The sequence below is a fragment of the Peromyscus californicus genome, unplaced genomic scaffold (genome assembly GCF_007827085.1).
Source record: "Peromyscus californicus insignis strain IS unplaced genomic scaffold, ASM782708v3 Scaffold_21__1_contigs__length_65335640, whole genome shotgun sequence".
In the NCBI taxonomy this organism is placed as follows: Eukaryota; Metazoa; Chordata; class Mammalia; order Rodentia; family Cricetidae; genus Peromyscus; species Peromyscus californicus.
This window is the reverse complement of record NW_026294514.1, coordinates 46135174-47288606: the sequence shown is the minus strand read 5'-3', so window position 1 is coordinate 47288606 and position 1153433 is coordinate 46135174. Positions and strand designations below refer to the sequence as shown.

The following is a 1153433-nucleotide window of genomic DNA, read 5'->3' as shown; positions in this document are numbered from 1 at the left end:
GCTCATTGCATGAGTTGGCTGTTTGAAACCTGGGGCCTATGCAGGATTGTTTGGCTCGGCCTGGGAGGAGGGGACTAGACCTACCTGGACTGAGTCTACCAGGTTGACCTCAGTCTGTGGGGAAGGCTTTGCCCTGGAGGAGATGGGAATGGGGGGGGGGGGGTTGTGGGGAAGGTGAGGGGGACGGGAGTGGGGAGAACAAGGGAATTCGTGGCTGATATGTAGAACTGAATTGTATTGCAAAATAAATTAAAATAAATTTTTAAAAAAATCTGGTGTTTGTAAGCAAGCAGGCAAAATTCTTACCCTATGCAAATACCATGTTAGCAGAATAAGATAGAGTCAGGTTGAAGCTTAGAATTAGAATGTAAGGCAATCTGGGAGGAAGCTGGCTGTTTTCCCTACTATATAAGTATCTTAAAATTGTAACTTCCTTTCTCAGGTAGGGTTCAGATAGCCCAGGCTGGCCTCCAACTCACTGCATAGCAGAGGGGAGCCTTGAACTTCTGATGCTTCTGCTTTTGCCTTCCAAGTGTTGAGATTACAAGTATGCAAGTGTGCACTACCACTCCAGGTTTATGCCTTAAACCCAGTGCTTAGTGAATGCTGGCAAGCCCTCTACCAACCAAGCTACAAACTAGCTTAGTGGGTAGACATTTTCTCTCAATTTTAATGGCCTTTTATAGACACTATAGAAAGAAATACAGAGACATGATAATGTGGTTGGTAAATTATACAAGAAGACAAAAAAAGTTGATTAGTACAAGGTCAAAAATTTCAAAACATATTTTTACTATTTGGCACTAACAAAAACAAATGCAGAAGGTTGAAAAAAGTCATAATACAACCATGGACAGAGAAAGGGAAAACAAGACACACAATGTGACCATAACAGAGACTTACAGGGATGGAGAGATGGCTCAGTGGTTAAGAGCATTGGCTGCTCTTACAGAGGACCCATGCTCAATTCCCAGGTGTTGTAATTTCCTTAGAGAATCAGTGGTTCTTTTTTTTTTTTAATAATTTTATTTATTTTTTTTAAAGATTTATTAATTATGTATACAGTGTTCTGCCTGCATGTATACCTTCACACCAGAAGAGGGCACCAGATGTCATTATAGTTGGTTGTGAGCTGCCATGTGGTTGCTGGGAATTGAACTCAGGACCTCTGGAAGAACAGTTACTGCTCTTAACCTCTGATCCATCTCTCCAGTCCAGAATCAGTGGTTCTTACAAGTATTTAAGGTAGAAGCCAATTTTTCAGAGCTGGAGATGGGGCTCAGTTGGTAGAATACTTGCCTAGCATGAATGAAATTCCCAGTGCCACATCCACCAGATATGGTGGTGTACATCTCTAATACTAGCATTCAGTAGGTGAAGGCAGTAGTATCAGAAGTTCAAAGTCATCCTCCACTGCTAAGAAAGCTCAAAACTAGCCTGGGCTACATGAGATCCTGCACCCCTACCCCTACCAAAAGAAAGAAAAAAGTAACTTTCAAATAATCTTGAAATAGTTTTTAAATATCAAGCAAATGTATAATCCAATCGTGTTTTATATAAAAATTGGCCCATGGGAAACAATCAGCATCAAGTTTCTGTGCTCCTCTTGATCTCCAAGCACATATTTGACCTTCTTGAAACTGGGTTGTCATGGATAAAGAAGGCTATATCTGTGACCTGGTAATGTTGATCTCAATAAGGTTGTTCCTGGAAGGACCTGATAATGCACACTTATAATCCCAGCACTCGGCAAGGAAGAGAGGCAGCCTCCTGAAAGTTCAAAGGCATTCTGGTCTGCATTGCACAGTTCAGGGAAACAGAGGACACAGAGCAAGACCCTGTCTTATAAACAAACCAAAATAACAAAATGAGCCAGTTCCCAGACCATGAGCAGAGTGGTGGGTGGCAACCAGAACTTCAGCCCAAGCGTGCTCTGCTCCGTTCACAGCAGCTTCAACTCAGCAGATGCATGTGGTGTTGAGTCCATGAGCATGCATTCAGCTCTGCACACTAACAGAGAGCCTAGCACATAACTTGTGATACAATAACTAATTTTGATACATTCTAAGTTTTGTGAATTTATTTATTTTAAATTTGTGATGAAGAACACAGGTATATTAGCTATTGGTAAGAACCAAACATTTTAAAGAAAAATAATTATTGCTTGGCTTTCAAGTTTCTAGGTCAATTTATTTGAAGAAAATCCTGAGGTTCCAAGATGAGATGCTAAAATCATACCATTTGCACCTACTTACTGGTGTGAATTGGGATTGTTTTCAGTATCATGTAAGTGATGCAAAATGCAAAAATAAAATTGAACTTTGAGTCTCCATCTGTAATCTACATAGCACAGAGTATACATGAGTTATATAGGGTACGTCTCAGGAATTTGTTTTCATAGTAAGTAAATACTACAAATATAAACCTTTAAAATAGTGTTTCAAAGGTAACACTGCCCTTATCTCTTTTACACATGAACAGTTTTACATGATATTGACTTAGAAAATGCTTTTTTAAGAAAGCTACTGTACAATCCTAGGGAAGGCTTATTTTCAAGAAGCAGAAAGTTACTGTAAATATTCACGAGTTTAGACTGTCATTACCGGCTATAAGCAATTCCATAATGTCTGCTCCAACTGTCCTTAGCATGGCTTTGACGGCCTAACATCATTTCCATACTGTACACATCTCTGATCTGAAGTCCAGGTTTCCAGTGCACTAGCCACAATGACCACCTAGGTGCCTCTTGCCTACCTTGTCACTGTCCAACATTTTTCTGATATCTCTACTTGCGTCAGTAGACTTCTGTTACTCCAATTGTGTCAGTAGACTACTTCCTATGTTCAGTGCCTCCTTAAAGATAGAAACCCTCTTCTTCTCTCTTTCTCTCTCTGTCTCTCCCTCTCTGTCTCTCTCTCTCTGTCTGTCTGTCTGTCTCTGTCTCTCTGTCTCTCTATCTCTGTCTCTCTCTGTCTCTATCTCTCTATATATATTTATTTCTTCCTCCCCTCCTTCCTCTTTTCCTTCCTTCCTTTTATTGTTTTCTTTTGCTTTGGAGACATCGTCTTATTATATAATCCAAGCTCCAGAATCTTCCACCTCCCAAATGACGATTCCAGATGTGCACCACCATACTTGTCTCTTGTTTTTCTTTCAGCCATTTTTTTCTCTCCCACATCATAACCTTGATGGCAGCTCCTAGTACTAATACAGAATCATTGAAGGTTTAATTCTGAATGAATAAATAAGCAAGTGACTGCATGAAGAGATGAATGAATGAGCAGGATGCTCAGTCAAGTGTGAGGAGTGGCCAGGCAGTGGCAGCACATGCTTTTAATCCCAGCACTCGGGAAGTACAGGCAGGCAGATCTCTGTGAGTTCGAGGCCAGCCTGGTCTACAGAGCAAGAGCCAAGACAGCCAGGGCTGTTACAGAGAAAACCTGTGTCGAGAAACCAAAAGAAAAAAAGCATTAGGAGTAAAAGTGGGAACTGAGGAACTATCAATAGCTTTGATAGCCTCCTGTTCTCCCCTCCCCAGGCTTTTGTCTCCTCAACGTACACCTCCTGTTCCTTTCTCCAGGTGTGTGTCTTGTGTTTGCTGGTCCATGTTCACACCACTGAACACCCGCCGCAGGCTCAGCACGGACTGATGGCCCACTGGTCTTCTTCTATCCTCTGCCTCCAGGTTCAGATTCTCCAGGGAGAGGAAGGACAGGCTCAGCTCAGCCTCTAGGCTGACTTTGTCACTTCGTCAAAGGAAGAGACATGGGATTGACATCACACGGACTCAGCCGGCTTTTGAAGACCACCACTTCACCAGGCACAGCTCAAGATACTGATGGCAACTTAGTGGGACTTCTGCTAGCCACCAACAGTGTACAGCAAAACTAAAAAACGCTAAGGAAGGCCATTTCAGATAGGCCCCTTCTAACATTAACAAACACTTGGATGACATGAAGTTGACTATATTGTGCATCTTTTTCCACTTCTTATTACATTTTGTAATTCAGATTCATTCAATTGTAATTTACCAAAACCTCAAATTTGCTTTAAAAAAAAATAACAACAACAACAACTTGAAACATACTAGCTCACAGAACTGAACAGGACAGATGTGTTCTGGATCCAAACAAGGATTGATCCTGAGCTTGATATTTTTTTTTTTTTTTGGGTCTTTGCTTTGTCTTTATCATTCTCAACAAGATCTCCTCAGTGTTCTCACCATTTCAAATGGCCGCCAGAAGCTCTGGTGTCTCTATTCCCAGGCTTTCAAGCCATCCTACAAAAGTGCCACTGAATAAACTCAGCTTATGTTGAGTCAATTATACCTGATAAAGAAATGCAGTGTGATGGTTGGCTGCAGCCTCAGCCACAAGTTCTGCCCCTAGAGTGAGGAATACAGTGAACTACCCCAGGTTCCTATGAGCTGAGACTACATGAGAAGAGTGTCTATTAGCATGAGATGCCGCTGCTAAGCAGGAAATAAAAAGGGTTCCATTATACCTGGCATCTTACTCAACTAGTGATGACTGGAAATGATTCCTTATACATCCATAAAACAACCTGATCTCTGGATTTTGCTTTGCTGACTTTAATAAAAATAGATAATGACTACCAAAACAAAACACTTTTTCGCTGGCCTGTAGATAAAGTATCATAAAGTTAATGTTCATGCTATACCCTTTACTTTCAGCTGAATTAACTTGCCTACCAATCAATTCTTAGTGAAGCTTCACAAAATCCTACTCACTAGACATGTACATTAAGAGACGTGAACATCTAATCAATTAATATTTGCCAATTAATGCTTTGGCATTTGCAAAGGCTGGGACGCATCTGCATGAAACTCTACAATAAAATGAAGAAGGGAATCAAGAAGACTTGGTGACAATGAAATCAGCTGGATCCGAGGTGCCTTCGTCAACCATGCTAAGGCGTCCCATCCCATTCGCTGTCTGCGGTCTGTGAAAACTCACAAAGAGATCACTCTATCTGCCATCCCCCACACAGCTCCAGTTCACAGGGTATAGATCATGTGACTGGCAAAATAAGTCAGTGTAAGACAGACTGTCGAGGCATCTCGTGCTACTGTGCTTAAGCACACAGAAGCTTCAAACTCCGGTTTGCATGGTGTTGTGTCTATTTCTACAATACAATCTCTGTTTTCAAAGAACAGCTAGCAATTATTAGAGAGAGAAAAAGATATGTCATCATGCTAGGCTGCTTAGAATCAAATCCCAAAATTGTACTTATTCCTTATATGTCCATTGTAACACCAGAAAAAAAAGTAAAGATACTAATGGTAGCTCTCTGCCAGGGCCATTATGAAGGCTAAATGAGTTAATTCACATGAAACTCTTAAAAACTTGGGAAAGAAAAAAAGAATCAAAAAATTGTTGACTATTATTGCTCTTCTCTGTGTCTCTCTCTCTACTTCTCCTTCTCCCTCCCTCCTCTCCTTCCCTCTCTCTCCCCCTCTCTACCACCCTATCTCTCTCTCTCTCTCTCTCTCTCTCTCTCTCTCTCTCTCTCTCTCTCTCTCTTTCCTTTATTTTCACGTTAAGAAATGCTATTAAATTGCTTTATGGCACCTCATTTCTCTGTAATGCACACTGCAAATTGGCCCAGCCATGACTGAGATACAATCACCAAAGAGATGCCTTTGACAGAGATGGAGTAGCTGACAAACTACTAAACACAATGTTAAATTGTTTGTTATTGTTGAGGAGTGGGAAGCTTCTCTTTTAAAAGACTCCCAAGTTTAAAGCCAACATGATTAATATTCAGAGCAGACAGACTGGTGTATATAGCCAGAAACACTGAGGTCAGCCTGGATAATGGGAGGCCATGCTCATCCCGAGCCTGTGGTGACACATACTTACATCCCTGCCGAGTCTGGGCACCTCAGGCTTGTCAAAGAGAGGTGTGTCCACATGGCTGTAAAGATGTGAACCTTACAAATGAGCATCATGTAGTCATAAGCATCCGGATGAGTCACAGCCTGCTTTATGGGTGTAGCTCATCTTCAAAGAAAGATTGAACTGACCATAAACATCAGATCATGGAACATAAGCTTTTCCAAAGGCTCCTCATAAAATACACAATAAAAATAAATAGAGCTATCTCCGAAAATTCAAAGTCTCACACGGATTTATCGAGAATCATATGCATCATTTCTCATCTTTTGGACAGTGTACCACAGAACTAAATTTATTTTTAAAATGTTGATAAGCCATTTTTGTTGTTATACATGACCGATTATAGATGACAGCCCCCATAGAGCATGGAAAATGAAAAGATGTTAAAATATCTACATTTTTACTGTTTTCTGATTTTCCTTTGACTACCCAAAATTTTGTGGATCCACATCAGTTCATAGACCATCTGTATATAATCGGACATGACTTTTAAGTAAGACAAATACTTGGAGTGGCCAAAATGTCAAATGAGTTCAAGATGGAAACAAAATACGAAGTTCAAAATACATATTTTTACATGTCTGGCATATTCTAACTTGTTTTGTTGGTGTTATAATCATAACTTGGGATTGAACCTAATGTCTGCTGCATGATAAGCCAGCACTCGACCATCGAACTACACCCTTTTACTTCCTATTTTGAGACACGGTCTCACCAGGCTGTTCTTGAACTCATGCTGTAGCCCAGGCAGGCTTTGAATTTATGGTCCTCTTGCTTCAACCTCTCTACCCTAGATACATTTTTTTTAACTAGACATGAAAAATTACCTTTTCTTTCCCTTCCATTCTCCTCTCTTATCTTCTTTCTTTTCCTCTTTTCTCCTTTCCTTTTTCTCTTTCTTTCACTCTCTTTCTTCTTTGTTTAGATCAGTAAGGGTCTCACTTTGCTGTCCTAGCTGGGGTCACCCTCATGAGATTCCTGAGGCAGCTTTCTGAGTTCTGGGATCACAGGGATGTGCCAACGCCCAGCATGAAAATCATTTCCACCAAATATACACATTAGGCCTTTGCTCTGATTTTATTGTATCTGTTAATTCCCAGCATCATCCAGGTTTCCTTGGGAATTTAGAACAAACACAGGAGGCAGTCTCTGTGCCCTGGGAGTTTACGTTCCACAGGGAAGTTATCGAATGAGCACATAACAACAAACATCATAAGGCAGACAATAATTTACTTGGCTTTTTAATAGAAACCACTATTATTCAGGATCAGAGATGAGGAGCAAGGGCAAATCTGGCAAAATTTAGCAACTATCTATAGTTAAAAAAATGTTGAACTGAATGAACATTAATGGGCTTATAGACACAGAAGGAAAGGACATCATGAATGAAGTCTCTAGGTGTGGGGTGCCAATGACTCAGATTGACCTAAACAATAGTAAAATCATGAGATTAGCACAGAAACAAGAAATTAACTCTTAGAAAAATAGCCAGGTTGCTTTGATAAAAAATAAAAACACAAATCAAGGGTAATTCTTGGATTTTAAACTTGAGCAACCTAGAAAAATTCCTTATCAAAGATGCAGAAAAATAAAAGTTCACACACAAGGGAATTTTGCTAAACTGGACATGATGGCAAATGCCTGTAATCCCAGCATTCAGGAGTCTGTAAAGTGATTTTGAATTCCAAGCGAGCCTGGACCACATAGAGAATATGAAGCTAGCTGAGGTAACATGGTGAAACCCTGACTCAAAAGAAAAAAAAGAAAGGAAGACAGGAAGGAAGGAAGAGAAAGGAAGGAAGGAAGGAAAGAAGGAAGGAAGGAAGGAAGGAAGGAAGGAAGGAAATGAGGAAGGAGAGGGAGGGAGAGAAGGGGGAAGGAGAGAGAAAGAAGAAAGAAAGAGAGAGAGAGAGAGAGAGAGAGAGAGAGAGAGGAAGGAAGGAAGGAAGGAAGGAAGGAAGGAAGGAAGGAAGGAAGGAAGGAAGGAAGGAAGGAAGGGAGAAAGAAAGAAAGAAAAAAAGGTTTTGTTGGGAGGTCCCACAGTTGAAATGTGTGTGGTGTGTGTGTGTGTGTGTGTGTGTGTGTGTGTGTGTGTGTGTGTGTGTGTGTGTGTGTGTTGAGAGAGTGTGTGTGTGTTGAGAGAGAGAGAGAGAGAGAGAGAGAGAGAGAGAGAGAGAGAGAGAGAGAGAGAGAGAGGTGTCTTTATTGATGTCAGGTACACAGATGAGGGAATATTGAGGAGTAGATACTGGGGGAATTGTATAGAAATTGTAGCATGGCAATTATCCTTGAGCATCTTGCTCAATGGTGTCCAAGTCTTCTTTCTATCTCCCACCACCAACACTAAACACAAGAACCCGTTCTATGAGCTGTGTCCTAAACCTCTGAATTTTCACCCAGGTTCCTCAATCAACATTGTTCACTGCTAACAATGTCATGATAAATCCAGCCATATTCTCCAAATGTCCTCCCCTTCCAGTACTTACACAGTCCAATCATGCACTAGATATGCTAGACTCTAGGTTTTCCCAAGTGCAACATTACATATTACATATGGTATTATTCCATGTATGTGCATGGGAACATCAGAAAAGTCCATTGTTTTTAGACTTCCTTTAGGCTCATTATCTGATGAGCTTTAATAGTTATGTTGAAGCCACTTCAAATACCTCTGTTATCAAAATCTAAAATTACATGCCAATGATAATGAACATAGTAGTCTTAAGATTATTTTGTAGTTTTCAATCGTGGCCAAATTATTTGAACCTTTATTAGCTGTCCATAAGAACTAAAGGTGAAAGCCCCAGAGAAGTAGGAGTGGGAGATTTAATAAATAAGTAACAAGGCATGAGAGGAAGTGTCACATACATGAACCACAGGGGAAGCATCTTAGCAAGTGCCATTTCCCTCTGTTTTTATAGACTCTTAGACCCGTAAGGATACCTTAAAGCTTCCTTCCTTCCTTCTTTCCTTCCTTCCTTCCTCCCTCCCTTCCTTCCTTCCTTCCTTCCTTTCTTCCTTCCTTCTTTCCTCTTTTTGACATGAGTTCATGTATCTCAGGCTGGCTGGTCTCAAATTTCCTATGGGACTGAGGAAGACACTGAATTTCTGCTCTTCCTTGCCTCCACCCTGGTACTAGGATTTCAGGCATGAGCCACACCACACCTGGAGTCTATAACACCAGAGAACAAAATGAAGGATTTGTACATGTTACACAAACACCCTATCAACAGAGCTCCGTTCCAACCCTAAGCGATTTCTTAGGAAGACTTACGTTTGGGGCAGACACGAGGGGAGGGGGGGTGTCTTGGTGGAAAGTCTTTCTTCCTGTATTCTGCTCCCAATTGAGACAGGAATTCAGGCTTTGCATTTGAGTATTTTTTAAAAGATAACCTTCAGACCTTAACAGACTCCGGAGACTGAGACTGACCGCTCTTTTCCCTGAAGAAAATCCAAAAGGTCATTAAAAAGAAAAGGCCATAAAAATGGCAACGGAATCTTAAGATCATTTTTACCATGTAGGGCTGATTCTCTCATTACAAATGGATAAATTCAGCCAACCTCATCTGTTCTACCCACTTGCTTAACCTCACTAGGCCTTTTCCCCTCCTGTTGCCTTCTGTGCTCTTAAACTCTTGTCTGGTCCCATCGCTCTACAATTCCACACATATTCTCCGAACATCTCGTGTCACACAGGTTCATGATGTCTGACATATAATTCAAGTTCTAGCCAAGATGACAATTTAGGAATCTTACGGGACTATATGGCTTGATGGTAGCTCCTTAAACTTGGGGAAGTTATCTTTCAAAGTGTTCATTGAACATTTGATCAATTCACGCACATAAAACAATTGATAAAATAAAGCAAACACTAATTCTTCAGAACTGAACAACAAACTTAATAAACTAAAAGGGGCAGTTTTGGCCAACGATACAATCCTGTGTAGACCTGGGTGAAATTTATTTCTATGTATGTCTGTCTTATCTTAGGTCAATATCTGTGTTCAGGTCAGGTTTCCATGATGTCTGTTTGCATAAAGGAAAGAAATACACAGGGAAATATGTACTGTTCAACTTCTGAAAGGTTTTTAAAAGCTAAAAAAAATTTGTAAACATAAAGTAAATTCCTTTTCCTCCCTTCTATATAGTTGGGGGCAAAATACAGGAATAAAGGGTGGTAATGATTTCCAGAGGGGTGGGTTGCTTGGTTGGTTGGTTGGTTGGCCTTAATCCCTGGGAAACCGGATTGCAGATTAAATCATTGAAATGTGTTCTCACCCGTGCCGTACCAAATAAACACTGCAAATGGACTGTATTTCCCTGTGACTCACAGTCCCTGCTATCGAGGGCCTGGTGTTCAGCTCTGATCATCTACTGTCCATGGAACCTGCTGGGTGGCAGTTCAGAGTGGAGATGGCAATGAGTCAGGAGAGGAGGGAAGCTTGTAACAGCAAAGCAAGAAAGGGCAGCCACTTAAGTCCTGCCCATGCCAACCGGACAAACCGCACTGGGAAGGTGCTTGGCCACGCCCGGAGAGCTGTCCTGCTTGCACCTGACGTGGTCAGTTTCGCCGGCTGCTCTCCCAAGTGTCAGGGCACATTGCGCTGGTTGCACTTGCCTGCTTGCTACCTTTCTCTTGGCTGTTGGCAGTACTTCTTCACCAGGACAGACAGAAAGCCCAGGAGCACCAATTACAGAGGGTCTCTCTCCCCGGCTCCACACACGTCACTTTGCACCTATCTTACAACTGATTTCTATTCACTCAAAAGAGTCTTTCAAATTCCACGATGTCCTCGTCTATCCACATCTAAGTTGGGTAGCGTGGCTTTGAATGATGAGCAGTCCTCCACCGGCATTACCATTTCATACCGAGTTAGTGCCCATAAAGGTGGAAGCACATTTAGGCTCGAGACCATGTCTGAGGTGGACAGGCTTGCCTTCAGCCCAACCTGGATGATGATAAACTCTGGCTTCACTATTTCAGACTCTTGAATCTGGAAAACAACTCAGCTGAAATTTCTATACAGAGAGTAAGGCGAGGCTTGACTAAAAGCAGCGCTGCCCTTGAGAGGAAAAAAAAATAAAAAATAAAAGATACAGGGTTTTAAACAAGGCTAATTTAAAAACCTGAATCAAAGATAAATCAAGTCTCTGAACTTAGAGAAACAACATCCAAACCCAAGGTCCGTGCAGCCCACCAGTGGAGGAGGATCCACTTCCCTGCCTACCAGGAACAGAAGCCTGGGGCAGCCCTGAGGACTCTTCCATGAACCTGCTCTGGCTGGGGTAATGCAGACACAGCTCTTGAGAAGAACATTAAACAAAACTGGTCCCTGTACCTGAGAAAAAGTAACTATCTATGGGATCTGGTATTTTGTGTGTGTGTGTGTGTATGTGCTTCAAACTGGAGAAAGCTTTTATGATGTCTCTTGATGAAATATAACCACCCTCTCATTCTAAGCAGCCCCTAAATCCTCAAATGTGTGTAAATGGAAAACATGCTGTGGGTCTTTATTCCACTGAGCAGCAAGGAATAAATCAGAACTCCCCCTTCCCTGCTAACCCCCCTCTCTGTCTCTCCCCTGATACCTCACAGATGTGGAGCTTTAGAGAGAAGAGCAGAGATGCTTTATGAAATTAATATGTGGAAACTGCTTATTTACCATAAATGCCTAGCCCAGGGCTTTCTCTACAGTGGCCTGTCAAGATATTAAAGCTGATTTCTTGCCTTCTGCCTACCAAAAAGTCTTCCTCTATTTCTGTGGGATAAGAGGGTCCCCATCGCCCTGCCCCCATATGAGAGAGGCAGTTGTTGGTGGCTTGGTATTTACATCAGAAGTAAAGGGGGCTACAACTTAGTGGCAAACAAAACATTTCATCGATGATATATGAAATGTGTAAATCACTTTAGGATCCTGCTGGGTTCAAAAATCCTAAATAAACACCCTTCATTAGTGTAATTGATGGTGAACTGGATGCTGAAGACCCAATAGATGAATACAAATGCTAGAACTTGCCTTGGAGTTCATTCATATCTAAAAATATGTAGAAGATATACCACAGCGCTCATGAAAGGCTCTTAACTGATTTTAATAGCAGTCATTACATGAGAAAATGAGACTTCCCCTTGTAACAGAGATGAACTGGGAAGAAACAAAGGAAGAGAGGTAACTAGTGCAGCACCCCAGTGCCCTGCCAGAATTACTGCTCATCATTCTTGCTTTCAGCAGTTAGCTGGCTCCTTTTGTCAAAGGCTACCACCGTCTAATGAAACAATTAGGGCTTGACAGTTTAAATATGCTATTTTGTTCTTTTCAAGCCGAAGTGCCAGCCACTAAGACAAACTATACCACCACCTTCCTATCAGCACAGCCATTGTTATCCCAGATAGAATGCCCTAAAAATAAAATCCATTTTGTATGTGAAGCTTCATCAAGTCAGGTCATGTCTGTTCCTTAGGGCAGACTGCAGTGTACTAATTTCATTATGCTATTTTTAAACGTGGCCTCCTTGGATCTTTAAGTGTGTCCTACATAGCTCAACAGGGCCTCAAGTTAATGTTTAGGGCTTTCTTGCTACTCACCTCTGCCCACCCTGCCCTCGGTCACCTCTGCAGGCCTATATAGTTATACAAAATCGGCACAGTAATGATGGGTACGGTCATACTCCGATGAGCGTCACCTACTGAGTCCCGTGCAACCCATGAGCTAGTGGGTTATCTAACGGGAGTCGGTTTCTCGAATTCATTATTAAAATTACTCCAGCTTTCTAAAAAAAAGGGGGTAGCACAAAAAAAAGATAATAGCTTTCTGGATGTTTTAGTCAGAGTTCTCTAGAGAAGCAGTACCTAGTGAATGAATGTTCATTACAAAAGGCCATTTATTGGATTGGCTTATGTGTTCTGTGCTGGGTAACCCAACAATAACTGTCTGCACACTGCTCAGTCCATGGAGCTGGATGCCTCAGGCATCCCAGTCAAGTGATGAAAGCCTGGGGGCTTTCTGGAGAGCCCATGTCGGGATGGAGAAACTGAGTTCTCATGTCAGTGAAGGATGGTAGGAGTAGTACCAGAAGAGGGGTGAATGTGCTCTCAAGCAAGAGAAAACAGGCAAAAAAAGCAACAGTCTTTCCCTCATATCTCCATCTATCTGGGCTACTGTTGGGAGATGTCATCCATTCCTGGGGGAGAGTCTTACCCTCAGTTAATGCTTACAGAAAACATCCTTTCAGAACTGCCTAGAGATGGGGATCTTAGTCGACTCCATATCAAGTTGATGACCAAGACTAGCCAGTACACTAAGATACCATTTTCAATCTCTCTAACCACTTCTGTTCTGCCTCTTGTATAACATACTTCTTTTAGTTGTAAAGTGAACACAGACCCTTAGATGCATGAAGTTTGAAGAAAAGCATATCACTAAAAGCTACTCTTCTATTCATGACCAACAAGCCAACTCAAATGTGGTATGTGATGCAGATACACAGTAACTCTCTCCTTATCTGGTTTCATTTTCCACAGTCTCATAAAAATGTTACGTAACAAATTCCAGAAGTAAACAATTCATAGAATTTAATTCCCTCTGTGTATTGAGAAGCATGATAAAATCTGTTTCCAAACTCCTCTGTAACACCCACAGATGTGAGTCATCACTTTGTCCATCCATTCCATGTTGTACATACTGCCCGCTCATTAGTAACCTGGTAACCACTTGGGCAGTCAGAACTTGTGGCCAAGTAGCCCTTATTTAACTTAAAACACAGTGGCCCCAAAGCACAAGAGTACAGATGACAAAGAATATACCAGGCATAAAACATGATGACAGGTTCACAGGAAAGAGAATATCATATGTATAGGCATCATATATACAGTCTCTAATAGCGACCATCCATTGTAGGTCTTGGAAAGTGTTCCCTATGTGTAAGAGGAGACTACTGAATCATGGACTCTCAAATAACAGTGTGACAAAAAGGTTTCCCCGCTAGCTCCTCGGTGCTCTTCTTTCCTGTGCAAGCCACTGTTGCTAGAGTTTTTCTGCCTGGCCCACAGTCAGGACAAATCTCTGTCACCCCGCCAGTCCCACAGCCACTCAGACCCTACCAAGTAAACACAGAGACTTATACTGGTTACAAACTGTATGGCCGTGGCAGGCTTCTTGCTAACTGTTCTTACAGCTTAAATTAATCCATTTCCATTAATCTGTACCTTGCCACATGGCTCGTGGCTTACCGGCATCTTCACATGCTGTTTGTCATCATGGCGGCTGGCAGTGTCTCTCTGACTCAGCCTTCCACTTCCCAGCTTTATTCTCCTCCTTGTCCCGCCTACACTTCCTGCCTAGCCAATGGCCAATCAGTGTTTTATTTATTGACTATTCAGCAACACATTTGCCATACAGAACATCCCACAGCACTTCCCCCCCCCCTTTTTTTTTTTTTCAAAAAGGAAGGTTTTAACCTTAACAAAGTAAAATTACATATAATTTGGGAATTTGGGCGTAGCTTCTCTTACTACTTCCTGCTGGAGGGGGACGCTGTATCTTATGGGGAAACAAAGAAAATTTTAGGATTATGGAATAGTCCATGAGGCTGTATCGTCTGAGCCAGATGCCTTCAAACCATTCTGGATGTTGGATCATCTGGGCCATGGTGTCATCGGAGACCTTTTAGGGGGTCTTGGCTGGTCAAACCTGATGTATCTTAATCTTGAACAAATCCATAGCCTCTGGCTTTCTGTGGAAACAAAAAAGACTCTTTTCCAAAGCAACATATCCTTATATCCAAATTTTGAAGTCAAGGTATCTTTAAAATATACATTTTGGCATAACTCAACAGCTTTTACAATCAAATGTTTTTCTGCAGTTAAAAATCCCAAAGACAACACAATCCAGATTCTCTGTGTAATACTCATCTTTATGTGGCTTATTTTTTATACTACCTTTACTGTCTCTTTAAAGACTTTATTTTTTAAAACTATGTATTTGTTTCTATAACTCTATATATCACCTTTTTTTGTCTCTTTCAAGCCTACGTATATTTTACATATATTTTAAACTATTACATCTGAATCTGTTTTATTGTGAATCTATTGACTTAAACTGCAGCAGCTGTGGCTGCTGGCTCCGCCCACCTCAGCTTCCCAACATGGCGGTGGTTTACCACCAGCTCTAGGAGCTATTGTGGGTCTATGCTTTTATCCAAGCAGCGTGTAGCCCAGAAACCTCTTTTTTTAGCAAAGGCTAAATCCACCACATAGCTTAATGTGCCACTTGCAGAGGCCTCATTCCCGCCATACCGCAGGTCGAGCACGCACGCTAGGAACCCACAAGTAGCTCAAACTGGCAGCTGCTGCTCATTTGAGAGAGACAATTAGGAACTGTTTTTAGCTCCATTTTAGAATCTTTTTTCTCAGCTTTTAGGTGGAAACTCTTGCCACCACGTTGGACGCCATTTGTTGCTAGAGTTTTCCTGCCTGGCCCACAGTCAGGACAAATCTCTGTCACCCACCAGTCCCACAGCCACTCAGACCCTACCAAGTAAACACAGAGACTTATACTGGTTACAAACTGTATGGCCGTGGCAGGCTTCTTGCTAACTGTTCTTACAGCTTAAATTAATCCATTTCCATTAATCTGTACCTTGCCACATGGCTCGTGGCTTACCGGCATCTTCACATGCTGTTTGTCATCATGGCGGCTGGCAGTGTCTCTCTGACTCAGCCTTCCACTTCCCAGCTTTATTCTCCTCCTTGTCCCGCCTACACTTCCTGCCTAGCCAATGGCCAATCAGTGTTTTATTTATTGACTAATTAGCAACACATTTGCCATACAGAACATCCCACAGCAAGCCACCATGTCAGAAAGGCTGTCTCTTCCTAGGGGTCCCTCAACAGTCTTAAGGTAACAATTATATTTGCCAAGTTGTTCTAACAAAGACATCTCCTTCATCTGAATTATTACAGCTAGAATCCCCAGTTGAGTCTTTATAATGGTTTAAGTAGGTGCCCATCCCTGAACTTACAGTATGGCCAGAGGAATGGAAATGTCTGGCTTCTTTCACTTAATTTTGTTATAGGTTTAATAATGTAGCAAGAAATTTAGATCTGTCCTAGATAAACCCCATGGGTAGAAGAACGAAAACATGGTCCATCAGAGATCACTGACATTGAGGAAAACATACAGAGTATGAAAAAAAATAGATATTCACCACAAAGACCTGTGTCACCACACACAAAAATTAATATTCTTTAAATTTTTCTTATTTATTTAGATAAGAATCAGAGATACAGACTTCACACTGGAAGAAATGGAAGGAGTAAAAGGTTTTTCTTTTTCACACATTTGGTTGTTTGTACTAATTAGAAGAGTTTAATATTTCCTCATCTAAGATTTAGATATCGTGAAGAGATGCCAGTAACAGGAAAAAAGTAAGGAAATAATACCCGATGAAGAGAGAGCAAATACTCAGAATGTTGTCACTGGGACAGAGCACCCTCCCATCAGGTTAAGTCCTCACATTTGAATCTGATGGGCACCTGCCTTCCTTTCTCATCTTTATCTGATAAAAACTTGCCTGTTTTTCTGGACTGGCACTGCTTTCAAGATTTTCATTTTCTTTTCTTCTCCATTTATTTATTTTTGTACTTTGACATTTTGGTTGTGATGTGTGTAGGTATTGATTTCCTCACACTTCTCCTAGCTGGAACTGGTTGGATTGTTTGGATGTGGATGTTAATATTTACAATCCACTTTGGAAAATTTTAGCCCTACCCTTTCATTTCTCATTTTCTCCTCTATGTTGAAAACTACTATCCGTTTATTTTAAAGAGTCAGTGGTACCCAGAGTTCTCTGATACTGGTTTAGCTTCTACCCTTTTTCTGTCTCTCAGTGGTTTACACTCTTTAACTGACATAACTTTGTCTGCTGGTTCTTTCTTTCCCCCTTGAATTTTGAGCCTTTCTTGCAAATTTTTCATTATGATTGTATTATTTCTATTTTTTTAAATTTGTATGTGTGTGTGTGTGTGTGTGTGTGTGTGTGTGTGTGTGTGTGTGTGTGTATGTGACTTGAGGGCAATGCCCAAGGTGGCCAGAAGAAGGTGTCAGATCCCCCAGATCTGGAGTTAACCGATAGAACTCAAGTCCTCTGTGACAGCAGTACAGTCCCTTAACCACTGGGCCATCTTAACAGTCTCCTGTCTTGATAGCCTGAAGTTTTTAACTTCAGAACTTCCATTCGATTTTTTTAATGTTTGTTCTCTGTTGATTCTCTCTTTAACAAAATACTGCCATTGTGTCTTCTTAAATTCATTAGACATGGCTTCCCTTCATTCTCTGAACATATTTTTAATAGAGTCTATGAAGACCATGTTTGCTAAGCCTAACATTGTACTTCCTCCAAAATCAGTTTCTATCACCTATTATTTTTCTAACACATGTGTAGCATTTTGGGGGGGAGGGGTTCTTTGAATATTCTTTTTTTTTTAATTTGAAACTCACATTAGATAATATAGTTAAGCAATTGTGGATACTCATGTCCCTCAGGGAGTCACTGCTGGGTTGTTTTGTTTGTTTACTTGTTTTTTTAGCCATTTGTTTATTTGGTTAGTGACTAATTCTTTGAGGCCTCTTTCACTTGTACTACACAGCCTTAATGTTTCTGCCCAAGTCACTTAGACTCGTTTTTATTTTTAGTCTACTTTCTCAGGGTCTGCCTCTTCTTCAACAGAGGCTGCTTGGAAGTATTATGAGACAAAGTTTATGTTCAGCTCCTATAGTCTGTTAGATTTGTACCTTTTACCACTGGGTAAAGAAGGGGGGCTTAAGAAGTACTGTTATGTTCCAGGACATCCATGACCAGGCAGGGATGAGTAATTGTAAAGCTCTCTGATTACTTTGGAGAAAGCATCACCTGGGACATGCATAGTTTCCCTAACCGCCAGGAGACAGGTAGCGCCAGTGCTGTTTCATGGGTGTGGCCCTTGGACCAGAGCATCTTAGTACTCAGCCAGTATCCAGTGCTAGTGCCAAGCAGCTTTCTGTGGGTTGATTGACCTGTGTGCAGTATGAGTGATTTGAAGTCTCCCGCAAATCCTGTTCTGACTGCTTCTGCATAGCTGCCCAGCTCAGGGCAGTCTTTCTGAACAAGACTTGGCTGTGATTCCAAGAGAGGTATGCTTGGCCATCTCCGACTACAGTTCTCTCTGTTAAATATCTGGCTGTTGTGCTGCATTTTACTTGTTGCTACTCGTACCGTGGAGCTACTAACACCCTCTTAATTATCCTCCACTGAATCCCCATTGTCTTCAAAACTCTCAGAACTGGAATTCTCCAAGCTCTGTTCTACAGAGTCTACAAACTCCAGGAGAACTGTTTTCCGCCCTGAAGCACAGCAGCTTGGAGAAAGGACAGTGAGCTGCCTCTCTTGAAGAGACACCCTGGCTCCATGAGTGGGTGACGGATGGACCGTAATAAAAGGTGTTAGTCCCTCGGTCTGCGCTCACCCGCCATGTGTGCAACCTCCACGCAATTGAGACCCGCACAACAGGGACTCCAGCCTTCTCAGCCTGCCGTGTCTGGGGTGGGCCTTCTGTCCTCGGAGTAGGGGCTGGTGAACGACGGGATCCTTAGTCCTTTCAGCCACACCTTCCTCAACAGAACTTTTGCTTTCGGGGACTGGAGGGGTGAAAAACACGTATAACCTGCCGGCCTCATGGTCAAAACATGACGCTGTACTGGGACTCTTCGTCGCTACCTCTCTTCTCTTGGCCACATACGCCCAGAGTAAGAAACCCCAGGAAAGAGTTTCCAAACACAGAACTTGGAGAGAGGAACGACTCAAATGCCACAGAAGCTGGCTATAATCATACTGAATCATTTTCCTAGGATTTCGTGTGTGTGTAACCTTGTGACAATTTCCATAGATTTGAAACAGGATTTTAGAAATATTTTTTTATGAGCTAAATGGCTGCCATACTGTTTTACTCCCCCCACCCTCCACCCCCACCCCCACCCCCGCCAATTCTGGTAACCCCGCTACACTCACATTTAACCTCCATTGCTGTTAGTTACAAATCCTAGAGTCACAGGCCATTCAGGAGTGTAAAGAGTTATCTAGTCTATTCCTTCTGCCTTTGGGCAGGATAATACCTTAGTCAGCCCAGATAGATGAAAATCTATACTGGTTTTGAAAACCTCCAGAGAAAAAACATTTCACAGCCTTCCTTAATAACCTAAATCAGTACTTAACAACTCTCGGTGCCAGGAATTTCTTCCTTGCACGTAACCCAAAGCCCATGTGCTACAGTTTAAAGGCCCTTTTCTCATCATCTGTCCTGGAGGAGATAGAGAACAGCTGGCCAGCATACAGCACACTTCCTCTTTAGGAGACACCAGCAGGAGCCTCTTAAAAAACTATATTTTCAATCCTCCTTTGCTTCTGCCCTAGGAATAAATAATCTTAATAGTTCCTCATTCTTTTTTTTTTTTTTTTTTTTTTTTTTCAGTCCTCGAATAACCTCTCTGCTCTCATCTGAAATCTTTTCTCTCTGGTATTTGCCCTCTAGAGATTCACAGTATTTCTCAAGGTCGGAGCCCAGTGGCGCATACCTGAGTGTCTCAGAGCACTGATTAAATATGCACATTCTTTGCATCCTAGACTGAGAGACTCATAATCATGGTTATGGATCTGGGCATCAGGACGCTTAGCAAATTGCCACAGGTGGTTCTGCTGTCTGTCCTGCTGAGGGTGCTCTGCGGTAGCTGAGCCCAGGTAGATGACAACCTGGGATGAGACACAGCAACTCCTTACTTGCATGGTAAAATCACAGGGCCGCTTTAAGAATTCTAAAGCTCAGGTTGCACCCCAGTCCAGCCAAAGCACAGTCTCCGGGGTGGCAGGAGGGCCAGAAGTCTTTTCAGATGTCTCCTGTTGGATTCCAAGGGAAGTCAAGAGAGTCTGTCAGTTCTTCAAAGCAAGGTTAATATTAGCATTTTATCCCAGCACTTACTCGCATGAGGACTAGCACAGAGAGTATTAAAGTAATGCTCTCTGGTGACTCAAATTTAAGCCTTCGTCCTACATCTATGTTTATCAGATGTCCCATGTTCTTTTATCTATACCATGGAACTTTATAGAGACAGGTGGGCATGTGTGCCCTGGTGCTCCTGTGAAAGTGGGGACAACTTTGTGCAACTGGGTCTCTCCTTCAGTCTTCAGCTTGGTCCTAGGGATTCAACTCAGGCTGTTGTTTCAGTTTGTTCTGCAACAGTGGGGATCTAACCCAAGGCCTTACACATGCTAGGAAGGCACTCCACTACTGAGCTATAGCCCCAGCATAGCCTTTTTCCCCCTTACAATTTTAAGATGGTTCTGTATATTAGTAAGTAACAGATTCTAAAAATAATTTGAAATAATTATGTGGGAACAAGATAGCCATAATCAAAATTGTGATCAACTCAGATGAGCATTTTTATTCTTGTTTATATGTGCATATTATATATGTTTAATATAAATATATCTTTTTAGAAAGAGAGGAGATATGTGCGCTGAAAAACACACCAGGTCACACAAGTTCACACAAGTTCGTTGTCTTCTTTTGTTTAGCTGGGATCTTAGTGAACAGTCTTCCCGCAGAGCAGGCACTTAAAAGAACGGGCCAGAATCTCCTCCGTCATAGCAGCTAGCACAGTGCTTGCTCTAGTTCGTACTTACTACACATCTTCTGGACAAATACACGATACTGAGTAATTACACTATCATTCTCGTTAGCTCTTTGGATATTTTCACAACTAGGACATCTATTAAGTGGCTAAGGATAGAAATGGTATTGAGCAGAATTGAGCAGAGGGCAGCCAGTGATGGTAGAGAACTCTGTTTATTATTGTCAAAAGCTTGGAGCCCTTGTGCTCACTACCCTTAGTGATGAATCTAGATAGCAGATAGACCTGACATTGAACAACTCCAACTCTTTATGACAAATAATCTTCTAAGAAATTGTATTTATGTTATTTTTACATTTTTTCAACTTTATTTATATTTTATGTATGAAGGGCTCTGCATGTGCACCTGCTTGCCAGAAGAGGGCATCAGATTCTATTATAGATGGTCGTGAGCCACCATGTGGGTGCTGGGATTTGAACTCAGGACCTTTGGAAGAGCAGCCAGTCCTCTTAACTGCTGAGCCATCTCTCAGCCCCTTTCTACGTTATTTTTAACAAACTTTTAAACAAAAATTAATGGATGTTGCAGATAGTATACGTGTCTGTAATGTGTGTGTGTGTGTGTGTGTGTGTGTGTGTGTGTGTGTGTGTGTGTATATATATATATATACATATATATATATATATATATATATATAATGTATGTATAATTCCAGAACTGAACCTTTAGAATCATTATCTAGCTGTCTGATGACCATAGGAGATCTCATTTTGTGACTAAATTGACTAGTCATCAGCCTTTCCTGTTTTGTGTGCTCCCTTCCAGTTTTAATGTAACAGGGGTGGAAGAAAACACCCTAGGGTGCTTGTTTCCTTTTGTTGTTGTTTTTTTTTCCCCCAGGGGGCGTGGGTTTGGCATGAGCTACAAGGGTGTTTTATTTCCTCACGTCAGTCCTAGAGTATCTTTCGGTTGTTTTCACAGGACGTGACTGCTACCAGGAAAAGCTTCTCAGCCATGTCCATCCAAGATAACTGAGACCAGTTTCAGCTGGCATCTTAGCCTTAGCTGGGAGGACTCGCGCTCTAGTCTTTCTCACAATGTTATATTCTTAAAATATACACCAAAGTCCACATTATCTTTATTCTATCTGTACAGTATGTTTTAGCTGTAGTTTGACAGTTTATGTATGGAGACCCAGAGAGACTAATGCAGAATACCTTTCAAGGGAAAGTTTTGCATCCTGCAAAGCTGATGGCAGAAACCATGTCATTGACACAAGATTAATTCAAATACATTCTTTCAGGCCTCAACTGAAAGATTTATGTATAAGATACACATAAAACCAGTCTGTCTACTAAGCCATATATACATTTTTATTACCACATCCACTTTTTTCCCTATATGGTTTGAAATCTATATTAATCATTTTTCTTTTGTCATTTGTTTTCTGTCTATTAATGTGTCAGCTACCTTTAAATAAACCAGAATATACAGGCTATAAAGCTTTTTATGTAGCAACACGGATTCTTGAAAATGTAGAACTCTGTAAACTAAACAGTTGTCCAATTAGCAAATTTTCTAGAAAGTTCTATGAATGAAGCACTTTGGTCAGTTGTACTAACTTAACACAGAGATGGTAATATTGAAGGAAAGGCTGGTTATTTGGGAAATCAAAATGTACAGTTAAAGTACCTACCTAAGAGTTTTGATAAAATAACAGAAAACCCCTTGTCACTTAGAAAGAGTCAGGAGTGGGTAGGAATTGGCTTTTTGCCTAATTCTTGTGATCAGTTGTTCACATTGATGAAGTTCATTGGATACCTGTTGATACCTCTTGTCAGGAGCAGATGGATTCACATCTCAACAAAATGTGAGAAGATACAGATGTACCTTGAGGAGTGTTGACAGCTGCTGTGACTCATTTCCATAATCCTCCTCATTACAATTATTGCAGGATTACTATTTTGAATTAATTTATTCCAGATTATGCCCAAGAAGGCCTTATTTGGTTTTATGAACTTAAGCTAAAAAGAGCGTCTTAAGAAACAGTTTTTTTAATCAGGCCAAGCTGCATTTCTACCAAGCTGGAACATCCAAGAACTTTAGTGAACTCAGACACTGCCCCTGTGTAATCTGGAAAAGCTGCTTCTCTTCTGGGATCACCCAGCTCCAGCCTAGCAAGTGAGATGCCCCTCACTTAGCCAGTAGCCCACATGGATGGAACACTCATGAACAGAATCAGGATTGTTGTTGGTTTATTTGTTTTGTTTTATTTTATGTTTTTACTCTTTGGGGGCCCACCACCTAGCTCCCAGATAAATACAGAGAGACTTATTCTTACTTATGAATGCCTGGCCTTAGCTTGGCTTGTTTCTAGCCAGCTTTTCTATCATAAATTATCCCATTTCTCTTTAACTATGTTTTGCCTCTGGGCTTTTTACCTTTCTTTATTTTTATATCTTTCTTTCCTTCTTACTCCATGTCTGGCTGGGTGGCTGGGTGGCTGGGTGGATGGCCCCTGGTATCTTCCTCTCCTTCTCCTTTTCTCATTCCTCCCTCTTGAGTCTAGATTTTTCCTCCTATTTATTTTCTCTGCATGCCAGCCCCACCTATCCCTCTCTTTTGTCTAACTATTGGCCATTCAGTTCTTTATTAGGCCAATCAGATGTTTTAGACAGGCAAAATAACACAGCTTCACAGAGTTAAACAAATGCAACATAAAAGAATGCAACACATCTTTGTATCATTAAACAAATACTCCACTGTATAAACGAATGTAACACATCTTAAACTAGTATTTCACAACAAAGGATGTCTGAAGCATCACTAAGAATGAACCTTCTTCAATTTTTGAATGTCCAATAAGCAATATTGCCAGGAGTCTTTTCAATAGTAACTGGCTGCTTTGACAAATTAGGATGCTTAGGTGCAGGTACTAATCATCTTTATTGTTTTTTAGGAAAATTACTGCCTGTTTTATTTGTGAAAAAGAAATGGACTCTTCTAATGGTGATCATAGAAATTTTCTTCAAGAAAAGCATTGATTTGGACTTGCAATGATTTTATCATTGACCCAGTAACCCCGGGAGTACAAGGCCTCGGGTAAAAGCAGAGCTTATATGACAGTTTAGTTTTCATCGGGTGAAATTATACTATAAATTCAAAAGATGATAAAGGTTATATCTATTGAATTAATATCTGAGATGATAAATACCATAAAACCACCTTTTAATATAATTTGCTCTTCTATCCTAGGATTTAAAAAATGATTGGTTTTAAACTTGATATATGATTTTAAAAATGTTTTTAGGGTTAAGTTCTATAGTTTCCTGAGGGGTGGAAAAATCTTCGAGGAAATGCTCACAAGATATTTTAGGCTGTTTCAGGTATCTTTGGGTCTACAATGGGGAGATTCTCTTTGCTCTAGATCACCAGAAATCTCAGATTTTTTTTCTTACCTCACAGGGAGGAAATCCAGAATCAGTAAAGAAAGGGACCAACTTTTGATTTAAGAAGCCTAGAATGACCATACCGTGTGGAATATTACACCTGTAAAATGCAATGTCCTTCCCCTGATAAATGTCATCATCTACAAATTTGACATTATTTGTATCAAATACATTAAGGCAGAAAATGTAAGCTGAATTGTTATTAAATTCCTGCAAATGAAGTCACTAAATTATAATAGTAAAGCATTACTATGCAAATTGGAGCTAATTTTATAATATCCCTATCTAATTATTTACAGTGTATGGAATTATGGCACTGTTAAGCAGGACAGGATGTTGTATGAAACAGTGTGTTTTTAATTTGAGCCATTTTCACTTCCTGTGATTTTTTTTTTTTTTTTTTTTTTTAGTTATAGTAAGCATGGAAAAGGATTTAGCATGGAGAAAACAAGGGCAGATGTCTCCTTCATTGTGTACTCAAGGACTTAGCTAATTAATATTTTCCATGTGCTTCAAGCGCAGAGATGGAGGTACACAGAGCTTCCTTTTTTCCAGTCTTTATGAGATGTCGAGTAGAACAGTCTACAAAGATTTACTCCAAGGAATATTTTTAAGAGATTTGTTTTGAGATGAAGGGTTCCTTGAGTGTGAGGCAGCCTGAGTGGGCCTAAGCCAACAGCTGTGTTTCTCTCCAAAAAAGAGTTCGAGAAGGCAGCTTGCAGCGTGGCCTCGCAGAATTACCTTTGAGACGGTACTTAAGGAAAAGCTTGGAGAAGACAAGACCACTTTCCATCCAGAGGAGAAATCACATTGAATAAACAGTTTTAGTGAAAGGTCGCTGAATGCTGCTGTAGAGGGACCTCCCTCTTCCTAGACAAGCAAAAACCAGTGTTTAGATTCATTTACGGAGGGCCGTTTGCTTCCTGTTGCCCACACAATCTTAGTTTTATCCTTCCTATTACTCAGCGATTTCATATAAGCTAAACTGTCAGCATATGAGAAACCTCTCTGCCAATGAGATTTTTTTTTTTCTTCAGAAAACCTCTCCAAGTTTATGAGCCAAGAAATAGCTGAATTATAATGCCTGGAACTTCAAAGAGAAAGAGGAGTGAATGGCACTAAATATTTTTGTAAAATATCTTTGAATTAAAATCAGCAAGGACTGATGGATACGAGAAGAACATAGTAAAAGTTTAGGGTGTGACAGGGTAGTGTGTGTGAGTATCTGGCAACGAGAATAGCCCACAGGTGGAGTCTTCTTGCCTAGTTATTTTCCATTCTTAGCTTGTGAAAGTGACTATTAATTCATGGGGGAAACATGTCAGATGAACAGGTCCTCACTGTTTTCTCTTGAATTAATACATTTTGCTCCTTCTGGGAGCCACATGTTTTGGAGGGGGTAGCAGAGCTCTTCTGAACCATCCCTATAAAAAGTCTCTTGATCATCAATTATGTGAGAATAAGACAAAGTTTCCCTTATTTCCAATTCTTTGAATACCTTTATTTTCACTCTGAAACTACACCGACTCTTACAAAGCTTGCAGGAAATGCTCTCAGTAACATTTTACCACTCCCAGAGGACTGTGCATTGCAGCAGACTGACAAGACACACTGCTTCCTAAATGCAGACAACAGCTTTATTCCAGGTATCATTAGGAGTTGAATTCGATAGTAACGGAAACAAGGTAGAACAACAGATTGAAGTGGTTGGTTTCTCCCACATGGAAGAAGTCTGGTGATAGGAGGCCTTGGATTTGGGGTGCTCCGTGGTCCCCTTCATTCTGCTGTTTCGCCCTAATCATAGTTCTCATCCTCCACTTGACCTGCTAATCAAAGATGGCTGTGGCCATACTGGTCACATCCAGGCAGGGATGATTGGTGACAGAAAGAGATACAATTTGACATTCTCCCTTTTATATTGTTTCTTCATAAGTTCTTCAGACAACTCTTGCTTACATAATACTTACTATAAGTTGCTGTTCAGGAATATCCTTGCCCTAAGTAAATTTGGAGAATTTGGCATTCAGAAGAAAAAGTAGAGGGCTAGGGGTGTAGCTTTGTAATAAAACATTTGTCTAAATGTTTGAGATGGAGGAGTCAATCTCCAGTGCCACTAAAAAACACTCAGGGGGATAGTTAATGGATAAGTCAAGTCAAGTTGTTGCTGCACCTCTTAAAATGCAAATTTCCCACAGTTCCCTTACATAGTTCATGCGCTTACAAGCATGGTCATTCTTGTTAGCCCATTCTCACTATTTATCATGATAAACACATTATCAATTCAAGGACCTCAATTATGATTAACATATGGAAATAAAATTCAATCCCATAAGCAAACTACCAATCGTTCTTTGTTCTTAGCTATATTGAGAATGGCCAATTTATCCTATATACCTTTGCTCATTATTTATGGTTAAGCAACTCTTAGTTTTCCATACTAGTGAGACATTAGATTGTCATAGATAACAAGATACAGAGAAAGCTGTTGAAAATCTCAAATTCGACACCAATATTTGGAGATTTTTTTTATTCCTACTTAAATTATCGGTTGAATTTCACATATGCGAAAATAAATGAAGAAACCAAATCCTGTGCTTGTAGACAAACCCACACACAGAAGAAAATTATAGTTCATATAAGTGAAAATGGCAGAGGATTCTTTTTATTGTCTAAGAGAACTTGTCAAGAAAAGTGTCTTAACATCTCAGTGTGTTGGTGTGAATAATGTGGCATTTAAAGATGAACAAGCATGTGAATAACTTTTCTATTTCTCTCTTTCATGCTTCCTGGGGACCCTAATAAACTGGACTTATAAAGAGCTAAACACTGAAGTCTAAGGAAAGTCTTAGAGGTTTCCAGAAAGCATGTGGGTTGTGCCGCCGGAAGAAAAGGATGAAATGTCTGACTTTACAATAATCATGAATGGGATCCTGGGCCCAATTTTCAGCGCTACAGAAAAACACAGCACAACAAAAGAAAAACCATGAAACTCATGAGATGGCTATGGAATATCATGGCCCTTCCCTTCCATTCAGTAAGACCTCTTAAGAGTTCAGTCATAGCCTTTGCTCAACCCAGTTTAAGTCATCAGGACCTCCTCTTCCTCCCCTCCTTCCCTCCTTCCTTCCTTGATTCCTTTCTCTTTCTTCCTTCCTTCCTTTCTTTCCTTTTTTCTTTCTCCTTCAAGTTTATTTATTTATTGACATTTTTATTTTATTCTTGAGATTATAATTATTTTTCCACTTCCCTTTCTTTCCTCCAGACTCTCCCATGTATCCCTCCTTGCTCTCTTTCAAATTCATGGCTTTCTTTTCTTTTTTCATTACCTGTCTCGTTACATGTATGTATGCGTATGTATATACATGTATATTCCAAAATATATCCTGCTCAGTCTTTATAATGTCATCTGTATGTATTTTTTTTCAAGGCTAACCATCTGGTATTGGATAACCAGTTGGTGTGCTCTTCCCTGGGAAAGACCATTTCTCCCGTGTCAGCATCTCTCCGCTGCCTGTGGTTCTTTGTGGAGGGTTTGAGGGCTCATGGGCTTTCCCGCTTCCACTTTGGAACATCTTTTGTTGTCCTTGTTCCTCTGTGTTGCTGAGACTTTATGGGTGGAGCTTCTGACATTACGAAGAGACACAATCTCACAGTAAACACCCGAATCCCCTGTCTCTTTCTGCTGCCCTCTTCAGCAGTGTCCACAGAGCCTTAGGTGTGGGAGTTACTTAGTAGATGCATCCGTTGGGACTGAGCTTTATAACTCTGCATTTTGACTGATTGGGTTTTTCTGTCGTGGCCTCTGCTATTGCAAAGATGTTTCCTTAATGTGGGGTGAGAATTACACTTATTTGTGTGTATAAGGACAAATATTTTAGGACGTAATTGGGGATTATGCTGGTTTAGTAGGTAGGTTGTAGATTCTCCTCCACGATCTATGACTTTATTAGTCCTGGATAGTTGGCTAAGTTTTCAGTACCAGGCATGATTTCCCACTTGTTGAGTGAGTCTTAAGTCAAGACCAAGTAGAGAGCTATTGGTTACCACCAAGGTATGTGTACCACTACTGCATCCTTCAGGTTATTGTGCCATGCTTGTCCTTGTTGTAATTCATAGGCATCATAGCTGTGTAAAACTGTTGGTTGCTTCCCTCCTTTGGAAGCTTACATGTTGCCTTCAGCTACAATGAAATCTAGTCTTCAGGGAAGAAGCATTCAGGTCAGTTCCAGCTCAGGGTCCTCTTGGTCCTGTGCCTTAAGTCTATAATTTCTTCAGCACCAGGAATTTACCTTCCATCTATGGGTGATAACCAAGGACAAAAAGCAATAGCCTGCATGTCTTAGGAGTACCTTGGACAATCTTGACCAACACTCGAGAAGAAGGATTCTCATGCCACCAGGACCTCTTTGGCAATGAACAATAAACTTCATTTCACTTATGACTGCCTCCGCATCTCTGTCTTCCTGCCTCAGGAATGAGAAGCTTTGGGGAAAGGAACTAAACTTTCTAATGCTCATTCTCTCATCTCTAAAATGTTGCAAAGATGTAGGAGGTGACATGAAGGATAGACCTGACATAGAGATGGCTTGAAAATGAGTTAGGCATCAAGACAAGAAGCAGAGGGGCTGGAGAGAGAGAACTGAGGGAGTAAGAGCCCTTGGTCTTGTGTAAGACTCAGGTTCTCTGAACCCACATGGTGGTTCACCACCATCCATAACTCAAGTTCCAGGGGATCTGCCATCTTCTTCTGACTTCTGAGGGTACCAGGTGTGCACATCTTGTACTTACATACAATCAGGCAAACACTCATACACACAAAATAAATATTTTTTTAAAAGGAAAGAAGCATAGAAACCATCAAGCAATGTTCTTAGTCTTTTATGGTTGTCTAGGAGAGAGGTGTGAGTCACTCATACATGTGCAGTGACAAAAATTTTCTAGTATACCATGCATGAATCATCATATTAAAGTGTCAGTTTTGAAAGAAAAACTTAAATATGTTTAACACCACAATAATAATGAACAACACTTCAATCTCTTTTGGTAGTTCATAAACTACTTTGCTATCTTGTATAGGCTGGCAATCATCAAGATTATAGGAGATGTTCATTGTATAGCCAAAAGGTAGTGGTTATCAAGGTATTTTGGTGAGTAAGAAACCCAGAAGAGAGATTACCTGTATTCAATCTAAACGTGGCTTGCAAGTGTTATCAACTAGTGTTTCGATCAAAATGTTTCCACTAAGCCATAAGTACTTTCAGATCACCCTTGAACTGTGCATCTCAAGTTGATGAAATTAAGAAGTCTGATATACTCCATAGCAAACATTTCTATGTTCTAGATTTGTCACATATTTTTTTCTTACTTCATGTATTATATATATGACAAATGTCACCATGCCTGGGGTTGCCAGAAGCAACTATGTGCATCTATGTGACATGCTTATTATAAACATCTGATATAATTGTCCTTCAAAGAAACAACTTTGCGGGGCAGCGGTGATGCACACCTTTGGTCCCCACACTCAGGAGGCAGAGGCAGGCAAATCTCTGTGAGTTCAAGGCCAGCCTGATCTACAAAGCTAGTTTCAGGACAGCCAGGGTGGTAACACAGAGAAACCCTGTCTCAAAATAAAAACCAAAAAAAAAAAAAAACCTTTAAATTTTCAATTGATTCCAGAATTTGAAACTTACGTAAAATATCATAGGACTTTACCTTCAAAATGCCCAAAGGCCATGAAAGAAAACCATACTGATATTTGACAAATTACATTTCACTGAAAAACAGCACCACCCAGATAGCTCACTCACGATACCAATTTTGGTTTCAAGAAATTTCCCTCTCTCAAATGAAGTGCACCTTCATACATAAAAATGTGTCTTCTCAGAGGATGTTGGAAAGGTTCTGAAGGCAATTACAAAAAGGGAACATTTTAAAAAAGGTTTTTAAATAAATGTACTATTGCAGCATGACTCTGGACTCCTGGAGGACTGTTCTGAAGTGAGAGACTCACAGGAGGATGAATCCTGATGGGTTTCTTTTTATAAAGCAGTCATCTCAGGTGTGCCATCTGTTGAGCCTGCCTGATTCTGTCAGACAGGAATATTTTCATCATTTCTTCCTCAGGGAGAATGCAAGGCACACAGACCAAGGGAGAAGCTTAGAGAGTATGGGAAAGCCACTGACATGTATCTCAGAATGAGGAAGCAAGAAAATCAGAAGAGAGAAACAGAATGTAAGTGCTGAAAGACAAAAAATAAGACGGGGCAGTTACTATGTTTCGGTATGTGTTAGGTGTTACTTCGAATGCTCTTGTTGGTGATAACTGTCAGTGAGCGTTTTCCACAGACCAATCATCATGCTTGTTACTTGGCAAGGGATAGTTCATATAAGCAGTAAGTGCATAAGCAAGATGCCATTACTAGTGTCTTCCAGAGGAGCTGGAGGAGAAACCTGTAAGTGAATGGCCTAGACATCGTTCAGATTCCTGTTTCTATGACTTGGAAGTTGTGATATGTCCATATCATGAGACAAACAAAAACCAGCACCTCAAGAGATTTTTTTTTCAGAGAATCAGCAAGTGCAGACACATCTAAGACACTTTCTCAGAGAATGTGGACCATCTGTCGCTCTGAGCCTGTATCATATGATTCCTGGTGATTCCATCCCACATTTTATTATGGCCTTGGACTTCCTCTTGAGAGCTCCAAGCACACGCTTGGGAAAAAAGGGAAGCACCAACTCAGTGCCCAGTCAATGAGAGTGACACCAGATAACCACAGTGGTCCTAGAGTGCTGTTTTATTTGATTAGCTTCCCTTCTAATACTGAAAAAAAAAAAACTTTCTGCTTAAGTTTCTGGATCATGACTATTTCCCCCAGAATCTTAATGCTGCCTATGTCATGATAGCTCACCACTGGGAATTAACTGCATATTGAGAAACTTCTCTACAGATTACAGTTTTTAGATTGATTTTTTTTAAGTTAGCATACAAAAAATGGGCTTCATTATGGCATTTTCATATACACGTCTGTCTTAGTTAAGGTTTCTAATTATAGCACCCCATCCATATCTATCTATTCTGTTTCCCCTTCCTAGAGAGCTCTGTTCTTCCTCCAGCCCTTTATTGTATACTTAACCTCAGTGGTTCTATGAGTTGTAGCTTTCTTATCTTTGACTTAACCGCTAACATCTGCATATAAGGGAATTCATACCATATTTGTCTTTCTGGGTCTGGGTCACCTTGCCCAGGATGATTTTTTTCAGTTCCACCCATTTACTGGTGAATTTCATGATTTCATTTTTTAATGGTAGAATCCTATTTAATTATGTAAATGTACCACATTTTCTTTATCCATTCATCTGTTGAGGGACATCTAGTTTTTTTTTTTTCCAGTTTTCTGGCTATTGTGAATAGAGAAGCAATGGCCATAGCTGAGCAAGTGTCTCTGTAGTAGGATTAAGCATCCTTTGGGTATATGTCCAAGAACAGTACAGCTGGATCTTGAGGTGGATCAATGTCCATCTTCCTAAGGAACCACCACATTCATTTCCATATTGCTACATGAGTTTGCAGTCTGAACAGCAATAGATGGGTGATGGATGACTGTTTGAATTCTCTTTCACCAATCATAGAAACTAAGCCCTCAATAAATGAATTCATGTCTAACCATTACACACACATCTTAACACCACATGAGGGATTCCAACTGAACATGTGCAGCTGTGAGCTACTACTATACAGAGGCAGAATGCACACTTCCATTCTTGCTCTTTATCAAAGTATTGTGCTGCTCATTCTGTCAATTGATACTGGATATAACACACACACACACTATTGGGGCTCCTACAAAAGAGGTATTAGAGTGTTTCTCCTCCTCCATCTCCTTCTCCTCTTCTGCTTCCATTCCTTTTAAATCTCCATCCTTCAGCTCTGTTTCTAGTTCCTTAGGGAGGCAATCCAGGGAGGGTATATCCCATAGGAATCCAGTTTCCAATTAGTCTTTTTGCTCCATGAAAACCCTATCACTGGTTCCTCAGATTTTAATACCCAGACAGATGTATGTGCTCTATTAAGGGAGAAGTGCTGTGGAACGTGGTGTGCTGCGTGCCAAGATAATCTCCTATTCCATAGACGCCGTTACTCAGTTAGTCTTGGTTGACTAGGCAATTCCCATGTAGCTTTTGCTTAATGTCTGAGTAATTGGAGGGAGAGGGACTTGGGTCTATCTTTCTCCTTTTGTGACTTCCTCCTTTTGCACTTTATTTGAGATTATGAGTGAGTGTGATTTCAGATGAGAAACATTTAACAGTGAGTCAGGGAGATGAAATTTCACTGAGACGCAGAACACAGGAAGAGAAAATGTGTGAAAACTCACGTTGACTGGGTTGTCTTGGTAGCTCGTAAAGCAGAGAAAGGAAATTCCCTCACAGTGGGTTTTAATAAAATTGGCAAGCTGGGATGTGGGGCTGTGTGAGAACGCTGGTGAGGAATACAGAGATGGAAGTCAAGTGTGGGACTCACAAGGAAGGTCTTTCTTATCTTGGACATGTTCCCCCTGCATCTAATTTATTCTGCAGATGAGTTCCCAGATGAGAACTGTTTTCCTATGAATCTGCAATAATAAATTTAAGAGGGTAGGAATATATCTTCCAATACAAGAAATAAATCAAATACCAGGCGGTATTATGCCTTGGCATTAGAGATTTCTATGAAGAATATGCACTTATCTATGTATAAACTAAAGAGTATATGGGAATTCAGATTCCCTGAGGAGATAAAGTGAGGCAGGGTCATTACTTAATGAAGAAACTCATTATGCAATTACATAAAAGTCACACTTTAAGAGATTTATAAATATTATTTGATTTTCATACAACTTCTCCAGACTTTTTAAGTCTGCCATGTAGAGCATGACCACCACATGATGGCCACAGAACTCCTATTTCCTTATTCCTCATTTTATCAGTGAGCTATCACTTTCTTATTTGTTTTGTTATTTATGTTCTGTTTCCACCTACCACTGTCTTGTTATTAACAATGTAGCTCAATGGTAGAATGTCTTCCTAATATCCAAAGCCTTGAGTTTAATCTCCAGTGTGTGTGTGTGTGAGTGTGTGTGTGTGTGTGTGTGTGTCCTCATACACACATGCACACACCCACTCACATACACATGTGTATCATGAACACTTAGAACCATTTGTGGTACCCATTAGGTACTCTGTAATTTGTTTACTGAATAACAAATGACCTTGAGAGGCTGGGAGAGTTTAAGTTACATGAATAAACCACGGGAATCACAGCTGGCAGCCAGTCTGGAGATCCTTCATCTATCACTGCTACAATAGCTCTTGTTTGCTTAGCTATCATGGTTAGTGTGCAAGAGGTGACGTGCCCCCAGAGGAGACTGCTGAAGACTAGCAACCAGGACATTGAACGCCTCTATGTGCCAGCATTCACACTGGGAATTCCAGGGAATGTTAAGGGGACATAGCTGCTGTAACCCTTACCTTTGAGAAATATATGATAAAGTCCCTTCCCAAATTAAGGCCCATGGCCTTCAAGAGAGTCAGCAGATTCCAGAGTGAGGGTCCAGCAACTTCAGCCTCTATGGAGTGCCTTGGATTTCTGTAGCTGGATCAGAAAAAGGTACACCAGAGAACCCTGCTAGAGATCCAGGCTGGCTGACCGCTAGGAGGGAAAGGGCGCTGTCCAACAGTGCTGTCCATCACCGCTTTCTTGTCTTCCAGGGGAGATTACGGGCTTACGCACAAAGTGTGGACAAAATGCCTATTTTGTCTCAAAATATCTATTAAGAGAGGGGAGAAAATAACCTAAATCCTGTGCCCCGGCTTGCACTTGGTTGTGGTGGGGTGGGAGGGGGCAGGCAGCCCCTGCTGTTCTCAGAGGGGTCCCTCCTAGAGCGCTGCTCGTATTAACCACTTCACTGTTTTGTCCCGATCTCGTTATCTGTTCTTGTTAAAATCTTTATTATTCATGGATGCAAGAAAAAAAAAATCCCATCATTAACCCATCATAAATATTCATAACACTTTGCAATTGTATGCATTTCATTTAGCCACTTGGCAAAACTTCTCTGAAGTACTCAGGTTTTAAGGAAATCTGGCTAATGAGACTAGAGCCCAGGAAATGCAGGGTGGCCTTTCTACTCTGTGTTATTTTATTTTAACCTGAAAACAAATGCAAAATATAAATAATAATTAAAAGAGATAAGCAGGGGAGGCGCTCACTGGCAAAGAAGAGCCGCATATCCCCTGGCTTTGTCTTGATTGTGTTCTTGTGTCTAGCGGAAGATAAGCTCAAACTCTGTACTACAAGAGAGGGATTCTGAGTTTGTGCTACTAACGGGTTTATCCAGAGGCCTACAGAGGCAAGATAAATCCTCTGCTTTGGTAAACAGGGACCTTTCTGCTCATGGTCGGTACAATTACTGACGTCAGGTTGAGGCAGAGATAAGAGTGGTCCTTTTCGGGGACTTATTTTACCAGGCAGCCATCCCAGTTTTAGTGTCTGAGAAAGTATTATATCCATCTCATTCTTCTTCTTCTTCTAATCCACTTTATCTGAACTATGCGCTCTCCCATCAATATGGAGAGCTTTGTGTGGAAGTGAAAGAAAACCCAGGAAATTTCTACTGCAACCAGATGGAATTGGAGTAATGTACTTCCCCACCGCCATCCCCTCCCAGTGGGGGAGAGCTTTTGTCCCATAAATTCTTGCCTTGAAATTTCTTTCCTGCCTTTCAGCTGAAAGAGTCTTAACCACTGAAAAGGAGCGTTTAAATGGTATGAGCCTGTAGAAGAAAATATGTATACCAGTAGACGTGGCCCCTTGCCTGCGCTTGTTTAGGATTCTTCCACGCCACTACTGACGACGTTTAGGCTCCATAATGAGTTGCTTTTCCAGCATAACGGCTAACAGGTGCCGGGGAACGGTGGGAGCATTTGAAACCGCTCAGCAAGTTCCCCTTCCCCTGAGGGTTTTCGGCAGGGTAGAGACAAGTTACCACCCATGCAAGTACTAGACTGGCTGGTGGCGTACATCACTTCGTTAGGAAATGTCACATGTTAATAGGGAGCACACCAGATTCCCAAGCAGAGGACCAATTAAGGAAAGTCCTCTGTGGTCCGGTCCTGGGGAATTAGACCGAGTTCTTCCAGCTATTGATCCTGGAGCTCATTTGCCGTTCGGCGGCCGTCTCATGGTTTTGTTGGACCATCTCGAAGACTCTAATTAGAGTCTTTGGTAAGTTGTCCCTCTGCTAACGGGTTATCATCCGGGAGAAGGGACTCTTCCCGCTATTTATTTTATATTCGACCCCATAGAAAAGATCTGTAACTTCAAGAAATTTAAGTGTGCTGTTTTATAGGATTCATTGTGTCAAATTATATGTGACCTTTGAAATAGTGCACATTTCTTCAGTGTGTTATATATTAAAATTCAAAACCAGGTCTTAAATTCTAGTAATATTAATTACTCCCACTGTGCCTCCCTCCACCGAGCTATCTTCAAAACCTTCTTAGCCCATCATATTTGCTTAGTAAAGTGTTTTGTTTGCAAGGAACGATGATTCACTCAGTGTCACTCAGGTAATGAGGTCTCATTTTAAGGGTGCCTATGTTGTTAATGGAGCCAGAATCTCACGAAATCCTCCAAGTAGAAGGTGGACAGTGGCCTGGCGGTGAATCCACTGCTGCCATGAGATAGTGACTCTGAGTTTAAGGACGTGGTTCTAAGGAACTGAAGAGCTGGCTCTAGGCTTTGCCAGAGAGATGTACCTGGGATCATGATGCAGACCTGCTCTGTTTTCACTCGTTCTGATGTCTCCTGACTCACTCTACTCATAGTACCTCTTAAGAGGGGCACAGCATGGTCCCAAATAGTTCCTCATAAGAGGAGAGACATTTGTCTCCTTGTTAGAACACAATAGAGGCTGCTGACCTCTGTTATTGCTTGCCTTTCTGTCAGGTGCCCATTCTCTGTCCAGTCAACTAGCCCATGGATGAAATGACCAGCTATTACATAGCTTCCAACAGCTTCATTATACTTCCCCAAGTAGACCAGATGGCAAACTTTCTAGCTCATGTGAACAAGCTCAACTTGGAGCTTTTCCTAGGTGGGGCCAGCCTTTTACTAAAATGTCCACTGTGCTTAGCATCAGTGGTGGGGTGTTGTAAGTGCTGCTTCAATTATGCGATATTTATGTTCCTTTTTGCTGTGGGTAGTTTTGGGTGAAGTGACATTGATTGACATTTACATATGGTTTGATATCATTTACTTGTCAATGGGGGAATTCTTGAGGATTCTGAGTTCTAAGACATACATAGTAGGTTTCATTTCCCCTTTCCCCTTTCTAGATTTTTCTTTTCATTAAAACAAAACAAAACAAACAAACAAACAAACAAAAAACAGCCATCTGGGCATGATGGCACATGCCCTTAATCCCAGCACTCCGGAGGCAGAGGCAGGTGGATCTCTATGAGTTAGAGGCCAGCCTGCTGTACAGAGTGAGTTCCAGGACAGTGAATTCCAGGACAGCAAGTTCCAGGACAGCCAAGGCTACACAAAGAAATCTTGTCTTGAAAAACAAAAAACAAAACAAACAAACAAAAAACCAAAATAACAACTAAAAAGTTATAGCAAAGTCAGCAATCCAGTATGATATGATATAAAAGCTAAACCTCATTTTAAGATGAGGAACTGCTGTGACCTCCCTCTCCAAGTCTTTCTAATGTACTGGAGTTGCTTTCCTTGGGAGGAAGGAATAAAACCCATGGACAAGCTGTTGGTGAGATGAATCTGCTTTCTAGTTTTCAGAGAAATTCACACTTTTTTCAATATGGGAAGCTAGACACCTCCCTTCAAACTCCTCCTCCTACACTGTGTACTTCCCAAGGTCTGGAACAGGTAACACCGATACCGGGGAGGAGAGAGGTGGAAACAGGCATGGTTGGCATCCCCTGCTCCCCTCAGAGCAATCCCAGGCCCACTGCATGACTATGCTTCAGTCTCCCTGGTGTATTTTTCCAGCAGAACTGACTGTCTACAAATTACCAGGGCACCAACATTCTGGAACCACAGACACGACTCTAGAAGCACAAACATGTAACACCAAGTACAAGTTTGTGCTGGACAGAGACCTGTGTCAGCATGAACTGTCACCCATCACTTAAGCCCCACTTTTATCGGTTCCTGCTTGTCTGCCCATGTGTATGAAAACAGAGGAGCTTAGACAGAAGCCCAGAAAACACTACAGTGATTGAAAACTCAACTTTTGCTTTTGTGAATCTCCCATAAAAAAATGTGTGGCCAGGCGGTGGTGGCGCACGCCTTTAATCTCAGCACTCGGGGAGGCAGAGGCAGGCAGATCTCTGTGAGTTCGAGGCCAGCCTGGTCTACAAAGCGAGTTCCAGGAAAGGCGCAAAGCTGCACAGAGAAACCCTGTCTCGAAAAACTGAAAAAAAAAAGAAAGAAAGAAAAAGAGAAAAAGAAAAAAAGGTGTGTTAGTCAAGTGTGGTGGCGCACGCCTTTAATCCCAGCACTCAGGAGGCAGAGGCAGGTGGATGTCTGTGAGTTAGAGTCCAGCCTGGTCTACAGAATAAGTTCCAGGACGGCCAGGGCTATTACACAGAAAAATCCTATCTCAAAAAACCAAAACCAAAAAAAAAAGAAAGAAAGAAAAAAAGGAAGGAAGAAAGAAAAGAATAACATATCAATTCTTCCCTGGCAAGTCTTTTCCTTATTTTTTTATTCGGTTTGGTGTGGTGGTATTGTGTTCTCCAAAATATTGTGAACCCTAATAAACTTATCTGGGGTCAGAGAACAGAACAATCACTAGATATAGAGGCCAGAAAATGGTGGCACACACGCCTTTAATCCTATCACTTGGGAGGCAGAGATCCATCCAGATCTCTGTGAGTTTAAAGCCACACTGGAAACAGCCAGGCATGGTGACTCACACCTTTAATCCCAAGAAGTGAGCCTTTAATCCCAGGTAGTGATGGCAGAAAGCAGAAACGTATATAAGTCGTGAAAACCAGGAACTAGGGCCGGTTAAGCTTTTAGGCTTTTGAGCAGCGGTTCAGCTGAGATTCATTCTGGATGAGGACTCAGAGGCTTCCAGTCTGAGGAAACAGGATCAGCTGAGGAACTGGCAAGGTGAGGTGGCTGTGGCTTGTTCTGCTTCTCTGATCTTCCAGCATTCACCCCAATAACTGGCCTCAGGTTTGATTTTATTAACAAGACCTTCTAACATTTGTGCTACAGTTTGGGACACTGCCTCGAGATTATGTTTATATAACTAGTTGTCATTATGTCAGTTACCTTTGCTTACTTTGTGTCTGTCTTCTGCTTCTTCATCTCATTCTATAGGGTGTTTGTCAATAGCTGAAGAGCCTATTTTTCTCTTTCCATGGTGCTGTCAGAATTGGGCCAGAGAAGTATGGTATGTGTGTCTGCTTTGAATAGCTTAGTAAAGGAGGTTGATGTTCCCAGTAGACCGAGTACATAGTAAGTCTTGTGGGCAGGATCGATGATAAAAGGAAGAGAGAGAGAGACGAGAGAGAGAGAGAGAGAGAGAGAGAGAGAGAGAGAGAGAGAGAGAGGGGGCAGCAAGGGGGTTGGGGGGTAGGGTAGACTAAGATGAGGACAGCCAAACAGATTCCAGCTAAAACTGGTTCAATTTGCTAATGAATGCACTTGCTAGTACTGAATTCCTGATCCCCTCTTCACCTTTCAAGTCAAGTTAAAAAAAAAATTGATTCCATGCCAGTTACAAGGGGCAAAGCTGTCACTTATGAGGGAGATTATCTTGCTTTGCTGAATACTGACAGGGTCTAAGGAAGGGCAGACACCACTCAGAATGGAGGCCCCACTCTGACTCATGGTAACCTCAAAATCAGAACCAGAAGTGAACCAAGGGTGTGCAATTTATGCCAGCTCCAAGTCCAGACTAATGGAACCCTGAAGAATGAGACTATAAGGAATTCCTAAACTAAGAAGAATTTTGGTCATCTCTGAAGAATCTTTATGTGCAAACTGGTTAGACTTTTGAAGGTATGGGCTCTAGTCCTTCAGCCTCAGGGTCACACACTTCCATGCCGAGCCAGCTACACCAGTCAAAAGAGGTTAATTCTAATAATGGCCTTGGAACATTGGGTCACTCTCTGGGTAGGGAATAAGCATAATTGAAGGAAAGACACCAAGGGTCCCTAATGCCAAGTGATGCTTCTGCCAGAGCAGATGGTTTCCCTGTGCAGCTGAGCTCTGGGAAGTCTCTACAGTGTGGTCAGATACGTGAATATTGTCGTGCTTGGCTGGCCGTCCCCCAGCATGATTTCTTTTAACTGCCACAGTTTTGCCCTATGGCTCTAGATGTTATCAGACTGATTTCAAATATGTCTAACATGATTCCCAGTGTCCTTTCAAATGCCACATTGCTCAGAACAGACAATGCCTCGGAAAAAAAAAAAAAAGCTGCTATGAATACATAAAACTAGAGAATGTAAAAAAGTCTGAGTGTGTTTATGTGGCGTGATGGGGCGGTGGGGGCGTAGGGGCGAACACCTGAAGTAAGTGACCGTACAGAGTAGAGTTGGTTTTCCCTTCTCCTCAGGTTTGGCACCTATGAATTCAACCAACCACTGTTTGGAAATGCATCTGTACTAACAATGCAGACTTTTTGCTTGTCATTATTCCCACACAGCACAAGAACTATTTACAGAGCACTTACATTGTGTTAGCTATTGTAAGGAGTATAGATATGATTTACAATATGCAGGAGGATGCCTGAGGTTTCATAAAAACACTACAGTGTTTTATATACAGCTCTTGCGCATCCAGATATTGATTTCTACATGAGTCCTGAATTCTGTCTAGATACCTAGGATTAATTAAACGTTTCCCAACTTTTAGAGATAAATTTGAATACATCCTAAGGGCATGTGATGAGTTGAGAAATTAGAGAAGAAAGTTACATTGAAGAGTAAACTTCTGTGGTAAAACCACTGACTCACAAATAAAATGTATTTGGAAAGCTGCCCAGTCCCTTTCTCCCGATTGCAGGGCTTTGGAAATTTCCTTTAAAAAGGGATAAACATGTCATTTGCTTTTCTTTCAGCCCTGGCTTTTAAGTTCTTAGGAATGGGGAGGAACAGACTGGGACCCCTGTCCAAATCCTAGGCGAACTTTCCCGTCCTTCTTTCCCAGGGCTACCTGGGTAAAGCAGTTTGCAGGGCTCTGTTCCTCTAGGGAGAGGAGATGACAAGCCACCCTTTCCAGTTAATTCTTCCAAGGTTGCTGGAAAGAGCCATTGGTTTATATTTTATTCTTCATGCCTTTGAGATCTTGGGACGAAATACTCTCTATAAACCACAAAGCCTATTACTATTTTAAGTACCTGCATCTTCCAGAAGGAACACGCCGGCTCCCCGCAGGAGAAATAAATGGAGTCGGCTTTCGGGCTGGCACACTGTCTTTTGTAAAAAAGAAAGAAAGACACAGATTGTCCTGTTCTCTCTGCTGTAGAAAATGTGTCTCGATCTAGTAAAGCAGAACACATATTTCAGAGGAGGTACTTGTCACACTCTGCTACACAAATCACAGGGCCTTTCCCAGCACAGGGGTATGGAAGGGGTCAAAAGAAAAAAAAAGCAAGTTTTGAACACACACACACAAAGAGTGATGATAAAATTCACTTTCAGGGATGTGTGTGGAAATAAACTTGTTCTTTCTCTTGTTTTAGGGTGTTGTTTCATGGGTGTAAGACAAAGAAAATGGCAGTGGGTACATTTCAAACACACACACACACACGCAGTTTGAGGAAGCACCTGGTACTTGTGAGCAAAACAGCAGGCAAAAATATTTTGTTCTATTTTCCCATTGTCATATCTCTTTGAGATGTTTTTCCCCTGTCCCTCTCTTTGTGTTCTTGACAGGATTGACAAGCATCCGTGTGTTACCAAGTAACATGAAGTTCTTGCTTGAATAATCACGATGGAAATCCAGGGTATTTCAAAGTGTATTATTGACTCAGAGAACCACCCACTAGATTGAATTCTTCTGATTAACATTGATTGACAGCATCCTTGAGGTGGTGTTTTTACACCAAATGGTCGGTCAGGTCTGCTGAGGCCCCTGCTTTAGCTCTGACACCAGTGTCTTTGTCTCAGAGCTGTTATATTGTGGGCTGTGGTTAGGAAGGGTTCTCTCATGGATGATACAAAAAACCCTCCTGTTCAACTAAAGATAAACCAAAACAAACCAAACCAAACCAAACCATAACAACAAAAAACCAAAAACCCTCAGCAAATGACAAGAAGAGAAACTAGCAGGGATTGCTTTTCTCTTTTCTTTTCTTTCTTTTCCTCTCTACTATTCTCCGGCCTTCAGCTTTGGTACCAATAGTGCTGTCATTGGCCGAAATATGGCAGAGCTCATGGCATGCTCAGAATGAACAGGGGGATATTTTCTATAAGCAATGAAATCATGCTTCCCTCTCAGTGTGTGCAGAGGCCATTGAAAAGAGTGCAGCAACCTGTGATGAAGATAACAAACGATTCCTTATGTTGGGGCAGGTTGAACATGAGGCCACTATTACTATTTCTTCTCCTTGGTCCTAAGGATTGAGTCCAGTAATGCCACATGAAAGGAGGAAAAAAAAAAAAACCAAAAAACCTGCATTCTGCTTGGAAGCAGGAAGGAGAGTGAAGGCTTACCTGGAAATACTATTTGCACAGTGAACCCAGGATTTGTAACTAGGTACTTAGTTTTTCATGAGTCTGGCTTGACAAAGCATTTCTTCTGCACACTAAACATTTGGTAAAGCCTTTGATGGTTTCCTGTACAATGCAATTCCCTGTCTTTTTCTTCATCTTCTTTTTAAATCTGAGGCATTCCCTTATTGTCTGTATTTTAAGCAAGGGACAGAAGTAATACAGCTTCACCACTCAGAAGTCAAGCAGTAATAGCTCCATCTTAAAAATAGGCATATGCATGTATTAGCCACAGAACAACTTAATAAAATGGAATGTATCACATTAAAAACTGACAAGACAATACTGGTCTGATTAGTTATTTATGATTTTTGGAATATCTCTTTTCCAAAGGGAAAACATAATGCTTTCCACAGCAGTTTTACCGTTCTTTCTTAAAGGATTGTGATATTATTAGCTGAACATGAAACTAAGCTTTGCAAAAAAATCTCTAAGAAGCTGTTTTGCAAACAGTTCCCATGAAACTGTTGTGATCAATGAACAACTTCTCAGAAATACTTGAATTTTTATAGCACCTATATTTACTATTTATTCCTATGAGATCTGAGATTCTAATACGTATGTGTTTTATTCACAAAACACATGGCAACCTAGATACTAAATGTCCCCTGTGATACTTTATTTTCAGCACCTGGGATGACCACAAATTCCAAATGTGTTGTTGCCAAAACTAAGTGAGGTTCCTGTGACACTGTGCAATGGCCCATCATATCTGCTCCAGCTTGCTTTAACATTAGTGTGGCTAGCACTCTCCGCTGAGAATGGTCTCCTCATCTGAAGCTCACAGCTATGATCAAATTGCCCATATCAGTCTGCAGATTTTATCCTGTGCTTAGCTCCCTTAACCATGTGTGTGTATGCTTGTGCGCCATGTTTGTGTGTATGCCATGTGAGCGTAGCCTCTACCTTCACTGAGAATCTGGACTGTTTAATGCAGATATAGCCTTGGATTCAGGAGGAGCTATATGATTTATATAGAGTGGAATCTGAAATTGTCATCTCTTTCACTCGGGGGAAGAAATGATAATTTCTGTAGACCAACGTATTCAAAATGCATTTAGCAACACTCATATTGTCTTGGGTTCTCTCATGTTCAGCTTTATGGCAACCATGAAAAGCCACTTCATAATCTCATCTCTCTTAAAGCCTACAGTGGCTTTTCACTTACCAAGTTTTCAATTTGGTAACACACTCCTAATCTCATTTTGACTATTGTTTAGATGATTTCCTTTGTTTTCTAATCTTAAAATTCCCAACTTTCCTCACCCACTCAACACACAAAACAAAATAAAAACAAAAAAAAAAATCTATGTATTTGTGCATGGTATAAAGACCCGAATTTTACACTTTTACCTATACACTAATACTGCTAAGTTTCCACGTAAAGTCGGCCTCACGTTGTAAAATTTGAAAGTCCAGACTGTGAAGATCGTTCCGCACAGCACAGACTGAAAACAATGTCATGATTGCTTCAATGCTTTGGAGGATGATGGTGAAAATGGCAATGATAATGTGATGCTGTTCTGGTTAGAAATGTCACATACGTAGTCCAGTTCATCTTGTTATAAACAATGTGTGTTGTCTTTCATTGTATAATACTGTCACTCTGTTAGAAAAAAAAAGTTATACTAAATTATTACTGTTTTGTGCCCTGCCAAATAATTACAGTAGGAAGGTCTCTGTGGGCATAATGTGAATATCAGATCATTAAAGCCAAGTTATGAAGCGCATGAGGTATCTATTATGTCATGTATTTGCTGGTTTTCACTCTACAGATGGAATTTTGTAACTGTCTTTTTATCAATGTATTCCTCAAAGACAAAAATACTTCTCACTCAGCTTCAAAATGGGCTGTACACTGCCCAAATGGGCAAAAAAGTCAAAGGACAGCGACAAGTCATGTCTAAAATGTCTTCATATTCAGATAAGTAAACAGTCCTAGAGATACCATGCCATTTGGCATGGTCACACCATGTAAGTTAATTCTTCCTTGATGATGAGAATCGAGGTTTGGGCTGTACAGAAAGGATTACTTCTACTGCTTCTTCTAAAGTGGAAGGTGGCTGCTAGAAAATGCTTATTTGGCCTTTCTCTTGGCAGGATAGAAAAATATGAGTAATAAAAAATAGAATATGTATACTCCTGATGTACCTATGTCACGTAGGGTGCAAGCCTTGCCATAGTGCCTGTTTTAAGGCTCAAATACAGACAAGGCCGAAATTGCATCATTTTCTCACCAGAATAAATGTGCCTCATTTTACCCTGCCTTCTTGGATCTTCCCATACCTTCTCTTACATTTGTCGTATTATCTTTTCTGTCCATAAAGATATTTTTAAAAATCAGTAGAGTACGTACAATTAGTCCCTAAAAATAAAGGCGTCATTCAAGGAAGAAAGGAGAAGGAGGGATCCAATTAAAAGGATGAAAATCTTTAATTTTTATTTAGGTATACTTGTAAGGACACGTGTATATACAAATACAGATCGTATGGATTTGCGTGTGTGTGTTTTAATTTTTTTTTTTTTTTACATTTTCTTTTACGTTTATATAATGTCAGCATTTCAAAACAGCACTCGATGAAAGTGCAAAGGACTGCGAAGCAGGGAGTACAAGCACAGGGTCACATGGAGCTGGACTTCACACCCAGACGCACAGACAATGAGTGGCTTCAATGGGGTGTCAAGAGGAAGCATGGAAAACGGACTTTGACTCATGGGTAACCTCCAACATGCCAGCATCTATTACACTGTACAAACAATGGGAGCGAGTCCATTGTAGGGAGATTTGTCTCACATCCGAGCAGCTCTGGGGCAAATGCATGGGAACAACTCTCAGTGATGCCAAACCAGAGACAGACCTGCCCATTCACGGCTCTGGTGGGGGAACAGAATGCGGGAGGAAGGCAAGGGGGAAAAAAAGAGAGAAAGGGGGCAGGCAAACGGGGGTGTTGGTGGAGGCGGTCTTCCAAAGAAAAGCTGGTGACCACAGCTCTGAGAGCAATGAATGGAAAAGGAGGAGTTTAAAACTGTTTTCCTAAGTTCGTGAAACTAATAAAAATGGCTGCAGCCGTTGCTAAGGCACAGGAGAAAAACAGAGTCCCTGAAAGCCCACAGGTACTGTGACTCTTCCTTGCACAAGGACACAGAGAGGGAACCAGCCCCACTGAGCCTTCCTAAAGGGACTGGCCTGCAACCATCCTGAGTCTGAGCCGCACTTGATGCTGACAAGACTTCCTGGGGGGAAAAATGACAAACAGAAAACCAAACCAAAGGACAGAACCAGAGTTCTCTAAACCTCTTCAAACCACATGCTTGGGGTGGGGGAAAGGACCACAGAGCTCCGACATCAGACCTGGGAAACACTGAGGACAAAGTATCCATCAAAGCAGTCCTGTTGTTTCGGTCCCAAGGCGATGGAGCTGTAAGATTTGAGTGGGCAATGATGACACGAGTCCAGTATGGAGCAGTGTTCCAGTCACGTGACTTCTCAGCCATGTATACATTGGATGTTTCAAAGCCTCAATGCATGTTTTGTATCCTGAAAGTCTATTGTTCTCACTTACAAAAGACATAAGAATCAAATTAATACTTTATTATCAAACACTATATACAACAGAGGTTGCTAATAATACAGAATTAAAGAACGCAGTTGTTTTTTTTTTGTTGTTTTTTTTTCAACATTTTAACTTTTCTTTCCTCTGCCACCCAAGAAAGTACAGTACAAAACAATAGTCTAAAACTACCACGGACTGTTACCTGGTCTATTAAAGGATACACAGTATCCACTAAACAGACAGATCTTTATTCCCTGCTTCACTTTGCAAAGGCCTTGGCAACCAAGGGCAAAGGTCGCTGGGGTTTGACCAACTGGGGCTGAGGGGGCTCCAAGGCTTCCCTTCATGCTCTTGACTGTTTTTAAAATTAAACCCACTACCAAGGTGCACAGACATCCGAAGCCCACAGAGGATTATAACACCACCACAACAGGCCACCAGCGCTTTTTGGACAAGATAAAAACTGCCTGGCACCAACCGTCTTGAAAACGCCACACAAGTGCGTTAGCTATGATTATGCCCCTTACAGGTAGAAAAGCATATTGTCTACTGGTGTGGATAGTTCTGCTTTTTTTTTTCTTTTTTTAACTTAATCTGTGGCGGCACGACAGTGACGTAAAAGGGTCTAATTGCACGGTGAAAGATGAAAGACAGTGGCAGAGAGGGCCATGAGTAATTATTTCATCATTTGCTAGAGACAAATGCTAGAAGAATCACAGAATTCACCATTTCTAAAATGACATTAGAACTGCTAATGTCCTTAGGGCTAACTGGAATTATTACAGGATCACGTGGTTTCCTTGGTTGTAGTACATGCATTATTATTTTGGTTCTATCGATCCATCTTAGAAGGGGATTTTTGTCCCCTTACCGAAACCCCACTAACCCACAAACCTGTAACTATCAATAAACAGAAGATATCTGGATATTACTGAGAGTGTCCAGTATATAAATAAAGGTAAAGGAATCCAATGCTTTGAAGCTTTGTTTCAGTGAAACGGTGGGTGCCTTCTGTGATGAGACTCGGCCACTCCAGAGGAGTCTTCGATGGTGGAGAAAGAAACTGATAATATCTTTGAGGCTGGCAACCCCACTCAGATGGTTCAAGCAAGAGCAGACTCCAGCTGTCTCCACTCCAAAGGGACCAGGTAAGTCCAGCTCACATTCCAATGTGTGTACAACTCTCTAGGGTGCAGTACGTTCACAGCTGCCTTCCATTCACATATTTTTCTAATTTGAAACTACTCACAATTCTAAGCAATTTCCGATTCATGAAGTCCATCTATAATGTGAACTCCTTTTTTTTTCATATACATCTTAAAAACGAATATATAAAAAATCCTTTTTTTTTCTGGAATGCTTTCAATTTTCCACATTACATGATCATTGCATTTACTGACTTGCTTGTTTACAAAGGCATGGTTTCTATTGATGTCGTGCAATAGCAAAACAAGGCTAGATCACCTTTCTATTGGGCTGACACTTTTCCCTGTCTAGGTTTTGGGATTTAGAGTTCATGACACCCCACCAGGAGAAACCCCACAGCTTATGTTTCCTGGTCATCAGCTGGGACCACCTCCTTGGCCATGCTAAGGTTCTTTAAACAGGGTCATCCTGTGTCCATTCTCCTTCTGCCCCAACCCTACTATGAAACAAGATAACCCCCCATGTTTCTAAATGTATCAAGGGATACCACTTTTTCTCACAAGTTTAAATAGGACAAGCATATATACTCACTCTCAGCATAAAGTATATCTAAATAATGTATTTTCTATTCTAGTGGATTTTTAAAAAAATATTTTGTCAAAGTCTTTGGGACTCCATCTTGTTTATCTCCCATAGATAAACACATGTTTCCCCCTACGCTTTAGGCTGTGTCAGAAAGGGAAAGAATATAAAAAATCAATGCTTGAATTTTTATTCCAAACTTTGGAATTTTTATTCCAAATTTCCCTTTAGCCCTCCCAAGTAGTGCTGACTGACTCTCCTGGTGACAGGGTTTGTGTCTGAGTCCCCTGTGATCATGGAGCATGGAGCAGAACGTGGGCATCGGGGTGGGAGTTGGGGCAAGGCCACAGCACATGGGAGCTCCAGCAAAGCCAAATCGCATCTCCTCTGGCCACAGGACTTCCTTTCTTTCTACACATTGTCCCCAGGGGAGCAGCCAAAGCTATTCCACTCTCTACTCATCAACCCTGGCTTGTCAGCCTCGGGGAAGGTCACTTTATTCATAAAAATGCCTCTTTGAGCTCCTAAAAAGAAAAAGAAAAGTTGTAGCACCATGGTGATCTGTATTCAAAGGAAAAAAAAATCAGGTGTGCACTGCCCAGTCACTAAAAAGTTAGAGGCACTCACACCCCCAGCAACAGATAGTTTTCTCAATAGACACTTCTTCTGCATTAGCATCCCTGCATCCAACCCTCCTTCTGGGAGAAAAAAAGCTTCTTCGACACAGCACACGTTTTGCTGGCAAGAACGCTTTAAGACAGTCGTATCTGATAAAACAAAAACTAGTATCTGAACCTTTGAGAAGCCTGCTCATTCCTACAGTCCTAGATGATATGGTGCAATAATATGTCTCGGCTTACTTCTGCCCCTCTGGACCTGACATGCCAACATAATGCTCCACACAATCACCTTCCTGTCCTTAATGAGAAGGCATAAGTACTGTAGGAGAGGGACACCCTCTCGGCCAGGCCATGGCTGGCAGCATCTGCCACAATTCTTCCTTATCTGCATACCGTCGTCGACACCCTGAGCTTACAGAGGTGAGTTCTGGAGAAGAACGCACAGGGGGTGAAGCCCCACTACGACAATTTGGCATTTTCATCTGGAGTCCATTTAATTTGGAAGGGGCGAGAGAAGTCAAGGACCAGGGCTGGGGATGGGGCGGGGCGAAGGAGGGCAGTGACTAGTTTAGCCCCCAACAACCCCAGGTTGTTGCTTAGAAATCGGGCTGGAGGAAAGAAAACAAACAAACAAAAAAAAATCTGACATCTGCCAAAAACCTATAACAAGTCCCTTCTTGGGATGAGCAGTTAGGTGGATCTCTGGTGTTCCAAGACCCTGATGTTTTCTGTGACAGGTGACGAGAGGAGACTGTGCTATAATGTCAAAAGCATCGCCAGGAGCAAGAGCAGGATTGCCAAAAGGCGGCTGGGTATCCTTGGTGTTTGTGCCGCGTTCTCGCCGCGGGATGGCTCGGCTGACTCATGTACGGTGTCATCTGTTCAAATAGAAAGCACACATTCCAATGAGATTTCACATCCTTAATAACTCTTTGCAGCAGCCTGCTGTTAACAGACCTCGCCACCCTCTGCAAAGTAGGGTAATGAACCCTGTGGCACCATTGACTTTCATGTCTGCATAATCACTCATTATTTACAGCAAACAAAGGAAGAGGCAGGGAAAATTGGACTTCCTTCACAATATTTATACTCTCTCTTAAAATTGAAGGGGGGAAACTGTGCATCCAGTATAGTATTTGCTGCATAAGCTCCTTCTGACTTGCTACCAGTCAGACGCACTTTGCACAAAACTTGAGGTAGGAAAGGTCCCTCTCAGTCTGCAGGGCTGTGGGGAGGAAAGCCGTGTAATGGAGGGGAAGGAGAAAGATTTATGTGGGCATATTAGTGGTTAAGGAGACGGGGCTGCTCATTTCTTTCGTTTTAGGCATTTCACAGGATTAGTGTTGAATGTTTGGTTGTTCGGTGCCTACACGCATTTTCAAATGTGAAAAATTAAATGCCAAAACAACAGTATTTTAAATAAACTATATATAATACCCAGTAAACTTCAGAAATCCTGTACCCACTGGGCTGCCTACAATTAGGAATCAATTATGGTGCTATTTCCATTACGGGCCCTGCATCTCCCAGATTAAATTACTTGAACTTGACTATTCTTATTTTTATCAGGCTGAAGCTTGGCACATAAATTATCAGTGTGGATGCAAATTTTCCTCTAAATAAAATGGATTAAGTGAGTTAAGCTTCTTTTATTTAGCTATAAAGTGTTCTACGAGGCTGCCTCTGACTTTGGATAGCCTCCCTGATCTGCATGATTAACAGGCTTAACTTCGAAATGGGAACTTTGCAGTAATTAGTGCCCAAAGATAGATTGGAGGCTTGCCCATGAGCCATGCTATTCTCTAATGTGGCCCATCTCCTTCCTCCCATCTGGCCTAGCTTATGCTTTTAGCCCAGATGACCTCTGAACATGTTTCTGGAGCTGACAGTTGGCCTCTGAGCAGATTTCATTTCAGCATCAGGGGGACTTCCCATGGGAACACAAGAATTGCTACTCGGGATTCGATGACTGGTTAATCAGAGAGAACAGTAACAAGTGAGACGCCAGTAATTGTCCTCAATTAGGTAGACCCCTCAAGACAATCCCTAACATCCTTCACTGACCCACTGGGTGTCTCCTAATAGATTAATTGTCCATTATTTTAACCTCATGTAAGTCATCTTCCACACATGTCACATTAAGGGTCCTTTTTCTTACAGGGGTGAGTCACTCATTCTATTATTTGTCCTAAAGGGAACTCTTTTTTTGGCTCACACTTTTTGGAAGTTTCTGTTCATCTCATTCACGTCCCATGTGAACTAAGAAACATGCCTTCTCAGAATTAAGTCTTCTGCCCCAGAGGGCTCCTATTTCAGCAGGTCTTCATCTAGGAGCCTACAGCCCTTTGTTTAATTTCTTCTCCCTCCCTGGACTTGAGCAAACCTGGATAGATTGCTTTTAGCTTAGGAGACTAGAAAGGGTTAGGAAGCAAGAATGGGGAGGCAAATCCCGCACAGTGTAGCCCAGTACGTGCGGGCCTTCATCTTTTCTTTACTCTTTTCAGGGTTGCTAATGCATTAATTAAATCTGTAGTTAACAGGAGGCAGAAGTAAAGGCCCTTAATAGCCCTGAAATTAAAATCCAAATCACATTCTTAAGAGCACCAATATGGTGTCAATCAAAACAATGGAGCACTTCAGGCTTAATTATAAAAGAACCATAAACCCCGAGGATTCCACAGCTCATTTGGAAACATCACTTATATTTATACACCCGAAATTACATCACCTACTGGGGTTCTTCTCCACCCTTTTCTCAATAACCCAGTACTCAATCTTTCACCTTGTGAAGCTTGGAAATATATTGTTTAAGGATACCCAAGCTGCCTTTCTCTACTCGGGGCAAGTATGCCGAGCTGTGGTCCCCTGCTTCACACCAATTCCAGAGGCTCAGCAAAGGGTAGCCACTATTCCAGGTTCACTCGGCACAAGGCACAGGGAAAGAACCTTGCAGAATAACTGATGTCCACAAGAAGGAAGATATTGGTTTTCTTCTAAGTGAAGTGTAAGTCTAAACACACCTTTCAGATCTTGCCTCTGGCATTAGCACTTCTGTGAGCTGTGTGGTCCATTCTTTTAACCTCATGTATAATGCACCTACTGTGCTTATCATAATAAGGGTACTTTTTCTTACTGGGGAGAGTTTCACTCTCCTGTGTTTCCCTCAAATGGGAAAATACACTGCATGCTTTTGTTTCTACAACATGATGCTGATGAGTCAGGATTCTACAAGTTATGCTTTGATTAAAACAGTCTTTGATGGGGGAATTCTATACATCACCACCCCCACCCATACCCCTTATCCATGGCAGTTAATGAGAAAACTGGTTATCATCTAGATAACTTGGGGGAAATTTCAGAATGCTAAGTTGAAACTCCCAAGTAAAATCTACCCGAATGGAAATTAAACCTACATAGGAGAGATTATTAGTACTTGTAATAATGAGTGTGGCTTGGTAGAAGAAAAAGTTCCTCTTTAGAAGCCAAATCGAGTCTTGCCTCTTTGTTACAGGATTCCACCACACAGGGGTTTGCTGTGGGATGTTCTGTATGGCAAATGTGTTGCTGATTAGTCAATAAATAAAATACTGATTGGCCATTGGCTAGGCAGGAAGCGTAGGCGGGACAAGGAGGAAAATAAAGCTGGGAAGTGGAAGGCTGAGTCAGAGAGACACTGCCAGCCGCCACGATGAGAAACAGCATGTGAAGATGCCGGTAAGCCACGAGCCACGTGGCAAGGTATAGATTTATAGAAATGGATTAACTTAAGCTGTAAGAACAGTTAGCAAGAAGCCTGCCACGGCCATACAGTTTGTAACCAATATAGGTCTCTGTGTTTACTTGGTTGGGTCTGAGTGGCTGTGGGACTGGCAGGTGAGAGAGATTTGTCCTGACTGTGGGCCAGGCAGGAAAACTCTAGCAACGGGGGTTTCAGTGGTTAACTGAGAACACTACTGGTATTTTGGAGCATGTAACGTGGCATATGTCTGCCCTGAGATCATCCTGAATCCCTGAAGATAGGAAACTGGCAGGCAGAGTGTGCAAGCAAACAAAAAAGACAAACGCATTCCATAGACAGGTGAATTAGTACACATGGCCGAGAACATGCAGTAGAATCCTTTCAGACTCACTGGATCTCTAGAGCCCGTATGTACATCTAGGGTTGGCCAAAGGAGATCATTTCTTAAATTCAACAGTCAACACAGCGGTAAACAACTTCGAGTGTGACTGACTAAATTCTCTAGGAAATAAAGAGAAACACTCAAATCTCTTAACATATTCATATTACCAGGCACTGCGGCTCAACCCCCTCTTACCATGTTAGAGAGGACACTTGCCAGCAATCTCTTCACACACACACACTAAACTACACTCTGCTAAAATTTTCAAACTTCTATCAGGTATATGTTCACTGATTTGGGGCCACTGCGAATTCCAAGTTCTGTGCGAGAAAGACCTTGTGTCTTAGAAGACACTGACATCTGCTTCTGTAGGATAGCCTCTTAACATTTCCATTTTGTCATTACTTGAATTCAAAGTTGACTTTCTTAGTAACAGAATAGTCTTCAGTGTTCTTCTTCATTACCAGGAAAAAAAAGAAAAGAAAAGAAAAACCAAAACATAAAATCCCTTGTGACTCTAGAGAGGCTCCTCCTCACTAGAGAGGCGATTGACTTTACCTAGGAAATATGATCATGGGAAAATATATATCAAAACTATAGTCCTGAGCAAGTTTACAACAGACTTAACCTGTTGCTCATTCTAGTCATGACTTCCTAGTGAAACTAGGAGTTAAGTGTTTTCTCTGAACATCTATACCTCTAGTAGAGGGAAGAGCCTCTTCCTATCATCCTAATAATGGGAGCTAAGGATATTAAGTCTGACAAGCTGAGTGGCTTGGGCAGGATTCCTTGGCCATGGGAAGAAGAATGTAAATTCTGCGGTTTTGAAAGAGCTCCTGTTTAACTTGTGGTCCCTATGGTAATCATATCCTCAAGCTTGAAGTCTGGTGCCTTGAAAAGTCACAGTAATGCTTCCAGTTTTTCAGGACACAATTAAAACTTTCTAAAGCGCTCGGGGGGGGGGGGGGGAGGAGACTGATTCCTGGGGAGCCACTAAGGCTACTTGTACACACCTCTCATTTGTGCTCTGGGTGAGAGATGCCGGCCCTAAAAAAAGACTAGAGTGCTTGGGAAACCCCTAACTCTTCCTGGCAGCCAGCTACAGGGCTAAAGCGGTTGTACCTCCAGAGACAGGGCACTTACTCAGGGTATGTTTCCCTAAGGCTCATTCACTGTCATCCCTAGGACATCACTCCGAGGATGAAGTGGACTATAAAGCCCTTTAGTTCCTAGAACCGTAAGAAAGAAAAGTCCTACAAGAAAGAAAAAAACAAAAACAAAAAAAACAGAACAAACAGAAACCTTATCATTTACGTAAGGAGGCTCAAATCTCTTTGTGAAGGGAAATGATTTTATTTCTCTTTAGCTCTAAGACGGTCATGAGGGAGATGGATGAAGAAAACTGTTAAGATCTACATAGGTTGGTGGACTAAAGGAAGACAGGGTCCTCCACAGAGTGGCTAGAGGCCTGCTACCCACCACAGTGGGTCTGGTTGCATTCAAAGGCTGGATGAAATTTATAAGCAAATAAATGGCTTGCCCCAGTCTACACTATCTACAGTAGGCTACATTGCAAGTGGTTAAATGAATGAATATTCTGCGGCCTTTACTTTTTTTCACACTGACGGGGAAGTTTGAGTAGGAACATCAGTAGTAGAAAAAAAAATTATCTTTAAAACTTATTTTGTCTTAGTACTCAAAGCTTGCTCCTGGCTCAAGGAGCTGCTGTGTATATTTGTGGTGGCGGTGGGCATGCGAGTTGGTGGTGGCAGCACAATTATATGTCTCCAGGCCAACTGCTCTCAAAAACCGGATAAGTAATACTGAAATGAAATACAATTTTTTCAGATCGGTTTCATTGATGCACATACATTTCTAGAGAGAACTAAAGATGTTGAGTCAGTGTTTGGGGCAGAGGTTTTACTACTTTTAGCCACGGATTCAGATAGGATTTAAAAAAAAAAAAAGGAAGTTTCATAAGCATGTACAAGAGAAATATTTTCTGTCGTGTTTGAAAACTGGCCTTTATATTCAGTGGTCCACCGACACGCTCTGAGGATGTGGTAAAAGGCAGTGAGATTTTAGTATTTTGGTAGGGTTTCCATATTAGAATACTGCGTCCATTGAGACCCACGTCTGAGAAAGAAAAGTCGTATTCCATCTAGCATGCACTACACAAAGATACTGGAAGAATGAGGTAGGAGGTAAGTCGTATTAGCAATGGGCAAGAGCAGAAACGGCTGGAGCATGCACACATGCAGAGAGGAAGAAAGGAAAAAACAGTACGGAAGCGTCCAGAGGCAGATGCGTTGGTTAAGGAGAGATTCTCTAAGCATACTAACCTGCTGGTTCTAATGAATTTTCTACTTTGTCGTTAACATCGAAAACACGGTCATGAACACCTATAGTTTTCATACAGCTATCTATAACAAAAATAGAGATAACAGCCAAATATGTTAGTGAAGACACCTTCAAACTCCCATTTCTTTTTTTTTTCTTTCTCTCTATCGTTTCCTTTTATTGATGTAGAGATTGTTTTACAATCAACGGCACGTATCCACATGCCGCCATTGTTCCCATCTGCTGTGCACGTACAACAGTCTAAGAAACAACAAGTTAGCAAATGCTGTGTACTTTCATAAACAAAACGAAAAGCATCATGGAGAACAATGAGAAAAAAATACGATGAAAACTGAAACATGGATGTGGATCTTACAAAACGGGTACCACACAAGATTTAACAGTAAAAATAAAAAAAAGAAAAAATTTTACCGCTGTGAACCAGACCACAGGATAAAGCATGCGCCGTGAAGGGACCCTCGGAAGCTCGTTCTAATGAACTTACTTGTTGGTCTCACGAAGACTTTGAGTTTTAGGCAGGACCTTCTTCCATTGTCTGGGATTGCAGAGGCTGTCGGTAAGACAAGGCAGCAGGGCAAGAGAAGAAGGAGAGAATAACAACTCATTATTCTTTGTTTTTCACATGCAAGTAAACGGTCTATGTATACTCTTCCAGGACATACTCTGATTCCTGTCCCGAAGTTAAAACCAATAATACTTTTCAGACTAAGACAAATGCTATAGAAAGGTGACTTCCACACTCCCATCTTCTTTTTCCAGTACAATAAAGGAAGAGTCATGCAGGAATGTGGTAATCTATAGAGAAATGCTCAGGACTTCTATTTCAAAGGCACTTCCCTTCAACTTGATCTGCTATCAGTTCTCTCTAAATCAGGAGGACAATGCTTGAACTCTCTTGCTTCAGGAACAGCTCCTCCTGAACTGCAGGAAAAAGGGCCCAACAGAGCCCCACAGTTGAGAGTGTTGTCAAAACCAGTGACAGACAGTTACGAGGAGGCGGACTTCAACATGACCTACTTCTGCTAGGGAAAGCAGAGCTTTGTCTGTCCTGAAAGCTGGTCTGTCAGTGCTCGGCAGGTAATTCAATTAGAGGTTTTACTCAGAATTTGGCTCGGCTTTCTATATGACTAACCCAGCCCCAAGACTCCACCACGCCATTGTAAGCACAATATGCTATTGAGAAAGGACGGGGCTGCAATAGCACATTTATCTTCTTTTAATTTTCCACAGAGAAGGATGGAATTAATAAAGTGGGTTTACTAAAACACGACAACATGTTTCAAGTTATAAATCATCTGAGGAAGAGACTTTCTTCCCTTCTTCACGATAAGATCTTAAACTTTCCCTACTTTTTAAGATTATCTCCACTTAGTACTCACGGGGTAGTGTCAAAAGGATTTTGAAGGGTGGTCAGATCCTCAGCGACCACATGTGTTTAACTAATGCTCTCTAGAAATGACAAAAATCGCAGAAATGAGAGCCACATACTTTCTTCCCCGTGGACTTGCTTCAAGTGGTTTCTTTGTTCAAAAAGGCAGCTGACATCCATCAAAATGCACATGGCTTAAAATTGGTTTGGTAATACTGAAAGTGACAAGGAGGAAGCCGCCTTACTTAGGCCTTCTCTCTCTTCTATCTTCATACTATTCTTCATGGGGAGCTTAAAAAAAAATGCTCATTTTGAGGTGAGAGGGGTCAAGCTCCAAAGTTCTTCTGCATGAACGTCCTTATTTATGGGGCTACAGATCCATGCAAATCTCCTGCAGAACTCACATGTTCAACTGCCGAAGGACGGCAGATACGAAAGGACCTGCACAGGCACTATCAAACACCTGTTGAAACTCTTCATTTTAAGAAGAAATACAGAGAAAAGATGTTTTTGGCCCTCTGCATCTCTCCTGGTCTCCCTGACAAGCAGTTAAGAAGTGGTAACAGCTGGCTTTGCTGTAGGCGCTCACTAAATCAAAGTTGGGAAGACTCCCCCTACTGACATTAACAGTAATGAGTGTGCTACTCAGGGCACAGTATTTCACACTCTGTGGTTTGATCCAGGAAACGGTGTCCTTCCTGTGGACCTCAACTGCAAATGTACATACTCAATACAGCACACACAGGTGACTCTGGTTCATTACAAAGCCCATGGGGTCTTAGTCATGAGGTGGTGGGAGAAGGGCCACATGCACACTGCACTCTTCTGAGCTGAGATGAACTTACTTCAAACTCTGTGAGCTTGGCATGTCACATGCAAATGACTGACTTTTATCATGACACTTCAAGATAAGCAGGCTTAAAGCATTATCAAATGTAATTTTTGTTGTTGTTGTTGTTGTTTTTAAGAGACAGGGTTTCTCCGTGTAGTTTTGGTGCCTATCCTGGATCTTGCTCTGTAGACCAGGTAGGCCTCGAACTCACAGAGATCCGCCTGGCTCTGCCTTCCGAGTGCTGGGATTAAAGGCATAAGCCACCACTGTCCCTCCTGGCCAAATGTAATTGTTTTTACTGTCCCTCCTGGCCAAATGTAATTGTTTTTGTGAGGAGTTTTTTTTTTTAATTTAATGGAGATTTTTTGGATTTTTTTATTAAGGAAAAATAAATCCCGACATTAAGTTATTGTACAGTGTATCAGAGAAATTGAACAAAAGCAAATGGATGGTGACATCTAAGAAAAACTAGAGCGTTGTCTTAGCTCACAAACAGAGACATGAGCCTTAGCCATTGGACAAACATCATTCTTCTGTGAATCAAATGTTCTTCTGTAACACGTAAAATAAAAGGCTTATTTCTCATTGGTCTTCCTCATGACTCCGTCACCTATGGCCAGGAAAGCTGCAATACTGACAGGGTTGACCCCTTATGACGCTGTCTATTTTACTCCAATCCTTCAAAACATCTGTGGACAAATAACATTCATGCACGGTATAGTTTGTAAATTCATGTGTAAACTACAGTAGCCCAGTCCTATGATCTCTAGGCCCACCCAGCCCATGGCGTATAACCATAACTCTATGGAGTGGACCAACCTAAGAAGTGACCTTTGCTAGGCCCTAATCACCTGACTTCCTTATTTTCCACACGGAAACATAAAAACAAACCAAAAAAATTATTTCAAAATATATCCCACCCATTATCAAAATTACTTATTGAATTTTTGTTAAAAGTGCAATTGCAGTTTACTCCATGTTAAATCTGTGGCTTCTGCAGCCTGTACTCCTTGGCTTCCAGAGGGTGGATACATTTATTCTGCTTTAAATATAGACGGTTAGCCATTAGTAGTCTTGGAAGATACTAGGTAATTTGTAAAAAGTGTTTTACTTGTCATAAGGAAACAGATGGCAGAGGGCAGAGCACTAAAACCACAAAATGCCATATTAATTAAAATATGTAATATTCCCACAAGTCAATGCAGAAATCAAATCCTCTCGGGATCACTAATAAGCAAAAGATAGAGCTATTGGTAGAAGTGAGAGATTGAAAACCTCAAAACACCAAGACTCTGTTGGGAAGGGAGGTAATGCCAAAGCCTCAACCTTCAGAAAAACATAATTTTGTAAAAACTACCATTAACCTGACTTTAGTTAACAGAAAGTCTATGTATAACTTTATAGATAGAAATTATAATTACATGTGCATTTATCATGCCTTGTGCTGTTTTCTTTTTTTTAAAAAAAGTATAGCTGACTCTGAAAATTGGACATGAAGAAACATCAAAGTGCATTATATATTCCTACAGGTGTTACCGACTGTTTCAAATACTTTTAAAACCCCCAATCCATGCATCTTTATTAGATGCTGTGGATGGTAAGAAGTATAAAACACACATTCCTGCCTTTGTGTTGTGTCGTGTGTACTCCCGCTGTGGTATACACACTAACTATAGTTTAGGGTACCAGAGTGGTCATGTGGTAACCAAGGTTCATATGAAGAGCCAGGCCAGCTTTGTCAGTTTGTCTGCAACACTTGAGAGCAAACTCAGTTTGTCTGCAAGCGTGCTGGTGTCTTCTTATCAGAGGCTTTACGGCTCCTCCAGGAGCCAATCATGAACGAACAAGAAGAGCAAAAGAATTAAAAAGTTCATCCCTAAATTCCCAAATCAGAGACATGGCAACCTGAGCAGGTGACTAAAACCTGGATTCTTTTTACAAAGACAACTTGAAGCTAAAATAGAAAAGAGTGTTAAACAGTTTCCATCTAAAATAAACTCACATTTCTTTACTGATTTTGCTAGTAAATAGGCACATCTGGAGTCAGGAAGTTGGGAGTAGGGATAGAGGGACCACTAAAACAAACAAAACCTTTCATTCTACGTCTTAGTGACTATTTTATGAGCCTGTCTATAGGCCCTATTCCTGGAAAGTACCAGTCAAAACATGGAGGCACATAATGGAATACAAGCTGAGATTCACTGGTCCTCTAACTTAAGAATACAACACTAATATGGCCGTGAGGGTCCGGACTTCATTCATGATCTCCGAGGCCCAAAGTTTAAGCATTCCTGAAGCCTCATTCCCTTGGTCTCTTGGTACTCAAACAAGCTTGGCTCAGCATTTAGTCAATGTGGCACCTATGAGGTTCCTGGTCCCCAAGTTAGTACTTACAAATGCTATATTTAGCATTGCAAACATGTGATATTCACACCTCAGGCCACTAATAATAGTCTATCGATCTAGACAGAGCAAGAGCGCACTGGCATCGTGCTTGATGTAGGTAGCTTCTGCCATGGTTCTCAATGCTCCCACCAGACTTCTATTAATCCTCTAGTCTCCCATCCCCTCGAGTGTGGGCTGAGTTTAGTTTCTTGCTCCTAATGAACAGAACACGGCACAAGTTAGGACTTGGCATCTCTGTGATTATGTTCCAAAAGCCTTGGACTTCCTTCTTTCAAAGATTGTGAAACAATGTGCCACCATTGTGAGATTCAAAGTGGCAAGATCCATGCAACACAGATATGTCCCATCAGGAGAAACTGATGGTCCTTAGAAAACACACCAGGGACTCAGTGCTGCTAACAGTCGTGTGAATGAAAGAGAAAGAGGGATCTTCTTAGCTGAGCCTAGAACTCACTGTAGCTTTGTGAGCTGAATCTGGATTCCCAACTCTCAACTAATTTGTTGGTTTTAGACACAGTTAGACAGGTTGAGCCAATCCTATCATTCAAGCATTTACTGATGTATTTTACAAACAAGCCCCTGTGATCCCAGGTTTCTCATGGCTGAGTTTTTGATTGACAGACGAAGGCATGGCAGCATCCTCCACTCATGGACAACCATGCCCTTGCTCCAAAGAGGTGTTCACTCCTCAGTCTGTTGCTGTGCCTGGAGAACTAGATCGCTTACTACTTAGACAAATCTGGAAGAGAGGCAATTCTAAAGGGGCTGTTAAAGAAGTATTTGTAAATGTCTTTTCATTTGCCTTCTCATGTCTCAGTTCAACTCCAAATGACTGGGTGAAGGTGAAGGAGTCTCAAAATAAAATGTGAACTTGAATTATAAGAGAAAGAATGTTTCTCATCAGATCTAGGAAACAGAATAGAAAGGTGAGTTGTAAAAAAAACCTTCAGTAAAAGGACTTAAAAAAATAACTTAAAAGTCCTCTGATTATCCAAAAAACGCCTATTAGTGATCTTCCAATATGAGTCGTCACATTAAATATAAACATTATGCAAGCTCAGGCTGCCCAGAAGTTCCTTGCTAATTGAAGCAAATGTTCTCTGAGGCCCAGAAGTTTGACAGGAGAAGGGTGGGACTTGAGGATTTAGTTTCTTTCAAATTTTCAGGTCCAGTGTTGTGTAATCATTTACCACCTCTGGCTGACCTCATTCGGCTTCCAATCTTAATTCCAAAGGCCACAGTTCCCCTTTCTGAATCCATGTCAATCGGGATACTTTGGGAAATTTTACATCTAAAGACAGCTAGCCACTTTCTTCTCTTTAAAGGAGTGAGTGTGTGTGTGTGTGTGTGTGTGTGTGTGTGTGTGTGTGTGTGTAAGCACTAAAAATGTAGTTTTCCATTACGTTTGCCACAGGCAGTAGTTCTCAATTTGAGCAACTCAAAAGAAAATACAGGTCATTAGCTGTTAGCAGGACACAATTTTTTCCCCTGTAGGTTTTTCTTGTAGTTCAACGCATAACACAAATATATGCAAATTAGACAGGTAAAGCCAGAATTAAGCACTAGTCTGTCCACAAAAAAAAAAAGAAAGAAAAAAGAAAAGAAAAAAATCCCATTTAAATCCAGAGTGTAACTGGAAATGTCTTCCAGAATTTAACGAATCAATAAAATCCATTTTGTATATGTGGGGAAAGGGTGGGGACCAGAAGTGGTGGGAATATGAGAGAGATTAACCAGAGCCATATGGACGTCTCAGAAAATGGTTACCAGACACACACACACAAAAAAAAAAATGAAAAAACAAGTTAGGCCTCTCCTTAAGGAAGAATAACAAAGCAATAATTTGCAACTTAACTACCTGCCTTTAAGAAAAAAAAAAGTATATTCAATTATCATATTAAAACAACAAAACACAACAAAAACTACCAGTTAGTACGGAATACATGTATCTTGCCGCTTATAGACCAGACATAAGAGAGAAAGAGAGACCTTTGTGTGACCTGGGCTTGAACCCAGGGCCACATGCATGTTAGGCCAGTGTTCTACCAGTGAGCTATACCTCCACCCCAAAGGCCACCTCCTTTCAGTCCCTGCCCTTGGTTTATGGAGCTCACACCTTAAGAGCGACCACAGGAGCAGCCTCATTTGCCCACACATTTCACCTCCTGAAGCCACAGTGTCTCAGACTTAACTACCTGACAAGTCAAGGTCAAGGCCCAGATGTAAAACCTGGAGAGGAGGTTACTGAGTCTAGAGACCTTCGAGAAATTGAAAATACCATGCACATATTAGATTCTTTAATACAGCTCTGGGGATATTTCTTTTTTATACAAACTAGAAGGTGGGAAGGGATGTGTTTCCCACAATATAGCAAGAAAGATTGAAAAAACACACTCTCTAAGTGAAAACTTGGTTTCAACACCAGGGGACTGCAAGGGAAAGAATAATTAGAGTAAAGTTCAGGGCAGAGGAGGGAAAATAAATTCCAGCTGGAGAGCCTCAGAAGAAAGCGGGAGTGGAAGGCAGCACTCACCTCCCTGTCCTTCTCTGACCTGGCTTCCTAACCCCTTAGGCCAACTTCTCACCACACATCAGCTTAAGGAGTATGCAAATTCCAGCAGCTATAAGTCTCAGTAGATCAATTACTGTTCTTAGAAAACGTACATGACCAAGACAAGATCTGTTCCACTGATTTGGGGAAAACAAACAAGTCAAAATGATGCTCATGTAGACATCTATATGACGTGTAAGCAAACTTCTACAGGACTTTCAAAGTTCAGTGACAACCTGTTTCACTACAGAGGGGCTCGACTGTGCCTTAGTCTTTACTGAACTATAAGTGAAAAATAAGCTGGAGCTTGGAGTCTTTTTTTAAATGTCCCTAAAAGAAGCATTTCTGTTTAAGGAAAATTTGTTTTACAACAGTTTAACTAACTCCCAGCCTGTGACGCTAGACTTCAGCCTCCCTCGGTGAATGGGAAAAGTCTACTCCACGTAGCCACAGAAGGAAAAGATAGCGTTTAGATAACTACCTTTTAAAATCCAGACATGATAGAACTGTCAGCTTTATTGTTGGTTGTTGTTCATTTGTTTGTCTGAAGCCACTGAACATCTTGGAACAGTTAGAACAAAGCTGGTTTCCCAGCACGTCTCAGAAAGAACCCTGCCTGAGGCCTCGGTGTTTAAGGGGTTGTCCACCCTCCTAGAATCAGATATTGCTCGGTGACCCTGCTCTAGTAGATAGGCATTATCTGGCAAAAAATAAGCAAGCAAAACCATGATCAGCAGAGCCATTAGAAAAATTTTCTTCATAATAAAGGCAATGACAACAATTTTAAAAAAGCCCAGATAAAAAGCAGAGTTCCTGCAATCCTACAAGAGAGATGATTTATACTTCTCCTTCTCTGTAGGTCCCTTACATACCTATCATCCATCCATCCATCCATCCATCCATCCATCCATCCATCCATCTATCATTTATCTGAGTGACTGTTACTATAGTTATAGGAAAAATGCTATCCTCAAGAAGTACTAATATAGTATGAAAATAAATTACTAATTAAGTCATTAAGTTAATACAAGTCAAAGAAGTTTTCAGAACAGTGTTACTATTTCTTTGAGCTTCTTATAATGCCTCTGACACCAGACACCTGTGTTAAGGGTCCTAGGGAGAAACATGTTTTAAGGATTTCAATGCAGGCATAATAATGCTCAGCTTTCTCTAAAATTCATGCATTCTGGCCTTTCTTTGTGGCTTTGAGCCAGTTGCTAATCTGTCTATGCCTCAGTTTCCTGGTGACCCTCCCCTTCCCAAGAGATTTAATTGTCACCAACTTTAAAGGGCAGGTAGAGTTTTCTAATTCACTTGGAAGTTCAGGTGGCCTATCCCTATAGATCTAGAATATTATTTCGCCAAAGACTGATAGCTACCAATTTGTTTTATTCCTTCTTCAGTAAGACAATTCCCAAAGTCAGGACCCAACTGGGGCCATCTGAGGTGTCTGTAGTGGTGGTGGTTGTCATTCTTCTTCAATATTAATTTATTTACTCTCTCTCTCTCTCTCTCTCTCTCTCTCTCTCTCTCTCTCTCTCTCTCTCTCTCTCTCTCTCTCTGTGTGTGTGTGTGTGTGTGTGTGTGTGTGTGTGTGTGTGTGTAGTGCAGGTTAATGCATGAGTAGAGCGCCCACAGAGACCAGATCCCTGGAAACTGAAGCTAGTTTCCTGATGTGAGTGCTGAGAACCAAAGCCATGTCTTCTGGAAAAGCAGCAGACAGCCTTAACCATGGAGACATCTCTTCAGAACCAGATCTCTAGTTCCGAATACAAATATGGGGGGAAGAGGTGGATGGGGAGGTAACAGGGCGGTGCAGTGTGGCTCTTCACAGCCTGTATTATTTGCTGCATGCTTGCTTGCATGTTTGAGGCAGGTTCTCACTACTATTCAACACCTGAGGTTAAGTGATCCTCCTGCTTCAGCGTCATGAACTTTGGAAACTACATGTATCAGTCTCTACAGCCTAAATTTTAACAAACTGGATTCTATCACAGTTATATTTAATATTCCTTTATGTGTGTGGTAGGAGTGTGATACTGATGAATGTGTGTGTGTGTGTGTGTGTGTGTGTGTGTGTGTGTGTGTGTGTCGCTGTGCACTAAGGGTAGGGGGATACTTAGAGAATGAGAAATAGTATTAAAGAGCCTTTTGCTTTTGAAAAACTTATGAACACTGAGTTTGTTTTCCAATCAATTTTAAGGTTGTGAGCATGCTATTAAATTTGAGGCCTGGGAGACAAAAAATGGAAATATGAATTCTTCAGAGAAGCAGCTGGGCTGGCACTCAGACTGCCTTTGTACTTGAAAGGCTGAGGCCAGAAACAACACCAAAGAAATTAGCCAGAAGTGGATGCAGACACCTCAGCATGTCCTCATCTGCCCAGATGTGGTGCTGCTTCACCATGGCTGTTCAATCACCAATCTTAAGCATTCTTTTATAAAATCTAGGTAACTATCTATGTGCACCAATCAGTGAGTTCTTTGCTTATTTTTCTTAACCAGTGGGCCATGTTCTCCATATCCATTGCTTCTACTGGGACTAACAGTAATATGGGCAGGAATACCCACTGGTTCAGGCAGTAGGCTACTGTTGTGGAATATTATTTTAACTATGTAAAGATGTGTTACATTTATTTATGCTGTGGAATATTACTTTAACTATGGAAAAATGTGTGACATTTGTTTATGCTGCAGAATATTACTTTAACTGTGTAAAGGTGTGTTGCATTTGTTTATGCTGCATTTGTTTAATGATGTAAGGATGTGTGTTTAATTACGTAAAGATGTGTGCATCTGTTTTACCTTGCCTGCCTAAGGCACTTGATTGGTCTAGTAAAGAACTGAACAGCCAATAGCTAGGCAGAAGAGGGATAGGCAAAGCTGGCAGGCAGACAGAATAAATAGGAGGAGGAAGAATTTAGGCTCAGGAGAAGAAAACACGAGAAAGACTGGGACATGCCCTCTGAGAGCAAGAAGCCAGGCAGCCACCAGCCAGACACAAGAAGCAGTCAAAGTCTGATAAACAGAAAGAGGTGAAAAGTGGATAAAGAGAAACAAACTAATTTCAGTTAAAAGTGCCAGCCAGATATGTGCCTAAGCTAGGCCAAGCATTCAAAACTAACAAGAAGTTTTGTATCATGATTTGGGAGCTGGTTGGTGGCCCCAAAGAGAAAGCCTGGTACCGGTTACTAATGCAACTCAAGACAACAGTTCTCTGACAGGCTAAATTTTACCAAGTCAGGGAGTTGTTTAGGTACCAAGATTGCACAGTTTATTTCATACAAAAAAAAAAAAAAAAAGAAAACGCTTTACTGGATGATTTTTTTAAAGTTGACATAGTAACAAAAATCAAAGCTTGGGTCTAAGCTCTAGTTGACTGATTGTCTGTTCACGGAGACATTTCCAGTAAGGATGGCTGCATTCCCATCCAGCAGCCCGAGGCACAGCAGTCATGGTCTTTCATAATCTGGTCCCAACCTTGGTTTTCTTCTTGATCTCTCCCACTCTTTCTTCTCCTTCAATACACACTAAGGCTAGTCACCTCCACGAAATTTTACTTTTCTAACTCACAGGACCTTTCCTTGGCTTCTCAAAGATATGTCCCATCTCCAGTGCTCTTCCTGGTGCTTACGACATCTGTTTCTGTCTCCTTCACAACATATACCCCATTCTGCCTTACCTCAGAACAGGATATTGCATCTTTTCTCTGTTATTACAGTGGAGATAGATGCAGTTCCATAAGCACAGGGGCAGCGCCAGGTGCTTAGAAGTGGGGTGTCTACTACGTTGTTCATAGTGAGTTTCCAATAAAGACTCGAGGACAAGGTTAAAGGCTAACAAAAACACAAAACAAAAAAACCAACAATCTGCATCAAAGTAATGTGCTAGTCAATTGTGAAACAAAATAGCAAATAGAGCAAAAAAGGGGGGAATCATAGTAAATGTTCCCCAAATAAATTACGGAAAAACAACTTCTGTCCTCTGGAGAGCTCCTCTCCCTTTGCTACACGCTCTTTCTTATGGAATGACCTTGGCAACTATGATCTATAGTTGGTGAACTACAGAGATACATATAATTCAAATAGAAATAAGTGAAGGGACCATGGGTATCTTTAAAGACAATGATTTATCGAATCTAAAGGACAGACTTGGTAGAAAGAGGTTGCAGGCCCTTCTAATGAGCAGAGGAATAGAAAGGAAGGTAAAACTAGAATCCAGGTCGCTATGTGTTCTTTGATGAAGCGTTCAAAGCAAAGGTGATGCTGGATGATGCAGATCACATCTGCAGTGTGTGTGAAAAGCCAGCCTGGCTCCACTCATTCAGCATCATCATCAAGACCTCAGATATCACATCAGGCTGTAAACCCAGAAACTCCACTGAAGGTTCTAACAACCCTTTAACCAAAATTAAACTATGGGCGTTTTTAAACAAATCTTTAAGAAATCACAGAATCAATATTTCATATGAATACAAAACTTTAAATGTTAAAAATGTGACAGCTTTAGCCAATTTGAATCATAGTTTAGAGATATAATTCTAAGTTAAAATATATGATGGAAGGGCTAGGCATGGTGGTCCACACCTATCCTCTCAGGACTTGAGAGGCAAAAGCCAGAAGATCTGGAATTCAAGGTCATTTCTGGCTACACAGGGAGTCTGAGGTTGTGAGATCCTGTCTCAAAAATAAAACTAAAATAAAAAACATATACAATGGGGAAAATTATTTAGATTTGTGAGATTGAAATCCTAGGCTTAAATGGTTTAAAATGGTGAAGGCAGACAATTGAAACACTTTAAGAGGATGAAGAATGTATTTTCGCTGGGCGGTGGTGGCGCACGCCTTTAATCCCAGCACTCGGGAGGCAGAGCCAGGCGGATCTCTGTGAGTTCGAGGCCAGCCTGGACTACCAAGTGAGTTCCAGGAAAGGCGCAAAGCTACACAGAGAAACCCTGTCTCGAAAAACCAAAAAAAAAAAAAAAAAAAAAAAAAAGAATGTATTTTCAAAGGTGACAGAGCATATAAAATATTTTCCAATGTAAAAGCATTAAAAGACATATATTAGTTTTGCCTCTGGAATAAGATTAGGAAGAATTATTTTTCAAAATTTATTAACTTTGAAAAACAAACTTTAAATCCAAAGTAATACCGTAAATGGGCAAAAGCTACCTTTCTGGCTCGGCAGGGGGCACATGCCTCTCATCCCAGCCCTTGGCAGCTGAGGCAGGATGACTGCTTCAAGTTCAAGGTGTTCTGTCAACCCACGCTACTTGGTCTCAGTCTCAAATGAAACGAAACAACAGAGAAGAGGAATAAGAGATGGCTTCATGGGCAAGGGCTCTTGCATCAATGACCTCAGTCCAGTTCCTGACACCCACGTGACAGAAGAGAAGTAACTCCCATAAGCTGTCTTCTGACCTCCACAGATATGCCACAGCATATCCCCAGCTCCTTTTCTCAAGATGTGCGAGTATTCTGTGTAGTTATATGTTTATTAATTTATATGTATATGTAACAACAATGGTTAAAGACCAGGAGGCATTGAATTTGGGAGGGAGGGGGACTGGATACGGGAGGGGTAGGACAGAATATATGTAATTTAAATTTTTTTAAAAATCATTTTAATCTTTAAAAGCTACCTTTCCATGTACCAAGAGTTCATACTGATCCTGCCTCTGAGGACGCTATACTGTCCCCTCCAGAGAAGCCTTCTATGAGCAGCCAATTGAAAGCTGTCTTCATTTTTCTCTTTTACCACATCCAGCTCGCGATAGGTCCCAGTGTGATGGGCTTGTTTTCTGGTTTTTATCTCATTCCCAAACAAGTTGGGAGCTCCAAAAGGTGAGACTAATTTGGTAGTGCTGTTTACTGGTCCTAGGGTCCATTTTGTAACAGACCAGGAAGTTCCTGAAACCTAACACAGTACTTGGCATCAGGCAAGGCAGCTCAAAATATTTCTGAAGGAATGAGTAAATAAATGAGGTAAAAGTTGAATGAATCAGAAAAATAGTTTCCCGTGTGTTCGAAGTCTGGAATGCTTCAGATGAATCTGCTGTGTTCTACCCTCGGCTAATATTACTTTTATATCCTCACAAACTCACGGAGCAATCTCATCAACAGCCAGATGAAACCTTCTCCTACTTTATAGTTGCGGCCAACTTTCTGAGAGATTTATTCACTGCTTGTTTTCCAGGAAGCCCTAGTTTAGCAAGGAGATAATGCACAGATGGTAGCAAGATGGATAATAATGGGTTGATAAGTAGGAATTATAACTTTAACATCTAGTATATTAAGTAAGTCAACGGTGTACTTTTTAAGGAGTTCAGTATGTGGAGCTTGCAGAATGGAAAAAAAGATTAGGATCCTTCACATTATGTTTCTTTTCCTTGTTTCTTTCCTTTTTAAAAAGTTATTTGTGAGGTTAACCTAAAACAAGTATTCTGTGTATTAGTTTATATGTATGTGTAACAACAATGGTTAAAGACCAGGAGGCATTGAATTTGGGAGTGAGGGGAGCTGGATATGGGAGGGGTAGGACAGAATATATGTAATTATATTTTAAAATTTTTAAAAATCATTTAAAAAGCAAGCATTCTATCCACTGATCGTGGTATGTTATTAAGTTTTAAGCCAATTGTTTAATACCAAAGTGCTGTTTATGTCTTGAGGAATCATTTCTGTTTCAATGTTGGCCCCACGTGTTGCATAAGGGGTATTTATGGCACTCTGTGCCATTTGGGGGGAGATTTTTTACTTTTCCTATGTTTAGTGGAAGAAAACTCCTGGGTCAACTTATCTTTTTAATCTAAGAGGTCTCTGTTGAAATTGGCTTTGAAGTTTGTTAATTACAAAACTCAACAGGGGTTTTTCCTTGTGCGGTATAAGTCATATTTCTTTTCATTAACCCCAGTTTTAGAAGAGATTAAAAAGTCTGAATAGAAACAACTTAAAAACTGAAGAAAGGCTTCTCCCCCGTGACACCTTCAGACACTTCGAGTGCAGGCTTTCCCCACACTAGCTAATTGCAATCTGTGGCTTTGGAAAGGAAGGTCAAATGTGTGCGTTCTGAACTTCCCAGCTCCATGACGTTGCGGAGAGATGAGAAATCGGTACTTTTTTTTCCCCCACTTTCTGAACTGGGAAATTTTATGTCAACCTGGGTTACAAGGAAATCAGGATTCTGAAGGGATCCTGCCAGCTGCTTTTTTGTGGGGCCAAGCCACCGAGTTCACATTCTGTCTTTCTGGTGAAAAAGATCATTACCAGGCGGCTCCGGGGGAAGTTGGCCCTCCTGTAAGTGCGCTCCTTTGTTATGAATATGGAACAGATGGAGCCAAATCTATCTGCTCTGTAGGAACAAAAACACTTACAACCCAGCGCTCTCTATTAAAGACTCTACTTAGCTCCTTTATACCATCGGCTTTCTGTGCACTGCTGCGAGGTTCTGACTTTATAGAAAAAGGCACTTCATAAAAGCAACAGTTCTTACTCTAAACCAAAGTGGCCTAAGAACTAAAGAAGATGAATGCACGGTTTCACCCACAGGGCTCCTTGGAGATATGCAGATATTCAATTAGGAGTGTGTGTGTGTGTGTGTGTGTGTGTGATATGTGGTGTGTGCATGGGATATGTGTGTAGGAGGCAGAGTGTATCCAATTCTGGTAAATGTCTGCATTAAAACATGAAAACAGAGAGGAGAGTGATGAAGATGTCATGTTTCCCATTACAAGGATGGCATCTAATTGCTCTAGCATAATCAAATGCCAGGATTTAATTTTCTATCTATGTGTGTAAGGCTAGTCAGGGCTGTCTTGCACACACACACACACACACACACACACACACACACACACACACACAATATGACTATGCACAACAAAATCATGTGGGTAAGCATAATTAGTCATTAGGACTACACCACAAGACAGAGGCTGAGTGATGAGTCCTCACCATGAAAAATAGTAATAATTGCATTCAGTATCATACCAGTTTGCCTTTATACAATGAACGACGTGAGTATTGCAGGTGAAACCAGCACACCCACTTATTTATCATGCCAACGAGCCAAAAGACACCCAAAGGCCACCCTTATCGTGTGCTGTTGTTGGTTATCTGGGTCATAGGCTCCTGGGTGTAGACACAGAACTGTGTGGGCTCCTCCTATTGGAGGTAACTGGGAAACGGAGGGCCTGCCTCATTTCATTACATTTATTATACTGATCCATTGAAAGTCTGGCTGCCTCTTCGGAGATAATTGAAAAAAGAAATTCTGTGGCAGGATGCTTTGATTCTGACTAAATCAAGTCTTCGGGCAAATTCCCTCCCGCCAGTGGAAGCACAGCTTGCCTCAAGTCGTAACCTTTGTGGGAGGAAAGGAACTGGCCTTGAAGCAGATCCTAAAGCAGATGTTCTATGCCAAATCAGAGTCTAGGGAGACGTAGGCTACTGCTAATAAAACTCTTCTTCTGTCTGCTCAATCATTTCAATTCCCTGCAGTGTGAAATATGAACTTGCCAACAAATGGCCAGCGTGCTGTGCCTCCCAGCGGGGGGGGGGGGGGGGGGGGGGAAGTGCCACAGCTGTGCCAGAGACTGGAACTCCAGGCGCGCATGACATGTTCATTAGTCCCCTGGATGGCCAGGGCCTGATCCAGGCAGGTCTCCGGAGCCATCCACGGGGAAACAGAAGCAGTGGTTACTACACCCCAAAGAATTAAAGACACCACTTCCACAGTCGGGAGAAGCAAACTCTGATCTCTCTGATGACCTCAGGAGGTTAATCTTAAAAACAAGGGACCAAGGGCAGATCTTCATTGATGCAAATAGAAGGGAAAAAAAAGGGCTGCCAATGATTGCATTTCCCCTCTTGACTCTATTAGCCATCTACTCCCTGAACACTAAAATATACAATAATAAAATATATTTTGAGCCTCAAAACAGCTATGAGAGATGGAAATAACTTAGATGCACCTCCTGTGGACCAGAAGGATGGATTTGTAGGAACTGACTGGTTCACCGGTTGCATGTAAGTCTAGTTCATTCTAGGACACTCGCTTTCTAGCTCATCCTACTCACACAGTTTCACAATGATAAAACAGTAAATTTATCTAAATTAAAGTAAAATCATACCAATAGGCTTCGATGTGAGGTCTTCTGTAACATACAGAATGCACCCATTCACAACACTCTCATGATTCAACTCTAGAATATGGATATATGCATACATGCATACATATATATGTCATAATCAATTATGAGAATTTTTCCAAAGGTTATTCATATGCTTTCTAGTGCCATATTCTTTCACATTTTAATCATGAGCTCCCTAAATAGAAATCATTTACATCTGTAAACATTTCCTTGCAGTAGTATTTAGCAATATATTCTCTGTGAGCAGAGCTATTTAAAAGAAAAAAAACTGTGTGGGTGGGGGAACACAACCATTAGGAATAACAATCAAGCCGCAATGAAAAAAGGTAAATTAGAGGCTAGAGAAACCTTGCGACCCCTTTATGTAATTCCTGTTTGAGAAATGTTTGAAGTGTCTCAATTTTAAAATAGCTCAGAATCATAGAATTTATTTTAGATGATGGATTTTAGGGCTGCTACTCATATAATCTAACTTGTGACCTAAATCATAAGGATTTTCAAGAGATGAAATGAATTTGAAATAATTTATTCCTCTGAAAGGAGGCCAAATAAGTCCACATGGTTCAAGCTTGTAATGATATGCTATTATCACAGCCAATGGTGGCTTCTCATTAGTCTGTCCTTTCTAAATGATCGTTGTAGTCAATAAATCTGTCACAGAACAGCAACAAATGATTGTTTTAAGGAATTAATAACAAGACTTATATTTTTATTTTAAGATTCTTTTGGCACCAATTACCCTCGAATATTATTTTTTTCATAATGTTTCTTTTTCTCCATTTAAACTGGACCACATACAAATTAGAAACATGAAATTATTTCTTAATTGACTTGGAGCTTGGTGGGAGGGAACCACATTGCAGGACACAGAATACCAATAATATTTTTACAATAGTTATCATTTATCTACTGTTTCCATGCACTAGGCACCATGCCAGGTTTATTAAATTTAATCCTCAGCACATCTGTTTGAAGCAGGTATTATTCTTATTGTAGGAACAAGAAAACCGAGGCTTAGGATAAGTCACTAGCCAATGTCACACATAGCTAAGTATATGGAAGAATGGATATTCAATTCCAAGTCCTTTTGATGCCCAAACTATACAACCTCAGTTTGCAGTATAAATCATACTTTTCTTCATGACTGCCCTTCTTCACATATTTGTTTCATAACTTCCCAGAAGCTCCTCAAAGTCTTTCTTAAAAAGGCAAGGGGAAAGTTAAACATGGCAGAACCTGACTGTGTAATCTTAACTGTTTGTAATAGGTTCCACTGGGAAAACCAAGCAGAGTCTTGCCTGCAGAGACCTGCTCTGTACATATTTCCTAATCAAGTGCTTGTCATGAAAGAGCCTTTAAATATTATAAGACCGTAACTGATAAACTCCCAAGTATACACATACATCATGGTAGGGGGAATTAGGAACCAAATACTCAATAAGTCAATGTTACAGAAGAGTCAGGAAAGAGGTGACAGGACTCGGTATGTGGTAACAGTGCTTTCTGCTGCCAAACCCGATGCCCTAAATTCAACCCCCAGTACCCACATGGTAGAAGGAGCCTCCGCCAAGTTGTCCTCTGACCTCTATCTGTGCACTTTGGATACACACACAACACACACACACACATACACACACAACACAACACACTAGTTTAGTGAAAATAAAATAAAAATATTAAAAAGAAAACAGGAGAAAATGACAGTAGTGTTATTATATATTTATTCCCCCATGGGAAATATCCTGGGCTAGCCCTGCTGACTTTGATGTCAGGATGCATTCCTTGAGACTGGGTAGCTCTTGCCTGCTGCCCATCCAGAGCCTTATCCCTAGACGGGAAGAAAAGCAAACTGACATTGCTGTGGCCTAAGATGTAAAATAGCATGCACAGCAAACCCTACCTTGTGGAGATCCGTGTGGGGAAGGGTCTGCTGGGCTCATGCACACCTACTTATGTACATACAGAGTTGGGGGCCTTTTCTGATGCCTTAGAAGATACACACGTAGATGAACCACAAAGTTACTTCAGATCCAATAAGGCTGTGATTGCTCATAAGCTGCAGCACAAATGACTTTGTACTTTTCTGTTTGGCTTTCCTGTAGTGATGGTATTTGATCAATGACTGTCGCATTTAGTGGCCGTTACATTTTTCTGCACCATCTACCATTCTTTCCTTTAACTGTTTAAGTATATGGCTCCCATGTAATAAAAAAAAAATTAAATAAAAAAAAAAAAAGGATCTGCCTTGGTAGGAACAAGTGGACAAAAGTTCAGAAAGACCCGACCAGAAGAAAGTTGGTTAGGGTACTGACCTATTCAAACACCCCCCCCCCCCCCCCCCGGCTCCTATCAGAGGAGAATGAAGTCCCAGATACTTGCCGTGGTCTACCACGACTCGTTCTCCTTCACACACATCAGTCTGTATTTTACACATTCACAGCGCCCACTCCCCTGTTCACACTGCTCCATCCAGCCTCAAGTGCCTCCTCGTGGACAAGTCAGGCACACAGCCCCTAAGACCTCTGGTGTGTTCCACATCCTAGAAAATTCTCTTGCCAGATAGAAACGGGAATTCTTTTAGGTTTTACCTTTCAATGTTAACTTCCAGAGAGGCCCTTATTGATCACATAGTGTAATATATTTCACACATGTCAATCTCTCTTCCTATTCTACATTCTCCTTATTCTGTTTCCTTCATAGCGCGCGCGCGCGCGCGCGCGCGTGCGCGCGCACACACACACACACACACACACACACACACACACACACACACACACAATTTCAAATTTATTTGTTGGCTGTTTACAGCCCTTTCCCTACTTCCTATGTTCAGAAGTTCTATTAAAGCAGAGCTTTTGTCCATTAGTATTTTTTTCTGTAGTATTTACAGAATTTGAAATATAATCTGGCCAAATGTCTGTTAAATGAAGTAGGGAAGAAAGAAAAAGAATAAGTGAATGAAAGAAAAGGTCATTCAGAGAAAAATGCTTACTTGTTCACTGATCTATTACAAACACTTAAATCACATTCGGAGTAGAAGGAACAATATATATATATATATATATATATATATATATATATATATATATATATATATATATATCTCAAACTCTATATGTGTGTGTGATATATATGTATATATGTGTGTATATATATATACACACATATATACATATCTATAACTCACTGTGTGGGCATATGAAGTTCATGCAATATAATTAGGTTCTTAAGTCTGCTATAAATAAAAAAGTAGCTTATTTGTCAAGAGTGGGGATTTTTCTTCACATTCAATTAAGAAGCACTAAAAATGCATTTATATTAAGTACCTTTGCAAAACCACTACTAATCTGGTAGTTGTTTAAGGTGCTACTATGAAAGACGCAGAGGATTGAGAAGGGTTTAATTTTTTTCCTTAGTGGCCTTTCTGTGGAGTAATGCTGAGCAATAGCAGCCAGCCTGAAAATACACCACAGAATGACATGTCTTGACCCAGAGGACAAGTTCTTCTTCATCATCGATATCCAAACAATGAGCACTTTGAATCCTTAGACCAACCAAAGCTTAAATCACTGCATCATATCAGTCAAGTATGGAAACCCACCTAGCTCAGCCACTTGGGAGGGTAGGGCAGAGGAGGTCAGAGGAGGGATAACTAACAATATGGATACTTGAAAGTGCCATATGGCAACCTATTTTATAAGCTACACACACACACACACACACACCACAAAAGATTTTAATTGGAGTTACCCTATGTGCATGATAATGTTCCTATAAGAAGCCGCAGGTTGTCAAATAAAAGCCCAGGGCCAGCTATGGGATTCCTCGCCTGAAGTTGTTGGTGTGGGGTGTCCCAGAGACGCCACACACAATACATGCTATCATCATTATTCTTGATCTCTCACCAGAACTTAATGGTAAGACCCCATTGCCTTAGACACCATACACTTTGGCTACAAGACATGGGGTAACCAAGTTGATACTGAGCAAGAAGATTCCTCCCTGCTGGATAGCTGTAAAAATACTAGAAGGCACTATAGGCTACCGGGAGGAGGGTCATCATCAATCTTGCCCAGCTGTGAACCCTGGGAAATACAACAATGAGCAGCATGGTTAAGAAATGTTGCTGAGTAGTGCTATGGGGGTGACATACCACTTTCTGATTGGATTTAGGGCCCATGCCACAGGAGGACACACATGCTTGGTGCTGTAAATCTGCCCCGGAACCCACGGTTGGGAGCTCATGGGCTCCAGAGGTTCACCTCCCACTATTCTTCTGCTAAATGGACACGATAGCAATGTGCCCTCTAAACTAGTATCTCTCTACCCATTGATTGGTGTGGCTCTCAGAGCCAATCAGGGAGGTTTCTGTGTACAGCAGGCAGAGGTGTTGAACGAACAATTGATCACAATGCAGAAAACTTATTTTTTTCATATAAATTTCTATAAAAGTTCTGTGTTGAACAAACTTTATTCACAACAAAATGTTGAACACACCAGTAATTCAGAAAAAATCTGTTCTTTTCCTGCCACGGTCTTCAAGTGCCATCATTCTAACATACGTTAATACACCCACCTTCATTTTATGAGATGCATTTAAAAAATACTATATATGTATGATATTTATATATGGTGTTTATGATATATATGTATATAGTATTATATATATAAATATATGAGTGTTTTGCTTGAATAACTGTGCACTACATGCATGTCTGGTACCAGAGGAATTCAGAAGAATGCATTGGGACTCAAACCTGGGTCATTTGGCGGAGCAGACAGAGCTCTGAACCACTGAGGAGCCATCTGTCTAGTCCCAAAAGTTCAAAGTTTTTGGACGCTAACATATTGCCATAAACTGGAAGTTGTTCATTTATTTGATTTTTGTTTCACTTGATATAGTATCTCACTGTGTAGCACTTGCTGGCTTGGAACTTACAAAGATCACCTCATAATGCAGAAAATTTATATATAATATATTTAGAGAATATATTTTATATATATTATGTTCCTGTAAGAAGCTACAGGAAATTGCCAAATAAAAGCCCAGTGCCAGCTATGGGATACCGCCTCCTCTCAAGTTGTTGGTCAAGGGTGTCCCAGAGATGCCCCACACATTGCAGGCTATTATCATTGTTCTTGATCTCTTACCAAGACTTAATGATAAGAACCTATTGCCTTAGACACCATACACTTTGGTTACAGGACATGAGGAAACAAAATTGATACTGGAATGCTCCAGTTATTGGGTTATTGGAATGCTCCATCACAAATGAGACATCTACATCATAACCCCTCAAGCCTAAGAGACAATCATGGGAGAGGAACAGAAAAATTATAAGAGCCAAAGGTCAGTGGATACAGGAGCAAAACAGTGTCTTGGGGACATGATAGGACCACTGTAGTCTTGAACTCACAGCAGGTATGGTTGCCTACACAAGATCAAGCCAGTCAACATGCTAGCATGGAGGAGGGTGGGACTTATAAATCCCCTACCACTACCTGGGGAGCTATTGATGTTGCTGACTTCATAGGGGACAGAGAGTTTTCTCTAAGGGTGTGGCCCCTGATAAGTTGACCTCATTCTGGTGTCCAGCCCACACCTATGAGTATACGCACAGCACAAATTCGCCTCCTTGGGCTACAAAGAAAAAAATTAAAAAGAGGAACGGAGTTCTGGGTGGGCAGTAGGGATGGATCAGAGAAGAGTAGGAGCTAGAAGTGGGAGGTGTGTATGATCAAAATACATTTCACAAAGTTCTCAATTGTGGAAATACTGTATTAAAAAAAATAAGAAATTGAAAGTGGGCCCATGAGATGGGTGACTGAATGAATGTGTTTACTACCAAGGCTAACAACCTGAGTTCTACTCAGGACACCCACACGGTGCAAAGAGAAAAATCGATTCCCACAAGCTTCCCTCCGACATCCGTACAAATAGAAAAACAAATGCAACACACACACACACACACACACACACACACACACACACACACACACACACGGGCATGCAAACGTGCACACACACATGCACACACGTGCATACTCTTGCGCAAAGGGCATAAACAGCAACAAGTAAATAACTAACTAGAGCCTCACCTCAGCGTTTCTACCTGAAATGTAGCATGCTTTGGAGAAAGATTATCAAACAGCAGCTCTGACTAGGACACACTTAGAAAAGAAAAGGTACAAGTCCCCCTAACTCCCTGAAACTGGAGCAAAGTGACCATCCCCAAGTACTCTTCAGTAACAACTTATGAGGCATTAAGTGCTCAACGAAATTGTTACAGACAACTCTGCTGAAACAGTTTGGTTGAACTCTTTAGCTGCTGAATGGATTCCTCAGCGCATATAAAATCAATATGTATAATACGTTCATGTCCCTCTCACAGAAAGGGATGTAATTTTACTATTTTAAATAACTGCAGAAAGTTATGGAAGTTATGACTGCTGCATCTTTTACTCTGATGTGGGGTAGGTCATGGTGATGATTTATTTTCCTCTCAAATATATGGTCAGAGACACAAGGCTCAATTAAGATAGTAGTCTCGAAAGACAACGGGAGGCACATTACAGCATTCTGCTTTATGACTCTCTAGAAAGCGTAGGCATGAGAAGTGGGAGCTGTCTATGTGACACTGATTTGAAAAACCAATGAAGTCACAGAACTGTTATTTCTAATAGGTGGCTGCCAACTCCTACTGTCTACACAATAGAAACTGTATCTACGCATGCACCACTTCAGCCAAGGCTGGACTGGCCAACAGAAAACAACACACACACATTTCTGCCACCACCATGCTTCCGTAAGCACACTACACCACAAAACAAGATAGGCATCACCATCAACCACCACAAAACACAGACATTTCACCACCCACTGCAATAATGCATGATTCACATTGCTACCAAGAGAAAACAACACACATACATCAGCATACCACACCACAGAACAACACATACCTGCCACCATATCAATCATGAAACAACACACACATCACCATAATACCACACAAGGCAACATGTACATACTGCTACCACAGCAAATGCACATTGATACATCGCCACCATACCACGTGATCGCAAACAACACATACATGCCACTATCACAAAACAATACATAAAATTACCACTATTACATGGCCATAGATGACACACAATATCACTACCACAAAACATAGATACATCATCACCACCACACCACAAAATAATACACATTTGCCACCAAAAAAAACAACATATACACATTGCCACCATATCACCACAAAACACATGCCCATTGCTACTATATCACCACAAAACACTATACTAACATCACTATACTCTTGTAAAACATCATACGTCCTACCACATCCTACTACAGAAATTATCCATGTACACAAGGTCACCATACCACTGCATATAAATATAGCACGTCACTCACCACCATACTACATGGCCACAAAAACAAAACACAAATCATTACCATCACCATCTTATTAAAGAAGAAGTTTATAATATTTTTAAACTCAATTCTTGGGTATCAAGAATTTTATCTTACTTTCAAAGACATGTTCCCCTGGTCACCTACAGTTATTTAAAACAACTCCTTTGGCTTCTAATAAATACTGTGATTCTGAAAAACACATGTAAAGTAGGTTTTAAGAAATAAAACTAGTTTTCAAAAGGTTCTAGGGCTATTAATAATCCTTTTTTTTTGTAAATGGAACAACCACGCTGGCATTTGTCTTTTGTAAAGTCAGAATTGTCCTGTGTCATATTTGTTTAAAAATGATACAGACCTCTAGACATTCCCTCAAAGGGAGAAAACCAGTGTTAAGTTCTTTATGCTCAGATGCAGTTAGACAGTTTCTCTGGAATGGAGAACAGAATTTAAAAGCGTTTAGCAACCTCAGAGCCTTGTTGGAAAGGGAAGCAGTTAGACAGGAGAGCAATCCTAACTGAAAGACGCATGCCAGTATCACTAATTTGTTGACCTCAATTAAGCCTGCAAAAGTATTAGGCAAATACAAAAGGACCACGTAAAGAACATCACTGTAAGCAGGGTGGTGGTGGCACAGGACTTTAATCCCAGCACTCGGGAGGCAGGGACAAGCGGATTTCTGCGAGATTAAGGCCAGCCTGGTCTACAGAGTGAGTTTCAGGACAGCCAGGACTACACACAGAGAAACCCTGCCTCAAAAAAATTTTTACCATATGACAAATGAAAACTCTAGATAGTGAGTTGATGCTCTGCTTCAGAGGCGTTCAAATCATTTATGTAAGTTTTCTCCGTGGTTCTGTACCACGCCGTGTGTTTTACAGTACTGTTCATCAGTGAAGAACACACTTGCTTGCTTTGGTCAGTATTTGCTTCAGTCCACTCAGCATCACTACCTATTTTATTTAGGCTAAAGTATAAACCATCAAAAAAATGTTAAAAAAAAAAAAACTTCTACCTTCTTCCATGAATTCTTAGGGCTGTCAATCATGGTGCTCTTTATTCTTGCCAAAGGACATGCATAGATGCCAATTAAATCCATTCTCCCATGAACTTGAATCCTGAGTGGAGTCACTCAGGAATGGGGAAATACTGCAGTTAAGAAGAGCACATGACTATGTCTTGATGAGACATGCTATGCTCTAGATCCCCAGGGTTTCATCCTCTCCATCCTGGGAGACCCAGTTAACAGAACCAGGCTCTTTATAGAGTAAGGGAAGGTTGTGTGAGTTGCTGGAACTGATAAAACTTTTACACACAGAGGACCTTAATTATTGAATGTAGCACTGGTCTACAGTGCCATTGGCAAATTGATAGAACATCAGGAAATGTTCGCAATTATTATGAGGGTCAAATATTTGGCAATTACTTCTGACAGCAGCCACAAAATAAAAAGTAGTATCAAATTTAGGTAGGATCAGTAAATATAAGCAAGGGAAATGGATGAGAAATTGAGTAGGGTATGTTATATGCACATATGAGTATGTCATAATAAAGCTTATTATTTTCTTTCTTTTTTTTTTTTTTTGGTTTTTCGAGACAGGGTTTCTCTGTGTAGCTTTGCGCCTTTCCTGGAACTCACTTGGTAGCCCAGGCTGGCCTCGAACTCACAGAGATCCGCCTGGCTCTGCCTCCCAAGTGCTGGGATTAAAGGCGTGCGCCACCACCGCCCGGCCTATTTTATATTATTAATAGACACTAGTAAAAAACACAATGGCAAGCTAATGAGAGACCACGAAAGGATATGTGCACGTTTATGTGTCTCCTAAACGCAGGCACTATTTTCTGCAGACAAATCTTGCTGAAGTTTAAACAGTTTGGGTTGGGTGACACCAACCTTGGGAGACTTCCTGACTAGCCTGTTTCTGATAATGGTAGAAGGAAATATCACACCATATGTCTCCACTGCATACTTTTATCAATGAGGTGACAAACCGTGCTTTTTAGCGATGCCTTGAACTGAAGTGGAGTGTACAGTAAAATATGGATTTCCTCAAACGAATTGCCAAAACCATTAATCTTTATCTAAGGACCCATAATAACAGTTTGTTCTCAGTAGCAGGTGGGGGATGGAGAGAAAACGTCTTCCAGAAAGCACTTTGGCAGTCAATCTGGTTGATAATAAAGCTTGATGAAACATCTGTGATTAATATTAATTCTAATTCTCTCTTTAATGGATAATTGTGAAAAAGATAATTTATCCCATTTCATTTAGATTACAGCTGAGTTTCTCAATTTAGGAAAAAGAATATTTCTCCATGGTTTTCAGGTACAAAACTCTATGGGAGAAAAAAAATAAGTGCACAAATCCTGCCAACGGTAAAGCAATTTTCTAGTTAGTCCTTGAAAATATTTTGTACGCATTCATCTGACCACTACAGACTTGGATGTGAGCCACACAATGGCTCTCTGAGCGAGCAGAATGATATTTCTACATCTTTACCACTGTAGGAAAAATGAACCCAGTGAACTGAACTAATGCCTTTTGAACTGAATTAATACATTTTGGTCACATTTGATACTATAAAAATTGTGAGAAAAATGTACTTGTGAGTAAATGACAGTGAGCTATTTCTGACTACTACTGTATTTCACACTAGCTGATGAGAGGGACTATTTCTGACATATGCAAATGTATAATTTAAAGTACCCATAAAGATTTGTCATGGAAGTGACCATTAATTTTGATAGAACTAAGAAAGTAACTAATTGCCTTTCAGATATCAATATTAAGAATGTCATTTATTAAACTAGCACTTCATCTCACGTATATACGGGTACCTTCAGGCCTAGGTGGAGATCTACGGCCCAGCTAAACGTACCTAGTGCACTCGAGACCCATATCTCTCCATTGTGAAATTCTTTTTCTAAATGTGAAGTCTTTTTTAAAAGGAATCTATCAGATAATAGACTTATTTTCTAAGAATCAGACCATATGATACGGGTTTTAAGATGACGGCTGTCTAACCCAGTTTCCGAGTGGTAAATGGTGATTAAATACACATCCCCCATTGACCTTTAATCATAACCAAATCATTGCTCCACTTAGATACACTCCTTTCTCATCAGGCTCTAACTGACATCAGGCAGAGGAAAACAAGCTGTCCAGCATAAAAGGTCACAAACAATGGGCGCTGACTTCTCGCCTGCACTTCCAACAACCTTGGGTTGTATGATGAATGCCAGCCTGAGTCACCATCCTTTTCCCTTTCTCCACAGGAACAGCTTTTCCTTCCACACTGTCAGCCTGAAATGAATACCTCTCACTCACCATCTTCCTGCCTTTTTGTCTCCCTGTTTCTGGCTTTTATCCTTGTGTATGAAGCTTATCACCGTTGAAAAGGAATTCATTTTATAATAACACATTTTAAAAACTGTACCAAAATATAGTCAAAAGACAAAAAAAAAAAAAAAAAACCCACAGGGCTACCTGGGTCTCCTTTGCATCAGCTAAGTCAAAGTGGATCTCTCTCTGGATGGAACAAATGAAGAACGCCTGTGGTAAGGCCGAGAGGAAGGTGATGTAGGGCCAGTGTGAAGGAGACCAGTCTCAGTCCACCTCAGTCTGCCTTGGTTTCCTGTAACTATGCTAACGTTCACAAGAGAAAGCACATCTTTTCTCAAGGTGGAAGCCACCGTGGACAGGACCTTCCACTTATTTGAATCCTCTAGTGCCCGTTTCAGACACATCCACTTTCATTTTCCCTCAGCTTAGGAAAAACAGCTGGGCAGCATGTTCACATGGATCCTCCATCCAATAAAACAGAGTGAATCGGAAGGTCTGGAAGGGAGTTCGAGGATCCTGTAATTTTACACCTTTATGCCCACAGGTAGATCAGTAGATCTAGGATAGAGCAGCCAGCTCTCAGCACTGAATCCCACCTTGCCCCTCAAGTCAGCTTCTTCTGTCTCTTTTAGGAACAGCGCTGATCTTACAACACATTTTATTTTCAGTGCTTTAACTACTTTTATGAATATGTATTTCTCATACTGTAACTGTGACAAGGGCTGTCCACTGACACTTAGTGTATGCCACACAGGCCTGCAGAGAAAACACAGACCACCAAGCACCGACGATCTGCTTCACTAAGAGGAGAGTGATGTTCTATAGTCCAGTAGATTTTTTTTTAAACTATGATGCACAGTAAAAGACAGCTTTAAGCTGAGTTTAATAAATGCATTTACAGCATTTTGAATATAAATGTATCAGGAAATAGCTTCAATAAATCTTCTTAAAGGGACTTCAATAATAAACATATCATACCTAAAGGTCAGAAATTCTGCTTTTTAATTAAACTAATAATCCAGCAAACGTTATTGATTTAGCAATTCCACTTAACATAAACATCATAAAAGTCGACACCAAAAAAATCGAAACTGTATAGCTATGGTAACAGAGCTGAAGGAAACACAGAAGCAAGAGTGAAGTTGGAAAAGTCAAGTGAAGGGTATTAATATCTCTGAGATGAGAATAACTTCTCAGTAACTACCAGGGCTCTTTATGGAATTAGTTTTTAAACAGGCCTTTCCACTCACAGATAAGAGCCAAAGGTATGGACTTTGGAGTCAGCCTGCATCTGTTCCAATTTGGATTCCTCCACACACGAACACTGTGAGTGAGGCCAATTGCTTCACCTGTGTGTGCTTCAGTTTCCTCATCAGAAAAATGGGAACAATAGTTGCCACACGACATAGATGAGACGGTATAGCATACTACATAAGTAATACAAGGGTAAGTGTTCCTATGGTAGCTAGTATCATATAACAAATGATTTCAATGTATTTATGTGCTACTCCCCCACCCCCCAAAAAAAACCCTGGCTGCTTCTCCAGCGACATGTTTCTCTTAGATGCCTGCTTTTCTTTTCTTTTGAAACAGGGTCTCACTATGCAGTCCTTGCTGACCTGGAACTCACTGTGCAGACCAGACCGGCCTCATCATCCTAGAGATCCTCCTGCTTCTGCCTCCCAAGTGCTGGGATTAAAGGTGTGCACCACCATGCCCAATATTTCATTCTGGGTTCTTGCTTTTCTAACTTGCTTATCAGAAGTTGGGTGAAGCTTGATCTGTTTGGGCTAGAATGTCTTTTCAACCCTAGGTGACCATCTTTGTAAATCAGTGCCTGGACCATTTCTATGTATTAACTCACAAACTTGGTGCTAAAAAATTTCAAGTATAACAAATCTCCAATAGAGTCTGTGTTATAAAAACTATATCTTATAACATATATATATATATAATGTTTATAAAATTTATAAAATAAAGAATCCTTAATACTTCTAAGCTTATGGAGAAGCATAGGATTAAAAAGAAATGTGTGTGTGTGTGTGTGTGTGTGTGTGTGTGTGTGTGTGTGTGTGTTGCATGCACATGAGTGTGTAGGCATCCTCGCCCATGTTTGTGCATGTAGAGGTGAAAGGAAGATGTTGGATGTCATCTTCTAATGCTCTCCATCTCATTTCTTTGAGGCAGGGTCTCTTATTGAACAGGAATATTACCATTTTGGTGGGGCCGCTTTCCCACTGAGCACTGGGGATTGGCCTGTCTCTGTTCCTCAAGGCTAGAATTACAGGCACTTGCATCCATGCCCATGTTTTTCATGGATGCTGGGGATTTGAACACAGGTCCTCATCCTTCTACAGCAAGTGCTCTTAACCACTTAGCCATCTCCACAGCCCCCATAAACTATGGATCTTAAACAGTAAGAGCAATAGTCATTACAAATTACAGTATAATAATAAGTGCAACAAAGTGTAGGTAAGCAATTTCTGGCAGATCATATTAATAGCTGCAATGTTGAGAAAACTGGTCACAAAGCTTTACAATATATCTACCAATGTCCACACTACAATATCGATTCTGTTAATGAAATTTAACCTCTGAAAAATGACTGAGAGCATAGAAGAGACACACTTTCAATAGTCTTGAATGTCATTAAATGTCTCTGTCATAGCAAATGACACACCATAATATGCCATCATACTCTGACCCCACAAATCATTCCACAAAGATATAATGTATAGCACTTGTCACACAGGCCTTTTGTGACTCTCAGTAATAAGGCAAGAGTAAATATTCCTAAACTATTTTACTTTAGCTGTTTTCAGAACAGGCACTGTCCTCAGTTCTGGAGTAGGCAGGAGCTGTCAATGTTTGAACTCTATCTTACTTTGACTTCTTTAAAAATACTTATTATGAGGCTGTGGGGACAGCTCAGGGATCCCACGCATGCTTCGCAACTGTAAGGCCCTGGGTTCAGTCACTAGCAGCAAACAATCTATTTTTGATACATTATGACATGCACAAATAAAACTTCGACCTGGAGGCAAGCTGCAAGCTTAACACTTAACTCTCTCTGAGCCTCAGCTTCCCTGTGTAACACTAGAGACCATGACACCACCACCTGCCTCAAAGATGAGGATTTGATGGCTGGGAATGCACTCGTACTTGGAACCAATGGACACAGTGGATGCAATAAACGCTACATCACTATAATGACACCTAGGGGCGTAATCATTCCTCAGGGCAGAGCAAGCCTTTAGCAAAAGGATGAACTATGCTTCATCTCATTTAGTGAGGGGGCCACCACAGGCTCTCAGACTGGGCTGAACTGACTGTCCCCCAGCAAGACCTTTAAGCCCCCTGTCCTATGCCACATGTTTGGGGTCTCCAATTAAAGCTCTTTCAGATCTATTTCTTAAAATTCCACCTAAAACAGAGCAAGGATTTCTAAACCAAAGGGTTGGGACCCAATGAAACCGTCAAAGCAAAAACATCATAGCATAGAGTGAAACCCATCAATTCTGAAAGCACTGTTAACAATGTACCTCAGTGGAAAATTAACTTTTCAAAATTTCCAAGAGAACCAGGGGAGGCAAATCTGGATTAAAACCCCGCTTCTTAAGGTAATAGGAGCTGGGTGAGTTAAAGCAATGCACCTTCCTTGTTTTAAATTATCCAGAGCATGTTATTTGTTTTTAGAGGATTTGCATGCTAAGGGGATACTAACTGCAGACTAAAACTCCGCTTATGGTGATGTAGATAAAGCTGGTCAGAAATATTGTACATCTGTGGAAATAATAAAATAAAATGAAAAGATATTATCGTTGCAATTTCTAACAATAATAGACAGGCTGGCTGTTCTCCAATTCATGATATTTTACTTTTGGGGCTCAGAAGGAATTAATATTTTGTAAAGATTTTAAAATTTTAAACTAAGCCTGGATATTGCATTTATATTAAGATTTTGCTCCTAATGTGGATTTTATACAATCTACATAAAAATATTTAATGGAAAAATAGCCTGTTGCCAAAGTCCACATATTTCCCCTATTAAATAGAGGTGAGCCACATCCCCAGGAACCGTATTTCAAGCCCACAGGATACTCATGAACTAAAATAATGACTGATAATGCCTCGTTCTCTGCATTAATATTAAAGAAAAGAGAAAATAGAAAACTTTATAGCCACTATCAGCTCTCTGGACCATAAATCTCAAGTTTTGAGAATTGCTTCCCAAAAGGGTCGGGAGCAGGATGAGTGGTGAGGAAGCTTCAGAGCCTAGAGATATTTTTTAGGCAGCCAGGAAAGCACTGACACAGATTTCTACATATATCTGGCTGTGAAAAGTCTCATTGGTGGTGATTTATATTTCCTCATAAAGAACTCTGTAGATAATATAAGCCTGCTGTGAGGCTGTATGACAACTTTCAAACCAAGAGTTACAAGACCATTCTGTTAAAATAGAGCAAGAAAAGATGAGCAGGGAAACCCTGCAGAAATAGTGTTTCTTCTGATGAAAGACCACAACCCCGTTATTCCCACAGGAGCCCTATTCAGTCAACTTTCACTCTGTGTCTGTGTGTGTCCCATGCAAAAGATTGGGGTTTTTCTATACTACAAAGTATTCATTTTTCTCCCTGAAGATCGACTATGTATCTGATGTGTGCATGCTTGTGCAATTTATAACAAATGACACTTAGACATCATCACACTGAAGTTTGGTTGCCTGAGTAAGTTACTAAAGGAAACACAGAGACTAGTATGCTGACAGTCCAAAGTCAATGAAATATAAACACTGTTATTCCAAGTGTCACTGGTATGTTATTTCCATTTCTCCTGGCATCTGTGCTATGTAACGCCACATGTACATGAAATACAGGAGTCCAAACTGTTTTTTGTTAACTCCGAACCCAATTTAATATATCCCATGTTTATAAAGTTGAGTATTGCTGCTTCTCTGTGAGATTATGCAATTAATCACGGGAGTTGTTTCTGGAGATGTGGTCACTTTTGACATTTGGGGGAAAAGGGAGCAATCCTTTAATTTGTTTCTTTCAGTGTTTATTCAGAGCATGTAAAAGGGAGCAAAAGGTGACATAATTCCTTTTCATCCCTCAGGAGGTCAGACTGCTACGTGCTTTCTCCATCTCAAACAGCATTTTGATTTCTCCAGAGGAGGACAAATAAAAAAGATTTTATTGTCGAACTTCTTATCTGAATGTCATAGCCTTTGAAAAACTCAGACAATGGGAAGGCTGCTTGGGAGTCTTCAGTTCCTTGTGGTTGATACCACGAGTTCCCATCAAGTCCCAGTTATTCAATAGTTGTCACAGCTCCCTTTGCGAACTTCCAGAATGCTCTCCATGTCAACATCTATGACGCAGTGATGCTCGCCCCAGCTTCCATTTGCACAGGCCTGGCATTAATTTCTCTGACTCTTTTAACATCAGTTCAGCTATGTTTCTCCTTCCATCCCCTCGCTTAACAACATGTGCGTCTCTCTTTTTAAAAATCTAAACGCTTGACAGAGTAATACTGTGAATAGGTTAAAAAATAATGGAGTCCTGAAAAACATCCTGTGATCCTACCACTTACTCTGCCCCACCTGAAGTGTGGAATGAAGCCACCACAAAGCCTGGGCCCCACACTCATGGCCCAGCGGCACTGAGACCACACCACACACTCTCGTTCAGAAGGCTGGCATCACACCTGGCAGTAAACAATTGTTTCCATAAGAGAAGATTACAATTAACACAGGGGAAAAAATTCTGAGGTCCCCAAACATCTTCCAGGTTGTTTATTTAACTTTGACTTAAGGACTCTTGAATCAATCCATTCACACTTTCCTAAAAGACGGCCAGGGACATCTTGAACCAGAAACAATTCTCTAAACTCATTCTTTAAATGAAAAGGCACAGTCTTGTAGGCTCACAAGAGACCTGTAAAGTACACAGAAAGAATAAAAATGGCTATTATCGGAAAGGGAACTAATACCATCCCTGAAAGATGTCCAGTGTCCAAGTGGAGAAAAATGGTTGCATTCTATTTTAAAAATAAAACAAAACTTTAAAAAGCTAGGGTTTTTTTAATTTCTTCTTTTAGAAAATATTAAAATCTGTCACTTTCCTAACAATCCCTTCAACTTTTTCTGTGTTAACATAAATAGGCCTCAAAATACCACTCTCTGGGACACCACCTTAAAAATAAAACTGATAGGGTAACGTAGTACTTTGTAAGAGTTCTACTGGAAGTTTCTGTTATGACCTCCTGGAATCTCAGAACAGTTGCTGCTAGAACAAATAATGCCAAAAGAAAGGCTCACTAATAATAATAATAATAATAATAATAATAATAATAATAATAATAAAAAGCCAATAACAGACAAAATGTGTGTTTACACATGCATGTACACACAAACACCAGAACAAGTATTGAGGTGTTAATTTATAAAAAAAAAAAAAAACACCACTCTATTTACAAGTTACCTCCCCTGCAAGAGTAAAATAGCGTGTATAGTTAAAACATTTTCCCTTCTGCTTTGATAATTGTACTATTTTCACACTCTTCTATTTCAATAAGAAAACTCATGAAAGTAGAGGATTGGTGTGAACTTCCAAAAGCCAAATAATAATCCTTAGTGTAGCCCAATGGCAGCCACTGCAAATCCAGACTCTACAGGGAATAGCAGGCATCTGTGGGTGAATGTAATTCTAGCATAATTCTTTTCAGGGATACTGGAACTAGTTTTAAAATGGAATCTTTATTTGTCTATCCTTTTTCTTGAATTAAAGTATCAATTTGGGCTATCCAAGGTAACTTAAAGTTTGGAAGGATGCAAGTCATTTTGGATAAGGATTGTTAAAGACACCGGTTTAGCAGGCAGCTGGTTCTTTAAAAGACAATTCATTCCCTGGCTCTTGGGAATAAGAAACTGTGGGTGGAAAAACTCTTATTGTTAAAACCATTTTACAGATGAAGCTTGGTAAAGCTAGACAACTTCCCATCAACACACTAATATCTAGGAGAATAAGGGGAACTGGAGCGATGGTTCAGTGGTTAAGAACACTGGCTGCTTTTCCAAAGGACCTGGGTTCAATTCCCAATACCACACAACAGCTCACAGCTGTCTATAACTCCAGGTCCAGAGAATCTGACGCCCTCTTCTGGCCTCTGAGGTCACTGCAGACCGACACATGTACAGACAAAGCATCCACGCACATGAAACAAATATAAATAAATCTTTAGGAGACTAGAAAGACTCAAGCCCAACGCTGCAGTGACCAGAGTCCATACAATTTTTTTTAAAGAAACATTTAAACCACATTCTACTCTCTTTTGATGACACGTTATTTCCACGGATTTAAAAGCATTGCCAAGCCATTGAACTACTGCAGAACGTGCCATACAAACTTCTTTACAATGAATCTCTTCCCAGTATGTGGTACACTATTATGACACGTATTCACTCAGGTACTGTTTATTGAGCAGATCTTCTAGATGTGCTGGTTTATACTATTTCTCCTTGAAAATACAGTTTTCATCCGTACTGTGGCTCAGTGGATTCTCTGTGTTCTGGAGTCCTCACCTGATTTTATGAACACCTCTATAAGGAAATGATACTCAGAGCCCCAAACAACTCACTTACAGAAAACCTTCTGGAGCCAGATGCCAAGTGAAGGAGTGTCTCCTTCATAGTAATGTTCTGTTTTTCTGAATATTCTCATACCTATCAAAGGTTATTCAATAACCACACTGCCCAATCAGTTTCTCGAGTGGATCTGGATCACTATAAGAAGTCAAATTGTCTCTTAGTAAAATTTAGGTTATTTTGTTGATAAAAAAAAAAACACAAAAACCTGAGTATGGCATATTAGAACCATCTCACAGCCTAAAATAAAGCTATCAACTACTAAAATACATGGAGGGTTGACAGTTAATATGCATTCAAGGAGCAAAATACTATGAATTTATGAAAAAGGTGCCCATGCATAGAATGTTCCCAGCACATGAATTAGATGTAGCAAAGTCTACCATCCTTTGCCCTTATATTGTCATTTTCTGAAAATGATACTTATCTCTAGTAAGCCATTCATTAGGATTCACTAATTTGCCTGGCAGTGGTGGCACATGCCTGTAATCCCAGCACTCGGGAGGCAGAAGCAGGCAGATCTCTGGGTTCAAGGCCAACCTGGTCTACAGAGGGAGTTCCAGGACAACCAGAGCTGTTACACAGAGAAACTCTGTCTCAAAACAAACAAAACAACAACAAAACAAAAAAGATTCACTAATTCAGGGGCACAGAAATAATCACAATCCAATTTGGATACTTCACTGTGCACGTAGCAAATTTAGGGTTTTTGTTTAGAATTTAGGCAACTTTTCTGGCTTTGGAAGTTGCCTAGAGTGACAGAGCTAAGGATGTCTTCTGGAGAGGGAAAGGCATCCTTCGGAGAGCTGAAGATGACTGAACGTCTCTGCTCTCTACATGCTCAGATGACAAGCAAGCCACCACACCTGCCCAGTGGATGCTGAAGATCCAAACACAAGTCCTTACACTTGTCTGTCAAGTACTTCACGGAGTCATCTCCAGAGCCCACTTCAAACCTTTTAACAATAAAAACGTATGCTCTTCCTTCTGAAGTACATGAGAACTTCGCTTTTCATCTTTTCATTTCTTCTCGTAGCTTATGCCCCAGAACCTTTTTTCAAGTTACTCAATCTTTGCCTCAGTTTCTCCATTCACAAAAGAGAGAGAGAGAGAGAGAGAGAGAGAGAGAGAGAGAGAGAGAGAGAGACAAAAAAGAACACTATCTCACATCTCCTAGTACTATTTGAATGACCAAGCGCTCAGAACAGTACTTAGAACCACGTATGTGCTCTGGAAACACTGTTTATTCCTAGTTATTGAACATGTTTTCCATGACAAAAAGTATAATCCATGCCACAGGGCAGAAACAGCTACGAACAATACATCATAAATATTTAATGTCAGGAGTGGTAAGTGCCTGAGGAAAAATAATGGCACAAGACAGTAAGAGTGTAAGAGAACGATTAAAAAAAAAGTGTTGTTTTTATATTTCTATCCAGCCTTTGTGATAAAGACATTTATCAACACACCTCTAAAAAAGCGTGAGAGTGAGGGGCATGAATGAGGTGGGGAGACATTAAAATGCCAAAGCCCCAACACTGGGGTGTGCTAGCTACAGGAATAGGATGGAGGACGGCGGGGGGCTGTAACAGGGAGGAAGGGGGGATCAGAGAGGAAGATGGTTGGGAGAGGGAGAATGCAGCCATGGGACACCTTGCCGGCCTCATTCAGACAAGAAGAGATGGGGCTGGCGCAGCAGCGCCGGGAGCTGGGGAGTCACAGAGGAGCCTGTCGCCCTAGCAGAGAACACAGACGGTGGGGACAAGATTTAACACGACTCTCCACTCTGTGTGTTCTCCCAGATTTCCCCTGGTCTCGACGGACTGATCCCCACGCGGCACCTGGTTGGGCCCACCGCACAGATGTTTATCGAAGCTGCAGACCTCAGATAAAAACTAATAACAGGAGGATTATTAAAGCTTCAAGTAATTTCTGAAATCATTTATTTCAGCCACATTAATTTACAGATGTAGACTTTGAACTCCAGACACATTAGGTGATTTGCCCAAGTTCAAGTAGCTCATTACAGCAACTGGTGGGCCAGGCAATCACGGTGTTTATTTCCTCCCCTCAACAAAAGGCTGCCTTCAAATCAGTATTTCTATGGACCTATAAAAATAACGTCATGTCCTTATTTTAGTGATTTCTCTGATCGCTTCTGGTGTAGATATGAGAGCAGAAAAAGTCCTTCTAAACACGTTCTCTATAGGTTAAGATTTGTGAGAAACATTTTCAAAGTATTTTTTAAAATATTTTTAATAGCAATTTCAAAAATTGCTATTCCTTATTAAAAAGTACTGACATGGGGACACCAAACTGTGATCTACTAATGTGTAGGGCCACATTCACAGCCATCGCTGTCACAGGTTGTATTTGGGCTATGGGCAACAGGTTGAACATGCCTGATATAAAGTCTATATAAATGACTATTACCTTAATCAACTGACCGGAAGTTCTGAGAACCTGTTACTACTGATAGAAACACCACTGATCTTTTTGTAGCCACTTTAGGATACCAATCTCTTATCAAGGGATTAAAAACTGCTGGTCTGACTCAGGAGTGGCCCCAGTGAGTCACAACTCTGACCTGCAGCCTGCTCCCGAGGGAAGGGAATGACATGCCCTCATTTGGGATGAATAAAGCATCTGGAACATTGAAGGACACTTCATATTGAAGGACACTTCATCTTGAAGGTAAATCAGACACTCTGCAGGAGATACAGTCAATCATTATATTTTCTTAATTTATGTAATGCAAAGGAACTAATAAGGAGATAACCCCTCAGATGACGAGGGGGATATTGCTAAGAATCCTCTGGTTTGGGTCTTGTCTGAGTCTAGGTACCCCTGCTATGGAACACCTGCCTTGCCTTTCCGCCAAATCGGTTTCTATCTTTCTGGTACCCTACCTCACAGCTGAGCTTAAGCCTACAGTGAACAGACGGTAGGCTATGGGCTTCTTCCTCCTCCTGGTTTTGGAGAAGTGTGAAGAGATGTTAAGAGACTTGGGTCCCTTTGTCCTCACCAAGACCATTCTCTGACTTCTACTGTTGGGCAGTTAAGCTTGTTTCGGAGATGGGTGTAACAAGTGTGAAAAAAAAAGCCATTTCCCAATCTCTTTGTTCATTCCACACATCTTAGGAGAGAGGAAATTCAACCAAGGGCCAATCCTCCCCTAAGAGTCCTGTGCTTTAATTATGAGCAGAGCACATTAAACGTGCTAAGCCGTCCACATTAGCTCTGCCACGACTCTCTGCAGAGAAAGACAGGGGAGCCTTTCACTGTGGAGCAGACAGGGAGGGACGCTCTTGTGGGTTGAAAACATGGTCGAAAATTCCATTTAATTGAACACCAGGCCACTGTGCCTCTTGTAAATGAACATCACTTTGCTGCTTAATTTTGTGCTATTTTACCTTTCATTAAAAAAAGTAATTTAAGTTAAACTCAGCTGAACAGCAAAAAAGCTCTTGATATTTTGAAGCATTTTGGAACAATTACTTTGACGGGAGCCCTTGACAGTTAAATGACTCCGTTAAATGAATGTTATAGAAGACACATAATGATTTTTAGTGAAATATTGAATTTAACCACAAATGAGGAAAAACCTAGTCATAAGCACTACAGTGTATGTGAATAACATGTTGCTTATGAACCTCAATGGATTCTATAATTTCTAATAATCATGCAATCAACTAGTTAGCCGGTGAGTGTGCTTCCCATCTTGATGTTATCTCTTTATTTCTGGTTTATGCTTTTGTTGGTTTTCAAATCTGAGAAGTCAATAAGAAGATATCAGTTCTGATAATAATTTCCCCTTTCGAATACAGCAACTTACAGTTGGGGAATTAATGAAATTAATGCCACCCCACCACGGAATACCTCCTCCTTTCTGTCCCCTCCTTTGCTGAATAGGATTCTTTCAGGGAGAGAAGAACTCAGCAAAGCTGTGAGTGCACTGCCTGAGAACGTGAGGGGTCACTGGATGCCAGTGCTTCCCGACTCTGTGAGACTCAATCTTCCGTTTTTAATCCTATGTACTGGATATGAGATAGAATCAAGGTCTTTTACACGTTTTTCTCATGACTAACAACAGAACTATGCGCTGAAATAATAAAACTGGTACTGTTCAATTTCCTTTTTTAAAATTCAATTCCAATATAAGCGAGAGAGCCATGGCAAGGGTGAAATCTGGCTGACTATAAAATTCTGTTTTTTGGAGATGGAGAGGAGCTGGGAACCTCCGTGAATCTAAACCATGTGGGTGGAGACATTTGGATGGAAGAACTGAGTCAGAAAAAAAAGGAATGTTCTCTGTCTTGTTTGTCTGGCAAGTGGATGTGGGGAAAGGATGCCAAGCATTCAGTGGTGTCAGGTGGATTTCTCCACAGCAGGTGCAACCAAGCTTCTTCATTCCTGACAAAGGTAAGCCTCAACTCCTTCTGAGTCCCAACTGGCACTTGCACATATCTTTACTCCACAGCTGTCCTTACCTAAATTGCCTCTTGACAAGCTAAAAGTAAGGAATAGCTTCATCTTGCACCTCCCAACATTTCAGAGCCACCATGAGCTCCTCAATAAATGTACCAGGAACTAACAAACAAGCTTTCATAACCTTCAGCCAACAGTGAATGTGAGAAAAGCTAGAGTCTAGAGACTAGACTCTAAATACTCGCTACTAAAAAAATGTCCAGCTATGCACCAAGAGACCTACAGTTGGTATCACCTAGAACTCTGTTATTCAACGTGTGGCCCACAGGCCAGCAACATGAACATTTCCTGGGGACTTCATGCATGCAGGACCTCAGGTTCCACCTCAGATTTTAAGTATGACAACCAGGCCCCCAGGTGTACCATGCACAGCGAAGTCTGAGATGCATTTAGGGTAATCGATTAACGGTATGACACCGGAAAAGGTACTGCTGCCTGTGATGGAGAGTAGAGCAGACTGTGGCACTCTGATTAACGCTGGTCGACTGAGAACATTCAGAGTCCTCTGTAGGATAGTCATGCGATGTTCACAGGTGAGAAGCCAGTTCCCTTGGAACACTTCCTAGATACGTCTTCACGCTTGCCTGTCTAAAGACACAGCTGCTCCTAATAATTGTCTCTTCTCCTCAGTGCAAAGCAAGTATTTCATCGTCAGCATACTGACATTTGCAGGAGTTGTGGCTTTCTCCACTAAAAATGTGGATGATTCAAAGGCTATTGCTGACACCTGAATAAGAAATGCAATGACTCCAAGTTATGTAAATTTAATTATTTCCTTTAATTTTTTTTTCAGGAATCTTTTTTTTTTCTTCTTTCTCCAAGCTTTAAAAAAAAAAAAAAAGTCCTGGCAATTTTCATTTAAAAGAAATACAAGTCAGCAGTGGTTCATTGAACAGGCTGACACGCAATTTCATAGGGGAAGAAGCGGTGTGTCTTTAATCTAATTTGGGCTCTCAATTCCCAGCTAATGTATCTAGGGATCGTGATATATGCGTTTACAAGGAGACATCTGTAATGCAGAGTCCAGCTCTGCATTTCTCCAAAACATAGGTTAAAAAAAAAATGAGCCTGAGTTTCACAGCTGCCCCACAACATAATAAATCTCTATGTACTCACAGATGTAGAAATACTCTCGGCCTGGCCTGAATTCAAATCCTAGAGAAAAGGGAGTGAAGAGCTGGAATTTTTCAGAGAACTTCAGTGGTCCATTCGGAGAGTGAGGCCGGTTACATTCCCATCTCTTGAACCCTTTGGAAGTATGGTCGCAGGCACTGTAGCCATCAAAGTTCACCATGTAGAGGACATAGCGTTCAGTCTTATCTTCCGGGACAGAGTCCTCATAGTGAGGGCAGAAAACATCCAGGTAGTCATTGATACAGACGTCAATGTGGTAGTCACCCCTCTGGAATCTGTTGGGAACAAAAAAAAAAAAAGGAAGTGATCATTCAGACAGGGAAAGTGTCTCTGCTTGGAATCAACAGCAGAGTCCTTCAATAATCCTGGGGCTAAAACATTTAGTATGAAAAGTTCTTGTTAAACACTGTTATGATTTATAGCCTAATGTGAAATGTTACAAAGCCAACTGCGCGTATACACACACACACACACACACACACACACACACACACACACACACACACACACACCAGATCTGCAAGTACCACATGTCTGCTTCAGTTCAGTTCTATAAAACTATGGCTTCTCTGTTTTAATTAATATCTTTCCCAATCAGCTGAAAAGTATTTCACAGGACAGAGTGATGGGGAAGCAAGAATCATATGGGTAAATCTTTCTCAGTCTAAAATCATGGCAGGAAAGCTTATAAAAACGCCTTTGTTTTTAGCTAGTGAGGAAATTCTTCCCTAAGCCCTCAGAAAGGTTCACCATAAAACTGCGTTACTGCTGAAATACAACACTCATAAAGTCCCGTAATCTTCAACCCGGACAGTCAGCCTCAGTCTCACATGAACACTTCCCAGGGATGATGAGCTGGTCAATTCCATTTTTGGACATCTCTAAATGTTAGAAACTTTCTTCCTATATTGAGCATAAATCTGCTTCTGTGTAATTTCTACCCACTGATCCTACTTCTGCTGCCTGGAGTTACAAAGGGCGGATCTAATCCCTCTTCCACAAGGTAGTCCATAAAACACTTAGAGATGTCAGTTGCGTCTGTATCCTCCTTCCTCCGTACACGCAAATCCTCATTCCTTTGGTTTTCTCTGGGACAGTTCCCAGGCTCCTTCTTATTCTAAGATCCTCCTCATGCCCTCCAGTTTCCCAACGAGTTCTTAAAATGTAAGACCCAAGCGTAAATGAGACCTTCAGCACCGTGAGTCTCATGTTTAGCCTGGGAGAAATAGACTGCTCTTATTCTCTATGCTAAATATGCTCTGACAAAGATTCCTTTCTGAGACCCAACCCTGTTCAAAAAGAAAGTGAGAGAACTACTCACTGAGTGAGTAGTAGACTGGGCTTAAAGACTGTATCTGATGAGTGGAAGTCATCCATCACCCAGAGCCTCAGTTTCCTTTCACACTGCATAGGATAACAATGAGAATCCACCCTGGTTGTCTCCCATGGCTCCTCAAGTCTCAGAGAAGGAAACTTAAAAAGAGCATCTTGAGGTTTATAAGCGATAATTCAAAAACGAGGGGAAGTTATCAGAACATTTACATTCCAGTTAGGATCCTCCAATAGGAAGGCATTTCTTAGCAACAGAACCACACCATCAAGTATTTATTTCTTTGTGTTGATAATGATCATGAGTTTACCTTTTCTTCATTACTGGCAGACAATGATTTGTCAAGATGTAAGGAAAGACTGTTGCTTTAAAGAGATTTCCGAACATCAAGGTAACATCACCGCCGAAGTACAAAGAAAAGACATTGCGATGTTCAGATAAAAGGTGCTGGGCTATGAATCATTGGGACTCAAGAGCAGCCTGACAGTTCTGGACGGGAGCCAGACAAGAACTGCAGCAGAAGGCGATGCCCAGATGCACTTTATACTATTATATTATTATTATAGATTTTAAAGACATTCAAGGGGGGAGTTTTTCTCTTTCCCTAAGTGTCGCTCATGCTAGCTTGACTAGCATTTGAAAGTGCTCAAATTGAAAAGGAAAATTAAAAACTGTCGCTCCCTGGACTCATTCTGTTATTCTTTTATTCTATAATTCTGTTATTCTACAATTAAAAGCCACATTGTCACGTTCCTTTGGCACCTCGGGTTTAGTTTATCTTTTCCATTTTTCTCTGTTAGCGTCACTAAAATTTTAATAAAGCACACTATGGAGCTGAAAGCCCATTCTCCACTGGGTTGATCAGCAATCCCCTCAGGTGATGCTGGACTTTCAGGTGAGGTAAGTGAATTACTCAGGTGCCTATTTTAAACATGTGATTGTTCTAGCAGCTAATATTCTTCTATCAGTTGCTGAAGATGATAATCTATCATAGTCAATTTACACTTCTGTTTCAGATCCTTGTTTGCTTCTCTGTGTTTTGAGACGTGGTGTTACGTAGCAGAGGCCGTACTTGAACTTGTTATGTTGTCAAGAGTGGCCTTGGACCCCAGAACCTCCTGTATCTACCTCCTAGGATTATAGGCCAGCTTTGTTTCAGCTCTTTAATTTGCACATTTGTTTACTAACGCTTATGTCAAAAAATAGGCAATCTATAAATAAAACAATGACTAACTGAAATCCATGAAAGGCATTACATAATGTGCTTAGGTATGAAAGAAAAATAGGATTAGATATTCCAATTTTATACCAAGGTCCCCTTTTTGGGTACAAAGTGGTCATGGCCTTCTTACTGTGAAGGAACGCACAAGCATGACTAATATTGAGTACTACTAGGTTGCATTCATTATTTCAGTTTACTATCCATCACAACACCACAGAATATTCATTTTCGTTGTATCTGTTCAAAGAAACTGAGATTAAGGAATCAAGTGATGTGCCCAGTGTTCACAGCTAGTAAAAAGTAGAGGGAAATTGAAACCAAAGCAGTCTGACCTCAGAGCTAATGCTCTTCATATTACATTTCCTAAGAGATTAAATTGCTAACATCAAGTCCATAGGCCTGCTTCGTATTCCCTAGAGGGACAATTCTCATTCTCAATGGGGTTTCAGTTCTCTTCCCCAGTCACTGATATAATAAGCATTCGTTGTACTGGGGGATCTATCTGTGTATGTTCTACATATATGAAATACGTACACTATGAAATACTCAAAACAACTATATCGAGTCATTGTATTGTGTTTGCATTACCAATCAGGAAGAACATTCAGAGAGGATATTATCCTCTTATCTCAGTTTTTCACAATAAATAGGTAGTGGGGTTAAAATCAGAACCCAAATCTTCCTTGGTTCTGAAGCTTGTTCTGTCTTTGAAACCACAATGGCCCCACAGTGGGACACAGGGCAAAAGTTCCACCATTGAAACAACTTCTCGTCTTAAAATGGCACCCTCTTAAAACGGCGGGTACCAGTTTACTTTAGGGCGACACCAACATAGGACAAGCCCCGCTTCTCTTGCCTGCCCTACCCACTTGCTTCCAAAAATCCTAAACCAAAAGTGAAGGGGAACATCAGCATTTCAAGTAAGCCTCAGATGGCAGTGTTAGCTCTTGACTCGTGTCCGTCACTCTTCTAGTCTCTCACAGAATAAAGTGTTGATAGGCTCAGCAGCCACTCCCATAAAGGGATCTTTTTTTTTTTTTCCATCAGGAAACAGTTTTCATGAGCTGGGGCTCACATTAAAAAGGAAACACACACCACCTAGAAAGGATGATTTTGCATGCCAATGTTTACAGATGCTATGGGTGGCACCAGCCCCAGCCGTAGCAGGTTAGCAAATGTCTTAGGACCTTTCCTGCAAGCGCCTTCTCTTTCTTACTTCCTCTAATTTTACCCGTTGTGTCTGTAGCTGTGACCTCTTTGACATCGCTGAATCTTTTTAAAAACTGTACTATCTGGCAGCTCACCAATCAGGCAGCCGTCATTCATCCAGGCTCTACTGAATTATCACTGTGGTTCACTCTGTAAAAGCATGAACACTCACTATATTTGGTAAGCAGGTTTCATCTGCATAAAGCAGTTACCACCAATGTGACTGTTTGCATCAGTGTAAATATCTTAGGAGCCAAAAGCATCTCACAGGCATGGAAAGATAACCCCTGTTTCTCACTGGGATACATAGCTCATCAGATCAATCCTCCACACGATACATAATAAAATATATTCTCTTACAGCAAAAATACATTTTACACATCTATCAAAATGTGGCCATAGATTGGTTGAGGGTCAATGCCACGTATATTACAGAAGGTCCATTTTACTTGGTTAATAAGAAAATTCAGCACAAAAATTAAGTCGCTGTAATCATCCCTAATACCCAGAGGGAGGCATAAACTTGGTGGGAAGTTGGAGAGGATGGAGGCAAACTGACACGTTAGAGGAAAGGCACATTCCTGAAGAGGACTGGTGGATGTGACCACAGCAGTAGGGATGGGAGCTGGGAAGCATGCCTCTAAACGCAGGTAAGTGGATGCGGCTCAGAGTATTTGACAGGTGACTTTCCATCCTATTGCCAAATGTGGTCTTGATTATCAATTTACAACCACTATCAATATATCTCTTCCCTTACTTAACCTGTGCAGTGGACGTGAATCATGACTCGAATCTCAAACCTCAAATCAAATAGAGACAAGAGATAACGACTGTCTTTTCATTTAGTTCTCACTACTGTGCCCTCAAATTCTAGAGATTAAACTTAAACATCATTTGACAGCACCAGTTAGCTTGAACCATAACATCTCTGTCCTCCTAACTACTTTATTTCCCACTCTGGGCCACTGAAAAAAAATGGACCCTCTAGTCCTTGAGGACTTGGGTTCGTTATCAGTGGAGTTCTTAACTTAATCCTGTCCTTTGGTGACTCTTTGTTTATTTTTTTATTTTTTATTTTTTATTTTTTATTTTTTTTTGGTTTTTCGAGACAGGGTTTCTCTGTGTAGCTTTGCGCCTTTCCTGGAACTCACTTGGTAGCCCAGGCTGGCCTCGAACTCACAGAGATCCGCCTGCCTCTGCCTCCCAAGTGCTGGGATTAAAGGCGTGCGCCACCACCGCCCGGCTAGGTGACTCTTTGTTAAAGCAAACAGACACCGCCCAGGTGTCTTTGTCCCTGGATGGTTTTTCAGGTTATTGACCTTCCTTCCTCCTCTATCATATGCCCCTGTGTTGTGGGTATTGACAGCTAGAGAGGGCAAACAACAAAAAGACGTGAGCTGTGGCCTGGGTTTCAGTATACCGTGCAGCAGAGGCATAAGCAACCTCTGGCCATTTTCTCCCATCGCATCCCTCCTCTCTCCATCCTCCTTTGCTAAAGCCAAAACGCATTTCATTTTAGTAGCTGGAAAAGGAAGGGGATGGTGCATATTTAAAACATTCTAAATTGGCCTTTAGCATATGTTGCTGGCACAGCAGAGAGCCTGCTTCCAGGGAAATACATAGTGAGGTATTTTATCAAGCAGCTCCTGAGTGAAGTGGCTTCACTCCATAAATACAGAAACAGCATCACTGGAAGGAGACAGTGCAATTAGAAGTGAGGACGCTTCGGGGCACTTTGACTCCCCTCAGGGTAATATCTTAAAGGACTCCACAATGAAAATGTTATTTCTCCGCAATCGGATAGTTGATTACTACATTTTAAATATGTTTTAATATGTCAAGAGGTGATTGTTTTAACATTCCTATTTGAACAGGACTCCGCTGTCACTTCTTTAATTACAGGGCAACCTAATATATTACATTCTGGAACTGAAATGCAAAAGAAGAATGTGATTTATGATCAAAGATTAAGCAAATTTATCAGCTCAGGGTTCTTCTCAAATTTTAAACTAAATCTAGAGTGAATATGTCTCGGCAGCACTGTCTTTCAATTCCACTAGTTTTGATTTAGAGTCTAATTACAGAATAAGATGTCTGTTAGCTGGAAGAACTCCTCATTTGTCCAAAAAGGACCCAGTGGGCCCTGTAAGAGATGTGGGCTTTGGTTTATAAATGTGCTTCTGTGCAATGGGCAGGACAGCCCTGTTACATAACATGCTTCTCCCTGGCTCCTTCTGCTCTCTCTCTCTCAGCGCAGAATGCACGCCTTATGGTCCCTATCCTAAATCTGAAGATGTTCTTTTTGTTGTTGCTGTGTTCTTGCAGAGGTTCAAGCATGAAATACAAACAGCGAGTGAAACTTGGCATGGATAAATGGTAGCACTACCACCAAGGGCTGAACAAATATTTGTTTTGCTAATTTCAAACGTTTCCTCTCTCTCCTGGGCTAAAACAGGAGGGTCTTTGGGATGCATTTGTAATGGAGAGAGCTCTTAGAGTGTGTGGCATGGGTAGTTTCAGTGCCACCAGGGCAGCTGAAGCTGGAAATGTCCAGTCTATCTCCTCCAGGTTCTGCCGCACAACAGTATCAACTGCTACTCCTAGAGAAGTGGAGACTCGCAAACTGGAGGGCGGAACCTGCTTCCGTATGTATTTCAGGGATGTGTCCTCTTTCCTCTTGCTGATGAAATGCAGTCTAGTATATGCTACATATATGCAGTGTGCGCACCAATAGCTTTGGCTACATTATGTACGTTTTCATCTGATGAAGTGTGAGATACTGGTGACATATTTACTACACAGATTTAAATGCTGTGCTGATCCATTCACAAAAATGCCAAAGAGAATTCATTGACGTGCAGGTCTGCGGCATGGCAGCTTTTCATTAACTGTTGGGAACAGGAATAAGACATAAAATTCCTGACTGGATACTCAGAATTCATCACTAGAATAGTATGCTAACTTATGGCTTTGGTCTTTCTCTCTCTGTACCATGTGTGTGTGCTTCAAAGTCCCATATCCAATATTAATTATCCATACTAAATGATAAGAATCTTAAACAGCTCTTGCTTGTTGCTATTCTAGTATTAGGCACACCAGTCTTAATGGCTTTTTAAAAACTGTACTTCCTCTGAGCATCACCTGCTTCAGTCAAACATAAGGCACACAAAATGTTCTCTCTCCCCATGTTTTAACTCATTTGGAGCTTGTTTTATTAGCTTGACAGAGGAGCTCCAAAGGAAACAAAGCATTAAATTGGCAGAGCCTAAACAAGACTTTCCACCAGGAAGGGACTGGGTATTTTGGGTGACAGTCTAATTGCTTTTAAGCCCCCGATGAAGCCTAGGGCATGGAGCGAGAGGGAGTCAATGTCAGCAGGCCAAGTCAGCCTGTTTACCAGGCAGAGCCCTAACAAGACCGACACATCACAGATCATGTCAAATAGTTTTCGAAAGGGGATTTTGAAACAAAAATAAAGAATTAGCGTCTGGCAATCAGTGTGGTCCTAACATGGGTCACTTACACAACGCAGAACAGGCTGTTTCTCATTATGTCTGCTGGCCAGGAGCTTTCCACAAAGCTAGGCAGCAGGCTCTAAGCCATCTGGACTTTTAGGGCCTCATAAGGATGTGGGGCAGAGAACCTGCCACATACAGACTTGAGCAGAAAAGGTGCAGAAAAAGAATCATCAAGTAGGTTACACAGCCAGCGTCTCAGAAAAAAAAAATTGAACAAACTGATTCTGACCAGGGGATGTGAGCGTCCACCAAACCAACGAACCACCTGCCAAGCTGCTTGCTCACTTCTAAGTATGTGGGATAGTAGCATCCAGCAGAATTCCAGGCCATTCTTAGTTTCAAAAGTGGTAACAGCAAAGAGTAATTATAAATCCTGACTTTCTTCACCAAGTCAAGAAGAGGTTTTGGGAAAATAATGATTTGATATTTCTTAAATACATGATATATAAACACTGAAATATTTGTATGAGCTGAGGGTAACTTTTTGAAAGTTACCTTCCAAGTCCCAGAATTATCTCTGACTTTTCGATAACTGGATTTTCCAGGACTCATGTGGAATTAGTATTAGTCTATATTAACTTATTGGTAAACAAGCAAAACACAGTAAGCCAGGAGAAAGGAAATATGCATGTTTTATGTGACCCTTGCCAACCAAAAGGGAGCATGCACGCCACGGAATAACCATAGTAATATCATCTAATAGAAGTTTCAGTCTGTAAGGCAGAAATCAATGTTGTTGCTATGCAAGATGGCATGCAAGTGGTAGCTAGGTTCACAGGCCGCTTAGGACCTTCTGAGGAGGTGGATCAAAATCTGACTAGGAACGAAGTTGAGAAGTGAAAGGAGATGAAATCTGGAGTATCAAGAAACTAGATGTTCACTACAGTCATAAAAAGTAAAGAATATAGGTGGATTCAGGGGGAAACTGGGACACATCCATAGGTATCTTATCCGTCCGTCTCCTTGAAGTCACTGCAACATCTATTGTCTCTACCTGAGTACCTGCGCTTTGGTGGGTACCCAAAGAAGGGAAATTTTAGCTCAATAACAACATATCCAAGAAATGGAAAACATGTAATAATCTTATGGATTCTGGGTCGCTATATCAAATTTTCAGGAGAGTTTCATGGTATGATAAACAAAGGTCAAGATCATGAAACAGAGTAATGGCGAACTACAAGGTGGGAATAGACAACCAGGACTGTTGTTCGAGCAATGCGAGAGAATTATGCCTAGCCGAGTAGACAACTTAAGCACCTAAGGCAGAATTAAAGTTTCTCTCTTGTCATTAAGTCCTCTATTCAATTACCATCTATCGGGGTAATTAAACACTGGAAAGTGATGCCAAGCTAATTGTTAGATTATGATAATTACATGTCTTTGCTACGCTACAGCTGATCAAAATAAGATGTGGTCCCGTGCTCTTAGCCGAAGCCGCTCTGTAATCGCAGACTTTCGTACAGCACCAGGCCGTTTATTACTAATTCATTACAAATCAGGCGAAGAAGCTTATTATTTGTAATGTTGCGCCGCCCCCCCCCCCCCCCCACCAAGTCTCCTGGAACAAGACTCCCAAAAGGTTAAGCACAAACTGCTGCCTCTCATTGGCCCATTTCCATCCCAATTACACAGCTGAGCAGCACTGAGTGCCTCCATTTGAGAGGGTTCAGCAGACTGCTTCACAAAACCCTGCAGCCGCCTCTCACACTGGCAGGAACACCCAAGACTCCTTTCAGCCTCTGCCAGCCACTGTTCTGTTCTGAGCTGTGTCCCCGGCAACCAGAAGCTGGCAATCCAGAGGCTCCTTGGGTCTGGAGGCTCCCGTCTGCTCAGGTCAGGACCAAAGCAGGCAGGGTTTTTTTGCTGCAGTGAGAAGATGTGGAGAATACAAACTGCCTGACACCCAGTCTCGCTGTTGCTTAACCCCGAGTGAGGAGAGGAAATCAAATTTCTCAGCAATCAACCAGTCACCACCAAAGGGTGACTCAGATCTTTGTGAATAAAGGCTAGTGTTAATTCATCATTCTGAGTCTCCACCAGACCAGAATGCCTGAGGATTAGAAACATCTCCCACCTCTCCCCTAGCCAAGCCAGGCCACTGCTGGAAGCCTGGCAAGGTAGACAGGCATTTTTCCCTGTTTTTATCTTGGGACTTCTGAAGCTTTCCCCTAAAGCTATCATCACCAGAGAATGTGTATGGAAAGGAAGCACAAAGTAAGCGCCAGGCTAAAGCTTAGTAACCTGCTACAAAGTGTACATCATGGTCTGCCGTCTATGTGAGACATGCCCTCTTCTTCCATATTTGCAGCCTTACACACATAATGTATCTCTATCCTCAGACAACTTATGCTGAAAGCCGAACTTCTGTAGGAACGTATTTGGAGACAGGGTCTTTACGAGGGTAATCAAGGTTAACAGGGGCATGAAGGTAGAGCCCTTATCCAATAGGATTAGTGCACTCTCAACAGGAGACAGCAAAATGCTCCCTATGTCGGCCATGGGAAGACAGGGTGAGAACGGAACCTTAACCAACCCCTGTTGGATCTTGCTATCTTGGAGACCCTGGCCTCCAGAAAGTAAATCTGATACTTAAGTCACCAAGACTATTGTAGTTTGTACCAGTAGACTGCGTGACTAATACCAGGTTGTTTTTAACATTAAATTAAGAGTATAGAAGAAAGTGGAGTGATTTCAAGTTATAACACCATCAATGACTGTGTCATAATAAGAAAGAATGAATAATAAATGGATGAGGTGCAATCAAGAATAACTAAAAATGCCCAGGGAAGAAGGGAATGAGAGGGGAGGGAGGAGGGCAGTGTTAAACCGCCTGTTGGTACCTCCATAGCATCCTACATGTGGAGATGCTCAGTATCTGTGTGCTGTTCTGAGCAGAGAGGACACACCATTTTCCTAAGCAGGGATACTTTTCACTTCTGAAATTAACTTGTGGCCCTACAGAAGTGACTGTATCATCACGAGGCAACTGGGCTGTCTCAAGGTTTACAGCAAGGCTTTCCACTCAGAAGAAATGAGGGTGTTATGGAAAAGTCACTGCTCCGTTTTTTCTCCTCCTTGACCCTGGACATTAAAACAGAATATGCTAGCACCCTTCAAACATCATAGTGAATGTGTCTTAGGAACACAACAAACCACAAGGTACTTCTTAATATCAAGACATAGGAAATTGTCATTTAATGCACATGTTGGCAGGTAGCCTGGGAAGGTGGCTTAAGCCTGGGAAGCTGAGAACTGCGGGTCATCCCATAAACGTGGGTTTGCACTGCTTACTATTATTATGATTTCTTCCCTAAAGTTATTAAAAGGATATTCATTCATACAGCTGGCTCCTATATTTACTTTTATAGCCTGAACCACAGAAAGATATATGTAAGAATAACCCAACGTTCAAAATAAGAAATGGATTGCTCTATCCCAAGGAAACATAAGAGGAGCTAAGAGATAAACAGTTCATGATTTATTTCTTAGAAACAAATCCAGGCACTTTGGGGATCCTCATGTACAATAACAGCTCTACCTACTTGAATCCTGTTTATCTCAGTGACAGACTATAGTTGATGTTTTTTCTCCATCTGCTTCGTTTTAATAAACTCTACTTTTGAAGGTATACTTTCCAAACTAGAGTTCAAAGCAAGAGTACATGACCTTCCTCTTGAACTTTCAGAAGTTTTGGTACAGCTTGCTACAAGGTTTCAATGAGCCACTTGTGGAGGCCCTGAGTTTCAAAGGGCACAGGAGACAAGGATGATGAAACAAGGTGATAAGGGACACTCCATGCTGGGTGACAAGTCAGCACTGTGAGCTTTGAGAAGAAAGGGTCACAGCTGGCTTTCCTCAACACCCGGGAGCGTGAGCACAGATCCCGGAGTTTTACCATGTGCACATGAACGTTTTACTGCTATTCAAAGTGTCCTGTCTTCTCAAAGGGACAAAAGAAAAAAACAGAACATGAGGTATGGCTGGTCACAAACTCAGCACTGATGAGCTAGGTCAAAGAACAATAAATGGGTTTACGAATCGTGTGGGAGCTGCTAAATCAGCCGGGAACTTAGACACAGAATCTGTGTCCAATGTAGAATAAATGTGACTATAGCTCATCATCCAATTTATTTACAGAAAAGGCCAATTTCATTTGTTGAAGTTTTAATTCAACATCTGGTTCCCACTTTGTACATGCCAAATATTTAATTAAAATCATAACCCATTTTATGTGCTAAAAGGAACTTGTATTTTCCCCCCATCCTTCAAATTAAATACCAAATACACCTTTCAGCTCTATCTCAGAGAAGCAGGGTGTAGGTACACAGGAGATGCACTTTGGTGAACTCAGAGTTTCTGACTCAGAATAAAATACCCTGAAGCTGAGATACAAGATTCACAAGAGGAAAGACCTAAGATAAACCCAAAGACAGAGTCAGCCAACAGCAGACAGGCAGAGGTCAGAAGTCCCTAAAGGCACTGGTCACTGTGCAATAATAACCATGACTCCCAAAGTGGATCGTGTGACATGCTTTGCCCAGGTAAGTACCAAAGAAACACAGTCTACAAGATGGATTAAGAACAGCGTCCATCGTTGGTATTGCCAAGCCCAAGCAGTAGCCTACCGTGACATCCCAAGGCTGGAGGAAAGGGCCTGGCATGGTTTACTGCCATGTGAAAGCTTCATGATCAGAAGCACATGATCTGCCTCAGCTTAGGATTTGAATTCTAAGCAGTTACAAACTGTCCTTGCTTTATATAACTTATTTATTTTTATTTTATGTGCATTGGTACTTTGCCTGCATGTATGTCTGTGTGAGGGAATCAGATCTTGGAGTTACAGACAGTTGTGAGCTGCCATGTGGGTGTTTGGAACTGAGCAGGGTCCTCTGGAAGAGCAGTCCGTGCTCTTAACCGCTGAGCCAACTCTCCAGCCCCTACAAACTATCTTAACCTCCTAGAAGAAATGAACTGAAAAGGCCCATGGGTCAGAAAGTGTTTTTGTTTTATTTTTGGTGTAAATAAAGATTTCTGGTATTAAAGCTAAAGAAATAAACCTCTGTATGCAAACTTCTGATAGAACATTAAACTTAGCTTCATTTATTTTTCAAATCAGGGTTGTGGCTTCAATATATAATTAATATCTCTAAAGGTGATGGATGTTTGGAAGTAGATGAAAACATAAACACTATCATTCTCTGACGGTTAGGATATTTAAAAAGTTATACTACCTGGGAGGAGACTGGGTCGGCTCTCAGGATGAGAAAAGTTATAAGACAACTCAAAATCGGACACATCATTCCTGGCTTTCTTACTGGTCACGGCAATGCAGCATGTTCAAGCACAAGTTGAACTGGAATTCTCAGCACCAAATTTGTAGTTGCATGTTACACACTGTGAGCACCTCTCAAACAAACTTCAACGTTCACTTTTGATTCAACAGTCACAACTAAGCTCTTCCAGCAAAAGCACTAAAATTCTACCTACACACGTCTCTAAAATGCCATTTTATTTTATTTTCATTAATTTTTTTTTTAAATTAAAACATAATCACATCACCCCCTCCCTCCACCTAACCAGTCTCTCAAGTTGGTCTCCTTTGTGTCCTGGACTCGCTCATGCTGACAACTCTTAACCTACAGGAATTACAAGTGTGTGCATCATGCACGGTGTAAGCCTGTCAAAGGTGAGCCTGCTTATGCTCCCTTGATACTTCATAGTCAGCAACAATTACATTAGGACCTGACTTCTCCATCAAGACTACAATGAGATATGCAAGTGGATGGGTTTGGAGGGATCATGTCAAACAGATGTTTGCTTTCAGGACTGGAAATTATCTATTATCTTTTTTTTTTAAACTCTCCAGAGAGAACTTCAGTCTTAAATAGTACTCCCCCCCACCCAAAAATTTAAGTAGCAGTCCAAATTTGATTCATAAAGGACTTTGCTTTCCAGGGGCATCCCATGGTGTGCGCCTCCAGGTATTCCCACAGCCCTGCCCTCTGAGAAGATCTGTGAGGAGAGCAGAGGAAATTGAGCTCATGTTTTCCCAGGAAAGTCAAGCTGATTGTATTATCGACTGTCTACTGCATTAGCAATTTCCAACTGAATTACAAACTGTTTCCCTGCATTATATTGCTATTGTTCAATACCATTTTCGTTGCCCTAATGAAACAAAGCTATATAATAAGACCATAAAGTACTGATTACAGTTAAGCATAATGGAAGGGAGTTGAGGAAAGATCAATTTTTAAAATATGCAAAGAAAAAAAAAGAAATTCTGATCATTGGCAGACATGATTCTCTTTATTCTTTTTGGATTTATTGGAGCCAAAACAATACTGACAAATTAATTATTTTTCTTACAATAATACAGATAGTATTTTCTCTACGATACAATTCTAGAAGACTTCCCCAAGAGTAAAAGTTTCCTAAGTAAAGACAAAAACAGCCAGTCAGTGGCTGAATTTTAGACACATCTTTAAAAATAGGTCCTCAAGCCAGAGTATTCTAATATCATGAAAGAGGACATCCAAATCCTCCCCAGGTAGCAGGGTTCTCTCTGCCGGCGTGTGAGGTTTCTGGAGAAATGCCAACATAAAACCATTAGCACGTTGCTTATCGCCCTACACTGAATCAACCCCCAACACAATGACCAGGTTGCTATCCTGAGTTGGATGCTGCCCAAGTAAGATGACAAATCCATGGCTGACTTTCCTACCTTTTAGCAAAGGCAACTAAGATTATTCGGCAGCCTTTTGCACGCTCAGCTCCTTCTGGGTAGCTAGATGGACAAAACAAGGTACTGGAAGTGGATAGACCGAGGTGACAGAAGATGCTCTTAGTTCACGAGGTACATTATGACTAGGAGCTGTACTGCCTGGCACTTGTGACATCCACGCCAAAGCCACTGTACCCCGAAAGGTACACAGTAGAATTGGAATGCTGGGGAACAGAGCACACTGTTAGGACACCCTAAGCATATCTTGAGTTGAGCTGGTGATGCTTGATGAAACTACTGGGTAGTACAACAGTAGCAAGTGATCAGTGATTGCCCCTGGTTCTAGAAACTCAGGCACTCAACCTCAGAAAAACCCTTCCCTGTGGTTTCCTCAGTGGGTGGAGTAGGCATGGAGAGCTTCTGCAAGCAGCCGGATGCCAAGATCAGAGCCTCATTTCTCCAAGACACATTCTGGTCATGGAGCAAGCCCTCTGGAGATCTTTGTTGAGTATTCATATTTCTATAGGGAACGCTGACAATAGAATCTTCCATGTGGACAGAGCATGCTGAGTTCTACACACTGTATTTGATACATCGATCTAATGCTGGCCGCTCAGAGCACACTCCTCAGTGCTCAATTCACTCTCATTTTCCCATTTCTGCACCCTTGAACAAAGCTGAAAATAAATCAGGTGCTTTCCTCTTAGGCCTTTTTCAAGCGTGTGTATGACTTGAAAGATGAACGAGAATACACATTTATCTTTCCCTATTAGAGTGCTAATTTATGCAAGCTCGTCTGCCTTTTGTGTCTATTGATTTGATTCTTGTTGTCTCCTCCTCTGTGCTCCATGAGGATCCTCGCTGACTTAACAATAATGCAAAGCCAGACAAAATTTGCACAGATTTTTTTACATGCTCTCGCAACTACAGCCTATTTAGAAGTTTGCACAAGCAAGGCGGTGCAAGGAGAAATTGCGGGTGGCTTCAAGTGTTTCACTTCATCACATCAGGAAGAGAAATTTCAGAGAAGATGAGAATACTTATTGCCAGAACTTCTCTTTTCAATTTTAAATAGTTATGTCAGAACGTTTGAAAAGAATCCCGTGCTTCGGGCACTCTGATGTTAAAATAGAAGCACAATTTGAGATTACGGATTACGAAACCAGTAAGTGCAGCTGCTGTATGCAGGTCAGAAACATCCTTTTCCAAATCTACTCGGCAACATGGTCAAACTTAGAAGTAAAATTTCCTTTACTGTGACAACTACAGGAAAAAAAAATGCTCAATCCCGGAGGAATGATGTTTTTTCAGATAAGGTTTGCTATTTATTTGCTACTCATCTCATATAATTCTTGATTTATTGCTTCACTGGGAGATATAAATATATACCCCTACATATTTTCAATGTTAATTAGCCTACATGCTTCCGGTTTACAGGTTCAAGCAAACAAATCTAATCTTAGTCTTGAAAATAATGACAAAGCTATAAGACGGTTTAAGTTGTTGATTACAGGATAAAAGTACACAGGAGTTGCCATCCTAAAATGTGATTTAAAAAAAAAACCCAAATTACTTTTAATCTACTTTGCAGAGTGTGCATGTTAACTTCATGGTTTGACTCTGACAGTTTATCCAGACCCTGAAAGGAAGAAGGGGATGTGGAAGTCCAGCGTCTGCTCTCACTCTGCTCCAGGTTGTCCTGAAAGCAGGAATCCCACAGTGGAGAAGTCACAGATGCTCGTGAGCCCGCGAAAGGGAGGCTTCTCAGCTTATTGAGCATTCTAGAAGTGCTCAGCCAGGGATGTCTGACATGGGCAGAGGGACACCTGGCAGGCAGAGAGGTCAGCCACCCAGAGTTCTCTAAGGAGGGTTGCCGTAGCTCAAGATGTCCAGGAACACTAATATGCATCCTTGGAACCACCTGGGAGGTGTCAATAATAAAAAGTAGAAATCAGTGTGGAAAGAGAATTTTGTCTTTAATCCTTCCCCCAGCACCTGGCTTTTTGAGCGCATATGGTACGTTAAGTTTCCCAGTGTCTGGAGGTTATCAGGGAAGCCAGAGTTGATTAAAGATATTTCAACTTTTAGACATAGCAGATAACTTGAAAGAAACAACTATTTGTTGGTTCTGGCAGGCAGGGTAGCAGAAAAGGTCAAGAGAAAGGGATTCACAGCCACCTGCCTACCTTCAACGCCGGGGCGGGCTCTGCTACTGCTGTGTAACCTTGGCATGTCCTGTTACCTCTCTGCTGACGGTTTCCTCTTCTGTCACATTGGGACAACGATGATGTCTCACTCCTACAACACTCATTAGGGTGAAGCACTTATCTGTGCGGATGAAAACTAAAAATACTTGGTACAGGGCTTGGTATATAGTAGGTGCCCAATAAATATTAATGGCGAAGGAGACCCGTCTATACTACTGAGATCATTTAAAAGGTACTCTTGACAGCCACGAACAAGGAAATATTAATTCTTTAAAAAAAAAATCTTGCTCTGGGCATTATGTCACACGTCTGTAACCCCAATCCTCTGGCGGCAGAGGCAAGAGGAGCTTGACTTCAAGGACAGCTTGGGATGCATGGCAAGATCCTCTCAGGAAGGAAGGACAGAAGAAAGGATGGAAGGAAGGCTGAACCAGAGGGAGGGAGGAAGAGGAAGCAGCATGTGAGCAGGCATCCTGACATTCTTACGGGCGTTTACAAGTGAAAATATCAACAGTAACTGCCATGGAGTTTGAGAAGATTGGAGTATAATTATAAAAACATTTTAATGAAATCAGTAAAAGTAACTGTTTATTTAGAAAAGGTCTTTTTAAGTATCCCAGGCAGACCTCAAACTTGCTATACAGTCCAGGCTGGCCTGTAGCTTGCAGATCTTTCTACATCAGCCTCCTAAGTGCTGGGATCCGAAGTGTCTAGCTGAAAAGGAGACTCTGAGAGAAGTTTCTGTTTGTGTCTAAAGGAAAAGGAAAACGCTGATTCACTGGAAGAGCTCCTTGTGCATTTGCAAAGGTACCACAGTCAAGCTATCATATACATAAAAACCCAGAGGAAGAGCGGAGCATCACCTAAATGGTAGGATTTCCAGGACACAGAGGCCATCACCCTCCCAACAGGAACATCTGTCCTCACGCATGTATGGAGTGTGTCTGCCTGGGAGGAAAATCACACTAGCTCGTCAGTACATGACTACATTGTCACACACTAATATTTATCACACACAGTACTAAAACCCAAGAGACCACTGACTATGTGGGGGAATGTCGGTGAGGAAGAGGCTTCAGGAAAGAGGCCCTGAGTAGAATGACAGATACGCAGGATGAGACAGCAGAAGAACACTGTGACTTCTAAATTCTACTAAGGTAGGCTCCGGAAAGTGTGTTCCTATTGCACTATGCTGTATAGTTTTCTACAACAACAACAACAACAACAACAACAAAAAGCTGGTTTGAACTTAAACTTTAAAACTGCACTTCGCTAGGACAATATATTTGATTGTAAAAACATGTATGTGTCTTATCTCTGTTAATTCTTTACAGACAAGTATATTGACAGCCTTCTGTGGTTCAAACATTATACCTGACGGCAGAGAAACAAAAATGATTTGAGACACAGGAGAGGACAACCAGTGGGGTGGAGGAGAGACTGCCACACAAATCAGCCACCACGACAATTAAGTAACAAATGCCATAAGAGACGTTGCTACCAAATGCTCTGCCTCCTTTTAGACAATAAGGACGGACGTCGACAGAGTTCTTGAAGACTTCGGACAAGCTGAATTTTGGAACAGGGACAGATGTATTTTAAGGGGGAGGGGTGGGCTTCCCCAGGCCCAGTGACCTGCAAACCCAGAGAGGCCCGAGGCAATGAGTTTGTGGAGAGCAAGAGAGGCTGCCAAGGACAGCGAAAACTCACCGTAAACAAAAACGTCCGATGGGCACTGAAGAAACAGGAAAGATGTTTAAGAAGGTGCAGACATGATGGGGTTTGTATGCTAACGAGATCGTTCTTTGAGCCCTGGAGAAGGCAGCCTAGACAGACAGAAAGCAAGCCTGGAGCAGGGAGATGATTAGGATTCCATTGCAATAGACAGGGCGTGCATGCGCAAGCACGCGCGCGCGCACACACACACACACACACACACACACACACACACACACACACCCCTCCCAGGCTTCAGCTGGGGAATTTTGCTCCTTGGCATCTGTCAATAAACGACTCACTTATGCATCTATCCGGTGGCTATTTTTAGAGGCCCTGTGCTATGCAGGATATGTGGTATTGTTGAAAGCTACAAGTTAGGTTAAATACAAACTCTCTGAGTGCTTGTGATTGCCTAGATATGAAGAGGGCTTAGACAGGGCATCTGGAGGATTAAAGGAAAAGAGATGAACAAGAGCAAGGTTACAGAGAGGCCGAAACTTCAGAGGAGGGTTAAAGATAATCCTCAATGTTTGCTCATTATTTTGGAGCTCTTATGTATCACATGCTGAAAGAAGACTGAGTGTGAAACGAAAAGCCTGGGTTTAGTATTGTTTGCCTTTTATAATCTGTAAATTTGAGCAAACTAGTTAATCTCTTAATTTATCACTTTTCAAATAAATAAGTGAAAAAGTCGGTATCACAGTTTCAGTTTAAATGGAGAACACATGGGCTGGAGATGTAGCTCAATTGTAAAGTGCTTGTCTAGCATATTCTTGGCCCTGGCTTCTACCTCCAGCCCTGCAAGCATAAAAATCAAAACATAAATGAAGAAGCTACAAGAGAACGTGTCCTTCCAGGTTGTCACACCCCGTGCCACTCCACCTGTTCTCAGCCATCCTGAGAGAGTGGGGAAGCCACACCAGAGAATATGGCAAACACAGCAAAGAGAAGAGTCAATGACATCATCATCTAGCAACTTCCGCCAAGTACCTTCTCACCTGTTCCCGGCTCTCACACCACCTAACATCCTGGAGGAGCTGTCTAGGTTTCAAAAATCCCCACCCAAGGCGTATGACTATGAAACGCGCACTTAATGAAAATTATTTTACACCTGCTGCTCAGCACTACTGAAAACGATAGAAGAAAAACCGTCTGCATCACCCTCTCTGGACGAATAAAATTCCTCCTCCGAAATCTTTCAGAAGATAATTAAATGACTGAACTGAGTGGGTAATTTAAGATTCTGTCCCTCTCCAGAACCGTTGGTAATACGCAAAACAGATGGAGGCCGTTACATCTACCCCTCCACCGCTGCTTCTGGACACGCTGACACCACCTCTCTGTTGTTTTGTGTGGCAGACAGCCCCGCAGGTCCCGGAGGTGACGCAAATCTTGTCCTTTTAAGCTCGCTGTTATTTGTGCTGATAAACAGGGATAATGGTGGCAAAAAGAGTTGGAATACTTTATGCACCTCAGCTTCCACATGAAGAAGAAAGAGACTCACAACAGAATAGCGTTTGCCCGGCAACATTTTTTGGGACACTGGTGGCTGAAACAAAATGGGTTTTCAGCGCTGTGGGATGTCTAAATGTTTGCTTAGAACTCCAGGTGAAATTTTTCATTTCTCTAGATAACAGTAAAAATTTTACTTCTTAGGCAAGTACTGAATTAGCCTAAGAGGCAAGTCACCGGCCTGGTGACTTTATTACAAAATGCCTTCTAGAACCGACCCTTGCCTGTCTCCTTCCTAATGTATCTGACTAGATGATGTTATAATTCACACAAAAGTTGTTGGAGTCAAAATTGTTCAAAGTGTTGCTCAATCAAATAGTCTTTTTCTACATTTGCTGCTAAGAAATCTTTTTTTGTGATTGACCAAAAACATGAGATACTGAGGAGAGAGAGACGAAGGGGGAAAGTCGGGACACAGGCTATACATGGTTTGTCTAAATGTTCCAACAAAGCATTCATTATTTCCTATCAACTGGACTCTGTTTTGTGAGAGAGACATGGGGGAGAGTGTTTAGAGTTCTAAAATTATAAATATATAATATCATTGAAACCAGAAGCCACTCAAACCAATGAGAACATGGGATTTATGTTTATATGTCCTGTTTCAGAAGTTATATTTTAAAAAGCACAATGGTTTATCATTTGTCCCATTCATTAAGAGAAACAGAGTATGGATTCTAGAGGATTTCTGTTCTCTCTATGCAACTGTGAGAAACAAGAGTTATTTGGCCTTGGCATGAATCTCTGAATATCAATCCCTTGGGTGGTCAGAGGTCTCTCCTCACAATGTAGATCCCAAAAGTATTTCCTAGCATAGAAACTGTATCTGAGCAAGACAGAAAAGGTTAAATATAGTTTTTTTTAGACTATTAAGAGTTTTTGACATCACCTTGTTATTCATTGATACTCATCAATAAACGGCCATTGATCACTAGATGAATCTTAATGTAACCTCTTGTACAGTAACACCTATGTGCTCAAGCTTCAAAGATCCATTTACTTCACAGGCGCAATTTGGCCACTTCTCCCTGCTGAGATTACACTCCCGTCTAATTGCCCATAGAGCAATTGGATGACTCAGCTATGTTGGTTTGTATTAACGATCTATATACATGTGTAGAGAAAAAAAAAATCAAGATTATCCAGCTTATAAACTACAAAGATTAGAACATAGTATTTTCTCAACAAATCACAAATTAGCAGATATTTCTGAAATTTGAAAAATGGAAATAAAAAAATCTGAACACTCTAGGAAATCTCAATTATCTTGCTGTTTTAGAGGTGGAAAGTAAATATTTTGAATCTATACTTATGAATATTTATATATAAAGAATGAATGGTAATGAATGGATAAGAAAATTATGAAGAAAATATAAATTACTCAAACTTGGACACATTTAAGAGATATCAGACTTACAAACCTGATATTCACTGGTAGGAACTTGTTTATTTTTATTTGATGTTCAAATTTATAATGAAAGTGAAATCGCTGTACAAAACTAATCAGAATCTTTCATATATTAAATTTAAGGAATCTTTTTCTAATTCGAATTTTCATTAGCTCTTAGTCAAATATAAGAATCACATCGCATACACCAAAAAAATTCATAAACACAAATACACACACGCACACAAGGTCTTAAACTTTAAAAAAAATGAATATCTCAGTAAAAGATCTTAATACTTCAAATAAGTAGAAATAATTCCTTGCCTGTTTTCATTTCCTTTTAAAATTTTGTACGAATGTTGTATTATCATATAAAAGTCATAATCTGTATAGTATTTTTAAAATTCTTTTCATATTAATGGTATTTTTATTTTGTGTATGAGTGTTCTGCCTGCATGTATGGCTGTGTACCACGTGCAGGCAGTGTCCGTGGAGGCCAGAAGGGGGCGCTGGATCCCCATGGGACTGGACCTACAGACAGTTGTTAGCTGCATGTAAGTGCTAAGAATTGAATCTGGTTCCTCTGGAAGGGTAGTCAGCGCTCTTAACCACTAAGCCATCTCTCCAGCCCCAATCTGTACAGCATCTTTAAACAAATCTTAATTTGATACAGTTTTCTTCTAGAGACACTATATTCTTTCTTCTTCCTTTATTAGAGTATTATATATGTATACTTCGTTGTATATATTTTGGTGTATAGCTGAGGATGACTTTGAACTTCTGGCTTCCTCTCTACCTCTCAAGTGCTGAAATTGTAGGTGTGCATCACACCTGGTTTATGAAGTGCTAGGGATATGGGTTGGGCAGGCAATCTACCAGCTGAGCTATAGTGTCAGCCCAAGGTTTTTTGTTTTTCTTTTTTTCTGAGACAGGCTTTCTCTGTATAGCCCGGGCTGTCATGGAACTCATTCTATAGACCAGACTGGCACCAAACTCAGTGATCCCCCTGCCTCTGCCTCCTAAGTGTTGGGATTAAATGCATGCACCACTATGGCCTGAAAAGTATTTAACTTTTTAATTGAGAATATATTATTAGATTGGATATTGTGATGTATAACACATATTTAATAGTCCCCCTGGGGCATAGCCATATTCTCAGTTGACTTCTGGATGTGACAGAATATTCAGAAAGAAATATGTTGGATCTGGAGAAATAGCTCAGTGATTAAGAACACCCACTGATCTCTAGCAGAGGCTCTGGATGCAGTTCCCAGCACCCACATGGTGACTCACAACTATCTGTAACTCTAGTTCCAGGGTACTGGATACCCTCTTTTGACCTCTGGGCACCTGGTGCACATATGGTACACAGATTAAACACACAGGGAAGACCCTCATAGAAATAAAGCAAGTCTTAATAAAAAACTGCGAGGGCAATAAAAGTCATTGCATTCTTCATTTAAAAATATGCTGATATTTGGTAAATTAGACAATGTCTTGACTAATAAAAATTAGATTCAGAACAAATTTTATATCACTTGAACATGTATTATCTTACTTTATTCTAAGTACAGCTTAAGACATCTGAGCCTGTACCACATGCATGTCATTTCACGTGGAAATAGATTTCTAGGACGTGAATTCCAGAAGAGCACACGTACAGAAACAAATGAAAAGCTATTTATAGGTAATTGATTTCATGAGTTTCCAAGTTATTGACTAGGTGATTTTAAAACAGCACTCACAACGTAGTTTGCCAAGTTTCTACTTTTGGAAACATCAATACCTTGTGGTCTTAATTTAAAACAAGCCAGAATGCACAAACTCAAGTGGTTCCAGAGGAGAAAGGCAGACCCTACTGGCTTCAGCAGGATGGAGCAGGGCAGGTATATTATTGGCATACTTGTTGATATGATTTAAGAGCGCTCAAGGCCATCTGAGGCTAAGGGCCACATGTGAGATCAGCAGAGGCCTAACCTGGCTAATTGTCTCCCCCTGATTGTGATGGGTTTGATTAGAATAAACAGCTCTCAGCAGCCCTCAGGCAAAAACACTGATGGAGGAGGGGGAAAAGCATACAAGATACAAGGTCATCTTTAACCCACTCTTAAAACATTCATGTTACCAACAGGAACAATAGCAAATGATCATCATATTAGCATGGGCATTTTCCTTCTGTTACTTTTCAGTTGCATTTTTGCAAAGTAAAGCAAATATAAATATTCAGGTTCCCTAAAAGTAAAAATATATCTATATGTTGTCACTGGAAAAAAAACTGTAATTCATTTCTGAGCAGTTACTTGAAGGTACTTTACACTAAGAACAATAAATTGTTTAGTAAATTGTAGATAAACCTTTTCTACTTTTCTTTTCATCGAAATGTTAGAGAAAGTATGTCAAAATCATATCTTTATTTTTGGAATATAGAATAAACATCGAATTATCCAAGGTGCTACATTAAAACCAGCAAAGTTCAACTCCAAGGCCCGGCTTTAGGATTTTCAACTCCCTTCAGGTTAAAATTACTTTTGTGTCTCAGGAGTTTGGGCTAAGGATCTTTTACTTTACCACTGACGTGTGAAAATGTTTAAACCTCCAGATTGATGTTCCAGAATTCTTAATCTCTTAAAGGTGAAAATTTGGGGAAAAAATTCAATATGTAACATTTACTCCCCCAAATACTATTAAAGACATTCCTCTTTGTTTACCTATTTGTCATGTTTAGTACATTACACAGTACTGTCGGGCTAGAATAAGAAATAATACACTGGAGTGAGTAATTTCGCAAGTGTCTCCTAAGTTTGATTTTTGCTTCTTAAACTTTCTTCCTAATGTGGATATAAAAATTAGAGAGAACAGGGCAAGTGACTGGAGTGCTCAGTCTGAGGAGCTCAAACTGAGGTCCAGGAACAGAGATACTTTTATCCACAGAGAAGTGTTTAAAGCATTTGATAACATTAAACACAGATTTCCATCTACCTGCCAGACTGGACAAAATCTCCAGCCTTCGCGGTTGCCTCCAAATGTAACTGTCAGTCAGTTCGTGTCAAAACCTAATGTCTTTTCCATGGCCTTACACATCTGGTCCCTGTCAGTGTCAACAGGGCTTGTTGGATGTGGTGTCAAGGCCAGCAAGATGATTTATATGCACAGACCCAAAGATCTCAAGGCTCATTCAGGGGATGTGTTTCATCTGGTATACTTGACATCAACAAATGATTGACTGAAATTAAACAAAACTTTACATCCTGAAATCTGAGCGGTTACTTCTCCTCTGCGCACTCAGACAGGAATATGGCTAGTTAGCTCTGGAATTCACAGAAGACCCATGTCAACAGCCTATTAATAAGATGGGGGTAGGGGTGAAGGCACATGAAACACCTCCCTGTTTTGACCTCTGACCTCTTTAAGCTGGCACATTTTTTAAATTCTTTATGGGATCAAGAATTACTAACCAGCCACACTGGGAATAGAAGTATGGATATTTGGTATTCAAATGTGCCCAGAGTTTTCTTTGAAAATCTTTCACTGAAGAAGACTCTATATAATGTATGAGTTTTGAAAAGAGTGCTACTTTTTTTTTTTAGCAAAAAAAATTATCTAAGTATTTGATTGGAAGAGGAAATACTTCCCTCTGTCTTTAATTCGTCTTCTATCACTCTAGGAAATCACACAGACACATAATGAAGCACCCCAATGTTTCTTTCTTGGGTCTTAGGGCTCATTGTTGCAAGCTGGTAATGGACAATTCTCTTCACTTTACTCAGTGTGAATTACCCTTTTTTTCACAAGGCACGTGATGACCTGGAAAACTAACATTGGTCCAGTCAGCATGAGCATATGTTCAGATGACTTAAATGTTCAGATTTCCGGTCTGGGTGCAGCTACAGCAGGTCTCGAATGACTCCCACAAAGAAAGCGCCAACCTCTATTTGGAAAGGTTTCATGTTTATCTGCTGTCTGATTAACATAGTTTTAGCTTTGACTGACATAATACAATGTCAGAGATATTAACTCCTCCTGTGACTTGGAGGCCTTAATTGAAAACGATTTGACAGGGAGGGCGAAGGAAGGGCCGAGCAGATACCTCACACATCAAGCTAAAGTTAATTTAACCTAAATGAATAAGGGTGCCGGGCGTATTTTTTTTTTCCCAGTGTGCTCTGAACCATTTCTGCATCCCTGCCTGTGAGCATGCAGAAACTTGCTTAAGCACTGAAGAAACAAAAAGATGTAAGTAATCACTCTTTAGTAATGCCACGGCAGTGTACATGGGTTCCTGAAGAAGCCAGCTGTTCCGCGCACCGCCATCCATCCAGGAGGACTTGTTCTAACATGCAAAGCCCCGAGTTACGGTGCTTTCCATCTAGGGAAAGGTGCAAAAAGTGCCATGTGTGGCCACCAGCACACAAGAGCAAAATCCTTTTCAGATCGTGCTGAGCCTCTGGAGAACTGAAAAGCATCCCATTCTAAGAAAAGACGTTTTGAAATCAAGGGCTGCTGCAACTCTGCTAATAGTTGCTGGGGGGGGGGGGGGTGGTAGTGGAGGAAACCACGCTTGTCCCAGCAGATCCACCTAGTCTCTTTGCTGCTTGGTGTGTGTGTGTGGGGGGGGGGGGGGTGTCTTTGTAATCTCCTGCTTCCCCACCTGTCCAAGTGAGTTTTCTGGTGGGATACGCCCCTTGTCCAAAATGGCCAGGCAAGAAGTCGGGGGAAGAAATATAATTCCATTTTTTTGTAAGGATATATTCAGAAGACATCACAAGTATCTGCATGCCCCCCAAGCTCCTGCACAGTGCATGTTTCATGCCCCCTGGGTGCAGCTACAGCAGGTTTCGAATGACTCCCACAAAGAAAGCGCCAACCTCTATTTGGAAGGGTTTCATGTGTATCTGCTGTGTGATTAACATAGCTTTATTAGCTTTGACTGACATTTGACAAACGTCATACACTTCTCTTCTTTCTGTCTGCAGCCAGGCCCCCATGCTCAGCCCCACACCCAGTAGCCTCAGCGGCCAGTCAACTGCTGAACCCCTCGCTGGCAACTTTAATAGGCTTAGAATGTGAGAATTCGATGTGCCAAATGTTGCAGAAAGAAACACAACTCTTATGATCTTCTTTTGGCCTTAAATGTTCATCAGTGATTGATCTGTTATCCTCTCCAAAAGAACCATCATTTGCCAGTTCATAAGGCGCCCCAAGGAGGTAGCAAACAGCCAAACAGTCTTCAGCCAACCAACACCAAGAACAAAAACCAAAACCCCAGCACCCGTCAGCTGCTTTCTGACCCTATTAGCTAGACCTTTATAATGTAATTTGGAAAAGTAGTTAACTTTCTAAAAAGCAGGTAACTTTAGAGAGTGTTTCGAGCAGGAACGGAATCAACAAACAGAACTCCCTGTAACTTTAGAGCGGCTTTGAGAAGGAAGGCAAATTAAATTGAAGGGGTGGGGGTGGGGGGGAGGATGGGTCAGTGGGTAAGGGTGCCTGCCACCGAGGCTGAAGACCTGGGTTAGGTTCCCAAGACCGTAGAGTGAAACAAAGAAACTGACCTCCCCATGCTCATCTTAGTGTCCCCCTCCCCCCGAACCCCCACCCCACCCCACCCCCGACACACACGGAAGTGCTTAAATGGAAAATCAAAGCATAGGGACTTATCGCGTATCTGACGTACTCATTAGAGCATGTTCCCTTCACACGTCTTAGTGTACTTACTCCTCACCCCTCAGAGCAATGACATGGAACTAAGGCTGTTCATTCTCAATTGGCAGATGAAGTAACTGAGAAGAAAAGAGATTCTGCAACTTGTTCTGGTCAACGTTTTTTTTTAACCTTCTAGTCACTGTGTGAATGGCCCTGCTTGGGGTATATTGTATTTCTCATTATAGTTAGCCGCAGGAAGCTAAGACCCAAACTTAACGGTCAGTGAGGGTAAGATATTCTTAGTATGCTTGTTTCTCTCATCTTTTACATTTAAAAAAAAATAGTTTGTATTTCGGCCGCCTCATGTGCTATTCTTAGTGAGTAATTTAACTGATTATTCAAAAGCTTTCGCTGAGCATTGTGGGCCAGCTAGAAAGTAACGGCAAACAAGGTCTAAATTGTGGTGCTCCCAGAATTCAGCCCCATCCTAGGGACAGAACCATGAACTTCTAATTACAAATATTCTGAGGTGTGTAAGTGGGACCCTGACTACAGCCTTGGAGGTAAGAAAAGGCCTGCCAGAGTCAAAGCTTGCACAGGAGTATTCTTTCTCTAGTTTTAGACATAAAGTTAGCAGAGACATTCTAGGTGTGTGGACAGCGAGAAACAGAGGCAGCAGCGACGAGAAGCCATGTGCCTACGGAGTGGACTGCTAAAGCCGTTTTACAGGCACTGGCAACCGCAGCTCTGAGGGAATATTTTATATGATGATTTTGTTGTACAGAAATGAGTACTAGAAAAACCTTAATATGGATCAGTATCATGAATTATTTGCTCAGATTTTCAGAGAAACTAAGCCTAGAATTCCCTTCTACTTCACAAGCCAATTTAAAACATTTTTTTTTTTAAGTGATCGAGTCCCTCTATGGAAGAGCAAGCATTTTAGGAGGGATCTTCTTTCTATTGCCTTGTCTTTTATGCATTAGAAATTTTAATCACCCATCCTATTATCGGGGGAAAACAGAATAATTTAGTCTTTCTTTGTAAACTTCAGAGTTTTGCCGATATTTTAATGAATCCATTCAAGAGCTTTCTCTTTTTACATTTGATTCTCTACAAAGGACTCTAAGTACAAGTCTTGATTTTTTTTTAATGTTGACGAGATACGCTTTTTCATAAATGCACACTGGCAGTTCTTTGTTGTTTGACCTAAGAAGCATTTCTCCTTTAACAATTACTTTGAAATTAAGAAGGTTTTATTTTAAGATATCATTGGAACATTTTTTTTTAATATTGCTCTGGATACAGAAAAAAAAAAAGCAGAAATGTTCTAGGGATCAATACAAAACCAAGACTACAAACAGAGGTTGAAGAAGAGAGGGCCTTGACGATCGTTTATCATACACCAATGTCGGACAGCTGAAAAGCTGTCACCTTACAGAGGTGGACTCGGTTGTCAAAGATCCCCAGATTTTCAAATGACAGCACGAGACAAGACTATATCCCTGAATCCCTGGACAGAGGTGAGAATGTTCCCTCCGGGATCACTGTGAAGGGGACAACTGAAGACCTGGGAGCTGGGACTCTCCCTATAAAATCACCCGTGCAGAGAGCAGACAGAGGGTCATCAGAATGGAGGTGTCCTACAGGGGCACCAGTAGAGGAAATCTCAGCTCCATGGTCAGAGGGTCTGTTAAAAGTGATCCCTCAGTGAGCCGCACTGCCTGGAATTCCACTGAGGAGACATCACTTGAGAACAGCCCCTCACTAGAGCTTGCTAGTTTAGTGGCCATAACTGTCTGCTGTCTCTCAAACCTCACCATGGTCAGCCACACGGAACTACCGTCATTTCTTATTCTTTCTTCTACAGGCCTAGGAGCTGGCTAGCCATTCCAAAGGGAACTCATTTGGGTGCAGTTGTAACTTTTCTAGCTGCTAAGTTTTCTTGGCTGAGAAAGGTCTACTATCTTACAGAAGGCCTAATATTGTCAATAACAAATTACATGTGGGAATGACCCATCCTAACAATCAGTAAGTATAGATTGGCTAATAATCCACAGAAGGATAAAAGCTAAATAATACCTAATGCTTTGAAAAGTGTCTGCTTTGTGATTTTGTTGACACTACCCTCGTGATGATGAGATCAGAATTATTTTTTTTTAAAAAAAAGATACTAAAAATGAATTTAAGAATTGGATCTTTCACCATGAAGCAAAGGATTATGGGCCCCATCCATTTCTGCTTCGTGTCTTCCATTATTGCCTGCTGACTATTTCTGCTCATAAGGGACCGTGAACTATCCATGAGTGCAAAATGGATACAGCACAAATTGATTCGGCAACATCACACAGACATGTATGAATAATGAGGTTTGGTTGCAGTCTGTCACACAGCACGCACATCAGTGTAACTGATTTATTGAAAACTTGAGTGAGTAGAGTCTCGTTCTTAGAGAAGGTATCAGCTCTTCATTTTTTTCCTCCTCCCTTTTTTTTTTTTGTAAAGCAACAAATGTGAACAAACTAATACCCTTTGTCATTTAAAATGTGCCAGCTGAAACTGGCACACAGCTGACCTACTTCCAATATCTCAAATAAAAAAAGGAAAGGGAGGATAAATGATGCCACCATTATCATAAAACGTAAAGGCTCATCAGAGATGCTAATCAATTCCAAACACCCCAAGGAAAGCTGTGGCTCCTATGGGTGTCTATGACAGTTCGAGGAATATACTTGTTGAAATGAGGGGAAATGAGCCTGTTAACTCCCTCCCCTTTTGAGCAATATAGGAGGATATGCTGCATGAGAAACAAAAGAGCCCTTCACACTCATTCCATATCTGTCATGCAAATACGGCAGGCAGGTGCAGCTGTCAAAACCAAGGGAACAGCAACAACCTCAGGCACAATGGTCCAGCCTTCCTGAACTGGCCCCCTGTCCCTCTGGGTTCTCAGAGCAGGAGGAATTCCAGAGTCTGGCCACCTGCGCATTTAAATGAAAAGAGGTAGGAATTAGAATAGGTGGTAACCACTAGATCTTTCTGAATTCCCAGGTTCCAGGAGACCTTACATTTAAAAACAAGAGATTTTTTTATTAAAAAACAAAACAAACAAAACAAAGGATAGTTATCACAGGAGAGGAGAGATTAAAGGTCTTAGTTAAAATGTCCATAATTGCAACATACAGTTGTAAGCAATTTTCATAGGAATCGAGGACTAAGCAGACACCTGTAGAGATGAAACTTGACTAAAAATACAAAGAGTGCTATTCTGTTGAGTTCTTTCAGGATTTCAAGGTACCATTTAGGATGTCATCGAGGGCAAGCTCCAAATAGCATCTTTGGGGATGCAGTCAATACATCCCTGAAGAGAGGTCTCACATGTCAGATATTAAATACAGAGAAAAGGACTCCACAGGTTGTAATCTAGGCAAGAAAGAACAGGGATAGCCATTCCTCAGCTGAAGAAACAGGAACAGTTTACTGCTGCAGTATCGCTTCTGTGGGTCAAAAAGTGTTTCCTTTATACAGAAGAGCAAAAGATCCTATCATCACCCATTTAAACAAAGTAGTATCTTAAATATGAGTGGAGAAAATTAAGCCAATGTAGCAATAACTCGATTAGCCTATGCAGTCAAGAATCAATTATTTAATATAAGCATTAAATAATATTTTTTAAACGCATCTGTAATTTATTCACCAGCCCTAGGGATATCTTTGGAATCAAAGACAGCTTAGCAGAGTTCTGAAGTTCTCACCAAATACTTGTGCATATTTTCTGAGCCTTGAAAGCAAACCAGCACTTTCTGCTTCAGGCTACACATGAACAGAATTCCAATGTGTCCTGCACGGGGCAACCTCTTGACCAATTCTTTCCTGCAAGTCTTCAAAACACTTCTTTTGTGGAGAATGTAGTTAGTCCCTGAGGTCACTAAAATGTCGGGATATGCACACAAAGAGACAAAGAGACAGACAGACAGACAGACAGACAGACAGACACACACACACACACACACACACACACACACACACACACACACACACACACTATAAAAACTATCACCTGAAACTGGCATGCTAAAGCTATTGTCTTCACAGCAGAGAATAAAGAACAGACAGCATTTGGAAGAGGTATGGAAGGGTGACTCTATGTAGGCGGAAGACTGCAGAAGAAAAAAATCAGAAGGGACAAAAGAAATCTGAGCACAGTGGCGCACACCTTTAATCCCAGCACTTGGGAAGCAGAGATGGGCAGATCACTGTGAGTTCGAGGCCAGCTAGGGCTACATGCATAGACATTGTCTCAAAAACAAGCAAACAAACAAAACAAACAAAGGAATGAAAAAGGAGACTAGACAAGATGGGGAGAAAAGAGAAACAGTCAGTACCCTCTTGGTTCTGCAGTATTAGGACAGAAGGCTGGGTGTCATGGCGCACACCTTTAATCCCTATGTTCAGGGAGGCAGAGACAGATGGATCTTTCTGAGTGTAAGGCCAGCCTGGTCTACATAGGGAGTCCCATGCCAGCCTGGGACTTTTACTGGCATAATGTAAGTGTTTCAAGTTTGCTGGATGACAGACAAACAGTTAGACCCCTTACTACTCAATCCCCCCCCCCCCCCAGGGTCAGGAAAATGTTTGTGGTAGCGTTGGACCCGGAGAAGGAGTGAATTGATCTGTTAGCTTTTTGTATTGGACCAGAAATAATTATTACTATACCTGCTTGCCATGGATTATGTTTAAAAACCATAGACACTAACTCCGTTTTTAGACTATAGGGAACTAATTGGAACCAGGGATCACTGTCACTGACTTGCACTTATTTTAAAGGCTAGGCTTAGCAGGGAAGAAAAAGTCAAAGAAATAATGGAGGATGAGGAGGAGGAAGAGGAGGAGGGGGAGGAGGAGGGGGAGGAGGAGGGGGAGGAGGAGCAACAGCAGCAGCAGCAGCAAAGATAAAAATACCCAGCAAGATCCAAATGTGAACCTGTTACATGAGACAGCGTTACCTAGAATTCCTGCTTTGCAGCCAGAAGCAGGACACTTCTCCAATAAGCAACTCAGTGGCCCCAGTTAAACCAAGTTCTATTCTCTGCTTCCCAGAGACCCCCAAACCCATTCTTCAGGTTTATAGCGGCTTATACTTCTGTTATTACCGTGCCGAGATTCCAAACATTTATGAGCCTGAAGCTCATTCAAGGGAGTAAAGAGAACTACTGCATGAAGATTTGTCCTGGAGAGAGGACATGGCTGGCAGGAGACCTGGGTTCCATCCCTGTGCCGTCATCAACTGTCACCAACTTACAGTGCAACCCAGAGCTCCGTATTCTCACTTATGAAGTGTGCTGAAATTAGACCAAGAGACAGAGGCAGCTTGGGTTTTACAGTCTTCAATTTTAGAGCAGCAAAAAAGAAAGAAAGTTTTGCTCTAAAATATATCTAAAAGCATCCTTTAAAATATTTTTCAAGTATTTATTTAATGTGCATGAATGTTATGAGTGTTTTGTCTGCATGCACATCTGTGCACCAGATGCATGACTGGTACCCACGGAGGCCAGAAGAGGGTGTGGGTCCACTGGAACTGGAATTACAGATGGCTGTTAGACATCACATAGGCACTGGGATTCAAAACTAGATTCTCCGGAAGAGTAGTCATGGTACTCTTTACCACTAAGCCACCTCTCTGGTCCCAAAGACTTTTGAGACATGACCTCATTTTGGTCATTTCTCTAGCAAAATAATTGTCATAAAAATGTCACATATTACTAAACTAAAAAAGTTGTAAAGTAATAGATAAAAGAACTCATGTACATTTCAAACCATACACACCCTCTTTCTTTACACACACACACCATAAAATGCCATTTACAAATAAAGTTTTTTATCATTGTACTTTAAAATTCTAATTTTCTTCAACGATAATTATTTCTCATATTATCAGAAAATGAGAATTTTAAAATTAAATTATTTTCAGGGATATCTTCCAATGTTATACATATCCAATATTATATTATATTCCAATATTATACATATATATGTCCCTGCCGAACTGTGACAGTCTATGTGAGCACACATATAATTTACAAAATGCCCTCAAACAATTGACATAAATACTTTTGAGATAAGAAGAATTCTGGTAATGACAATGATAAACATGGGGCTAAAAGAAAAACTACTGCTTGAACTAAGTCAAGGGAACTATAGCTAAGAACCGTCTTCTAATCCAATTTGAAACTCATTAAAAAGTACATTTTCAGACATGCTTTCATATTTCCCCTCTTTCCATCCAGTGCTCTGAACTTTAGTTGCTTGTAAAGATGATTTAAAGTTGCCAACATTGACATAAAGTCATAAAATTACATCCAGCAAGCCGTATCTGGGAATCTGACTATACGCCCCACGAGGTATTGAGTGCCTCACGTGAGATCAAGGCTTACTTAACAACATCATGGGGAGTAGGGGTAGAAGCATTAAGAAAACAATTTCAAAGCTCAGAAGAGCTTTTAGGAAATTTTAATATCAACCTTTAAACAAGAAGCGATGACGACAGAGAAGGATCATGGGCACATTACAGGGATTATAAAAAATGGCAAGAAAACAAGTCAGGTCTCCTCATACCACAACCTCCTCAGAAGCCCTGACTGGTCTGCCTTCACCCCAGCAATCTGAGAGTTATGAAGAAAGTCTGAAGACCCGCTTCGAGAGGACGCATCCCAGCACCTCTCACAACTGGGGGGCCTCTGCCACATCTTCTGATGGGATGACACAGACCATGTTGCCCCCCAGCCCAGAACAAACTAGAAGGAGCAGGAATGTACTTTTGGCCAGCCTTGGCGGCGGTACAGCCTCCAAACCACTGTCTGTTTTTTCCTCAGGGGACAAATCTGACTCTCAGCCTCTCAGGGAAGGAAAGTATCACAGAGGATTCTGGGCACAGCTTCCCAGCTACACCTCTCATTTGGGGGCGGTGAACAGTTCGTTTTCTGCCACAGCTTCCCACGTGGACTCCAATCACTCAGCCCTGCGCTGCCCTGTGCCAGTGTAGTTAGTTAAACCCACAGAGCAAAGTGGTACAAGAGAGCTGCCCATAGGCTCAAATTAACTCTCAGTCTCCGAGCAGCTAACCCTTACTCCATCGTAGAGAAAGGACTCTGAAGGAAAGCCAAATCCATCATGGCAGGAGGAGAATAAGCACTCTGACTCCATGGCTGTGGCCGCTGCCCTCCCCACGGACACCAGATGTTCCCAGGGGCTGCATCCACAGCCATCCTAACTCCACTTTTAAAGTGAACTCCTTTCCCTTTCTCTTTCTTCCTTTGTCCTTGAGACCAGCACTGAGCTCACTGGGGAAACAGAGCCTAAGGGTTTACACCTGCGACCCAAACTTTCCATTCTGTGCGAGGTTTTATTATTATTATTTATTTTTTTTCTAAAGCAAAACAATTCAGAGGAAGTTTCCGAACCACTGCTTTTCCTTAGGCCAATGGTCACCAACAGTGAGAGCGAAGCTTTCAGTTTCAAACGTGACCCAAATTATGACTTCCACTACCCAGATTTCACCTTTACTTCCCACAGAGTCCCTTCCCAGGCCATCTTTTCTTCTTCATGCTGGAGAGAGTGAACACCGCCAACATTTAAGCCTCTGAAGAAAATGGTTGAAGGCTACCTAAGAGGACCAGCCAATGTCATTTCCTCCTGTCCCCTGTTCTGTCACTTACATGGTACACCGGAAGAATTCATATGGACCACGTAGTCTCGGGCAGCTCCTGCAGGGCAGAACACCAGGATGCCCTGCCGCTGCTTTTCTCCCAAGACTCCACACAAATATTTGGCTTTACTCACAGAGTATGAGCCAACAGGACAGGGGAGCCAGGATGGTGATCATGACATTCTGACAATTCCCGAGAATATAATCCAACATCATCAAAATCAAGTAAATAGGGAGCTAAATAATGACCAAAGTTTCGATTCCAAGCAAACCTATCACAGCAGGAGGAGTGATGGTGATGCCCTTCACTCCAGTTCTGGGCATTTCAGTTTGCTTGAAACTCATCTTTCATTTTGAACATATTACTCTGGCGTATAAGGAATAAAAGGGGCAAGTATGGCGGTATCTGCCTGTAATCCCAAGAATGTGAGTCCAAGGCCAACCTTGGCTACACAAAAAGACTCTGTATCAATACAAAACAAATGGACTGGGGAGAAGCATCTATGGATTCAAGTATCTGCAGTTGAAGTGTAAGGACCAGAACCCACACAGAGGCCAGGGGACATGGTATCCTGCCTGTAATCCCAGAACTGGAGAGGCAGAGGCTGGTGATGTCCAGGGCAAACTGACTAGCTGGACTGGCACAGTGGGTGAGCTCTCGGTCCAGCGAGAGACCCTTCCTCAGGAAATGTACGTAGAGAGCAGTGGAGGAAGACACCCAATGTTAACCTTTAGCCTTCACCAGTAAACACACACGTGCATGTGCACTCACATGTGCCAACACATATACACAAGTGCACACCACACATACACAAGAGTAAAAAGGGATGGATGTACAAAACAAGAAAAGGCAGCAAAGAATATACACAATCTGTGCAAGGCAGAGCAGAGCATCTTAAATGAAAAGGAAAGATAACCCCAATGGATACATCTATAACACAAGTCCTGCACCTAAGGTCTGGGAACATTGAAAAAGAGGGTACGGAAAGATTCAAAGAGTCAGAAGACCAGGAAATCTGCTATGATATTTGTGTCTCCTGGAATACCAAGAAGCTTCAATACCCAAAATATTTCACCTATATGGCTTCCAAAACAAGACATGACCAATGATGACATCAATAGGTATGTTACCATAGAAGGGGAAAATCTCACAGGATCCACCCCTAAAAAAAGAGCTACTGTCAACTACGGAATTCTGGGAGCAGTATAAATAGACTTCCCCAGGGATGAGATCCCCTAATTGGTTACCAAATACAAGTGGCCAGCCGTGAATCATATACATATAAGTCACGCTAAATGGACTCAGACTCAATAGGTTGTGTTTATATAGTTACACACACACACACACACACACACACACACACACACACACACACACACACGCACGTTCTGTATAAATAAAACACTGATTGGCCAGTGGCCAGGCAGGAAGTTTAGGTGGGACAAGGAGAGAGGAGAATTCTGGGAAGTGGAAGGCTGAGTGTCAGAGACACTGCCAGCTGCCACCATGACAAGCAGCATGTGAAGATGCTGGTAAGCCACGAGCCATGTGGCAAGGTATAGATTTATGGAAATGGATTAATTTAAGCTATAAGAACAGTTAGCAAGAAGCCTGCCACGGCCATACAGTTTGTAAGCAATATAAGTCTCTGTGTTTACTTGGTTGGGCCTGAGCTGCTGCAGTACTGGCAGGTTAGAGAGATTTGTTCTGACTGTGGGCCAGGCAGGAAAACTCTAGCTACACACTTGCCTAACTATAACTATATATTTAACTATATAAATATATATACATATGTATATATAACAAAGAAAAAAGGCCTTGAACTTGAGAAGGAGCAATGGAGAGGGGGGTCATGGGAAGGGTTAGAGGGAGGAAGAGGAAGCAGAAACAATGTAATTGTATTTTTTTTTAAATTGAAAAAAAAAAAAAGCCGGGCGGTGGGGTGGCACATGCCTTTAATCCCAGCACTCGGGAGGCAGAGGCAGGTGGATCTCTGAGTTCAAGGCCAGCCTGGTCTACAGAGCAAGATCCAGGACAGCTAGGGCTAGAGAGAGAAACCCTGTCTCACTAAACAAAAACAAAACAAAATGACAAAGGGAAGGCATTAAGGCTTCACGATGTCAGGCCGACAATGCCCCGTGTGTTCTAAGTCACTTGAACTTAACCCAGAACTCCAAACAACCCTGCTGTGAAGTAGGGATCATTACCTCCTCCTCATCTCTAACACGGACAAGAAAATGTGGTGCACTAGGAGGCAAGGAGCCTGCCTCAAGTCACCTAGCACCCAGGTCCAGAAACTAAGGTCCTGCTCCACAGCACTTCTCATTACAGCAGAGCACCCCTTTGCTAAAATCGTCTGCCGTGGTGCTACCAAAGCCTCACTGTGGATTTGGAAACAATGGACGGTCATAAACTGTGTTAAGCCGTAATCTGTGTCAAAGGTGCAGGTACCAAATGCTGAGTCAGTGCTATGCTTTGCAGAAATAATGCTTTATCCTCCCTGCCTGCATAGTCTCAGCAGCCAGGAGAAAGACAGCTCCAGGAGAGTTGGAAACCAGGGCTGGAAAGGATACCCATGACTTCTCTTTTAATTTTTCTGTGTCCACACCTCAACGAGCTTCCTGTCTGACTGTTTTAATGATTCATATGTACGGGAACGAGACAGGTGTCACCGGGCCAAATCTGGGGCGATGGAATGCTACCTCTCCCAGCTGGGTTGCGTAAGGAATGTTCTTGTGCAATCAGTTTACAGAAACTTACACTGTGGCCCTTGATTACCTGTGTTCTGCCATCGTCTATGGAGTTTGGTTTCCTTGGTGTCAAGAAGAAGAGAGAAGTTCATTTCAAAAGGGCCAAGAGTGAGGTAGTGTGGTGACATTAAGCAATGGAGCCTTGGCCACTTGGGGTGGGCTCAAAGGGTTGAGATTGGATGTGAGTGCTGCAGACTATGTGGTGGTGGAGAAAGGGATGGAAGAGGGGCTACTCTAGGCTGAAATAAACCCTGAAGAAGACACTAGTCCCATAAGCTCACTGAAGGGCGCGTGGAACGTTTCCTTTAAGTATTTCTTTGAATCTTTCCACACCGCCGGATGTCTAGTCTCTGTTCTTTGGTGGAAAGTTAGTCCCAATAAGAAGGAAAAGCAATCTTTAGGAGACTACTAAAAGGTTACAGAGCAATTTACATTTAAATAGGTAATTACTGAACAAAATCGAAATATAAATCTAAAGGAATGATTACAGTGGTAGCATCTGAGAGCCTGTAACAAGTGGAGGGGCTTTGTCAGCACCCACCAAATCTCACCCCTCAAGGCAGGATTTGCAACGAGAATGGCCTATCCGGGCACCAACTACAGGCACTACATCGATCCAACACTGGTGGCCAAGGAGTCACACCAGGAGATTCTTTTTTTTTTTTTTTTTTTTTTTTTTTTTTTTTTTTTTTTTTAAAGATTTTATTTATTTAGTATACAATGTTCTGTCTGCATGTATGTCTGTCTGCAGGCCAGAAGAGGGCACCAGATATCATTACAGATGGTTGTGAGCCATCATGTGGTTGCTGGGAATTGAACTCAGGACCTCTGGAAGAGCAGTCAGTGCTCTTAACCTCTGAGCCATCTCTCCAGCCCAGGAGATTCTTTTCTGAGGCTCCTCTTTCATGTAGCCTCAGCATGATGCTCACGGGTCGCCAACATCTCTCCAACACTGTCCAGTCTCTATAGACAGAGGGCACCAAATCCAGAGCCATTCGCGGTTATTTTGGCAAGGTTTCATCTTGGCAATATAACAGTCGGAGAAAGTTAAAAACCTTTGATGAGTAGGGCCAGAGAGGTGGCTCAGTGGTTAAAGGCATTGGCTGTGCTTCCAGAGGACCCAGGTTCAATTCCCAGTATCGACATCCCATGGCAACTTACAAGGGGATAACTCCAGTTCCAGTGGATCCAATGCCCTCTTCTGGCCTCTGCAGGCATTAGGCACACATGTGGCGCACACACACATACATGCAGGCAAAACACACATACACATATAATAAAATAAACACATTTTCCAAAAAAAAAGTTTCTGTGAAAAATGATAGGATGGCTCAGTGAGCAAGGGTGTTTACCACCAAGCCTGATGATCTGGACTTGATTCTCAGGACTCACATGGTGGAAAGAAAAATCACCAGCTCCCCCAAGCTTCCAACCGACCTCCACACACATAGCATGGCATGTTCAAACTCACATGCACCTCCTACATAAATAAATGTAATAATAAAAGTATTTAAGTTTCTATGAAAGAAATATTAGATAAAAATTAAGAGTATCTATTTGAAATAAGTAAATTAGGTGAATTCTGACACAAGTGTTGTATGCAAGTAAGGAGAACTCGGAAAACCACACACAGACCTCTCAGGCAGCTTATTGACCCATTTGCTTCAGTGACGCAGAAGCCAAGTAAGATTCATTCAGATGCAGCAGGGAAAGCCAAAGTTGAGCACTGCGGCAGCATGTCCAGATGCAAGGCAAGATACAGTCTTTCCCAGGCAGAAGCAAAAGAGGCCAGGGACCCACTATCCAAGTCCCTTTCCCTTGGGAAAGGGTATAAGAAAGAACCATTAAAGGTAGTAACACAGATAGGAAATCAGTCCTATGATTTTTTTCTTCAGTGAATTCATAATTCCATGACAGCGATAGGAATACGGCACTTGAGCCCAAACTTTCCAAGGATGTACATATTCTGCTCTTTCCATGATCTGGTCATGCTTCATTTAACACTCTATACCACCCATGTCTCTGCAGAACTGATATCACACAACGCCTCAGAACTTTCTTTACGAAAACAGCCTCAAGTAAAAGACAGCCTCAAGTGTTCAAGTGTGTAAAGAAATGCAGAATCACAATTTCTAAAAAGGAAGAGAAATCACGACGGTCCCTTGTTTTGTCACAAAGTTTATCGCCCAATAAAAAAGAAGTTATAAAATTATACTTGTAGCTTTAAATAGGCAAGACTCACATTGCCAATGTTGCACAGATTTTCTTGAAAATGGTCACCCTTAGAAAAGACAAAATCGCTTTTAACAACAGAACTTTTTTCTGTTTTTTGTTTTGTTTTGTTGTTGTTGTTGTTGTTGTTTTGAGACAGGGTTTCTCTGTGTAGTTTTGGTGTCTGTCCTGGATCTCCCTCTGCAGACCAGGCTGGCCTCGAACTCACAGAGATCCGCCTGGCTCTGCCTCCCGAGTGCTGGGATTAAAGGCGTGCGCCACCACCGCCTGGCTAACAACAGAACTTTTTAGACTGAACTGGGAAGAGTATTTACAAGAAACGAAGGGAATTAGTCACAAAGCAACATGGAGTGAATGGTACAGTCAGTCTCTCACGGGTCAGTACATAACCAAGCCCAACTACAGAATCATTTAAGGGCCCGTTCAGGATGGCAATGGCGCCAGGTAACCTCCTTCATAGAGGCTAAGGCTATTCTGGAAGTATGTCTGAAATCTCCCAGGGCAGTCTAAGAATGCATCCCAACCCTCACAAGTGTCTAAACCTTAGCATCTGGAGGAATCCACCAGCTCCGACAGCTCCTTTGTTTAGAACTATACATTAAAACATACACAACTAAACTCATTAATCAATCCTCTCATAGTCTCAAGAAGGACCTATGGTTTATATCTGATGTAGAAAACACCAGTTGAATAGTTTTGTTTTGTATTTTTTTTTTAAATTAGGTCAAATGGGTTATTTGGCACACAGCTGCTTAAGTAAATGACCTTTTCCAAAAGGAGCAATCCTGGAATGTTGACAGGCCAGTCTGTAGGTTGATAAGAGTGCAGAATTGAATTGTACACTGGGTGGCTGAGAAGCAGGCTGCTAGCACATGCGCTGAAATCTAAACGTTCTGCTACTACCACCAGGAAGGCTTAGCAAGACGTAAGTGCTTCGCTTGGAAGATACAGGATCCAACACAAAATAAAAAGGGGTGGGGGTGGGGGCTTGCTAAACATTATTAAGAATTTCAATACGGGGCGGGGGCAGTAAGACGGCTCACTGCCACACAAGCCTGATGACGTAAAATTCAGGTAAAGGTAGGAAGAGAAGCAACCCCACCAGGTTGTCCTCTATACTCTACAGTGACATAACTAAGCCCCACCTCTACAACACACATACCTACACAAACTTTTAAAAAAAATAAAATCAGCATTTTTTTTTATTTTATATTCTGACCACAGTTCCCCTCTCTCCTCTCCTCCCAGTCCCTCCTCCCTCCCTCCTTTCTACCCATCCCCGGCCCCCATCATCCACTCCTCTTTTTCTATCCAGAAAAGCCCAGGCTCCCATGGATATTGATAAAACACAGCGTATCAAATTGTAGTAAGACTGAGCACCCCGCCTTGTATTAGGCTACAAGGGAAACTCCTCGGAATCCACAAAGACCGCCGCCGCCGCAGCTAAAACTCCTAGCAATTTCCGATATGTGGCTTGAACTAGTCATCTCCTGTGACAAGGCAAGACTTCCAGCAGAGAGACTGGGACACCCAAGCCACGTAACCTTCGCCCTGCGGTCTATATACAAACTTTTTAAAACAAGACATTCAAGTGTGTAGAGACACCGATTTAAACGGGCATTTAAAGACTCACCTCACCCTGGGACAGCCTGTGGGAAGGCACAGGCTAAGCATGCTAGCAGCAGGCTCTTAGATTCCCGACTCCCACTTACTCTTTCATCACTCCAAGAAGTTCCTATTAAACGAATATCCTAGGTGTCCATCCTAAATACAAAAGTAAATAGAGCCTCAGATGCCCCCAAACCGCGTTCCCCTTAACAGATTTAAGCATGGAGGTAACTCTGGCATTTTTTTTCCTTTCTCTCAACCATTATTATTTATCACCATCATCATTATCATCTTAAACAAGGTCTTCCCAAAATGTTTTAGTTTCCTGCTGCAAAGTCAGACCAAGTAATCATTTGGCTGTTAATAACAGGCAATTCCGTGTATCATAAAGGAAGAAATTAACAGTTACCTGAAAGTCAAAGCTTACAGGAGCCTACCACAGCCTGGCTGGCCTCACCACAGTGGTGTCTTTCTTTTCCTGTTAATGTGTCTTTCAGCACTCAAACAGGATGCTAGCTAAGAGGAAAAGTTACTACCCTTTTCCTACCGCAAGCACCAGAGCCCTTTCCACACCACACGGATCCCTGTGACTCCCAAGAAGGGCCTGGTGTGGTGGCTTAACCTCAAGACGAAATAGCTGCACAATTCTGATATTTTCCTTTGATGTCCTTCTGACCGTCAGAGCCTGTCCTGCTATCAGTGTGAGCTGCCCTCCTCTCCCCAAACAGGCCTCCCACTTCTCTTTATCCCCTCCAAAATCTTCAGGGGAGGAAATAATAAATCTTTCCTCCCCTGAAGATTTGGGAGGAAATTAGCAAAAACCAAACCAAGTGCCTCTCTATTTTGTAAGGCCAATCCTGACTTCTGCCTGTCCCTCGTGTAGTCAAGATTTTGATTACACACACACACACACACACACACACACACACCAGAAAGAGAAGTTATTGTACAAGTTCTACCTCTGAGTTCTAGAATCATTTCCTCTTCCCCGATCTGGAAACCTTATTCTCTTTGAGCGTAACAACACTTTCTGGCAATGAAATATGAAGAGGTGATGATTTCTTCCAAATTAGGAGGACATTAACAATTAAGTGTTAATGCGGACGCCGTTAACAGTAATGCAATTATAACTGTATTCCACAAAGGGCAATAGGAAATAATTACTCTGATCCTCAAGTGAGAGTCGAAAGAGAATGAGATTCTCAATCTACAATTCATTAGGAAGGGCTTGGAAACCCGGATGTACACCTACTGCTGGAAGAGCTGCTCCTGGTGTGACAACAGCCCCGTCGGTGGCAAGGCAGGTGTGCACATTCAGTCTGTTTGGACTCCTTCCTCAAAATGGTTGCAGTGAGGGTCCTGGGAATACTGACTCACTGTTCGCGGGATGGCCAGACGGCACTTCCAATAGGGCTTATCTGAATAGCCAGAGATGCCATTCTAAGCCTCCAAAGCTAGACCAAATGCTGCAACGGACGCCCAATCGCTTTGCAGCTACCGAGGATGATGAAGTGAATCCAGGCAAATGACTAATCTCCAATTACCATATGTGTGTCAGCACGGAGACTTGACCAGAAATACCGGGTAATTGCAAACGAACCATTAATGCTTATCTCAGTTTTATTTGATTAAAATTGCAGGACTAAACAGAGAAGCTGATAGAATCTGTCAATTGCAAGTGTTTACTCCTAATGGTGCACAAATGGAAATCTGGCCTCTAAATTCTACATCAATCCTCGGCTCCAGCAGGCCTTCAATAATCCATATACTCCTCTCTCCTTCTGTGTGTTAAGGATTAACACTGCTAATCAAGGATAAAAACAAACTTTTTCATAATTTCCCTTCCTTAAAGTCTCTGATGGACTTGCCTACATGAAAAATGGCGAAATGAGCTCCTGGAGAAAGAGGTCCTGTTTGTCTGTCTGTCTGTCTCTGTCTCTCTCTTTCCAACAAAGCCTGAGTGTTTAGAGATTCTGGTATTTTTCTTTGATGTCATTCTGCCTATCTGAGGCCATGCTGCTGTCATCAGTGTGAGCTGGCTTCCTCTCTCCAAAGCTGGCCTCCCACTTCTCTGTATTTCCTCCCAACTCCTCAGGCTTTCCTTGAAAAAAAAGAACGAACTAAGCGCCTTCCTCTTCTGCAAGGCCAATCCTGACTCATGCCTGACTCTTCCTGTACTCATGGTCTTGGTACCACAACCCTAAACTCTGCCCTGTCTTTTTACTAGCTCTTTATACCCCGACTTGCAGATCTCTGCTCATTTTCCCTCTGCTTTTGACCCCTAAATCTGCCCCCTTCAGTACTTAAGTTTCCCTGAAAAGCTTTTATCACCTTCACATCCACCCACAACTGCTTACTGAATCACGAAGAGCTGAGGATATTAAAGTTCCATGACCTCAATGTGTGCAATTAGAGAAGTGATCTTTTTAAAAATACAGTAGGGTCCTAATTGTATTATCCAGTCACTGGACTTGACAAGCACCGCATGTACCTCTTCATATTTCATTTTGGAGCATATGGTCTATAAATTCATGCTAGTCAGTTGAGGACAGAAATATCACCCCTCCGACTGGAAAGCACAGCCTGGACAATGTCTACTACCGGATTAGGACCCTTGTTAGTTATGGATAGGGTAGGTAAGGGCATAGAGCTCAGAGTTGCTCATAAAGACTGTGATGAGTCATGACAGCACGTCCTCTATGGGAAAGTACTTTCAGGATATAATTAGTAGTCAGTGCTCATGTACCTAGTAACCCATAAAAACCTCCTACCTAGACTCTAACAGACATGTGACCATATCAAAGAAAGAGAATATCATAATTTGTTAAAAATGGATCTCCGTTGAAGGCAAGAGACAAAAAAAAAGAGGAACATCTTTCTCCCGTTTTCATTTTATCATTGTTCTTGTGAACAGGCATGTCTACTAGATAGTATAGAAATCCATTTTAAAAATTAAAGAATGCAGTGTTCTCTGCCATTCGACATTATACTTGGAGAGAATAATGAAGTCACTGATATCACAACACAGTAGTTCTTACATGTAATTGGAAATTTCTTTTATTGTTTCTTTCAGCATTTTATAAATGACATCTGTGTCCACATATTTTAGGATAACCATGATATGATTTTTTAAGAGAATCAAAATAGCCTTAAATCTGGGCTGACATATACAAGTTTTGGAAACTGTACAAAATGCTGCAGACAGTCACAGGAAATATATAGACCTATGCACAAAACCAAGGACATAAGATATAAAGTGTAATTAGATAGTTTTTAATCCAGAAGACTTTGAGAGTACATGCGGATTTGCGTTTTAGTTTTTATATACTGTGACAGGGTCTTGTGTAGCCCAGGCTGCCTTCCACCCACCCCAACTCATGAGTGCTAGGGTTACAAGTGTGAACTACCAGGCCCAGCTTAAATGTGGGTAAGGAAGAAATAAAAGGCCAGTTTTCATAGTGTTTGGAGAGCAGCATCATTGATGGCAACCAGACACTGTGCAGATCTGACACCTAGGCAAACCTGCACTATTTTGCAATATGATCATTTTTTTAAAGTGTCTGTGTTTGCAATTAGCTAAATCTATACAAATGCTGACATTAATATTACGTTTCGATTTTAAAAAATGATTAATACTTCAGACAATGAAAACCACCAATTCCCCGTGAAGTTCTCTTGGAATTTCTCAGAATTTACAGAAGAACCTGAAATAACTCCTACCTTCCTGACTGCCTATTAGCAACCGTCACTCCACAGCTTTAATATTAAAAGCATGGGCACTTGAAGACTTTAGTCTTTAATAAACTGTGCCCAGAGGACATTAGTAAGCAGCGTGCATCAGGTGACAGGACAGTGCTTCTTGAGACAGGGAGGCTTGTCAGACATTGCAACAGGATCCCATGGACCTGTCTCAATCAACTTAATTAGGGACATCTGCAGCACAAGGCTCTAGCCCTGGCAGCTATTTGCACCAGAAAGGTACAACTCACACGGGACGTAAGAGAGCTGGAATGACAAGCAGATAGTAATCAGCAACGTGAGCCGGCTCAGTCATCTGAGAATGCTCAAGGTTGAAATAAAGCTGTAGTGCCCAGGGACACAAATGTCCAAATGTGGAGCTGATGAAAAGGCTGAAGGATATTTGAACAAACCTTTGATACGCTTAGCCCCTGCAGGAATCTCAACACGGTAATGGAGCCCCCTCCCCTCCCCCAGGCACCTGCTGGAACTCTTCAGTCATCTGCACCAAACCTCCCAGGTTTGCTCTCACTTACTCCAAGGACCCCTTCCGTGTTTTTCTCCAAACAACTCTGCTGCCTGATGGAGACCTAGTCTTGGAAGCGGCAGCCTTTGCGCCGCTGACATGGTTTGAAACCTTGCCTCTGGAACCTACACTCCACCCCATGTAAATCGTGGCTCTGGAAGGTCAGGCCACTCTCACGCTTTGCATTTTAGGCCTGGGTTTTAGTACTCTGCCTCCACTGAGGTTAGTTTTTTTGGTTTTTTTTGTTTTTTTTCATTTATTTTCCTTGTTGACCACAGTCTGAAGTTCACTGAAGATGAAAGTGGCCAGCTCCTTACTGATCTGACTTTGTATGCATCCACATGGCAAGAAAAGTTAGGTGTCTTCACCGACCACAACCAGACTGTTTTCTCTAGATTGTTATTAGGGAACCTGTCTTGTCTTAATGTTAACTATAGCTACATAGGAAGGCTCATAGTATTAAACCCAAGGAACTGTGACCATGATAACTCAATTCTCCAAACACAATGAATCTGAAAACTCTCTAGGAGTTCTAGCTATTTTTATGTCAACTTGACATAAGCTAGAGTCACCTGAGAGAAGGGGACCTCATTTGAGAAAACGCCTTCATAAGATTAGGCTGTAGGCAAGCCTCGAAAGCATTTTCTTAATTAATGATTGATGAGGATGGCCTAGTCCATTGTGGCCAGTGCCATGCCTGGACTGGTGGTCCTGGGTTCTATAAGAACACAGGCTGAGCAAGCCATGGTGGCGGGGTGGTGGGGGGATTGCAAGCCTGTAAGCCTCACTCCTCCATGGCTTCTACATCAGCTCCTGCCTCTGGGTTCTAGGCCAGTTTGGTGACCTTGGCTTCTCTCAATGGACCCTTTCCTCCCCAAGTAGCTTTTGATTATGATACTTCATCACAGCAATGGTAACCCTAACTAAGACAGAACTCCTAATAGTTTACAATTATGGAAGGAAAGAAATGGGTCTCCAACCAAGACACAATCTTCCAAGCCCCATAATGTGTTCTAATCCAAAATTATAATTTATAAACAAATGGGAGTTTTTATTTGACTTTAACATCTACACAGTTAATAAATCACCACGGTTTAGATCTAGATTAAATGTTGTAAACTGGTAGGTAGCCTATGAGCCAATTTTAGGTCCATATATGTAAATTTAACCCAAACAATGTCACCTTAACCAATATATTTCTTGTTTGTTTGAGACAAAATTTCACTCTGTAACCCTGGATGCCTTGGAATTCAGAGACCCACCTGCCTCTGTCAGTGCTGGAATTAAATGCTAGAGCCACTATGCTTGGCTGCCAGTGTGCGTGCATGTGTGCGTGTGCGTGTGCGTGTGTGTGTGTGTGTGTGTGTGTGTGTGTGTGTTTCTCCCCAGACATAATTCGCTTTATTTTTCTAACATAATAACCCTATGTGGTCACCACAGTTGGAGAGAGCCTAAGTCTTCTGGAAAGAGACTTTAGTGTGGGTTTCCACAAGGTGATCAGTGACTTCCTAATAGAAAGACCCTGTTACCACAGTCTCTTCCAGGGGTCATGGGTCAGGTATCTGTAAGTCTTGTCTAGGATGGCAGGGCACCCTCCTGGCCGGTGTGCAGCAGTCATTAATACCAGCCATCAGCAGCTACTTCAGCAGAGGAGCAGAAGGGATGCCAGTGCCTCTGGGGACAGGGATGAGGCAGAGCAGCACAGACTCACAGCAGGTTGCCACCTCAGATGGAAATGTGTGGGTGGGGCTTGCCAATCCTGTTCTCCTAGTGGCATCTCCACACAGGGACAACAGACAGCTTGGCAAGATGTTTTAAGGAACTTCCTCTACGTCCCTGTAAGAGATTTCCTATGAAGTAGAACTTTCTGCCTTGTCTGGGGACAACAGAAGTTGGGGCAGTACAGGCTCTGTGTTTCCCTATGTGGAAATTAGCTGGGTGGAAGAACAATTTCCTCTCTCACCGGCAGTTGGTAGGACCACACTTGATTTTCTTACTCAGCGATTACTGCATACATTGTATTAGTCACAGGAGGCTGCATGCCCCGACAAAGAAGCCTAGTGTCTGTCACTTCTCAGAGTTTTCCACGAAATCAACAGTATTTCACAGATTGTCTTTCACTTTAAGAAATAGTCCTCAATACAGAACAGCAACAAAAAAACAAAAAGAAAGAGTTTTCAATGCTTTCAGACAAGAATGAATTTCGGGGTTTTTTTTTGTATGTACAAAAAATTCCCAGGGGACCAGAAACCTTTGTTGAGCTTTCGGCCAAGCACGACTGATACAACCCAGGCAGGCGCTGCCATGCGATCATGCGCCTCTGCATGGGCAGCGAGGGGCAGCTCAACTGCAAGCCACCCGTCTACAGCATCCTGGCTGGCTTTAGCTGGTGGGTGAGGAGAACAGATCTCTCCGCCACCCACTGTGAAGATGTCAGTCCAGTTGGTATCAAGTCCTGGCAAATACAAGGAACACTGCCTCAAATGAAGTCTACATTGGAATATTAATTCCTGGCATTAGTCCACTGGGCTCCAGAATGATGCCCCCCCCTAACTTGCCAGGGGTCAAGTACAAGGAGAAGCATGGCTATTCAATGCCATTCCAAGTGGAAGGACAAATGATGACGCTTCTTATCTATGTAGGTGCCTATCATTCAAGTGCCAGCATATTAGCATATTCACATAAAATCACCATCTAATAGAACAGCTTCTGTCTGTGGGAGGCCAGCTCCCCCTTTTACCCAGGGTACTCTTGAGGAGAGAGGGACGAGAAACTTATAGATAGAAAGACAGTGGAGATTGGGACAGACAGAAACACAGGGTAGCTTCGGGAGGACCTGGGTCAACATCCACCGGCCCCTTCTGTCTCTTCAAAAGGGCTTTTTATAACAATGCCAAGGAGCAGGGCAAAAGACCTCCCCTTGCTAGATCAAAGCATACCGCACAGCCAAGTGTAGACCCTCCCAAACACCAGGTAACCACGCACACGGTCAAGTCATCCCCTTATGTAGCCGTGCTGGGTAAAGCAAGCTCAGATCTCACTAGAAAACCTCTGTGGGCCTCCACATCTGTCTCAACAGACAGCGGCTGTGCAACCTGACGTTGCTTTTTCCTTCTACACATGGTAGGTAGGACTGAGCCTTGTTTAATAAATTTTGGGGTTAAGATATTCACTAGACCAGGAAATGATTACTAATAAGTGGCTAAAGGACCCATCCTCACACTATGACCTGTGGCAGTTGTAAGGCCCTTTCCGTTGAACAAATGTGTCATGGCGGACAGAGAATAAACTCTCCCGTTGTAAGTTACACAGTCTTCGGTGTTAATAATTAATTTGTCTTTGTGGATTAGCACTCATCCGTCTTTACAAATTGGTAGGGGTGCAACCTCACTCCACTCCTGTGAGGTAGCTAATTGTTTCACATGCTTCACACCTCCCAGCTATCTGTATCACTGACCTCTAAGAGATAAGTGTGATGCGGCAGATGGCTTATAGTACTCAGTTAATGTCCTATGACAATTTAGAACAGGAAACCACATTAGAATGTTCATGGGGAACGGAGGACTATATGAACTTTCCAGGAAATCCAAGAGGAACAAAATGCCACTGCTGTCCACCAACAATTCGGTCGGGATCCTGGGGAAAAAAAAAAAACATGTAAAGAGATTCTAAGGCTGTCAGTGGCACAGTATTTCCAAGGTGGTTTTAAAAGCTATTTTTAATCTGCTGCGTTGCTGAAAGGAAACTGGAACCTGAAAAACCAGTATAATTTTAAGGGTTGATCAAGGACCACATCAGCAATTCTATAACCTTGCATAAGAGTTGTGCATCACACCACAGAGTTGTCTAGGGTACCCACAATCTGATTAAATATTTCTCAGGAGAGCTGACCCACTTATATCACCCCAAAAAGAGACAACCCCTTAGAATCACTCTTCTTGAGACTATACACCTTTAGAGTTGTAAAATGCATAGGCCGAGTGCTTTCCAGAGCAATGGGATGCTTAGAATTAATATCAATACTTTCCAGATCCTTAAAAAACTGTCGAGTGTCCAAATCTTTTACAAAAGTGAATCTCAAACTGTGTTCATGTTTTTCACAGCCTGGTACCTTTTGAGATGGTACAGTTGGAAAAATCAATAAAACATGAGATGGAAGATGCCAGGGTGGCTTGAGAGCTTTGAAAAAGCACAGCGGAGAGCAGAGCAGAGTACATAATACTTAGAATGGAAGTATGTAAACCTTTAGAAGTCTGCATTTTCATAGCTCCCTCATGAAGCACACATCCAACGCTGTTTGACTGATAAACAAAGCTATCAACTGGCTTCTTTGGGGTTTCAAGACAAGACAGACCATTCTATTCCCACTGTTTCCCCCTTCTGGCTTAATTAGCTATAAAGTAAATGAAAATGACCAGTTCAACAAGAACATCGGAGTAGAATTTGAGGGAAAACACTTCATTACCTTTCAATTCCCAGAGATTTCAGGTTCAGGAGTCTGTGCTTCCGACTCCCCGTAGAAATGCTTTATATTTAGTCTACTTATCTACCTGTAAGATGTTGATTTTCAAACACACATCCAGACACAGGCTCTGTGTTATACTAGGTAACAGAAATATATTATTTTCTTGTTTGTTATTATCCTGACTCCAAGAAATGATTTCATTTACAAATAAGAACAAGAAACAAGGTGATTCGAATTTACGGTCTAAAAACAAGTAAGCATGCCAAAGGGGCGTCAGACAGAGTCCAGGCAGTTAACTTCTTGCCTTGTAAGCTTGAGGACTGGAGTCTGATCCCCAGAACCCACTTAAAAATGTGAAGCTAGATGTCATGCATGTGCAATCGAAGTCCTGGGAGGTGGAGACAGGGGGATCCCTGGGACTCACTCTAGCCTAATTGGAGAACTCCAGATCAATGAGTGTTCTTGTCTCAAAGGAAGTGAATAGTATTTCTAAGGGTGACACCCAAGGCTCTCTGTTCTTTGGCCTCTCTGAACACATAGACAGACAAGCAGGCAGGTAGGCAGGCACACACACACACACACACACACTGCATACACACCTTTTAAGGCCTTCCCCTCCCTTTTCTAAAACAGATTAAGAACTTAAAATTCATTGGGGAAACTCTTTCTAGTTTATAGCTGCATGTGTGACTATGAAAGGGCAAGAAAAAAAAAAACCCATGTAAAGGGCTCTCTATCAGGCATTACTTCGAACTGCTCTAGGACACACTCTGTGTTGAATGTAACCATGAAAGTCTCTGGTAATTACACAGATTATATTTCAACTATCTTTGGTTCATCAACTGCCTTTTGAGGTTAGACTTTACAAATATTTTCTTTCCCTAAGTAATAATCCTACTTTCCTTGGGGTGGACCTAACAGTCATACCAAGCTACTGGTACGTGGTGTGTCCAGGCAGAGCCATAGCACTCCTTTGGTTGCCTTTCTACCTGCACCATGGCCTTTTCACCGGATGGCTTGCATAGGACTAATCCAGGCCACCTTATCTGAACGACAATTTTTAAAAAAGTTTAAAAAAAAGTATAGAGCTTTAAGTATACTGTAGCTTATTTGTTAAATTATGCAAACTAGTATACTTCTAAATCAAACACATACCTGTTCTAAGGAGAGTCCCTCTGGTGCTAAAGCCCACTTTAACAAGCCATCAATCAGAGGCTGATATTTAGAGGTAGCATAACTGATTAGTAGCAGTGGGATTTCAGGCCATTTTTAGTGATAACCACTAAAATACAGGAGCAGCTTTTCAAAGCCCCTGGAAGGAAAAAAGTCTGAAAAAAAAAAAAAAACCCTCTGACAGATACATAATGCTGATAGAAATACCACGCATTATGTCACACCTAATAATCCACATGTGCCTCATTACACAGCTGTTTGTGTTACACCCTGTTGCCACAAAAGCTCGCAGCTTCTGCTCCTGCTCCAGCAATTAATATGCACATCAAGCACAGTGGCCATCATCTACGGAGCAGAGGAGGGAGGCATGCAAGAGAGGTGCAGGACCGAGAGACCTCAGCAGAAACCCCGCTCAGCATTATTCAGGAATGTTTAGTTGCTTGCTCAAATTCATCACCAACAAAGGGCCTATTTCCCAAAGGTCTGAGCTGTGTAATTAGCAGCAACAAACACTGCCCCAAATCAGGTCAACCTGTGGGATTAGTTACAAAGGTTTTGTAAATTTCAGAAGATATCTACACAGATGTCAGGAAAACACACACACATACACACACACACACACACACACACACACACACACACACACACACACACACACACACACACACAAAACACAAACACCCAGTACGCATAATGGATGCAGCCACAGCCATTAAGTAGTTTTGGATTTGTGAGACTCAGACAACCAATACATTTTATGGGGGAAGTCATAAAAGTCAGATAGGAAAAAATATATAGCAGGAATGTTGCAAACTTCTAGACAGCATGTAAAAAATGCAGGCAAGTGGCAGGGGCAGAGGAAGAAACACACGGGCTGGAGCTCATCACTCTTGATAAATAAGACAGGGTCACCTGAGTTTACTTCTGGAACCAACAGAAGTCCCTTAGTGTCTAATTATTTTGTAGAAGGATTGAATTTCTTCATGTTCGCATTTACGGTTGTCATTAGACTGTTCATACTTCATTAGTCAGCTTGCAAAAACGAAACTTTCATTTTATTTATGGAAGTTTTTATACTTCTCTAAGGCGGCTTCGAAAACATAAAACTAAGCAGCCCTAACCTTTCCGTCAGGAAAGTCGACAGAACCAGAGAGACGCAAATACATGTCAGCGTTGCCCATTGATTAAAAAGGTTCAAATTCAAGAAAGGAATTTTAATTTGGATGAAAAGAATAATTTGCAAGTGATTGGGTCCAGAATGACATTACAGATGAACGTTAAAAGCTAGTGGCCTCATCTTGACAAGTTACTCTGGTTTGCTCTAGATTTGTTCATATTTGGTAAACAACACTGTTTCATTCTCATGGTGACTATTAGTTTTTTGTTTTTTTTTTAAAGCAAGTTGGCAATTTTCAATTCAGAAGTCAAAATATTGTCTTGGTTGCCAATAAAAAAATTAATAAAACACCTCTAGCCCAAGGGGACATAGGCAAGCAACTGAATGGTAATGGATTAGAAAAGTGCACCTTCCTTCTACATCTGGTGCTAATTAAAACCTGATCAGAGTAAGAACTGAGCGGTGCCCAGGCTATCCTTAATTCTGTGTGTCAGGTTTCAATTGTCTGACACAAAAGCACTGACCTCAATAAATGAAAACACATTAAAAAAAAACCTAAATTATAGCTACCCTTATCCAGGCCAACAAGTGATTTACGGTAGCTCTGCGTTTTGGGGGTTACATGAGACACCAAAGTTTCCTCGTGAGTTCTGACAGCCACTTCTGGAACAGGGAAATCCCTTGGACTCTCATTCAGTGGCATTCCTCCATCAAATCTAAATGCGAAACTAAATATTACTTCCCGGTCCCAATCCTAACTGAAATGAGACAGTAAGACATTTCCGAACCGAGTTGTGCATCTATACGAGTCAGGTTTGTGAAGTCCTTGCAGGACTCTGTAGCCGAAGGATAATTGGCTTCCCCTCACACATAAAGACACTGATTTGCAGGCTGTGACTCCACAGCCCACAGTCTTATTTTATCACACTTTATTTACTTATTCATTCATCTATTTTTATTTATTTATTTTTTTTGGTTTTTCAAGACAGGGTTTCTCCATGTAGTTTTAGTGCCTGTCCTGGATCTCGCTCTGTAGACCAGGCTGGCCTCGAACTCACAGAGATCAGCCCACCTCTGCCTCCCGAGTGCTGGGATTAAAGGGGTACAACACCACTGCCCGGCTTATCACACTTTATTAAAGTAAGGGGGAAAGAATACATATTTACATACTTTGTAAACAAGGAAAAGGTTATAGAATTTCCAGCATAAAATACTCGTACACGGGCTGGAGAGATGGCTCAGTGATTAGGAGCACTGACTTCTCTTCTAGAGGACCTGAGTTCAATTCCCAACAACCACATGGTGGCTCACAACAACGGGATCTGATTCCCTCTTCTCTGATATACATGAAGACAGAGTACTCGTATACATAAAATAAATAAATAAATCTTAAAAAAAATACTTGTACTCTCTGAAATACCTTTTACAAAGAAAAGCAAAATCTCAAAGCACATTACAAACAGTACTGACTTATTGTTTTGGATGTGACATCTAAATAACAGGAAAATTCCTGATCCTATCAGTTTTAAAAGCCACTGGAATACACACAATCATACATATCTATGTCCAAAGTGTTCTGTGTTTAACATATATAAAGTTCTAGTTAAAAGTGGAAAGCGAACATTCCTAGTTTGATATAACCATTTAAAGAAATACATACTAGTGCTCAAACTGGAGGAGTTTTTTTTCCCCATAAACCAATGTGTTCCTAGAACCATTCAGACTTTATCTACTCAACGTTTACTGTTCCTTTTAAAAATCAAATTCAGTGGCATTTTTTTGTAAAATACTACATCTTTCTTCATGAATGGATTTATGACAGAGACAAGAAATACTATCAGCTCTACCATATGATAAGAAAATAATAAAAAGTTCCATTTTGTACAAATGCAGCATACAGAACTCTTGTAAAAAAAAAAAATCCTCTCAGGCACTATAGAAACCCAGGCTAATGGCACACGGTTGGGTTGGTCCTACCCAGGAGCCTGGTGGGGAGGGCTAGATGCTCCATAGACCAATTATGTCGATGCCTGAGTCCCTTTGGTAAGTGAACCAAAGGCAAATGAAACTTTAAAGGGAGCATCACAGACCCCCCGAAAAGAGGCCACGACGTAAGCAGAACCACGACAGTGGGAAGACAGACTGGGAGGGTAAGCTGAGGCATCCAACAGGGCCCAAACTGAAGGGGGCACTGGATGCTGCACCTTGGGAACCACCTTGACTTGCTACGGCAGGGATGTACCTGTTCTCTTTTTCACAGCCCCACCCCGCCCCCCACTTCCATAATGATTTGCTTTAGAGCACAAGGCCAAGGAACTATGGACTGAACTTTCTGAAACTGTGTAGCCTAAATAAATAATTCCTCCCTTAAAGTGCATTTCTTAGGTACTCGGTCACAGCTACTAAAAAAGTAACTAATGTAAATGGTCTCATTACCACAGAGTTCTAAGCACAAGAAAATTCATTCCTCTCATAATAATAGATACATAAGTTGCAGACAGAACATACCCTTACATTTATTATTATTGTTGTTGTTGTTTAATTCAAATAAACATACTTACAAAATGAAAATTTATTCTTGACTAGTCCTCTGCCCAGAAAATATTCATTTTAGGAGAAAGGAAGGGGGATGTGTCTCTTGTAGAACTAGGGAATGAGAAGTCAATGGTGGCCTGTGCCCATGTTTGCACCCTCCTCATTTTGGGTTTTCATAGCCTACTTTCAGGAAAGCCCTAGAGCTTGGCAAACCGATAAAGGCTACATCTCTTTATGTGACCTTGCTGCCTTGGTAGCTTTTGGAAGCTCTGAACAGCAGTGGGATTTCCTGTGGGCCTTGTCATGACATCATTTGGGCACTGTAGCCTGTAGTGGGAGAAAATGAAGCTGATATTTATAGAAGGTATTAAAGACAGGCCATCTCATGCCAGGCTGAAGATGACAAAATGTCAGCCACAGTCATATGACAGTCTGTGGTGTCCTTCTGTAACCCCTTTTTCTCTATACAATAGAGACATGTATTTATGTACATATATATGTGTGTGTACACACACACACCCATAAACACACACACACACACACACACACACACACACACACACACGACACTAACAGAAAAATAAATTGAAAAGAGCACCGAGGCAGAGTGTATTTCACACACTAGTGCCCATGTTTCATATCTCATGAACCTCGGGAAAACAATTCGTAGAACTAATTAGTTTACAGTGTTTAAGCAGCTTGTTCTTCGTTTTTAATCTTCTTTATGTAATACTGTGAACAAAGCCATATTATCTTCTGATTTTTTTATACAGTTTAACAAATATAATCTCCCCTTTCTTTCCAGAGATTACTTCATTTAGACATCAAACTATCTTGTTGTTGTCCCCCAACCCCCTGGGGAGAAAGGATAGAAATAAATTGACATCTATTCGCATAGGTCTCAATGGTCTACCAGATCCACCCAGGCCCTAATCCTCTTTGTTGTCATGGAATCCACCTGGCTTAATTATATTTACAGTGTTTTCCGTTATAGCGCACGGCACTCGGGGTTTGCCTGAACTGTTCACATCTTCCTGAATCCTAGCTATAAGTCACACCCTGGCTGCTGTCTCCTTTGCAGATTCTGGATAATAATAGGGTACTCTTGCCTGCCACACAGCATTAGGGTCTTGGAGAATAGAGCGCTGACAAATCTCTACGCAGGTTTAAGAACACAATTTAAGAAAACCCAAGACAAACTCCGACTTAATGGAAATGGATACAGGGATGCACAAATTTAGAGGGCAAGGCAGGGAAGAAAAGAGAACACACTCAAGAAGTTTTATATTAAAACAGGACTCTCAGACATGACTCTTAAAACCCGACGATCCCTTATTTCACTTCTATATTCTGGATGGGCACTTAACTGCTGAACCGTCATAGTGCTAAGACACATGATTTTCACACTGCTGAAATGTCAAGGTTTCTGTTTATTTATTTAATTATGTACATGCACATGGAGATGGACACATCTGGTACCAGTCCCCATAGAGGCCAGAGGAGTCAGGTCTGCCTGGAGCTGGAGCTACAGGTCTCTGTGAGTCACTTGATGTGTGCTGGGAACTGACTCAGGTCCTCTGTAAGAGCAGGATGTAATCTAAACCACCTAGTCATCTCGTGAGCCCCAGATAGTAAAAATTTAGGCAAACTGAAATCCAAGACTCCTTAAGGCTAGTATTGGGATAATTATATTCTCCTAGTAGGTGTTATCCACACACACAGAACTACTCACACTACCAAGAATTTAAGGCCACTATCCCCTAGAGAAACCTCTTTCAGCTGGCAGAAAGCCTGCCTCAGACTGTGACTTCTGTTTGAATCCACACTATTAAAGAAATTTTATAGTCTTGGTAAAACACAGTACTCAATACAAATTTTCATTTGCTTGCTTGAAAACTGTTGGCAGTCCCATGGTAGCGATCTACCTTAAAGTTCACTCTGTCCTTAATTGTCAAACAGATTCATAGTAACTCCTAATTAGTGCAGAACAGGTAATACAGCTTGCGACTCCGAACACCTTTAGCATCTCTATCAAGCTGTGGAGCCCTCTCTGCTCTCCCAAGGTTAATGGTTGCTAGTCTTCAGAGAATTATGGAGTGGTTTCCCACAGTGAGGGAGGACTCCTGGCTCTCCAAACCTTTGCTCCTCAGCTAATGGAACCAGCAGAAGACGCCAAGTGTCAGGTTCCAGCAATAAGGCAAAAGAAAGTCTCTGCACAGTTTCCAAGTCACACCGTGGATCTGATTCTGAGCTCAGGTGAGAGATTTAAATGGATCCATGGCAACAACATTTAGTGTGCAGTTACTGAAATGAGGGGACAGCCAGTGTGGCATCATACAGGTGCTTGAGAGTTCTGAGTTTAATTTAAGCCAACAATAGCAATGATATTTGCCCCTCAGATCCTACTCTAAGAACATCAGAATGAGATCACTGGGCATCCCAGGGAGGCCACTCCTCAGTTCAGGCTAATTAATTAAACAAGTTGATGGTGAAGAATGAAATGAGATGGACCTACTATCTGGCTGTCTCAGTTAGGGTTTCTATTGCTGTGAAGAGACACCATGATCATGGCAACTCTTACAAAGGAAACATTTCATCAGGGTGGCCTACACTTTCAGAGGTTTAGTCCATTATCACCATGGTGCTGGAGAACTAGCCATGTGTCCTACATTTTGGCTTACAGTCAACAGGAAGTGGTCTGTCTTGGTGGGCGTGGCTTGAGCATAAATGAGACCTCAAAGCCTGCCCCCACAGTGACACACTTCCTCCAAACAAAGCCATATCTATTGAGACAAAGCCACACCCCCCATTAGTGCCACACCCTTTGAGAGGTCTTTTTTTTCCAAACTACCATATCTCAGGGGACATAAAAGTAAGGTACCACACCAGCAAGAGGCTGAGCTGTTGTGACAATCTCATGGCTTTTCTTTTGCGTCCTCCTTCTGAGAGATCAGGAGTGTTTCCAAGCAGGTGTACGGACAGCTTAAGGGAAGTGCGTACACAAAAGGAAATACATCCATAACATAAAAACGTCGTAGAAACACAGTGAGTGAGAAAGACCAAAGAAAATTAAGGAAAACTCCAGGAGAAACCGAATAAGGTGGAATTAAAAAAACAAAACAAAAAAGAAATAAATCAAAATCAAAAGGAAAATACAGAACAGTCTAAGAGAGAGGTTTACATTTCTAATCCTGTTTTCTTCCTCCCTTTGATTCAAATTCTTTTTCTACGTTGCAGTTCTCTCCGCACTGTATGACCCAATTTCAGATGAGCTTCCACTTACAGCAGTCCCCGGGTAGAAATAATGGGGGGCAGGGGGGAATAAAGAAAAGAAAAAGTTCCTTCTTAGCTATGAAGAATGCAAAATACGTTAAAATGCAAATTCAGTGTAAAAAAGAAAGCAAGACAGACTGCACAGACTCCACGGCAGTGAATGCTCAGGCAGAAGTGGAAGCCAGCTAGTAACCCCCTGAGGAGCACTAGCATAATGTAAGTGTTTCAAGTTTGCTGGATGACAGACAAACAGCTAGACCCCTTACTACTCAATGAATCTTTTCCTTTTCCTTCTTTTTCAGGGCCAGGAAAATGTTTGTGGTAGGATTGGACCCGGAGAAGGAGTGAATTGATCTGTTAGCTTTTTGTATTGGACCAGAAATAATTATTGCCATACCTGCTTCCCATGGATTATGTTTAAAAACCATAGACACTCACTTACTCTGTTTTTAGATTATAGGAACTGGTTGGAACCAGGGCTCACGTTCACTGACTTGCACTAATTTTAAAAGCCAGGCTTAGTAGGGAAGAAAAAGTCAAAGAAATAATGGATGATGATGATGAGGAGGAGGAGGAGGAGGAGGAGGAGAAATAATGATGTTCCCTTGCGTGCAAGTAAACCCTGTTTCAGATGAAATTCTCTAAGGGTCTCAACCTCACCTTCCACTGCCTATAAGCCCATTCTTCAGGGTTTCCCTTTTAAGCTGCATTTTTATGTGCTTACTTGTTAACATGGAATAGCAAATGATTTGTTTTCTACTGAATCCCACAAACCGGGCACTGAAATGAGAAAGGCATATTTAGATGCCCTTAAACTTTTAGGTTCATCTTTAAAATGTACCATAGTAATGTCACATTCAGAGTAAATGTGCATTTTTACTTAGACAAGAAATGAGGGTCTCACAAGCAAAGCAGCATTAAAGGCTTTACAATAAATTACTGTATGATTCCTATTGGTCCATCTCAGCTCAGAGCAAATTGCAGTCATCTGATAGATGTGCAATCACAAACAAGGGAAAAATAAATCATATGATTCCTGAGTATTTTATGTATGAAAAGAACACCAAGGCCAGACAGACTCCCACCATATACACACACATGCCAGTCTTGCCAAATTTAACCCAATACGTTTTCAAATGCACTTTATTCAGGACGCCACCTTTTCCCTGAGGATTAGGATGGGTGAGGGACCTTCTGAATCTGTCAGAAATAAGGCTCATGCATAAGAAAGAACTAGATGATAATTCTAGGAAAATGCACAGCTGAACAGTGAAAGGTTGCTTGAGTAATTCAGACATATTCTACAGCTATGAAAGAAAAATGATGACAGACTGTAAGATGTAGGGGACTTCCAGAACTGAGTCATATCCACCTTCCTCCCCTTGGTGTAGAAGGTTGTTATATCTCCTTACTTGTGTGGGAGTTGTAAGTGCACTACTCCCTGGGCCAAAGTGATTCCTCAGTATTTTGTTATAGAGAGGATTGTGTGAAGGTGAAAATATTGAAAAATATATTGAAATAGCGTTTAGCACCAAGTGATATGCAGACTATCGCCCACCACAATATTACCCACTATAATATTGCTAAGTCCTGGAAATCTCAGGCCTGCGGGTTACTGTAGTATAACCTATCCTCTCCTAACTAATATATGTAAATCAGAGTGAGGAGGGTCTCAAAGAAATAGATCTGAACATGGTCTCAGATCAAGGATCTCCTCGACGTATTTAAACTGACTCTGCTTCCCCCTTTGCTGAGAATATTCCAACTTTCCAACTCCTGAAACTACCATGTCTTTCCCACATCATTGTTAGCATTCTAAGACTCCGGTCAGTCACATCTCTATAGCAAAGAGCAGGCCACACCCTGTAGCATAAAGGTAAAGAGCACACTCCTTAGCATCGGACTAAGCTCCAGTGTGACCTTTGACCTCTAGCTCCCATTCTTACTACCGTACCCAGATTGAGCCAGATTCTACCCAATGCTTTATCTGCAGTGCTCACCCCCTCCCTCCCTCTTCTCCCTGGTGAACTCCTAAATCAACTTCTGGCAAGATTCACTTCCTCTGCAAGTCCTTCATCCCCTCTCTCCTCCCCTGGCACTCTGCACATTCTATTACAATACACTGTTCCTTAAAAACGGATTCCTGTCTGTCTTCTCCCACCGGATGGTGAGCTGCTCCAGGCAGGGACTGATTTCCTTATGTTTCCTCCAGAGTGTCTGACAGGCAGTTAGAAGTTGCAGAAATAATGAATGAGTGAAGGAAGGGAGGGATGCATGGATGGATGTGTGCGTGCGTGTGTGTGTGTGTGTGTGTGTGTGTGTGTGTGTGTGTGTGTGTGTGTGTGTGTGATGGTATTAGGCAGAGGACAAGGAGGAGAGCAGAGGTTTGCTGAATGGTGTAGAACAAAAACTTAAATGACTAGGGTGGTGTCCAATTATAAAGCCTGAGAATTCTTCATTTGATCCAAAGGGTGACAGTGAAGTCATTATACTGTATTGAGCAGGGGGAAATGATAGCAATTTTGTTCAGCCTAGTAGCCCCTTCTGCCCTGAATGACAGCTGCTTCCATGCCAATCTGACTCCCTCTCCGACTGTGAAGTTCCTTGAAAACAGGAATGATATTTGCATCCCCTTTAGCAGCAGGCACAGAGTTTGTACAACAGGTGCTGACAAATGCTTGATGAATTTAATTTTATAAAAAAAAAAACGATTCCCTCGGCTCTGAGGCTGGAGAGAAGGCTAAGCAGACCATTGCCTTGGCATGCAACGTCAGATGGGGAATGGAGCTAAGGGAGGTGGGGCTTTTTAAAGCAGACACAGGAATTCTAGAGTCAGCCCCATCACAAGCTTCCTCAGTCTTACTCTACGCTACAGTTTTGAGGCCAGGGTCCTGGAGGAAAGTGGGAGTGTATTTCCAACCCAAATTCCTGGGTGAAGATTTGTCTTCTCCCATGGAGTAAGTGAGTTTATGGGGAGGTACAGAGCAGTGAGGAGCCAGCCAGGACATACAGGCAGATACGAGCAGCCAGAAATAGTAGTTGAGTCCCTACAAATTTTATCCCATTTTTTTTTAGGTTGTTCATTAATCATTTATTTACTCCGTCTTTTTACATTTATAAATCAGCTCCATTAGGTGAGACACAATTGTTTCTGAAGTTTATCCAATAGTCTATTTTCATTCATTATCTGTTCTTGCATTCACCCTTCTCACTTCATCCTCCAATCACAGATGGTCAAGGAGGTGAAGGAATGACGCATCTGTCCGCTCTGGTGTTTCTGGTTCCCCAGACATCTTTCGAGTTACTCTAGATCAGACAGAACATTTTAGAGCCCCGGATGTCAATGGGGAATGCTATAGGCATCTAACTGTTTTATGAATCCCAAGGCAAAAGCAGAACTCCATTCAGAAGTTAGACCTAATGAAACTATGTGCAGAAAAAAAAAGCATAAAGGGTGAAAACTGAAAGTCTTTTGAAGAATTCCCAAATCCTGAACATGAGGAATTCTACCTTTAATCTCCCATGGTAAAATATGTATTTGAAATAAAATTTTAAAAAAATATATATATATAATATATAACCACTACCATTACATATGCCATCTAATCTATAGCCAACTCATCTATTAGATCAGATAAAATTTATAGAAAACGGCACATATTTAAAACTCTTCTACTGTAAAGACACTACAGTAGAAGAAGGGGCACTATTCGAGTGTCAAGAAGCAGTGTAGCTATGGTGCTGGACTAACTCTCCTGAGCATCTGACACCACCTCCCCACCTGCACATTACCACTTTTTCACATCATTTATTTGTAATAAAAAGAGAAAGAAAAAAAAAAACCATGCCCACTACAAGAGTTATGTAGTACAGTTCTCCAGACAGTCCTGGAGGATCCAGCTCTCTGCCGAGCCTGTCCTCTCCCCTGACTTTTTTTGCCTATCGTTCTCAACAATAACTGTAGAATTTGCGGGAAATGCCTAATTGGGTCATACGTGGTGAACAACGACCTGCCATTATAAACATTGTCAAGCCCTTCAAATCCTGGGGCTGCCTGTTACCTAGCATAGCTTTCCTGTCCTAACAGATGTGTATAAAGTAAGGGAGGGCCTAGAAGCCTTATCTCTGAACACAGTCTTCTACTGAAGACCTCTTTGATGTATTCAAATGAGTCTCGGTCCGGTTTTGCTGAGAATATTCCAACCTTCCTCTTGCAGTAGCACTGACCAGAACATCCTAGACACAATTGCTATCTCCCATTCAGGACGGCTGTTAGCCCAGTAACCTAGTGTGTCCTCTGGACCTAAGGTATACAAGCCAAAGTGATCCGATTTTCAGGGTCCCTTAGCTGTAGCTGATAGACAAGATTCCATCCTCCAAGGAGAGCTTCTCTGAGCTTTGAGGACAAATCAACAACAAATGCCAGAGTCTACTATCCCTTGACATCCATTTGTAGATAATAAACATGCTTTATGTAACTTTATGTGCATGATGTCCTTTCTGGACAGATTCAGAGGAGTTGGCAACCAGTGCCCACCAAACACATTATGTCTCCTAGCCACATTGTTTTTGAGTTAAACAACACTCTATCTCGATGAACTGTAGTACACTTATCATTTCCAAAAGAGACAAACATTTCTTGATCCTCCACCCTGCACCCTCCACACTCAGATACGCTCCTGCCAGAGAACAGCCGCAGTGTTCACCTCCTCTTCCAGGAAAGAAGTGTCGTAACTGTCTCTGTTCCAAAGTCCATTAGACATGGGAGTTCCCCTTAGAGGCTGAGGCAGGGGACTGACCACTGATCTGTACCTCTCACTACACAGCAGAAGAAAGCTGATGGGGTTTTAGTGTGTGTGTGTGTGTGTGTGTGTGTGTGTGTGTGTGTGTGTGTGTGTGTCTTGTGCGTGTATGTGCAGTTACCACGAAAGCATTTCAGCAGAGTATCACATCCTCTTTTTTTACTAAGAACCATTCAGTGGGGGAAGAGATACAGTACTAAGTCTAGTTGCACAAACCCTAACCCCAAGTTATCTTGGCCATCCTAACATATGTGCAGAGATGCTACTCATCCCACCTCTGAAAAAAGAGATGAGATTTCATTAACTCTTTGACTTGAGGATTTGGAAACTGAGTTTCCAGCTCTACGGCCATATACATCTTAGCAGCATATTTTACATTTATTTATTTAAGCCACATCCAGATAAGAAGCGATTTATGAATTAGAAAGCATGCATGTTATCAGGTTTCAACTATAACATGTTCAGGGACTTTTGGCTTTGTCAACCCTGGTGACAGGAGACACATTGGCTTTACTGTGGTCTACCCAAATGGCCTATAGGGTAATGGTCAGAAAATAAGTCTGCACCTCTGGGAATGGAAAACCATGGTGTATGCCCCAAGTAGCAGGGCTCTTCTCAGTTCTAATGTTTTCTAAGGAAAACCCCTTCAGTTTCGACTATGTTCTTTCTTCATGACTATTTAAGGGAAGGTTGGCGTTTTTATGGTTTTCTATGTATGATCACAGTCTGTAAGTGAAAGTCACCTTCTTTGGAGTGGAACGGGATAATTGGATAGAAGGCTTCCCATTGTCGAGTCTTTCATAGACTGAGTTTTGGAAGAATGTTTACATCTACTTATTTATGTGTATATGTACACACACACACACACACACACACACACACACACACACACACACACACACGCCACTGTTCCCTCTGCACGGCAGCAGCCTGCTTCAGCTGCCGAAGCAGTTACATCATCACCTGTCGCCATGTGCACCCCTTAAAAATGTCCGCCAAGCACAGATCGCTGCTCTTACTTCTTTTGCCTGTCTCTTTCTTCTTGTTGGCTTTTCCCTGCTCTCTCTCTCTCTCTCTCATCTGTCTGCCAGCCTCTCTTTCACTCTCCCCCCTTCCCCAGTAACCCCCTTGCACTAACTCTGTTGGGCATGGCATGTTTACTTAGTGGCATACCTCGGCAGGGCCTACCATAAGGTACCCACTTCACCTTTTAATTTTAATCCCTTCAGCCAGCACACGTGTGGAGGGCAGAGGACGACTTTCAGAAGTCAGTTCTCCCTGTCCACTATGTGGGTCTCAAAAATCAAACTCAGGGCATCAGGTTTGGCAGCAAGTGCCTTTGCCTACTGTGCATCTCACTGGCCCATAACTTGAGTTTTGTACCCATGTACATGCAATACACACATACTGTAATGATTATGTCCTTAATCACGTCACCAGCCTGCGACAGTGTCCCAGCCTAAAAAGTGGGTGTGCCCTCTGTGCGTTCTCTTCCTTTCCACACTCTCTCCTTCCGTTCTCTTCCCTTCATGCGGTCTGTTTCTCTCTCTCTCTCTCTCCCTCCCTCCCTCCCTCCCTCCCTCCCTCCCTCCCTCCCTCTCTCTTTCCCTCTCTCCCAATAAAGCTCTAGAAAGGTAACCAGGGCTGTGATTCTTCTGATCAGCACTCTCCTCTGCCGGCATGGCCGCTGTGGCCAGCCACAAGCGCCACAGCATAACCAACACACACACACACACACACACACACACACACACACACACACACACACTATACATGTCTTAAAGAATCCATGAAAGAAAAAAAAAAACCCAATATTTATGGCTGATTCTCTACAAACACTTCAAAGACTGTATCTAAAATACTTCACAGAAAAGAATCACATGTCACCCTTCTGTTGTGATTACTATTCAGCCAGAAAGATCCTTACCCCGTCAACGTTATAAAAGTTAGAGACTTTTAAAAACTAATGTGTTTTCAAAGGAAAAGCATATTATTTCTCCGGAGTTATACCTGAGGAATGTTCAGCACTTCAAGTAAATACATATTATCTCATTTATCTATTGTGATCAACTGTCTTCAATGGGACTCAAGAAGCTTCTGGAATGCGTTTTATTGCATCATTCCAAGAGAGACAGCAGTTTATGATCCTCTCAGAACAAAACAAGACTGAGGTATGTAGGCCCTCCATTTCACTCTCAAAGAAAATTACCTAAAGGTGTATTCTTGTGATATGCTCATATCACAAGATACATTTTTTTTAAAAGGAGCGGGGGGGGGGGGGGGGGGGGGGGGGGGTTGAAAAAAAAATAAAGTGCCAGATGTGAAGCCACCAACTGGGGAGAGAAGTAAATATGTCCTATTGTTACTTCATGCCCCACTGCAATAATTACTTTTATTTGTTCATTTTCTAGAGCCCACACAATAGTTTTGTCTTTATCTTTTACAACCAAATACTTTCCAGTAAACAAGAGATAAAAGAGCAATAAAACCTTTGTTCTCCCTCCCTTCAGCCAAGCAACCCTAAGGCCCATTTTATCTCCAGAGCTGTTATCTGAAGTGAATTACTGATAAGAAAAATTAAAGCCCCAGACTGGATCGGGGAGGGAATTGCAGAGTGCTGCGCATGCCCTGTCTCTGTTTGTGGGCCGGATCAAGAGTCACCACGTTCTTACCAAGCAGCCTGTTTAGGCTAAGAAAACTGTCTAACAGGCTCAGAAGCCTAAATTACTTTTCCAAGGAGAAAAACCAAGTAAGTAACAACACCTGGAAAACCAAAGGCATAGGTACGCTATACATATTTGAATGTGCAAACTAAATGGCAGGAGATTATTAATTTCCACGTTCAAGAAGACTCCTGCCGAGACAGACGAGCTCCAATGACCACCTTCACAGACTTTAGGAAGGCCTCCAGTCCTCTGGTCGCTCCTCACCCTGGCCACAACTTCAGCTATCACCGGGAATGCACGTTCTCTGAGTACTTTACATGCTTCAAATCGATTAATATTCAAACAGCCCTCTGTGCATCATGATTTTGCACATTCCGAAAACAAAGATAGATACAAAGCACACAATGGGTACACAGCCCTGCATTGCCTGTTTGGGCACTGCCAGGTAATGTGACTCAAGAATCTACTTTCTACAATAGTTTTCCAGGAGCATACATCTCCGAATATAGCTTTGTTCACCTCAATAACAGGCTTTCCCTATGCTACTGATGTAGGCAGCAATCAGCCACACGTTCTTATTCTATTAATTAGTCATTTTTAATAAAGCATGTATCACCACCACCACCACCACCCCCCCAAAAAAAACTTGTGTCCGGTACTTGAAACTGCTTAGCTTCTGCTTTCCCCAAAAGGGATTAAAAACACATTTCCAGCCACCTCTGAAGTCAGTCTCTTTTAGTATTTGTAGCTCTTGCAATCAAATGGCTTTAGAAGGCCTGGTGTTGGCTGCATGGCTGTGCCAACTTCACCCAGAAAGAATACCGGGAGCTTCTGGCAGGGAGCAGGGAGCTTGTGTCAAAGAGAAGAGGAGAGACTTGGCCAGTGCCAGTACAAAAGCACTGACCAGGTATGTGTTCCCAACCTCCCCCTCTAAACTCAACTCAGCTCCCCCTACCTCCCGCCCTGCCCCCGACCACCATCAAGAAACAGCTCGACACAGATGATTTTTGTCACAGATAGGAGCAGAGGGTTTGGGTCCCTCTGAGAGGTCATGTTCTAGTGACTCTGTTTAAGGATCTTTGTGTGTCAGTCAATACAGGGTGGTGTCTGGCCTCCTGGAGGGATACAAAGCACCTTCTTACATCCTGTCTGAACACCAGGGAACCTCTACTTCTCTCTTCCCTACTACTCCACAAAACCAGATCTGCAAAGCGTCTCTTCTGCGAAAAGGATGCTGACTCTTGTTCAAGATAACAGTTGATGCTGTCGCCTGGGGCTTGCGAGGCATCTGCGTGGACCCTGAAGACTCACTGTAGCATCCACAAGTGCTTGACAGCAACCAGGGAGGAACGTGCTGAAGGAGGGATCTAGCCAGCAGACCCACCACCAATTGCCAACAGGGTAGAGCTGCTAGTTCTCCTCAAGCAAGGCCATAATCCCTCTTGCTGAGATAAAGTAGTGTTTGGCCAGGGCAAAGTAGACACTGCATGTGATCGGCTTCCTGGAGCAGGTCATTTCCCAGCGAGCTGGAGAAACAGTTCTTTGAGCTTCTTAGGCAATGCTCACCAATCCCTTACTGACCGGCACTCCCAATGACCCAAAGTATAGACCCATGGTTTCAAAAACCAGCTCCCAAAGCTGCTTCTGTTTATTGACACAGTTTGGGCACAGAAGCAGGTCAGTGTTACATGGGGGACAGTGGCCTACAGTCTCGTATGATGTCACAAGCAAAGTACCAGTGCGAGCCATGCATCTACCTGTAGTAGTAACATCCTTTTATGGCATAGATGTTGGCACTCTCGAGGGCAAATAAAACCACCCACATCTCCTAACTCATCTGCAGGACAAGTTCACACTAAGTTGAGAGCAGAAAGTCAGGAGAGGGTCAGGGACAGAGCCTCCAACAGGGCAGGCATTTCATGTTGGGATACCTGTGTAAAATTCCTCCTTTTGCTAACCATGTCTAGAATGTAATAAGAGCCTCACGTATTATTAGAGAAAATAACAGTCTGAAAATGATACTTTGCCCAGACATAAAGGATTTAAAAGGTTCCTTGAACCGTAGAGGCTTTGAAATGCAATGGGATCTGAATAAATGGGGGCTTATACAGGGAGTAAAGGCACACACAAAAAAGTACATGCAATTGGTGTCTCATGGGTCACCCAAGGAAGCACCAGGAGACGGTGGGAACCTCTGCCACTCACGCCAGCTGAATGGGCCTTGGCAGGACCTATTATGTAAGGTTGGAGACACAGCATAATATGAAAATGCCTTTAATGACACTAAATTATTGGGCTTTCTCCCTCTTTCCTGGTGTCTCTCTCCTCGATTTGCCATGATGCTTTTTATGTGCTTTTTAGTATTGCTGCAAAGAAACTAACGTATTTCATTATTACATGAATTTTACCATTCATCTTTACATGGTTCAAGAACAATTAAATGCAAAGCTGAGGGCATTTGACCTGTACATGAAATCATCAAAATGACACTTCCTGGTTTGTGTGTGGACATTTATTTCATGGTTACTGGGACAGAGAAAACACTGAATAAAATTAACCCAACTGAAATTAATTCAAGTTTTAGGTCCTGATCCACACATATCCTACCAATAGTCAACAGAAACAGGTAGCTTCCATCACATGCCAAATTCATGCTTGCTGGGAGCCTGAATTCTTCTTTCTTTTTTTTTTTAATTTTTTATTTTATTTTTTGGTTTTTCAAGACAGGGTTTCTCTGTGTAGCTTTGTGCCTTTCCTGGATCTCGCTCTGTAGCCCAAGCTGGCCTCCAACTCACAGAGATCTGCCTGGTTCTGCCTCCCGAGTCCTGGTATTAAAGGCACGCACCACCACCGCCCAGCTGAGCCTGGATTCTTCTATGTCAGGGTCCTCAGTCATCTTGCATTGATGGGGAAGCTCAAAGATGATATGCAAATGCTGTCCCAATGGGTGACCTGGTACTATATACATCACCACAGCTCCTGTGATGCTTCACCTACGAACTCCCAGACAGTGACTGAAGAGTCTCCTACCCCACACATACAAAACTGTCTCAGCTCCTGGGATACCACACAAGGACCACAGCCATAAAGGTAGCGCTCTACTGCTGCAAAGGGCCTCCTTCTGAGTAGCAATAGAAGGTCTTTCGATGATGCAGGTCTGAAGGCAGGAAAATGGGTTGCGGTAAATGAGCAGTAGTAGGCAGACTACATGTAATTACCCTGCAAATTACCTGTTCATAGAGTTTCCAGGGTTATGTGGTCCATAATTATATGATGTCCTCATATAATACGAGTGTGGCCTAGCCGGTGACCCAGGATACAATCCAGATACACATACACAGCAACTAAAGGAAACGTTAAGTGCCTCCTTTCTGTAGGAAATATAGACAGACCCCTCCTTTGCTTTCTGCTTTGTGTTTTTTTAATATGTCAAAACTAAATACCAAGCACAAGAATTTGTCATTCTAATTAAAAAACATCTACACACACTCGTGCACGTACGCACGCACAAATACTTAAATTCCCTTCAGAAGAAAACAATAAAGTTACCTCTCCTAACTGGCAGGAATAAATTTTTATCCCTTTTGTTCTTGAATAACAGTGGGTCACATTCAACTAGTTTGAATTAAGGAGCCTACTTCACCAGCCAGCAGCTGGAATCCAGCAACTGTTGTTAATCTACCTTAATTGGTTATTAGTCTATCAGTTCTTGTTTGTGCTTCTGTTACTCAAAGTAATTTCCTCCACATACACACTACCAAGAATGGTTCTGCAAGCTGGGGCTGAAGAATTCTTGAGTTTCCACCCTAGGGCTGTTACTGTTTTGTTACAAAACAAAAACACACGAACACTGGATTGGAAAAAGAGAGACAATGTAAGCGAGGATGCCCACGAAAAGAATTCAGGTGCCCAGTGATGCAGGCATTAGCCACTGTGTAAGTCAGAGCGGGGCTTCCTCTGATGTTTTAATTAGAGCCTCAGTTCTTACGGTGCCATTCTCCCTAAACAATTCTTCCCCTCTTCGCTTTAGGGAGGGACTTTCACTCCACCACTTTATTGCACTAGTGAATAAATGAGATCTCAGGGTTCCGGGGAGAAAAAAAAATTACCAATATAAATGCATCAGGTGCAAATTACAAAGGTAAATAGGCCCACGGAGACAGTAAGCTGGCAACACCAACCTGAATATCTGAGCCAGGCCACTGAGGGAAAGCTCCCAGGTCACGGCCATAGTTTAGACTAGATAATTTACCCTGCAGCCCCCGGAAGGAATCCACAGTGCCAGCCAGTTGTTAGTGAGAAGTCTAAGGCTTCACGATAGCTTCTCCCCTCCCCCTCTTTAATTATCTCAGATGTCACACTTGGGCATTGTCTCTCAAAGCCAATCCTTCATCCTCGGGGAGACCCACTCCAGTATAATCTCCATCTATAGGTGGTTGATCACTGGTAATTATTTGTTTTCTGGGACTGTGTTTCTAATCTGAAATAAAGCAAAATTCACACAAATATATCAACAAGGACTGTGATCAGTAGGGCATGAAGGTTGATTTTTTTTTTTTAATCTTCCCTACAGTTTAAGCTTTATCCTCTGAAGAATGTTTGCAGTTTTGTGTCCTTCACCATACATAGCTCTTTGTGGTAAAGTCCTTCTTGCCTTCTAATAATTTTGCTCATGTAAGGTCAAATCCCCTTGCGTGGTTCTTACATATAGAGACCTCCTGTCTATCTCTCCCACACTGCTTCACACTATTTAGTGACTGTTTGGGGATGAGAAGACAGGAGTCTTCCTGTTGACACTAGTCTGTTCCCATCTGCCACTTCGCTCATATGTGAGCCGTCCAACCTCTTTCCTTTTTATAACTCTACTTGAATGTATACGTGTTAGCCTTACTTATTTCCTTATCTGTGTTACTGAAGTGCATGTCTCTTAAAAATTAGACTGTTCCACCCTGACTCAAGCAGGAGACACTTCAGGCAAGGGCACATGTGCACAAGTATGACAAAGGGGTATTGCCTTTGCCCTAAATCACCCTTACTCTGTTTCTTCAAATAGCAAGGCGCTATTCCTTCAAAAAAAAAAAAAAAAAAAAAAAAAAAGGATTTCCTGTGAATGTCTCAGCAAGGACCATTTATCCTGGAGTCTATGGGAGGGGGCTTGTGAACCAGGGAATTCAGTCAAAGCAGCTCCAGTTCCCAGCTCTTGCTGTTTCTCCGTCCATGACCTCATCCTAAGGCTTCTGTTTCAGAGAACACAGCAGACCAGGGAAGGAGGTACTTAATGCACACCATAAACTAACATGAAGACAACTTCTGTAACTGGTCCGTCTGGTGCCATTTTCTACAGGATAAAACACTTCTCAAAACTCTTTATATAGGCTTTGTATAGGCTAACTTTAACTGTAATGTAACTCAACTATAGGACTTCTGAAATGCCTTCTGTAAAGTAGTCTATTTTCCTTTCAGGATACTTCTAACCATCTGTACAATATTAAGCACGGAATCAATAAAATACAGCTTTTATTTGTACATTAAGCTTCTTATTCTATTTGTGTTATAATTACTATGTGGTTTGGTGGTGATCTGCAGTTTTAAATAAATGATGTGAAATCCCAGATGACATGGAAGTACAAACAGTAAGGAAATCTGCTTCTCATTCATCAGTGCCGATGACTCAAACGCTCCCCCCTCAGCAAGGACATTCCCAGCGACCAGTCTTCTCATTCAAGATTCGTGATGTTAATCCCTTAGAAAGTATTTCTGTTGGCTGTGGTGGCTCATACCTGTCATCTGAGCATTCGGGAGGTTGAGAATGGAGGATTGCAAGTGTGAGGATGTGCTGGGCCACATGTCTGGTTTGAGGTTCATCTGGGCTGCATAGTAAGACCCACATCAAAGTCAGAGGCTGGGGAAGTAGCTCATGTATAGAGTAATTGGCTCTGAGCGCCCTGTCCTCCTGTCCTTCCTTCCCAAGTACCGTGATGATAGGCATTCATCACACTGGGTTCGATACCCCCACACCTCCTCATTTCTGGTGTTTTTCTTGTTGTTGAGACAAGTTGTCAATCAGGCCAGACTGGTCTCTGACTTGCTATGTATCCTGGGCTGGTCTGAACTCCTACCCTCCTGCCTTTAGAGTACTGTCTCATAGGTGCACGTCCCTGGATTTGATTGCTAACTTTGATTAAAAAAAAAAAAAAAAGTGATTGACTTTGTGTCACCATTCACTTTTTATCTAAAAATTAAAACTACCGTAACACAATTATTAAGAAAAACATAGCTGGGCATGGTGACACACGCCATAATGGGGAAGCAGAGGAAGATGGATCTCTAGGTTTGAGTCCAGCCTGGTCTAGAGAGTGAGTCCCAGGACAGCCAGGGCTACACAGAAAAAGCCTTTCTTGAAAAACAGAAACAAACCAGGAAAACATAGCTACAGAGTATAGACTACACTTTTGTTAAAGGTCTTTCAAACTACTCTCACCTTACTGACTCTTCAAACGAATCCCAAAGCTTGAATTAAAGAAGGTTGGTTTTGTATATGCAGGGAAGAAAAAGATAAATGTCCCAGTTAATTCATGCTATTACATAAAAAGGCCATATAGGTATGCTGGTATACCTCTATAACCCGAATCCTCAGAAACTGAGGCAGGAGGACCTCAAGTTTGAAGCCAGCCTGGACAGTATAGTAAGTTCAAATCCAGTCTGAGCGACACAGTGAGACCCCGTGTGTGTGTGTGTGTGTGTGTGTGTGTGTGTGTGTGTGTTTCTTGTTTTGTTTTGTTGTTTTTAAAGGTGGCAAAGAGTTGAGACTATACAGCTCAGTGGTATAGTACTTGCTTTGCCTGTATAAAACCTTGGGCTCCATCCCCGGTGCTGGGAACAAACAGGCCATAAAGCCAAAATAATAATATATGGCACTATATGGATAAAGCAAAGACGGAGGTTGTAAGCAAATTTAATCTTTCTTGGTAAACTGTAGCTATCACATAATCCCTAAGTACTCCCTACTCTCCATCACAAATAAAATGACCTCAAGAGGAAATCCATGGGAATGTCCTGTCTGATGGGGTCGTAAGATGGAGCCTGGGCATTTCCTCCGGAAGTCAGCTAACCAACCACATCAACCTTGGTGTTCCTCCGCCCAACCCGGGACTCACCCAACTGAGGGCTCCTCTCAGTTCACTGTCTACTTGTAGTAGTCAAGCCTCCTGGCAACCCATTGCCTCCTCTTCTCCCCTCTCCAAATTCTTAAAAAAAAAAAAAAAAAAAGTATGAAGCTAATTTATGCTTTGTTTCTCCATTTCCCCTCCTGCTTCGCTGCCACAGGAAGCTGCAGTCTATGCTGTGTTTGGATGGCCTCATCTTAGCCATGAGCTAACAATATCATCATTGGGGGAGGGGGTAAGAAAAAATAAAGACCCTCAGCATGTCACAGTCAGCACGGAAACTGTTCCTCAACACTCTGGATTTATGTAGCACATCTTCCCCATCTGATGCAACGAACTAGCAATCATTTTAGCAGAGGAAACAGTGCTTTCTGGAATTGTGAGCCTGACACTGTGGAGGTTTACACATTGCATTAGGAAGCACAGCTGTGTCCTGTTGTTTCATCTGGGAGGCCTCTGACAGCACATGACTATAGCTGCTGAAAAGCGTGCACAGAGTTGATATATATACACACAGACAGAGATACGCGGGACGTGCAACAGAGGATATGGCTGTGCTCTGAGTGTATCAAACTACGACTTCTAAATTCCTTTCCATCAAATGCCAGGAGAAGCACTTGATAAATGGCCCCTAGGAGAGCTCTTCTCGTTGCCCGAGGATGGAATGACTCGCAGGCATACGACACTCCATCAATACAGAGAGCCGGCAGATTGAAAGGCGGGAAGGCCTATCCCCGATGTGGTGCATCTGCTTACTAATGGCAACAGCGCTTCAGCCTCTTCCCATTCATCGCCTACAGAAACCACTCCTCGGAGAGGCACGCCAGTCAACAGATGGTCTCTGGCTAAGGTGTAATCAGGAGCAGCTTGCTAAATTTACCCAAAACAAATAGAATTACAGGCTTTTGCCCGAGTCTGAAATTGAATTGAGAACTTGGGTGGTGGATAATGGAAGCTAAAAAAAAAATCGGAGGCGCTCAGAAGGCATCACTGCTGTGTTGGAAAAGCACAGAGATGGGGAGAAGTCCGCCATGAACCTCACTGGACTGGGTGAGCTTTTCCCACTCAGAACTTAGACAGACCTAGCTATCTAAGTTTCCAGGATTCTTAAAATCATTACCAGCTAGCAAAATCATCTGCCTTCGACAAATGCACAGCGAACAAGACGCCACTCAGTATAGTGGGTATGTTTTGCCAGGGGACAGTATGTTCACTTTACTGTTGCTAGAATCCATCCTGCTCTAACAGGTAAGATCTGAAGTTCACTGAGAACCTGTCACTCAGAAAGCCCTCTTAGAGTCAGTGTTCTCATGCACAGCCCCAGAATTCCTTGCTGGTCGGAATTGTGCATTTGTTTACAGTCATGGCAACATAAAGCCTTGGAAACTGCCTGGAAAAAAAAAAAAGTCAGCGTAACATTAAAAGTAAATCACTTAACCTATGCTGTGGTTTCACTACCTACAGAGGAAAAACTACACCATCCATGCAAATCACGGCATAAGGAAGTCGTAAAAAATAAACCAGAGCAAATATGTAGAGCATTTGAATTCTAAAGAGAAAAGGTCTTCCATACTGATTTCTGCAGTACGGGACCTGCTCCCACCCTCACTGCTGTGCATAAGGGTTCCCTCTCCTCCACACCCTTCCCAGCTATACCATTTCTGGGTATATAGCCACGTACACTAAGTAAACAGAGAACAACGGAGATACCTTTGTGCCATATTTACTGGGCTCTTCACAATAGCCAATATGGAATGAAACCACGTGTCTGTAAACAGATGAGCCAATAAAGAAAAGGTGATGGAAACACACAGGAGTTTTACTCAGCCATAAAGAAGAATGAAATTGTGCTGTCTGATGGGGAAAGGATGCAAAGAGAGACTGTCCTATAAAGCAAAACAAACCAAATACAGAAAGACAAATGTCACTTTTCCTATTTGTGGTTTCTTTATAATTCTTTATAGAACACACACACACACACACACACACACACACACACACACACACACACACACACAGCGTGAAAGCAGAAGGGAGATTGGGGAAGAGGGAGACTAGCAGTAAGGGAAAGAGGGAGGCAGGACGCAGCAGGGGAAGGAATGGGGGCGAATGCTGTGGAAGGGACACAATGTGCCGACACAATTTTTACAAGGACCATTACTAGTTATCACTGCAGAAAACTGCTTACCCATGAGAAAACCCTTTGAAAGAAGTTTCCTAATACTATTTTGTTTTGAAATCTTCAGAAACAAAAACGATATACTGTGTGCATGTTTTATAGCATGTGGGGTTTGCTATGTCCAACTTCTGAACCAGGACGGCAGGCACCGAATTGGTATCGTTAGCCACAGACCATCATCCTTCCTGATTTGTCCTCAAGCGCGCCTGCCCACCAGGTGCACAAGAAGCATCCAAGGAGCTTTCTCCCTCCTTCTAGTGTTTCTGTCTGACAGAACTCCCTGCCCTGCAGGACAGGAAGGCGAAACATCTTTCTTGAGGTAAGCTGGAATAACTAAGGGAGGGACATTTCTTAAGTTTTCTGTGTTTGTCTGAGGGTGTGGGATGGGGGAGAGCTTCCTTCTTAAGGTTTAGATCACAACTCAACAAAGGCCAAAACAGACTAAAACACAATTTTTTTTTTAAAGTGCCAAATTGAAAATGAAACTGACATGTTTGTTAAACGACAGCACTGGCACACGGGTAACAACAGAACACGCCCCTCCTCTCAGGGGAGAGCCGTGGTGGTGCAACGTTACAAAAATAGCCGCTCGACGACCTTACTCAAGTATGTGGCCTCTCCGCTGGGCACTTTATCTGCTCTGTTCTCTTATCCACTGACATAGAAATAGAACTCAAGTCAGGGGCCAGTGGGATGGGGCAGCAAGTAAAGGCCTCGCGAAGCAGTCGGGTGGCCTGAGTTCAATGCTGAGAACCCACATAAAAGGGGAAGGAGAGAACCAATTCCATAAAGCTGACCTCTGACCTCCACACACATGTTGTAGCACATGGGTCCTCTCCCTACATACATCATGAATCCACACGTAAACACCCACAATAGCAATAATAGAGCTAATAGTAACAGCAGATGAATGTATCTACACCACCACACTGGGAAAATCCTTTAACTGCACTATGACTCAGTTGACCCACCTGTAAAGTCATTGAATCAGCCTTCTTGCCCCTCCCCAGATACATGGTCAGAGTCCATGAAAAGTGGCAACAGCAACCCTGTGTAAACCCCAAGCCTTGGAGGGTAGCAGGTATTTGTGGAGATGCATTTGTCGTGATTTTTTTTTATCACTATTCTGGTAGATTCTGTATTTTAATCCTTTGGAACAACCCTAGCTATTTTAAAGCACTTCAAAAAATAAAGCTATAACAGAAAAACCTACCACAGAACTAACAGTAAAATTATGGCACTATAATATGGCTGTATTTATTATTCAATTATTGCTTCAATAAGCTGGAGTATGTATAAAACAGTAGCCTTTGTTTTCCTGTACCTTTAGTGCAGTCTATTCTGAAAAACTACCATGACATCAATAACAAAGGACAAGCTCTCCACAGAGAAAGTGCCTAACAAGGTCTTGGCAATAATCTCAGTTCAAGACAAAAATGCTATGAATTTTAAGATGAGGGACTTGCTATATGTGAAGTAAATATTCATACCTTATAATCTGTGAAGGGGCGGGCATTTCATAAACGTAAGGAAAAAATACTGTTCTTCTATGAAAGGCAATTTAAAATAATACCCAATGACTTAAGGGAAAGGCTGGAGGAGAGTTCTGTGGCATCCCCGCATTACTAATTTTAGACAGATTTCATTCGCCATGTGAAGCTACCAGGTACACCGTGCACCGATTCTCCATGCAAAAACTGCAAACACTGCCTAGGGCATGCTCAACGGGAACCCCGGACAGCTGGAAAAGACAGCAGACAGAGAGTTTCAGGTCATTGATCTCAGAATTGGAAAATTTCCCCTGGAGACCCCAAATAAATCCAGCACACATTATTCACACACATGTGCATTCACATGAATGTCTAAACACACACATGCCCTTCATACCTCCTAAACCCACAGAAGAGTAGCATGGCTTTGACAAATACTAGAAAATGTGTTTCTGTGCTAGAAGAACGTACATGTAAATACATAGACAGCTAGGTGACTGATGCAATGAAAAGACACAGAACAGTGCCTGACAGTCATGAGGCAACTGCCCTAAAATCCTTAGTTGTTAAAATTCCCCATTTTTGCCTCTATCCCCCTAACACCAATAACAAGCATCGCCAGCATATGACTCGTTTCCACATTAGAAAACCAAAAACATAAACCAATTTTCCCAGGCAAACTGGGATGTGAACCCAGGTCATCTGTGTGTTCAAGCAATGTGCTCTACTGCCTGGAGCAGAAGGAACACGGGACACAAGTGACATGGCAGGCCCCATGTTCAGACGGTCTCTAGAGCAGGTCCTAATGCCTGAAGCAATTCTCAGCATAGGTCCCTGAGTCCCTGGAAACACTCCAGGGCAAGCCGCCTACTTTCCCCTCTGGCCTACTGAAATACCTTGTACATATTCCAATTTTTGTAGTCATCTGACCTGTGTTGCAATTATTTGACTACACATTTGCCCTTTTGACATTGGAGTCACCCTGGAACCCAGCACACAGGAAGCATCCCACAGGGTTGCTCAACATAAGACTAGCTGTCCTTGGCACATCCTGAGAAAGAGAAAGCGATCAAACAACTCTGTTCGTTAGTTTAGATGCTTGCATTTGAGGAGCCTACACAAGAACCAGGGTCAAGTAAGTGCAGGGTGATAAATTATGGGCGGGTAAAGAAGAGCTGAGAAGTGACTCACCTCTAAGAGGGAAGAATGCTCCTGATTGGCGAAGAAATGCAGTTCCCTGGCATTAGAGTCCCACAGGGGACTGGGGTGTGGCAGGCTGGGATGGAAATACCTTTCATTGCAAGCAAAGGAGCCTAAAATCTATCATCTCAGGCTGGAGACTGCTGAGCACGGGATAAGATCACAGTCAGAAGAATGACATGGAAGAAATATTTGGGGTTGCAAGAAGGACAAAGTGAATAAAGAAAAATGGCATAATAATTTGTGTGTGTGTGTGTGTGTTAAATCTACCCCCAATCAGTAAAAACAAAGATGGCGAAAACATTCACTACCACTCAAATGCTTTACTTTCTCCAATAAGCAGATTAGAGCCAATGGTTTCTAGTGTAAGCAAAAAGTCATTTAACATGTATTCCTACCTCATTTCCCCATGAGCTGAATACAAAAACAGTACCTGAAGAGAAGAAAATCCGTTCTTGAAAAATGAAAAACAAAACAGAGAAGAAACTCAGAAAAAAAAAGTATACAAGTTTTTTTTTTAATGAAAGGCAGAAAAACAGCTATTATTTTTTTTCCACAATATGATCTGTCAAAATAAGAATACTAAGAGAGCAAGTGATGTGATGAAAGTGTAAGTACATGAACATATGGAAATGTCATGAGGAGATCTTTACTTTGTGTAATTAAAATGCATTAATAAAGTATAATGCCTTTAAGAAAAAGGCAAATTGTAAGATCAGTGAATGATAAGACATTAACCTAATTATACAGCATTTTACAGTTGGTAAAACTGAGAGGCCCAGAGCATTGGACCCACCCCAAATATACCAACTATAGGCTGAACAGAAAGTTGTCCCTGGGACACAGTGTACTCCTCACTCTGGCTACTGAGTTGCCCTGCCCTGCCCTCCCCACCCACCCACCCCGAGACAGGGTTTCTCCATGTAGTTTTGGTGCCTGTCTGTAGACCAGGCTGGCCTTGAAAACAAAGATTCTCAGAGATCCGCCTGGCTCTGCCTCCCAAGTGCTGGGATTAAAGGCGTGAGCCGCGTTCTTCAGGACAAAAATGTGGCTATGCTGGACAAAGAACTTCTACCCTATCTTTTCCAAAGTTCAGGTCTTTAGTAGCATCTATATGAAGTTTAAATGATTAAAACAATACTGGCCATGACCACAGAGCATTCATTTGGCAGCCTGTAGCAATTTAAGAACCTATCCAGGCAATGTGGGAGTGGAGGTTTTAGATACAAATAACACAAGATACCATTTTTAGATGCTCAGTCTATAACACTGTAACAAATGTAAATTACACATGGGATTTTGAAAATTGCGTGTAAAACACCTCAATGTTTTCATATTGATTACATAGTGAAATGACAATGTTTTAGATATGATGAGATATATAAAATCCAATTTCACCAATATATAGCTTTTAGTTTTAAAAAAATGGGTATTGTAAAACTAAAAAAAATATGGTATATAGACTATTTCTCCTGGTTCTGCTGCTCTTGGAACAGCAAGGAGATAAAGAGGCAACAGGCTGTGTGTGCTCTACCACATGTCAAAGAAGCCCAGGAAGACAAGATGGAATCCAGCCATTACAGAGATAAGGATCTGAAGAGGAAAGAGATGAGTCTCCAGGGCATTATGCTATCTCAAAGGGAAAACATGTGGGCAGTTCTGCCCCAGAAAGGAATCCCACCATCCTTGGATACCTCAGGGCAAATCAGGTCTTCCCTCTTCTCCTGCTGAACGAAACTGGCAGTTTATCACTTTGTTCTCTGTAGAACTGTGAGCTGACTGTGGTGCAGATGGATGGCTCTTTAGAATAGAACTGAACACATGCCAGTGAGTTCTCATGTGAGAATAGCATCCACCCTCCAGGACCACAGTTATCATGTGAGCATCCCAGGTTCTTACAGTGAGGTCACCGTATTACAGAGCCAGCTCTGTCTCGAACAACTCTGTACTTGGCACACACACACACACACACACACACACACACACACACACACACACGCTTGCGCACGCGCCTGTACACATGGACACACAATGTCATCGCTGATTCCTTCGCTGTAAAGCATTATTTCTACAGGTCTTCCTTAATAGCCACACAGTTAAGTGCAGACCTCATCTGTGTTACATCAACCTCAGCAGTACAAATCGTAGACAAAACTCCAGAAATATAGAGGTCAGTGTTACCATTTTCTATCGTTTTTGGCCATTGAGATAGAGTAATAGTATGGTTAAACAGATTCTTCTCCAAATGACAACAAGTAAGTCAAGCTAAAAACTAACACTATTCTCAGGTACAAAGTACTGTACTAAAAATAGGCAGCAAAAAACACAAATACACACACTAAGTAAATCTTGTTTTTACGATAATGAGAAAAATCATTGTAGAAGTCAATGCCACTTAAGTTTTTCCACATTTAATTGTAATAGTTTAAAGTGTTTTCATAGATATATAGATCTATAGATAGATATAGATATAAATGTAGATATGTGTGTGTATGTGTGCATATACATATATCATCATTCAGGATTTAGGCTTATCCGTTCCTTCAAACATTTCATTCAATCATTTATTCACTTGTTTATTTCTTGGTTATATGCAATAATGATCCCAATATTTAGGCTTCCTCAATTACATGGCTATTTTAGGTATTCTGGTTTTAACATGTAAGAATGAACTTCAGGTTTGTAAATGACATTTGGACAAAGTATTATTCTCATAAATTGATTTATAGGATGACTTTTCTTCTTGGTTAGTTACAAATAAACAGGTTCTAAACCTTGGCGTGTTAGTTTTCAATGAAATTTTGTCTGAATTTTTTATAACCCTTTAAACCCTAAATTTTTTATAACCCTGAGTGACTTCAGACACTCAGATTCTGAAACAATTATTTGTTCCTTTAATCTCAAGGAATCCACACTAAAGAACAAAGATGCCAAGTGTATATCCATTAAGGACACACTCATATGCATAACATTGTTATTAATGATTTTTAATGTAAATGAGAAACAAAGGAATAAGGTCTTCACAGGGGCAGAAACTTTTGCCCATGATGTGCTGACTACTATATCCTGAGAACACAGAACAGTCTCCCCACACAGTGGATACTCAATGAATATTCTGAATGAGCTGAATGGTGCATAATAGACAATCAGAAAATAAATGATGAATGACTGGCTAATTCATGGAAATGGTGGGGCCACCAGTTCTTAACAATATGCTACAGGACCCCCATTCCTGTGCTGTCTGGATGCCTCAAATGCCGTACGCTCTGATGGGAGGAGGTATTTAATAAGTTTCCCTGGACACGTGGATGAAGAAGCAAACTGCGTGAGTGTTTTGGAAAAGGAGTCATGAACTGCTGAAAGATCAGAACTGAACAATCTTTTCTCATACAGCTCTGGGATACAAGCTTGAACGTTGTCTGAAAAAGCTGTAATCAGTGTCTCCAAAACTACAGAGACCGAGGATGACAGAGGATCTGATAGAGACCAGACATCTTTCCTTGATTTACAGGTTGTCAGGTACTAACTAACTCAACCACGTGGGCTGGATGGTCAGAGCCATGAATATGCAACTGTTTTCACAGAGTCGGACAGAACTCCTTTCATTTAGATGTTAACCTGTAGACTGAGTTACTAGCAACCTCAAACACGCCTGCCTACAAAAGGAAAATCAAGCCAATTACTGTATATCGATGACACACATTGCTTTTCTTTTAAAAAGTTAAAATGTCTATGAATATATAATATATATATATGCACAATAACAATTAATGAAGATAGGGTCCATAAATTTGTAGGAGAGCAGAGAGGAGTCTATAGGAGAGTTGGGAGGCAGGAGAGGAAACAGAAAATTGTAATTAAATTGCTATCTCAGAAAATAAATAAAAACAAACCAGAGAAAAGAGTCTAACAGGACTAACACCGAGACACCATAACCATGTTGTGCACAGGCTCAGCCTGTTCAAAGGGCAAAGAACCCTTTACAGACACAGGCCCACTCACAAAGCATTCCAAAAATTTCACAAGCTTGCATCATAGCAAAACTTCACAAAAGTTCCATTTGAAAAGATCTACTTCCCTAAGACCTTGCTCACAAAACACCCCAAAGGTACATTTCAAGACGAAGGAAATGCCAAGATGCTATCTATGACCGGCGCAATGCTTGTTTTACTTCCTTTTGTAAGAAGCAGCCAGTCAAAGCAGATTTCAAATGGTGGGCAGATGTAAATGGCATTTGGCTGAAAAGACATAAAGCAGCATTCAACAGGGGAAGTCCCACCCCACTGAGCCTGTATGAGGCTCACTCTACCCCTGTTGTCCTGGAAGACAGGGCTGTCAATCACTCCTCACTCAGTAGTTAAAAGAACCCCAAGTCAGCTCCTCAGTAGGGTGTAAATTACTCTAATCCTCTAGGTAGAAGCAACTTATTTTCAAGCTAAGAGGGAGGGGGTTGGAATAACTAGTTTCTTCTTCACATGCCCTTAAGTACATGTCCATCCTGTCTTCTGCCCCTCTAGTTTACAGTACTTGAAGGAATCCATATCCCAGGGGCTCACAGAAGGCTCACAACTGAACCTTCTCACTCAGGCCAAACCCTACGGAGACTTCCAGAGAACCCCAACAAAGAGGCAGAGTTTAGAGCAACAGCAAAAGGTGTTGCCAGAACAATGCCGAGCAGTGATGTTTTTACTGGACTGAATACAAGACCTTCACCCTGGGATGACAGCATCATCACGCAATAATTACCAAGCATGCCATTCAGAATTAAAACGTAATCTTATCAACTGCAACTTCTCACTAGAGATTGCTTCATCTCTTTTATGCCCCATATTGTTCATATTGCACTACCTTGATGTGGGTTGCTTATTTTTTTTTTTAAGTGTCAAGAATTGTCAAGTTCTTAACAATTATGAAATTGCGATAGAGAAAATCGAGGTGAAGTCGTCTCCAGGTGAGCTAGCTTTGGCTCTTCTAATGCTTTGGGAAGTTCCACTGTTACAAAGAGGCTCTTTGCCTTCTTATGAACGTTGTTACCAGGACTCAAAGGGAGCGGTAGACTAGGCCTTGGTCTTCATCCACATGGAGTTAAGGATCATTTATGCCCCCCATCTTGGCACCATGTCCCTGTAGCAATAGCTGTGAGAAGACCATGGCCCAACCCCAGCTACTGAGCCCAAGTACTGCTGCAGCCAGAGGTACTAAGCTGAGATAGAAGAAAGAAGGTGTTTTATAGTGTAGTAAGTTAGAAAGAGTTAAACTGAACCGCATGAAAGGCCTTTCGAGACTTACTAGGAAACACTCACTTGGGATCTCAATTAAGAGTAAAGTATGATGAGCACTGTTGACTCTACGTGTTTTTGTTTCCAATACGCTGTCACAAATTTGCAACCCCATGATCCTCAGAACATGCCAGAAACAGGTACCAGTCCCACTGCAAAGATGAAGAAATTCGTCAAAACAGCTCCCTTGTAGAACAAGTGGAAGCCAGATGTCAGAAGCCGTATGCCGGGCAGATGTTTGAGATTTAAAATGAGAACTACCTGAATGGCCCTGGATAAAAACACGGTGTTCTAAAAATAGAACACTGATACCCCACTGAAATCAACTGATCCTTTCTGTATTCTACACAGTGACTGCAGCAGGCACCAACTTCTTGCAAAGCTGCAACATCACACTCATGGATTCCTAAGGTCCTTCTACGCAGAAAGCAGTGTGTCCATTGAACACAGGCTCAGCACTAGGACACTGGTCTCCTTGTTGGTTTTTATTTTAATCTCCGAGAACTCAGGGAGGGCCAGGACAATACTCAGTAGCTAGCTAGGGATGGACAGGGCATCAGCCGGGTCGGGGAGTAAGTGTCACTTGTAAACTGATCTGCAGGACACAGCCAGAGTGGAGGATGCTGCAAGGTAAGCCTGGGTCAGCAGCACACAGGTGCTGGCGTTGGAATTTTTTCCCTGAACATCTGTGCCTGACATAAAAACAGCCAGGGCTGTGGGGGCAGAAATAGCAGGTCTCATATTGCCTTAACAAAAACAACCAAATAAAACGCATCCTTGTTTTCTGCAGTATCTGTCACATGAAATGACATCCCTGTCCCCAGGTTTAGCTATGTATTTTGCCACCTCATAAAACCCCAATCAATCTTCCCTTCTCTCCTGGCACCAACTTATGAAGCATCTCCAATCTCCTGATCTCCCAGACCTAAAGAAAACAGCCAGGAGATGAGGACTTCCATCAGGTGAGGGGTTCCTTTCCAGTCAGAATTTGAGACTAAATACAGACCCAAGTCCTCTCCTGGGACTCCCAAAAAGCTCCATCTTAAGAAACATTCCAAACACAACCAGCCATGCCTTTCTGCCCCCAGGAGAACGTAAAGAGAAGGAGAAGGTTTCTGTTTCATGGGAAGTGATCCCCCCCCCTACTTCTCAGTGGGGGCAGAGAACACATCATCCCACCTGGAATGTGAGTCATTTGTGAACTGCTTGTTTTCAATTCTGACTTTTCCACAACCTGAGGAGTGTTCAGGAGACCCCATGAGTCTGACACACAAGTACAGATTTATTTTTCCATGAGAAGAAAACCATCAAGGCAATGGTATCCTGATGTTTTTATTGTCAAGCAAATAAATAAAATCCCATTATTTTTCACAAGGAGAGAAGAATGCACAGGACCCTCCAATAGTTTCAAAGCAGAAGCCCAGACGCCTGAGACCTGCCTCTTCGGGCCCAGCATTCCTTAACGTTTAGCCTGCTTCTCACATTGCTTTGCTCCATTCTGAGGACACATCCCAGTCTTGATGCATTAAAACTGAACATTCTTTGTGCCTGAAACGGCCTTCCCCTCAGTGTTGGTCTCCCCTTGTACATCATTTCACCAGAGAACATTTCACGGCCATTGGATTCAGCAAGCTGCCCCACCACATCCCGTCTCTTTCCCCTGGCCATCTGCAGCAGTTACACTAACTCCTGATACATCCCAGAACTTGATGGCTCCTGATGCGTTCAGTAAGTAATGATTTTAATAGAAATTTATCATCTGTTGAAAAGAAAGCTTCTGAAATTATTTGCAGGTAACTTTTCCACATGAAAGCAGGATGTGGTTCTCCAGAAGGCACTCAGGTCTGGACTCCACCAACCAAATAAGTGGACTTCAAACAAGAACTCTGTATACTTCCTAATCTCATTGCCTCTTCCTACTCATCCTCACACTCCCCCAGATATCTGCCTGTCTATCTACCATCTATCTATCTATCTATCTATCTATCTATCTATCTATCTACCTACCTATCAATCTACCTATCTATGATGGACTATATCTGTCTACCTATCTATCTATCTATGAATAATGGACAACACCTATCTATCCATCTATCTATCTTTCTGTCTATCTATCTATCTATCTATCTATCTATCTATCTATCTATCAGTCTGTCTGTCTGTCTATCTATCTATCTATCTCTATTTATCTACCTATCTACCTACCTACCTATCAGTCTACCTATCTATGATGGACTATATCTATCTGTCTACCTATCTATCTATGAATAATGGACAACACCTATCTATCTATCTATCTGTCTGTCTGTCTGTCTGTCTATCTATCTATCTTTCTGTCTATCTATCTATCTATCTATCTATCTATCTATCTATCTATCTACCTATCTATCTCTATTTATCTACCTATCTGAAATGAACTACATACAGGAAAGTCCAGGCTAGGACAACTGTAAATTATTCCAAAGTGGTTTTGAAATGAACAGAGGTGATTTCATTATTTAGCTTATTATATCTTCCACTAGTTGAATTAATCTTTATGATATTTATTCTAACAATTCGAATGACCTACAGGCCTTAGATACTGTAGGGTTTTATTTTCTGAAGCAGCTATAATACATAGGAATTAAGATGGCTTAACTCTACAGAGCCAAAAGGAAAGGCCTGTATGAAAGGAAGTTATTCAGCCCCTACACTGTGGTCCAAATAACCTGTTGTTCTGCTTGCCTGCTCATCAAACAAGTATTTTAACTATATTATGAGAAATGACCATGCTATGTTTTCCCCAGAGATTTGAGTCTTTGCTCCTCCCACACCGTGTATGACACACTACACACAGAGCTATGACAGAATAAATAGGAGGACACCCATATGTGAGCACTTTACTGTGTATCTGGGAAGTTCGTGGTGATGGTGATGATGGTTATGCCTCACAATAAGCTCTTGAAGACTCCAGTAGGGCTACATAAACCTGGTGTGACAGCTGGAAGCCAAAGCCTTCGGTGAGCAAAGTCAGGGCTCCACTCTCCTAGAGGCAGGCCTAAAAAGACTTCTGAAAGTCTTTTTTAAAATAACCAAACCCTACATCTAAGCCCAATGGAGAACTCTAAAAACATTATGTTCATCAAAAAAAAGTCAGATTCAAAATAATAACACGGTTTGATTCCATTAATATGGAATGTTCAAAAAAGTCAAGTATGTAGAGGCTGAGGCTGGACTTCAGGTTGTTCAGGGCTGGGGTTGGGAAACTAATGACTGAGAAAGAGCACAAAGTCCTTCCTATGGTGGAAGCATTACAAAATTAGATTGCGGAAAAGATTATAGATCTGTACATATACCAAAATTCTTTGAACTATGTATTTTAACTCATGAATTTTATGGTATACAAATCACAATTTCATAAAGCTGTTAAAAAAAACTGAACAAGAAATACACCTAGTGTCTTCTGGATCTTCCAGCTCATCAGGGGCAGGGAGAGAAACTAGAAGAAAATGATATTCTAGAGAACTCATCGTGTGAATTGTGGTTGCTGTTTTCTGCCTGTTCCCGAACAGTCATGAGGAGCTGGGAAAGCATTGCAGGTATGTTAGGCATGGTACTTCGGAGAACATACAGAACTGCAGGCCAGCCCACAGGAGCCAAATTTACAAGTCCCCTCCTGGCTCTGTAACATCAGGTAAGTCACTTTAAGGCAACCTCTGTGCTCCACATCCCTCCCCTTTAATAAAACAATGCCAGCACTTACCTCACAGAATTGTTGAGAGTGTTACCTTCAAGACTTGAACAATGTTAAAAGATGCTTGTTTTTATTATAATCCCTCTAGGATCATCTGGTGAAGCCTATAAATACTTCAGCCTTGTGTGTAGGGCAAAGTAAGAGAAAGAAGTTGTTGAAGCACTTCCTCCAATAAGGATCGAACTACATTATGTATAAACCGTGTTCTATGTATGACAAGTTGTGTTCTAAGTGGTACTATTCTATGACTTAATGAGAATAACATGTGCAAGGAGTGAGTGGACTACAGAAAATGATCGTTTCATAAATAGGAAGGTTGAAGGTCACCTAAAAACACATTCCCGAGGGTTCTTTGAACTTGTCCTTTCGTCATAATCTAGTACACAGGGACACTACAGAAGTACTTTGTCTGCTCAACTGTCAGGGTCAAAGTAGAATCGGGTTGGGTTGATTGGTGTGTCTTTTAAAAAGGTACTGTATTTTTCTCACGCAATGAAGTGGACCCAGCAGGGATCCCAAACTATATATGCAGCAACACAACACGATTAAAAGCTTTTTAATGAAGGCACTGTAAACAGTGTTTTCCTTCTGCTTTAGAATATTTCAAATACAAAATTAGCAAGCCCCAGAGACTGGAATTTCTGCTACAGGAGAGATGAAAGGTTAACTGTCTAAAAGGGAAGACTATGTTTGACATATTCTATTTAGAAAATAAAAGGGTTTCCTAGTAAAAGCAGACCCCCACTTGATGAGCCTAATGCTCCGTCAGTGTTTGCATACACAACCAAGTAATTAGAAAGCTCACTCAAAATAAAAAAAAGAATACAAAGCCATTGCAGACATCAGCCCCTTGTTTACCAGGCTTGCTAGAGGCCCCTGGAGGTCACTGTGATTGACAGGATTTTGGTGTTGGTAGGAGGGTTGATAATGCACACACATCTCTTGAGAGGAGAGCTCCGGGTCCTGACCATGCTTAATAGAAGAGCAGCCACTATGCAGAACAATGTAACAGGGGAGGCCTGGGGGAGTGGTGGGCGGAAGGATGCTCAAGGATTGCAAATGGCATTCCCAGTCAATTAGGACTCATTGGGAAGCTGATGTATACCATGCCAAGAAAAAGAAAAAGAAAGAAAGAAAACCAAAAATTCCCAGGGCAAGATTCTGTGTTTGCCAAAGACAAGGCACCCCTGTAGCCAATTCCATTAGTGACATGTCAAGAACCCCAGCTCCCCAAATGCATCTTTATACACTGCTGAAGTTCAAGACACTTTGGGGAAACAACCCTGGTCTCTGTAACGCATGATGATGCTACTTTCATTAGGCATGTCTGACAGGCAAAAATAACAGAACAAAAAAATTCCACTAGACAGCACACAACCACAGCAAATAAAACTATTGCTCGGAGTCACAAAGTCACCTTAATTTTAATGCCTTTGCTGAACTTGAAATTCCTAGACACTCACTGAACAGTACTTTCTGTATTTCTCATGAGAGAAAGGGGCCATGGTTAATTATCCCCAATGTTCCTGCTCTTCAAGATTCCCCATGACTCACACTGAGAGAAGCATCCAGCCAGTTTCATTTGATACACTGATATGTGGGATATATGGTTCCAGGGATAATAAACATATTTCAATCGTATGTCATTGAAATGGGTTAAGGGATAGGACTGTGGCTGGAGAAGATGCAGTCTTTGACAAAGCACAATGGTTACTGCAATGGGAATCTTCACGCCATCACTGTGCGGGAGTTCTGCTTATTAATGAGATCGGCTGCTGCCTGAGAAAAGTGTTCACCACGAATAAAACGCTCTTTTTAAAACCCCGGTGAGCAGAGTCACGGTGCAGTTGCTGATTGTGCTTCTCCAAGCATCAATTAAAGCCACAGGCTGAGGCATGGGTTTTCCTAAAATGGGATGTTTACCCTTACATGACTCCTTTATCTGAAAACACAAGATCATTTCTTAGGGCAAAAGAGAAAAAAAAAATAATCTTGTCTTGACAAGGTCAAACTCAGTTTTCCTAGCTTAATCCTTTTGGAAAACTTGTTGTCCCTTAATCCATTTCATCCTGTGGAAAGCCTTGTCCTGAATTTCTATATGATACTGAAACAATAAACACACATGCAGGGTGTCAAAGTTCTAAGGGGAAAATACACAGAGGTCCTTGAAACAGTGTTCCTTCTTCCAAAATAAAACACGCAGGGAATCAGTGCTGTCTCTTTGGGGCCCCCAGCGAAGCAATCACCCCCTGAGAAAAAGCACATGCTGCGAAGAATATGAAATTAGACATCCATCCACACAGCAAATCAGCCAGGAAGCAGGTATTCCAAAGACAAGTCAAGTCTGAAATAAACATAACCTTGCTTAAATGTATTTTCGTGTTCTGACTTAAAAAAAAAAAAAAAAAAAAGAAAGTAAGTTTCAGAAGAGGCAGAATTGCTAATTTACTTTCATTCTTGGATCAACAGGCCTGTACTGGAATGGAGACGCAGTGGACCGACCCTCCCCTCCCAAAGGGATAAGCACTGCTGCCCCTGAGGTAAGATAAAGTGTGTGCCACAGAGACAAAGCTCGGTGACTCACTTTCCCACTCTGTCCTGATTTCTCATTCATAGCTTTGTCTCCCTTCTTTAAAAGGGTGAAACGACCCTCCGTTCCTTGCCACAAGGCCCACGGAACCATTTCAGGGCTTCCAGGGACAGTGTGTCACCAGGCAACTGAATTAAACACAGGAAAGACAGATGTGAAGGCCGGAATTCTTCAAAGGCAAGGGGGTTTGACACTTCATAAATCACCGTGTCACTCTGCTCGAACAAAAACTGGCCTCGTGGACTGTACCCGAGGCTCGAGTTGGCTGGACGGGGAGAGAGTGTTTGCACACCACATCTGGCCTATCACGAGGAGCTTTCTAAATGCAATGAATCAGCAGGAGCGTGACGGGGTGGGGCCTTCCTCTCCATACAATAAAGCCTTTTGATGGAGGAATTCAAGGAACCAGTTACTAGAGAGTACCAAAAACGCTAAAAATGACTCAGGTATGAAATGAAAAGACTTTAACACACACACACAGGGTGGGTTTTATGACTGTCACCTAGCTACTTCCACTAGGCTCTTTTAGTCTCAAGACGAGAAGTAGAAAATATGGACTATCTATTGGCATTTGTATCTCCATTATTCCAGCTTCTACGTAGTAGGCAGCGGGAAAGTCCTACGTCATCCATCATAGGCGTTTCTCCTAATGTTCAAGAACGAGATTTTTAAGGAAAAAATGGAGAAGTTTTTAAGAACAGGGCCTTTCTGTCCTCTTGGTACCCTATTCAGGCCCGCTGGAAAGTAGAAGGAATTGACAAGAACAAGTGTGGATCAATGTGTTCGCTGTCCCTTTCACTGAAAAATCTTCATTGTGATAGCTCAGGGTGGTCAGCAGTCAGTCATTCCCAGCTACAGCATCCTGCACAACAGTGAAACACCACATTTCTTTATTTCCCAGGATTTTCAGTCTTTTAAATTTAGCTCATAGGGACGATATCCGATACATGTAATATTATTTAACACTTAAGTGAAAAGGATTTTGCGTCATTTTATGATTTGATTTGCATAAAACTTCATGCCTTGCCTGGCCAGAACGTGCATGCCTTCCTCCTCCTTCAGAAATGACCATGACTGTCCAACCCAGCGAATCCCTCCTCTCCATGGTGGTAATGTGCAGCAATGTGCTTTTTGGTGTTACCCTCACATGAACACTAAAAAGTTCAAAGACTAACACTTCATATGAGACTGCATTTTACAAATGCCATGCTTGCTTAGAGCTCAGATGGCTGTTTGCAGGAGCTTGGAAGGCAAGAAGAAGGCAGTACAGACAGTGGAGTTCTGTCTTTGGATCTTCAGGGGTGGGGGGAATCTCAGAGTCCCTCAGAGATGCTCTTGGGATTGTTCCTAGGATGTTTTGAATTCAGGATCTGGGTTCTCGTTGGGTGGAGCTGAAAAAATTGGCTGTGCCAAATAAGAGACCAGGACCACCTCAGTGAAACCTTTGCTTTGCTGTGACAATTGATGCTGGTTTATCTGGATCTGAGAAATGAGCACTGATTAAGAAGAGACCAGCATCATTGTGGCAAAGTCTTCAGAAATGTTTCCTCAGAGTAAGCATCCAAAAACTATGTTCCAGAGGTGGTAAATGAACTTGGTAATCAGTTCCCCAGGTAGTACCGATTTTGATGACAGTTAGGGGTCCTGGAAAGCATCCGAGGCATGGTACTGGGTAGCAGGGCTGAAGTGCCTAAAAGGAGCTCAGAGGGAGCTACTGGTCAAAGTGCAGCCCAATTGCACAGAACCCAACATTTTGGAGATGCCAGTATCAAGGGATGATGATCAAGGACAGTGGCAGCCTGGGAATGGAACCTGCCCGAGCCTAGAAGACAAGCTGCATGTGCTATGGTGAACCCTTTGGAGCCAATATACACTACGTTTTACACTGCTGAACTTGGGTTTATGCTTTGACCTCACTGTGACTGACCCTTGGTTCTTCTCTCTTGGAACACAAAAGTATTTTATTTATTTGTTTGTTTGTTTGTTTATTTGTTTATTCATTTATTTATTTTGATTTTACAGGAGCCCACAGTTGAGAGACTCTGGAGTTTCAGAGAAATTTTAGAGAGACTAGATATTATAGAAAGGCTTGAACTTTAAAACAGGCTTTGGATGCTTTAAAGGGATTAAACTTTTAAATTGTTTGCATTTTTAAAGACTGTGGGCCTTTTAAAAGTTAGAATGTTTTATGCTGTAATACTGATATAAATATGACATCTTAGGGCTAAGCGAGAAAGGAAAGGTTATGGTTTAGTGTTTGTCTGTCAAGTTGACAAGGAGTCCGTTGTGCTGGGTAGTTATACATCCATTTGACACAACTGAAATCATTTGGGAAGACTGAGCAACTGCCCCCACTGACCTGTGGGCAAGCCTGTAGTTCATTTTCCTGATTGCTGGTTACTGTGGGATGGCCTAATTCACAGTGGGCAGTGCCACGCTTGGGTCGGTGGTCTTGACTGTTGTAAGGAAGCAGGCTGAGCAAACCAGCAAGAAGCACTCCTCCATGGTCTCTACATTAGCTCCTGCCTTGAGTTCCTGCCCTGACTTCTCTCAGTGATGGCCTATCCTGTGGAACTATAAGATGAAAGGAATGCTTTTCTTCCTTGGTTGCTTTGGTTGTGATGCTTCATCGCAGCAATGGGAATCCTAACTAAGACAGCGCTCTAGCACACCTCTGCTTTATGAGTGTTATGTTTTATCTACAATCTTCAGAATCCCTTTATTTTGCTTGCTTATTTATTTGAAGGCTGTCTGCAACCCCCGTCCAAAAGGAAGTTCAAAGGAAAGACAATTTGCTCTGTTAACATATGCAAGATTAGTATCATCACCTAACCTGGGATCTCACCATTCCCCGTGACCAAGTGTAGGACCGTGAATCTGAAAAGTCCAAAATTTGAAATGCTCTAAATCTGAACAGAATACAAATTATGTATCAGATACTTTGGATGAGCAATGCTCACATGTAAAGTCGATATAAATATCACCCCCTCCCCCACAAAAAAAAATCATTCAAAATCTGAAATGCTTCTGTTCTTAAGCTTTCTGGACAGTGAAATTCAAACTACACAGATCCTTTAACACACTGAGGTAATACTATTAAAATTATTAAACCCCATTATTACTGCTGAAAAAAAGAAACCAACAATAGCTGATTTGAGTTATTGTTCATATCCTCAATTCTGAAAGGTGTTACATAAGACAGATACTTCTGGGAGCCAGCTTTCCTAACATTATGCAAAACCAGAGAACCGCCACCGTCACAAAGAGCTGTGAAAATGGGTATGTGTGCGTCTCTTCAAAAGTAGCCTCAGATACAATCTGTTTGTCTTCCACTTGTTTAAGCTGAAAGCAGTCTGAGGTCTGTGTGAGGCGCCTGTTGTCACACTGCTTTGCAGCAGGCACACCACTCACAACTGTGCAGAACCTTTTGTGCAAATACCCAACAGGCTGCGTCAAATTCAAAAGCTCTTGTTCACAAGGGGCCAGCAGGTGGAGAACTAAAGGATCATCCACGAGTCTTCTGCCTGCTAGGAAGCAACACAGCTGCATAAAGAGAGGATTACGGTTCCAGGCACAACTTCAGTCTGTCCAAGAGGCTGTATCATTAAGAGAGAATACAAAGATTATAGTCGGTACCAAATTCTACAAGCTCGCTGCAAGGCTCCAAAGGTTTAAGTGCACTTATCTGCCATCCCTTCACTTTCCTTATTGAAATAAATCCCTTTGTCATAACAAATGAGGGTTTTCTTCTTTTCCTTATGCAGATGAGCAATGCATGGGTGCTCTTCATTTGGCTGGCGGGAAGGAACAAACGACACCGGGCGGCAGAGGCAGACTGTGGGTTACCATTTGCAATTAATAAGAACAATCTATCTCTCCTCTTAACATCCAGTTTCTTTCACCCCTGTAATAGCAAATAATTACATTTCACTTCGATTTAAAGGGAGAGCTTAGGTTCTGAATATCTTTAAGGTGCTGCAAAACAGCAATGGAAAGGTTTTCCTGTTTGTTGCTGTTGTTGTTGGGTTTTTGTTGGTTGGTTTGTGTTCTTTTTAGTGTCTGTCAATGGTTTGGATCCAGAAATCAATCTGTTGAGTTCTCCTGCTTTGTAATTCCTGTAGCTAATCAACCAAAATAATGCCATTTAACCCCTCTCCAGTCCTGACAATCTTTACTGTACAGGAACATCACTGGACCATGCACATTTGAACTCGTAATTTCCGTGAGTGACGCTTTAACTGGAAGTTACTCACCTAAGTTCCTGGCAGAACAGATTTGTGAACCAAAAATTCACTTTAGGTAATGGGAAGCTATTCCTGGCACCAGCTGTGCCAGGAGGAACAATTACTCAACAGGTAGGAAAGAGTAGTCACAATGAAGAAAGACTGTTGCTTGCTTGCCTCGTGACAGAAAAAGGCCCCAAGCACAAGTTGGGTGAGTCACAGACAGATGACAGGCAAGTGCCTAAATACAGCAGAAGCCGAGTAGCAGCTAGATGTGGTGGTGCGTACTGTCGTCCTAGCCCTGGGGAAGCTGAGGCAGGAAGAACGAGAGGTGGAGGCTACCCTGGGCTACACAGTGGGACCTTATTTCAAAAATTAAAAGTAAGTGAGCGCAAGCTTCAGTACCTGATCCTATCGGCATGCTCCATGTACTGTTGACACATCATCTACTACCCACTTCACGTCTATTATTTTACTACAGGCAAACAAAACACTCAAGTAAATACAGGTCAAATGATGGTAGATATCAGGGATTTGTCAAAGCATTTATTTGTTTAACTGAAAGCCAAACTTGGGTTTTGACATCTTTAGTAATAGTGAGACCTCATGTTCAATCCAAGGACAAGTTAAATTTCTTTGGGATCATGATCTGTGACGGTCCCAAAGGGGCAGAAGGGTCTCTGTCTTGCTGTATCCATCACACTTTCACCAAGATGATGTCACTTCGCATCTTCAAAAACCCTTTATAAATAGTGGCTTCAAAGTCTATATAAGAACCACCCAGATCACTGTGAGTTTGAGGCCAGCCTGGTCTACAGACCGAGTTCCAGGATAGGCTTCAAAAGCTACACAGAGAAACCCTGTCTCAAAAAACCAAAAAAACTACCCAGAAATTTCTATTTCTATTATAGTGAACAATTGAATTTGCAAAAACTAGTAGCAAACTAGGAAATAGTTTTAACATTTTTATAATGTAAAAAGAAAACCAGCAATGCCATAACTTGCAAGGGTTATGGACATTGCAGGACTAATGCGTTAACGTATAGAGGCAGAGACACACAGCTGTGTGCACAGTCAATATATAGCTAGCACATGCACACGCACGCACACACATACACACATACACACACACACACACACACACACACACACACACACACACACACACACACACACACACAGAGGACATATGCCATAGACTCACTAGATGTCGCTTTCCTATCCTTCCCTTAATTCATGCTAATGTGAACATCCCAATTTTAGCTTTAAGCAACGGACACCATTTTTACTTTTTTCGTTGTTATTGTCCCCCACTCCCCATAACACGCTTTCTCTGTGTAGCTCTGGCTGTCCTGAAACTCACGATGTAGACCAGGCTGGCCTACAGAGATCCATCCGCCTCTGCCTCTAGAGTGCTGGGATTAAAGTTGTGCACCACCACTGACCAGCTTTTTTTTGAACACCATTTTTAAATTTAAGGCAACATGAGAGTGATCTGCTGTTCTTAAAATCTATACCTACATTTTCTTTCAAAGCTCTTACTAAGTTAGGAATGAATTTTATGCTTTTGTAAAAGATATCTCTGAGGGGGGGCTGAAGAGATGGCTCAGCCGTTAAGAGCACGGACTGCTCTTCCAGAGAACCCGGGTTCAATTCCCAGCGCCCACAACTGTCTATAACTCCAGTTCCAAGGGAATCTGGCATCCTCACACAGATATGCGTGCAGGCAAAACACCAATGCACATTAAAAAGAGAGAGAGAGAGAGATCTGTGACAGACAAGCAAGAGGACCGGAAACTGTGCCCACAAAATCAAATCAAAAGAGACAGGACACTTGGATTCTGATCATTCACACGGAACTGAAGAGAAAAACAAAACAACAAACCAAAATCCGAAAAACCAGAACTCTAGCTGCCGTCTTCTACTGGCTGGCCACCAGACTGGTATTGCTCTGGACTTTAAAAACGAGGAGGACATTGCTTCTTGAAGTTGCAGTAGACTCCATCTGGAAGCTCCAAGACTCCAAGAGGAGGAGGAGCCTGGTCCTAGAATCAACTCTGCTGTTTCCAGCCAGGGTTGTATTTACCCAGTCTCATGTGTCCTTCCTGGAACCGGGCGGCTCCTTACATAGGAAGTCTGCACACACAAGAGATGTAACAGCCTGGACATGCCTAGGTGTGAACACACACCAGCCTGGACCGCTGTGGTATATGAGGAAAGCGAACACTACAGTTCTCCCTGTCTGGGCGCGTTTTTATATTCAGGCTTGACTGATTACGGATTCTCTGATGAGTTCCCCGAGCGGAAGGAGCTCAGGAAAGAACAGAACAGGATTACTTTCTGAAAGTGAAAGTAGACTATTTTACTCTAACAACTAAATGAATGGGGTAGCAAGTTAGCCTGAGGAGAACAGAAAGAGCGCAGATTCCTGAATAATAAGGCACTACGGTTAAAAAAAAAAAAATGGGAGTCTCAAGAAAGAGTCTTCTTTCTTAAATCATAATGATAACTTAGAAGGTCAAGAAAATGGTGAAAAAACATTAGAAAAGTCTACAAGTTATGGCAAGCAAGGACCTGTACTCAACGCCTTATTTGAATGAACTCACCACTGGTACATAGGTAGTTACATTTTTTAAATTCAGAATGAGCAACTATATTAACCACAAGATTTTCACTTGGAGAGGGGATTAATTGGGCTTTTTTTTTTTTTTTTGGCTTCATGATTATGATACAGTTCCTTGGTTGATCTTTACCTGCCATCAAAGTCAACAGCAGGTAAAATACTCAGAACACCTCTCAAGTGCTTATAGTGCTGTACTGTTTCTGTAAGGGTAAAATTCAGAATTTAATAGAAATGGGAGAAGAAAATGTGTTTGGTCACTCAGGTAAAGTATGTCTGTCTCATGTGCCCTCAGGCTGACATGCATGATCTCAAAGAACTTCTGGCTAACTTTCACACACTTACCTTCTTACTTGTTTTAAGATCCATTGGCTTTCTGGGTTTTTGTTTTGTTTTGTTTCCTGTAGCTAAAATTGTTTTGCTAACCACACTTACATAAAAACATTAAAATTAAATGTTAAATTCCTCTCAGTGATGTCATCATAGCAAAGTATTACAAATGAGAATTAAATATTTTAATCATATCATTTGTATATAGACAAAGAGGGGTTATATTAAACACTATATTGTGATAGGCAGATTGACAGTATTCTAGGCTTTTCAAACAGCAGATCCTGAATTTATTGGACAACAGCTTTTAAAATATAACATGGAATTGAATAGGTATTTGTATAACATTTATAAGGAAAATATTCTCTTGTAAACTTCTCTTTAATTATGTGTATGTTGTATATATGTTCAATTGGCTACTTACAAAACTGATTTCTTACAATGGGCCATTGGTTTTTTTTTTTTAAAGGCATGTTTTAAGAAATAGCAAGGATACAATTTTCATTTTCTTTTATGACAGTTCGTACAGTGGGTGGGACACTCAAGTATATGATGCAGAGGAATTGCTTGAACTCAGGAATTTCAGACTATTGTGGACAACATACTAAGAACCTGACTTTTACCAAAAAAAAATTTTTTTTTTAAGAAATAAATTGAGCCGGGCGGTGGTGGCGCACGCCTTTAATCCCAGCACTCGGGAGGCAGAGTCAGGCGGATCTCTGTGAGTTCGAGGCCAGCCTGGGCTACCAAGTGAGTTCCAGGAAAAGGCGCAAAGCTACACAGAGAAACCCTGTCTCGAAAAACCAAAAAAATAATAAATAAATAAATAAATTGAAGTTATTTCTGTTTTCTCAACAATACAATTAGATCAGGTATTTTTCCAATATTGCCACGTAAACAGTTGGCGCAATTAAAAACTAGTCTAATGCTATAACACCCTCTGCTCACCGACCATAGAAATCCTGGGTAATGAAGGGTCCCAGACTTAAGGTCTGTAAAGGTCTGCACTGGATACTATTTGTATACTAGGCCATGCTCCTCTGGCTACACTTCCAACTACCCTGCACCCAAGGGGCCCTTCAGGCAAGGAGAGCCTACAGCACCTAGAGTGTCTAGACCGGGACATTCTAGGACTCTGGTTTCCCAGAAGATGTTTGGGGGTGTCCAGGCTACATACCCTGGAGCTGAACAGGATTTTGATCAGTGGGAGTCAGAAAAACTCAAGAAGACAGGAGGTTAACTGCTTACTCTCCTCTGTGAAACAAACAGGCCAAGCACATCTGGTTACCACCGGGCAACGCCAAGGGACCACTTTTGCTGTGCACACCACCTTGGACTGCTTCTCTAGTTTATCCAACTCAATCCATTTTTTCTCCTCACTCTTGCTTCCCTGTGACTGGACAGGCAACTACCGTTTCTGCCTAACAACAACGTGGTAACATGTACGGTACTGATTCAGAATCTGCTGTTGGCGAAGCTTATCTTGAGAGTATGTCCTAAACACAGAAGCAGACTCCACTGCATGCTACCGACAAAAGACAGCAGGAGGTGAGGAGTCTCTGGCACTGTCTACATGTGACATGGCCTTCCTTATTTTAAGTTCAAGAGAATGTTGAGTCATTGCAAATTTTCTCATTTTTAAAGATTTTATTTTTTCAGTTACGTGGATGTGGTTGTAGGGTGTGCACCAAGAGCACAGACAGGTACCTGCGGAGGTCAGAAGAGGATGTTGGACCCTCTGGACCAAGTGTTACAGACAGCTGTGAGCTGCTCCAGGTGGGTGCCGGGAACTAAATTCAGGTTCTCTGCAAGAGCAGTATATACTCTTAACCATGTGCTGAGCCAGCCCCAGTAATTGCTATTTTCTATCTTAAGGGGGGGGGGGGGTTTAGATTTCAAGACGGACAACTCAGTCACATTTCACCTTTGGCAAGCTAATAGTGACAGCCAAGACAGGGGATGAGATTAGGAAGCGGTAACAATCAACTTCCAACTTTTTGGTGACTTAAAAGCAATAAAGAGTTGTGCTGAAGTCAGGTGGGGGGACTGTCACTGTAGTCACAGGGTGACTAGGTGGATAAGCGGCCTCTGTCATGAATGTTGCTAATGGCCATACCAGAGGGAACAGAGTATCTGGCCAGCCCATGCTGCATCATAAAGTGCCTGTTAAAAGGAACATGGGTCAGTCCCTCCCACAGTTGTCGGCTGCAGACAGCTGTATAACCACACCAAGTTTCAGTCTAACAATATGCCTGGAAGGTAAGAGAAACAGAACCTTTGTTAAAAGTTCAAGTGGCTTCTACAAAATAGCATGTGAAGTAAACTGTCTCTACCATAGAGTATTTTGCTCTTGGGCCCTAATCGACTGACTTAGGGTGACTTGAAAAAACAAAACAAACACACACAAAAAAACTCATGTTAGAAATATTGGAAATAAATGGAACTTACCCAAAAAGCCAAATCAGTGTGTAAACTTTAACACGGATGTCAAGACAGAATGAAAAAAGTGAGTAGACTTGGACTCAAGCCTTGGTCATGCTACTTGTGAATGTCACAGCCTCAGATAAATCAACTCATGTTGCCAAGCCTGGTTTCCATACCAGGTCCAGAGGGGATGGTGGTGGGGTCAATTATCCTCACCCTCTGGGTTTTCTGTAAAGACGAGAACCACAGCGATAGGCGATCCTGTGTGACACCAGGAACACATACAGCCGTCCTGGTTAGGGGAGCTGGGACCTGCGTGACCCCTGTGCTGCGAGGAGGCACCACAATACTTCATCTCTTTTTGCCATATTTGTATGCTTTTCCAGCATAAGCGCAATACTTTATAAGGAGGCTCTTTTAAATCCAATTTGCCAGTGACTCAAGTTGCAAAATGATAGATTTAGAATTCAACAAAATGTTCCTTATAAAGCTATGTTTTTTTCTAAACGTTTTTCACTGAGGATCAAAAAAGTCACCACAAAAAAAAGGCAAAAAAAAGGGGGTTGACTCTCTGACTTAAGTAACGTCTACATGACTTAGTCTGAACCCTTATGGTTAACTGCAAGCTCACAATGAACCAGGGAGACTGGACAAGATCCTCTCCCTCCAGGTAACCCTGCATACTTGACTACAAATCTGGAGTCCAGAAGAAAGGACTTGTTGTTTTATTTGACATGGCCAGACCACACACTGCTGCAGTGCTTGGAATACCTTTGTCTAAACCCGACTGACAAATGAGGGAACAAACAGGGTGGTGGGCTGCTGCAGAAAATCAAAAAAATGAAACAGATGAATGGAGATGTGGATATGTTGAAGTGGGAGAGGGACTATTGCAGAAAACACCATACCTACTACTCTCCAGTACCTGAAAGGCTGTCGTGCAGAATGAATCCTTCTCCACGCTGCACTGGAGAGCAGGAGGAGGATGCACCCATGGGACCGACCCTTAACTGCAGGTGAGATCACAGCCCAGGGCAGCTTAGCTGCTGACACCTGCTCAGGAAGGGGTAGGGATTCCACATGGGCAGAAGCTGGGGCTGTGTTTTCTAATCCTACCCATCTATCAGCCTTTGGATGGTGCTGTACTTGTTCTAAATAGGCATCCTTTCTTTTCCATTTTAATAAAGACATTATAAAAAATAATAATGTAATGTGCAGAATTCATTTACACTGCTTATGCTACAGAAATCTTGATTTACTAGATATCCCTTCAGGTTACAATTTCTGCTGCCGGCTGCAATATAATAAAGATGCTGACAGTTGTGAATTACTTTACTGAGTTCTACAAGTTATCAACTGCAATGGTAAATAGGCGAGAAATGAAAGGTAAAGTAGGTGGCCAGGTCAACAGGGGTGATGACTGCCTCTCTACATAATTTAAGACCCTCTGAGAATGATGGCAAGTAGACGTCCCTTGCTGAGGAAGACTAGAACGTATATATGGCTCTAAGTTTCAGGACATAGAGGTTAATGGAAAATGGGAAGGGCTCTGTTTTATGGGCCCTACTGAAGATGGATGGCGGAGGAGATGGGCAGGAGGAATTATCTCTTATCTAGAAGAGGTTGAGGGGAAGAGATGAGGCAATGGCGTGTGAATGCTGCATGGGACAATTATTAGTGGAGAGTTCTGCGTAAAGGTGAATGGCCTGCTGGGAGATGGGAGACAACTGATAGGTAAAGTCGGTCTGGCCCTGGGGCCATGACCTCATTAATAGTTAAACAACAGCACTGAAAATTAATGGCCCACACCTGACTGCCCAGTGAAACGGCACTCCTCGTCACAACTGTCCGGAAACCCGCACAAGCACGTTCCAGCAGGAAGTCTGGCTGTCAGTGGTTATGGCAATCTCTGGGGAAATCAGCCAGGTTAAATGGGGAGGGGTTCCACTGATAACAAGGACTGCGTCCGTCCGACCTGCACAATACAACAAGGGTCAGAGGCAGTTGGAAGTTTCGCAGAAACAGAGTTTGGCCATGTTGAAAGTATTTAGTGGGAAGACCATGAACATCCCCTGTGAGACATAGATGTGTGGCATGAAGGGCACTGATCTAAGGAGGGTGGGGGCCCTAAGTGACCTCCACCCCAGCTGCCATACAGCTGCCGGACAAAAGCCGTTCATCAACCCTCCTGGCTACCAAATTCACTGGCTCAAGATCACCAGATGAAAGGGAGAACGTTTTTCAAAGAGCAATTAAAACCACGTCATAATTCTAAATCTCAAGACTTTCCTCTTCAAACCATAAAGGATTACCTAATGTGTCCACATCATCATAAAGACCTAAAAAACAAAGACACCCCCCCCCCGCCCCGGCCCGACTGTTGCCTTTTCCCCAGTCTCCGGGTTGTCTTTCTGCTTTGTGCACAGAATTTTGAAAATAGAGCACCATAAATTCCATGCATGACAGCTTACTGCAGCTAAAGACGGGGCTCCTGAGATGCACCTTTTTATTTATTGGGGTTGGGGAGGGAGGTGGTAATGTTTCCTGTATCGGATACCTATACTTTGCAGACCTTTGGGGACTCATCTCCACTGAATTCTTTAACAGCTGAGATGACAGGGATGTCCATTACCCAAATGGACAGCACTCTGTATTGATCAGGGTTTCACTTAGCGGATCTCATTTGTCATCCTATTGTCTCTCATCTTTACTGCTCTCCATGGGAGGGGAGGGGGCATCTTTTTGGGGGTGTTGGATGGGTAATCTACATTCCAGGCACAACTGAGCAATTAAAGCACGCAGTGAGCAGACCACTCTAGTGCTCACCTCCACAGAAGGCTGAATTGGGCTTCTCTCTATCTCTCCCACACAGGCCATGGGAAGTTAAGAGCTAATCTACTCCTGAAAAAGCCCAGAAGAATAACTGTAACACTCTTCAAACCCCAGCCAGATCAAGCGCTTGCTCTGCCTCCATTTCTGCTTTCAGAAACTCATTTTAGAAGATAAAAAGGAATGTTATAGGAAGAAAGCTCAAATCCCAACAAAACAAAGGAAGGTCTACCTAATCTTGCCAGTTAATCATTTTGGGGAAAGTCTTGCTTTGCATCTAATTAGATCCATGCTGTTAAACATCCATCAAGAATTCTCCTATAAAGGGTATGTTTTATGTAGTTCTCATATAGGGATTAAATTGGGCATGTGGAAAGCAATGTTGATTCATTTAATGGACTTCCCCAAAACATACATCAGCATCCACGTCACGGAGCTAGACGGCTTCTTCATCCTTTCACCAAAATGCAATAACAGAAATAATTAAACATCTCTCAGACCCAAACTGCATAGTCATTAGGCAACGGTCAATGACTGGAACCACCAGGAGAGCCTGAACCGCACTTTACCTCGGCTTTTCTCGCTGTTTCTATTCAGAAAGCTTTCCATATCTGGATTTCCCCTGAGAACTATTTTACGATGCTATAAAGACTGTCGGCCAGAGGCAGGAGCTCCCCAGCACCTGAGCTCCACACAGAACTATCAAATAACATTTAATTGCTGGATGACACTGTGTGTCTGGGCTTGAATTCCAATCTCCAAATATTATCCATGCAACTGTCTGCAGAGATAAGGCTGTTATGATAAATAACAGCAGATAAAACCAATTAAACCTGGGAGCAGCAAACACTTCAAGATCTTGACTTCCACAGTAAACAGAGTTTGAAGATGTATAAACTATAAGAGGTCTGATACTATCTCCCTTATGGAAGGAACACTACTGGAGGCCTCTTTCCTTCTGTGTATGTGGGTAAGTGTTTCCATGTAAACACATGAGCTAAGAGAGAGCAACACATGCAAACTGCAAAAGCTATTAATTACTCTTTTATCTGGTGCTGGAGAGCAAACAATGATAAGAAATGTAAATCTGGTTGGATTTTAAATACTAGTTGTGGCTTTCTTGATGGACTCGAACATGCCATCATGAAGACTCAGCTCATTTTTCTCCTTTTCCCATTCAGGAGCGCTCTCTCTCTCTCTCTCTCTCTCTCTCTCTCTCTCTCTCTCTCTCTCTCTCCTGACAAGATTCTACTAGTGTCACTAGCTGTTTGTATACATATTATGTCTGCGTTGTGATACATTTGCAGAGCCAAAGCCAAAACACCAGGCAGAAGCCCCAAACCTTAACCCCAAGTTCCTTCTGGAAGACCACAGATAAGGAAACAGCCCTAGATTGGGGTGAAACGAAGAGTGAGTGGAAGCTCCCCGGAAAGCTTATCAAAACCTGACAACTACCCGGGACACCGGGAAACTTATCAACCAAACCATGATGAGAGAACGGACAGGCAGGGAAACAACGGCGTAGCTTCAAAGGGAGCCTGATTCTAAAAAGCATGGATTTCTTTCATGAAAAATAAATAAATAAAACGTAATGGAAGTTTGCCACCAAGGAAAATATTCCATTTTCTTTTTTAAAAAGTGACTTTCTATGCGTGTCTGTGAAGAAAAGTAGATGGTATCCCTGCCTGCATGTATTTCTCTCTGAGGAATGGGGGGGGGGGGCAGTATTAGGAGCTATTTCATTTAGCTGTCTCTCACACCTGGGGTATAAATAGAGGATAATAGCCCCTATTGTCCCAAAGAGGTGGGTAATGGCAGTGGCATTCAGCAGCGGTGGGTAGTAGGTAGGCGGATAAAAGACTGCAGACTTAGAAAAGAAAAATAAACGTCACAGATACCAGGTGGACAATGATTAGCTGTGGATCCAGGAGAAAGGAAACCGGATGCCTAATGACCCCCAGCGAACAAACAACACAGTGTGCGGTATAAAAAGGAAGTAATTTACCTGTAATATCAGATGATAAATCATATTGCGGAACTTCAAAGGATTCTCCCTACAATGGAGGGAGGTGGTGGTGGCCCCTCACTAAAACTAGGAGGCTCCCAAAGGAAAGCACTGGAGGCAAGAATGAAACAAAACATTTCAAAGACTGGAAAATAAAACTGACAGGATTAATAAAAACATGGAAAATTTTGAGGAGAAAAATATAGATCACTTACATGAAAACTCAACACTTTATAGAAAACAAAAACTAGGTATTGTTAAATTTAGGACAGACTACAAAGTCCTCTCATAGTAGCAGGAATGATTCGATTAGCTGTAAGCAAAAATAGAGATTTGGAAAAGTGATATGGAAGAGACTTGATACTTCATTTAGTTAGCGACAGCTGTCTCCTGTGGTCCTTAGGGCCCGAATTACTAGCAATTAACTTTGGTTATAAAGATCATTGCCATCATTTCTCTCAATTAATGTAGACGGAAGAGTCAATGTGCATGAGGTTAAGACGGAAGAGTCAGTGTGCATGAGGTTAAGGGGAAGTTGTATCCTGGTGCTATAAATATGGAGTATTTCTCACCCAAAACGTGTTCTTTACTTGTCTACCTGGGAAGTGGCTATTTCATCCTCATCCTCTTCTACGGCGGGGTCTTTTCTTTTCTGATCCCACAATGGTCTCTACAATAGCTAAACTTTACCAGGAGAAGTTTTTGTTGGAGTGAGTTTGCACCTGACCTACATGGGGTACTCTAAAACTTCAATAAAACTCCAGCTTTATCACTTTCAGCTAGCTGGTCAATGCTTCCATGTTATACCTTCTTAGTAGACTCACTGCCAGAAAAGTATCTAAGTGTAATAAGACATTAAATAGTAACACATGGAAATCTTCAAATAATCTTCTCCTCTCACTGACGGCAATAAAGAAGAAATCCTAATGTAATTGTGCTCAAATCTAGGCATCTGAATTCTTTTTTTAGACAACCTATTTGATTCTACTAGACAAAGAGGGTAGAATAATATTGACATAAAGAATCATAACTTCTTTCAAATCCGTTCCTTCATTTCCCACCACAAGCCACTCAACTGCATCTTTATGCTGTTTGTGGTCATGTAAACTGTTCTAAAAATTATTCAATACACTTTATTGTGTGGATTCCATGCTTAGCATGCCTAACACACTGGTCAGGTATTATTTCTAGTGGATCCTTAAGTCTCCATCATTAAAAACAAAACAGACATAATATGTACAGATTCTTAAGTCAGAAAGTATTTATTATTGAGTGTGGGAGCTCCATGCCTTTACCCTCCACACCATGGAGACTACAATAGGTCCACTGTCATGAGTTTGAGGACCTACAATGTGAGACCATGTCACAAAACAAAACATAAACCCAACAAACCAAAATGGCTGGGTGTGGTATAGCATGACTTTAATCCTAACACTGGGGAAGCAGAGGCAGATGATCTCCACGTCAGCCTGGTCTAAATTGTGAGACTTGTATGTGTGTGCATGCATGTGCACACATGCACACATGCATGCAAAAATATGTGCAACAGAAGCTCAGAGATTTTCCATTCACTCTATCAATATGCCAGTCAAAAAAAAAATACCTTTCATGGCTAGAAGCATTGGTTCAATGGTAAAGCACTTACTTAGCATTCATAAAGTGCTGGGTTTTATCACTAGTTCTGTTCAGAATAACAGATATATGTACACACATATTACAATAATTCTGTTTTTAGCATCAACTGTATGTAAAAGGCACAATTCTCCATTTGTAAACATAGATAATATAGATCTCCCAAAAGGGAAGTTGTTACTCAATAGGAGTGGAAAGAAAAGAGAGATCTGGGGCCTTCAGTGGCTAGGGACGGAACTCAGGGTTTCACACATTAGACAGGGCTTTGTCCTTGAGTTATAACCCTGTCTTAGGAACATACTGTTTGCTTTGAGATAGTATCTCACATAACCCATATTAACCTCAAACTTGCTGTGGTGTCAAGGTCTGAACTTCCTGTCACTACCTATTAAGAACTATGATTGCAGGCATGTGCCCAGCTAGAAACACACACACACACACACACACACACACACACACACACACACACACACACACTTCAAAAGCTCATCATCAAATAACGAACAACAATTTATTCTATTAGTATTTTAAGTTGTAGTTTATCCACAATTTAGTTAATCTTCACAGTTCCATGAAAAATCTTGATTATCGTCATTGGGGTTTTTTTTGTTTGTTTATTTTGTCAACTTGACACAAGCTGGAGTTACCTGGAAATAGGAACTCCAGTCAAGACAATGCCTCTACCAGATTCCCAATGGTCAAGTATGTAGGGCATGCTCTTGATTCATGACTGATGCAGGAGAGTCAAGGCCACTGTGAGCCATGCCAGTCTCGGGCCCATGGTGTAAGAAAGCAGGCTAAGCAAGCCATGAGGACAAAGTTAGTAAGCAGCATTCTTCCTTGGCTTCTGCTTTGGTTCCTGCTTCTAGGTTCCTGCTTTGAGTTCCTGCCTTGGCTCCCTTCAGTAGACTTTGACCGGGATGTGTAAGCCTCCCCACGTTGGTTTTGGACACGGTGTTTCATCACAGCAATAGAAACCCCAACTAAGACAATGAGCATTTTACCTATGACAAATCTAAGGTTAAGAGTGATGCGGTGGTGGCGCACGCCTTTAATCCCAGCACTCGGGAGGCAGAGCCAGGCGGATCTCTGTGAGTTCGAGGCCAGCCTGGGCTACCAAGTGAGTCCCAGGAAAGGCGCAAAGCTACACAGAGAAACCCTGTCTCGAAAAACCAAAAAAAAAAAAAAAAAAAAAAAAAAAAAGAGTGATAGTGATTTGTTCAACTCACAGGAATTATTAGGTAACAGCCATAATAACCAAGTTTCCAAATGCTTACCCCTAAATCCAAGAACAAACATCACACTAATTACTTGCAGTATGCAAAAGGATTAAACTACGGTTCTGAGACCTCAAAGGAGGTTGAGAGATAGTTATGGAAGGAGGCCAGATATACACAAACAATTAGCATAGAATACACTCCAGTATCTGCAAATACTGTGTGATGGGCAGATAAGAGTTCCTAGCTTCAGGATTGCAGATGAGGGTCAGACGGAGGTTAGAGAAGCAGGAAAAGGCTTAGAACACGGTAGACCTTTGGCTGTGCCTTGAAAGATGGGTAAAGCTAGATAAGTAAGAAGATAGGCTGTAGAAATTCTACAGATAAGGGGTCTCCTTACAGGCAATTCATAGTTTGCATTAAAAATAACCCACAAAGGATGCATCTCTAATTTTCATTTAGTGCACAATTTGAAGCCAAGAAAAGTTTACTACTTCACTATGCCAACCTTATTCAGCACGGGGAATCACCTAGATCCTTTTCTCAGCTATATCCATTCAACTCTGTTCTCTTAGAGAAAAGTTAATCATTCAAGCATTTCTGAGACTCTCCTCTAAGCAAGGCAGTATGGTCCCTGCTCTGGCAAGTGAAAAGGACTATGTATGGTCTCTCAGACTACAATCTCAGTGGGCACAGATACAAAAATGTGACGCTCAAATTAAATATTATGTAACTAAGGAACATAAGGATGGTCTGAGCAGTTTGTGTAATGAATATCCAAAGAGAAGTAGGATGTAGATGTGCAGGAAGTTGGGAGGGTAGTCTTTGCCAGTTCACAGCATAAGCAGAGCTGATATGGACAAAACGAGTAAAATGTATGCGGCAAACTGAGCTGACAGTTTATGTAGTGTCTACATCAGAAAGTGTGTAAGACACTGGAGATACAAATTTCACAGAAGGAGAAAGGGGTTCAAGAAGTGATAGTTACTCTATGGTCATAGTTTTATGTTCCATCAGTAAAATCCAGAGGCTTTTGTAATGACATCATAGGAACAGCTGGATCTTAGGTCCAGGGGACAGGGAGGAATGTGCACCTTTCTATGGAATGAATGGTTCCCTCGAGGTGCCCGGCTTTTCTCTTTTGTGGAGGCCATATTGCTTTGATATGGCTTCTGTATTTCTAGCGTGTGCAATTGACAACTGCACGCATTAAGAACAAAAACCACTGCCACAACATTCACAGTCTGCAAAGCATGACACGAAGAACGGACACTATTACAGTCATGGAAGAGTAGATTTTAAATATCGTTTATGCCCCAAGAAGGTTCAGACCACAGGCCATGGAGATAGCTCCCCAGAGAAAAACACTTGCTGTGTAAATAGGACAATTTAAGTTTGAGCCCTGGATTGTATAGAAAGAGAGAACTGACACTCTACTGCTCTCCATATGTGTACCTGAATGCGCGAGCGCACACACACACACACACACACACACACACACACACACACACACGATAATTAAGGAAAAAGTTCACACCACATCGCCATGTCCTTGAGACCACCTGGGAGACACTGGTTTCTCTGTGTGTAGTCTTGACCACAGTCTCAGAAAGAAAAATCACACCTTATATGCCTAGACTGTTTAAGGCCACATACTAATCGGGTTTATGACACTAAGAAGGAAGACGGATACAATCTGTGAAGTGAATGGAACATGAAAGGCTTCTCTTAACTCACTACACTCAAGGGATTCCCATCTCCTTTGAACACAGGGAAAGAGGGAGCAGTGGGAAGTGCTAGCCTGTAGCATGGCTGCTGATAGTGTTTTTAAGCTATGACCAAAGACTACCAGCATGAAGGCCATGTACAACATGGAAGTGAACTTTAAGGGGAGAGGAAGGATCATTTGGCTCTGAACTCCGGCCAGTCATCATGCCACGGGAGGAAAAGTCGCTGGTGAGAAGGAAGAGGGAGGGAGACGAATCCCTGGAGGATGAATTGATGCCATACCTAGATGTCAGAAGGGACTATTGAATCTGTACCTCACCCAGTAGCTTTGTAGACCAGGCCCTACACAGGAATCAAGGTGAGAAGCCATCAGCTTTTCCTTGGCTACGGACTCTTTGCTCTGGATGATTCTGAGAAAGTGAGGGCATGCCGACTCCTCACAGAAATGACCTGATAAATGGTCCCAAGGGAGAACAAGGATCTACCCTGGATGAGAGGAGGGAGGAGTTAAGAGTTAGGAGGCACACAGAGAAAACTGAAAGTGTATATAACTCTCAAGTTTCAGGAACTTACATAAGGATGCCATAAGTAACTGCATGGTCCAAAGAGAAGCAGCACAAAATAGCAATTCAAAAGTGTCGTCTAAAACAAGACTAGGGATGCACGACAAAACTTGTTTATGTAAGTTTGCAAAGACTGCAAAAGAATATCACATAAAAAGAATGCTATTTATTCTTTCACATACTCAGAAAAGGGGGAAATCTCATGGAAAGGAAGATAATATCACTGAAATGACTGATTATTCATTGAAGGTCTACAATAATTCCATGAAAACGGTATTACAAAGAATATGAACAAACTGAAGAAATACACAATGTACTACACACATGAAAATATCCACTAATCAATGAGGTATAGAAGGCCCGTCACTGGTTACTGCAAATTATTAAAGCTAGTAAAAAAAAAATAATACTCAGAGTTTTTAAAATGTTCAGCAATAAAATATCTGTAAGAACTTTATCAAAGCAATTATTCAATATACATTAAAAATAAGCCGGGCGGTGGTGGCGCACGCCTTTAATCCCAGTACTCGGGAGGCAGAGCCAGGCGGATCTCTGTGAGTTCGAGGCCAGCCTGGACTACCAAGTGAGTTCCAGGAAAGGCGCAAAGCTACACAGAGAAACCCTGTCTCGAAAAACCAAAAAAAAAAAAAAAAATATTCAACAGGGTCTCATGTAGCCCAGGCTGGCTTCAAAGTCACAATGTAGCCGAGATAACCTTGAACCTCTCATGTTTCTGCCTCTACCTCCCCAGTGCTGGGATAATGGGCATGAACAATCAATGCACATGGTATATATTTTTAAAGTATTAACTTTTTCAATGATGTATACAAATAACTATAATAAGTGAGAAAAATACTGTAGATGTTGTAGGATTAGAGCTTGTAGAAAGGCTAAGCAACAAATTAAAGCTCTCATATATACATTAAAAATAATACTGAAAGTTAAGGCTAATAGCAATCATCTGAGGCCTTATTTTCCTTTAACACATTACAATGCTACAAATAGGTTAGAAGTGATAAATTTCAAGATCAGAAAATGTAATAGACATCTATAACTCTAAAAGCAGGAATTAAATCGTAACACCTCTACCATATTTATGAGTGATACAAAATAAGCGAGATTACAGTGGCTGTCAGTTCCTAGTATGGCACTGATATGAAACTTTATCTCGTAGCCAGAGAGCAGGAGGCTTTTTTGTCTGTCAGGCAAGTTTGGGGCTTTGGGCTTGTGCAAACACAAATCCCAGGATAAGACAGGCAGGCTTCCACCTCAGGTTCACTTGACTGCAAGAAGGTAGAATTTCCTTAGTGATGCTAAGGACACTGCACTTGACAAGGTGCTGGAGAAAGAAAAGAGCTGTTCTTTACGAACTTCACTGGCCAGATGGTGGCGCACACCTTTAATCCCTGCACTCGGGAGGCAGAGGCAAGCGGATCTCCAGGTTCGAGGCCAGCCTGGTCTACAGAGTGAGTTCCAGGACAGACAAGAGAAACCCTGTCTTGAAAAACAAAACAAAACAAAACAAAAACAAAAACAAAAAGAACTTCACTGAACTAATTACATGTGGGAATTTTCATGGACAAGCTTTGGAAACAGGCTAGCCACCACCCTAATTAGTTTCTTTGTTATACAAATACAGTTAGTTAAGACTCCTAAACTATTGTATACATAATTTAAGTGTTTGGTAGAGAAAGTATAGTTTCTTGAATGCTACAAGTTATTGAGCAAACTGTATAGAAAACGTTAACATGGAAATTATTCAAGAAATGTTAATTTCAAAGGAAAATACTGACATCTTGTGAAGTTCTAATGATTCATAACCCTGCTATTTTGGATGGGCCCAGAGTTAACATGGGCCCCAGTTTAAGGTGGAAAATATACACGTGACAGCATGTTTTCCTATGTCTTGTCTAGTTTTTGAAATGCTTAGTATTATAATGCTGTTTACAAACCAAGTTAAAGTTTCAGAACATAAGAAACGAGAGGCCTCGGTTCCCCGATGCTGTACTGAAGGAAACTGCCCAAGAGAGCATGAAGCCCACTCTGATGAGAGCTCTATTTGCTCTGCTCCTGTGGGCACAGTGAGGATTTCCTGTGGAAAGAGGAAGTACAGCCGTTGTCCAATTAGTGAAAGACCGAGAGGAAGGGATAGACTCAAGGTCTGTCCTTTGCAAATCGTGCTCAGACTTCTGGGCACAGCAAGAAAGAACTGTGGCTTCTGTAGAGGCTGCTCATGGAGTGCGCACTGGGCTCCTCCTATCTGCAGTGTGGTGTCGTATATATACGGACAGGGTGGGTGTGGAGTGTGGGAGGGTCATGCCTTCTCCACAGGCCGATGTGACTCATGTGTATCCTGGGAGGTGGAAACACCATTCATTCACCTGGTTATCAGCCATCCTGACGCAGGTCTCCTGGCACCTTAGAACACCAAGTACCAAGAAACCCTGGCTACTTTCACAATGCCTGGCTAGGAAAGTGCAGCATGTAATCTGGGTTGTAGTATCAGTGCAACTGTGGGAAGTATTTTTAATGACCACAGAGGAAGTGAACAGGCTTGCCTGTTCCTGGCTAAAATACCTGGAGGAATGAATGACAGTCACAAGCCGAAATAAAAATGTCAGCCTCGTGCCCCACTTATGACACACACACACACCCCAGCAGCACAATTCAGTGTTCCCAGAAAGAAGAAAGGGTCCAGTGTGGAAACACCCACATGCTTCAGACCCCACCTGGGCGGGGCTTTGGGCAGAAGTGTACACCGGTGTGGGATGTACACTCCCCAAGAGCCTCCATGCTCCGGCGGGAGCTAAACTCTGCCAGCCATCAAAGAAGAAAGCAGAAAGGAAGAGAAGTTAAGGACTCTAAGTTTTAAAAGAAAAAAAAAAGGATTTTCAAAGCAACTCCTTCAAAGGCCTTTTTTATATTTATTTTAAGGAGACATTTGAATTTAAGTGACACTGTCAATCATTTCTTTTTTCAAATATGACAATGCTATTCTACCCCTACCTTTTTCTCGTGGCTTGATGGAAATGAGGGGGAAGTTATTTTCTTCACTTGGGGGAAAAAAAAAATCACCGAGAGAACACCTTGCAAGGGCAAGCAATTTAAATGCTTTATTTTCTCTGTTCTTTTTAATTTAGCTGTTTTCTGTTTACTTACTATTGCTGTGATGTGCTCTGATTAAATAAACTTTAAGTAGAGAATATACAATTTCCTAAAATTGTCAAGAGGAAAAGGAAATCCAAGAGTTGCAGAAAGAGTAACAAAGCTGGGAATATTCCAAACTATAACCCCCCCACCACCACCACCACCTTTTTTTTTCCAGACTCCATTAAGCCAAAATGTAAATTACAATTCTACCTGTGATATCCTAAATATCAATCTTGGTGACACTATCCTGTATCTATTTTAATATTTAATGTTTTAAAATGGGTCTAAGAATACCTAAATAGGAGCATCCCACACATCTTACAGCTTCTGAGATTTTAAAATGTCAAATCAAAGGATACAGAGCTACTGCCCCGGTGCTCTGCTCACTTCTGGGGCAGTCAGCTGGAGTCTCATCCAAGTGGTTGGGCTTCTGGGCAGTAAAGGTATATGAGAGAGAGAGGCATGTCAGGTGCCCCTTGAGGAGAAGACCATTATATCTGTGGGGGTCCTGATAGTGGGGTAATCTAAACCTCCATGCCTGTGTGAATCACCCATGGTGGGAGGGAAGTTTAGAATAGATGCCCTTACTCAAGCAATTAAGATCATTTAGGAAACAGAGAAAATGGGCAATAAGGCGCTCCCTCCTAGAGAGCACTTGCTGGCGCTCAATCAGTTCTTAGACAGACAGCTCCCGAGATGGGAGGTGTAGCACGTGCTACTTAATGCTGGGGCTCTGCCCCCACAACAGAGCTTTTCAAGTCTCTTGTAGAGCCCTGCTCAAAGCTCACCTGGAGCTGTCACCCAGCATACGTGGTGTCCCTGAGCACCTGAGAATCAGGTAGAACAAGGAGTTGCGACCGCTGGGGTACCAAACACAGTGTCACTCATGGATGAGAAGTAATACTAACCAAGAGCTGCTCTGTCCAGGAATAAAAATAGGACCCTGAATGTCACATTACTCAATGGCAGTACTCAGAAAAGGCCACCATGGAAGCTTTGTGAGCCCTAAAAATTATCGTCAGTGCCTCCTTGACTTGAACAATACGAAGAGACATAAGCAGGACAGGCTGGTCTAGAATAGCCGCTTGTCCAAAGTGATCTTGAACTGGTCCACCATGTCACATGTAATCGTTCATTTGCATGCCGCCCCGAGGTCTTGAGAGCAGCGGCTGTAACATCTTAAATTTTTCTCTTTCTCCACCTCACACTCAGATTGAGCCTAGAGCCCAGCACACGCCACTTGTACAAGTCCTCTTCTTACTGAGATACATCCTTTCTCTTTTTCAACAGGCTCTCACTCAGTTTCCCCAAGCTTGCCTTGAACTCACTATGTAGTCCTAGCAGGCCTTGAACTTGGGATCTTCCTGCTTCAGCCTCTGGAGGGCGAGGATTACAGGCCTGTGCTACAAGGGCCAGCATGGTCTTACTTAAACGTCACCCTAAATGTGTGGCATGAAAGCTGAGACACTTGGATGGCCAGAAAGCTCGGTCTAAACCCAAACGGAAGAACAGTCTCAGATCAGTGAAAAGGCACCAAAGATGACCATTGTCTCTAACTGTTCATTTCATAAAACCTCCACCCTATAAGTGCAGTCACCACTGACCACATCTCCATAATGGGATGCGGTCTTTGGAGCCATGTGACTCCTTTTCAAAAAGCCACTGATGAGACACAGAACGGACAAATGTCTAAAAGGCAACTGACAGTCACATGTCTGTTCCAAAACCCTGCTTAGTCCCCGGCTACCTGAGGAAATTAAAAGTCACACACGGAACCTTCACTTGCTGTATGACAATAATCAGGGCTGGGCACACAGGGTTGGTTCAGTCCTACCAGCTGCAAGCCAGCTGTGACCGGAGCTAGAGGCCACGTTTTCAAAAACATAAGCAGGACTTCGGACGATTTATATGTTAGGTACACTGAGTATGAAATTGTCTTTCTACCGATTTGATTAAAAAGAAATCACCTGGAGGAAAATATTCGTGGAGGATGGCAGAAGCACGGAGGGCTGAGCCGACAGCCCCAGACCTGCTTTGAGGCAAGCTGGTCTGCTTCCGCACTGGCATCCATTCATCACCTAAGGGTGGCAATCTGTTTCTTTCTCCCGGTGCCCTTAGAGAGCGATGTGGCTCCTAGATGGTTAATTACTTCAGGCCAGGGTCAAAAACCCGTGGTGGGAAAGCTATGCGGAAGGCCCTCGGTAGCTGGAGTTTAGCTTCTCAATCTCCCGGGCATCAGACAGTAATTTTCAACAGGACACAAGTGCAAAGGAGTTTTGTTGGAAAGAAGGGCTTTGATAGCTCTGCAATCAACTTGGCTTCCACAGGCCTTTCGCACGGACTGAAAGCAAGTCAAACTCAGAAAGCCATTAGTTTCCCCCCAGTGGAAACACTGTCTCTTGCCTTCTAATGCCCTAGTGGGGATTATTTCTATGAACCAGGAGAAAATTTTGTCTGTAGCAGTCTGACAACAGAGAAAATGGCACTCCTGCGACCCTGCCATTAGTGTTTTGTTTCTAATTGAAATCCAACATCAAATAAACTTGCAATCAGAAGAGAGAGCGTGTGGACCTTTGGAGAGAGAGAAAAAAAATGTGGTTTTAGTAAATTTCACTACCCAGAGAGATTGGGCTGTTTTCCATTTCCATTTAGCTGTACCAAAAGTGGTCACTTTTTTTTTTTCTAATACAGAAGTGGAAAGTAGAAAAGGCAGCTTTCCCTTCTCCTGCAGTATAGAAAAAAAGCTAGTAGACAGCAACAGCCTCCAAAGATAATACAATTTGTAGGGGCCGCGCTCTTAGCGCTGCTCGGCTGCTCGGCAGACCCTCGCGGATCAATCCAGCCGTCGCCGGCACATCTGCTCGGGCACTGACAAATGATGTATCCCATCTCGGAATCCACAAGCAGAAAGAAGCCGACTGGTAAACAGCTATGAGTGGAAATGTATGCACCTTTCATAAGCAAGACAAATCACTCATTCTCACCAACTGCTCCCAAACAAGGAACGCTAATTTTGTATTTATTTGCCCAGCATATGTACTGTGTCCGAAGCTGTGCATTAAAAAAAGATCTCAAGCAGCCAATCGCTCTGATTACATTTAGTCACCGCTGTATTACCAGGGCTCAGGGGCAAGCAGCGTTAACAGGAAGCTGTGGAAGGCACACCTCATCAAATGGTTTCTCAGGTTGAAGGTTTTTCTGAAGCCTGTCTTTCTCCTCCTGCTCTGAAGTGGGATTAAAAAAAAAAAGAAAGAAAGAAAGACTGTGACTGTGGCCATGCATCTTAAATCTACCATATGCCTTTCCTGTCAACCAGCAGTTATTTTTATTAATAACTCCAAGAACATATTGTGGGATTCTTTTTGTTTGGAGATCCGGTCATGTGACTCCTTCCATAGCAGGGAACACTGGGTAAATTGTAATGTTCTAACATGCCAATGAATGGTCCCTTGTAGGGCCAAGTTAGTGATGAATTGGTATTTGCTAAGGCCTAAGCAAGCACAGGGCACTACATATATTCCATCTTCTGTGTGCTCCACAATGATGGATAGAAGTGAGGAGCAGCAAAGGACACCCAGAGAAAGGGACAAGCTGACACGCTAGCGGCTGGCAAGTAGATGGTTTTAATCAAGCCAGAGAAGCAGTAGTTTTTGTGTGTGTGTGTTACTTACTATAGCTTCATCCTCCTGCTGTGGACACAGCCAGCTCATGGACATACTGTATCACGGGGCTGGCTGAACACTAGAATACGGTAGCAAAAGCAGGCGCTGTAACTTCCTCCAGGCCCCAGAGAAAGGTCTTAGTTTTAAGCAAGGCATTCTCTCACACATGGCAGAACTGGAAACACCAACTTCACACCCCAAGAGGCCCAGCCTCCTAACAGCAGGCTCAGTAGGTTTGTGGCTCTCCTTCAACACCCTCCCCTACAACAGAGACCTCCCTCCAGGGCCACAACCTGAGTGTTGTGACGTCACACAGGGCCCTCCAAGCCTTGGAGCATCGATGCTCTTCTGGATAGTGGTTTTAAGTGTAAGTCTGAAATGGTACGGCAACACACCCACATCGTTCAAAGACATGCATGCCTAACTCACCAGACTGGTGTAGGCTGCGCAACTGAAAATCTGATTAGCACCAACCCTCAGCAAGACAGTTTGGGTTGCGTCAGCTGCGGAGCATTAAGAAAGACATTAAGTAGATTATGCATCTCTATTAAGTCTCCTGTGACAGACATTAAAAAAAGAACAATTTTGCTTCTGTGACGGTATATATTAACTGTGGATGTCTACAAGGGCAGATTTTTTGAGACTGTGTAATTACGCTTCTTTTCCCCCCCAGAAATTATATGATACTAAAACTTTTGACCTATGTATGGTAGTACATCCCAGTTTTCTGGAAGAGCAGGGAGGACGATGGTAAGTTCAAGGACAGCCTGATCTACCTAGAGAATTCCAGGCTAGCAGGGCTTCACTACCTGGACAGACACCACCTCAAATATATATATTTGGCCCAAAATATCAAAAACTAAAGAAACAAACAACTTTGGTTAAAAACAAAACTCAATCAATCAAGCAAACAAATTTGATAGAATCACAACAAAAACTCAGGGCTGTGGGCCTAAATGTAATCTAAAGTTTTTGAACAACAAACACTATTCTCTAAAACAGCACTCAATTTCAGAAATGGTAGCTTTCTCTATATATAGTAGGCTTTCAGTCCCTAAGAAGTTCTGTATAAAATTCTGTGGTGGTTATCTTTGCTAAAGATGATCAGGAAGAGTAAACTTCATTTATAAAAGACTTTGACGAAAACCACAAAAAAAAATCAAAGAAACCTTCATTTCCTAACATGGAAAATGAGTTCCAAAGAAATAGCCTGCCCCCAGGAGCATGGGGCCAGCAGGGCTGACAATACACCCAAACTGAAAACTCAGAATTAAGGTAATCATTTAATTGAGATGGACTAAGAGAAAACAAGCCAGTTTTAAAAACATGGATGTTGAGAACAAATGTAAATTTTATGAAATGAATGAATACTGTGCTCTTCCCATACCCCATCTTTATGGAAAAATTGGATAGCATCTGTATTAATACTATGATTTTTTATTAAAACATTTTAAATTGTACATTTTTTAAATTTTGTGTTATGTATGGACATCATGGTGCATGTTCTTGTCTCTCCTTCCACCAAGTGGGTCCCCGAGGATTGAACTCAGGCTTGGTGGCAAGTGCTTTCAACCCAATGAGCCCCGGAACCATCTCATCAGCCTCTGGTCCCGCGTGCGCGTACACCCCCCCCAAACACACACACACACACACACACACACACACACACACACACACACGCGCGCGCGCGCGCGCGCGCGCGTGCACACGCACAGGTTTTTCAAGAACGGGTTTCTCTGTGTAGGTCTGGCTGTCCTGGAATTCACTCTGTGGACCAGGCTGGCCTACAACTCAGAGATCCTTCTGCCTCTGCCTCCCAAGTGCTGGGATTAAAGGCATATGCCACCCCTGCCTGGCTTCTTGGTCCTATTATTAATGAAAATATTTTCCACTGGAATTTTGTCTCACAGTTGAAATGATTTTTAGAAGGGCAACAACTGAAAATAAAGGAATGTTGTACGTATGTCTTCAGATCACTTTTCCTAAGAGGATCAACAGTAAAATCGAGACCTGGGAAATTCCTGCTGTATGATAGTCTAAAGACACATGAATAAGACAGAGCTGAACTGCACAGCTGATGTGAGCTGTGAGCAGACGTGTCTAGTCGAGGTAAAGAGACTGGCTGGGGCTGAGTAACTATTGAATCAGTTCTTTGTTTTAGGCCCAGATGTTCAGAGCATGAACCCAGCCAGCTTCCTCATCTATAGGAAGCCGTCAGTCAAGCTGGTGCTGACGTTTGTGGACGATGTGATAGGACCAGCGTGCCACCAAGTTCTGCCGTGATCGTGGAATCCAGCGTAAGACTAGTCAAGTGAAGGTCTCCTGGAGAATTTACTCCAGAGGCGAAGATGGTCCCCGAGCCCTTCTGTGGTACAACTACATAGTTCATACATAAGGGAGCAGGACATTGACAGTGCCATACACTTTCCTGTTGTTGCTGAACATACATTTTTACAAGATGACATCTCTTTTTTATACAATTAAGCTTGAGGGAAGCGAACAGTTCCCCCCCCATTTGCCAATCACCTCATTCCCTTATTATATCCTTGACATATCTTGGGTACTGTTACTAAAACTCAGTGATAACCCCAAATATACTTGACTGCCATAACAAGAATTCTTTGCTTTCCTTTCTGATTAACAATTAAAACTGACCAAAAATGCTATGACTTTTAAAGATAAAGGGGCCCCCATCAATCTTAATCTTCTTGGCAATTAATCAAGAAAAAAAAAATTGCATGCCATATCCCTTAACTTACATAAAACAAGCGAGATGCCCATGTTTTAAGACGGGAAAGGCTGTTAAATTTTACGAAGTTGAAAACCCTACTACTCACCACTAATGGCCCACACTTTCAGCTAAAAGTGGACTTTTATGACAATCATTCTCTCAATTCATTTTTTATAGAGACTTGAATCTTTCAAAATGTTGTCATATATATGTATAAATGATTTTTTTTTCCTTAAAGCTCTGGCTTCAGCAGAGTTATGCAATCCTGGCTGCTCACTACAGCCCACCACAGGGCATAACGGGACAACGGTCCTGGTCTCTCTGCAGAAAGCAGGGAAAGGAGGCTCGCTTTACGGTAAAGGAGAATAGCAAAGGTGACTCCGAGACACAAATTATGACTCCGAGACGAGGAATACCACCCGCTAACATTAACTGGGAGCTGACTTGACGCTCAGCATTGTTCTCAGCATGGTGGATCCACTCATCTGATGCTTGAGCATTCCTGAGAGAAGCGCTATTCCATCATTCCATTTAACAGGCAAGGAAACAAGCACAGGAGAGGAGGAGGCTGGGAGAAACTGACTCACTTTGACTACAGGCTCCCACATCTCTGTTACTCTTTCTCAATGACCCATCAACAAGCAATAGCTGATATCTACCTAGAGCAAAGGACCATTACAAATGTAATCGAGGCTGATACATGAAGTGACTGTAATTTACCCAATAGCAGACAGAGTCAGCTTATGGGAACAGGATATACCTTATAAGAGTTTGAAGGCTTTATTTATTTATGTTTTTAAATCTACACAAGAATGTTTTGATGCTTTCTCACGCCCCAGACACTTGTCTACAGCCATGTATGGCACAGTGAAGTGGAAAAGACCAGCTAAGGCCTGCAAGGGAATCCGTGGGTCCAGTTCCCGGGTCTGCCACTGTGAATGACTTCTACAACCTATACAACATGGACACGATATGAGTAACTTGTGAGAGTTAGTCTGGGGGAATCAATGAGACCATGTGTAAAACTGCAGTTCGTAAACCACAAAAGAACAAATGAAATGCAAGTTGTGATTTGACTGTTGTTGACTTCTCTAAGGAATTGGATTGAGATATAAATTTTCTTCCAGAGGTTAAATTTTAACGCAAGGCAACATAAATACACTGGGAAAGAGTAATGGGAAGAGGAAAGGAATGCCACTGATCCGATTCAACTGAACACCCCAGAACTTCAGGTATTTACTTGGGTTTCCCCCAGGGACCTTATTAAACCACACAGACAGGCTGCAGCCACACTAACAACCGGACAAGTTCTAAATGCCTGCTCTGCAGTAGCTAGAGTTCTTGCATGGGCCAGGCTATGGCAGTGTTGGGAAGAAGGGATATGACACAGGGAAATGTTGGAAGACAGAAAAGATCTTATCGTATCTGCTACTGTCTCACTGTTTCTGCTTTCCAAGCTTGGTGAGAATGTTCTGTTCTAGAAGGTCGAGCCACCGTACCCTATGGAAGATAAGCCTACCCACTAGATTCTTATCTCTAAAAGGCAGACATCATCTCCATTTCATGTTTCTGTAAGCATCGTTCTTTTAACACCAGAAGGCTTTGATCTTGTACAGACCAACTTGGTCTAACATGGCGTGGCCTCTCAGAAAAGACACTACATTTTTTTTATGGCCATTGCTACTGGCCATCAGTGTATTCAAAGGAAGTTCTATAGAGGTCACTGGACAGATAACAGAAATGATGATTCTGTAAGCTGACACTTGTGGTTTCCTTTGACACAACATTGCATGCCATACCTGTGATCAGATCAGAGAGGATACTTTTGAGGAAATGAGTTCTCAGTAGATTCGTTTACGCGGGGCCTGGGGCTGCCTTCCATTTCCACTGGAATTTGTCAAAAGGGGTCACTTTTTCAAATGAAGAAGTAAAGAAGAGAAAAGGGTCATTTCCTTTATGATTTCCTTTCATAACTGAAGCATATTGAATATTGAAATTTTGTCTAAATGAGTGATAATCAACTTCAGGAGGTCATTTGTCATAAGTCAGTGGAAAGGGATTCCACGCCAACCATTCTTCCACACTTCACCCTCCTATCTGTCTGTGCAGGGCTTTCAAAAAAATTACCTTTTAACCTGGATTGTGAGTATGTCTACTGTTATTCTTTATGAAGGGAAATTATCAGAGTTCTGAATGATTCCTTTCAAAAGTCAAATGCTTTTGTGCTTAATACTGTATATAGATAGAATTTTTTAAGTTTCTTTCGTGAACAGACAAATTGCAATTGAAGTCCAGAAAGCTAGCTGATCACCCTATTATGTGTCATCATTCTAATTCGCAAGGTAGTGATAATAGCGGTCCATTTAATGGGACATTGTTTCCCATAAAATATTTCAAGGCTAGCAAATTAAAAGGAGTGGGAAATTAATTGCTCCAGAGTATAAACAGATGTATATTAAAAGCACATGACTTCATCGAAGAAAGAAAACTGATTTAGGCTTTAAGGATCTTTTTAAAAAGTCCTCCCATTCCAATGTTCCAATATTATCTTGTGCCCAAAACAAAGGAGGTGTTACTGTTGGTCATTTTTCTGTGCCACTGAAATAGGGACAATTAATATTTGCATAATACATGCAAGACTTCTAATAAAACAAAAACATGCTAACAAATAATTGTCTACTTATGCTCATAGAAACATTAAGTCAAAGAGAGGGGAAACGATAAGATTCCAGGGAAAGAAGAATGTGAAAAAAGTAACTGACAGGGAAAGAGAAATATTAATAAGATGCAGAGGGTCTCTATTTAATCCTTTGGTTATGCCTACACATTACTAATGTGCCAAATGCTATGTGGTCGACCTTAACCACATCGACTATTCTGTGAGTTAGGAAAACTGAGTCTCAGTTTTTGGTCAAGGTTCAAGTGCTAAGAAATGCCAGAGCCAAGCTTCAAATGCCCACTCTGCATGCACGCTTTTGGAGGAACATACTCTCTTAGACCCGTGACAGCATCTTCTTTGGACCAGGTCTAGAGGTCACCATGCTGCTGGCCTGGCAGCTGTGTGCATCGCCAGCTGCTCTCTGAACAACTGAGAAATGTTTAGCTCAATCAGGAACTGTGCCTTAGCGAGGCTCTCTAACCTGAGTGCTTGTGGGGGTCCTTCACCTCTTGCTCCATGAGGGGGCACTTTGTTTAACATATCCCACAGAGACAGATGTGGAGAGCAGAACCTTAAAAATAGCCAGTCTTGGCAAACGCCGGGATTATTAGCCCACACACCAGTTCACAGATGACTGGAATTCTCAAATCAGATTACCTGACAGGCAATTTCATTATCTTGCTCTGGTACACCTTCAAAACCCTGAGATAGCCAGATAGACATCACCTATTAATCTGTTTGGTCGTCAGTGTGCAGCTTTGTAATCCTATTTGTGCAGCTGCCAGTGTTCGGTATTTTCTTAATATTTTCAGGTCCATTTTTATATGCTGTTTTATGTATTACTGAAGCATAATGGTCATTTTACTATGTATACATATATTACATAAATAATTCTATTATATTTATTACTGGACAACAAGTAAGGCTTTACAAAGTCATTCACTTAAAGGGATTTCTACCTCTTTCTTTCTCATAGGTCATCTAAAACTGAATATGACACACTCTGCCATGTAAAGCAAGGGCTGACCACAACCTGAGTTTAATTACCCTGTGACCGAAGAAAGGAACGCAAAGAATGGGTAACGCCTTCAAGTTAAATGTACGACCCACACATTCTTCTAAACAGCTAATCTGATTTTGCTGTAACTGTTCATTTAGTCTCAGGCTAAACTGAATGAAAAACAACTTTGTAAGACAAAAACTTAGTGCAAGGCTCCATTTAAATAACGTAGTAAAAAGGGCATTCATTCCACTTCTTTCTCATCCTCCATTTGGAAGCCCGACCAGGAATAAGAAAGCTTCCCTTGGAGTACAACGGAAAACCTCCTGGTGCCTTCTATCAGGCTTACAGGCAGTCCTCCCGGTAATCAAGCTAGAGCTAAGGCAAGAAGATCAGGCATTGGAGGCAAGCTGCACTTACTCTTGGCTACTTCCTTCCCCTTCTAGCATATTTACCTCTTCATCCCTTACACCAACCGCTGCCTTCTGGGTCACAGAGTCAAAACCTTTGCCTCTCTCTGCTCCACATGTGTCCCGGACTGCATTTGTGGGGAATCGCATAGCTCCGTCAAGGCTGGCTAGCCCTATCATGCATGGCACCTTCTCCACTTAGGGCTCTTCTCAGCCCTCTACCTACTGAGCCATCTCCCCAGATCCACATTTTCCTTTCTAGAGATATAGTTTAATATAGCCCGGGCTGGCCCTGAACTTGCTACCTGGCTGAGGATGACCAGGAATTCCTGCCCCAGACTCCCAAGCGTTGGGACAACCAATGTGTACCACTATGATTGGCTACTTCTAGCACATTTCATTGGCCCTAAATTATCTATTATGTGAGAACTAGTCTCAATAAAGTTAAACCATGGGAAGAAATTAAATAACATTATTTGAACCAAACTCTCCAAGTTCTTGTCCCAGATCTCTCAATATGTCCCTTATATATATCCTGTATTGATCTTAGCATACCTATATTTTGAGTCCTTTTGCGCTCCCATTTCCTTATAGCCCATGTCCCTACTGAGCTGTGAGCTCTGTCAAAGCAGCAGCCATGTCTGTTAGGAGTCACATCTTCATCCCAGTCTCCAGCACAATGAATGCCACATGGTAGGTGCTCAGTTAACACCCAGCACAATGAAGGTCACATGGCAGGAGCTCAGTTATTATCAGTGAAGTGGGAAAGGATGAAGGAAGAAAGGCACAGGACGGGCAGGAGCCATCCTGGCATGCGATACCATAATGTGCACCCTCAAGACTAGGCTGTCCCATAGCCTGTGCCCCACGTTCAAGTTGTCAGAAAATCATAGGCTGTGGTGCCTCGGGCAAAACAATGAAAGCTATTTTCCCATTATTTTTATTAGTGATTATTAATTAGAAATAATGGGTTTCATGGTGATATTTTCATGAAGGTATATAACACACTTTAATTGTATCTATCCACCCCACGTTTACCTCTCTTCTCCCACCTCTTATTCCCCTTTCTCAAATAATTCCCCTCTCCTTTCGCCTCAAGCCTGTTTCCCTTCTGGATTTTGCATATAAAGGGACATGTGTTACCTTCGTGTTTAGAAGCTACTCTTGCTTTGTAATGTCTAAACAATGAAGGCTGTCAACCGCCTTCAGGAGAAGGGCATTTAGTCTAGGTTAATGGGGCATTCTCCTACATTCTGCTGGACTTTCCCCTGAGTGTGGAGCTGTCTGTACAATGGGATTTTTAAAAGAGCTTCTTCCTTTTGAGTAAACCAAGAGATTTTGTTCAATGACCACAGTGATAAATGACCTTTTCCAGAGTTTCTTTAAAAACAAATTGTTCAAATGTACAGAGTTTTGTCGCTTCTCTATTTAGAATTGCTTTCACGACTGAATAATCTAATTATTTAACCTCTCACAACAACCGAGTCAAACATGGTGGTCAGCAGCATGGATTCTGGGTTCAAACAATAAGTTTAAATTATCTTTCTAACAAGTCAAGCGAAGTTAAGCAAAAACCACCCTTCAGTCATATGGTAGTACTTATCCTATGGTGTGGTAGGAGGATTAGCTGGTTAAATATAAAGGACTTAGGACAGTGGCTGGCACGCAGCCAACACAAATATTTGTTATTATTGTTATTTTGAAATAAAAAAGAAAAATCTGAACCGCAAAGATCTTCAATGACTCACGAAGGCTTCCACCAAGCCCGGAATCCGTCTGGAGCTACGTTCCCAGTTTCAGTATGCCACACAGATTACACTGTTAAAAATGCAGCTGGCATTTTCCCTCTTTTCTTTTTCATATTACACTGAACAATAATTTCCTGGCTTTCAAGAAATAGTAATTTTTAAATGCTTACTACCTGATTATATTCATTAAAGATTTCCAAAATAGTCCCTCGTCTAGCAAAGTAGAAATCACACTATGATTATGTTATTACAGAACTGGGGGCGGGGGGGGAGAGGATATTATATTTCTCTTCCCAAACTTCTTGAGAGTCAATATAATTTCCATTATACTTTCCTTGCTATTTTATTATCCCTTTCTTTATTAGAGCTTTAGATTTGAAGCAGCTCTGAGAAAAAGGATAGGAACAGAAAGAGACTTAAATTGCTCTTTGTCCATATTAAGGCCAAAGCTTTGGCAGATAAAGGCAAAAGGGAAGGTCAAATGCTGTGACCTAATTATGTCTTGACTTACTTTCTTATCCTTTTATTAATGAGACCCATCCAATTTGGGCTGGCTTAGTAATTATGCAACAATAAAAGCCATATATGTTTAAACATATCGTTTTCCTGCCCTGTACTCACTTTCCAAAAGGGGAATATTTATTGTAGCAAAAAGAACCCATCTGAATTTGAAAGGGACAAGGGAGCCTTAGCTCGTCTGAGGCTGCCTTTGTGTTTTTTCCTTTCTTAAATGTGGCCTGCTACTTTCACGTTTCAGGGAAAGCCTGGAGCCAGAAATTTCCCAGCTAAGATGGGCAGTTAGACCGCAGAATCGGAAGTGCTCTAGGAGATACACCGATGTCGGTAGGAATCCACACAGAACGGGGTCTAGAAATTAGGAGGATTTCACTGACCTTGGCACGCATGACCGCTGTGTCCCTTCCCCTTAGCCCCAGTGACACGGTGTTTCTGCACTGGCCCCCTCCCAGTCCACCGTGGTCCCATTTCCTCCACAGCCGTTCTTCACCATACTCTGGCTGTCTGAGACTGTATTTTCTGATCACTCTTTGTGACTCTTCTTCTACCTACCATTTAACTCTTTCACAAATGTCTGCCTCACCAACAAACAAAAACAAACCAAAACGTCCCCCAAATATGTATTTCTTGATTATTTCTTATTTATTTGCAACCCTATTGGGATATAGGACAGTCGTGGGCCCACGTGAGCAATAAGTGCTTACTGACAAGAAGTGGGAATAAATGAATTCCTCGATAGTAATGATGTTTATATAGATAACTTCCCAAGAGTTCCCTCGTAATTTTCCTCTCCTACAGTATAATTCATAGCAGAATGCCAACTTTACATTTTTATCAAAAATGTGATTACACCTACTTAAGTTCACTTCATTTCATATATGAAACTTTAAGAAGTGCAATCCAAAGAATATTTATACTCTCTAACTGAAGGAAAATATGATCTTAGAGCTATTTGAAAGTTGCTTATTACACCTGTAAAGGGAGATTTTCCATACCCAACCTGGAGTTAGGTGTGCAGTTACTCTAGGAAACAGAAATGCCCCCCTCTGCAAAGACAGACAGTGGAATGTAGATGCTCCCAGAAGACCAGTTATCCTCTGAGGAGTTGATTTGAAACAAACAAACAAACAAATGAAAACCACAAAAAAAAAAGAAAAAAGAAAAAAAAGACTTCCTGCTGAATGCTTTTCTATTCCAAATGTGAGAACATAAATATACTTTGAAAAAAGGACTGGATATATATACATATTGCTTTGCATAATGTGTGCTCTGAAATTGACTGAAGGAACAGCTAGCTGAGAGGATAATATCTTCATATTGGATCCTATCTCCAACTTGTTACTGTAAAACACTTTGGTATTCTAAGAGTATTAGAATAGTTATGTTAAAACTAGATTTATTCTGTTTTCTCAAAGGCTGGAACACTGACAATTCATGCCTCTGATGCTGAGAATTTATTTTTTAAGATTGCTTTCACAATGAAAAAGTGAAGAATGAATTGCTTTCAGCTTCAATTTTATATATTTATGTAAATATCTACAGCATACAAAGATTTTCAATTTTTATAAAAAAAAATATTGGCTATATTATCAAACAGAATGGCCCAGTTAAACCTGTTCAGATACTATAAAATGGTGAGGGGGCCAGCGGAGTCTGTTACCTGGTAACTTGCTGGCAGGTGAGACAGCCCTTCCTGCTCAAGCATCGTGTTAGCTACTTTTCTCACTGCTGGTAGAATACTTGACAGAAGCCAATGGAAGGGAAGAAGAGCTCATCTGAGCTCACAATTAGTGTCCAGACCCTCAGGGTGGGGAAACTAAGGCAGTGGGGATGGCTCCAGCTGGAGCAGGGAGAAGGTGAGGCGGCTGGTCCTGAGCATCCAGAGTCAGGAGGCAGAGGGAGATACCTGCTGGTACTCAGCCGTCTTCCTCCATTCCCTGTGTGATTCAGTCTGTGATGCTAGCCCATGAGGTGGTATCATCCACACTCCGGATGGGTCTTCTCTCCTCAGTTACACCTCTTTGGAATGACCCTCAGAGACATGCTCAGAGACACGTGTCTAGGTAATTCTAAAATCCAGTCACATCGATGATGGAGGTTAACCATTACAGGTGTTGGGAGCATAGCCTCAACAGACAAATCTGGCTGTGTGTAAAAACACTGGTGAAGATATTCTGTTCTCCTCTTTGGTTAGTGGAATGGACTCTTGAAGTGTCATCTGTCTGTCCTACTTTCTTTCAACTACTGGAGTCATTCCCCACCGAAGTTGGAGTGACCTCCCCTTTTGTCTGGATATAGCAGAAGTCATCCTTTTCCTCTTCTGTTTTCTGTTGTCACACACAGTATTGCTAAGTTGGGAGACATGGACAAGGGACTTGATGTCCCTGGATAGCAGATTCTTCATCTGTCCAGAGGATGATATACAGCAGGACTCTTCTTCCTTTTCTCCCAGCCCCTCAGTCTAACACTGCATGCCCACGTCCCATCCACCACAACGGGCTGTTACATGCTTAGACGATGCCTATCCAAAGTCTCCCTGGGATCGACACTCACTGTGGAGGAGATCTTGGGTGTGATTCTGCAGTGCAGACGCTAACTTTCCATTCATGTTCTACAGGAAGACCATATGATCTTTCTTTCAACTAACAGAGGACAACTGCTTTGAAAAAAAATCTATGGGGTCTTCCTTGTCAACAAAATCCCCCTTCGTGAGTAGGCGAAGTGCCACAGGGAAGCTACATTCAGTAGCAGAGCTACGATTCCCGCTCATGCTTCAGGATCCCTAAACTCTGTTACTGTTCAAGGCAGATAATCAAATTAAGCACACCTGGATATCCATACCACAACCCACAGCTCCTGCTAAAATGCCGCCTTTGAGTTTTGGTTCAATTGGGGTGAATTTGGTCTTTAGAGGGTTATTAACAAGCCAATAAAACATAACCTACAATCTCAAATAAAGACTGACGACACCCTGAGTGGCACCACGTACATTATGAGCCATGTGACAAATATCTCATGCCACCTTTCTCCCCCACCCCCACCCCCGGGTGGCTTCTTTCATGAAAAAAAAAAGAAAGAAAGAAAACTATCTGACCTCAGTCTGTGGGGAACGCTTTGCCCTGGAGGAGATGGGAATGGGGGGGGGGCGTTGGGGGGAAGGTGAGGGGGACGGGAGGGGGGAGAACAAGGGAATCCGTGGCTGATATGTAGAACTGAATTGTATTGCAAAATAAATTAAAATAAATTAAAAAAAAAAAAGAAAACTATCTGAATGATCAGGTTTCTCTTTCCACAGCCACCAGGAAACTAAAAGCTAAAGTCAGTGCTTGAACAGAAGTTCTGAGGCCATCTCCCAAGCGCTGCCTTAAATATTTCCATCTAAAGGGTTTTTTTTAAAGCCTTTTTTTTTTATCGCTATTTCAAGTGACGTTTCAAAACATCTCCTGCCTGACCTTTCAATGTACTTCTAAGTAGGTGAATATATGAGTTATATATGAGCACCTTATTGGTTCAATCTCCAGGATGAAAACAAAGGCCACGCGGGCCAGGAAGATGTCAGAAGGAAACCCACGGAACTCAACGCAGGGCATCTACATAGCCCACTCCTCATCAGGCAAACGCATCCTCACTGTCCCTGCTGGCTGTGGCCAAGTCACTCACAAGGAAAGGTTTCCCACATCAAGGAAATTCCATGTGACAGAATTACATTAACCCCATCAGCAACTCAGGCCCAACCATATTCATTCAGAATTTTTCTTTCAGCTCAGTAATGTTTCTTGATCCCTTGACAAAATTAATGATGTAGCAATTCATTAGTGACAGAGCAAAAAAGATTGCCACAATGTGCACAAGCTCTAATAAATTATGGATAATTTACCAAATGAAATAAAGCCCCCCCCTTTTATATTTTCATTTATCATTCGACCTAGCTCTTCCTCTGCTCTCCCACAGACACCCTTCCCATAGACACACTGTTTTGAAGTTACATTTTTTAAATCCACTCTGTGTGTGTGTGTGTGTGTGTGTGTGTGCGCGCGCGCGCACACGCATACTATTTGGAAGTTGCTACTTGCTCACACGGATAATATTTCACTAGCACGATTATTTCTGGTTTTTGTTTTTCCAGACAGGGTTTCTCTGGGTAGTCCTGGCTGTCCTAGAACTTACTCTGCATCGAACTCAGAGATCCTCTTGCCTCTGCCTCAGGAGTGCTGAGACTAAAGGCGTGGGCCACTATGCCTGACCCTCTAGGAAATTTTAAAGTGAGATAACATGCAAATCTAGGCGAAGGTGTGCTGCTGTGGGGCCCTAAGGATCCTGCTACACTGGAGCTGGACTGGAAGCGCTGAGGAACCAGACAGGTGAGGCACATCTATGTTATTTGTCAACGTCAACATTTCCAAAATCTGTGACAAGGCTAGCGGACCACAGTGACCTCAGCTAACCACCAGAAGTAACATTTTTGGAACACCCACTGGGCCATCTGACTCTGCCACCACAACACTCTTAATCTAGGGCAAGGGATAACGCTGGAAGGAAAGCTGTGTTTTCTCTTTTTTTCACATTTGGGCTTAAAAAGAATATATGGGTGGACGACCTTATAAAGCTGAATTATTCTTAGCATCCAGATAATTTCATGTGGTAATAATGGGAAATTATACTCATAATATAATATTTATATTGGAAGAACCAGCATTAAATTACGGAGCTGAGGGCTTGTGCTGTAAAATGTGAGGGGAAGGGCCTAGTTTTTCAGTGGGTTCACAAACCAACATGAAAGCAAGTGGGGTTAAATCCATGATCAGCTGCTGGTTTTGCAGACCTCCAGATGACGGCACAAGGCAGATGCAAATGTTTTCTTAAAGCCATACCCGACTCTGAGAAAACAGACTTAAACTCCTTCCGAAAGAGCGAAGTTCAATTAGCAGTTCATTCTCTTTATTGATCAGACCTTTAACAAAGGACCACCCTTGTCCTTGCCAATTCTGAATAATTCTATACTAACAGGCCACACCCCCTCCCTACCCAAAGTCAAGCTTGACTCTTCTAAGCATCAGGCTTACTCTGTCCCTTTCCTGAGAACCTGAGTGTCACCCCCTGATGCTTCTGTGTCCTTTCTCGTGGTCAGATGTTTTCACTCCCAAACACTCAATATGATTTTCCCTTCTTCTCTGGAAGCCTCCATGTTTGATACTTGTAGCCCTCTTACCTGTGGCCTTAGTGAGGGTTAACATTACTGTGATGAAAACTCATGGTCAAAGGTAACTTGGAGAGGAAAATTTATTGGGCTTACATATCCCAACTCCCAGTCTACTGAGGGAAACCAAGACACAGACCCAAACTGGGGCTCAACTCAGAGGCAGGGTCTGATGCAGAGGCCACAGAGAAGTTCTGCTCACTGGCTTGCTCAGTCTGCTTTCTTATAGAACCCAGGACCACCAGCCTAGGGGGTAGTCCCACCCACAATGGACTAGGCCCTCCCACATCAATCACTAATTAAGAAAAATGTTCTACAAACTAGATTACATCCTAGTGCTATGCAGGCAATTTCTCAGATGAGGTTCCCTCCTCTCAGGCAACTATAGCTTGCATCAAGCTGACATAAAAGTAGCCAGCACACTTGGGTTTCCAGCCATGACGGAACAGGGCTTTCTCTCTCCATTCTCCCCCCTTGTAAGGCTCCCCCTCTCAAGCATAGTTCTCACTTCAGAATCATCCTGCTCCAGAGTCAACTTTGGCCCCTCTCTACCTTCCTGGTACATGGACCTTCTTAGCTTCTGATTTAAAAACTTCCCAGGAGGGGCCCCTGTTTACATCCAAAAGGCTCCATCCAGAGGGTCTCACAGAATGTGATCTGGAAGACTAACCTGTGGAGAAATATCTATTCCTTCATACAAGGAACAGGGCCAGGACTGGGTGTGTGTCGTGGTGGAGGGGGTGCTGAGCTGGGTGGAAGAGGGATACTGCTTCCCAGTCTGAGCAGCTGGGTCTGCTTACTCAAGTGTCCAGCATAAATCATTTTCTTGGAAGACGCTGCAGGCAAAATGACCTGACAAATTACTGTCAGAAGTTGAACTCTGCTGTCTCTATCTTGGCCTCCTGACCTTCCTTCCATTCCACATTTTCAAAAGTCTAACATTTCACACCCGTCTAGCTTAAGAGATCCTTCTAGACCCCTCCATCATGTGTGACTTCCTCGGCCCTTAAATCCCAACAACATCTGATAACTGTTTGGTGCTAATGCTTGTGTAGGTCTTGCTGTCGCTAATATCAGTCACTAGCGTACTTGCCCTGTCTCCAACATCAGGATCGAAATGGCACAGAACTCCCCAAACCACCCAAGTCCACCACAGGCACCAGTGAAGGTGTGCCAAATATTACGATATTGGAGAAAGTAGAAACCACAGTTCGGATATTTTAATCCTAGTCTGCATTAGTCTTTTTGACATGGTGACCTTCGTTAGAATATGCATTTCCTAACAGCATCACCAGGAATATCCTGCACAGTCTCTGTGAGCCCCTTCCCACCGATGCTTGTCTGCCGTTTTACTCTGTGTGTTTTTCACATTTAGAATTATTAACTTGCTAAGAGTGCACAGTAATACACATCCAGTTCCTCCAGTTCCTCATTATCTGATCTCAGAAGTATGTAAACAGTTGGAAGTGTTACATAAATCCAGACTCCAAGCACTGAGCATGAAGAGTCCAAACTTCCCACCCCACAGCCTTCCTCCCAAGAACCCACACACCTCTCAGCGTGGGTACTTGGCCAAGAGGCAAAAGCTTTACGTCACTATTGCGGGGATTTGGTGATAGAGAATAGAAAGTTCGAAGTACTCTGGCAAATGTAAAGGCCAATAATATGATATCACTCCAAATGAAAGCCACAAGGAAGTCAACCCCAGAACTAATGGGCACCAATCAAAACCTGATAGAATCCTCACCCTGCCATTGTAAACGAAATGGAAGAAAACTAAACACATTTGGAAATTTAAGCCATGCCAGGAACAAAAAAATATGAACGGAAAGACCACAGAACAGTATTTTTACGGGTAACTTTCAATTTTATCAAGATAGAGTCAGGAAAATATGCATAGCTGTGCTGTCTATTCATATGCCAAGTTTTCATTTTGTTTTATGTTTACATTGGGGCTTCTCTTATTTCATCTGTTTATGTTTAATAAATTGTATTATATCAAACCCAGATACAGAGTATCTCAATAAAAATACTTGAGTGATTCCTGTTAATATTTTCATAGGACTTAAACTCTAGATTTTTTTTTTCTTGTTTCTCTGGGAAATAACACCTAAGCGTATAAATTTAATTCAACTACATGAGTACGTTGCTGAACTATGCGTCTGTCATTTGCACAGGAAAACTGGCTGTATCTGTTGTATGCTTTATGCCTACTCAGAAGTGCGTATGTTTCTAGTTCAAAGAGGGCTGGGTATATTAATCAGCCAGTAACTTTTTCCTTTAGGATACATAACATTTCTTTTTAACAAAGAGCTAAATGATTAAAAGGCTCTCTCTATAAATGAATAAACTGGCAGAGGAAATTAAATAAATAAGTAAATAAATAAATAAATAAATAAATAGTCAAGTCCATCAAGTTTCAACTCTGGGAAAGAAGGGGGCGGAGAAAAGTCAAGTTTACATGACGCTGCATAATTTCAACTTAACTGCTCTTTCACTGGGCTGTGTCTGAGAACACTGCTTCGGAATACCCGTCTTTGTCATGTGGACAGAATGGCTTTACTATTGTCCTCCAGGGAAGGCTGGCAGCGGGCTCTGCACTTTGACCTCTAACCCTGCCTCAGCAAGGGGGCTCATTGATAGTCCCAGAAGTTTCTCTCAATGGAAGACAGCCGTTGAAAAGAGACCCCTCCTTTTGGGCTGGTGGTCCCCATTCCCACCCTGTGCTCTTGCCCCCCCAGTAAGTGGTGGCATGCAGGTCTGTTCAACCCCAACAACTCCAGGGCCTTCACAAGCCACGATTTTTCATGTCTATTTGATAGGCTTTTCCCTTGCTATTCAAAGCAGCTTTCACTGTCATGTTTGTGTGTGAGGGCTTTCTATTATGGCCTCATATTTGATTAATTTGCAGCATTCATGTGTCTAATTCTCTACACACAAAGGGGATGAACTAGCTTGGACTCTATCGACAGGGCATTTCTGCCAGGAAAGTTCAAATGGAAATCAAATGGCTGTTGGTGGAGATGGTTCCCCGCTTGCTAAAAGCAGCTTAGGAAAATAGTTAGCGTCTAGCTTAAAATAAAACAAAATGCTGCCATCGCTGCCAATGGTTTTGTTAGTGATACTTTAAAGCATGTAGGAAAACATCAGAAAGCTTCGCCCCTCGTCAACACATACATACATCGTCACGAGAAGGAGTGCCTGAAATTACTGCAGCTGTAGACATCACACACACATACAGAAAAAGGCTCCTGGCTTCCTTTCAAATCCCATCACTCAACTTTTATCAACCATAGGGGAAGCAGAAGGCGATAAACACTGTCTACAGTATCGTTCGGGTTTTAAGCTTTGGGTCTATTCCAGGCAGGTTTGCAAAAGTGTGAATGTATCAGGCAACAGAATATTGTTCTCTTTTCTTACTACTTAATAAATATTTTCAAATTTGCCTCTAAAACAATTCATTACCATCCATCCCTTCAACTGATCCCGGTTAATCCTCCAAGAATGACAGCAAGAACAGAGAGGGTCGAATAACCTCCTTACTGTCCCCCACGTCACTGTTTGAATTTTAAAAGTTAATATTTACTTTTTAAACTCCAGAAAAACGTCCATTTCATGGCCCTTCAACTTTTACAAAACATCTCACAGAGCTTAAAACTGTAGACAAATCATTTGCAAGAAACAGGATAAGAAAGACTCGTCCTATGTGTCACACTGGGTTCCACGTGTCCTTTAATAAAAAGCAGGATTCTGGTAATCCCATGATGTCACTGGTACTCTGTATTTTAAAAAGCCCCCAAAGACCAAGTTCTACTTCCTTTTTGTGGAGCCAGAGACGAAATAAATCTTTATAATGTAGAGGAGGAAAGAAAATGTGTATGAGTTCTTCCAGAATATATGGGGAGCCTGCAAGGAACAGGTAAAGAATCAACAACTTGGTTTCCAGTTTTTCTGATTTACTTCAGTGACCTTGGGTTTATCCTCCTAGTAGAACCAGGAGGAAGGGGAAGGATGAACCAATGTGTACATTTCCAGGGGCTTTGGCACTTGACCAAAAAAGTCATCTCTGTATTCTGGAAAAGTGAGAAATTACGGCACCAGGTAAATGGGAGTTTGGAACAAAGTACACACACAGATTCAGATCGTAGGCTGTGACGTCTGAAACCAAGCTGCCTGCAGCTCCCAGGAAATAGCAGACACTATCCACAGGGTTCTTGTGACATTCTGCTTTCTAAGAACAAAGCGGCTACTAACCTGAAAATATCAATACCCAGGTACAGAAAGGAACCCAAAGTAGAGATCAGTGTGTCATTTTTAGGGTACACTAAGAAACTGGGGTGTCGGGGGGTTGGCATGTGATCTGAAATAAGAGTGCATCTCCAGCATACAGCGTGTGTGGTGTGTGTGTGTGTGTGTGTGTGTGTGTGTGTGTGTGTGTGTGAGTGTGTGTGTGTGTGTTAATAGGGAAAGCAACAGGGTGTGGTAAAGATTGTGATGAAGAAGTAACTCACAAAAAAGCCAGGAGAGAGCAATTGGAAGAGCACTATATTAGCACTTAAGTGACAAAATGGTAAAAGAGCAAAACCATAAGGACATAAGGCAGCCACGGAGCCCACTAGCTGTCATCAATGTGTGCCTGTGAAATGCAGCAACTTCTCTCAGGGATGCTCCATGAAGTCAGGCCAGCAGAAGCATAGGCACCTCTCAGCATGGCTAGACATGGGCCCTGATAAACGTGTGGAGAATCGTGAGATGTAAAAGAATCACATACCAACATGAATAAAACTTCTGAATTTATTAGAGATCTAAGCCGATGTGATGATGAAATCAGCTACCTCAGAGGTACTTAAAATTTGATCATATAGGCTGGGAGCCTAGCTACGAGACAGAGTATCGGCACAGCAAGCTTAAGACCTTGGGTATCGGCACAGCAAGCTTAAGACCCTGGGTTTAATCTGCAGCACTACAAATAATAAGTAAATAAATAACATGTCTTAGATGTAAAAATTACACTTCAGTTTTATAAAATCAGTATAAGCTCTTTGTATTTTTACAAATCCACCTGTTTCTAGATTTAGTGGTAATATATCTACAGTGGGAACTGGTGCTAAAATTCTTAAAAGTGGCATATCAGGACAAAGAGTGTATCATAAAAACTGCCAGTTCTACCACAATTCCGTGCAGCCTACTGACCTACCTAAATCCCTTCTCTAAGCCTAAGCACACAAAGCACACACACACACACACACACAGAAACACACACACACACACACACACTCACACACAGAAACACACTCACACACAGAAACATACCTACACATAGACACATATACATATAGACACACACAGACACACTCACACATATTTACACATACATATACACACACACAGATATACACAGACACCCACACACTCACAAACACTCACACAGAAACAACCCACACATAGACACATACACATATAGACACAAAGACACATACATACGCACACTCACATAAACACACACACTCACACATATACACATTTACACATACACATAAGTAAACATACACACACACACCCACAAAGACACACTCACACATAGAAACACACACACACCCTCACACATTCTCGCATAAACACACATACACACACACTCACATATACACACTCATACTCACATGTTCACACACATACATACACACACACACACTCACAAAGCATGCAACTGTGATTCATGACAGCATGAGGATGGTACATATGTACATTCAGTCTCCACTCACCGACTTAATGCCAAGATGGGCACAAACACACATGTTAAGTGTGTGCACATGGAAGTCAGAGCTCCGACTGCTCACAGCAGAAGCCCACTCTACTGAACTTAAACAGAAATGACATGTCCTTTAAGAAAAGCCCATCTTCTCATAAAAATCTCCTGGCAAATCAGAAAGCAAACTGTCCTGAACACAAGATGACATCCACAGGAGACAGTGGCCCTGTCCGTGATGGGCAGAAATGGGGTCCTTGCCAAGGTATTTACGTTTCTTCCCTAAGCAGAGACGTTATAGCATGGCAAGCTGAGAACACAGACCTGCACCCTGGCTACAAGAGCCTGCAGGCCACCAGACGGTGGCCTTGGGGCTTTCTGCACGGGAGGTGAGTCTCCTCCCTTCCTCTCTCCTCCCCTCCCCTCGGGAGTCTTACAGGTGGCTTTTTAGAGGCCTCCTCTAAAAACACAAGGGTCACCACAGAAATGCAGCTGTACTCCGAAACATACACTGTGAAGCAGTTGTAGGCTACTGTCTTTCAAGCAAAAGGTGTGATAGTAAACTTACTTACAGAAAAGATTCTAGATTTTTCTTTTTCAAGAACACAGTATTCCAAGAAACAGTCTTCGAGGAATGGGCAGTGAACTATTAAATTCTGCCCTAACCATGTATATGACAACTTTTATTTAAAATTCAAATACTAGAAGATTCCAAGTGAGGAAAAGGTAAGCCAGAACTATCCGGATTCTTTCTGTAACTCCTCAATGACAACACGGTGCATCTAAGGCATATAGAAAAGCTTGTTGTATCTGTTTAACACAAGTTCAGAGCAGAGGGCAGGCCCCGAATGGGGAGAGAAACTGTTTCCATATTTTGAGAAGACCCTAAAATGAAGGACCTCTAATTTCTAGTAATTACCCTGGTACCTTAAAGTCCATAATTACAGAAAGAACCATGCCCCAAGCTGGCCTTCAGTTTGTTCTAAACTCAGTGCTTATAATTAGCCTTGATTAATATCCCACATTTCACATCAACAGAAACAGGGAATCCAAATGATCCCGTGTTCTTGTGCCTCAGGAAGCCTTGCTGCGCTCCGACTTCCGCGTGCCATTCAGGGGGACGTGCTGAGCAAATGGAATCAAATGGAGCCTTGGCACCCACCTTGGCCTGACTGCTCAGAGGGAAGCAGCAACGTCTCTCCTGTAGCCATCTTAATCCCTTGTATCAACTAATTAATACACAGAGAAAGCTTTTACTTGCACATGAGCAATTATACCAAGTTCCTGGTCGGTGTCCAAATGGATTCACAATACAATTCATGAACAATGAGGCTTAGGGAAACATGTCGTCTAAAGATGACTTCTAAAATGAAAATGAGTTGGAGGGGCAGGAATGAAATGACTCTGTTAACACCAGGATTGAAGAAGAGAAAATAAATGTCATTGTTTTAAAAATTAATTTGGGGGTGTTAATTTGCACATTGACTAGCTTCACCAGGCCCATGTATGTGAGCAAAACAGAGCCAACAGATACCAAAGAGTTGTGACTGTGTCTGTAGATGTCTGAAAGGGCAGAGTGGCTTGTAAGTCATTCAAAAACAAGGAAACCTCACGTCCCTGAATGGCCGGCAACTACCAAACCATCCGAGGAAACTCACTGCACAAGGACTTCTGAAAGCCATCCGGGATTCTAACTCGATGATTTCCCATCGCAACCTAAGCAGGACCTGCTTGCTGTACAGCTCTTTTTCTTTCTTATTTGTAACAGTAAGCAACTATTCAGTGCCCACGGCTGCCTAACGATGAACCAAGAAGAGAGGGCCAGCAGCAGAGGGCAGGGGGTGCGGAGGAGGGCTCGGGCGGCCTGAAGCAGTGCCCAGCAGCACCTGCCCCAGCCAGAGCGGGGCTCACTCCGGCGTCAGGGCAGCTTGTCATCCAGCAGGGCAGAGGGCACAGGAACCTAGTAAGTGGCTCAGGCATTCAAGAAAAGGCTTGCCTACTAAAGCATTACATGATGGTAACAAGGCCGGGTGCGCGCTGATGGCTGGCTGGGAGAGTTTTACCCAACGAAGTCCAGGCAACAAGTTCACAGAATCCATGCTTTAAGAAACAAAATGCTTCATCTAGTCAGTCACACACACACACACACACACACACACACACACACACACACACACACACATCCCACCAGACAATCAGACCCCACTCATGTGAGAACACACACACACACACACACACACACACACACACACACACACACACACACACACACACGAAGAGAGAGAAAGAAGAGAGACAGAGTCCAATATACTAATCACATGGGTTTGGACTGTTTGAATTACTGTACTGAACCACCCTGGGAACCAGACACTGTCCTCTCCTGGCTAGAAGGCTAAAGAATGAACACTCGCCCACCCGGAGGAATTTTCAGGATCGTTTCCCACCTTCCCAGTGTATACCCACTGGCAGGAACCAAAGGGCTGTCACCCTGACGGGGAGAAAACAAAGCTAGGGGTTGCTTTCCGAAACAGGTTTTTCCTTCCCTGTAGAGACATTCCTTTATGGTGAGGTCATGTAAAACAGCAAAATGCTCAGTGAACACACTCGGTTCTGTTCCCTGCAGGTGACTGTGCCCTTCAGCTTGACCCGTGATACAGAAAGAGAGAAAGAAAACCCCTCTCTAGTTTCTAAGTAAAAGGTGACCAGAAGGCAGCTAAGGCAAAGCAGAGACCACCGTTAACAACAAAAAAAAGAAACTGAATGTGATGTCGGACAGAACGATTAGACAGGTGGGGCCCGGGACCTGGGAGCACAAAATAAAATGTTTCTGGGGTCGAATCTTGAGCCAAATTAATTTTAAAAGGCCAGGATGGCAGAGTATATGTGACTTGTGCCGTGCTGGCACGGGGGAAAAACCTGTTCTTATCTGGCAAGGGCACCCCCTGCTGGCCGCCACTCTGAACTCCGCCTCTTGGTCTCTCTCCAGAGCACGCAGAACTGCTTGTACAGCGCTGAGAACCCGGCAGAGCGAGGTGGGCGAGTCCCTTTGCAAAGCACACAAAAAGAGCAAAAGGTGCGGGCGCCGCCCCAACCACAATCTGCGTCCTGTCACGGTTCTCTGCAGTCAGATAAATTACAAGCTGGCTGAAAAGAATGAATAACTCTGATTGCTGCTTTGCAGGTGAGAAGTTGAAAGCCTGGGAGGAAAGAGGCCATTTTATGGGGCCCAGCCACAGAAAGGATTCCTAAATTACTCACATATTTATAGTGCTTGACTGCTGGAGTAAATCTTGACTATCCTTCTAATGGCTCCAGTTTATCGTGACATTCTTAATAGTAATTACTTAAGGTCCCTAGCACAGGGCGCTGCAGCCTAGGATTAAAACACATTCAAACATCAGGGCAGAACATGCTGCCAACAAAACTCAGTCCTAGAATCAGCCTCGCATTCCCATGGCTCCCCCCACCCCCCATCTGTGTGAGCTACTTAGACACACAGACATTTCTCATGCGCTCTCTTTCCCGCGTCTCCACCTTCCTACCATCCATCTACTTTCCTTGCTGTTGACCTCTTACAGAATCATTCTGATGTTGCACAATATCATCACACTGTCTCTCCCACGATGGATCCCCTCAAAATTCCAGCAAAATGTCATCGGTGGAAAAATGCTTTGTCATCTGGGGCTCGGGTGTAAGTTCCCTGTCTTCCACTGGAGCCAGTTACTTAAGGAAAACTGGCACGGCATTCAGCTGGTGCCACGCACGGAGCCTACCTAAAAGAAATCTGTTTGTAAAGGCACCGTGGGTCTCTGCACTGCTGACAGAAATGTCATACTCGAGTGTCTTTAGCTCAAGTCATATGCCCTTTGTCCCAGGGAGTTCACCAGCTCGGGCTGAACTTGGCTTCTCCCTGGGACCTCAATCTCTTGTCTGTTCCCAGCTCTCAACTACAAACACCGGGGGACAGAGAAGCAAGGCATCTAGATGTGAGCAGAGAAATATAATGGACAGAACAAACACGCTTCATCCCCCTTTGGGTCATTGGGTCTGGTTTTCATTTTCTACTTTACATATGAAACCAAGGGGTAAGGGGAAAAAAGAAAAAAAAAAAACAGAAAAACACCCATGGAATATAGGACCCAAGGAAAAATTCTCTCATTTCAGAATTTTATAGTAATTTCCATACATGGGAACTTAGTGCTTGCTCTTTTATTTAATTCAGGTTGCTGAAATTTTTAGGTTTTGTCTCTTTGTGTTTCTCCTGCAACTGAAAGACGATCCGGATAAAACAGTTTACAGTCATTCTTTTATTTATTTTTTATTTATTTTGTTCAAAGAACACCCGCTGAATGTCAGACGTGTTTTTGCCCACACGTCCTAGGTGGACAACATTTAACTCAAGAGTGTGTTCTTTTCACAGCTTCCTTTAGCTTGTACCATAGGCGAGCGTCTCTGGGACTATCATAATTAGGTTTCCACGCTGTGGCTTAAGAGAGGGCAACCTTTACCTACCCAAGGCTGTGAGAATGAAAATGTGGGTCTTTTTATTTATTAGAGGGGAGAGCTCAGCAACTTTAGAATGAACAGAATCAATCTGCACCAGTTTGGGGAATAATTCTACTCTGGATAGAGCTATCAAGACTTGCACAGTGTACCTGGCCCTGTGTCATCTACCGGAGGCCAAAGGTTTTCCTAAGAATGCTTTAAGTGCAAAGGATTTTTATGGGTTAGCACTTAGGGGGCTCAGGAGACTTGGGGTGACTGCAGGTGTTCTACATGTCCAAAGGCTCCAAACCACACACCTATGTTGACACTCATATGCATGTGTATTCATTCTCTAGAAAGCCAGAATGGGGATCACTCTGTTTCAAATGTGGGATCAGTACAGTGGCTATCGACCGCCATTCTTACCGATTGGAAGAAGCAGTCCAACTGTCTTTAATAAAATCAGACACAAGAGCTTGTTTAGAAGAACCTTGGGGAAGTTTACTCCTGGCTTCAAACATCACTGAACAGTAAGCAACGTGGGAGCACAAGGGAGCATCTTTCCCAAACCAAACCTCTTTTTCAGTTAGCTACACTGTATCCTTCTCTCATGCTGGAACAATGCTAAGAGACCTCGCCTGCAGAGAGAAAGGCAGAGAGAGAGAGAGAATCAATAAATAAGCTCTGCCTGATACCCCCTGATTAGACTCAATATGCCATTAATATGAAAAGAATTTGACAGTTTACATAAGGGATGTGACCTGGTGCCAACAACCTCTGGCTTCTTCATTCTCCAGATGGTAGCAGATTAGTAGGCAGCCTTTATTCTCCTAAGAAGATTCCCCCCCCCCCCCATGGAAAAACTATAAAGACCAATTCTGTTCCAAACTTCAAGTCTCCTTCACAAATGTCTACCCAATTCTCGGCCTCAACTAATGCCTATTAAAAGAAGCCCTTGGGCTTGGAGTTCTGCCGTGTGGGGGAACAGAGGAAGGCAAACTTAACTCTAATGCCTGCCTTTAAAAGCTCTATTGACAGAGGCGGTCGGGAGAGTTTGAACTAATGTTAACTTAAAGAAAAGGGCTGGTTGAGATTCAATTGTGGATGTGAATGCTTGCTGGGGTTTGATCTTGACGGGGGCTTAAGATAAGGGAGATAAAAACCTAAGCCTACTTACACATTAAAAAATGCAGTGGCACTAAATTTACGACACACCACGGTTAGCAATTTGTTTCATGCCGGTCATCACTGAAGCTGTCCAAGGGCGCCCTGCATCACGGGGTACAAAGCCACAGCAGAGGGCAATCACTCCGCTCTGCTGACGCTGACACCGAGAACCGTTTCCTGACATCACACAATGCCCCCTTACCCTAAATCTTCAAGCCTAATGCAGAATATTATCATTGAACTTTTCTTCAGTTTTCTTCTGAAGGTATAACCATAACAGGTGGCTAATCAAAGAGATTTGAGAGATGAGCACTACTTCTTAACATGAAAAAAAAAAAATCCTTCCCATATCAGATAGGAAGGGATCTTTGAATAATTAGGGAAAGCAGGATATTTTATAAACAGACTGACCCTGGTAAAACTTTTAAGAGCTTGCAGCTCCACTTGAAACCTAGGCAGGTAAGTGGATTGTTCTGTAGCCAGCAGAACACAGGCCATCCACCTGAAGGGGGAAGTTAACATTCTCTGAAGACTCTTTTCTAGGAACCATCTGAACACATAAAAACTACTAATTAATACCGATTCTTGTATGATTAACGTAAAAGACATGTTAGATACTCTTGTTACTTTTTAATATTTCTATCAAACTCCTCACAAATGAAAATGAAAAAAATGGGGAAGTTTTGCCTGGCATTGCTTTTTATTTTTCTTTGCTGACAAGTTGGTCTACAAAATAATCTGCTGCAGACACACCATGCACAGTAAAAACAAATAGTATAATGTAAGATTCCTCTTTCCAAGAAATTTGCACCCTCCCGGTAAACATCGCACCAGAGAAATGAAACCGTCTAGAAATGATTCAAGATATTGGGAAGGAAGAGATTACAAAGCACTTCTTATTTATTTAGCAGGCCCACCTCCTATCAGCTTCTGAAATCATTTAGTTAGAAGAACATTAGCATTTGCCAACAGCAAATACACTTTGAGGTCCCCAGAAATAAAAGTTTTCGTGGAAACCATAAAGGCCATAAAAAAGAAGAAAAAAAGAATTTATTTAATTTCTTTTCTGCACACTACCTCATTTCCTAAAGGAGGAAATGCCAGACAAACAGTAACTTAATGGTTATATAAAACACTCACCCAAGGATGCCATTAATGGTAACAGCCCAGAACTCATCTAGGCAAAGCATGTGGGTCTCTAAACACATTGGCATAGTTCAAAACTGAGTTATTCCAAAGGATATTTTCTTGTCTTGTGGTCTCACTACTGTGTTTTCACAGAAATGTCTCTTCCATTACCATTATCATAGTCATTTTAAGCAAGAAAAAAAAAAGTTACATCTAGTTATGGAACACTTCGCCAACCCAATAGCTGGGACCATCGCGGCAATCAGATAACGAGTTTCCGAAACAGCTTAAGGAAATGAGCTAATAACATGACTGCCCACAAGCAGATTATCCCTGATTGCTACAAAGAATGCTGTTGGGGGCACCATGTTTTCAAGTGGTCATTTTTCCAGCCTGTTACAGAAAGGTTAATCTGCAACCTTGTTCATAAAATCAATTTTGAAACATGCTAAATACAAAACAATTACATTTAAAAATCCATCTCCGGGAGCCATGTTGACATTGCTTCCAATTGTCTTAGAAAAGACCGATTCAAGTACTTTCCTGGCCATAAATTGACCAATGAAAATAAAGGCTGCAGAGCATGACTTGGCCAATTTATACTGTCTCTCTAGCATACCTGGAACAGGCTCCTGAGAGGAAAATATAGTTGCTGTTTATAAAGACTAATAAACTCTAACTCCCAAATTCCTTCCTTCAGCGGGAAGAGAGAACATATCCAGATAACTCCCCAAATACTGAGCCTCCTTCCTTTCAAATCCCAGGAAAACAGCTGCTGTGGTAAAGGAGTACTGAGGTGGGATAAAAATCCTGTCCAACCTACATTCTGACAAACTGCTGTGTGCCCCTCCCCCACCACGCCCCACATTCCAGGGTTATCTCCAGTCCAAAACACAGACACCTGTTCCAACCTGCCTTCCTATTTTAGCCTGGGTCAGAGATGTTCGTCTAACGAGTTATTAGCTGCATTTCACTCTTCATTTGAAAAGATCTAGTGGCCAATCACACCAGATTTCCACCCTTGGCTGGTAGCAAGATCAGATTGTGAAATGTAAATCAGAATACCTTTCACCTGCAAAATGACTAACATAAATGCCAATGCGAATTTCCTCCAGGCCTGAGGGAGCTTTCAGAGGCACCCCACCACCTGGGTGCTCTGAAATAAGTCCATTGTGAACACAAAACCCAAACCTTGCTTGAGAAAGCAGTCTGGGAAAGTGGGAAATTTACCGTTCCCAAATAAAGTCAGTTTCTCAGCTGGGCTGCTGTGCTGATAAACATTTCATAGTTTCTAAGAAATCTAAATATCAGGTATTCCTCCTGCAGGCCCCAAGCAGAGGAATGATGTGCCCCTTTCTGATACAGAAAGCTCATGAAAACCGAGAAACTTAAGGGTGCCCCATTCTGGCTGGATTACATCCAAGACCCACTTATCTGAGATAGAATTAGACCAAATGTCAAGAGGAAAGAATGGACAGGCTTACCCCTTCGTGTTTCAGGAAGAGCTAGCCTTAGTATTTTGATGACATTTTAAGTATAAAAGAGTTTTATTGTAAACTCTGGACCCCTAGAAGGCCTGCTTCTAGAGAACTCTGAAAGGAGAGATTAGTTGGAAGAGCTTCAGCATTGGATTCCACCCTTCAATCACGTTAGACACAGGGCTTTAGCCACTTTTTCTTGCTCAAGAGTCATGCATGTGGTCAAAAGTTTAATTATATCACCGGCCGCATCAGCAAGCATATTGTCTCTCAGCCACAGGAGGGAAGAAACTTTCATCGGGGTGCTGGGGTTCGGGCATCCCAGTGGAGGATTTCCACCAATTCGCAGTTTATGCCTGACAGTTGCTATTTTTTTTTTCCTTAACTGATCAAAGAACACAGCCTGGATCCTGATGAGATTCTAAAAGGTTTCTCTCAAAGTCTAAACTTTGGGCGAGAGTCCTGCTCTCTTTCCCAAACAGCTGAGTTGTTAATGGCTTGAGTCTAAACACAATCATATTGGCGCTTTTTACATAACTCCCTGGGTTCCGGCCAGAAGTCATTCCATCATTCAGCTGACAGGAATTTACTAAATGCTTAGGTGTTGAGAAGAGAGCAGTTCCCAGAGAAGCACGCAATCTCAGCCAGGTAGAACAGCAACTAATTAGACTAGTTATGAGCCAATTAAACGAGTTATGCGTGTAGACCAGGCCAAAATCCACGAAGTCTGAGGTAACCGTGAGTTTCATTCTCAAAGTTGAGAAATATTTATGATAATCAGTATGAGGTGGTGGCTTTCGGAGACCCATGAGCTGACAAAAACTTGTCTGTCCTAAGCAGAAGGAGGCAAACAAGGAAGAATGTGTCTTCAAGATGAATATGAGAGGTCTGAAGTGGCAATATGTGTCACAGAATGCCATGAAAAACGACAAAACAAGCTAAGTCAGAGTAACGAGGAAGTCGCCATTCTCACCGATACATCCAGCCAGCCAACACCAATCAAGGGTGACAGGATTTTTGCTCATCCCCGGCGCACACATTCACACCCACGGACGTTTGATGAGCACATTCTTACATCCCCAAAGAGGGCCTTCATACCAACTTGATTCACAAAAGGAAGCTGAAAATGAGCCTTCAATGATTTGAGCTGACTTCTATGTGGGGCACCGAAACCTCACTACCCAGGCCCTATACAATGTTTTCCATTTCTTCTAAAACCCAAAAGGGAGGGAAAAATCAGTAAAATCCAGGCTGGAGTATGCCTGTCTGTCTTCCACCACAGACATGAATGTGTGTGTGTGTGTGTGTGTGTGTGTGTGTGTGTGTGTGTGTGTGTGTGTGTGTTTTAAGCAAGGGGGCCACAAACAAAAGCACAAGCCAATCATATCTACCAATTTCTGTGTGGCTACTGAGCACATGCAGTTCCGAACCTGCTCTATTCCTTCCAACAACTCTAGATGTTAAGAACTAACTCTGTCCTCACTTTATATACGTGGATGAGGTGGCAGAAGAACTTATAGAACCATAATGCAGAGGACAGAGTACATATTTCAGATATAACCATGCCTGGATTGGAATTTTGGCTTCTCTATTAACCAACTATGTAATACTGAGCAAAGTATGACATTTAAGGTTTTTTTACTTAATTTTTAATACTTGATATTAAAGTATGAGAATTAAGTAAAATGTATACAAAGAGCTAGCACATAATAGGAGGAAATAGTGGCTATTAATATAGTTATTAGTTATATTATATAGTTATTGTCAAGGTTGAACAGCTGTGGAGGGTGAGCCAGTATTCCAACTCAGGTTTGCTACCTCTGGCCACAGCGTTTCTTCTCTTTAGACCTGCATGATGTCCAAGAGGCTGCAAGAGTCTCACAGTTATTCAAGCCTGTCCTTCCAAAGAAAAGAATGTGTGTGGGGGAGTGCTATCCTTGATAAAACTGCACTGTGCCCGGTAGAAAAAAAATTTAAAGTCACAGTGAGTGGCGCCTTCGCTTGTCCCCCAATCCCCCCCTCCCCCAAAATCAGCAGCCAGCGTGACTCAGTAATTTAACACAAGCATGGTGAGCTCACCCTTTGGTGAAAATGCCCCGTTGTCCCCCCCTCCCAGGCTGTACCCTTGGCTCACTTCCAGCAGGACCTCCCTACGCCCTACCTCGGCACTTCCGGCTGTAGCTGCACCCCTGACCTTCCATTTGGGAATTTCACTTCCCAACCAACTCTCCCCAGATGTTTACAATATTTCAACTATGTCAGGAAGCTGCAGAATGCTAATTGACTACAACTCAGAATATTTATCACGAAAGTTGTTGTTTTTTTTATCTATAAGTCTTTTAACAGCTCACCCTAGCCTGTAGCACTTCCTGGACTTTCAAGGCTGATGGTGTATGCTCAAACACATATAGGAAGGTGCCAAAAATGATCTGGTTTTAAAGGCACTTGGCAAGTATCTACAGTGGCAGATATATTTCAATTTAAAAGAGCTCCTTGTACATATCAATCTCTATCACAAATTCGGAAACTTAATACTAAACATTAAATCTCCGGCAAGACTCTGAGCATTATGAAGAATGCTCCATTTGGAGACAGTTCTGATCATATATTGAACTCCAAGCCTGAATTTAAAAATTAAGAATCCTCGCACGAGAGCAGAGTTTCTATTTGATCAAACTTTTCTGTGGTTCCTTCTGTATACATCGTCCTGTTGAAGAATTCTCTGAACGGTGAACCACCAAAGCCATAAAAGGAGACAATACCCAGACCCTGCCATTAAAAAAAGAAGAAAAGCAAAAAGAAAGGAAGAAAGGAGGAGCAGAGAGAGAAAGACAGAGAGAGAGGCAGGAGGTGGGGAGGAGAGAGACAGGGAGAAAGAAAAATAGCTACAAATAAGTGTAGACAAACACAGCCTTCGGAACCACTCTATCAGCTGAATCCGTACAACAGTTTGGCTGTGTTGGTCAACAGGTTGTTCTCCAACCTGTTGGAACCTCTGAACTCAATTAAGTTAGTGTGATCTTAGGTGGGGGGGGAAAAAGCTTCCGGAGTTCCTACTATACATTTGTAATTCTGATAAAACTAGAAAAGGAAAATTTTGTGATGTACGAGTGTTATCGAAAATATACAGCTGTAGCAAGACATCACTGCAATTGAGCAATCGCGGCTGTAAACAGCACGGCCAGCCAACTCGTCCAATTGAGATCTCGTTCCCTCCTCCCCAGCTCGCTCCGTTGCCAAAATGCGTTAATAACCTCCAGAGACATCACATGTTTCACCTCAGCACACACGCACACAGGTTCAACTGTTTCGTACGTGCGGCACTGCAAGGGGCAACAGAAATCACGGAGGCTGCCTCTTTTCCGTAAGTGCTCAAGTTTCATTCCTCCTGGGATCTGATCCTAAGAGATCTTTCATTATCATGGTCCTTCACCCCTGAGACATATGAAAAAACAACAAAGAGCAGCAGAGACACACTGTGCCTTTGGGGATGTTAGCAGCCCCAACTGGTGAAAAATTCCACTGGTCTAGGGCACCTTGAATGTCTGAGTAAACCACGGGCTGGAGTCAGACATCAGCTCCAATGAGAAGCATCTGATCAGTTCTGAAGCCATCTACACTGGTGACCAAGGGCTCCTGGAGGCTCCATCGCCAGACTATGACAGGGATTGGATTTCCCCAGACAGTTCACTACTGCACACAGTAACAGTTGCCACATTCAAGTTTCATGTGCTGTAACACCCTGTGATTCAGACTCAAGTTGCACTTGTCCAGCAGCCTGCCTGAGTGTGGCAATGAGAACAGAGAGGAGGCTAGGGCAACAGATCCTTGTACACCTTAACAAATTCACCGTTCTGGGCCCCTTGAGGTCCCACAGTCCTGTGTCACTGTAGTAGCCAAAACATCTGCGCTTGATATTTAAAATAGGAATCTGGCATGTTATAGGGTTACCCCAAGCCATAGACTTTTAAGGGAATCAGCGAAGAAGACACCTCAAATCCTATCACTACCAAGAAAAGCAGAGGCAAAAGACTTGATGTCAGTGTTTCCTGGACAGCAAATCTCCCTACTATGGCTTAAAGGCACAATCTAAGCTCATGTGTACAAATCGATCATGTACACATGAAGATAAGTGAATTAAAATTGACTGACACCTCTGATAAAATGATACATTACTTTGTAAGTTCATGTTCACTTTTAATCAGTGCAGTCATATTAACTATTTTTGATATGTCAGGGTATCTACCAAGTGCGCAGCCTGATTTATAGTGGGTACTCAATAGATATTGACGGAACTCACAGATGTTCTTATGTGTATGTGTGGCATGCGTATTTACTATACACGGGTATGCATGCTCATGTGTGTGAATGTTCATGTGTGTGTGATTTTACAAGCACACATGACAGGGTGCCCATGTGGAGGCAACCTTGTGTCCTTGCCTTCCACCTGTTTGAGGCACAGTCACTTGCTGACAATCACTGTATATGCAAAACTAGCTGGGTCCTGGGACTTATAGGAATTCTCCTGCCTCCACGTCCCACCTCAAGGTAGGTGCACTGGAATTATAAGTGTGCAGTTTCGTATTCAGCTTTACAGGGGTGCTGGGGGGTCAGAACTGTGCTCCTCAGTACCTGTGTGGCAACAAGCACTTTGTCCACTGGCCCATCGTCCTCAGGCCCTAACAGGTCCCTTAAGCTCCATGCTGAGTATCCCCTGTCAGAAATGCTTGCAACTAGAAGTGTTTCAGACTGAGGATTTTTTTCCCCCTGTCTTTTAAAAATATTTGCATATGTATATTTCTAGCTCTCAGCAGGAAATTCACTTATGTTTTGGACACACATCCCCTAAAGATAATTTTACACAAGAATTTTTCATAATGTTGTTGCATGAACCAAAGTTGTATAGATGGTCTTTTAGAAAGCAAAGTGGTCGCTCTTGCCGCCAGCAGTGAGGTTGTCGGCGATTGCCACCACTCCTGATTCTGAATATATATGTTACTAATAAGGAACTGTTTTCTTCCGCTGTGAATTAATATAACGAAAATATAGTATGTTGAGGGCAACTGAGCAGCAGGAATGCATTGTGTGTGGTATCAAGTTGATGCGCAAAATGTTTCCATTTGGGAGTATAACACGTTTTGGGTATTTTGGAGGAGAGAGGCTCAGTTTATATTTGTATTCATGAATCTTCTCACATATCTGCTTAGGAACTTAAGTTCGTTTGGGGGTGCCACTATGCTTCATTCATTTGAACAAGTATAAAGCAGAATACAACAAAGGGTAAATGACTCAGCCACAGAAGACTGGTCTTCTGAGGACATTAAAGGCCTATAAATGCCATGTCTCCCTGAGTCCTGACACAGGTCCCAGAGGGTAAGATGCTGGAGCGGTAACACAACAATCCATCATTGTTCAGATGATATTTCTGAGCTCATTTTCAAATGTTATTTTACTTTCAACCAGCCAGACCCCCCTCCCCAAAAGTAAATGGCTCAGAATGAATCTAAGCACAACTTCTAAGGAATACATGAAAACACTGTTTAAAAATTAAAGATTAAAAATAAATGCGAACAGCTCCTTTCTCCTCATTCTTTGCCTCTCTCACTTCTCCTCGCTGGCCAGGCTGACAGCAATAATTGCACATTCCCTCCCAAACACAAGATGAACAGAAGATTAGCTTTTCGGGGAAACTGCTGTAAAGAACTATAATCTAGTTAGTAGGGTTCCTTTGCAGCTCGAGAGGTTATAACAACAGGAGTTCTAAAATTTCCCTGATCAAAAACTTTAATTCCCTCCTACAGGGAAACATCAGGGTGTCCTCTAAAGATCAAAATAGGTCATGTGCCTAACATTACATAGATGAGTGAGGATAAAGAACCAGAATGAAGAATTTTGATCCAATACAAGTTAGGTACACAAAGATCCAAGAGACTCACAATATTTTCAGTGTGAGGAAAAGCATTTTAATCAATTAATCGCCCATGTCATAAGGGTGACCCTCTCTAAGAAATATAACCTTCACAGAAAATGCCTACGTAGACTTGGCCTTCAAAGCAACTCAAAATATAATGGAAATAAATTATTCAGGCAAAAATTCTGATTCGGATGGAAGTATTTTTAGAAGGAAAATAAGAGATCATAACAGAACAGTGATAATCTGAATATGAAAATGCTAGCCATTCATGGTAAGCCTGGCACTAAAGCAATGGGAAGATAGTGGGTATAATTCCCACTCTTTCAAAGACCTTCCTGATGAGTGATGGTTTGGGTGGAAATGTCGGCTGCTTGGGAAGAACAGAGCAGGTACGCTGAAGGACTGTGCTTAACCTAGAGAAGCACGGCTTGGGTCCTACCACACCTGAGAAACAAAGGTAAAGGAGACACAGACAGAAAGAGAGCTAAAAAGGGAACCCTAGCAATGCTAAGGTCAGTCTGTGTTCTAGAAGGCAGCCATGGAAACTGTCTAATAATTTCTAATAAGAAATTTTCCAGAAGATAGCTCTCATCCAACCAGAATAGAACCATGTCCGCTATTTGATCACGTGACAGTATTTTCATTCTCTCTGCCACTAACCCTGAAGACACTCACAGCAAATTAGATATAGGTAAGTTATATGATGCCCATTGACCTGTACACTTCATTTACACTTCAGAGTGAAGATGAAGGACCTCACAGTTTCACAGAAGATCCACTGTGGACCTAGGTAGCATCAATGTCCAGGAGAGTTTATACAGCCCTGAGGAAAACCCACATGCTAACATTCCCAAAGGTTCAATTAGCTCCAGGGAGATACTAACAAGGTCCAGGATGCTCTGGAGTATAAAAACAGTCCCCCAAACGTCCAATCAGAATCCCTTTAGGAAATCTACAAAGGGAGAGCTCTGCCCTTAAGAGACAAAGCAATCAGGCAGTAAGCCAAAAGTACAGAGTGAATTATTCTCTGAAGCAACTTGAAACTTTCATTGGGACTAGAATCCATCAAAGACCATATTTGCTTAAATTGGTTGCTTCTAAATGTGAGGGAACCAAGCTCTCTAATGATAAATCACACTCCACACTTCGGTGTTCTTATAATGAAAGTGGGAATCCAATATTTAGTCCTTTCAGGAAAATGCAGTCAAGGCATCATCCATGTGGCCAGCTGTTGCATTCTCTAAGATTTGATTTCCTAAATGTATTTATTGTTTAGGCACGAATAACAATTAAATGCAATACCTGAACATTTCTGTTTAAAATATTGCCTAGGTTTCTCATCACCTTCTAAATACAACCAGCCTTTCTTCACTTATACACAACTCAACCATTAAAATTTTTAATGGACATCATTAATTTCTCTGGTTTATTTTTCTTCCCAAGTGGCAACATTTACTCACAATTATTTTTGATGAGATACTTGCTATCGTGTTTCCCTGTTGCTAGCTCTGGGGCCCTTGCTAGTAGTTAGTAGAGACTCAGTAAATGTGTATGAAAAACAAATGAACGGATAGACAAAATGAGTTGCTATAGACTAATGCAGACCTCACAGAAAGAATGTAAGAATGCATTTGACCTACCCATTCCATAGTTCTGAAGCAAAAGTAGAAAGTGCATAGATGGGCAGAAAAATCACAGCTGTCCCAAGAGCAGCGAGACTTTTCATACTGGTGAGAAATGCATATTTTATAGGGCCTATTCCTTGGTCATGAGAAGAAGACATTTCCTGACATGATGGCACTAGTGAGTATCATGAATGCACAGGGGCAATCCCTCTGGGCTGTAAATGGTGTGAAAACCTACACTGGGAATCAACTCCATCCCTCTAAGAAGTGTGGCTAAAAGCCAGATGGGATCTGAAAAAAAAAAAAAAGTTTTATGCAATAGCCACTGTAATTGGGAGCGTGTACAATCTCCTGCTTCTTGCTTATCATCAGAGATAGCAAATGGAAATCCTTAAGTTGTCTTCTATATAACAGGAGTGCCAACGAATCTTCTCACAGGAGCCCCAGGAGATGACTTACTCCTGTTGTAGCTCAAGAGGAAAAGCGCTGTTCCCCAGACCCTCAATTCTTTCCCATTTCTCTTTGCAACAGCAGCCAGTTTGAGACAAGCCAGGAAACAGTTTGGCAATCTAGACAGATAAATTCTTCCAAACAGAGAATGATAGCTGAGCTGGGGTGGCGATAAACAGAAAATCATCATCCACAGGAATAGAAACCTTAGGAATCGCTCTACTTCTGACCTGAAAGTACAAATGAATGAGCAGTTTTCATAATAAACCTGGGATGAATCAAGCAGTGAGGCCTATACTATTCCCATTATCTATGGCAGGTGAAAGCAGCTATATAAAAACAAGGGTAAAAGGAGAGAAGATTATTAAATTCATGAATCCTTTAAAATCAAGTCGATGACTAAATATGGAAAAGATAATTTTCTTTCCGCGAGAGAAACTGACATGTTGCCATAGCAGAAATTAGCCCTGAATGTCTCAGAACTGTGGTTAGAAGTTACATAAGAACAGCTGGGTGATGATAAATCGGTGGAAGATATTATAGAGTATAAAAGAAATTACATGTGGGGGACAGTTTAGTTCACTGGTGTGCTTCATGCTTTGGATAGCACAGTGAGCAAAGCTACTGACTACTGACGTGAAGACTGCCACACAGAGCAAATCACTCAGGGAGAAAAATCAGACTGACACCAAAATCCCCATCACCCTAACCCTGGAGGAGCAGCGTTCCTTCCAATATGACTTCCCATACCACTGGTCTGAAAAACAAACAAACAAACAAATACTGTGTTTACAATGGTCTCCTTTTGTTTCTGAAGTCTTTGGTTGACTCAAGCGGATGGCTTACATGTAGGTATTTGTGTTTGGTTCAATCATGCTCAATTAAGACTACAGCTCGCCTAAACAGAACTCACTGCATAAAGATCTGCAATTATGAGAATAATTGCTCAGAGTAACTTTTGTTCACAGTAATGGTTTTTAAAGGCGCATCATACCTAGGAACCAGAAGTAAGCAGGGTTTCCCTACAGAGAACTCGACAAAAGATGATAAAAACACATTTCCAGCTCAAATTAGGACTATTGAGTAAAACAACAAAATGGCCCCATAGAAACCTGCTAAAAGAATGAACGAGGTTGAGGCGGACACACAACCATGAACAGGCGGACACACAACCATGAACGGGGGGCAAAGCTGCAGGACACACTGCTCTTTCCACACACCCAAGAGAATGAACTCTGCTGCTGTCCTCCAGACATCCTCACAGGGTCCTTTCTATAAGTGTCTTCTGAACCTCTCTACCAAATAATACTTTCTATCAATGTAGACACCTAAAATCAAAGAGTGTTTAAACATGTTTCTTCCAACTGTATGATACTAGCCAATGGGAAAATAGCTCCAATCATATTACACTTATCAAAAGGCACCAAGATTTTTTGTTATTTTAGATTGTTCCATTTTATATGTATGAGTGTTTTGCCTGCACGTACGTCTGTGTACCACATGTGTGGCTGATGTCTGAGGCAGTCAGGACAGGGCATCAGATTCCAAAGAACTGGAATTACAGATGGTTGTGAGCTGCCATGTAGGTGCTGGGAATTGAACCCAGGTCCTCTGTATGAATAGCCTGTGCTCAAAACTGCTGAGCCGTCTCACCAGCCCCCAAATGCACCAGATCTTAAAATGAAATATTTAGAAAGAAACAAAAAAAAGAATGTAGATTAAAAATTAGAGATAATTTATCCTCAATCACTACTATCTTTTAAGCATATTGATGTCTTCCTGAAGAGCACAATATTAGACAAATAAACTGAAATATTGAAAGCTGTCTATCAGATATGACTAGGGGCAGACTTACACAAACACAGAGGATCAACTCAGTTATTCCTCATGAGAACTTCCCAACCTGTCAATGAAGATTAAAAGAATATACCACATTAGAGATCACATTTGTTTTCACCTACATCTCAGAAAAATGAACAAAGCAAGATAACAAGGTTAAGTATCTTAAGAAAATGATAATATTCTCAGCACCTCACTTAGACAACATTCACAAATCAGCAAGCCCGGTAACACACGCCTGCCTTCCCGCCTCCTCTTTTGATGGAAAATTGGGAAAGTAGTAAATGTGGAAGCTTCTTGGCCTCCAAAGAAACCTGGAAGTTATTTCAGGACTCTCAGAAGACTTCTTAACCTACTTACAAGCAGGGGGGAAAGAAGAGGAGAAGGGGCAGAAATTAGATTTAGGGTTTTTAAGGTTGTGAAAACCAAACCTGAAACTGTATGCGTCACAATAATCGCCTTCTGAGATGACATCAGAGGCCCCCTTCTTGTCTTCTCTGTCATCCAGAATTTTAAGCTAGGATGACTGTCCCCTCTCTCCTGGAGTTACCACTCCACAGCACCATGAAAACAACCCCACAGCAGGAGACACTGAGGGAAGACAAGTGGACATCACGCGAACGTCTGGAGGCCCCAAGATGCCAGGAACTGGGCTGCAAAGCAACACGCGGACAGGTGGAGAGATCTCCATCATTTCATATGTGCAAGGATGGAGCTGAAAATTCACAACGACTCCCTGGTGCTAGCGAACTCACTAAAAATACAGATTGGCAAGAAATTAGCCACACACACCAAACCCCTTCCTAGGAAGAGTGTTCAAATTCTACACGTAGCTTAAATGGTCTGACTGTTTTTTCAGAGTTAAATTTCTAGGGTCTTTTGAGGGGGGTGGAGAATAAACAACAGGCAGCTACCAGGTCTTTTGGCATATTGTCCTGTACTCAGGATCTATAACGGGGGGAGGGGGGCTCCCTCTAGTCACCCCATTGTACTCTCAGGTCCTAGGAGAATCTTGTCGTGATTCTTCTTTTCTTCAAGTGATGTTCACCACCTATTTATCCTGGTCTCTGCACTGACACTAATCTGCCTTGAAATTGGCTGACTCTGCTCGAGCCATGTTTACAGGGAAGTGAGTTCCATCAGGCCATCCTGCTCACAGACCAGTTTATGCTCCAGAGCAGAAAGATTATTAAAAACTATATATTACGTGCATCTACTTTCAAATGACTCTACTTGGGAAAGATAACCGTATCATATCTGCATTTCTCTGCCTTGGTTGTGTAAAGGGGCCAGGTAACATTACCATCTTGAATGAAAATTGTTTCCTAAATATATTATCCTCCATAAGAAGCACTTAGCAACTGTTAGTGCCCAGGAGACAAGGCTAAGGGGGGAAAATGTGTGTAATAGAATGTAGAGAGAGATGGGGAGAGGAAAAGGTCTCATTTAAATTATCAAGCTGAGCATTAACCACAAGGAGAGAAAAACAAATGTTCTATGTTTTGTACAAACATCAATTATGTCTAGTAATTTAGCTGATGCTTCTCACTGAACAGGTGTTCTGGCTGCAGTGTGACGTGAAAGCGTGCACACTACTCTGCCTCCTATAAAAAGGTACCAGGGGCCCTTGGCCTGCTGTAAAAAAGACTCCAGCGCATCCTGGCACTGCCATTATGGACACGTAGGTGTCCCCTACCAACCACACAGCAGCGTGAGAGTGAACCCAGTTGAGAGACTCGCAAATGTGCAGCCAAGAGAAGAAACTCAGACATTACACAAATGGACATGGATTTTGTTATGTAAATCCAAGTGAATTATGCTAGACAAGGAAAACCAGGCTAGCTGGATTAAGGTAACTACAAACTCTAATTTAACAACAGATTTACCTTGCTCACAGACCTACCTCAAAATGGCTTAGAGAACCAGAGCTGGTCAAGGTTAATTGTTATACCTCTTCACGGTTGGATCATTAAAAACAAAGTGACTAAGAGACCCAAAACAAGTGTAGAAAAAAGACAGCGTCAATAGCCTTGCTGAGATGCAAACAAAGTAAAGAACCCCCCAAACCCTAAAAGCACAGTGTGCATATGAACACAGGCCAACAAAGAGAATGAACACTCTTCGACATAGTAACCATGTGAAATGTGCGGAGGGAGGTAGAAATGCATGGTAGACACTTTTTCACAGAGGGACATCAGCTCAGGAAGCGTCAACCAACCGTCTTCCCCACAGATCAACAATGAGACCTGAAGGGACAGGACAGTGAGGTCACTGCCTATCTCTTTGCTTTCTCATCACCATTTAAAGAAAAATTCCAGGAAAGAAGTTCCTTAAATATTCTTTGTTTACCTTCCACCTTAATTACTGATGGGGTCCCCAGGAAGGAGAGGGGCTCTTCCGAAAAGCAATCACTTCCACAGCATCTGTGTGTTGGAGACTTACTCCTTGCTAAGCAAACGTAAATGACCTGAGTTTTGCTTCTTTTGTTTATAGTTCTTAATCCCAAAGTATCCCCTTCTTGAAATCCTGCCAGACCAAGAATCCCTCAGTGTGCCTGCCGACTCTTCACAATGGCCAGTTATGGTTCCTGGTCTTATGTAAATACACATCCCACAAAATACTTCTATAAAACCAGAGAATGCAGACACTCATTCTCCATAGATCTAACTGAAGACTGACTTGGATAGACAAGTCATGTCTCTACCTTGGTTTCTGACTTGTACAAGAGGGGCAACAGGCTTATGCCTCTTATCAAAGCAGTGAAGGGGCTAACTACAGGTAGAGAAAGGCAGATTTCCAGGGCTTTGTAAAATGCTGAAGAATAAAGAGTAACTCATTTCCGGCCATCACTTCTTTCCTGCAGTCTAAATGCTGCCCTCCAAACAGAAACCTTAGGAAGAATGACATTCTTGAAACGCTTCCAAATGAATTCCACCTAGGGAGAGACGAGTTTGTAGTTCTCTGTCAAATGTCAGTAAGTCGGGGCCTCAAGTCATGAACATGATTTTATCTCAAAGGCAACTGACTATACACATAAGGCAAGAGTCTTGTATGCGTTTCACAGCCATGAGGCTGGATCAGACTCACTGAAACCACAACTGCATTTACACATTATTCTGAGGAATAATGTGGCCATAACTTGTTTAGTCATTTGGACAGTTTATGCGCCTCTATTTATGAGGATTTTCCACACCAATAATCAGAGACGCTTGTAACCGGTTTGGATCTTAATGCAAAAAAAAATTTAACAGTTGTGTGGGTGGGTCAAGAGGGGAGTGTGTATGTGAAATGAAGCCATCACTGTACATATTTTACTACCATCTGTTCTTCCAATAATTTTTAATCACTTAACATGAAATTCTCAGTGCTGGGCTGTATTTTGAAGGAAGGCTCTAAAGCAAGCGACCCTGACTAAACGGTATCCATGCGTTGGGGGTGGAGTGGTAGTAGGACGGAAAGAGGGGAAGAGAGATACACAGGTCAATGTCAGTCTTCAGTCTACATACGTTTTTCTTGGCTGGTGCAGATTTAATTTTGTTTTTTAACTGAGCTGGCATCTAAAAGCCAGTGTGCAGATGACCTCAATATTTAGATTGCTTGCTTCTCCTAAAAAACATGGCCACACCTGACAACCCTGTTATTAATATTCCTGTCCAGGCATCCAGCTGACCCACAGAAACCCTTGAAGTAGGATCTCTACTCTCTGTTTGACAATGCTCCCCTTCTCTCTTTATTCTTTCGAGAGCACCCTAACTCTTTACTTGCGTATGTAATTTGCTTGGAAGGCATTAACCTTTGTGAGACCCTGATGTATTTACATATAGATCAAGGAGATTGACACATGGTACATACTTTAAAAAGATCAACTGAGTGAATGAATCAATGAAGAATCAAATAATTTTAAAAATCATCTTAGACAAGCCCAAAATCTCTTCCCATCTATTTCCCCAAAGGGGTTACTTCTTGTATTGTCAACTCCATAGACGTGCAAAATATATTTCCAAATAGATTCTTCTTAGTTGAATGTGTGAGGGGGTTCGTGAGCCACAGTGAGGGTGTGAGGTCAAAGGACAGACCACTGTGTGGAGTGGGATCTCTCCTTCCACCTTTACGTGGGTTCCAGGGGTCAACCTCACATCCAAGTGCCCAAGGCAAGGCATCATTCCGCTGAGCCATCTTCCTGGCCCTTCCAATGGATTTCTATCACTCAAAACACAGTTGATGTAAGAAGGTTTGTTTACACCCATGTTCAACTTCCACAAAGCAACAGTACCCATGTGATACACAAAGGTGACCACGGATACAAAGGAACACACAAACAGCTCTCATCCTCAATGCAAATCTGAGCTGAACGCCACATGATTATTCATAGCATGGATATGCTTTAAATACCCCGTGAATACTCTCCCCCTGCCTCTCCCCCCTTTGCGTCTTAAAAATTAACTTGACTTCTCTCAGCTGCTTTAAAAATTATTTTTTAAAAAAACCCCACTCTTCGTGTAAGGGAAACGAGACAGACCAACAATGTGATTTCCTTCAGTAAGTTTTCATTTACTCTATACAAGTTAGAGAGGCACCAGAGACTTGCCAGAAGCCACACTCTGGACTAGAGTAGAGACAGACCTCCCAGGGAAGAGCACGGAGCTGGCTGGGGTGGGACCTCAGCGGCACCGGCAGCAGATCGGTGCAGAGCTTACGGTAAAACTGGACGTGACGGGGAGGTGAAGTGAATCTGTGATGAGAACAAGCCATCACCCTCCCTAACGCCTCCCACCCAAATGACAAACCAGGGAGCCCATTGCCATGTCCCTGCCTGCACAGTCCAGCCCATAAGCTGTAACAGAGACAGGAGAAACAAGCAAAAGCCCACACCATCCACTGACTAATTTTCCTGAGTAGTCTTGTAGAAGGACCGATGGGACAAAAAATCTGTCAGATTTAATGTTTCCCAAGAGCAGGAGTGAAACACATAAAGAGATGTGAATAGCTGACCTTGAGAAGGGGTTGGGGCCTGTGATCCTCACCCACACCCCTACTTACACAGTGTCTGTTGAGTCCTTGCTGTCCGTGGATGTACATTAGCACCTGTTCTAAACTAGCGTTGAGAGAGCAGCTGAGAGAGCCCATGGTTGGGAGAAAATACTCCTAAGACACAGATACTTGGCCATTATGTGCACTCCTCGCTGTCAATCATCCATCCAGACCGTCAAAACAAGGCCAGATGGTTTCTAGGAGACAGCGCCTTCACAGCACAGGACTTCACAGCAAGGCACTCACGACGGTGGGCCAGGAGGACAAATGCACTCTTGCTGGAAAGGAAGGAGACTTCCGGCCAAACTCCGATTACTCTACTGTGCCGACTAAAGCCTAGGCTACAGTGGGGAATGTTGCTTGTAAGTCCCACTGACCAGGAGGATCCTAAAGCAACTCCAGTTCTTTAAGAAACTTGTAAACCGCTGGAGCAGGGGCGCTCACCTCGCCCGGCACATTAGACCTCCCAGGGGAGCAATTTTAAAATTGCTCCGGCCTCCCCTGACTCATATTCAGGCTAACTCTAGGGAAAGCAACCTGGCATCATACTTGCCCAAGGTGATTCTAAAGTGTAAGTTGATGAAGCGTGGGTCTAGAAAGATCTGAGGAAGTATGAACTGGAAAGTGAAGGGGAAGACCGTTCATATCAAAGGATTCCCATCACTACCACATCACTGCAAACTTACCCTAGACTTCCTAGGACAGGGCAGATTTAATTTCTCCCCCAAGCTAGCTATCACCTCTTTCCACCTGAAAATTCTTCTTGGCTATAATGTTTAAGCTAGAATTACATTCCACCTTCTGGAGAGAGATGCTTCTCATCATATGGTTATTCGGTTAGAAAAAGAGGAAAGACAAGCTTGTCTTCCCATTCTCCTTTACCATTAGCTTGTCAAGGAACTAAACTTAAAAGAGCCAAGTGCATCTTGTTTGAAAGATCACCGTAGGCCCGAGTGTAATTCCCTCACCAATGTGAACTACTTCGTCAGTACAGAAAATGCCACGGGCGCCCGTGACAGTAGTGAAAAGGACATCCTGGAAAGAAAGATGGACAGGAAAGATGACATATCCGGGTCTTCATACATAATCACTTTCAAAGTAGGGTTGCAAATGGATGAGGTAGGAAAGCTTGTAAGGAAGACCAGGAAGCTGCACTGTCTGGTCCTGGGACAGATGGGTGTAGGGCCATGAGAAGGAAGCAGGAAGGTAAACAGCATCTTACATGAAGGGGCAGAAAGAGGTGAGGCAAGGAAAGAATGAGCCCTGTCCCTGAAGGGTGTGGCTGTAAGAGGGTCTGGAGAACTGTGCCAGTTGCTGTAATGACCGCCATCCACAAGCCAAGCCCTGACACACAAGCTCAGGGATTCAATTTTTTTTTGAAAAGTTAATTTTTTTTAAGCAAAACCCAACTTAATAAAATGTTCCAGTAATCCCCTATCATCAAACTTGACTCAATTTGTGGTATGGACTTCATTTCTTCATATTTTTAGCTACGAAGTCAGGGCCTGCTCTCTTCCAAACGTTTTCTCATCCTCCTGCAGGGCATTCTGAAGGCATGTCCTAAAGGCCTGGGCAAGTGGGGTCCTCTCTTGTCATGCTGTGGACACCGAGGTGCTCCACTGGAAATTAGAAAGTGAAAGCGGGGAGGGAAGGAAGGAGGGGAGTGCAGAGAGGGAGGGAGGGGAGGGAGGGATGGAGAGGAGGGAGGGAGGGGAGGCAGGGAGGAAGGGAGGGAGAATGGGAGGGAAGGAGGGAGGGAGGGAGGGGAGGGAGGGAGGGAAGGAGAGAGAGAGGGAGGGAGGGAGGGAGGGAGGGGAGGGAGGGATGGAGAGGAGGGAGGGAGGGGAGGCAGGGAGGAAGGGAGGGAGAATGGGAGGGAAGGAGGGAGGGAGGGAGGACAGAAGATCACGACCCTCAGATGCAGAGGACCAGAGTCTTGCATTTCTCCACTGGTCACTTCTGTGACCCGGATCCTGAAGCAAGCTTTGAGCCAAACCAGCGGCTGAGTGGGTGTGCCACTTCTTTTATTACCGTATCTCATATCAGATAGTTTCATTTGGGGCAATTTGTGGCACATGCCTGTCTTACAAGAAGAAAGAACACGGAATCAAAGAAAACAAGGAAAAAGGCGGCAGTGGAGTCAGTGGTTGCCCCCTCTGTAGTAGCCAAAAGACGACTACACTATAAAAACCAAGATTAAACCTTTAAAAAAAAATTTTTTTTTAACTTCGATTACACAGTTGGGTTGGTTTGTGAATATGGTAATAAGTATAACCTTTAGAATGGGAAGCAGGATGAGCAGATGGGACCTAATTAATAGTGAAATATTATTAATCTGTCTTCCTACAAGGAGGAAAAAGTCAGTCAGTCTTTACAAAGGGATTTCTCTGTACAATTTAATAAAGGCAGGTCTCAGCATACAACTAGGGGCTCATTATGAAACAGATATGTTTGATACAAGCCTGTCCCAAGCCCCAAGAATTAAAATCACTTTATCCTATCACATGGGGCTTAAATATGCTATTAACATGAACTCAGCTGTTATATATCATCATGTACCAGCTAAAATTCATTATTTAATAAATAATCTTTACAGAAAAAGAAGCCATAATTCATTTTGGGGGAGCCGGGGATGGAAAGATGAAATTAATTGACTAGGAACTCGACTTTATAATTTCTCAGAAATCATCCGTCTTACGTTGGGAAGGGCTCCCATCTGGGTAGCCTTCCCACAAAGCAGAAGTCACAACCACACCCCACAGGTGCCAAAACCAGGAATCTGAAGCAAGAACCTCAAAATCAGAGTGCTCAGCCACGGCCATCTGCCATCTGGGTGACATCAGCAAGTTAAACCGTCCCACCCTCAATATCCCAGTTTCTAAAATAGGTAGAAGATACGTACATCAAGTGTCTGGCACATAACAGAAAATGGTAACACACTCCTAGGGGGTGAAGCCAAAAAATAAGAGAAATAAAAGCAGACATATTCACATACAGAAGCAAGCAAAAGCATCCTAAGGTGATAAATCAAACACCCTACGTTCTTATTTTTCTAAGGCTGTCTGGGAAAACAATGTTTCCTTCTTCCTCGTCAAAACATGATTGAGAAATAAAAGTCAAAAGTAGTAAAGCTAAAATTTTACTTAAAACCACTTTGTTGGAAGAATAAAAATTTTATTGTGTCAAAATATTAAACTTACCATTTTAATCCTTTGTAAGTATGCAGTACTACAGTATTGGCAACGCGCGCGCGCATACACACACACACACACACACACACACACACACACACACACACACACACACACACACACACACAGAGCCCCAGTGGAGGCCCTGCAATTACCGCGCCCTACCTAGAATCAGTATCTGTCTTTTGTGGTTGGGTTGCCTCACTAAGCAAAACGGCTAAATAATATTCCACACATATTTACGTCACATTTTCAATGCCTAGGCACTTAGACAAGGGTCCCTCTCTTGAGCACTACAGTTATTGTGGCAGTCAGCACACGAGTGCTCATTTTCCTTGTAGAAGGTGATAACAGACGCCTTCCATCTTTTTCCAGTAATTTATCAAAAGTAATTATAATAATTTGTCAATATTAATTATAATAGTTTGGAAAGAAGCCCAAAGAAGCCCTGTCTTTGGTCTCAAAATGTTTAAAAGTGATTTAAGTCACAAAATTGAAACTTTGGTCCCCCAGCAACAGGAGATGTGTGAAATTGGCGGGATTTTACCAGATTCTCCTGCCCGTCCTTGTCCAAAGCAGACTAGGAGAAACTACTAATAGTTGTATGGTTGTCACTACTGAAACATTATCCTCTTAGAGGAGAAAGAAATTTAAAGTAATAGTCGTAAGGCAAAAATCTCACTGGTACCTCCACAAATAAATCAGAAACTCAATAAAACATTGAATTGTGTATAAATCAAGACTCAACATCAACTCTGGCACCTAATAACTGTGTGGCCATGAGCAAGCCACTCAACTTTCCTGGGTTTATTTCTTTACCTGTACATTGGGGTTAATAACCCTCACTTCCTTCAGTACTGGAACAGTGATGAAAGGAGACAAGGCAGCTAAACTGCCTGCCAAGCCCAGAGAAAATATTTTAGGAAATAGTATGTTATTTTTAAGTTGGTTTAGGACTGTTGTTTAAAAGATCCAACTGGAAAAAAAATTGTCCCAGCCAGGACAATGAAAAATACATCTTAATTCTTCTAAAAGATTAACTAAAATTAACTATGAAAGTAAAACTATATTCTACATACACACGCACCATAAGGTATATATGAGTAGGCAAAGACAGATTGCACACACAGTCCTCTCTTGGTCAAATTCGGTTTCTATCAGACAACTTCACAAATTCCAATGTAAGCTCTGACTCAGCCAACATTACTTGGAAATGGATTCATCTTCCTCAAAATTATTTCCTTCTTCTGGCACTGACCCATCACCACAAACATCAGCTAGGGGATTTTTTTTTGTTTTTTGTTTTTTTTTCATAGCACTGAATTAGTAGCTGGATGCAAAAGCTGAGGGAACATCTTGAAACACAGCCATATTGTATCACGCAGAATATAGCTTGGAAAAAATATTACTTTTCACAAACAAAAAACTTGGCTGGAGAAAAGGAATGGGAGATTAAAACAAAATATCTCCAAGTAAAAGTGTAGAAAGGGAATTGCAACAAAAACCCGGAAAGTAAGTGGACTCCAGCCTCGTGTCCTGTCGCTGCTTCCTCGAGACGCATTTGGAATATAACAAGATGAATTTCAACGGACCGTGAACCAGAGATTTTGAACATGATAAAGGGGAGGCGATATATATTCAATTTTTACAAGCACTGAGTGAGCAGAAAACTGAAAATTCTTCAGCTCCTGATAATGTGCTGATAGAAGTGGATTCTCTACAGAATTCCTAATGGACTGCCAGAAAAGTAGGGGGGTGATGAACAGACACTAAACACTCACGAGTAACCACAGGGCACAGACCACCCCTCGAGAGTCACTTCTCTAGCTTTGCATGAGATGATCATTTGAGATCATTTGAATAATTTAACCATTTACAATAACCCTTAAACATCCCCAAATGCAAAAGAAAGTCACAAAGCAATATATTATATTGGAAAGAATGTACAGAACTTCTGTTTACTGGGGATTTACCACAATTAAATACCATGATAGGCACTGCACATCCCCATAGCATCTCTCAATAACATCCAGGGGAAGACATGACATTATCACCTTCATTTTACGCATCAGGAATCTGATGAGTCAAGGATTTGCCCTACTGAAGCACTCTACTGGGTTTGGCACTACTTTGAACAACTTATCCACAATAATGTATGTGTATAATGTAAAGTGAACACAAGAAGCAGGGGTAAGAATAACTTGAATTTATTTATGAACAGAATAAATTAAATTCTATGAAAAGACTAGTTCTTTGTAATTACTGGAAAACCAAAGTTGCCAGGTGTAATGGTGCAGAACTGTAATCCCAGCACTTGGGCGGTAAAGGCAGGAAGATTGGGTGTTCAAGGTCATTTGCAGCCATACACAGGAAGTTCAAGGCCAGTCTGCCATTACATGAGACCCTATCTCAGGAAAAGAAGGGAGGGAGGGAGGGAGGGATTGTAGGACTGTTCAAGGTCCAAAGTGGGCAACACACTATATAAAATGAGATATGGTAGGAACTACAAAAGAAAAGAAAGACTTAAAAATAAAATAGAATTACTCACTTGAAAATTTTACATTCTTTATAGGAAATGAAATTAGGAATAGTATTATTTAGGGGAATTAATGGGAATAACAAGGGAGGAAGATGATAGGGTTGAATATGATCAAAGTACATGACACACTTGTACAAAAATCCCTTATTAAACTCATCACTCTACACAATAAATACATGCCAATAAAATTTATATTAAAAATATTTACAAGCTTTCCTGTGGAATGCTGTGTGTGGCAACTGTGCACACAAGGCAACTCCTGCACCCACAAATACGTACACACCAATTTACGGCTGGTTCTTTCAGGTCAGGGTTCAGAATCATTATAGGCTCAAAACAATATTCCATGACATGAATTTGATGCTCAACTACTTTTATTTAAAATTTTCTACTTTTAAATATCAATATTATACTTTCATTCTTTTTTTAAAGTAACCAATAACATAAGTACATTTTTAAAATATTTCACTAGTAAAACTCCACATAGTTTAACTGTTTATATCTGACAGTGGGGTGTTTCCTCTAAATTCTATGCAGTCTCTCTCAGCTCAGTCACTTAGTTCAGCTGCCCAAGGAGGAGTCCAGGATTGAGACTCATAGGAAACACAGACAGTTCAGACTTGGAGCATCTTCAAGGCCTTGTTTCTCTAGTTGGAAGGTCACCGTGAATATATTAAGGATATAATAATATGCATACAGCATTTTTCTGTGGCCTGAGAGGACTACATGGAAAAGGGCAGGGGAACAGAATATAAAGACTAGAAGACATAAAGTTGAAATGATGTGTGTACAAGGTCATTCCCTACAGCATCATGATATAGCAAAATGCTACATGAGTCCACCACAGAGGAGTACCTGAACCCTAAGACAACCACACAGTAGGTCAGCATGAAGTTATGATGAATAAAGACAGAGCCCTCCAACTGCTGATAGGGAAAGATCTCCAATTTTAAAAAAGCAATACACAATAGGAAATCATATGCTCTGAGTATGATCATCTCTTGGTAAGAAAGCCAGGGTCATAACACTATTATGAGTATGTGTTTGCACAAATGTAGCATACTCAAGAAGCAGACAAAGTTGGTTCTCCTTGGCGTGTGGTGCAGTAATAGACTAATAGAGACAAGATGGAAACAAGGCTTCTTGATAGGTTTCTCTTCTATCATGTTCATTTTTAGACCTTCTAACTATTAATCAAGTAAAGTGAATCAGACTGGAGACAACTAGGACCCAATACAAAACCTTTTGTAGCATGTAGCAATGACTACCACTGAAGTCTAGAAAGATTTATTAAATATTTTACGGAAAGAAAATACTTACGAAGCAAGTGGCAAAATTTCAGAGATTTAATGAGGAAAAAAAAAAACCGTAATTGCTAAAATATGTTTCTAGTAAAATCTTAATCACAGTGACGCCGCTATAGATCTCAGGGACTTAATCTTACCACAGTGACACTACTACGGAGATGCCGGTGACAGCCTTGCCTTTGGAAATGCACCTCTGAGCAGGTGCCCGGTACACACTCAGGAGGAGGCTGCCTCTAGGAAGGTACGCGGACAGAACTGAATGTGGCAGCCCCAGGCCACGGCAGCAGGCCCTTGGAAGGGCTTTCCCCATTTGTATGAGGCCTCCCGGGTCGGGTGAAAGAATAAATCAGACTCAGGAATGATCATTACGGCCCCAGAAGATCGTGGAGGCTGAAGTTTCTCTGACGCCATGCTGATGTCAAACATGAACGCTCGGTGCCCAGTCAGGGTTAATCACAGGCTACTTCCCAGAGGAAGGGAACGTCAGCCAAGGCTTGGAGGTGACAAAAGAGAGATGAACGCCAAGCTGATCAGAGATGAATGACAGTAAGATCTCGCGGGGCCACGCGAATAGACAGAACAGGGGCATGGAAGCTGAAGTGTGGGCAACCGTAATGGCACACGTTTAGGGGAAATGAATATAAATTACACTTGGAGGATGATCAATGGGCTTCGAGATGACAGTTACAACCTCAGAAGAGGAACTGCTGGCCACTGATGACTATTCCCTGAAGATTACAACCATATATTGCTGTGGTCCAAATGCCAACAATAAGCTGAAGGTAATTGGTGAGGTTATTTAAAATGTTTCCCTTTAATTTTCGAATACGAAGTATGCGTGCACCTGGTATTCCATCTGAAAAGCTGATCCCCACCCTCTGAAGAGCCAAAGAGAGTCCAGAGAAGAGACAGTATGCTGATCAAGACAGGGAAAGGCTCCAGGAACTACAAAAACAAATTCTCGGTATTTATCTTTAGACCTGCGGAGAAGCGTGGTTCTCACTAAGAGATGGAGACCATTACAGAAAAACCACAACCGATCAAAATGAAAAGCTGTGGGTCAGACACATCTACAGCCCAGTCAGAACGGATGCTTCTACAACACGCTCCCACACCGAAGGCACAGAGCACAGTGCAGAAGAGGGGGCGGAAAGACTGCACGAACCAGAGGGTCGGGGAGTTTGCTGTGAGGTTGTGTCTCCGAGCAACGTCAGAGAAGGTACCCCCCATGAAGTCTCCACAACATGGCTGCTTAAACGAGATCTAAGTTAAGACAACGCCAACAGACATGCTCAAGTGGATGGGGAAAACCCAAGAGGTCACGACCCTACACAAAGAACCACGGGCAACTGAGGAGAGGAGAGGAGGAGAAATGGTCTTCCCCAGGAAGAACATACCAACTGGTTATCCAGCGCCAGATGGTTATGGTTTTGGTTTTAGCACCAAAAACATAAACATACAAGCAACATTATACAGACTGAACAGGTTATATTTACATATTTAGAAATATATAATATATAATATGTATATATAATATGTAATATATAAAATATAAATATATATATATATATACCTACATTATATAACAATAAAAAGCTATGAATCTGAGATAGAGCAAGGGGTACATGGAACAAGGGAGGAAGGGAGGAAGGAGGGAAAGGATGTGATTGTACTACAATCCCCAAAAAAAAAAGTAAAAAAAAAAAAGACCACAAAAATGAGACTCCTCTTGTCTAGACTCATGCAAGCTGAGAAGAGTGAATCCAAGCCAGCAATGTCCTCAAACAAGTAGATGCAAAGAATTAAAGCTAGGAGGCTTTATATTTAGTATGTAACCAACTTAGAAAACTCTTTACCCTGGAGAGAGGCAGACAGAATTCCAAAGTAACTTCTAAAAAGGTTTAGATTGTTTCGGAGTAAGTACATTCATATTACATTATTAATATTTTAAAAGGTCCCTCTGTACTATATTCCCAGAGAGGGGAAGAAGGGATCCTTGGCTTGGCTCAATTTGGGGGCCCAACCAGTAAGAGAGCACATACCTCCTCATAAATTCCCCCTTAACCTTGGCTCTTGCATCTACTATAGAGATGTCTAGAGAATTTGTGTCAGCCACAAAGCAGAGCATCAGGAAGGGCAAGGTAATTCATTCTCGGTCTCCACTGATTATTGCTTTGAAATGCACAATTACTCCAAGGCTGGAGAAATAAATGCTATTGTGAAAAGGCAGCGCAAATAAACCAAGTGTACGGGAGCAAACAAGGCTAGGAAGTAGGGCAGCAAATTAATATGAAAAAAAATTAGTCAATTAAGAGATAAGGCAATGATCTTCTTAAAAAACAAAACCAATTAAAAAAAAAAAAAAAAAAAAACCAAACTCGGTACATTCATAATACAACACCAGTGCTTGAGAGGCTGAGGCAGGAGGATCATGGGTTCCAGGCTAGCCTGGGCCACACAGCAAGACTTAGTTTCAAAGTCAAATAAAAACTCAAAAAGCAAAACAAAGCAAGGGCGCTGAAAACAGAATGTAAGAAAAGTGCCTGAGCGGCGGGACACCGAGTAGTAACCAGACGCTGTCCTAGGCACTGTGCATTAACCTGTGCTTTCTCTGGGTGTTTTTGGTTGACATTTACGTAAGAATGAGATAATCTGGGGGTCTAACCTGGGGTCCTGTGAGGCTGACCACACAAGGGAGACTGGCAGAGACGGTAGACTGTACGGTAACATGGTCATTAAACACCAGATGTCTTCTCAAACCCTGCGCTTTTGCAGAGAGTAAGCTGGAGCTTTCCAGGAATCAATTATTTTCCCTGTCTATCCCTAATGCGTGTATTTAAATTTTCCTGGAGTTACTGAACACCAGTAATGAGCATTACATCGAATTGAACCCCCTCGTTAATCTTGAGAAAGAGATGTGAGTTCACACAGGAGGCAAAGAAAGAATAGGAATTTACGATTGCTCCGGAAATGTGCACATTACTTACAGGGCACAGAGCAAAAACACATTTAGTAAGTACCCCTCCACTATCTCACTTTAACACGAGAGCTAAATATGGAATATTGACAGTCACCTCACTCTCTATTATCTGAATCGCTGCTATTTACAAAGTGTTCCTAATACTGAGTATTACTAAGGGGTAGTAGGCAAGGTTTGGAATGTTATTGACTCCAAATAGGTCTGTCAATGTGTGTGGATATATACTATCAACAAAACGGTCATGTCAAAAAAAGAAATAAATCTCACTGGACCTTGGATCAAACATGGAAATAATCTGTTATTTACCTTGAGAAGAGGAAGTGGAATTCATGGTCCTTTTTTCCCTAGTCAACACTTAGGAAGCTCAAATAACAGGAACCAACAAAAGAATATTTAGGTAAAATGTGAACAGTGGTTAGTTAGTACATGCACTTTTCTTAATTGTAAAGCAATGCAGTCAGTTGTCCTCAACCAAACACTGCTGGTTGGGATAAAAGAGGCCTTACTTTGTGATTAAGTTAGGTGACTAATCTAGATCCAACCAGAAATCTCAGGCTGGTTCTAGGCTATACAGAAGAAAGGGGAGAGACGGTCCGGTAATCTAGAGCAAGCTTCCAGAGGTCAAAAATTGGCAGAGAACAGGAATGCTCACAAGGAAGCAGAAAGAAAAAAAAAAAACTAATTAGAAGATGACAATGCCTAGAGGCTCTGGGCTTTGGGAGGGGGGACCCTCAATACTGACAAGAGGCAGGAGAACCAACCATCTGGGGTAAGTCATAAAACAGAAGTCAGATAAACCTACAGACTCGAAGACTCCCGAGTGCATCCCAGCCTTGCCAAAGAGCTACGTAGCTGGTATTCTTAATGAGGGTCCTGGTTCATTGAGAAAACTCACCATACTCTAGCAGACCTGGTCTTGTAAGGACTGTGGCATCTCAGAACCATTTGCAATGAAAGCATTTATAACTGTTTTGTTGTGTAAAGGATTATGCAGCTTGAACGAGAATTTCCCCTTCCTAGACACTCAAGAAGAATTAGGTCCTGGAAGGAAGGTTATCGTTTATCTTTGCTTAGAATGGATGAGATACATGGAATTAATATATAATTCTTCAAGAATGTATCAGGAAACTTATTTCTCAGTTTCTTACCAATTTTAAGGCCCTTCTAGATGACATGGGAAATCATTCTGATACAGGAAGATTTACACATGACAGAGATTAACAGGCCATACTTTAGGAGAGCAGACCCCTCATTCCGAAAGACACATGGACCAAAGGAAAGGTCGCCCATTCACTCCATCAAACAACAGTTCATTTCAGTGGCCATGGTGACTCACCTACTTACTGGTACCCCAAAACCTAAAAGGTATTTCATCACCAACTTCATCATCAGCCTTTCCATACATGTTTCTCCTGTTTGGTAAACTGTTTATTAAGCGCAGAGAAATGCTAGGCGCATTGTTCTCACCCACCCTGTCCCTCTATCCGGGAGTTGTGACTTACGTTAGGAAGTGAAAACTGGTGGGCATGAAATTTCTTTTACAAGTGCAAGCCAAGACGACAGCAGAAATTTACGCCCTGCATTGAGTTTTACAGAGCTGCAGAGTGGTTCCTGCCCATAGAACAGAGTGAGCTAATCTACTTCGCAAGAGACAGTGACCTTTTAAAGCAGGCTGTGATAGGCTGATTCCTTACCTCACAAAGACTATCAGTTCTAAAGCAGAATTGTCAGGGCAAGATGATTTTGTAGGGACTAATTCAGCCATTCCTTTCTCAAGGTGAAGGGCAGACATTTCTCAAATCTTAGAGGATACGGACCAATGGTATTGCACATATATGCAATGAAATCTAGACATTCAATAGCTCTTGAATGATAAATTGAGAGCTACACATCTGTGAGAGCTGTTCCTTCTCACTAATCCTAGTCCTGATTTTTTTTTTTTTTTGCTTAAATTGAACTGATTTCATATATTAAAAGTCACAAGATTACGATGTTGTCTGTGGACTTCATGCCTTACTTCTCAGCAACGGTAAGAAACAAACAGCTTTGAGAAACAGTACTCCAGTTTCTGCCAAGAAAAATAACATAATTTAGTCTTGTGTCTGCCCCGCGTGTCCTCTTTGGCCTTGATGTATCAAAATAAACAAACAAATTAATAAATCACACAGGAAGGATAATGATGGCATGAGTAGCGTGTGCAAGAGAACATCTGAACTTACAAAAATGAAAAACCACAGAACGAGTGACCACTCACGTCTGCTGAAGCCCCAGGGGGTGCTGAAGCCACGGTGGGTGCAGATTGGCACTGCCGTGTTTGCCATTCCCAGGATTGTGAAAACAGAGGTAGAACATAAAAAAGAGCTGGTGTGCTTTGAACCTGTAACCCCCTCGATGGTGGGACATGAACACTCAGGTCAAACCATTCACTCATGAAAGCATGGTCGTCTGTCAGCAGCTTACATTCTCACTGGTTCACCATTTTCATGGAGAACTTTATTGGCGGTTACCTTGACAGATCTAACGGCATCGCATCGAAGATGTGCCTATTCGTCTCTCTCAGGCTACAAGCAACTACCCTGACTCTTCCCCACTCACAAACTCTTGCAAACCGGTGCCCTGATGACAGTGACCTGAAGGAGTCAAACTAGTTAGTTCTTTCCATGTGCTTTCCATCCCATAGGGCAACAGTAGAAGGGACCATGGCCGCACTGGGAGGAGCATGTGGGACAGATTAGGCGCCCCTGTAAGTAAGGTTTCAAAGTTGGCGGGGGGTGGGGGTGGGGGGGGCACAGAGCTAACTGGAGGCAGCTGCTAGGATGTGGTTTCAGTATTTATATTCTCCCCCTCCCCACCCCCAAAGCCTCTTAGGAGTGTTAGGAAGGAAAGCGTATGTAAGACACAGTGGATCCTTTCTCCTGAACGGACGGACCTAAGGCTGAGACCATAACTCAGCATGTTGGAGACAAAATTACCGGCCAGGAGAATGAGGTAAATGGCTATAAACCTTTATTTGATAATTTTCTTAAAGGCTTTTTCATCTCAATACACTTATCCAACAGAAAATTGCACTGTTAGCAGACAGCAGTCAGGATAACGGAGAGAAGCCCACGGCAGCAGTCAACTCAAGCTCACTGAGGGGTTTAAAGCTGACCTACCAGCTGCAAATGGTACATCCTGTTGCCTCTGTGACCTCTGCCCTCCACCCTGCAAATTCCACCTTCCAACTCCCATCCCAAGACTTCAGTGTGGCACACTGCCAACACCTTCATCCTTTCTTGGGTACAAAAGGAGTTCTGCTGTTCTATACATATTTCAGTAGGCCGGGCCTTGGGCTTTAACTGAGAATTAAAGTCACATACTATTTTAAATAACACAGAGAACGTATTGTTCGGACAAGTGTCTCCCTTTCCCTGCCTGCCCTGACCTCTCTTCCCTTCAATATTGTCCTCAATAACCAGCTTTCTTCCCTCCTTGTAAAGCCAGTATGGGGCACTGAGAGGAAGCAGGGGGAAGGGAAGTGTTTCTATTGCTCTTGGCACTGAATAAAACAGTTTCCTAAAGGATAGCATAGCGCTCCCATTTTAATAAAACTCCTGCTTCCTAGATAGCATCACTCAGGTCACTTGAAGGTGAGAAGGTGATCAGAAACAGACCGGAGCAGAAGACGGCACTTGTGGGTCGGACTCAGCACAGGCGAAGTGCTGCAAATGCACGCAAGCCCCAGAGTGCACCAGCCCTGCCGCCACCCCTAGACCACGAACCCAGCAATTCCATATGCTCAGACTAGCAGCGGCCGCAGCTCTCTTAACAGAACACATTTTCAGAAATCCCTTCTCAAACTCAGGTACGATCACCCGGAACACAAGGAACGTCAGGACCGAGTCCCTCTCCCCGGGGATCTGCTTGCGCCTGAGTTTCTCAAGTGGAGTAAAGAATGGGATAGCATTGGTCTTCACTCTTAGCACAGCTCTTTTCTTCCCGCGAGATGAGTCAATGAACTCACTTAATTCAGAAACAATTCCGTCCTCTTTCAATGTCATTCATCCATCCATCCATCTACCTGTTCTGCTTTTGATGGCTGTGAAGTTCAGGCCCCTGCTATTCTGGTAGAATTCCCACCTGAACCACATCCTTGGTAAATACCCTTGGCAAGTTATATAACATCTCCAAATACTCACCTTCCTCTTCCATAAAATCAAGATGATAACTGTTGTCTCATAAAGCTACCAAATAATGCCACAGCCACCAAGTACACTCTGTGCACAGTAGTGAACATTCTCTGCCCCTCCTGGAGCACAGCATCTATCACTCTCCTTTAAATATATAAGTTATGAATGGGAGGTTGTTTTTTCCAAAGTCTACCCATGCTGTAAATAGCAGTGTTTTCCTCCCCATTATCAGTTTCTTATTTAGGTATTTCTTACCCCTTCTTTCATAAGTACGATTTTCTATCTTAAATGGGTTGTTTTTCTATCCAATCTCTCTCCATGGCTTTATTTATTTATTTTTTTTAAAAAAAGGTCTAATATAATGATAAAAGTTAGTACCATCTTCTCATGAGCAACGTTTTAAATCTCCCAATTCCACGAAAGTCAATATGAAATTTATATCGTAGAATACAAAAGAAAACCCTTCTAACCACACCACTGTGACTAATAATGTATGCCAACCCACCGGGTTAAAAGATGAGAGAAAGGGGGGGTGTGTATGTGAGCCTTCTTCTCCTCTCCAGGAGGAGGCTCACACACATACAGAAAGCAGACAGAGAGAGAGAGAGAGAGAGATGCCCCTCTGCCCTCTGAAGCGAGGTCTGCTCACTGCTCATTCCAAACATCTCCAGTTGAGCCTAGGCCCAGCTAATGAATACCTTACAAACATCACTTAGGACAACACTGTCATTTTACTTTCCAACTATTGAATGTACAAACTTTTAAAACTAATGATTTTTTTCCTCCAAATGTTTCAATTCCACTAACCTGTACTACAGACAATAAGAACAATCTGCTGCTACACTTTAAATCATCACGACACCGATGACATCTGGTAGCCGAACTTGAATTTTTCCCCTAAAAGCTCATTCCTCTTCCTTCTCCACCTGTGGCCCGGCCTCGTCTTCCCCCATCTCTCAAAAAAAGTTTATTTTGCAGGTGACACGGTGTGGGGAAAGGCATGGGGGGGGGGGGGGTGCTGCAATTTCATAAAATAAAAAACCTAAATCTCCAATGTCAAAAGGCTGGTTGTGTGGAGCCCATGTCTATAAAAAGACCTAGACCAACCACACTCCTAATATGGCTCAGCATTTCCCCCGCTCCTACCCTTTCCCTCCCAAAGCTGCAACCCTCACAACAAAATGCAGAGAAGCTGCCAGCGCCTGGTAGTCCAAGCAGTCTACTCTCTCCATCTGCTCGAAAAATCTCACAGAGTTTTTAAAATTCATCACCGAGAAGAAGGAAAGCGACGTTCAGCCACGTCAAGACAAATACAGCCCAACTTGTGCTCTAAGGAAGGAAGGTTGGCAATGTTACATCACCGCTTCTCCAGTTAATTTTGAAGCAGGAGCAGTTCTTAAATAATCATGTAACTTCCCCTGCAGCAATGTTTTCAAAAATTCAATGATGGATTTAGCTTTTAGGTGCCTTGTTTGCCACTGAGAATTCCTGCTTCTGGGTCCCCAAAACAGCTCTGTACTTTCTAAAGCCATTTGGCAATTCATGTCATATTGTCTCAGGCAACTATATTAAGAGACTTGATCGAGACACAGAGGCCTGATTCTGGTGCTGAGGCCGGAATCATGTTAAGTCTTATCCGTCATAGGAAGAGACTAAAAACCCTAGGCTTCCCCCCCTGGATCACACAGGCGTGCTCTCAGATGTTATGTTCCATGCAGGCACGACACTTTGGAAGGCCTACTTCAGCTGAACATGCTCTTTCCAAAATGTTCTTTCTGTTCTCTTCATGCCATGATGTGGGGCGGCCATGATCAGAAGGATCACAGCTTCGCAGGACAGAGACACCTTCGAGCAGGGAATGGGTACGCATGGCTGTGCAACCCATGATGATGCTTGACTCGCCCCTGGACAGGACACTGGCTCCATTCCACAGCTAGGCTCACCTCCACAGAGCAGCAGCACAGCCCTTCAGGCCGTGCCCACAGGCTTCATCCACCCTGGTGCTGATGATGCCCCCAAGTAAGTTGTCCCCAAGGCTCAGCTGACTCACAATGATCTATTTCTACAACTTCATAACTTCTCAGTCAGTGGAACAATTTATTCAGAACAGGGAAGGTTCTGGGGATTCTAATTTAATTCCTAATTGTAATGTGTGTATGAAATGGAGGCAACACAAATGTGCTGCTCCCTCTCTTCACGCACCGAATTCTGAGGGTCCTGTTTCTCCCTGTGAAACATGAATGTTTATATCCCATATATATCTATCTATAGCTACAATGCCTTACATAAAAAAGTATTAAACAATCAAGTGGCAGTTACCTACCAAAACTGAAACCACACAGCATAATTAAAGGGGCATCCTCGTTGCATCTCTAATAAAATGCACTCAGTTGCTATCCTGCTGACTGGGTACAGAAATTATACCAGCATCCAAACTCAAAGCAACCAGAGCGATGAAAATTTCCTATCAGTCATTTCCATTCACTTCAGCAAGAACCAAACTCGGTCATGACTGAAATTATCTACAAACTGGGTAGTTGAGACTAGCTGTCACCAGCCCTGGCCCCCTTCCTGTCTTCCCAGGACTTGGCCTTCATTCATCCTGTTCCTCCAGATCTTGACATCAGTAGGCAGGAGTAATAGCAGATCCACATCAAAACGAGAAAAGTAATTCCTAAGCAGAAGAGGGTTTACACACAGCAAGTGCTCCAGAAGCTGATTCACACAGAGACAGGGAAGCAAAATCATCCCCAAGACCATCTGGGAGAGGAGGGGGCTGCTGCATAGCTCAGGTGCCTCGCCTGGTCGCCGCCACTCCATCAAGAGTGTTTGCCAGAGGTCGCTGTTGGAATTATCTCTCTCCAAATTTACCCGTGATGTACTTACTTTCCCCGCTTTCCAAGGCCAAAGCATTCCGAACGCACAGTCCTTCAGCCTTCCCTACAACTCTCCAAACCACCCTTGGCCTTGCCTGCCGCCAACTAAAATAAGTCGACTGAATGGTGCCTCTTGAAAGGTCGCGATAACAAATCCAATTTACCATTCTCAAAGGGACAAAAACCAAAAGGTGGCAGCGTCTGAATCAGTGAAAAACTGTATTATTGTTTAATTTTATTCATCAACAAGATCACCTCTCATATAAGAAGCTCGGCTAGATAGCAGTGTTCAATAGGATGGGAAGGAAAGAAAACCGCAGGAAGGTGTGGAAGGGAATCCCACCTGCCCTTCAAAGTATAACCCTGAGTTAAATTCTCGTCTATTATTCCCGTTCTTAAAATAGTCAGATAGCAGTATGTTCAAAGGCACACAGAGCAGTATAGTAGAGCCGCCTCCTTTCAAAGGGGCCAGGGCAGCAATTCAAAGAGTTATTCAGGTCACAGAGAAATTACACTTCTTTATGCATCTATAAAGAATTCAGAGTTTTCCATTTTTATTAGCATTATTGTAATATCGGAGGTTTTCAGGCATATCATGAGAGGAGCATTTACAGAAGCGCTGGGCAGACCAGGCTGGCGCTGCACCCGCCTCTCTTTATGAGGGCTACAGCCCGGCAGACATTTTGAAATGCCTAATGAACACATAGCATCTCACTTGCAGGATCCTGCTAATTCACGTACGTACGCAGCCAAACACGTTCTGCAAAAATGAAACACATCGGTGGCTTCTGTCCACTACTGAGACCCCACATGATGCCTCATCTTTGTGCGCACAGACACCTTGGGGCCGCTCCGTTCTTTCCCTAGAATCGGCATGGTGTCATTGAACTGTCACAGAAAACGTCTCATATTAAAAATGGTTTTCTTTAATTTTGTGATTGAAAAAACTAGAATTACTTCTTTTGATGTTTTGGTTAATGCTTCAAGTGTCAAAGTCCCTAGCTGCTGATACAATTCCATGAACCTTTTTTTTTTTTTTTAATAATCCAATTGTGTCACCAGCTAATTTCATTCGCATCTCCTGGCTTCTCCCTGGCATCGCCATGGCAGCCCTAAGCCTCCCATAGTGGCACTGTACACATTCAAAAATGGAAGACAAAACAGGTCATATAGCAAGCGGAGAATTTTCTAGCAATGTAGGTTTCGATCTTTGCTATTTCAGTGTTATTCCCGCTGAGCCTAGCGTGCCAAGAATACCACTGGCGCTGTTCAGAGACACTCATGATGGCTCAATGGAGAATCAGGAGACCCGGGCACTTAACTATGAGCCTATTCCCAATGATATTCTGTCTCAAATCATTTCCATCCTCATAGAAACATGAAAGTGGGGCAATGACAGATATGAAGCCCAGCATGAGCTGCCTGGAAGAACTCTGCCTAGCAACACAGCTTTATCACTCCACCACGCAGATGAGACCGGAGTCCAGGGGAAAAAAAAATAATGACATAAAGACCCTACTGAAAATACTACAGTTTAATAAAAAAAAAAAGCTACAAAAAAAACAAACAAACAAAACATATCACAGAAGTGAATGCTTAAAATAGCTTCATTTCAATAGGTCAGTACAAATGAAAGTTACTAGATATTTTCTTCACAATGAACCAAATGCTATGTCAGTGTGTATGGTTTTTTATGGAAAATAATGTATTACTCATAAAGACCTATGCTTATAAAAAAATTCCATGCAAGAGGAAATAAAACAACACGTTCAAGTCTTGACTTAGTTTGGCCCTTGATATAATAATTTATATTTCAGGGATCATTTAAATCGTCAAGGTCAGTGGTCCCCAACCCACGGGTAACCCTTTGATTTTAAAAAACCCTTTCACAGGGGTTGTCTAAGACCATCAGAAAACACAGAGATTTACATTATGATTCCTAACAGTAGCAAAATTACAGTTATGAAGTAGCAACAAAAATAATCTTATGGTTGGGGGTCACCACAACAGAGGAACTGTATTAAAGGGTCACAGCACTGGTGTAGGGTACTATCAAGCTTTCTTTAGTCTATTTTGTGAACAGAAATGTCTAGAAGGTTAATTCTCCCTTAGACTTTTTTTAACCTTTAAGAATTCTAGTTTCTAATTGCATATATGCTTTGACAGGGTGTAGAATATGAGTTTGTTTGGGTTTTTTTTGGGGGGGGGCAGGGAGGATGGATACATGTTTGAGCTACTGTAAGCACACTGACCTTCCAATCAGTCTCAACCATAAACGTTGGTGAGAGAGCAGACCAGGGCTCTGACAAGCATTTCTATCCTTGGAAAGGAAGGAATCCAATTAGCTAGTCTAACGTAGCCTAAACCCAAGTCCTTGAGTTGATTAGCAGCAAAGAGCACTTTTGTGGCAATGAATGAATAAATGTACATAGAGTAGTTACTTCAAATCATTTTCTTTACTGGATTCCATATTAAAAAAACCAAATGAGTAACTGCTTTTGTCCCTAGCCATGCAGCAATTCTGACATTAACAGTGACATAATAAAACGTGGGCATTGCTGATGATTAATATATACCCTTCAAATGGATCTGCTCTACTCAGAAGCCAACAATGAATATTAAAATGCATTCCTATATTTCTCCAGTATTAGCAATTGATAGGAAATGTCTACTTATTTGCTTATGGACATTATGCACAAGCATATGTAGGAAAACTTGTGACGTTTTGTATTATGTTTACATACCTTATTCATTTTGATATTTCTCAGGTGGTACATGTTACAGATCACAAATCTACATGGTTGATTACATATTCTATGTCTTTTATACTGAGTCACATTATGGTAGCATAACACAATTCTTCAGAATCAGAAAAGCACATGACTTGAAGAATGTCAGACAAAGCCCTCTATCTGTGGACCTTGACCAACCAGAGAAGCCCAGTTGTTTTTAAAATGGCCAATCACCAATAGCCTGCTCAAGCAAAAAAAAAAAAAAAAGATGGCAAGTAAACATACTCTTTTAAAAATATAAATTAAATATGATTAAAAAAGTGCATCCAAAATATCTCCCCATGTCTAACTGTCAAGCCCATACAGGATTGGCTCACAAAAGTTTCAGGGGAGAACATGCTGCTTGGTTGTGGAGGATGACGCTGCTGGAGAACCTCAGCACTGTCCAGGGGAAGTAGACCAAGACAGCGGTCAGTCTTTCACAAAAGGCTGGGCTGCGATGTTCTACTCCAGGCAGTCCCTGTGCTAATACACGCAAATCTACTTAATGAACTGCCGAGAACAGAGCCGAGCCACTGTGAGAATACATTCCGTGTTTATCACACTGTAAAATCTGCAGGAAGATCCCAGAATCCTTTCGGATGAATAAAACTTAAAGGAAATAACCTTCCAGACACAAAAACTCGGTAGCAAAATAAGAAATAAAATCGTTTCAATTTTTTTTTCTCAAAGAGTCCTTAATTTGACAAAACCCACAAAATTTGCTTAAGCATCTACAAACAGTAATAAAGCTACACAAACAACAAAAGATGATTCCCTGAACATCTTGAAGAATGACTTCAACAATTTCATGATTAAAAAAATAGTAATAATAAAAATGATGGAAAAAAACCTTGGGAAACACTGTGAGTTTATTCATTTTATTAACCAAGCAATATAAACTTGAATTATGTCAGTAGGTTCACTTACTAGTTAGTCATTTCCAAGTGTCTTACACTAATAAAAATAAAATCTCAAGTGTTTTATAAAAGTAACGGGCCTGGAAAATTGCTGAAAGTATTTTTAATATCATATATAAGTCTCTTTTTATTTTCATGCCTCTGGGAATAAAGAAATGACGTGCAAGTTATTAACTGTAATGTGGCCAATGTAATTACTACCACCAGATTACAGTAAACGTAATCTTCGGGATGTTGCAAGTATTTGGAGAAGGAACAGCAGCACTAGAAATCTGTTTAAATGTGAGATGGCCCAGCATGGCCCTTGCTGTATGAATTTCTCTTCTCCATCCAGTTCCTTCTGATAGGGAATGAAGTAAATTAGAAACAATTTTCAACCAATTGATAGCTTTTTAAACACAGTACACCTTGAAGGAGATCATTTACATAACGTATTTCAAGAGTTACATTGCTAAGTTAAAAATCTAAGTAATGGCCCCAATAAGAAATGCCTGAACCACTAAGTAATTTCAAATAAATGGAAGGAGAATGAAAGGCATTTTTCTCACTGGATGATAGACTCCTGATTAAATTTTCTGACACCAACGCAGTAGTTCTGACGCTCTTCATTTCAGCTAAGGTCATCGTGAAAATGATTATCAAATAAACCCAATCAGAGAAGATTCAAAAGTTTTCAGAGCCTACAATTCCATAAGATTTCTGGGCACCCTGATTGACAGTCTTGTAAAACATAAGGATAATTAAACTGACATGAAAATCACTACCCTGCATAAATCCTAAAAGCAGCTCTATCTAACCTTTTGGTCTTGGGCGAACTCAGGGTTGCCGTAGCACCTGTCCCTAAGCACCATCCAGTGACCTTCATAAAAAGATTAGTGCCCAACTCACATACCCTGTACAGTTTACACACATAATCCACGCCCCCTACAATAACATGGCTGCACTAATTATGCCGATTATGCTTCTTGCTGGAACTGGTTCACAGCCAACATCATTCTCTTCTCCAGGCATGAGACTGAACTAAAGGGGTCTTCCAGAAAGACACTTGGTGAGATAAAAATTAAAATTTCACTTTCAAACCACAGTCCACCGAATACTCAATACTTTTGACAATGTTTAAGTTTCAGGTGGCTTGACAAAGTTAAGCAGCACTTAGAAACATCTCAAATCACACATACAGGCATATTACCTAATGCCAAACAAGCAACTTTTTAATTAACACTGAAACATAACATTTTTTTTTTAAAAAAAGGATAGGTGAGTAAGAAAAACCACTTGCTTGCCAATGTACTTCTCCCAAGTGGAGGTACTCAGATATTTATCATGTGTCCACTTAAAATTCTGCCTATTTGAAAAGCAATATACACACGCAGCACACACACAATCTTTGGGTACCTAAAGCTGCCTCTAGATAAGGGTCTTCTAGGTCAATGGTTATTTCCCTAACATAGACATAGTCACAGAAATTCCCTTGTAAGGCACAGGGCTGTGTAAACACTCATCTCTCTCTCAAAAAAAAAAATCCAAAAGGAACTTTTGAATATTTATGTGGTATTAAAGCAGGAAAGGCAAAAATCCAAAAGATCTAACAAGCAGATTTTATTAGGAAGTTGTAACATAACAATATATTTAAATGTTCAAACTCCTTAACAACTTTCTTAAAAAAAAAAAATGAGGCCGTAAAATCGCATATCAGCTCAGCTCTTTGGACATGGGATTTTCTTTTACCTTATTTCCAACTACTCAGGAGCCATTGTGTTTTCCTGGGAAATGCCTGCCCGAGAGACAACAGGTACTGGAGTGGATTTTCATACAAAAAGCATAGAGAGAATTGCCATGTCCTGCTTCTAAAAAAATATTACCGCTGCCCTCTCAAATCTTCCATCCTTTTTGTTCAAAATCTTCAGAGCGACAAGGTAATCTTAAATTGGAGTTTTAAGGGGTACCTGACTGGCTTGTCAGACTAAAGTAGCATATTAACTACATTCATTGTGGCACCATGGGAGCCCCAGTTTTTATCATTTTGATATCCCCTCCAGGGTTTCAATCTTCTCTCTTGGAGCTCAATCATGCTCTGTGATGCTTCGTTCCTACATGAGGATGAGAGAATTTCTATTTAAAAATACATGGCGGTGGGGCAGGGGGAGGTGGGGGAGAGGGGGGGGGGTGTCAGGTAATACTGATTGAGAAGGCATTCCGTGATGATCCCTATTTTCACTTAAAATGCGCACTTAGAGTTTTGGATCTACCACCCCTGCCTCTGCAGTCAGACCATCATTTAGCTGGAGTCAATCAAGCGTATGATTAGAAATAATAACTCACAAGCAATGAACTCACAAAGATTAGATCTTTGACGAAATGCACAAGTACAGCATCCCATTATGCATCCTTTCCTCTCGCGTTTCCAGAGAGCAGACCAAAAAAACAAACAGAAAAAAAAAAAAAAATATATATATATATATATATATATATATATATATATATATATATATATATATCATGCATGCTATAAACTGCCTTCACTTGAAATCTGATTAATCACTCTTTTCACCAAGATCAGGAACCTCAGTCCACTAGAGATAGGATCAGAGAGCTAATCAGCAGAGGAGGGCGGGGTCTCTGCCATCTTTTCTTCCCTTATGGCAAAAGTGGTGTTTTACACTAAGTGGGTTGGAAGCTAGAGGAATTTTATCTTATTTACGTAAGATACAAAAGGCAGAAGAGCATGGGCAAAGCACAAATCAGGTGAGCTCCCAAACAGCAAAGAATGAGTTTCTTTTTCCATTCTTCAAATTACACTTGGAGTGTTTCATTTAAGATTAGGATGAGAAGTAATCAGAAAAAAAAAAAAAAAAAAAAAAAACTATGTTTGGATTTCATAAAGTATTATATAGAAACCCAACTACAATCAACCTCTCCGGAGTAACATTTCAACCAAGTCAAAAGGATTTAATATCACTAATAAAATATGGAGAATGTGGATGAATTGTGCAGTATTATGTGGTATAGGGGCTTTATTGTTAACCAGAGTACAAATAATATAATTGTGTGTGTGTGTGTGTGTATGTGTGTGTGTGTGTGTGTATAAACATGCATGGTCAACAATGTTAAGAAATGGGTAAGATTATTCCAAAGAAGAGAAGATTAGCAAAAAATGACAACTATTTTTGTTTTAGACTCTAGTGTGGACGGGGTGAGCCGATTTGCCTTCCCAGTTATACTTAGTTTAGGCTGTGATAATGGCAGCACCCACTGACAACACCAGCATAATTCATACAAATAAGGTAGCAGAGAGCAGCCCGGGAATTGAATTTTTTTCTGCAGATAAATCCCAAGGCTGAATAAGCTGCATGTGGGAAACAGAGCCAAGGCCATATAGATGCTTCATATGTATTTTTAAAATGCTCCAATGTGTGTGTGTGTGTGTGTGTGTGTGTGTGTGTGTGTGTGTGTGTGTGCGTGTGTGTGTGTGGGGGTTCTTTAAAGGAAGCAAAGCCCATCTCAATTGGTAATGAATGGCATCTTGCCAATTAAAGAATATCTGACCCATAGTCATTTTGAAAGTAAGTTATACCAATAAAGACTTGAATTATACTCACTACAAGTTATATGCTAAGAAAACACCACTGAGGACATTTAGGACATTGATTCAACAAAAAAGTGACATTTTTTTAAAAAAATATATAAATACTACTTTGGATACTTTTCACCACATTTGAAAATAATGTTACTTAACATTTTCATTTTCTTTCAACTACCAATGAAGAGAATCAAATGTCATCAATGTGATGACACTGTGTATGTACAGAATACACTCGGGGATCCTACTACAGAAACCCTGGCCCACCTCTAATGTACAGCCATGGAAGGATCACCAAGAACCCAGTCCAAAGGCTCTTTTATGCTGTGTCTCTTTTCCCTTTGACTCAGAGAACATTCAGGAGATTCAGGAGATACAAGTACTCGTCTGCCATCTTACCATTAAATTTCAGTCCAGAAAAAGGGAAACATAGGGCATACACACACACACACACACATATAGACACACAGACACACAGACACACACACACACACACACACACACACACACACACACACACACACACCTCACAGAAGTATGCTTTCCCGATACACAGGAGGAAATGGAGCCCAAATGACATTTGCTACTCCTTCAACTGTTACTTTGGGGAACTATTATTATTATAATGGAAAACTGCACTAAAACTGGCAGTGATGGAAAAATGCTACACCAGGCTTGCCTCTTCCCAGCTGCTGTGGGGCAGCTGACGTCCAGCTGAAGGAGCAGGGCTCCCCAATGTTTATAGCTGGCTTGGCTGGTCCTACAGCTTTAGACCTGGCAGGGAGGGTGGGGAGAGACAGAAAGACAGACTGAGAGGCAAGTCTACCCCTAGACTCCATCTGTTTACTCCGCAGTGAGGAGGAAGCACCAAGAACCGCTACTTAGTACTCTTTCCCTTTTGCTGTGAACTGAGTTACGCCATGCAGCGTATGAATGGAACTTCTCTGTAGAGGCCCAAACCTTCAAACAGAAATGAAAGGGAAATATAGTTTAATTTGTATTTATCTTTTGGGGATTTTTTTTTTTTTTTTTTTGCCTTACAGGAAAGTACCCATCTAAAGTAGGTCAACCTATGAAATATTTAGATTAAAAGCTGTGGGTTTCAAGGAGAAAAGAAAAAAAAGGTATCTTCCACCGGCACACTACCTCCAGTATTTCACTCACTCGTTTAAAGCTTTGTGGCATTCCTGTTATGTGACAAACCCACTCCTGAGCTGGCGTCTTAATGTGCATAATACGCAATATATAAATATGCAACACAAACATTCCATCTTCTGTCCTGATCAGCCATTCTCTTCGACTTCTTGTGAACAAGGGAAGCCAGAGAAAGGAAACGTGAGGCTTCTGGTGCTAATTCGATAATAAATTCTTCAGGCATCCCAGTTACTCTAGGCTGGTAAGGGAAGGCGTGCGTGTGAGATTCCTTTTAAACTAAATTCATTAAACGGACCTGTGACTCTCATGTGCTGGCTCTTTTCAACGTTCCCAAACACTAAGTGACAGCACTCTCAGTGATGGCACTTCTGTCCCGGGGGTAGATAGCTATATTCCCCAGGCCAGGACACTGACAAATCAGAACGCAAGAGGCACCAGCTTGCATCAGGTGAAATGTGTCAGAAAGTACACTTGGCATCACCTTCAGAGACGCCAGGTTTGGCGACATCAGGATAGGCAGTTTTCCTGACAGTTTCAGAACACTCAAGTTTCAGAAGCCAAGTTAGAGCGAGCTGGGGGGGGTGGGGGTGGGGGGTGGGGGGAGCGCGCTCACGGGGTATCTATCCGCTCTTGTCTTCGATTTTGGAGGAAACTATACACAACCAAGAGGAGACGCAGGAGGAGCCACTGAGCCTCTGACAAAGATGTTCAAAATGCCTGGCTGCCTCATCAGTGAAACACACAACCAGGAAAAGGTCCAAGAGGATCATGTGTCTCTGCTTATGAAAATCCCGCTACCTGCGCTTCAAGGCTGTGGGCAATCTCGTCAGGCCCTTCACATTTCCAGCAAGCATAAAGGCAGCAGATAATTTAATAAGCGTGTGTCAAACGAGTGACTGGACTGACAGCATCCTCCAGCATTGCTGAGAAACTGAAAACTCGGGTGAATACGTTACATGGCGTGCATGTGCCGGGCCCTGTGTGCCCCTGTCAGCCCTTCTAAATGATTCTCTTTCTAACGCGAGGCAAATTAATACACAAGAAGGCAAGCTCAAGTCTATATTAGGCTCCCTTCTCGATTCTACACAACGCAGACTTTCCCCTATTATTCCCCTAATATTCCCAGACTATTTCCCCGTCCCCTGTACACACTCATCCAGTCCTATCCTGCAGAAGAAACAGCTTAATCAGTCCTCCAGGAAGCACACACAGAGAGCCAAGATCTACATTTCTACCTCTGGCTAGAAAATTCCGACTCCTCCAATTCTCCATTTGTAAATAGATCTCCAAAAAGAAATCAGCCAGAGGGCACCAAATGGCGGTGGGTCCCTGCACGGGCACTGCAGACTGACAAGCCCAAGCTCCTCAGAGAGGTTGGGCAGCGTGCCTTGTTCAGACACATGCCCCCCCAGTGCTCTCCCCACCTCCAGGGCTGTCAACCTTCATCCCATTTTCATTTATAAGTGAAGTTGCACAAATCTGCAACGATAAAGAATAGTGATCAAATCTTTGTTAGCACTTGGCATTTCTCATTCGCTACAAAAACAAAAACCAGATCCCCCATTCGGGCAACTCCTAATGGTGAGAGCCACGCTTCATTTACTTTCACTACCAATTCAGGAGCAATCTGTCAATATTGGTGCTATAAATTACCAAATACTCTAAATTACTTATTGCAAATTAATTATGCATTTGCATATTTATGAATATTATACACTAAAAGTTAAAAACCATTTTTTTTTACTGCCTAAGTGTATACATCCAGTCTCCCAGATGGCATAAGTACTAAATCAATTAAGAGGTTTCATTTTAAAAAATAATTTTTATGAGTTAACATTAGCTCTTTATTTCAGCATGGCTTCACAATCTTTTCCTTTTACAAAGGAGAAAAGTCATTTTTTCCCCACTATATTGGGCAAATACAACATAATATAAGGCATCCTTACCAGAGACCCTTATTCCAAGAGTTAATCATTTCCGGATATGTACTCTTCAGTGAATATTTATTGAGCATGAACTTGTGCCCCCATCATGCTTGGTTAAGGAAACACAGTAGAGAAAAACAGTACCGGAATGTCCCTGATATTAACTTAAGGAGAAAGAAAGGCAAATAGTTGTAATTCCTAATGCTTAGTTCAATAGTTTCCTGTGCAACATTTCAGCCATGTGGAGGAAAAAGGAGTAACCACGTGGCCTGAGAACTGAAGAATGACCAGGAACTGTTTAACTGACAAGGGGTTTAAGAGCATTTCATATGTGGGTCCCCATGTATGAGAAGAGTTTGAGAATGCATAGAACCTCCTCAAGAAACAAGCAATTTGATATGCCTCAAAATGAATGAAGGGTTGTGGCAATTAATATGATAAGGAATTGTGAGCTGGTAAAATATCTCCTTTGGAATAAGGAGCCTCGAGGAATTTTAAGCTAACAGAAGATGTGGTCAGATCCTTGGGGTTGAAAGGTAAGGGTAGAGTTCCATTTTTATAGCCTATGACTCTTTACAGCAGCTAGGTAATAGTATTCACCAACAAGACAGAAGCAGAAATTCGTATGTGGAAACCCATATATGAACCTACACAGAAGAACATGCTCCCCTCCCTTCCTTCTGCCATTTTGCTGTGAAAAGGTAAGTAGGACTGGAGCCTTAGCATGCACCGTGAGCCATGAGGGCAAAGGGCACATCTCAGGAATGGCAGAGGAACTCTGCTACAGCCCTTACCTGCAGAGAACCACTTGGGAAGCTTTTAAGAACATGTTCATGCCTCTTCCTCAAATACCCTCCACTGCTGGAATCAACGCATTCATCTTCGGGTGTAAATATTAGCATCTTCCCAGATAAATTAAAAATAGGAAGCTGGAGAACCCATTAACTTAAACTCAGAACTATCATTCCATTATACTCTTTAGTACCTTTGTTGGAGGGAGGGGGCTCGTTACATAGTCAAGGCTGGTCTTGAGATTGCAGTCTTTCTGCCTTAACTTCCTAAGTGCTCCAGGTTCATGTCAGGGGATCACAAGTTCGAAAATGAGCCTGGACTCTTTGGTGATACCTTCTCTCATCAAAATAATAATAATTACTTATATAGGTAGGCCAGTGCGATGGCTCTGTGGGTAAAGGTGCCTACCACCAAGACTCACACTCTGAGTTCAATCCCTGGGATCCACATGTTAGAAAGGAGAGAATGGACCCCCATGGAAGTTGTCTATGACCTCCACGTGCACTCTGTTGCACTTGGGTGTGCGTCATTAAGTAATTAAATGTAAAATATATTTTAAGTGACTAAATCAACACAATGGAAGGGTAAGTCATAGATTCTCAACTCTCACTAAGTGTCTCTATCAAGAATTTTCTTAGGATGGTACAACTAATATTAAAACAATAATAATGCTTACCATTTATTGACTATTCCCATTATACCACTATGGTAGGTGAGATCTTCACACATCACTTCATTCTCTAACTCAATCCTTTCTAACAAAGTGTTATGTCAATATTATGGTTTTGTTTTTACGTCTTGGAAAACTGAGGTGGACTGAACTTTGTTAGTGGTGCTCGAGGTGTCCCAATTAGTGTTCAAACCCAGAATTACAGAAAGCCAAAGCAGCTCTCCTCACCAGTGCAGAGCATCGCCTCTCCAGCTGTGTCTTATGGCTTTCGTTTATGCAGAAGTACCGCCATGAAGGTGCTAGTGAGCAGACAGCCAGGGCAGCGAGGAGGCAGAGGAGCTCACGGCGAACACCTGCTCTGGGTAGCTTCCAGTCTACCTTACGTTTTAGGTCCTAGGGTTTCCTCTTCCAACAACGGGCCTAAGAGGAAGTCACGTTGTCTTGACCATCTTGAGGAGCTCACTTTAGAGTCCACACTTGTTTCCATGCGATGTCCTCTCTGCTCTGGATCCAGGAAGGGAGTGAGCATGTGCAGATCAACACAAGAAAAAGTATGTGCAGAGCAGCAGCTCCTCACCTAGTTCTAGCTTCCTGGTTTAGAAGCTGAAATAAATCAAGTGAGATGCACAGAAAAACTCCTCTTTCTTTCCCAGTGTTTAATGATGATTTATAGCCTTAGAACATTTGTGAATTTAACAGCCCATCAAAGTGTCTGAGAGCACACCAGTTCTGAGGACTCATTAAGGGGCATTAAACATAACTCTCCACAAAGCACTGGGAAGTAGCAACGGTGGGCAGCCTGGTGAACAGCCACGGCCACATAATTTATTGTTAGTAATTTTGTCTTATTACGTCCAAAAACATTTTTAAAGAGAGGGGGGGAGTCTGTTACAATGTGTGTGTGTGTGTGTGTGTGTGTGTGTGTGTGTGTGTGTGTGTGTGTGTGTTTTTTTCATTACTTTGCCAAAACTATAAATTGGACGGGCAGAAAAATCTCTAATGATTCTAAGAATGACTAATTCTTTTCCCAGTCACCCCAAAATGACAAGGAAGATATTTTGTGGCAAATAGTGTTATAGGATTTTTATCACAGGGTTATATTCTTCCCAACTCACCTCCTCCCCAAATTCCAAAGATCACTTGGGAAAATAAACCCAAAATCTGTTAATTTTTTCTCTCAATACTCATTTCGGCCAACTCACACCCTCAGAAGGAATGTCTTTTGTTCCAGATATGCGAAGGTCAGAAGCAAGACTTCCTTCAACATGACTAGTCTTTACAGTCCTAGTAAAGCTCTGTTAGGGCATCCATTCCACTTTTAACTAGTCAAATCGGGAAGCTGACAAATGATAGAATAAAAGAGCGGATGTGTGAGTTCTCTCAAAGCATGCATGACCAAGTTACCATGACAAAAGTGAGTGGTCCAAGTTTGACCTTCTCTCCATAGGAAGCAGCCTTCATACCCATTGTCTAAAACAACCCAGTAGCTTGGCCAGAAACAGCCTGAAACATTCATGGTTTCCAGTCTCCCACTGTAGGCTTAACAGAATATAAAACTTTTAACTATCAGTACACTACACATGATAATTATGCTGACAACACAACTTTAACCATGAAGCAGATCACTTATTTGGCTTAGGACTTGCTTTAAACATTGATTTTTTTTTTTCTTCTCTCTCCCTCTGGACCAGCACAGGTGTGTCTACATTCCTTTGCCAAATTCCGCACTTCACTTTTACTGGTTTCCTGACTAAAAATATTCCCCCCATAAACTTCAACAACTTGGTAGTGAATGTCTGCAGCAGCAATAGCTTTCCAGAAATGTAAGTGAAGTCACAGGATTAACATTACCTCCAAGGGGCAGCCATGTTGAAAATGAATTCAACAAAGTCACAGGGGCCTCAGCTAACTCACTACACTGTTCTTACTCATGAAGAACATGTGTGCAACTCCTGAAAAGTTAGTGTCTGCTAGGTGCAAGGGGGCACTGACTTTAAAACTTTTTGGATGTTATTTAATGTAAAACATGATTTTCACAAACATGAAACTTACATGAAGTAAGCGTTCAACTCACTATTTAATATAGTTTCAACCAAAGAGTCCAAAATTAATTTCAGTGATTTCTTTAACTGGGTTAATTTATGTCCCCAAATTTGGGTGATTGTTTTTGAATTTATTTATTTGTTTGTGTGTGTGTTTTGTATATGGATGCATGAATGCCATGGCATGCATGTGGAGGCCCAAGGACAAGCTTATAAGAATTGGTTCTCTCCTCCCCATCAGGTAGGTTACATGGATGGAACTCAGGTCATTATGCTTGGCAACAAGCACCTTTACACACTGGGCCATAGCATTTGCCTGTTTTATGTTTCTTTTTTTAAACCTGGCATTTACAACACTAATTCTTACACAACTCAAAAGTGAATATCTCCATATGTTCATCTAACTTTGGCTGGTTTATTGGTCAAGAGAAGAAAAAGTCACCAAAAAACCAAACCAAAACAAAAAACATAAACCTCCCTAAGCTTCTGTTGTGACAACTAATATTTAAAAATCCTATTCAGGGGCCAGAGAGATGTCTCAGTGGTTAAGAGCACTGACTACTCTTTCAGAAAACTGCTGTTCAATTCCCAGCACCCACATGGCAGCTCACAATTATCTAAAAGTCCAGTTCCCAGGGAATCCAGCACAGCAGACACATGATGCACAAACATACGTGCAGACAAAACATCCATATACATAAAATATTTTTAATTATAAAAATACAACATAAGATAAAAATCCTACCCAGATCTTTTAAACATGGAAGCCTTCTGTGATGGTTTGAAAGAGAAAATGGCCCCCGTAGGGAGTGACACTATTAGGAGGTATGGCCTTGTTAGATGAGATATGACCTTGTTGGAGGAAGTGTGTCACTGTGGAGGCGGGCTTTGAGGTCTCAGATATGCTCAAGCCATGCCCAGTGAGACAGACTACTTCCTGTTGCCTGCAGATCAAGACATAGAACTCTCAGCTCCTTCTCCAGCACCATGTCTGCCTGCACGCTGCCATGTTTCCCACCATGATGATAATAAACTAAACCTCTCAACTGTAAGCCAGCCCCAAAGAAATGTTTTCCTTTATAAGAGTTGCCATGGTCATGGCATCTCTTCACAGCAAATAGAATCCCTAACTAGTGCACTTTCTTATCCTTATTCCTGGGCAGCCCACTGTTCGGCTCAACTGTCTGAAATTAGTTTAGGTAGCTAGCTGGTCTACACTCCCTAAAATGTGAAGTTCAATTCTCTCATAGGCAAGTTTGTATTTAGCAACCACCAAAAAGTTGGCAAGATTATTAAACTCACAATTAATCACTTTCTCCCAACATATGTGCAAAGCAGAAGCAGGAAAAATGAAATAAACCTATCACCAGACTGAGTGCCTTTCTTATTTTTTCCTATCACTAATGCCAATTTGTATACACTTCATAACATATTATAATATGAAGTGATTTATCCACTTTAAAATTATAATTCTAATTCCTTATTAATTGGTGCTAAGTAAGAATTAGTAGATTATTCTGAAGCTAATATTCTATCATAGCCAGAAGAGGCAGGTTGAGCAGTCATCTAAAATTAGCTTATTCACTGTAAAATAAAGATTGAATGTTAAGGTATAAAATTATTCTAAATCCCCAAACACACCAGAACCAATTGTGAAATTAAATGTGACACTTTCCATAATTCAACCTACAGCACTTCATTTTTGTCTTTCTCCTCAGCTGCCCCTAAATTAAATTAGTCTTATTGATTATAACTCAGAAATATTCACCGTCTTAACTGTGATTTTCAAATTTTAATAAAATGCACACCTCAGTGGTACACAACCAAGTTAGGTTTCTTAAATTACAATATAGGAGGTCAGACACAGGTTCGGCAAAGGGCCACCGCTCCGGCTTCACACACCACACTGAGAGCCAAGTTCTCTGCTACTCTAAGAAGACTGCTAAAGTCACTCATCCCAAACGTCTTTGCAGGCCCACTGAAAATCATCTTCCATGGAGGTAGGAGCTTAGTAACTTAGTAACTAGTTAGTAGTGTTATTTAACTAGATATTGATGGTAACAAAGTTTTGGAACGAAACAGAAGCCCTAGACCAATTAAAATATGTCACCTGTCACCGTATGTAAATGATGAAGAACAGCTTCGGTGAAAGCAGACCAGTAAGTTAATACTCACAGGTCCTTGTCCTAGAAATCCCAGCACGTGCTGCACATGCTATGAATTTGCTAAGAAGATATAGACACCTATGGAGCACAGACGATATCGGTGACTTTGTCCTCATGAAACTTCTCTCCTGTTACTTCACAAACACCCGCTTCAGAAACACCTTTGTTCAACAAAGCCTGTATCTCGGCAGCGTTTTCAATTTAGTGAGATTTGGATTTGGTTTTGAAGTTTTAATTTGGAAGGAAAAAAAAAAAACCCACTTAGGTTTTTCTTCACAACTACAGTTGGCAGAGGCTGTGGGTGGGGCTGGGGTTAAGAGAGAAAGAAAAAAAAAATGTACCCTGAGACCCCGTCTAAACCATTCTCCTACTCCCTGGTTTAGCACTAACTCCTAAGCTCTCCTTATTTGCAATTTGTGGTGGTGAGAACATCCTCATGGCTAATAACAGATCTTATATGCTGCAACGAACCCTGTTGCTTCATTAACTGTTGCTTTGTTTCTGTCTTAAACAATGTACAGTCTATCAGTATCACCCCTGCTCCTTTTGTATATTTAGGAATATATGTACACATATATGTAACAATAATTAAAGAAAAGGAGGCCATGAATTTGAAAGAGAGCAATGCAGGAGACATAGGAGAGTTTGAAGGGAGGAAGGGAAGGGAGAGATGATGTAATTATATTATAATCTCAAAAACAAAACAAACAAACAAACAAAACACTCGTTTTTTAAATGCCTGGCCTTCTTGACATAGCTTTAGTTGACTGAGTTGTTTTCTGTGGTTTATTTTTTTTCTGTTAACTTTGGTGAAGTTAATTTAAAACTATTAGCCCAGAGTAACAACACTAGAGTACCCGAGTGATCTGATGAGTTTCCCACACTCCTCTTTACAACAGTAGTGATACAACTTCCACATTCTTCACATAAATATAATAATCAATGTTGGATTGTCACTGAGGGAGAGTTTAGCATACAGATGCCTTTATCAGAGTTTACATTTTCATTCAACAAAACGCTAGTCAAAGCTTCATTCAATCGTGCCTGGTCATTTATGATACTCCAAAACTAAATGAGGATGCTACTGAGGATGAGAAGACATTAGCAATTAAAGAGCATTCAGCCACTGTTTCTGTGTCACGAGGCATCAATTCTCAGCTGTAAATGCACTGATATACATTTAATCATGATGTTTCTTTTTTGAATCAGGTGTTTTATATTATGACAGATCTCCATTGTAAATGTTAGATGGTGTTTACACGAGTTACAAAGATTTGTTTACACTCAAGGAAAGTAAGTCCTAATCTTTAGCACCGTTCACTGTCAATTTATGAAATACATTTGCTTGCACCATCAGGGAGGTACAATATTTAGCTTTAAAATATGTAATTGCTCAATGAGAATGAATTTTTAAGAAACATTAGCATGATCCAGACATTACTTCCACAATGCATCATTCAAACGAGAATGCAGGCTTGACATGCCGGTGCATGGAACTACACGCTCTGTGCATGGCATCCACACTTACTAATGCCACCTGTGAAATGACACCGGGGAGCAGCTGGTACCGTTAGCACTCCTGTTTCACAGGCGGACGTGATGATTCAAGAAGTTGAAGAACTTGTCTACAAGTACAAAGCCAGTGATTGGCTTTGGAACTTATGCTCTAAATTCTAAAGTAAGCCAGTTACGTTGTGGTGCCCAAGTCTCACTGGAATCGAATGCAGTGAATTACCAGCACCTAGAGAAATTTTAACTTAAAAAAAAAATGAAGTAATAGGCCCATTAAGTTATGCACATTGTAGCACTTTAGAAAGTTCACGGTAGACATACTCAAAAATGTTATTAGCATATAAAAATGAAACTCAAAACACAAGACACCTAGAATAAATGTTTTGCATGCACTGAGTAGCTATCTCTTGCTTCATTTTCCCCAGTCCATTCATTATGAAAATTTGTCACTGAGCATATGGAACATCTAAGCATTTCTTGTTTCTTAAGACTACAAGCTATTCATGGTCTATGAAGGCAACTAATCTATTCAGTACTGAAAATGCCACACCATATTGTACCCAGAGAACCTCTGGTAAATACTAAATACTACACAGACAATGAGTAATAGCCCCTGAACAATAAACCACAATGTAACCCAATGAAGAAATATTAACACTAAAATAAGGCAGATGTGAGTCCCATGCAAACTGTCTCTCACCCAGTCATTTGAGTCCCGTGAAAAGAGAAAGTCGCCTTTAGGGCAAATAAGGCAGCATTTTTAAGATTAAGTAAAGAAAATGACATCATTTATTAGTATTACAATGTTAAGATAAAACCATTAGAAACAATGCAGATAAAGACTGGACAAACTGTCTTGTATAACTGTTTCCATGTCTGCATGTAAATAAAATGCAGTTTCTAGGCACCCTAAGGAAAAATGATGGGAAGGGGATGTTTACAAAGTTTTGGAATTCTTAGATGTTGTGTATGTTCTGAAATTTTCTATGTGTACATGCTATCATTTTAATAAAACCAAGGTTTTATAGCTGTCAATATTCACCAAAATCGTGTTTAGCATCCTACTTAATGCTATCTTAAATATTAACAAGTGATTAATAACTCTGAATATTCTTTATCTAAAGTAATAAGTCGAGAAGAAAAAGAAAACTATGTTTTAAATGCATTAAGCTGTGTCATTTTTATATACAATTATGACTCACTCAATAACAGGAATATGTTTGACAAATTAATCATTAGACGGTTTTGTCATTGTGAGAACATAAGGGTGTATTTTCCTGGAATAAGACAGATGGAACCTCACTAAATAATATCATGCTACAGGACTACTGTGGTAGAAGATATTTGCCACTGACCAAAATGTCAAGTGGTACATTATCATGGTGTTTTAGAGCAGATAGTTACTATGCAGGATGCAATAATAGTCAATACATACCAGCACATAACTCTCCAAATCCATAGATGGCAGAACACAGAGAGTGAACCTTAATAAAGACTATGAACTTTGAGTGCTAATGGTGTCTCAGTGTAAGTGTATCATATGCAACAAATGTATTGAGGGGGGTCACTGTATGAGACAAGGGGCATATGGGTAATCTCTTTGTCCATTCAATTTGACTTGAACTTAAATCTGCTCTGAAAAATAAGTTCTATTAAATATACTTTGCCGTCTTTTATATGTATATAGGGTATATAATAATATATATGCTCATGCGTTTTAGTTCATGTGTGTAGTCTCACATGTATCTTTTATATACACATAAAATTTCCCATGGCAAACTGAAAGCATTTCTATTTATAGACACCCACATGGCAACTGATTTTTCTAGATACCAAATGATAATAATTCTTCTCTTAGATTGTAGATGGATGTGAAATTAGTAATTGCTATCAAAACATTTCATAATGAAGAAGCATAATATGGAGAGCTACACATGTAGAAATTCCTAACAAAATATAAGAGAATTTGTTTAAACTCTCTTAAATTATCTCTACATACAAAATATTTGGCCACATTTGAAAAACATTATAATTGGCACTGAGTATTAATTTCCTTATAGCAGGAAAATGGAGGTGGGCAGTTACCAAAAGCTCATCGAGGTTTCAGCTGTGGTCCGTTTTCACACCACAAACTGTGTATCTGAACAGCTGAGAGTTGCTTGAAATTTTTTTTCAGGTTCCATCTGCTTTTATTCACTGAGGCTTACCGGGAAGAACCCTGGCTCTTTAGCAAAGCAGACAGTTCAACCAATGGAAAAGCAGCCCTTCTCCATCTCTCTGGGAGCTCCTGGGACACAGGACGTGAAGCCAGCCACCTTGCACAGCCTTACAGCCAGCAGTCACAGAGCGATGTTCACAACAGAGACGAGCTATGTGGGGAAGAATCACCCATCTCACCCTATCGCGCCTCGCCCTGCCCCTTCCCATCTCCCCACGTCTTCCTTCCAACCGCCTTATTTTCTCCATCTTGACATTACCTTCTGTGTCTCGTGGCTCCTCCCATCTCTTCTTTTTCTCACTTGCCCTCCACTATTTTCTTGTCTCTACTTCTTCCCTTTACTAGCCTACTTCACTTCTTTATATATTATATCCTTCTGTGTAAGAAAAGACAAAAAAAAAAGGCACAATACACAAAGAATAACACTTGGGCAAAAACCCCAGCAGGGAAAACTTCACTTGAACAGGCTGGCAAAGCCTGGCTCCTTCAGTGTTCTCAACACTGAACTTCCAACCCTTGTCCTGCCAACTCTCCTGGTCCTTCTCCCTCTGACACACTCTCTCCACCTTCCTTCTTATTCTCCACTCCAGCATCCTTTCTCCCTCTTCTTTGGGCTTCCATGGTCTCTATTATTCAAATTCAAGAAGATGCTTCAAGCCAGTCTTCCACAAGCTTTCCCGTCAGCATTTAAAAACACAGCAAAGCAAAACCCTCACTAATTTTTATCCTGGGATGGATGTCTCTCTCCCATCCTTTGCCCTTTCCTTAGCAAGCTTGTAACAGAAAACTGAGAGGGTGTTTTCTAAATAAACACCCTCCAAGGATGGAAATAATAACTTCTTAACCATCACAGATGTCTGTTATGGTTGTGGAAGCTATTCTTTGAAAATATTTTCCTAATCTACTCATGTGCCCAGAATATTTTATTTAAATTAGGTTAAAATTTAAATAGTTATTCTTTCAAAATAACTTGGCCAAGATTACATTTTAGAAATCACTTCATAATTCAGCAATTCTTCTTTCTATGCATTTAATCTTCTCTAAACTCATTCTCAATACAAGTGCACTTTTATGTACATGGTCGAATATCTTTCATGTCTTTCTTGCCAAGAAACGGCACACAGAGGTCTAAAGCAAAGTCCTTCCATGCTTTACACTAAGTTTACTTTGTAAAGCACACTCTGGCTCTTAAATGGTTCTCCTTGCTTTCATGATCCTCAAACCAAGATTCAGGGTCCTTTTCTGGAAATGAACTGCTCCTCCAAAAACTACGAACTACACAGAACCAGTTCTACTGGGAGCCAGGTTGAGACAGGAACTTTGGCGGCAAGAGATCTGATGTGCTGCTGGCTCGGTCCCCCTTTCCTGTCCCTTTTTGCGTGGACAAAGTAAGTAGCAGGGGGAAATATCTTCACAAGAGACACATAAAGCTGCAGACCTGGAGTGACGTGTCCTCTGCCGCTAGCTGTGGTCCAGCTCCCCGACAGCCCTGCTGGTACAGCCCCACCACCTCGCTGCACTGCTATGTCGTATTACTTCTGCTTTTCTAACTTTTCCACTTCTGAGCACCATCAATTATGCACTAGAATAACAGGCGTCTGGCCAGGCACTGGAACATAAAGGCCAATTATGACGATGAATAATTTAAACACCTGCGTGCCATGTTCTTTTAACCAGTGATAGGAGGCCCGGAGAACGTGATGTACACAGAAGGTCCAAATGTCCCAGAATGCGGAGCCTGGGGAGTGTAGAGAGCACACTCACCCTGAAACTTCCCACCTATCCCCCAGTGTAAAAAGGCACAAGTCACGTGAACTCAGCCGTTCCCAAACTGGGGAACAAAGACCTCACATCCAAACGGCCTCCAGTCACTCATTCTAAATTCACTCCAAGAATTTCAACACTGGGTAGGTATCATTTTATAACTTTCAGTAAAAACTGGTATAGGAGAACTGTTTCCATGCAAGGTCATTAGAATTTTGAGAAATGACAAGTTTCGGAGCCCTTTGTCACACAGTACACATCCACATTCATTTAAGGATAAAATACAAATGGTAACTGGTGAAGGGTTATAGGCAGGAGGCCCAGGTCAGTTCCCCCTTGAACAGCGCTGCTATCAATCTGAAATTTGGAAACGCCTCAGGTTTCTTTAGTGTCCTAACTTTTAAATCATGATTTGAAAATTTACAATGGAGAGAAAATGGTCCAGCCACAACTAAAAAGACAAGAAATATCCTCCATGTAAAGACCCAAAAAAGTTTGAACACGGAGCAACACGGGTGTCTCAGAATGCAGGAGGGGGCTGCTTCCCACCTGTGCAGGGCAAGGGAATTTTAAATTGGGCTTAGCAGCCTACACCACCCAAGCTAGAAACAAATGGCATTCCAGATTGAAAAAAAAGATCTAGACAATTTCCTCAATTCTATTTTTTGTGAAGCTGCAATGTGACATGTCTAATGCTTGAAAGTAAAACAGCTCCAGCCGTCTACAGAAGAGCGAACGAAGGAGGACTGAAGCTCTACAGAGTTGCAGGTCCATCATCGTGGGCCTCCAACCATGGAATCCAGAAGGACCGCACTTCGTCCGAGGCAAAGGACACTCGCGTTGCTTCTGGAACGAGGCTTTCATTATCTAGAAATACTCCAAAATTAGTCCTTGGTCTCCACAAGAGCTAATGTTACACTTCTAAATGCAAATGGACCAAAACTCTAGGGGAAAAATAAAAAAAATAAAAAAAAAACATTCTGCACTGTGGTTTCCAGAAGGCTTCAGGTTTAGTCATGTCAAATTAAAGGGAGCGGAGCTTCTTAAAACAGGATTCTTCCTAAATCACATCCAAGGGATTTAGCAAATTGATACAGCCAAAGTCAATAAATCATGATGCAGGGTTTTTATTTTAATGTATGACTGCTTTCATTCTATTTTTTTATTTATTGTTTATTTTTTATTTTATTTTATTTTTTGCTTCAAGCCAACTCCTTAAAATTTTTAGCCCAGAGTCAGATGTGTATCCAGGTCTGGGCAAAATGAGCAACTTCTCTCATAACGGGTTCCTGCTTCTCAGTGGTAACACATGATCAGAGGGAGAAATCACCCCCAAAGATCAGCAGGGCACAGAGCCCGCTGCCTCTGTGGTTGTACCAACATGCAACCCGTTAGCTGCCTTTCAGTCGGCTGGATTTGAATGTGGAGATTTTTCACCACTCTTCAGTGTGGAAGTGCTGCGTTTTTCTTAACCCTGGGGATTTCATTTTGTGCTGACATATACCCAAGAAGCAATCTCCATGAAACTATCCTTTTAAGGCAAGCATTCTGTGCGCTCCTTAATGATGGGTGTTTAAGAGCAATGGTAATTATGATGGATTTTGAGCCTTAGGTAACAGCCTCACAGTGAGAAGGTTCACTACATTTAAGACCAAACTCCTCATTAAGAAATGGAGATGTATCAATTGAGCCCTGTGCAGACACACTTGACAGCAAACCCCAGGTTAGGAAAAGCATCCATCCCCAAGATGGATGGTCTCAGGAGTGAGCCCACCTGCAGCAAGGTCATGCTAGTGCTCCCAGATTTGAGCAAATGAAACTTCTCAGGGACAATTAAACCAAAGGGACATTGGCTGGAAATATTAAAAGCATCAATGTTTAAAATACTATTTTCTCCTTTATAACTCTATATGTTTTTTTTTGTTTAGATGAGTCACTGAAGCTATCATATTGGATATTCTGCATGCTATAAATGATGCTGTATCATAGTGTGACAAAAGCAACCTATAGTTCTTGACTAATGCTAGCAGTGAAACTATCATGAAAACATGGCTCAGGTGTGTGGGGGGGTAATAAGAGCAGGCATGTGCATGTATGTGTATTTCCCACACACCTATGACTCCTAAGACTCCCTCTCAAGACATTACAAGTAGCACTACTGTTAAAGAAAATAAGAAATTCCTTGCACCAAGATGACATGACCTCAATATTCTCCCTATCCAAGCAGGTTCACAGAAAGTTTTCTTGCCTACTTTGCCTGCAAAGGTGGCAACTAGAACTGAATATTTTATAGAACCCAAAAGCACAATGTGTTCAAATTTGATACAGGAAAACGCTTTCCCTCTTTCCTTATAGATTAATAATCTAAAACAGTGAAAAACTTCAGAAAACTATGCCAAGTTTTAACCAAATGACATGTAAAGCTCCTTCTAGACACCCTCAAGCTGTAAGCAAAATGGAAAAATCATATTTAAATAAAGGGTTGATTTGATTAATCTCCTTACTTTAAAATATTTGTTTCCAGAAGGGTTGACATATCCCATTACATTATTTATTACATCGAAAGTAACTTTGAATATCTTACTCAAAGTTTCTCAAAAAGAGCAGATCATGCTCGTGAATATGGATGGTAACCGCCTTGAATCTTGAACAACAGCACTTCCTCCATGGAGCTGAATCCCACTAAGCATAAGAAAACCCAGCAACCTAGTCCCCCAGGAACCAGCTGTGAAGGATGGAGGGGTCCTGTGTCAGGGGAGTGGCAGAGCGATCCAGAGCAATAATCTGTGAGCCATCAGAAAAGGGCACAAAAAGTATTTAGCGCTTTATAAATATTTGAGAGCAAAGCAAGCATTTCTGGTTTAAATCAACCAGATTTTAAACTTTCTGGTTTTATAAGAACATCCTGCTATAAATCTTTCTAAAATTTGCCTGCTTTTCGTTTATTTTATTTTCCTCGGGCCAATAATGACCAGGACAAATGTCTAAATGCTGAACTAAGCAAAGATTCTTCCCTTAAATTGTGTGTGAGGAGCTTGAGTTTCTTCTGCAAAAGCCAAAGGCAGTAAGTGGGTTCATTATTGGTCACTTTCTTCCTGATAAACTGTAACCGAAAACTACAATCTTTATAGAATTTAAGGAGAATCAAAAGTCTGAGGAAAAAATAAGATTATGGCCATAAGCACTCCAATCTTTAATCTACCCCCCCAAAAAAGGGCTTTGGTTAAAATAATGTCTTTCCCATCTATAAAATTTACTATGATAAGAGGTCCTAGGACTCCAGCCTGCCTCCAGCATCTGTCAAGAAAACCACAATCCTCACTCTTAATTTGTGGGAGAGTGCTACCAGGAGATGAAGAACACTTCAGACGGAAAAGGAACATTATCACAAAGGCACAATCCCAGGGGCAGAGTGCTGGGATGGGCTCTCTCATTTTGTGTGGTCAAAACAAAAGTTACTGAGTCAAAAATTACATATGGAAGAAGTTTTCTTTTTCATTAAAAAAATACACCAAAAACAAATTAAATGTCATTATTTATGTACTCACACATATAATTATATTATTCACACATTATTGTATGCATGTACGAAATCAGTTAAAAATGGGGAAAACCTCAGTTTTAAAACCTAAACTAGTAAGTTATAATTTTAGGTTTGCATTCAACACCTTTAAATGTAAAAACCACCTCCTTTTTTAAAGATTATTTACTTTACAAGCATTGATGTTTTACCTGAGTGTATGGATGGGTGAGGGTGTTGGATCCCCTGAAACTGGAGTTACAGACAGTTGCTAGCTGCCATGTGGGTGCTGGGAATTGAACCCAGGTCCTTTGGAAGAGCAGCCATCTCTCCAGCCCTGTAAAACCACTTTTCATGGTTTCTGCTTTTCAATTCACACAAGAGATTTTCACCAAACACAGCACTCTATCTCATGAGCCCACCTACACATGGGGTGTAAACCTGTGGGGCTCAGGGGAACAGGGAGGAAGAAGGCAGATCTCAGAGGCCATGGGCGACAGCAAGGCTTCAGTCAAAATGATTCAAAATTCCAATTCGGGGGAAGACTCTCATGATAACTAGTCAATATATTGAAAACTGCTAAGAGAATCTAAGTATTATAACCACGTAAAAGATGTTAAGTCATGTTCATGGTCAATAGCATGGTGTGGCCATTCCACAAAGTACAGACTTTAAAACATGATGCTATACAATATATGTGTATGCAATATGTGCATCCCATTAAAAATACAGGCTGAAAAATTAGCAAAAGAAGAGAAAGAGATACATGCAGGAGAGGGTAAAGAGGCATCCTGACTGTACTGATTACTGTATAAATATTTTTTATTTTTTGAAATTAAAATACAAGTACATTTCCCCCTTCAATTTCCTCCCTCTAATAAGAACTCGTCACCCACTCAGGGGTCTTTCATCTAAAAAAAAAAACCATGAATCTGAGCACTTCCCACTTATCTCCATCCCAAGCCTCACAAACACAGAAAACGATCCTCATGGTATTGATTAAAATGGTGTCAGAATTCGCATTTTCCTGACTACTGTTACTTTGAAGATGGTAGCAGTCGGGAAGGCCAATGAAAAACATTGCTGACTTGGTAAACTTAATAATGTAGTCCTTAATAATGAGCCCTGCTCTGACAGCCTTGGTAGCAGAGACAGCAAGGCACAACGGCCAATGGCATAGATCGGCGAGGGTTTTTATTCCCAATTCTGCCACTTTCTAATGGTGTAGAGACACACCTAGACTCTATGCCTTGCTTCCTCATCAGCAAAATACAGTTGTCCATAACAGAGCCTACACACTAGGGTATTACACAAATAATGACGTCATATACACAGTGCTTATACGAGACTCACAGGCAGCAAGGGCGACGCCATGTTGTTTCCTTTGACATCTGCTTGGGCACACCAGTAACAGAGCTAGCTAGCCGTTCTGCACAGTCCTCACTCGGCAGCATGGGAACCAGGCATGTTTTCACTTTAATGGCAGAAGACAGTATGAGTAAGATGTATCCATTATTGGCACCTCCACAGCTAGTGAACGAACAGGAAGCTCCTTGTTGCACTTTCGATCAAAGAAATGTATATGAAAATAATATCTAAGTGAGATCTTAAGAAGAATTTCCACTGCCAGTCAGGCGGTGGAGCACACCTTTAATCTCAGCACTCAGGAGGCAGAGGCAGTAGCAGGCGGATCTCTGAGTTGGAGGCCAGCCTGGTCTACAGAGCGAGTTCCAGGACAGTCAAGGATACACAAAGAAACCCGTCTTGAAAAAAAAAAAAAAGGAAAAGAAACATTGCCAACAGAGTATAATGAAACTATAAAGCAATTCATCAGTATTACCAAAAACTATTTAAGATTAAACTGTTTGACTCCACACTACTAACACTCTATCTTAAGTGAGAACCACATGATGAGAAAAGCTTTAAGAAAAAAACACTGAAGTTGCTTATATGTCATTTATGTTATCAAAAACTAAGTAGATGTCTAGCAATGAGGAATAGCAGGCTGGTGTCTTAAAATAAGTGGTTTTAGGATATGCCCCACAGACAACTGGATTTCTCCATCCAGGCTTGTCAGTTACTTACACAGTAAAAACACTGAGGGGCTCAGAGACATCATCTCTTTAATTCCTCATTTCCCAAACACATTTGCTAACAGACACTCCCCATCTGTAACCCCACTGAGGTTCAGCGCCATGCCACTGGGTGGGAAAGTATGGTCTGGTTAAGTAGGGAATGGCTAATCTTCTTCATGCAAATATATGAAGTCATCAACAAAGAATTTTCAGTATTGCCGTCTGCTTCCCACAGTATGGAGAAAAAAAAAAACTACATTAAGTGGGGGAAGAAAAAGGCTAGATTCAATTAATTAACTGCCAAGCATATGAGAAGCTCAAAGGGAAATGTCCCAACGTGAGTTGTGGAATTACGTGTGCACGTTCCTACAATTTATTTCTACAGTAAAAACAAGTTCACAGTAATGATAGAAGCCATGTGGCTTTGTGATCGGAAGTGCCATCTCCAGTCTTCCTGATTTGGAGGCTTGTTTATCTGGTAGTTACTTTAATAAGGCCTGAGGGGAGAATCCTTACAGAGAGTGACCTGTAACAAGAAAGTAGAAAACAGAGCGATCACTCAACTTCACCGGAGGAAGACACAGAAGCAGCCGGCCCTGTCAGTTTGGAAAAGGCTAATGAAACATTATCTGCAGGTGAGCAGACTGTCCTCCAACATTCCACCTCTGAGCTACAAACGAGTCCTCAACCACACGGGAAACCACTACGTGGATGAGAATGCTACTACAGGCCAGGCCAGTGGCAACCTTCGCACATCCTGGGGGCCTCTTCCCTGAGACGCTCTGGGGGGGGGGGGGACGGGGGGGGGGGGACGACACCCACTTGAACAAGCCACACCCCTCAGTTCTCGAGACAAGTCTAGATTCAGCAACTTGGAATATATGTGGATATACAATAGGTACGTACACGTGTGTGTGCACCTGTGTGTGTTAAAAATACAATATCTATGTACACGTGTGTGCGTGTATGTGCGTTAAAATTCATAAATGCTCTGAAAACACATTTTCACTGTGTTGAGAAGATGAATAAACATCGTTTTTTACATTACTGTCGCCTCAGGGACGTGTTACCTAATAAACATGGCAGGGTGTGAGCACAACCAGTAACCGAGTAAGTGACAGTCCACTTTAAAAGCCTCCACTCCCCAGGTATACCAAGACAAGGTTTCATTTGATGCGATGGATTCAGTTTAAGGATCCCCCTTTTCTTTTTATGACCGAATAATGCATTTGATGTTTAACTAAATTTCATTTTTAAGAACAAGGAGTATGTAGAAAGGCCACAGTGCGTGCACAGCATCTGTTCGATGCGTCTGCACTCACTACCACAAAAATTAACCTTAATGTAAAGAGGCACAAATGGGTTTTTATGCCATCAGGAGGCCCAAGTATTTAAAAATCAATGGCTGTCCACCCAGACAAAGAGCAGCTGCTTCCTGATACTCCAGCCCCACATTGAGTTCATGCTCCATCCGACGATGAGCCTAGCATGGCCCTCACTATTGTCTCCCTATAAAACCCTGTCAAGGCAGGACACTCTCTAGAAAGCACAGGCCGTATCAAGCAGAGACAAGGCAGATGGTACTGCAAAAATCACCTTCGACCACCATCCCTCAGCAATTAGGAAAATCATAATCAATTGTAGGTCATATGTCCAGAAATCTACTAGTGAAATAATTTACCCATTTGTGTTAAGAACATAAAACTTCAACTAATGGGAGGAATCAATTTCAAGGATGCACTGGACATCATTGGGTCTGAACTTAATAACACTGTATGGTAGCAACCAGAGATTTTAAGGTTCTGAGTACACACATACACACATATACACACACACTCACAAGCATGTGTATAGTGTCTCATTTAGTTTGGTTTAACCCCTTCACATTTAATACATGTATCAAATCATCATGTTACACATCATAATGTGCTCTTTTTTTTTTCTACTTGACAAAAGAGGCAGAGCAGTCTGAGAATCTTGAACTCAAGAATTCCCTCTGTGAAACACACACGGTATCTACAGAAAAATCACAGACATGAGAAATGCCGTCTAACTGGACAGCTAAAAGAATCTCTGAAATATATATGCTTCGGCTTTCCTGAAGGACAGGAAGCAGAGCTTATGGAAGAATAAGGAAAAAAACACATTCGCAAAATGAAAAGAAACGTAAGTATGTGAGCAGTGGCCATGGCAGTTGGGGAAGCGCCTTCGAACATTGGCGTTTCCTAGGAACCCTTTCAGGAACATTTCAAACCAAGAATTTCATGAGAGAGACACTCATGGGCTCTCTCCACTAAAATCTCATCTTGTATATTTCCATCTGAGAAACAAACAAACAAAACCTTATCCAAGAGATTCTGAAGACACACACATACATTCCACAACATGATGCTGTCCTCATTATAGTTTCCGATTCCCAAAACTAAACTTGGAAAGTTACATGTTGGGACAAAGTACCAAGTAATATATAACTATTCATATTCACATATATATATGTATATATATGTAACTGCCATCTTTTGAAACGTCAGTGCCCTTTAAAAGAATTTTAAAGTATTTACATATTTAATGATTTTTTTTTTAAAAAAAACTATCTGAAAGCAATAACGAAACAAACAACAACAATAAAATGACTACTTCTGCTCCGGATAAACAGAACCGCCACCCTGCGTACTTCACACTGACTAAGACACACCAATCCAGGAGAACTGAATGTTTCAGTTTTAATGGAGTTTAAATGTCTGTTCCCATTTCCCATTTTTTCTTTTTCTTTTCATGTAAGATAATTATTTTACATATGATTTCATATGGCCATAATCTTTCTTTTCCTAAATGGCACTTCTGTCATTTTAAATAAATTCCCAACAAAAAATGAGGCAACAATGCCACATTCCTTTTAACCCACATAACCCTAGCACCTAGCACACAGCACCTAGCACACAGCACCTAACAGCAGCCAATAGGATTAGACCCTTATATAACACTCACTAGCTCCAACAAGAGGCCATCCAACACCCTGCAATGTAGGGGTAACCACTGTGTCAGGGCCCTCATCACAGGCACAGTGAGGCACAGGGTCACGTGACTTTAGTGGTGACAATTCTGGCTGGTCACCTCAGCCATTTAAGTGAGGATGAACCACATGTGTTTAAGAAGTGGCAGGGAGCACTCTCTCCAGACTGCAACAGAAATTCACCTCTTAAGCTGACATGTTTCTGGTTCATCTTTGAGCCTGTGGACCCCGGTTTCCGGGTTCTACCTTCCAGAATGTATCCCGGGGTGCTGCCTGAGCCCATTCATCTGGGCCCTCAAAGGGTCCATGATTCTCCCCCATCCACCCCACCCCCAATGCAATTGTCTCCAGTACGGCCTTTGCACTGTCACAGGCATCAGGGCTTATTAAAACCCCAAAGGGAAGTAATCCCTGAATGCTACTAAAAGACCTCCAGCTGCTACCGTTTATGAAGAAGGCGGGATGTGAGACAGGGAGAGCCGTGGGGCAGGAAGGACTGGAGGAGAGAAGAATTTGGACAAGGGCAAGTTATCCAAACAGAGCCCCCATCAAGACACACAGAGTCGTGTTTTATCAGCTTAAGCTCTCCTGCCTCCTTTCAAAAAGTATTTCTCCCTTCAACTCCCATTAATTCTTCTTTATAGCTGAAGGCGGCACAAGACGTAGAGGAAGTCTCTAAGTGTATAAAAATTAGAAAGATGAGCCGGATGATTTACCTGGAAATAACCAAATATCTTCCCTAGAAAACCAGGAAAGAAAAACTGTTATTGAGGGCAAAGAATTAAAGCAACTCTGGCCTCCCTCTTCCCTCCTGCATCCTTTTCAAAGGTCTTTTCATCCCATTAAGTTAAGCTGATTAATAAAAATGCAGCAGTTTGCTCATGGATCCTTTAGAAGTGGCATTACAGGCTGGAAGATGCCAGCGGAAGGGTTTTGTCCTGGAGACAATAGGGGGGTCACTTCTTAAACACATCATTGTCATCCTCCGTTAGAGACAGTCACCTTGCTCTGATGCCTCAAACACTACACTGCTACTTTACTCTCTTCCAGTAACCTCCCCCCCCCACCCCGCCGCCAAAAAAAGCAGTGCTCATTTAAAAATAAAAAGGAGAAAAAGAAAAACATTTAGAGACAACACATAGTGAGAACATTTTACTTCATTTCAAAAAAATTATTCACTCAGATTGCTCCAATTAGTAACAATACACAGACTACAGGAAGATTCATTAGAGAAAAGGCAATTTTATTCAAAGAAATCTCACGCATAAACAAAACATTATACTTCTTCTTTTCATGAGTAACTATTTATTTTTGCCACCCAGAAACATCTTCGTGAATTGCCCAGTAAGTACCTGGCACATAGTAGATGCCTAAGTAAGAGTTAATAATTTCTTCCACAAACTTTAAATGATTGTGGTTTTTCTTCTGAAGATGAAAAAAAAATGTCAATTACATAATGCTGTGATAAGCAAGGGTTTTCAGGAGTTCAGACATAAGCTGAATTCACTTGGAAAAAATGTATACAATATCTAGTATGTGAAAAACTTTGAACAAGGAACTAAAAATGGACATATCTGTAGTGGGTATGGAGCATTTTCCCAGCAACTGTCAAACCTGCAGGACAACAAACAGTTCATCTGAATTTCATCTAAAGTGTTTTTTCCCCAGATGACTGAATTAAATTTGTACTTCATGATGTTGCGCTTCAAAGTCCCCCAAGTGGCATTCACTGTGGACATGTTAATAACCCTTCTGAATTTATATCTGCCAAGTCTTTATTTGTATACAACAGTGGTTTGGGTGCCATTTTAACCAATCTGTCCACACTATATTGTATCGGGTTTTATGGGGAATCTGATCCTACCACCAAATTTACCCTAAGATACCAGATCAAATAAATAGATTTGTCTGAGTGTAATTCAAAGAATTTGGGAGGTAAAATTTAAATCTCATTGATATTTCATACACTTAAAGTCTTTAGAGAAGATCACCCACCTCCTTCAGTGGAAGGCATTTTTACAGAGGCAATCTTGACTTCCTGAAACAAAAACAACTACCACTACAAAAGCTCACTCTAAACTCTAACCAATACAGTTAGCGATTATCATTTGCTCCAGATAAATATGGAGGACTCAGCACTATCAGGAAACTTAAGTGCACTGACCTCACATTCCTTGTGTGGCCCAGTTTGCCATTATCAATCTATCTTTTCAAGTATCGAAGAGCTCTGCCCAATCAATGCAGCTGAGGGAAACAAAGGAAATGGGTCTATTTACAATCCTAAGAAAACTAATCCTAGTTAGCTGTCTTCTTAACTAGCAAATTATAAAACAGGGGTCACGAAAAGACAGCTCCTTTTCTAGGAAAGGAGTAAATAGAATCTACATAAATCCTGGGACTTAGTATCTGCTATTAACAAGTAGGTCACAGGACACAGGATGGAGTGATATAAGATGAAGTGAGTCTGAAGATCTAACGGACACCTTGAGGACTACAGTTAAGAATATCTTACTGTGTACTCAAGGGAGATGCTAATAACCATCTCTCCATGTGCGTCGATCACAGCCTGTGAAATGTACCTTAAATGTACAATATAAACAAATGTGAAATGAATTCTAAAACACACCACGTGTGTAAAAACATGATCATTTTCGTCATTTGAAAATTCTACAATGTGTCCACTATCTAACTAGCAAACAAACCGTCATGAACACAAAGAGTGAAGGGTCTTGACCTTGAGCCTGAGGGAAATAGATGCATCCTTATATGACAACTTCCCTGAAGTGAGAGGGGATATGGATGGGGCGTCAGGAGGACACTGATTCAGTGAGAAGACTCACTAGCTCTTCACTGTACTAATCTGCCCAAGTTCAGGGCTCTCCTTGTCCAACACAGGCAGGAAGCGCACACACATCCAATCATATGGTACATAGATTAAAAGAATATTAATGTGCTTCCAAAACTGGAACTTATAAGTGGAGAGGCACTGTCACCCAGGTCAGGGATAGTGATTCCTAAAATGGCATTCCACTGATTCCAAAGAAATGAGAAAAATTTAAAAAACTACTGAAAACTCTTCAATCATGAGGTAGGTTCTGTGTAATATATAAACTCTCATGCCTCATTCTCCAAGATCCTCTAGGGATAGTATAATATAATATATAAACTCCATTAGAATCTGAACTTTTGAATGATGAACACATTGTAAGCAACTAATAATCTTGTTTAAATAAAATATAAAAGATAGTTGTGATGTGCATAAGACTCCTATTATTTGCCTCTCTTTTTCAACTATATCATCTTTATGATATTTGTCCTGGGACCTTCAGAAAGCAATGCAATATAAAATGATGTGTGCTTACATGTCTTCAAATAAAATAATTTCTTTTACATCTTGCCTAATATCAACACATTACTCTTACACAATTCTGAAAACTTAGAAACCAGACACAGATTTTTTTTTTTTTGGTGGGAGGGAGTGTACTATATACATTTTCATCCTCCTCCTCCTAAATAACATTGTGGGTACAATCATCTGTAACAGATCAAGATTAAATATTTATAAAAAAATATATCTTAAAATTATAGTCCCATAATTAGCACTGTTATTAAAAGAGCTTATTCTTAAAATGTCTTTAGTGGAAACAATTACCTGGTAACTGAGAATAAACATTAGTGAAATCTATATTAATACTCACTCTGATAACCAAAACAATCAACATTACAGATTTATAGGTATCTGGGGAAAACAATCCTTTCTATATAAGCTAAGCTTAGGTTCTTAAATTCAATACTGTTCATTCTTTTTACTTGAGTAGCCAGGAAATAAGAAACACTGAGCTCACAGACAACAAATTGCAGAAACACAGCCAAGCACACGTTCTACTGTCGGTAATGGCTGCTCCTCACAAATCAATCTACTTGCATGAGAACAGGACCTCGAAGCGGACACGGACACATCTTCCCACTCTGTGACCGAACCCACACCGGCACAGGAAATGGTGTGAATCCAGTGCAGCCTACCCATGAAGGGGGTTAGGAGTCATCTGACTAGAAATGGCAGAGAAAATAAACCCTAACGTGGGCCGGGAATCTCCAAGTAAATGACTTGGTAAACAGGACAATCCAATGCACGAAAGAGCATAGAACAGGCAAAATAGGCAGTAACTCGTCGTTGCTATTTATACATCTATCTCTACACTTCTCAGCACGCTGATGCACACGCACTTAGTAACTGACTTTAAAACGTCACTGATTTCATGGCTGACGCCATTCCATCCTGCATAGCGAGCTGACATCTTGGAACTTAAAGATGCCACGGTGTCTTGTCTTCTCAGGTTTTCAAGGGCTATTAAAACACATTTTGAAACGTCCACTTCATATCGTTCGCTATCATGTTATGTGTATTTTTTAATGATCACACTTGGAAAAGAAATGTGCCTAATAAGAAAGACTAGTGCTAACAGAAAACTGGGATTAGAAACATGGCTGTGGAATTGTGTTTATACAACTCAGAGAGAGGCTGCCACTGAGCACTCTTGTGCTGGCTGAATTCTAGTGTTTTACATATTTAGGCAATTGTTTAGGAGGCTTCCTTGCTCTGCCTCCTACTACCTCCCAAAGGCAAGGGAGAAAACAAATGTAAGCCAGTTCAAGAAATCAACTTAGGCCTCATTGTATGAAGCTGTAAGTGAACATTTTATTTTATCCTAGGTTCTTATTTTTGTTCTCTTGAAGCACATAAGGTTTTTTTTTAACTATCCTTAATTTTTATAATCTAAATTTGGAGTTTAATCAGACACAGCTCAGTTGAGATCTCCCCACGTGGGCGAATTTCCAGATTTGACTCATCAACATTCAAGAGGGCAGCTTGAGTCTTTTGTCGTTGAATACGTGTGATATACTACTGTCACTACTCACTAACTGTAATTTTTGTTTAGTTTTCCATTTGCAAATCCTTAAAAAGCCATGTCTGGAAAGAAAACAGGGAAAAATGGGTTGACGATATATTTAGTGTCATATTTGAAATTAAAGAAAAAAATGTGTGTTCACTTCCAAAGTTTACATTTGCTGTAGGTATATGAATGAATTTTCTCGCACTCACAAAAGGGTGTGTGTGTGTGTGTGTGTGTGTGTGTGTGTGTGTGTGTGTGTGTGTAAATTATGTTTCAACCAAGTCGATTTAAAAGGCTAATAGATTCAGCAGTCAAACTCGACCTGGCAGAGGACAATCTCCTCTCTTCACAGATGAGGAGCCTCAACTTGACCTGGGTTCGATGACTTACCCAAAGTCAAGCAATTAACAGTGTCAGGGCTCTGACACATTCCCGAGCTAATGAATCAGATGTTGTCACCTGAAACACCAACCAATTCAATCATCTTGCAAAAATGAAAAGGAGAGTCCCAGGGTATGTGGGGACCTGGGTAAGGTTAAACTGTCTAGTTGGAAAGAAAGGAAAGAAGGGAGGGAGGGAGGGAGGGAGGGAGGGAGGGAGGGAGGGAGGGAGAGAGGGAGGGAGGGAGGGAGGAAGGAAAGCAGGGAGGGAGGGAAGGAAAGCAAAAAAAAAAGAAAAAGAAACACCCAACCTGACTCCAGGCTTTGGTAGTTTTGGAAAAGACACCACTTCATCTTTCAAAGGGTCCAAATCAGAATTTCCTTAGAATTGGCACTTGACTTCAGTTGGATTCTCAGAACATGTAGCTATATTAGCAGCCAAGAAAAAACAATATGCAGGCAATTGTTATGGTAATACTCTAGTGATTAATTCTCTAAGTGACTGAATCATAATAATGATGATCCCTGGATTTCACTGAAGAAATATTATACACATTCACTTTCTCACTGAGTCATGCTGATGTTTCAAATAGCATATCCTCCCCAATATATAAAAATGAAAACTGAGGTTGGTAAAACCAGCTGCAAACTTAGATGAGACAGTATTGACACATGTCTATCACTGTTAGGCATTTTGAGCAAAAAATAAAAATATAGAAATCCATTTAAATCTACTTATAAATACCTAATAGGTACTGCCTACGATTATAGCACATAAAAGTTATTATAGGTTTTATATGTAAAAATACATCACTTAATTGTGAAAATAATTCCACTGGATGAGAATATGATTATTTCTTTTTGTAGACAGGAAACTGAAACATGGAAAGGTTCACTTTTCCTGGGCCTCAGCAAATACCCAGTGAAGAAGCATAGATCTATACCCAGAACCCACCATAAACCCTTAGGCATCACAAGCCAGCTCAGTGTACAGTGCTTTGGCATGCAAACAACGATCTCTGACCTCAAGCATCATATAATCTAGAACAGAACACATGGCGGCACCAAGTGTGTACATTAACTATTACAATACACATATCTCTAACTTATTCATATCAGCACCTATGGCTAGAGAGGGTGTGACAACTGCAACTTCAGGACAGGAGGGGCGAGGTCCCTAATGTCTCCAGACACTCACTCGGCCAACAGATCTGGCTGTCTGGCAAAGGAGACTTACAGAGTGGATAAAAGAAGTACCAAACCCTTCCCTCCTCTGCCATGTACTTCTGGAGGCTTGAGAGGGAACCTGATACACTCAGAGCCTATGAGGAATCTTGTCCTTATGACTAATCAGGATTAATTTACCTCATGACTAATCGGGAGTAATTTACCGGCTTCAAGGATACAGAGCAGAAACTCTGAAGGAAAGACAGGAAGGAACAAAAGATGTGGATGGAGGAGGAATCTGGGCCACAGGAACAAAGTCAATCCAAGCAAACATAGGCGACTCCCTATTACTTTCTTCACTTAAAAAATTAGTTGTTTGAAATTATAATTACATCATTTCCCCCTCCCTTTTCTCCCTCCGACTCCTCCCCCAAACTAATATTTCATGCTTGACACGTATGTGTACTGCAGAGTAAGCAAAACACACTAAAAGTTTAAGTTCACTAGGGAGGCAGAGGCAGCTGGATCTCTGTGAGTTCTAGGCCATCCTGGTCTATAGAGTGAGTTCCAGGACAGCCAGGGCTACACAGAGAACGCTGTTTTGGGAAGAAGAAAAAAAAAATGTTTAAGTCAATCTAGATTATCATGCTTACCAAGACTGGCCCTAAGTGTAGGACCTTAGATTAAATGTTTAGGAAAATGTCCTGACTACATGATTCTTAACTTAGAGAACTTTTTTCGTTCAAGAACCAGAGGTTGGCCTGTTCCTTCCAGACTATACACGGGACTATCCTCTCTCTCCACACACAAAACAACCTTACAGCTCCAAAGATCAAGTCCACAAAACAGTGGCGCTCTGAACTAATTATGGGCCGGCCGGTGCAACAGTTTTGCTGGCTACTTCAGTCCATTAAACACTCAATAAGCGGGACTCAAAAGTGTGCGCTTCTAATACTCCTTTCATATTAGCATAGATTCCCTATCATTTGACACTGTCGGCCCTCAGAAATTTTGCCCCAAGGTCATGCTTCAACATTTCACTAAGTTCTATTAAACTAAGTATGTCACTCTACACAGCCCAGCTGAGTGGTTAAGGGCCACTTATGGCTAAGAGGCCTTGGGCTAGTTTGAAATATGCAAAACCCAGTTTGCTCATCTGTAAAGCAAAAATCATTATCATGCCACTCTTACAAGAGCTCTCATCAGGACCAAATAAATGATAACAAGTGTGAGGTCCCAAGGCACTGGGCACTGGTACACAGTAAGCAACAATAGATGGCCGCTGGTCCAGTGTTACTACAGGAGAACCCGGCACTGCCGTGGCCATACTAGCAAAAGTAAATCTCTTCCCACCCCATAACTCCGAGGTACCCACACGGAATGCCAAGCCTGTTCCATAACTTAAGAGGATCTAAAGATGGAATTCAAAAACCTAGGAGCCCCTCCACACATCCTAGAAGCCTAGAAACAGAGGTAAGTAACCTCTAAACCCCTGAAATACAGCCTGGTGTTTCGTGATGTTTGATTAAACTTTCCACTGGTGGTTTTGGGCAACAATGAGGCCTCTTTATTATTATCTTATTTTGTTTTTTTTAAAAAAAAGAAAACTAAAAAGAAAATGGGTGTGAAGATAGCAGCTTAATCCATGACAGGAATAAAAAGTATTCTAATAGATCAGACCCTCCCAGGTGTCACATGGAAACACTGATGCGGGCGGGTTTTCTCATTCCCCACCTAACCACTTATAAGCCAAGGCTAGTTTGAAGAGCTTCAACATTCACCAATACCGGCTTATACTTAAAGAAATAAATTGTAGTAACCTGCCCCCTTCATACTACAAATGCTGACTCAGGACACAGGGTATACAGGATATTTCTGTGTCTTCCTTCAACTGTGTGTGAACCTAAAATGTTCTAAAAACCAAAACCAACAACAAACACCTCTCTTTTCTTTCCAAAGCAAAAAAACATAGCCTTACATTCATAGTCTACAACATGGCTAACCCCCCTCTCCCACACATGCCTCAGATAATCTCCCAGAATAAAAGGCTTTCCTTCCAGTTCCAAATACAAGGCCACAGCCTGCAGACTTTGCTCCTGTGGCTAAAGGTCCCTGGAATATTCTTCTACTATTTCCATCTTGACTATTAAAACCATGCCTGTTTATTCAGAATCTAGACTAAATTATTTCCCTTCCAGGAAGTACTTCCCAGTGCCCCCGGACAGATGCGGTTTCTCCTGGTGTACACAACATTCCAGGCCTTAGTGTGACATTGTTTGTCCTAACATGCTATCAGAGCAGAACAGTTTGGTGATTGTCTCAGCAATTAATGAATATTCTAATCATCCTGGTATTTGCCTGCATGTGGCCTTCAACACTGGTGTGTTCACATCAAATATCACGAAAGACTATGTATGCTTTTTTTTTTTTTTTTTGGTTTTTCGAGACAGGGTTTCTCTGTGCAGCTTTGCGCCTTTCCTGGGACTCACTTGGTAGCCCAGGCTGGCCTCGAACTCACAGAGATCCGCCTGGCTCTGCCTCCCGAGTGCTGGGATTAAAGGCGTGCGCCACCACCGCCCAGCTTTCTTTTTTTTTTTTTTTTTGGTTTTTCGAGACAGGGTTTCTCTAAGACTATGTATGCTTTTACAGTGATCCTTAAATATCAGTGTAGACGAAAACTCCAAACATGTCACTGGTTTTTCACGGGGTGTTTATTAAAAATTACTTCATAGTCAAGACACACAAGGATTCCTTTTTTTTAAGAATGTTTACTTTCCCAGTTAGTAAAAGTATCAGGATGGTTTTTGCTAAAATATAAGTCAGCCAGCTGTTTGTTTGGGTTCTTGAATTAAAAGATCTAAAAAAAAAAAAAAAAAATACTTAGCTTTTACTCAGAGCACTCCACTTTAAAACAGAGGATCTGTACTCTGTCTAAATGATGTCTTAAGAAAAAGTTCAAATTTCTCATATGATAAGAACAACTCTCCAGAACTTCAGAACTTTCCTTTCAAACGGCATGACTCTCCCTCACCCATCTGATACCTTAGGGATGCTATGGCACTTAGGAGACCCGGGAGGGTGTGTAATCCAACATGACATCTGAAGGCAGGAAGGCTGACAGGGCCTCAGCACAGGCATCAGGAAGGGAGAACTGTTAACTCTGGAATTCAGATTTATCCATTTCTCTTTCGAGTTCACCCAAAAGCTACACGGAATGTTGTCCTGAAAAGGCAGCATGACCACCAAGCCACCAAGGAGGCTGCGTTCAGAGACCAGCTGGACCCACCCAGACAAGCAGCTTCCAGCTTCCCTGTCTGCTGGACTTCTCTGCCACAGACAAGACAGCCAGTGTTTCTGCACTTGGGGCTCCTCAATCCTCTGCAACCCCGAGTAAGCCCTGGCCGGCTTTGTAGCCGGCTTCTCTTTCCGCTGTGTGGTGCATTTCCGAGTTCAGCTGTGGGCCTGCCTGTTCACTTCCCTCCGCAGCAGCCTTTCTTCTCTCCCTAACACATGCACACTCCAGGCTGCACTGGAGTGCTGACCAACGGGGAACAATGGGAGGCTTTGAAGAAGGCTCAGGCCAGGCCCCAGTCAATATTTACTTCAGTGTGAAGCCACTGTTCTAAAGTCCCTTCCAAGCAGAACTCAACAGCGGGGAGTCCCCAGAGGTTTTGAGATTTTATTTTAACAAGAGGGAAGAGAGGTGTAGAGATGAGTAAATAGATTACTGTCCAAGTCACTTTCTCAGAGAAAATAAGAGAGGATTTTCTACACAACAGGTTAGACTTTCAATACTAATTAGCAATTTATAAGAAGAAAAACCAATCGTCTTCCAACACTGATTAGTGCAGTCTTAAAACTCCAAATCAGGCTGCACTGCAAATCCACTTACTGTGACCCCTGTATATCTGTGAGAGGAGCTCTGATCCTATAAGCCTGGAGCTTGCCAATGTTTGCCTGTGCTGCCCAGAATGGCACTGCAGGACCCTGGGTGCCCTTAACCTAGCCTCCATAACTCATTCTCTACCCGGATCTTCTATACACTGTCAATTCAAGTAGGTCCTACAGTGAAGTTGTGATTACCAAACCCCCTGAATGAAAAGTATGCCACGGTAAAAGTGCTGACCGTGCCTTCTGTCTTGGCAATGGATGGAGAAGGTTGATCAGGATGCTAAAGAGAGTCGCTGGAAGGTCATATGCACTCCTTTCCCACAGTTGGAGGTGGCTCTCTAAGGAAGAGCAGAGAGGAGGGGAACTGTTGGCCGCCATACTATCTATAGTGGAGTCAATGTTGTTTGATCATGTGAGGAAACTCTGCTTATTAAAAGCCAAACTATGTAACTGTAAATGTGTTTAATTGCTCAGCTGGTTTAATGCTTTTTAAACTTTTAAACAGAGTCAATTCTCGCAGCCTTAGCCCACAATAGGCTGGGAAATCTTACTAAAACTTTATTACAGATGTCCATTAGCATACCTAAAATAATTCAGAGTCATCTGCTATAGCCAACTGCAGTGCTTACCATTCTACCCAAATCAGTAAGTGAACTGTGCTACAATTTTTATAACCTAATCACATATCCCACCCCCATGTTATAAAACTTCTATAAGGACGGAGAAGAAGAATCCAAACAGTTCAACGATAAATATAAGAGGATCTGCAACTGGCCAGAGTTCTCATTTATGACAATTTTGTATTTAAGGGGCAAGTCGTCATCTTCCAAATGCTAAACATGTAAAACCCTGTGACATAATTCGGCCTTTGCAAAGAAAAAACAAAAACATTCAAACCATCCTTCCCTCCAAAACATATGTACAGGGAATACAACAGAACTGCCTAATCTGCTACAATTCTCTAAAGTCATGAGCTGCACTGGCTATAATCTTTACAACACTATTTCCTGTATTAGTATAAAGCAAACAATTACAATGTAATTCAAGCCAATGGTTTCAACATCTAAAGCAACGACTGGATTGTTATACATCCAATTTGAACAACAACACACTCCCATGGAAAGAAACTACTGAGCAAGCCTGGTTCAGGTAAATTTTTTTGGCTGATACTTTAAAACAGATATGCAAGAATTTAAAAATTTAATTTTCAGTAGCACGGCCTGTCAATAAGTCAAGCTTCTTAACTATTCTTTCACAAAGAAAATAAGCTTGGGGGGTGGGAGTGGAGGGGCTAGAGAGATGGCTCAGCAGTAAAGAGCAATGGCCGCTCTTTCAGGGTCCCAGACTTCAGTTCCCAGCATCTACCTTAGACAGCTAACAACCACCTCTATCTCCAACTCCAGGGGTTCTGACACCCTCTTCTGGCCTCTGCAGGGATTCACACATATATGTGCATATAAACACACAGACATGCACACACATGCATAAATTTAAAACAATGAATAAATCTTTTTTTTTCTTAAAGAAAAGAATCACAGAATGGAAACAACTATAGCCACTCCTCAGAATCATAAGGAAAATTATACAAAAATGAAAGTTGTTACAAGCTGGTTTTCGTGACGAACTTTAATTTCCAATTTAGGAAGTGAAAGCTTTGATATGTAATGATAAAAGAACAAATATAAGGAAGTCCAAGGGTCCCATGAGCAGACAATTTTAAATATTAAAGCACTGTGCTTCTAAGGGAAATCTGTTCTGCCAAGCAAGCAGTGCTCACTCAAACAATTTCAGTGCTCCTAATGATACACTCAATAGGCATACTGGCCAAGTGGCCTTAAACGTCTGGGTGTTGCACATATGAATCACTGGTAATTTCCCTTCTGAAGTACGTTTCTTCCTTTTGGGGGGGGTATAACTAAGAGTAAAAGGGTGTTCTCAAATAATGACGTAAGGATGTGAATGATATTTTAGAACAAATAGTGAGCTCATTTGCTATTCACCTAACTAACTACAAACATACGAAGCAAAATCTGCTTTCAATAACTACCAGACAGCTCTCCAAGGAAGCTGTCCTCTGCCAGTGAGGTTACTCGGGTTTCACTGGATTAAATATGTGCTCCCTGACAAATTCAGCTGGATGCTATGATCTATGTGTGCTTCTCCCGTTAATGTGCGCATAATTAATATGTAGTACGTTTTAAGGCCATCAATAGCAAGAGTTCTGAAGCAGAGAGGCATCAAGAGACTTACTGCCAGAGCGGTGGGGCTCAGATTCAGAAAACTCCAAGATCTCAGGGCTAGCCTGGCTGCCCACAAGAGCAGCCCTGGACAGGAATTGATTTGTTTCAACAAGCTCTTCATTGGAAATACAAGCATTCTCCGGGAGGGTGTCGGTATTCATTAATTTCGCCTTTGAGAAAGAGATATCTCATTACCCCTATGAAGACCAAAGTAGAGAAAGCAATACAGACAAGGAACCGAGAGAAGAGAGGCCATCAAAATACATGACCACATTGAAAAAGGAGATCCAGAACTCATCTCTGTGAGGAAGGCCTTGCAGACATGTCCTAAGTACCGCTTCTCACACATTTCTCCTTTAGTGGAAATCAAAGGATAAATCGTAATGACAGCTTCTTTAAAACAAAAACAAACAAACAAATGCAATGCAAATGCAAGATTCACAGCTTCCGGATACAACAGCACACACACAGATAAACCCGTCTTTGAGAATGTTAATGCTTCCAAGATGCTTTGAAGGTAAGATTTTATTTCTGAGAATGGAGTTTCTCCTTGGTTGTTTTTGTTTTCAGGTGTTGCTAGTGTTGAGGCAGAAGAAGGTCACTATGAACTCACTTCTTCTGCCTCAGCCTCCCAAGTGCCGGGTCCACAGGCATGAGCCACCATCCCCACTTTAAGGACATTCTCATCTGCAATCTATAAGGGTATGTTGGATTTTTATAAAGTGAGTGTCACCTGCATGACATACACGTGTCCCATTAAACCCTTGATCCTTCTGTTTCCCCGGCCTTAGAGGCAGGTGTCTTGAGTGGAGTCTGCACTCCAGGCTGAAGAGGAAAGCAGAGCCTGGGCTCCTCATCAGTGAAGGCCAGGTAGGCTGTGCACTAGTGCTGATGGACACTATCCATCTAATGAAACAGCTTTATAGCAATTTTACGGGCTCCTATACACACTTCCCTTTACATTTTCACAGAAGGGAGACATTATCTTTTTTTTTTTTTTTTTTTTTTTTGGTTTTTCGAGACAGGGTTTCTCTGTGTAGCTTTGCGCCTTTCCTGGAACTCACTTGGTAGCCCAGGCTGGCCTCGAACTCACAGAGATCCGCCTGGCTCTGCCTCCCGAGTGCTGGGATTAAAGGCGTGCGCCACCACCGCCCGGCTGGGAGACATTATCTTTATCGAACCTATTTATTTATTAGGATGAAAAAAAATTGAAGTTCCTATGTGCCGCTATGAGTGGAACTTATAATTCAACCAGCAGTAAAATTTAACTAGATCTAAAATTAATAACAAAAAAATTGACAAAAATAACAAAAAGATGATTGGCAAAGTCAACTTAATATGATTTGGGGTTTTTTTTGTTTTTTTTTTTACTTATTCTATGTGTAAGAGTTTTTTTTTCCTGTATGTATGTGTGTGAATCCCATTACTGCTTGGTTCCCACGGAGGTCAGAAGAGGACATCAGATCTCTGGACCTACAGTTACAGATGGTTGTGAGCTGATGTGTGGGTGCTGGGAACCAAACCTGATTCTCTGTAAGATCAGAAAGTGCTCTTAACCACTGAGAGATCTCTCCAGACCCTTGACATATATATATATATATATATATATATATATTGGTTTTTCGAGACAGGGTTTCTCTGTGTCATTTTTTTGGTGCCTGTCCAGGATCTCGCTCTGTAGACCAGACTGGCCTTGAACTCACTGAGATCCGCCTGGCTCTGCCTCCCTAGTGCTGGGATTAAAGGCATGCGCCACCACTGCCTGGCTTCTTGATATATTTTTAAATATCTTGTTCTCTAAGTCCTTGTGCCTCTATATTGCTCAAAAAACAAAAAGGTTTTGCCCTAAACATCTGTGATTTTGAAACTCAAATTTAAAAAAATAGATGAATGTAGTATTTTTCCTCCTTAATGCTACCAAAACAACTTACATACACACACATCAAAAAAACACACAAACAAAAAAAATAAATCAGGGTATGCCTAAAAACTCAATGACAATCTATTAATCTGATAGGCAAAAAAAAAATACTTTTAATAACTTTGAGATATATTTTTAAATATTCAATATATTTATTTTCTGTTTTGTCTTTTTTTTTTAAATGGGGGAACAAAGCCAGGTGGTGGTGGTGCACACTTTTAATCCCAGCACTCACACTCGGGAGGCAGAGAAAAGCTGATGTCTGTGAGTTTGAGGCCAGCCTGTCTACAGAGTGAACTCCAGGACATGCAGGGCAACACAGAGAAACCCTGTCTTGAAAAAAAAAAATTAAGAAGGGAGTCGGGGGACACAAAATAGTCATTAGAACTATTGGGCATCTTCTACGCTAAGCCTGTCAATGACCATGAGATTTAGGTACATGACCCTATTTTGAATGAAGCCATTCCTTAGAGATATACCAACGGCTTCACTTTGTTCAGTAAACAGAGCCTATTCCTACATTTAAGTCTTCCAAGTCCATAGCACACTTCCCTTGTAAGAGCCACTTCAGCTCCCACACAGTCACAGAAGCATCTCAAGATTCTTAATCTACGGGAATTATAAACTCCAGAAACAGTGAGCGTTCCCCCTCAAAGTTCCTATTGAGAACCGCCCTCATGTATACCAGGGGAAGCACAAACACACGCTTACAAAAGAACAAACAGCCCTATGCTGAATTACTATTCTTAATAATGTGCATTGTTCTTACAAACTGCTGCCCAGAATCTTAATTAAATTCATTATATCAAGAATTTAACAAGGAGGATATTTGCTTCTACTTTATAATTAACTACAAAAAAGTGTTGGCAAACACTGTTATAAAAAAAAAGAGCAAGCTAGGCAGCGCACGCCTTTCATCCCAGCACTCAGAAGGCAGAGGCAGGCTGATCTCTGTGAGTTCAAGGCCAACCTGGTCTACATAGTGCATCCTAGGCCAGCCAGAGCTGCAAAGCAAGACTGTCTCAACAACAACAACAATAATAATAAAATAGAAAAGGCACAGCTAAGTGGAATGCTCATTGTCTTCTTTGTTTTCCTAAGTACCTGATAGACAGCAGGTTTTATCTTTCTTTTCATACCAGCACCAAGTCTACTGAAGGATGCTTTCACAGACTTAGGGCTCACTTAGGTTGGTAATACTGTGTTCACAGCAAGAGAATAAGGACAAAACAATAAACAAAAGAAGGCGGAGTAACCAAAGCCCAGCCAGCCCCGCTACTGCTTGTTAATAAAATCATTACACGCTCTTCGTGGCCCAGAAGAAAGTGAAGCACTGGCTGTGAGGTGTAGGATGCAGAAACGCATCTACAGACTCTACAGGAGCAGTTTCTCTCTAGGGACACTGAAATCATAGAAATTTAGAGCAGGAAGGCCTTTTTCCCCAAGTCTTTAAAACTCTGCTGGACGTAGAGGCTCCTGAAAGCGACCCACAGGAAACTCGGCCAGTGGAAACAGAAAAACTGTCAGTAGGCATCTTCTATGCTGAATATAAAATAAACATTTCGAGCTCATTGGACCACATGGAGTTAAATTAGAGAGTGTTAAAAATCTGTTTTTGAGGTGTCATTCTGGAACTGCTACTTACAGTACCTTCGGGGAAGGTTTGCACGTAAATACCCTTAAAATTCATAGCAGGGTTCTCTTCAAACTTCTTGGACCAAGACAACATTTTCGCTGCAGTAGGGTTTGTCTACAGAGGGGACTTACCACCAAATCCCCAGCCTTCACCTTGTTAATGGTACATTTTTAATGAAGCATAAACCTCAATGTGCACTTTTATTTTATATGTCTGCAATTTGGTGGAAATGGCTAGAAATGAAGACTGCTGGGCCTTTCACGTCTTTTAAATGACAAATAATTTCACTTGTGCAAATATGGAGCCATTTTAGAAACCAGAGAGATGGTTACATAAAAAGCTTGGGGCAAACACCACCCCAAGTCCTCAGCCAGAGAGAATCTACCTCTCCCACTGAATATGCACGGAACACCCAAGTCCAAACTAGTTCACAGCCAGGAGACTCGGCATCACTGTACATGATAGTCTCCCCTGGGAACTTGTCAGAAATGTGAGACCCAGGTCCACCAAATTAAAATCTACATTTCAGCAAGATTCCCCAAGATCTCCAAGTGTACCCTAGGGGTGAGATAAAGGGACCTAGAAAGCACTAAATGAACCTTTCCTGGTGGCTGGCATACTGTCTTCAATTCTACATTGCCAGCTCTCAGAACAATAACTGGCCACAGTAGACACTTTACAGGTACCTGTCAAGCGAAATGGTGTGAAGATTTCTTCTAGTACTTTCTACTCTGTACTGTCATTACAGCCACAAAATTCTTAACTTTGAACCAAACTCTTGAATTCCTTATGGGCATAGACATTGCCCGCCTTCTCTCTGAGTCTTTGGTATGCCTCTTGGTGTTTTTTACATATGGTATCACTCAATAAATATTTTATCAATCATAACTTCTAAGTATCCAACACATGAATATAGTATTACTAATAGAATATATTATTACTAATACTGATAACATTTCTTTAATGTGAATTTTTTTTTTAAATATGTCCAAGTAAATATAAAATTTCTGAATTCCCCCATTTGGTTCTAGTATGAGATACAAGAAATACATTCTCTTCAAACAGAAAGAATTTGCTCAAAGAATGAGAAGTGTTCATGTAAAACATTTATATAAGACACAGTCTGAGTCTATGCAGCATTCTTCACATGGGCAGAGTGTGATTGCAACTCAGGCCTGGTTCGGAAACACCCCGATATTTAATAACTTCAAAGGCTTGTTACCAAACATACCGAAGCTGTTGAAGTTTGAAAAAAAAATACTATTTTTTGTTTTATTTTCTTTCTTAAATAGATATAACAGTGACCAGGGCAGTGAAACTGCACCAAAGACTCTATGGAATAAACTGATCATCCAGATATCGACACAAACATTTAGGTAAGGAAATAACAATTTTCAAGAAATAATCAGATAATTAACAACATGTGTGCATTGATTACAAGACAATGCCCAAATAATATTTAAATTAATGAGATACTCTGAGGCATAAACTGACTGATTCCATGTATATTATGAAGAAAGGGCACTAAAGGGGGTGGGGGGGTGCTGCCCAACAAAGAACTGTCATTCTTGAACCTAATTAGCTGAATTAGATAGCTTATGTACATTTTGTTACCAATGGTTTATTTAGATTCAGAAAACGTATAGCTCAAAAATGAACTAAAAGGTATGTCTGACCCTATGTGTATGTATATGGAATACACACACACACACACACACACACACACACACACACACACACACACAATCATGCTGTTGTCTTCCCAAGAGGACAGTCAACAGTGGTGATAGCTGAGTGTGTAATTAGTTTTCATCGTTCCCCTGACGGGTCTAGTTCAACACAAGACCTTTTCCTTTTTATGTTGTATATGCTATGGAAAAAATACATTAATAACAGGCATTTAATTATGGGCCCGGCCACCAGAAAGAAATAGAGTCCATCTAAAAACGTATTTTAATTTGTGGGGGAAGGGAGGTTCATTCTCCAGTTACAATAAGCTCCACATATTGATGACTGGCATAAAAGGAGGGAAACACTTTTAAAATGCACCAGGTCTCTCGACAATAAAGTATGTATAAGTGCTACACCAAAACTAAAACCAAGAATAGTATAATGCTTACACTAAAATATTAATAAGAATAAAGGCATTGCTTATTAATAAGGGAAATACTTTCAGAATAGCTTTATGTTTTGAGAACAGCTGTGAAGAGTACAGAGATTCAGTTTAAATTGTGGTTTTTGTCTCACTTTTCACAGACTTAAAAAAAAATTAACACTTGTATCTTCTCTCTGGGTGCCACATTTCCTAAGGCTTCCTTTAATTTCCTTTATACAGTATTTAACATGAAGCATCCCCCAGTTGCTGCCATGGTGGACATGAGACCTGCCACTGGGGTCTTTTCTCTTCTGATTAATTAGTAATTGGGAGACACATTTCGGCGGCTTTCACTTCCCTATTATTTTCTCTAGTTTGACACAAAACCCTGTCAGAAGCACCACTATTTGAACTGCACCCCTCTTTAGTGCTGGGTCACTAAATGCTAATAAATGGAGCCCCTGCCAAAAAAACTACAGAAATAGGCATAAAAGTTTATTGAGACGGCAAGAGTAAACAAATATATGAAGAAAACACTGAATGCCACAGTATCTAAAACATTCATGGTCTGTCTGAACCCAGAGGTTATTGGCAAGATTGCAGACCTGGAACTAAAAGAAAAGGCCTTTAACAAAACCACCTCTTTCATCTGTCATTTTAAAAAAAAAAAAAAAAAAAAAAAAAAAAAAGCATTTGCTAAATAGACTTGAGCCATAAGATGTCTATCTGTTCTTTACCACAGCAGAAAGGTACATCTGAGCCTCCTTCATCCTTCTGCGTTATTCCAACTGGATGAGTAAAATTATCTGGAAGCAAAGACTGATAGCAACTCCACGGAGGGAGAGCACATCCAGAAGTCACCCAGCTCTGAGCCAGAGAAACGTTCTTCAAAAAGGGGGCGGGCGGGGGGGGGGGGGAGGCTCTTAAACTGAAGCCGAGAAGCTCTAGGAAAGCTGCACACAGCCACAGCAGCATGGACTTCAGGGTCTCCATCTCTAAGTGTCAGTCACTTCAAAACAGTACCCCGCTACGATGGTGGCTCAGGACACTTATGTGCCAGGGCAGTGGCCATGCTGTGCGAGTCAGAGGTCACTGCTTCCACATTCCGACATCTGTCTGAATTTTCTTGCTCTGAAACAATAGTAGGGGGGCCTGGGTCCATTTGCTCCCACTTTGTTTAACCTAATTGTTAAACACAAAAGACAGTTTCCCCATATTGAGAGTTCCTTTAACCTTTCTTCCCATTCTCACTTGTCTCCATTAAACTAAACACTATAAAAACTTCATTCAGAAGGTTAAGTCTCCTATATATTAAGCTCAGGAAATGCAACAAAATGGTAATCCCTCTGACATCTCAGAAACCTCAAATATCATGTCTTCCCCCACCATCAAAACCTGGGTTACAATTTGTACTACAATTAATGACTTCACTAAACCATAACTTAATTTTATTCAAACCACAAGACCACATTTTCTATAGGAAAACGCTTTCATCATACATGTTTTCATAGTAAGAGGCAAGAGCTAATTGTTAATTATAGTTTTTACCTATATAAATAAGTCACTAATAAAACTTAAAATGGAAACTCTGACAGCTGGGAAACAACATTTTAAAAAAAGAGGTATTTGTGAGTTCATTTCAAACTAAAAGGTCACTTTGAACACCCACTTATTTTAATCTTCCCCACCAGCCTGTCAAAGGAGAGCAGATGATGGACCTCAGAGGAAAGCTTGGCGCAAAGGCCTCTGCCAACTCAGACCTTGACTTGAGCCATAAGATGTCTATCTGTTCTTTGAGCATGCATCTTATTTACCAGCTCTACCCTGAATCCATAACCACGCAAGCCCCTCTTGTACTGAAGTAATCTGAAGCAGACAGAGGGCTCATCAGCGCCCAGTTTAAATTAGACAGACTGAGTCGGGCTACTTTAAAAATTAATCTTCAGGAAGCCGTGCTTTTACTGAAATACATGATAATGATGTTCCCAGACATCATCAAACAGATGCAGCACCAAGAAGTGTAGTGTAAACTTTTGGTAAAGTTTACTAGGCCACATGTTCCTCCAAATGTACCCAGAAATACAGAACAGATTCAGTTGATAGGATCTCACAAGCTTCAGTGGCAAGTGTGTTTGCCTCTAAAATAATTCTTTTGTAGTACCCTCAAAAGACTGTTTATTATTATCATCATCATCATCATTAGGAAGAGGAGGAGAAAAAATGAGAAACTGTATTTCAGGGGCACCTGGGCTCTGACTACACATGATGCTTCTCAGAGCATTAAAAAGGCTTTAATTTGGGAGGTAGCCTCACTTTTACCCCAGCCTCTTACTGCATAAAGATACCTAGTCATCCTCATCAGTTCTATGTGTCTGCTGGGGGCAGGGGGCACTGGCACTAACGTCCAACAATAGGAAGAACTACTTAGTTAGGTCAGCATAATGACATCAGTCTAGAGGGTGGGGTGACAACAGAGACTGTCGATCTATTACTTTGAAATCAGCAACGAACTGTAAGCTTCAAGAGAAAAGTCCATAAGGAAACATGGTACAGCCTAGCATTTAACATTAAAATATAATACGCCTCGGCGAAGTAGGTTAACACTATTTAAAACGTCCTTTTGCCAAATAACTGCAGGGAGACGCATAGCATGTTTGTGACTTGGTAAATTAAAGATAGAACTTTGAGACAGAATCCCACCAAAACGCTTACTTGGTGGTTTAGTCCCGTTTCTATATCCATATTCATTTGCAGACGATTTTCACGAGAAAAATGAAATCGGTCTTAAAACAAGATGGCTGCTTTGAAAGGGGGGGAAGAAAAGAAAAAATGCTGGAAGCCAAAGCCAGCCTTTCTAAAGGCAGAAATCTGACTTTTGTCTTACTCTAATTTCTGTGTGTTGATAAGCTTCCACCTGGGAATACATCGGTTACAATGTACAAAATCTTAAAAGTATTAGTAACAAAGCCATTTCTCGAAATGGTCCAATCTTTGTGTGCGGCAAACCGCACGACTGTCCAATACCCACACGCATGTGCGCAACGACACAGATGCATCACAAATGGGTACGTTCTCACTTCTGTTTCACACTAAATCACGATCATCAGTCGTGAAAATCAGGCCACTGGCTAAATCACAACAGTCATCAGATCAGCTCCTATCTTTTAAGAATCCTATATAAAAATACCCTGTAATACATAAACAATTCAACTGCATTTGACTTCTTACAGTTAAAGCATAGGAAATAAACTGTTCAGAAGAATCTCTCCTTGGAAAGCACTTCGCTGACCTTCCCTGAAGTAAGTGCAGATTAATTTTATGACTTCCATATAAAAATTAAAAATATTTCCCTACATCTTGAAATAACTTTTAAGTAGACTTTTTAAAAAAAAAAATCATCTAAACCTATTTTTATTCCTCACTTGAGTGGAAAATAAGACCTGACAGTAACATTTTCTTCAACCTGTCAACTGTCAGTTGTATGAAGGATGTTTCTAAAGATGACAAAGGGTTATTTTTCCTTATTGAAAATGATAGAATCCACCTGAATGAAAGCTGAGTGAACCATCGCTAGTGTGCTGCGGTCGCTCAGCAGCTAGGTAACTTCAGTAGGAGTTTTCAATATTTTAAAGTAATGTTTTATGGAAACATATGGTTCACTGTTTGAAAACTAGACCCAGAAAGCTCAAAAATCAAGAGTTTGTATCCATGCAAATTTTCTAAGAGCAAATGGTACACAGATTTTTAGAAGCTCCACAATAATCCCTTAGAGAATGCAGTAAGAGCTACAGACTATCAAGAAGGCCAAAATGCATGGATTTCTCCTCTCCAAGAAGTCTGTATGATAATTTTAGGATAGAAAGTTTACATTATTAATGTTAATTTTAAGCCAAGTGGTTCTGTGTCATTGTGTCGACTTGTTCGGAACTGGCTACATTTTGAAAACATAAAATGCAAACAAAATTTAAGAGGGGAAAAAAAAAAGCAGACTTCCTAGTATTGAGTAATCTCCTATTCAGAAACACTGGAGGTTCACATTAATCACCAGAAACTTTTCTACAAAACATCTCAGGACATGGGTTGAAAAGCAGACTAACATATAAATGGAAAAATATAAATCAGCCCCTTCAAAGAGACAGTAATTTATTGACGTTTGGCCAAGACCACTATGGTAAGACAAATTATTAAAAGTGAGTATTAATAACTCATTCCTCATACTCCTCTTTGAAGTTTTTATGCCTGAATATGAAGGTGTTATTTGTCACAACTGATCAAAAGACAATTTTTTTCCCCCTCTGTTCAGAAGACTGATCTGAGTGAGTTGTCCTGGGCAAGGGGTAAGGACTGCCTTCCCCTCTGTGCTTACAGGAACACAGGCTTCCTTTTCAACATGGATGTTGTAGTTATGCTGTTATTTTAATAGTTTATATACTACTTCTGAAGAGAAAATCAATAATATGGTCTGACTCAACACAGAGTGGTGCATTACTGAACAGATCATACCTTTTAAAATCCTTATAGCCAAGGAGGTTATTTAAAATAATCAGAAAAGGAATGGAGTCTTTTTCCAAAATTAAGCAAATAATTGATATTGAAAAATAAACTAAACACTGTACCATACTATATACATAAAATTGTCTTTTTAACATATTCTTAGGTCTTGTAGCTCTCTCTCTCTCTCTCTCTCTCTCTCTCTCTCTCTCTCTCTCTCTCTCTCTCTCTCTCTCTGCAAATTATCTTGGCATCTTCTTTTCCCAAGCTAGCAAAGCCCAGGACTCCTGAAGGACTAATTGTATTCATTCACTCTCTTGGCCCAGCATGAAGCTGGTAGCTAGCTCCTTTCATAGCAACAGGAGAGAAGGAGGTGCCATCTTTATCTTCCCCTATCCAACAGGAAAGCAGGCCAGTGGGGAGACGGCAATGAAATGCCTGTTCAGAAGGTATTTTGCAAGACTAAACAGCAGAAGATCCAGGAAGTTAATTTGCCCAAACAGTTAAGTGTTCCACCTAACCAAGTCCCTGTTGTCACAGGAAAGCCCCAAAGCTCTTGTGTATCAGCCACAAAATAAACCCGGTTAATACCACTCAAGTCACACATCCGAAGAAGTGAATTCCTAAAGACTAACTCTGATATCTTTGATCACTCACATTTTGTTGATATTGGGTTTGTACTGGAAAATGCTGAATGAGCCTGTATAGCTACCTCACAGAGCACTGGTGTGTCAGTCATCTTAACACCAGCCAGTATCTGTGTTCTGCTAGTTCCCTATGACGATAAAATAATACACATAATGGCTGTGAAATAATAAACTCAGTAGCTAATTTTGCTCTGTAAAACTCCAGGAAAGATGGGCCAAACTCTAGAAGAGGACTTCTACAAATGTTTGTATTTGAAGGAGAGAGGCGGGGAGGGAGGGCTGTACATGGACACACATAAGGACATGGGATAGCCACCTAATGTAGAGTGCTTACATAACTCTGATATAAATATCAAAATGATAAAATTAGCCCAATAAAGCTAATAAAATGATACATTACATGGCACTGAAACATAGAGTTAGATCTCATATGATGCCATTTATTTTTTTAAAATGTGTTTTGAACATATAAAGACATTACTTTAAAAATCTGAAACTTCAGAAATAAAAGAATCCTTTACAAATTCAGTCATAGGACCCACTGGAAACCAAGATAAATCTTTCCTCTCCCCTCACAACTAGTTCCTGGATTTAAACCTCGATGATTTCATTTATTTGTCAATGAAAAAGGCACAGTGCCAGTGTTCTGGCGTACATGATCAAATTGATGATGGCTCAGATGTTTTTTAAATGAACCACTGAATTCTGAAAGAAAAACACTCAAGGGAATAGTCTTAGAAAAATATTAGCACTTCTCTCTACTTAGCTATGTGCATAGGTCCCTAACATTCAGAAACACTCAGGATGGCTAGCCCACAATTCTAATCACTTTCAGAACTCCAGATGAGAACACAACCAGATGATTCGAGTGAGCTACTATTCGTGTGTGAGATGCTTGTAGTTCCTAAAGAAATGAAGGGATGAAAAAAAAAAAACACCAACCCAACTTGATTGTGTTTAGTGAAATCTTCATGATTAACAGAAGAGAAAAAACTCTAAACTGATAACATTCAGACCTGAGCAGAAGCAGATCACAGACTGAGGAGAGCTGTATTCCTTATATTTGCAACCGTCTTTTATTTTTTTAAACTCCCTTACCTACAATACAAATCAAAAGATATATCTAATGACTCCAGCATCACTTTAGGGAATATAGAAACTGAAGAGCAACTTTCACTAAACACACGGCGTTTAAGAGAGTATTTGTTGCAAGCTTCGAACTGTTTACAGTAATCTTCAGGTTAATGGACGGGTTGTTAATACCAAGTCATGTCTATTTGTATAAACGTGGCTACCAAGGGGGAATCCAAATAAAGTTTTATTGTTTTAAGTTATCTTTAAAAGTTCCTTAAAATCTTTCTATGGTTTCAAGTTAAAGCAAGTAGTTATACTCTCTTTGAGTCAGATTTTCATTGAGCAAACGAGCCCCTTGCAGTCCAGCTAGAATGCAGTATAACAGTAAGAGGATTGTCCACACTTCTAGGTAAAACTCCAGCAAGGCTTCAAAATTGAGAAATGTGAAGGATGCAGTTAGGTAAATGTGATATAGTATTTCTATTCAGACTGTTACCTCTCAGTTGCTATTTCACAGATTTGTGCCAATTTGATGCATAAAAATCAATTGGGTTCACTGCCTAATAAATACTGGCAACTAAAAAGTTAGCAACATTTAAAAGCTGAATATCCATTTTCCAGAAGTGACCAGCAAGGAGATGGGCTCTAACTGGAGACCTATTCTGACAGGGCATGAGTTTGTATTTTCCTATAATAAACAGACTTACAAATACTTAGAGCATGCACGCAAAGCCAGCAAGGATACTCCATAAGGTAGACAAAATTCTATCTGCCACAGAAGTTACTTCAAGAACATTACAGAGTGAACTGCCTAGTGCTTATGACCAAGATATATTTAATTTTATTTCAACCTAAATAAACACAATTTCAAGCAGAATCTACTTGCATAAGTTAAAATACATTTACTTTGTCTACAGAAACTATCCATTCTTATCAGTTTAATGTGTTCACTAAACTTCTAAAAAAAAAAAAGAATTTAAGTTGCAAGTAATATTGTCTACTTATTTTTCCAAAGGCTGAAGTCTGTTTATTACTTTATTGATTTAGCAAAATCTTGACCCATCTGTAGAAGACCAGAAGTCAGGGTTAACTTACTTTACAAAATCATAATGTACATGAAAAAAAATATATACATTTAATTTGTCATACGGAATAAACCCATGCAAATTCTATGAAATGTTTTCAATCCCCGTGACAAAGTGTCGGTTTTTACTTTGAAATTACTTCATTTTCAAATGCCCCTTTGGGTTATATCAAACTTGACTTTTCCTAATGCATAAAAAAGTGCATTTCACTTAATAAATCCGAATTAAAACTACCTACTTTTAAAAGTAAGTTTTAATGTGGCAACATACCATCATAAATGCCTCCACAAACCCCTAAGAATATTAAAGGTTGGGTCTGAGAAAGGTCCCTGGCTCTTTCTTTGGTATGTCATCAAACTGCTAATAATCAAGTGGTGAGGTATTTTGCACAGCCTTGCAATTAGCATGCTGGCTTAAGACCTACTCTTGGTATTCTAAAAGTCTACCAATTCTAACTTCGAGCAGGTTCAAAAACTACCGTGGCATCCTGAGAAAGAGTTTCTCTTTAGGCAGGGCAGATCTATTAAAAAACATGACCTGTGACAGAAATCAATCTGCTAATCTCAAACTAAACAGCGGTATCAAAAGCATAAAACAGAGATAAAATACCCTGCAACTCAGTGAGCCTAGCTTGACAGGTAAAGGGGGTGGGGGTAGGTCAGGCCGTCTTCTGCTAAAGCCCTGGGCAACCTGGAGCACTCACTTTTCTAATGAATGAATACCAGGACAAATAGACCCCACGGAATTTTTCAGTGACAAACAAGACCAAAATGACTCAAACTCAAATAACAGACGCTACTGGATAAAGCACTTAAGTTTAAAAAATATTAGCTGATGTTCCATACAGGTTGCCCAACAAGGTCCAAAGAAGACTACGCCAGGCAACGTAATTAGACCTGCTTTTTTTAACACACCATCGCAACTGGAAAGCTTGCTCCGTTTGTCTTGTCAGCTTTAATAAAAGGCATATTCTCTGGCGGAGTGTCGTCTCTTTTCTCTTTTCCTAGTAGTGGTTAGTGGCATGTCAGGGAGGAAATGGTTTCCCATCCTAATTCCCACCCTCGTAACCCTCGTAACACCCCTTTTATTAAAAACGCAAACTTTCAGGGATGTCTCCCACTTGTGCTAGCTAGGCCGGCACTTAGGACTTTCGGCTACCTGGGTGTGACTGGGCCGGAGTAACAGGGCGGGGCGATTTCTCCCTAGGCTGGGCAACCCTTCCAGCGTTCCTGGAGACGTCTGCTCTTCATCCCAGCTGACCCCAGTCAAGCAGGGAATCCTCGCGAATTCAGACCGAGGGAAAGCTGGAGCCGCTAGAAAGGGCTGGTGGGAAACTGAACTGGAGGCGTCCGCCGGCCCCCCTAGCCCAGAGCAGAAGATGCGCCACAACCACAGGGTCAGTCCTCGGCCTCCCGCCTCTTTTTCTCGCAACTTCCACTTCGGCTCAGAGAAAAACCGATCATCCTAGGTACAAACGATACTGCTTCCCTCCCAGGACAACAGGACCACAGTACCAGCCCACAGCTGGAAGCGGAGCGATGTGGGCCCAGCGGGCCCGACTGCCGGGTCCAGATCCGGGAGAAAGTAACGTTTGGGAATGCTCCGGATCCGAAAGGGTCTGCCTGGTGCTGGGGACGACCCTCCTTTCCCCTCTCCAGGGTCCAGAAACTCAGGGTGGCTGCGCCTGGCTGGGGCCCAGCACGTGCGCCAGGGCAGTCCCCGGAACCCGCCTCCAGCCTCCCGCGTAGCCCGCGGGCTTCGGGGTCGCGGGCACACGGTTCCAGGTAACCGCGCGCGTCCCTCCGGCCGCGCAGCGCCAGGCCCCGGGGCGAAGGCTCCCACCTTCCGGCTCGCCAACTCCAGCAGCTCGCTCTGCACTCGTGACGTAACCCGGCATTCGATCAAACTTTCTGGCACCTTAAGCCCACTGGGGGAAAGGAGGGTGCCCGAGCTAGGAGAATCCTTTCCACGGCCAAGCGCGCTGGGCCTAAGCCGCCTGGTGGGGGGGTTGGGGGGGGGGGTCACCGTACAGTTTTCTGGCAGTTAAAAAAGAACATTAAAACCTAAAGCTTCCGCTTCTCATACACACACACACACACACACACACACACACACACACACACACACACACACACACACCCATCGCTTCCCCCTAACCCGTGCGCTCTCTGCGCGCACAGGGGAAAAAGAAGGAATTATGTTTGAATTTAAAAAAAATAAATAAATAAAGACTTCGATGTTCAGCAGGTTCTCGGCCCCAGTCTTGCGCCCCCAGGCTCCAGGAGCGAACTCAACGGCGGTACGCACCCAGAGCTTTTCCCAGACCCAAGCCCTGAGCCGGGATCCGGAGGGGCGAGCCAGTCTCCCCCGGGCTGGCAAGCGAAGTCCCTGGTCCCCGGCTCCCGCCCATTTCCGAGCCTTCCCCGCACCCCCTCGGAGGCAGCGGCTCCGCGCAGCCCTGGGGATTCCGAGCAGCAGCCAGCCGGTCCTGCCGCCGCAGCTTAACAAAGAGCGGCGCGGAGCGAGCGCTTCCCGCCGGCGCCCGGGCAGCCAGCAGCGTCTGGCGACGCAGGCTCCGAGGGCGCGCGCTGCCTGCGGCTGGTGCGCGCCGCTCCCCCGGGCCGCCGCTGCTCCCTGCTCCCGGCCCAGGCCCGCGGAGCCCGAGCTCTCGGCGTCCCCACCCCGGCCACCTTACCTGGGGTTGCTGCTGTTCCAGTAGACAGCGTAGCGGTCGGCGACGACTTTGGAGCCCGGGTCCTGGCTGAACACACACATCCAGAGCACCAGAAACAGCAGCGTCAACATCTCCACGTGCAACATCACGCCTGGCCAGCGGCGGAGCCCCCGACGCGCCACTCCGGGGAGAGAGCGGGGATCCAGAGGGAGGGAGGGAGAGGGGGCAGAAAGAAGAGACCGGACGCCAAATAAATATGAATAAATAAAACGAAGGAGCGAGAGGAGCGCGGCGAGCGCGGCAGGAGGAGGAGGAGGAGAGCGAGAAGAAAAGAAGGCAGTGGGTTGGGGCGGGGTGGGGGGGGACACACAAACTCGCACCCCCACTGAAGGGCTCGGGAGGGGAGAAGAATCACAAAACGGAGAGACGCGTGCGTGTGTGCGGTGGTGGCGGCGGCGGCGAGGGCGGGGGAACGGGTGCAGAGCTGTGTCTCTCGGGCGGCGGCTGCAGGCCGGTCACCCCGGGAGAGGGAGGTGCGTGCGGGGCCGGGCGGCGGCAGCGCGGGTCGGGGCAGGCGGCGGCGCACGCTGCACAGTCACCGGGAGTTGAGCGCCGCGGCCGCGGGGAGACATACACCGGCCCGCCGGGCCCGGCTCAGCGTCGGCGCCGCGGTCTGCGCAGGGTTCCTCGGCTGCCCTGGGCCCTCGCTGTGCGCCCCCGCTTTGCTCCAAGTTACTTTGGCGGCCGGAGAGAAACTGCGGGAGGAGGGCGCTGTGTGGATCGGGGCGCGTGGGGGGGGGGGTGAGGTGGGGGGTCTTCACGCTCGTGGCCCCAGGAGGCTGGAAGCTGTCCGGAGCCTCCCTCTCTGTCTTGGCCCGGCGACCCCCGCGAGCCACGCAGGAGTCCTAGGTACTGCGGTACCCGGAGGTGCGCAGAGAAGGGTGGGGATCCGGATCCGCAAGCCCAGCTCCGTCGGCGTCCTGGAACAGCCTAAAGCCGCAGCTGCTCAGGCGAGGAGAGGAGGAGCGGTCTTGCCTCGAAAAACCTCAAAGAAAAGTTTGGCTCTCCACGTCTTCCAGCAGGTCCCCAGAGGAGTCCGACCGCAGAGGCAAAGAGAGATGGCACCCCCGGGCGCTGGCTGAGTCGGGGATTTCTCCTGCTTGCTTTTCTTGGCCGGGTGTGGGTGCAGCAGTGAATGAAGAGCAGAGGTTGTGAACCAGCCAGCCAGGCGGGGCTGGGATGCCCAGACCTGCAGGGCGACACCAACCCAACTGCTAATGCTGGAAAGCGGGGAGGGGAAACAATCACTTTCAGACGGAGCCCTCCAAGTCCGGGATGGGCTGATGTCAGTCTCCGATCGCCGTCCGGGAGCGAGGCTGAGCCCCCCAACACCGCGTGCCAGGAGCCCCGGGTGAGCTCTCAAAAGTGTCCCTGTGACTCCGACGGGTCCGGCTCCAAACCCAGCAACTTGTAGAGATTCATCAATCAGTTTGAAACCGGGAAAAGGGGAGACGGAGCGCGGCACGAGCTGCTGGCACCTCCCCGAGTGACTACATCAGAAAACCTTCCCGATCCGAAGCTGCCTCCTCTTTTCCCTCCTCCGGCACAGCAGTAACGAGAGGTGAAAGCCACCAACTGAATCCTACAGCCTCTGCCCAGGCGGGAAAATAAACTTGAGTGCAGCAGCGCGAGCAGCCTGGAGAGGTTGGAAGACTGGCGAGAAGTAGAAAGGGGGTAAAAGTCAGTTTTGCAAAAGAGGAGGGGAAAAAAAAAAAAAGGAAAGAAAAAATGCTTTATGGGAAAGGAAAAAAAAAAAATCTCCTCGGGCACGCCCCCTCGTTAATGACCTGCGTGTAAAGCCGACTGCCGCGGCGGCCCAAGCGGCAGCAGCCTCAGCACAGCGCGAGGCCGCGCGCGTGAACGTGGACGTGGGCGGGGGTGGGGGCTCCGCCCGGGCGTGTTGCGCGGGGCGCTGGGTTGGCAGGCGGTGCGCGCGCGGGTGTGAGCTTCGGACCGAGCAGGGGGGTGGCGCCGCCAGCGCTGCTGCCTCGGCGGCCCAGGTCATGTGGGCTGCTTTTTTTTTTTTTTTTTCTCGTCTCTCCCCCCCCACCCCCACCCCCCTCCTTCCAAGCAGTTTACTTGCGAAGGTTGGGGCGGGGGATTGGTGATTGGAGTAACCAGTCAGGGAGAAGCCTGCTGTTTGCTTACAGCTCGGGTTTTTTTTTTTTTTTTTTTTTTTTTTCCTCTCTCTTTTTCTCTAACCGGATTGGTTTGCTCCACGAGAAAGAGGCGTTTTCCTAATCTCCTCCCTCCCCACGCCTCCACCCCCACCCCCGCCCCACCTTCCTGAAACCTGACTAATTGAATTACTGAGAGTGCCGAGGCACCCTCTCCTTGGCCCAGCCCGGCAGCACGTGTAACCCTTTGGTTGCTGAAGTGCGTCTGGACTCCAGAGTGATTTGGCATCTTTTTACTTGGGAGTGGGGGGGGGGGGGGGGGGGGGGGGGGTGTCTTCCGATGGAAAAGAAACTGCCCCCCCCCGCTCCAAAAGGAGAGCCGAAAACTGCCTCTGGGACAGCTCAGGTGACGTGAAGTCTGCACGGACAGGCTGGATGGAGCAGCCTTAAGTGACTCGGGGTTCGGATAAACCTCAGCTCGGTTCTTCACGCCGCCGCACATTGCCCGGCGCTGGGTCATCTGGAAATCTGAGCATCTCTCTCGTGCCTTTCAACGCCCTCTTCCTACCCGAGATTTAAAGGCTTGGGGGCAGGAAATGGGACTTTGCTTTAAAGTGATGATCTCTGAATGCGCGTTTTGAAAGGACGAGGGGGGGGTGAAAAAAATCTCGGTTTAAAGTGATTACAATTCAGGGCGAACCTTCACCTGGAAGGAGATAATGCAGCGCGGGAGCCCATCAGTACTTTACACCTTTTCCATGCAGATCCTGGGGCTGATTGGCTACGCACACGCACACCCCACATAAATATCTTGAACTAAAACTCCTTACGAGAAGAAAGGGAGGGAAATAGGAGGGAAGGAAACGCCTTTATTACTGAAAAAGGCCACGAATTCCTGTTCTGGTCGGAGGTTGCCTCGCCCCGGCCTTTTGAGGCCAGCCAAGCTGGACCTCCTGGAAGCGAGGCGGCTCGGTCGCCTCGGGACCGGTCCCCTGTGGTCCTGCGCCCTGGCAGCGAGCCCCACACCCGGAGCTGCGGGACCTGCAGCCCGGGGTTTTTATTTTGTTCTCTAGTGTATACAGCCTAGTAAGAAGGCCGAACCCAAGGGGGGGAAAAAGGCAATTTTCTTTTTTTTTTTTTCTTTCTCTCTCTACACTGCGTCTTTTCCCTTTTACATATCAGACAAATAAAATCAAATATCGTATTATCTGTCCTGCACCTTCCAAACCTCGAGCCCTGGGTTTCCTGGAGCTTCCAAGAAATTTGGAAGCGTCCAGACGCCCTCCAGTGGCAGGCCTGCAGTCCGCACCCAGCAGGGGCATTGCCGGCAGCCTGGGCCCAGACAGACAGAGCTTGATGGCAAAAACCTAAGGTCGGGATGAGTGAGGACTTCAGAGGAAAGAACCAGTTCCCACAGGCTGGGAGTTACTGGACATGATGGAGATTTTCCCTAATTATCCTGAAGGAACGTTAATGTTGAGTGACCAAATGTAAATTACAACCGTATTATTAGACTGCAGGACCAACCGTTACCTGAGAGACAAATCACCCTCCTAATTTATAAAGGAGTTGAAACTCAGAATACTCGCTCAAGCCCTCCTCAGCTTATTTCACCACATACCAGCATCAAGAAAGAAGGAGACTTAAACCATAGGATAAGATTTTATTTTTAAAATCAATGTTTTTAATTTAAAATGGCACTCTCCCTCTGGCCTGTATATAATCTTGCTGATGCTCAAGTTGAGGGCGCTTTTGGTTTTTCGTTTTTGTTTTTTTATTCCCCTGCTCTGGAAGGATAGATTTCTTCCCCCAGCCTATGGCGGTATTAGGCATTCATATGACAAAGGCAGTTTTGCAGGAAATATCCTGGCCCCTTGTAAAGGATATGTGTGTCTTTAGGAAGAAGAGAATTCACCACTCCTGTCTGGAGGAAAATGCTGAGCCTCAGGAAGAGTTGTCTTAAAGAGTGATCAGGTATCATGGAGCTAGCCAGCTAGCTTCCTGGGACGTTACAGTGGAAATTGTCGGCAAAAAAAGAAATAATACCCACTTATTTCCCCCTTGGAAATGCGTACAAATGGGAAAAGTGGGCATATCAGAAGAACAAGCATATTTTAGTACCTTAAACATCTCTAGTTTATTTAAAATAGGAATGGCCCTATTTCAATAGGAAAAAATATAGTATGTTGTGGTCTTCCTTAAAATGATTCTTGTGGTTGGAATAAGATACTGGAATTTGAAATGGTTCAAAACAAAACTCAGAGGTCTATGAGAAATAATTCTCAATTAAATGTCTCCTCCAGGGCCAAGTGTTGACATTGGACTTATTAAGCAATATGACCCTTAAATGCTTGAGTAGATCCAATTTGAAGAGAAGCATATATTAACTATACATGTGTTACCAGATAATGTGATGATCTCTGCCGGAAAACACACACACTTTAGATCTAAGTCTCATATAAGATAATATGCTTAACCTCATGTAACCAACCAGGGCTTTCCACAATAAAGGGCTTTTCTTCACCTAAGGCAGGGAGTTCTTGTCTGACCAAAAGAAGACAAGAACCATCAAAAGTAAAGGAATAAAAATGCAGGGAATGGTCGAAGACCTTAATTTCCACAAGATGAAGACAGTGTAGCACCTGAAAAGTAGGTTGGTAATGGTCTATGAAGGGGCTTGACTATTCTGAAAATTTTTGCATTTAAAGGTACCAGCAACCAAATATGCTGGTGGCCATAAAACAAGCGACACGGAGGCAATACCATATCTGCCTCAAAACATGAACCGACTCTAATGCATTGATTGAATATTTTCGCTTTTAACTGCAATCTGTGTTCTAATCTTAGCTATGAATTAGACTCACCGAGGGGAGCGGTCTGTAGAAGGATGGTGCCTGAGCCCACGGCTCTTTAGGGATAGCCCTGGATCTGTGATTTTTAAAGCTTTCTGGAAGCCAGGCAGTGGTGGCACACACCTTTAATCCCAGAGGTAGGTGGAGCTCTGTGAGTTTGAGGCCAGCCTGGTCTACAGAGTGAGTTCCAGGACAGGCAGGGCTGCAACAGAGAAACCCTGTATCCAAAAATAAATAAATATAAAATAAAATAAATAAAAACTCTCTGGAGAATTCTAATGAGCACAGAGGATTGAGAACCACCGATCCAGGTAATTTATTTTTGCCTTAATTACTTCAATCTTTCAGGAAAATAAGTCCCACTCTTATTTTTCAGGAGAAGTACCCCAGCTCACCAGCGAGGCAGAGTTTCTTGATCCTGTCTACTAAGCTGAAATGGGCTTTTGAACAATTTTCCATGCCACACACAATTATTTATGAGTGCCATCTCCAAGATGCGGCTATGCGGACAATGCTTACTTTTAGATATGGGCAAATCTTTCTTTTTGGCTTACTGGAATTAGCTTCGTAGAGTTCTATAATGTCAAGTGTCCAAATAAATGAATTAAATAAGCTGGTGAATCAGGCCCCACAGTTCACAGACGAAGTAACTCTTAATTTAGCAAAATTAAATTTAACTAGATATTAAGATGTTAAATTGGAATGTGTATGCAACAGAAATAATAAAGGAAATAAACTCTAGAGCAAAGGTTAAAGAAATTATAATTAAGAAAAAATCCTAAAGGATGACTAGCATAGTATTTAAGCCAATCCTTCTGTTTCTGTAGAGCTTTTAAGTATTTATTCTAAAACCCCAGTAAGTCGGCCCCCTGCCACTGAGCTGTCAATCATCAGCTGCCCTGCCCACAGACTGAAATTGCTAATGACGCTCTGCCCCATATTTACCCCTCTTTGTAAGCAGTTTCTCAGGACATGTAGACATAATAACTTTGCTGCCTTTCTTCTCCTCAGATATCCTGAAGAGAGAGGAAACATTCATTTTCAATTTCTGACCTTGCTTAGAGAGTAACACATCTCTACCTTTAATCCCGTCACCTTGGCCTTCTTTCTCTGGCTCCTCTTTCTGTCCAGGGACTTCCTGTAGTTGATTTCAGCATCCTCTCTTGGACAATCTAAAAACAAACAAACAAACAAAAGACAGAAACAGTTTTGCAAGTTGCTGCGATATTCTCATAGAGGCATTTAAAAATGTTCCATCTCTGAACTATCGGTCTATGTGTTATTTTTCCCCATTTTAAATAATACCACTGTAGTAAATTCCCCAGACACACAGACGTGTTAGCAGTCATTTTGATAAACACCTAAATCTCATAATTAGGTACACCTGTGTGTGTGTTTCTTGCATTACAAAAGTGTGTGTCCGTATGTAATTCTGAAAACAAGCAAGAAGTTTTGTCTCACCCAATCTCCATGACACATTTTCTTATGCAGATTTTAGAATATATACCTCAGGGTTGTGTCAACAGCCACTAAACACATAAATGAATTTATTCCGAAAGCAACTTTCCTAGTCTGTCTTGCTTCTTGAGCATGTATATAAATTGTTTCACTCTGTATTTCCCTCTTCAAATTTTTAAGTGAAATTCTATGAATGAAAATTATTTCCATTTTATAAATCTAATCAATTAGTATAAAGTATAATATCCAATACTGTCTTCTGTGAATTATTAAATAATATACTACAATTCTTGCTTAAGACAACATATTACCACAAATGTATATCAATAACGTAAGTCTGTGTCTGTATTTTACAATCAGAGACATCTATAACATGCCTTTTTAAAAAATAAAAAGAATATATGTAGCCATCACAGAAATAAACTTAATTTATACATTTTTCCACATTCGAACTAGTGATTATGATAAGTTTCTTGTGCCAGTTCCATCTATCATCACCCAGAGGGCACGCAGTGTGCATTTTTAAAATTCTTTTTCTTGCTTTAAGGCTCCACAAAAGCCAATGCATCTCTGTAAAAACTGCCTGCCGGTGCTACCATCCCATCCATACACACATGTAGACATGTAATTCTTACGTGAGAATCTATAATAGTGCAAGCACAGAGGTAGGGAGAACTTATTCTCAATCAATTTTTCACCAAAGATTTTCATCTACTTCTGCAAGAATTCTATTTAAAGATGAGCAGGGGATACAACCTCTAGTCAATAAGCATGATTATATAAAATGGGAAAGGCTGTTTCCAAGCCCTTTTTAGCTTTGGCTTTACTTTTTTCCCCTCGGTTCAAAACTGGCAAAGCAAAGTAAAATGTTGAATTATGGCAAACTAAGATATTCTTTTCTTAAATTATGTGCATTTTTTCAGATGAAAAGCTTCTTTGGTGTGGCGGGGGGACTGGATCTTTGTATTTTTCAATTCTTGACTATTTATTGTTTTATTTATCTAAATTTCTTTCCATATATATATATATATATATATATATATATATATATCTCCTGGCCACACAATAAATACATTATTAATGTTTTAAAAAGTTGTCCTTGGAGCTTTAGCTCCAGCCCTCCAAATACCTTTGTCAACAGTGTGAGTTTTATACTAATAAATTAAAAGATATCATGAGGGTATAATTTTTTAAATCATTCCACTTGCAGTTTGGGATAACAGTTGTAAACCTAGTCTAGAAGCCACTATGATCTCTGAATGGCAGATAATAATACATAGGATTATAGACCAAAACTTTTTTTTAAATGAGAAATACTTTGCTAAATGGAGTCTTTTTAAACTCAATTCTGTGAAGGAAAGCGTGCTCTTAGTCTGACTGTCCTCTAATCAGAGATTATCACTCTCCAGTCCCATCACTCTCCCTTTTCTCGGCATGTGATGTATGCTAAATTAAATAGGATTTATTGGTTCAGCTAGATTCTGAATTACCCTATTTTCCTGTGGATTAGGAGAATGCACTTCTTAGCCCTTCCCTTCAAATCCATCAAGATCTTTTATGTGGACTATCTAGTATTCTGCACACTTCCAATGCTTAAGGTATATTACACTACAGTATTAGCATAATAATAAACCATCTTAAAGTACTACATGGGCTGCTAAGTGAGATCTTCTTCAGTTTTGAGCCAAGACATCAAAAAGTTTTATTTTCTCCATACACATACAAAAATATTTTTTTTTAAAAAGCTCCCTTTCTATGAAATGTACTTGTGTCCAAATAGTCTACTTTCTACAAAGTAGGGTGGTGAAAAGTATGTCTTTCAGGTACATATTTATTTGTTTAATACTTTCTGAGGCCTGAATTTTCCATTTTAGTAAGTGTTTTAAAATGGACAAAAAGACAATAACATTCTTTGAAATAATGTATTTCAAAGAATATCTTCTTTCCAATGTCAGATTCTAGGATCCGTTTTTTTTGTTTTGGTGTGGTTTGGTTTGGTTATTTCAAGACAGGGTTTCTCCATTTAGTTTTGGTGCCTGTCCTGGATCTCTCTCTGTAAACCAGGCTGGCCTCGAACTCACAGAGATCCGCCTGGCTCTGCCTCCCGAGTGCTGGGATTAAAGGCGTGAGCCACCGCCGCCCGGCCTAGGATCCTTTTTTTTACAAGATTACCAGAGCAGCAACTAGATATTTTTCCTTGTTATTAAGAAATTATTTTGTCTCTGATGGGTAATGTTACATAGACCTTGATTGACAGCAACATGAGGACTCGCCTCACAGTTACAGGGAGGGATGAGGACAGAAAACAGTTCCATTAATGCCATCTCATCTTGGTGGTGCTAAGCAAGAGCCTGCTTTTAAAGTATTATAAAGAAAAGAATAAGCATGTTTTCCCTTCTTAGGCTTACAGCTGGCCATGTAGCTCAGTGGTAGAGTGTAAGCATGTGTAAGAGTCTGTCTGGGTTCATCCCTAGTACCATGGAAGGGAAAGAGGGAGGAGACAGGGTGGGGAGGGAAAAACTGGTGTGTAAATATTCTACATTCGTAGACTAGGAGTAGATAGCTAGGTGGTAGAACACTTGCCTGGCAAGGACAGGATCCTGGGTTTCTTCCTTAGCAGGGAGGAGAGAAAAGGGGAATGGAGGAGATGGAAGAGAAGGAGGGTAAGGGACCCTTTCCCCACATGTATATCAAACGGATAAAAATGAGGCATCGTCTATGGTCAATAGCAACCATACAAAATGGTTCCCTCACAGTGCACCTTTGTAGTCAGTCCCTCCTGATAACAGGCACAGCCTATTTTTCCTCCTCTTTGAGCTAATCTCAAGACTTTTTTTTTTTTAAACTGAGAGTGCGGCAAAAGCAGTGTACCAATTCTGAGCCACGCCCTACATATTCAGGCTTCAGTGCTCTTTCTCAAAGCCCTGCCCAATTGCCAAGGACACAAGCACCAGCCTAGTTAGCCTTCAGGTTCCCGAGAGAGAAGCAACACAGTGCGTCTTCCCACCCAAGTCTGCTGTGGATATTGCTCTGTATAAATAAAACGCTGATTGGCCAGTAGCCAGGCAGGAAGTATAGGCGGGACAAGCAGAGAGGAGAATTCTGGGAACAGGAAGGCTGAGTCAGGAGACGCTACCAGCCGCCATCAAGAGAACCAACATGTAAGATACTAGTAAGCCACGAGTCATGTGGCAAGATATAGATTAATAGAAATGGGCTAATTTAAGATATAAGAACTAGATAACAAGAAGCCTGCCTCGGCCATACAGTTTGTAAGCAATATAAGTCTCTGTGTGCTTACTCAGTTGGGTCTGAGCGGCTGCGGCACTGGCGAGTGAGAAAGAATTGTCCTGACCATGGACCAGGCAGGACTGGAGAAAACTTCAGCTGCACAAGTCCCAGGTGCAGAGCTATCTAGTTGACTGGCAGCTACTGCCAGATGCTTGAGGTAGTTAAAGAAGCCAATGGAGAATCAAACTGTATGACTGAGTTCCTCCTGAACTGTGAACCCAAAGTATCCTAGGCTGAATGGATGGTTCTTCTTTCAAGACAGTACATTTTGGGGTGCTGTGCTATTCACCAAAAGTTTCATAAATAGCTTCTCAAATTATTAAAAATGAAACTTTGGATATTACTCCATTTCAGCTGTTGTTCTTCCATGCGTCTTCTTCATAACTGAGTTACTGATGTTATATCTACAATTGGCAATCACAACTTCCTGAATATTGTAACATAAATGGTTACAAATTTCACAGGGAGCCTTTGGCTTCAACAAATGAGTATAACTGACACTTGGGCCTTCCTGGTTCTCTTTGGATCGTGTCATTTCGTTAGAATAGCAAACCTGAGCAGTTGATTTATCCAGAGGAGATTCTTCTTCCAAAGTAACGCCCTGCAAGAAAGATGAAATAATGAAATCAAAGGAAGCTGTGTTTAGCTTCGTCTCTAGCCTCCCCATCACTCACTGCTATTGATTTAACATCATGGCACCTCCATATTTCAGCGGGAAGATCTGCCACCAGACAGAAACTGTAGTGACCCTGCAAGGGTCATCTCGCCGTCAACTTCAAATTACAACATCTCTCCTCTTGGCTGACAGCCATGGCAGTCCCTGGATCGCACGGCTCTCCTTTTGTAGACAGAATAGGTGTGTTTCAAGGAAATGAGGTATGATGGTAAGATATATAGCCAGTCCTATCTCCCTATAATATCAGGCTTTAAAATATGAAGAGGGTTTAAATCCCATGGTTTGTTTACTAGCCTGCTTCCTAAACTGAGTTTCCACTGTCTACCATCCAGCATCTCGTCTAAGCCACAGTCAAAGTTGTCCTTGCAGAGTTCCTTCTACTTGCCTCCTCTGCAGCAACAGAACCGCTGCCCATTCTCCCCTCTTAAAACTCCTCTTTTAACGTGCATTATTTAACCTTGGAAGTCTCTCTGACATCTTTGACTAGCTTCTTCTGCAACCCCAACACCAAATAAGTATTTGTGAAATGAAGACATTTATAATGCCCACCCCTGATGCAGCTATTTGCTTCAGGCCTCTCTTCTTTCTTAAACTGGCCTGATACTCTTTGCAGGTTGTAATGCTCAGCTCCCACTGAAGTTGCTTTGTGGCTTTTACCTAGGATGTGCATCATGCCACCATCACCCTCCCTTTCCAGCCTGCTCACTGACTCTTCCATGTCACTATACTCTGACACTTCAGAAGGAACAAGCTCAAAAGGTTTGTCTACTCCTGTGAGACCTAGCCACACTCTTCGCAACTGCTCTTCCCCAGCACACTGAGGTCCAGAAGAAGTCCCCCGTAGTTCTCAGATGACAACTCATAGCTGTCATCAGGCTCAGTAAAGGACTCAGTTAAGGAAGGTGGAATTTAATTTCCAAAATTCCCACTTCTATGCAAGGTTACCTCCTAAAAAATAGTTCAGCCATTCATTCCTGCCCTGTCTAATTTATAATCCAATTTGTGGCTGGAATAATGCATTCCAATGGGAACTTTTGGTGTTACTTTCTACTGCTTAAATAATGTCTGCTATCACTCAAAATAAACTTAGAATAATTTGGCTACCAATACCTCCCCAAGTTGCTCTTCACCTTCTGCTCCAACGTCACCCAGTAAAATCTTCCCCACGCTAGTAACTGCAACCACTCTGGCCACCTGATGTGCCCTCACAGAAGCATGTCCTTCTGTCTTTGCTTGTGTGGTACCCATGTGCCTAACACATTTAAGCCCTCTCCTGGCCAGGTTGTGATCTTCCTTCAAATCTCAACTCGATTGCTACTTCCTTTGTACAGTCTCCTCTGCCCCCATAGGATGGATCAAAACCCCTTCAAATAACCACATGACAGTGAGTTCCCTTCCTTCATATCCCCTGCATCCTGGATAAAGTTGCGTATTAGTATGGTCCTTCCCCTCCTTTTTAGTACAGTTGCTCTCGCTGGCTTGCCCATGCTTAGCATGTTGCAAAGGGTGGAGTAGACATTCTCTAGATGTTTGCAGTAACGGATAGATGGAGCTGCCAGGTTTTTAGACCAAGTTGTTTTTGCAGTTTTTTATTGGGAACCAGATGTCGGGTTATATGAAAGGCAGGAGATGTAGGAAGGACAGTGCTGTGCCTCTCAAAAGTTTGGAGAAGGGCTTCTTACAGGAGGTTTGAGCAGCAAATATCCATACAAGGAGCCTCAACAGGGATTAAGAAACTGTCTTGGGAAATGCTTATAACCTAACTGAAGTCCTTGCTTGCTTGCTTGCTTGCTTGCTTGCTTGCTTTTTTGTGTGTGTATGTGGTGGTGGCGGCGGTTTGAATGAGAATAGCTCCCATGGGCTCACATGTTTGAATACTTGGTCCCCAGTTAGTGGAACTGTCTGGGGAGGATTAGGAGGTGTGGCCTTGACTGAGGAGGTGTGTCAGAGGGGCAGGCTTCTAGGTTTCAAAAGACACATACTCTTCCCCGTATTCTCTCTCTCTCTCTCTCTCTCTCTCTCTCTCTCTCTCTCTCCCTCTCCCTCTCCCTCCCTCCCTCCTACTTGTGGATCAAGGTGTGACCTCTCAGCAGCTGCTCCCAGCCGTCCCTGCCACCATGCCTTTGTTCCACCATCATGGACTCCAATCCCCTGAAACCATAAGCCCAGTCAAATGCTTTCTTTCACAAGTTGCCTCAATCATAGTGTCTTATCCCAACAACAGCAAGACAGTGAAGGGATATGCAATGAAAGATAAAAAACCTGAGAGTGGCAATAAGCAGATCCTTCGGGTACTATAAACCTTTGCAAAACTGGAGACGTTAAGTACAGAAAGAAACGGAGAAGAGTAGAAGGCTCAGAGGTGGAACTAGGACTTGGGCTTAGCAAGGTCACGGTAGGCAGGTCTTCTGAGACTCCAGGGCAGGAGGGATGCAGACCATCAGTGTTAAAGGCAGCCTGTTCTCCAGGGCCTGTTGATGTACAGTACTGCATCATAATCCTGCTCGGAAACGACCACATGCGAAGATTGAAGGATGTCTATGTATGTTCATATTTTTAACTCATTGACTCTCTTTTCATTGTCATCTGTTGCTACTGCAGCATGTCGTTTGAAGATGAGGAAATGGTATTAAGGACACGTGGCTATCAACAAGTTATCCTTCCTTTAGAACTGGCCACAAAAGAAGTGGGGAGGATTGAAATAAGAGCATGGTTCTTCCTGTTATAACCAGCCAAAGAGAAGCATGGTTCCTATTCAGGTGGGGTATGGCTTAGAGAACAATAAAAATTATGAATTAATAAATGACTAACATTGAAAGAAACCAGGGGGAGGAAATATGCATGAGCCTCGGGAAAGGATTTTATAATGTATCCGAGTCAACTCAATGATAAATGTACATAATTAATCATAGACACCATTTTGGCAAATGATATTTTTAAGTGATAGAGGCAATTATCTATACAATTACATATGCACAGGAATGCATTATTTTCTGACTTTTAGCAGTCAGCCTACCTCACAGTGTGTAAAGAAGAGAGCTACCTAATTTAGCATCCTGCTTTGTAACCTCGCTCTGTCAAGGACTTTTTTGGTGGCTGGAAGTTCAGAAGACGAACGTAATAATGGCAGTTTCTTAGTTGTGTTGCTCTTATCTTTATGAAGTGATCTAATCATTTATGGTTTTCACTTTGAATATTAGTATAGATTATATTCCCCATAAAACAATTTTCTAATTGTTTTCTCCATTAATGTTCTGGAACAAAACTGCAAATATATGGGAACAACGGAAGAACATGTGTGCTCCCTGAGAACGAGAATAAAGTGAGGGAAGAATTTATCAACTACAGAAAGCAACGGTCCTCTCTCTTACTTAGTAGAATACATTTGTCTGGTTCTTAGCTTTACAGTCGTATCTTAGAAAGGCCATATGATGCGACGCTTTCCATCCAGCATCAGAAAAAGGCAGTTTTAAAGGTGGCTTTGCAATCTACTATGATGCTAACCCATTGTTATGAGTTATCTCTTTTTTTGTATGCATGAAGCTTATCCTATCAGTCTGGTAAAATTTGTTATATGAAATTATTTCTATCAAATATTATACCTGGTCTAATGTCAGATATAGAACATGCTGGATTCTGTTTTAATTTATTAACATTAAGTCTTGCCACCCCCCAGCTTTTTTATATCTTATCCTTTTAAATTAATCATGTCATTCTGTCATTCATTCTTGCCAATATACTGAAAGCTATGCATGTGTATAAGATATATATATATATATATATATATATATATATATATATATATATATGAACATCTCATTTTATTTCATTCCGATTCCTACAATTTAAAAAAAAACATTTTATTAGCATATTCGTAGTTTAAAGTGACAGGTTTCATAATGACATTTCATTCAACTATATCATTTGGTATGACCAACATTCACACTCCATTAATCCCCTGTATAGAGGCTGTATATGTAGTCCATCATGGTAAGGGAAGCATGGCTGCTGGGGAGGCTCTGCCTGTGGCTGTGAGAGCTTGTGACACTTTAAGGGTAGTGGGCGTTTGTGAATGTGCTCTCCCTGGGAGACCTGCCTCTGCCAGGCTAGACCAGTCTTAAACCTTATGGAACAATACCACCCACGGGGGTGGGGGGGTGTCAAACAGTCAAATATCCAGCTAGTGCAGAACATGTCTCACTCAACAATAGCCTTTTGCAATTATTGAACATCCAAAACATGGAGATTGGAGAGATCCTAAAAATGTAAAAGCCACATAGAGTTTTTAAAATCTCAGAAGAAAAACTGCAAAATCTCTCATAAAGACCTTTTTTCATATTGACCACAAGTTGAGATAGTATTATGAGGCATATACAGGGTAATATTTTATATGTACTATTAATAAAATATTTTAAATGAATTCATTTTTTTCTGCCTATTAAATGTGGCTATTAGGGAAATTATGGTTCTGTGGATCACATTTATGGCTGGCACTGCACTTTCATCGGGAAGTGGTGACTGAAACATTTAAATACAAGAAAGGCAGGGAGAAAACAGGGAAGAAGAAAGGGAGGAAAGAGGATAAAGGAGCAAAAGAAGAATTTTTAGGAACCAGAAAGCTAAGCTTGAGAGATCTTACTTTCTGCCTAGGCAGCCAATGGTAGAACACCAAGAGGCTAAGAGTGTGGCTAAACACAGTGTGGGGTACTTACACACGCTCAGTTAATATCAGCTTTATAACATGTTGGTTCAGTGATGTTTTCTCAAACTCACTGTAGTAGGTCCTAGCATCACAACAATAAATAAACAACCTAGTCTGCCCCGAATGCCAGTCTAAACAGAAATGCAAGCGAGACAAAGTTTTGTCAACTTTTATATTTTGTATGTTTTATTGCTTTTGTGGACCTAAGCTATGTTAACTTTTGATTTTCTAAGACCTTGTGCATAGTTTCCTATCTGACTCTGATTAAAGCAATAACCAACAGCTTATGTTTTGCAATAGGAGAAAATGAACAGGAGCCATATAATGAAGGGCAATTATACTTTCGTTGGCAAAAAAAAAATCCACTTGCTAATATGCTACAAAGGTATTCAGTAATAAAGATTAACTTAGATGCACTCAGCCAGCATCTATTTCTGTGCTATTTATATCTAATATACTGTTTGTATCATTCTTATGAAAAGCATTGTTGAATCCTGAGTCCTTTATGAAGCCCAGTATATGAACCTCTACATATACATATGCACACATACATTTATACATGTATACATGCATGTATGAGGGAGGCAGCAAGTATGTTTCTGGTTGACCCTTAACATTTTTCCCTCCTCATCCACCTTTTAGGAAGCAGGCTCCTGCTTGGGCATACAGGACTAGTCTTTCATTAGGAGTCTGGGCTGATAGAATATGAGGTGTTTCATTGCAGATTTATATCTTAAAGGAAATAGAATCCTATCCCTGGAGGAAAGAGAAGGAAAGTCTTGCAGGAAGCAGAATTAAGTGTCATTTTGAAGGGGTGGAGAAAGAAATGGCAAACGGGAGCTATGGCAAACTGTCGGAGACATTGAGATTTGAGGTGAAATGGGTATTAAGAAGGGTTAAGACATGCCCAGATTCTGAAGAGAGGGAAAGCAGAGAGATCCGTGGATAGAAGATCCAAGAAGACTTGCTGGGGGTCATATCCTCTTCCGGTGACTTCCTGAAAGGTTTTAATGAGGATTTAAAAAGCTTTTCTTTAACATGTACTAGGTGCCAGTGGTTTAGTGATTTGACACTGGTGAGAACAGCTCCAAGGAGTTTAGCAGTCGCTAAGAGCCAATTCTGGGGTTACTTCATGGTTCCAGTCAGTCTTCACTGAAGATTATCCCAGGGTCTGTAGTCTGGCAACGTCTGTAGCAGACCCTTGCACCATGATCCTAGCAATCTGTGAGTACTAGCTGAATTAAAATCCCATGGTTAAGAGGAATATTTAGTGTCAATATCTTTGAACACTAAACAGGTACAGCATCAGATTTAACAAACGTGTCCTTGTGGTTCTAGGTGGTGGTAAAGAACCAACCCGCCATCCCCAAATCTTCGTGGTTATGACACAAACAGCTGTCACACACCTAAAGGGAGGTTGTGCTCATTTTCTTCCTCGTCAGAGAAGCGCCTTTATTCAGCGGATGGTGGTTAATACAGAAAATCACAACTGTAAGTGCAGACAGGAGGTGACTGTGGAGGGCTCAGCCACAGTGGCCAATCCATATCCTGCCATTCCTTAAGGCTTATGGAACATCTTGGAAGAGGGAGTAGAAAGACTGTAAGAGAACTGAAGTGAAAAACTGTCTTCTGGACATGGCCCAACCACCTAACTCATGCGCTCCAAGCCACTCTCTACGGTTGCCTGCACAAGATCTGGCCAGTCAATGTTCTAACACGGAGTGGAGAGCTGTTCATGAGCCCCACATCTAAGTGAGGGCTGTAAATAGTTGGTGGTTTCTGCCAGAGGGAAAGTCACTCTTTAAGGGTGTGACTCCTGATAGTTTGGTCTTGCTCCAGTGAATGGCCCCAAACCCATAAGTATATGGACAGCACAAACTGGAGTCAATGAGTTACTGGGGGAAAAAAAGTGTAAATGAAGTGGAGGGTAGGAGATGGAGGCGGGCCTGGGAGGAGTTAAGAGGAGGGTTTGGAGCTGGGGGTGAATACAATCAAAATACATCGTGCAAAATTCTCAAAGATGTAATAAAATGTTTATTTAAAAATTGATTTTTCTCAATAGGAAATACATAGTCTTGGTTTAAATACACTAGGTCATTGTACTAAAGACCACTCCTCTTCTCCCTCAAAACTGTAAGTGGAAGTTGCTTAGCTTGAGGCCCGTGCTCTAGCCTGTCAGCCCAAGACAAGGAGCAAGAAGGGGAAGGGAAGGCCTCCAAGAGACCTGCCCTGGAGAAGCTGTACAGTCACAGAGGTCACAACGAGAAACACTAGATGGTCGTGTTGTTTGTTTTAGATCCCTATTCAAGTCCAAGCCTGAATGATTCCATTTGAATTCCTGAGCATCTACAACTTCAAAAGTCCCTGGGCAGTCCCGATATTTAAGAGTCCTAAGCACCCTGTGTGATTACTTCCTTCACCATGTGTTTGATTGCTAACCAAGCTTCCAGGCCTGTAATGTGGTTACTAGCCTGAGGCTCCCGAAGGAGGCTCACTTACTTTGACCCTCACTAGGCGGGACCAGCTGTTCTGGTTTGACCTGGTCATCCCCAGGTCATAATGTTATCTTGGGAAAAGTATTACTAGCTATTACTTTCACTCTTAAAAGAATATATAGTAAATTAAAGGGTCCCTTTGTGCATAGAAACGAGAAAAACCAAGTCTCGGTATTTTCCTGGGATTCCTTTCAGTAACAATTCAAACATCCTCTTTATGAAATGTCTTTTTTTATGTATCCGATGAGGCTTAAAGTGTCCTCCAGACAATCCACTCTGTCACGCCCACCCTTCCCTAAACTCTAGAATAGTTTCTCTACTCCTCTGCACAGAGGCTGCAACCTGAAGACATTCTCTTATTTGTCCTGTTCTGTGGGTGGGAAAGGAGGGGAACATGTCCATAAGCTCTGTGGGAGTGGACCTTCCTGGGATTTCTCCAGTCTTGGATGACTAGAGAAATGTCTAAAGGAAATAAGCTGTAAGGAATGACAGGTAGGCCCCTTCAGATGGACCTGTACACGCTGATCAGTGATAAACCTTAGATCCCTACAGAGGGGCATGCTGGCCCTTGGGTCTTCTAGATAATAAACCCAGTGTAGGTTTCACCCAGAGAAATGCAGAGGCCAGAAACAACCTTCACTCTTCTGCCCTGTTCCACATCTTCCTGACCAGGCTCTGACCTTTCACCCCAATGTCTGTGTTTGATGTACTATGCTGTAAGTTCTAGGCTTGCTTTTCCCCCACTTCGCCTTGCATCCTAAGTCTCAGACATGATGATCCCCTCACCTTGCACTGCCTCCTCCTCATGGAGCTCTTCCCAGTTTCCATTTGTGATGGTGGTGATTCTCCAAGAACACGCGATAGCACTTAGGAAACCACCTCCAAATAAAGATGACCCCCAGGCCGATGCAGTGACAGAACCCTTTGCCATGGCCGTAAATGTAGCCTGCTCCTTTTCCACTGCCTGGTCTGCCCTATTCTCATCAAGTCTGGGTTTCTCTGCTGAGAGTGATGACAGGAACCAACTGGAACCTCTCCATCTGTTTCCACTTTGTGCTGGGGCTTTTTCCTTGACTCCTTCCCTTCCATCCAGCTTCAGCATGTTCTCTACAATCCTCATAGACGGCCTCAACGCCATCCAATACAAGCTGCTAAATTTGTTCCCGAGCCAAAGATTATGTACTGCTAAACACCAAGCTTCAGGCTTGCAAAACTCAGTTCACCAAAGCAGAGGTTGCAAACGCAGATGACCAGAGAGGCAGAATGACAGCTGCTTGATAGGCTGGGTGGGAAATGGGGCAAGCTGCCATGCACCTGCTGCATTTCAAGCATGCAACAGTCGACTGCAGGCATAGAGGAGTGCCAGTGAGCTTTTCACTTTTTCCAAACAAACAAACAAACAAACAAACAAAAGAAATCAGTATTCTTATAAGTACTCTACTAATTTTTTAACCTATTAGTTTTTAAAGAAATGTTGACTAATGTTTACAGACTCCATGCTGGCTCAATCCACCTTGTCTGTGAGCAGGATCTTGTGTTCTGGTCTGCTGTTCCCCGTGGCTCTTCGAAGTGTGTTTGCACACAAACCTTTATGCAGTGTGATTTGAAGGTTGAGAAATCATCTGAGGGGCAACCCAACATGAAGCCAAGTAGTACAAACTCCTGAAGAACAGCCTGGAAATCTACAGTTGCTGGTATTTATGTACAAAAACAGCAGTAGCAACTACAGCAATGCCTATTAAATGGCAAACAGCCACTTAAGAAAATCTTTTAATGAAAGGATATTTTAAACATCCTGTAAGAGGTCCACTGTGCATTCTTTTGTGTCTGAACACCTCATTTTTCATAAACAAAAGCCTCTAATTGTCTTCTACTTTAAAATATCTTTGTCAGCAAGGATATTGAGGAGGCTGTAAAAGTTGGCAGTGAAATCAGTTTTCATATCCCTTATGACAGTTTACATTTTGAATGACAACTAAGGTTATCTATTTACAAATCTTGTAGCTTTATGCACAAACAAGGTGAAAGGAAAATATATCATTTCCACTATTACTGGACATTATCTTGAAAAAAAGAAGAAAATGCAATGCTTTAAATAAAAATATATTTCAACATAGGTTGGCAAAAATGGCCAATTGACTAAAATTCTGGGACAAAAACTCGGGGATGGAGTTTTTCAACCTGAATACTATTGACATATGAACAGATAATATTTGAAGGTGGGGGTCTGCCTGGTGTGCTACAGGCTGCTTAGCAACAATCCTGGCCTCTGCCTACTAAATACCAAGAGTAACCTCCCCAGACTATTGGTAACACCCAATAGCATCTCTAGACACCACCAAATATTTCTGGGGATGTAACTTTGCCCTCCATTGAAGACCTTTGCTCCAGGGGAGTTGTACATGGCAACTTGGATTCAGAGCCACAAAAAAAAAAGTCTGAAATGGTAGTTCACATCAAAACAGGGCTATTAAAAGAAACATCACGATGGCTTTCCTTCAAGATGCACTGTGGAGATGAGAAAGGGAGCCGAGAGCTCTGAATGACGTGTGGCAAGCCACAGTTCTGTGGTAGCAGGGTTAGGAAAGGCCCCAAATGGGAAGTCTACCCTTGCCATTGTCAGAAATACCTCAACAAGTAGGAATTGATAGAGATGAAGCCAGTTGATAACATCTGGTAGATTCCAAATTCCAGATCTAAAAATCCAACCCTCCTGATTCTGAGTAAGCCAAATTAGAGGTAAAGTTCAGCATCCGGAGAGACGGGATGGTTCAGAGGTTAGACATTAAACAGGGAGTCCTCTTTTACCCATCATTGTCAAGTCAAAACATGTTTCCAGGAAAGTTGCAAAGGTCTTAATAGTGATTTGAAATCAGTAACTCTCAACTTTTTCCTTTTGGTTACAGAAGAAATCATTAATTCTGTTTCTCAATAGACCTCATAAACACAACCCTCTCCGTGCCAGAACAGAAATTAAATGGCTGTGTGAGCCTCAGGGGAAGATGTACTATGAAGTCTTCACACTAAGCCTTGAGAGGAGTGCACACAAGGGAATGAACTAGAAGCTGTGTTGTGTGCATTTGCAGTTTAGACAGAACTCTTTATCAAAACAACTACAGTTTTCCAAGGCAAGACTACTTAATGTTTCTTGTATTGCTTCTCTGGAAGGAGCTATAAGGAACACAACCACTAAGATTTTGGTTGAGTTTTGGGTTATTTAACTTGTTTCAGAACAGTTAAATATTTCAAAATGGCTCTTCTAGGCTTCTTTACATGGCATATTATAAACTTAAAATTTTGATGGCATTGGTAATGGTGGATGCATGTCATTAGACTCCTGTCAAACACATAAAATCTCCAACAGAAGTCAACTCAAAGGTTCATTAGGGGCTTCCATTAGCAATAAAGTTTCAGTGCTGTTCCATCAGTTACAATAAATGCACCATACTAATAGAAGATATTAATAACAAGGAAGCGGTGAGTTCTGGGAAGGGTTTGTGAGTGGAATTCTCTGTACTTTCCATTCACTCCCTATATAAGCCAAGTGCCCTAAAATAATCCTATTCAACAAAATATGCTTTGTAAATATCCTAGTAAGAATTTCAAGTGCTAGAATTCTCTATGTATTTTTAAAAGGCCCTGGAAGATTGATCCAACCACTGATTATTCTCATTCAATACTCAAGATGAAGAAGAGAAGGGACAAGACCTCCCCACGGAAGCCTGACCATGAGGCATTCTTACCCAAACTCCTGGAAAACTCAATTTGAACTTTGTAAATAGTGGATCTCAACATGTACATGTTTTGCATTCTCTTCATCTCAGAGATTTCTCAACCATTTGTATTTTCTCCTTACAAAATAACTTGTGAAGGAAAGTTCACTCATAATTGTTTACAATGCATCACACATGATAGGTAGAATTTGCGTCGAATTTAGAGCATCTAGTGCTAACTAGAGAAAGAGTAACATGATGAATCAGACAGCCTTTCCTTGGTCTTCATGCAATAGCAAACAAAGTGTGAAGCTGACGTATAGAAAATTTGTTTTCTTTGCGACATTCTGCTCACCCTGTCATAATAACTGTAGAGCCTAGCTTTAATTTCTGCCACAATGGAAGATTTTTCAATGCGGAGGTTTCTTGGCTGGTTGTCAGAGGGGAATCTCCAGGCTCATTAAGACCCTCATCAGTCAGAGGAGGAAGGCCCACAGCACAGCTTCATACTAGATGTACTAAGGGGAGTGTAATGATCTAAAGAAGCTTTAAATGATTATGCATTCAGAGGATACAGGCTAGAGCAGTGATTCTCAACCTTCCTAATGCTGGGACCCTTTAATACAGTTCCTCTGTTGTGGTGACCCCCAACCATAACATTATTTTCGTTGCTACTTCATAACTGTGATTTTGCTACTGTTATGGATCATAATGTAAGTATGTGTGTTTTCCAATGGTCTTAGGTGACCCCTGTGAAAGGGACTGTGACCCACAGGTTGAGAACCACTAATCTAGATGGTGGTCTGGAGCCTACCATGAGAACAGGAAAGAATGTACATAGAGAAACTCGGAGAAAATCTGCTGAACGTAGGGCAAACCTAGAGCAATTGAATGTTCAATGTACAGTAAGGAGGTGCAGGGGCTGGCAAACTCCTGGATCTGAAGGAATTCGGGTTCCACTGGGCAGGTCAGTGTTCTGAACCTTCACGTTCACGGAGAGAAACCAGGTTGGATCTTGTCTCCTAAGGTTTGTGGTGAGAGAGCATGAATAGGATGTTCTTGCTGGTGTTCAGAGCAACAGCCCTTTCACCGTGTTCAAAGGGCTTGTGGTTCTAAGAAGCTCAATGGAAAGTAAGGTGACTAGATTTTCAGGTCAAAATTTGCATTTCCAAAGCACTAAGAAGAAGTAAGTGATATTTTGAAGTAAGACGAGAAGCTATTTTTAGAGATGGGAAGAAGACACAATGCAGCTGAGAAGAGCCCAAGGGCTTCTTCAGCACTATGTACAAGCCTTTATTTACATTCCCAGCAGTAAACAAAATCTGTGTTTTAAACTGTGCATGGTGTATAATGAAGGCTTCTTCTATTAGTATTTATATTTCCTGTACATGTGTGATATTTTTAAAATAAATGAATCATGTGGAAGCAGAGTGGATAAATTTCGATCACTTTAAATATCTGTGTGTATTGCTTGGGGAGTATTGAGAAATTTTATTTCACGTTTTGTGAATTTGTGTTTGGGTTCTGCTGTCTGTTTTTCACATTGTTGAAGACAAATTCCATGAGAAAGAAAACTTGCTAGCAAGCATTGACATAGAAAATGCCTTTCAGCTATGGAAAGTTCCATCGCATGGCTCCACTCCCATTTTGATGATTAATTACTAGATAGACAAGGAAAAATTAAAGTTGGACTCAAGGAGCCACTACCAACAGAAGGCATAATATGTTTATGGCATTATAAAATTTAATTTACTGAAATTTATCTCCCAATGCTTTTCAAACCTGCAAGGGCTGTGTAAAATGAGATATACCAGTAAATTCCAAAGTAAAACTCAGGCTCTGGGGATGCCACACACCTTTGATCTTGTCACAAATTGGCTCCTGGAAGCCATGTCTCCAGCACTTAGATCTCTAGGGACCTTACCCCTAAAGCATCTCAAAACAAATAAAGTAGCTGAGACAGACGCTAGGCCCAGACAGAATGGCAACTATTTCACAAAATTAACCCCAAACGATGTGAACAGACAATCCCCCACATATCATTATGTCTTTTTTTTTTTCTCCCTCCCATGAAATCATTCCATTGCTTTGGCTTAAATGCAATAGATAGAGGTATTCGGCCTGGGCTGGCAATATTTCCGATACATATTTCAATAGATTATCCTGAATTGGCCTCCTGGAAGCACTTATGCTGACCAGCTTTGCAAACGTCTTTGTCAGCCTTCGCCCTTACCTGCTCACACCCGGTGCTAATGGATGAAAGCAGGGGGTGATGATAATCACTGTCTGTCTGCCAGGCTCTGGGTGTGCTGCCTGTGTCTCCAGAACAGCCTGTCTGGGGGGGGGGGGAGAATAAGGAGTGTAATTCAATGAATCCTTGGGAACCAAGCTCGAGGCTTTCTCTTTTTTAAAGGAGAAGTGATATCAGAAGCAGGATTATGAAAAAGAGTTAGTAAAAATAGGGTCATTGTGAATTAGAACAGCGAGGGCATTTCAAATTGAATTATACAGGATCATGGCGATTAGAATTGGCAAAGATCTTTCAGTCTTTGTCAAAGCATGAGCACTCCCAGTGGTCTATTCTTCCGAGCCCAGTCCAGTCCAATTTTAAATGATTCAAGTGATGGAGCGCCCTCTCTTCTCCTGGGATATCACTTAACAGTCAAAAACAGCTAACTGCTATGGCATTCCCTGCATATTTTTTTTTCTTTGCCTTATTTCTAGTATTCTGTTTTGTATTTCCCCAATCCATCTTCAAATTATTTGAATTTAATTTTAAGTGATTATAGTCTACATTAAAATGATTAAACCCAGCTGAGTCTGAGTCTTTATCCGTGGGTTAACTTGTCTCTCACGCTCTTACTCTTTTATGTATCCCCCCCATAAATACTTAGACACGTGATTATGTAGCCAATAAACATACATACAGAACACACATATATAATATACACAATCTGAAAATATTATACTGGTTCATTTTCTTGTGAGAAATAAAGGCCCATGATTTTTAGATAATTCTTTGATTAAACAATTACAAAAGCCAACAACAAATTCCTTTAAAGCTGATACAAAGCAACAAATGTAAACAAATATTCTACTTTGTGAGTATATTTCTTCCACACAAATAAAATATTCTTTTTTTATGATGTCCACAATAACTTATTCAGTATAAATAACATAATACTAATATTGTAAACATGTTTCTAGATAATACATAATTCAAAGCTTTTCTGACATCCATTGAATACACTAACTCATATTTTCTTTATGGATGGACTTATTCTTACAATAAGAATGGTTTAAGATTTGAGTAAGTAATGGATGCTGGAAGAACAGCAGGGGTGTTCAAGGTTAATGGGAATTGCTTAAAGGTATTTAAAGATAATCAAAGATCTTATATAGCTTTCCACTTCCTTTAGTAGAACTGCCCTGATGTATTTTTTCACACCTGTCAATCAATGAGTCAATGTCCAATCAGGTAGGAAGATAAGTGCACTAGAAAAAAAGTAGGAAAAATATAAATGAACAACCTTTTATTATATATAATATAAATTTATATAAATAAAAGATAGAGTTCACTATTTCTATGAGAATGTTATATGTCACTAATTCATAAAATTTTTCAGGTTGGAATGTATCTTAGAAATCATATAACTCAGTGATTATGTAGTCAAGGTCTGAAAAAAAATAGAGAGCTTGTGTGTAAAACTTGAAGCTTTCAAATTTGTCCATTAATTAAACGTGTGTGTGTGTGTGTGTGTGTGTGTGTGTGTGTGTGTGTGTGTGTGTGTGTGTGTTGAACATGTTTCTGTGTCAAATTCCTTTATAAATCTTTCTTTTCTGGTTTTGGGGATTGTCCTAGTGTTCTGGAGAAGTGCTTTGTCACTGAGATATGCACTAATCCTCTTGCATAAATCTCAAAAACCATGCCAACAAAGAAATGTTTAAAACACCAAGACTGTGACGTGAGAGAACGGTTGAAGACATGGCTATACATTTCGGTGAGGAGGGGAAGATGAACGCAAAGGAAGTGAAGAACTGAGTGAGTAAGAAAAGGCTAACCCAAACTAAGAACCTTGGAGTGTTCAGTGTATTCTAAATATTAGTACTGAAGCTTGACACAGTTTAATTTGGCAATCTCCTACTGCAACATGCATTGCCCACGTTTATCAGACAATGAATCTGAGTCACAACGTATTAGTGTGGAAGTTGCTTCACAGTGGGACGGGTCCACGACACTCGCCCCTGTGCAGAGGGGAGCATCCATGACAAGCAGGCAGACGGGAGCATCTCAGTCAAGTAGCCCTCTAAACCTATGACAGAGTCAGTATTGGCAGACCCTCTAGGGTGGAAAGAGTGGAGGGAAGAGCAATTGGTTGAAAGACTCCAGGGAAAACATTTAAGTTCTATTTTACTATGCCAAGTGATTCAGGGGATTGAAAGCTTTTTTGTAGCAGAAACTAAATCTTATTGAGGGGGTTACTTAAAAAAAAAAAAAAAAACTGACGCTGTGGGGTTTTCATAAAGGAGCCAACAAACGACCTGATACCCGCAGAGTAGTGCCTGTCTACAAGGCTCTTCTGTATATGGAAGGCTTGCTATCAGGCTTTATTGCATCAGTCCTGATAATACGCTGGCTTCCTTTGTAGTTTTGAGTGTGTGTGTGTGTGTGTGTGTGTGTGTGTGTGTGTGTGTGTGTGTGATTAGTATTTGCTGAGTACTGTACAATGTATATAAAGGAATACCGGATTCTGAGAAAAATATTATCTGTATATACATGTAAAAAGAAAGGAAACTTGCATCCTATCTTAAACCATACACAAAATTAATAATGGGTCAGCCAGGGCTTGTGATGTGTCATTGTGTGCTTTGTCTCTGAACATTCTGTATCCATCTATTTTGAAATATTGTTGCATATTTTTATCGCTTCAAAATCATAACTGTTTTTCTATCACCTTACAGAAATCATGAGTGTTATAGAAAATGCGGATAACAAAATAAGAGGAAAAGAAGGCAAGGCAACCACAGTTACCCAACAGAGGTGACCACTATCGGGACTTAGAATAAATTTCTTCTGGTTACCTATCTTCCTCTCTCACTGTATACACATTTGGAAGACCAAAAATTAGATCAGATCAATATGGCGAAGGAGGTTTTTTTTTTTTTTTCACTCAATAAGTGTTATGTTTACAACATAGAATGTACCCAATGGCTCAGGTATTGAAGGCTTGGCCCTACAGTAGTGTTCAGAGGAACTGAATCATGAGGGCTTAGACTTCATCAATGAACTGACCACACGATGATTGGACACGTGGGAGCCAGAGGAAGGAGGTCACTGATTCTATTACCTTTAAGGGCTTATCTTTGACATTTTTTCTTCTGTCCCTTCCTCTCTGCTTCCTGGTTGCAATGTGGGTAAACAGCCCTCCTCTGCCGTGTTCTTCTGCCAACAGGCTTCTGCCTTACCCACAGGCCTACAGGCAACCAACCATAAAATGAAGCTGTGACTCAAAACAGTTCTTTCTACCCTTAGACTGATGATGGCAGATATTTTGTCATAGTGACAAAAAAAATAGCTGATTAATACAATAATGTAGTGTAGGTACATTATGTAATTAGTACAGATTTTCAAAATAAGCTTACCGCATAACATTAGACCATATAGATGGTTTATGAATTATATACCATTATGTTACTATTAGACATTGCATTTATTTCAATTTTACAGTGATTATAAGGGATAGAGAGTATGATAATCTGAAATATCCAAAGTATTTGATTCTTATTTCGAAATTGACTTTAGAAGTATTTTGAGAATTTACCTTCATGGCAAGAGATAAGTGAAATACCTTCTTCACTGATCTCTAGAAACCTGGAAATTATCATTTTCATAAAATCCTCAACAATAAAAGAAAAAAGTGCAATTTATTAGTTTAAGTTGGAAGTTTTTCATGTGTGTGCATGTACGTGTATAAGTGTTGTGTGTGTGTGCACATGTGTCTGTTGAATGTGTATGTGTGTGTGTGTGTGTGTGTGTGTGTGTGTGTGTGTGTGTGTATTAATGTGTGGAGGGGTTATGTGTGTACACATGAGTGCACATATTTGTGGAGACTAGAAGTCAACTACAGATGTCATTCTCCAGCTGCTATCCACCCTGTTTTTTTGAGACAGGGTCTCTCATTGACCAGCAGCTCACCAGATAAGGCATGTCTAGCTGACAGCAAGGCACGAAGAAGATCTGCCTGTTTCCACCACCTCGGGTGAGCAAGAACCACTACATTCCGTTTCCTTTTATACACTCCTGGAATCAAACTCAGGTTCTCACGTCTGTGTAGCGGGCACTTCACCAACCCAGCTACCTCTCCAGCCTTTCCTCATACTTCTGTTGGCCTATCGGTTCGTAAAGGAGATGTCCACCAGCACTCCCATGTTGCTTCTGAGGACTGATTGGATCATAAGGGTCCGAATTTCATCATTCATGAGTTCCTTGTGAACGGGCTATTAGAAGGTGGGATCTGGTTTAAGTAAGTAACTGGGGGCGTGGTCTTGAAGAGTATAACTTCTCCCTGGCCCCTTTTTGTCTCTTTCTGCTTCCTGGTTGCCATCAACGGAGCTGCTCTGATTGACAAGGCCCCCTCCGCCACTGTTCTGCCTAGCCTCAGGTCAAAAGCAATGGATCTAGGCAACTACAAACTTGCAGCCTTTGAAATCATGAGCCAAAACTTCTACTTCCTCTTTAAGTTGCTTTTTTCAGATATTCTATCACAAAGAAAAAAAATGGCCAACAGTCATTTTTATATCTTCCCTTGAAAGCACACTCAAATTTACCCAGTTTCCATCATGGCGTTCTTCTTTTTCTCATCAGTATACAAAGATGTTAATAAGTTAAGGATATGAAGACAACTCACCTTTTCCTCTCTTGTCATATTTGTCTATCTGAAGGAGCCTTTGTGAAAAGACAGACACGTGGGAGAACAAAGGTCCAAAGGCTTGGAAGAAAGCTTCTACTGCCTTAAGTGTGGCTATGTCTGAAAGCTCTAGTTGAAGATGACATTTTTAAATCAAGAAGAAAATTGTTCTCCTGGTTCAGATGTATTTGGGAACATCTTCTATGTATAAATTTGCATTACATAAGGAAGGCATTAACAGAATACAGGCTCACCTAAAAATTTAGGAGCTAATTCTTGGAATGACAATGAAAAATTTTCTTTTTAAGAATGGATATGTCTTTTGGCTAAACATGGATGAAAGCTTTTCCTCAATATGGTATAATAACCCCTGCAGGCTCACAGTAGTGAAACTAAGTCAGCCCCAAAGTATCTTATTACAATAAAATCAAATTTAACCTCTTAAACTCAAGACATAAATCACTCATTTCTCTCTCAAACAATTTGTGAGTGTATTATCATAAACACTACCTGTCACAAGACTGACAGCTGTCAGTAGCTAAAAACTATGAATAAAATTGAAAATGCATTTGAATAAGAGAACCATCATAGCATTTTTCTGGATAGGTAACGATAATAAAAGGTTATGGCAGACAAGAGAAAGACTCTCAGACAGTGAAATTAAGAAAACTTTCTTTAAATTAAAGTCAAAATCAGCCTCAACAGAGTTCTGTTTCCACAAAACTAAGCCAGTAAAATAGCTACTGGCCCTTGGTAATGAGTAGCAATGGCAAATCGTGTTTACCTTGTGGGTTTTTGTATTGAAAGTAGGTATTGAATTGCAGGGCATGCTTTCAAAACTGTATTATCTGAGTTTACATCTTTGCAAATGATCTCGAACCTTCATTAATATTTCTCCAGCAATATAAAATTAATCACTTCTGAGCTCTAAAATATACTTTTAACCACTTACTAGAATGAGTACATCCAAATGCCTTTTAAAAGACTCAGCTCAATATATTTTAAATAAAAAGTTTCTTCCATATTTTGAAACTCAATTTGTCTCTCTTTTGCATTTTATGATTTAAAGAACATAGCATTACATGCAATGACTTGAATAGCTCTCAAGGGCATTATGCTAAGTGGAAAAAGCTGACCTCAAAAGGTTATATACTTTCCAATTCCATTTACATAACACCCTTGAAATGACAAACTATGGAGATGGAGAGGATATTCTCAGTTGTCAGGGAACAGGGGTGGAGGTGGTTGTCACTAATAAATTGGCCACATGGGGAGAGTTTCTCAGTATTGTTGGTTCTGTATCTTGGTTATGGTCATAGTTACGGAAATCTATACACAAGATAAAATTGCAAGGAACAATGTGCATACACTCGTGACTGCATGTCAAAACTGATTAAAAACTGAACAAAGTCTGCAGTCGGTGGTGCAGTTCTGTACCAACATACATTTCCTGGTTTTGATCTTGTACTGCAAATCAAATGATGACATGTCACCATTGGGAAAAACTAATGGAAAACGTCCCAGAAATCTAGTGCATTAATTTCAGAACTTTGTATCTAATTAGTTAAAAATAAAAAATGATTTTTGAAATTACAATATCTGCTTATTCACATTTTATCCTATACAGACAATCATCAGAAAGGAAGCAAATTATAATCCTTAGCAGCCAAATTATCCTTCACAAAAAAAAATCGTGTACCAGGAAATTTATTTTACTTGCTGGAGAACTCCTCACACTCTCATTCAGTGCTTACTTGCTCTTGAAATGCATTTCTAATATGCTTGGTTATCTAGTTTTCACAATTACAGCAGATATATTTATTTGATCAATCAGGTATTTATTCATTCCTTTCTCAAAATGAAGATGTATGGGCTGAAATTCAGGAGGAAAAAGTTCTAGGCAAGAGATATATCATTGTGGAACTCGTCAACTTATGTGTCCCTTGGGAAGACATCCTTCCACTTTTCCAAATGGAGAACTGATAAATGGGATGAGAGGAGAGGAGAAGATAAATGAGACTGAATCAGGAAAAGCCCTCTCTGGGGGAGGGGGTTGGAAACGGTCCTGAAGATAATGGAGCACTACCAAAGAGTCCTTTAGTCGGGGTATGGAGTAAATGGTAGGGTTTTGTTTTTAAGCACTTCATAGGTTTCAGAATGAAAGACTTGAGGTGAAAGACAAGTTGAGAAGTTGTTGAAACAACTCTAAGATGACTCCAGATCTGTGTAGATGGATAGAAGCAAAAAGACTAACTCAGAAGGAAAAATTGACAGGCCTCAGTTCCAGTTCTTCCTCACCATTATAGGAATGGAAGTATCCAAAGATGACCCAAAGATGTTTGGCTTCATGAGGAGCTTTGAGGCAGAAGAATCTATTAAATTAATGTCATGTTCACATCACTTTAATGGCTCCAAACTCGAGACAGCCTAGCTGTCATTTGGCTAATAAATAGACTTTGATGGATTCTATAAAACAATGAAAATGAACCAACTACAACTATACATATGATGACATAGTTGTGTCTCATAAATTTAATACTGAGAAAAAGAAGTTAGACAAAGGATAAAGACAGTAGGTTTCTATTATGACAATCCCCAATACTAGGAGACAAAATTATAGTTACTTTTATAGAGGATACTATGGAGGACACTGGAAAAGGAAGAGACAGAGATGGCTTCTGGGGTCTGCTGAAATTCTTAGGTTTGCCCAGGTTTGCTCTCTACTGCTGTGATAAAACACCATGACCAAGAGCAACTTGGAGAGGAAAGGGTTTATTTGGTTTACACATTCCAATCAGAATCACCTGCAAGCCACTGCAGGCACTCAAGCAGGCCAGGATCCTGGAGGCAAGAACTGAATCACAGACCATGAATTAATGCTGCTTACTGGCTTGCTCCCCAAAGCTTGCTAAGCTTGCTTTCTCCTTTAACCCAGGACCTCTTGCCAAAGAGTGGCACCACTCACATCAGTCATTAATCAAGAAAACACCCAACAGACTTGCCCATAGGCCAATCTGATGGAGGCATTTTCTCAATTAAAGTTCCCCCTTTCTAGCTTTATGTTAAGTTGACAAAAAACTAACCAGCACACTCTGTGAAATTTATTTGATGTACATTTACTTTTTTCTATGTACTTCAAAGTTTCATTAAAATTTTGCATAAAATATGCACATAGTAGCAAAAATATACTGAAATACCAATTTGTCTGTTAATGAGGCAAATCCAAAAACTGTATATTGAAAGGGAAAATAAATAGGTTTAGAAATTGCCTGGTACAGGGCCTGCAGAGATGCCTCAGAGGTTTAGAATACTGGCTGCTCTTCCAGAGGACCCGGGTTCAATTCCCAGCACCCACATGGCAGCTCATAACTCCAGTTCCAGGGGATCTGGCACCCTCAGACAGACATACATGTAGGCAAAACACCAATGTACATAAAAATAAAAATAAATTTAAAAAATTGCCTTGTACAATGGTAAGTCTTTTTATTATACCTGCAAATGAATTGAAGAGATCATTAACTGTTACATTCACTAGACCATCAAGACATATGTAAATTTTAGCAGCTTTGGAAGTACCCATTTTATATTAGGCACACAAAACTATAAAAAGTTACCTTACCTACTGTCTATAAAACAAACATGACTTTTGTAAACATTATGCAGACAGTACTTTAGATTTCTGCGTAAAAGGGGGTCCAGACATCTGGCTTCTGGTCTAGCATATTTAGAAGGTGACACTCAGTCCTGGCAAGACATGGAAGCTGAACAAATAGAAAGGTCAACATCTCTACTTAAATCCAACTTGGAAGTGGTGTCACAGAGCAAACCACTAAGCCCTAAATAGGAGAGACAGACAGAAAGACAGGCAGCAACAGACACAGCTCAATTAATCAGGGTTCTCTGTGGAAGGAATGTTGGGACACACACACACACACACACACACACACACACACACACACACACAAATAAAGTGAAATTGGCAACATCTAGAGACTCAACGTAGACATGACGGCAAAACCAAAATTCCAGGAAGACTCATCCACAGGGAGGCTTTCACACTGCTGTGAGTTTCACACTCTGAAGCTCTACACGGGAGAAACCCTTCCATAACTGGCCCTTTTTCGAGGGTAGAAGAGAAAACCACATCAAAGCATTCTATTCTTAACAAAACCTGCACCAGGAGAAGGTCTTTCACCAGACAAATGCTCTAGGCCTTAGAACTCAGGATGTTACAAGACCCTTGCCCATCTCCAGAGGGGAGAAACACCGAACTCTACTTCACTATTACTGTCTATGTCCCACCTAGAGAGGAAGAAACCTGAGAAGGCTTGGGAGGCCTAACATCCAGGGAACAGACTCACAGAAAGTTTAAAACCTACTGTATGACTACAGAACGCTTCCCCTTCGCCCACTCCTCTCTTTCAAAGGATCTGTTTATTATAGTTCCTCTTTTGCTACATGTTGGGGCCACATACTAACAACAACAACAGCAGCAAACCATAGAGCATATCAAAAGGCATAAGACCGACAACAAAAAGCATCAGAATCAGACTCAGTTATGACAAAAAAATGTTAGAATTAACAAACCAGTATCTCAAAGAGCTATCATACCCTCATAGACTTAATGGAAAAAACATAACTTGCAAGAAGAAACGGAAAATGTCAGCAGAGATAATAAGAGAGTAAAAATGAAATGGTAATAATAAAAATGTTAGAGTAGGAAAATCAAATTTCTGGCCTTGATGGAGATCTAACACTCTAGTTAGATACGTCAGTCACCTGGCAAAGGGACCACCCCTCGGGAAGTTAGATCCACCTGAAGGAGGAATTATCAACCATGTAATGAGAGAATGTAGCCAGCTTTTTCAGGATTCTGACTCCCTAGGGCTGTCACTCAGGAGCCAGTATGGGGTTCTGTTGGGTCTGTCCACTCTTCTGAGTCCTAAGTAAAGAGTACCTTTCCCTTTTTCTTCCAAGTGCTGACTAGAGCATAAGTGTTCTTCCTCGGGTCCTTGGGCTTTCTCACTCTTTTTCTCTCAAGCTCCGTTCTGCCATGTGGTTGTTCATCCTGTACGCATCTGACCTCCATGCCAGCTCAGCTCAGCGGGCATGGCTTTGTTCTTTCTCTTCCTATCTTCTTCCTCCGGGCAGACACCAAGCTTCCCCGCTCTGGGTTTATCTTTAAGCTCAAATGAAGCTGTCCTTGAGCTTCTTCACGAGTCTATTCTTTTTTTTTTTTTTTTTTTTGTTTTTTTGTTTTTTTGTTTTTTTTTCGAGACAGGGTTTCTCTGTGTAGCTTTGCGCCTTTTCCTGGAACTCACTTGGTAGCCCAGGCTGGCCTCGAACTCACAGAGATCCGCCTGGCTCTGCCTCCCGAGTGCTGGGATTAAAGGCGTGCGCCACCACCGCCCGGCCTGAGTCTCTTCTTAAATTCTTTAATTAACAATCCTTGGGAGCCCCAAGAGGGTGCTCTGATTTCCTTGTTACAAAAACTTGCAGAATAAATAAAGATGGATTTTTCAGGAGGCTGCGGACAACAGAGGACAAAGCCTGAGTGAGGATTCGGCAGCACAAAGTTCTAAAACTAAAGAGGAAAGGGAAGAACAGCTTTCAAAAGGAGAATGGAATCCAACATGTTAATATGTGCAATAGGAACATCAGGATGGGGTGGGGAGAAGCAACAATAATGGAGAAGAGGATCATATTTGAAGCAATCGTGACTACGGATTTCACCAGGTTAATGTAAGACACCAGATCTCAGGGCCAGGCAGCTCAGCACAGGTTAGGACACCAAGCATGATCAATGTGCAAAAACCCATCTATAGCCAAATCATATTTAAACACCATAAAATCAAGTATAATGAAAACCCTCAGGGGGGGGGGGAAGCCAGAAGAGGGGGAAAAGCTTACCTAAGAGAATGGGGAGTGTAATTCAGTGGTAGACCATTTGTGTGAGGCCCTGACTTTAGCCCCAAGTTCTGAGGGAACATATATATTATGAGAGAGAGAGAGAGAGAACTTATCCATAGAAGGATGAAAGATAAGAATCACACCATAAATCTCCTCAGAAATAATGCAACCCAGAATAGAGTGCAATGAAATACTTGGTGAAAAAAAACCCAAAACCTAGAAATTTGTATTCTATGAATTTACCCTTCATAAAGGAAGGAAAAATACATTCTCAGAGGAACAAGTATCACAAGACTTGTTTCCAGCAGACCTGCCTTGCAAAAAAACAGGAAGAGGAGTTCCTTGAAAAACAAAGAATATAGCTAAAAACCTTGCCTGTAGAGGAGGAAGAAAGAATGTGTCCTCAGGGAACACACATGGGTAAAGTGAGAGGCTTTTCCTGCACTTTGTTATCTAATGCATACTTTGTTACTCAAAATAATAACAGTAATAATATGTTTGATTATCTATACATATGTGTACATAATTATATACATGTGAAATGAATAACAACAATGACCCAAGCACTGAGAGAGCAAATGAGAAGTATGCTGTCAATATAAGGTCCACTTGGGAAATAGCATAATATCTTTTGTCAGTGGACATGGGTTAGAGGTGAACACAGAGTGTAAATTCAATGGCAAACAAAAGAAGAACTATGATTAATATGTAAAGAAACAAGAGAAATGAAAATATAAAAATGCGCAATTGAAACTACAAAAGGAAGGCTTGAGATGCATCTCAGTGGTAGAATGCTTGCCTAATATGCATAAGACCCTGGATATAGAATGGGAGAAGATGTATTTTTTGCTAACTTCAATCCTCGAAAAAGTAGAAAAAAAATTATATTAATTTCAGAAGTGCAGAAGTAAAAGCAAAGGACGTCATTGATTATAAACAGGGCATTGCATTGTGATGCAAGGTCCCACACTTCAAAAGACAGCAATCTTGAATGCATATGAACCTAAGGACCAAGCATAAAAATGTGAAACAAAAGTTAAGCTGTAAAAAGAAAGAGATGATTGTAGTATTACAGTGAAATATTTCAGCACCTTATCAGAAGTGGACAGATCCAGCAGGTAAGAGTCATTAAGCACACACGAACTCAATTCTGCAGTCAGTGAACTAGATATAATTGAAATCTCCCTTAACGAAATAAGATTGTGTCTATTCCCCACCAGACATAGAGCATTCACTAAGGAAGACCAAACTTGTTACATGAAACACACCTCAATGATATTTCAAAAATAGAGATTACGAAGTTCTACTCTTAGACAGTAAAGCAATTAGACTACAAACACTTTCAAATAAACACAGTTGAAGACTAAATAACAGAAATTTAAAATATTTTGAATGAAATGAAGTGAAAACACAGCTTATCAAATTCTGTGGGGTTCAATAAAGGCACCAGTTAGAGAAATTTTAACATGTGGTGTACATGTTAGAAAAAAAAAAAAGAGCCAGGCAGTGGTGGTGCACACCTTTAATCCCAGCACTCAGGAGGCAGAGGCAGGCAGATCTCTGTGAGTTCAAGGCCAGCCTGGTCTACAGAGTGAGTTCCAGGAAAGGTGCAAAGCTACACAGAGAAACCCTGTCTTGAAAAACAAACAAACAAACAAAAAGAATGATCATAGTTTGTACTGCCTCCAAGGGCCATGTATCTGTCTATGGTCCTACTACATCTAGGGGCCATGTTGATATCCATGGCCCGTGTTACTACTGATGGCAATGTGGATGTCTGTGGTCTATGCTGCTGCCTTGCATGTTGATGTCCATGGGCTGGGTTGAAGCCAGGGACCATACTGGTGTTCATGGCCCATGTTGCTCTGGAGGACATGTTGATGTCCTTGGACTATGCTGCCCCAAGGGCTATGATGGTGTGTGTAGTCTATGCTGCGGCAGAGGACCATGTTGATGTCCATAGTCCGTACTGCCACTGGAGATCGTGAGATAATGCTGAGGTCTGTGGCAGGTACTGATGCTGGAGACCATGTGGATGTCCTTGGTCCGTGTAGTCACTAGAAACCATGTGGAAGTCTGTGATCCATGCTCCTGCTAATTGTAAACGGCAAGGAAGTTACTTTTATAGTGGTATCGATAACTGCAGATGCGCAGTTGAGAAAGAGGGACATAGAAGGCTTCTGTGACGACCCCTATCCATCGCCCCCCTCTAAAATAACATCCTAGATAGGAAGCCATCAAAGTGAACTCTTTAAACTTGTGATAAGGGTGCTGAAGTGTAGCTCTCCACAACTGATGGCTTCCAGTGGGGGTGCAGGTGGGGAAGGACTCAGTATTCTTTAAGGGCCTGGAAACTGGGAGTTTGACCATGCTCCAGTGAGTACATGGATGACACAAATTGGACCTCCTCTTCCTCCTCCTTCTTCTTCCTCTTCTTCTTCCTTTTTTGGGGGGAAGGTCACAAGACTGGGGGGGCAGCCCTCAGAGGACTGGGAAGTGAGTGCGATGGAGTGCATGATGTGAAATTCCCAAATAGTCAATAAAAATATTATGTTGTAAAAAAATAAATAAAAAGCATTTCAGAACAAGAAAGAAAGGAAGGAAGGGAGGGAGGGAGGAAGGAAGGAAGAAGGAAAAAAGAAAGAAAGAAAGGAAGGAAGGAAGAAAGAAAGAAAAGAAGGAATGAAAAAGACACACACACACACCCCAAAAAAGTCAACAGGAAATCAAAAGAGAAAACCAAAAGGTTGTCTCTTGGGAAAGATCAGTAAACCTGATAAAACTCTACAGAGGCCAAGGAAGAAGAGAAAGGGACAAATGACTAATATCAGAAACAAGATGGTCATAATTATAAGCATTTAATAAATTTCATAAACATTTTAATGAATAACCAAGAAAGTTATGAATAAGTCTTTGTTCATACTTCTAGTAATCCTAGAAGCTAGAAGTCATTACCTTGAAACAACTTTTCAAATCTCACACAGAATGGAATGGACCATTTTAAAATGCTTATATCTCTAGAATGCATTGCATCAGTTATTCATACCCTTCCTTGCAAAGTTCACTGGCAAATTCACCAAAAGATTTAAGGGATAAATTACATTAGTTCTCCAGATCTCTTTCAGAGGCTGGAAGCAGAAGGGATACTTCCTAACCCATGCTAACCTAGCCAGAACCACCTTAATGCCCAAGGCAGATCCAACATTGCAGGAACAGAAAGCCACAGAACAATATTCCATAATGATTGATGTAAACATCCTTAACAAAATACTAGCATCTCGAATCCAACAACAAATGAAAGAACCATACAAGAGATGATTAAATGGCATTTATACCTAGTATGTAAAGCTGGATAATTTTCAAAACTCAACTACAGTAATCTACCACATAAACAAGAAAAAAAGAAAAAGAAAAATCCCATGATCACACAGACAAAGCAGTTAGCATACACCTGAGTCCTTCAAAGTCTGAAATTGCCAACAACCTAGGACCAAAGGAGCACTTCCTCAAGTGTCTTAAGACCATCTAACAAGAAATACTAAATGTCTATGGCCATCCTTGTTCAGCTTGTGTTCAGGCAGTCATGTTGATGAAGCTTTATGGGTGTAACTTCTGACGTTATTAGGACACAATCTCACAGCAAACTCCCCTCTCTGGTCCTCTGGCTCTTGCAACTTTTCCATCCCTGCAATTTTCCCTGGGTCTTAGGAGCAGGAATTGTATTGTAGATGTATCCTTTGGGACTGGGCTCCACAATTCTGAAATTTGATTGGTTGCAAAGAGAAGTTTCCTTGGTGAGGGGTGAGGATTACACTTATCTGTGGATATAAGGGCAAATATTTAAGATGTAGTTAGGGATTATGCAGGCCTCAGCCCTACACAAAGTACTACAGGTAATTACAGAATGCTAAGAGCCTTAGTCTTACTCAGGAAACAGCACATCAATTGGTTATCCAATACCAAATAAACAGACCTAAAAGCATGCAAGCAAGTAACATTATACTCTGGGTGGTGGTGGCACATACCTTTAATCCTAGCACTTAGGAGGCAGAGGCAGGTGGATCTCTGTGAGTTCAAGGCCAGCGTGGTCTATAGAGTGAGTTCCAGGACAGGCTCCAAAGCTACACAGAGAAACCCTCCAAAACGGAAAAAAAAAAGTAACACTATATAGACTGAGCAGATTATATTCATATATGCTTAGGAATATATATGTATGTATGTATGTATGTATGTATGTATAACAACAATGAATGAAAAAAGAGGCCATGATTTTGGGAGTGATCAAAGAGGGGTATATGGGAGGGCTTAGAGGGAGGAGAGGGAAGGTGGAGTGATGTAATTATATCATAATCTCAAAAATAAAGGCAATAGTAACAAATGTAAATAAAAACCCCACAGCTAACGTCATAATTGATAATGAAAAACTAAGAGCTTTCCAACTAAAGTTAGGAACAAGGCAAAGCTACTTCCTGTGACACTCCTTTCCAACACTGTATGCAACATCCTTAACCAATAAGACAAGAACAGGGACAACAGGTGGACTAATGAAGAGGGTGACAACAAACTGTATAGAAAATCCAGCAGAAATAGCAGAAAACACCTTGAACCATTGAGAGTTACAAAATTACAGGACTGTATAAGGTTCATATACAAAAGTTATTCACCCCTCCTTCTCTATACCAGTAATTATCAAGTGGCATTTGAATTTTAAAATTTATTACCATATATACTAACATCCCCCAATATCAAATATTTACATATAAATATAGGAAGATATACAAAGGAGTTATATGAAGATAACCACAAAACTGATAAAATACGTCAAAGAAGCTGGAATTGTCTATGTTCATGGATAGGAAGACAATACATTAAGACATTGGATTTCTATAAATTAATGTATAGATTCACTCCAATTCATTGCAATTCTAATCAAATCTCAGCGAGTTATTTTATGTAAGTCAGTACAAATTCTAAAGTTTATATGGAGGGGCAAAAGACCCAGAATTAGCAACTTAATACTAAATGAAAAGAATAAAGTTGGAAATCTGACATTATTCTAGTTCAATACTTAATTGTAAGTCTACAGTTATAAAAATCAGTGTAGAATTAATGAAAGGAGACAATTAGACCAGTAAAACAAAATGCAGAACCCGGAAAAAGACCTACATAAATACAGTTAACTAATCGGTAGCAAAATGAATAAAGCCAGAGCAGCTAGAAATCCACATGTAAAATCACATAGATGCAAACCTAACACTATCCACACACACACAATTAACTCCAAGATGGATCACAGGCCTGCATGTGAAACTCAGAGCTATTATACTCATAGAAGGTAGCCTAAGAGAAAACCCAGATGACCTTGGGGATGGAGACGACTTTTTGATGGTGTGATTCATGAAATAAATAATTGATGAGCTGAGCTTCATTAAAATTAAAGACTCTGTGAAAGAGAATGTCAAGATAATGAAAAGACAAGTCTGAGAAAATATTTGCAAATGATGCATTTGATAAAGGACTGTTGTGTAAAATACAGAAAGGACTCAAACTTGATAATAAGAACTAGGAATACAGCTTAGTAGAAGAAGAATGGCACTTGCCTAGCTGTAGGAGACCTTGAGTTCATGATTCAGTCCCCAGCATCTCAAAAAAAAAAAAAAAAACCCACAACAAAACAATGAAACACCTTAACAATAATAAAGTGAACAACTCATTTATACATAGGGAGAAGATCTGAACAGATATTTCACCAAAGCAGATTTACAGATGGCCAGTAAGCATATGAAAATGTTCAACATCATATGCTTCTAGGGAACTGTGAAGTATATATAACAAAGAGATACCACTATATACCTATAGCCATAATTCAAAAATTTAACAACACTAAATACTGATGAGCATGTGAAGCAACAAGAAATCTTATCAGGGGATACAGAGATGGCTCAGTCATGAAGAGCACTGGCTGTTCTTCCAGAGGATCAAAGTTCAATTCCCTGCACTCACGTTAAGTGGCTCACAAACACCTATAACTCCAGCTTCAGGGGTCCAGCACCCTCAGTCACTTGCATGCATATTTACACACACACACACACACACACACACACACACACACACACACACACACACACACACACATGCACACACACACAGAGTAAACAATTCCTTGAAAGAAAGAGAGAGAGTACTTATTTACTGCTGATGGGAATGCAAAATAGAAGAGCTATTTTGGTCAACAGTTTGGCAGTTGCTAAAACTCTAAACCACTCTTACCATATGATTCAACAATTGTGCTCCTTCGTGTTTACCCAAATTAATTGAAAACTTATGTCCACACAAAAAGCTGCACATGAATGTTTATAGCAGCTTTACTCGTAATTGCCAAGTTCTGGAAACAACCAAAACGTTCTTTGGCGGACTAATTGATAAACTGTGATGCTTCTAGAGTATGGGATATTGTTGAATGCTAAAAAGAAAAGATCTATGAAGTCATGAAAGACACATGAGAATAGGAAGAAGCAAAGTGCTAGAGAGGCCCACAGAAATCCACAAAGATACCCACACAACAGACTGCTGGCAATGGTCGAGAGACTGCCCGAACTGACCTACTCTGGTGATGGGATGGCCAAACACCCTAATTGTTGTGCTAGAAACCTCATCCAACTACTGAGGGATCTGGATGCAGAGATCCATGACTAGGCCCCGGGTGGATCTCTGGGAGTCCAATTAGCGAGAATGAGGAGGGTTTATATGAGCGAGAATTGTTGAGACCAAGGTTGGATAAAGCACAGGGACAAATAGCCAAATGAATGGAAACACATGAACTATGAACCAATGGCTGAGGGGTCACCAACTGGATCAGGCCCTCTGAATGGGTGAGACAGTTGATTGGCTTGATCTGTTTGGGAGGCATCCAGGCAGTGGGACCAGATCTTGTGCTCATTGCATGAGTTGGCTGTTTGAAACCTGGGGCCTATGCAGGATTGTTTGGCTCGGCCTGGGAGGAGGGGACTAGACCTACCTGGACTGAGTCTACCAGGTTGACCTCAGTCTGTGGGGAAGGCTTTGCCCTGGAGGAGATGGGAATGGGGGGGGGGGTTGGGGGGAAGGTGAGGGGGATGGGAGGGGGGAGAACAAGCGAATCCGTGGCTGATATGTAGAACTGAATTGTATTGCAAAATAAATTAAAAAAAAAAAAACATATGGCATTGTGGGAAGGCAAAGCAGAGCAGACATCGATCAGTGTTGCCATGGATTGATCAGCAGTGGGGCAGAGATGAACAGTAAAGCACAGAGGATTTTTAGGATAGCATATTAATCCCTTCTCTGATGCCAGTACAAAATACTATATTCTGGGTATGATATAAAGAAAAAGGTTCATTTAACCTACAGTTTTTGAGGATGAAAGCTGAAACCAGATAGACTTTTTGATTCAACCTCTGGCGACTCCCCTCTTGGCCAAGTAAGAACACAGAAGCTTTTGTAGGGAGGACATATCACATAGTAGCATAAAAGCCTTCTTCTAAAAACTAGCCAGGGTCCCATGAGAAGTGCATTAATTCCTTCCAAGGGCAGCTACCCACAATGACCTAAAGCTGCGCACTACCTTCACAAAAGAAGCTTTCCATTGCCTCCTCCATTGGCAGCCTAGCAGCCAACCTTTCCACATAGGACCATTTCGGGGAAATACTTAAACGGTATCCAAACTGCAGCAGGTAGCAGAGCTATTCATTTCAGTGGAATATTGATGGATAAATATAATTCTACAATGTACACCATCAAAAGTTAGCTCTATCATAACTAATAGATTTTGAATGCTAATGTGGGTCAGCATAGGTTTATTGATGGTAGCAAATGTGTCTCTGTGGTCAAGATTCCAATATTAGGGCAAGTTGGATGTGTGTAAGGATGAGTGGTACATGGACACTGAAGTTTGCACTCAGTTTTCCTTGAAATCAAAACTTGTGTGTATGTGTGTATACAATGGGATTATATATATAATACAATAAATATAAATTAAATAAAACAAATATATTAAACCATATAAATACATAATATATAAATTAAAATATATATTAAATTCTAAAAGTAGGTTCAGCAAACAAATCAATTTTCAAATCCATATTCAGAATTCTCCTTCAATTCACTAAACTGTACATGAAAATTGAGAGAAATTTTTGGTTTGTTTGAGATAGGGTCTGACTATGTAGCCCAGGATTTCCTGGAATTTACTCTGTAGCCCAGGCTGGTCTTGAATACATAGTGTTCCCTCTAGCTTGGCACCCCAAATGGTTTTATTCAGTTGCTTTAGGTAATCAGTACCATTTAGGATTATTTTTTGAGCACTGGACCAATGCTTCCCTTCACAGAAAGAATACACAAAAAGCCTGTATTTGAGAGTTACAGTATATACTACTCTCCATTTTAACACTGATGATTCTATTGAGGTTCTAAAAAGAGTATAGGCCAAGAGTTATTTTATATCTATTTTATTTAAGCTAGCATAAAAATAAAAGTATATACAAATTCACTTTAGTGCTAATACAAAAGATACGTTGTGTTTAGACTAATCACATATTGAGAAAATAGTTTTTCAATTTTTTTTTCATCTCAGAAGAAATAACTCAGGAACCAGAAGAGAAGCAGCGTAATATCTGCTATCAGGTGCCTCTTTCTGATTATCTACAGGTGGTGATGTCTAGGAAGAACGAGGCATTTTTCTCTTTAATGCTGATCCCTGAGCAGATCTGTGGCTGTCACACAAGTCTGTCCCCTGTTCCAACTGCACCTGCTCGATTCAGAGTTCACATTGCAAATAATGACATAATTATCTGCTTTGGGAGATTATTGGTATGTTATGAGTAGAAGATAATGGATCAGGTACTTTGGTGTGATTTCTAAAAAATGATACTTGGACAGATGATCCCGTGAACAATGAGTCAAGATGGATTTTCCAGACTGGGCAAGTCCTGGGGACAAGCAGGTCAACATATTTGAAAGAACTTTCCAGGCTCTCTGAAGAAAAGATTCTACCAAACTGAGATGGTGTTTTTTTCTTTTTGTTTTTGTTTTTATGTCTTTAAAAGAGTAACTGCCATATATTTATGGAAACGACCATCTGAGCTCTCCAGCCTTCCTTCCACCAGTAAGTCCTTCCTTCATACCAAATTCTCTGACCTTACCTCCAATTATTCCCACTCCTCTCTGGTTTTACTCGATTGTCTGTCCTCTAAAGAATTCCTGTAAATGGCCCAATAACTATTTTTTGCCTCTCTCCTATGATTTCCAACTACTTATCTGCTCATTGTTCTCCTGGTTCTGTGCGGATAATGAGCTCTACGCTGTGACTTGTGTGCTCAGGTCTCTGGAGGGATGTCTGAATGTCACCATGGTGACAGGGAACCACAGCAGGGCCCTTTGAGGAAGGAGATGGAGCTCAAGGGCTGAGGTATACTCCTGGCAACGCTGATTTAAGTGCTCTCCCTTGGAAGAGAACAGGAGGTAAATAAAGGTACACAAACTATATTCTGATTCTTCAGTGCTGTGAGGCCTTGGAAACCGAACTTAATTCATGATCTCAAGAAAATAAATCTTGGCTTTGCAGTCCATCTCTCCGTTCAAGTGGAAATTTAGCCAACATTCAGTCCTGGAAAATGCTACTGTGTCACCCTCATGTTAGTGAGCATGGAGGAGTGTGTGCACATATTTCAGTGTCTCAACACTCAAGGAAACTAGTTTCTTGGTCTTTTGTCTGTAGACATAGTTTGGAAATAATTCGCGTTGGGGAAGGTAGTAGAATTAATTACTAAAGACACAGTTATATCAAAGTCTGTAACACAGGACAATAACACAGCCACATCTTCCTGGTCTCATTTTAAAGTCCTGTTGCTAAGGCATGTCCTCACAGATCTACAGGAAGTCACTCCACGGAGTCCATAGCTAACGCTCAGTCGCCATTTCACTACTGTGGGCCGGTGGGTAGGGAAAAATCAAGGTAGTTGCAAATCTGATTTTTTTTTTCATCCTAAACTTTTAGAAAGCGAGTTCTGAACAATATATTCTCTAAAATGTCACCGGCAGTCTCTCAAGAGTCACATTCAGGCAAAGAACTGTTTGTTGGCTAAATCCAAGAACATGCTGACTCGAAGGACTAAGGGTAAGGAAAGGAAGTGACGGAGCACGTTTGGGGATTGACAGTGGAGGCTCCGAGGGAGTAACAAATGGGGATGCACATTGTCATTCTGACTTCTCTGTAGAAACCTTTGTCACTCAGTGTCTCACCTGGTCTCCTTCTGTTCGTAGGATCCATCTATTTCACTCTCCTTTGGTCTCTTTGGTCCCACCTGGTGCTAAGCACAAAAATGTTTTCTATTTCCAGACCAGGTCCTCTACAAATGGTTAGGGCCCAGAGAACTTTAAGGATAATGGCAGGGTTAGAGTGCAATTTCCTTGCACAGAAAGGTGGTGCTTCTCAAGGTATACCGTTTAGGGCAGATCTGGTAAATGCATAGCTAACAGCATCCTAGGTGATGTAGATGCTGCTCATCTGAGAAACACACATTGAGGACCATGGTTTTGAACCAGGATTTCAACTTTGGCCACACAGTATAGTCATGCAGAAGGTTGAAAGTTCCTGACATTCGCATTTTGACCCAGACCCATCAGTATCAGAATGCACGTGACCAGGCTTCAGTGCTTTTCAAAACTCCTGGGAACACTGCCTAATTTCATAAGTTTTTAACTTGATCTATACATTAGATAACTGGTAAAGTTATTTTCAGTTGTGATATAGCTAAATTATCATAAAATTTACTCTTTTAAAGTGTACAAATTAGCAATTTTTACTTACTAAATGATTCCAACAATCATGCTGATCAATTAGTATGAACATTTTCATCACCATCTAGGGGACTTTTAAAATTCTAATGTGTGGTTTTGATACAAAGAGCCCCCCAGGGCCTCTGGAGGACCCAATGGAACACAAGAGGATTAGCTACTGGTGAATTTCCAAACAATTGCTTAAATACCTCGTTTTTCCTCTTCCCTCTCCTCCTCTCAAATAGTCCTTTCTGCAGCTTTCATATCAACTATATTTCATTACCCCTTCTTCCCCACTCTCCTCGCTCTCAATATCTCTTTCTCTACCTCTTACGGTCTTTTTGTCTACTTTCAGCATCCCCATACACAAGCAATCATATATATTTATACATTATATTAAAATTAACTTTTATAAATTAAATGTACTTAGATTCTGCATATGAGAGAAAACGTGATATTTGTCTTTCTGAGTCTGGTTTAATTTAACATAATGATATCTAGCTCCATGTATGTTTTTGCAAATGTAATAATTCAATTTTTTATATGCCTGGAAAATAGTCTATTGTGTATCTGTATTGAACACTTTGCCTATTTTCGAACCTCTGAATTCAGTAGTTGAGAAATCCTTTGAAGGAATCATGCTCCCCTGTTTTTCCATGTTTTTGTGTTTCTGTGCTGTAGTTCATACATCTGTTATTTCAGGCATCTCTTCAAGTTTTATTTGGGACTTTTATTTGGCAGTCTACTCTTGAGGGTTCAATTTACAGTAACACACTCAGAGAAAAGGAAGCAAGCTATTATAATACTAATATGAAACAGTACAAAATATAGATACAATTAAAATTGATGAAACCCACTAATATATCACCAGTAACCACAAATAGAAACTGGCAAAAAAAAAATCTAGAAAATATCATGTAAGTTAAAAATTATTTAGGATAGGGGCCTGGAGAGATGACTCTGCATTTAAGAGGACCTGTTGCTTTTGCAGAGGATCTGGATTTGATTCCCTGCACCCACATGGCAGTTTTCAACCATCTGTAACTCCAATTCCAGGGGATCTGATGTGTTCTTCTGACCTCTGTGTGCACAAGCGCCCATATAGTGCACAGATATACATGCAGGCAAAACACACATAAAATAAAATGAAATAAATCTAATAAAAACAATTTGAAAAATTATTTAGGATGAATGGTGAAATAGGAAATGATTGACATCAAGGAAGGAGGGGGAGAAAGGAAGCAATGTAGAGAAGAAGTAAGATGGAAGAAAAGGAGTGAACAACACTTTGGAATAGGAGAGAAAGAGAAAGAGTTGATGTCTCCATTACTAGCCTACTGCTGTGAAGAGACACCATGACCGAGGTGACTTATAGAAGAAAACATTTGTTAGGGTTTTGATTTTTGTGAAGACACATGACCATGGCATATCTCTCTCTCTCTCTCTCTCTCTCTCTCTCTCTCTCTCTCTCTCTCTCTCTCTCGTTTGCTTTTTTTTGAGTTTCTTTGTTTGTTTGTTTGTTTGTTTTTCGAGACAGGGTTTCTCTGTGTAGTTTTGGTGCCTGTCCTGGATCTTGCTCTGTAGACCAGGCTGGCCTCGAGCTCACAGAGATCTGCTTGCCTCTGCCTCCCAAGTGCTGGGATTAAAGGCATGCACCACTGCCATGTGGCTCCATGGCAACTCTTATCAAGGAAAACCATTTAATTGGGGGAGCAGGGCTTACATTTTCAGAAATTTAGTCCATTATCATCATGGTGCGACATGGTGATGTGCAGACTTACAAGGTGTTGGAGAAGCAGCTGAGAGTCCTACACCTTGACTCACAGGCAACAGGAAGTGGTCTGAGACACTGGGTGTGGCTTGAACATACATAAGACCTCAAAGCCTGCCTCTACCATGACACACTTCCTCCAACAAGGCCATACTTACTCCAACAAAGCTAATAGTGCCTCTCTCTTCAGTGGTTTCAGCAGAAGCTATGGACCCAATGTGGGGACTGGAGCCAGCCCAGGATCGGGGCAATTCTCAAGCAGTGTTTTCCATACCATTGTTCAACTGGACAGCACTGGACTTCTCGGGTTATCAGAAGAATAGGAGGAGGAGGAAGAGTAAAATATGAAGTTAGAAGGGAGACAGAAATGTTGGAGGCATATAGGGACAGTTGGAGGGGGAACTGGGGAATGTATGTGATCATAGTTCATTCATAAATATATGCATTCTCAAAGAACAAAAAAAATTAAGACAAAAAAACTACTAAAAGTAGAGCAGAAAGAGAAAAGGGGGAACAGGGAAGAAAAAAACAAAAGGGAAAGAAAGAGACTGCCTAATAATTTAAAAATATAAACAAAATATGATAAATTCATGAATTGGAATAAAAATAGAAAACTTGAAAACACGGTAAAGTAAAAATACTGCTAAAAGTGTAATCAAAAGAAAAAAAAAGGAATCACAAAGAACAAAAATGACAGATGACGCGTTAAAGCACCTTCCAGGTTCTCGGAAATCAGAGACTGATAGTCAACTGCACAGGGGACAGGGAAGGGCTAGAGGAACTGTGGCGTCTTCCTGTGGTTGATGTTGGTGTTGAGCCTGTATTGGACAAGTCCTCACTATAATAGCTTCCCTTCTTTGCAAACCAGAGGCCACACTTAGCTTTGCTGTCTGAGGGCTAGGCAGATTTTTCCCTTCCTCCTCAGACTTCCTAAATTGTACACCCCGGGTGGCTGCTATTCTGGCTGAGGGTGTCTTTCAAACTGTGCTTGAAGAGAGTATGGTGAGGAAAGTCAGCACTCCAGGTGACAAAAGTCCTGAGATCATACTTACAGCGCCTCCCGCGTATTAATCACCCTGCTGGAGGGACGCACTTGGGAGCTCCGGGACTCTGCGGCGGCGAAGGGGATACAGGCGGACGTTGATCCACACACTGACCGCAGTCTCCGGGCTATCAATTGATAAGAACTGTTCTTGTGCCAAAGGTGGCACAGCCTTTCTCTAAGCCTTAACTGCATGAGCCAAGCTTCTCACAGTCTGGAATTTCAGCTGTTGTCTGCCCCCATCACTTAATGGGGCACAAATCCCTCCCAGGGCTGACCCAGAAGGTGTAGCAGGTTACATTCAGGCTTCCCTATAACCCTGGTTGTTCCCTGGTCTCAGGTCCCTTGGGGAGGCTCTCTTTTAGGCACCCAGTCGCTGCCCTCTGACTAGTACATGGTGACAAAATGGGATTCCTCTCCATTGCTGACCAGGGAGGAATGACCAGCTCACCAAAATGCTGAGCTGGATTTGAGGCTTGTAAGGACTGGGGGGGGGGGGGGGGGGGGGGGGGGGGGGTGTCCTGAGGATAGGACTGACTGACTCATGTCACTGGAGACATCTGGCTTACTTTTCGGATGAGGTTTCTGCTTCCCTTTCCTCCGCCAGGAAGTGATATAGCTGGGACAGGGGTAACCTTGGTTTCTTTCTTCTCCGGCCTTTTCTCAGGGCTTCGCAGCTGCTCTTCGGCCACGGCCTCTGTGAATTACTGAGGCTCCCACCCTTTCTCTCCAGGATGCATGCAGTCTGTTCTAACACTGAGTCTTCTCCTTGACTGGGACACACAGAGGCAGCTTTTAGTCCAGGGAGGTTTATTTGAAGCCACAATCCTCTATCCTGAAGTTCTAGAATTCTTTAGCAACTCTACACTGCTCCGTGATATGATTTACTTTCTAATTTCATTTGTTATTTTTTTTCTTTTCTTTTCTTTTTTTTTTTTTTTTTTTTTTTTACCAGCAACATGCTGTCTTCACTGTTGTGGGCTTTCTTCATACTTGGGCTGTTCCTTAATGTCTGCTAGGATGGGTGCCGTCTCTACTTCTCTTTTAAAAATGGTCTTGGTACATGACTCCCCTTGGGAGGCCTTGCCTTGGAGGAGGTGGAAACAGGGGATGGGTTGGGGGGAGGCTGGGGGGCAGGAGGAGGGAGGAGAGGGGGATCTGTGGCTGGTATATGGAATGAATAGAAAATTTCTTAATAAAAAAAGAAGAAAGAAAATAAAAACTGTCTTGGTCCGTTATAGGCTTGGTTGGTCCGTGTCAATCTTAAGAGTCAGTTGATCCAGTTGCCTGAAATGACTCTTCGGGGATTTTTATTGAAACTGAATTGAATTTGAAGAGGTCAACTTGCTGAAGTCTTTATTTTTCTTTTAATCAAAAAATTTTTTCATAAAATATATTATGATCAAGCTTCCCCTCTCCCCTAACTGCTCCCAGACCCTCTGTACCTTCTACCCACCCAACTTTATGTTCTTTCTCTAGCTCTCTTTAAAAACATAAAAAACCCACAAACAAACCAACAAAAAAACAAGAATCACACAACCACTCCCCCACAAAACATAAAAACAGAAATCAAAACAACCAAAAATACCAGTAAGACAAAAAATAAAAATGCCCCCAAACAAAGCAAAATTAGACAAAAAAGGTCTACAAAAGATACCACTGAGATAGTTTGTGATGGGCACAAGACCTGCCCTGAGGATAGTTAATATACCCAGTGAGACTCCATTGGAGAAAGTAATTTCTCCTTTGCCAGTGGGTATCAGGTACAGATAGCTTCTTGGTTAGGGTAGAGAGCACATGTCTGCTTCCCCCTCCCAGTGCTGGGACTTGGTCTGGCTTGTATGTTTCTTTAGCAGAATAATAGTATTAGGATTTCTCTTATGCTTTATGTAAATTAATACATAGTATACACACAATTGCAATTTTGTCACTTATCTTCAAATAATTCAATTTATTGTGTCATCCCACTGGGCAAAGTCTTTATTACTATTTCCCCCTAGTAACATTCTAATAGATCAACATTTTTGAATTCTAAACCCAGTCATATTTAACAATGAAGCCCCATACCCTCTTTGTTAAGAGCTGGTAGTATTTCCATAAAACTTCATTTACCTGTGGTGCTGGGGAAGTGCCTGGGCACAGAACCTGACTGGAAAGTAAATACATAAAATGTCTTCAATAAAACAAATCTAGGGGTTAATTGCATGGAAACTCAGATAATTATGGTAATACATACTTTGAATTTATACTTGAGGGATTGCTATAACAAAATAAAATTCTCTTGCATTTCTTTTCTCTCATTCTTTCACGTCTCAATAGCACTCTGGAGTCCCTTTGTCTTTAAATACTCAAAAACTCCTCCTTGATGGACCCAAAGACTTTCCTCTCTCTTTTTCTCACTCATCCTCCTTACCTATTGGATATTTTATTTTGTAGCACAACTCGTCTCCCGTAAAGAAGCAACCCTTTCTCCGTGGGAAGGGAAAATATAATATCTAGGTAGCAGGTGGGAGAAGAGAGACGTTGTGGCTATTCCAACTGATAGTTTTTATTCTTTCTGTTTACGTGATTTGGCAAGTCAGGGCTATATCATTAGATATTAAGGTAGAAATATTTGAAGACCATAGTTCCTTTGGCTCTATGCCCGCTACTCTAGCTGCCTTACCCCATGATTTGTTCAACGTGACATCTTCCTGCATCACTACTCTGTCCTATTTATGCAATGTAATGTGGTTCTACTTATTTAATTATTTAAGCAGCTGTAAAACATTGCTGATCCATTTTGAAATTATACTTAACTAAATTCCCAGTGTTGCCCAGTTATTTGTATAATTACTTTTGGATCCGATTCAAAGATTTTTATGTTAGTTCTTAAAATTCTATTCTAGGGCTCCGTCTTCTGAAGAGATTTAGAAATGGGTCCTGGTTACCCAGCATACTAGCCAGTGCTCCAATCATCTTGCTGTTTGTAGAATTTGATAGGAATGCCATCAGTGTGTTCACCCACACCTTTGATACATATGTCAAAAAGGACAGGACCAGGGAGAACCCTGAGGCACACCACTATCAAATTCCCTTCTGCTTGACATGGAATTAGCATTCTTGGACATGCCTCTTCAATTATTGATGAAGTCGCCTGACTGTGCTTGCATCCATTTCACATTTCTACATGTTAGCCACAAGGATTTCGGCAACACTGTCAGGTCAGGTATTTTGTTAAAGGACTAACACACTGTGTGTGCAGTATTTCCTTGGCCCATCCCATTAGTAAACACCTGTATTGTTCAGGCTACTTCAATTTCAGATGAATTCCAATTTAAACTAGAGTAAGCAGAAGACATAACCCATAATTTCACCCAACGGTATATTCTGTGCTATCAAAACACTGCTTCTCCCGCCCTCTGTGGGGCTTCATTTTTTTATTTTTTATTTTTATTTATTTATTTATCTATCTATCTATCTATTTATTTATTTATTTATTTTTTGGTTTTTCCAGACAGGGTTTCTCTGTGTAGCTTTGCGTCTTTCCTGGAACTCACTTGGTAGCCCAGGCTGGCCTCGAACTCACAGAGATTCGCCTGGCTCTGCCTCCCAAGTGCTGGGATTAAAGGCGTGCACCACCACCTCCCCCCCCCCCCGCCCCCCCCCCGCCCCCCACCCCCCTCTACCCCCCCACCCCCGCTTCATTCTTACTGAGTAATCTCTCTACTCATTGAGTCAAGATGGCTACCTGTATCTAGACATCTAGACAGCTACTTACCCCAACAGTTCCTCTTGCATGCTAGAGTTAATGTCCTTGTCTTTTAGTAGTTCATGAGCCCATCTCTAAACCAAATTCAGGGAAATAGAATGATCTAGCAGCCAACACTGGATCATACATCCAGCTTTAACTCTAGGGCTGGACATTGCTCTGTCTGAAAGCTGATAAACTAAAAAAGCCTCAAGAATGGCAGCTAAAAGAAGAGTGAATAGATCTGTTCTATGTTCAATAAAAATGTTTCAACTTTCTCAGCAGAGGCTCTAAACTATCTCCTGAATATATTTACATTTATTTATTTATTTGTTTGTTTATTTATTTATTTATTTTTGGCTTTTGGTTTTTTAAGACATGGATTCTCTGTGTAACAGCTTTGGCTGTCCTGGAACTGGATTTGTAGATCAGGCTGGCCTTGAACTCAGAGAGATCCGCCTGCCTCTGCCTCCTGAGTGCTGAGATTAAAAGTGTGTACCACTACTGCTCAGCCATATATTTAACTCAAGAAAACCACATCAATTATATAACCAATTACTATATATTTGCATATGAAATCTCTGGTTATTATACAGTTCAAAATATAATGTTTGCATAAGCAACATATTACTAGACATTTCTTTCTGTAAGGACTACTGAGTGTTTTCCATTCTGCAGTCAGCCAACTAATTTCAAACCCACTTTCCATAGAGCACTGGGCATAAGAAGCTGTCTATAGATAAGAGGTGGGGTTATCATGTCTACATTCTGAGCTGTCCTGCAAAGAAGAAACGATTGCTTGGTCCTGATTCATTTGGATGCTAATAGTAATGGATAACCCAGAATACAGTGGTCTTAAGCAACAGGAAATGCTGGGGTTAAAAGACAAATAAGAGCAGTATTTTGGCTTTAAGTATATAACTATTAGAATCTAGGAAATCCAGGAGGCCTGGAAATGAATTGTACAGAAACAGATTGGTTCTTTAAATGCACGTAATGATCTAATTGATTGGTCACCCGTGTGCTTTCCCACACATTGAGTTTCATCAGCTCCAGTCACGTGTTGGTCCGTGGAGAAAGTGTTGTCGCCATGTGAGAGCCTTGTCAAGGAAAGATCTGGGTAAAAGACCTCTTGTGGAACTCTGTGAAAAGATGACTCAGAGGAAGAAGTCTCTGGAAACTTCCATTAGAATTGATTTGCAATCCTCTGAGGCCAAGCTCAATGGCTGTGTGCAGACATGTCCCCTATTGTTGTGGGTAGCCATTCCAGCTTTGATCTGGAAGTTCCAACCCCCATTGAGACTTTGGTAATGGTCATGCCTACAAGGTGGGGCTGAGAGAGGACCCTGAAGACTGGAGATCCAGATACGCTGGCCCTCTTGGTTCCTGGACCCTGGACGCTGGAGCTAGACCGAGCAGAGTTCTCCAGAGAACACCGCCGGACTGCGCAACACCTTTCCCAGACCCTGTAGCCTATCCCTTCACTTGTAAGTTATCCCACAAAATAAACCTCCCTTTTAACTATGTTGGAGTGGCCTTAATAGTTTTCCCAATACCCTATTACTGATGAGATCAGTTTTTGTGTCTCTAGGAAGTCAGATATGCCAGAAGGAGAGCCAATAGTGACAATGACAGGACCCACACACTCCTTTTTGATCATCCCGATTAATCTACCACGGGTTTGGCCTGAACTGTTAATATATACACTTATTGGCATAGTATACCTCAGCTTCAGTAGTATTTATCCTGTTTATCTTTTTATTTTACAGAGTGACCTGGTTCTTGTGCAAGGTGAATTTAAATTTTCATCAAAGACAATATGTATCTGACAACAGCAGAATCGTCCAATCTCAGGCTGCAAAGTAGATAGGCAGGCAATAGAAAAAGTAAGAGTATTGTCAACTGTTAGGAAACTATTAAGCTTTCCTTAGCTTTCCTAGGTATAAAAATGAAAGGAGATATCAATCAGGATATATAAAGATAGGTCATATATATATATATATATATATATATATATATATATATATGCTCATATATATAGATATACATACATATAAGAGTATACTCACAGAGAATAGAGTAGGAGTAGAGGAAGTGGATAATTTAGGAAACTAATGGCAAGGCCAATGAACCACTGTCTTTTTTTTTAAACACAAAGAGCCAAGCCACATAACCATGGGAATGTAGGACACCCAACTCTTTTCCAGACTGGTCGATAACATTAAACACTGCAGTTCAGCCTGACAAAATGAAACAAGCAAGAGCATCTCAATGAACACAAAGAACTTGATCATTATCACTCCTACAATGTAAAGAACAGCAAAATTGTAATTTATCAGAAGGTTCTGCCATTAGAAAATAGGACACAATCTTAATTTCCTTTCCCCATTTCACAACAAGAAAGTCAATCCAGTGCTCCAGGCTCCATTACATTAAATATTGATACAGAGTCACTGTATAGTAGGTTTTCCTTCTAAGAAATTAATAAATTCTTAATGAAGAGTAGGGAGAGAAAACCCAACATGAATCAGTAATTCATTCAAGTACAGTTGACTATTGTTTATTGAGCTGTTCTTTTTCCATATTGCATGAAAAATGATTTTCCTTTGGATTTAATATTTCTGACACTAGTGTATATATACCTAATAAATATTTCTAGATTTTAGATTAACGTTTTTGCAAATCTATCATTTGGCACAAATAAAAATGAACAAAACTTAGCAGGGAGCTGCCTTAAAGCATGTATTCCATGAAGGGCCAACAATCAATAGCTTCCACTTAGGAAAAGAAAACTCTCTGGTTGACTATATAGTTTCTGTTCCTTCTGCTTCCTGGAACTATGTGATGACATTTTCAACAGAATGGTCTCTGTGCTTGGGATGCATGGGGTAAGCATAAACTGTAAGAGTCTGGCTAACGATGCCCTGAGATGGACAGCTGCATGAGGAAGACACAAAGACAGCCACATGCACAGCTGGTAGTCCTAGCTTTTGGTTCCACTCACTTCTGCTCATTTCACTGAACACATGCATAAGCACAGGCATTTGACATGCAAGTTAGAAGTAGGAGAGACACAGAAGACGTAACTCCAGTCTTCAAGATATACATCAACGGCTACACATTCAGAGCGAGTCAGAAGAGCTCAGGAGGAAGAGGCAGTGTATGAGGGTAATATTTACCAAGTGATATTTAGCAATATTTTGTGTACATGACCAATTAATAAAGACCTTTTAGAATTTGAAATTGAAATTTCAAAAAGAAAAAGACAGGCTCATCTTTTGACCTCAGTTAACATGTCACTGAAAAATTGTGTCCATTCAGATGGGCAATAGGAGCTGTCTTTGGATCAGAGGACCACTAGGGAACATTTTGGTAGTTAATGTTTTCTGGTATATAATTATCACATACAACTTGGAGATGACCCCTAGACAGACAATTGACAACCAACTGGCAAACCCAACTGCTCGGCAGAAGTATCAATGAGATAAGACAATTCCTTCATGTATAAAGGTAACTTAGAAAAGAAACATATTGGGAAATTAGAAAGCCTAACTAAAATGAAAACATTTATGATATTTAGAGGAGAACACGTGCCTGAAGAAATTCCAAAGGTAGCTTTGATTAGTCACAACTACAGTGAAGAGGTCTAAATGAAACTAGTTGAAATGAATTAGGATAACTTGACATTTAATAAGAATTATAAATATTCTTGTTGGTCAACATCACACTTTGTGGATGTATGTGGAAAAGAGACATGCAGTCTGGATTGTAAAATTAATAGATGAATCATTGTAGGTTTTTTTAGGAGTGGTGTTGAGACATGGTTTCTCTGTGTAACAAACCTGGCTGTCCTAGAACTTGCTTTGTAGACAAGGGTGGCCTTGAACTCACAGGGATCCACTTGCCTCCACGAGTGCTAGGATCAAAGGTGTGCACCAGCATGCCCAACTGTGAATTTGTTTTATGGTTCTGGTTTTACTATAGCGAATGCCTTTGCCTTTGAGCATTTAATTTTATCCTATGTTCTTCATTCTATGAGAGAAACAATATGGAAACAACATTTTAGTTGCATTCATCTATGAAGTTTCCTTGGCTATTCTTTATATACAGAGACTTAGAACTTAAGCTTTCCATTCATTGATTCCCAGGTCTCTTACAGGCATTAGGCTGTAGGCTCCAAATCACCACACCATCATTTACCATTTGAGTTGCCTCATACCACATATATAAAGACTCTGTGGTTCCTTATCTACAAACTGAAGGTTATACTAATTCACTCCCCATGCATGGCTATCAACATAATAGTGAAATAAAGGAAAAGCTAAGTGCAATGTCTACCCCATCACAGTTTTCAAAAGTATTGCCCAACGATTATCACTTGAATAAAAATAGTTATATTAACTTTAATCAGCACAGTCAAAAGTTTAAGATTACTGTGTCGTGACTACAAATTCTTTTTTTTTTTTTTTTGGTTTTTCGAGACAGGGTTTCTCTGTGTAGCTTTGCGCCTTTCCTGGGACTCACTTGGTAGCCCAGGCTGGCCTCGAACTCACAGATATCCGCCTGGCTCTGCCTCCCGAGTGCTGGGATTAAAGGCGTGCGCCACCACCGCCCGGCCTTAAAAATGTGTAGCCCAGGCTGGCCTCGAACTCGTGATCCTCCTGCCTCCGCCTCCTTCAGCAAATCCTACCGGCGTGCGCCACCACAACTGGCCAAATTCTTGATACCATCACTGAACATGTTGCTTCCAGTCGCCCTTGTCAATTGATCCCAGGTATGCAATGTCTTCAGCACTGCCCTTGACCTCAGCTCTTTGAGTAAGGGGGAATTTAGACCTGACCTGACCTAGACCATCTCTAAGGTTGACAACCTGCATTTCTGTCATAACAACTAAGCTAGATCTGGAGAAGTTAAATCTTAGCAAATACTCCATGCTTTGTCCTCCTTTTGGATGGTGCAGGCATTGAACCCAGTTTCACCCATAGGCTGAGCCCATGCTCTACCATTGACTTACAACCCCAGTATTATAAGTTCCCTTTTCTCCTATACAATTCATAAACTTTTGGATTTCACACTTGTGGTATTTATGAGTCTGGGTTTTTCTCCTACTGGATAGTAGTAAGTCTGAGGAACAGAAAGACCTTTCTTATTTTTGGAGCTATCCCAATTGCCTAAAAGTGCCACTTGCCTATGATAATCACTCAAAAAACATTGCCTGAACTGACTTGTCAACATGAATTGAGTACAACAAAAAGTTGCTGGGATTTGTTTATTCAACAAGCATCACTAGGACTTCCACACAGACTCAGCCCTTACAACATCTCTTACAGCAAACTCAGTTCCCCTCACCCTGACGTAGGTAGACAGAAGCTTGCTAGGTGAGCACAAAAGCCAATACTCTGTATGCTAACCTCAGAAATTAATATAAAAGTAGTACAGAGAACGACTTAGTTAGCCTATTCATTATCCAGCTGGAGAAACAAGGTAATTATTGAAAAGTGGACAACTTAAATACAAGACAAAACAACCTGTTCATCTAGAGTGATGCCTTGAGGTTGACATTTAGTTGTTGGGGAATGCAAGCAAGAGTTTAGATGTATGTTGACAAGGTGTCAAGGAGGTCTAAGTGACTATGGTTGAGGCCGTGAAGAATACTACAGACAACATTTATGTTGAAAAAAAAAAATAACCAAAACTTCATCAAAGAAATTTCATCTTCCAAATGTTGATTGAGAAAAACAGACCAGGCCCCATGCTCTTGGGACTTAAATCTATTGGGGGGTGACAGAAATGACTTAAGTAATAACTGATATAAGACTATATCCCTGTAAAAACACTTAACACTGGTAAACACATAATATTTGAAATATATAAAAACAAGATTTGACCAAGATCTGTGAGAGGCATACTAAGGAAGAGAAGAAGGAATTTTCTCCCTATCTTGACTGGAGGGCAGAGTGTTCTTGGTCTTTGTGCCCCAGGTCATATAAAAAGTGAAGGTAGAGTTAGTTTATTTGTGCTCTTATAATGTACCACAATCTGAGTAATTTGTGAAGAACAGAAACTTGTTTCTCATATTTTAGAGGCTAGGAAGTTCAAGAGCAAGTACTTGTGGGAATTCTGATGAGGGAATGTTGGCAAAATCCTCACCTGGTATGAAGCACATCAATCCAAGGAGAACTGGAATTCCACTCATCAGCTAAGACGCCCTCACAACTTCATCTCCTCAAGCACACCACCCCTCCCTGCCAAACATCTAAATACAATCACATTCAAAATATCCAAGTTTTGTAAGGGATATATATATATATATATATATATATATATATATATATATATATATATATATATATATATATTCAAACAATAGCACAACATGTATCTTTTTGAATGAGAATCCTTTACCAAATAATTTTTCAAGTGTTTTCTTGTTATAACTAGATGAGTTACAATTTTTATTTTTTTAAATAAGGTAATGATGCTTTCCTATGAGGAAAATAGTGTTTTGCCTTTTGAAGTAGTAAAGGAAGGAATTCTTGAGAAACCAGAGAGACACTAATGACCCCAAATCAGATATGCGGTGGAAAGGGCTGGATCATCAATGACGTCAGTGGACAGGGGAAGCAGGGCACACACTAGAGAGCATAAAAATGACATTAGAAACTGACAGGGCACAGAGAATGTGTCAGAGAAAGGGAAACTTTCGAGTCTGAGAGGGGGAAAGTTGACATACAGGAACAGGAAAGGGAAGTGCACAAGGCCGTGATGTGTATGTGTTAGCCAGACCGTTTCGGAGACACTCATCAGAATGATAAATTTTCCTCGGTGAACCACCAGAGAAAAACGAACTAAGGAGGAATCTTTGGGGATTTCCTGGAAGTAGGTAATAGCGGGAAAAGTAAAGATGAATGACAGCTCTGAAGAAGAAGGAAGTCGGAAAGAAAGAAAAAAAAAAACTGACGAGGTTGGGTCTTAGGGCCAGAGTGTTTGGGCACAGGCAGCTAAATTACAGGGGCTGTGTTGCGCTGAAGAGCATCCCTACAGAGCGCTGAAGTGGAAGCTTCTGGGCCCAGCTTCTGCCAGGGATATGAGCTCCGGGGGGAAGACGGGTGAGAGCAGTCAAGCTTCTCAAGCCGAGCTAGGCAACCGATGCTCAGAGGTTTGTGGAGTGAGTGCTCTGCAAAGGGCGTTTCCAATAACACAGCTGTTTCCTGGGATTGAAAACCCACAAGTTTACAAGGAGAAATGGATGGCAATGGAAATGGAACAGGCTTCAGGACAAACACCCCTGCCCCCACACACCTTTCTTTAAAAAAAAAAAAAAAAAAAAAAAAACCACGCTATGAGGGGAAAAATGGGAAGTATAACTAGAGAATGTTGGAAAATATAACCAAATTGATTTCTCTGTCCCTGGACCTGAAAAAGGTATCTTTTCCAAAGGGTAAAAATAGTGGATTTTTACTCATAAGAAATAACCGTACATACAAGTAATATACCGACTGAGCAGGTTATGTTTAAGAATATATATGTATATACACACACATATATGAATACAATAACAGTGGAAAAGAAGACTGAATTCGAATGATAGCAAGAAGAGATGGGCACATGGGACAGTTTGGAGTGGGAAAAGGAAAGGAAGAATTTATATCATATTATATTACATTATATTATATTATATATTATATTATAATCCCATTTTTTAAGGAGAGAGACAAAGATAGAGACAGACAGATACAGAGTGGGAGAGGGAGGGAGAGAGAGACAGACAGAGAGAGAGACAGAGAGAAAGAGAGAGAGAAATCAGATTTCTGTAGCATTTTACTATTTGTAGACAGGCACAGTTGAAGTTATTCAGAGATTACTTGGCCTCACCTCAGCATCACACAGCAAATGATTAAACATGCGTGACCAAACGCCTATAGGAAAGAGACGTTCAGGACTATATAGCTCAGACAAGCAATGACAATGGATTCCTTATTTTTCTTTAGCCACCTAGTTATAGAGTTGACCACTTCTGCCTCGTGATTGTCAGCTTTGCTGCAGAAGATACAAGGGAAAGAGAAGTTGGGGAAGAAAGGTATAATCCAGTCCCACAGAGAGATCTAAATCGTTAGATCTGGAGGTGTGCTCTTTTCAGAATTTGGATTAGAAACAAGCAAGATGGAGTCTTGGGGAACAGCGCCTCTGGCGCTTATGACTCACTATTTGAGTATTTCATTAGGAGGGAAGCACATGTCCTTCAGTGGCTCATCAGGAAATCATAACTGCCTGCTTATTCCACTAAATCCTGCAGAATTTAGCTAAAGAAGGGAAGAGTCTGGGGGTGGAAGCTTCCTCACTATAATGCCTTCCAATTTTTTCTATTTCAAAACATGGAAATATATATTTTTAGATGGATTGATAGACACATACAGGGTATATATATATATATATATATATATATATATATATATATATATATATATATATATATTTGTAAACATTTACCTGCCAGTGTCTGTAACTTAGGGTGCCTTTAAATGAAATCTCAACTGAATTAACCTAAAATAAAATGTTTTCACATAAGTTCCCCAAAAGAAGATGAACCCTAAGAAGTACTACTCAAATTCATTCCAGAGAAAATGGGGAATAAATGAGAATACCAGGTACAGTTAGAGGGTTATTTTGATGAACTGATTTCTATATAATATGAAGGGAGATTAGAGCTCACGGAGCTCTGTTTTAAAATAAATCACTGCATGGAAACAGAGGATATAGAACTAAGAATTTTAGCCTCATGCCTGGTTAACACTTTCGTCTCTTACAGAATTCAGACTTTTCTGAGGGAAAGCACAATTTCCCCAGTCTTCAGTCATTCAAGAAAAAGACACAGAGGACCTCCCAGGAGCCAGGCACAATGCTAGGCTCTGTGGGAAGGCAGTAAACAAAAGATAGCTTTCCCTCTCAAGGAGCTGAGGAGTTGGTGGGGCTCGGGGAGAGAAGGAAACACATAATGGCCCCAGAGAATGTATAATTACAAACTGAGATAAGTGTCCACAGAAGAGGGAACGGAGACTAACAAGAAGCCAGGCACAGAGGACGCTAGGTGGGATGGAAGGCATTCGTGGAAGCGGACTACGTTTACATCTAAAGATCAAAACTGAGCAAAAGCTACCGCAAAGGCTGTGTAGTGGGGAGCATTCCAGACCTATGAGAGTCTTCGAAGAGGGACCCCACCCCCACTCTCAACCCCCACAGTGGGGAGGCCCTGCAGCTCCTTGTTAAAGGCTTGGTCTTTATCCCAAGAACAGTGGGAAGCTATTGAAAGGTTTTAAGCAGGTTGGTGACATGATGAGATTTGTGTTTTGAAAAGAACACTCTTGCTGCAAAGTTGAAAACAGATTGGAGAGCCCGTCTGAAGGCAATTGTCTCACTAAGTAAATGTGAAGACTTGCAGCTGTCACAATCACCATCCTGTGGCCACCTGACCCTGCTAATATATGTCTGCACCCCTGAGGACATTTGGAAGCTATTTTCGGTGGACTATTAAGAATTTCTTGATTCCCGATTAGATTACTACATGGCAATGTTTAAGCTTAGAGACACAATGCTTTTCTGTCTGCTTGGAATTTGGGTTGGTCCGGCTAGTTGCCTAGTCACTGTTCCATGATGTCACAGGCAGAGCCTCCCATACTTGTGCATTTCAGAGTCAAGGACAGTAGCATTTCTGCACTACATGTAGTATGTCTTAGGTCTCCCTGTCTGCACTTGGACTCTCTTTCTTCCTCAGTCTCTGATTTACTCGACTTCCCATCAAAGCATCAGCCTTGGTCAGCGTTTTCAATATTGCGATTGCTATAGTATCTGGTTGGAGATGGGGGTGGGGGTGGGGGTGGCATGAAGAGAGTGACGGGTGGGGGTGGGGGGAGGAACGACTGTTAAGAGCAAGGCAGATGGGTTGGAGACGTGGATCCCTGATAGAGTGCTTGCCTAACATAGGCAAGACCCTGGGTTCAATCCCCAGCATGCCATGCATAGAACTATAGCAAAGAGAAAGCTCAATTGCAAAGGCCCATTTACTGAATTTCAGTTGCTAGGACGAAACCACTGCCCCTCGGTTCTATCAGAAATAGTTCTGGACCTCAAGGATGCTGCATTACTGTATAGAGTTGGTGGAGTCTGCTAAAGTGCATGATAGGATGTAAGGACAGAAGCCAGCTAGGAGCTAACCCCCAGCCTGAGGAACCCTCCCCTTCCGCACAACTGCCTTCAGGCCGCTGTAGAGACTGATGCGCTCTCAGAAGTCGTTCAAACATACTCTCCACCATGTTTAAAGCCTTCTTCAACAGCCCGGACAAGTGGTAATCACTAGGTATCATGACTTTTATTGTTTCGTCTTCTTAGACTAAACCCCAGCTGACCCCTCCTCTAACATCCACTAGCCTAAGCTAACTGTGGTGTCTGCAGCGGCACAGAAGGCTAATCCTCTGTTGACCAGATGGCCATTAGGGACTCAAGTGTATCATTACGGCTTCTCTATCTTCTCCAGGTGGAAGCATCGGCACTTATCTGGTGAGCTTTCCGGGACTCTGTTCCCCTGGCTGCACTTAACTAGACCTGCTGAAGAGTTTTAAAAACACCAGCCGAACAGGTATGTTGCTCCCGTTAAACAGTGTGGGCTCAATCAACCCCACTGTTTTAGCTATTCTTTTCAAACCAGTTTTTGTCATACTTAGGTACAAAGTTTGAAAACAAACAAACAACAACAATAAAATTGCTTTTTTAATGTGGAAAATGAGAATGTTTCCTTGGGCATTTAGAGCTGTTCACATTCAAATCTAACTTCAGTCCAGTTTTCTCAGAATTCTGAATGCACGCCCAGCTACCGCCTCCTCCTTAGACAGGACCTGATCTCAGAAACCTGGAGTTGAGGGCAAAATTGTGTTCTATACTTTATTATTTCATAGCACCCTCCCCCACTAGAGGCTCTTTCCTACTCTTTTAGACTCAAGAAAAGACTCAGGGACCTGTTGGCGCCTTCTGGGCTGATGATTATGCAAAACTCATTCTTTCTTAAGGTATTATTTCATGTTCCTCTGAAACACTTTACTAATGGCATTTTAACTTTTCAAAGTAGAGTTCACAAGTCACAAGCTTGTTGTCACCAAGAAGACTGTTAGACTCACACATTCGTATACTCCACTCCAAACCTAATGTTTCAGTAGTATTGAAGGCCCACTAAGGGAGTGCTGTTGCCTCCTAGTCAAAAGAAAGGACTCACCTCTGAGTGAAGACACAGTTGGGTTAACCCAGTTGGGCTGGCCAATCAACTGGCCAGCTTAGGAAGGCTGGTATTGTATACCCAAAGCAATCATACCAGATGAGGAAGAATTCCCTGTTTAATGAGACGATACGCATTTCCTGTTCCCAGCATCGTCACCGTGAGCTGCCATGTTTGGTTGTGTCTGCTCCCATGGGTCCTAAAACATAAGTAACTTTTCCTCTTTCTTTTCTTTTGCTTTCCCCCCTTTCTCCGGCAGAGCCTATGTATGTTTCCTTTGGTACTTTGGGCTTTCTTTCCCTCTCTCTTCAGCCTCCCTCTCCACCATGTGGCTGTCTGTCCATCATGTGGACGAACTCCGTGCCAGCTTAACTCAAATGCATGGCCTTTTCTCTTTCTCTTCCCCATCTTCCCGCTGCAGGCAGCTGCCAAGACTTACAGCTTGCCTGCCCTGCAGCTTTTTATTTTAAACTCACATAAAATTGTCTTCAAGCTCCCTTTTGAGTCCATCCTTACATTCTTTTATTAGTCAGACTAAGAGTCACAAGAGGGGACCCAGATTTCCCCCGTACTTCAGCGACTCTAGAGGGACTCTCAACATTTCCCAGAAACTCTAAGGAATCTGTATAAAAGCCCAGGGATCTGTGTTTTAACCAAAACAAAAACAAAAACAAAAACAAAAACAAAAACCCACCTCTCCAAGTAATTCTAATTTAGGATAAAGTTTGAGTGTCACTGATCTAAACTCAGCTTTTTCTCTGGCTGTCCTCTTAGAATCCCTGTCACACCCCGCGTTTCTGTGTACAAGATACGGCCCAACCTGTGTTCTCTTACAGAGCAGAGCCAAGGACCAAGTCCCAAGATACTACTCAATTCCTAAAGCCTGTGACAACGCAATCCCTCCTAATATTCTTCTTCTTCACTGCTGCATAGCTCAGAAGTCCTGGATCAGACAATCCTTCCTAGGGAGAGGTAGATGTGAATGTCTGTCTCCAAAACAGGGATAAGGACCAAGCTCCCAAGAAATTATCTTAAAGGCATTTCTCGCCCAGAGGAGTAGACAGGATGGGTAATATGAGCTCATGCTGACAAAAGAGAATTTACAAGTCTGCTCCTCAGAATTTATTTAGAAGTCCTACTTGGGGTATAGGCAGACTTGACACCTTTTATATTATTCATGACTTTGGGGGCATGTGGTAAGAATCTAAAGTAACAGAAAATTTGTTCTTTTTCTTTGCTTTTACAACATTAAAAATGGAACTTAATAATTTGAACACTATAACCAGAAACTCTACCCAGTTGGGTGTCTATGCCGTGTTCTACACACCATTTCCACCAACATAGTCCAAGTCCACGTTGGGCATGTTACAACACTTCTATGTAAGGGATGTGTTGTTAACCTTAAATCATTTCACAGAAGCTCCTGCTAAGTCACATCGCCTCAAGCATAGTCTTGGCTGGGTGTTTGTCTCCATTTTAACAGTAGATTTTTGTGCTGGGCAGTGGTGGTGCACACCTTTATCTCTAACACTCAGGAAGCAGAGGCAGGTAGATCTCTGCGTTCAAGGCCAGCCTGGTCTACAGAGTAGTTCCAGGACAGCCAGGACTACACAGAGAAACCCTGGGGGTGGATAGGGGAGAAAAATACATTTTGCATCTCTATCATGGCTAGACCCCACTTTGCCCTTACATATTCATGGATTGCTAAGCTTCTGGAAACTTAAAAGACATGGACTTACCTACTAGGGAAGCTATCTATATAAGTAGACTAGCACTTCCAGATGAGATAATCAGTGTCCCCTTTATTCACACCAGTTCCTCCCTCTTACTGATCATAAACTCCCTGGCCTGTTCCCTTATATCTGAGAGATGAATTATCAAGGCAGATGAAGACCCATCAGAAGTTCTATTGTCCTTGCCGTAAACGCCCTGCAAGTGCTCATCATACTTTATGTTAGCTGGCCTTCCAGGCTAGTGGCTCATGGCTTCCACTTCGTTAACCTTTGGTGTTTCTCCATGGATCTCATGCCAACTCCTCCTCACTCCTTAGAGTGGGGGCAGCAATTGTTTTCTGCTCCCTATTGATGACTCCAAATAAATTTGAATTAAAAAAAATTATCCCTGGACAATAGAAGCTTCCTCAGTGACCTTCCTCTCTACCTTACCATGTGCCTGATTGTGACTCTTACTCTTGTGTTACCTCAGAAAACAATAGCAACACTTGCTGATACCACGTGTCCATCTTGTCATCCCATTCCCCTTCGGACTTTCCACTGCTTTAGTTCCTTGTTCTTGTTGGCTTCCGGGCTGGCTTCCCTGTCTTCACCTCTGCTCCCCCATCTCTGTTCCTTCCTTTTCTCCCTGTAACTACTTATTCAAAGCGAGTTAACGACCCAATTATCAAACCCGAAAGCCCCGTCTCATTTTCCAAACTCTGGGAAGCGTAATTTTTTTTTTAACATAAAACTCACATTCCTCATTCTCCCTGCCATATGTGGTAGGTTCTCGATGTATCTGACCCCAGCCAACAAAACAGCATCCACTTTGAGACTGTTCTTCTCCCAACGGAGAATCTCTTTGTTCACTGTGTGCTCCATCTGCAGGATTGCTCTTCCAAAGAAACTTCAACTTTCACTTGAGTATCTTAAATGAGGTAGCCCCTAAAATGAGTTCCCGCTTCACTCTTAACTGATTAACACGTCAGCCGAAGTGGATGATGGGAAATCCAGCTCTGCTTCTCTAAGTTGGTTCAGTGTCCTCAAGTCGCTCTCACTTCTCCTTGCACTGTCTGTAAGCATGCTCCTGATGCCTTAAGATCCACCACAACGTTATTTCTTTTTTCTTAAGTCCCACTGGTCACCTGAAGTGACTGTGATTCCTTTTCTCTGAATTCTTATAGCTTTTCAGTACTCCTCCTGTTATGTGGAGTAATAATGAAATAAATAAATGTGAATCAACTTATTGTAGCATCTTTCCCAAGTAGCTGTCATTTTCCAACACATGTAAAGCCGTATCAGGATCCCACCTTTTGTCTTCCGACAAAACACCATCTGAGAACTTGGAAAAGACATACTGTTGTGGGGTGTCTTTCTGAATGCTGTGAATATGTGCTGCTCTGATTGACTGATAAATAAAGGTGCATTGGCCTATGGCAGGGCAGGATGGAGCCAGGAGAGAAAATCCAAAAGAGATAGTGGGAGAAGAAAGGAGAGTGGGGCAGACGCTGCCAGACGCCGCCAGGAGAAGCAAGATGTAAAAGTACCGGTAAGCCACAAGCCACACGGCAAAGTGTAGATTTACAGAAATGGGCTAATTGAAGATGTAAGTGTAAGTAAACTACAAAAACTCTGGGCTTGGTGTCCTGGGTTTCGGCACCAAAATGTTAGTAAATTGATGGCTGAAACTGCAAGGAGACAGTTCAGCCCTAGAGGGCGAGGTATCCCGGACACCTCAAGCTACTTAGAACAAGAGCTCTGCCCTGAAGGTGTCCCAGATACCTGGAGCTGTTTAGCACAGCTCTGATGGCTGGGACTGCAAATAAACAGCCCAACCTTGGAAAGGAAGGTTTTCTGACTTCTCGGGAGAGTCAGGCCTGGGACTGCTTCAGCAAGGAAGGGTATCCTGACTCTTGGGGAAAGTCAGGGTATCCTGACTCTTTGGGAAGGTCAGGATATACCTGGTATGATGGGGGATGGTCTCCCCACAGGACACAGCAATCCTGCTCCTCTCCTGGAGAGCCACAATCTCTGGGTCTGTGTTATCAGCTCTTTCTCACTCAGTCCACTATGGGACGTCTTAGCAAGGTTCTTCTGTTCAGCTCCCCCTTGCTCAGTCCACTATGGGATGTCCCAGCAAGGTTCTTCTGTTCAGCTCCCCCTTGCTCAGTCCACTATGGGATGTCCAAGCAAGGTCCTTCTGTTCAGCTGTCAATGAAGGTCTTCACCCAATACTCTTTTGAGAAAGAGGTTTATTTGGGAAGGAGGAGTCCAGGAGAGCAGCTGCCTCTACCAGGGTGGAGAGAACAGCTCACAACTGACCAGGCAGGGTGGTTTATATAGAATGTCTAGGGGGTGGAGTCAACTGTGATTAGTTAGTTTATTTTCTGCCCAGGGATTGGCCAGTTTTGTGAGCAAGGGGCGGAGATGGCCCTGATTTCAGGGCCAAACTGTGTTTCTTTCACTGGCCTTTCTTGGCTTTTTGACACTACCTCTAAGGTCAGGGCACATTTCTTTCACTGACTCTGATTCTAGTGGCCAAGAGTGTTATTTTGGTACTAGTTTCAGAGTCAGGGCATATTTCCTGGGTTCTGGGTTTGGGAATAAAGTGTTCATTTCTCTGGCTCAGGTCCCAAACACAGGCTGTATTTCTTTCCCTGGTCCTGGGCCCTAGGGCCAGGATTCTGCTGTCCTGCTCTGATTGGTTGATTTCACAAGTCAGTTGGACAGGGGCAGAGATGGCTCTGATCTAAGCTAAACTGTATTTCTCTCACTGGCTTTATCTGAGCCATCCTTCCCTAATTCTAGGCTCCAGGGTCAGGGTGGGTTTCTCTAGCCAGCCCCTTTTCCCTACAGTAAGAGCTAGCTAGTGAGAAGCCTGAGCCATTAAGCTATATAGTTTGAAAATAATTTGGGACCAAGTGGCTGCGGGACATGGGTGGGAGCGATCCATCCCAACTGCACGGCCCAGGCAGGATGGGAGAAACCTTCCAGCTACACCATACTTTTAATATTTTGTCTGTAATTTGTAAAACAACAGAAAATATTCTTGTATAGACATTGACAAATTTTCCCCAGACGCCCTAATTTCAGTCCTGTGTGGCAAGATCACCATGACATCCACCAAACAGCCAGTTGCAGAGGGGTAGAGGACAGCAGCTAAAAATGATTAATAATTCTTGAAGTGGATCTCTTGTCAAAGCAACTCCTACGTGAAGAAGGAAGAAGAGGAAGAGGAAGAATGGGGAGCTGGCGCTGGAATTCTTTGCCTTAGAAAAGACAGGGGCAGGAAATGTTGGCACCTAGAAAAGCATCTAAAAAAAGCTAATGTACAAGTGACAGTGAGCAGCTGTTTCATGTTCCTACTCAGAGGAGGACAGATGCTCTGGGTATTCCAAAGAGACGTTAGGAACAGTCTCCAGACTCTAAAATTGGTCTAATTGTGGAGCGAGCTAACACGTTGACAATCAAAGGGCAGAGGGATGCCTGTCTACACTGGAGGGTCAGGGTGGCAGCATCTTTGGAAGAAAAGGTGCTAGAAGGAAATGGTATTGAAGATAATGCTCACTCAGGGGTTTTATCTGCTCTAACGAGGCCACTTATGTAGAGAAGTTGATCTATTACATCATATATGAGCAAGATTTTTTAAATTTACTTTTATTTTTTAGAAAGTGCAAGCTTTCTTACATATAGTAAGAATGCCATCTATATACACCCAAGGAAGAAAGGTTATAGAATATGGATGACATCACGGGTAGATGTCGTCGTTGAAACTACAGAGACAGACGGCTTCTTTAGGATCCCTACTCCCCAGCTGCGTGACCCTAGAGAGGTCATTAAATGACGCAGAGAATCAGTTTTCTCTTGTACTTTCTTCATAGAAACTCTGTGAGTGGTGACTGAGTCACAATCCATGTCCATTTTTGTTATTTGCTGGACTTGAGACACCTTCTAGGCACTGTGCTAGGCATGTCGCCAAGAGTTCTCTCCTTCACAAAGCAATCATACAAGTCCTGTATAAAATAAGACGGTGTAATGACTTTTCACCAGCGTTACATTCTTTAATTAAAAATGAAAGCCCTGGGTATCAAAGCCCAGCCTGCTGAGTCCCCTTACCTTTCCCAACCACGAGACATTTCCCTGATGTCTGTAGCATGTCTTTGACGGCTGGGATGGAAGACCAATTTGCCTCCACCCCCACGTGGCTCCACCTGTCACCATTATTATGTGATCTCTATAAAATTAAACTGAGAATGTACTTTTTTTTTCATTACACTTTTAAGCAAAGCCGTAAAGCTCACAAATACAGTGTCTGCTTAATTAAACGAGTGGTATCAGAAATAAAAGTCCTTGTGATTAATTTCATATCTTCAAAATAATACAATGTCAATAAATATATTCATGTTCAGTATAAACTATAACCTATTTCTTGCCATCTGATGAACTTGCAATAGAGGGTTGGTTTGTAGCCAGTGGTTGGTGCACAAAGTATATTTTCCTCTGGGTCACGGCTGATTTCTTCTTCCACCATTTATCTTCAGAAACAAATCATTTTCTCAAGGGTGCTAGGACATGAATCTTTAAGTCTTCTATTTACGTTGGTAGAGAGATCATCATTTTGAGTTGGGTAGCAGTTATTGCATATCAGTATAGACACCTGGGAAGGTTTCAATTCTCCATTTGAGAGGCAGTTAAAAAGCACAGCTTGCTAAGTTCCCCATGCAGTGTGTATGTGTGTGTGTGTGTGTGTGTGTGTGTGTGTGTGTGTGTGTGTGTGTGTCCCCTTCTTTAAGGGGAAGTGAGGGTGCCAAGGAGCAAGGCTAGTAAGCATATGCACTATTCCTAGCAAAACAAAGAGTTCAGTATGAAGTGTTATATATAGCTCAATGCAAAATACACTAACTAATAGCTCTCTCTATGCTAATAGGGAAATTTAAAAATCTAACCTGTGGGGTTGAATTTATATGACTGACTCAGAGAGAGTCATCATAATTGGAATTTCAACAACATGTTTGGATGATAGAAATCAGTGGAGCATGACAATCTTCAGTTTGAGTTATACATAAAGATAGCTTAGGACTTGAATGAGACATGCATGATGTATAAAGAAATCCTTAGACACTCTGAAAATAGTTTACCACTGTGAAGAGAAAAGAGAGAAGGTTAAATTACTTTGGCTCTAAAATCACATGTAATGCAAAAGCCAACTGAGCCGGCCATTGTTGTTTGTAGAATACTGAGTATGTGAAGATGCTTTCAGGGTATGGCTGGTGCTTTTAGAAAGTAACAGCACTAGTGTGATGATGAAAGTTTTAAATAATTCAAGAATGAGTAAAGAAAATAGTATCGTATTAGATTTGGTAAATACTATCACATTGAATTCTTGACTAGAAGATGCTCAAAGTGACAACCTTCCAAGTGGGGGGATGGAAGCTGAGTCTCAGCGCTATCATGCCTGTCTCCTGGACCAAGGAAAAGCCCTTTGTGCCACTGAACTTAATTTCCTCATCTGCAAAGTGAGAGAAAATAATGACTACATGAGATGCAAGCGTGTGAAATGGTACAGGAATGTAATCCTTGGCTGGTGAAGAACATCAGCTATGGTACTGATAGTGATGAAGATAAAAGGCAGTAAGAAGAGGACATAGGAAATAAAGATCAGGCAGACTCTATATCTGTCTATCTGTCTGTCTGTCTATCTATCACCCATATATCATCTATATATCTATCATCTACCATCAATCTATCCACCTATGATCAGTCTATCTGTCATCTATCTATCATCTATCCATCTATGATCTACCTACCATCTATCTATCTATATCATCCATCCATATATCATTTACCTCTCTATATTTATCTGTATCTATATCTATCTGCCATCCATATATCATTTATCTATCATCCACCTATCTGTATCTACCTATCCTCTATCCATCTATCTATCATCTGTCTATCATCTAGCTATCATCCATTTTCATCTATCTATCATCTAGCTATATATCTATATATCTGTCTGTATATCTAGCTAACTAGCTATCTGTTAAAAGCAGCTCCTCAGAGGAAACAATTGTCTTGTGATGCAATAAAGAATCAGTCCCTTGCCAGGTGCTGGTGGCACATGCCTTTAATTCCAGCACTTGGGAGTTACGATTCTATATTAACTTTACAATAAACAATTCTCTATAATGATAGGTATATGATGATATATCTGGATACTTCTCTGTAATGTGGAAGGTGTGAAGGAGAAACATGATTCTTTTTTGTTGTTGTTATTTTCAAGTCAGGATTCCTCTATGTAACAGCTCTGGCTGTCCTGGAACTGGCTTTGTAAACTAGGCTGACCTTGAACTCACAGAGATCCACCTACATCTGCCTCCTGAGTGCTGGGGTTAAAGGCATGCATGACCACAGCCCGGTCAAACAAGAGTTTATTACAGAGATTGCTTTCTCACTTTCACTATTCTACTGAGTAAAGATGGTACATGGCATATCAAAAACCTAAGGCTTTTTATTTAAAATACTAAGCTGACCCTGAAACGTATACAGAAATCAAAGAAAAAAGAACCTCTGTTGTTCTAGACAATCTTTTAAAAGAAAATATAAATCTGAGGACTTAAGCTACCTGATTTCAATATTCTGTGAAATCACAGTAATCAAGGTAATGGAACTAACAAATCAATGGACCAGAAACAGGGATCACAGTAAAGAACACACATTTATATAGTCATTTGAATTTTGACAAAGGTGCCAAAGCAATCCAGTAGGAAAAGGAACCTTTCCCAAATACAATAAAGAATAAATACTGTCACTAAAGTTGATATCCATATAAAGAAAGTGAACCTTGATGCCTTCACCAGCATACACAAAAATCATCTGAGGATGGATAATAGACATAAACATAAAAGCTAAAGCCATAGACCTTTGTGAAAAAACAAATACCTTTATGGTTTTATGTTAAGCTAAGTTGTTTTTTTAATGGGGAAATAAAGAAGGAAAAGGATCAATAAATTAAGTTTTATCAAATGAGAACCTTCTTCCATCAAAAGATATTGCTGATAAGATGAATAAGCCAACCATACACTAGAAGGAACTAGTCATAAAATATCTACCTGACAAGAGACCAGAATCCGGCATATCCGAGGCTTTTCCAATTCAGTGATACAGTCAGTGAAGATGGGGCAAAAGATGTAGAAACTTTGCAAAAGAGGATGTATGAATGGCCAGGAACCGTAAGAAACAATGATTGAGATCATGAGTCATCAGGGGAAAGAAAACTAAAGCCATGGTGAAATACCATCCCATCCCCCAGTCATTCTAATCATCATAATACAGGCTGACAATCCAAAACTTGGCAAGAATGAGGAGCAATTAGAATACTTGTTGTGGAATATTATTTTAAGATGTGCTACATTTGTTTATGCTCTGGGACATTTATTTAAATGATGCAAAGATGTGTTGCATTCTTTATGTTGCATTTGTTTATTTAACTCTGTGAAGCTGTGATGCTTTGCCTGTCCAAAACACCTGGTTAGTGTAATAAAGAGCTGAACGACCAATAGTTAGGCAGGAGAGAGGAATAGGTGGTGCTGGCAGACAGAGAGAATAAATAAGAGGAGAAATCTGAGAAGGGAGAAGAAGGAATGAGAAAAGGAGGAGAGGAGGATGCTAGGTGCCAGCCACCCACAGAGTAAGAATGAAAGTAAGATATACAGAACTAAGAAAAGGAAAAAAACCCAGAGGCAAAAAGTAGATGAGATAATTTAAGAAAAGCTGGCTAGCAACAGCCAAGCTAGGGCATTTATAAGTAAGAATAAGCCTCTGTGTGTTATTTATTTGGGAGCTGGGTGGTGGGCTCCCCCAAAGGGAAAAGAGCAAAAGAGTAAACAAACAATCAACAACAAATACTTACAATTATTCATCTTATCAATTTACTTTATGACCCAGAAAACGTACTCATAGCTATTGACCCGGGAGGAGTTAGACCATATTTCTACAGATGTGTACCATAGGGTAGCATTTTCATTCATTAGTAATATGCTTGGCTGGTGTCTTAGTCAGGGTTTCTATTGCTGTGAAGAGACACCATGCCCATGGCAACTTTTATAAAGGAAAAATATTTAAGTGGGGGCTGGCTTACAGTTCAGGGGTTCGGTCTGTTATCATCATGGTGGAAAGCATGGTAGCATGCAGGCAGACATGGTGCTGGAGACATAGCTGAGAGTTCTACATCTTGATCTGCAGGCAACAGGAAGTGAACTGTAACACTGGGCACAGATTGAGCATAAGAGACCTCAAAGCCCACCCCCACAGTGACACACTCCCTCCAACAAGGCCACACCTCCTAATAGGGCCATTCCCTATGGAGCCCATTTTCTTTCAAACCACCATAGCTGGTATATATGAAACTCTGGGTTTGATCCCTAGGACTAAGAAAAAAAGTATATAAAATGTATAATAATATTCAAAGAATGTGGCTGGGTGGTGGTGGTGCACGCCTTTAATCCTAGCACTTGGGAGGCAGAGCCAGGCAGATCTCTGTGAGTTCGAGGCCAGCCTGGTCTACAGAGTGAGATCCAGGACAGGCACCAAATCTACACGGAGAAATCCTGTTTTGAAAAACAAAAACAAAACAAAACAAACAAACAATAAAAAGGGAATGTTTATAGCAGAGCTTTCATAAGATTTAAAAACCAAAAACAAACAAAGAATAAAAAACCACCAGTAGAGTAATGTAGAAATAAAACTCTGCTTTTGTTATCAATGGAACATTATTCAGCAATTAAAAGGGAAATCAGTGATTCCATACGATAATGGGTGAACCTCAAAAACATGACACTTGGCTAAAGAATCATCACACAAAGCTTTCACATGTCAAAGCTCTTCTACAACTAGCAAAACTACGTTGTCATGGGTGTGAGAACAGTGGGCGGCTGCAAGAGCTACGGTTGACTGGCGAGAGGCACAAGAAAACATTTTAGAGTGTTGGGCTTGAGTTATATGAGTGTACGCATTTTCCAAACTTACCTAATGTTTCCTTAAGATGTGTGCATTGTATTGTGTATGAATTTTACCTTAAATTTAAAAAAAATGACTACAAACAAATGTTGGATCCTAATTAAAAATAAACACTTTTAAGGAAAATTGTGCTAGTTTTGGATGTTGCTTTTATACCCATGAACACATACGAACTGATAGATGTCCAAGCAGAAGGATAATTGGGTGGAACTGTTCTATAACCAAGCAGGCTTAGTAAAATGTAGGCAGGATATAAAGTTTCTAGCTGAGCATTCTTTCAACTTCTAAGTTTGATTATTTTTATAATAAAATTCCAGAAAAAGAATGAAAGATGATTGTAACAGTTAACACCCAGGTAAGTAAGTTTGGCTATTCTTAAATGCAGATCGGCTAGCTGATGGGGGATGTTCTGTATGTTAAATGTGTTGCTCTGATTGGTTAATAAATAAAACACTGATTGGCCAGTAGTCAGGCAGGAATTATAGGCAGGACAAGGAGAGAGGAGAATTCTGGGAAGTGAAAGGCTGAGTCAGGGAGACGCTGCCAGCCGCTGCCATGACAAGCGAGATGTAAGGTACCGGTAAGCCATGAGCCACGTGGCAACTTATAGACTAATAAAAATGGGTTATTTTAAGATATAAGAACAGCTAGCAAGAAGCCTGAGTCATTATGCCAAACAGTTTGAATAATGTAAGAGTCTGTGTGTTTATTTTATAAGTGGGCTGTCGGACTGCTGGGACTTGGCAGGACCCAGAGAGAAAACCTCTAGCTACAGCTAGCTATGAAGGTTTTACAACGGGCAGAGCTATTATTTTCCTTACACTTGAGAATGACCTCCGTGCCCAAAGTATTTAAGGCCAGTTGTAAGCAGAGGTGTAGACAGTATCTTCAAGCTGGGTTATCAGTTATGCTGACCTTGAGGTTTACTAGAGTGTCCAGAGGTAAAGATATCTGTCCAGGTGACATTAGCAATGGGCACATTAGGATTCCGAGAAAAAGACCATGATGGAGATATGGACTTTGGAAGTGTCAGGTAAAAGTCATGGCAATCCAGGAGAGAACTAGAGAAACACCCCTGAGGGCACCAGCCCTTAGGAAGTGACTGAGAAAGAAAAGCAAGTCCATAGGACAATGTTTAATATTCCCCAAAGAGTGCAGGGAAAAGTTCACACACAGAAAGGTCACAGCTGGATTGTTGGAGTGTGAAATTGGCAATGTTTTCATCGAGGAAATGAAGCATCTTTTCAAGCAAACAAGGGCGATAAAAAGAAAAGGACAAATGAGAGAGGCCCAAGGCTCTGAGAAGAGCTCAGGGAACTTCAGGCTATATCTTTTAGATGCTAGATTGAGGGCAGCAATGTGATAGCCTCAACAAATCTGAGGTGGTTGGTGCTATGGGTAATCTTGATTGTCAGCTTGGTGGGATCTGGAACCAAGAAAGAGCTACACCTATGCGGTGGGGGTGGAGGTCTTTGAAGGTGTTTCAAGAGGATTAACTGGAGAGAAGATCCTCCTGCCTGAGTGAGTGGAAACTGCCAGGCAGTCCAGATATAAAAGGATCCACAGGGAACTATTTCTGCCTGCCTAGCTGCCTGCTTTTCCTCCTTGCTGCTGGGGGTGTCTTTCCCACGCCAGTGGCCGTGATGCTGCTCTCCTTCCTCTGACACCGGACTCTAGCTTCTTCAGTCTTCCACACTGGACTCAAGATCAATGACTCTCCAGCATCTTCCGGTCTTTAGCATCACACGGGAACTGCTGAGGCATCCAGTGTCATTGCCTGAGAAGCAATGGGTGGGTCCTCAGGCTCTCCAGTGTGCAGCCAGCCATTGCTGGACATCCCATCCTCTGCTGTGTAAGCCCTTCTGGTAAATCCAACTACACATACATCTGCCTCTTCATCTAGAGAACTCTGGCTAACATAGTAACACAGTTGGTATGTAGACGGGGGCTGGGAAAGTGTGGCCTCTGAGGTTTCCTGATGTGAACCACTGCACTTCTTCACGTTAGGGCCAGTTAGGATCAGCTGGAGGACGTGTTGAACCACAGAATGTGGGTACTCCCACCAGAATTTCCAGTGCGCTAGGGGGATAGATGAGAAATTTAACTGCGTGAATCTGGGCAGAACCTAATGGCTACAGTATCTAATGATAATGTGAACCCAGCAGAACAGGCAACCACACTGAGAAACACTAGGGTAGAGGAGGAAAGGTGTCACACAGCTTCCAGAGTCGGCTGCTCTGCTCAGGTCCTCCTTGACAGAGGTGCTTCTCTCCATCACCACACACATCCTTCCAATGACGGTATAGATGGCCACCACATCCTTCTGATGATGGTATAGATGGTCACTACATCCTTCTGATGGCTATGTAGATGGTCACAACATCTTTCGGACATTCTTGGTAAATGGAGTCTTCTTAACTAAACTTCACCTTGTAGAAATTTGGGGAGTTTCTGAGGCTAAATTCTCCTTCACAAAACAGGCTCATGATCACACTGCATCCCACGATTCCTGTTTTGAACACCACGGGGACATGAATACAAAGAAATATCTACTGTGGAATTCCTCTCCATCCTTGGCTGTCATGGAAAGACCCTTGGCTAGAGGAGATTAATGGGCTGAGAGAATCTAATACAATATTTATTGGTTGTTTGGACACTCAAAAAAAAACCCCCACATTTACATCAGTTTATCATTCTGCTTTCATGACAAGCTAGTATTGTTTAGATCAATAAAATAAGCAAGCAGACAGTGGCCGTGGTATATCACTTTTCATAACAGCTCTTGGTAGAGACTCCAGTGTACCACGACCTCTCCTAACAAGCTGCTAAGTTTCTGTTTATTTCAAATTCATCTCACCTACAGGTCTGCAACATATAGAAACACAGTCTACTACTGAAACTAAAATTGGGAATTTTAATGTTGCTTTTTTTTTTTTAATGGTAGAGCTGTTTTATAGCAGTTAAGTTTAGGATACCTGAATTTTGAGAAGATATGTTCTACTCTTCATACTTATCAGAAACCTTGAGATTATGGGTGTCTTGAGGTGTCTGTGGTGGCACTGTGGTATGGGAATAGCAAAACCTACATATGGGGAAGATAAGTGAAAACCTAACGCCGTAAGCCTCCCTGATGTTGGTACAGAAGAAGTCCTGGGCTGTCCCTGTGCCCACAAGAGGAACACAAAAGGAAGGAGCAGGGATCAGACTGATCAGTAGCAGGGACCATGCAGCCTCATAGCAAAGATTTTGATGGGAAGGTTGTCTAGTTCATTGATGGCGGATTGTAATTCAGAGAGGTACTCCTACCAGCAAAAATAGAGCAAAGTATATAAACAGTAGAGATGGGGTGAAGATAGGTCAGTTACATGATACTGTGTACAGACCTATAAATGGCATACACGTGAAGTGGGTCAGCTGACAGTGAGTCAACAGAAAGGTGAAGGATCCAACTCCAGGACAGTTAGAGAGATACATCACTGGACCCATCCTCTCTTCTATTCTTTCATCACATCAGGTTCAGTTTATAATAAAGAGATTTGCCATGTCCTGAGAGGACAGCAATCCAAAGAACCAAGGGGCCAAGTTTCATGAAGTCTGATCTGATAAAAACAAAACAAAATAAAGTCAATGATACTCAACCTTAGGACACAACTTGAGCAAGGAGTGATATGATGTCCTCATGGAGGATTCAGAAGTCTGTCCAGCAAAAGGTTCAACTTGATGCAGTAGCAGAAATTCAGATTATGAGTAGATGCTGCCAGAAGTAGACTTCAAAACAAACAATATAAGAAGGAATTTTCTAGAACAAAATGAAGTCTCTCAAAGAGCAAAGTTTACAATGAGGTTGCTAGTGTTTGAACTCCAGTCCCCTCATGACCTTTAACCCTCTCAGTGCCTTGGTTTTCTAATCGGCAAAACTGCCACTAAGAATCATGTCTGCTGACTGCGTTCCCGTGAGACAGAATGATTCAACACGGGCTGGCACATACTAAGAGCACGATAAATACCAGCAATTGCAGTTATGGTAATTATTATCACTATTGCTGCTGTTGATAAAGGACAGCCATGAGGGATGACATGCACTTTCTAAGGAATGGTTCCAGCTGCAGTGTGCATTCACCACATAGGAAGTTGTAGTACAAGAGCCAGCACTGTTGGGACAGTGCGGACACAGAATTAGAGAAGGAATGTGGCTGACATTAATCCACCGGCTCTGCCTCCACGTCTAACCATATTACCACTACACTCACTTTCTAAGTGAAAATATTTTCGTATTAGTCAATACAATAAAGCTCTCCCCACCTCCAGAAACATTTATGTCAGCTTTGTATTTTTAATAACTCTCCATGGATGGTTTGTGCATTATCACATAAACCAGCAAACGCCTTTTTAAAGTATTTAAAATCGTGATAAAGGAGAGAGAGAGAGAGATTTATTCTTCTATTTAATACATATTAGATACTTCATATCTATCAGATCTATTAGGCCCTGTGATGGGCATTAGACATAATTGTATGAACAGTAATGAGTCATATCCCCGCCTTCCAGGAATTTATAATTTGAGCAGATTGTGGGAAAGAAATCACAAAGTATTAATCAACACTAATCCAAATGAACCTTATTGAAACCTTCCAATACTGAGGTCTGTGGTTTGAATGTGAACTGTCCCCCCACAGACTCATGTGCTTGATTGAACATTTGGTGTCCAGTTGTCTGGGGAGGTTATGGAACTTGGGGGACATAATGACTAGCTCATGGATTTGGCTACTAGAGGTGACCATTTGTTGGATCTATCCCCTAAAGCTCCAGTCTAGGTCTGTTTCTTCCTTGTCATGGTGTGACCAGCCACCTCATCCTCCTGTCCACTAAGCTGTCCTTGCTAACACGCCTTCCTTAACATGGTGTACTGAAATATCCTGAAGCTGTGAGCCCCCAAAGACCTTCATCTCTTAAGTGACTCCTGTCAGACCTTTTATCACAGCCACGAGAAACGCAGCCAATGCACATAGAGTATACAATTCTAGTTCATTCTTCCCATGGTGAATAGGATCCAGCAGCATCCCAGGAAAGAAATTCAGTACAAAAAAAAAAAAGGAGACCAAATAAATAAAACCCAGTGGCCTAGAACCAGTCTTAAAGTTGTAGAAGCATTTAAGTTAAAGGTACCACAGGTCACTACAGTTTTGAAAAGGAAGGCATAAGGGCAGGATGTACATAGCAATCCATACGTGATAAAGCAGAGTAATGTGTGCTGAAGAAAGAAAACAGAAATTCTCTAACTAAAATACAGCACAGAAAATAGAAACTAAAGCTGACCCAGACGTAATTATAGACATTAAATTATTAAGTCTCAGTATTAAACTCAGACCAGATGGAGTCAATCAACAAAGGGTACAAAATATAGACGGTTGGGCACTCTTCTGAAAACTACATAGGTTGGATAAAAGATCATATACTTTTTCATTGAAAATATTTTTTTCATATAACATATTCTGATCATAGTTTCCTCTCCCTTATCTCATCTAAGATCCTTCCTACCTTTCCCGTCCACCTTCAAGCCTTCTTGCTGTCTCTCTCTCTTTAGAAAACAAACAGGCAAATAAAACAAATCAACCAGCATTCAAAAAGGAAGGAAAAAGCAAGAGAAAGACAAATACACATGGACACACACACACACACACACACACACACACACACACACACACCCCACATATGCACATACACATATATAGAAATATGACACAAAGCCAATAATTTTAAAGATGCAGCTTCAACAAAAGAAATTAGAGGTAAAACAAACATTTCTCTTGTAATCAGTTTTCATACAATACTGATGGAAAAGAAAATCTTCCAGGAAGTCATTACGTAGCACTTAAGACATGTACGTATTTCAGATCTCCAAAGCCAGATGGTATTCATTGTGAGGCCCCGGAAGGCTTCCCACGTGAGTGGCCATAGTATGGGTCAGGGCATAAAATACAGCCTGGTGCTGCCTTCTTACCTAAGCACAGTGTTCTGCTGGGAGGCTTCCTTGAATAAAGATTTGAGGACTGTGTCTCATCATCTACTAGTCCAGGGGAATTGTTTGGGGGAAATTAGAAAGTCATTCTGTCCTCAGGAGATACAAAAAAATTAAAAAACTCTGAACCTCTTGAATTCTCAGACACTTGCTCCCAAGCCTAATTGAATCAATATGCAGGTTGCAATCTTGATATATTCTGAGGTTAAAAAATAAAATCAATATTCATTTTAAATTGTTTCTAGAGAAAGTGACTGATTTAATACGACTTTCAAACAGTGATTCTTATGGTTGCTTCTTTGTACAATCAAATTTTTTTTTACAAAAACTATGTATGACATCCAGAATTGGGAAAGACGCTTGAAACAAGGTATTGTAATATACCAATTTTAAAGCATTTAATAAAACATTTATCTTAGGAGCTATAATTAATAACGTGATTTTACTCAAAAAGATCTAGACTAGGCAAGCATAAGGAGAGTTAAGCCAACACACTCTAGGTTAGGATCCAACCAGAGAACATAAGCTAAGCGGTTTGAAATGGCATTATTTATTTTGTATTATTTTATTCTGCAACAGAAAAGATTTGAGATTTCATTGACTACTCTCAGTGTAATCTCAGTAGCTCTGTATTCTAACCAATATGTGCTAAAGAGTAAAAGGAATGCTGTATGAAACTGATAGCTATAAAAGTCTGCCTAAAAAAGTACTACTTTAACATCCACAAAGCAAACGTATAGACCATCACGTCAAAAATTATAATGGGAAAACCAGAGAGGCTTCTGTTTTGAACCATTAGTTATATTTGTCTCCATAAAAATAAAAATTCTATCAATTTCTCATAAATAATGTGAAGTTATCAAGAAGCTAGGTGTTAGCTGATTACTTGTATAAAAGGTAGCATTCATTTTTCTTGCCCAGTATCATCAACTGGAACCCACAGGTACTAGAGACAATGCCAACTTGGAATTATCATTTGTTGGCTACTAATGAAAGAAAAATCCTGGAAAATGCAAGATGTGACCACCAATAGGAGGCATTTACTCTTGAAAGATTTCCTCTATGAGAAAGTTCCAGTCTCGAGTCTAAAAGATCAGTATATTTCCAGGGGAACCCAAATCTGTGTATAAAATAAACTTAATTGAGAATGAGATATTTGTCTCCAGGTCAGAGAGATGATATGTTTTCAGAACAATCCTATTTTGTTCTCATTGGACTAAAGCAAAGTCAAGCACTTGGCCTAAGTGACTGCTGCCCAGTCACATGCCCACAGGTTATCTATGACGCAACGTTCACAGAGTCTACAGAGCAGACGCTCTGCCTACAGGGCAGGGACATTTCATTTTGAGGGATAACTCACGTGATGTTCAGCAGCTATTGGCATACTGAAAACTCAACTCCCAACAATTAACCTTCTAGGGTAGGTAAACAAGCACAATGTGTATCTTTGCTACAGTGAAGAACTACCATTTAATTGTGTTCATACCTCTCAGTGTACATGATCAAAGTTTGTAGAAGTGGATGCTATTAAAAAAAAATCCTGTAGCAGCTTTAATAAAATGAAAATGCCTAAGCAGCCCTGCCCACAGACACCTTCCTCTGCATATCTGACTTCTGAAAACACATATTCTCTTTGTAGTGCTCAGACAAGTTGCCTTGAGCTGGGAACAGGAATAGAGGTCAAATGAGAAAGGAAATCTTAACGAAATCAGATACATTTCATTTGCACCAAGAATTTTCTATCACACTTGTCTCTATCAAAAATCAGCCTATCTCTCCAGTTTACTTTCCTCCTAGAGTAAAAATTAGAGTTTGCAAATTGTAAATATAGGGGGGAAAGATAATTTAGAACACCGTTTTATCACTGTCGACCCAGTGGTTTTCATAAGCGAATCCCACGTATTTTGAGAATGTCATTATTGCCTTGCAGTGTTTATAGAGCAGAGGAGAGCAAGCCCGCCTTCACCAAAGGGCAGAAAAGAAACTGTGTGACCCAGGGAAGGACACAGTGTGACCTGTTCATGATTAAACCCTGAAAAAGATAAATTGAGTTAGGCTAGCTGCCTGAGTGGGAGGGAAGTAAGGTGTACACCGACAGCATGGTCCCATTTCCTGAGGCTTCTCATTCCCCCGCCTACCCTGATGGTGCCAAGGTTGAGGGCTGCTCCTTTCCATCAGGGCACAAATGTTTTCTTCGGTGCGGTCGTTAAAGCTGCAAGAATCTTGTTTGCTGATGGCGAGATGCACTTCGGTTTATCCCTTTGTATGCAGGGACAGAAAAAAGGCAAGAGGAGTTTACCCAGGATTTCAACATCTGTCAATATCTAGGCAGAAATTTTAGCAGCTGAGGTCAATCAGTCTCCGGGAAGTGCTAAGCAACCATACCAAGGACTCCCAACTAACAGTGCCTCTGAATGTGAATGACCAGGCATATTTCAGTATGCGCTGCCAGGCGGTGTTAGTAATGCGAGCAATATGCAGCTCACTTTACTTGCTGACTGGCTTAAAAAGAGAAAATTAAATACATTTCTCATAAGGATATTTTGTGGAATTTTTCCACATCATTAAATAAAATGTAGCCCTGGTTTAAAGGCATTTCCTGAGAGAAAACATTTCTTAACCTAAACTAACTGAACTATGTGAAGCAGTCTGCCTGGGTACACCATAATATTTTTTTCCTGATTACACGTAATGGTTCTCCTATCATCCTGCAGGCTTACCCATATCATTGAATTGTTTCATAGCCATCTGAAAAAAAAAATTGACTGCAAACTTTTTAAAGCGGTTCTCAGGAAATGGGTGCTTATTCGATTTTCTCCTCAGAGCTACAAAAGAGCGGATGGCATTAGAGATGACATTTCTAAAATAATTAAAAAAAATCACAACAGGCTTGCTTTGGCTAGGTATCCACGTTCTTCACAACTTCAACACAAGCAGCTATGCCCATGCTTCCTGATTGGGCAAAGAAGGCAGGCAAGCTCAGCTACGAGAGACAGAAAATGGTAAAGAGTGGTGTGGAATCAAACTGAAAGTATTTTCTTTTGACCAAGCTGTAATTGAAGCCAGGGCCTCATGCACCTGGCAAACACCCAGCTAGTGAGCTACACACACCCCAGTCCCTGAATGCTGGCTTTCCTAGGCTCCATCAGAATGTGTCCTTTTGCCTCCCTCCCAAGGAAGCCAAAGTGCGTCGAGATTGAATCCATTCTGAGTGGAGGTTTTGCAACCCCCCTCTAATTACTTTAGATCCTCAGCGGGCTGAGTTATGACCACTAACTGCCTAAGTTTGTGGTCAGGGCCTGCCTAGAGAGTAAGATGCTGCATGAGGCTTATGCATCTTTTTTGTTTTCCATTGGAATAGCCAGAGGAGATACTGATTTTTTTTTTTAATAGACTCTCGGTTTCCTTGTCTAAGTCAGAAGTTTTCTATTAAGAAGAAAGGAAAACTTATCCTCCCAAGAAGATAGCACATATCTTCTCTTTAATCCCAGGAGCCTTCTGGCCGATTTGAAAGTCAACATCAGACAGGAAGGTAAGGCTTTTTTTGTTTTGTTTCGATCTTAACTCTTGCGGTTGCTTACACTGAATCAAGAAAGCAAGACTTTCAAACTAAGTGGAGAACTGAAAAAAATGAAGAAAGAAAAAAAAAGGGAGATGTCTTTTTACAAGGTTGTGTGGGATAACTACTGAGTACACCCTCAGTGGTAACAAAGAGAAGGTAATGTTCCCACCAGAGGTGATGGCTACACAGCATTCCACAAAGTAATGTGTAGGAAGAGCAGGAACCCCACCCCCACCCCACACACAGCATAAACCCGGCTGTTGTACTGTGTGAACTATTTCAGCTCTGGGGTTTTGACCGAGGTGCCCTCAGAAATAAAAACAAAGGCAGGTTCCACGGATCTTAGGGATTCTTGCTCCACATAGGCATGCATGTGCATGCAGTCACCCGCACACAGTAGATGTGGCATGGGGACAAGGGTGCTGTGTCTAATGAGAAACACAGAACAATATTCTCTTCAGGGTGCTGGATCAAATTCCCAGTCTCCTAACTAGGTTAGGACTCTGCCCCTGCTCTGGGCATTGCCTTGTGGCACACAATAACCTCTTGCTCCATTCCTATTCCCTGTAAAAATAAAACCTTCGAGAAGAAAGAATGTCCTATTGTTGGTTGGAGCAGAATTATTCCTCCAACTTCTCAAAGAGGAGGTATTTTCAACATCTGGGAAGAGATTGTGTCCAGAGGGGCTTCTTAGTTTTACAGCTGGGTCCACTCAAGCTGGTCCAACAAGCCAGCAATACATAGAGGAGCCCAGCCAAACACAGGCACTTCAATCATGCTCAATTCACTGGGGTTCTGGTAAATGAAATAAAACCCCAAAGCTTGGCTTTTTATTTTTCTTAGGGCAAAGTCCATTTAGAATGGATATAATCGCTCGCTATGGTTACATATGCCACATTTATTTTTAAATAGCTCCATATCCCAAGGGCTCCTGATTTTCATCCACACGGCAGGTAGGAAGACTGCAGGAAAAAGAATTTTCAACACAGTCTACATTTTATCTGGTACAGAAAAGCACATGTGGAGATGCTCACGTAGCCTGGTGAGGGACTGAGCACATTGGCAACTGAGGCTTGTGTCCTGGAGAAAGTACCCAGCTGCAGGAATGGGATGGCTAAAATATATCCTACAATCTGCTGGCCACACTGGCCATCCTGTTGCAGGGTTTGCAGCTGCGGCGTGGAAGAGCCTACCCCTATTGTGTGTAAAAAGTTGCCCACTGTGAGGCTGTGTGGACAAGTCACGTGACTGGACCAGTGTTGGCCCCGACTCAAGAGTCCTTCATCTGTATTTCTGGGGAAGGTAGAGCAGTTGGGGGATGTTTTTCTGCTAGGGAGGGCTCAGGTGACAGAATTTTCTAAGTTGAAGAGAAGTGTTGGGGTAAGACATGCTTCCCTCCTAAGCGGTGATTTGTGTTTTCTGCATTTTGCCTAACCTTACCCAGCCTTGGTGCTTTCCGTCACTCTTATCAGTCCCCTGCAGCCAGACACCAGATCTGACTCATCTTTGAACACTAAATGAACTCCGATTGAGTCTCTCTAGTTAAAATGGCCCGCTGACCAAGCTGGCTGGTTGTAGATCGTTAGTCCTAAGCAGAGGTTAATAAGTTGGGAGTTAGGCACCATGTTTTACCTACAAGCTCATGTTTATAAGTGGTAAAATTTGTGTTCTTGGCATCTTTGAAAAAACTGGAAATGCTGGTGGTAGACAGAATTTTCTCTGGTCCTGCCTTGCCCAGCGGTCCAGATGAATCTCTCCCACTGGCGGCCCCACAGCCGCTTATAACATAATTACTCAGAGGCTTATATTAATTACAAACTGTATGGCCTATGGCTCAGGCTCATTATTAACTAGCTCTTATAACTTAACTCAACCCATTTCTATTAATCTATGCTTTGCCACATGGCTTCATGGCATTACCTGTTCTCTCACATCTTGCGTCTCCTGGCGGTGGCTCACAGCGTCTCTCCTGACCCCGCCTTTCTCCTCTCTCCATCCTTCTTGGATCTCCCACCTGGCTCCATCCTGCCCTGCCATAGGCCAATGCAGCTTTATTTATTAACCAATAGGAGCAACACACATTCACAGCATACAGACAGACATCCCACAGCAGTTGGTGACATGAACTTGCTTTGTACCATGGTGGTGATTTAGCCAGAGGAGAGCAGCCATTTTCCTTGATGACCTAGTGCCCACTGTGCCCTACCCCTTCTTGTGAATTACCTGCCTTGCTCCTCTGGGTACAGAGTTTAATTAAGTAGCAGCCGCTGGAATAAATGATCCAGTAATTCCCCTTACACATGGCTGCCGTGGTGTCAACCTTTCCTCTCAGGCCCTGTGCTAGATGGTTTTCACACAGGACTCGAACCTTCAGGGTCCCCCAGCCAGGTTATTCTACTGGTAACAAGACCGAGGTGGCTGCTCCAGCCACGGAAGTTCTCTTCCTTGAAGAAGCAAGTCCCTTGCAGGCTTCGGAGGAGCTATCGCGGGTCACACATTTCTTAACGACATCTCGCAGCTGATCATAACACACGGGCAGCGTCGAGCGCCGTCGAGGAGGCTCTCGAGCAGCCAGAAGGAAAAGCACAAACACGTTTGGAGAATTGTGCTTAAAAAGCATGACAGAAAAGAGGCATCAGTAAGAGCTCCAAGCAAATAATTTTAGGTCAGGGTAAATACAAGGTTTACTAACTTCAACTCAATTTTCTGCACACATACTCAAGGGCAGAGTCAGACCCCCCAGCAGAAGACAAATTGGCAGCTTCCTTCTTATGCCTGGGCTTACTACGTGATGAGAGTGCCGTCTCTCGGAGACTCTGAAAGACTGAGAGACACAACAGTGCGTCTCAAATTCTCTACCAGGACCCGTGTCACAGTTAGCCTTTCAGGTTCAGAGTGGGCACCAGGAGCCTCACCTGGAGAGCAGCAGAAGTCTTCGTCGTGTTTCAGGAGATGTGCGGGAGGCTGTGGTCCGAGCAGGTAAGAAGCTGTGAGTCTGGGCAGGGAGCTGTAGATCTACGTAAAGGACTATCAGACAGCTCATGGAATTGGGTGACGGGGGCTGGCGTGGGGGAGGATTTAGGAGTTGAGCAGGGTGTGTGTGTGTGTGTGTGTGTGTGTGTGTGTGTGTGTGTGTTTGGAGGATCATGTGTGTGTCCATCTGTTTGGAGGAACATGCACATAGATACACATGAATGGAGAGGACCGAGTTCAACATTGGGTCTCATCTTTCTCATTTGCTCTCTATATCATGTTTAGAAACAGGGTCTCTCACTGGACCTGGGGCTCACTGATTCAGCCGCACTGGCTGGCCAGTGAACCCCAAGGATCATCCTTTTATGATACCACCAACCTCTACCTCAGCACTGGGATTACAGGAATAGAGCACCACAGGTGACTTTGTATATGGGCACCAGTTTAAACTCGGGTCTTCCCGAGTGTGTGGCAAAAGCTTTACCAGGAACTTTTAAAAAGAATGGAGGAGGTGTGAGAGCTCATCTTTTTCTTTTTCTTTCTTTTCCTTTTTGTCTTCTTTAGACAAGGTCTGTCTACATAGTCTGGCTGTCCTGGAACTCACTATGTAGACCAGGTTGGCCTCGAACTCAGAGATCCACCAGCCTCTGTCTTCCAACTGCCGGGATTAAAGGTGTGGGCCACCACATTTGATCGTGTGTCAGCTAATCTAGGTTGTCAACATGACTATATCTGTGATCAACTATAACCCAAGCAGCTGGACACGCCTGTTAGGTTTTCTCGATTGCATCCTTTGGGATGGGAAGGCCTGTCCTAAATCCACATTTTTGGAAGTAGGGAGATCCAGTCTAACTCTGGGACACACCTTCTGGTAGCAGCCTATATAAAAGGATATGGGCCGGGCGGTGGTGGCACACGCCTTTAATCCCAGCACTCTGGAGGCAGAGCCAGGCAGATCTCTGTGAGTTCGAGGCCAGCCTGGGCTACCAAGTGAGTTCCAGGAAAGGAGCAAAGCTACACAGAGAAACCCTGTCTCGAAAAACCAAAGAAAATAAAAAATTAAAAAAAAATAAAAGGATATGGAAGAAGAAAATTGCTGTTCGCCTGTTTGCCCTCACTAACACTGCTGAGGTTCATCTAGCCTGCTTCTGAGACATTTCTCCAATAGTATTAGCACCTAATTCTTTGGGAGTTGAAGACGAGCTAAGACAGTCAGCCTCACAGACTGAGCAACTATTGGACTCTTGAACTTTCCATCAGGAGACAGCCACTGTTGGACTAGCCAGACCACAAGCTGTAAGCCATCCTAATAAACTCCCTTTAAACATACATCTATTTTATTGCATCACTTCTGTTCCTGTAGGAAACCTGGACTAATACAGGAGGAGAGAAACCCTTGTGGGATAATGACTTCCTAAGCTCTCTCCAAAGCTGGCCTGGTAGGGATTTGAAGGTCAGCTGTGTTCCATGTGGACAGCCAAAGCACAGGTGACTGACTGATTGAGTGAGGAGCCAGCCTTCGCCTTCGGGGCAAGGGGGGCATCAGATGCTTGGTCCTAAGCTATACTTGACCGTTAACCTGTTTCCGGATTTTTAGTATGGTAACTGGCCTTCTGCCTGAGACCATTAGATACTTAGGGGAAAGTCCTGAGAGTCATGGTCTGGGAATTCTGTTGTTGTTGGAGGGTTCCTGGTAGGCTGGAGAGCTTAGTTGGCAGGAGTGGATTAGGAATAAGGCATTAAGTATTCAGTACTCTGCCCAGGTTTAGTTTCCTCACATTCAGAGTAAAAGAAATTTTAAAAAATGGGATTCTAATATATATGTATAAAGAAATGATTTCAGAGGCTTCTAACAGTGTGGCATAGACTAATGGCTTTAGTCAAAACCCCCTAAAATATTTTAGCACCTCTGAGAAGGACTTAACTTTTAGCTGTCCGAGGCATACTAATTATTGAGGTAGAGTTAAAAGTTGTTCCGTGGTCAGAGAGGACAGGGGGAATGAAAACAGAGAACCAAAGGACTGTGTCGTGCTTTTCATGGTCATTGAATTAACAAAGGCGAGCCAGCTCTGGTCTACTGTCTTCAGGTCACCCCTGGCTTCCACAGCACAGAGAGACAGACACACACTTCACAGGCGCCACCACTTTTTCCATTAGAGAGGAGCTGGAGGAACAGAATTCTCACTTTCCAACTTTCCACCACTTGCTTAAAACAATTGTGTGTTTCTGGGGTGCCCTTCCATGGATGCATCAAAGCAGAAAACACAAAGTCTGCAGAGAGAGAGAGAGGGAGAGAGGGAGAGAGAGAGAGAGAGAGAGAGAGAGAGAGAGAGAGAGAGAGAGAGAGAGAGAGAGAAGGAGGAGGAGGAGGAGGAGGAGGAGGAGGAGGAGGAGGAGGAGGAGGAGGAGATCTTGGTGGCCTCAAAGGCATGGTTTTGGCAAGGAGCTTTAACCCCATTTCCCCAGATTGCAAAAAGACAAGAAGAAGAATGTGGGCGGTTGCAGCTAAAATACACACCCGAGAGAACGGCCTTTACCATCTGCTTTTGAAGGAGGGATTGAGAAAGCCACCAAGCCAGGAAGAGAACCTACGGGGCTAATTGGGTACCCAGAGCTCTGTAGGCACCAGGACACCCAAGGAAGGAAAGTTCCATAGTTCAGACTTTCTCAGCGATTCAGGGGGAGCAATGCATTAGTACATTACGATTTCCAGACAAGAATGGGGGAGATGTTGAGAGAGCCCCCAACCCTGTTCAGGGATATCTAAGTACATCTCATGATTAGCCTAACTGATCCAATACAGTGCTTTTTCTTGGCTAAGTAAACAAATCAGTGAAAGACTCTGAGCACGTTCCCCTTTGAGGTCTTCTTTCTCCCCCCTTGAATAAAAAAACTGAAATATCATAATGGTTATTAAAGTGTGGTGTTTACTTTTAAAAACTGGATTCTGCTTGTCCTGTTAAGAAATAATAATAATACCTATAGAAATTCAAAATGAAAAAACCGGCTTATTAATACAATACCTCTTTCCTCCTAGAAAGTAAAACATAGAAGTATTCAGTGTACCCACACTCTGAGGTTTTCCCAGTAACCGGCTGTTAGTTTTACTGTTAGAATTACTCAGTTACAAAGTCCGAGGAGCTGGTGCTCGCCTTCCATAGCATCAACGGCTACTTCCAACTGTTTCTGCCATGGTTCCTAGAAAGCAGAAAGGAAGGGTGAAGAAGAATTACCACTCGGATGAAAAGTGCCACAGGCTTTTAAATATCAGATATATGGTGTCCTACTTTTGTTCCTGCTCCCCGGCATTTCCTCAGTTGTGCTGTCTGTGAAACGGGCTGTTCTCCTATCTGACAGGCACTGTAAGGAAAGTGTGATTCCTGCCATAAAGAGACGCTTGATCGTTTACTCTTAGCCTTGAATTTTATCCCGGGCCAAGTCTCATTAGAACAAGAGGTATCTTTTTAAAGAAAGATTTTGGGATACTGTTTCAAAATGGATAACTGCCAATAAGAAGCTATAAGACATTGTTTCATGAATTAGCCCCGCTCCCCCGCCCCCAACACTCCAATGATAACTAAAATGTACTTTAAGAAGGCTGGATATATAATAGGCCAGCCAAAGAGAGAGGGTTTCAGATAAACTAATTAGGTCCTGGAGAGATGGCTCAGTTGTTTTCTGCTTTTCCAGAGGACCTGAGTTCTGATCTCAGGACTCATGTCTCACCACCACCTGTAACTCCAGCTCCAGGACATATGATGCCGTTTCCTGACCTCCTCAGGTACCCACACACATGCAGCACACATTCATTCTGACATACACAAATACACACGGGTAAAAATATGTCTCAAACTCATTAGTCATATTTTGAAATTAAATATTTTAATGAGATTTTAAAATATGACAACAGCCTTAATTTTTTAATATTTTAAATTTATACATATATACAATGTCTTTTGAACATAACCACCCACACTCCCAACTTCAACTCTTCTGACACCCCAACACATCACCCTCTCAACTTCAATGTCCTCTCTTTCTCCTCTCTTCCTCCTCCTCCCCCTTTTCTTCCTCTTCCTCTTTGTCTTCTATAACCTACTGAGTTCAATTAGCGCTACCAATACGTATGTGGTTCTGGGGCCATACACCCACTGCATCCTCGCATGGCTGTAGGGACAGATCTGACTAGGTCCAGTGAGGGGATAAAGAAATTACAGACAGACACATACAGAGAAAGAAAGCTGGGCTTGGGTGGACTGTTCTTGCTGATACAGAAGCCTCAGCACCTCCGAAGCCCAGCATTTCTATTATTTGCAGTAGAACAGAGAGGTGGGGTTCGGACCTACAGCTGAACAAGGAGGCGGGGTTATTACATCAGATAAACAAGGAGGCAGGGTTTATGGTATACAGCTGGACCAAGGAGGCAGGTTTAACTAATCTCAGTAGGAGCAGTCTCATAGGGGGGCAGTCTCTAGGCAGTGAACACCCAAGGGGAAGCAGCTATAGTGGACATTTTCTGAATACACAATCAACATTCGCTTTCAGAGCAGGAGGGAAGACTCTGCCATTTTCCCATGGGTCTGAGGCCAGGGTCTTTGACAAGGCTGTGCCCATGTCAAAAGCACACATTCACTCGGGACTTCACCCAGGGCTATCTCCATTCTCCAATAAAATGGAAAAGAAAAATGGCTTTCCTCCACTGCAGCCTTCAATTTCCAGTACCTCCGCAGCAAGGGCGGGGCCTCATGAGCTCCTCCCCATCCACAGCAGAATTGCGGAATTTTGACTGGCTTAATCTCCTGCAGATGGTGTCCAAGTATCCACAGCTGCTGTGAGCTCATGAGAGCAATGACCATGTCACGTCTAGAAGACAGTATTTCACAGCACTCCGCTGTAACACGAAATCTAATTTGGTCTTTTTAACAAAAACACCCAGGCCAGATATTGAGGTAAATGCTGAAAGATCAGAGAGACAAATGAACAAGCCACTATTGCGTCTTACCTCTAAGGACTCCTCAGCCTGAAATGCCTTTGCTTCCTGTCTCCTCACGCCTTGTATACCTTTCTCCACCCAGCCTTCTTAGTGCTGGGATTAAAGGCATGTGTGCTTCCCAAACATTGGGATTAAAGGCGTGTGCCTCCACTGCCTGACTCTGTTTCTCTCCTAGACTAAGTCAGTCTCATGTGGCTTTGAATTCACAGAAATCCAAACGGATCTTTGCCTCCCAAGTGCTAGGACTGAAGGTGTATGCCACCACTGCCTGGCCTCTATGTTTAATCTAGTGGCTTGTTCTGTCCTTTGGTCTTCAGGCAAATTTTATTAGGGTACACAATGTATCACCACACTCCACCCCATCTTCCCGTTTCTACATTCTTTCTGCCCCCTCTTCCACAATGTTCCCTGAGACTTGGGAGGAGAAAGATTGATGTAGATGTCCCAGTTAGGGCTGACCACTCAGAAGCACTTTTTCTCATCACTTTGACCAGTTATGAGTCTACGTATTAACCACTGTCTACTACAAACAAACAACCCACCTCCTCTGACTAAAGTTGAAAGCACACAAATCTATAGTTATAAACATAAATATTTAGAAGGCAGTTTGACAACATGACCATTTAGAAAACACAACAATCACATGGTCCCTGCTAGGGTTTATGACTTTCCTAGCCATGGGCTTTGGACCACGTTTACGGCACCAAGCATGAATAATTATGTTGTGTGGAGCAAACCTCATATCCAATCAAACAGCATCTGGTTGCCCCATGACCTCACACCACTGTTGCACCAGTGGGAATTTTTTGCTCCACATGTCAGTACTGTAGCGGGCCGTGTACAGCAAGACCACAGATGTCTTTCTCCCCTAGCGGCCTGAGTACATCTTCTGGCATTCCGGAAGTCTCATCCAGCAGGGATGAGGTTTCCTCATTGTGGGGAACCAGCCCCGACTTTTATGAACCAAGGTTCTCTTGAGTAGGGAGCAGTGAGAAATATTAGATAGGAGATACCGAGAGGAAAGACAGAAACACAGGATAGCCTCGGGAGGGCCTGGATCCTAATCCATCGGCCCAGAGCTTTAGTCCAAAGGGCTTTTTACGGCAATGCCAAGGGGAGGAGCAAAGGACACCTCCCCCCGCTTGCTAGGCACAGCCAAGTGTAGACCCTTCCAAGCACCTGGTACTCAGGCCTGTGGTCCATCATCCTCTTTATGCAGAGCTGCTGGGTAAAGCCACTGGGAAACCTAAATGGGCTCCAACACCTAGTCGGTTCCAGCTTGGATTCTCTGTCCTAAAACCAAAGCATGTGTTATCTTCAGCAGCAGAGTCTTACCATCTAGTTATAAAGGGCAATTAAGAATTATGGTAATAACTTGTGTTGTTTTGAGTGTCTCAGGAAACTCCGTGACAATAACTTTTAAGGAGCCATCCCATACCCAGCATTGAGATTTTTGGTTTTTAACAATGCTGGGAGAAGCATTGTCCATTCTTAGTTCATTCTTGCAGAGTAACTCCATTCAAACCACTTTATTTATTTTTACCTTTTTTTTTTTACATTATTAGTGTGGGTTAACATTTACTGGTTTACATATGTTGAATCATTCCTATATCTCTGAAAAAAATCCAATTTGTTCATGAGTGACTTTTTAATGTGTTCTTGAATTTGGTTGGCAAGTGTTTTGTTGAGAATTTTTGTGTCTGTGTTCATCAGGAGATTTCTCTATAATTTTCTTTCTGTTGTTTTTGCATCTTTCAGAGTAGTGGTCCATAAAAATGAGTTTTGTAATGGTCCTTCCTTTCGTATTTCATGCAATAGTTTGAGAAGCATTGGTATTAGCCCTTCTTTGAGGGGTCTAGTAAAATTCACCAGTGAATCCATCTGGGCCTGGATCCTTTTGGCAGGCGATTTTTAATTATTGCTTCAATTACACTGCTTATTAAAGATCGGTTTTAGTTGTTTCTCTCTCCTTTCTTTAACTTTTGTAGGTCATAATCTCTAGAAAGTTAGATTTAGATTTTCCAATTTAGTGGGATGCAGGTTTTTGTTTCTGTTTCTTGTTTTGTTTTGGTGTCTTGTAATAATTGACATAGGTCCTGGGAGTTACAATTGGGTCCTCTGTAAGAGCAGCAAGCACTCTTAACCATGGAGTCCCTTCTTCAGCCTCATGGTTCATTCTTTCCTGTGTCTTTTGGGTAGACTTATTTTTCTCTCCAGTCTGAAGAACTCCTTCAAGAGATCTCTGCAGAACTGGCTTAGTGGTCATAGATTCCTTAAAAGGTTTTTTATTTTATCATGGAAAGTTTTCATTTTCCCTTCAATATGGCAGATGGCTTTGTAGACTGTATAGTCTGAATTGATAGTTGGTAGCTTTCAAGACTTGAACTATACCTTTCCAGTCTCCATTGGCTTTTAAAGTTTTAGTTGAATTATCTGGTACTATTCCGATGTACCTGTCTTCCTATGCCACTTCCTGTTTCTCTCTTACCAGTTTCAATAATGTTTTAATTACAATATGATGCAGGTTCTTTTCTCCTCATCCAGTGTCATTCATTTTTCCTATATCTAGATTAGCATTTCTTTTCTCAACTGTGGGAAAATATCTGCTATGGTTTTTTTCGAAAATATTTTCTATGCTTTTAGAATATATCTGTGTCCTCGGTGCTCATGATTAATAGATTCGGTCTTTTCAGAGAGTTATGTGTATCTTGAAATTTCCTCTGGTATCTTCTTATTTGCTCCTCATCCTTGTTAGACTGTTGCAGTTGCTCAGATATCCTGTGCTCTCTTTGATCCATTCTGCCGTTGAGTCTTTCCACGGAGCTTTCAGTTGACTTAGGTTTGCTTGTTTCCAGTTCTTTAGATCAGTTTTTCTTTAGTATTTATTGAATTCTTTTCATATCATCCATCATCACCTTACTTATTTCATATAGCTGTTTGTGTCTGTGAGCATGGTTAAAATTGTTATTTTGAGTTCTCTATCTGTGCTGTCTAGTTTTATGTCCACTCAATGCAAGCTGGAGTTATCCAAGAGGATGGAAGACTCAACTGAGAAAATACCTCCCTAAAATCTGACTGGAGGCAAGCCTTAGGACATTTTCTTAATTAGTGATTGATGGAGAAGGGCCCGGCTCTTTGTGCATGAGGAAACTCCTGGGCTAGTGGTCCTGGGTTCTAGGAGAAAGCAAGCTGAACAAGTCACGGGAAGCAGCACTCCTCCATGGCCTCTGCATCAGTTCCTACCTCCAGGTTCCTGCTCTGTTTGAGTTCCTGATCTCACTGTTTTTGATGATGAACTGTTACAAGGAATTGTGAATGAAATAAACGGTTGCCTCCCCGATTTTATTTTAGTCATGGTGTTTCTTCACAGCAATAGTAAACCTGAATAAGCCAGTGTCTATCATTTCATCTAACTCACTCTCAGTAGGCATCATTTTTGTAGTGTTAGTAATTTTGGGAGGAGTTACGTTATGTTGTTTTGTCTGCTTGTTTGTTTGTTCTTTGTGTGTGTTTCTTGTATTACAGTGTTGAAATTTACATATATGGTGTTATTTTGTTTTTTTTTAATCATCTATATTCTTTCAGTTGAAGTACTTGCAATGTTCAAATGGAACTTGGATGTAATAGGATAGTGTTAGAGTCCACAGATTTAAAGATTGCTAAATCTGGGGAAGTTTACAATTAAGAAATAAAAAGAGGTAGAAACAAAGGTGAGAGAAAAAAGAAAAGATGTAAGAATACGGAATACATTACAGTAGAAGGGTGTAGTAAAGAATGCCATATAGTAGACTGGATAGAGAAACATAACTAACAATCCTCATATCTAACTGAGCAACATACAAACAAAAGTAACACCATAATGAGACCTATATGCTAGAGTAGAAGTTAAACAATAGGAAATAAAAATACGAACAAACTATGGCTTGAATTGCTGGCACGGCTACACCGAGTTGAAAGGTCAAGTTCTCAGATCTCTCTAGCTACAGTAGGGTCCGTGTGGTGATGTGTGCAGGAGAGGAAAGTATGAGCCATTGGTCTCTGCAGGCTCTTTGGGGTTCAGGCATGTGGGAGAAGGAGGCTACAAATCCTCTTCTGCAGCTTCCTCAGACACCTGTACTATACTCTACCATGGACTGTGTACGCCTGCAGGTCTGGTGTATGTGAGGGTCAGCATTTTGTCTTACCAAAAGAAGGATTTTAAAAGAAAGGATAGTCTAGTCCTGTGGATATTTTGCTTTCTAGTTGCCTCGTCCCCTCTCAGACTCCATTGCCTAATGAAAGAATGATGGCTTACACAGGCAGGAAACAAAAGCCACAAATGTTTAATATGCACATTTTGTTTTTACAAAATTAAAATATTGTATTCATAATTGAAGCATTAATCTAAATAATCTTGATCAATAAAAAAATCAGGAGTCAAATATTGGGGTAAGAACCTGAAAGATCAGAGAACAGGGAGCAGCTGACAGTTACTTCCTACCTCTTCCATTCCTCTGTCCAAAAGGGCCAAGATTCTCTCTCAATCCCACCTTCCTACTTCCTGTCTCCTCTCTCTACAGTCCTCCAAACTTCTATGGTCAGCTAGTGGCTAGCTCCGCCCTCTGACTCCAAGTAAGCTTTATTGGTCAGAACACAATCAAAATATCACACAACACATAATATCATATTTTGACTTCCTTTTTTTCCCTCCTCTTTTGAGACAGGTCTCACGTATTCCAGGATGTTCTTGTCCTTCTAATTCTCCTGCCTCCGTCTCCCAAGTAGGTATGCACCACGACACCATTTTATGCTTTGCCTTTAAGTCCAGAGCTTTGTGCATATGAGGGAAAACACTCTACTAACTGAGCTGCATATCCAGCATACTCTCACTTTTTAAAAGCAAATCTGTTCTATCATCATGTTATTTGAAAAATAACATTAGGTTGGTGTAAATGAAAATTGAACCTTTTATGTAGTGAAGAAAAAAAAAAATCAGCACACTCTGAAATGTGATGTGACGGGAAGGAAACTTCTCTCCCGTTGTAAACCTCGGGCTCATTCAACAGAGCTGAGAAGCCAAGGCCGATGGTTTCTCACAGATACCAATTTTGAGTGACTGAAATATATTTCTTTACTGAATGAACAGCACACTAACGCGACAAGCAAAACATCCCACGGAGTTTTGGTTCACGAAACAGGAAAAGTCTGCACTCTGGACTTCCAAGAAAATGTGAAGTCAAGCCCATTGTCAATGCGAACAGAATCTTTTGTGTGATTTGTTCAGGCAAACAACCGAGGGTTTGTATAGTTAAGTTAAAAGCAAACAGCCCTGCCGAGCATTGTTATGGTCAGGGGAGATAGACTGGTTAGCAACATAGGCGTGTAGCATCCAGGAGACAGACAATGCAAGGTATAATCATATTTGATATAAGATGCTGCATCCCAGAAATCCTCCTAGGCATGCTCTTACATCTTGAAGGTCACAAATTCAGATGCCTTCTTGGCTATGAAATGAAAGTGACTGAGGTTGGAAGGAGTGAAAAATGAACAGGGAATAGTGGGAAGAGAGAGTCTAGAAAAGAATGTTTAATGACAGAGGAAACCTACCAGGGCTGGAATCTTACAGAAATGCAAACTACAGGTACCCTACATTTAAAAAAAAAAAAGAGGAAGAACAGAGCAAAAGTTCCCTATCAATCTCTTTTCTGTTTCTAAAACTTAGGAGTTTATTTAAAATATTTAACTGCCTTGAAATAAAACCCTTGTTTGTAGGCTGCCTTGGTGCTTGACTTTATTTTCCTCACACGAAAGCTCCCTGGTCAAGGACCACCATTTCCCCAAGCCTCAGTGAGCCCAAGAGGCACCTGCTTTTCTACCTTCTCTCTTTCTCAGTGAGATGCCTACAGGCAGACCTGGCTGGGGCAGATGTTGGCATCACGCCACCCGTTTAAGCATATCCAGTCTAAAAGGGAGCAGGGTCTTGAGGCAAGACTATGGTGACAGTCCCACTCTTGCTGTGGTGTTTCAACTTCCTAGATGTGTTGCTGTAATAACACAACATGCCCTACCCCATCCCGGGACCTCAGGGACAGAACTGTAGTCTCTGCCAGTGGACTGCTTGTTCTTGTACCAGCAGGGCAGAGTCAGAGCAGGCATGGGTAAGAGATCTGAATATGGCATAATTAGCTTTTCTTTAAAATCCACTTAATATACTCTAAAGCATTTCCTCATTCTCAAGTACTCTTGCTGTAATCCAGTCCGTATTTATGCTAGCAAATTTGCCCTTGAGTGTCCCTGAGTGAGTTTACTCTCTCTCCTAAGAGGCAAAAAGAGAGCAAATTCAATTTTCCATAAGCAGAGAAAGGAAAATATTGTCAAGCAGCTTCAGGGCAGCAATTGTGGATGTTTTCCACAAGGGGAATTTGAGAATCTGCTATGTAAAAATGACAAAGGATTGCTAGCAAGAGTCAACAAGCCAGTTTGGAAGCTGATGTCCCATAAAAATGATGGTCACTTATCATGGCGTGGATGCTATTAGAGGACACTAGAGCCCAGAAGGGACCTCAGGTCATGTTTATGATGAAACAGGCACCAACTTTCTCAAAATGGCTTACATCTCATGTCCTTGTTACCTCTATCCCTCACTCCCCTACACCTAATGGAGAGCCTTGCTATTTGAATGTTGAAGTATGAAATCAAACAAACCCATCAATCTTCTTCTACTAGTCATTTGCATTTCAAATCAGTGAGATCATTTTAAATATTCATACCCTTCAACTTGGTAACACACCGCTCGTATGAATTTGTTCCAAGGAAAGAATTCAAAACAACAGCAGAAATAAAAATGAAAACAAGTTAAATATTCAATAATAGCAGAATGCTAAGCGAAGCACAGTTTATGTTCTCAGGGAAATGTTATACAACCATTGCAAAGAGTATCAAGATTATGCAATAACATCGAAAATACTTAAGATGTTGTCAGAAAAATCAAGACACCAAATTCTAAATAGGCATGATTGTATATGATATGCCAGCCAGCAAGCTGGTGCAGGAAATAGAAGATTAAGGGGCGGGGGGAATTCACTGAGAAGTTAACAGTAGCTTCGTGTCTGAGCTCTACCAGTTTCCCCCGATCCCTTAATTGACGACATTTTCTTAAATGAGCATGTATTACTTTATAATGAAAATTCTTAAGATGAGGCTTAAACACAAAGGCTTCAGAAGATGGCAGTTAACACTCTGAATGGAGCAGTCTCCTCGACGAAGTGGGTTTCATGTTGTCCTGAATAAGATTTTCTAAAGCAGAAGTTTCCTCTGGTCCCACAATGCTCCAAAAGCACAGCCTCAGAGGAAGGGAAGCAAATGCAAAGCCTCCCTCGGATGACTTTGCCAACACTCTGAACAGAAATCAAATTAATCATTCCAGGGATGGTTTACAATCCAGAAATGAGGTTTTTGTTATTTTTATCATAATCTCAGCTAAATCTGGCAGAAGTGGTACAATCAGTCAGAAAATTAACCTTATTAAAATCCACCTACAGCATCAAATTAGGATTTCTATGGAGGCAGATTCAGAAGGTTGAATGAACGTAATGTGAAGTGGAGTTTCCTTTCATTTTCCACTTCCGCCCTCCATAAATCTTAGCCCTTCTATCTCATCAAGCGGCCCTTTGTACTAGCACTCTGGGCAGGAAGTGTGGAGAGAACTGATCCTCTCTCCTAACACCTCTCATGGTTTTGTGGATATGCACGTGTTTGAATACATCAAACACATCTGCTTCAAGACAGTCCATGTGAAATAGTCTCCGTATGTGTGGTTCATACACATAAGGCAAGCAAGCTCCTTCCAGCCTTCTCCCTTTTTGTGACACACACACACACACACACACACACACACACACACACACACACACACACAGTTTGGAAGCTGATGTCCCATAAAAATGATGGTTTTCCAGTCTGGTTTTAAAAATAAAGGAAAATAAGGTGTAAAGTGTTACGCTTCTGAGGACTAATAACCATCGGGGTGAATCCCACTGAGAAGTGAGAGGAGAGTTAGGAGAGGAGCGGGCCTAGGGAGTGGAGAGTGGCTGAGGGCTGGCCCTCCATTGTCTCATTCTTCAAAGCCTTTTCTGAGCCTTCTCCTTCTTCTCCTTTCCCTCTACTATCACCTTACAAATAGCCTGACTTGGCTGGGCTCACTAAGAATCGCATGTGGATGTTTGCTCTTGGCGTTTCTCTTACCTTTCAAAATAAGGTGTTCTGGAATTACTGTACAGCTGTTCCTTCTGTTTCTTCCGAGTGGCAAAATGATATAAAGGAAATGATCAAAGTATTCCTACTGATGCCATATTGGCACATTCTCACACTGGTTTTCTTGGTATCCCTGGCTCTATTGAGAAAAAAAATTGCTAATTAGTTAATGGTTATTCCACAAAGGTATGTATTAACTAAGTTTATATGTATTTGAACTAAATTTTAAGTAAGAAGTTAGTATTATTTCCCACCAATCATTATCATCTTTCCATTTTTTTTGGTGGGGGGAGCAAATTAAATATTGAATGACTTGTATTGCCACTTTCCCAATTTGTTAAGGTGCATCAAGAGTTTTTGCCACAACTTACAGAGTCATGGGGAAGAGGTGTGAACATCTACAGAGAGGCTTGGCTTTGGTTCTGGAAGCAATCTAGAACTGTTTTCATTTGTCCCTTGGGGTATTTGAGGCAGAGTCCCACTGCATAACCCAGGCAGAGCTAAACCTGCTGTGAGGACCTTCAGGAAGAATTGTTCAGTCGTTAGGCATTGTTTTGTTTACTTGAAGATGCTTTAAAAATAGGGATACTCACAGAGACCCAAAGAGACTAGAATTAGGAAGTTCAAGATGACTCACAGAAATCTGCACTCAGTTCATGCCCAATCAGCAGCACAGGGCAAGACTGGTAGTGACTCTCCTACCTGTACCCTTCCCAGGCTCCCTTCCCTTCCCTTTTCTAACCATCTTCAGGCCACAGAGATCTAACATTTTTGTCCTGTAGTTATTTATTTCCTTTACAAATCAGGAAAAAGGATCAGCGACCTGCTGAGCTGTCTTATGAAGCCATGCCCATTGCTCAGAGGCTGGCTCTTGCCTGTAGGCTCCGTTCGATTTCTTTGGAACTTTAAACTGTAATGCAGTTCCCCATGTCAACCTGGAGTGTTCCCTTCCTCTCCCCCAGACGGTTCTGCCAAGACCAGAAACAGTGAAATAGGAATGGCTTGCAATTTTGAGTTAAACAGCTTCCCAGCTATCCCAGTACCCACCCAAATTCGGTGTGAACTGGAGAGACAAGGTTGCCTGTCAAAGGTTGAGGGAGAAGGACCTCCTTGTGGAGTGCCTGCTTAGCATGTACAGAGAGCCCTTGGTTGACAAAATCGGTTAGCAGATTTATATGCTAGTCTTAATATTAACTCAATGTAAGCATTCCTCAATGAGTATTTTGTTTTGTTTTGTTTTACAAAAATAGGGTTCTATAACTACACGTGTTGTTAAGAACATCACATACAGAACTGGAAATGATGGATCATGCCTATAGTGTCTGCACTTTGGAGGCTCAGGCAAGAAAATTGGCCTGAGTGTGAGCCAGCCTGCTCTACAGAGTGAGGGCTACCTGCCAAGAATCCCTTCTCAAGACAACAACAAAAGAGTATTGCATGTTGTCTGCCCAATTTGGAAGATTTGTTGGCTTCTATGGATTCTTTGTTTCCCTCCTAGCCCTCTGCTTTCCAGGAGGAATTTATGGTGTACCCCACCAGTCACCCCAAATCTTGATTGGTTTCCATTCTAAAGTGATTCCGTAGGCATCACCCTCAAAAGCTTTGACAGTCTCTTTATAGTGGCCTGAGGCAGACCACCTCTTGTTATGATCCCAATAAGAATGCAATTCAGCTGTGCCCTACACAGTCTCAACTCCTGTGTGCATGCGCATGACCCTGCTGCCACATGCTTGCTCCTCATCTTCCCTGAAATAAATTCTTCTCTGGCTTCCAGACCAAAATACTTTCCTGTCCTTTGATTTTCAGCGTGCCTGTGAGTAAAGAGCTACATTGTTTTAGGCAATTTTCAGCAAATGGGTCATTTCCCCGCATTACGAACACACTCGGTGATAACGATTAAGGAGAGGGAGGATTTCTATGATATGCCTAGCATCCGGTTTTCGGCTCTTAAACATTTTCCTATATGTGCACGGATCTTATTACCCCTGGGAGAGTTCTTATTAATCTCAGTGTCGAAGCTGTTTCAACAAATCTACTGTAATAATGAAAAGTCATCTTATCATGCTTTGCTCTCAGTAAATTTACCATCCTTTGATAAGGTTGCAAACAACTGGGAAGTAATTGATCTGTAATTAGTGTGGCCACTGCTGAAGAGAGCCTGTGCTGGGGCCTCATCATTTATCTGCCCAGCACAGCACATCCTGCTTCAGAACACTAAATTATTTAGTATTCTTTTCAAATACAAATGGTCTCAATGGGTCCTCCATTATTTTAAGAACTTTCTGAAGAAGAGACTAACATTTAAATTTCTGATTATCTGTCACCAGTGCAGTAGTTAAAGGAGCCGGGAGTGGAAGGGGATCATTTTTCACACATGACTTGTCTGCTGAAGCCAGTCTGAGCTATGAATGGAGAAGGACAAGGGCCCTTTGATCTGCATCAAACTTGCGCAATTTATCTTTTAAATGCACTAAAGCTTTTGATAAATGTCAATTTGACAATTAAATTCTTCAAGGGCCACAATATATCACCATCACAGTGCCTATTTTTGAGGGTCGGTCAACCATAACATCTTTCAGCAGGCTACAGCAAGCGCAAGTTAGTGGGGAAATGATAGGTCTCGGGCCTGACTGTTCTGCGCATGGTATTTTTATCTCTTGTTAAATAAAATAGCTGTGATCTTTTCCTTCAACACAGGGCACAGCTCCGATGCCAGAGTTCACAGTTGGCCTTGCAACCCAAAATGACTGCGTCTTCTGTCATTTTTTTCTGATGGTTTAGGGGAGAAAGGAGCCCGTGGGAGCCTTTTTCGATCTATTGCCATGTTGATTTTTCTGTCCTCATTGCAAAGGTGTTTTCTTGTGTATTTAATAAGAAGCAAACTAAGGCAAGACTGTCACTCTCAGAGGCCTCAGAATCAGCAAGAGGGTCAGAGGTAGAACCGTGGGGTTGCGACTTTGGTTTTAGGGGAGACCCTGGTTATGCTTTGACTACAAAGGTCATTGATTAAGTCAAAGACCAGAGACAGTAGACTCTTAGGATAAATAGCTGGCATGAGGGTTTGTGGCGACGCTTCAACTTTGAGGCCATTCCACCTTTTTAGTATATATGAACTTCAAAGTTATTTCATGTCCATGCTCAAATCTTTCTGTATCTTTGAGAACAAAAATAGCCATCAGATATGAGGAAGAACTAGCCCCTGCCATCTGAGGGTTTACATTCAAAAGCTCTTCTCCTCTCTGCTCTTTTGGCCCCATTAAAACTCAACATTAGCTGGAAGAATAGCAATTGTAATGTGACATTTTGAAATGCTTTCACATGAAAGATGATTTCAAACTCCGTGGTTACTAAGGGGTTTGTGACGGGCTGACAAAGGGACAGATCAACGATGCCTGTGATCCCCTCTCAAGAGATAGTGTCTCCAGAGCCCAATGTGGCCCCACCACCCAGGTATTTGGCATGGGTATGATGCTATCTTCTGACAAAACTGACATTTCCGTATGATTGTGAAGAAAATTAAAGCTCCCAGATCAGATAGTCGACCCGCTGGAAACACAGACACCTGGTGCTCTTCGGGCGCCTGCAATGCTTCTTTTTCAAGGACAGGGGAGCCAGTATAATCCTTAAAATCTTGAAGAAAAAGTGAAAAAGAGCCACCTGACTGAGTGTCTCCAGGGTGTCTCACTGTTTCCAACACAGATTAATTTTTTGGATGGGCTATCATGCAGTATTGTCAATCAAACACTGCTAGAATTGTAATGTGACACCAGCCCTTGCTACAGCTGAAATCAAGAGCACTGAGAAGTTTTTCTTTCTATAAAAGCGATGCAGGTCATTTCTCTGACCTTTATAATATCTGAAGACTCCAAATTTTTGTGAAGAACTGAGAAGAACAATTATTTCGTAGATAGGATTATCAGAGGATGTCTGTCATGTGCCTGGAATTATTTCCTGAAGGTAGAACTGGGTGTAAGGACTCAAGAAGAGGAGTTGTTTTGACCAATGCCATTTCAAGGTAGAGATCTAAATAGCCTGACAACTCTAGATGAAATTTCCTTGGCAATCACTAAGCCTTTCAATGGCTACCTTATAATATGTAGGTCTTTGTGGTGCCATGCTTATTAACTTAGGCATGTAGTTGCACTATAAGGAAGCTCTCCTTTGGGTTTTTCTCATATCGTATTGCACTATACTTTATTGGATATATTTAAGAAATTCACTGATGGATAAACAATGGTCTGTTTTAAACACTGACATTCAGATTAGAACTTATCACAATGTATATTTTAATGTGTATTTTTGTGAGATTGGCAAAGTCCTTTGGAAAGATGTTGCTAGTGTAATAAACTTCTTGTCTCACTCCCTACATAAATTGTCTTTTGAAATATCACTAAATGAATCATGAAGATTAAACATATGGAAATCAAGTTGAGAAATTAATCCAAAGTAGAGAACTCCATCATTTACTCCAAAATAGTACTTGGTAAGTGTTTCTAGCATTCTCCACATATCATTTGGTTCCAAGAACTGCCCCCAAACTGTCCATTTCATTAATTTTTTGTGCATTATATGCTATAGGTAAGCCCCTCTCCATGCACAAGGGTAAACACATGCCAAAATATTAAAAATTTTATGTTGTATCTAAAATGGTAGAAATCACACATTAAAACTAAAATATTTTCTTCTGCCTGGATCAGATCAAAATGGAGTGATACATATTTGTTGTTGTTTTCTTTTTTGGTTGAAAATTCATACAACATGTTCTGATCATGGTTCCCCTCATCTCCGAGATCCTCCCACCCATCTAACTCTGTGCATTCTTTCTCTCTTTAGAAAACAAACAGACAAATAAAAAAGCAAACAAACCAGAATAATTAATAAATGAATAGAACAAGGGAAAGGCATGAGAAACACACACACATACAAACCTCATAAAAACACAAAATCAGAAATAATAATACACTTTTAAAAGACCAGTGAGACAAAAAAATGTCCAAACAAAGCAATATGAGACATAAAAAAAAAATCTACAAAACTACTATTGAGTTCATTTTGGGTTGGCCATCTCCTTCTAGGTATGGGACCTGCCCTTAAGTGCGACTTACGAACCCAGTGAGACTCCACTGGAGAAAACGGATTTTTCCCTTTGTAAGAGGTTGTCAATAGGAGATAATTTCATGGTCAGGCATAGGAGACCATGTCCACTTCTCCCTCTCGGTGCTGGAACCCTGTCTGGCTTTAACCTGTGCAGGCCTTGTGGGTGCTGCCACGGTGTCTGTGAGTCCGCATGCGCGTTAGTCCTGTTGTGTCTGGTAGACTCTGTTTCCTTGGAGTTGTTACCCACCTGGCTCTGACCATCTTTCTGCCCCTTCCACAAAGCCGCCTGAGCCCTGTAGAGAGGAATTTGATGAAGACATCCCATTTAGGACTCAGTGTTCCAAAGTCTCACTCTCTACACATGTTCAGCTGTGGCCTTCTGTATGAGTTCCCATCTACTGCAAGAGGAAACTTCTCTAATGATGGCTGGGTAAGACAATGATCAATAGGTATAGGAGAATGTCATTAGGAGTCATTTCATTGCTCTGTCCTTTAGCAGAACAAAAGCATTTGGTTTTCCCCTAGGACCATGGCCTATCTAGTCTCAGGTTGTTGGCAACTTGAGCAGTGTCAGACATGGGTTCCATCTTTTGGAGTGGACCTGAAATCCAACCAGAGGTTACTCCCACAGTGTTTACACCACTATTGCACCAGCACATCATTCATTCAAGTCACCATTGTAGACTGTAGGATGTGTAGCTGGGTTTGTGGTTACTTCTCTGGTAGTATGTAGAGTACCTTCCAGTATGGTGAACACTGGTCAGTAGGGAAGAAGGCTCTAGTTAGGTGTCAGCTTGTCTTATCCATGTTCAGTGAGGCACGTGAGTGTTGTCTTCAGCAATAGACGCTTACCATCAGTTTGCAGAGAGCAACCCATAGCCTTGGCAATAGCCTGAGTGGTTTGCGCATTTCCACAGGGTCCCTTTGGCTAACCATATATATATTTGTAATAGTTTGAATATGAAATGTCTCCCATAGCTCAAGTGTTAAACCTTTGAATCTCCCTTGATAGTTCCATTTGGGGAAGTGGTAGAGACGCTAGGATGTAAGGCCTAGCTGGGAGAAGTGGAAGAAAGCTACATCTCCTTCCCAGGGCCTTCACTCTCTGCTGCCTGTCTACCATCAGATGAACAAACTCATCGTCACGCCCCTGCCACCCACTGTGGTCCTCTGCCTCACTGGGAACCCAGGATCAATACAGCCGAGGACTACAGACAGAAATTCCTAGAACTGTGAGCCAAAGTAAGTCCTTAAACCTTCAAGGATCAGGGAGCTAAGTAAAGCAGAGTATCGGTGTCAGAGAAGGTCCACTGCTGTGATTAAACCTGGCTATGTGGTTGCTAAGCCTCTGGAAAAGGCTTCTGGGAGGAAGCCGGGAAGTGAAACAGAGACACTCTAAATGCTGTAAGCTCAACTTAATGAGAGGTTCCAGTGTGAGCCCAGGAGACCAGAATGCTGACAGGAATTCAGACAATGAAGCAAAGCCAGGCTCGAAAGCTCCCAAGTGGAAATAAGGCCTGTACTTGAACTCTGACCAGAAACCAGTCATGTCACGTTCCAGCAGAGTCTGTGTCCGGAAACTTGGAGTGAGGCTGAATTTAAAAGTAATGGACATATGAATGTGTGTGTGTGTGTGTGTGTGTGTGTGTGTGTGTGTGTGTGTGTGTGTGTATGGTTCAATACAAAATAGAGCATGGATGTTGAAAATATTAACACAGCTAAAAAGAAATCAAGCAGAGTATTATGGCTCATGCCTGTTATATGTTCTCAGCACCCAGGAGTCTGAGGTAAGAGGCTTGATAGCCATGAGGCCAGCCTGGGCTACAGAGTGTGACCACATCTCAACCAAAAGGAAGAATAAAGGAGAGGAAAAGAAAAATACTTTGCATCAGGCCAATGGGAAAGAAGACTTGGACAAATCTCAAGGAATTGGTTGGGCTTCCCCATCACACGACGATACAGGGTACAAGGCTTTTACTTATTGAAAAATCTTTTGCTTTAAGAAGAGTGCAACCATGGTCCAAGGAGGCTGGCTACTGCTCAGACTGGCTCAGATCTTCATGTCATTTGTGCGATGCCAGCATAGGGCCATGCAGAACCTAAGGATCTTATGGTCATGAGACTTTTACCCAGGATTTAAAGAATGGCCTAGAGAGCCAAAATATGTGTGGAAGGAACAGAATCCTTTCTGGCAGCCCCTGAGAAGGCAATGTGCCATGCCATGAGTGTGCAACCTGAGCTGCTGTGGAAACCCAGGGGTGGTGGGGGAATGCTGAGTGTCTCCTGAGGAACTGTGTAGGCAATAAATAGAGACAGCCCCAAAGAGAAGCCATCTGAGGTGCAAATGGAAAGGTCATCAGGGTAGGGCTGCCCAAGACCGTATGTGTTTCATCCTGGACATGAATCTACGTGATATAACATTTGTCCTGCTATGTTTCAGTATCACTTTAGTCTCATCCCTCCTTTCTATACCCCAACATCTATCTTTTAGAATGGAAATGTTTACTTTGTGATTGTGTCTTAGAAATAAGAACAGTCCTTTTTGTTTTACAAGGCCAAGAGTCTTTCTTTAGTTTCAAAGGAGACTCGGGCTTGAATTTCTAAACAATGTTGGAACCATTAGGACTATAGTAGGTCATGCAGATGTGCATTATGAGCAGGGCATGAGCCTTTAGGGGCCCAGGAGCAGAAGGTTAGGGTTTGAATATGAAATGTCCCTCATAGACTCATGCGTTGAACATTTGGCCACCAGCTGATGGTACTATTTTAGGAAGCAGTGGAAACTTTCAGAGCTGGAACCTTCTTGGACAAAGTGTGTCACTGATGGCATGCCCTGAGAGGTTTTACTTCATCCCTCATCTATTCCTTTAGCCTTCTTCCTGTCGGCCCTGAAGCCAATAGCTTCTTCCTTGGCATGTTCCCTCCACCATGATGTTCTGTCCCAGGACCAGAAGGAACAGAGCAGATAATGAAGGGCTGGAATTTCCAGAAGTGTGAGCCAAAGGAAATCTTTCTTTTAAGTTAGTTATCTCAGGTATTGTCAGAGAAAACACTTATTCCTTAAGCCTTTCCCCTGGACTTTCTGGTGCAAAATTATATACGTGCTTAAATTTTTTAAAATTTAGGTTAAGTCCCCTTAACATTAAGAGATGAGTTTAGTGGTACTGAGTATAGGCACAATGTTCTGCTGTCACTGTATCTATCATTACAGAACATTGTCATGACTCCAGAAAAAAAAAAAAAAACCTATGTTTCAAGCATTTAGTGCCCAGTTCCTTTTGTTTGCAGTCTCTGGGATCTGTAAGCAAAATTACATTGTTAATAATTATGATTCTTATAATTGTTTTCTATTTTAAAACTCAAGTTTAGGTAAAAATCAATACGTTTTTACCAAACAGTTAAATCAAACATCAAGTAGATTTTTTTTCATTTTAAATATGTTTTTGTTTTTAAAATTTTTTATTCTTAGAAGATTTCATACATATATATGTATATATATAATGTAAATTGATCATATTCACTTGCACTCCATCCTTCCAACTTCCCCAGAGCACCCCAAACATGTCTTGATCATCATAACTACATGTCCCTCCCTTTTATCTCTTTTCTTTTCTTTTTGAGATTATAATATAATGACATCATTTCTTCCCTTTTCCCTTTGAACCCTTCCATATACTCTTCCTTGTATCTTTCAAATTCATAGCCTCTTTTTTAAATTGATTGCTACATGCACATATGTGTAGAAACGGATCTTTTCAAATATAAGCTGCTCAGTCTATAAAATGTTACGTGTATGTATGTTTTCAGGGATGACCATTTGGTATTGGATAACCAATGGGTGTGCTCTTCCCTGGGGAAGACTGTTTCCCCCACTCTCAGCATCCCTTAGTTCCCTGTAGATCTCTGTGTAGGGTTGAAGCTTCGTGGTCTTTCCCCCATCTACTTTGGCATGTCTATCAATGTCATTTTAAATGAATAAACCTTCAATGTTTTTTATGAAAATAAAAAAAAAACCCTAGAACTCTAACATCCAATGGTTGAAGAGGAAGAAGGAGTGACCTTCCGTGAGTGGGAGGAGCTGTCCTGCCTAACTGCCTTCAGTCTAGAACAGTTCTTGTTGCCTCCAGACTCGCCCTGAAATATTGGCTCATCCTGAGCCTTCAGACTTCAGAATAGGATGATACCATACCAGCATGTTTGCTGAGTCTCTGGCTTGTTGGTGGAGAAGCTGGGAACTGGGCCCTTCATTAGAGTCCAGGCTAATTCCATATAAGTTCTCTCGTTCCCTCTCATGAGCTCTCTCTCCTGAGTATAGTAATTCTTTCCATGGGGGATCACTGTCATTTGATAAATAATATTTTTAGGGTAGTGATTTTGTGAGTGTCATTGGTTTTGTTATGACTTCTGGAGACAGAGTCATGCTCTACGTTACAGGCTGGCCTGGAACGCATGATCCTCTTGCACTTCTCCCAAGTGCTGGGATTACAGGTGAAGATCATGACAAACAGCTTCTGGAATATTCTTTACCATTGGCATTCTTATTCACATACTACATTTGTAGCTGCTGCTTGGTTTGGTTAGCAGCCAGCTAATAACAACACAGACGTTTTTCGTAAATTCCCAAGCCACTTTTTCCCAGTCTTTGCTGAAGGGCGTCTGTGTATGGATGTGTGTTGAGGCACACCTTCAACAGTTAGTAAGTGTTTAGCTCTGACTTAGCCTTCGCTTTCTGATTGTGTAGAGCTTCATTCCTGGTCACCCAAACAGCCCTGTATGCCACTGTCTCTGGGATTCTCAGAATTTGTTAAATCTCCTCTAAAACACTAAGATCTGTTCATTATGCCAACACCTTTAAATTACTTTTGGCCAGTGTCTCACTCAGTATGCTGAATGGGGCCTTTAATTTTGTTTAATTTATTTTATTATTTATTTATTTGAGATGGGAGTCTCACTATGTAACTCTGGCTAGCCTGGAGCTCTATATAGACCAAACCGGCCTCAAACTCATAGAGTTCTGCCTGCCTCTGCCTCCCAAGTGCTAGGATTAAAGGTGTGTGCCAGAATGCTGGGTTCTGAATGGAGCTCTTTAAGGGGGATGGCAGTTAAAACAGTGCTATTGTCTCAGTATGGGCTTTTGAAGAGTTCTAACCCCGGAGGCCTCTGGAAGCTGCTATGCTATATTTTTCTGTGCTATACTGTGGCTGTGAGGCAACTGGTCTTCAAGGTCTCTCAGTAGTTGTGAATGAAGAGATGAGAACAGAGCTCTTTAAAACCCACACTGCCCCAGGTAGTGGTGGCACAGGCCCTTAATTCCAGCACTCAGGAGGCAGAAGCAGGCAGATCTCTGTGAGTTAAAGGCCAGCCTGGGCTATGGAGCAAGATCTAGGACGGCCAAAGCTACACAGAGAAACCCTGTCTCAAAAACCCCAAAACAACAACAATAAAACAAAGAAGAACCAACCCCCCCCCCCCCCCCCCACGCACACACTGTCTACTCCTCTTATCAAAGTCCAGCCATTCATTTTTCAAAGGCTTCTCTGATTGTTGCAAGCCTTTGGTTAATTTCCAGAGCACAGAAAAAGTTGGTTTTGACAACTTTTGCCAGGTTTTTGCTGCTTTTATACAGACCAGATTTCTGAATGTCCTTACCCTGCCAATGTAAAAGAACTTCTCTTATTTCCTGAGTTTTACATGTTCAAAACTTTTGTCTGTCGTCTTTACACTTGCTGGAAATAAAAAGTTTGGCTGAATATAAAATCATTGGCTTACACTTTTCTTTCCTTAAGCATCTTAAATTGTTGAGGAGCTGAAAACTTCTTTGGAGGCTCCAAAGCCAGCCTAATTTTTCCTTTTATAGGTGGCTTCACACCTTTGCCATGTGCTCTCCAGACTGGCAGGGCTTCGTATGTGTTGTCACAGCTCGATGGGGCTGCATCCTGAGGATGATGGAGGCTCTGGGTTTGGAGCACACCCAGACACTGCCTTCTGTGTCTCCTCTTTCCATTGATATTCTGCATTCTTTCCTCTAACTCCCCGCGCTTTGAGGGTAGCAGCTGTCAGTGAGTACCTCTAGCAAGTTATCGAACCTCATGGTGATTTGGGAAATGCCCAAACTTGAAGTTGGCTGTTAAAGGTGGCTGTGTGTGTGACTATGCCTTCAGACTCGGCCATTTAGACCAGTCCTAGTGAGATTCTACAAATGAACTGTAGATACAGCAGGTGGGGTGGTGCACATCTTTAATCCCAGCACTCAGTAGGTGGAGGCAGGTGGATGTCTAAGTTCAAGGCCAGCCTGGTCTACAGAGTGAGTTCCAGGAGAGCCAGAGCTACATGGAGAAACCCTATCTGGAAAAAATCAAACAAAAAACAAAAACAAAACAACCCCAAACCTGTAGATATCACATACATAGTCTGAATATTAGTACTTTTCAATGTGTGTGTGTGTGTGTGTGTGTGTGTGTGTGTGTGTGTGTGTGTGTGTGTGTGTGATGTATATGACAAATATTTTCTCTGTGTGGTTTGTCTGTTTTGTTTTGTTTTGTTTTAATAGTGTAATTTGACAAGCAAAAGTTTCAATTCTTTTTTTAAGTTTCAATTCTTAACAGTCTGATTCGTCATTATTTTCTTCTGTAGTTGGTGCTTTATGTGTTCTGCCTAAGAAATCCCCCATTTGCCATGATGTCACATGGTATTTTAACATGTTTTCTTTGGAAGCATTATAGCCCTTATATGTGCTCTAGGATGTAGATTATATTCATCCCTACCTCTTCACTGGAAATGATGTTTACAGCGTTTTCCTCGTTGACTTCGTTGCTCCCAGATGGAGGAAATGCTGACTTACACTGCTCTGGTTCATACCAGGAGTCTACGGTAACATCACTTTAACCCTCAAAACAAAATGTGCCATCAACGTTGTATATCTGGGATATGCTCTACCACTCAGAAGTGGTCCATCTTCCCACCGTTGTGGCTCATGGGAAAGTAAACTCTACTTAAGGAGATTGTAGCCCCAGCCTGGTAAGATGAGCATATGGCGTTGAAAAGGCTCTTCCCTTCTCATGAAGAGACTATGTGCTTTTCTCAAAGGGAAGGGCTAGGACCGGACATCCTACACCCATTGGTAGATGGTGAATTAGCTACTCATCTCATTGGTGTGGCCAAACACCATGTGAAAAACCACTTGGAGGCACAAGAATTTATTTGGCTCACAGCTTCAATAGTCCACCGTGGCTCAGAAGGCAAAGAGGCAGTAGCAGAAGGCTGGGCGATCACATTGCACTGGCAGGCAGGAAGCAGAGAGTGGACAGGAAGTCGTCCTCAAGGATCACTCTGTGATCCATTCCTCCAGTAAGGCTCTAGCTTCTAAAACAGGGCCAGCAGTCAAGGACCAAGGGTCAAAACACAAGGGCCTGTGTGGCATGGCATCCAGGTCAAGTACAAGTATTGGAAGAAAGGAGGACAAAAGGGAACCAGGATATGGCTTTTGGCATGAGAATCTATATTTTTTTCCTTAAGAAAAAATAGAAAATCTATAGTTCCTATTTCTATCACAAATGCAAAACTTGCTTTCGTGAACTTGGAGACTTTTCTACACACTAGTCTGATCCAGTTGGAGGAAGGAGAGCTGAATGCGGTTTGCATAGAAAGGATATATTTGGTAAACACGACCCAGAAAAAAAAATCAGTAAATTGAAGTTGTAAATGCAAAGTGTTATATGGTTGACCCCAACTCATCACTAATAAGAACGTGGATGGACCTGAATGTCAGTCTTAAAAGAAGAGAGGTCCACAGTTAGGAAGGGCGGCAGAAGGAATGAATATTTCAGTGGATTTAACTGTTGCCGACTATTCCAGACTGAGCTGAGATCATGACAGAGTTTACGGCTGGGACTTAGGAGGTGCCAGGAAAAATGTTTTGCATAGACATTCTTATTCAAGTATCAACCAAACTGGTACATATATGCATATATATATATATATATATATATATATATATATATATATATGCATGAATGTTTGTTATTTGTAAAACACGGTCATGATTTCCATGCTCATCATTTCCTGCCCACCAGTCTAAGGCAAGTACGATGTCTAAGGCAAAACCAAGTAATTCTTCAATTGTATTGATTTATTTTTTCCATTTGATCTTTTTATGATAAAAGAGATTAATTTTAAAAATAAAGATGTTCTATGATCTATTTGGTCCCATTTGCAAGGCAGATGACATTTAATTTAGACTTTTCGTAAAATTTCCTTTAACTTCCTAACATGACAGTCTTTGGAAGTTGATTAAATATGGTAAAGCCTACAGTTTGCTCCTCCTGTTGGCAATGAGGTATTTTATATGGTTTCCTTGTACCTAGAAATCTCATTTTTGCCATAGGATAGAAAACAACTATTTCCCTTTGGATACCTGCTGAGATCACTGCACCCGACAAAAAAACTATTCAATGGATTCTTGCTAATGTGAGTTCATTAGGAAAAAAAAAAAAAGAAATAACAACTCCTTGGAAAACAGAAAACATTTACTTGCTTTTGTTTTTCTACAAGGTGGTGAGAGCATCAATAAAAGAAAACATGAGCATCAGTGAGCTGACAAACGTGTAAAGTACCTGTCTCAGTTTCAGAAATGCAGATACAGATGAATATGTCTCTTCTTTTTTTTTTCCAGAGCTGAGGATCGAACCCAGGGCCTTGCGCTTGATAGGCAAGTGCTCTACCACTGAGATAAATCCCCAACCCCAAATATGTCTCTAAATTTATATTTTGAGATGAAATTTTAACACTGTAATACCCTTGCTCTGTCATAAAATATAAATAATATTCAGTTTTATCTTCAGATCTGAGGTTATCCTACCTTTCCTCTCCATTTATTATTCCTTTCTTACTACAGAAATCTATAATTCTTAGCCAGGTGAGATCTAAGCCTCACATTCTTTCAGACTACAGTTGTAGCACTGTAACTGGTATTGTTACTCCCACCTTATCTCAATGACTATCTACAATATTTTTTGGTTTACCTTTGGTTTCCTCCCTAATTTCTGTAAAAGGCCCTGTCATCCCAATGAAAACAAACAAGTGCCACTCATTTCTTGCTGAAGCCACCACGTCCCTTAGAGTTCTGCTGAACTCTTTTCTGCTGGTGCCACTTCTAGGCTCCCTTTCCTGATGGTAAAAGGCTGCGGCAGCCATTCTGCAGCGGCTCCTGGAGGGTAAGAGTCCTGCCGGGGAGAAGAGGTCAGAAGAGCCAGAACAAAGAAAGGAGGCAGAAGCCAGTGTATCTGGAACGTAGTGAAACCAAGGTTTCCACTCTTTCCGATGGGATTGTTAGGACTTTTCATGCACGAATGGGCACTGTGACTTTCGGAAGAGGCCATGAACTCCAACTTCTCCCCGGCACTGGAGGCCGTGAAACCATTTAGAAATACAGTTTTTTTAAAAAAGCAAAAAGAAAAAGAAAGAAGGAAAGGAAGAAGGAAAGAAAACAGGTCTTGCCAGATTTCATCTCCAAGTTCCCTTTCTGACTCAATACTAGAACAGTCCTAAATATATCAATTAGGGAACAACTGGACAAGATGGCTGCCACATGGACTATGGCACAGCTGTCAAGCACAGCCCACTAAAGAGATAGATGGGTAGATGTGCTACTCATGAGAAGGAACAATGTAAGTACGGGGAATTTGGCAGTTTGTGCACAGATAACTCCTGAAAGAAATACTCACAGGAATCGGGGAGTGACTTTCTGTTAGTTTAGACACCATAGCTATTCCTTTCATTCCTACCTTTTCCCATAATTTTCACTTTTTAATAATTAATATGTATTAATTGTATAGTGTGACCAAAGTTAAAATTTTCATTCATTTTATCTGCTGTGTTCAACTTGCAAATTACTTCCTCTTGGAACTGCTTACTTGAGTCAACTTTCTCTTCACCTACCATCAGTCATTTCTATTGGGAGTCAGAGAACCGTGGTCTGCAAGTGGTACTAGAATGCAACCTGGCTGTCTCAATAAAGTTTTATAGGAACACAGACACTTGCCATGCATTGTTTACGCTGCTTTCACTTAACGATGACGGAGTTGAGTAGTTCAGTGTGGCAGAGACCATACAGCCCACAAAGGATAATATAATATGTCACGGGGATATTACATCACTAGATTAAAGAGGCAAGAGATTCCTCGGGTTGTGGAATTGAAGTGTTCAGGACATTACAGAGGTGAGTCAAACGCACAAGTGAGCTGTGCCAAAGATGTTGTGGACCAAACCACTGAGGAGCAGATTCAGTAAAAAAATTAGCTGTGTTTGAAATTTAGCTAAAAACATATCTATGAAGAATGAACAGGAGGGTTCTGGGGATAGAGTACTTGAGGTATAAGAGTGATGGCCAAAGTTCAGACCCTCAGCAACCCCAGCAATGCTAGGTGGCCAGAAAAGCCTGCCTATAACTCCGGAACTCAGAGATGAGTCAAGAGTTCTCAATAAAAGCTGTCTAGCTAGACTAGCCTATATTGTTGAATTCAATTCAATTAAGAGACACTGAGTTCAATTAGAGAGAGATGGAAGAAGACTCTTGGGCTTCTACTTATATGCACACACATGTGCACCCATAAACACATGAACATGCACACTGCACACACATAAAATAATTTTTTTCAAAGAAATAAGGATGAGGAGTAGAGGATAGGGGATTGCTGAGGGTGGAACTTGAGAGTAGTATGTTTGGTCAAGTGTGGTCCACGTTCTCTCAACAAGGTAGGCTCACACTTCACATATCAGCATCCCATTCCTTGGGTGTCTCGGGTTCAGGAATAAAGCCCAGCCTAGCATGGTTGGTACCCAGCACCAGCGTGGGGTTTCAACTCTCTGGAGTTGAACCCCTGTTCAACAAAACTTAGGGCAGGACCACTACTGTAGTGGATTCTGAAGGTAGTACAAGACAGGACAGTAGGCCTGGAAGATGAAATCTTGAGCTAGAGATCGCTATCCTTAAGTCATAAGGTTGAAAGGAATTTCCCTGTTGACTTTCAGGCCTACTGGGTTCTTATTATTCTGTTCCTCCTTCCTTATAATATCTCCCTTTTGGAATGAAGTGTTGATCCTGTGCCTCTCATTGTTGTGTTTTGGAAACTTACAATGCGTTTTATTTCATAGGTTCACAGCTGTAGAGTAATTGCCTTTTAATGAATTATACTTCGAGGCTTACCCAAATATGATTTAGATAACATTTCCATGAGACTTTAGACTTTTGGCTTTTGATTCCACACTTTAGTGGTAAGACCTTTGGGGCTATTTGGGGGAAGTTTGCTTTTAAGAAGTATGTTTGGGAGGCAAGCATAAAATGTTATAGATTGACTATATCCCCTTTCTAATTCAAACATTAAAATCTTAGCAACCAAGTTGTTGGCATAGAAGACCAGGCTTTGGGAGGATGATTAGGATACAAAGGTAGAATGCTCGTGTATGAGATCACTACCCTTATAATGAGACTCTAGAGATCTCCTTGGTCTGTTTCACATGTGAGAAGACATCAAGAAGATGTTATTCATAAACCAGAAAGTAGAACTTCTTTAAACACTGTATTTTCTTTTCTCTTGCTGTGATAAAACAGCATGACCAAGGGCCGCCTTCTTTTTTTAAGTGTTTAATTTGTCTTATGGCTTCAAAGGGTTACAGTCCACGATGGTGGAGGAAAAACATGGCAGCAGGAAAAGGCAAAAGCTTACATTCTGAGCTGGAAGGAGGGGCAGAAGATGTTGGGAATCTTCAGCTCAGGCCCCGTTCCAAACCCCGCCCAGATGACCCCACTCCTCCCATTTCAGACCCTGCCCAAAGAAAGCCCACCAAGCAGCAGCTCCTCCCCTGAAGCCCCTCAAGAGCAGCCTCGTGGTTTCTCCTGTTCCCCTAAGATCACCCAGGGATGCTTGGCTCATTAAATCTGGACTTTTAATTCAGTTTGATTTGGCTTACTGCATCGGCAGAGTTACCCACTACTAGAAATTTTTCTAATACTTATCAGAGAATTATCACAACTAGGAATGGCATAAGTTTTTTGAAACCTCAAAGGCCACACCCTATGACATACCTTCTCCAATAAAGCCACACCTCCTAATCCTTACCAAACAGTTCCACCAACTGGGGAAACAAATATTCAAACATTATGAGCTTGGCCAGGGCATGAGAGGGTGGGGCATTCTCATTCAAATCACTACAAGACAATGAATGTACTGACACATTGATCTGGAACTTCCTAGTCTCCAGAAAAGTGAAAAATGAATTTCTGCTTTTGGTTTTATTGAGACAGGGTCTAACTATGCAGCTCTGGCTGCACTGGAACTCAGAGATTCATCTGCCCTGCCTCTCAAGTGCTGGAGTAAAAAGTGTGGTGGTCCTGAATTTTCTTTTTCTTTTTTTCTCTTTCTTTCTCTCTCTTTTATTGATTGATTGATTGATTGAGACAGAGTTTTTCTGTGTTGCCTTTGGCTGTCCCTGAACTCTTTCTGTAAACCAAATTGGCCTTGAACTCAAAGAGATCCACCTACCTCTGCCTCCAAGATGCTGGATTAAAGGTGTATACCACCATGCCTGGTCTGAATTTCTGTTTTATATGTGCTACTCAGTAAATGGTATTTTGTTGTGACATGGCAAGTAGGGCCATGCCACTCGAGGAAGACCCAGTGTTTGGCAATGCAACAGAAAGTGCCTGTTAATTAACTGGGTTACAAGGCCAGCCTGAGGAGGAAGCTGACACAGAGAACTGTGCACTCAGAGAGACAGAACTAGAGCTGGTCATGCCATGCCTGAACCGCACATGAAGGTCAGGAGTCTTAGTTCTGTGGTAAAGTTAGTTTTCTCCTTCCTGAGTGTGAGGAATACTACATGAATGAAAGGAAGAACAAGACCTCACTGCCTTTAGTCTTTCCATGACGTAGTGTAGCAAAATTGAAAGTCAACCAAGAGAGTTCCGTTGTGTTAAATGAGATTCACTTGGTTGCAAGTCCCAAAAATGCACTCTGCTCAAAGCGACTTAAACAACAAGATGTGCTGTATTTCATACCTGGAAACCTGAACGAAAGACTTCAAGACCTCAGTGGCTCCAAAGTATCAAGAACAGAGGTTTGAGACAAAGAGATGCTCAGCTGCACTAGCCGGTAGCCTCAGTTTGATCCCCAGAACCCACATAAAAGGGAAAGAAAAGGACCAGCTTCCAAAGTTGTCCCCTGACTTTAACATGTGCACTGTGGCCCTTATGCCACATACGTCACACAGGCACACAACAACAACAACAGCAACAATGATGAATCTGAGGTTCTTTTCTTCTCCCATTCTTTCAGCCGCATCAGCTTCGGTCTATGACAAAGATGGCTCCCCTTTGCCATGGAAACTGGATCCAACAGAAGAGAGTAAGAATATAGAGTCCAGCTCTTTCCCTTGAGTCTAATGGGGTCACGCTGGGCCAGCAATATGTAAAATAGATGGCTATGTCGTGGGACAGCAGGAATAAAATTTTGGAATGACTGATAAGTGCTCCTATGTGCACACACGTGTGTGCACCCTTAGTTATATACCTAGTCTCTGTGTCTTTAAGTTCAGAATAATTTGAGTCTTAAGCACTGCTTCCAGTAGGACAGTTATGTTAACTAATAATTGCTGAGTGTTACTGTACGCCATGTGCTCTTCTAACCATCTTTCCATGTACTACATCATTAAAACCCTCACAACTGCAACAGCCTTGTGAAGCTATTTTTATCGTGTCTGTTTTACAGAGGAGTTAACTATTTTATCATCTTTGACTCATAGAGGAAGCAGTTAAAGACAGAGAAGTGTGAAATAATTTGGAGAGAGTCATATAGCCAGTAAGTGTAAGCCAATATTTGTCTTTAGTATCAGACGGCTCCGCAGGAGTGTTTGACTCAGTTGTTCCCATCTGTCCAGTCAGGCAATTCACAGATCTCTATGTTTCGTATTCCATGCAACAAGATCACATGATATCGCCCATCATACTCATCAGTGTTCTGTGGAGTCACCCCCAAGACCATCTTCTGGTTCCAGAATTTCCTGAGGACTCACAGAATAGAAAAAAATGTTTTACCTAACGCAATAGTTTATTATAAGAAGAGATATATATGATAATAATCAATAGTGGGAAAAGCTATAGGGAGAATCCAGGGGAAACTGGGAGTTTTAATTTGCCATCTCCCTGTGGGAACTGTAGATTATTTTTCTCAGCAATACCCAGTCTCCCTTAGGAACATTTGATAGAGCCCAACCCAGCCCCAGGTAGACAAAAGCATTTGCAATAGGCAGAATATTTCAAAGACTTAGAAGTCATCTTCTGAGAGCCAGTAGGGTCAGTCAGTCTTCTGCTTGGAATCTGGAGGGTTTGTGTGGCTCAGACCAGCAGGCTATCTCTTTATTGTACAGTCCCATCAGATGAAGCTTGGGCCTATTCCTTGGGCTTATTTCTTGAGAGGAACTCAGTCGCCACCCCCCCCACCCCACCCACCCCCCCCCCCACCCCCCGCGCGCTTCACCCCATTCACAGCCAGGAAGGTCCACTTAGCATTTCAGCATTTGAAGGACCCAACCAGTCTCAGCACAGCTGTCCAGAGCTCAATGCTCACAACCTCTTATCCCATCATCAATAAATATCAACTAACTCTTCACCCATATTTTGGAAACTCAGTACCAAAACCCTTCGAAAGGTTTTGATAATGAGAAATGATAATGGTTAGGTTTACAATCTATGATACATCTATCAGACCATTTCCTCTAAAAATCAAATTACTACTTTTATAATTCAAGAATATGTAGAAAAATCAAGATGTTTCTGTTTGGATTTCTATTCTCGTAACGATAAAGCCTTTTTAATTGCACACCTATCTAAACTATGCCTTTTCCACACAATTGCTAACTGATGAAATATGTGCACATGTACTGCTATGCTTGTATAATGTGTGTCTAATAAATTGTATGCTCTCAGTGTAAATCCTGAAGATGGAAATTAAAAATAAACAGAAATAGAAATTCTAATGATATCTTCTCTTCATAATGTCTAATACTGATCATCTGTGAAACTCCTCAAAGGAATGCACCTCCAGGGTGAGTATCATTTTTCTCATGTAACCACACCTAATTCCTTACTGGCACCCTATTTTGAATAACCTGGAATTCATTGCGCTTCCCCTGGGTCATCACTATTATATCATTGCTGTATCGGCATTGTGCTTTAGAGAATATGACTCAATAAGACAATAGGTAAAAGAGCCTGTCTAAATGAGATAACTCAAAGCCATGGAATGTCAAGCTATGTCTTCAAGAATTCAAGGCCATCAAGATGTTGGCTTTACTGCATTAGGGTACACAGGAGGGCCCATAAAAGAGTAAGGGTTAACATTTCCCTTTAAAATGGATATAAGTGGATTAGGAGGTAGAAGTATAAAGGGAACAGAGGCTGGAAAAGAAGAGTAAATGTGACCAATATTATGGGGAGCATGAAGCCAACCCAACTGAAAGACCCAACCCAGGGCAGCCAAGAAGCTCTTGGCCTCATTTCCCAGAGGCCACTAAGATATTTAGTCTGGTTCCCATCTGAACTCAGGGACTCCAGAGCTGGGTGTTGTCCTCTTAGGCTTCATCTGTTGAGGCAACAAATGAAACTCCATAGTTCTTAGATGACAGCTCTGTGTAAACGACTTTCACTAGATTTTTGGCCTCTGGCTGGCTTTCAGGCCCTCCTCTCCACAGTCATAAATTCTAGGCTTTCTCTGAGCCAAGCTATGTTGAGTAAATGATGCAGAGGAGACTCTTTGATATGGTAAGCAACTCATGTTTTCAAGCTAAAAGTTCATCCATAAACTATGAACTGTCTTATTGCATGCAGTTTTCACTTAAAAACTGTGTAGCGGGCTGGGGCTAAAATAAGGCTGCCCTGACACCTCTACTTCCTCACAAAGTTCACATGGATCATGCCTTGAGGACCTTCCCACTGATGTGAGTGGATATGAGGAAAGACCACTCTGAAGCAAGGGAGCAAGGGAGGTAGATGGTGTGGCAGAGTGTGAGCTCTAATGGAGTTAAAATTAATTGGCATGTGTGTGGTAAGAGGAAAAAAACGAAGGAACAGATGTTGAGGCGATTGCCAGAGAGAGCACAGGGATGGATTGCCTGTCTTTCTGCCAGGGCTCAATGCAAACTCCTGGGAGAAATGGTTTTGCTACCTCAAGGTCTTAACGGAACATTAGTCAGGGCTGTGGAGACTGAACTTTTGCCAAGGAGATGTCATTCTAGACCAGATTTCAGAGAGGCAGCGGAAGTGCATGGCTTTGCGCCTCTTTCAGACCAGCCATTTCCAGGTTCAGTTTGCGTGCCCTTGAAACTGTCACAAAGGCAAAACTCGAGGATATCCTGCAGGCTGCTAAACAGATACTGGATCTCCAGGTTGAATTCAGATCTGTAGCAAGGCCTCGGGTATGGCACTGCTCTTCATAGTGTGATCATCTGTTGGAGCATGGGGCTTTCATGCAGAATTCCACACATCCATCCACTCAGCATCGAGTTTTCCCGCTGTGTTTTGTGCACACGCTAGTCTCTGCACTGAAGTCCGATCAATAAGCAAATCGGACAATATTTCCACCATCAGAATCAGTATTCCAGTGTATTTGGAAATCAATGAACAATGGATATGCCAATTATATATTTTGCTGAAAGGATGTGCATTCTGGTTCCAAGAAAAACTGCAATGGTGCAAAGGAGATGTTATAGTGAAGGAGGATGTACAATGATGAGGATGGACCTCCTCATTCAAGGAGGCCGAGGATGTGGATTCCTTCGGGAAGAATATTCAAGATGGTGGGGATGGCCAGTGCAAAGAGGGAGTTGAAAAGTTCATTCACAGACTGAGTAACGGAGGAACAGGAAACAAGGTCAAGGGAGAACAGACACGGAGAATGTAAAAGGCCTTGGTCTTAACCTTGTCTTTGCCCCTGGGCAAAACGGAAGCCATGGCTGGATGGGAAGGAAGGAGCCAAGAGACATGAGTAGATACACTGACTCCAGCTGCAGGGCCAAGAGAACCACCTGCGCAGCAATCCCAAATACAGGAGCCGACACAAGGCCACAGACGTTCTCCACACAAGAGATCCCGGGAACTGCGATGGGGCATTAGCTGAGGTAAGAGGAAGCAGCTGAATTCTAGATAGAGTTCTTCAGACTGACCTCTTCCTGCAGCTGAGTTTCAGCATCACCTCCACTATATTCAGTACTTGTTCCGACTCTTCCAGGTCATTACATACTCATTCAGAGCATCCTTGGAAAATGTTGTTTCAGTGTCTAAGCCTTTAGTACAAAATTGGTAACTTCATATTAAAAGTGAGTATCATAGACATAATCTCTCTCTCTCTCTCTCTCTCTCTCTCTCTCTCTCTGTGTGTGTGTGTGTGTGTGTGTGTGTGTGTGTGTGTGTGTGTGTGTGTGTGTGTGTGTAATGACTGTAAGTAACTGTGTTGCAACTCTGTGGGTTTAGTCCCAGGTTTTGGCACCAAAATGTGAGTTTTGCAACTCTGGGGAGTCAGGTGACACCTTGAGCTGCTAGGACAGCTCTGACATCTGGAGCTTCAATGAGACAGCTCAGCCCTGGAGGGCGAGGTATGGTATCCCGGATACCTCGAGCTGCTAGGACAGCTGATACCTCGAGTTGCTAGGACAGCTCAGCCCTGGAAGGGAAGGTATTCTCACTGCCGGGGAGAGTCAGACCTGGAGCTGCTAGGACAGCTCAGCAGGGAAGGGTATCCTGACTGTTCAGGAGTCAGGCTCTACCTGGTGTGGTGGGGATGGTCTCCCCACAGGATATAGCAATCCTGCTCCTCTCCTGGAGAGCTGCTACAGCCGAGCTTTGCTCGGCCCCCACTTAAAGGGGCTTCCTAGCAGAGCTCTGCTTCTCCGGCCTAAGATGTTGCTTCTTTTTGCTTCACTCTGCAAAAGGGGAAACCCTTGCAGAAATGTAGCAATCTCCTCTGACTCTGGAGAAAAGCATTACTTTTTCAGCTCCCCCTTGTTCAGTCCACTATGGGATGTCTCATCAGCAAGGTTCTTCTCTGCACCAGTGAATGAAGATCTTCAAACCCAAAACTCTTTGGAGAAAGAGATTTATTTGGGAAGGAGGAGCCCAGGAGAGTAGCTGCCTCTACCAGGGTGGAGAGAACAGCCTGCAACTGACCAGGCAGGGTGGTTTATATAGGATGTCTTGGGGGCAGAGTCAACCAGGGATTAGTTAGTTTTTTTCTGCTCAGGGATTGGTCAGTTTTGTGGGCTAGGGGCAGAGATGGCCCTGGTTTCAGAGCCAAACTGTGTTTCTTTCATTGGCCTTCTTGGCTTTTTGACACTAATTCTAAGGCCAGGGCACATTTCTTTCATTGCCCCTGATTCTAGGGACCAAGAGTGTTTCTTTGGTACTGGCTTCAGAGTCAGGGCATGTTTCCTTGGTTCTGGGTTTGGGAATAAAGTGGTTCCTTTCTCTGGCTTAGGTCCCAGACCCAGGCTGTGTTTCTTTCCCTGGTTCTGGGCTCCAGGATCAGGCTGCTACTTTCCTGCTCTGTGATTGGTTAGTTTCACAGGTCAGTTGGCCAGGGACAGAGATGGCTCTGATCTGAACCAAACTGTTTTGTTTTTGCTGGCCTTTCTTAGCTTTTTGACACTAATTTTAAGGCCAGGGCACATTTTTTTCACTAGCTCTGATTCTAGGGACCAAGAGTGTTTCTTTGGTACTAGTTTCAGAGTCAGGGCCTGTTTCCTTGGTTCTGGGTTTAGAGATAAAGTGATTCCTTTCTGGCTCAGGTACCAGACCCAGGCTGTGTTTCTTTCCCTGGTTCTAGGCTCCAGGGTCAGGGTGAGTTTCTTTAACCAGCCCCTTTTCCCTACAATGAGCTAGAACTGGGCTATGGTACTACATTTTCTCCTGACAATCTTCCATTGTGCCATCAAATTCCTCACATTCCCTATTCTATCCCCTTCACACATTGGCTTCACTTCATTGAGCCATGCAGATACTAAAGTGAATTAAACAGTTCTAGAGTGTATGAAGACTGGAAGAAGCCATGTTCTCAGGACTTTGGGGAGAAGATTACTGTGTAGTAGCCATTGCCTGCCTTCTGACTATCAGGACCTACATAGCCAACACTTGCATGAGGGTCTAACTATCAGACTGAATCCATAAACCTTGGGCCTGAGGAACCAAAGTCACTTTTGACCCTTACCCTATACCCTAGCACCCCAGAGCCAGGTGCTCCATGAACCAAATTCCTCTAGGTAAAAAATACATTTGCTTAGAGTTTCCTGTGTGACTCTGCAGTGCCTAGAAATAGCCAAATAGCTGGTGATGAAGGAAACAGCCATCTCTTAAGGACTATTAGTCCTCAACTAAGTGTACTTGGTGACTAGAGATAACCCAAAAGTTACTTCACTCACTAGGAAAGGACAAGGAAAGACACCCCTTGGCCTCCTCTGCACTTGTTACAGATTCTGAGGAATGAATCTGCAGCACCTATTGTTAGTGACTTATGGGTATAATGTCAAGAGTAACATTTCTGCTATGGCCTTTACCAAAACCACCCTCCACACTTGACGATGCTTGTGATTCTAACCTCTTCCTTTCCAAAGTTAGAAATAAGATTCACAATACAAATAAAAGGCTGTGGAGGCCAGCTCCCACCTTTTGAAGGGTTCTTGGGTGGAAAAGAGAGGAATTAAGAAATGATAGAGAGAGCTGGAGGACGAGAAGACAGACAGAAACACAGGATACCTTCAGGAGGGCCTGGATCAATACCCAACAGCCTCATCCTCTATAGAAAATGGCTTTTTTATAATATGCCAATGGGAGAGGCAAAAGACCTACCCCTAGCAAGATCAAAGTACAATGTACAGCCAAGTGTAGACCCTTCCAAACACCTGGTAAACATGCCGGTGACCAAATCATCCCATTATGCAGTCCTGCTAGGTAAAGCAAGTCCAGATTCTCTGACCCTGAGTAAGTTCTCACTAGGAAACCTCTGTAGGTCTCCACTAAAGGCTAAGGCTCTGGAAGCACTGTACATTTAAGGTCTCGAGATAGCAGTGGCAGCAGAGGTGAAGAGACCAAGATGCCTCCCTGACCATCCTTCAACATCTGGGAAGTCTAGGCTGAAGTCAGAGGGGAAACATTCACAAAAGTCTCATGAAATAGCCTCATCTTTCCTCTCATCACTATGGCAACCCTCATCTTATAAAGGCAAGAAACAAAAATGTGTGAATCCTATGATAGCTTTTCGACCTTCAGGCCTTTTATTATTGTTCTGTTCTGCACTTTTGAAACACACGTGCTGCATACACAAAGGATTCCTATGATGAAGAGATGTGGGAAGTTACGGAGAGCTTCTAAAGGGTTAGTTCCACAGAGCATCAGAGACATCATGTTAATGGCTAGCCACTCAAGGCTGTTCTACCCAGGGAAGATGTCAGGGTTCCAACTGATGATGCATAAGGGAAAAGACTAAAATGTTCTTGATACATCTAAGTTTATTCAAGCCCTATGTGAACTTCCTATCGTTAATGTTTTCCTTAGCATGTTTAATTCATGCCACAAATAAATAAATACATTTGAGAGAAGTAGTATACACGTTCTGCTTCTTGCTAAGGTAGGAATGACTGGTAGCTCTAATTCGTTCCCTAGAATGGTTTTAAATATTGAAAGGGAAACAAAAATCTAAGAGTACTGGCAAACACTGTGGGTAGAAGTCAACCAAGTATCCAGAAAAGTTAGTAGGTAATAAGAACAGAAACCAGTGAAGTAAAGCATTCAAGTAGCTTGCTTTGGGAGTCAGGGACTGAACCTGAGTTTAGAGTGAGCTGAGGAAACAGGGACCAGAGATGACCTCTGCTCTTAGATAGGACCTGATATATTGAGCTACAAGGCTTTGGTCTATGCATTCTTTATTCTGGTAAATAAGGAGCTTGCCTGACATTCCCAATATAAGACTAGTGTATTTTATATGGGTCGCAGGTGCCCCTTAGCAGGCTTTAATCTGAGTCTGGTGCCCAGCCTTGATAAATTCACTGTCCCCAAGTTCATCTGAGCTATGGCTCATGTGGCATTATGGATGCCCACCTGGGCTCCATAGTAAGGCCTTACTCAAGGTCAGAGAATCTGAGCTTGCTTTACCCAGCAGGGCTGCATAATAGGATGATTTGGCCAAGGGCGTGGTTACCACGTGTTTTGAAGGGTCTACACTTGGCTGTACATTTGTGCTTTGATCTTGAAAGAGGGAAGTCTTTTGCCTCTCCCCTTGGTAGTGTATAAAAAGCCCACTAGAATAAATCTTGAGGTGGCTGGGTATTGACCCAGGGCTCTCCCGAAGCTATCCTGTGTCTCCGTCTTTCTCATCCTCTATGTCTATATTTCTAACTAATACTTTCTCATTCCTCTCTCCTCCCTGCAAGAAACCCTTTGATAGGTCGGAGCTGGACTCCGACATGGCATGTCCATTTTTCTAAGCTCAAAGAAGAAGCAGCTGATGCATAATTCAGTGGTCAATCTGACCCAGAGTGGTCCTAGGATGGCTTTGTCTCATTTGTACACAGACACATGTGTTGCTGTCCACAACCACGGAACTCTCTCCCTCTAACTCCTTGGAAAGCTGAGGAGAATTTTGGACCTCAATATGCAAATGATAAGATGCAGTCTGTACATGCAATGGATCCTGGATCTCCTCGTTGACAGAAGGAGACCTGGCCTAGGAGGTATCTGAGGAATGCATTGCCTCTGTCAGAGGTGATTCCTTGTCATCTCAAAAACAGCAACAAGAAAACAAGTTCCATTTCTCTAGGAATCAGGAAAGGATTTGAGTAGGGAAGAAAAGGACTCAGACAGCTATCATGTGGGAGAGTTTTCATCTGTGGAGAAGAAAGCCAAATGCAGGGGTTATTATTTTCAATTTTACTCCGTTTTCAGCCTTAAATATGTTTTTGCTAATTCTCTTTACTTACAAAGCTGAAAAGTCTTTCAGAATGAGAGCGAAATAAACATGGCTTCCATGTGTAATTTCCCTTTCAATTGAAATTGCACATTGTCAGGTAAGATTTAACTAGTTCAAAGCCATTATACAAGGAGAGACTCTCACCAACACAGAACATAGTTGCTGAGAAGTCTTCAGGAAGTTAAACCCTACACATGAGTGTGTATTGCAACAGTAGATGAGGTCACCAGTGAACATCCTTGAAACAGGAATGCAATCCATGAAGCAGAGCATTCTGGGTTCTTATTAATTTTTACAGAGCAAGGTGGCCTATTTCACCTTATATTTCAGTAGCATTTTCTGCAGAAAAACGACTAGCTAAGAAGAATAAATAGACCTGAATTTAAAGCAACTTTTATTTCTATATGTCTTCAATGGGTCCTGACTGATATCTCAATAAACATAATTCCACATGTTCATAGGGATAGACATCTTCATGTAACCTTTTTATGCAAAAGCTTTCATACTCCTAAATATTTTATTCATATTCACAAGCAATGTGGATGTACTCTATTATGAAGCATTTCAGGGATTTGTTTAAGATGCAAAAAGCATTGTTTTCTTAATCTCAAAGAAAGTCAAAGTAATAGAAGAAAAATTCTCAGGCAAACATCTTTATCTGTCTACTCATGTCCAGTACAACCTTGTGAGCGTATGTATGTGTGTGTGAGTGTGTATATGTGTGTGAAGCGTGAGTGTGTATATGTGTGTGAAGTGTGAGTGTGTGTGTATGTGTTGTATGTGTGTGAAGTGTGAGTGTGTGTGTATATGTGTGTGAAGTGTGAATGTGTATGAGTGTATGTGTATGTATATATGTGTGTGAAGTGTGAATGTGTATGAGTGTATGTGTATGTATATATGTGTGTGAAGTGTGTATGTGTGTGTGAAGTGTGACTGTGTTGTATACATGTACATTTCCTGAAAGCAAGATACATTTTAGAGCAAATTTTATTTCTCCTAAAATTTGGTTTAAAAGCAAACCTAACAAAAGGTGCTAAATTGAGTTATTTTACCTTATCGATAGCATTGGCTTTAAGTTTGGCAATGATACCACCTTTTAGTACACAAGTGTTGCTTGCTAAAGAATTCTCCTAATACAGCCTTGCTCATAGAGTTCATGGCATTAAAACTAAGTGTACATATTACTTATGCACTTTTCAGATCACAAAACTTTATGATTTATCATAATCAAGAAGTAAGTATAGAGTGGTAAGGAGAACTGGACTTCTCATGATCTGTTGGCTTTGAAATCAATTTCCTTTCCCAAGTTCTTGTAGCAAAAGTCAGTCCTCCAGGACTCTGTAATGAAGCCCATCACTCCACCCAACAAGCCTAGGTAGAGTCCTTGCTGGTGTAATGGGGAGTGGCGGGGGGGGGGGGGGGGGCTTAGAGTGACGAGGTGCAAGAGACCCCAGCTGGATATCATTGAGCACTAGTCTGAAAAAAACCCTTAGGAAAGTTGAGAGAGCGTTCACCAGCTGGTGCCCAGGAGTTAATTAAGCTCCTGAACAATTATTTTAAAAGGTGAATAAGGGACTTGCTTTTAAAACTCAGGAGGCTTTCCCTTAAAAAAATGAGAACTTCTGCTCTTCCTATGCAATGAGACCACCTGATAACGCAGCATATGTGTTCCCACCTGGAAGCACTGGGGTGGAAGGGAGGAGCCCAGATTCTTGAGAGAGCAAGGGTAATGGTCTGGTCTGTCCTCAGTCCCCAGCATGTCTCCCATCTCGCCTGTCTACTCACTTGACTGCTCTTCTTGACGTCTGTAAAGGTTCAGATGGCTCCAACCACTAACTTGGGCAGGAACAGATGAAATAGTTGAAGCAGATACGCAATGGCAGGAAGTGTCTTGGTGCCCTTCAGCCAGCAAAGCTGTCTTTGGAGTCTTCGTGGCCTCAAAACCTTCCCTGTATCTTTTGAGATGCGTCTGGGGCCCTTATTCCCGGAGGATCTTGCACACTTCTGGATCATGGTGCTCTCCACATGGCAACACAATCCTCTCTTAGTGTGCCTGAGACACAGAGGGTTGTATACATTAATATGTTGGCAATGACCCTCCGCCGGGCCCTGACAAGATACTGTGATAGGCGTGTCTTCCAAAGACATGGAAAGAGATTAGAGGAAAAAAAGAACAAAAGATACACATTGGGGCTGAGGAAGAGCTCAGCGGGTAGAGTGTTTTCCAGCAAGCACAAAACCCTGGGCTCACTTCCGGCACTGCATCCACTTGGAGTAGGACTGCACAGCCATAATCCCAGCACTAAGGAGGTGGAGGCAGGGAGATCTGAAGTTCAAGGTCATCCTCAGCTACATAGTGAATTTGAGGCTGGCCTGAAATACATGCAACTCTATGAAAAATTAAAAACAAAACCCAAATCAAAAGAGTCATGGTAGCAAAATTCCATTTATGAAGTAGCAATGAAATCATTTCATGATTGTGGGGGGTCACCACAACATGAGGAAGCGTATTAAAGGGTCACAGCATTAGGAAGGTTGAGAACCACTGGTCTGCAGTCTGCCAGACTCAGGTCCCCACTCCTTTGCTGTGTCTGATGGCCTTGTAGAGTAGGCTTGGACTACTGGGGTAGTCCCAGAGTGACTACTAGCCAATGGGACTTCATGAAGCTTTCTTAGACCAGTTAAGAGAAATGGCATTGTGCTTAAACGCTCTCTTGGGGTCCAGGCTGAGCTTTTATCTGTGCTTGTGAAGACCAATGCTAAGGATTTAATTCCCTGGTGCAGACTTACACCCTTTGAGCTTTTGTGGACACTAAATACACCACCAGTCCCCCAGCGTTTGTAAAGTTTCTTTTAGCTGTAATCACACAGATCCTGCTTCCTCCCATCACTGCTGAGCGTTGCTTAGCCTATGATCCTGAGCAAATGGCTTCTATCCCTAGAAGTGTCTTTCTAGAAGCTGCCCTGTTCTGGATTTTACAGAAATGTCGAGCTGTACAAGGGAAGCTACTTGTTTATGAGTATCAGAGTCCTGAAAATGATCCTGGACTTTGCCTTGTGGTCTCTGGACTAAGCCAGAAGGTGCTTACATTAAATCTTAGGCTATCGAGGGTGGCAATTGGGCATGGGATACCAATTTTTGCAAAAGAGATCGGATGGAAAATACTGCTTTTCTGAATCCTAGGTAGCTTACCAAGTTCCTATATACTGAATCCATCGGCCATGTCTCATTTAATCGTTATAAGATTCCTCGAAGTGCTTTTCATGTTTCGTAGGTGAAGAGGGTGGAGTAATATATCCTGAGGGGTATTAGCTGAGAAGTAATAGAGTTAGGACATGTCCTCAGTCACTCTGTTACCTGCCCACCAATCACACGGGCACAAAGTCACACTGGCTGCATTTTTTTATATGTAGATCACAAAGCACATATAACTATTTCATATGAATTTCAAGGCTATAATCATCCAGGTCTCAACAAAACCCCCAAATCCACACCCACAATGAATGCCAAACCTCTTTTCAACAGCCTTTTTTGGGGGCAGTGGCGGGGAAACAGATTTCTTACGATTTGTTTGAGTTAAAGTTTCACTGTGTAGCCCAGGCTGGCCTTTAACTCATCGTAATTCTACTTGTCCCTGAGTGATGGATTCTAGGCATGCACCACCATGCCAGGTTTTCATAGCTTTCAGACCACTGGAGTCATAAATGTCACACATGTGTACCTATATTCTCCAGTTAGGGTTGGGTAGCAAGACCTGGTTACACCTCACATTCCTTCTGGTCTCCCTGAGACCTGAGAACACCACATGTACATAGTGGAGAATGTGCTACATACAGTGTCGATCAAGTAAGAACCATGCATCCGCACAGAAGTATAAGCATCAGGCAGGGGGGAGAATGTTTTCCTTTCCTGTTGCAGCTGGAACAGAAGGCAACCAGCGCCATGGCTTAAAGTGCACAAATCTATTCTCTCACAGTTCTAGAGGTCAAAGGTCTAAACAAGCTTCACAGAGCTACCATGGAGGTGTTGGCAGGGCTTCTTCCTTTCTAGGCTTGGAAAGTAAGGCATTTCCTCGACTTTGCCCTTGTCTGGAGGCTGCCCATGTGCCGTGCCTTGTGGCCCTCTCTCTCCATCCTCAAAGCCAGCCACTGTTTGGACCCCTCATCTTGCCTTCTGCTCCCCCGCTCAGGTTTTGAATGATCTTGCAGTTAGATTGGCCCTTCCTGAATAATCCACACGAAGTCAGCTGATTAGCCAGAGGAAACCCCTTTGCCATGCTGCATGATACATTCACAGGTTGCAGGGATCGGTTTGTGGGCATCTTTGGAAGGGCATTATCCTGAATAACACACCAAGACAGAGAGGAAAGGGCAGGAAAATGAACAGTAAATTGGTAAAACTCCCCAAAACATAACAAGGCACCTCCTACAGTGGTGCCTACTGTCTAGACGAGCCCTTATTAGATACCCGAGTCTAAACTGAAGGCCGTTTATACATTTTGTGCACACAGTAAGTCCTCAAACTGGTAATGTTTATATTAGTTCTGTTTTCAGATTGGAAGAAGGCAAGGAAAAGAAGTTGTTCGGCTTGCCTGGGAACCACCAAGGTAGTGCGGCCCTCCCCAGCCTTCCCCAGCCCCAGCAGTTAATCCTAGCTTCTCACTGTTGTCTGGCCTCCCACGGCTGTACATTTCTGTAGCCTTTTTCCTCCCTCTAACTCCCAGACCTGCTTAACTCTACAGTGAGAGGTGGGGGTAAAGTGAGCCGTGGCAAAACCCTCCAGCAGGTAGCTCTTAGGGGTTTGTTTTTCCTCTTATTCTTGTTGTTCAAGAAGACAGACGATAATTAAAATGTCAGAGTCCTTCATGCTTCCCTGATCAAGATAACTACTCTCCCACAGGTGATAGATAGAAAAGAGGGAACATGTCTACTGTAGGAGGAGGTCAGAAATGATTCTACACCCGAGCAAAGCCAGGAACACTGAGCCCCCTGAGCTCCAAGGACAGCTGATTGCGGCCCCTGCTGATCCAGGACAAGGACTCACCCCTGCGGTCTTCAAGAGGCTCCTCCCCACCCCTCCCCCAGAGCCCCATCTGTAGGGGCTCCACAGGAGTCGGTTCCCAGAGGGTCTGCCCAACAGCTTGCTAATTCCATCCAGTCTCTTCAATTCTGTTAATTCCCAGTTTCAGAAACGGGGAGGCAGCTGTCAGGATCGGCAGCTGCGCTCTTCGCCTCTGTAGCTCTACCTCTCCCTTTGCCCTCTTCAAGCTAACGGAGTGGATCACAAATAACTAGAGGGAAAAGAGTAAGGGTCCTGGGGAAAGAAGGAGGGGAAAGAAATAGAAAAATAAGATGAGCTTACAGGAGCGCGGAAGTGTCAGGCCTACTGAAGACCAGGGGGAGAATTCATTCCCGTGCCCTGGCTGTAAATTGAACAATTCCCTCCAACACCTATGTGCTCTCTACAGGTTAGTTCTCAGGTTCCCTCGGTTAAGGAGTCAATTTTTTAATTGTCCCAGTCCCTGGTTGACTTGTTCACAATTCTAGTGAACACAGTTCTGGCCTGCCTGTCCTATGTCTGGTCAAGAGACAGCACACGTCGATGTTGGGAACAGATTGCTACTCAAGTTATATATATATATATATATGTTATTTGTTTATGTGTTAGTGCTTGTGTGTATGTTTATGTACCACATGCATGTCTGGTACCGTAGAGGCCAGAGTCGGTGTTGGATCCCCTGAAACTGGAGTGACAGGCAGTTATGAGCCACCACTTAAGTATTGGGAACCAAACCAAGGAGCAACCAATGCTCTTAAACACTAGCCATCTCTTTAGCCCCCACACTTTCAATTTCTGTCTTTATCTCAATGGCTAGGTAAAACTCTCTTAGAGGCTTCATTGGGAAATTATGGTCTATGCCCAGTGAGCCTCGTGACCTTGTGAAGGGAGAAGTTTCAGATGTGGTGGAAATAGTCGATGTGGGGTTTATGGTGGTTCCAGTGAGGGACAGTGATGGGTCCTGTCTTTAGGATGTTCAAGGTTTTATTTCTGAATGAAATGGGAGGGTTTTCCCTGTGAGACAATGAGAGGGGAGTGCTATATTCCAGCTACATTTTGGGAACCTGGGATAGAGGCAGAGAGGTTATTTAACGACCGCAGCCATCCAGGCAAGCAGATTGCAGAGGTACAGACAAAAGCGTCCAATACTGCAAGGCTGCTGAGAGAGCCACAGTCAGACGCATTTTGATACTGAAGGTGGACGGTGTTCAAGAGAAAGGTCAAGGATGACAGACAGATGCCATGGGTTTGAGCCAGTGTGGCAGGAAGGGAGGGTTGCTGTTGCTGAGTTGGGGAACACAGCATGTGAGGGAGGCTTGACTATGAAATATCAAGAGTTTGGCCGGGTGGTGGTGGCACACGCCTTTAATCCCAGCACTTGGGAGGCAGAGCCAGGCGGATCTCTGTGAGTTCGAGGACAGTGAGTTCCAGGAAAGGCGTAAAGCTACACAGAGAAACCCTGTCTTGAAAGACAGGAAAAAAAAAAAAAAGAATTATCAAGAGTTTAATTTTCAACATACTGAGACTTAAATCTCCACTAGCAGTCCAAAGAGATGAGAGATGCTGGACAGCAGTTGGATGTACAGATCTGGAGTGTGAGAGAGATGACTGGGCCGGAATGTACATGGGAATGTTGCCAATATTTAACGCCATGGGATTTAATGAAATCAGCAAGGTAGCAAATTTAGAGGGCTAGGCCCTCTCTCCAAAAGGAGTAATGAGGAAAGGGGTAGGGGGTGAGTCATACAGAGCTCAGAACAGCGGGGTCCCCTCAAGCCAAGGGGATGCTTGAAGAGAGAACTTGGGCAGATTTCCACTCTTCACTTTCTATATCTGCTAAACGGGAATATTAATGTTCACAGGAGGTTACTATGGGGATTATAAACGAGTTAATCCGTTTAATAAGTATGTACTAAATGTGGTCTCTGTGCCAGGGACTTGAATTAGAGTAACAGATAGTTCCCTAGCTCAAGTAGGAGATTACATATTTGTAAAACACCTAGCCCAGCGCCTGACCCCAGCAGCCCTCAATATGTAGCTTTTTGCTCAGCATAGTAATTGCCTCTGTGCGGCCTACATGGATTTACACTCTCCTTTGCTTCTTGAGACCAATTAAAATTACTTAATGCTCATTAGTCAGAATGGGTAAGCAAGGGAATCTTCTCTTTCTCCAGTTTCAACCATGAGTTTATTGCTATGGTGCTCCATAGAACACGTGGATTTCCTTCTTGATCAGGGAACTAGACAGGACCACTTCGGGATTTAGTGAGAAATTTTACCTGGGCTGACCTGAGGGCCTTGAGGACATGAAGACCCTTCAGGGAAGTCAGCAGCCCAGACAAACCATGTATACAACTCAGTCCCAACTCCCAAGTTTAGAAAGAGGTGCAATGAAGCAAAAAAAAAAAAAAAAAAAATTTCAAAAAGCATAGGGAGGTTTAACGCATGGGAGGCAGCCAGAGGCCCAGAGCCCCGCGACTGGGTTTGCTCTGCCACGTGTGGTCTTCGGAGGGATGCGAATGTCCCTTCTATCTATGTCCTCAGAATAGACACATGGCTTTATGGAAGTGAGATTTGCAATTGTCTTTCCCTACAAGCCAAGCATCTCTCCTTCACTTGTTTTTTTCTCTGAGTCTTCCAGAAGCCCAGGGCCTAGAAGAACGCCTCCTCTTTCCTGCTCCCCGCTCTCCGGATAGTGTCTCACAGGCTGCAGCTGGCACCAGGCTCCACAGGCCACAGTAACCAAGGAAACCCCAAACCCCAGAGCCCAGGTGGAGCTCCCTGAGGAGAGCGGGAAGGCCACAGGCTCCAAGCAGTCAAGGTTGAATGAATCCCCCGGGCCGCCTTCTATCTCCCTGCCGTCGACCTTCCCATCTGGGCTGCTGCCGAGGGAGGCTCCTTGAGGCCGCTGTTTTCTTTACAACCGTGGGTGACATTGCACAGGCCATGCAGATTCTCTTACAACGCCTTTGTTTTGATCCGCACAGCTCTGCTGAGTTTCTTCTGGGCCTTGTCATGTTAACAAAAACAAATGTAATAATATGCACTTAAAAAAAAAGGCTCACACGTCTTGATATTTTTAATAAGCTTTTGATTCTGGAGGGACCGCTGAAGCCTTTAAAAGTTTAAAGTTAATAAAGAGAGTAAAAGAAAAAATATGAATTGTTTTTAATTATTATTGTACAGGATTAACCAAGGCAGTTGTGTATAATTAGACAGTAGCTACCTTGCATAGTAGAAGCAGTAAATAGGTCCACAGGGGGGCTGCCAGAAGGCTGAGGTGTTTACAAGGCACTGGGGACGTTTTCACCAAGCACATAATTCCCCTTGCAGTTACTATTGCTTTTATAATGGATGTGTTCATTACAACCAGAGACTAATATGCGAATCCATCATCTTTCCCCCACACAGAGGACGCTGAAGTGCAGGATGGCAGGGGAGAGTGTGAGCTAGACTTTGGTGGTGAAATTACTAAGGGAGTCCATTAGTGTGCAGGTTTGGGTGGTTTTATTTCCGTTGCCATCACTGAGAGGAATTTTAAGAGGTTAAATAAACAATTGCCAAAGGAGCGATAATTAAGATATTGCTAAGACAGTTGTTTTTGTTTTCTGGTGTGTGCCTTTAAGACGCCTCCAGAGATGCCGGTGTCAAAGGCAAAGGAACCAGAGTTCTGGGGCTCTGTTGTGAACTCTTCCTATGACCACAGAAAACTGATTCCTTCAGCCAACGTTTTCGTATGTTACCATCTATAGTCCATGAACTGTCTGAGGTGTGAGAAGTAAAACAATGACTCACTAGACTCTTCCCCCCAACAGGATTCTAGACAGACATGCTTTGGGGTCTCCAGAGAAGTTTCAAAACTCACCTGCCTGGACCCCACCCGAGACTTAATGATTTGGGGTAGCATCTCCAGGGGGTGGCCTAGGCATATCAATTTTGGGAACGTGTTGGGGCTATTCAGGTGGAACTCTGACTGGGGGAAAGTGAGTCATAATTAAAGGATAAAATATGGCGAGTGGTAGGAAGGAAGGGTTTTCTCTGGGCTTCCCTCCCTCTGCTCCTGTGAAAACGCCTGCTCTGTATTTCTGTCTTAAGGCAGAGTCCCTAGGAAGTAGTCTCTGGGAAGGAAGGTTAGGGAGCTTACCCAGGAATGATCTCAGGATAAAACCAGTTGGGGATACGCTGGTCAGTCAACGCCTGTTTCCAGGAGAGGGTGTGGCTTGGAGGAAAGCAGTGTTGTCCAGCCTTAGCCTTATTTGTAGGGAGTTGATGGATGACAGTTATCATTCACCACCTCCACACCAGTTCCTAGAAGCTAGAGAGCAAAGGCCTCTCTCCAATAGGGACATGTTGGTGACATCCCACACTACACATCACAGTGTCCTACGTAAGTTTTAAATGCAGGTTGGAAATACTCCAAAAGATAAGAAACTATTCATTTTCTTGCCCTAACCCATAAATAAGTATGTTCTTGATAAGAACTTTTGAATATTACTCATTTTTGTTATAAAAATCATCTGGTTTTCATTGTTGGTCACACAGTGAGTTCCAGAGCTGATTGGACACCCAAAATTCCATTCTTCCCCCAAGTCTCTCCTAAACTGCTGTGGGATGTTCTGTATGGCAAATGTGTTGCTGATTGGTCAATAAATAAATCACTAATTGGCCAGTGGCCAGGCAGGAAGTACAGGTGGGACAAGGAGGAGAATAAAGCTGGGAAGTAGAAGGCTGAGTCAGAGAGACACTGCCAGCTGCCACGAGAACTAACAGCATGTGAAGATGCCGGTAAGCCACGAGCCACGTGGCAAGGTATAGATTTATAGAAATGGATTAATTTAAGCTGTAAGAACAGTTAGCAAGAAGCCTGCCACGGCCATACAGTTTGTAACCAATATAAGTCTCTGTGTTTACTTGGTTGGGTCTGAGTGGCTGTGGGACTGGCAGGTGAGAGAGATTTGTCCTGACTGTGGGCCAGGCAGGAAAACTCTAGCTACACTAAACAGTATGTCCTCTCCTAAACTTCCACATGGGATGAGGTGTCATGCTCCAGGGAGAGAAGACATTATTTTTGATTAAAAACAAAACAAAACAAAACAAAAAAACTGAGAGGTTCCACTTCCTATCAACTTCTTGTTTTGCATTTGCTAAGTATTCTTTTTGATCTTCCCACTCAAGGATGAGATGTTTTATGCATTCAGACAAGGAGCTTAAACCCTGTATATCTGCGGTCCCACATCCAGAAATGAAGGAGTTAACGTAAACAGCTGGCATGGTTCCTCTGGCTCTATGGTTCTATGATTCCTCAAGCCTGCTATTTTGAGTGAGGAGAACCAGACTTCCTTGCAATTAAGAGTAGGGATGCAGGGGGACGTCTAAATAAAAGGCTAGCCTGTTAGAACGGATGTGTTACATAGCTCTGCTAATGGACTACGCTGTTGGAAGGAGACATTTGCTTCCTCCATTTTCTCCTCCTGTCCTTGTGGAGACTCTGTAAGGAGGTCAAAGGGTTCCTTCCACACACGGCTGGAGGACTACAGATGAGAAGGTAGTAGCAACAGGCAGAAAAAAGGACTACAGATTGAGTAACACATTTGGAGTCCTTGTCTATTATCCCAGACAGATACGGAACATTTTATTCTCCAAATATTGTTTCGTGTTTCTGCTTCACTCAAAAACTTAGGGTCAGAAATCTCAATTACCGTTTCCATTTTATGTTTATTCAAAAGGAGCCGCCTCTGATGAAGCCACTCCATCCTCAGGCGTGTTCAAGAACATTGAAACAGAAAACATTCCAGAACACCTAGAACTCTGTCCTGGGAACTACAGCTGAGTTTACTGGAGGATAGTAAGCCAGAGTACAAGTACAGGTAGGCCTCTGGGTGCCCGCATTAAGCTTGCTTAACCAGGGAAAAATATATCTTCAATATACTCACTAGGAAAACAACTGTTAAGACTGTTAAAACAACTGTTAAACCATGGGCCATTGGGCTGGCCAAACATTCAAAGAACTATTTGTGTGACTATATATTTGCATAACATGGTCATATTATTCCCCCCTCTTCCCTCTGGAATTGGAGATGTGCCTTTCAAGGACAATCTGTCAGGACTGGGAATCAGTTGACTGATTAAATCTAAAAGCCACTAGGACCTGGGGACTAGAAAGAGTCTGCAATGATGAAGAAATTTAAGAAAAGACGAAAGTGTTGCTTCTGAGAAGGACTGGCTGGGAGGATGTTAATTGTCAGACTTTGTTGTGTTGTACAGAAAGTGGCACACACACACACACACACACACACACACACACACTCACTCACTCACTCACTCACTCTTATCCCCATGGCATAACTGTGAGGTGTAATCGGAGGAAAAAGTTGGGACAGGTATTAGGGATGAGGCAGAACTTCCCTATTCCCAGGGGAAGGTGAACACATTTAAGGCATTTAAAAATTGAGGTTGAATTAAACTCTAGGAAATATTTCCTATTGTCAGCAACAATTCTGTGATGGCCTGCTGGGACAGAGTACATCTTCTTACAAGACATTTTCATTTCTAATTTCTTTAACTCCATGGACAATCCATCTTGAATTCTCCACAAATCTCTGTGGTGTTTACTAAGTGAAATAACTTAGTGCCCTCCACAGCCTTCACTAACTGAGTATCCACCGGTTCTCCAAATCAATAATAAACACATTAGATACTATTGGTCCCCAAACAGACCCCAAATGCACCATGCTATTAACCTCTCTCTACTGCAGGAGACCATCAGACACTGTTTCTCGCTGCTTAGCTGGTTTCTCAAAAAATTGCCGCTGTTGACTGCTCCTGCCCAGTTTGAGAAGACAATCTCCATGCCTCTTCTCTCCTCATCAAGTCTACTCGGCCGCCGGGATGCAGGGGCTGGGGTGATGCCAGCCTCTTTGATGTGGGAGGTCCAAGGGTTTGAGCAGGGGTGGGAAAGAAGATCGGAAAAACTGGATTGTTCTGGCCTCAAATCCATTTGCAGTGCCATTTTTCAATCCATTGAGAAATGTCAATGTTCTTTGCAGTCTGGCGGAGGCAGACTTGACCAGGTGTCTCTACACAGAGTGGGTTCTCACAGCTTGGCTGCATGCGTGTCGTCAAGCTAAATAAGGAGCCAGTTTAGTCCGCCACCCCCCTTTGCTTCTGCCGGCCAGACACACTTCCCCATATGACAGTCTTATAAATAGCTGCTAAGCAGCTGCTCTTCCTCTCACCTCCTGACTCTGTCAGCTTCTCCCACCAGAAGCCCCTGACAGTCATACAGCTGGGATCTCCCCCTCTTCCTCTTTCTCCCCTCTCCATCCTCCACCTCTGGCATGCAACCACTCCCTTGGTGCTGTCCCATGCAACCATTTCAGGATTGGCTTCCATGAGAGAAAGGGTCAAGCAGGTTGGGGGCTGGGTTTGACCACCAAAGCAAAGCTGTCACCCAATTAAAGAAGGGGGTAGTAGGTTGGGAGATATTGCAGTCAGACACCAGACAGCCTGTAGTACAGGGGCCAGATGGCTGACCCAACAAAATCCCAGAATCATTCTGGAGTGAGTCAAATATTATAAATATCCATGGAGCTCCTCTCTCTCTCTCTCTCTCTCTCTCTCTCTCTCTCTCTCTCTCTCTCTCTCTTTCTCTCTCCCTCTCTCTCCCTCTATTACATGTATTTGCCAAGAGAGAGAAATGCATTATTATTAACTTTTACAAAGTACTAAGTATATGTTCAAAGCTAAAATAAGGATAGGGTCTTGGATAAGAACAGTATATACAAAGAGTTAAAAATCTGGAAGCCAATATTTAATAAGGAGCACACAAAATAGAAGCGGTGTTTTCTTCCGAAATTACTGTTGACATCTATGAAAAGGAGAGGGTTTTGCTCCCAGGTGTCAGAGCTTCAGGGATATTGAGAATCAACAAATTTTACAAGAATTCATTGGGTGTTCACTATGTGCTACGCATAAGGTGTACAAGGATCTTTCCTGGACTCAATCAGCCCCTGTTCTGGTGAGTGAGCCAGATAAGCAAATGTCATAGAAGATGCAATGGTCAGCTTGCTTTTGGAAAAGAGCCTTGTGGGAGGATGGAGAGAGGTCATAGGACGTTTGAGGTGATGTTGACAGAAGAACCCTCAGGAAGATTTGCAAGATCTTGTGCTCTCCCACCTTGCCTGGGAAGACAATGTCACATGGTCGGACCAAAGGGCAGAATGGGGAAGCAATTGGATTTGAACAAGGGAAGCAGAGAAAGTGGTGAATGTAGGTTTGGGGGAGATCCTTTTCCCTATTTAAGCTCAAGGGATATAGATTTCTGGATCCACCACAAGATCGCCTCCACTTCAGCTGTTTGGGGAGTATTTTAGAACTTGAATGAAGCTGGCTACCCAGAGGAGATGCTAGCCACCCGCTTGGAACTGGCCTCTCCAGCTGTTCCCTGATCAATTCAAACTGGGAATTCTTTCCTCCTCTACCATCCCCAGCAGCAGGTCATTCCAGCATCCTCACAGCTTCCTACTGCCACCCTGACCCCAGCCTCTGATCTTGGGAGATGCTCCAAAATAGAAGGGTGAGAGTTCAAAGCTCACCTAGTTCCTGGAACAAGACAAGACTAGTCCCTACTTGCTTAGATCGGAAATGCACAGTGATTTAGATGACTTCCCGTGAGTTGTTGCTTCTCTTTACAGCAATATTATTGTCTGTAAGTCTTCACTCCATACCAAAGTATGGAAAGTACATCATGATGTTTTGAAAATCAAGATGGCGTCTTCAGTGTGTTTTCTAAAATGTACCAAAGGACCTGTGTTCATTGCTCTTCCTGCACTCTCTTATTCTGTCTTCACAGTCTCTAATGACAGAGGAGAAGACCAGGGTCACAGGACAGAAGGCACTTACTTGGCATCACCTGGAGAATGAATGAACCAAGGATCTGGAATCAGACCATAGAGTCAAAGACCTTGGCAAGCAAAGTATCTCGAAGCAGTAGCCCACTGTAGAGGATACAACATGTAGAACTTTTTCCACTGTAGGATTTGGAAATGAGATTTTTTTTTGACAGTCTGACCCATTACCTCAGAGGTTAATGTAAGGATTTCTCTCTTAACCACATAATTATATAATGACCTTAGTCTCATTAGAAAAATTAGAAACAAGTGTAACAATCCCATGTTTTTCTGTAGTCCTAATTCTGGAGGGCTTAATCTTTACCTCTTTAAAAAATGATGCACAGAAAAAAATGGGAAATAACATTGAAGAGTTTTACTTAGGGCGTATATGTCTATGTTTGTGTGTTTGTGTGTGTGTGGGTCTGGGTGTGTGGGTGTATTTGTGGATGTATATCTGTGTGTGTGTGTGTGTGTGTGTGTGTGTGTGTGTGTGTGTGTGTGCTTATAACTGAACAACAGCTTTTGTCTAAAAATTAAATGTGACAAGAAATTAATCCACATTGTGATCTAATTATTTTTAGAATTATGAGAAAAATGTAAGGTGTCTCAACTATTTAATTTTGAAAAGTGCCTATGGAAATTAACTTTCATTATCTTTTGTAAGGGTTCTGGTTTTCTTGCCTTCCTTGGGAGGTGTTTTCAGCAGTCCCTAATTGCTTTCAGGAAAAGTTACTAGCATCGAAAGTGGGGCTCTTTATAGAACACCTGACTTTACAGAACATGTTACACGTGATACAAAGGTTTATTAAAGATCTAACAATTTAACCTCCTCTACTACCCCTTGGTTTTGTGAGATAGGGTTTCATGACTCCCAGTCTGACTTTGGACTCATACTATCTGTGGCTGGCCTTGAATTCACTCCTGATCCTCCTGCCTAGACGTGATGAGTGGCAAGATTATTGATGTGTGCTGTTATTTCTGGTTTAACTATTTCTAAATATTATCACCCTAGAAAATTAGACTACAATAAGACCAAAAGTAATGGAGGATTTTGTTGATAGACTGGAATTAGCTAACTGAAGAAAAGAGTTATCATATTGGACTAAACAAATTGACAACTGTGACATAGTCATAATGAATGCTTTGGAGATGCTAACATCTACCATATTTGTCCCCAAATATCTTCCCTGCTTAAAGTCTTGGATTAGGATTGGTCTTCTGGAGAAAAAGATGTTGGATCCAGAAAGGACAATGAAACTTAAAAGTAATTTAGGAATAGCTCTGCTCAGGTTTCCTCCCAGGGAAGGGGGATTTATTCCATCACTCATGAGAGAGCAGATCACAGTTCAAGTACAAACTGTGCACCAGAAGTAACAGAAATTCCACAGCAGAGAAAGAGCCAAAGGAAAGGAAAGAAACAGAAAGGAGCACATGACCTTAGCAAGAGAGGCTGCCACAGGAGGCTGTCGTTGAGAAGCTTTGAAACGCTAGTGAGTGAGGCCCCAACAAGGAGTTCCATGAACAGGGAGTGCTAATGCTCATTTACCTAGAGTTTAGGTAGGCCCTTTTTGCAATTTTTACTTACTTGAGTTATTTTTAATTAAAAAACAATTATCTCAATTCCTCTGTCCCACCCTTCCCATGTCTCCTCTCTTCTTACCTTCCCATGTATCTTACAATGTTAGCATGTGATTAAACTCCCATCTCCTGAAAGATATGTTTAAATACTTGTTACACTTCTTGTTTTAGCTCCTAAAATAAATTTAAAAAATGATGAGCACATCCAAATGCCCTGAAGGGCTATGAAGTGTCGTCCTCTATAACGGAGGTACAGGAGGCAGACTCCACTCAGAACCGGGAGAATTTCATCAGCAGAACCACTTAGGCAGAGCAAGACAAATTAATTACCTTGTCAAATTCTTCCTCTCACAAAGCATGAATGCATGGATATCAAAATGCCATATCCCAGTGGTGCCAAGTGTCCACTTATTGCTGCTTTTCTTTCCCAGGTGGGGGTTCTAGAGGCACTCCCACATTAGCCTGGCAGTCATAACAAGACACACAGTTGCTAGTGGGTACTGCTTGAACTGTGCATGTTCATAAGGGTCAGTATACTATCTGCATGCTTGGTGCTATTCTTTATAGGCAGCTATACAGAAATTCAGCCCTAGAAGGGTAAACAGTTTATGTGATAAAATATGTGATGAACACTTTGCAAAAAAAAAAAAACAAAAACAACTATCTAGGCTTCGTGTCAATATTTTTTTCTTTAAATTTTCAATCTTTAAAATTTTTAACTTGTATTTTACCTTTTTTTTTTTTTTTTTTTTTTTTTTTTGGTTTTTCGAGACAGGGTTTCTCTGTGTAGCTTTGCGCCTTTCCTGGAACTCACTTGGTAGCCCAGGCTGGCCTCGAACTCACAGAGATCCGCCTGGCTCTGCCTCCCGAGTGCTGGGATTAAAGGCGTGCGCCACCACCGCCCGGCCTGTATTTTACCTTTTAATCCTACAATATCATCTTGAACATCTTTGAAGTAAATATATACTTTTAAAACATTTAAAACATTTTGTGCATGTGTGATATATATGTTGTGTGTTTGTGGGTGTGTGCATGTGGGCACATGTACATACATGTTGCACATGCATGTAGAGGTCAGAGGTTAATGATGAGTTTTGCCCTCAGTCACTCTCCGCCTTATTTTTTGAGACAGGATCTATCAGTGAACCTTGGATCAGTTGAGTTGATTAGGTTAGCGGCACAATGAGCTCACGTGATCTTGCTGTCTCCAGCGTTTGCACGGGAATTAGAGACACAAACTCAGGTCCTCAGGTGTACACAGCAGCACTACTGCCTGAGCAATCCCCCTAGCTCAAGCATTTGTTATTGTGATGACAGGACCACAAAATCTACCATCTTGGTAATTTGTAAGTGTGTAGAACTGTGCACTATAGTAGTGTTAGTTAAATGTACCTAGTTGTGCAATAGGCCTCTGGAAACTTTTCATTGTGCAAAACTGAAATACTATACCCTTTGACAATAATTTGTCCTCTTTCCCCATCCCTTCAATTTTACTTTCTACTAAAAAACAAATGTTTTTGAAAATATTAGACAATTTAATCTTCTTTTTAATTTTACGCTTTAATTTCCATTCTCGTGAAAAGAAATTCAAAACTTGCCAACATTTAAATGTAACTTTATCTTAATATTTTAACCCTTGAGATACCAAGCTCAGTAACATATCCATTATATGAACATCTAGTTATATTAAACTAGTGATTTTGTTAGAGTGAAAAAGTTGTGGAATCTATGATAGTTTATGAATTATGCATGCCTTTATTACTCATCTCCAGCTCTTTCAGCAGAATACCCAGACATATGCAATAACAATTAATTCAGTCATTTTTGTCATTTTGCCAACTTAAAGTCATAGAAAGGCCAAAATTTTACTCACATTTTTCAATTTTTGTCTCTATGAAATATGATTGTCAAGGAAGGAAAACAGAACATATTTTGTTTGACAGTTTATTAGCTTTAAGCACTTAGGCATATGGTATGTGGGCCTCTATTTGTACTCTTGTCCTGGTCCCCAAAATATAAGCATGCCTGGTTGTAACGGAATATGTAATTATCTCTCTTCATTGTGTTAGCATAAATTTTTGGAAAGTCAATTATTTGTTTTGTTTATCATGGTATCTCCGGTGCTGGGTACAATCCTGGTACATAATTGACCTTCAAAGAAATACACTGAATGTAACAAGTCACCTTCATCAATAATAGTTAAATAAGCTATGGTGTGGGAGCCAAGTTCTAGGATCAGGAGGGACAAAGATGGATAAGACACAGGCTCCCATAAGACAATTGACCTTTGGTTGGGAACACTTCTAAAGCTCATATAGGTACATACTAAGAGTTCCAAATATTGAGTATTTCTGAATCTCAGAAGTGACTTTTAATATGGAGATAATAATGGGATCTACTTTGCAGGGTTGTGAAGATTAGAAAAGTCAATATATGAAATGCTTAACACAGACTGTCATGGACTTTGATCTGAGCCCAAACTGTTAAATTTGAAAGACATCAAACGATAGTTTTTGGTTGGTAACACAAGTTAGGACAGAAAGTGAATAAAGTACATTTTGGACTCACCAAAATAGGATAGATAATGAAGTGTTTTCTCTGAATTTGTCAAATGTTTATGGACTGGACATTGTTAATGTAATTCTTGACTGTATATATTGTATATACTTATTGTACTTATTATATATAGTTTTTCTTATACTAGTTATAACCTTCTTTTATTATTTTAGACAAAAAAGGGGAAATGTGGTGATATATTGTATACCCTAATAAAATTTGCCTGAAGATCAGAGAACAGAAAAAAAAACCCACTAGATTAAACATAGATGCCAGACAGTGGTGGCATACACCTTTAATCCTAGCAATCAGGACACAGAGATTGGTTTGGATCTCTGTGAGTTCAAAGCCACCCTGGACTACATGAGATTGACTCAGTTTAGGAGAGAAACAGAGCCAGGCACTGGTGGCACACACCTTTAATCCCAGTTCTAGGAAGCACATACGCCTTTAATGGCTGGGTGGAGAAAGTTATATAAGGCATGAAGAGACAGGAACTAGAAGCCTTTTCGGCTGAGGAAGCTCATTTGGCTAGAGGCCTATCAGCTGAGCTTTTTCAAGCTGAGGAGTTGGTGACATAAGAGGTGATGGCTGTGGCTTGCTCTGCCTCTCTGATCTTTCAGCTTTTACCCCAATATCTGGCTCTGGGTTTTTTATTAAAAGACCTTTTTAATATTTGTGTTACAGTAGATGATGGTGATGATCCATGTAGGAGTAGTTTAGTGGTCCTAGTCCAAGTAGTCTGGTACTGGTGGTGGTCTAACAGTATTGATGATGGTTGGTGTGGGAGTTCTGTGCCAAACAGTATCTATGGACTCAGATGGTTGTGAATGTCTCATAAAGCAAAACATACAGGTGTTAGAGAGTCAAGGGCACTTCAAAAGAATGCACTTTTGAAAAGACAAGTCGAGGAGTCTACTCTGGATAAGAAAACAATTGAAGAGACATGACATGCGGGATCCCACAGGTCAGGAGAGAGAGCAGTGGGAATAGGCAGGGTGGCGCAGGGGAAGGCTTACTTCACAATGGAGGTGACTCACAGAGAAGGAAAGTGGGGTTGTTACCATCAAGGAGTAGCAGCAGGAAGCAAAGAGGAGTCTGACCCCTCCTGCCAGCCATAGGGCATATTGGATGACAGAGAATAAACAGTCAGACTTGAAAGGGCTGCAGGGGATTTAAAGTCATTGGGGAAGACCCAGGTGTCAATTAAAGGGAAGAACTAAGAGAGCACTCTGGGGAAACAAGTGACAGCCCTGATTTACTGGCATATACGGCACCTCCAGGCAGCAAGGTGGAAGCTTTGATGGGAAGGAGTTGAGTGAAGATCAGGGAGATGGGTCAGGAGCAAGAGAAAAACAATCTCCCTGGGACATGGAACAGTTAAGAAAGATGTGAGGTTCTGAGTTTCTTTGGAATACATGTACTAGGTGGTTTATGCTGCTGAACTAACTGATGAAGACAGAGAGAGGAACTGAAAATTCATTTTCACCAGCTTTCTTGGAACAGCTAATATATTATTGTCCAGTTGCCAAATGTGCTTGAATCTTAGATAAGAAATGAAAGTTCCTTCCTTCGTTTAAAATATCAGTACACTAATACTGGCCTTGCATGTCAATGAAAATAAAATTTATAAACAGTCAGAGATTTAGAGGAATAGAATGGGCTTTGTGAGTCTACGATACGGTTATGACATGATTTCAAACACAGTAGTGTAAATCTGCTGAGATTAGAGGGCACCAGCTTCAACCACTTGCTGGCATTTTATGAGACCCAGTGTCTCAGAAGACTGATTCTAAGATATCATCACCCATTAGCATGTTGCAAGCCAAGCTGTAAGAAGGGAGAAATGAAGAAAGATCAGACTGGAACAAGATCAAGAAGCCAGGCCGGGCATCTAGAAGGTTCTTTGGAGCTGTGGAATGAGTATCAGTTATGAGCACTGAGGGGGCTTCTGCTTCATCAGGGAAGTCATGACCCCATTCATGCCAAACAACACAATTGTCTTGAGTAGGAAACAAAGAACAACTTGGCAGAATACAAAATAAATTAGCAGCATGGAAGAATCTGAGTCATATTTAGGTCAAAGAGTGATATTATTTCCCCAGTTCTGGTAATATTCCAACACCCCTCCCCCCAAAGCTTGACTGTGCTCAGATTTAGACATAATTTCTCTCAAAAGTTGTAATGCACTGTAACTTCTCGTGTGTTAATGTTTATCACAGTGGGTGTTGACAGGATGGGCATTTAATTATCTGAGGACTGCTGTACTTTCAGGTTTCTTAAGTAATGAACTTGATTCTATACCAAAGTATTATGAAGTACTCACTGCTTCTTGGAGACACTGGGGACTCTTCCATAGGTCCCATGAGAATTCAGTTATTCACATACACCCCAAGAGGATAAAGGAAGCAACTGTCTGGAGATTTCAGGAAAACTACTGAGTCATCTTAATTATCTGGATTTGTGTAAAATCTCATTTCCACAAATTTTGAGCTGCCATCCTAATTATTTTGGGTCTTGAGTACTGTTTGAAAGAAATGAATCATCATTAGGGCATAGATCTCTGATATGTAAGTTGTTACCATTGTAACAATGTACAGTATAAGCAGATTTAATGGGCTTAAATTACCTAAAAATTGCTTTAAATGAAAACTTGATTTTTTAAAATTTGTTTGATAATCTCATACAGCTGTACAATGTGCTTTGATCAAATCTACTCCCACTCTCTCCCCTCCACCTAGTCCCATACCACACCTCTTTCTCCTAACTTCATGTCTTGTTTTTAACTCACCAAGTCCATTCAATGCTGCCTGTACGTGCATGGGAGTAGGCCCATCCACAGAAGTGTGGCCAACCTACCAGGGGCCACGTCCTTAAAGAAAACTGACTCTCCCACCCCAGTAGCCACCAACTGTCAGTATCTCCTCAACCACTTCATCCATGCTGGAATTTTTACTGGCTTGCTTTTGTACCGATCTTGTGTATGCGGCCACCGCTGTTGTTCTTAAGTGCCCTATCTTGTCTGGAAAATCCACTGGCTCTGACAACCTTTTCTGCACCTTCTCCTATGATAATACCTGAGCTTGGGAAAAAGCAAATACGACATCTGTTTCCCATTTGAAGCTGAACACCCCACATTCTCTTATTCTCTACATTCTGACAAGTTTTAAGTATCTATACTAACCACAATTACTGTGAAAGAAGCTTCTCTGATGATGGTTGAGAGCTGCACTAACCTACCAGTTAAAGATAAATATTTAGAGGGCAGTTTAATACTGTGTTTATTTAGCAAACTAATAGAAGTAGGTCCTTTCCTAAGGCCTAGGACCTATTCCGCCATGAACTCTTGAGGTAGTGGACAGAAGCAGACCTGAGTTCTGTTTTGTGGAGTGGACCCTAAGTTCAAATGTAAAGTAGTTGGTTACTCTCATAATATTCATGCCACTATTGAAACAGTGGGTGTATCTTGCTAGGCTGATTGTTACTGTAGCTTTCAGTTGATGACTTTTCTCCCTTAGCAAACTGAATGCCCCTTTATCATCCTACAAAAGCTAACTAGTAGGGAGGAAGCTTCCAGGTTGGTGATAACTTTATTTCTTCTTGTACAGTTCAAGTAGATGTTGTCTTCAGCGATAGGACCTACTTTCAAGTTCTGATGGGTAAACAAGAGTGATGGCAGTAGGCCTGTATGTTGAGTGGCAATCTACAGGACATTCTCTTCCCTGGCTAACAACTTCAAGAGAGGTAACTGATACCTGATGTGGGACTACTGTTTGACAGTCTATGGCATCTAGGAGAAGCATTATACCTCTGTGTCAGCTAATTCCATTTAAACACTTCAAATGAGAATTTTATTTTTTAAAGTAATTATCCATCTTGAGTAAAGATAAGTAGAAAACGTCCATACTGGTAATATATTTACCATGAACTCAATCACTGCCAAATTGTGGTTTTTGTTCAAGGTCATATTATCTGAAAACCCCTGAACAATCTAACTCAGAAGCTATCAAAATTGTGTATATGGCCATTGTTAAGACATTTAATTGTGTGCAACTAACTCTCTTGAGAAACTTGCATCCTTGCCTTGGGTAGATAACACACTTTTCCTAAACATCTTTCTCCCTTAAGTGTTTGAACATACCTTAGACTGTTTTTTAGTAAACTTGAGTTTTCTTCAAAACAAAAACAAAAACAAACTATGGTTCTTATAAAGCAATGGATTCTGAGTTTCTTTGGATGAAAGCAGTAGTGTGTTAGGATTCCCATCCTAGTCCTTTTTATATCACAGGTACTTTGCTTGAATCAGCTTGTGCATGGTAGGGTAAGATTTGCATCTGAGAGTGGCCCTGTCTTGTCCTAGCACTTCCTGTGTGGTGTGTAATAGGCAGCTCTGTCCCAAACCCTGGCCCTTCCTTTGGCCATGCTAGGCACTACAGGAGGACATGGAGGTTTGCAGCCTTACATTCTTTTTTTTTTTTTTTTTTTGGTTTTTCGAGACAGGGTTTCTCTGTGTAGCTTTGCGCCTTTCCTGGAACTCACTTGGTAGTCCAGGCTGGCCTCGAACTCACAGAGATCCGCCTGGCTCTGCCCCCCGAGTGCTGGGATTAAAGGCGTGCGCCACCACCTCCCAGCCGCAGCCTTACATTCTTACACTCTTACAAAAGCTTTAATATCACAAGGCCATGATATGTTGAATACCATTAAGAAATAGAATTAAAACACAGAAATATTATCCAAGGGCCTACTGTGGTGTCTCATGCCTACAGGGTGCTAGATATTTACTACATAAAGTGGTAGGCACTTAAGGCATGCTCCATTCTCAAATACAACTTGGTAGAGCTTTCTAAAAGCAATTGCTTCCTGCAAGAGTATAGTTTGTTGCTAATTTCCTTTTTCATTTCAAACTTATATTTTTATCTTATTTTTAAAATATGTATTTACTTTTATGTGTATAAGTATTTTGATGGTTGTGAACCAATATGTGGGTGCTACAAATTGAACCCAGGTCTTCTACAAGAACAGAAAGTGCTCTTAACTACAGAGCCATTGCTCCAGGACCCCAAATTCATATATTTTTGTTTGTTTGCTTTTTTGAGACAGGGTCTCTCTACATAGCCCTGGCTGTCCTGGAACTCACTATGTAGACAAGGTTTGCCTTGAACTCAAAGAGATCTGCTGCCTCTGCTTCCTGAGTACTGGGACACCCGGCTCCAAATTCATACTTTAAACTGTCAATTGCCGTCAGTACCTTGAGTTCTGTTGGCAGCTGCAAGGCCAGTGTGGTAGGCAAGTGCTAAAATGACCGCCAAGAATTTTGCCTCTGGAACTTGTACTCTGTGCTCACCCCTTCCTCTAGAGTAGGCTAAACCTGAGTGAGTCACTGAACTTGCTTCTAAAAGGCAGCTTATGCTAAAAGGCAGGGGATAATTCTGAGCTTAGATTCCCAGAGGCCCTGAAGTTCCCTGCCTGTTGACTTTTGCCTTTTAGACCCTTGAAATTCCCTTGTTTATTTGGCCCACAAGCCTCCTCTCATGTTTTGTGTCTGAGGCCGACTGAGCCATGTCAGCTATTGGCTTCTGAGAGTCAAACCTTGAGGTGACTGTACCCCTGACTGACACCTTGAGTTAGTCCTTGGGAGCCTTTGAGAGAGACACTTAACTAACTGTGCCTGGCTTCCTGACCCACAGAACCACAAGACAATGAATACCTTGAGTGTAGTGGGTAGCCATTCCAGTTTTAATCTGGAAGTTCCAACTCCCATTGAGGCTTCGGCAACTGTCCCGCCTACAAGGCGGAGCCAAGGGAGGATGCTGGAGACCCGAGATCCGGATGGGCCGCTCTCTCTGTTGTGGGACCCTGGATGGTGGAGGTGGACCGAGCAGAGCTCCAGAGAACACCGCTGGACTGCGATACACCTTCCCCAAACCCCGCGACCTACCTATCCCTTAATTTGTAAGTTACACACTAAATAAATCTTCCTTTTAACTACGTGGAGTGGCCTTAATAATTTCACCAATACTTGAGTTTCAAGCTAATTTCGGGGGCAGTATGTTCCAGAACGTTGCTTCTGTTTTCTTCCGTTTTAACAGTCTGGTGACTGCTGTCCTTCCTGCTATCCCGTACCGCTGCTCACCCAAATCCAACCACACCCACCTTCTTTTAAAATGATGTGTGGTCCTTTTGTGTTCTAAAAAAAACCAAACAAACAAAACCAAAACAAAAAAACAAGCACAGCCCCTCCTGGGTTCTTGGTAATCGGACATTTTACCAACATCTTTTCAATGTAGTTTTTTTTCCCCAGCTACACCATCCACCTGCAGTTTCCAATCACACCACATGTTCTTATGCTCACCTTGATGTGCCCTGCACGTCTCCTCTATCTAGAATGCCTCACTGCTCACTCTCCAGAACTGTTGCCCAAAATCCATCAAGACGCAGGCCAGGGCATCTTCTCTCTGCCGCCCGCCCCCTCTGTGACAGGCAAAGCAGGACCTACAGTTCTCGGTTCCCTTTTTACCATTCTCTCCCAGCCTCGGCTACGGTCTCCTGTAGGTGAGCAAAGTGCTTCTGAGTGTGAGCCAAGTGGGGCCAACCTGACTGGGCTCAAAACCCTAAGCCCACCTTAGTCAGCTGCAAATCTTGCACATATCCATCCATTGAAATCTCAATCTTCCAGTTCGTAAAATGAATAATAACAACTGTTTCTTAAAAACATGACAGTAAGTAGGTTTAGTGAAGAAGAATACGTGAGAAGAGCTCAGTGGAGGGCCTCCTGGCACTAGGTTTGATACATTATTTTTTATCACTAATTGCATCTGAAACTACAAGGGCTAGCACACATTAAATTTCAATTAGTGTCTCGCTATTCTATCGGGATTGTTTGCACTTTCACTGGGGGAAAATTACATACAGAAGTAAAAGCAGAATTTCAGACATCCCGAGTACCTGCTCTGCCTCCTCCAAAAACTAACCCTGAGTGGTTAGGATTATTAATATTAAAACAACTAATAAGTTAGCAGGTAGGGGAGTGTAGAGTTCATTTGTTCTCTGCACCATTTGTCAGGAGTCTGAAAATGAGGAGGTTTTCTCCAAAGTAAAGATAAATATTAATGTGATGGAGTAATTGTAGTCTTGAGGGTGCAGAAAATATTTCCATTTTTCTGAAAGAAAAAAAAAAAAAAAACAAACTTGCCAGGAAATGCATGTGAGGTCTGTAGTGTTTGACAGACTCTTTCCAGCTGTGGGATGCAGTGAGGTCTGTAGTGTTTGACAAGCTCTTTCCAGCTGTGGGATGCAGTGGGAGGGGCACAGGCTGAGTAACTCAATGATCTGGCTGTGGATCCAACTCTATACTGGCTGCTGTGTGAGCCTAGGCAGGCAGGACACATGGGTGCCATCTGTTCAGAGGGGGTAGGCTGGACATGCCCAGTCTCCCTGATTCATGGCCATGGATGAAGCAGCAACAGAGATAATGCATGTGAAGACAATATTTGAAAGTTGAGGAAAACAGAAATGCATGCTGTGTATATTTCTGCGGCTTCCTATTTAAATAAGAAGTAGCCAAGCACGTGTGAGGACAGCAACGGGAGCTATAATTGAGTCTGCTTATGTAAATGTGGTGTTTTTCTTAAAAGCTTTCCAAAAAATTCTAAAGGAAGTCATAAGACTAAAAGTCATTTTAAGGAACTTTTTTTTTCTTTTTGGAGTAGAAAAGATTTTTCATTTTTGGAGCTAAAAGAACACTAAAAAAAAAAAAAAAAAAAAAAAAAGGATCCAGTATTTAGCATGAGGGAACTAGGCTGCAAGGCAGGAGGCGGCTTCTTCAATTGGAGCTTGAACGCTTGCAGATGCCAAGAGGCAGGTACATTGGCTCCTGAAGACCAGCGTTACATCTCCTCATAATTGTGTTTAACAACGTGTCTTAGAAGGGGCAACCCAGCCGAGCTTAAACCTTTCTTCTAAGCAGATATCTGGGTGGAAAAATGAAAAATAGAAGACTGCTACAGGTAACCAGAGGTAACCATGGTCGCTCTTCAAAGGTACACATTCAGATGCAGAAAAATAACAAATGCAAACAGACAAACATTGTTTGCACACGCAAGGCCGCGGTACCAGACTTAGATTATCCTCTAGAGCCCAAATCCACTCGTCACGATGTGGGACAGAAAGACGCATGTGGATGTCTGGCATGCTAAGTGCCTCGTGGAAATAAGGTGAAACAAGACAAGGCCTTCAGACCAGTGAGAAAAATCAATCCGGTGGAAAACTGACAAGCTTGTTTAACTGGGGGCGTAAGAGCCAAAGGCTGACCCCAGAGACCTCCACGACACACCAGAAGAAGTCCTGTCATCTCCGCTAACCTGTTCAATTACGTGACATCACTGCATTTTTTTCAAAGTCAAAAATCAACTTAAATTAAATTTTTTTTTGCCATTGTGTTTTAAATTCTGATTTCTTTCTCTTCTTTCCTCTACACTCAATTATTAAAATCACCAACTGCTCAACAATTAAAAATATTTCAGAAAGCAGTGTTGCCAAATTTGGATTGACTAAAGTGAAATCCAACAGAAGGAAAGATATTTTCAACATTTCCATGCTTGATGCATTGTTTAAGGATATGGCAACGTGGGATTAAAACTGACATCTTGCGCCCCCCCCCCCCCCCCCCCCCCCCCCATGAAACCAGCATGCATTAGAGCCTAATTCTGGTCAGGAGGCACCTGAGTGAAACACACTAATGTATTCACAACACACTGATTTTTTTCTCTTGTCTTACTTCCATTTTGAAACATGCTTGAGCTACGGCATGATGATACAGTAAATAAGACAAAGTTTTGGTTCGGGAACTCAGAATGAAGACAAATCAAAGAAGTTCTTGGTTTCATTTTAAAAAGAATTTTTGGAATTTTAGAGAATCTTACTAAAATGTCATAGATAGAGTTGCGCAGCAGTCCTCCGTCTAAATCTGACCTCTATTGTCTCTTAACGCCGCGGAGCTACACGCTCCCACAAACTGGAGTGCACAGCAAGCCTCACGGAGAAGCGGAGTTGCCCTTCGCCTCTGCACACAGATCAGCCCCAAGCACTGGCTTCCTCTTTCCGGCAGGTGATAGAACCTTGAGCAGCCTCTTTCCAGTCCAGGAGGTTAAAATCATGACCGACAGCTCCTCCCCTCACCCCTTTGATCATAAGGTATCTTTTTCGATTCCATCCAGTTCAATAGCTGGGTCCCCATAAACTTCCACTGTTCGTGGCGCTAAAGATGCAAAGATTGACATTGCTTTTTAAAAGTTCACGGATTAATGACCCCTTTCACGCACCGTCCTGCGTTCTAGGAACGAAGTGGGCTGTACTTCACAAAGTTTGGGGGTGGGCTAAAGATCTGATGGCAAATCAACTCATTTTTTTCCCTGTGGAAGCAAATGTTCACAGCGGTGCTAGCGGTTACAGGGCTGGTCAAATGAAAGCTTATTTAATGCCTAGCGTGGTTGAAATCCTCTACAGTGTCATAGAAAAGTGTGATGGATGGAAACTGGGCTGTCGTAATTAGGGAGCATTTCAGATATGAGTTACTCTGTACCAACTTTCAGAGCATGGGGAATACTTTCAGGCATTACCTTGCTTGGCCGCATGAGGCTTGTCTTAATTTTTATAAATTAAAAAATAAAGTGTGGTGAGATCAAGCAAGAAGCTACAGCCTAAGGATACGCTAGTTAAGAAGGAGCAGGTGCAGGTCTGGAACCTAGGCTCCTGGCCTGAGAGTGCATGCTCTTCCTTCTGGGATATTCTAAGACTGTCCCAGAAATGTCTCTGGGGTAACAGAAACAGTCACAGCAAGGCACTGAATTTTATGTAAAGTTGTAACTAAAACGTTCACCTGGAACTTTCTGGTTTTCTTAAAATAGTTGCTTTCTTCTTTTAAGTGTGTCATGGACACGCTGCGCTTCTCCACAGTAGCTCCTTCGGCAGGGGGTGAGTTGTTGGTTAAGCATCATTACCAGACTGGTTAGTTCTTAACTCTATTTCTATGACCATCTTTAAAAGAATTTCTCTTCAATTTTCAGGTTAGAAACTCAACATACTGATTAATTAGAAAAAAGGAAACTAAGAAACTGCGAAGAAGAAGAAGGAGGAGGAGGAGGAGGAGGAGGAGGAGGAGGAGGAGGAGGAGGAGGAGGAGGAAGAGGAGAAGAAGAAGAAGAAGAAGAAGAAGAAGAAGAAGAAGAAGAAGAAGAAGAAGAAGAAGAAGAAGAAGAAGAAGAAGAAGAAGTTGTTGTTTATAAAGACTGACCCTGCTTCATTTGTATCTGGGTCACCTGAGAGCTTTTTGTCTGGCCGTTTTGTGGTTCAAATGAAGGAGCAAACATTCCAGACCACTTATTAAGGCTTTAGTTATGCAAGCCTTACATATTTCACCAAGCATTTTAAGCAAAAGCTTCAATACTCAAGAAAATTAGACCGAAGTAGGAGTTTCTTTTTTTTTCCTAAGAGAGACCAAATGAGGCTCTAGGAACCAAAAGTGTTAACAAATGGGCAGCATTTGCAACAAAAAAAAAAAAATCAATTTTAAAATTAAAATGCTTGGATTCCAGATAGAGACATTTGTACTGCTAGTTGCTAATCTGAGTGTCATTGTGACTGGTTGCCTAAACGCAGCATCTCTAGCTATTTCTAGGCTCATACATATATCCTCTGTGTGAAGACTCACCCTTGCCCTTTCTGCCTAGCTCCATCCCACCTGCGAACACACATGGTTTATTAGTGTGGCCCACTACTTTAACTTTGTGGGTAGAATATTGCACTTTCCCACATGTTACCAAGCTGCAAGCTTTTGTTAGCTCTCTTGGGAAATTTGTGGCAGTGTGAAATGAACTTCTGTCACCACTCAATGGATTGCAAAAAATAGTTTAGTTCTTGCTAAAGACCTGGATCATATCTTGAAAGACTGCATGATCCAATCAGAATCTCTTCAACAAGATCGCTTATAGCCGGTCTGGTTTCAATGTGTGAAATGGATATAATATGTTTCAGAGTGTGTAGTTGGCTATATTCTTCCATTTTATGCCTTCAAGATAAGCCCTTGGCATGGATTTTTATAAGCACATAAAAAGAAAACAATGCAAGGTAACTATGCCTAAATACTGATACTGCTATGCTGTGGGCATGGAACTGACCACCATTAAGACTTACTGTGAAAAGAAGGGGCTGGAGAGAACTTCTCATTTGGATTCTAGGTCAAGCTGTGTTGCTAAATATAAAGGCAGCCTTTGGGTAAGCTGCCTAGTCCTTCTGGGCCTTTGTTCTTCTCTGTGCAGATGGAGTTAGTAACGTCTACATGGCTGGCTTGAGAAGTACTAAGCACTTAGCAGTAATGTCTGTTAAAGCTAAATATGTTAATTTTGTTTTGTTCTCTCTGGTCACAATTCTCTTTTCTGCTCCCTAAGTAAGCTATCATTGGCGCGTGTACACACATGTCTAGAAACTTGCATGTACATGTGGCTTTTAGACCACTAAATGTTCAGCCCAGTGTGGTGATATTTTATATCAAATAAATAAAGCTTGCCTGAAGATCCAAGGGCAGAGCTAGCCACTAGTTAACCATAGAGGCCAGGCAGTAGTGGCATATACCTTTAATCCCAGCATTTGGGAAGAGGAAGCAGGAAGGTCAGGAGTTCAAAGCCACCCTGGGCTACATGAGATTGATCCAGTCTAAAAGAGAAATAGAGCCAAGTGGTGGAGGCACACACCTTTAATCCCAGCACTTGGAATCTCATGCCTCTGATCCCAGTACTTGGGAGGCAGAGGCCTTTACTCCTAGCACTAAGGAGGTGGAGACAGGAACTGGTATGGCTGGGTGCAGAGAAGAGGAAACAGGAGCTCAGGCCCCTTTCAGGCTGAGGAGTTGGCGAGGCAAGAAGTGGCTGTGGCTGGCTCCTTTGTCTCTCTGATCTTTCAGCATTTACCCCTATATCTGACTCTGGATTTTTATTATTAAAACCAACTAGAATTCACACTACAGCCCAGTACTGATATTTGGGGTGATTGCCTTTACAAATTTCAAAATAACATTTTTACATTATTTATATTGAATATTTTGAACAACTATTGTATTTCTAATTTGTACAATAATATGAATATTTTCTTTATAACAAGAATTTTGACCCCAAAATATATAAAAGAGACTTGTAATTAAAAGGAAAAATATAAATGAATAACCATATGCCTGGAAAAAAGAATATAAAAAAATGTGTAATCTAAAATTCATTCTCATATCAAACAAAATAATAGAATTCTAAATGGTAAAAATTAAAAAGAAAATATTTTCAAAAGATGTGTTAAAGGATGGTAGCAAAGTCTTACTGAGGACCACACAGTTTCATAAAAATGGTTTTGCTAACATATACACTTTGCTCTCTGAATATGCCAAGAAGACCAAGAGCATCAGAGAACAGACCCTGGTAATGAGAGTCCTGAGGTTGCTCGTGGTGACATGGCCTAGCAGAATGTCCGCAGTCCTCTGCTTAAGCTGGGATACGAGAACACAGTGATTCAGAAAGCACAGACACAAATATGTCTACAACCAGGCTTATTTGAAATTAGTGTCCAAATTCAGTTTTCCCGGGTTCCTTACTCAATTCTGCTATGTGTCCCCCTTTGGCAAGCAGGCAGGGGCTAGTAAGTTATTTTTTTATGGTAAGACAATACCTATTTTCAAAATACTACTCAATTCATTTTATATTTACTTACTTTAAGATACATTTCAGTGAAAGAACACTTTAGGCAGGGTGAAAAGGGAAACTGTGATCCTGGCTTTTGTCTCCCCAAAGCCTGGGCTAACACCGATAGAGAAAGGGACAAAGAAAATATGGGTATGTACACGTATTATTGCCACATAAAAAGAATGAAAAGATTGAAATTCTATAATCCGCAACAAAATGGATGGGATTAGGGGATGTTATGGGAAATGAACTCTACCAGGCTTTTTCTTTGGGGGCCATCAACCAGCTCCCAAATCATGACACAGAGATTTATTAGTTATAAATACTCAGCCTAGCTTAGGCTCATTTCCGGCTAGCTCTTTTTTTTTTTTTTTTTTTCCCCGAGACAGGGTTTCTCTGTGTAGCTTTGCGCCTTTCCTGGAACTCACTTGGTAGCCCAGGCTGGCCTCGAACTCACAGAGATCCGCCTGGCTCTGCCTCCCGAGTGCTGGGATTAAAGGCGTGCGCCACCACTGCCCGGCCCGGCTAGCTCTTTTAACTTGAATTAACTTGTTTCTCTTTATCTACCTTTTGCCTCAGGGCTTTTTACTTTCTTTCCTTCTGTGTATCTTACTTTCACCGCTTCTCCTGTCTGCTGGCTGGTGGCTGCCTGGCTTCTTGCACCCAGTGTGTCCCTCTCTTTCTCCTTCATTCTCTCCTCCTATCTATTCTCTCTCCCTCCCTGCCCCACCTATCCTTTCTCCTGTGTAGCTATTGGCAGTTCAGCTCTTTATTAGACCAATCAGGTGCCTTAGGCAGGCAAGGTGAAACAGATGTAGCACATCTTTACATAATTAAGCAGACATCCTTACATCATTAAACAAATGCAGCAGAAACAAAAGTAACACACCTTTACACAGTTAAAGTAATATTCCGCAGCATAAACAAATGTAATACATCTTTACATAATTAAAATAATATTTCACAACAGTGAACTAGGTCAGACACAGAAAAGCAAACACTGTATGTTTTCACTCATATGTGGAAGAGTAAAAATCTGATCTGCATGTACCATAGAGGGAGATTGGATAATGGGTACCAAAAACAGTCCATAGAAGGAACACATTCTAGTTTTGTACAGTGCAGTCAGGGTGGGGGTTCATAGCTCAAACAGCCAGTTACATATTTATATATCCTATATTCTATAAATAACCAGAAGAGAGGAGCTTAGAGAGTCCAAATGAACAATGATAAGGAGAGAGAAGTACCGATTGTTCTTATTGGATCACTGTGCTTCATATACATGTTGTGAAATAAAGTGTGTCTTATGAGCCAATACATTTATTATACATCAATAAAACAAATTAAATATTCAGGCAGATTAAAGTGTTAACCCCTCTAATTGCATCAATAAACTTTTATATACATATCTAATTAGCACACTGTAACCCTTAAGCATGTACACTTGAAATTATCAACAGCCAAGCCCCAAAGCTTAGGCCCTTCATCTCTTGAAGAAGGTGTAGGAATCACAAATTTGAGCGGAGAAGGTCAAACACATATTCTTCTCTCTCCTTAACTCCTTGGACTAGAACGTGCTTCTGCGCTGGGGAACTCGGAAGTGTGGTGATATTTTATTTGTGCTTTAATAAATAAAGCTTGCCTGGAGATCAGAGGGAAAAGACCAGGCATTATAAGTAATCAAAGAAGTCAGGCAATGGTAGTACACACTCTTAATCCTATCCCTTAGCAGGCAGGATCTCTGTATGTTCAAGGCCACACTGGAAACAGAGCCGAGCGTGGTGACACACGCCTTTTATCTCAGTACCAACCACAGAGACCTGGAGGTCTGTACAGACAGACAGAAAGTGACAGAGCTGTGTAGGAAGAGGAAGTGATGTAGCTGGACAGAGAGAGCAAATCAGATGGCAGAACGGCAAGGCATATGTGCATGGGTAGACAGGAAGTAACTCACATTTGGAGGCTGCGGAGTTGGTGAGGTGAGGTTAGCTGGTGGCTTTCCCTATTTCCCTGATTTCTGTAAGGCTTTCACCCCTATATTGGGCTCTGTGTTTGTTATTTAATAAGACCATTTAGAAATTCCCCTCCATGGAAGAGAGTGGGGAAGCGTTTGTAAGTTTTATTGATGTATAATAAATGTATTGACTACTGTCAACCACCCGTCCTGCCACCTCCTGCAATGCTCATCTGTGTCCTGTTAAGTCCCTGCACTGCAAATGCCACCCCAGAGAAAAGTGAGGGTCAGACTCAGGGTGTAGTATAAAACCCACCAGTGCCAAACAAGAATTAACTTCCAGAATTATTTCATTCCTGATTTAGTGGTGCTCATACAGTCAGGCAGGCATCATGAAACGTACAGAGATGAATCTGGCTAGCCTGCTTGAGACAGGGCTAAGACGGGACAAGAAGAGCTCCCACCGTCAGAACTGCAACCTCCCTTGGTCATCCCAAGTCTCATGGACAGGTCTCTTGAAGTTTGGAAGCTGAGAGTTGGCAAAGGAGCAGCGGCAGAGGAGCTGGGGCCTTTCAGACCACGCACTGCGGCGTTCTTGAAGCAGTCGCTCCCGCAACAGCGTTCGGTAATGAAGTGCCGCACTTGACTCTCCGGCGGCGGCGCCTCACATTCGGGGACTTCAGTAACAAATGCCTTTCACGTTCTTTCCAAAGACTCATGTTACACCTGAGGGGAGCGCTGCCTTTTTCAAGTGTTCAAGGCAGTGTTTGTAGACAGGTACAAAGTTTCCATTCCAAGGTGGGAGCCGCGAGAATGGAGCCTGGGGCACATTAAGGGTTTCTTGGCAGGTTGGGAGCAGGGTTGGGGGGGCCTCCCAGAAGGTGGCCTCTGAAGAACTGGGGAACTCAGACTCTTCAAATGGAGCCAAAGAGAACCCGGCTCTGAGTGGTGTTCTCCCTGCTCTTTAAAACGTTGAAAAGCAGAGCCAGAGAGATTCTCTCACTAAATCAGAATAATGTGAGCTTTATAGCGTACAATATGGCGTGGGAGTTGTCCACCAATATTGAGAGAGGCAGAGATGAGCCATCTATATCCCAGAAAGGAGGTCAAACGGGCTGGATTATAAACAAAACCCTTATAATGACAAAAACAAATACATTGAATGCTGTCCAAGGGCAAATCAGCAAATAAAAAGGGGAGACGCAGCTGCCCTGGTATGGCTCCAGAAGTTAAGATCGATTGCTTTGCATGTGGTATGAGAGAAGTTGTGTGCAAAGTACTTCATGGTTTGGCTTCTAATCACACCATGCCTGGCATGGGCCGTGGTCGCTGATCCAGGTGCTCACGGCCAAGCCTCAGCAGATAAGGGAAATGGATGCACTCTGGAGAGCATCCCATTCATTTATGGTCACAATGAAATCTCTCGTCTTGTCTTGGGATTCTTCTCTGAGGGTGGGGAAAAAAAAGAGACAAAAGCATCGCCCGGGGTCTGCAAGGTCCTCTTAAACCTGCAATTAGGGGCCTGGAATCTGCAGCTCTACCTGGTAATGTTTCAGGCACCTGGCTGGCTTCTCTCCCTGCCTGTTCTAATTGCTCCCAGGTGCTCAAAACTCTCTTTAAATAAACACACTTTCCCCTCCGTGTCAAAAGGATTCTCGTATTAAGGTGTCAATGACTGATACAGCAGGCTGCTTTTCAGAGCTAGGTTTTGATTAAAGGAACATGCAATAGGTCATGAAGTTAGTCTTGGTAGCTGAAGTAGGCTTCAGAGAAAGGAAGGAGATGCCATGGTGAGGGGTGACAGAAAATGGAAAGAAAGAATTTGCCAAAATTGGTCAGTTCAGATTTTATTTTTTTGCATAGGGTCAATCTTATCTAAAATAATGAAATGGCTTTGCTGAGCTGAATGGAGGTGTCATTCATAATAACATACTGAGTTGAGATATACATATCTATACATATATATCTATATCTATCTATCTATCTATATATGTATATGTATATCATATTATTAACCATGCCACTAACAAAACTCCAAAGAAAACACCTAAAAACATTGAGCTGTTTCCAGCTGTCTTTGTGGGTTATGCGCATTCAAGGAAAATAACCCAAACCTGCCCAAGAGAACTCAAGGCTGATTTTACAGGACTGTGGTCAGAAATTGTTTGACTCACCCTGCCTGGACCTTTGGCAAATGGAAAGTCCCAACATGTTCTTAGCCAAGATCAGAATAGATGGGGCAGGTCTCTCCTCGTTATGAATTCAACACGATCCCCATGGAAGTACCAGCAAACATAGTCTGGACCTAAACAAGCCGATTTTAAATTTTAAATAGAAAAACAGGCAAAATAGCCTGGAAGTTTCTGAAGGACAATTGGAAAGGGCGAGGGTGTTAGAGACGCTCTTTAGCAGATATTAAGACATAATAAAAACTCTCAAGATTCAAACTTTGTGGGACTGCCATTCAAACCAACCACTGGCAGAACACAGAAATACAGGAAATGAATCTGATTTCATGACCCAAAACTGGGCCTTTTGGACAGGGTGTTGAAACAACTGAGTATCATGTGGTAAAGAGTTAAATTGGAGCTGTGCTTGTCCCTGTACTACATGATCAGTGTCTTAAATGCAGTCATAAGCATAAAGAAAACACACGGACAATTCTTTGGGATCTTGGCTTAGGAAAGGTCTTTCTATCTGTGCCAAAAATTCAGAATCCATAAGGAAAAGATTGATAAATTTGACTATATTAAAAAATGTGCACCCTCGCCACACAAATGTAGTGAAAAAAAAAAAGTCACAAGAAGAGAGAGGATTGCAGCTCCCATACAGTGCTAATTTCTCTATTTAAAGAACTTCTAGAAAAGAGAAAAAGGCTAACAAACCAAATATAAAAAATGAACAAATGATAGAAGCAAATGCTTCATAGAAAAGGAAACATGAAGCCAACCGTTCGTCAGGATTATCATTGTTGCTCGTGATGAGCTCAATCAATTAAAACCATACAGAAAGGACTTCTCCCCAAAACACCGAGTCCAAATGGTAGACAACAAATTCCAATGGTGAGGTTAGAAGGAAGATTAGGTCTCTCATTCCCTGCTGGTCAGAATAACTCCCTGCAAGAGGTAACTTGACAGTGACCTTCAAATTAATGCATCCACCATGTTTCCAGCGTCAGCCACAAAGGAGCAAAACAAAAACAATCTGATAATCTCTTGCCCTAAATAATGGAGACAATTTTTAGAAGGATGAAACACAAAATATTGGAGATGGAAATCTAGAGTCATTGAACAGCCAATAGTATGGGACAACTTGTTAATTAGATGTGTCAACTTGACTGGGCCACCAATCGAGATAGCTGGGCGAGCATTAGCATGTGCTGGTAGAGTATTTCTGAATGAGATCGACATTTGAACTGGTGGGCTGAATACAGCAGGTTGCCTTCCTTAAAGTGAGTGGGCCTTATCCAATCACTTGAAGATGTGAATAAAATAAGAAAGGTAAGAAACTGAGTCTCAGTCTCTCACCCTCTCTGCCTTACCCCACCTGACTTTGGGCATACTGTCTTCAAGCTTGGACACTGTGGGTTTATCTTACCTTTGGACAGTAACTGGCAATCTACTTTACCTGAGTTTAGAGACTGCTCACCTGAACATCACTCAATGCTCCTAAGACTCCAGCTTGCCCACTGCTGCCATGCAAGGTCTTCCATAATTATGTGGCCAGATTTCTTAAGCTTCTTTCTGATGGTTATCTATCCTTTCGACATGTTCTTCCCTAATATAACCACGAGTGTGACAGCAGAGAAATGAACAAGATGAGCCTACAGTCGCCCCAGCCTGCTGCCTAGAAAGAATTTCTAGGCTGCAGTCCAAGAAGGGGGTTCCAAACAGCACAGAAGCATAAAAAGAACTTCAAAATTCAGAGAAGCAAGGGAGAGTGGGATTCTCGGGGCAAAGTATCTGTGACATGAAAGCCCAGAGGGAACTTTGGAGGTCAGAATTCTCCCAAGTCTTCATCTAAGAACTCTCCAAAAGTGGGTGTCAGTTCTGGGAGCCTCTTTAGAGGTACCTGTGTTGATTCTTGACTTTGGATACCATCTTCCACGTGATGGTGCCCCCTACACCACAACCACTACCTTTTCTAGCACACAGCTTGAGAATTACCCATGGCTTTGGCTCTCGAGGCAAATCTGGCTGTGACCTGCTGGCACATGTATACTTATATATAACAGGGTGACTTACCAGGCTCTTTTTACCTGTTGTAGACATCAGTTTCCTTCAAAATACAAATCCATGAATTGTCAGGAGTCCTAGACTTTGAGTAGGGGAGCTCACCGTGGGAGTTGGTCTGTCATATAATCTCCAGGATTTGTTTTCGTCTTCACAGAACGAAGTTGCTCATCTATGTGATCCCTCATACCCCTTTGGTTCTAGAAATCTATGCAAATTTCTGATAATAATGCATCGCTGTTGCAAAGATTTATAGCGCTTCAGGATAAGGCAGAATTGCGTTGGTTCCCAAAATGTATAGTCATGCTACTTAATCTTACAATGAGATTTAATTAACTCTCCCTTCCTGCTATCAGAAGCCCCCAATGAAATAATTGTCTTTGCAAGTCATGCTGAGCAGTAATGTTCTGCTTGGGCACCCGGTCCCAGTGTGTTCATGTGATAGCCGAGAGACTGATGGACAAGGCCATATTCACCAGAGAGAGGGACATCATATTTTCCACCAGAAACCTGTTTCCATTCTCACTCGGTGGCCCCCAAAGCCCTCATCGAAGAGCTGTGGCACCAGGCACCAGCAAAGTGTCAAGGGACGTATTTAGTCCAATGGATAAATTTTGTTCTTTCAGCTGTCTCAGACAGGTGGGCCCATCTGAAGCGAATGTTACAAATTGGACTTTTTCATATAGCCTGTTGAAAATACCCAGTGCCCCTAGAACCCTGTAGCCGACAGGGAGCTGTCTGAAATAACCACATTTTTACCCATCCTTTAGCTGAAGCAAACCTTCAAACATAAACTCAAGTCTTCGAGGGCACGGAGTAGATTTGTGAGCCTCCCTTGAGGCTGTTGGCTCCCAAAGCTGGGAATGTGTTATATGAAAAAAAAAATGCCTTTTTTGCCATCTGTGAAGGAAAAACATTCTTCATATGTTTAACTGTTTCAAATTGCCATATGTGACACACACACACACACACACACACACACACACACACACACACACACCATTCCTGTTTGATGGTTGGGATGGAGCCTGTAATCAGACTTTGGGCGCCTCCAATTCCTCGCTTTTTTTTCTTGCAAGCGGACTATAGGTGAAAAGCTTACAGGTTTATACCCACCCAGAAATAGAGCAATTTTCATGTTGAGGCTGACTTAGCCTGGGCAGTTTCCTGGAATTTCAACCGTCTGCTGCAATTCTCCTCTCCCCTCCCTACCATTCACCTAAAGTGCCCCCGACGCTGCCACAAAATTACAAACATCTGACATCCCAAACCACAGCAAAAAGGGCACTGGAGTGCTAGTTACATCGCTTTTGTTTTATGAGAAGACGAGATGGGTTGAGAGAAAGGCGGGAAGGAATACACTCAAGGGCTCTTCTAACCTCAGCTGCCCCTGATCAGCTCTGCGGGAAGAAGGGATAGACATCTTTCATATTCGATTATTATTTGGTCAACTAGCAATCTGGAGCTTTCCTTACTTCTCTACAGTTCATCTCTTCCTCCAAAACCCTTTGAGGATGAAAGCAGAATCCTTCGCAGCATCCCCTGCGGGATCGGTTTGACCCCCTCCTCTCACTGTGATTAAGGAACTGCCAATGTCTAAGGTGCTAACCCCCAGAAGCCATTATTTCTATATTTGAAGGAAATCCTCCGGTGAAGGACCTGTTTGACAGACACAAAGGAATTGCTAACCAAGTCCTTTCAGAGCAGATGTCGGACAGTGTCGGCTGCCTACTCTACATCCTCCAAACCGCCTCATTCGAAGGCACAGGTGTTTCTTTGGCCGAGTCGATATTGATCAATTCCACCTGCAGAGGGCCTTCGTTTAGTTGTGATCCTGTGATTCTGACTAAGAGGATACCAGTGGCTTGGGACATCTACATGGGCTGTTTTAGAAAGCTTCGCTAGTGTTCCCCCGATGTCTGGTTCTCTCTACTTGAAGGTACGTGGTGAGCCTGTGACTGCCCACTCCTTTGAATGCGGGCAAAGAAATGGTAAAGAGGATGTTCTTCGTATCACCTCGGGGCATCAGACTTAATGGCAGGGTTAGCCTAAAAGTCCTCTCTGTCCACAATGAAATTTGCAGTTCTTCTTAAGATGAGAGCGTCACTTAGTCTGGATCCATTTGTGAGCCAGAGAATCTGTGTGATGGAACTCAAGCAAGAAATGTACTTACATTGTTTTAAGTCAGTAAGATTTGGGGCTATTTGTTACCGCATAAACTATTCTATAAAACATTGCTTCCTTTAAAACAAAAAAACAAAAAAACAAAAAACAGCCAGGCAGTGGCGGCACACGTCTTTAATCCCAGTACTCAGGCAGAGCCAGACGGATCTATGTGAGTTCGAGGCCCGTCTGGGCTACAGAGTGAGTTCCAGGAAAGGTGCAAAGCTACACAGAGAAACCCTGTCTTGAAAAGCAAAGCAAACAACAACAACAACAAACAAAACAGATATAAGATACCAAAATAAATGACCACCTTTCTGACCCTGGATTCTACATAACCTGAGATGCATACTTGTAAGTGAGAGGAGGCTACCAACCCCTACAAAACCCCCAAACAGGACCCTTGATAGCAGGGCCACTGGATTAAGTCTGGGAGAGTCTGTCACCAGTTTTTATATGTGAGGTAATAAAAAAAGGGTCTCATTGTGTTTCTCTGTTGTGGCGACAAAATACCAAGGAAAACAATTTCTAAAAGGTAATGTCTTTGTGGCTCACAGTTTCGGACTGAGGCCAGCTGGCTCCACCCCCCCCACCCCCGGGGCCTGGGTTGGGCAGAGCCCTGTGATCGTAGAGGAGTCTGCTTCTCTCCTGGTACTTGGATGCAAAGAGGCAGAGAGGAAGGGGCAGGGGCAAGACAGACTCTTCAAAGTTGTGTTCCTGGCAACTACACTCTCTAAGTAGGCTCTGCCTCCTAAGAGCCCATTCACCTCTGACCTCAATGAAGCAGTGATAAAGTCAGTACCTCATGACCCAGTCACACTGGCAGCGGAGGAGCAAGCCTTAGGTGCACGAGCATTTCCTGCACTGGTCGGGGTGGGAGCGGGGAGGGGTTCAGAATTTTAATGAAACCACACACATCTCCTGGAACTCCGGTTCCACTTGGTCTCTGCGGTGTTTGCTGGTGCCACTCTTACCACGACCAGCAGTCCAACAACTCTGAGATGTAAACCTCCATTTCTTCAGTCCTTGCACTTTTTCCCAATTTAGCCCTTTGACAAGTGTGTTTTCTGTGTGTGGATTCTATGCCAGACACTGCAATAACCACGGGGAGTATCACATAATTGTCGTCAAAGAAGGGACGGAGTGCTTCGGCAGGGAAGCAAGAGAGACAAATTAACAGCCACCCGCGTCTACCCCTGTGCTCTGCAGATACCGCACCAATGGTTACCACATTATCTTCTGAGCATCCTCTGCCCATCAAGGCCACGGCCTGTGGTCCAGGCTAGCAGGCTGCACCTGTCCCGTGTGCTCAATGATTTACCACCAAGCTACCAACCCTGGTAGTGACTTAACCCTCCGAGGGTGCTTCGAGATTGATTAGAAGCTTTTCCCAAACCCTGCACTCTGCCTCATGGTGGTGTGTTTCTCTGACCTCCTCCACCGAAGACTGACACAGAACAGTCCTTTCCCCGCGGGGTGACTTCCAAGGTATTCATCACAAGGACTGGAAAACGACCCGTGTAACCTTTCCTTGGTATCTCGTTCTGGGGCCAAAGATCTTCCAGAGCTTCAGATGGAATGTGTTGTCTAGAAGAAGAAGCTTGGACTGGTTTGGGTTTGTAAGATTTGGGGAGATGGCTCAGCCGTGTGTGCTATGCTAACAAGAGGACCAGAGGTCAGCTCTCCAGAACCTACATAAATGCTGGGCTGATATGGTGGCCCATCCATAATCCCGGCCTCAGAAGCAGAGACAGGGGATCCCTGGAACAAGCTGGCCATTGAGACCTAACAACAAGTTCTGGGCATGATCGAGAGAACTTGCCTCAAAAGCACAAGGTAGAAAAACAACCAAGGAAGATTTGGGGCATCAACGGTGGGTCTCCACAAGTGTTAGAATGTTTATGCCTCTACCCGCACACACCTGCACCCACAAACAAGCATGTGTATAGGCACCACACACACACACACACACACACACACACACACACACACACACACACACACTCACGAAAAGAAGAAAAGATAAAAAAGCATTTAAAAATAATCATGAATAATATGAGGAGGAAGTATTGCCCCAAGTAAGGCAGAGAAAACAGGATTAGGCAGAGCTGGGAGTTGAGCTGTGATGTAGACCCAGCTAACCTCAGCCAACCCAGAGAGTGCTATGAAGCAAATGTTGGTCATCAGAGTATTCTGTGGTGTGTTGACATGCTCCCTGTGCCCCAACCCAGTCACCAAGTGAGAGGTGCCCTGCAAAGAGTGTGACATCATACGAGGCAGTCCTCTGTAGATGGAGTAGCTCTTAAGAAAGCTGACAAGAGAGTGATGTGTCCCCTGTGTGCTTGGACACTGAGTGTGGATCATGGCCTGCCCTTTGGGTGGCTTGACTTACTTTGCGTGTGTCCACAGAACAGGAATTTCAGGATTGCTGTGCCTTAATTATATCCCCTCCTGTGAGTACCTGATCAGAGGAGGCGATGTGGGAGCCCACAGCTGATCTCAAGCTACCGTTCTCCAACATTGCGTCTAGATTTCACATAGTTTGTCGCTAATGGGGTCTAGTTGATATGCCAAGAGTTGTATTTTGGAGGGGGCACACTTCTCCAAACATAACGGGGCTTTGCTGCAGAACTTCAGGAGTTTGTGAAGACGTTCTCCAGTGAGGAGTTTGCACAAGCCTTTGGGTTATCCACTCAGATGTTCATATTCAGTGGATTCAGTTCCCACATTTTCCTACCTAGGGGCCTGACCTCAGGTTAGCAGTCCTGTCTTGGCTAGTCAAGCTATCCTGATTTAAAATCTTGAGGTTGAATCTGGCTTTCTGTGCTTTATAGTTGCAAATGAGAACATCATTTTGGGCCTACGAATTTTCATCTCTGGCTTTCTGTTGCCCGTGACTCCAATTAGCCATTTATGCTCTTTTTGTAGACTATCTGTGACACTTAGCAATAATCCTTCTAGCCCCAGCGTCTCCACAGCTACATCTTTACAGGTTTAAGGTACCCTACAGTTTATTTGACTGGCTTCTTCCCTTGTACCAATCTACCATTCCAATTCATAGCTGATGGAAAGTTTTAACAATAGGGCCGCCCGCTGTGGAGGTTATTTGTGCTCTACCTGTCACCAGAAAACAGGTGCTAATTGCCAGCCAGAAAGCAAGTGACTCAGCTTCAGCACTCTGACTTCTCACCACTGTTTTCTCAGGCTTCCCAGAACCAACTGACACCAGGCTGCCTCTTCAGCAGCCAGAAGCAATCGCTAACCGATATTTCTTAGTGATTTATCCTTACAAAGGCAAGGCTGGGGGCGGGGCAAGAAAACGTGGATCACAGGATAGAGGCTCAGCCAAGCTACGCCGCACTTTGTGGAGGTGCTCTAGAATGGACATTGCCTATCAGTATGTTGTTGGACTTCCCTGAAGGACTGTGGTGGTGGTAGTGGGTGATGTGGTTTCCATAGCTGAGACCAATGCTGAAACCATGAAAGCATCGGCTAGAGGTTCTGCCAGCTGCAGTCAGACTGAGTACTGGTCCACAGGCTCCTCCCAGCAGGGGATCTCTGAAGTACACATTAACTACCACCAGCCTCATCCAATGACTTAAGGGACCTCAAAAAGTCACAGTGGCATCAAGCGGGACCTGAAGTGAAACTACAGCCCAAACCATAGATTAAGTCATATATTTTCCCATGGAAAGACAGTAAGAGGGTAAAAGAATAATCATGCAAGTTTAGAAGTAAAGAGAGGAGGTACCATGGCCATCTAAGGAGCAGCAGCATGGACATTTAACCCCTCTTCCTTGGTTCCCTCCTTTTTCTCAACACTCGTGTGTTGTGGAATATTACTTTAACTGTGTAAAGGTGTGTTACATTTGTTTATGCTATGAAATATTATTTTAACTGTGTAAAGATGTGTTACATTTGTTTATGGTGCAGAATATTACTTTAACTGTGTAAAGGTGTGTTACATTTGTTTATGGTGCAGAATATTACTTTAACTGTGTAAAGGTGTGTTACATTTGTTTATGCTGCATTTGTTTAACTAAGTAAAGATGTGTTACATTTGTCTAATGATGTAAAGACATATTGTTGTTTGACCTTGCCTGCCTAAGGCACCTGATTGGTCTTATAAAAAGCTGAATGGCCAATAGCTAGGCAGTAGAGGGATGGGTGGGGCAGGTGCGCAGAGAGAATAAAGAGGAGAGAAGAGCATGAGAGGGGAGAAGAGAACTAGGCAGAGAGAGAAGGAGACGTCCTGGGCCAGTCAGGCAACTGCCAGCCAGCTAGACAGAGTAGGACATACAGAAGGAAAGAAAGGTAAAAAGCCCTGAAGCAAAGCGTAGGTGTAGAGAAACAGGTTAAGTTATAAGAGCTAGCAAGAAACGAGCCTAAGCTTTGCTGAGCATCCATAATTAATAACAAGTCTCTCTCTGTGTCATGATTTGGGAGCTGGTTGGTGGCCCAAAAGATAGCCTGCTACAGTCGTGTTTTTCAGATCAAAACCCAGAATAAGAATACTTGGCCTTAGAATTTACCTAACACATCTTTGAAAACAACCAGCCATATCTATTTGGATCTTCCAGTTTCTCCAAAAGTTTGGATTTTCCAGGTTTCTGCAAACTCGTGGGTCAAAACATGGTTTCTCTTCCCTATATTTGGAAATCCAAACAGGAAAAGTAGAATTTTTAACCTTTTTGCATATATGTAAGCCAGAGAGTCACACTACTGGTCCCAGGTCCCATTATCTCCCCTCTCCCCTAGCCACGTTGGGCCCACTCCATACTAACCACTCTGGAGAGATGACCAACAGTATCCTCCCTCTTCTGTGACTAACCACAGAAATGCAGCAGCACCTCTCTCTCCAGGTCTACAACGCGGCATGTTTTCAAAAGCCAAGAGCCCTTAAAGTGCGAGGATTACTCTGAAAAAGTCCCTAATTAATAAATGTTCTACGTTTTTATGTGGGAATGTTTAATATTTAATTTTTCAATAATTTTATCATTTATAATTTATTAAATTTATTTTGTGGCTTGTATTTATTAAAAATTGATATACTTCCTATTTCTTTTACTCCACTGTTAGGTTATTTTTATGCAAAAAAAAAAAATGAGCAAAAGCCAATGCTTTTCAGTCCTAGAACTTGTTTCTTAACGCCCCTGTCGGAGCACATTACGACTCCAATATCCTAGGGCTCTCCTGCGATGTTTCTCCCAGCGTTGCCTTGGTGGCTGTTGTATTTGTGCAGGCTAGGGGATCATCAGTCAACTTTTCAGAATAGGGCTAACCTGGTCTGCTTCCCCCTCCCCCGAGTGATCTGAGCCCAGGCTTTGCTGTGACGTTCAGTTCCATCCTGTAGGACTGGTCTGAACCGAGCGAGGTCTCGGTCCACAAGCCACAGACTCTGTCTCAGCATGGACCACTGGCTCTCTGAGACGGACGGCTCAGAGTCTCCTCCGGTCACAGTCAGGCAAAAGAGGGGAAGAGCTAGATAAAAAAAGAGAAAGAAAGAAAGAGAAAGAAAGAAAGAAAGAAAGAAAAAAAGAAAGAAAGAAAGAAAGAAAGAAAGAAAGAAAGAAAGAAAGAAAGAAAGAAAGAAAGAAAGAAAGAAAGAAAGAAAGAAAGAAAGAAAGAATAAGAAATTTACAAGTAACTGTCTTCACCTTTCATAACCAAATGTTTTCATAGCACGTGTCTGTGGTCTAATGTCTGTGGTCTGTGGTCTGGATCCAACTAGTTTGTACCTCCCAAGAGGAAGGCTTGAGACTTCGAGATGTGGTAGAATATAGAGAAATTTGCCCGTCTAGGTAGAGGGAATGCTGTTTAAACTTCTTTCCATAGCGGGGTTTAGAGGAGGCTCAAGTGGTGATTAAGGTCAGGAGGTAAAGCAAGTCTTAAATGGAGAGGGACCCCAGCCTAAAATGCATCCGGCAGACAGCATGTCCAGCTCATTCCCTGTGCAAATGTTCATTGACCATCTACTATGGGAGATGCCCGTGAGGTCTGCTGAAGAGGAGGAGGCTAGGCCTGAGACGGGCATGGCAGTACAGTTGGCAGCGTGAGCAGCAGAGGAGAGGCCTGACCTCTGCTACCCTCACATTCCAGCTTTGAAAGTCCATCAAACAGAGCTGTGAAGTGCTGTGCAGTGCTGGGTTAGAAATCCGACATAAAAATGTGAATGACAAAAGGTACCACTCAACCATATTTGACGCTATTTCACGGCTACTTGTCAACATGCCTTCTCACCCCTACCGGAACTGAGGGCAGAGTTCACGTCTGTTTTTGCTTTATTCCTGTCATCCTGCACAGTGCCTTGCTCATGGCAACCCTCATTTAGATGTCCGAATAAACTGATGTTCATACCCAGTCCTTCGCTAGCCTAGGAGCCACAGGAAGGCAGGTTAGATGTATCTCTCATCAATGTGTCTGTCTCCCAAGGAACCAAGAACAATGCACAGTGCAGAAACCGCTGGACCAGTGTGGGTCGTATTGAAGAGAAGCTCCTGAAAGTTAACCTATTTTTCTGATCCAGGCTCCCCCAGTGCCCTTCTCCAAGCCTGGCAGTACTTAGTTGGGTCCCCTTTGGTGCCAAATGGAGCTCTTTCCTGTATTCTAACTGATAAGACTGTGGAATTTTGATATAATACATTAAAACATTTCCTCAGCCAAGTGTTTTACACAACATAAAATATTTTTCTATGGTAATGTTTCTTTTATTGAGTTTTTTTTTTACAAAAATTATCACACATTCTACAGATATTCAGCAACACTTACTCAACTGAAACACAAAATAAAATTACAGAAACACCAAATATAGACATTCTCAAATTAACCAGAAAGAATTTGTTGTGAATAAGGAATAAAGGGCATGACCTGAAATGCAGTAAAGGCTTGCTTGGGGTCTCTTCCAGCACATATCACATGGGCGGGACACTGTTATCTGCTGACACAGTAATCAGGACAGAGGACCCAGACGCTCTAAAGGTTGTAAAAGAAATCTCAAATCGCAGCTTCAGATATCAAAAAGGTGACATTCTGTACATTGTATGGCCTAAAACGAATGGGCATAAGGAGGAGATGAATCTCATGTTCAAAGTAGAAAACATTTACTAAGTTGGGAGGGAGTCAAGCTGAGGAGACTGTGGTTGTCAACCTTGGGAAGACCCATAGCCTAAGGAAAAGATGATGGAGAGACTTTAGAGGCAGTGGATGTAGGGGTCCAGGTCACCGAGAGAATGTGCAAGAGGGTCCTGGGGAAGCGTGTCCAGGTTGGTCAGCCCCGGGGAAGCGTGTCTAGGTTGGTCAGCCCTGGGGAAGCGTGTCCAGGCTGGTCAGCCCAGGGGAAGCAAGTCCAGGTTGGTCAGCCCCGGGGAAGCGTGTCCAGGCTGGTCAGCCCCGGGGAAGCGTGTCCAGGCTGGTCAGCCCTGGGGAAGCGTGTCAAGGTTGGTCAGTCCTGGGGAAGCGTGTCTGGGTTGGTCAGTCCTGGGGAAGCGTGTCCGGGTTGGTCAGTCCTGGGGAAGCGTGTCCAGGTTGGTCAGTAGTGGGGAAAGATCCCTGTAGGGTTGAGAGACTCTGATCTGGGAACTGAAGCCAAGTTTGTGTCTGGTGCTCAGGGAAGCTGTAGATTAAGAAAGCAAAACTCAGCTCTTGATACTTCCCTTTGAGCATCTAAATCATGCCATTGTTGACCCCTTGTGAGTCAGAAGCAGAGGTCAAGGAGCCCAGAGCCTGGTGGTTTGGTTAGGGCTTCTCACACGACATGCATACACATATCACACGGAATCCCCACCCATCACCCGTGAATTAGTCATGAGTTTTTAAATTCCTACTCGGCAGATGAGGAGATGGAGCATTGGTAAGTCCCAGTAGTTTGCGTAAGGTGGTAGAGAGAGAAGGGGAGACCTGGGGCGAGAGAATTTCTATTTTTCTGACCGATGGCCCACGAAGTTGTGCCTTGTTTCCGCTGTACCTGTCAAGTTCCCACTAGACAACCAGTTTTCTGGTTTTCCTTGATCACTGTTTATAGCAGTGTTCCTCACCCCACCCCATCATGCTGTTTCCCCGCCCTAACCCACCGGAAATGCTCCCAACTGTCTGCTTATTTACTATATGTCCCCCCTTCCCCACCTCCACAGAAGTGCCCTGTAAGCAGGCCTTGCCTGAGATGTTTACTGCTGTGTCCCCCAAACCTAGACTTGCATCCGGCATATCACCTCTCTGTTTCTTTACGATCTGTGGGACAGGACTCCTCAACCATCCGGGATCTGTTTCCGATGCAGATCCGGTGTCTGGGCTGGCACCTGCCATGCTGGGGAGGTCTGCTGGGCACTCACTATAACAACTGATCTTCTCTTGGTGTCGGAGGTGGGCGAAATGGCCATAGAGGAGGGCAAGGCAGGGCTAGAACAGAGGGAATGACTAAAACACACCTCCAATAGGTGAATTCCTTCTATCTGCAGCAATTTCCTGTTGGAACACATGTACATCTTGTATGTGAATGTTTCTAAATCTTACTCAGAAAACATTTGTCTTGCTTCTATCCCACCGCACTGTAACAAACCATCAAGCCTCAGATCCACCAGGCCCCCCTCATGACCACATTAGGAGCTGCCCAGCAGTTGCAAACCTGTTTGAATTCCTAAGCAAGACTTGAAAACAGAAAAGCCTCAAAGGCAGCAGCTAGAGAGCCCAACTCTCTCAAATACGGATTTTTCTTTAGGGTCTGTTTGGCGAAAACACATGCTTCTTACTTTGAGGCAGGCCATGTCAGCGGTTTAATTTAAGACATCAAATGAGAAACAATCTGTCTGCTCTAACCTTTTGCCGGTGAAATGAACAGCCTGTGAGCCAGCTCCCAGAGAACACTCTCATTATCCTGGTCTCCGTGACATGGGACATATTGTCTCTTTCCTTGACTTGACCTTAACACATCATTGATGCAAAACATATTTCTAGTTTGAAAAATAGTCATCTAGAAAAGAAAACCATTTCCCTGTTTCAATTCACAGTCTCAGACTCAGCATTGGGGAAAAAAAATGTGTTTTACTCATATCCGTGACTGGTTCCAGCTTCTTAAAAATCAGGGAAACATTTGAGAGCAAGGTGGTACCCTAAAATTTTATTCTTTGTATTTCTATTCTTCTTTGTGAACAGACTGAGATCTATGAGATATGGGTGGGGGGAGCAATAAGATTTTCTATAATGTTCCTAGGAATTAAGGGAAAAGGGAGGTTTGCTTTTAACTCCTGATTTCATAAACAAATTTCATATAAACATAAAGTCTCCATAAATCTTTAGAATTAGAAAAAAATAATTATTATCTACAGTATGGAGAGGTCCATTGGAATAGAGAGAGGGTATTATGATTACTTAACATCTTCACAGCAGAGAAGACTGCAGCCCCAGAAATAGGTTGGAAGAGGAAGGACTGGAGTTGAGGGCTCCCTGTCTGCAGGATAATGGACTCTTCGGCCTCGCCTACTTCCCTCTCTGGTAAGAGTCCTACCTGAGGGATACACTTGTTTTTATTGGTGCATTATTGATTTCTGTGAGGCCTCCTTTTGTTTATATCAGAATTAGCATCAGCAACCAGAGAGGGGACAACATCTGATTCATGAAAAAAGAAACATGGTGTCAGGTGACCAAAGGTGGATGGGGAGTTCTAATCACGTTGGCCACACTGTGTGATGGGAGATGGGAAGAAAGACAGCAGAGGTCTTCCTTCTGGTGGGCAGTTCTCTTTAAAAGAGACCAACAAAGCTTCTAATGATATATACTCTTTACTCACCAGCAAGAACTTACATGGCCATAGGGGAGAGTGGGTAGTATCCAAAGTCGCTTCATATCAAAGTGGGCTTAAAGTTGCTTCATACCAAAGTGGGCTTCTGCCACTTAGGGAGAAAGGGGGTATGGGTATTAGGAGGTACTGGACACAGTAGACACCATTCTGAAAATGCTGGGCTATCTAAATTTGGCCTCTTTGGTATAATACCCCAGGAATATGGTTTTGGTAGTGACAGACAAGCTTGTACCAAACTAATACACACAACCATCATTTTTTTTTTTTATGATGAGAGGTGCTTGAGATAAAAAGAAAGAAGTTATTACAGGGGCTTCAACCATTTAAAGAAAGGAACCATGGGGCTGGGGAAATGGCTTGATTAATATGGTGCCTGCCAGGCAAGTACTGCTTGAGTTCAGCTCTCCAGCACCCACATAAACAGTCTGTAACCCCAGTGCTGGTGGGAGTGGAGGGAGGCAGAGTCCTGGAGCTCACTAGGAAGCCAGCAGAGCTGAGTTGGTGAGCTCCAGGTTGAGTGAGAGACCCTGTCTCAAAAAAAAAAAAAAAAAAAAAAAAAAAAAAAAAAAAAGGCGGAAGAGCGAGCTGGGGGACCTGGGAGACTGGCTCAGTGGTTAGGAGCACTTGCTGTCCTTGCAAAGAACCTGGGTTTGGTTCCACTATCGGTCATTCCAGTTCCAGGACATACTTGCTGGCATCCACTCATCTATCCAAAATAAAATAAAAACTACCACAAGAAGGTGGGAAGCAATTGAGGAAGATATTTGATGTTTATCTCTTGACTCCATGTGTGTATGTAAATGAACATATAGCCATCAGCATCCAAGGAGAGAAGAGAGAGAGACAGAGAGACACAGAGACACACAGAGACAGAGACAGAGAGACACAGAGACAGGCAGAGACAGAGACAGGAAAGGAGAAACAGAGAGACACAGAGACAGAGGAAAGAGACAGAGGCAAGAAGAGAGACAGAGACAGAGGAAAGAGAGAGACAGGGAGACAGAGGAAAGAGACAGAGACAGGAAAGAGACAGAGACAGAGGAAAGAGAGAGACAGGGAGACAGAGGAAAGAGACAGAGACAGGGAGACAGAGGAAAGAGACAGAGACAGAGGAGAGAGACAGAGGCGGTGGCAGCAGCAGCACTGTGTGGGTTCTGTCTCTGTATGGCTTTCTTGTGAGAGAGCCTCTCTCCAGTCTGCAGCTTGACACAGAGCAGAAAGCTATTGTCTTATAGAATTGAAGGTCAAAAGAATGCGTTCAAGGCTGCTCAGGATACTAGAAAAGGAGTGAGGAAAATCCTGGAAAGTAAAGAGGCCCCTCAGAATTGCACATACATTCTGCATATCTTTTGCTAAATTCTTTCCATGTGTGGGGAAAAAAGAAAAAGAGCCCCGTGGAAGCAAGAATTGGAGGACTAAAGAGATTAAAACAATTCTTCAGCGCAGCTGACACTGGCAAGGAAGGGCTAGGAATTTAAATCCCTTCAAGTTATGGGAATCGACTGTTAAATCGCACATGTTTTTCTCTCCTGTTCTTTTCTTATCTTTGGAGTCTAACTGCGCATGCGTTGGACGACTTGCCATGGTACCGCAGCAAGGGAAAGCGCCCGCCGCCTCCCTCAGCCTCTTCTCTCCCCGTTCTTCCGATTGGATGGTTTCTATCGATATATATTCACATCCTTTGTCACTTTCTTCTGCCAACTCGAATTTGCTCCTGAGCCCATATTCAATGAATTTTCTATTTCAGATATTGTACTTTTCAGTTCTAGAATTTCTATTTTTTACTTAGTTTCCATTTCACTGCTGAGATCCCCCATCTGTGCACTCATTATGACCACTCCCCACCCCCACTCAGAACTTAGATTTATCATTGTAATACCAACATCTAAATCACATGCATCTGCTTCAGTTGGCTGACTTTGTTTCCTGCATGTGGGTCAGCTATCCCTCCTCTTTCAAGCATCTTATCGCTGTTTGAAGGTGTGCAGAGGACTTTGGACACCATGCACTTCGGAGATTAAGATTTCTGTTGTATTTCTCTTCTTTAACATTTTTTTTTTTAACCTTGGGAAGTTATTGGCTGATAACCTTTAGTTTGTGGAGGCTTGGGTTTTCTGCTTTGTTACAGATAAACCATGAATGGCCAACCCCAGGACAGGAAAGGAGCAATGTTCCAGACCCTACAAACATTAACAAGATAAGGGATAGTGATAAAGCTCATGTCAACAACTTCCACAACTCGAAAGCAAAGAAATACTGATCCAGCCACAAACCCCAGGACTTTTTCCTGTACAGAAAGTCTAGGTCATGTGACTTCAGAATTCCTTCAAATGCTTAAAAATTATTTTAATCTTACATCAATTATTTTAAGAAATAGGAGAATATTATAACTATTATATAGTATTATAATATAGCTATAATAATAAGTATATATAGCTATATATAATAACTATAATATTATAACTATAAAAAATGTGATGGAATTTCTACTATTATACTAATCCATCTTCCAGAATTATTGAGGATAAAGAAAAACATCAGAAGAAACTAATATAAATATGACATAACGAAGAGAACCAGAAATGTTAAATATGGTTGAAAAGGGACAAAAACATTTGACTGAATTTACCACCGACTTATAATAATAGAAAATAAGTAGAGAGCACGTAAATGTTTCAACTTTGTGAAGGGCGTGTACAAATGCTACCTCCAAAATAGTCCCGGTTTATGAAAAGCTAACAGATTCCTATGTAAGGTCAGACACAAGGATCCACTATTGCATTCAACATCATAGCTAGTGCAGTCCACCACATAAAAGAAGCACAAGACACAAATATTGGAAAGAAATAATACTGTTTTTATTTGTATGTGGCATGATTTCTTTGATTAAAAAAAATCACAGGAATCTCAAAAAGAAGTGACCTTAGCAAGGTCAGTGGATTAAATAACAATGCAAGCAATCAAATTGCACTTCCATGTACTAGAGCAATCCGCCTAAAAGAGAAACATCTTCACTTCTTTTCACAGTAGCACCAAAAGCATAAATCGTATAGGGATGACCTAACAGAAACAGTGTGTGACCTCGGCTCTGATGTCAGTGGGACAGTGCAGAGCGTGGAGACTTGGATAAACAGACAAGGCCACTAGCAGAAGGTGTCAGTTACCTACGGATTAATGCAGTCACTGGGACAGATCTCAGCAAGGTTTTATTAAGTTTGTTTTAGAAGTTGACAATATGATTGTAAAACAAATATCAAAAGGGAATACAATTGGAAAACATGCTGCTGATGTAAAGGTTTGCTAGAAAAGTATGGCATTCAAAGCCATATAGCATTGTAGCATTGCTCTGGGACAGACGAATAGATGAGCGTAACATGATAGAAAATGTCACACATATACTGTCAATTATTTATTACAGAATGTTAACACAGTTAAATGAGGAAACATGTATTAAGACCAACTGCACTTCAGTGTAGCTCAAAGACAAACTTCACAAAAGGAGACCAGGCATGAAAATATCCTTGACATCTTTAGTCATTCAGGAAAAGCAATTAAAAGCACAAGGAACCACCACACGTACCTTTGCAAAGAGCTAGGTTTAAAGACTGATATCAAACACCAGTGAGAAGGTGGGGTAGTTTGAGAGGTAATAGGAGAGTTTGGAAACTTCCAGATCCATATATACCAGACACTTGACTCTGGAATTCTACCTTTATGTGTGTTTTCAAGAAAACAGAAAAGGGATAACCTGCTAAAAGGGTTATGCAAAAGTGTTTACCTGATTTCTGGCCCCGGTTTCAAATAAGCAATTGTTTTTTTTGTTTTTTAAGCTTTAATGCTGTGTGTGTGTGTGTGTGTGTGTGTGTGTGTGTGTGTGTGTGTGTGTGTTCACTTGCTTTTTAAATTAGCATATTTATGAGTCAAACTGGGTAATAACCCAGATGTCCATTAATAGAGGGAATATGTAGTGCTAGAATTAAACAATGGCAAGCTGCTCAGCAACAATTGATAACACAACACAGATGTCTTAGGGTTACTATTGCCATCAGGAAACACTACAATCAAAAGCCAGTTGAAGAGGAAAGGGTGTATTTGGCTTACACTTGCACATTGTAGTCCATCACTGGAGGAAGTCAGGACAGGAACTCAAACAGGGCAGGAAACTGGAGGCAGGAGCTGATGCAGAGACCATGGAGGGGAGCTGCTTACTTGCTTGCTCCCCATGGCTTGCTCAGCCTGCTTTCTCATAGAACCTAAGACCATCAGCCCAGGGATGGCCCCACCCACGATGGGCTGGGCCCTCCCCCATCAATCACTCGTTATGAGAATGCCTTATAGGCTTGCCTACAGCCTAGTCCTATGGAGGCAATTTCTAAGTTGAGGTTCCCTCCTCTCAGAATACTATAGCTTGTGTCAAACTGACATAACACTAGCCAGTACCACAGGTGAATCTCAAAAAGTCATCTGGGGGAAAACTATGTCAAGAATACACATTATCTGATTTCATTCATGAAGTGTTAAGTAACGGGCATGATAAACATGTAATGGCATTTAAAACAACCCTTGTCTTTCTGGGGTGGTGACACACACACACACACACACACACACACACACATACACACATACACACACACACACACACACACCATGAACTTTTACATATGACATAGCTCTTGCAGGACATGTGTTGAAGCAAACATTCTTTAAAATCCAGACAGTCTGGTGTATATTTTGCTGTAGGCAAATTCTACCTCAATTTTAAAAGAGGGTTATTTTGAGGACAGATGTCCAGAGAGTCATTCCTGTGAGCTGGGCATCTGCTTTGGTCTGAGTGGGTTCAGGGAAAACCTTTACAGCATGGCCACATTAGCTAGTTGGGTATTTAATTGGAAAAGCTGATTAAAACATTGAAAGCATATACATGCAGATACATGCTTTTTATATTTTATTTTTCATAAAACTGTGTGTGTGTGTGCATGCACACACATACCACTGTTCTTTTGATGTGTGGTCCAGGCATTTTTCTTTGATTTGTATTACACACTGCCATTCTTGTATACTATCCCCACAATATATGATCTATGATCTCTAATCCTGATTTCCTTAAAACACAGTTAGAAATCAAATGCATTTTGAAGCAATCTAAATATAAAAATCCTTCTAGGATTTTTATTTTAGTGTTCCCACATTCTACATCCTCTGTGCTCTATGACTAAATTGACAGATTATTCTTTTTGGTTCCTCACACCTTTCATCTGAATTTCCAAAGAATTCATCTTTGTTTCCACAGCTGAAGAATGACGGCTCTCTCTTTACCATTCTTATTGAACTGGGTTGAGTGCAGTTTAGTTAAACTGTGACATTGCAACAGGCATACGTGCTCAATCGAGGCTTTACCCAGGTCCTGTAACTTCTCATTGGAGCGCAGGACAATGACAGCCTTCCTCACAAGGCCAGATGAACCCACAAGAAGGATACAGGGGAGACGGCATTGACTTCTTGATCTGTAAATCTCTGGAAGATCTCTCTCCTCCTTCATTCTCTCCACATAGTTTCCACTTCACAGCTTTAATCCTCTGTGAAGCCGTGGCTTTTACCCTTCCCTGAGTGTCCTTTCCTTCCTCTGAAATGTAAAGGGAAACATTGACTTAAAAGTGTCTTTTACAAACATTATTTCCTATGTGGTAAATAAAAATATAGAACAGTATCCAGCTTTTTAAATATTTTAAAGAACAGCACAGACTCAAACTATGATAAAATGTCACCGTAGGGCAAAGAGGCCACTGGGAGCTTCCATAACCTTTTGGTGAAAATTGAATTGGTTCAAGTCCCTTGAAAGATGCTGTGACACCCAGTAATAAAATTAAGGATGTGCAAATATTAGCAGTTTTTCTCTTATATATGTGACCTAGAGATACATGCGCTTGGGTACATGAAGACATACAAGCAAGAGTATTCTTTGCAGTAGGGTCTGTAATTATCCCATATTAGATATCCCCAAAGATGCTTTACAGTGTTACTGTGGATAAGTAGTGACATGGAGAATTTTGTCAGCCCCCTTGGCATGTGTATTTAATGTATTGAAATCCTTATTACCAAGGTGATATTTTTAGAAAGTGTGCAGGGACCTCAGGATCAGGATGCTATAGCCAGTGTCCTTACAGGGAGGTACCAGAGAGCTTGACAGCTCTTCCATCACATGAAGACACAGCAGGAGCACACTGTCTGTGGTCCAGAAAGCCTTCAGCAGATGTGTGGACCTTGGGCTTTCCAGCCTCCAGAGCTGTTAGAAAAGTTTGTCCATTGTTTATAAGGCATTTTTTGTTTGTTTGTTTACAGCAGCCTGAGTGAATTGAGACAATTACACAGCAGTGAGACCGAATTATCAGCAGGACACACAACCAAGTGGACTGGTCCTATAAAGACTGTCAAACAAAGAAAAACAATCACAAACTAAGACACGTAGTTGGACCCTTTCATGGAACATTCCAGAACCAGCAGAACTGAACTAGTTTGCTAAGGACATATAAGCAAGCGAATGAAGGAGGAAGCTATTTTCATGGAGCCAGGAGGGAGGCTCCATTTGGAACGAGGGAGATGCCCGTCTCTTGTTATGGGAGGTGCAGACTTTAGGGTGCTGGCAATACCTGTCTGTTGACCTGCACGGAGCTTTGCATGGCCGTTTGCTTCCCACTGGTCTTAGAGCTATACGCCCCCCCCTCCCCCCATGAAGTAACCATGAAGAATGAGAATAGAATTGTATAGATTTATTCCAAGACAAGCATGCTTCCTGCTTTGCAGTTTGCTTTAGAACCCATCCAGTCACCTGAATTACCTAGTAATGAAGGCGCTGGTGGCTTAATTTTCACATTAAGCTCAATTATTTGTTATCTCCAAGTGTGCCTCTCAGTATTTGTCTCTCTGCATCCACGAACCCTGTATTGTAATCCAATCTTTGATTCAGAATTGACGAAACAGTTTAATAAAAGCTTCATTTGAATATAATTAGCAAGATGTTGTATCCCTACCCATTCGTAAGTGACTCAGTTGCAAGATGCTGCTTAAAAAAATACAACAAAGACATTTCTATCAACAAAATCAAGATTTCTGGGCTTTCTTTTTTTAAAATACCATTCATTTGGTATGATTTCTTTCTTTCTTTTTTTTAAAAATCACCATTGTCTGTAGCCACTCAGACTCATCGGGGGCAGCATCTATTTGTGAGCCTGTTCTGTTGAAAAAGCCTTTATTTAGTGACTTATTTTTCATGTTCTATTATGTTAATCACAGAAAGTTGAACAGACAATATTCTGTAGGCATCTTTTATTATGACTGAATGGTGCATTTGGGCATGTGAGCGGGCATGTGTGGGGCACACTCTCCCCCTCCCCCTGCAAGGCACAAGATGGGAAGATCTCAAGCTAGAGAGACGTTAGCCAGCACCACAAGCCTGCTTGAGTGTCCCCAGGCCACTTTCCATCAGTGCCTCTCATCTCCAGATCTTTCAAGTGACGCCAAACTGTGGAAAATGCTTCAGAAATGCATGACTGTCTCTCCATCCTGTTGTGACTAAACAGCTGAGCCAAACAATGCCAGCTCTTTTGGAAGTTCCTCTCTCTTCACTGGCCGCTGGCATCCTTACAACTATTAGCCAAGGAAGCTCACAGGACTGCGTGCCGAAGGGTTACTTCTTAGATATGGTTTTAGTTTGGGAAAACGTTCCTGCAGATGGTTGCATTTTGGTGACTGAAGAGTCCTGGGTGCAATGTGTCTACTAAACATCTCAGGAAAGCAGGATTAATCTCCTTAGCAGACTGCCCACTAGGAAGAACCTTCTAGTCACTGATGGTCTCGTGGCTACATTGTGGTTTATTCATAAGATGAAAGGGGTAGCCTGACTCCAACTGACTCTCCATTTCAATGACTATCATATTGCCAGCTGGCTTTGAGACATGTTTATCACTCAATTAAAATGAAGAGAAAATAATATCAGTGTAGTGACACTCTGGTTCCTGTGCTAATGATGTCATACGTATGTCCCATGAATTCTTCTCAGGGCCTCATAGACAGGTGTCCACTTGAGACTGGACAGACAGAAGTTAGCCAGTGTTGTGCTGAGAGCGCAGGAGGACCACAAGACCATTCCATCTTGCCACCTGCTTAGATATGAGACGACCAATGTAAGGCCTGTTTGTCCCACAACTAATGTCTACTCCTGTGTGGAGGGGAACTTGTTAGTAGGTTTAGCAATTCTTGCCATCCAGTTAATCAGTTTATAGCAGACATAAGCCTTTCCATCATTTACAATCTTAGTGTTTGAAGAAAATGAAGTTGTTACACATCTCCATTGTATGCATAGTCAGTGCTGTATGAGACATGCAGTGCTAGATGTACACATTATAAGAACACTGTCTCATGGTACAAAAGCAAGTAGTGTGGAAAGCATCTTATTTTAACTTATGTTCAGTCCTATATTCTCACTTGACTGCCCTCGGCCAAGTGCATGGACATGTGCCATCACCTTTCTTTCCTTTTCTCTAAATACATGTGTGCATCAAAGGACATATTATATAATTTTGATTGTTTTTGAATTTTAAAAGGTGGTGTACAACTTTAAACATTTCTGTTATGACTTGCTTTCTTCATTTGAGCATCTCTAAGATTTATCCAAAGGCTGGAGAGATGGCTCAGAGGTTAAGAGCATTGACTGCTCTTCCAGAGGTCCTGAGCTCAATTCCCAGCATCCACATGGTGGCTCACAACCATCTATAAGGGGATCTGGTGCCCTCTTTTGTCATGCATGCAGGCAGAACACTATGTACATAATAAATAAGTAAATCTTTTAAAAAAAAGATTTTATGGAGCTGGAATTCATTTTTACTAGTGTGTTTCATTTAATAAAAACTATCAGTTGACAGGCATGGTGTACACACCTTTAATCCCAGCACTTGGGAGGCAGAGGCAGGAGGATCTCTGTGAGTTCGAGGCCAACCTGATCTATATAGTGAGTTCCAAGACAGCCAGAGCTATGTAGAGACCCTCTCTGTCTCAAAGACAAATCAAAACAAAACCCTTATTATTATTGCTTATGAATGTCATTCTTGGGTATCTCCTGCTGCATGCTTAGGTTTCACGTGTATGTTTTCTCTGGGGTACGCCTATGAGGGAATGGCTGCATGTGTGGTCGCCTTTGTAAGATAAGGGCCAAGCATGAGCACTATTTCCACTGCTATTTTATTCCATACTTGGTCATACAAGGCCTTGCCTTTGGTCATGAACTTTGTATTTTGGGCTCTGCATTTATGTGAACACAAATAAAACTGAGTATGTTTTACATGATTATTTGGGCATCTAGTTTCCTTTTTGCTAAATGTCTATTCACATCTTTTGTCCACATTTAACCGGACACCAAAGATCTTTGTATACTCTGGATACTGTTCATTCATTGGCAGTTTTGTGTTATAGATATTTCATGTTAGCTTCTAATCTTAGCCTTCTGAAGAGGAGTGACTCATTTTAATATAAAGAAGATGCTCAATCTTTGCCTTTATAAGCAGGACTTTTTGGTTTTGTTTCTGAGATCATTAAAATTAAGTCCACAATATCACGAAGATTTTATGCTACATTCCTTGAATCTTTATTTTGGCCTTTTGATATTGTTTACTTCATCCATAATAAACTCCTTTTTCTTTTTTACAGCAAATAACCAGTTTAACTACTCTGATATTTTATACGTTTATTTATTTTTATTTTATGTATGTTTCCCTTGCATGTATGTATTGGCCTCATGTGTATGTAGTGCATACAGGGGCCAGAAGGTGTCCTTTTCTCTAGGAATGGAGTTATAGACAGTTGTGAGCTGTCTTGTGGGTGCTGAGAACTGAACCCAGGTCCTCTGCAAAAGCAGTAAGTGCTCTTAGCCTCTAAGCCATCCCTTCAGCCCACAGCTAGCCCTAATTTTTTTTTTAGAGTATTCAATTTTTCCCGTTTACTTAAACTGTTACTTCTGTAATATAGTTTAGACATTTTCAAGTGTCTCATTTGTTCCCTTAGTCCTGAAGTCTTTATTACATACACTGTTTTAGTTACTATGACTAGTTAGGATAGTTTTAAAATATTTTCCTTTTAAAAAAGTTACACTTATCTGTGTGTGTGTGTGTGTGTGTGTGTGTGTGTGTGTGTGTGTGTACCTGAGTGACAGTGCATGTGTGAGGCAAGAGGACAACTTCGTCAGTCAGTTTTCTCTCCTCCTACCATGTAGTGTGCCTCAGGGATCGAATGATTTGTCAAGCATGGCAGCAAGCATCTTTACCTACTGAGACATATCTCCTTAGTAGAGTTGTTATAATGTCTTAAAATGTGTAAAGCAAATTCCACCATCTTATTCCTTATTCCTGTTGGGCGGTGGTGGCGCACGCCTTTAATCCCAGCACTCAGGAGGCAGAGCCAGGCAGATCTCTGTGAGTTCAAGGCCAGCCTGGGCTACAGAGTGAATTCCAGGACAGGCTCAGAAGCTACACAGAGAAACCCTGTTTCGAAAAACAAACAAAGAATAGAAGTTCCATCTTTCTACTTCACCATTGATCTAAAGATGGACGTGAACACTGTATTTTAACACTTTAGCCAACTAAGAGATTATTTTATTAATTTTAATGTGTGCCTTCCTTTGAGTGTTTTGATCGTCTTGGCAGATACTCTTACTAGACATAGCTAACTCAGAAGGTGTTTCTCCCATTCTAGAAGAATCATTTTATGCTGTCAATGCTCATCACTTTATATGCTAAATGGAAGTAGGAATACCAGCAAACAGTCCTTTTGGGTCCAGAGAAAATGATCCTTAGGTTTCACTGCAGACTGATGGTTTTTCTGGGGTTTTGGTTAAGGATGAACCCTATTTGTATGAGTTTCCTAAGATTTTGAAATGGAAATACAAACAAATTTCCTTGAACATTTTCATTGTCTCTATTTAAAAAACCACTCATATTTTATCTTATTTGGTGTTTATGCAAACTGCAAGTTGAATATCTGTGTCTCTCCCAGAGATAACGTTGGAAGTTGACCCCAAAGGCAAGAATATTGAGTGACCACTGGGATGTGACAGCCAGACAGTACCTTCCCCCAGGGGTAATAACACCAATGTCTTCTCAGGTGGGACCGGAACAGTCCTTTTTCTTCCCCCTCACTTTCTGTCAGTTGAGGTCATGGTAGTTGAGGTGCCTTCTAGGAAGCAAACACTGGGTTTCCACAGTCACCAAACTTGGTTGTACAGCATCCTAACCTCCAGAACTATAAAGAATAACTTCTATTGTTTAATTGGTGAATCTGTTTGTTGTTTTTTTTTTTTTTAGAAGAAGCAATGTTAAGGCAGTTTAACTGCTAAAATGTATTTAGGGCTTCAATGTCTTATAGATTTTTATCTGTAATTGTGTGGTTTTGATATTTAAGTTAGACTTGCCTCATAGAAATTACTCACTCCAGGAAGGCTTTGTCCTTAGCAAGCTACTAAAACTGTACTTATTAAAACTTCCAATGTTTTATCAGTCATTTCATATTACTTATTTATTGGTTGTGTGTGTGTGTGTGTGTGTGTGTGTGTGTGTGTGTGTGTGTGTGTGTGTGTGTGTTTGGGTTCATGAGCCACAAAGCATGTATGGAGGCCAGAGAACAAGAGAGAAGTCAGTTCTTTCTTTCTACCATGTGAGTGTTAGGGATTAAACCCAGGTGCTCAGGCTTGGAGACAAGTGTTTTTATCTACTGAGGCATCTTGCCAGCCCCCATGGTCAACTATCAAACTAATATGACTCTATAGGAGCATGAGGCCTGATAACTGTGCAAGGTTCCAGCACGAACTTCAGATCTGTCTTCCTCCTTTCACATAGGTGTTTTTCTGGTTTCCTTTGCTGGGTCTCCTTCTTCTCTCAGCCCTCCTATCTTTGGAGTGTTCAAAACCATAATACTCACTTCCACCCCTTCTTTTTTTCTATCTCAACAGTAAACAGTGACTTTAGACAGGCTCATGTTCTGACGACCATCCCTAGAACATCTCCCTCCTTCTCTATTTCCAGGCACATACTTAACATAGTCACTTGGACATCTCAACACCAATTCGTCTACGACTGAACTTTAACAGTCTCTCTCATAATTCTACCCATTACTATCAATGCCATACTCCACTCCACTGCTTGTTTTTCAGGCTGCTGCCTTATTCAGTATGAGCAACTTGAAGCTGGGAATGAATTTCATTCATCTTGAAATCCCTTGTACCTTGCACACAGCTGCTATTCACTAAGTATTATATTTATTTACTTGCCTTTGGGGGAAAATGAATAGATGACTAAGCAAATGGGTAACCACATATAAAATGGAATTTTAAACAATTCACTTGCTTACATTTATGAGGTTTTAGTCTTGTTTCTGAATTGTGTTTATCATTCCAGATTAGTCGAAGCTAGGCAAGTCTGTAGTGAAACACACAAGGACACAGATGACTGTGTGCATCACACCCACCCAACCACAGGGAGCTCATTTAGTGTCTGAAATAAAACAAAAGACACAGAGTTTTGTTTCTCTTTTATTGCAACCCATTGCAAGGTCAAAAGATTCACAGAAATATAGAAACTACAAACTGTGTGAATTTCCTTTATCCACTCAAAAGGACATTAAATACAAAGGACCAGACTTTCCACTACAGCAATATATTTCATAGGCTTTATTCTGAAAATACTGTTGACATTTGGAGAGGATAAAAAGCCCTGCATTAAATGTGTTCACATGTATTTATGACAGTCTAAGCAAAAAAAGGAACTATATTGCCCAGACAAAGTATTTTAAGCCTCATTTCAAAGCGTCTAATGAGAGCACATTCAACAACCTCCACAGCATCACTCTAGGTGATGCTTTTCTTGGCTGTTTTTTTTTTTTTTTTATGAGATTAATACTTTGAGGCTGGATATGATATTTCTAGGTTTCTATAAATGAACCAAAGCAGTTTTCTGGGTTCTGTTGCACCAGGCTTTCTGTATTAGTCAGCATCTTAGAGAGTAAATGTAGCCCCCCCCCCCCAAGCTAAAGCATGTTATAGTGCTGGACTTCAGTTTCAAAGAATGCAACATTTACAAAATTAATTATACACTCTGAAACCAGTGACAACGTAACTACAAACTCCAGAGATGATTACAACTTTGAACTGAAATTGTACCATCTATATCAAAGATGACTTTCCCTTCGTTTGCCTTTCTGTAACTATTTAAAATATAGTGTGACATATATAAAAATTAAACTTTTGCTTATTCACTCAAACCGCTATTACTATACATACAGTCTTATAAATTAGTTTTGGGTTAAAAACCAGTTAAAATATTATGAAATAACATTTTTTAGTAGTGGAGAAATGGGTATAAAATGATATAGTTCAATGTATAAGAAGAAATGCAGTTTTCTAATGGTAAACAGCCTTTTCTTAGACAAACTTTATTCCCTTCAAATTAAACTAGCAATCTGTTTGGTTGTGAAAAAAATATTCCTGATACTTCCTCAGTATATTTATTTTTAATTGATTGGAATTAAAACAAAATAAAAATGCCACATCAGAAGCATGTTGACATACTCGAAGGAAACAAACATTTTCTACAGAAGAGTACTCATTATACACTATGTGAATGGCATTCCAATGTAAGGCTGCTTTCGGCTTCTTATGGCTCGGATCTCTTCAGCAGCATTGGAATTTATAGGAAATAAAGCCAAACCTCATTATAATCGTTAAAAGACCAAAGACCACATAAGGGGAGAATAAATAGCAAGTTCAAAAGTCAAGGTTTTGCTTCTCCTACTTTGAGAGATAATCACTCTTTAGCTTAAAAAGGCTCCCTGCAGCCTGATTACAGATCTAGACACAGGAGAGGTTATTGGAGCCCGAGTCCCTACAATGAATTAACTGTAAAGATGTGTGAAATCAAAACATATACTCATTTTCTGATAGGTACTGAGATAACTAAATGCTGATAATATTTAATTAAACTAAAATACTTATTTCTGGCAAGTGTAAACAGAATCTTAATGAATAGATTTTCTAAATCTCTCCTTAACTCATACATTAGCTAACAGTAGATCTTTGCAGTAGTATAAGAACTATTCAAAATTATAACATGCATATATCCAAAAAACCTGTTCTAAATCCCAAAGCAAAAGAAAATATTCAATAGGAAGATTGTCTACTTACATCTCATTCATTAATCTTCTATCAATGTGACTACTCCACCTTAGAATATATTTTCATAATTACCAAAATTACCAAAATAATGAAATGATCTGTAAAATTTTTAAAATAACTGCACACCATTAATTACATTCGTGGCTTCAATGTGGATAATGTTAAGATTAGCCCCAAATGTCACTAAAATATACCCTGACCAGTAACTACCCACCAAGTAAAAGCTAACACAGTGTTAATGTAAAACCAACTAAAATATTTATTACTCAATAGAATGCATTTACAGAATAATGAATAATTAATTTTTGTGAGCTGGCCAGGGGACATCAGATTGTTGCCTCCATATACAAATTTACAAAAGGCTTTATTCTCTCTAGTTCCTAAGTTACCTACAAGGCAGCAAGTTGACCACCTGTGGGCACAGTGACTCAGGCATTACCATGAGGAATGGCATGCTCCTGCCAATGGCCAGCCTCCAGGAAGGTCCCTCTGCCAGGAAATAACTTGTTAAGAAATTCCCGTAGCATGTGTGCACAGGCATGAGGATACGTGAGAGTGGAAGTGCACGTGTGTGTTCCGGGATTTTGAAGGGTCCTAGTCTCCAGGCTTCCAGTTAGAGCAACATCACTTCTGTTCCAGCCTTATCACAAAAGAAAGCCTTGGACTGAGCATCTCCAAGATGTGGCAGAACTTAGAAGCTCAAAATAATACACCCAGTTTTCTGACTTGAGATTTCACAAAGTCTTTTTTAGAGAAATAAACTTTTGAATTACTTTTTTGGTGGTTTCCATAATCTTCCACTTTTAGGAAAACAAGCCCGCTCACCTGGGGACATAACAAGTGCACTTACGCTATGCAGTATGCAAACAAGACACAAATATAACACGGGCACAGACACGGACAGGTGGTGGTTAAAACCTTTCCGAAAGAGTCCCTATCCCAGCCCCGCCCTGCCCCCATTTCTCTGCCCTGCTCAACAACCTGAGTAGGCCCAGGCATGGGCAAGAGCGTTAGGAGGAGGCGGCAGACATATTGGGGGTCCAGCCCATCTGGTAGGCTCTCTCCAAGGTCCTCTTGCAATCCTGCAGAACGGTGCTGAAAGTGATGTGGGGGTACTGCTGCACCAGCTGCTCGACGGTCACTTCATTGACCTGTGAGCAAAGAAGAACCATCGTCATACACAGAGATCACCAGCAAACACCATGCCGCCAGGGCTCACGAGGGTACTGTGGTGACGGGCAAAGCAACAAGGAAGCCCGGTCTCTCCCTTTCCTTTCCGCTTAGCAGTGTGAGGAAAGGTTTGCTGGACACATGTGTTTTCCTTTAGTCTGACATCTCTGATTTCTCAGTGCTGCACCTGCTCCTATGGATCTGTAATTAAACACGATGTCATGAAATCAAATGTACCCGCTAAACATAAATGACTAAATGACTGATCTGCCAAGACCTCAACAACAACCATTAGGAACACAGAGCCCGGGAGGAAGGAAACAGTAAGACAGCATTTTCATGTACCTTTGACTTCCTCACCCACAGGAGAGCCTTTTTAGGATGAACACTTTACAATGAGGGGGAGATACACAGGATTCTAGATAGAAGTGCAAGGGAAAATGTTTATTTTTCTTCCCTTTAAATGTTAAGACATCGCAAACCTCAAGTCCCTCTGTGAGAAGGGCTGAAATGTGAGGAATCAATAATTAAAACATACATGGCTGGCAGGTCAGGGATGGCCCCAACAGACCTTAGCCATCAAAGAATCCACCTTGATTCTTGATTAGACAAGGCAATCAGACAGGCCTAATTAAAACTAACACCTTTACAATTGCTGTGCTGTGAAGGGATTAATTTGTCAATTATTTTTAAGCTGATTGCAGTTCATATCACAGAAGTAGACAGCTTCCTTCATCCTTTAGATAAATAAATGATTAACCTAAGAACCACAACTTATAGGTAGCTTTATTTAAAATCTTTATTGAACACTTGGGCATTTTCGAATGCATCAATATTTCATTTGTACTGTGTAAGCGATACTGAGTTAAGTCTGAAGGTATTTGTGGTAAACATTTTTGAGCATCCCTCTTGATGTTAATTATTGAAAATTATCACCACCACAAGAAAAGCAAAACAAAAGCCCCAAACCTGAACAATCCTAGAAGCCCTTGCTGTTTGCCTTGAAGGTATGCTTAGAAGAACCATGACATGGAGTTTGCTTATCTGCACTTTTCTAAATAGGTGATTCGAAAGTTAGGTAGGTTGTTATTTTTGTTTAATACTGAGAATTGCTATGTTCACACTGTGCTGGTGACAATCTTCATCAGAGGGTTTAAGACAGGGTCATGCGATATAGGCTGGCATCAAGCACAAGATGCTAATTCCAAGAGATGGTATTATAGGTATATACCACCATGCCCAGCTATCAGGAAATTTCTCTAGTTATGATGTGCTTGCTCAAATCCTGCCTTCTTGCTTTTTTAAAAAATTTATAATTGGATTTCTCAGCTATGAAAATGGGATAAAGGGACTTACACTGTAGACTGTTGTAAGACTGAGATGTAATCTTATGCCGAGCATCATGACTGACATAAGAGCCCCCTAAATGGCAGCCCTGGTTATTGAATCAGGTACTCAATGGAGAGTTACTGAATGTAAGAGGTAACTAGGGATGTGTAGGCTAACCCTGTTCTCGCAGTGCTAATCAGTATCATTCCATTTCTAGATGTATCTGAAGTACATCTTCACAATGGTGGTCACAATACTCTCAAGATAACAACCACTGCAAGAGTAATCTTTAGGACATACTTCACAGGCAAGAAGATGGTCCTACTTGATGATCTCTAGAGCCAGCAGCCTAGCTTCCAGAATTGTGGACTGTGACCCCCAAAAGAGTTGTATAGCTAAATGTGAGAGTTTTAAAGTCTGGCAGCAGATGGTTTCTGAGCATTCAAGGGCTGAATATTGATTTAAAATTAAATGCTAATTGGATTGGAGATGTTTCTGGCAGCGCTTGTCCGTATTGTGTAGTGTGAGTTCACGGAGGCCCTGGGTCCTGGACCCACAGCAGTCGAACTTTGTACTGTGTACGGCAGCGAGGAAGGATGCCTGAAACACATGGTCTCAGAGCCGAGACCACTCTGCTATGAGCTGCAGTAACTGTACTGCACATTCAAGGTTTTCTGCTCTTAGAGCTACATAATGGTTTAATTACTGCAAACAAAGACCTTTTTTCTATTTTTCTACCACCAACCCTTAGCATGTAAGTGTCAAATTAGTATATATTTGGATTGTGTTATCTTAGAATGTTTGATTTTTAAGAACTGTTGTCTGAGTTTCATTTTAAAAAATTCATAAATGAATTTTGGTATGGGATTAGGCCAACCTCCAATAATTTCTAAAATGGCTCTGGACATATTTCAGCCGTTTTGAACTACAGATATGTATTTATGTCTCTATCATAGACAATTATAAAAATCTAAGTCTCAGTCAATCTGAAAGATACTGAAGATGTTCCATGACACACAGTAGCAAACCCTCTGCCAAGATTTCGTTCTCAGAACAAGCACACCCACCTCATCAGGGAGAAACTTGCTTTCACCTTTTAAAAAGCATTAAAATTATTTGTATGCCAAAGTATTATTTTTAAATGAATTTCTCTGTGATCTCTGATCAGTAAATGTTTGAGTTGTAGACCTATTTTATTACTGCATATGCTCAGGGTAATGTAACAACCTATATGATGAAAAGAACTGTGAGTGGCTAGGGTTTGTGAAGGTCTATTCTACAAGCCTTGCAGGTTTAAGATCTCTGCACCTGTGTTCCTCACACACTTGGATGAAAGTAGGCTTCTCTAAGAGAGTGCAGAAGCCATGTGAGTCAGAGAGAACACTGGGGAAAGAGAGGCAAGTCCACGCAGATCACGGCACTTAGCAGGAAGGAACCAACTAAACCCAGCCAAGAAAGGTGGGGCAGAGCACACTTACAGCTCCTTTTCTAATCCACACACGGGCAAGGACAGTTTTGTGCATGAGGCTGACATAAGGTTCTCTTTGGGAGAACCAATTTTTAAAAAGAAAAAAATACCAGTGCATAACTTCTCCAGAAAGAGAGGTATAATTCACCTTAAGCAAACCCGATGCACAGAGACATGGATTTATGAAGTATATAAATTAGGTAATAATTTTTCACCTTAGTAAAGCCTTTCATGAGAGGGTTAATTTATTTCATAAGCTCCCCTAATACACTTTCTTTTATTTAACAGAGTTCAATTTATCTATTTCTTTGTCATGAAGTAAGGTACACCTGTATTTTAGAACAGTGATGCCATGGGAGTTCTCTGGCTTTCATAGGATATGGGGAAGAACAAGCAACAAGTTGGCTTTGTGTAGCTGTGTATGGAATGGTAATGGTGGTCCTCAGCAGACAATTTGTGTCTTCTAAGCGACCCTTTTGGTTGCCGCGCCCTGTAAATTCCGGAAGCCAAAGCAGAGAAGAACATGCAAACATCCCATTTTAGACCTTTGCTGGGGAAATGTTACGCAGGGAGAATGCGGCGTATGCTCACAACAGGGAAGGTTCTATTTTTTACTTAGAATGTCTCCTGGTGGTGCGATGGTGGATTTTATTGACTTTATGTTCACTGGCTCCTCAGAAGTACATATGATGCTTTACTTCTTGTAGAGACTCTAAAAGTGCTCTGGTGCCATGAGAAGAGCTTGAGCTTGGTTTAAGTACCAGGAGAAACCAAATCATCTTTGATCTTATGCTGACATGCACATGTCTGCAGAATTTTGCCATGTGCCATTTCACTTGCTAAGGTGAAGGAACGTTATCTAACTTATAAAAAAGTATGTAATGTAAATGGGGAAATAAAGGTTTTTAAACAAACTCCCTCATAATATCTTTCCTTAAAGTTCAATTTCCTTTTCTTTCTTTTTTCTTTTTTTTGGTTTTTCGAGACAGGGTTTCTCTGTGTAGCTTTGCGCCTTTCCTGGAACTCACTTGGTAGTCCAGGCTGGCCTCGAACTCACAGAGATCCGCCTGGCTCTGCCTCCCGAGTGCTGGGATTAAAGGCGTGCGCCACCACCGCCCGGCTTTTCTTTCTTTTTTTTTATCTCTCTTTTTTTTTTAAACTATCAATGGTAACCAATTTACTTCACATGAAATTTGGAAAATGAAGTGTCTTCTTAAAGAAAAAACTCAGAAATATTATTTGAAGAAATTACTGTGATTAAAAGGGAAAAAAGCATATGCCCCAGGTTTTTAAAAAGTATACAAGAAAGATTAGATTTTATCATTCGCTCCAAAGACAGCATAACCGTGATCTACATTTTCAAGATTATTATAACTCTTTTTAAGGTAGTACAATTTGTCTGGTATTTTAATCTATTTTGAGTTAACATCTATTAGCACTTTTTGAAAATGTGAGGCAATTTGCTATGCTAATTAAGGTAAATTGTACCATAGTTTCAGTATATTGCTGCTGCTGTTGCTGCTACGGAGGGGTGAGGAGAGAACCTCAGAGTTCCAGAGACCCAGTTTCAACAGCTCTCCCTGCCTTTCCTTCTCATCATGGGCTCATCAACACCATCAACAGGAAGTTCCTGGTAAGTACGAACCTAGGCTAGAATTCAACTATTCCAAAAAACAGAAGATCTGATAAAATATGCCGAAGAAACCACAAACATTCCTCAATCACACCACAAGAAATGCTTGTCGGAGGCAAGAACCATGATATTGGAACACAGTTGGTCAACAGGAAGAAACTACTCCAAGTGACTGGTTCTTTGAATTTTTTTTTGAAAAACTTTTTCGTGTGTGTGATGCATGCATGTGACAAATATGCAAATATGTCACATGTGACACATGCAAATATGTGTGCACGGGTGGCCACGTGTGGAGGTCAGAGGGGACACAGGGTGCTTTCCTCTATCACTCTCTGTCTTATTGCTTTGGGACAGGGTTTCTCACTGAACAGGAATTGCCATGTTGGCTAGCTGGCTGGCCAATAAGCTCCTGGTATCTGCTCATCTCCATCCCCCAACACTAGGGTTACAGACACGTGAAGCCCCGGATACTGGTGACTTGAACTCAGGTCTTCAGGCATGCAGGACTAGTACTTTTACTCACTGACCCATCTATCTCTTCAGCCCAAAGTAGTTTTCTCCTCAGTGGAGAAGGTTCTGGTCCAGTCTGCGATAGTGATAATAGCATTTATTATTTTATACCCCGACTATAAGCTCCCTGACAACAAGGAGTCCGTGAGCCAACTCTGCTTCTACCCGACACGCACTGTCGTCGTCTGCTATTCTCATCCGCCTAAGATGCAGGTTCTACAAGGCCGCCATGTTGTGTTTTCAGACCCTGGCAGATCTGCAGCCTGTGGCACAGGCCTACTATGCAGAACATACTCAGTGCACATTTGCTGGCTCAGTGAATCCAGGAGTTACTAGGAGAATTTGTCCTGAGTAAATAAAAAGGGAGCCTGTGGGCACTGTGTCAAGAAGAGGTTAGCTCTGTTACCAGACTGTCATTTATGATGGGGATACCTAAAATCTTGACCTGACCTGACCATGACCTGATTTCATGTGGTGGGAGAAGACAGAAGTAAGCTCTTTAGGGTTCAACTTGGCAAAATATTTAAAAGTTTGTCTCAATCTTTTCACCCTAATGAGCAATAATAAAACAAAAGTACAGCCTTGTTCTCGTCAGCCTTGTGCCCAGCAACAGGTTCTCCACCACCATTAGGAGTGCGAAATCACTAAACTGGGAGGGTGTTTCTGCAGAGGTACCTAGTGATGCTGGAGAGAAAGCAACCTCGAGGGCTGGGAGGGAGTAACAAAATGAACATCAGCCACTTTCCAGTTGTGTGCATGCTAATGCGGCATGCCATGCATGACATGTGGTACAGTCGGAATCAGTAGTTCACAGAGTAAGCCAGCCACCAGAAATGGTAGCTAGGATTTGAACTCAGGATCTTAATACTCTGGGTTGAACGCACCCTGGCACCTGGGTAACAGTGGTGCCCATGAACCATCAGTGAGGCTTGACTGCTCGTCTGCCCTGTAAAAGGCTTTCTAACATTCACTTTCTAACATGAAAAGCAAAGATTCCAGTCGGGAGCTGCTCTGACGAACGATGGATGCCACTGGCCTGCAGAGACTGTTGTGGGGCTGTGGTTTCGAGAGATAATCCAATGCGGTTAAACAGGGTGAAGCTTGGGCTTCTGACAAAGCCAACCAGGGTCACGCCAGAACCGGCATGGCCTGCTCTCCCATCTTCCTTGCTCAAAATGTTTCCTCATGTTCCACAGAGAGAATGGTCAACAAGATGGATATGGGCTGTGGTCTCTTGGAGCTTATAACACAGCAGGGAGACAGGTAATTACTGCAGCAGCAGCCAAAGCTGAGAGGAATTTTCAGGAGAAATGCAAGTTGTCACAGAAGGAAGTCCACAGCAGGCACTCCAGTGGTGTTGGGAAGTGCCTCCCAAAAGACAGAACGTTTGCACGGACTTTGAAAAACAAGGTGTCAGTCTGTGTGTCCCGGGCATTAAACGTATACACGTTGTGCAGATAAGAAGGGAAGCCAGCCTAAGAGGTATTATAATAGAACAGCCTGTTCTCTACTTTGTAAATTGCATTGTGCTCTGAGGAGGTGAAAGGTGAAGGAAACGGTCCCTCTGTGCAGGTAGAAAATGCTCACAGTGCATCTGTGAAGGTACTGCAAGCAGCATACTCAGGGCTTGCCTCCTAATTCAGAACTGTCCTGATGCTGGCATGTCACTCTTCACAGACTCCCTGGGCAATGTCACTCAATGCTAACAGCCCTTGGGGCTAACTCTAGGCAGCCCAGAGGCAGAGTGTTGTCTCTGGGGCAATAGACCCTGGAGTCAGCTTCTGTTTGCTGGATCTCTGGGAAACGATACTGGATATCCATGGTATTCACTGGGTGCCAGGGAGAGTCTCTTTACACTCACCCTAGTACTCTTTCAGCTAGTTCCCAGCGGCTCCAAGATGGACACATACTGAAAATGGTGAATAGTTACGGGAAGTTAAGTGCCACCCGAAATCTGCACGTGATGTGATGGGCCAGCAAAGTGCAGTTTAAGCTGATTTAAGCAGGACAACAAGATACTGTTTTCCCCCTTGGTGCTGGTAGTTGAACCAGGACGCACTGGGCAGCTAGGCAAGTGATCCACCGTGGAGATTTACCATCAGCCCTTAGCAGAGAGTGAAACACCAGCTGATGGATTGATTTTTCCTAGGACCTGCCATAGCTCACAACGTGCACCGGTTCTCTAAGGAACTCCACAGATCGTAATGAATCCGTTTCCATCTCCTTGCAGCAGGACTCTTCACGTTGTTGGTTTAGTGACAAGCCACATTTTGCTATGGTTTCCCTATGGACAAAACAGGAAACCAGGAATTCAATACCACTTGTATCTCTTTGGTTCAACAGCGAGGCGAGTCTTAGAGCCCTGTTCCCTAGCTCTGTTGGGTAAGCAGCTTCTCCTTTCTCATTTTATCCAAGGCTTCTGCCAGGAGCCCCACAGTGACGCATACATAACCAATATATGATACATGCTTCCCGATGTGGGATGAATTAAACTGTGTCTGCCATCAGGAACAGACAAGAATATAGTGGTTGTCATCCCCACTGAGTATCAGAACAACCAGGGGGTCTCTTTCAAGTCCTGGTGCCCAGGCCATCTCCAAGGCAACTGTATCAGTCTTTGTAAGGGATCAGTGTTTGGAGGCTCTCGAGAGATTCAGACACACAGCACAGGTGGGGGAAACAGCTGATCCCTGCCACTGGCCCCTGAGAGCAAGAAATAAAAGCAACAAGTCCCCATCCCTTCCCGTGATGCCCTCCTCACTGCATTGACTATGGGAGCTGGAGAAAGGAACTTGTTCCTGTGGGCTACGGTCACCTTTTTCAAATATTCATTGCTGCACCACACAGAAGGTGTGTTCTTTGAGTGTGTTAAATATGCGTGGGTATGTCCTCTTTCCATGCCTAGCCTCGGGTCTCTAACTGGTCATCACTGACTTTCCCTGCAGCTAATGGGAAACAAACAGAGAGCCTGGAAATCCAGTTCTCATACGGACTTTGTGCTTCCTCAAGGAACTACTCAGGGTGTGTACTGTTCAGTACATCTAAGAGAAGAAAAACTGAACATCTCATTGGCATCTTCAATGCCACTTGTTAACATGGGCTCAGTTGATCATGGAGCACACATGATGCAGTACGCGTCACACACAAATCTCTGCTCACGGCTTGAGCTGTTTAAGGATACAAAGACAAAACTCGGGTCCTTGATATCTTAAGACTGTAAAGTGCATGTGCAGGGGAGAGGCGGGATGGAGAGAGGGAAGGGAAGGAGGGTATGAGAGGAGAAGGAGCAGGAGGACAGAGTGAGAGAAAGAGAAAACACAAACATATAACTCGTGAATTGCAACAAACCAACCAAAACCTCATCTAAAAATCCCAAAGCATAGGATAGGAAGAGACAGACATGGAGAACGCAGTGAACCTAACAGGGGCAGCCTTGAAAATCCAGTCACCTTGGTCAAACGCAGTCACTCCATTTTGGAATCGGCAATGATCGGAAGTGTTATGCTCCATCAATATCCCAACAGGCCTGGCTTCATGCTGTCTCTTTCTCGTGAAATGCAGGCTGCCTGTTAACACTAGCACTGCTTCCATTCACTTGAATTAGCACAGTGAGAAAGCAGTGAAGAACCCGGGAGACGGGAGTCACAGAAACGCCCGCAGTGTTAAGTGAGAATTGGGGCTCGCACACCTGAAGCCTCTAATTAGAGATTAGTGTGACAGGAAGTCCAATAACCCGACTGTCAGAGAAAAAGTTAGGGACATTTTCACTCCCGGTATCACCAAGCAATCTTCCACCGTGAAGGATGTTTCAAGCTGAGGGTACGCTTCCAGTCCAGGCTTTTAGGTGTGATCATGGGCTTGATTGATGCTCCGAACTACGCATCTGCACATGCGGTAAACATGGAAACCAAGCATGGACACAGGGCACGGCAAGAGCTAGAGTCGCCTAGAGGAGTCATCTGTGCTGTTCCCAATGCTTCAGCAAAAGCACAGCTATTTGAAGAACCTGGGCCCTAATAAGATAATTAATATAGTCAGAGTGGCAAGCACAATGTATTTATGGGACACATCTGGGTGTTTCTAAATTAAACTCCTACTAAAGTTAGGTTGAAAACATAATTGAGGGGGGAAACTCTCTACACTAAGAAAGTTTTCTTTTGTGCCTAATGGTTTCCATGTCTTGTGCTTTTCAGTTTTCAGTTTTTATTTTCACGTACAAAGGCTCAGGACTTAGTGGTGATCACGAAGCGAGCGCCTGAGGAAATGTTACCTTCCTGGAACTGTAGTCTCTCCCAGGTGGGATTTATGGATCTGACCTGCTCCCCCAATTCATTATCAGCAAAAACATATTCTGCATGAATGTGATCAGTAAGTCTGTATATTAAAAATCTGGTATCTGGAAATAAGGGTTTTTAGTTTGGTTTTGGTTTTGGTTTGCAGAAGCAGAACTGTACAGAAGTCAGAGCCTTCCAGGGCTGGACTCTCAAAGAGTTCAAGGGCAACAACACAGCAGTGTCTGAGCTCTGACTGGCTGTCCTTCCAGCCGCTCCCAGAATCCCCCAGCTACAAGAAATGGGTGTTACACCGAAGATGGTACCTTTTTTATTTGGTTATTTCCTTCAGTCTAGATACTCCCCTCCCCCACCCCACCCCCAATCTATCAAATGGTTAAGAGGCAGTGGGTTCTAAATGCTTTCAAACTGTTTTTAGCTATATGGTACTTCTGTGAGCTAAATCTTGGGAGATTTTGAATACAGACAGCAACAAAGAGCGGCGATGGTCGAAGAGAATTCAGATGGTAAACACAACGTAATCCGCCCACCCACCCATCCACTGAGTTTCTAATACCGGATTGTGTGGCAAGGAGCGTGTGCCTGACGCTGTTGAAGGCCCTGGTTTTAAAGAATGAGAACTTTCTGTGTGATGAGGATGAGAAGAGTCAGCTCCCCCACCTCAACAGGTGAGAGCTAAGATCTGCTCACTTCCTATGAGGGCATTATAAAAACTGTCCTCTTCCTGTCATCCAGGGGATAGAGACACTGAGGGACAGGAAGGGGAGAAGGGGAAGACAGGAAAGCAGGCTGCGGAGTGGCTATCATTCGGATGCAGCTGCAGGAGGCGACAAAGTTGGAGAGAGGGAGGTGGACGCCTTTGAAGGCACCACATCAGAGCCACGGTGAGGGGAAAACCAGAAAGCAAAGAGAAAGCCAGGGGAACTGATCCTAGACAACCCTTTCAGGAGGTTTAACACTGGAGTGCCAGAACACAAGGAAGGGGATGGGGGGATGGCGCGGGATGGCGGGAGGATGGGGAGGGGGTGAAGGAGGGGGGATGGAGGATGGAGGGGGGGATGCACAGGGGATGGAGGGGGTAGAGGGTGACGGCAGCTGGGCAGACACGGGACCAGTGTAAGGGTTTTGATTCAGAAGAATCACCCGGGATGTCCTTTTAATACAAGTGAACAAGAAGCTGCACATACTCAAGCTTACAACATTCAAGCTGCCAATCTTTGTCAGGAGCTGCAGGCTCTGGGCGCCTAGGAACTATTTCTTCATGTTTTTTCCTACCACAGTGACTGTAGTATATAGTGAGGCACTCAACAGACATTTATTGAACAGATGAAGAACATATTTGATAGAATTAGAAGGAGAAAGGCTGTGCTCTCTGAAAACCTTATGAATCAAAGAAGCAAGATTCTCAGGGGTTACAGCAGGGCAGGAGCAGACAGCTCCTGCTGGGACCTCATGGTAGTAGGCTAAACCATTTCCTTCCCAACAGCCGGGGACCCTCAGTCTCACAGGCCAGGGGAGTCAGCTCTGTTTGTGCCTGGTCAAGTGTTAGCCAACTCCCATTACCCTCTCTACAACTAAATATAAAAATCACAATCCTGGGGCTGGAGAGATGGCTCAGAGGTTAAGAGCACTGACTGTTCTTCCAGAGGTCCTGAGTTCAATTCCCAGCACCCACATGGTGGCTCCCAACCATCTGTAATGAGATCTGGTGCCCTCTTCTGGCCTGCAGGCATACATGCTGTATACATAATAAATAAATAAACCTTAAAAAAAAATATAAAAATCACAATCCTAGAGCCTCCCTCATTCTTTCATATTATTGCTGAAGCCAAATCGAAGCTCCAAGGCAGATATTGACTGTGAAGCCACGACGCCATGGGGTGCAAACACAACACAGCGTCTCCTGACCATACGGCATTTGGGGGGTGGGGTGGGGGGGCTGCAGACTCTCCTTCACAGCTTCTGGAAAGTACGCTAACATTTTCATGATATATCAAACCCTAGCAAGCAACTACTTGCAGCACAAGTTCCTGTCAGAAGTCCATCTTCCTCAAGAAGCAAACCCTAGTCTTATTCTGGATCCCGACTGGCTTTTGGTTGGCAGGTCTTTATCCTGCTCAAAACAAAGCCAAGCAAATATAAAACCAAGCGGTCCTCGAGGTTCTGCCTTCCTGTTCCCTTTTAATGAAACAGAATCCTGACGGCTGCAAACAAATTCTATTATGTTAAAAACACTGCAGCATGTATTTCAGGAGATGGGTTTTCCTTTCATCAGATCTTAGCATGAAGCCATGCATGCCTTTAGTCCCAGCACTCAGGAGGCAGAGGCAGGAGGATCTCTGAGTTCTATGGTTCGAGGCCAGCCTGGTCTACAGAATGAGTTCCAGGACAGCCAGGGCTACACGGAGAAACCCTGTCTCGAAAAATAAACAAACAAAAAAATCTTAGCATGTGAATTTATATTCAGAGCTAGAAAACTATGACCCTGCTAGGGCCGGTGATGAATTTGTCAGATAAAAGATTCCAAAGTAGGTGTGCACACAAAAATAAGAACAATAATGAACTAATGATAACCAAAGCAAACATTTATTGAGTGTTTATAGTGAACCTGACTTTGTGCTCAGTGGTTTGCTCATTTCAGTTACTCTTGTGATGACCCCCTGGGGCACAAGTTATTATTATCGTCCTGTTTCAGGTCACTCTCAGGGGAGTCCAAGGTTTGAGATTAAGTTCTGTAAGGTCCCAGAGGTGGTAAAAAGCCAGCAGCATGGCATGGTGCTGATCAATTCTGCCCGTTCCATGGGGGTTCACACCAGTGTTTCCTGACTTAATAGCTGGACTCCGGGCAGGAGTATCAGTTACATTCGGCAGCGGAGGTAAATAGGACGGGAAGAAATGGAGATGGGGACACTTGACTAAAATGAGGCTGAGAGGTAACCTCTGAATTTCAGCCGATGGCTTCTCCCTGTTCAATTACCGGGGTTGACGAGGAGAGGGCTGTAAAAACGTGTTCTAAAGTGCTCCTGTGCGAAAATCACCTGCATAACTGTTTCATCAGCAGAAGAAAGACGCTGATGCTTCCAGGCAAGGCTGTGCTCAGAGTGTGGAGCTCCCTGTCGCCTCCACCTCCGCCACCTCTCGTCGCCCCTTTCTTCCCGAACACAAGGCTGGCTGTGCAGTAACAGGTCTCTCAAGACACAGGTCACACAGCTGAGGTCAGTCAGGCCACTCCTGCCTCCGTAGAGCAGACAGCGAAGTTTTTCAATGTATTTTTTTTTTCAACAGGGCATTAATTTTAAATTTTAAATTTTGGCTAAGGGCGATCCGAAACCAGCTGTGCGTCCGTGGGGGGATTAGGAGAGCCCTGCAGGTAGTCAACTTTGTTTCATGGCTGAATTGCTACCAAAACAGCCCTGGACACAGTCCTCACAAATTATTTTTCCCTTAAACTGATTTTTCCAGTTAGTTCTATGTATTAGTTACAGAACCGTCTATTATTTTCCCCATAGGGCTTTCCTGCTCACAATTCCTAAACAAGCTACTAAAAACCCCATTTTTTTTTTCCCACAGAAATATTTTGGTTGTTGAGGCCTTCTCTTCCCATAATTACCTTCTGAGAAAAGCAGTTCAGTGGTCAGATTTTCCTGACTATTTTTACATTAAATTGGGCACACAGAACTGGGCCCTCGGTATCCTAAGACTGAAAGCAGAGTTCTGGCTGACTGGGTCCCACGATTTGTTTTCCCCATTAACTACCTCTTTGCCATTTAAATACGAATGTCGTGTGAGAACCAGACTTCTTACATCCTAGAGGACATATTACAGCCAGCGACCTTTATTGAAATAAACCACTCGCTTTGCTCCTTCTAATTTCAAGAATTGTGGCGGACGAGGAAGACGGTCTCGGGAAGTGAACGTTGATAAGAAATGAATTCCTTTGACTAGTTTCACGCCGTGGACCAATCACAGCCAGCCTCCACTGGGCCCCTGGCCTGAAGGCAGCTGGGTAATCAATAGATCCACAAAGGCAGCTCTCCTCCCCCCAGCAGCCTCTGATCTTTTCTTGGTGGACTCTTCCCGCATGCGTGACTCTAATTTATGTCAACCAGAAATCAAAGAGATTCCAAGAGGCTTTGGTCACAGGACACTGGAGTGGACCTTTCACAATCTATTTATGTCTAGTCCTTGAGGAGCAGGGCCCACAGAGCCTTCCAGACACACCGCCACTGGCCAACGAGAAGGCAATAGTGGAAGGCAGCTCCCGCTTAATGGTGGTGGGTGGAGGGCAAGGCAGCGCGGCCTAAGGTATAAACTGGGGTGCTTTTTCTCCTAGTCCATAACTCTGCAGGAACATAAGAAGTAAGCATTTTAAGTGAAGGCCTTGCCAAAACTGTCTCCCTCAATAACGCTCTTTAATGATACCCCAGACGCTGGCATTTTCAAATCAAATGAACAGTGTGTAAAATTAGTTCTGCATGAAGTTAAAAAAAAATAGAAAGTGAAAGGGAGCTTTTAAAAGCTCCAGCATTTCTCCATCCAACTGCTTTTCACAAGGGTTTGGCATTTGAGAATTGCTACGTTTATGATGTTATTCACTGCTCATAATTCAGGCCTGTGTCTCCAAACTTTGGTATTAACACACACTGCAGAGGTTTCCCAAGCCAGCCAAGTTGCCTCTGGCGAGGTCTCCTTTTCCAGCCAATGCCATTCCATTGTGCCCCCTCTCTTCTGATCAACCTTGTTACCCCAAACCTTTTTCATTAACCTTGAACGCTGCATTTCCATTTGCCCTACAGCTTTCTCGTGCATTTTTCTCTTTCAGTCTTGTTTTCTATCCAAATTGCCTTGTAAGAATTGAGGAAAATATCCTAAGAAACAGATCTAGAGAGTCTAGAATTCGCTGAAGTTGGGAAAACAAGTTCTACGAACAATGTCACTACTGACTGTAGTTGTGGAAGCTAGAGTAAACACATTGCTTTCTATTACAGTCCCATTGACTACCTAAGTATTTTAACTAAGTCACTAAATAACTGTGAGTCAAAGCGATAGGTGATTTCAGGTCAACTCTAATTCCCAAGGTCAAGTAAGCCTTTGAACAGTGTCGAAGAGCATAAGCTCCCCCCAATTCATCAAAGCAGCCTCACACAGCATTTCCTTCTCTTGGTTTTTACAATGCATTAAAGTTTAGGAGATTATGTGGCGTCAGCTTCAAACCCTTTTAACATGCTTATCCAGCCAGCCATCGGAAAAGCTACTCAGAGACTTCTTAATGCACTTCCTAACTTTACAGCTGCATAGGGAAGGCTCCAGTTGTCGGGGGCTACAGGACTCCTCCCCAGGCCTCAGCAATGCTGCAGCAAAACAAATTTACTGCAGATTTACTTAGACATTGATAATCCTTGTACATGCTTTTTCAGCTGCAAAGAATATGCTTAATGTTTCGCATCTGGGGGTAGGGGAGGAGACAGACACAGAGAGAGATGGAGATTTTCCTACAACAAATAAAAGGCATTTTGTTATTATTCTTTTAACTTCTTTGAAGCAGAAGTGGGGAAAAGTACCAGTTTGGTAAAATACAGCCTCCAAATTAAATATAAGTAGCCCCAAAAGAAACTTACATGTGAAAGAAAATGCAACTAGAATCTACCACATCTTTCTTTTCTTGAGACAGAGTCTTACTATGTAGCCCTGGATTGCCTGGAACCAGTCTATGCCTGACTTTCTTTCTGCCCCGCGCCCCCCCCACCCCACCCCCCACCCCAGTTCTGGGATTAAAGAAATTCACCTCCACACCCAGCTGACTTCATGGTTTCTGAGGACCAGAGAACTTCAGAACATGACTGGAGAGACATACAAACACACAGACATGTCTCTCCCCAGCTCAGGGATCCTGCTGCCCACATTACTGGCCAGGTGGCTAATTGTGTAGATGATGAAGTCTCTTGGCCCTTGGCTGGCTCCAGATGGTATGCCTAAGGAGGTGGGGAATCTCTAACTAATGAACTTTGTTAGCGGTTAGCAGGTCCGGTTGAGCTACAGCATGGGTTGCTTCATCGGCAAGATGACCAATGCTTGGGACACACGGCAGATCTCCATACACGCCCTGGCCCTGCTTTTCCTGTTTCTTCTTTCCACTCCTGTTTGCCTTTCTTTCTTCTTGCCACTTTCTCTACCCATGTCAGAAGTCTCATATTCACACTTTCTTTACCTTTGTGCCTGAGCAGATGGGCTAGGAACTTTATTCAAATGTACAGTGTTCCATGGAGACATTTGTTTTTATCAGTGAAATGTGCAGAAAGTATGATTATTGATATATTTCTATAGAACATAAAACATTCAAGTTTTGATGAGGAAAAACCACCAAGGTATCTTTTACAGTCTGAGTCTATTTTATTTCCCCTTTAAATCTGCTTCCAAAATGTGGTGTGTGTGTGTGTGTGTGTGTGTGTGTGTGTGTGTGTGTGTGTGTGTGTGTGTTGTATTTGGAAATTCACATACCACACTATAGTACAAGTTACTATAACATTGAAAAGAACAGTAATTCAGGGTATTTTATGTATGATTGACATTATCCTAGGCATTTTATATACATTAATTTATTTAAATGCTCATAATTCTACAAGATGGGTACTAGGATAATGCTGCAAGAAGCTTTGCTCAGGATTACTCTACTATTAAGTGTGTAAGGCCATATTTGAACCCAAGCTCTGGCCCCAGAGGGCATGCCCCTTACTACGAGTTTATTTTCTTCTCTATGCAAATCTTTCTTTGGGTCTTGAGAATGTAAAGATGGATGACAGCAAACAAAATTGTATGAAATCTGAAGAGCTACTTTAGTTTGCATTTTCCATCCAACTTTCTGTTCAAGGCTTGCACTTTGTGTGTGGCTTGGAAATGTCTTCTGTTCTCATGGAAGCCTTCACGTTTGGCTCTGAGCTGACTTGAGTCTCAGGAAGCCAGACAGCAAGGCTGATCTCCTTGGGCTGGGCTGAACTGCAGCAGGCTATGGCCAGATGGCACTGGGTCAGAGGCAACACACTCTCAGAGCAGTCCTCTCAACACGGAATAGGCTGCAACCCTTAGGGACACCGCAAATTGGAACCACCTCTCTGTCTCATTTTGCACTAATTTGTGCTTTTTTTTTTTTTTTAAGTCCAGAATTCTTTAACTTAGAATCAGTAAAATGCTGCTCAGGTGTGGAATAGTCTTCCACAGTGAGAAACAAGAACATAAATGGTTGTCATTTGTATCTGAAGGGGAAGTTGATCTTCAATGTAAAAAGTATCAAAAGGGTTGGCTACACGGAGTGGTTCGAATTCGTTCACTTTGGAGTCCTTGGCTGAGACAGCATGGCTTTCTGGTGGAGGCTGAGGAGCTTGCCTGTTCCTGCTTTTTGTCCCCAGAATCCTCTGCCCACTGCAGACCCCTTAACTGTAAAGTGACAAGGTTAGCAGTAGCGTTCTCTTAGCTGGCGATGAGTGTTGAGGGAGACTTGCTCCTGTGGGTCCCAGCGCTGTTGCTAAGATACAGAGCAAGTAGCTTTCTGTGCCGGGCTAAGACACAATCCAGTCTCTCGAACATACCTGGCAAAGGTCTAGAGCAGTGGAGGTTTTAAAACCTTGGAAACATCATTAGATCTATTGTCAAAAATGACAAAGCACACAAGGGACTTGGGCCATTGTTATTTTTGCCCCAGATTTGTCTACATTTAGAAAATGTAGACACATACACACTGAGCAACACGTTTGTGTGGAATCAATTCTTGTGATAAATTTGTTCCTAATCATCATTGCAGAAGTGGCACAGACATGTAAACTGTGGTTAACATGGTAAGCACATGGTAAGCACACCTCGAGGCACACCTTTTCAAAGCAAGCAGCCTCCTGGCCAAAGGCTGCCTCTGGCATGTTCGAAATGTCGGAATCAGACTTGAGAGACTTTGGGTGAGTACCTTCTGCAGGTGTCTGAGATTCCTCAGCCTCCATCCTGTCCTCTCACTTCGGCAATGCAAATACAGAACTAACTCTTTGATTTGTTAGAGGGAATGCATGGAGCTGCAAAGGAGACAACATCTACTCAGGGCTCAGTGTCTGTACAGATGTTCTCCATTTCCTTCCCAGTCTTCAGATGTTAAGTGCAGTACCGTTCTTAAACTCATGCTCAAGCCCTGACAATGGACAGTTCCGAGGAATGCTGGCTGGGCCTCCGGGGCGATTTCACAGCATGTGATAGGAGAGACAATCTGATGTGCAGGGAGACACGAATTGGTTCCTTCTTGCCTCCAATGGCCAGAACACATATGTGTGGAGAAGGAACGAACACATATGAAAAGCCAATCTGACACTTTACTGTTGCAGGGAATTTAAAATCTAGAATTTTATTTGTTAAACCGTACGAATAGCAGTTTACATACAGCCTTTTAAATTCTGTTCTATGGACTTAGGAAGAGAAAGCTAAATTCTATGGCGACACTGTGTGATTGCCTTCTCCCCCTTTTTAAGTACAAAAATCCATTATTAATCAGAAATGCAAAAATAATTCCGGATTACTTTAGCAAACCAGGGCAAAAAATGCATGGCTAGCGGTGTGCATGGGCATGGAGGAAGAGAATGTGGCATTAAGCTAGTTACTATAGCAACTACATGCAGAAAGCAAACAAGTCCATCTTACTTTATCACATCTCATCAGCCCCAGGTATCTCAGGGATTTGCTGCTCTGTGCAATCAGGGTGGCTCCTTGATCTGTGATTTCTTTACACCATCCAACATCCACCGTCTCTATGGTCACGCTGTACCGCCCAATGGCGATCAGGGCTGCCGGGAGGAAGAGAGAGGGAGTGTTATGTGCGCAGTGGAAGGGGCCTACCCCCAGCCAACGATGACTGCTGAGCTCATCTCCTCACTGAACTTGTTCCTGAAATGCTGTGTGCAAATGAATGTTTTATAAACGAAATTAAATTTGAAATGCTTTAGGAAAGCTTGCCCTATGACAAACCCTTGTGTGCAGTGAATAATCAATTCATAATTTCCCTTTCATGAAATACAATCTTTTATCAGTTTACTCACTTCAAGGTTACCTATATTTCTAGCATTCATATTTGCAGGAGAAATAAATACCAGTAAATTATAGATGGAGCACTATAAAGGCCCAGGTGCTATCGAAATTGCATTCAAGGTAACTCTAATACTTTTTAAAAGAAAACAAAAACACGCACACACACACCACATAAACACCATTTTGAGGTGTGTTATATTACATGCAAATTTCTTTATGAATCAGTATAATTTTTTCCATGTGTTCATGACCTGTAAAATGTAAGAGCATATAATACTTTTCACATTAGTTCTTCTTGGGGCTGTTGGGAATTGAGAGTACATTATACATATAGTTTAATTTAATTGGTGCCAGGCTAGAGTACAGTAATGGGAATGTATTTGTTATGGCAAATTTCCTTTCCATATCAGAAATCTTTCTACTAATATATAAAAAGAGCCTGCCCTCTGAAAACCATGCCGTTATCTCTGGTGTTCTTGATTCTTTACCACCGCACCACTACTAAATGCTGATGCCCATGCTAGAGTCTCAGATGTACTTTAGTCGACCCTGCAAAGCTCCCCAACCCATCATTCTGCTGGAGCCGCCAATCAGCAAACGGGGCTCCTCTTCTCCAGGGACTGGTGTGTGGTTGGATAGGTGAGCACGGCTCTAACATTTATGAAGCATAAAAAAACAGATTTTAAGACCTGCAGCCAGAGTAATGTGAGGATGCATTATCAGTGAATGAAAACCCCGACGGCGGTGCCACAGACATTAAAAGGGAAAGAGCAATTGTTTGCCAGTTATTTCCTTATTCTGATGACATGGTTTGATTTCTGGAACCATAGAGGTGGGAGGTATTCTCCAAACTGTGCTGACTACATTTAGAAAGGCAGAATAAATTTCTCATGTAAATAAATACAACCCAGGAAACACCACTTGGCAAAACTCTGAAAACCATCTCAGTGATTTTTAAAAAAGCTATTATACTCATACCCAAGGGATCCTGCAATAAAGTACTTAGAGGAAGCCAATGTTCATAGAACAACAATCATGATCCCAGTGTTTTCAATTAAAAATACCATAGAGATTTTTCTTAAGTTCCTTATAACACCAGTATTCATTAACACTTTCAAACTGTTTACATGCATGTAACAGTAGTAGTAGTAGAAACAATATCCCAAGTTATTCCCACTGCTGTCTCTGACTTAAGAAAAACTGTTCCAACATGGGCCATGGTCCCACAGGGGGTCACTGGAACCATGCTCTGCTGAGCCAGCCCCGCCTTTCATTGGCCCTGGGATAGCTGGCTGTGCCCCTCAGGGGAAAGTTGTCTCTCCCCTGGGAAAGATGCCCCGCCCCTCACCACAGGCATGTAGTCTATCTCACCTAGGCAGCACACTAGAGCTGACTGACCCTGTGGTTAGGGACACAGGTCTGAGGGTGTGACAGCAGGAGAGTTGACCCCCCCATGCTCCCCCTTCTGCCTCTTGCTATCTGTGGCAGGTGAGATATCTAGCCCCAGGGTCATCAGAACAAGAGAACTCACCCTGCCCCACACGAGCTACAGTACAGAGGAGAGCGGGCCCTGCACCCCACATTGGCAGCACACTAGAGCTGACCCTGGTTGTTGGGAGCCCAGGTGAGCCATCCCTGAGAGCATGAGAGCAACAGAGCTGACCCCACCCTCGCATGCCCCTACAGGAATCAGAGAGAAGGCTCTGCACCTCTCCTGGGCAAAACAGCAGAACTGGCCCTAGTGATGTGAGTGTGGGTGACCCGGACCTGAGGATCTGAGAGCAGGAAAACTGACCCCCCACCCCTGCTCCTTGCTGCAGGCTGCATTGGGTGAGCTAGCTGAAGCTGTGCTGGAGAGCTCTCCTAGGTAGTGATGATGAGGGAAAGCTGGCGGGCTGACCAACCCAGCTACCACCCAGGTCTAGAAACAGGGCTATGTGAGTTGTCACACTCCAACGTCCACCTCATCAAGGAACTGTTGGAGCATGTGAAGGGGACAAACCTACAGATCCAAAACAGCAGGATCTCCATGACACAGGACAACAACTTGGAGGTCCAAGAGGAGCCCCAGTGAGAGCCCGGTGAGAGTCGTGTAGCAGAAGCCAAAGGCCTCCAGCCAGACCAATGACTCCAATGACTCCCGGCAACGAACACTTGAAAGTAAAGATGAATGGACTAAAGGGTAAACTGTGCGACTCAATGGCAAATGCTACAGCTTCCACGTGGAGATTCTTGCCTGTCTGTCTGTCTGTCGGTCTCTCTCTCTCTTTGTTTTGTTTATTATGTTTGGTCTTTGGTTTTTCTTTTAAATTTTTTTTGGGGGAGGGGGAAAGTTGCACGGGCAGATGCGACAGGATGGGGAGATAAATGGGATCGGAATGCATGATGTGAAATCCACAAAGAATCAATAAAAGTTAAAAGAATTGAAAAAAGGAAAGAAAACTGTTCTTTTCTCTGGTATCGGCCTCTCTCTCACTGGTTAACAATATCCTGAAGATCTCCTATGCTAAAGGAAGTAGGAGATGCATGAATGAAATTCCTTCCAGGACAAAGTGTTCCGACTGTGGTTTTACACAATGAAAAGGCAGAACTTGCAGGAAGGCCGAGGTCAGCAGATTGTGAGCAGCTGGAGACTTAAGGCTAGAGCACCAGAGTCCTGAACCGTCCAGAAAAAGGTAACTCAACTGACACGAGGCACTTTCCCAGGCTGCCATACAAGCAAATGAAGGGGCAACAGTAGCTGCGGACCTGGTTCCAGAGTCACTTGTGTCTGGAGTTTTCCTTTGCTTTATCTCCCTTGTCCAAATTAAATTATATAATTTACCGGCAGCAACTACAGGTAAATAGGGGCATTTAGTTTGGGCATTTTGGTCTTGCTCTTGCTCTGTTCACTGAAGGCAGGCTTCAACTTTATTATTCCGACAATAGCTCATTTCTTCAGCGAAACTCATGAATACTAAAGCATTTCTACCAACAACGTATAGGCTACTTTCCATAAGTCAGGTTCTGGACTAAGGATTTCTGGCTAAGTATCTGATTTAACCTTCACAATAAGCCTGTGGAGTCTCAAAGACCAGCAAATCAAGTCACATAGAGATTGAATAACTTTCATAACGTTGAAAAACAGTAAAGGTGGGAACAAGATTTTAAGATGGGAGCCAGCACCTAGTCCTGTCTACTAATCAGATCTACACATTAGAATCACAGGGCATGGCTTCATTCTAACAGGCTACATCCTGTCAGAATGGTGGAGGAACTACTGTGTGACTTACTGAGCCTAGGGGCTGGGGATACAGACGTTCACGGAGGTCAAGGCTGCTTGAGTGGACGTGAAGGTGAGACTGAGTAGAAAAGAACAGCCAAGTAAGCAGTCACAATATCATGCTAATTCTCCATCTCTTTCTATTCCCACTTCTTTCTCGTTTTCCAGATCTCAAGTGATCAGAATCATCACCCAGCTCTTTATTCCACCTGAAAATAGCATTTACTTCTTCTTTTTTTTTGGTTTTTCGAGACAGGGTTTTTCTGTGTAGCTTTGCGCCTTTCCTGGATCTCGCTCTGTAGACCAGGCTGGCCTCGAACTCACAAAGATCTGCCTGCCTCTGCCTCCCGAGTGCTGGGATTAAAGGCGTGCGCCCAGCAGCATTTACTTCTTTAATGGCCTATGTCTCATGTTAAGAGTACCGGCTTGCTATGAGGGCAGTATGTCTGGTACCCAGCCTGGTATAGAGCGGGTTCTTAAACATGCTATAAATATGCAAGTGACCTCTGCCCCTGCCCTCGTGGGAGGCTGACAAAAAGCCTTCAGAGAAGAGGTAAGCCCGGTCTCGAAGGACTACCCAGAATTCTCCGGAGAAGCAAAGGCAGGCACAAGGGCAAGTCTGTTGGATGGGGAAACAGCCTATTCAAAGGTTGAGAGACGAAAAGGGACTATGTGGCTGACGTGTAAACAAACTCAAAGAAGTGGCAAGAGTCACTGAAGAAATAGTCCATGAATAATGGTGGACACGCTGAGGCAAGACACAAAGCATGCAGAGCAGAGTCCTCAGCAGCACGGAGCTAGTTTAGAAGATACAGTTTAAAGCAAACAAATGTGGAAGTCAATCTAATTCTAAACTGTGACAAGCATTCTCCAGGGAGCGGACTGATGCATGTGTTGTTGGGTACCAGCTGGACCTAAGATGTTCCTAATGGAATTCCCCTTAATCCCTCCTGCAGCCTTGCAGAACAATGAGCATTTTAGAGGAAAAGAACTCATGCTAAGAAGTTCACAAAGGCCAGTTCTAACAAAGGGGTGCAACTGCTTCCCAGGCTGAGGTCAGTTACATCTGGATGGAAATGGAGACTGAGCCTGCGACACTACTCAAGACCTAAATATTATAGCTTATGGATGGCCAAGTATTTAGTCTGTGTGTGATGGCACTGGCTTAATGGGAAATTTTGATTACAAAACATATATAAAATAATTTATCTCTTGAAATCTATGGCACCTTTGGCAACTTCTTCATTGTGTTCCTGAGCTAGCTGTGAAAATGTAATCTAATATAACGTCGGCTTCACCTCTAGCCACTCTATTTAGTAGATGCCTGACCTCAGGGTGATAGTTAACTTTTGTGAGACACAGCTTCTTCATCCAGATAAGAGGGATATTGACTGTATGTCTCACCCACTTCACAGGTTCAAATGAGAGAATGCATGTAAGGGACTTTTTGCTACATAAATGTCATAGTTTGTTTGGTGTTTCCGCAAACCACACTAGGGAGCAGTTGATACAAAATAGAAAGGTCTGACCCGGGCCTGCTGGTGCAGGTCTGAAAGGCAAGCTACCTGCGAGGCTTAGACAGGAAGGTCATAAGCTAAACTGGCCTGGCTACATGGTCCAGGGCTAGCCTGGACAACTTCAGAAGAGTCTATCTCAAAACTGGAAGGGTTGGGGTACAGTTCAGTGACCACGCACTTGCCTGGCGTGAATGAGGCTCTGGGTTCTATCTCCCTGTACCACAAAATAAAACCACTTCAAGAGGTTAGACAAAGGAACAGCTTTGAGGGCACTGTGGGAGTGTTCAGGCACCCCATCATCGCCAAGTACTTGAACAGCACACTCTCCACTGGTGACTACGATGTGTAAATTACACCTGTGTTCATAGGCCTGTAACTGTAAATATGTGACTGCTACTTACATCAGGGCTGGTGACATACTATAACGGTATTTATAAACATTGAAAAAATATTCAACACTAACTGCTAAATCTAAGGAAAATTCGATATACTTTTTTAATGTGCTGAATGCAATTAATGAAGAAAGTTACATTCTAAAGAACTTTACACAAATAAATGAGAATTGTTCAGTAATTTCTATGTTGATAAAGAGTAAACATGAACCTACTAGCAGACATTTCCAGAGGCACAAAGACAGCAGACAGGACTGCAAGACTGAAGGACATATGCACTTAATTTTGATGAAGAAATTCCACTTCGAGGGTTTTACCTTGAAAATACAGTTCTAATAATATCAAACTACATATGAATTTATTTATTGGTACATTGTCTGGAACTTAAAAACAGGAAACAACCTACGTGCTTATATATAAGAAAGTGATGGAAGAAACTGTGGTACCCCACAGTAATTAATACTGAAAGACAGAAAAAAAATAAACAGGGGGCTAATGCATACTGGTTTCTCGATATTTAAGTGGAAAAAAGAAAAGTATAAAACAATATATATGTGTGCTACCATCTTTCATACACTAGAAAGGAAAGAAAACACAGAAATCTGTTTATTTGTGCAATGTGACAAGTCATGGTAGAAAGTGAGAAGAATCTGAGATGCAGGGTGGGGGATGAGGCAGGAAGGCCACAGCCTTTTTTTATTTTTTTGTTTTTGGTTTTTTTCCAAGCAGGGTTTCTCTGTGTAGCCCTGGCTGTTCTGGAACTTGCACTGTAGACCAGGCTGGCCTCGTACTCAGAGATCTGCCTGGCTCTGCCTCCCAAGTGCTGGGACTAAAGGCATACACCACCACTGCCCAGCAACTACCTCTTTTTGTAGCTTTGATTTTCTGAATTATCGTAGTGATTTACATCGTTTCCAAAATAAAAATCAATGTGAAGAACTCAGAGAGGAATACCATCACAAATGAATCCAATTGTTCTGAAAATGAACAGCATAACCCAGGTGAATTATACAGCTACAATAAATGGGATGAGAGTTAAATAATTTGCTTTGGAAACAACATTTTGATTGGATATTAAGACTATGAGCTAGCAATTCAGTAACTACCTTTTGTGTGATCTAGGACAGTAGATTATGACAGGCAGTCTTTTCAGTGTTAAAGGAGTTACAAATAAGGACAGCTGGAGGATGTTCATAATGAACCTCCTTGTAGTGTAGAGGAGTCCGAGTTATTAGAATGAACTCAAGTTTTCAGAACAGATAATAAACATGGTGGATGAATCTGCCTGGGTTAGCAAACATGCACATATCCTTGGCACTTCTTGCTGAGAGGGATTAGGAGCACTTGCTGTTGTCTAAATACCATCCATCAATAAAAGGAATCGGCTTCCTAGAGAAGTGATTTCTTATAAAAAGAACTAGAGAAAACCAAGTGTGGAACATCTTATGATGTCAGAAAAAAAAATGGAATTTAAAAAAGAATGCAGTTACATCAAAAGGATAAAGCATCTAACTAGAGAGAACGCCAATGGTCAAAGCTAGAACAAGCTGACCACAAAAATAAATACAACGGTGTTGACTAACAATTCATACAAAATATATCTATAAATCCACACAGATATAAACAGATAAATAAATAGGCATGAACAAACAGGCCGTCCATACAGAAGAACTGCATTTAAATAATGTAAATCACTGAGAGAAATAAAGAAATATTATTAAGCAAAGACTATGGCAATAATCATAGGCGTGATAGACCAATAGATGCACAAACCAGTTATTTACACTGTAAAAGGAAAAATACGGGAATAGTGACTCAGGGGGTCCTCATTTACAAACGGAAAAAACTAACTTTGCAGTGGGTAGATCCAGAAGACACAGCCTTAAACAATGGTCAGTGTTAACTACACACAACATTCACACACACTTGTGTATCCTGATCAGTGTTAACTACACATAACGGGGACACACACACACACACACACACACACACACACACACACACACTTGTGTCTCCTGGTCATTTCTGCAGTATTCCTGATAACCTAATCAACCTCCATCTCATCATAAGAAGACATCACACCATCACGCTGTGGACCGGTGAGATGGCTCAGCAAGCCAAGGGGCTTGCTCTGTGACCCTGGTGATCTGAATTTCATTCCTGGAAGTCATGGAAAGGTGACAGCAAAGAACCACCCCCACAAGGCTGCCCTCCTCCATCCACATGTGTGCTGTGGATGCACATCTACACACACACATCACACAGTAACAATTAACATTAATAATAATGAAATCAACAAGAGTAAGCATCCCATTCAGAGAAGCCCTAATGAGAAATGTTTTACAAATTAACTCACCAGTACTCATCTAAAGGGTCAGGGCGGTAGAAATAAAATTCCAAACAAAGAAACAACAAAAATGAGCGCTTGGCCACAAACCAGAGGAGACTCAAGATTATATGACAACTAAATATAATGCAGAGTAGGAGACTGGATCCTGGGCCAGACATGGAGATTAGCTTTAAAAATAGCAAGACTGTGGTTAGAGAGATGGGTCAGTGGTTAAGAGTGCAGGCTGTTCTTCCTGAGGACCGGGGTTCGATTCCCAGCACTCACATGGCAGCTCACAACTGTCTGTGACTATAGCTCCAGGTATCTGACACCCTTATGCAGACATACATACAAGGAAAACACCAATACACATAAAATAAAGATAAATAAATCATTTAAAAAAAACAACCAGTAACATTTAGATAAGTTTCGTTAATATCATTTTTTCAACATTAATTCTCCAGTTTTGATAATTTTATAGCAGCTATATCTGTTGTCAACATTAGGGATATCTGGGTGAATACAGCATGTGATGTCTACTATTGTTTTTAAGGTTTTTGCAAAATTAGCATTTGTTTCAAAATAATAACTTAAAGCATGGACAAATGCACAAAGGATGACAAATGAATGAACTAAGCTGAGAACTAAAATTTTCTAAGTGAAACGATCTGATATATAAATGTTAGGACTAAAAATACATCTTCCCTCTTGGGAGGAGGATGAGTCATACCAGCACGTTAACGAGGACCCTGCAGATGCTACATATCCTTCTTAGCTCTCTCTCCCGCCACAGAGCTGGGCGCTTCTAATAAAATCAGAAATGCCCTCATGCTTGAAAGGATAGGGGTTAAAATTTAACAGCAGGATTAACGTCTTTCATGTAATACTTGGATGAAAGCCATTTGTAAAGGAATTTCTTGGCACACTTACAAAGAGATAAATATGAGAAAGTGCCCGTCTCTGTGGAAGCCACACAGGCTACAAAAACAAAGGAATGACACTTTCAGAGACATTTGTTGTTGTGTTGACGGTCCCTGAGAAGACTCCCCCACCCACAGGGACTACACTTCACCCTGGCTGCTCTGCTCAGGAGAATCACGGGCTCCTACTCAAAGCACAGATGCCCAAGTGCCACCCCTGGAGGGTCCGATTTAGAAGTTGTAACAGCTCCTTGGATCCTGGTATGCAGCTGAGGGCTGAGAGCCACTGGATGGACTGACCTACAACTCTGGCAAAGTCAGGCAACTAAAAACAAAGCGCTCATTTTGACGGCTATAAATAACACCCATGTTCTGACACATTAAAACAATGTGTCCTCTCACACTCACAGCAGCTACTTGTTTACGAACAACACTTTCTAATATCCTTGTGCCTTGTCCGTGTGATGCACCACCATAGTCTTAGTATAATGTAGTTTAGCAGACGCTGACCGCATGCTAGGACAAGTTTTTCTGATTCTGTTTTTTGTATTTCTCACTTCCTTGCATTTACTTTCAAACACAGCACGTAGCAGGGCTTTCTGTGTCTTACACTTGCTTATCAATGCACCCATCTCCCCTCAAGTAGGTTGTGAACACTTGGGTGCACTGAATTTGGACTATACTCTTACTTGGGAACTCTGAATCTCTGAAAATAAAATTTGAAAACTTAAATTATTTTTTCATAGTTATAAAGCAAATGCAGAAAGCCGCACACGAGAAACAGCATGGCAGCCCTACGCATCAAACCCAGGCTTGTCAGTTTCCCTTCCCTAGCGGGGAGAAGGTTCATCCTGATTTCCAATCATGGAACTGGCCACTTTAAGAATTTATATAAACAGAATTAGACAACAGAACGCATTCTGGCTTTTTAGCTGTTCGTTATGTTCGTGAGGTACAGTCACATAGTTGTTTATGCTGGTACGATGAAATGTTCATTCTCAGTGCTGTATGGTACTCCATTCAGGTGATTTACGTGGTGTTGGGGCTATTATGGGCAGTGCAGCTGTGAACATCAGCATTTATGTTTTTCTGCGGACATACGTTTCCACTTCTCTTGGGAAATGCACACATAGGGATGGAATCCCTAGCTAAGTGGCTTCCAGTGTTGCCACACCACTTTGCATTCCCGCCAGTGTGTGCAACAGTTCTAGTCTGTTCACACTGTTGACATTACTTAATAAATGTGCCTGACAAAGCACTCTAGTGGGCATGTGGTGGGGGGTGGGTTTTAACTGTCATTTCCCAGAAGGAACGATTTTGTGCATCTCTTCATGATATCGTACATTTTTGTTTTTAAATCCTGTAATAAATACACATAGGTATCAATTCGGTTAAATAAAAGGAAGGGAAGGTAGATGGCAACTTTTAAATTATTAGGCTACATAAAAGAATAATCTTCTAAGGAAGAAATAATTTCCAATGTAATGAAATTGCTGGTAAATAGACTTTTTCTGCTTTCAGAAACAGGAATCTTAAAACAGGCAAGTTAAAGAGGAGGGTGGTAAAGGATGTAGAGAACACTCCAAAGATGTGGAATATGCTTTAGTTAGAGACCTGGGATCTTTGCAAATCAAGTACAAAATCCACATAATAAAGACAAACTGCCAGACAATTGTGGCTAACACTAGAATCTGAAAACAGAATTGTCTCCTATTTTAACGATGCTGCACCTCGGGCCATCAATTTTACATCGCTCTGTACAGAGCTCAGAGCAGCAGTATGCAAGCCTGGATCACACAGGGCAAGCCTGCTGTGACCTCTGACTTCTCTGGCAAGGCATTCTCCTGCCCTTCACATCCTGAGACGGAGATGCAAGCATTATTGATAGGTTGCATCTACTTTCTTTCCTTTCAGGTAAACAAGTTGGTAAAAAAAGTAAGTTCAAGTGAAGATTTTTCTTTAAAAAAGAAAGTTGTTTAATGCATGAGAGCAAGGATTAGTGGGGTATTTTAACTCACGCACATACACTGTTTCCCAGGCAGAAACATACAAATATGGCGGCACATGTAGAAACTATTCCTATATACCTGACTCCCAGAATGGACTAAGAGAGGGGTGTATTTAGAGTCAACCTGATACCCTGCTCTGAGTTCCAGTGGTGGTATGTCTTGTACAATCAACCTTTGAGAGGATCTCTCAGCTCCCCTGACAATCCTCTTATTACATTTTAGAATTCAAAATGAAGAAGAAGAAGAAAAAAAAAAAAAAGCGTTACCACTCTAACATTAGCAGAGACTATAAAATCCCTGGTTCAATAATTCTGCATAAATACATATATCAAAGAATTACATATTCTTTTCAAAATCTTGACATTATATGAGATTTCTTCACTTTATGAGAAGTGAATTCAGGCTTAGGGTATGTTAATTCACTAATGTGGAGAAGAACATTAATGTCTGCTTACCTTTCTGAACTGAATTTTCCAGACTGACCCTAAAGACAGTGGGCGTGAGCTACAAACATCTGTGTGACCCCATGTGAGCAGAGTAGGATGAGGAGGCACAGAGGCTGGTGGAGACACACACATCAGGCAAGCCAGCACACACTAGGGGTCTTCTCCTGAAGTAGAGGCAAAAGAAAAGCAGAGTGGACACACTCTCTTGTTTCTTTCAACAGATTCTGAGTGCCTACTATGTGCCAGATATTGTTTTAGGGGCTAAGAATAAGGGGTCAATTTCCCGCCTTACTAAAGCTTCCATTAAATTAAGTAGAATATATCATTTGTCATGTGGTGATTCTGTTTGGGGGAAATTAAAAAGAAACCAAGGGTGGGAGTGTTCCAATGCCTCACAAAGAAATTGATATATGAACAAAGCATGAAAGAGGAGCCTGACAGATATTTAAGAGAAAGGCATCCATGCAGGTCAGACCTCAAAGTAAGCTCATGAGATGAGAGGAAGGCTGGTCTGTTCTAGAGAGATGGAGAACAGTTGTGATGAGATCACCAAGTTAACGAAAAGACAAAAGAGTGGGAAAAATCATCTTTCAGGTCACTTAACAGTATTGACTTTGGCTCTAAAGGAAATAGAAATCCACTGGAATACATGTGGCAGAGGACGGATGTGATTAACCCAAATTATCAAAGGCTGCTCTGGATTCTGGGCTGGGGTAAGAAGAGAAGCTGAGTACTGAGGAGGAGGCCACTGCCATTTTCCAAGCAGGAAGTGAGAATGGATGGGCTGCATGGCAGAGATGAAGGTGAAGGAAGGGCTGACTTCCGAACAGACTTCAAGGGTAAGAACAGGGGCATGTGCCGGCAGACTGGATGCGGGGGGTTGGGTGGGAGGAGAAAAGGAGTTTTTAAGAATGTCCAAAGAGCTGGGTATGATGGCATATACTTCTAATGTTAACTCTTCTGGAAGTGAAGTCAGGAGAATCCTGAGTTTGAGGCAGCCTGGACTACACAGTGGGTTTGAAGCCAGTTTGGCCAACCTAGTGAGACCCTGTCTCAAAATAAAAGCACAGGGTTGTGGGAGAAGGCCAGTGCTGTGTGGTGTTTGCTTAGCAGGTACAAGGCCCTGTATTAATCTACAATATTGCTAAATACATTTTAAAAATGGCCAAAAAAATAGCACTTAGACAAAAAAATTCTTACATGGATTTTTACCAAGCTGTTCTTTGTGTCCATGTGTGTCTAAGTGTCTTTGTGTTGCTGAGAAGACACAGGTTTCTTCTACTGCATATGAACAACGGAGTGAGAACAGGCTCAGGGACATCAGTCCCTCACTGAGCCACATAAAGACTTTGTTTGTTAGCATTCTATAACCTGTTTATTTAAAAGTGTACATCGCAATTGCATGCACCCAGGAGGGGTTTTGTTGTCCTGCAGAGTCCGTATTCACTCTTCCATTTTTAAAATCCTAACTGGGCAGCTTTAGTACATCCGCCAGTATGGTGACTGGAGATGCCTTTGGGGAGATGACAGGGTAATACATAAAACACTCAACTGAATTAGGCTTTTCTGAAAAACAAAAACAAAGAAAAAGGCAGAGCTTAAAGGGTTGCAGCTAAGCGGCTCACTGAGTTTTACTAGAACACCAAACAAAGAGCTCTGTTGAGTCTAGAGTGCTCCAGACAAACACACTTACTTACTGGTGTCAATACTCAACCCCTCAAACCATTGGGAATCATGTGTCAAAAGCATGGTTGCAAATCAACAAAACTGAGCATGGAAGTGTGGCTCACCACAACCACAGCATCTGTGATGGGCTCACCTGGAGTGTGAATTTTCTCAGAAATTTTTCCTTATGAGTATGTCTCTGTCATTAGAAAATTAAAAAAAAAAAGAAAGAAAGAAATTCAAAGCATTTCAACTTGAGTTTTTGTGGTCTGGTGGAGAACCCGAGAAAACAAAGAGCATTACATTTTCTGTATTAGCTTTGTTTCTGATTTCCTCTGATTTTCTTTGGAATACTCCCATTCACCACCAGTTTACATTCTAGTATATCTGTTCGTCTATCAGTAAAACTCAAGTCCACAAGTGAAGCCTATGCATACCATTATTGGGAACCAAACTGTAAGTTTAAAAAACAAGAGGAAACATAAAAGGAATAAGAGGTTGGAAAAGAATAAACAGAGTAAGCACCAAAGAGAAGCATGTGCTGTGGTTAGGAAATGAGGTGTCCCTTCACGTCTCCTTCATGGAAGGCTTGGTCCCCAGCTGGTGGCGCTGGTTTGGACGGTTCAGCCAACATCAGGAGGTGGGGCCTGTTTGGAGGAAATAGGCCAATGCGGTGCCTTGCTGGAGGCTGCCTTTTCCTGGACCCACTCAGGTTCTCCCTGGTTCCCAGCCACCACGAGGTGAGCAGCTCCTTCTGCCACGATGCTCTCCTTCCTCACAGGCCCAAAAATGTGGCAAGCTGAATGTCTGTGGCTGAAACAGCCATGATCCCAGACCTCTTTTCCTCCTGTTCGGTCGCTAATGGCAGGTCCTTTGTCATGGTCATGGAAGTCCAAACGATACAGAAAGAAAAGAAAGACCAAGCGCAGAGAATATCAGTGCAGGGATCACATGACAGGATCCCAGTCCTGGATCTGCTCACGACAGTGTGTTCACGTGTGAGGATCACAGGAAAGATCACAAACACACGCTTATCCTTGAGTACTAAGTCATGGACTGACCTTTGGAATTACATTTTGCACTACCAGGGCCTGGGTCCCAGAGGTGTACCTACACAGTAATATATTTTCCCAAATGTGGAAGAGTAAGACACTCTAGGATTACTCTTATAGGGGACACTCCAAAATCCAATAAACTCCAGAGTCTGCAAAATCTTGCCTCATTCCCTGGCCCATAATATTCGGATTCTGTGGTTAGTGAACAGGTGCTGTGTCTTTTCAGTGTTTTTCTGTATCATCAAATGATTGTGGTACACAGCCAGGGTTAGAAATCACTGAGAAAAAGAGTCCAGACTGATCTGTTTAATGAGTCCCTGACATCTAGGTAGTATTTCCTTTTTGCTACTTTGCCACCATTGATTGGGACACAAACTATATAACGCTATGTAGTTTGGAAAAAGCTGACAATTGGCAACATTTACTTCCACACTGCAGTGATGAATCACATAGCCCTCTGTGCTGGGTAATTAACTATCCATTTGTATGGACTGGCTGTACCAATATAGTTCTCTTCAACAAGGAAGGAAAGGAATTTGGACAGAACATTAACAGTTGCTAATACCAAGCAAATAGAGTAAATTGGATTTATTAAAAAGAGTATCTGTGTGGATTTTTACCCACAGAGTTGATATAATTTGTCTAGCTTTCTAATTATAGCTGGGACAGAAAATGGCTGAACCCGAGGACCTCTCACGGTATCTAATAAACTCTTACTTACAGGGAGAACATTTCTCGGGTTGGAGAATGACAAATAATTTACTAAGCTTTTCCTGAAAGATAGAGAAAGGTGTCGCACCTATATCCAGCTGATGAATTAGCTTTAGCTAATAATCAGTATCATGAGACAGCAAAGAAGCAGGCTGTAATTATTCTGAAAGGAAGGAAGGAACAGATCTGATAAAGAGACTACATCAGCTAACTCCTCCTGTGGCACACTGAGCAGGAGAGGGGCTGATCTGGCCAGGAGTTTAAAGGAAGGTGGAGGTGACGGACACTGGCAGTTTTTACCTGCCTGGGATCCATTGCTACTTTCTGGTTAAAAACAACAATAACAACAAACAAACAAAAAACCCAAACCTCAGTTTCCCTTGCTTGGGTGCAGTTTGAGGGCTGCCATCCGGTTCCTGGCATGTGCCCCAAACCAGAGTTTCTAGGTTCTGGCACAGACATCTAAGTCTCACTTGATAAAATCGGAGTCCACCTGTTCTGGAGGGAGTTCCCTAAAGAGACTGTCATGGCAACCTGGAGATCCTATGTTTTTGTCCTTTTCAAAGCTTACCATGTTAGTTTAAAATTTTTATTCTGGGGGTGTGGTGGTTTGAATAAGAATGGCCCCCTACAGGCTCATATAGTCACCAGGGAGTGGCACTATTTGAGAGGATTAGAAGGATTAGGAGGTGTGGCCTTGTTAGAGGAAGTGTGTCACTGGAGAGCCCATGCCAGGCCCAGTCTCTCTCTCTCTCTCTCTCTCTCTCTCTCTCTCTCTCTCTCTCTCTCTCTCTCTCTCTGTGTGTCTCTCTCTCTGTGTGTCTCTGTCTCTGTGTCTCTCTCTGTGTGTCTCTCTCTGTGTGTCTCTCTGCCTCTCTCTCTCTGTTTACAGATCAGGTACAGAGCTCTTAGCTACTACTCCAGCCCCTGCCATGTCTGCCTCCATGCTCTCCACCATCACAATAATGGACAAAACCTCTGAAACTGTAAGCAGGCCCACAGTTAAATGCTTTCTTTCATAAGAAACATTCTTCTTTCATGGAGTCTCTTCACAGTGATACAACAGTGACTGATACAGGGGGTTACCTCATTTTTGTCAATATATTTCTTTGTTCTGGTTCTATATTGTATTTCTTAAGTAGGTGTTGTTCACTCCCAAAGAACGATAACATTTATAGAAAATTATGAGACACTTGATATTGCCCTTGCTTAACTTCTGAAGTCAGAGTAGATCAAGTGTGTTCATAGTTCAATGGCTTCAGACACCTCAGTCGTTGTTTACAAAAGCGGAATCCCTCCCATCATTTTCTCAGCACCTTATCCACACATACAAATCAAACAACAAACACAACCTCACTCACTGTGATTATATGTGCCTTTAAAAAATACATGACCAATTTTTGCTTTGTATTTAACCAAAACAATGAAACTGAACCACAAGAGAAAGAATTCTAGAATTTACAACGAGAGATAATTCTTTTTAAAAACCTACAGAATTAGTTCTGGCCTAGTGGTACATTCCTATAAATCCCATCACTTGGTAGGCAGAGGCAAGAGGCTCCTCAGCCTAGGCTACATAATAATCTGTCTAAAAACGAAAGAAAGAAAAAAAGCTCACATAAATTAAAAGGTTAAGGAAAATATTAAATACTTGGAATGACTGTAAGCATCCTTCACGTGAACTTCAGACAGACTTCATGATGCCTCTTCAGGAAGGGTGGGGAAGCCGACCAGCTTTTCCCCTTCCCTGTACTTGTCAGCTATATTATTAGTTGTAAATTGTTGGGTTCTGATGTTCCTGTCTGCTTTTGTAATCACAATTCTTACGGCTGTTTTTCTCCGGTTCCACATTTGAGTGGACTAAATACAAAATACTTACCATAAGTTTGCCCACAACTTTAGTCCCCGGATCTTTATTTTGATTAATCCCTTGAGTGGCTAGATGATATCATTTAAAGATCTGTTCTAAAGCAAGGCTCCACATATACTCCCCAAGTTCCTGCATGTGTGAGAAAGACTGTTACCCTTATGCTTAAGCAATAACATGGCTAAATATTGCATTTGGGAGTCACGCCTATTTTTATCTTCAGAGCTTTATAAACAGGTACCCTGTGTTACTGTGCAGAAGCATATGTCTGACCTGATTTCTTCCCCTCCATATGTGTCTTGCTTTTAATGTCTGGAAGCCATATGGCTTTTCCTTTGTCTCTCAGGATCAATATCTTTATCAAAATATGTCTTCATAATTCTGTAGTGATTTATTTTCCTGGAACTTTGCAGGGTTTAATTTTTTTTTAAATGTATTCAGAACTCTTGAGCTACAGGATCTCCGGGTTTCCCTCTCGTTCTGTTGCTCTCAGGCCCCTCCTCCTCCTCACACCCCCAGTAATAATACTTTCACATGAATGCTGGTCACAGACACCGTAAAGGATCCTGTGATAGTTCTGTTCAACGTGTGTCTTCTTTGAGTGACTGGAAATGGTTGTCTGTGGTAATCATGGGATGAGGAGATCAGTGAGCCAGAGCTGACCACAGTGGCTGCTAGGGAAGTCCTCTGTCTGGTGTCTTTGGCAGAGATCTATTATTTTATTTTTCCTGGCACATCCTCTCAGGTTTCTCTGTTCAAGAAGTTATGTGACATTGAACATCTGAACTGTCGGGGTCATTCTGAGTGGAATTCTGGAACTTTCTTGTCTTCTCTCTTTTATCCACATCATTTCTGGACATCTCCCCCAACTGAAGGTAGATGATATAGATGGCTTCTCAGCATAGTCTGACTTCTGCAGGAGATTTTTTCTATAATATTTATGGGTTGTGAAACTGGGACCCTAATTGGCATTCCTATTTCTTCAGATTCAAGACTCTAATCAAAGAATTGTTGGATATACTTTTCTCCATGGGGATACTCATTTTTTTATGTTAACTACAAATATTTCCCAAGGTATTTCTGCTCACAAAGTTAAATAAAGTTGAAATTATTGGAAAATTATTGATCTTTGTGTTAAATTTAATAATATTTATTGCATGAGTACTTCATATAACATAACAAGGGGGTAAAAAAGATGAATAAAATATGTAACATAACATGGGGTAAAAAAGATGAATAAAATTGTTTTTGCCCTCATTTTCAGTAAGAGAAAAAAATAATGACTATGTAAACACTGTTCACTACTTGGCTATGCTATAAGGAACCTCCATTTCTCAATTTTAGGTGGTTTTGACTCCTATCTTATTTATGTTGGTAAACATTCCCCCAGATAGTCCTTACATTTTCCTTCCTAGCTTTTACACATACCTTGTCTTACCCCACTGAGGCTTATCTCCTCTCAAGATAAACATCTTCTAAAGTGTTAGGGGGTAATCAAATCTGAGTCTCTAAAGATCTCAAAGCAAATCTGCTTCACTTGCACAGTGAACAGCTGCGGAGTGTACAGAATTTCCGGGTGAAACCATTTCTTCAGAGTGTGGAAGGTGCTGTTTCCCAGTCTCCCGGTTTCCCTTGCTGATGGTTTCAGAGCCTATGCCCCTCTCATCTCAGATCTGCACGAGAATTATGATTCTTCCATAGGTAGCTTGAGAATCTGCATTTCATTCTTGATCTGAAATGTCACAATGAGGCACCTCCACACAGATTTCTAATCATACATGGAGCTGGGCATTTTGAGGCCCATTCAACCTGAAAGTGGTTTTCTTTATTTTTTTCTTCTTCTTCAAGGATGCAATTGCTTTTTATCTGTATAAATAACATTAATGATGATTTATTGACTGCCATCAACTCTGTCACTGTTTCCTCTTGGCCTCATTTTTATCTGTTTGTTTTCATATCTCTTTTATGGACGTATTTTTTTGGTCAAATGACCAGTTACCTAAAGATACTTTTACCTTACCACCCAGGGTTCCAAGTGGATCCAAAGCCTTCCATGATAGCTTCGATAGTGGACCCCGTTCTGCTCCAACAGTTACCATGTCTCCAGATGTTCTCTGAAAATGTGCTACCATCCTACAATCTCTCTATCCCTTTCCCTATCATTTCGCCTTTAAAAAATTCTCTTACATGGTTTGCAGAGACGGCTCACTTGTTAAGTACATGTACTGCTCTTGCAAAAGACCTGAGTTCAATTTCTAACACACACAGAGAGTGGCTCAGAACCACCTGTAACTACAGCTGCAGGAAGTCCAAACCCTCTGGGCTGAGGAGGGACCTGTACTCATAAGTTTACACACACACACACACACACACACACACACACACACACACACACACACAAAACAAAAAAAAATTAAAAATAAACCTTAATGGAGGGGGAGAATAATGAAGGAGATGACCGGAAATGGGGAGTGCATTTCCAGGTCAGTAGAAATCTGATGAAAGGGAACTTCCCATGAATCTACAACCGTATCTAAGACTCCTAGCAATAGTAGATACGGAGCCTGAACTGCCCCTCTCCTGTGATCAGATTGGTGACGACCCCATTTGTCATCAGACAGTCTTCATCCAGTAACTGAAGGAAACAGATGCAGAGATCCACAGCCAACCATTAGGCCTAGCGTGAGGAATAAGAGGAGCCAGAGGGGTCAAGGACATTACAAGAAAACCCACAGAAACAATTAGCCTGACTCCCAGGAACTCACAGAGTCTGAACTAACAACCAGGGAGCCTGATTAGGACTGGCCTAGGTCTTCTACATATACGTGACAGTTGTATAGCTTGGACTTCTCGTGGGACTCCTAACAATGTGGGACTCCTAGCCCGGGCTGCTCCTAATGTTCTGGCTGGCTCTTGGGGACCCATTCCTAATACTGGGTTGCCCTGTCCAGCTTGGTCTTTCTGCAACTTGATATACCAGGCTTTGTTGATACCCATGGGAGGCCTGTCCCTTTCTGAACAGAAACAGAGGAGGAGTGGATGAGGGGGGAGGGGAGAAGAAGGGCAGGGTGGAGGGAGGAGGAACTGGGAGGAGAGGAAGGAGGGGAAACTGTGATTAGGATATAAAATAAATAAATTAAATTTTAAAAAAATGTTAAAAATTGTCTTATATAAATCCACGTGGCCACAACCATTTTTAATTGATAAGAAAGACGAGTTCATGAAATACATGGCCTTTCCTGATTGTCCCCAGTTTTAGAAGTTAGGATGTGCTTTCTGTGAAGTTTGAATGGAACATGTGGTATGTACTGTTCGTCAGAAGCAAAAGAAAAGAAACGGGAGGAGAACGGCCCGGCATGAGGCTGAGCAGTGCACTCTGGGAAGCAAATGCAAGGAGATGTAGTAACTAACCACGCCTTCCCAGTTAGTCTGCTGTTCTTGGCTCCGAGATTGACCATAGTGCTTGGAAGAACGCACAATTTTTAAAATGTAAATTTTATGCAACTGGGTGTATTTTACTATTTTGTCAACTAGTGCAATATTTTTGTTAGTGAACAAAAAATACACGAATTGAAATCGATTTGCTAGAAAAGTCCCCACACAACCTCAATCATTTTCAATAGTTTCTGTAATTTAAACTGTTCCTTCGTAACATATTTGAAGTACGTATTGTTTAACTAACACCTTACATATGCTAAATACCTTTATTTAAGATATTTGGAAACAAACAAGAAAACACCTGGTATTATATGAAGGAGGGAATTTTTGGTAAAGAGACTATTTTTGTAAAAACTAAATGTCTTACCAGGACTTATTTTCTTCGCATTTTACTGGGTGAGTTCAGTTTGGTTTAAATGTAATAAACTTTTATGAAAGTCTTCTGCTTCCACTTGCTTGCCCGTCATCTACTCACAATATATGTAACGGGCATTAATTCAGCTAACGGATTCTCAGGTCCAGGGAGAGACTCCTTCAAGAGAAGTGACTATGATTGACAGTGTCCTCAAATCAGTAATATCATAAATATTTATACATACAGTTATAAACACACTATTATTAGTATGAGAAATACAATTTATCCTTGGTGATAATAGCTTTGAAAGTTAAAAAAAAAAAAAGCAGGCTGTAGACATTTTAGTTTTCTGAAATGCTATGGTTGCAGAAAAACCAAACTTCCCCAGCAGAAGGCATCAGGTGATTTCCTTCTCCCCCTCACTGTTCCAGCACATACACACACAACACAGAGCAGCCACACGCGCCGGAAAGTTATCTGCGTGCATTACACACATTATGTGGAAGAACTGTTCAGACAGTAAGAAACTAAAGGTACTAAGCGAAACTCCTGCTCCCCAAAGCGACTGTATAAGAACTATGAATTCACTGAAGCTTAAAAATTGTAATAATGCATCTAGCTCAGTAAATCAAAATATTATTTCAATATGTAAGCAACGTTAAGTTACACATGATCTTTTACATCCGTTTTGTATATGTTGGGTGAAAAATAAATCTACTACATGCCTTACACATGCTGCACTTCTAAACTGGGATCAGCTACATTACAGTGCTCAGCAGCCCTGTGTGGCCAAGGCTGTCCGCTGCTACTGTACTGGAAAGTAAGTGTACTGCATGGTCAAACGCTTTACCGGGTGGAAAACGTCAAATGCCACTAAAAAAATATACTCAGGGAGCTGCTGTTGCCACTCAAGTGGCAGACTGCTTGTCTAGCATGCTCAGTGGGCGGGGTTTCATTCTTAGCACTACACACACTAGGCACAGAGACCCCCATACCTGTAATCCCAGCAGTCAGGGGGAGAAGGTAGGGGGATCAGATATCCTGAATCATACGACATATAAATGGTGTGTGTGTGTGTGTGTGTGTGTGTGTGTGTGTGTGTGTGTGTGTGTGACCATTCTTGTCCTAACCCTAGGTTAGTTCACACTGACTTGCAGTTCTCTGTTCCAAACAGTAAATGATGTACCGACACAAGCTGCTCACTTAGAAACAACTCAGCTTATCGTAGATTTCAATAAATGTCAATAAACATGATGTTAAAAAGTTACCTTTCGGCTAGGCGGTGGTGGCACATGCCTTTAATCCCGGTACTTGGGAGGCAGAGGCAGGCAGATCTCTGAGAGTTCGAGGCCAGCCTGGTCTACGGAGCGAGTTCCAGGAAAGACTCCAAAGTTACAAAGAGAAACCCCATCTCGAAAAAACCCAAAAAACAAAAACAAGTTACTTTTTCATTTAACAAATAGTCTGCCCAGGATTTCTTTTCAAAAATTAATTATTTAAGTTAGCATACAAAGTAATGGCTTCACTACGGCCCAGACACTCTCTTTTCAAAGAGAACCCTTTAATAGCCGCAGGGTGTACACACAGAGAACTAACACAGTGCAATGTAGTTAATTTTAAGAACATATTTTATTACATGTCAACTAAAGCAAGTCTCTCTGGAGACGGCACAGCATCTCAGGAGATTAGAGAGTTTACATAGCTGCTATCTGCTCATAATGAAGGGCTTATCAACCCCACAATATTTTCAATTATTTCACCAAGAATATATTATCACATGCATGAACATAAGCTATATTTCGGATGTAATGAAGCATGGCATTGTGTGCTTTAATTGCTTTTATGAGATTTACATAATATTTACAGCTATTTTCTGCATATGGAAATTGTATTAAGTGGGATGCAGCTTTCCTGGCATGAAGGCAGAATACTGCATCTCACTCATTTGGTGGCGTGGCGAAGATGGGACTCCCCAGAGGAGAAGACACTGGCTGCAATGTAGTGTTTAATAAATATAAACAATAAATCAGTGCTTTCCACTCTTTCATGCCTCTCTTCTCCCCCCCCACCGCGCCCCCCCAGCATGGCCTTACTGTCCGGAGCATAGGTCTGGAACTTGTTCTATAGACCAGGCTGGCTTTAAACTCACGGAGACCCGCCTGCCTCCACATCCCAGATGCTGTGACTGAAGGTGTGCACAACATAAACAATTTTACCAGTTAAAAATTATTCAGGAATTGTCAAAGTTTCTTATTTTAACTATTTAGGGGAGAAATATTTCTTAAAACTTACATATTCTTTTATGCCTTTGAAGCAGCATTGACTAGATCCAGTCAAACTTTCCCTTGGCCACAGTTTAATCTGCTGTATTAAGTTGACTAACCACTGCAGAAGGGTTCCTAGGAAAGACAAATGCCTAACAGGCCCATATGTGTCAAGGAAACCGGGGAAGCTGCTTTATTGAGTTATTTACATAGATACGCCTGGTTTGCATGTTATCCACAGGAATATTTCCCTCCATAAAACAAAAACACATTCTCCTTTTCTACATGATTCAGCTTTTTTAGGCCCAGTTTCCTATTGTTTTTTTTTGTTTGTTTGTTTGTTTAATAGCAACTCAGGTATAACAATATTTTGTCCAATTTCTTTGTAGCCAGATTGGTCTTAAAAATAAACAATGACGGGCTAGAGAGATGGCTTAGAGATTAAGAACACTAGTTGCTCTTTCAGAGGTCCTGAGTTCAATTCCTAGCAACCACATGGTGGCTCACAACCATCTGTAATGAGATCTTGTGCCCTCTCCTGGCATGAAGGCAGAATACTGCATACATAATAAATAAATAAATAAATAAACAAACAAATAAATAAATAAATAAGCAAATAAATAAATGTTTTAAATAAGCAAATAAACAATGATAAATGACAACCAATACAGAGCCTCAGTGTTGGGGAGATAATGGAGAAGGCTGGGGCCATGCTGTGAACTGGGTAATAGACATACTGCAGGAACACAAGTCTCCAAAACAAATGTCTTGAGCCTTGCAGGGTGGCACAGGCCTTTAATCCCAGCACTCAGGAGGCAGAGGCATGAATATACTCTGTAGGAATAAAGGACAAAAGATTTCTTTAAAATATTTTAAATTGCGGAGTCCAGTACAAGTCAAGGTGCAGGTTTTTAAGAGTGCGGTTACTGCTGATATCATTGGCATGTTACTGATGTAACCAGCAGGGCTGCTACGGGACAGGAGGCGTGGCTACAATGCATCCTATCACAAGCATCTTTCCTAGGGTAGGAGCTGTGGTCAAAACTGCCAATACTGTAAGGTTTCAAGAAGCTAGGTGTATTAGTTAGTTTTCTGTTGCTGTGACAAAATACCATGGCCAAACACAATTTAAGGAAGGGTTTGTTTGGGATTACGGTTCAGGAGTTAGCAACTCATCATGGTGGGGAGGTGTGGCGGCAAGCTTGCGTGCTGGCCAGAGCAGGAAGATGAGAGACCGTGTGCGTCTTTGACTGTAAGCAGGCAAGGCTATGAACTCCCAAGGCTGGTCTCCAGGAATGTACCCCACCTCAGGACTGCACCTTCTAATGGTAGAGCTAAAGAGCAGAAATTCAAATATTCAAACACCCGAACCTAAGGGGACAGTTCTTGTCCCACGTACCACCTGTTAGCAGCTGCCTCGGAGTCTCAGCAGAGCATGGGACCTCAGAGGTGTGAGCAGTGATCTGAAGACGGCATGCTTTTGGAGAACACCAACAATATTCCTTAGTCTGTTCTTCCAATCCGACATCGCTAGTTTTTTTTTTTTTAAGTTCTTATAATGTAAATTTAAGAACAAAAGAGAAATTTATGCATGAACTTTGTGGTATCTATTTTAATTGCACAAAGTATTTTAATAACTTTAAGGCTTTTGGTTTGTGTTCTAGTTGAAGTTGGTTGATAATTGATCTCCAGACAATTGAAATTGTACTGTATTTGTTTAATAAAAAGTCATTCATCACATAGTCTGAATATAAGGAGAAATTTTATGTTCTGTCTCAGGTAGTAACTTACAGACTGAAGAATTTTCCTTGGATACTTTATTGCATCTACATGATAAAAATTAAAACTACTAAATCATCTTAATTTTGTCTTTATGATTATAATCTTTGTAATGTAATCTTAAACCAGAAATAAGCAACATGCTACTGGAAAATATTTTATATTTTATAACGCTTGCTTGCTTTACATTTTTAATTTAAATGTTTACTTTCCTTGATATTTATACCTTTTCTTGATATCAATAGATTCTTTGATAGTAATTTCTTTAAAAGAAATTATCATTGCAAAGAGTTAATTGAGACATACGGTGGTAATAGCAGTCAGGAATATAATGGCTACTGAAACATGTATTTATTGAGCATTTTCAAGGCACTTGAAACAAATAATCTCATCCTTGCTATAATAGTGCAAAATATTAGGCTGTACTCAAAGATGTTGTGTTTTTTTTTTTCTTAGCCTGAATTTCATCAGCTTTATCATTTAACTCAGTAGGTAACACAATCATCGCTTTTACTAAACGGAAGATCAGACTAAGGATGCTGTACGTATTGAAGCAGTAAGGGTTCCAGACCCACCTCTTCCAAGCTATACTTCTCCAGCATGAACGTGGCAGGGTGATCAAAGCAGAGCAAAAGGTAAAAGTGAGAGTCCCTTAACCACAAGAGGATTGTAATTCACTTGTGGAAATAACAGCAACAGGAAAAGTAACCCTCAAACGCAGACATGAGCGTAAAATAAATATAGCTGTCTTCACACCAGGATTTGAGATTATTACTATTCCCTCTGGCTCTTTTTGCGCCCTCTGAGTACCATGCATATACTGGCAGGAGAGAAAGAAGCCTTGGTCACATGACACAAACATGACGGGGGCATGTTTCTGTAATATGGATAGTCATCTAGTTAAAGGAATAACATTTTGACTGCAATATCATTATAACTCAGTACAAAGCAAAACTTTCTTATTTTTTTAAAAAAAGATTCCAAGTTTATACTCTGTTTTTACAGCCCACACAACATTCCTCACCCACCCCAGGCTTTACCTGAGTGAAGAGGCACTCAGATACAAATGTCCACAGATAAACTTGGCATTAAACCCTAAAGTCTATTACACTTCTGTCCTTCATTTAAAAAAAAAGTGTTGGCGCACGCCTTTAATCCCAGCACTCGGGAGGCAGAGCCAGGCGGATCTCTGTGAGTTCGAGGCCAGCCTGGACTACCAAGTTGAGTTCCAGGACAGGCGCAAAGCTACACAGAGAAACCCTGTCTCGAAAAACCAAAAAAAAAAAAAAAAAAAAAAAAGTGTATGTAAGTGTGTGTGTGTGTGTGTGTGTGTGTGTGTGTGTGTGCGTGTAAAAGTCAGAGGACAATTTACAGAAATCCGTTTGTTCTCTCCTTCTACCCTGTAGGTTCTGGACACTGAACTCAGAGTTCAGGCTAGGCAGCAAGCACCTTTACCCAGGAACCACCCTGTTGACTCCTCCTTCCCATTTTTCGTAAAGTGATGGTAGTACTGAGTTGGTCAGCGTTAGCAGAGTCGCCCTTCATGCTACTTGTCCCCAAGAATATCAAGACGAAGTTCCTTGTCCAATTAGTACCTTATCATTGATTCTCGCTCTAAACAGCTCTTCAGTCACCCCCAGGCCCTCCATTCCCAAGGTCTCTGCTCCAATTTGAATCCTCATCCTTTTCTGCTGATCAATGATCCAGTCTAATTGGTTTTTGGCTTCTATTCTGGGCCTGCTCTAATTTAGCCTTCCTAAGAAGTTTCTTTTCTAGTTTTTAGCCATAACAAGCACATGTGCTTGTTATGGCTTCTTTCCTTAGTTTTGGGCTTAAACTCAAATATCATAAACACAATTCAGTTTTTGGTTGGTAACATCTATCGACAAACAGATTCAACCGGAACACTTGGGCCCTTAGTACAACAGTTCCCATGTAATAATTATGTATACTAACTAAAGCCAAATGTACATTTTCCCATATACAAAGGCTCAAATGTCTAGTTAAAACCAATCTAATTGCTTATATGCTGTTACTTTGGACAAATATATCTGTGCTGATTCTGTACTTGGCTTTCACTGTAGGTGGGACACTTTAGCACAATGATTAAGATCACAATTTTCTGAACTATGTCTTGGTCTACCAATTATGGAGTGTGAGAAGGAGGTGAAGAGGGAAAGCTGAGGGAGGATGGGGGCTACCCCAAATCCTAAGTATACAGGATTCCTAGTTCCTGCTTCCCACTCAGGGCAGCTCGAATCTACATATGTCTGTATACATCATGGCCCTTCAGTGAAGTTAATTGCCAAAGGGAAATGATGCTTAAAACAGCAGCTTAAAAATGACTGCTTTATCGTCCAGAAAATTTAGAGTGGGTGAAAAGATCCCAGTTCAGTGTATAGCACCTAACTGAGTGTGTATGGTAAAAACAGATTTTACCTAAATAATCATCAACACAAACTGAATTCTTTCAGACATACAGAACAGTCTATTCTGGCTGAGATGCGCTGTTGAGGCCTGACATGTTAATTCGCAACTGTAACTGGAGCAACTGGAGGCTGAGAGGCAGGAGAATAGCAAGTTCAAGACCTGCCTAGGTTACACAGCAAAAGTGAAATTAAAAAAAAAATCTGTTTATGAAACATGCTGCATATTTTTAAAAGTATTTATCTCAAACTCAGTATTTTATTCAATATCATTCTGTAGTATTTTTAATTTGATTTCTTGAATAATCTATTTCTGTTTCCTAAGCACAGTAACTTTAAAATAGTAGAATATCCCATCAGATTTCCATGACAATATGCTACTATTTGTCCACTGTTTCCGAAAAATACATATTTAGTGTGCTCCTTGAAAATGACACTTTAAAATGCACCAGGTACAGATAACTGTACATATGAAAATATCCTTAGCATATATTCATATGTGTTTATGCATCTGATCTTTTTGGATATATATAGATAAGGCTATAACTCACCCACGTTAAAAGATCACTTTCAAGCAATCATGCATCTGGAATTATTTTTGTAATAGAATTTCCTATCATATTTTGGGGGTGGAGACTTGCCTTTTAATAAATTCTGTATGTTTCATATTTTCTCTGGGCCTCACCTGCCTCAAGCAGCTGCAGCCTCCTGTGGTAATTTGTGTGTCTACCTTTGTGCATATGTGCCTCTGGGCAACACTGCTTGAGAATGAAGCAGGGGACTGCAGTCAAACTCGGCAGGAGTATAAGGGCATGGCCCCACTGGGAAGCAATCTCACATTATGCCCAAAGGAGCCGAAAGGAAGAGAGGCAGACTGCTTGCCTAGAGCAAACCTTTTTTTTTTTTTTTCTTTTTTTGTTCTAAAGGAGTTTAGCAAATCTGGTTAAATTCCATGGATCCAAATGTATATTTTGACCTTTTCATGGAAACTAGATGACAGGCTAGTCTAGTAGCCAGAATAATTTCTACAAAAAACATGACTTTTGAAAGCATGCTACCTAAACATCACAGGGATTCAAGATGTACTATATTTACAAGTTCTTGCTAAGTGTAAATTAATCTATATACAGCATTTACTATCATAAGCATCATATACAAAACAAAAGGGACAAAACCCATTTTATACAGGTCCAAGCTACACAGCACCTACTGCTGTGAACCGAGGAGAGCAACCAAGGAAGGCTGCTGTGGACACTCAGTCTGCAGCAGACCCTGCTAAGTGCCTTTCTATACATATACACAATTAGCTCCAATCCCACTCTGGTGACACAGATACTACCTGTTCCATATAAATGAGGAGATGATGCTGAGGACCTGAAGCACCAACGTCAATAGTCGGGGGGCGGGGGCAGGATCCAAGTTCAAGTCTGTCTGATTGTTCTAGACTCCAACATTTCACTTCACATCAGTAGAGAATAAAATAAAACTCACAGAGACAAGAAAGTAACTCGGGAGGCAGAGGCAGGCGGATCTCTGTGAGTTCGAGGCCAGCCTGGGCTACCAAGTGAGTCCCAGGAAAGGCGCAAAGCTACACAGAGAAACCCTGTCCCGAAAAACCAAAAAAAAAAAAAAAAAAAAAAAAAAGGGTTAAGGAACCTGTCTAGGAACATGGCTAGCAGGTGAGTTTTCTCTTAAAATAAACAAAAGTGACCGCAGAGATTCAAAAGCTCCTGAAGTGTAGACTCGTGTTTTGTTTGAAGAGACTGAACAAGACAAAGAACTACTGCACATCCCCATAAGCATTATGCAACTCTGAGGCAGTTTCTCTTCCCACTGTTACGTTAAACTGAATCATCTTGCACTTAGGTACATCTCGCCAGCAGTTCTCATTCTCCATGGTAAGCAAGGCAATACTGAAATGCAAGGGCAGACATTTCCCTGTCAGACTTAAAAATATGGTCCAACGTTTGAATAGAAATATCTTAGCAAAACAGATAAAAGTCTCACGACATATGCAATAATTCTTTGATGAATGGACCAAAATATTAACAGCCAAGTTGCACCTCCACACTCTGCCCTCCTCTACCTCTTCTGGAGCAAGGCCATCCATTTACACATCACACATCTTACGTTGCAAAGAGCTCTGAAGTCTGACTACAGCATAACGAACAGGAAGAGTTTCAAAAGATGACTAATTTGAAAGCAGTGGCCATGATCGGAACAGAGGAGTCCTAGAGTGTTGGTTAACCATCGCTCACGTCACTCTGTAGCTGTCCCTTGTGCACTGCAGATGAAATTATGCAGTTTCCACAATGTGTGTACCCTGACTCAGCGTGTGCAACACCTGCAGAATGTCAGCACGGTAGCTGGGTTGGGACAGATGCAGAGAACAACTCTTCAAAGTAAGACCAAGCAAACAAACCAGGCAAATAACTAACATGGAATACCACACTACAGGGCAATATGCAAAGAACTCATTCTTACATGTTTTGGTTACTTAGTAATAGTTAAATTATTCACTATTTCACAAAAGCTCACATACTGCAACCCACGTGTAGAAGAATTAATTTTCTCATTCCACAAGTGGTTGTAAATATCTACTATGTCCCAGACACAATTCTTGAATGCTGGAATATAAAAGAAAGGGTTGGGTAGGATACATTAAAAAGTATACCAGGTTTTCAAGTAAAAAAAAGTCCACTTATTCAAACTTAAAGGAATCCATGTATCAAAACTGAGATGTGTGATGAAAATCTGTATACAACTCTCTCGGAAGAACTTTGGATTCAAAAGCAGAGAAAAACCTGATCTTGCTGGGACAAAAAAAAAAAAAAAAAAGACTTTAGGGTGTGGCTGTGAGCTAAGCTGTGAAGCACAAAAGGGCTGAGAGGCGGAGGAGAGCATTCCAAACACCAAACATGGGTTTGGAGAAGTCCAGGGAAAGAGTTCAGCAGGCAGGTCAGGGAGCACTAAACCTGTGATGAGAAACAGCAGCCGGTCTTCTGGGGAGAGCGTGTAAACATCAGTCTGGGAAGCAGGAGTCCATTTCAAAGCCCACAGCCTCACCCTCGGGATCCGAAAGCACGATCGGAAGTGAATCAGGCCTTTCTGCCGAGCCGAGGGCTGCTTTGCTGGCTGTAGCATACAAGAGGCTCTCAGGACAGATCCTGCTCTGATCTTAACTATGATAAACTGAACCTGGGATGGCTTTGCTTATGGACTTAAATTAACATAAATAGATATTTAAAGCAATCTATATTGAGGGTCTAGGGAAAAATGGACAAAGTTCAACCGAATTCTATAGTGTGGATCGATACAGATTGAATAAAAGCACGGAGGATGGACACTCGCAGCCAGGGCATTCTGAAGACTCATTATTAACTCCTTTAAGTGGATCCTGAGACCTTCACAAAGAACAATTGAGCCAAGTTTCTGTGGAATGAACCACAATTTGTGCACAGTGTTTCAGGCCTGTCAAATTAGCCTCAAATAATGATGCCTACTACACGCAGGCAATGTTTATTACTCAGTGTTACACAAAACTCACATATTCTTCAGACTAACAGAGCTTTAAGCCATAATTAGCTGCCTTGCCTAATGAGCTCAAGGAACTTTCAGAAAGTGGTTGAATGAAATAGTTCTGAAATCCTTAAGTAACAATAAGAATGATGGAAATACAAGGAATGGCTGGCTATTAGTTCCAGGGGCCTTTGAAACAGCTTCCCCTGAACTCCAACGTTTCTCTAGCACACCTTGCATCGGAAGCTTAAGTAGCACACCCTTACTTTCCTCACTAATTAAGGACTTTCTGCCTCAGGGATTTTCCAAGAACACATATTACAAATAGCAGTATCTCTTTACATCCTCACCCAGTGAATTCTGAAGCTCTAAATAAAATATAAAGCTCAAATACAGAGACAAGAGAGGTAAGCAGAAGGGCCCAGTGCAGTGATGGGGGAAGGCTGTAACACTGGCAGGGGCTAAGGTAACTCCCCCAAGGGATCCCATTCAGAATTCCACAAACATCCGGCTGGAGGCACAGTGACCAAGCCAGAACTATTGCCCATGTCCAAAGGAGGGCAAACAGTTCAGAGATAAAAGTCACACCCAAGGAAGACAAACAGGTCTTTTTCTATTTGCACCTTATCGTGCTGCTTAAATGGCTTAACATATTGGATATACATTGGTTTTGGTCTAAGAAAAGTCAAGTCACTAAATCATTCCTGGAGAGTTACATAGCACACTGAACTACACTGACCTCACTATAAGCTGCTCAAATGAATGCTTCTCAGAGTCTCCGCTGTTATTTGCTTGCAGTGTGGGATGTAGCTGTGGGGAGGGAGGTTACAGGAAAGTGAAGGGCTGGCCATGGGGGATTAAGGGGCAATCTATTCAAGGAATTCAAGAAAAGAACCTGTTAAAGGACAAAAAGAAATAATAGAATTGGGCCTGAGTCTTTTTAAAACTAAGAAAGAAGCAAATGAAGTAAATTGTGAAGCCTACACTTCAAATTTAATCAGTGAAAAAAATATAAAGTAAGAGGTTCATAAATACAGAAGGTTGACATAGACTTTTATAGATAATTGGGTTGATTTTAAAAAGTCCGAAATAAGAAATGGCATGGTGTGGTAGACCCCATCTGAATCCTATAGCAAGAGTAGGATTTGATGATGCAAGAGTGTAAGTGTCCATGGAGGCCAAGCAAGGACAGGCCAGAGCACCTCAGCATCCAGTCTGTTCTTCACTCAGGGCCCTAGATAATGTCAGTAACCAAGAGAAAGAGTGAACAAGGAGTCAAAGTGATCCTGACTTCAAAGAATATGCTTGCTTTCTTAAAAACAAAACAAAACAAAAAAATATAAAAACAGACACTGAAATAAGCTACTCAAGACACTAGCAAAACGTGGCGAGTCAACATCAAGAGCCATAAAATCAACTGTGTCCCCAATATGAGCAAGAGCCACTCAGAATTAACGAGATAAGGGAAATAAATCAGACTGACAGCAACAATGAAATTATATAGTGTTAAGTAGGAACAGACGTAACAGAATATGAGATAGCTTTGTGGGGAAAATTACAAAAATCTATGAACAGGACATAAAGGAAGCTCTAAATGAACAGTAGCCAATTTATGGAAAACACATTGTGATATGACATTTCTCTTCAACAAAATCTATACATTCTTGTAGTCTCCTCAAGAAACCAACAGCTCTTAAATTAAGTTTAAGAAATTTATTGTTTTTATTATGCAAAAATAAGTGCATTAATGCCAAAAAAAAGGAATAAAGAGGTGGGGTCAGGGATGGCTCTCCAAGATAACCAGCTGATAGAAAGTAGCAGCCATTCAAATATCCTCAGATTAGTGCTGAAATAGACAGGCAGACAGAAGAAATCCTAGACACGGGCCTATAAATATATGAAACTTTATCTATGAGAGAAGTATTACATCAAGTCAGATGGAAAATTAGATTTGAAGAGATGTAGAGATAATCATGGCCCCATATTAAAATACACAGATCCCAAGTTCACATATAAAAATGCATTTCAGATATACTAAGGACTCAAGCATTGAAAGAAAAGTAAAATAACATAATCGGGACACTACAGAAGATCTTTTTTACTCCAGGGTGCAGAGGGGTTACTAAATAAGGGAACTCACCCCTACAGTGTTGCCTAGTGCCAAGGGCTTTGCACACGTTGATTCCAACACTTACATAAACCTAGGAAGTAGACACTCCTACTCTCATTTTATAGCCAAGGAAATGAAGGCACCAAGAGGCCACATTAAGTTGTCTAATGTCTTAGATCAGGAACCGGCAGAGGTGGGATTCAAATTTCAACCCTGAAGACTGAAGGCACTTAAGAAACAGCTTGATAAGTGTGGTCTCCAAAGTTACATTCAAAAAAGATAAGGGTATTTGAAGCCACAGTAAATTTAAGTGGTATGGTGTGAAAAAATATTTGTAGCACACAACAAAAAAATATCAGTGTCAAGAATATATATTTGACCAAAGTCTACAAAAATAGAAAAATTGGCAATTCGAATAAATAATTTAGAGAAGAAATAAAACTGGCCAATGAATATATAAAGAATATTCACCTTCACTAGTAATCAGGGAGATGCAAATTAAAATGTTGCCTAGAAGACATTTCTCATTGAGCAGAGCAGCAAATGAAAAGGTTTGCTAATACAAGGTGTGGGCAAGAATTAGGAAAGCAGACACCCTCCCACACTGCTGAGAAAAGCATAAATCCATGTGGCCATTCTAGAGGGCAATTTGGAAGTACCAATTAAAATGAAAACAAGCACAGCCCAGGATGCAGACATTTACAAGAGCAACAGTTCCTTTTCTATGCAGCACCTGCTATGGGCCAAACCTCAACACCCAACATATTAATTCGCTTAATTCTCATCATGGCTATATAGTAAGAAGAATGAAATTTAGATTATTTACATAACTTGTCTAAGGTCTAACGTAAGCTCGTGAGCTGAGAACTGGAAAGTAACCAGCAAGATATATTGCTTCATTGTATTCAGGGAAATTCAATGAAGTAATCATTTGTAATACAGAAAAATGAAAAAGCATAATGTTGATAAATATTGATATACACATGCATAATATATATATGTATATGAAATATGGTATATTCATTTCATGGGCAATGAACAAATGTGTTTTAGCCATAACTTGGTTAAAAGAACAAACTAGATGTATAGCAATCAATATAAATGAATCTCAAAGAAATATTGCTAAGTGAATGAAGGCATGCTGTTGGAAGATATATTATGATTTCATTCACAGAAAAGAAATCAAAATAAGATATTCTGATAGACACATTCACATGAATACATATAATAGTTTACAAGAGTGACCACTAGGAAAGGAGGGAGCTCAGGACCAAGGAAAGGCTCAGTGGACACAGCAATCATGCACGACCAGAGTTGAGAGTCCCCTGATCCTTGGAAAAGCCCGGTGGGTGTGACAACCCACTGAACTCCCAGTGCACCAGAGAAAGGGGACTCCCTGAGCAAGCCAGCTAGTCATACTAACTGAAATGAGTTAGGGTGGAGAGGGATTTAGGATGACATCTGTTATAGAGCTTAGGCATCTGTATGCACACACGTGTGCCCACACCTATGAACACACATAGGCACAGGCACACCCACCACACACACATACACATGGCAAAACAGAAATGCAATGCTCAAGGCGGTGCACAGTATGGCGCCCCCAACGGGTGGGTTCCAGTTCTAGTCTTGCCACTAGTTTCTTGGCCAAGGAATCTCAGGCCCCGAGAAGGTTACAGAAGGACTTAAGAAAGGCCTGAAGTAGAGGCAGACATCGAGAACCCTTCGAAATGGGCATCTGTGGTTTGATTTGGTTATGACTGAGAGCAGGCAACATAAGATTCCATGACTTTGAAAAGAAGTCATACTGGGTGTAGTGATGCACGCCTTTAATCCCAGCATTTAGAAGGCAGGTGCAGGTGGATCTCTGTGAGTTGGAAGCCAGCCTGGTCTACAGAGTGATTTCCAGGACAGCCAGTGTTACACAGTGAGACCATGTCTTAGAAAAAAAACCAGATAAATAATTATTTTTTTTATTTATCATAAACAAAGTGGTCATATTTCATTTATATTGTATCTTTCCAGTGATGAACTTTCTCAAGAGACACTCTATAAATACTTAGGAAACTGTTAAGAGATTTCTGGAGGGTGGAGATGCATGTGAGGAGGACAGGAGAAGGCAGCGGACCACTTCACTTCTAGCACAGCACATTCAAGGCGGTGCACAGTATGGCGCCCCCAAAGGGTGGGTTCCGGTTCTAGTCTTGCCACTAGTTTCTTGGCCAAGGAATCTCAGGCCCCGAGAAGGTTACAGAAGGACTTAAGAAAGGCCTGAAGTAGAGGCAGACATCGAGAACCCTTCGAAATGGGCATCTGTGGTTTGGAGGGATGGTCATGTGCTCATGACCATCACATCATCACCTTTCAGTCCCCTGGGCTGCAGAGAGCTCTATTTAGGCACAGAGCATCTGGAGTCCTCTGTGAGAATATTGAAACCATGAGTAAAGCAGGCCATCCACTTCTGAATGCACAGCACCCTGAAGACTACAGGTACAAGGCGAAGGCATGGAATAACACATTCTAATCCTTATGCCCATGGGCAACGTTCAAGACTGAACTTCGTAACAGTGACTCTGCTCATTCTGTAAATAGTGCTAGTTGTGGGTGAAAGTTCAAATCCAAGTAATGGACAAGATGTGACAATTTTAGTGCCACTGAAGACAGCACACAGACACGTGCTAGACAGGACTGAAATTGCTTAGTTGGATAATCACATGTAGAGACAGGAAAAAAAAGAGGAGAGAGAAAGAATTCAAACTCCTCTTTTATGATCTTGGAGCCTGTTTGTTTTGGTACTGAGGCACACAACGATGTAAGTATACAGCATATCACATGACAATTGCATTCTACAGGGATATGCCTTATAGATTTATCAAAAGGAACTCTAAATGCAAGTTATAAAAAATGTTTCCTGTAGTATCTAGCTTTTGTCTAAACCCCGTAAAGAGTTCTCTAAAACTGGGATGATGTTTTACAGCGGACAGTATAGTCAATTCAAATGGGGTTCACAAGGTCTGGGAGTAGATCCCTCATGTCTGATGACTACACTCACTTCGCTTCTTCTACCTGGAGATACCCAAAGGATGGGACTGTTGAAAGTGAAAGGAAATAATGAGCAAGATTAACATCCCTCAACTCCAGCTGGGGACCTGTGACTTTGAGACACATAGGTGTAAAGTGACAGTTGCTGGCTCTCCTAATTTTCAGCTACTATTCGTTTTCCCTTGTCCTAAAAGCAGTGAGATTTTCCTTCCGGAATCAAATCACTGCCAGTTTTTCTACCTGCATTTAGGTGCGATCGAAGCCACATTCAGCACTGAGGTTAGGCCCTAATTAGGCCCAAGCACACCTGTGTATCTCATCCACCTAGCCAGTGATTTGCAGGCATTGGACTTGGTCCAGTTCCCCCATTACTTTTGGTGGTGGTGCCTGTACACGGATTCTTTTTCCCTCCAAGATGATGTTTATGTATCATTGTATCTAGAGCTACTATAGCCCATCTCACTACTACAAAGACAGCCCACCTAAGGATAATGCCACATATACCTGCATAAGACAAAAGAATTACAGAGAAACAGAGAGGGCACCTGAGAACTCAATGGCAGGCATGGTCAACCATTTGACATTGCAACAAGATTATCCCTTGCAAATTTCATGCTCCAGAACCCAATAATTGAGTTACTTTTAAAATTGCAAAATACTTTTGGAAAGTTTAAGTGACTCTATGATTTTGTGTTACCCATGGCCACATGTAGCCCATGTGCTATGGGCTAGGTATGCATACCCTTCATGTATAACTACAACTACCTCTCAGTCTATGAGTCAATAAAATTTCCCTCCCCTAAATTTTTTTTAATCAGATGAGGTAAAGCTTATATTAATTGTGATCAAAAGATGCCTAATTGACAATACTCTATTTATTTGGTTAATGGTTTAAAAAATGAATATGGCCACACTGAACTGTATTTTAGTACTTAATGAAGAATAGGATACCTTTTGTGGAGATAAAAACTAGTTTCTACTATAATTAAAAATTTTAGGCCAGGTGGTGGTGGCACACGCCTTTAATCCCAGCACTCAGGAGGCAGAGCCAGGCGGATCTCTGTGAGTTTGAGGCCAGCCTGGTCTACAGAGTGAGATCCAGGACCTGCACCAAAACTACACAGAGAAACTCTGTCTTGAAAAAACCCAAAAAAAAATTAAATATATTATTTGCATTATTTTCATTATTTTTGGCATTCCCTAAAAATTATTCCATGTGGATTCTGGAGGGGGAGTGTTTTAATTCTAAATGAAGAGTCTCAATCATTACAAGTAGTATAGAACTTAGGTAAAACCCTTTTGCCAATTTTTATTTGTATACCTTATTTTAGATCTGGGAATCTGACACTAAAAATGGTCTCAGATTTAGTGTTGATTTGTATTCAATGTCAACAATAAAAAAAGAAAAGAAGGAAGGATGAAAGAAAGGAAGGAAGGGAGGGAGGGAGGGAGGAAGGGAGGGAGGGAGGGAGAGAGAGAGAGAGAAAGAGAGAGAGAAAGAAAGAAAGAAAGAAAGAAAGAAAGAAAGAAAGAAAGAAAGAAAGAAAGAAAGAAAGAAAGAAAGGAGAAAGGAAGAAAGAGAAAGAAAGAAAAGTCCCTAGTTTCCATGTCTTTGGTGGCTGTAGAGGACCGGCACTTTATGAGAACAACTTCCCACACTGGTTAGCTAGGGGGGAGGAACGGTTTATTCTTTGTATGTGAAGCAAAATTTCCACAAGTAGCATGGAAAAATATTTTCTGGAAGAACTTTGGAAAGTAATGAGATTTTCCTCTTAGCTTCATTTACAGTGAACTATACTGTTCTTATGGAATCTAATCCTGGGTCATGATTTTAGAACATGCAAACAGTTTTGCATGGAGAAATAAAAGTAATTTGGGTACTTACAGTACATCAGCAGATAAGCAAGAGGGCTATGTTTACATTGGCCTTATCTGTTGACTTGTTCAGCTACAAAGACCTCAACTGAAACTTGACTTTCCAAACATTTCATCATCATTGCTACTTCTTGTTGTCTCCATCCAATCCACTTTCAATCAGGCTGACATCTATTGGCTCAAAAAACTACACATTGACAGGAGACAAAGGAAGGACATGTGGTACCACATCTCCACCCTCATCATCTCCATCTCTAGGCTCTTCAGCTTTCAGCATCTCACTATGTAAAGGCCAACTTCATACTTTCTTGTTCTAGACAATATGGTATTTTGTTTCCTTTTGGGGGAATATTTATTTTTATTTTATGTGTATAAGTGTTTTGACTGAATGTATATATATGCACTGTGTACATGACTGACGCCTGGGGAGCCCAGAAGAGGGTGCTGGATCTCCTGGAATAGGAGTTACTCAGGGCTGTTAGTCACATGTGTGTGCTGGGATCTAAACGCTGGTCTTCTGCAAGAGCATTAAGTGCTATGAACTCTGCAGGCTTTTGATTTGTCAGAAGGGCAGTCTGGTAAGAACTGAAACTGATGAAGAACAGTTCAGACCTCACCGAATCCATGTCTGGGTCGTAGACAGGGCAGGAAACACCAAGTCCAGTCCCGGGTGTCACATCCATATTTAGTTAATAAAGACTAGATGGTTTGGGACTATAATAACCAATCTTTTGTTTTCCCAAGACTTGATGAACTATATATAAACCTAAACATGTTTTAATGTCATGCTTTGTAAAGTATAAAATGAAATTCTCAACAGAGGTTGGGAAGGTGGCTTGTTAAAACTAAAATCTCTGAAAGAACAAAACTGAATCCGCACTTCATGTGAGCACAGTGTGTATGTGTGAGCACAGTGTGTGTGTGTGTGTTCACAGTATGTGTGTGCACAGTGTGTGTGACCACAGTGTGTGTATGTGTGAGCACTGTGTGTGTGTGGGGGGGAGGCAAGGTTGCCTCATTCACTCCAATCTCTTTTCTACTGTAATTTCCTCTAAACTGTATCATCTGCCTACCTTTCAAATGTAGCTTCATGATAAAAATGACACTGTGTAAAGTGATCTGGGAATATGCAATTTCCAAAAAGGCTGTTCTCTCCTCTAAGACATCCAACAATAAATAGGTATTCTGTTTAATCATTTCAAATGAAGTCAAGTCTAAAATTTTCTATTTTTATTCCAGAGCTCATGCTATACTAACATCATCTTTATTCTTTCTTATGTAAGAAAGTAAATGTCTTAAGTAAGCTGCTCCACTTTTTTTTGTGTGGCTCCTAGGCATCAAACATGCTGTTTTGCTATGGAACGCTTTGCCTCTTTCCTTTATCCTAGTGATCTTCCGCCAAATAAATTTATCTTTTGAGCAGATTGAATGAGGAAGTGTCTCAAACACACGATTAAAACGTTTGTTTTCTGGCTGGGCAGTGGTTGGCGCACACCTCTAATCCCAGCACTCAAGAGACAGAGGCTGGTGGATCTCTGTGAGTTCAAGTCCCTCTTGGTCTACAAAGAGAGTTTCAGGACAGCCAGGGTTATACAGAGAAACCATGTCTTGAAAAACAAACAAACAAACAAACAAAAAAAATGAGAATGAAAGAAAAAAAGTTGTTTTGTAAGTTAAGAATAATCCTAATATGGAGTCGTTTTTCCACTAACACACTAAAAATTTAGTCTTTGAGTATAATCAAAGGTGTGCTGATGACTAAGACATACACATAGCAACTCTGAGGCCAAGAATCCTATGCAGGATATCCTGTTTCACAGGCTTGCATGACATCTCTATGCTTTCCTAAGGCTACCTTACAGAAACGTGTAAATGGTCACTTTCTAAACCTTGACTATAGCCCTGCTAACTGGAAATTGGATATTGCCACTGGCTGCCAACAGTGATTGACAGCTCCCTGGAAGAGAACAAATATGGGGAGGGAGAAGGCTCCCCATTTTCTATTCTAATTTCTAAGATTATTGAGGGTTTAAAATGATCTTGCAAGGACGCTGCTAAGAGCAGAGCTGAAAATCCAGAGAGTGAGCATTCTCTAAAGCCCAAGAATGAAATAGTATCAAAGCTTTATGAAGCTGTGCATCTTCTTCTCAGAGAAGGTGAGAGATGAAAGGAAAACCTGTGCAAGGAACATACCAAGAAACAGATGGTCTTTTTACAAGCTGAACTTCTGCTTCTTAATTGTAGCATACTGAGCACTTTCATGCAAATGATTTCAATTGCTAAGCTCACAGCCGAATAAACAGGGTTAGCTCGCTGACATTAAATGACACAGTGTACTTGAAGCTCATGTACTATTTAGTCTGTAAACACTTGATATGCAAAACTGTATGAAGAAACTAGTGCCAGGGCAGTTTAAGATTAACCAGTGTTCAGTGAAGATTTAAAAGCTTGGCCTTCGTTTTGCTCAAGACGCTCACTTTCATATTTAATCAATGAACTTCAGCTCCATTTTTAGTTCTTGATTTAGAATGTATGATTTTTTTTTTTTTGGCTTATTCTAAAATGAGTTAAAGGAAGCTGAGAATTAGGATGGGGGTGGGGAGGACACCTCAGGAAATTTTATGAGTTAACAGTAACACTTGCTTAAGATCGTCTCAGAAACTAGTTGATTATTGGATTTATCTTCCATCAGGCAGACAGGATGCTAATGGCTTAACTGTGTGTTTCTATTTAGCAGAGGGGCACAGGAATATCAGCAATGGCTACTGGTATATCTTCGGCCTTCCTCACTTTTGTGTGCCAGTGTGATATGCCTCCTCTTTTCTCACTGAGGATGCCTTTCGGTAGGGTACAGGCAGACGCAAAGGCCCCAGGAGATGTGGACTGCCACAGAAGGCAGACCTGCTCTGGCAGGGAGCTACTCTCCCTGGGAGGCTGAGGCAAGAGCCTGATGATGGCAGAGCCAGAAGTGATTCAAGATCTACACAGTTATTCCCAAACTTCCCAGGATAGCTGTTGTCCCACCCAGGGCCACTGGAGAGTTCTGGTAGACCTAGGACTTGTACCTATTCCGTAACTCAATGTAAAACCTTTTCATGAAATCTTGGTTGATATTTTATCATTAATTTGGACAAAAACCTACAAATAGAATTTCAACTTCATGTGGACAAAGAACTTAAGTAGCTTCTATGAGCTCTCAGTTTGTCACTGCCCTTATTAATTACAGTAGCCAAATATTTAAAATTGAGACGAGGGTATGGGTGTTCATCTTCACATGCCTGTGCTGTTTGTCTATGTCCACATAACAACATACAGAGATAGCCATCTTTATATTCCTGCATTTGATATATGGACGTCTACATCTATATTTGAACTAGTAGCACTCCTGGAAAAGTTCAGTAAAGGGCAGAAGTAAATTCCTAGTAGCGCTCTGAGGTATGTTAGGCAAGGTGCTTTCATGAAACTTTAATGTCTTAAAAAAAAAAAAAGAGGGTGCTATGCGTTGTATTTCTCTGGATTCCCAGTGGCTGTCTTGCTGATTGTGCCTCTTTCTAGATTTTGTTTCGTAGTCCAGCGAAGTCATGGACAAGCTCTTGCTTTGTTCTGTTTATTCCATCCCTCGATCTCCCTATTTGCATTACATGTGAACCGCACTTTAGGGAAGGCATCATGCTACAGAACCTGCCCATTTGGCAGCTTAATTTCAGTAATATTCGTTTAATATTATTGGAATAGTGCCCCTATTTATGTTAGGCCGTTGTAAGGTTTGTTGACATCTGTAAATATGACTCTACTCAGGCCAGGCTCATTGTATAGACAAATATTCTCACTGCATCGGAAGAGAAACAAGTATGTAGGGTGCCGGGTAAATGGAGACTGGATCCTTGTCCTGCACATCTAACAAGAGAACTGGGGCAACACCACTGGCATCCTCTGCACGCCTTTCCTCTCAGCCGTCTTTGGCCCTTTAGCAAGTCCTGTTGGCCTCACTTTCCATCCGATCAAATGGCTTCTCTCCACTGCCCTGCTCTCACTAGGGCCCAAGCCTTGATTACTGATGACCGCAGCAGCCTCTTCCTGGTCATTTGTATGCACGGAATCTACAATCACGGAAAGCTCGAGGGATTCTTCCACAGTCCTTCTAGTCACAAACAGCTTATGAATTCTCCCTTCAGAGTCACGCCATAAAGACGCAATACCTTTGGGTCTCCTCAACCTCCACGAAAGCCGCATGCCTGTCACTGTTCCGCAAGTGACTTCATCCAGATTGCTCTGTGCTTCTCACTGAGCTTTTTTTCATGGGAGGGGATCTTCCTTTTAGAAGCTTCCTCTCATGTAAACCTTCCCTGACTATATGCTTGTGATAAATGATCCTCACCTTCACTCCCCCACATCGTGCACCGCTTTGCTTTTCTCCACCTCACGTATCAGTCGATGTTCCTCATTTGCTAGGACGGAAGTGATCTGCGGAAAAGCACTTTAACCTGCATTCCTCACTGCAGCAAGCAGGACAATGCTTGAGGTGTGACAGTCACTAAATCCGGGATAAGAGAGCAGGGCTGATTAGCATGACCCTGCAGTCACCCGAGGTCTACCTTTCTGCCACAGCTGCAAGATGCACGCTTGAACTTGGGCATTTTTAGTAAAGTTATTTAATGTATGTAGCAATTAAATGTTTAAAATAACAAATTGTTCCTCATATTAAAAAAATTTACAAATTGAGACCAGAAGGGGCCAGAACTGTCCGATTCTTGTTGAAATTGCAGGTGTGAATATCAACGTGCAATCTGTAAGTCTTCCCGATAGTGGATTTGTCACCTAATCATTGAAACTCCGAGCTGGAAGAGTTAATGCGATTTCTCGGTGACCATTAGTCACAAGGTGAGGAGGCACTTACGCTCAACACAAACCTGAGGTTTCATCACTGGCCAAACTGACGGGACAATGGAGTGATGACATCTGTCATACAAACAGATTCACACACCAAATTCTGAACTGAACTTTTGAGAAAATTGAATGACTTCTGTATAACACCTTATATAAATCTAGTAGAAGCCAAATTTATACCAATGCCAAAGGTAGAGCGATTCTTCTGCAAGATGTACCTTATTCTGCAATAAACCTGTTGAAGGGACAGGCTTAATGTGCACCAAGGTTAAGTGTGTCAGAGGTCTCTACGGTATAATCTGTCACCACCTTGCCTGAAAGCTATAAAAGCTACCCACAGGAACTAAGTTGCTCTTGTCAAAATCATGGTTTAAAAAGGTTTTTAATTTTTATTGAACTTCCTTGTTTATAGCTTATTGGAAAAATGTGATATCACATATATATTACGAGGCCACAAGATACAGTTGTAAGAAAATTCAAAGGGAAAACTATTTAAAACCTAACACAGCGTTGGCTACAGCAGCTGGAGCAAAATGCCATAACACTGTTTAACCTATTGAATAGAAGGTTTCCTATGTGCAAGGGAAACGACTGTTTATCTCCAATCCAGTTGAAAGGTTAATTTATTTGCATACTAGGAACATACTGACTATATTATAGCCCATAAAACTTGTTCAGAAATTCTTTTAAATTAAACACCCACCTCTATTTTGTGCACCAAATAAGATACGGAGGGTAATCACAGGATGACGCATTTCCACATATTCTACAAATTGTCACTCAATACAGTATTAAGGCATCAGAGGCATAAGACCCACTATGGTTTGATAGCTCTTCTAATAGATCTGTTGCAGCTGAAGGCAATGGGATGGAGATGCAGAAAGTAATATGGCCAAGGGCAGGAAGCGTGGCTCTGGGGAGGGGGCTGCTCACACAGAAGAATGTACCTAACAGGAAATATGTGGCAACATCCAACAAAACACTACTCCACATGCCAGGCAAGGAACTGAACCTACACCAGCTATGACTTTGCTTGTTAGATGCTGGGAAGGAGCACGGACAGGTGCCCAGTTTGAACAGTCCAACACCTGCGCCTTACCCTGAACTGCTCCTTTTCCTAGACTGCTAGGTGCTCCTTCCTCTACCAAGGCAGCTGGAGAAGGCACAATCATATACTTCGAACGTGGTTTGGCCCGGCTTTTCTGAACACTGATTTAATTTTGATGTCTGTGGAGCATTTTCTGAATATGAAGCTTACATTTCCTCCATGCACCAGGTAAGGTAGTATTGCTGGAGCCAGCAGATTGAAACATGGACCCTAAAGCTAGGAACAGAGGCCAGGGTATTACCAAACACACTGAGAACAACGATGCTTACGGCTGCCTCCTCTACATGGGTACCAAGGGATGCTGGGGGAGCCAGTGAGAGACCAGTAAGTCCTGCTTTCTTCCCCTTTAGCACATGAAACATAATTCTGAAATAGATTGAGGTCAGACAGAAATACCAGAAGGCACATTGAATCTTGGAATGTGAATGGCTTACAAAGAGTGCTGTGGGCGCTAGAGTCACTAATATGTATGAAAGTCCAGGGGACCATTTCTCCATGCAATACATTACAACATCTGAAAAATCAATGTCCTAGGGCAGAGAAAGATGAATACAGAGCTTTTCAATTATCTCTTTTCTTCTTTCTAAAAATACTTTCCCTTTCAAACAGATTCAAAAGGCAATATGAGTTGTTTCCAAAGGTCTTGACTAGCCTCATCCCACAGGGAAATGGCCCAGTGGGCAAAAGACAGTACAGACTTTGAAAGTGCAGTAGGGTCCCTGAGAGACAGGAATGTGGGCATGTTCAGCAACTGGCCAGTCTGATTAACAGGACAGTCGTGCCCAATTTCTTTAAGACAGACATAGTCTTTTTTTTTTTTTTTTAAGCCAATATCTTCTGTCAGTTAGTACATGGATCACAGTTTGTTTTAAAATAGGATTTCCTGTCACACGTTCATCTTGGGAAATATAACAGAAGGAATCCTAAAAGTCCAGCTTCTTCATGTTGAATCAAAGAAGAAACGAGGTTCAGTTTACCGTAGCAGTCATAGCCCAACTTTCTATCTCAATTACCCAAAAGGAGTAAGGTCACCTGCCACTTTTGAAGAAGCAGGAATCCACAGAAGTGGTATGCTGGAAAGAGTAAGGTCCAAGACTCCTAACTCCAGGGCAGGCACAAGGAAGAGCTGCAGACGGACATACAGCACGGCCATGTTTTCTTTCATGCGGTGTTCCTGAAGCAGGTGTTTCTGCCAATAGCTCAGAGCACTTCCTACCAGTGTTTAATGAGGTGCGCAGCGGAGGCTTGTCCAGCTTGTCCTAGCGGCAGAATGCTTCCAAACGAAGGCTTCCAGAAAGACTAATAATAAGATCAAAGGCAGAGTGACTCCAGCACTTGGCATGCCAGTGACTTGTGGGTAGGGAGAGAAGGAACGGGTGAGGCCAAGGTCTAAACGGTGCTGGCTCACATATGGTGCTCAGTGAGAGTCTGTTAGAACAAGTGGACTCTTGTTTCAGGACAAATTGTTCTGGAGTCCCATGGTGCTTGTTTCAAATCCACTCAGCTTGTATTCCTGGTCTAGGTAAGTGGAGTCTGTAACCTTGAAACTGACGGTGTGTTTTAGTTATAAGAAAGCTGTAATTCATGGAACCTTTGATAACTACTGTTTCTGTATTGATGAACAGAGTTTGAATTCCTGGATTCTTCCCGAACAGAGCTGTACAGATGCCTCCATGCTGGTCAACATCTCAAACTGGCTAGTCCCTCAGCCTCTGCTCCCTGGTCCCACAATCTGCCTTTCTACACCTGGAAGACTGACTCCTTTTTGAACTTGTATATCCTACTGCAGTGAGACAAAATGAAAGTGCATTCTTTTTTTAACCACAAAGAGTTAAGATTCTTCCCTAAAATACCATAGTGCTTGATATGCTACATTTATTCTCAAGGACATAGGGTTCTTAGCATCTGTTCAACAAAGATTTATTGGGCACTAGCTAGGGAAAGAAGCACCGCTCTCAACAGAGGACTGAGGGGGTAGAGGTTCTCTTTCTGGAAGGCTGTGACTCCCTGGTGGGAGGAGCCAGACTGAGAACAGATAAAGGAGCAGAATTGGAGAGTGCTGAGTGCTGAAGAAAACAGACCTGGATGAAGAGCCAGACGCAGGAGGAGGGTGGGGGTGGGCAACCTTAGATTTGCTGGGCAGCGTTGTAAAGTCCTAGGTGGCTCTGAGCTCCGTGAGAAATGACCCTTTGAGTGCATTCCTGAGACAGGTTTGCTGCCTTCATTAGGGCTGGGAAGGGAATGTGTGGTAGATCTTATCTGTCTGCACTTGTGCAGTTTCGATTCCCTAAAAACTTAAGCTTCATGGCAGAAAGCCACATGCATTTCTAATTGGGTACAAAGAGTCATACTAGAGAAACATTTATTCTGTGTAATTTGCTAGCATTCTCCAGATGGTATTTGGGCATCTGCAGAGAGCTCTGTATCAAATTAATAATCATTAATTGAGGTTCAGATTATTCAAAATATGCTGTGTTGAAAAAGATAAAGTGGTCAGGTAAGTGCAAATCCCCTGGAAAAATGTCAACCTAACAAGGTTTAGCATAGAGACTGCTCGATTCTCTTTTTCTCCTATGTATTACAACGTACCCAGTGTCTTCCTACCCCACAGGTCAGCCATTCTGGACTTAACCAGGTCACTGAAAAGATCTGCCCTGAAAGGATTCTGAAGAATCTCTCTTTTAACTGAAAAGCAATTTCACCAGATGAACTGTTTTAAATTGAGCAAACCATCCATCACAAAATTCTTGAGATCAATTTAAAAATTCAACAAAATTTCACATGCCTAATAATACCCGTGCTCGGCTGTAGAGTCAAGAGAAGAAGAGAATGCGGGGAGCCGACGAGCTCCCCTGAAATCTTCTATTTTCTCATGGCTGTGATGGCGACATACAAGGGAAGAACTGCTTTGACCCTGTACAGCTGACCCTTAAGGACAAAGACTGCACAGTCTTCTTTTCCTAAAATTGATGAAAGATTCAATGTTCTTTGGAGACTCGATGGTTAGAATAACTATGACAAAATTGGAAGTTTTCACATAAATACTATGTGACCAAGTTTAATTTGACAAAGGCGCTAAACAAGAAGTGGTAATCTTCCTGAAATAGTCCCCAGGGTCGGTGAGATGCAACTCTTCAGAAAGAAAAACTCCCAAGCCCACTTCTATACTACAGCTTCCATGTTAGTCTTTCCCTCTAGTTCTTTCAAAAGAATCATGAGCCAGTGTTTGCTTCCTTCCTCTCCTATTTCCACGGCTCTCATCTACCGTACACTGCCTGGTGTTGGTCCCCCCAGATATATGTCACCAAAAAGGTTGAGCATTTGCTGTTGGACACTCCTGTTCCTTTGTGAAGAGTCCTCTGGCTCTACAGTACATCTGGATTACGTACAGTACAGTTAGGAATGCCACGGAAGTAAGCTCCAACGTGTAGCCAAAGAAAGAAAGATGATGGTTGGAAGGAACCATCAGATGATGTAGGAGGAAGAGTGTATGCCAAGTGCTTCTGACTCTCCAGGGCTCCTGCAGCGGGGGAGGGGCCATGGGTTTCTGCAGTAGCACGACGTTCATGTGTGTGCCTAACAGTGATTCTTCTTGGGCTCTGCCCATACCCAACCCCCTACCCGTCTTCACAGATGCATCACAGGTTTTTAAATCCTGCTTCAGACGCTACTGAAAGTTGGAATGTCAAATATGCATGGCTTGTATTAAATGTGGCATGAGAGTAATGAAGAAAGTATCTGACCTTCTGAGCATATGCACTGTGCCGGCCACTGCACTACATTTTACCCTCTGTCGATGCCTCCAACAGCCTCATGGTGTAGAAATGGCTGAAGACTTATTTTGCTTGTCCTCCCCCAAAGCTACATCCTCGTTAAAGTAAACGTAAAGTTGGGGTAACCACTGTGTTCTCTCCTCAAGAGTCGATTGCCTGTTAGTTGACATCAACTAACGTTACATTAGTTCACTGCTGAACTCCAGCTCCTAGAGAAGTACCTACTCATATCAGACACCCCCAAGTGTAATGGCTGAGCCTCAGTTTGTAAGTGATGCAGTAATGGCTGAGGAAGGCAAGGAACTTGCTGGTGCTTCTACAGATAAAAAATGGAAGGGCCCAGTCTAGAGTCCCAGTTTTAACCTCACACTGGACTGAGAACAATGTAGTTAAAGCAAAGGAACAGGGAGTCTCCTTGATTAATACTAATGTGGCTTACAGGCACATAAATAACATGCAGAGTGCCTAATGTTTCACACCCCCACACCCCCCCAGACAGGCATACACATACACATGCACACATATAAGCACACGCACGCACGCACGCACATATACTCAGTGCACTATTTGCACACTCACTGATTTCACTAAATGCCATTTTTGCCTGACTTCATCCTTTCTTCGCTTTTCCACACATCTCCTGAACAGTACATTCATGTGCTCACCCTTGCATATGATGAGAAGATTCTAATTTAGTGATGGGCATGTGTCATAATCTCTCCATGATAGGTAAAGGAGCAAACACCTCCCCTTCTCTATTAAAAACTAATATAGGTGAAGAAAGGTAGATGGGGTATTAATAAAACTTTTATTTTCTGGTTCAAAATAAATTAAGAGCACGTAGCATTTAATAAAATACTTTCCAGTTAGTTATATGCATTGAATACACTTGATTTTTTTCTTATAAATTAATGATTTGGCCAACCCATCATTGAAAACTTACTTATTTTTACTGGAATGTAGATATGAATTTTATTTGAAAATAAGGCACAATAAAATAGCTGGTTAAACATTTTTAAAAAAGCAATAAAGGTGGTATCTAAAAATCATACTGAAAACTGCACAGGTGAATGAGCAGTTAAAAAGGCCACATACTAAACCATCTACAGATTCGGCCTCAGTGGGCATTAAAATGATACCCCCAAAGCCCTATGACTTTTAATAAAAACACTAAATACAGAATAACTACTAATTCAATTTCTTCTAAATATTGTAAATGCCAAAGGTTAATCTATTTTGGTGAACTAGCTATGACAAAGTGACATGTTGTAAATAATAAATGGCCTCCAATAATGAGAACTGTAACTACATTACACAACAACATTATGTAAATAACGGCTCAGAGTCATGCTGATGTGATGGTTCAGGCAATTAACTATGTTCGGAAAGTGCAATGGTTAGCCCAACTCTCCAGTTACTCGATCCATGAAGTAGATTTTGTGGATGGGCAAGTAAGTACTTAAGACTCTTTAAAGGGCTTTAAATTCTTTAATTCTTGAGTGGGCCATGTGAACAACCATTGTCAACAATCACCTGCTTTTAAAAAAGGATTTTTAGTCAAATACAAAAAACAAAACTTAGAAAAGAATTTTTACAGTTAGTAAGTTCTTATAAGTCTTTATAAACACATGGAGATTCTTTAATATATAAAGTTGATGTAAAAGGGAATATTATCTTTCACAAGATTATATATTTCATTAACCGATTTTCTTCAGAAAAGATTCTTTAATTTTAAAGCTGCATTCTTTATAGAGAGAAAAGTATCAATATAACTCATCTTCTTTGTTGTCAAAAGTATACTGGATTCTTCATGTGTTCCAAGAAATTAAGAATGAAGGAGGTTGCATGTGACTTAAAAAAAAAGTCAACGATTATTCTTTTGATTTCACCTGCTCATATAACTGACCTCACTTGGCATTTGAATAATAAATACCCAAGTACTTTAAGGATGGCATGGAATAAATGATATAAAAAGTGATTAAATTTTCTTGCCATCTACAAAGCTTTGCAAAAATCTTAAGGCTGCCCTGGAAAAGGTTGCTCTTGGATAATCTCAGCCATGACAGAGGAAAGTCTAAGTAACAATTGATATGGGAAAATATCGTTGTTCTTTGAACAGAGGTATGGGAAATGTGAATACATCTCAAAACCTGTTCAACAGAAGCAGCATGGAAAACACACAAGAGAAAACAGGCCTCCTCTGGGCTCTTCCCTAAGGTTACAGAGCTAGTAAGCAAAGGGCTTCTGATTAGGTTTGCAATGAAATCCATACACAGTGGCAATTTACCACACCATTGACTGGGAAATATTTATTCTTTTCAACCTTTATTTACTTAAGAAAGTTTGACTATTGGATTCAAAACAATACACAAAGAGCTACTGTGAATCCTTTTTAAGTCAACAAAGATGACGACTCTACCCTCACTAGAGCTTCGTTTTATAGAAGCTATACTGCATTTGGAATAATGTTACAATCACATTTACCTACAGAAACTCACTATTATTTCATGCTCGGATTTGAGAAGAGGCAGGCAGTTTCCCTTTACTTAGGAATAGCCTCAGCATGCTATTCTACGGGGCAGGCACAGTTTGAAAATCAAGACGTAAACATTTTAGTATGATTGATACCTGCCATATTATTTACTGTAAACAGCAGAAGGCATGCATCCTGACTCTTACAGGGGAAGGGTCTTTATCTGTCTGTGGGTCTGTCCACAATTATAGTCAACACTGCAAGAGCAGGCACCCACTGGTAGAAAAAGCTGTTCTTAAAACACTAGTTATGTACAGCCTAATTGCCTCCCTAGAAGAATTGCTTGCTAGAAAAGCACATTTCCCCCACATAAAATCTGACAGGAGAAAACAATCTCCCTATGCAGGAGTCAACAGCGTGTCCTGTGTTGCCATTTTACCATTTACTTTTCCTTACACAGGTCAGTAGTGGGAAGTAGCGGGAGACAATGAAAGGTGAAATCTCTCTCTACCTCAAAGGACCGAGAAGAAACTCCTTGTTAATACTGAAAACTGTGACAGTGACAAAGACACACCAGACAAAGTCTTCGGAGAAGAATTCATTCTCAATGGCCTGTCCTTTCATTTCCCTGCGGGTGGAGTAGCGGCTGTGGACCTAGTTCTTCTGAAAGCCTAATCTAATTATTGTGTGGGTTTTGATTTCTCCTGATGTTACTTTTGCTATTCTAGTCTTTCTACTTGAAATGAGCCACATTTGTTTGGCATTATTAAGTCTGATAAATTAACCTTAATGCTCTGAAATTTCTTTTACTGTTGCTTAGTCGGAAAACATATTAAATTATGATAAGACAATGCTTGAGTTATACGACACGGTATGTGCACCATGCAATAAATAATACAAATGACAACATTTAAAAGATACACAAAATATTTAGAGCTTCTAAAAGCTTCCTTGGGTTTTACTCCCAATTTAAAATTTTCTATTTATTGGAAAGATGAACTGGTATGAAAGACAAAAATTAGGGTTGGAATCAGATACCAAGGAAACAATAAATCCTGCTGCGGCTGTCACTGTGGGAGCCTGTAATGTGAATTACAAGGAGAAGCTTGTTGGAGAGTGTCTCACCCCGGGACTGAGGGGGCAGCAGGACATGGAGTGGGGATGGGAGGAGGCACTGTACACCTTCCTCCACTCCCTACAGCTATAACCTCTGGATTTACATAATCTTAAAAATGCCCTTAACAACTCCACGTACATCCCAGAAGGAAATGCAATCCACCAGACCACCATAGTCTGTTCATTCTACAACCCAGAGGAGCTTTCAGAATTCGCTTTTGTCCACTCCCAGGGCTGTATCTCCATGTAGCAGAGCAAAGGGCCCAAAACTGGTGAGCCCACCTCCCACCCTCCACGGCCATTCTTTCCACACCTGGCAACCCAACAAAAGAGTCTAAACAGTAATGCTGGTCATTTCTGTGCACAATACCTTTCAATGGCTTCCCACTGAATTCAGAATAAAAAGCGGTAACACCTGCACAGCCTGAGTCATGCCCCAATCTGAGTATCTAATCCCTGTCACTCGGTTTACATGGTCCTACCAGTTCCTTCAACTCACCAACTTCTTTCCTCTGCCAGATCCTTGTAGTCACCGGGCCATCTCCTCATCTTTAGGGCCAGGCACAGAGATCGCTTATTAAGTGAAACTTTCTCTAATAATACTGTATGCAATTCAAATTGTATTCTGTTGTTCTCTGCCATAAAATCTTGTCAATTCCCTCAGCCATCATGTCATTATTTGGTTTGTTTACTTTTAGGGAATGAGCATGCTTACTCTAGACATCAGCCCTTGTACATAATGAGCATAATTAACTAAAAGGCACACAGGAAAGAAATGGGGGGCCAGAGGAATTTTTAATGATTCACTTTGCTTTGCTGTTTATTTACAATTAGGACCTACTATACAGACTGCAAATGTACTGGTAAAGTTGAAAGATTTACTAGGATTGTCACTTTCTTAATAAATACTGTAAAATGACACTCAATTTTAGAAAAAGCTTTGTTTATACTTACAGTGTTATGTCCAGATTTCAGGGACCCCCAAGAGATCACCATAGAGACCGAATCCCATATGTAAAAGCAAAGAGCCTTTATTTTCAAGCTCGGAGCTTGGACTCTATGTCCTATGCAGCAGTGAGAGCAGAGAGTCTAGAGCCCAGGCAGGGTGGGGTTTTTTTTTTTTATCATAGCAGGGGTTGGGGTGAGGGGATTTCCGGGGTTCAGGACCCTTATTGGCTGACATTTGCCTAGGAGTATAGGGTTTTGGAATGTCAGGTACTTCCCCTTAGATGCAGGTCCTAACTGGATGGGGTCAGCTTATGGCTTTTCCCGGGGCCAGGTGTTGCCTGCCAGAAGTTGTATCTGGGCTTCTAAGCCTGTCATGGCAGCTGTGTGGTCAAGCTGTTTTGTCCCCCCGCCCCCCATTCCCCACCGCCGCCACACACACAACAGCATATCAGTACTTTCTATTGTCTGAGCATCTTCTGAAAGTTAGCTCAATTTACCATTTGTGGTGCGGTACAACAAAAGCAAACACAGGCACTGTTTCTTGGCTTAGGTAGGCACGGTGCCCTAGGTGACATCTACTGCCACTTCTGTCTCAGCTAACCAAACTGCCTTAAGTGGGCAGAACAGTGATATCCAAGCCACTGATGTTTTGGAGACTGTCCACTGAACAACTGGCCCCTTGATGGCCTCCCTAGGAGCAACCTGAAACTTTTCTAAAAAATGTGGAAGAAGCCAATATGTCTTTAGTGCTTCTGTTGCTGTCCATGTGAACACATTTTTTTTTTTTAAAGATTTATTTATTTATTATTTATTTATTTATTCTGTTTGATGTATCCCTGCAGGCCAGAAGAGGGAGCCAGATCTCATTACAGATGGTTGTGAGCCACCATGTGGTTGCTGGGAATTGAACTCAGGACCTCTGAAAGAACAGCCAGTGTACTTAACCTCTGAGCCATCTCTCCAGCCCCGTGAACACATTTTTTAATTGAGTAGTTTATAAGCATCATTCTACTTCATTGCATGGTGATTTACTGCAACTCTCTACAAACATGACTTTACATTGACATTCCTAGTTCAAAAAGGGATTTCTAGAAAAACATATTTAATGTCTGTTAAAATTCAAAGGCATTTATCCATGAACTCACTCTGGCCTCTAGTTATAGCCATATGTTCACATTTTACATTCATTGGAAACGTATGACTTTAGATTATTTGTCTATCTTGATTTTACCAGAACAATGATAGCTCGGTGTTGTTCTTTTGTTGTGTGTCGGTCTCAATGATACACAAACATCTCTACAATCAGTAAGCCTCAGGGTCTGGATGATGTCAGTCAGGATGCCCGGGTCCCTCCTCTGGATTACGATTTACTCAGCATGTCTTGGCTGAGGTCCAAGAGTCTCCACTATTAACAAGTTCAGCAGATCATGCCCACACCAGTGGAAAAGGCATCTTCTCGGGACGACACTGGCTGACTCTAGCTTCTTCCAGAAGGATTTTATCTGGATTTTTCAGTGTCCACTTCAGCCCTTTGGAAATTACTGACATGGCACTTTTTCTCTAAATGGACTGGTCATATGTACAGAAGACGTGTCTTTACTTGTAATTTTATGAACTGGTAGTACATTCTCACTGGTTTATCTTCTGAATAGTGCTATCACTTACTACTACTTCAATTTAAAGGGAACACATTTAAGGAATGTTTATGTTTAAAACTTTCTATGAATGAAATGAAGCTCGATGTTTAATGGCCACTGCTCTTTTGGCAGCAGGAATTACTGTGAAGAACAGAGAAGTCGTCTTTACCATCCGCTTTATCCTATTAATTCTATTAGGTGAAGATCACTGTCTTCTGAACTCGGAATAAAAACAGACCTAATAAAACAAATTTAATCTGTTTTTAAAGCATAACAGTATCTGAGATTACTGAGCTAGACTTTTTTTCCTCCTTTAGTATATGGCAATTGTGTGTATGTTAAAGAATCAAAGATAATCTTTAAAAGGTAGATTTGAACATATTAGTTAGCAAAATAAAATGACCTGTTTAAAAAAAACAAACTGGAAAGATTAGCAGAGAGAGATAGATAGATAGATAGATAGAGAGAGAGAGAGAGAGAGAGAGAGAGAGAGAAGGACCCATGGGCTTCCTCTAAAATAGTGTTTAATATCCAAATACTCAAAGCCTGTAAACATCTATCACTTCCAGAAAGCAAGAAGCCAGCTGCGGGATGGGCAAGATGTCCAGTCAGTGTGGCTGGTGACATAAATTTAGAGAATGTAGGAACTAGATACAAGGTGATAGTGGCTAGGAGAGGGGGAGAAAGGAGGCAGGGTGGTTTCAGAGAGAAACAAAGGGTACCCGAAGAGGGTGGCTTTGGCGGGGGTGGGTGGGTGGGGTGGGGGGGGCGGGGGGACGACACAACAGTAAACAGAGCATATGATTTAGAACAAAAAGATACAAGGTTGAGGGCCAGCAATGTGACCTTCACCAAACCACAGTTCCAATCTCACCCTTTTTATAGTGAAGAGAGGGAAAGGGGCAGTTATCTAAGGGATTTATCGCTGGCTTACTCTAAGGGCATGCCAGATCTGTGTGAAGGGCCTTGGAAACGGCTGACTGTGGGAATGCTAGTAATGAAGCCCCAGCATGGGATCAATAGGCAAAGGGAGAGATCACACTGGGAGATACTGATGCTCGTCAATTTCATTTGTTGTGTTGAAATTCGCCTCCTTCACTATCTTTTCAATGCACTTTCAGGGGCTGTCCAGCAGGGCAACCGTTACCACCTTCCCTTTGTTCTAGAGGATCATTTTATGGTAAGACTCATAAACAATCCAGTGAGTTAAAGGTTGTTAAGGAAATGGAAATAGCTTTCCCAAGTGCTGTTTCTATCAAGTGAACTGGAAGGAAAAGGAATGGAATCTAAATGTCTGTTTTCTGATTATTTCAAATACGAAGGAACTTACAGTAAGTATAGACACTTGAAACAGTAACTACCCCATGAATACGCCAAGCCAGTCCCTGGGATGCAGCCCATCCTATGTCCTTTCACCAATTGCTTTGGATTTTGCTTGTGCATTTTCACCTTGACTCAACTCTTGCAGAGTGTGATGTAGTGTCAAAGGTTAAAAATCTGTTTATTATAGGAAATGGCTTTTCCGTTTGCTTTCAACATTACATTACGCTTTCATTAAACAATTCCAAAAGAACAAAATGGAGACTGAGTTTTAGAGAGGACGTGAACTCATTCTGAAAAGATCAATTCTAATTCTTAAAGCTGAGGAAGGCCTGAGGCTCCTCTTGGATGTCAGCATGTGGACTCAGGAGTCTAAGCACTGGTTACCTTTTAATATTCTCAAAGGTGCTACACCAGGAGACCTAAAAGTCTGTGCTTCTCTGAGGATTTACCATCCACTCATAAGTACTCTACCTCTGTTACTTCCTATGACGAACTCTTGGATTGGGAAGAATTGTTTCCACTGGGGAATTATATTAATCTAATAGTGAAGCGTGAGCTAAATTGTTACCTCAAAAATGTTATTTAACTATATAATGCATTTCAGATTTCAAAGAGAACAACTTTATTTAAAATCATCTTTTTTTCTCATTCAATATATTATGCGAGTACTTCATATAAATTAGGTGATTCATTTTGTTTTCAGAATAGTCAATAACAGAATAAGCATACATGACATTGATAGTAACTAATACCTTAAAATTATTGCACCTGGATAAAATTATTGAAAAGTTTGGTTGAACCTGTTGTTTGTCTGAAGCAGTATGACTTTATCAAAGGTGCTTTTTTTCCTTCTTTCCGAAGCTGGTAGGTAGCACATGAGCAATGTCCAAGGTTGGTTCAAGCTTCTGTGTTTTGCTTTCCTAATTTCCCTAATTCTTTCACTAAGCACTCTACTTTTCAGACTCACTCTAGTTATAAGAGCTGAAAGGTCACCTGTGTGGCTCTTGGGGAAAGTAGAGAGGAGGACTCATCAATTGCTACGAAGGCATTTCACAGAAGCCTCGGCACCACGAGTTCTCCGAGGTGCAATTCCTGACCATGTGTTGTATTTCCTGTAAAAGTATGGTAACACATTTTAAATTGCTTCCCTAGTTATATGAACTTTATCACATGGATTAAGGTATTTTGTAAAGCGTAAGGTCATGGTATAAACAGATTCCAAATCCTGTCCTCCAACCATCTCCTCACGATCAAAGCAGGCAAATGTGTGTAATGGAGCTGTTTACGGTCAGTGCTGCCCTTTGTCTGTAGATAGAGGTGATGGGCATGATGATGTTTGGATTCCTTTATATACAAAAGCTGCTATTTAAAAACAACCTGGAGGGCCGGAGAGATGGCTTAGCAGTTAAAGAGGACTAGCTGCTCTTTCAGAGGATCCGTGTTCGATTCCTAGCTCACACCCCTCTGTAACTCTAGTCCCCGGGGATCTGACATACTTGTCTGACCTCCATGACACTAGGCACATAGGGGGTGCACAGAAATACATCCAGATAAGATACCTACCCACCCACCCACCCACATAAATAAATAAATAAATGATTGAAATAAAAACTGGTATGTTTTATGCATTAAGTGTCTATTATCTACTGAAGGCACAAAATTTGCATAGGTTAGCCTCACTGGTTGTTATGTGTGAACTGAAGTCTTTGGAAATGACCCATAGAAACTGATCTGAAAGTTACTGCTGTGCTTTTTACACTGGTAGAAGACTATAACAAAGGTCCAAAAAACGATTGATTTATATCAGCTTTTCCGGGAAAATAAAAAGAGGCAGACGTGTATGTGTGTGTGTGTGTGTGTGTGTGTGTGTGTGTGTGTGTACTCATCTCAAAATACTGTACTTACTATTTAAAAAAGATAAGTGTTGTCCATGGTAACAGAATACTTACATATATTTTTAGTGGCACCTAGAATCTTTACAGAATAGGCATGCTTTCAAGGTTTTCCTTAAGAGCATTAACACACTGGTACTTTAGAAGTAGCAATGTAAGGCGGTAGAGCAAAAAGAATTATCTCATTAAAAACATTGATAGTGTTGTAAGATGTAAGCGTGTGAGCGAGTGTAAAGGGACACATTTCACTTAATAAGCCAAACAGGTGGGTGGGATTGACGCACATGAATAGAAATGCCAGCGGCTGCCTGTCCAATAGGTTCACAAGACCTCATTCTACAGAACAGACACAACAGGGAAGTGGTGGAAGGAAAGGGAGACTGTATTTCCATAGCAACCTGAGAGGGTGGGGGTGGGGTGGGAAGCAGGCGCTGCATGCCACCTGCTAATCAATTAGGAGAACTATTTGTAAGCTGAAGAAATTCCTGGAGGATCTGAGGACAGCTCTAGGGTCAGACACAGAAAACCTTAATTGGAATCTCTTTTTAACTTAAAGCATTCATGTTGTCAACATCTACATAGTAATATTACTATAGTTTATGTTGGTCACTTTGCTCTATTTCTTAAAAGAAGTCTTTTTTCTGTTATTACTATGATAGCCATTTATTAAAGTTGTAATGGTAGGTTTCTTCTTTTTGTGTGTGTTCAACTGCAAGTCTGGGAAAGTTTGGAAGTGAACTTTCAAATGTAGTATTTTATAATCTCTCACTAGGACATCATTTAACTTCGATATTGATATGTCTGCCTATACTCTTAAAATATTGCACCTAAATAAAATTATTGAAAAATCTGGTTGAGCCTGTTATAGCTTATACCTTATAGTCTGTTATATCATAATAGTTCAAAACTTCGAATCATCAGTTCTCTCTGTAGATACTTATTTCATGAGAAGAGATTATCTGAGTTGTTGTCAAGTGAGGTCAAAAAAGCTTGTGAATCATTTAATGCACTATTTGTTTTTTCTAAAATTCTTCCCAGGGCTGAGACTCTCTTAAGCATGTTGCTTGTCTCTGGCTTCTGGGTAATCCCCACCCCGACCCTTCCCCCGGCACATGTCTTTGTCTTGCTTCTCTTGAATTGGAGGTATCAGTGGTGCTACCTTAGACTGATGGATGTGTTAGCAATGACTCTTGTGCAGGTGGACAAGGGATGTGCTAAGCAGCCCCTCATTCTTACAGATCTGCTTATGTCATTTCCTGGAAACACTTTCAAGGAACAGGGCATTAGAGCCTCTATTCCTGTTTCACACTGCCTTTTGACACAGCACTGCACTAGCAAATCCCATGTGTAAACATGAGGCTGGGTAGCAGGACTAGTCTACTAAATATTTACAGTGGTAACCTCTTCAGGTTATAACTTAAAACAGAAATAAGGTCAACAACTTTCCACACCACAAGCATGCTTTCTGCACTGTCCTAACTGGTCAGCAGAAGTTTCTTTATATAAAGAAAATCAAAAGAAAACAAAAATGAATCAGTTCATCACTGAAAGTAACTATGGATAAGCAAAAGATGAGAAAAAAAGTGTTCAATGTTAGCATGGAAAACTGTGCCTTAAATTAATTAAAAAGCCAGGGTGACAAGTCCTATTATTATTAAGAAAAAGTTCTATAATCTCGCATATAAACAGAATAGGGTATGAATTATTTTAGAGACAAAAAGATTTTACAATGTATGTGAAACACCCAATAGTCATCTAAGCATAAATAAGCTAAGAAGCTCAGTCACCAATTGGAGAATAAGGGATGCAAATCAAGCCAGTCTTATTCAATCTATTATGTGCAGCAATTCTCTGAGGGTGGAATAAAGGACTCTGAAGCCAGTGTTAGACTGTGATTTTTGTCCTCTGGGAAACTCCACTTAACAGCTCTGAATATCATTAAAAGCCTGTGAGACTCTCATTCAAGGGCTGCTGCTGTAGGCAGCCCGGGGATCTTTTAAAATGCACACACAGAGAAAGACAGACCATGATTACAGACTCTTTGCTGAATACGACCAGTGGCCCAATGCTGGGATCCCCACCTCCAATGGTACTTGCTGTGTGTCCCATCTAATTGTGAGATGGGCTTTCATCATTCCATGGTAACACTGGAAGCTTCTGGAAGGCACGAAGTGTGCTTTCTCTCTATCTTGTGGCATGTTGTGTATTTCTTGGCACATGGCAGGTGTACAACAGGAGCTGAGCTGATTTACAGCAGGAGATCACGTACTTGCCCCCATCAACAGGACCCTACACACCTCTTACCGGCAATACTGAGATTGCAGGGGTCACCGGCAGCACTCTGCCTAATGGTGTGCTGACTGACAGAGTAGAAAATCAAATCAAGAAGGGCAGCATGACCTTTGAGTTGGTGGGCAGGGTGTGCACTCACTGTAGCAACAAGGTCAAGATCAAAGTGACGAATGTCCAACCCTCTAGGACATGGATAGAGACCTGAACTGACCACTTCTGATTAGCTGCAGGATTTCATCAGCATCACAGGTGAGTCAGACCTGGGATCCTGGATCCTGGCAAACAAAGAGAAACGCAAACGGCAACCCTAGAACGAGGCAGATTTCCCAGGCTGGAGAAATGCACTTGACAACAGGCTTCTTGTGGATTTTGCAAGCCTGCCGATTAGACATGAAAACAACTGCTTTATGGTGACCTGAAATGGGATTAACATAAGCCGGATGAGTGTTAGAAATGCTGTAAAGAACCCGGTGAAGGGCCATTCAAAAATGATACAGCCAAGCTGCTTTAAAGTAAAAAAAAAAAAAAAAAAAAGTCTTGCAAAACAGAGAAGCTGACATCAGCCTGCTTATCAGTAATCAAGAGCCTGGGCAGCTCATGCTGAGAAAACCTACGTGGGGAACATGATTCTAGGGACCAAAGACTCCGGTTTCTGTGACCCCAGGGCGGAAGGGTCATTTGTCATTTTTTCTGCCTTTTAGTCACATCAGTTGTCACAAATGGTTGCGAGAGTCAGAATATTACTTTGAAATAATAAGGATAAAAATGAATACACTCTGTAAATACATGCCTACTCACTTTCAGGCACTGTAAAAGCTCTGTTAATTGCTAAGAGAGACAGTCGGTAGGTGACTAAGGCGTTGCAATTTACAGCTGCTTAGCACTGATGTATTAGTCAGATCTCCAGAGGGCGTCCAACCCGACTTCCTCCATATGCTACGCATATGTTATATTATCCAAACATTTCTTCTCGAAAACGGCCATATGCATCTCTTTCATACCTAAAGAATGGCAGCCTTCCCTGAGTCTTTGTCCGCTCTCTTTGCTGTGATGTGTAAATATTTATGGAAATAATTATTTTTCAGATCATATGAATATAAGCCCAGTTATATGCAATGTTTTCTTTCTTGGAACAAGGAACTTGTTTTAGATATTAAAACTGTCAAGCCCCAAAGTCAAGATATATTGACATACACATTTTGATCAAAGAGAATTTAACATGAACTTTAGTTCATCATGCAAACTTAGGTTCATAAATATGCTCTAGAAGTAAATGCTCCCCAATTGGTGAATGAGTCATGAACAATCCTCATCAGTAATCACTATCATCTATAATATAAACATTTTGTGGATTGTGGCTACTGAGAACACTATGCTAGAGGACACAGCCTATCTCCGCCCCCACCCTGTGCTTTTTTTTTTTTTTTTTTTTTTTTTTTTTCTTTTTGCAGTGTGAGGGAACAAACCTAGGCTTCTGATGTGCTAGGCTAGCAGGCATGCACTCTGCCACTGAGTCTACTCCCAGTCCGTCAGGTTTTATATTTTTCCCACAAATAAGAGGTCTAAACAAATGTAACAATGCTTGTGGTCACGTGTTTCCAGCTTGAATTTGCTATCATTTCTAACAGTGGTTTTTGCACACTGGGAACTGACAATCTAGTGCTTTCAGGGTAGACAGAGTGAGAAAGTAAGGGACAGGGGTCCTTTGCTTAGTTCCCATCCTCATAGTTACTGTTTCTCTCCCTTTTAGCTAGCAGAATGTCAGCTGACTCAGAGCAGGACCGAAAACCATGTAGCCAGGTTTCCATTAACACCTGTCTTTTGGTGGGTGAATCTAGCCCTTAAATGTTAGTATATATCCCCTTTTATTGTCAGGCTGCTATACAGCAGGACTTCTAAAGTTTCTCTCTACCCTTTGTAGATTCTCATAATTTCTTGTCATACTTGGGGGATTGCCAATTCTTGTATTTTCTATTTCTAAATTAGTAAAATTATATAGAATGATGCCATTCACAAAAAAATACACATTTTTTTCACTTCCTTGAGACAGTCCCCTTTCAAAAGCAGAATACTGTCTTTCAGTCTATTGATTTGAGTGTGAACATGTTCAAGGCTTGCCAGTAAGACCCTGGAACAGGAGAGCAGGGAGATCAACTGATCCAGATCAAACTTGTACACATTTTGTTGACTGATTTTGACCTGTATCACACTCTATTTATGTCACAGAAAAGACCTATAGTTCCATCTGGGTAGAAGTTAATAACGAAGAGGTAATAGGAGCAATGGGAGCAGAGGACAGAGAAATGGTCTGGTGTTCTTCCAGAGGACCCATGTGGTCCCCAGAACTCACACCAGGCAGCTCACAATCAGCTCACCCCAGCTTCAGGTGGCTGCAACACCTCTAACTCAAGTGTACTTCTACTTAAGAGCAAATAATCACCCCCCCCCCACACACACACACAGGCACATGCCTGTGTTAGGATATGTCTTTAGAAGGTGACTGAATATAAGAAAGTATCATAAACTTTAAGAAAAAGTGAAAGAGCCTTTCTGGGAGGGACTTTAAATACTCTGCCACTGGGCTGGTCTGTTTTCTGTGGATGAAGGGTTCTAAGTGGGGACACACACAGTCAGAGCTGCATTTTAAGAGGCAGGGGTTTTCAAACCTGGCTGCACATTAGAATCACCTGGAGAGCTTTTGCAGCTATATGGAGAACTTGACCCCATCCCCAAAGAATCTAATTCTGTTAGTCTGAGGGAGGACTTGGGCATCACTCCATTTACAAGTTCCCTGGGTGATTCAAACAAGCAATCTAGGCCGAACACCATGGCTTCTAGTACCTGCTTCATGAAAGAATAAAACTATTAAACATGTCATCCATACTGCAATCAGATTTTACCTAAAATATGATTCTCAGCTTTGTATAAACCAATTAAAACAAACCAAAACCAACCAACAAACAAAAACTCCTAGTGCTGAATGAATTAAAACTATAATAACAACCACATTTTGCTTTTGATTATATGTCAAAGGTTAAAGGCTTTCTGGCTAGACTGTGACGGAATGCTGGGGGTTGTGACAGAATCAGAAGGTAAAACAATGTGAAAACCCTGTGGCCTTTAACATGGTAGGGAAACCCATCACTATCTCCAAGAGGTTTTCTTCTTCCTCAAGCACCACAAACATCCACCAATGCATTTTGGGTATGACAGGTAAAAAAATCAGAGCATCTTTACTTTATCCCATTAAAATCTTGGCTAAAATGTGCCCAGGACAACTGCACAGCATTTTAATTGAATTAATAATGGCTGAAAGGTATTCCAGCCCTTGGTAGAATGGCAGTAGCCACAGTTTCGCAGACTGGGCTATGAGCATGGATTTTATAGACACTCTAGGTGAAGTTCTGGTGCAGTCTTCCATGCTTGGTTTGGGATGCTGCCCCAGGGTGCTTCAGTTCCTTTCTTTAACACAAGCTTTGGTGGCTGAGGTTGGATATAATCGATATAATCCTGATTCCATGTTACACTCTTCTATGTCCTCAAGCTAGCATTCATATCTCAAAAGATAAGAAAGGTTTTTCAGCATTCAGGGGCCTAGAGGCTTTATGGGGAGCTTTCCTCCCAGGAGCTCATGACATCTTCCCTTCTCTCTTTACCAGCCATCACCATGCCTGAGGAGTAGGGTCGAGGCGTGTAACTCTGAAGCACTGCCTAGTGATCCCTTTTGCTCCCCTCCTGCCCACCAACCTGGTTTCACAGAACTTGTTTGGAACCTCATTGTTCTCCCTAATCTAGGACAACAAGTCCAGTTAACCCTCTGAGATCTCTTACAGCTTCACTATAACCTAGCCTCTACCAAATTCATATCCTGCACTCTGCTTTGCTATGTAAGGATTATGAGAACACTGTTTAAGGACTGGTGTGCAATGCAGGCCTGTAATATCAGCCCTTGGGAGGCTAAGGCAGGAGGATTGACAGTTGGAGTCCAGTCTAACCTATATGAAATGAGAGCCTGTCTCAAAACGACTAAACAAACTAACAAAATCCTCCAACTCTGTCCACTCATATATGTATAGTCCACGATTGCTTTTATACTATGGTGGTGGCAAATAAAACCTAAAACACGAACTACCTGGCTCTCGAGAGAACATGCTTGCTGCTTCTGTTATTTCCAGGATAATCCTGATTGAAAATACAGATCTCAGCCCATTGCTTTCACATATTAAACTGTGGTAGCTATGTCTGGTGGCAGGGAAACAGTGTCTGCCAATCTCGGGGTTTCTGTTGCACAGAGTCAACCCTTTTATCCTGAAGGTGCCTTGCATGCCGATGCCAACTCTGCCCTTTTGTATTTTTTTTTTCCGTGTGTTCTGTATATCATGTCCTTTAAATGATGAATTTCTAGGCAGCCTGTCAGGCTCGATGCAATGGTGTCACCCTGGAACCTTCTTTTGACTCCTTTTCAAGAGTCAAGTCCTTCACACATGCTGCATTTAAATATGATTTATACACTTGTCTGTTTTGCATGTATCACTACTTGTTTTTTCCCGTCATCTATTTACATATTTGTTTCTTTGCTCCATCATGAAGATCCAGCTTAAATACAGAACATTCAATATTTAAATGAACACAATGGAGTTTTACGCCCTTATGTACAATTGAAGACACTGTTATTTCAAGCTAGTTTGGGAATTTTCTTAATGTGCCTGCTTTTAGGGTCACTTTATGTTAGGAAAGAAATGCCACTATCACTATTAGACATTACTGTAAATCAAACCCAAAAGTTATTTTTTAATTTTCTCAGCAAGCACAATCTCAAGGAGTTTTAATCCTTTCCAAGTACCACATTTGCTTTTAACAGAAGAACTCTGCCAGTGATGCTCACTGCTAAATAATGTAGAACAGGCTCTAAATACAATTCTTAAAATGAGAATAAAAAAATACATATTTAGAGTTATGGCGGCCATCTTGAAACAGATGTGCACCTTTATTAGGCTACTGACCTAACAACAGACAGGACAATAGATGGGCTTACTGCATGGTCTGAAGGGAACAATTTATTCACTGTCGTTGGGAAGGAACATGGACCACTCACTCATTAAGCAGATATTCACATTTTTAAAAAGGCAGCTGGATATAGATGAACAAAAGATGTAATATAAAAAGAACACCATTAAGGGAAAATTATCTTTATAAATTTTGGATAAAGAAGGGCTCCAACAGACGAAACTGAGGGAATGAAATGAAGGGCAAGTTAACTTCAACTATATTAAAGCGAAGAATCTATTCTTGAAGATAGTGTGAACAATAAAAGTTCACAGAGAATATTTGCAGAGCTTATAACTGACAAACGAACAGCATGCTGACTGTCTACAAATGACTACAAAACAACAGGAGAAAATCAATCTTCTAAATAGAAAAGGTATGGATACATGGGCAATTTAAATACAGTGACATTTGGAGGTCCAACAAGCAGATCATAAAATGCTCTATCTTATCAGACTCAATTAACTATAAATTAAAACCAGTTATATCATTCTACATCAGTAGAATTGGCAAACACACACACAAATATCAACCAAACCACTGGCAAAGATGTTAAGCATGAGTAAACTTATACCTGATGGGATTCCAAATTAGCAAAACTTATTTTGGAGGGCAAGTTGTGACATCTAGTAAAGTTTATGATTATCCTATATTCATCCTTAGACAGAGAACATTCAATAAGACATTCATTATAGCACTGTTAGAAACACGGAAACAGCAAAAGGCTAAGTTCATTGGTGGGAGAATGAAACTTCAGTTGGAGTAGTTACTTAGAATGCGTAATATATAAGGAATGAATTAGGACAATATGCAGTTGGCTATATCTCAAGAACAGAATGTTGATAACAATGAAAAAGCAAAATCCAAAGAACAGGGTATGCCACATTATAACATTTATATGAAATTTTGAAACTCACAAAGGAATCTTATCTATTATTCAGAGATATAATCAGATGAAGCTGAGTGTAGAGATGGTCCAGGAATGGTAACTCCCCAAGTCAGGAGGGTGGTTACTTTTTTTGGAAGAGAGAGAAAAAACTTAAAATGTCTTTATAAACATTTATTTTGTTTTAAGCTAATGTACATGACATTAATACTATCCTTATGCTTTTCAGAATATCTGATAGTTTTACAAGTAAAAAAGTCAACCACTGTAAAAACAATTATTTTTAGAGGAAATAGTAAAAAACATGCCCCATGTAAGGATAATCTGATATGAGATTTTTCCCAGTCGCTTAAGACAGATTTTAGACCACTCCAAAGTGCTACCATTTGAGGATTAGAATTTGTCTTTTAGCTTGGCCGCTCTATATGCTCCTGTCTGCAAGGCAGGAAGGAAACAGAAGCCATTCCCATCCCTCAACTCCTTAGAACTGTCAGATGGGTGAATTTTAAAATTAGGACCCATGTGCTCTAACCACGGACAAAAGGGTAGAACCACACAGGCCTGCGATGCAGTACCCCAAATCTTAGCATGCTTTTTCTGATCACACATCACCTAATCTTTATGCACAGCACATGGCGGACAACTTGTGTCAGAGACAGAACCCCTGCATCAGTTTTGGCCTTGAGATGACTGTGTAACAAGGAACTCTTCACATTCATTCATTCATTCATTCATTCATTCATCATAGCTACTTGGTGAAAATGGTGAGTCACATAACTGTGTACAATAGAGTATATGCTTGATGAAAGAATGAAAGACATCAGAAATACTGTACTTGTTGGCTTGAGTAGACAGAAAAATATCCATGGAGTGGTTAAGGAAAGTGGATAGCTGTGAGTAGGAATGGTACTGGCTGGGAGGGTCCCCTCACAGCCCAGAGTGGCTTTTCACTCTGTGTCCTTTTGAATTTTTACAGTTTGAATTATGTAAATGTTTCATTAATTAAATTAAAAGAGAAGTTCCAAAAAGATCCATTGATCTAGCTTTTTTATGAAAAAATGCATCATTATTCTCATTCTTTAAATGCACTCCATTTCCAGCTTCTTGTGAAACCTAAGCAAGCTTTCCCCTAAGTTGGTCAGAGAATGACGACCTGGTGCTGTACGGTGGCCATTACCTTGGCTTTACCATGGAAGGACAGTCTAAGGACTCAGCTTCTTGTATACGAAAACTCTGGTGTTAGCTCCCAGCTTGAAATGCTCAAAGCCCATTTCTTCTGGAATATGGGTTTTGCATTATGGCAAGTGACATGGTGCTGGACTTGCCTTAGCCTGGAAGGTGCCTACATTATTCTGTGTCTAGAATATGCTGGCTATCTGAGTTCACCTTGTCTTGTCTTGACATCTAGGCTCTTGGATGCTCACTGGCTCTCATCATACTTGCTTCAGTGAGGCTGATCTTCATGGCCTGTGGATACTCACCAGGGTATCCATCCATTCTAAGGCCCTTTTCCCCTCTTCCCCCCACCCAGGCCTAATTTTCTCAGACATACAATAGTGAATTCTCATTTATATATCTTTTCAACTAATGAGCACTTCTATCTAGTGGAAAGCTCCTTGTTCCTTAAATTATAACCTGGTATCTTCTATTTATGGTTCTTTTTGTATGTAAAAGCATCATAGTTAATCTTTATGGGCAAATGACTGGATTCAGAATCACCATGAAAACACATCTCTGGGTGTGTCTCAAGAAAGGTTTAATGGATGAGAGAAGACTCATGACCATAATTAGGATGGGTCAGTCTTCCAATCTCAATGAATCTAACCTAGAAACTCCTGAACAGACATGTCCAGAGGTTTATCACCTAGCTCATTCTAGATCCTGTCAAGTCAATGAGTAGTATTACCCATCACAGTTACCACTTCAAGTTCTAGTCCATTCTGAACTTAAACATTTTAAACAAACTCTTAACAGAAGAGATGCCCTTAGAAACATGCACTGATGATTTCTCTCCTAGACATGTATTAGAACAGACTCAAAAGCCTTAGAAACATAAAGAAACAAATGGGAATTACTGCTTCCCAACCGCATCCTGGAAAAGTCATTTTCTTTTAGAAAGTCTTCAAGGGACTTTGGTTACAACAAATAGAGAAGACATATTTCACCAAGGGAAGTAACACAATCGTCTGAAGACAGAACTCTTAACACACGCTGCCCATCTACTTGCTAACTAGTTTCTGAGCATCTGCCTATCACAGTCATGTGACTACCTACTCCTTAACTAATTTCTATTTAGCTGCACTGAGGCCACAATCACTGGAGTCACCCTAGTTTCTTTACTTTCCTTGACTATATGCACCCAACCACCAGGCAGAGTGAAAGTCTGAACTCAGGACTTCGCTACTGCTATGTTGCCTAGCAAAACCATTTTTTGCCTAAATGCTCTGAGAGCCCTGTGGTGGCATCTTTGTCTGTATAATAGCTGTTCTCTGAGCTTACCTCCATAGACTGTCAGTCATCGTCTTTAGCTCATACACCTGGCTGTGCCACTCAAAGTGGGATTTCATTCCTGCCTACCTTAAGTAGTTATGTGAGCTTTAGAAGGTTACATGATAAATTTTATGCTATAAAATGCAGCTGTGAACCAGAACCTGCCTGTAAATTACCTAAGAGTTTTCCATGAACTTCAAAAATTGAGCACACTCCCCTCCCCTCAAAAAAGCAAAGCAAAGTGAAACAAAACAACCCTGCCAACCAACAAATGGGCTAATGGCATGAACAGGTAGTTCTCCAAAGAAGCACAAAAAGAAAAAAAAAACATTTAAAAGTGTTCAGCATCCCTTGTCACTGGGGAAATATAAACTAAAGCTATTCTGAGTAATCTCTCTAGTAACCTCACGAAGTCAGAATGGCTATCGTCAATAAATATAGCAACAGATGCTGACAACGATGTGGGGCAAGGGGTACCCTTATTCACTGCTGGTGGGAGTGCAAACTAGTGCCACCATCATGGAAATCAATATGGAGGCTTCTCAGGAAATTAAAAACAGAACTATGTTATCCAGCCATTCCACTTCTGAGCACATACCCAAAGGCTATAGAGATATTTGTACACATACATGCTTATTGCTGCTCTACTCATGACAGCTAAAGAATGGGACCAGCCTAGATGTCCATCAACAGAAGAGTGGACAGTGAGAATGTGGTATACATAGACAAGGGGGTTGAAGGATAAAAGGGTAGAGAAGAACATGCTTTGTTTGAAATATAAAATACACTTTGTTTGAAAGTGCAATAATGATACCTAATCTTTATATGAGAATTAAAAAAAAAAATCTAAAGACAGTTCTCAGTACCCAGAAAGCAGTGAATGGGTGTTAAGTCTTCGCATATCTACAGCTGCACTGAGGATCCAATCTGTGTATCATACTAAGATAGGCACTTAAAAACAAAACAAAACAAAAACCAGTAAACACTGACAAATGTTTCTCCCAATATATATCGCCTTTTGCGTCACTCTCTTGGTAACAAGGGGATCATGACATTTAACTAAAAAGGTCTTTTATTTGGGCTAAAATACCAGTAGTATCACAAAATAGTGTAGTGCATTTTCCCAAGTGTGAAGAGTCCTTAAGAGTGCCGTGGACTGCCAGTGCCTGAGCAGGGCCATCTTGATGCTGTCTTTTCGACAATGTATGCACAGAGAACAGCTAAAGACCGGAGAACCCCCCCTCCAAACCCCTAATCCAACAGACCACAAACCTCCAAAACAAGAGAATATAATTTATTCCACTAGTCAGGCAATGTTAAGTTTAATTGTGGGTTCCATATGTTGATAGAGTAATTTACCAATTTAGAGGAAGTAGGAAGGTATTGGACCCAGAAACATTGTATATGAAACAGCTAAAAGAACTCTGGTAATTAGCTTTGAGGAAATGAGAAGGCTAAAATATTTCAAATATTTGAAAACACTTTCCATGAAAACTATGTTTTAATGAGGAGGGCTGAGCCCAGATTACAGAAGTCACTAGTTAGGAAGAAGACTTGAATTCTCAGTCTCAGAGGTCTTGACCGGGAGAACAATATGGGAGGCACTAACAATGCTTGTTTAAAGGGAGAGGTTTTTAAAGTTCAGACTGAAGGATCATCCAGTGAGAACTGTGGAGAAAGAATTTCATTTTGGCTAATACGACAGACTCGATGGTCAAGATAATAGCAGCTAGTATTTATTAAGCACTTAACAATGTGCTAAAAACTTCACAAAATTACTCATTTAAAACTCATAACAATGTCATCAAATAGAAAGCATGGTTTTACTGATAAAGAAATTGACACAAGTTAAGTATCTTGCTCACAGCCCAGCAAGAAGCAGTTGAAACAAGACTTAGAGCCGGGAGAGTGAACTCATCATCTCCATGCCATGCAACTTCTAAAGTTGCCAGTGGCCCCTGGAATACCACACTCTAACTCCCAGTTTAGCACATCTCAAAACCCTTTCCAGTTGATGCTGACCAGTATCCTGCGTGCCTGTAACTTCCTGTTACTATGATTTGTTAGAAAAGGCTGTTCTGCAATAAATGAATGGACATGTTTTCCTAGTGATGACTAAGAATTCACATGTACAAGAGGCAGTGGTTGGAGCAGGAGTGCAATATTAATCTACCCCTTCAAGGCAAAGACAGGAGTGGCTGTAGCCAGAAAGGACCCAGTAAGAACAGGCTGCTCCCTGAGAAAGAGAGGATTTCTGAGGTCACTTCAGATCAGCCGCCATTTCAAATACAGAAATCAAGACCCAAGAGAAACAAACCAACAAACATAAAACAAGTCAAAACAAAGCAGAGCAAACTTGACAAATCTCTAGTCTAGGGTTAGAGCAATGGCTCAGAGGTTAAGATCACAACCTGCTTTTGTGGAGGACCAGAACTTGGCTCCTCGCACCAATGCTTAGCTGCTTACAACTGCCTGTAACTCTAGTTCTAGGTGATCTGAGTCCTCTGTCCGCCATATGGACCTACAGTCTATGCGCGCGCACACACATAATAGTTCTCAAAAGGGTAATAATTTGTATATGCACTTTTTGTGAGTAGGCCCCCACCATGCAGCCTAGGGTAGCTAAACATTGCTGTTTCACCCAGGGTAGCCCAGAAATCAAGATTCTCCTGTTACAGTCTCGGAAATGCCAGGATTAGAACTCTAGGCCACTAAACCCAACCAGCTGACTAAAACAGTTAGCTGCAATGAATTAGTCAGTCCTGTAACCTGACCACACAGTAGTCACCATCTGACCCTCCACAGACAGTGCACAAAGTAAATTATTTTGGAATAATTTGATCCTAGGTAAATAAGTAAGTTAAAGGAGAAGGACAGACTTCTACGCCACAATGCACAAAAAATTTTGTTCTAGTAAAAACTTATGGGCATATTACTATGCTCCAGTGTCATATGGTCTCATCTGGCACAATTTTTCAGAGATAGTAAAAAATACAATTTGCTCATTTAGAGCATGTTTTAGAGAAGAGTGAGAAATAATTGAATATTTGGGAACCAATTACAACCCCAACTCTGCTATTAACCTCAAAATAGGTAATTGCAAGTTTGTGTCTAAATCCATTTGTCATAATAGAGCAAATTAAGAATCACATGATGGATGTGATTAATGTGTGACAGTTATCATGAGCACCATGAGTGCAAACTAATAACAACATCAAAGAGAGATTCCAAATGTGATGCAGCCATGAAGGCAAAACTAATTTTCAAATTATAATAGCAACGTCCAAGAAAGCTAATGTTTTCTTTGTGTGATAGTCACGGCTGGGCATCTGGAGAATGGCTGGCCATTAATGTCCTAATAAATGGCAGGCACACACTGGAAAGGCTGTCACCATGTGATGCATGGAGCACAGTTGCTGCTGCCACTGTCATAATGGACTGGCTAGGTGGCAGGTCACAGGGTGCTGTAAAAAAAAGTCAGACTCATTACTGGCTCCAGCTCAGGGCCTGGGTGTACCTGAGGGTTCTGAGCGAAGCTGCATAAATAGTTTCAATGAATATAGGAAATATTCTTGCTTAATTTTCATATTATATTCCTTATCTATTCTTCTGCCAAAAGAAACAGTAAGATTCAACCAGTAAGACTAAACCAGTAGTAGGGTCACAATAATTAAAGCACTTTGTAGATGTGATGAACATGCATTCAGTAACCATCACACTGGCGGTAAGATAGAAAACAGCTTGAAGATTCTGGCAAAACAGGTATTTAGCTGATGTCTCCAGATACCTGGAGGAAGCATCTATCTTGGCAGCTACTGGCAGGCGTGGTTCAGTCAGTTGGGCCATGTGAGGATAGGCAGTAACTGGACCTTACTAAACAGAGTCCTATGAGGTCGGGAAGAGCTGGCTCATCACTACATCCCAGCCCTGAGCATGGTGCTCTCACCCAGACGGCCAATTAGTAAAGGGTAGGACAAGAGAGCTAAGTCAACAGGCTCGGAGTCCTGGCTCTGTCATTCACTAACTAGCCTACGCAACCCAGGCAACTAACTTTAAGTCTCAATTTATCTCTGTAAGAAAAATGAAAATGTTATTGTGACAAAAATTAATGATGGACATGGTGTGCTGAAAATAGCTACTTGTTATAGTAAACAGAGGTTAGGGTTGAAAGTTCACTAGAAGCAGCGTGCGGAGAATATGCAGTACAAGATGGTCATTTTATCACAGTTCAGTTGTGGAGGTGACAGTTTCTGAGTGGTAAGCAGGACAGATACAGCTTATACTTGTACAAAAGTAGGTTTTGTACAAATGGATTTGTGGCACAGTCTCATACCCCTTCAGACCCCCATAAACGTAAGTATGAACATATGTTCCAATTTTAAATATATAAATGTGTAGGGATATTTATTGGCAGTTGGTGCGGGGGGGGGGGGGGTTTGAGGAATGCTGTAGGTGGGTTTTCCAGGGTGCTTAGCAGGACACAAGCAGAGCAGGCAGCGAAAGGCTGGAGGAGAGAGAGGCTGTGCCTCCCGTGGTTCCTCTGCTTCATACGTTACATTTTTACAATTACTTTTCACATTTGTTTACAATCACCTTTCTACCTCTTTTAATGGTAAAAAGTATTCATTTTTTTCTCTGTTTTGCTAATAGTCTTGGAACTCTAGTGGATAACTTTCAGGTGTCGATAATTTTCATGCTTGGACTCAGTATTACTGAAACCATCTCAGCATCGTGTCTGGCAATGAACCTTATTCGTTTCATTGAGACTTTAGGTATGGAACTGTTAGAAATAATGAGTGTTTTGAGATAATCGCTGATGAGGAGAGGATTAATTTAAAAGGAAGTGCTGTTAGGCTTTGAGGGCCTCTGTGAAGTGAAGGTCTTTCAATGCTTGTTGAGTTTAGGGACCACAAATAAGACTTATTTCAACACATCACCAAACACTTCAGATCACTAAGATATACATATATTGGAGGGGGGCAGTGATTCTATTTTAAATGATAGAGTTTAAAAATGCAGAACTAGGTTAGATAATCAGACATGAAAGCAAAATCATTTGAATTATTTAAACGGCACAAACACTATATTAAAATATTCACAATTCTAGCTGAACTGCATTGTGTAAGTGAATGTGCTTGAACTTAAAGGAGCCCAGCTTTCCTTAGCATAGTAAAGAAGTTAATGTTGCTGTCCCAGTGCTTAATAGATAACTTGTCAATACAACCACTGTCAGGTAACACACACACATACACGCACGCACGTTTTGTAACCGCATACTTTTGAGAAACCCTGCTCCAGTGAGACCCACACCATGACACCCAACTCCAAACACAGCACTAGACAGGTGTCGGGCGACACAACCTGTGCTACCCTCAGTCCCTGTCCCTGCCTGCTCTGCCGGGGCCATCTCAGCATCTGTCGCGCTGGCTACCTCTCCTTGAAACTAGCTTCTATCTACCCCGTATTCCACACTCATCTCTTCTGCCTTCTTCCAGTTTGAAACTACAAGGTTCCTCGAGGTTTAGCCCCTACTTCTTTATTCCCACTAAATATTCCTCCCTTCTCAGAGGCCAGATAAACCTCCGTGAATTCAGCGATTGCTTATGCATGGAAAACTTCTGAAAGGTTTCTTCAAGGACTGAAGGCAAAAGAGGCGTCCGGTCCTTAACGTGCCTCCCACCCCCACCCCACTGAAGCCGTGGTTCTGAACTCAGCTGCACAGGCCGGCAAGTGTTCCGTCACAGAGCCACAGCCTCAGAATACAACCATACAGATTCTATTGTGTATGAGAGAAAACGGAAGCTGGAAGCACGATGCCTAAATTTATCCATCTAGCTGTGTTATGGAAGGAAACTAAGACTCCACAAGTCTGTTCAACTCTGTTTTCCTTTCTAGCCCTCATGTCTCAGCTCGTCTTTAGTACCGCTACCTTCTTGTTGGACATTGCCAGAACATGGTCTAAGAATGGAGCCCTGTGAGGAAAATTCTGGGTGCTTGTGAGAAAACTCCAAGAAAACAAGATTCTTGTCACCTCCGTTTCTTGAAAAACAAGGAAATGTTCTTGGAATGTATTTTTATGCCCCTCCTGGGTATAGTGGATAGGAGTGAACTTACTTCAGATTACTCATTATTGCTTGCTGCTGTTATTCAATTGAATATTGAAACTATCCTTTATGTACCTCTGTGATAAAAAACGTTTTTGCCACGTGTGTCTTGGCCTTGTGATTGTAGACAGCTTGAACGCATGAGAACTTTACTCAGGTGACCCTTCTTAACCCACAGAGTATAAATGTCCGATGTTCTGAATACAGGTGGGCTAGTGCACGAGACTTTAGTCCGCCTCATTTTTAGACTCCTCCCTCCCAGCTCCCACCACTGGAACAGTGACAAACACGACATTTCAAAAAGACCACACTAGGTTCTTGACTTCCTCTCTCAAGCCGGCTTGCATGACATCTTTCTCCCCCAGTGACACCTCATCCCCCAGGTTATCCTTGCATGAAACCTGAAAAGAATCCTTGGCTTCTTTTTCAGCATCTAAATTAAGTCAATAGAGGTCTTTGGTGTGGCAAATACATTGAAATTGTGCCCATCTTTCAAGGACAAGTGCAAACACCAGATCTTCAATGAAGCTTTTCAAAATAATTAATTCATATTGATTTCTCTTTCTTCTGAAATAATAGAGCATTGACTGGGTTCATCAATTATTCTGATACTTAATCATATATATTATATTTTTACTAATGACCAAACTCTAAATTGTTTTGTATTTCTCATAAGAGATTTCATATATATATATATATATATATATATATATATGAACTCTATTTAAATTCTCATTATTTTGATTGTTTCTATGTAACTTGTTATTGGCATATCTCTGAAAATGAGTGAGGTGGTTATCACTTTTATATTTCAAACACTAAAAGCAAGAAAACTAAGTTCTGAATAAGTATGCCTTTAAGACATTTTATTCAATATACTATTTCTAAGTAAGAAGGAAGGTAAATACTAGTGATATCCAAAATGAAATGGGGGCTGTGGGTGACAACTTGCCTTGCAAGTATGAGGACCTGGGACAGAGCCCCAGAACCCACAGTAAAACAGCTGGGCAGGGGGCCATGTACTAACAATTGTATCGCATGGAGGGACAGGTGGATCCCTCCTGCTTTTTGGCTATATAGCCTAGACTACTTGGTATATTCCAGGCCAAACAAACTGTGTCTCAAACAAAAACAACACAAACATGTGTACTTGCAAATAAACAAACACACACAAAAATCACAATAAGACAGATATAAAATAACTACAAGGTATTATATACTTTACAAAATGGGGCTATTTAAATACTTTTTCTGGCACATGCTTCACACACACACACACACACACACACACACACACACACACACACAAAATTTAAACTAGGAATGACTGTAAGGGACTGTCACATTAGGAAATAGCAGTTCAGAAACTAGGCTGAATCACAAATGAATCATAGGCCGAGGGCTTGGAAGTCGTGGAGGAAGAGCCGTTTCAGAATGCAGGGTTGTGAAGAGGCAAACGTTCTATTTCAATTCCCGCCATCCAATTTGAGGACTCATTAGTAGGCAAAGACAGCTGATTTTAATTGTTTAGACTGGTACGCAGAGAGAATGACAATCTCTAAAGTCAAGAATCTCTCTCCTAATTAGACAAAGAAAGTTGGCATAGCATGGCATATTCATGAGTCTACAGGGGAGAAGACATTTTAAAGGGAGAGATGAATGAAAAGATAGCAGATGGAGAGAAAATGTTTTTGATCATCGATGACTCAGAGTAAAGGGAAGTTGAGATAAACTCATATTAGAAGGATAAAATGGCTAGAAAAAGACTAATAAACATGAAAAGCAGGAAAGAAACAGGTTAATTACAGGAAAACTGAATTTCACAGTTTTATCATCCATAACTTTAAGCTCGAGAATTACAGATTGCATAATTTCTGCTCTGATCCAACAGAAGACTTTCAAGACAGAGCTTCACTCTGAAGCTCCAGAGTGAATCCACTCATTAATTCCTGACACTCCTGAGAAGGTGACCTGTGGAGCACATGATGAATCTGGAGAGCTGCCTCTTTAAAATCACCTTTTACACTGCAAAACCAGTAGACTGTAAAGGATTGCACCTTTTGATACTCCCTGATGTTAGAATAGTCTGCAACAAGTAGAATACTTTATATGAGTAAAATTAATGCACTGATTGGGGAGAAATTCAGGGCCAAAGAACTAATCATTCAATACAGACCACAAGGAACTCTTCTTACCTGAACACATTGTCTTAAGGAAAAAAAAAAGTTGAGTTGTTACATGAATAGTATCAGAACCACATGTTGGAATTTTTTAAAACTCAAAACAAATAACAAAGAATGAATGCTCTGAAGGTGTTTCACTTTCCAAAAGGGAACACTTAAGAAAGGTCACAAACCCCCTCCACTTGACTACAATCGGACTCTGAAACCCTTCTAGAGGTGGGTTTTGCAATCACCATGTGGGCAGCTCCAGGGCTACTGCAGTTGACCCTGACAAGAAGGTCCAAAGGAGATAAAGGAGATCATCCCATTGACTGCAAAACTCACCTGAAGCAGACCTTTTAACATGTACCAAATGTGGCGGCACTTTAGCAATACCAACAGCCCTTTTCAATAAAAAATGGACCAACTTATGAAACATCTCATTTCATAAACTAAACATGGTATCTTAAAAGTCTTGTTCCACATATTTTACTACTCCAATTCACTATTACTTCTGAGACATAGATTCCAAAGTAACCTATTGCTGGTTTCAGAACAGCCTACCTCTTCAAGAATTTGACTCTATTAATTAAAATCAACACTTAGGGCTAACAGAGTCCAAAGAAAGGTTCTTCAAGACACTGACAGGTGTCAATCTTAAATTCTGATCCCATTAAAGTGAGGACAACTTTAACAATACTTGAATTAACTTCACACACATACATACATACATACACACATACATACATACATACATACATACACAAACACACACACACACACAGAGAGAGAGAGAGAGAGAGAGAGAGAGAGAGAGAGAGAGAGAGAGAGAGAGAGAGGTGTCAGTGAATGATCTCTCAAACTAATCTCAAGAAAGCAAATTCAACTCTTTTGTTTTCTTGGGATGAAGATAGTGGACAGAGAAATACTTAAAAATAAGTGGATGGACATAAAACTATCAAAAACATGACCAACCAATAGTAAGATAAATCATTTTTGTTCATCAAGAAAAAGTTATTATGAAAACTCTCCCAGCTACTAAAATGGATCAATGAATTGAAGATGGAAATGATATTTATACCTTTAGAAACTAATTAAGTAAAAATTTATTTCAGAATTCCTTAGTGTATTTGTTAAAAGTTCAAGTTCCTGGAATCCCTGAGGGTACCACGAGAATCTGCAATTCTGTGCTTCCCCGTTGATCACTTATACAGTAGTAAGGTTTCAAAGCTCTCACCACAGAAGGGCAGTCCTTCCTGAGTACACAGCATGGGGCTGGTGACACCTGGCTTTCTTTCCAAAGGTATAGGTGTAGGGGTTAGAAGCCAGAGACTAAATACTAAATATGGCTCTGCCTTTGGCAATCTAACCATGGGCATGCTATTTAAATTCAAATCTTGGTTTCTTTATCTGAAAATAGAGATTATAACACTTTATACAGGTGCTCTGGAGAGTCTGGCACCCAGAATGTTCTGAAAGATAGTATAATTAGTTCATTCCCTACAGTGAAAATTAGCTTGTTCTGTAGCCGATTCCACAGAAAATATCTCACATACAGCTAATAAAAGGAATAAATGACTCTGGAATCACAAGCTCTTAGCACCAAGAGAAGGAGATGTGATGAAGGCCCGGGCAGTTCTACCAAAGCCACACAGAATCTATTTGGCTGGGGTGGGCTGGATTTTCTGTTTACTAGATAATTTACAAAAATGAATTAAGAAAAGCAGGGAAAGTGATTGACTCCAAGACAAAAATTTGGTTTGTATGAGTAATCAACTCCAGGCAGGGACAGTGTTGAGAAAGTGTTAAGTGAATTTGCATAGATTTCACAATTAGGACATTATATGCAACTTTCACAATTCCTTACATTTGCGTTCACATGGTTTTACTGCTTGCTTAATGCAGTCACTTCCTTATTATTCCTTTCCCCCTTTGTGTTTTCTCAGCTTTCCAGTGTCAATCAATGATTAAGACTTCTTACACCAGAACTATGGAAGACGACCTGTATGTAAAGAGGCCTGGCTCACTTCTAATGCAGGTGAGAGGGTGTGAACATCATCTGCTTCCGCAGACTGTTCACTAGGCTCAGCCAATTAGTGCTATCAGGAAGTAACAGACTCATAAACAGCTCTAACACTGGAATAGGAAAGAGAGGAAACCTGTCCCCCCCATTGGTGGGAGAAACTGGCTTTCGGCTAAATTATAAATCTAATTCAGGAAGAAGAGAAGCCTTAATTATTCTGCAGGATTTACATTTAGAAGTATGATGTGAGGAGAAAGACATGCACACCATCTTTCATGGCTGTGCTCACTGGTGACACACAATCCCTAAAGGGGCACATGGCAGTTTTCTACCTAGCAGAACTAGACATCTTTCTCACCAGATCCCTCCAGGTCCAAGCTGAACTGCTTTTATGGCCAAACTCCACATGAGCGCACAATAAAGTCTCTCTCTCTCTCTCTCTCTCTCACACACACACACACACACACATACACACACACACACACACTTTCCTATACCACACACAAAGAAGCACTCTGGATTGTCCTTTGGCTGCACTGTACATCTTTACTGTACAATTTAAAACACAGTGGTGGGCTGAAGGGATGGCTCAGGGGGCAAAACCCTTGCCACCCAAGTGTGAGGACTGGTGTTTGCATCCCGGCAGGTATGGCAGCTATTGGTAACACTTGCAGCTACTCAAGAGGCAGAGACAGAAGAGCCCCCAAGGCAGTGCGGCCACTAGCTGGAATCTGCAAGCTCAGAGTTCAGTGAGAAGTTCTCTCTCAATAAATAAAGTGGAGAGTGACTGAGACAGAAGCCCTGTGTCAACTTTGGGCCTTTACATGCATGTGCACACACAACTGCATGCTCACACATGCAAAGATGTATACATGTATACTCACACACATCATATAATCCAAATATGGACATATACATATATGTGGATTTGTATATATGTGTGTATATATAAGTACATATGAATGGTGATTAAGAACTTTCTATTTAATAAGTTTTTTAATTGAGAAAAAACCCTGAAAGATTGAAAATGAATTTCTGTTGTCCATATTCATGGAACAGTTTTAAGATGATCTATCATTCCCGTGGGTGGGGGGGGTTAGTCATCAATATGTGGTACATATCCTTCAACAGCAATTTGTGTCTTGAGCATACTGTACACAGAGGGAGGCCTTGTGTCCACGTAATACTTTCTAACTACAGATGAGGTAAGAGCCCAGGCTGCAACAGTTCAAAGATCAGGAAATAAACGTGGAGGGCATAATTCTCCCCTCATGGCTATGACTCAGTCATGTTATACAGAGATGGGGTCTTACAAAACAATGAAAGTCAGTAAAATTAAGAGGGGAAAGCCAGCAGATTCTGTTAGTGGCGCCAGGCACACAGAGGCCTAGGACCACTGCTGTATGTCTGCCTGTCTCTTCCCTCGTGGCCATTTCCCCTCTCTACCTTGAGCACCCTCTGCACTCATACGAAAATCTCTACTTTCAGGACTGAAGACGCACTGTAATGGACAACGCAGTGAGCCTCACTGCTGCCAGCTCACAAAAGTGGAGAGCCAACATCACACATCTTCTCGTGAAAAAGGAAAATCCTAAATTATCTTTCCTTCTATAGTGATGCCAGCTACTGGTTGTCTTTCAAAGCGCCACAACACAAGTCAGTTAGCTGTTTGATCTACAGACAGCTTTCATGTGTGCCTGTCTCATGGAATCAGTTCCTTACGGGACAGTGCCCCGGCTCTAAATGAATACGTGTCCAGGTGCTCCTGGCATGTCCCCTAACAGTCCTTACCTTTTGGCAGATAATGCGGCTGCCAGCTAATCCTCCACAACCCATTTTAAGTACCTATGTTGTGCTATGTTTCACATATATATTAGGCAAGGTAGCATTTTTTTTCAGAAATGTCTAAACTTAAAGAATAACATTAGAAATGACATGTAAAATAAGCCTGCCTTAACACTAAAAGAATTTTTAAAAAGGAGAATTTTCATCATCATTCATATCTATATGATTATTCCAATTTTCAAAAATTTGTACATTTAATTTATGAATAATAGTAACAACAGAGGACTCTTCTTCTTAATGTCTGGCACATTAGAGTTGAAAATGTCAACTCTGGTCAAGGTCCCGTGGAAATTAGTGGAGACATGAACATCAGGTGCTTCAGCATCAGGAAGTGAGTTGAATCACATAGTCTCCATGGCAACAGCCTTGGTGCTTACATCAAAGAGCCACCTCTTACTCACATACACGCCATCACAGTTCTGATGAGTGCTTGGCCATTCAATCCTTCTCCTACACAGGGGGCCTTCCATAGTCTGGGCTCATCATTAAATTTCATTTAAGATGCTGATAGGTGAAATTATCACCCACAGTCTTGGTGCTGGCAGAGTACAAAAAGTACTTTCTAGAAAGAGGTATACTTAGAAGTATTTAGAAATATCTCATGCATTCTCAACTTTTTAGTCAAGTTACATAGAAAACTAGTGTTTTGAGACATCATGATCATTACATAATCATGTAATGGCAATGACCATATAGGGCTGTCACACAAACATACAAACACACCCATACAGACACACACACTCACATACACACACACACACGGGGGCGGGGGGACTTAACCATCAAGATAAATTTTATGCCAAATATGCTGGCACACACATTTAATCCCAGTATTTGAGAGGCAGAGGCAGGCAGATCTCCATGGGTTTGTGGCCAGTCTGCCTATGTAGCAAGTTCCAGGGCAGCTGGGTCTACATGGGGAGACCCTGTCTCAAAACAAAAGATGGATTTCTGTGCACATACTCTGATAGGTCTCACCTTGCTTTCACCAACCTCAAGCCCTCTTTACCTCACTCATCAAACTCACCAGTGTGTTCGCTTGATTTACATCAACAACCACAGTGTGAGAAGCACGCTAAACACTCCATCTTGGCTTATATTTTAAAGTAACACTTGGATCGTGCCAAAAAGTTCGTATCTCCATGGTACAAAGTTTTATAGTACGTCTTACCATATGAGGACTAAGTCTATCATTTATTACTCAAATAACTCCAGTTTTGAGGTCCTTTCAACCTAGTGATGACTAAAAGAGGGCAGAGTGAACAGTAATTTGCTGAAATTGCGGCTAGAAATGTGCTCTGAGCTCCCTGCCCTTCATATATAGCTGATTCATCTCTGGACTAGCATGGTTTTTTAACAGCAAGGAAAGCTCTCAGAGGTTTACTCAGCACTTTGCAATAAAATCCATACTTACTGCAGGGAGTGTTTCAGTAGATCTAATGCAGTAACTAAAATTAATCTATGAGCCTTTCTTCCCATTTCATAGACAAGTCCCTGGGCCTTATTCTGTTGTAGAAACTGATATTTAGATGAATCAAAGCCAGGACTGGCGTGGTCAGGGAGGCCTAGATGAAGAACTTGGTGCCTGCTGCTGCTCTCAGCCCCTCTCCATCCCTGCTCTTCTAGACGTGGGGATTTTCATGTGTGCCGGAGAGTTCATTTATTTGCCCATGGTTCTGAGGTACAATTCAACCTTAGTAAGTCACCTCATGTATACAGCTATTCACCCCCTTGTTTCTTCTCCAGAGTAATATCCAACTCCATTGAATAAATAAAAGTATAAATCTAGGACTGCAAGTTGCTTGGGTCTGGCAGGCTGACAATAACCAGAGAGATCTGAATACATAGCTCCTATCTCACAATATTTAGTGACTGACTGCCTCCTTCTCTTGGTCAGACACTGTGCTAGGAAACAGAGATACAATTATGTTATAATCCACGCCTTAAGGAACTCCAAATCCAAAGGGAAAGGCCCACAGGACCACTCACAGCACTGTGATGCACAGTGTGAGCATGTTTCCCCAGGAGACTGTGTGGAGAGAGGAAAGGCTGTCTGTCAGTCAGTCTGCTTTCTAAACAGTGAGAAGTGCCAGGCCAAGGTGGGCAGGACACTTACCCCATAATAACGATTCACACACGAGACACAGATACAAGATAAGAGGAACCACACAGAGGAGGGAGCAGGCGCCAAGGGCTGGCAAGGGCAGAGGAAGTAGCCATTGGTGATTCAGACTCCTGGCTAAAGCAACATGAATCCAACCTTGGCGTGATGTGAACACCATGGAACCAGTGAAAAACGTTTCTCTCCGGTAAATATTTCATTTTTTTAACATTCCAGATTTAAAAAAAATGCTTGGAATAGGATATTCGAAAGCCATTTCATACTTGTAAAGTGTTCTCACCTGAGTTCTCTCATTCCACACCCTCACAGGCTGGGGTATAAGCACATGTGGACAATAAGGGCTCTTGGGACTCGGAGAAGCAAAGATGAACATCTTTATTTTATTTATTAATCCCATGTAGTAAATATGACTCATTAGATAGTGAAATGCCTTTAGGTTTATAAATGGCAATATTATACACACTATAAATATTTTAAGTAAATTGCTGTTCACTTTTCAAAAGGAGGTAATCATCTTAAAATTAAAAATAAAATGCAGTTTCTACTTGGGCTGATTAAAATTTTCTAGATATAGTGGTGATACTTGAACAACACTGCAAATATATTAATGCCACTAGACTGTATACTTAAAATGTCTACAGTGGGAAATAATGCACATATTTTTATCAAAGTAAAAAAATAGCCAAAAATTACAATTTATAAGACTTTTTTTTTATGTAGAGCAAAAGCATTAGTAACATTTGGTGACCTGTGTTTTCAGTCTGAGTGCCAACATCCCATTGTATACACTGTGACCAATGACAGACTATCCGGAATGGAGCCAATTACACACACATACCCTGCAACACTGGGGACATTCTCACTTTAAAGAAAGGAACAGTTACTAATAGGAGGAGAAGTACCATTTACAAGCAACGTTTGGAAGACCATTAACAGAGGTTATTACTATTACTCTGGTATTTTATCTTGTTTCTTACATCATTAAATATATTTATGATATCTATGGATTTATATCTCTAGAATTAAAACAATGGGACATATTAGAAATTTATTTCTTAAAAATAACTTTGCTAGGCTAGTGAGATGGCTCACTAACCTGAGTTTATTCCTGGGATCCATGGAGGAAGAAGAGAAGAGGCTCCCAATAGATGTCCTCTGATATCCACATGTGTGCCCACATTCACTTACATGCAACACACACACACACACACACACACACACACACACACACACACTAATAATAATAATAATAATAATGATAATAATAATAATACCTTTGTTTTATTGGAAGAAATGTAGATACATAAGCTAACTATTTTTTTCATAAATTAACTTTTTTCAATGATTTACATAGTTTTATAAATTCCTTGTCGTAACTTCAGTTATTTCAACATCTATAAAGGAATGTTTAAAGATAGGCCAGCATTTGGCAAAGTTTAACACTTACATGTGAGATGGTTATTTTATTTATTACACTCCCAGGATGTATTATTTATTATTATATATTATTATACACCCAGGGCGTTGTGTATGCAGGCAGGCACTCATTCACTGCACCACACTCCCTGTCCCATGATCATTATTTTAAACTATGAAAACTGTATGAGTAATTTCTTCTTTTCTCTGTCCATTTTTGAGACACAGGTGTACTATATATCCAGGCTAGCCTAGAATTCACTATATATGTATCCCAGGCTGGCCTCAACATCCTATCAGTACTCAGTGTCAGTCAATGAAGTGTTGGGATGGCCATGCTGTGAACCACCACGCTGGGCTGATCTGAACACAAAATCCATAAACTATTAGGGGACTTATCATCTGAAGGTGTAAGTTACAAGTTCATGGTGAGGAAAAGACAAAAACCAAAAGGACAGCATCAAAACTCAAATAGAACCAGAAAACAAACTTAAAATATTTGGAAAAGCAAGAGTTGAACTACCAAAGAAGAAACTATTTTCTTATTTCTAAGACACTTGAGTCCTGATCTTTTATTAATATACATATATTTTTACCAATGAACATGAGCTTTACCTGAATATTTAAAGGATTATCTTTGGAGTTAGCAGCCGTTTTGGCTGTGGTCTGGACATACCCATCCCATCCATCTACCTATTAAGGACCTATTGTAAGCAGGCTTTGTGGGGCACTGATGGAAACACACATGCCCTTTGTCCAAAATGGGAAACAAAAAGTTAAACAAAAACCAAAAGGTAAAAAAAGTGTGCACATGTGCGTGCATGCGTGCATGCCTCTGTGTATGTGTGTGTGTGTGTGTGTGTGTGTGTGTGTGAAGTACACATACAGGATAAATCACATTAAAGTAGATGCTGTTATCACTACAATAGTCCCCTTTACTCTAAAGTATAAACAACACCTAGCAGAAAGCATGTTTAGCCCTGGGATCACGGATTTCAAGTTATTTCTTAACTACACCCTAGGTCATATTCAAACTCAGCACAAAAAAAGTCAACAATTTTATTCTTTGGAAATTCCCTCTAGGCTTTTTATAATAGAAAGAAAATTGTAGAGGGGGAAAGAGTCCTTTCTAATAATTAAGGAACATCATCGGGTAATTCAGGACATCTAAAAATCCAGGAAAGATTATAGTCTTTCCTTCCTACTACAAAGGAGACCAAGCACACTCACCACCGAGGCAAACGTCCAAACAAGGCTGGAGGGAGATGAAGAGTAAAGTCTGTGAATAACTTTGATGTCTGGAGAAGCATTTAAAGATTGATTGTGATTTCACCCTCACAGACACGTGGACTCAGCACACAGCTGCCGACTTTTTATTTCCCTTGTATAGGGTCAACCAGGCGCCATGCAAAGGTTCCCACTTGCTTTATTTGAATGGATAATTTTGTCCAAAGAAATCACTTTATCCTATGAGCTTTTATGGGGTGAGTTTTCTATGATGAAACAGCCACAGTAAAAAGGCACAGGGGATAGAGTGCATGGGCAAAGCATTTATAGCTCTGAATTATGCTCAGGGGTAAATATTATTACTTAGAGAATAAACACCATGAAATTACTGATTATCTGTCCTTTTCAGAAAATTACTCAAAGTGAAGAGTAATGAAATGTAATACAAACACCCTACTTGCATCCTAACCACATGAGATGATAATGCTGAGCCCAGAGCTGTACCTGCCCAACTCACATATTTTAAACTAAGAATCTTAATAAAATGAATTTCCATTTAATGCTGTGTCATTATCATTAGTACACAGTTAATACTTTATATAGAATGGATAGCTTTATCTCCAAAGCTGTTTATAGGCTGCTAATAACTGAGACCCCCCCAAAGACCTCAATTTACATAAAAAGGAGGCAAGGCTACATTCACTCAGGTATACAAATCACAGCCATATAGACAAAGGCTCTAAGAACTCATAATCTCTTCTTTGTGGATTTGGTCAGGGATGGCTGGCTAATTGGAGGGACTCATGAAAGCACCTTACAATCCAATTAGCACTTCAGTGCAATTAAGTGCTAGAGACTTCCCTATTCTACAGAGACAGGCTTTGATCTCACAGTGAAAAGTGTCCTTCCTTAAAGCTGCAGTTTTGATTTTTTTCTCAGTAATTAGTGCTAATTGTAAACCCAAGCTTGACCTGCTATAAACAGAGTGTTTTACCGCATTTGACACAAGGACCTTAAATCAGTGTTCTCTTTTGTCTATATTGTACTTGCTTATTAGAAGCCCGGCTATTTTGCTCATCATTTGATGCACAATGGATAAGTACATACTAAAGTCAGCTGAAACAAATGCCTTGATCGTAAGAGCTTGTGCGGGTATTTTCACTGAAGTCTTTAAGCCCAGTTACCACAAACGTAGTTGATTGAATTTCATTTAAGGAATATACTGTAGTTTTTCTACACAAAGAATGACTATTCAAAGGCAGACTCTAAAGAGGTTCAGTGACCCTTGTATGTTTGGAAAATAAAAACAAAAGAAGAAAATGGTCTTTTCATGGGAATAAACAAAGAACTGCTCAAATCAACTGCAGAAGTCTGATAAAAAAAAAAAAGCCTATTATAACAGTATCTGTTAAATCAACTCATTGTTGGGATTCATAAAAATGAATTAAAATATAGGCCAACGAGTGTGTAGACCAATAAGATATCTCTACATGGAAATGAGATGCTGCAAAATATAAACTCCCAGGCCCCTACTAAGGCACAGATAAGATCCTTTGAAATTAGCAGGCAGTTTCTATGCAAACGCAAAGCAGCTGGGTGCTGGATGGGAAATGTCTCCCTCAGACAGTTTTAAATATACCCCATCCCACTGTTTAGTAAATGATTTCTTCATTGAAAAAAAAAGTAACACAAATAGAGCTAAGCATAGTCCATGAGACACTGACACCAGACACTGAATTAGGGCTGATTTAGCGATCTGAAGTAGTAGTCTAGTGTGTCCAGACATACAATTATTACAGGAAAAAAAATCTAAAAACATATGTTACACAGAAATCGCAAAAGCATCAATTAGCACCCCGAGAAACAGATATATTTTCCCTTGAGGAAAAAAAAGAAGGTGAGAAACAACATTTTTACAAAGAAGAATATGGTTAAATATGACTAAAATAAACAAAAGGTGGGGTGGACACTTAGAAATATCTCCAATTTTATGCTTTTTTAGACTTATTAAGTCATTTTAAACCAATGTATTGCATCCATATACTTTAAAGTCAAATAGTGATGAAGAACTGTGATGCTTCCCCCAGAGTTCACTTTAGAGGTATTCCCTGTGTTAGCCTTTGTCTCCTTCCCTTCACAGTTTTCAAGCAGCTAAGACTCCCTGGTTAACTGGCTCAGAGGGCTAGGCCTTGACTGACTATATTTCAGAGCTCATCAGGAGAGGAGCTGATACCCTATGTTAGGCCCAGGCGTTCACCATGGTTGGATATGGTACCTTGCCCTCTTCAGACTCTGTAGTCTCCAAGGCTAATCTGCTCAGATTTATCTTTCATTAACATTACCTCCAGCCAGGATGGATGTGATGAGGTGACCTGATCAGGGTCAGTGGACGTTTGGAAGCAATGGAGCTTAGGAGGTGGGGTCACATTTGCAATCAGTCTTGTCTTCATTAATGTCACCTTCTTTTATTACCCAGTATGGTGGTTTGAATAAGAATGGTCCCCATAGGCTCATATATGTGAATGCTTAGTCATCAGGGAATGGAAATGTTCGAAAGGATTAGAAGGATTAGGAGGTGTGTCCTTGTGGAAGAGGTGTGACCTTGTTGGAAGAAGCCCACACCAGACCCACTCTCTCTCCTCTCTGTCTGCTGCTTGTAGATCTAAAGCTCTTAGCTACTGCTCCAGCGCAAAGTGTGCCACCAAGCTCCCTGCCATGATAATAATGGACTAAACTCTGAAAGTGTAAGCAAATCCCTAATTAAATGTTTTCTCTTCTCAGAGTTGCCTTGGCTATGGTGTCTCTTCACAACAATAGAACAGTGACTAAGACACCTAGCCTCCAATTTATGAGACCTGCTGGGGAGACAAATTGGCTAGTTGCTCTTTGGTGTCTTCAACCTGAAAGCATTCTGTTTGCCTTTACTATCCTCTATTGAGCTGTTTGTGCTTTCTTTAAATTTCTTTCTGAGAAGATATATGTATAATAAAAATTTACTATTTAAACTGTTTTTAAGGGCACAATCAATGCAGTGGAATTCCTATTGTTTCAACCACCATCACTGTTCACTTGCAAAACTTCCTCACTGCCCGTCTTCATCGACTTTCTGGCCACAGGTTGTTTTAGGGCTGTAACGAGCTACAACTTAACTGTACATGTTTCTCTTTTCCTTGCATGGGAGTGATTTCTCAAAGAAGGGTGCAGTTTGTTACTGAATCACAGTCCAGCCCATGTCTCATCCTCTGAAAACATTTGTTGTCAAGAATGGCTAAACGATGTGTTCTTGGCATCACAACAAAAGTAGGACCCAGTTTGCCTCCTCTATTCCTCATCTACACTTCTCTTGTCCTTCCTGGGTCCTTGTGAGTTTGCATTTCCCTTGATTATTCGCTCATCTTCTCTCCCTTTCTATGCATAGTTACACATGCTTAAGAGATGGGTGATACTTTAGATGTTATTATAATACCAACAGTTTGACAAGTGCTGATTAGGGACAGGAGCTAGACCTTTTTTAGTTATGTGGTGACAGTAACTAGAAACTGAAGACTAGACCTCAGTCACTGGCAGTTGGCTATGTCAGCATCGAAGAACATGCTGAACAATGTAGATAGCTAAGTGTATATCCCTTTGCAGATGAGCCTACAGTCCCTACTTTAGGACCCATGTGCTGTACCTGTAATACCTTACCTAACATGCATTCCAAACTCAGTGGAAACAATACTATAGATATTTAGAAGTATGATGACAAAGTATCTATGTTTCCTACTACTGGAAATCACTTTTGGTGGTATATTCTAATTCCCTGTATTCCTTGTATCATGTAGTCACCTATTATTTCATTAACTCTCAGGTATTATATGCTTCAACAATGAACTGAAAGGAAAAGGGTCTCTACAAGACAGCATACTTAAACAGCATATTAGATCTTATTAACATTTTTCTCAAGTTTACCAAATTAAATTTAAGTATAAAATCTGAATACACATCAGATAATGTTTTAATTGAATGTTAAGTTTCAAATCTATAACGATTGGATGTCTTGGGTTTAAGGCACTAGCAAAGAGGAATAATTAGGGCAACAGTATCAGAATCAAGAAAGGGCCTCTCGGGCAGGTGTCCTTGTGCCTCTGTTTTGTGGAGGAAAAGGCTGCGACTCAGAAAGATGATGAAGCCCGTTAACAACACAGCTACAGCAGACAGAGCCACAACGTGAACTCACATCCTATGCTTTCAGCAACTAAGCTGTGTGTGTAGACTAAGGAGCTCCTGGAAACTCAAAACCAAGTTGACTTACAGGAACAAAGTAAACCGAGGAGTAAGCACAAAAATTACAGTACTACTGATCACGGCAAGGGAGGGCAGGGCAATTTCTTCTCATCTGAAAAGGCAATTTAGTTGCTTCTTTTAGAGTAGACACATCTGTTACTCTTGATAAACTATTCATAAATATGGAAAACACTGGACGAGTCACACTATACCAGGCCCATGAAAAAGTAGTTGAAAAATTTGTTCTTGATTTTAAATGAATGTGATGAATCATTACAAAAATTCATTGAACCACAACAAACTTGTCTTGACACAAAACTTACTTGATATGTCTGCAATTTGTTCAATAACTCAGAAATAAATAAAAATGACCTGTGAGCAAACGTGGAGAAGGCAGGCCACAGAGAATGCACAGTACGCCTTTGCATCAGAAAGCAATGGCTCTCATGTGGGAGCCCAGTGACTCTGGTAAACTAGGTAGTGCTCCCCACCAACAGCGCAAACCACAGGCCGTAAACAGAAAGGTGTAAGACAGAACTCTGAGCTGATCGATGAGCTCGCTTCAGTGAGGACCTTGTCTCTGAAAATTACCTAGAACCTGGCGGAGGAGGACACTTGATGTTGGATTCTGGCCGCAGGCGTGCGCGCGCGCGCGCGCACACACACACACACACATACCCACACACACTTTCTAGGAATAATTATAAGCATTTCATCTAAGCAGAAAACCATTTAAAGAACACTGAAAGAAATGGCAGTTCTTCCTAATATTGCCAAAAGAATATTCAGAAGTTGAGATCTTAAAATTATTCATTGGCACAAGCAGATGAATCAAGTTAAGTCATTTCAGATGCCCTTGCAAAAATACTTTTTCCCTTAAGATCAAAGTTTGTGGTCTGATTTCCTTCAGGTGAGCCTGTCTCAGGCCTGTAGGAGGTTTGTGCTCCCTACACTGAGCTCGCTGGAAACACTGATCCCAGGCAAGTGAGCCAGCATGTCTGAAGAATACTGCTGTAATTTAAACTACTCCTTGATCTTCCCCCAAAGCATGCTAGAGAATCGAATTTCCATAAAACCTTCTAACCCAATTTGAGCAGTATAATATGGACAGGGGGAAATAAATGGGTTTGATCAATTATGAATTTATATGATATGTTAGTAAGCTATTCAGACTTACTTCTACAACTCAGTATTGTGAACACTAATGCCACGCTACCTAATTTTAAAATGCTGCATTTCAGAAAAATCTTGCTAAGGAATATTTGCATATTTGGAAATCTAATTAACCCAAGCATATTTTAAGGCTTTCAAGAGAGAACATACAATAACATTTTTGTCAGCTGAATGTTTGCTTGAGGCTATGTAAGGATTCTATCATCTGGCATAATTTAACCCTTCAGCGCGCTCTCTCTCTCTCTCTCTCTCTCTCTCTCACACACACACACACACACACACACACACACACACACACACACACACACACACACGAAAAAGCTGTCCAATCAGAAACTTGGGCAGGTGGAAGCTTCCCTTTGTTTTGGGATGAAGACTTCAAAGGGAGGACTCTGGTAAGTTTAAGAGCACACCTAGAATCCAGGCTGTGCTGCTTGTAATCCCAGCAGGCAGGAGGATCTTGAGTTCTGAGCCAGTCTGGACTACACAGTGAGACCTGTCCAAAACAAAACAATCAAACAACCCAAGTCTGCCTGGGAGTACAGTGACGACTGTTGCAACGTCAACCCAAGATGCTCTTCTCCTGTTCTTTAGTAAGATTGCCTTTTCCCAGAATATTTGAATTAGGTCTTAAGGATTTCCATCGCAATGCATATATACCAAAATACCCTCATGTTTTTGTGAAGGAATATTTAAAAGGACAGGTGCCCAGAAATCTGACTCCTCAGCTACTACCTTTCTCCGTCCTTAATTTCCTCTAGTGGAAATAATAGGTCAGTTCATAGGACCTCTTGGCTCCCTACTAAAGGGCAACACTGATTCCTACATGAATTGTGTACTTGGTAGAGAAGGCTAGCCTACGGACATGGACATACTCTACTGTGAATTTCCTTTTCAGCTTTGGTCATTTATCTCGACAGAGTGAAAACAGACCACAGCTCTCTTTACTAGTCCTTTACAAAGATTATTGCACACACAGAGGCTCTCCCTACTAAGAGATAGATAGATAGATAGATAGATAGATAGATAGATAGATAGATAGATAGCCCTTATATAGTACTCAGATATTTGGCTAAGTCCCTGGAGACACTTCCCTGATAGTAAAGCCCAATGTAAGATGTCGTTATAGAAAAAATGGAAGTTGTAAGGATTAGTTAGGCAGAAAACAGGATTCATGAAGAACTCTGGTATGCCCAATGGAATCTGGATAATAGTATACTGCAAATTTCAGGAGATAAAGTAAAACTTAAATAATGAAAGGCTGGGTAAGTAGCTCAGTGTTAGAGCTTGCCTACCACTTTTTAGTTGTTAAGATTCAATTTCCAGTGCTGAAAAGACATGGAGGGGGAGGGAGGGGAGAAGGAAAAGGAGGTGGGGGAGAGTAAATTATGAACTTTTTTGTAAAAGTATTTAGTCAGTCCTACTATAAAGTTTGTTTCCAAATCACAAATTTATTAGAAAAGGACTGACATATTTATTAAAGAACCATCCGAGGGGCTGGAGAGCTGAGCTCAACAGTTAAGAGCACATGCTGCTCTTGCAGAGGGCTAAGTTTAGTCCTCAGCAGCCCAGTCAGGCAGCTCACAACTGCTTGTCACTCCAGCTCTAGGGTGATCAGACTCCCTCTTCTGGTGTTTGAAGGGAACTGCACTCGTGTGGCATACACTCATAGATAAAACACATAAATAAAAATACATCTCTTTTTAAAAGGTGGGGGGCAATATGAGCATGATGTAAATGTGTTGACATATACCAAGTTCATTGTGGACACTCCCTAGATGACCACAGAAAATTGTACTACAACAAATCATGTGAGTTGGAACTTCACATGGCATATGAAAGCACAAATCTGAAATGCCTACCGGCTACTGCAATCCACCTGGGTGGCGTGACTCAGGTGTTATCTACAACTGGGGGTTCATCTTTCTGTCTGATTCCAGATAACCCTCTGTCGATCACCATAACCTTCTTTTATTGTTACTTAGCACACAAAGTTAACGTGTTTCCGTGTTTTGTTTTTGGATGATCCTCCCCTTCCCCCATTCCCTGCTCCCACTTCTCACTTGGAACCGTCTGCCCCCAGTATTCTTTTCCCCTTTCATGTGACATCTTTTATTACACCCTGCTCCTTCCTTTAAACCCCTTTCCCTCTTCATCTGCCCCTACAGCTTCGAGCTGTACCCACACTCACTCCCCAACACACACACACACACACACACACACACACACATATACAATCAGAAGCTGGCATCCACATATGGGAGAGACAATGCTTGTCTTTCTGAGCCTGGGTTAACTTACGGTATATTCTCAAGTTCCATAAATTCACCTGAAATTTTCCTAACTGTATTAGTCAACGGCTAAATAAAATCTCATTGCATTTCAAACACAACTTTCTGATGTTAGCTCCCACAAATAAACCTGTTGTTTTGTCTATATATACAGTTGTGTTATTATGTAATTCTTAATTATTTGAAGCATGTAAACCTGTAGAGGTTTGAGCATTGCCTCCTGGTTCTATTTTCCCACAAGAGACAACTGTGTGTGTAGTGCCATGAGTTTTCGAAAACACGTGGGCTGGACTGATGAGCGGCTCGGCAGGTAAGAACCTGCTGTCAAGCCTGATGGCAAGAGTTCGAGCCCCGGAGCCACACAGTGGAAGGAGAAAAATGGACGCCCCCCCCCCCCCCAGTTGTCCTTTCATCTTCACATGTGCGTTACGGCATGCCCCACCCCCACACAGTGAAAAAAATGTAATGAAAATTTTGAGACGCATGTATGTCACCTCATAACAGAGGTCACTATAAATAACATTTTATTGTTGGACTAAAGATCAAAGAAAGGGCAGAGGACAGAGTCAATAGCATTTTAGTGGATAAGTGAGACAAATGCTTGTAAACACTTCCTGCTAGCATGCATCTTTTGGGCAAAAACAATCAGTTCGTATAGCTTGGTGCTTTAGGCCACCATCCCACCCACACCCCTGACACTCACATGTCCTCTCTCCCAAACTTGTCCCAGTATCTACAGCTGCATCCACGACGCCAGGGTGTCCCCTGCCTACTCCTCATCTTCGGCACGGGGCTCATCACTCCACACTGCAATTCTCTTTACTTACAATCCTCATCTGCTCTATTCTGAGCAATTCAGAACCTTCTTTGTACATGGGTTAAGATTCTGAATGTGTGGCATACTGCCCCAAACAAGGGAGGTGCCCAGAAACAGAAGGCAGAACAAAGGAATGCCATTTCTGCCCATGACCACTCAGCTTGGGTATAGCGCTTTGCAGAACAGGTCCTGCAGAGGCACTTCTCGGGTGAAGAAAATGGAAAAACCGTGCCTTAGGGAGAAGAAAGATAGCATGCAATGTTATGTCTTGAAATGTTCAAGTCCTTGCCTAAATAGCACAATGTGGATCCTACAGATGTAGGAGGGAAGATGACCGGGCTGGTGTATAATGAGGACAGCACTGTTAACTCCAACAGAGATTTTCTGATTCAGTAGGTCAACTCCTACGTCTTCTAGCAAGGCTCTCATCCAGTCCATTTTGAGCACCTTCAAATATTATGTCTCCGGGTAGATATAGAAAATACTTAGTATTTTATAATCAAGAAATCCCTTCAATGTAAAAATAAGTTCTTCCTTGCTATTTCATATTAATTCTCCCTTTTCTGTATTATGTAGATGGAGAACTGGTCAATATTGGAATGGCAAGCAGCTTCTGTTTACTATTAACAGTCTTAAACTGTGTCTTCACTTTCCTGTTTTAAAAATCTTTCCCCATGTGACCTTTTACATTCCCAAACATTTCTGCTTTTCTTTTACAGACCTTTTCCAATTTTCATGCTTTCTCTTAAAATGTGGAACCGAGAGTCAAACAAATAGTTTACTAAGCGCTTATCTAATGCCAAACATAACAAAGAATTATTTCCTAATTCCCTAAATCCTAGTATCACATGAGTTTTACAGCAGGCTTTGCTAAAAGCCAGCAAGCCCCGGCCACTTCACTGTGCCTGCTTCACGTGTTCCCTGAATCTGGTGCTGGAGGGGCCTCATCCTCTCTCTCTGGACAATGGCTCACAAAGCAGTGTCGAGATGCAACAGTGGACCTTTGGACCAGAAGACCATTCAGGCTGCCCCCTGTCTTACTTCCCTGTGGACCTCACAAGGACCTACATGTACCCACTGCAAAGCGAAACTACCCAGGAAGCCATTTTCAAACAGCTCCACTGTTCCCACCTACCCCAAAATCATGGTCTTTTTCTGGTCATGTCTGTTCTCAAAGTTCTGTACAACTGGCATGAGCTCTCAGAATATAACCTTGACTTTGTTCCCTATTGCTCAAATGTGATTTATATCATTTATCATCACAATTCTGAATTCCAGTTTTAGCTGTCCAAGTGTTTGTGGCTTCTGTTAGTGTAGTCTCCAACATTTGTAAGTATGCCTTTAATTCTGTCACCTGCTCAATAATGAACATGTAGAACAGAAGCCATCAGAAGCCCTAGGACCGAATCCTGGTGGTCTCCAATCAGCAGGCTCCTGTGCTTTATGACTGTCTTTGTTAGGGTCATTACTGTGACCAAACACCGTGACCAAACAGCAAGCTGGGGAGGAAAGGGTTTATTCGGCTTGCACTTCAGCATTGTTGTTCATCACAGAAGGAAGTCAAGACAGGAACTCAAACAGGGCAGGATCCCAGAGGTAGAAGCTGATGGATGGGTGCTGCTTACTGGCTTGCTTCTCATGGCTTGCTCAGTCTGCTTTCTTATAGAACCCAAGACCAGCAGCCCACGGATGGTGCCACCCATCATGAGCTGGGCCCTCTGCCACTGATCACTAAATGAGAAAATGCCTTACAGCTGGATCTCAAGGAGGTATTTCCTCAGCTGAGGTTCCATCCTCTGATGACTCTTGCTGTGGCATGTTCTCTATGCTGTGAATGTGTTACTCTGATTGATTGATATAAAATGCTGATTGGTCAGTAGCCAGGCAGGAAGTATAGGATAGGCGAGACAAAGAGAGAGAGGAGAATTCTGAGGAGTGGAAGGCTGAGGCAGAGAGACGCTACCAGCCACCGTAATGAGAAGCAACATGTCAAGATACCAGTAAGTCATGAGCTACGTGGCAACTTATAGGTTAATAGAAATGGGTTAATTTAAGATCTAAGAACAGATAGCAAAAAGCCTCCCATGGCCATACAGTTTATAAGTCTCAGGAGGTGGGCAGCAGTCCTGAGGACTGCACTCAAGGTTGTCCTCTGGTGTCCACATGCTACTGCGCGCGCACACACACACACACACACACACACACACACACACACACACACACACACACACACATACACACACACACTACACACACAACTTCAGTAGATGCCTTTACTTTGTACATCTCACATTACACACTGTATTACAGAGTTAGGAAAGAGTACAGAAATGTCACCTTAATCATGGTCGTCTGTCTTCACTGGCACTTTTAAACTAGAGAAGTGAGCTGAAGTTTCATTGAAACAGATCTGACCCCGATCAGTTTCTGTCAGACACTCAGTCGTGGGTGCTGCAGTACTAAGAACAGAAGCTCCATGTCTCTGGACAGTGGATGCCATGTCCTTTAGAGCATTTCGTCAATCAGCAGTATTTACTGGTTCAAAGTCCATCTGCTTTAGAGTTAACTACTTGATTACTTTAAAATTTCCTTCTGCTCCAGGTTGTTATTTTAGACGACCACGTTACGCCACACCACTGCTTGTTATGTATTTACTAAACCACACACAAACGACTCCAGGGAGAATTATAACAGTTTATTCCAATTGACTCAGATTTATTGGACGTTTGACAATTTGGGATATACTCCAACAGAAAAGGGAACCTATATCAAAAGAAAGAAGAATTGAGCTCTGATGTTCAGTAGAGTTAGTGAGCTGACCTTGGAATTGTACAAACACACATTTCTTTCCCATTTAGTTTTCTGCTGGCATAGACAGTCCTGTCTGCACATAATGTTAATGCATCATTTATTTATATCAAAAGCCTGCCCTAGACGAGAGTCCTAAAAATACACCACGATGACAGTCTTTGTTCCGAGAGTAAAAGGACCTGAGAAAGGTCTCATTCCTAAATATGCTATTCTATGAAATTAATGCTCCAATATTCTGCTTCTAGTCATTGAGCCATGAGTTGCCTATAAATATGCTCAAATTTGCACCTCCTCCTTCCCCTTCATATGTATTGTCTCTGACTGTGCCTTAACACCTCCAGGAAAGCAGAGGGAGGCTGACACAAATCACCAATCAACCTATAAAATTTGGGAAATTTACTTTCTTACAGAAATTTGATTTTTCATTATAATTGTTGCTTGCAAAATGTTTAAGATTAAATCAATGCCACATAAACAGCTTCTGTAGAGAAATAATATTTATTTTCAATTCAAATCTACCATCATTTCATAATCTATTCCTACTAAATAACATCTGATACTTGTTTTTTTAATTCTATGTAATATTCAAGATTAAAGATGTAGGTAAAAGTACACACACACACACACACACACACACACACACACACGTTTGTTTCACCACCATCTATTATATTAAAGAAAACCTTAATATGCCATTGCCTGGGATTTTGATTTTTTTTATTATATGATGGCTTTCATTTAGGGATTTAGGATTGTGGAATATGACTTAAGAACTGAAATGGACAAGATGAGTTTCCTGTGTTTTTGTGTAAGACAGAATTCTGGAAATGAAAAGGAATGATGAGTTACAGAATCTAAGTTAATCTGTTAACAGTTCACTTTCGTTATGGTTACTCAAGTTTTGAAATAACAAGCCTACTGATAAAATCAAAGCTTTTGTTCTTTAGGTCCAATGAGGAATCCTGCTCTTACCCCTTGCTTTGATGCTCCCAGTCTGACTTTTTTAAAAAGGAAACTTAAATATGGTTGATCAAATATGGTAACATCCAGTTTTATTGATGAAATGCTTAATACTTAACTATAAAGTGGTTGATATTATTAGAATGAATATAAATGTTAGCTCAAAACCTGTGTCTTAATGCAGTGAACAAGGGTCTCAAAAGCAGGAATTTTAACCAAGAGAACAGAATGATAACATGTTTGAACGTTGGAATTTGTGAGTTTTATCTACTATTTCTAAATCTTTCAGCCATTGTGCTGTAAGTAGATGTCCACTTTTACAGATTAAAACTGTTAACATATAAACCTTTAAAGTCAAATGCAATTCTGAGATTGGATGATTTGTTAGTATTCTCCAAGGGAACATAAATTCCCAGATGTTATATGTGATGTATGCTGACATCTCTACAGCTGACATATGGACACTGGGAAGAATCATGACTCTATTTTAAAAGTCCATCTCATCTCTACTAGTAACATGAAGTACAAAGAACATTTTAGGTATTAAGAAAGCAGAATGATCTAGGACCCCTTGTCTTAGATTTCTCTACATATTGTTGAATTTCCCCCTGATTTCAACACAAGGACAAAAAGATACTGTTTGAACTATTGTGCCTACTTGAAACTAGTATGTATTATTCAATCAACCAAGAGTTATCAAATGACTTTGTTAATTGTATGAAGTATTATATACTATGCAAAAATGAAGACAGAAAGGGACCAGCAGCCCCATCTCAGGAGTCATTATGCTAATTAAGGAGAGGTGATTATTCAGGATTTTCTATGAGTATTTACTTTAGGCTTTTGCTTTGACTATCTGGAAATACCCATTTCAGAAAGCAGTGAAGAAACTATCATAAGACATAAGCAGAAAAAAAAAGTGATTTGTTTCTTAAAAAAAAAAAAAATGAGTTCATGGCATTTTTCCTCCATTGCTTTTTGGAACATGTCATGATATGACAACCATTTGGAGAAAAACAAAAGATAAAAGGTATCATGGAACAGAATTCAACATGAATAAGTATTTATACTGGGCTCTCAAGCCACACTAGCCAGAAAAAGAGCTAATTTTAGTCTTGAGAGGGAGAGGGAGAGGGAGAGAGGGAGGGGGAGGGGGAGGGGGAGGGGGGGAAGGGAGGGGAAGGGAGGGGGGGAGAGAGAGAGAATGAGAATGAGAATAAGAATGAGAATGTGTTGTGTATCCATGCATGCAGGAAGAGGGCATTATACATATATAAATTTTAGAATATACTAGAACATTAAGAAACATTCTAAACTCTCTTCACCTTCACTCTCTCCCTATCCCTGGTCTCAGGTATGACTCAGATGGTTCTGGAATTCACTGGAGGAGGGGGTTGGAAATTTAAAGGGTGAAACAACAAAAATACCTCTTAGTACCATCAAGGGACAAGAATCTCTAGTTGTGTGAGGGAAGGAAAGGGTGTATATCTTACTATTCACAGGTGATAAACTTTCTGAGAGGGTTTTGGAAGAGCTCTTTAGGAAAGGCAGGAGTCAGTAATCTATACATGTTTCATACTTGTATTTAGGTAAGAAGCAACTATTGCTATTTTTGAGTTATTTTATTAGTGAGTTATTATTAATTTCTTTTGTAATTTTCAAAATGACAAAGGGCATGTGAATCTGTAAGCTTGCATACACACATGCATTTTGGAGCCCACAGAGGTTTGCTAGTGAGATCTGAGCTTGCTTTACCAGCAGGGCTGCATAAGAGGATGATTGGACCACGGGCCTGGGTACCAGGTGTTTGGAAGGGTCTACACTTGGCTGTATCTAGCAAGGGGGAGATCTTTTGCCTTGACCCTTGGCATTGTTATAAAAAGCCCTTTTGAATAAAGTTCTGAGCCGGTAGATAAGGACCCATGCCCTCCCGAGGCTATTCTGTGTTTCTGTCTTTCGCTCTCCCCTCTATCCTTCTATCTCAGTCTCTTATCCCTCATTCCTCAAGAGTACCCAGGAAAAGGTGGGGTCTGGTTCCCCACAATGTGCGCACGGTCGGAGACACACAGACACACACACACACACACACACTTTTTAAGAGTATCCAGATGCAATGCTAGGAACTTTTCTTTTACTACCGGTAAATTTTCAACTATTATGCAAGGTGAATGGTTATTATCATTTAATCCTCATTTACAGGAAAAACAAAAACAAGACCACTGAGGCTCAGGTTTGTCTTACTTATGTATACTGTGAGGGGTATTTGTGAACCGGGGACAATCCTGGCATTCTTAACAGGTGTTACCTGACAGTCCTCACTGGGAAATTGTAACTATCCAAGGGACTGGCTCCAGATAAACACATTCCACAAGGATTCACATACTGACCCCAACTTTCACTGGGTAATATTGAAAATGTTTGTTCAAAAGGGAATCCTAGCATACATCGTTCGTTAAGTAACTCTTGAAAGTTTAGATTCACTAAATACAGAAAGGTGATTAAAGGAGGGGTTTTCACGGCGATGGGCCGTGAAAGAAAGGGCTGTAGGTCCTCATGCAGAGATAGACTAGGAAAGCTGGCTTCAAGGGAACAGTGGGGCTCAACCTCAAGTCACCTGGCTAGCAGAATCACCGGGGGCTCGTGAAAATGGAGTGCTGGCCCCTAATCCCACAGTCTCCGACTCGACTGGGCTGTGCAGTGGCCCGATATTTGCATCTCCCCATTTCCAAGTAGTGCTGCTGCGGTGGATAGTGCGCCAAATATCACGTGTGAGAAAGTTTTGGGCCCACTGGGGTTTAAATCCTAGGTCTTACCAAGTGTGGGGTGGCTAACTGATTAACCTCTCCCTGCCCCCAGTTTCTAATTGAGAAGACGGAGGTGATTATGTCCTGTGAATACTACAACGAATGTGAAGTGATTGGTCTGGTGTCTAACATATATTAACAGCTCTATCGGCTCTCATCATGAATCAGTAAACTCAAAAACTCAAGGACCTTTTATACATAAAGTATACACAGTTCTCTTGGGATTAAATGGAATTACAAATACAGAAACAATTCTCACAGGGTAGGATAATATCAAAGCAAGTTGGATATAAGCAATTTTAGTTGTCTTTCGGATGAATTATTGAGTCAAGCTAATAATATCATTAATATCTCCTTAAACTAGCAGTAATTCAATCACGGTTGGCACATCAATGTTAAGGGAATCCATGGTAACCGCACAAAATAAACACCCACCTACGCATTAGTGCCAGCAATTATTTGGCATTTGTTACGTTAGTTAAACTGTGTAATAGTGTGTGAGAAATCAGTTTCTGCTTCCTTGACCCTTTGGAAAGCCGTTTTTCCGGCCCGGTGTCCCCTGCAGGGAGGAGGATTTGACAGCTGCGACTCAAGGCACTGATTCTTGCACAGCCCCTTCGAGAAATGAGGTAGTAAACAGAAAAAGTGTTACTCCATTGCTGGGGCTAGATTGATAATGATCATTTCTATTTTGAAGACAACAGCTAGCTACTTTCATTGTTAACAAGTATTTCTCATGAACACAGAACTATGCTTCGGAGAACACCAATTTTACGTGTATGTGGCACAACTGAGGGAAAAAAATGAGGATTTTTTTCAAATGGTTTTTTTATTTCAAGAAATACAATTGTTTGCTTTTCTTTAAGATTTATACAGAAAAGCAAAGAGCTTTAGAGAATAAATAATCTTGAACAAGAACAGCATTAAATGCAAATGCATCTTGCATGCTCCGACAATCCTTAAATTTAATCCTTTTCCGGGGGCCCTGGAGGATAGGCTTATTTGAAGCAGACCAAGAGATGTCAATCAATTGACACAGCTCAGTTATGAAGCAACAGCAAGATGGAGCCGTCAAATAGATCTTAAGCTGCAGCATTGGAAAAAAAAAAATATGTGCATGCGGGCTGTGTGTGTTCCAGTTTTATTCTGAAAAATTCAGAAAACTACAACCAAAGTAGAATGTGAAGGCTCCTAAAATACTGAAAATCTTCTCATGAACAATGATAAGAGGATGTTATCCAGGTATGAGCTCCACGGAGGCACAGTGTTTATCTCCTTCTGTGGGAAAGGTATTTGTGGGCAGGAAGCAAGGGTAAGGAAATCATGCCCACCCACCCCACGGGGCTCCAAGTGTCTCATTGGTGTAAAGGACTCTGTCCCTCTGCCCTGAAGAAAGCACATTCTCCTTAAGGACATCTCAGGTGACAGCACTAACTTCTCTCACAGCCTAGCAAACTATGGCACATGGACAGGAACATTATAAAAGAAAAGCATCCCTGCAGTTCCGGTCCCTTGGGAAGGGAAGAAACACCAGTGAATATATAGCATGAGCATGTGTTCATCCCAGAGTCTCCTGCAGTCTCTTCCACCTCCCCACTCCATCCTCATTACAGCTGTAACATGCCTCCTTACCGGGAAAACTATGCTTGAGGTTAACTTTATTAGACAAAATGTACAACATGATTTTCTAAACCAAGGCCGATTGTGAAAAATGTTTTACATGACTGCCAGCTTTCTGCAATGTTTTCAGTGTAACAGAGTGTAGAGACCCAACTATAACTGTAACTGAGAGTTTCATATAACGTTCTTTGGGAAAAATAAATAAAATGCAAAGATGAACTTCGTGATAAAGAGATAAGCATATTTGAATATGTGGTGCTCTTCATCTTCACTTAATGTCAGAGGGAGGGAGGGAAGGAGGGAAGAGGGAGGGAGGGAGGGAGAGAGAGAGTATTTTTCACTGGTAGGTGGATAATATGAAAATGGATTTTCTTTCATTTGCAACAGAAAGTTAAGGGGGTGTTTGTGTGTTAAGGTACACCAGGGTATACTTTACAGGATTATTGTACTGGGCCATCAATGCCTTTTCTATACAAAAGACTTTTATATTAGGATGTCAAGGAAATGTAGCAGGTTCATAAAAATACAAATCCTCCAACATCAATAATGTAAGTATCAAGTGAGTACTCTGCGCTGACATCTTTTCACTCGCTGCTTTGATAGGTACAATCTGCGGCAATGAACTTGCTGTAAAAACAACCAGAGTTCAAAACGAACCTTTCAGCTGCTGAGAACAGAGGTAAACACACCCATTTGCTCCAAGTGCTGCCTGGCTGTACTTCATTTACGCAGCATTTAGGTTAATTGACAGAACACACAGACATGGTTTCCATAAACCCTTTTACTGAACATATATCCTGACTACAACATCACATTAAGAAATGGAAGGCAATCTGTCTTCATGTCATATTTAATAGATTTCTAGTAAACAGCCCACAAGTGCTCTTTCTAACAGGTGATAGGTTCTATTAATGTCCTGTTGTACTTTCATAATTAAGGGTCTGGCAGTGTTTCCATTATAATCAGGACCCCAGAGAGAGAACGAGAGGGATGGTTTCCATGTGCCTTGGCCCTGACAAGGGCAGTGCTATCCTTTGCCCCACTGACATTCCAGGCCATGGGGAGCCACTGACAGTTTGTCTAAAAAGCAAAGGAAACAAGGCAAAACCTCAAACCCCCCTGAAACGTTGGCTTTTCCACTGGCAATCCACTTCTACTGTCCCTTTCTTCTCCTGGCCTTTTGTTCCTTCCGTGGGCTCCTGACGCTGTTTCTACCTGATGTGGTGGTGGCACACTGCTTCTTCCAGGTGGGACCTGCTGGCCTCTGACGTGCATGTTATCAGTTTTTAAAAATTTAAAAACAATGAACTAACTTCATAAATAAAATCAACACCAAAAGGGCAAGGAGAATGAAGATATTGGAAACCGTGAACTCCTCTCCGCAAAACAAACGGTCAAGTCCTCCAGAACATTCATGGGACAAATCGGTAACTTCTGGAGAGCATCTCAGAGGCTCCCTTGTAAGAATACAGCAACATCCAACCCAGAAAAGGAGGGCAGAGTCTAGGCGGGATGATATTGTGCCGTGTTTCCCGAGTCATTTGGCAGGGATGTGCCATATTCTACCCACACTAGTCCACACCAGGAATGGAACAGAAAGGACCAACAGGTACTGGGAAGAGACAGGAAAGAATTGACGCAATGAGAAAGGAGGAGGTGGCTGGGGCAGGCTCTGGATTGGTTTAAGAGAATGGATTTGGATCGCAAAGAGAAGAAATGAGAGCCCTTTCTGATCCTCCAGTGTGAGTGCTTTTTGTAAGTCTTGTTATGTCTGTCACAGAGTGTCCAGTGAGCAAGTACAGTCTTAGTAATTTGTGTAAGTAAGGTTTTGAATTCGCAGCTTTCCCAATCTGAACCAGCTGCATCAAAGTAGAGAAGGTACAGGGAAGTTGTTACACAGGGCGGTACCAGCATCCCACAGCTGTTCTGAGGGTTGACTTAGGAGTTGAAAACACTTTTGAAGTGTCAGAGCTCAGTTTCTATTGCACTTCATTTTCAAGCTTACGAAAATACATCTTACAAATCTGTTACATCAGTTGCACCACATTACTCTTGTTTATAATGCTTGGACACTGTGTGCTACTAACAAATGAGTGCAAACTGTTGAAACAGCAATGATGAGAGATCTTCAGAGTTATGCTGTGTCCAGTTCCAAGACACAGGAAGCCAGCCGGACAACTTCAGTTCTCAGGTACCCATGGGCTCCTGGTTCCCATCTACTTTACTGCACACCAACAACACCCTTTATTTGCAAACACAACCTTCCTTTATTGGCTATTCTTCAAGAATGATGTTGTTTCTTGCACGCAAGAGAGCCTAAATAGCAGGTGAGTCAAAGTCAATTAAAAACTAAAACGGCTTTCATGCCATCCAAGTTCCTACCTGCTCTACGATGGAGTTATATTATGACTTTAAGGTAGATAAAAAAATAGTTAAGTACTAAGAAAGATCATTCGGCACACTACTATTCACTTCAGCATACAATAAAGGCATATGTATAACTTTATCAATGTGGATTTTAGGGCAAAGAGGAGGATTTTTCTGCTGAAACTGTATGTATTTTCCTAGAGTAAAAACTTTATGCTAACCTTTTGTAGAAAATCAGAATGAATTAGCATGGCACCTACAATAACCTGCCATGCCATCGTGCCAGGAGTTTGACCAATTCCCTTTCACGGAAGCCTGAAAATGTCAAGTTCATTTTCAAACCCATGGCTAGTTTCATCTCCTTTAAACCAAAAGTGACAAAATAGGAATTGACTGGGGGGGGGAAATTCTGCAAGCCACTGTTGTTAATATTTGATAATCCACGTGAAGTAGGTATACCACAGACTGCTGTAACAGAGCAAAGATGACAGATAAACTCCCGTGACCAAATTAACTGGAAATAGATGCCTCAGTCCTGTGATCCCATTTCAGGTTTTGAGAGGACTCTGTGCACCTTCGGAGCATGCACGCCACGTCGAAAGATGATGAGTCCCGTGCTGCTGGAACGGGCTGATATGGCGTGTTGCCAAGGGTCTCGAGAGAAAGCTAAGAGTTCAGTGGAGGTGGTGCAGACCATGGAGCTCTTCCAGAATTACCTGGGAGAACATTCTGGCTTTTCTGTTGAGAGCTCATCAGTTTATCTATTCCCTTTGTGCCTGTGCTGTGTTTCCAGACTGCTCTAAGGCGCCCTTCTTAAACTGGTCTCGTTTCCTTCATTTTCATCATGCTTCTGATAAACAAAACACCCCACAGCGGGCTGTCAGTCATTGATGGCTACATACCTTTTCCACCCTTACTATGACTTACACACATCAGAATGGTGAAGCAGGGTGACTAATTCCAAAGGGAACTTTTAACATGTCCCCATGTGTGAAACAACACCACCATGCAAGAGGCAAATGGCAACCAGCTAGAGATCTGCAAATAGCTGAGGAAAAAAGGCTAAATGTCAAACACAGCCCCAAAGCTGTTAATTAAATGATCACATATGATACAAGTTGCTAATTGTAAATGAATCGCCATCTTCGGGGGACTTGCTCTGGAACAATACAGCGGTGTTTGTGAGGAGAGGGGAGGCAGGTACAGATGACATGCTTGGAGCCCATTGTCTCTGCTGAAGTTAAAAATGGGGACAGCAGACTTTATTGCTTTTTGTGGAGACTTGAAAACATAAAACTGATAACTTTGGAAAGTTACGATAATGCCTACTGTGGTTAAACGATGTTGTATTTCTGATCAGAAATATAATCTGCACCCTTATCACTGTGCTGTCCACTCCACAAAGAGACCGGAATGAATGTGTGAGAGAAAATATACTCATAGCTGGAGTAAATATTTCAGGGTCTAATACAGATCAATGCTTGGACATGGACTAAGAAATTCTCTCGAATCAACAAAGCAGCTTTCACAAAGACAATGTAAGAAACAGACAATTGTTTTAAGAGAGATTTCTTATTGGCATGTTTTGTGGTGATATTTTGTTTGTGATCTAACAAATAAAGCTTGCCTGAAGATCAGAGTGCAGAGCTAAGCCACTAGTTAGCCACAGAGACCAAGCAGTTGTGGCACACACCTTTGATCACAGCACTTAGGAGGTGGAGACAGGAAGTGACAGGGCTGGGTGGAGAGAGGAATATAAGGCAGGAGACAGTAGCTGAGAGCTCTTTCAGCTGAGGATTTCACAGAGGTAAGAACTAGTGGCTGGCTGCTCTGCTTCCTGGATCTTTCAGCTTTCACCCTCGTATCTGACTATGGGTTTTTATCAATAAGACCAATCAGTATTCATGCTACAATGTTTGGTAATTAATGTGCCAGCATTACAAAGATTGTTTTCCTAAACTTTTAAAATACTCCTGTGTTATGTGTATTATCATGATAGGAATAATTAACACACAAAACAAAAACAGATATATAATCATGTAGGTGGGAGAGTTTCCCTCAATACCAAAACCTATAATAAGAAAAAAAAAAACCCTATTTTCAAATACAAGAAATGTGAGGAAGTTATGGTGCTTTGTGTAAAATCCTTCATATATTCCCTCCTAAAGAGTTCAATGGTTTAGACCAGTGGTTCTCAATCTGTGGGTCACAACTCCCTTGGTAGTTGAAGGACTCATTCACAGGTTTGCTAAAAAACCTTCAGAAAACACAGCTATTTCCATTACAATTCATAACAGTAGGAAGGTTCAGAACCACTGCTGTAGAGACGATGGCTCAAGTATCTCAGAACATAATCTAATGAGTCCTGGTAGCATGACCTGTTCTCTGCTCATTCTGCTTGCACACACTGTGTACCTAAAAAACAGAACCTCTCTTTGAATTACGATCTTGTCTATTGTTTTTAGTCATGGTTTTAGGGTGAAGATATTTAAAGGCAAGAAATTCAGTGTATGTTAGCAGATCTTAAATAGATGCCCTGCAATCTATGTCTGGGAAAATGAGAAATGAGCCTTGGAGGCCCTAGACTTAACCAGGAAGCTCTGATGAGGCCAGACAGTGACCACTATTCTATGATAAAATGATAAAAGATAACACTTGCACAGTGTTGAACTCATCACCAGCCATATTAGAAGAAATTGGACAGCTGCTGATAGCTGAGGGGATTATTTTGTTAATTATTATACTTTGTTTGAAAGAGTAAAGCATTAGATTTATTTTACTTTTATATATACATGTTTCAAAACAAGCACATAAAAATCTACCAATGCTAACTTAAAATCATCAATAAAAATAGGAATAACAGGGTTTCTCTTTTTTTAAAAAATAATTTACTTAATTTTATGTGCATTGGTGTGAGGGTGTCAGATCCCCTGGAACTAGAGCTAGCTACAGAAGGTTGTGAGATGCCATGTAGGTGCTGGGAATTAAACCCAGGTCCTCTGGAAGAACAGCCAGTGCTCTTAACTGCTGAGCCATCTCTCCAGCCTGATAACAGGGTTTTTCTTAAACACAGGGACAATTTCAATGTATTTTTCATTATTTAAGAAAAGTAATATTAAAAGGATCAGATGGCAAAATATTTAGAAGTGATCTTCATAATATGCCCTGTAGGCAAAACATTCACAGCAAACTCAGTTTTGTGACTGGATCAACACCATTGAAGAAATGAAAAATTAATACGAGTTGAACCTATAGGCTGATAGAAATAGTCTTTTTTCTAAGTTTAGTTTTAGAAGAATTTTCTTACAGGGCACTAAAGAAATAATTCTCTTAAAGCATCAGAATGTATTTAAAGGTTACATATGAATGAAATACCAAGCAAACAAGTAATGAGTGCTATCAATAATAGAGAATATTTGGATGCCTAGTTTGCTAAATGTGAGATTGTTACTTATATGAATTAGAAGAATTAAATTATTCATCTAGATATAGTACTATATTTGACTTTTTAATTGATTAAAAATAAAGATAATGTGCTAGAAAGATGGCTCAGTGATCTGAACTTTCATACGACCTAAGTTCAGCTCTCAGCACACCTACTGGGTGGCTCACAACTGTCTATAATTCCAGCTGCACGGAATCTTATGTCCTCTTCTGTATTGGATGCACCTGCAGTTACATGTGCAAACCCACACATAGACATATTCATATACATGAGTAAAAATAAAATCAGTCTTTTAAAAAATGTTAAAATATCATGACAATCCCACATTTTATATAGCTTAAAGAAGAGAACTGTTCACACTGGAATTTAACGGCAGGATTAAAATTTCCAATAGCCAAGAATGAAACTAATCAGCATCTATGTCATGAAGTTAACTCCTGATTCCATGATAGTGAGAAGAAGAGCACCATATGTCTACATGTACATGGGTTGTTTTCCTAGAACCCCAGAGGAAGGGTACATTTGGAGTTCATACTGTTCCTAGTAACTCCCCGAGCTAAGGGAGAAATTGGCTACTTTATGCACCAGGTTTCCTCTACTGGAACTGTGTTCCTGGATCTCTAATGAGAACAGACCATCACTCCGGGGCATAGAAGAAGGCTCGGAAGCTCTCTCCTTATCCCTTTGCGTTTTCCTATAGAAGACAGTCTGTGGATTCCAGAATTGTAGCTAAGCCCATGCACTATACATGAAATGTCCAAGAGCTTTTCTTTAGCTCTGGAATGCATCATTTCTCCTAGAGGAGAGGAGGAAGCCAACGTGGAGACTTGCTCAGGACCATCCTTGTAATCCCTTTCTCTTTAGCCTGGACAGACACCAATGGGTATGACTCCTCACTCTGACTCGGTTACTAATTGTGTTCGGCTAGGAACCCATTGGAGCCTTAGGTCGAGACAAAAAGAGCATTTCTTGTCACTTCTAAAAGTTAGAATTCTTATTAGGTCCTGGGCCATATATGCTCATCATCATTTAACAATGAATAATTGTAGGGTAAAGAGTTATTAAAGGAGCACTCTCTGGAATTAGCCTCTATACATTGGGATTATGGCTCCACCAGAGAAAATTGCATTTCAGCCTTCTGTGCCTTAGTTCCCTCATCTATGAAACAGAAATAATAATAATTCTATCAGCAGGTTGTAAGGATTGAGTTCACATATATGAAGCCTTCTTAAAACAAGGCAGGCATATAGTAGTAGGTGCTTGGTGAATAGAATTTCTATTATTATTGAATGTAAGAAGTTTTCTAGTTTCTGTAGCCAGTAGGTAAGGAACTGAAAAGTGCAATGTAAACAAGAAAGGTGAAGATCCCTGGTTCCCAAAGACTGTCTTTTGGTATCTTACCCATGCATCTTCTTAAAACTGCTAGGGTTTGTTTCTGCCAAGAATTCTGATGTGAAATGTCACAATAATGATGAATTTTTACCATAAAATTAACACTAACTCTCAAAGGGTGCTAGGTCCACATTTAAGGATCACTGGCTAAATCTCCTGATTTTGTCTAAAGAGTTCATGTTGTAACTAATGTTATGCTTTGAGTCTGGCTTATTAGCAAGGGGTTTCAGGACATGAATTCCTGAACATGAATTAGAATGTGGCTGCACATAACAGCACGAAAGAGCTGGCCTTTCCCTGGGCTCTCCCTGTGTTCTGTTCAAGTCTAGCATCTCACTTTATCTTAGTCTCTGGTTTGTCCAACATGACTACAGAGTGAACAGGCAGACACTATGGTCAGGGAGGAGGCAGAGCACGCCGGAGTCTTTCTGAAAGGAGAAATGGGGGTACAACAGCCGGGTTCAGAGTGTATGGCTGAAGCTTCTCTATTACTGGAGGCCTAAGTGATGTCACGGAAAACAGATCACACTCAGGCCGAGAGCGTGTGCAAACACACACACACACACAGACCCCCATGATTTTTAAGAAAGCTACCTTATCTTGATTAGTGATACCTAAATCTAACCAATTACAAAAGCCACTAGAGGAACAATAAAAAACATTTAGGAAATACCATAGAGCTCTGGGCCAACACCTTCCTCAAGGCTAGCCTGCCCTCCCTTCTGCCTGCCATGACAGATTTAGTAGGTCTGATGTAGAGGTGATAACCCCTATAGGCTGTTCTTCAAAACCACTGCGTATTAGAGTTCTGAAAACACTGAGTGCCATGGCCGTGATCCAATCTTTAGCTATTACACAGTCCCAGCCCTCCACTGACACTCACTTCACCATTCCGGCATAGGACCTGGAGGTGGCTTACTGTTTGTTTTCTAATTGAAATTTATTTTAATATACATATTTCATTTTAATAAAAATGTTAATTAGTATATTTAACTTTAGGTCAGGCTAATTAAATATACCACTTCATATACTGACTGTTTTTTCATAAAACATGTAAATATTTCTAAAATGCAGCCTGCATTGGATAATACAGGTTTTAGTTAAAGGCATTCTTGATAAACAATTTATTAATGTGTCTGATCTCTGTACTTCAAAACAAACAGCACATTCCATTGTTATTGCCAGTAAAGTTCAGCCCTGAGTAGAGGTATAAACATAACTTGGGGTCCATAAGCAGTAATGGGTAACACCGAATTACATATGATACTTTCAGAAAGTTCATGCCAAATTCCATGTGATGACTGTGTTAGCTACACATCACTCTCACAGGATGACAGGGCTGAAGAGGACAGCGAAGTGAGGCTGCCACATGGACTGAACCACCTGAGAGACAGGAGAGTCAGGGAGCAAATCAGGCCTTCTCTAAACCTAGGTAGATGAGAAGCTGCCTCTTCAGTCCTTCAGGCACAACTGGGAACACTTCTTAGGTCCCTGCCCACTTCCCACATGCCAGGATGGGGTGCTACACGTGCTGGGAGCAAGCCAAATACCCTCAGCCCTCGTTCACAGAACCCAGACAGAGGCAGGATTGGAAGGACTAAGCGGATGCCAGCCCCGCAGGGGACAGATTCGTGCAGTGGAGCTATCTGATCCCTGAGTACCTCTCTGGAAACAAGCACAGATGTGAGGAGTGGCAGAAGCTTCAGGAAGGCTAGCTGCCATTGGGTGAGCATTCTGAGAGGAACTGAGCAGATACTGCGGTGGTTCACCCTGGAGGGGAAGCACACAGGCCTCAGGACCTAATTCTTAGACCACTGCACTAGTGCGCAGGGCTTTCAGTTTCACACTTGCTGACAGGCTTGGACTGTCTGGTAAATCCTCTTGATTTGCACATGGAGACTGCTAGTCCTAGGAGCCACAGCACTGTCCCAGAGCACTTTCTACGGCTTTTCCCTGCTTGTTCATGATTGATACAGTTTCCTTCCCAATAAATTCACAGCTGAGTATGCTTCCAGGAGTCAGGGAAGATGACTGTGTTGGTCTTGGCAATTTACTGTGTTCTTGCCCGGGTGAGGCTGTAATATTTAGAAGAGAAGGCGGCCATTACAGGCAGCCTGGCTATATTTACCTCTCCAGTTCCCCAGAGTTAACTTGCTTCTTCAGATCTGTTTTTCCTTCTAGTTTATCTCTTTCTGTCTTCGGCAGTTAGAAACTATTTATTTTGGGAGAAAAAAATAATCTCTGAACTGTTTATCAGTTATTTTATAATATTCTTTCCTCAGCTTGGAAAATGAGGAGTCAATGTGACTTACTTTCAGGGATACTGTGGATAAAACCTACTTTTACCACACATAAGTGTATCATTCCATTGCTTTAGGTTGGCAGATTTAATCTAATGCTTAGTGAAATAGAATCTGCTGGACTCAGAATATCAGAATTTCTTTTAAATGAAGTCAGAGGACAGATGAAATATGATTTTACCTCTTCGAAATGTCCTTGGCTACATAGTAAGATTGAGGCCAGCCTGGGACTACACAGGCCCTTGTTTCAAAAAACAAGTTAAAAAGCCAACCAATTTCCTAAAAATACTGAAATAAAAATTATACACACACATACAAATATAGACATATATAATGACAACCTCTCCACCTGTGAGGATTTTAAAAATAATATACCAGGGCAGGTCTATAGGCCATTGAATTTTGAGATTTTTCTCATAAAGAGTAAGAACTGGATAAAAATTCTCTCTCTTCAACTATAATGTTACATGACAATGGAAGTCATCTTCTGTATGAAAGCTGAAGTATCACCAAATACCCTGGACTCATATGCAAAGGATAGTGTAAAATATAGAACAAAACAAGTTTTTCTAATTTTCTAATCCAGTTTATCAAAGGGGGCTATGACTTTTCCAATTTCTCCCATGATTCCTTTAATAGGTGAGACTCTTCCCACTGCCACACAGACTCCCCTTGTTCCTCTACAATGAAAAAGTTAATCAGCTCGACAGAAACAGGAAGAATTGTGTTCGTCAGTTCAGAGTGTGTTTTGGCAGATAAAATTCTCAAATACAAAAACGCAAGGAGTAAGAAAATAGCAGCAACTTTCAGGTAGCCATTATCTGGCCAAACTGAGTTCAGTAATTAACCTTAGCGTACTTGGTAAACGCCTCCACCCGCGCACCTGCATGAGGGCACATTGTTACAGCTGCTTCAAAGCGGACAATAAAGAGCATGCCATTCAATGCTGGCCAGCATTTCATCAAGCCATCAGCCTGCATCTGAAAGCATTAATAGTTTTCTTTTTTTAAGATCTCTTATATTTTTCTCATTCCCATTTTTTCCCACATTTTAATCCACGCATAAGCCTGCTAGAAGGTGGGAAGAGGTTCTCTTAGGCATGAGGGAGACGGTGCAAGACCGCCGTCATTAGTGTGTGTGTCCTGATGTGCTCTGTTCTTCATGGCTTTGTTAAACAGACCACCAGATGAAAGGTAAGGCTGGCTTTGTTAACAGGCACAGGTATGTTTCTGGTGTATCTAAAAGCCAGGACACATAGAAATGAGAACATTTCTTATATTTTCCCCAATAATCTAATATATACATTTTTCCCCTAGAATTTTTCATTTTTACATGGTTTAAAAAATACAATACTTACCTTTGAGTTGGCTAATATTGATTGTCAACTTGACAGGATCTAGAATCAACCTGGAGATAAACATCTGGGGAAGCCTGTGGGGGAATTTATAGACTGGGTTGAAGGAGGTGGGAAATCCCTCCTAATTGTGACTGGGTCCTGGTTTGCAGAAAAAGGAGCCAGTGAGCTGGGCACCACCAGGAACTGTCCCTGCTTCCCGCAGGCTTCTGTAGTCATGGATTCCCCGCCGTGAGCGGCTGTATCCCCAGGACTATAAAGTACAGTAACCTGCTTTCATTACGCTTCCTTCTGTGAGGAGGCAGCAACAAGGAAGAGCTCATACAATACTGAATAGCACAGTGCATGTTTTATTGTCTTTACACAGAAATCTTCTGGTCAAATCATAATTTGTTATTTCATGGTGCTAACTAACATAAAATATAACAACTCTAAAACAAAAGAATGTGGTAAGCCAAAATTTCTATCTGATAATGTCATACTGGATCAGTCTCACTGACATGTTTATCCTACTCAATCAATCAACCTTAGACTAACATCCTTTCAAGAATATGTGTTCCCTTCAGCACCCTCGTCGGGGCCCTGGTACGTAGGTTTAAGAATAGTATGTTCAAAAGTATGTTAAAATCATACAAAAGATACAATTAATTATACATATTTAGAAATAAATTTTCATGGTAAGAGTGTGACTCATTAATCAAGAAGGCCTGGAACACACAGCAGACATATTGACATAAGCTAGACTGTTTCTTCTGATTACCACATAGTGATTCATTCCATTAGATATTAGAGATCATCACAAATCCTCCACTTTGATGTCAAATAACAAATTTTTTTAATTCAAAAAGATAATTTTCTCTATTAATATGACTTTGAGTTATAAAATTTTTCAGTAGGCCTAAATCTTTTTATGGTGTATATTTATGGAGGTGTGTATGTCCATATGTGTGTATGCATGTGTGTGTGAGGTCACCCTCTGCTCTCCCTTTGAATGTACAGAGGAAGGTGTATGTATGTTCATGTGTGTATGTGTGTGTTATTGGTCTCCTGCACTATCTTTGAGATCGTAAGAAATTAATGCATAGTTTACCTTCAGGTTAAAATTGCTACTAGAGTTATATTTTTCACGTGGTGCTGAGGACTGAACTCAGCCTTGGGTGTGGAAGGCAAACATTCTGTTACCAAATTGCATCCCCAGCACTAATTATATATTTCAAACAGTCAACATAATAAGCAATAATCTCCCACAAAATATACATAGAGATGTCTATAATGTTATATGTTTAAAAATAAGTAGAAAAGACAAAATTAAATACTGCCCACTGGAACAGGCAGTAGAGAGCAAGGGTACAGGAGGATGACAGCAAATCTGAAATGTCTGCTGGTTCTTGGATTATGTTCAGTTTATAAAGTTGTGTGTCTAATAAGTGTACATTTTCTCCATTATATATCATATACCAATAAAAACTTTTGAAAAGTTAAAAAATAAAAATCTTAGACCATTATATATGTTACTTAGAATATTCTGCTCTTGCTGTATTTTATAAATTAAAACAATATTGTCATATTCATATATATATACATAAAATATAGAGGTGGATCTTGTCAGTTCAGTACAAGGCTAATTATTTCACACTTAATCTGGTGTGTTTAAATACATGTTCCTGTGAACGAATTAGGAATAACACTGCATGGCTTCCATAAGACTTAGGTATGGCTACATGAACTGTTTCCTATGGGACATTTAAACTATCAGGTGAACATATGATCAAAAACTCTGGGTGGATCAATTCCAGTATGCTTTATTTGAGAGAAGACCAAATTCTCCTTTCTTAAAAACCAAATGTCCCTGGAGAATGTGTGTGCATCAATGTAACTAAAACCTACCGAAATTTCTGAAGGCTTTAATAAATTATTCAAGACCTTTAAAATACTTACTTTTGAAAAATGATATGAGTTTCATACTAAGAAGTTCAACTGATCTGGTCTCATTTAAAGTTTAATTTAATAATATTATCAAATAAAAATAAATACTATTAAATTAAATAAATAGTATTATATCAATCAGCATTTAAATTAGTTCTGTGAAACCTACTTAAAGGCATAAAACAGTCAAAACTTCTGTTCTTAAACAAAGTAAAAGTTCAGGAGACAGAATGTGGAAAAATGAAGATATGGAAAAAGGAGGCACCCAAAGGTTAAAAATAACGTGAACACAAGGCTGATGAAGTCCAGTGCAGACCTGAGTTTGTACAAGATGGTCATTACAGAATCACCCTTCCAGCTGCAGGCAGATGTGCAGAGACAGAGGAAGCTCTTCTCTCTGTGACCTGCCATGGCCCAAACCTCCATAACCTAGTTGTGTACAGACGCCCACAGGCCATGAGGAATGAGAGGTCATTGTGTACAGATGCCCACAGGTCATGAGGAACAAGAGGTCACTGTGTACAGATGCCCACAGGTCATGAGGAATGAGAGGTCATTGTGTACAGATGCCCACAGATCATGAGGAATGAGAGGTCATTGTGTATAGATGCCCACAGGTCATGAGGAACAAGAGGTCATTGTGTATAGATGCCCAAAGGTCATGAGGAACAAGAGGTCATCGTGTACAGATGCCCACAGGTCATGAGGAATGGCAGGTCACTGTGTACAGATGCCCACAGGTCATGAGGAATGGCAGGTCACTGTGTACAGATGCCCACAGGTCATGAGGAATGAGAGGTCATTGTGTACAGATGCCCACAGGTCATGAGGAATGAGAGGTCACTGTGTACAGATGCCCACAGGTCATGAGGAACAAGAGGTCACTGTGTACAGATGCCCACAGGTCATGAGGAATGGCAGGTCACTGTGTACAGATGCCCACAGGTCATGAGGAATGGCAGGTCATTGTGTACAGATGCCCACAGATCATGAGGAATGAGAGGTCATCACATGTGCCATGGCCCAGCACATCTTTCATCACATATCGCCAGTCTGAACTATGAAGCATTCCTATCCAAATTCAGGCCCCCTTCACTACACCAGCTAAAAATCTTCATTCTTTCTGAAATGTCCTGATTACACCCCAGCTCTCACTTAATTTTCAGAATTGCTATGATATTAGAAAGATAATAGAAAGATAACTTTAACCGGAGACTGTGTTACAAGTTCAGCTTTCATTCTTGTTTGATGGGATAAGTAAGTAAAGGGTAAATTACAACTACTGCATTTTCCTGTTGTATCTTTACACAGCAGAAACAGTTAGCTTACCTTTATACACATATTTAGCAACAGAACCTGGTTCTGAATTCAGGCTGACTTTCTCCAAAGCAATTAAAGCCCGTGCCCTCAAGGCCACATGAATTTGGAGAAGACTATGATCCTATCCTATCACCTGAAAATCGTGGGGACATTCACATGCTCACACGGTCACATGTTCACATTCCTGGTTACTGGCCAGAGCTGGGACTAGAAACCACCTCCCAGGAGCCTGGGAGCTTTGCTCCAAGCCTCACTGAAAACTGAAGCTAGAGCTTTTGGTGAAAAGCAATGGTCACTAAGCTGATAGTACAGTATGGTGGAAAGGATGTGATTAGGTGTCAAAGGTGCAGGGAAATTTAAATCATGCTCCTGCTAATTACTTTTTATCCTTAGGCAACAGAGGGCATAATTCTGTTTCAGTGTAATGGTAATAACAAATATGGAAATTCTACAGGGCTGGAGTAATGGCTCAGTGGTTCAGAGCACTGGCTGTTCTTCCAGAGGACCTGAGTTCAATTCTCAGCACCTACACAGCAGCTCACAACTGTCTGGAACTCCAGTTCCAGGGGCTCCATCGCACCAGGCATTCACATGGAGCACATATCTGGGGCATACACACACACACACACACACACACACACACACACACACACACACACACCCCAAAAGAAAAAACCATACACATAAAACAAATAATTTTTTAAAAAGAAAATCTATAATTAAGATTAAATGAGCCAATGAATGCTAAACTAACCAAGATCATCCTCAAAACTAGTCTCCTGGTGCCCCTCACAACCAATTTATATGTAACCCTGAAATTCTATATTCTAATTATTCTCCATCAGTCCACAAACAGGTTCATCATAAAGCAAGGTCCTCCATAGTGCATCTAATCCACAGCTACTGTGGCCGTTCTAAGCATCTCAGAGAGGGACAGTACTCTCCACTATCCATCACTTTTAAGAGTATCCTGTCAATGACATCCTGAAAACAACATCAAGAATTCATTATCATCCAAATAACACAGGAGTCACTAGAAGAGGGGAAGAACTTAGGATGCCCCTTTTACTTCTGTCTGCCTTTCCTCTAAGGTATTAGGTGAACAATCTGCTGTATTTATAAACGACAGTACAGCTGAGAACAAAAGGAGGAGATTATTTAAAAAAAAAAAGAAAGAAAGGAAAGAAAATCTTAAGAGGGTGAGGTAGGAGGTAACTTCAAGTAACTGACTAGGTAGATAAAGGAATACTCCAGTTACCACCATAGTGAAAGAGACAAAACCTAGTTTCAGTGACTGGCTTCACATTTGCCACAGATAAAGAAACTCACAGTTGTTCTCACATCTTATTCAATTTAGAATGAATCTACTAAAGGTGGTGAATCTAGAGCTACCCTGCCCAGCACAGGAGACAAAAGGCCATACAGTTATGGAGCACTTTAAACACGGGCAGTCCAAAACGAGAAGTGCTGTAAATGTAAAATATGCACCATGCTTCAAAGACAGTATGAGAAAAAAAATCCATAAGTAATATAAGTTGATTATTGGCTAAAGTGACAGTATTTTCATTATATTGCATTAAATATTATTTAAATGAATTTCACCAGTGTCTGTTCCTATTTTTTCAATGTGATGTCTAGAAAAATAGAAATGACTTCTGACGCTCTCATCTGTGATTTGCATTATGCTTCTGTAGGACAGGGATAGCTTAACAGTGAGAATTAAACATACTGCACACAACTAGCAATACATAACAATTACTCTCTTCAATTTAAACAGGAAGGGCTGGATTTCATTAAGAATTCCACTGGCAAATTGTAATTGAGAAACAGATGTTTATGTGACGCTAAGCAGAATGTAATTAGCATGTTCGAGAGCTACATTAAACATTTTTACCTTTTAATATCAATGTCCACAGATATGCAATTTAAAGAACTGAATTCTAGAGGCTGGGGAGATGGCTCAGTGGATACAGTACTTTCTGTGCCCACATTAGGATCCCAGAACCCTCAGAAAGCCTGGCCTGGGAGCCCGTGTCTGTGATACCAGCACTGCGCGGGAGGGGACAGGTGACTCTGCAGATGGTGTAAGCAGAAATGCAAGCTCCAGGTTCAATGAGAGACCCGGTCTCAAAAATTAAGGTGGAGAGTGACGGAGAAAGATGTTTGCAGTATTATTGCTAGCTTCTAAACATGCAGGCACTAGAGAATGTGTGTGCGTGTGCGTGTGCATGTGTGCGTGTGCGTGTGCGTGTGCATGTGTGCGTGTGCGTGTGCGTGTGTGGTGGGGAGGGACAAGGAATACACCTTAATTCTAAATAAAAATGTACATAGATTTAATATAATTCCTCATTCTAAGAGTTTTATAACTGAGGTATTTTTGACCTTGAAATACAAATCCTAAGTAATATATCACAGTAGCTAGATATCAATAGAACAGCAAAGTACAACATGTAGATGCACACCCAGGAACCCTTCCTCCAAACAATCCCAATGTCACCCTGGCTGGGTTTGCTAATCTCTCCTCAGCGACACCTACTCCTCCATCACTGCCGACTTCGTCTTTGGAAGGTAAACTTGTCTCTCCGCTTTCTGCCTGCACTCTCAGTAACTCCTAGGTTTGTAGCAAAAAGTCTAACTCTAGCAGAGCTTTTAACGCTGCACTGTAAATTACCTATACCCACCACTCCTGAACTTGTCAAGATCCATTCTAAGTACTGCAGGTGAATGCCTGCCCCCATGAGGGGAGCTTGCTCACAGCTCCACAACCCCTGCTTGTCTGCATTGCATGTAGGCTAGTGATCTGGGGACGGACTTCTCTATACTGTCCACGTAGCTGATAGATACAATCGCAAATCCCACCCATCATATTGTATCGTAAACATCTACAGCCTACTGGAGAGTATTTTGAGAGCAAGTTAGTAGGATAAAATTAATAGCAAACATTTGTTCTGGGGAGTGTTGGGATTTGGTGCAGGGACAGGCATATACTGCCTCTTCAAGAGATAGCTGTCACAACAACCATAAAGAACAAGGGGCTATCAACTTGAAGATGGGGGGGAACATGGGAGGGAGCCAAGGGAAGGTATCTGGGGGTAGCTGGAGAAAAGAAAAGGACAGGGGAACGTGATACAATTCTATTTCACCAAAAAAAAAAAAAAAAAAAATTAAAAGAAAATGTCACCACCTTCCACCACCCTTGTACTAAATACAAGACTCATGTTTTCTCTCCCTTTTTCTCCCAAATTACATTTATTTATTTAAATTTACGTATTTATTTAGTTTATATCCTAGCCACAGTTTCCCCTTTCTCCTCTCCTCCCAGCCTCTCCCTCCTATCCCCTGTTCCCACCCCCAAATCCACTCCTCCTCCATTTCTATTTGGGAAAGGGCAGGTTTCCCATGAGTATCAACAAAACACGGAATATCAAGTGCAGTAAGACTAAGCAAATCCCCATGCATTAAGGCTGGGAAAGGTGGCCCAGTATGAGGAATAGGGTCCCAAAAGCCTTTAAAAGAGTTGGAGACAACCCGTTTCCACTGTTAGGAGTCCCACAAGAGGCCCAACCTATACAACTGTAACATATACGCAGAGTGCCCAGGGCAGTCCCATGCAGGCTCCCTGGTTCAGTCTCTAAACCCTTATGAGTCCAGGTTAGCTGATTTCTTGTGGTGTCCGTGACCCCTCTGGCTCCTACAATCCTTTCTCCTCCTCTTCTGCAGGATTCTCCTAATTCCACCATGGTTGGGTGTGGAAGACTCATGTTTTCAAAGCAAACGGTATGTTCCAGCACAGGTAAAATGCTTTTAAAATATGTATGTATGTATGTATGTATGTATGTATGTATGGATGGATGGATGGATGGATGGAAGGATGGATGGATTTCGCTTATTTATTTTGGTGGTGGGGACAGAGCCTAGGGATGGCTTTGCAAGTGTTCCACCAGTGAGCTATATCTCCAGCCCCGTGTTTACTTCTATCAGATAGCATATGTGTACTTTTTTTAAGAAGTCAGACAATATAATCGGTAGTTCCGTGCTGAGTTCCTTCTCATCCTCAAATCTAAGTTTCCTAAATCAACCACTTGAAACGCTTGGCTTTCTTTTGATTCTTCCCTTCATTCTCAGATTTCTAAACTACACACATTTTCCATTTTTCCATCTCCCTTCATCCCTCCCCACCTCTCTCTCCACATGAAGATATAAGCAAAAGGAAGTAGTCTATTCTACTTCCATGACATCTAAATTCTTGTTCTCGAGGCTTTACTCATAATAACTATGTAGCAAACACACCTTTGAGAGTGGGTAAGTGATGCACGTGCTCTTTGGGACTTGAATGTAAACTGCTGAAGAGCCCAAGCGAAGAACTACAGTAGCATACCAATTGAGTCCAAGGTAGAAGGAAATGGTGACAGACAGGACATGTGGGCAGCACAGAGGAATCTCACACAGTCAAATGTCAGCACACCCTTGACACCAATACCACGTGGATGAATCTGGAATCAGACAGCCTATGTTCACATTCTAGCTCAGTGATCTTGGGTAAGTAACTCACCTTTTAGTGTTTCAGTCTTCTTATCTGTAAAGTGGATCTAATGTTCTCTACATCCAGATCTGCTGTCTTTCATGCTCTCAAAACGAAAGCTTCACGATTACTGTTCGGCATATGCACAGAACATTAAAGTGGTACCACCCTGCTGGCGTTGAGGGAAGGCTGACTTCTGAGTTTACCAGAATCTTGCCATCTACTTGGCACTGAGCTTTAGCAGGTAGGGTACAATGTGAAGAAGTGGTTACACTTGACAATGGGAACTATGCAAGGCCAAGGAGATTGGACAGGAATTCATTTGCCTGTGAGTACAGAGACCTTTCCATTTGCCTCAGCTACTCTATCAAGGAAACTGTATCTCTTTTTCATGTGGACACTAAATCAGAAGCAAAAATAGTATTTAACAAATAGCAAAGACACCTGACTACTGTTGAAACTTAACATTATATATTTGGTGGAAATGTAGCATCATTTGCAAACAGAATCATTCCTCAACTTTGTATTGACTCAAGACAGTAAAAAAGAGGTATTACGTACCACATGCTGACCTCACTTTCAGATTCCCCATGCTGCATTACTGTGCTGATGTTTAGAGATTGGTTAAAGCATTTAAACAAGCCCTCTATTCTTAAAATGTTCTATGAATGAAACTAACACCTTATTAAAAAGATCTTTCAAAAATGATTTGCCTTGAAAAAACAGTACAATAAATTATTTTAATGCATTTGATAGCAATGGGAAATATAACACAGTCTATGATTCTCACACTTAAACACACAAGTGCCCACCTCCACTAATTTTAGAGTATGAAATTATGAATTTGTTGTACATATTTTCATTAAACTAATTTGCAAATTTAAAACCTCCAGGCAGCTAACAGCATTACAGTATTGATCTCAAATCCCTACACACCCCCTACGGATAGAAGGCAGAAGAATTCTCTTCACATGGAATGGCAGATTTATCTAGTTTTGTAATTTTGTTTTTTATAACAACTGTTAAGAATTTACTAGTTTGTATCCAATTTAGAGAAAATAAAATGATTGGTTATGAAACAAAGATAGTTTGTATGGATGTTTCAGCTAAAGAGTTATGTTAAAATATATTCTTCACTTAGTCAAATATTTATATCTATACTACTAAAATCTACATTTACTATTGTAATGAGAATTGACTTAAAATTCTGTAATGATGAGTCATTTAATTTGAAATGAATTTCATTTTAGAGATTTGGTTTTAACTTGTCTTGTTTATTAAAATCCATTACATCACGGAAATGAAATTATAGAATATTATCACATAACAAAGCTTACTTGCACAATAAGCATGTTTCCACCCTTTCAAGTCCAGATAGTTTCACCAAAAATAAAACAAAAAGCGTGAATAGGAGGATGGAGGGAAGGGACCAGTTAGACAGGGAAAGGAAAAGTCTCTCAGCCTGGAAAAGAGGGCACTGTGAGGGAGCTGTGTGCCAGTTTCTGCATATAGAAAACTGGGGCCTTGGAGGATGCAGCATTTTCTAAGAGCTAGTGAGACTGGAAAATCTTCCAGCCCAACCCTGTCAGATGCCACCAAAACTTCTGTCCTCTGTGATCTCAGAACTGGGAGCCACGCTAGTGAGACATGCATCCTGATAGGATCTGCAGCTTATCATGTGGCATTCTTGCAAGCTTCCACTATTGCTCTTATTAGCTGGGAAGATTTGATTCTGACTCCTCATGCCGGCTCTAAGAGCTCAGGTACCACACAGAGGCTTATGTGTTTGCTGAACTGACCACTTTTTGTCTAGAAGTGTTCTATGCTTCTTTGGGGGATGCTGGTCAGTGTTCTGCCAGGCTACCCGGTATCGGCAGAGCTATAATATAAACTGTCAATGACTTTTCTCTCTTTCCATTTTAGAGACCAGACTGATACAATGGGCAGAAATGTGTTCTCAGCGATCTAACTGCCTGGTGCGGGTTTTTCTTTCCTCCCACATCTTAAAATAAAATGAAGGAAAACTAAAGAGGCGTGGTCCTGCCAATCCCGCTAGCATTGTGGGCTGCAGCAGAGGGCTCGGGGTCAGCCATGCCATCCAGTGACATCTGTGTCCTCTGTCACAGGGAAACAAGCTCTACTTCTCAAAAGTAAAGAACTAGGCATGGGAAGGATGGATGTGGACAGGGGGTAAATATACGTCTTCCAATAACCACAAAACTGTTTTAAAGTTAAATCTGAAGTGGATTGGAAGCTTCCCATAGTGGGCAAAGAGCTACGAAACCTCTTCTCTCTGCATTAGAATTTGTCTTCTGGCTAACTCTCCAAATCTGTTCCCATGAAGAGGAAAGGAGTGTGCGGATCGTGTCCCTGAGCAACACTGCTCACACTGCTCAGGGTGACAAAGGCCGTGCCTGGCTGGAAAGCAGCTGAAGTGTCTGAGGACACCACTCCATCAAAGTCCTCAGGGCTGATGTTTTCTCCCTGGAAACAAGAAGCTCTGTACTGCCTTGTGAACAAGCCTTCCCTCATCGGTCAGGTGAGCAAATAGGCATCTCTGACCACCGGGTAAACTGAGGCATGGGCCTTGCAGGCTCCTGCATTAGTGGACTAAAAGACAATGGCCTCTAGTAGGCTGACTCCGGGCTTCTAGTCCTGAGCGAACTGTTCCAAGGCAGCCTGGGATGACTCACAATGCCTGAGGGTAGTCGAGGCAGCTGAATGTTTAATTTTTAACATTTCTTTTGGTTGGGGGGCTTCAAAAGGCCAGGACAAACAATTCCTTTCTTGTCCTTCTCTTTCATCTTTTAATTGTTTTTAAAAATAAAGGCTCACTACGTAAATACTTGTCTGGCTTCAAACCTGGCATCCTCCTGCCTCCAGCTCTCCAGCACAGAGACTACAGGTGTATATTGTGATAACTAGCTTAAAACAACATATTTCTAAAGGCATGAACAATTGGAAATACGTTATTTATTCATCTGCAAAACATTTTTAGAACGTTCATTATAGCTGTTCTGTGGAAAGTACTCTCCTACTGCTGCCTATATTAGGTAGGACGTTTCCAATCCATACACCCTCCATTAACAACTCTGATAAAGAGAACACTGGGTTTAAGTAAATGTTTGCAATCCTGACACCTGTTTTTCCTTTCCGAAGAGTACACAGTGCTGGGCTGGGTATGGGACAGCTGCTACAATGCCAGTCTGGCTGTCTAAGAAGAACGGCAGGATCAAAGTAACAGAGACTATCTTAGATGCCTGATGGATTTTCAATAGACAAATTCATTAAAGGTATATTTTGTGAAGAGACCCAGCCTGGCTTGGTCATGGTGGCAATGACCATGAGAGGTATGAGGGAAAGTGACACATCGAGCATACCCAAGCGTTAGCTGAGGAACACCATGAATCCTGAAGCATTTTCAGGGCCGGAGAAGACCAGTAATGGCTGTAAAAGCTCTAAAAAGTGCTGAAAGCAAACATTCTGTTCTGCATTTAGATTAACCCATTGAAACGAAAACACTCACACAGAAGCCAGTACAGAGAAGTAAGGCTTTGCAAATAGAGGTACTATGGATCCAGGTTTATAATCGGTATTACATACTTAATTCCTTTGACAGGAAGCAAGGATGAATCAGGAAGAGACACTAGGCAAGGCAGGCGGCAGAGTGAACATGCAGCACATCATGTGTTAAATTGAAACAGCCCCCCGAGTTCAACTTTCTTCACTGTTCAAGGAGAAAATCTGCTGCTATGTACTTCAGGATAAAGGATTTGCAACTATATGGTGCTTGAGAAATATGCTATTGCTGTAATTTAACTCACTGTATGTGGGCTTCAAGATGCACAGTGGCATTCCAAACCAACTTTTAAAGAAAATTGCATGGAATTTTCAAGACATCAGGAGCGTTCTTAAAAGTTATGCAGAGAAAACGGATTTTTGATAGTTATGAATTACATTTAGTGCAGCCAGATTGTAGAGAACGCTCTTTTTGCCTCAGTATGGTTAGAATTACTGTTGACAAAGTTTTAATTTAAATTTTCAAGGATTTAAACTGGAGAATATAGGTCACTGAATTTTCATTCACTGCATAAGTGTCACTACCGGCAGAAAGCAAGCTTTGTTGGTGAGGGACAAACTCTGGCCCCGGAATCCATCTTTTCTGTAATAGTTGGGACTGAGTCTGTGTTAGTGAGAATGACTTGGTTCCCAGTCAATCGACAGCCTGAACATGCACAGTTAGCAACATGCCTGGCATGCAACAGAAGCTCAGTTCAGAAAATATTAAATGCATTTGTGAGACAGACCAGAGTTCACAGAAACCATTTATTACAATCACAGGCTGGAAGAGATTCCATCATTCCTAGTGGGTTATAGATTCATATAGATTTATAATAGTAGAAAATATACTGCAGAGCTCCAAAGTATAATTCTATCATTGCTAACTGGTTTCTGGTAGCCAAAAAAAAAACAAAAACAAAAAAAAAACAACAAAAAACAAATATCTGTAGGGTCTGTCACATGTAAAACACATTTAAAAGAGCCTTACTATATACATCAAGAAACCACGAGAACTTATTTAGAAACGAGCTTTCTAATTTAAATATTGTCATAAAGCAACTGATCTAATAGCATATGATATTAAAATGAAAACCACTTTCATGAATAGAAATTTAAAATTTGTATTTTTCATAAACTAAGAACCGATTACAAATCAATAATCTATCAAGCAAAAGAGATGACATTTTGTGCAAAAAGCTGCACAGTTATGCAAAGGATATGCCCTTCCACACATCTGCACTGGGTGGGAAAGTTCTCTTTTCACTTGTATGCTTGGTGCTCCTGGTTCTGAAGGGGCCTCAGCAGACTGTTCTTGTGCACACAAAGAAACAAGATGGACGTAGGACGTAGGAACATGAATATATGGGCTAACCATGTATATATAGCCTATTTCGGGAATTTGTTTTGGTCCCAAATATTATCAAAGTAAATGAATATGACAGCAGTCTAGGGGATCATATATTTGGGTCAAGGCGGAAGGTTTTTCAATGGTACAGGTCACAAATATGTAAGCAACCGATAATCATTTACAGTGGTAAGAACTAGGGACTCAAACCTCTAACATGAAGGAAAGCAAAAACTACGTGTGAATGTCAGCAAGCTTAATAAACTCGCCTCTTTTCTTGACATTTAGGAAAATATTTTAATTAGAATACGAGAGGGAAAGATATCTGAATCTATACTAATTTATAGTATTTTAGAAACTGAATCATTTGCAAGCTTTGATTGCAAGGTGTGTTGGAAAGGCAAAGTTGAAAATGAACACTGTGAGGATTTCGCCCAATTTCTTATGTAAACCAGAGCAGACGGCATGATTCTCAAAAAAGCCAAGTACATTTGCCTCACATAAAATAAGACTGATTGAATTTCAAGCTTTTCACTTATTTTATAGAGCTAAAAATTAAGTTCCTTTTTGTTGTTCAAGATGGGCAGCGAGAATCGTGTGTGTGTGTGTGTGTGTGTGTGTGTGTGTGTGTGTGTGTGTGTGTGTGATAGCCATGTTACTATAACATGTTTATCTAGCACATTTAACACTATTATTTTTTCACCTAACAGGTAGTTCACACTACAGAATCGAAATAACTTAGAATATTGAGTATTTGCTCCTTGTGCAAGTTCAGGGTGTCCTTGCAGATGACGCCTGGCCATGGCCCATCCACTACAGAGTGTCTGCTCCGCACTCTAGAACAGCATCTCTGGGACTCTGATTCTCAAAAGCAGCTTTCCAGGACTGACTGAAGAGGAATTTCCAAAAATACAGAGGTCAAGGAAGGGGCTGGATCCTATTAGGGGATTATTGTGAATTTTCAAATCTAATAGTAGAACAGAAGAATCTTTATGGGACGAAATAAAATATCTTCAAAGCCAAACTTTTCCTGGAGAAGCTCCTAAAGCCATATGTGAGCAAAGAGGAGATAGTAGAAGGAAAGAGAAACAAGTTGTGGGAGAAAGGGAGAAGTGAACCTAAGCAACAGGGTATTTATAATCCGCCAGCATCAATCATCAAAGAGAATGTACATAACTAGCTTTCTACACGTTTTTCTTCTGCACCAAAGAATTATTTACCACATGAAAACATCATGATCTGTAATAATTAAATTATATCAGTGAATATAATTCATTTGACAAGGATAGCTGTATACTACACACACACACACACACACACACACACAAAGAGAAAAGCATCAGACATTCTTAAAGATGGCGTGAGTTTTGTTTTGTTTATTCCTCTTTTCAGTTTTTGAAAGTCTCCTTTTCTCTGCGTGCTCACAGTCACATTCAGCGACAGCCAAGTCACTTTCAGTATGAAATACATGGCACATGGAACCGAGGCTGAATCAGCCAAGCCAACTCAACTCAATTGTTAGAAAAGTTGAAAAGTTCAAACTATTTATTAAATGTCATGCGATAAACCCTTGAAGAGAAACACATATGACAGATAAATTCTAGGTGATTGAATCTTAAAAGAATGTTTTAGAATAAGGGTTAAAATGAACAGTTGAATACCAGAGTTAGAAGTAAGTTTGATTTATCTAATAAAGTAAATTAATAAGCCAGCCTTTCTGCACATGAGAAAGTTCTGTTTAACATCCACACTACAGAGAAATCATCAAGAGGTTCTGTTTCTTTGGAAGATAGGAGGTAGATAGATTATTCCTTCTTGTTCTGCAGATAACAAAATCAGTACAGTTGATGAGCCTGAAAAGGTTGAGACCATCTCCCTCAAGACATTCTCCAGGGGATCCCACCGTAATGGACTGCTCTCCTACCCTTGAGCAGGTCATTTACTGACAGGCCCAGCATGTCATCTACACTGAGAGAAAGTAGAACTGCACAAGTGTTTTACAAAGCAGTGGGTCTTTGGATGATTAAATTTATTGAGTCATAGTTATTGCAGGACAAGGAATTTGAAGGGCTGTGTGGGAGAGTATGTAAGACTACATACATAACTTGAATAACCTGATACTTATTTTCCAGTGGTTGGATCCAAAAGTTCCAAGCAAAACCTCAAAGTAATCAGAGAGTTAATGGGGTAGCAAAAGCATAAGCCATCTCTCCTTTTGTTTGTTTTCTGCATGTGCACACGTGTGCGCGCGCGCGCGCACACACACACACACACACACACACACACCTAATGCACCCAGCTCTATCTTTCCTTCTTAAGTCCCGTCCATCCTCCAGCAGCAGGGACTGAGCTGTGGATGGGGAGAGGTGCTGGGTATTCCCAGATGATGATGCTTTAAACTGGACTTTGCTGAGTTACCGAGACTGCGCCTCTCTGAGGAACACAGTAGGGTTTAGGCTGGACTTCCTAAGCCAAAAACCAACAATAGACAATCAGGGTACAATTAGACTTGAGAAGTCCACTAAACAAACCATAGATTTTAGAAGAAAAAAAAAAGGCCCATTCATGTGTCAATCTCGAAGTGATTCCCACAAGTCAGGCATGTCTTTACAGAAGAATTGACATGAAAAAGCTTCCATTACCGATGTCAGTAAAAAAAAAAAACAAAAAAAAAAAAAAAAAAAAGATGGCCTAGCTTAAAATAAAAGTAAACAATAACTTATTAGTCCCATTTGAAAGATGAAATAAACAACTCAGGATTTTGAAAACTGCTAAAGAGAAAGGATCGTGATTCCTCTGACCTTTTCTCCACAAAGACAAGAGAGCACATGGAGGGAGACAGAGACCTGATGCTCTGCAAGGAAGGAACCTAGGTGCTACACCCCTCTCCTCTCACTCTTCTTATTTCGGCAAATGAGGGGCATTAAAGAGAAAGCAAAAGGAGAAGGCAGAGCCACACCGATGAGGGGTTTGATTTTGCCTTTTAAAGAATGTTCATTAGTGGAAACTGAGGCACGTGGTGACACTGAGGCCTAAGAGCCTGTGAGTTTCACACCTGAGAAATATGGGAAGAGAACAATTAGCCATGCTATTTTTCATGGCACAGTTATGGATTTCCAGATAGGTATGTATCCTAAAAACATGATCCGTTATCCTATGTTATTGGAAACTGGTTTAAAATAACCATTTAAATGAGGAAATAATACCTGCCTGAAAAGCCTAAAAAATCTGAAAAGTCACGTGCTGTTGGAGGGAGCAGGGTGGTTGTGCTAAGATCTGTCTGGGCTCAGTTTGCGCATCTACTCAGAAGGCATAATGGTTCTAGGTCCTTCACAAATTCATCGCAATATTCCAGAAAAGGGACTTAAAAATTCATTCATTCACTAAGATTTTACTACATTTCATTTATTTATTAGTGTGTGAGTGTGTAGGTGGGTGCATGCATGCCCACCTGCTCATGCAGGCCCACCTGTTCATACAGGCCCACCTGCTCATGCATGCCCACCTGCTCATGCATGCCCACCTGCTCATGCATGCTGTGTCACACGTGTAAAGGTTGGAGAACAACCTGCTACAACTGGTACAAGGGAGTCCTGGAGACTGGAATCAGGCCCTTGGGCTTTAGGCAAGAGCCTTTACCTAATGACACATGTCACGGGCTCCAGAAAACTTAATTTGTAAAAAATTATACAAAAATTCAAATTCAGAAATAGTTGGGCTGAGGATGTAGCTCAGTTCTAGGATGCCTGCCGAGCAGGCATGGGGATCTGGATTTGAGTCCCGGCACCAAACACACTGGACACGGTGCACACAGCTGTAATCTCAACACTATGCAGTGCAGGCAGGAGGATCAGAAGTTCAAGGACATCTTCAAATACATAGTGAGCTTGGGGGAAGCCTAAGCTAGAGACCCTGTCTAAAAGAGAAAGAAGGAAATATTTAATATATCAGTGAGTACTGAACATAGAGTATTTTTAAGAAATAATACTCCTGGGCACATCATTGACCTGTAAGTAGTTATATAAGAAGTTACCTTAACACCGAATCAATGTAATACTGTAGTTCATAAACCATGTGAAGTAACACCACACCAGATCTCAGTTTCCACATCTGTAGTCTCAAGTATTAGCAGTAACTCTTAAAATGGAATGTTTAAGGGATTAAAGTAATGCCTACAGAAAATATCAAATAAACTGCAATTATTCTATCATTATTATGACAAAAGTTTACATTTGTTCTCAGTAGAGCTATATATTTTATCAGTAGTTATTACCCAACATAATGTTTCCCCCTCTATATATGTTAAGCAAAGTTGTTGCCATGGGAATGATGAATTAGATAGGATAAATTGCAACAAAAATTGGAACTTATTTTGCATTTTCAAATAGAATACTTTCATGAGGTTTCTTCAACATTTGCCTGTGTGTGCACGTCATCATTTTGGATGATTTCTGTTCTTTCTTTAGATTAATCAATGCTTACAAACTCATCCATTCAGACACCTGTTCATGCTCCAACTCTTCCCCATGGCGTCTACCTCAGATGCCCTCTACTGCTGCCTCTCCCACAAATCATTCCCCAACTAGGACAGTCCATGATGATTCTGTCTTCTCATACACCCCTACATCTCACAGACCTACCTTCTAAACTGACACCATCATATTTCTTAAAACGATGGAAAGCTTATTAATATATGGCTATTACTTCTTATCCAAGTCTCTATTTTTGAATTTTCCATATCATCCCACCAGCAGTGTGCAAACTCAAGAGTATAACTTTGCTCAATGAAACAGTACAGAATAAAGCCTAGGATTAGAAAAGGATTTAACGATCATATGGGACAAGTATCTTCCCAGGGTTTCATCTTCCTACCTCTTCCTCAGAGATTTTCTCTGCCTGCACAGATCTTTCAGTAGAGAACTCATTAAGAAAAACATTTCCACGAAGTTGTGAACATCAAGATGTCCTTTTCCTTTTACTGACTACTACAAATCAAGAAGTCTTATTACTATTGTGGTGTTCAGTGTCGGTGCCACAGTGCCACTTACAACCACTCATCCCTGACACCACACTGATGAGGAACAATCATGAACCTATGTGTGCTCACACTTACAACACAACAACCACCACAATGCTCAGTCTGCACAGTGGGAAGCTCTAAGCAGTGAGAAGGGAAAGTGGGCATGTGGTAAAAAGGACCCTGTGATTCGCGGTAAGTTTTCCTCATCTGTAAAGGGAGACTCCTTGAGTAAGTGTGATGTTAGAACAGCTGGTTAAAATGAAACACAGCACTTACAAAATACAAAAGTAATATAGAAAAGGAACGTTGCAAAGTTCGTATTTTAGATAATGGCTATGTTAAATGTAGAATTATAGCATTCAGTTACAAAAGTTACTTTAGAACAATTGTATGTATGTATGTATGTATGTATGTATGTATTATGTATGTATTATGTATGTATTATGTATGTGCTTGGAGGTATAAGACCATTCATGTGCCATAATTATATAAACAAGTTCATTTATCTTGAAAATATAGGTTAGGCTATTTCTTAACTTAAAAACTCTACTAAAGGCTGAGTTAAAGTTCAGTTGGTTATGGTAGTAATTTTTTTCATAGAGAAAGTTTAAACTTTTTTATTTTAAAAGCTAAAAGTTTTAATAAGTAATTTACCAAGACAGAAAAATACTGAGTCAATATACAAATATTACCTTTCTGTGCATGAGAAAAATCTATTGAAACAAATTTTGAATGCATTTAAAATAGAAAATGCATACAATATACAGAGATGAACTTAACTGAAAACTATAAAGCATTGGTGATATAAATAAAATAAGTACTACATATATGTAACAGAATTCTCAATACTGTTAAGATGATGGTTCTCCATTCAACAGTAGTATTATTTGAAGAAGTATGTTTAAAAATTTATCTTACTACATCTGAATATTGTAGCTTATCACAGCAAATGGCATAAACAGCATCATTGTTCAATCTTTTACTTCAAGGGGACCCAGCTACAATCTTGTGGTGACTAGTAACCAGGGAAGAAAGTCAACTTGTTCTAGCAACCAAAGGTATTTAGATAGGGTATAATTAAATATTTCAGGGCATCAAAAATGCTTCAGTGGGTAAAGTCTTTGCAAGAGTTTGGTCCTATGGACTCACATGGTGAAAGGAGAGAACTAACTCCCACAGTTGTCCCTTGTTCACTGTAGTACACACACACACACACACACACACACACACACACACACACACACACACACAAACACACACACGGGGGGGGGGAGTAAATTCTCATTCATTCATAGTCCCTCATTCTCTCCCTGTCCCTCTTTCAAATAAATAAATGTAACTAACATACACCAAATTTCAGGTGAGGAATCAGACCCATTATTTAGAAGAAAAGATATCATGTTATCTTCTAAACGCAGCAGAATGAAGAATAAAGTAGAAATAGAGAGAAATGTTTAAATAGACATATAAAAATGGGAATTCGCAAAACAGAGAGTTCAGCATAGTACCATTCTGCAAGCAACAATGAACGCTATTTATATTTAAATAATAGAATGGAAAATGAGAATAATAACAGTAAGCAATAAAGCATTTTTTGACTTGCAAATATACGTTCTATAGCTCTTCTCTGTCACTTTACAGCTATTAGAGTTAGTCCTGCTGACAAAAAAGAGGTGAATCTTACCCAGCAATCTCAGAGCAGTTTAAAATATAATTTCAAGTGAAACAAAAAGAAAAGCTAGGAATTTATTTCAAATGGAACATCATTGCAGGTAATACATACTTAATAATATGAAAAATAAGATGATATAATAAGAATAAATTGATTTTTGGTATAAGACTTAAAGAAAGAGAAGCATTTTGGCTGTGGGTCTTGCAGTCCTTGTTTGGCTTTCTTTTGTCTCTAGATCACTGCTGCTTAGATAATGCATCTCAGATCCTAATTTGAGTGGACTAAGAGCAAAAAAGACCCGGGATCCCGAGAATGGCTGAGAAGGTACAGCTCATTAATCTTTCAAGAGTGGTAGAAGGTCAACACGGCAAGGGTGAAGCCTGGGTTATACCAAAGCAAAGATCAATCTTAGCAGACCACCCTACCATTCTTCTTTGCTCGGAGAAACAGCTGTATTACTACCCCCAGCCCCAAGCCACGCAGGGCAGCCCTGGCCTCTCAGTCCTTCCACACTATCATCGGGGATAGAGAACCCATGCCTCTCCCACACACAGAACAACAGTGCCTGCACACTGTGGATGCTGACTTTCTGTTCTGAAAGAATGAACACGTCTCAGGCCTGTAACTGTTAGGTCAACTGAAGTGACAGCTCCCAGGACAACAATGCCTGAGCAATCCAAAAGTCTGTGGCATGACTTGCTGTCAAGCTAGAATGTCCCAAATCAGAGAAGTCATGTGACCAAGAGCGATATTGAGCAGGGAAGACGCGGCTCAGGAGAGCGCTCCTGGGCTTCTGAGAGCAACAGAAGAGCTTGTGGAGTGGTACTGAGTGACTCCTACCGGGCTGGGAATGTGTTCACCAGTAGTCAAAGCCCTGGGCTTGAAGTCAGCACTGAAAAAATATGTCAAACACAGCGCCCCTGCGGGTGGTAGGGACCCTGTAGGTAAGTGTTTACAGTCCTCTTCAAAGGTTACTTGACAGTTGGAGAATGGAAACAAGAAGATATTTCCAGAGTATACATCTAAGGGTCCTCCAGAGTACTAAAGAAAAAAGAAATGTGCTAACAACTCTCAGGTAACCTGGGTCCTTTTTACAACTGCCCCCGACACAAGGGTCACACAGGAAAAATTGAGTATGGGGACACCAATGGAGATAAGAGCTTTCCTAATACATTCCATTTACTGTATTGCATGATGTCCTGTGCTTCTGACCTCTGTGAACCTGGATGATATGGAGGGATTCCTACTCCTTGTTCACTTCTTAATTGCATTAGACACTTTTCTGAGTGAGAATTTTCAAAAGTAGTCTTTAAAAGAGAGCAAAAAGATATTAGCTGACAAACTATTCTAGAAACATAGAGAGACATACAAGAAACCAGGAGAGAGGTTTCAGGAAGAAATACAGAAAAGAAAGGATAAAAATGTCAAGAAAGGGATGTGACTTAAATATGCTGGGATTCTGCTGGACCATTCTTTCTCTTCCCTAATGGCGCAGGTCTGGGAGTCATCGAGACAGCTAACACAAGTGCAGTATAACTCATGTTTCTCACCAACAGGAAGCCACACTTGCAGGAAGAGAAGTGCGGGGTGTGCAATGGGGCGAGGGCAGTTTGTACGAACTAAGCATTGATGAGTGTCCAGTGTACCAGCGGGTACTACACGGTATCTGTTTATTGGTTTTCAATATCTCTATGCAGAACATGTTCTGTGGGTTAACAGACAGCAAAACTAAGAGACTAAGGAACATGCTTTAGGGTTATGAAGGACAAAAGACAAAAGCAGAACATAACCCACCTTGCTAGGTTTCCTCCCCTCCCCACCCTCCCACCCCGATACTTAGCACAACAATTGTTTACTGATGGTGGAGTGACAGGATTAGATTTTTCTTCAGGGAGCCATTTCCCAAGGCTGGGTTTTCCATTTAGATGTTTCTGACTCACCGATTTGTTTATAAATTGCTATCTTTTACCATAAAGATTTGTTTAATTTGAGGAGTTAGGAGCATATTAGTATGATGGCTCTCTGTATGATAACTGTATCATATATCAATTTCAATGAACATAACTTTGTAACAGCCTGGGTAGGTGTTGCTGAGCACTATAACCACATTCAACACCTGTGAGGATCTTGACAAAAATCATAAACGATGTGCCAGTGAGCTGCTGTTTGTGAGTCGATGCATCCCACAACACTGTTAAAAGTATCATCTTTCCCTACCCAAAGCAGGCCCATGCCAAGTAACACAGAAAGAGGAGGCAGGGAGGAAACTGATTAATTTGAACATGTGTAAAGCAGAAATATGTAGTCACCAAAAGAATAACACCCCTGAGGAATAAGGTGTCCATAAAAACATCCAATTTTAGCCGGGCGGTGGTGGCGCACGCCTTTAATCCCAGCACTCGGGAGGCAGAGGCAGGCGGATCTCTGTGAGTTCGAGGCCAGCCTGGTCTACAGCGCGAGATCCAGGAAAGGCGCAAAGCTACACAGAGAAACCCTGTCTCGAAAAACCAAAAAAAAAAAAAAAAAAAAAAAAAAAAATCCAATTTTAAATTGGCTTCAATAGTCAAATGGATTAGGTCAGCTGTTCCACTTTGGTTGTATATCATCATCATTTATGTACCATCACAGACTCTCTGCTCCAATCCCACTACCTAGAAGTTCTGCTTTAGCTGGTCTTGAACATGGCTCACACATTCATGGCTTTCGAAGCTCTGCAGGTATTCTAGTATGCAGGGGAGACTGAGAACCTTACCTACATAATTCAGAGACACAAGTAAACCAAGCTGTGGCGGCAAGGTTTTAGTGCACTGACACTACAACACTAGGAGACAAAAATTACCAAAACCTGAAATACAGAAAAAGGACAATGTCACAACATAATAGGAACTGTAACAAACAGAAGAAAAACTCCCAGGACCTAGGACAGGAAAGTGGTGGGTATGTCTCTAGTGAGCCTTGCCTCTATCTGCCCTCCAATAGGAAAGCAGCACTCTCAAGCAGTATACACTACGCGGCTCACTAGACTAGTTACACAGAGGAATTAATTCTCTACTTTACAAATGAATAACTGAGTCTCTACTGTGTGAAGGTACTTCCTTAAGATCAAAGAACAAATGAAAAATTTAACCCTAGAATTGTCTCAAGCCCAACATCTTTTCTCTTCTCTAAAACTTCTGCAACATTCTCCTCACTTGCCAAGTTAACAAGTTGGACAGGAGCTTCGTTGTTAAAGCAAAATAAGCCTCCAAAATACAGAGCAAGTTTAGTGACATTCTCCACCTCACAGCTCCAGCAGTGTCCCGAAGAGGAGAAGGAATTTAATCCGCAGCTCTTGGCTATTGGTAATGTGACAGAGCTTGGAAGAAGGGGACATCCCACATGACTGAAGAGCAGAGGGTCCCAAATGACAGATCTGCTGAGCACATGTATCCTCCGCGTGCATGTGCTGAGCAGGAGACTCTCTAGGGCCTGGACAATCGGGGGCTTCAGGAGAATCTTAACAGGCATGCAAGTGTCAGTTTAACATGCCAAGAGAGGCAAGAGACTACAGGAAAGGAAAAGGAAGTAACACATCTTTACAAGGTTTAGTTAGGAAAAGAAAACAATGTGGAAACAGCATTTAAATACACACACATATACATATACGTATATATATATATATATACATATACATATATATATACACATACACACACACACATATACAACCTGAATATTTCTTACTCTTTTTTGAGGGAATAGCTATAAATTAAACACAGAGCTTCATACATGCAAAGCAAATGATATGTCAATTAGCTACATCCTAGACCCTATGTTGTCCTGTTGTGACTTTATTAGTTTTTCTAAATGGCAAACTTGGGATGTGACAAGGTACTTATCTCCTCCCCAGGGCAGGTCAGCATGACATTCTAGGATTGGAGTGAGTCATAGCAGATATAAAAGCTAAGAATAAAAGACTTAATGGGATATTAATTTCTCTCAAGATGGAAAATTTTCAGATTCCAATGAACAATTTAAACAGTCAGAAAAAAGGAAACAATTTCTCCCTCACAGAATGACAAGTATCTGGCTAAAACTGTATGTAGGTCAAACGCATGCCAATAAGAACACGATGAAAGCAGAACAAGGTAAGCAAGGCTTATTTCAACAGGGTGGGTCACACTCTATACGACAACATGGTTCTTGCTGTTTATAGAGGCTATTACCACTCAATAACTTACAGTGTTGATGCAAATGGACATTGTTACTTCATATCTCTAACTGTGGACACTCTGCTGCCTTAGAGCCTCTCTAGCATTAACAAGGCTTGCCTTTAGAATATCAGGCATACATTTTACACAGTACTAATGTGAGCAAGTGAATTCAGTGCACTGATTTTATTATTCATGTTTATGAGATAAGAACTTTAATTGACTTGAAAATTATTTTCATTTCCTTCCTCTCCAATCCACATTATTTAATCCTGTGTGTTGGATGCATATATGGGACTGTGCACCACTCTGAACTCATGCATACATTCATTCTACTGTGGTTTTTAGATGATGATTTCTTTTTTCTTTTTGTTTCAGAAGAATTAGCATAAATGAACACAAATTGTCTCTCTAAGACCATTCTTGATTTCTCTTTAATATTCACCTAAGGGTAAGGAGTTAGGACGAAGGCTCGGTACATACCATAATCGGTGATTTTACAGGACACCAGGTAGAGCTCTTTCAGGTTCTGCCCCTCCTTTGCGATGACCTCCACACACCTGAAACACACGGAGCGCTGGTGTTATACTACTGCGTCCCAGTAAAATTAGCAAGAGTCGGACCATGGATCCAGAAGAAGAGGTCAGCTTTGCATGCATGGCCCAGTCCTCTGCTTTCAACACCTCGTTCAAGGTGTCTCCAGGAGTCTTACATTCTCTGCTTTCACAGTCTCTGCTCTCTTCCTAAATAGTTTCATTAAATCCTTGTCTGACCAGTGTCCTTTAAAACCCAGGAGATGGGAAGGAGGTGTTCCTTTAAGACCACTGTAAATCTGGGCACAAAAAGCTGATAAACCCATGTTCTATAATGAATGTATCACATATAAAATGATAGAAAATAATTAACCAAAATTGTGGTATATAGGTGGATAGTTATTTCAAAGAAGGATAATTATTCAGAGTCCAATTTTTAATTCTGAACTTTGATATCATTAAGTGCACATTTGAGGAAATTTTATTCAACATAAAATCCAAAGTTGTAAAAATCTATAACTGATAAAGGACATAAAACCAGAACATACAGGAACAATAAAACTTTCACTTTAAAAAAGTTTCATTTTTAACATTTTAAATGAACTGTTATACAAACTATTTTAATTATACACAGTCATATATTTTAAAAATCTTTTTTGATTTTCATTTAAGTTCAAAGATTTTTCAATACAGCCTTAGTAGAACTATAGTAGAGAATTTAATGAATTTTAAAAATAATGATTAACCACGCTACTTAATTCATAGCTCAGTTTTCTAGAATACAGAAAGCTGTACTGTGAGACTGACATACAGGCTTGGGTGCCCTTCAATGCAGTCCTTGCTTTAATCTGTATAGATAGCAGTTACGCAAAAGGGTAAAAAGCAAAAGAGTCATTAACCTTTTCTAGGAAGTAAGGATCGAGCACTTTGATACTTTGATACTTGTGTGTATAATCTATCAAAACTCACTTGGCATCCATCTTTGTCTTCCAGATATTTCATTTGCTGCCTGGCTTATTTGTAGGTATCTTCATAAAATGTCAGGGAATTTTATATAATTTTATCCCATATAATTCATTATTGAAGGTTAAATTAGTAAGAAAGACATATTTTTCTTTTGAAGTACTTTTATAGAATTTTGTCCTAATGGAATGATAAACATTCATGTTTCCTAAGGCAGCCAGGCAAACATGCTTCTTTGGCTATTTTATCTAAAAAGATTTATGCTTAAAACAGATATGCTTTTCCATAACCGCACAGACAACTTAAAACACAATACAATTATGATTGAAACTTTAAACCTAATTTCACATCATTTGGCTTTAATGCAGCATTTTAATAAGTTCATAAAAAAGAAATGCTAAAAGAAGAAATGAAACACTTCAAGCAAAGCCCACATATGACTTACAGTGAATTTTTTCATGCTACGAATAAAAAATAAAAGCCATAGATTATTACAAAATCCTAATGATTTAAAATTTCCTGAACATTTTGTGCGCTATCAAAGATCCATATTTTACGATCCTTATTGGATTAAAACAGTCAATCCAATATGCTGTGGCAACAACGAAAACAGAAGTAATTGTATTTTCTTCTTTTGCTTCATACAAATAGTTCAAAGCACCTGATTTATATTTGACTGTGAAAGACACTAAGTAAATGCAGTCTCTCATTGTATCTACTCATCTTCAATCTATACTGGATACGCCACAAACACATATGAACAGTGCAGATTCACAGAGAGGCTGGAGGTAGCAGGTAACGGAAAGAATGCTGCTATACCAGGGAATCAAACTCTGCTTCATGACAACAAAACCAGCATTATTTAAAACAAGACAACCACTGCATGACGACTGCCCCCAACAGCTGAATGACAGGGAGCATTAAGTCCCCCCCTCCCGCCCCACCAGATGACAGAGAAATGGAGGTGTGGATGATTATGAATAGATGTGCAAAATTACGTAGCTTGCTCAAGAGGAACTACACTGGCAAAAACCATTCCTTGAAGGGTTTAGAGCAAAAATTTAATTTTAAATTAGCCATTGATATGATATTTGATGACAGAATTTTCAAGTTCTATGAATCTAGACTAGAATTCTCCCTTCTGGGCGGGGGCGGGGGGTTGTTCAAGTCAAGGATTCTCTGTATAGCTTTGGCTGAAACTCACTCTGTAGACCAGGCTGGCCTCAAACTCATAGAGATCCACTTGCCTCTGCCTCCCAAGTGCTGGGATTAAAGGCATGCGCTACCACTCACCTCCACGTGAGACAAATTCTTAAGATAATTTGAAAACAAGCACAGAGTAGTGAACATGAGTAGCTGGTTGAGATCTGAAAATGGAGTTGGTCTGCATTACCCCGCTGTTGCAAACTGATGGAAATACACAGCACCACACATCCTTGGCTGGCTTCTGAAGACTTGTAATTCTGCCAAGTATAGCTTCTCGGGCAGCACTGGTGACAGGTCTAGATGAGAGACCAGGGTAGTGACTAACCTTTTCTCCTCAAACTGTTGAAGTCCATTCCAGAATACATTTAGAGGAGGCACTATAGATAACATGTCTACAAAGTACAACTAACTGCCCTGCTTTACAGACTCTTGGTATGAGCATACTCACCTCACCATATAGTATGGAAGTAGAAAAAAAATGGCAAATAATAGAAATGATAGAAATTTTCATGATAGGTACTTATGAAAACTTTAAGGGGAATTTTCAAACACTTTTAAAAGAGAAAAATGTTTTCAAAGTGATAATCTTTGATGATCCTAAGCAGTGTGACTGAAACATAAATGACACTTAGAACCTCTATGTCTCCACTCCTGCTCCCATTCATATATATCACACAAGAGAACACTCCATCCAACCTGGTAAAAAATTTCCATCAGTCCAGAGGCAGGGCATGAGCATCTGCAATCAGAATCTAGAACTTAAAATGTTCCCACCCTTTCTATACTTTGTTCCATCACTGCAAAGGACAGGCCTCTGATATTACATGACAAACATTCTACATAGACCCAGGAGTTCTCATGACAATATAGGAATTTTACAAAGAAAGAAAGGAAGGAAGGAAGGAAAGAAGGAAGGAAGGAAGGAAGGAAGGAAGGAAGGAAGGAAGGAAGGAAGGAAGGAAGGAAGACTGACTGACTATGTCCTTAGGGGAAGTAGTGAGATTATAAAGGGCAAATGCATAACACAGGAAAAAAAAGACATAATAGAAAGAGGCCAAAAAATATCAGAAACTGTTAAAGCATTCCATGCAACCACACCCAGCTAGGCCATGCTGCCCTGCTCCTCCTGAGCTCTCAGAGCTCACAGGGAGGCATGTCCTTAGCAATAGGAAGGAAAGACTCCAAGACACATTCCCAGCCACACCTATAAGGAACGGAGGGGCAGATGCCTACCTTCCTTGGAGATCCTACATCCTACATCATTTGCTTCAAAATGAGGCTCCCTGTAAACATTTTCTTCCAGATCAAATGTCTTGGGTTCATTTAGATACTCTTTAGTTTATTCTGAATTGTCTGCCTTTAGATTATTTTTTTGCTCTTATGCTTCAGCAAGGGTGTGAAGAAAAAAATTTTAAAGTCTTACTATTGTAAATTACTGAGTAACAGCTGTTGAGAATGAATATATATGTATTATATATATATTCTTTCTCTCTCTCTTTTAGAATAGAGAAAAGTGCCAGAAAACCTGCTCTGTGATAGTCAAGAGTCCAAAATTATTTTTGATAATTTTACACTCACTTGCTTTTAAGAATGTTCTAAAATACACCTGAAACATTTTGTAAAATTTAAAAACTAAAAGGTTATTTCCTGAGATATATAAGGTGCATTTTTTCTTTTTCTTTTTTAAAAAAAGAAAGCATTTCTCAATTTTGATGGAGGAAAAAAAAATCTGTCTTCTTAGTAACAGATTCCTAATCACCTGATTTATGCGAAGGGTAAAGGTTAATGAATTAAGCTGTGTAAGCTTCAACATTATCAAAGGAATTCAAAAGAGCCTTGAATTATGGGAAACAATGACCCATTCTACATACATACCAAATTTTTTTTTTTTTGTCTCTTACTCAAAAGCCAGAACATGGCATTAGTGACAAGTGAAAAGAACTAATGAGGAAATATGACTCCACTGTTTGCAAGAGGAGTGTCCTAGGAGACCTTGTTACTGTTTGTGATGTGCTGGAAACCACAAAGAAGCTAATTGGAGCTGCCAGACACTGGTTTGCAAATCTTACTTTAAAGGACAGGCTCAATCACCTTCGAGGTGTGAAAAGAAATATCCCCATTAGAGACGCATTAGTACAGGGCTTGGTGGAGTTCTAAAGACACTTTGGGATGTTCTCTCCTAAGCCCCACTCCTCTTTGAATAGCAGACATATCTTTAAAGAGAGAAAACTGCAACAAGACAAAAACAACCCCAGAGATTAAAAACAAGAATATGTATAGAGAGTACTATAAAGAAGTTGGTAAATACAGACAAAGCTCAATGTGTTTAAGGTTGAATAAACATGGAGCTGAAACCTCACAACTCAAAAGACACCATAAAAGTGATCTATGTGAAGCTCTAGAAATAGACATGGATTTTCATCATTTCTAAAACTAAGCCATCTTCTAAGTAACCCTACATTGTATGGACTGTAGACAGACAAACCGCAGTGTACCTGAGTGTATACACACACACACACACACACATACACACACACACACACACACACACACACACACACACACACACACGCACACACACATCTAAAAAAGGAATTGAGGGTTTACAAGTTCTCAACGGAGTAGCAAGGAGGAAGCGAAGTCCCAAGTGCTGCCAAAGGCTGCTGTGCTAATTCACAGTTGGGCTACTTAAGTGATGCCAGAGGTTGCCAAAACATAATTTGGTATCTGACAAAAAGCATAGTGACATCTGATTGATTTTTTTTAAGTCTGAAATCGAGTTATGCTGAAGAACAATTTAATTGCAGTGGACATGATTTACAAGTGTGCCATGCTTTCAGAACATGTGAAAGATCGCAAGGTTCAAAGAAAGGAAAATTTACAAAAATATTTGTGTTAATTCAAGAATTTATGACTAGTGTATTTCCCTTATTTGAATAAAATCCCATTTATGAGCATTAAATTTGTAGGTATTTTTTCTAGTAAAAGAATAGCTTAACCTTATAGAAACAGAGTAATGTAGTTATTTTTGTCCTTAGGTTAACAAATTGAACTTGATGAACAAACATAAGATTATTACAGGAATTTGGCATATGTCACCAAGATGATATATTGAGAGCGCTTGGTATTCCTCCATATCCTTTCTCATAAATGCTCGTCTATGCAACACCAATAACTGCAGAGCACCAAATACAAACTCACGTCTAACTTTTATGAACACTTGTGAAGATATTTTCATAGAAGATATATAAGCTGATTTTTTAAAAGATTGATTTGCAATTAAAATGCTAACTCATTTGCTCAAAGAACATTCTTAATATACCACAGGGGTAGAAACTAGGAGTGACATGCAAAATGTCACCAGCTCCACCAGTTAGCAACAATTATCTTGGGACACCAATTAAGTTCTCACTTACCAAATGTCATTCTCTAGAAAGCCAGTAACTGATTAGTAAATCTGAGATCTATTTAGGTAGACATTTCCAACTTAAACAGTGGCAGACTCATGCCCATTCTGTCCCATAGAAAGGTAGAGGAAGGCTAGAAAATGACCACTGTAGAAACTTGTTCCTATGGTTTTCATACAAGAGAAGCATCTCAAAAGGTAGGCGAGCCTTCCGGTCCTTGGGTTCGCACCCTTCCTAAGGGGTAGAGACTTCTGAGGAGGAGAAGGCTGAGCTCAAGGGTAACTGCTGCTTCTTTCCAGGCACAGTCACGCGCTCTGAAGGACTCTCAACATCAGGTAGGTTTCTTCTGGGGAGTCACAGAACTCAGCAAGGAAAGACCAATACAGCAGCAGAACAGTTTCCCAATGTATTTAGAAATGTCAGCATAAACAACTCAGGTGGGAAACAGTTGTCTCTACCCATGTATCCAACCATGCTTTAATTGAATTTAAATGTTTAATAGGATATTTAAAATATTCTTCAGGCAGAGGAAGGCCTGTATGTAAATGGCATATTCCTTTGAACTACCAAGAAACAAAATGGCTGAAGTTTTTCTAAGAGGTAGAAAAGGAGACTTGAACTAAGAGTTTTAATAATAAATGAGATGGGTGGCAGTGGCACACACCTTTAATCCCAGCACTCAGGAGGCAGTGCCAGGCAGACCTCTGTGAGTTCAAGGCAAGCCTGGTCTACAGAGCGAGATCCAAGATAGGCACTAAAACTACACAGAGCAACCCTGTCTTGAAAAACAAAAAAATAAAAATAAAAAATAAAAATAAATTTGACTCTGGCATTAAATCTTATTTTTAATTTAGCCAATGCTCTGTCCTTTTTACCACAAGTCTATTAACAAACTGAGTTAACTTTTGGGAAGCATTCCATAAAGCAAGCAAGAAGATAGAAAATATACTAACTTCTATTTATTTAAAATCAACATTTTATCTAATGTAAAGTATGATCAAGGTACATTATTATATAATGATGGACCAATGGTTGTAATTGTGAAGGATCAAATACTATTTACTTTTGTTGTTAATATTAGTATTCCATGAATACATAACCATGAATAGACAACTGTAACTACCTTCAGAATTACTAAAATCAAATAAAGGTAATCATTTTCAGGGTGAATGGAAACACTATAAAAAAGGTAAGAAAAAATTTAAAGGAGAAACATCATCTAATAAAGATCTTCCAATTTATTAAGTTTTTTCACTGGGAGAGAAATATAGTAGTTTGTCAATAGTGACTGCTAAAACCTTCTATGGTTTTGTTGTTGTTTGGGGGGCAGGGTCACCATCAGTTCATCTTCAATGACTGGAAGGGAGTCCAGACACTGTATAAGGTACACTACCACTGGTGCCATCCTTTGATATCCTGACCATTTAATACAGAGGGCAGATGAAGAGATCTTATCAGTCTACATGTTACACTAATTTTCTGCACGGAGCAAAAGCCCAGACACTTGTAAAAAAACAGACATTTGAAAACAGCGCTCTGATCCACTGTGATCTGTAGTGTAAATATGAGCACTGGAATCCACTGTGGTGATCTGTAGTGTAAACATGAGCACTGGCATCCACTGTGGTGAGCTGCAGTGTAAGCATGAGCACTGGGATTCACTGTGGTGATCTGTAGTGTAAGCATGAGCACTGGGATCCACTGTGCTGAGCTGCAGTGTAAGCATGAGCACTGGGATCCACTGTGGTGAGCTGCAGTGTAAGCATGAGCACTGGGATTCACTGTGGTGATCTGTAGTGTAAACATGAGCACTGGGATCCACTGTGGTGAGCTGCAGTGTAAGCATGAGCACTGGGATCCACTGTGGTGAGCTGCAGTCTCTCGGGGACCACTTCTTTCTTGCAGAGTCAGTCAGGGGTAACCCTGGCCTGCACCCACCTTTCCTACCACTGTTAATGAGTAATAACAACTATATTAATGCCAGCAATATTTTAAAGATATTTGTCAGGCTTCTGACCTGACCAAAGAAAAAGTGCGAAATCTATGCAGAAGCAGAGTACTAAGACCTAACGGAGGACAGCCTCCCTCTCACTCTCCACCTTTACCCAAACTGCTGCTAATGCTGAATCAAAGTCTCGTCCACACTGTACATCAAACAGGTTTTTATTCGACTCATCTTTAATGTAAAATGGCTACGTTATTTTAGTGGATGATTCAGGAGATGAGATTTCAGGTCTCATTTAAGAAAGAGTGTCCTCACCCCAAGACAGCCACAACTCTGCTTTGCAGTGACTAATTAATTGCCTCTTCCGCCACTCTCTGGGAGTTGGCCCAGCCTCCACAGGAGTTTTGTGAAGCAGCCAAAGACTGATGCTCCAGCACAGACCTCCCTTGACCCTGTGTGATCAAGGAGGCAACTGGGCTAACACACTGACAAAGGGTTCCTTCTCGTTTGGGGAGGCAGGGACTCTCAGGAGACTACAGAGCACGGGAGGTAAAAACTAAATCTAAGTAAAGACATGGTTCCCCGCTTCAGCTAACAATAGTTCTAAACACCCCAAAACACTACGCAAGATTTTGTTTGAGGAAACAATTGTAGTGATATGAAAAAATAATTTAGTAGTTTTCAAGTGAAATGAAGAGAATAGTAATTAGATATTCTTGGAAGCTTGTAATTAGATAGCTCGAATCACACACAACGGGAAGTGGGCGAGCGCTTCCACTCCACACACTTCCCACGTGCTCAGGGACTTCTCCTCAGGAAGCCGCACTCTGTCAGGAGCTTTTAAGCCTGAGTAACCCTCGGGCCTGTCCAAAAGACGAGAGAAAGAATTCTTAGAGGAGATTCTAAGTAGAGATTACATACAAGTAATGAATCCTGCCATTAGGAGACCATGAGAGTCAAGTCATGCTCTGGAACAGAAGCAATAGGAAGGCCCTGGTCTAGACCAGGCAGCAGGGACCTATGGACACGTGCTTTCGGAAAGAGGAAGGAGAAAGAGAAGGCATGATGTCACAAATGTCCCCTGACTCAAGTTGTCAGATTGAACTCTCAGCCCTCTGAGGCTCAATGACTGTCACTGCTGAATGCACGGACGTGCATCCTAGGCCGCGGACTGCCACAGCTCTGCTCCCTGGCCCTACATGGTCACATTCTAATGTTCCTGTCAGAGGTGAATCATCTCTGTTCTAATATTTATAGGAAAGAAAGGCAGTAGGTCAAGTTTGGTTGTTTTAGCCATTATATTTACACAACCAGAAAACATCTGACTTAAAAGAAGTAACAATTGCACTTATAATAACTGTTCATATACTTCTATTAAGTGACAATAACAGAATTTCTAGTGACAGTAATATAGTTTGCAATTTTTAAATACCAAGAAGAGTTGATTTCATTTGATGTGCATTTGTCTGAAGGAAGGAGTACAAAGCCCTCTTGTTCTTAACATCCAGTCAGTGTAGAAGGGTAGGGTTTAGAAATGCCAGGAAAGCCTCTCGAATATTCTCTTCTCTGGCTATGATGGTAGCAAAATGATCCCTCACATCCAAAACTCCATTGACCTATAAAATACATTTAAGATTTTGCTCCAAACTTCTAATTTATTCAACAATGCAAAGACTTGATTATAAATGACATGTTACAATTTAGAGGAATAAGTATTATATCTGGTACTTATGTATACTATAAATACAATTTTTTTCTTCTTTTTTGCGGGGGGCGGAGAAGTTTCGAGACAGGGTTTCTCTGTGTAGCCCTGGCTGTCCTGGAACTTGCTTTTTAGGCTAGGCTGGCCTCATACTCAAGAGATACGCCTGCCTCTACCTCCCCAGTGCTGGGATTAAAGGCGTATGCCACCACTACCACCCAGTTAAATATAATTCTTAACAAATGTATGTGTCCATAGCTAACACTGTCACTAAATTAACAAATCCTAATCGTGGAAGTGCACTAGACCAAGGGATTTAGCAACTGAAATACCAGAATCACCAAAATTCAGGTGGCTTTGCCTAGACTAGTCATTAAAGTATTCCTCATGAAGGGGAAAAACACCTCCTTGATCATGGGGAAAGCTTCACAAAGCTAATGAAACTAGCCCTTAACAATGGTGGAAACCATAGCGAGAGGGGGGAATATTACCCATGCTCTCACAGCAACGTGCAGAGACAAGGCAGTGAAGAAGCATGGAGAAGGTACAGGCACATTCCATGGTTTGTTTCAAGGCAGTGGGTTCTCTGCTGGAAACAGCATGCTGGAGGCACAGGAGGAGCACGCGGCACTCCCAGGACAGCACTCCGTAATTTATAAATGAATGAAGACGAAGAAAGTACCTCTCCAACGGACTTCCCTATGACCCACTATTGGTAATAACAGTTACTCTCTGTCTACATCAACAGCTGTGAGACAGAGTAGAACCATAGGATTCAGGCTTCTGCTCCACAGGAACACACTTCTCTCAAGACCTAATAACATAAACGGACACATTCAGGAATGCTGAGCAAGCTGGAGGGATCAGGGGAAACTGTCACTTTCCAAAGTGACTAGTGGAAAAAGGAAGTGACAGCGAAGGCAGACATGGAAAAGGATGCCAGGTAAGTGTGCTCGGGGTCAGTTTTATGCTTCTAAGAATCCTGAAGGAATTACACAATTTATACCCCAGTAATGCTGAAAAAAAAAATCACAGTTGTTTCTTGTTGTTGTTTTGTTTGGTTAGTTGGTTTTGTTTTTGGTACTTTTGTGCTGGAATGTAAACAAAGCTTATCAGATACACAATACATATAGGACATTTGACAACTTTAGAGACGTCGGGAACAGCAATAGTGATTCAAAACCATGCCACAGTCCAGAAAAGAGGAATCTACGAAAACTTATTGTTTAAGCACGCACTAGCTTGAATACTGGTTCAATTTAAACTCCTGGAAAGACTGTGTAAAGAAGAGGGACAACACATTCACAGACTCAATAGTTACTGATATCTGTCTATTTATATCCAGTCATATTCTAAAACGTCGGAAAGAGACATATTTGAGAGAGCCATGTAAGTTTAAAATGCAGGGAAAAAGCACAGCTATGTAATTCAGCTTCCGCCTGTGGCATGAGACTCTGGAATAAGCTTTCAAGGAAGCACAGGAGAGAAGGAGCATGAGCATTCCCAAGATTCACAATGCAGGTGCACTTCTAACAAGACCCGATACTCAGGATACGCTGCAGAGACAGCAGGTGTGCTTAAGGCGTTTCTAAGGAAAGGCTACTGCTTTAAAAAGTACCAAAATATCCTCTGTCGTTCACAAACTTGTCTCCCATCTCTTAATACAACTGTGTCCTAGATCTGTGAGAAACTGACCTCCAAGAAAAGTTAGGGAGCGGGAAAGATGACTCGGAAATACCACACAATAATAAAATAGATATTAGCGGCACCAGGATTTTATAGATTTTTTTTTTTTTTTTTTTTTTTTTTTTTTTTTTTGGTTTTTCGAGACAGGGTTTCTCTGTGTAGCTTTGCGCCTTTCCTGGAACTCACTTGGTAGTCCAGGCTGGCCTCGAACTCACAGAGATCCGCCTGGCTCTGCCTCCCGAGTGCTGGGATTAAAGGCGTGCGCCACCACCGCCCGGCCTGATTTTATAGATTTTTAATGTTTTATATAGAAAATCTATGAGCCAGAGGGATGGGCAGCACAGTGAGTAAAAACACTTGCCATGAGGCTGGTACCTGAGCTTGATCCTGCGACACACACAATGTAAGGAGAAAAGCTGCTCCTGAGAGCGGCCCTCTGCCTTCCACACACACACACCATACAAGTCGTCAGTTCCCCACACTATGCAGTAGTAAACAGACCTGTAAAAATGCTCTGAAAATCCTCTGCTTATGGATAACAGACACGTTTCCAATGTTCAGCTATAAACTCTCCGTGTCTGTGTGCACATGGACAACACAGTTCTGAAACCGAGATGTAATTCAGCTTCCAGAAGATTCTTCTCTAAGGCAGGAATCACAACATCAACCTCCAAGGATTTAAGGTTGCATTTCATGTTCGAAAAGATCTTTTACTCATGCAGCAAGCATGTCCAAATGCCAACGTTTCCATTCAGTGTGCGAATACCAAGATGGATGAGTCCCTTTCCAGAGGAACTCATAATCTTGTCAGCTTCCACATCCTCCATATGAATAAGGTGGTGTTATTCACAACAGAGTAGAATTCCTAAAGCACCTTTCTCAGAGCACTTTGAAGCTTTAATAGTTGCCACATACAAGAAGGAAACGCATGGTCTAGTAAGTTTATATAAATTATGCCCATTTTCCCCCGGTTAAAAAAACATATACAGCACATATATAGCAATACCTAGAAACAGTATGCAGTTACATGTTAAATACTACTTAGGTCCTTGAATAGGACAACATCTCAGTTATAAAAATATGCACGCGCACTCACACACACACACACACACACACACACACACACACACACACACAATCTTCAGTAGGCTAAATAATGGCTTCCAAACGTTAGGTCAAAGTTCACAGAGCCTATAAACGATATCTTCAATGAAAACGTATCCTGTATTATATAGGTGGGCCTTAATGGCCACCAGAAGGGTCCTTAAAAGTTGGATGGCATCAGTATAACACAGAGAAAGCCTCATCACTATGGAGGCAGCCTGCAGGGATACAGCCATGCCATCGTGCTTGCCAGAGGCCACTAGAAGCAAGAGGAAACCTTCGGAGGTAGGCTAACACCTGTACTGTGTTACATGACTGGTCTACATCTATTGTCCACAACTGTGAAATGATAAATTTTACTTTTGTTTTAAGCAACACATTGGTAATAATTTGCTATATAGCACTGACAGGAAACTTCCACCGAGCAATAAAAATGTTATTAATCAATGGATTGCATGTATGGAGTTTTTTATTTATAAAGGTAACAACATAGTGACATTAAAGATGCATTAATTAGATACTACAAATTTTTAAGCTGTTATAGAAAAAAACAGAAAAACTCATATTTTCAGTCTGAATAAAAATAAACTCCAAAAAGTAAGTCTTCTATACCTTTAGGATAAACATAAGTTTTCTATACGGTTTAGGATAAACACTCATTATTGTCAACACTTTTATATAGAAAATTTCAAAAGCTGAAAGAATTCTGCAGTGATAATCCCACTACCCACCATTTAATTCTGCAAGTGACATTTTGCTTTATTTTCTCCATATCAGATGCATTCAGCTTTCTCTGTCCATACTTGTATGTATTCATGGATTTATCTTATTTTTATGCACCATAACATAAGTGAAAATTAATGTACTTCATTCCTAAACATTGTAGCATACATCATTAATCAGAGTTCAAAGTTTGCTAATGGACCTTTTTTTATTAAAACGAGATTTACCTATTGTTCAATGAATAAATCACAAATGGTATTAGTTTTGACAAATGCTTGTATGTCTACCTTGAGCTGCTAGTGAAGCTTAGCACCCAGTGAGATCTCACACCCCCTGAGTCAATGCCCATCAATCCCATTCCACTGACACAGTCAACTACTTAGAAATGCCCTTGTCGTCCTAACAGTCTGTTCAAGACGGCATTGGATCTTAGGCAGTCACTCTTTAGTGAGAGGCTTGCTATTTCCATTTTTAAAGTTTATCCTTCTTTCCTACCTCCCTCCCTGTCTCCTTTCCTTCCTCTCCTCTTCCCCCCCACCCCCTTCCTTCTTTATCTCAGTAACTCAGGTACTATATAGCCAAGCCTTGCCTCAAACTTGCTGGGACTTGCATGCACTAGCCCCCAGGTGCCAGGAGTACAGTCATGTACAAGCCTGACCGATTTCCTGCCTGTCTCCTTTTTAAAGACGCATCTAGGTTTGGCCACAGATGTACAAAGTGACAAACAAATCAAATGAACAGAGCCCAGCACACCACAGGGTTTTGTATCTGAGAATTTCTGCTATGTACGAAAGATCATTTTAGTATAGATATAAAAATAAGGAGAAAATATTTGACACATTACTATACATGTCATATTTCCAAAGTCTAGTAGTTAAAGATAGAAGAAAAGATACACCATTATTTCTCAGCTGTGTAAAAACACACTAAAAATTCTATGAGCCACTATTTTTTCACAAGATTAATATTTAAAAATGAAAACCACTGGGAATAATTACAAAATTATTAACTGTATGAAAGCAATTTGTACTTTTATATTACTCAATGAGGACATGCAAATTCCAGACCATTAAAGCTAATTGTTTTAAAAGTACACTTAGTATCAGCCTCAACACAGGCCTTGTTAACCGGGAGGTCACTCCGTCTTCTCTCAGAGCTTTATAAGCGTTGGCATTTCTAAGCAATGAAAATGCTATTTTTAGGTATGCTCTTCCAAGTACATTACCTTCCACCCTGTTTTGGCTAAAGACATAATTGTGAAAGAGGCACACAAAGTGACCAAACTTCCTTTCCACTTTTAAGTTAAAAAAAAAAATGTATCTGGGGATACTTATGTTTACACTTTCTTCTAAATTGTAAAAATAGAAGTCTACAAAGACACTAAGATTAAGTGCCCACTTACTGCAAAAATTAATAAACCAGATGTGAGTGTGAAAACATGCCACATAAACATAACCAATGTCAAAACAGCAAGAAGTGCCGCTTTGCTTGGCGGAAGTACTTCCACGTGGCTAGAAGACCGCATTCACACAAACAGGGAGTGGCTGGTCATCAGTGAGCCTGGCTTTAGATGCCTATGTCCAATCATCTGGAGTCTGGCTCTCAGCTCAACACAACTCTCTGCAGCTTGGAATCTGATATTTTGCTGTGTGATCCAGGCCACAGCAGGTGGGTAGAAGCCACAAGTCCCACGGAAAGATATCTCCCCTCTCATCTATAGTTTAATTACCAACCATAAAACAGGAAACTGTAGGATTAGCAAAGGAAATATGAAGTCTTCACTCTTCCATGGAGAGTTCTTTCTATCTCTGTCACACTAACACAATGACATGGCTGGTGTGTCCCCGACAACTCCGGCACAGGGTTCATCTTGCAAGCAGACCTCTGGCCATCCCTGAGCAATGCATTTCACATGTTTATACACTTTCGTGTTCAGCTCACTAAGGATAAGCACCTCTACTTATCATTTGAGAATGACTGTTGTCTTCAGAATTCTCTCTTTCTGCTTTGACCACTGCAGGAGTATGTCACCATGCTAACCTGAGTTCGAGTTCTGCCCAGAATGTTTTGCTCATAATTGAGGATATGGTCAAGATAGGTTTGATGAATGAATGATAGAAGGAATATCACATGCTAATAAGACAATTCATGCCACTTTATAAAATTAACATTTGGAAACCCCCACAAATTTGTATCACTTTTCACTGGGAATATTTTGGCTAAGTAGGACATTATTTTTTGAACGAGAACTAAACTACATGTAGATAAGAAGACAAATACCCATGTAAAACCCTTTTAATAATAATGAGAATTAAAGTAAACAGCAACAAAATACACAGGAATTTAAAAGGAGAAAGAAAAAAACTCCTATGTGAAGAGCTCCAGGGCTAAACATATAAGTAGGACAAGAGCATAAGAATATAGATTGGACACATATAAATTGCTCTAAATTTTGTTGGAGAATATTATTTTAAGGTGTGTTACTTTTGTTTATGTTGCATTTGTTTAACTCTGTGAAGCTGTGTTACTGTGCCTGTGTAAAACACCTAATGGTCTAATAAAGAACTGGCCAATAGCGAGGCAGGAGAGAAAGAGAGATAGGCAGGGCAGGCAGAGAGGATATACAGAAGGAGAAATCTGGGAGGAGGAAAAAAAGTTGGAGGAGTGAGGAGATCTAGCAGCCAGAGAAGGAGGATGATGCCAGGGGCCAGGCGCCCAGCTACACAGCAAGCCACTGAGTAACAGTAAGATTGACAGAAGTAAGAGAACGGGAAAAGCCTGGAGACAAAAGGTACATGGGGCTAATTTAAAGTTAAGGAAATAAGGCAAGCTAAGGCCGGGCAATCATGAGTAAGAATAAGCCTCCATGTGTGATTTATTTGGGAGCTGGGTGGTGGGTCTCCCACAAAAGAGTAAAATACCAGTAACAACAAAATTTCTCTCAGTAAAAACTCCTTCTACACTGGACCTGTCAATATGTTGGAGAAGGTGCAGTAACATTTACTAGTGTAAGAACACACCAAAACCTAAAATGTAGTTTTTGAAAATCCTAGGGCTGCTGAAAATTTACAAATTGCCTTTAGTTTCAAGAAGTTCACTTTAAACTTCTTCATATCAGAAAAGAAACATTTCTGTTTAAATGAAAATGGTTTAAAGGAAAATAAATTTACTCTTCATGAAATACTCCAATGCAGGTAAAGGAAAATACACAATTTGTGAACGTGACAGTAAAGACCACAGGGATGGGGGAAACAAGCTTTAAAGGGTATCTCTCTCAAGGAAGGTAGATGGGGTAAAATTTATAATTCACAAGGACTTTAATTTATATTACTTTAACATTTCTTTCCTGGAAGGTTCGAGACAGTATTTTGACTGGAGTGACTTGGACCATGACTAGCACTGTGGTTCAGGAACACCCTGCCTTCTTGAGGTAGAATGGCCGCCACAAAACTGCACAGGCTCAAAGATTCCCATGCATGGGTCGAGCCAAGTGTGGGAAACCCCTGATCCCTCCCTGGGCCTCATCTTCCTTATTTATGTTTATGTATTATGTTCAGGTCTTTCTGATCCCTCCCTGGGCCTCATCTTCCTTATTTATGTTTATGTATTATGTTCAGGTCTTTGTATAGATTACAAGAATTTATATATCTGAGTATGTTAGTATATGTTTTGGCTATTATAATTTAAACAATATTTCTATTTTTAGACATTTTGCAACTCCTAACTTAGTACAGTAAGACATAACAAACAGGGCATGATATTTCAGCACTTTACTTGCAGCACTCAGGAGGCTGAGGTACCAAAAGAGAGAGAGAGAGAAGAAACAAAGAAGAAAAGACAGAAAGACAACCAGCATAATTTATGTAGTACTTTCCTCCAAATCTGGAATCCAGTATTAATCATCTCAAATTTACTGATCTATTTTAAGGAAATAAAAAGACGAATAGCAGGACATATTGAGTGGCAGCCTAAGAAGACAATTAGCTAAATCCAGAATGCAAAATTTCTTGTCAAACTAATGATTCATGTTCTTTAACAAACGAATGGCATGCAAAGGAAGAAAGGGACAGTGTCAGTCCTTAAGAGACAGCGTGGATCAACAAATGACTCTTCCATCTCATCTCGATACTTACTCAACAATGAAAGGGCCTCTGTGTGTGTTGTATTATAGTTCCTCCACACCAAACTTCCTAAATTCCTAAGAGCTAAATATAAAGTGAATAAAATTTTGCTGTGGTGGTTTGAATGAGAATGGGCCCCGTAGGCTCATATATTTGAATGTTTAGTCTTCAATTACTGGAATTGTTTGGAAAGGATTAGGAGGTGTGGTCTTGCTGGAGGAAGTGTGTCACTGGGAGTGAGCTTTGAGGTTTCAAAAGCCCTTGTCAGGCTCAGATTCTCTCTCCTCTGCTGCCTGCTAATGAGGATGCAAAGTTCTCAGCTACTGCTCCAGCACCATGCCTGTCTGCTTTCCACCAAGATGGAAATGGACTAACTCTTTAAAACTATAAACAAGCCCCCAATTAAATGCTTTCTTTTATAAGAGTTGCCTTGGTCAATGTGTTTCCCACAGCAGGACAATCACTAAGACACTTGTATACTAAGAGGGTTTAGACAAATGTCACAGCTGCTATTTGGGTGCAACCCCAAACACAGGGTCACCGACAAAAGTCTGTGATCATTTTGTAGCTCCTCTGGAAACAGCTCAGTTGAACAAAAGACATCATGGATTTTCCCATCAGCTTCCTTGGGTTGCTGTGGGAAGGATCTGGAAAGACATGTTAAGATAGCATGTATCAACAAAACCAGTGTAGAACATGGTCTATTACTCCTTCCTAAATTTATATACTTCTGTACCACCACATATGACCCAAGGGTATTTGGGTCAGAATCCCCAAAGACATTATTCTAAGACTGAACATTGAAATCAAGAAGAACCAAAGTTCTTAAGTCTAAAATTCTGAAGGATCAAATGCTTTAGAAAGAAAAATTTAAAAAGTATTAAAATAAATAAATTTGAATTTTATGAAATGTAAAAACAAGAAAACAACAGCTTCACAAGTCACTTTACAGAATAAAGCAGGCAACAATAACACGCATATTTCTGTATGTATGAGTACACAGATTACTCACAGTTGTATGAGATAAAGTTAAAAAAAAATGAATAGTATTAAAAGTGAAACACACAGAAAAAGGTAAGTTGATTGGCACCTGTGTGCACTCAGCTTTGGAACTTTGGTCATATGTTTACCATGACTGACTACATATGTCCTCGAACGTCATCAATCCCAATGTACACCCCATTGCTACTGTGATGCTTTCAATAAAAAAAAGTCCCCCATCCACTCATGTCTGAACGCTTTTACCCAGCTGGTGGCGCTGTTTGGGAGGATATGGAGCCTTGCTGGAGCAGCTATGTGACTGGGGCAGGCTCTGAATGCTCACTCTCTCTGCCTCCTCTGTGTATAGTTGAGATACAATCTCTCAGCTCCCCGCTCTTTCCACTATGTCTCCACCACCATCATGGACATCTAGCCCTCTGTGACCACATGACAAAATAGACTCTCCCTTTGCCTTGGTCATAGCATTTTATCGCAACAACAGAAAAGGAAAGTATACAAGTAAAGGGCACGATCTTGGAGAAGTTCTATATTTCACAAAGGCAAATATTCAAAATGGACATCTCTGTTTTACTGAGGAAATTTTGTTTCCTTCTTTTCCTGTTTTACATTTGTTTACTGATTGACTTTGGACGTCTTTATGTGTGCTGGAGCGTGCAGTCTGTATAGGTGGTCAGAGCCCAACTTGTGGAAGTTCCTTTGCTCTCTTCACCACATGAGTTTTGGGAATCAAACTCATGATATCAGGCTGGGCTGCAATGCCCGTGTCTGCTGAATCACTTCACTGGCCAAGTCTATATATATATATATATATATATATATATATATTGCAATGTTTATATACAAGGTGGTATTGTAATAATGAGTTTTCAAGGAATCTAATCTGCAAAATGTGTAACAGAAATTAGAGTTTTCTAAAAATCTTTATACTGTTCATATCTCTAGTACAAGCTATGGAACTAAGAAAGAATATATATCATGGGGAACTGTACAACCACGAGAAAAATACCTTGACATATAGAAAGTATATCACAGAGAGAAGGCAAGGCAATTACACTGAGGTAGTCTCAAGAGCCGGCCTACTTTCATGATCATTAACTATAATTTGAAGTCTCGTTTCTTGATAAAACTATCTTTTTTTTTTTATTTTGGGGTCCAGCTCTCCTGAGGGAATACAGTTCCTTTCACTTTCTAACACATGGCAGATCTTCCTCATATCCACAGAGACTCAGTTCACACACTCAGCTCCTCTGCACACACACACCACGCAGGGCTTTGAGGTTTCCTTTGCACCTAACATGATACCTCTCCTGTGTTCTACTAAAGACACACATCTATCCTGTGTTCTACTAAAGACACATACCTATCCTGGGCTCTACTAAAGACACATACCTATCCTGGGCACTACTAAAGACACACATCTATCCTGGGTTCTACTAAAGATACACACCTATCCTGGGAATTAAAGACACACACCTCTCCTGGGTTCTACTAAAGACACACACCTATCCTGGGCACTAAAGACATACCTATCCTGGGTTCTACTAAAGACACACACCTATCCTGGGCTCTACTAAAGACACACACCTATCCTGGGCACTACTAACTGAGAAGTCTCTGTGTTTCACAGCTTTTCCTTCTCAAACAGGAAATGAGGTTTATTTATTTGTGGAGGGGGGGGTAGGATTTTGATATCCCTACACTGGGGACTTTGGAATCTGGGGACGTAGGGACCAGGATCTTTGTGGTTAGTCATGGGGGAATTTCAACACTGGGGATCCAGCATTTAAGACTGTTTTTGATTTTTGTACTGCTAACATATCTTTCTTACTCTCTTATAATTCTTTCTACATGGGATTGGCAATATAAATATATATATGAGTGTTATAGATAGAAACATATCAGTGGTAAAGTGTTTGCCCAGTATGAGTGAGATCCTCAGGGTTTTGGTTTTTGTTTGTTTGTTGTTTCTGGTTGTTGTTTATTTGTTTTTTAAATCTTAGCTATAAAAAGAAATTTAATTTTGATGAATGTGCATCAGTTTTCCTTTTTTGGACATGTTTTTGTTTCTTATTGTCAGGGCTAAGAATCATATGCATAGCCCATGATATCTATTTTTATATTAGAGACTTGTTTTATAATTGAGTCTATGATTCATATTTAACTAATTATTATACAAAATACATGATTTAAGTTGAGGTTCGTGGTTTCTGCCTGTGATGCTCAGGTTTTCCAGCATTCATCACTGAAAAGGCCACCATTTCCCTACTGAATTGCTTTCACAGTTTTGTTAAAAATGACTTTGAGGCAGGGAATGTAGATCAGAGTACCTGTCTGGCATGCACAAGCCTGAGTTTGATCCTAGCATAGGAAATAAATCAGTTTGCAAATCTTCTGTTAGAAATCCGCTGTGAGGGCTGGTGAGGTGGCACAGGCTGGCAGACTGAGCTGGATCTCTGGGACTCACATGGGGAAGGAGACACCTGACCAGCCCTGACCCCCACACCTGACCATGCACACTCCCTCTCCGTCACCCAGGCACAAAATTAAAAGTCCCATGTGAACCCATTCCTGGCTCTGTTTGCTCTGTCTAGTGCTGCATCAATGCCACAGTCTTACTTGTAGTTACTTTAATTTTAAAATTGAGGAATAGATGTCACTTCATTATTTTCTTTTATTTGTTTTAGCCATTTGAGCTCTCCTGGCTTGCCATGTATGTTTTAGGGTAATTGCCTACATGTACAAAAGAACTAATCAAGATTTTTTATACAGGAATTTTGTTAAACTCATTAATTTTGGAAAATTTGTTATCTTTATGACACCGACTTTACTCTAGTAATTACACAGGGCATTTCTATGTATTTGGGGGTGGGTGGTTGTTGTTTATTTTGTTGTGTTTTATTTTCCCAGTGCTGGCTAAACTCAGGCCTCCTTACATGCTGGGAAGTGCTCTGCCGCTGCTGATGCCTCACCCAGGTTTTTATTTTTAAGGATTGTGGAGTACTGGGGACATGATTTTTAGGCATGTTTTGTTAGCTTTACACTTAACAAATTTCTTCCTTTGTATTCTTTGTGGTAAATGTAAATGATCTGTGATTTTAATTTTGGTATCCATATGTTCACTACTACTTTGTAGAAATACAATTGATTTTTGCATATCTATTTTGCATTCTGAAATCTTGATTATTAATTCTAAGAATATGTTATACATATATAATCAAGCCAACAGCAAATAGCTGTGGTTTTTTTCCCCTTTTTAATTTGTGAGCTTTGGAGACCTTCTGTATGTGCTCACTCACTGTTACTTCTAGACTACCAGTTTTCATAGCTCAAAGTCTGAGATAGATAAAAGGAAAAACGCAGAAAAATACGAACATTGTTTCCCAGGTCCCAAGGACTCCAGCCAGGTTTCTCTTTTCTCCAACCTTTGGCATCTTTTTGTGAATGTTTCGAATGCAGTATCTAAGCACATAAAACATAAACTCTTCTTTAAAAGGGGGTTAGGAGCCAGGGCATGGTGGTGTACACCTTTAATCCCAGGTCTCGAAAGCAGTGAGATCTCTGTGAGCCGCCTCTACATATGGACTTCCAGGCCAGTTAGTGTTAAATGGTGCCATCTTGTGCCCCACAAACAAGCAAACAAACGAACAACAATGAAAAAGAATAGGAAAAGTGTGTCTATTATGTCTCTCTGGATGTAGAAGCTTGCAATAGATCTGTTTAAGTTATTAACTACAAGAAAATAAATAACTGCCCCCTTTTATCTAAAAGAGGACATAAACTTATTAATAATCAATGTTATTGCATTATTACAAGAAAAATCTACCCCAAAATGATTTTTAAAATTCAAGCTTATGTCACCTGATTTTTTTTAATGAGCTAGATTCTGAATGAAAGAGAGAAAAGAAATGACATAAAAACAAAACCAAAAAAGTTGTATTTAACATGTGTTAAAAAAAAAAAAAGTCTGGAGCTGGAAATATGGCTCAGCAGTTAAGAACATTGGCAGCTCTTTCAGAGGTCCTGAGTTCAATTCCCAGCAACCACATGGTGGCTCACAGCCATCTATAATAGGATCTGGTGCCCTCTTCTGGCATGTAGGTGTACATACAGACAGAACACCATATACATAAAATAAATAAAAATATATTTTATTTAAGATGTAAGAGCCACATGGTCTGCAATGAAAGATGAATTTTAAAATTGAGGACTGGGGCTGGGTTTGTTGCAGCCAAGTGCAGAATGTTTCCCCAGCATGGATCAGGCAACACAAATACACATTACTAAGTAAATAAAAATTGAGATGTGGACATACAGGCTTAAAATTCTGCGTCATTATCTTTTCTTGGAGGAATCAAATGAACCTTAGTAAGCACTCCCACTTTGTTAAAAGATTTTCATAGATAACTATTCCCTGATCTCTTTGTGAGGGGGTGGGGGCATGATACATGTTTGTTTCTATTTAGTCTTGTACTAATCTCACTGTTGGTCTGAGTTTAAAGTAACAATTTATAATAGTAAGATAAAGTCCATGATGATCCCAAGCCCTACTGGGAGTGACATGCCTTTATTTCTCTGGCTCTGACCCTGGCAGCTTTCTAAAATTATTTATTTTCCAAATGAATGATGGTCCAATACAAAATAAAAACGCATTAAAAACTTCCTCTGAGTTTAGAGACATAGATCAAGGGTAGAACATCTGTATAGCACATGGGAACTCTCATGACTCCCTACGATACACACGCACTGCTCACGCACAACGGTAAAAGCCAGTGCAGATCTGCTCCACGTGGAACCTGTGAGGGCTTTCTTTATTTCTTCAGCATGCCAATGCTCCACCCATTCCTGGAAACTGTCCATTGAAGAAAGGCCAGAGCCTTTGGCCAGAGACTTAATTTTCAAGAGCTGTAGATTATTTGAGGATAGTGCACAATTGCACTAAACTGAAAATCTCAGGTTTCATAGTCCATCAAGTACAAAGCAAATATTCTGTAATTAGTTCTCCTAGTTTTGGCCCCTTCCATTCTGCTCTGCTTCTCTGCACATTACCAATTCCTAACGTGACCCTTGGTATGAGCAGTGGAAATGTGGTTGAATAAACTATAGTCAACACATGATGAGTAGGCAAGCCTAACACTGAAGCACATAAGAGACCTTTCTCACTGAGATGTTGGCAGTAATGAGACTGAGATGGTGTTTGCCTAGAAACAGAACTCAGTTTAGAAACCTCAAAAGATCCTTCCAGGAAACCATCTCAAGATCCACTGCCATCACTCATGACCTGAACAAGGACATCGATCCTCTGCTATGTCATCGATGTGAGCACATTTAATATATGCTTGGAAAGAAGTTTTCCTTTCACTCTAAGGCTTTTTCCACCTAGACAAAGAATCCCTACAGGAAATCATAACTCTCCATTTAACTGTCCTCACGTGGAATGCAAACAACAGACATCTATAACAGACAGAAGAAGAAGTCGGACTTGAAAGGTGCATGGTATGTAGCATGGTATGTGCATGGTATAGATCTCTCTGCATGTCTGCTCAGCAACAGGATGCTTAACAAAGAGACATGTAAACTGCAGACATTACAGCACCATTCTGAACATGCTTTCAAAACCATTAGTCTGTTTCAAGAAGAAAATATAAATGAAAATCTTGGACAAAATACATTTGACATAAAAAAAAATAAATACAGTATGTCTCGACATTTAGTTTACAAAAATGTTTAATGCTGGGCACAGTGGTATACACCAGTGATGTCAGCACTTACGAGGTTAAGGCAGGAAGATCATGACTGTGAGACTAGCCTGGGCTCTGTAGTGAATTCCAAACTAGTGGGCCATAAATTGAGATACTGCCTAAAAAACAAAATGCCTATAATTTTAATATTTTTTGTGTTAAACTTTTAAAATTCCACAAGACATTAATTTTAACAAAATGATACTATTAATAGCACCTTTGCATTATGAGATAAGTTTAATAATGATAGACTTAAAATGTGATAGGAAAAAAGTTCAGTACCCCAATGGAGCTCCCCAGCATTCTGAAGTGTAGGCTGTAAGCCTCTTAAAAAACCAGTTTCACCTCTCCCACTTAAGGACTGCAAAGATTTATAAATGTTTAACTCTGTCTCCCAAGCCTTACAAACTCTTCCCGGAGCACTTCTGAGGCATGAATTTGATCTTTATACAACTCAGCTAAAAATCTAAAAGCTCTGACTCTTCTACAGTTGTGCAGTTAAAGATGAAAGAACTTGTGTCCAAGCATTTAGATGCATGCTAACCTCCCAGAAGGGGGAAATCAGGAGGCTTAGGGGGCCTTCTCAAGTCCATGCTAAGGGATTATGCTAAAAATACCATGTTTCAGCAAACCCATTCTGACAGATAGGTAACTGGGAACAGTAAGTTCTGCTGGAGCATGGATATCAGTAATAACTTGGCTCCTGGTCATAGTAAGTACAATCAGCTGATATTTCAATCTCTCAAAGTTAACCATATATCTGGTAGTCAGTTTAATCTATAGCCCCACCCAGGTGGTTTTATCTGTATTTGGTAAATGGTTGATTTAAGTTAAACAGAGATTTGGTACTAAGGTGAACGATTTATGTTATTATGTATGCTAGTAGTTAGCGATGCACTGCCAAGGGATGAGAACCTCACTGCCTGGATTCAGGGGTACCTGCTGGACCAAAGGAAGCAGCGACCCGCCACTGAAACAGACGCTCCTCAACTTGGGAGGTGTTTATTTATATAACTGTGATTTTTACTGGTTTACTTTATCATCTTCTCTTCTCTTTCACAATCATGGACACAGCCTGATATGATAGTGGCCAGGCTTGCCTCCAGTGAATGGAAGACCTGGGCACATTACAAAGTGTATGGACTTTTCCGAGTGAAGTAACTTCAAGCTAGGAATAACTCAAAGGCTAAAAGGTGCACCTGTTTCCCGTAATTTGTCCATACTCTTGTCTTTTTATACAAGCAAAGAAGAAGAGGAGGAGAAAAAAGAAGGAGGAGGGAGTAGGGAATGAGGGTGGGGTGCTAAAACTACCTACTAATTTAGGCCGGGTCTGCAATGCCTTCAGCTATTCCTATATGTATCCCTAACACAGACTTTATTATAGACACTGCCTCTCGAAGCTGAAGTAAGCTACAAACGCAGTGTTCAGCATATTTGACGACTGCTTAGTCAACTATATTGTGAATAGATTGAGAACAGTCAAAAATGCTATTTCCATAACTGGAGAGCCTTTTGACACAATAAAGGGAGCTTCTTCATTCAAGTCACTTGAAAAAACACAGCTACTGTGCAACTCACAGATTTGGGGCCACGATAACGTGTGAACAAACATAAAGAAAGCTATGAACGGTACTGCAGGACAAAAGCCTGGTTCACTTGGCTTGATCCAGTGTTTTCCAAGGGTAGACACACTGGCATCTCCTGGAAGAAATCTGGACATTTCAGAACTCACCGAAGATAGACAGGAACTGCAAACTGGATCCATAATGCCAAGACCTCGGGAATCGGGAACGAGTGACAGCGTCTGACCTCCACACTTGACCGTGGCGATTGGGGATGGAAGTTCAGAAGTGTCCCATCCTAAAGAGTGGGAGTCTCTGCTGGTCTGGCCCTGGGCTACTGGGATCATAGCTATAAATGAAGAATACTATCTCAGGACACTTAGTCTGCCCAATTCCTTTGCTATTTCTCTCTTCTAAAGAGAAACATCTAAAACATCATGGTCAGGCTACAATTTTGAACATGAAATGTTTGTAATGGAATGCCATACAGGTATTAGGTATCCTGAAATGTTCACGTCTCTGAGCAAATACACTCACAACTTCCCGTAAAACTACTGTATAGACAGACGCGTAAAACATCTAGGGGTATGTCTAAATTTAACAAGGAAAAATTGAGGGAAAAAACAAAAACATTCTCATCATCCTTACATAAAGACCTATTCCAAAGTTTGTGTGTATATTGAGACTTGGTAAGAAATCCAGTTTCTGAATATTTAGTAATATATTAAGTATATATTCACATGTTACCTAAACACATCTATATTCATAAAGGTGTTTATAGATATAAGAGTAAAAATATATTGATTGGTACTAGTTAATTCTGACCATGTAACTCTTCATTTAAATAGAAAAGCAAGTTTCGTAGTGCTGACTCAGCAATTTTACTAAGCGTTTTGTTTAGATGCTAAATAGTAATACATAGTGTGATTATGTGCATGCCCTTCTACTGTTCAAATTAGCACTTGATTTCATTTGTTCTCAGCTGCCCAGTGATCATGACTGCATGGGAAAATACCCTTTCACCAGGCTAAAAGTGTTCCATGCCAGTGTGTTTGGTAATCTTCCGCCTGTTAGTATTATATTGCAATCATGTCTGTAACCGTCCAGTCATACAACTTAAAAAAAAAAATCCTTCTCATTTGCCTGTATCCTAAAGGCCCTATTCACAGGAAGCACATCCTCTACCCTCGCCATCCCAACCTCCGCATTCTCTCAGACTCAGAAGTCCCTGGTTTTCATTTTATTCACCATCCTATCACTTATAACATTACTTCTTCAGCGGAAGTCATAATTAAACAGTCCTTTCATACTTCTACACACATTCATTGAATGAGTCTATAGTAAAAATGAATATGAGATGCAGACGTTCATAGTCCCCATACCTTTAACTTTATAATTCCTGGAAGAATTTTCTACTGACACCATGAAAGGCAGGTAGGAAACCACACACCTATATTCCTACAACTTCAGGATAATGTGTTTTCTTACATTAGAATTTTATTTGTTAATCTCTTACTTATGCTTTTAAAAAAATACTTACTTTTATTTCATGTGCATTGGTATTTTGCCTGCATGTATGTCTGTAATGAGGGAGTCAGATTCCCTGGAACTGGAGTTACAGACAGCTGTGAGCTGCCATGTGGTGCTGGGAATTGAACCTGGGTCCTCTGGAAGAGCAGTCAGTGCCAAGTCAGTGCTCTTAACCACTGAGCCATCATCACTCCAGCCACCTGTTACTCATGCTTTTCCAACTACTTATCCACAGTTAATTTACTTACATTAAGATGGCTTACCCTGGACAGAGAGAACAAGGTGGGGGAATTCCTACAGCCAGCTTTTCTGGGTGCCCTGACTCAGTCCCATCCATCAGGTACCCTTTCTCTGGTCTACTCATTTATAGTCACATGACTCCTAAAAAACTGACCCTGAAACTTGTGTTTTAAATCCCCAGTTGAGTTAGTTTGCTAACTTTCATACTGAGAGGCACTAAATGACGTGAGATTCATAAAATCCTGCAGAGTTGAGTTTTGCTGCTACTATTTCCCTAACAAGGCCAGAATAAGAATGTGCTAGAATCATTTCTGATTGTCCACAACTTTGTTACTCTTCTAGCAGAGCTTAGAACTTGAAATCCAGGTCCAGAAATAGAGTATGTTCACAGATACACATTTAATTAAAGTCCAGGCTTTTGTTGATGCAGGTGTGGGCCTCCCTGAGTCATCTAAGCTCTCTGGGCTTCATGTTTCCTCTTTAAAAGCCACGGGAAATGCTCCTTATGCATAAAACACTTTGAGCTCCCCAGATGAAAACCCACATGTGAGTGTGATGTGTATTTATTGCCTCTCTGCTGATGGAAAGTGGCAGCCTTCTGCTAGAGATGGGATTAGAGATTCGGACCACAACAGGGAAGAGGGGCCACAAATGAGTAACAAGCCGTCAGAATAAATAAAATCGAAAAGAAGGGGAACAGTACTTTTACAAAAGAAACATCAGTTATGAAACTGGTGGTTTAATTTGGTATGCTTTCCACTTTTAAAAAATTGAGCTCAACTGCATGTATAATGAGCTACAAGCAGAAGGTACATTCAGTAGTACATGAATAAAAAATGACCTTTTCATTTGCTCTTCCGTAGCTTGGCATTCCTATATTATTAAAATATAATGTATTAAAGATTAAGTAAGCATATTAGCATACAGACATCAAGCTTCTATGCCCGTGGATATGATGGCTAGCCAATACAAAGCAAGAAATCCATCTGTATATACTCATATTTTAATAAGGTAAGTATCAATTAAAATGAACACAAGGCCTTCTAATAACAATTACAGTCAATTATTTCCTTGGGTATGGAAAAGGAGGCAAGGAGGAGCGACTCCCTAAAGGAAGCCACAAATACTAATCACAAAATATTCAGTTGCTGGGAGAAGCTCACTTTCACGTTACAGAAAACAATTAAACAGATAAACTCCCTGGCCTAATGCGATGAAACATTCTCAGTCCAGAAATCAAAATAATAAAACAGTTTTCATAATAGTTTTGAAATCAGCCATTTATTAATTAATTTCTAAAAAAAAATAATTGTTTATTTTCGTGCCACTTAAAAATACACAATAGGGAGATGTACAGTGTTAAGAGAGTGCACAAAGAATTGCAAAAACATATGACATAAAATTACCAAATTCCAAAGGCCAGGTTTCCCCCTCGCCTCACTGTGCGTAAGCAAAACAAGTTCATAAAAGAAAACACAGAATTAACTGGAAAACTGGAAAACTGGAAAACGATGCTACGAGCTGGGTGCCATTGCTGTCGCTTGTGTGTCTCCTTCCTCTTCCTTTTCACTGTACTTTCTCTTGTGATTTCTTCTTTTTAGCTCCTTCATTGTTATACTAGAGAGACACAATGCTCCATCACGCTCTTTTCAGCTATCTTTCAAGAGTATTTTAAACAGGGTGCATTTTCCGTGTTCATTGAAAGGCCTTTTCCCCCCACTCTCCAAACAACTGCTTTAATCTCTCACAATGGAAAGCGGGCATGCCTTAATATACAGAGAGGAGGTTCTGTGGAAGCTGGAAATCTGTCATTGTCCTACTGGCTGTTTCCAGAAGGGTTGAAAAATGGACCAGCAAAGGACACAGTGCAGTGCCTGAGTGACTGACCCAGACTTCTCCAGGTCAAATACCCAAGATTTTAGCCCTGTACTCCATGGCTAGAAGACTGTGTGGTGTAACTAAGAATAACCTAAAAGCTAGTTAGCGATCTTCCCTGTGTTCCACTCTAAAGGCCCGAGCTGTCCACTTCTCTCCATTGGAGACCCTCTCCATGCTCAAGGACCCTCGGCCAACAATCCTCAATGAGCAATGAGACAAGAGACAGTCTCTAAACTGTGCCTCCTAGTCTGCCACAGTCCAAAGGAAGAGCCTATAAGAGAATATAGAGTGTGTACTAGAGAGAAAAGAAGTCACTCATAAATGTGACTATTAAAATAAATTAAAATGTCACTTATGTTTTTAAAAAGTAGGTAAGTGAAAATCATACAAATAGTATACTGAATGAAATCTAAAGTGGGGGGGGGACACTTCCTTTTAAAATGATGTAAATATAAATGGACCTTTATAACAGACAAGGCTGTCTTATGTTCTCACAGTTTCCTTGGGTGAAAAACAAAAGTGACTTTATTTTTAAAAATCAGTTTTCTATGAATAAAATTTATCATGTACTAATGCATTATTTCTCAATTTCTTTTTCATATTATCTCTTGGAGATAAATGGCAATAACACACACATTAAAATGACACTAAAAGCAGCTTTTTATAGTTTTAATTATTTTTTCCTTTTTGGTAATAAAAATGATGGGGTGTGTTTGCATGTGTTATATATTGAGAAGCTATAATGCTGTTTAAATATTCATAATTGTGGAAATAACTCTCACTTGGTATTTTGAAAATAAAATAAATTGCTTCTACTTCCTTAATATCATGCCCCTTTATTAATGCATATTGTGGGCACACCTATATTGATGTCAATCAATCACTTATTATGCTTCATATCCATCCTGAATAATGCTGCGTAAGGACAATTTTCTTTTATGAGTCCGTGAAGTTTCACTTTTCTGAGGACTAACCCCCCCCCCCCCCACACACACACACACACACATCTGTAATGTAGGTAACCAGCATTGCTCTCCGCTGCTCTCAGAACTCGGCCTCGGCAACACCAAGCATTCGTCCATGAAGTTTCACTTCTCTGAGGACTAACCCCCCCCCCCCCCCCAATCTGTAATGTAGGTAACGAGCATTGCTCTCTGCTGCTCTCAGAACTTGGCCTTAGCAACGCCAAGCATGCATCCATTAGCCGTGCAGTCTCCCTGCCTTGGAGTTTCTCCTAAGAAATGAAATCCACACAGATGAACCCACAGCGATGGAGCCGAAATGTCACCTGACATTCTACAGAGTGGCTGAGGGCCGTGCTTCAGTGGGATCTCCAATGAGGCTGCATTCCTCACCTCTGCAGTCCAGAAACAATTTTATTATACAGAAATGGAGAAAAATCCATGAAAGCCAAACTCCTATTTAATGCTAGCTGACTAATTTAGGAGACATTAGTGTAATGAGAGCGTGACATGCAGAAATGACAGTACAGTGTCCAGCATGGGTGGACACTATCCCTCACCTCAAGAGATTGATAATAATCTCAGTTCTTTACCAAGCAGTTCAGAGAATGTTCTGGTAATGGTAACTTCCTTGACTCTTTATTATCTGAGCCTTTTCATTTAATTTTATCAATTTAAACTTGATTTGTTATTTTATTTAAGTAACTATTATACAGAAGCTACCACAGCAGGCAAAGCAAACAGTCTACCTGTCTTCCCTGTCACCTCTAGATAGGATTTCTCACATGGAGCTTACTTACGCTATTAGCAATTTCTTGAAGAAACTTCCAAGGATAATCTGTAAATTTATAAACAAATGCATATGTACACACCTATGCATGACAGATATGAATGTATGCACGCAGAAATACACTTGCTTTCATATAAGTCACTGCATGTCACACATGCTTACTTAGCACATGTAAGGTCCTGGGCTTAATCCTCAGACTCTAAAAAAAAAGGAACCTTTTCCAAGACATAGATTGAAAATAACATACACTGTATGTCCTTCCATTTACACATGCATAAGCTCATCCATTAGATAAGTATCTACAAGTGAAATTTTGGGTCAAAGGGTATCTACATTTTTTACCTGAAAAGACACTGCCAAATTGTTTTATATAATTTTCAATGCTAAATTTATAATTAAAAACAAAATATCAATGTATAGCATATTATGAATGCATCATGATTTACTATGAATTTTCAGAATAGACAATTTTTTTATTGTCTTTCTATTCCAATAATTGCTGTAATAATTCAAACTATGTGATTAATTACAGATTCCTAGGAAACAAGACCATCATAGGGAATATATTCCTAAATAAACAAATGAGAACCAAGAAACACATAATGTATCCAACATCAAAATATTTCAACTTTTGTTTTTCAAAGGGTCCCCTTGGATGGGGGCATTGGTACATGTGTATACCCCCAGACTGGCACAGGGGGTCACTGGAACCCAAGTTCCAGGTCAGTGTGGTAACAAAGGCAGAACTTGTCTTGAGCAACAGGGGGAACAGTTAATAAGCACCTCATCTTAGTATCATATGCATATTTCTTTTCCCTCCTGCCTTGGAACAGAAGTAATATTACTTCTATTAGTAGACCCTGCCACACATAGTCTGAGTTCAGACTTTATTGGATAAATAGGCAAACATGTGAAAACATCCCTAAAGGCAGTGATAAAAATTGTTAAAATTCACTCCTATGCAAGAATGGGAAGAAATGTAAAGGGATAATTTACTTCTCTAGTAGCTCAGTTCTTACTGTGTCTCTCAGCAAAAGTGGGAAGCCTGACGTTAGGCCCTCACGCCAGCAAGCACTCTAACTCTAGAATGTATCCCAGCCATGTTTCCAGAACTTACTCACTTGGTCAAAAAAGTTCATAAACCGTTATATTCCAACTATTTAAAAGACCACATTTAGAACTAAATTTCCTATTTGTAATTGTGTGCTTAATTTCTAACTCTAGAATGTAACCCCAGCCATGTTTCCAGAACTTACTTGGTCAAAAAAGTTCATAAACTATTATATTCCAACTACTTAAAAACCACATTTAGAATTAAATTTCCTATTTGTAATTGTGTGCTTATTTCTTAAGGATAGAGAGAGGGTAAGTGTAGCAAGTTATAGGCCTCGATACATAGATTTGCTCCTCTGCATTTCTTAATACAGTAAGCAGACCTCTCCATGAGAGTTAAAACTGCTTTACAATGGTAAATCTGTCACTTGTGGGAAACACAAATCAGGTCACTGGTAAGCTATGCACTAAATACATGTTTCTGAAGAACACTCTATAATCTAACAAATTACGTAGTGAGTGCTCAGTTACACATCAGAGGGTCTTCTCCAATGAGAATCCTCTTCTATTGATCACGCCTGGTCACCATCTGACAGCAACTGTTACATGATGTCGCCTTGACTTTGTGAGATCACATTTCACATTCACTCATACTCTCAGAATGCCTAAGGAACTCAGGGGAACAAACAATGGATTGCATTTTATAAACTCTTTACATTTTATTCCCCCTGCTAAAACATCACAAAATTGTTGATTTTGGCTGTATGATCTAACATGTTCACTTAAAATGTGCATTAATTAAAGTATACATAGAACATTTGATTTTCAATTAAATATTTTGACATATTCATTCTAGTAAACTATGAAAAGTCAATTATCTTGAAACACTTTTAAGTCAGAGATGTTTGTGTTAAAGCTAGCAAAACGAAGTTTTTCTTTTTTAACACCAATAAAATACAAATAGTCCTTAAAAGCTAGCAGATATTTTCTGATAAGTCTTAACCCAAAATGAAGGTTTATGCTTATGTGAGCAATGGATGCCTGGAAGACAGCATTTACAGTAGAAATATAGGCATGGTCCAAAACAAAATTAGGAAAAAATACCGACCTTGGGCATGGGTAGCTAACAGGACAGTAAGAATGCTCTTAGCATCGGAATACTTTAACAACACCTGATCACAGACATTTTCAGCAGACTCTGCCAGAACCAGTACCTGCATACACACAAACAGCCACTACACACATAGTTTAGCATTTTATGTTCTTAAACTTTAGAGGCAAAGCTATGAGAAATAGGAAAAACTACACATATCCTAAAGATGGTAATTCAAATGAATTTTGGTAAAATACTAATTTTAAGAGATGTTACTTGTTTCTGCTTTTTTATGTGATGGTGTATCTGCATTGAATAAGTGACTATCTTAGGAGATATTAGGAGCTTCAGAACGCAGCTTTGTAGTAGAATGCTTACTTAACATTAAATCCTCAACACTAACATTTTTGTTTGTTTGTTTGTTTTGAATGTAGATAAGAATTAGAAGTCGAGCTGGTGCGTACCAAGAGCCTTCACCCCAAGGGCTAGTGTTCATGGTACTGAAAGGTACTCACTCTGCATGCTAATGAAGGAGAAAAGTAAAGACCAACCCAGCTACAAGTTCTTCCATCTACAATGCTGACTAGCATCAAGGTGCACTGGAGTATTAACGGAACAAAGGTTGTGGGAGCAACCAACCAATATGTGATTGGATTTAAGGCCCACTTCATGGGAACCATCCCTGACACTGCTCAGGTGGCCAAGAATCTCAGAGCAGACAGGCCAGCGACTTAGGGAAAACCAAATACTACTGTTCTGCTATGGGAACATAGACATAAAATGACTCCTAACAACATTCTGGTAGATTCACAGATCAGTGTCTTTATCGGTCATCATCAGAGAAGCTTCCTCCTGTAGTAGATGGAAACAAATACAGAGACCCACAGCCAGACAATATACAGAGAATGAGAGATTTTGGAACACTTAGTCCTAAATAGGACGTCTCCATCAAATCCCTCCCCTCAGAGCTCAGGAGACCTTGTTTGTGTAAGTAAAGGCAGAAAGAGTGTAAGAGCCAGAACGGAAGGATATCAAGAAAACAAGGCCTTCTAAACACGGCATCAATGATAAACATGAACTCACAGAGACTGTGGCAGCATGCAGAGGCCTGCCAAAGTCTGCACCAGATGGGGTCCCAGCTCTGAGAGGACACATGACCAGATCCCTAACCCAGAAGCTCTGTCAATTGATAACATTGCACATGAAAACTTAGTTTTCTCCAAAGGAGTCTCAGGGGGAAAAAAGCTATCTTAGGCGTAGGCCCCATGCCCAGAAGTAAATGTCAACCCAGAGCAAACTCAATGGCCTCTTTGGAGTTCCTTGTTCCATCATGTTTTGTCGGGGCCTTTCTTTTTTTTTTTTTTTTTTAACTGACAACCTCACAGTCCTTTGTGCACAGATCCTGGCTTTTGGTTTTGTGATTTTATGGGATTCCTATGTGTATGTGAACATGTATGTCTCTGATTTCCATGTATTATACGTTCTTACATATGTTTTTTGTGCTTTTTCTTTGGTTCTTTTTTGTTTATTCTGTTTTGTACTATTCTCTTTTTTTCTTTGTTTTGTTTTTAATCTTATTTTATTTAATTATTGTCATTTAGGTGCCTGTTTGTTTCCTAAGGAGAGACAGAAAGAAAGGGTGTGGATTCTGATGGGAGGAGAGGTGGGGAGAATCTTGGAGAAGTTAGAGGAGACAACCATATCAGAATATATTACATGAAAAAAAATCTATTTTCAGTAAAAGAAAAATTGAGGGAGAAAACCCTGCCATAGGTAGATGACTCTAAAATCTATCTTTTCCTGTTATAGGATGAACATGCCTGGATTATAGACAATTAGTGGCATTCAAGGCCAAAAGTATGACTGTTAATAAACTGGGGGGAGGGGAGTGGAGGCTTAGAACTATCACCAGTCATCCCCTGTCATCTAAATGAACTTTAAAATGTTATGAACTATTTTTCTTCTAATGTGTATTCTTCAAAATACACATTAATAAAATAAAATTTTTATTTCTATTGGCAGAAAAAATTATTAGGAGACCTGGAGTTAATTTAAATAGTTAGCATATGTTTGTGTCTAGGCTATTGAAGAATACATATTTTATTTTGAAAATAGGAATGTGAAAGACACATTTAAGTCAAAGAAGGCAGTGAGAAATGAATGAATGAAATATATATATATATATTCATACATAAACATATATGCAAGAAACAAGGGGACTTTTTAATTTTTGGAGGAAACAATTCTTTTTTTTAAAGATTTATTTATTTATTATGTATACAGTGTTCTGCCTGCATGTATGTCTGCAGGCCAGAAGAGGGCACCAGATCTCATTACAGGTGGTTGTGAGCCACCATGTGGTTGCTGGGAATTGAACTCAGGACCTCTTGAAGAGCAGTCAGTGCTCTTAACCTCTGAGTCATCTCTCCAGCCCCCGAAGAAACAATTCTTAAAGGCTATACTTTGTTACATCTATTAATAAACTTTTATATATATGTTTTGTGCCACAGTACACATGAAAAGGAAATACAAACCCACAGGAAAAAGTAACAAAAGGAATCCTTCTCATTAGAAAGCTAGACTGTAGGAACTGCAATTCAGGTCAGAGACCTGCCCCACTGGGGAGCAAAGGTTACAGCTGGTAAAGCAGACATCTCTTTTCCCTCTTGGTTTTCAAACATGCCATGCCCCTCACAGCTGGAGAAAGAAGAAATGATGACTACTGATGTTGCTCCTGCTCATTTCAAAACTTCCCACATGCAGATGCCTGAAGCCAAGGTCTACAGTGCAGAGGAGGACAATTTCTCACCTCACATTCCTAACTGGTACCTAGAGTCTTTTGAAGACAGATAACATTCCCTTGGTCAAACAAGGCTAGTCTGTAGAAACCATCTCACACAGGGATGTTGCCCATCCAAGTTAGTGGCTTCATTCTGTTGTTGGTGTCTGTCTTAATCACTGCTCTATTGTTGTGAAGAAACACCATGGCCTTGCAACTCTTATAACGAAAAGCACCGGGGCTTACTTACAGTTTCAGCGGTTTAGTCCATTATCCTCATGGCAGGGAGCGTGGTGGCATATAAGCAGACAGAGAGTTCTACATCCTGATCCAGAGAGCGAGAAACAGAGAGAGGGAGGAGGAGAAGGGAGAGAGAGAGAGAGAGACAGACAGACAGACAGACAGGGCCTGGTGCCTTAAAGCTCACCCCAGTGACACACTTCCTCCAACTAGGCCACATCTCCTAATCCTTCTGAAATGGTGCCACTCCCTGATGACTAAGAACTCAAATACATGAGCCTATGGGGGCCGTTCTAATTCAAATCTCCACACTGTCCTAAGCTATTTGGCTGAATACATGGCATGTATTTCCAGCATTTTAAGTATAAGCACTTCCTCAGTGTGATGATTTACAAATGAATCCATCAGGATTTTCAGAAGGCCCAAGACTGTATATAGCTCAGTGGTAAATCACTTTACCAATATACATGAGGACCATGGTATAATCTCTAGCACCAAACAGAAAACACACACACACACACACAAATAATAATGAGTAATAATAAATAATAAATAAAAACCACCTCATCAGAAATTAACATGTTCACTATGCCATTCCATTTTATAAAATTAGGTCCTGCAAAGCTAAATTATGCTAAAAGATTCAATGACACATGGAATAAGGCTTCCATTAGGTTACTGCTGGTTTTTGTGAGTGTTCATCTCTAAGAAATGTACAAAGCTCTTAAGAACACCACAATGTTCAGAAGCATTCATTCTTAAAAGGTATTTAACAGATTGTCTATATTACTTAAGATTTTATTTTTCATGCCGGGAAATCCATAGACCTTTTCATGAATGCATGTAGAAAGAAAATTCCATAAAATGAAAATGGAAAAATTATACAGTTTTCAAGTCAATGGAGTTTACTTAATCAAGATATACCACATCACTACAATTGCTTAGAAGACATCACACAAGAAGTATGTGCCCATGCCCCTGTCATAGCTACTGAGTAAATCAAACAGAACTCATTAGGATAAACCCATTAGGGCAGACCAAACCTCAGTTGCTCAGATCTCAGCACTTCTGAAAACAGAGATATATCCAAGTTAACGTCACTTAATGAAAAGCAGAGAGTTTGCTTTAGACAGTTTCCTAACCCTGGTCCTTATTATCTGGAAGAGGGAGACTGAGATAATTTAAGGCTGACTACTTCCAGTGTGAGCAGACCATAAAGGTTTCCAAAATAGAGGTCCGACGCAGACACCTACAGCCCTGTAATACCACTGGCAATTGTAATTTAATTTGCAGTGCGGCTTTAAGGAAACATTTTCATGAAAATAAAAAGCAATACTTAAAAAAATCAGTTCTATGAATTCTTTAAATTCCATAATTTTGCTGAAAAAAGGTAAGAATGTCTGAAAGATATTATTTAACAAACCAAGCAATTAAGGTTTCTTGATAGTGAAGACGCTGTCTCAGTTAAATAGAACCTCAAACACCTAGGCTTACAACAAAGTTTCTCAGCAGAAAGATGACAGGATTGTGTTACTGAGACCCAGCCCCACTACGGGTGATCTCAGGGCTACCTCAGTGCATCTGCAAGTGTGGCCTGTGACCTGACTGCCCACACATGGGACCTCCCAGTGTGCTTTCCAAAGGAGGGGTGCAGGTCTGAAGATGTCATCCAGCTCACTACGCCTTCCCCTTCCTTACGATGCTCGGAGGCACAGAGTCATGAGAGAAGAGCTTAGGCTTTCCTTACTTCTCACTCCAGAAGACCACAACTGAAACTCAAAACTCCACGTGCGTTCTGTATCCTGTGAGCATGTTTCAAATTGGATAGAACACGGAGTTTTGTGACTGAGGTCTCCACCTGTGAGGACCTCACTGCAGGGCATGCTATCTAACCAATCCTATCAGATCAAATGGATACCACTTCGATTCCAAAGTACCCCTTTCTTTTCTTCCCCCATCCTTTCCTTTTCCCTCTTCCCCTCCTCTTCTTTTTCTTCCCCCTTTACCTCTCTATCCCTCACCTCTTTCCCTCTTCTTTTACTCTTTTGTTCTCAGAACTCACTTCCTAAATTTTTCTAGGCATCAGAGAGGGACCGCTACAGAAACCCACAACCAAAATGCAGAGTGATACAGCCAAGTCACAGGTGGACACATCCATGAAACGCTCGGTGCCTAAGGCTCGGGACACTGCAGAAGAGGGGCGGAAGCGTCCTGAGAGCCAGGGGACCAGGGGCTTTGCTGTGAGGTGATGCCTTCTAGTGATATCAGAAGCTACCCCCACATTCTCACCAACATGACCCCCTAAAGGAGAGCTGAACAAGGACACCAACGAACATGCCCAACTGGATGGAGATCAGGCCATGAGGCCTCCACCCTATACAAAGAACTACAGAAAATTCAGTGAAGTGGGGAACAGGAGGAGTGGTCCTCTCCAAGGAAGAACACACCAATTGGATGTCCAGTGCCAAACAGTCAGCTTTGAAGACATACACACAAGTGACATTATACAGATGCAACAGGTATATCTGGGAGTATATCTGTGTGTGTATGTATATCAGGTATATAATACACACATGCATGCAATATGCAGTAAGTGCTGAAGAAAGAGACCATGACTTTGATGGAGAGTGGAGAGGGGTACATGGGAGAGTACAGAGGGAGGAAAGGGAAGGGGAAATGTAATTAAATAATAGTCTCAAAGATAAATAAAAGAAACAACAATAAAAAAAAAACTTGCTTCCTAAATCCTAAGAGAAACTCCCCTCAAATTTGTTCATACATTTGTGACTATAAACTAAGTCATTCAGCTTGCTGCCTTTTCTTTCCTGTCTTTTATTTATTCAATCAGTACATTAAAAATCAAATTCTCGGGGCTAGAGAGATAGCCCAGTGGCTCAGAGCACTTTATGTTCCCAAAGAGGAACCAGTTTCAGTTCCCAACACTCGCACAGTGGCTCATAACCATTCATAACTCTGGTTGCAGAAGATTTGACCCTAACTACCATGGGCACCAGGCACACATGTGTTGCACACACATAGACATGGGGAAAACACTCATATACATATATATAAAGTAAAATAATCTAAACTTTTAAGATATATACATCAATTCTATATCCTACATTTTAGAGTGTAACTCCACTAAAGTTGCCTAACAGGATTTCTTAAATTAAAGGCATAGTTTGGGCTTTCATCCTACACAACTTCTGCAGGATCTTAATTTGCCAGATTTCTCCTACACGAAGTCCTATTTTCCTCTAGCAGCCTCAGGCTGACTCCACAATTGCTTTGTGCCATCCTAGCACAGTGTTAGGGTGCCATGCTCCCAGGGTGATGCCCAAATGCATCCTGAGTGATGACCTTTTTCTTAATGGTTATTTGTTTCCAAAAGCTTTAGTTTTCAGTTGGAATTCCATGTGTTTAAAAGTCAACATCTTTATCATTTCCTCCACGAATTTAGTTTTATGCAGCATAGTTTTAAAAAGATCATTTGGCAAAATATAAAGAACTACAATTACCATAGAAGCTTCTTATAAAATCCCCGAAACTCTTACAATATAATGTTTGAATAAGGCAATTGTTAGAAACTCGAGTATGAGCAATAGCAAGATAATGAAAGTCTCAAGTTGCAAACTGCCGAAATGTCCCAAGAGAGTGTCATAAAGAAATCCTCACTTTAGAAACAGAGTGGGACACAAACATGTGGTTGCCTATTTATTCGTTCTTCGTTTGGCATTTGCCCACTGTGGTAGTTTGAATGAGATGTCCCCTGTATCTTGGAGGATTAAATAGTTGGTTCCCAGGTAGCGGTGCTGTTTGGGCAGGTTTAGGATGGTGGTCTTGCTGGAGGAAGTATGTCCCTGGGGGCGGGCTGTGTAAATCTCGAGTCATTTCCTAATTCACTGTCTCTGCTTCATGTTTATGGTTTAAAATGTGAGGTCTCAGCTTCTGCTCCAGCTGCCATGCCTGCCTCCCACTGACTCTGCTCCACCATCATGGACCCTGACCACTTGGAACCAAAAGCCCTAATAAACTCTTCCATGGTCATGGTGTTTGTTTTTCATGGACTTCTCCCTATAGAGATAAGTATCAAGCAATGGTCAACTGGGAATTCTGTAGGGTTGAGTACTATGGAAATGCAGGGAGATAACTAAGCCAATGAAAGAAACCCCAGTTGAACTAACGCTGAATTAGCGCCAATGAATTGGGTTCCACAAAAAGGAAAATGCATTCAGAGAAATTGGAAGCAAGGATCCTGGGCCCTGCTTTCTCCCTTCATCTTTCTAGCCCTCCACACTGTTTTCCACCACCTGGAACCATGAAGATTCTCTACATTCCTATGATCTCGTCTTCCTCTAGACTTCCTAGCTCAATCTGTATTACACAATCATTAATGCGCAGTGGTGAATTGAGTAAGAATAGCCTCCATGGGCTTATATGTTGGTGGAACTGTTTGGGCAGGATTGGGAGGTGTGGACTTGTTGGAGGAAGTCTGTCACTAAAGCAGGCTTTGACGGTTCAGAAGCCCATGCCATTCCCAGGAAGCTCTCTCTGCTTGCAGTTTGTGGTCTAAAACAGAAGCTCCCGGCTACTGCCGCAGGCCGTGTTTGCCTGTGGCTATGCTTCCCACCATGGTCGTCAGGGACCCTATGGAATAATGAGTCCCAAATTAAATGCTTTCTTTTATAAGTTGCCTTCATCATAGTTTTTTGTTGTGGTGGTGGTTGTTTTTGTTGTTTGTTTTTTTGTCATGGCAATAGACATGTAGCTAAAACATGAGCCATCTCAGGAATATTACCTTAGAGACCTGAAGTTCAACACCTTTGATGTCTGAGTGAATGGTGAAACACAAACAAAAGAGCATGCATGGTTAGACACAATACAACAGGAGCTAACTTACTGAGCATGCCTACTTGAAATCTCAACAGTTCCTCTATGAGACCAGTGGGCCCTCTACTGAGAACTCTGACCATGTTACAGAAAAAGAATCCAGATAATGATGAGGCCCAGTGATTCTAACACATCTTCCACACAAGTCCTTTACAGAAAGTTGGTCATGTTTCTATGATATAGACAATTCAATCTATACCTACTGGCTCCCTGTTAAAAACAAAGACAGAATTAATGTTATCTCGTGTGATGAAAACCACTGAGTGGAGCTTTAACTCCAGTAACTGGGAAGAATTCTGTACTCATTTTTCTATTACCTCAGTATCATACAAGGATCAGAAAAGGTCATTAGAGAAGAATAAAATACCTTCAAACTCAAAAATTCCATCATTATTAACCTCTGCTTGAAAAGTTAAATGTGTAATTACAGGCTCTCTAGGGAAAACAACCACCAGTGTGATTATTTTGAAAGATGTATAGTTATTTGTGGGTGCCAGCAATGGGGTTTTAAGGATTATCTCACAGGGGGTTAGAAGCAGCAAACCTGCGTAGTGTTTCAGGCTGTAGAACCCAGGCTTGCGTCTTGTTTACTATCCAGCAATCGCAATGGGCCTAATTTATACGACAATTACTTAGAAGTAATTCCTTTGAAATGTGTTGTGTGATTAATTGACTGGATTCCAAGAACGTAATGTTGTCCCCACATTGTTGTTCACTTCAACCTAATGCCCCCTAGAGCACAGATCCAATTAAAAAAGAAGGTAGGGAGGCAGATATTAAGCGTGGTATTTCCATAGTGCACAGCACTTTTGTAGGGAACTGAATACCACCACCTACTGTCTGCAGGCACCTGAGTCAGTCAATTATACCTCTGTGACACAGTGATGTGGCCGATGCAAATAACCAACAGGATTTAAAGCAAGCATAGTAGAGAAAAACTGAAAGTAAATAAATGTAACTCTGGTTAAATATAGGAGGCTTTAAAAAAGGCCCAACTATAGTTCAAGTCTTATTTTCCTGTAGAAATACAGTGGATCTGTTTCTCCATGCTGACTTTTCACACTACTGCCTGCCTGTGGGAGCCCACACCCCATTCCCACCTGCCTCCATTCCCTGAGGATTCCACCTCTTGGTAGGGATCCAGGGTCCCCCTACCTGCTTCCCACTGACCTTCCTTTCTTGCTCATCTCCATTCCTTTGTGTTAGCTGCCAATATGCACAAACCCTTTCTAGCAGGGAGCTCAGTGAGATCTGAGATCCAGATTGATGCTTTTCTCCACCCACATCAGAGAAGCTTCTTGCAGTAGATGGGAACTGACACAGAGACCTCAACTGGACAGTGTGCAGAGAATGAGAGGAACACTCAGTCCTAAATGGGATGTCTCCACCAAACTCCTCCTTTCCTGCTCAGGGATCTATGTGGAAGAGGAGGCAAAAAGAGTGTAGGAGCCAGAGGTGGTAGATGACACCAAGGAAATAGTGCCTTCTACACACAACAGGTCTGACTGAGCCCACAGGAGCCCACAGAGACTGTGGCAGTGTGTACAAGACCTACACAGGTTCAAGTCGGATGGGGTCCTGGCATTGCGTGGGGGAAAAGGAGACACAGGCTCTCACCCCTAACTAAGAAATTATCTGCAATTAATATCTACTGTCAAGGGGAAATTTAGTTTTTTTCTAATGGAGTCTCACTGAGGAGATCAATCACACTCCAGGGCAGGCCCATGTCCAGGAGTATTTGGCCAACACAAAACAAACTCAATGTTTTTTTGTTTGTTTGCTTTGGGGTTTTTCTGTTTTGTTTTGCTTTGCTTTTTGTTTGTTTATTGGCTTTCTTTTTTTCTTTCTTTTTTGAAAGAAAGGGAGAAAGAGAACACAAAGTTTGATGAGAACTGAGGAGGAGAGGGTCTGAGAGGAGCTAGGAGAAGGGAAAACACGATCAAACTATACCTTATGAAAAATACTTTTTCAAATTAAAAAAAAAAAGAAGATGCTGTGGGATAATGCTTTTCTACACTGGTTTAATAAAATGCTGATTGGCCAGTAGCCAGGCAGGAAGTATAGGTGGGATAAGCAGACAAGGAGAATTCTGAGAAGAGGAAGGCTGAGTAAGGAGACACAACCCACCATCCAGGGAGCAGCATGTAATGGCACACAGGTAAAGTCACAGAACATGTGGAGACATATAGATTAATGAAAATGGGCTGAGTTTAAGCAGAAGAGCTAGTCAGTGGTAGACCTGAGCTAATGGCCGAGCAGTTTTAATTAATATAAGTCTCTGTGTGTTTACTGGGGTCCAAGCGCCTGCAGAACAGGTGGGACACAGGAAAACTTCTAGCTACAAGAAGAAGTACAAAGGACAACAGTCTTGCGGATGGGTCACAGGCAAGAGCTGCAGTTTTGACTGAGCAGTTCAAAGGAGCCTGTAGCTGCAGAGGCTGTGGATTCCTCCAGGAGTTCACAGGGATTTGGGTTCCATCCTCTTCAGTTTTCCCCTTGAGCACTCAGTAGGCTCAGTTAGTTAGGGGGACTTCATAGTCAAACCCACAGAGAGACTCACGCAATGCTTTTAGGCATGTAAGAGCTGTAGAAGAAACCTACTACACACACACACACACACACACACACACACACACACACACACACACACACACACAGAATACAAGAGGATACACTGGACATGAAACAGGGTAGCACTGGCCAGCTTTGAGGAAATGTCCACGCAGCTAGGAGCACTGGGCAAGTCTGACAAACCTGTCCCACTTCCCTTGAGTTTCAGCTCAGCTCTCAGAGACCCATGGGGCAAGGTAAACATGGGATGCCTGACTGTCACAGAGCCAGGAACTCTGCCTTCTACTACAGCTGCCTGTCCATGGTTTAGAATGTTTCTTTCCTCCTTTGATTATGGCCTTATTTGTTGACAATCAGTAACTAGTTTTGTTTAATTTCTCATGGAAACTTTCACAAGTGATTCAAGTGTAACTATAAAAATGGATGAGGTGAATGTTAAATGTAATACAAGTTCATAGGTAAACTTCCACTAGTAACTATGTTTTATAATTATTATTTTATTATTATTGTTTTTTGAGACAGGGTTTCTCTGTGTAGCCCTGGTTGTCCTAGAACTCACAGAGATTCACTTGCCTCTGCCTCCCAAGTGCTGGGATTAAAGGCATGCACCACCACCACCCAGCTTGGAATATTTTTTAGAAACATTATTTAACTTGAAACTGAAACTTGTGGCAAATATTTATTAAATATGTGATATCCTGGTTGATTTTTTTTGTCATATCTGGGAAGGGGAAATCACAATTGAGAAAATGCTTCTGTAAAATTGGACTGCAGGCAGGTTTGTGAGGGCATTTTCTTTATTAGTGATTGATGTGGAAGGGCCTAGCACACTGTGGATGGTGCCTCCCTGGGCAGGTGGTCTGGGTTGTGTAAGAAAGGAATGAGCAAGTCACGAGGAACAGGCCAGGAAGCAGCATTTCCTGTGGCTTCTGCTTTAGTTCTTGCCTCTGGTTCCTGCTTTGAGTTCCGGCCCTGACTTCCTTAGATGAGGGACCAAATGTAATTTAGAAGCATAAGCCAAATAAACCCTTTTCTCCTCAAATTGCTTTAGTGACAGTGTTTTATCACAGAAAATAAAATCTTAACTAAGGTATTCAGTTTATTTCTTATTAAGGAATGCAACATTAATCATTGAAGACAAGCTTAGGTTTAAATGCTTTGACAATGTGGTTTTCCCAGGCATATAGAAATTACATTGATTTAATTTGTTAATAATATTAAAATTTGAGGAGACACACAATATTTGTAAAATGGTCACTGCTAATGAGATAGTTCATAATGTTCAATACTTTTGATTAAAAAATAAAGAATGGTATGTGCTAGGCACTCTATAATCAATACAGTCCCACTATTTTCACTGTTATCTAGCACATATATTCACATAATCCCCACAGAGGTTTTTATTAATCAAAAATTCTAATTAAAATATGGTAATTAAAACTAGAAACAATATGGAAAGCAGTTCACCTGCTAGGGAGTTAAGATGTGTGAGGAGTTAGGAGGTATCGGAGAAAAAAAGAACATTGTTTGTGCTAAAGTAGCCTTCTAAAGAAGAGAAGACCATGGCTGCAAATGCGGCCACACCAATCCCTTTTGCAAGCAGTTACAAAAGGAAACAAAAAGGTTTACTTCTCCCTCAGTTCTGCAGGTTCTAGAGCATGGCACTGGTACCAGTTCAGCTTTGGTAAAAGCCTTGTGATGGTAGCTGTGATGGCTATTCTTGGTTGTCAACTTGACTACATCAGGAATTAACTAAAACCCAAATGGCTGGGCACACCTGTGAGGGATTTTTCCTTAATTAAATCATTTGAAGTGGGAAGATCCACTTCTAATTTGGATCTTTGAGGTGGGAAGATCCACCTGTCGCCTTGGCCACCCCTTCTGCTGGCAGCCTATACTCAGGACATGGAAGAAGGACGCTCGCTCTCTTTACATGCTTGCTCTAGCTCTGCTGGCAAGTCCATTCCTTCACGGCCATCAGAGCCTACTTCTTCAGGATTCTGGCATATACCCTGAAGACCAGCGCAAAGAGCCGGCCTCTTGAACTGAACCACAGTCTGTAAGCCATTCTAATAAAGTCCCTTTATATACATATTCTACACGTTCTGTTCCTTTAGAGAGCTCTGGCTAACACAGAAGGCATCTCAAGGCAGAGGAGGTGTAAGAAGAGATCACATCTATGATAAAAACTGAAGAGCAAGAGAGACTGAGGAGGCTCTCAGGAGAATGCAACAGGCCCATGACAATGACCTATGGGCCTCTCACTACGCTCTGCCATTACACAGTGCAAAGCCATGGAGGAAGGCTGTCTTGGGAAATAACAATTAGCTATTCTCACCCTTGTTTAGAAATGCAAGCTTCTACACAGCAATAACTGCTCCAGATTTTGAAAGTGATCCATTAGTTTTTCCTTGCTCGTGACAGAACAGATGAAGACCCAAGAAAAAAACAATCCATGATTGATTAAGGAGGTGTAAAATCTGAAAAATCTTTAATATGGAAAGCATCACCTCGCATGAGGACACTACAGCAAGCTTCCAGACGGTTTGCCCACTCCCTCTGCTCAGAAAACACAGGTATTAAGACAGGAAGAGCTTCTCCATTCTTTCTGCTCTCTAGGATTTTCCAACTTGCGGAACATCAGTCTCAGAATTTATGAAAACATTAAAAATCCATAGATATCTTTCAAAAGTATGCTAGATATGCAGATGCTCTGATGGAAAATACATCTTTGTACATGTGGATTCCTTGCCTAGTCTCCACCATGCTTTCATGCGATCGGTAAAGAAAGAGCCTACCCCTATGCAAGGGGGACAGGGGAAAGCAACTTGGAAACATAAAAGAGTTTTGGATTATTCTCATTAAAGTGTAAAATTCTCTGTTTAATCGTTTCTACTTAGCAAAGAATTTATCTTTCATATTCTTATAAAGTGGCTTTCTTCTGTATTATCAATAAAAACTAATGCTGACCTTCTTCCTGGAAGGTTAAACTGCTAACTCCTGCTTGAAAAGCTGGTGCCTTTTCTCAGAAGAAACGCTACATATACGTGCCTCGAGCAATGAAAAGGAACACGCCATCTCTCCGACCCCTCATTAGGAAGCGGGTCTTGGCAACGGCGATGCCGCCTGTACAAGGGCTCTGCAGGAAAAACTGTTTTCAAAGGTAACCTTGCCAAGGGCTATGTTCTGTCTTGGCAAAAGGAAGCAAATTTTACCTTTCTACCAATCGGTTTGCTCTGCATGAGAAACAGGTGTTAAGGTATGAAATGGGGCTGTGGGTAGCAGCAAAATAAAACTTACCTAAAATAATTTTCATGTTAAAAAAAAAACAAAACACCACAACTCTGAGAGATAGTAAGCCTGCAGGGCCGACATGTTTTTGCAAAATGCAAATCATGACAAGTGGTTAAGGGAGTAAATGCTCTTTTGCAAAAATGACCATGGAGATTATAATCATTAATTAAAATCATGTAAATAATTTTCTGAAAGAACTCTCCCTTTTTATCTCATAGGTTTCAAACAGTCTAATGGTAAAAAAGGTTTAGTCTCAGAAGAGAGTCTCTAATTAAAACTAGAAATCTGGTATAATTAATAAGTGTCAGTCTGCAATCTTAACCATTTAGTAAAGGCATGGCAATCAAGTGCTGTCGGCTTATAAAAATGAAGTAAAATAGAATCTCCCAAGAAAGTGAAACTTTCATAGGGTCTAGTTCCCATCAGTAGAGCAGGTCCCCAGGATGAGCTCAGCCTTGCTACAGTGGGTAAACATCTTAACTAACGCAGCTCAGGATGTGCATGTTGTGTTTCTTTCTTCTTTCCGTTGAGTTGCAAACTGACCCAAAAGTCAGCTAGCTTTCAGGGACTTAATTCGTGCCTACATTTTGAATTCTCTAAGACGCCTTGATTCCTCCACTTTTCCTCATTATTATCTCTACCCAGAGGTAGACCAAGCACAGAAAGGACAAGACAGAAGTCAGACATATCAACTTCAAATTTTGATTACCGGTCTTGTCCTGGGTCCTGTCTCCTGGAAGTGGATGCCCAACTCTTCGACAGCATTACAGCTAACAAGTTTAAATTTACCCCCAAGCAACAGCTCACAGAACAAGGAGAACCAATTACTAGAGACAGCAGCCACACAACCAGAGGCATTTATCATCAACCCTCTGTCTCAGCTTTCTTGGTGTCTTCCTTTCCCTATTCCACAACCCCTGTTGTTGGGGGGACCTAGTTGACGTTGAATCCATCCTAGACCCAAGAGTAGAGGCTGGACACAGGCTTAGCCCTTAGCCCTTCTCTTCTCCTCCTGCAGCACCAACCTTCATCAAGGCTGAGTTTATATAAAGACTGCCTAACAACAGGTGCTTTGTCTTGCTACAGACCACATGGTATGCAGATAGAGAAGCATTGTTCCTGATAACACCAGAGAATAAGGCCTATTTATCAAAGAGAATTAAGTCAAGCAAACCCCGGAGGATGTGGCTGGAATTGCAAAGATAAGAAAAACCTGAAATCCACTCAATGTGTGAGATTTTGTTCAGAAGAGCTAGTTAAGTCCTAGACTGAATGAATGTGAATTGTTTTCTGTTGCTTGTAATACAGATAATCAAACTCAAAATATGAAAGACATTCAATCAATTATGTACAGGATTACAACACACTGGGATGGAGATAGACATGCATTCTCCCTTTGAGCAAAGACTTCCTACTCACTGAGTCATCATAGCCTTAGCTGCTGACTCCTTTAGGGTCAACCTTGTCTACAGAGAGCCACCTTACCCCAGCAGTAGCCTAAACAGCGATGGAGCCATGGGAAAGTAAAAGGAAGTCTATTTTGCCAGGAAGAATACTCTAACAGACAAAACTTCTTCCAAACTCCTGCCTGGTTTGGCCTACTATGTTAGTTACCTATGACAAAATGCCTAAAATAATTCAAATCAAAGGAGAAAAACATTTAGTCCACTGGTGGCAAGGTAGAAACATGTTGAAAGGGTATGGTGGTGCCAATTCATGACAGTCAGGAGACAGTAGGAGTGACAGGAAAGAGCCAGAGACGAGATGCAGAACTCAAAGGCCCCTTTCCTACCCTGGCCCCTCCTCCCACGATGCACAACCCAAGAGTGCCTTTAGTGCAGGTCAGCCACGGATGCAACAGCCCGCTTGCAGGCAAATAATCTCTTGATGGCACCATGAGCTCAGAACAAGCCTTCAATATACAAGCCTCTCGGGGTGATATTTCATATTAAAACCACAATGAGGAATCTCCGTTCTGCTATCGTTTTGAATTTTACCTCTATACCTGTAAGGTTACTCTCATAACCACTGATTCCTAATAACACTTTCTAGTCAACCAACTTCAACAGATACAGTCTCTTTCCATTTTCACGTAAGTCTCTTAAACATAAGAGAAACCATAGAAGAAAAATCCTCACTAAACTCCTATAACCAAAATGTGTAACTCTGCTTTCTGCCTCAGCTCTCTCAACCATCCTTTCATAGTACTTGAGACGGAAAGGCACTATTTAGCAATAATAGTTGCTGAGAACATCCTAAAAATAGACAAGGCTCTGAGAAGTAGGATGGTTTTCATAAGTCACCAGTTTTGCAAATGTAATTTTAAATGTAGCAATGAACAGTTCTTTATTCTTTCACATTAAAGGAGACTGCATGTATAGTCTAGGGAAGAAGTTTTAGCGATAAGGTTTTTGAACCAAAATTTGCTGTGATGCAATTTTCTTTGAAGTAAGCTCCGTTTTAAAATGGTATAGTAAAGACGGTAATCCACTTCTATGCTAGGAATGTCAGTTTTCTTGAATAGAGTTGAAGATATACATCATTTTGATGAAACAATAATTTACGCTCTCTACTCTCCTCATCTCATTAGGACCTTTCTTGCTCTCGTCGGCAGAGACAGTCACATCACAAAACCCAGAGACTCTCATCCTTGTTGACCTCTTCCAGACATTCCTGTCTTAGATTTTTACCACTGAGAATTCTTTCCCTCTTCCCTGTGGACTGCTAGACTTAAGTCTTGTCTCTTCTATCCTGTTCCCCTTACACTCCTTGAGCAGCTTCTGGAATTCACAGCCCTCCTCAGGACTCTAAAGCAGTACCTGGCTGTACCCCTATGAATATGCAGTACCTCAACACAGCTGTGTAAGATGCACACAGATCTTTCTTGTAGCAGGACTGCCTCAAGGGACCTCATTTCTCTCTTGGAAAACTGAACCTCTAAAAGGCCTCTCTCAAGTTTCCTGCTTCTGATGTGTGGCACTGTTACTCATTATAAAAAACACAAACCCCAAGAAAGAGTCTGAGCTGACACTTCCTTCTCCTCCATCTTCCTCAATCCAGCTCTGTCAAGTCCCACTGCCTCTGCCTCCACAGTATTTCTGGAATTCCACTGCCTCTCTATCCTTACTGGTAGAAACCATCCAAAATGCTCTCTCTCCTTTAGACTCCAATACTCCCCTAACGGCTGGCCCGATTCTTGCTCACAATTCACAAACCATCCCCAATATCAAAAAACATTTCAGGAAAACCACTGCTCCTGGGTTATATCTTACTGCGGCTACAAAGATCCTCAATGTTCTACTGCATTCCTTGTTCTCAAACCGCACTGTGTTCTTCCTCGGTTGTTCATGCCCACTACCTCAACAGCTGCTAGGACCCGCATTTCTTCCCGAATCCAGAACTCACCAGGGTAACTCATGCACTGTGCTCTTCCTCGGTTGTCCATGCCCACTACCTCAACAGCTGCTAGGACCCACATCTCTTCGCGAATCCAGAACTCACCAGGGCAACTCATGTTTCCTCCCTCAATCTGTGTCTGCAATTACCCTCCTTTTATATGCTCAGATCTTTTATGTCAATTAAAAGCTTTACTATGGTACCTCTGTTTCTGCTTGTTATTGCTTGAGAAATTTCCTTCATCTTCATAAACTATTTGTTTAATTTGGCTTTGGTCATCATTATACCTACAATTCTTTATACATTACCTCATATATAGAAGGCACTGTATCTTAAAATTATTCCACGCTTTTATGTTTGATTATGGCACACTAAATCAGTCATTCACCCCTCCTCCAATCTTCTTTATATTGTCTTTCATGCATGGAAATTCCTGTCTAACCACATAGCCTGGATTAAGACCAACTCTTCTATGAGGCCTTCCTAACTTTGGCACTCCATGGTCCCCCTCCTTTTCAACCACAGTATTTCTTACAACAGAGGTTGGTAAACATTTTCTCTAAGGGCCTACTAATAAACAGTTTAGGTTTTACGGCTCAACCACTCTCCATTATAATGACTAATCTGCCACTAAGACAGGCAAGCATTCCAGACAAGGAGCTGAATGAACACCACTGCGTTCAAATAAACTTAGTAAAGCTTATTTATTTATTGTCTGTGAGTACACAGATAATAAGTTCAAATTTCATGGTACTGATTTGTCATGAAAATTTCTCTTTAAAATATTTTAACTCCTGAAATGTAAAAGCCAGTTTTAGCACTGACCACACCAGATTTGGCTTAGGTACTAGAGTCTGGCTCCACGATGCCTAACACAACAGGGGTACTTCAAGTGCGCTCCTGACAGAACATGGTCCAAGAATGGAGTCCTGTGAGGAGAATTCTGAAGGTTTGTGAGAACACTCCAAAAGAAAAAGAAAAAAAGAAAATATATCAAGACAAGAGTCTTGTGACCTCAGTTTCTTCAAAACATAGAATTGTTCTTGGAATGTGTTTTCATGCTCCTCCCAGGTGTAGTGGACTCAATTAAATGTTATATGCCTCTACGGAAAAACACATGCCTCTATGTGTTTTGCCATGTGTGGCTTGTCCTGGTGACTGTACACAGCTTGAACTCATGAGAACTTTACTCAGGTGGCCTATCTTAACCCTCAGAGTATAAATTATTGGAGGCTCTGACTAAAGATGGCAACTTGCATGAGACTTTAGCTCCCACCGCCTTGCAGTTTTATTACATGAGGGGGCTTCTATATCTGGAGTTTTCAAATACCCTGATTTTATTTTACAGGCTATTAAACAATAATACAATACCACATATTTATGTTTTATCCATATACTAAAATAATCAGTGAATTAATTGTGTCTCCCAAGCTTTGCTTTCTGTTTTCATACAGTGGAGGAACATTTAAAACAAACAATTTACGGAGTTCACTGCAAACTGTCACAATGTAAATTGGAGAAGAAGGCTGTTAAAAACAATTAAATTTTAATGTAGAAGTCTTACCACCTACAACTACTTATCTAAGGCAAAAAAAGCATTTTTCACCCTGCAAAGTATAACCTGGATAAAATAAAAGGAAGAAAACAAAACAAAAGAACAACAACAACTTCTGAAAGCCAAGGCTCATACTGCACAGCAACTGCCATCTAGAACACACCGTACACAACTACTACCAATAACAACAGTAACTAACGTTTATTGGGGCCTTACCAAACATATGGCAGCCAGTTTGCTACTCCTTGAAACGGCCTCTTTCTTGAACAAACTCTTGAGTAAATGCTACATCCATTTTTAACGTGAAGGGCAGAATTACAGCAATAAAAAGCTCATTTCTGTCTTCAACTCCTTGTTTTGCGTGCAATTCAATTTGGAAGGGCGGTTCGCTTTGGTTTTCTGCTTCCTTTAACACGTGCAGACCTTACTGCATGTTTCTTGTTATTCTCTGCCTCACTGCTATTTGTTTCAGTAAACCTTCCTTATTCTCTAACAAGTTGTTAAATATGCCTCTTGAGGATGGGATCGGGTATCGTGGCTTTGCCCCATACCTTATACACAAAACATGCACACTGTTCACTCTGATGAAACTGGATTAGTGCAGTGAGTCCTAGGAAACAGTCCACTGCCAACAGAGGTCAAGGAATCCTCTCCCTGTGCAATTTGATTAAGTGTTTCTGATCAACTGGGAACTATGTAAGAATTCTTGTAACTTTTTAGTGTTTTCTGTACAGTAATAGTGTAGTTTAAATGTATGGTTAGCAAAATAAAACTTATTTTAGCAAGAGTAAAAATAATTTGCAACAACATATTTTCTTTTGTTACCTTAAACACTACACACCTCTGCCTAAAAGCTAGGCGTCTACCCCTGTGTTCAGACGGTGGCGCGGGCTCTGGCTGCTTTACCATCTGCTGGGCTGAGACAGACTGTGGCTTCAGATGCTGTGCTGCTCAGTCCCACATATCTTTACAGACGCAAACTTACTTCAATCTAATGTTAATTCTGGTCTAAAATTACAGTATATTTGCTGTGATTAAAGAAAAGACGAACTCTACAAAGTTTGCTCCCGATACGTCTGGATCAGTCCCTATCTTTGATGTTCCTGAGGACCTTCAATGAGGCAGGGAAGAGCGGGCAAGCAGAGGTGCTACCAGCAGGCTCCCTAACTGAAGGGTGACTCTGTATTTACAAAACTGTAAAACTTCTCTTTCTACTTCCAAGAATCACTGACACGTCTCATTAAAAGACCTTTTCAAGTACATATCCACAAGATGAATATTTTCCAAGGAACACAATGAAAATGAGGAGTAACTATTGCACATATTGTTAGGATATAGGATGTATCTTTTGAAGAATTTGATTATTCTTGTTTTGTTATCAAATAAGAAAGAACTATTAATTAAAATACTGACTATAGTATCATTTATTTTATCTCCAAATTATATAAAGATACAAGTAATCCGAGATACTTATTCAGAGAAACAGCAACAGAATTCAATAGGGACATTCCTAAACCATATAGTTAGATAAATAATAAATTATTAATAATTAAAAAATTAACCTTAGTCATATACAGATCTCTTTACTAACTATTGTACTCTACATAAATTCATCATGCATAAGTCTAAGTATTCCTTCAAAGGAGGTACGTTGAAATTCAATTTTGACAGTTTGTTGACAAAATTTTTAAATATTTCAAATTTTCATTATTTCAGATTCTATAGTCAACTCTTATGATGCTGTTCCTATTTAAAAACCTCACTCTGCTTTTTAATGAAATGAAGTTTTGTGAATGAGTGGACTAGTCAGTTCTACTGAGTGGCCGACCCCTGAGCTCTACAGAGATGTGGTACAGACCCATCCTGGCTTCTTTGTGATGGAGAAGCTAGGTGTAAGAGAAGCAAGGTCTAAGGCATGGATGGACAGGAGCGCTCAAACAATGACTGAAGGTCTTCTTTGGGCTCCCAGTCAGGATCCCTGTGAAAAGATCAAGAGGCAGCTTATCCTGCCCGCTACACACTCCCTAAGGATGGCCAGTGAGAAAACAAGAACATTCCATCATATTTGATAGCTTGAAAGGATTTCTTCTCCTACCTTCAGGTTCACAAATTTACACTGCCTATTTTTAAATCTTTTTTTTTTTTTACTGATTTTGTTACATTTATATTTGTAAAGATTATGTGCAGACCTCAAGAATTAAGTGGGTGGATCTTAGAGTAAGTAAAATACAGTAAGATTTGAAATCTTTAACTCAGTGGGCTGTCGCTGTTTAATTCTTTATTTTAAAATCTAATGTAAATGTCTGATTTTTAAAAGATACCCAATACTTCGAAAACCACACATTCAGGAAGCTAGTTCCATAGTCCTTAATTTAGGTACACACACGTCACTTTGTAAGTCTTGGTCACTTGCTGTTCTGAAATGTAAGCATAAAAAGTTTATGGTTTAAAAATCAAGATCTGTATTTGCTTCTATGTTCTCTGGAGGTGGCACAGTTCAGCTTTGGGTTCCTAATTTCTGACTGGTAAATTCCCTAGAGGGCAGGTGCTCTTGTCAATCACAGCCCTGTACGAATTGAGCTCATTGTGGCCAGTAAGCTAATCAAGAAATAAGGGTGAAAATCCATTCTATGTAAACCAGTCATCATCTTTCTGATTAAAAGAATAAAATTAATTATGTATCTCTATATATTTTATGTCTAGAAACTTGTTGCACACTAGTAAATGTGGTAATAATGCAAGGGAGGGAAACTGTTACCTCATCCAGCTTGCAGGGGATGGGGAGATGGACTGCCAGACAAGCACATAGCTGTGTATCCAGTAAACGCTGTCTAAAGAAAGAGAAAAGGGAATTTCTGCTGTGCTTCACCTCCCTTCTGTGTTTGCCTAATGACTCTGGAAACCATCCCTAAATGTTCTACTTATTCAGAAGGACAACATTTAGAAGTTCCTCTTTTAAGGGAAAAAACGGGCCATGGTTCAGAGCACAGGGCTGCTGAGTGCTACTGCTGACCACCTGCATGAATTGAAAAGCTCAAAATGTTAATCTTCATATCAAAACAGACCGAAGTAAGGATGGAAGGGGGTCTGATAACCCAGGAAGAACCGTCTCACGCTGTTTCCGCACACTGGGTTTTCAGGACTTTTCAGAACGTTTGAGAGCTCCTAGAAAAGTAGGTCTGCCAGTGACACGAGGCGGAAACACAAAAGCTCAGCCTTCTCTGGCCAAACGCGATGTGATGTGTGTCCAGCTTTGCCACAGCACAGACAAGCTAGTGCCATTTCAAAGGAAATGCTGATGCTTGCTGGAATCCTGGAACCTGGGGAGCGGCGGCACAAGGATCCAAAGTTCAAGGTCAGTTGAGCCTACGCACAGGGCTTCATTTGAAAATTATGTCAGCCAATTACGATAGCTCATCTCTGTAATCCCAGCACCCATCAGGCTGAAGCAGGAGTGCCCCAAACTCCAAGACAGCTGACCATGAAAGTTCAAAAACTTAGAACAAAAACATAAACAAAAAACCTAACATCACATGTCCACACTGGGTGGGGCGAGTGCTTTTCACATCAATGTTTTCAGAGTGTTTACCAGACCCTACTTTTGAAGACCTCAAAATAATGCTATATCGTAGACAGCAAAGTTGCTGTCTATATGAAAAAAGCACTAAGATCAGAACTCAGAGTATGGCAAGTTTTCTATCACAATACATGACATTTATATAACATTTTCTACACTGTTAAAAAGAAAAGAAAGAAATGGCATTTTGCCTATTATGTGGGGAAATTCAAGCTACATAAAATTTAAGTAAATTATTTTAGTAAACAATTCACAAAGACGTTAGAGAAGTCTTGCCCAGTCCTAATCCTCCGTCTCACAGAGCACAGATAAAATTGTAGCTAATGAACTAAACAAAATGTTATCTAGCAATTGTCTTAATAATTTTCTGGTAATTTTTGTGTTATTTCAATCTTAGGAACATATAATATGTTAGAAACCTCTTCTATACAATTCAGCCCTGTTTTTATGAAGGCCGAGCTAATCAATAGCGAATCTAAGCTGTCTTTTATTCACAATAAGAGCTGATGTGATATTAAATGGCACTATTCATAGAGTTTTCACCTGTTAGGTCAGATGCCAGAATAAAATGACAGGACTTCAATTGCTGGAAAAGCACTAGGGGGATTGGATGAAGTGAACTGTCTTTTTACAAACAAGGAAAACTGATAAGTCAATTTCCTGGACAGGTAAAATCAATGCCCAAGATGGACAAAGCCTCCAAACCAAAAATGACTTCGAAAATATAGACAACTTTGTTTTTGAAAAAATTTTGAATCCAAGGAGTTGAACTGTTCTAAAACTATATGAAAGGCATGATTATCACATCAATCTAGTCACTGGCTTAAAATTGTTACACCTGCTGGCAATTCCAGAAAATTAAGGAGTCCAAACAACAGGAAAGGAAAACAAAAACAACAACACAACAACCACAACAATCACCAAAACGCAAAGCATCACGTGTGATTTTACTCATACATGTTCACTGCCTCTTACATATTCACTGAAGCACTGATTCACTTAGGCATGAGAGTCTACACATGAAGGAGCTCAGTAAGAGATTATTAATTTGCTATCAGTAATACCTACCATGTACAGAGGGAAAAACAGCTTTTTTCAAAAGTGTGCAACAGATCTTAAGTTAGCCAGGTACCCACACAGGAGGACCTTAGTGTTGCAAAGCCCATTTGCCCCTAAAATATCTTTGGTGACTGTTCAAAATTACCACGGCATATGGAAATTCTCAAAAAAAGACTACTAAAAACATGCTTATGGTCGCTGGAGTGAAAGAAGTTGACAGAGAGAGGCCAGCACGGTAGGACACAGAGGAGAACACTGTCAAGTTCCACACCCAGACTCAGAATATCAGAGTAGATCAGGGTTAGCCCCAGGAGAACACATATTTTGGCCCTGGAAGGCAAAGAGAAAGCTTTATGTCTGATTTGAGAGTGGGGGGTGTGGGCAACCATGAGAGCGGATGGGTGGCTCATCGTTTTGGAAAGATAACAGGGAAGCAAGGAGCTACCTGAGGAACCAAGGATAGCATGAAGTTCTGGGCCAGAGAAATCGGCCTCACAATGGCTGAAAGGCCAAGAGAAGCTCACTCTACACCAGCACTGTTTCAAGTTTTGCACGAGGAGTTACAGTGCATTGTGTAGGAGACAGAATGCCAGCCTAAAGCGTGTTGGTGAATGAAGCAAAGAAGGAACAGACTGGATTAACAGACATTTCTAGAGACTATTTAGTTCTACAGAATCACATTTACATGTCATGCATGTGTGCGTGCATGCGTGTGAGTGTGTGTGTGTGTGTGTGTGTGTGTGTGTGTGTGTGTGTGTGTATGATTGGATAATATGGATACAATTCTATTCTATAAACATTAGGAATATCTTAAAGATTATAGTTTCTACTAAATAGTCTAACGCACCCATCTTTGCATGCCCACGTCTTTCTGCATATTCAAATTAAACACTATCTTCAGAGAGGTTTGACAACCTAGCATCGCTTCCCATCATATCATACTACTACAGCATTTTTAATACACGCTACACTACCAAGAGGATTTTATCTTCCTGTGCAACCTAGAATGTAAGTTTCATGACAAGGCACCTACATATCTTACTCACCACATGGTCTCTTAAACTCACAGAAACACTAAATAATTATGTGTTGAATGAGTATGTGGACACCTGTCTGGACAGATAGATGGAAACACTGCAACTCCATATGGCTTCAACAAACATGAAATTACTACTTATATTCTGAAAAGACTAGAAATTTAATACAGGCTACTATGTATTACAAACCTCATTTTCATATCAACAGACATCTATGAACTTAGAGTAGAATTTAAAATTGTTTTATGTTTTATTTCGTGTTTATGTGTCATGCACATGCCACACTGTACCTGTGGAGGTCAGAGGACAACCACGGCAGTGAGTTTCCCCCCTTGTCTCCTGTGGGTGCTTAGGCTGTTCATCTGCCCATGGAGCCACCCAGCCCATCCTACAGTAGGTCAGTTTTCAAAGGAGGTTTTGGCCTCCGGGGATTCACTTCCTGTTAATTTTTTGAGTCAACCTGTCACAGAATCAAGTGTTGATTTTTATATACACTAAGGGAATGATGCATGGGGGTGGGGGGTGGTACATGGCACATATACAAGCAAGGGAACAACTCGCTGGAGTTTGCCTCTCTCCTGCCCCATGGTTTGGGGGTGTGTATGTGGCGGGGTAGAGGATAGGCTGGGGGTGTGGGGGTGTACGGCTCAAACTCAGGTCTTGAGGCTTGGTGGCAGCGACTTTTATCTGCTGAGCCATCCTCCAGCCTGACAACTTTAAACACATTTCTCTTGGCCTTGACTTCTCATCCTTAGCGAGATTGCTACTTCCCTTCTGGCACAGGCAGGACCTGTTTTGCACGGGAATTTCATCTCTTATCTAAATAACAGGAAGGGAAGTTAGCTATAACTTCCTGCACCTACAATTTTTCTAGTTCTTTTAAACTCAAATTAGTTAAAACTCCAGGGTGTGTATTTGGGGATGAAAAGTTCCTAATGTTGACATCTTTCCTTCCCTTGGTGCTACATTAATCAAACATTTCCACAATGATCTGATACACTAAACATGAGAACTCAACCACTTTCCTGATCACTTTACACAGAGACCTGCAGATGCCTGATACGGGTTTACTGGTATACATTTCAACATACTGACATTTTCTGTGAATAATCTATCAGATATTAAGACATTCTAATTATTTTAATGGCCTAAACATTTCAGTTATCAAACTAATTGATAGCATGATTTTAATACCCTCATTTATAACAAGTATTCTACAGGACATCTGACAAGTAAAAAACTGATCATGTACATTTGTAGCTTTACCTGCAGAGTATAATTTAAAACTATTACTGATCATGTACATTTGTAGCCTTACCTGGATAGCATAATTTAAAACTATTAAAGCATTTCAGATTTTCAGACTTCATTTCTCTAGCTGGAAAATATTTCATCTTATGGAACTGTGATTTTCTTTTTTTTAAACAAACAAGAAAATGCTTTGAAACATTTTACTCTGAAGAATTTCAAACTTCTAAACAGTAGAAGAAACACTATGGAGCGGCCGTGTGTATCAATCAGGTCAATTAATTTACGACTCATTTTGGCTGACCTGCTTCCCTCTCCACCAAACTGTTTGTAAACAGACAGCAGCCATTATTTCTTCACGTTTCTATTTCAACATGTACTTCTGAAAGAGCAAACTGGTAAATATTTCAGTAATGAAGGTTTTTCATGGTATTATCTAACTATTTGTACCCTGTCAGGATTCTGTTTTAAAACGCAAGATTAAAATATTTTAGATGCACCCTTCTTGATAATTTACACACCAACATTACAGACTTTCTATGATGGAAATGTGCCTGGGTTCTTCAGGTTCTTTCTGCCCTAACTATGACATTTACATTCCAGTTTTTAAAAATGAGAATCAGAAAAGAAAGCAAGTTGTAATGTCACATTTAATCAGTCTTATGAGCTGAAAAATTCCTTCATTTCTTTGCATTCAAGGGGGAGCTGCTCATAAGATCAACTCATTCTTGGAATTGAGATGTACTGAGACAAATTTAGACCTTTCACTACAAATACAGATGGAGCTGTAAACATAAAAAATCGGAACATCAGAAGTTCCACAGCAAATCCGTGATTACCACAGCTTTCAGGGGAGACATTTGGAGGGAAAAACAGTGAGTGTTGACGCTGCTCTCCAGTTTAGAGAGTTTGTTCTTAAAGTCTTTATGTGAATTTCAGAGAGCTACCAAATAAAGATATAGGCGATGCCATTTTTACATCAGCTACTTGTTTCTGGGTAGACTCAGAGAGGAGGCACTCAAGAACTCTTCAGACCTTTGCTTTAAAGGTCTCCTTGTGAATGAAATACCATAGCAAGAAAACAGAGAAGTCCAATGTGTGTACACAGACCTCTGTCCATGAGCCAAGATTTTATTTTCAAAGAGACACAAGGCCTTCTTTTTGAACAATGCCATGGTTAGCTCAGCATACTGACACAGGGCCCGTGCCAGGGCATTTAAGCCTTTGGATGTTATACTATTCATTACTCCAAATGATGCCTGCCAAAGACCAGACCAAACCCATTCAGTACAAAGTTAGCAATGGGCACAGCCAAAGGAGGTCAAGGAAAGCATGAACAAGTGTTTTGTGTGCAGAACCAGCTCCCGGCAGTGACTATTAGAGTAACGGTTCCCAGCCAACTCCTCTCATTTAGAAAACGGCTTCTGAACTAAACTGAGTCACCCTTTGCTGTATTTCAACATTAACTGATAGAAAAGGGAGACAATGTTTATAGCTAGTCATTTCCAATTACGCTTGTGATGATAGTTTTCCACACCTGCTTTCCCCATGCTTCTCAACTGTACATGAGATGGGAAAAGGACTAGATTGAAAGCATCAATGTCTACTCACCAGCTATACCAACCTGTGGCTTCTATTTCAACTAAGAGAACAATCACCAAAGCTACTAACAATACAGAATTGGGGTTTACTGTGCACGTCACTTAAATGCCAGGAGAAATGCAGTGGATACACACACACACCCCACAAATTTCAAAACAGACAGAAAATCAAGCACCCCTGGGGAAAAGGCACATATAAAGAAATCTGTGGATAGGCTCCCAAGACTCCACGGCAGACACACTCCAGGGATGCAGTCCCCAGTGGGACAGACTGCCACACAAGTTGCTGTGGCTCCAGTGAGATGAGGGAAATCCATTCGGGCAGACTGAACTGTGTTGTCAACAAGGATTAAACACAGCAGTTTTTTAGTTTATTTTTCTTTGAGAGGCGCCATTACAAATGGAAGCATTTCTGCTTTTAACGACTGAGGTTTGAGGAGCTGGTAGGAACATGGAAAGCTTTGTGACGGTATTAAACAGCCCAGTCCCCAAGCATGTAAACTCAGAAGTAACGTGTACCATTTTTAAATACTAAAATTGTTAGTCTCAAATCATTTCCAGTTTCAAATTAGGAAAATAAGTTATTACAAGCTTAATTTCATTTGACTAAAAAAGGTCTATTTCTTCCATTTTTAGAATCAAGGCAACAAAATCCAGAATGTGGTAAGTAAAGAAATAGCTTTCCAATCAGACAGACTGGAGTCTAATCTTCATTTTACCACTCACTAGGACCTTAGTCAAGATATTTAAATCTTTCTGAGCCACAGATCCCACATCAATAAAAAGAGAATAATGCCTACATTGTTGCTTTGAATTTGAAGTGTGTATGGTGAAGGGTGAGGTATCCTCCCATCTCAGCCCCAAGCACTCTGGAGACACAGCCACTGTGGAAGCGGTCTTGCCCTGCATACCTATCTGCCCTTACTCAAGCTCGTCACTGCCCAGACTGCTGGTGTATTCTACCAACAAGCAAAACTCAGAAGATTAAAACCTTCATGAGAATATATTTCAGGCAGAACAACACTCAGAAATAAATTTTCTCTGGGTGTCACTGATGTTTAACTGTCTAAAGAATACACAGCAGAAGAAATATATAAATAACACCTTTTCTAAGACAGAAAAATCTATGTCAAAGCAATTTTCTCAGGACTTTTTTTTTCCTGTCAATGATATGAGGATTGTAACACACACTTGAGGGAGTAAACGAAAGTCCTAACATTTGCTAATTGGGAACTGTAACGCATGTTGTAAATGAAGATGGAGGGGGATATTTGCCTTCAGAATTACTGAGTACTTGGTAAATGTGTATAACATGTTGTGAAGATGGGTAACTACTTCATTTTTTCTTTTTCTAACGGTTTTATTTCATGTGAGCCGGTTAATCTGTCCGCACTCTGCTTAAAACCATCAGCTGTGAAGTCACCTGGGTAGAATTTGGAAGCAATCAGAGCAAAAGAGACCCATTTCATCAGCTTTACACGAGTATGCTGAAGGTAACCTGTATTTAGCAGTTCACTTCCTAAAACTTCAGCCGACTTCCCTTCCCGCAGTTTACAGTTTGAAGCTTCAACTCTCCACTTTTCACTGGCAAAGAACTTCAAAATCCAAACACTTTTCACTTGAAAACACAGAAAGCCAAGACTTGGTCTCTGTTTAAAAACAATGTATTTGTTGCTGTTCTTGTTCAAATTATTTTTCTTTGATAAATAATCTGTGACTCAATATCTTCACTATGAATCTTTATTATAAAATACTATGATACAATTTAAGAAAAAAACAATTAAAATCAAAAGTAAACAAATCTGTTGAGAAAAATAATTTTTAGCTTTTATGTCAAGTCATATACTTTATCAATAATGCAGTTTATGCCCTTGCAGCAAAATGTTTCAACTGTTTGAGGACAAAGAAGGTATTTTCTCTCTCGTTTCCCACAATGCTTTTCTCTCTCTTGGACGGAGGTGTTTTGGAAGTCATTGTGGCTTTTATTATAGTTAAGAGGCTAATACAGCCTTTGGTAGTTCTGCATTGGCTTTTTGTATTTTACCTCTCAAAACGTTTCCATTCATTCAACCTTCCTGTTGCTCTCTGGCCAAGTCACTTTTATTTCTTTTTCTGTTGATTTTCTCTTTCTAGTTCCGTTCTCTGATATCCTCCTCCATTTCACAAAGTAAACTGCGTAAGCCATGACGCCTATAATAGGCCTTCTCATATTTCCATCAACTGGATCCACTCGCTCCACTCTAAATATTCATTTACATGTAATTGTATTGCTCAATGTCACTTTCATTAGAAAGATGACCCGTGTTTAAAATAAAGAAATTAATCAATCTTCTAAGACTTCTGCATCTGTAGAACACCAATCTAAGCTACAGGCTCAAAATGTCCAATTAACTGTGCAATGCTTACTGAGTGTCTCCCACACGACTGGCCTCTGCACATCTCTGATAAAGCTGAAGAGCTTAAGATACAGTCTGTGCCTTCCAGGAAGCTTATCTTCACTAGAAGACTAGCACACATGAAAAGTTAAGGGAACAAAAACAACAGATGTGAAGAGCAGCATCTACTGAGTTCAGTACATGAGGATCTGCAGTCCTGTGGCAGTGCACGTTGCAGGGTCCTGTGTGTGTGAGTGGCGTATGCAGCCATACACCACCAATAAGCAGAAGGACGCTCACACGATCTTTGTGGAGCAGAAAGAACTAATCTCTCCATGGAGTTCGGTTTCATTCATTTTGTTGTTGTTATTTATAATGAAAAGTAACAGTAAGTAAAAAGAATGGAGAGAAATCTCGTTTCATAGGGCATATTGGAATGGACCTTGAACCCTAGGGAGAGAGTAACAGAACAGGACGGTGGCTCAGAAAGCACAAAACAGGTGGAAAGACTGTGGCTGGTGCCTTTGAAAGAATGTAACCATGCCAGCTTGGCTTCGAAGGATGAATCACAATCGCGCAAAGCTGTGGTAGGAAAGTCTGGCTGTCATGCACTGGCAAGGGCTTGGATGCTAGGCTGTTATTATGACATTAGACCTTGCATATGTTCTCAGAGTTGCCTCTCACTACAAAGAAGGCACAGGAGAAAACCCTGCTTTCCTTGGATGCACACCCAAGTTCTAAGTATAAACAGGAAAAATGTGGGAAAGGGCTTTTCAACACTAGAAAATAAAGAGCTCTGTTCAACCCAAGTATCTGTGAAATACAGTCTCTATTTCAGTGCTCATCCTAGATGAACTGCAAATTCATTCACAAAGTGACAGGGCAGAATACAAGCTCACTTTTCACTCTTTCTGTTGACACAACTACTTCCGATGTTACCCAACAGCCACAAAGGAAAAAGGGTCATTGAAAACTCTATACTATTTTAAAAGGCCATCAAATCAAAATTACTATCTCTTACTTAACTCTAAAACTGTGCATGAGTAAAAAGGTCAGAGATGGGAAAGGGAAAAGAGCCTGATGTTCTAACAGTTTTTCCATGTAACTTACTGGACCGTCACCAGAAATAAGGGATTGATGATGCTATTTTAAGTTGTGGGAAACTGAGGTTCATAGAGTGAGGAGATGGATTTACTCACAATCAATCACTCAAGCAGAAAGGGGTCAGCCAAAACTCAAAGCCGATTCAAATTCCAGGGTTCCTTTCTCTTATGCCTTAACTAAGAACCCAACTATAATATACACCAGAGCAAACTCTGGAATACACGTCAAGTAGGGTCATCCTTAACTGTGCCCGGCATCCAGAAAACAGCAGCAAGAGCTGGGCTGCTGGCTTTTTTCTTCTTTGCCTGCTGCACTGAACCCACTCAAATCGTCCTCTGCCCCTCTGGTTAGTAACCTTGGGTTGTTTTTTTGTTTCTTTGTTGTTGGTTTTTTTGCTTTTTGGTTGTTTTTTTTTTTTAGCTGAAAACTGAATTGATGTACCTAGCAAGTTTTCTACCACTGGGCTAAATCCCAACCCCCTTTGCCTTGCTGGGAAAAGGAATGCTGAGGTCATCCCCATGGAGAGAACAATAGGCATCAGAGATAATCCACAACTAAATGGAATTCTTCTGAACTCTCAATTTTCCGTTCTTTTATATTCCGCCTCTGGTTTATATGAGTCCTTCTTTAAGTGGTCCTTTCTCCCATTGACATGGAACTGTCAATCATTCACCACTGTCCTACTTAGGAAAGGCTCTATGGAGGAGAAAAGAAGTATTTTTAAGAGTTGATCTAGAATTTTGAGTGCATGTCTTCAAAACAAAAGCAACAGTGAACTTTTCTATAGTCCATATAGTGACAAAATAGTAAATTCTCTTTATATTCAGAATTCTGCTATAGAGAACATTGTCCTGTACCCATTTTTTCTTAATATAAGGAAATAGCAAAAAAGCAATGAGCTAGAAAAATTTATAAAATATATCTTACCTAGTTTCTGAAAGAAAATAAGCTTGGGAAAGTACTTAGCACAAACCTCCATTGCTTGTGTGCTGTGGTGAGAAGCATCTCAGGAATGGAGTATGTATCAAGACAGGCAGCTTCATCTGACTCCTCTCATTGGTCCCCACACTGATTTAGCAGTAAATGCTCCTGGCTCCATCCTCAAAACATCTAATCCAACCACCCAAATCCACATTATCACTATCTCTCACACTACTTCAACACCCCCCAATTTCTTTACTTCTATCATTTCCCCAATACTAGCTGCTCACCATCTAGCCTAAATGACACATGGTGAGCATATATCCTAAGTGATATATCCTAATGATAATCCTAAATAATTCTTGTCAGGTATACATCAGATTGTGCCATGTTCCATTCAAAATCCTCCAACATAGCTAGAGTTGAGTCCATACATTTTCATTGACCCATGAACTCCAGAATAAGCTGCCCTCAGACAGGACCACAACAATATTTGTTCCCATTTCTTCACCAGCTGTGCTCGGGCTGGACACTGGCCTCTCTCTTTCTCGCCAGTGTGTTCCTGTTTTAAGCATGTAGTTAGCCCGTGCTGTTTCCTCCTTTACATGGCTCACTGTTGGCCTTCACCCAGGGCCATCTCTTGCAGGAAGGGCAGTCCCACCATCCTTTAGAAGGATTTAGAAACTACACTCTTCAGCTCCACACCCTGTCCCTTACGGCCACTCAACCTGCTGGCCTTTTTTTACGGCTGCCTAGTACCTGAAAAGTCCTCACTTGTTCACTTTCATCCATCCACTGAACCATGGCTCCCCAAAGGCAGGGTCTCTATTCACTTATTGGGGTATCTCCAGTGATATGGTTAGAAAGATCACAAAGTATCTGCTGAATACATGTTTCAATATTCAGATGAACTTCAGTGAAAGTTCTCAGAAACTAGGAAGTAAGTACAAGTTCTTTGGACCACAGTCATTCGTGTAGCCCGAGTTGAGTATATAAAATGTCTGAAGGGTGACAGATGAATTGAAGAATAAGTGTAGCCATTACATTTTCAGATAAGAACTACATCTCTATGTTTAAACAAAGCCACGAGGAAAGGCTAGGGAAAGCTTAAAACATCACTGGAGTTTTCCTACTGTAATTTCTACTTTTCCCCATTGAGTAGAGGGCTCCTTAGAAATCCTGAGACTGTGTCTTGAACTCAGGCATCTTATAGGAAGTCCTATCATGCTGTCTGGTCCTCCACAAAACTAAAGACACATCCCAAAAGGGAGAAAAGGGAGGTTAACAGCAGCCTCTGGAACAGAGGGCAGAGAACACCAGGGCAACTAATGGGCGGGCATCAGAATGCCTTTCCCCAAATATGGTGCCTGCATATCTGAGCACATACCAGGAGCAGATGGTGCCTCTCCATTTCCTCACCCTCCTCTGCTCAGAAGTGGATCACAAAGCCTGGGAAGAGCTGCTCTGACCTTCCCCTGAGCTGTCCTGACTGATGTGAGCAAACCCTCTCTAGCCTCAGAGAATGCAGGAAGTCTTTTCTCTGAAGATGCAGAGACACCAAGAAGATTCTGAACAAAGAGGTTCTGACAAGTCCCCCCAAGTTGGTAAGTGGTGGCCATACCTCCTTTCCATCCAACTCTATGACTATCTTCTTCATCAAACCTAGCATAAAAACGACACACTGCTTTTCCATTGAGGTCTTCATTTTAAAGGCTGCTATGCCGCATAAGACGGAGAACACTTGCTAATCTCTCTCTCGTCACAAGCTCCTCAGCTACAAACACAGCAATGGACAAGGAAGGAAAAAATTATTTCCCCTACGAAGTAGAATACTTGTGCGTATCTCACTTTGAAGTTTCCCAGGCATGCATGGCTAGTCAATTAAAATTCTGTATACACTGAATAAAACAAATGATATAAACACAAGAATAATGTATGACTGAAATGTTTTGCTGTATCTTTGATAATGCTCTACTTTTATAGGAATCACTTTTCTAATATTCAGGTCATTAAACCCATATGGGCGAGGGTGGTGGGAGCTGGGGAAAGAATCCACTAGTCTGTTGAAAACAGAAAAAAGGATTTCTGGTCTTACAGTAAAGATTTTTGTCTGATAGACTCTCATGTGATAGATTTAATGCCTTTACTTTCTTCTGACTTCCAGGTCAATGAAGCAATAAAGCATCATGGGTCCCAGGCATGAAGTTGAGACTGTTTGCCCCAGCTCTGATGTTGAGGCCCTAGTTAAGGCTGGCTCCCTGGCCAGCCAAGCAGAGCTCGCCTGCTGCTCCATCAGCTCATTTCCACTCACTTGCTTTAAAATTCATATGAGAAAAGCCACTTGATTCAAGAACACCCAGGCAGAACCTAAAGCATACTTCTGAATTAATCTCTTATATGGTCCTTTCTTTGAGTTTAATTTGAAATAAATTCTTTAATAATACATGATATTTGTTTTTGTTTTTAAATGCAGAAAATATGTGCACTAATAATTGAAAGAGGCTGAAACAGAATATTTCCAAATAGAAAACTTCTGAAATTTCTCAAATAGGCACTAATAAAAATAATTATAGTTTATTAGAGCTATTATTAGCATAATGAAACCTATGAATTAATGCATGCATTTGTAACCGCTTGATAATGAGCATTTAATTTTAATTAATGGGCCCTTTATTGAGTTTGCTTAAATGTGGTTTCCTGTTCAGCATGTTCATTTCCACACAGGATAGGGAGGTATAGGGTTAAATAATTTTACCTTTCAAAATCTGAATAATGTAGGTTTTTTCCAAAGTATTGTTCATTTTCTTGTTAAAGGATTTGTCATTTTTTATGAGAATCATCACTCATCAATCCTCTGTTTTCTACCCTTTTATAGTATTTTATCCACTAAAAGTAGCAGGTTTGTGCCTAAAATACTCGGTAGCGCCACTGCTGATTAAGTATACGCAATCACGAAAGGAAAACATCCTCCCGCATCTTAAGGAAGATGAGCCTTCATGTTTCCTGTTATCAGGGGGTGGTTAGCACATCGTGCCAGCTGCTCTGGGCCTCAGAGCCCGGACCTTCCCCTTCTCTCCGAACACAGGGAAGATCCCACGATCAGCAGTGCCCAGTGAGTCTCTCACTTGGACAATGTCGACAGAAAACTTCAACAAGTGCTGTCCTGACCCCTTTCCTTTTCCTTCAGATCCAGCTGAGCAGCAAAAACTGCTTGAAATTCAGCAATCACATTTCTCACTGTTCCAGAATGACCTATTTCGCACTAGAATGAACCAGTGAATTCATACATATAAATAACTATCTGCAGACACTGTGTTTCAAAATATGAACAGGGATAAGCCAAAAAATAAAAAATGAAAATAAAGAAGACAGATAGAAAGGAGAAGAAAAGAAAAAGAAAAAGAGGGTGAAAGGTTAAGGAATATATTTTTAAGGTTTGATTAAATCATCATTTTTAAACTTTTTGATATGATAATGGGGAAATAAGCAAGACTGTATAACATAGATATCAACGCTACAGGTAAGGTACTTTGGAATTGTCTGTAAATTGTCTGTAAATATACACATAACAGTTCATGCAAATGCAGAGTATACAGCAGAGCATTCTGAATGTGCATGTATAGAAACTGCCTTTTCTTGATACTAAGTAAAACGTGTTGCTGTCATTTCTGAACAGAATATGCTGACAGATTACTGGATGATACTTTATCCAGAGTTTTAGTGAACACTTTTTGTGTACAAAATTCAATTATATGCCAAATTTTGCAAACAACAACCTTTCTAACTAAACCTTTCTGATCCCTCAAAAGCGTTTTCCATTTTTCACAGTCTCCCAGTATATAAAAATGTACACGCTAGTGTCCTCACTGACTCTGGCACCGCTCCCCATCCATCACTATTTCCAGTGACCAGCAAAAGGTGATCACATGGTCAACTCTCAAGCAGTATCTGTCAAGAACTTCATAACTCAAACACGGCCCTTGTGGGTACAGACATTAGGGCAGTGTGTGTAGACCCACTGTGTGCCTCACATCAACACTGTGGCATAAACCTGTGGCCAGACAGTGAACAAAAGGAGATGCAGGCAGGGATCTCAGAGCGGGAAACAGATGAGAGCACCCTTCACAGGAGTAAAGTACTGACTCGGGGAGTCTGCAGATACTGCAAAGGGAGAGATCTCAGAGCCCACCCGTCTCAGCTGAGAGGATAAGAATATTTGCTACAGTAGCTTTAAGATGCCTAAGCTTACACTCTGTGGATATATAACAAATTCAATCACTGCACAGAATTGAAAAATAATCCTTCTGGGATAATTGCAATTTCTTAAGTTTTATGTGTAATGTGTAGAGGGTGGGAGTAAACATGAATGGGAGTAAAAGCAGAAGTCAATCCAGTAAAGTGGATGAGAAATAGAGACAGGAAAGAATAATGTAGTTCCAAACTGAAATGTCATCCTCAGAAGCAAGACAACTACTGAGGAACCCCCAAGGATGCTGAGTCAGCCTTCCAAGGCTGAGCTGTCTCCCTGAGGAACATTCCCATAGAATGAAACACTCATCACATTAAAGGTTTAACTCTTGGTCTCTTCTAAACCTGGAAAGTGTTTACCCAAGTCATTCTACTCAGTATTTCCTCTCTCTCAGCCAACCCTGAATAAAACAACAGTGTATCCAGTCCAGAAATGAGGCTGTACATAGCTGCTTTCAGAAAATTCATTTTTCAAAAGAAAAAGTACAACTAAACTGAGGAATAAACAAAGTAATAAATTTCGGTTTGTGATTTCAGAGCTTTTGCAAAAAAAGATATTTATAATTCTTATTATCAGCAGTCCCTTCAATAAAATGCTCATCTGCATGTCTTTCCAGTTACAGAGACACAGTTGTGGCAACAGGATGCACTTCAAAGAGCAGTCCTGGGTAATGTATGTGAGAGTCAAGAGCTCGCCTTCAATGTTGCTCTCTGTAACACACACACACACACACACACACACACACACACACACACACACACAAAAGCACCTCCCAAAGTCTCTTATCCATTTTGTGAAAATAAAATGTGCCCATTTCACAACTCCCCAATTTCACAATCAATTATGGATTTATTGTGAGTAGCGAGAATCCGTTTTCTCTTCTTTCTATGCCTGAGTGGGTGCCTTAAAATTCACTTTCTCTAGTTTCCAAATTATTATAAATTCAGTGTGACATCAAGCACAAATCATCATTTATATTAGCTGAATGTTGTTATTGAAAGACAATTAGGTACTCATCACTAGTGTCTGATTGAAACAAACTAGGCAAAAAAAATCATATTATAGCCAATAATGAGAAATAAAGCTGTATGTTCACTGGCCCCATGCTGTTTCTGATGGTGCAGGATGCTAAGTGACTTTTATACTCTTATATGGACATTTGTTTTTCAAACTGTGTATATCAGAAATACATTCAAAGGTGCAAAATTCATCCCGAGACTGGGTGGAGCACACAAATGCTTGGCACATTGCAAATGTTTCAGGCTTGGTTAGCTTTGATGTGCCTGAAAAGGAAAGTAGAGGTAAGCTACTGAATGCTAATCACACTGCCGCAACTATTCACCGCATTTAAATTCTTACAGGAAACATATTTATCATTGACTTTGATACTACATCATTTTTTAATATTGCTCTCAAGCTGTTGGATAGAATTTCATGTCCTAAGCCTAGAGAACCACAGAAAATGACAAACATGTTGCAGATTTCTTTTCTTATCTGGAATATTAAAATAGCGCCTCTAATCTTATACAGAAATACTGAAAGAAAAAAAAGGTAGCCATTTTAACCTAGTATGCACTTGTTTACGGTAAATGAAATCATAATCCCTAAGCAATTTTTTAAATGACTGCATCAATCACCTGATAATTGGTAAATTCAAGATGTATGAGAAAGAGCTGGGAGTAACTACTAGAAAATGTATGAGGCTATCTATAGTATCCAGGTGCAGCACCTTGATAGGGTGAGAAGAACTCAAGTTACATAAACAAAGTGGTTGCCTCTTCCTCACACCAAGAGTAAAACATGAAAGTTTGCACTGTAGGGGAGAAAAATCTAGGAGAAACAGAGGTGTTATTCACTGAATTTTAAATCCAAATTGTTTTCAAAATCTGATAGTTGTATATGTTGATATACATTTATAGTAATTTAATTTTTATTTAATTATTTAAACTAACATCTATACAATCACACTGGATTCACTGTTTCTATGTATATCTCACAGGAGTCATTACATACAAGTGTAAACTAGGAAGAATGGGAAAGAACAGACCCATCCAGATGTAGCTTAGCTCAAGAGAAAAGTTGGCATAAGATATAATTTTACACCACCTTTCTATTTTTTAGGAAAAAAAGAAAAGAGTAAAATCTCAGGTTATATATTTTTAGCATTAATTAAACATTGAAAATTATAGGCGGAAGTTTCTGTCCTGCCAGCAACTTCCAAATACCCAGCAGCCACTTCCCAAATTACCACACAGAGGCTTATATTAATTATAAATGTTCAGTCAATAGCTCAGGCTTATTACTAACTAACTCTTACATTTTAAGTTAATCCATACTCCTTATTTACGCTCTGCCACATGGCGGTACTTTTCCTAGCAAGGCATGTTCATCTCCTGCTCACTCTGTGTCTGCTAGCAACTGCTGACTCCACCCTTCTCCTTCTCATCATCCTTAGTTTGGTCACCAGCCTATACTTCCTGCCCGGCTACTGAACAATCAGTGTTTTGTTAAACCAATTCAAGTGATAAATCTTTACAGTGTACAGGAGGATTTTTCCATGGCAGAAAATGATTTCTTTGAGCAGTTATACAGAATGACCCACGTTTATAGATGACATCAGTAAAAATGCAACTGAGTAAGATGAGAAAGAAGAATTGAAGCTATCAGAGGCGCAGGAGAGGCTTCCACTGTCCCTTCTCATGTAGGCTGCTGCATTGGTGGTCTGTTGCATTGGTAGCCCACTACTTTGGTGGCCTGTTGCAGCTAGACATTCAGATATAGTATCTGACTAGTTTAAAAGCTACACCAGCCACTGCAGAGAATAAAGTAAGCTTTACACACACACACACACACACACACACACACACACACACACACAATTAAAGGGAACAGCAAAATTTCCAGGATTGTTTTGGTTTATTTTTAAGCTAAATAAATAAACATTAGCTTACATTTTAATGAATAAGGCATAGCTTGAGGGGAGGATAGATGGAAAGATAGAAATCAAATTTAAAATAAAGATGACAGTGAATGAAACTGGCCTAGAAGAAATGTTTCACAAAAGAAAAAAAGGGAGGAAAAAGGGAAGGAAGAAGGGAGGGAGAGAGGGAGGGAAGAAAGGAGAGAAGGAGGAGTAAGGAGATGAAAAGTCAACGAGAGCATAGCAAATAGCAAAGTTAAGAAAGAACGTGATGGAGATCGTAACAAGGACCTCTGACCCAGAGAAAGCCAGGAGAGCAACATTGAAATGAGCGGAGAATCAAGGTGAGCAATCCTTTAGGGACAGAGAACTCCACAAACCCACACTGGACAATTAGAGCTTCCAGAGGTTAAGACAACAAGTCATGAAACAAGGCACGCGAGAGCCAGTTTTCAAGAAAAAGCTATGGCAACGAAAATATACTGTTTGCTAAGAAGCACTTCCGGTGGAGCCACTGTGGAATGCATCAAGCCACTTACTCCCTAGTTAAGTGCCAACCCTGCACCCATGCCTTTGGCTTGGCTGTCACGACAACTCTCAGTCCTCACCAGGTGAGCAACCCTGCAACCTCAGAGAGGAAAAATACACAAAATCAAGATGTGGACCAAAATCATAGTTTTCGAATTTTTGAGAAAGCAAAGGATATTTTGTCTGAAATTCATGATGTTTGAAACATGTAAGAGGAATCTGCCCCAGGAAATCTGATACTTTCTTTTTTTTTAAATTTAAAATAATTAAAATAAGCTGACTATGGTAATCTTGACATTTTAATTTGAAATATTTAAGGGCAGTTTTTTGAGTAAGGTATGCAATGTTTGCTAATGCCCAGGTAAAGCACAACTGAGCCCTTTTCCATCCACTGTAGTACCTGAGTGCTTGGGCAGACTTCGGTTAGATGTGTAAGGCTGCTTAACGAGGGGTTAAAAGAGTTTGGGAAAATTAACATATTGGTAAGGTTTAGTTTGAAATAGAAATGAATTTAGTCAATATGAAAATGGTATGAAATAGAGGAATTCAACTGTAAATGGTATAAGATGATTTGATCACCCTGGGAGAAATAAAAATGTTTTAAATATAACTCGAATAACTATATTTACCAAAAAAAGTAACAATAAATAAGCTTTGTAAATTCAGCTTAAAGGCTTATAGATATCCAGCTTTAGGATTTAGGACTATTCAAAAAAGATTATTAATTATGATACTGGAAATGTTACTTATCTCACAAATCAAAGACCCTTAAAGATTAAAAGTTCAAATGACTCTGTGAAATCACTAATTTCTCCAATCAAGAGATGAGCACAATTCAAAAGGCAAGAACTTTGGAAAAAATAATCATCCAACAAACCTGAGATATTAATATTATCCATGAGGGGAATGTATGTAATCTGGAAGAAAAATTTTAAAAGCTAGCAAATATGGCCATCCTAAGAAATATAACCATATACAGTACTAAAGGTTTGTAAGAAGTCTCATAATTTAAAAACAGTTACCACTCGTTTGTTTTCAGTGAGGAACTTAATTGAATGCTCATGAACATCTTACAGAATAGAAGATGTTGCAGAGAACAGCGTAGAAACTGCCGTATTAGATAGCTGGACATAGCTCCTTCGCTGGACGCTGGGCACCATAAGGAATGAAAATGGATACAGGTGACAGAAATTTCCATTACTTGGTAGTAGCATGTAACACTTGACAAAGGCTACCTTAACAAGATGAGATGTTCTGCCCTGTGACATTTCCAGGGTCTCAGAGGTTTGCACCTTTCTCATAAATATGCCACACAGCCTTTCCTCTTAAAACCCCAGGCATACACATGGACTCCACTCATTCCTAAACTCTTGAAGCTTCCAAATCCTTGTCGCCAATTCCAGTGCCATTGCCTCACTGATCTACATGAACTTCAAACTCAATATCCAAAGCTGAGTTCATTCTTTTCCATCCCCCCCCCAAAAAAAATGCTACTCTCCAACTTCCTACAAAGTTCAATTTATTCAGTTGCTTAAGCCAAAAACTGGAGTTAAGTTCTAGAATCTCAAGTACTCAAGTCTCACATCACTAACACTAAAAATCATGCTTAATGGTCCTTGAATTCATGCTTTTCTTTTCACTCTGCTGTTTATTATTGGCATTCAACATACCATTATTTTCTCTGCAATACGGCAACCATCTATAGCAGGATGCCTTGGATCTGATCTCTCCCTCAATCCTTTGGACATGGTGAATTTTTTAAATTGTCTATTAGAAATTAGAAGGTTTCCCTTCGGATAATTCCTTTACATCCTAGCTGAGGTCCCTTGCTCTGATCCTTACTTCTATCTCAAGAGCTTAAGCTGTGATCCAAACACATCCAACTTCCTGCACTTTCTAGAATACAAGGATCTTTCCGATCTGTCTTTAAAGTATGTTCTCCCTGTTTGAACATCGTTGTTATTTTCTTCTTCCAAGGCAAGTCCTCACACTTCCCTCTGGAGAACATCCCTCTGCACACTTCTCTTCTTACTGAATTTTATTTCTACACACTTGAAACTGTCACCATTGTTGCTTCAATCACCAAGAGTGGGCGGCATAGGCTGTTTACTACCTAATTAAAATTATTTAAATATCTAGCCCAGTCCCTAAGGTGAAATAATGATTCTAAAATCATTTTGAGCATCGTTAGTATGTTGACTGCTTCTTTCTTGTTTCATTTTCTCTCACAAGTGTATATGCTCATCTATTTTCTCACCTGAGTTTTTTCTTTTCCTACCTCCAAACCCTTTACCTTTCTCCCTCTTCTTAATAGTAAATTCTAGGGGAATCCATTCAATCTTTTCTACATTTAGCCAAGTTTCAAATGTCTCATTATAGGACGTTGCTTGTCTCTTAGTCACGAGTCCACAAGCCTAAGGCCTGGGTGGATCTAAAGTTCATGGGATGCTTTCTGCTGGCAGGGCCAGTACTTCAAGTCTTCCTCCCCTACAAAGAAAACTGACCACCCTCAACACGGATCTACTGAGCAACCACTCAACAGAAGCCAGTCCAGACAGGAAGACACAGTTTTGACTGCCTGGCAGAAAATGGTCCTCCCATCAAGCTTCCAATGTGTTCAATCACTCTACAACGTGGGGCAGTTTTCTACCTATACAATAAGATCCTAATCACGCTCTCTCCTCTCTCTCTCTCTCTCTCTCTCTCTCTCTCTCTCTCTCTCTCTCCCCCTCCCTCCCTCCCTCCCTCCCTCTCCCTCTCTGATGCATTCTTTGTATTTAAGGAAATCTTAGGATTGTATTCATTCATTTCCTTCCACTTGTTTATCAATTCTTCCATGTCTCCAGATTTTTCCTGCCTTAGGAGCAAGGTATTGTTTCCTGTTTTATTCCTACATTGCATATGTATTCTGCATATATTATGAATTAAAGAACACATGTGCTCTGAAAGAAAACGAAGACTATGATTTTCCTGATTCATGTATTACTATCTTCAACAACTCCCTGAGTTAATGGATTTTTATGAGGCAAGGCTCTCAGATGCAAAGGGAGACATGCGTATACTTAAGTTCAAAAAAATATGGCATTCCAGCCAACCCTATCGCTCTTCTTTAAGTGCCCAGGGTAAAACTCTCCAAGGTCAAGTGGGAAGCTCCTGCCTGACCCTGGTGTGAATAATCATGTCCTGAGGTTGTGTAAGGGGAATGCCACTGGTCCCAAACCACCAAGCCTATTCTATTCAGAGTCTGGAATAAATTAAGCACTTTGGGGAATGGAAACTGCTGTTCTCCCCAGGAGGAACCAGAACTCTATGAACAGGTCACAGTACCTGCCTTGGGCATGTCAGGTGTCCAGCCAGCTGTGAAGTTCTTCCTAGCCTTTCACAGTTGGAAGCAGTATAATAGGGCCCATTGTTAATACTGAGAAAATCAGGACCCTCAACTTCAGAAAGAGTTCATTTCCCTCTTACCAAAGACTAAATGCAGAAAGTTCTGGAATACAGACCTACCAGGATTAATGAAATTGCATCATTCATATTTCTGTCAGACAATTAAATAAAAACACCTACTACTATAATGAAGAAGAGTTGTCTGTCTAGTAAGTTGTTTCTTGAATTAAGCATTGTACAGAAAGTTCTATGTAACCAAGTGTAGCCAGCACAGTCTATTTATTTTGAAATTAATTCATCCCTTCCACTATAACAATAAAAGAAATTCCTTATCATATCACTGTGTTTTTCAAGTAATTCTTGGGACCAAATTTTACTAAAGATTATCCCATGCTTTTGTTTCCATGGTATTATTATCCAGGACACAGAGATGTGAGGAGGCAGCCATTGGCTCCAAGCGTGGCTTGATCGGGTGCTGGCATTAGTCGTCTTCTAATTGCGCACTCGTCATTAAGCCTCTGTATTGTCAGCATATGCTGCACTGCACTGTCTGTGCTGGTTTCACGATTAACATTCACGTATCCTTCATCTCATTCCAAAAGCGATGGGGAAGATGAGGGCAACCGACTGGAGAACAGCACCTTACGGCTTCCGACGGGCAGAGATGGCTACCAAGTGCCCTGTTCCAGTTCCTTAGCCTTTTGGAACAAAGAGGCTGATCAGCAGTGCTGTGCCAGCCTACAGGATAAAAGGTCGGCAGAAGCTGGTTCATGCCATAGAGAGCAACACATCCATGACCTTCACGGCTTTCTGAATTCGTGTTTCCTCAAAAACAGCATTACCACCAATTTAGTAAGCTTAGTCCTTCTACTAATGTGTTTAGGTTTGATTCTGTAAGGTATACAGCAACGGCCTTCTTGGGGGTCAGGTTTTGATTACAGAGGGGGAAAAAACACCCCAAAGATTAATACATAGCTTAAATAAGCCTAACTTAATTCAGGTGCTAAAACATCCCTGATCATTCAAGGTGGGTTACATCAAGGGGGAAGTCATATTTAATCACCTTTGTAGAATATGCTTCAAATCTGACCACTGCATTTAATAACTATTTATTTCATGGAAGAGAATAAAAATATTTTAAAGACATAACATAAATAACAGCCCTGTGGTCTCAATGTGTGTTTTGGCTTTATTAACAATTAAGATCAACTACGAATGTAGCTCAGTTGGTGCAGTATTTGCCCAGCACGCACAAGGCTCTGGGTTTAATCTTCAGCACAATCAAAAAATTATGACCATGAAATCCCCATAACAAAGAGAAAAATTAACTATCTCATTCAAAAGTTTCTTCAATATGTCCTTAATGTCTAGGATGTGATCTGGGGGCATAAGAGCACTCAACTAAATGAAAGAATAAATCTATAAAAACCACAACTTTTATTTTTTTTAAAGTGAGAACATAAAACATTACAAAAAACAAACCCCAAAGTTTAATAGATTAAAGGATTTAAATTCAGCTGTTAATTGTTATAGTTTCTAAATGAATGCAGCACATTAGGAGGATCCTTAGGGGTGGGGATATAGCACAGAGGTACAGTCCTTTCTATCATTTGCACTGACCTGGGTTCAACCCCGTGTACCACAAAAGAACACCATCTCAATGTACTCTGACAACAGAGCAGATGAGATGCTGATGATGAAGACACGAACCGCAGCCCACACACGAAGATTTGAGAGCAACGGAAACTGTGATGGGCTAGCTTTCTAAGTTGTATACAGGGAGCTCATGGAGATTTTAGTAAGACTTACTGTGTAAAAAGAAAGATGGTGACATGACTTAGTAGATATAAAATGTGTTTGCAACCTGAAAGTTTCCTTTCTCCTCTTCCCTCTCTCCCTCCCTTCCTCCATTGCTGTGACAGGGTCTCCCTATGCCAGCCTTGAACCAGGGAACTCCTGCATATTCCTCCAGAGTGCTAGGATTACAAGGATGTGCCTCGATGCCCAGCTCTTCAATTTATCTTAAGATGCTGAAAAATGGTACTTTACTGCTCTGTAATTTTACATCTACTCTAATCTCAAACTTTTACATCTGGGTAGCTCCAATCCCACCCACTAGAAGGATAGAGTCAAATCAGTAAATACTAAGATCATCCTTGAAAGGCAATGAAATATTATTCTCTGAATCCCTAAATCATACTTGGAAAATATATTGGTGCTTTAGGATGAAAACACCAACAGCATCAATAGCAAGCTCTTAAATCAACTTCTTATGCAGTAAGTACCACACTAAATAGTACATATCATCAATCGTAGTTTTCTATTATATCAGTACACACACACACACACACACACACACACACACACACACACGTCTATGAAATAGATGCTATCCTTTCCTCCACTTTTAGATACAAGAACATTGGGGCATACAAAAGTTAAATGTCTTGCAAATCGTACATAACTGATTTGTAAAAGAGCCAAGATTCAAACTCAGTCAGCCTGGCTCCTGAACCCATCTTCTCATTTACCACATTTCAAGTGTCTTTGTGAAACTCATGAAGTAGGGCATTGCTACCTAATGCAAAGATAAATACCGGCAGCATATCTTGAAAAGTCCACTCATTAATTTCCCTTAAAAGAGCCACCTAACGATAGAAAGCCAACATTTAACTGTATTCAACTGTACATGAACACACACACAAAGACGTTACAGTAACGTACATGCAGAGTCACTGAGGCAAATGCAAGTCACATTTTTCATTGATGCCCAACCCAGAAAGTGTTACAAAAAATGCCCACAGAGCTGCCCAGAAAGCGGCGGCTCTTAGGGCTCGCTCTCACTCTAAGAGCCCAGCAGAAAGCTCATGGAAGGAAGTGTGCTCCAACAGCCACCTCTAGTTGCTGGCTGAGCAATCACACTCATTAGCTTATCCCCTTCCAGCATCTGGTTCCTGCACTCCCAACTCATGACCTTACTTTGTGGCCAAAGGTCGGGGCTGAGAAGCGCACGCCTCACTGCTTCTCGCCTTCCAGTCCAACTTTACCCTCTTCTCAGTGACCTTGTAAAATCCCCTTCTTCACCACAGTGCATCGCTTAGGAAAGACTTCCTGTGGTGGTTGTGGCTCTTGTGTGCATGTTTGGTGAGAATTTCAGGTTCTTTTATAATTGCCTCCATACAGTCTCTAGAAATCCTTCTGCAGGAAAGTCAAGACTAATACTATTAAAAGCAGGGAGGGTTCTAGGAGTTGCTAATACTCAGCTATGCTCAAATAGCTTCCCTTCCCTCCCACACAGGCAGAGCTACAAAGAACAACACTAGCGACCGCTGAGGAAGGCAAGGTGGCCTACCTTCAGGTCGGCAGTGATGTCTCATCTGCCCACAAACTTAAAAATGCCCATCTCTAGATGCACTAAAACATGCCCATTTGGTGACTCTAGTGCAAACACACTACTTTCCAGTATTTTCTTGGGGGGGGGGGGGAGGGGGGAGTGCTACGAGAACCTATGTTCCTACAGTGCTCCAAGTCAGTCTTCATACGCAGAACACACCATGTTATTGTCCTTGTGTGCTTCCTCCTAGGTCTAGCCTACAGAGCACATGCTAATCAGCTCCCTTCTGAACCACATTAAAGGATGAACCAAGTCAGAGACAGGGCCGTCCCTTTACGTGGAGTAAAAATCACTTCATGTTCCTGGTGCTGACATCACTAAACTGGCTTAACAAAGACAAACAAAATATTTGTTCACTGTTTGCTTTTTAAGTTCTTCCAACTTCACAAATAAGTGCTATAGATTTGCCTTGAACACTAGCGGTTTTAAGTCATATGGAGGCTAAGTGTGAGCTAAGGCAGAGAGACATCTCTACTATTATATGAATGCATATTAAACACAGGGGTTTTATAAGACAGGAGGTTTTTCAGAAGAGTAGTAAAGGAGCAGAAAAATTTAGTTTCAGTTCTAAACATGCTAATTTCTAGGTCTTTGACCTTTACTTATTAGTCAATTCCTCCAAGCTTCAAGTTCTTCACATGTAAAAGAAGAAGGTAAACTGTACAAACTACAGTTCGGCAACATTGAAAAACTCTACATTTAAGCAAATGTAGCCAAATGTTCAAGAACACACATAATTACAGGTATTTAGGCACTGCAGTGACTCAAATGGCATACTACAGTAAGTAAAGCTACTGAAAAACATTTCACTTTGACTCAAAATGCTACACTTTATTAAGAATGCTAGCCAGCTACTAAGCAAATACCTGTACACTGAAAATATTTTTACAGCAAGCATAAACAGTTTGACAGTAATTTGTATCATTCTCACGGGAAAATAACTTCTCCAATCTCATCTTTCTAGTCTATGTAGCAGTGCCAATTTATAGGCATATAAAATTTGAAATCTCTTCTGTGCATCAATTATAACTTACGCAGCTCCCTGAGCAGCATTTAAAAAGCAAAGAAGTGCAAACAATATTCTGCTTGCTGACATGGTAAAAAATTTAGCTAACATTGCTTTAGAACTTCACAATTTAGCTGCAATCAAATATCCTCTTTTTGAGAAAAAAAAAAGAGCAACTAGGGTAATAGCTTAGGTGGATTTTAACGTCCACATCCACCTAACCTGTACCTGTAATTATCCAGCTCCTCACCTAAGGACAAGGACAATGGAATGAGAACAAATTAACAATCATTTCCTTCTAGCTTCCTGGGTACTAGAAGATGCAAAACTCCTACATTTTATTTTCTTAAAACTACATTTCAAATCATAAATCTACAAAAAATAAGAAAAATAAAATGTAACACAAGATGCATAAATGATCTTTACTCCTGGGGATATTTCCTGCCTGGACTAGGGAGAAAGAGGAGCTAATCTATATTAAAAAAATAAATAAATAAACTGAAAGTTTGCGAAAGTTCTCAAAGAATTAATAAAAGTAAATCACAAAACAAATAGCACATACTAGTTGGAATTTAACTTAGAAACAAAAACGTTCTAGATGTGCTGTTTAGAGTTTATATGTAACTGCAGTAGTCACTGGTGGAATAAGGACTGTAGACAGTAATGCAACCATATTAGACCTTTTCAAATGGCAGATGGTTGTAACTGTAAGTGATGGAAGTAGCTTTGGTAGGCTACACTAAGACATTCCGGTTGATATTTGCATATAACATTCATTAATGTAACTACAGCCTGGTTAAAATTTAAATGTGTGGGAGGATCCTCTGTAAAGTGGGTGAGTAGAGATTTATGATATAACACTATCATTCAAAGGACACCCAAAGCCCAGGAACCAGAAATTAGGTTTCCTTTGTCCAAACACCATCTTCTGTCACCCTGAGGCATGAACCCAAAGGAAACACAACACCTGTAAGTCCTCACAGTCCAAAAGGTCCAAAGAGTCAACAGAAATTCTGAAAGCCCACAAGCCAAAATTCCTATTTCTCCACTCCCTAATTTTAGATTGCTCTGATGGAATGGGATTCTGAGAATTTCCCTACAGCAATCATGGCCAGTGACAAGAGATGCAGAGGCAAGCAGCTTGTACCCAGCTGTGGACCAGAGATAGTACTAGGGTGCTGTGCTAATGGAACATGGCTGGACTACAGCACAGAGCATAATTTAGCTTCTAATTTGATCAGCTTAAAAATCAGGTTGAGGGGGTACCTTGGGCCCTAGGCTACAACTTGGTATATGAGATATCAGCCCAAGGGCAAATTTACTTAGGGACTATTTGGGTGTTCTGTAGGGTGAAGCAAGGTAAGATTCATTCACGTCTCTACATTCAAGATTCAGTCTCCTGAGTTAAACTATTACATAGTCTTTAAAATGTAGCTCATAAAGGAATAAACCTGAAATCTTCACCGAATTTAAATCAGACTGTATTTACTTCAGATTAAAAGTGATTTTTAATAACTTTCTAGGTGGCTAGAAAAAACCACTAGAAGAAACTGCTTGTTTGTATTTTGCCAAAGGTTATGGGTAATTTTCTATGTGGGTGTACATCATTGATTGTTATCTTTAGCAGCGGGCCAGCTATAGGCATGTTTCCTAAGTCGGATGAACAAGTTTGCCAACTCTACAGTCAAGGCACAGAATTATACATCACCAGGGTTAGTATGGTCTTCAGCTCACTGAAAGAGCGATTTAGCAACTAATAGTAATAATCAAAATAAAACACCTTAGTGTTTACAGATGAGATGGCATAAATGTTCAAGGAATCCAGTTGAGTTCAGAAGCAGGCTTTGAGGGCCAACATCTTCCAAACAATGCACTGCCCATCTCACCCTCTGTGCCAGGCTTGCTATTACTGACCACATGTGCTTTGTTTCCTTGCTAACTTGCTTACACTAATAGATGAAAAAAAAAAGCAAATATGAAGTGGTAGCTCTCAGGCTGCATCCTCTCTGTCAAGCTAGGCTACAACGAGACCACTGATAAGCTCTGTTACCCAAGGTCTATAGTGATAACCGGACTGGTCCCAAAGTGCTGCCGTCACACCGTCCAAACAGCAATGGCTAGAATAGCTGTGCTGGCACAACGGGACAGAAATGCCCCACTCCTTCTCACTCAGGTGAGTGAAATGCAGAACAGGACCAGCTTCCTAGGAATGGGTTTCAGAGGTTAGTGAGGCCTAATGATTATTGCCTTGGGGAAAGGGGACTCATAGAGTCCTGAAGGAGGTAAGAAAGGAACACTCAGGACCTGTTGGGAATTAAAGGGAGGATTCCACAGACAGTATTGTGGGAAAATGTGGCTGACACTTAACATTCTACTTTTGAAAATGCAGGAAATACATGGATTAGGAAATGTAGGTTTTAACACCTTAAAACCAATTTATTTTAACAAAATCAATCTAATAAAAAAGAAAGATGAGCCGGGCGGTGGTGGCGCACGCCTTTAATCCCAGCACTCGGGAGGCAGAGCCAGGCGGATCTCTGTGAGTTCGAGGCCAGTCTGGACTACCAAGTGAGTTCCAGGAAAGGCGCAAAGCTACACAGAGAAACCCTGTCTCGAAAAACCAAAAAAAAAAAAAAAAAAAAAAAACTTTCTTAAAAAAAAAAAAAAAAAAAAAGAAAGATGAATTAAAATGATTTTTTAAAATATGCTACGTCTAAAAGCATGCTCACATGAGACACGTTTGTGTAAGAGCCCTCCTGCAGGCTTTCAAGAGTCACCAGTTTTCATCAAACAATGCTTTTTCTTTTCGCTGCCTATCGGTTATTAAGAATTCCTCTTTAAAGCTTGATTACCCCAAAACTGTAATCATCCATTTACAATTCTTTGTTTCCATTGAGGTTCCCGCTGTAAGAGGAAGCCATGTTTTATGCTCTTCATTGTGGACACTGTTTCCTCTAATACAACAGTCACTTGAAGCAGCCTCACAGCTAACACATACATGCACGCACATACATACATACACACATACATACACATACACATATGTACACATGAAAGAAGGCAATGAAACAGATTAAAAGTGAAAGGGTTAATACATTGACAATAATTTGTCACCCTTAGCAACACTTGCCCCAACAATACTTCTGAAAGTATGCCATAACAGCTTAAAATAGTAAAAATCAACAAGCACAGTTAAAAATTATGAGGAGAGCTATACTACCATTTTATTTCTGGCAGTTTTAATTTTTAATGAGATATAGATCACTCAACAGTTGCTACAGAAAGCAACTGCAAAACACAAGGGACTATAGCTACCAATGTCTATTTCTACATGCCAACTATGGGGAAGGAGCCTGTGATACTACCACATATAATTTCAACAGGAACACCGGGGTACTAAAATACCTGCAATATTAGAACACACTAAACCAAATTCAATGATTACTTTTATGGTCACAGTATATGGGGATTCTTTTCCTATCTGACTAAATGGAATTTCCTAGTTGATGCGATTTTTAAGTGTATGCAACTGGGGCTAGAAAAACTGCATTCTCAGAGTCCTGCATCAAAAGATTAACTTGAAAAACTCACTCAGCAATCATGATTGCTGTTAGCAGAAAATTTTGGTTTAAGTATATTCTTTCAACTGTAAGCACTCAGTCTACCTTTATTGCACCCTGATGGAGCACATGAGCTAAGAAAGACTCTTTCAGCACCATTTTTTCATGAACTAGGATTTCACCAATTTGTTCTGGGGTTGTATAGGCTGTCAAGTACTAAGAAATCAACACAATGTCTTCAGCAGCTGTCACTCACCGAGTGACATTGCTGTAAATTAAGGGAACGCATCTTCAAGCAGAGTTGCACACACGTATTTCTAAGGAACCCATTTGCAGTCTGATTTATGATCTTAAAATAGACAACCTACCACTATCTGTGGAAAACTCTTGCAGGTACGAAACTGTCTAATTGAGTGTCATTTTCTTTTATAATCAAAGTATGCTCCCATTTAGCCTCAATCACTCGCAGCTTTAACTTTAATATTTTCTATACAGTGAAAACGAGTCAAAAGACTTCAGAAATAGTTCCAAATAACATTACTTATTTAAATATGTCTCTGCTGAGAAGAAAATTACTGAGTGGAAATATGTCATGGTAGTTACATAACCGCCAAGAGTTTAATGAACAGCATTCCTTGAAGTAGTAATTCATTACCATGATAGATTGCTAAACCTTTTCTAAACCCAGAACACAACAAAGGTTTTCAAAATAAACGAAAGTAATGATTGAGTGGTAAATTATCATCTTTGATACATAAAATAACCTTGTTACAGTTTTTAAATAGGTCTTTCCTGAGAGTGTTGCACATCTCTGCTAACCACATTTACTCAATAACTTAATAAAACTGACCAAAATGAGTCAATACAAGTTCTGGTAAGTTCACACAGAAAGCCCATTATTGTGGCTGCTTATTAAAAAAATATTACCACAGGAGAAATTTCTGTTTAAAAGGAAGAATACTTATACATAAGCTGTTTATTTTTCATGTTTGCTTTAAGGCTTTGTCCTGTATTTTATATAAACATGCACATGATAAACATAACTTGTTGTTAACTTACGATTTTATTATGTTGAATAAAAAATATTAAAAGGTTTTGGTGGTGCCAAAACTGAGATTTTAATTTGGAAATACATGAAAGGAATTTTAAAACTCTATCATATACACACAAGAAATACATTCTAACCTCAGAATCACAAGCATTAAAACAATCAAAACAAACAACAACAAAATACCACATATCTTCATAATTAAGGAGCTTTTATTAGAAGCAGAGTATAAAAAAGTTAGTATTTGCATACAATCATACAATTTGTGGAGATGACCTAAAACTGTTATCAGGCCTCTGGTGACATGCCAAGATCTGAGTGCATATATTTCAAAATAAATAAAAAGAAAAAGACAATCTATTCAAGATTTAAACCAAGTAGTAAATTGTCAATGTATGCATGCACATGGGGACAAACACACACATATATGTACATACATGTGCACATACACACACACACACACACACACACACACACACACACACAGGGAGGGATTGGGGTGGGGCAAAACCAAGTTTGATCATGAAGACTTTTTCTGTATGTTGAATATTTCTCAATACTTCTTTCCATTGCTATCATGTAGGGACATTATTAATGTCTATGTTTATAAGTACGAAAGAAACTTTGCTTTTCCATTCAGTTAAAAGTATCCATACAGGTTGTCACTTGGGTTCTGACTGCACAGTTCGCTTTACAGGCTCAAAGACAGCACGGGTACATTAGCCAGGCATGCAGATGAGGAGAGCGCTTACAAATGAAATTAATAGCATAATACTGTGGTGACCTAACTTTAAGGTCAGTCCTTATTTTAACATATTTCTCACATTTTTTGTTTCTGAAAAACAAAAAATAATCTTTTCCCTTACTCCAGATAGCACTAATCCTTCTAAACCTTCAAATTTTAGAAAAACTATAAAACTCAAGAGACAAGTGATTCAAAAAAATCTCTATGCAGTTCTTCACTTTGCTTCTGAGATAATGTGTTCCAAACAGGAACAGGAAGAGAAACAATTTTCCAGGTTAAGACCTACTCCATCACAACTCTACTACTATTTTATGTCTGTTCTAACAGAAAGTTCTTGATTAAAGTTATTTCTCATGCCAGTAAATTACTTCCTGGTTCCACTAAAAGGTGCTCTTAGAGGGTAACTGTTCCCTTGCCTACCCATCAGCACAGCAAGCAAATCCTGATCTTAATAAACACCATGGTTAGGATACAATATTTTGCTGTAAGAGTGATTTGCCAAAGATTTGTAAGTTGCCTAAGAATTGGGCTGCTAAAATTCCACATGAACAGACGCACAGTCCTCAATAATGAGTATAAATGATTTAGAATTGAAGTGAGGAGGATGAATGTAAGGAATTGCAACTTGCATATACATTATTAGTTTTAATAGTAGACCAGACCTTTGATGGGAAATCCTAATAAAGCATTCCATTAGGAAACAATGAAGGTAGACGTATTTCTTACAAACTAATGACCACTGTGAATTCCCTTGTACTCTCTGAACAGCAATAATCTACATTCTTATCAAAATATAAATCTACACTACAGAGGGAATTTGGAGTAATGGTTAGTGAGAAATAATTATTACAATATGTGTTATACTATGAATGTTAATTTTTATATGACTTCAATAATTATGATTCCATTACAACTTCTGGTTTTCTCTCATGATTTCCAAAATTTATCTAAATAAATATAAAGGCTAAACCACATGACTCTTTCAAGAAATCTTTTTAATTTTTAAGAGTAACTGGCATATGAAGTTTCATGTACAACCACATTCAATCTAGTATTCTACTACAGGGCTGGTTATGTGTCTTACCAAGAAGAATTTTTTTTATACAACTTACATGAAGACCATTCCTTTTAAGATATCCAGATATGATTACTACATGATTCTCTAAATCTAGCATCTTAAACCTTAAATAAAATGAGTTTGTAAAATCATGCTCCAATACTCCAGGGGATTAAATCCAGGGCGTCTTGTCAGCTTACTTACATGTCTACTCATATGGTTTAAAACAACAGGTAGATGTAATTTCAGAAAAGACACATTAAAAATGCAACTCATTTTCTCCTCAAACTACAGATAGCTGGAGTTTCTTCTCCAGGGAACACCAGGCATGGTATGGCCAAGGAAAGAACAGCACAACCGTGCCAGCATGTTGCCACAGGGAATGAACAAAGCGACAGGAGTAAACTCCCAAAGCTGTGCGTGACAGAGTGCATGAAAGTCATGCAAACATGCTGGGATGTTCACTACACTGATGCATCTGTTGATGCCCTATCACAATTCCAACAGCCTCCTGGCTCCTGAAGTCACCCTTGGTTCTACAGCTCTGTTTGTGGGGTCCTTGGGTCACAACACCCTCGCCTGTGCTTCTGCTACACACTCAACTTCTCCTGCATGCCCCCTCTCTCCTGCCCCTCCCCACAAAAAGCACGAATTCAGACATGTTTAATGTGTTTACATTTTAATAGTAACATCATCATCTAAACATATCTTTGTCATCTCTTGTTTAAACAGAAAGCACTGCTGCTATTTTTCTGGGATGAAACAATCCTTTGTGACTATGAACATACAAACTCAGAGGGGTAATGGATCTATATATCCAGTGACAGTCTCCAGTATGATTATAGATGGGACCAGGGGCCAACAGTGAGCATCTCAATGCTGTGCTGATACAGTTGACTCATAGTGTTGACATGCTGCCTGTGAATTTAGTATAGGTTTGGAAGGGGGAAACAGGGTGTGGTTTTGAGGACATTGGACCAGTCTGGTTTTTTTTCACACTTGAAAAAAATTAAAACAGATTATTTCATGAGGAGAAGTAGAAGAATTTTGCACAGGAACCTGGGGAATACTGATGCGCAATGTGCTGTTTTCATTTCCGGGCCTTTAACCTTTACGTTTAGAAGGGCAATAACGCAGCAAGCACCTGGACCCTGGTGAAAATCTGCCTTGAATTAACACTCTTGGAATTCAAGCCATGTTGTAAGAGGTTTAGTGCACCCTAAAGACCTTCAGTTCTTATCAGCAGAGAAGTGAACAGATCCAAATGCCTCCAGGATCTACCTTCTCTCATAATTATCACACTGAGCAGAGAATAAGAACTCAAGCGAACCTAGGCTATATGTGGGGGTTTGGGGGCAGGGGGCAACATACAGATAAAAAATCCTTTGTTCTAAATGGTAAAATTTGTATCTCCCATCCCTATCTTCCATAAATACTAGATTTGGGCGGTGAGTTTAGGAGAATAAGGTCAAACAGCTCTATTTCCTCTTTCAATCAGTTCCTCTAATTTCTGTAATAAATGACACATCTCTGATCTTCCACAAAAATGAGTGTTTATATAAATTTTTTAGGAAATATTACCATAGTGGTAAAGAAGTAAATTCTAAAATATTAACCACTTCCTCTCACAACGTCCAGAAATCAATGCCTCCAGCATAGTTCTTTGTGAGTCATGGCAAGTATTAACAAAAGAAGTACCAAGTGTAAGCAAATGATTACTTCATATAAAACACCATTTATATGCTGTTTAGTGGAAGTTTTTTCATCCCCACCTCTCCCAATATTTATGCTAATGCCTAAAACTGATTCCTCAGAAGAAAGGATGATAATGAGATTTATCTGTTCTTGTAAATAACTCAACTATGAAACTTCTATGAGCGGTTACTGTTAGGAATGTGGTCTAAAGGAACAGAGAAACTCATGTTCCTAAATTAGCATGAAGAACTAATTCCATCCTGTATTCTTAACACAGTAATAAAGAATAGTATTTAAGAAGTCTAGTATATTGTTGATATTATTTTGAAACCAGGTTTGAATGTTAATTACTTTGAAAGTATGGCTGAAATTAAGCCAGGGAGCTGGTTCCTCTGTCTGATAGGGCCATTTTCATCTTGAATTAGAGTAGCTGTATTCAAGGCAGGAAACGCTTACGAGATCTACCCTGGTACCAGTCTCTCATGGAGGAATGGAGGTTTGGAGACCAGCAGGTTCCTTCCTTCCCCAAGGTCACGTAAGAGGTAAACAATTAACTGGGGTGGAAGGGACTCTTTGGAAGTGTAGCTGCCAATATGTCCCCCTCAGGGAATTTTCAGTGTGCAGCTCATGGCCTGTCCTCATGCAGGTGGGACTGTCCAGTGGTGGACCTGTGTGTAAGCTGCCTAGGGGACTTTAGCTTGGTGCAGTTCAACAGCAAGTCACCCAAGCTTCTGTAAACAACCTTCTGTTCACCAAGCTAGCCTTGGCTAGGAATCCTGTCTTCGATCTGCCAGTGTCTTACCTATCTGGTATACAGAGAAGTAGATGGGAATAGGCAGGGAAAGAGGGTAACATTCACCTAATATTCCAAGAAACTAATCTTGATACTAAATCTTTAAAACTAAGAGTAATAAGAGTTAAAAACCATAGTGCTCACAAATATACCTACAGTATTGTAAAGTTACTTCAACTTGAATTTTCTACAGACTGAATACAAGGTTAGTCAAGAAAACTCTTGAAATGTCTTTTCACTTTTAAAGGAGGATAATTATTTTTGGGGTGATTTCTTCCAAAAACACTTAGTTTTATTCTATGGAAATTGGTTGTGTGTGTGGGGGGGGGGGGGGTATATGGTAGGTACTGGCAACCTGAGGCTGGGTTTTTCACAGTGATGGAGTCTGAGGAGTGACCAGTGTTCTCTTCTGCAAACACGGAAGAGCCTCCTCCATGCTCTTGGCCTCCATGTGGAACCATGCTGTTCTTACCTCTTCACTACCACACTCTCATCAGACACATGGACTTTTACTGACTGGCACAATCACTGCTAGTAACCAAGCATGAGAGGACAGTGCATGCCACTTGGAGAGGAACGTCATAGATGCCAACGGCACACTGATGAGATTAATCATTCCAGAGCTGATTGCTGCCCCACAATGATCTGCTTCAGAAAACACACTGGACTTGTAAAGTCTGCACTGCACACGGAAGTCCTGACGTCATTTGAAGACAAATTTCCAGACAGGCATTTCAATAGTGCACTTTGTCCTCCCAATAAATACTTCACTATATCCACATATCCATTTATTTCATATAAATCCTTCAGATAAAGTGAAGTGCCAAACTTGGGGAGAGGAAGAACGCCACATTAACTCGGGTCCAGTGAGAACTGGAAATATGCAGAACTACCTGTACCTAGACCACTGATAAGCCAAGTATGACATTTCCAAGATAAAAACCCAGACACTATTAAAACTATTTACGGTGCTGTCCTTGTTCAGCTCACATTTGGGCAGTCATGTTGCTGAGACTTCGTAAGTGTAGCTTCTGATGTTACTAGGAGATTACTACACAATCTATGACATCACTGTACAATCTCATAGCAAACTCCCTGATCCTCTGGTTCTTAAAATCTTTCCAGCCTCCTCTTCTGGAATAGAAAACTGAGGAAAGCTATAAGGGCTCCCCAGAGAAGAGCACACCAATTGGTTATCCAGTGCCAAATAGTCAGCCCTGGAAACACACATACAATAACATTATACAGACCTAACGGGTAATATTTAGGAATACACACACACACACACACACACACACACACACACACACACACACACACACACACGCAACAGAAATTGGTAAAAATAGAAGCCATGAATTTGAAGGAGAATGAGATAGGGTGTATGGGATGTCTTGGAGGGAAGAAAGAAGTATTGTAATTCTATTATAGCCGCACACAAAAAATAAACTATGGGGTTGGGAAAATGCCTTGGGGAATAAAAGTGTTGCTGTGCAAGATTGGGATTCCCAGAACCCACATAAAAAGCTGGTCATGGCCACACACACCTAAGATCCAGAACTGGAGAGGGCAAAGGAAAAAGGATCGCTATGGCATGTTAACCATAAGCACCAAGATCAGTGACGACATCAGTCACTCTTAGTTATGGTTTCTATTGGTGTGATGAAACACCAAGACCAAAGCAACCTGGTAAGAAAAGGATTTATTTGGTCAACATATCTCGAGTCACAGTCCACTCACTGATGGATGCCAAAGCAGGAACTCAAACTGGTTAGGAAGCTGGAGACAGGAGCTGATGCAGAGGCCATGGAGGGGTGCTGCTTACTGGCTTACAAATCATGGCTTGCTCAGCCTGTGTTCTTATAGAACCCAGGATCACTAGCCTAGGGATGACACTACCTACAATGGCCTGGGTCCTCCCCCATCAATCACTAATTAAGAAAATGCCCTACATGCTTGCCTACAGCCTGGTCTTATGAAGGCATTTTCTCAATTGAGGCTCCCTCCTCTCAGATGACTCTAGCTTATGTCAAGTTGACATAAAACTATCCAGTACAACATCCCAAATTCTCCTTTGGACTTCACACTCATGCACATGAATTGCACACCTACTCACACACATGCACATAGATGTGCACATCTACCCACACACATGCATAGATGTGCACACCTATGCACACACATGCACAAAATCTGTTTTTAAAACTTCAATTGCTCATTACGTGAATTTTAAGTTAATCTTATATTATTAATCCTAGAGTATTTGTGGTTCCTTTATACAATTTCCCAAAAGAGTTTCCAAAATGTTGATCTTTATAAATGAAAAGATAATTTAAAGACACTAGCTCAGAAAAGATAGATCTGTTAGCGGGATAAGATATTGTTCAGTTGCTGGATGGTGGTGGCGCACATCTTTAATCCCAGAACTCTGGAGGCAGAGGCAGGCAGATCTCTCTGAGTTCGAGGCCAGCCTGATCTACAGAGTGAGTTCTAAGACAGCCAGAGCTGTTACACAGAGAAACCCTATCTCAAACAAACAAACAAACAAACAAACAAACTAGATCATTGAGTAATTTTTCTGAGGTTAGCTAAATGAGGGACAGCATGAAGCAAGCAAGAGTTTAGTGAGGTCAGGTCCAGTGGATTTGTCTCCAGCAAACAGCACGATTGGCGTTCCAAAGGAACCTTAATCCATGTCATATTCTTGCCCAAGTCTGGCTGATCCTTCACTGGCTGTAATGTGAATTCAAACATGGACTGCCTATAGAACCTAAAGAATTGTTCTGCAGGATGAATTAATCTTATTTTGTATGGTGTTTAGAGAACATGAGCAAATATTAATACTATACCTAAAATATTAAAATCTGTACATCTTGGAAGGTTCAAAAATCAGTCAGTGTGACACTAAAAAAATGTACTAAGCAATGCTTCATTTTAGAACAAAATGCTATCAGTGGTTTGACAACTAGATATACAAACCAAACGAAAGTGCTAAAATGACCTAACTTCTCTCTCTCTAAGTGACCAAGTAAGCACCAATTGCCAGGGTATCTCACTGCCATTTCTGTTGAGGGAGACAAACTGTGACTGGGTGGTAAAGATAAGCACATAAATAAGCTAAAAAGTGATGGCTATGATTTGAGTGTAAAGTTGTACTTTATTATCACACGTTCCATGTGTTCTATTTTCTTCCTTCCAGTGAAATGACTGCTGGTTTGTGGAAACTCACTTACTTCCCAGTTATACCTCACTGCTCTGACGTGGGCAACCTTACGTTGACGAAAACATTATCACCTGGCGCTATGGCCACTGACTTGGTTACAGTTATTTAACAACTATGGTATGCTTTGATTAAAAACTAAAGTACGCCGGGCGGTGGTGGCGCACGCCTTTAATCCCAGCACTCGGAGGCAGAGCCAGGCGGATCTCTGTGAGTTCGAGGCCAGCCTGGTCTCCAAAGTGAGTTCCAGGAAAGGCGCAAAGCTACACAGAGAAACCCTGTCTCGAAAAAAAAAAAAAAAAAAAAAAAAAAAAAAAAAAAAAAAAAACTAAAGTACAAGTTAAGAATATGTACATATACATGTTTGTTTTGTTTTTGTAAGACAGGATCTCACTGTGTTGCACTAGCTGGCCTAAAACTCACTATGTAGACCAGGCTGCCCTAGAATCTGCAGCAATCCTCTTGCCTCTCTATTGCTAGAACTACAAGCATGTACCACTAAACCTGGTTTAAATCATGAATGTTTACAAAAATTTTCTGTCCCTTTTAAGGAATATTTAATTCCTAAAAATATTTTTAAAAACAGAATTTAAAGGTGTCAACTTTTTGGCCCATCAGTAGGAACCTGTTTCTGCACCCATGGCCTTGAGATTCAGAAGTCATTTTCAAATTCCTTTATGTTTGTAATAAGTCACTTTGGTTCTACCTACCACACATTTGGTTATAATTTGCATCAGACAAGAGAATGAAAAAAAATTTAAAAAAATGTCTAGAACTCATTGCTTGTCCTGAGGAACCCAAATGTAAGCACACAGAACCACAAACCACTGTGATAACTGTGGTATGTGCAAAGTCTACAAGAGATATGTGCAAAGTCTACAAAAAGCTACAATAACAGACAGAAAGAAAACATCAAGTTGACCATTCAAAGGGGAAAAAAAACCCAGTTCAACACAAGTTTCTACAGAGCAGGTTATATAAGCAGCAGACTGTTGTAGAATTATTATTTTAAGATGTGTTACTTTTGTTCATGTTGCATTTGTTTAACTCTGTGAACCTATGTACCATGCCTGTCTAAAATACCTCATGGTCTAATAAAGAGCTGAGTGACCAACAGCAAGGCAGGAGAAAGGATGGGCAGGGCTGGCAGGCAGAGAGAACAGATAGAAGGAGAAATCTGAAAAAAGAGCAAGAGAACAAGGAGAGGAGGATGCCAGGGGCCAGCTACCCAGCCACCCAACCACCCAGCTACATAGCCAGACCTGGAGTAAGAAGGAAAGAAAAGGCATACAGAAATAGAGAAAGGTAAAAGTCCAGAGGCAAAAGATAGATGGGGATAATTTAAGAAAAGCTGGCTAGAAATAAGCCAAGCTAAGGCCAGGCATTTATAATTAAGAATGAGACTCCATGTGTGATTTAGTTGAGAGCTGGGTGGGAGACCCCTAAAAGAATAAAGACCCAAAAGAGTAAAAAGCAGCCAACAACTGCAGACAGAGATGGAAGAATTGCCTCAGATTTTCAACTGATGAGGAATGAGCATTATCTCCTTCCTGACTGAGAGATCTTTTATACTTAAATGAGATGGTACAATGGAAACACAGAAGTTTCCAGGCATAAACCAGGCACTGGGAGATTTAAGAACACATCATGCATTGGGTGCATGTGTGTGGTAGGAGAGAAGCAGGCACCCATGTACTGATGGTGTGCAGTTGAAATAACATACCTAGGGCACATGGTGTGGTGGAAGAGAAGCAGGTGCCTATGGTCTACAATATTAAAGTACCTAAGAATGTTCCTGGATAGTGAACAAGTCACATCCATTTAGAGATACAGCATTTGCCACGTGTAGAATTAGTCCATCTATTCTGTCACCTACAAATTTGAATTCATGGAATTTGATGGCTGTCTTATAGCATCCTGGTTCACGGCACCTTTAGTTTCAGTTTCAATCAACGTTTCCTGAGTTCTCCCAAGGAGCTGCTGAGCTCTGCTGGAGGAAACGCAGCAGTAATGTGGACTGGTGCCACATCAGATTTCTGCCTTCCAAGCTCGTCAAACCACTCAGCAATTCTCCATTCTGCCCCTCCGCTCCTTCTGCCACATCCCAGAGGGCTTCCGAATTGTAGCTCCTGACATGAGGGCCCCAAACAAGTCCTTCTCTGCCTGAGGCTTTTAACTTGGAACTTGATTAGCTTCAAAGAACAATTAAGGGCCATCAGGCCTGTACTCTCTCTCAGCTTCCTGCTCTCCACAAACTTCTGATGCTTAATCAGCGCCCACCCGCCATCTGAGCATGAGAACATCTCCTTTATCCGGCTAATTCTTCCTGACGTTCCCTTGTTCCTAAGCATGCCTCCCAATTCCCCCGTCCCCAATGTCCCCTTCTCCTTACTCACGGATCTCTCTCTCATTTTCACATCTCCTCAGCCTCAGCCTCTGAACACCTGCACGTCTCTCCCTCTCTAAATAGTAAAACAAAGCAAAGCTCAGGACGCAGCAGCCTGGCATCTGTCTCCCACTTTAGGTGGCAGAATGCTAAGTCCAAAGTACTTGTCTGGGTCCTCCACCTCAGGGTTATCTCTGATGATTCTGGCACCTTTTTGAAATGTTCTCTTCCCAGTTTCAAGTCACAAGAGTCTGCCTGGAGTTTGGAACACTTCCATTTTCTTCATTATGTCTACTTCCTCTGCCCACACATCAGCATGCTTCTGAGGGTTTTGTCTATGCCCTCAAGCATCTTGATCCTGAGCACATCAACTAAGGAAGTAACAGTCACCTATGCACTGGCATTGCCCTAATGTCTGGCTCAAATTTATCTCTCAATTTCTAACCCTAAAACTGAGCAGCAAAGCACATAAAAACTCGAAGGTAAGTCTGTCCCCATCTTATCCATAGTGTGAAGAGCTCTCAGTGACATAGGAGAAACTCCCGCTGACCCTTCTGACATCGAGAGCAAATCATTAACTGTGTCTTCTGTTAAACCCATCAGCTCCCACTCCCAATGTTCTCTAGTTCTGCCTTCAACTTAAACACTATCACCTCTTACCTGGACTATGTCCCTCCACCACCTTCCCTAAACCTTTATCAGGAACTTCTCCCATCTGTCCAAACCTGACGTCACTCCTCTGTTCAGCACTGTCTGCAGACTGGCTACTGTCTATGTCTCCTGTGTCACCCCTCATCCTGTGTGCTCTAGTAACAATGAGCTTGGTTCTTCCACAGAGTGTATTCTCCCCTCGGTCTATCTTCCAGAACACTACCTTAACCCAGCAGGACAGCTAATCGCCGTGGAAAAATTCTCTTGGCCTTCTAGTCCTGGGCCTAGTGTTCTTCCCTGCTGTGTGAACCATCCTTAGGGTCCTCTGACTGCTTGTCCCAGCACACACAGACTGAGAGCCTGACACATTCCTTTAGCTTCTGTCAGAATGGCTACTGTTCGCTAGACTCTACAGACTTCCAGAAATATCCGTCTCCCTAAAATCCCGAAAGCATGGCGAAAAAAGATTTGTCTTTGCTTTATGACTCCAGAGTTTCAAACCTTGCCCAAGTCACTGTAGGAAAGAATCAATATTTCTTTTTGATGAAAAATAAAATAAAAAGAAGCATTCACCTGTTTTCTTTCCAATAGCTGTCCCACACATGGACCTGAGTTCTGATTCTAAAATAGACTCATTCAAGTGACTTCATCACTTCATCTGAAGTCAAGGAACCGTCTTGGAGGGAATTTCTCAACACCTCCAAACCACAGCTGCCTCCCCTCCCCTCTCCAGTCACTTCCTCCTACTCACCCTCCAACCAGAGACTGCAAAACCAACAGATTCTACACTGCTTTCTGCCTCCAGGTATGCACCCCTAGGTCTGCATTCCCACAATGCACAGGGGGAAACAGCCCTCATCCTGAAAGCTGCGGCTCCGATACCCTCCCCTCTGAAGCAGTCTGACCTCAGCACTCCCCCCAGCTTGTGCTGATGAACCTGCCTCCCGGCATTTCCCAGCGTATCCTGTGAGTTGCAAAGCCTCTGGAGTTTTAATTATTTGTTAAGATGTGTTTCTCCTATTAGAATCTCGGCTCCTCAGAACAGAGGCTGCTGCTATTTTCATCCTTAAAACACTGGCACTTACACGTTCAAGTGCTCGTAGGATGAGCAAGGGGATAATCCCATACCAACACAAAAATACACATTCTTACTCCAATTGGCATTAATTTACCTACACTCGAAATATCCTTCCCCTCCATTCTTATCATTTCACTGGCACTTTAGGAACTAAAAGGCTACACTCGAATTATAATTATTTTGAATTCCATGTTTTGCTTCCCATAATCTTTTTTGTTGCAAACAATAATTTTTCAAAGGCTGTTTAGGGAATTTTTTCCCACTTTCCTTGCAGCAATAGGAGGCTCTTAAAAGGTGTTTAATGGGCGGAATCTGCACAGACACAGAGTGATCTGCACGGAGGATCAGCTGGGCCTGAGCTTCCAGATGCTCCCCATTATCCGCCTTCTTCATGAACCAGCGCCCAGCAGGGCCACTCCCATCACAGGCCTTCTTGCTTTGGTACAAAGATGCCCTCTGTTTCTAGTAAACAGCAGTTTGTGAACTCATTTTCCCTGAAGTTTTTGTAAGTAACAGTAATAACTAATGCCCATCACTGCATTTAAAACTAACTGGAAACAAGGAAAATCACAGGGGGAAATGTTGATGAAGTGGAGAGGATTTCGTTTAAACTGTAAAACCCTTGTAAAATGAATTCCACTGCCCACTGAAGAAAACATGACATTGTAGATATCACCGCAAAGAATCACTGAGATTCTAGACACATTCTCCAGTGAATGTTTCATCACACCAGCATTCATATATACATACAAAGAACACGCAATCGATAGATTTGTTCGCCAGCAGCAGTCCATTCTGTTGAATAAGAACTGTAACCCCAATATCTCAAGACCAGCCTCCCTAAAATACTCGTTTAGGCAGAGTGAATCGAACCACCCTTCTGATTATATGATGATCTTTTCACATATTTTTACCAATATCTATACCAAAATCCCCCCCCTTCGTTTTATTTAAATATTTAAGTATATTTTGAAGCCTAGATACCTCCAACAGTCACAGCCAGGAATCCCCCGAGCTGAGTGAAGCGAAGGCACTTCCTTATGCTTGCCATGTTTGGGAACTTGCTTTCCAACACGAGGTAGGTGGGCAGGTGAGCAGGTGGGCAGGTGGGCAGGTGAGCAGGTGGGCAGGTGAGGTGAGGAGGTGGGCAGGTGGGCAGGTGAGCAGGTGAGCAGGTGAGGAGGTGGGCAGGTGAGGAGGTGAGCAGGTGAGCAGGTGGGCAGGTGAGGAGGTGGGCAGGTGGGCAGGTGAGCAGGTGGGCAGGTGGGCAGGTGAGCAGGTGGGCAGGTGAGCAGGTGAGGAGGTGGGCAGGTGAGCAGGTGGGCAGGTGAGGAGGTGGGCAGGTGAGCAGGTGGGCAGGTGGGCAGGTGAGCAGGTGGGCAGGAGAGCAGGTGGGCAGGTGAGCAGGTGGGCAGGTGAGGTGAGGAGGTGGGCAGGTGGGCAGGTGAGCAGGTGAGCAGGTGAGCAGGTGAGGAGGTGGGCAGGTGAGGAGGTGGGCAGGTGGGCAGGTGAGCAGGTGGGCAGGTGGGCAGGTGAGCAGGTGAGCAGGTGAGGAGGTGGGCAGGTGAGCAGGTGGGCAGGTGAGGAGGTGGGCAGGTGGGCAGGTGAGCAGGTGGGCAGGTGGGCAGGTGAGGAGGTGGGCAGGTGGGCAGGTGAGGAGGTGGGCAGGTGAGGAGGTGAGCAGGTGGGCAGGTGAGCAGGTGGGTAGGTGAGCAGGTGGGCAGGTGAGCAGGTGGGCAGGTGGGCAGGTGAGGAGGTGGGCAGGTGGACAGGTGAGCAGGTGGGCAGGTGAGGAGGTGGGCAGGTGGGCAGGTGGGTAGGTGGGCAGGTGAGCAGGTGGGCAGGTGAGCAGGTGGGCAGGTGAGGAGGTGGGCAGGTGGGCAGGTGGGTAGGTGGGCAGGTGAGGAGGTGAAGTGAGCAGGTGGGCAGGTGAGGAGGTAAAGTGAGCAGGTGGGCAGGTGGGTAGGTGAGCAGGAAGGCACAATGCTGCTTTCTCAGGCCCAGACTCATCCTGTCTACGATTGCTTTTGCAAGTTGTCTCCAAATGAATTTCGGGCAGAAAACAGCACAAAAACTTCAATTTAAATCCTCAAAAGACAGTAAAGATATGGGAGAGGGGGAATAACAAAATCCCAAATTAATGAAAATAATTTCAGACTGAAAATCATAGAAAGACACCACAGAATCGCCCGATCTCCAGCTTTTAGGAAACAGGCCTCCAACTTGTGTTTCTGAAAACACAGGCAGACACATGGAGCTGTGTTACCTTCGGAACGGCTCTTTATCTTGTTTTCTTTGGCATCTGCAACAAACCACATTAAGAAGAACCAAAAGCAAAATGAAAGGCTTTCTGTCTGAGTACTTTTCAAATCAGGAGACAACTGTTTCTTTCCATTGTACACTCTAAGCCCCTCAGAGAGTTAACACACTTGTTCCTGGGAAGGGCAATGCTTGTAAGTTGCTTAACACACTAATTCTATATAGACTCAAGATGATATGATAAATGGACTCGGCTCACGGACACACACACACACACACACACACCCACACACCACGTGTTGGGGGGGTGCTAACAGTAAAACACCCTCGTTAAATAGTTTTGTCAATCAGAGGAAGCAATTTTCCACAACTAAAAATATTTTTGAGTCTGATATAAGAATAAAATTACATTAAGAGGCCACGACGCATGGGTTTGGTAACTTGCCAAAGGTAGATGCAGACTTCTGCACATTTCTCTTTCAAAGATAAAACCAAGCACTCCAACATTTCTAATTCATAGTCAACTGCTGTAGGCAAGAAAACTGTTCCCATTAATCCTGTCCTGCCGACATATTTTAAACCATTCCACACACACTGCTTAAACACTATGTCTAAGAGACTCTGCATACTCTTTCTTAGAAGAAATTTCTTTAACGCAGATAATCTACTGAAATTCTCTAAGTAAATAAATTCAAAATATGACTGACACTGAGAAAACAATTTTACTTGGTCTATTTTACCTTGAAAGCCCAGTAAACTGAAGCCCCTGACCTACCTTCACATCTAATGAAAATAAACACAATTAACAATTCGAGTAAATTAGTTAAGACTTTCACACTGATCACTGTGAATGTGTGTGTATTTAAAAAGCAAATGTGGTAGAAAAGAATAACACTTTAAACACATTGTTCCAAAGTCGTGCAGTTTTAATTCAAACTCAGTAGCACCAAGAAATAATGGCACCAAAGAAAATAGCTGTTTAATTAACAGAGTTTCAAAGGCATTCTTAATTAAATAGTAAAATAAGACCCAATTTTCTGTAAACTGGAATATTCTAACTAATCATGCTTGTCAATGATGCACTCAAGACTATTGTTTGTGATTTGTAAAATGCACCTGACGTGTGGAAGGTTTGGGCTGAGCACTGTAGCTCGGTGGCAGAATGCTCATGTAGCGAACATGAAGATCCCAGGTTCAATCCCTGCGAGGCAGAGGGTGAAGAGGAGGAGGGAGGGAGGGAGAACACATTGCTGTCAGACAAATGTGATACAGAACAGCTTAATGAATCCAAGTAATGGTCCCATGGTGAGAAAGAGAAGTGCATTCTTAGAACAACTGTCTGAGAACACTTGACTCTCCCGAGTGTTGGAGCCCGGCAGAGCCTTGAGGCTCATTCCCCACCACAGGGTTTAACAGCTGTAGCTCCCTGACCCTTCGCGCTCCCACTTTCCTTTGGGAACACATGGAAATATTAGTACCTTACATTATTGACTATGGAAAAATTAAGGACCTGGAGTAAGCTAGACTTTAAGTGCCCGTTCTACAAATAAAGTTTATCACATAGGCAATAAGAAGGATTAGAAAAACAAAACCCTAAGTCAGAGAGCAGCCTGATTTAAAGAGCTGTCTGAAATCAGAATGGGAGGTGCCTCCATTATCAGAGTGCAGAGGAACTGCATGGCTCAAGGAGACACAGCATTACACCCGCCATTGCCTAAAATAAACAAGTAGCTCTTCACAATTTAGAAGCAATCACTAGCAACCTCAAGAGAGAAACACACAGATGTGGTAGTAATGCTTCCAGGTTCAAGCCAGAGGCTAGGCCCCAGCAAGCTATGTTTGGCCTCCTGTCCTCAAGAAGCCAATTAAACTGCCAGTGAAAAGCAGAAAATGGAGACGTATTCAACATGGCAGAGGGACCTCCTGTCGGTCCACAGAATGGGGGCAGGGATGCTAGAAGAAACTGTACGCACAAGTTTTGACAAATACATGGATAAAAATAAACACCAACTGCATTAAAACATTAATTCCTACTGGCGAAAAGTATTAAGTGTGACAAAGCACGCTTCATTTACTTTATGCTACCAAATATGCAGACAGACATAAGGACAGTAGTCACTGGAAGGACAGAGGTAAACAGACAGACATAAGGACAGTAGCCACTGGAAGGACAGAGGTAAACAGACAGACATAAGGACAGTAGCCACTGGAAGGACAGAGGTAAATTGGTAACAGTGTCTAACCAGAGAAAAATGGTCTAACATTTAATGTTATAACAGTTAAATCAATTTGAAAATGCATAGTAACTTCATAAAAGTAAAGCTGATATATTGGAAGTCTGGTGTATTAGAAACGCAAATCTAAATGCAAACGGGTTAAACTATCCAGCTACAATTAAACTGTGAGAGAAAACCAGGGAGGGAAGGAGGGAGGGAGGGAAAAGAGAGAGAGAGAAAGACAGAGAGACACCTAAATGAATGGAAACACTTCAAGTCACCTCAGAAAACAACAACTAAAACTCAGATGAAATTTCCTTCTCCACTTAGAGTGTGAACAGTTTCAACCAAGCCGTCGACACCGACAATGAGTCTTAGCTGGGGCCTCACCACACTGAAGCAAATGAGGCTAGGGCCCCATTCTACCTTGGATTCCTTCTGGATTCCACCTCCCACGCACGGAACGCCAAGGCGGCCTGATTAGAAGGATTTCTTAAATGTTTAATAAACCTTAGTATATATTTTATCAAGTAAAACAGGTCAAAGAGCAGATGAAGTATGATTCCTCTATGTAAACAAAGACAAACTGTATTATAGAGAATTACATCTACAGGTGATAAAAAAAATGTGATAAAATATGCCAGAATGTTTGTGGTAAGGTAGATTGTGACAGTCTGAAAATTCATATCCTAAGGATACAGAGTAGTGTCTCCTGGAAGTCTCAAAGGACACAGGAAGGACGGGGACGGACGGACACACACACACACACACACACACACACACACACACACACACACACACACAGAGGTCAATTTCATCTTCTGCATTAATCTATGTAATTCTTAAGGCTGCCACAAGGTGGCAGATGTGGTGCAGGTTCTGGATAAGATAGAGCATTGTGAACTATGAAATAGGTCACAATATTAACACTCTCCGGTTGACATAATCTCTTAAATGCTAGTATGTGCCTGCCACTGTCCTTCTTCGAACATAATAACTTTTCATGACTGAGGCAAAGCAAGAGTTTCTCCCTTTGTTAATAATAAAACCAAAACTCAGCTACTATAATTAAGGGTTCTAATTATTCTCTACCCATCATTACGCTGCGCCATTTACACAGTGTTTCATATACACTAACAATGACTTACAGACATCCATTATCTCATTGAACAGTATACAGATGCTCTCAGGATGGGATCTATATCCCATTTACCATTTTTGTATTTCTTAAACTAAATATCCTATTACAAGTGCTTTATATATAAACACTCATTTCCTGATAACTCCAGTTATGGATTGGAGTAAATAAGAAACATCCTGAAATGAGGGAATGCAGGTTCAGCAGTCCAGACTCAAATCCCACCCTGTCACTGTAATACACAGCCAATTTGTACCTTGAGAAAAGCCAGTCAATAATTTATATTGGTATACTTTTATAGAGGAGGATAATTTTATTAAATAGATGAAACAGCCACTAAAGAGCTGGTTAAATATCATTGCTACAGATAAACATATAAATGCAGTAGCCCAGGTGAAGAACTGCCATGGAAGGAAGCGTTCTCCTTGGAAGAGAACTGCTGCTGCTGATGTTCAGGTCCCTCATCCTCTGGTGCCTTGCCACCTAAACTGGTCTGACTCTTAAGCTTCCTCAGGCTCAACTGTGAAGAGCATCCCACGTCTGGTAAACATAAGACAGCCAGGCTTTTATGGTCGCTGATGGGTGAGTCTTCAGACAGTCCACGATAGTGACTTCCTTTAGCAGCCTATTAACCACCTCAGCTTCCATACCAGCTCCAACATCACAATCTACACTCCCTTCTTTTACCTTTTACAAGTCACACCCTCCTGCTTTTGCTAAGATAAAGTTAATTATCCATTAATTTAGTAGGAATGGAGAAGAATCCCTCATGTTAAGATATCCTACATCACCTAACTGCTTTTTGTATATGGTTTATATTTTTTAAAATACTCCTTTTGGCCTTGAAGATTTGGGGGCTTCAATCAATGTTTAATGTTAGCTGATAGCCCTTCACCATTTCCCTTGAGTTTTTGATCCTGCATATGATTAGAGATCTGATGCTTGCTTCTTTGCTTTTTAATTTTTAATTATGAAACATTTCAAACATGCAGAAAGGAGGTTTGTAATATATACCCATGAATCTCTCACTGAAATACATCAATCGCTAGTGTTTCACAGCATCTGTGTCACTGTTTGCTCAACATGTATGTTTCTCTACAGTCCCCCGGGAAAATAAATTTCAAACATCCTGCCTACACACTCAGCATTTACCTACTAAAAACATTCTCTTATTGAGATGCATTATATATCACAGTCATGGCCAAGAAAATAACTCTGGTAAGATCATTTTTACATATATGTGTATTTCCACTTATCCCTATCACATTTTTCATAGTTTTGTTTCGATGCAAAAAGCAATGAATAATTACTCAGTGCAAGTGACTGTCACATTTGTTAAACTTCTGTTCTTGCCTTTCATCACACGGACAATCCTGAAGCCCACTTCAGTTGTCCCATAGGTTGCCCACAATCATGACTAGTCTGACTGCGCTCCTGATTTTCAATTCAGACCAACCATTTTGTGGCAGAATGATGGCACAGAAGCTGTGCTCGCCACAGGCCTGCCTCTGATGGTATACACGCTCATGATTGGTGGTGATGTTTGAATATCTGATGAAGGTGGTGAATGCTGGATTTCCCTATTGAAAAAGTACTGTCACACCAGGTATGGGTATATGATGGGAATCTCAGCACCTGGGAAGTAGAAGGAGAAGGATCAAAAGTTCAAGACCAGCCTTGGCTACAATAGCAAGTGGGAGGGCAGTCTGAGCTGTATAAGTCCCTATCTAAAAAAAATTATATATATAATATATATACACACATATATATATGACATTGTATATTATTTTACATAATAGTTACCTCCTGACTTCTCTAGCACACATTTTGGTATTGCTCGCCTTACTTTCTATAAAAAGAGAGGGGGGAAAAGCCATCCAAACACAAGCAAAACTATACTAAGCCCATAAAACTTGAGCCCATCTGTCTCACTTGCTAATAAAGAAAATTCTCCTTGCTTCACCAAATTATAGGGAAACCTGTCAATCAAACTCTCAACTTGTCTTCTACAAGATCTGTACCAGGTTGTCTGTCACATCTCTAGTTTCTTCATTTGTGGCAAATCTTACTTCATCAGCTCTAATGAAGCAAACTGCATAAGAAGGTGAAATAAGGTTTTGATCGAAATCCTAATTCCCCAATCGGCAGTCAAGAGGGCAGTCAAGGAGGAGCAGAGCCACGTGCAGAGACTAGAAGAGACTTGGCTACGACGAATCATTACGAGAGGAACGTCTAAAGAGAGTCACTGTGACCTAGGCTCAAATGTTACTCAGGAAACTCAAAACTGATCTTTCTAGTATGCAAAGTGGAAAGGCAATTTAAATTTGGGAGCATATGTTTCCATTTACATTATTTCGTTTGTACAGAGACTGGCAGGCTTCTTGACTAAGTGATCGAGGGAAGACCAATATGCATTAACGCACCCAACAATGAACACAGAATGCTTCAATGGCATGTGTCTCAGGAACTTTGATTTCAAGGTGAAAAAAAAGGAAAAAAAAAGAAAATGGTAAATAATACATTCTTCCAAGGAAAGACTGAATGTCCATTGTAGTCACAATGAGCAAGGAATTCTGACCAGTTTTGCCCTCTGAGCAATGGAAAAGGAACTAATGAATTCTCAGGATTCTGAATTCAGAGTTACCTACGAATCTGAATGAACACACAGATGACTAAGACATACATAAGCAGACGTAACTCAATATACTCCCCCAGAAGACTGAACTCAAAAGTATACAATTTAAGCAGGTAGTAAAACATTTCAAAATTAAAATATTAATAATTTACAAATATTTTTTAACTATGCAAAATTCCATGGTGAAAAATACCCAAATTTCAAACAATGGCAGGCTGTTTCCCCACCACCCACCTACCATCTTTGAGAATAAATTACACAATGATGTGTAGGCTCCCATCCCGCCAGGCTTTCAAGTCTGCCATTTAGAAGGATGTAAGGGTTACTGTTCAAGAGACTGTGCAAGGTTCATCTTTATGTGTCTTTGTACTTTTTGGCAACCAATCTTAGTTAACTCTTTAAGTTTGGGGGGTATTTTTGACAGATGCAACAACAGTAACATGTAAATTACTCAGTTGTTGCCACTTTCCATGAAACATCAGAGGCAAAAACATTTAATTTGAATGTTGTAAGACAGTATTATCCTCAAACCAGGAGAATGAGAGAATAGAAAGAGGTGAGTAAATCCAAGAAAGGAAAAGAGAAAATACCACGGAAAGGGTTGGAAATAATGTCAAAGATGCAAAAAGATAGGTTCAACAAAGAAAAGAAATAGGAAAACAAGGTCTGAAAGGGTTTAAGGAAAGCATCATGGGGATGTAGTCAATCATCCTGGGCAGACCCATTGGCTTAGGGATGCCACATGAGCAAAAGGAACTTGGAGAGGAAAGGGTTTATCTGGCTTACACTTCCACATCACTGTTCATCATCCAAGGAAGTCAGGACAGGAACTCAAACATGACAGGAACCTGGAGGCAGGAGCTGATACAGAAACCATGAAGGGGTGCTGCTTACCGGCTTGCTCCACATCTTCTTCCACATCTTGCTCAGCCTGCTTATAGAATCCAGGACCACCAGCCTAGGAATGGTACCACTCACAATGGGCTGGGCCCTCCCGCATCAATCACTAATTAAGAAAATGCCCTACAGCTGGATACTACAGAGGATTTTTCTTAATTGAGTTTCCCTCCTTTCAGATGACTTTAGTTTGTGTCAAGCTGACATAAAACTATCTAGCACACCCATGATGTCCAGAAACCAGGTAAAACCTAGTCTCTGCAGACTGCTTTGATAGCAGCAAGCCTGGAGACAAGACAATAAATAAGATTTCCACAATGCCAATAACAAACCAGAGACTAACAAGAAACTAGATCTCCCTTAAGATTGAGGAAAGAAAGAACCTGCATTTGCTACTTCCCTCTAACAGTTAATCTATTACTACTAATAATAACTATATAAGCCAAATCATTTTCTAAGTAGAGAAACACACACAAAGACACACACTCTCTCTCCAATATATACGCAACCAGTCCACCAGTCTGCTGGAGTACTTTGCACTTAAGGTTGCAGTCTACCATGTCTGGGCAGTTCTCTGAGCTCAGCACCAAATGGAGACTCCCTTTTCAGCAGGGTTCCCTCCCTCCCTGGATAGACTCTAGGCCTGCAAGCCTGACCTTATCTGGAAACTGTCCCTAAGCCTATTTCAAGCATGACCTCTGACACAGATCCCTGCAGATGCTCTCCTCCTGCTCCCCATATGAGAATTAACTATTGTTCTCCAGCTATATGGGAGGACCAGGCTGCCACATATGATAACGAGGTATCATGCTCCAGCTGTAGGATTTGTATGCTGCCAAATGCAAATTAGGTGATGCCACAGCTGCTGTTCCCATCCTCTACATCTCCCCTCCTTCTGGAATAAAATTGAGCTGTTACACTGAAGCAGTCTCCCCCAGAAAGCCCTTTCTGTAGTATCCACAAGCTGTACCCACAAGCCCTCGGAAAGCTGCTCCCCTCTTCTGCTCCATCCTCCCTCCAGGACCAGTGGTCAACAATCCTCGAGGAAGGAGGAGACCCACACCAATCCTCTTCACTGTAGATCCAACAACCACTGATCAAAAATATCTGAAAAAAGACAATTGTTACGATCATATGTGTATAGATCCCTTTCCTATTCATTACTTTTTAAGCAACACAGCACAATAACCATTTGCATCAACTACATTGTATTAGTTACTGTTAGTAAACTAGCAACATTTTAAAACTCCCAGGAGGTCTGACATAGATTTCATATAAGCACTACAAAGTCTGAAGTCCTGGAATCAGTCCTCACAGATGCCAGGTGATAACATATTCTAAAGGAGCCTTCCTGTGGACTTTCTCAGAAAACAAAAATAAACAACCACCCTAAAATTCCTAAATTAAATAAAGCAGGTTGGTACAGCTGCTATGGTTTCCAGCTAGAGACAGAAACCAAGATTAGTCCTTGTACTACAATTAGCCTTCAGTTAAGCAGCCTGTCTGCACCTGCACAGTGAAGAAAACACTAAAAACAGGAAGAAGTTTTGAGGTTTTAGGTGAGCCTGCAAGCAGAACTTCCTAATATCCCAGCTCTTCTTCCATAAACTGATCATTTGCAAATAAAAAATCATTCTGCCAGACTCAGGTATTAATTGGCACCAGAATACTTTATGATTTAAAGAAAAATAAAAGTTCCTAAAAACTATGAACTTCCAACTTTCTGATTATTTTCATTGTATTTATTATCATTCTTTGTCTGCATTTTGTTTTCTGAATTTAATTCATAGTGTATTAAAATTAACTGATATTCAGGCATTTCCTATAGATTGTAATTGAAAGTATAACGACTAAGGTAGGAATTAGCTGAAATTAAACTTCAATCTAACAAGGACAATCCACAGAGCAAATTAGACAAGTTTATAAGAATTAAAACAAGGTATATCTTAAAACATGGTATAAATATTTGGTATTTAATAGGTTAGTATTATTAAACTGGTATTTTTACTTCTTGTAACTGCTATTAAAAGAGGCACAAAGTTATGAGATGTATATGGACTTTTAATTTTCTCTTTCCTTTACTGGTGGCAATGAGCAAACTGGGCCAAATGACCACATTATTAGTTCATGTTTTTGCAACCAGTGGCTAGTACATGTAGTGCTGGGATTCACCAGGGTCACTTTACTTGGGAGCTTGCTGTGTGCATTCTATTTGAGTTCACAAAGTTAACTGGAAAGAAAAAAAAATTCTTTATCAGAGGGAAAATATAAACATGTTTACATCAAATACAACATATGCATCTTTAATATGAGTTTATAATTTCTGTACTAATATAATGCGTATAGCTCAATATCTATTTGTATACCTTTGATCCATTCAAGGGAAAAAAATCTTTTACCTAACTTGAAATGTAAAATTTTCTACTCTAAAGAAGTGTCAAAGCTTATGAAGAATTACATTCTACCTGAAATCAATGTACTCCCTGCCTTTAAGTCTCTTAAAGCAATTATAACTGTGTTGCTATGAAAACTTAGTATCGACCAGTTTTCATCCACTTTCATAAAAACATGTTTTAAGATTCATTTTATAATTCTATCTAAAATGAGCTTCTCTTAAAATGTACTTCTAGCTTTACATATCAAATAAAGAACAAAATACAAAAAAAATGATAGCAGCAATTAAACTCCTGCTCTAATCTGAAGTTCCAAGAATAATAATTTGTTTCTAATGCAAATATGTTAGCTGTTTTGCATGGCAAACAGACACTGAAAATTTAAAACAACATAGTGCAGGACAACAGAATTATTCAAAGAACTAAACCAAGTCTGTTAAGATGATGTTACATACTTACACTTCCAATCATTTAAATGATCTAGATTATTTACATTAAGAATGAATTTCAATAAAGACTGTTATTTAATGAATATAAAAACAAGAGTCAGATCTCGCTGTTAGATATGCAAATACCCACATCTGATAGCATGCATCATGCGGCATTCCATTTCCCAGTTCATGCTCTCCTATGCAGGGAACTGAGCAAGCTGGAAAGGAGAATGAGCTGAGGGCAACGTTCAAATGTGCTTTAATTAGGGAAGTCTTTTTAAAAAGATCATTGGAAGGGGGGGAGTTTCTGTCCAAAAGACTTTTCCATTCCAAATACGTAATTCTGTTTGGCTGCAGGGGTACTACCATAATTCTGTTGAGAAATATTTTAACATTCTAAATTACAACGAAGCGTGCCTTACATAGATCTGGTCATGAGAATATGCCAAGGTGACATTACACTGGTTTTCAGGAGAAAAATACAAAACCCTGAAGAAAAACACTTACTTGGAGGAAAAAAAATCATATCTGCTCTGCTTTATGAACAGTTTTAAGAACAGTCTATGAAGACTCAAGGAAGAATGAATTTAGTTTTCATTTCTCATTGAAATAAAAATTAAAAGTAATAATGAATCACTAGTTTCAGCATATTATAATCAAAATAAATTCCTATTTAAGAAGTGCCATATTTTAATACTGGCTACTTAACAAAGAAAGGATAAAAGACATAAGAAAAAACTAAACCTAGTTCAGTTTAGCATGTCAAGGCTCAGTGTTAGGCAGAACAAATGGACCAATTATTTCTACATAAGACCTTCTGACCCTAATTACAGGCAGGTAACTTTCATTAATAATCACTGCTGCTATATTGAACTTAATATATTTGCTTTAAAATAAAGGTTAAAAAAATAAAAAGGGGAAAGTTTGTAATAAAATCAAAAGTAGCTTTAAAGAAATAAAAAAACTCCCTTAAAGTTCTAGAAATACAGTTAAATTATATCAAATAAATAAAGGCATAGCTCCCAAAACAGAATGGCTTTCAGATGGTGTAATATAAATTTCTAACTTTAATATCCTAGATAATCATCTATACAATTATCAAAATTATGTAAGTTCAGAGAACAAGCCAATTATGAAGTTAACATTCACAATTATATTTAAATGTATAGAAAGCATAGTCATTTACCAGCAACCAATTAGAAAATACTGAGCCATTTGTAATATATAAAATTATTAAAAACCTAAAACTAAACTTAACATCAATTATATAGAGCTTTTAATTAAAAAGGAAATATCACCCTCAAAAAAGAAGAGCTTAAGAAAATATGAATTCTATGTCTTCCAATATTTTAATCATGCTAAATTTCCCCAATAAAACTCAAACTGAAAACACTAACACAGTAAGGTGTATGCATGTGCACAAACGTGCTGTTCAGGTCTGCTGAGTGCCAGAGAGGTGGTAGACAGGCACAGCCCAAGACTATTTCAGTGATGTACATAGGATGACAGGGATCATTCACATCACTAGTGCAAAGTCTAAGGTCCAATTAGACTTAAGAGTGCATCAGGCTCACAATGAGCTTTGGGTAATCAAATCTGAAACACTCAGATTAGAGAATTAAGACAAAGGCATCTGGAAGCCAAGACGAGAAAGCCTTGGTAACTGATTTCAGTCTTATGGTTTCTTGAGTGTAGACAGCAGTGGAGGAGGCAGACAGAGCGGTGGAGTTTACTAGTCTGTAGTCTTATTGATAACAGAGGCTTATTAGCAATAAGTCTGTAGACTGACTTATTGAATCAAGGAACAGGAACCAGGAAAATAAGGCAGTGTCTGGCAAATGAGTGGTGGTGTTTGAATAAATAACTTCAGATTCATGATGCTAGTAGAAAATAAAGATCGGCATGTCCTCCACCCAAGACAACCAACTATGACCCTGAACAGAAAAATCCACAGCCTACTGTCACGCTGAAGGTGTACTCTCATGTCCCTCCCATTTAGGCTGAACTCAACCCCCACACACACCCTTTTCCTTGATTCAAAAGACAATTAAATTTGATGTTAAAAGAAACAACTAAAGCCAAAAATGGTGTGGGAGGATAACAATTCATATTTCTAAGAACCTACTGAGACAAAACATATCAATCTCAGCATTGCTTTGGTCTGCGTATTTGTGGTCCTCTACCACCATCTGGGAGCTGTAGTTCATGCAAGCAGAGACCAAAATGGCATCAATGGTCTTATGAGGATGGGAATCCTTTAACTACCACTCCAATAGGTAAGGATGCAGAGATAATGTACCACCTGATAACAATGATGGGGTTGCTCACAGACTCAAGCCTGACCAGCACTCTGATCTTGGACTTTCCTCCAGAACTGTAAGGAATTTCTAGTTTATAGGACCCCTAGCATCTGGCACTCTGTTACAGGAACCCAAATGGACTAAAATAGTATATAAAGATACTGTATGGTAAAAGAAGTAGAGACAAACTTTTCCTAAAGCTTGAAATAAAAAAAAAAAGATAAAATGGAAAATTGAATTTTTTTTCTTGATTTTTCGAGACAAGGTTTCTCTGTGTAGTTTTGGTGCCTGTCCTCAATCTCGCTCTGTAGACCAGTTTAGCCTCAAACTCACAGAGATCCACCTGGCTCTGCCTCCGGAGTGCTGGGATTAAAGGCGTGCGCCACCACCACCTGGCTTTTCCATTATATCTTAATGTGCTACATCCATGTCTTTTTATGAACAAAAGTCTGTTAATACATGAAACTTTAAATGTGAAAACAGCAATGACAAATCAGCTCACATTCTGGGATTACTTTCTCCATGAGGACAGGAAAAGTTTATACCTTTATACCTTCTCACATAGGAGAAACATCACAGCAAAGAGACACTTAGACTCTTAGTATGTGCCTACTAGAAAACAAAAACATTTTAAAGTCGTCCATCTTAACAAGCCCTTTCACTTTGTCACCTACCTACAAAAAGAAGAATGACCCAGCAATTAGGTGTGCTTATTCCTACTACAAAGGAGAAGTCACGATGAGTCAAAGGATGCGCCACTAATCTAAGCTGCCTGCAATAACCTCTTCATGGCGGCACCAATGCTCTGTAGTAGGTTAAGTGCACTGTAATACCAAGATCAGATTTATACATCCGAGGAAACAGTTACACACTGATGAACAGCATTAATTTGACATAATGGATCCTAGTGGTTATAAATGTAGCTTTTCCCTACTTTAATTGGCAATGACTAGACTGACCTTTCACCATAACTCTACAGTACAGTAATTAGACAAAGCAATACTTAGCGAGTAGGGGAAGAAGCTCTCAGTCATTAGCTTTAAGAATATAAAACTGGGACCAAATGAGTTACCAATCAGAAAAAAAAAAAATTATATTTGGTTGACTATCCAACCACAGACCAGAATCCCAAAGGAAGGCAGAGGCAGTTCCTACAACTAAAGATGAAAACTAGATAGATATGAGCTTAAAAGACCAGAGAAGAAAAGAAATCAGTTGTTTGGACAGCGGTAGAGAAAAAGGGAGAGAAGTTTTACTTCAACAGATTAAAAGCACACCTGCCTGGGGCCCACAGAAGGTCAGAATCTGTGTTAGGAAACAGAGGAGAGACGCTTTCCAGATATCCCTGGAAAACCACCAAACTGTGGACCCTGAGAACTCTACCCTCCTCTCCATCCTGTCTTGGGCCAGAAGGAGTCAAGCAGACAGCCTGCAGGCCTTTCAGTCACAAAGCCTGGAAATACTGATACCCCCGGAGGAAAGAAAGTTGATGGGGATTGCTTCTACAGAAGCCAGGAGTGTGCCTAAGTGATGGCATGCTGAAGACACTCTTGGGAAAGAAACATGGCACAGGAAAAGAAAGAGCAACACAAGCTCAACCTGAGGTCCGTTTTCTCATCTCAAATTGCTACCCACTGACATCCCTAGACCTCTGCAGAGTTCACTCACTGTTTCTCTACCCACTGCAGTACTGCAGTACTTGGAAGGTAATAATAATAATAATAATAATAATAATAATAATAATAATAGCACTGAGTAATCATAATTCAATGCAGGATCCAGTATTATTTTCTCATTAGCATAAGAGCTTATTCATTTTTCTGTATGTAAAAGGAAATACGATTATAATAGCAATTATAGTTAAATAGTAAATACATGTTAATCACTAAAAGTCAGAAAATCTGAATGACAGCCAAGGACTATCTTTCACCAGTTAGAGTATAAAAATCCCACATATAAAAGGCTTGTTGGGGAGTTACTCATGAAAACCCATGTTATACAAAAACATACCACACTGTAATTAAACAGTGTCCAGAAATGCAAAATAGAGACCACTGATGCTAGAACAGCAAGATCTAAAAAAGGTAAAGAGAAGGGATAACCGAGAGAAGTGGCTAAAGTAGTATGTAATTACCCAGAAATCCCCTAAACATATGAGAGGCAAGCAGGATCCCAAACCTAATGACTACCATTGATGCTAGAGCTATCTGGTATCGAGTTGTTGACTTCGTGCCGAGGATTATTCTAAGAACTTACACAGTCACAGTTAAGACACACCGTAACTTTAAGAAGCAAGGACCAGCAGCCCATTCCTGGCACTGAAGGTTGTACCTCATGGCAACAGATGTCAAGCTGTAGTTTTTGTCTCTTCCACTGTTTGATTACAGCATTTCAATTTCTTTGATAGACATGCATCAGCAGGTTGCCACGTAACCCATCAAATGGCCCTTAGTGTTAGTCATCCCTCCTCATTCCCTCCTTACTCTCCTCTGCCCTCCGTCTCTATTTCATCCTCCCACTCCAGTCTCCCTCTGTCTCTATAACTATATATCCACTTCCCCCTCCTTGGGAGAGCCTCCCCTTACCCTAGGCTTACTCTATACCTAACCTCTGTAGTTATGTGGATTGCAGTGTGCCTAGACAGCGTGGAGTTGGATGGGTGGGGAGATGGGAAGAATCTGGGAGATGACGGAGGGGAAACAGTGATCGGAACATATTATATGTGAAAAGTATTTTCAATTAAAAAAAGAAAATTCCAAAAGAAACAAAACAAAATGAATAAATCTTTTAAAAGTAAGGACCACTGCTGTCCCATTTTACAGATAACAAAATGAGACACAGGGACAGCAGCTTGCCTACAACAAACAAGTAAGAGGTGGCAGAGGTAGGGTTCAAACACAGACTCCCTGACTGCAGTCGCTGTGCTCAATCCGCCGACCTCTACTGTCTCTTCATGGACATCCATGGGTCTGAGGATTGATGGCACGTTGATTTCAGTTCTTCAGTGGTAATTCATTTGCTGTCCTTCGTTTCTGAGATGGACCCTAAGACCTCACACATGCTAAGAGCACAACACTCCCAGCTTTGATGCCCATTTCAAATGCTCCAAAATAGCCTCTAGCATTGGTGGGGGCATGGAGACAGACATTCTTCTGTAAAGATGCAAAAAGACTGGCATGGTCTTTCCTTAAGGAAATTAAGCAAGATGTGCAAACATTTTAGACAAGCCGGTTCTTAGACACATAAATACCTTTAAAGAATTTAATTGTTAAGAGATTAAATGTAGTAGATTATTATTTTAAAGTGTGTTACTTTTGTTTATGTTGCATTTGTTTAAATCTGTGAAGCTGTGTTACTGTGCCTGTCTAAAACACCTGATGGTCTAATAAAGAACTGAACGGCCAATAGCAAGGCAGGAGAGAGAGAGCTAGGTAGGACTGGCAGGCAGAGAGAATATATAGAAGGAGAAATCTGGGAGGAAGGAAAAAAGTAGCCAGAGAAGGAGGACTCCAGGGGCCAGGCACCCAGTTACACAGCAAGCCACAGAGTAAGAGTAAGATTGACAGAAGTAAGAGAATGGGAAAAGTCCAGAGGCAAAAGGTAGATGGGGATAATTTAAGTTAGTAATGCTGGAAACTAAGCCAAGCTAAGGCCAGGCATTCATAAGTAAACACAAACCTCTGTGTGTGATTTATTTGGGAGCTGGGTGGTGGGCCCCCCAAAAAAGAACCAAAAAACCCCAACAACAATTAAACTTTACAAAGATATGGATTAACAATGTTCCTTACATGGTCACTGATAGGATTAAAAACTGGAAATAACTAGAATGCCCACCAATGACAGAACAGTTAAATATAATGTGCTAAAATCTTGCTACTATAGATGACACAGGTCTGTAGATACTAAAACAGAAAGGAGTCTACAACATATTTCTAAGCAATGGACTTGGACTGCAGCACTTTGCATACAGTGCAAGTGCACCAGGAGATGGGAAAGCCACACCTGTGGGTGTGCACTATCAGGAAAGACACTCTCCGAAGCACCAACAGCGGAAATCTCCAGTGGTGTTCTATACTGTTGCAGTCTTCCTTTTCAAAGTATTCACAGTGTGTGTGGAGTTTCTGCCACTCAAAAAGCATAAAAGAAACACAAGAACCCATAGTCCAGGCAGACTGCAATCAATTCCAGTTCAAGACAGAAACTAAGAGAAGGCAGAAGCAGAACAAGTTCAGCTCACAGCGTGTGTGCAGGGGGGCTGGGGGCGCACACAGGACAACACCCGGGCTCCATTTTTAGTCTGATCCAGCAGCCAGAAAAAGGATGAGCCACAAAATTACATTTGAGTCTGAGTTTCAAAACTGGAAGATGAACGAGACAGACAAAATGACTGTTCTCAGAGGTTCTTTACAATTCTAAGAGTCCGTAGTGACAATTTTGAGAAGGAATAGGCAGGAACATAGCAACAGCTTTATCCTCTGCCAATCATACAAGATTATTCCTGAGGTCTATCAGCCCACATGCCACTCAGTTTGTGTGGGATTTGACAGAGAAAAGTCCAGCAAATGGGTACAGCAAAGGAACCCCAAAGTAACAGTCACTGCAGCCACAGTTAATGTTCAACAGAGGGATGACACACCACACTAAAGAAGGTACCCATGTGAGGCAAATCGCTGACCCATGAAGAGTTCAGTTCCAAAGAGTTGATAGTTCCCTTACAACATTTCACTTTACACAGATTAAAAAAAAATGCATATGATCTATCTGACATTGTGGTATTTCTATTTCTCCTGACAAAAATCCAAGGAAAGAGCCAAGGGAGACTTTGATATTGCATTCCACTGTTATTCAGATATATCAATAATCAAATCTGGGGAGCTGCCAATAAAAATAGAATAAACATCATTAGCATTTTAATAAACCTGCAAGCCACAGGGCAGGAAAAACAGAGCAAGACAGAGCAAAGGGAAATCAGCATATGCCAGTCTCACCTCTAGCAGTCTGCCCTCTGGCAGCCCGCTGTGTCCTGCCAGCCCCATGCCCTGCACCACTCCAGGGAGAAGCCTCTGTATTTTAAATTCTCTCAAAGACCTCTCCATGCTCTGTCTAGAGGGTATGGTGTGGTCTTTTTCTTGGAAAAAAAAAAAAAAAAAAAAAAAAAAGAAGCAGCAGCTGAGAATAGGTAACCTAATTTTCAAACTACTTTAAGAAAGTGCTGATCTTTGGGTTATAAGAAGCATTTGGAGTCAGTCTATGATTGAGTATGTTAGCAAACGGGAACCAGATGACAGATGAAGAGCACTGGTAGGAAGTGAAAACAAAGTGTAAGCTGAGCCACACGGTCATCGAAGCGTCAGGCACTTGGAGGACAATGGAGAAATAAGCTATGCCATAATATCACTGCTGACCGGATCCCAGTATGTGTGACGTATGTCAAGCTCAAATTTACATAGAAGCAAAGTAAATAGTTAATTAGCTCATTTTCTCCACCAAATTGGAAGTTTAAAAAAAATTGTGCTTCCTGGAACATTACTGTTCTATTAATTCATCATGATTGTGTGTATATATATATACATAGAGAACCAAAGTGTATTTTTAAAACCACAATTCATTAAAATATATTCCTATGAAAAATCCATGTGAAAAACATTTACAAAGTATGTTACTATATATAAAAAGGTTTTATTCAACATGAACTTAAAATATAAAGAACATTCTTTGTTTGTAAATCTTTATTCATGAATCGAATTCATTTTGTCCATTTAATTTGAAGACAGAGAGATGCTTACAGGAACACAATGAACATACTGTAATCATCCTATCTTCCTAAGATGATTATGAACATTTCATGTTACCATACGTTAGGTAATAAGTAACCTTCAGGAACCTGCTGGTGTCTTTACAAAGTGTGATGTAAGGCCAGCCATGTCCGTCCATCTTTAGGTAACCACGAGGCTAGGCTGGGGAGAAAGCACTGATGGATGATGCCACAAGCCTCTACTCTCAGAGTGAACTAATGATTCATGCTCAAGGTGCTTTTGAAACATGATTAAGCCTCCAAACATTTTGCTGAGGTGGGCTCCCATTACCCCAGTCATTAAAAATAACTCAAGTAAGTTTACCGAGGTTAGACAGAAAATGACCCCATACAGAAAAAAGTGGAACAAAGAACCAGAAACACAAAGGAGCTCCTCTCTCAACTCTCATTGTAGGCTCCATTCATTAGCATTCAGGGAAGACTTTCTGGGTAATCTATTTCCTTGAACCGAGTGTATGTGACCTTCTCTGGTGGCCACTGGCAAGTGTTTGCCAGAATGTCACTGACCAAAAACTGCCTTACAATGCTGTGTTTTCTGAAATGAATATGTCATGGATCAGATGAAAATGTCATCAGTGATACAGACAATAAAAGAAAACAGCCCACAGAGAGAGAAGAAGATCCAAATTAATGGAAGAAAATTACCAGAGAAAATGTCATCAGTGGACATCAACAAAAAAGTCGAGAGAATATAGCTTTAAAACAGAGAAGACAGCTTGGGGGGGGGGGGGGCAGTCAGCCAAGGAGCAAAGGCTTTTGACTGAATTAGGAGAAGAAAGGCTGTTTTTACAAAAGCTTGTCTTCAGGAAAAGGACTCTCTTTAAGAGATTAGACTGTTGTTGTTCCTGGGAAAGGGATGGGAGGAAGGAGGTGGGAAAGGGATTGGGGGGAAGGAGGTAACATGTCTAAGCACCTAGGAGGGCTCCTCACATTTGAATCCCAAAGTTATTCATTTTCTCATTTGCATGTCAAAATGAGTGATATAATTTGTGAATGTCAAAAGTAGTTACAGAAAATTAAATAGAAATTGAATAAAAGTTACTTACTGCTGCCCTTAAAAGAGAAAGTCAAAAGATGTTGATTTTCCCACCGTGCAGTCTCAGAAAGTTTCACTTGTACCAATACTTCAAAGAACCCAGCCAGATAGAGCCATTCTTTTGAAATTTAAAGCAAATTAAAAAAATATGATCTCACTGAGAAAATGACTTTTATACCAGGTCTTGGGGTCTTTATTCAAAATGGACCTTGCCTGTCAAAGTTGTTACGGGAATAAGTGACTGTGATTCATTACTAATAAAATGTAGTTTTTATATTCTAGAATTTTTATCTGTGTATGACTGAGACATTCTAAATAAGGGCTTCAATAGACCCTTGAAAATAAAACATCTGTAAGTTATCTCAAAGTTGTCTGAGGGTTAACCACAGTTCACACTGAGTCTAAAACAGTATGATCCACCTAAATGCTCAAAGGACAGCATTCTTCCAAAAGCAACTTGGAGTGAAATCAATGCTAAGATAAGCATTAATACACCAGTTGCATTTTAGGATTCCTTACCTTTGAATTATTATTCTATAGTATGCTCAACACACATCCCAAGCCGAGATCTTTCTGGACCATCACACACTCTTAAAGTGAGCACAGAGAACCAAAACTCGGAGAACTGAGCTACAGTGTAAAATCAACAGTGACAAATCATTAAGATAAAGTAACAGCTACTCAAATTAAAAACTACAAACATTCCGTCAGTGGGAAAAGAATCACAAGCCAAATATCTGTGCATATGATAAACAACAGGAGCTCACAATGGTAAAGCTGCTGTAGCCTCGACTTTTTCCAAAAACAGACATTTTTCACAGATGGGAGAGGATCATCAAGTACCAATGATGTCTGTGAGGATGACTTGTGGACACATGACACTCTTCTCCTGCTACCAAGCTTCACTGTTACGTCCTCTTGGAGAACAACTGCCAAGAGAGAACCCCCCAAAAGCTCTTTCAAAGCATAATGAGGTCTGTGTACTGTGAATAAACTTGCGAAAGAGAATCTCAGACACAAAAAGATGAGAGCCATCAGCTTAAAAATATAAACAACTTCTCATTGTAGTTCTGATGAGATCACAATACTCAAGATATTAACTACATGGTAATACGGATTTATTCAAAGATAATCGTATCACAAACATCTAAAGGCTAGAGAATGAAATGTGACAGGAAAAAAATCAGTAGGGGTAACATATAGTCAGGATAAAATCTGTTTCCCTCACATAAACCACCATTCTATATCGGAGATCTCACAGGCTGACTCTTTAATTCTTCCATTTTGACTGTAGAACACTTAAAGGGCAACCTTCAAATTAACTATTTTGCTCATCTTATTTTAACATCCTGTATTTCCTGTCAAACATAAGTAGTTCTTTATTTCCATCCTTACCTTGAACACAAGCTTATGCTCACTAGGTCTGCAAGCCAATCAATCAATCATCAATCAGGAAGCAGTTTCTGAGATTTCAGCTAAATGTTTGTGGCTTTGGAAGAGTCACAATTCTTGTCCACAGATTAATTCCAATGCTGCCATCTACATGATAGTATATGAAACTCAAATCCATTTCTGTAAAAATTAAAACTAAAAGAAAAAATACATACCTACTCTCTTCCTTTCCTTCAAATATAAAAAGAATATTTTATTTACTTATTCATTTCACTAATTAACTATTAGTGTGTATTTATGTGTGTAAATGTATATGCATGCTTGCCAAGGTGTGTGGGAAAGGAACCAGCGTATCAGAGGACAGCCCAGATGTCAGTTCTCATTTCGATCTTGTTTGAGGTCTGCACAGCCCAGGTCAGCTGCTCACGGGCTGCCAGGGATTCTCTCTCAGCTCAGTCTCTCCCACAGGAGTGCTGGGATCACAGATGCTAATGCTACCTTCTGGAGCTTTCTATGGGTTCTGAGGATTCAAGCTCAGGTCCTTATGTTTGTACAGCGAGTTCTTTTATCCACTGAGCCATTTCCGCAGCCCCAAATGAAGATTCTCAAAATCTATATGCATTCTCAGCAAAATATTCTTATATGTGTTTATATACAATGTAATAAAATACTGAAAACATCGGTAATTTATTAGTGAAAATTAATTTTCACCTTAAGAGAAAAAAAAAACAACCCTGGAAACAGTATTTCCTAAATAAACTAAGTTTCCACAATTTGATACAATTATATAGGAAATGTTCCGAAGCTGAAACAGGAGGGCTGGACTCATTTGTCACTTGGTAAATGTGAAGAGAAGCAATGGCACACAGGCCAGGGTCACCTGCCCACTTTCTGCTTGCTTAGTAACAAGTGGTAAATGTGACTGAAATTGAAAGTGAAAGCACTTTCTCCAGATTTTGGCAGCCATTAGTACTACCAGTACCTATAGACCATCAATGTCCTGTCTCTGCATAGATGATGAAAGCAAAATTAAAATGGTCATGAAACCTCAGCCACCATTACCCCAAGTATGGGGCTCCGTTATTCTCTTCATCTCTTCCTGACATGAAGGACAAATATTTAGTACTATGGAGCACAAAACTGGTTTTACTATACATAAATTCAAGGGTTTATGTAGTGGGTAGCTGTTCCAGCTTTGACTTGGAAGCACTATCCCCAGTGAAGCTTCCAGTAACTGTCATGCCTACCGATGGCCTGCCCCTGAGGTGGGTCGCGACGGGGAGGCCTTAAGACCCGAGATCCAGATGTGCTGGCTCTCTTGGTTCCTGGCGATCTAGGATGCTAGATGTAGACTGAGCAGAGTTCTATAGAGAACACCACTGGACTGCACTTCACCTCTCCCGGATCCTGTAACTTATCCCTTTACTTCTTGTATGTAAAACCCCCAAAATAAACCTCCCTTTTCACTACGTGGAGTTGCCTTAATACTTCCACCAATAGATTTATATATAAATATATTTCATTTTTATATATTCACACTACCTCTTTCAGACTCGGGCCTGCAAGAGCCAGAGAACCGCCCTTTTTTCTAGTGTGTCTTTACCTGACTACTTAAGAGTAAAAACTCACAAACCACAAGTGGATTTCATTACTGTGATATTCACTTCATTGTCATTATATTACAATGATATTTACTTATGGACTGTTTATTGCAGCAGTCTCTAAATTCAGAATAAGCTGTTAGAGGAGGAAAGTGCAGATGCTGTGAGGTCAAACAGTAAGCTGTGCATTTGGCCAGGTACCGGATGGAAAGTAGTACTCTTGGTACCCTCCCTACCTAACCAATAACAGGGCACAGTGACCTCAGACAAAGACCTAGGGTGATCCTTAAAGAAGAGAATGAGGGATAAACTCCTAGAGACTTTCTTCATGCAGTATAAACTTTTCAGCATAGGACAACCAGAAAGTATCTTTACCATGAATGCTGTGTAACAAAACACACTGAAACTGTGGAGCTTCAATAAAATTTAACATTTGGTCACAACTCTGCAGGCCAGGCATCTGAATGGGGCTCCTCTGACATTCTGCCACTTTCCATTATGAGACTGCAGGAGTCTGAAGGCTGAGACCACATGATCTGATTTAGTTTCAGTTACAAAGTTGACAGCTGGCTGTAAATGTTGGATAGTCTTCCTTCTTAATGAGGTCTCTCATGATCAGAGAAAGTGGACTATGCCAGTGGTCCTCAACCTTCCTAACACTACGACCCTTTAATACAGTTCCTCATGTTGTGGTGACCCCAACCATAAAATTATTTTCGTTGCTACTTCATCACTGTGATTTTGTTACTGTTATGAATCATGATGTAAAAATCTGATATGTAGGATATCTGACCCATAGGTTGAGAACCGCTGGTCTTTGCTACACACATGTTAATGGCAGGATTCCAGAGAGGCAAGCACAGAAGTTCTAAGAATTCCAGAAGCCAAATGCTGAAAGCCCCACAACACAAGCTCCACTGCAGTTGGTGCAAATCCTAAAGGGGTAAAGACTTCTTAGTGGGGAAGCAGGTCATGTCACTTTGCACTTCAAAGTGTACATACAGGTGGGAAGAGTCTGGGGTTACAGTCTGCAGAATACAGGTGAGCTTTGATCGCTCTTCCTGTATTCTCTCTCTCTTTAGAGCTGCCTGTGATCAATAACTGCAGGGTTTTAGTTTTGAAGAGGAAATGGAAGCGTTAACTTTCATCTTCTGCCATATGGACTTACACGACTTGGCTGCTTCACTGATGAACTTCAAAACAGGAGCACAATCCAGAACCAGTGGCTGAGACTATTGTTGGGGTTGATTGGTTCTGTAGGTGGTGGTTGCTTTCAGGTCATGAAAGTCTTCAACCTTTTATATTTAATCTCGTAAATAATACGCTGTGTTTGATATTTTCCCTTTTTTATGTATATGGGTGTTTTACCTGCACACACGTCTGTGCACCACTTGTGTGTCTGGTGCCCGATGAAGCCAGAAAACGGCATCAGATTCTCTGTAACTGGAGTTACAGATGGTTATAAACTGCCACATGGGTGCTGAGAATCAAATCTGGGTTCTCTGGAAGAGCAGCATGTGCTTTTATCCCCTGAACCAGCACTCCCGGCACCCCTGATATTTTTACTTTTAACAAGCAAGCGTCCAAATTGAACATTCTACAATAAACAGCATCAACACAAGAAAACTAGGTTATATATGCAGCACTTCAAGAAGTTACAAAGCTCATAAGAGAAGGAAAACACACCATTGTAAAAATTACATATACTTCTATTCATTTGTATGAAGATGACCTATGAAAAAATTTTTTCGTTTACACTGTAATTAACCAGCTGATCTGGAAATCTATTCATACTGAATTTTGAAGAGTTCAAATTTATTACACTAGTTTGTGTGTCTACTAACAAATAAGAATATTGATTAAAAAGACGAAACTTTATTTCATGAAATCTCATTTCACTGAATATATTTCTGAAATACCCAGAGAATCATAGAATGTCACAAAGTGATAATTGCTACCTAGACTTCATTGAACATGTTCATCTCTAAAAGACTCATTTCTACAGCCTCAGTGCACTGTGGTATGTCTGCTTTGGACAATTTCAAAGGGTAAACTATGCCACGGAACACACTACATAATCAGAACCATTCCTTAGGGGAGGAGAGAGAGGAAATCGCTACTTGCTGTTTCACAATATGGTGAACCCAGGAGCAGTCTGAGGAAGAGCTAAGTCCCCACTAATGGCATTCCTACAGTTTCCAATGAGGAACGGATTCCTAGAATTGCAGTTATTTTCAGCTGAGGATCTGTTACAGCGCTGCTTCCGAGAGACGGAGCTGGATGCGCAAGGAGCTCTGGATTTCAGACAAACTGCTGCTGGCAAGGCTATAATGCGGGGTGACGAGGAGCATGTCGCCGATGTTCACATGCTAATCTAATTTCTTAAGCCACATTACTGTTTTTATTATGTTATAAGAGGCCAAATAATGCTCATCTAGAGGAAATGCCACTAACCAAGTCACCTGTTATTTTTCTTCCAGAGTGTTTGGCATGATTTCCAGAAATTAGACAATTCTAGGTGATTATTCAGGATCAGTCCAGGAACAGGTGATCTACTTCTCAGATGATGGTAAAAACTGTGTCCATGTTTAAAATAACCTCCAAAGTCTTACAGTCTGGTAGATAAACTACATAGTTACCATTTTTTTAAAGAACGGTAACTAGTCTAACATTTTTAAATTATCTCACTTACTCTTCTTATATGCTGGGATCTCAAAAGACAGTTCCAAAGTGCACCTTGAACAAACAGAAAAGCAATTAGCCTAAATTAATTGCTCTGCTGATGTGCTGTGCAGCAGGCATGCTTGGTGGCCTTGACAATTCTGCCACTGTTTTCACAGCCTGATGTTCTGATGATAACTGCTGAAATGTGAGCCTGGCCTTAATCAGTATGTTTAGATACATGTTAGCAATTAACCAAATATTAAATATGCATGGAAGAGCGGCACAAGAGAGCAAGAGCAAATGCCTGGTTTTCCCCTCATACAGCCACACTGTTCTCACCAAGAAGCAGAGGGAACACTACAGCTACCTTTCTTGCCCTTTTCTCAGCTAATACTGGCTATCACCATAGGCCAAAACACAAGTGAATTAATGGTTCTTCACATAAAAATATCCCCACAATGAAAAAAAAGGCAATCCTCAATAACTGAGCACTAAAACTTCTTTTTTAATAAAAGACAGAGATTATGACTTTCAAATATCAGTATGAAATACACAAAGCTCAATCTGAATTTAGACAGTAACATTAAATCATTTAAGTATCAATGTATTTTATTAAGAAATAAGTAAGTCAGGAAGGAAGAGGGCAGTGGAGCCAACTGCCTGATTGTTTCCCAACTTTGAGCCAAATTTGAAAGTACATTTATTCAACCTAAAATAAAATCAATATTCCTAATTCTCAACACACATGGATTAAAGGACTTCTCTGAAAAGCGTACAATTTAAAGGCGGCGGGAGACGAAGTTAGAGGCTCAAGAATGAAGAAGCCAGGACTTCCTCACATGGAGAGAGATTCATAAACCAAAAGCACACAGCCCCACACTCAAGGCCACCAGCAGCAGGGATGCTCCCTGCATCCTGATGCACAGGAGTGTGATGGAGTGCTTCTCCAGTTCACTCCATCTTGTCTTAACTACAAAAGCATTCTCAATCATTTTCAGAGAAATTATTAGTACCGCTACAACTACAACTGCTTATGTAATGAGTTTGCTCTTTTCAGCTCCAGTACCTGAAGACTAAGTTCATACTGTCTTAAATAAAATATTTCATCAGCTGAGGAAGGGTATGTATGAAACCTTTCCATTTTCGCGCAGAAAAAGGTTCAAGCCGAAGTGTTCTGTCATTTTCATGTCTTCAGGAACACCTCCCTTTCTTCACTCCTAAAGAACTGTCGCACAGAAAATAGCCCAGGCACGAGCATTGTCAGGTCTGCCATCTTTAATTATTACCGATCAAGTTACAGCCATTTCCTCTCTGGTTAAACATGTATGTACCTATCTTCCAAAGTATTTCTTTATGCCACTGTTCATAAAACATTTTACGCTGAAGGAAAATCCCCTGCACTAAATTAATAACTAATCACAGGAGATATTTATCATCTCAAGTCTTTTACAGGGAAATTGTCAGATTTAATCACCTTTCCCATATTTTCACTATTTACTGGGCTTCATTTATCATACACTTTAGTTTTTGACAACAGTGAGTTATTTTAATTGCTATTTCAAGTTTGAGTGACTAAGAATAAGACCATTCCTAGGAGACATGGGGGTGGGAAATGTAGAGAAATTCATCTGAGCAACCAATAAACTATTACTTTCATGAATAAATCAGGTTTTCTACATTGTTAGCAATTTAAAAACAGGCATGAGGTAGGAAACCACCAAATCACAGGCTTATGGTACTGCATTATCATAACATTTAAAATGTATCATTCCTGATCTTTCCCATGATAGGATCATAAACTGATTTCTTAACATGGAAAACATTTTTTATACCACAAATTAGACTGGGTAATAGTACAGTGGTCAGTGATAGAGTGCATATTTATTATGAGTAAAGGCATGGGTTCAATACCCAGCAAATACTCCCCCTAACAAAAGCAAATTTCACAAACTAAATGCTTATTTTGTATATTTAGTCATCCTTCTATAGATTGAAAACATAAAACAAGAAACTGCATAACAACAGTACATTCAGAAACATTCATGACATGATTAAATACAACTACCCTTCTTGGAATAGGGAGATAGATCCATGAGTAAAACGCTTGTCATGAAAACATTAAGACCTGAATTTAGATCCCCACCTACCACTGTTTAAAAAGCAAGGCATGGCATGTGTCTGTGACCCAGGTACTGAGAATCAGAGCCAGGTGAATCCCAGGGGATCATGGCTAGGATGTCTAGCAAAAATGGTAAACTAAAGTTCAGTGAGAGTCTCCCATCTCAACAAACAAATGAAGAAGCAATTGAGCAAACCATCAAACATCAACCTTTGGTCTCTGTACTTGCTTGCATGGGTACATTCACCCCCAATTGCGCACACACACAAACACACACACACATACACACATACACACACACACACACACACACACACACACACACACACACACACACGCATGCATACACACATACACACAAAGAAATTACCTTTCTAGAGAAGATCTTACAAATAACTATTGCAGTAAAATATATTCTTTTCAAAAATACAATTATATAACACATACAAAACTATTCAGTGGATTATATACGTAGTTTATGACAGAATTTTAAAATTGTTCCATTAAACCATCCTACCACATTATGAGATACCATGTGGCAGTTTGAATGAGGATAGCCCCCATAGACCCTTATGTTTGAATGGTTGGTCCTCAACTGGTGCAGCTGTTTGGGAAGGATTAGGAGGTGTGGCCTTGTTGGAGAGGTGCATCACTGAGCATGAGCGCTGATGTTTCAAAAGCCCATGCCATTCCAGTTCTCCCTCTTCCCCCACCCTCTCTCCCCCTTGTGACAAGCTTTCAGATACTGCTCCAATGTCATGCCTGCCTACTAGCTGTCATGTTACACAGGATGGTCATGGACTCTATGGACTCTACTACTTTAGGGAACCAGGAGCCCTTTAAAATTGCCTTTGTCATGGTGTTCTGTCATAGCTATAGTAAAGTAAGACACACTAGTATCCAAACTCCTCCACATCCTAGCGGAGGAACAGGACTAGCACAAACACTGCCATGGGGATGCCTCGGCGGTTAGCATCAGTAACTAGTTTCCTATGAGATGGGACTGGCTGGCTCCTAGGCTGGTGGGAGACTTTTGTGCTCATCTTCCCAAGACTGGCACTACAGGTGATGACACTACACACACCAACGGCATATTTTTATCTCCTTTTTATTTCTGAGTTTCCGGGCTGGTAGAGAAAAAAATTGCTCCAACTTCGCAATATTCCAAGCTGAAAAGCATCCGCTCCTCCAAACCATGTAACGTTAACAGAAAGTAAAATATCCTCAAGCTCAAATTCAACTATGCTGCTGGATTTAATGGCTAGGTTTATCCCCTTGGGCAACCTCTAAACCTCAGTCTCTATGAGAATTAAGTAATATTAGGGGATTGAAATGAAATAAAGGTCTAAGTCCACTGTGACATGACATTCACTGGAAGATAGTAGATTACCCACTCAGTCCTTGAGCACTTATAAATACAATATATAGCATATGTTCACAAAACAATTCTTGGAAATAAAACACAATGGACACTCAGCAAATATTTTATATCGCCAACACCTGCTCAAATCCTCTCTGAACTTTAATTCTAAATATCACTGCTTTTTATTGAATCAATGGAAATTTGAAAGAAGAAACAGAATAAACATCCAGAGACGATCAAGGGAGTTAGAAAAATCTTTCTATAAAACCTCATTGCGTTTCACATGAGCTGGGGTGCTGTCAGTCTCACTGAGAGGTGGGTGTGGTGTTGCATCTGCCAATCTACAATTTGAACTTACATAAACCCAAAAGCACTACAAAAGGATTTGTTTTTTTTCTGTAGGAGAATAAAGAGACAGAGAAAAGAGAAAAAGAGAGTTAGGATTTCTCTTAACACTGCAAACAAAGGAATCATGAATCAAAATTAAGCAATACCTATGAATTCTCTTTAAAAGAAAAAAAATACCTAAAATGACTGTAAATAAAAGATGTAGCTCAGTGGCAGAGCGCATGCCCAGAACACTTTAGACAATGGCACCAAAATAAATAAATACATAAATAAATAAATAAACAAACAAACAAACAAATAATTCACAGCTTTGAAGCTGGACAGAGTTTAGAAAACTAGTTGATCTGTGCTAACAATCCAATAAATTGTTTTATAGGAGGCCCACTTGCTTTCATTATTGGACATCTGCTAAGGAAAACAAAAGCTTTATCTATCAGAGCTGACTGGATTTCCTTCTATAACTTCCACCTGTTGGGCAAAGTCCTGATGTCAGAAAAGACAGCAATAACAAGAAAGAACTACATCAGGTAAAAACAATTAACTATATTATCTGTTAATGCCTTTATTAAACTCAACTTGCAAAGAACTATGTGATTTAATGTATGAAACAAGAATCTTTACAGTTAAATATATATTTTTGGGTGTATGTATGTCTCTGTCTATCGGAATATATGTTACCTACATGCAGATGCCCACAGGACACTGGATCCTCTGAAGCTGGAATTACAGGGAACCAAACTCTTCAGTTCCTCTAGAAGAGCAAGAAATGGGCTGAACCACTGAGCCATCCTTTTGGCCCCAATATTCTATATTTTAATGGAGAAGAATTCAGTTTTATGCTGTGTGAGAGATAAATAAAAATATGGATCGTGTCTGTAGGAGGAGAAACTGGCCAACAGCCCAAGACAACAAATAGCTCATTCTCGTGAAAATGGTGCTGACAAAAAAGATAAGCTAATCCAAAACTTTTACAAGACTTGAGTCCAGAATTTTCATGTAAATTATCTTAATTAAAAAAGAAAAACAAAGGCCGGGCGGTGGTGGCGCACGCCTTTAATCCCAGCACTCGGGAGGCAGAGCCAGGCGGATCTCTGTGAGTTCGAGGCCAGCCTGGGCTACCAAGTGAGTTCCAGGAGAGGCGCAAAGCTACACAGAGAAACCCTGTCTCGAAAAACCAAAAAAAAAAAGAAAAACAAGCCCTGTGGTGGTAGCGCACACCTTTAATCCCAGCACTCAGGAGGCAGAGGCAGGTGGATCTCTATGAGTTCAAGGCCAGCCTGGTCTACAAAGCAAGTTCCAGGAAAGGCACAAAGCTACACAGAGAAACCCTGTCTTGAAAAAACAAACAAACAAAAAAAAAAAAAAAACAAGAAAAAAAGAAAAACAAAAGCCTTACTGAATACCTGAAAGAAAGTAGACATAAGAGAAAAGATTTAAAAACCTCCGTGTTTTAGAGTAAAGCCTTTTTTGGAAATAAAAGACTAACCCAACAAATTACAGCAATGATAGTTTGCTTCAACAACCACTGCTGAGATCTGGATAAGACCCAGAGTGTCATCCATGTTCGCAACTGAGCTCTCCGTGTGCCTGTGTTGAATCGGTGGACCCTTTAAGAGACAGAGCCTCTTAAAGGATCACGGTAGTTCTTGCCTGGCCTCCAATCTTTCTCTGACTTCCTGTCTCACCATGTGATCTCTTTCTGCCATTTGTAGGCATCCATCTGAAGAACCTTACCCAAAGTCAAGCACATGAGCCATTCTACATTGGACTTTCGACCTCAAAAACAATAAACTAAATAAACCTCTTTTCATTACTCGCTACTCAATGGAGAGTACTCTTATCCCAAGGGTAGAGCTTAGCTTTTGCTGTGCTTTGTAATATTAGCTAGTGGCTGCTAGAAAATCTTTCATTTCTCTCACATTATTACTTTACACTGTTTTCATGAGCAACACAATGGGCTGACAACCAAAGGGTCATTTGCTAATGAAAATACGTATCACAGGAACGAAACTAATCTTTTTTTTTTTTTTTTCAGTTTTCCCATTGTTAAAAATTTAAAACAGAAAAACTACATTTTTGACAGTGAATTTAAATATTTAAATCAAGGCAATTTCTTTTAATTCTTATTGATTAAAAAAAAGAACCATTATAATCATATTGCTGTGAAAAAGCTTGGAACCATTCAATTTTACATATCACCCTTTTATACCTAAATATGTGGCTTTTGGATTCTGTATGAGTTACACAAAACTCTAAAGACCAAATTGAACGTAAAATAACAAAAGATTTATATCAAATACAGATAAATATTTCAATAAGCTTGGAGTCAGAAAGAATAGAGAAGACATAATAACCAGATGTTTAATTTAAATCACAGCTACAAGTATTCATAGTCTCTTTTCATATGACACTTGCATTGTATTTGTATTTAAAAGCAATGATAAATGTCAAATAACTACTCGGCCATCCTTCTGAATACAAGGAAATACCATGCTGTGCAATCCTTTCGATGCAAACAGTGCTTTTAGGAAACAAAGGAGGAGAACAGCATGTCTTAGTCGCACAGATCAATTTCAAGACTGCAGAATGCTCAGCCTGTAGAGGTGGGGTTGGAGCTCAGTGGCAGGACTTTAACGAGAAGAGCCTGTCATCACTACACAGTTTTAAATGTTAGCTTTTTTAAAAAAGTTCACGGACAAGAACTTGAAATGGAGAGAAACTGAGGGTGCTGCAGTTTATTAAGCCAGCACTTTATAGTCCCAGCTTCATAAGAGTAAGAGAGTTTTTCATATATAAATACACTAAATGATATCTAAAGGTTCTAGATTGCAGTTCTCAACCTTCCCAATGCTGCAGCTCTTTAATACAGTTGTTCATGTTGTGGTGACCCCCAACCATGAAATTATTTCGTTGTTACTTCATAACTGCAATTTTACTACTATGAACTGTAAACATCTGACATGCAGGATACCTGGTATATGACCCCAGAGGGGTCACAACCCTCAGTTTGAGAACCACTATTCTAGACCAAAGAAAATAATGACTTCCTACCAAAAACACAAATCTAAGAATTTTTCATATATTAATAGAATTCCATCTATGAACTAGAAAATTGACTGATCATTCATTAACATTTTCTTGTTTGTCCTCACTCAGTTTTCATAGTAGCAATTATAGAAAACACACCCATCTTAAAAAAAAATCAAACAAATGATCTAAACTTAATAGGAATAATTTGACCTTTCCCTGAACAAAAGATGTTGAAAAGCTTAAATGAGAATGTGTGTAAAATATCTATCAATCACCTGTGCAATAAAAGCCGCATTCCTCCGCTCTATCCTTAGCGAGCTCATTATTAAAGTTAAGTCTTGTGTCACCTAAAGAGACGGATGGCCGTTACAGGAGCAGGGACTCAGTGCCCCACTTTCTGAGACGTAGTACCAAGTACTCAGCACTGCTTCCTGACTTACTGAAGGATAGTCATAATGAACAAATGTAACACAAAAGCTAATTGATAGGCTAACTGCATTAGTGCTTCCCAGGGCTCTCTCTGTGAAAGGTTACTAACCCATCTGGCTAAGTGCTGAAATCATAATTAAGTCTGATGGGAAGTCCTAGATTTATACCAATATAATTACAAATATTACTTAGCTTAGTAATACAGTATGGCAAGAACAATGAGATGAGTAATTTAGATGATACTGCAAAGTGGGTTTTAATGTCTGAAACTTCTATTACAGTACACAGGATAAGTGCAAGTAGTGTAATTAAAACTAAAAGAGTCTGATCTTCATAACTCTACTGCTTGGCTCATTAAAATGCATGTTTTCTCAATTAATCCAAACTTTTCCATTAAAAACATAAAAATACACTTTCATTCCTTAGAAATCAATCTCCATGGTACTTATTATATTTAGAATCAAACACTAAATAACCATTACAGATAAGTACAAAGGAAAGTGATAGGGAGCAAGAAGTTGCATCCACAAGCCCAACAAAGGAAGAAAAGGCACAGTAAAGGCTGCTCACTTCCCATCCTAAATCCCCAGTTTGGGCTAAGTAAGTGTTTGAAGAGCCAGAAGATTAAGAACCCTGAGCGAACCTATGCAAAGTGTTCATATACCATTCCCAGATTTCATATCATTTTCCAGTTACAGCATTCTCTGATTACTGATTCTCTTGTTAAATATGACGCCTAGGTCATGTGTACAGAAAACTGTGGAATGTAATCACATTGCTACAGGATGACTTCTCCCTCTTTTAATTCAATATACTGCCAAGAAATGTCTCTAAATATTAAGCAGATAGAAACACAAGGGTTCATATCTTTTACTGTATTACTTGCTATGAAAAACTATTAAAAAGTATGTTGTCATTTAATTATCTATAAATTAGAATATTGATAATGGAGACACTTTAACTTTTAAATTGATATCACTCAATTTTCTTTAAATATTTGGCTTACTTTGTAAGGGAAATATTACCAGAAACAATAAACACATTTTAAAATTTTTTGATTCTAATTCTTTAACAGTCCATTAGACTTTTAAATGAGATTTGAAAAAAATCGGTAAGTTTTTCGAGAGAAATTTGATTCAATAAAGCTGTAAGAGGAAAAAAATAAACCTGTAACACAGCAGTAAGAAAACAAAACGGAAAGGTGCTTTGTGATGTTGCACTAGGAAGTGTTTGGGCAGACCTCGAAAGTGCAGGAAACAAAGCAAAAAGAGACCAAGAAGATTACAGCAAACTGAAGGATTCCACACAGCAAAGGAAACATCAGAGGGAAAGAAATTCACACAATCGGAGAAAATACTTAAAAACTGTCATGTCATAACCGGAAAATAACCCAAATACATGTAACTCAACAGCAAAAACCAAATAGCCTGATTTTAAAAATAAGCAATAAACCTTTTAAAAGACACACGAAAGGCAGAAAAACTTAAGCATCTCTAATTGTCAACCCCAGAGAGAGCTAGACATCATGAGCTATGCTTGTAATCTTAGCAGGGGCAGGATTTAGGAGTTCTTGTTCAGTGGGAAACAAAGTAACTCCCATGTCACCCACTTAGCAAGAAGGGCTACTAAGAAAAAAGAAAATGAAAAGATAATTGCTGGCAAAATTACAGAAAACAGGACCTCTGTGCATGGATAGTGAGGTGTGAGTATAAAAATTAGGACAAGCAGTATGGGCGCTACCAACAAACTTGAACACGGGGCTACCACAGGCTCCCGTGAAACCAGAAAATGAAAGGACAGCTGTGCTCAGCATATTTGTTATATTCAAGAAAGGAAACAATCTCTGTGTCCATCAACTCATGAGTGGATAAAAATCTTGAAGCTTTTAAAAGACAGTACATTTTTACAACAATATATTGATCACTCCTTTTCCCACTCTTTGCCATATTCTCCCCCCAAAGGGCTGGGGATATAGGTCAGTGACAGACTGCTTAACCAGCATAATGAGACAGGTTAGTGACTTTTCATAAAGAGGGAACAGGAATGTACCTCACTGTGCCTTTGAGATCCTGTCATGTGACAACATGAACAGAACTGGACATCATGTTAAGTGAAGTAAGCCAAGCAAGAAAGCCAAGTGCGGCCTACTCTCCACCATTAGAGGGATATGCAAGAACTGGCCTTCTGGAAATTGAGAGAACCATGGTTGAGAGCCATCAAATACACAAGAGTCCGATGCTCAAGACACTAACTATAGACAGCAATGCTGTACTGTATATTTTTAAATGGCAAGAAGAACAGAGTTTGTTGGAGTTTTGTCTTTTTTTTTTTAATAACAAATGGATACATGCTTCAGGAGACAAATTTGCTTAGCCTTACTTAAACACTGTATCAGGTAAATATGCACTGAAGCTTTACATGAAACTCAATAAATAAATTCAGTTGTAACTTTTATGTATCAGTTAAAATTTATAATTTTAAACAAATAAATGATAAAAAAATTACTACAAAAGTTTTACTAAGAATCACATGAAGATTATCATATAACTTAAAAGAAAAATTTAAAGCAATCTAAAATTGATTACTATAACTTGCTAAAACTGGAAAAATGGAATGTATATCACTTTTTTTAAGTATAAAAAGAAATTGCAAAAAAACAGGAGAATGGGGAGTGTTGTAGAATATTATTTTAAGATGTGCTACATTTGTTTATGCTGTGGACAATTTGTTTAATGATGCAAAGATGTGTTGCATTCTTTTATGTTGCATTTGTTTAACTCTGTAAAGCTGTGTTACTTTGCTGGTCTAAAACATCTAATGGTCTAATAAAGAGCTGAATGGCCAATAGCAAGGCAGGAGAAAGGATAGGCGGGGCTGCCAGGCAGAGAGAATAAATAGAAGGAGAAATCTGGAAGAAGATCTAGGAGCAAAAAAGAGAAGGAGAGGAGGAGTCCAGGGGCCAGCCACCCAGCTACACAGCAAGCCACGGAGTAAGAAGTAAAGACAGAGAAATGTAAAAGCCCACAGGCAAAAAGTAGACAGGATAATTTAAGTTAAGAAAAGCTGGCTAGACATAAGCCAAGCTAAGGCTGGGCATACATAAGTAATAATAAGACTCTGTGTAATTATTTGGGAGCGGGGTGGCAGGCCCCAAAGAATAAAGAACAAAGAGCCAAAAGAGTAACGAAAACCAACTCCAGGGAAATCTTAAGTTTAAACCACTGTTAGATTAAACAATACTATTTCTCCTGCTTGTAAAATATTGCTATCTAAATAGTCATTAATTTTATATGGAACAGTATGTTTTATTTTGAATGCAAATTCTCTGTAATGGCCTATCTTGCTACATAAAGAAACCCTGTCTTGAATAACAAAAAAACAAAACAAACAAACAAAAAAACATATTCTAATGGGTGGAGGGCCAGGCTCTAGGCTCATGCCTGTACTCAAACACCTGCTTCTTTGGCAATGATGGGACCATCATGCACTTGTCTGCATTATCAAAGTCTACTTGCAAGAGGTATACTTTCATCAATGTGATATTTCAGAGAAAAATAGGCATATGGTTATTTAAAAGAAAAGATCTCCCTTTTAACACATTGTATATTATGTATTAAATTGCTAATCACATGATTCTATTTAAAAACAACTTACATTTATAAGAAATGTAAGCACTTGGGAGGCAGAGGGATCTCTGTGAGTTCAAGGCCAGTCCGGACCATAAAGCAAGTTCCAGGACGGCCAAGGCTGTTACAGAGAAAACCTGTCTCAAAAAAAAAAAAAAAAAAAAAAAACAAAGAAAAAAGAAATATAAGTTATAAGAAATGAAATCATCATCAAGAAGAGGTTTAAATGCAAAACGTTTGAGGTAACTCCTCAGAATCATTGATAAGGTAAACCATAACAATCAGCCACAAAACTCTCAAATCCTTAAAAAGACAAACTATATATGTTTCATGAGTAACAAGGAACGAATTAACACTGCTGCAGCTGCTCAAGCAAACACCAGTGCTGCAGCACATGAAACCCTGCTGCAGTTCTAAGCAGCAATGCATCAAAGTATGCATCTAGATCCTTCTGCAAACTGCAGCAGAGCCATTAGGAGGCAGCTGCATGCAGCTTTCCTGATGCTGCCATGTCTTATTACAGTGGTAATCTGTATCTGCCAGGCTTTCCTCTGGACACACACGTGTCTAAAGACGCTACGATAGTTACCTGTCGTTTATGATCCAGTTCAGACAGAGGTTCAGAGAGCTAAGATTTTTGCACCTCTTGACGATTTCCATCACAGTTTCATTATCCAGTTCAGTGATATGACGGAGGTCCAAGCTGGAAAGATTTCTTAGCTAATGACATAAATAAAATGAAAGACAAAAAAAAAATAAGTGCCAAGTTAATTCTCAAAAATTATACTATCATTTTACCTTATAGTAGGAGTAGCACCACTGTACAAGAATTAATGTACATGAGATAGTCTAGCCTTTAAATTAAATATCAAAGTATTTTACAGAGAAAATTTTAAATAAGCATTGGAATCTATGATGAATATATGAATGGGCAAAACATAAAAAAGATTTTACTGAAGCACCACTAAAATAAAGAACTAGCAACCTGTTATGTAAAGTAGAGAAGCTGCGGAACACATTGCAGAAAGTACCTACAGTTGGTAAGTTCAGACAGGGCTCAATTTCAGATGTTTATCTTCAAAACTAAAACATCACTTTTGTACCAGCTCTCTCATGTTCATCTAGGAAATACACATAATCAATTCAGAGATGAGTGGTCCCCAAATTGGGACTATCAGAGGCACGTGTTTTACTGTACCACTCCAACCCTATTTCTTCATTTCTCTCATTCCTTTTTGATAATTCCTGGTTTTCCCTGATGTATAGTCTCCAAAGGCAAATTAATAACATTTACATAAAAGTGGCAGGATGTTGATTACCCTCCTCAAGTAAGGTATATTTCCAAATAAGTAACTTTTGCTTAGTAACAGACAAAAGAATTAATCTAGAAGCGTGTGTGCGTGTGTGTGTGTGTGTGTGTGTGTGTGTGTGTGTGTGTGTGTGTGTGTGTGTGTGTGTGTCTTAATATGCCAACCTATAAGGCAAGAGTGACTCCACAGATGTGATTAGGTGACTGGTCCTGAGATGGAGAAATCATGCCAGATTATTCAGCAGATACAATTTAACCGATGAACATCCTCTATGTGGAGCATCTTCTCTGGCTAGTCAGAGATGTGATGGAAGCTACACCAGTCATCTGAATCATGACAGAGAGCCAACCTGCCTTGCCCAAACAGTGGAAACAGAGAGAGGGGGCCAGGAGCTGCAGCCTGTGAGAGACTCGATTCTGGGAACAGCCACAGCCCTGGGCTGACAGCCAGGAGGAAGGAAGGATGAAAACCGACAGCCCTAAAGGACTTGACTCTGCCCTTGAACTTTCACAAAGAAACACAAGCAGTCCACACCCTGACGTACTTAGAATAACCCAGACAGACAGACATCTTATTCAGACAACAGTGAGATAATAAACTTGTGAAGTTGGAGCTAAGTACATGAACATTTGTCACAACAGCACTTAGAAACTGGGACACAGCATTTACAGCAACTTAAAGGAGCTCTCCGAGGACTAGTTTGTCTTCTCTAGACCACCGTCAAATCCCTCTTTGGGGAAGGTTATCCCTATAGGAAGCAGAACTGTAGGTCTGACCCAATTGCCAAAGGCCTCAGAGCAGAAAAGTCTCACCTAAGTCAGTTCAGCTTAAATCTCCCAGAAGCAGACACAAAAATCCATGGTAATGCGCGGGCAACTGCTGAGCAATTCAAAGGCGACCAGGGTGCTGAGGCTAGGTCTTCAATTCATTTATATTTTGGGTTTACATCTGTGTGCAGTTCATGGCTACTGTACTGGCCACAGTTCCAGAGAATGAAGTCATGAAGGAGTTGGGGAGGAGTGAGCCAGGCAGCGCCCAAACTCCCTTTGTATCTCAGATCACAAGGGAGAAGCTACATAGAGTTGACACACCATGGCTCTTTGCTCTCTGGAGCATGCTGCGTGATTGTGGAGAGAAAAGAGAAAGAGAGAAACGGACACCACAGGCTTATTGCAGAGGCATGAAGTTTCTGCCATAATGTCTCCTCTGTAGAGAAACGCTCTTAAGAAGCCTCTCAGGCAATCTAAGGGCCATAATGTCTTCTCTGTAGAGAAACACTCTTAAGAAGCCTCTCTGCAATCTGCCTGTCAGGTCAGATGCTCAATGATGTTGAATCCAGTACAGCACCAGACCCAGGAACACCAAAACTCCAGAGAGAAGGCAAGAGCAGGAATGCCAGATTTCCTCATCTGGTCGGCAGAGGCTGAGGGCCTCACTACCAGGAGCACACTGCGAGAGAACAGACTCACACCTACTAAAAACAAACTTCTGCTGGGCCAAGTATGATGGCGCACGCCTTTAATCCCTGCACTGGAGAGGCAGAAGCGGGCAAGCTCTGTGAGACCAGCCAGCCCTGCACACTGAGACCCTGTCTGACAAACAAAACAAGAACAACAAAAATCCTTTAGGCAGTCTAAACATCTCAGGTCGCTGACCAGTCAAATGCCATCCAGCTTCTCCAGTGTCCCTTTCTTCTAGGGACGCCTCACTGTAACCATAGTAACCAGCGCACCATGCACAGAGCCCACAGGGGACCTGTTTCACTTCTGAAGTTCTAACCCTTTGATCCCCAACCCTTACCTCTCTGCAGCTTACACTGCTGGACAGAAAACAAAACAAATTAAATGTTTTCAAGCCCCTAAGGGAACTAAAAAGGAAAAAAAAACTATAAAATACAATATAAATAACAAGATAAATTCCAGAATCTATAACTTCAGTTGAAGTTCAGTAAAAATCCAAAGGGCTCACACTCTATTCCTGCAATGTTTGCACCCCTCCCAATACCTGACATCTTTCCATGTGGTAAATAGAAATTAAAGTAGCCTGCAGCAACAGACTGGGAGCAAAGGGCAAGGCTGTGGTGAGTGCCACTACCTTGATGACAAGCGGACATCAGAAGATCGCAATAAAACCAGAGAGGACAGTAATGCCAAGGGGCAAAACTTCAAGTCCCAGTGTTTTCTTAAATAGACTGCTTATCATCTTTCAAGACAAGTAACACAGTGATGGTTTATGACAAACTATGGGCAGCAAAGAGGATCCGGCCTCTGATTCTCGGTCAGCGCACACTTGGAAACTGAACAGGTGCAGGAAGCAGACTCTGATCCCAGTGCCTGGTAAATCCTCTTGCTCTCACACACAGGCATAACTGCACAGAGGACGGGTTCTCCTGAGAAACCCAGGTGAAAGGATTCTGCAGCTGTCATCCTCAACTCCATGAATGAAAAGGGAAAGCAGCCTGGGGAGGGGACTGACCTGCTCAGCACAACACTTACCTGATGACAGAGAGAACCCTCTGCGTCCTTAAAGGGGTCCCCTAAAGCTAAGATCAGCTCCTGGCTATGGCCAGCAGGAAAGTAGGCATAGCAGTCCTATACTGCTAAAAAGCTGACTCCTTCCAGTGCATCTATTCAAGTGAACTCAAGCTCTATAAAGAAATGCAGCTCTGTGTAGACAGAAGATGTACTTAGGCTACAGGAGGACTCCAGAAACCTGTAAATAGTGAGGTGGCACCCATCCCTTTTTCAAGCTACTAAATTAGTGGTTATTTATCACACACCAATAGAAGACTCCTGCACACAGGCTACAGGGGAAACTATCTGAAGAGAAGCCAAGGTTGAATACATTAAATGAATGTACTTAATGCCAAAGAAATGTGCATTTTAAAATGATTAAATTGGTAAATTCTTTCAAATTTTTTGGTAAAACATATTTTACCAAAATAAGAAGTCATTTTCAAAAAGGAAAATATTTAATACGCACATAAAAATTGTGCAAAAGGAAAGGAAAGGAATAAAATACCCAGCTGCTAGTTCCAGTTCAGTCCCTCCTATCAAGGAAGACACTGAGGACCACAAAGGGTCAAGCGACTGGTGAACGTGGATAATGGGGAGAAAGACATTAATAAAGACAAACTATGTTACAGGCTTGTGAAAACCGAGACATCCCACGGAATTAACCCACAGCAGGAAAACACAACGCCAGAGCTGAGCTATGAGGAACAAAACTCTTCTCTGACTGACTTTTGAACTGTCCAGGTCCAGACGATCACATTGGGCCATGTGTCTGTCACTGCCTAATGTTTATGATCCTGATGTTACAAGTTAACAAGCTCACACGCCAGGGCTTTGCAGGACAGCAGAGAAAATACTTGATTCATTAAGGCTGTTTTGTTTTGTTTTGTTTTGTTTTGTGAGGTGGGAGTTCCTGACTGGCATGTATTCATGTGGCCTTCCTGATGAGCATTTTGACCAACACTAGTAGAAATATGACAGCATCCAGAGTCAGCTGCAGAAAGCTAACTCTCAGAAGATCATCACAAGACACAGACAGACCCAACATCTCTACAGGATATGGCATTTTTATTCAAAACTCCGAAAACAGCCCTGTCAAATTCATCACATTCATTTTCTTGCTAGGGAACATTATAACAGTGCCCTCCAGTGTTTCATAAAAAGGTACCTGAAATAATCCCTCATAGTCTGAAACAGATAATTATATCTAGAAAACTGACATTTTAATTAAACATGCTTTCCTTACAATTCACCGGTAGTCTTGGGTTATACAAATCACAAAGGATTTGAGTAAGTAGAGTCTTTCTACCAGGAGCTTCTGAATGCCTCACTCCCATTCTCAGACACGTAGCAAGGTATTTAAAAGAAACCTAAGCCACAATGTGGAACGTAAGTAATCACTTTTTAGTTTAATACTGCATTGATGGAAAAAAATTAACTTGTAGCCATTCACATAAAAGACCCAAATTAGTCAATGATTGGTATGGCCAAGTTTGTACTTAAACATAAAATGAGATACTCAATCATTACCTAGGAAATACGGAATTATGAAGACTATAAAGATGTCTACAATGACTTCAAATTTTTTTTAAGACCAAGAAAAGAAGAAAGGGAAATAAGGAAAAAAGGGGAGAAACCCAGATAGGAGGATCAAAATACACACCTGAGAAGGAATAGGGATGGGGCAGAGAGGGAGGGAGAGAGAATGGGGGGAAAGGGGCTGGCCACATTGTACAAGATGACTACAGTGAAGGACACTGGTAAACTCAGACTGCTATTGCAAAGCCAAATGGATAGCCACTGGCTAATTCAGTGGTTTAAGCCAGGATAAATTTTGAATACTCGGTCCTCAGTAGGTAGCACTGTTCCGGAGGAAGGATTAGAAGGTATGACCGATCCTACTGAAGGTGTGCCATTGGAAACAGGCTTAAGGTTTCAAAAGACTGGTGCCGTCTTAGTGTGTGCTCTACTTCCTGTTTGTGTATCAGGATATGAGCTCTCAACTCTTGCTCCATGCTGCCATGCTTTCTGCCATGATGGTGATGGACTCCCATCCCTCTGGAATAGTAAACCCCAAATAAATCCTTCCTTCTATGAGTTGTCTTAGTCATTGTTTTTCATCACAGAAATAGAAAAGTAACTACAACAGCTACAAAGATAATATAAGACCAATTGGAGGTGATAATTTTTGAAAAGAATAAAAACGTCTGCAAGGATAAATATGTTTAAATGACAATTAGTACCTAAATAACTTCTAGAAGCTTTGTCAATATTAGATTAGGAGTATGTTTCTATGCAATCAGTTATAATCCTTAGGAAATAAAATCAATTAAGACTGGCTGCCCCACTAATGGTATTGCTACTGGAACTTCAGAGACCACACACACACAGCCAGACTTCCAGAAGCCTGTGAAGACGGAAAACAGGGTAAAGCCAAAGGCACAAGCAGAGAGGACTAGAGGAAGGCTGTAGTTAGAAGTTTTCCTGTGTCCCATCCAGTCCTACAGCTGCTCGGACCCAAATAAACACACAGAGGCTTGTATTATTTACTAACTGTATGGCCTAATGGCTCAGGCTTCTCGCTATCTAGCTCTTACAACTTAACTCGGCTCATTTCTATTAATCTATGCATTGCCACGTGGCTTCGTGCCTTACTGGTACTTTCACATCCTGAGATTGGGGGAAATAGTCTTCCCCAGGGAAGAGCACACCAATTAGCAACTGTCTTCTTAGTCACCATGACCTCCTGTCTCCTTGCAGGTTGGATTCTGCCATTCTCCTACCATATGTGAGATCTCTCTTTTTATTCTTGTTCTTTAGTATACTTTATCATTCTGCTTCTCCTCAGAGCTGTCCCCTTTGACTCCTTTTATCTCACTATCCACATTCAACTTCCTTGAATCATTTTATTCACATCTCTCATCATAACCAAAGTCTCTAGGGAAAAAAATGCTTCTGCTGCCAAAAGGAATTTGTATCAAGGTTCTTTACTGTCTATGCCTACCATTTTCTAGAATCAAATAAACTAACTCAAACTTTTTTCCCCAAACTTGAGTACTTGTCTCTGTGTCTAGTCAACTGTGGTCATTACTTTAGGCTGGTCTCATGGGACTCATTTGGGGTAAGTTGAAAATGCTGCTTCTTTCTTTGCCATTATTTAATTTCCCAGGGCAGATCTCATCTTCTCTGTAAGTTCTTCTTGGTTACTTTAGGAAAAAGAAAAAAATGTCTCTAAAAATATACTTGCCTTAATGCAAATCCTAAAATGAGCAATTTCTAGTACATTTATGCCCTGTAGAAGGAAAAACTGGTTGACACATTTCTATTCTACAACCATTTCAGCACTCCTCTGATTGCTCAAAATCTCACTTTCCCTTCTCCGACCTCTTCCTCCCTTCCAGCCCCAGTGATGCTCTTCCCAATTTCTCATCCCACACATCTGAAATCTAAGCTCAGCTCTTAGACTGTTGGGGAGTATTAATTGAAGATGTATTGCATGTGTTTATGCTGTGGAATATTTGTTTAAGGATGCAAACATGTATTACATTCTTTTATGTTGCATTTGTTTAACTCTGTGAAGCTGTTATGTTGCATGCCTAAAACACCTGATTGGTCTCATAAAGAATTGAGCAGCCAATAGCTAGGCAGGAGAAAGAATAGGCAGGGCTAACAGGCAGAGAGAATAAATAGGAAAAAAAAAATCTGAGAAGAGAAGATTGAGGAGCAAGAAAAGAAAAAGAGGAAGACTCCAGGGGCCAGCCACCCAGCTACACAGCAAGCCACAGAGTAAGAAGTAAAGAAAAAATTACAGAAATAGAAAACGATAAAAGCCCAGAGGTATAATTTAAGAAAAGCTGCTAAAACCAAGCCAAGCTAAGGCCGGGCATTCATAAGAAAGAATTGTAAGCCTCTGTGTATTTATTTGGGAGTCGGGTGGCAGACTCCCAAAGAATAAGAGTCCAAGAGTAAAACACAACTACAGCCGCCTAGATCTGGGCTCCAGTCCCATAGCTGTGGTGTTTCTCCACTTACTTCACTAACAGTGAAGCATTCTTTAAACATCTTGTCTGAACCTTGGCTACACAGTTGGAGCATGTGGAAAACTTTAAAAACAGTCATATGATCAGATCCTTCCTTAGAAATAAATATGAACAAAACATACATGTAAATATGCAACAACAATTAATAAAAAGGAGGGAAAGAATTTAAAAGAGAAAAAGAAAGGGTATTCAGGAGGATTTGGAAAGAGGAAAGAAAAGGGGGAATAACATGACAATGCTGTGATCTGAAAAAAATGTACAAAATAAATTATGAAATTCTCAAAGAATAAACATATTGTATTTTTAAAAGACTGGCTGAGATACGGTAATAAAGGCATTCAAATATTTTATGTCTGAATGCCTAGCTATCTAAAGAACACACTGGATAAATTTAGGTGCCATTAGTAGATAAATATTTTATATTTCTAAATTTAACATGTAACTGAATAAATTGTGTGTGTGTGTGCATGCGTGCGTGCGTGCGTGTGTGTGTGTGTGTGTGTAAGTGACTAAATGAGTTTGGTGAAAACACTGGCTTAGAATTTATAGTGAATAAAATGTATAAAATTGCCGGGCGGTGGTGGCGCACGCCTTTAATCCCAGCACTCGGGAGGCAGAGCCAGGCGGATCTCTGTGAGTTCGAGGCCAGCCTGGGCTACCAAGTGAGTTCCAGGAAAGGCGCAAAGCCACACAGAGAAACCCTGTCTCGAAAAACCAAAAAAAAAAAAAAAAAAAAAAAAAAAAATGTATAAAATTGATATCCTGAAATACTTGCATATAGTAATAAAACAAAATACATACATCTGTGATGGTTAAGAGTGACTGATAACTTGACAGGATTTAAAATCACCTAGGAGACAAATCTCAGAGTAGATCTGTGATGGGCTAGGGTCCCACACTGGATAAAACAGAGAAACAAACTGAGCACCAGCTCTCACAACTGCTTCCTGACTGTGAACACACTAGGACCAGCTGCTTCAAGTGTGCAGTCACACCCTCCCCACCAGATGGACCATACCGAGACTGAGCCAAAATGAACCCCAGGCTTAAAGTTGCATTTGTCACGCCAACAAGCAACATAACTAATGAAAGGGCACAGCTGAAGTGTTTAACTACAGAAACAGCAGCAATGATGCCCCGGCTATCTGGGGCAGGTACACAGGGCCACATTCACGCCTCACCTCCTTGGCCAGCCCAGCTAGCCCAGCCTTTACAGCTAGCACATACCCTTGGAAGCAGAACTCTGCACAGGAGCCTTGCTCTATGCAAACCCAGGGAAAATCTCATTCCTGCAGCAGTGTACACCACACTGCTTTACATTCTTATCTAGTAAAGCATCTCTCCCACACACACAGGAAGACAGAAGCTGCCGTAGGTCAACACTGAGCACCACTGTGCTGTGCTCCCCACACTTGACACAGCAGCATCAGACAACGCACTACTACACATTTGTTTAAATGAGGAATCAGCATTGAAACTCTAGAAACCTCAAATTCCGTCCTGAAAATGACTGACTTTCATGTCATTTTAAAGGGTTCCACACAGTAACTGAAAAGCAATTCAAATAAAAAGTGATATAAACTGCAAAAAAAAACACTTTAAGGATAGCTTCTATTTTAAGTGTCTAGAAGTCAGATTTGGTGCTCCATGTCTTTAGAAGTTTGAAAACAGGCATTACTAATAAGTTAACAGTAAATAGCAAAAAAAAAAAAAAAAAAAAAAATCAAGCCACACAATTAACAGCCATTTGAGAAGGAGTATAATGAATTCTCTATTTACATATTTGATCTTAAAATGCAGAACATTTAAAAAAAACAAAGCCTCTGTAAGCTGTCAGGATTTTGGTATGTGTGGTAAGGATTCTGAGTTCTTCCCCAAAATCGTAATCACAGCCTCCTGCTGCAGAATGTGAATTTGTTAATTGGGTCTCTGCTCAGTGTACGGTTTAGAAGGGATGTGCTGCTCCTGGCAGGCGGTGCAGTCATAATTGACTTCTTCTAGGCCTTTTCTTCCCTCCATACAGGGTTTCTAGAGCTCGGGATGAGCTACAATCAGCACTTATAGTTAGAAGTGCAAAGCAACCCTGTCACTCTTCACATAGTCGGGACCAAGAATCAGGATTGCTCCTCAATTAAAAAATAACATGTTCACACAGTTCTGTTAACTAAAAATAAGGGAACGCAAATGAAGGGCACACTGAGTCAGATAAACTAAGGAGAGATTGCATCTTCTAATCAGACATTAATATATATATAAAATAGACATCTAATCTGTATTCTTCTTTCATTCATTTTTCTTGCCAGGCTCAGCGATATATTAATTTTAAAAAGAAAGGAAGACACAGTTAATGAAATTTTGAACCAACTTCAGTCATGAGTCACACTTCAATAGGGTAAAAGTTTTTGCAAATACATTGTAAAAGAAAAGTTTATATTCTGATTTTCTATCGTAGTAAAATCACAAAAATGCCATTGCCAGAGACAAACACTAACCACCCCCAGAACTATGACTTGTGCATGATCTGCTGGGTCTCAGACTGCCTACTAAAGCAAAGACTTCAAACCATTTTACACATTATTTCTAAATCTGTTAAGCTGAGAAACGAAGGAAGGAAATTAGTGATCTTGAAATTAAAAGACTATTCTGGCAGACAGTTTTATTTGGGGCATTCTAAGAGTGCAACAGAGATGTCAATGTCTACAATAAAATGTCACTCAGGGATAGAGTGTAGGTTTAGCACGTACAAGGTCTAGGTTCAATCCTCAGCATCATAAAATTTAAGTAAATCAGATTAAATGTCTATTTTTTCTTTCCTGGTTCAGAATAAACACCTAGAACTCACTTGACTTCAAAAAATGTCTTAGCCTCCCATCTCGCTCCTGGGCCCAGAGGAAAAGAGAACCACCACTCTCCTTTCAGAAATGAACGGTCCTATTCTAGGACTGCACACCATGTCACAGGCTAGAAGGGAAGCTCCACCCTTTCATCTTAAAGCCCTCGTGCACAGAACCTAACAGCTGGTAGAGCCACTCTTTACCATCACCAAAAAGATTTCACAAAAGGGGAGGCCCCTGTCAACAAGTACCCACAGCTTCATGTCACCAGAGGTCTGGAACCCACTACAAGCCGGATCACCAAGGCATGCTGCAAAATGTTTCTTTATAAGCAATAAGCCACTTGTATTGCAATAAATATTCCAGTCTCTCTCTCTCTCTCTCTCTCTCTCTCTCTCTCTCTCTCTCTCTCTCTCTCTCTCTCTCTCTCTCTGTCTCTCTCTGTCTCTCTCTCTCTGTCTGTCTGTAAAATTTCTTATTTCTACCCTTTTCCAAAATCCACAAAGAAAGTGACAAGTCTGGTACTACCTAAATCTGGAGTATCAGACCACATATGTGAGCAAGGAGTCAGAGCCTAGGCCTAGAGGAAATCTCAGTGTAGATGTAGACAAACTATTTCTTCAACAGTCTTGGCACTGTGTTTGAGTTAAACATTAACGGCTCTTAGCATACATACGCCCCACCACCTAGCCATGCACACATAAGGAATGAACGCTTCCAGGTTTTTAAAACAACATCTTAAAAGAGCCAAATGTTAAGATAGTATGTGAGAAGTGATACTCCAAACGAACAGCAACTCTCTAAACACTGACTCAGACCTGTTTACTTAGCCTCATCCTTTCTACAAGCAGGTCCAAGAAGCAGCGATGTTTGGTTCAGAAAGTTTTTAAATGGAGAATGGGTTGACTTTTTTATACAGGACTCTTACCATCATACTAATGTTAAAAGCTAGAAGCAAAGAGTTAAAATTCCAGCACAATGGCTGTGTAGTGAGTAGGAACTCAGTTATTTAAAAAAAAAAAAAGGCAGCCAGAAGGTCTTTATGTAGTTTTATATGATACAAACATAAAAAAATTGAATTATGTTATCATTAAAGTAAGTAACAGGAAGTTTCACAATGAGCTGGAGAAATGTATAACATCACAGAAGATCTACTTTCTGATAGAAAATTGTTCACCTGTAATCTCCTTTTCTCAACCAGTTTTGTCCATTGTGACTCCTAAACACCCAGCTAATGAGAATGAAACTTAAGATGACAGTATCTGGTTCACATCTAAGGGAAAACTTTCTCAGATTTGTGGCTTACCTTGACATATGTTCTGAGTCATTTATACCTTTCTCATATCAGTAAAAAAAAAAAATGATTTTTGGAAAGAAACCAACAGAAGTACTGAAATGATATAATCTATTTTAATTACCAATCAAAATAATCCCAGATACAATATCAAATATCTGGTAACTAATAACCAAAAATGCACGTAAGTAGCTTACAACAGTTAACTTCATTAGCTGCTTGTCTTACATGTGCTTCTGTAGACTGACATTACAGGTTCCGGCAGTAAGAAACACGGCAAGTGTGTTATCACTAGGAGCGTGTGTTAAAACTCTCCTTCTAAGTAGAATGAAGCGTCTACACTGAAACCTATGCTTCGGCGCCCCTAGAATTCCATAGCGTCACTATCCTGAACTGTCATATAAACTGGCTGCCCTCATCTCTCCAGTACAGTTTGATGAGATGCTCGGCAGCATTACAGGTGGCGGTCGTACAGAGCACTGTCAAGTCTGATTTAAATCTTACATCCAGTCCTCTAGTCCCTGAAAGAAAATAAAAATTAGCACGCTTGCTGTGTGCTCTTATGTAAGAAACCTAGAAGGATGTAGAAATGTCAGTCAGAGTTTAACCGATAAAAAGAATTGCTAGTAAGATCGTGTTACATGAAGGGATATCAGTAAAGGAAAAGGATGTTCTAGAGAAAGGGAAGCTGAACAAACTGGACGTGGCAGCATATGACTGAGGATTAGCCACAGCGAGAAAGCCCAACCGCTGCAAAGTCACACACAGAAGGGAGAGTCAGCATCGCTGGAGCCCACAGGCCACCGTCACCCATAACAAGCTAGAGTTATCCAGGGGCAGAACCACAGAGGTGGGCTGGCACATGTATCGCTATTGCAGACGGTGAAGTGCACACAAATGTCATAGCCTCCCTCTCGGGTTTTGGATTAGTTCCTTTTTTTTTTTTTTTTTGGCTCCATTAAATATACACTGCAGAGTGAAGTCCTGTATAATCCACGGGTCTAAAAACACATGCTTAGAAAAGATTGTGTGTGTGTGTGGGGGGGGGTGTGCGCGCGTGCGCAATGTTTAAGAACTTTATACATAAATTTTGATCACATTCACCTCAATCCACTCTTCCTCCTAACTCCTCCCATATCTAACCCACCTTTTTCTTTCTTTTTATTATTACATGAACAGCATGCATAGAGATATATAAATACACATAAATATGTAAATACATGCATATAAATATATGAATACAACCTGCTGAGTCTGTTTAGTGTTGCTCGTATGCGTATGATTTTAGGGCTGACCACTTGGTACTGGATCACTGCAGCAGAAGTTTCTCCAGTCCCACCCGCCCCAAGGTCCCATAGCCGCTTATAAAATAATCATTCAGAGGCTTATATTAATTACCAACTGTATGGCCTATGGCAGGCTTCTTGCTAGCTGGCTCTTTCATCTTAAATTAACGCATTTCTATTTATCTATGCATCACCATGTGCTCCGTGGCTTTACCTGTGTCCCATTACATGTTGTTTCTCGGACAGCAGTTCGGCACCTCCCCCCACTCTCCTTTCTCCTCTACTGTCTCTCCTGGATTTCCCCACCTGGATCCATCCTGCCCTGGCATAGGCCAATGCAGCTTTATTTACTAACCAATGGGAACAGCATATATTCACAGCGTACAGAAAGACATCCCACAGCAGATCACCAATTAAGGGAAAATTTTTAATTAAGGGAGAAGACGTATTAACTGCCTGTAGTTCCTCACTGGGGGTGGCACCCCAGGAGATTTTACCCATCCACACTGTCATGTTAACTACTATTATCATTGTTCAGGTCTTGTTTAGGACACAATATTGCTGAGACTTCATGGTGTACACAATCTTGAAGCAGATGTGCTGGTCCTTGGGCTCCTACAGTTTAAAAGGCAGATATTGAAAGGCAAACAGGTCTTGGAGCAGCACAAAGCAAAGGACAAGAAAGGGGAAGGGGTGGGTTTGGCATCAACAACAAAAATGATGTAGTCTAACAGAGGTCCTTACAGCAACCCAGAAGTGGGAATAATTGCAAGGGTATTACTGTATCCTGCCTAAAACCCCACAGTGCTAACCATGTCTGTTTTCTTGTTTGAGCCTGGAGAAAGTGTAAGTTACAACTCGAGCAGCTTCCTCAGACAAAGGAGTACCTGCACCACTGTTAAGATCCAAGACTGAATGCCAATTTCTTACTGAAACAAGTACCTCTGATCAAAACAATAACCAAGCATTTCCTCTAGCCACATTGGGAAGCTGCTCCCTGGGTAGGCAGGAGGGATGTGGACTGCCAATCACTGCCTGGACGATAATCAGTTGAAAAGAAGTGTATAATGGTGGAAGGCCTATGTTCCTAAAGGTTGTAAATGGGCTGATCAACAGCTTCTGTGTAAACAACCGAGGCACCTCTTGGCTGCAAAGCAATTCAAGAAGCACAGCTGCCCGACAGGCTTTCTCTCATGGCCTCCATTTCCTGGAGAGTCTAACAAACACGGAGCTCAGAAGCAAAGGCAAGCCCAAACATCACTGTGGAAGACAATGAATAATGACACTGAGGCCAGGATCTGGTTCAATGTTGAGGCTTCACGTGTAAATGTCTGAACGTCCTACTCTCCTATATAAGTTAACTTCTGACTCACATGGAGACATCCAAGAAAAGTAATTCTCATCTTCAAAGAACAAGAGAGACACAAGGTAACTGTTCTTTTCAGTATCCAGGAACTCTTTCAGATCTTGGAGTATACTCTAGACAATCATTATAAACTGAACAGAGTGTTACAATTATAAGAAACACATGATCCTTTGGAGTGTATTGTGAACACTTATTTTTATTTTATAATTAATTTAATTTTACATATCAGCCACGGATTCCCATCCTCCCTCCTCCCACCCTCTCCCCAATCCACGCCCCCCCCATTCCCACCTTCTCCTGGGCAAGGACTCCCCTGGGGATTCAGCTCAGCCTGGTAGATTCAGTCAAGGCAGGTCCAGTCCCCTCCTCCCTTCACCCAGGCTGAGCAAAGTATCCCAGCATAGGTCCCAGGTTCCAAACAGCCAGCCCATGTACTAAAGGCAGGTCCCGGTCCCACTGCCTGGGGGCTTGCCAAACAGTTCAAGCTAATCGACTGTCTCACTTGTCCAGAGGGCCTGATCCAGTTCCATGGGGGCTCCTCAGCTATTGGTTCACAGTTCATGTGTTTCCACTAGTTTGGCTACTTGTTCCTGTGCTTTTTCTAATCATGGTCTCAACATTTCTCGCTCATACAATTCCTCCTCTCTCTCACCGATTAGACTCCCGGAGCTCCACCTGGGGCCTGGCCATGGCTCTCTGCATCCAGATCCCTCAGTCATTGGATGAGAGTTCTATCACGACAATTAGGGTGTTCAGCCATCCGATCATCAGAGTAAGTCAGTTCAGGTTTTCTCTCGACCATTGTCAGTAGCCTATCATGGAGGTATCCTTGTAGATTTTGGGGGGCCTCTCTAGTACTTTGCTTCTTCCTATTCCCATGGGGTCTTCATTTATCATGGTATCTCTTTCCTTGTTCTCCCTCTCTGTTCTTGATCAGCTGGGATCTCCCGCTCCCCTAAGCTCTCTTTCCCCCGACACTTGCCCTTCACTATCCCTCCTCATGACAAGTTTGTTCATGTAGATCTCATCCATTTCTCTGTCATTGGGCGATCCCTGTGTCTTAGGGTCCTCTTTACTAGGTAGTCTCCCTGGTGATGTGAGTAGCAGTCCAGTCATCCTTGTTCCACATCTAGTATCCTCCTATGAGTGAGTACATACCATGCTTGTCTTTCTGAGTCTGGGTTACCTCACTCAGGATGATTTTTTCTAGATCCATCCATTTGCCTGCAAACCTCATGATGTCATTGTTTTTCTCTGCTGAGTAGTGTATATGTACCACATCTTATTATCCATTCTACAATTGAAGGGCATCTAGGTTGTTTCCATGTTCTGACTATTACAAACAATGCTGATATGAACATAGCTGAGCATGTGCTATTGTGGTATGGGTGAGCATTCCTTGGGTATATGCCCAAGAGAGGTAGAGCTGGATCTTGGGGGAGATTGATTCCCAGTTTTCTAAGAAAGTACCATATTGATTTCCAAAGTGGCTGTACAAGCTTGCATTCCCACCAACAGTGTAGTAGAGTTCCCCTTGCTCCACATCCTCTCCAGCATAAGCTGTCTTCAGTGTTTTTGATCTTAGCCATTCTGACGGGTGTAAGGTGGTATCTCAGAGTCGTTTTGATTTGGATTTCCCTGATGATTAGGGATGCTGAGCAATTCCTTAAATGTCTTTCAGCCATTTGAGCTTCCTCTGTTGAGAATTCTCTGTTTAGCTCTATAGAGTCATATTGTGAATACTTTTATGAGTGCATATGCAGCAAGTACACAGATAGAAGCTTCCCTGCAGCTGACAGAGCCTACCCCAGATAATTAATGTATTGCTTAAAATTGAGACAGTCAATTATAAACAGAATACTAAGACAAATCATCTAAACTATCAAGTGACTAATTGTCAATGTTTTAAAATAAATCATGTTTTAAAACAAGTAGATTCTATTTAATTCAATACTTCACAATGTTTACTTCAAAGTAATAAATGTATTCACCCTATTCTCAATAGTACACTTCCTGACTACATTACTAAGTCGTTATCGATGAGCCACAAGTCTGATTTCTTTATGCAGGCAGTTATAGTCTTCTGATTTATAAATGGGACTTCATGCATTTCAACACCACTACTTTGTAAGTCACAAGAGAAGTGCAATAGAATCACACTGGCCCTCAAATAAAATTTTCATTACAACAATATGAATTAATCTTAAAAAATAAAAACTGGTTGGAGGTAACATCTCTCAATATATTCTTGGATAAATACTGATGTGTTTGAGATCTAATGAAGTAACGCTGAAATCCTCCTCATAAAGCTATTTGCAACAAAATTCACAATTCGTGACAAATGAATTCACAAAGAGTGAATGGGAGATAATATAAGCACAGTAAAATAATATTTAAAGTATGATGCCAAGAGTTCAGCACAGCCCTTCGAAACAGTCCTATCAGTTCTCCTCACTCGATGTTTATATATTTCCGTTAAAACTGAAGTAACAATTGTATCAAAGAGGAGGGGCCACAGAGCTCATTTCTTCATTTTATTTGTTAGGACTTGCCTAGGTCAGTCATTTGAAAGATGAAGTCATTTATTTTACTGGTGTCACACGGACACATCTTGCTATTTCTGTGGCTGAAATGAAAATGTAGCACAAATAAATATATTATAGCTGGAGTATGAGGAATAGAGTTATAAAATGTGAAGAGTAGTACCACAGAGCAGGTGTACCCACTTAGCAGAGTGAAAACAATAGATGTGACCAATTACTACACCTTCCTGGAAGAAATAAAAATCAGTCACTAATTTGGGAAACAGTAAGAAGCTAGAACAGTAAAGCCCCTGTTTGTATATCACTACTGGGCAACTCATCTCAGCTGTGCACTGTGTTAACTGAAACAAATCATTACAGATCTTAAGGGATGAGCAGGAAAAGGAAAGAATACAGCAATGAGGATCAATGTAGTTATGAATCTTAACAGTCAGCAGTGACACTGGGCAGAAAATGAGGCTTAACGTTTTTAATAATGTTTGTCTTAAAAGTTATTTTACTCTTTTCATGAAGTAGCTAGAAGTAGAGGTCTAAGAAACTTTTGTAGGTCATTATAAAATTCTTTCACTTTATCCAATTTTTCAAATCTTTACATAAAGCTAAGCATCCTTCCTTACATAATGTAAAGTAGATGAACGGCACTGCCATCAGCACCTTGAGGAAAGCAAGGCAGACAGACGAGATGACTTGTCCGCTGCAGCTAATCGGCAGCCAGACCGTTAGCTTTGATGACAGTGATAAATAAGTCTGCTGCGCTCTGCAAACTTTAAAAAAAAAGTCAATTAAGAGCTCTTATCAGGTCTAAAGAACCACCCCCAATTGTCTCAAACTCAACTTTTGTCTTAGAATGGAAAACATGGCAAGCCAGCAGATGCTCTTCCTCGTACTCGCTGGGCGATACGCACGAGGGCATACTTCAAAGCAATTTAAGAACATATTTTCTACATCTCAAAACATCATTCAGGCACATATAACTTACCAGAAACAAATGAAGTAACCATCTCTGACTAACAGATATTACCACCCTCTAAGTACTGAAGCAGTACATTCTATTATTAGAATAAGACACTAAAAGTGACCAGTTGCTTGGAAACTTAAAAAGGCAAGAAAGTTCATCTTTCATTTCTGGTCTCTGAATAAACAAGAAAAGGAAGACAAAAATTGAGTTAGCTGCATGAATGATCATTTTTTCCGTTACTTATGTTAAATCGACTGAAAAAAATCAATTTTGTTTTCCTTTAAGAAACAGTTCATATTTTCAACCCTAAGCACTTTTTAAAAAAAGTTTTTTCTAACTTATTTTTCAACTTCTTTAAATGTGACTATGGTCAAAGAAAATATCAGAAGTCTGGGTGTTTTCTTTAGGTTTTGGATCTCTTCCCAAGGAAAGCTGGTTTTCAAACCCAAACTCAACTCAGCCTGTATTTAGCAAATCCCACAAAATTAACCAAATTTATTAATAAACTGAATAACTGAAAAAAAATCAGTAAGACAAAATGTAATAACCAAATACTACTAATCAGTCTTCCAACTTTAATACATATTCACAATGTAAGATGAAAATAAATTCCTACTTCTAACTCATAGAGAATGTATAATTTTCATATACCAATGTTTTAACAATAACCTTTGGACAAAATCCTTCAGTATCTTCTTTAATGCCCACTTCATGTCAACAGCTGGCTAAAGTCATCTGTGAGCTGGTGTGGACTAATAGCTTCACTCCAGGTCTGTGACACACACTCTGGAGTCCAAGGTCCCAAGTTGAACTCCAGGCATATGTTGATATGTCAGACTCTATCGGAATAGTCAATTAATTTTTAACTTAATCTGTATATTGATACCTACTTTAATTACTATCCTACACATTTTCATGTCATTATATAGTCATTAAAACTATAATCTTGGCCGGGCGGTGGTGGCGCACGCCTTTAATCCCAGCACTCGGGAGGCAGAGCCAGGCGGATCTCTGTGAGTTCGAGGCCAGTCTGGGCTACCAAGTGAGTTCCAGGAGAGGCGCAAAGCTACACAGAGAAACCCTGTCTCGAAAAACCAAAAAAAAAAAAAACTATAATCTTGATTAGTACAATTCTTTAATTTTAGATTATCACCTGAAGTTTTAATTTTATGATCCTTACAATTTATTTTACTATAGAAATTTTCAAATAAAAACAGCATATTGTAAACAAATAAATAACAGTCAATGTTATTTAACCCAGCTCAATTATCACTACTTTATCATATTTATTTCCTTATATGCCTATCCACTTCTTTCTTCTTAATCTCCTTATAGGTAATTCCCTAATTTTGTGACATTTCACTAATATCCAAGTGTGCACTTCTTATCATTAAGAGTTTTAAAATTGTAACAAATATGTGACAATCACACAGTTAACACTAATCTCCTAATACCCGATGGACACATAACATCTGAGTTTTCTCAGGAAACCCCTATAAGTGTTTTCAAAGTTGTTCTACTTCATTGAAGATCCAAATAATTCAGCTGCTCTGCCTAAGTCTTCTCCAAATAATTCATCCAATCTTTTGGGTTCTTCGGCCACCATCTGACTGATATCCCTAAACCCTGGTATATGCAATCTATTCCCTAATTTATTAGTTCAAATCACATCATTAAATCACATCACTTCTCCCTTTCCTTTTATTCCTCCAAACCTTCCCATATACACCTCCATACCTTCTTTCAAATTCACGGGCTCCTTTTCCATCAATTCGCAATGCGTGTGTGTGTGTGTGTATGTGTGTGTGTGTGTGTGTGTGTGTGTGTGTGTGTGTGTGTATGTGTTCATAGATTATTGTTAGGGATATGCTGGCTTTGTGTATGTACGTATATACATACATGCATACATTACATACATACACACACACACACAAATATAACCTGTTGAGTATTTATAATGTTATGTGAACACTTTACGGGTGTAACTTCTTATATTACTAGGAGATACAATATCTTCTTATATTACTAGAGAGACACAATATCTCAGCAAACCACAATCCTCTTCCTCTGTCTTCCCACCCTTTCTTTCTCAATGTTCCCTGAGCCTTGGGTGCAGTAATGTTTTGTGTATATATTCATTGGGAGTGGGCTCTACAACTCTGTGTATTGATTGATTGTGGTTTTCTGTAGTAGACTCCATCTGTTGCAAAGCAAATTTCCTTGAAGAGTGGAGAAGACTACAATTACCTGTGGGTATTCGGACAAATGTTTACAGACTGTTGTTAGGGATATGTAAGCTTTGTAAATTAGTGGTTGTAGATTTCCCTCAACAACCATGATTTCATTAGCACTGAGTAGTTATCTAAATTTCAAGGCATGGTCTCCCTCTTGCTGAGCCGGGCTTCAGTTCAAATAGAGAGCCATTGGTTACCACCAAGGCATGTGTACCACTACTCTACCTGTAGGGGTGTTACGCCATACTAGTCATCCATGTATTTCAAAGTGTGACAGCTGGATGAGACTGTTGTTTACATGTAAGATCTTTGGATCTTGCATGGTGCCTTCTGGTACCATAAAAGTTAGTCTTCAGGGAGGTGACATTCAGGTCAGTACCAGCTCAGGGACTTCTGGGCCCTGGTTATGAAGTACACTGTGTCTTCAGCAATAGGGAATTACCTTCTACTTCTTGGAGGGTAACCAAGAGAACAGCAATAAGCTATATGTTTCGGGAAGTCTCTTAGACAGCCCTGACCAACAACTCAAAAGAGGGCACCTCATATATGGTACTGGAGTGCCATCAGGCCATATGAGAAAAGTTCATTAAAACTATATATGTATATTTACACACCAAATTATGTGTGTTTTAAATTTCAGGGGGGTTATTTGTTTATGTGTGTGATTTCTTTTTTTGTTTTTGTTTTTGGGTTTTTTGTTTTCTTTTTTTTTTGTAAATAGCTGGTGGTATGAAACTTTGTGGCTTTTTCAGACATCCATATTGTTATTTTACAGAACTCCCTCCTTTTCCTTTATTTAAACCTCTCTCCCTCTTTGAGGCCAGTAAGGCTGAAGCACTAGGCCACACCTTAAGCTAACAATGAGCTATGACACACACAACAAGCGCTCTGGCCAGAGGAAACCTGACCCATAAGCTCCAAACCGAAAAATGATGACGTGCAGCCCAGGGCCAACCAAGAAACACCATGGCAGCCAGAAGCAAAAGCCTGCCAACAGCCCCACATATATACCCCAGCCTTTTGTTTACTAAACGAGCTTGACTGCAACTTCTCGGAGTCTGTGTCCTTGCCTCTGTGTCCTCTAACCCACTGCCCCCGGGTATCAGGGCCAGCGAGACCACAGCCACAGCGCCAGGAACACCTCTTCTCTAAGGAGCCCTTCCTTTGCCCATTTCCCCAATCAGATTACTTGAATCCTGTTATTCCCATTTATCTTCTTCCTCCTCCTCCTTAAGGAGACCATCTTTTTCCAATTTCCTTTATCAGATCTCTTGTACTCTTAATCATCTCTCTGCTGGCTGAATCCCTCTATCCTGGCAAAGGTTCATTTTACTTTCCTGAGCTCTGTCCTTACTACAAGCTACATACTCACATCTGAAGATGAAAAAGTAGGAGCCTCCTGTAAGCAAGATGTGGCATTTGTCTTTCTTGGTCTAGGTTATCTCACTCAATATACTCTTTTCTAGTTCAATTCATTTACCTGTAAAGCTAATGATTTCATTTTACTTCGCTGCTTAATAGTATTCCACGGTCCATTTGTACCACATTTACCTTATCCATTCATCAGTTGTAGAACATTTGGGTTGTTTCCACTTTGGAGCTATTGTGAATACAACAGCAATGAACATGGCAGAGCAAATATCTGTGGAGTATTATGTCAGGTCCTTTGGGCATATGCCAAGGAGAGGAATGCCTGGGTCGTATGATGGATTTATTTTTAGCTTTTTGAAGATTTTCCACACTGATTTCCATAGTGGCCGTACCAGTTTGCAACCCCATCAGAAGCGAGTAAAGGTTCCCTGTGCTCCACTTCCCCTCCAGCATTTATTGTTGGTTGTTTTCTAAATCTCTGCCATTGTGACTAGAGTAAGATAAATTCTCAAAGTTGTTTTCATCTGCATTTCCCTAGTTGCTAGGAACCATAAACTTTTTTGAGATATTTGCTAGCCATTCTTTTTCCTCTTTTGAGAACTCTCTCATCAGGTCCCCCCCCTCTTTTTTTTTGAATAGGTCATTCGTTGGGGTTTTTTGTTAGTTTGTTTTGAGCTTTTATTTTTGAATTCTTTGTATATCATGGATATTAAGCTTCTGTCAGATGTCTAGCTGTCAGAGGTTCTCTCCCACTCTCTTGGCTTCCTCTACACCCAGCCAATTGTTTCTTTTGTTACACAGAAGCTTTTTAGTTTCATGAACATAAAAATGTCAATTTCTAGCATTAATTCTTGGGTAAATGGAGTCCTATTCAGAAAGTCCTTCCCTACATATATATCATATAAGGTAATGCCTTTATTTTCTTCCAGAAGTTTCAATCTTTCAGGTTTCAGTGTTTCACATTTAGGTCTATGATCAATTTGGAGATAGTTTTGGTGCAAAGCGTTTGATATGGGTCTATTATTCTTCTGCCTTAGGACATCCAGTTTTCACACCACTATTTGTTGAAGCCTCTTTTTTCTGGTGTATACTGTTGACATCTTTCTCAAGTACTGTTTTAGAGTTATATGTGCTCATGTTTGGTTCTTTGCTTTTGTTCCATTGGTCTACAAGTCTGTGTTTATGAAAACACCACACTGTTTTTATTACTATGGCTTTGTAATATATCTTAAGATCTGGAATTATAATTCTTCCGGCATTTCCCCACACTCAAGATTGTTTTGGCTATTGGGGTCTTTTGTGGTTCCATATGAAATTTAGGGTTATTTTCTTCTATTTCTGGGAAGAATGAGATGCAGATTTTATTGGGATTACACTGAATCTGCATTTGGTAGAATGGTCATTTTTACAATGTTAATTCTACCAACCCATGACTGAGTAATGTCTTTCCATTTTCTACTGTCTTTCTCTGTTTCTTCTGAGGGTTCAAGATTTCATTGTTGAGTTCCTTCACTTCCTTGGTTAGGTTTACCTCTAGATGTTGTATTTTCTTTGAGGCTACTGTGAATGGGAATTTGTCCATGACCTCGTTCTCTGTATGTTTGTTGTTGGTGTATAGAAAAACTGTTGAGTTTCGCAAGTTGATTTTTTTATCCTGCCACATTGTTGAACTTATCATTTCTAGAAGTTTTCTGGTAAATTTTTGTGATCTCTATTATCTGCAAATAGGGACATTTGACATTTTCGTCACCTATTTGTAGCGCTTTAGTTTCCTGCTCTTGCATCACTGCTCCATCAAGTACTTTGAGTGTGGACAGTGACCATCCCTGTCCAGTTCCTGACCTCAATCGGATTGTTTCAAGCTTTTCCCCATTTAGGATGATATCAGCTGTGGTTTTCCTGTATACAGCTTTTATTACATTGAGGTATGTGCCCAACATTTTCTAAGACTTTTATCATGAAGGCATGTTGGATTTTATCAATGGCTTTTTCTGCATTTATTGGGGTGATCAAGTAATTTTTGTCTTTAAGTCCATTTATGTGGTTTATTCCATGTATTGATTTGTGTATGTTGAACCAGGCCTGAATTTCAGGGCTAATCACAATTTTGTCATGTGGATAATCTCTTTGATATACGTCTGTCTGTATTCTGGCTCCATGTGTTTTATTGAGTATTTCTGAGTCTATGTTCATTGAAGATACTAGCCTGTAATATTTTTTCTGTCCCTGTCTCTGTCTCTCTGTGTATTTAGTTTGGATATTAAAGTGATACTGGCTTTATAGAAAGAGTTTGGGAGTGTTCCTTCTGTTTCTTTTACTTTTTTTTAAGGGTTTAAGAAGGAATGACTATAATTTTTTAAATGCCCAGGAGAATTCTGCTGTGAATCCATCTGGTCCTAGACTTTTCTTTTTTCTATTATTTCAATCTCTTCACTTGTGTCTGTTTAAGCTGTTGAATTTCTCTTGATTAATTTTGGTTGTTGAGCTGAATCTAGAAAATCATCCATTTCTTGCATATTTTTTCCAGCTTCATGGAATATTCATTTATTTGTGCTTGTGTTTATTTTTTAAGGTAAGCATTTAGAACTAAACATTTCCCTTGTGAAGTTTCTTTCAGTGTGTCTCAGAGTTTTGCTGTGTTGTGCTTTCATTTTCATAGTTCCAGGAGTTTTTATTTCTTTCTTGATTTCTTGTTTGACCTATCCACCATGTAGTAATGAGTTGCTTAATCTCCCTGAGTTTGTGTAGTTACAAGGAACTTGTCTGCTGCAAACTGAGCTTTACTGCATTGTGATCACATCAGACATAAGAAGTGCTTTCAATCCTTTTGAATCTGTAAAGATTTGCTTTGTGTTCTACAATGCTATCTATTTCAGAAGAGCTCCCATGTGGTACTGAGCAGAAATGTGTATTCCTTGGTGTTTGGATAGACTAGTCTGCTAAATCCATTTGTTGTATGGGGTCAGTGAATTCTGAGTTATTCTTTTGTTGTCCAGATGACTTGTTTATTAAACAAAGTGGGGTAATGAAGTCACTGTTGGAACACAGTCCAAGAATGGAGACAGTAAGGAGAATTCTGTGTGTTTGGGAGAAAATTCCAAGAAAACAAGACAAGTCCTGTGATATTCGTTGTTTTCAAAATCATGGAATTGTTCTCAGAATGTGGTTTCATGCCTTTGCCAGGTACAGCAGGTAAGAGTGAGTTTGCTTTCGACTTTTTATCACAACTGGCTATTGTTATTGGTTTGTGCAGCTTATCCTTTTGATTTGACACTTAACTCATGTGACTCTTAATCCTCAGAGTATAAACTGTCTGATGCTCTTAATAAAGTTAGCCATGCACGAGACTTTAATCTGCCTCAGTTTTAGTTTCCTAGATGTAGCATGAATCTTAAAAGATCTTATTAATAAAACAAACCCAGGGCCAGGTATTGGGGTGAACGCTGAAAGATCAGAGAAGCAGAACAAGCCACAGCCACCTCACCTTGCCTGTTCCTCAGCTGATCCTGTTTCCTCAGACTGGATGCCTCTGAGTCCTCATCCAATGGGTCTCAGGTGAACTGCTGCTCAAAAGCCTAAAAGCTTAACCAGGTTCTAGTTCCTGGTCCTCATGCCTTATATACCTTTCTGCTTCCTGCCATCACTTCCTGGGATTAAAGGCATGAGTCACAATGCCTGGCTGTTTCCAGTGTGGCCTTGAACACACAGAGATCCAGATGGATCTCTGCCTCTGGAATGCTAGGATTAAAGGTGTGTGCTACCACTGCCTAACCTCTATGTTTAATACTATGGCTGTTCTGTTCTCTGACCCCCAGATAAGTTACTGGGGTGCACAATATTTTGGGGAACACTTTTTTGTCTAAAATTTTTAAAAAAAGCTTATAACTAATACAAGAAAAACTATCCAATAAGTATATACAATATATAGTCAAGAATTACATTAACAATGTCTAATCTATTAACATTTGACAGATTCAGACAAAAAAAAACTCCATTATATATATTAATGTATTTAGATTCCTCACAGCTCCAATTAGAGCAGTAAACACGTATTAACAGATTAGTGTTAATCTGTGCTTTAATTCCAGTACTAGATTTTAATGAATTTGGGCATTCCTTAGTTTGATGCATATATGTTTAGGATAGGAATGTCTTCTTTATTAGCTGTTCCTTTGATCAGAATGAAATGTCATTCTTATTCTCTTCTGATTAGTTGTAGTTTGAAGTCCATTTTGTCATGTTAGGATAATGATGCCTGCTTCCTAACTGATGCCATTTGACTACAGAACTTTTGTCCATCCTTCTACTCTAAAACAGTACCTATCTTTACATTATGCTGTTTTGGGCTGGACAGATGGCTCAGTGGTTAAGAGCACATGCTGCTCTTCCAGAGGTCCTGAATTCAATTCCCAGCACCCATATAGCGGCTTACAACCATCTATAGTGAAATCTGTGCCCACTGCTGGCATAAACTCAGACATGCAGATAGAGCACTCATGTACATAAAATAAATAAATCTTTTAAAAAAAAACTATACTGTTTCTTGGAGGCAACAGATAGATGGATTCTGTTTTCTGATCTATCCAGTCAGTCTGTGTTTTTTTGATTGAAAAAATGAGGCCACAGATATTTGAAGTTATTATTGAAATGTGCGTGCTGTGGTCATTGTGTTGTTGATTTTGGGTGTTGTGTTCTCAGTGGTATTCTGTTTTCATAACTATGGCTTTATATTTCTTCCCACAGTTTCTCTGCTATGCACATTCTTTCCACATAATAATTCCTCTATTTTTCTTAGGTTTGGTCTGTTGGATACAGATTTCTTAGGCTGCTTATATCATGGAAAAAGTGCCTTTCTCCTTCAATCATGGCAGATAAGTTTGCTGGATATATTATTTTAGATTGGCTGTCACTGTCTTTTAGGACTTGGAATGCTCCAGGCTCTTTGGTTTTCAGTTTCCTTTGAGAAGTCAACTGTTACTCTGATGGGTTTTCCTGTATACGTGACATATTATTTTCAGAGCTTTCGATACACTCTCTTTGTTACATATAGTGTTTTAACTATAATATGCTGTGGGGATTTTTTTTTCTGGTTTTGTCTATTTGGTGTTCTGTGTGCTTCTTGCATCTGTATGGTGTGTCTTTCTCCTTAGTTTGGGGGAGTTTTCTTCTATGATTCTGTTGAAGATCTGGCCTATGCCACTGACTTGGGATTCTTCTCCCTCTTCTATGCTATACTTGGAAAGCTTGTTTTGATCACGATGTCCCATATTTCCTGTGTGTTCCTTTCCTGTGTGTGTGGTTTTTTAATTGTTCATGTTCTTGCTTATTTGGTCTAGATTCTCCAGTTAACCTTCAAGACCCAACACTCCATCTTCCTGATTCATTCACTTTTAAGGCTTTCCTTTGGAATTTCTAGGTGAGCTATTGGATTTTTCAATTCAATCTTTATTTCGGGTTGAGTCCACTTCAATGTTGTTCTTTACTGAGTTCCATTTTCACAGCCTGTATCATCTTTGTCAGTTCCGTCAGACTTTGTGTTTTCTTGGGCATCAATCAGGCATTTATTCTCCTTATACTCTTTCTTCTTCGTTTCTCTGTGTCTTCTTTACACTCCTTGAATTCTTTGACATAACGTTTCCTGTGTTTCAATTTTAATTATGATTGTTCTTTTCATTTAGGTAATTCTCATGGGCAAGCATTTCCACAGGACTGGTAGGGAAGAGGCCGGCTTGGTCCTGTGTTGGCATTCCTGTGATGAGAACACACTGAACCATGGAGGAGGACACGGGGAGTCTGGGTATGGAGCAAGGCGGCAGTGTGGACTTCATGATCTTTATCCTTCCATCTGCTAACACTCACGTGGTTTCCATATTTTGGTACTGTGAATAATGCTATAATGAGTATGGGAGAGAGAAGATCTCTTCAGCATACTGAATTCAGTTTCTGGATAACTGATGACGTGGTGATTTTGATATTTCCTTGAGAACCCTCCATACTCTTTTATGTAATGCTATCCTAATATAAATTACCATCAGCTATATAAAGAGTTCACTTCTGTCCATATATATCTTACTAACACTTATCTTTTAACTTCTCCATAATAACCATTCTGGCAAGTATGGGGTAATATCTCATTACAACTTTAACACACATTTCTCTGATGATTATTAACGGTAAATATTAAGCCTTTGGCCATTCATGCGTCCTCTTTAAAATATTCACTCAAGTGTTTTACCAGTTTTAAAAATTAGGTTAATCCTTTTCTCATTTTTCAGTTTTTATAAATTTTGGTATTAATCACTATTAAATGTATAGTAGGTATTTTTCCAATTCATTTGTTTGTTTGTTTGTTTGTTTGAATGTTTTTTGAGACAGGGCTTTTTAGCCCTGGCTGTCCTGGAACTCTCTCTGTAGACCAGGCTGGACTCAAACTCAGGGACTCCCCTGTCTCTGTCTCCTGGGTGTTGGGATTAAAGGGGTGTGCCACGAGACCTGGCTGAAGGTCTATTCATGACAGGCAGTGACATGTAACATTCTTACCTTGTAAAGTCTTTATCAGATTTTCCTGAGAAGGGAATGGCAGGCTCACTTCTACAGCAGTCATGCTGAACTGGTTTCTTCTCTCTTAAATCCTTGGTGGAATTCACTATTAAACCCACCTACACTTGGAATACTCTTAGCAAAAAGGTTTTTAAGTAAAAATGCAACTTCTTTACGAAGAACTTTTGGTCATCTATGGCCCTTTTTTTCCTTTCCAGGAACGACAGCCTTGCCTTGCTGACCAGCTGGAACTCAATTCCTGGGTTCTAATAATCCTCTGTCTCATTGACCCAGGTAGCTAGGCTGCCAGCTCATGCTGGATGTGCTTCCTGGGTGAGCTTTGGTACTTTGTGCTTCCAGATAAAGCTTTTCCTCCACACTGCCCCATTCACATGCACACGTTTATTCCTAATACCACTCTTCCCACTCCTTTGAGGTCTGTGCCACTTGCTACAGGTCTGGATATTGTTACTTTCATCTTCTTTCCCTTTTCAATCAATCAGACTAGATTCCATCTCTGTAATCAAAAAGCCAGCTTTTCCCAAGTCCAGATGTCAGCACGAGGTACAATCTTGGCTGCGTCTAGAACACAGATTCTCTGTGCTCTCAGGAAACACTTCCCAGAAGATTTCACCTCAGTGATGCTGGTCTCTTCTTAATCACTGATAATTTCTTAGCTCCAGCTGATCAACATCAAGTATCCCAGCAAAGTAAAATTTTACTTTAGTAGTTCCGGTATCTTGTTAATCATAGCTGATTCTTCAGCACCAGCTAACCAGAACCACGGGATCTTAATTCAAAATAACATATGGCCCTAAAGATAGAGTCTTTAAACTTCCCTCTGAAACTGTGCAAGGCAGGCCTCTATCTTCTGCACTTCTCTCAACATTCTTATCTTCCAAGTTCCTAAAGAGCATCTCACTGAGCTCTCAGCACTCAATGGCTCTTCTAGCCAAAGTCCCAAAGTCCTTCCACAATCCTCCCCAAAACATGGTCAGGTCTGTCACAGCAGTATCCCACTATGCCAGTACCAATTTGTCCTAGTTAGGATCCCTGTTGCTGCAAGGAAACACCATGACCAAGGAGCAAGTTGGGGAGGAATGGCTTACACTTCAGCATTGCTGTTCATGCCTGAAGGAAGTCAAGACAGGAATTCAAAACAGGGCAGGATCCCAGAAGCAAGAGCTGATGCAGAGGCCATGGAAGGGGGGTGTTTACTGGCTTGCTTCCCATGGTTTGCTTCCCCCATCTTCTTATAGAACCCAGGACCAGCCTCCCAGGGATGGCCCCACCCACCATGGGCTGTGCTCTCCCCCATTGGTCACTAATTGAGAAAATGCCTTACAGCTGGATCTCATGAAGGCATTTCCTCAACTGAGGCTCCTTCCTCTGCTGACACTAGCTTGTGTCAAGTTGACACACAATCAGCCAGTACAGGTTTCGTTTTCGGTTTTCTATTTTGCTAATTTCTACTTGCATTTTTACAGCTTTCTTTCTTCTGCATACTTGGGATTCCAGTCTGCTATTCTTTCTCATTTCATTAAATGGAAACTGAGCTCACTGGTTAGAGAACGTTCTTCTTTTCTTACGCAAGCATTTAATTCTGCTCATTTACCTAACTAATGAGTTAGCAGCATCAGAGGACATCGGAAACACGTGGTTTTATTTTCAGTCCAGCTCCTTACTCAGGGACTGTGGGAGGCTGGGTGAGCAGAGGACATTCTCCCTGGAGTCTCTCCACACCAGCACTCCCTCCTGAAATCCGCTGATCCCCTAGACTCTTTGTTCTGTCACCTCAGAGTTTACTGCTCTATGTATGCTCCCCTTCCCTGAGCTGCCATCTGGAAATCCTTCAGTCAAGTCCTCTGAGACAATCGCGGCAGGTTTCTGTTAGTTTCTCAAATCTCAGGGATCATTGATCTCTGTTGACTGGTATCCAGAATGGAAGGAAAAAAAAAAAAGGACAGGGTCTCTCTACTTAGCCCTGACTGTCCTGGTACTATGTAGACCAGCATGGTCTCAAACTCACAGATATCTGCCTCTGCCTCCCGAGTGTAAGAATTAAAGGCGTGCTCCACCATGAGGTACCTGAAGTATTTTTTTCCTGTATCCTGTCTGTTGAAGGGTTGGTCCCTGCTATGATACTTTAGGGGAAGGATCAAGCACTGTTTGTGTCATTATAAACCCACAGTGTTTACATGTTTGATGTGTTTTAATCCCTTTCAGTGAATTCTCTTTTTCTTACTCTAAGCATTTGAACTTAAACCAGCAACAGTCACTTCCTGGGAGTTCTGAGTGCTCTGCCATGTTCCCTGTATGTGCTTTAGCCACAAGTGATAGGGAAGCACTCGACCTGAGCAGGAGGGGTTAACTGTACACTTTTATTTCCTGGATTTGTTTTTAAAGGGAGCAAGAGAAAGACACTTCAGATTTACAAGTAACAAACCCAACTACTTTGGCAGAGGCCAGTTCTGCTGCAGGAGAGTTGCTGGCACTCAAGGTTTACATGGAGCCGCAGCTCTGAGCTTACCTAACTGGACATTTGCAAACACAGTCCAGTGGACCCGGCTTTCTCAACCCGACTCACACTGACATGATAAAGAAGTTTAGGAAGGCAGTTTCCTAAGTGATACTGTTTGACGTTAGCAGACTCATGATTTGTGGAAACAAGAATCATCACAAAGGAAGGTGAGAGCTCAGTAAAGACTGAAATTTCAAAGTGGAAGTGAACCAAGGCGGACAGGGTAGTAGGAAAACAACAGTCTTCCATTTAGTCCCAATCTTTTGCCCCCGGGCCCTTTGCTTAAGTTAAAGAGTCACGATGGCCCAATTTTCTAATGTACTAAAATACTTGACATTTCTTAGTTTTGCTGAGTAACTTCACAGTCTCCCCATCCCAACAACTTCTAAATCCTTTGATTCTTTAAGGTACAGAAATTATTAATCTAAGAATAAATCATTTAATCCAAGTGTGTGGCTTCCTACACAGAAATTAATGTATAGTGATTTTATGCCATTTACCTTAATTTGTAAAATGCAAAACCATATGTTAAAAGAGATTTTTTAAAATCATGTCAAAAGTAAACATATTTAAGGTGACTACTCTCAACATTGTATTTTACATGTCCCGAATCATTGCATTAAAAATCACATATTGCCGGGCGGTGGTGGCGCACGCCTTTAATCCCAGCACTCGGGAGGCAGAGCCAGGCGGATCTCTGTGAGTTCGAGGCCAGCCTGGTCACCAAAGCGAGTTCCAGGAAAGGCGCAAAGCTACACAGAGAAACCCTGTCTCGAAAAAACAAAAAAAAAAAAAAAAACAAAAACAAAAAAAATCACATATTATAAGAAAGAAAATACAATTTTAAGGGGCACTTGATATATTTACCAACATTTAATGAATATATTAGTAATTGGTTAAAAACACTAGCAGAAGGCAAAGATGTTAACCGTAAAGCTTGAGTTTCATAAAACTTGACTTCCATAGCTTTACAAAAGATTGGCATGCTCACAACACAATGCCACTTCGCTCTCATTTGAGCACAAAAAAGTAACCATCACTATACCACAAGTCACTTTCCATCTAAGTGAATACACTGTATGGAGAACTCTGTGGACTAGCTTTAATAGGACTCTAGAAGTTTCCACCTGTTAGCAGGCCACACCAAAAGCCCTTGCTATTAACTTTAGAAGAACCTTCCCAACAAATGAAACTTTCCAGCCATACATTTACTGTAGCTGTTATTTTATCACAGATAATAATTCTTTTAAATACCACCAAACAGAATTTGGAGCCATCTCAAATACTCAGAGAGGACAAAGTCATCTGGTAATCTTGTTTTGTCTTTAGTGAGCACAATTTTGAGTGATCATAAAAATCCCACAAATGGTTGTTGTAACAGTTGTGCACAATCTGTTCATCCCATGGCATTTCTACATTCAGCATTAGAAGGGACTAGAAAAACATTCATCTCAAGATTTTCAGGCCAAGGTTAAGGGAATGAATAAAAATATGTGGTTACATATGGTCTCAGTTATACTAGATGTTCTGGTAGATCGATAATTGAAAATATAAGCCCATATCTTCTCCTCTAGCTTTAGGCTCTAGTTCTCAGAACACAATTAAGTCTCATCAGTCATTTCAGACATAATATACCCGCAGGCTCTCTTTCTTTAAGATACACTAAATAAGAACGGCGATTTGTATTTTTTGAACCAAAGCTTGCACTAATTTTCTAGCAATTTGCATAGAGTAGAATTTCCTTTGATAGGAATAATGACCATTTACTTTACTCCTACTGTGGTCTCAATACTGAGGAAAGCACCTGCCCAATACTGCCTTAGTTAATAGACTGAAAAGTAATTGGCCTGCTTAAGTTAGAAAGTGGCAGAGCCAAGGACCAAACTGGAGGCGACGAGGGAGCTCTGGCGCCTACTCGCTGCCCCCACCAGCACAGTCTTATGTAACTCAGAAACATTTGTTCTGTTTCCTGAAAGGAAAGAAACGTGACTCACTAAGCGGGAACCTTGAAGAGACCCAAACAGATGAAGCATAAAGAGAGCTTCGATCTTCCCTATTTATTTCATCACTGGGCTGCCAGGCAACGGCTTTGTAATCAGTATGAGAAAAAGTGAAGGACAGGCTACTCTGCTGTCAAGTCAAAAGGCAACACCAGCGCTCCTTTTCCAAGCACAGTGTGGTATGAGTTAAAACTACACAACATGCAAGAAAGGCAGTACACAGGTATTTTGCAGTAACCTCTTTCTCCATCACATGGATATAAGAATTAGCCCCTATCACCGGAGGAGAAATGAAAAGCTACCGCAAAGAAGCAAGGACCTTCATCATTTCTAAAATATGTGTGTGGTTGTAAGTGAGCTCTGAGGTACCAGGTAAATCTGTGACATACAGTCTCTTTTCACTTTATATATTCAGATTAGTCAACGTAATGACCACACTCCCTTTGTAAAGCAAATGCTCCTAGGACACGGTGAGAAAAGAGTAGTTGAAACTCAAAGCATCATCTATATGCAATGCTTCCTAAGTTAAAATTTAAATGATTCTTGTCACATATCAGTTTCATTAACTCATGTTTTTATAAGTATTAGCAAGGAAAATGTAAAACAAACTTTTCAAAGTTTATCATTTTAAAATAAGGATTCAATTTCAGAAAAAGTAGATTGTTTTCTAAAATTGGTTTTTAGTTTATCAAATACTAGCCAACTTCTATAGTTATCCAACTATTCCTCATCAACTACATTTAGCAATACCAGAAAGCCAGGCACAACTGGAAACTGCCAGTAAGCCCAGCCACTAAGGAGAATGAGGCGGATCCAGAACCTATGATGTCAAGAGCAGCTGGGCAACAGAAGAAGATATGGCTTCAAAACAATGAAATAAACATAGTGTAACAGGTCTGCATTCCTGCCAGTCCATGGCTAATGCAGGGGGGGGCCACAAGTTCAAGGGCTTCCTGAGCTACATATTGAGTTCAAGGCCAGTCGTGCCACTACATAAAAAGCACAAAGACGGCCTGGGATATAGCTCAGTGTTGGAGTGCCTGCCTAGAAATGTGAGGATGGCTGATGGTGACAGTACTACGGCCCGTCACCTTCGTAATACTCAGAAACATGAGGAAAATGGAGCTGTGGTACTTACTTTGGTGAGGTGAATGACTCCTTTGGAAGTAACTGAACAACCCATGAAGCCGACATACTGGAGTTCAGGGCAGTGCTCGGCAAACGCCTTCACTGACTGGTCTGTCACCTAGGGAAGAAACGTGAAGGAAGTTACTTGAGATGGTATCCCATGAACTCATGAGCTGACACCTATCAAAGTCTGCTTCACAGTGGCTCCTTAACCTTTCCAATGGGTCATCTGAATCAGCACACACACATGCTGCAATGTCATCGGTGTGACTAAGAATTACTTCCTTGACCTTACATCCCTTATCCCCGATCTTTTCATACTTCTTTAGAGAAACAAAAGATACATTGACAGCAGCTACTCCAATTCTTGTCCTGTGTCTCTTCCTCTCTCTGCTCTTCACATTTTTATTGATACTATTTCATGCTATAAAATTCACCCTTTAAAGATTCAGCTCAGTGATTAGTAATGTATTTATAAAGCTGGGCAGGATCATCAATACCTAACTCCACTCATTCATTCCTACTGTCCTCCCCTGATCACTGCCTTCAGACTGACTTTCACTATACCATATGCTCTCCTGGGTCCCCGAAATACCAGCCATAGAGCTTGGGACTTCTCAGTCTCAGAACAATGTACGTCAACTCCCTGTAAGACTTCCTTGGTGAAAACAGAAAACCTCCTAACGGTCTTCTTTCTCGGGAGAGCCCCCATGCGGTGTACACTGACATCCTCTGGGGGACCACTGCAAACTCACAAGTAAAAGGGAGGGAACCCCACAGTCTGTACCTTGAATAAACCCCAAGTGACTCTCAAGTCATTCAAAAGTCAGAGGCCCCTGTGATGCAAAGAGCTTACAGTATTAGTTCTGGATACTTCTAACTAGCTTTCCTTTAAAAATGAAAGGCAGAATGAAACTCCATTTCTGTCTCAATCATCTCCAAAACTTTTCTCCACATATAAAAATTGCCTTTCTGTAATTATATGAACTTTTTCTTTAAAGTTGAACTTATATAAAAAAAAGTCCAAACACATGGTAACACATGAGTACTCTAAGTTCACTTTCTTCATCCAAAATGAAACCAAACATGTTTGTTAAATTTCAGACAACAACGATACCCACTGTTTTAACATTAGTTCTAGTATGAGTGACCCTTATCTGCATCTTCTTTATGTACTACAGACAGTGGGAAATAGAAGAATGTGAACAGCATTAATTCTGAAACAATCACAGGAACATTTCCCTAAAGTAACGACATCAACAGCATCCATGGCAAGTCTGATAAAAGATTAATTCTGCCGTCAAAAGTAAAGTATGCTTAAGCATATTAAGACTAAGGGTGCCATTGATAAATTAAAAATGGACTTGCCTCACACTCAGCTTTCTAAATACATTATGTTAACATGGAATACATAAGGCACTAAAATCGCTGGAAGCATCAATGAAACACAACCTTTAATTAAAAACCAAAAAGAAAGGTTACGGGGGTTAAGTACATGGTCAGTAAGTTAAATGTCCTGCTCAATCTCAGACTGGCTTCGACTCTTTTTTTTGAAAAGGTTGGAAAGGAGAGGAACTCAGATAAGGATAAAGAAGACAAGAGAACTCAGATCCCAGGATCCTGAGCTTTTAAAGAGGGAAAGGAATAGTCAAAGTTCTGTTGGTAGGCCTTCCTCTTTTAGCTGAAGCCACTGGACTAAGACAACTGAGATGGACCTCCACCATCAACAGAGCCTGCAGAATGAGGGCAGACTGACGCCCTCAAGTGTAGAAACTCTGATCAGGTACTTTTGTTTTAGAAGACTAATAAAATGACCTTCAAGTCAGAGGTGATCTATTCTCCTACAAAGATCAGCGTCTTAGCTAGGGTTTCTTTGCTGCAACGAAACACCATGACCAAAAAGCAGCTTGGGAAGGAAAGGGTTTACTTGGCTTACACTTCAGCATTGTTGTTCATCACTGAAGGAAGTCAGGACAGGAACTCAAACAGGGCAGGAACCTGGAGGCAGGAGCTGATACAAGGGTGCTGCTTACTGGCTTGCTCTACATGCCTTGCTCAATCTGCTTCCTTACAGAACCCAGGACCACCAGACCAGGAATGGCACCACCCACCAAGGGCTGGGCCCTCCTCCATTGATCACAAATTGTGAAAATGCCTTACAGCTGGATCTCATGGAGGCATTTCCTCAACTGAAGCTCCTTCCTCTCTGATGACTCCAGTTTGTGTCAAGGTAACACGCCTGACCATGTTTCTGGGGGGATTGTGAAAGGACTTTGGAATTTTCGGACCAGAAGAACCATTGAGTGTTAAGAGTTCTGTAAAATGTTCTGTGAGAGACTGAAAGATAAAAATATTGAGAGCAATGAAAAGTAACCCAACCCCTTTCAGAAGATGGTGAGTGGATCCCAGCCATTGGGCAGTTGGAATTTGGTTTTGGTTTTGGTTTTATTTGATTGTGACTGTGCCCTGATTTTTTTCCTCTTGAAATAAGAAAGCGTTTTACTGGAGTCCACAGGTGAAGAGACTTTGAATTTTAAAAGGCTGAATTTTAAGAGATTGGCTATTTTAAAGGGACTGAAATTTTATTGTGCTCGAATTTTGTAAAAATGGTGGGACTTTTAAAGTTATTTATGATTTTTTAATGTGAGATCTTGGGGATGAATAATAAAGGAAGGGATGTGGCTTAATTGTGATGTGTTTGTGTGTCAAGTTAACAGGGGGTCAGTTGTACTGGCTGGTTTTGTGTGTGAACTTGACCCAAGCTAGAGTGAGTGATCAGGGAGAAGAGAGGCTCAGCTGAGGAAATGCCCCCATGAGATGCAGCTGTAAGGCATTTTCTCAATTAGTGATCAATAGAGTAGGGCCCAGCCCATGGTGGGTGGTGCCATCCTGGGATGGTGGTCCTCTAACGCGCCCCCCACCCCCACAAAAAAAGAAAGCGGGTTGAGCAAGGAATGTGGAGCAAGGCAGTAAGCAGCTCTCCTCCCTGACCTCTGCATTAGCTCCTGCCTCCAGGATCCGGCCCTGTGTGAGTTCCTGTCCTGATTTCCTTCAGTGCTGAACAGCAATGCTGAAGTGTAAGCCAAGTAAACCCTTTCCTCCCCAACTTGCTTTTGGGTCATGGTGTTTCACTGCAGCAACAGAAACCCTAACTCACAGTCAGTGAGTGGCCTGGGGCAGAAGTTCTGCCATAAACCCAAGGACAGATTATAGGAAGTATTCATGGGTCTCAGCTTCTCTAGAACCCTCAAGTCTGGATGCTTAGCTTTAAATCTCCCATGGATGTCCTATCCCTTTGGGTCACTTCTCTGTATTATGTCTGTCTCACTACGGAGAAAGCAATGGTACTCACTTCACAGAGTAAAATACGAGCGCAAAGACAATGCAAGTGAAATGCTGTGAACAGTGAGAGATCACAATTGCTCACTAGCTGTCAACTAGCATCATCACCCTTGATCACATGTCTTCTGTCTTGTGATTCACAGCCAGAACTAAGGAGTAATAATTCAAAACCTGCAGAACGAAAGGATACTACTTTACTCCTCCACTCTCTCTGGAGATCCCAGTCTCCGTCTGGGAGCACTAGACTACAAGTGGAACTGGGAGGTAACGGTGATGGAGACAAGTGAAAATCCACTGCTGTCAACTCAGCAACACACCAGACTCAAAGGGGACTCCTGGTTCCCTGGCTAGAGACCTGCACCGTTTTATTTTAAAAGAGCCTCCAGAGAGTCCGATGTTCAGGTTCTGGTTAACAAGGTTGAATGGACCTTCAACAAAGTCTGGTTCTTCTGACCAGTCTTATTGCGTCATCCTCATCTTGGAATTTGCTCAAAGTGCAGAACCTGGGTCATGCTAACTACATGCTAAATCCCATTATGCACTTAATCCACTCTTCAGGTGACTATCATGTACCTTACACCTTGAGAAAAACTGCACAGGGGATGAAGATTATCTTTGGAGCTTAGAAGACAAAAAACTGAATAGCTATGTCCTAACTCACAGAAGATGGTGGATTTTTAAAATAACATATTGAGGTACAATTTCCCCATTTTAAAAGTAAATTCCTGGCATGAAACCACCAAGAAACTTACTTTTTTCACTGTATAATTCCAAAATGCATCACTGTGCCGAATGAATGCACTTGTTTTAAAAGATAAAACCGTATAACTAAGTATAGGTCCTATCATTTTAACGAGATAATACCATTATGCAGCTAATCCTCTTTACTCTTTTGGGCCCATATAGGTCAAGCACTGCTCCAGGCCCAGACTCTGGCAACACATTTTCTATCTTTAGACCTCTGCCTCATCTAGAAACCTTCCTATGAGTCCATCCTAAGTACCTTTTGTGTAATTGGTTTCCTATGAAAATGTTTTTGAGATTTATCCATATATGTGTGTATATACATCTGTATTTCAATAGAATTGTCACTGCTGTATACAATTCCACTATATACAGTGCATTTGACCAGGTGATAAATATGTGAAATCCTTTCAATTTAGGGTTTTGAAAGAGGCTGTCCCTTACATAAAAGTCTTTGTATGGAACTATATAAGGATAAGGGTTCACTTTTAATATAAGTCTATCCAATTTTCTCAGCATCCTTTGTCAAGATCACTACACATCACTAAGGAATTTTAAGTTTCCAACCTGTGATTCATTTATTTGGAGAAGACAGACTGGAAAAACAAGGTGGAGAGTGAGAATTAGTGTACAAACACAGGCATGACTCTGGGTTGTGGAAGCATGAAGTTAGTTTGCAAATCAGATGCCGAGCTTTGAGTCAAAGCTATTGTGAGAACAAGGGGGAAGATGCCAGACTCAGCACAATTCACATAACACAGGGAGAACATGATTGGCCTCCTTAACCGGACATGCTAACCAAGTAAGCTAAAAAGGACAAGGGTTCATTCGGTCTCCATAGGGAAAGTGCTGCTGCTAACAAACATAATCATATGCAAAGACACTGTCAGGGCTTCAGTTCAGAACCCTAAAGGGACTTTGTCTAACTGCTAACCTTGAAACCAGAAATGCAGGGTTAACGTGAGCAAAGGAAGACAGTGATGTTTCTCATGAATTCTAAAGGGGTACACTCAATCAGAAATCGCTCTGAGAATGGTTTTTGTGAGTTCTGGTCTGAAATCTTGGCTGCTGCGGGGGAACCCCATCAGAAGACAAAAGTAATGGGTTTACATAATCTTGAGGAGACAACTAGACTAGCCAGTATGGCAGAAATGGCCTCGTGTGACTAAAATTTCCCTGGCATGAAGTGGAGGGTCACTAATTCTGCCAACGTGGTCTTAGATCGTAGACTGCTTCTAAACTTAGAGATTCGGTTTCTGGTCACACCTCACACTCAGTTGGGGTTTGGGACACTCAAAGCCAGTGGGTTAAAAGATATTATAGACACAAACAGCTATATTTACTGAGGCTCAGTGTATGCCAAGCCAAGTTTCCTTTCTGCATCATCTAGGATCCTGATTATAGCCTCAGGCGGCAGTTATCCCCCAGTCAGAAGGCAATGAAAATAAGCCTAAAGCAACTGACTTCCCAACAAAACAACTAGACTGGCCTTCTGGTCTGTGTGGGAGCTGAGGATGAGACCCACACACGGGAGACCAGCGTCTCACCAGGAGCTAAGCTCTCGGCCTTCCCAAGGGATAGCTTTAAACAGTCTTTTGAGTGCTGAAGTCAGAATCTGTTCATATACAAATTAATATGAGATCCCACTCATAGGGCTAACCTCACTCAAAACTGAGAATGAATTCACGCCCCACCTCGCCCACCCTAGGCAATCTACCCCAGAAGCTGAGTGTCTGGATCAAAGCATGGTGGGTCAGCATGCTAAGGAACTTCCAGAGATGCGCTATCCTTTAGTTAACATTTGCAACCCGTGCAGATGACACAGATGTGTTATAGATTCTGTGAGGCTTGTATATTCTTCAAGCAACCACATCTTCCCCACACAAGCAGGCTGCTTAGCAGAGAGCAGAGAGCTGGGGTAGTCTAATCCAAAGGAACAGGGAAGCTGAATATGCAGCAAGTTATAAAACAAAACAGGAAAGGCAGAAAGTGGACTCTGAGGAAGGCACTTATATCTAAAAAGGCTCAAAAACGTAAAAGGGAAATGACCTCTGAGTTACTGCAGACCCGGAAAGAAAAACAGCCTGTGGTTGCATTAGTGACTTTTCTGACGCTGTGTTAAAACACAGTGACCAAAGTGGCTTTGGAAAGAAGAGTTTATTTTGGCTTAAAAGCCCAGCACGGCAAGAAATAGCAGGCAGCAGGCAGGGCAGCATGTGCAGGACACTGAGGTGTCACATCTTCAACAGAAAATATGAAGAAGAGAGAGTACAAACTGGATGGACTCTATGAACTCACAAACACCCAGTGCAAGCAAGGCTGCATCTCCTGAATCTCCCCAAACAGCACCTGAATCTCCCCAAACAGCACCACCAATCGGGGACCAAGTGTTCAAACACCTGAGCATAAGGGGAACCTTCTCATTCAAACCATAAGTATTAACTCTAAAAAAGTGGGAAAATCTTTAGACATTTATATATAGCTGCCATAGAGTTACTCTGCAAAATCCTAAATGAGGGTACCAAATAATAAACAGCGTTTCTTGCCCTTGATAAGAAAACTAAAAAAAATAAGACTTAGGAGACCTCACCCTCCTCCTACAATTTCAGTCCAGATACACAATTCTGGAACTTCTCCAAATTATAATTATTGAGTCAATATAAACACAGTCCCATGAATGAATCAAACAGATATGTTTAACTAGATATAATGAATATTAATACTGAATACTAATACTGAAGATGGCCTTGATTCTATACTGGGATTATTTCTGTCTGCTCTACTGTACCCAATGTAATCCAAAATATACCACCCCCCTCCTCTGAACACCTTCAATAGTCTACATATAGGACCCTGTACTGCAACTCACGGCCCTACCAACCTAACCTTCACGAATCAAGCCCCAGTGATCTTTCAAAACCACAAATCAAATCAATCCACTTGCTAATGAAAATCTTCCAATGACACCAATTGCTCTTAGAATAAAATCCAAATATTTTCTGTGATATACAAGGCCCTGAATAATCTGACTCCTCCCTGTCTTTTCTATATAATTTTAATCCAATATCCTATCTCTGTACCTATATGAATACATCACATCTACACAATTCACTACTCTATCCTCCATGCACGCCTTTGACTCCAGCACTCAGGAGGCAGTGGCAAGCAAATCTCAGAGTTCAAGGCCAGCCTGGGCTACAGCATGAGTTCCATGACAGCCAGGGCTACAGAGAAAAACCCTGTCTCAAAAAACCAGAAAAAGAAAAAAGAAAAATTATTTTATAGATAATTTAATAGACGCAGATTTCTTCTAAGCCATGATTAACAGCACGGCATTTCCTGCCATAGGTGTCAGGTCCTAATCTATATGTCGAGAACAGGACAAACATTTGAGTACAGAGCTTATGGTCCTGAATGGGGGAAAACATGAAGCACTGATTCCCAGTGTGATATCCCCACTGCACTAAGATCACCAAGTTAGTAGTCAGTGATTCAGTGATTTCTTCATCTCCCATAATTATGTAGTGGATGCAGAAAGAGTCAAGAACATGACTAAAATCATACACATTGTTCCTCTCAAACATTTTAATTGTACAAATGATAACACTTCAGAGAAGAGCTATCACAAGTGTCACTTTTCCATAGCATGAAAAATCAAAGACCTTTTAACATATTCCCTAATATAATTTTTAAATTAATGCTATGCAATTACTTCATCAAGCAAATAAAAACATCACAAAACAGTGAAATTTTATCTTTTAATTTAATTAAAAAATTTGAATGTACAAAAGTAAACAAATTTACAAATGCACCTCCATTTACTAATCTTCTAACTTTGGTAATTATTAATTTGTAGGCAATGGTATTTCACACACAGCCCTCATACATGTACAAAATATCATATTTATCTGTACATATCTCTTTATAGCAACACTAATTTGGCAACGACATCCATGTGTGATAATATGACCTGTGTTCAATTTTGAGAGGAATAATCTAACACAGTGACTGATAAATCTCATTTAAAATTTACCAAAATTTAGGCCGGGCGGTGGTGGCGCACACCTTTAATCCCAGCACTCGGGAGGCAGAGCCAGGAGGATCTCTGTGAGTTCAAGGCCAGCCTGGGCTACCAAGTGAGTTTCAGGAAAGGCGCAAAGCTACACAGAGAAACCCTGTCTCGAAAAACCAAAAAAAAAAAAAAAAAAAAAAAAAGAAAATTTACCAAAATTTAAAAAAGGACCCTTAACAAGGGCATTGGAATTCATAATGAATCATTTACTAAAAGTTTAGAATTTCATTACTGTCCAATGAAAATGTGATTATTTGACCTTCCATATTTTAACTCATTCTATCTTATTTAATTATTAGTCTCTCTACTGAAACGTTAGGTTGGCTGACTTTTAAAAGCCTATAAATTCCACGTTAAAGAATTATAAAAGTGAAGACTCTGGTCTCTTTCTAGTGGCGTAGGGATCTATCCGTCCTGATTTTTAAAAAATCTTTACATTGAGTGTAACTGAACCACTTTCTTTCCATTTCCTAAGTATCTTTGACTAACACTGTTTTAGTTAACCCAAAGTTAATACTTGTATGGCATAAATTAAACAGAGAGCTAGATTATTCTGGGTGTGTTCCAACTTTAACTCCTGAAATGGGCGTTCTGAAATATAATCTATGAATGCAGCCATAAGGTACACACAGCAGGAAGAATTACAAGTACTTGAAAGCAGACACATACACTCGTACATTAGCCTTGGAAATCAAAAGGCAGGAACAAGTTCCATTTGATATGAATAAGCAAAAAGCTCAAGTAACTGCAAATAGTTCTGTGGTACATCACAGGTACATGCTTTAATTATATGAAAGCAAAGGACTCTTTTTCTATTCTGTAGAACTTTATTTCATTTTTAAATAAAACCTTTAAGTTAACAGATACACTCAGAGAAGTCATTTCAAAAAGAAAAAGCTCATGAGCATGACAGAACGTTAAATTAAATCCACCATGCAGGTCACTTACAAAGCTGGGTTGTTTGTAAGAAAACAGGAAATGTGGTCCATACAACTTGAACTCTGCATCATCCACCTCTGAATGGGCTTCTGCCCGAAGCGTAGAGGGAAGGCCGAAGCACAGAGCAAAGCCGTCTACACGGCAGCAGAGCTAATGAGACTTCTACAGGGATGCTAAAATTCAGACAGCAAAAGGCAGGCAGGGTACTGAGACTTCCCAGCTGTCCACGCTTCATTTGACAATCATCCTACAATCTCTACCTGCCCCTGGCCTCTGTGGCCGACATTTTCCTCCTCACCTTCCCTTACCCTGTCCCCTCCCGCTTCCTTCAGTCACCATGTCCTTCCCCAGGGCTTAGCTACTCCATGTGGTCCTCACAAATCCTTCTGCCCACTATAGACTCTCCTTTAACTGACTGTTCATGAAACAGAAAAGAAATCCATTTAAAAAGTATTCTGTTATTAACTGAAAATACTGGCACTTTACAATAAAGTTTTAATTATAAATAAATAAATAGAATAGAATAGAATAGAATAGAATAGAATAGAATAGAATAGAATAGTGACAAAGCTACTTATCCCAAAAAGAAATTTAAGATTATATGACTTTAGCCGGGCGGTGGTGGCGCACGCCTTTAATCCCAGCACTCGGGAGGCAGAGGCAGGCGGATCTATGTGAGTTCCAGGCCAGCCTGATCTATAGAGCGAGATCCAGGAAAGGTGCAAAGCTACACAGAGAAACCCTGTCTCAAAAAAAAAAAAAAAAAAGATTATGTAACTTTAGCAACATTACTGGAATCAGACTGCCTAGGTTATAATCCAGCCCCAATTCTTACTATCGATGGACCCTTAAGGAAGTTATTCAGTATCTGGGGAAAAAGTGTAAAGCTGAGATACAAAACCAAAGGGAAGCGCAGGAACACAACCTTCAAGAGTCACCTGAAATATGACAATATCTAGAGTAGACTTTAATATTTCAGCAGGGAAAAGTGCTGCCCAGGATGGATAAAATCTAACTGAGGTATAAAGTCCTAATAATCTATGTTTTAATCATAAATGAAAGGCAATAATCACTTGCTTAAAAAAATAATACACACAATCTGGTGTATGAATACAGAACATTTCTTACATATTCATGTTAACATTCTTTAAACAAGAAAACCCATCATCAAAAACAAAATTTAAATTAGGTTATTCATTTTTCATCATGTCAGACAAATACATTCACAGCTCACTAAAAGTTCTTTCGTACATTTTAAACAGCTTATGAAATCTTACCTACTTTAAGTAAGGTGCCAACAATAAGAGAGAGAGGTTTTGCCCAAACCAGTATGACCAGCATATACACCCTCCCTCCTGCAAGGAAGCCAACTATAAAAAATGGAGGAGTTTTTGTTCATCTGACTACAACAACAAAAAAGTATTGTGCAAGATTCTCACATTTTAAATATTAGAGACCCAGGATGGACAAAGATCATGATATCCACATCCCTGGGATGGGAGGCCAAGATTTACAGCTTCCTTATGAGACTGTGCTCCCAAGTCCAATCGCACAGGGACTGGTAGCACAGGCCCAGCAAACAATACGAACTCCATAAACACCTAGTGAAAATGCAAAGGAATGAATCATTCCAGGCAAAGCAGTCAATGGAAACGCTGTATCACGGAAGCCAAACAGACTAATGCAATTCAGAAATAATGCCATTAAGAAAAACTGAGGATTTGGGTGCCTGCTTCTCAGGCACGGTGCTAGATTCTATTCATGTATGTTTATTTATACAACAGTATAGCAGTCTTAAAGAATTATACACACTTTGACACAGAAGGACATTTAGGGACTCCTCGGGAGTATGCTAAGCAAAGCAGCAGAGATTTGCACATCGCAATGTTAACTGCAATATGACTTACAGTAACAATGCTTTGAAACAGGACACAGCCAAACAATGGTGTATGTGGCCAAAAGGCTATTTACTAAAAATATTTATTGACGTGCAAAAACAAATGCAACTTAAACCGCAGATATGGTATTAAAAGGTGTATAAATATGGTTCCATTCGTCAGGTGGAATATTAAAAATCCCTTCGCAGTGCAGCTGCAGAGGTACTCTAACTTCCTGCTTGCCTTCTGCTCCTGTTCCACAGAGCTCTACAGTAGTGGTTAATGCCTGCTTCCTCTCTAGAGGTTCCGGATTGAAATCAAGACCCTTACACATGAAAGGCAGACACTCTACAGCAAAGCCAACCCAGCCCTCTTCTGACATTTCATTTTGGACAGAGCCTCAACACACTTTCTTAAGGCTGGCCTTGAACTCACTCTAGCTCAGAAAGGCCTTCAACTTGTAATCTTCCTGTTTCAGCCTCAAAGTAGCCATGATTACACACTTGCATCAGCTTTTGCACTTACAGTCACAGAAAATAATTTAAATAAAAATGCATGGCAGAAAACATTTTCAAATTTATCTATCTCCTCTTGTAGCCTGAATAATTTCTATCAAGCCTTACAAAATAAAATGGAAATGTTTTATAAATTAAGAGATTATTCAGGCTCTAAATACTAAATAAAAATCAGTACCTGGTCTTTATTCTTTAAAACAAAAAAGCTTCTATAAACCACAGGGAAAGAACATTATTAAAAAACAGTACACGTGAATTCTGTATCAGTAACAAGCCAAAAAAAAACCCTACCTAAAAACAAAAATAAAAAAAAACATTTTTAAAAAATCTTTTATTTCATAAATACTGAAAAACTGTAAAGTTTTTCTTAAAAATTAAAGAATAAGAACAATGCCATGTTGAATTAATTTGCTAGTTTAAAATAAAAATATGAATACACATAGGTGGGATGCAAAACACAGTCATCTAGTTAGAACCTGTTATTAAAAGGTATTTCTGGGTGTGTGAATAGGAGACATGGAACTGAGCTCCTCCCTCAGCGGCATGGTGAGAAGAAGCCTGCACTGCACAGCTGCTCTTCGTGCCCGGGCTGAAGATAATATACATCAGACACTCCCCAGACCCACTGACTGCCGTCTAGTGAGCTAATCAGGAAGCTAGATGGCCGTTAGCCTGTCTCCTAGAGACTGCACCTCTAAATTCCTTCCAGTCATTTCTGAGGTACCACCTTACTCCTGCTCAGTGTCCATCTTTTGGTTGCTATCCTCTACTTGATCTGGCTCCAGGATACCCCTGACTGTAACACCAAAGCCACGCGATGTCTTTTTCTGTCTCTCAGAACTCCTCCAAGGTCATGGGGTAACATCCTACTGCAACCAGACCCTCCAGACTTTCGATGCCAGAGTGCTTCAGATGTACGCCTATGCCTTCCTTCTCAAGTCTGCATCAGACTTCTTCACCTGAAACTCAAAGCCTGTGGTGGGGCCTGCCTACCACTTGCAAATGAATGCCTGTCTCTCTTACACACAAATTTTTCAGTTCTAACCACAAAAATTAAAACGCAAGAGAAGGGATTGAACACAAGGGCCAAGGAAGACAGATATCATTCAATTTGCACGTTCCCCTATAAACACACACACACACACACACACACTTCCTCCTTGTGTTTTCAAAATATGTACACGAGAAACTGGTAAACACTATGCATATAGGTACACAGAGAACACACACACACACATACACATACACACACACACACACACACACACACACACAAAATCATCTTGTGTTTTCTTGCTGAATGTCTTCTATTTCATCTTCGGCTTCCTCAAGGTCAATGATTTTAATTGCAACCACTTGCTGGGTACGGTTATCGATTCCTTTGAAAACTTCTCCAAAGGAGCCTTTTCCAATGCGCTCTAATTTTGTGAACAGTTCTTCTGGATCGGCTACAGTATTCTGCATCCCGAGCACTTGGACAGCCACCGGTGAGTGGGCCATGGAGGCGACTGCTACTTTGCGCTGCTTCTGCGGTAGTGGCGCCTTGGGCTCAGACTGGCTCCTCCTACGGGAGTAGCTCGGCTGCTCTCCCAGGCTTCTCGATCAGGGCCTCTCAGACGCCCGCCCGCCGAGGTCGTGGCCAACTGCGGAGCTGCTCCTCTTCCTGAATGTAGAGCTGTACATGAGGCGGTGGCTGGGACCTGGGCTCCAGTGATGCCGCTCGGCTGCGCCTCGCCGCTTTCTGTGTTTTCAAAATATGTACACAAGAAACTGGCAAACACTATCCACAGAGAAGGAGCCCCAATTGCTCATGTGTTTGGACCCTTACATTTCCTGCCTCCTGTTTAATGAGAAGTAGCAGGACCTTTAAGAGGTGAAAATTAGTGGAAGGAAGTTGAAAAAAAGGAGTATGGCTTGGAAGTGATATCAAAATCCTGGTCCCTTCCTGCCTCCACCACACCATCTACAACATGAACAGCTTCCTCAGCCATGTACTCCCACTATCATGGACAACTTGCCCAAGCCCCAAAGCAACAAGGTCAAACATCATGGGAATGAAAGACTCTCCTAATGATCATGTTACACCCACAGGGCAGTGCCTTGTTCAACCCTCACCGGGGAAGCTTCCTCTTACAGTTGATGGGAATGAATACAGAGACCCACAACTGGAGAATATGCTGAGATTGGGAGACTTAAAGTCACTCAAGTCTTAAATGGAATATCTTTGTCAAACCCCTCCCCTCAAGATCCAGGGAACCTATGTGGAAAAGGTAGCAGAAAGATTGTAAGAGCCAGAGGTAATGAATAAATCCAAGGAAACAGTATCCTCCTGACACAACAGGACTGGGGCACACAGGAACTCATAGAAATAAGCCTGCACAGGTTCAAACCAGACAGGGTCCCAGCACTGAGAAGGGCAAGCAGACAAGGTCCCATACCCCTAACCAAAGAGCTACCTACTGACAAAGGGAAACACAGTTTTCTCCACTGGAGTGTCACTGGGTGTAACAAACACATGTGGGAGCAGGCCCTGTGCCGAGAGCAGATGACCAACACAAAACAAATACAACGGTATTTTGTAGACTTTGTTATAGTTTGCTTTGTTCGAACATTTTTAGTTTCTTGGTCTTTTGCTTATTCATTTTGATTTCTGGGGCTTTGGGGGGAGGGGTCTTTGTGTGTGCATTTCTTGTTTGTTTGTTTGTTTGTTTCTTCTATCAATGAAAAAAATTAAAAAGAAAAGAATTAGTTGTGGCCAATCAGAGGGTAGTCCCAAGTTACAGAAACAGAGACTTAGAAGGATCAACCCAAGCTTGGAGGGCCGGTAAGAGCATGGAAAAAGACAAAAGAGTAAGACAGTTCCAAGGGTGCAAATGTGTCAACTGTACCGGAGTGCTAAACATGATGCTTTTAAATTTATAAATCAAAACTTGATACCCAAGCTTAATGAACAATATTTGAGACATTTCCACTTTTGCTTGAAGCACTTTTATTGACTTTTAAACTTCCTTGCTTTTAGGGTTGACAGCATGTAACTTCCTGATGCTAGTGTCCCAACTATTATCAGGTTTATCATTCAAATGGCACTTGCAGATCCAAGACAAGAAGTACTGCTCTATTGCCCTGAGTAACATTAAATGCTGTGACATTATTATTTATAAAATGCTGATTTTGACCCCTAGCTAGATAGAGCAAAGTTTCCTAGGGACTACTTCTGGGCTCATTCGTGTGTACAGACTGTGTCTGCTCAAGCAACAAAACATAGCCAGAGAATGGGCAGCAGCTCCTGTGGGGCTTCCCATCATGGTTAAGAAAAGACAATCAAGAGACATCAATGCCTACATATCATAGGTATTGGAATTATCTGATAAAATTTTTAAAGCACCACTATATAAACTACTCAGCAAACAGGTACAGACATGCTTGAGGGAATGGAAAAGTAAATGTCCTCAGTAAAGCAATGGATGTTAACAGAAAAACCAAATGGAAACTTTAGACTAAGAAAAGAATAATCACTAACCAAAATGGAAGTCACTGGTTGTTCACACTGGTGGTTCTCAACCTTCCTAATGCTGCAACCCTTTAATACAGTTCCTTGTGTGTGGTGACCCCCCAACCATAAAATTATTCTCGTTGCTACTTCATAACTGCAGTTTTGCTACCATTGTGAATTGTAACGTAAATATCTGTGTTTCCTGATGGTCTTATGCAACCCCAGTGAAAGGGTGTGTCAACCCCCAGAGGGTCGTGACCTACAGGTTGAGAACCACTGTTCTAAACAATGAAGGCAACTCAGAGGGAAAAAAACCCATGGATGATAGAGACCCAAACATAGCCCTAGACACATATAGTGCTATGAGAGAAGCTTTCAATTCTTGCCTTGAGAATTTTAGAATGGATACAGTATCTAAATCGATATTCAAAGAAACAACAGCAGAAGGATAATTTGAATGACATTTTTGTCAGCATCACGGGAGAAGGGCGGTACTTTTAAATACTTCGAAAGTATTAAAGCAATTTAAATTTTCAAGCCAAAATTCTAAATCTAGCAAAAATACACTTCAGGAATAAATAGGAAATTAAGATGTATACTGATGAAGAATAACTTACAGGATTTCTTAGCCAGCCTGCCTGCCTGCCAGAAAAGAACAAAGGGAAGTTCTTAAAAGCGGAAAGGACAAGGAAGGCTCTCGGGAAACTCAGAAGGAGCAACAGGCAATGCAGGGAGATGGGCAACCCAACGGGCTCCACTCCTACCTGCAGGTTTCCTAAAACACCTTCGAAACATTCAAACCAAGAACAGGGTAAGACACGCAAAGCTAGATGCGGGTGATGGCTAAAGTTCCTTTACCCACTTCCTTCTTTTTTAGTCAGCCGGCCAGCGAATGGTCAAAGCAATGGTGCCTCGGCCCAGAGACCTCTCCAATGCCTCTGACCATGCACTACATTGATCAGACATCCCTTATCCCACTACAGCTTTAATATGGGGGGTTTAGTGCCGTCTGCCGATGGGTTGGATAAAGGAGCAGCTAAGAATGCTTCTGGCTAATCTACCTCTGCACATGAGTTTTAATCATGGAGCAAGAGATGGTTAAAAAGAAAGTTCTTTATGATCTAGCCAAACACAACTAAACAAACTTCTCCATTCTGTGCCAACGTGTTTATACACAACTATAGTCAGTGTTCCATACATCACCATGCAGACTTTAGAGTAAGTCTTGCTCTACCACCAGTGATAGGACTCTGCGCCTCTTTGTGCCTCCCGAGTATAGACTCAGGAATGTTATCTAGCTTCAGTTCACAGTCTAAGATTCCAAGCAAGACGCCATGAGGAACACTGTAATTCTGAGAATAAGAGAAATGTGACCTTAGTCTCATGAGCATGCTATCAGGAGCCTGCGAGTCACCATTATTCATGTTTTACTAATAAAATACAAAGGCAGACAAGGCCCCATTGGGGACCACTGCATTAGGGCAGAGAAGCAAACAGTGAATGAAGGCACTGTACTGCTGTTGAGAGGAGCGAGCTGGCACTTCCCTGCTACGTTTACAAAGCATGTTTTTTGGCATGCAAGCAAGGAATGACCTTATTATTTTTTAAGAACTGTTTCATATCCAAGAGCCCATATAAATCTCTTCAAAGGTTTTTTTAAAGGTTTAAAAGCCAGGGAATTTAGATGTTTCAGCACCATTAAGGCTAACCTTGGCACTGGAACTGCTACCAATCAATTTTTTTCCTTCTAGAAAGAATGCGTAATTTTGATGAATGCTATTGCAAATTACACACTGGAAACATAATTTTTCATCTGAATGGGGCCAATGTCTCTTGGCACGCTTGTCACCATCACAATATGACTGCTAATCTTCAGATACAGTTATTAACAACTTCAGGAAAGCATTCCGAAGACCAACTCTCCTTTTAAGGTCAATGATTGCCAGTTAATGACCAATTGGCTCTAACCATTGCTATCCTGACCTTTACAACATGTTTTAAAAAACAAAACAATAAACAACTATTAATAATGATCTATTTGGAAGGGTGGTTTTCAGTGACCATCTACGCTCGCTGAAAACATAACTGTTTTGTGTTCAGAGACTCCCTCAGTCAGCTTGCTGATTTTCACTTGTTTTCTCTTGCAGCTGCTGGTATTTGATCATTAAAATGGAAATAAGGGTGGAGGGTGAGGAGACTGAAAATCCGAGATGAGCTCTGTTGGCACTAAGCAGCATAAAATGCTAGTGAAACATGTACTGGGGTAGGTAACAGGGCACTAGAAGGTACAGGATGATAACTAAAGGCCGTCATTTTCTCTCCCAAAGGCCCTCAAAATGCTCAGTGAAGACGCTTCACACAGTTTATTGATCTGTTTAGTTTCCTTCTGATTTTATGCAACAGATTTATACTTGATGTGTTGTTTGAAATTAGTTCTTCACTTACAGTAATCTCAAGTCCCTTCCACAATAGCATGCATAGTTTATCTTATTTACTTAATAGCTGCACAGTAGTCTAGTCTGAAAATGGAAGTTTATTTAATCATTCCTGGGCTGAGGTCTATTTCAGTCATCTATCATTTGTATTGTTTATTTTGCTCTTATATTGCAAGCAATGCTCCTGTGGACATCCTGGGAAACAACTTTTGTAAAAAGGATACCAGGTAACTATAATAATTCTCTGTAGTCTGAGAGGATACTGGCTTTTAGTGGCATTTTGTTAGACTATGATTGGAGTGACTGAGACAGACACTAGAGATAGAAACTCCTTGGCAATGCCCAGAACCACGTACAGGGAAACATGTATCAAAAATGCTCACACGTGAACCTGTTTCTTTACTGATAACAGGGTAAAACTCTGATGGCTTTGCTCAGAAACGGTTTTTAAATTTACTCTGATTTTCCTATTTAGTTACCCCAGAAAAATCAAGTCTGGTTCATTTATGCAGGGCCTGGCTGGCACACAACAGCTACAAACTTAACACCTGTCTCCAGTAAATGAATCAAACAGCAGATTACTAGACTGAACTGTTGCGTAGACAGACTGTTATTATAACAAACTCTAATGCTGCTTTACAAAAGTCACAAGATTCCTGAACCTGAGCCAAAAGAAGCTGGCAACACCACAGGGCAAGGAAGGCACACGAGAGGAGCACAGCACGGAGTCAGTGTCCTAGGGGCACAGTCACAGACCATTTTCTAGGGTGTTCTGCCTAATATCCATATCTCCACACTCTAGAAAGGTTTACAAAACTGAACAATTCTGTCAATACCTTTTTATATTTTCTAGGCTTTTCTTCTTCTTCTTCTTCACATATCTGGGTTGCAAACCATCTTATAATCACCTTTTATCTTTTTGTCTGACATCATGTGAACGAGATGTAAGCATAGTTTCATAAATTTTAACCACTCCCAATACATCACCTAGTAGCTTACTTATTAGCTTTGCGGTATATTTTACACAGTTGCAATGCATGGCTATAACCTTGCATCTGTTTGAAGACATCGAGAGCACTCTCTATAAAATATGTATGTGTGCACACACCTAGAAAGTGGAGTTGTGAAGGTTAAGCTCTGGAAGGACACAGAGGACAAGCTGTTTGAACACAAACTGTCATGGGCACTTAAGACAGTGATGTGGCAGTGGAGATATCTGAACTTCCTCCTCCCGAAGCTCCCTTCGCTCTTGTTATTTACCTGGGGAATAAACTGTTGGAGTATTGAGTAGAAAACTGGCTGAGGTAGAGTGTACCGGGAGCACGGGAGCTACAATTGTACTCGTGACCACAAAACATCCAAAGTGCCAAATCAAAGCAGCGATAGCTTTGTTAAATACAGTACTATGGTTATAGGAATCGATTTTGACAAACCAGAATACTAAAGGATCATTATTTAGTTTCTTCTATACTATTTCTAAGACACAAAATTAAGAAAACGAAATACAAGCACAGTAATATATTTAGTGTGGATGCAGCAACCAATTGTTTTCTGAAAGTTGACAATGTACAGACATGCCTGAGGATTCAGTAGCACTTAAATATAATCTACCACACAGAGAAAAACACAGGATGCAGACATAAGACCATACCTGCCTTTAACTCAAAGGTTAAAGGTCACATAAGCCACTCTAGAACAGAAGACAGTGTTATAGACATAAAGTTGTCCTGACCACAGAGAACCAAGAACTGTTCCATCATTTAAAAACTCCCAAATTATCATTGTGCGTGGCAAATCTGGACTGAGGCAGAGTAGAAAGGAATGGAAAATTAGAAGAATATGGGAAAGGAAAGGAGGCCTTCACTCTAGAGTCTGGCTGAAGCTCTCACCAGCTGAGTCAAAAGACCCAGCACAACCAAGAAAACATACTGTGAAGACCCCTGATACAGAGACAATTTTCTTTTTACATGGAGATATTTCAAATAAGAATTTCAAAATAGCAATGAACCATGCTTGAGCCCTAAGCATATACAGCCTTGCTCCTTTCCCAAATTCAAACGTGTAATTTTCTTTTCCTGTAATTTGAATCTAAAAAACAAGCTATAATTTTTATTTTTATGGAGTTGGGGATATGGCAGTGTCTTAATCCCCTTGAGCAACCCTTGTGACCTATATTATCCCTTATCTGTTGTAATCCTAACCATTGCATCCCAGGAATCATCCTTTGATCTCGTTTATCAGGTTTTTAAAAAGAGAAGTTCCTTAGCAACACTCTGACATGTAACCAGAATCCACCAAAATAACATTTGCTATAAGAATGTAACATGGGACTTTCTCTTGAAAAAACCCACATACACACTTGGGTAGGAATTATTCTTTTCTCCACGGTGTCTCTTTTATTAACTGCACACTTGGGTTTGTTAAATTTTCTTCCTAATGAACTCCAACTCTGCTTCACACCCACTCGACATGACTTTGTGTCAGGAGGAGGATCAAGAATTTGGCTTCACCTAAATGGAGATCTCGGCAACTCCTGAGGACGCTCAGCAGGCAGTGCCAAGCTATGTCACTGGCTGCTGACAGGGCCACCATCCAGAAGAATCACCACAGTTGCTTTTGGAAAAGCCATCAACTGGTGAGCATGTCTCCTGAGGCCCTGCGTATACAGCGTTGCTGTGTCTACAGAAAGAGGTGCTCCGAGTTCTACCCAGGGTCTGAGAGAACGGGCTTGGCAGGCACGAGCAGACCACCAAATCAGTAACGTATTCTCGGGGAAACGCAAAATCTGACTGCGATCCAAACAACTGTAAAGCTGCTGCAGAGAAGCTTCTTCAGGCTGTCCTAGGACACTTTCCTCTAAAATCTGGTTCTATGAATTACAGGAAGGATTAGCTCTGCCTGTTCGTTTTGTTTGCTTTTAAATACCCATTCTGTGCCTCTGAAAGTGTTCTGAGCCTCTGCAAGTGTTCTGAAAGTGAAGTTCTGGTATTTACACACAAGAAATGGCCCTCAGAAGACTGTCTCCAAATGATTCAAACCTGCTAGTCTACTACTTCAAATTTTCACATTTATTATTGCGGCATGTGTATGGGCATGCACACCACACTGCCCATGTGGGGACACGTCAGAGCACAACTTTGTAAAATCAGTTCTCTCCCTCAATGTCTACATGGGTTCCAGGGACTGAACTCAGGTCTCCAGGCTTGCAGAGCAGGCCATCTCACTCACTGGCCCTAAATCTTTCGATCACCAACAACGATTTCCTATTTGTTGAAGCTAACGCTGTCCTATTTGTTGAAGCTAAAATGCCACCTCTACACTCCAAGTCCTTTAGTCTCCCAAAACTGTTGGCTGGTGAATCCAAAGTGGTCCTCAGGACACACTACACATGTTACTTAGTCCCAAGGTTCAAACTGAGTTCTGAGAAAAATGAAATCAAGAATGTACTATTCCTCAACCAGTTTCTTCAGCTCTATAATGTTGAAGAACAATAGACTCCTATTTAATTGCCTTCCAAAGAGCCTATGTTACATTTTCAAAGTAATAGAAAATGATTTTTATAAGCCCTAATTTCATAAAAACACATTTCCTCCACAGAGGTAAGATATGTCGTAATGATAAGGGGACACGGGATGGCCCCATCTCTGCTGCCCACAGCACAGCAGGAGACTCTCCAGGAAACCACTGCAGCAGCCAGTCTTTGCATCCCCCTCCAGTTAGGCTATACACACAGGCTACTGGGTCACAACTTACTGCAACAGAAAACCATGTCATCTGTTCATTAACCCACGGCTTTATATGCCTCCATATGAACTTACAATCCATTTAACGTGGCTTTAGTGAATGTTCAGGGGGTTGACACTACCTGGAAAACAGTATTATCTCCATCAAAGAGATTATTCAATTAATGCTGAAAAAGCGAAGTATATATCATAATGCATATCTATGGTTTATTCTTTGATAAATGAAATAGTTTTCCTCAATTCCTGAAGAACATTAAGATGAAAAATAATCATGGCAGAACACATGTATTCTAAAAATAACAGTGACCAAAAGCTTATGTAACACACAGCCTATTTTAATTCATACATAATATAAAACCAATGATAACCTTATTCGTTTGTTCATATGATCTTTTAAAAGTTGTATTTTATAAAACCTTGATTCTATAACTAATAATACATTGTTTTATGTTTCTTCATCAATTGCTACATGTTTGTAGATTCAAAAGTAAATTCATAAAAAAAGGAAGTATAGGTTCTCCAGGTGCTTTTGTTTTTAAAACAATACAGTAATTTATTTTTTGCTTATTAGAAATAGGTTTTCCTGGTTGAGGGTATTTAGAAGAATTTTGTCAAAACTTTAAACTTGGTCCTAGAATTCTTCAGGATTGTGTCTATGGAAAGTCTGACTTGGCCCCATGCATGTTCCATTCCACCTCCCAGAGAGCAGAGAAGGCAAGATAACATTCCTCACACGTGAACCACATCAGTCATCAAACTCTGAGTCTATTTCCACATGTTGCATTGCGTTGCGCTGATTGGAAACCAGATGAAGATCTTGAAACCTCAAATAATGCCGGGCGGTGGTGGCGCACGCCTTTAATCCCAGCACTCGGGAGGCAGAGCCAGGCGGATCTCTGTGAGTTCGAGGCCAGCTTGGACTACCAAGTGAGTTCCAGGAAAGGCACAAAGCTACACAGAGAAACCCTGTCAAAAAAAACAAAAAACAAAACAAAAACAAAAAAAAACCTCAAATAATGTAAATCCTTCCAAGATTTTTATAAGTGACACTTCTTATAACTGTTTCTAGCAAGACAGCTTTAGATAATCACTCAGGAAAAGTGGAGCTTTGAATGTATCTCTACAAACAGATTCTAACATTTTTATCTAGCTGTGAGAAATGGGAAGAAATAAAGGTTGACTAAATATAAAATCCTTAGGACAAGAAGGCTTTGGGTTTCAGAAGGCCTTTGATTTAGGGGATCCTTAAACATCCCTAATCCAAAGACCTAGAATATGAAATATTCCAAAATTTAGCATTGGGACATTAAAGATAGGAAATAAAGTTCCTACAGTGACGAAGTGAGGCACTGTGAAGAGGTGGTTAGCCACCTCCACAATCCTGATAAGCACGCACAAACATTAATGAAAGCTTGAAATACTGGCTTCTGTGTTGATTCTAAAGGTGGCCTTCAGATACACCATTCAGATACCTACATAGGTTCATTTTCGTATATAAAACTAGACTCCTGGATTCTAACCCATCTGTGTGTAAATGTCTCTGACTCGAAGTTCAAGTCTAGAAGACACGCTGTACCATCTTTGCCCCATCATAAGTTCTCAAAGTAAAATGTCAACAAACCAAGAAGCATTTGTTCTGACTTGAGAAAGAAGAAAACTGAGTTAAAAGTGGAACTACTGATGAGGGAGTTCTGTTCCTACCTACTGAATAGCTCTAACTTGGCAAGTAACTGAGCTGAGCAGGCCAGGAGAAAACAGTCCAGATCAACAGGAGTAGGAACAGATTAACACCTGAATGCAACCAAAGAAGCAAAACCACAATCTCTGGAAATAGGAGTTGAGCTATGAACCCAAGGCCTGAGGTAAAGCTCAGAGTCAGGGCGCTTCAGGAATGCCCGCTCTCCCACCAGGTCCTGTGTAGTAACTTCCATGAAGGTTATTTGCATATTTCATCTCCTGACAGGATCATGGCTTTCCTGGAAGCAAGGATTATTGTCTCGTTTACATTTTCATCCCCTGCTACATCCAGCACACATTCATTTAATATTAGGCAAATTAATTAAGTATGATGCCTTCTCAAGAAAATCAGTGCTTATCTTGACATTCAAGCAAAGCATCAGCTTGAGTGAAAGTCAAAATATTTATCATTAGGCAAGTTTGTTTTTTCTTTATTTTAGCTTTCACTTTATTAAGACTATGTGTGCACATGGTTTCAATCATCAAATAACTCCAGGCTTATTTAGTAACATAGCAAACTAGTCTTCCCCCATCATCCCACCATTTATCTCCCTTCCCAGAGGTAAACATTTTAAGTTCCATCAGAAGATTAATCCAGAATACACTTCCATATTTTCAAACGCCATGCCAGCACTGCCATTTTCAGTATCAAGTGTGAATCATTTTTTCACATATGACAGGAAGACCTGAACTCTGTCTGTCCTACTTAGATCCAGCATACACAGACTCCTTGACTTATTCCTTGGTAATTTAAGTTGGATTCTTATCTAGTATTCACAGAATTACAACTATATAAACAGTTCAGATCTCAGCCATGTCATGAACTCTTATTACTTCTTTCCAAGCACAACTTCTGTTTACAAGAACTTAATAAGTTTTTTGGGTTATATTTTGTTGCTTTGTGTTTTCCTAGTTTAGTTGTCTAAGTGTGTAAGAGGAATTGCACACCAGTGTCTTTTCTAGGTAACATCTCATAAGTTTTGCTGTGCTTTATACCTGTGCCCCTTTGTCATTTTAAGGAGAAATTGAATACTTAAACAGTTTTTAACAGTGTTTCATTTACCAACCTCATGTTTTATTCAGTGGGAGGCTGGCTGGGTTGTATATTCATTCTAGATATCCACTGATGAAATAAAAACAAAAGAGAAAAACTAACAGAGAGACGTAATACCTGGGACCCCAGCATCAGACAGCTGGGGGAGAAGGATCACAAATTAAAATGAAATGGTGATAACTGACTCTGATGTGCCACAATGAAAGGAGAGGATCCATAAAGCCAGATCTCACAGCATTCTGCCTTCAGTTTTCTCAACAGTCAGTCAGTTTCCTTAGCTGACAAAAAGGAACTGTTGGACATACCACAGTTGGATTTCTGATTAGTATCTCATGGAATAATTTAAGAATAGTAAGACCTATATAAAATCCTTTATAGGCACGTACCCACCAAGAAAGGGCACAGAATGACTAAGGTCTGCAAGGTCCTAAATAACAGAAAGCAAATTCCGGAGAGATGGTACTTAGAAGACAGATGTTAGAAACATTTAGATCATAAATTTCCCTAAAAATGGTTAAGTTTAGATGATAATAATCATTATCACTAACTGAATATTTACTTTTAATGGGGCTTTGTCAGATTATCAGCTACTATCAGGAATACATCTAATTCACCAATAAGAAACTGAGGCATTAATATCTCTACACTCACAGGTACCACTTGGCAAAACCAAGATTCAACCCAAGAATTCTAATAATGCCTGCCATAATCACTTGAATAGAAAGTGATTTAAAATTGCTCACATGGAAACTGTAACTTTAAAAGAAAAGACTACTGGTACAAGCCTGTGACCCCAGTTCTTGCTGTGAGACTGAGGCCAGTGTGAGCCACAAGGTGATATAGTCTCAAAAGAAAGACAGGGGGCTGGAGAGATGGCTCAGCGGTTAAGAGCACTGACTGCTCTTCCAGAGGTCCTGAGTTCAATTCCCAGCAACCACATGTTGGCTCACAACCATCTGTAATGAGGTCTGGTGCCCTCTTCTGGCTTGCAGGCATACACGCAGGCATTCACGCAGGCAGAACACTGTAGACATAATAAATAAATAAATCTTAAAAAAAAAAAAAAAAAAAGACAGAAAGGTAAGGAAGAGAGAGAGTGAGGTGCAGGGTGATGAGAGCCTGGAGTACAGTCATGGCAACAAGCGTGAGAGCTGGATGCTGTCAGAGGCGGCAGAAGAAGGCATACTGTACCAGCCAGACTCTCCGGGGACTAGTCAGACATTGTCTTATTGTCTAAGCCCCGTAGTGAGATGAGACTCAGTAGCCATGAGGAATGCCAGTCATATTAAAGTTACTATACAGGGGCCATAGAAAGGACTGAGCTGGGTCTCCCTCAAATTCATATTCTGAAGCCCCCGCCCCCCCCCAAAATTACTCTCCCTGGAGATATGTCCTTAAGTCCTTAAGAAGTAAGTTTAACGGAGGTCATATGCCCTATCTCAAAAGACCAGGACTCTAAGTCGTCTCTGCTGTGTGAGAAGAGAAGAGCCATCTGAAAGCCAGGAAGAGCCCTCACCAGAAACCCAATGCTTCCAGGCACTGAGCTTGGCTCTCTCCCCTCCAAACTGTTATGAGATATAAATCCATTGTTTAATCACCAGTGTCTACTATCATCTTACAATGGCCTGAGCAAGATAATAGAGCATAAACTCAGAAGGGATTTTGAATATTAGTTCTCTTTCTAGGTACTTAAAAGAGAGAGATATTAAAGACTGTGGTGCAGAGCTGGTCATGCTTGCACACACTTTTAAACCCAGGACTTGGGAGGCAGAGGCAGGAGGATCTCTGAGTTGGAGACCAGCCTGCTCTACATAGCAAGCTCCAGGACAGACAGGGTTACATTGAGAGAACTTGGCTTCAAAAATTAAAAATAAAAATAAAAAGATTGCTGTGTGGTTTGCCATCCACTGAATTCGAACCACAGTTGGGGTGAGAAAGTCTAGCTCTGGGAAGACTCAGGTCCTTGTCCCAATCATTTAACCTTTCCGCTTCTCCATAGGAAGTCGAGGAGATTATCTTTAACGTGTCTTTTGCAAAACACACCACGAGCCTATTTAGCTGCGGGAAGAAGCCACAACAGAATCACTGCCCAGGATAATCCTGAAGGAACAGCACACTGGATTGAAAACAAAGTCTACTGACATAAATTAAAGTCTAGTAAACAATAAAAAACTAAACAATAAAAAATGTGATGGGTAATATGGGAGCCCATTTTCAGGTTCCTCATGGCTTTACCCAGCAGGTCCGCATAGAGAGGATGATTAGGACCACGGGCCTGAGTGCAGGTGTCTGAGATGGTCTGCACTTGGCTGTGCTGGGGGAGGAGGTCTTTTGCTCCACCCCTTGGCGTCTCTATAAATACCCTAGGGCAGAAACAGTCGGGGCCGTTGGAATAGGTTCCAGGCCCTCTCGAGGCTCTTCTGTATTTTCTATCTCTTTTATCTCCACACTCTAAATCCTTCTATCTAGTATTTCCTGTTGCTCCCACTCAAGAGCACTCTGGGGAAATGTGGGGGTGGTAGGTAGCCCCCCCACAAGGTAACATTCAGAACCCACTAATCCCAAGCAGTCTGGAGCTCATCATAATGAGAGCACTTGCACACACCCTGAGACTTGACGTACTTCTGCTGTTATGGGCTGTTTGGATATTAGCAGAATTTGAGTCGGAAAAAATAAATCACAAATACAGCTTTCTGAGCACTGAGACTCCAAGAAGTTGTCATGTACAAAGCAAGTATGTTAAAATTCCTAATATTCAGTTTTAGCTCAGAGATTCAGAATGTACTTTCTATGTACAAGGTTCTCCTGTTCAGTACTCAAAAACATAAAAATAAAAAAATAATAATAAAGGAAAGAAAAAGCAGAAAATTAAAAGGAAAAAACTGGTATATGTTGGAGCTGGGGTGCTAAGGCCTACTTTGTGAGAAATGTGTTTTGAGGGAGGTTTCTGCTCTTACATCTCCTGAGGATAAATAGAGAATGGACCATCACCATCACACCACAGTGAACAGCAAAGGTCCAACATCAGCAGGTAATAGGAAACCACATCAGGTGTCTGCCTGTGTAGTAAACCAGCACTGATCACAGGATCCAACCCTTTCCAAGTCACATTCCCGTATAGAGTGCCTAGACCACGGGAATCTGAACTGATCTAAAAATCAACTAGGAAAAACATCTATTCATCAAAGAGATGTTTAAACCTAAACATGTAACACTGGCATCCCCTTCTGGCAGAAATGAGGAAAGGGCAGACAACAGTAGAGCCATGCCATCTTTAAAGGGGGGCGAGGGGGGTTTGGCCTCCTATGGCCATATTTCTCCAGTCAGCTGATCCAATCAGGCTCACAAGACCAGAGACAATGACAGTGTCTAAAGCTGCTGCTGATCTCCTGAAGCTCATCAATGAAAACTCAATTTTGTTCATGAAAATTAAAGCCAGAGGCTAAATGACCACTAGATGGCACCAAACCATGGCTGGGACCTGGAGCAGTTTGTTTCTGAGACAAACCAGCCAAGCCCCTAGCTTGTATACTACAGACGTTTGCTCCAGTCAGTTCATTGTGTTCTTGTACTTTCCGTAACAGAAAATTGTAGGTGCTCATGGCTGTCCTCTGCAGACTGTGCGACACAGGTACTAATACTTTAAAATATAACATATCTATGGCAACAGAAATGATTTTTTAAAAATAATAGTGAAGATACCTGGAATAAATACAGCTAAAGGGCAGATCACTGCCTTCAAGAATCGGGATGGGATCTTTCCTAAAAGGCAATAGGAAAAGACCACTTATAACAAAATGGAAAAAAAGTCAAGGCACTTAGCTGTGTGAACAGCTAAGCATCCTGGGGGGAAATGGAGAGGTCAGGAAGTCAGGGAGAGCAGCATAAACTCTGGATACAATTATCAAAACAAACTCCCAGAGCTACAGAAAGACAAAAGATCCTGGTGTGAAAAGAATGACAGGACAAAGGAGGCAGCAAAGTATCTGGAACCACATGACGTTACATTTTAGAGCAAAAGGATTCAATTCCCTAAAGCTTTCAGAGAAAGCTTTGAACAACTTTCACATAGCAACCTTTTAAAACACAGAAGAATCTGGGTGTGATGACCCATGGCTGGAATTCTAGGACTCACACAGCTGAGGTAGGAAGACTGCCATGATGTCAGGTTAGGACAGAATAAGTTCAAGACCAGCCTAGGCTACAGAACGAGACCTGTCTAAATCAAACACGGAAGGGAGGGAGGAAAAGGAGGCTGCGAGCCAGGCAAGCAAATCTAAGTTCCTCAATATCCAGGCCTACAGGAGGTTTATCTGAACAGAGACCCAAACTGAAAACATCTGTGGAAAAAGTATTCAAATTAAAAACAGGATGAGAAGAGGAGAGGTGGGTTGGAGAGATGGCTCAGTGGTTAAGAGCACTGGCTGTTCTTCCAGAGGACCCAGGTTCAATTCCCCGCACACACATGGCAGCTCACAATGTATGTAACTCTGGTTCCGGTGGATCTGACACCTTGTTCTGGCCTCTGAGGGCACTGCATTCACCAACACAGAGATGAATACTTAAAAATAAATTTTAAAAAACTGGATGGGAAGGGGTCAGGAAGAGGGCACCAACACATTAGATAAGAGTTATCAAGTGTTTCACCTGTTACTACTTCAGAACCAAAACAAGGCACAAAAGAAAGAAAAACCTGAAAAGCAAAATTCTACACCATATTAATAGAAATGAGAAGGGAGGAGATAACACAAACCCGTGAAGTTTCAGGAAACAATTGACAGAAGAAACTGACCAAAGCTGCTTTTCTGAAGACTAAGAATATGAAATAATATTTAAAAAGTCTCAAGACTCAGAAATACAGTGAGGTATAGATATGGGATTTTTTTAAATCAAAATACTGAATTAAAGGGGGAGTATGAAATGTAAGTAGTTTATAAATATGAGATTTTAAAAACAATCTAATTCAAAAATCTAAATGAACAGAAAAACAGTTCAGAAAAAAACATGACAAAATTATCATAAAGAAATACCTTGAATAAACATGGACTAGTACATGGAATAATTTGGAATGTTAGCCAGAGCATCCTTCTCCAAACCTAAAAGTCAAGGTCCACACAGTGATACATAGGTTTTAATATTAAAAGATGTTAATAATTCTCTAAAACTGCCTAAACCAGCAAACTTGAAGGCGACAAAATTGCCCAGTTTGTTTAGGTCAACACAATTTTAAAACCCAATAATACAAGGGAAGAAAATAAGGATCCACTTCACTTACAAAGTAAATGAAAGAAAAACAGACACAAACACACTCTGTGAGTTTGCACAGGAATGGCCCCCACAGGCTCAAACATAGTAATATTTAGTCATGGGGGGGGGGGTGACACTACTTGAAAGGGATTAGGAGGTGTGGCTTTGTTTGGAGGTGTGGCCTTATTGGAGGAAGTGTGGAGGAACCCACCACAGGGGGTGGGCTTTGAGGTTTCAAAAGCCCAAGCCAATCCCAGTGGCTCTCTTTTCCTGCTGCCTGTAGATCAGGATATAAAACTCTCAGCTACTTTTCCAGCACCATGTCTGTCTGCATGCTGCCATGCTCCCCGTCATGATGAAAATGGACTAAACCTCTAAAAGTGTACGCAAGCCCCAATTAAACACTTTCTTTTAAGAGTTGCCATAATCATGGTGTCACTTCACAGCAACAGAACACTGACTAAGAAACACACCCCTCACACACATAAACACACTGCAACCAGATACTGCCTAAACACAAAGCCTAAATACTTGATTTCCTATTACAGAGATAATTGCTCAGCCATGTTCACCTCCATGCTATCACTATAGCTAAGAAGTGGACACAACCTAAAATGTCCTTCAACTGATAAATGAATACTGAAAATATGATACACATACACAATGGAATCCCACTTAGCTGTAAAGGGAATATAAAATCATGAAATTTTTCAGGTAAAATCTGGTCTGGTAACACAAACCTAAAAAGACAGACACTACAGGTTCTCTTTTACTGTAGACCCTAGTTCTAAGACAGACACTGCAGGTTCTCTTACTGTAGACCCTAGTTCTAAGACAGACACTGCAGGTTCTCTTACTGTAGACCCTAGTTCTAAGACAGACACTGCAGGTTCTCTCTTACTGTAGACTCTAGCTCTAAGACAGACACTGCAGGTTCTCTCTTACTGTAGACTCTAGTTCTATGACAGACACTGCAGGTTCTCTCTTACTGTAGACCCTAGTTCTAAGACAGACACTGCAGGTTCTCTCTTACTGTAGACTCTAGCTCTAAGAAAGACACTGCAGGTTCTCTCTTACTGTAGACTCTAGCTCTAAGAAAGACACTGCAGGTTCTCTCTTACTTGCAGAACCTAGCTCTGCATCTTTAGATGGACTGTATAACCTGAAGCAGTTGCAACAGCCAGCAAAGTAGAAAGGCACCATGGGGGAGGGAGAGAGAAGGACCTCTAGAGACAGGGACAGTAGGATACAAGTACTATGAAGAGAGAAAAGGGTTGGGGTGCATTAACTGGGGAAGAGGTTGAGAAGGTAATACAGAGAAAGGTAGGAAGGAGAGATAAATAACAGAGGATGTTTGGAAAAGCCAAAGGAAAACATCATCTTATAAACTTACTTAAAAAACACATACAATATGTATGTGTGTTTAATATTTGTGTGTATATATGTATACATACATAGTTTAAATTGAGTTATGTGACAAAGGGTGACAATGCTCTACCTGAGAGCCATACACTAACAAAAACCCCAGTGCCAGGCACTAGAAACCTCCCTTTCAAGTTGTTAGTCAGTGGGGTCCAAGAGACATCCAAAACAATATAGGCTATTGTTATGGCAAGATGCTAAATGATAAAAACAATCAGAAGTCCTAATGACCAACCACCAAGATATTCCAAAAGATGCAATAGTGGCACTTTTATCTTGTGGGTAACCACCAGCTGCCTCATTAGACTTAAGGCCCACTCAATGGGTAAGAATTCAAGCCTGGAACTGTAAACCTAGTCAATCACCCATAGCAAGAGTTCATAAATTCTAGAGGAGAACCTAAGACTGATGTTTACTAAACCAATATAATCCCCAAAAGTGTTCTAAATATGTATCCTTTTATCCACATCTAAGCATAACCTCTCGCCCCTTACCAAAGAAGTTCCTTTTTACAACAGATGGTCAATATCTGCAATGTAGAGAATAAGTGGCCATGGATAGGCCAGCTCAACTAGTGCTTCTATAACTCAATCTCTTTACCTAAGACTCAGTAATCATCATGGGAAAAAGGGTAGTAAGATTCTAAGAGCCAGAAAACCAAACTGCCTGCTGCAAGAAAATGTCTTCTAGACATGACAGAGACGTTGTACCCATGAAATATCAACAACATAGTTGACCAGCATAATGACCACACCAGTCAACATGCAAACACGGATAGAAAAATTTCACAAGGTACACACACTAAGATTGTGAGTTGTCAGTTGATGCCTGAACATCTGGATAGGATCTAACCTTATATATACTATGTTGTTGTCACCACACACATATTTAAGGCAAGTTTAATTCATAAACTATGGAGAGTAAGAGGGTGACAGTAAAAAAGAACAACTACAAATTTTACTGTAAATTTTATGTGCTCGCTCTTTTGTGAGGGGAAATGACATGATCAGAAATGAGGCAAATAATGTAGGAATAGTGATGTGGCACTAGGCTACTACATACCAAGACAGTGTGATATTGCCACAGCACATCTGGGACCAAGGCAGCTGCCACATGTATAAAATGTGAGGAATGGCACAGGGAGGGAATCATTTAGACATGTTGGAGAAGGACTCATTCAGATTACATGGGAAAGAAACAGGAATTGCACACGATTTCATCTGAGTATTCACTGAAGCAAGCAATCTCAAGTTTGCTTATTTCTGGAACTATCCATTTACTATTTTCAGACTAGTACTGATTATAACTGAAGCTATTAAAATATGAAAATACAGATATGGGAGGCACTACTCACTTAAGCTATTATTTAGCATGCACTCCAGATTATTCATACCTCTGAATTTTAAAATGTGATCAAGCTGGAGCAAATTTTTAAAATATCCATAAGAATTTTTTCAAGATTTAAAAACAGCCCTTTAATTAAGAACCAATAATTTGCTGAGATTATACTACTAATTTTAAATTGGGAATAATGAGAAATAATTTTAATAACTAATGGTTATTGAGTTTTAATATTTATTTTACAGAGTGAGTTATAAATAAGGTCCCCACAAAATTATTCAAACATTCTTTTAACTATTAAATATATTTAACATCTAGGTATCAGTAAAAGTCGTAAAAACTAGCATAATATATTCCTGATTTTCCAGTAATAGGTAATCAGGAAAAAATTTACAATATTTTTAAAAAACTAGTTGGCAGTTAAGAACCAGCTTCCCTGTTTTAAAAGAATGAACATTTGGATTCAGAAAAAGTAAGGTTTTATAAACCTTTATATTGCTTATTGCCTTAATATTTGCAAGTGTTCATTTGTAGGTATTCAAAGCAATTCCAGAAATATCACCCATAATGTATGCAAATAAACTCATTTTGTAGGACTGGATAGGCTCTGAGCTCAGTAGACGATACTGGCAAATGTAGCCTGAAAGGACTTGGGTTTGAGAATTATTGTCAAAGCTGTTTACCTTACTGCTATTTCAATGTTTCTAACTTTACAGAAGCAAATCTAAATTTCCAAGTATTTCTGTACAACAGAAAATCTAACACTTGTAAAACAGCTATCCGTGCAATTCTCTAAATAGAGCCAGGGCAGTATTTCAAGAACATGTTTTGGAACATATATATAAAATAGACCAGGTTTTTACTACTGGACTAAAAATAAAGAACTTTTCTCTCTCTCTCTCTCTCTCTCTCTCTCTCTCTCTCTCTCTCTCTCTCTCTCTCTCTCTGTATATGCATGAAATTATACCTAATCACAAAATATTCAACTTCTACCTTATATAGATATAAACAAATTTAGGTAGTTATAAATTCTTATTTGTACAATTGGTCAATGTTCGAGACATGCACTTTAAGATGACTGTATGTGCCTCCCACACATTCTGTTGCTGTTGTTTGTTTTTGGTTTTTTTGAGACTGAATCTCTCTACATATTCCTGGATGTTCTGGAACTCACAGAGATCCACCCGCCTCTGCTGGGATTATGCGCCACCACGCCCGGCTCCTCCTACTCATTATTAATGTTACAAAGGTAAGTTATGTTTTCAAGTATTAATCTCTTATTTCTATTCAGTGAAGTGAGTTGCCCCCTCCCTGTCTTTTATTCAACAAATACATTGAGGCTACCCATTCCAACCCGTACCATCTAAATCAAACCACACCTAACTAACACATAGAGGTGGTCAGACAGGTGATGAGTGAGCAGAGTTAAGTACTGAGAAGTCAGTTACAGGAGGTTAAGATAATAAAATGGCTACAGCTGCTATATGGAATGGAGAGATTAGAGAAGGCTTCTCTTTGGAAAAGACATTTTAGTCGAGGCCTGTCTCTAGAATGTTATAAAAAAAAATTAATGATACTGTCTTGCTTCAAATACATTGTCTAAGTCATCTCCTTAAAAAATATCAATATTCATTTATCTGTAATAATGATAAGCAGAGACGGCATGAACAACTAAGTGCCAAACATAATTTCCAAGTTATTTTGGTCCTTAGTTTAATAACTGCTAGCAAAGAACAAAGGTAGCTAATTTCAATCACTGTGCATTCTCTGCATGCCTCACCCTCTAGTACAGTTGGTAGGAAGGAAAAAAACAACTTACCAAAAGGCTGTTAATAGGAAACCTGAGAGCAGGAAAATAAAGAGAAATCAAAGATCTGGTTCGTCGTGTACAGACTGAGGACATGACCACTCCGAGGATGGGTGCATGGAAGGTTTTTACTGTAGATATGCGAGAGAAAGCAGCCAGAGCCATCCAGAAGAATCCACAGCACAGAGAGAAAGCAGTAGACTGAACATGGTCAGCAGACTGGACCAGGCCAAGAGAGGAGAGAGAAGCAGGGAGAAGAAGAGAGGAAGACAGAGAGAAGAGGATAGAGAGGACCAAGAAAGCCGATCACTGAAATAGTGGGGCTTCAGGGGAATGAGAACCTGGGGCGGGGGGGGGGGGGGGGGGGGGGGGGGGGGAGTCCAAGGGCTGGAGAAGCTTAGGATAGAGAATGGGGTGAGAAGAGCTGAGGCAGGATGCCAGCATGGGCAGGTACTAGTGATACTGATGGAGCCTGGAGGCCAGCATGTGCTTTGAGATGCTAATAGGTACCACAGCCAGCCACTGTCCAGTTTCTTTTGGACCTGACAGATCCATACACTAGAATCTAGAGACTAGAGAGTCAGCCCACAAATTTAGCAGAAGTAAAAGGCATTTCTGTTCTGGTTTTACTTCAGAGAGGTGACCATTTTAATGAGGAAAGGGAGAGATGTCCACATCCCCATGTGCCTGCATCTGTGCCGTGTTTTTCCACTGAAAATGGTTTTTTAATCATAATATATCATCATTTGGTTTCCCCTCCCTCTACTCTTCCCAGTTTCTGCTTAACTCCCTTCCCATCCGAACCCACCCACTCTGTCTCTTATTAGAAAACGAACAGGCTTCTAATGGCTAATAAAATAAAATGTAAGGTAAAACAAAAACAAATACATCAACAAATTGGGATAGGACAAAACAAACAGAAAGAACAAGCCCTGACCTCCAAAGATGCTGTAATGTTCACTTTCTGTTGGCCATCTACCACTGGGCATGCAGTCTACCTTCAAAATACATCTGTTACCCTAGTGAGGCTCCCTTGGAGGAGCTAAATTTTCATTTGCAAGTGATAATCAATTGGAGATAGCTTCTGGGTTAGGGATGGGGACATGTGTCCACTTTTTCTTTCAGCTGTAAAGACCCCATCTAGTGTAGACCCGTACAGGCTCTGTGCATGCTGCCTCAGGCTCTCTGAGTTCCTGTGTGTGTGGTTCTGTTAGCTTTAGAAGGCCCTGTCTCCCTGGTGTCTTCCAGCCCCTCTGGCTCTTTCCACCTCCACTTCTGCAGGGCTCCCCACACCCTGAGAAGAGGAATTTGATGGAGATATCCATTTAGAGCTTAGTGTTCCATGATCTCTCACTCTCTGCACATTATCTGGCCAGGGGTTTCTGTATTGTTCCCATATGCTGAGGATGGCCAAGCATGGCACTGATCTACTCGTATAGCAGAATTTCATTAGGGGTCATTTTATTGCTACATTCCTTTAGTAGAAGGTAGTATTTGGCTTAACCCTAAGCTCTGGGCCATCTAGTCTCTGGTTCTTGGTCACCCAGGCAGCATCAGGTATGGGTCCCATGTCATGGAGTGGGCCCTAAATCAGACATTGGTTGGTTACTCCCACAAGCTTTGTGCCACCATTGCCCTAGCATAGCTTTGTAAAGGCTTTGTAGCTGGGTTGGTGTTTACATTTCTCCTTTGGTAGCATTCAGAGTACCTTCCAGTACCAAGAACACTATCCCATGGGGGTGAAGGTTCTATGTGGGCACCAGCTTGACTTCATGTTTAATGAGTTGTATAGGCTTATCTTAAGCCTTGCCATCAACAGCCTGGGTTGTCTGAGAGGGGTTCCATGGGACCTCTTTGATGCACAACTCATTTAGATATAACCCATTTCCTCTACTGGAAGCTTCATTTGGTGACAAGAGATGTCCAATGGTGGCTTTGCCTCCCCGTTATGGGGCAATTTTATTTAGCTGGCTTTTATAGATGTATATATTTCAGGAAACTTCTACTGGATTAGGTTTCCATATTACCCCTTAAGTGGCCCTTAATTTTAGCTCTCTCTCTCAGTATTCCACTCTGCTCCCCCTTCCACCTCCTCCCTACTTGACCCTCCCATCCCAGTCACTCCCCCATCCATCCATAACTATCTATTTCCCCGTCCTTGGGAGTCTATCTGTCCCTGTTGTTCCTGACTCTCTATACTAACCTCTGTGGGTCTATGGATTGGATAGCTTATCATTGACTTTAACAGCTAATATCCACATGTAAGTGAATATAAACCATATTTGCCTTTCTAGGTCTGGGTTAGCTCACCCAGGGTGATTTTGTTCTAGTTCCATCCATTTACCTGTGAATTTCACTATTTCATTTTTTTTACCAGCTGAGTAATACTCCATTGTATAAATGTACCACATTTTAATTTTCTGTTAAGAGACTTCTAGATTATTTCCAATTTCTAGCTGTTATGAATAGAGCAGGACTAACACAATGTGTCCTTTGGGTATATGCTGTATCTTGAGGTAGACAGATTCCCATCTTCCTGAGGAACCAGCACACTAGTTTCCACAGTGGCTGTACAAGTTTGTACTCCCACAAGCAACGAATGAGTGCTCCCATTGCTCTACATTCTCACCACTACAAGCTGTCACTGTTTTATTTTATCTTAGCGATTCTAATGGGTGTAAGATGAAATCTGATGGTGGTTTTGATTTGCACTTCCCTGATAAGGAATGTTGAAGATTTAAGTGTTTCCCATCCATTCAAGTTTTTGAGAATTCTCTCTTCAGATCTGTACTCCATTTTTGAATTAGGTTATATGTTTTATTAATATGCAGTTTCAGTTCTTTATGTTTGGATATCATAGCTTTTATTCTGAACTTCACCAATGTCTCCCTCTCTTACTTTATGCCAGAGTGTAGGACTTGCAGGCAAACGGCTGACAAATGGCACTGGTTCAAAACCACCAGAAAAGGAGCAGAAAGCTACTTATACAAACACTGGTGTGTGATTCTGAGATGCATCAGCTACGGGGCATACCATAAAATGCCTGATTCTTCACTCCTTCTCTAATAAACTGTTCAATCAGAACTATGCCCAATGAGTGTCTGGTTGGAGGGTAGAGGCTAGAATTCTAACCCTGAAAGGATAGTAAGAGTAGAGGGAAATGCATTTTAAAAATAAACACATACTACTGAGACACTAACCCAGTTTTCGCACACTGTGACATTTTTAGGGAGTCTTCATTAGAGGGCATTAGGATTTATTATATGGATTAAGTTATCTTACAATGTATTTTAGGGGAAGCACAGCTTTGCACTCCCTTAAGAGTTCTTCAACTAGGCCTGAGAACTACGTTAACATGAAGCAGAATCCAGAGGGGAATGCATACAAGTTCAGCTACCACAAGCCTGATGTGCCATTTAATATTTGAGAATTTTATACATGCACAGAATGTACTTTGGTCATAGTAACACACCACTCCTAACTCCTCCTGGATCCGATCCTCGTTCCCCCCAACTTCACGCACTCTTGATCCCCCTCATAGCCCACGACTGTAATTTGTGCTATCAATGTCCGCATGGGGGTGGGGCATCCACTGGAGCATGGTCAGCACCAGGGCCGCATCTTTAAGGCCTCAAATTCTCCCTCCGCTACAAGTCATCAAATGTCAATAGCTCATACTAAGGATGAGTGCTCGTTAGTTCTCCACCCATTCTGGCACAAGCAATGGCTAGATTTTGTGTATGTCTTGTGCAGGGATAGGAAAATGAGACAAAGCAAAGAATAAGAAAAAGGCTAACTAACACTAAGGATATCTGAAAAAGTCATATGGAAACTTACTATTTTTTAAGACACACACACACACATCTATATTTATATTTGTCATATACAAGAATTTAATTGGAGTTACCCTATACTGAAGCCATATGTTGACAAAAAGTCCAGTGCCAAGTATTCAATACCACCCTTTGAGCTGTTGACCAGCAGTTTCAAGAAACACCCCTCCAATTGTTCTTGGTTATCCACCAACACTTAATACAAAGGCTCTCTTTCTGAAGACACTCTGCACTTTGGGCAAAAGACGGAGTAATAAACTTGCTACTGATCAAGAAGCTTCTTCTCTATTACCTATGATATCTCTATATAAATATATAGATATATTATCCACATATATACACATGTGTGTGCATGTATATGTATATATGTGCACATGCATATGTGTATATATACATAAATGTGTATATGTATATACAATATGTATGTGTGTCCTCACATATGTACGTATATATGTGCACACACATATGTACGTATCTCCATCCTTCTAGATAGTAGTGCTATGCAGGTTACTCAGGGTTGGGGAATGTCAGCAACAGTCTTACACAACTGTGAATCCTGTGAGCTACAATAATGACTGGAGTTATAAGATATATCTAGGAATGAAATAGTGGCACAAATACTATGGCGCTAACCAACAACTTTCTATTTGGATTTAATGATACCTCTACAGGAGGAAAACCATGTCTGGTACTCTAAATCTTGTCAAGAACCCATAGTTGGGAAGTTCATAAGCCCTTGAGGTGACTCTACTGTTACTCTGCTAAATGACATAGTATCAAACTGCCCACTCAACTCATATCTCTACCCATCCATAAGTACAGTTCTCAGACCTCGTCAGCGAAGTTCCTTTGTGTAGTTTACACAAAGTTAAGTTTCTGCAGTTAAAGCAGAAACTCCTAACTGGTCAAAGTACAAAGAATAAGGACCTGTGGGGTGCTCATCTCTATCACACCCCTTTTTTACAAGGCTCAAAGACCACTGTAGAAAAGGGAGTGGAAAGATGTTAAGATGTCAAGGAGACCAATAACAAAACAGTCTAAACATGACTAGACTGCTACAATCACGAATTCACAGCAGTGTAGGAACCTTATAAATGAAAACACAGACACAGAGTTCAGTGATCATTTAATTAGAAACAAATACTGCTAGTATTGAAAACCATCCTCTCCCCAAACACTCGTGCTTCAATTATCATAAAAGAATTAAGAATTTGGGTTTCTTTTCCCCCGCTAACAAGAGTTTTATTAAGATGAAAGGGACAGAGAGTGCCCAGGCCTGTGGAAGACACGTGTGTAGAGAAGAAGAGGAGGAGAGAGAGCAAGAATTTGGGTTTTAAGAGATGATGAAGTCATGAGTGCTCTTTCCTTACAAATGGATTAAAGCCATCAGTAGAGGGTGCATTAGTTATCACAGTGTCCTCCTGTGACCATCCCTCTCCACCTACGCACACCAGCTTGTCCTTCTGCCACACTGCAGTACTGCACAAAGACCCTCATCAGGTGTCGGCAATATGCTCTCAGGCTTCCTAACCTTGAGGACCATGAGCCAAATACACTTCTACTTAGAATTAACACTACAGAAGTAGAAAACCAACTAAGACAAGAAAAAATCATGGAAACGTGACACAAGGCCAAAGGGCTTCATCTAACCCAATGAGGTAATGAAGTGACTGGGAAGATAAAGGAGAGCTTGATAAGGGTGATTGATTGATTTGCACAGATTCCCTCAGTCCCACGTTTCTATCCTTAATAAAATCATACTTTCCTTCTGATACACAGAGGACATATTTTCTGTAAGAATTTAACTTTCTAGCCAAGCAGCAGTGGCACTCTGCTTTAATCCCCGGCACTTGGGAGGCAGAGGCAGGCAGATCTCTGTGAGTTCAAGACCAGCCTGGACTACAGAGTGAGTTCCAGGAGAGCCAGGACTACATAGAGAGACCCTTAAATAAGTCAGTTTACTTTCTCTTTCTGCTCTCGAGAAGAAGGAAGACCCCCGAGTGATCTTCTTCAGTGCCTTTAACTCAAAGCAGTCAGTAAGCAAAAGCGGCCTCTCTTCAAGTGATGAGTGTTGAACTCTGTCCTTCAATCCTCTCACTCTCCGGCCTCTGTTTTTAACTTGAGACGAGAGTGGCAGTCAAAGCAACAGCTTGGAGGCCGTCCTCTCCTGAGACACAGGCTGAGACGGACAGAGCCCCAGAACGGGTAGAGATGCCCACAGTCACAGTCCCACCAGAACTTAGCAATCAGAGACACTGGCAAGAAACGTGGGAACTTCCTCACATTATTTCTTTTGTATTACATCATTGGCTCCATGTGATGATAAAATTGGTTCACGAAAGAATTCTCTGGGCCCACACTCTTCAAAAACCGTAGACTCAGCAACAACATTGTAATATGGGTATAGTATCGTCCTCTCTGCCCTCTCCCAACACCAAGACAGACTTTAGGGCAGTGAATTACTGATTTTGAAATCACTGGCATCTAAGATAGTGCTGCCACAAAACATTCAAATAATTATGTTAGTGGAAATGTCTCCCAAGGGTTCTATCTTTCCCAAGGCCTTTTTTTTTCTTTAATGGAAACACCGTATAAAACATAGTGACTACAATCAGGAGCACTCTCACCTGCTGTGGCGACAAGTGTCAGCAGAAGGTGATGCCCACAGACTCCCCTCAATGCAGAGCAGACAGAGTAAGAAGAATGAGAAAAAGAGAAAACACTTCAAGCTAAAGTCTCCTTGATGACTCTGGACTTCAGTTTTAAGTGTGTATTAAAATGCCCAAGAGAAGAACCCCACCATGAGCATGTGGGAAACAAACAAGACAGGCTCGAAAGGAATGCCACACATGCTACCATGACAGGAAGTCACATTCAATGAGGACACTGGCTGTTCTTCAAAACCAAACATAAGCCTTGAATTTGGAGACATCCTGTCAACACTACAGGATGGGAATGGGTGGAATGGTCTCCTTGTAGCTCATTACACTGTGAGGATGGGAACAGGCTACTTCCTTCACTCGTGTGCAAACACAACTACATTACACATTTAGCACACACTGCAATGAAAAGGAATGGAGCTTTAGGTTAATTTCAAAAATACATTTTTTTGAAGAAATATATCTGGTAAGATCAAAAAATAGAGCATCTAACATTTTCTGTCTCAGCATAAAATTTTTATAAAGTTCTATGTTACTCAAGAATTTAAAGTTTTTTCTTTATAATATTGAGGAAGTCACAAAAATTGAATACTAAGAGATTACTGAAATTCACCCTCAAAAGTCTATTTATTCACAATAAACACTCCCCCATCTCTTCCTCTCTCTCTTCCCTCATCCCCTCAACCCCATGTGTACATACAATGTATCTCCACTTCTGAAAATCACATTAAAGAGAGAACAGAAATTAAGACAAATGACTTAATACATAAAGACATAAATAATGAGACAGTAACAGCAGAGAATTATGATTATGAAATAATAACCTATACCTTAAAAAAATGAAAAAAAACACTCTCCGAAACCAATTATTAAAGTAAACCACAAAACCAGAGCTTGCCGGATTTTCTCTCTTGAAGGGCCGTCTTCTCTACTAAACGTCCATGTCCGAATTGAATTCACGTGGGAATTTCTTCCCTCTCCACCCTTCACAACTCCTCACAGATTGTTGATGAATTAAGAAAGTTACAAGCTAAAGAGAGCTTCCACCCACCGTTTATGTTTAGTCACCACACACTGAGTAATCCCATTCTGAGTTTCAAGCCCTCAGTTTGTCATGAAAAGGATCAACCATGAGGGAAGGAGACCTGAAGAGAGCAGAGGTCATCTATGAAGTAGTCACAGGGCTCTTGGGCTCTTCCGATGCTTGTTCTGCCCATTCAGTAATCTAGCAGGAAATTGAGAGCGCTCGCTCGCTCGCGCTCTCTCTCTCTCTCTCTCTCTCTCTCTCTCTCTCTCTCTCTCTCTCTCTCTCTCACACACACACACACACACACACACACACACACACACACACACTGGTTGATTAAGATAGTTTATGAATGTCCAAACCTGGCAAAGCTTAAGACTTCTCTTTATTCATTACAACACAAACACTCCAGAGCAGTGGTTCTCAACCTTCCTAACACTATGACCCTTTAATACAGTTCCTCATGTTATAGTGACCCCCCCAACCATAAAATTATTTTTGCTGTACTTCATAACTGCAATTTTTCTACTTTTATGAGTCGTAACCTGTGTTTTCTGATGGCCTAAGGTGACCCCTGTGAAAGGGGTGTTCAAGCCCTCAAAGGGGCCCTCACCCACAGATGGAGAAACAACGCTCTAGATGACTAATGAGAAGGTTCTAGAGGCCTACACTCCAAAGGACGGGCCTCTGCCATGAAAGAGACCACCACTACAGTCAAGTGTGTGAGAGCATTCAGGACACAGTTTATGAGGTGAGAGACACTTGACAATACATCACAAACTAGAAAAAAACGCTCAGGGTAGCATGTCAGAGAGACCCGGATGCAACTGCAAGGTTCCTCTGTGTATCTATCAGTGATATCTTAATAGCTAATTTCCTTTTACTCAGGAAGGAAAGAAGATACCCTTCTACTTAACGAAAGAACAGACAGCAAGTGCAAGTCCTAACTCTTCAAAGATGCCCCAGAGCAGGGATTTCTCACTATCTGTACAACCTTGAGCAAATCAGTCTCTCTGCTTCATTCTCTTCATCAGTACAGACTTCATAAGGTCACAGTGATGACTAAATAAACTCTACAGCGGTACCAAGTGTGGGGCTTCAACATTAGCCATGGCTTTGTAACAAATTACATTCTTACCCAATAGCAAAGGATTTCCTCTCACAGAAGCCTACCCCCACAAAGCCAATAACCAACTAAAAAAAGACATGTTATAATCCATAAGGGATTATGAAAATGAAATCATAGTTAATAGTTAACATTAAGTACATAGATTATAGTATTTCACTGCAAAGAGAGACCCAAATATGCATATTATTATGTCCAAATTATACTAATATGGACAATGAAGAGCAGAGAGATCCATTAACTGCTCAAATTTTCATGAACAAAGACAACTAAGTAGGAATATAAGGGCAAATCTACATAAACCTTACACCAGAGCTCCAAATCAATATGTATGCTGTCTACAACTATCAATTCAAATTTCAATTTACATGTGCACATTTAATGACCTATAATTTAACAGGAATAGGGATTAGAAAACAAATGTAAAACTCATAGTTATACAAGGAAACTTCCTTCATCTGAGACACAGTGAATTTCTACAGCTAAGAGGGCCTAGAACAAAAGACTACAAAACTACTCACTCAGATAGATAATTGAATATATTTTTTTAAATTAGGTTTCATTATGCACATTTTCAGATCAAATTTGGTTTTGCTGTTTCTCTTCTCCTCTTATTCTCTCACATCTCTACCTCTTTGTGTCTCTCCATCCCATTAGCCTCAGGATTTTCTTTAATATGTTAAGACAAAATAGTTACATGAATTTATTAAGACAGTTTTTACATGCTGCAATTTTACTTTTAGGCACGCTGCTTTGGTCTCAGGTTAACACTCTGTATCTTAAATAGTCTTCCACTGAAATATAAAACAGAAACCGGGGCCTAGAGCAACGGCTCAACAGTTAAGAGCACTGGCTGCTCTTCCAGAGGAGCCAGCTTTGTTCCCAGCACCCACATGGTGGTGGAGCTAACTATTTGTTAAGTCCAGTATCAGGGTTTCCAATGCCGTCTTCAGGTTTCCGACAGCATTGTACACACATGGTACACAGACACATTTGGGCAAACATGCATACACATAAATTAAAACTAAATCTCCCAAAACTTTAATAAATAATATAGCAATTTTGAATATCTTCCATCAATCAATCACTATCATCACTAAAATGATCCAAGATTTTACTCTCTTTGCAATCACACAGAAGAATCAGGGTGAGTAATGAACTAACATCTCTAAAGTACCAATTAGTACCAAGAAATAAAAAGGTCCCTGTCTTAGGGTTGCTATTGCTGTCAAGAGACACCATTAACACAGCAACTCTTATAATTGGTGCCCAGACGATTGGCAAGAATTTCCACATAAAACCTGAGAGCTTAAAACAAGGCTCTAAAAGACAGCCAAGAACAGCTTCCTAGTTCAGGTCTCATTACTGGCCTGATACAGAGATGCATCCCCTGGCCAGGCAGGCTTCAGCAGCAACATGGCAGACTCCTGTGGTCTCTCACAGGCCATGATACAAAGAGGCTTCTCCCAGCTGCTGCCTGAGGACTTGAGAGCACAGCCACAGCTTAAAAACACAGGTATGCTATTTAATACTGCTTCCCAGAGTTGGGGAGGTAAGTGTGTCTCATTGGTACCTGAGCAATGTTGAAAAGCTGAGCAGGGTGGAATCAGTAGCCAAAGTCACCACTTCCGTCCTAGCCATGCAACTTAGCAGTTTAAAAACTCTCTGGGTCAGAAAAGGATTACAGATATACAATAAAACAGATTAAGATGGAAAAAAACTCCAAATGGGTTACACTGTGTTGAAAAATATACATAGGCTTGGGAGAAAAAAGAGAAAGCATAGAGAAAGTTCTTAGAAATAGAATTTTTTAAAAAAGCCACATAAAGATGGAAAATTCAGAGTCTGGATATTGTATATTACGTGTTGTCTTTGGGATTTTTAACTGCAGAGAGACATTTGATTTTGGGGACTACTAAGTTAAATATATATATATATATATATATATATATATATATATATATATATATATCTTAAAGGTATCTTGACTTCAAAGTTGGGTCTAAAGATATGTTGCTTTGAAAAAGAGGTTCTGCTTTTGTTTCCACAGAAGATGAGAAAGCTGTGGATCCCTTCCAGGTTAATATGGTTCCATCAAGGAAGATCCCCTGTCTCCAGATGATCCAACATCCAGAACAGTTTCAAGGCAACTGACTCAGAAAATACAATGTCACAGACTACTTCAGCCACGACTTGACCATAATTCTTAATCTCTCAGGATCCCCATAAGATTGCCAGTGCCCCCAGTCAACAGGAAGTAGTAGAGAAAGCTATGCCCTGTAGCTTAAGTTTTCCTGACTGGCCCACAGTCAGGACAAATCTCTCTCACCTGCCAGTCCCACAGCCCCTCAGACCCAACCAAGTAAACACAGAGATTTATACTGGTTACAAACTGTATGGCCGTGGCAGGCTTCTTGCTAACTGTTCTTACAGTTTAAATTAATCCATTTCCATTAATCTATACCCTGCCACATGGCTCGTGGCTTACCGGCATCTTCATATGCTGTTTGTCATCATGGCGGCTGGCAGTGTCTCTCTGACTCAGCCTTCCACTTCCCAGCTTTATTCTCCTCCTTGTCCCGCCTACACTTCCTGCCTAGCCAATGGCCAATCAGTGTTTTATTTATTGACTAATTAGCAACACATGTGCCATACAGAACATCCCACAGCAATGTCCAAATTCCCAAAATACTGTTTATGAATGTTTGATTTTATTTAAAGGAGGATATGATACAGAAATGATGAAAAGAACTAGATTATTAAATCTACTTTAATCCAAAAAACAACTGCCAATCTCAAAATACTTTACATTGATATGCATTTTGGTTTATTAATATAAATTTAAGGTCAATTTTGATATACTGTATATTTCTACTCTTATTTAAGATATTATGTTTATGCATCTCATTTAAAATTGTAATATATCATTAAGAAATACAAATTAATAGTCATCTATGATAATCAAACTTATAGTCATGTTAGTTGCGTTTTTTAGGTATACAAAGATATATTTCAATTAGATTATCTTCAAACACTTCAAAGACCTACAGAATATGGCATTTAAAATGTTTTTAAGAACTTAGACTTTTCTAGACAATGAGACACGTCTGCTCCTGGCAGCACCAGTTACTTCAAAGATGATGGGCATTGAAGAAACTGGTTATGGAGTTGGCTTACAATACAAAAAAGGCTAGCCATTTGGGCAAGAAACTGCTCTTGCCTGGATTGTTGTATAAACTGGACATGCAGAACCCATAGGAAAGTGACCACTGAACTTTGGCAAAACAACGTGGGGTGGTCCTTCAGTTTGCTGCTTTGCAGAAGAAACTGCCAGATATTCTACAGGACACAGAGGAAAGCAACTAAGGAATTTTGCCATTAGACAGACAGTCCTTCAAATTTCCTGCTTCACTCAAAAGTATGCCAGAGACTCTAGGCCTGTATGCTGCAGACAGTTGCCCCAACATTACAGAGAAACTTTGGGTGACTGTCCAGGTAGAGAGATGTCTCTGTCATTTCAAGAATTTTGGAAGTTGCTTACAATGTACTTCTTGTCTACTTAGGTAATACAACCTTCTGGGATCTTTGATGGAGTTGAAGACTAGATAATTATAATTATAATTTTCCTTAATTATGATAAAAGGTAAATTAGATATAAAACTTTAGACTCACAAAGATAAGGTGGATAATAGAACATTTTCTTTAATTTTGCCAAATACAAATAGACTAGATATTATAACTGTAATTCTTATTTGATAACTGTTTGTTATATATAATTTTACTGTGTTAAAATGAAAACCTTCCTTTTTGATTATACAGAAAAAGGGAAATGCTGTGGGATGGTCTTTCCATATGCTGTGAATATATGTTGCTCCTGTTAGTTAACAAACAAAGCTGCTTTGGCCTATGGTAAGGCAGGATAAGAGCTGGGAGAGAAATTCAAACAGAGACGGGGAGAAGAAGGGTGGAGTCAGGGCAGATGCCATCCAGCTGCCCAAGAAACAAGATGCTAGCAGATCGGTTAAGCCACAGCCATGTGGCAAAATATAGATTAATAGAAATGGATTGATTTAAAATGTCAGAGCTAGCCAGCAATAAGCCTGAGCCATGGAACAGTTTGTAATTAATATTAACCTTCTAAGTGATTATTTTATAAAAACGGCTACTGCCTGGGCAGGACCAGGTGGAACCAAGAAACTTCAGTCTACAGGGATGTCTTACATTTTCAGAGGTTTAGTCCATAATCATCATGGTGTGACATGGTGGCATGCAGGCAGACATGGTGCTGAAGCAGGAGCTGAGAGTCCCTACATTTTGACTCACAGGGAATAGGAAGTGAACTGTCTCACTCGGCGTGGCTTGAGCATATATGAGAACTTAAAACCTGCCACCACAGTGAACGTATTTCCTCCAACAAGACCAAACCTACTCCAAAAAAGCCATACCTCCTAATAGTGCCACTCCCTTTAGGGGCCATTTTCTTTCAAACCACCACAACCCCTTACCAATTTTATGAAATTAAACCTTACGACCACTATATGGGTTGTTATAATATTATTGTTCCAATTTTATAGATATGGAAGTAGAGACAGGAACTAACATCTTGACAAAACATATATTATCCAGCAACAGAGTCTAAATTTGAAATCAAGAGCAGCTCTAAAGATTATTCAACTAGGGATTCAAGTCCATGTTCTGCTACTCTCTGCAAACACATACTCTCCCTTTCTCGGCTAACAGCAATCTCCCAGCATTCCTCTCTACTCATGATCCCAGAGGCAAGACTGATTGAGGAGGACCGGGGTAGAGAAGAATTCATACACTACATATACAGAACAAGAGAAAGCACTATGCAGAGAGGTTAAGTCTGCAGAACATTTTCATCACTGTACTCAAAACCAAGAAAGTAAATTCTATCAGATACATAAATTGTCTTCCACATACATCCTTGTACCAGATGCTGAGTCAATCATCTCAGGTGGGGATAATTACTTAATTCTGTGCATAAAATGAAATGTTACATAAATTAGATGGAATTTTTCTTACTTTTTAATCCTTTAAAATTTCCAAAACTTGAGGAGATACACAATAATCTTAAATAGTTGCTTTGCTACAATATAAAAACATTACTTTCTGGAGGAGCTATGAAATGACCTTGATGATCTGCACAGCGTTCATTACAGACTGATAAACATTTGTGAAAATCCTAGCTGTGATGATTGATTGCATTTTTCCTTGCTTCACTTACCTCAAACTAAATTGCCTGTCATTAAAATGATGACTTTTGTCAATGTGGTTTCTTAATCCTTCCTCAGTCCTTTCTAGCAATGACAACCTTAGAATAATATATTGGAAGTCTTTACGGATCAATAATGCTTAGAATAAAACACTACAATCTACCACCAGGAATTTTATCCCCATATTTATAATCATTTCTGACAAGCTAACTAGCAGTAAAATTTCTTACCAAGGAGAGGAAAAAAAATAGACATCTAACAAGTCAAATACAACACTATAAACAGCATATGCCAATCTAAACAAGTTAAGAATTTTGAGTGAAGCTTAATGTTAGCAAAATGCTTTTATCCTGAAGTAGTTAATGACTGAGATGTCATTTGCAGACTGTTCAAGAAAAAAAAATTATTACTCAGAATCTCAGACATTTTGAAATGATTTATGGGATGTTATTTATGTAAAAAGATTTTTCTACAATGTCAGAAACAGAAAGCTTTCATTTACAAGCTATGCAAGCCAATATGCATACCCTAGGAATTATTTTTTTTGCATAGGCAATTAGAAAGACTTTTTTCTCATTTAATAGGTATTTAGATTGTACCTTAGACATATTTATGTAAGAATGTCATTATGCTGGCTTTAAAATACTACAATTTAGATATTTTCATTTAAATCAACATTACTTAGAATAAATGCCACCAAGTGAATAAAAGCAGCCGTGACTCTCCTTTGCAATTGACTTTGCCTCTTCTATGAAGGAACTACATTAACTACAACTTCCCTAACTCTGCACATTTCATCACAGAGCAAACCGACTCATCTGAAAACTCGGCTAGCACTAACTTAAGGGGAGTCTTTCACTAGCAGCCATCCCCCATATCCTTCCCCAAACCACTTCCTTACAGGATGAAAAGGAAGTAATTTGTTCTTAATAGTAGGTATTATGGAAAAAAAAAAAGACTTGACTCAATTTATAAGAGAATTAACTCCCACGGCCTTGTCAGTTTACAGTAAAGTCAGGGAGGGGCATCAATCTGTGCACTCTTCTCCAAGAAGCTAGTGGAGGCATCAGCATTGAGGACAAACACCAGGACACATAGGGACATCACACTGAAAAGAGAGATAAAAAGTCTAAAGTCCCCAGAGGAATATCACCAAGAAAAATAACTGTTACTAGGGTGGCCATCATTTAAAAAAAAATAAAAAAGTATAGAGTTCGGTTAGAGTTAGGAATAAAAATTGGTAATTAGCACAAGGAAAGCCAAACAAGAAAGAAAGAAGAGGAAGGAAGGAAGGAAGGAAGGAAGGAAGGAAGGAAGGAAGGAAGGAAGGAAGGAAGGAAGGAGGGAAGGAAGGAAGGAAGATTGATTTCCCCTCCCCATAAACAAACCATGTCACCCCGGGGAAGAAAACACAATAGAATACATTACAAAACCGCAAATGTGTAATGTCAGCAAATGTTTATTCTAAATGCCTTAGAAATATGGAAAAGAAAAACAGAACCAAACAGCAGTGGAAGGAAGAAGACTGCCCAATCCCTTTGTTTCAGGGTAAAGAAGTTTAAAGACAGAAACTGCGAGTGTGAGGTGGGCAGGGAGAGGTGAGAAAAGGCCATCAGGATGTGGGCAGCGCACCTCTACAGAGGACCGGAAACGGACAGAGGCGCCACTCTCCCTTCAGCCTTTCAAAACCACACACGGCTGTTCTTCAAGCAAAATTTAGAATTAACTAAAGTCAAATATTTAAAGTGAATCTTAATTTTAAAACTTAAAAATGAGAACGAAATGAAAATTGTATAATGTCCACTTCACTGTTGATATGATTCATACCAATTTTAAAGGCAGAAACCATGAATTTGACACACAGGGAGTGAGGGGGAGTACATGGAGGGAGGAAAGGGAAGAAGGGGGAAATGATGCAAACATAACTTAAAAAATAAAGGTTATTATTAAAAACTTCAGATGTTACTCAGTGTGATGGTTGTTCTTGAGTGCCAACTTGACTACATCTGGTATTAATGACACCCAAGTGGCTGGGTAACCTGCAGGAGATTTGTTTCTGAATTAAATCACTGGAAATGGGATCTGGCTATTTTGAGGTGGAAACACTGACCTGTAATCTCACCTTCTTCTGGCAGCCTATATACAGGACATGGAAAAAGAAAGCTCTCTCTTTGCCTGCTCCCTTCTTCTCTCTCTCTTCTCATTCTCTCCTCTCTCTCTCTCTCTCTCCTCATCCATCCTCCCTCCCTCCCTCTCTCTCCCTCCCTCCCTCTCTCTCTCTCTCGCTCCTCTCTCTCTCTGTGCTAAGTCCATTCCTTCACTGGCATCAGGGCACACATGCTCACATGGGTGGACATTCAGTGTCTTCTTCCATTGCTCTCTACCATATTGTTTGAGAAAGATTCTCTCACTAGACCTACAGCTCTTCATTTCAGCTAGGCTGGACAGCCAGTTGGATCCACTTGTCTCTACACCTTAACCCCTCAGCTCTGGGGTCACAAACACACACACACCTGACTTTTGAGTGCTTAAAGACACAAGCACAGGTCCCATGCCTGTGCCATAGACCTCACCCACTAATTCACTTCCCCAGCCCTGGAAGTCTGACCAGTAATAACCATGAGTGTAAACAGATGAAATTCCTCATTGTAAAGACAGACTGGCTAAATGGAAAAAGAAAAAAGTAAGACCAACAGGGCTGGAGATGGTTCAGAGGTTAAGAGCACTGGCTACTCTTCCAGAGGTCCTGAGCTCAATTCTCAGCAACCACATGATGGCTCACAACCATCTATAATTCAGTCTGATGCCCTCTTATGGCCTGCAGGCATACATGCAGGCAGAACACTGTATACATAATTAAAAAAAAAAATCTTAAAAAAAAAGTAAGACTAACAATGAAGTCTGTAAGAAATTCATTTTACCAGTAAAGAAAGGGTGGACTGAAAGTCAAGGGATAGAAAAGGGTATAGCACATACACGCAAACCACAAGTAAGCTCAATTAACTATTTAAACAGGTAAGTCAGACTCTAAATCAGAGACAGCAAGGGACAGAGAAGCTCTCTCTGTGGAAAGAACAAAGAAAGTCCTGAGTGAATGTGTGTGCTCACATGAGCTAGCCATGTCAAAGACCCCAGAGGCTCAGACCCGTGGAAGAATGGCAAATGTCTCCCCCTGGGGTGAGGTTCAGAGGTATGGCAAAGCCTTCCTGAGTACTTACGCTGACTGGGTGTTGACTTGGGAACCAGGGTTGGCAAAGTGTACAGAACACATCCATCGTGGCTTTCTCCCTCCTGGACATTTACAGCCTGAAGATGGTTCCCAGACAGAGACAGTTCCTACCAACATTAGCTAAACCTGTCTCGATCCAGCTGTATACTATAATCCCAGCATCCCTGTTTATCTGTATGTAATAACCCTGCCTCCTTGTTTGGCTGCATGCAATATTCCTGCCTCCTAGTTCAACTGAACAATAAACACCCTGAATGAGCTTCCAGGGTGCTGCAGTGTCTCCAGCAGAGAGTCCAGATTTGTCTCTGCCTGTCTTTTCTTCATTCCCTCCCAGCCCCAGGCAGTTCATCCCTTGAGTTGTTGTGCTGGATGCGGCAACTGGGAATGCTAAAAGGACCGATTCAGAAATAGGAAGAAGGAAACAACAATTATATACACAAATGCACCCAATGGTGAAGTATGCCCAACAGAAAGCCAACAACATTTACCTCTCAAGGGACACAAACAGGCTAATTCATAGCTGAATGGCTTTGTGAGAGGTAACTAGTCTTGTCACCTTGATGGAATCTAGAATCACCTATGAGAAAAGCATCTGGATGCCTGTATGTCCAGGCTGCATTATCTAGTGTCAGGTAACTGATGTGGCAAGACCTACCCTCTTTGGGCAGAACCATTCCATGAGCTGGAGTACCAGACTGAATAAACAGCAGAGAGGAGCTGAGCACAAACATTTCCTCTCTGCTGCCTGGCTAAAAGGAATGTGAGCGGTTGCCTCAAGTGCCTGCTGCCATGACTCCCTCCATGGTGGACTGACTGTAGGCTCAAACCATGAGCCCTAAAAAACCTTCAGTAAGTTGCTGTGGTCAGGTACTTTCTCAAGGCAATGATGAAAGTAACAAATTCGGTGTCGACACCCACTGCTGTAAGGGACAAAGCATCCTGAGGAAGTCACATGGAGACAGCAGAGCTGACCTAGGCTGCACAGCACACAGGTCTACAGCATTTACAGGACATCTGCTCCAACAGCTACAGAAATACTTCCTTCTCACCAACACATGAAACGTCTTTTGTAACAGATAAAGTGACAGGTTAGGTCCCAAAATAAGTCTCATAGTACATGTCATCACTAACCACAACAGACTAAAACTAGAAATCAACACAAAAAGATTACTAATTGTAAATAAAAAAAACGAGGAGACTCAACAACATTCTCTTGACTCACAATGAGTCAATCAATAAAGTGAAAGGGAAATTTTACATTGTCCCAGAGCAAATGAACATGAAAAACCAACCAAAACCCATAGGATACAATAAAAAGTGCATAAAAAGGAAAGTTAATAGCAATATTGCCCACCTTCACAAAAATTTCAAGGATTTCCAATAAATAATCTGGGTTGTACCTTGAGGAAATGGGAAAGCAAGAACATTAAACCTTCCATTAAGTCGCTGTAGTGTTAGTAGAAGGGGAAAAATGTGATAGAGCCTGAGCGGGGTATATTTATGTATTTAGGAATACATACATACATATATATGTATAAACACACATACATACATACATACATACGTACGTACGTACATACGTACGTACGTGTGTGTGATGGGAATTAATGAAAAGAGGAGCCTTGAGTTTAAAAGAAATCAAGGAGGGATATATGGGAGGATTTGGAAAGAAGAAAGTAAAAGGTGAAATGATGTACTTAAAAATAAAAAAATAATTTATAAAAGGAAAAGAAAAAACAAAGATCAGAGAAGAAGAAAGATAAACATCAGAAGTTATTGTGAAAAGAAATAAGACTGCAACAAAATTACACATAAGAAAGGTAACATTCATAACTGGTAACAGAAGGGCAAGGATCATAGAGACTATTAGAACAACTGTGTGTCAACAAGTCAGATAACTCAAAGAAGTCAATAATGTTAAATAATGAGACACAGAAAACAAGAACGAGGCACAAGCAATGGGGGAGCACCACACTGCTATGGGGGAGCACCACACTGCTATGGGGGAGTACCATACTGCTATGGGGGAGCACCATACTTCTATGGGGGAGCACCACACTGCAATGAGGGGGCACCACACTGCTACAGGAGAACACCACACTGCTATAGGGTTGTGCCACACTGCTATGGGAGAGCACCATGATATAATAGGGGAGTGCCACACTGCTATGTGGAAGCACCACACTGCAATTGGGAAGCGCACCACTACTATGAGGAAGCACCAGAGTACTATCCACAAGCAAATCTGCTTTTGCAGTGTGCAATCATTTCAGGATGACTTACTTCAGATACCTCACAGTTGGCCTTTAACACTTGTTTATCACAACGGTTAGCCGTGTTGTGGGAGGTGGGGTAGGTCAGTGATGTGACAGCTCTCACATCTAAGAGGGAAGGGATAGTTTACTCTTAGGCCAAGTAAGATTTGGCCATACTGTACCAGGCTTTTTCTTTGGGGCCACCAATCAGCTCCCAAACCATGACACAGACTTATTATTAATTTTGAATGCTCGACCTTAGCTTAGCTCATTTCTAGCTATCTCTTTTACCTTAAACTACTTCTCTTTATCTACATTTGTCTTAGGGCTTTTTACCTTTTCTTACTTTCTTGCTGTCTCTATGCCTGGCTGGCGGTGGCTGCCTGGCTTCTGGCCCTCGGCATCTCCCTCATTCTCTGCTCTCCTTCTTCCTCCTGGATCTTCTTTTTGAGCCCAGTTCTTTTCTCCTCCTATTGATTCTCTCTGCCTGCCAGCCCCGCCTATCCTTTCTCTGCCTAGCTATTGGTCACTCAGTTCTTCATTAGACCAATCAGGTGCCTTCAGCAGGGAAGGTGAAACAAATGCAGCCCATGTTTACATAACTGAACACACACCCTTACGTGTGAAACAAAGGCAGTATCAACAGAAGTAACACACCTTTACACAGTTAAAGTAATATTCTGCAGCAAAAACAAATGTAACACACATCTTTGCCTAGTTAAAACAACACCACACCCTTTGGCAACTCAATTCTAAGTTTAAAAAAGATGATTTTCATACAAGCAGGAATGATGCATTACTATAAGAGAAACATAAACTTTATAACTTTGTGCCATATTTAAATATCCTAAGACATGTAACACAGCATTTCTTTATATTTTGATTGTGAGCCTAGCCTTTAATGGCTGAGCCATCCCTCCCACCCAGACGCAGCATCTCTTAAATTACTGCTTTGTTACTTTTAAAATACAACATTAAGGCTGGAGAGGTGGCTCAGAGGTTAAGAGCACTGCTTGCTCTTCCAAAGGTCCTGAGTTCAATTCCCAGCAACCACATGGTGGCTCACAACCATCTGTAATGAGACCTGGTGCCCTCTTCTGGCCTGCAGAGATACGTGCAGACAGAATACTGTATACATAATAAATAAATAAATCTTTAAAAAAAAAAAAAATACAACATTAACAATGTTGTAAACACATTATATATACAAGTACATTTAATTTTCAAAACCCTCAAAGTAGGTGCTATTATAATCAGCATTTTACTGAAAAACCACTGAGGATCTGAGGAATTAGTAAGTTGTCTGAGGACAGAACACAGAGATGAGATCTGAACACAGAAAATCTTGGTCCAGAGTCCAAGCTCTTTACTTAGAAAATTAAGCAACCATGTGCATGAATGGATAATCCTAGAAATTGGAAGTTATAGACTAAGCAGATAAACTAAAACTAAACTGTTAATACTGACAAGAAGTTCCTAGATATCTATATATAAATATATATTATATATATAAAATATATATATATATCTATATCTATATATAATATAGATATAGATATAGATATATATAAAGAATCTCCTGATGAGATCTGGTACTATCTCAGTAGCAGATAACAAGCCAGGATGATTAACTCCTAAAATGACTTCACATTTGGCCTATACATAAGGCCTCTAGGATGGGAAGAAGAAAGGGCAAAGGAGGCTAGAAGGGTGGGCTGGAGCCAGCCCGTATGGTCCAGGGAGCTCTGTCCCGAACTCATTTGTGTGATAAGCAATGGAGAGCCAAAGGAGAATCTTTAATATGGCCGCCCACGTGTTTCAGTAGAAAAACAGGGCAAAACTTAGAATCTAAAGTTCTAAAGGCAGGGTGTGAGGGTGCACTCCGGAGGCCAAGGCTGACAGATCTCTATGTTCAAGGCCAGCCTGGTCTACATAGTCAGTTCTAGGCCAAGCAGACCTACATAGTATCTCCTTTGTATCTCCTACAAAAGGGAGAGAGGGGAGGGAAGGAGGGAGGGAGGGAGGGTGGGAGGCAGGGAGGGAGTTAATTTCAGGTACTAGTGAAGACAGGATAGAAAGGTAAAGCCAAACAACAGGAACACTGAAGAGAGATGAAGGCTGTACTTAGGAGAATGGAAGGATGAAGAGTCGCTTCAAAAGCATAAACTTTGAATTTTGAGAGGAAAAGTGAGAGAGAGGGAAAAAATCAAGGGGAAGTCTTAAGAAGTCTCAAGTGTCCAGCTTAAAATACGAAGAAGTAATGGCATTAAATGGTTAAAAAAAAGAGTATTCAAGAAAATCAAGATGTATGATTTAAACCAGTATAGCTGAGTGTCTTTTTATATTAAAAACTCAATAACTTTCTGTTATAAAATATAAAAATACCAATATGAGTTTCCCAAGCTTGTTTCTTTGCCTTATGTATAATACCCTTAATAAAAAGACTTCTGATAACAAGCATTGAGCAATTCACACTCAGAAATAAGACCTAAAATAAAAAGACCGACCTCCGCAAGCCCCAGAGCACTGATTTATTTACTGTGCATTACTAATGTATGAAGGTTAACACTTTGATAAGCTCCAGAACTCGCTTTGATGTCAGAACAGAAAGACACACTGGCCGCCTTCCACACCTTGGAGTCTTCTTCTTTAGACCATTAAACCATAAAACAATGACATAGTTCTAAAAAAGAAGTTAATATTATCTTAATAAGAATTAACATATTAACATATATTACTGAAATTACTATTTTAAATGTTTTATTAGTATCTACTTGAGTTATAAGTATTTAAAATAAAATAATACAGAAGCCCAAAATTATACAATTATAATCAAACTAATTCTTTTTCATACAAAAACGCATTGTTGTTCAAAGTCATGTAATTTGCCGTTTAACTTTTGATACTGAAGAAGACACAGTAAAAAGCTGCCACGTCCTCTCAGAAATTCTAAGTGCTCAGCTGAGCAGAGGTGATAGAGCAGCGCCTACCTAGCTGGTCTCAATTTGATAGTCACAAATGCAAACAAGCAGCTCTGAGTGGCTGTGGGACAGAGAGTGACCTTCCACCTGCTCATAGGTTGTTTTAACCCTCAACAGTATAAAACAGGAAAACAAACAGAAAGGAAAATAAGCATGACTCCTTTTATATTTCCCACAGGGACGGCCTCGTGAATCTGATCATAAATATAGTACAGACACAATAACTCCTGTGACAGAACCATAGAAAAGATGACACCCAATTTAAAACATCATGACTTCATTACTTTCGGGGGTTCACAAGTTCAACTACTTCAGGCTGACCAATAGGTGGTGCTCAATCTCCATTTGTAGAGAAAGTACCTCCCAGCATTTCCAATAGAAGAAAGTTCAGACCAGGTACCAATTTAAAGACTCATACCAGAAAACCAACAGGTAATACCAAATTAGCTGTTTCTTGTCTGTAGAGGAAATAATTTCACCTATCTATCTTCCAAAAGAATCTCAAGGTGGCACTGGTTAACCCAACACTCTTAAAAGCCGAACTCTATCACTGAACCCTAATGTCAGTACTGCAAAAAACAAATGTTATGCAACTCGGAAATAAATTCCCTAAAACTGGGCCACTGTTAAACATGTTGTGGACTAGGTTAAGTCACTTTATTCCAACTTAACTCATGCTTTAGAATTCTAAGTACCTAACACCCTAATCCCCTGACACGACGCAGTTTCAAAACACAAAAACTAAGTTCAAACTTGGCACACATACATTTTTTAAGTTCCAAACTGCCATACAGCACATGTTACCCACCAGTAAAAGCAGTTTCTGACTCAACTGTCTGAATGAATTCTAAACGTGATCTCCTCTCACCAAAGGCAGTACTATTATTATTACTTTTTCTCGGAATGATAAAATAATTTTACTCCCAAATTCCCACAAAAATACAAATAGGGCTTATGTAATAGAATTTTATTTCCAAGGAGAAAAAAAATGCAAAGACGCATAGAAATTCTTGAAAATGTAAGTGCATAGGGTAAAAAAAAAAAAATGCCAGCAGTAACGTTTAGGTCTGCTCAAACAGCAGTGCTCCTGATTGTTAGAGACAGAGAGTCCACTGAGTTACTTCTCTTCTAGAGGCCACAGGACAGACAGAAAGAACTAAGACAGAACTGCGTTCTAAATCTGCTCAGGAAAGCTGTTTCTGGTCCGGTGGTCACATCAGGGCAGTGTCGGGAGCTCTGCAGGAGGCACTGAGAGCCTGTGCTGTCCCTCCAAAGAGGTAAATGACACCACTCTGCCCAATGGCACCAAGAAGAGACGGAATTCGATCTGAGAGGTGGAGACAGAATTCTAATCCTAGCAAGCAGGAATGCTATTTTTAATAACAAAGTCGGTATGAAACAGAATTCAACACTGGACACCACTTCCCGCCCACAGGACAGTAAACAGAAGCATAAAAGTCCTACAACTTCTAATTCACTGTAGTCATTTCACTTTTGAACCCATGTATATTCATGTAATAATTAATGAAAAACCTAACTCATGTATCAGTTATTTTTAAATGAAAAAACCCTAATACTTAATCATTTAAATATGTATTTATTACTCAATTTATGAGTTTTTTCTTCTGCATTCACATTTAATTTTGCTGCATTAAGTATTAAAAAATTAACTTTTAGTTTTATATAATATCAATATTTAATTAAAATAACATTTTTATCATTTATTGTATCTCATCTATCACATCAACAATTTTAAACTAGTACACATTTGAAAAAACAGCTCTAAATTCTCGTTGTTCCTCCTTTAAAGTCTGATATCCAAATTTCTTCATTTTTTTAAACTTTTAAAAATGACTTCAGTTCCATAACAGTCTTGTCCGGAGCTGGTCTCTTTCACCTTGTGACACGCAGAAAGAACTGTGAACATCCGGGCTGAAGCTTCTTGGGCAAGTTTGTCTTGTATTCCTTATTAAGCCTGAAGTTCTCACAGTGCTTCCTCCAAAAACCACTGAAGTAGACTTAGAAAAAAACACAAATCGTTTTCAGACTGTTATCCATATCTGCCAAAGAAGGTTAAGATTACAAAATATGGACCACACAGAAGCTATGCCGGAACAGCAGAGACTGCTTGAGTCACAATGTAAGCCACTAAAAGTGGGAGAAGCCCTCAGGTAGGCTGCTGTCTGGTAATCACTCCCTTATACAAGAGTCTCGGAGAGTCTGGAAATCACCAGCTTTCACTTCCCAAGAAAACTCTCCCCTGAACATCTCCCCTGTGAAATGTCAGTATGAAATACACAAGGCAGCTTGGCCCTGGTCCTGGCCACTGGTGTGGAAGCTAGGTCCCAGGTAAGTTCTCCCTCTGCATGGACTGACCCAGGCAGCCCTGTGGAACTGCAAAGGTTCCAGAACTAAAAAGCTTCGACACAGAAACACGATAACTGTCAGCTGAGAATCTGACAGACATCATAGAAAACTTCTTCCCAGAACATCTGAAGCAACGGGTAAATGAACCTAAATGTTCACATGTAGGTCCTACATTTAAAGGCTCCAGACAATTCACTTCCTAATGTTTAGAAAGAATATTCCCATTCTTAAAGAGAACTCCAATTGTCAGGTTGCATAATCAATACTCACTGAAAGCAGAAATAAATGGTCATACATTAGCATCTCTAGAGATTTCAAAACCTTGTGCTAACAACTAGATGATTTAGTACAGGCATCCTGGACTCTAAAAATTAGGAACTAGAACGTTAATTTTTTTAAAGTTTCATTCAATTATTCCTACAGAATTCCTTTTAGTTGATCAAAATAGCAGAAGGGAAAACACAGATGCCTTTAACATTCAACTACATTAGGCACATGAACTGGAGGTTTTTTAATATATAAACAGTCTTGATTTCTACCATCAAGGAATGGCTACAATTATCTGTGGTGTCAAGTGGGCATCTTTTTAAAATAAAGACTACAGGAGATGCTCCTTCCTACTATGTGACTATCTCCATAGGAGGGCTTACTATGACCACTCTCCATATAGGAGGAAACTGTTCACCGTGTTCTACTGCCACTCAGTTCTCTTCTGCTCCGGTCGGCAATCTAAGGAAACCCAGAGGGCAGCTTGTAGACCCGACGACTACGCACTAGAATGAAAGACACACAGAAAAGCACCTCAACCAGTGGGGAAATAAAGACCCAAATACAGACCTGCATTTGTATAAAGTGCTAATTTTATATCGTGAAGGCCGAGGCGACACTGTTTTACATATGAATAAAGTTCTGCTGTTCTAATACAAACTGATTAAATACTTCATAATTAAAATCACAGTAAGAAAGTGTGTATACGTTCTTTAAAAGTGTGAAAACAGATTAAAATACACTCTATTAGTTCAGAGAGTGAAATGGGAAGAGACATATATCCACATACAACATAAACCCCAACAAACCTACCTAGAGAATCTTTCTATGAGTGCTAACACTACAGCCGTGTAACTCCCTCTGGACACACTTCCGTCATCGAGTAAAACCACACAGAAAAGGACCTTGCTTTCTGCTATTCCCACCACTTTTTACTTCTAGGAATGGTAGTTACTTTGCTGCTGTTTTCTATTATCAAGGACACACACGCACGCACGCACGCACGCACGCACGCACGCACACACACACGCCTGGGGAAACTGACAAAAATCAAAGCTGAGCTGCAAACTTTAAAAGAGAAGAAATAAAAGAGAGATTTAAGAACAAAGCAAGTCTGTTTTCAAACAGGACTACTGGTATTTGACTTTTAAAATAATATAATATTAATTTTGTGAAGTTCCTTTTAATGTATGTTTTTATAAGGGAGAGATTCTTAATCTGTTTTACACTGCACTTGAACCTTGGATTTCTAATAAGAAAAAGTATAAATACTATGGTAACTACTATTTGAACATAATGGACATGAACTATGATTAAGTTTTTTTATTTTAAGTTGCAGTATCATAGACATAATCTCAAAATAAAAAAAAAAGCTCACTGGAGAATTAGCTTATTTTTTACATATAAATGATGAAACGTCATCATTTCTGGAAAATTTATAAGTTATTACCCAAAACAGATTATGTTAATTATCCACAAAAGACAGGATTTTCTTAATTAGGAAGAGAACTCTAAAAGATCTGGAATCCCCAAAAGTGTGGCATATTAGTTCCTCTAACGGTAACTAAACATATTTAACTCTGACAGTAGCCAGACCTAGCCACACATTCTATATTGCTATAACGAAATAACTACTGTAAGAACATCTCCTAGTAGGGCCGGCAGTCCAGCCATTTCTCGAGTCTTGACTGAAACATGATACTTCTGAGAGTCAGCCCTTCACAAGTCTTTCTGGAAAACACGCCATAAATTGGGATCAATAAACGAGGGCGAGGCTAACTGACCTGAAAACACAGCTGTCATGCTTTGTAACTGTACGGATACATCCAATAAAAACCAAACTGGACCCTCAAATACTGAGAAATGTAGTGTCATCCGTATCCCTACAGGAACAGAGTCATCAGCAGGGGAAACACTACAATAACAATAAAGAAAATGGTTGGAGGGAAGGCTCACCTGCAGTCCACAGAATACTTAGACCACACATAACACCAAAATAAAGCTGGTAACATAGTTGCCTAATTCCATTCCCTTAAGTGTTTACTTAGACATCCCTCCACTTGAAATTTTAGCCTGAAAAAATAATCACTTTTAAATTAACCAATTTAAAAAAAAGAAGATTAGCTTTAATTTTTAAGCAGGCCCGAGGAAAACCTTAGAAAAATCAATTATACATGTTTCCACATATAAAACCCAAGAAAAATTCTTGTAACCAAAAACTGTAATTAAACTTCCTGATGAACCTTAAGTTTAATTGAACTGCTGATGAAACATATTCAGTATTTCATTCAAATAATTTTACTATATTTAAATAATACTTAAAAAATTATGTATTGACCTTGGGTGGTTATTTAAATATTGTTTGTTCAGCATTTGTATTACCCTTTATCAATAATACATTTTCTATAATATCAATGGGATTCACAAGTAGCTATTTTAAGAAAAACTTACATGGAAAGATACATTAATAGCATTAAATAATTTTTCATTTCATTAAATGTCACAAGTCACTAATATGTAGATTAATGTGTAAAAGGTTATTTATATTTGTCTTCCCTTTTATTTTTGTCATGACAGGGACTGAATCCAGGACTCGTGGATGCAAAGCAGGTATTCTACCATTGAGCTACACCCCAGCCTATATTCATTTTGTTCCTAGCTGCAAGCACTACCACTATAAGATAACAACTACACAAGAAATTACATAGCTTCACCATTACTTCATTAGTTCAAATCCAAATGCTGCTAGTAACAAAAAAAAAATCATTCTTAATAGAAACATTTCCTAAAATTCAAAGATCCTGAGACTCTCTCATACATAAAAATGTGTTTAAAAAAAATAGCCTCTGTTTCAACCAAGGCCTCTACATTACTAGGTATTAGGCTCAAATAAGTTACATGGTAAGCCATGAAATGTATGGACAAACCAACAAAATTAATCCACTACCACCATCAAATATTAACTTGAAAGCCACCTAGAATATAGTTCTAGTCTCAGCTCAACTGTAAGCAACCAGCTCATTTCCCCAAAACACTTGGTCTGTCTGTCTGTCTATCTCAACATCTACTCTTGTTCTTCCATATTTTTGTCTTCCTATTTAAGACCAAATGTAAATTTAAATTACTGTCTTATACTCTGGTAAATAATTCTGAATTCAAGAGCAATAAGTTTGCTAAACTGCCATAGAAAATATACACATGCTCTTAAGACAATTCTTTACTTCAGCTAAAAGGTTCTCCCTTTTAAAGAGCTTTAAAGTAGAAGTACAGGGCTTCTCAAGGGTGACCCATAATTACCAGCTGAGGCCTATCTAGGTTAGTACAACCCCAAATAAATTTTAATACTAATACAAAGATGTCATGTGTCATCCACTCTCAACCTCTGAGTATGTAATGGAATCCCACCACATGACACTTGTGCATGTGAATTTTCACCTTTTCATCTGGAAAGCAGGGAGATGGACCTACCTCATAAATCAACAAGGCATAAACGATGAATCTGATGAAACACTTGGGAAATGGGAACTTTGAGAGGGAAGAATTGAGCCTGGGAAAGCATACAGATTTAGCTAACATGGGATGGGTTTGTTAGGGTAAGTCAGGAATGTAGATTGCTGAACAGAAGTCAGGCCAACAGGGAAATGTCAACCATGCTCTATACACTGTCAAGTGTTACCCTACTTGAGAGGAAAGAAGAACACTGAAGGATTTCACCAATGAATAACACAGGAAAAAACACATTGAGTGAAGGAGCAGATAATAAGAATTCGGTCCACTGAGTTTGGGCATGCTCAGTCTGAACTAAAAACCAATGTGATACCTAGAGAAAAGATGAGGAGGATCATTCAACAATCTCAGCAGAGGGGAACAGTGACAGTCAGAGCCCAGGGGCTGTTAGGTGGGCCTTTCAAACCATTTAACCCATCTTGATAGCAGCAAACACTCACCTATTTTATCTAGCTGGACCTCCAACTAACATTTCGTATGTATTTACTATCATGTAATTCATCCAGACAAGATTTCATTCCCTTTTTTAAAAATTGAGTTGAATAAATGTATGTAAAGCTCATTAGTGGATTTAATACCTACAGAATACTACAAGACATAGACAGGGTATTATTATTAAAGCAATCTGTGCAAATTCCAATATCCAAGAGCTCTGACATGGATCTTCAAATCCTATGTATATAGGAGGAAAGATGTAAGATCTGTGTATTTGTAGGGGTATGTTTTACTTGAGGGTAAAGTTCTTATTTGGGGGGTATAGGGGAATGGATAAATGGATGGTTTATTCTTTGAGTATTTGATACACATGAAAACACACTTCTCAGTGTCTTAAGCAGCCTAAAGACTTAATCCATGATGCTGTGAGAGAAATGAGGACTCCACCATGGTGATTTTGCATCTGGTATAAGTTACAGTCTGCCCACTGTTAACAAAAAGACCACTGTTTTCAGGACCCCTGCAGATACCAAGACCCATCAAGTACTCATCTTTCTGTCAAGTGACACAATATTTGCATATACTCTCTCATACATTCAAGATTACTTATGATACCCAAGACAATGCAAATGTTATACACACAACTGTCATACTATACTGTTTCAGGTATGGTGACAACGGGGAAAAGTCTGTAGATGTTCAGTGCAAATACAATTGCTTGGGTTTTTTTTTGTTTTGTTTTGTTTTTTTTTTGGTTTTTCGAGACAGGGTTTCTCTGTGTAGCTTTGCGCCTTTCCTGGATCTCGTGCTGTAGACCAGGCTGGCCTCGAACTCACAGAGATCCGCCTGCCTCTGCCTCCCGAGTGCTGGAATTAAAGGCGTGCGCCACCACCGCCCGGCTGCTTGGGGGTTTTAAGCATTTATTTATTATTATCATTAATTTTATTGATTGACTGATTTTATTTGCACTGCTGCTTTGCCTGCCTGTGTGTCTGTGTGAGGGTGTCAGATCTTGGAGTTACTGTTGTGAGCTGCCACGTGGGTGCTGGGAATTGCACCCAGGTCCTCTGGAAGAGCAGTCAGTGCTCTTAACCACTGAACCATCTCTCCAGCCCCTCTTTGGAGTCTTTTAAATCCATAGTTGACTGAATCTTCAGATGTAGAGCCAGTAGGTAAGGAGCATAAAGCAGGTATTAAGGAATATAGATCTCCAAAAGCAGCTTTTATTTTAATCTAAAGCATCAGACTGAACGATTTGCTACAAGAGAAGAGGTTCAGAGTCAGTGCTAAGACTAAGAATCTGTACGCCATCGTACCCCGATTCCAACTTTGGGCCTGAAACTCACTAGTCATCATCTTTCTGTGCTTCCAGTTTCCGCATCTGCAAGATGGAGATGCCGTTCCCCATCTCACAGGACAGCGGGACACTTACACTTGCTAGAAAAGCACCAGGTTCAAGTGTCAGCTGTGCCTACACCTTCTCCGAAGCTTCCTTCCTCCTAGTGAAGACAAGCATCTGTTCACTATGCAATATGACAAGTCCTTTTTACTCATTCTTAGAGTAAGGAACAGGACTCCTATCTTCCAAACTATCTACAGAGCACCGGGTTGTGGTATTTTTAATTGGGTAGAATTTGAAGGTATTATGTAAAAAAAGAACTTGAGTCGTCACATTTCTCTTTTCCATAATTCGCTTGTTTGTAAGCATGTAGATGCAAGGGTATCTGTAAATACTGAAAGTAGCAATTACTATACAATTACAAGTGTTAATTTACTGTAATCAGTGTATGAGTATGTGTTGCTCAGTCTCTGCCATTAATTGGTCCTCGTACCCTCTATATTTTAAGTAATATATTATTTTCCTGTGTCATTAGAAAAACTAAATAGCAATCAATATCTGGAAACACTGCCAGGCCAAGCACACACTCTGACACCTCCCAGCTGCTCCTCAGTGTTAACATTGTATCCCACAATGTTATTGGCATTTATATTGATGAACCTGAGTCACCAAGAAAACCTGTATTATACTAGTGTGCTATACTATAATACTAAAGTTAAAAACTTGCCTTTAAGAAAAATATTAATTTAGATGAGATATGGCAAGTTATGAGTGCCAACACCTTTGTAGTATATTTTATTATATATTTACTGTTTATGGTTCCAATCCTAGTAGCTGATATGTGTGTGTGTTTGTGTGTCTTTATAAATAGGAAAAACGGTGATTTTCATTTTAAAAACCAAATATCTGGAAACACTGCTGTCAGGTCAAGCATGGACTTCAATGAATACTGGAAGCAACATTCATTCACCAATATGTGAGAAACTTTGTGTATACCCTACCCATTTAATGTATGCAAAACACACACACCACTTTGATGAATCTGTTATATTGTATACTCAATAGATGCATGCATATACAAAATTTAAATCAAATTACCTACTACTATAGCCTTAGCTATCAGCTGTTTATTTTTCCTTCATATATTGTAACATAACTTAAAGAGCATAATTTTTATTTTAATGAAGATCCCTGTGGATCAACATAGAAGGTCATTTGTTATTTGGGATATCTTGTCTGATACAATGTGCTATGAGCATATTAGCAAAATACCTTCATGCAAAGATTGTTTACTAATACTGGAACCATCATGGTAAAGATGTTAAACAAATTAAATATGCAACAATAATTAATACTTTACATAGACCATAGCATATCAATACAATGGAATGAAAAATTATCTTTTAAAAAATGCTATAATCACAAGAGATCAACCCTGATCAGAGGGGTGTGTGTGTGTGTGTATGTGTGTAATTGTAAATAACACATATTATTTAACAACAATTAAGGAAACAGAGGCCATGAATTTGAAAAAGAGCAAAGAGGGGTGAATGGAAGGGTTAGACAGAGGAAAGAAAGGAGAGAATGATGTAATTGTATTTTAATTTCAAAAAATAAAAATATTTTAAAAAGAAAGCCCTGCTATAATCAGCTAGGTGTGGTGGCACACATCATTAATCTCAGCCCTCAAGAGGCAGAGGCCAGAGGATCTCTCTAATTTGAGACCAGCCTGGTCCATATAGCAAGTTCCAAACAGCCAGGGGCCCTTCTCAAAATAAAAAAAAAAAAAGCAATAATCCATAATGACTGACATAAAATAATATGTACGAGATAGTATGAAAAAGCCAAACACTTCATAGGGGTCATTTTCTCCAAAACCCTACATTTTAATAAACACCTTTCTGTAATATATATGTATATCCCAGAAATATATAATATTATAATTTTAAACACACACACACACACACGTTTACACATAGGAAAAGAGGTGACTTTCATTTTTCAGAATCCAAGGAAATAATCAAAGAACCTATTAGATGTATGTGAATATTCATTAAAGCATAACATAAAAAGCAAAATCACAGCAATACTTCAGCAGCAGATAAAGATATATATCCACCCCACCCATGGAAAACTTGCAATGTTACAGCAGATGATTTATTGTCTCAGGATAATGTGCACAACAGATTAAATGGTGTCACACGTAAAGTATAACATTTTTATAAAATATAACATATTTATACAGAAAAACAACTACTGACTCGGTATAAACCATAGCTGATTTCTCTTTGAGCACTAGATTATAGGTAACTTGTGATTTCTACCCTTTGTGCTTTACTATGTCTTCCAACACTTCTTTAATGAGGACTTATTGTTTCTGTAATTTCTAAAAGTAAATAAATAGAAGGAATCTCTACCTCTATCTACTTATATTTGAGACACAAATTATTTTATGTCTAATACTTTATTAAAAAAAAAAAGGATACTACACGAAATAAGAGAAGTGGCCAAAGGTCATTATATTTTGTTTGTTTTTGTTTTTGAGACAGAGTTTTTCTGTGTATCCCTGGCTGTCCTGGAACTTGTTCTGTAGACCAGGCTGGTCTCAAACTCAGAGATCCACCTGCCTCTGCATCCCAAGTGCTGGGATTAAAGGTGTGCGCCACCACCTCTCAGCATGTTTTTATAAAATAAAAAATAAAAATACCACATATATCCGTCTGGAGAGGTGGTTCAGTGGCTAAAGCATTTGTTCTTAGAGAGGACCCAGGCTCAGTTCCTAGTACCCACCAGTTCACAACTTTCTATAACTCCAGTTCCAGGGGTGTTAATACACTCTTCTGCCCTCTGTAGGGAACAGGTATGCAAGTGGTACACAGACATACATGCAGGCAAAACACTCATACACATAAGATAAAATATAACCTTAAAAAATGCACAGAAGTGTCATTCTAAAAATAAAATATTTAACGTTCTTTTTAAAGACCAGTAGATTCTTGTGCATTAAGACTACCATTAAGCTGGGCGGCAGTGGCACACACCTTTAATCCCAGCACTCAGGAGGCAGAGCCAGGCCTCTGTGAGTTCGAGGCCAGCCTGGTCTACAGAGTGAGATCCAGGACAGGCATCAAAACTACACAGAGAAACCCTGTCTCAAAAAATAAAAAAATAAAAAAATACCATTAAATTATTGATGAGGTTAACCCGAGGTTTCTGTAGGATGCTCTAGTGTAAGAATTCCTATGTACAACCACAGTTCCAGAATTGTGAGGTCCCGCAGCTGCAAAAGGACAGATGGGATTAGAAAGGAGCATGCCACCTGCTCTGCTTACCAGCCTATCTAGTAACAACTCCTTTTCTATGGAAGTATTCCCTACTATGAAACAAACAGCCTGAGACGCTTGGCCTCTGGGACATCCTGTACCCAAATTGGCCATTGTCTCTGTGACGATTCTGTCAAGTTATCTATATCCCAAAATATTTATGCCAAAAATTTGCTCATATCAACTATGTAGTTTAACAAACAAACCAGTTCATGTCATGATGTATATCATTTGAAATACTTTATACTTATGTCTTATACTACAATTATTTTCCATTAGAACTTTAAAATATTTCTGAAATGTCTCAGACACTAATTTAAAGACGATATTTAACAATTAATAAACTGTGGGTTGTAACATTTGTTCAAATTGTAGAGCCCTTCTCCCACTGCTGCATTAGAAAAATCTCTCTTCAGCTTTACAGTTTGGAATTTCAGCACCAGGTACCATTGGCGCTACAGGTGCCACACATACGCAATGTCTCTATCCCAACTCTCAAAGCCCACAGCTAATTTCCCTAGCCTGCGGCTCCTACCCCTTCTCTTCCACTGCTACCATTACACAAACTGCTGGAAACCCTCAGACGGTGGCAAGCATTGCCACTCCTGGTACTAAGAGGGCAGACTGACACAAATAACATGTGTGAGCGCTCCAGAAGGGGGGTACAGTAAAGGAGAGCCCCCTGAAATCCCTTCCTTCTACCTTCAGTCCACCACTGAAAAGTCGACACACTTACCCATCCTTTCATACTGTTCAAGCCCAGCTTCTCTACACTATTTCTCTCTAACTATGACTGCTAAAGTCCGGGCGTTCTTCCAAATGTACAATAAATGACTGTCAGACCCCAGGCTTCTCCTGGGAATCGTTTCACTCCTTCTCCAAGTCTCCATTCATTATTGGTATAAATGTGTAGAGACTGTCAAGAGCAGGACATGCTCTGTGACAGGAAAGAAGGTATGCTAATGCTGTTCTGTGTTTTCTAACTGAAGAAAGTATCCGAGTCAGACAACAGGCTGTGTGATGATGGAGGCAAAAAACTCAGCCTACAGCAGAGAAGACCATGGTCCAGCCAGGCGAGTGTTGAATGCTCCAGGTATTAAAGCTGAGTGCTGCCCAGTCCCTTTATTGTACAAACCAGATCCTCATACACACACTCCTATGGCCTCTGGGTCAAATTAATGGAGGTCTGTGCAACTACCATCAAAAGACACACATGTATCTCCATCCTTTGGACATATTAAGCCAATGTCATGAACACAGTTTTAATAGAAATATTTTAAATATCTTTATTAATTCTTAGAGAGTTTCATACAATACGGTTTGAACATGTTCACCCCCTCACTTCCTCCTCTTTCCAGCTTCCCAGCTCTCCCATCCCTTCCCAGTCAACTTTAAGATTATTATTTTTTTTTTTTTGGTCCTTCTTTCTTATAATTGGTGTCTGGGTCTCACAGTACCTACAGCACCGTGGACCACTTAAAGGGCTACTGCAGACTAGAGTTGAGTAAGGACCCATTACACAAAACACTCCTACAAAGAGTAAGTGTTCTAGTCCTTCACAATCGATTTTGAACACTCAGCTCTTCTGTATGCACTGTTCACTTGCATTTCATGAGGATCTACAATTATATATATTAATTATATATAATTATCAACATTTCCATGTAAAAATTTTTCATTTCTTTTTAGGAAAAAGGGAAAAGGCATAAATGCTTCTTTTTGTAAACCTATGTGATCCTGAGTGGCAGGCTGGCTGCCTATGACAGGACAACCCATTGCTGAAGGCAGCCCATAGGAGGCTAAGCATTCAGTATAAACACTGGCATGCTAGGACAGTGTCCACACAGCAAAGTATCAGCAAAAAACTTTTACAAACTAAGTTCCACTCAAGGAAACCTTAAATTTAATGAAAATGTCTGAAATACTCTAATGCTGAATTCGTTAGTTCAAGGTATGGTAATCCTGTACTTTAAAAAAAAAAAAAGTCTATCCTTGTAAGTACAACTATGTAGAGTTTTCATGTTAAGGAAACGGACATGATTCTTATTCAAACTACCTGCATGTCAGCTTAATCACCTACATGATATATTCACAAGCGTTTAGTCTTTCTCCAGGCCCTCTAATTACAGTGCTCTACTGTTGACCATTTCTAAGACAGTATAGTCATTTTAGCAGTTAAGACACATTGTTTCTCCATTTCATCAGAAAGGGTTAATAAATGGCTGGCAGAGACTAAGTTCCTACTTCTCAGAAAATGATTACTGTGAAATAATACTTGAATTCAATGTAAAGAGGGGCTACCTCAATCTGCCTATGTGATGATTTCATAAGTACAATATAATAAAGTGATCTTTATTTTTTAAAAAAATCCCAAATGACCATTTCTAAGGCTTTAAATGAATGGGAAACTCCATACTCGGACTCTCACTTACTCTCTGTACTGCCCAATACTCATGCAGCTCTGTTTGCCTTCCAACACCAACGTTCAGCTCTTCACTGTTTATTACTGGGAAAGGTAATTAGAAGATGGGAGGATACAGGAGAAAACCACACTGTTAGACAGAACGATTCCCTGGTTAACTCCGGCTGAAGAATAACCTTGACTGACAGAGACACAGGCTCCCTGTCCAGAGAGGAGCTCAGGTTGCAGTCTCACCATGTCCTCCGATCACTTACACTCGCATCTGGAGAAAACCAGCTGCTCTACATAGGCATCCTTGGGAAACAGTTATTTCAATCTGAAAATGGCATGTCAGGATTTCTAAAAAGCAAAGGCTTACAGCCATTTAAATTTGGCTCTATCTAATGCCACTGTGTTGGTGTGGAAAAAATCAGACCTAGCTCTCTCATTCACTTCCAACAAGTCAACAACTGCTCTTAAAAACAACAACCAAACTATTCTGCTCTTTTAATGTCTCAGTAAGAATAGGGCCTTTATTTCACAGGTGATAGCAAGCTTGAAGGGTGCCTTTCAATTACCTATTTCTATATGTCATTGTGTTTTCTATTGTTCTCCTACTTGGCATGATGATGAATTGCACATATATGCCCACAGGCCATATAGCCATCTGACACTGTACATTTTAATCACCTAATGATTATTAGTTCTAGTCCCAAAATGCATCTAAAAATCACTTTTGAAGATTCAATGAAAATATTCACTTTATTTTCCACATAATGAAAGTTTTACACAACACAGCTGAAGGATTCTTGATTTTTCCAACTCTAGAAATAAAATTCTTAGTACAGGGGTGGCACACCCTACACTCCTCTGACTCAGGACACAAAAGCAGAAGGGCTGTTGCTCAGTCAGTCAGTCTGGGCCATGGAGCTATTCTAGGCCAGCCATGGCTATATAGCAAAACAAGCAAAAATTTTAACTAATATGAACAATTAGTTACTAGGTTTTAAGGGGGGGAACCACACTGGGGTTGTAGTTCAGTTGGTGCAGTGCTTGTCTAGCATGTATGGAGCCCTTGATTCAAATCCCAAGACTACACACTGAGTTCAGTGGCACACACCTTTAATCACAGCACTTGGTGGCTAGGATCAAGACTCCAATGCCATCATCAGCTATATAATGAGTTGGAAGCCAGACTAGGATAAATGAGACCCTGCCTGGAAGAGAAAAAGATAAAGGATGCTTTCACCACCAAAACAGACGCTGAAAGATTATGGTTGGAGATTTTTAAAAAAAAGGTTTTAAGCATTAGGACATCTGTATAAAGAATAAACGAGTAAGTTTTATGGTTTTTCCCAATACTTCTATATTGAAATTATTGAAAAATAAATGAACATTAAACTAAATAAAAGCAAGAGATTATTTAAAGCATTTTCTTTGGTACTCTTAAATATTTATAGGAAATTATGAAGACTTCAATGCTAACATTCTCTCATATTCTTCTGAATAAATTTTCTCCTGAACTGTAATTTAAAACAAAGAAATTCAATTAAGCTCTCAAAAATAGTCTTTATATTGTCTGCCAACATTAAAATAGCATAATCAAGAAGCTTTAATTTTATTTATAAACACTAGACTTACAAGAAAAAAAATGGATCCTCTATATTTTAAAAATCCTTAAGACCTTCTCATGAGCAAGTTTATAAACATCCACGAGAAAACGAGGTGCAATTTAACATTCCAATCATATGGCTGGTGTATGCTGGATTCTACACTGTATTAAACACATAATCCGAAATCTAGTTCATAGCTTGAATACCGTCTTCCATATTAGAAACTGAATTCAAACTAATACAGGACTTGAAAGTTAAACAACCTGTACATAGTACCTACTAATTAAGCCAATAAAAAGAATAATCAGCAAAACTGAGCAAAGTGCAAAATTAATATTTATAGGAGTGACATGCTTATTTCATCATTATTTCTAAATTCCTGCAATTCTCAAACGCATCTTTATGAATTTTCAAGCTTTATAAAGCACGTTAAAATTTGTAATCTTATTCTAGTCTCACCAAACACTGTATACTAGGTAACCGGTGCAACACCAATGTGCAGTAAGTTTTCTATCTACATGATATCAAAACCACTCTGGAGAGTTAGTTATGCAGTGAGAAGGAGGAGATAAGGGAGAGCGGAGAGTGTGGTCATCAGAATCACTTCACACATGTTTGAAACTGTTAAAGAACAAATAGTAAAAAATTAAAAAGAAAAGGGGTTTTCCCCATTTTTAATGGTTTTTGAACAACAACAAAAATGCCAGGCAATTCACCGTTATGTTCACTGAGAACATATCCTAGAGAGCAATTAAAAATAACAGATCAATCATTTTAGAATGCATCAATCAAGAGGCTTACAAAAGCACTGCTAATTAGAGAGGAAAGAATCGAAATGCAGGAAAACAACATGTTTATTGGCCCGCTTTACTAATGAAGTAAAAAATAAAAGCCACACTCAGAAGAAGCAACAGTCCTCTTGTGTCTTTTCAGGCTGCCTTGGGTCCATGAAATGCAGCCGAGATGGAAAAGAAGCAGCTGACAATCTCTCCCTAGCTCTGCTCTGCTCAGAGTTTGTTGTTTAAAACAGAAAATATCCCAGTAAGACCACAAAATTCTCTCATGTATAATTTAATATTTTGTGCTTTTTCATAGTAGGCAGAAATGGGTACCATATGTATAAGCTTAGTAACACTGAGTAAATACATCATGTTATTATACTACAAATGAATACACTATCTCTCAAAATATTTCTAATATGAGAAGCTAAAATAGCACCATAATTTACCTCAAACCTCATAATTTCATCCACATACGGAAGACTCTTCCTTTAGTACTTCTCTTTCATTTATAATATAACCAGGACCTTGACTTTCTCTTTCCTATGAACTTCACAACAAAACACCAGTCATGTGCTCACTGAACCTCAGCAGTCGGTCTCACAAAACCCAAAGAATTCCCTGAAGGCATGCTAGTTGACCTCTATCACTTCATAATTCAATTAGGATATAAACCAAACATTTTACAGATGCTTAAAATACAGAGACTATTTAAAGATGCATGAGCTTGTCATCAATCCAAATTACTTCAGAACTGAAATTTTTGGAAGCATCGTCTTTGAACTAGACAATGAACTCTAAGGATGTGCTCATCCCCACCCACTCCACCCAACCCCCGCCCAAATGAGCAAAAACGTCACTGGAGGCTGACCGCTATGCTGCCTGACCAGCAGAAACACTGCTCAGGAGGCTGTCGCAGCATCGGGCTACGGAGTATGAAACTAAATGAGGTCTGCTCAGATTGCTTTTGAACACTATGAAAAATAAATATTAGAATCCAATGAAACTCCATCCTTGTGAAAGGTTAAGTAAAGCCTCTTCACTTACCAGATGATTAAAAACTTTAAAGGATGGGAAGAAAATATCGGAATACTGTTCTTAAAATGTTGGCCAAAAACAAGTATGTTTTAAAAGATAACAATGGAAAAATTATGGTTAAATTCAAGTATCTGAAGAAATAACCCATGAAACAAACAGACTTTTTTTTCTAAGTTAGCAATTAAACCTCAGACCACTTAATATGTGATGAATGGGAGCCTGTCATTCAAAATTCTAGTGCATCATATGAACATATAACTAGGTATATACATGATAGCTATCTTTGAATATGAACTATACTATTAAAATACGAAAAAGGGTGGAGAAAACACAACTTACTTCCTCTTTAAGGATGCTTACTAATTATTAAGCAAACTAGAGTAGATGGTTTTAGCTTGTTAATCAAGTAGTCATATTTAAACAGTATAATAACATAAATAAAATGAACAACTCAAAAATTATAAAAGAGCATTAAAAAAGATCCTACTCTCTAAGAAATTATTAGGCTACTGATTCTTAAGATTTATAGTCATTAAATTATAAGAAGTTATTAAACTATCAGAAAACAAAATTACTCTAAACCAAATTAACTTATTAATAATTAGTTTTAACTCGGGGCCAAAAAACTTTCTACTTTTTAAGCTTTTTTTTTTTTTTTTTTTTTTTTTTGGTTTTTCGAGACAGGGTTTCTCTGTGTAGATTTGCGCCTTTCCTGGAACTCTCTTGGTAGTCCAGGCTGGCCTCGAACTCACAGAGATCCGCCTGGCTCTGCCTCCCAAATGCTGGGATTAAAGGCGTGCGCCACCACCGCCCGGCTTTAAGCTTTTTTAAAGCATTACTTGTCTATATCCTATCATATTAAGTTATTTATGATAATTTCAAAATACACTTCTTAGGAGGAGAGTGCATACAAGAGTCCCATGTTGTATGTCTAGCAAATACAATCATAAATTAATTAATTAAACAAAGAAGGACAATATTAAATGTCACATTTTTCTGCAATATATTTTCTATTATAAGACTCAGAGTTTAATACCCAGCAAAATATTAACATTAATTTTCCAAAAGTTAAGACTATATACATTCATTTGTTGATTGAAATAATATATCTAGAACTTTGGGCATAGGCTTAAAAGCTGCCTTAAAAAACACTCTAAATGATAGCAACTTTTCTACAAAGTAATAATCTACTATAAAATAATGTCCTGTACTATGGTTAAAAAATGAAGATCAGTTATACCAAAGGTTGGTTACCTGGAGTAGAATTAAAAAAAAAAACCTCCAAATATTTTAGTCTGCTAAATTAATAAATAATATAACAAGCACATAACACTTATAGTTATGTTAAAATATTATTATAAAGATCTATATAAGAACTACATAAAATTTTAGCTGCTAATGACATGGAATAAATTACACTGAATTATATTAATTTTATACTAAGTATAAAAGGGTATGCCTTACAAATCTAATACAAAAAGTCATACATTCTTCCTATAGAGACACCTACAAAGAAAAATCCCAAGAGATTTAACTGTTTGTATTAGAACACATTTATCAACACAAAATATGCAACAGAATATTAACTATAAAATTTTACATGCTCTTGACCCAAAGTAGCTTATACAAAACAGTTCAGAAATCACTTCAGTGCCTGTAAAGTAATGTGCTAATGGAGAGCTGTAAAGACTGTGAACATTTCCCTTCCAAAGGAAAGACCATTAGGCTTCCTAAATGGGAGGGAAAAAACAGTCCGCTTACAAAACAAAGATGTCTGTTATGCCGTAGTATTTGTAACTTAATTTAGTAAAAATTGGTAATAAGCTATATGCGCAGTATATCATATCATACTCAATAACAAACAATACTCAGCTACTAAAGCTTTCTACATTAGGGTTTCACTCTTACTACATACAGTATGCTAAAGCAGTCAGGATCATACACAAACATTAACCCAATAGAACTTATTAACCTTTACATTTTATACTGTGTTCCCTATTAATATGCCTAATTTTATGCTATAATTTTAGTATTTTTGAGACAATCTCACTATGTAGTCCTAGGTGGCTTGATAATTTCGATTTTTAAGAACACAAAAAAAAACAAATATTGTTTTAAAATAGGTACATGGGAAAAAAAGATCCCTCAAAATCAACATGCATAAAAATTCCTGAATTCCGAAGTAAAGTGAAAAATGAATGGCTTTAAAAACTATTTTGTATCATTTAGTTTATTTTACTATTTACATATGATATCATAATATAGAACATTTGACTCTCCATCAAAATATGCTTAATTTTCCTGATAATGTAATTATAAATAGGAAACAATTGTGTAGCCTTCAGAGGCTTGAAATATAAGTATACAAAACAGCCCGCAAAATAGCAAGCTACATACGATGTTTTTAAAAAATGAAATGTTTGCTCTTCCTATCTAAGGCATTCAAATTATAAGCCAAACAGAGAACAGTTATTAAAACAATTCCCTATGCTTCATTATGTTTATGACAAGGAAACTGCAATTAGCAGTTTTGGAAGTACTTTTTAATTTCACATTTTAAAAATCACATGGGAAGTTTAAAATTTATTTTAAAAATGAGTCATAGCACATCCCCAAATCAAGGCCAAACCCAACTTCAATCAACTCTGACTGTTCGCACAGCTGGCACATTCTACTCTGGCTACACTCGCTGAACGTGCATGGCAGAGACACAGCTCTACCTTCCAATGGCTCCCAATTTCATTAGAGCTTGCATACAACACCAAAGGGGAAAAAAAAAGCATTTTAAATAAGCGACTCATTCATCTTTGTTCTGTGTAAAAGTTCTAAAATTATAAAATCAGACTAGTCCTTTAAGTGCAAAAAGGGAAATATAGCGATAAGAAAACATAACACATATCTCATCTTCACTAAGGCACATTTTAAATATGTACCTTCTTTGAAATTTTTCCAAATATGAAAATTATTAGTATGGCATTATGCAACAGAAGTCAAGTGTTTCCTTTCTTAATGAAAACATCTGCAGTTTGGCTCGGAGAAGCAACAGCCATCTATTACATACCTAATGAATTTGCACTGTACATTCCAATGCAAAATGTACCAATAAATGACACAACCACAACGTATTTTCAGCAGAATTTACTAAACAATACATCTAAGATAATGTGAAGACTTTACTGATTTCCTTGCAGAGATATTTCTAAAATAAATCTGAAATTAGTCATTTATTTTAGCTAAATGAAAACTAAATTTGAAAGTTATACGCAATCCTAAAAATAATTAGGAAAAAAAGCAGTAATTGCTTTGATTATCTCTCAGAAAAAAATATATTTTGAAATAATAGATAACCTTCAGCTTTAAGCTTAAAACTAGACTGTTAGTAATCTCATTACTACTCCAGAGTTTAAGGTAATTATTCCTACCACAATACACACCTCTAAAAAGAATAGCAGTAGTATTTTTCTCAAATATGTGTACTTGAGATGTATGTGGTAAAAATAAGTTTATCAACATGGGCTCAAATGTTTACTAAAGTCCAAAACTGACCTACTGGTCTATTATTTCCATTTGAAAAATTCTCAATTTTGATGTCTTCTTAAAGGTAACTATTGTCTTACCTAAAACAGCCCTTTCTAAAATGACAGATAAGAAAACGTGTCCCCGCGGCCTTCCTGTCCTGGCTACCTGTGCTGACTTCAGACTGAGTGCTCAGTGCTCACTCTTCCTGTCCTTTGGCTGTGGCCCTGCCCTTACCTTTGCTGTCCTGGCCTCCTTTGTTTGTGCCTTTTCGTATTTCGTTCGTCCTTTATCCAGCGGCACAGAACCAAAACGCCCCATGTCACCAGGCCTGATAAAGCTATGGAAAAACACATCCTCCCTATTTTAGGGGTAAAACTAAGTCAGCTATCATCTTGGAGATGAGGGGAGTTTTAGGCATCAGACAAGCCTGCCCAATAAAACTCAGACTGGAATCACTGATTATAACTTCACACACACACTGAGCTCTTGGAAAGCATCCAAGTTTTTTTTTTTTTAACTCTTCTCTTCTGTCTTGGAAACAGAACTAAAAAAAAAATAATTGAGCTATAATAATTCAATCTCCTTAGCAAGTCTATTGAACATGAGAAAAATAACGAAATCTTCGTAATCTAGAACTTTTGACCATTTTAGCTTCATTTAAATATTTAAATCTGAAGTCAGACTAAACAGTTTTATGCTTCTCACAATGTTTGCTCTGACTGATAAAAATATTAGTTACTAAATACATAATCATTGGGACAGGGAAAAATAATCAAGTAATTTAATAAGGCTTTAAGAAACTGACTTCCTGGATGTCATCATATTTGATTCAATTGTTCTTTGAATTTGTAATGAATTAGCTAGTGCCAGTTTTCACCACACACAAAAGAAAGCAATTTTTTTTAAGCACAAGTTTAATGTCTATCAGCAAACAAAACTTTACACTAAATGTCTGCAGATAAATGATCACCAGCTGGCTATACTGAGGCAGAATTTCCCACCAGTATGCATTCACCAAGGCACCTCAGTAACAATTACTGCCTTGCTACTTAACAGCTGATGCTAATCAAATATATTCTTTTAAGATGTTCACCTTATTGTAATAATCCTGTAATAATCTATAGTAACAATCACGTTTAAAAATTCTAATTACTGAACGTGTAAAAAAATTAAAACACCAAGATGGAAAGTAACAAAGTATCACAAAACAATAGTTAGAGCTATATGTACAACTTTAAGATACTTAAATAAAGTGGCTTCTGCCCAGGTCCTGACCAAATCAGTGCTGCCCAAGTCCATCTAAAAGAACATCGGATCTTTCTCTAGTTTAGAAATGGCAGCTGGGAACAGTGGCAAGTTCGGAAGTCAGCCTGCTTCATGGAAGAATTTTAGTTCCTCCTGGGCAGCCTGGCACTGTCTTTAGAGACAGTGTTAGAAGAAGAAACACACTTACAGATACAGAACAACAGTGTTGGAAGCTGCCCTGTGACTTCATCTACACTGACCCTGCCATACATCAAGCTGTGAAATTTAAGTTACAACTGTGATTACTGGGTGGGGGTGTGGGGGGGTGTTCATGTTCATTCAAAAGATCTGCCTCTGCCTTTCCAAATTAAAAAACAAAAACAGGAAAAAGAGATAGATGTACGTAAAATTTTGAAACACCACCACCAAAAACAAACAAATCAAAAAAAAAAAAAAATGTTGCCACGGGCAAAGGCTAAAAGTAAATGACAAAGTAGGCAAGAAAAAAATGACAATTCTTATCACTCACAAGAAACTAGTCTATATAACGTATTAAAAATAAAATACTGAAGAAAATATTAGGAACTCCATAGGAAAGTGGGCCAAGGGTGAAGAGACACAGAAGAAGAATTCAAATGGCTTTAAACATACAGTAACATGTCCAACTCATAACAGAAGGCCAGTTACAACTAGTTCAGACACCGTTTCTCACCTATTGAAATAGCAGGAATTGAAGAGTTTAATAGTACACTGACAGCGGTGTAGGAAACAACCACTTTTGGCTTATGGGAATGCAAAATAGCATTATTCTTTAGTTTTGTGCTGCTGATTTTTTGAGACAGGGTTTCCTGTATAGCCCTGGAAGTCCTGGAACTCACTCTGTAGACCAGGCTGGTCTTGAACTCACAGAGATCCACCTGCCTCTGACAGTATCATTCTTGGGGGGCGCGGCGGGAACCTGACACTATATATCAAAATTATAGAAGCTTGCACTCTAGGAGCTAGCAGTCCCTTTCTGAGACTCTCTCCAACAAATACACTAAAATATGTATAAAAATTACATAAAATTATAATAATATATGTAGAAATAAAACAACAATCCACAAAACATAAAAGATGCAACCTAAGTGTACAAGCAGCTGAGCACACCCAAACTCATGTTAATTCCAGAGACGAGACGACCATATTACATTTCAGAAAATAAAAACAAAGGAGCAATGTACGGACCCATTAGTAGAAACGTGTTAAAATTAAAAAAATAGAAAAGTGCAAAGTTTTATACCAATTTAACTTTTTAAAAAGTAAATACAAAAAGAAATGTTTTAAAAATATAAAATTTCAAAAACAAATTTCTGATTTGAACAATAACATAATTATCTTTGTGTAAATACTATCAAGGTTTTATAAACGATAACTACATTGTGTTTCTCACATTAGAGAACTATTATTGTAATACTGGAATTACAATTGTGAGCCACAAAATCTTCCAAAACACAGCAAAGTACTGATGTTGCCAGACAGTAGTGGTAATCCATTACTTCCCTAATTCCAAAGTCACTTAGGATTTCTCCAACAACTGCTTGATGAATGTGCTCACGCAGGATGGGGAGTTACCTAGTGCCCTGTCGGTGGCTTTACTGTCACCAGAGATATTAAAAAGTCATTATGCCTAAGTCTCCTGTGGAAGAAAGAGACTAGTATCAATAAAGCACTAGTCACTTTGTAGCTAGGAAATGCATGCTATGTGCACCGCATCTCAACAGTGCTGCGGGAACAACCGAGCACGATGGGCTAATGGCACTCAGCAGTAATTCAGCACTCCAAAAAGAGGCCGAGGAAGGAAAACTACAAGTGTGAAGCTATCCTTTGCTACACACTAGTTCAATGCCAGCTTGAATTATATAAAGACACTGACTCAAAAAATGAATACACCAACAAATAATTATGATATGGAAGGCCCACAGCCGTCATCGTTTTCAATGACAAAAGACCAAAAACCTCCCGCCTAACGTAAGACAGAGCACACTAATTTCAGCTCAGGCACTTATATTAAGAATAGTACTAGCAAAGTCCTAACTAGCACACAGAGGGCAGAAAAGAAATAGAGAACGTCCTACTTGGAAAGGGAAAATATGTTTCTGTTGTCATCTTAGAATTAGAACACTCTTAGTGGTCCAGTGCCTGGGCGAACCAACATGAGGCCCTGGCTGCAGGAGCCAGCAGAGGAGGAGGGGGAGACAGAGAGAGTGGAGTGGAGGGGAAGGGGAGGGGGAGACAGAGAGAAGAGTGGAGTGGAGGGGAAGGGGAGGGGGAGACAGAGAAGAGTGGAGTGGAGGGGAAGAGGAGGGGGAGACAGAGAGAGTGGAGTGGAGGGGAAGAGGAGGGGGAGACAGAGAGAGTGGAGTGGAGGGGAAGGGGAGGGGGAGACAGAGAGAGTGGAGTGGAAGAGAAGGGGGAGACAGAGAGAGTGGAGGGGAAGAGGAGGGGGAGACAGAGAGAGTGGAGGGGAAGAGGAGGGGGAGACAGAGAGAGTGGAGGGGAAGAGGAGGGGGAGACAGAGAGAGTGGAGGGGAAGAGGAGGGGGAGACAGAGAGAGTGGAGGGGAAGAGGAGGGGGAGACAGAGAGAGTGGAGGGGAAGAGGAGGGGGAGACAGAGAGAGTGGAGGGGAAGAGGAGGGGGAGACAGAGAGAGTGGAGTGGAGGGAAGAGGAGGGGGAGACAGAGAGAGTGGAGTGGAGGGGAAGGGGAGGGGGAGACAGAGAGAGTGGAGTGGAGGGGAAGAGGAGGGGGAGACAGAGAGAGTGGAGTGGAGGGGAAGGGGAGGGGGAGACAGAGAGAGTGGAGTGGAGGGAAGAGGAGGGGGAGACAGAGAGAGTGGAGGGGAGGGGAAGGGGAGGGGGAGACAGAGAGAGTGGAGTGGAGGGGAAGGGGAGACAGAGAGAGTGGAGTGGAGGGGAAGGGGAGGGGGAGACAGAGAGAGTGGAGTGGAGGGGAAGGGGAGGGGGAGACAGAGAGAGTGGAGTGGAGGGGAAGGGGAGGGGGAGACAGAGAGAGTGGAGTGGAGGGGAAGGGGAGGGGGAGACAGAGAGAGTGGAGTGGAGGGGAAGGGGAGAGGAGGAGAAAAGACAAAAGAGGAGGAGATACAGAAGGAAAAGAAGAAGATAGGAAGAAGAGGAGTAAAGTAATGCTCTCTCTCTCTCTCTCTCTCTCTCTCTCTCACACACACACACACACACACACACACAGAGCTGCTAAAATAAATGTTAGCAACATTGTAAGACATTAAACTACCACATAATAACCTGGTGCATTTCTAAACAATAACAATGAACAACCAGAAAGATAAACATTGAAAACAATGTACAAGCCTCCATGTTCAACCCCAGCACAGAGAAGGAGAGAGAATAGGGGAGGGGAGGAAGCAATGAGTGAAGTTTGCAAAAGTGTCAGAATATTAGATTTAGTATCAATTAACGGGATGTGATAACAGAAGTAAAGGAGAGATATATTAAGACTATACAAAGTTCAACACTTCTGAGCATCACAGGACACAATTAGAATGAAGAGACAATCTACAGGGTGGGGGAAAATATTTACAAAGAATGTACCTGGAAAAAAGTTCACATGAAGAACAGAATATATAGTGCATTCCTACGACTCAACAACAGTAACCACAACACCCAACTTGAAAATGGACAAAGTATTTGACAGGTACTTCTCATGAGAAGATATAAGCCAGGATTTGCATCACATGCTCTAATCCCAGCACTAGGGAGGCAGAGGCAGGTAGATCTCTGTCGGTTCAAGGACAGCCTAGGGCACACACTAACACCCTGTCTCAAAAAAAAAAAAAAAAAAAAAAGAGAAATGGGAAGAGATAGGAAAGAAGAAAGAGGATGAGAGGTGAGCTAAAAGAAGGGAAGGGGAGGAGACAGAGGGAATGGGGGAGATGGGGGATGAGACAGGGTGAGAGATGGGGGGAGGGAAGATGGGAGAGACAGAGAAAGGGGAGACACAGGGAGAGGGGGAGACACATGAAAATGGAGAGACAGATGGAGGGGGGAGATAAGAGGGAGAGGGAGGAGATAGAGGGAATGGAGGAAGAGTAGGAAGAGGAGGAGGAAGACGATGACGAAGAAGAAATAAATAAATAAAACAGCCACAAGAACATATATTCCAGCCGGGCAGTGGTGGCGCACGCCTTTAATCCCAGCACTCGGGAGGCAGAGCCAGGCGGATCTCTGTGAGTTCGAGGCCAGCCTGGGCTACCAAGTGAGTTCCAGGAAAGGCGCAAAGCTACACAGAGAAACCCTGTCTCGAAAAACCAAAAAAAAAAAAAAAAAAAAAAAAAAAAAAAAAAAAAAGAACATATATTCCCTGTGGTGGTAAGACATACAGCACCAAGAATTTTAGAAGCATTTTTCATCATTTCTTCATTTTTAAAAAGTATTTCATTGTTTTTATTTTATGTGCACATTTGTCTGTGTGAAGGTGTCGGATCCCCTGGAACTGGAGTTACAGACTGCTGTGAGCTGCCTGTGGGTGCTGGGAATTGAACCCAGGGCCTCTGGCAAAGCAGTCAGTGCTCTTCTGAGTCATCTCCTCTCATTTCTTCATTTTTATCCTTGCCTCCACATGTTGAAACTATTTGATAGTTTCAAAAACTACAGCAAGAAATGTCACTAATAATTAAAAAAATACTGGAAGCATAGTTGAAAGATGGGCTATACAAAAGACAATATTGTCTTTATCAAAAACTACCAAGTTGCCGGGCGGTGGTGGCGCACGCCTTTAATCCCAGCACTCGGGAGGCAGAGCCAGGCGGATCTCTGTGAGTTCGAGGCCAGCCTGGACTACCAAGTGAGTTCCAGGAAAGGCGCAAAGCTACACAGAGAAACCCTGTCTCGAAAAACCAAAAAAAAAAAAAAAACTACCAAGTTAACAAAGAAAGGGCACACAAAATATAATCTGATAGAAAACAATGGAGCTTATGGCCAAAATTTGTTATGACAAAAAAAGAAGAACCACCAAAGTGTGTATCAATATTGGAATATTACACATGGGAATATTTAGTATAATTTTAAAGAGACACAGATATCTTAGCATGTGCATTAAAAGTTTTCTGAAAATAATAACCAGGGAAATTAGTAAAAAAGCATTTTAATTCACATTCTACTTTTCTATACTATAAGAACATTTTTAGCTATCCATATTTATTTTTATGGGAACAAGTTATTTAGGCCTCTTTCTTTTATTTCTCAATATATTGTATTGTTCCAAATATATGTATAAATATATTTTTAACTCCAGGTGTATTCAAAATTATCAACATCTCTATGGGTAATTATCTAAAGGAAAAACTATACAGATCATTTAATATGTGACTACCATGTTTATGTAAATTACTTGGTTTTTTTTCCTAAATGGATTATCATGGGTTTTTGTGGATTCTAAAATACCAAAGAAAAAAGCAAAAAACTCTTTATCTCTTTATAAAATTAATAGTATTACTGTAATAAAGGAAATCAATTGCTTTAGAAATCTAGTTTCGGGGTTGGGGATTTAGCTCAGCGCTTGCCTAGCAAGCACAAGGCCCTGGGTTCGGTCCTCAGCTCCGGGGGGGGGGGGGGGGGGGGGGGGAAGAAATCTAGTTTCTACTTAAGTGTTCCCATAAGAGAGAAATTTATAGGACATAATGGATGACAGAATTCTAAAAATAAAGGTAACACCAACCAGTAAGTAATACCAAAACTCAATTTACTGTATTTAATCCTTCAAGTCCCATTATCTATGGAATGCCCAAGAAGTGCTATAAGTATCTAAAGACGCTACAAAGTCTTTACAGAGTGTCTGCAAAAACGGTCCTCTCCACCAGACACTTGACAGGGACATACAAGAATGAAATTACCCCTATGATTTAGCGTCGCAGTAAGGTGGGCTGTGGACACCTATGCAAAGGATCTGAAACCAGTAATCTCACTGTGGTTAACACTCAACAAGTGCTTATAAGTTAGTTAACAATAGGAGATTAGACTTAGAAAGTTAACTTATTCATAGACCTAACGACCATAAAGGAGCAAAAGACCATCTGTTTTACAGGGTTACCGAGTCTGTAACAGGCGTCCATTCACTTCCAGGTCCTGAACACATAGTTTTTAGGGCACAAAGTATCACACCACTCGCTGACTTTCAACCTAGTCTTAGGATCTGTTCTCCCAAATACCAAAAATCAATGATCACAAATCGATGAATGCTGTTAAACTACAAACTAACTTTTGCCCATTAAATTGTCCCATTGGCTGATCTACACTAAGAAAACCAAATCTCACCAGGATATGTCTAGGGGAACATAAACAACCAGCACACATACATATATATGGGGGTATATTCCATAGGTAACAGTACTTGAAGACCTAAATATAGCAAATGAAGTGTTGGCATCACTTCTCTGGGTTGATATAATAATGCACAAAATACACACCTAAAATGACAGAATGAGCATAACAGAGTACTAGGTAACAAGTGACTATGGTGCTGATTCACCTTCTTATTAATACTTCTACCTTTATTTTAAAATGTACTCCATCTGACTATAAAAAGTCTACTACAAAATGAGTAGCAGTTTCAAACACATCACACCACAGCTTAACTGATGGACCTGTACCATCCAGATCTGTATAAGTTTGCTATCCACTCTGACGTTTGCTGTACCGTTTCCACAATGGGTATTCACAAATCCTACGACATCACAAGGCTATGCAGTCTTACTGGATCACTGGAAGGCATGTGATCAGCTGTTGACTAAGCATCATTATGCAGTAAATGACTGTGCTTTTGTTAGGTTTTATTTCACCAAAACTGTATATTAGACTAGTATTGACCAATTTAGTTAACTAAGATAGAAAAAAATACTAATTTTTCTGAAAATGGGTGGTTTTAAAATTGGAAGAAGACCTACTTACAGTACTTTTGCATTTTTCTCTCTGAAGACCTGTTTACTAAAGGAAATTAATAAAATTAATTTATATTTATGAAAAATGATATTGGCTATGTTTATTCAGTTACTGGTAACAATATAAACTAGTGGGTAAACTTTCACAAAATTAATGTGGTAAGTTTGAATTTAGTTACCCCCATGCTACACTAGCAATTGGTTAGACTGCTGATCAGCTAATGTACATCCTGAAAGAATATAACTTTTCTAAGCTGGACATTAAGTCACAGGCATTGCTAGAGTTGCAGGAAATCAAAACAATAGAACAAAGGCCTCATTACAAAATCTGTACACACAATCTACAAATGGAAGATGAAAAACTCAAGGGACTGACAATCTCAATCTAAACATCTGAACAGCGGCACAAGAATACATTAAAGAGTACACTAAAAGTTAGGTTTGAATCATTCTCAAATTAAACTCCAAATGCATGCTTTCCTTAATTTATTAAACTTTAACTTTCTTAAATACTGACATACCCACTAAAACATCACATTTACCAATCATTAATGATCTTAAACTTCTGATCACACACAAGAAAAACACTCAACGTTTATTATCCTGGTAGACAGTCAGATGTAAGAAGACATGGAACACTAGGGGCCGTGGCTGGCTCTCACCCCTCATGTGGAGTGAGGAAAGTGCAACGCATGAGAGGAGCTGCAGTCAACGAGCTACATCCATAACGTTTACACACTGACACATGCTTCATTTGCATGACATTTACACCTATAAAATTTTTAAAATTGGAATACATCTAACTCAATATATGTCCCTCTAAGTCAAGCTAGACCTAAACACAGTTATTTTATAAGCAATTTTTATATATAAATCAGACAAAAAATATCAATAAATTCAGTATCTAATTTTGAAGTAGATAACAAATTTATACTTAACAACCAAACATCAATAAATGAGAAGATAATAATTTTTGTTTGTATTTCTACATATGTAAAGAATTTGCTATCTAAATATGTCAAAACCAAACACATAACTTCAAACAACGAATTACTAGGCCAATGTTACTTTTTAAGGTAATGAGGCACTGAGACTATTCTCCTGTCTTAAAAAATAAGCAATTTCAAACAAATTCCCTGCCATGACTTGATGACTAAATGACACAGGCATCCAGAGGCCCGAGATACAGTACAGAAGATTTCTATCACAGTCTGAAGATGGAGAGCCCGATGAGGACACACTTAACTGGGATGCTTGGAAGCTGCCTCATGTGCATTTGCTGCACAGAGGCAGGCAAGCGCCTGGGTTGTGGGTGAGTGGGCAATGGCAAAGTTACAACATACATAGAAACCCCACTGGTAAGAACTCTATACACTCACAACTGCCATGATGGGGCTGGTTATTCTAAAGTAAGACGTGAGTTCTTAGATGCACTTGTGTTTTAAATCCCAGAGGGAAGCAGCACTCCAAGCTCCACTGTGAGGGGATCTACTGGGTGCCAAACGTCACTAGTGCATTACTTTATGTCCACCATTAACATTACAGAAATGATTTAACTAAAATTACAATTAGGTACTTCAGAAATGGCGAGTTCGGCGATGTGCAGAGTCCGACCACACTGTATTGAGACTTACTTAACAGTGCTATCACTGAGCATCCAGTGACAACCAAGTGAGCAGCTACAGCTTTACTGTGTTGTTCAACAGAGAATGACTTCTACATACATCGAGGTAATAGAAATAAAAAACTGAAACACCCAAACTGCCCAAGAACTCGGAGTAAAGATCTTGTGTACTACAGCTAAGCTTCTACTCTGACTTGTAATTCACTGTACATCAAAGAAAATCAGCTCGCCCTGACGCGGAAGGACTATTCCCTTCAGTGACCAGGCAGGTGCTGAGGCCAGGGCGAAAGCTTATTTTCCCCAGCCTTACCTTGTTTGATCACTGGTTACTTTTGATCTGACACTGCCCTCTCTCTAGTAATGACTTCCCCCTCACAGACCCTACCTCACATCTGTCAGGGAGAATAAAGGGCATCAAACTGAGACCTGACAAGGCCTATGGGCCATGCGATGTGCTGCCAACAGAATGTGCCCTGGCTCCCACAATTTTCAATTCAGTTTCTTTTGTTCTGGTAGGTACAGGGCTAGGGTACCAGTGACAGACAGCAGAAAGGATTATGCGCCACTGTGAGACCAAGCCTTCTTGAATGTGTATCTTTTATCTTTGATTCTTCATCTTCTTAACTGCTGCAAACTTCATGGTGTTTACTATGAAATACATATTCAACAAGTGCAAAAGAAAGTTTGTTTAAATCCCTTTCCAGGACAAAACAAAGGATACAATGTATTGTATTTCAACTCTAAACCGTAAAGGAAAGTTTCAAACCCTTAAGTGAACTTAAGACAGCCGTCAAACAGCACATTAGTAGCAAACAAAATCACCCAATTTTTAGGGTTTTAGCGCACATTGCCTTCATGGCCTAAGAACAGAACCACCTTCTAAAACAATGCAGCCATTCACAAGAGGAAACCGATCTGAACGTTAAAGTACACACTCTCATACTGTTTTGGTGTGAGACTAGATGAGGGCTGAAAATAAATTCCAGCAGTCTTATTTAAAGAATGCTTTGAGTAAAGGCTTCTTTAAGACATTACTAACAATCATTTCTTTAAAAATGAGCAGTAAGGAAAATCATCATTTTGATAACATTTTACTGGTAATTCTTCAACTTCCATTAACACATTTTACAAGTTCTTAAATATAAATTTTCTCTCTCCTCTAACAGTCACGCATGCATGCGCGTGCACGCACTCACAAACACACACGCACACACACACACACACACACACACACACACACACACACACACACACACAAATAGACAGGTCATTATAAGGTATGCACTAAAGGGAAGTGTAGGAACTTTAAAGATCTTCTAAAGTTGCACAAAGTCAAAACACCATCTCTTTTCTTCTTGATGAAGAAATAGATTTTCTTAACTTTAAAAAAGTGGGAAAAAGTGCATGACCAATAATAAACAAGCAAATTCACTGTCAATGTAGAATAGTACTATAATGAACACAAATGAATAATTAACATTATACATACACAATGAAGAATCCTGGGATGGGAGGATGAGCACTTTAGTACTTTTAAGTTGATTCTGATAAATGGGAAAAGTTACTGTCTACAATGGTGAAAGACACATGAATTTATAGAAAGGGAAGGTACCCAGGTCTAAAAAGTTAACTGAAGAAATTAGGAAAATGCACCCAAGAAACTAAAAGTTATTTATTACTACGGAGGACTACATGGAAAACACTCATTTTTATACTATCAACAATTAGCATTATTAAACTCTTATAAACATTCTAAAAACATTATAACTCATTAGTACATTAGTAAATGAGAACTAGTGTACATAGTACATAAGTGTAACCCAAAGTGCATTAGTAAAATGTGATCATTTTCACTGGATCTTAAAATATGAAAAAGATGACTCTTATACACTTGGACTAACTATAAAAATGCTATGGAAAGACTCTCACTTCACCAGGTAACTCAATTAATTAAAGGAGAAACAGTACAGTGAACCAGAATCAATAATTTCTCAAGAATTTTCCCCTCAAGTTATCTAAATGTCACTTTGCAATAAAAAAAGTAAGAAAGGAGGGGAGAGGGGAGGGGAGGGGAAGGAGGGGGAGGGGAGGAAGGGAGGGAGGAAGGAAAAAAAGAATCAAACATTATTCTACACAAAATGTTTATGTGTTGTTTGGGTCGTTCATTCCCAAATAATTGATTCTACAAACCTATTAGAGTAAATAAGGGAGAGGAAATCATAATAAAGTTTTTAAATTATAAGGAATGGTGCTAGAGAGGGCACAGCAGTGAAGGTGTGGCCGCGCTGCCACAGGACCCAGGTTCAATTCCCAGCACCTACATGGAGGCTTACAATCATCTTTCACTCTAAATCCAGGGTATCAGTGTGCTGTACTGGCCTTCTCACACACCAGGCATGTGTTTGGTTACAGATACACATGTGGGCAAAATATGCACATACTTGGTTAAAGACAGACACCTGGGCAAAACTCTCTCTCTCTCTCTCTCTCTCTCTCTCTCTCTCTCTCTCTCTCTCTCTCTCTCTCACACACACACACACACACACACACACACACACACACACACACACACATACATACACACACACACACCAAAAATAGTACTAATAATAAATCTAAAAATATTTTTTAATTTCTTTCAAATATTTGGAAAAATATTCTGACTCAGATAAAGTGGTATCTCGGCATAGTTATAATGTGAGTTTCCCCAATGACTAGAGAAATTGAACATTTTTAAAAATAGTCACTGGCCTTTTGTGTTCCTTCTTTTGAAAACTGCAATTCATCAGCTCATTTGTGGATTGGCAGCTTATTTCCATGGTATTTAATTTCTTAGATTCTCAGCTAGCAAAGACTCGACCCATTCAATGGGCCGCCTCTGCTGACTCCTTGGCTGTGCAGAAATGCTTTCATGGCACAGAGTCCCATCCACTGGTACCTGGGCCGGCTGCTGTGCTTCTCAGCTCCGTTCAGAAAGTTCTTGCCGACCCCGATGTCTTTGAGAGCGCTCCCTATGTTTTTGTCTAGTTAATTTCAGTGTTTAGGGTTTTAAAGTCTTTGATCCACTTTGAATTCGTATTTGTACAAAGGTGAAATACAGTTTCATTTTTCTGCAGGTAGGTATCTAATTTTGCTAGCACCATTTCTTGAATTAGCCATCCTTTTTTCCCACTGCATGGTTTTCCATCTTTATCAAAAGTAAGGTGTCAATAACTTTGATGGTTTGTTTCCAGATCGTATTCTCTGTTCCACTGGTCTCCCTGTCTGTTTTTTATGCCAGCACTGAGCTTTTTTTTTTACCACGATAGCTCTATGGTGTAACTGTTCTTACTTCTTAGGATTGCTTTGGCTATTTGTGGCCTTTATGAGTCCATTAAATTCTTGGATTTTTTTTTTTAAATCTAGATCTGTGAAATACAACGTCAGAACTCTAATATGTTCTGGTAGCTAATTTTATGTCAACTTGACACATGCAAGAATTATCTCAAAGAAGGGAACCCCAACTGCGGACATGCCTCCAGAAGACTGGGCTGCAGGCTGAGCAAGCCAGTAAGTAGCACCCCTCCATGGCCTCTGCATCAGCTCCTGCCTCCAGGTTCCTGCCCTGCCTGAGTACCTGTCCTGACTCGCTTTCATGATGAACTGTGATGTGGAAAAGAAACCCTTTCTTCCCCAGGTTGTTTTTGTCATGGTGTTTCATCACAGCCATAGTGACCCTGACTAAGGCTTATGTGTTACATTAAATCTGTAAATAATTTTGGTAGTAGAGCTATTTTTACACTATTAATTCTGTTTGTCTAGGAGCAATGGGAGGTCTTTCCATCCTCCAGTATAGTCTCTCACTTCTTTCTTCAGAGTCTTCAAGTCTTCATCACAGAGATCTTTCTTTTCTTTGGTTGGGTATATTCCTGGGTGTGTCGTCATCATTGGTCTGTTCTGTTTCCTGTAGTTGTAGATGTATTCCTAGCTGTGTTGTGGGTCTGTTCTGTTTCCTGTAGTTGTAGATGTATTCCTAGCTGTGTTGTGGGTCTGTTCTGTTTCCTGTAGTTGTAGATGTATTCCTAGCTGTGTTGTGGGTCTGTTCTGTTTCCTGTAGTTGTAGATGTATTCCTAGGTGTGTTGTGGGTCTGTTCTGTTTCCTGTAGTTGTAGATGTATTCCTAGGTGTGTCGTCGGTCTGTTCTGTTTCCTGTAGTTGTAGATGTATTCCTAGCTGTGTTGTGGGTCTGTTCTGTTTCCTGTAGTTGTAGATGTATTCCTAGCTGTGTTGTGGGTCTGTTCTGTTTCCTGTAGTTGTAGGTGTATTCCTAGGTGTGTGGTTGTCAGTCTGTTCTGTTTCCTGTTGTTGTAGATGTATTCCTAGGTGTGTCATCAGTCTGTTCTGTTTCCTATAGTTGTAGGTGTATTCCTAGGTGTGTCGTCATTGGTCTGTTCTTTGGTTGTATTGTTGTTTTTAAGCTATTATAAATGAGGCAGTTTCTTTAATTTATTTCTCTAAGAGTGCATTGTTAATATAAATGAAGGCTACTACTATTTTATATAGATTCTCCACCCTACAACTTCATGTGTTCATTAATTAGATCTAAGGGTTTTCCAGTAAGTTCTATTAATGTCTCAAGTATAAATTCGTATCATATGCAAATCCTGACAGTGTGACTCTCTCCTTTCCTATGTTTACCTCTCTAATTTAGTTTGCTTGTCTAATTGTTATAGGTAACACTTCAAACACTACAGCGAATAAGAGGGAACCATGGGCATCCTTGTCTCACTCCTGATTTTAGAGGAAATGCTATTGTTTGTCTCTAATATAATGTTGGTTAAGGGTTTGTTGTAAACAGTCTGTTGTATACAACTGTTGTTATCTGGAGGTCTGTTCCTTCTATTTCTAATATCTAGAGGACTTTTATCACAAAAGCATGCTGAGTTCAGATGCTTTTCAGTATTGATCCGGTAGCTTTGTGGAAGTTTACTTAAACAGTATATTCCATTTATTAACTCACATATGTTGACCCAATCTTGCCTCTCCAGGATGAAGCCCACCTGGTTATAATGCATGACATTCCTAATGTGTTCCTGACCTTGGTTTGCAACTATTTTGTGGAGAATTTCTGCACCTCTGTTCAGAGACATGGACATCTGGGTCTATTGCTGCTTTATTCAAAACAGCGAGGAAATAGAAACAACCCAGAAGCCCAACAGAGAAACAAAGAATGAAAATCTGACACATACAGAAAAGGGAATATAATTCAACTCTAAAGGAAAACCAGCAAATTTGTGGGTGGCCTTATAATGTATACTATTAAATGAGTTCACCTAATGTCAGAAAGAAAAAAGATTGCATGTTCTCCTGTATATGCCGATCTTAGCCTATAATGTAAATGTGCATATATGTAAACAGCTGTAATTATGGGCATAATATAATATGCATTAAGGAGAATAAATATAAACTATATAATTAAGTGAGGTTACTCAATCTCAGAATGATAAAAATCACATTCTCCTTCATATGCAGATCTTAGCCAATAAAGTATACATGCATACATGTAAACAGCTATAATTATGGGTATAATATAGTATATATTGAGAAGAATAAAAAAGGGTAATATTGGGTGATAATGGATGGAATGCAGAAAAAAGAACACGAGCCATAAAAGACACAATATCAACTCAGTTGTGGTCTTTTTGCTTTGTTTGTCATAGATAAGTCTGTAGACAAATGTCTAAACAGTCTTATTAAATAAAAAACACAGAGCCAAATACAGGGGTAATAGCCAAAGAGATCAGAGAAATAGCGAATAGCCTCGACTAGCCTTAGCTTACCACCATGCTGTAGCTTCCCCAGAGTAAGCCCCTTCCTGTCTAACCTGAGCTTTTATTGCCTTCCTATTCTGCCTTCTCATTGGCTCTAAGCTCAGTCACATGACTTCCTCGTCACTGCCTGTCTATACAGACCTCCAGTTCTCTATGGTTGGTACTGGGATTAAAGACATGTGTCACCACACTTGGCTATGTCCTTGACCACACAGAGACTCTGCCTGCCATGTGATTGGATTAAGGGCTTGTGCTACCACCACCTGACTTCTTTTTATGGCTCGCTTTGACCTGATCTCCAGGCAAACTTTATTTATTAACATACAAATAAAATATCACATTTCAGCACAAATAAAATAACACCACATTTCCCCTTTTTATTCTAAGAAAAAAAAAGGTTAAAACTAATATAAGAAAAACTACATACAATAAGTACAAAAAATATATACAATATAAAAAGCAATAAACACCTCAACAATGTCTAGTCCATTTGCATTTGACAAACTCAGAATTTGATTCCATTATCTATCCTATTTTGGTAAGTCCAAAATGTACCTGGTTCACTTTCTATCCTAACTTATATTACTAACAAAAGAACTATCTTATAATATCTTTCAAATTTATATACTTTACACCTCTTTAGTGAGTTTCTTTTCTGAAATTCTTAACAAGAAAAACTATAACTACAACTATCTAATCTTCAACTCCCTCAGAGACCCAAGATTGTAATGGATAATTAAGAAACACAAATTAATAACTAGTCTTCTATGATAATCAAATTTATAGTCATGTTAAGTTTTTTAGGTATACATAGATATAATTCAATTAGGTATTCTTCAAAGCCTTCAAAGACCTACAAAATATGGCATTTAATGTGTTTTTAAAAACTTAGACTTTCTGGACAGTGAGACACGTCTGCTCCTGGCAGGACCAATTTACTTCAGAGAGGAAGATGGGCATCAAAGACACTCTATATGGAGTTTATCTTCTTCTCAGTAAAAATAGCCATTTGGGCAAAAAACTGTTCTTGCCTGGACTGCTTGACAAAATGTTGCACCTACTGGACATGCAGGACCCACAGGAAGGTGACCACTGAACTTTGCTTGGCAAAATGGTCCTTTAGGTTCTGGCTTCACAGAGGAAACTGCTACATTCTACAGGACACAGAGAGAACTGACTGAGAGACTCTAAGCCTATGGGCTGAAGATGGATGTCCCAACTTTAAAGAACTTTACATGACTGTCCAGGCAGGCAGCTGTCTCTGTCATTCCAGATTTTTGGAAATTGCTTACAATGTTCTTCCTGTTTACTTAGGTAATATACCCTTCTGAGTTCTTTGATGTAGTTGAAGACTAGATAGTTATAATTATAGTTTTCCTTGGTTTTGATAGGAGATAAGGTAGATATGGAACCTTGGACTCAAAAATATAGGATAGATAGGATATCTTCTTTGATTTTTGCCAAATACAAATAGACTAAATATTATAACTATAATTCTTGCTTGATAACTGTTTTGTTATATGTATTTTTACTATGTTAAAGTTAAAATTTCCTTTTAAATAGAAAAAGGGAAAATGATGGGTGAGGGTGCTCTGCATGTTGTGAATGTGTTGTTCCCATTGGTTGATAAATAAAATGCTGATTGGCCAGTAGCCAGGCAGGAAGTATAGGTGGGATAAACAGACAAGAAGAATGCTGGGAAGAGGAAGGCTGAATCAGGAGTCACCAGCCAGACACAGAGGAAGCAAGATGTGAAGGCAGAACTGAGAAAAGGAACTAGCCACATGGCTATACATAGATAAGAATTATGGGTTAATTTAAGTGGAAGAGCTAGTCAGTAATAAGCCTGAGCTAATGGCCAAGCAGTCATAATTAATACAAGCCTCTGTGTCTTTACTTGGTGTGCGACCATGGGAGCCAGGTGGGACCAGGAATACTTCAGCTACATAAGTCCATAAAAATGAAATTGACAGGAAGTTTACAAAGCTCCATTAAACTAAGACTTCAAAATGACTTCAGACTTCCAAAACTTCAAAATGGCTATTCTAATTGTACAGAAGTTCAACAAAGTAGATTTTGGACTGGGACAGTGTTTGTGTGACTAGCTGCCTAAACTTAAATGTATGATGACTTTATTTGTAAATTCACTACAACAAAGTAATTTTTATTTTGAAAAGCAAAGATTTCAAAAAAGAGCAAGGTAGACAACCTTCATAACATGAGTAGGTAAATTTGCAGCACCCACAGCAACAGCACCACCCACATGTTTACACCGGAACATAACTTGTACAGCTTTCGGCAGAAGACCAGGTTTGTCAAAAGCCCAAGTGTCAGAGAATGTTCACAATTGTGCATCTTTTAAATAAAGATAATAAAATAATGGAAAAGCTATAAATGATGAATCTGTAAACCAGATTAAAATATAGTTTGTAAACTACATTCAGAGGTAAGTTTAAAGGAAAGAAAAGGGGAGAAAGGATGGAAAAAAGAAAAAGGGAAAAAAATTAATTCTCCAATTCTTTCATCTAAGCCTAACCACTGAAATAAGAAATGAAATTAAGTCTCCGATAACCTCAAAACCTTAGCACCTCATTACTGTGAATAAAGAAAAACACTATCCAAACTTCCACCCAGATCAAATAACACCTCCCATTTGCTGACTGGCAGGCTGCAGGGTGGGAAACAAGTACTCAGAAATGACAGCTGAATGTACTCCCAGCATCCCTCTGGCACCCAGCCTTATAAATCTCTATTTGCCAAGCCTAATGATGTGATGCTTTAACACACTATCTCCTGGTGCCAGCATCGAGCACAAAGCCGAGACAGCACTTTCACTCTTGTATCTGAGAGATAATTCAATTTGCTCATATCTTTCTAATTTCTGAAAATATGCAACCCTGAGAATGTAAAAATGTTTAAATTACACATCAAAAACCAGGAAGAGACACAAGTGGGGACCCCCAACAACCAGGAATCACTTCCTTAACTGGAGATGTTAAACTCATGAGAGGAAGCTAAAATTTGACACAAAAATTATTTTAGAAAAAGAATATAAAAATAGCATTTGTAGCATTCTATTTTGAGCATAGGCCACCCTGCATTTTCCAAGCTGTGCTGTCTCTATCAGAGCTTCTAACACTAAGCGAAATTCCTCTGAGGTTCTGCTAGCATCTGGACATTTCCCATCATTAGCTGATGAGTTCCTGGAGTTTATCAACCAATTTTAATATTACTAAACAAATATAATTAGACAAGTGAATCTGCAGGGTAAAAAATTAATGCACTACCAAGAAAAGTTATTTAGATATTATCCAAGCCACTGCCTGCCCTACATACACACTGGCACACAGGGTAGGTAGAAATATACATATATTCATTCTTCTTTTTCTATGCATTTAAAATGATAGACTAAATGCATTCATGTTGATAAGATAGCTGGTACCTCAAAGATACACCCACATGCTGGCTCACAATCATCTGAAATAAGATCTGGCACCCTCTTCTATGTACATAATAAATAAATAAATCCTTAAAAAAAAGAGAAAGATATCAATAAATTGAAAAGAGAATGACAAGACCTAGTAAAGAACATAGAAGTAGATTGATATTATCCTGCTAAATAATTTCTACTTTTAATTATATTCACCTTTCAAATAGTATTTCAACAAAATAAAGCCAATTTAATAACAAAACACACAAGCCAGCATAATTCTAACAAGAATTCTACAGTCTATTTGGTTAGAACTACATATGTTGCCTGAGTACTCCCCAACTTCACTGACCAACTTGGCTGATCAAAAAATAGCACCCAAAAATTACATCATTGGTATGGGAACTACATTAAAAGAAATTTACTTATTTGTTTTATTTAAAAATCCTAAAACTGTTGATTCTGCATCTTTAAACTATAAAGCTATTATTTACTTGTTCAAACATATCTTCTTTTTAAAAGTACATTCCCAAAGTATTTAAAGAAATCCATTTTAATATAGCCTGTTCAATTCAGAAGTCACCTATATATCACTAAACCAATATTTACTGAATCTCTGTTTTATGTCTATACTTGGAAAGGAAGGGCAAAAAGGTGACTAGATACTCCCTACCCTCAAAAGAAATGACAAGCCATTAGCACGAAGCACATCTAAACCACTTCAATTAATGAGAGTGACCTAGCATTTAGTAGAAATAAATTGAACCTGAACTTGTCTTAGTTCCTTGGACTATATATACAGAAATCCTTTCACGTAAGCACAGTAGACTTACACACAGACTTTACCGCAATATTGCCTAGGACAACAAAATGCCAGGCACAATGTAAGTGCCTTCAGTTAAGAACGGATAAGCAGGAGACATATGACAGATAAGTAGGAGTTAATAGTAATGAATCACTAGGCCAGGCGGCAGTGGTACATTCCAGCACTTGGGAGGCAGAGCCAGGCAGATCCGAGTTCAAGGCCAGCCTGGTCTACAGAGCGATATCCAGGACAGGCACCAAAACTACACAGAGAAATCCTGTCTCAAAAAAACCAAAAAAAAGAATTACATAGTTTTTGTGGCTAGACCTCAACAATTAAACTAAATACCAAGCACGGTCTGAACATACACTATGAGACAAGATACTTAACCACATGGCCGTTAAATTACTTTTTAGAAGGTTATTATTATAGCTCCCTTTGGAAAGAGAAAATGGGAGAACAAAAATGCAAAGTGACAGATACTGAAGCTGCCTTGCTTTATTACTTCAAAAAGCATCAGAAAATATAACAGACTATTGACAATGTCTGTGTGGTGGGCACAGATCTACCACTATTTTGTATTTTGCATCCCTTCCTTCTTCCCATCACCCCACCCTACTTGAGTATAAGAATATTCAAGCCTCTCTCTGCTTCACATACAAAGGCAATTCAATTTATAGCATTCTTCATGCAATTAGTATCATAAGACACAAAAAAGAAATGTCCCCATTAATGCCACCTGAAAGACAAAAATTTTAAATGAAGCCTCACATCAGCAGAAACTAAGTCTTACATCTTTATAGCTGCATCAAGGATGGAAAAGCTCCGTCCGTGAAACATATACCAAGACAATGCTGCCATCTAAAGGCCAAGGCTTAACATGAAAGATGCATGCAATCAACTGCTGCCATTCCCTACTAAGCAGCAGCTCCAAGTCTTTTGGAGAAGATTCAATTTATTAAGAGAGCAGAATAACAGAGTTCATTTGAATACTGATCAAAGCACAAGTCAAACTGTATAGCATCCTTTCTGGCATAGTGCTCTTTCTTAAGTTCCTCTATTAGTAGCTAATGTAATTAGCAAAGACCAATAATACTTGTCAAAACAAAAACAGTTGACTACTTACATATTTCACATAAATACATTTAAGTCCTGTGGGAAGTTAGTTATCCGTGATTCAACTGTCCAACAGAGCTCAATGTGTTCTGAATTTCCTTTTAAGAACCTCACTGAGAATTACATTGGCTTCTCTTTAAGGTTTATCACAACACTCTAAATCCTCCATGAAATAAAAACTAAACCCAGACCTTATTTCCTTCGGATTTAAGTATATGTCACATTTTCAATGTAATACAACATGGACCAAAAAAGCAAGAAACTGAAGCATAACCTCCCCCATGAATAGCGCCTCCTGTGCAAGGCCACTGGCTACCTCCTCCGGTGGCAACAGAAGTGTTTCTCTGTGCTTACGACAAGTGTTCATCAAATCAACAACTATCCCAGTAAAGACTAGAGAACGTGTGAGACAGGGTTAATGATCTTTAATTATGTTGTGTACCATGAAAACGAAAGCTGAATAAATTACTTATGATCAAATGTGAACTACCTTGGGCTTCTAGTGTATCTTATGGGTCAGAAATTGCATTAAGAAATTCGAGAGTATTTATTACGCCATTTAATCTTCAACTATAACCTGAAAGACAAATATCAATATAATACCATTAACATTAAGTGAGGTCTAATGGCCTTCAATAATTTCTGCTGGGTCACAACACAAGTGAGAAACAAAACGTCAGTCTATCTAACACAGAAAACCTAACTCTATAAACTCAGACACCCTCAAGTGGTTATATTTATATTAGCTTTAAAAAGATGCCGGGCGGTGGTGGCGCACGCCTTTAATCCCAGTACTCGGGAGGCAGAGGCAGGTGGATCTCTGTGAGTTCGAGGCCAGCTTGGACTACCAAGTGAGTTCCAGGAAAGGCGCAAAGCTACACAGAGAAACCCTGTCTTGAAAAAACAAAAAAAAAGAAGAACTGTGAGGTACTTTTTATTGCGTATTTTCAAGGGAAAAGCGTATTTTGAGGTAATAAAAGCACTTAATTTAGTTCACAGTGCTTCTATTTTAAAATAACTTTTAAATAGTGTCATCTCAACAGAAGAGGTGATGCTTCAAAACCCTTCCACAACTGAAGTCCATACAAGTGAGGCATTTCATTGCCTTTTAAAAATGAATGGGTCCTCTTGAGGACTAGCATTCATGTACCAGACAGCACTGAGAAAGCTTCCAAAGGAAGGAGGCAACCAACAGTTCTACCCACTTATGACACCTATGAACCACATCAACCACCAGCTCGGCGTGATAACCCTAAGGGTCCAGTAGTGGCACAAATACCTCAGTGGTAGCCCCATTAAAATCTGATCAATAAGAGGAAGACCAACCATGTCTGGTACTGGAAATCTACCTAAATACTCAGTACAAGTGAAATCATCGTTACTGAGGAAAGCCTACAACTACTAATTTACTAAACCAGCAAAATCCCTAACAACAATCTATAAACATTTGTCCTTAGATCCACAGATAAGTGATCTGCACTCTTCATCAAGGAAACTTCTATTAGGATCAATCCACGTGAGTTTATTAAATGGGTAACAGAATTTATTAAGATATAAATTGAGGAAATACACTCACGAATACAGAATGAAGTTGAAAGCTGAAGTCATCCTCTGATCTGACCAGGAGTGAATCCACTTCGCAGGCAGGAGCAGGAAGAAGGGGCATGTGACCCTTCAATGCCTTATAAGAGGTCACGTACAAGGTCAAGAAGCACGGCCTCCTTTGGGCCATACAGCCCAAGGTCATGGGCAGAGCAAATACCACTATAAACTTCTTGCAATAAATAGAAACCACTACAGAAAACCCCAACAATCAAAAGGCAATCGTGAACCCCAGTCCCAATAGAGACATCTACAAAACACTCTCTCACCTAATGCTCGGGGAACATTGCAGAATAGGAGGCAGAAAGATTGTGAGAGCCAGAGGACCAGGGAGCTTGCTGTGAGACTACACCCATACAGTCTTACCAACGTGACCCCCAAACTGCTGTGAGACTACACCCATACAGTCTTACCAATGTGACCCCCAAACATGAGCTAAACAATGATGACACCAAAAAACATGCCAAACTGGGGAGACCTACAAGGCTTCAACCCTACACAAAGAACCGCAGACAACTGAGGAAAGCTGGGAGTGACAGAAGTGGTCTTGTCTTCCTCAGGGAAGAGCACACTGACTGGATAGCCAATACCAAGTGGTCAGCCCTGAAAACACACATACAAAGAACTATACAAACTGAACAAGCTCTATTTAGGAACATAGATGTAAGCAATAACAGTTAGAGAAAAAAGGCTATGAATCTGAAGGAGAGTGGGGAAGAAGGGTCTACAGGAGGGTCTGGATGGAGGAAAGAAAAGGGGAAAATGTAATTATAATCTCAAAATTCTTAAAAATTTTAGAATTTTAAAAACTGAAAATAGCAACAAAAATGTCTACATTTTGAGATGCAAATTTAAAAACAAGTCTTTTTTATAAAGACCTTATTTTCAACACTGAAAGTCCCTACTAGTTCCTCCCCAGTGATAACATCTTCTGGCAACTGATACGATATCCCTATCAGTTAAAATTAAATGGCTTTGTATTTCATTCAGCCATAAATAGGACTGAAATTTGGATACAAGCTACAGTATGGATGAACCTGAAAAAAGACACAAAGGATCACATACTACAAAACATATAAAATAGGATAATTTATAAAAAACAGGAAATAAATTGCAGTTATCAAGTGCTAGAAAAAAAACAGGGAGTGATGGCTAATGATCAGGATTTGATCTGATAAAGAAATGTTATACAATTAGATATTGATGATGAATGCACAGCTTATGGATATAATAAAAACCAATGAATCTTATGTAATTACATCTCAATAAAAGAAAATTGAGTAGTGCATTAATACACTGTGAGACACATATACATGTACTTAAAATATAAAACTTACATAATTATCAAGATTATTTGCCCAAATTTACTAGGTCCTATCTTTTCACCATTCTAAGTAAAAAATTTTATTTATAAGTGTATTTTAATTTATACATTATATAATGTATTATATAATGAGCATTAAAATATTCTTAGTCTAGAATTATAATTCCTAGAGGGACCACAGAAACTCCAACGATGGACAGGTTTTGCTAACAAGTTTTATCTATTCCAGTTTACCTGGGTTTAATTCACTGTCGAAATTCTTTAAAGACACAAAGAGCACATTAAGTGAAGAACATTTAACAACCCAGCACCACATACAAGAATCTATTCGCTTAGATGACCACAGTAGAAAACAGTATGGAGGAGATCTCTGCTTTTCAATGAGTAGGATTTGCCACTTGACAACCAGAAGACAATCTGTAAACAAAATACAAGGGACTCAAAGGGTACCAAGCTGACAGCATGAATGCGAACAGCACTTACCAGTTTGTTCTCCTGCATGTATATTCTCTGTAACTTCAGGCAGCCCTTAGCTATGACAATCATGCCCTCATCTGAGATCTTGTAGCACTGGCCAAAGTGAATGTCTTTGAGTTCTCTGCATTTGGAGCCCAGCTGCAAACAAAGACATTTGGCTCAGTGCTCAGAAAATGACAGAGATGGCGTATTTCTAGTGTACAGTATTCTAAAGTAGCCATACCAAAGTTAAAGAATGATTTATAAGTTACATTTAAAATAATACAAACTAACAAAGGCTACTAATAACTTAAAACAGTATTTTAGAAACCATCTACCTTCTAACAAGCCTGTTTCAACTACATTACAGGACACCAAAGTACATAGATTCCTTAACAGTTTTAGTTCATGCTTTTATTTCTCTTAAGCTTAATAGAGTGTGTAGATGGTGGAAAAACCTAAATATACAAGTTACAGTATAGTCATAAAAATCAGTATTATATGACCATTAAAAACTGGAGTATCAGAAAAGTAAAAATATGAAAATATATACACACTCTTACAGTGTAATATGTATGTTTAAATTAACATGCACACATACAAAAACAGACTGAAATACATACCAACATGTAGACAATTAGTTTTGATTAATGACTGCATAGAGGTTTATCCCTTTGACTATCTATGCTTTTTATTACTTACTCTTTAAATTAGCACAGTGTACTGTTGCATTATGATATTTTCAAGAAAATTTGTTTTGGTTGATTCTCCTCCTCCCACACCCCCCACACTCCTTCATCTTCCATCTCCTTTATGCTTTCATATCACATGGACCCCATTGTCCTCTCCTCCCTCAGAAAAACTGTCCTCTCTTGATCTCCTAATTTCTCAATCTTTGCCCATACTCCTCTCCCCTATCTATCTGTCTGTCTCTCTCTTTCGTGTGTGTGTGTGTGTGTGTGTGTGTGTGTGTGTGTGTGTGTGTGTATGTGTGTGTGTGTGTGTGTGTGTGTTAAAAGCTGAAATTCATATGAGACAGAACATGCAGTCTTTGTCTTTCTATATATGGGTCAATTTGCTTAAAAGAATCTACAGATCCATGTATTATTCCTGCAAATTGCACAATTTCATTTTTCTTTACAGCTATGCAAATTTCCACTGTGTATCATATTTTTATTATCCAATCATCTACTAATGGGCATCTAACTTGGTTTCCTGTCCTTGTTATGATGACTAAAGCAGCAGGAAATATAAATGCACAAGTATCTCTGCGCTAGGATGGAGTCCCAAGAGTGCATGCTCAGAAGTGGTATGGCCAGGTCGTATGGTAGACCTGGTTTTATTTCTCTGGAAAGCCTACATACTGACTTCCATAAAGGCCACACTAGTATAGGCCCATCAGCCGTGAACAAGGCTCCTCTTTCCACACATCCTCACCATGACTTATTATCATCACTTTTGATGACAGCTCTTCTCACTGGGATGAGACAGAATCTTCAAGTTATTTTCGTTTGCATTTCCCTGATGGCTAGGGGCACTGAACACTTCTGTAAATATTTATTGGCTGTTTGTGTTTCTTCTGAGAACTGTCTGTTTCATTAATTCATTTCCTTTCATCTTAGCGGGACTATTTAATTTTTGCATTTCTTCATAAATTCTAGATATTGGCTCTTGTGTGAAGTACAGCTGGCAAAGACTTTATCCTCTTTTGTAAGATCCTGTACATTCAGCTGACACTTAATTGTGTGTAGTCTCATTTGTTAATTTTTGGGGTTATTTCCTGTTCAGAAGGTTCCTATCTACCTTTAAGTGTATTCCCCATTTCCTTCTAGAAGTTTGAGGTTTTTCATTAAGGTCCTTGATCCACTTTGATTTTTTTTTTTTTTAACAGTGCAAAAGAGGTGGATCTTAACTTTATTCGTTTGTTGAACATTACACGTTCAGAGCTGGGCCGGTTTATTTCAGGATCCTCTGTTCTGTCCCATTGGTTTACATATCTTATTTTTCTGAAAGTATTTCAGGGTCTTGACACTATAGGTGGGTAGTAGAATTTTGAGGTCAGGTATTAGAACACCTCCAGCTGTGTTCTTTCTCCTTAGGAAGTCATTGGCTATTACTAGTTTTATATGCTTGATATGAACCTTTGGATTATGTTTCCCAGTTCCATAAAGAATGTCAATGGAATTTTAATGGTGATTGTATTAAATCTGTATATTAATTTCAATAATACAACCATCTTTATAACATTAATATTTCCAATCCAGAAGCATGGAAGATTTTGCCATTTTCTAGTATCTTCTTTAGTTTCTTTTTTCAGTGTCTTCAAGTTTTCATTTTAGAAGTCTTTCGCTGTTTTGGTTAGGTTTATTCCTGAATACTTTTAAAGAATATTTCCTCAATTTCTTTCTTCAAGAGTTTGTTATATTGCCGGGCGGTGGTGGCGTACGCCTTTAATCCCAGCACTCGGGAGGCAGAGGCAGGTGGATCTCTATGAGTTCGAGGCCAGCCTGGTCTACCAAGTGAGTTCCAGGAAAGGTGCAAAGCTACACAGAGAAACCCTGTCTTGAAAAACCAAAAAAAAAAAAAAAAGAGTTTGTTATTAGTATATAAGAAAGTCACTAACTTTTGGATGTAGATTTTGTATCCTGCAACTTTACTGAAAAGGTTTACTAGATCTAGGAGTTTTCTGGTGGAGTCTAAAGGGTCCTTTAAGTATAGAATCATACTGTCTATGAATAAAGATAACCTGACTTCTTTCTCTATTTTTGTCCATCTGTGTTATGTCTTACTGCTCTGGTTAAAGCATCAACATTCTCCAGGCGAGTGGCGAGAGTGAAATTCTTCTCATTACTGATCTTAGTGAAAAAGTTTTTCCCATTTAGTATAATGTTGGCTATTTGCTGGATAAAGCCTTTGTTGTTTATGGCATGTTCCTGCTATTCCTAATTTCTCCAGGACTTTCATCAATTAGGCAAGCTAAACTGTCCAATGCTCTTCTGAGGATGTGGAGATAGGTGTTTTCAGTCCTTGTCCTTACTTGTACTTAAGTATTTCTGAATGAATAAAAAAACTGATCAAGTTGTACATGCAAAGCTCTCTCTAATACTTCTTTTTTTCAGTGTGGAAGGTTTAACCCAGGAGCTGTGTATACTACACAAGCACTCTACCACTCAACCTCATCCTTGCCAAAAGAGCCTGCTTTAAAATGGACAAATGCAAAAAGCCATGATTGCTGCTTTATAACTCTGTCATAGTTAACTCCAGATTTCCAAACTACTCAATGCATAGTTACCAGAAGAGTAGAAAACAAGAACATGAATTCATTTTCATAAGATCGTTTGCCTAAGCTTTAATCTTTCCTTCACAATATAAGCAAAACACCATGGTAACTAGAACACCACTACAGTACAGTAGCTAAATTGGTGGTTTTGTACATAATATAATTTGAACATAATTTGAGACATTGCTGTTATTGCAAATACCTAGAAATATAACTTTCATTATTATTCATCATACTCATTAGTATCAGCTGTCAAATCCCATTTAATTCATCAAAAAAGGCAGGTATATTTCTAGAACTTACACTAAGAAAACTGAACCCAAACCAATATTCAGAAGTCTGAACTGGCTCACATGTGTCTGACAAAGGATAAAAACAGGACTATTCAAAGTCTGCTAGGTACCACTTTAACCCTCAACCACCTCTCCATCACTTTCTACATGGACCTTGCTCCTAGTCCACAATGGCAGAAGACTGCTGTTCTCAGGCTAGAGTCAAGTCCAGGGCTGGGGTATTTGGGAGTAGAACACAGCATTTGAATTCTGGCACTAAGAACAGAGACACATTGCTGATAAATCTGAGATTACATAAAAGTTCATACCTGTAGAACTGGAGGAACTTTTAAAAACCTATTAAATGTTCCGAACTGAAAAGGTTCATCCACATGTCTAGCACAGATGATCAAAACAGACTTATCACCATGCAAATCATCATACAATTTCACAATTCTAGCTATGAAGAAGATTCTCCAGGCTTCCAACAAAATTTAGATTCACACAAAGGAATGAATTAAGAATGCCTCAAACTTCTTAAAAGTGCTATAATAAAGCACCAGAGCAGTGCCATCAAATCCTGAATAACTATTTCTAGAGTAGAACTCTGCACTCAAGACTTCAATTAAACTGAAAGAATTACAGGTTTGGTTTCTTGGGAGTGTTTTGCTTGTTTGTTTGTTTCCAGACACCTAAGTTCCCAAAAAACTATCTCACATGTATTTTTAATAAGGATGGTATTTTTTAAAAAAAGTACTCTACAAAACATAAGAATATATCAAAGAAAGAAGACATAACAACTAGGTAATAGGAAATCGAATCCAACATCAAGATGAAAAGAACTAATGGACTATGCTGAAGACATATTAAGATGGCATTACTGCAACAGCCCTTATACACAAGATGTCCAACGCAGACACTTCAGAGTATCCTAGCTACGTTTAAGAAGGCAATTCCGTTCAGTAGCAACATATAGCACTAATGCAGCAGGGAAATCTTGGAGCTCCATTAATGATGAATATAAAAACGAAAGAAGGTAGAAAGACACAAATTCCAATCAAAGCAAAAACTACAAGATGAAAGGATAAGAGCCAGAGGAAGATATATAAGAGGGCTGAATTCTAGGGAAAGGAAGCAGCTGTCTGGCTGGAACAGATAACTATAAGAAGCAGATACACTAGGTAGAGCAAAGGCTTCCTCCTTCTGGAGAAAGTCCAAGCAGCTGCACTCCTCATGGGTACACTGATCCCTCTATAACTAATAAAGGAGACATGTTCATTGCATCTCCACACTCCTTTCCCTTAGGAACAGACTGCTCCCAAGAAGCAAGCACTCTTTGACTCCTCTGACTGGGACTCCTCTGCTGGTCTGTTTTATCCACCTCTAAGTCAGATGGCCAAATGCCAGAGTCATGTTAACAAGCCCATTTAGCTCTGGAAGAAGCAATATCCTCTACTTAAAAGTTTCTTAGTAATAAATCTGATATATTTGATTCCAACATTGTTGGTTTTAGTCTCAATCCATTTGGATTCTGGGCAACAAGGACAGAGCTCCCTGTGACCGCAGCAATTAGTGCATCAGGAAGAACACTGACAACAAAATGGTTTACATATATGCCATGACTGGGGCTTTGGTGGAGTCTTACACATCACTGTGTGATGACAAGCTGGTGAAACTTCAGGCTCAGACAAGATATTTCAGTTGCTTGCATGGCACACTAACATTTACAAGTGATTTTGATGGTTTTGTCTACAAGGAAATGACATCATGGCAAGGAAAGGACCAAGCAAACAATTGCCACAGATAGTCTCATTATTTGAGTTCAAGCTAGTTGTTAGAGAAGTCTCAGGAAGCAAGCCAGTATGACTCACTACCAAAGGAAAAAACACCAGTTAATGCCATGTCATTTACAGTTCTGTTTTAGACAACTTCCCCCCACAAAGTAGATAAATCCTGACTGAACTAATTACCATTATTTTATCCATAAATGTCCCAGGTTCTAGACTCTCCAGGCAGTGTCAAATCAGTAAACCTTGTTGATGTCCTTCCAGTCTCTCAATGTTGTAAAAGTCTGTCCATGTCCCACAGTAAAACATTCAAAGAGCACCAACCACGCCCTGTAGCTTTCTCTGTAAGCTTTCCCAAGTCTCCTGTCACAGAAATAGCACACAAATCTTCTAAACACGGGATTCTCTATCAATGAAGGCCACACTAAAGACACTGGAGCTCCGACTGCCAGTGGACAGATCTCCATCAGATCCCTGCCAACCAGTTGAGACCCACACAAAGGTGGTACCTTGAAAATAAGATATATCTCTTTCTTAGTCACCGTGCTTGCTATAAAGAAACACCATGACCAAGGCACCTTGGGGAGGAAAGGGTTTATTTGGCTTACACTTCCATATCACTGGTCATCACCAAAGGAAGTCAGGACAAAACTCAAAGAGGGCAAGGAACTTGGAGGCAGGAGCTGATACAGAGGCCATAGAGGAGTGCTGCTTACTGGCTTGATCCTCATGGCTTACTCAGCTTGTTTTCTATAGAACTCAGGACCACCAGCCCAGGGGTGTACCCATCTACAGTGGGATAGACCCTCCCCACACTGGTCAGTAATTAAGAACATGTCTCACAGGATTATCTGCTTATGGCCCTATCATCTGGAGCGTATTCTCAAATGAGGTCCCCTCCTCTCTGATGACTATAGCGTGTGTCAAGTTGACATAATGCCAGCCAGCATAGCTCCTACATGAAGGTTTATCGAGACCGTCCAATAGAAAGATCTGGGAAACACTGTCAACTTTCCATAGACCCACCATAATGAGCAGAAGATTGAGCACATGAGAGATAAAGTCGACCACTCAGGAATCACTGTATCTATTAATGAAACAATTTCTGCTTTCTCATCTCCTGTATCCTAACAGTGTTTAAAAAGCCAAGCAAACTGAGGAGTCAGCACTTTTCCCTCCATCTGAGAAACAAGGACGCAGTGCAAACTGCTACAGACGGTCACATTTTACCAGAACCCGGACCTCCGGGCAGAAGCAGCAGGAAATAGGAAGGCCTGAGCTGAAATAAACAAACTGCTCGAGGCTCTGAACAGACGCCCTGAGAATGGGACCCACAGGAGGTGTGGCTCTAAGACCCTCGCACTGTACAAGCTTCACTGATAGAAGTTCCCGTCTTCACAGCTGTGTCAGAGAAATCACATCATGATTCTGACCGTGGGAGAGAGCATTCTGAAAAGTCTGGGTTGTTTTGTTCCATTGTATTCTGTGAGGACAAGGTCCCACCTTGTAACCCTGGCCTAGAGATCTCACAGAAAACCAAGTCCTGGGGTTAGAGCTGTGTGCCACATGCCCATCTACATTCTGTCAAGAGGGCTGGTCCTGGGGAGAAACGTTTTACCAGAGCCTCACATGCTGGAGTTTTGTCAGAGCCTAAGCCCTGCCCCTGGGAAGTCCTTTGCCTTGGGACATACCTAACTTCGGTGTCCTGTGCTCATCCTATCCCACCTAAGGCAGAAGCAAAAACAGATGCGCCAGGGGATTTTAACACTGCAGGTGCACACTCACCGAAAGTTAACAGCCCTCATCACAGGACTACAGAAGACTCTGCCTACCATACATAATCCTTCCCATACTCTAGACAGAAGTACCGTTTGTCAAACTATAATATCCACAAAGAGTATTAAAGGGTACAGGTAAATACAAAGACAGGTAAAAGAGAATTAAAAATCATTAGAACTAGAGTCTGACAGAGCTAGAATACTGAATTATTAGATCAGGACTGTTTTTAATTATGTCTAATATACTGAGGATTTTAATGGGAAATATAGGCAACATGAAAGAACAGATGAATGAGAGGTAGAAATTCTAAAAAGTAATCAAAGTTAGAATTAAAAATGTTCATTAGCCGACTGGACAGAGCTCAGTGGAATATGGCGGGGGCAGAGGGGAGGGGGGTTGATTGTATGAAAATAGTAACTTCCAAAACTGAAAGCAAACAGAAAAGACGGAAGAGGGGCAATGGAACAGCCAAGAGCCCACTGGCCACTACAGAAGCATAGCGTAACAGAAAAGGGACTATAGAATACCAGGAGAAGGAAGGAACAGTAGCATTTGAAGCAGTTGGGCCTAAGCTTCCCCAGATTAGACACCACATGCCAACCTACGAAGCTTAAATAATACCACAAGGGATTATCAAACTATAGAATATCAAAGGTGAAATAAAGCCGGGCGGTGGTGGCGCACGCCTTTAATCCCAGCACTCGGGAGGCAGAGGCAGGCGGATCTCTGTGAGTTCGAGGCCAGTCTGGGTTACAGAGTGAGTTCCAGGAAAGGCGCAAAGCTACACAGAGAAACCCTATCTCGAAAAAAAAAAAGAGAAAGAAATAAAAAACCCTGTAGGAAGGCAAATGATAAAGACATCCTCCCTCCGCAAAACCTCTCATAGCATGCAAGAGAACAGAGTGCAATGTTTAAAGTTGGATGACAAAAAAGCACCAATTACAAGGCACAGACAAGTCTGGAGGGATGGCTCAGAAGTTAAGTGCACTGGCTGCTCTTCCAGAGGTCCTGAGTTCAATTCTCAGCAACCACATGGTGGCTCACAACCATCTGTAATGAGGTCTGGTGCCTTCTTCTGACATGCAGAATACATCTGTAAGCATAATAAATCTTTAAAAAAAAACTCTATGCAAAAAAACTATAACAATTTTATTCATAATTGCCTAAGTGGGGTATAAACTAAGATATCCTACTGTAGTTGAATGGAGGAGAAATAAACTGAATGTCAAGATTATTAAGTGCTAAAGAGAAATGAGCTATAAAAAGACATAAACTTTAAACATGTATGACTAAGTGGAAAAAAAGTCAAATTGAAAAAGCTACACAATGTATAACTTCAGATGGAATAAAGACAGTCTAGAACAGTTAAAATTAGGAAGAAAATAAAAAGAAAAGTGGAGGCCAAGGGCAGGAGTATAATGTAGAATGAAGAGGATTCTTAGAGCAATAAGGCTTTTTAGAACAGTGAAAATGTTATTATAATCTTAAAATGTACATCATGTATCTAAGCTCAGAATATGTAAGAACAGTAAACGCTAATACCAACTCTGGATGCAGAACAATGATTGTTAGTGATGCCTTAGCACTTCGAATAAATAAACCAGTGAGGGACAATGAAGGACATCACACATGTACGGAAGCAGGATTCTCTGCATATTCCTCACAGTTTTGCTTTGAATATAAAACTGCTCCTTTTAAAAGTCTTTTTTAACTTCTATAGGGACCAAACCGATGGCTCGGGAAGGGTATCTGGAACGAGACCCAACCACCAGAGTCTGATCCCTGGGACCCACATAGTGGGCGGGAGCTGAAGGAAGCCACAAGTTGTTCTCTGACATCCACATGCATGCTGCTGTGCACACACATAAATAAGTTAACAAATAAATGTATTAAGATGTGCAGAGTACATTCACAAAACTTGGAAGCATATTAGATTTTCGATTAATTTTAAAAGGACTTGAGTGGACAAAAGGGCTTTAGTACGCAAAAGCTGTACATTGAGAATTTTAAGTTGAGATAAAAAGAAAGTACTTCAAAGTAATGATTCAGAAATATAAGAAGAAAAACAACACAATTAAAACTTAAAAAAAAGGCCGGGCGGTGGTGGCGCACGCCTTTAATCCCAGCACTCGGGAGGCAGAGCCACGCGGATCTCTGTGAGTTCGAGGCCAGCCTGGACTACCAAGTGAGTTCCAGGAAAGGCGCAAAGCTTCACAGAGAGACCCTGTCTCGAAAAACCAAAAAAAAAAAAAAAACTTGAAATAGCCATAATAACTTCAGACAGTACAAACTTCAGTTTAAGAAGTTAACCAGGAATAACATGGGAAACAAATAATGACAAAGGGGACAAAATACATCAAGATGCCATAATAATCAACGACAGAATATGCAACCAGTCATGTAATGTGAGAATGTGTGAAGCCAAAGCTAGCTACAGGAAAAACAAACGAATCCAATATGGTGGTTATGGATATTAATATCCTTCTGTCCCAAATGAGCAGATCTACCAGACAAGACAAGCCCAAAACAAATAAAAACAGTAAGGGTACGGCTGAACTGAATTCAACTATACCATCAATTGACTGGATAAGATGGATTACTATAGCCCATCTCATTCATTAAGATAAGAATACAGATTCTTGGAAAGTTCACAAGGATTATTCAGCAAGGCAGACTAACTTCTGGATCATAAAAGCCAGCTTAACAAAGCTAAAAAAAAAAATAGCAATTACACACTGTTGTGAGACCACAATTAAACTAAAAATTAGTAACAGAAATATCCCTGAACTTTCCAAATATTTACAAATTAAGCAATGTTTCTTTAAATAACTCATGGGGGAGGGGGGAAAGGAGGAAGGGAGGGAGGGAGGAGGGGGGAGGAAAGGAGGGAGGAGGGAGGGGGGGAGGGAGGAAAAAAGCCACACCTCAAGAATCACTTGGAAATATTCTCAACTAAATGAAAGTCCAACACATCAAATTTTACAGAACAGATCCAAAGCATTTGTTAAAGAGGAGATACATGGTTTGGATGCTACTGTAAAGAGTGTCTCGGTTCTGTTCAAGATTTTTAATCCTGGTACTCCACTAAAAATTTGGTTAATTTTTTTTAATGTTTTCTACACATAAAAGCATGTCACCTGCAAACAGAGGCAGCATTTCTTTTCATGTTAATGCATTTTTCCATGTTGAATCATGCTTGGATTCCTGGGATCAATCACACTTGCTTATAACAGGATCTATTTTATAAGTCCGCTGAATTCTGCTAAAACCTTGCTAAGGACTGTTACAAACTCATTAGACAGCTCTTCAGTTGTTTTTGTGACCACTGACTGGTTAAATGGCTGGTTAGTTACATGTACGAATAAGCTCCCTCGAACTTTCTGGAACAATCAAAAAAGGTTAGTGTTAATTCTCCTTTAAATGTTAAAGCTGATTCTCCAACAATTCCATCTCATGACTTATTTTAAGTCTGCAGACTTTCTAATTCTTGAATCAGTTTGTAGTTTTATTCCTAGGCATTTTTCCATTTCTGGCTAATTTGACTCTTTTTTTCCATGTATTGTGTTTTATGCAATTCAATAGCAATGTCCACTTTTACTTAGGATTTAGTAATCTGAGTCTCTTCCTTGCCCCCTCCCCCACCCTTACTCAACCAATTTCAAGTCTGTCAAGTTGATGGCTTATAGAAAAGAATTTGTTTGGGTTTTGCTTTTCTATAGTCTCCTGTTCTTGGTTTTATGACTGATTATTACTATTTTCTTCCCTCTGCTCGCCTTGGGCTAAGCTTGCTCTTCACTCACAAATGCCTTCGGATATACACAGAGGTTAATGATCTGAGGTCTACCGATGTTTGTTGTAAGCTCTGAAACTGTAAATCACCCTCTTGGTAGAGCACATGTTGAATCTCAGACATTCTTCTGTACAGTACTTTACTTTCACTCATTCCACAGTACTTTCTAAATTCCTTTGTGATTTCTCCTATGAGCCACTGGGTATGAATATAATGTTCAATTTCCAAATATTTGACCATTTTACAACTTTCCTGTTAGGTTTCCAGTTCATTCCATCATGGTCCCAGAAACTACTTTGTATAATTCAGTATTTTTAAGTTTGTTAAAAGACAGTCTATTTATGAGAAAATTCCATGTGTACATAAAGATATGCATTCTTCCATTTTCTTATTATTTATATACAATTTTGTTTTCCTTTAGTTCTTTGTGATTTTCTTCAGCTTTTTTGTGTATACTTTAAAAAAACAAAACTGATTTTAAAAGTTAACCTCAGGAGTCCGTTGCTTAGGTTTCCTCAAGGATGGAGTCTGTCCATTTTTTAAGATCTTTCAGTGTACCATATTTTTTATTCTTGCATGTCTCGTGACTTTAGTCCAAAATTAGGTATTAGAAGGGCTAGAAAGATGGCTCAGTGGTTAAGATCAGTTGCTACTGCTGTAGAGAACTTGGGTTCAGATATGAGCATCCACGGCAAACAGCTCACAGGCACCAGTAAATCCAGTTCTGGGATCCGACGCCCTCTTCTGGTCTCCACAGTGATGCATGTATACCCACTCAGGCACACACATACACACGTGAAATAACAATAAGCAAATATGAGGTAGAATAACACAATATGGTGACTTGGGAAGGTAGACTCTCCTTCAGTCCCTGGGATCTACTGCTTTGGCAACCAGGATTTCAAAAGAGGATTCCAGAAATAACACGTTTAAAAGAAAAACCACCACCCCTCCCTCCCTCTCCCTCTCTCTCTCTCTCTCTCTCTCTCTATCTCTCTCTCTCTCTCTCTCTCTCTCTCACACACACACACACACACACACCTTTGTCTGTCTCTCTGTCACACACACACACACACACACACACACAGAGTAACCTGCAAGTAAGGTAGATCTGCACTATCCCCTCTGGACCAGACCTGCACCCCACACACTGGGAATGCATTGCTATCTTTATGACTGTTGCCAGTCAAGGAAGAGACTGGGACACAAATGGGTTTTGGGGGTTCTTGGTTTGTTTTTTTAAGCCACAATGCCATATTCCTTCTACTCTTAGTTGGCCTTTTCGTGTTTTTGTTTTTGAGGTGTTGGTTTTGTTTCTGATGTAGTTCTGGCTGACTTGGAGCTCACTCTGTAGACTAGGCTAGCATGTGTTGTTTCTTGACCATGTATGTCCCCATACTGCTGTTTCCAGTGGGGACCTGGATCATCGGCCATCTCTGGCAGCTTTCAGACATTTCCACAGAGCTTTAGAGCTGACTGCTCAAAGATTTTGCTCATGGATTGGATTTGTTTTTTATTGTTTCTGTTTGTTTGTTTGTCTGTTTGGGCAGCGCTGGAGACTGAAACCAGGGCCTTGCGTAGCCTAAGCATTCTGCTGGGCTGTGTCTCTAGCCTAAATATTTATTTTTTGAAAACTAAAAAATTCATAGCATAACCAGATTGAAAGTTTGATGATTTAATTTGCAAGTACTACTTTAGTATGGAGAAAATCTACACTGGCTTATTTTCAGAAATATCTGAGTTCTATGACTCAAACTAGATTGTGACTGTCACATAAGATAGCAACAACGGATACAATTTCTTAAACTTATTTAATGAGTTGACTATTAACAATCACTTCCTTAAAAACAAATTCTACTTTAATCCCAGCACTCGGGAGGCAGAGGCAGGCGGATCTCTGCGAGTTCGAGGCCAGCCTGGGCTACAGAGTGAGTTCCAGGAAAGGCACAAAGCTACACAGAGAAAGCCGGTCTTAAAAAAAAAAACAAAACAAAACAAAATTCTATATGACAAAATATTAAGAAAACTAAAATAGCCTATTACTCTTAAATTGTTCTTTCCCCCCAGATTCATGAGTACAGTCTTACAAGTATGACAGAGATAGAATATATTGGTAAAATTTTTTCACTGATAAGATTATATGGCATGATTTCTATGGAGATACAAATATCAACATTCTTTTGATAATATTTTATAAAGAAGATAATGTTTGGTCAAAACAGCCCAACTTGTGTTGGCAAGATAACTCAGCAGGTAAAGGCGCTTGCCGCCAGCCTGATGGCCTGAGTTCAATCTCTGGGACCCACATGAGAGAAGGCTAGAGCTGACTCCTGCAAGGTATCCTCTTTCCTCCACTTGTACACCATGACATGTGTGCATGCACAAGCACGCGCACACACACACACACACACACACACACACACACACACACACGCACACGCACACGCACGCGCACACAAAATGAAGGAAGAAAACTTTTTTCTAAACAGCCGAACTTTTAAGTAATCACTATAGTCTGAAAAACATTATCAAGCAGAATTCAATACTTTAAATATCATAGTCTTGATCTATTAGAGCTTTAAATGAAAATGCTTTAAGTAATTACTTGTAAAAAAAAATAATAACTCAAAAAGCATATACATTCCATGTTTGCTAAAACCAGTCAAAATTGTAGCACTTAGGAAGAAAAGACAGTTCAAAGACATTATCAATAAAAAGCATGTATACATTTCTGAACCACTTGTCAGTTTATTGTCAGAAATGGGGGGGAGATGAATCAACAGAATCAATTAACTGCTAAATTACCGAGTTCAAAGAAAAATAATCATCACAGAAAACTGTTAATCATGAACAGCTCATTATAAAAGTATTGGTTTACTAAAACCATAATACACTTCACAGCACAATTATCAAATATCAGTAGGTTATAAAATTAATTCATTAGGTGGGTCAAGGGCAGCATTTATTTAACACAGTAATATAGAATAAAACAGGAAACAAATGTACACTGCACACCAAATCTTAATTGTTTATGTATACATAAAATCCATTCTCTTTCTATATACCAGTAACACCACTCTGTCAGTCAGAGCAATCGAATAAACAGCCCAACTCTTGCTACACCTTGCTACAGCACAGTTAAGATTGGGAAAACAGGGGCTGGAGAGATGGCTCAGTGGTTAAGAGCACTGGCTGCTCTTCCAGAAGACCTGGGTTCAATTCCCAGCACCACAGGGCAGCTCACAGCTGTCTGTAACTGCAGGTGCAGGGGATTCGACACCCTTACACAGATATACATGCAGGCAAAACACCAATGCACATAAAATTTAGGGGCTGGAGAGATGGCTCAGAGGTTAAAAGCACTGACTGCTCTTCCAGAGGTCGTGAGTTCAACTCCCAGCAACCATATGATGGCTCACAACCATCTGTAATGATATCTGGTGCCCTCTTCTTCTGGCCTGCAGGCATACATGCAGACAGAACACTATGTACAAAATAAATAAATAAATCTATTTTTTTTTTAATGGGAAAATGGTACTCTATACTACAATGAGAATACTATGTGATTACTGAAGAACAAATATGGAGGAAATATTCAGACAGCTTTCCTATTTCAATCAGAATACTGCATTGCATGACGCTTCTTCATAATTCAAAAACCATAAAAATCTAAAACAAATATTAAAATAAGTTAAAAAACTCATAAAATGACTCACATAATGGAGTAGAATTACATAATCAGTTTCAGAGTTGTAAAGTTTGTAATATTTGATTGTCACAACATATTCTGTCCCTTAAAAAACTTGCTAATTTCCCTCTGCTTCAACCACAACTATGATTTTATTCTTTTTCACAAGAATTACTCAGAGCATCCCCAGCAGACTGCAAATGTGATGCCTATTATGTTACATGACACTTAAATATGTAAAGATAATCCAGCTATTAATACATTGACTTTTAAAAAATGTTTCGCTGTGAAATATGAAATGCTGAAAAAAATCCTGTAAGAAATAAATCATGCTACATCCAAAAAAAAGTATATTTCTCCAGAAAAGATTAATATAATTGATTTTAAGAATGCTGTGAAATGCTTCACCTGTCCAGAGTAGAAACGAATCAGAAAATATTAAAATAAGGAAAGGTATTGCTTCACAGCATGCCTGGGCAGAGACAGAGGCTCTCCTGTAAGCTGGCGACGTCCTTGATAAACAGTGAGTGGTCACACTCAGTAGACTCTATTCAAGACAGTCTTCCAAAGTTCTCCTCACACTCAACTTCCAAAACATTCACATATAATACTTCAACTTAAGGAGTTTCCTTCATGAATGAGTAAGCCATTCTGTCAGGAAATGTTAACTGCTATTCCAAAAGGAAGAGTGTAAGAAGGAAGTGTAATACTGAGCTGATTTAATTCCAATTATTAAGCCAAATATATGTAGTTACCATTTTTGTCTTATTTTATACTCTTCAATTTGAACTTCCATTTATGGTACACTGGTATTTTAAACAATGTTTAAAATATGCCATCTGATAACATAAAATGGAAATTAAAAGTTAACTTTTAAAAACTTATTCAGACCCAAACTGAATACTGTAACTTAAAGCAAAATCTGGTATAGACCAACTTAAAAATAAATTTTAACAAAAAATTAATATTTTTTTAAATTTAAAAATTAAATTTTAAAAAGGAGCTAATAAAATGGCTGGTCACAGACATCAGGCACCAGGTGTAGAACACAACAAAATTAACACATCTGACTGGCTCCTCCTGCCTAAGCCAACAGTCAGCACTACACAGAAAAGATGGCTCACTCTATCTCTAGTCACCATTTGTCATGCAACAACCTCTCAAACTGTTGCTGCCAGAGCTGTTTAACTGGTGCGTGAGCGCGCTCAGCAGAGGCCATGCATTTACCTGCTTGAGTCCTTCATCCGTGAGTTTGTCCTGGTTGCCTACATGGACTTTCTGCAGGAAAGGACAGTGAGAGGCGACCGCAATAATAGAGGTATCAGAAAGCTGTTTACACCTGTAGGCCGTGTACCTAAGAAGTCCAGGACACTTAAATGCTAGAACACACACGCCAGTGTCAGACATACTGCGGCAATCAGAAATGTTGATTTCAATTATATTCTGACTTCTGGACGCAATTTTCTCCAATAATTCATCAGTAACCTATGAGAGAAAAAGATACAATAAAATTAAACTTTGCTGAAAGTGGAAAACTACTTTGTATAATTTATACCAATCAGTAATAATTATATTATAGCACGAAAAACACAATTAAAAGAAAAACTTTCTTTTAAAGTTTATCAAGCATTGTGGTATAATAATATATCTATATACTTTTTCTTTGTTCCCAGTTTTTGGTACAATTTCCTAAAACCCTTGGGACTGTTTGAGTGTCGGGGTCACTTGCTCTTCCTGAACATAGTAAAGAGGTGACTGAGAATGGAGCTCCTTGGCAGCTTCCAGGCGAAGAGTGGTGACCATAAAGACTACCAGGTTCAGTAAAGACATAGTTCAGTGGAGAATGCTCAGCTGGCATGAAAGAAGCCCTGGGTTCAAATTCCAGTGAGAAAAACAAACACTAAACAGGTGACCAGAGAGCAGATCTGTCATCCCTCTAACCCCGAGGAGGGAAAGAAAAGGTTTGCCGGAGATTAGTTCGCAAGAACTGTCAGCATAAAGTTAATAATCAACACTGAAGTGCTAAAGACCAAATATCCCTATGGTGACTTACAACCTTTCCGACTGTATCCTTAATTATAAATTAGAAAATGTAAGTAGACTCTTTTCCTGAGCTTACTGGACAGCTGCAGCTACTTACCAAGGCCGAGGTGATAGCTGGGGCACCTCAGCTTGTAGCTGTTTACTGTAGAAAGACTGACTCCTAGGGTCTGCAGGCAGCATGTGAGGGGAGGCAGGGTTACAGGACCTTAACCTAAGAGGTCTACACTAGCTCCTGGGCACAAAAGCTCTATAGACACTGGCTGTGAGTGTGCAATGATCTCCATGGTTTTGGTTCTAGAAGTAGTAATAGAACACAAGGAGAATATGCATGTTACTTTTCATCAAAACCCTAAAAATCAATCATTTGGGGGGCTCATTTTAATTAAACCTTCAAGCTCACCAAAATATACAAACAAATCTACACTGAGATTTAAAAGGTTTTACAACTAAACAATTATTACATATAAATCGGTATGATACACATACTGGTTTCTGGTTTAGTTTGGTGTGTTTTAGGGGGTTGTTTTGTTTTGGTGTAAGAACCATAGGTCCGTGCACATAGTAGGCAAGCACTCTACCACTGAGCTACATTCCCAGCCCCATGAACTGAATGTCTACACTTGATATCAGATGGTAGCACAGTATATAAACTGCAAGTTTACTGCTACCAGAATACTACCTCAGGGTAATAAACAGGTGAGAAAATGCATCACTGTGTAGAAAAACATCAAAGGCTATAGAGCTTTGTCAAAAAATCGTTACTCATAACATTCAATACTAAATACAAGTAAACATAATTCATCTGGCAAAAAAACTCACATGGCCATCTGAATTTAAAGTAATAATAAAATGCCAACCATGCATGTTCCCAGCCCAATCACCACATTTAAAGAGAAATCAGAGTTAATGTTATTCAAGTTCTTTCGATTAAAAATAAGGGAAAGAGAAAATGCAGATAAAGCTTAAAATGCCGAAAGAGTAGACTAAATGCTGAGTGCGCTGGGAGGGAGAGCTCTGTGTGTGTCTGCTGAAAGCAGTTTGGAAGGGCTCAGTGTGAGCCTGGAGGGAAGAGCAGTCAGGAGGAGGCCAAGGGCCACCTCCTACTGGCCTGAGCATTCCTGCTGTACATATAGTTCAGAACCCAAGCAAGTAACCAACTAGCTCTGTAGTCATCTGAGCCTCTTATCAATGAGAAGCAAGACAGAAAGGCTTATTATGAAAGCTCTGGAACTTGCTTAATCTGCTTAGAAAGTGTGGTTCATAAACAAACTACCAGTGGTGTATCAGCACTTGCTTGGACCAACTCACAAAAGCCTACTACACACATCCTCGTAATCTGCACTTGACAGCAGGCAGGAGCAGCCTGAAATAAGGCATGGTGGGGTTATCCATACCCTAATAATCAGCAAATGTTACAGATCGGCTTCTTTTTTAAGAAAACCTCTGTCATCAGCTACTTCCCAGTGCACCAATGGTAAATATCATGAGAGATTTAGAGCAGTTTAGGATTCCAGTAAGATCATATCTTTATTGGATGTTTTCATACATTTCTAATGCCAAATACCAACTACCATTTAAAGAATGAACCCAAGAACTCTAATAAACTGTCTGCAATCAGCACTATAAATTCCATCTGTTTTTTTAATCTAGGCCATCATGTAAGTATACTGAGCAACTGAACAATTGGGAAATTGGAAAACTGCCAGAAGTTGTTTGTTTTTTTTCAAAGAGTTATTTTAGTCCAATTTACTTCCATTTCTTTATCCATAAAACATGAAATAACAGTATCTCCCACTGAAGTTGAGGAGAGAGGGATGAATTCTTATGTCCAAAGCTGTGGACCAGCACATGGCAGACGACGGGTAGATGCCTGTGTGCCAACACTCTCTACCATTACACTATTCGGATGTGATCTCCCTAAATGAAAAGGTTCACAGCTTTAAAATGATCATGATAAAGGGAGATGCAAGAGATTACAAGAGAGAGAAGACTCCCAGCTACCAGTCTGCATTAGAAACTATCTTTTCTTTCCACCACAGAATGTAGCTTTCACTTGACCTTATATACACACCCAATGTGTGTGTGTGTGTGTGTGTGTGTGTGTGTGTGTGTGTGTAGCATTAAATTTTTTAGAACATTTTTTAAAAAAGAAAGCATACCATTGTAAATTGCAGTCACTTGAAAAGAGAATAAAGATGTTTATTCAACTGAGTAGGGCAAACAAGGCTCTTAACAGAATTCAACTCCATACCTGCTGACGACTGCTAAGATCCAGTTGCTTCCAGAACTGGAAATCCAAGCACAGGTCACGCCAGTACTTGCAGACCAATGATGCAGAAAGGCAACGTTCATCCAGGGACAAATTGGAAAATATCTGTGAATTACAAAAGGAACCATGCATGTGCTAAATGTTTTCCAAGGAATAGCAACAGGACAAATTTATGGGCTTAAGGCCAATATGAATGAATACTGAATACAAGTGGACACCACCAAAGTCAGTCAGAGACTGTCCTGCAGAGCAAGAAGTGCAATGACACAGGGACAAGAACAGGAACTGGCACTATCTGTCAGAAAGGAGGGGAAGGGAAGAACACAGAATGATACTAAAGTCTGGATCTTTCCGTTTCCTTAGAGTAAAACATATTACAAGGATAAATCAACAACAAAGGGGGAAAAATGCCTAAGCTTATAGAACAGGAAAGACTAGGGAGAGTCCTCTCAAGTTTGTGCCTGACCTTGGGAGCATAGGAACGTTTGGACACGACTTAAGAAAACACAGAAGTAAATCATAACGAATGAACTGTACCTCGTGGTTCCTCCTAGACACTCCCAACGCCTGTCTAATGCTGAGAGATACAGCTAATGCTGAACATCCCACAAAATACCTGCTTGAGACTTCAAACTTCAAGGTCATGAAAAAAACAAGGAAAGACTGAGAAATTATTATAGTCCAGAAAAGTTCAAGCAGAAACAACTACAAGTGTAAATCCTGAACTGGATTCTGGACAGAAAACAGAGAAGATTTGCAAAGAAACTGATCAGATCAAAATAGAGATTCATTTGCAATTACTAGCAATACACCAATGCTGGTACCACAGTCTTGGCAAATGTACTTCAGGAATCAATCAATGCAGTCAAGGGAGACAGACTGGGTGCAGAGTGGAGGGGGACCTCTGTACTATCTTCGTACTTTTTCTATAAATCTAAAATCATTCCATATAACACACATTGTACAACTTAAATATTGTAATAAAACTACAACTATTCCAAATTGCAAACTTACTTTAAAAGACCTTAACGTTATATCGGGCAACGACTGCTGGAGCCAGGGTTAGGGTCCAGGCAGATCTTTGAAGACGTGGAGACCCGTCAACAAATAAGGGTATAGAGGTACACCAAGATACTGAGCTGAACCGGGCGGTGGTGGCACACACCTTTAATCCCAGCACTCGGGAGGCAGAGCCGGGCGGATCTCTATGAGTTCGAGGCCAGCCTGGGCTACCAAGTGAGTTCCAGGAAAGGCGCAAAGCTACACAGAGAAACCCTGTCTTTAAAAACCAAAAAAAAAAAAAAAAGATACTGAGCTGAACCAATTATGAGAAACACTTCTGAGACAATCGATAAAAATGGACAGCCCAACAGATGCTAGACATATAAAGGAAATTAGTTTTTACTTTTTATATTATGAGTATATTGATATTTTCATTGTCTTTTTTATTCTGGTACTTATGAGAAACCTAAAATATGCTTTTATATTCACTGAAACTTTTTTGAAAAGTTGAAAAGTTAAAACGAGCAAAGCATAATATTGTTGACGGCTGAGTGAACACTATCTAAAGGGTTTGTCTCACTGTTCTCTACTTTGGCTCATATGTAAAAATTTTCACAGAAGTGGATGTTGTTGAACAAACTTTTAACACACGTCCCTTATCTTTAGGCTTGAATCATTTATCATGGATATAGCCTTGGGCAAGCTACCTAACTTCTTTGTACCTCATTCTTAAAATGGGAATAATAGAACATTTATCTAGTAGGCTAATTGTGAGAATTAGAAAGCACGGGCAGTTGACACACTGCTGTCTGAAACAGAGAAAGAAGTTTATATACCATTTCTGCCATAGCTCTGTCTCAATAACTTACCTCTGTGCAACCAAGAGTTGTAGTCTCCAAGTCTACATCTAAACCTTGAGCCTGGGGGAAATCACTACTGTAGCTGTCACAAGCATTGCGTGTTCTACAAAGGGTGTAATGGAAAGCACAAATATATGCATAAGAAGCATCTGATGAATGTGGCTCCAATACTAACAAAGTGGAGTAAGCTAGGCTCTTGCCTGCACTACTTAAAAGTAAAAACCTACTGACAAACTGAATTCCTTCTAATCTGCTTTATCATATCCCATAATGTTTTCTGTCCTGATTTTCATTTCCCTCAAATTAAAGTATTTCCAGTATTCCTGTGATGTCTTCCTTGATAAAGTCAGAGGCACGAGATTGTTAGCAAAACCTGTTGATAGCATAGTAAGAGTAATTTCCTCAAGACTAAAAGTTAATAATGAGCAGAGTGCAGAGGGAAGCAGAACTGTGAAGAACGACCAGAAACTGGGACGAGTTTCTGGCTTATTTTGTTGGTCTCTGCCGGCACTTTCTATTCTCCTGCATGGAAACGAGAGCGGCTCCTGTGCAGACCTGCACGAAAACACAACACTGAAAAGGCCATCCTCTCTCCAGGCAGAGGACCCAGAAAATGTGCCTCTGCCAGAAAATGCTCGCTCTTCTTTCTCTCTTCTCCTTTATCCCTACTGCTCAGTCTCACATGCTGCCTCTGTGGTGGAGCTGCCACATGACAGCTATGCAGAATCCTAAAACTCTAAAAGAAACATGTTTCTAACCAAAGAACCAGAGGGGAGAACTCTGACCTAAAGAGTCCTGTGGAGCCACTGCTTAAAACAAAACTCATCATGAACACAATCTCAGCCACACAAAACTACGTCTCTGGCAGAAACTCCATCTCCAATCCACAAAAGTAAGCTTCACAGGCACAGAGCCCTGCACACACATTTTCCAAGGCTGCGTGCCAATACCATTTTATAAAACCTGGCAGCAGATTTGCCTTGCCCCAGGCAGTGTTCATGAAACCCACGTTAAAACACACATGCACTTAAAGCTATAAATTCCTTCTAATCTACTTTAGCTGTATCCCATAATGTTTTCTGCACTGGTTTTCATTTCCTTCAATTCCCAATATTTCCAATATTCCTGTGATGTCTTCCTTGATGAACGGTTATTCAGACACACGAGACTGTTAGCAAAAATATGTCAGAAAAGCTCAATCCAAAAGTCTATTCCCTCACAAAAACTGACAAAACTGTCAGCATCAATTCTATTAAAATTTTATAAACTAGAAAGTGGTTCATTTTAACCAAGAAATGGAGGCAGCCAAGTTTCAGCATGAAGGCATCTCTGTCAAATGACTACTAAATGACTACCTAAGCAGAGGCCTTCAGGGGCTATGCACAACACAAAGCAGTGATCTCAAGAACTAGTTTGGAAGAGTCCACAACAGGCCAGGCGCACGCCTTTAATCCCAGCACTCGGGAGGCAGAGCCAGGTGGATCTCTGTGAGTTCAGGGCCAGCCTGGTCTACAGAGCAACATCCAGGACAGGCCCCAAAGCTACACAGAAAAACCCTGTCTGGAAAAAAACATACAAAAACAAACAAAAAAATTGGCAGGCACAAGCAGCAACAATGTATCCTAAAAGGGGAAAAACCTAATTCTCAGAACTGCCACACTGCAATATTCACACTGCCAACTTTAAATGTAACTAACACACAGTCAAATATAAGCTATGTGAAAAAATTCGTGTGTATAAATGAGACACAGACAGGAAGACCCATCAACAAGAAAAGTCATGGGAAACTGCGCATGAAGAAGCTGAAGACACATCAATAATCAAGGTCTATTTACCCCAAGAGCTAGAAAAACCATGAACAAAGAGCTTGGGATGGGCCTCGGTGGTAAAACACAACACACGCCTAGCATATGTGCAGCCCAGCGTTCAAGACTCAGCACAGTAAAAAGAGAAAAAAAACGAAAGTTAATGAACCCAGAGATGTCTCATCAGCGAATATTAATAAAAAGTAGAAATTACAGAAACAGGAGGAAATCTGGAACTGAATTACACCATAACTGACAGGAACATTCATCAGGAAGACAGGTGAGAGCAAAGAGCTTCAGGCAAAGGAGCCCTGCACTGGCACTTCTTCTCGGGGACTCACTAGCTCAAAATTCACTCGGGATGAAATTCAAAATCGTTACAAACCAAACTGCCTTCAAAGAGGCCAGAAAGAGCCGGGCGGTGGTGGCGCAAGCCTTTAATCCCAGCACTTGGGAGGCAGAGGCAGGCGGATCTCTATGAGTTCGAGGCCAGCCTGGACTACCAAATGAGTTCCAGGAAAGGCGCAAACCTACACAGAGAAACCCTGTCTCGAAAAACCAAAAAAAAAAAACCAAAAAACAAAAGAGGCCAGAAAGAAAAATGTAACCATTTAGAGCCTACTGTTGGCTTTGCAGGGTCTGTGACATGTTACCTGTTGATAACAAAGGACTTTTGAGTCAGAGTAACTAAATGACTTCAGAGATACTAGGCTGAAAAGTTAATTTAAAAAACCCATCTTAAATTCTTCTATAAATCAAATAACAGAAGACTTCCTAACTCATTCTATGAGGCCAGCATTATTATACCAAAGACAAATGAAAAACAATAATTTTTCTCTGGAAAAATTTAACGACTAAAATGTATAGACTAAAGTGAATATAGGTGAAAAAAAAATCTTTTCAAAAAGTAACGAACTGTGGGGCTGGAGAGGTGGTTCAACAGTTAAGAGCTGGTGCTCTCCCAAGGGAGCTGGGTTTAATTCCTAACACCTCCATGGCAGTTCACAACCATCTATATATAACTCCAGTCCCAGGAACTGTGAGCGCTCCAGACATGCATGTGATACAGACATGCATATGATACAGACATGCATGCAGACAAAACACCCATACACAGAAAATAAATAAATAAAAGCTGATTTTAAAAAATTAAATCCAGCAACATAGTAAAAAGATCATACAGACCATGGGCAAGTGAGATTTATTCTAAGAAAGTAAGGATGGGCCAACATGGAAAAAAAAGATCCATATAACATGCCAGACCAATAAGATCAAAGTTTAAAAGAAAATAATTGTCCCAACTGATGCAAGAAAAGACTTAGCAACATAACACCACTTCTTGATTAAGAGAGTCTACAATCTAGAAATAAGAGTGCTTTTTCAACTTGAAAAATGAGCTGTACATCACCGCACCCCACCCATAAAGCAATGTAACACCTGAGCTGAAGATTGCTCCCAGAGACCAGGAACAAGACAAGGATGGACATTACCACGTCTATGAAACATTTCACGGGAGCTTCCGGCCGGACCAAACGAAGCAAGGAAAAGAACTAAAACTATCTGTTCTGCAAGGGAATAAAACATTCAGGGGCTGGAGAGAAGGAGCAGCCCTTGCTGCTCCTCCAGAGGACCAGGGTTCAGTTTCCAGCTCTGGTGGACCCAAGACCCTTTTCTGACCTCCACAGGCACCTGCACACACATGGCACAAACGGAGAGACACACAAATAAAACAAAAGTTAAAAAAAAGTTATTGAATCCAGATGCCATGATGTTAAATACAATAAATCCAAGAAAAACTAAAAGTAAAATCTGGGCTAATAACCACGTATTTTTAATATTAGTATTCTAAAGATAAATTAAACAATTTCTATTTACAACAGCATCAAAAAGAGTAAGTTTTCATAACTTCTCTGTCATTACTGAGATTTTCTACCACTTAAATCAATGTGCCAATATTCTCCTCTAATGATCTGAACATTTCCTTTCGTTCTTTTATTTGCATTGTTCTGTTGGATCCATTGTTGATAAGGGTCCTTTTGAGGTCTTTGCAGGGTCTATTTGGAGCCACTGAGAGTCAGTTGCTCCTACCTGCTTTCTTTCCCTCAGTCTGACTCTCATTCTTTATACTCTCTACAGATCTCAAAACTGTTCAAAACTAAGTATTTCAGGTAATACGGTAAAAGTAATAGAAGCAGACTTTTGGGGCCTTTTCATTTTCAACCTGCCTGCTCCTTACGGAATCTCTGTTCTCTACAGTGCAGGAGTCTGGGCCACTGTTGTCCTGGTGTCCTTTACTTGGCTTCTGGGAAATCCCTGTGTCTGGACAGCTGTTTCAGTATCTTGGAAAGTTTATTCACAGCTCTCTAGCCTGTCCCTACACCTGTGTATGTGCTAGAAATGGATGTTCAAGGCTCAGCCAAGGTTGTCTTTTGTTTCGTATTTGAGACAGGATCCTGATCTTGTCGGTTTCCAATCTGTAATCATTTGGCCTCTGCCCCCTAAGTGCTAGAATTCCTGGAATAATTAGCTTAGCCAATTCCTCAGTCTACCTTGACCATTCCTTCCTGCCAGCCCCTTCTACAGGCACAGTCTTAAAAGAAGTCAGGGCATGTGGAAAAGCTTATGCCTGATGGTTCTCTCACTTCCACGCTCTACCTGATCCATTTCTGGCCCTTTCCCACTCCTGCAAATGGCACTCCATTTTCAAGCCAGCGTGATGTGAGCTTCCCTGGGTTTGCATTTTGTTTTTTCCTACCAAATCCTCTGCCTTTAATTGGTAAATGGTTTCTGCTTACTGTTCCAAAATACTTCAGACCTCTGGGGAGCTCACAGCAGGAGCACTATCCTAGTCTTTTTGACTCTTACCCGAGTTTCCTAAAAACAAATTCCTCCCAGGATTTGTCTTGTATTTCATTTGAAAGCCAAATAGTTGGGACAATTTGGTTCTTCTCTGGAAAGGATGTACTAAACTTGTCCTGTCCCTCTAGTAACTACAAGTATATGGATATTTTATGCTTATCCCCCTAACTTTACAGATGAGAAAATAAAGATTCAAGGAAACTGAGTCATTTTTGCAACTTTTTAAAGGGTTGGATGTTTTGTTTTACATTTCATTTATTTGTGTGGGGGGTGGATACCCACAAGAATGTACGTATGCTCACACACACAAGGTATGTGTGTGCACATACTTAAGATGTATGTGTGCACAAGTGTGTGTGTGTGTGTGTGTGTGTGTGTGTGTGTGACATGGGAGGAAGTCAGAGGACAACCTGCAGGAGTCCTTTTTTCCTTCTACCACGTGGGTCGCAAAAACTGAGCTCAGGTCATGACCAGCCTTCACCGGCCGAAACTCTCTCTCAATGGCCCTAACTCCACAGTTTTAAAGGACTGACCTGCTGTTCCCATGCTCACGGTCTGGTACTTCTCCACTTTTCTCTCTTGTAAAAGTAAATGGCACTTTTGATCCCCACAGCGCTGACTAATCCATGTGGATCTAGGTTAGTTTTTTGCTTATCAATGTGAAAAGGAATGTAACAGGTAGGTGATTCAAAGAGAGGATGCCTGGGAAGGTTGGGCAGTTTCTTTAGATTCCATTATGCTAATGCACGGTGCTTCTTAATCACCCTTTCTCTCCCATCTTTACACAACCTGAAACTCAAGGCTCAACAAAGACTCCAGGTAACCCCTCTGGCTGCTTTCACTACAAAACACAACTGACAGAATTCCTAAGTAAGCTGCACTTTTTGGTAGGCTAACGACTTAAGACCACTTTGCACACTTCAGAAAGCAAATATGGTAAATGTGGCTGCCTAAAGCCTTCCAGGCCTGCTACCAAAGCAAAAGTCTCCCATGAAATGTCCTTCACCACTAAAGCAGCTGTCTGTAGTAACTCCCAAACTAAAGGCTTCCTGTCTACTGCCATGAGAGTGAAAGGGCCAGAGAGAAGGTCTTCTAATGGTGATGAGAGACAAGTTCTCCTACTTCCATTGTGAAAGAAACAAGCTTGCTAACAACGGAGAGAAAGGCAGCAATTGAAACCTAAAGCAAACTCCCTCTCTCTTATTGAATGTGTATTTCAAAGTAGCCATGCATGCAAACAGAAAATATGTCAGGAAAATTGTTGAACAGTGGTTACGTCATATAAAGATTAAACTGTGACTTCAGTATGTAGAATGGCTTAAAGTTGTAAAGGCAACAAGCAGCTAGTTTGACTCAAAAAAATCCAGTAATCAAAGCCCTAACATAACAAGCTTAAGTCCTTAACAAAAATGCTACTCCCAGAGTCCTTCGAAGAGCCAGCCTCTGCTCCTCACACTTCTTATAAAGACCACACTGCAGACCCACACTGTAAGAATTCAATGGCTTACAAGGTGTCTGCAGTAAGCAAACAACTTCCCCCATTCAGGAATGCCTTTCATAAACTCCCTGAGAGAGCTGAGAGAGTATTCAAGTCTTCTTAACAGTATATTCAAAGGATGTGTATAGCTGAAAACACACTGGGCTCCAGCCCAGGGTATGCCATTCACTAAAATATCTTTGAATGAGACATTTCTTCTCGATTTTTGTATTTATTAGGGGGTGGGAGCAACTAGAGGGTCTCAACCATCACTTCCTGTTCTTGAGTTACATAACTACGATTTCCAGGAATGCTTACTATTTCAAAAAAGAAGTTCCATTTTTAGAGGACCAATTGTTACCAAAGGCTTCTAAACTGCCAAGCACATACTCTTCAACCTGGAATTCCACTTCCTTAATCCCTAGCCTTGAAATTATTACCATGGGTGTATCTGCATACATAATAGTTCTAGTAGCAAAAATAAAACTGGAACTATCTCTTAACAGAAGGCGATTTAATACTATGGGATAGTAAGCAGTGGTTTAGAAAGAAAGTATATGGTACAGAAAAAAGGACTTCCAAATAACATTAGCCATAACAATTACAGCACATGGACAATTTGATGCCATGAGCATAGGGGGGGAGGTGTGGGGGGGAGCTTAAGAGTACACAGCTCTTTCTGCAATGAAGGAAATGTCCTATACAGCACAGTCCAGTAGAGGAGGCACTGAGGACATGTGACTGTGGACTTCTGAAATCTGACCCGTATCACTGAAAACCACCTGAATGTTAAGTTGTATTTAACCGTTGTAAATGTACACACATGAGCTAGTGGCTAACACACGAGATGGTGTGGATCTAGAGAAGGAAGCTCAACTGTCAACAGTGGTTACTCCAGCTCGGGGAGACACAATGAAATGGCCAGGTTCGGCTGAAGCAAAGCAAACTCTGTCTTGGTTGGCAATGCTGGAACACTTCAAGGAAAGGTGCATTTACCACTAAAATAAAGAGAGTCACAAGCAGCCTAGTTTGTGACTTTGCACTACTTGGAAGAAACTGGTCAAGCATGGTGGCTTTTCCCAAAAAAACTTCCTTTAAATCCTATTTCCTCCCTAACCTCCATTTTTTTTTAATAATTTACAAAGGAGGAGGAATAAGAGGAGAAGGAGGAGGAGGAGGAGGAGGAGGAGGAGGAGGAGGAGGAGGAGGAGGAGGAGGAGGAGGAAGGAGAAGTAGCAGCAGCAGCAGCAGCAATACAATCACTAACCCACTCTCAGGGAGATGGAATCTGTGCCTCTCCAGACATAACCTGCCTAACACAGGGAGAAGAAAAGTTGCCATGGCTTCCAAGGTTTCCACCCCAAAGCAAACACCTCAGGTCCTTACCAGAGTCAGAACACCTCCAGCTTTCTACAGCTCTAACGTGATTCAACTTCATGTCAGCCATAACCTTCCCTTAGCAGCACAGCATACTCATGCATACTGAATCCCAACCCAGACTCTGATCACTCACTCACTCACTCACTCACTCACTCACTCATTCATTCATTCAGAACTACGACAGTGTATGTAGCGGGGACCTAGACCAATGAACAAGACGTGAATTCACAAAGCCACTGTTTTACAAGTTCTACGTGGGTTGGCAGACATTGAAAATCCCTCCAATTCATCCTGGCCCAACTCACTTCATGTGGAATACCACTAGGACCTGATACTCAGACTGAGACTCTTTATTCAAGCTTCTAGCACAAAGAATAGGAATCTATGTACCATGTCCAAATACTCCAACACAACAAGCAAGTCCTAAATGTCTCCCGGACCAAGTTTTCAACAATTCTTGGGGGAAAAAAAAAATAGAACATAGTAGATAATTTCCCCTTTAGAGTTTCCCTTTATTATGAGATAACACCCCTTCTTCTTACTTAAAATTTAACATGTTCTACACTAGCATGGTGGTGTGCACCTGTAAGCCCAGCACTCAAACTGCTGAAGCAGAGGAACAAGAATGAGGAGGACAGCTTGAGCTGCACAGTGAGACTCTGTCACAATAAACCAGAAAAGATAATGAACAATGCCCTTTTCTTCATGATAGAAGGACTTAGGCAAAGTGAGAAAAGTCTTAGTTTATCTCAGTTTGCTTCTACAAGTCTGACTTGTCAAATAAGACAGCCATGAAACTTCTACCAAATGTTTGCTGACGCTTTATTTATCCATGTCATCCAGTGATTGAAAGGACTTGAGAAAGTTTCCTCTACCCTCAAATGCATCCCTTGCACACACACACACACACACATACACACACACACAATAGTTACTCCTCCAAAGAATACACCTGCATAATTAAATCAACACAGTTTGACACAAGGTAATGGTAAACTTGCCCACACTTTTGCTGTATTGTTCACAAGAGCATCGATGTCACAGTGAAACAGATCCAAACACAGAAGTATAAATATGCAAAAAAGTCTCATCAAATAAGGTACACTGAAGGGACAGGAATAATTGTAATTCGTGACAGTTACCTCAGTAACAATAAAAGTAGCCAAATTCTCCTGAAGGTTATTTCTGGCTAGTCTTACTTAAATAGCATCCACACTGAAAGAGGTGTGCTAACAAAGACAGAAAACAAGGGGGGAAAAGAAGTTAATAATGTAATACAAACTCTATCACCAAGTTTGTCCTGACCAAACTGGAACTCTGACTTGGTAATTTAAAGTGACATGAAGTTCCCACCAGGCACTTCAACACTGCACTCACTCCACCCCTAAGAAAAAAGGACTTCTGACTTGTGGTAATAATTCGAGTTTGTATATAAAGGTAAAGACGGTAGGAAGGAAAACCAGCGTCAACAACAGGGTGGTTGGGCTGGCTTTGGTTCAAGTCAAGCTAGCCAAAACTCCCTAGTTCACAACCCAAGTGTGTCCTTTAATTTATGGGTGTGACCTTGAACGAACCATTCAACAACTTCAAGCCCAACTAGACTGTTACCTTCACAAGAGAATCAAAACTCCTCCTCTTCCAGGCTAACCAATCTATGTCATCTGCCCCAAAACACTGAAAATGTCCGTTTCTTTTTGCGTATAGTACATATTAACAGGACTTATCTCACACCATCAACTGGAGAAATCCATGAGATCTGTAATACAGAAAGCTCGGATACAGTGACTGATCACGCTAAGTGCTTAACAGAAAGGAAGTCACTGCCACTTCCGAGCAGCTATCAAAACTTGAAAACTTTCAAACACCACGATGCCAAGTCGAGCCCCACTCTGCACACACTGCTCAAGAACGCACGTAGATCCCACAGAAATCTAGTAGTTTCTACATCGGGGGGCTGTTAATGCAATACATGAGCCCCGAGGTGTGGATAACAGGCATAAGCTACGACAAGGCATTTGGCAAACTCCCAACTTTTTCTACTTCAAAACCAGGCTGAAAGCTCAGGCCCCACTGGCTTCCTAGTCTCCCCTTCCGGCGTCCCCCGGCTGTCAAGGAACCCCCCTCCTCTGCACACAAGGGGAGGAGAGAGAGAGAGCCTCGGAGGCGGGGGTGGGGGGCCGGGTTCGGGGAAAGCGAGCATCCCTGCGCCTCTCGCCCAGACCCACCTTAAGCAGGATGGACGGCGGCAGTTGGTTGATGTCTGGGATTTCGGGGGGCGGCTCCCTGTGACAGTCGCAGGGGTTTTCGGGGGGCTCCTGACAGTCCGCGTCGCCACTTTCTGGCTGCTGCTGCTGCTGCTGCTGGTGCGGCTGCTGCTGGGTGGACGAGGAGGGGGCGGCGCCCCCAGCTCGGACAGCATCCCCGGCGGCCTCGATCGGGGCACACTCGGAGGCGGGAGAGGCGGGCGCGGGGCAGAGAGACGGCGGCGGCGGCGGGGGCTGCTCCGGGGCCTGGCAGCAGCCGGCATCGGGCGGCCGCGGCGGCGAGGCACCTCCCCCCGCGGGCCCTCCTCCTCCTCCTCCTCCTGCCCCGCCGCCGCCGCCCCCGCCGCAGCCCCCGCCGCCGCCGTCGCCGCCGCAGCGGGGCTGCTTGCAGGGGGTGCAGGCGGGGACCCCGGCCCCCTTCCGCTTGCAAACCATCTCGAGGACCGTAGGGGACTCGGCCTGCGGCGGCAGCGGCGGCGGAGGCGGAGGAGGAGGCGGCGGCGGCGGCGGCGGGGGCGGCGGCGGCCCCCGGAAGAGCTGCACGGCGGCCGGCGGTCCCAGGAAGCGCACGGGCCCCACGCTGGCCAGGAAGAGGCTCGGGCCCTGCTGCTCCCAGGCGGCGGCCGCGGCCAGCCCCAGCTCCTTGCAGCAGGACGCGGCGGGCGACGAGGCCGAAGCGGCGGCGGCGGCGGCGGCGGCGGCGGCGGCGGCCGAGGACAGCAGGAAGCGGCGGGCGGCGGCGGCGCAGTCCTCGGCGGCCAGGGCCGCGTAGCGCCGCGCCAGGTGCTGCGAGGAGACGGCGGCGGTGGCGTAGGCCCCGTCCCGCGGCGGCGGCGGCGGCGGCGGCGAGAGCGGCGGCTCCTCCTCTAGGCCGGCGGGGGCGGGCGCGCCGGGGCTGTGCACGATGAAGCAGAGCATGCAGGGCCCGCGGAAAAAGCAGTCCCGGCTCCGGGGCGCCGCCGCGGGGTGCGGGGACGCCTTGGCCGGAGTCCGGCGGGGCAGTCTAAGGAGAGGGCGCCGGCGGCGGCACCAGCTGCAGCAGCGAGGCCTCTTCTGGCTCGGGCGGTTACGCGGCTCCTTCGAGAGAAGGTGGCCCATATAGAAAGGCCCCCGAGGAGGGCGAGCGGGGACGGGGCGGGAGGGGAGGCCCGAGGGGCGGGCTCCGGCGGCGGCGGCGGCGGCGGCGGGGCAGGCCGCTGGGCTGGCCGGGCCTCTGCCCGCCGCGGGGTCGCCCGCGCTGCGCACCCGGCACACGCGACGGCGGGCGGGCGGGCGAGCGGGCGAGCGGGCGGGGGAGAGTGGGGGGGTGGGGGTGGCGAGCGTCAGCCGCGGGCCGCCCGGGTGCCCGACGCGGGCAACATGCTTGGGTCTCCCGGGAGCCGGGAGAACGAGAGGGGCGCGAGCTGTGGGGACGCGAAAGGGAGGGAGGCGAGTCTGCCGGCTGGGCCAGCCGGTTCAGTGAGTCAGGTCAGTCAGCGCCGCGCCGGGCGGGGGAGACGCCGGGCCCGCCTCGGACCATTTTAACTGCGGCTCGGCCGGCGGCGGCGGCGGCGGCGGCGGCGGCGGCGGCGGCGCGCGCGCCCGCGACACGGCTCGCCGCCGCCGCAGGAGCGCGCCGCCCGCTCCGGGAGGGGGGCGGAGCCGGCCGCGGGGGCGCGCCCAGGGCGGGGGCGCGCGGAGGGGTTCACCCTGGGCGAGCGCAGGCGGCGGGGGAGGCGGGGCCTCTCGAGGCGCGCGCGCGCGCTCGCTGACGGGGCCGTGCGCGCGCCCGGGGCGCTCGGCGGCCTCGGGGTGCACGCCCCTCTCCAGAGGCGGGCGGGCGGGCGGGAGAGGCTTCCGAGCCAGCTGTGTGACATCCGTTTCCACGGCCGCACTGACGTCTGGAGGTGTAAGTTCAAGAGCTGCCATTGGCCAGGCGCGGCTTGAGCTCTTCCCCCTTCACTTCCCACCCCACCTTCGGCCCCGGGACTCCGCAACGGAGGCCCGTTGGGAACCCAAGAGCCAGTTTTCCCGGAAAGGCGGCGGTGGAGAGCCCGGAGGGAGTGACACATGCGCCGCCCTTGGGTGATGGGTGGCAGTCCAGTGAGGACCCGTTAGTTGTGCGACACCACTGATGGTCCTCATTTTGTCTGGGTACCTGTTGCACGCTGCTGCTGCTGCTGCTGCTGCCTTTGCACACAGTTGCAAGGTGAGAGCACGTATCAGATTACCCATGTATGCTGCAAGGTAGTTTCTCAACACAAGGAGTCATCCAACATTCCAGGCTTCAGGATCAGTGTTACTGTTGGCACCTTGGAAATCCCAGTTTGTCCACGATATGGAGGCCCGTGCGGTGCCCACACGTCAGGCTTTGGTGACCAAGGTGGGAAAGTAAGCTTGCAGCTGACCCTTTAGAAATCTTAATTACACTGATCCTGGCAGATACGGTAGTAACAGGTTCCCTGGTATGGAGCGGTTAGCTTTCACAGGGAGAAGGTAGGGATGGCTGTCTTAGTCTCTTCTGCTGCAAAAAACAATACTATAGACTGGTTAAATTATAAACAGTAGTTTATCTGCCTCTTGGTTCTGGGGGGGCTTTGGAAAGGGGAGTAACATCGCGCAGTGTCAGCTAAGTGGCAGGGCAGGAGACAATCCGTCGTTGTTTTTATGAGGAACCCATTCTTGTGGTGGCAATCCAGTCCTGAGGACTCCAATGTCCTCATCAACTCTTAAAGGATCCGACTCTTAGTAATGTTGCAGCCACACTGTTTGCAGGGGCAGATTTCAGCGTGAGTCTTGGAGGGGACTTTCAAACCATAGTAACGGTTCTAAAGCGGGAGAATGGAAATGAAGAGGAAAAGGAAGAATGTCTTCGTTGTGACTGGAGGAAGGAGGAAAGGAAACCAAGTTTGGAAAGAAATAGGGTAAATCCTGTTTCTGGAAGTTCCTAGTTTCCATTAAATGAAGGCCCACTGCCTGCTGAAGAAGAGTGGTGGGTGTCTTTGAAAGCTACCAAGAAGAAGGCTGGGGATGTGGCTCCACCCTGACATACCATCAGATTTTTGCTAACAATGGTCTCTTTTTTCAGAAACCACCCTTTTAAATCTACATATTCAGAAATCCCACTTCCAGGGCTTGATAATAATGAAATGGAATTCAAGAAACAAAGATTTGTCCGAGAGACTCACATACCTGTTGCAATAGATTGTGCTGCCTGAACTCCTTTTTCCTCTAGATATTACCCATGTGGCCATAGTGGGTATCAGGGGAGGGAGTCTTCCAGGGCTCCAGACCTTCACTAGTGACAGGCAGAGTTAAGGCCTTATAGATCCTTTGCTGTCTCCACTTGGCTATTCCTTGAGCAAAAAAAAAAAGGCTGTTCTTCAACTGTTGGAAAGTATGGCCCCGTCAGATTCATGTGAGTCAAACACAGACCTACCCTTTGACACATCAATCCCACATCTTGTATTCGCCAAGAGAAATAAAACCCTTTATCTACAAAGAGACTTGTACAAAAATGCTCATTGCAATTGTACTTAGGATAGCAAAATCCTCAAGAAGCCCAGATGTCTATCAGTGGGAGAATGAGTAAGTTGGAATATTCACCCAGTGCAACACTACTCATGAATTAAAAATAAAATAGAATATGAATGAATCTCACAAATGTGTGTTGAATCAGACCGTGGAGTTAGAACCCAAGAGTGTCTTCCTGATTTTAGCTAGTCTTTTATAGAGAGCCTGGCACCGTGCGGGCCCATCAGAGCTACATATGTACTCTTAACTTCAGATTCCTATTTTTAAAAATGAGTTGAACAGATGAGTCTGAGACTTTTGAAGTTTCTGAAATTTACAGTAGCTACTTTATTACAATTCCCGAGCCAGTCAGCAATGAACATACTGTCTTTGGTCTCCTGGCTGCACTCTGCCTTCATGAGAAGTGACATCTATGTTGGACAGTTAAGAAATCTCTCTGCTCTCACCCCCTCCCTTCACCCACTTAGATCTTGAAAGGAAAAAAAATTCCTCAGTTTAGCATTGCCACTTAACTCTTCACGATAGTACAGCTCTCAGTCTAGGGGTTCACACCTGTAATCCCAGCACTGAGGAGGGTGAGGCAGGAAAATTGTCACAGTTCAAGGCTTGCCTGGGCTACTGACATTTACAGGGGGAAGGGTAAATGCTGTTATTGTCATTGTGGTTTGAATGATAAATGCCTCCCGTAGTCTCAGACATTTAAATACTTGGACCCCAGCTGGTGCTGTTGGGGTTAGGTTTAGGGGGTGGAGCTTGATGGAAAGGTAGGGAGCAGGCTTTGAGGTTTCAGAACTTCACAACACTCCCAGTTCACACTCTGCTTCCAGCCTGTCCTTCAGAACGTAAGCCCTTCCCTTAGGACTCTAATCCTGAGACTGTAAACCCAAACACATTTTCTATGAGATGCATTGGTCATGGCGTTTTTATCAAAGCAATGGAGAAGTAACTAACATAGTCACCGAAACTGTAGGAACTCAGTACCCTAAAGAGTAACACAAGAAACAAAACCATGAGCAAGAGTTAATACATTGCGATTAGAGACCGTTTTGGGCAGTTAAATATTAAAGAAAAACTAATAAACCCCATAAGCCTGTGTAGACAGAGACTAGACTGGTCCTTTCAGCTAACCCTTGGTAGTCCTGCCAACATCTGGCCTGGCATTGTCAGCTAAGTTACATGGTCTCTTGAGCATAAACAATCACCAAACATCAATGTCACGTAGACCACTGTGGCCATAGTAGAGAAAGTGAGAAAAAAAAACTCTCCACAATCATGTCTGAATACATCAAACACACCAGCATCCTCCATACTTACAGTGGGCAGGAGGCTTGACTAAAGACACCTTTGTATTCTGTGTTGTAAGGGCATATTTGTACCTGATACTGTAGAAAGGAGTTTGCACATACATGCGTTTAATAGCTTTTTAGGCACTGCAAATGGCTTGTTCTGAGTTAATCCCTGCCCCCAGCCCAGAGACTTATAGAGGAGTAAAAGGGTGATATCTAAAACACTTAAGATTGAGCATTTCAAAAGTGCCTGGAGCCAGATGTCCATAAAATGAGAGACACAGACATCACAAAGTTCATAGATCTGGGTGACAAGGGAAAAAACAAGATTTCTAGATGAAGACTATGTACCCATCCTTCAGCAGCTCCCTGTGTAATCGGCTGGCTGGAGAGGAGATACAGCAGTTATTTCTTTTAAGGTAGTGGTCTGCTGCCCTGTCAGAGCACTGGATCTCAACAGAGCCAGCTTAAATGTTTAATTCCTAACTGCTCATTGGCCTTTATGGTGACAGGCATAACAAACTCTAGTATTTGGGTTTCCTAAACCACAAAGCTGAACATGTAGCTATTGTAAGTGACTCCTGTTTTCTGACCACTTAAAATGACAGCTTTGCTCTATTCTTCTTGTCTTCTGGATAATACATGTCAAAATATCTATTCCTAGAAGCTCTTCTGCTCTCCAACATCCTCTACCGCCCTCAGAATAACCCCCAAAGCCAGATTCCGTAGTCTTTCCAATGCTCTCTTAGTAAGAGTTGCTGCAATATCTCATGTTCTGGTTGCCTGTTTGCAACAAGACATTAATCTCAACTGTGTTTGACTAGGTATGTCTTTAGCTGGGGGTAATAGCACTTACATCACCGTATATCTAAAATCACTCCCTCTACTGTACTTATTACCCTGCCTTTTTTTTCTTTCTTTCTTTCTTTTTGACTCATTGTCACATGTCTGTCTGGAAGTTTGGCAGTTTGTTTTCTAAGTTTGGTGTTTGTTTGTTTGTTCTTGGCCAATTCTGTCCCACTAGAATGCAGGAGGGAAAAAATGAGTTGGTTTTTTTTGTTGTTGTTGTTTTGCTTTGTTTTTTTCAATTCTCAGAAGGTAATTTGGCAACTATGTAGAAGAAGAGAATGAGAACAGGTAATTAGTAGGAAGACCAGCAAAGATTATTCAAGGGATCAGAAGAAAAGCTTTGAATGAAGGAAGGCATCCTTGGGACAATGAAGTAAGATAGGGTTGAGCAACATTTCTGATGTGGATTTTCAGGTATTTCTGAATTATTTATTAATTGAGTGGAAGGAAGAGAATGATGGATAGGAAGGAAATGAACACCAAAATTACAACTTCCATGTTCCTGACTTTCTTTCAGTGAAGCTCAATGTACTGAAATTTTTTGCGAATGTGAGCAATATCCCCAACCTAGGGATACAACAGTAGGATGTGCACTGAAGTAAACTTCAAAGGAAACCACTTTGAAATAAAAGCCTTAAATTGGGCGTGGTGACCTGCACCTGTAATAGCAAGACTGTGTTAAAAGACAAACAATAACAAATAGGCTTTTCTCTCTTGTCTAAAATATACTGACTTTTAAGTTCACATTTGCCTGTAAAACTTACCCATGCATAAAAAGGCTTTTTAGTGCATGCAGTTGGGTAATGATTGTGATGCACTGCTCAAACATCATATCAATGATACAAGAGCATATTTGTATAATGACACATTTTCATGTGTCATTAATCCTACCGATTGTGGTTGAGGGGATGGAGGGCTTGGAGGGCCCTTGTAGAAGGCAAAAGAAAATAGCTTTGGCATCTGGAACTCATGGAACACACAAGGTATCCAGAAATGTTAGAACAAATAGATTTTAAAAGAATTCACTTTAGGAAGACAACCTTGTTGTTGGTTGTTTTTCTTCTTTTTTTTTGGGGGGGGGCAGGGGGGCTGCCACTCAGTTCCCAAATAAATCACACATGGAGACTTATTCTTAATTATAAATGCCCGGCCTTACCTTGGCTTGTTTCTAGCCAGCTTTTCTTAACTTTAAATTATCCCATCTACCTTTTGTCTCTGGGCTTTTTATCTTTCTCTATTCCTGTATACCTTTCTTTACTTCTTACTCGTGACTGGCTGTGTGGCTGTGTGACTGGCCCTAATGTCCACCTCTCCTTGTTGTCTTGCTTTTTCTTCTTTTTCCCAGATTTCTCCTTCTATTTATTCTCTCTGCCTGCCAGTCCTGACTATTTCTCTCTCCTGCCTCGCTATTGGCTGTTCAGCGCTCCATTAGACCATCAGGTGTTTTAGACAGGCACAGTAACACAGCTTCACAGAGTTAAACAAGTGCAACATAAAAAATAATGCAACAAATCGTTGCATCATTAAACAGATGTGCCACGGCATAAACAAATGTAACACATCTTAAAATAATATTCTACAACACAACCTATTCTTGAATTTATTTCAGACACTAACTGCCACCCAGACTGTTCTTCCTTCGCCTCTCTCTGGTCTCAGCCCAGATATCCCTTTCACAGGACCACCTCTTAGTTTCTCTGCTGAACTGCTCTGTAGAACTCCTTCACGCCATCACCTGCAGTTGTGGTTTCTGTTTTAGTTAATGAATTAAACCCTACTTTGTTTACTTCAGAATAATCAGTGCCTATGATTGTTAATCAGCTGGATTTTAAAGGTTGCATGTCTCCCGTGAGTCTGATCTAACTAGGTGAACCACATAAAAGCAGGTCCAGAAGTGAATCATGGTGAAGTTAGGGAGGTTCAGCACAAGCTGCAGAGGCTTTCCTGTTGGCCTTGAGAGGGTTGTGTGGCAAGAAACGGCAGGTGACCTCTGGAGACAGATGAGCCTCTAGCTGACTGACCCCTGGAGCTCAGCCTGATAAAAAGCTGAACAGAGAACACAGCTGAACCCAGGGCAGGACTCCTGACTTGCAGATCTACAAGCAGTACCCAGGTATTGCTTAAATCCCTTTATCTCTAGGACTTGTTTTTTGCAGTAACAGAAAACATGTCCAAATAGTCCTGTGGAATCCAAAACATAGTTTTAATAGGAGAAAGCAAATAATTATCCTTTGTATAAAAGAAAACAACTAAGTAGTACTTAATATAAATGATTTCTTGTTCTCCAAATTTTACATATGTTATTGGGATAATTAAGGCAAATGTGGAGGTTTATTGTACTTTATTTGATAAAGATCCATATTTATCATTTTTTTAATGAAATAAATACAACACAAAGATCTACTACTTCTATTCCCTCAAGTCAGTGTCCAGCTAAGTCTTATCATTTTATTTTCTCATTTTCAACTGGTGCAAATTAATCTATCTAGGTTTCCCTAACCAATTTCATTCGTTTTCTCCCAGAATTTAATAACATTTGGGTTTCTCATTACACAGCTTTTAAATTGCTAACAGTAACCCAAGGCCAGATAATTAAAACTGTTTCAGTGACTCAAAAATAGCAAGCTATGCATGAGTTGGGGAGAATTGCTCTCCTTCCCCTCCCCACTCACCCATCCACCAACACCTAAGGCAGATAGGAGAGCTGGCCCTGAAGTCACAAGAGCAGGAGAGCCATCCCTGCCCTTCACCAGCTGCGACACTTGGGAGAGCAGGCCCTGCACCTCACCTGGGCAACACAGTAGAGCCAACCCTATTGGCAGAGGTATAAGTGAGCCAGCCCCAATGTTGTAAGCATAGGAGCTGTCCCCACTACTCGTCTGTCATGAAGTAGTGTGGGAGGAAGAGAGATGCCCCCCTTACCCCTCGCCCCTTACAGCCTGCAACAGAGGAGGGAGCAAACCCTCTCCCTTACCAACTGCAGCACTCAGGAAAGCAGGCCCTTTTCCTCGCCTAGGCAGCACAACAGAGCTGGTCGGAGGTGAGGGTGACCCAGCCCCAGTGTTGTGAGCAAGGGAGAGCTGTCCCCATCACTGACATGTGGTGGCATGGGCAAGGGAGAGGTGGCCTCACCCCCACCCACACCCCTGCCCATCAATTCCTGAAACAGGTGGAGGAGCTGGCCCTGGGATCATAAGAGCAGGAAGACTCCCCCCCCCCCACCAGCTGCAGCACTTGGAAGAGTGACCCCTCTACCTTGCCTGGGCAACACAACAGAGCTAGCTTTGGTGGTGTAGGGTATGGGAGAGCTGCCCCTGAGGGTGTGAAAGCAGGAGAACTGTCCCCACCCTTTTCTCATTGCTTCAAGAGGTGAATTAGCCCCAGCAATGCTGGAGAGCTCAGCCTGGTGATGAGGACAGGGGAGAACTGGCAGGCTGACCAACCCTACAGCTCCCCATGCTCAGAACCAGTTATGGCTTGGCCTGCACCAACATCTACCTCATCTGTGATCTACTGGAGCACATGAAGGGACCTGACCTGCAGACCCAAAGCTGCAGGATCTCCACAACACAGGGCAACAACAGGATATCCGAACAGAGTTCCGGTGAGGGCCCATCATCAATAATGTAGTAGAAACCAGAGACCTCAGACCAGACCAATGACTCTTTGCAATGAACACTTGCAAGTAAAGATATATGGACAAAGGAGTTTAACTGTGTGACTCACTGTGTCATACTACAGCTTCTTCCACAATGAGATTTTTAATTTTTTCCCCTTTTTACTCTTAAATTTTGTTTTATTTTGAGGGGTGTAGGGGTGGAGGGTAGATGTGAAGGGATGGGGAAATGAATGGGATCAAGATACATGATATAAGACACAGAATAAATAAAGTAAAAACATGCTTTAATAGAAAAAAAAGCACTTTCCCAATACCACATGCTGACAATTTGTGGTATTATTCTAATAGTCAACCAAAAATTTATGTTCCAAACATGCTTGCTCTGCCTTGAATGTGATGAGTAGATTGCCCCTTCTTAACTCATTTCAAATACCTAGAGATAAAACAGTCAGAACCAGGATGCACATACTGAAGGAACTTCAGTGCAATCCCTTCTGTGACAGGTGCAAGCAGGGGACAAGGGAAGGGTGTCAGGACTCCCATTCATCACAGACCACCAACTACAGCCTTCACCTCTCCTCTGGTCCTCTCTGATCCTGCTGGCTTTATAGTCCCTGGAGTACAGAACTTTTTCCTTGTGTTTAAATGGTGGGACATTGGTCTTTGTCAACACATAGGGAATGGGTAATTTTTTGTGGTTATAATAAAGGCTAGTTGGCTTTCCTCTCTAAAAATAAAAACAATAATCACACTTAAGTTTGAAAAACAAAAAGGAAGAAATGACTTGGTAATATGTTCTCTATGACCTCGTAAATTGCACTAGCTCCCCTGACCTTTAGGAAGATGCTTAGCGTGGGCACATCAGCAAGGCTGTCTTGTGTGACCTTGAGTTTTTAGTCTGCTCTACTTGCTTTTTTAATACATCATATTGGTTATTGTTACTATGTTAAATGTAGTTTCATGTGTGCTGCCCAGCCAGACCAACAGTATGGAACAATGCAACTGGGTCATCCCTATTTGGAATCCACGCTTACTCTCTGTTAAGATGAGGGTACAAATTTTTTCTTAGTTTTATTTACTCTTTGAAACTAGCTTGATCTTGTCGAGGTCTTCTGTAGGTAACCACAGCTGCCTTGAGTTCATGCCTGCAACAGCCCTGTCAAGTCCAGAGGACAGCACCTCACAGCCTTCTTCCCCATCTTTCTGCTCTTACACTTGATCCCCCTGCCCGCCCTGCCCCCCCCCCCGACGTTCCCTGAGTCCTGGAAGGTGAGTTCTTCTCCTCCTTCTGAGGGTGCAAATTTTTAAATGTGGTCTGTAACACAACTAGTAAAGTAGATGAGGGAATAATTCCCTAAATTTGGTTGTTCAGTAAACTTAAGAGTTACCTCTCCTGTTACAACTGAACACTGCGGGTGAGTAAAGTCAGTTGCAGGGTTTTCTTTGAAGGGAATTACTGAAAGAACTGTTGTCTTGGGTAGCACAGTGTCCTATGTAGCTTCCTTTCATGGCTGCTTCATATCTTCATTTCAGCCTTGCTGCATGTGTGACACAGAAAAAGTGACTCCCCTGACATAAGTATATTTTATCTCTATTTTCTTCAATGTATGTAAAAATTGACAGCCCAGGGCCAGTAACATGGCTCAGTGCCAGAGGGGCTGAGTTTGATCCCCAGAACCAATGTAAAGGTGGAAAGAGAGAACCAACCCTAAAAGTTGTCTAACCTCCACTTGCCAAGCATGGCACGCCTGGAGCCATTCTCACACATGTTATACACACAGTAATAATAAACAATTAAAAAGGCATGTTAAAAATCAACAGCCCACAGCATTACTGAGTTAGATTTCTTTCAATAATTTACATCTTTCTTGCACTTTAAATGAGATGTGATCTCTGTTGAGTTAGTAATATGTAACACAAACACAGACCATGGTAGGTATTGTTTTCACAGGCTGTCAATACAGAAGAACACTTTCCAAACTGAGTTTCTTCATTTTCCATATCAACCATGGATGGATAAATAATATCCTCGCATCACCAACATTGAACATTATTATACATTTTTTAAATAAAAGAATAGAACTTACTTTGAAAGTGTAAGGGTACTAAATGATCAAAATCTTCACTGATGAAATTTTATGGAGCACAGTCATTAGACGGTGAAAATTCATTATTACTAAAGGAACTTTAATTCTGGAACATACCCTAAAACCAACTTTCAATTGCATTGCTTATTCCGTACTGTTTCATCTACTTCATTATCAACCAGCCTCCTCTCACCCCTGAAATAACCTCATTTCTAGCTGTCTTTCTATTCCTTTCTACCTCCTAATGATATTAAGATATGCTTCATAGTATCTTCTTATGGATTTAGTTCTGGGAAATAGTCTGTGAAGAATATTAATCCTTTTCAGGCACATTAGAGAGAGTATTTGCTAAGATCAAGTTGGAGGATAATTGCTCTGAGAAACGTTGAAGAGAGGACTAATGGGGGGAATAATAGTATCTGGAATAAAACGTGAACATGGAAGGCATTTTCTGGAAAAACAACTTATACAAATACATATATATGAGAGACAGGGTGAAAGGCAGAAATGTAAAGCTCCTCACATCTGCCACAATAATTTTAAGAAAACCCAAATGATTCATAACTGTAGCTTGTATTTTCCTTTGAGGTAAAATTGAGTCGAAACAAAGAAGTACAGATTTGCAGTGTTAGGGAAAGTCTGGTGATTTCTGAGGAGAATAAGGCAGCAGCTCAACCATAGAAGAATACGCTTGAAACCAGGGAACCTAAAGGAAAGACAAATTCATGTTCTATTTGGCAAGATTCTTTCTACTTGGCAAGATTCTTTCTAAAATCTCACTCAGCTTTGAAAGATCCCTGCCTGTCCCAGGAACATTTAACTCTATGTCATTATCCATTAGAGTAATGTAAATTGAGCCCATAATGAGATTCCAGCAAAACCTATTACAATAACTATAGTTATTGACATAGCAAGGTTATGGGAGAATTAACTTTACCAATGATGGAAATACAAAATGGTACAATTGCCTTGGGAAACCGTTGCTAATTTCTTAAGAAATCTGCCAGGTGTGGTGGTTTACCCCTGTAATCTGAGCACTTCAAAGCTTTAAGGCTCCAGGAGGATGAAGGCCAATCTGAGTTACAGAGGGAAATTCTGTCTCAAAAAGTCATGTAATTTAATTTAGTTTAATAAATAGTACCGTTTGTTCTCTTAATCTCTATCTTGTTTACACAAGAGAAAAGAAATAGATGTTCACACTGTCGGGCCCAGATCGAGGGGACCCCCCCAAAAGACCACCACGGAGACCGAATCCCATATGTAAAAGCAAAGAGCTTTTATTTCAAGCTCTGAGCTTGGTCTCTTTGTCCGACACAGCAATGTGAGCAGAGAGCCCCAGGCCCAGGCAAGTAGTAGTGTTTTTTATCATAGCAGAGGTTGGGGTGAGGGAATTTCTAGGGTTCAGAACCCTGATTGGCTGACATTTGTCTAGAGGTATCTGTAAAAGGAAAATGGGTGTATGCTAGGCTCAGGGACATCTGATGATCTTATCTAATCTTATCTAATGGTTGGAATGTTTGGGATGTCAGGTACTTCCCCTTAGATGCTGGCCCATCCCTGGGTGGTGTTAGCTTATGGCTTTTCCTAGATCCAGGTGTTACCTGTCAGTAAGCTTGTCATGGCAGTTGTGTGGTCAAGGTGTTTCCCCACCCCCCCCCACACACACACACAAGCTTTTATGTGTACATTTGCAGTAACTGTTAAGCTACCTGACACTGGAAGTGAACACCGAGGCATCCACGTAGTGGGTCCATCTCCATTAAGAAGCAGTAATATGCTCTGTGTTCCCACATGTATTGGTTTCTTGCTTACTGCATGATTTGGTTTATATTCTTTTCCTAAAAAGGCAAATTTGGAGAGACAGAACAGCAGAGGTTGCCAGAATCTGTAGGGAGGCAAAGAGGGGACATAGTCAATGATGCAGGGTGGCACGTTTTCAGAGAATTAGAGAATATTTTTCATCTTGAGTTGTGCATTAGTTACTTTTCTTTCACTGTGAAGAGACACCATGACTGAGGCAAATTATAGAATAATTTATTGGGAGCTTTCAGTTTCAGTAAATCTATGACCCTTGTGAAGGGGCCCCAAAAATAGCTTGATCACACAGCAGCCACGACAGGCTTAGGGGCCTACACACAGCTTCTGTGACAGGCTTACTGGCAGGCAACACCCAGATCCAGGAAAAGCCTTAAGCTGATACCACCCAGGGGTCCACCCAGGTGTGAGGAAGTAACTGACATCCCAAACATTCTAACCATTAGATAAAGTGGCCAGATGTCCTTGAGTCTAGCACACACTTATTTTCTGTTTTATAGACACCCCTAGACAAATGTCAGCCAATCAGGGTCCTGGACCCTGGAAATCCCCTCACCCCAACCTCTGCTATGATAAAAAAAACTCTGCCCCTGAGCTCAGGGCTCTTACCGCTGTGTTGGACAGACAGAGGGACCAAGCTCTAGAGCTTGAAACAAAGGCTCTTTGCTTTTACATATGGGATTAGGTCTCCGTGGTGGTCTTTTGGGGGTCCCCGTGATCTGGGCATAATAGCCATCGTGATGGGAAGAGAACATGGTAGCAGACAGGCAGGCATGGTGCTAGTGCAGTGGCTGAGCGCTTACATCTTGAGACAACAACAAGGTAGAGAGAGCCACCTGGGAATGGTGTGCGCTTTTGAAACCTCAAATTTTGCCCCTCCTAATCCTTCCCAAATAGTTCCACTGGGGACCAAGTATTGAAATACATGAGCCTTTGGAGGCCATTTTCACTGAAAAGTCTGTGCCAGGTCCAGTGTCTCTCTTTCTCTCTCCCTCTTTCCCCCTCTTCCTCTCCCCCCCCCCCCTCTGTAATTTGTGGATCATGTGAGGTATCATCTACTGCTCTAGTACCATATCCGCCACCACACTCCCTGCCATGATGATCATGGACTAAACCTCTGAAAATGTAAGCAAGCCCCAGTTAAATGCTTTCTTTTAAAACTTGCCTTCATTATGGTGTTTCCTCAGAGGAATAGAACAGTAACAAAGACAGAAGTTGGTACTTATGAGTGGAGTTGTGGAGGGACCCCAAAACAGCTTGACCACACAGCTGCCATGACAGGCTTAGAGGCCCAGACACAGCTTCTGGCAGGCAACACCTGAATCCCGGAAAAGCCATAAGCTGACCCCACCCAGTGGGGCCTGCATCCTAGGGGAAATACCTGACATTCCAAACATTCCCTATACCCTAGACAAATGTCAGCCAATCAGGGTCTTGAACCCTGGAAATCCTCTCACCCCAACCTCTGCTATGATAAACCCCCCCCCCCCTACCTGAGCTCAGGGCTCTCTGCTCTCACTGCTGCATAGGACAGACAGAGAGACCAAGCCCTGGAGCTTGAAGGTAATAAATGCTCTTTGCTTTTACATATGGGATTCGGTCTCTGTGGTGGTCTTTTGGGGATCCCTGCGATCTGGGCATAACAGAGTATTCCTGTAGCAAGACTGACCATGCTGTTAGCTGGAGAAATGTGGAAGACTTTGGGGCTCTGGAAAGCCTGGAAAGCGGTTGAACACTTGAAGCGGGTCTCAGTGGGCCATCCTAGTTGTAAGTGAAGGTACCCTGAGACCACTGAACTAGACTCCTCCATGAATAGAGAGAAAGTTTATTGGGGTTCAGACTGCCAAGGCTGCCTCAGGGTGGGAGGGACAAATGGTGGGAAAACGAGCAGATTTTACATAAGTCAATGAGGTGTCCAGATCGCAGGGCCCCCCAAAAGACCACCACGGAGACCGAATCCCATATGTAAAAGTAAAGAGCCTTTATTTCAAGCTCCAGAGCTTGGTCCCTCTGTCTGTCTGATGCAGCAGTGAGAGCAGAGAGCCCTGAGCTCAGGTGGGGCAGAGTTTTTATCATAGCAGTGGTTGGGGGTGAGGGGATTTCCACAGTCCAGGACCCTGATTGGCTGACAATTGTCTAGGGGTATCTGTAAAACAAAAAATAGGTGTGTGCTAGACTCAAGGACATCTGGCCACTTTATCTAAAGGTTAGAATGTTTGGGATGTCAGGTACTTCCTCACACCTGGGTGGATCCCTGGGTGGTATCAGCTTGAGGCTTTCCCTGGATCTGTGTGTTGCCTGCCAGTAAGCCTGTCACAGAAGCTGTGTCTAGGCCCCTAAGCCTGTCGTGGCTGCTGTGTGGTCAAGCTATTTTGGGGCCCTTTCACAGTCAACAGGGTTGGATCTTTGAGCTGATGCTGGCTGTTCAAATTGATGGGTTCTAGGTGCCCTTGCTCTAGATGGTTTACCTTTGGGGAGCTGCTTGGAACCTAACATTGGTAGGTGCTTAGAAGACAATAATGGTGAGAGCCATGTGGACTGTGTCAGCCTAGCTTAAAAGGTTTCAGAAGGGAAGAACTTCAGCGAGTGGCCTAAAGACCATTCTTAGGATATTGTGGCAAAGAACGTAGCTGCATTTTGCCCTTGCTCTAAAAGTCTGCCTGAGGCTAAATTGAAGAGTCCTGAGCTAATGTCACTGTGGGAGGAGATTTCAAGACAGCTTCTTATATGGAATTACAGCGGAAGGAGCAAGAGGGACAAATAGAAATACAAAATGTACAGTTTGAGGAGAAAAGCAACACCAAGGCTGTAATTGTTGGAGCCAAGTCCTTCTTAAGGGGGTGGGGAGCTTGAAGGAAAGCCTGATGCTAACTGAAATAAAGGGAGTGGTATACTCAGGACAACACACCCACCTAATCCTGCAGCTTGTAAAAAGGAAAGCCTATGGAGCAAAGGACATCAACTAGTCTTTTAAAGCTTATGCAAATGAAGCCATGGAGAGGGCCAGGTTTTAGCCCTAACAGGCAGCAGAACTTGGCAGCTTCAGTCACATGATTTTGGATTTAGAGTCAAGAAGGATACAAGAAAGGGGTCATGGGATCTTTCGGGTTATGGGACCTTCCTTGATGGTTAAGGAATGCCTCTGAGATCAGGCATTTGACAAGGAGGCCCTGAGAGACCGTGTGTGAAGCTGTGAAGATGAAGCCTGGATTGCCTTGGAGACCCCAAGATGTTGGGGGTGCTAAAGCCATGAGATATCTTCCAAGGAGAGCTGCAGACAGGTGTGGAACCACCCCAAGAGAAAGAAGTGTATTGCAGTCAGCAAAGCTGGAGGAGTGCAAGACCCAAAGAGCCATATCTTATAAGCCCTTGGACATCAGGAATAGAGATAGAGAATTTGGAGTTTCCCTGCTGAGTTTCAACTTTGATTTATATGGTATTTCCTCATTGTGCCCCTTTTGGAATGATGGTGTACGTTCTGTGCTGGAAGTATGTAACTGGCTTTTTTATTTTATAGGGAGTTACAGTTAAGAGATAGCCTCCAGTCTCAGAAGAAATGTTGGGCTTTTAAACAATTAATATTAAGACTGAAAGACTATAGGACTTTTAAAGGTGGACTGAATGCATTTTGCATTATGCTTTGACTACAAGCCTGTGGAAGTCAGGGAGTGGGAATTGATAGTCTGAATGAAAATGACCCCATAGGCTTTTATGTTTCAATGCTGGATCCCTCTAGGAACCTACCTGTCGGAAAGAGAACTGACCACAAGTTGGCATCAGAATTCCATCTGCATGCATGCATGCACCCACACTCACACACACACACACACACAAAATAAAATAATTTTTTTTTAACTTCAGTGTCATGAAAATAAAAGAGTAGAATATTTTAACTGAATCCAGGGAGAGAGCAGAAATAAAAATACCAAATGTAGGCTGATTGGACAGGGTGTACTGCATGACACACGGCAGCTCCTAATGCCACTGGTGTGAATGAGGAGGTGCTGGGGGGCTGGAAAGACAGAGGAGCAAGGTGAGTTTTTGTCTGTTTTGTTTTTAATTGTTTGAGGAGGACGCTGCAGGGGTAGGGGGCAGATGTGGCAGGACTAGGGGTGGGCGGGTGCATGGTGTGGCATTCCCAGAGAATTATGTTATAAAAAGAAAAAATATTGTGGGTGAGAGGGAGAGGCTGGGGGCAGGAGGAGGGAAGAGGGGGATCTTTGATTGCTGTGTAAAATGAATGAAAAAAAATTTCTTAATTAAAAAAAAAGAGAGAGAGAAAAAGAAAAAAAACCCAAATGGATGAACCTGGAGTGTATTATGTTTTGAGATAATAAATCTAATAATATTATATCTCTGTAGGAGAAAATCAGGCATGGCCTGGCAGCCAGCCTGCAGTTCTAAATAAGAAGCATGGCACACCATGCTCCTGAAGTCAGAACACTGAATTCTGAAGTAGCATGAGCAGCCAGTAGCTGGCCTGCAGAGGAGTCTGCACTCTCCACGTCTCCTTTTACGGACGTCTTTAGAGACCCTGGTGCTGTGAACACTCACTGTCCAATCGGAGGTAATGTGCTCACCAATCACTGTCCATAGGCTTCTACTGTACATGTAGCTGTTTACATGCAATAAAGCAGACACTGTTCCCTGATACCATCTCCAGAGTGGTTTATTGTTGTTAGAAGTTTTTACTCTTTTTGGCGGGCCAACTCCCAAATAAATCACACATGGAGGCTTATTCTTAATTATGAATGCCTGGCCTTAGCTTGGCTTAGTTTCTAGCCAGCTTTTCTTAACTTTAAATTATCCTGTCTACCTTTTGCCTCTGGGCCTTTCCTGTTCTCTTACTTCTGTAAATCTTACTCTTACTCCGTGGCTTGCTGGCTGTGTAGCTGGGTGGCTGGCCCCTGGTGTCCTCTTCCTTCTCTGGCTGCTAGCTCTCTTCTTCCAGATTTCTCCCTCTATATATTCTCTCTGCCTGCCAACCCCACCTATCCTTTCTCCTGTCTTGCTATTGGCCAGTTCTTTATTACACCATTAGGTGTTTTACACAGGCACAGTAACACAGCTTCACAGAGTTAAACAAATTAACATGAGCAAAAATAACACACCTTAAAATATTCTACTACAGTTTATCTCCATGCCCTTTACCAACCCACAGGCATTGCTGTCTCGACAAGGGATACTCTATTAACGATGGCATATTTCTATATCTGTAAACACTTGGATCAGCCCTGGACATCTGGACAGGGACTAACGCTACACCTCCTTTATGAAAACCAGCAACGGCGGGTAGATACAACTCAATGGGTTGTTTGTTTTGTTTTGTTTTTTTATACCACAATTTTATTTTTATTGTCTCATTTGGACTCTGCTTAGTATTAAGTGAAATTTACACCTTAATTTGAGGGAATTAAACATTTTAATAGAATTGTGTTTTTAAATAAGCATGAGGTTTCTATAGTTGGTCAAGTCTTTATGTCCCTCAGCAAATACTGTGTTTTCAAAAACACTTTCATTTCTTTTTCCTAGTTCACTTACAGTGTTTGTGGTACCACAGAGTTGGTCATTCCTAGCCTACAGAAATGTATAGTTGTTTTTCATGTTTGGCCTATTTCACATGATAAGTTGAATGAATAGATTTCTACATATGAGGTGATAGTTATATTGCTGGAATAGACGATTATCTTAATATGAGTGTACTATTATCTTAATATATGGTCACAGTAATTTATATTTTATTTGGACTTTTGAATATCCATAATTTTTAAATGGATTTTTATTTAAAAATAAGATTTCTCATTTGTATTAAGGGGACGGAGAAGATTTAATCCTTCTTAAGCAGTAGTTATTATTTTATTGGTTTTCCTGAGAAACAAAAGCATTCCTAAGTAATACAAAGAACTATAAATTTCTACTGAGGAAAGTCACATATTTATTCACATAGAAATATTCATTTCTGTATAGTTAGTGCCGTGTGAACAAATTTAAAAGTCTAGGAGAAAACAGATGTCATACCTAGAACAAAAAGTCTTTATAATAGAATATAACATTTCCAGAACCCACAGCCAATCAAGATGCAGTGGTAGAGCCCAGTTCCAATGGATACATCTACAAAACAACCCCTGAGCCTAGGCACAGGGTATTGTGGAAGAGGTGACGGGAAGAGTTAAGAGCTAGAGAGATGGAGTTTTTTGTGAGATTGTGTTTCCTAGGAATGTCGGAAGCTACACCCATAAAGTCTCACTAGCATGACTGCCTAAACATGATCTGAACAAGGATGCCGTTAATAGACATGCTAATGTCTGTTAACGTGGGAGAAAGCCCACAAGGCCTGGACCCTACATAGAGAACCATTTAGGCAGTTAAGGGATGCTGAGAGAAGGAGAAGTCATCTCCAGGGAAGAGTACACCACCACACACACACACACACACACACACACACACACACACACACACACACGCACACACGCACACGCACACACGCGCGCACACACACACACACACACACACACAAAACAACAACAAAAGGAAAACATTTTGAAAGGACAATTTTCAGCTTCATGTGGAAACACAAGAAGACCAAGATAACGAAAACACTCCTGAATAAAAAAGAACCGCTAGAGGTATCACCACCCCCAATCTCAAGTTGTACTACAGAACTGTAATAATAAAAACAGCATGGCATTAGCATAACAACAGACTCCTCGACCAATGGAATTAAATTGCATACTCAGACATAAGTCCACACACCTACAAACACCTGATTTTTGACAAAGATCCAAAAATACACACTCGGGGGTGGGGAAGCATCCTCAAAGAATGGTACTGGTCAAATTGGATAGCTGCGTGTAGACGAAGGCAAATAGATCTATATTTATCACCTTACACCAAACTCAACTCCAAATGGACGATGGACCTCAACCTCAGAACAGATACACTGAATCTGGTAGAAGGGAAAGTGGGTAACAGCCTTGAACCTAATGGCCCAGGAAAAGCCTTTTTGAAGGGAACACTAATAGCACAGGCACTAAGATCAACAATTAATAAATGAGACCTCATGAAACTGAAAAGCTTCAGTACGGCAGGGCCCCATCATTTTGGCCAAGCAGCAGCCTACAGACTAACAAGCTACAGAATGGGAAAAGATCTTCAGCAATTACACATTCAATAGAGAGTTAATTTCTAAAATATATAAATAACTAATAAATGAAAGAAAACAACACAAAAACTGGACATCAAGCACACAAATAACACAATTAAAAAGCATAGTGCAGAACTAAACACGGTTCCCCAAAGATGAACCCCAGATGTCTGAGAAACACTTAGGAAATGTTCAACACTTGTGGGTTCTGTCAGACCTAGCTAGAAACCTTCAAACATCGCAGGCTGTTACCGGTTGCTCTCCACAAGATGACAGTAACGCCCTGTTCTGAAGAGAACACATCTCTTACTGAACACAGAGAAGTGAAGCTGGTCCCTAACTAGAGGCTTCACCCCTACTGATGGGGACTCTTTCTGCATCAAAGACGACCTCTACTAAACAACTATATATAAAATGAAAATTCAGGTAAATATATAATGCAGGATTGTAAATTTCAAAAATCTGCACACACATACAGACCTATCTTTAAACAATTTGAGGCATATATGTTATATATTGATGCTAATACACTTCATATCACCAATAGCAGCACCATCTGGCATGAGGCAGAGGATCAGGAATAGCAATATTATTCAGCTTTCTATGCATAACACTTTGTATTTCATCACAGTGCTAAAGACCTTGAGACAAATTTTCCTCCTTTGGTAAAAGACTTGACAAAATTGAAAAAGAAGCATCTAAATCATCATATTTTACCCATAGTCTCATATCTGTACAACAAGACAAATTCTTTCTAAATTTACATCCTCCTTAAATGGATGAAAATCTGCATTCAAGTATTATTAAATGTTCTTTTACCTTTGAAGGCAATCTGAATTAATAAAAACATTCTCAACAGTGATGATATCACTGGAAAAATAAGTGCATTCTATGGGTAATGTTCACAGTTCTCAGTACAGTAACATAGTAATTAAAAATTCATTTGCAGGTTAGTTCTAACCTTGTCATAGCCAGAAGTTATTTGAAAAGCTGAGGCAAAGTTACTATGGTTTCTGTTTAGTCAACAGAAAGTTCTTCAGAATGCAAAAAGCATTTTCCCAGAGCAGCATTGTTAAATGTGTCTGAAAGGCCTAAAGGTCAGGCTGGAAAAACTATTCAGTTCAAATATGCCAAGTTACAATCCTAACGGTGGATCTGTTACATATAATGTTTGTAGTGAGAAAATGAGTCACTAGACCACTCAATAGGAAAGAAAGGGTCTCTGGGTCATAAAAAGCATCTTCTTATTCATGACTATGTTTCCAATGCCTTCTAGATAGTTGATGTCCACTGAATGTGGAGAGAATAATCCGTAGGAACTAGCCTCACTTTCCAGTAATGGACCTGGAATTTTGTAATACACATACACACACACACACACACACACACACACACACACACACACACACACACATACACATACACACACATTCACATACACACACACACACACACACACACACACACACACACACGCTACACATACCATACATATATACCACACACAACCTTTTTTGAAAACAAAAATAACATGAATATAGTACAAAAATAAAGATATGTAAAGAACATTTTAATGATTTCAGGAACAGGAATTAGAACGGAGTAGAAAGCCAGCTCAAGGATATTCAAAAGCAAAACACAATAGAGGTCAGTGCCGAAATGAATTGAACATGCAAAACTAGTCAGACTCCAAAGGGAAATACTCAATTTCATCGTCATCAGCACAAACAATTTACATTACCAGCAGCTTAACACAACTAATAGAGTGCTAACGCAGCTCTAACGCAGCGAGAGGCACCCATAATGAGGAAGGGGAGACTCCGCAAGGCCTAGCATTCAGAAGACGCAGTGTTCCTTCCGTTTCTTGTCATTTCAAATACTTCACTGTTGCGGTAGCACCCGCACTACCACCACCCGTTCACCATGTATGAGCAAGGGGTTGTGGATTAAAAACATAGAGACAAGAAACAGCGGGTCATTCGCCTCAGCAGAATGCAGAGTGCCCTTTATTGAAGGAGGGAGGAAACCTTAAATACAGGCTTACAGCACAATGGAGGATCCCTGGAGGTCACAAGTTCGCTACTGATGTTCTACATTCTTGCATCTGAGCTGTTTACACCAAATGCAGGATACACAAACAAAGAACCTCTGGTGAGTGTTCAAGAAGGAAACCGGCAGGGAATCAGCATAGGGAGGACATCTGGTCAAGGTGGGCAAGCAAGGCAACAGCTACCCAAAACGGGGCCCAGGGCCCTACACTTCACAACGCTCCTTCCATCTTGGTCCCCAGTAATGGAATGTTCAAACTTGGAGTATGATGTGTTTCAGTTGGTGGAGTACTTGCCTAGCATGCTCTAGGCCACGGGTTTGGTCCCCTACATAGCATAAAACCAGATGTGGTGGTGGGCACCTGTAATCCCAACACTTGGAAGTGAAAGCAGGAAGATCAGAAGTTCAAGGTCATCCTTGGCCACACAGCAAATTCAAGGCTAAGACTCAGTGAGTAAAAACATTTCCTGAGCAAACCAATCCCCAGAATTCATAGTGGGAGGGCAGAACTGGCTCTGAAAGTTGTCCTCTGACCTTTATGTTCACACACACCATAGAACATTCGAACCTACACTGACTCACATCACACACACACACACACACACACACACACACACACACACACACACACAAATAAGTTGTTTTTTTTTTTTAAGTTTGAAACCACACTGGGCTACATGAAATCCAATCACAAAAACAAGTATCAAACTATTCTTGATCACACAAAAAGGCTAGCTTCATTAGATTTGCCCTAATTGCTTACACAAGACTTGTTTTATAATAAGGTATTAAATGTTTTGTGTAGCTTTAAAAAAGGTGAAACTCCCAGTATATGCATAAACAAGCTATCTATGGTCTCATTCACACCTATAACACCAGTGCTTTAAGGACAGAGACAGGAGGATCAGTAGGAGTTGCTGACTGCCAGCCCACCCCCAAACAAAACAAAACAAATCCCTTACATCAGATGCCACCCCTGGGACATAGGGCACCATGATTATACCTTTAGGTCAAAAAGAAAGAAAAGAATATGAACAAGTGTCAGCAAATCCAACAAAGATGAGCATAATATTGTTAGTTGGGTTTTTTTGTCTTTGTTTCTTGATGAGATTCAGAACATGCCACCCTCAAATGTAATACCTTAGTATATTGAATATTTTAAACGAAAAGAATCTGAGAAAAAGATAGAAGATAGATGGTCACTCTGACCTTCCCTCAGGCCCTTCTCACCCAGAGCATATCTCAAGGCCCGAGTGAGGTATGAGGCTCTCTAACTAAAAAGAAGAAATAGCCTGCTCTCCAAAGACAGAAACTTCGAGAATCAGGACAAAGAGGCCTGGCTAAGCTTCCCTGATTTGTTACCATCAGATCATTATACTTCTTCATCACCAGCCCCTCCTTACGGAACCTCTCGTGTGACAGTGGTCAGAGTTTAAAGGTTGCTTTGGTTGTTTTAGATGGGGAACAGCACTTTGTTTTCCTTACAAAGCCTCTGTTGTCAATTAAAACATACATATACGTATTTTAATGAGTTTTTTTTAATTATTATTAATGTGTTCTCTGTTATTGAAACCTAAGCCATGGGCCTTAGAAGGGTAAAGAAAAGATACATTCCCTCCTGTTTGGTGCAAGACTTGGCAGGGCACAGCTATTTCTTACCTTGGTATTGACCAGCTTAAAATACTAGTCTTTTAGCCAGGTGGTGGTGGTGCACACTTTAAGCCCAGCACTCGGGAGGCAGAGGCAGGTGGATCTCCGTGAGTTCAAGGCCAGCCTGGGCTACAGAGTGAGTTCCAGGACAGCTGGTGCAACACAGGGAAACTCTGTCTCACAAAACCAACCAACCAAACAAACAAAAAACTAGTCTTTTATAGAAAAATTTGTGAGTACCAGTGCTAATGAGCCACACAGAGCTTCTCTGATTTGCTGTTCAAACATTAGCACTAAATGTTGACATCACAAAATGAGCTTCATAATTGGGGCAGGGGGTGGAGGGGTGGAAGGGTAGAAGGCTTGTAAGGAATCTTGGACTGCAATCCTAAAAACTTCCTCATTTGCCAGGTTGAGGCTAAGAAATTAATGGTGAACCTCTACCCCATGATTCTAATGGTTGGTGGATCACACCTTAGATCCCTGTACTCGAGGCAGAGGCAGAGATGACAAGATCTCTAAAGTTCCAGGTCAGCCATGGCTAAAATATTGAGAGTGTGTCTCAAAATAATAAACAAACAAACAAACAAATAAATTATTGCCATATCTGTATGTTTTGGTGAATTGTTCTCCTTTGTAAGGGCTTTAAAATTAACAAAGTCTCCTGGTCTGCTTTCTGTCATCTTCTTAAAGCCTAGGTCTCTAAGCTTTGTGTTCTGGGTGTTCTCCACACAAGTGACCAGCCATATCTGATTAAAAAGAGCAGAGGGAGATTGGAAGGATCTGGAAGAAGTTTGGGGAGGGAGAAACATGATCAAAATAGAATGTATGAATAAAAATTTAGTAGAAAAAAATTTAAGTGACAGTCTCAAAACACACTATGTGAAAGGCTTTAGTTACACATTTACTCAATCATTGCATGGTATCTAGGCAAATATCTTCTTTTTTTTAAGATTTATTAATTATGTATACAGTGTTTTGTCTGCATGTATGCCTGCAGGCCAGAAGAGGGCACCAGATCTCATTACAGATGGTTGTGAGCCACCATGTGGTTGCTGGGAATTGAACTCAGGACCTCTGGAAGAACAGCCAGATGCTCTTAATTGCTGAGTCATCTCTCTAGTCTCCACAGATATCTTCTTGTTGAAGTCAAAGTAATTTTTAAGAAAATGAGATAATATAGACGCCTAAATGCTAATTAGTCAGAAAAAAATAAGATACATGCAAAATATTTCATTTTAGCATGCAGAACCAGCCTTCTAAACCTGGTCATAGATTATTTAAGAAGAAAGAGTAAGAGCATTTGCTTTGCTAAAATTTGGTAGCACTCTGCTCTCATTAGGGCCATTATTCTGGACTAACAGAATGCTATAAGTTCTGAGTTGATTGGATGGATAGAATTGAAAAGTTATTTAAGTGTTACAACTTCAGAAGACTAATGAACCATCCTTTGTTTTCCCTAAGCGTCTACACTTTTAAGTACCCAGTATATCAACCTTTCCATAAGTCTCTACAACTTTCCTTATTTGGGCCATTTTTTTAAAAAAACAGAAATGTTGCTTTAATTGCAAATATGAAAGTAAATATGCATGTGGATCAGTGATGGACCTCAAGCTTGTACCTGTGTGATTACGACTTTGTGAAAATGCACCGTCTGTGGGTAAGACTCACAGAGGGATGCTAGCTCAGTCATCTAGCTCAGTCTTACTTTTTTTTATTGTATTTTTTTATTATTGAAAACATTTATAAATTTAACTGTATTTTTATCATGTTCTTTCCTTTCTCCAAGTCCTTAACAGATCCTCTCCCCCTCCCTACCCACCCAATCGTAAGTTCTTTCTCAAATAAACAGAAACCCAGTACAACAACAAAACCACTTAAAAGGAAACCAAGAAAACAAAATAAAACACTACCAAAAAAGAGAAACACCAAACTATAACCAAATAAAAGTACCAAAAAGGGGGACTGGAGAGATAGCGCAGCAGTTAAGAGCATTGACTGCTCTTCCCAGGGACCCTGGTTCAATTCCCAGTACCTATATGGCAGCTCACAACAATAACTCCAGTTGCAGGGGATTGGACACCATCATACAGACATACATGCAGGTAAAACACCAATGTACACAAAATAAAGATAAATCATTTGAAAAAAAGCACAGGCAAAAAAGACTCCACAAAAGTTTGGAGTCTGTTATATGTTAGTCAACTACTCCCCAACAGGAGGCCTATGCATTTTTTTAATGCAACAAAATAAAATACAATAAGACAATAGAAAAGCTATCACATCAAAGTTGAACAAGACAAACCAACAAAAGGAAAAGAGCCCAAGAGAAGGCACAAGAATCAGAGACTCACTTGTTCACACACTCAAGAATCCCATACAAACACTCAACTAGAAGCCATATTTAGGCAGAGGACCTGGCATAGACCCATGCAGGACCTGTGCATGCAGCTTCAGTCTGGGAGTTCATATGAACTTCATATTGCTCATGTTGATGTGGAGGGCCTTGGTTTTTTTTGGTGTCCTCCATTCCCGATAGCTCTAACACTCCTTCTGCCTCCTGTTCTGTGGGACTCTCTGAGTTATGAGGAGAGGGATTTGATGCAGACATCCCATTTAAGACTGAGTATTCCAAGGTCTCTCTCTTTCTACTTAAACGTCTGGCTATGGGTCTCTATATTTGCTCCCATCTGCTGCAGGAGGAAGCTTCTGTGATGATGGCTGAGCAAGGCACTGGTCTGTGAGTATAGCAGAATGTCATTAGGAGCCATTTTATTATTACATTTTAAAAATCTTTTTAGACCAATATTAATTATTTGGTTTTATCCTAGGTCCCTGGGCAATCTAATATCACGTTCTTGATCACCCAAGCAGTGTTGGGTACAGGTTTCATCTTATTGAGTAGGCCTTAAGTCAAATCAGTTATTGGTTGATTACTCCCTCAAACTCTGCCACCATTGTCCTAGCATGTCTTGCCTTTTCTGATCCAATGAGATGATCATGTGTTTTGGTTTTGTTTTTGTTTTTTTTTTTGTCTTTCAGTCTATTTATAAGGTAGACTACCTTTATCAATTTACAATTGTTGAACCATCCCTGCATCTCTGGGATGAAGCCCACTTGATCACGGTGGACAATCTTCTTGATATTTTCCTGGATTCTATTTGCAAGTATTTCATTGAGAAGCTTTGTATCTATGCTCATAGAGACACTGGTTTATAATTTTCTTTTTTGGTTGAGTCTTTATGTGGCTTAGGTATCAGTGGAATAGTGTCCTCAGAGAGAATTAGGACCCGTTCTTTCAGTTTCTGTTTTGTGGAATGATTTGAGAAGTATTAGCAGTAGTTTTTCTTTGAAAGTTTAGCGAAATCCATCTGTCCCTGGGCTTTTTTTCAGTTGGGAAACTTCATTATTGTTCCTGTGTTACTAGCAGCTATGGCTCTGTGTATATTATTGCATCTTGTTTTAATGTTGGTAGGTCGTATGTCATCAAAACATGCCTTCATTTCTTTTAGGTTTTCCAGTTTGGTGGAGCACGAACATTTAAAGTGTGGCCTTAATATTCTAGGGATTTCCTTGGTGTCTGCTGTAATGTCACCCTCTTCGTCTCTAATTTTATTAATTTGGATCTTCTCTCTTTGTCTTTAGTTAATTTGAGTAAAGTTTTGTCATTCTTATTGATTTTTCTCAAAGAAAAAAACCTTCTTTCATTGATTCTTCGAATTGTTTTGTTGCGGTTGTTTCTATTTCATTGATTTCAGCCCTGAGTTTGGTAATTTCTTGTAGTAGAATATTTTAAGGTGTGTTACTTTTGTTCATGTTGCATTTGTTTAACTCTGTGAGGCTGTGTTACTGTGCCTGAGTAAAACACGTGATGGTCTAATAAAGAACTGAATGGCCAATAGCAAGGCAGGAGAAAGGATAGGCGGGGATGGCAGGCAGAGAAAATATATAGAAGGAGAAATCTGGGAGAGGGGATCAAAGATCTAGGAGCCAGAGAAGGAGGAGGACACCAGGGGTCAGCCACCCAGCCACCCAGCTACACAACAAGCCATGGAGTCAGACTAAGATTTACAGAAGTAAGAGAATGGGAAAAGCCCAGCGGCAAAAGGTAGATGGGATAATCTGAAGTTAAGAAAAACTGGCTAGAAACTAAGCCAAGTTATTCACAAATAAGATAAGAATAAGCCTCCATGTGTGGTTTATTTGGGAACAGGGCAGCAGGCCCACCAAAAAAGCAGAAACAACAATAAATTCTTGCTATCTACTCCTTTGAGGTGTTATTTTGTTGTTGTGGTGGTGGTGGTTATTCTATAGCTTTCAGGTGTGTTGCTAAGTTACTAATATGATATCTTCAACTTTTTGATGTAGGCATTTAGTGCTGTGAACTTGCCTCTTACAACTGCTTGCCTTGTGTCCCAGTGTTTGGATATGTTGTGTTTTCATTTTAATTTAATTATAAAATGTTTTTAATTTCCTTCTTGATTTCTGTATTGGCCCATTTTTCTTTCAGTAGTGAGTTTTCAGTTTCCATGAGTTTATATACTGCTGTTGTTGTTGCTTTTTGTTGTTGTTGATATCCAGTTTAATCTGTGGTGGTCAGATAGGATAAAGTGTGTTGTTTATTTACTTATTATTTATTTCAGTTTTCTTATATCTGTTGGGACTTGTTTTGTATCCAAGTATGTAGTCAATTTTGGAGAAAATCCCATGAGTTGCTAGGAAGAAAGTATATTCTTTTGTGTTTGGGTAAACTGATCTGTAGATATGTGCCAGGTCCATTTGATTTATGATGTTATTTAACTCAGCATTTTTCTCTGAATGACCTGTCTATTGGTGAGAGTGGGGTATTAAAATCACCCACTATCACTCTGTGATTATCAAACTATGTTTTTAACTGTAGTAATGTGTGGTGATATTGAGTCCTCCAATATATTGTGCACCCTAATAAACTTATCTGAGGTCAGAGAACAGAACAGCCACTAGATAGACATAGAGGCCAGAAAACAGTGGCACAAACACCTCTAATCCTAGCATTCCAGAGGCAGTGATCCATCTGGATCTCTGTGAGTTCAAAGTCACACTGGAAACAGCCAGGCATGGTGACACACACTTTTAATCCCAGGAAGTGATGGCAGGAAGCAGAAAGGTATATAAGGACCAGGAACTAGAGTCTTTTTAAGCCTTTAGGCTTTTGAGCAGCAGTTCAGCTGAGATCCATTCGGGTGAGGACTCAGAACTCTTCAGTTTGAGGAAACAAGATCAGCTGAGGAATGGGCGAGGTAAGGTTGGCTGTGACTTGTTATGTTTCTCTGATCTTTCAGCGTTCACCCCAATATCTGGCTCCTGAGTTTTTTTTATTAATAAGACCCTTTAAGATTTGTGTTACAGTAATGTTTCTTTTATGAACTTGAGTGCCCTTGTATTTAGTGCAGAGATGTTTAGAGGTGTAATATCCTCTTGGATTTTTTTTTCTTTAATGAGTATATAGTCACCTTCCCTATCTCTTCTGACTAGTTTTGGTTTGAAGTCTATTTTGTTAGATAATAAAGTAGTTACATGGGCTCTCTTCTTGGGGCCATTTGCTTGGAATACCTTTTCATATCCTTTTATCCTGAGGTTATATCTATCTTTAATGGTGAGGTGCATTCCTGGGATGCAGCAGGAGAATGGATTCTGGTTTTTGATGCAGTCTGTTTCTGTGTCTTTTATTGGGGGAATTGAGACCATTAATACTAAGAGTTCTCAGTGAGCAGTGTTGGTTAAGCGGTGGCGCTCGTGGCTGGCTGCCTGTGGTGGCGGCCATGCCAATGGAGGAGAGTGCTGGATGTATTGGTGACGGAAGAATCACGAGCCATGGTTACCTTTCTAGAGCTTTATTGAGAGAGAAAGGGAGGGGAGGAAAGAGACCACACTGAGGGGGGAGAATATGGAAGGAGAGAGTGTGGAAAGAGAGGGAGGACACAGAGAGCACGCCCACTTTTTAGGCTGGGACGCCATCGCAGGCTAGTGACGTAATTAAGGACATAATCCTTACAAGCAGTGTTTATTGATTCCTGTTATTTTACTGTTATGGTATGGGCTCCCCCCCCCACTTTTGATTAGTCTGGGATTATTTATTCCTTGTATCTTCTTGGGTGTGGTTATGATGGACCAGGCTGATTCCGTTTTAGGGTAAAAAGCCATTTTGTTATAAGGTCAGAACAAGTTGTTTCTATTAGCTACAAGACTGAAGATTGATTCACACATGCTCTACCCTGATAAGATAAGGTGTTTTGCTAAGGAATCTTGTGAAGTTCTGCCAAGACGATCTGTCAGATAACCTAATCTGCTATCTGCTTCTGTAACGTTTGCTTGAAAAATCCGCAGGTCAAAAAATTCCCAGTTTACACTTTCTCCCTATGAGAGGAGGCCTGAAAAGTTAACCCACTCTGTACTCTCAAATCCCAATTTGGAGAGTCAGTCCTATGCATAGGAAACAAAGCTTGCTTAATTGGCTTTAATTTGCATGATGGTTTTCATCCTCAATTGAGGGGATCAACGGTTAACCTCTTCAGAATGAAAATTTCCTTCTAGATTGGTGGGGGGGAAGTGGCTTAAATTTGTTTTTTTCTGTGTATAGCTGCCCTGTGCTCGCCTGCTCTCTCCCCTGCTCTCCTAGCTCCCATCTCCTCCTCTGGCTTCTTGGGTCTGGGATGCCACCATGGGGGCTCAGCTGTCACTGTCCCAATATGCACCCAGCTGGCTCAGGGAGAAGGCCCCCAAGGTCTGGGGTGCAAGGTTGTTCCTGCTCTCGGGGGCACCTGTGGCGGGCATCTGGGCCTGCTCTAGCTGACGTTGACTTCCACCTGCCTTCACCTTCTTTGTCACAACTAAGCCAGCCAGCTGTGCTCTGCTGCCCACTGCCTCCACCCTCTTCTTGGCCTTTGGCACTTGCCCAGGATGGCTGTGGGGTTGGGTCTTGCTGCTGCCCGTGGTCGGGAAGCGGGGCTTCATCTTCTGAGTCAGAATCCTCCAGAAGCCTGCGGTGGCGAGCGTCTCTCAAGAGGGCTACTGATTTTTCCCTTTCAGTTCAGCTCCTCATCCTCCTGCTCCTTTTGCACGGGCCTCTCCTCCTCCTCCAGGAGCTTCCCGGCCTGGAAGTTGCACGTGGCCCCATGCTCCATGGTGTAGTTCGTGTTCTCCGGGTCTGTCTTGAAGGTGATCTCGGCCAAGTAGTGCATGCAGAAGCGGAAGACAGGCAGGTCCAGGCAGGGCTCGTTCTAGACCGTTTTCTTACATGCACTGAACTTCTTCCCCATGTAGAAGTATTCTCCACATGTCTTTCTTACACCTCATGTGTAAGATGTCCTTGGGTAGCTCGCATTTCGGGACTTGGGATCCTTGACGGGTTGAAGTCAGGTGGGTAGTATTTGTTTAAACTTTCCATTCCGACATCTTCGCTTCCTGTCCCTCGCACAAGGGAAGAAGCAGTTCACTTTGGTCCTCTCGGAGTTTATCCAACCAGGTGCCACAGTTCTCTTGATGTCACTTCCTCGGCTGTCTTACTGGCTGTAGCTTACAGGCTTTAGCGTCCTCATTGGCTGCAATCTCTGTCAATCAAGGTCGCATGTGCACTTTCGTTCCCTTCCTGAGTGGCCCTAGGTGAGGCAGTAAATAAAGGTTCCGGGAGCATCAGCCTTAAAGCCGTGCCTGACAAACCAAGTCCTATCTCCAGGATCCACATGGTAGAAGCAAAGAACTGGCTCCTGCAAGTTGTCTTCTGGCTGCCACACTCACCATGGCATGCGCACGTGCATGCGTGCACACACACACACACACACACACACACACACACACACACACAAGCATGCATGTACTCATGCACAAAAATAAATAAATAAATGTAACATTTAAATAATAATAATAATAATAATAATAATAATAATAATAATAATAATAATAATAAAAGATGGACTTGAGAAGGTCAAAACTATGAGGCCTGCCTCAGGTACATTGCAAGTTTAAGACCAGCCTGGGCTACATAAGACCCTGGCTCAAAAACAAAACAAAACAAAACCAAAAACAAGCAAAACCAAGAAATATAGATGAAGAATAATCATATAGGGGTTAATCTGCTAGCCTTTGGAGATATTGATATCTACAGTGGACTGCCATTTCTGGCCCCACTGGACTGGGTTTGGGAGTCATTGGGTTCTTCCAGTGTTAGATTTCACTAACCTGGGGCTGGAGAATTGGCTCAGAGGTTAAGAGCACTAGCTGCTCTTCCAGAGGTCATGAGTTCGATTCCCTGCAATCACATGGTAGCTCACAGCCATCTATAATGCATTCAAGTGCCCTCTTCTGGCCTGCATTGCAGGCATAAATGCAGGCAGAACACTGTATACATAATAAATAAATCTAAAGAAAAAAAAGATTTCACTAACCCAACACTGTATTCCAAGGCAAAGTTTTGTGCATACTACCCTATTCTACCTCCAGCGAATAGAATCTCTCTCAACACTGCGTTCATCCAGTTGTTAAAAAACTACCCCTAAGTCACAAGAGCTGGCACTAAGCTAGGTTGCACCACAAGGATCTCCTCTGTGTCAGGAATGTGCCAAGGTCCATGCCACAGCTGGTAGTCCTCTAAAATCTCCTACTATACCTTCAAAGTTGCTCTCTTTCTGTTTCAACTATAACTCTTCAGAGAAACTTCTAGGAACTTGACAGCCTCTCTGACTCATTCTTTTAGGTGATGGAGTGGGTTATTGTAATACTGAACTGAGCATGCTCAGAAATATTCACATCTACTATCTCCTTTTTGAGAAAATGCTCTATGCCCTTGAACTGAACGTATCTAGAAACAGTCCTGTGTCCTCTATCTTTCCTTTCTAAATATTTGATGTATGACCTGAATCTAAACATGCTCAGAAATGCTTTCATCCCCACACGTACCATCCTACATGAACATAAGAGAAATCCCTATCCGTACCTTCTCTGTACAGGGAGAGCATAGACTGCAAATAACCCCGGTACGTTCCTTATTTGTTTCATGTGTTAGGTCTTTCCTTACTCTTTGGTCTTCAGCTTGTGTTCATTGACTTTGCATTCACCAAGAGGAGATCCCGTTACATTTGGTTACACTAGAGTGCAGTTTCTAGCTGGACCAGGACAAATAGAGTGGCCGTGTCTCTAAGCAGCAGCATTGGGAGAACTGTGTTACCAGCTTCCTACAGGACACACAATCCTGAGAATGAAGATGGCCTATCCCCAGTGCCCAGCTGCCCAGCACCAGGAAAAAGACCCATCTCCTGGCTAACTATCATTCTATCTGTTCATTTCCTACATGCTAACCTGGGGACAGGAGTTATGTGCCCGGCACTGGATTTTTGCTGTGATAGGCCTGGTACTGAGATTCAAGTCCAAGCCTTGGATTCTATTCTCTCTCCAGGCTGCTTGGAGTTATGAGAGGAATATGTGGGGACATCTTTCCTGCTGCCTTCCTAGATGTATCTTTTCTTACTACTCTACTAAATCTAAGCACCATCATCTCTCATCTGGCTTCCTTTCCTGCAGCAGGACATAAACAGTTGGATAAATTATATGTCTGTGGGGAGAATGCTGGTGCCACCACCATCTCACTCTGCTCCCAGGAAGGTTTTTTTATTAAGAAGGCCCACCATTACCACCAAATATTCAGATACTCATTAGTATCAGAAATCCCAGGGGCTGAGAGTTTGTCATGTGAGATACCCTGTGGGTTTGATCCCCAACATTTCCAGACTTTCTGGTAAAGCCCTAAAATCTGCCATTTTGTTGATGCTGTGAAGTTTGTATATAAGTCATTGTGTCTGGTAGGATTAGGAACTCAATAACTATCAATCTGCAGACATAACAGTCTGTCATTTTCCCCCGATCATCTGTCTACTGTCTGCTAAGTTTCAAACCCCAGTCACAGTGAGATAAGTAGAAAAGGGAAAACATTTCTTCCCAAGAGGAAAAGACTGTCAAATTCTTCACCATACACATGCATCTGAGCAAAGTCCCATGTTAATACACAAAACATAACTTCCTACAGCAATGCATATTTCTATCTAAATAGAGAGTAAAAAGTAAGAAACACATGCACACACAATCAGGGGAGAGAAGGAAACATTAAAAACATTAGTCCATGGCATCATAGCTATGTTGTTGCTTTGCAGTCACTTGTGGGTTTCACAACAGATGTGCTGGGTGGCCTGTGAGGTGTGTGTCACCTGTGGGTGTCAAAACAGATGTGCTGGGTGGCCTGTGAGATGCACATCTCTGGCAGTGGATTCCCAAACTCTGATAAGCATCTTCAGCATCCTCATGATTTTTTTTTTCATGGTGAAAGCACATGTATTTAGAATTAGCCACTGGACTCAGTTTTGATAACAATTTTGTTAGCAACACCAGAGCATCATAATCAGGCAGCAGAACATACATATGCCTTCTTCTCTCTGTCACTCCTCATCAGGGTGTTGACTTGGGCCACATCACAGGTATAACATTTTTGCACATCCTGTTTGAGCTTGTTGGCCTTGACATCCACAATGAATGCGAGTGTCTCGTCTTCTTCCTTCTCTGTGATTGATCCAGTGGTGAGGAGAACTCAGTGATGGCGTAGTGGTTGAGCTTGTTTCTTCTCAGCACATTTGCGAGGGTATTCGGGCCTCCAGAGCTGCAGTGTCTTGAGGGGCTGGAAGGTGAGTGACTCTCAGGTCGGGTCATCTCAGCACTGCCATCTTGGCTCTCAATACCTCGTCCCTGGCTTCAGCTTCATCGGTGGGCACGAGTGTCCTTGTTCACTTTGGGTACCATCTGGGCAAAGAGCAAGAATGATTTGTGAAGTGGAAAGGTTTTAAAGGAAAATTGTAACTCCATTAAATAGAAGGTGAAAGCATGTCAAAGATTTTAAAGATGTGTTAATGAGGAAACCAGGATTTTAAAAACAAAGTGAAAGGAAAATTCAAAGAGCAAATGAAGAGAAAGGCACTCAGATGTTGAAATGAATTGAACAGATGCAAAACTGGCCACTATCCTCAGGGCTGCCGTCAGTTCATATGAGCGCTGACCCACAGGATTGTTTGTGTTTTTCTCTTTATTTACTTCGTACTCCTGAATGGTAAGGAAGCACTGAGACAAGAGATAGATAACCAGGAAGCTTGGGCTAGACAACAGCTAACAGTGCAGGGGACACGTTTCCTCCAACTTCTCAAAGTTGTTCTGAGTTTTCCCTGACACGGTTTTCTTCTCCTTCTTTCTGTGCTCCACCATCTTCAAACTGTCCAGGCAACCCCTCCCTCAGCCTAGAGAACACAGACCCGTCCTTTGCCGTTCATCCTCCCTCATCTCCAGTCCTACTCGGCTACTAATGCCAGTGCAGTTTATCTAAACTAATATCCAGAAAAAAAAAAAAAAAAAAAAAAACAGAAGGAGTAAAACTTTTTGTTTGGTTTTTCCAAACAGTCTTACTATGTAGCTCCAGCTGCCCTGGAATTCACTGTGTGGGCCAGGCCGGCCTTGAACTCACAGATATCCACCTGCCTCTGACTCCCAAGTGCTGGGATGAAAGGCTTGTACCACTACATCCAGTTAGGAGTAAAACTATTCATAAGAGACTATCAGACCAATTTGCTTCATTTACTCAAATGGACTGATATGCCAATGGAAACATCAACAGTAAAGATGTTTTGTGTGTGAGTATGAGTGTGTGTGTGTGTGTGTGTGTGTGTGTGTGTGTGTGTATGAGAGAGAGAACCACTGTGCTAATTACTATCATCCTGCCTGTTTGGTCAAGTTTCTCATCACTTGCTTGTAGTTAGAATCCACTTAGGTCAGCTTTGTCAGAATCTCCCTGTGTTTCCTGTTCCTATTTCTATCCAGGGACTCCTTACTCTGCTCGTAAATCCCCAGACATCTTTGCTGTATGTGGAGTTGACCCTGACCTCACTTTCCTAGCATATTACCCCTATTATGGTGATATTTTATTTGTGCTGAAATGTGATTTTATTTGTATGTTAATAAATAAAGTTGCCTGGAGATCAGAGGTCATAGCCATTAAGCAGATGTCTGGCAGTGGTAGCACACGCCCTTAATCTAATCACATGGCAGGCAGAGTCTCTGTGTGTTCAAGGGCACAGCCAAGCATGGTGACACACACCTTTAATCCCAGTACCAATCATAGAGACCTGGAGGTCTGTATAGACAGGCAGTGAAGAGAAAGTCATGTGGTTGGATTTGGAGCCAATGAGAAGGCAGAACAGAAGGCAATAAAAAGACAGGACACAGGAAGAAGGTCTCTCTCTCAGGGGAAGGACAGCAGCGAGTAGTAAGCTAAAGGGAGTCGTGGCTCTTGCTCTGATCTCTTGGGCTTTAACTCTGTATTTGGCTCTGCGTTTCTTATGTGCTAAGACCATTTAAAAATTCGTCTGCACCCTATTGTAATAGACTTGAATAAACTCTTCTCCACATGGTTTTTAGCAAGTGTCAGGATAGCTTTTTCTCAGCATCTACTAAAGAAGAAGAAGTATTATTTGTCTCTATGCACACTTAAGTTCTATAAGAAAAGACTGATTGACAGAAGAAGAATCATACAGGCATACTGCTTCATGTGACTCGTGTGACTCGGGAGATGAAGACCCAGAGAAACATTTACATCTGAATTATTTTAAAGAGCACTAATGAGCAATACAGTAAGAGGACAGTGTGCATGGGCTAATGATAAGGAATTAGAAGAAACTTAGGAAAACCAGTTTGTTTAGATTCCTCTTTATGTACAATCATCTTCACTGGCAAGAATGTTCCTGTCTTCTACTGTTGACCAATCCAAGGGTCGGCTCATTAGAGTTAATAAGCTTTACTGGATGGAGCTATGGAGGGAGGGTGAACTGGTCAATGCACTTGACCCATTCACAAAGGCCCAAGAGCCTCTTGTTTTCAGTTACAGCATACAGTTTCCAGCAAAGACACTCACTCAAGGGAAGCGAGAAAAGGAAACACCATAAACCAGATCTCTAACCAGCAGCCTAACATTTGCATTGTTAAATTATTTGAAACAAGTCTCACCAAGTTGCCTAGGCTGGCCTTGAACACACTCTGCAACCCAAGCATGTCTTGAGTTTGGAATCTTCTTGCCTCCACCCCCTGATTAGCTGGGGTCACAGGCCTGTACCTGTAAACCTTTGATTTGAACACTTTTGGCACATTGACCTCTAGGCAGCTACAAAACTGAGCCAAGGGGGAAAACAAGGACATTACTAGCTTTTACCAAAAAAAAAAAAAAAAAAAAAAAAAAAAAAAACCCACGTTCATTTTGGGGGTCCTTTCCTTGAATTGATCCTTTCCAACTTGTCTCTAGGTCTCATCAACAGGAGGAGGGAAAAACCAAAAACAACAAGAAGTCCTACCTGAGAAAACCTGGCTCCCACTCCAAACACTTGCCCACATTAAAGGAAAATAACACAGTATGTATAAAAATGCAAAAGTAAAATTGCTTACAGTTTTGACCAAACAAGAAAAATTGTCACTCTCTCTCTCTCTCTCCCCTGCCGATAGCCAATGCTACAGTGTCGGTAAAACAAGGCCCAGGAAATATGACCACACAGATTTACCCTGTGCTCAAGTTACTGGGGCTGGGAAACTGTCTTTCTCATTCTCACTATGGGATTTCCTTCAGTCACAGTTAATCCTGGGGCCTTATCATAGAATTACAAATGCACCGCTCTGCCCAGTCCCCTATACATTTACAGAAGAAAGGAAGGGTTTTCTTGTCTTGTTACTCCTGGAATTTGCGGGAGGGAGGAGTCTCGTTGACCGCCCAGGAAAACTCTGACCCTGTGTTTTCTACACGTTTCCATGTTGATTCTACCGTTATTTACTTTCCCTCTCCCATTCTCCCATTCCCCACCCCCATGGTCCCTTTCCCCCTCATTTGGATGAGGCCTTTAATTGGCCCCAAATCTAAATCTCTGCGGGAGAGAAATGAGTCATTAGCAACTTACTGACTGCTGCAGTCTTAAGAGGTAAATCCTTCCTGTTACACAGAGGACAGATCCATTTAAGCCCACCAATTCTCTGCTAGGACCTCCTCCTCTAGAGCAGTTATAAAGACGCAAGTAGGAATGGTAGCACTATTATTACAACTACTACTACTACTATTATTAATATTATTATTATTATTATTATTATTAATATTATTATTATTATTGTAACAACATTACCAAGAGTCAGCCCTTCAAACTTGCCCCAGTGTCTTCCATTTGATTTCTTTCTCCAGGCTAACTTTTAATTTAAGACGAATTCCTAAAATACCAACTACCTTCCCTGGCAAAGTTTCCTAAGAACTGTTTAGGAAAAGCTTTGTCCCCATTTTCTTCTTTGAAAACTTCCTGAGGCTGGAGAGATGGCTCAGAGGTTAAGAGCACTGACTGCTCTTCCAGAGGTCCTGAGTTCAATTCCCAGCAACCACATGGTGGCTCACAACCATCCGTAATGAGATTTGGCGCCCTCTTCTGGCCTGCAGGCATACATGCAGACAGAACATTGTACACATAATAAATAAATAAATCTTTACAAAAAAAAGAAGAAAGAAAAATTCCAGCAAATCAAGGATACTTTCATTTCTCAAAGCAGTACCAATGCACTGTGTTTGTATTTGACAATTTTGTTACTTATAAAAACTACTCCCTTGGTTACATAGGAAAGGAAAAATTAAGTTAAACCACCCCTGTTCTGGTCGATTTCGCTGTCTGTGTAAGAAAGCCGACTCCAGAACAGGACTTTTGAGGTGGTTTAGAACTGTCCTCCCAGATACTCGGGAGGTTGAGACAAAAGTGTCACAAGCTGAAGACCTGACTGGGCTACAGCGTGATTTGAAGGTCCTCCCAAACAACTTAGAAAAACCCGTTCTTAAAATAAGAAAATGACCCAGAGAAATAAGGATAGAGTGAGAGAGCGTTTCCCTGTACTTGGGAGGGAAAGAAAAATCAAACTAGATATTGGGGGAAATGAGACAGCATGGTAAACTGGTATTGCTAGAGTTCAACTTAAATCTGTTTTAATTGTACACACACACACACACACACACACACACACACACACACACACACGCACACACACAAACTGACATACTCGTGTATATATGTGCATCACATTTTGTTTGATGTTGATACCTGGGATAACAGGGCTCCTTCTTGGGGTTCTTAGTTTCATTAAATAAAAGAATTTAAGAACAGACTCACATGGAAGCTCAAGATCAACTTTATTAGACATTAAAAAGACAAACTTTACAGAAGGCAAGCTGTAAACTCAGATTGCCAAGTTGGTATGGAGGGTAAGCCATAGGATACATAAGCAGCTAAATGGCAGGGGCTGGGGGGAGGGGGTGGCTAGAGAAAGATTAAGGAAGTCCAAAGTACCAGATAAAGCATGAAGGCTCTGAGCAGCATCCAAAGGAAAAAGACAGAAGAGGAATGAAGAGGAGAAGTTACACCTTCCTCCCATCCAAGCACAAATGAGATCTGACCCTGCTTAGCTTTCAGGATCAAACAAGATCAGGCATGTTCGGGGTGGTATAGCCATACACAGATGAGTGATACCTTTCTAAAAGGTGAATAGACCCAACAAAACCTCCTGGGAGCTCACAGGGGCTGCACTAGAGGGCTGCAGTTATTGGAAAGGAAGGTCATTATCCCCTAAAAGATCTAAGGATGCCTTCTGTCTCTTTAGAATCATGTGGCGGTCTGAATGAGAATGCCCCCAGATGCTCATCTATTTGCTGGAACTGTTTGGGAAGGATCAGGAGGTACAGCCTTGTTAGAGGAACTGTGTAACTGGGGGCAGGCTTTGAGGTTTCAAAAGATTCTTGCCGTTCCCAGTGTCTCTCTTTCTCTCTACCTCCTTCAGATCAAGATGTGACTTCTCAGCTGATCCTGCCACCATGTTCTGGCTCCACCACCACAGACTCTAACTCTCTGAAATGGTAAACCCCAGCATCCCACAGAAACGGTGGTTCTGTCTTACACTATGGCTGTAACAGATTGCTTCAGCATCCTAGCTAACAGTGTTTAGTCTCCTAAACTAAATTTTGATTTTTTCCCCCACATTTCCCAAATGGGTTATTCACTTCCCTACTCCTTAAATCTTTTCATTAGCCAAGGAGAGTAGTATACCCATGCAGTAATCTTGTTCATGCAGTTTGCACAGTGTTTCACTGTCTGATGTAGTACCCCTCACTAATGCATTTCAGAAGATCATTTGTTCACTTATCTGAAATATTATAATTTAGATTCCTCAAAAATATAGTGTATACTAAACTCTCAAAATGTCTGCTTCTTATAGGTTTACCTTCTAGAAAACAGAATGTTATGTTGGGAGATGGTTTACAGAAGTAAAATTTGACCAGAATAAGAGATGTAATGAGTGAGGGAGTGTGGGGGACCTGCCTCCACATTTTCCCCCAGGGTACTCCTCCCAGCTGTAACTCAGACCAGGTGAAGCACACCAGCACCCCTTCATGTACTTTTCCAGTTTCTAGTGGCTTCTAATGAGGCTTGTTGGTCTTCCGTTAATGTCAAAGGATAAACAGCCATCATTCTTACATTTAAAACTTGTCTTGTGTAACAGAGACATGGGGTGGGGAATGGGTGTCCCTGACAGTTACTGAGAAGTCTCCATAAAGTTGACATCTAAGGTAGCTCCAGGTGGCTGCCAGTTTAGCAAGGGTATGTGGATTAAGTGGTAGGAAAGGAGCTAGTGGACGTCTCAGGGACTCCATAATTGCAAGGAGTTCCTCATGGAGTCCACTCTCCCTTAGACAACTGAGTGAGCTCTGTGGGGTCAGTGGGAGCCCTTCCTCCACATTCTTCCCTCCACCTTCAGCAGAGCAGCTGAGACAAGGACATTAGGTGCAGTGCAGTACATGCAGGTGCTAACACACCATAGGTGCAGTGCAGTACATGCAGGTGCTAACACACCATAGTGGAGCTAAAGTATCTCCAAGTTTCTGATGCTTTTTGTTTTGTTTTCCAAGACAGGGTTTCTCTGTGTAACAGCTCTGGCTGTCCTAGAACTCACTTTGTAGACCAGGCTGGCCTTGAACTCACAAAGATCCACCTGCCTCTGCGTACCAAGTACTGGGACTAAAAGTATATGCCACCACTGCCCGGCTTTTTTTCTGGTGCTTTTAAAAACAGTTTTTATTTCTATTTGTTATTTATTTATTGTGTACCTGTGTGTACATATAAGAGCATCATGGGTTCATGTGTAGAGGTCAGAGGGCAACTTGTGGGGATTGGTTCTCTCTTTTCAATGAAGGACCCAGAGATCCAACTCAGGTCACCATGCTTGACAAGTACCTCCACCCTCAATCATCTCCCCAGCCCTCTGTTGTCTTTAATAGTGGGTTAAAAAAAAAAACAAAACAAAACAAACTCATTACAAATAATGCAGTGTCATTGGGAGAGGGATTCAGCTCCCTTGATCTGCTTCTTTCCAAGCATCCTTTATCACTTTGATAAAACTTGTCCTGCAGTAACGTTCTCTCTTGGCATGCTTCTGGACTGTAGTTTGGGTTGTTTTGTTTCATATTTTGTTCATGACTACATGCAATTTGTGTTCCCCTCTTCTGGCATTTTTGCAAAAAAAAAATTGAGAATATGGATAAAGAAACTTCCAATGGGAAATAGAACAAGAGGCACCACTCTGGTGGCGGTCTCTCCACAGGTGTATTATGTCAAGCAGCTGTTTGGGGACCAAACTACCTCATGACAGATGAGGAAGTCAGATGAGAGAGCACAATGCCTACTTTTCATGTTGCTTCCTGGAGAGGACAAGATGGTGAGGCTTCTTTTACCAGCCTCAGCTGAGCCACTGAAGGAGACAGTAGCCAGTACTTAGGGGAGGTAGAGAAATAAAATCTAGAACCTTGCATTTGAGCAAAGATGGTGAAACCCAGAAGCACAAAACCTTACCATCATAGTGTCAGGCCAAGACCTGCAGGTGGGTTGCTAGAATTCCCTGAGGCTAAGAAGTGGACAATATCCACCATTCTTCCTCTAGCCTTTTCAAGGAACAGAAGAAAGCAAGACTGCCTGCTGGGGAAAAGGACATGAAGATTAACAACTGGCTTTGCCACACCTGCTGAGGTAAGCCTTCACATAAGGAATGCCAAAGGAGGTCTACAAGACAGAAGAGAAAGTGGCCAAAATCTTTATAGCTGGAGGTCACAGTTAGTTGGCGATGTTCTCTATGGAAGCCTCATGTCCCTTTAGAAGTCCCTCTTTCCTCTGTCTCTGACTGTGTTATCCTCTGCTCTACCTTCTTAAGATTATAGCCTTCACACTGCCAATTGTGGAGTAAGGTATACAGTAAGCTATTCCCCCATGACTTTTACAAAATTAGCTTTGCATACCTTAAATCATGACATTACCCAGTTATGGATATTAGGTGTTCCAGACAAGACCCTGACCGGGCCTGAGGAGGAAGTTCAGCAGGGAAGAGCACTTGCTGGTACTTCAGAGGTTCCAGGTTCCAGCACCCGCATGGTAGCTCACAACTGCTTGGGACTGCTGTTTCAGGGGCTCCAGTGCCCTCTTCTGGTCTCCAAGGGCACTAGGTATGCATGTGCTACATATACATATGTGTAGACAAAACACTCATACTCATTAAAAATGAATAAATAAGGAAGCACCTGACCTACAGAAACACCATCTCCATGTTTTAATATTTAACAGTAAAAACCACACTTCCCTTAGACCATACATTATTTGTTAGAATACTATGTGAATTAGGTTCTCCCAGTTGAGGTAAGGCCTCTGGAGTTTGTTTTTGTTTGGTTTTTTGGCTTCAATGATGAAGACATTTAATCATCTCCTAGAACTAGAACCTGTATGTAGGAAGCTGAGGTCTGGTTTGCAGTTCAACAATTCAAACGGAATCACAGGATCTTTCTTTCTCTCCCCTCTGCTGTCCTCCTGAATTCAAGATGGCTTCCACAGCTCCACGTCACAGAACCTTAAGTAATAGACATCTGTGGAAGAAGGAAAGGGTTGGAGGCAAAGCACGCACAGAGCTATGGATTCAATCTCTAGCACCGCATGAACCTGGCCCACTGGTGCGTGCTTTAATCTCAAAACACAGGAGTGGAAGCAGAAGGATCACGCAGTTAAGGTCATCCTTGGCAAACAGCAAGTTAGGAGTCAGCTGGGGCTCCGTGGGACCCTGTCTCTAAAAACAACAATAATAAAGTCGGGACCTCAGGGTCTAGCTAAGAGCTAGAATGTATGCTTAGCACACCAAAAAGCCTGGGTTGCATCTGTAGCACATAATTAATTGATTAGCTAATTAATTGATAAAGATAAAACATAGGCCTTATTAGCCACTTAAAATATAAACCAGTCTGCTAATTCCTAATGCCAAGCACCTGGTAGGACTATTTTTCGTAACAGGGTTCATGGGACCCTGCAGGAACTGGATCCGGTCTAGTTGAGTACCACCCAGTACTTAAGTCTCCAGATCAACAGCACTCAGCTGACTGAGCCTTTGAATCCCATGCACTGACACACTCTTTTCCATCTTCAGGAATGCCCTTCCAGCTACTGCACCCTAAATCCACCTGGACATCTCTTGATTGTTATTCTCCAACCATTGAGAGTTGATCTTCCCCAGACACCAGTGCTTCCCTATGCAGATTCTGTCGCCATCTTGTATTAATTTCAAATGTCTGTCTCTTCAACAAGACTATGAGCAGCATTCATAAGACTCTGGTTAATTCTCCATGGTATCCCTGGTAGCCAACACAGTTGGGTGCTCTGTAGTACTTATAGGAAACATATCCATCAGGGGGTTGAAGAGATGGCTCAGTCATGAGCTGTTTAAGCATGGGAACCTGAGTTTGAACCCCACCATTCATAAAAAAAAGAATGATGGCATGGCATGTTCTTATAATCCTAGCTTTGGAAAGCTGGAGACAAGCAGACCTCTGGTACTTGCTGGCCAGCCTAGCCTAATTGGTAAGACCTACTCCCATGGAGAGACTCTGTCTCAAAAAAAAAAAAAAAAAAAAAAAAAAGCAATTAAAGAGTGCTTGCTGCAGAGACCTGTAGTCAAACATTAGGCCAAGTTCAGGGAATCCTGTTGAAGAGAGGGAGGAAGGATTGTATGAGTCAGAGGTGTATCAAGGACATCATAAGAAAACCCACAGAATCGACTAACTTGGACTCATAAGGGCTCACAGAGTCTGAACTGACAGCCAGGGAGCCAGCATGGGACTGACCTAGGACCTCTGCATATATGTGACAGTTGTATGGCTTGGGACTCCTGGCAGTGGGAGCAGGGACTGTCTCTGGCTCTTGTGCTGGCTTTTGGGAACCCACTCCTCATACTCGGTTGCCTAGCCCAGCCTTAATACAAGGGTAGTACGTAGTCTCTTTAAGTTTTTACTTTATTTAACATACCACTCACAGTTTCCCCTCCCTCCCCTCCTACTGCTCTCTTCTACCTCATTCCCACCTCCATCTACTCCCCAGAGAGGGTAAGGCCTCCCATGGGGAGTAAACAAAGCCTGTCATATCAAGTTGGGGCAGGACCAAGCCCCTTCCCGCTGCATCAAGGCTGAGCAAGGTGTCCCTCAATAGGGAATGGGCTCCAAAAAGCCAGTTCATGCACTAGGGATAAATCCTGGTCCCACTGCCAGGGACCCCACAAGCTGCCCAAGCCACACAACTGTCACCCACACTCAGAGAGCCTAGTTTGGTCACTTGCAGGTTACCTAGTTGTCAGTCCAGAGTCTGTGACTCCCATTAGCTCAGGTCAGCTGTCTCTGTGGGTTTCCCCATCATGACCTTGATCCCTTGCTCATATAACCCCTCCTCCCTCTCTTTGATTGGACTCTAGGAGCTCAGCCCAGTGCTTAGCTGTGCATCTCTGCATCTGCTTCCATCAGTTACTGGATAAAGGTTCTATGATGACAATTAGGGTAGTCATCATCTGAATACAGGAGAAGGCCAGTTCAGGCACCCTTGCACTATTGCTTGGAGTCTTAACTGGAGTCATCTTAGTGGATTTCTGGGAAATTCCCTAGCACCATGTTTTTCCCTAACCCCACAGTGGCTCCCTCTATCAAGATAGCTCTTTCCTTGCTCTCCCTCTCTGCCCCTCCCCCAAGTTGACCTTCCCATTCCTTCATGTTCTCATATCCACCCTCCTCCTGGCGCACTCCCAGTTTACCCAGGAGATCTTATCTCTTTCCCCTTCCTAGGGCAATCCATGCATGTCCCTCTTAGGGTCCTCCTTGTTACCTAGCTTCTCTGGGGTTGTGGATTGTAGCCTGGTTATCCTTTGCTTTACATCTAGTATTCACTTATGAGTGAGTGCATACCATGTTTTTGTGTTTCTGGGTCTGGGTTACCTCACTCAGGTTGTTTTTTTCTGGTTCCATCCATTTGCCTGCAAATTTCAAGATGACATTTTTTTTTAAACCACTGAGTAATACTCCATTGTGTAAATGTATCACATTTTCTTTATCCATTCTTTGGTTGAGGGACATCTAGGTTGTTTCCAGGTTCTGGCTACTATGAATAATGCTGCTGTGAACATAGTTGAGCAAGTGCCCTTGTGGTATGATTGTGCATCCTTTGGGTATATGCCCAAGAGTGGTATTGCTGGGTTGAGGTAGATTGATTCCCAATTTTCTGAGAAACCACCATGTTGATTTCCAGAGTGGCTGCACAAGTTTGCACTCCCATAGGCAGTGTAGGAGTGTTCCCCTTACTCCTCATGCTCTCCAACATAAGCTGTATCAGTGTTTTTGATCTTTGCCATTCTGTCAGGTATAAGATGGTATCTCAGAGTCATTTAATTTGCATTTCCTTGATGACTAAGGATGTTGAGCAATTCCTTAAATGTCTTTTGGCCATTTGAGGTTCTTCTGTTGAGAATTTTCTGTTTAGATCTGTACCCTATTTTTTAAAAGACTTATTTATTTATTATGTACACGGAAGAGGGTGCCAGATCTCATTACAGATGGTTGTGAGCCACCATGTGGGTGCTGAGAATTGAACTCAGGACCTCTGGAAGAGCAGTCGGTGCTCTTAACCTCTGAGCCATCTCTCCAGCCCTGTACCTTACTGTTTTGGTTGGGAGACTTTTAATGACTGCTTCTATTTCTTTGAGAGTTATAGGTCTATTTAAGTTGTTTATCTGGTCTTGATTTAGTTTTGGTATGTGGTACGTATCTAGAAAATTGTCCATTTCTTTGAGATTTTCCAATTTTGTGGAGTACAGGTTTTTGAAGTATGACCTAATGATTCTCTGGATTTCCTCAGTGTCTGTTGTTATGTCTCCCTTTTCATTTCTGATTTTGTTCATTTGGATATTCTCTCTCTACCTTTTGGTTAGTTTGAATAAGGGTTTGTCTATCTTGTTGATTTTCCCAAAGAACCAACTCTTTATTTCATTGATTCTTTGTATTGTTCTCTTTGTTTCCATTTTATTGATTTCAGCTCTCAATTTGATTATTTCCTGGTGTCTATTCCTCCTGGGTGAGTTTGCTTCTTTTTGTTCTAGAGCTTTCAGGTGTGTTGTTAAGTCATTAGTGTGAGATTTCTCCAAATTCTTTATGTGGGCACCTTGTGCTATGAATTTTCCTCTTAGCACTGCTTTCACAGTGTCCCATAAGTTTGGGTATGTTGTGCATTCATTTTCACTGAATTCTAGGAAGTCTTTAATTTCTTTATTTCTTCCTTGACCCAGTGGTGTTTCAGTTGAGCATTCTTCAGTTTCCATGAAATTGTAGACTTTTTGTAATTTGTAGTATTGTTGAATTCTAACTTTAAGCCATAGTGATCCAACAAGATACAGGGGGTTATTCCAATTTTTTTGTGTCTGTGGAGATTTGCTTTGTGCCTGAGTATGTGGTCAGTTTTAGAGAAGGTTCCATGAGATGCTGAGAAGAAGGTATGTCCTTTTGTGTGTGGGTAGAATGCTCTATAGATGTCTGTTAAGTCCATTTGAGTCTTAACATCTGCTACTTCCCTTATTTCTCTGTTAAGTTTCTGTCTGGCTGACCTGTCCATTGGTGAGAGTGGGGTGTTGAAGTCTCCCACTATTAGTGTGTGGGGTTTGATGTCTGATTTAAGTTTTAGTAACATATCTTTTACAAATTTTTTTTTAAATTTGGGGCATAAATGTTCAGAATTGAGACTTTATCTTGGTCTATTTTTCCTGTGATGAATATGAGATGTCCTTCTCCATCTCTTTTGATTAATTTTAGTTTGAAGTCTATTTTTATTAGATATTAAGATAGCTGCACCAGCTGGTTTTTTAGGTCCATTTGACTGGAAAATCTTTCCCCCACCCTTTGCTCTGAGGTAATGCCTGTCTTTGAAGTTGAGGTGTGTTTCTCGTATGCCACAGAAGGATGGATCCTGTTTTCGTACCCATTCTGTTAGTCTGAGTCTTTTTATAGGCAAATTGAGTCCATTCATATTGAGATATTAATGACCAATGATTGTTAATTTCTGTTAATTTTTTTGGCTTTTGTTGGTGGTTGTGTGTGTGTGTGTGTGTTTCCCTTCTTTAGGATTTGCTGGAGTGAGATCATCTGTGTTTTTGTGGGTGTAGCAAACTTCCATGGGTTGGAGTTTTCCTTCTAGTACTTTCTGTAGGGCTGAATTTGTGGTTAGGTATTGTTTAAATCTGGTTTTGTCATGGAATATCTTGTTTTCTCCATCTATGATGATTGAAAGTTTTGCTGGGTATAGTAGTCTGGGCTGCTGGGGGTGCATTGGGTTGGGAGAGGGGCACGGGATGTGCCCTGGGACCTGGGGCCTAGAGAGCATGGCTGTCCAGCCAGGAGACAGGCCACTCACCTCCATTTGTTTGTTTGTTTTTAACTGAAGCTTAGTAACATTGGGGAACAGGCAGGTACCTGTGTTTCCTTATTAAGGATTATTGTGCAGGGATGTTTTATAAAATTTGCTCAGGGAAATACAATTTTTTTTTTTTTTTTTTTTTTTTTTTTTTTTTGGTTTTTGGTGCACGCCTTTAATCCCAGCACTCGGGAGGCAGAGGGAAATACAATTTTAATACAGTTCTAATTAGTTTTCTCATTACTGTGACTAAATACCTGATTTTAAAAAAAAAAAAACAACGTGAGGGAGGGAAGTATAGAGGGAAGGAAGGACCGAGGGAGTGAGAGAGGCAAAGAGGATTTATTTTTGATTCAGTCCCTCATGCAGCAAAGGCGTGGCAGGGCCACGAAGTTAAAAAGTTACAGTGGCAGCCGGGCGGTGGTGGCGCACGCCTTTAATCCCAGCACTCGGGAGGCAGAGCCAGGAGGATCTCTTTGAGTTCGAGGCCAGCCTGGTCTCCAAAGCGAGTTCCAGGAAAGGCGCAAAGCTACACAGAGAAACCCTGTCTCGAAAAACCAAAAAAAAAAAAAAAAAAAAAAAAAAAAAAGTTACAGTGGCTCCCCAGGCAGAAAGTCGGGCAGATGCTTGTCCCCTGACCCTTGCTCCTTTACTTTTTATCCAGTCCATCAGCAGTGAAATGGTGCTACCCTCACCTAAAGTGCATCTTCCCACCCCGCTGAACTTCTCTGTAAACCTCATCACAGACACTGCGAGAGTTTTGTCTCCAAGGTTATACTCTAAAATCTCTCAAGTTGGCAGCCAAAATTAACCATGCACAACCACCTAGAATATACGGAATAAAGCTTTATTTTAGGAATTGGACAGTTTACAGTTGGGAGAAGAGGAGTTGGGTAAGTGAAATCCTGAAAAAAAGACGTTCAAGAATTTCGAAAGGACCGGCTATTCCAGTACACAGGCTCAAATGGACAAGTAAGAGCTTAAGGGGAAACTGACTCTCTGATGCTCTAATGGACCCTGAAGAGCTTGTGTCAAAGTCTACGGAAAGTTGCTCCTTTTTGTTGGTTAACACTTGTGCATTCACAGTGCAACATTTGATGATGGTTTCTTTTCCTGGTCTACACAGTCAGCAATTGGGAAGAGTGTACCCAGAGAATCTCTGTCTCTCACATCAGCAGCCTCCAGAAAGTGATGGTTACATCTTCTGTTCTGCTTTCCAGATCACTTCTGTCCTCTTTCTCCTCAAGCTACTCTAACCAGAGTAGTAGGCAATTGTCTGCAATCTTTCAGGTAATTCTTGGCCTTGCATTTCTTCTTGTAGTCACTAGGTGATAGCCGATGTCACTTCTCAGACTCCGATGTAGGGTTAAACCAGCAAAATCATGTGCAGCTCCAGACTCTGTTGACCCCTAGCTTACTCTCTTGGCTAGAGTTGAGGTGATTTCTACACAGAGGGCTTGGAAATTTCTGGTGTCCCTTGTGGCCCCAGTGTTGTGTAGAGTTTTCACAGCCACTTTAAGCTTGGATTGGTCTGTCTTGCACTTTCAGTTGGCCTTGGCTGACAGAACACGATAACTAAAGAGATTGCTAGCAAGTTGAGTTATACTCAGCAAGGCAAGAAAAAGTCCCTAAAATAAAGTGGTCAAGTGTAATCAGCAAGTTTTCTTAAAGAGACATCATGTTCATTTTATCATTTCTAACTGTAACTAAGTTTTTGTCCCAACTGGAAGCCCCCCTGAAAACAGACCCGGAAATAGAACACAAACTGGTTAACAACTAAGGATTATTATTTTTTTTCCAGGAGAAAGAAAGCATGGGTTAAACAAAAGATTTAACTATGTATTTTACCTTGTAAAGAGATTTACTAAGGCAATGATTTTTCTTTCATATTCGTAGTCTCATTCTATAAAATAAATGGTAAGTGGATTAAACATATACAAGAATAAATAATATGTATTATGTGGGAAAAATGTAAAAGCTTCTGTTGATTGATTTTCCTGGGAGACATGAACAAATGTTCATTTACCCAAGTTGGGTACCAATGACAGAGCAAAGAAAGCAGCTACCCAAGTCTAACAAGGGGACACTGAGGTGACTCACAGGAGCATGACCCAGATGTTATTTGTAGGAGTATGAATGATTCCAAGGCAACTGCATCATCAAAAAGCTGAGCACAGCAAGGGGGCACACCATAAGAGCTGCATCTCTAGAGATCCCTGCACAACTTTAGGAAGCTTGACTACTCTACTGGTGACAGTCTCGTCTCCCCAGGAATTGTACAGTTTATATCCGTAGGAGCATCATCTGAGAATCTCATCAATTTCAGGAGCTTCCTGAGACTTCTGAGTTTACCTGTTTGCTAGGTGTTAAAGAGACTCCCGCCAGGAGGAAGTGTTTGAATCCAAAGGAAACAGCTACACAGTAGCTTAGCAGATGACAAAGAATTTTAAAAAGCTTCAAAAACTGGAAGTGGTGACAGCAGGATTACAGGATGCAAGGTCAACACAAAAGAGTCAATTAATTGCTTTTCTTTCTTCTTTTTTCTTTTCTTTTTTTTTAAATTTTTTTTTTTTATTTTTCTGTGTAACAGTCCTGCTGTCCTAGAACTTGCTTTGTAGACCAAGCTAGTCTCAAACTCACAGAGATTCACTGTTCTGTATACAATTAATACACTGTGAAATTTACATCTAAAACACAATAGTGGGCAGGCTAGATGGCTCAGCAGGTGAAAGTGCTTGTGAGGCATGCGTAAAGACCTGGTTCTGATCTCTAGAGCTTTGTCAAAATGTCTAATGATAGAGTTTCTTTTTATTTATTTTTAATTTTGTAAATTTTATTATAAAAAACTTAAAATATATAAAGCATCACATTTCTTCTTCTTTTTCTTCTCCTCCTCCTCCTTCTCTTAAAGATTTATGCCTACGTGCATGTCTGCACACCAAAAGAAGGCACCAGATCTCATTATAGATGGTTGTGAGCCCCCATGTGGTTCCTGGGAATTGAACTCAGGACCTCTGGAAGAGCAGCCAGTCCTCTTGACCTCTGAGGCATCTCTCCAGCCCCCACATTTCTTTTTAATTGATAAACATCTTGAAAGGACAGGAGGACAATCTCAAAGACTGTCGTTTTGTCCACACACCTTCTTTGCATCCACTGATGATTCTTGTATGTCACATTATTGCTGTGTAGTTTGCCTGCTGGACTGATGTCAGTGACATGTTCTACTGCACTATTTGGGAACAGGTTGGCATGATACAGCTTTTTCTACAGATGTAATGGATGATGTTCCTTCCTTCTGCTCTTTTGGAAATTGTGATGGCTGTGAGGCCTATGGCTGATCTGAAAGATGGTGCTTCTGATCAGAGAGACTAAACTTCCTCTTAATAAGGCATTTAGGGAGAAATAAATGAAAGAAATTAAATGAAAGAAGTGAAACAGTAGCATGTTTACACATAATGCTGTGGACAGCTTGTTAGGATTGTACAGGTTTTTATCTGGGAAGTAGTGTTTTATAGAATATTATTTTAAGATGTGTTACATTTGTTTATGCTGTGGAACAAATGTTCCACATTTGTTTGATGGTGCAAAGATGTGTTGCATTCTTTTATGTTGCATTTGTTTAACTCTGTGAAGCTGTGTTACTTTGCCTGTCTAAAACACCTGATGGTCTAATAAAGAGCTGAATGACCAGTAGTGAGGCAGGAGAAAGGATAGGCAGGGCTGGCAAGCAGAGAGAATGTATACAAGGAGAAACCTGGGAGGAAAAAGAAAGAATGAGAGAGGGGAGGAGGATGTTAGAGGCCAACCACAGAGTAAGAAGAAAAGAAAGATATACAGAAGTAAGAGAACAGGAAAAGCCCAGAGGCAAAAAGCAGACAGGATAAATTAAGAAAAGCTGACAAGAAACAGACCAAGCTAAGGCTGGGCATTTATAATTATGAATAAGCCTCTGTGTGTGATTTATTTGGGAGCTGGATGGTGGGCCCCAAAAGAGAAAAAAGAGCAAAGACAACCAAGGACAGCAATGATTCCTTAATGCAAGTATGAAAGCTTCCATGACACCACTGCATCTTTGATTTTGTTCCACAGGCTCCAGATCTGTATATATACCACTATTCTCACTTTGACTTTCTGTTATTCATCTTCTAAGTTATCAGTATCTGTCACTTTTCCTTGTCTTTCTTGGGTATACTTAGTTATGGCATGATGTCATAGATGCCCTTTTCTGAGGGTTGAGTATTATTCCTACAGAATGATAGGCTTACCAATCAATTAGTTTATTCCTAAAATGTTTTCCTCTATGTGGGTCTTATTTTATTCCTTACATTATATTTACTCTGATATCAGCAAGCTCTTGTTCCCTATTTGCCAGAGTAAACTTCTGGAGTTTGAATTGAACTTTGAGTGCCACTGTTCATTTTTCCTTTTGTTTATGCTAAACCTTTTCTCAGGTTGAGTCAGCAACACTTCTTAACCCTATTCTCTGTTTCTTGGGCTGAGTCAGTGGTATTTCCTGATCCTAGTCTCTACAACATGTTTTGTTCTTTGGGATGAGTTACCAATCTACTTTTGCTGTGGATGTGCAAATATGTATCTATGCTCACATGTCCTCACTCACTCTTACTTGTTGATATCACTAAGTAACAAGGTAATTCCCAGGAAGGACCCCCTTCTCTATTACACTTTGTGGTAGGTCAAGGAGAAAACCTCTACTGTTTGGTATCCCTTCTACCTCCTGCTTCATGCTAAAGTTCTCAGGTTACATTCCATCTACTTTTCCTACTATGTTATTGTCATGGATCCTAGTACTTCCCAGAGTAGCAGCTAAGTTTTTTTTTCAGTGTCTTGCCACACCTTGACCTCTACAGGAAATAAAAATCCTCCTTTTATTAAAGTCTCCCTTCTCTTCCTACCCTCCAAACTCTCTACTATGTTCCCCTCCTTGCTTTCCTTCAAGTTCATGGCCTCTTTTTCATTAATTGTTATTGCATGCATACATGTATATATATATATATATATATATATATATATATATATATATATATATATATATATATTCCTAAATATGACCTGTTCAGTCTACATAATGCTATGTGTCTGTATTGTGGGAGCCCACAGAGGTTCTTAGTGAGATCTGAGCTTGCTTTACCAGCAGGGCTACATAAAAGGATGATTGGACCATGGGCCTGGGTACCAGATGTTTTGTATAAAAATGAAAGCTTTATGTAGAAATGGAGAACTTTGTTTTTTTTTTCAAGCTCAAGATGTGACTTAAAAAATTTATAAAGAAAAGGGGGAGTTAATATTCCTCAGTTTATTTAATTTAAATTTTTTCTTGTTACTTGAGTGGATTAATGTTAACTTGTGTTAATGTACCCTATGTTTTGTATAGTTCTATTAAAAAATTGCTTTTGGATGTTTGCTAAAATTTTTAAAGTGTTAATGGTTATGTTGAGAGTATTGCTTTTGGACGTAGGTTTGTAGGAATTATAATTGTGTATAGTACTATTTATGTTAAAGTTATTATGTTAACCTGTAGATATTGATGCACCATGGTTTGCTGAAGCTAAGGGAGTATTTAAGTTTTATGCAGATTCATCAGAAGTTTATCCCATGTTTTGTTAGCAAAAAATGCAAATGGTTCTATTAAGAGATTGCTTTAAAGTGTACTAAAGTTTTTTTAAAGTGTTAATGGTTCTATTAAGAGTTTGCTTTTAGATGTAAGTCTGGGAGAATTGTAATTATGTATAGTAATATTTATGTTTGAATTATGTTAACCTATTAATGTTTGATGAACCTAAGGGAGTCTTCAAGTTTGATGCGGTTGCATCCAGAGTTTGACTTATTTGATGCAGTTGCATCAAGAGTTTATTGATTTAAAAATGGGCTTGGTACAGCTAAGACTACATCTTAGACCCACTCAGAAAGGATGTTCCATCTTTATCATCCTCTATTCCTTCACTGGGAGGTGTGGCAGCAATTGAGATTGCTGTGGTTGTTACAGCTATTTGCAAGCTCTTTAAGGGGAGCTTTTTTAAATATTAAGAAGAGGTACCTGTGGGATCCTACAGAGGTTTTCTAGTGAGATCTGAGCTTGCTTTGCCAGCAAGGCTGCATAAGAGGATGACTGGACCACAGGCTTTGGGTACCAGGTATTTGAAAGGGTCTAACCTTGGTTGTATCTAGCAAGGGGGAGGTCTTTTGCTCACCCCTTGGCATGGTTATTAAAAAGCCCTTTGGAATAAAGTTCTAGGTTAGTAGATAAGGATCCAGGCTCTTCCAAAGCTATCCTGTGCTTCTGACTTTTTCTCTCCCCTCTATCCTTCTATTTGAATCTCTTATCCCTCACTCCTCAAGAGTACCCTGGGGGAAAAGGTAGGGGCTGCTCTCCCACACTGTATGTTTTTAGAGCTGACCATTTAGCACTGGACAACCAATTGATTTTCTCCTCCCTAGGGAGGGCCACCCCTCCTGCTCCCAGCTTTCCCAGTTTTCACTAGACAGAGACAAGCCCACAAGGCCTTGACCCTACACAAAGAAATTCTCTTTTTACTGCTTGCACTTATTTACCTTTGCTTAGGTCAGTATTGAATTTTCTTTACTGATGCTTTCTACAGCTTGTAGAAAAGTTCAAGCACATCTCTTTAGTTCAGTATTGACAATACTATCTTTATACATCACTTTCTTTGTTGCTATTATTTTCAAAAAATGATTAGTAGGAAGAATCATCTGCAAAGCATCTGTATTTTCAGAAAACAAATATGCCTTTTTATTGTATAAAATCAGCTTTTTATCTCTTCTAACAATAAAACAAGATAAATAAATCTGTCATTTTATGTTTTTCATATTCAAAATTTCCTCTGAGAATATTTTGAATATTTAATTGCATAGCACACACTTTATTATTTCTATAACTTTCATATGGTTTACCTAAATATAACCTTAAATGCTTCTTGTTGTTGTTTTTTTTTAATAGAAAAGAACCTTAAAACACAAGAAATAATTCTGACACATTACATGTGCTAAACCCATTAACCACCAGGTGTCACTCTTGCTTCAGGCTTAGCCAGAAAATGGAAAAGAAAGACTGCAATGCTGGTCTTCACATGATGAAACATCTTTATCAGCAGGGAAGATTTATATCTTGTAATTAAGCAATAAGACATAAAATGGAATTCATTTTGGTAGTAGGAAAGCAAAAACTCCTGCTTGATTAGCTCTAATTATAAAAAGATATGGTAATTGTCTAAAACATGGGTTGTCAAGAATGAAGGAATTATTGCATGGAACTTGCCATGTTGCTAATAATATCCTGGCTTTATTAAATGCCCATACACAGTGGTTGCTTCATGACTTTAATTTATAACATCCTATTAATGATGGAAATTTGAAGTGTTGTTTTCTCATCGGTTTTGTCAGAACTGATAAAATTAAAGGTAAGTAAACATAAATTAGAAACTGTTGCAAATCCCTTTAAGTTTTCCTACAAAACAAAAACAAGTGTTAACTTTTTTAGTTTACATTTTCTCAACCATATATAAGGCAATAGTATTTATAATACTATTCAAAAAATAGCTTAAGGATTTTTACTTGAAATACTTAGTATGCCAAACTGAATTTCAATTTTAATTCCTAGCCCTTATTGAGTACTTATCAGACTCCACCCACTGCTTCAAATACTTCCATATGTCATAGTTAACCAGTTCTGAGAAAATGTGAGTTCCTAGCACTTGTGCTCTAGAAAAATGGAGTCTTAGGACTCCAGCTACACTAGTTATAGTTTTCCACAACGTGAAGAGCTGCACCATCCAATAAACTTCTATACGCCAAGTAAATTTTGCAAAAATTGTAAAGACCAAGCATCCATAGAATATTCAGTCATTTAGCAATTTTAGAGTAGTTTTGCAAAGTTGGTTATAAATCAAAAAGTTCCATGTTGCTCAAATTTCTAAAGGTCTTTTAATAAAAAACCCAGTGCCCGATATTGGGGTAAATGGTGAAAGATCAGAGAGGCAAAAGAACAAGCCACTGCCACGTTTTACCTTGCCAACTCCATGAGTCCTCTGGACTGAAATCCTTTGAGTCCTCACCCAAAAGGCTCCAACTGAAAAAAGCCTTTAGTTCCTGTTTCCTCATGCCTTGTATACCTTTCTCTGCCCAACCATTAAAGGCATGTGTGCTTCACCAAGTAACAATTAAAGGTGTGTGCCACCACTACCTGGCTCTGTTTCTCTCCTAGACTGAGTCAATCTCATGTATTCCAGGGTGGCTTTGAACTCACAGAGATCCAAATGGATCTCCGCCTCCCAAGTGCTAAGATTAAGGGGTGTGTACCACCACTGCCTGGCCTTTATGTTTAATCTAGTGGCTTGTTTCTGTCCTCTGATCTTCAGGCAAATTTTATTACAGTATGCAATATATCACCACATTTCCCCTTTTTTGTCTAAAATAATAAAAGGTTATAACTAATGTAAGAAAAACTGTATACAATAAGTACAATAAGTATATACAATATATACAGTCAAGAATTATATTAACAATGTCCAGTCCATTAACATTTGACAGATTTAGAGAAAATACTCCATTATTTATCCTATTTTTGTAAGTCCAAAGTGTTATACCTAATTCACTTTCTATTCTAACTTGTCTTACCAACCCAAAACTATCTTTTGATGTCTTTCAAACTTACACACTTTACACTTCTTTAGTGAGTTTCTTTTCTCAGTTTGTTTAACAAGGAAAACTATAATTATCTAATCTTCAACTCACTCAGAGACCTGAGAAGGAAATAATATTAACTGAGTAAGCAGGAAGTGCAAATAACCGACTTCCAAAAAAATATGAGAATGACAGAAACAGTTGGCTGCCTGGACAATCATCTGAAGTTCCTCTGCAACACTGGGGCATCCATCTATAGACTATAGGCTTAGCGTATCTTACAGACTTATCTGTAAAGCAGGATATTCTGAAGGGCCTTGCTACATTGTCTTGGCAAGGTGTAGCAGTCCTTTATTTTGTGTCAGTTGAGGCAAGGGCACTTTTTTCTCAGTGGCTAACTTTCGCCACAAAGAAAGTAAACACCATAAGGAGTTTCTTCAATGCCCATCTTCTCTGAAGTAGATTGGTGCTTCCAAGAGCAGACATGTCTCATAGTCATAAAAAAAGAATCTATGTTATTAAAACATCTTAAATGCCATATTCTGTAGATCTCTGAAGTATTTGAAGATGACCTATCTATCTAAAATATATCTGTTTGACCTTGAAAACATACCTAACCTGACAATTCATTGTAATAGGTGACTAATTACTAACCTGCATTTCCTTATTATCCTAAATAGTTTGTAGTAATAACTTTCAAGAATTAGAAAATTGCATTACATTGTTAAGTGAGTTGTATGGGTATAATACCTTGAACAAGATTCGAAATATATTTTCAGTGTGTTCTAACAAAAACAATCTCAAATTTGTATCAATATACAAAATTTGTATACAATATACAAAAATCCAATCCAATGTAATGTATTTGAAACTAATAGTTGCCTTTTAAAAGTAGATTTAGTAATCTGCCTTTTTATCTTATCATATCCATATCCTCCTTTTTTCTTTTTGGAGTAGATTCAATAATCTATCCTTTTGTCCTATCATTTCTATATAATACATTTCTATATCATACCCCCTTTCTCCTTTTAGAAAGAGATTGACTATGACCAGCAATAATTTTTAAGCAACCCCTAAACAAAAACAAACATTCATAATCCATTTTATGGGAACGTGAGTGTAGTTTTCTAGGCTACTTCCTGCTGATTGAGGGTGTTGATAGTCTTATAGGAACACAAAGAAAATTTAGGATTATGGTCAAGTCTTGATTGGAGTAGTCTGTGAGGCTGTATCATCTCAGCTAGCCATTTCAATATTATCCTGAGCAGTTTGTAGTCCAAAGCTGATCTTTGGGTGATGTTTTTCAGTTTGGTGGTTTATCATCATCCTGATGTGCTGTGGGATGTTCTGTATGGCAAATGTGTTGCTAATTAGTCAATAAATAAAACACTGATTGGCCATTGGCTAGGCAGGAAGTGTAGGCGGGACAAGGAGGAGAATAAAGCTGGGAAGTGGAAGGCTGAGTCAGAGAGACACTGCCAGCCGCCACGATGACAAACAGCATGTGAAGATGCCAGTAAGCCACGAGCCATGTGGCAAGGTATAGATTTATGGAAATGGATTAATTTAAGCTGCAAGAAGCCTGCCACGGCTATACAGTTTGTAAGCAATATAAGTCTCTGTGTTTGCTTGTTGGGTCTGAGTGGCTGTGGGACTGGCAGGTGAAAGAGATTTGCCCTGACTGTGGGCCAGGCAGGAAAACTCAAGCTACACTGATGGAATCACCATTGTGGAGTCCCATCATCTTTTTGGAGACTTCAAAGATTTCATTGGGTCAGATTATTCCTTTTCTTGGTAATTTTTTCCAGGTAGTTCTCTCTTCTTCTTTGAATGTTTATATTCCCAAAGGTCTTTAAATTCCTCAAGGTGGTTGTTTTATTTTCCTAAGAAAATAAAACCCTTTCCCAACCCTAACTTTGGGGAATTTCCAAATCTAATCTTTATCAATTTTGATTTATGGTTTCTCCTCATTTTTTGTTCTCTCTTCTGTAGCTGTTCTATTATCCAGAGCAGTATGATTTTTTATAATAGGTATTAGGTTCTTTAATTGCTCTGGAAAGGAGTTTCTTCCATGATGACAGGAAAGGACTGAATGGAATTTGACATGTGGGCCTGTGAGGGGCCCCTCAGGGAGTTTACTGATGGTGAAAGATTATCTTGACTGTCCCTGGTTAATCTACATTCATTAGTCCAATGTCTGCCTTTCCTACACCTTCTGCATAATCAAGAAGGGAGTGGTATTCTATTGGGATTATTCCTAGCAAAAACATTGTTTCTAGAAGTGTTCTATTTACAGTCCTTTTTAGGTGACCTTGTTTATCACAATTGAAACGTTTGACATTATTGTTTTTCTTCAAACCTCTGGAAATCACTTCTATCCAAGCATCATCATGGTCATGAGATTCAATATTTATTATATCTTGGATCCATTCCTCCAAGGGTGTTAATCTTACCTTTAATGGCCTAATTCCCCTTTTGCATTGTGCATTAGCATTTTCAAAAGCCAGAGATTCAATTATCTGTCTAGCTTCTGAATTTGGTATCATTCTATTCATTGCTGAAGTCAATCTTTGTAAGAAATCAGTGAAGGTTTCTTTGGGGCCCTGTATAACTTTAGTAAATGACTCAATTTTCTTTCCTACTTCTTCAATTCTGTCCCAAGTCTTCAAGGCTGCCATGTGGCATAAAGTTAGTGTGTTGTCATCATATAAAGATTGTCTTTGTGTGTCAGCATAATCACCTTCTCCAAGAAGTTGATCTTGGAACATTTCTATACCTCTAGCTCTACTTTGTTGTTCAATGGTCTTATATTCATCCTTCCGCCAGGTCCTTCATTATAATTGGGGACCAGCCTCTAAGACTGCTGTAACCAAATCTCTCTAGTCTTGAGGGATAATTCTATTACACGTTGACCACGAGTTTAACATCAGCTTTACAAAAGATGAGTGGATGCCATATGGGACTATTGCTTCTTTGAATCTCCTCAAATTTAACATTTGCACAGGAGTCCAGTCAGCTCTTACACAGCTTTGAGGATATCTATCATCTGTAAGTTCCTGTAAGGTTACTGGATTGAATAAGGTTGACTGTTTGAAAGTCTTAGCCTATTTCTCTCTAACTTTATAAGGCAATGTTGAGATTGGTTCTCCTTTAAATTCTTCTGTCTGGGTCTGACTATCTCTATGATCTGTTTTAACAGGTTTTTCTAAAACTTTTATCTTGGCACTCATATTAACCAACTTTTTAATGATAAATGATCAAACATATTATTTATAGTTGACATTACATAAATCCCATCAACATTATCCTCTCATTTAATTGTTCCATTTTCAGACCATCTAATGTGTTATCAAACAGAGACCAAACACCTTCCATTTTATTAATGTTTCCCATCTTTGAATGTGGGGGAAAAAACTCTCTTTTAATTGATTCCTCCCTTTAAGAAATCCCAATTGACTCACCAAATCTGCTGCCAATGACAATTCAGATGACAGTGTGGCAGCAGCCCTAGAAGGGGGCCCAGAGAAAGCCAAGAGGAAGAAGCTAGAGAGCCAGCTGTCTTCGTGGGGGAATGTACAAAAGCAGCTAATTCTGGCATGTTTAGAGCCTGAGCCACCCATGTCACTGGAAGACAAGGTCTCCCACAGTACGAAGGAAATGATTGGAGGCTGTTGTGTTTACTCAGACGAGAGAAAGCCAAAACCCACCCGGAGAGGAAAGAAGCAAAAGATCCAGTGTCTACACGGGGAAAGTGTGTGAAAATGGCTAACTCCTGTGGTTTTTGGAGCCCCAAAATCTATGGAGTTTGGTGTAGAGAGGCTGCAACAAAAACTTAGTCAGCGGGTTAGGGACTCTGGCCCAGGCAGGGTGGAGATTCCAGCCGCATGTAGCTATGGCCTGAACCTGTGGGGTTTTTTTTTGTTTTTTTTTTTTGTAAATTCATGCCCCCAGAAGTTGGATGCCAAATGTTGCTCAAATTTCTAAAGGTCTTTAATAAAAACCTGGTGCCCAATATTGGGGTAAATGCTGAAAGATCAGAGAGAGAAAGGAACACACCACTGCCATGTTTCAGTTCCAGGATTGGTAGGGAAGGGAATTATGTTCACAGTTGAAGGTGCATGAGTTCTATGAGGAGCAAAGAGTGATCATCATATACTTAATTTAAAAGATTTATAAGGCCCCTCCTCAAGGTTCTATAATGAGTAACAACTGCTGTGAAGAAGAATTTCTTCAACTTGTTGAGCTACCTGCAATCATGCAGAGAGTCTAAGCATAGAGATTTCTTGAGCTGTAACCAGGGGAACGGGGGTGGGTGTGGAGTGGGGGTTTAATGAGTGAGCATTTTGACGAGGTAGCTGCCTTTAAGTCATCTATGTTATCCCTCATCCATACTCCTGTGAGTAACCACCTCCATCTTCATTCCTGTAACTAACACCAGTTAACGTACTCTTTCGCCAAGTTGGACTTTCATGGAATCATTTCTTTGGTTTGTGGTCAGTGCCCTATCTGGGGTGAGAAGACATTTGTTTGTGTCTCCCCAGAAAAAGTCATGCAATGCTGACTTTGTCCTGGAAGTCAGATGAAGGGTGAACAGGGCGAGTTGCTGAAGCTGACTTCCAGAACAAAGTCAGCATTATATGACTTAAGTTTCAGGAACTTCCTCAGACTTAGGAGTTGTTGATTTTTTGAGTCATGAGGAGCCTCTGTCCTGGATGAAATATTTCAATTTAGAGGAAATTGCTGAACAACAGTCAGTCAGGGTGTTAGTCCATATTCTATCATTATAATGAAATACCTGAAACAATGAATGTATTCAGAGAAAAAAGATTATTCTCTTTTATAGTTTCAGAGGTTCCAATTCATGATCAGTTGGCTCTGTGTCTTTGTACTTGTGGTTAGGTACCACATGGAGGGGACTATGTGGCAGAGCAGAAATGGTCACCTCGTGGCCATAATACAAAAGAAAGACAGACAAAGGGTCTAGAGTCTTATTTTCCCTTCAGGTGAACACTCCCAATGACTTACAACCTCCTGTCTTCCCTACCCCTTGAAGGTTCTGCTGCCACCTTGTATTACTACCTTGGAGAGCAAGGAGACATTCAGCATCAACAGAAGTACAAGCAGACTCTCACATGCCAGTCAGAATGTCAGAAAATGATGACATCAGGTGAGAGGAATTAGCCAAAACGTCAGCACTAAGGCTTTGGACAAAAATGGCCTATCCAGACAAATAAGCAGGAGTTTCTAAGTTGATAGACCTCATCTGCATGCCAGGCACTTCTAATTAGTATTATAGTGACCCACATTAAATAAAGGCATGCAGCTACATATTATTGCATGTGTGTGGGAAATATACTACAGAAAATGAAGACAAAAATAATGATAAACAGCAATCTGTAGGAAACAGAGCTATCCAGGCAGAATAAAACTTAAACAAACAGCCCTACAACAAAGAAATGCTACTTTTAATATCCTCTGAGAAATAAAATCTTGTGGTTATGAAATAAGAACAGGATCCTTAACTGTATAAAGAACAAAACAGTGAGATTAAAAGCTGTAACAGTAGCAGAAAATTCAATAGACTATTAGAAGTTAAAACTGAGATAGTCGCCCATTAGCATATATAAAGAGATGAAAATATATCAGTGTTAGAAGACTAGTCTAGGAAATTCAATGTCCAAATACGTCAGCGACAAAGAGCAAAGAGACAGCAAAGCAGAAAATATCGAGTGAGCCCAGAAGAATGCAGGAAAATAGGCAGAGATTGGTAAGCAGGCTGAGACCTCATCTTACCACCTTCCTCGGGGAGAGATCATGTGGGTTCAGTATCCCTCCCGCTGTGGACTGGGTGCTATACATGCTAAGATCTCTGTCTGCAAGCAGGTAGTGTTTGCACACGATGCCTACAAAAGCTGGCCCCTCGCTCCAAGCTAGGCAGTTTTCTCCCATTGGATCTCAGCTGGTTGCAGAGACTGGCTTGGTAATAGAACGTAGCTGACATGACATTTTGGGATTTTGATGGAGTTTGTAGTTTCTACTCAAGTCCCGGATGCTCGCTCTCACTCCCATTTGTCATGCTGGACAGAAGCCCACCCAGTCCTGTGCAGAGAGCTGACCTCTACTCAGACTTCCATCTGGGATTCTAGACAACAGCTAATTCCAACTTTCTGTCCAAGTAAGTGGATGATTTTGGAAGTTGATCACCAAGAGCCCACCTCAACCACACAATCCAAATGGCAGGCTTGTAAGAGCAAGATCAATGTCTGGTACCGCTGCACCTTTCTGCTGTCTGTCTCTAAGATGCAATTGCATTTGTAGACCTTCTGAGCTTGAACTCACCTCCACAGGCCTCTTTATCTCATGATGGGCTCCCACAATTTGGACACCATCCTGAGTGTAATCATGAACAAAACAGATTTGCCAAACAACTTAACAATTTAGATAAAATGTGTGAAAAATATTTCACCTACTTGAGAGAAACTCATTACACAGCCCCAGAAGATCGTACCTGGCAACACTATATAAACCAATTTCTCTTATTTTGCACAGACTTTAATATAAAACACTTGCTCCAAATGAGTTAGCTTGTCTTATACTTTTTGGCTATTTTGAGAGCTGTGCTTGAAGTTGGTGTATTCATTTTTTCTCTTATGATTCAATTTGGGTACTGATTAATAGCATTCCATTTAGAAAATAGCTGAGGCCTTACTAATCTGAAATCATCAAAAGTAGAATTCTCTCTCTTAATATTTCATGTTTTGAATATAATGAACTGTTTATGTGAAAATGAAGAAATGCAATGAGCCTCAAAAGGTTGTTAAAATGAAAAACATTAAAAGTAAGACATTCTTGAGGCTCAGGATTGTTCCAGTTTCAAGTCGTTTTTGTTTTTAGGTTCACCAGTATTTAGAAGACCCCTTCCACCCATCCTCAACTCCCCATCTTTACCCTCTATGCTATCCCCCTTGTGAAATGTTACCCCCCACCTTTCTTTTTACCCTTCCCTACATCAACCATCTTAAGGAAGGGCTGGCCAGGAGAGGAGAGGCCTCAGCAATTTCCCTTAGGGTAGAGTTCCATTTCTAAGATTTTCCAATAAAAGTTTCTTCTAAAAGATTGGTTGGGAAATATACTGAAGTCCCACGCAGGGAGGAAACACTATTTCTTGCAAGAGATGACAGAAGCAGAGGTCCCAGCCGGGAAGCTGTCATTGTATAAATGGACCAGTGTGACAGCCCTCTGAGGAGGACAAATGCCTGTGAGTGACATCTTACTCTGCCTGTGTCTAGCAATAAGAATGTAATCACTGGTTATCTAATTAAAAATGAAAGAAACTAATGCCTTTTCAAACACTGAGCTTCTAGAATCTCAGGTTGCTGAGTGTCCTTGAGCAGAGGACACTGTTGCTTGTATGTCACACTGCGGAGGAACAGACCTTGATGAGGTGTCCCATGTTCATATTCTGATTTCATTACTTTTGTTATCGTTATGTTAATGTGTTGCTGGGATGATTTTCTGCCAGGATCCTTGTTCATTTATTCATTCATCTACCATTCTTGCCACAAGCAGTTGATTGCAGGCTACTGTGTGCCATGGCCTGGATCCTAGGGATATAGAGAGGAACAGGACTGCTTCCAGCATTTGGAAGACCACACTGTAGGGGCAACAAATCCCTATGACACAATCTGATTAATCTGTTATAGAGATAACAACTGTACATATGGATTCCATATTATGAAAGACAGAAAATAGAGAGAGGCCTTTCAGAAAGACCACACCTGAAAATAAGATACTTCAATTTGTGGCATGTCTTCCATAGTTGACCAAAGATCCACTATATCTTCTTTTAAAATAAGTCTGCTTTGTTCATATATGTTACTCGATAAGCACTTGAGTCTGAGATCACAGTATAAAATTAGGTCTATCAAGAAAACATATACCATGAGATGGAGTCTTACAAATCTTAAAACCTTTTATGAATGAGGTTTTTTTTTTCTGGTTTTTTGAAACAGGGTTTCTCTGTGTAGTTTTGGTGCCTGTCCTGGATCTCACTCTGTAGACCAGGCTGACCTCAAACTCAAAAAGATCCACCTGGCTCTGCCTCCCGAGCACTGGGATTAAAGGCATGTGCCACCACCACCCGGCATGAATGAGTTTTGAAAAGGTCATGTGATATCTTAAAACATCCAGACTCATGTCCTCTCAGGTATGGAAATATGCCTCACCAACCACATATCTTATACAGTAAAAATACAAAACAAAATTTATTCTTGCTAATCAGTAACATCTCAGCCTGTTTCTATTTAAAGAGTCTTTGGAGGCTGGAGAGATGGCTCAGCAGTTAAGATTACTTACTGCTCTTGCAGAGGACCTGGTTCTAGTTCCCAGTGCCCACATCAGGCAGCTTACAACCACCTGTAACTCTAGTTCCAGAGGATCTGATGCTCTTGGACCTCCATGGGCACCTACACTCATGTGGTGCATGCAAATTCACACAGGCACACATACATACACACAAATGGCAATAAATAAATCTCAGCACTGGGAAGGCAGAGGCAGAAAGATCTCTATGAGTTGGAGGCCAGCCCTGATCTACATAGAGAGGACCTCTTGTCTTTTTTTTTTTTTTAATTTGTCTTCTTTATTGATTCTTTGGAAGTTTCACATCATGCATCCAATTCTGTTCATCTCCTGGTCCTCCCATACCCTCCCTTCACCCCTGCAGCATTGTACCACAAAAGAAAAAAATAAAACAAAGCAAGCAAGAAGCAAGCAAGCAAACAAACAAAAATAAGAACAAAACAAACAGGAAAATCGATTCTCCTTCTTTCCCACTGGTGCCGTGATGAGACAGGCTCTTCCAGCACTCTGTGTCCAGGGCTCAGCGTCTGGAAACCTGTACCGTGGTTTATTGTATGACTACCCACTCTGCTTTTTCATTTGCCCAGCCGCCAGACCACTCCGCACACCACATCTGATAACCAGATTGGTGAGTTTTTCCCTTTCTCATCCCCTGCCATTTCCTGCGACTGTAGCCTGAGATATACTTCTCACTGCTGGACCCCCAGGGGATTCTTGGGCTGTGTATGCCCCCAGCCCTTACCCCCCTCTTGACAAAGGGTGGGATAACCTTGTGTGCTGATTCATAGATCCTTCTCCAACCTCGGGGATGCCTGGGATTGGAGTCTGATTCCAATAAATTAAAATTTATTTTAATTTTTAATTTTTTTTCTCAGCGCTGCAGTCATGGGACATAAGGCTTCCTCCTCTTGGTCCCACTCCTCCTCTGAGAAATGCCTTAAATATACCAATAAATATGGCCGCAAACCCGGTGTGTCACGGGGAATTATCTAACTTCTGCCAGCAAACGGGCAAATGAAAAGAGTTACCCCTCATCCCCAAGCTTTCTACCTAAGCGCTGAACCCTCCTCCCTCCCCATTTCTGATTCTTTCTCTGCCATGTGCAACCACTTCCGCCTATCTGACTTCCGCTCGGCTCTCCGGTATTGGGCGGGCTCTCCAGTAGCAGGTGGGCTGCTTCTGCCCAACTCTGTTTCTCACCTTAATTCTTCCCACTCTTCCTCTTACTCATTCTCAAGCAGCCCTGACAAGCGCTGACAGGTCTGAAACAGGCTAGGATGCATGCAAATAAGTTTATAATCAGGACCCACATGGGGATCACAGTAATCCGGATGGCTCTTTGGCCAGAGATCGTTTTACAGCCTGCCTCCTGGTGGGTCCTCCTAAAGCTGTCCTCAAACCAGCAAACTATCAAAAAAAAAAAAAATTCAAGACATGAAATAAAATCTGTCTCTTGTTTCCCAGAGCTTCCTGACCTTAGGGCTAAAATTTAAGCATCTGGAGAGCAAGGCTCCTGACCCCACAGATGGAAGTTTCAGCTGTGGCATGTTAAAGTGTACCATGGGAGAAAGGAAAAAGCCATGAACAAAATGCTGGCACATGCTATCCAACCGGCTCCTGAAAGCTGCTGGATTCCTGTTTTAAGTGGATGAAAGAAGGCCACGTGGGCTAGTGCATGCCCTGCTGGGCCATCAATTGAGCCTTGTTCAAAGTGCCACCTAGAGAGACAACTGGTCAGCTGACTGCCTCCATGCACCCAGGAGCATGGGAGTATCAAACAAAGACCTCCAGGTGCCTTAAAAGAATCTGTCTCTGGTAAAGCTTATCTCAGGTAAAAATTAAACAAAATACTAAACAATACAATGGTTACCAGTCCAAGATTTTAATTTTCTCACGGCTCCTCCTTAATATGTTCAAAATTGTTCCCAAGCTCCAGAAACCAGCTTAAATCCATCTGGACAGGTCAGATCTACTTCAAGGTACGTGCCACACTCAAACCTTTCTGGTCTTGGGACCCCTTCTATCACCCTGGAAACCCTCCAAAGGAAAAAAACAAGAAAAAAATGATTCTTTTTCCTAAGCTTTTCTGCCTCCCCATCATCCTGTCAAACACAAAAACAGCCAGGGTGCCAAGCCAAGAAAGATGGACAGCTCTGAGGCAGCAGACCACAGCCCACCATCCCAGGACTCCTGTCTGCCTCAGAAGTCCCCTTCCCTACCCCCCAAGAGTCAACCAATGCCCACCAAGTCAGCTGGAAGCCATTTTTCTGGGAGAAATGATGCCCCTGTTCCTGTTCACTTGCTTTTTTATAATAAGCAAAAAGTCTAGAATGTTGGGATTCTGCCACACTCCAGCTGCATGACCACAGATGCGCAGTTCAGGAGCTAGTCAAGGGGTCTTACATCTTATGTCATCAATGTGTGCTGATGATTACATACACGTGGTGTGGTCACACAATCTGTGCATGTGTGGTGTAGCTCTGTAAGCTCACCAGAGCCTTAGAGAGCTGGACACAGACTCTACCCTCTCTCTCTGTTCTGTTCTCTCTTCCCCCGACCATCTTTCTTTCCCCAGGCCTGGTTCTCTTGTCGCCCCCCCCCCCCCCAATAAAGGTCTGATACAGATACTGGGTTTTGTCATGGCCGTGACCTTTCCATGCTGGTAACCAGTGCCGCTTATCACTCTTATACCCACCTCTCCAACTCCTCTTCATTCATCTTGGTGGCATTGGGGGCCATGCTGTGTCATATAGTATACCCATTTGTCCTATCAGCTTTACTAGCAAATGTTCATTGCAATGAGTTACCGGGACATCTCTTGTTGCTAAATGAACTAGGACTCCTTCTCCCCCATTATTTGGCAATTCCATTTAGGTCACCTTCATATATGTATATATTTTAGGAAGTTTCTACCTTATTAGGGTTCCATACAACCCCTCAAATGACCCTCAGTTTTAGCTGTCCCTCCTCATATCCCCTCCTTCCATCCCCCTCTTCCAGCACCCTCCCCATTTGATCCTCCCATTCCAGTCCCCTTCAAACACACCATCCATCTATAACTATCCTGTTTCCCCTTCCTAGACTATCCAATCTGCTCCCCAGTTTCTTACTCTGTACCTGGCCTCTGTGGTTCTGTGGATTGCAGCCTGCTCATCAAACACTCCATCTATAAGCAAATTTGCCCTTTTGGGTCTGGGTCACCTTTTGGGCCAGGATGATTTTTTATTTCTGGCGTGATCAATTTCATGATTTCATTTTTTTAAACAGTTGAGTAATATTATATCATGTAAATGTAGCACATTATCCACTCCTCTGTTGACAGGCATCTATATTGTTTCCAATTTCTGACTATTAAGAATAGCGCAGCAATGGAATACAGACCAAATGCCTCTGTTGTAGGATGTAGAAACCTTTGGTTATGTGCCTAAGAGTGGTGTAGCTAGAGCTCGAGGTGGATCTGTTCCTATCTTACTGGAACCTACACAGATTTCCATAGTGGCTGTGCAAGTTTGCACTCCCACCAGCAATGGATGCATGTTCCCCTGACCCCCACATCCTTGCCAGCACGAGCTGCTTCAGCACTTTCACACATGTATATACTAAGCTTCGGTGCTTTGATGCCCTCTCTTACTCCCCATCCTGCCAAAACCCTTCTTCTTCTCGACAATCTTCTACTTTGATCTGCCTCTTTTTATTACTATTTTTGAACATTTGACCCCTACTGAGAAAGGTGGTCTTATGAGCCCCTCCTCCATACACAATGAAATGGGTCAGTCTTGTGCAGGTAACCACAACTGCGGTGAGTTTGTGATTGCCATATGTCCTGTCCCGAAACACTCCTCTCTAACCTCTAACTCTTACATTCTTTCACCCCCTCTTCCTTGTTCCCTGAGCTCTGTTGGCGTGTGTCGGGGTGTGTGTGTGTGTGTGTGTGTGTGTGTGTGTGTGTGTGTGTGTGTGTGTGTGTTATAGAGGCCCAAGCCCTCTTCCTTGTTTTCCTGGAGCCACCACCCATGGCCCAAAGAAACATCTCTGGCGATGGCTGGGAGTAGCACTGGTCTCAGAGTGCTACTGGGCCTGGAGTCTGAAGACCCCAGCACCATTTCTGACCTCTTGCTTGACTAACTTGATTATATACTGTTTTGTTGATTTTGAGTTTGCTTTTTATAATTCTAACTCTTTCTCCTTTTCTACTTTACATGTTTTAAGACTATTTTTTATCAGATATATATATATATATATATATATATATGTAGTTTACATGTGTATTAACCCCATTTAACTCTAATAACATTTTTGTCTTTAAATCTCTTTTGTCTGATATCAATGTAGAGAGCCAAACTTTCACCTTGTTGGCGTCTACAACTCCGTTTTTACATTTTCTGTCACTATGTAGTTCTATGGAAGGTATGCACCAGTTCCCTACTGTTATTTAGCACACTACTCCAAAATTTAATGGCTTATTATAGCAAAAATTTGACATGCTCACTGTTCCACGGGTTAACAACATGAGTTGTAATCAGCCAAGCGCTTCCTCTAAAAGTTTCATCTGTGATTATTTTCATAATTACAAATTGCCTGGCCATTTGACTAGAATGAGAAAGCTGAAGATGTTCCCATAGGTCTGGTGGTCGATATCAGCCATTGGCTGGGTCATGGTCTCCACACACAGCTTCTCGCTCTCGAGGAGGATGTTTGAGCTTTTGCATACGATGCTAGCAGGTGAAGACCAAGAACAAATTATGAAACATTTTAGGGGTGAGGCTTGGAAATTTCATAGTTTATTTATTTGGCACCCCATTTTAACAAGTCATTAGCAGGGAACAGCTGGATGGCATGGCCTCCATGTGAACCTTGTGGGGGATACAGAGACATATCACTCTGCAATGCTCTTCATAATACCTTCTTTGAAACAATGAGAGCAAGTGCTTCTCCATGGCTACCATTTAATATATGGAAATGTTGATGGGAGTCTACAGTCCAAGGGCAGGATACTACTTGCCTCCAAAAATCTCAGTTTTTTTCCTTAGCACTTTCAACTGAATGGTCAAGGTCAACCTATGTTATGAAAAGTGATTCACCTTATCAAAGTCTATTGTCACATCTACATAGTATCTGCACAGAAACACCCAGTGTGGTGTTTGGCCAAAAACTGGGCCACCATGGCCTATCTAATTTAATACATAAAATTAGCCATTATAGGAACCAAAAAGAAGAGTTACATATAAAACTAATTTTAAGATAAAATAGTATTATTTGGGTGACCCCTTCTAGAAAAAGTAAATTTACTACCCACTATAATACATATAATATACACTATAATAGCAAGTCACTTGGAAGTCAGAAAAAGTTACTATTAAGGACAGTCAAGAGAAAAGGATCTATAGAAAACAACTACAAATCAAGTCAGGTAAGTTTAGTAACCCTCAATTTCATTCTTATCATTTTCACAGTTTAAAAAAAAAGAGCTAATTCTCATGGATTACTGCTATGTAATAAAATTAAACCAACCTTCTGCGAGTCAAGAGCTCCAGGGGTGGGGGAACAAAGAGAATGTTCACATCAGCACATTCATTGGAGGTTTAAAGATTTTTAGTATTATTAATCAAGAATTTAAGTGTCCCAAAAACATAATACTTCTTTTCTCAGAATAAGATGTCTTATTCATAACCCAGATGAAAACTATATAAAAAGGAGGCGAGAAGGAAGTGGTCCCTAGAAGGCTTTGATCTGGATTAATGGTTCCAGTCTTCAGGGTTGTAAATCTAACTTCTATTGCTGTTTGTGCACTAAAGGGTACTCAATTGGCCCAAAAGAATTAATGCAACTTCTAAAAGTTGGCCAACTAATTTATAGGCAATAACTCACACGTCAGGAAAAATTGGATCAGCAAGTAATGCTATATTTATTTCCATGAAACCTGGCGGTGTTTTGCCTCATAAAAGTTAGAGGGATTAAGTTCATCTGAAACTTTTCCCCGAGAATGGTGAGAAGGAGGAAATGGTCCTGGCGAGTAAGGGATGTGAAGCGGTAGCCAAAGGCACAGTGGGAGGGGAACAGGTGACAGGAAGGAGCTTGTGAAAGTCTACGACTCTGGATCCAGTTGAGGCCAAGAGATAACCAATCTTCCTTGGTGACAGAATTCAGTTCTTTAGTTTACTTTTCAACATTGCATTTGTTTGGCAGTTGTTAGCAGAGTATGTTCCAATGTAATGATGCTGCCTTTATCCAGCCCCTATCTGATAACCAGCATCCCCACCAACACTTGCTGGCACTCAGTCTGTATTCATGATCATAGTTTCTGTCCAGTCTGTTCTCTAGATCTGGTCATAAAGGGACAGTAATGCCTCTGGAATATCCTCAACCAGAGAAGTACAGGAGAGCAGAGAGCTCAGCTTCTCCACTCACTGATGAGATGATTCTGATGTACCTTCCATATGGTACGAGAAGGTCCCTGAAAAGACTGGCATCCATTGTGCGCATGGCAGTAACTGTCTTACCAAATTCTTGTAATTTGGTACTTTGGTAATCTGGTATTTCCTGGATCTGGACTTCAAATGGACTCATAAATCATCAAATATTCATTTTTTAAGCATCCCTGTTGTTCTAGAACTTACTGGGAGCAGGCAGAGACACACACAGAGAATATTGATAGACACCTGATGAAGTGGTGCATGTCTGCAATCCTAGCACTCAGGAGCAGGAGGCAGAAGGACCATAAGTTTGAAGGTTGACATAGTTATATGGTGAGTGAGTTCCACGACAGACACATACTGGGAACACATCTCAGGAACAGGAAAGGGGTAAGAGGAGCAGAGGAGTGGAGAGGAAGAATCTTCAACACTATGGAGAAAAGGGGAAGAGAGCTTGAAAGAGGAAGGAAGAATTGGAATGGAAATAGAGCATGTAAAGGAGCATTCTCAGTGTCACAAGCTGCGTCCTGCCTGTGCTGTGTGTCCTTCCTGTGTTGTATATATGTCCTGCCTGTGTTGTGTGTCCTGCCTGTGTTGTGTGTCCTGCCTGTGTTGTGTGTCCTGCCTGTGTCGTGTGCTCTCACAGATAATCACCCATCACTTCTCATCCTCCTTGTACTTCACTTCACGTCCTCCCCTTTTAACCAACTTAGTAGATCAGGTTTGCTCAATGTAGAAAGAAGGTAATGTATTGTACAAGATGAAGGTCTCGGAATCTCCTTATACTAACGTAGTAAATCAGGCTTGCTCAATGTAGAAAGAAGGCAATGTAATGCACAAGATGAAGGTCTCTGAATCTACATTCCAGCTCTGAGACAGACACTATTGTAAAGAGTTTAGTGACTCTTGTTGAAGATTTTTTCTATGAATATAACTATTACATTTTTGCAATAATTTATTTTTATAAATATCAAATCATTATAATATCTCAGTAATTGATTTTTCCATTGTAATAATACATGTATAGGTTTTAGTATATTTAACATCTATCCCAAGAGGCAATATTGCCTACTAGTTATAAGAAAGCATTGCAGTACAGTTAGCCTGCTTTCAAACCTGGAAAGCTATTATAGCCAGTCCTCTCTTTTCACAATCTTGTTATAGGCAAATGCCAGTTGCCCACAATTCCTAGTGAGATTGAAGCAGTAATTAAAAGTCTTCCAACCAAGAAATGTCCAGGGCCAGATGGATTCAGCTTAGAATTCTACCAGATCTTCAAAGAAGAATTAATACCAATACTCCTCAAATGCCAGTACTTCACAAAATAGAAACACAAGGAACATTGCCTAATTTTTTTTCAAGGCCATGATTACCCTGATACCTAAACAATATAAAATTCCCCTCAAATAAAGAAAATGACAGCCCAATTTCCCTTATGAACATAGATGTCAAAATTCTCAATACAATACTTGCAAACCAAATCCAGAAAAACATAAAAATGAAACCCCACCATAATCAAGTAGGCTTCCTCCTAGAGATAGGCATAGTTCAACATATCTAAATTGATAAATGTGATCCACCACATAACAGACTGAAAGGCAAAAACCACATGATCATTTCATTAGATGCTGAAAAGGCCACTGGCAAAATCCAACACCACTTCATGATAAAAGTCCTGGAGAGAACAGGGATACAAAGGACATACCTCATATAATAAAGGTGATTTACAGTAAGCCCACAGCCAATATCAACCGAAACAGAGAAAAACTCAAGGCATTTTCACTAAAATCAGGAACAAGACAAGGTTGTCCCGTCTCTATACCTATTTCATTGTAGTACGTGAAGTCTTATCTAGAGCAATAAGACACCTGAAGGAGATCAACGAGATGTATAGAAAAATAGAAGTCAAAGTATCTTTATTTGCAAATGATACAATAGTATACATAAATGACCCAGGGAACTTCTACAGCTGATAACTACTTTCAGCAAAGTAGCAGGATATAAAATTAGCACAAAAATCAGTACTTTTCTTATATATAAATGATAAATGGACTGAGAAAGAAATCAAGAAAACAATAACTTTCACAGTAACCTCTAAAAAATATCTTAGAGTAACTCCAACCAAGCAAATGAAAGATTTGTATAATAAAAACTTTAAGAAATTGAAGAAGATATCAGAAGATGGAAAGATCTCCCATGCTCATGAATTAGTAGGTTTAATATAGTGAAAATGATCATCCTACCAAAAGCAATCTATAAATTCAATGCAATCCCCATCAAAATTCCAGCACAATTATTCACAGAACTTGAAAGAACAATTTTTGGATTCATATGGAAAGACACACACACAAGCCAACACCAGAATATCTAAAACAATCCTGAATAATAAAAGAACTGCTAGATATACCACCATCCCCAATTTCCAGTTGTACTACAGAGCTATAGTAATAAAAAAAACAGCATAATATTGGCATGAGAAAAGACATTTTGATCAATGAATTCTAATTACAGACCCAGGCATAAGTCCACATACCTATGGACATATACCTTTTTGACAAAGAAGCAAAAAATGCACACTAGAAAAAAGACAGCATCTTTAACAAATGATGATGGGTCAACTGGATGTTGGCATGTAGAGAATACAGATAGATTCATATTTTATTACCCTGCACAAAACTCATCCATAAATGGATCAACAACCTCAACATAAACCCAGATACACTGACCCTTTTAGAACAGAAAGTGGGGAATAACCTTGAACCTATAGGCATAGGAAAAGACTTTCTGAACAGAGTACTATTAACACAGGCACTAAGATCAACCAATAATAAATGGAACCTGATGAAACTGAAAAGCTTCTGCATGGCAAAGGACACCATGATTTGGAGAAACTGACAGGCTACAGAATAGAAAAAGATTTTTTCCAACTCCACATCCAATAGAAAGTTAATATCTAAAATATATAAAGAACTAAAAATCAACTGGATAGAATGAAAACAAATAAATAATCCAATTAAAAAAGAGGGTACACATCTAAACAGAGAGTTATCAAAAGAGGCAACACAAATGGCTGAGAAACAAGGAAATATTTAATATTCTTAGTCCTCAGGAAAATTCAACCCAAAATCTGTTGGGATAATCTTTTTGTAAGATGTTATCACTGTCCTTGTTCACTTGCCTAAAGTACTTTCTGATTTAATAAAGAGCTGAATGGACAATAGCTAGGCAGAAAGAAGATAGGCGGGACTTCTGGGCAGAAGGATTGTAAGAACCAGTAGGGATGGATAGTACCAAGGAAATAAGGCCTTCTAGACACAACAAGACTGACACATTTATGAACTCACAGAGACTGTGGCAGCATGTACAGTGCCTTCACAGATCCAAACCAGATGGGGTCCCAGCACTAAGAGGGGGAAGTGGACATGATCTCCCAACCCTAGCCAAGAAGCTGTCTCCAATTGACAGCTGCTTGCAAAGGAAAAATTTTCTCCAAGGGAGTCTCACTGGATATACATACCACACTTAAGGGCAGACCCATGCCCAGCAGTAGATGTCTGACACAAAATAAACTCAATAGTATTTTTAGAGATTTTTTTAAATCTCATAATGCTATGGTCATTTTTCACCTAACTGGTCTTTCGTTAAAGTATTATGGTTTCCAATTTTATATTTTTATTAGTTCTCTCCCTCTCCCCCTACTTCTGTGGTTCTAATGCTTTTCCTTAGTGCTTTTTCTCTTTCTCTGATTTGTTCTATTCTGGTGTTTTGTTTTGTTTTCTAAAGACAGAGACAAAGGAGGTATACAGTTGGATCTGGGAGGAGATGAGAGGGTTTAAACCGTGATCAGAAAATATTGTATGAAAACATATATTTTTCAATAACAAAATATGCCAGTTGGTATGTTTCAATTAAATAATGCTAGTCTCCTAATTGTACCCATGGAATTCTAACTGCAATTGTGTAAAGAACAAATGTTGCCTTTAGCTCTTTAGGACACAGATCATCACATAAATAGCAACTGTGCATCATGGTCAGTGACCAGAGCATCAATTCTTCTGGATTCTGCTGCTCAGGTCATACACAGACAGCAAAAGCATGCCATGGCACCTCTTAGTCTACCATTGGTAAACCTGGAAGACATTTTACAAATATCCATAATCAGAATTATCTGGCAAAGACAAAACAATGTACAGGAAATGACCATGATGGAAAAAAAGTGATGCCCTAGAGAAAGGGGCAGCAGTAAAGCCTTCACTTAACAAAATCTCTCCCATATGTATCATAACACCAAAGGCACAAGGGTCCAAGTGTGGAAGATGCGCCACAGTTAAAAGGAATAGAAAAGGTGTTCACAGGACAGATGTTCTAGGAGAGTTTGAGGAGGTGCTCGACTTCCCTCCAGAAGAAAACCCCTTCATTAGCTGCCGTCTTTTCATTTCACATCCCTGGATACAAACACAAAATTGTTCAATCTTTTGACAGAGTTTCTGTCTTTGTTTTTGAGGTGCTGGGGATCGAACCAAGAACTTTGTGCATGCTAAGTAGGCAGTTTCTCACTGAGCAGTAACCCTAATGCTCAGTAGAGTTTTAAAACCGCAATTCTCTCATTGATTGTGAAGGCCAGCTTGCACTGATCCAGCACCTCTGCATCAGAAGCAAGGACTGCCTGTATTTAGCTGAGTACCTTGTTTGGGTTGCTTCAGCTCCTTAAGCCTCACTTTTCTTTTCCCTCTGAACAGTGGGGATAATGACAGTTTCTGCTCCACAGGAATGTTGGGTTAATTATCTAAGTTAATGTTTAGAAAACAATTAGGACAAAGATCTGGTAAGTAGTTAGCACTAATTAAATTACTTCTATTTTGTTGTATAGCTATATCCAAACTTTAAACTACACATTATTAATAGACAATATTATGGCAATATTTCTGATAATTGTATTATAATGATAATACAGGGATGATCTGTGGATATACATCTTGGAACATTTCTGTGAGTGAACTTATTAGATACATTCTTTTTGCACTTTTTTTTGAGACAGGGTATGGTGGTATTTTATTTGTACTGAAATGTGATTTTAATTGTATGTTAATAAATAAAGTTGCCCCGGGGGTCAGAGCTATTAGAGCCATAGCAAAAGCTGGGCGGTGGTGGTGCATGCCTTTAATTCCAGCACTTGGTAGGCAGAGCTAGGTAGATCTCTGTGTGTTCAAGGATACAGCCAGCGTTGGAGACACACGCCTTTAATCTCAATACCATAGAAGACCTGGAGGGCTGTATAACAGACAGTGACGAGGCAGTCATGTGGTTGGTTTTACAACCAATGAGAAGGCAGAACAGAAAGTCTATATAAAGACAAACAGACAGAAAGTAGGTCTCTTTTCGGAGAGGTCTCTTGGCTCAAGAGGCTAGCTGCAGCAGGCGGGTAAGGCTCTTCGCTCTGATCTCTTGGCTTTCTTCTTTGCATTGGTTCTGTGTTTCTTATTTAATAAGACAGTTGGTTACATCTGCAACAGGGTCTTCTTAGCTGGCCAGAAAGTTGCTATTTAGAATAAGTTGGTCTTAAACTCAGAGAAAATGTCTCCAGAACATATAGCTATAAGGCATTTCTTAATTAGTGATTGATGGGATAGGGCCCAGCTCCTTGTGAGGAGTGCCATCATTGGGCTGGTGGTCCTGGGTTCTATAAGAACATAGGCTGCGCAAGATAAGAAGACTCCAGTAAGCAGCACTCCTCCATGGCCTCTGCATCAGCTTCTGTCTCCAGGTTCCTGCCCTGTTTGAGTTCCTGTCCTGACTTCCTTCAATGACAGATTACAATGTGGAAGTGTAAGCCAAACAAGTACTTTCTTTTCCAAGTTGCTTTGGTCATAGTGTTTCATTGCAGCAATAGCAACCCTAACTAAGACAAGTTGGTACCAGGATAGTGGAGTGCTGCTGTGACAGCCCTGACCATGTTGCTTTAGGGAGGACTGTGGAAGGACTTGGGAACTTTGCTCTAGAAAAGCCATTGAGTGTTGAGAGCTCAGAGAGCTGCTCTGTAGGAGTTTGGAAGATAAGAATGTTGAGAGCAGTGCAGACGACGGAGAACTGGCTTGTGATGTTTCAGAGGGAAGCAAAGATGCTACTCGGCCATTTGTGTGAAGAATCTGTGTTGTCTGGTCAGCTGGAGCTGGAGAATTGGCTGTGATTGACAAGAGACCAGAACCACTAAAGTAAAACCTTTGCTTTCCTGGGATGATGGATGCTGGACAGCTAGGGCTGAAGAACCATTTGTGAGTTAGAAGACGCCAGCATCACTGAGGTAAGGTCTTCTGGGAAGTGTTTCCTCAGGCTCAGCACACAGAAGCTGTGTTCCAGAAGCCGCCAAGTGCTGGCAGCAGAACTTGGTAGTGTAAGAGTCACCCAGGTGGTACTGGTTTTGAAGACATGAAGAGGTCATGGAGAGCAGCTGAGGCTTGACACTGTGTAGCAGGGCTGGAGTCCCTGAAGAGAGCCTAGGAGAGCTATTGGTAAAAGTGTAGCCCAGTGGCAGCAAGGGACCCCAGCATTTTGGTGATGCTAGTACCATGGGACCACCACCAAAAAGTTGTGTGTGTTGCAGAGGACAGAGCCACAGAAGTGACCCAAGCCCCCTGGAGGAGCCCAGAAAATGGTGAGTAAATCCCAGATAATCGGATGGTGAGTTATTTATACTTTTCAAGTTTAGTTTTGCTTTATTTAGATTGTAACTGTGACCTGATTCTTCCCTCTTGAAGTAAGAAAGTATTTAATTTATTTTTGGTTTTTACAGGAGCCCAGAGTTGAGAGACTTTGAATTTTAAAAAGACTTTGGATTTTTAAAAAAGGCTGAATTTTTAAGCATTTGAATTTTTTAAAGACTGTGGGATTTTTAAATTTTGGAATGTTTCTATTAATGTGTAATCTTGGGAAGGAAAGAAAAGAGTTGTGGCTTAATGGTGACGTGTTTGTGTGTCAAGTTGACAAGCTTGTGCTGGCTGGTTTGGGTCAACTTGGAACAGGCTGAAATTATCTAAAAGGAAGGAGCCTCAGTTGAGAAAATGCCTCCATAAGAGCCGGCTGTAGGGCATTTTCTAAAATAGTGATTGATGGAAGAGGTCCCAGCCCATTGTGGGTGGGGCCATCCCTGGGCTACTTACTGGTTTTATAAGAAAGCAGGCTGTGCAAGCCAGGAGGAACAAACCAGTAAGCAGCACCCCTTCATGGCCTCTGCATCAGCTCCTGCTTCCAGGTTCCTGCCCTGTTTGAGTTCTTGTCCTGACTTCCTTCAGTGATGGATTACAGTGTAGAAGTGTAAGCCAAATAAACCCTTTCCTTTCCAAGTGGCTTTGGTCATGGTGTTTCATCAGAGCAATGGTAACCCTAAGACATCAAGAATATATAAATTAATACTTAATATTTAAATATAATTAAATGAATGAAATATTTAAACCCATTTCTAAGCCATAACATGCTTCCTCATTAACCTAAAATGTTGTTGTTTTTTTTTGTTTTTTTTGTTTTTCGAGACAGGGTTTCTCTGTGTAGCTTTGCACCTTTCCTGGGACTCACTTGGTAGCCCAGGCTGGCCTCGAACTCACAGAGATCCGCCTGGCTCTGCCTCCCGAGTGCTGGGATTAAAGGCGTGCGCCACCACAGCCCGGCAACCTAAAATGTTTTAAGTAATATTGACTTATAGGAACTTGAGGAATGCATGGAGCCTAATACACCTTCATCCAGTTTCTCCAATAGTAACAGGTTATATAGTTCGTATAGTTTTCATCCTCCTACATGTAAAATTCTATGTGATTTTGTTCCATGTGTAGATTTGTATAACTATCACTACCAAGATGTGGAACCACTTTATTTCTTTGGGGACACTATTGAGTTTGTATTTCCACCAGCCCAATCCCTGTCACCAAGAAGCAAGACATCAGTCTATTCTATGTCTCTGTAACTGTGTCATTTTAAGAATGGTATGTGAGTGCAGCTGTACAGTATTTAACCATTGGAGGCTAGCTTTTCAACTCTGCGTAATTACCTTGAGATCCATCCTGGCTGTTATGCAGGTTCACTCTTTTTTATTGCTCAAGGGTGGCGCATCGCATGTATGGTCCAGAGTTTAACTACTCATCTGTTGAAGGACCTTCGACTGCCCCCTCCCTTTGGGTGTTGAAAGTAAAATATTCTATACAGAATATTTTATACAGTTTTTTATATAAGTGAATATTCTATACAGGTTTTTGTATAAGTATAAAATTTCATTTCTCTGGGAGAAATGCCCAAAAGTCTGACAGCTGGGTTATATGGCAGATACATGTTTGGTTTCTGAAGAGACTACCACATTATTTCCCAAAGTTGTATCATTTTTACATTCTTCCCAGAAATGTATGAATTTCGTCATCTTCCCCTGCTGGGGGGCATTGGGTACTGCCATCATCTTTTTCTTTGGCCATTCTACAGTCCTGTGATGAGCGCACTGGTTTTACTTTGCGTTTCCCTAACACTGAACAGTGCTGACAAGCTTTTATTGCACTTGTTTGTTGTTTTTACCCCAGCCTTGATACAATGTCTCATTTCTTTACACGTTTTAGGTGGATATATACTTTTTCTTCCTCCTCTGTTTCTTCCTCCATCTTTACTTCTGGGGTTTTTATTCAGAATTAATTTTTTTGTCCCTGTATGAGATTTATACAGTTTCTCCTGCTTGGACCTTGTCCTTTCATCTAACCAGGGTCTTTCACAGAGGAAATGTTTCAGTTTTGGTAAAATTCAGCTTAGCAGTTTTTCTCTAATTCTTAAATGATCTTTTTATTGACTTTAAGTGCTTGCACATTACCCTAGCTCGTGTTCTGTTGTTGTGATAAAACACTGATCAGAATCATCTTCGGGGACGAAAGGGTTTATTTGGCTCACAGTTACATCACCAACGAAAGCCTCTTTCGGCAGGGACTCAGGGCAGGAACTTCAGTAGATGCCGTGGCGGATGGAGGAACACCGCTTCCTGGCTTTTCCTTATGGCTTGCTCAGGACGGCACTGACCGCAGTGGGCGGGGCCCTCCTACACCAATCAACAATCGAGAAAACGCCAGCCACACAGACACGCCCACAAGCCAATCTGATGGATGCGATTCCTCAATTGAGGTTCCCTATTCCCAGGTGACTTTAATTTTTATCAAGTTGGCAGAAACACATATTAAGGAAATTAGTCTATGGTTCTCATATTTATTGGAAAGATTTTCTTATTTGTGTTACTTCTGTTTCATATTTTTTTTTTGTGTGTAGCCAATTTGTTAATCTTTCATTTGCTGTCCGTTATGTGCTATGCTTTCCCTAAACCTTTAAAAAATTATTTTCTCATTTGACTTTTGCAATTTGCTCTTTGATTTTGTTCAGCTGCCTCAAAGCATAGGTCTGGCAGAAGATTTCTAATTATTAATATTTACACGCATTCTGTCTTAATGTATCTGTCCCTTCCCTCTTTTCTTCTGCTCTCCTTCTCTTCTCCCTCTTCCTCTTTCCTCTCCTCCCATCCTTTCTCTGCATCTTTTCTCCCTTCTCTTCCCCAGATGACCTTGTGGCTCTTCCCACCACTTCTACCAGGGACTTGTATTTATATATCAGACTTACGGGGCATTTTTACATGGCACCCATTCCATCATTTCAAACTCAAATGTCCTTAAAGAAAGCAATGTTTTTCCACTAAGGGCATCCCCATTTCCAGAGGCAGGGAACTGACCGTCACGTCGACTCTTTTCTCCCATTGAATGTCAATAGTCACAGGCTTCTGCTAATTTTATTGTACAGAGTTTTACTTTTATTTTTGGTTTTTTGAGACAGGGTTTCTCTGTGTAGCTTTTCGCCTTTCCCGGATCTCGCTCTGTAGACCGGGCTGGCCTCAAAGTCACAGAGATCTGCCTGCCTCTGCCTCCCGAGTGCAGGGATTAAAGGCATGCATCACCACTGCCTGGCCAGAGTTTTGTATTGTCCTTTGTATAGTTCAGATGCTAGTCACTGCTAATTTGAGAAGCTGAAGTTGCCCTCCAAACAGTGTTCCTGAGTCTTATCTCTGTAGCACAAATCCTAATTGATTTTAATAATAAAAACTGGGAGTCAGATATAGGGGTGAAAACTGAAAGATCAGAGAGACAAATGAGCCAGCCACAGCCACCACCTCTTACCTCGATTAACTCCTCAGCCTAAAAGAGAGTGAGCTCCTGTCTCCTCTCACCTTATATTCCTCTCTCCACCCAGCCATATCACTTCCTGTCTCCACCTCCCTAGTGCTGGAATTAAAGGTGTGAGATCCCAAGTGCTGGGATCAAAGGTGTGTGCCACCACTGCCTGGCTCTGTTTCCCTTTTAGACTGGATCAATCTTGTGTAGCCCAGGCTGGCCTTGAACTCACAGAGATTGGTCTGCTTCTGCCTCCCAAGTGCTGTGATCAAAGGTGTGTGCCACCACTTCCTGGCCTCTGTGACGAACTAGTGGCTTAGCTCCCCATTCTGATCTTCAGGCAAGCTTTATTTGTTAGATCACAAACCAAATATCACCACATCTCTCTGTCAACACAGTAGCTTATAACAATGCTTCCAGGGTAAAAAACACTCCAAATATGTCATTCTGCCACTCAAAAATCCATAATAAGACTGGATATGCAACTCAGTGGGACAGCACTTGCCTGGTATGTATGAGTCCCTGAATCCCATTCCAACATTGCAGCATCAAAAAAAAAAAATCTACATAAAAGGGAAGTAAAAGGATAATATGAAGGATTAAAAATCATATCTGACTAGGCAAATGAGAGAACAAAAATTTTATGGAAGTATATTACATATAATTCTGGAAATATATTTGAAATTTTGAAAGAATTAATGTTTATCTAAAAAAAAAAGCCATCAAAATTGAACACAGAGAAAGCCTGAACTGGTCCATAATCATGGAGGAAATGGAGAAGATTTGCCATCTGAAAGGGAATGGGACCTGGTACAGTAGCTCTAGGGGAAAAATGACATCCACTCTACCCTGGTAGTGAATGGACAGCCCACAGGAAAAATAAGGTTTATAAAACCAACTGCTGGGGCTTCCATTTCATACAGCAGGCCTGTCAAAGCAACGGGGTGAAGCCGGTCACGTGCCTTCTGATTGCTTTTAAATGAACAACTTTATAATTTTCTCCAGAGAAAATAGGTTGCATATAGAAATGAACAGATGTGGAGCCAGGGCTCAGGTTCCTCTTCATCTATTTTATTTTCCTCTGGAAGCCTCCAGATGGCAGCATGTTCCTGTGGAAGACGATGCTGGGGGTTCCGCTCTGCTTTTCTGTTCACTGCAGTACCCACGAGTCAGGCTGTCAACAGGGGGAGGAGATGGGAGCCGAGGTGGTAGACATGTTTCAGAATATCCTGAACTTTTATACTCTACTCAACTTACCATCCATAAAGAACATCTCTAAGCTGCCAGCTCGCATAGGTAGTTCCCCTGCAGTCATAATAGGAACAGGGATTTTCTTTTGAGCTGCGTTTGTAACACTCTGGTTAGAAAGCTGATTTCTGTTGTTGTTGTTGTTCTCAACACACCATTTGTACAGAAACCATTTTTTATTTTTCATACTTTAAACTAGGCAGTGATAGTCAGCATCACAATTATGCAGATGCTAACATCAGCTAACTGGTCTCTGTGGAGCAATGGCTCTCAACTTTCCTAATGCTGTGACCCTTTAATACAGTTTCTCACGTTGTGGTGACCCCCAACCATAAAATTATTTTGTTGCTACTTCATAACTGTAATTTTGCTACTGTTAGGAATCATAACATATATATCGGATATGCATAATATCTGCTATGCAACCCTGTGTAAAGGTCATTTGACCCCAAAAGAGGTCATGACCCCCAGGTTGGAACTTCCACTGTAGAGTCTCCTCTGCACACTGTTCTATTACCAACATCCCGAGGCTTCTCCTCACAACTGCAGTAAGTGTAAGATGCCTCGGTGACTCACCACACAGGGTCCTGAGCAATCTGCTCCCCCACTCCCCTCAGAGCCCCTCAGTCACTTGGCTGTGGCTTGAACAGGATATGTTCGTTCCCCATCAGGATCTTTGCACTTCCTGGCACTCTGGACTTTCTGTGGCTCACTCACCCAGTCAGGTCTCTTTTCAGCTATCATTTTCCTGGGAGCTCTTCCCAGATCACTACCCCTTTTCCTCATTATATCTTTATCACCCCCATATGGAAAGGATGAAAAATACCTAACACTTTCATGGGTGTGTTTACCAAACAGAATTCCATGGAAAATTGGGACTTTGTATTGTTTCCTTCTGTCTTCCTTCAATCTATGAAAATGCCTGATACATACCACATACTAGGGGCTCAATAATGAGTTTATTGATTGAATGAAAGAATGAAGCAAAGTTCCAGTAACTTATACCTCCATTTCATCTCTTTTGATACAACATGTGGCAGATACTTGGAAAATAGAATCCCAAGCTATTGAGATAGCATTATTGTCAGTAAGTCATTGATATCATTTTCTACATTTTTTTTTACTATTTCCCTCCCTCCCTCCCTCTCTCCCTCTGTCCCTCCGTCCCTCCCCCCCTTTCTTTCTTTTGAGACACAGCCTCTCTCTATAGCCCTGGATGTCCCAGAACTCACTATGTGTATCACGTTGGCCTCAAACTCATGGAGATCAGCCTGCTTCTGCTGGGATAATGGCATGCACCGCCACACCAGCTATTTATTATTTCCTAAGCGTACATTTGATTTTAAAACTGCCCCAAGAAATTCCACAAGGCCCTACCCACAGATGAAAAGCCACAGACCATGGCTATTGAGGGGGGAAGAATTGTTCTTGACTACAAATGAGGTCCCTGATAGGTCCACTCCCAACTGTTATCCCCAAACATACACGCATAGAAACAACCTGAACTGGTCTCAGCATTATGTGTGTGTAACAATAACTAAAAGAAGAGGCCATGAATTGAGACAGGAGTGGAGAGGGGGTATCAGAGGAGCTGGAGGAGGATGGAAAGGGGTAAAAATTGTGTAAATACAGTACTCAGGCATGAAATTCTCAAAAAAAATTAATAAAAAGCTCCCCCTAAAGTTACCAGTGGTCATATAAATTATAGCAGCTAGATATCTTACCTTCAGCATTTATATAATTAAAAGTGGAATCAGCATCAAATTATTCCATAAGAGATCTATGGAATTAATTCCTTTTTTTTTTCAAGACAGGGTTTCTCTGTGTAAGGGCTCTGGCTGTCCTAGAACTCACTTTGTAGACCAAGCTGGCCTCAAACTCACAGAAATCCTACTGTTTCTGCCTCCCAAGTGCTGGGATTAAAGGTGTGCTCCATGACTGCCCAGTCTGGAATTTATTCTTAAAGGAAAGTAATTTCACTGAGAACTTCCACGAGTCCCTAAAAGAGCTTGTCACCAATGTTGGAAGACTATCTGCATTACTAATTCTGGATGATATTTTGTCCTCAAACCAGCTCTCAGGCATGGGATATGCAGGCTGGAGAGAGAAGGGTATAAGTAATTAAGATGTGAGTTCACTCAGGCTGCATCCCAATCACAGCTCTGTTTCTGGTACTGCTAATAGACTGTGCCCTCACCTTGTAAGTGGAACTGTATCCCACATGGACATGTGCAAGACGAAGTCTGAAAAGTTCTGCTAAGTAAAAAGAAATTCATTAAATACTATTTCCGTTTGAATGGGTATAGCTATAATCACAGTATATGAATTCACTAATTAAAGTTGTAATAAAATATTCTATTATAAAGTATATTTAAGTAATTCCTTAACTTCTTCCTTGGTATTAAGAAAAAATTTCCAAGCTGAATTATATTAAATATCTGCTTTGAAGTGGAATCAAGGACTTAATTTTTCATAGTATCTTATGGAGTATTCCTCTTATTTTTCTAAGTGACCAACACCTTAATTTTTATTTTAAAATAGTTTTGATTATTTTGTTCATACTTATAAAATAATAGCAGCTTTAATCTGCTACATGTTTATAATGTCCTAAGCTCTATGCCAAGTCTTGGAACCCAGTTATCTTCGTAATAGTTCTTCAGTGGAGAAAATGGCTTTAACTGTTCACCAAATACAAATGAAGTTTCTTAAGACGGTGAAGGTGAAGAACTGTCTGAACTTGATGACCACACCGCCCCCCCTTTTTGTTGTATTTTTTGACTACAGGGGTCTTGTAACCTACACTGGCCTCAAACATAAGTGCTGTGATTACAAGCATGTACCACCTTGCTCAGTTTTATGTGGTGCTGGGAATGGAACCCAGGGTTTCATGCATGGCAGGCAAATACTGTACCAACTAAGTTACATACCCAGCCCCCGGTGGCTATAACTTCTAATGAAGGAAAACCTGTGTAGCATGGCAAATTGAGTCAAATTAGCATAAATTGTCTGTGCAGGAGAGTACTGAAGCTCCCTTATGCTTTATTTCCATAAAATACTGTGGTATATAAAGATACTGCTGCCCATAACAGTAGTATTGCTCTCAGCATATTTATTTGAACAGACACAAAATCTGATGCTTACCTGTCTTGTAGTTACTTTTCCGATGAGATCTCATTGATTTTCTTTAGCTGCGTCTTGGTTACTTTTCTATTGCTGTGAAGACATTATGATCAAGGCAACTCAGAGAAGAAAGAGTATATTAGAGAGTATAAAGACAAAGGGGCTGACCTTTTCAGAAAGTGAGTCCATGATCATTATGTTAGGGGTCATGGCAGCAGGCAGGCAGGTAGGTAGAGCAACAGCTGAGAGCTTATATCCTGACCCACAAGCAAAAAGTAGAGGGGGGGATCTAACTGAGAATGAAGTGGGCTTTTAAAACCTCAAAGCCCAGCCCCCAGTGACACACCTTCCCCAGCAAGGCCACACCTCCTAATCCTTCCCAAACAGTTCCACCTACTGGAGACCAAGTATACAAAGATATGATCCTATGGGGATCATTCTCATTCAGATTCTACAGACTACTTCTTGCCTTGACTTAACACAGGGTAGTTCATTATAGGAGAGCTTTTTTGATGCAGAAACTAAAATCTCCTCAGTTATATAATAAGACCACAATTTATTTTTCTAGTATGGCAAGGTGCATATAATAGACATCTGTAATTCATTTCTTCTCAGCATCTATTCTCCTATAATGATATGAAATCTACCTCTTTAGGGAACCATCCTCTACCACTGGCTCATTTATATCTATGCTTGGGGTGTGGGGAAAGAACAAGGGGCTGAATTATGTTCTGAAGCTAACAGTTGTTATACAACCATTGAGAGTCATATCTATTAGTTAGGATATCTATTGCTGTTTAAAACACCATGTTCAAAAGCATTTTTGGGGAGGTAAAAGTTTATTTCATATTACACTTCTACATTAGAGGCTACTGTTGAAAGAAGTCAGGCCAGAAACTCAAGTCATGAACCTGGAAGCAGAGCTGATACAGAGGCCATGGAGGAGTGCTGCTTGCTGCCTTGTTCCCCAAGACTTGCTCAGCCTGCTTTCTTATGCAAACCAGGACTCTGCCTAAGGGTGGCACTATCCATAGTGGGCTGAACCCTCCCATATCAACCACTAATCAATAAAATGCCCAGCAGGCCTACAGGCCAATTTTATGAAGGCATTTTCTCAAGATTCTCTTTTGAGACATGTCTAGGTTTGTTTCAAGTTGATAAAAACCAATCATCATGGTCCATGATCCTGGCCAGTTCAAAGAAGGCCAATTACAGCTATGGACATCAGGCTAGATCTTCTGCTAGAACTGCTGGGAAAAGGAAGCTCATCCTCCATTCCAGGGGTTAAGTCTAAGACTGCTCATAAACTATTTTGAATAAGAAAAGTATATTGTTTGAGCACATAAATCTAGCTTTACCTGAAGCCAGAAACTGTCAACATTTTGAACTACATTAACTCAAGTTACTTGACTTTCTTTCATCCATTACAACAACAGCAACACAAATCTTGAATAGCTCAGTAGGAAAGACCACAAACCAGCAGAGAGCAGTGGTTAGTGAAATCCAGGATGACATCATCACGGCAGTTCTTTTCCACCTTCTGCTTTTGAGACTATGGTTAACTACTTAATTTCTCAGTCATAGTTGCTCCGATTTAGAATAGGAATAATAGTAGTCTTGCCTATTAGGACTACTCTCAGATCAAAAAATCAAACAGGTTAGTTTAGGAAACAAGCTTAGCATGCTGCCTGTGAATGATTAGCACTCCCAAATGCATTATGATTTTTATTCCTCGTCAGCTTTAGACATCAAAACACCCAGTCTTGAAAAGGCACCCAGAAGCCTCATAGAATGCTGCTGTTGTCATCTGCTTCTTTGGCCACATTTGGATGCACATCTGGTGTCTCAGTGTATAAGCAGGACTTTAGATCTTTACACCTTCTGTTCTTGTGACTCAACGGTTAATACAGGGAGGCGACAGAATACGACTGCTCTATCAGAGTCATGTTCAACCCTGAAGCAATTTCCATTTTTGTATGCTTACTTGGAGCAGTTTGTAAGATATGAAATCAGTAAGAAGAGACGTCTTCCTGTTAAAGAAGACATTTTCTTAGACCGCATATGCCTTTAAACATTACTACTCAGAATTTTGTTATTTCTCTACAAAGATGTGATTCCAGTATTACAAGGAAGATATTGTTAGTTGTACAATACCCTTCATTCAGCTCTTTTGAAGCAAGTATTATGCATCCTGTGTAAGTATAACCACATGTTACATTGGAGAACTAAGAGGAAGGATGTAAATCTGAGCTTGGTGAGGAAAACCAGAGGAAGACTGACCTTTCTGGTAAATTTTAAAGCTCTTCCCTTTTGACTAGTTTTGGACAATGTAGGCCTGTGTTATAGGAAAACCACCAGAGAATGCAAGTAAAGCGCTAAGTAATTTAATAAGGTTTTTTATATTAAGGTAATTAACCACAGCTTAAAGTAAATAGTTGTACATGTCTCTCAATGTCTCTCAATTGATGGGGCTTTTAATGTCTTCCTGCCTCCCTTCTCACTGTCAGATGGCTTGCTGCTTCATATGTAGCTGCTAGAGTGTCTGAGTTTAGAAGCTGCCCCTTTTCACCCTCTTGCTTCTCCTCCACAGTGGAGAGAGAAATTGAATTTGCTCCAGAATAAATGTAGGCAGGAACAGGCTTTGATAGAGTCGGAGTTTTCCTAGGGTGGATTGGGTGATTTTAGCATAAAGGTTGTCACTTTGTTCTATGCAACCCAAGACTGATGCTTTCTTCTGCATTGTTTTGTTTTGTTTTCAAGCACATCTACATGAGGATGACCTTTGGGTGGTGCTTTTGCAACAAAATTTCCCGGGACTTTTAATGTAGCTGGAATTTGTGCTTACGTGTAATTTATTCTCGATTGCTTATGATCTACCTGTGGATATTTTAATGACAGCAGAAGAAAATTGAAGTTCTGGATTTTGTATTGGAACTGTGTAGTGAGTAGCCATTCCAGCTTTGATCTGGAAGTTCCAACCCCCATTGAGACTTCAGCAACTGTCACGCCTACAAGGCGGGGCCAAGGGAGGTGCCTGGAGACTGGAGAGCTGGATCGGCGCTCTGTTCCGGGACCCTGAACTGGAGAGGTGGACCAAGCAGAGCTCCAAAGAACACCGCTGGACTGCGATACACCTTCCCCAGACCCCGCGACCTACCTATCCCTTAATTTGTAAGTTACGCCATTAAATAAATCTCCCTTTAACTACGTGGAGTGGCCTTAATAATTTCACCAATAGAACTGTTCCAAACTTGCCCTGTCTACTTCCTTGTCAACTGAAGATTTGTGGTGGTCTGTCTCCATGAGATGGCCCCCATAGGCTCTTATATTTGAATGCTTGTTCCGTAGGTGGGAGAACAGTTTGAGGAAGGGTTAGGAGGTGTGGCCTTGTTAGAGGAGGTATGTTACTGATGGGTGGGCTTGGAGGTTTGAAGAGCCTGTATCAGGTCTAGTCCTTCTCTCTCTGCCTCTGACTTTTGGATAAGATGTGAGCTCTCAGCTACTGCTCCAGCCCCATGCCTCTGTGCTTGTGGCCTTGCTCCCTGCCATGATGGCCATGAACTCATGAAATTGTAAGCAAACCCCAATGAAATGACTGCTTTATAAGTTGCCTCGGTCATGGTGTTTCTTCAAAACACTAGAACAGCAGCCCAGACAGGCTTTATAACTATTTTTCTTACTCTCTCTTGCTCACTCTTGCCCAAATGAAATCTTTTAAAACTCTTGAGTTAAGACACATTTTTCCAAGCACTCTCAATGTTCTTAAGGCTTCTCAGTCATTTCATGTATTAATGTGCCTATGACTCAAAATCTAGATTGTGTAAATCTCTCTCCATTCTAATGCCTATCACCACACAATCTTCCCAGAGTATTGGAAAGCTGGCCAAATGTTACTACTTACTGTTCTATATTCCACAGTGCATAAGATCATTGTTTCTAAGCATGCTATCATCTGCTCTGAGGATATACATCTCTCTTTCTCAATCTATGGAAAAATAATATTATTAATACCCCCTTTATACTGTCCCATCTTCTTTTATTATGTCTGGTAGGAAAGTGACTGCACACTTAATGACAGAAGGGCTAATGACTTAAGCAAAACTGGTTGCTCATCCTTGTAGTTGTCTTTGTTTCTCCTCAGACAAGCCTTCTGTGTGTAAATATGTCCAGACATTGTCACATTATATTGGAGTGTTCAGGAAGGCATGATATATCTGTCACTAATGTACATCTATGCAAGGAATTAAAGGAAACACAGCCCAGATTCTCAGTTACATGCACAGGATATAAGATAACAACTCCACGCCTAAATATTAAATGGTTTCAGTCTTTTTTTTTTCCAGGCAGACACATTCTTATCTTGGAGATTCTGTCTAGATATGTGATAATACAGCTTTCTAACTGGGAGCCTTTGATTTCCAAGTTCAGAAGAACATGTTTTTACAGTTCTGTTATTCCCATCCCAGTTTTTAAGCTTTGTTAAAAGGACTCTATTTCAGTGTGTTTTTTTTTCTTCTGTAAGTATTATAATAGGAAACTCATTGTTTGGATGTGTGTATTCCAGATGAAAGTGATTTCACACTCTTAATGAATTACATAAATCCCTTGGGTTTTCTTGAGCTAAATTTCAAGTATTTTTATGTTTTTTAAAATCTCACAACCTTTTTAAAATGATCAGAAATTAATAAAATCCTGTCCCCAAATAAACTGTATATCCTTAATGAGATGTGACAGCAGTGTCTCTACTAATAACTCACAGACTGTGGCACAGGAGTCAAAGGTACCTGAGTATTTCGGTTAAAATGGGATGCTAATGACGCAGCCCTTAGAAGCGTCACTTCAGCATCATTAAATTAGTTCCATGCTGAGAAAGTGTCTCCTTTAAATATATATTCCACCCACTGTCCAGCTAGGCACATGGTTCTGTGATCTGCTTGCTTCAGTAGAAAGAGAGAAAATGGCGTCAGTGCTGTGAGGAGAGGTTCCAGAGTGAAGGGATCACATTTCTATAAATGGAGGGTCATTGGCTAACAAGCCACAGTTATCTATTTAATTCCAAATACTCTCGGAAATGGAAGATAATTTTGTGTTCAATTTTAAGCTGACCTGGAACATTTTTTTTTTTCTTCTGGTAACTAAGCAGAGTACAAAATGCCAAAAAACACCTGTCTGCCATGATTTCATTGCCCACATCCCACATCTTCCCCAAGTTTATTATAAAGAGGCATTAATTACAGATCCAACTAATCACACAAAGCTGACATGTATAGCATATAAAAAGCTTTTCATTGACAGAAAACCGTCTTCTCAGCTGCAATTATATGAACAGTAAGTGATAGTACCTGAAGGTGGCTAATAACGGGTCTGATTCCAGTGGGTCATCCTGAGGCTGTACCCTGGACTCCATCCACCTGTTTCATCCCAGAGGCTGAATATAAATTAAGTAGACTCCCATAGATGATATGCTTGTTCCATCTAAACACTTAAATTTCATGACTCAAAGGGGCAAATGATTAGTATTTGCTGCATTTTATATTAAAAATACACCAAGTGGAAGGACAACACATAGCTCTAGCCTCCATGTGACTTTATTTGCCACCACTTTCTCATGTGTAATATGTAACTTCATGGGTTCTCTGAGATTTTTAAGTTTAAAAGGAAAATGTTACATAGTGGGGAAATTTTGAGAAACAATCCAATTTTAAACCTAGCACACTTGCAAGCAGCTTTTGGGATCCTGCCATTCCTTAGGTGTCTGTTACATTATAACTGTTTTTAACTACAGCATTAAGATGATCTGTGTGCATGCCTTCCATTCCCCCAGTATTATCCATTTATTCTTTGTTTCTGGAGCACTATGGTTCGACCATTATTAAGAAGGCAACGTTTTATTACAATAGCAGTTTTCAGTGTGCACGTATTAATCAGAACTCTCAAAGAAGATTCATATGCCTTGTGAGAAAACATCTATTTGCATAAGAATATGCTACCAGCAAGCTTAGATATCTTATTGCTCGTAGTTATTCTTTTTTTACAAAATATAGTCAGATGAGCTGACTAAAACATGTAAGCATGGCATTTAGGATGCCAAGAGTGAGGTATCCCCAGAGGTTCAAAGTCAACCTGGGCTTTAGTATGAAATCTGTCTCAAAAATGTTCAATTATTTTAATGCAACACACATATATATGAGAAGTGAAGAGTCTATATGCTGACCATTTCTTTCCTGTTCGTCTCTACTCATAATTCTCTCCTCCTACATTTGTTGTTGGCTGTTTTGTTGATCTTTGCCATTCCGATGAGGGTAGGATGAAATACCAAAGTTGTTTTGATTTGCATTTCCCAAACTGCTAGGGACAATCAGCATTTTTCTCTCTTTTTAAAAGATATTTCTTAGCTATTTTTTTCTTCTTTTGAGAACTTGCTCTTCAGGGCCCAGGTCCATTTTTGAATGGATCATTTGTTTTATTTGCTTTTTAGTTCTTTATATATTCTGGATTTTATTCCTCTGTCAGATCTACATCTGCAAAGATGCTCTCCCATGCTGTGGCCTCTTCACTCGGTTGATGGTTTCTTTAGCTGTGCAGGTTTCTTTGATTGTTTGTTTGTTTTATGAAGTTCCATTTGTCAATCATTGGCCTTAAATTCTTGGGCAAATGGAGTCCTATTCAGAATGTCCCCTCCCACAACTATATCATGTAGAGTACTGCCTGTGTTATCTTTCAGCAGTTACAGTGTTTCAGATTCCAGGTTTTGTGCAAAGTGACAGATACATATTTAATTTCATTCTTATGCATGTGGACACCTTGTTTTCCCAGCACCGTTTGCTGAAAATGTTCTCTTTAGCTTATGTCTTGGCATCTTTGTCAAAAATTAAGTGGCTGAAGTTGTGTCGCTCATGTTTGGGTCTTCAAATTTGTCCCATTGGTCTACATGTCTGTTTTTGTTCCCATTTCATATTGTTTTAATTATTATGGCTCTGTAAAATATCTTAAGATTTAGAAATGTAATATCTCCATCATTGTTCTTTTTGTTCAAAACTGTTTAAGTTATCTGGGGTCTTGTGTAATTCCATATGAATTTTAGGATAGATTTCCCCCTTTATGTAAAAAAAAGAGATGTGGATTTTGACTGGGATTTCACTGAGTGTATTAATAGCTTTTGGAGAATGGTCATTTTTACAGTATTAATTCTATCAATGAAAAGAATTAGAATTGATAGACTTAATGGACATGGAATGTCTTTTCATTTTCTAGTATGTCTCTCTAACTTTCTTCAGAGGTTTAAAGTTTTTACTATTGAGGTCCTTCACTTCCCTGGTTAGGCTTACTCCTAGATATTTTGTTTTGTTGAGGCTATTGTGAATGGGAGTGTGTTCATGAGCTCCTTCTCTGTATATTTGTTGATGGTATATAGAAAAGGTGTCGATTTTTGCAAGTTGATTCTTTATCTTACCACATTGATAAATTTGTTTATCTTATCTCCATTTTCTGGTAGCACTTTTGGCTAAGGTGCAGGATCCCTTCTGTCAGAGGGGATGGTTTGACAACCTCTTCCCTATCCGTTTCCCTTCGATTTCCTCCACTTGCCTCATTGCTTGTTTTTCAGCTAGCACTTTGATCACAGTATTGAAAATGGCGGGGACAGTGGACACCCCTGTGACTTTCCTGATGTCAGTAGGGTTGCTTCAAGCTTTTCTCCACTTGGGATAATGTCGCCTATGGCTTTTATTATGTTGAGGTGCACTCCCTGTAGCCCTACAATCTCTAGGCCTTTCATCCTGAATGTGTGTTGGATTGTGTCAAAGGTTTCTACATCTATTGAGATGATCATTTGATCTTTGCCCTTAAGTCCATTCATGTGGTTTATTAAATTTATTGACTTGTAAATGTCAAACCATACCTGCATTTAAGGAATAAAGCCAAGTTGGTCATAGTGTATGCCTATATTCTGTTTGCAAGTATCCCATGAGCATTTTTGAGTCTATGTTCTTCAGGGATATTGGCAGGTAGTTTCTTTTCCTTTCTTTCTTTTCTTTTTTTTTTGTGTGTAGTGTGGTGTATGGTATGTGGTGTGTGTGTGTGTGTGTGTGTGTGTGTGTGTGTGTGTGTGTGTGTGTGTGTGTGTTTTTTACCTGGTCAAGGTATTAAGAGTTTGGGAGTGCTCCTTCTGATTGAAGAAGGACTGGCTATATATCTTCTTTGAAAGTCTGATAGAATTTTGTTTTGAATCCATTCATCTGGTCCTGGACTTTTTTTTTTTTTAATATGGAAGGCTTTTAATTACTATTTTGATCTCTTCATTTGTTATTGATCTGTTAAGGATGTTGATTCCTTCTTGGTTTAATTTTGGTGGTTTGGCTGAATCTAGAAATTCATTCATTCTTTTAGGTTTTCCAGCTTAATGGAGTACAGGTTTTAAAAATATTCCCTTACAGTATTCTAAATTTCTTTGGGAGTTATTGTAATGTTGCCCTGTTGTCCTGATCCTATTGATTTAAGTCCCCTCTTTCTTTCTTTTGGTTACTTGGGCCAATGACCTGTCAATTTTGTTCATCTTCTCAAAGAATCAGCACTTAGTTTTGTTGATTCTTTGGATTGTTTTCTTTGTTTCCATTTCATTGATTTAAGCTCGACTGGGTTTGGATTTGGTTTATTCTTGTTTTTCCAACTTTTTGAGTACTATTATTAAGCCATTCATCTGTGTTTGTTCTGATTTTTTAACGTAGGCACTTAGAAAGATAAATTTCCCTTTTAGAACTGTGTTTAATATGTTCCAGAGGTTTTGTTGTATTGTGCTTCATTTTTTACCTAGTTCCAGAATTTTTTTAAAATTTAGTTCTTGATTGTTTCTTGGACTCATTCTCCATTTAGTAATGAGTTCTTTAAACTCCACAAGTTTGTGTATTTACTGGAGAATTTAAAATTTATTGCAACTTTCAATTTTATTGGATTGTGGTCAGCTAGGATATGAGGAGTGATTTCAAACTTTTTGAATTTGCAGAGATGTTATTTGTATTCCAGGATATGGTCTATTTTGTAGGACTGTGTTCAATATGTTCTAGAGATTTTGTTGTAGTGTTTCATTTTCATGTAGTTCCAGATTTCTTTTTATTTAGTTCTGCTAAAAGTGATTTCAGTATGTGAAAAGGATCTAAGTGATCATGGGCTTCTGAATGCACAAATAAGAGAATTCAGCCCAAGGGACAAAGCTGGAATTAAAATACAAAGTATAAGATGTCTTGATTCAAACATTTTCAACTGTATTAGTTGACCTTGCAAGTACAGTGCACTCCACATTCTACAAACCACTGTGGCTAGGTGTTTGAAAGTCCTCAGGGGTGTTATTTGAGACGACAAACACATGAATAGTTACAGAATATTAGAAGAAAAGACAATTTTGGGTAGTAAAGTGATTCAGTAATGGCTAAGGAAAGGACCCCATGTCAGTAGTGCAACTTCATCCAGAGTGGCCAATAAGGATGACTTCCTTTGGTAAAAATCACTCTAGGTGAGGAGGTCGCGTGGCAAAAATGTGGCAGTGAACATAAGTACTTGTTAGTGAGAAGGGAGGCACATAGCATATTGAAGGAATATATTAAAGATAAGCGAGTACCCAGGAGATAGATAGATCAGAGGATAAAGTGAATTGGTCTGCATGCCTGACGACTAGCATTCTATCCCTGGAACCCATGTAAAGGTGGAGGGGGAGAAATGGCTCTACAGACTTGTTCTTTAATCTCCTTGAGTGTCATGGTACATGCATGTCTATGAATCTCTCTCTCTCTCTCTCTCTCTCTCTCTCTCTCTCTCTCTCTCACACACACACACACACACACACACACACACACACACACACACACACATGCATGCACATCTACATATACTCCACTGTTGCTTGGCCCCATGTGCTTTGGCAGAACATGTTTAAGGAACTGTGTAGAAGAGGATGTTTCTTACATCATAGTGGACCAGAAACAGAGAGAGGGAAAGGGACCATAATAGCCTTCAGTGGTACATCCTTGGTGACTTGCTTCTTCCTTATGGACCCTACATCTCCAAATTTCTAGCCCTTCCTAAAATAGTGCTACCAGTTAGGAGTAAGTACTCAACACATGAGTCTGTGGCATATTCCATAATCAAGCTATAACAAGGGTTATCTCCATATACAAACGCAGACTTCCATCATCACATAAGAATTCATACTGTCCTTGGCTCTAAAGATTTCTACCTGCTCCCATCTAGACACCCCAATGCCTAAATAGAGATGTAAGTGCGACTCTAAAATTAGAACAGTCTATCTAGAACAGGTTCTCTTATGGTCTATCGTTTGGGTTCCTTTATTCCCAGCACCCTGTCCTTGGCTTCCCATTTCCCACCTTTACTTCCTTCCTTCTGGCAGAGATCCACGACACACCAACACTCTCACTCTTTTGGGGTGCTGTTTTTTACTGTCATAGCCAGAGAAGACAAGAGCCTGGGCTGACACAAATTCAGGGCCTCTAGGATACGCTGACCTCTTGTGATGCCGAGAGTTGATCACGGTTCTCCCAGTCAGCTGTCCTTCTCTATCTTTCTCCATCACTTGGCGACCTAATAGTTCTTCTCCTCATGCCTTTCAAACCACCATTACTTTTGAGAAAGGATTTAAACTCTGGCTTCACACAAGTTACCCCAAGACACCAACAACTTCAATTAGCCTGTGTCCAGCGCTAACCCCTACACCTCTGCTCACCCTTGTTATATACCCACCTTTCATGTTCTTCTCAACTGTAGTCTGGTTTGTGCCCAACAGCTGCCCACAGCCTTTCACTACCACTGAAGTGTTTCTTACAAGTAGCAGTAGCCATAGTTCTTGAGCCAGTTTTCACTGTATAAAGTCCGCCATGCCTGACACTCACTCCTGCACACTCGTCTTTGCTAATTTCTGTACCTCACATTTCTGCAGTTAGCTCTCTGGCCGGATCTTCCTTCATCTCTGCTTGTCTGCTTTCCTCTTCTTCACTGTCTCCTTCACTGTTTATTCTCTTCCGGAAGGATACTTGTCTTGAGCCTATGCTCACCCCCCTACCTTCCCCTCCCCTCCTGTTCCCTCCCCTCCCCTTCCCTTTCCTTTTCTTTCTCATGGACTATCTCTATGAGGTACTTCAAACCCCTGGCTTTAATACAGTGACCATTGACAAAAATCTCCCAGTTGTGCCCTAAAACTCCAGCTAAACTCAAGACATGTGATAACTGAACATCTCCATTTTGACATCCCATTAGAGCCGTAAACATAACCTGTGCAACACAAAACTCACCTTATTTCCCACACATCCTTTTCCCACCTAACTTGGGCTGGTAGAAACTGGAGGCGTATCTGGGACTTTCCATTCCCTTCTCTCCCAGTGTTGAACTAGTTTCCACATGTTGCCAGTTCAGATTTCAATATCTGATCAGTCTTTACACCACACCTCCATGGACGTGGTCCCGGCTTTTAGGACTGCTGTTATTTCTGCAACAGCTTTCCAACCAACCTACTGGGTCTGGTTGTGCTTTTCTAAGCCAGTCTTTAGGATATCAGTTTCTGTCCTTCTTCTGTTTAAAATAGTCTATCCTCCAGGGCCGTTTTCTTTTTTGCCAGAGTAGATATGTACTACACGAAGCCTGTATTTCCGGCTTCTCTTGAGAAGTAAGGAGTGTCTGACTTCAGTGTAGCTGTTTCTTTAAGCCAGGGCCCCAGTGTGCCGAGCCCTCCTGTCTAGTCGGTCTTGCTTTCTACTACCCTGCGCTCTGATGCATGATGTCATCCACACGGAGACCCTGATGCCTGGAGACGCTCGAGTTGGCGACGCCTCTCCTGAAGCTCTTTTGCTTCCCCACCTTCTCCACCTTCATAGACGTCCATGCTCTCCTTCTACAGGTCTCCTCACTCTTCCCTCAGACATCGCCATCCTTAAGAAGCAGGGAACCTTCTCTCCCCTGTAAGCCCGGGCGTCACCTGTCTGTCTGTGTGGAGTAGCATTGTCGGCATCCTAACATCCGGCCCACTGCATCTGTTTCCTCCTGGGAGGCAGAGTTCGAGATTCCCCCTGCCCTCCATTTTTAGCACAATACCCCCACTTGAAACCTCAGCAAATGTTGACTGATTAAATATATCACTGGTGGATGAATATGGTGACAGTATTGATGGGGGCATTTATTATGAGATAAAAAGCACTAATAAGAGAAGGCGTTAGCCGTAAAAGGATAGTTTAAATATTCTACTATATGGAAAAAAAATTAATGAGACCAAATACTTCTGAGTAAGAAAAGATCTGCTTACAGGGAGAGTGTAAGGAAATATGGAGAAAAAGCAGGTCAGACTCATGAGGGTGTCAAGCTCTGAAGCCACAGCTCCAGGCCCACAGATCGTGCATTTTCCCCATAAGGCTTTGTCACACTGTGCTTGCTACCGGGGACAGATGTACAAATAACATCAGGAGGTTTGATGTCTGACATCGTTTCGGTTCCAGCATGGCTAAAGTGCTCCAAAGAGAAACGATTTGAATAATGAAATTGGTAAAAATCTTATGGAAGATGCAGGGGAGATGGAAATCTTACCTGAGTCATGAATTATTCATCCTTCACTGGAAGGCAACTAGGCAGAAGTATGGCTTTTATTACTCTTCTGATACAGAGTGATTAGTTTTCATTTTAGATGATTGCGTGTGCTTATGTAATACACTAAGTTCTCTTTGGATACTAACATTTTTGTTTTGACCATTCCAATTGGAGACAATTTACTTGAGGTTATATGATCATTTCTCTCTAATGAATGTATTAAAGTTGAATATTAAGATATATGGAAGACTGCTTCCCAGTCCTCGTGGTTAATCAAATAAAGTAATTTTTGTCTCTGATGCCGAACTGGAGATGAATGATCTTGGAACAAAAATTAGATTACAGTGACGTAGTTGTCTGCAGCACAGAAATATGCACACCATTTGCTATTGCTTACTGCAAGGGCAGATGCTTGTTTTCTGCTGTGGATGGGCGAGGTACTGTGTAGAGACAGTTAAACTTAAGTCGCAAGTTCAACCCTGAAAGTTAGCAAAATAGTTTAGCTGTGATGATCAAAACGGAAACCATTTCATGTTGGAATAGTTTATCATAGGCATGCGGAGTTAGCTATGGAGGCCCTGCTGGATTCTGAGTGACCAGTAGTTTTAAATGCAGGACTTTTGATTATCTTATGTATTCTACTTATGCTCATCCTATTGGGAAGTACATTTATGGTTTTCAATTCTTGGACTTTCGCATACACTGACGTAGTCTCATTTATAGGTTGTTGAGGACAGCGATGCAGTCCTGAAAGGGTCAGGAATCTCAAAAGAGTAGTGAAAATTCCTCTTTTGACTCATCAACCAGTGGCAGCATAACTTCTAATGCTACTGGAAGGAAAGGCTGCGACCATTTAAAAGTCAACTAGGTGAGCTGTTTTTCAGTTAACCAAACATGGCAGCAGCAGCTTAGCATTAAAACTCTGATACTAGCATGAAAGCTGCCCTGGAACAAGAATTATTCCACAAAGTCACATGAGGTAATAGATGCTAAAGAATGACTTAAGACACGAGGTGCTAAATATATATGTATGCACCAAAGTTTTGGGTGATTTTTTTTGAGGGGGGGCTGTTTGTTGAGGCAGTGATGGAGCAGCCTGACCTCATCTTAACAGTGGAAGCCATTTTGTTATAAGGTCAGAACGAGTTCATGTCTGTCCCATGCAAAATTCAAATTGACCTAAGTGCTTTTAACCTGTTTCTGGAATTTGACAGTGCTCCCCACCTGATGGAGTTTGACTCACAGCTTGAATACACCCTGATAAGATGTTCTACCAAGTAATTTTAAAATGTTCAGCCAAGTTCCTATGTAATCAAAATTCCTCTGGAAATCTCCCAACCCTTGGAAACCCCTAACCTTGCGATTTGTGGGGGCTATATAAATCCTACCTTCTCCTGTGTTCAATACTATTTTCTCAAGCCCTGCTTTGGAAGATAGCCCTGCCTGACAGAAAACAAAGCTTGCATAATTTGAGCAAATAATTTGGGTAATGGTCTGTAGTCATGTTCAGTGCAGTGTTGGCTGTCCTTGAACTTGAGTGACCCTCCTATCCCTGCCTCCTGAGTGCTGGGATCACAGTTGTGTACCACCATGACTGGTGCCTAGATACGTACTCAAAGAACAACATGGGCTAAAATGCAGTGGGGGGAGCATTTGCCTTGTATGTAGGGAGCTTCTGGGTTTTAGTCTCAGCAAAGACAGACAAACACTAGATAAAAAAATTTTAAAACCCTTAAAAATTAAAGATCTGTAGACACTTTTAAAAAATGTATTTTTATTTTTAGTTGACACACACAGTAATTCTATGTATTTATGGGGTACAGTGTCACATTTTAACACATGATAGTGATACGTAATTATAGATATGCCAACTGGAATTGGCATATGTATCATGTTGGACATTTGTTATCTTCTTGTCTTTCTAGCATTGAAAACCCCTAGCTGGTTTGAAACAGCCCACTGGTATCTATCCACCATAATGAAAGGGCTTTTAGTGATATGTAATGCGCATGGATTTTAATGACGAAGACATGGAATCTCAATATTTGTATTAATGTATATAATCAAAGAGTATAAAAGCAGAATAAAAACACTTCCAAATGCCCCTTCGCTTCTGAATCTCATTGTGTGTGTGTGTGCATGTCTGTGTCTGTGTGTCTGTGTGTGTTTACAAGTTCATGTGGTAGCCTGGATCTGAAGAAAACTTGGCACATTTTTCAATATAAAATATTTATCTTAACTTGTAGAGAATGCTCATGTTTTCTTTTTGATATTATGTACTTTAAACTGAAAAGGTATATTTAGTTCAAGCAGTGTTATAGAAATAACCGTATACCAAGCACATGTGCTCATGCTGGGATCACCTGCAAGTGTCTACTATTTCCCCCTAAATGAGTAGGAAACTCAGATCCTAACATCTAAAGATAATAGTTATGACTTAGTAGAACTTATCATATAAAAAAGGAGCATATCGCTAGGCGGTGGTGGATCACGCCTTTAATCCCAGCCCTCAGGAGGCAGAGCCTGGAGGATCTTTGTGAGTTCGAGGCCAGCCTGGACTACAGAGTGAGATCCAGGACAGGCACCAAAACTACACAGAGAAACCCTGTCTTGAAAAAAAGCAAACCAAACCAAAACAAACAAACAAACAAAAGGAGCATACACAAACTATGCCAATCAACATTTCTTAAAAACCCATTTTTGTACAGTGCAGGAGTCAACAGCCTGTGTGTTTTAGGGTCAAGACTGCCTAAGCACCACATTTTCCCTGCCTTCAGCATGTGTCTGGCCACTAGTGGCATGTCTATTCTCTTTGTGTCCTTGACACTTTGAGTGGACAAAGTGGAAGACTGTCTTCTCTTTCCTACCTCCACTGTTACCATGGTAATATCCCTTCCATATGTTTCTATGAGAGGTGATAGTTTACCCAACCATCAGAATTAAAGTCCTTCATTATTATTACCTCCACAAATAAGCTGAGTTACCATCCGTCCACCTTTTCCCTGGTCCTGCCCACTGAACATCCCATCTCATCAGAACGCGAGGGACCTCCAGTTACTACTGAAATGACAGGGTACTCCCTTGAGTGATCAGACCCATCAGACTGACTTTCCCTTCATCTGTCCTGTTTTGTTTCTGTTGGAACATTTGCTTCCTCTGAGTAGTCACGTCAAAAATAGTGTGCTGTTTGCATACTGCATGTTGACTCTTGGAAAATAAGAGCCGCATGTTTGTAAGAAATATGAGACATTTCTTTCTAGTATTCATTGTATTTTTATCTTTCGTTTCTGTTTTTTGTTTTGTTTTGTTTTGCTATGTAGCTACAGCTCTCTGGAGATCAGGCTGGCTTCATAGAGACCTGCCTGCTTCAGTCTCCCACGTGCTGGGGTCAAAGTCACACTCTGTCATGCCTGGCTTCTCTCTGGTGTTTGTGAGAGAAGCTTACCAAATTAGAAAACTTAGAGTAATATGAGCAATTCACTGCCTGGAAAGACAACAGAAAAGTTTGCAAGCACTCTGCTCTCCTGAACCTGCAGAACTATGAGTTCCATTAAGGCTCCAGAGTAGCTCAAAACCTAGGAGAGAGAAGGTGGCCATGTGCAGTGGGTTTCACTCGTTAACTTTAAAATATCTTTTTTTTTAATTAGATACAGAGAAGAAATCTTTCTTAGCCAGAAGAATTTTGATAGGGACAAAAATATCTACAGATGGTCACGTGTAAATATGTGCTAAGTACTCCAAGTGTGTCTAGTGGCTTCACTACCTGATTAGGCGAGACTCTGAGAGGGTCTGACAATCCGTGAAAGAGGGCCTATGTGTCTATAAACTATTTGAGAAACCTCACTTTAAAATATATGTATTTCCTTATTTTTGAGATGAATATCATCATATCATTTCCCCTTTTCTTTTCTTCCCCCCAAATACTCCCATATACTACTCCTTGTACTCTCTCAAATTTATGGCCTCCTTTTTCATTGATTGTTGTTATATACATATATAACATATAACAATATAATATATAATGTATAATATGTAATATAACCCGCTTAGTCTGTATAGTGTTATGTGCATGTATTTTCAGGGCTAACAATTTGTCATTGGACCACCAACGGGTGTGATCCTCCCTGGGGAACACTATTTCTCCCACTCAGCATTCCTTAGTTGCCTGTAGATCTTTGCATAGGGTTGAAGCCTTGTGTGCTTTATTATGTCTATTGTCTTTGTTCAGCTCATGGGTCACTCTCATTTTTTTTAATAACAATTTTTAAATTAAAATTACTTATTTATTTTACATCCTGATTACAGCCTCCCCTCCCTCCTATCTTCCCACTCCCTTCCACCACTTCCTCTCCACTGACCACCCCATCTACCCATCCTCCATATTCACTCAGAAAGGGCCATCCCCCGCCCTCCCCATGGATATCCACAAATCATGGCATATCAAGCTGTCATAAGACCAAGAACCTCCCCCTGTATTCAGGCCAGACAAGGAAATCCAGCATGAGGAATAGGTTCCCAAGAGCCTATCAAAGCACCGGGGATAGCCCCTGCTCCCATTGCCGGAAGTCCCACAAATAGACCAAGCTACACAACTGTCACATATTTGCAGAGGGCCTAGGTTGGTCCCATGCAGGCTCCCTAGCTGTTGGTTCAGACTCTGTGAGTTCCTATGAGCCAGGCTAGCCATTTCTGTGGGTTTTCCTCCCATGTCTCTGACCCCTCTGGCTCCTATAATCCCTCCTCTTCCTTCTCAGCAGGATTCCCCAAGCACAGCTCAATGTTTGGCCATGGGTCTCTCATTCTGCCTCCATCAGTCACTGGATGAAGACTCTCCAATGACAACCCAGGCAGTCACCAATTCAATCACAGGGGATGGCCAGTTAGGGCTATGCATCCACTGCTGCCAGGAGTCTTAGCTGGGGCTGTCCCTGCAGACTCCCAGAAGTTTCCTTTGCATCAGGCTTCTACCCAGTTCTGTAAAGTCCCACTTTCCAGTCATCTCTCAGCACTGCCCTCTTCTGCCTTCTCCCCAATCTGATCCTCAAGTTCCCATGCCCACACAATCCCTAGTCCCACTAGGAGATCTCTTCTGTTTCCCCTTCCCAGGGGGATTCATGAGTCCCCTCCTTGGGCCTTTATTGTTACCCAGCCTCTCTGGGTCTGTGGATTATAGCATATTTTTCCTTTACTTTACAGTTAATATCCACTTATGAGTGAATACTTACCATGTTTGTCTTTCTGTATCTGGGTTACCTCACTCAGGATGATTTTCTTCTAGTTCCATCCATTTGTCATCCAATGGATGCCTGATGTTATTTTTAACAGCTAAGTAACACTCCATTGTGTAAATGTATCACATTTTCTTTATCTGTTCTTCAGTTGAGTGGCATCTTGGTTGTTTCCAGGTTCTGGTTATTACAAATAAAGCTGCTATGAACATAGTTGAGCAAGTGTCCTTGTGGTATGATTGAGCATCCTTGGGTATATGTCCAAGAGTGGTATCACTGGGTCTTGAGGTAGATTGATTCCCAATTTTCTGAGAAACCACCATATTAGTTTCCAAAGGGGCTATACAAGTTTGTACTCCCACCAGCAATGGAGGAGTGTTCCCCTTGCTCCATATCCTCTCCAGCATAAGCTGTCATTTGTGTTTTTTATCTTAGCCATTCTGACAGGTGTAAGATGGATCTCAGTCATTTTGATTTGCATTTCCTGATGGCTAAGCATGTTGATGATTTCCTTAAGTGTTTCTCTGCCATTTGAGATTCTTCTGTTGTGAATTCTCCGTTTAGGTCATTACCCCCCTTTTAATTGAATTATTATTATTATTTTTGATGCCTAGTTTCTTGAGTTCTCTCTATATTTTACAGATCAGCCCTCTGTTGGATGTGGGGTTGGTGAAGATCCTTTCCCACTCTGTAGGCTGCCATTTTGTTCTATTGGTGGTGTCCTTTGCCTTACAGCAGCTTTTCAGTTTCATGAGGTCCCATTTATTAATTGTCGTTATTAGTGTCTATGCTACTGGTATTCCATTCAGGAAGTTGTCTCCTGTGCCAATGCATTCAAGGCTATTCCCCAGTTTCTCTTCTATCAGGTTCTGTGTAACTGGATTTCTGTTGAGGTCTTTGATCCACTTGGACTTGAATTTTGTGCACGGCGATAGATATTGATCTATTTGTATTCTTCTACATGCTGACATGCAGTTATGCCAGCACTGTTTGTTGAAGATGCTTTCTTTTCTCCATTGTATAGTTTTGGCTTTTTTGTCAAAAACCAAGTGTCCATAAGTGTGTGGATTTATGTCTGAGTCTTTGATTGGATACCATTAATCACCTGTTTGTTTTTATGTCAATTCCATGCTGTTTTTGTTACTATAGCTCTGTAGAAGAGCTTAAGATCAGGGATGGTGATACCTCCAGAAGTTCTTTTATTGTACAGGATTGTTTTAGTTATCCTGGGTTCTTTGTTTTTCCATATGAAGTTGAGTGTTGTTCTTTCAAGGTCTGTAAAGAATTGTGTTGAAATTTTGATGGAGATTTCTTTGAATCTGTAGATTGCTTTTGATAAGATGGCTACTTTTACTATGTTAATCCTACCAATATATAAGCATGGGAGATCTCAAGAAATTTGCAGGCAAATGAGTGGAACTAGAAAAAAATCATCCTGAATGATGTAACCCAGACTCAGAAAGACAAACATGGTATGCACTCACTCATAGGTGGATATTAACAGTGAGGCAAGGGAGTTTGTCAGACATTGCCAAAATTCAGTTCTATAGCAACACTCTTAGGGGTCTCTCCATGTTCTTTCTGCAGGACCATCAGAGATGATGCTCTATGTGTGCTAGCAGGACCTCTGCATAGGGTTATAACTACAGTAAGAATGATGTGCTCCATCATGGGGCAGCATACCACCTATGAACACTATACATGGTGGTACTCAGCAAAGTGGATGCTGAGTTCCAACTTTTGAATGGATGAACATTTAGAGAGGCAGTTAATTAGGTCAATAAATTATTGCAAAGAAGAAAGGGGCAGCTTTTGGAGGTATGATGGGTAATATAGATTATCAACTTGACAGGATCTAGAGTTGCCTAGGAGACACACACATCTGAGGGAGTTTTCCTTCCTCCCTTAAGTTCCTTCTTGGCAGTTAATTTGTCACAAGAAAAGCAATTGCTGTAAGAAGTAAGGCAATTGTGTCTAGTTTAACATAAAGTCCTCTGTGTAATTGTAGAAATAAGACCACTAATAATGGCAAGAGTTATTTAAAATTAAAGTTAACAGGCCATATGAGATAAAATTTAAAACACACCCAAAGAACACAACAAAACAGACCTGAACAAGTACAAAGTAGATCTTCTATATTTGAACTAGAAAGTACATGGCATGTTACCTACATAAGTTATTGTTCATTTGACCACAATACAGACACCAACAAGTTTTGATATGGAGGTAGATCAGTTGGTAACAGTGCTTGTATAAAAAAAAATTAAAAATTGCAGGTAAAAAAATAAACTAAAACACCAAAACTGAAAAACATGACAGAAGACAGCTCTTAGTAGGCATTAAAACAGTCACAGTCTCTAAATAAAATAGTCTGAGGCACGGCACAAAAATACCCAGATGAACTGGAGTGAACCAGAAAACTCAGATAGAGACTGAGTTCACTCAGAAGCTCAGCATGTGATGAGGGTCATCTCAAGTCACTGAACCAAAGATGCACTTGTGCAGCCATTTGGGAAAATGTAAAGAACCTCACAGTCTACACAAGAAGAAACTTCAGAGTCTTCAGAAATCCAAATGTGAAGGTCTAACAACTAAAAGACCAAGAGCAAATACCTCCTTAATCTTAGCATGGGAACAGCTTATCTCGTGTGACACAAAAGTCTAGACATGTTTTTTATACTGATAAATTTAACTACATAAAATAAAAATTCCTCCAACGCTTCTATGATATTCTCTTCCAAAATAATCAGCATTGAATCATAAAGACACATTAGACAAATATTAACCAGAGAACATTCTACAAAAAAACTGGTCGATAAATGTTTTAAAGTGCAATGCATAAATATCACTGAAAGAATGTATCTTCCACCCTGATGGAGACTAAAGGGATATGGTAACTAAATGATCCTGAACTTGGTCTTTTCGCTCTAAAGGACATTATTAGCCCCATTTATAAATGTAAATGGGTTTGAAAATTACAAGTAGTGACATGTCAATGTGAATTTCCTGCATTAGGTGCTTGTGTTTTGATTATAATAAGATTTTTCTCTCACATGTGGAATCTTGGTGGGGAAGAGATACCATGAAATTAGAGGTGAAACCATTAGAACAGAAGGAGAATGAGAGACTCATAAAGGATTATTGAGGGTTTTTATGTATGAAAAAGACACAGTGAAACTCATTGTTGTGCATTAATTAAAATGTTTAGAAATGAAAAACGTATTCAAGAGATCATATTACTATTCCTCTTATAAAGACTTGTTTGTAAATGAAAATATGAAGTCACATTTTTAAAAGGAATTAATCTAACAGCTCAGAAAAAGAAATGAGTATGAATAAAAAGACTTTCCCTGTTTGTGAGAAAACTTAGGAATAGACAGGCATGATAGTGTAATAGGTGTAGTCACTCTCAAACAGTTCAGGAAAAAACTCTCCTAATTATATTTGTACTTTTTCTAAGTTTGATATGCAAGTGTGTATATATAAAACTATCTTAGCTGGGCAGTGGTGGTGCACAGGCCTTTAATCCCAGCACTCAGGAGGCAGAGGCAGGCAGATCTCTGTGAGTTCAAGGCCAAGGCCAGTGTGGTCTACAAAATGAGATCCAGGACAGGCACCAAAACTACACAGAGAAACCCTGTCTCGAAAAACCAAGAACAACAACAAAAACAAAAAAACTATCTTGCTGAAAATGTATTCCATAGGAAAACATTAATTACCAAAAAAATGACTTAAGAAGATATTTTAAAACACAATCAAAGAAATTAACAGAGAACCAAAAGAGAGCATGGTGAGAAGGAGCCGTTATGCAGTGCAGGAGTTCTCACTGGACACCTTTCTTTAGTCCCTGAAGGCAAGAAAATTCCAGCCCTGTGTAAGCTACTGCAGGGTAGAAGGACAGAAGGACAGCTTCCACATTCTGTTCATATAATGAGAACACTTTGACATAGGAGCCAAAATCTGGTAGAAGGGAGGAACTCATAAAATCCTTCTTCGAGCTGCCATTCATATATATATAATATATATTTATATATATATTATATATATCAAAACTCAGCAGCAAATTAAAAAAAAAAGTCAAGATTGAAAGTACAAGAACAATCCAACATCAAAAATTCATCCTGTTAGTAAATCAAAATCATAAAATTATATGACAACCTTTAAAGATATCAAAAATGTACATAATGAGACTGGAGCCCCAGTTCAGTGGTTAAGAGCACTTCCCTGTTTGTAAGAAAGCTTAGGAATAGACAGGCGTGATAGTGCAATAGGTCCAGTCACTCCCAAACAGTTTAGGAAAAAACTTTCCTAATTGTATTTGTATTTTTTCTAAGTTTGATATATAAGTGTGTATATATAAAACTATCTTAGCTGGGCAGTGGTGGCACACGCCTTTAATCCCAGCACTCAGGAGGCAGAGGTCTGAGGCGCTTCAGGTCAGAGTCAGCATTATCATATGTTATGGGTTACACTGTTTTGTTTTTTTAATGTACACACAAAATTTTCTGCATACAATGATTTTATTATGAAAAACTAAGACTTATAGTATTTTCCTGCCATCATTCTTGGGCATATAAGGAACAAATAATTCATCTTTGTATTAGATTGTGTTAGAATGTTTAAGTTTAAAAGTTGCTTTGGAACACTAGGTTCCATCTCCAAAACAGAATAGTCACAAGGGAACAAACAAAAAACCCTCAGGAAGCCCCAGCCCGGCCTGGCATTACACCTCTGTCATCTGAGCTCTCCAGAGGAAAAGGCAAGAGGATTAGGAGTTCAAGGTCAGCTTAGCTACATGAAAGCATGTCTCAAAAATTAACAAATTAAAATACAACACAATTCTTCCAATATTACTTTATATATATGTTCTGAACAATGAGGATTATGAAATCAAAATACTGATCAACTCTGAAAAACTAATTACAGACCAGCTATATCTTGTAATACCAATTTTTCAGTGAATAGTTAATTCTTTACGTAAAAATAAAGCCAGCATATCCATCTCATTAACTGCAAAATTACATGCATACCAAAATTCTATTAAAATAAATTTTATTGTGATTTGTTGTCAGTCAATGTTTGATTTGTATATTTTATATACAACTCAAGGCACGATAGACATTCTCTGATAAAGGGGGATTATGCATGGACAGGTTTAAGAAGCCCTGTTCTAGAACTACCACACAAGTCAATACTTCTGTTTTGAATTTACAGTGATATAATTCTACTTCAATTAAAGAACATTTTTTAAAACAAGAGAACAAACAAGCAAAAACCAAGCTGAGTAAATCACAAAGAGCAAGCCAGTGAGCTGCTTTCCTCTGAGGCCTCTACTTCAGTTCTTACCTTCAGGTTCCTGCTTGACTTCCTGTCCTGACTTCCTTAGATGATGGACTGTTATTTAGAAATATAAGATGAAATAAACCAGTGGTTCTCAACCTGTAGGTCATGACCCCTTGGTCTCATATCGGATATCCTGCATATCAGATATTTATATTATGATTCATAGCAGTAGCAAAATTGCAGTTATGAAGCAGCAATGAATATAATTTTATGGTTGGGGGTCACCACAGCATGAGGAGCTGTATTAAAAGGTCACAGCATTAGGAAGACTGAGTGTTGCTGGGTCCTAGCAACTCTCTCGGGGGAGGGGGTGAGAAGACATAAACACTGGGAGTCAGGTCAAAGTCAAACCGTAGACTCCTTTATTCAGTAATGGGGAAACCTTATATACCCTCCTCCCAGCACCCAAGCTGCATCCCGATCCGGTGACATTGCGTGGTCACCCCTCATTGGCTGGGCACTATCAGGACCTCTGACAGCACCTGTTGCTAGGCCCTTGGGCAGACTCCAGGTTGGCTCATAAGGAAGTGTCTTATGTGCATGCCTGGGCCACTGGTTTGAGCCTTATCTTCCTGAAGCTGAGAGCACTGAAATAAACCCTTTCCTCCCCAAGTTGCTTTTGGCCAGTGTTTTAACATAGCAACAGAAAGCAAACTAGCAGTGTGCATGAGGTTCTCTTTAAAATGTTGAACTGATTTACAGAGTTAATGTTTTTAAATTGCACATTTTTACCCTTAAAAACCATTTTATGAACATGCAAGTTATGTATAATAAAACATGATTTAAATCTTTACAATTATATGAGTTTTATATGAATGTGTATACCTATGAAACTATAGTACATCCCCAAAACAGAAAATTTCTGTCACTTCTAAAAGTTTCTTGATGCCGGTTGGGGGAATTTTCAGCAATTACTTTAAATATGTATATACATTTGTCCCCTTGTATCTCTGCTCTTTATCTGGAGTTCAACTTGGATAATAAGTTAAATCTTGAGAGAAAATTTAATATATATATAAGGTAAAGAAGGTATTGCTCATACATCACAAACTGTCATGCTGGCCAGAAATTATATACAGCTTTCAGTTGTGCATAATTAAATACTCATTCACTTTGTGGTTATGTAATTGGCCACTTGCTTAACATTTTCCCTGCTTTTTGTTTGTTTGTTTTTTTGTTTGTCTGTTTTTTGAGAGAGGATCTCACATAACCCAGGAGGGGCTAAGCTGCTATATAACCAAGAATGACTAAATTCCTTGAGCGCCTGCCTCTACTTCCAAAGTTCAGTGATTATAGGCGTGTACCACCAAGCCCAGCTTTTATTTTCCTTTTTGACAATTGAAGTTGTTTAAAAAAAAAACAATCTCATGTGAATAACTCTGTGATGAATCCTGCAGGGGCTTAGAGCTGCATTGGTTCACGTGAGCCCACAACGTATCCAAGGGCAGGGCCAAAGCTTGGCGCCTCTGTCTTCATTTTCTGTCATTCTCCAGTAAGCATCTTTCGGTTAGCTTTGGCATTGTCCTAGTTCACACCCATGAAAGGAATGTGAAAGTCTTCAGTGTTGCCCTAACCCTTCAGTCACATTTTGCTGGAACAACAAGAAACATCAATTTTCAGTAGGGACAACAATGTATATCTTCATAACAAGGGACAAAAACTACCTACAAACAACAGAAGCTTCCCAGGACAGACCATCCCCCAAGCAAAGGCAATTATCTATCATGTTTTATATACATTAGAAATTATTTCATCACTAACTATTGAACCAAAAGCCTTCATTATTTTAAAGAACGTATTTTTAGTATTTATGTGTATATGTATAGGAGGCATGTGTGTGTGTGTGTGTGTAGGGGGCTTCCAACATGGGCCCATAGAGACCAGAAGAGGGTGTCAAATCCCATGGGTCTGTAAGCCACTATGTGGGTGATGGAACTGAGCTTCAGTCCTCTGTAAGAACAGCAAGTGCTATTAGCCAGTGAGCTGTCTCTGCAGCCCCTAAAGCATGCGTGTTTTCAAATGTTCTCAGTGCTTACTGACAAAATGCTTTTTGAAGGGGTGAGCCAATTAAAATGTATTTGGCAGCTGCGGTCAAAGTGCCAGCGATACTCCATTATTTTGGGTATTGTCAATTAGTTTAATTACGTGCTAGTTTGAAGGATGGAAATAAAGTCTTCGTTTTCAATTTCATATTCGTTGTATCACTGGTGGAATCGAACATTTCTCCAGGTTTCTTTTTTTTTTTTTTTTAATTAATTTATTTTGCAATACAATGCAGTTCTACATATCAGCCACGGATTCCCTTGTTCTCCCCCCTCCCGTCCCCCTCACCTTCCCCCCAACCCCCTCCCATTCCCATCTCCTCCAGGGCAAAGCCTTCCCCACAGACTGAGGTCAACCTGGTAGACTCAGTCCAGGTAGGTCTAGTCCCCTCCTCCCAGGCCGAGCCAAACAATCCTGCATAGGCCCCAGGTTTCAAACAGCCAACTCATGCAATGAGCACAAGATCTGGTCCCACTGCCTGGATGCCTCCCAAACAGATCAAGCCAATCAACCGTCTCACCCATTCAGAGGGCCTGATCCAGTTGGGGACCCCTCAGCCATTGGTTCATAGTTCATGTGTTTCCATTCATTTGGCTATTTGTCCCTGTGCTTTATCCAACCTTGGTCTCAACAATTCTCGCTCATATAAACCCTCCTCATTCTCGCTAATTGGACTCCCAGAGATCCACCCGGGGCCTAGTCATGGATCTCTGCATCCAGATCCCTCAGTAGTTGGATGAGATTTCTAGCACAACAATTAGGGTGTTTGGCCATCCCATCACCAGAGTAGGTCAGTTCGGGCTGTCTCTCGACCATTGCCAGCAGTCTGTTGTGGGGGTATCTTTGTGGATTTCTGTGGGCCTCTCTAGCACTTTGCTTCTTCCTATTCTCATGTGGTCTTCATTTACCATGGTCTCCTATTCCTTGTTCTCCCTCTCTGTTGTTGATCCAGCTGGGATCTCCCGCTCCCCCAAGCTCTCTTTCCCTCGACCCTCTTCTCCAGGTTTCTTTACTAGCTACATTTACTCGTTGGAAGATTATCTCTTGAACTTCATATTTCATTTGTCTTGTTGCTTTTCTTACCGATTTTCATGACAGGTATAAACCCATTGTCATTTTATGGCAATTTCCCACCCAACCTACGGTTTCATTAATTTGTCGTTGTTGCGGATGCATCAATTCTCCTGGAAGCAAAACTAACGCCTGGTCCCTTTAATCAGCTCCAAACTCAGTAGCCCAGTGTCTCCATGGAGTTTCTAGCAGGGCAGCTTGACATGATTTGGAAACAGCCTGGAATGCGGAACCTCTGAGTTACGATTTCAGTGGTGATGGCCCCAAAGCAAAGCTACACAGCTGCAGCGTGAGAGATGCAGAGAGTCTGATTGAAAGACTAATGACCAATGGTTAGTTGTTGTGCCTGAAGACCCCCAAGCAAGACCACCACAGAGCCAATACCTGATGCAAAACACAAGGGTTTATTGATAGCAAGCTTGGGCTTGGTCCGCATCCAACATCCGACACAACGGTGGAGGAGGATGCCCGAGCACTCACTTGAAGGGGTTTATATAGGAAAGGATTTCATGCAGCTTGGGATTGGACGACGGGGCTAGGGGTGAGGTAGCTCTTTGAAGTTACTGGCTGAACTATAAGCATGAGGTTACTGATGGCTAACAGGATTCAGGGTATCTACAGAGACATAAATTTTTTTACTCCCTGTGTTCTGCTTTTGCTGAACCCAGGAGATACATTCAGATTTATTATTCCAGTAAGTTCAGTTTCTGGTCATAAGCCCATTACTCCCCATTTCTTGTTTTGCCAAGTCCAGGATACATAGATTTATTGTCCCAGTCTTATAAGTTCAACTTCTGGTCACTTCTAAAACTGCTGGTCAGCAAATGCCTTTGGAGAAGGGGAAGCGGAAGCATCTCTCAAGATGGCTACTGATTTTTCCCTTTCAGTTCATGATCAGGACACAAAGCCAAGCCATTGTCAACCACTCACTTCTGAGGTACATTGACATAGTCAAGAAAAACGAGAAGTGTTACTGGGCAGGTTGAATAACAAGCCAGTGGTTGAATTGGTTGGGTTTCAAAACATCTTGGGCTGAGTAACTTCTCTCCTCAAGTAGCATGAGCCGATTATGAATGAACAGTCAGTATAATAACTCCATCCTTTCACCATGCAGTCCAGGCTGAACTGGTCCTCTCCATCATACTGTTTCAGCCTCCCTAGGGTGTTCTTTGAATCTTAGATGGTCTTTCAATAAAAAACCCAGAGTCAGATATCAAGGTGAAAACTGAAAGATCAGAGAAGCAGAACAGCCATCCACTAGTTCATTTTTTTCTTTTCTTTGTTTTTAACTAAGAAATTTTCCATTTGTTTTACATACCAACCACAGATACCCCTCCCCTCCCTCCTCCCACCCCCAGTCTTCCCCCTCAACCCACCCCCCCATTCCTATCTCCTCCAAGGCAAAGTCTTCCATGGGCAGTCAGTAGAGCCTGACATACTCAGTTGAGGCAGGTCCAAGCCCCTCCCCCTGCACCAAGGCTGTGCAAGGTGTCCCACTATAGGCAGTGGTCTCCAAAAAGCCCGCTCATGCACTAAGGATGGATCTTGAGCCCACTGCCAGGGGGCCCTTTAAGCAGATCAAGCTACACAACTGTCTCACCTGTGCAGAGGACCTAGTCCAGTCCCATGGAGGCACCACAGCTGTTGGTCCACAGTTCATGAGCTCTCACTAGCTTGGTTTGGTTGTCTCTGTCTATTTCCCCATCATGATCTTGATGCCCCTTGCTCACAGAATCCCTCTTCTCTCTCTTTGACTGGACTCCCAGAGCTTGGCCTGGTGCTTGGTTGTGGATCTCTGCATCTGCTTCCATAAGTTACTGGATGAAGGTTCTATGATGACAATTAGGGTATTCATAAATCTGATTACTTGGGTAGACCAGTTCAGGCACCCTCTCCACTATTGCTAGTAGTCTAAGCTAAGGTCATCCTTGTGGATTCCTGGGAACTTCCCTAGCACCCAGTTTCTCCCTATCCCCATGATGTCTCTCTTTATCATGGTATCTCTTCATTGCTCTCCCACTCCGTCCCTGTTCCAGCTTGACCATCCCATTCCCTTATGTTCTCACCCCCATCCCCTACTCTCTATTGCCCTCCCACCCACAGTTTATTCATGGAGAGTTCATCTAGTTCACCTTCCCAGGGCTATCCATGTGTCCCTCTTAGGGTCCTCCTTGTTAGCCAGCTTCTATGGAGCTGTGGGTTGTAGTCTGGTTATCCTTTGCTTTACATCTAGTATCTACTTATGATTGAGTACATACCATGTTTGTCCTTCCAAGCCTGGGTTACCTCACTCAGGATGATATTTTCTAGTTCCATCCATTTGCCTGCAAACCTCATGATGTCATTGTTTTTCTCTGCTGAGTAGTACTCCATTGTGTATATGTGTCACATTTTCTTTATCCATTCTTCAGTTGAAGGGCATCTAGGTTGTTTCCAGGTTCTGGCTATTATGAATAATGTTGCTATGAACATAGTTGAGCATGTATTCTTGTGGTATGATTGAGAGTTCCTTGGGTATATGCCCAAGAGTGGTATTGCTGGGCAGTTACTAGTTCTGACCTCTACAAAATCCTCAGTCTAAAGAGAGAGTGAGTTCCTGTTTCCTCACACCTTATATACCTTTCTCTGCCCAGACATCATTTCCTGGGACTAAAGGTGTCTGTGCTTCCCAGTACTGGGATTAAAGGTATGTGCCACCACTGCCTGACCTCTATGTCAGTGACTACATCTAGTGGCTGGCTCTGTCCTCTGATCCTCGGGCAAGTTTATTAGGGTACACAACGTATCACCACACCAGGGTGGGAATTACACATAAATACCACCATGTCCACCTTATCCATCTCCACTTTTGAATGGTTGGGAAGATCTACTGTTGTCATAGACACACTCAAGCATCTACTATGAAAGCACAGATTCATCATAAAGAGATAACACCACGGGCATGATTAGCAAAGATATTTTATGAGTAATAATCAGCCTTATTTAGTTTGGAACTCATTTTCTCTGAATGAGCCAAATCCAAGTCAGCGCTGTCTGGATGGGACTAAATTGGCTTTGGCTAACAATGATGATACTATCAGTAAAGTCAGACGTAGAAGATACTTCATTCTGAGTCGTGTGGCTTTCGCTTCCTCATTCAAGATTTGCTTGGATTTCCTGCACAGCTTTGGGGAACTATGTCTACAGCCCTTGTCTTTCTTCCCAATGAGGGTGACTCAGGTCTCCTCAATTGTTCCCAGTGAGCTCCTCAGTTGTCTGGGGTATCCCTCCTGTCTGTTTGGTGACCCTCTCCATGGCAACACCCCTAGTCTTCCCATCCATTCCCAGGGATGCTTAGAATCAAAAGAAACCCAATCCCTAATGCTACCTCTTTACTTTCTGAAGAGAGTGAAGTGATGGATTTTCTACACAAGAGCTATATAATTTGTTTTTTTCACCACTTGGCTTCCACTTCTCCATCAAAGCCACTCCACTAACCATAGCAATGAGTTGTTTTCACTAACAGTAAAGCACAAATATCACAGGTCTGTGCTTGGTTTTTAAGGTACAAGTTAAAACCTTTCGAAAACTGATGCCTTAGGTCACTATTGTATTTCCAGTTGAAAAGGCCAGAGGAAGTGACCTTTGAGTGAGTGACTCCAGGCTGCCTTGTCAGCCTCTGTACCGCCTGCCTTGGAAAAGGCTACCCAAGTAATGAACTACTTGTAGCCTGGACTCGTTGCTTACAGGGCTCTTTCTGCAGAGGGGAGAGGGTGATTAACTTCTCTATTGCCTAGTCTTCATCCTGTGATCAGGTCACCCACCAGCCTAGCACTGTTTATGTTCAATTCTCAAGACACACTACACAACAAGACTGAGTTGTGGTTTCTTTTGGGGGGTTCTGGAAGACTTTAAAAGCTTAGTGCTTTTGTACAACTCCAAAGATCACCTAGAGCTGTAAGCAAATTTGGAGCAAAGACAAGGAGGACAAAGGTTTTCTTGACCTAAAGGATTCAATGTCATTTGAAAGGAATGTCAAAATTCTCTCCTTGCCCTTTATAACTATTTTTATACCAGTGAATTAAGAATTACCTTGCAGTTTTTAGAAACTCATTTTAAAATATTTAGTATAGCCGCGTGGTGATAGCGCACGCCTTTAATCCCAGCACTTGGGAGGCAGAGGCAGGCGGATCTCTGTGAGTTCGAGGCCAGCCTGGGCTACAGAGTGAGTTCCAGGAAAGGTGCAAAGCTACACAGAGAAACCCTGTCTCGGAAAAAAAAAAGAAAGAAAAAAATATTTATTATAGTTTTTACTCTGTGTGTGTGTGTGTGTGTGTGTGTGTGTGTGTGTGTGTGTGTGTGCCTGAGAGTATGTATACCATGTGTGTACATGTGTGTTCATAAAGGTCATCTCCCAGAACTGAAGTTACGGTGGCTATGGCTACTCAATGTGGGTACTAGGTAGCAAATTAGGGTCCTATGCAAGAAAAGCATTTGCTTTTAACTGCTGAGCCGTCTCTCCAGCCCCAGAATTTTTAGAATAATGTGCATTTAATTAATCTCACTATATTCTAGTTTCTATTTCTAAATAAAGATGCTTGTTTTATTGCTATAATTGTTTTATTTTAAGAAGTTTATTTGAGTAACATATGTCAAGGGCTTCTGTTTTTATGGATAAAACTGTGGTTGAACAAACGTTTAGACAAAGAAGTCAGCATAGTTTGTTTTGGTTTAATTTTTTTTCAAGACAGGGATTCTCTGTGTAACAGACCTGGCTGTCCTGGAACTCACTCTGTAGCCCAGGCTGGCCTCAAACTCACAGATCCACCTGCCTCTGCCTCCCCAGTGCTGGGATTAAAGGTGTGCGCCACCATTGCCCAGAAGCAGCAGGATATTTAAAAAAAAAAAAAACAGGAATAAGAGAGTAATGGGAATAAGAAAGATAAAATATCAATACTTTCTCTTAAATACGGAATCTAGATATACATATATCTATACATGCCTGTATGTGCACACGTGTGTGCGACATGACTGCAGAAGGGGAGGATTTGAAGGGAGAAGAGGACTGGCTAGAGGGGAAGCATGATGGGGAGTAATAGGGGCTGAAAACGAGCAAAAGTTATAATGATACATATGTATAAAAAGGTCATCATGAAATGAAATTATGTATGTATGTATGTATGTATGTATGTATGTATTTTTTCGAGACAGACAGGGTTTCTCTGTGTAGTTTTGGTGCCTGTCCTGGATCTCGCTCTGTAGACCAGGCTGGTCTGAAACTCACAGAGATCTGCCTGCCTCTGCCTCCCGAGTGCTGGGATTAAAGGCATGTGCCACCACTGCCCAGTGAAATTCATTATTTTGTATGCTAAACAAAAAAAAAAAATCAAAAAAGAAATATTTCTTAAAGTGTTTTTGATTGGCATATTTTGAAGACCTCACATTTCCAAGTAATGGTTGGTGATCAGGGTGATCTGGGCACCAGAGGGTCACCAGACAGTTGACGTGGGGCTGTCTTCTACTGTCAAGCCTCGCTGGAGAGGCAAGTGCATAGACCTGGATACTAAATAGACAGCTAATGACACAGTGAGGCTGACGATACTCAGTACTAACTTGGAGGCTCATGTGTCAGAGGAGCCACTGGTGGCCTGCTGGAGGAGATGGGACATGAACGTGACCCTCAGATACATAGTGACTGTGGCCCAGGAGGGAGGTCTATAGGGTTAGCTAGTTAACTAGCTAGTTAGTAGGGTTAGTTTGCATCTGTGAAAGGCACAGCTTTCATGGGGCTGGTGACAGGTGATTTGGAGAATGATGAGCTTAGGCTCAAACCTAGACCTTTTGGGAAATGCCCTTCACTTGGAGTGTTGGCAGCAAAAGTCTTGGTAGTAAGGGACATGCTTACAAGGAGTTGCATAAAATAATTCATAGGACATGGGAAGACAGTAGAAAAAGTTTTATTTATACTTATGCTATTTTACTCCTTATATACTTCTGTTTGTATTATATTTAAGACATTGTGACATATGGATATAATTTAAAATACATATACCATCAGCTTTTTTTCTGAGGAGTGAATAATCAAAGATATTTGGAAGTAATGTCACCAGCACTGTGACCCACAGCTGCTCCATTTACAGAATACTCTGTGCTAGGCACGGAACGTGTTAGGTGCTTTATGTGACCATGTTTTTCTATTTAACCCATGCAATGCACTTTATAAAATAAGTCATGGATGTGACCTATTTTATTCAATGTGTGACTCAAATACATTTCCATCGTCACTAAAATAGTAAATGACATAGCCAGTTTTTAAGCCTGACCTGGCAGGTCCAAAGCCTTGGAAATGCATGTTGGTCTTTGTACAGGGGTTTTGGCTTTTTGCCCTGTTGTCTATAAAGATGAATTGTTTTCATTTCAGTAGTCATTACCAAAAGCCCATGTGGCAAGAATCAGTCAGTCTTAAGTTTTTTTTCTAGGTAAAATTTAATCCAGGAAGTAAAACATCTCTGCAGCATAAACTATAACACACTGATTAAATAAATTAAAGAAACATAAATGTAATAATAAATATATGTGTGGATTGCAGAAACTAATATTGCTACTGCCCAGAGGGATCTAACATTCAATATAATTCCTACCAAAACATCAATGACATTCTTCTTGAACATTGTTATTTTGTATTTTTTTTTTCAGAGCTGAGGACTGAACCCAGGGCCTTGCACTTTCTAGGCAAGTGCTGTACCACCAAGCTAAATCCCCAACCCCCTTCTTGGACATTGAAAAACTTGTACGGAACCACAAAATATCCTACATAGCCAAACAGGAAAAGGGAACAAGCCTGAAGACATTCTAGTACCTTACTTCAAACCTATTTCAAAACCGTGTTAACAAACAGCATGGCTCTAGCATTAAAATAGGCACAGAGCCCATGAGACACAATAGAGAACCTGATAAGAAATCCATATATCTACAGGGTTTTCAACAAGAACAATAAGAACACATACTGGAGAAGAGAAAGTTTCGTCAATAAATGAGAGTGAAGAAATGATATTTTCATGAGAAGCATATAAACTAGACCAATATCTAGTAACACATATCTTTTTGAAAAGTTGGGGTTGGGGGTGTAGTTTAGTTAGAGTCATTTTGTAGCACCCATGGGACCTGCACCATATGACCTGGACATGGTGACCCACTGTGTAGATGCAACTCTGAGAAGGTGGAGGCAGGTGGATCAAGAGTTCAAAGTTATCCTCAGATACATGGTGAGTTTGAGGCCAGTCAGTTTGTAGAAGTTGCTTTAAAACTTACCAGGTGGGGTCCAGACTGACTAGTTCAAGTTCTGGTGTTGGCATATTGTAGCGATTCACACAGCTTTCATCATCCCAAGGTTGTGTTGCCAACACAGTGTGGCAAAGCAGTTTTCCCTGGAGACTAGGTCCCACTGCTTAGCAGTGAGGTTGAGCCAAGTAACCGAGCTTTCTCTAAGTGTGTTTCCTCATTTGTCAGAATGGGTAAAATAATAGTTTGTAGCTCATCACTGATGCTAGGATCACTTTCAAATGTTTGTCTCAGCATTTAGCTCATATCCCAAGTAAATATTTACTATTGTTACAGTCACCCAAGAAGCTTCTGGGTATGGTGAGATGGCTAACAGGTAAAGGTTCTTGCTGACAAGGCTGGTGACCCAAGTTCAGTCCCCAATATCACATGGTAGAGAAGGAGACCAACTCCTACAAGTTACCCCTTGATCTCTAGAAGCATGCCGTGGTACCTGTGTACCTCACCCCACACCAAATGAAATACAGTAAGAACAGCTGGTATTTAACTAAGAGACTGAAGCTGTTGAAGAGGTCTCTGATATCCATTACCTCTATTCTACAAGAGATACGAGCTGCCCTGAGTTTGGAAGTCTTTATTTTATCTGTTTTCTTCCTTGGATTGTGAGCTGGGGGTATCGGGCATCTGTGTCTGGGACTTGCTCACCCAGATTGAATGCTCTTCTCTTTGTGATACAGAGGGACATAAGAGGAGCCTGGGTTGAACACAGCAGAAGCAAACTCATTCCTCTTCACCTTGACTCTAACAAATGGTGGCCGTCTTTATCTAGCAGTGGAGAAGTCTGGCGCCACTTGTCATACCATGTCCCTTGGGTTTAAAAGGAAACTAGAGGCCCTGGAGGAAGGCTATTAGGGATACCAATGTAGGGATGAGGACTTGGGATGATAGTCTATTTGACTGGAGACAGATTACATGCTAGGTGGTACTCGTAAGTGCTGGCAATACAGCACAGTAGCTACTGTCCTTTTCTCAGAGAATGAAAAAGATTTGGCAAGAAAGGAAAAGCACAAGACATGATATAACCAAGGTCAGGCAAAATCAGGATGTTCTCCCTGGTTGTCTTAGGATTTCTATTACTAAGATAAACAAAAGCAAACTTGGGGAGGACAGGGTTTATTTCACCTTACAACTCTCAGGTCATACTCCATCACTGAGGGAAGTCAAGGTAAGAACTCAAGGAAGGAACCTGAAGCAGAGCCATGGAGAAATACTGCTTAGTGGCTCGCTCCTCCTGGCTTGCTCTGTTTGTTTTCGTATACATCCTAGGTCCTCCACCACACACACTGTATTGGACCCTTCTACATTAATTATCAGTCAAGAAAATGCACCAACAGACTTGCCTACAGGCCAATCTCATGGCGACTGTAATAGTCAGGGTTCTTAGAACTGATAGAATGAATATATACTATATTATATCACTTTATATTTAAAGAGAATTTATTAGTGGGGCTTGGGTTTTAGTTGATTCCAGATGTGGTCAAGTTAACAACCAAGATTAGCACAGAAGCATTTTCTTATTTGAGGTTCCCTCTTCTCAGATGACCCTACCTTGACAAAAACCGAGCAAACAAAACCATCAGGACACTGAGGTCAGACTAAATCAGGAGATTCTCCCTGACAAAGTGTAGAGGTGGGAGTTTCTGTCCTGCAGGCCACTCCCAAGTAGCCAAACAGAGGCTAAATATTAATTATAAATTCTCAGCCAATAGCTCAGGCTTGTTACTAGCTAACTCTTACATTTTCAATTAACTCATATTTTATATATGCTTTGCCACATGGCTTGGTACCTTTTCTCAGTATGGCATGTCCATCTTGCTTCTCTCTGCATCTTCTCCTGACTCCTACTGCCCTTCTTCCTCCCAGCATTCTCAGTCTGGCTCTCCTCCTAACCTTATCCTATCCAGCTATTGGCCACTCAGCTTCTTTATTAAATCAGTCACAGAGACATATATTCACACAGTGTGAAAGAATACTCTACATTTCGCCCCTTTTGTCTAATTGAAAAGAATAATTTTAAATTTAACATAGTAAGAGTATATAAAACAAAACAGTTATTAAGTAAGAATTATAGTTACAATTTGTATCTGGCAAATTTAGAGAAAATAATCTAAATATTTATCTTATCTTTGTGATTCTAAAGTTTTATACCTAATTTATCTTTTATCATAACAAAGGAAAACTTTAAGTATGACTATCTAGTCTTCAACTCAGTCAAAGACCCAAAAAGGGTGAAATATTACCTAATGACAGGGACATCTGACTGCCTGGACAGTCACTCTAGGTTCTTCTATAACATTGGGGCATCCAACTTCGACCCACAGACCTAGTATATCTGACAGACATTTAGGAGAAGCAGGGGATTTTGAAGGACAGTCCTACATAGTCTTGGCAAAGTTTGGCAGTTGCCTTTTTTGCATCCTGCTGATCCAGTATGGACAGTCTGTCAGCAATTGAGGCAGGTAGTTTCTTTGCCCAAATGACTAGCTTTTGCCATAGAAGTAGCATTTGACATGAGGGTCAGCAAATTGTAAGGGTTAAGATTTGTGTCCCCAGCCTGAAATAAAGCCATTGTAAATGGAATGATGAGAACAAAGATGGAGTGTTCAGAAGGTAACAGGTCTGCAGAGAAGAGAGGTTTGCAGGACGGATCAGGCAAGACATCTTAGCCCACGCTGGTTATTTTGATCTTCGTACTAAGAACACTGGAGAGTCACTGAATGGCTGTAATTTAATAATCGACTGGCATGCTTTGATTTACATGATAAATGTTACAGGGTAGAGATTTCAGTGTGAGTAGATGCTGAAGACAGTGGAGAAGGGGCTGCATGCAAGTGATGAGCATGTTGGTTAAATCTACAGAGAAGAGGATCTGATCAAGGGGGACCTCTGGCCTCCTGACCTGGGCCAGTGGCTGCATGCTTGTGCCATTAGCTAAGGTGAGGAATACTAGAAAGATGGCCTGAGGGAAACATAAACAGTCTAGTTTAGAAAATATTGATTTAGAAACACCTTGGAGACACTGAAGGAAATGTCTCACACTGGGAATAGGTGAGCATTTTTACCTGCCAGTTCCATGTCTGGAACTTCCTCCCTCCAGTCGTTTTCATGGCCTGTTCCCTCTTTTCCTCTTGTCTCTGTTTTGACATCAGCTCACCTGAGGTGGTTTCTGGAGCATGCAGTCTAACATGGCAGCCCTTCCCATCACTTTCTACTCTTTTTTCCAATGCAAGGACTTTCTCCTTCTCTGCCTGTGGTGTCCCAAGGTAAGGAACACTACATACTTGGTTCCTTAATAATTCTTCCATCTGTGATGGCTGCTGCTTTCCCCAGTGTCATTTGGCCAGCAATGGCTCTGACCTTGTTCCAAGACAGAGATTGTTTCTCCCAAACCATTGAAGTTGTGCTGGGATGGTGATGAACTGTTTATTTTTAATATTTCCTCAAGTTCCAAGGTTGTGCTTGGTCCTTGTGCTGGCTGGTTTTCTGTCAACTTGACATACACTAGAGTCCTTTTAGACAAGGAAACCACAATTAAGAAACTGGCCCCACCAGATTGGCCTGTAGGTAAGCCTGTGGTACATTTTCTTGATTGGTGATTGATGTGGGGGAGCCCCCATCACTGTTAATGGTGCCACCCTTGGGTTGGTGATCCTGTGTGCTGTGAGAAAGCAGGCTGAGCAAGCCACAAAGAGCAAGCCAGTAAGCAGTATTTCTCCATGGCCTCTGACTAAGTTTCATTCTTAGTTAGGGTACTATTGCTTGGGAGGAAAGGGTTTATTTGGCTCACAGTTCCATATAACAGTTCATCTTCAAAAGCAGTGAGGGCAGGAACTCAAACAGGGCAGGAACCTGGAGGCAGGAGCTGATGCAGAGACCATGGAGGAGCGCTGCTTACTGGCTTGCTCATCATGGCTTGCTCAGCCCGCATTCTTTTTTTTAAAATTAATTAATTATTTATTTATTTTTAATTTTATTTTACAATACAATTCTGTTCTGCATATCAGCCACGGATTCCCTTGTTCTCCCCCCTCCCACCCCTCTCCCCTTCCCCCCACCCCACCCCCCATTCTCACCTCCTCCAGGGCAAAGCCTCCCTCGTGGACTGAGATCAACCTGGTAGACTCAGTCCAGGCAGGTCCAGTCCCCTCCTCCTAGGCCGAGCCAAGCGACCCTGCATAGGCCCCAGGTTTCAAACAGCCAACTCATGCAATGAGCACAGGACCCAGTCCCACTGCCCGGATGCCTCCCAAACAGATCAAGCCAATCAACTGTCTCACCCACTCAGAGGGCCTGATCCAGTTGGTGACCCCTCAGCCATTGGTTCATAGTTCATGTGTTTCCATTCGTTTGGCTATTTGTCCCTGTGCTTTATCCAACCTTGGTCTCAACAATTCTCGCTCATATAAACCCTCCTCTTTCTCGATAATTAGACTCCCAGAGCTCCACCCGGGGCCTAGCCATGGATCTCTGCATCCAGATCCCTCAGTCATTGGAAGGGGTTTCTAGCACGACAATTAGGGTGTTTGGCCATCCTATCACCAGAGTAGGTCAGTTCGGGCTTTCTCTCGACCATTGCCAGCAGTCTGCTGTGGGGGTATCTTTGTGGATTTCTGTGGGCCTCTCTAGCACTTTGCTTCTTCCTATTCTCGTGTGGTCTTCATTTATCATGGTCTCCTATTCCTTGTTCTCCCTCTCTGTTGTTGATCTAGCTGGGATCTCCTGCTCCCCCAAGCTCTCTTTCCCTCGACCCTCGCCTTTCACTACCCCCACTCATGTCCAGGTTGTTCATGTAGATCTCTTCCATTTCTCCATCATTGGGCGATCCCTGTGTCTTTCTTGGGGTCCTGTTTTCCAGGTAGCCTCCCTGGTGATGTGAGTAGCAGTCCAGTCATCCTTGTTCCACATCTAGTATCCTCCTATGAGTGAGTACATACCATGTTTGTCTTTCTGAGTCTGGGTTACCTCACTCAGGATGATTTTTTCTAGATCCATCCATTTTCAGCCCGCATTTTTATAGAACCCAGGACCAGCCACCCAGGGATGGTACCACCCACCATGGGCTGGGCCCTCCCCCATTAATCCTTAATTAAGAAAATGCCTTACGGCCGGGCGGTGGTGGCGCACGCCTTTAATCCCAGCACTCGGGAGGCAGAGCCAGGCGGATCTCTGTGAGTTCGAGGCCAGCCTGGTCTCCAAAGCGAGTTCCAGGAAAGGCGCAAAGCTACACAGAGAAACCCTGTCTCGAAAAACCAAAAAAAAAAAAAAAAAAAAAAAAAAGAAAAAAAAAAAAAAAAAAAAAGAAAATGCCTTACAGCCAGATTGTAGATGTAATGGTCTTATTAAATAAGAAACACAGAGCCAAATGCAGAGTTAAAAGCCAAAGAGGTCAGAGCAGTAGCTAAGAGCTGATACTAAAAACCCTTTCTTACCCCTTGCTGCCACTGCCGTCCTTCCCCTCCGAAAGAGACCTACTTCCTGTGCATCTGTCTTTTATTGACTTTCTGTTCTGCCTTCTCATTGGTTGTAAACCCAACCACACGACCTCCTCGTCACTGCCTGTCTATACAGACCTCTAGGTCTTCTATGGTTGGTATTGAGATTAAAGGCGTGTGTCTCCATGCTGGTGGTGTCCTTGAACACACAGAGATCTCTGCCTGTCATGTGATCGGGATTAAGGCCGTGTGCTACCACTGCTGGACTTCTGCTATGACTTGCTATTAGCTCTGACCCCCAGGCAACTTTATTTATTAACATACAAATAAAATCACATTTCAGCACAAATAAAATGTCACCATACCAGATCTTGTTGAGGCATTCCCTCAGGGAAGGTTCCCTTCTCTCTGATGCCTCTAGCTTCTGTCAAGTTGAACTAGCTAATACAGTTCCTGTGTATAGGTTGCTACCCTGACTTCTCTCAGTGATAGGATGTCATCTGTGAGGTGAAGTTAACTCTTTCCTCCCCAGGTTGCTCTTTTGGTCATGGTGTTTTATCACAGCAATAGAAACCCTAACTAAGACAGTTCTCTTAGTGTTTAGGGACAAGCTCAAATGCCATGTTGCCATATCATTTTCTTTTCACCCAGATTAATTACCTAAGTGAGGAGATGATTATTCAAATCTTGTATTTCCTCTCTGGCTTTGAGAAAAACAATTTTAGTTTTAACTTAAAAAAAAAATCAAAATAACCCATGCTCATAGCAACAGAACAAGGGCACAGGAGGGCTCCCGAGGAAGAGCAGCAGCCTCTGAGTCCCACAAAAGCGGCCAGCTAAGCATCTCTTGTTTTTGGGTTACTATTTGCATGCAGTAACTGTGCTCAAGCACTCTTTTCTTGTTTGCTCAATTAAGTCACTGACTTTCACTTCCTGCCTCGAAAGAGGAGGCTTACATCACAGTTTTCTCTAAATCAGTTCCCGTGTCTTGTACATTTTGGAAGTTAGGATTTTAGTTCTCCTGTTGGGAGAACTAAACATTTGAATATTTAATATCCTCTTCCTAGTCCTCTTTTCAAATGCTTGCTTATTTGGTGAGCCTTAGTTTCCTTCTACTCCACCGGATCTGAATACTCAATAGCATCCTGTGGACTGTGTCTGTGGAACAGCACAGTGCTCTTCTGGGTCTCCATGTCGTGTCCTCTGGGCTGCTGGGAAGCTAATTCTGCGATACTGTATGAGTTCTCTTTTTGTGATTTCCACCCAAGTATGACCACACTGTGTTTGTTTATTTGAGCCCTGTCAAGGAGAAACGTTTGCTTCTCCCCACTGTCTCCCAAGCCCGGTCTGTTCCCCTCTGCTGTTTCCTGTCTTGAGTCCATTCTCTTTTCTACCATTTTGTTTTCATGGGATTTCATTCTACCTCTTTGGTATCTTTTCCCACCCTCCCCACCCGGAGGCTGCCTTCATACGTGTGACCTTGCCGAAGTGATCTGAGTGTTCCAGGCAGGTGTCCTGTTTTGTTCTCAGTGGTTGTCCAGCGTCACACAGCTGAACAGGAGATCTGCATCTGTGGAGAGAGGAGTACAAAACGGAGGAGGTCTCAAGCAGAGGTGGCCTCCAAATATCAAACTGCTAATGGCTGGAGACACCTACCCTAACCACTCCAGTGCTCCTAGGCGGATTACTGTATCTTAATAGAAAAGCCCTCTGCCCTTTTATGCAAAAGAATAAAGTTCCCAGAAGAGAAGGGAAGAGAGAACACTACCCAGAGAAGCCATTCAGGGGCACCTAGTCCAAGCTCTTTCCTCTCTGGTCCCGTTTCCACATCTACCTTCACATAGCACCTGCCTCCCCGAAGATTCTTCCAGAAATATCAGCAAACTCTTCTCACATCCACAGTATCAGTTGTCTTGTGTTCAGTTCTGTAAACTGTCAGTAGTCTTTCCTCCTTCTCGATTCTCTAGAAATTTCTCAAAATATTTCCATCGCTGATGAAATATGTACTGTTTATTCATTTACTACTGTCTTATTGAATTTAGGGAGAAAAAGAAGAATGAATCCATTGTTGAAAAATCACTACTGGATACAGGAATCTTACAATATATAAATGAACTGAATTTTTGCAGAATGTTAACTGCCTAATAGTTTGAGAGAGTCTGAATTTTACTAATCTATAATGTTCTTTGGAAATTTCAGGAGCTGAGGATGTAGCTCCATTGGTAGTGTGTTTTCTGGGTTTGAGCCACTGCACATAGAAGCCAGGTGTAGTGGCACATGTCTGTAATACCCATGTGTTGGTGGTGAAAACAGGATCGGAAGTTCAAGGTCATCATCCACAGTTGGTGAGTTGAGGCCAACCTAGGGTAAGTGAAACTTTGGGAAGGAAATAAAATTTAAATAGGAATTTCAGTCTTTCTTGTATTGAACTCAAAATGAAAAAAACCATACTGCATAACTACTGCTGGCCTGGTCTTAGGTGCAGCTTTAAGCCAGGCGTTCCAGTGAATGCTCAAGTGAAATACAAAACACCAACTAGGCACACAATCGTAAAACTCTCCACAGACCCAATCTCAGATAAATGGAAAACTTCACAGGAGGCCAAGAATAAAGGATGGGAGATGGTAATGAATTTCGAGGCAGCCGTAGAACTTCCTGGATCCAGAAAAAATGAGCCCTACATCTCGGAAAACTCCCATTTCCATTTGAATGTCACGACTGAGTTTACGATAATTACCTCTTTAGGGAAACGGTTCCACTTTCTGACTGTAATTAGCTCCAAGAATATTTCCCCAATTTCAGTTTGCATCTACCCTTTGCCCTTGTTTTACTGTTCTTTAGACCTCTTCAATCCAAAGTCTATTTCCCTCCCAAGTTAGATACTCTTTAAAGTGCTGTTCTCCCTGGAACTGTCTCTGTAATCTAAACAACCCGTGTTTACTTGCCTACTTGTTGAGAGTTTTCCTCTCATATAAACAACCTTTTCCCCCCCAGAATGTAAGGTTTATCTCATCATTTTACCTCCAGAACTCAATTTTCATATAATATACAAGCAAATCTTTTCTCCAACTACAAAACAGTCCCCTGGCCATTAGAAATCCTTTGTATCATCCTCCAGCACAGCTGGATGAGTCTTTCTGTAACAATGTGCACACTGTGTTAGAATGGCTATGGGTCCATCCCTTGGGGTGTGTTCCAAAGACAATACCAAGAATCATAACTTGTTGCTTGCTTGTTTAAAATCTTTTATCTATACATTTTGCCAATTTTATATTATCAACTAACAAGACCCAAAACAATTCATAAAAACTCTCAGTCCGATCTCCATCCATCTATCATCCATTGACCCACCCTTCCATCCAACCATCCATCCACCTACCCACCCATCTATCCATCCGTCCATCCATCCATCCATCCATCTACCACCCACCCACCGATCCTCCCATCTATCCATCCACCTACCCATCTGTCCACTCACCTATCCATCCATCTATCCACCTACCCATCCATCCATCCATCCATCCATCCATCCATCCATCCATCCATCCACGTACCAATTGTGTGTCACTTTGCCAGACACCATGAAATGATAGTGAATTAAGAGCAAACACAGCACCTGCTTTTGTGGCACTAGCAAAGGGAGAAAATTTCAACCATGATGATACTTGGAAGGAAAAGTGTGGGTAGGATTATCCAATGGACATAGAGATATTTAAGAAAGCTTGCTTGAGAACAGATGCAATCCACAAAGACATTTCTCTGTGTGTATGGGTAGGTAATATTTAAGAGATATTTTAGATTTCAACATTCATTCTTTTAAACAATAGCTTTATTGATGCATATACAATTCACAGATCATATAATTCCACAATTTAAGGAAAACAACTTAATTGGGTTTTTTTTGTGTGCTACATGATTAATTTTTAAAGTTATAGTTTAAAACATATGAAACATAAAGTATAACAATTAAAATTTTGATTTTGGCTTTTTATCTTTTGAAGACAGGATCTTATGTAGTCCAGACTGGCTTAGAATTTGGTATGTGGCTAAAATGACTTTGGTCCTCCTTGCTGCTACCTTCCAAGAGCTGGGGTTACTGTAGGTGTGTACCACCATGCCCTGATTAACTGTACTTAAGTATATGATTTATTGTCATTGTTCTCACTCATGATGTTATATAGTCATCCTTACTGTTTCCCAAACTTACTCCATACCAAATTCCCAGCCTATGAGGCAATAACTTCTCATTCCACTCACCTATGTGTAGACGAATTTCTAAACAGTCTTATTAAATAAGAAACAGAGAGCCAAACACAGAGGTAATAGCCAAAGAGATCAGAGAACTAGCGAAGAGCCACAACTACCTTATCTTACCACATTGCTGCTGTCACTTCCAAAGAGAGAGCTTCTTCCTGTGTAACTTGAGTTTTTATTACCTTTCTGTTCTGCTTTCTCATTGGCTCTAAGCCCAGCCACATGACTTCCTTGTCACTGTCTGTCTATACAGACCTCCAGGTCTCTATGGTTGGTTCTGGGATTAAAGGTTCTTGTCACCACACTTGGTTGTGTCCTTGAACATGCAGAGACTCTGCCTGCCATGTGATCGGATTAAGGGCGTGTGCTACCACCGCCTGACTTCTGTTTATGGCTCGCTATGACCTCTGATCTCCAAGCAAACTTTATTTATTAACAACAAATAAAATCACATTTCAGCACAACTAAAATATCACCACACCTATGATCCATAGTAACTGCCACTGTGCTTTCTGACGGTGGATTTGCCTCTCTAGGAATCTCATATACATGATCATATAATAAGTGTGTCTTTATGTATGAATTATTTCATGTAGCTAATGCTTACAGGGTTTATTTAATACTGTAATGTATTAGAAGGTCATTCCTCTTTATAGATGATAATATTTGTATTGAGCATGAGTTGTGTACTTTGTGAAATCTGTGGGTAAACACTTGGCTTCTACTTTTTGTGCTATTCTGAATAATTCTACAAGGGGTACTTGCATGATACATATCTTCCTTCTAGTCTCTGGTTTGTACCTATATATCTGGGTCATGTTGCCAGGTCATATGACTATTCTATTTCTATACTCTGAGAAACTAGTAAATTAGTATAGCTCCATCATACAGTTCCATTTACATTTCAACCAATGCTTATTTTAACTTAGAAAAAAACTATAATCATCCCAGTAGTAGATGTGAAGTGATCTCTCTGTCTACCTTTTGAAGAAAATAATGGACTATGTAAAACATGAGACTTCTGACTTCTTGATATCATGTCTACAGCTTTTGTGTTGTGTGTGGTACTAGAGCCTGAAGCCAGGGACACACACACACACACACACACACACACGGCAAGTGCTTTACTATTGAGACACACTGCCAGCTCAATGACTTTTTTCGCCAACAATTTGAAAATTTTTTATGTGTATTTATTTTTATAAGTATTTATTGTTTGTGACACAAGGGCACACAGAGGTCAGAGGGCAACTTGTAGGAGTCGGTTCTTTCTCTTCACCATGTGAGTCCTGGAGTTGACTTTAGGTCACCAGGCTTGGAGGGAAGTGCCCTTACTGGCTAAACCATCTTGTCCAGCCTCTTGACAACTTTTGAGTCTTGCCATCACAGTGGGCACTCGGTGCTACCTCGCTGTCTTCTTCACCTGATGATTTTGAACATCCTTCCATTTACTGATGGGAAGCACTGAGTGCTTTCTTTGCAAGCATAGATCATCAGTTCTTTTGTCCAATTTTTAATTGGCTTGTCATGTTCTTATTGAACTGTAAGGTTCTAGCAGAGAGAGTTTTAACGCCAAGATAACTAGCAAGCATTTTCGAAGCAGCTCTTCTTCATCCCAGTGAAATAGAAGCTGCCTGAAAATGCCCTGGGAAACGTGTATGAATCTTGTAGGATGGTGAAGATTTGCGGATATTCATTAGTTCCTTTAAGACTTTTAAATTTTGTCCTGTAGCTCATGCTTGCCGGGGACCAGCCTCAGCAGTTTCAGGGTTCCAAAGGATGGGATACCTGGAAGGCACAGTAACGACTCAGAGACAATGTTAGTGCAAGCTGACAGGTCACTACGGGCTTCTGCAGTTGCTGAGTAGCTTCTTTGCTGCAGCTTCTTTAGCTTCTGCTTTTGCCCTGGTGACCTCAGTCTTTTATTATCATAAGAAAAGGGGGAACAAAAAAAAGGGGAAATCGCCCAATACAAAATGTTCTCATGATTCCAAAGGTTATTTTTAGAAAATCACCAATATATTCTTCATCATCTTTTACTAACCACAGGAACTATCCCAGACTTAACACCAAAGCAAGCATAATCTATTTTTATTATTAATGATTATACAACCTTTTGAGCACTTGACCCAGAGGCTAGCAACATGCCATTTTGCAAAAAAGGTAAAAATAAGAACAGTGGTTAATGTACCAGACAGTCACTTCCTTCTCACACAGCCTGCTCCGACCGACCTCAAGACCCCTGCAGCTGCCTAAGTTCCTCCTCAGCCCTCTGCAAACACTAAGCCCCATGACTGGTGGGCCACAATGACCTCAGACAAGAAATTTGCCCCTGCAAGTCAGCAACTTTTGTCTTTCTTTATCCCAACAATTTTAAGGAAGACCTAATCCAATTTTCAGAGCTTCCATGAAAGGAAGCTCACCTTTTGGCAGCTCTTTTCAATCTAGGAACCCAATAAAACTTGTAGCAATCACTTTAACAATTGCCACATTGTCTCCACACTCCTTCAGGAGAAATCAAAATATCTGAATTAAAGTTGCCATCTCCCTTTCTTGGTGGCGGCCACCATTTTCCTCCTGTTCTAGGTTCCCACACTTTTAGTTTTTCATCTCATCTATATGTTACTCCATCCACAGTCTGCAGCCAATACCCCTTAGGGTCTCAAGTTTTACACAATGCCCTTGGAATATCCTCAGAAACCGAATTATTCATCGTGGCCAATTTGAGTCCAGTGTGCTGATAACACATCATACCATGTGTTATAGTTGACCACACATTTGGTACAGTTTATCCAAGCCTGAAAAGCTTCCCCAGGCTGCAGGACCTTTCCCATGAACTACATAACTGCCTCAACCCCAGCCTGAGTGATCACCTCTGTATAATTTCCTATGAAATTTACTTCATTCCTTTCCTGTATCACAGAAATCACCATTGATCTAGGAACACAGAACATGAAGATCAGATAGAAGAAAAAGACAAGCATTACAAGAAGTAATTATATGCAGGAGAACATGACATGTGCATGCCATAAAGCATGACCTCAGGACACATAGACATTTCTGCCTTGGCTCTCTAGAGGAACGCTAAGCAGAAGATCCGGAGGGGAATTCACGGAAGGTTGATGGTCCACAATCTCGGGTCCCTCACCTCCAATCTCTGCTGGCAGCAGGCCAGGCATCTTATATGCCGTCCCTGGCACATGCTGACTTCAAAGTTTCTATTTAACCCAAGTTGGTCTTGAACTCATGATCCTCATGCCTGGGCTTCCTAAGTGTTAGGATTACCGTTGTGCAACACCATGATGACTTCTTTTAGGGTTTTTAGAGCAATTGACTAATTGACTAAATGACTAATTCTGCAACACAAAGGAACCTACCTTTAATTCAAAGCAATGTTCAAGTGCCAGTCTTATTTATGTGCGTTTATCACAATTTTACTATTACCCTGCACAATTTTTTCCATAGGACTTTTAAATTTATTATGGATTTATGTTCATTTCTTTCACAAAGATTTGTATCTATTTCACATATATATATATGTATATGTGTGTGTATGTATAGGAAATATATAGAAAACACACACACACACATATATATATAAATAAAACAAATATATGTATATTTGGTTGGAATCATTGAGTGTGATATTCTACATTTATACCACTCTTTGATCATGGACAACTTTGATTCATGTCAAATTAGATCATATTTGATTAATGTCAAAGGCATTCAAGGTTATTAATATATTATTATTATTATATAAATAGTACTTAAGATTTACCAAGCAGTTTCTACATGCTAAGCACGGTTCAGGCAGTAATTTCTTATATTACACAATGGTCCCGAGAGATACATTTATTATTATATTTGTCCTGATGTCAAACCTCATCAGGTACTCACTTGACATCCATGTCTAATGTAGTACAAGTTCATGTGGCAGATCCTTTGCTTTTCTGCATGCTGGCAGCTGTTTCTCTGGGTATCACATCACTAATTTCTTGGCAGATTTTTTTTTCAAAACCAACATAACAAATATTACTAAAACTTGATTAATTACCCTTCATGTCAATAGAGAAACCAGGAATAAAAACCACCTGCCCTGTGGCAACTGATATCAAAATAAAGAAGATATTATTCTTTTTTTTTTAAGTTTTGAAAGTAAATGTCTTGAGGAATTATTAACCTATTTTAAATACTGTAACCTCAAGAGGATTATTTGGATGCACACAATGAAACAAGCTGATGGATACTTAGGTAAAGGACACGCTAGGCACTGTGGGCTAATTGAAATCCTGGAATGAACTTCAGTGATTCATGGGCAACTTAGGGAATTTATTTATACAGCTTGAGGTTCACTTTAGGACAGTTCTATAAAGTGAGAGAGAAAGCGGTATGAATTCCAGCCCAAACTATCCATCCTTTGGCTTATACAACATCTTTTTAACATGAGTTAGTTCCCTTTTTCTGAAATGGCAGATTATATTGCAAATTGAGAATGCTAACTTCTCTTCAAAGAGCTCAGGTGATCTAACAAGTGGCCAGCATTACAGAAGGATTTAGCCTGAGCGTGAGTAGCTGCTCTCCTACTAAGCTATGGCTTAGATCTGGTAAGTCCACAGATGAGAAGTCAGTAACAGTAACACTGCTGTGTTTTTGTCAAACCTGGTTCAAGTTAAAACTTCTGGCACCACTCAAGTGTAACTTCAGACACACACACACACACACACACACACACACACACACACACTGATATTTTAGCAAGCTTTTCTCTAGATATCTGTTGCATCTGTGGCAGAATTCCAGGATGGTCCTCACGGTTTATACCTCCTGATGTAGGACTTCCTGCCTCATACCTGTAGCTAGAGTTTTCCTGCCTTGCCCACAGTCAGGACAAATCTCTGTCACCCGCCAGTCCCACAGCTGCCCAGACCCAACCAAGTAAACACAGAGACTTACATTGCTTACAAACTGTATGGCCGTGGCAGACTTCTTGCTAACTGTTCTTATATCTTAAATTAATCCATTTCTATAAATCTATACCTTGCCACATGGCTCATGGCTTACCAGCATCTTCACATGCTGCTTGTCATGGCAGTGGCTGGCAGTGTCTCTCTCAGCCTTCCGCTTCCCAGAATTCTCCTCTCTCCTTGTCCCGCCTATACTTCCTGCCTAGCCACTGGCCAATCAGTGTTTTATTTATACAGAATGATATCCACAGCAGATACCCTCCCCTGTAAATGGTCTGGATCTATGAATGTTGTTAGGGTGTTCAGCATCGAGTTTCTAACCCTCTGAAAATTATCAAAACTGGGTTTGGCAGTTAATCATGAAATGGCCAGGCTGGGCTGCCAATTAGATGACTGTCTAAGTTGGTTTAATTACCTCTATTTTCAAAAGAAGAAGCAAAGACCCAAATACCACAGATTTAGAGCTTCTGCAACAAAGATTCAAACAACTTCAAGTCAACACCTGATGGCAAAGAATCAGATTTGTATTCGTAGCCAAAACAGTGCATAAGAAAATGCAGCTGTATTTTTCATAGAATAAATCGCTGGAAAACAAGAAATATACATTAGTTGCTCATGGATGAAGTTAATATTGATGACCTGGCCCAGTATTGCCCATTTCTCCACTCTGTAATTTCTGTTTGTCCCCTCTTGGGAACAGTTATAAAACTCATTCAGCTAAAGTTCCTGATGTAGAGTGTCTTCCCTTACTAAGTGTCTTGTCCTCCATAACGGGAAGAATAGCAACTGAAAATTGTCTGCTTCGTCTTTCATGTAGAGCCCAAAGGATTGAAGAATGATCACTCTACCCTACTGAAAAGATAAGTCATTTCCCTGATTAAGTATCTTAGCACTGGGACATACTGAAGGCGGTTGCTCACGTGGTCTAATTTTTAATTCAGTGTTTTTAATAGTGTGTGTTAGAAGCCATCTAATTGGCAGTCCAGCCTGGCCATTTCATAATTAACTGCCAAACCCAGTTTTGATAATTTTCAGAGGGTTAGAAACTCGAATCTGAACACCCTAAATAAGACATGACACAAACCCAGCAAGCTAATTTGTCTTAATATAAAAACTGTCTTCTGTGTGTTGTACATAGAAGTATTCAAGAAAAAGCATTCTTCAGAAAGATGAGCAAAATCCTAATGAATACAAGATTGAGTCTGAACAACCACATTCTTTAACTGATTCCTGGGATTCTTTAGAGAAATTAATATTGCAAGAAATGATCCAATTCCCTATAAATACTTACCAGTATCCTTTAGCAGTCTGGGTTTTGTTTGTTTAATTTTTAGGGATAGAGGCAACTCACTAGAAACATGAGCTGTAAAAATTAGCACACTGTACAGACAAAACAGAACAGAATCTTGGGGTTTTCACCAAAGTATGCTCCATGAACTCACTTCTCCATCTTGCTGGGCACTTAAGACAAGAGAAATCTAGCCCTCAATCCCTGGGCCCATGCATCTACTGTGCATCAGATTTTTTCCAATCTGGAAAGCATCCCAGACTCACTTGAGAGGATAAAAACTCAGGGGCATATTTTAATAAAACAAAACAAAACTCTCCTTTTATAAATAAACTCGCTTGGTTTAATATTCAAAAGGTACAGAGGCATTTTTTAAAAAAGCCCTACATTGAACCTTGGCTCCCCCATCAACCAGTTTCTCTTTCTGGAGAAGTCCATGGTAGTGAATTTCTGGGATATCTTTCCAAGGATATTGTGTGTGTAAACAGCAAATATGACATATTTTACCTCTGTCTTTTATAGATGATAGTTAATTATATGTGCTGCCATTGTCCTCTGTTATAATTTTCAGCCAACAATATATCTTGAAGATAATTTCTTATCAGTTTGTAAGAACATCCCCATTCTTTTCTACAGTTGATTTAATTTTGGGAATGTGCCATTATCTAACAGTTCACCACTGTTAGATTTAGGTGGTTTTCTATCATAAGTGCTTGCAAGCATTGCTACCATAAATACCCAGGTACATGTGTCCATTTGCAAATACTTCAACTTTTAGACCCTCGGTCACTGGATTAAAGAAAGTCCATTTGTACCTGCGATCGTTACCAGGAGATTATCTTCAGTAAACATAGTGCCAGTTTATATCCCACCATATCATACAAACGTGTCTGTTGATCTTGGTCTTTCCATCTTTTCAGCAATTTGGTAGACCAAAGAAAGCTATTCCAATCAAATTTCATGTGTATTTCTCTTTTTAAACAAGATTGACCATTCTCTTACATGTTTGTGGCTCATTTTTCCCCCTGTAAAATGTAAATGTGCATGTGGAGATCAGAGGACAACTTGTGGGATTCAGTTCTCTTCCCCGCCATGTGCCACGTGGGTTTCATGGATCAACTCAGGTCATCAGGCGTGGCAGCAAATGAAATGCCTTTACATCCTGAGATAGCTCACTGCAAATAAGTTCATGTTCTTTGTGTACTTTTTTCTAGTGTTGTGGATCCTTTCAATTTTTATTTTACAAACTCTATATATTATTAGGAAAATTCACTTTTTGGCTTGTGATCTAACATGTAAATATTTTCCATGTTGATTATTTATGTGCTTCTTTATATATTATGTTTTAACAGTACATTTTTATTGAGATGTAGCATATATACGAAACATAATTAAGTTGGTTGTTTACAAAGTGAAGATCCTCACATAGCACCACATATATCAAAATGTTTAATACTCACGTTTTACTCACAAGCAGTGCAAAATTAGGTCCTTCAAAAAGATGAATCCTTTTTGATGTATTAGAGACTCTGGACAGTTAACATTTAAATTTTTTAATTTGTGTTATTTAGTGGAATGGTTTTTGAATGGTGATCTCAAAAAGCTGTATTTTATAGAGGAACAGGAAACTAACATGATTGGGGAAGACTAGATTGTATATTTTACATCAACTTACTATATTCTTTGAATGATAGGAAGGGAGCCTTGTGGAATGTTAATTTTTAGATGGGGCTCAGAAAAGTGATTCATTCTGCAAACATGTTCCACTGTCCCCTAATCCACTGCTGATTACTGATGTGCTTAAAAGAATGTGGACACTTTTCATGTTTGGGTCAATGATTCATTCAAATGTCCATTTCCTCTGAGTATTCTAAATGGTTGTCCATTGAAACGTCCCTTCAAATCCAGCACTGAGGGCTTTCGGCAGCAGTATTCTAGGAAATAATTTCAAGGCTGAACACACAGCATCCAAAAGCGTTTTTCAAGTATCTTGGTTTAAAAAGCTAGGAAGGAAGTTCAACCCCAGACAGTAGCTAGTATTTGTTAAAAATAACAAATCATCCTTGAATAAACATGTATTCATAATGAGGTCAGTCGTATTGCTTTTTCCTTTCCATAGTTTCATGCTTATAAATACTTTAGCATAAAAAATAATGGGTTTCATTATGACACTTTATATACATATATCATTGTACTCTGTTCATCTTCAGTCCCTCCTCCCTTCAGCCTTCCTCCTCTTCCTGCATAGACCCCTTTCTACTCTCATGTCATTCATACTGATCTAAATTCTGCTTATAAGAAAACACACAGCTTTTGCCTTTCTGAGTCTGGCTTTAATTTAATATGTAGATCTTCAGGTCCATCCACTTTCCTACAAATGCCATGATTTCATTCTTTACAGCTGAATAAAACACCATTGCGTGCATACCATGGTTTCTTTACTGATGTGCTGAAGGAAGTCTAACTGGTGCCATATCCTGACTAATGCAAACAGTGCAGCAACACAGTAAGGGTCTCTGTGTGTGACTTAGAGTACTTTGGGCAAATATTCGTGAGTGGTATAGTTGGGTTATATGGAAGTTTTAGGGTTTGTTTTGTTTGTTTGTTTTTATTTCTTTCAGGAACCTCCATGATTCCTGATAGGTATTTTTGTATCCCCAGTAGTAGGTTTCTTTGCCGATGCTATAAGCCAAATTGAACAGAATTAAAAAGTGAAGGATCAGGTTAATCTGAGCAAAGCCTTCCCGGGTGACTCTCGGGAAAGGGAGCAGGAGAGAAATCACATGGCAGGTCTAGGGACCTGGGCTTAAATACCCTGTCGTTGTGGTCTTGAGCTTCGGGGAGGAGCCTGGACTTGGGCGGTCTTTCTGAGGGATGGGGTTTGCAGAAGGAGGAGTTGGGTGAACTGTAGTTGCAGGGCAATGACAAGTCCTCCACAAGATGGAACTCGGCTTTTGAGGGTTTCTCTGAGAGGGCGGAGTTTGGGGAGGCAGGAATGGAGCTTTCTCAGCTGGGCGGAGCTGTTCCAGGTGAACAATTCCCAAGGTGGCTGCACTAGTTTACACCCTCACTAGCAGTGTGTAAAGGTGCTCCTTTTCCTCTCATATCCTTGTTAGCATTTCTGTCGTTTATTTTCTTGTGATCGCCATTCTGACTAATCTCAGAGTACTTTTAATAACAAGGAAAAGCAAGGAGAAGGGACAGGGAATCTCAGAGAATTTTTAATTAACACTCTCTTACTGGCTAAGCATGTGCAACTTCTTAGTTTTTATTTTTGACACAGCCTTTCTATGTATCCCTCCCTGCCTAGCCATTAATTCACTCTGTAGACCAGGCTGGCCTTGAACTCATAGAGATATGCCTGCCTCTGCCTCCTGAGTGCTGGAATTAAAGGTGTACACCACCATACCCAGTAGTGTGATTTCATTTTTTTGACAGGAAACTTTATACCCACTCAGATTTGAAGTTTCTAAATTTACAGCAGAAGAATCTCACACAAGCTCCAAAGCCAGGCAGTCCAAGTAGACTGTTCTAACATGTGGTGGTTGATCTTCACTTCCTTCAAATCCAATCATTGACTGGATTTAGGATTGAATGAAAATGGGCACAGTAAAGAAACCAAAATAGGTACTCCGTGTTTGAAAAAGGAAAAAGTTTATTCCAAATTGCCAAGACTGTCTCCCCAGGAAAAGCAAGGAGAAGGGAGAGGGGAAATATTCTCAGGATTAAATGGGAACAAGAGATGAGGGGCTTGTGAGCTGGGGTGGGCTTGAGGGCAGGGACCAGGGAGCCTAGAGGCTAGTGTTGACAAGTGAATAGGCACCACAGTCATATGTTAATGGAAGGGCCAGATGTTCCTCTTTCTAGAGATAAGACTTTCTTGGGGGACCAAACAAGGATCACCTAGGAAACTGAGGAGACACACCTTGGTACATCTCTGAGGGAGTTTCCAAAGAGGATAAACTGAGGGAGAATGTGAGCAGCCCAGCAGTTCCTCAGCTAGGAATCCCGGGAAAAGAAAATGAAAAAGCAGACATGCGCAGAAGGCCTATATTCCCTCTCCACTTTCTGTCAATCAGGAAGAGTCTCTACCCTGTGGTCTTGCCTCTGCCAAAGACATGGATCCAAGTAGCCACGGGCTGAACACTCTGAAATGAGCCCCCAATCCTTCTTCCCTTGAATTCTTTTATCAGATAGTTGGTCATCACAGTGAAAACACTAATGCACAGCCTAAATTCGGCCGATCCTGTAAGGAAATGTATGAAATCTTCAAGTTTAGGTGTGTGTCTTGGGCTGACACACATGCATGGCACTAACTGTCATCCTGTGTCCTTCTCTACTGTCTTCACCAAAATGTAAAACCAGAAAGTCAAGCGCACAAAGAGTAATAGGCAAACTAGAAAGCAACCCGTCTGTGTCAATTTCTACTGACAAAGGGAAGAGCTTCCCCGGCTGGAGAGATTTCACCTCTCTGTGTCTGATAACGAGCAGAAGGGGAAGAACAGAAGCCAGAAACTCTGTTCATCCCAAGGACAAGGAGAGCATTATCCTCCTGGTCGATATTCAAATGTGTAGTCTGAGTGCTCTAAATAGCTCAGAGCATCTTGCAAACTTCAGTAGGGATGGAGCAAATATTGACTTTTTAAAGGCTAGTTCTGTATTCTGCAACACCCACCTCATCCTACTTAGTGGAAATTGATCAAGGGCTAGGTTTCACTAAATACAAGGGCAACTTTTTTCTTTTAAACTTCTCCCGGACTTTGCGATTCCCTTTTCTTTTTGAATTCACAAAGAGTTGAGAATCCTTGGCCTTACTTTCAAAACACTCACTCTTGGCTCCACCATGAAAAGGCAGTAAGGTGAAGGAAACACAGAAGGGATATTTGTTTGAGTTTGTTTGGTTTTTGCAGGGTTTTTTTTGTTTATTTGTTTCCATATGACATATCAAATGGTGCTTAGTATTAATTGTCCCTCCCCTTATTCCCTCATTTACCTGGATCCCCACCCACCTCTTCATTAATATCCCACTCCAGTCCCCCCCCCCCCCCCCCCCCCCCCCCCCCCCCCCCGCCACTGTCTAGCCATAACTATATATTCTGTTTTCCTTCCTTGGGAGGGTCTCACCTCACACCTTACCTGATACCTAACCTTTGTGGTTATATGGGTTGGAGGATTAAAAGTTAATATAGACATAGGAGAGGAAAATATACAATACCTTTTGGAGTCTAGGTTCCCTCACTCAGGATGTTTCTCTAGCTCCACCCATCTACTTTGGAATTTTATAATTTTAGTTTTTGTTTTTGTTTTGTTTTTTAATGGCTGACTACTATCCCATTGTGTAAATGTGCCACATTTTCATTATCCACTCCTCAGTTGATGAACATCTAGGCTGTTTGCAACTTCTGGCTGTTATTATGAATAGAATGGCGATGAACACAGGTGAGCAAGTGTCTCTGTGGTAGGATGAAACATCCTTTAGGTATATGCCCCGAAGTAGTATAGTTGGATCTTCAGGTAGATTGATTCATAGCTTCCTAAGAAGCCATCAAAAAGATTTCCATAGTGGCTGCATGAATTTGGACTCCCACCAGCAGTGAGTAAGTGTTCCCCTTACCCTACATCCCTACTAGCATGTGCTGTCATTTGTTTTGTCAATATTGGCCGTCCTGGCTGCTATAAGATGACATCTCAAGGTAGTTTAGATTTGAGTTTCCCTGGTGTCAAAGGATGTTGAACATTTATTAGTGTTTCTCAGATGTGTGTTTCATCTTTTGAGAACTCTCTGTTTAGTTCTGTACCCCAATTTTTAATTGGGCCACTTGTTTCCTTGATATTTTTTTATTTCTTTATGTATTTTACATGTTAACTCTCTATCAGCTGTGTAATTGGTAAAGATCTTTTCCCATTCTGTAGTCTTCTGGTTTACTCAAATGATGGTGATAAATCTGGATTTATTAGCATTTTTCTACATGCAGCCATCCAGTTTGCCTAGCATCATTTGTTCAAAGGTATTGTTTCCTTGATTCCATTCTCAATCCATTTGTCATTAGTATATAGAAAGGCTACAAAAGTTTGAGTCTTAATTTTGTATCCTGCTATGTTACTGAAAGTGCTTATCAGCTGTAGACATTTCCTGGTGGAGTTTTTAGGGTCATTTATGTATAGAGTCACGGCATCTGCAGGGATACTTTGATTTATTCCTTTCCTATTTGAATCCCTTTGGTCTCTCTCAGTTGTCTTATTGCTCTAGCTAAGACTTCAAGTACTGTATTTTACAGACATGGAGATAGTGGACAACCTTGTCTTGCTCCTGATTTCAGTGAAAATGCTCTGAGTTTCTCTCAGTTAGGTTGATAATTGACTGTGGGAATGCTGTAAATTGCTTTTATTGTGTTAAGGTATGTCCTATATATCCCCATTCTCTCCAGGATTTTTGTCATGAAGGGGTACTGGATTTTTGCCAAAGGCCTTTTCTGTATCCAGTGAGAGGATCACATGGTTTTTGTCTCTCACTCCGTTTATATGGTGGGTTACATTTATTGATTCATGTATATTGAACCATCCTTACTTCTCTGAGATAAAGACTACTTGATCATGATGAATGATATATTTTTGATGTGTTCTTATATTCATTTTGCAAGTATTTTATTGAGAATTTTTGTATCTTTGCTCATAAGGGATATTTCTTTATAGTTTTTCTTATTCACTGTGTCTTTGTGTGGTTTAGGTATCAGGAGAAGAGCGTCCTCAAAGAATTAGAAAATCTATTTTTCCAGTTTCTATTTTGAGGATTAATTAGCTAATCCTAGTTCAATTAATTAGATAGTTTCTATTTTGAGGAGTATTGATATTAATTTTTCTTTGAATGTTTTGTAGAATTCTATGCTGAGTCGATCTGGCCCTGGGTGCTCTGGGGTTGGAAGTCTTTCAGATACTGCATAAACTTCGCTAGGGGTTATAAGTCTGTTTAAATTGCTCATCTGATCTTGAATTAACATTGGTATGTCATATTTATACAAAAATTCATCTCTTTTTCTGGCCTGGTGGGGTTCAGATTTTTAAAGTATGCCCTTACAATCCTCTGGATTTGGTTAGTGCCAACTGCGATGTCCCCTTCTCATCTCTAATTTTATTAATTTAGATCTTCTCTCTTCATCTCTTAGTTAATTGAATTAAGGGTTTATTCATCTCGTTGATTTTTCTCAAAAAACTAACCCTTCATTTCATTAACACTTTGCATTGTTTCTGCTGTTATTCTTATTGGTGGTGGTGGTGGTATATCTATTTCATTGATTTTAGGCTTAAGTTTTATTATTTCCTGCAGTCTCCTCTTTTTGGGTATTATTTCTTATTTTTGTTTGAGAGTTTTCGGTTGTGCTGTTAAGCTGCTAATATGAAATCTCCATTGTTTGTTTGTTTTTTAATGTGGCACATAGTGCCCTGAACTCGCCTCTTAGAACTGCCTTCATTGTATCGTAAGGGTTTAGGAATGTTCTGTTTGCATCTTCGTTCATGTCTATGAAGGTGTAAATTTCCTTCTTAAGTCTGTCTTGTCCTGTTTTTCTTTCGGTAGTGTGTTTTTCAGTTTCCATGAGTCTGCAAGCTTTCTGTTGTTTCTGTTCATGGTATCCAGCTCTAATCCATGGTGATAAGATAGAAGAGAATGCCGTGTGTTATTTCAATTTTCTTTTATCTGTTGAGACTTGCTTTGAGTCCAAGTATGTAGTCAATTTTGGAGAAAGTTGCATGAATTACTGAGAAGAAAGTATATTCTTTTATGTTTGGGTGAAGTGTTCTGTAAATATCTGCTAGTTCCATTTGATTATGACATTGTTTAATCCCAGCATTTCTCTTTAGGTTTTGTCTGGATGACCTGTCTATTGGCGAGAGTGGAGTATTGAAGTCTTCTATTATCACTGTGTTAGCGTCAATATATGATTTTCACTGGTGTAGTGTTTCTTTTATGAACTTGGGTGCCCTTGTGTTTGATGCATAACTGTTTAGAATTGCAATATCCTCTTGGTGGATTTTTCCCCTGATGAGCATGTAGTGTTCTTCCCTATGTCTCTGATAAGTTTTGGTTTGAAGTCTATTTTGTCAAAAAAAAAAACAACCCTCCCCCTGCCTTGATATGCTATTCTGGGATTATTTGTTCTTTGTATTTTCTTGGGTATGATTAACCTCTTCGGGTTGAAATTTTCCTACTAATGCCTCAGTGCTAGAAATGCTAAGATCATAGTTGCTGTATGTATTTTATTACAATAAAAAATTGAAAAAAAATTTTATCTAGAGAATCCACAAGCTTCCAGGCTTAGTAGTACGTGCCTGTAACACACTCAGGTTTCTGAGACCACAGGATTATAAATGTAAACCTGGGGAACATAGTGAGTTCATCTCTCAAAAACAAAACAGATCCAGAAATTCATTTTAACCAACTACAAGTTGCTCTTTGAACTTGAAATGCAGAAAATGTCAATCACTTAAATGACTGCTAGGCCACGTTCCACACTATAAAGCTCATCATCACAGCCTTCTCAATAAAGACAACGTTGTCCTGTAGCAGATGCTCGTCAAATATTGGTTGGATGTACAAACAAAAGTTTTTTTTTCTTCTTTTTTCCTTCACTTTGCTAAATGGGAGCAAAAGAAATCGAAGTCAGCTTTTAGTAAAATGTTAGAAAAACTCAGGCATTATTCTGCATGCAAGTGCACTCTATGGAGCCAGCAGCTGTGAGGGAAAGGGTTTTGATGACCACTGATTGGGATTCTGAAACCGTCTCTTCTAAGACAGTTCTCAGTCACAGCTGCAGACTGAAATAATCTGGGCTATTTGGAAAATAAAATAAGATGTAGTCCAGGTCCTACCATATCATACAGCTACAGCTCCCAGGCACCAGTGTGATTCCAGGGATCTCAGTTGTTGCAATGCACAATGCTGTTTCTAGGAGTGATATATCTCCTGGAGCTGATGGGAGATAAATCACATGACAATTACTAACACGGCAGGCACACACACACACACACACACACACACACAAATCTGCCAGAGAAATAGTAAGCTTTGGTATGGGAACAATTTAGTATTCATTATTGGTAAAATACCAAATTGCCCTTCTTGGGGAGTGACTCATTTCCACTTATCTGTTTTTATTTTTCCCATGAGTGAATTCAAACAACTGTGCTTATCAGCAGCTCTTTCCTTCCTCCCAAGTCCATGTCAAAGGAACAAACAGTCTCTGGGGCCTCCTGCTATTGCTTGCTGACTCTTGAGGGTTAAGCCAAGTTAGAGCTGTATAGCTTACCCCCTCTTCAACAGGGCCCCTGGCTTCGAAAACAGCATATCTTATGGCCTCTTCATGTTTTCTGGATGCTTGAGTGCTGTTTTAAATGCTTTCTATGTATTGGTCTCACCTTCACAACAATGCCGTGGGTGAATTGCTATTCCTGTACCTACTTTCTATGTGGGGAAGTGGTACAAAGTGGAGAAAGCATCCTAATTGCCCAGCAGACAAGCCTCTGTCTGTTCCCAGATCCCTCCTCTCCTCTGACCTCAACAAATAACTCTAAGTGCTGGTTTTTTAGACCAATAGCCAATGACACTGCTCATACATATGTACTGAACCTCACAGTGTGCTGTGCAGGGCTGCAAAGCTCTGCATGTGAACCATCCCAGCTGATCCTCATGACCATTCGCTAAGGTGAGGATAAGCCCTGTTTATTCACAGCCAATGAAACAACAGCACAGGGAGATAAAACAACAGCTCTCTAACCACAGAGACAGAGAAGGGTAGAGCGGGTTGGGAGTTTATAAGGCATCTGTCCACACACCGGCAGGGGTTTTTAACTCACCTTGTGGGCTGGGAGTTTCTTCTACAAACCTATTTAAAGATGTGTTTAACAGATAGGGTCAATTTTACCTTTTCTTACTACAGTGACCCTTTCATGAGAACAAGATGTTTGTGTAGCTTTTACCAGTATTCCTAACACATGTAACTCTATATTGACTGCAACAAGGAAATGAATATACATATTAGTAATCATAAGCAACTGTGTTGTGGTTTGGATCTGAAATGTCCCCACAGGTTCTGACGTTTGAACACTTTGTGCTCTGCTGGTTGTACCGTGGGATGCTGTAGAGCCTTTGGGACCGTGGCATAGCTAACCGAAGTGGATCCCTGGAGAGTGTTAAAAGTAATATTTGCTTCTTGTTCTGGCCTGAGAAATCCCCTTCCCAATCCACTGAGGTATAAGAAGTGGCAGGCAAAAGCTCCTGCCAAATTGAGCCAAACCATCTCAATACCATGCCTTCCTCACCATGATGGACTTCACCATGAAGGACTGATCCTTCCAGAACCATGAGCCCCAGTCAACCTCTCCTCCCTCAGTCCCTTCTGACACATGTTTTATTGAAGCAACATGAAGGTAACAGAGCTTGTGTCATGCACGAAGCCCGCATTGCATTTGGTGAGGAAAAACAAGGAAGAATACAAAGCACACACCATTCAGTCATGTGACCTAATCATGACATTTAGAGAAGGCATGGCTTCTTCCTTTCTCGCTCCTTTCTTTCCTTCTTGGGTGCACTAAGGAGCATCAGGGTGGATGAAAACCTAGCAAGTTTCCAGGGACTGAGACTCCTTGGTGATCCTCATCCTGATGGTGGTGGTTTGAATAAGAATGGCCCCCAGAGGCTCACATATTTGAATGCTTGATTTTTTGGGAACGATACTACTTGAGAAGGATTAGGAGGTGTGGCCTCATTGGAGGAACTACATCACTGGGGGCGGGCTTTGAAGTTCCAAAAGCACAAGCCAGGCCCAGTGTCGCTCTCTTCCTGCTGCCTGCAGATCCAGAAGTGGAACTCCCACCGGCTTCTCCAACACCATGTCAGCCTGTGTGCCGCCATGCTCTCCACCATGACACTAACGGACTAGACTCTGAAGCTGTGAGCACGCCCCAATTAAATGTTTTCTCTTACATAAGTTTGCTGTGGTCATGGTGTCTCTTCACAGCAACAGGACACTGACTAAGCCAGAAGTCTGAGTTTGCCTCACTTGCTCAATTCGGCAAATTAAGGTGCATCCTCTTTCTTTATTAGATCAAATCCACTGTTACATTTTGCTTTGTGTCGCTCTCAGTACTCTTCCTTAATCTTTTCATGAAAAGTCAAAGTGTCTAACATTTACTACATGCTACATACTATGCTGCACACTTTACATTATTTTGTCTAATTTTCATAAAGCCTTAAGGTAGAAGCAAAAATTCTGTCTCCATTTTTTTTGCCAGTAAGAGAGGTTAAGCAACTTCCCAATGCCATGTAACAGATGGAAGGTGACGTCAGGGTACAAACCAGGGTTCTCTAAAACCAGTGCTATTTGCACCATGTCTGTGGCTTCTGAAAATCCAAGAGAATCCATATACCGTCATCACTCGGTGAGGCAAGTCTGGATGTTGGAAAAAATACTCTCCATCTGTGAGATATTTACGTGAGACAAAGCACAATTTCAACAGCTGGGTTCCACGTGCTTTCTTGGGCTCTTATTTTTTGCTTTTATTTGCACACCTCTCCTATATTCAGTAACAAAATAATGAGGTTGCTCAAGTTTCATTCCTGGCTCTTTTTCTTAGGCGATGATGTTGTTCATATCTTACAAACTTCAAATTTTCCAAAACTTCCTTCCAAGATGCATCAATCCAGCTGACTACTTCTCTTCCTCTTGGTGTTCCCAAAGGCTTTTCAGATCAAACATCCTTGGAGTCAACTGGAGTCAAGCTAAAGGGATTGCTCACTATGTGTTTGCCTACACTTGGAAACCCTGGTTCTCTCCAGTGTTCTCAGAATTGCAGATGTTCCCTCTTCCTGTTATACAAGCTGGAGATCTGGGAGCAATCTTCATAGTGTCCACATCTACTTCATGACAAATAGTATTAGTCTTTTCTGGGAAACTGACCAAGTTTTGCAACTGATCCACCCACACACATCCATTCTGCCTCCCTTATCATATTTTTTTTTCCTTTTTGTAGTGTGAGTAAATGTTTTAAACATAGCTGACCACCTCAGTGCAATTGTCCTACTACCTAGTTCCTCAGCCTCAGCTCACACCAAAAAGACCCTTAGAGTTGTATCAGCCAGAATTACATCAAGAACTTGAAGGCTGCTGGAGAAAGGGTTCAGTCATTAAAAGAATGAACTGTTCTTCCAGACGACCCGAGTTTGGTTCCTAGCACCCACACTGGGCAGCTCACAACCACCAGTAACTCCAGCTCCAAGGGATCTGACACCTTCTTCTGGCCTCCACAGGTACTGCAGTCACATGCATGCACCCCCACCCCCACCTCACACACATAAATATGTGACTAAAAGTGAATGTTTAAAAAACAGAGAATTAGATAGAATTACCAAGGTGAATGATTTGAGAAGAAAGAAGTTAGTATTAATGGCATTCGGGCTAGTGTTAATGAGACACTGGTCCACTGAATGACTGTGTGTGAGAGGGAAGAGTTAACATGACCTGGAGATGGCAGCTGCATGCAAATGTTAACCAACAGAAGCTGTGGCCACGATGACCTGTCAGAGAAGGAGTTAGGGAAGTCAGTACTGAGTCTCATTCATCTAACCGACAGTTCACTTATTCCGTCCTTCACTCCCACCCCAGCACCTTCCGGTGACTAACCAAACTGTTGGAGGCAGAAGAGACCCTCTTCCCAGTCTCCAGCGCCCAGACCTGCAGAGAAATTCAGAAATATATAGACTCAAGGCAAAATAAAATATCCACTACAGCCAACCAAAAGCAAGAAACCACACACTTTGAACGCTGGGCTTGGTAGTTTCTACTTGGACGGCTGAGCAGAGCCTCCATCCTCGTTACCACACTCAGTGACTGGCTGTAATTAAAGTGTCTCAGTTGGGTTCCCACTGCTGTGATGAAACACCTTGATCAAAAGCGACATGGAGAAGGAAGAGTTCATTTGGCTTACACTTCCACCCCACTGTCTATCACTGAATGAATTCAGGACAGGAACTCAAGCAGGGCAGGAACCTGGGGGCAGGAGCTGAAGCGGAGGCCGTGGAGGGGTGCTGCTTACTGGCTTGCTTCCCACGGCTGGCTCAGATTGCTTTCTTATGGCACCACAGGTCCAGGGGTGGCACCACCCTCAGCCAACCACATCAGTTAAGAAAATTCTCTCCAGGCTTGCTACAGTCTGGTTTTATGGAGGGAATTTCTCAACTGAGGTTCTTTCCTCTCCGACGACTCTAACTTACGTCAGGTTGGCATAAAACTATCCAGCACATAAGGCTCCTACTTGCTTGTACCTGCATCATTAAAACCCCACTTTACTACAGTGATCCCTCCTCAGGTCTGCACTAGTCAACCAAATTCAGAACCGTGTGCCTTCTTACTAAGCCTGCCCTAACCAATTTAGGGCTTACTCCTCTACCTCGCTCCTTTGTTTCCTCAGTACCTTGCTGTTTCCCCGCAAAAGAGCTGCCTTTCTTGTGTTCTAATGAAGGGAAAATATCCCCGTTGTTTCTCTTTTTGAACCCATTAGGCATATGCTGTCATTCTCTATTTTAAAACCACAAAGAATATTCATGAAAATAGAAACTGTCATATAAAACTTTAACACTGAAACACAGCGAGTTGTTCAGATTAAGTTGACATCCTCCTAAAGAAACACGAAGCAGATGTTTTATAAATATGTCAGCTATTCAGACTGTGAAGTTCTCGTGGGAAATGACTGTGTTTCCTATATATAGAATATTTAGAATGCTTTTAAGATTGTTATTTCTAGAAAGTTGGCAGATTAGCCATCTTGAAAATCTCCCCTCTGACACCTAAAAGTACTGCCGAAGGTAGAGCAAACAATTTTCAAAGTGCACAGTCTCACTGTAAAACACTGGAAATCCCCAGGCTTCAAACTCGAAGAGGGAGAAGGCCGGAGTGAGGGCGCTGCCCACAGGCTGCCTGCCCTGGGGCACCAGAGGCTGCAGATCAGACGATGGGTACTCACAGTGAGCAACTGGCAGTGAGGCCCCCATATAAAGCCTAGACCTTCAAAAGTCTGTTGTTTGTCTTGGCTCTTTTAGGGGGCCCACCACCCAGCTTCCAAATAAATCACACATGGAGGCTTATTCTTAGTTATTAATGTCTGGCTTTAGCTTAGCTTGTTTCTTGCCAGCTTTTCTTATCTTTAATTATCCCATCTACCTTTTGCCTCTGGGCTTTTTCCTTTTCTTACTTCTGTATATCTTACTTTCACTCTTACTCCATGGCTGGTCGTGTAGCTGGGTGGCAGGCCCCTGATGTCCTCCTCCTTCTCTGGCTACTTCCTTTTCTCCCCCAGATTTCTCCTTCCATATATTCTCTGTGCCTGCCAGCCCCTTTCTCCTGTCTTGCTATTAGCCGTTCAGTTCTTTATAGACCATCAGGTGTTTTAGACAGGCAAAGTAACACAGCTTCACAGAGTTAAACAAATGCAACATAAACAAAAGTAACACACCTTAAACTAATATTCTACAACAAAAGTCAGCATTTCTCTCCTTTTGCTCTAAAAGAATGCTTTATAAAGTTATTTTTAAAATACAAACTAATATTGCATATTGTGTTCAGATACTGAGTGCAGTGGAGTAAGATATACCTAGGGTGCAATGTCTAATTTCTTAAAGTATTCTAACTAGGTTTTTAATACTATGTTTGGTATTTGTGAAAAAATTTTTGATGAAAAGCTGCAAGAAGAATGAGTCCACAAGCAGCATATATAGTGTGTATATAGAACTTATGAAGGATATGTGCAGAAATACAGAATAAAGCAAAGTATAGAAAGGTTAATACAGTGAAATACTCCATATGAACATGTAAAGCGTTATGTGTTGGCTAATTTTTTAATCAACTGAATACAAGGTAGAGTTATCTGAGAAGATGAAGGTAGATGGGATAATTTAAGTTAGGAAAAGCTGGCTAGAAATAAGCCAAGCTAAGGCATGGCATTATTAAGTAATAATAAGACTCTGTATATTTATTTGGGAACTGGGTGGTGGGTCCCCAAAAGAGTAAAGAGTAAAAGAAAATTCAACAACAAGATTGTTTCCTTTTCCTAGCTAATGTGAATAGAGCAACCGTGAACATGGCTGATCAAGTATCTGTAGCATAAGACGATGAGTCCTTTGGGTGTATACCAAAGAATAGCTGGGTTATACAGTGGATTTTTTTTTGGCTTTTTGAGAATTGTCCACACTGTTTTCCATAGTGACTTTGCTTGTTTACAGTCCTACTAACAGTGAGTAAGAGTTTCCTTTCTCCCTTACTGATTCCAGCATTCGCTGTTGGTTGTTTGGTTGACCTTTGCCATACTGACTGGGGTAAGATGAAATCTCAAAGTTGTTTTGATTTGCATTTTCCTAATTGCTAGGAATGATGAATGTTTAAAAAAATATTTCTCAGCTTTTTTTTTTTTTGTCTTCTGAGATTTCTCTCTTCAGGCCCATTTTTTGAATGGATACTATTTATTATTATTATTACTATTAGTTTCTTGAGCTCTTTATATATTTTGGATATTAATTCTCTGTCAGATGTTGTACTGGCTAATTTTATGTCAACTTGTCACAAGTTAGAGTCATCAGAGAGGAGGAAACCGCAATTGAGTAAATACTTCCATACGATTGGGCTGTAGACAAGCCTGTAGGGCATTTTCTTAGTGATTTGTGAAGAAGGTCCAAGCCCTTTATGGGTGGGGCCATCCCTTGGCTGGTGGTCCTGGGTTCTATAAGAAAGCAGGCTGAGCAAGCAATGTAGAGCAAGCCAGTAAGTAGCACTCCTGCATGGCCTCTGCATCAGATTCTACCTCCAGGTTCCTGCCCTGCTTGAGTTCCTGTCCTCATTTCTTTGATGACAAACAGTAATATGGAAGTGTAAGAAACCCATTTCTCCCTCACTTTCTTTAGGCCACAGTGTTTTAATCATAGCAATAGCAACCCTAAGATAAGTTGGCACCAGGGTAGTTTGGTGTTGCTGTGACAGACCTGACTGTGTTGTTTTGGGGAAGACTGTGGAAGGATTTAGGAACTTTGGGCTAGAAAAGCCGTTGAGTGTTCAATGTTTGGTGAGCTGTTCTGTAGGAGCTTGGAAGACGAAAATATTGAGGGCAATGCAGACAATGGAGGCCTGGCTTGTGAAGTTTCAGAGGGAAGTTTAAAGACTCTGTCAGGGCCATTTGTTATTTTGAATTGAGATCCTGTGCTTCTGGTCAGCTGGGACTGAAGAATCAGCTGTGATTAACAAGATACCAGAACTACTAAAGCGAAACCTTTGCTTTGCTGGGATACTTGATGCTGATCACCTGGAACTGAGAAATTAGTGGTGATTAAGAGGCCAGCATTGTTCAGGTGAAAAATTCTGGGAAGTGTTTCCTGAGAATCAACCCACAGAAGCTGTGTTCCAGAACCAGCCAAGGTTGTACTTTGGTAGTGTAAGCATCACCCAGGTGGTACTAGTTTTAAAGGCATGAAGGGGTCATGGAGAGCAGCTGAGGCTGGGTACTATGAGAGACCAGAAGTGGCCATTGGTGAAGGTGCAGCCTCAGTGGCAGTTGAAGGCCCAACACTGAAGGGATCATGCAGAGAAGTTGAGGCTTGGCACCGTGAAGAGAGCCTATGAGAGGCTATTGGTGAAAGTGCAGCCCAATTGCAGCAGACTCCAGCATTTTGGAGATGCCAGTACCATGGGATGACCACCAAGAACAGCACAGCAGCAGAAGTGGAGCCAGCAAGAGCCTAAAAGACAAGCTCTGTGGCTGCAGAGGTCGGAACCAGAGAAGTGACCCGAGCCCTTTGGAGGAGCCCGGAAGATGGTGAGTGAATCCCAGATATGGGATATTGAGTTATTTATACTGTTGGAGTTTGACTTTGCTTTGTTCAGATTGTGACTGTGCCCTGGTTCTTTCCTATTGAAATGAGAAGGCATTTAACTTAATTTTGGCTTTTATTGGAGCCCACAGCTGAAATACTTTGAATTTTTGGTTTTTCGAGTCAGGATTTCTCTGTGAAACAGTCCTGGCTGTCCTGGAACTCACTCTGTAGACCAGACTGGCCTTGAATTCACAGAGATCTACCTGCCTCTGTCTCAGAGTGCTGGCATTAAAGGCATGCACCAACACTGCTCAGCATACTTAGAATTTTTCAAAGACATTGGATATCTTAAAGAGACTGAGGTTTTAATGTGTTTATATTTGTAAGGACTATGGGACTTTAAAAGTTATTTGTGTTTTACATCACGATATTAAGGTGCCATCTGGGGAATAAATGAGATAGGAAAGCTTCTAATTAAAAAGTGAAGTGTTTATGTGTCAAGTTGACAAAGAATCAGTTGTGTTGGCTAGTTTTATGTCAACTTGACATAAACTAGAGACATCAGAGAGGAGGGAGCCCCAATTGAGAAAATGACTCCATAAAATCAGGCTGTAGGCAAGCTCATAGGGCATTTACTCAATCAGTGATTTATGGGGGAGGCCAACCCATTGTGGGTGGGACCATCCCTGGGCTGGTGGTCCTAGGTTCTATAAGAAAGCAGGCTGAGCAAGCCAGGGGGAAGCAAGCCAGTAAGCAGCACCCTTCCATGACCTCCGCATCAGTTCCTGTCTCCAGGTTCCTGCTCTACTTGAGTTCCTGTCCCGACTTCCTTTGATGTTGAACTCTGATGTGGAAGCTTACGCTGAATAAACCCTTTCCTCCCCGGGTTGCTTTGGTCATGGTGTTTCATCACAGTAATAGTAACCCTAACCTAGACAGATGTACAGCTGACAAAGGTTTTCTCCTATTTTGTCGGCTTCCTCTTTTCCCAGATGATTGTTTCTTTTGCTCTGCAGAAGACTTTGAGTCTTTAAGAAGTCCTATAGTCAATCACTGGCCTTAATTCTTGGGCAAATGTTGTCCTATTCAGAAAGCCTTTTCCTACACTGATATCATGTAGGATACTGCCTATGTTTTCTTCTAGCATTTTCATTGTTTCAGGGTTTTTATGTAGGTTTTTATTGATCCATTTGGGGTGTGTCATTGTGTGAGATGACAGATATAGGTTCTAATTTCATCCTTCTGTGTGAGAACACCCAGTTTTCCCAGCAGCATTTGTTGAAGATGCTTTCTTTTCTAGAGTTTACGTTTTTGACATCTTTGTCGACCATTAAGTGACTGAAGTTGCAGGCCCTCATGTTTGGGTCTTCAGTTTTGTTCCATGGGTCTCCATGTCTGTTTTTGTGGCAGTACCATAACCACCAATAAATTGTGGTGATGACTATGGCTTTGTAAAGTATCCTTAGATCAGAAGAGTAATCCCGCCATCATTTTCTCCCCACCCCCTTTTATTTAAAATAAGCTTTTTTTTTTCTCACATAATATATCCTGGTTATATCCTCCCTCTACTCCTCCCAGTTCCTCTCCACTTCTCCTCCCATCCAGATCCACCCAATTTCTGTCTTTAGAAAACAAACAGGCTGGAGAGATGGCTCAGCAGTTAACAGCACTGGCTGCTCTTCTGGAGGGCCTGAGTTCAACTCCCAGCAACCACAGGGTGGCTCACAACCATCTATAATGGGATCTGATGCCCTCTTCTGGTATGCAGACATACATGCCAATAAAGCACTCATACCAAAAAACAAACACACAAACAAGCAACACCTCCCCCCAAAAACCAAAACAAAACAAAACCAGGCTCCTAAGGGTAATAATAAATAAAATATAATAAAGTAAAACAAAACTAATACACCAGAGTTGGACAAAACACACAGAAGGAAAGAGCCCAAGAAAAGGCACAAGAAACAGAGACTCCATGTCCACACACTCAGGAGTACCATAAAAACACTAAACAATATGCCATAATATATATGCCAAGGACTTGTAGGGTAAAAAGAGAGAGAGAAATAAGATAGAATTTAAAAGAAAAGCCCCGACATGATCTTACAAAACAAGAAGCCGCCACGGATGCCCTTGGATTTGTCTTACATTGTCATCTACTGCTGGGCAGGCAGCCTCCGCTTAAGAGTAGTCGGTTTCCCCAGTAAGACCCCCTTGGAGAAAACTATAATTTCATTTTCCAGCACTGTTCTCTTTGTTCAGGATTGCTTCAGTTATTGGGGTCTTTTATGATTCCATATGAATTTTAGAATATATTTTTCTGTTTTTGTGAAGAATGAGATGGGGATTTTTGGTAGATTGCATTGCCTCTGTAAATAACTTGGTGAAAATGGGCATTTTCACAGTGTTACTTCTACCAATCCAGCAGTGTGGGATTTCTTTCCATTTTCTAGTTCTTTCTCTGTCTTTCTTCAACAGTTAAAATTTTTCATTGCCGAAGTCCTTTATTTCCTTTAGGTTTACTCCTGGATATTTTACTTTCTTTGAGGCTATTGTGAATGGGAGTGTGTCCATGATTCCCTTCTCCACATGAGTGTTGGTGGTGAATAGAAAAGGCATTGATTTGTGCAAGTTCATTCTGTCTCTGACCACACTGCTGAATTTTTGTTGTTGTTTCTAAAGTTTTCTGGAAGAATTTTTGGGATCTCTAATATATCATCTGTACAAAGGGACTGTTTGACTTCTTTCCCTGTTTTATCCTTTAGATTCCTTCTCTTGCTTTATTACTCCAGCTAATACTTTGAGCACAATGTTGAACAGAAGTGGGGAGAGTGGACATCCCTGTCTCCTTCCTGACTTCAATGGAATTGCTTCAAGTTTTCCCCATTTAGGATGGTGTTGACTATGGCTTTTATTATGTTGAGGTGCATTCCCTCTAGCTCTGTGCTCTCTAGGATTTTTATCATGAAGTTACAATGGATCGATAGTGTTGGAGGCTTCTTCTTTATCTATTGAGATCTTCACTTGATTTTTGTCTTTAAGTCCATTCACTTGGTTTATTACATTTATTGACTTGCACATATTGAATGATCTTCTGGGTCCTGCTGGACCTGTCAAATAGTCCTGAATAGGGGAGCGAGGATTGAGAAATAATAGATAGGGAAAATAGAGATGTAGATGTAAAAGAAAAAGACAGAAACACAGGATAGACTCGGGAGGACTCTGAATCAATACTGCAGCAGCCCTGAGTTTATTTCTCACAGCCTTTTTATACCCAAAGCAAGAGGGGCAAAAGACCTCTTTATCCTCTCAAGGACACCATGGTTGAAGGTACAAACAAGTATAAACACGTCCTTAATTCTCAAAACACCTGGTAACCATGCCTTTGGCAAAACATCCTGTTATACCGCCTTGTGGAGCAAAACAAACTTGGACTCACTGACCGAGAATCAAGATGGAAATCAAACCACAAACTGGAGTCATTATGAGCTACCACAACGAACCCTGCAATGTCAAGGACAAAGCCAACTTAGTTATGCTGTATAATCTTTTTGAGTATGTCTACATTCCACTTGCAAGTATTTTATGGACTATTTTTGAGTCTGTTCATCAGGGTGCTGGCCCATGGTTTTATTTTTTGTTGTCTTTACTTGGGTTAGATATTAGAGTGACACTGACTTCATAGGTGGAGTTTGAGGGTGCTCTTTCTGTTTCTATGTTTAGTACAATGAAAGGATTGACTGCTCTTGTAGGGACTCCTAACAGTAGGAACAGGGACTGTCTTTGGGACCCTACTCCTCATACTGTGTCACCTTGCCCAGCCTTAATACAAGGGGAGGTGCTTAATCTTACTGCAACTTGATATGCCATGTTTTATTGACAATCATGGGAGATCTGCCCTTTCCTGGATAGAGATGGAAGAGGAGGGGGTTGAGTGGTGGGAGTGGGGTAGGGACTAAGTGGGGGGGTAGGAGTGGGAGATGGGGAAGAGGGAGTGGGAGGGGAGGATGGGGAGAGGCTGCAGCCAGGTTGTAAAATAAATGAATAAAAAATACATACTAAGAAATGAGACAAAATGTTAAACAACTGGTAAGTCCAAGTATCACTTTGACTTTGCTAATAGGTTCAGGAAATCTGTGTACAACCTGCTAATCATAGTTAACAATGATATTTTGAATACCAGAAAATTGACAGATTTTAAATTTCTCACCACAAAAATATTAAATATGTAATAAAATGTACATGTTAAATTGATTAAGTCTATCCAAAGTGCATTTATGTATCAAATCATCACAGTGTATTTTGGTATTATTTAAATACAGTTTTAATTTGTCAATTTTAAAAAAAAAGGATTGACTGGAAATCATCTTTGAAAAACTAGACAGCCAATCCTTCTTTAAACTGTTTTTTTTTTAAGTTGGAATACTTTTTGTTACTTTTAAAATCTTATTTAGAATGTATCTATTTAGGTTGTTGGCTTCTTCTAGGTTTAGTTTTGGTGGTTTTGTTGACTCTAGAAACTCATCCATTCTTTTAGATTTTCCAAATTAATTTAATACAGATTTTTAAAATATTCCCTCACAATAGTTGGAATTTCTTTGGTGTCTGTTCTAATGTTTCCCTGTTCATTTCTAATTCTGCTCATTTGGGTCCTCTCTTCTTCAGTCAGTTGGGCCATGGGTCTGACCATCTGACCATCTTGCTTACCTTCTTAAAGAACCAGCTTGTAGGTCATTGATTCTCTATATTGTTGCTTTGTTTCTGTTCATTGATTTCTGCTTTGGTTTTATTACCTCTTGCTGTTGACTGCATTTGGATTTGGTTTGGTCTTGTTTTTCAAATTTTTGAATTTTATCCTAAGACATTTAATTGTGCTTTTTCTGATTTTTAGTGTAGGCACCTAGAGCTATAAATTTCTCTCATAGGACTACTTCCATTATGTCCTAGAGGTTTTGTTTTCATTTAGTTCCAGGAATTCTTTTTAATGTTCTTTATTTCTTCTTGAGCCAATTCATCATTCAGTGAGGAATCAATTAATCTCCATGAGTTTGTATGTTTTTATTGCATTGTGTTCAGATGGAATACAAGGAGTGATTTCAATCTTTTTGCGTTCTTAAAGATTTGATTTGTGTCCAAGGATGTGGTTTGTTTTAGAAAAGGTTCTGTGTGTTGCCTAATAGAATGTGTATTTTGGGGTGTTTGGGTGCAATATTCTGTAGCTATCTGTTAAGATCATTTGATACAGGATGTCAATTATTGACAGAAACAATTCCGATGTTTCTCTATTTTTATGCAAATGACCTGTTTATTGGAGAAAGTGGAGTATTGAAAACACCTACTATTGATGCATTGATGTTAATCTGTGTCTTTAAATCCAATAGTACACTTTTTATGAAATTCAGTGGCTCAGAGTTTGGAGCATATATGCTTAGGTTAACTATTCCTTTGATTAGAATGAATCTCACCTGATTAGTTTTAGTTTAAAGTCTGTGTTGTTGGATATTAGGATGGCAATGCCTGCCTGCTTCCTGGTCTCATTTGATTGGAGGACTTTTGCCCATCCTTTTACTCCAAGCCAGTGACTTTCTTTAAAACTAAGATGTGTTTCTTACTGACAACAGACAATGGATTTTGTCTCCTGTCCCATTCAGGCAGCCTAAGTCTTTTGATTGGAGGCCACAGATACTTGAAGTTGTTATTGAAATATGTGTGTTAATTGTAGTTATCATGTTAGTGATTTTTCTTGTATTCTCCGTGGTTGTTTCAGTTTTAATGATTATGGCCTCATATTTCTTTACATCATCTTTATGCCTGCTCATCCCTCTCTCCAGCTAGAAATATTGCCTTCTGTATTTTCTTTAGGTTTGCTTTGTTGGGCATAAACTTTTTAAGGCTATTATATTGTGGAAATGTTTTATTTCTTACTCAATTATGGCAAATAGTTTTGCTGAGTATATAAGTCTAGGCTGCCCATCATAGTCCTTCAGTACTTGAAACACATTGCTCCAGGCTTTTCTGGCTTTGGATATTTCCATTGAGAAATTAGATGTTATCCTGAGGAGTCTTCCTTTGTATGCGACTTGCATTTTTCTCTCTCAGCTTTCAACACACTTTCACTGCTTTGTATATTTAATGTTTTAACTGTGATGTGCCCTGGGGATTTTCTCTTCTGGCTTGTCTACTTTTGTTCTGTGTGCTTCTTGTATCTGTAAGGGTGTGCCTGTCCTTAATTTGGAAAGTTTATAAGATCTTATTGAAGATCTGGTCTATTCCATTGACTTGTGGTTTTTTTTTTTCCCTCACCTATGCCTATAATTCAAAGGTTTAGGTGTTTTCATGGTAACCCACATTTTCTGTATGTTCCTTTTCTGTGTTTTTAGATTTTTTTACATTCTGTGTTGATTTGGTGTACATCCTCTCCTTTATCCTGGAGTCCTAATATTCTGTTTTCTGCTTGTTTTATTCTGCTTGCAAGGCTTTCAGTTTTCTACGTAGTTATTGGGTTTTCAAGTCCATGTTCATGTCAGCTTGACTCCTCTTCAATATTTCTGTCTCCTCGTTGAATTCCATTCTCAAGTCCTGGATTTCCCCCTTCATTTCTGTCGGCCTTGTGTTTGTGTTTTCTTGGGGATCACATAGGTATTTATTCTCTTTTAGTTCTTTCTCCTTCATTTCATCGAGCTGTTTCTTTGTGTCTTCTTTAATCTCCTTGAGTTCTTTGATGCATTTTATGATTGTTATTTTAAATTCTGTGTCTAGGCTTCATCTGGGTAGTTCTCATCGGTAAACATTCCTACAGGACTGGTAGGTTTGGGAGAGAAGACACTGGTTGGATCTTTTATTGTTTATATGTTTGCAATGATATCTTGATATGCGGACTTCTTTTGTGAGTTCCAAGTCTGATATGGACGGAACAGATTGGGTTAGGGGGGAGAATGTGCTAGTAACTTGGGCCTAGAAGTTGGAAATGGCTTGGGTACAATGAGGTCAGGAGTACAGACGGGTTTCAGCTGGTGTCTAGAATGTGCTTCCTCGTCCAATTGTGGAGTTCGGAACTAGATTTGCCTCAGAAGGCTGGATGTGATAAGGGAAGGGCCGACGGGTTGTGGTGTAGGAAGGGTGATTTTAACAGAAACCTACAGATTGGTTTCTGTGCAGGGAGGTGTGGCCAGACTTGACCAGGGTACTGGATGTGGGATCTAGCCTAGACATGTGCTGGGGAGAAGGCATGGATGGGGAGAGTCATGGAGATTCCTTGACCGGACATTGGAGAAGGATGTGGGAGATACAGCCAGGTAGACAGGTTGAATGCCATGAAGCAGGAGCCTGTGGATACTGGCAGGTAGTGTGGATACTGGAGGACGCCCAGAGATTGGTTATGTCACAGGTAGAGATAACCAGCCAAATCATGGGCACTGGGTGCAGGACACAGACTAGATACGGTGGGTTGGGGAGAAGGTGTGGATGGGGTGATCAGAGAGACTCACTGGGTTAGAGCCAGGGGAAAGAAGTGGGAGATCTGGCTGTCGGAGGCTGGATGTCTTTATTTACTTTTAAAATATTTTTATACCATAAACTTTAAAACATTTAAATGAAGTGGCTTATTATGATCTTGTGAACAGCATTTAAAAATGCTTGAAGCGTTGAGCTAGAGCTGGTGGTCTGATAGCAGGTGAACAATATGAAGTGATCTTCAAAGTCAGTATTCTCCCTTTTCTTTCTAGTAGAAGTTATACACATTAAAAATACATGTTAATATTACATATTACTTACATCTAGAGGGTGACCTCTTGCCTAAAGTCTGCCCCCCCACACACACACCAGTGCAACAGTGCAACAATTTATTTTATAAATAATTTTTAAAGGGAACCTACTATCTCCTAGGCCTTGTTTTGTGCACTGAGAACACAAAATTAATCAAAACAGACTGAACTACATTCTAGCATGTCAGATGTAAACAATATCAAAAAAATTCTACATTGTATAGGAAAATTTGCTGAGTTTTTTCTCTCTTTGGCTGTTAATGGAGCTGATTGAGAGCTGGTGGAGGATGCCAGAATACTCTTTGGGATTCTTTTCTGAAAATGCTCTACATCCTCAAGTTAGCTTAGAATTCATGACCTCCTGCTGTATCTGCATCTGATAAAGTGCATCTTTCTCCCTACCTCACACACTGCCTCGATAGACTTATCAGAGGAGGGAGCATTGGTTTGTAACTAAACTGAATATTTGCTAGCATCCTCATTCATGGGCGGGCCTGATGGGATATTCTTTCTATTACTGAGGCTTAGATTAAATGCACAGAGAATAGCTAAGAACCAGTGGTCACACCTGGGGAGCTGCCATCTGTCAGTTCACTCCTAAGTTTGAGAACGGCTTCATTGCATGTTATCGTATTGAATAATTACAGCCTTCTCTTCCAAAGGAGGAAGGAAGTAGAACCAGGGTTTCTTAGAAGGATATCTATTCAACTATTGTTAATAGATCAACCAACAATGTTTAGAACACCAGTCAATTCATTATGTTAAAAAAAAAAAATTCTATGGGTTAGGAATTTGGCCAGGGCTCTCTGAGGCAATTCTTTTGCTTCATGGAACATTGATTTGGTCAGATAATGAGCACAATATTCAAAAAGTATTCAGCCAGTGGCTGTTCAGGTTGGGTTCACTCATATGTCTGGTATCTTAGTAGGGTTGGCTCATGTCTAGGCTCTCGCCCTTTCCCAGTGACACATGTCACCAAAGAATAATTGCTCTTTTCTCATGGTGGCTTAGTATTCTAACATAGTGACTTTCCCATGGTAGAAAATGGTCTCTGAAGACCTTGACCCAGGTAATGGCACACTGTCACTCACATAGTATTCTATCAGATACAGCGCTCAGAGAACCACCCAGATTCAAAGGGAGTGGGCCTGGGTTCTCAGACACAAACATAAAAGGAAGGAAAATGAATTTGTGATCGTCTAATTGGCCACATCACCCCGTCCTCTACCATGTGTGGTGAGGCTAAATAAGAATCACATGACTTCCTAGAAACAGCAAGTAATGCCTTTTAACCCCAGACAGGGCACAAGTAACAGACAAAGAATTCTACCCAAGTCTGCTTTGGTGAATCAATGGATTTATCAAATTTCTTTCAAGACAGTGGGTAGGGGCTTATATCCAAGAGCAGAGGAGACTGAAAGGCAGCTGCATCACTGAAAAGCCCACCCCAGTATCATGTAGGATCACAAAAGTTGCATTCCTGGAGCTTCCTGCCCAACTTGCAGAAAGCTCCAGCAAAGAATCTCCTGTGGCTGTCCCCAGCGATTGTATGCAGCTCACATGACCTTGGGGAAGGTCTTTGTGAGTTTCGAAACTTTCCTAAGCTTCCTTATGTGCCTGCCTCCCTACTCCAGGAGGCGATGCTCCAATCTAGAAGAAATAGCTACACAACAGGACAGAAAGTGCCTGTAATAGCAAAGTGTGTCTTGTGGTGGCTTGTACCGGAGGAAATCCATATACCGCAATGCTAACAGCTGGGACTCTAACCTCAGCAGTTTAAAGTTAGGGACTTGAGCCAGGGCCATCTCTTCATGCACTGACCTCATTTCAGAGAGTAAATGTTTACTGAGTACCTGCTATGGGGTAGTTATTACCGGACACCAGGGGTAAGGTACTAGGTGTGGCTGGTGGCACAGGTCCATAATCCAAGCTATTCAGGACACTAAAGCAGGAGGATCTCAAGTTCAAGGCCTGCTTAGGCACAGAACACATTCAAGGACAGCCTGGACAATTGAGTGGAACCCCATCTCAACATAAAAAGTAGGAAGTTAAGGGTATAAATCAGCAGTAGAATGCTTGCCTGGTATGTGGAAGGCCCTAGGTTCAATCCCAGTGTGGTGGTTTGAATGAGATGGAACCCAGTAGGCTCATATAGTTGAATACTTGGTCCCCAGTCAGTGGAACTATTTGGGAAGGATTAGGAGGTGTGGCCTTGTTGGAGGAGGTATGTCACTGAGGGTGGGCTTTGAGATCTCAAAAGCCCACACCATTCCCAATTAGCTCTCTGCCTTGTACTTGATTGACAAAGTTGAGATGTAAGCTCTCAGCTACTGCCCCAGCACCATGCCTGTCTGCCTGCTGCCACGCCCCTTGCCGTGATGCTCATGGACTCTAATCCTCTGAAAGTGTAAACTGAAATTACAGGTTGCCTTGGTCGTGGTGTTTAGAACAGCCATAGGAAAGTAGCTAAGACACCCTCTATCACAACTTCTTTCGTTTCAAAATTAAAAGGATGTTTTTTATTTATGTGTCTGACTGTTTTGTCTGCATGATGTGTGTGTCCCACATACATGCCTGATGCCCATGGAGGACAGAAGAGAATACAGTTTCCCCGGAACTGGAGTTCCAGGTGATTGTGAGCCAACATGCAGATACTCTGCAAGAACAAGAAGTGATTTCTGGGAATTGTGAGCAGGGGGGAATGGGAGGGAGGAAGGAAGCTCTGGAGATGGGAAGGGGGCAGTTCTGCTGAGAGAGAAGGCTGGCTATCACCGGGGCTAGGAGGCAGCCTCCTAGGGCTTAGTGGTAGCTTGGAAGGGATGCAGAAGGGGGCCTCAGCAGGGAGACCTAGGTTTCTGGCACCTAGGATCCAGCCTATCAGCCTTTGTCACACCCAGGACGGGACAGGAAATTGAGATCATTACTTTGATCTCAGTGTGATATTTGAAAAGTGAGGTTGCTCTACCCCCATGTGGCTTCTGTAAATGCTACCGGCAGTGAGCCCAGAAATGTTCAACGACACTAAATATATTTTCAAAGTGCTTTTCAATTCTCTAAGGGAAAAAGGATGTGAGATGCACCGCTCACCCTTTGCCTGTCGACATGTTTCGCTGGGCCTGTTGCAGGAGCTTTATGTGAGCATCACAGTGTGTCTTTGAAAAGCAGCTAAACTGATCATGAAAACGCAGTTAAGAGAGTCCACTCCAGGGAGCGCTCACTCGTTCTCCGCCGGCCACAGAGAGAGCTCCGATGCCTCGCTTCCCTATTCCAGGTGTAGCTGCCCTTGATTTATATTCTCTGCCTGAAGAGACAGTGAGTGGTCACCGCTCCAGCTTTCTTTCATGGTGACTGACCCCAATCACGGCCTCAAAAGCTGGCCAAACAAACTGCTAGAAAATGATCTTCTGGGGGGACTGTTGCAGCTCTTCAGAGTCTAGTTTATTATTGTCGTTTGAGTGGAAGTAGAGCGCAGGCACCAGGATAAAAACTACTTTGGGGCCTGCATGATGGCTCACTGGGTTTAAGCACTTGCTGCCAAGGGTGATGACTTAAGTTCAAATCCCCATGACCCACATTATGGAAGGAGAGAGTGTGCTGTGGGATGGTCTTTCTGTATGCTGTGAATGTGTTGCTATGATTGGTTAATAAAGAAGCTGCTTTGGCCTATGGCAAGTTAGGTTAAAGCCAGGCAGGAAATCCAAGAGAGAGAGAGAGAGAGAATAAAGGCAGAGAGACACCAGCAGACCGGTAATGCCATGGCTACGTGGCAACTTATAGAGGAATAGAAATGGGTTAAGTTATAAGAGCTAGCTAGCAAGAAGCCTGCCATAGACCTTACAAATGGTAATTAATATTAAGCCTCTGCATGACTATTTTATTAGTGGCTGAAGGACTGCGGGCCAGGAGGGCCCTAAGGAAACTTATGGCTACAAGAATGGACTCCCATGATTTCCCTCTGACCTCCTACATACCACATATGTATACTCACACACATCTAACATATACATACATGCAAATAAACGTAATATTAAAAATTTAAGACTATCTTCCCATTGTTAGATTTTCAAGTTATTAGTCATTCCTAACAATGGTAAAATAATATTTTACTTCTGGTGCTTAAATCCTAGATTTTCTCACTCCACTTGCTGGGGGGGGGGGGGGCGCTAGACTTAGTTCCCACACGTTCCATTGCAACACTTGGCTAGAGAATTGTCCAGCCCAACAGTTTGCCTCTGACTACTCCAGAAATCCTTGCTGACAAGTTCCACATACTTGATTGATTCGGTTCAGATCAAGGTCATGTGTGCTGAACCCTCTTAAACATTGTGGTTTATCCCACCATGATTTTATGTCCAGTCTTGATCATGTCATTTGGGGTCCTTCTCACAGGATGACTTTCTAGATCTGGTGGACAGCACAGAAGACGACCTTTTCTCATTATAAATGAACATTCTTAGGCATGTTCTTACTTCAGTCAAGAACCTCTGACAATAAGGCCTAGACTAATTCATGAAACATACCAATAACACATTCCTTCTATTTGTATCACATGTAAAAAGCGAAAAACTATTTGGGAGATTCATTTCTAGCTCCCCCTTATTTGAGTTGTCTGGTGAAGTAAGGTTCCCATCCTGCCCTGCCATTCTCCCCTTCCCACCCAAGGTCCTCTGATTATTCACTCTTCAATCCTTAGGAATTTGGACAAACAGGAAGCTTGCTATAGGGGGTGCAAGCTACAGGGTATCATCCGCGGTTATTTTTCTTCCTATGAGTGGAACAAATTCAGGTCTTCTCTTCCTGAAAAAACTCACAGAACTCTGGATGGAGCCAGTTCTAGTCTGGTAAAAAACCCCAAAATTTCAATTTGGACCTTTTCAATGGCTGTGCTTTAGTGATCCAAAGGCAATAGCGAGTCACATACCTTTCAAATACTGTAGTGTGACTTAGCTGCACCATTGTAGCCTGGACACAGATTTAAGACACATGAAATCCCTCCGCTCCCTGGAGACCCTTAGTGATGACATCACTTATTATGAAGTTGAGAGGGAGTATCTCAAAGAATGTAATGGAAAAACCCCGGATACATCTGTAATTGGTTATGAATCTCAACAAAGATCATGTTTATTACACTGGGAAGGATGACCTCATCTCTGTGGAACCGAGAGACAATTTTGCTGTTACCACAAACTGTGTTAGCCTATCCTGTCTCCTCACGGGCTCAGATTTTGAAGATTAGTAACCCAGGTCTCAGCCTGGGGACCCTTAGCCACTGCCTTTCTGGCAAGAATAGGGAATAAGGAGCCTACAGTCAAGGGGCGGAACCCCACTCCTTGTCACTAACCGTCTCCCTTCACCCTCCCAGTGAAAAGATTTGTGAGAGTGGACACAATCTGTTCCAAGTAGGTCTGTGCAGCCAGGACATCTCCAAGGCTACACAGCATCGAGAAAAGCGTCCTACTTGGCATCGTTCCCTACGCTGGTCTAGCACCCTGACCCCTGAGCTTTGAGACCCTGGGAAGGTTCCATAATGTGCCTTACTTGAGTGCTAGAAAGAGTGCTCAGGAGTTCTGAGAGCTTCCTGTTCTTGCAGCGGACCCATGCCTGGTTCTCGGCATCCACGTGATGGCTTATAACCATCTGAGCCTCCGGTTCCAGGGAATCTGACCCTCCTTCTGATCTAACTGGGCTCTTGCAAGCATGAGGTATGCCTACATATACCCAGGCAAACACACACATGTAAAATAAAAATACTTTAAAAAAAATCTACCTTACTACTTGTTTTATAATATTCAAAACTGGAAATAACAAGTTCTGAAAGGTAAGCATTTTTATGAAATTTGAAGATAATAAGCAACTCTTATTTTAATTTTTCCCATGGGGCAGTCGAAATCCCTACAAATTTCCCAATGATAACAAAGTACTGAGAAGTATTGTGGTGTCAGAAATACACACTCACTCTAAAGAAGCTAAAGTAAGAGCTACACCATAACAACAATATTATCTACTGAACCTGGATTTTAAATGTGTGTACTAGTCAGGAATTCTGAAATGTAGCTTGTAACATCCATATTCAAACCCAACGAGTTCTGACCCCACGCCATTCTATTTTCTATTTCTTCAGATGGTGGGGAAATGAATGTCAGTTTTGCAGATTTAAAAAAAAATTATTCCCATCCAGTTTAGGATTTGCTATCTTCATTAGGTTCAGATGTATAGACACACAATTTCAGGTTTACTCTGGTGGAAGCTCCACCTCAGCTTCTGGTACCCTGGCATCCTTATACCCAAAGAGTCTGGAATGTTCTGGTGGAAGATCCACCTCAACTCCCCTCCCCCATCTCTTTCCCCAAACCCACCCCTTCAAAGTTCTTCAAGCACAGCTCCTCCCCCAGAGGGGCTCAAGACTACTCCCATAGGGCATATAAGCTGCATTCCAGCAAACAGACATGTGGTTTTCCAGTCTCTCCTCCCCATCTCCTCTATGGGGGGCTGGAGAATCACCCGGGAATGCTTTACCCATTAAACCGGGGCTTTTTCTAATTCGGTCTGATTTGGTCTGATTTGGATTGCTGCGTTGGCAGAGAGGCTTATGGGGGTACAAAAACCTTTTAAAGTTCAAAGTTTTTCCTGTGGCTCCCCCATGCTCTCTGTGTTGAGGTGCAGAGGGACAGTGAATCATCAGGGCCTGAGGCGGTCTTCTGGGTAGCAGAATGGCTTCCATTGTTGCCTTACTTCCTGCCTTCAGGTGTTTGACTTCCAGACAGATTTCCTTTATAACACAAACAGCTTGAGGATCCCAGACCCTTTCAATCTTCATCTAAAAGCCATAAAATTGATCCTGCTTCCTCTTTTATTTTGGAAGGAAAACACAAATGTTCCGATGGAGGAAATCTATTTTTTTCCTGCTGAACATGAAAAGCCTCTTAGCACCCAGGTAAAAAGAATCCATTTTTATCCTGGCTCCTGCAGGGCTAGTGTTGAGAGCCCACACCGCAATGCTGTCCTGACCGCTGTCCAGTTGTATCAATTGAGCACAGTGTTTCCTAACCCAGATGCCTCACATCTCTGCAGCATTCCCCTACAGAAAGTGCACAGCTGTGCAAACGGGGTAACAGCCCCCAGTGCCCCACAAAGCACTCACACCTCTGTTCTTTCTGCTCTGAGGTTTGTTTTGTAACCTCTGTTCTTAGATTCTTCAGATTTGGGATCAATGAAAACTGCAAGTTTTGCTTGCTCTAAATAACCTGGCTCTCACTTTCACATGAAATGGACTTCAGAAACTCCATTTTGAAATCTAGGTGGGGACATTTACTATTTCATCTGTTTTATGTTCTCTTCCCTCTGAAAAGAGTTTTTTTTTTTTTTTGAGAAATAATCCTTCAGAAATAAGATACGCATCATATATGACCACTAAAAATATTAGCCTACTATAAATTTTTGTATTAACTAGCATGGTTGTGCCATGTTACATAACATTGTAGCTTTAAATCTTTTGGCTTCTTGAGAATCACAGAGGCAGGGCCCTTTTGATGCTGTGTTTATCTTTCAGTGGGCCTTTCCCCTCCTTCTCTTGCCTACATGGACATAGCACTTTGCATTTTTGAAAGGTCCAATGTGTCTCCATCAACCTTCTTATCGTCTTTTTTCTTTAAAGTTGCAGCCAGCTAAAGATAGCCAGAGATTCTTCCCATCCTTCCCCATGGAAAGGTGAGACCTGGTTTTGTTCCTTCTGCCCCTGCTGCTGTGTTAACCAATAGGATGCAACAGAAACAGCATGTCACTAGTTTCTGAGCAAGGAGAAGGCAGCTGCTTCCACTTCACATCTCGGCAAACACAGCCCTGAGGCAGCATATAAACAGCCCAGTTATCTGTAGAAAATAGTGTCACGGGGAACAAGGAGCTTGCCCAAGCCTTGACAAGACATTGGGCATCTAAATGAAATCACCATGAACTTTCCAAACCTGCTCATCCTCCAGTTGGACGCCCCCGAATGACCCCACAGAATTGCCTCGCTGCACCCTTCCTGAGTCCTTGACCCCCTTATTACCAGATCTAGTTAAGCTGTCTGTTGTTTTAAACCACGTTTGAGGGGAATTTATTGCACAGTTGATAGAGCACTCGGGCCTGTGCTGTCCTCCTTGCCATCTTTTTGTTACCACCATTCATCTTTGCCCCATTTCCTATGGCAGCCTGACAGTACCTACGCCATTGATGGTACCCAAGCGCTGTGTCCCATGAAACTGGTGGTTCAAAGAGTCATAGAGAATGTTAACTGCCGACAAATTGCTTAATAGCCTAGAATGTGAACTATAATTACTCTGTTTGGATATCTTCCGGATCTAGGTCTGTCCTTTACTTGGCAAGACAATGTATTCAATCAGAAGTAGATTGTTTTAAGAACCTAATCAGCATTATCATTACTCATGCTGATGGAAGTGCGGGTATTAATAAATACCAAGAAGCCTCAGGGTTTGAATTGCTTTTCTATTTATGATCTGTCAGGATTCCTGAAACACAACTTTGATTAATGCAAAGAAATAAATTCAGCATCCAATGATGTAATTAGTTTTCAAAAGCTTAAGGGGAAAAATTACATTAAAAAAAAAAAAACCTCAAAGCAGTCAAAATCCAATGTCTGTTTCTCTGAGGGATTTAGAGAGGGAAGACAGGAAAAGACAGAGACGTTGTAGTATGTTTAGTTTTTCTTAGGTTTTTTGACTCTTCTGCCAAAGTTCATTTTCTTTTTTCCTAGGGGCTCCTCTCTGTGTCATGGTAGAATCTAATGTACCACTCTATTCCAGTAGTGGCTAATGACCTATCACACCCAGACCCTTCTTACTGTCCTGAAATAAATTTCAAAGATGGCATAACCTAGCTACATGTATATTTTGAATAAGCTATATAATGCAGTAATGTTAATAAAAAGATAAAGGGAGGTAATCTATAATAAAGTAGCTTAATATGTAATCACATTACCATCTATTCAGCTTCATTCCTGCTACATGAGGACATCTTAAAATATCTGAAGATAATCTCTGGTATGAAGGAAAATGTAGCTCATATAAATGATTAAATGGTTTTATTTATCTTTTGATTCAGTAATTTCCATTTCTCCTCAGTACCTTCACCACTTTTTCTAGACATTCACTGAATATTTCTCCTTGACTTCAAGATTAAGATACTGAAATAAAAATTAACTTTACCTTTAAAAACAGAAAAATAGATTTTATATTAAATAACATCAGACCATATGTGAATCTGAAATAAGTAAATTGCTTTTACAAGTTACAAAAATATTTTGGAGCAAAGTTCCTCGATTTTATAAATGAAGAAAATGGTCATATATGTGTTGGAGATGGAAGGCAGACTTCCTGAAATGACACTAGGTTTAGTTTCCCTAAGTATGGTTTTCACAGGAATGGTCCTTGAGGTGCTGTTGGAAAAGGCAAAAAAGTTTCTGCCATGCAGTAAGAACAAAAGGTGCCATGCATAACCTCTTACCTACTTCCTGATGCCTATTATCCCATTGAATTTTTTGAGCATTCCTATTGTAAATTGAGTAAATTGATTTCACTATAATTAACTCGGTATTCACCAAACATACTCACTGGTGGAGCTCTGCCAAACTGGCGCTTTGGAGTTTTAAGAAATGGCATTCCATGTTACCCCAGACAAAAGGACAGAAACATGTAAAAAAATAACAACAGATTTGACAAAGCAGGAATCAAAGACTGTGGGAAGTGGACCTCTACACTGAAGGTTTCCAGGCATTGGCCTGAGAGTACAGCCACATCCAAGTCACTCCACGGAGCTTAGGGACATCCAGAGTGTTACACTTTGAAGGCCCAGGATGGAAGTTCTGTGGATATAGACAGGGCTGGGGAACCTAACAGGTGAGAAAGGAACCTGGGATTTTTCACTACTTCAGATTCTACTAGTCTTTGGAGATCCTTTTGTGGACACACACCACCAGCAACAACAACTAAGGAAAAGCAAACTGTCCTCTAAAATTAGTTAAAATGGACAGGAGGAAGACATCTATAAACCTCCAAAGAAAGACATGTGCATCATGTGGTTTTTAGGATTTAGGTGTCAGGTTTGACTTTGCATCAATGCAGAGATCGTTTTGAATTGCACGATATTAACTCACTGAATTGTGTCTACTCAAAATTCATATGCTGAAGCTTTTACCCCCAGTACCTCAGAACACGTCCTTATTTTATAAACAGGGTCATTTGTAGACATAAGTAATTAAGATGATGTTATTCAATTAAAGCCTGGCTAGTAACATAACAAGGAGGAATTTGAACACAGAGCTGTACACAAATAATATAATACGGAGGTGAAGATCAATGCCAGAGTACTGCTTCCATTGGTGATGAAGACTATCAGAAAGCTATCAGATGCTGGAGCATGCAGGGGATGAATTTTTCCTTACACTCTTCAGAAGGAATAATCCACCGATACCCTATCTCAGGCCTCTAGCTTTCACAACTGTGAGACAAGACATTTTTGTTGTATAAGTTGCCTGATTCATAGCACTTTATTATGACCTCTTGACTTTGCTTCTCTGTTGCTGTGATGAAACATTCTACCAACAACTTGGGAAGGCCTGGGTGTATTTGGTTTATACTTCCAAGTAGCAGTCCGTCACTGGGCAGGAACTCAAGAAGGGAACCTGGAGGCAGCTGAAGCTGAGACTGGAGGATACTGCTTACTGGCTCACTTCTCTAGTTCATGCCCCATCTGCTCACTTACATAACCCAGAGCCACGTGCCTAGAGATAGCACCGCCCACAGCGGACTGTGCTCTCCCACAACAACAGTCAAGACAATTCCCCACAGACATGGCCACAGGCCAGTCTGATTTAGGCCTCCCCTCAGCTGAGACTCATACTCTTGGTTATGCCAAGTTGGCAATTAAAGTATACACAGTTCTAGAACAATAACACACATGGCTAGAAGTTACTGTAAGTCATGGAGTTATCTTCTACTTGTGTGTCTCAGTCCCTTACCTCAACCCAGAGCTCCCCACTGTCAGATGCCTTTGATCCTGTTGGTGGATATCTATATCTACATTTATATATATCCTGGGCATAATCGAATATTATATTAATCCCAGCCCCATATTTGCTTATGGAGACTTTCTGAAGCATCACACTCTACATGTATTAAATGAAGGTAATAACAATGACTATAAACCAGAAGGGTTAATTGGCTATAAATACAGGCTTCTTGTTGCAATCCAGACACACAGTAAAAAAAAAAAATTACTGCGAGCATAGTGGAACATGCCTTTAATCTCAGCACTCAGGAGGCAGAGGCAGACAGATTTCTAAGTTCAAGGCTAGCCTAATCTACATTGAAAGTACTAGGCCAGCCGGGGAGTGAGACCCTATCTTAAAACAAAAGCTGTGGTGTGTGTGTTAGTATTGTATTTATTATCAAATATGTGCTGTACATATTGTATTGCTATACTAATTTAGTAGGTGTGTTTACTCTAGTATCACCACCAACATATCAGTAGTGTGTTATGTTACAGTATTTTAACAATTACACCTGACTAGTCACAGAAATTTTTTAGCTCCATGTAATCTTGTGAGGCTACTGTCATATGTGATTTAATGTGTTGACCAAAACACTGCTATTTAGTGCATGATTGTGTGACAGGGAAAGACAATGCAGAAGTTCCTCCATGTTGCTGACGATCCAATTTAAGCTTGACTAGAATTTGATCTCCTTGATGACAAGCCCCACAGAAAATTACTCAACTCTGTTCTGGAAAACTGAGGTCAAGATACCCTAGCTAATTTATCTTGGCTTCTGTTAAACTGCTTGCTTGTGCAAACCTCACCCTCCAGCTAACAGCTTATCTTAGCTTCTGTTTAACTGCTTGCTTGTGCAAAACTTTTCCCTGCAGCTGCTGAGCAAGATACCAGGATGTGGTTTTTGCCTTTAAAAACCCTTTCCCTAAGCACTCAGGGCTACACTTGGGCCCTAATACCTGAGTGTAATCCCAGCTAGCTGGAATAAAGACTTTTAATTGGCTCTAAACTGTGTCTGAGTGATCATCTGAGGTGGAGGGGGGCGCTTCCCAAAACAATTGCAGAAGAAAAACCAAGTTCCAAAGTCCAGTCACTTCAGTCCAACATAAGACAGGGCCAGTCTTATATATTATAGACTTATATAAGACTGATGCTGCTGGGCCCTACCTGTAAAATCTTTAATCACTCACCATGCCAGGGCACTTACCCAGGTACTACCGTAAGCATGTGAAACTCTTTGCCTAAGTACTTCCCTCAGTCAGTTAGGGAGTGAGATGAAACTGTTCACTAATGCAGACAGTCCTCAGCCTGATGGGAGTTGATGAAAACAGACTACCTTCCTTGTGTCACACAAGTCACTTCAGGTGTCCCAGAGGGTTTACTGTCACTATCACCACATACCTCTTCTTTGTTTTCTATTCTTCTCCCTCACATTTGCACTCCCCTGTGATCACGTCCCTGACACACTGTTTGTGAAACCCTTTTCCTGTCTGTGGATCTGTGTCTAAGGAGCCCCTCTGAGGGAAAGACAGAACACAACAGTTCAATTGGTTAAGGTTTAAACTCTTGTTCTATGAGCTGATCTGTTTGTAATTGGTTTGTTCCTCTACCGGGACCAAAGGAATTTTACTTCATAGACAAAACATGGTTGTCATGGATGCTACACACAAAAGTTCTGGTTTTCCCTCTTCCAGGCATGTACCGCACCCACAGGATTAGATTCGCCATGCGATCGTGTGAGTTGGCATGGCCAATTAAATATAAATGAAAATGAGGTGACGTCTTTAATAGCCATGCATGACTCTTCACATTCACTTTTCTCTGCCTTGGTTGGTGGTAGATGAACTCTCAAGCAGCCCCTGTTACCTGTGATTCGTAGAATTTGTATCCCATTCAATCTCTTCACCTTGATTATGGCCTGGTCTATGACTTGCTATACACTAGAATATATCTAAACCAATGCAATGCTGCTTGTTACATAAAATTGCAAATCCTGCCTGTTTGTACCTTCTCTGTCCACATAGAACTGAAACCTAGCCACAACCACCAGCTTGGAAGCAGACCCTTAGGTAGAGACTCCTACCCCCAACACCTCAGCATCGGCCTCCTCACAGACCATGAAATCACCCAGCTGAGCCATAACTGGCCCCAGCCCACAGAACCTGTGAGGCCATAAGTCTGTCTGCATTGTTCTAAATGCTCAAGCTGTTGAGAGTTTGAAGCAACAATAGAAACCCCTTCGGTAACACTGTGATTGATGCCTCCCTCAGGCTAGGTCCCAGCTGACCTAATGGACACGGATATGAGGAGAAAATAAAGCTGTGGTATTTAAAGCCACAGTGCATCTGAGTGTTACTCAAGTCTACTTGTATGTTCTGACCTGTAGATAAGGCAAAACATGCTCTGGCCACCTGGAAGAAAATTACTGAAGAAAATACCCTGCTAACACTGTCCCCTGGAGTATGAAGTCAGCATTAGCTGCACAGATCCAAAACCTGGCTTTGAAATCTTACTTCCTCCTCCGAATTAATATTCAGAAAATAATCTCTATCCCATTCACCTTTTTCAAGTTTAAAATATGACCCCATCAAAGACCTCTAAAGCCCCATCCTTGAAATACGAATTGTACGAATAAGACGCCAAATTTCAGAGGAGTTGCCTCAAACTCTAAAACAGCTAGCTCTGTCCTTGGCGGAGGTAGCAACAGCTTCCTTCCCTGCTTGGTGATTTGCCTCTCTGACATCCTGTGTTTAGCGGGAGGTTAATTAGACACAATTGCCACACTGCTGCGCTGCCCGAGGGCACAACACAATGGGCCAATTTGGAGTCAACAGTGTCTTAGAAACCCTGGGAGATACCAGCTTGCATCTCCAGCCAGTTTAAAACAGACTCTCCTTTACAGGTCCAGAGGCTTCATGGAACTTTGCGTTTGCAGCATAACCCTAATTGGAGTGAAGTTTCCATCACAAGATGCTCTTCAAGGATGAAACACAAAGCCAACATTTTGATGGGTGGGCTTCTTGGCTCCTAGGCACAATTGGAAATGCTGATACCCAGACACCTTTTTACAGAAACGCAAGGCATATAAAATATATATATATATATATATTTTTGCGGGTTTTATGCCTTAGAAACCAATTCACCCATGACACAGAAAGCAAATGTGAAGACAGTGAGTACTAGAGGAGACCTGGCATTTAGTTCGCCGGGCAGCCTGGCTGACAAAAGGTAGAAGTCTTCACACCCTCACCTGGAAAGCATTTCTCCTCACACAGGCCATCCGCAGGCTTCTCCTTTCCAGTCCTGCCTTCCTTCTCTCTTAGTCCGTCTTGGTTGCTAGAACAAATGCTGTAACCTGAGTGTATCATGCCACCAGGAATAGCTTCCCACACGTCCCAGATCAAGGCGGCAACAGGCGACACTTCTGGTGAGGCTCTATCCCCAGCTTTATAGGTGGTATCTTTCAGTTGTGTGTTGGTACTCTAAAAAGAGAATAGCCTTCCTTGGGCCTTTTGTAGGGTACCAAACCATTCATGAAGACTCCACTCTCCAGACATAATCACCCAAAAGTCTCAGCTCTGGATGCCATCACCTTTGGGATTAGGTCTCCATGTGTGACTTCCATTTTGTTCTTGTTTGAGTCAGATGCTTACTATGTAGTCCACATTCGCCTCAAACTCACAATCCTGCCAAAGGCAGGATTGTCATATGTCTTGAGGGAAGTCGTATGTCTAAACACAAATATTTAGATCATAGCAACTCATATCCCAACATGGAAGAAGCTTGCTCATCCCTTGGCTAAATGGTCTTTATGACTCATTCGGTCTAGGGCACCTCCCCCTTAGTGTCTAATTGGCACGTTCTTCTCAGGCTGTTGGAGAAGACAGGTTGGATTTTAATCCCAGCCAGTTCATTCACTCCTGAATTTAGCCCATTACTTCACCTCTCTAAACTCACTTTCCCAGAGGAAGACAGTAGGGGGATTAGACAACACAAAACATGCAAAGTCCTTGACCCAGATAGACATTCGTTAAGATTCTTTTTTTTTTAAAGCATTTTTCTTTTTTATTACTCATTCTATTTAGCAGCTAATTGTGTTTCATTGTGAAATCTCTGGGAAAAAGTTAAACTTTTTATCTTAGTGTCTTTCTTTTCAGCTATCTTGGAACTCTCATATAAAGACCAATTGTCATTATTTTTTCTGCTCACCTCAAGCCTAGCCTGTGGTGAGGATTCATTTTAGGGTGTAGATGTTGATGACATTCAGCTCACATGGACCTGCTGCAATGACTTGCTCTCCAAAGTGACCTAACTCATTGAAGGATTGATGGGGCAAACGACAAAGAGATCTCCATAGTATTGATTTCCCTGGTTGTGCTGAAATATGGTAATTTTCACTAAAGTGAATTCTAAGGGAGAGGGCCGAAATGAATAGCTTATTTTTCAAGATCCATGGGTAGGAGACACCCAGCATGCAAGGCTTTATGAAATTAAAGTCATTTTGCTTGTTCTTATCTGGCAGCTTTTAGGTACATTCATGGGATAGTCTACTTTTCGGGGGTTTTTCAGGAGAATATGCATCTGGATTCAGGCATGAAAGGCTGGGTCCTCTTTACATAGTCATAAATGTAGAGAAGGAACTTTTGACCTTCAGGAGAGGTAAATTCATGCCAGGGGGGTCTCGGGTGCTGAAGACTTTCTTTCCCCAAAGGAAGCCTCCTTTTGAGGTTCTAGAAAGGAACAGACTTGTCAATGAAGCTTGTAATCCCAGCATCATCATTCCAAATCTAGAATAAAATTCTGTACGCAGATAAAGTAGAACTAGTTAGTTATACAGACATTCTAATATATTCCAGTGTGGCATCAACTCTAATCCATGGGTATTGAATTCGAATAATATTGCTCCCAGGAATTCCCATCAGGCTGCAGTGACCCAGAGTTTCTACTCAGCCAGCCTTGAGTCTAGAGACTAAATGAAGGAGAGACGGGACCCAGCAGAGTCAGCCTGAGCGGGTGGTGGATTTTACACAAAGACACAAACAGGATGGGATGTGCTATCACCTTGCCTTTGTACTCTGCAGGGGGTAGATTTATGTGAAAACTTCACGGACACTGTCAGTATTAGTTTCAAAACGCCATACATTTCCCCACTGCAGTTATTTTGCAGCCAGTGGTTCCGGCGGAGATGCCACCGTGGCTTCATGCTTTAGCCATTGTCCTCCCCTTTCCAGACTTACCCTTGCCTTTTCTGAAGTATCTGTAGGCATCTTGCATGTCTCTAGTGATGAAATATCATGTGGCCACATGCGCATTACCCAGGCCTTCTTTCAGCACAAAAATACCATTTAAGATGTTTGCATGCTCACTACCATCATGGTAGCCTATAGTATGTGTTGTCTGGAGCCTATTTTGTGTTATGCCATTAACTTCTTATTACAATCATCTTGACATGGGCAGTTTGTTTAATCAATAAATGTATCAGGTGATAAAACCGATAACTGTTATGCCATTAAGATGATGAAATGGTATTGATTATGCTGGTTCTTATGGCAGCAATGGTTTTATAAACGTTCTAATGGTCACATAAGCTGCTATTGAAAAGAGACACCCAAATACAGTTACTAACATGGGCACTCATTCAAAGACCAGGCTGCTGGACAAGCTAGTGTGATGAATCGCATTTGGCTTCACTTGGCTACAGAAGAAAGCCGAGAAACGGACCCTTGGATGTGCCAAGCTGACATCCTTTCATGAAAAGGAAGAAAGAAGGATAAGTGTGAGGACCCACTGGCAGCATCTGCAAAACTGTTTTCAACGTCAACCAAAATGGAAGGAGAAAAGAAGGTGGTCCTCCGGGAGAGCCAGCCGAGGTCCTTCCTCTCTGTGGAACAGCCCCTCTGTCGGCAGCCAGAAATGGCTGATGGCTGAAGGACACACACATCTGATCTCTGTCTAAGCGAATACAGACTTACGGGGTCTCTGGATCAATCAAAGACCAGTCCTAGAGAGAGTATAGGCATGAGTCGCTCCGACTCAGATGTTACTCCTCCTCCGACTCAGAAGTTACTCCTCACGGCACTTTAGGAGCGGCTAGATTTGGGCTGGTGAGATGGCTCCGTTGATAAAGGCGCTTGCTGTGTAAACCTGGCGACCCAAGTTCAATTTCCAGAATCCACAGAACGGTGGAAAGAGAGAACTCACTTCACAAACTTGTCCCCTGACTTCCACGTGTGTGCCATTGTGTGTGCGCGCACTCATGCGCACACAGACACACACGCGCACACAGACACACACGCGCGCGCGCCATTACACTCTTATAACAATAAAGAGGTGCCAGATTTCCAACACAGTAGAGAAGGTATCAGCACACCTAAGGACCAGGTGACCAGCATCAGGGAATGGGGGACAAGTTTCACACGTCCCATTTTGTGAAGAGTCAACAAGCAGAACCCATAAAGAGGTAGCTGGTAGACACCAATCTGGAAGGACTAATCCATAATGTGCTGAGTAAATATGATAATAATAATAATAAATATATCTTGAATGTGACTGTATTTTTCAACTATTTAAATTTGTATCATTAAATTTTGAATTTTTTTATTTTTACTGACGTAAAAGTATGAATCCTCTTATTTTCATGGGTCATATTGCATCATTGATCACTGTATATTTATGTATGTTTCTTTCGGTAGCCTCGCCAAAATATAATGTGTCCTGCACATAACAAACAGATGTTGTAGGAACAGTGTTCTCATAAATTGCAAACACTACTTTATGTAATGAAAGTATTTGTAGAATTATAGAGAAAACTTACTGAAAATATGGGTTTAAAATGTAACTACAAAAGATAGAAAGTATTTAAAATATAAATTTGTGACCACATTGATATAATAAAAACAATGGGTAATCCTGTAATCTCAGCACTTGGGGAGCTGAGGCTGGAAGATTACATAGAGTTCCAAGCCTAGGGCTGTATGAAACCCTGCCTCTATTCATGTAACAAAACACTTATGTACTTCTTAGTTATAACTAAAAAAAAAAATGTTTTTTAAATTGTTAAATGTCACTACAGAACTGATATGCAAAAAGACCTTCAAAGGAAAAAATAGGAGTTTTATTATAACATGAAAATTCCTTTATAATTGGAAATTTAGTAATAGACCAATCTTTTCCTTCACGTTTCCATTCTGGTGAATTGAATTGCATAATATCACAGATGAAAATTTAGCCACAAAGATAAGAAATTTTGAATTCTCAGACTTCATTTAAATTTTCTTGTTAAAATGAAAAAAATGTTGAATTCACACTTGACATTTCTCTGATCCTCCCCTAGGGTTGAAAATCTTAGAAACTGAAAAGTCTGGTTGGGTGGGTTTTATAAGAATAACCAGGTCTAATCCGATTAGTGTATCCTATAGGGGCTAGTTTCATTCTGCTTGTTCTGGAATTCAGCCTGAGCTCTAAGAACCAACTAAACAGCTGTTGGCGGAGACCTAGAGATTTCTCTTGTAATAGTCTATCTGAAGTTGGGGTTTCGCTTGGTGTCCAGTGAAGCCTTGTGGAACAGCCACTACGTTAATGATAGGGCACTAAAAGAGGCAGAGAATGAAACAAGAGAATGCAGCACAAAACCAGATCTATGTTCCTGGCAGGGCGTTGTTAACTGATGGCACTGCTACAAGCAAGATACACGAGAGGCTGGAGGAACCGTCAGGAATGCATAGCAGGGAGAGGGAGTAACGCTTGGGTTTTCTTCAATGGCGACTTTCATCATCCCATCTATTTTCTTTAGTTACTAAATCTTAAGTTAGAAACTAATCAAAATCACATTTTCTATTTTTAATTCCTGTGCTTCCAGGAAGTTCCTGTGACCCAGACGAGCTAAATCCATCCCGTCTCCTTAAATGTAGTAACTGGTTCAGAGAAGGACACTCATCCAGTTAGAGCCAAAGGCATGCCATCCAACTTCCTGCTGCTCTGCCCAGGGACAGACATTCCTCTGGGAAGACTGTGAAAGCCAGATTCATCCACACTGGACCTCTCAGGTACATGAAGCAATTTCTCTTATTTGCATAGCTACTTATGTCCTGAAACTGGCAACCTAGAAAGCTGTGAACGATCAAGTGGCCAGTGTGGGTTTTCAGGAACCGTGCATTTTGGTGTTCGTTACCTGATTTCTGGAAAGGCGGTCAGCTCACTGTTTGAGGAAGTCAGAGCACATTTACCAAGGGGAAGGGAAGCAACTGACCATTTCAAGAGACTCACTGAAGAAGATCTTCTCACACTTAGACTAATGTCACCAATGGTTTCTGTGGCTAGGGATGACTTCTCTCCACCCCACAAAATCTGGTGGTTTTGAGGAAAGGGGTAAAATCTGAAGATATCATTCACATGTTGAAGAGGTGGTTGTTGCTATCGGCTGCGATCTGTCTGAGACCAGAAGCCAGAATGCTCAACTGTAGCTCTCTGGCGAGTCCGCGTTTGCTCACAGCATGGCGGCTGCATTTTAAGGGCAAGCATCTTGTGAGGAACCAGGCAGAAGCTGTGTATCATTACTTCTATCACACTTTTAGCGGAATATCCAACCCAAACTCAAGGAGAGGGGATAAAAGAGTGTTTTTTTTAATGTATTTTAAAAGCATATTTTAAAGCTGCCATGGATGAGAGAAGCAATAGTTTCTCTACAAAATTAAAGTGAGATGAATGCCCATCTATCAGCAGGAAATTAAAGAATAGTATTGAACAGTATCAATCAAATAAACAAAACACTGTAATTGGCATCCTACTTAAGACTATGACAGTATCTAACAGAATTGTAAATGAATTCTAAGTAGAAGAAAATCAAAGTGATTTTCTCTGGGTACTGGCAAGCCACTGCGGGACTGGGCAGATGCTGCTCAGCATTGCAAGTTCCTCAGGAGGGCTTAAACTTTTTCAAAAACTGTGACCATGTAGTATTTTGGGCAAAAGCATAAAAGTTAAATATCTAAATATAAATATAGCTGCAGACAGACCTTCTCTTCCTCAAAAGCCCCTTCGCTGCTTTCTACCTCTGTTTTGGGCTCACAGTTTCAGAGGTTCCAGTTCACGGTGGTGAGGAGGGCATGAGAGAGCTGAGTGACAGCTCACACCAACCAGAAAGCAGGGGTGTCCTGTGCCAGTGGGTGCTCCCCTCCCGTTTCAGTGAGGCTCCCACTCTGCGGTGTGCTCCCCATGTTGGGAGCAGGCCGTCTCTCCTACCCTCTCTGGAAACACCCTCACAGGCCAAGTTAACAGCAGAGATTAAACTTATTGTGACTATAAACATTTGTGATGGTTAGAGTTTTAGTAGGTCAAAATAGAGACTTAAATGTAGGCCAGTCATTGGGTTGAGAAACACAGCAATAATGTGTTTTTCTGTAAGCGATTCTATCCAGACCTCTCATTGTGTATACATAGGTACGATTGGGAAACCTGTTCTGTCTATACCAGCTTGTCTATGCCTTTCAACATGGCCCGTGGGGAATACTGAGTAGCCATTAAGATTTAAAATTTTTTAAAAATTGCTTTTACTCCATGTACGTGATTGTTTTGCCTGTGTGTGTGTGTGTGTGTGTGTGTGTGTGTGTGTGTGTGTGTGTTTACTATGTGCATGTCTGGTATCTGTGGAGGCCAGAAGAGGGCAACTAATTCCATAGAACTGGAGTTATGAACTATTGTAAGCCAACATGGAGGTACAAGAACTGAACCCTGGTTTTCTGGAACAGTAGCAAGTGCTCTTAACCATGAAGCCACCCCTCTACAGCTCCAAGATTTAAAAACTTAAGAGATTTGATAGCAAGGAAAACTATTACAAAAATCAAATGGAAAACAGGATATGAATTGTTTCTATACTATGGTAACTATGAAAAACTTACTAAAGTATATGGATGAAAGTTGGCATAGAACCCAGAAGTTTAATTTTCACTGGAGTTAGAATATAAAGGCATTTCTCACACTTTTTTTTTTCAATTAATTTTGCTTGAACCATGACTAGTCATTTAGATCTTACTTGTGGGCCATGGCAATAGCTCTCTCAGTAAACTGCTTGCTATAGACACATGTGGACTTCAGTTTGCTCCCCAGAGCCCATAGAGAAAGCTGAACACAGTGGCATGTTCTATAACCCTAGCATCGGAAAGCCAGAACCAGGCAGATGCCTGGGGCTTGGCTTGCTGGCTTAACTGATGAGCTTCAGGGAAGTGAGAGCCTCTGCATCAAAGAAACAAGGTAGGCAGCTCTTAAGAAATGACATCTGAGGTTGACCTCTGGCCTCCACATGGGAGCACCCATGTGCACATGCACTCACACGCATGAATACACACAGAATTTAATTTTTAATTTGAAACAGAGCTACGAGAGTTGAATTGGTTGTGGAAGTTTGTCCTCACATTTGATGTGTAAACATATAGTATATCCCTTCACCAGACAGAGCATGTTAGAGAGGGGACCCACGGTCCTGAAGTCAG

At 41.1% G+C, this 1153433-nt stretch overlaps 2 protein-coding genes, 2 long non-coding RNA genes and 1 pseudogene across 19 annotated transcripts; 2 read left to right on the top strand and 3 right to left on the bottom strand.

Annotated features, from left to right (window-relative positions):
• Positions 1–44227: 44227 nt before the first annotated feature.
• Positions 44228–328526, bottom strand: Efna5 (ephrin A5). Of its 5 annotated transcripts, none has more exons than XM_052750241.1 (5): positions 328148–328526; positions 94526–94818; positions 54687–54752; positions 54184–54264; positions 44228–48598 (listed from the first exon to the last, which is right to left on the bottom strand). In XM_052750241.1, the coding sequence occupies exons 1-5, from the start codon at positions 328270–328272 to the stop codon at positions 48477–48479; spliced, it is 687 nt and encodes a 228-aa protein (XP_052606201.1). In that variant the 5' UTR covers positions 328273–328526; the 3' UTR covers positions 44228–48476. The 5 variants fall into 5 exon arrangements, with proteins under 5 accessions (XP_052606201.1, XP_052606205.1, XP_052606203.1 ...); XM_052750245.1 differs by lacking the exon at positions 328148–328526 and adding an exon at positions 327760–327868; XM_052750243.1 differs by lacking the exon at positions 328148–328526 and adding an exon at positions 326611–327350.
• Positions 328527–506675: 178149 nt separating this feature from the next.
• On the bottom strand, positions 506676–973100 carry Fbxl17 (F-box and leucine rich repeat protein 17). Of its 5 annotated transcripts, XM_052750236.1 has the most exons (10): positions 971876–973091; positions 960250–960372; positions 957183–957440; positions 941387–941518; positions 840302–840409; positions 806943–807073; positions 672543–672619; positions 536769–536911; positions 518678–518847; positions 506676–509110 (listed from the first exon to the last, which is right to left on the bottom strand). In XM_052750236.1, exons 1-9 carry the CDS (start codon positions 973010–973012, stop codon positions 518707–518709), a joined length of 2250 nt encoding a protein of 749 aa, XP_052606196.1. In that variant the 5' UTR covers positions 973013–973091; the 3' UTR covers positions 506676–509110; positions 518678–518706. The 5 variants fall into 5 exon arrangements, with proteins under 5 accessions (XP_052606196.1, XP_052606195.1, XP_052606197.1 ...); XM_052750235.1 differs by lacking the exon at positions 506676–509110 and having other exon boundaries at positions 516041–518847; XM_052750237.1 differs by lacking the exons at positions 506676–509110; positions 941387–941518 and having other exon boundaries at positions 516041–518847; positions 971876–973093.
• Positions 657614–659114, top strand: LOC128117834 (uncharacterized). Its single transcript, XR_008220927.1, has 2 exons — positions 657614–658034; positions 658195–659114. It is a non-coding gene; the product is annotated as an uncharacterized LOC128117834 (long non-coding RNA).
• Positions 973101–973695: 595 nt separating the features above from the next.
• Positions 973696–1064865, top strand: LOC128117833 (uncharacterized). 8 transcript variants are annotated; one of them, XR_008220921.1, is made up of 10 exons: positions 973696–989650; positions 1009287–1009392; positions 1011833–1011908; positions 1013987–1014072; positions 1021017–1021086; positions 1033508–1033621; positions 1049335–1049529; positions 1049830–1049880; positions 1052175–1052384; positions 1060529–1064860. It is a non-coding gene; the product is annotated as an uncharacterized LOC128117833 (long non-coding RNA). The 8 variants fall into 8 exon arrangements; XR_008220923.1 differs by lacking the exon at positions 1021017–1021086 and having other exon boundaries at positions 1049335–1049880; positions 1060529–1064859; XR_008220920.1 differs by lacking the exon at positions 1033508–1033621 and having other exon boundaries at positions 1049335–1049880; positions 1060529–1064857.
• On the bottom strand, positions 999653–1003726 carry LOC128117832 (splicing factor YJU2-like; annotated as a pseudogene).
• Positions 1064866–1153433: the final 88568 nt, after the last annotated feature.

What these genes read in the sequence shown, in the direction of transcription:
- Efna5 (XM_052750241.1), bottom strand. Translation starts at nt 328,272, where the DNA reads ATGTTGCACGTGGAGATGTTGACGCTGCTGTTTCTGGTGCTCTGGATG. An exon ending in TGGAACAGCAGCAACCCCAG is followed by an intron (nt 94,819 to 328,147) that starts GTAAGGTGGCCG and finishes TGTTCCCAACAG; the next exon opens with ATTCCAGAGGGGTGACTACC. An exon ending in CCGAGAGTATTTCTACATCT is followed by an intron (nt 54,753 to 94,525) that starts GTGAGTACATAG and finishes TCTTACCGACAG; the next exon opens with CCTCTGCAATCCCAGACAAT.
- Fbxl17 (XM_052750236.1), bottom strand. Translation starts at nt 973,012, where the DNA reads ATGGGCCACCTTCTCTCGAAGGAGCCGCGTAACCGCCCGAGCCAGAAG. An exon ending in CGCCGTCCATCCTGCTTAAG is followed by an intron (nt 960,373 to 971,875) that starts GTGGGTCTGGGC and finishes TGTAATTCACAG; the next exon opens with ATATTTTCCAATTTGTCCCT. An exon ending in CGGATGAAGGACTCAAGCAG is followed by an intron (nt 941,519 to 957,182) that starts GTAAATGCATGG and finishes CTTTGTTTGCAG; the next exon opens with CTGGGCTCCAAATGCAGAGA.